This window comes from Phyllostomus hastatus, unplaced genomic scaffold (genome assembly GCF_019186645.2).
Source record: "Phyllostomus hastatus isolate PE091 unplaced genomic scaffold, TTU_PhHast_1.1 phas_scaffold_21, whole genome shotgun sequence".
Classification (NCBI taxonomy): Eukaryota; Metazoa; Chordata; class Mammalia; order Chiroptera; family Phyllostomidae; genus Phyllostomus; species Phyllostomus hastatus.
The window spans coordinates 21,283,734-22,437,166 of NW_025334017.1; the positions used below are offsets into that span (position 1 = coordinate 21,283,734).

General features: G+C 37.8%; 8 protein-coding genes and 6 pseudogenes across 10 annotated transcripts; 6 read left to right on the forward strand and 8 right to left on the reverse strand.

The window, feature by feature from the left end:
* The first annotated feature begins 57,553 nt into the window (after positions 1 to 57,553).
* OSR2 (odd-skipped related transciption factor 2) lies at positions 57,554 to 65,466 on the forward strand. 2 transcript variants are annotated; one of them, XM_045861228.1, is made up of 4 exons: positions 57,554 to 57,930; positions 62,005 to 62,772; positions 63,835 to 63,934; positions 64,670 to 65,466. In XM_045861228.1, the coding sequence occupies exons 2-4, from the start codon at positions 62,117 to 62,119 to the stop codon at positions 64,850 to 64,852; spliced, it is 939 nt and encodes a 312-aa protein (XP_045717184.1). In that variant the 5' UTR covers positions 57,554 to 57,930; positions 62,005 to 62,116; the 3' UTR covers positions 64,853 to 65,466. The 2 variants fall into 2 exon arrangements, with proteins under 2 accessions (XP_045717184.1, XP_045717186.1); XM_045861230.1 differs by having other exon boundaries at positions 64,752 to 65,466.
* An 18,962-nt stretch (positions 65,467 to 84,428) lies between these two features.
* Positions 84,429 to 119,388, reverse strand: LOC123833265 (annotated as a pseudogene).
* Positions 119,389 to 139,001: 19,613 nt separating this feature from the next.
* On the forward strand, positions 139,002 to 838,512 carry VPS13B (vacuolar protein sorting 13 homolog B). Of its 2 annotated transcripts, none has more exons than XM_045861171.1 (62): positions 139,002 to 139,091; positions 139,538 to 139,716; positions 150,788 to 150,931; positions 166,009 to 166,129; positions 175,618 to 175,785; positions 180,511 to 180,692; positions 187,635 to 187,809; positions 195,946 to 196,214; positions 203,438 to 203,533; positions 203,987 to 204,109; positions 204,577 to 204,714; positions 205,600 to 205,687; positions 214,319 to 214,510; positions 218,690 to 218,859; positions 221,628 to 221,822; positions 228,374 to 228,498; positions 245,066 to 245,247; positions 316,123 to 316,257; positions 317,228 to 317,401; positions 396,500 to 396,609; positions 405,301 to 405,448; positions 428,564 to 428,691; positions 442,104 to 442,338; positions 462,526 to 462,746; positions 476,552 to 476,755; positions 489,528 to 489,699; positions 490,313 to 490,427; positions 492,705 to 492,846; positions 496,231 to 496,639; positions 504,933 to 505,044; positions 549,586 to 549,789; positions 560,344 to 560,470; positions 564,269 to 564,412; positions 622,737 to 623,424; positions 641,330 to 641,467; positions 670,326 to 670,721; positions 688,422 to 688,624; positions 693,138 to 693,339; positions 693,590 to 693,774; positions 734,456 to 734,652; positions 740,204 to 740,385; positions 741,621 to 741,970; positions 747,003 to 747,164; positions 765,529 to 765,684; positions 775,164 to 775,427; positions 776,098 to 776,181; positions 776,359 to 776,534; positions 777,031 to 777,201; positions 777,563 to 777,764; positions 778,896 to 779,084; positions 781,411 to 781,557; positions 784,763 to 785,049; positions 787,198 to 787,325; positions 787,534 to 787,733; positions 811,436 to 811,548; positions 815,244 to 816,049; positions 820,293 to 820,469; positions 822,374 to 822,544; positions 829,991 to 830,167; positions 832,290 to 832,392; positions 832,876 to 833,125; positions 836,929 to 838,512. In XM_045861171.1, exons 2-62 carry the CDS (start codon positions 139,570 to 139,572, stop codon positions 837,175 to 837,177), a joined length of 12,048 nt encoding a protein of 4,015 aa, XP_045717127.1. In that variant the 5' UTR covers positions 139,002 to 139,091; positions 139,538 to 139,569; the 3' UTR covers positions 837,178 to 838,512. The 2 variants fall into 2 exon arrangements, with proteins under 2 accessions (XP_045717127.1, XP_045717128.1); XM_045861172.1 differs by lacking the exon at positions 139,002 to 139,091 and adding an exon at positions 139,410 to 139,443.
* Positions 264,275 to 267,083, reverse strand: LOC123833217 (annotated as a pseudogene).
* On the reverse strand, positions 737,869 to 738,932 carry LOC123833218 (annotated as a pseudogene).
* Positions 838,513 to 839,227: 715 nt separating the features above from the next.
* LOC123833100 (cytochrome c oxidase subunit 6C) lies at positions 839,228 to 851,877 on the reverse strand. Its single transcript, XM_045861173.1, has 4 exons — positions 851,750 to 851,877; positions 850,113 to 850,241; positions 848,007 to 848,135; positions 839,228 to 839,354 (listed from the first exon to the last, which is right to left on the reverse strand). The coding sequence occupies exons 2-3, from the start codon at positions 850,224 to 850,226 to the stop codon at positions 848,022 to 848,024; spliced, it is 228 nt and encodes a 75-aa protein (XP_045717129.1). The 5' UTR covers positions 850,227 to 850,241; positions 851,750 to 851,877; the 3' UTR covers positions 839,228 to 839,354; positions 848,007 to 848,021.
* Positions 851,878 to 879,398: 27,521 nt separating this feature from the next.
* On the reverse strand, positions 879,399 to 1,000,346 carry RGS22 (regulator of G protein signaling 22). Its single transcript, XM_045861259.1, has 27 exons — positions 1,000,238 to 1,000,346; positions 999,675 to 999,703; positions 989,406 to 989,468; positions 979,216 to 979,437; positions 976,199 to 976,284; positions 975,386 to 975,554; positions 966,362 to 966,491; positions 961,247 to 961,862; positions 959,543 to 959,704; positions 955,114 to 955,288; positions 949,002 to 949,126; positions 942,950 to 943,064; positions 941,389 to 941,511; positions 940,505 to 940,606; positions 919,675 to 919,869; positions 914,972 to 915,064; positions 910,132 to 910,304; positions 909,121 to 909,283; positions 906,443 to 906,601; positions 904,148 to 904,216; positions 901,719 to 901,880; positions 895,651 to 895,830; positions 891,800 to 891,952; positions 883,336 to 883,434; positions 881,439 to 881,532; positions 881,245 to 881,328; positions 879,399 to 880,036 (listed from the first exon to the last, which is right to left on the reverse strand). Exons 1-27 carry the CDS (start codon positions 1,000,260 to 1,000,262, stop codon positions 880,026 to 880,028), a joined length of 3,777 nt encoding a protein of 1,258 aa, XP_045717215.1. The 5' UTR covers positions 1,000,263 to 1,000,346; the 3' UTR covers positions 879,399 to 880,025.
* Positions 979,686 to 979,787, forward strand: LOC123833402 (annotated as a pseudogene).
* A 17,036-nt stretch (positions 1,000,347 to 1,017,382) lies between the features above and the next one.
* FBXO43 (F-box protein 43) lies at positions 1,017,383 to 1,030,666 on the reverse strand. The gene is made up of 6 exons (XM_045861385.1): positions 1,030,589 to 1,030,666; positions 1,029,493 to 1,029,732; positions 1,024,217 to 1,025,694; positions 1,022,172 to 1,022,274; positions 1,017,730 to 1,017,933; positions 1,017,383 to 1,017,631 (listed from the first exon to the last, which is right to left on the reverse strand). Exons 1-6 carry the CDS (start codon positions 1,030,664 to 1,030,666, stop codon positions 1,017,383 to 1,017,385), a joined length of 2,352 nt encoding a protein of 783 aa, XP_045717341.1.
* Positions 1,030,667 to 1,033,206: 2,540 nt separating this feature from the next.
* POLR2K (RNA polymerase II, I and III subunit K) lies at positions 1,033,207 to 1,035,346 on the forward strand. Its single transcript, XM_045861311.1, has 4 exons — positions 1,033,207 to 1,033,280; positions 1,033,943 to 1,034,012; positions 1,034,341 to 1,034,433; positions 1,035,013 to 1,035,346. Exons 2-4 carry the CDS (start codon positions 1,033,952 to 1,033,954, stop codon positions 1,035,033 to 1,035,035), a joined length of 177 nt encoding a protein of 58 aa, XP_045717267.1. The 5' UTR covers positions 1,033,207 to 1,033,280; positions 1,033,943 to 1,033,951; the 3' UTR covers positions 1,035,036 to 1,035,346.
* A 3,389-nt stretch (positions 1,035,347 to 1,038,735) lies between these two features.
* SPAG1 (sperm associated antigen 1) lies at positions 1,038,736 to 1,087,475 on the forward strand. Its single transcript, XM_045861139.1, has 19 exons — positions 1,038,736 to 1,038,804; positions 1,042,445 to 1,042,586; positions 1,044,748 to 1,044,907; positions 1,047,178 to 1,047,303; positions 1,049,999 to 1,050,063; positions 1,050,583 to 1,050,692; positions 1,051,284 to 1,051,389; positions 1,051,858 to 1,051,988; positions 1,055,543 to 1,055,649; positions 1,057,746 to 1,057,905; positions 1,063,893 to 1,064,288; positions 1,064,682 to 1,064,781; positions 1,070,455 to 1,070,607; positions 1,073,300 to 1,073,466; positions 1,076,213 to 1,076,345; positions 1,078,193 to 1,078,319; positions 1,084,366 to 1,084,530; positions 1,085,672 to 1,086,040; positions 1,086,148 to 1,087,475. The coding sequence occupies exons 2-19, from the start codon at positions 1,042,447 to 1,042,449 to the stop codon at positions 1,086,277 to 1,086,279; spliced, it is 2,847 nt and encodes a 948-aa protein (XP_045717095.1). The 5' UTR covers positions 1,038,736 to 1,038,804; positions 1,042,445 to 1,042,446; the 3' UTR covers positions 1,086,280 to 1,087,475.
* On the forward strand, positions 1,046,266 to 1,046,814 carry LOC123833088 (annotated as a pseudogene).
* Positions 1,087,476 to 1,097,378: 9,903 nt separating the features above from the next.
* On the reverse strand, positions 1,097,379 to 1,097,455 carry LOC123833407 (annotated as a pseudogene).
* A 50-nt stretch (positions 1,097,456 to 1,097,505) lies between these two features.
* On the reverse strand, positions 1,097,506 to 1,143,142 carry RNF19A (ring finger protein 19A, RBR E3 ubiquitin protein ligase). Its single transcript, XM_045861279.1, has 10 exons — positions 1,142,877 to 1,143,142; positions 1,123,622 to 1,124,375; positions 1,113,430 to 1,113,638; positions 1,109,174 to 1,109,318; positions 1,108,396 to 1,108,558; positions 1,105,305 to 1,105,419; positions 1,104,644 to 1,104,805; positions 1,101,831 to 1,102,044; positions 1,100,243 to 1,100,386; positions 1,097,506 to 1,099,683 (listed from the first exon to the last, which is right to left on the reverse strand). The coding sequence occupies exons 2-10, from the start codon at positions 1,124,293 to 1,124,295 to the stop codon at positions 1,098,993 to 1,098,995; spliced, it is 2,517 nt and encodes an 838-aa protein (XP_045717235.1). The 5' UTR covers positions 1,124,296 to 1,124,375; positions 1,142,877 to 1,143,142; the 3' UTR covers positions 1,097,506 to 1,098,992.
* Between the last annotated feature and the right edge of the window lie 10,291 nt (positions 1,143,143 to 1,153,433).

Sequence of the window (1,153,433 nt, forward strand, 5' to 3'; positions counted from 1 at the left end):
CTTCCAGCCCCCTGCATTTAGAGGTGACTGGTATCTCCTACTCCTGAAATTCTCAGAGCTTCAGTGCAATGAATCTGCTTGTTCCTTACTGACTTTCTTCCTTACAGCCACTTAGGTTTCAGTGTTTTTTGTTAATAGCTCTCTTTTGTCCATCTGTTTTCTAGTTTCCAAATTATCATAGTCATGCCGTGAGTTCTATGGTCTCTTACACTGCTGTGTGGTGTGTATGTGTGTGTACATGTTCATGTTTATGCCTTTTTTAAATTTTATTTACTGATTGATTTTAGAGTGAGAAGAAGGGAGGGAAGGAGAGAGAGAGAAAGAGAAAGAAACATGGATGTGTTGTTACTCTTATTGATGGGTCATTAGTTGATTCTTGTATGTGCCCTGACCAGGGATCGAACCTGTGACCTTGGTATATAGGGATGATGCTGTAACCAACTGAGCTACCTGGCTAAGGCCATGTTTATGCCTTTATGATTCCTTTCCTATCCACTTCATAGGATTTTAAAGCAAATGCAGGCAAACATATATATGTTAAATCTGTTGTTTTACTAGTAATCCCTTTTACTGCTTTTCAGAAAAAAATTATTTTGAAGTAATTATAGATTCAGAGGAAGTTGTCAAAATAGCAGAGAGGTTTCATGTACACTTCACCCAGCTTTCCCCAATGGTAAAATCCTACTTAATTGGAGTACACTATCAAAATCAGGAAGTTGACATTGGTACCATCCGAAGACCTCATTCACATTTCCTCAGTTTTATGGGCAGTCATATGTATGCCTGTGTGTATTGCTCCATGCAATTTTAACACGTGTAGACTCATGTAACTACCACCACAATCAAGATGCAGAACTGTTCTGTTACCATGAACCCCTCATGCCACCCCTTGGTAATCATGCTCATGCCCCTCTCCTTACTCCCAGCTCCTGGAAATCACTAATATGTTCTCCGTCTCTATAACTTTAATCTTTACAGAATGTTATATGAGTGGAATCATACAATATGTAACCTCTTGATATTGGCTTATTTTTACTCAGCTTAATTCCCTTGATATGCATCCAAGTTGCTGTGTACACCAAAAGCTTTTCCTTATTATTGCTAAGTTGCATTCCGTGGTATGGGTGTACAATAGTGTGGCCATTCATCCAACTGAAGGACGTTTAAATTGTTTCCAATTTCTGGCCATTACAAATAAATGCATTGCTCTTCTAATAAATAAAAAATAAACCTAAAACATAAAATTCAAAGAAGCAAGGAGTACCACAAGTATTGAAGATGATATCATCTTTACTTTTTTAAAAGAGAGGTAAAGCCCTGGCTGGTGTGGCTCAGTGGACTGAGCGACGGCGTGTGAACCAAAAGGTCACTGGTCTGATTCCCAGTCAGGGCACATGTCTGGGTTGTGGGCCAGGTCTCCAGTTGGGGACATGCAAGAGGCAACCAATCAATGTATCTCTCATACATTGATGTTTGTGTTCCTCTTTCTCCCTCCCTTTCCCTCTCTGAAAATAAATAAATAAATAATTTTTAAAAAGAAAGAGAGGTGAAAGTTTGGCTTCACCGTCCCTAGTCACTGTTAAGTTCTCAATCTAAAGCTCCCTTTACTCACCATTAAACAAGAGCTGTGCCCTCCTGAGATCAGGAGCACATCTGTGCTGGAGCAAGAAGGCTGTCTTGGTGTTGGTTCAGTTAATTTGGCAAGATCAGGCTCTGGTGTTTTTTGAGATCTTTGTTAAAATCCCTAAGGCCATTCTCCATAATTATGTGGTCAATTACAACTGAATTATAGGTCATTTGTCCAACAAATTTCTCGTTGTTAACAAGGTAGTTCAATTGTTTGAGATTTATTTACTCTTTTCTATGAAGACATGTCCAACCACACAGAGAACTCAGTGAATGGTATTGCAGTGTTCATTCTGGTTTTAAGAAAAATAATTCTTTTAACAATGTTTCCTAACATCACAAAACTTTGTGAAAGGACTCGTTCCTTCATGAACACATATTATATGCTAGATACACTTTTAGGTACTGATAAAATAATGGTGACCCCCCCCCCCCACCCAAAAGGATATGGTGACTACCCACATGATGCTGATATTCTAATGGTAGAGACCAATTAATTAACTCGTTACAGATAAATGTGAAGTGAGAACTAGGGTAAGTTCTACACAGCAAGGTGGACAGTGCTGTGAAATTGTGTAATGAATGATTTGATCTAGTCATTGTTGGTTGTGGAAGGAAAGAGTCGGGAAAAGCTTCTCTAAGAACGTGAAAGTTAAACCGAGAATGTATAGGATGAATGGGTGTGTAGTCAGCAGGATTCAGGTAAGAAAACAAAGCCCCTACCGGGCAGTTCACTAGAGGGAATTTAACTTAGGAGGTGAATTATGAGTTAGCAGGGTATGAAGAACAAACAGGATAGTGAGGTAACCAAAGCTGCAGTCACCAAAGGACCTGGGGTGACGTGGCACAGAGCCCAGGAGCCAGGGCTGGGGGCGAGGGCAGTCTGCAGATGCTGGAGCAATGAAGGTGGGACAGGCACTGCCAGGAGGTGCTTTGAAAGCTGGGGGAAGGGGCTACCAGGTCTCTACTTTCCTCCTGACCCTTAATTTTTTGCCAGTGCCTTCCATTGGCCAAATATAGCTAGAAGCCAATTGAAAAGGAAGCCTGGAAAATGGAATTTGCATAGATCAGCCCCCTACTGTATGGAGCGAAGGAGAGGTGGGAAATAGATGCAAAGCCAGTGGGGAATGAAGTGGAGGGAGCAGACAGGGGATAGCACTCTAGGCAGAGGTGTGACGTGTACAGAAGCCTGATGGCTAGAGGGGCCACTGCATGGTTGAGGAACATGACAGAAGGCAGAGAGCAAGATGAGCCTGAGGGGAGGGTAGGACTGCTGTGCAGGTACTGCAGGCCACATTAGATTATGGCTTTAATGGGAAAGCAATGAGATACCAGTAAAATTTTTTAAGCAACAAATCATTGTAACCGATAACTGTGCTTGAAATTAAAAAAATATATTACCAGCTATTCTGCACAAATGAGGAACTATCCTGTCAACAGGAAAACTTTATGAACACTGAAGAGTGGTGAGACCAAACTAAGTTCCAGTGAACCCACTCATCACCATATTGAAAAACCAAATCGAAGTGGCACATACAGAATGAGGACCACAGAAAGTGATTCTCCAGATCTAACTGAAGGTCTCTGCGATGATGGTTGTAGCACTTTTGAGCACCTACTGTATGCTGTGGAAAGGTCTCAGGGAAGAGAGAAGAAAAATATTTTTTAATGATTTCATGTGATGCTAGGGCACACGTGTGCACACACACACACACACACATTCTCATTTAATTTGTGCAGTGATCCTATGAGACACCACCTGCAAGTTACAGATGAGCAACTGGAGGACCCAGGAAGAATGTTCTAGATCACCCAGCTAGGAAAGGATGAAATCAGGATAAGAATTTAAGTCTTCCTGATGTCAAAGCCTGACTTTTTGCTGTGAATGGCAAACCCCGACCCTTCCCAGATTCCAGTTCTTAGGCAATCCATCAGTAAGTAGCACAGAGGAACCATTCCTAATGCCACCCAGGTCGAGGTGACAAAATAGGCCTTCCTACATTACAGCAGTGCTTCCGCTGCACTGCTTCCCTGGGCCAGGCATGGCGAGCAATGACAAAAAAGAGCAGGACCTAACTCAATTCTGGTAGAAGACTGACAATTGGCCTTTTTCAAAATGTGGTAGTAGAGATGAATTCAGGGCAAGGAGCTGCCAGTGGGGGTGACTTCATTCTGGACAAGGGCACTAAGAAGAACATCAAATTAAGTAGGCTTGGACAAATTATCATAGCACAAAGCAGCTATTGAGAACTTATGGCTCAAGAGGCCTCCTATGGCCTCCCTGCCTCTGAGGGATGCAATCTAATTAGATGCCAGGTTGTTGGGGACCAGAGCGAGATGGGGCAGGGAAAGCTGTTAACAGGGCAAGAGAATTGAGTATCCACATGCTGGGGCCTGATTGGAGAGGTAGCTGAATCTGGTACTGCAGGCAGGTTTGAATGAAGTCTTAGCTGGTGGACAAAAGTAGAGAGCCCAGCGTCTGGTGAAAAGTAGTTCCCAGGACCTCCAGTGTTTGGCCTGGACCCCTCTAGTCTAAACCAGTGGTGTTCAAACTTTTTAAAGCAGTGAAACATTTTTTCCAGAAGAAATCTTAAGTGGAAGTGTAAACAACCAAAGCAAATAAAGTAGGGTTGCTCAGGTGCAAACAAGCAGTGGGCATCCAGGTCCTGCCAGGCTGAACCTGCCTCTCCCTTCCCAGGCCTCCTGATGGTCCCATGCCCAGATGCTGAAGCAAAAAGAATTCACAAATGTAGTCATCATATTCTCTATTGAGAAGTTAGATTTCAACCTCAATTTTAAGTATGCAAATGATCTAGAATGCCTTAGGTCTCCCTGCATGGAATCCAAAAGGGGAGACTTGAATTAGCACACCAGTAGCCACTCTCTAGGAAGTCCCCCATGGCCCCTGTAATTTAGCTGGTTAAACCATTCCTCTGGGCCAAACAGCCAAACCTGAGCCAGGTAGGCTTAAACACATGAAGCAATTCAGAGTTTATTGTCCCAAGATGAAAGAGAAAAGTCTGCCAGCATCTTCTACCCATGCACATAGAGTTCCCATGAGCAGAACTCAGCACTCAGCCCCTCTCACTAGAAACACACAGAGGAGAGGCCCACCCAACGTAACTTCAAATACAGCCACCCTGCAGCCCTCTCAGGCAAATTACACCAAAACAAGCCAAAGCAAATGCAACTGTCTTTACTAGTTTCATAAGGAATTGCCTGGGAACCATTCATTCCTTTTCAGACCTAATTACAGAGTCAGTTTTGAATTACAGAACAAGATGGTATGAAAGTCAGTGTTCAACAGGCAGAACAAACACAGAGATAAAATGTGTGGGCTGCTGCCAATGACAGCAGAAACAGTTCTCTTTCACCAACTCTGAGGTGCCCTGGAAAACTTCATAAACCTCTCCAAACTCTCCCTTTATAAAACACTCCTGTCCTAAATAAATAAACTACATTTCCCAGAATTCTCTTTGCTCAGGCCTGGGGCTATATTTTAAACCACTCTGTAATTGTGTTAAAAACAAAAGTAGAACTGTTTAAATATGACAACCTTTTGAAATACAGAGTTGACTCAGCTCATTTTAAATCTCATGTTATCACCAGTGCCTATGGGCATGTTTTTAAAGATAAAAGTACTGAACTGTTAGAGGGCACCAGGATCAGCAAGCAGAACAAAGCAGTAGTCCAAAGCTTTTTACATTCAGTGTATATGTTATACTTCACTCAAACATTAGCACACATCAGAATCACCTGAAAGGCTTGTTAAAACACAGAGTGCTGGACCTCGCTTCCACAGTCTCTGGGTCAGCAGGTCTGAAGGGGTCCCCAAAATGAGCATGTCTACTAGATTCCCAGGTGATTCCCATGTCACTGGTCCCAAATCACTTTTTTTTATAAAAAGATTTTATTTCTTTATTTTTAGAGAGGGGAAGAAAGAGAGGAAGAGAAACATCAAGGTATGGTTGCCTCTCACCCGCCCCCTACTGGGGACCTGGCCGGCAACCCAGGCATGAGCCCTGACTGGGAATCCAGCTGGCAATCCTTTGGTCTACAGGCTGGTACTCAATCCACTGAGCCACACCAGCCAGGGCCCAGATCACATTTTAAGACCCACTGATTTAGATGAGCTCCATGGCCTTTTCATATTCTGTGGTCAAAGCAGGCATTTAATAATCACTTCTACAAGCTTTGTTCTAGTAGGATCTGGGGCAATGAAGACCCTAATCTTCCCTAGCAATACTGGGAAGGCTGAAAGGCAAAGCAACTAGCTCATGGAGACCCAAAAACTGATGCTGTCTGGTTCAACACTTTCATTTTCCCAGTGAGGAAATGTATGCTTAGAGAGAGTCAATTGGTGCAAAGTCTCCCAATGAATCTGTGGTTATGCTAGGGCAAGGAACCAGATGTCGTGGCTCTTGCCAACACTGGAGTGAAATGGGACAAGCAGACCTGGCAAGGAATGGGGAAGCCAACATGATTCTGAGTCATATGAATTTCTCCTTTGGCTCCTACCTTGGCATTTTCTCTGCACTGGCAGAGGTATAATTTTTCTGCTCAAATCTCCAACCCAGAAATTCCTTCCCTCCTTTCCTTTTTTATATTTAGCTCCTTTGTAGCCTAAGACAGAGAGTGAGAGTTGGACAGCCAAGGAGCCACAGCATCCTTTAGTTACAATGTCAGGAGGATGAATTAATAAACATAGAGCCCTCTGTTTACTTTTCTATCTACTTCGTCTATGTGACAGTGAGCAACAATAGAATCTTGGGAAACACTAGCCAGACCCAAGGCATCAATCTGCTACTCTTATTGTCTGTAAAGAAATTAGCCCTTAAGAAAAATTATTTAGGCACACCAGTCACTCCCATCGGCCACCAGGGGTCACATAAATAGATGCTTTCACTAGACCTTGCTAATTCACAAACCAACCCACTTCCTTCGCAGGCCTTGGTTATAACACATAATTCAGCAAAAAGAATCCCCTGAAGAAGAAAAGAAAACACCTATAAAACTAGTCTTTTTCTAATTTCAGAGACATGAAACCGTTAGGAGTTCAGGTCAGGGTTCACGGCAATCCATTATCTGAAAACATAGATACACAGATAAACCATTACTTTAGTAAAGATACATCTTCCAAACACCACTCAGCTGGGCATCGTGTTTGTCCTTCAGTTGAAGAATGATCACATTTTATTGTCTTAACCTTGAGCATGGTTATCAATGCCAGTAACTGAGAAGCTTAATTTGAGAGATGGCCATGTTTTCTAACTTGCAGATGCCTTTCATTCAGTGAGCAGGGACTGCTGAAAGCACCTGGACTTCTCCCCTTTTACATGCGAAAAATCCGACTTCCCAGGATTTCTTAAAGGTGCCAGCTAAGAACCTCTGTAGCTCTGTCTCCCAGAGCTGGGGCCACAACCACAGCTCCATGCTGAGTTTTTTGCAGCTCAGCACCTCCTGGTGCAGCTGTTACGCTGGCCAAAGAAAGTGCTGGCAGCCCCAGGAGAAACACAGGCTTAATTCACTTACACGAACTTTCCAGAAACAGGGCTTTAAAAAGCATTTAAGGCAGACCAGGTGCACTTATTTTCTTTCTAAATCTCATTGCTCTGTCAGGTATTCCCATTTATAGGTTTACTACTCTTTATGTGTATCATTAACCATCCCTGTTTCATTATATATTATAATGTATAAAAAGCTTTAAAACATACTTCTTGATAATTAATGATTTCTAGGTAGATTCCTTTAGATGTATAAAATCTAAATATCTATGTTACAATCTTCACTATAGCACTCTGGGCGTGTGTGTGTGTGTGTGTGTGTGTGTGTGTGTGTCTGTCTGTATATGTGTATGTGTATGGCATAGGTTGCCTAGAATTTTATTAAAAGTTTTGTAACCCATGAATACTTTTTAAAATAAAGCCATTTGTGTGTGTGTGTGTGTGTGTGTGTGTGTGTGTGTATGAGAGAGAGAGAGAGAGAAATTACTCAGATATAAACAGTAAAAGAAAGGTGACTCAATTCAGTACGTCATGCTGTTAAAAGACTTCCAGCAGTCAATGCTCCTGCTATGACAGGAGGTGGAGAGAATGGGTTCCAGAGTTAAAACAGGTGGCACACAGGTGAAACTTCATAATGGGAGAAAGGCATTGGACTCAAGTGATCACATAGGTGAAAACTGCCAATAACCTGAATAATTCTAGGAAATATTCTCTGTGCTCCTTCACTACACTTCAAAAGCCCTCAAGCCACAAGTACTCCAGTAAAAGGCTCCCTACCCCAGCCAGTGAAAGGCTCCCTACCCCAGCCAGTAAAAATGAGGGCCAGAGCCATCCGGAAAGGTAAATATTTGGGGTAGGCAGCTGTTTGCATAATGTGATTTCAAGTGTGACAAGCACCCCACCCAAAAACAGCTATGCTACAGACCGGGTCACGGATGCCTGCGATTCTGCCATTAAGGAGTATTTCCATCAAAAACTCAGGAATCATCCTTGGCTCCTCTCTCTCTCCTTCCCTGACCCCATTTAATCAATCACAAACTCCTCTTACACAACTCTTGACTCTGTCCCCTCATCTTCATTGCTCATGCTAGTTCGAGCCACCAGCTGACTACTGCCAGCGTGAGGGCACTGCCTCCTGACCCGGCTCTGTGCCTTCAGTCTGTTCTCCACACTGCAACTAATGGGATCTTTTAAGATGCAAATATGATTATGACAATCCCCAGCTTAAAACCATTAGCTGGCTCCCCATTGCCCTCAGGACGAGGTCCAGATTCCTTAGCAGGGTTTACAAGGCCCTCATGGTCTGGCCACTGTGGATTGCTCCAGCCTCTGCCTCCTGCCAGCACACTTGCCTCTTCTTGATCCCTCCTTCTTGCTTCCAAGGCTTTGTGTGCATCATTCCCTTTGCTCAGAACGCTCCCTCCCACTTCCTGCTCTTCTCCCCAAAGTCTACATACCCCTAAACTTAGCACTGTCTTGCTATGTAAGTGTTACCCATTTGACTAACTTTTTCCCAGTTAGACTGTGGATTTCATGAACACCAGAACTCACTAATTCACAACTGTATTTCCAGGACCCAGAACAATGCTTGTCACATAATAGTTATTCAATAAATATCTGTTGACTAGATGAGCAAATGAATTCTAATAAAGGTCTTATGTTCTATCAACATGCTAATGTTGAAAATTCACACTTTAGTATGAATTAGTTCTGAAAAACCAGTGGACAATATAAAGGCAGTGATTAGCCCTGGCAGGTGTGCCTCAGTGGATTGAGTGCCGGCCTGAGAGCCAAAACGTTGCCTGCTCGATTCCCGGTCAGGGCACAGGCCTGCGCTGTGGGCCAAGTCTCCAGCTGGGGGTGTGTGAGAGGCAGCCAGTCCTTGTTTCTCTCACACATCAATGCTCCTCTCCTTCTTTTTCTACCTCCCTTCCCATCTCTCTGAAAAAAAAATTAAAAAATTAAAGTTTAAAATAAATAAATAAAACCCTTTTTGTTTTACAAATTTAGTATTCTTTTTTAAAACATTTTATTTACCTTTTTTTTTAAGAGACAAATGCCCTAACCCCAGGCCTACAGCATGAAGAGCTACGAGGCAAGACAAAGGGACACGGACTATGTCACCCTGGGCCTTCTGACTGAACTTGTCTGGACAGAGATGGCTGTGCCTAACTTTTTGCTTATCACAATCTTTCAGAGAAGTATTAAAATTTCACCAACTATATATTTCCCTAACCAACTATAGTCTTTTGTCTATGGTCACTGCAGAAGAAGGATAATGTATCAAACTAGTTTTTTGTTTATTTCACTATCGGCCTCAATCAACCACTCAGTGATGTTCTGAATCAGGGGAAAAAATAACTCCTTCCTCCCACCGAGGGACTATCATCATTCCCCCAAATCCAGCCATAAGCTCCTAAATTTTTTCCCCTCTGATTCCTTCCCCGGTGAACCAGTTCTATATCATGGCTCCCACCTTGTGGTTGAGGTACCATACTAATGATTCCTAAAGCAAAACTATCTGCCCTGATCTTGCAGGCAGACTCCAGGCTCACATTTTTCATTGTCTATTGGATATTAGCCTTTGACCATTTCACCAAAAGCCCAACTTAGCAAATCCAAACTAATTCATAATCTTGCCCCCTCAAAAAAAAAAAAACTGACCCACAGCTGCACTGACCCTACTTTGCCAGTGGTACCACACCATTCTCCCAGTCATGTGTCCGACTCCTCCACTCCTCTCATTAGAACATAAACTGTAACCTCCTCGACGAAGTCCACCTGTACTCCTCCACTTAAAATCGTGACCCCCTGGCCCCAGCATTTCCCCCTGAAGTTTCATAGCATTGTCACTTTCTAGCATACCAATAATTTACTTATCTATTTACTATTTACCCAAACCCCACTAGAGAGTAAGTGCCACTGAAAACAGGGATTTGTGCCTGTTTTTATTCACGGATGTCATTCAGTGCTTGGAACGGAACCTAGCACACCGTAGTGCTCAATAAATATTTGTTAAATTAATCAATTCACTCTACAAGTGTATATAAAAAGAATATATTTCAAAATACCTGTGTCCTGTAACTAAAACTGAAGCTCCATAAAGCAGGAGACATTGTTTTGTTCATTGTTGTATGTCCCAAATCTAGAGTAGTACTAGGTATTGCAGATGTTTCAATAGAAATTTGGTGAGTGAATGGATGAATGGATAGGAACTCATGGAGTTCCTTTTAGTACCAAGTACTAAGCTAGGTGCTTGGGGACTCTAAGATAATTTAGACAACTAAATATAACACACTGGGATGAAGATATATGATGGAGTCAGGAATAAAACACCATGGGCGCTGAGGGGTGACAGCAATTCACACCTGGGTCTTGAAGAAGTTCGTCGGCTCTCTACACCAGGCAAAAGCCCTGGAAGGGACTGAAGTGTATGGTATGGGGTGATGCTTCTCAGATGGTACTTGCATACGAATCACGGGGGGACTCTGTTACAATACAGATTCTCATTGTGTGGCCCTGAGATGAGCCCCAAGATCTTACATTTCTAACAAGATCCCGGCGACACTGAAGCCGCTGGTCCTCAAATCTCACACTGAGGAACAGGCATACTCAGCCCACCACCACTTCTCCCTTGCTTTTTTTTTTTAGTAGACTCTAATTTTGTTCATGACCCTAACCCTCCTTCCCCTAGCACTCAGAGGAAATGATCCTAGCCCCAGCCCCAGGGTTAGCCTGGGATGGGGCTCAAAGCCAATCAGTATAAGGGATTCTTCTGGCTGGTTACTGGAGAGAATGGGGATGGGAACTAAGGCTTAACAGTTTATGTTTAGGAGAAAGGTTTCTCTTTCCCTCCTGCTGTCCCTTAAACAAGGAGTCATGTCAGCCATCCTACAAAGTGAGGCACAAAGCTCTCAAGGTAAATCCAATGTGAAGGGCACTGAGTGGAGAAAGGGGAGAACCTGTATCCTAAATGACATCACTCCACAGCTGACTACACTGAGCCTGGAACTTACTCTGCCTCTGATATGATCTAGCAAATGTACTTAGTGTTTAAGTCAGTCTGAGGTCCAGACTTCTCTTATTTGCAGTAGAAATCATCCAAATGGTTACTTATGACCTCTTTTATTTTTGAATAGGGAATAAATATTTATTGAACACCTACTATGTCCCAGGTACCATCCTAAGAAAACAAGACAGACACAATCCCTACCCTCAAAAACTTTATAGTCTAGAAGATCAAATAATTTGACAGAGTCTAAATTAATGAGAGTAACACAATTTCACTTTATGTGTTTATTTTCTCAGGTGAAGACTACTCCTTCCCTGGCTCTGCTTCTGAAATGGTTCTTATAAACCATCCTCTGAGGCCCTGGTACAACTGCCCTGATCCTGAATCAGAGCTTTGTCTCCTCACACTTGAACACTGCAACAGTACCCTAATTCTCCTCTTAGATCCAATATACAAACTAGTACCCCATCAATTTTCCTGAAGTATCCAATTCACCGCACAAAAACCTCCAGAAACCCTCCTGGCTTATAGCAGTGATTTTCAGGTTTGTTTTATTAAAGCAAGAAATGGTGTCTTTGAAGGCAAAACATTTCATCACACAAAGTCCCAATGTGTAAAACAGATAAACCAATGTTGTGCCATGAAGGTGGGAGGGTGGGTGTAAGGGGCAGCCAGAGTTTTGCCTGCCCTGCCCCATCCTCGCCCACATCCCCTACCCGGCCTCAGCTTCCCAGCATACCCCATGCCTGAGGAGTAGTGTTTAGTTGGTGGCTTCATTTCACACAGCCTCACAACCACTGGTCTCGTGGTAGGATACAATCAGACACTTCCATTTATAGCATTATAATAGAATGCTATTATCTGCTTCTGTTATCTGCCCCCACTCTTTTTTTAAATTAATATTTTTATTTAAATAATTTTTAATTTTATTTTTTCATTACTATTTAGTCCCCTTATATCCCCCAACCCTCCACAATCACCATAGTGTTGTCCATGTCCATGAGTCCTTTTTCCTTTTTAATCAATCCCTCCAACCCCAACCCCTGCCCCCACTAGCTATCACCCTGCTCTCCATCTATAAGTCTGTCTCTATTTTGTTTGTTAATTCAGTTCCCTCATTAGATTCCACATATGAGTGAGATCAGATGGTTTTTGTCTTTCTCTGACTGACTTATTTCACTTAGCATAATGTTCTCCAGGTCCATCTATACTGTTGCAAAGTGTAAAATTTTCTTCATTTTATGGCCAAGTAGTATTCCATTGTGTAAATGTCCCACAGTTCTTTTATCCACTCATCTACTGATGGACACTTGGGCTGTTTCCATATCTTGGAGATTGTAAATAATGCCAAAATGAACATAGGGGTGCTTTTGTTCTTTCAAAATAATGTTTTGGGTTCCTTCAGACATATTGCCATAAGTGGGATTGCTGGGTCAAAAGGCAGATCCATCTTAATTTTTTGAGGTATCTCCATACTGCTTTCCACAGTGGCTGCACCAGTCTGCATTCCCACCAACAGTGCAGAAGGGTTTCCCTTTCTCCACATCCTGGCCAGCACTTGCTGTTTGCTGATTTATTGATGATAGCCTTCCTGACAGGCGTGAGGTGATTCTCATTGTGGCTTTAATTTGCATTTCTCTGATGATTAGTGACATTGAACTTCCTTTCATATGTCTATGGACCATCTGTATGTCCTCTTTGGAAAAGTGTCTATGCAGATCCTTTGCCCATTTTTTAAATTTGGTTGTTTGTTTTTTTGTATTAAGTTTTGTAAGTTCATTATAAACTTTGGATATTAACCCCTTATCAGATGTATCAGCAAACATATTCTCCCATTCTGCGTGTTGCCTTTTTATTTTGTTGATGTTTTCCTTTGCTGTGTAAAAACGCCTTAGTTTGATGTAGTCCCATTTGTTTACTTTTTTTTGTTTCCCTTGCCTGGGGAATTATATCTGATAAAATATCACTAAAAGCTATGTTCAAGATTTTGCGGCCTATGTTTTCTTCTAAGATTTTTATGGTTTTTATAGGGTTTTTATTTTATATAAGTCTTAAATCCATTTTGAATTTATTCCTGTGTATGGCATAAGAAGGTGGTTAGTTCCATTAGTTTGCAAATATCTGTCTAATCTTTGCAACACCACTTTTTAAATAAATTATCTTAACCCATTTTTTTGTGCTTAGTTCCTCTGTCAAATATTAATTGACTATAGAGGTGTAGTTTATTTTTTGGTTCTAATCTGTTCCATTGATCTATGTGTCTATTTTTATGCCAGTACCAGGCTGTTTTGATTACTATGGATTTATAGTATAGTTTGGTATTGGGTAGTGTGATTCCTCCCACTTTGCTCTTCTTTCTCAGGATCACTGTTGCCATGCAGGGTCTTTTGTGGTTCCACATAAATTTTGGAGATATTTGTTCTAGTTCTGTAAAATACCTCATTGGAATCTTGATAGGAATTGCACTTAATCTATAGATTATTTTGGGTAGTGTGGACGTTTTAACACCATTAATTCTTCCTGTCTATGCACATGGTATGTACTTCCACTTATTTTTATCTTCTTCAGTTCCTTTCTTCAGTGTCTTATACTTTTACATCTTTCATTAGATTTATTTCTAAGCACTTTATTCTTTTTGAAGCAATTGTGAATGTGATTATTTTTTAAATTTTCCTTTCTGATAGTTTATTATTGGCCTATAAAAATGCAACTGATTTCTGGATATTAATTTTGTATCCTGCTACATTGCTGAATTCATTGATCGGTTCTAGTAGTCTCTTGGTGTGATCTTTGAGGTTCTCTATGTACAGTATGATGACATCTGCAAATAAAGACAATTTTACTTTTTCCTTTCCAGTTCTCCCAATGCCTTTTATTTCTTCTTGTCTGATTGGTGTGGTTAGGACTTACAGTACTATGGTTAATAAGAGAAGGGACATCCCTGTCTTGTTCTAGATCTTAAGGGGAATGCCTGTAGTTTTTGCCCATTGAGTATGATGCTGGCAGTGGTTTTGTCATATATGGCCTTTATTATGTTTAAGTATGTTCCTTCTATTCCCACTTGCTGATAGTGTTTTTAATCATAAATAGATGCTGGGTTTTATCAAAAGGTATTTCTGCATGGATTGATATTATCATGTGGTTTTTATCCTTCAGTTTGTTTATGTGGTAAATCACATTTACTGATTTGTGAATGTTGTACCAACCTTGCATTCCTGGAACAACTCCCACTCAGTCATGGTATATGATCTTTTGGATGCACTGCTGTATTCAGTTTTCTAATATTTTGTTGAGGATTTTAGCATCTATGCTCATCAATGATATCGGCCTATAATTTTCTCTCTTTGTAGTGATTTTATCTGGTTTGGAATTAAGATAATGCTGGCTTCATAAAATGAGCTTAGGAGCTTCCTTCTCTTGAATTTTTTGAAATAGTTCGAGGAGAGATGTTAGTTCTTCTCAGAATGTTTGGTAAAATTCACCTGTGAAGCCATCCAGTCCAGGGCTTTTGTTTGTTGAGAGTTTTTTTATTATTGCTTCAATTTGACTAGGTGTAATCTGTCTTTTCAGATTCTCTGATTCTTCCTGATTCAGTTTCAGAAGATTGTACATTTTTAGGAATTTATCTATTTCATCCAGGTTGTTGAGTTTGTTAGCATATAATTGTTCATATTTTCTTACAACCCTTTGTATTTCTTTGGTGCCAGTTATTATTTCTCTTCTTTTATTTCTGGTTTTATTTATTTGGGTCCATTCTCCTTCTTTCTCGTTAAGTTTAGTTAAAGATTTGCCAATCCTTTTTATCTTTTCACCAACTCTTATCAAACAACCAACTCTTGGATTCCTTGAGCTGGTTGTTTTTTGTTTTTTGGGGTTTTTTTTAGATTCTATTTCTGCTCTGATCTTCATTATTTCCTTCTTTCTACTCACTTTGGGCTTTGTTTGTTGTTCTTTTTCAAGTTCATTTAAGTGTAAAGTTAGATTGTTTATTTTAACTTTTTCTTGGTTTTTGAGATAGGCCTGTAATGCTATGAATTTCCCACTTAGGACTGCTTTCCCAGTGTCCCTCAGATTTTAGGTTGTCTTGTTCTCATTTTAATTTGTTTTAAGGTATCTTTTAATTTCTTCCTTGATCTCATTGTTGACTCATTCATTGTTTAATAGCATGTTCTTTGGTTTCCATGTCTTTGTGTGTCTTTCAGTGTTCTTCTTGTGATTGATTTCTGTTTCATAGCATTGTGGTCAGAGGAGATATTTGATATGATTTTAATTATCTTAAATTCACTGCGACTTTTTTTGTGTCCTAACATGTGATCTATCCAAGAAAATGTTCCATGTGCACTTGAAAAGCACATATATTCTGCTGCTTTGGGGTGAAATGCTCTGAAGTTATCAATTAAATCCATTTGATCTAGTGTGTCCTTTAACGCTGCTGTCTCCTTGTTGATTTTCTTTCTGGAAGATCTTTCCATTGAAGCAAACGGGGTGTTAAAATCCCTATGACTGTGGACCTGTTGATCTCTCCCTTTATGTCCAACAAGGTTTGCTTTACATATTAGGTGCTCCTATAATGTGTGCATAAATGCTTACAAGGGTTATACCCTCTTGTTGGATTGTTCCCTGTATCATTATGTAATGTCATTCTTTGTCTCTTAATATAGCCTTGGTTTTAAAGTCTATTTTGTCGGACATAAGTACTACTACCCCAGCTTTTTTTCCTCTCCATTTGCATCAAATATCTTTTTTCCATCCTTTTACTTTTAGTTTGTATCTTTTGATATGAGGTGGGTCTTTGGAGGTAGCATGTATATGTGTCTTGTTTTCGTATCCATTCAGCTGACCTATGTCTTTTGGTTGGAGCATTTAAGCCATTTACATTTAAGGTGATTATTAATAGATACGTATTTGTGCCATTTTATTATTAGACTATTTTCCTCTGGGTTTTTTTTATCTTCTTCTTGTTCTTAAAGCAAGCCCTGTAACATTTGTGCAGTACTGGTCTGGTGTGAACAAATCCTTTAGCTTTCTCTGGTCAGGGAAGTTCCTTATTTCTCCTTCAATTTTAAATGATAGCCTTGCTAGATAAAGTAGCCTTCGTTGTAGGTCCTTGCTTTTCATTACTTTGAATATTTTATGCCACTCCCTTCTGTCCTGAAATGTTTCTGTTGAGAAATCAGATGACAGGCTAATTGGTGCCCTCTTGTATGTAACTACCTGCTTTTCTCTTGTGGCTTTTAGGATTCTCTCCTTATCTTTAAGCCTTGTCATTTTAATTATGATGTGTTTCAGTGTAGGTCTCTTTGGGTCCAAAAGTCTCTTGGGACTCTCTGAGCTTTCTGGACTTGTGTGTCTTTATCCTTCACCAGATATGGGAAGGTTTTGGTCATCATTTCTTCAAATAGTTTTTCAATTTGGGCTTGTTCTCATCTCCTTTATGTATTCACATGATGTGGATGTTGTTACACTTCACGTTGTCCAAAATGTTTCCTAATCTCTCCTCATTTTTTAAAATTCTTTTCTCTTTTTGCTGCTCTACCTAGGTGATTATTTCTACTTTGTATTCCAAATCACTGATTCAGTCATCTGCTTCATGTAACCTACTGTTTATTCCTTCCAGTGCATTATTTATTTCAGATATTGCATTCTTTATTTCTGACTGTTTCTTTTTTATGGTTTCTGTCTTTTTTCATGCTGTTGAGTATCCTTATACTCATTATACTCTCTGTCTGATAAATTGCTTTCCTACGTTACATCTAGTTCTTCTGGAGAACTCTCTTGTTCTTTCATTTGGGGTCTGTTTCTTTGTCTTCCCATTTTGGCTGCTTCTTTGTATTTGTTTCTATGTATTAGGTAGATCTGCAAGACTCTGGCGCACACTTAAGTCAAACCCTGCCTGTGATTGGACCTGTGAAACCTGCTTAGAGCTATCAGTGATCCACAGCATGTGGTTCCCTCTGCTGGGCCTGGTGTGGGCAGAAAGAACAAAGCTGTGCACCAAAGCTGGCTTTTACCAGCCCCAGGCCTGGGGTGCGTCAGCTGAAGCTCAGAGCTCCCAGAAATCCACCTCTGCCTGCAGGCTTTCTGTAGGGTTAATAAGTGAAGGTCTTCCAGGTGTACTTCCCAGCAATAGGGCTTAAGCATCACAGGTGAGGCAGAGTAATTCCTGTGGGCAGGGCTCTTGCTTCCTCTCACTCTAATGCCACCTGGAAGGGATTGCTCTGCCTGAGAAAAATGGCTCCTGCAGTATGGGGAATGACTCAGCACAGGGATTCTGGTGGCAGTTCCTTTAGCTCTCTCCCCAGAGCCACCAGCCCCAGACTCTCCTCAAACATCTGTAGTCCACCCTGCTCTTGCTCTGCCAGACCCCAGGGTAAGTAGCTGCAAACAGAATTTTGTGCACTAGCCATTTCAGAGGCTCTCTGAGTCTCCGGCTGTCTCTCCCTGGCAGACAGAAACCCTGCTGCTTTTCACAGCCATATGATATTTGGGTTCCTTTCCTGGTTCTGGCTCTGTAGGCTAGGGAGCCCAGCCTGGGATTTAGATCCCACGCTTCTCAGGGGGACCCCCCCCCAACCACTGAAATATCCCACCAGGACTTTAGATGCTGCCCATGGAAGCCCAGCCAGACCTCTTGTGCCTCCTTTGCACTCCCTACCAGTCACATTGTGGTGATGTGGCTTCATTCATCTATTTGTGTTTATAAAGCTTCTCTCCAGCCAGTGTTCATTTGGTTATCCAGGATGATGTGTCTATAATTTAGTTGTGATTCCAGTTTGGTCCTGGGAGGAGGTTAGTTTAGCTTCTACTTCCTCCTCTGCTACCTTGGGTCTGCCCTCGTTATTGATTTGCTTAGTTCAGTCTTCTGACAACCCTTCAAATACACACACTTATTCCCTAGTCTTTGCTCAGGATCTTTCTTGCATCAGGAATGTTTTGTGTCCATCTCTATATAAGAGTGATCCACCGTCACAAGAAATCTGACACATGTATTCCCTTCACTCACAAAGCAGGCACTACCAACCAATCCCAATCCATTGGGCATTGTTTCCTCTAAGTCTGGTAGCCTCACCATCCTTTTTCATGCATCCTTTTTCAGTCAATTGTCACTTTTGAAAAAGCTAAAAAATTGAAAAAACTTTAAATAAGAGAATTTTTAATTAAAAATATTTCTAAAAAGAAATGTCTTTTAATCCTCTGTAGTAAATATAGTTCCCATTCTGCCACTCAGCAAATTCTTTTTTTTTTAATTTTTCTTTCCTTCTCCTCTATAGATTTTATTTATTTATTTTTAGAGAGAGGGGAAGGGAGGGAGAAAGAAAAGGAGAGAAACATTGATATACAAGAGAATCATCCACCAGTTGCCTCTCACACACCCCCAACTGGACTGGAGGACCTGCCCCACAACACAGGCATGTGTCCCAACCAGGAATCTAACCGGCGGTGACCTTTTAGTTTGCAGAATGATGCTCAACCCACTGAGCCACGCCAGTCCAGGCTAGTAAACCCTTATTATCACTTAACTATAAAAGTAGTTTTACATGTGGTTCCTCAGTTAGACTATAAATAACTGGAGGGTAAGGCCAATATTTTCTCTTTCTTTCTCTTGAATTTACTAAATAAATACACACTGGATGAATGAATATTAAAGTACACATTAATTTGTCTCTTCTAAAGCATGTTTATATGATCACCACAGAGCACCAAGACATGAGACAGCACAGCAGCTCAAAGAAGTACATGAATCATCAAGAACCCCGAGCTCTTCTCCCATGAACACCACTAATTAACTATGTGGACATTTTGTCTTCTGGGCCTTAGTTTTCCTCATCTGTAAGAAGGGACTTAATTAAATTATTTCTGAGAGATGATGTTCAGAATGGGCTTCAAGTTTGCTGAGAAAAGAATCACTGAGATTACCAGGTTGCCTTGTGGAAGAGGGCCCGTCAGAAGGATGCAGGGCATTCTCCATGTCCCTGGCTGTATCCTGGGTCCCTGGACTTCCAAGCCATGGCCATAGGCCAGGCCTCATGGAGAACCAGAGTACAGCTACTGACAGGGAGCATGACCGACTACCCTTCTTTGTGCAAACTCATCATCAGTCTAACCTTAACTAGCACTGTCGTGTCTCACAGCAGACACTGTCAAAAGTGGTTAACCTCTTCCTATCCATCTTACATATGATTGCCTTTGGCTTGGACACCAATCCCTGATCTAACCAGCTGGGGCCAAGGTATTAGAGTTCAAGGTATTTCACTCGGGGAATGCTCTAGTAACTTTATATAGGAAAGAACTGGTTTCAGCCACTGTTTCCAGACAAGGGGGCTTCAGGTATGGCATAAACCCAGTGCTCCATAAACTCCTCTCCTTTTCCAAAATGTTTTATGTTATTTAACAAAATAATGCCAATCTTCATAAAAAATATTAAGAAATGTGCATTAAGAATGATTACACTGTTTACTTAGTGACTTAATCTCTCTGCACAATAGAAAGTATGCAGGAAGTAGACTTAGAGAGGAGAGAAACTACACAAATGCATAAAAACCAACTCTCTTAAAGACTTTCTGGGATCCAAAAACCTTAAACATAATACAGTATTCAAAAAACAAGGCATTTTAAAGGACACCAAGTATGAAAGTGCTTATAACCTTCTAACGTGTAACTACTTCAAATAAAGCCTTCAGTGTGTGCTAATTACAGACAGATGAAACATTTGTCTCTTGGCCTCGTTGCTGTGAGGGTCCATAGTATGGTGATGAAAAGTTTGGACTCCGTGTGAGAGAAACCTGGAACAGAATCATCAGTTCCATCATTTTATTTCCCCGTGACTTTAGGAAAATTTATTAACTCTGTAAGCCTCCATTTATTTATTTGAAAAATGAGGTCAATGATTCCCACATCATAGGATTATTGTGAGGATCACGTGAGATAATACATAAATAAAGCCTCTGCTTTTGTTATTCACTATAAGCTTTTATTATCAACCATAGCTTTTCTTAATTCTAAGCTTCCTCTCCTTCCCCATCCAGACACCATTACTTCACATTCCCAGTTAATCAATGGCTTTGCAGAAATATGCTTCGAGATTACATAGGTTTAAGAGAGAAAGAGGAGAAAAGAGAGAGAGAAAAATGGAAAGGAGAGAGCGTGGCTGCTGGGAGGCCCTGCCAGCCCTCTGAATGCACTTCATGCCAGCCCCAGCAGGAGCAGCAGGGGTCCCCAGGCTGAAATTCCATTCCCAGGTAGCTCACAGGGCAGATCTGGTCACTGCTGGGATGTGTGGGCTGTGCCCACCTGCTCCCTCACGTGGCCTCATTCCACGCTGGCTCCCCGGGGATGACGGAAGTCCCCACGGCCTGGGATGGAGGCAGCTGGGGAGGGCAGGGCAGCTTTCTGCGTTCTGTAAGAGCTTCTCAGTTTCCGAAATCCTCAGTTTTTCAAAGTAGGGCTGATCCCTACGTCGAAATATGACACTGCTATGACTCAAATAAATCATTAGTAGGCAAGCTGGGAAAGAATGAGCAATAAAGAGGACAGAGGGTCAACCCAAGGCCTTCTCAAAAGGATTGACTTCACATATGCTCTCCACTTCCTTATTCCATTCACCCTTTAACTCACAAGACTTTTGCTCTTCCAAGGAAATGCCTGGGGCTGAGCCAGGGAGGCTGCAGTAGCATTCCACCAGGTTGAGCTATTGGAGTTTCCCTGGTTCTTGAAACTCTATTCTCTCGGCTTCTGTGACATCATCCTCTCCTGGGCTTTCTCCTCCTTCTCCATCTCACTCTCCTTTGTCAGCCGTTTCTCCTCTACTTGAACTTTAAACATCACAGTTCCTTAGGGCATGGCTCTACCCTGTTCTCTTTTTGAGCTTTCCTTCTCCCTAGATGACTTCATTCATTTTCATGATTTGGAATATCATCTACATCCTGGTGACTCCTAAATAACTACCTCCTTCCTGCTCATATTGCTCTTCTGAGCTCTGCTTCTATATATCCAATGCCCTGGACATGCACATCTCCACCTGGATGTCAGAAATGTACACCTTACTAGGGCCAAAGCTTAACCCCACCCCACCCCCCCCCCCCCGATTGTGCTTCACCCAGTGTTCCTCTCTCGGTAAATCTTAGCCACTGACATCTGCTCAGTGGTTCGTGCATACCTGGACACAAACAGTCATCCTGCCTTGTCCCTCACCATCTCCAGCCAGTTTATCACAAATCGTTCCCAGGTCCTCCTCTCCAGTATTTTTTACACCCTCTCACTGTCACCATCCTGACAACCAGCTAGCTAATCTCCTTGAGCCCTCCATGTGGCAACCAGGGATCATTTAAGAACATAGTAAATGGGATCATGTCACTATCCAACACAGAACACCTGAACAGCTTCTTATGGTGCTTAATAATAGCCAATGTATCCAGCATTGTGCAAAGGACCCTACATAAATTACCTCAATTAATCCTCACAATTGTAAGAATTGCCATCTTGTTTTACAGATAAGAAAATGGAGGCTTGGAGTGATTAAGTAATTTGCCCAAAATGATGGGAGTGGAACTAGGTGAAATTAGGATTTGAACTCAGTCAGCCTGATCCCAAAAACCCAGGCTCTAAAAAGTTACTGCTATGCTGCTTTTCTCTTAATTCACATTCCCCAAAACAGCCTCCAAGGCCCTGTGTTACCAGGTCTCTGTCCACCCCACCAGTACCATCTTCATCATTTCCACTGCTCTTTGTGTTCCAGCAGTACCATCCTGCTTTCAGGGACTCTAATACCCTAAACTCTTTCCTGCCTCAGGGCCTTTGCATATATGGTTCCTTCTCTCTGCAACACTTTTCCTTATATATCACCTAACTCCTCCTTATCTTTCAGAATGGAGCTTTATTGTCACTTTTCTCATCAAGAGAACTTTTCCTAATTCCTTGTCTAAATTATTTTCTTATGTTATGCTTTCTCATTGCATCCTGTACTTCTGCTTCATAGCACTAACCAAAATTAATTATATGTATAAAATTATTTATTGTTTTTAAGGGTTTTTTAAAATATTTTTATTTATTTATTTTTAGAGAGGGAAGGGAGGGAGAAAGAGAGAGAGAGAGAGAGAGAGACATCAGTGTGCAGTTGCTGGGGGCCGTGGCCTGCAACCCAGGCATGTGCCCTGACTGGGAATCGAACCTGCGATACTTTGGTTCACAGCCCACACTCAATTCACTGAGCTATGCCAGCCAGGGCAAAATTATTTATTGTTTAACCCTTTCATAACATAAGCTCCATGAGAGCAGAGACCATAATCCCTTTTTCCATCACTGTATCCCTTGAGCTTAGCATAGTATAGCTACTTAATTAATATTAGTTAAATAAATAAACTTTTTATCTTTATGAGATAAATAATTGATGTTCATCAGTAAGAAAAATATTATATTCTCCAGTATATAAATAGGTAAATGATACCTATTCGATTCTAATTAACAACATTGGAATAAAACAAATAAATAGGGAGATGTTCTGCCTTATTAAAAGTAACCAGATAAATTGGAACAGAAATCAGATACACTTTCTCATCTATTTAATAGCCAAAATGAAAAATAAATAAAACTCTTTAATGGTGATGATAAAATTGGCCCTTTAGTATTTTGATGATGAAAGTGTTACTTAGTTTAAAAAAAGAAAATATTACCAAGAAACAATTTGCCAAGTTTCAAGGCTCTTCAAATATTTATACTTTTTATTCTATAATTCCACTTCAGGAACTCTATTGTAAGCAGATAATACAGGCATACCTCACTTTATTGCGCTTAACATGTTACATTTTTTACAAGTTGAAGGCAAGACCCTCTACTAGCAAAAAGATTACACCTGCCTGTATTGTGATACTCACTTAATTGTGGTAGTCTGAAACAGAACTTGCAATATCTCCTAAGTATGCCTATATTAAGACAGAAATTGCTCTAAATAAAAATACTTTATCTCAGCATTATGAAAAATACTGAAAAACAAGGTATAATCGAACCAACTCTAGAATATCCACTGTATTATGCAGTTATTAAAATTATGCTCGTCACAGCTTCATGAAATCATAGGGAAATGACAAGGCTGAAGCATTCATTGCATTGAATGAAAATGTGCGATTGCTTATATTATATGTACCTGAATGTAAGGCAACTTTGAATATTACACAACTCCATATTATCCTAATAAAAGTTTTAAAACAATTAAGTTTTTAAGAGCAGGGAACAAAAAACTGGAATTTGTAAACTGTGAGCAATGAAGATACAATATTTAAATATCTTCTTATAAGATTTAACTTGTTAATTTAGCCCTGGCTGGTGTGGCTCAGTGGATTGAGCACCAGATTGCAAATTAAAGGGTCACCGGTTCAGTTCCCAATGTAGGGCACGTGCCTGGGTTGTGGGCCAGGTCCCCAGTTGGGAGCATGTAAGAGGCAACTGATCAATATATCTCTTGCACATCGATGTTTCTCTCCCTCTCTTTCTCCCTCCCTTCCTTTCCCTAAAAAATGAATATATAAAACCTTTCAAAAATATTCAATTTGTTAATTTAGCTTAAAATACATATTCAAACTCATAGAAAATATACTGATAGAAATTTTTTTCCACCCTCACATTTTATGAAAAAAATTTTATTCAAATTCTTCAGGGGCATATTTGACATCAGTGTCTCCATCATCCGTACAAAAATATCTACCAATTTTCCAGGCCACCTCATCCTCACTACTGTCTGAATTGTTTGCAACATAGTGCTTTTTACTTTTGGTAAAAAAAAAAGAGAGAAAAAATTCAAACATAAACAGAAATGTGTGGAAATCTCAACAATTGTGAACTTATGGCCAATGTTTTGTTTATACTTCCCTGTACCCTCTTTCCTAGATTGTTTTTAAGCAAATCCCAATCATATCACTTTATCCAAAAATATTTTAATATGTATCTCTAAAGAAAGAATCATTTTAGCCCTGGCTGGCGTAGCTCAGTGGATTGAGCGTGGGCTGGGAACCAAAGTGTCCCAGGTTCGATTCCCAGCTATGGTACATTCCTGGGTTGCAGGCCATAACCCCCAGCAACCGCACATTGATGTTTCTCTCTCTCTCTCTCTCTCTCTCTCTCTCTCTCTCTCTCTCTCTCTCTCCCTTCCCTCCCTAAAAATAAATAATAAATAATAATTAATAAAATCTTAAAAAAAAAAAGAAAAAATCATTTTAAAAATATAATTGCAGCCCTGGTTGGTGTGGCTCAGTTGGTTGGAGCATCTTCCTGAGGACTCAAAGGCTGAGGGTTTGATTCCTGGTCAGGACACATCTGGGCTGCCAATTCAGTGCCTGAGAAGTGCGTGTGAGAGGCAACTGATGTCTCTCTCTCTCTCTCTCCATCCCTCTCCATGCCTTCTTCTCTGTCTAAAATCAGTGTGTCCTCCAGTAAGGATAAAAAATAAATAAAAATATAACTGTGACACCATAGTAGCACCTAAAAACATTTATAATTTCTTCACATTATCAAATATTTAGTTAAGTGTTCAAATTTCTTTGTCTCATCAAGTAGTCAGGATCCAGACTAGATGTAGGCATTTCATTTGGTTGATAGTTTATTTTTATTATTTTTAAAATTTTATTTATTTCTTTTAGGGAGAGGGGAAGGGAGGGAGAAAGAAGAGAGAAATGTTCATGTGAGTGAGAAACATCACTTAGTTGACTCTCATACGCATCCTGATCAGGGACTGAACCTAGGCATGTGCCCGGGATGGGAATCAAACTGGTGACCCTTGGCTTCCCCAAATAATGCCCAACTGAGCCCACTGGTCAGAATGGTTTCTAGGTTTTTCAAAATTCTCTGTTAATCTGTTGATGTCCCCCTTCCTCGCCCTCCTTTTTCCTTTTCATACAATGCATTTACTGATTGATATTCCAGCGTTTCCTACAATGGCTTTTGCTCATTCCATTCCTGCAGAAGCATATTACATGTTCCTCTGGTCCCCTTATCTCTGGAAACTGGTAGTTAGCTCCACAGGCTTTATCACATTCACATTCTATTCATTCAGTGGCAAGAATATTCCATAGACGGTACTGGGTACCTTCACCAGGAGACTTGTAATCCTTCATTGTCTCTGTGATCATCATCGATCATCATTGCCTACATCATTGATCTACTATTTCATTAGGGGTTCAAATGATGACATTCTAATTCTATCATTTCTTCTTTATTTATTAGTTGGAATATTTCTATAAGGAGAAACTTACTCTCATCAATTTTTGATTACCCTCAGGTACAACATACAGGAAAGGCAGAATAAATGCTTGATTCTTTTTTCTGTATTAGTTTTCAGAATAATGAGTTGGTGTGCTAGAATTCATTAACAGTGACCTGCGAGGTCTGTGTATGTATTATTTAGTCTTGTTTAGTCTTATTTGTGCTATACTACTTTTTTATTCCATATAGGCTGCTGGCCCTGAAATTTTTATTACAAGGTAAAAACAGCCAATAATAAATTATTAGGACAATTGGCTTTTTTTCAGTACATATATTTTATTAATAAGCATTGTTGAATTCCTTTTGTCCACTTGCTTTTTTGAGCTAGAATTCTCATACCATGCAATTCACCAATAAAAAGTGTGCCATCCAATGGTTTTCAGTATATTCACTAATTTAGAACGTTTCATTACTTCAAAAAGAAATTTCATAACCTTCAGCTACCACCCTACTATGTCACCACCTCCTCCCCCAACCCTAAGCAACCACTAATTTACTTCTACTCTATAGATTTCTCTGTTCTGGACTTTCACACAAATGGAATCATTTAATATGTGGTTCTTTGTGACTGGCTTCTTTCACTTAGCATAATAGTTTCAAGGCCTATCCATGCTGTAGCAGGTATTGGTACTTTGTACCTTTGTATAGTCAAATAACATTCCACTGTGTGGATATACAACATCTTGTTTATCCATTCATCAGTTGATGGACATTTGGGTTGTTTCCACTTTTTGGCTATTATGAATTATGCTTCTATAAACATGTATAAGTATCTGGGTGGACATATGTTTTCATTTCTCTTGGGTATAGATCTAGGAGAATTGCTGGGTCATATGGAAACTCTATGTTTAATCATTTGAGGAACTGCCAGACTGTTTTCCAGAGCAGCTGTACTATTTTTCATCCCATTAGTGGTGTATGAGGGTTCCAATTTCTCTATGTTCTCACCAACATTTGTTTCTGACTTTTTGATACTATCCATCTTAGTGGTTATGAAGTGTATCTCATTGTGTCTTTGATTTGTATTTCCCTGATGACTAATCATGCCAACCATCTTTTCATGTGCTCATTGGCCATGTGTATACACTCCTTGGAGAAATGTCTATTCAGATTCGTTGCCAATTTTTAATTAGATTATTTGTCATTTTATTATTCAGTTGTAGAATAGCTGATTTTTAACATTTGTCAGGTAGCTATGTATTTGTAATATCCATTAATTACTTACACTTTCTTTAATTAATCTTTAAAAGACTTACTTATAAATACAACCAGTACTGCCCTGGCCAGATAGCTCAGTTGGTTGGCGTATCATCCCCATATGCCAAGATTGCAGGTTCAATCTCTGGTCAGGGCACGTACAAGAATCAACCAATGAATGCATACATAAGTAGAACAACAAACTGATCTCTCTCTCTTTTTTCTCTCTCTCCATCTCCTTCTCTTTCTTTAAAAAAATCAATAAATAAAAATTTAAAAAGCAGTAAATAAATATAACCAATACTTATCATTGTATAGTTATAACCTTAGTGTATTGATCAGGGTTCTCCAGAGAAACAGACCAATAGGATGGAGGAGGATATTTATTATAAGGCATTGGCTCACAGGATTATGGAGGCTGACAAATCCCACAATCTGCAGCAGGACTACAAACTGGAGACCCAGAAAAGCCGGTGATGTAATTAAGTCAGAGTATGAAGAACTGAGAACTAGGGAAGCTGGTTGTATAAATCCCAGTCTAAAGGCAGGAGAAGATGAAATGGGATGTCTCAACTCAAGGAGAGAGGCAGGAAAAAAACCTGGCAAATTCTCCCTTCTACCACCATTTGCTCTGTTCAGGCCCTCAGTGGATTAGATGGTGCTCACTCACATCAGGGAGGACCATCTGTAACACTTCACTGAGTGTACCAATTCAAACACCAGTCTCATTAAAGAACACCCTCACAGACACACCCAGAAACAATGCTTAATCTGAGCACCCCACTCAAGTAGCACATGAAATTAACCATCACACGCAGGAATGAGATAATTAACTTTGTATTAGCTTTTTTACTAATTTTTAAGATTTCATAGGCAGCTTCAATAAATGTGGAAAACTAGCACTGACTGAAAAAATTTTAAGCTAACATGTCTTCCCCAAATACATTATTATTCCAAACAAAATATTTGAGAAAGAGCCTCCTATAATATGATAGATTTTGTAAAGACTTGTACATTCTTCTCTTGTCTGAGGACTACTTTTCAGGAAACTCTGTCTTTTATTGAATATACATAGCACATAATTAACAACTGTGTTTTTAAATAAAGCGTTATCCACATTACAGGATTATTAATCATTAGTCCCTCTCTGTTGCTGTCAGGTTGCAGGAGATTGCAATGTTAAATGACACTACACAGAAAGTGTTCCTGAAGTCTGTGTCCTGTCTGTGAGGGTATCCTTCTTCAACTCAGACTCCAGAGGAAATGAGTGTTTCCGCTGAATGGCATCTAAGATGTCCCACACATGGTCACAGCGCTCAAGAGAAATTGCAGCCCCAAGGAGAACATGGGTGCCTAGCCTGCCAGAAAGAGCTTAGTGGTCACAGTGCACTCAGCAGGGACAGAGAGAGCAGAAGGAACCGGCCTCCTAGTGATGCCCACACACCGCAGGGCAGCAGCAGGCAGAAGACGACCATGCTGGCTGCTGGAGGGAGCACCTGCTGGAAAAGTTTGTTAGTTGTTCTTTGTGAGGAAGAACCAGGGACTGGAGTGACACCCTCCCTTGACACACTCCCTTTTTTTTTTCTTTTTTTGTAGTTTGTTGCACATAATCTTGTAAGTAAACTCTAGTTCTCTTTACAAAGAGTGGGATTGGTCATTTTTAACAAATGACTTTGTTGTCTTCCTGAAGTTCTAAGTTAAAAAGTTTCTTTTGGTATAAACAAATTAGCTGGACCACAACTAATTATTAAGTCAATTCTACCCTTGAGTGATTGATAACACATCAACAGCCTCTTATGAAGTGACTAAGGAAGCTACAAGGATGTGTTACTCACAGAAAATATTCTTTTTTTAATTTAATTTTTCATTTACAGTTTGAGTAATTTTCAGTATTATTTTGTATTAGTTTCTGGTGTACAGCATAGTGGTTAGAAAATCATATACTTTACAAAGTGTTGACCCTGACATTTCCAGTTCACAGAAAATATTCTTAAAGGAAATATTCTAAAACATTGGCTTCATTCTATTTCGAGTAGAGAACTTATAAGACTAATTAACCTGATTTTTTTCTATTTTCCAAATTGTATTTAATGGGTATACATTTTTTAATGAAAACTAATAAAATAAACAAAAGGAACAAAGTTTAACCTTAAATGATTCATATTTGTTACAGTTTATATAGTAATGCTATCTCACTTTGAAATATGGACCAAAAAATTACCTCCAGTCCAAAAAGATGGAAAATACATTAGAAAAATATTAACTAAGAATCTGTCTACACAACATCCTATCTATTGAGCTCACATATTTTGGTATAAACAAATCAAGTGGACCACAACTAATTATTAAGTCAATTCTACCCTTTAGAGAGTTATTGAGGCTTGAGAGAGTTAAACTCTTTTCTCCCCTACTGAGTTTAAAACCAACTGAAAGTTAGACCACTGAAGATCAAAACTTGCATCTTGATGACTGGTAAGGGGGGACCAGAGATGTGGTTTTAGATCTGTGACCATAATAGACTTACACACACTTTGTCCCCACGTTAAACTTACCTGTCACAGGAAGAGCTGCAAAACCAAAAGCTTTCCTGACAAGACCCTGCTAACAATACTACTTGGAGAGGAGACCAGAGAACACACCCTTTGTGGGCAGCTGAGCCCAGAGACAGTGAAGTCTGAAATGGCTGAGCCACGCGCACCCAGTTCTTAGGCCCAAATCAGAGGTAGAGGGATAGAGAGACCAGAAACATTACTGTAAGGAAAGTCTTCTAAATGGAACTATGAGACCAGGGGAAAAGAAGAATCCCAACTGACCTATAGCATAAAAATACAGCAAAAACTTCATTCAGATAACTAAGGCGAAGTGATCCTAAGAAATCATTTGGACTATTTTTAAAACTAAATGAATAAAAAATGTTAGTGTCAAATAAATGCAAAAAAAATCATCATTAAATAAAAGAATCTCTTGTATTTTGAAAAACAAATAAGCGCTTTTTTAAACATGCGATAATATATTTAAGTTATGCTTCTTTCATATTTCATAAAAGTGTCTTGCCAATTAAATCTAAAATTAGAAAAACATTGCTGTGCCTAACAGAATTCTCTCTCCCTTCTTAAACGTTAATTAGCCAGAAACAAAGGAATGCAAAACTTCTCGAAAATAGAGTAGAGAAGTAGTTGTTTTGTTTTTAAAAAGTTAATCCAGTGTAGAAATCCGGTAAGGTAAGCACACCCTCTCAGCTGGAGTTGCATAACCTACAAAGAAGCGTCCCTGGAGAGTCATAACCAGGTGTGTTGATGCAACACCCACACTTGCTGTGCAAGACTCTGGCCTTTGTACAGGCTCCTTGGGACAAGATGCCCACATGCACCTGAGTGTGCCAAGCAGATGGCAGGTAAGGAGATTGTCACAGAGGTATTTCAACGTTCCAGCCTCTTGCGCCACATTTGCCCACTCAGGCATTAAACTAAATCCCTTTCCACGCCATGGTGTGACTGAACCTGAAGAAAAGAATCTTCCACACCAGGCACAAATGAATCCGCAGCAAACAGAAGTCCAGCAATGGGGACACAGTCCCCCACAGCCATTGCTGCTAGCATCCACAGGCTGTTACCTGGAGCCTTGCTTTACTGAGAGATCTCAAGCCTCTTTCAGCCTGTATTTCCTTATCTCAAAAATACTGAGGCTGGATTTATAAGGCTGCATTGACTTTTTTGATTCTTCAGTTTCTTTCCATCTAAATCTTCCTACTGTAATTGAATAAATAAAGGTGAAAATTATCTCAGCAACTGATGACTCAGTTAATGCCGATTTTAAAGAAATCTGTAACATAGCTTTATGTGCATGCATGTACCCCCCCCCCCAACAACATAAGGAGCTTGAATTATTATTTCAGTTGTTCACACAGGCCCAAATTACTCAACTGCGTACCTCATGGCTGCTACTGACTGACATGTTAATTGTGCCAGATTGTTTTTAGTCCTTTCCAACTGTCCTCATCTCTCTTTAAGTGGAATAGATTTCTAAATATGGGTCTTCAAACAGGATGCGTGAGCTAGCACCATGTGCTCTGGGGCATGTGAGAGCCGAATGTACTGATAGGCTGACTACGTCCCTGAAAGATGGATATGTAAGACACAAGGACACTAACTAGCAGTTGATGGAAGGAAAAGTCCTGAAACACTGCAGATGAATAAACCTTTCATTAAATGGAATCACATTTTATGTGCTGAAGGACAATTCCCTGCTGAGGACGACATTTTAAAAAGAACACTGGGTTTAAGTCCAAATGTAGTGCTGCTGCTTACTATGTAACTTTAGGCATGGTCCTTAAACCCTGTCTCTGAGCTTTTGTTTCCCCTCTGGAGAGTGAAGATAAAACACCGCTCTCAAAGTGTGGTTGTGAAGACTGATTAGAAACAGGATGCAAAACTTCTGCATAGTACCTAATAAACACTGAAGTTATTTGGATATTTAAAGAATCATTTTATCATCTGAGGAACCTTTTGAAATACAAATAATAATCAACACTGATGATTTGTGTGTGATTTTAAAAACTGGATCTTATAAAAAATATCCTCAGGTAAGACATACTCATACTTTGTCACTCATGCATCCACCACTCAGAGAAAACATCTCCCAGCACCCTGCTCCTACCCCCCTGCCACACACACATCCAGTTCACCAAAAAGCAGTTTCCTTCCCCTCCCCCACCCCCATGGCCTAGGTCAACATGGTATCTCATACTTCCTTTACTAGTCACAGAAATCAAGAATTAAAGAGGCATTTTACACTTCTTTTTATGGTAGGATAGCTTTTCCAGAGACCACTAAAGGAGAAAGAAAACTCTTCCAGCTCGAAAGACCTACAAAGGAGCAGCAGACAACACCTCTTGCTGGAAGCTCTCAGAGTCTTGATTTACTGCTTTAAATGCCCTTTATTTTTCCTGTTGTGGCACAGCTACACAAGTTCCAGAGGTCGAGTCCTCAGGTAAAGGGAGTGTTAACCCCCCAGCTTCCAGCCTAGTGCTGGACATGCAGGGGAAGAGCAAAACATTTCAAAAGGCACATAGAGAACAAGCACCATGTCTAGAGTCAGCCTCTATGAGTGAGATTCCATTTTTCTCTGTGTAACCTCAGCATGATCGCCCTACCTGTCTCCCCTGGTTATGGGGAGGAGCGCATGACTACGTGTGGCAGCAAAGCATTATGCAAGTGCAATGCATTATTATTAACCATCATGCGTGCAGCAAATATTAACTGAGGTCACCGTTCTAGGGTTAGAGGATACAACATTAAGTCTGCCCCTGTGCAGCTTCCTAATAATTGGAAGATATTTTCAGTTCGAGATTGGTAAACAGGGCAATGTAATTAGAGGGGGAAAAAACAGAGGAGAAATAGGAGTGTTTCTAGGTTATTAGGCCTCCTGAGAATGGGGGTTTGGGAACTAAGACCTGAGAGATGGGAAGGAGTCGGCCACAAGCCAATCATTCCCATCTGGGAAGAGCATCTCCATAAGTCTTATCTTAAGATGAACATGAACTTGATGTGTCAGTGGAATAGGAAGACAGCGAGTGTGGCTGGGACATGCTGAGCAAACGGGAGGGGGACAGAGATGAAGTCAGAAAACAGGTGGAAATCTAGGTCACAGGAAAAATTATTCCAGACAACCCATTTATGTGCACATTTCTGAGAACCTGTTTAATTGCCTCAACACATAATAGGCACTTAATTCTTTGATTAACATTTAAGTATTTATGATAAATAAATATATAAATACTTAGATTAATTTATTTCCTACACATAAGGCCTTGGATAAATATGTGATCAACAGCTATCTAATTGACCAGGGCTCTCAGCACCTGGCTGATGTACCGGCAGAGCCTATTTAATGAGGGCAGCAATGCAGGAGGCGTTCCAGGGAGCAGAGCTCAGAGGCGGCTTCTCATCTGTCTTGACAGAAACCTCTCCTACCCCAACAGAGATTCCAGATCCCACCAACCCCTTGTTAATACCAGGAGCTCAGCCCAAGTTTAAGGCCATGACTTCTAGGTCTGAGGACTCAGAAATCAGCATGAGTAGGAGAAAGAACACCAGCTTAAGATCCTTTCTTTGTTCTTTATTAGCTACACATCTTAAGTTAGTTACCAAATAATAATAAAAGTAAATGTTTATGTAGTGCTTCCTATGGGCCAGGCACTGGTCTAAGGACCTTACTTGTATGAACTCATTTAATCCTCCATTTCACCATCTGTAAAGAGGGGATTATAATGGTACTTACTTCATAGGCTGGGATCGCAAGTGTAAAACTGATAAACAGTATATGTTTGTTCCCTTCCCTTTTTCCTCTGAAGACTAAAATGGCTGCCTTCAAAAACACTAGTAAAGCCCTGGCTGGTGTGGTTTAGTGGATTGAGTGCTGGGCTGCAAACCAAAGGGTCGCTGGTTTGACTCCCAGTCAGGGCACATGCCTGGGTTGCGGGCCACATCCCTGGTAGGGGGCACACAAGAGGCAACCACACCTTGATGTTTCTCTCCCTCTCTTTCTCCCTCCCTTTGCCTCTGTGTAAAAATAAAATAAAAACAAACTTTTTTTAAAATGTTAAAAAAAAACACTAGTAGAGATGACATATATAAAGTGCCTGGTCCATAGAGGGTGCACAACCTCTTGTAACTATGATGATAGCAGGGTTAAGTCCTCCCAGTGAAGCTAAGCCCTAGTTTATCTGAAGGGTCAAGGTCCTGCTGGGTGACTTACAGAAACCAGCTATTTGGGGCACATCTTGCTGCTAACTTATCCTAGAAGCTGATGAAGAGCCTGGCACAAAATAGATGACCAATAAGTACTCTTTCCTCTCTGCTGATGTACAGTTTTACTATCAGGCCTGGAACTACATTAAAAAGTCTTACCTCAGAAAAGACAACTTAATAGCAACTGAAGAAAAAAAATCTCTTTGTTTTGGGTGGCATTCTCCAAAGTTCAGACCCATGCCTCAGCAGAGAGGTGACAATTGGAACCTCGGGAGGGGGCCTGGTGCCTCTGTGGGCCATGCCTCTGTCAGCTTGGTGTCTCTTACTAGACTCAGAGTAAGTTGCAGGAGTAGTGTCACCGCCAAAAGAAATGAGTCAGTGAGACTAAACCCTGGTGATGAGGGAAGCATTTCTCAAAGCAAGACGTGCCCGTGTATTGGCGTACAAATACTACATTCTTTTCTGGCTAGCACCATATATAATAGACCCTAGGAGGTAAGAGTTCAGGGGCCCCTCACTTGTCTCCCCCCTCCAGCTGGCCCTGAACTCACCTTGGAAGAGAGACCCTTTGATTCTAAAATCTGCGTCTCCAAAGGCCTCTGTGAAATGACAAGATTTGACTTGAGAGAGGTAACACATCCATCTACTAGCACCCACTGGCAGATGAGGGTGTATTATCGCTGCAGATAAGCTGACTCTTGTCTTAGAAAGCTGAGAGAAGAGTTCAGAGATAGGACACAGATCAGGAAAATCTTTGTCAGTTCTAAAACAGGCCTCCCTCAAAAAAAAAAATCTGAGGTTAAACAAAAAAACAGAACAATGGTTTCCTGAGGGGATTGACTGAGAAGGTAGTAAGGGAACTCCCTGGGGACAAGGAAATTCTACACTGGGATGAGGTGTAAGTTACAAAGGTGGTGCACCCGTTTGTCAAAACTGTACAGCTAAGAGCTGTGCATTTCCCTGTATGTAAAGCTTACCTTAAAAAGCTGTGAACGAAATAAGGATGGAGCGTGGAGGGAGGATAGAGGTGTAGATAGCAGAGAAATGGCAGCATGTGATGGGTACCTGAGGGTTCATTAGATTATTCAATTTTCTTTACATATGTTTAGAATTTACCATACTAAAAAACTAAATATGTCTTTGTCAGGAGCAGAGGGAGATACGACCAGTGGCCAGGAAGGGGCCACATGGGGTGAGGGGCCATGGGGTCAAAGGGCAGCATAGAGAATGGACTAAAAGTGCCCAGGCAAAGGGACCCCTTTGTCTCTTGCACATTTCTTGTCAAATTTAATTTTATGTGTTACATATTTTGTGTCTTATTACTCTGGTCCTTTCCTGTTGAATTTTTCTAACCTATATAAGAGAAAGCTAATACTTTCATGTATTTGCACAGGCCACTGTCTTAATAGTTCCAAGAACTCTAGGGGGAGGGGAGGTAGAAGGTAAATGATGCTGTTTGAACGTGTGCCAGGCCAGCCCTGCGAGAGACATCAGAGGCGCAGGACCCACAAACCCAAACCCAAACTGCTTAAGAAACTTCCACATGAAGATTGCTGCATTCCCAGAAATAATTCTCGTCAAACAAAAAAATTGGAGGTGGGGATAGGTTAGTGAATAGCATTCATGTGTGGATAGATTACTCCACCAGAGATGGGGTTGTACAGAGCGAAGCCTGCAAACTCATGGAAATTAGCAGTAATGAGACATAAACAGTCAAACCTCAAAATAACATCTCTGGCCTTTAGAATCAACACAGCTCTCCTGTCAGCCTGCACCTGGCCTGTCCGGCTGGGTCTGGGAGCCAGTGGGGTTTTAGGCCTCTTTTAACAGCTGCCAAGAGCACATTACTCATGGCCAGGATGTCGGCCTTTTATGTTGCCACAAGTGGCCCAGCCGTTGTTTGGGCCTGGCGAAGTCCATTGATGGTTTTTCCCAGGGCTGGGGCTTTGCTCTCTGATTTTTCCAGCAGCTCCAGTTTGTCCAAATGTTACCAGTGTGCACCGAGCAAGCTCCCCAGGCTCCTGTGCTGGCCTGTATCCCTGCTTACTGCCTGGCCATGTCCTCTGGCCCCTGGAGAGACAGGGCAAGGGGCTGAAGTTAGAACAAAAAAAGGTTACAGCCTTAACTAGACAGACTGGCCTGCCTTGCCAGTGCCTGGGTTGCTACCACAATGTAGATCACTGGGAGGTGCCATTTGAAAACAAAACACCCACACAGTGCACACCTACAAAAAATGCAAAAAAAAGGCCTAATTGTAATAATTGTGTTTGAAGTACACCACAGAAACAGGTTGGTTGGTCAGTTGAGTTAAAAGAGTCCCACCTATACAAGTTCATAAGGTCCTTCCTGGATCTGCTGAGATTGGATTTGGGGTTAAATCCTAATGGGGTCATTTGTATCTGATGGTGACAAACTCATTCTATTCATTGCAGTTGTTTATTTGCCATCTATTTTTTTTTCTTCAAGGGCAAGGGTTGTGTCTGTCTAATCCATTGCTATATATTCAGGGTTTGGCTAAGAGAAAACCCTCAGATAAATATTCATAGCGTAAGAGAATGTGTTGAATCTTGAATCAAGTTGCTAGAGCCTGTGAGGGCCTGGAGGAGTTTCACACTGCACTGGGTTCCTTGTGGCAGTCTTCTTCGCTGGCTATCCAGAAGCCATTCCCACGCTCCATCTTCCTTTTTCTCTCTCACTTTAGCGGTTACAGAGTCTCCCTTGCACCTAGGGGTTTGGCCACTAGGGCATAATAGGGAGTCAGCAGGGGTACTTCTGGGACACATTGTGCTCCCAGATTTAAAAAAAAAAAAAAACAGACAAAAGCAGAGAACTTGCTGGTGTTGCTCTTTCTCCCTTCTTTTTGCTCTGCATGAGGACTATAAAGCCAGACACTGGGGCCATCATCTTGCATCCAATAAACATGGGGAGGAAACTGCAACATCTGAGGACTGTAGAGCAGAGACATCAAAATGATCTGGGTCCTTGGGCTTTGCTGAGTCCCAGACACTTTCCTGACACCACCCACCTCTAGCTTCTTGTTAAGTGAGATAATGTAGACATTTGTGAAGTTTAAGCCACAATTAGTCTCCTATTTTCTACCACCTACATTCAAATACTTCATAACTGGCACTTTTCTAACTTTCACATTAGATAAATAGGACAGAGACTGTGTCTTTTATTCAACTTATATTCCCAAGTATGTAGCTCATAACCTGCTACAAAGTAAGAGCTCAGTAATTATTTAATGAAGGAGGAAAGCAATAAATCAGGAAATGAATAAAAAGTGATTCAGAAGTTCATTAATTCATGAACTTCTACTATATACAAGGTATTGCTGGTTGCTGAGTGGGGGCCGTTAAAATTAATTATTTAGTTGACTATTTTAGAACCACAGTATTTATAAGGTATTGCTTATAAACTATTGTGATTCTTGGGTCTTGCTCTTTGATTTATATCAATTATGGTTTATCAAAGTGTGTGCTGTTTGCTTATTTTCCTAATGTACACATACTCATTCATTCCTGAAGCTTGAAGAAAAGTAACTCCTCCTCTACTGTTTATTAGTGGAGCTCTTTCTATGAAATATGGAAACTATTTTTCTTCTTTGAAATTAGCTAAAATTGGTTCCACTGAGGACTGACAAATTCTGGCTGTTTGCTGACATCATTTCAGTTCAAGCACTAGGACATGTACTATCCATGGGTTTTCAAGATGTTTGATGTTTGGAACATTTAAATTAAAAAAAAATGTGGAGCCTTGATCAAATGGAAAGGTTTTAAATATATCTAATGCAAATTGTAATGAAGCAAAATTTATATAGTTTGCAATCAATGACCCATGTTAGAAGAAGGTCTAAAATAACAAAAAGAACAGGAAAAATGCAAATATTATGTTAATAAGTGTAGGGATTAAGTTTGTGGAAATTATAATAAAATTTCTCTTTGATGCTGTACTCCAGCAGGAACCAAGTGAAACAAGTGTAATAAATTTTCCATCAACAGGTGGCAACACTTGTATTCTTAGCTTTTTAGACTGGGCCTTGATGGCATTTCAGCGCAAATGCACTGATAGCTGGTGAAAATGAATATATTTTTTAAAACAACCTCATCCAGAAATAACATCCTCATGCAAACACAAAATGAGAACTGTGTCAGAAGAAATCATAAAAACGAGGAAACAAGCCTAAAACCTAGCCTTACTTGCAAAAAAAATGGCCCAAGAAACCCCAGGGACACTTCCTCAAACAAAGACAGATTCTCCCTGGGCCAAAACTACCAAGAATCCCACAGGAGGAAGATGAACAGCCATGCAGCCTGAGGTCTATGAACAAGATGGAACACTCTAGAGCCATTCAAGTGTTGAGGTCCAGAATACTGGCCACATCCTGGAAATGTATACTTGGAATAAAATTAATTTTTAAAAAAGCAGAACATGAAACTGTGTGTGCATACATGGCACAGCTTTGCAAAACACACGTACATGTTGACAATGATGGGAGAGAATTTGGAGGCACATCGATGGTTTTCTGTTGAGCCAGCCAGTTGTTTTTTTTTTCCTTTGGAAGTTGTTTAAATTCATGATATAATAAGAAAGGGAAACCCTCCCACTAAAACTGTCCATGGTCTCCTGAAGGAGTTGCCAGGCTTTCTTAAGAGGATCATTGAGTCTCTTAAGAGTTCCTAAGAAGGTCCAGAGAGCTCGTGTCAAGAAAGCAGGGAAGCATAGAGACAAGGATGCTGTTGTTACCCTGAAAACTTCGAGGAGACAGCCCCCCCTCGGCAGACCTCCCCACTCTTGTGTCTTCAGACCACAGTTTGGATAGTTTGGTTCTCCCCTTGTCTGTTTAATAAGTTTGTGAACAAAGGCTGGTTGCTTCCTTAGTCAATAAACAAACATTATCTGCTTCTGTTTCTCTGCTAAATTGAATTTCTGCTTCCCCTCACTGGTTATATAAAGACTGTGTGTACACAGGAAAAAGAAATGACAAGGCTGTATAAGTAGGCAGCTCTGGGCAGAGCTGTGAAGTCAGTACAGTTTATTTCTTGGGAATCTTTGCTTCTCTTTTATGGGTACTTCTCCCTCTTTCAAAGGCCCAGATGGCTCAGGAAACCACTATTTTCATCTTGCATCATCCTATTAAGGGACTGATGGATTTTTTTCCCCAGGATTCTTACAACAACAACAAAAATATATGAGAAAGGGCACAAAGGAATGAGTCACTGTAGACTGAATTTGGGCATCAGGGTAGGATTTATATTTGGGAATGAGAGCCTTAAGTCATACTGCATAGGCAACAGTCCTTGTAAATGCCAGAACTCAGAAACAAAACGTTTACTTTACTGGCTCAAGGTCAAATAACTATAAAAAGAGGGAAAGTCAGGCTTAGAAGTCAGCTGCAGAAAGCAGTCACTGAAATGAGAGGCTGTGAGAGTTCGGAGAAATGGGAATGAACTCAGCTGTCTCTTCCCATAGGGGAGTGAAATCTGGGACAGTTTCCCCCAAAAGAAGGACCCTGTGCCCGTAAAGTGCCTCAGGGTTGTTGCTGGTGTGTGACACATAGTATGATGCCCATCAGAAGGAAGAGGACAAAATCCTCCAAATCTGATGAGGCAGGGAGGGGACCAGGAGAGAAACTACTCATGCCGATTATTCAAAGCTACATTTCCTCTGGAAGGTTGTCCTGCGAGGAGAATGGTGTTACCAAAGTCCCAGCCTTCTCCGGGGCAGCCACGAGGAGGGAGGTCCGACTGGCTGGATAGAGTGGGTACTCTCCGAAGTCGCCTGTCAGATGCTGGTTGCCATGTTTACGCACCAGCCTACTGTCACTCTCCTGACAATCCCTCAGACAAATTCTTGACCCATCTTTTTGGCTCAATTATCCTTTCTGGCAGGCTCAGTGAGAGTGGTTACTTTTCAGCTAAAAACTACAAAATAAGGCATCCAGACTTGAAAATACACTTAGTGAAAATTTAAAGAAAGATACAAGAATATTTTGTTAAAAAAAAAAAGAAGCAAATCAGCAGATTGGCAGCAGAACCAGAGAGAAAATTGTTTTCTGTATCATATTCTCCACTCATTCGTTTATCTAAGGGGCCCAGGTTTTGAGGAAATACTGATACAAAATCCTTAGTATTTTATGGTATAGAAGGAAGCCCTATATCCTTCAATGTCAAAAGTCTAAACTCACTCAAATGCCTTTAATCTTAAAGGTTTTCTGAGCCCCTCTTCCCGTCTGAAATTTGTATTGTTGTTGGCCCCAGCACCACTTTTTGATTGCCCTTGCTGCTGGCTGAGAATGCAATCTCTAAAGCACTCTGTTTAATCTTTGAATCAGCTCAGGAAGATGGAATTACCATCCCTGGAAAACTGTAGTTTAGTTTCAAGGAACTCAGTGCAGCTGCAACAATAAGATGGTTTGGAGGAGACAAGGATTAAAGGTATGGGATTAAGAACGCCTTGCTTGCCCCAGTGAGTAGAATGATCGCATAAATCACTGGCTAACCTTGGCTCCACTCTGCTTGTGTTAAAGAATGCAGTATCACAGCCTCCCCGCAATTAGGATTTGTCATCTTGAGCATCAGGATGGAAGACACAGCTGCCGGCCGAAGAGGGGCCAGAAGGAGAACAGAGGTTGAGGAGGAAATGAATAATTTTGGTGACAGTGACTACTATTTTGATAGGAACCAGAATGTCTGCAATATTTCAAGAATCATGTATAAGGGCAAGAGCTGTTGGAAATGTGCCTTCCAACTTCAAATGTGCCTGACCAGAAGAACAGCGATAAGCGTTGGGGGGAGAGCAGCTGGAACTCTGCGGGCTGCTTGTGTTTCCTTTCTTGATATTTATTCCGGGATCACATTTGCAGCTGCTTTATCTTCTCCTTAGAACTTCTTGTATTTGGGGAATCATTAATTGTAAAATAAATACCTACTTGCTGACATGGAAATGTAATGTATCAAGTCAACTACAGAACTGGTTGTCTGTTGCATGTATAGTGAATCTGGAACTTTCCATTCTGCCCATGTCATTTATGGGAACTCAAGTTTATTGCACTTCATGTTGCCTGGGCTAAGACATTAAAAATAATGTTCTCTCTAGGAGAAAAATTTAAAATTATGTTACCCAGTAATATGGATGGGGACATGGGAAGAGTTTCTGGAATAAGAGCCAGAACTCTGAAACAATGACCAGCAGAGAAGAGACCAAATACAGTTGTAATACAGTTGCAAATACAGTTGTAAGAGCAAGGCCATTGAGAAATGAGGCACAGCCTGATCTTGTTGAAATGGGGCCAACACATGTTGGATTTTGGGGCAGCACAGGAAGAAGTACAGAACAGAGGTAAAACCACAAGAAACTGACCCTAGGCTACCTAAGGCACAGTGTCTTTGGGCACAGTAAGCTTAGGTGTGGTCGGTACCAGCCAGTCCAAGCCAGTGGGTAAGGCACAGTGCTGAGAGTTTCCAGGCACAGTAGTGCGTAGTAGTGTAGGTGTCAGAACTATAAGATTCACGGGACCAGAATCCAGACCAGGTTTGTATGAGCCACAGCAAAGCAGAATGAAATGCACAGTGTGTCCCAGTTGTACACAGGCCAGGGGTGCAAGGCTGGGAACCAAATAGCTATCAAGCTGGAATCGTGTCATGATTATTATGACATCTAGAGGGGCCCGGTGCTGAGGTGGTAAGTCAGGGTGACGATGCTGCCACTCTAGAGCTACATAAGGCTCAGCCTCTGAATGGGAGATTGTGCTGGCAACCCCTTTGTCCCAGATCACTAGGGAGGGCCGGGATGAGGCTGTTCTTTCCTGTCCTGGTCAGGACTGGACCAGGTATTGGCCCTGTAGGGAACATACGAATATGTGGTCTGCCCATCATATGACTTTTCTATGTGATTTAGGTATTGTCCTCCCAGTGCACAAGGTTGGGAGAATGTGACTCTGGTCTGCAGTCTGGCCAATCAGATTATTTAATCCCCCCTGCCCCACACACACACAGCAATTTATCCAGAGGTAGGCACAAGCTGAACCAACTTTTCTAATTAACATTTTCTCTCCTACTACTAGCATTTACTGAGTGCTTACCATGTGCCAGAAATTGTTCTAAATGCTTTAGATGCATTATCTCATCTAATTCTCGTATTAACTTAATAAGGTAATGCTATTATTATCTTCCTTTTACAGATAAAGCAACAGAGAAAAAGATGAAGTACTTTGTCTAAAATCACACAGCTAGGTAGTAAAGACAGACTGTTTAACTAGGTAGTTTTGCACCACAGCTTGGGTTCTTGATGTGCAAGGAAAGACACCCTTGCTTCCTCTGGGATGACACACCTTAAGGAGTACACAAACTAGAGATACAAATGACCATATTCGCAGGGCTCGGGGTGGGGGTTCCCTGCTGGAGAGGAGAATGAGGTGGCCACGTATTATGAAAAGGAAAGAGAGAGAGAGAGAAGAGACTCATAATCATGGCTTGAGTTCCTGGGTCTAAATGTGTCTGAAGCTGTTCAACCCATGGACTTTTCAGTTACAAGAACCAGTCTATTCCCTTTATAGCTTAAGCTAGCTAGAGTTGGAGCTTTGTCATTTGCATATATGAGTCCTGTTAATACAGGCTTGCCTGTGGGGCACTTTAGTATGCACTGTGAGAACTGGAGTGATGAGAGCAACAGAAATGAGTCAGGATATTAAAAACAGGTTGGCATCCTGTAACACACGTGCCACTGTAGTGACGTTCGCAGCTCTAGTTCTGCTCACACAGTGAGTGTGCCCTGCCTCAGTAACAGTCTGTGAACACACTGACTGTCCTCCACAGATGCAGTCCACTGGTTCCTGCAGAAGAGTCTGAAGTATAAGCTATAAAGGGCTATTACCTCAGGAGGAGAAAATATTTGATCTGCCTTTTCAGTGCCTGGGCTTATAACACACTGCAAATAACCTGTAAAATACTGGTTGAACACAGAAAGGCCACACCTGTGAAAGTGTGAAAAGCAAAATAATTGCAATGCTTATGCTTTGAAAAGATACTTACATGCCCCCTTTAAAAGACTAGGGGATTGGGTGATTGGTCAGTTGGTTGGGCAGTCCCTCAGAAACAGCTTACTCCACTTTCAACTAATTGAGCGTGTTTTCTAAGTTCCTGGGGTTGCAGAACAGTGGGCCTTGGTGTGGTTTGGCTTTGGTGTTAATACAACTGAGGCACTTAAAACAGTGAATGGGATGGGACATAGTAAGTGTTTATTAACCAAACACCATTCTTTTCTTCTCATCTTGATTTTCCAAAGGTTCTTCTACAATTGGTATTACATTTCTAGTGGACAGATTCTCTAGTGGAATGAATGTTGAAGGGTTTAACAACTGGATGAGCTATTGTAAGAAGACTCTTTCATCAATATTCCTGCACACGCTCAAGTGTTGGAACAGATTTTTAATTCAAAGATCAAAAGAGGAAAAACCAAGGCTAAGCGAATGCCCAGGGTCATGCAGCTGAGGAACAGCAGCATTGCAATGAAAAAACCAAGTTGTTACAATTAAATTGTAACTGCTTCTTGGTTTGCATTGAGAAGGAGAATAATTAAATCCTTATACTTTTTGTGTTGTAATTCAAATTTTAAAATGTAAATTAATTATCATAATTTTCTCTGTCATTGAATGAACTAGCTTGAAAAGCAGAAATCACCCCGTCAGCAAGAAGCTGTAGACCTTTATAGCCAAAATGAACTTCAGAAATCAAATAGGGGTGGGGAAGACTGGATTAAACATATGTCTTTCTTGTAGGAATTCTCAAAGCTTTGGCTGTGCTAACATGAGTTTTGATTTTCCAATAAGGGTTCTAGTAGACAGCCTTTCTCAAACTTATTTGACAGGGGAATCTCTTTTCCTCAGCAAAATTATTAAAATCTTAAGGTGTCCTGAGCACTATCTAGGAAATAGTGGAGTGAAGCTCTAAACTCCCTGTGTAGGCTCACATTTTATTCTATAAATCCTAATTTTCCTGCTAGCTAAGGCCCAGCGTGACCCATCCTTCCTTTTCCCGCTCAATGGCCTTCAACTCCCCTCAGTACCTGGGTTCCTCCTGCTGGGACCTGAGGATTCCCGTTTGCTGCCATCCACACCCAGGGTGCCCTGCGCAGGAGAAGAGGCCAGACCTGCAGCTGCTGCCCCGGGTCCCCGCACTCTATTCCTGCGCTGCGGCTTTGACCCCGCCCCCACCCCATCCCCCTCCTGTGTAATTACAAAGTATGGGTTCAGTTATTTACTTTTTCAACTCCACGCAGAGTGTGTTACCGAATCATCCAGCTCACAAGTAAGATTACCACCCTGCATCATTTCAGTTTAAAAAGAAACCACTACTTACATAGCTTAAAAAAAATGGAAACAATGATTCTCTGTCCTCTCAGAAATGCATGCAGAATTGTAGAATTAAGACACTTACATGGATTTCGTTGTTTCAGATCATCCTAAATGGCTTGTTTTGAAAGGTAAAAAGATAAAATGCCTCTGTTTCTTGAGTTTCCAGGAGCCAAGTCTGGCAGCTGGTTCACTGTTGCCTTTTAGAGTTTGAAGCAAGAAAAATTACAACCAAAGTGGTGTCAATTTGCTCTATTTATCTTGGGAATTAACTACAAAGCTTAATTGTCAGAAATAGTGACCTCTGTGCTCACGAAAATCCCCAGGGAATTACAAGAACAGACTACTGAGTGGAACGCGAATATCAACCGGGTGAATCTGCCCACACAAGGCCTGAAGGAAGAAGCCCCTCAACCCAAGAAGGAAGGAGCTGGCCCTGCAAGTTTTCTGTACGCCCCAGCGCTCAGATCTGGTTCCTAACTCCCTGCTTCCCTCTGACCCAGGTTTCTGTCTCTGAGCTGGTCGCAGAATTGCCTGAGGGGACTCACAGAAACTAGGTGTCTCTACTTAACTGACCTCTCACTGACCTCATTCGGCTTCTGAAGTCCCCTGAGAAGACAGTGCAGGGGCTGGGGAATGGGTTGAAGTTGTGCTTGCTTAGGAAGGTTCTTGGACAGGGTTTTGTCTGGAAACTTCTGACTCTTGCAGAATTCAGAACAAATGTTTGGCTAAAATGGTATACTATCAAATTAATAGAACAATGTAGGATAGAGAACAATACGTTAGAAAAAATCCAAGCATACAACTCATAAAGTCTATTTTATGGAAGTAGTGCCATGCTGAAAAGGGGTGCATTATACTCAGTGGAATAACCACCACCACCCCCTGCCCCAGCCTGATCCATCTTGCACATATTTAACTTGGGGTGGGGGTGGGGGGAAGAGGGAGAGTAGGTGAAAGTCATTTGAGCAATAATGTCTTGGCCTCTCTCTGCTGTGGTCAGTGAGCCCAGATGCTCAGCAGAAGACGTCACCGTTGTAATGAGGTAACAGTGAAGAGCCAGGAGAGGTACTGGGTTTTGGTAACAGCCTTTAAATAAGTACAAAAAACTTTGCTGACTGACTCCGCCTTAAGTCATTGCCTGGTAAGAGAGGAGCCCATCAGAACAAAAACAATAATACTGAACTAGATTACTCCCTGCTATACACAACAATCCCCTTTCCTGGAATTTGTTAGTGCAACTTCAGAGCTGGGACCTGTGGTTAAGTGTTTCCTTTTACTCAACAAACAAAACAAAAACAAACCCTAACATCATTAACTGATTTAGCCCTGACTTACTCTGGGATGTTATTTTGACCAAAGCATAACTTGAGGAGGGACTTTCATTGAATGGTGAGGTAGGTGGAGACTTGCATTTAGCCAAACAGATTAGGTAAATCAATCCCAGTGATCATTAGCATATCAGATATTGCAGTCAGATCTGCCCAGTGATTGGACCTCAGAGTAGTCTAAACAGGTCTCCAGGACCAATCCTGTTAGTCCCAGTGATTAACAGGGGGATGTGGAAGAGGACATTTGGGAATCAAGCAGAGTTTATCTTCTCAAATTGGGAGCAAGTGAGAAAGCAGAGAGAAAATGTCATTAGTAAAAAAAAAAAAAAACCAGCCTTTGTGATTTGGTATCTGAGAATAACAAGGTGGCATGGAGAAGTGCTTGCTGGTTTCCATGGTTTACCTAGTTTAATCATTCTCAAACATCCCATTTAAAAACCCATGGAAGGTTACTCACCTGGGGAGAGCTTTAAATATCTGGATTCCCAGATACACCCATCAAGAAAGTCTAGTATACAATCAGAGAGACCATACTTCCCAGGTTCAGTACAACAATTTTTAACTGCTGTACCATAGCTCACTGGTGCACTGAAACAATTTTTAAAACATGAAGTAACTGACTATTTAGTCAGGGGCACTGACCTCTTTTCCCTTGGACTGTCAAATTGAAAATGACAACAGCCAACACATTAGTCATCTGGTGTGTATGAATCAAAATTATACCTATTTTTTGGTTGGACTGGCAAAAAATATTTTTTCGGTGTGTGGCAGAATTTTAGTAATTAGTTTATGTGTGCCATGAAATGAAATAGGTTGAAAACCGTTGGTTTAGTAGCTGGATTGAGCCTGGACTTTAAAAATATTGGCATAAGAAAAAATAAAAGTTAAAAACATTTGTATAAGAATGGATAAGCAATAGGTTTTGAATGCACCAGAGGAAAATGACGAAACAGGTCTTTAAGGAATTGATCTTGCAGTAGAGGCAAATCACCTAGAGATCTTGTTAAAATGCAGATTCTCATTCAGCAGGTCTGGCTGCATTTATGACCAGCCCCCAGGTGAGACCAAAGCTGCTAGTCCTCCAACTACTTTTTGAAAAGCTGAATCCTGGAGGTTGGCTGAGGCTGGAGTTCTGGTATCAACTAGGAGGCTTTTGGTGTGGCACAACAGGCTGTTGGGATCAACTCCACAGCTTTTCCTGGAGGGAAATTCCAGGTTAGATCTAGATGAGATTGTGAGGTAGCACAGAAAGAGCCCTGTCTCGAAATCTGGAGTCCCAGCTCTGGGTTGTGGAAAAGTCAGCTAGCTTGAGAAAATTACCTTCCTCCTAAACTTCCGTGGCCACATGCGGTGAAATGACAGGACTGGATTATACTGTCTCTAGAATACCTTCTCATTCCATGATCCTAAATTCCCCAAGCCCAGCACATAGAAATAGGATCAAACCAACTTAGGTGGCCTTTTCTAGCTCTGCAGGTTATTACTTACTGTATTTTAAAGAACCAACATGAGTATCTTACATCCTTTTGGTATGTGTGCTGTAAAATATAGATGCCCTCCTTATACATCAATTGTATACATTATGATTTAGACGTGTAATTACACCCTAAAAGGGGGAATACATTTGTATGTGGGGGGTTGATAAAAGAAAATGCTATTGTATACAGACTGAAAAACACTATACTTTATTTTTAAAATATTGTAGGGCTGGTATAAACAAGTCATAGCTTACAGATGTGTGTAAAAGCTGCACAAATTGTGCACATTAACTATGTGGAGAGAAAAAACTTTGGTTTTAAAAATTGTTTGGACTGTACGTACTTTTCCTTTTTAGCAGGGTGGGGAGCCAAAGGAATTGGATTACAGGGTAGAATATAAAATACCTCCTTTAAGGAAATAAATGTGTAATAGGAACTATCCGCCAGTTCTCTCAGGCATGGGAATCCCCCGGGGGCTCGTGTAAATGTGTATAAGTATGTCCTCGGTGTCACTCCAGATGTTTCTGCAGGGAAACAATCCTCTTCCCCACACATTGGCATTAACACTCTGTGTGTAACTTCCACACTCAGACTTGCTCCAAGCCAAGCATCATCCTGGTGGGGGGGTGAACCCCAAGTGAGACTGGGGATCCACAGGCCTTTCCAGCCCCCAATTCCCTATGCCTGGAAGGTTATATGTGTTGCTAAGTACCCTCCTAGGTTTGGAGGGGAGAACCGACCATGTGAGTATGAACACAGGATAAGGCTCAAAAGCAAAGTTTACTGGCAGAGAGGTCAGGCCAGGACAACTAACTTTAAATGGTAATTAAGTCTCTCCACACTTATCTTTGCAGATTGTCCTTGGGCTCTAGCTGAGCAGGGCCTTCTCTGCTATGTAGGGGGTCTGCTTGTAGTTTTGCCTCTACCCCTCAGGGCGACCTGCTCCACACATTTTTTGCTGTGGCCTCTGGCTGCTGAAGCTGTAAAAAGGCAGATCCTGGTTTCTGCAATTGTCTACCATTCCCCACCCACAAGACTGCTTTACATGGTAATGGGGCCCTGAAGAACCCAGGACTTCCTTCCACTTTCCTTGAGTTTGTTCTGTCTCATTTCTCATCCAATTTCCAAGGGGAAAAAATGAAGTTCTGCCTAAAGCCCAGTCACATGATGTGCCTGACACCACAGGACCTGTTCCACAAAGAGAATGCTGCCACAGGGTACCAGTGGTATTCTCCCCAATCTACACCAAGATCTTCCCCAAGGCCCTGGCTGGCATAGCTCAGTGGATTGAGCGCTGGCTTCGAACCATAGCATTGCAGGTTCGATTCCCAGTCAGGGCACATGCCTGGGTTGCAGGCAACGCACATTGATGTTTCTCTCTCTCTCTCTTTCTCCCTCCCTTCCCTCTCTAAAAATAAATAAAATCTTTAAAAAAAATAGATCTTCCCCAGGCAGGCTCCTGACACCTCTTATCCCCCTATCTCACCCACCTTCTTTGTTCCCACCTCCCTATACTAAGCAGAAAGTCACATACCAGCAGCCACAACTAAAGGGAAGTAAGTAGTGGCAATACGCTGAGGGGTTCCCAAACAGAATGCTGCCACTGCATATAGTACCTAAAACCACAAGTCAGCAAAGGGGACAGTAAACATTATCCAGAATCAATGACAGTGATTATGGCGCCAACACATAAATGATAACATATATAAAGAATGAAGGGCCAGGCCTAGACATTCTATGGCAGGGGGTGGTCATCTCTTTAGTAATAGAAGCTTGGATTTTAGCTGAGCACATGGACACCAGATTAAAGACTGCAGTTTCCAGCCTCCCTTGCAGCTAGTCCTAGTCCTAGGGGACTAGGTGTTGGTTTCTATGGAATCTCCTTAAAGGAAGGGGGCTTGCCTGTCTTCATGCCTTCCTCCTGGCTCCTGGCTGGAATGAAGTCATCTTAGAGTGTATGGTGAAAGTCATTTTTTGAAGTTGGTGGAAATATGAGATAGAAGTAGTCAAAGTACCTGATTATCAAAGAGCTAGCTACCGTGTTGACTCTGGCTGGCCTATGACTATGTGAGCGATAAGTTAACTTCTCTATAGTTTAAACCCATGTTATTTTGGATTTTCTAATATCAGAGCTCAGTTGTATTCTAACCTATACCTTTGCCTTGCTCCTAAGATCTGATATATTAATGATATCCCCAAATTAATTTCAGCATTGCTTCATTGGAGGGTAACATCCAAAATAATACCTCTCAAGCCTAAAAAATCTATTTATAACAGATCTACTCCATGTATCCTGTAGTTGCAATAAAATAAAATAGAGTAGGATAAAATGTAATGCACAGTACAGTGTTCCTACTTTTCAGCAAACAGTGAACAAATAGACACTTTCTCTTGATAAAAGGCAGATGACTTTTGCTCAAGAAATACTTATTGCAGCAACTCAGTTTCTATCCTCTTGACCACTAAATACTAGACACTGGGTCAGATATCTTCTCCTTGGTCTCCTCTCTTGGAGGGGTGAGAGGAGTAATTTTATGCTGGTGAGGTCAGTTCATGTTAATGAGTAAGAAAGAATCATAACTACTAATAGCATTGATATGCATCCATGTCATTGAACTGTCAGAATATCCTTAATTTGCAGATTCAGAAACTAAAGCTCCAACAAGGGGCATGACTTGCCCAAGGTGATAAAGTATTAACACAAGACCTTGGGTCCAGGTTTTCTGATTCATACTGTATCATAATTGCCTATTTACTTGTCTTTCTCCCCATTAGCCCTAGCTTCTTATTCATTGTTGTATCCCTGGCACCTACCACCCAGCCCAACATATTAAATGTCCTCATAAATACATGTTAAATGAATTAAGAAGTCTAAAATCCCACTCTGCCATTGCTCCCTTGGTCTGCAAGGGTTCTACAAGCCAATGCTCTTAATATATTCCAGGTCACTCCCAGCCCATATGGTCTGTCAAGAGAATGTGGTCAAGGATGAGACAGAGGGGAGCAGGAGTGGTGAACACACCCATATGACACACTCGTGTTCTCCTCCACGCTCTCCTGGGCCTGGGTGGGCCCACCACGTAGGGCATTTGGATGTGTGCCTCACAGCCTGGGAGACAACTTGAACTTTGTGTACTTTTCCAGGGAAAGAAAAAAGGCAACTGTGGTCTAACACATTTTAGAAATGCTGCTGCCTGGTGTCCTGACATCATAGCATCCACCCAGTCTGATTCCTGGAGGCAGGCCAACTTGCCAGGGACAGCTGGGGAGGGTATAGAGGGAGAGGATATGGGAAGAGGTGTTGGGCCCTGTGAAGTGGAGTGTGTGGTCATGACATGCACTGTGACCAGGCATTATGACACCATTCATGGGGTAAGAATAGGATGGGGCCTCTTGGTTTCTTATATCTGTATGTCTCCAGATCCATTGAAGTTGTTTGTGTTTGGGGCTTAGGGGCAAAGATAATAGAGCATCTCCCTCCTTGTAAGACCTAGATTCTCTGAAGCCAACTGGATCTGAGTTGGTCCTGCTCCAGGTTCTTTCAAGGAACAACAAGGATGGGGCCATCATAGCCATGTGTCACTTCCTTTACCATACCCTCCAGCTAGGGTGCCAGGGGAAGAAGGTTTGTGTTTTGGTTGTTTTTTTTTTTTTCCTTCTGTGGCTCCCTACAGAGTCAAGAGATGAAAAAAGGATTGAATGAGTTATGGTCAGCAATCATAAGGAATCTACAGCTAAATTATCACCTGGCGTGCTGGAAATAACATTATTGTAAAATGTTGTCATGATATTAAGGTCTTCCAGTTGGAAAGCCAAAATTTAAGCCTGTGCTGGCATTCATTTTCCAATAAACGAGTTGGCTTAAACACTGACTTTCTCTCCTTGACTTGTAAAAATGACCAAAAATGTAACAGAGAGTTCAATAAATGTTTTAAAGATTGCTATTAAGTACAAATACTTCAACAATTTAACAAAACCAGAGGAAAACAACCTTTCAAATCCTGCCTTCCTTGCCCTTGCCCCTGCCCCACAAGTCAGGATGGAAGTTCAGGGTCTGAAACAATAACACATTTGCCTAGTACCTGGTACACGGTAGACAGCTCAAAATGTTTGGTGACAAGGAATTCTACGTGTCTGATGAACTGGCACATCACAGACTTTTTAGAGAGTTTGTTAACTTGGATATGATTCAAGAAGATTGTATTAATACTTGAGGGAATATTCACAGGCAAACAGCTACAGAGATACACATTTTCCTTTGTTAAAACTTGTATCTGCATTCAAACATTGGCCTTGGCATTTCCTAACTAAGTGCTGGCTGCTTTGAATGTTATGTCAAACCATCTGCCCTGGAAAGCAAAATCCTGTTAAGAAATATGATCACAGGTTGTAAAGAGATTATCATGTTCCTGACATTATACATTTTATATTTTGAAAATCCCCACTAAGAAAGGGTCATATTAAAATAGCAACTCTGTCAAGGTAGAGCTGAGTACTTTTACACAATTTATGACTATGGTCAATGTGAAAATTCATTTCTGTGTGCATTTTCAGTGGCTTCCCTGCACTGGCTCAGGAAAATGAAACCTTTTTCTATGAATCTGAAAGTAGACAAGAGGCTCCCAGTTAGACTGGGTTTTCGAGAGACTCGCCACTGCCTGGAGACAAAGTGCCTCTACTGTTCTCATTCCCTATAACCAGAAAATCTCCAATGGAACCTTAAGGTTCAGGGAAGGGGGCTCTTCATATGGCTGAGGACAGAAGTTCAAGGCAAGACTCTGGAGCTAAAGTGCAAAATGAAAGTTTAAGGGAACTAGATTTGGCATAAGAATATTAGAAAGTGTGAATTTCAACCAAATTTTTAGATACTCTGAGAGGGGTAAAAATGGAGTATTCTTTTAATCCCAAGCAAAAGGAAAGGGTATTTGACCCACGCTTAAAGTGACAAACATGCAGGTCAAGGATCAAGACCTTAACACCCAGGTACACCTGACCTTGGGAAGCTGGGAGGGTCAGGGCAGCAGGACGAAAGAGGGGAATGGTTGGGAGCCCTGTGCACAAAGTCCAGGACCAGGGCAGTAGTCTTGCACTACCTGCTGTTGTGAGTGTCCGATGCAGCTTCAGCTTCAAGGAGATCCAGGGCACACAGACTTTGAGCCCCAGTCCAAACACGTTCCTGCCAGTGGTGACACTCCCTCACACACTACCACCCGCCAGCCCTGCACTCTGAGCCAATGCAGGGAGGGAAGGGAGGGTGTGTGTCTAGGAGTGTGTGGAAGTGTATGCAGCAGACGCACAGACTCCCTAGAATGTAATGAAAATGGGGAGAGATTAACATCAGCCCAGACAAGAAGCGTAGGGTCCTGAAAGGTCAGAAACTACAAGATGAAGTAAAATACCTCTGTTCAGTCCTAACAAGGGCATTTTCTGAAATCGGGCCAAATCTGGTATTAGATTATAGTAATAAACAAACAACTGGCCATGAAATGGGAAGGCACCCTTCCTGCTTTTTCTCCCTGCTCTTCCCCTTGACATCCCTGACCAGAGAGTACTTGAAGGGAGGAGTCACACCTTGTTCACCTGGGGATCCTCCGCGTGTCTCCAAGGACTTGAGAGGTGCCTCAGGGAAAGTCAGATGAATGAATGAGAGCGAGGGAATGAATAAATGAGCGAATGAATGAATTAGCTGCCCTAGAGCACGAGTTTTCCCGTGCATTCTTTGGTGGGAAAGGAAAGAAGGGAGGGAGGGAGCCGAACAGATAAATCGGACATGCCTGCGATTGTCCCCAAATGTCCGTTTGATCTAGGTTAGTGGCTCTCAAACACTACGGCGTGCATCAGAATCACCTGGAGGGTTTGTTCAAACACAGGTCTGGGGTCCCACTCCCAGAGTTTCTGACTCAGTAGATGGAGCTAAAGAATCTGCATTCCTAACAAGTTCCAGACGTCGCTGATGCTATTGGACCACACTTTAAGAACTTTAAGAACCGTTGTTCTTGTCGGTAACTCTGGGCTGATCCAGCGTCCCAGAAAAAGGACCTCTGCATCGAGAATTGGACAGTCCGAGGCAATTCAAGGCCCCGCGTTTTAAAAAGAGGGCCGCAGAGAACGGAAAGCGGAGCTGCTCAGCTGCAGCCCGCTCACAGCTGTCAGAGTTCATTGGAAATGGATTTTCGCTTAAATTTCCCCAACGTTTAGACATCGGCAAATTAATTTTTTAGGTGTACGCCTAATAAAAATAGGTTAGCAGACTCTGCTCTAGTCTTTTCAGAAGATTATCCCTGTGGGGCGCGAGGGCTGGGACAGTCACACGCTGGCAGACGACACTGCCCCAGAGGGGCACCATCCCTCCCTGGGCGCGCCTGCGTCTCGGCCTCTGCTGCTGATTTCTTCCGTAAACCCGGCCTCCCAGTCCGGACGCGGACGGGCTCCTTTAGAAAAGCGCCTGGACTGGAAGTCGAAGCCGTCGTTTGGCGGCGGGAGCCTAGGAGTTGAGCGTGCCCTCTCTCTGGAGCGGCGCACATAGGACACCCGCTTTGCTGGAAAGCGCGCCCTGTGCTCGCGCACCCTAGGGGCCGCTCGACGGGCGCGGCTGCCCGCGTGGCTGCACAGTCCCGTCACGCCCAGCACGTGCCCAAACCAGCCTGCCGCCTCCCGCTCGCACCCCAGAGACCTCTCGAGAAGCTGACGGGTCGCCCGCGGCCTCGGGGTGGCTCTGGGCCTTGCTACTGTGGCGGCCGACGACCTCACCCGGAAAAGCCAAACCCGGACAGGAGCCGGGCTCCTAGGATGGTCTGCCCCTAGGCTTGCGCACCCCAGCTGTGAGCACGGAGCTAACCCTCCGACCGAGTCCTCGGCCGCCACAGGCAACTCCCCCTTCCCGGCGCCCCAGTGCCCTGCAAGCTGGTAGCTGAAAGGGCGCCCGCCTGCGGTCTTCCGCGGAACAAAGCTGAGCGAGGGGCGCAGACCCGGGGAGAGAACCATTGAGCCCAGCACCCCTGCCTGCCCCAGGCAAGAAACAACCAGGCGAAGCCGGCCGTGGGCAGGCTGTCTGTCGAAGCTGGACCCACTCAGGGGGAAGCTGGACTCCAGGTTAGACAGCTGGAGGCGGCGGGTGGTCCACAGGCCTTGCAGCCCGAGTGGGGCTCCCGAGGTATCCTCAGGACGCGACTCTTCCCGCTTTCACACATAAAGCGCGCACAGCCCACCGAGGGATCCCTTCCTGACACTCAGTGCCTCAGTGCTGGGGTGGGGTGAGGGTAAGGCGCGGGGAGTAGGGCATTCCTTTCTAATACGTCCCCTGAGAAACCCTTTGGCCTCTTCCGCAGGGACAATGTCCGAGGCCTTGGAATCATCTGGTTATAGGAGCTGCTCAGCACAAGAACGCCACGAACTCTCTGCTCTGGGGTCAGAAGTAGTGTCTTTCCTTGTCCTGCGGGAGTCGCCCTGAGCGGCTACGTGAGTCCAAAAATCCACCTTAGAAAAACCCGCCAGCAGCCATCACTGCGGGCGGCCACCTCGTGGAGCGCTCACCAAGGCCCCTGCGGCGAGGGTAGTGAGGCTTATTGGGCCTGACAGCAGGACCAAGCCTTCTCCCCAGCACCCCTGCCACGCACACGACTTTTCCTTCGTAGCAAAGGAGCCCGGGTAGAGGTGAAAGGATGCCCGCGGCGCCGCTGGCGGTCCTGCCCTCACACCAAGGAGCCAGCTGACCCGGCGGCTCCCGCACCACGTAGTGCTCCATCCGTGCCTCCAGGGGGCGCTGCGGCTCTTCTCGCGGGCGGCCGAGCTCCCGCCGCGGCTGCGCTTCCCCAAACCACCCGCGCTGTAGAGCGCCGAATCGAACTTTTTTGAAAGATAAAATTCTTAGTTTTTGGACCCCTCTACCCCCATACCCACAGTTCTGCGCCCAGAGCCCAAGCCCCTCCTGCAGTTTTTCGCGGGCCCCCTCACGACTCCTGGGCTGAAGTGCACGTGCCCAGAAAACAGCTGGGCTCCCAACTCCTCCGCGCTCTGGCGAAAAGCAGCCAACAGTGCGGGAAGTTCAAATGCAAAAGGTCCCCGCCCTGCAGAGGCTGGGGAAGGCTTGGGGAAAGGCGGGCGAGTCCTCAGAGGTAATGGCAGCTGAGATCCCTGGAGAAATGATGGGGTTTCCATAATTTGTATCTTAAAGCGTAACCAAGGACGTCCGCTGCGCGCGGTCGGAGTGTGAAGGCTCGGAGTCAACTCCAGGGAAGTCTGTGTCTGACACCTGCTCGCTGCTGAATAGGCAGAGCCTCCTGGGTGGGCCAGGGGGGAAGGGGCCTAAGCTCCCAGCCCCCTCCTCCAACTCCCCCGCGTTTCCTCTTGTTGGCCTTCATCCGGTCCTCCAGGGGCGTAAACTTTCGGCAGTTCGGTCTTGGGCAGCACACCCGCTCGCGCGCCCCTCGTCAGTCTGTTAGCCATTTCCCTGGAAGCGTCCTTGGTGTCGAAAGCCTGGAGCCGCAAGGGCAACAGAAGACCGAGTCGGCGGAAATGTCAAAGTGAACTGGCCGCGCTACTCGGATAGGGCGCAGGAGGAGTGGGATAGCTGCGCAGAGACGCAGCCCCCGGGCGCAACTGGGCCGCTGTAGGTTCCGGGACTTCCCTCTCCTCATACCCGGACGCCACAACTTGCTGGGGCCCAGTGGCCAATCTTCGGTGCCAGGAGCTGTCGCCCGGGGAGTCCCGCAAATGAGGCTGTTCCTGGGAGGACCCCCACAATACGTGTGCCCTAGACGCCGGCGTGGGCCAAGGGGCTTGCCTGGGCTGAGCGTGGAGAAACTCTAGGGCATGCCGCGGGTGGAAGCGGAGGTGACTCACGGGAGCCCTGCCTGCAGTGCTGCTCAGGGCTCAGCCTCGCGCTTGCCCTCGCGGTGGGGCGCGCACCTGCCGACTGATTTGGCCAGGCCTGGAGGCTGCAGAGGCGCTGCGGGGCCACGCGGCTTCCCCCAAAGACCGGAACTCGCCGACCCCTCCCTACCTTTCAAGCGACCGCAGCTTTTGGCCAGGCGTGTGGCCCAGACTCCATTGTGGAACGTCGGAGGCGAGGGTGGGCGAGGTAAATGCATTCATTGGAAAACCTCGGCTCAGGAGGTTTGCAGAAAGAGGGCGCAGCTCATGGATGGTTGTAAATTCTGTCTGCTTCGCGGGAAAAGCAGGCGGTTCCGCACACAACACACACACAGACACGCACACTCACACACGGTGGGTAGGTGTGAAGCCCGCCGATGGGGAATTGCCCACACTTTGGTGAAAGGAAATACAAAGCGCAGGAACACTCTTCAGGTCGCCACCCCTGGAGTGTGTGTCCTGGGGGTCTGAAAGAAGAGAAAGTTCCCTCCAAATCTTCCAAATTGAGAAAAGCTGCGGAAAGAATGAGGCGGTTAGAGAGAGGGGACCGCAGGCATCCCGGTAGCTGGAGCTCAGGACTGAATACTAAAATGAAAGCACCCCTATTGAAGCCACCAGGGAGAACGTTTTTTTAAAAATCCTGAACTCTGGGGCATTTTACTATTTCCATGCTGTTTCTCAAATCCACTCTGAAGCAATTAAATACTGAAGGATGTGAAACACTCCGGTCTGCCTTCAAGCTCACTTTTTAAGCTTTGTGAATTTGAAATGGGAAAGAGGAAAAGATCTGCTATCTCTGAGTTATGTTTTACCCCAAACGAACGAAAAATTCTGTCCACCTCGGCATAAATAAAATAGAAGGGATTTTATCTTAATAAACTAATATCTCGTGGCTTCTGCCTGGCTTCCCAGCCGCTGGTTCACCTTTTGACAGTTTTCCGTCTTCTGCTCTTATTTGTCCGCTTCCCTCACGATTGTGATTATTTTAATTGTCCTTTGAGGCGACACATCCAAAACCAACTTTTGGCGGAACACTTGAATTGTACAGCCTGTTGGCTGGAAGATCTGTGCCCCCAAAACGAGGACTCGCCAGGGGCTAAGGCAAATCCCTTCCAGCGGACTCGTCTGGGACGAAGGGCGTCTTGCTCAGTGTCACTCAGGCAGATCCCATCTGGAAAGAAGCTGTTTAAAAGGAGTGTGTGTCATTCCCTTTCTGTCACTCGGCCACCCCACTTCCAGAGTAGCTGAAAGGCGTTCTGCGGTTACTTTCGCACAGGACAAAATGTTTAGAAGGACATGAAAAATGTATCACTACACTTCCAATTCGATTAAGTTTCCTGGCGACTGAATAATCAACTCTATTTAGGGGGTGGGGCTGGTAATGAAGATGTATATGTTCTGGGAAGCTAAAATAGCATTTTTCTAATTTTTAAAAAGATTGTTTTTCACCCAATTCCAGGTGGATTCTTTATTTGCCAATGGGTTGCAGAAGCCCACCTCTTTAATCAAGTCGGTTAACTGCTTATAAAATGTACATTGGTTAATTAAAGCTTAAATATTGGAAGAAATTTCTCCTGGGACATTCCATATATGTCTTTGCAGTAATTACGGAATTAGCCGATTGTCACCTCTAAAAGCAAACTTCGTTTTGAAAACAGATGAAAACAAACTGCACGAATAGTAAAAATTGACCAAAATCATGTACAATACTGTACTTTAAATTGGGGGAAGGGACATATGATAAAGAACACAATCTAGAACTGATTGATTTTACCCTACGAAGATGGTTATGTTAAATGTGATAAAATGCGGAGATTAACTCGGTGAGAGCTCGAAGTAAAAGTACAAAATGCCCTTTAGTTTCTCTGAGGGGTCTTCGGAAGGCAGAAGACGAGTTGTTCAGTTTAAGGAAAAGTGGCACAGAGAAGGAAAGGGGCGAGCGTTGTGTTTGTGAGTGAGTTTTGAACTGAGTCACCTTCGGGTCTGTCTAACTGGGAAACCACGAGCAAACCTGTGCCTTTAAGACTCAGTTGCTATCCAAACACAAGTAAACAGAGTGGACCATTAGCGGGCGCCGGGCGCGGAGGCGGAGCCAGGGAGCGGAGAGCCCGGCGCAGCGGCGGGACGCCCGCCCGAAGGGGAGGCGGGGCCGCTACTAAAGCCCTAACTCTGGGCCGCGAGCAGCCTAGGGAGGGACGCGGGCAGGGACTGAGCTCCGCGCGCTCGCTGCTTGAGGGTGATGGCCCTGCAAGGCAGCAGGCTTTCACCTTATCCGGAGTCGGCGAGAGGCTCGCGAAGACACGGGGTTCCGGGCGAGCGCTGAGCGCCGGCTCCGAGCACCTCCGGTCTTGACGAATTCCATGTCCACAGACTCCAACGAAGGCGAGGATCTGCTCCCGTTTTTGCGGCTCGTGGTGCTCCAGATAATGTCCGCGGTTCCCGGGACTCCGCGCGGAAACAGAAGTTTGCACCGCGTGGACCCAGTGACCTTTCCAAGCTGTGCGCCCCACTGCCTGGACCGGGTCTAAGCGGCGCTGCCCAGGCGGACCTTTACACGGGAGGTGAGTGTCCGCCCTGGGAAGGGACTGCAGCCTCCCTAAGAAAGCACGGGTGCAGGGGATGCAGGGGGCGCTGATTCTCGGCCCCGAGTGCCACAAGTTCAGAAATTGTGGAAAGGAATCATGGATGCAATCCCGGGGCATTGTTTCTCACTTTGTCGGATCCCAGGCACGCCTCTCCCAGCTAACACCCAACGACACACACTTTAAGTGCTGTTTTTAGTTTTGTTTTGCAACATTTAATCTAAGCATTCACCAAAGCTTCTAATAAAAGCTGATCGACGTACGCTGAGATAAAACTACGTTGCCCCGGGGTGTTTCTGACCCTGCCGTAGCATTCCGTCCACCGGTCCCGGGGCAGCCGCGGAGGCACCGCGCGGACCGGCCGGAACACAGTGCTTGTCTAGCACATGCATTTCAAAAGGCAAGTAAATAGTTCAATCTTAGGTAACTCTACAACCTCGTGCTGGCCTTTTGATTTTCCTCCCCTCCAGTCCTGGAGGTGGGGGCAGAAGGCAAATCCTCCTGGGTCTTAAACGCTTGGATTCTCAATAAATTGTAACAGAAGAGGGAGTCGCGGTTGTGGAAAGAGGAGGTTGTGGAGGGAGAAAAAGGTGTTTGTGGAGGGAGCGCTGGGTCTGTCTTCCTACCTGTTAGCAAAGAACAAAAGAGGGCTGGTGTTTCTCGGAGCGAAACGCCTCAGACAGCTACTTTCCCTGCTAAACAAACTGCAGTGCTGAGCAGAACAAGAAAATTACTCACGCAGGGGGAGCGAGGGAGCAGAGAGAAACAGAACCCTGACGCGGAAGGCATCTTAATTTAATTAACTCCTTGGGAAGGCAGCGCTGCACAGGGGCAGGACTTCGCGGCCGATTTTCTCAGTTCACCTGATCCAGTCGAGCCATTTTCATTTTATTTTTTCTAAATGATCTCCTTAGATCCGCTTGGACTGGAGCTCTCTGAGTCATGTAAAAATCCATTGTGGCTTGGGATGAAATTCAGTGAGCCAATCCATCTATCAGTTCTCTCAGAAACCAGCGCCCGGGTTTTAGCGGATGGTCCCTGACTGTATATTATTTTTAGATAATTCCGTGTAATAACACCATTACCTAAAAGAGAGACTCCTTATCAAATTACCACGTACCTTTCCCCCCCCCAATACTTTGAAAGCTTCACTGAACTGAAATTAGTGTGTACACAGCTCACTTGCTGACAGCCCAGTGAACTACGTTTTACAAAACTTCTGTACATGCTGAGAAATTCATGTGAAGACTGATGAAAGGAAACTAGCCCCAGCTCCACTGAAATATTTACATATTTTCATTGGTTTAAGTTTCTTCCTTTGCAAATTAAAAGTAACCCATGGTCCCAAATGGCATGGTGGAGAAATGACAGCAGACGATGAGACAGTAACTGTAATTGCCTGAAACAGAGTGTGGGAACTACATGCTCAACTACAGACAAAACGAAAGTGCTTTAGATTTCTGCACTGGCTTAACACATATTTTTGACATACATTTCCAGCAACTCAGTGGGAGATTGGAAATCCAAAAATGCTCTAATTATTTATGGCAAAAAAATGTTTGGTGGACAACTAGAGTTGTCCTGTTTGTAAAAGGTTTCAGACGTTGCCAAAGGTCTGCTCTTCTGTGAAGAAATCATTTGTCCTGCAAACTAAAATGAACATATATGATGAAATAGCACCTGTGTACCACCATAAAGCTGAATTAGGGTAGAGTCACTAATATTTGTATTATGAGCCATTGGGAGGAACGGGAAGGAAGATGGCACTCAACTTTCTGCTGGCAGAATTAGTGTATAACCTTTGTGGCAGAGTTCCCTTCGTGTATTTGGAATCGAAACCACAAGTTGTGGTAGTACTTCAGTTCACAACACACACACACACACACACACACACACACTCGCACACACACATAGTACATGGTGGGAGATGGACTTGCCTCCTGTATTTATTTCTAAGAAATCTGGGAATACACCCAAATAATAATTTTGGTTTCCTCTCTACCGGGGAGGCTACTTTTTAACACTAGGGGGAAAATAATATTTTGAATCTCTGGAAAATTCTCATTATGCAAAAAGAAGGAAATAAAGGTGCCATTTATTATTTTAACGGAAGAGGAAATAATCAGATAGGTTACCAGAGATGTTAATAGAATCCTTTTTTCCAGTCTCTCTAGGAGAGGGCTTGAGAGGTTGCCACTGAACAAAAATGAGTCGTGATTTGTGGTGGGAAAGTTTATTCGGAAAGGAGGTTTACAGTTTCGGTTGAATGGTCTAACTGAGACCCTCTGACTGTTACACACCTCTCATTAACTCCAGGCCTGAACTCCCAGACCGCATACCACCAGGCAGAAGCGGTTCATTAATAAATCCCTGTCTCTGAGCCTTTCCAAACAGAGGAGGAGGGAGAGAAGGTGTGGGCTTCAGGGAGGCAGCCAGGTTCTGCCTTGCCAGAGCGCTGTGTCATTAGCGCAGCCCCCTAAGTCTGCCCGCAGAGCCACTGGCAACACAACACACCAGAGAAGAAAATTCAGGCACAGAAAAGGGGGGAGGGTGGCGGGGAGGCTGAACAAACTCTCCCACCTTTCTGCTGACCTCAACAACCAGGCATAAAGGGTGAGGGCTCAGACCGGCCGGGCCTGCCCCTCTCCAGGGAGAGCTTGAAGCTATCAGTCTCCCACCTGGAGAGCCTCCCTCAGAGACAGGGCGCAGTTCTGCCGAGCTGGCCAACTCGGGTGCTGTAAAGGGGCTGGCAGTGAGAGAAGTTAGGCTCACCCTGAATGCAGGTGAGGTGTCCCTGGGAACCTGGATCCGAAAGCAGACCCCTATGTTGGAGGCGCAGGGAGAGCAAAGCACGTGTGCTTTGCTTAGGCCCAGGCCCGCAGACCCCGGCTCAAGCGTCCAGGTGGCAGGAGCGCTGCAGTACATATGTGTATCTCCAGGAGGATAAACAAGCTTCTTCCAGGCCGCTTTCCTCCAGGCCGCTGAACAAGCTTCTTCCAGGCCGGCAGGACCTCACTGCTGTGGCTCCCCTGCTGCCCCTTCCATTCTCCTCCCCGGGGAGCCCTCTCCCTACTCTTCTTTCCTCCTGGGGTCTCCTTGCTGTCGGAGCAGCTCCCGCTACCAGGTCCGGAAGCCTCTCGAGCCTCCCGAGCCTCCCCAGGGCTTGGCGCTCAATGTGGGAGAAGGGGTTCGGGCCTCACCCGACGTTCTGCTTCTCCGCCCACCCCCAACCTCTCCCTGGGAGCCCAACCATCTGGAAGGGATCTTAGTGGGGGGTAGAAGGGGACAGCCCCTGGGAAGAAGCAAGCAGTTCCTGGTCGAACCGGCCCCGGAGGTGTCACTTTTCTTTCCTGCGGCCCGTCACCGCTGATGAATGGGACTGAGGCAGAGGAAGGAAAAAGAAAACCTCCGAGGTCAGCGCGGGGCGAGGCGGCCCGCCGAGGGCCCGAGGGCCCTAGAGCAAGAAGCACCCTCCCCAGCTGCGCTCCCGCACTCGGGCCACTGGGGTAAGTGCAGGGCGCACCGTGAGGAGCTGCCGGGCCTTGGAGCCTGGAATGGGACCCACAGACCATTGTTCCCAGGGGAGCTAGCTCCCAGGTGCCCTGGCGACAGAAGCTCAGCCAAGGGCCTGGGGGTGTTGGCATCAAGGGTTGTGAGGGTTGACCGAGCGCTGATAGGGTGCAGTGGGTGGGCTAGACTAGGCGCTGCCTCTGCTGGAGCGCCCCTGCCCCCCTTTCTTATCCCTGAACCTCAGTCTTCCGCTGCATCCGGGAACCCGACCTTCCCGTGGGCACCCAGAAGGGCCGCCAGGCAACCCGGCTCACTAGCGACCTTTTCCTGCACTGCCTGACCCTCGGGCCTTGGCTGAGATCAGTGTGGACTCGCTGGGCTGGCACTGGGCTTCCCTCGCCACACCTTCGGGGGCCGGGAGGACGGTGGGGAGGAAGTCTTAGAAGGGAGGTACAGTGAGTGACCCGCGCAGGCAGAGCAGGCAAAGTTCAGACAGAGCTGGTCTGGATAACAATCACAACCCTCCCTCTCTCCCTTTTTTAGGGTGTCACTGCGTGCTGCTGTCTCTCTGGGTCTTCACCGGAGCCCCACGCCCACCGGCCTCTGAGTTCTGGAAGGAAGGGGCGGCTCCCTCCGCCCCCCAACACCCCAGGAAATGGGGAGCAAGGCCCTGCCCGCGCCCATCCCGCTCCACCCATCGCTGCAGCTCACCAATTACTCCTTCCTGCAGGCTGTGAACACCTTCCCCGCCGCGGTAGACCACCTGCAGGGCCTGTACGGCCTCAGCGCTGTGCAGACCATGCACATGAACCACTGGACTCTGGGATACCCCAACGTGCACGAGATCACCCGCTCCACCATCACCGAGATGGCGGCAGCGCAGGGTCTCATGGACGCTCGCTTCCCCTTCCAGGCTCTGCCCTTTACCACTCACCTCTTTCACCCCAAGCAGGGCGCCATTGCCCACGTCCTCCCAGCCCTGCACAAGGACCGGCCCCGCTTTGACTTTGCCAACTTGGCCGTGGCTGCCACGCAAGAGGACCCCCCTAAGATGGGAGAGCTGACCAAGCTGAGCCCCGGGCTGGGTAGCCCCATCTCGGGCCTCAGTAAATTGACTCCGGACAGAAAGCCCTCCCGAGGGAGGTTGCCCTCTAAAACGAAAAAAGAGTTTATCTGCAAGTTCTGCGGCAGACACTTTACCAAATCCTACAACTTGCTCATCCACGAGAGGACCCACACGGACGAGAGGCCGTACACGTGTGACATCTGCCACAAGGCCTTCCGGAGGCAGGACCACCTGCGGGATCACAGGTGAGGCGGAGAAGGAGGCTGCCTGGGGGAGGTGAGGCAAACTTGTGCGGAACACCAGTCTCAGAGGCATTCCAAGTGTCCCTAAAAGCCCTTCTGAACTGGAATGTATCTCCAAAGGCCTTCCCGCGCCAGCCAAAGCCACCCGCCAATATTTACCATTTTTTCCTCACCGGGCCCTCGCGAGGGTCTTCGTTTCTCATCCTTTGACCGTTAGAACCTGGTGGGTTGACCTTAGTGCTGTGATCCGTGCCTCAGTTTCCTCCCGGTCGCCCTTCGGGTGGGGCAGGTAAAGCCTGGGGACCCCAAATCTCGCGATGGCTGCCTTAAGACCATTCCTAGAAATCTACTCGGGCCACCTCCACAGGGTTCTCTCCCTTCCCTACCGCCTACCCCCACCCCCAGTTGCGCCCCAGAGCCTGACAGTACGACCTTCCTTTTAAATTTATTTGCGGAGGTCTTAAGATCATTGAATTTAGACACGGTTCCCCCATAGCCCACTCCCTCCCCCCACCCTCGGACCCTAAACTGTATTATTAAACGGCAATTGAAGAAATACTGTAACATAAATGTTTCATCCAGTAAAAACTTCCCAGGAGTGGGGGTGGGGTATCTCTCTCCGGATTCCACTAGCGGTTCCCCAAGGTGGGACTTGTGTACCGATCCTCCGACCCTCCACAGCTGGTGGCTGGTGAAGGCATCACTGAAGTCAGTCCCCATCAACTCAGGCCTTGCCTCACATCTCGGTTTGGCCAGTTTAAATCCCGGGGAAAACGGTAGAGGCCAGGAAGGACTCACTCGGCACGATTTCGAGCTCCATAATGCACCAGAGAGGGCGATCAAGTGTAGATAAAACCAACGACCAGTGAATGTTTGGAAGAGTCTGTTAGTTGAGGTTAACCATAAACAGAATTACACAGGGGGGGAAAATACAGTCTAAGAACCTACATAATGGAATCCTGTTTCTTTTTTCCTTTCATGATTTCATGATTTTGGTAATTGTCAAAAGAAACCCCTCACCATGGTGGTAAAGCCATTTCAATGAAACCTTATATTGATTTTCAGGTATATTCATTCCAAAGAAAAACCCTTCAAATGTCAGGAGTGTGGGAAAGGATTTTGTCAGTCTAGAACTCTAGCAGTTCACAAAACTTTACACATGCAGGTAAGTTTGTTTTCTTGTTTAAAAACAGTGGCTGGTTTGGTCATGTTTGCTCTACAGAAGGTGTTCAGTTGCAGAGTCTTTCCCTGAAAAGACTTCTTAGCTTAGTTTTCTAGGCGGGGAAAGCAGCACTCGGTTCCTTTATTCATAAAATTAATCCTATTTAACGTAAAACATTTTTATATTTTCTTAGAGGACAGGCCACTCTCTTTATTCTAAATCCTAATTTTAGAATTATTTTTTTTTTCATCCAATCTGCCCTGCTTTTAAGGCTTTCGTGTTTGGGAGGAAATAAAGGTAATTTTGATAATGGAGGCATGGTGAAATCCCATATGCTCTCTCCCAGGGGCCTCATCATTTGTAGTTTTCAGAACATTGAAGGATACTTTAATTTTCCAGCAGAGAGGAGACTTATTCCCCGGGAGAAGGTCATTCCTTAAGAGAGGATTAGGGTTTTTCCTTCCCCCTTTTCCTGCCTACAACCTGGTGGTGAAATGTAAAGAGCTAGAAATCACAGGGCCCACCACGGTGGTCACCACAGTTATCCGTGTAATCAGGCCTCGGTGTGTGCCTGAGCGTGTGTGTTAGTGATTGGAGGATTAGGAGCACAGATTTGTTCCTGCACGTCCCCTCTTTTGTAGTCATGTGCGCGTTATGTGATACCAATAAGACAACTATTGAGAAGGGTGCGGTGGTGGTGTGAAGGATTAATCCTTTGCTTGCTTCACATCTGAACAGGAATCTCCACACAAATGTCCCACATGTGGAAGAACCTTTAATCAGAGAAGTAATCTGAAAACTCACCTTCTCACCCATACAGACATCAAGCCCTACAGCTGCGAGCAGTGCGGCAAAGTGTTCAGGCGAAACTGTGATCTGCGGCGGCACAGCCTGACTCACACCCCGCGGCAGGACTTCTAGAGAAGCCCAGGATCTATCCCCGTGCCGCCCTGCTCCCCTCCCCAGACTCCTCTGCAGGCCTCCCACCCAGGGGTTCTACCCCAACCCTTCACAGACCCCAGCTCTGCCCTTGCTGCAGTCGCACCTGCAGCTCCAGGGAGTTAACTCCGCTTCTGGAGGACTGAGAACTGTAGAAAGCCACACACGTACATCCCTTCACAAAGAGCATATGCTAGTTTCTTGTAGATATTCACAGCTCATTTTAGAGCTCTGTACATAATGTTGTGAGTCTTTGTTTTGATGTTTTGTTTGTTTTTGTATCTTGTTGGATGCACCTAGATATGGAAAATGGAAGCCAAATTTATCTTTAAAGACTGTATTTTCAAAATAAAACTTTTTCTTGTTTGTTTCAACACTCCTGCAAAGAGTCATGCTATTTAACTTCTGTTTTCCCTCTGTATCCTGGAAGAGTGGGCTACCTCTCAAATAGTCGATATTGAAGGGTATATTTTATCCCTAGGTTTTAAAAATAAAACTCAGAATTCTCTTACTGGAACTTCAGCTCTTCCCTTCATGTACTGTGGCATCTTGGAGTTGGACAACTGTGTTGCCTTTTGTTTTTTGAAGATATTAAAATGGACACCCTTCAGGTTTTATTTCACTTTGTTTATTTTAATTCCTTGTGTATTATTCCTTCAGATAAGAGCAACATAATAATTACTATTAATAACTTGCAACTCCAGTGACTGACCTACTTGAAAGCATTAAAAAGAAGAAGAGAAGGGGAGCTTCTCACCATTTCATTTTTAAAAATTCCTTGACTTGTCAAAGTTTATGACGAGCTACTCCTCTTACTGTTAGACTTTGAACACTGTGATTTATCACTATGCACAGGCTTGACCCTGCCTCCAGGGAAGAGGTCTAAGGTCTCCCCCAGAACACTGCAGAAGAGTACAACCTTCAGAAGATACAGGACAAGAAGAGAAAAGAGAAGCTACTTGGCTGTCTTTGCACAAAATATTTCTTTGCAAGGGTGGAGATCCTTCCTTCCAGAAGGTTCGGATTTCTCTGCAAAGCAAACTGAGTTAGGTCACTAGCAAGGTTTCCATCACTGGTTGGCCTTTTGTCCCTGGGGAAGTGCCAGAAGCACAGGTCACTCTGTGTATAGAACTCATGGCAAATCTGTAATCACCTTCTGAGGCATTTCAACCTTCCCCAAACAGTTGCTGGGAAATATGACACTAGTAAAATGACAACCCTGTGTACAATTTGAGCGGAGGACTTGGGATGCAGGTAAACAGCATTACTGTGCAGAGACCGGAAGGAAAATAATTGAACTTGCAGTGGGAATATCAGAGGAACCTGTAACCCAGTGGCCCAGTGGGTTCTTGTAAACTTTGATACTGAACAATAAGGTGAATTAGGTATTCTTGGAGTTTTTTTAAATTATATTTTTGTAGAGATGGCATGTTTTATGTTCAGAGTCATACAAGGCAACACGTACCTTAGATTTCTCAAGAAGGATAGGTAGGGATTTGAGGTATAGATAAAAATTTCTCACCAGTGACTTGTTCAATATGGCTTACAAGGAATTTTCAAAATTGTCCTAGACTCGCTGCTTACCTTGTTCTCAAGGTAAGAGATGGCTGGAAGTCACCTCTGCTTCTCACAAAAGATCAGTTCTCTTCAACAAAGAGTCCACTGGCCAGCCTGTGTGTCTAATGCTCTCACACATGCACTTCACTGAGGAGAGAGGGCATGGACGAAGTGTGAGGTGCATATGTGTGTGGTATTTAGAGGAATGAAACTGTCGTTTGTTCTCTTTTGTTTGTACAGAATTAGCTCAGTGACCTCCCTATCCCTCCTCTCCCAAGATCCTGCCCTCCTTGGCACAGAAGACTCAAATACTCTAGGGCAGGGTTACACATTGACTGCCCCTAGAGCTCTTCTAATCCTGCAGGTTTTTCCATGTAGTCAGTCTCCCTGCCCCACCCACCACAACTACCCACAAGCTCCAACAGTTCCACTGCACAGGCTTCAGCCAAATGATCAGAGAATGACCCTTGCTCGCTACCAAGCTCAGGCATATTCTTGAAGTCCCCAGCACAGGGATATAGAGATAGGTGTAACTAGAATACTGTTCCTCTTCACTTCTTTTAGTTGAAGAAAATGGGAATCAGAAGTGAATAAGGAAAGACAGAGAAGTGGAGAAAGCAGTTTCCCTCCCCATATATACAATATTTCAAAATGTAAGCTTAATTTATTTATAATTTATTTATGTAGTCATTAATTTAACAAATGCTTATTATGTGCTTTTCATTTGCCAAGCCCTGTGCTTGAATCCGATGACTTTCAAGGCCAGTTTCTGCCTTTTTATATCTAGTGGCACATTTTTGCCACTACTACTTAAATAAGTTAAAAATCTATAATAGGGCTTAATTTTATAGGTAGCTTCAATCTTCACTCTTAAATCCAATGTCCTTCGAGACTCAAAGGATCTAGCCTCAGAGTAGGCCCTATACTCCTAACGATCTCAGGTGAACTTTTGAACAGTGGATTCCTCACCAAATTCTGAGTTTTGTTTTCTTCTTTAAAATGTCCAAATGTGCAGGAAGTGAATCTTATATGAAACAAAGTTATGAGACATCATAGAGAAAACAATACCTTGTATCTTATGAAATGGATCTGCTGGCTTTCTTGTGGGGGCACGTAGAGAAGAGTCATTAGTTGAGTTTGAGTTTTAGATTAGCCTGTATTTTCCTTAAAACATCTACCATAGTCAACTCGTGAACCAATGCTCCTGGCCAGAGACCAGGATGGGGAGATATCACGAGTCACAGCCACAGTGCTGAAGAACTTTATGAGCAATAGTTAATTATTGAACAGTGACTTTAATCTTGTTTCATCATCTATGTGTGGGGTTTTAAAAATAATTTCTAAATATGAGTTGCACTATAATTAATCATTAATATAAAATTATGAATGTGTGTTAAGTATACTTACTGATGATAATATTTACATGAAGGTCACCATAGTACTAGTGCTCTGTAATTGTAGTATTTAAAATTGTTATTTTGCTCCGGCACACCCTCTTTTATATGAAGAGGGCTTTCCAAAAGTTGAATCTAGGACAACTAAATATTTAAAAAGTGAACAAGTCTAAAATCTCAAATTATAAGTAGGCCCAAGTATAACTAGTGACAAAACCAGAGGCAGTTAATGGGGGTTTCTTCTACTGTTTGTAGAATGTTAGCATAGACATTGGACTTCTTCACTTAAATCATGTTCAGTCAGGTACCCTTGCTCCACTTTTGATTCGGGAGGGGCAGTCTACCCTTAAAAGGCATTTAGGAAACATTAGTTCTTTGATACTGTCAACATGATAGACTAGATGCATTTGGATGAAACGGTATAGATCTACCACAAATTTTAATATGAGAAGGGTATTACTATGGCATAATGTGTTGCCTTTCTTATTACCAAAGTAATTTGAATATTATTATAATAAAGAAATAGAAAATTTTGAAACCCTGTAATATACTGCAAATAGGAATAGTTTTTGTATTTTGGAAGATTATTTGTGTTCACCTTTATTTGTGTGTTACATTGAGACTGTATTTCTCAGTTTTTCCTTCTGAAATGTAACTTGCCACTGATACCACCTCTCCTGACAGCAATGAGAAATAAAGGGAGTGGAGATTTGGTATGATTCAGCTTTGATGACGTGAGATATTTCATGTTTATTCCTGTTTCTTTTCTTGATTGCTCATTGGTTCCCCACCCTGCCACTACCTGACATAAACTACATTATTATCTAAGCTATGTAACATTTTTCTTGAAACTATTCAAGGCAAAAACTGACAGTGAAAAACTGTAAGTAACACCAGTATACTACAAGAGGAAATTTTACAGGTAAATTATAATGCTATTATCTGTTAGGATGCTTTCTCCTGCAAGAAACAAAAAACCTAACTAAAAGGGGCTTAAACAATAGGAGATTTATTTTTATTCCCTAAAAAGAACTGTCATGGTAGGGTCCATGGATGTGTAATTAACTGAAGTGACAAGATCATCCAAAGCCCAATTCTTCTTATTTTTCTTTTCTTTATCTTTAGTATGTGTACTTGCTCCCTTCATGGATATAAGAGGGCTGCAAAAGCTCCAACCATCAGCTCTAGGACTTCCTTCTCTCACATGTTCCATAGACAGAAAAGGGGATTGTCTCTTTCTTGTATCATTTTTTAAGAACTTAGTTTCCCCTGCATAAATCCAACCTGTATACTTGCCTTCATATATTATTGTGAGGATTAATTCACTTGGTCCTTCCTCGGCCAGTCACTGACAAGGGGAATGGAATTCTGTCATGCTTGGCTTAGACTAAATAAAATTCACCTTCTGTGCATGGAAGTGGAACCAGCCTTCCCAGGAGCCCTTGAAGCCAAAAAACACCTGAGTTCTGTAAGCAAGAAAGAAGGGAGAACCAATTATTATGAATATTAAGCCAACATTAAAAATGAAGTTTCTATTTAATAACCTCATGTTAGGAGATGGGTGTGTTATAAAAGGAGGATATTTGAGGACATATACAGCATTATCCAAACTAGATAAATAAAATAAAGCCTTCAAAAACTAAACAGAAACAAAGACTAGCAGAAAATATACCAAAATATTAATAGCAGCTATTCATGAGTAACAAATTAAGGGTACATTTTTCTTCTCCTTTTCTTATTTTTCAATTCTTTCACAATGAGCACGTTACTTTTGTAAAGGAAAAAAGTAAGAAACATTATATTTAAAATCCAGGATAAACCTAATCTCCTCGATATTTTTCTTATCTTGCTGTATTGCCTCTGACCAGTCTTATCTCTATTCATGCACACCACACACACTTCTAAACCAGGGGTGTCCGCCCCACGGCCTGCAGGCCACACAAGACCCAACCCAAAATCGTAAATTTACTTAAAACACTATGAGATTTTTTTGTGATTATGTGTCCCAATGTATGTGTGGCCCAAGACAACTCTTCTTCTTCCAGTGTGGCCCAGAGACACCCAAAGTCTGGACAGTCCTATACTATCCTTTTAATTTAGTCACACCTTCACTTGCTTTTTTTTTTTTTAGAACTTTTTTAAAGATTTTTAATTAGTTTATTTATTTTTAGGGAGGGAAGGGAGGGAGATAGAGAGAGAGAGAAACATCAATGTGCGGTTCCTGGGGGTTATGGCCCGCAACCCAGGAATGTACCCTGGCTGGGAATCGAACCTGGGACACTTTGGTTCCCAGCCTGCACTCAATCCACTGAGCTACGCCAGCCAGGACACCTTCACTTTCTAGTTTCCTTTTCTTTCTTCCTTGATTTCCATTAAATACTCCTTTTCCTACCTTTTCTCTAGGTTTCTGTGTCCAGCTTCTTTTCCTCCCTTTTAAGAGCTGCAATAAGTCTAGCTCAGTGTTCCTCCAGGTGTGATCACTAGAATTATCCAGGGTACTTATTGCTGGATCCTTCCTAAACCAGGGGGTGAATTGGAATTTCTGGTGACACTCAGGACTCTGTGTTTTAAACAAACACTTCAGGTAGTTCTTATGAGTATCAGAGACTGAGAACTTCTGCATTAGCCTTTGACACCATCATTCCCTTTATCTTATCCAGCAGCCATTTATTATGTGCCTGCCGTAATAAACATAAAACAAATCTCAACCCACTTTTCCTCACTTATTTATTCACTGTCCTTGAAGTTGTCAGATTTTCCTCTACCTTGGTTCTTGCTACTTTTCCATGGTCTCCATCTACTTATTTTTTCTGTTGTTGCTGCCCCCAAATTCCATTTTTCTTTTTCACGTTAATAAACATCTTTGGCTTTGATATTTTTTCCTTTCATTTTCTTTGTTATCTTAATTCACTCAATAATTTAAAGAGGCAAAAGAAGAAAGAGAAAATGTAACAATTGATCAAGATGAAAAAAATCCCAGAGAGGTAATTTTCTTTTTGATTTATACATTGAAATATCATCACTAAATGACTTGTTACTTCAACGTCTATATGAAGGATATTAATTTGCTATGAGTAATGCTTTGTGTATTGAGGTGTGGATGTGTTTGTTTTAAGATCAGAGCTAAATGCATTTTTTTATTATTTATATTAGTATTACACTAAAATTTCAGAGCAGGAGGCCATTTTGTGAAGGAAAGAACCATGGACAAGAAGTCAGAAGATGAATTTAATTGTTTTAAAGCTCTGAATTGTTTACAGACAAGACATTTACCCTCTCTGGGAATCAGTTTTTCATCTGTAAAATGAGAATTTGCATTACACAGTAAGGTCTTCTTTAGCTTATAACATTTATGGTTCTCAATGAGGTAAGCATAACTACATTGTTAGATAAGTATTGTTGACTACATAAATGCTAGAAAAGTCAATATATTTCTTTATTATTTTTCAGACGATTATTGAAAAATATTTAAATTATATAAAATTACATAAAGTAAAAGTCTCTATTTCTCCCTTGCCCACTAAGGATCCTCTTAATTTTATTTCCCAGGGGTAGCCACTATCAATATTTTCAGTGTATCTTTCTAGACATTTTGCTGTGGGTACACAAATATAAGTGTATACTTAAAAACATGCATACACAAATAGGATCATACTATAATACTATTTTTCCTCCCATTTAACAATAAAACAGTATGTATTGGGTTTATTTTTTCATATCCATATAAATAGACCTCCCCCAAAGGTAATGGAAAAAAAACTCTAAGGACTTTTAAACTTGAGGATTAATTATTTTAATGAGAATTAAACATGAAGGAAAAAATATATACACGGTAATTAATTAATAGTAATATTGCAGTAACTAATAAATGAATTTTAGTGAAATCAAAACATTTGCAAAAGGTAAAATTTGGGCAATTATCTAATTGTTCCATTAATGTAACAGTTTATTTTCTTGACCCACGCACTAGTTTTATGACAAACAATTAAAAATTTGAGAGAGAAAATAAATTTCACTTTCTAAGATAGCAAAAAATTAAACACGAAGAAATTAAAAAATCACTCCATTATGAAATTATGTACAAAATGCCATGTCTTTAACTGACGACCTTTAGTCCCCTGCCTTCTTCATGGGAGCCGAGAGAGTGCCTGAGGGTTTCGAAGACTCTTCAAGGTGTGTCATATTATGGTTCACATCAGTGCACACTGATATACCTCCCTGGCAAGAACTGAAAGATAGTTCTTAAATCCTCCGGTGACCCATTTTCCATGGATCATTGACGAGATAGAATGTAATAGCTCCTGTCTTTCTACCAAGGTAAACGTCCCAGTGCAAGTGTTCTATTCATGCCCTATATCTTTGAACCTCAACAAGAAAATAAATATAGGAAAAAGAGACTTCATTAAGGAGATCATTCAAATGCTCTCATATCTTTTATTATATTTTAATAATTATTGAATGAGGAAATGTCTGTTGAAGTGTAGTAGCTATTTAATTGCAGAGACTGAGCCTGAGAAACTTTCCGCATAGCCTACCTTTCCAAGTAGATCATTTGAAATTAAAAGCTAAATGAGTTGCGTAAGGTCCAGAGTTTGGAAAATCAAGTTCAACTAATAGATACTTTGCCTCAGTACTTCCATTGGTATTATTGTCCAGAATTTAACATTTCCCATTATTTTGCTGTGGTCTAAAAGGTCAGTACTCCTCTATCCTAAGAGTGATTTCCCTTGTGAACTGGGTCATAGTCACAAGCTCTCAGAGGGACTTATTCACAGGCCTCTGCAGTATTTGCCATGTGGCGCTGTGTTTTGCAACATCACAGGGTGACAGCGCTGTGTTGTAAATATCATAATGTGATGACAGGACATGGCCATGTTTTTATGTGGTTCTGATCTAGATCCATCTGAAAGCTCCTTATTTTATGCAAATCTCCTTGATTTCTATAAGGATTCTGCCCCATTTCTATCTAATAAGAGATTTTAAAAAGGTCACAAATGGAAAGCTGATGTTCTTGTCAACTTAATTAACACTTCATTTCCTGCCCAGGTCAAAAGCAAAAAGAGAAAAGGAAATAACTTGACCAACTACCTGCATAGAAATATTGGCGAGGGGTCAGATATTGTGGCCTAGACTAGTGAAGTTGAAGATGTATATCCCTTCAACCCAGCAGTTCCACTAGAGAAAACCAAGCACATCTGCAGAAAGAGACATGGGCAAGAATGCTGTCTGAAATACTGTTCATAGTAGAAAAAAAACTCAAAAGGACATCAGTATCCACTAACAGAATGGATAAATAAATCATGAATATTCACATAATGGAATACCATATAGTAGTTAAAATGGATTAGCAGTATATGTATCAGCATAGATTAATCTCAAGCACATAATGCGTGAAAAAAGGCAGGTTGCAGAATGATAAATATATATAATTCATGTAACTTTTGCAGACATAGTACATAGTTTGTATAAATACAGTAAAAGTATAAGGTGTTCTTAAAAATAATAAACTCCAAATTCTAGATAGTGGCTACCTTTGGCAAGAAAGAGGAAAGAAATTAGGAACCGGTACACATTGAGGGGACCTCAACTGTATTTATGGTATTTTATCTCTTAAAAAAAACATGAAACAAATGTAGAAATTGTTAAGACTTGACAAAGTGGAGTGACATGTGTAGGGATATTTATTATACGTCTCCATACTTTCTATATGCTTGAAACTTTTTACAATAAACTTTTTTTAGAAAAAAAGAATTATTTAATGCTGAAAGGGACATTAGGAACCTTCTAATACTGGATATATTTAATGGGGAGCTGCTCTGTGATGATAGAGAAACAAGGTTTCTACACCCCTGGAGCTTACATTCTACTAAAAAGATGCCAAATTTTTTTAAAGTGTATGTATATAAAAACATATATTAATAAGGACCACACAGAGGACTTCATTTCATCTGAGTATGAGGAAACAGGTACAGAAAAGTTAAGTGATTTTCTCAAGGTACAATCCATTTCTAGAAACTTGCCTTCTCTCCTTGCCTTCCCATCAAGGTTTATTTTCCCCTGGTCACTCCCTAGCTTAGTGTTATTCTAATTGTTGATGGTGTTAGGCATAAACAATATGTTTGTAGTCATCTCTAAGATACAAGGCAAAAGGTACCAATCTATCAAACACTAAAACTTAACTAAACTTTAAATTATTGCAATATTTTGAACATGACATTAGATTTGCGCAAGTTGCTTATTAGGTAGGTCAACATTATCTTCCTTTCAAGGATAAAGAGATAAATGGGGGAGTAGTAGTGGGATGAAGTAAACTGCTTAAGGCTCTGTGGGAAATAAGAGTGAAAGGTTCTGGATCAGCATTCCTAACTCTGACTAATCAAGTGTGAGATCTTGAGTACCTTTTTTTCTGATCTTTCCTTTCAGGTCCATGTGCCTCACTTCCACAGACTCCTGCAAAGCAATGCTAATACTATACTTGTGAACATTTTAAGAAAAGGGCCTATCACACTAATATCTTGTCAGAAAAAAATTGATTATTTTTTTCACACTCCAAGTTGTACATTCATTGGTAAAAATGTTTGATATAAGCTTTTGTGTCCATCTAACTGTGAAAACCCTTCTCTCCAGATGGTTTCAAAGAATGTTCAAGGAAATAATTTCCCAGACTGCAACTATTCTCTTCAGAGCTTTGAAGACAGATTTCAGGTGAGCTTTTATCCACTGCTGGCAAGTACAAGGAGCGAAAGAACAGAATGATTATGGTGACCTAATCTGCGTAGATGGTGTTATGGCATCCATTCTGTTTATAAAATTCTAGCATTCGTCAAGTTTCTATTCAAGCAATTGTCTTCATTTCTGCTTATTAAAATAATGGTTTTGATATCATGATAGCCAAAGGCAATTGTTTCAGCTTCTTTTTCCTGTTTTCATAAAAAAAAGTCACCTGTAGAAAAAAAGCCCTTATGGGGAAAACTATTCTGAGCAGAATTTAAATATTTGACGTCAGAAGGTAGCATGGTCTAACCCTATTGCTTCCCAGGAGTCTATCAGTAAACTTTATCCCCATGCACCATACATTTCCCTACACAGCTGATTATAGGTTTATGTTGTGAGTTCTCAATATTGACTGGTACAGGAACTCTCCAAAATTACTTATCTTCATTTTCCAATGAATTCTTTCTTCCCTTGGCTGATGTGTGAAGCTAGGCTTCTAAGGACTTCTTTGGTGTACTTATTAAGAACATCTGTAAAGAGCATCAGAATGAAGTGTTGAATTTCACCCATTTGGATTTCATTAAAGTGTCTATAGTTGTCAAGCATTTAGAAAGTCAAGACACTAAGAGTTTGGGTTTGACCCAAAGGAAATTGGTCCTCATTTTAAGGCTAAACAGGAGGGCTAACTGAGCCAAAGTTTTTTAGGGAGATGTTTTAAAAAATCATTCCTTTTAGATACATGCCCCCTAAAGAACGAAAGCTTAAATAGTCATGCTTTCTAACGGTAAGTTTTCCATCTCACCAAAGCAAAGTGTGATTTTATTGCAGAAGTTCTTAACCCAGAGTTCATGGACTCCTAGTTGGTCCACAGGCAGACCTTAGAGAGTCTATAAACTCTGTGAAACTGTGAGCAAAATTTCACGTGCATATACGCATGTGTATTTTTTTTTTTCTGGGAAGAGGAAGCTATAGCTTTCATCAAATTTTCAGAAACATCTGTAATTCAAAAAAGATGAAGAAATGTTGGTTTATTTTCTTATGTACTTAGGTATCTTAAAATGTTCAAAGTATCTGAAGAAGCAGCACTTTTGTTTCCTCTTTTACTAAGAGTACATAATGTACATAATGTTTAAAATGCTAATAAGGCAAACTAATTAAATATTAATTAATAACCAGAATTTTGGTAATTTGTGACATCTCAATTATGACTAAATTTAGACATGTACAATCTGATTCAACCAGGTATGACAAAAGTAACATGATTGATTATTTAAGATAAATGACACAAAAGGAGTAATTTGGTTGAGAAGTGAAAATATTTTGTATTGACAGTATAAGCCATAAAAGAAACAAAGCAGCTTAAAAAAATTCCATTACATTTAGTAGTAATAATAATAAAGATATTTGTTTGGTTAGTTAATTCATGATGCTCAAATTATAGTAAAGTGGCATGAATTAATTTATATGTAACTCAAATCTTCCTTGAGTAAAAATAGCAATTTCATTTCATAAAGAACACTAGGTGAAATAAATTCTGATGTGAAAAATCCAGTGGGTATTTTTAAATTTTGCAACATTTAAAATGAATACCAAATAATCTGATCATTATTACACTAATTCTACCTACATTTATGTTTGGAACAACTGGTGGAATTTAAGAGAACACATTTTAAGTTCAAAAACAATATGTTACTTCTTCTCTGAATGTGATTTCTAAAATGTGTTATATTAACTGGACCCTGTAACTATGTTTGGCTTTTAAAAATAGGTTATTTAGTATATGTTGAACTAACGACATTTTTTCAACATTGTTTCCCTGGTGAATCATCCACTTAAGACTGGAATCAACACACAGAATGCAGACACACAGTGTGAATCTTTGATGAATGAGTTATCTGCCATTTGTCATTGTTTCATGTCACAAGAATATATACAAGTTATCTGTTCCCTTGAGACAAACTTCAGGCATCAGTCTATTTTGATTTATCTTTGCTCCTTGTGCAGCAAGCTTCTTTAGCCACCTTTCTGAATTACCTATCCTCTCAGACAGTTCTTTACCTATCATACATACGGGAACCTGGCTTGTTTCCAAATGAACTTGGCTAGTCTCTTAATATTTCCCATCCTCTCTCAAAAGTTCTGGTTAGCCCCCCAGATAATGACAAAATCAAATTTAATTTCCAGGCTTCACACCCCCTTGTCCCTCTGCAACCCCTCGATGTAGAATCTGTATATCATTAACTTTTCTTTTCTTATTTTATGTAAGAGTATGTATCTTTTTGCAAACAAACGTTTTTGAGTTTTTAGGGAAGGTGCCCAGAAGAGAGATGGCTGTGTCATATGGTAACTGTATTCTTAATTTTTTGAGGAACTGCAGTACTGGTTTCCATGGTGGCTACACCAGTTTACATTCCAACCAGCAGTAAATGAGGGTTCCTTTTTCTCCACAACCTCTCCAACACTTGTTATTACTTTTCTTGTTGATAACAGCCATTCTAACAGGTGTGAGGTGGTATCTCATTGTAGCTTGATGATTCCCATTCAATTTTCTTCACATTACGGTGACCTCACAACTCTGGTGAGCATACAGTATTTATTCCAACATGGTTTTTTTCCTTTTGTAGACAGAGAACAACTTTTTTATTTTGTAAAATATGCAACAGTGACTATGTAGTTTACGATGTTTTTGTTGCTTAGGAGGTATTTTGTTTTGTTTTTCGGTATCAACCACACCTGCTTCTCAGGTTCTCAGAACCCAATGAAGAAGGAAACATTGTTTATCAAAGAAGGTGAGAATCAGAGCTGATGGGATACTGGTTTGCTAGGCAGAACAGTTAGGGTATTTTCAAAGTTACAATCTTCATTATGTTTCAAGAATAATAATAATCTTTGGATTGGAAGGAACTTTAGAAATGTCTTTGTGCATTACTTATACAGCATTACTAACAAGAAGAGCATTCACTATTTTGTAAAACTTCAGGTTCCATTATTAGAAAATTCTGAATGTTAGAAAAGTCTTATGTTAAAAAAAAATATCCACCTTGTTGCACCTTCCAATGATTGGTCCCAGTCCTGCCCTCTACTTTCTCTAAGCTGTAAAGTTGGGGGCGGGGAGAATTCTTCTAGATAAGACGTTTAAGATGAACTTTGTAAAATGTTCAGAAGTGTTAGGGAATGTTGTCACCACACCATCAGGTCCTCAGAAAAACACATTGCTTATTCTTTCTTTAGGTTCTGGACTAGCAAGTTTTCATCTCTCATTTAAATATGCCTACTAATTTAGCATATTTTTAGTCTTTCTGGAAGATCTGCCAACAATTACCAATGAATCCATGTTAGTATACCTTATGGGAGGAGGGAGAAGGAATTACAAGCTTCATAGTTTTATTTCCTGCTCTGGTATAGTAGGAAGGAGGATTAACTGGTTAGAACTAAAGCCTTACTGAGTATGAATTTTTTAAATCCCTAGTGCAGATTAACTGAATGATCCCAGCGTTGGGCACAGAGGTTGTCAAGAGTACTTGTACACACCGATTTGCCTAATAACTCATCTGTTTGCTACCTCCTCCACATTTAAGGAGAAGGTTCCATTGTCTTCCTCTTGCAAGTTCTAACATGCTATATTTTTATCTTGATTTAAAAGTGCCTGAATTGCATGATAGTGTCTCAAGCTGCCAAAGGCCACAGCTTCTTTGCTTTTTTAAAAAGGAGGGGGGCATTATTACAGATCAGGCAGCAGAATTTGTACAGTCTACACCTGGCTGGCCCAGGTTTGGCTTTTCCTCATCTATTTATTCATCCAAATAATAACTTCAAAAAACGTAAGAAAAAAAATGAGTCACCCTGGTACCAAGCCTGAGATAATGTGTATCAGCTTTGATCACATGTTCTGAGGTTTGGGAAAATGAATTATTATAAACCGGGTGTCATCCTCAGTTCTTCCCTGGAAACACTTTTCTTAAATGTTGCTTTTGATCATATTTTTTAAGATGTAATTAAGGGTTCCTTTTCCCTAGTCATGTTTTCTCTCTTGAGCTAAAACCTTATGGAAACAATCCAATGGAATTATACAGCTATGGTTCCACTCACAGGAGCTCTTGGTAATGATTAAGGTTGCCTGGACAAAAGAATATGGAATAGGTGTTTGCCTAGTGGGTGTGTCAATGGGGGTTGTCCTTTTTATCTTTCTGTAACCTGAGGTCCTAGGAGGAACCCTAAGGCATATCTGCAACCAAGAAATTCCTCTGATTGAATTTTTATTTCTTCTAATATTTCTCATTCATTTGATAGCCATTCAACAAATGTTTGTGTATCAGCATATGGTAGGCACTGTATTAATTTAGCATCAGAGACAAAGAGAAAGAAAAACATGAATAAAAAATAAATATGTTGCTCTGCTTGGGTGCTCAATTGTTTAAAGTGTTGTCCCTGATATGCCAATGTTGTGGGTTTGATTCCCAGCCTGGGCACATACAGAAATCAACAAATGAATGCATAAATAAGTAGAACAACAAATCAGTGTTTCTCTCTCTCTCTCTCAAGTAAATAAATAAAAAAATTAAGTATGCTAGTATCCATGTATGTGTTGGCTTCTATGACAGCATGTAGAAGTTTCCCTTGTCAGAGAGGAAGACTCACTGTAGGAGGTGAATTTCAATGGTAATGATTTCAATGATTTCAATGATGAGAGAGCACTGAAATGACTTTTTCCCATGGAATCTAGCCCAGTGATGCTCAGACAGTAATGGCAAATATCAGTTTTCTGTAAAGCATAATCCATGACAGACGTCTTTTTAGACTCTGAGACAAAAAAGATTTTGTAATCAAGTACACCTGAAACTTCATAATGCACATTAAGAGTTAACGTGTCTGAGAAGCACAGTAGGCAAGAGACCTGATTAACAACATATAACCCAGCATGTCCCATACTGCCCCAACCATAACTCTCCTCTTTTGGGGGGATGGGGAGACCCGTTGCCTTCCTGACAGATTCCTTTACAATTCCTAACCTAAAGAGGATAATTTCCCATTGCTTTCTGAAGCTCTGTGCCTAGCCCTGAAAAAATTCTGCATAGGATCCCCACCTTAGAGGTAAACAGACTGCAGCCCTAGGGCAGAATATGTCTCTACATTCCTTGAAACAAGTGTGAAGAAACAAATAAAAGAACTGCCATTGTGAATTGTACTAAAGCCATGATCAAAAGTCTCCATACTTTGAAATACCTAACCATATTACAGGATTAAAAACACATGAGTGAACACTAACTGATAATTTATTCATTTCTATATCTACTACATCTTTTAATTTTTAAAACATAAGTCTGTGGTTCTTTCTCAACTATACTGACAAAAATCTTCGTCTTATTTTTGGTCTGGTAGGTACCGTTTGCTATGTGTTGTTGTGCTTGGACTACAGACAACGTCTGGTTTTACCCAAACTCACTTTTCAGAGTGGCTTTTGCATAGAGGAAGACCTAAGGGTCATGAAAAATCGAGAGTTCATACAAGAACATCATACAAGTCTCATCTTTTTCTAGGAATGGTGAAAAGGGTGTAACCCCTATATGAATGTTGAGCTTATTTGGCTGTGTTCTAATAAGGTTCTCCTATTGAAGCCACAGTGTAAGGCCACACTTCTAGAGAAAGACAAAACTGTCTCTGAAGAAAGCGGGTATCCCCTTTAACAATAATCTGGAAGGGGCTGTTCCTCAGAGGGATTAATGGGACCTTGGATTTGAGTGAGAACTCCTGACTCCCTGTGGACTTGACACCTTGCTGGATTTGAAATTGTATAGCCTGAGGGTGTTCCCTCATGATATTAGAAAGATGGCTTGTCCAGGTTCTGGGCAGGAAGGTGATAGCCCCATAGGGGCTCCTAAAATAAAGCGATGCACTCTCAGATGATCTAGCTGTATGTTGCTCTTTGAGTTCATTCTTATCTGGCTATGTCCAAGTCTTCAATAAAGGCTTATTATAAGACTTTAGTCTGGCACAGGTCTTAATCGTGCACTAAGGACTTCACGGGAAAATATACGTTTGGGCCGAAGGGCTAAAGAACAGACAGTAACCACTCGAGTTAACATAGTGGTATGCAGGTATGGCCTGCATAAGGATAATAACTCTCAGGTACTGAGTACATGTTGTGCCAGGCAGTTTACATGTGCTCCCTCATGTAGTCTTCACACCAGTCCGCAGAGGTAGGTTCTATTTAGTCCTGTTTTGTGGGTGTAGAACTGAGACTCAGAGAGGTAAGATTTCAATCTAAGTTTCACCCGACTGTAGAGCTAAACATACTCTAGTTAAGTTACTTATCAGAACTTAACTTTTTCTACTTGAAAACATGTCTCCTAGGGTTGCTGTATGTATTTAATGAAATAATGTATGTAAAGACCCAGGCCACTGACTAGAAGATCATAGGTATCCCCAAAATGATGCATAGACTTATGCTTTCCTGCGGTCTTTCTGTCTGTTTCTTCTTAATATCCTTCAAGGCTATTCTCTTCCTCCAATGGCCAGTTAAATTGATGTTCCCTAATTTTTTCCTTTAACTAAATACTCTCCTTGAGTGATTCATCAAAATCTGGGCTTCAACAACTACTTTTATGGCGGTGATTTTTAAATCTTTTCCTTCAGCCCAGATCGCTGCTGCACTTCAGACCTACATACCCCTTCATCTGGTGTCTCTGCTTGGATGTCTCACAGACACACTAAACTCAGCATGTCCTGGCTCCTCTTTTGGTGAGTGGCATCACCAATTGTCCAGATACTTGAGCTAGAAGCCTGGGAATCTTTCTGTGCTCTTCATTCTCACTCATTCATCACACTCAATTAGTCACCAGGTTCTCTCAAGTTGGCTTTCTTATTATCTCTTGTATCAGTCCCTCCCTTTTTCCCTATCATCCCTCAATATCATTACTACAGCCACTATCATTGCCTACATTCAGATTCTCATCGCTTCTATCAGTAATTACTGCAATAGTCTCCTAACTGGTTTCCCTACAATCTACCCAACCCTCCTGTGTCCTCAATGTTACTGTCAAGTGATCTTTCTAAAAAGCAAATTGTATCATTCATTTTCCACTTAAAATGTTTCAAGAGCTTCCCATAGCTTTCAGGATAAAGTTCAAATTCAGTGTACAAGGCCCTTTAAGATACAGCCTCTTCCTGCTTCTTTAGCCGTCCTCCTTTATTTTTTCACTTTTACCATTTTTCTGCTTTAAAGAATTACTTGAACTTTTTAAGTTGCTTGTTCAAGCAATTAAGACCCACAGTATTCCATGTGGCAGCCTAGAGAGATGAGATAGACTGATGGGAACCTACCAAGACAATACATACCCTGACCTCTACAAACTTGAACTTCATTGATTTCATTGCTTCTTTGGAAACCTGAGCCAGAGGCTGGGCTCTAAAGGGCTCTGTTTGGTTTTATTTTCATTGGAGAAACTGGAAACTTAAAAAAAAAGTTATAGAAATTGATCTTTCCACTTTCTCCATTTTTTCAGACTTTTCTGAGTGCTTCCTCCTTACTTTAAATTTTAAACTGTTTCTCACCTCTCCTCCAAATGTCATAGAGATTAAAAGGGTTAAAAAGAGGAAAAGCAAAGGCAACTAATTCAAAAGCTAATGGAAGTTTTTAAAAAGCCTCTGTGGGGGACAGTCTCTGAGTTGGAAAGGAAAGACCATAGGAATTATACCCCTTACCCAACATCCTTACTCAGTGAATGTCAGAGGAATGGGAAGCAGGACTTAACGACTTGCCCTTGGCCACTCAACCAGTCGGCAGCTGTAGTGTGGGCCAAGACCCCGAAACGGCAGTCTTGGCCATCTTTTTTTTTTTCCCCCCGCGAAGACTCTACTTGTGCCCACAGCGACATATTTGTTTACGCAAGCACAGTAATCAGTGAAAATGTATTTATTGTATATGTTATAGTTATATAATGTCTAAAGAGCATATAAGGTTCACACACTAACGGAGCAGAAAGAAGCCACGCAGCCGACTCGAGGCGCTCAGACGTAGCCCTGAATATTCTGCCCCGGGGAGAGGAACAAAGCTTGGGAGGGACTTCAGGCTCACGTTCGCCACGAGCCTCCGCTGGACAGAGCCAACACTCCTCTGAGGCCTTGCTCCAAAGCACAAATTGAGGTGTAGAGGGAGAACCAGGGCCTCGTCTGTGGGGGCGGCAGAACGGTCTGAGTAACCTGGAGGCGCACCTTCCCCGCTTCCTGTTTAGAGACACGTTACAGGGCATGGTCCGAGTCTGCGGAGAACTGAGCTGGCCTCATGGTCGCGCGCCAGCTCTCAGCTTCGGGGCTCGGACGAGGCTCGGACAGGGGTCCCCCTGGTCCCCTGGGAGAGACCCGGCCGCGAGCCCTGCTCTGGGGTGGGCGGTTCACAAGCCTGGCCCCTTGCCCCCCAGGCCTTCACGGCCCCATGCGCCCCTTGGAACAGGGAGCCCCAGCCGGGTCTTTGGATCTGGGCAGTACCTGGATCAGAGAGCAAAGAACGGATGGTTTGTCATATAACCTGCGCAGAGCTCTCCTGTTCCACCGATGGCCAACGGGGACCTGCGACTTAGCCAACGGAGGAAAACTCTTGCGTGGGGAGAAACATTTCCTCTCCTGTTAAAAATTCTTTTCGATATTTATGCAGCGCCCTTGTATACCAGAAACTGTTATGGACTGTAGGTAAAAAAAAAATGGAATTAGTCCCATTTCCGAAGACCGTGTATTTCCATATAAACCAAGAAACAATGAGGTCATAAACTGGGGGGTGGAGGGGAGGACGAGCTAGAGATCTGACGGGGAAAGAGAGGAGAGCAACGGAGAGGAGAGCATGGAGGTGGGAGCGGATGAGGGTGGGGGCTCGGGGACAGATAGCAGGGGGAGTGAGAATTGGGGGAACAGGGCGTGGTGGAGGGGAAGGACCCTGGGAAGAGATCCTAGGCGGGGTAGGGAGAGGTAGGCGGGGATAAGAAGGGCCGGGAGAGGCCTACTTTGTGTCTAGCAGACATCTCCTCCTTGCCCTCTTCCCCTAGAAAAGTCTCTCAAACCCCCAGAACTACCCCCGGGAAGCCTCCCCGCCTGGCCGAGCGTCTCCTTGGCACCGCGGCCTCCGAGCACAGCGGCGCGCACACCTCGCGCCCTGCGGCCCGCGCCAAGTCCGGGCCCGACGGCTTCCCACCCCCAAGAGCTGGACGGGAGGCCGCCCTCCTCGACGGCCTCGCTCCCCCTGGGGACACGGGCGACCAGTTCGCCTCGGGCCCGCGGCCCACCCGGCCCGCGAAGGAAGCCCCCGCGGCGACGCGACGCTGGGCGCGGGCTCCAGACCTGGGAGCAGCGCCGGGACCCCGCGGACCTGCGGACGGGAGACCCGGCTCAAGAGCTCGGTTCTCCCAAGGTAACGCGTCTTTGAGCCCCTTCTCTTGATTACTGGTTGAAAAGCGCATTGGGGGCGGGGGGGGGGGTTCAAAACGGAACGAGACCGCAGAGCCCCGGAGGAGGCTGTGGGAAAGGACAGGAGGTAGGACGCGCACAGGAAAGTCGACCGCTCGCGGCGGCTGGGGCTCCAGGCCCCTTTGGGGAGCAGGTGTGAGCGGGGGTCGGGGGCCGGGGCAGCGCCCCTCATCTCAGCGGTCCCCGCGGGCCGGGAGCTGTGCGTGCGGGAGGGAAGTGCCGTGCGGGCCCGGCAAGGTCGCGGAGCTGGCGGGAGCGCCGGTGGGCTGCGGTCCACGGGCCCCCGGCGCGCTCGGCGAGGCGCGTGCCGCGCAGCGGGTCCGAGCCGCCGGCCGGACGTCGGCGGGCGCAGCGGAGACCACGCCCACGGCCCTGGGCGCCGCGGCCTCGCCCGGGACCGAGCGCAGACCTGTCGGGGCAGCTGCGGCGCAGAGGGCTCCTTAGGACCCGTGCTCCTGCGCCAGGTGGAAGCAGGTCACCCGCCGCGTCGTCGGGCGCCGGCTCAGGGCCTCGCGCGGCCGGCGCGGAGGTATCTCGTGCTTTCTCGCTGTCCGCGCGGAGCCGGGGCCCGAGCGCACCCTGCTGCCCGCGGGAGGAGGGCAGCGTCGGGGCGGGCGGCGGTCCGCGCTCCCCGCGCTCCGCACGCCCTTAGCGAGCGCGGTCCTCAGGCCCGGCAGGAGGCGCTGCGCGGACGAATTAAAAGCCAAGAGTTTAGGGGTGGCGTTTTTGTGTCCTAGGACAGGTCTCCCTTAGCTGAGTGACCGATTCAGATCCTCCCCTTCACCTCTTCTCTCTCCTCCTTGCGGTGGATGTGCGTGTTGAGGTAGTCAGAGGATGAATGCCAGCGAAAGGGGTTGAAGAGTGGCAAGTCTTAAGGTTTCAGACTTGCTGACCTTTTTAAAAAGAACAATTATGGCAGATATTCTAATTATTGACTATCTCCAAAGAGCTCGCCTGTCGCTGCCACTTGTTAAAGATCCTAAACATGTAACTCTTGCATAAGACATACTCATTTGTAGGGTTTGGTTCTAATTGTTTTATTGAAATAAAGGTTCATACAGGACTATTTCTGCTTATTGCTGTCTTCTGAAGATCACATAGTGACAAGAATAAGGAAAATAATTTCAATATAATTGCAAAAATATTGTTTGTGATGGCCCTTATCAATTATAAAAATCCTATTGTTTTACAGATATGTGGTGGACTGTAAATCATTAGTGAATCCGCTGGAATTGAAACAGTTAGCCAAAAATGAAATGTATTATTAGATTATTGTCATGTGTAAGTGTAGGACCACGTCATACCAGTGAGTAATCTGGAAACTCAGATCAGCACTAAAGGGAGATCCCTAACCTATTCAGATGTTTGGCCACTTTAGATTCTTGAGTTCTGTATAAACTTGGGGCTATGAAGGCATTGAATGGCAGTACCTTCACCTATGTATTCTCAGCCTCAAAGATACCCACCTCCTGGTGGAAGCCGGCACTCTTGGGCTTTGGTTTTTGGAAGTGATTGAAGCCATTTTGGAAATTATTCAGCAGTAATTACAAATGCAACATGTTAAAATATATGGAATACGAAGAGATATTTTTTATTCTGTTAATGATTAGTCTAAGTATGGAAGAACTAATTTCCAAAGAAAGCTTAAAGAAAAACCATCACTTGTTTTGTGGTACTGTGGTTTGGAAGTGATGCTGTTCTAGCTAACAAGCAACTATTTCAGGAGCTGAGTATATTAAAGTTAATATCTGCAGTTTTGGGAAAAGGGAGAGTTTATGGTCTATACCAGGGGTGTCAAACTCATTTTCACCAGGGGCCACATCAGCCTCATGGTTGCCTTCAAAGGGCCAAATGTAATTTCAGCTCCTTAACAGTTAAGGAGTAGTTACATTTATACAGTCCTAAAATTATTTCGGCCCTTTGAAAGCAACTGCAAAGCCGATGTGGCCCCTGGTGAAAATGAGTTTGACACCTCTGGTCTGTACAAAAGCCAGTTGTACCAGGCTACACAGTCCTTCACAGCTTTGCTCAAATACAGTGCTTCAACCTGAGGTGCAGGTTTCTGATAATGTGATGCTATTTCTTCGAACAGGTTAACCTTATAGTGGGTATAAAGTAAACCCTGGATAAATAAGATAATTCTTTTTATTTGATAATGAATAGGTTGGCTAGGTAGTAAAATTATATAGGAAGTTAAATACATAATAATCATATTAGCTTCCATTTATGTAGCATTTTGTAACTTATAAACTATTTGAAGATACATTTATCTCATTTGATTCTCACAATAAATGTTCTGAAGTAGATCTATTCTGTTGGTTTCATAATTGGGGAAACAGGCTCACAGTGGCGGCCTCAAGTTCATATAGCTAGTTTGTGGCAGAGCTGGGATTCAAACCCCAGGTACAGGAAGACATTTCATATTTACTTTTAAAATGCTACATTTTAAACATGTGTTTTTAAACTTTGTAATCAAAGTTTCTTTGAAATTACTAAATCTAGATAATTGGGTGATCTATTTTACTTCAGTAAAGACAACAGGGATGTGTGAGTGAACGAAACGTAGCAAAAATTCAGATTTAAGCAGTTGGATTAATCAACATTTAAATGCCCTCCACATCAAACAGGCACACTTCTGTAATACCCCTTCTATTATTTTCATGTTTTGTTGGTTTATGTAAGTTGGAGCATTATTTTTGTTTATTTGGAATACCTATTTCATGAGTGCAGAGAATATGTGTATCCATCTTGTTAATAGATATACCTTATCTGTGCTTGGAATTTAGTGGGTATAATACATAAGCGGTAAGTGAATATGCTCATACCCTTCGCTTCATCTTTTTGGAAATTCTATCCATTTTCAAAGCCTGACTCAGAGGCTACATCCTCTGAAATTCTTCTCTGATCTCGCCCACCTTTAAATTCTCACAGTGTTCTCATTTACTATCCATTATTAATATATATAACTTCATTATAAGTGTTATGATAAAATTGATAAGGAAATATAAACTTCCCCTAGCAAAATAAGTAATATGTACAATATTGGTCATAATAATTTTATTAGGAGTAGGCTGTGATTTTTTAAATTCAAGATATACAACCAGTATTTAGCATTATAATACTGTAACTTTGTTTTTAAAGATTTTATTTATTTATTTTTAGAGAGGGAAGGGAGGGAGATAGAGAGAGAGAGAAACATCAATGTGCGGTTGCTGGGGGTTATAGCCTGCAACCCAGTCATGTACCCTGGCTGGGAATCGAACCTGCGACATTTTGATTTGCAGCCCGCGCTCAATCCACTGGGCTATGCCAGCCAAGGCTATAATACTATAACTTTTAACATTAACCATGTCTCTTGAGTAAAAATTATAGGTATTTTTCTGTATAAGTTTTTATGACTGATGGATTCATTTACCACATGACATACTATTTCTTTCCCATACTGTAAATAAAAAGATGTATGCTCTAAGAGTACCATTGCATGTATTTTTTCAGAGATGGAGGACTGATTAACATTTAGTGCTTTCAAAGTAATTTTTTTAAAAACTCTAGAAATAAATTAGAAGTTTAATAGCAAAATTTAAAAAAACTGAGTGATAAGCAACTAGTATTTTTTCTTTTTACCTCCAGGACACAATCCAAGGGAAAAAGAGCTTTGCTTCATTTATTCTACATCCAAAGTTGAAAATGATTTGGTCTCAATGGGAAGATATGATCCAGTGTCAGTGGAAAATGCTTGCTTTTCACACCAGTAATTTTACATATATACTACTACCAGAAGTATACCCGGGGTAAATATACTTACTGACTGAAGTGTATTCCATACACTTGCAGAATGAGCACCACAAGCTAGCTCTACCTACTAGTATTCTATAGTAGATTTGTGAGGACACTTGATTCTTACATTTAATTCAATTAACTCTGCCATGCAACTGGAAAACCCAAAACCAGTGATATCTTGATTTTTCAAGTTGCATGGAACACTTGGTGTTCCTGAACCAAATGAGTGGATTTTCAGTTACAGAATGCAGAAGAATTTGTGATATAGTTTTGAAGTGGGAGGAGTGTGTGTGGAGAACATAGATGGTATTTCTGGTCTAAGATTGAATCTGTAAAAGTTCAAATTATGAGCCCTGGCCAGGTAGGTCTGTTGGTTAGAGCATTATCACAATGTACCAAGGTGCGGGTTTTATCTCCAGTCAGGGCACATAAAAGAATCAACAAATGAATGCATAAATAAGTGGAACAACAAATTGATGTCTCTGTATCCCCCACTTCCTCTCTTTCTCTAAAAAAAGTCAATACATTAAAAATATTTTTTCAATTTTTATTTTTTAAATTATATTTTATTGATTATGCTATTACAGTTGCCCTGGTTTTTCCTCCTTTGTTCCACTACACCCAGTATTCCCACTCCCTCAGGCAATCCTCCTACCATTGTTCATGTCCATGGGTCATGTGTATAAATTCTTTGGCCTCTCCATTTCCTATGCTGTACTTTAAATCCCCATGGCTATTCTATAACTACCTATTTGTACTTCTTAATCCCTTCACCTCTCCTCCCATTTCACCACACCCTCTTCCTATCTGGCAACCATCAAAATGCTTTCCTTATCCACAATGATGTCTCCATTCTTATTGTTTGCTTTGTTTGTTTTTAGATTCAATTGTTGATAGATATGTATTTATTGCTACTTTATTGTTTATAGTTTTTATCTTCTTTTTCTCAAATAACTCCCTTTGTCATTTCATATAATAATAGTTGGTGATGATGAGCTCCTTTAGTTTTTTCTTGTCTGGGAAGCTCTTACCTGCCCTTCAATTCTAAATGTTGGCTTTGCTAAGAAAAGCAATCTTGACTGTAGGTCCCTGCTTTTCATGACTTTGAACATTTCTCGCCAATCCCTTCTAGCCTGAAAAGTTTCTTTTGAGAAATCACCTGATAGTCTTCTGGGAACTCCCTTGTAGGTAACTAACTTCTTTTCTCTTGCTGCTTTTAAGATTCTCTCTTTATCTTTAGCCTCTGGCATTTTAATTATGATGCGTCTTGAAATGGGCCTCTTTGCATCTCTTTTGCTTGGGGCTCTCTGTACTTTCTGGACTTGCATGTCTATTTCCTTCAGCAAATTATGGGAGTTTTCTCTCATTATTTTTTCAAATAGATTTCCAATTATTTGGTCTTTCTCTTCTCCTTACAGCACCCCTATGATGCGAATGTTTAACCTCTTGAAGTTGTCCCAGAGGCTGCTTATACTTTGCTCATTGTTTGGATTCTTATTTCTTCTTCTTGTTCTGATTGGTTGTTTTTTCTTCCTTATGTTCCAAATCATTAATTTGATTCTTGCTTCATCAACTCTGTTGTTGTAATTTTTTCTTTATTTCAATTGGTGTACCCTTTATTTTTACTGGGTCTTTTTTATGCTGCTGAAGATCTCACTGAGTTCCTTGAGCATCATTATAACCAGTATTTTGAACTCTCCATCTGATAGATGGTTTATCTCCATTTTGTTTAGCTCTTTTTCTGGAGTTTTGATCTATTCTTTCATTTGGGTTATGTTTCTTTGTCTCTTCATGTTGGTAGCCTTCCTGTGTTTGTTTCTATGTATTAGGTAGAGGTGCTGCTATGACTCCCTGTCTTGGTAGCAGGGCCTAATGTAGTAGGTGTCCTACAGGGTGCAGTGGCACAGCCTCCCCTATCACCCAAGTTGGGTACTTGAAGAGTGCCCTTCACATGGGCTAAGTACACCCTTCTGTTGTAATTGAGACTCAGTTGCTGTTGGCAGGTCAATGGGAGGGATTTACCCAGGCCATTCAGCTACAAGGATTGGCTGCAAATGTTTACTACCACCCTCCACCCTCCATGGAGGATCAGCCATGTAGGGGCAGGGTGGTGGTGCTCCAGTGTGGTCTGTAGCTGTCCACTGGCTGTGTTGGCCCTGGGGTTTCCTAGGTGGTACAGGCCAAGATCAGCCCCAACCTGTGTTTTGCCTGGGGCCACTGTACCTGACCTATAAAGCAATCTGAGATGGCTGTTACTTGTGCTGGTCTGGGAGATTCCCAGACGAAGCCCAACTGTGAATCTAGGCTGGGTGCTGCAAGTGCAGGGTCTGGGGCTCACTGAAGTCAGCTGCTGTTTATTTAAGATGATATAGGAAGTTGTGCAGCATGAGCCAAAGCCAGCCATTCATATGGAAAAGCAGCTTGTGTGGGCCATAACTTGGGTGGGACGGTCTTTGGGGATCTCTAAGGTGGGTCAAACAGTGTTAGCCATGTTGGAATCTCAGATATGGTACCAGCTTGCTGGCTTTGTGGCCCTGCAGGAGGAGGGCCCAGAAAAGGGACAATGGCCTCTGTCCACCTTGATACCAGACACCTCAGACTCTCCCAGTACACCACTGGTGCCCTTTAAGCTGCCACCCCACTGCCGGAGCTCAGAGAAAGTGAATAGGTGAGTCCATGTATGGGTTTGTTAAGAGGAACTGCTTGGGGCTCCAGAAGTTTCTTCCACTGACTCAATCCCCACTGGTTTTTGCAGCCACATGTTGTGGGGACTTATCTTCCTGGCACTGGAACCCTGGGCTGGGTGGCCTGGTTTGGGGCTGGGACTCTTTGCTCCTGAGATTTTGCTCCTGAGATATCACTCTTGAATTTTTATCTACGACATGTGGGTGTGGTACTAGCCCATTCTGGGTCTGCTACCCTTCTATGAGTCAGGATGGATATTGTTTCTTTAATTCCATAGTTGTCAGATTTCCATTTAATTCGAATTCTGACAGTTCTGACTGATGGTGTTCTATATATTAGTTGTAATTTTGTTGTGGTTGTGTGAAGAGGTAAGCCATGTCTGCCTGTGCCGCCATCTTGACTAGAAGTCTCCAATTTTTAAAACGTACAAATTTTAAGTCCTTAGAAACAGTAGTGTGTATATTGTCTTTCAAGTTAGTGTTTCAGGCTTCTGCAGATAAATTCACAGAAATGCAATTTCTGGGTCATAAGGCAATTCCATTTTTAATTTTTTGAGGTATCTACATTACTGTTTTCCACAGTGGCTGTACCCATCCGCATTCTCATAAACAGTTCACAAGGTTCCACTTCACATCCTTGCCAACACTTGCTGTTTTTTTGATTTATTGATGATAGCTATTTTGATAGGTGTGGGATGACATCTCATTGTAGTTTTAATTTGAATTTCTCTGATGATTACTGACATTGAACATCTTTTCATATGTCTATTGGCAATCTATATATTTTCTTTGGGGAAATGTCTATTCTGTTCCTTTGCCCACTTTTAAATTGAGTTGTTTGTTTTTTTGATGTTGAGTTTTATGAGTTCTTCATAAATTTTGGATATTAATTCCTTATCAGATATATCATTGGTGAATATGTTCTCCTATTAAGTGGGTTTCTTTTCACTTTGTTGATGTTTTCCTTTGATGTGCAAAAGCTTTTTAGTTTGATGTAATCCCATTTGTTTATTTTTTCTTTTGTTTCCCTTGCCCAAGGAGATATATTAGAAAAAAATATTGCTGTCAGAAATGCCTCAAGATTTTACTGCCTATATTTTCTTCCAGGATTCTTATGGTTTTGAGGCTAAATTAAATGTTATTTTAAGTCTTTAATCCACTTTAAGTTTATTTTTGTGTATGGTGTAAGAAGGTTGTCTCATTTCGTATTTTGGGTAGATCTGTCCAATTTTCCTAATACCATTTATTGAATAGACTGTATTTACCTCATTATATGTTTTTGCCTTCTTTAACAAATATTAATTGACTATAAAGTTATAGGTTTATTTATGGGCTCTCTATTCTGTTTCATTGATCTATATGTCTGTTTTTATGCCAGTACCAGGCTGTTTTCATTATTATGAACTTGTAGTATAGTTTCATTTCAGATAGCAGGATTCCTCCTACTTTGTTCTTCTTCTCAAGATTGCTGTGGCTCTTCAGGGTCTTTTGTGGTTTCACATAAATGTTTGGACTATTTTTTCTATTTCTGTGAAATATGCCATTGGTATCTTGATAAGAATTGCATTGCATCTATAGATCGTTTGGAGTGGTATGGACATTTTAACAATGTTAATTTTTCCTATCCATGAACATGGTATATCCTTTCACTTATTTGTATCTCCTTCACTTTCTTTCTTCTGTCTCTTATAATTTTCCAAGTACATGTTTTTTACATTCTTGGTAAAATTTATTCCTAGGTATTTTATTCTTTTTGAAGCAATTGTGAATTGGATTGTTTTCTTAGTTTCCCTTTTTGATAGTTCATTATTGGTGTATAAAAATGTGACTGATTTCTGGATATTAAGTTTGTATCCTGCTACTTTACTGAATTAATTTATCCATTCTAGTAGTTTTTTAATGGAATTTTTAGGTACTCTACATATAGTATCTTGTCATCTGCAAATAGTGACAGTTTTCCTTTTCTTTTCAATTTGGATATCTTTTATTTCTTCTTCTTGTCTGATCACTGTGCCTGGGACTTCTAGCACTATGTTGAATAAGAGTGGTGAAAGTGGACATCCTTGTCATGTTCCTGATCTTAAGGGAAATGCTTGTACTTTTTGCTTATTAAGTATGATGTTGGCTGTGTGTTTGTAATATATGGCCTTTATAATGTCAAGATATGTTTCCTCTGTTTACACTTTGGTAAGAACTTTTGTCATAAATGGGTGCTGGATTTTTTCAAATGCTTTTTCTGCATTATTTGTTTTTTATCCTTTATTTTGTTTATGTGGTATGTCACATTTATTGATTCACAGATATGTACCAACCTTGAATCACTAGAATAAATTCCCCTTGATCATGGTGTGAGAAATTTGTTATGTATTGCTGGATCCAGTTTGCTAATATTTTAAAAAAGATTTTATTTATTCATATTTAGAGGGGAAGGGAGAGAGAAAGAGAGGGAAACATTAAGGTGTGGTTGCCTCTCATGCGTCCCCTACTGAGGACCTGGCCTGCAACCCAAGCATGTGCCCTGACTGGGAATCAAACCAATGACCCCTTGCTTCTGCAGTCCAGCCCTGAAGCCACTGAGCCACACCAGCCAGGGCCAGTTTGCTAATATTTTGTTGAGGATTTCAACACCTATGTTCATCGGCAATATTGGCTTATGATTTTTTTCTCTTGTAGTGTCTTTTTATGGTTTCAGTATTAGGATAATGCTAGCCTCACAAAATGAGTGTAGGTGTCTTCCCTACTCTTGAATTTTTTCGAATAGTTTGAGAATGAGAGGTGTTAGTTCTTCTTAGAATGTTTGGTAGAATTCACCTGTGAAGTCATCAAGCCCAGGTCTTTTGTTTGTGGGGAGTTTGTTGGTTATTGCTTCAATTTGACTAGGTGTAATCTGTTTATTCAGATTCTCTGATTCTTCTTGATTCAGTTTCAGAAGATCATATATTTCTAGGAATTTAACAGTTTCTCACAGATTGTCCAATTTGTTGACATGTAGCTGTTTGTAAAATTTACCTACAATCTTTTTTGTTTCTGTGGTATCAGTTGTTACTTCTCTTTCATTTCTGATTTTATTTATTTGGGTCCTCTTCCTTTTTTTTTCTTAATGAGTCTGGTTAAAGGTTTGCCAGTCTTTTCACAAAACCCACTCTTGGTTTCATTGATATTTTGTGTTTTCTTCTAAGACTCTATTTCATTTATTTCTGCTCTGGTCTTTATTATTTCCTTCCTTATACTCACTTTGGGCTTTGTTTGCTTTCCTTTTTTAAGTTCCTTTAAATGCAAAGTTAAGTTGTTTATTTGAGATTTTTTCCCCTTGAAATAGGCCTGCAATGCTATGAATTTCCCTCTTAGGACTGCTTTTACTGTGTCCCATAGATTTTGTGTTATTCTGTTCTCATTTTCATTTGTTCCAAAGTATCTTTTGATTCCTTCCTTGATGTCATTGTTAACGCATTCCTTGTTAAGTAACATGTTATTTGTCTTCCATGACATTGTGTGTTTTGTAGTTTTTTTCTTATGGTTGATTTCTGCAACCCAGGCATGGCCCTGACTGGGAATTGAACCAATGACCCTTCAGTTTGCAGGTTAGCGTTCAACCCAGTGAGCTGCACCAGCCAGGGCCCTTTAGCTTTTTCTTGTCTGAGAAGCTCTTTATTTCTCTTTCAATTTTAAATTATACCCTTGCTGGGTAAAGTAGTCTTGGTGGTAGGTCTTTGCTTTTCATCACTTTAAATATTTCATGCCAGTCCCTTCTGGCCTGAAGTGTTTCTGTTGAGAAATCAGTTGACATTCTTTTGGGAGCTCCCTTGTAGGTAACTAGTTGTCTTCCTCTTGTGGCCTTTAAGATTTTCTCTTTTTCTTTAAATTTTGCCATTTTAATTATGATTAGTCTTGATAGGGGCCTCTTTGGATTCATTCTGTTTGGGACTCTATGCTTTCTGGACCTGTATGTCTTTTTTCTTCACCTGGTTAGGGAAACTTTTGGTCATTGTTTCTTCAAACAGGTTCTCAATTCCTTGCTCTCTCTAATCCTTTTGGTAACTCTATGATGCAGATGCTGTTACATTTCAGGTTGTTCCCAAAGTCCCTTAAATTATTCTCATTTTTTAAAATTATTTTTTCTTTCTGCTGCTCTGATTGTGTGATTTCTCCTACCTTGTCTTCCAAATTGCTGATTTGATCATCTGCTTTATCCAAACTATTATTAATTCCTTCTAGTGTATTTTTCATTTCAGATACTGTATTCTTTATTTAAAAAAAATTTTAAGGATTTTATTTATTTATTTTTATAGACAGAAGGAAGGGAGAAAGAGAGGGAGAGAAATATCAGTGTGTGGTTTCCTGTCACATGCCCCCCACTGGGGACCTGGTCCACAACCCAGGCATGTGCCTTGACTAGTAATGGAACTGGTGACCCTTTGGTTCACAGCCTACACTCAATAAACTGAGCTACACCAGCCAGGGCAGTATTCTTTATTTCTGACTGGTCCTTTTTTATGGTTACTTTTTTTAAATCTTCATTTCTTTATTTTTATTGTTGTTCTAGTACTGTTGTCCCAATTTCCCTCCATTGCTGTCCCCTGTGTGGCCTACCTCCTGATCCCACAGTCGGTCCCTACCCTGTTGTCCACGTCCATGGGCCATTTATGCTTGTTCTTTAACTAGGCCCTTGCTGTTCTTTCCTCTCTGATTCCCCTCTCCTCTCCCTTCTGGTCCCTGTCAGTTTGTTCCTTGTTTCCTTGCCTCTGGTTCTATTTTGCTTATGTGTTTTATTCATTAGGTTCCTGTTATAAATGAGATCATATGGTATTTGTCTTTTGCCACCTGGCTTATTCAACTTAGCATAATATTCTCCAGTTCCATCCATGCTGTTGTGAAAGGTAGGAGTTCCTTCTTTCTTTCTGCTTCATAGTATTCCATTGTGTAAATTTATCACAGTTTTTTGATCCACTCATTTACTGATGGGCACTTAGGTTGCTTCCAGCATTTGGCTATTGTAAATAACACTGCTATGAACATAGGGGTGCATAGGTTCTTTTGAACTGATGTTTCAGGATTCGTAGAATATAGTCCCAGCAGTGGAATCACTGGGTCAAAAGGCAGTTCCATTTTTAGTTTTCTGAGGAAATTCCATAGTGTTTTTCACTGTGGCTACACCAGTCTGCATTTCCGCCAACAGTGCACTAGCAGCATTCCCTTTTCTTGCCAGAACTTGTGGTTTGTTGATTTGCTTATGATGGCCATTCTGACCAGTGTGAGGTAGTATCTCATTGTGGTTTTAATTTGTATCTTTCTTTTTTAAAAATATATTTTATTGATTATGCTATTACAGCTGTCCCATTTCCCCCCATTTATTCCCCTCCACCCTGTAATTTGCATTTTTCTGATGGCTAGTGATGTTGAACATCCAGTATTAATAAGGGTGTAAATAGATTAAGACTATCATAAGAAAGTAGAAATGAATATGAGATGACTAACTGAAAGAAAAATGATTTTGAGAGGGTAGAGGGAAGAGCAATAGTAAGAGTAGGGAATTGGGGCAAGGTGAAGAGAGAAAGTAAAATTTACATCGCAAGTAAGGGAATGAAGAAGGTGGAATGGAGCAAGAGAAATGAAGCATCTAGTGTTAGGTTTAAACAGAAATTAAAAACATATATAATGAGAGACAGAAATAAAAAGGAAAAATAAGTAAATAAATTAAAAAATAGGAACCATATTGGAGAAAAAGATCCACCTCAACACTATTGACAACAAAGAAGCTAAGATGAATATAAGTGGGATGGGAATAAGAGGGAACAAAGAAAGAAAGAAAAGCTTTAGAGATGTCTAGAGGAAAGGGGAGCAATTTTGAGATGGTAGAGGAAGAAGGAATACTAACAGTATGGAATGAAAACCAGGCTAAGACAGGGAAAAATAAAATTTGAGACAAAAAAAGAGAAAGGGCAAGAGGAAGGCAGAGTTGAGTGGGAGAGGGGAATGGTATAATTTGAGATTTGAAATACCAAAACAGTGCAGATCTAGAGATAGAATGGAAGTAATGCCACAACAACCATGCTATCCATAACCAACAAGCAAATAATGATAAAGGTGGAGAGAGAATAAGGGTATTTTAAAACCAGGAAAAAGAATGTGAGATGACCAGTGACAAGAAAAATGGTGAGGGGGCAGAAATAGTAAGAGTGCAGAATGGAAACAAGTTATAGCAAGAGAGAAAACAAAATTTAAAATGAAAATAAAAAGAGGAAATAAGTAGGTAAAATTGGGTAAGAGAAAGGAAGAGCAAAATATGAGATTTGAAATAAACTATAATATAAAATCCAGTGACTTGATATGCACAAACTTGAAAGACAAGAAATGAATGTTAAAAAGCTATGCAGGAGAGAAAAATATCACCAGTCATGAAGACTGCAGTGGAATTTGTTTCGGTAGCATCTAGTATTTATTACTGTTTTTTTTTTTTTTCTGGATCTGCCTTTGATGATGTCAGATGGTGTCCCAGGCTGGCCTTAAGCAGCCTGTTGGAGACTACTAGGGAACCACGTTCTGTGGCTGACTCCTTCAGTTGTTGATCTAGTCACTCTGCACTCAGCAGTTGAGCTTAAGCACCACGGGGCGGGGCAGAGTAATTCCTGTGGGTGTGGCTTTTGCTTTCACTCAGGCTCATGCCACTTGGAGGGGAGTAGTCTGCCTGTGCAAGATGGCTCCTGCAGTATTAGTCAATGACTCAGCACCAGGACCTTGGCAGCTACTCTCTCAGTTCTTTCCCCAAAGCCACTCTCTCCCCAGTCTTTCCTCAAGTCCACTCTCTAGTCCACTCTGTCCCCCATTTGCTGGAGCCCAGGGTAAGTGGCTGCAAATGAAATTTTATGTGTTGTCCTTTTAAAAGGCTCTCTGTGACTCCAGCCACCTATCCCTGATAAAGAGAAACCCTGCCGCTTTTCACAGCTGGATGTTGTCTGGCTTCTTTTCAGGCTCTGGTGCTGTAGGCTGGGGAGCCTAGCATGGGGTTCAGACCTCACACTTCTCAGGGGGAAGCCCCTGGCTGCTGAAATATTCCTTAGGCACTTCAGCTGCTGCCTGTGGGAGCCCAACCAACACTCTGACGTCTCCTCTGCACTCTGTACAAGTCCGGTGCACTCTGTACACTACGGTGAAACTGTTTCTTCTGTCTGTCCATGGTTATAAGGTTTTTCTCCCGCTATTGTTCAGTTGTTTATTCTGGATGATTTCTTTGCAATTTAGTTGTAATTCCAGATTGGTCCTGGGAGGAGGTTAGTGTAGCTTCTACTTACTCCTCCACCATTGTGGATCTTCTAAGTAAAATCCTTGAAAAGCAGCATCAGGAAGAAGTCGGACTGCTGGGTGCAGAGCTGGAATCCCTACTGCTACATCCTTAGCGCCATGTCTTGGGAAGCTCAGGGCTTTTGTTATGGTTTCTATGTCCTTTTTCATGATGTTGAGAATTTATAACTATTACTTTGAACTCTATATCTGATAAATTCATTTTATTTAGCTGTTGTTTTAGATATTTTACCTGTCCTTTCACTTGGAACCTGTTTCTTTGACTCCCCATTTGGCTGCCTCATTATGTTTGATTCTGTGTATTAAATAGGTCTGCTATGACTCCAAGTTTTCATGAGGTGGCCTTATGTAGTTGGTGTCCTATGAGGTCCAGTGGTGCAGTGTCCTTGATCACCGGAACTGGATGTTCCAGGAATGTCCCTTATGTGGGTTATGTGGACCTTGTTGTAATTGAGTCTTGATTGCTATTGGCCCATTTATGTGTGGGATAGGCCCTCATGCTGGCTAAGTATGAGGCTAAACACTGACAGCAGTGTGAGTGCTGCTGTGCAGGTGCTGACCACATGAAGTAGAATTTACTTTTAGGGTTTGGTGCCTGCGGAGATCCTCCTTTGGATGTGCTGCTTGTGAAGCTTAGGATCCTGCTCTGATGTTGTCAGAAGCTGACTACAGGGTGTGTTGGTTTCTGGGACTCTTGGGCAGGACTCTGGTGAAGGTCAGTGTAAGATGCTGCCCGTGACTGGCTCTTGGCAAACTGGAGCAGTCTCGATTTGGCTTCTCCTATAAATCCTTGGTTATGAGACTTCTCTTAGCTAGTCTTCAGTTGGTTATTAAGGATGATAGATCTATAATTTAGTTGCAATTCCAGTTTGTTCTTGGGATGAGGTGAGTGCAGCTTTTACCTACTCCATAGCCATCTTAGATCTCTGTCAAATTGTTGGACCTGGCAGGTGTAAGAGAAGTAGAAAGAAACATTCTCGATTCAAAACAATCAAAATAAGTCACTGTCCAAGAAAAGCTACAGCAGGGGAATCTGGCAGTGAGGAATATTGTAAGTAGAGCAGAATGCTAATAGCCCAGTGTCTCCATCATCTTCACTCTTCAGATTCTCAGCACGAAACTCTGCTTTCTCCCTTTTTACCCTCTTCTCTTGTACTCTTCTTCAGCTTCCCTCACCAATAGTAGCTCCAGTACTGCTTTCTTAAAAAGGAAAAGAGAGACCCAGGCAGCTCAAAATTCAAAGTCATAATCCTAAAATGTATTTTTTGGTTAATTTAACTAAATGAAAGCAACTTTTAAAAGTTATTTCCTTAAACTTTGAAATGTAATATATTTTGGCCAGGTGACTCGAAATGGGAAACAGATAAAGATGACTTACTGGCTAGCGAAACACCAGCATAAAACAGACAGCTCACTTCCCTCCCCCCACCCCCTGCATTTCCCCTGGGCCAGCTGTTAATGTTTAACCTTCATTTACTACTTCAAGAGTCGTATTTACACTTTTCCAGCAACACTTTATCCATATGTTCATTGGCCTTATACATTATATATGGCTCTTTTAGGCCAGCTTCCTAATCTTCTCATTAAGAAAATGTCACACTCACCGCAAATAACCCTATAGAAGATGTCAGATGATATCACCACTAAAATAACCCCATAGAAGATGTCATCTGATATCACTTATAGGCTTCCTTTCATTCTGCCAGTAATAGTCTTTGCCAGGCTTTTCTTCCCACTCAGACAGCTAGGATGTTTCCTTTTCATTATTCAATTGACAGGAAAAAAATCTAAAAATACTTCACGATTCACTTGATATCAGATAATAAATTCAACTTCCTGAAGAGGATCATCTAAAACAAGTAATCATTATTTCTCTTATAAATTTCATACTGGAATGTTACTGTTTTAAGACTATGGCAGGGAATATAGCAAGAAATAACAGAATGGGCTTTACCTTTTGTTTGATAAGTTATTTATTCCTCGTTCTTCTTTATGTTCCAGAGATTGAAAGAATTGACAAGTGAGGTTTAGGAAGTGTTTCTATGAACCTATTGATCTCATTATTTTGACTACTTAAGGTATATATATTATGGGCAATGTCAATGAATTTTCAAATTGCTCTGGCTAGGTTTGGTTATTCATAGTGGTTAATTCAGTGAAGTTGCAGTTAAGATACTTGTATCAAAAACTTAACATGTACTGATTATCTAATTGACCTATATCCATTCAGTATCACCAAGTTCAAGGTTTTCATCTGTAAAATGGTTGTAAGCATATTTATCTTTTATAAGGAATATTTAACATTTTGGTATAAGGGATGCCAGATAAGTTATATCATAAAACAAATTTAACATATTACAACTAATTATTAGACCACTTCTCTCTTTAAAATTGCTTAGTGCTTTATAAATAATGTGTGACCTGAGTAAATGTGTCTTATTCCTCTCTGACTTGTTCTTGGCTCAAAGGGATACTAACTTTTACCAGAATCTACTACTTTTTCCAAAGTAGGTCCAATTGACAAAAAAAAGTTCAGCTAAAACTTCATTTCATCAAAAATAATTTCCTCTATGCACAGAATTAGGTTGTCTCATCTAGGGCAGTTCTATATAGCCATGTGGTGCTGATTCTCCATTTTACACTCCTTCATTTTTTAGTATATAGAGTTATCTCTATGCATGTCCATTTTTGGAATCAGTGTGAATGAAATTCTGCCTGAAAATCCATGTATCTAAAATGAACATTATAGTGATTTTCTATGTAACTAGGGAACTACTTCTGCTGCAGACTATAAATCATTATGCCAACTTTGACGGTTGTGAGATATTGACAGCTCCTGTTAAACTAAATTACACTTTTCACATTTAGACTCATTACTCTTAATTCTGACATCATTTTTGCCCGCAGCACTAATTTTGGTGCTTAGTCACTGACTTGCATTTTAACAATTTGTCTTATGCTTTTCTCTTTTTGAGAATGTAATGCTCACAATGGCAAGTTCTGCATATTGTACGATATTTTAGTGCCTCACAACTCCTGAGCATAGTTTTGGCATGTGGTATACACTCAGGGAAGTATTCTTTAAATAAACATGACATGTTTTTATTAAGTGTTGTGCAAGGTATTTTTCTAGAAATATGAATAATTTAAAATATTATCTCTGTCTCTGTGATATATGCAATCATAGTAACATTCACAAAAATTTATTAGAGCCACAGTCCTCTATGTGTAATTCTGAAATTGAAAAATCCCAGAAAACATATTTTTTTTGGTAATATATTTGGCAGTAAAATTTAACCAGGGATTAACTTATTTGGCAGAAAAACCTGGCTGGAACTGATATGAAGCTATGTATACTTTTCATTTATTCCACTTAAGAATACTTACATGTTTCACTTCAGAAATATTAATGCTTTAAATTATGGTGGTGTTATATTTTACATGATATATGTGCTGTATTACCTTTTGAAATCTGAAAAATTCTGACTTCCAAAATACATTTGACCTCAAGAGTTTTGGAGATTGTGGATCTGTGTAACATACAAAAAGTTAAATAACAACTAATGTAATAACAACTAATGTAATAATATCAGAATTTCAGACCAGTTCTTGGAAATCGCTTGAAGGGTCATGATGTCTCTGTTGGGTGTCCCTGAAAATGGGCAGGTACCCAGTCTTGGATCCCAGGGGCCAGCGACAGATGACTTGGGAATATTTTCCTGACATGTCCAGGCACAATAAGAGCCAGAGCATCTATACAAACCAAGTCCTTTAGAGAGCACTGAGGATCAAAACCAGGGAAACTAAGTTCCATCATTGGAGGGTAAGAGGTGGCTTGAAAAAAGAAGTCAGAGAGACACTAGAATAGAAGGAAGAATTAAGGGTGAGGCGAGAGCCCTAGACAGTCACAACCAAGGATGGTAGATCTGTAACCCTATGCTGCAAAGTAGATGGTTTTGACATGAAGTGTAGAGTTGGAATGGGCTGGTCAGACAACTGTTGGATATGAAAGGGGGACCTTTAAATATTATTTACCCTGGGACACTTCCCCTATTTTACAAATGAGTAATCTGAAGTTAAACAATTATTTTCAAACATCTAGTTAGTGGTTGAGCCACAATACAAATCCAAGTTTCATATTGCCTACCTAGTGCTATTTCTACAACCATAGGGAGACAGTGTTTCAGTCTAGAGTGGTCATGGATGACTTTTCAGAATAGATGAGATTTGAATTGGACTGTAGTAGTTTGCCAAAAGTCTGTATTTGCTAGGACAAAATAATTGCCTTTGACACTTACTGGATTTCATTGTTTAAGTATTACAAAGGCATAGGTCATATGGACTTAGATTTTCCAAGGACTCTTTCTCTATGGAGTGAGATCTCTGAATATATCTGGACTATTGATTCAGATATTTTGGTAAAATGAAAGTAAAAAAGAAATTAATATCAACAATATATTGAAAACAATTATTTAACATTTACTGTTTGTATGCAAAGCATTGATAAGATGTGTTCTCTGACTTCAGGTTGTTTAGGATTTAGTAAGAGTTTACTTTAAATAGTTAAATAAGTAAGTAAACATAATAATCATACCAACATCTGAATCATAACAGTGCTGGAAGCAGAAGAGGAAGAGGAAGAAATTGAAAACTTATTTGAAAAAATAATGAAAGAAAACTTCAGTAATTTGGTGAAGGAAATACACATGCAAGTCCAGGAAGCACAGAGAGTCCCAAACAAGTTGGATCCAAAGAGGATCACACCAAGATATCATAATTAAAATGCCAAAGATGAAAGATAAAGAGAGAATCTTAAAAGCAGCAAGAGAAAAGTAGAGAGTTACCTACAAGGGAGTTTCCATAAGACTGTCAGCTGATTTCTCAAAAGAAACTTTGCAGGCAAGAAGGGACTGGCAAGAAGTATCAAAGTCATGAAAAGCAAGGACCTACAACCTAGATTACTCTATCCAGCAAAGCTATCATTTAGAATCCAAGGGGAGATAAAGAGCTTCCGAGACAAGGTAAAGCTAAAGGAGTTCATCATCAGCAAGCCATTATCACACAAAATGTTATAGGGACTTATTTAAGAAAAAGAAGATAAAATCTATAATATTAAAAGAGCAAGAGATTCACAGCTATCAACAACTGAATCTAAAAAAACACAAAACAAAGTAAGCAAACAACCAAAACTGGAACAGAACCATAAATATGGAGATAATTTGGAAGGTTATCAGCTGGGAGGGGAAAAGGGGAGAATGGGAGAAAAGTTGCAGGGATTAAGAAGCATAAATGGTAGGTACAAAATAGACAAGGGGATGTTAAGAATAGAATGGGAAATTGAGAAGCCAAAGAACTTATATGCATGATACATGGACGTGAACGAAGTGGGGAGGGATTGCTGGAGGGAAGGGGGGTACCAGGCAGAGGTGGGACACAGAGGGAAACTTGAGAAAACTGTAATAGCATAATCAATAAAATATATTTAAAAATATAATAAGCTCTATGGAGCTCAGATATGTTTAGCTGGAATGAATCAGCCTCTGAAAGTGTGGTACGACTGGCTATTCAACTTTTTGTTGGGACTGCTTAAAATTGCTTAGCATTTCATGATGTAAATATTTTGATACTGTGCACTCCTTGACTAATATGAAAGCATTTATCATCTTTGAAGAAAGCTTGTAACCCTCATAAATCAACTTAGAGTATAAAGTTTCTAATTAAATATGGTCAGGGATAACACAACGATATCCCCAAATCCCCTCTTCTGAGTCCCAAGCATGTCTGAGAACTATCATATTCATTTTACTTTATGTTGTGTTAACTAATGGTAAAAATATTTGCTTGGAACTGCATAGCATTGTGATTGACTGGTGAACATTTCGATAAAGGAGATCTAAACAAAGATAACATTTTTCAAAATAAGGGCATTGCTGGTACTTGACTACCTGTTCTGTAACACATTTATTCAGTTTTGCCAGTTAATTTAGATTAGAACATTTGAAGTTCCAAGCTTGTGACTATCTTTACAGAACAAACCATTTTGTGTAAATTTCTTGTAGGTGTTTTTCTAAACAATTTTTTTCACTTTTGACTGGGGTTCACATATTGAAATAAATTTTACATGTGACCCAGTACACATATGCATATGTACGTAACTGAAACAATGCTTTAATGAAACAATACCTACTTTATTATGTGTGCTGCATGATAAGATTTGTATTGTGTTCTATTTTATTCTTTTGACACAGAAAGCCACTAACAATTGATTTGTAACTCTCTAAAAGATCATAAGCTGCAGTTTGAAAAGCTTGAGCTAAAAAATTTTTTAAGGGCAGTTATTATGTTCTTATTTAACTTTTATTCCACTGTGCCTAGGTCTATGCTCAGCAGAGAGATGGTATTTAAATAATGTTTATTGAATGCTTTGTTTTTGATCTAGTTTCAGAGATGTTACTGTATTTGTGAAGTTTGTAAATAGCAGCTGCATGAAACTGGTGAAAGAGATTAGAAGAAAATTATAATAAGAAGATGAAGATAAAATATATGAGAAGAGACAGAAGTCACCATGCACTTGAGTAAACCCACAGTAACAATGCGTTTACTCTGTAAGATATTATAGAATTGAGTACTGACTTGTATTTTTTTCAGATGCCACTATTTTAAACTCAGTATTCATTCCACTAATAATTTTATGTTGAAACTATCACCTCACAACCATATGTGACTTTTTCCTAACTGCTTTTGTGTGTGTGTATGTGTGTGTGAAGCCTAGCTTTGATTAATGGTCACTTTTCTAAAAAAAAAAATAAATAAGACCTACACCTTGTAAATTTTGTGTACTTATACTTTATTACAATTCTTCAAACAATATTCTGATCCAAATACTACTTGAGTATAAATCACTTTTTTTCTTCTAATAGTATAAAGGTTATTTTTTTTCCTGTAGTGATGTTTGCTTAATTTTAATCTTCAGGATGGTCATTATTAATTTAAACTTTTCTATTTGTGATCATTAATACCTTTTGAGGGTTTTTTAAAACAAATATTTTGGTACCTTATATATTCAACTCAAATAAAATTCTATTATAACAAAAATTATTAGAACAGAAATTTCTGAAAAATTTGTTGGTATTTTCCAGCTGTTAAGTTTTTTGTTTGTAGCAATAATTTGTATAACAGGGTTTCTGTTTAGCAAGAGAGTTAGGTTAGTTTAACAATTTTCTGGGTTTTGATTAACCCAAATGTATAAAAGATACATAATTTATTTCAGATATAATAGGATTAAATTATATCAGCAAATCAGGTAATTGTCACATTATAATTTAGCATTAAATAATGTATTAGTGTATAATTATTTTAAAAATTAATGTTTTCTTCTCAGCCAGGTAACTAAATTCCTCAGTGGACTCTTCCTCCTTTTGTTCTTGTTTCCAGTTTTTCCTTTCTTTCTATTTTTTTTGTATCATACAAATACTTTGGTGCTTTATACAGTGTAGAAACTTACTGAATGCTTATTGATTAATTTTAAGCTAAGTTATTGCCTAAAACATTTAGGATCATTAAGGCTCTCTGACATTAATATTAGCTAGTGGATAATGAATTGAGGTTAGAAGTCAGAAAACTGAGTCCCTAATTCTATTTTTTAATAGCTCAGTGACTTTAATCTTTATGTTCTTTTATTTTTCATCTGTACTTACATATTGTTAATAGTTCCTGCCTTTTGTCTGTTTCATAGCACAGTGTGAAGATCATAGGAGATAATTAAAACAATTTTTCTCTAAAAATTTAAAAAGCACACTACATGTACAAGTGATTAGTATGGCTTTTCATGCTTGGTTGTGATTAAATGAGATGATAGATGTAAAATGACTACCACAGAGCTTAGCATAGGATAAACACTTAGTAATGGTTGCTGCTTTAACTTGTATGTGTACATATAAATTTCAGTTATTTTATATTTTACATTTAATAAAGTTTAATAATATTAATGTTTTTATAAATCTATTTTTCATGCTTCTCATTTTCTGTCTGTGGTTCTCTTAACTGGAATCTGCCCCCTTTCCAAAATCTGGTCTTTTTTTTTAACCTTTTGCCATTTTTATGTTTTTACATATAAATTAGTTAAAATTTATAATTTGATAATTGAAAATAAAAATTTCAAAGCAAATAATTTGATATTCCAGTTATATAATTCCATGGGATTGAATATTTTGAATTCCATATTTTGAATTATGTCAACTAGAATTCAATATGTAATCATGTAATAATAGGGTATTTGGTTATTTGACTAATAGTTGCCTTGAATGATATGATTTTGATTAATTCTATTATGTTCTATCTCAGATAAATAACCTTCATATTTAGTTATTTTATAAGCAACAGATATTTTACCAAAAAAGAAATTTACCATTTGGTGATAAAATAGTACAAAGGGAATTTAAAGTTAACAATTTAGAGCCCATACACATAATTACTGTATTTTTCAGACCATAAGATGCACCTAGGTTTTAAAGGAGGAAAATAGGAAAAAATTTTTGAAGCACAAAATGTGGTAAAAGATTTAATAGCATAAATGACAATATTTCACCAATGTAAATGTAAACAGAACTCAACAGCAACATTAACAACCATTATTCCTCCCAAATTGGGGAGGGGGGGTGCGTCTTATACTCCAAAATATATGGTTTACTTATTATAATATTGTTATAGCTTTCTTCATATTTTTATTCAAATTATTATTTATTTTTTCCCTATCATAAAAGTAATCTCATTATAGAGACTGCAGTCTTCTTTCTTTAAACATTCAGGCTTTTGCAATTCAAAATTGTATAAATAGGAGTTATTTAAATATTTTAACTGTTCCTAAAGGGAGGAAAAAGCATGATCATGTGTGTATACATGTACATATGTGTGATTTAATTAAAGATTCTTTTTCTTTTCCTTTCAGGAACCTTCCCAAAATGTTAGATGAGGAGTAGAAAAACATTTTCAACTTTTGTTTCACTTGGTGAACCAGTCAGGGACTGTTTGTGCAAAATAATCCAACATCAGCATAAGTTTTTTTGGCTGTGTTTTCTCAAGAGCAAGAAAAGATTTTACTTCCAATTTCTGCACATTATTTTTTTATTGGTTGGTTGTATTTTCCATTCAGCACCAATTTACTTTCATTTTCTTGGGCATTAATCTGCTCATTTTGGAAGAATAAGTAATTAAAACAGTTTTGAAAATAGTTTTTTTTTTGGTGCCTGTTTATGATCTTTTGTTTGAGTATCTACAAAAGCAATAAAAGTACTGGTCCAAACCCTCAAGATGCAGATGGTGTCATGAATGTTTTGAAGACAGGAAACCATACAGTACTATTTTAAGTACTTCTATTTACTTTTAAGTCAAATAAATTTTTTCCCTCCTCTTTAAAGTACCTGACTGGCAAGAGAATTTTTATGGTATCCATTTAAAGAATTTTTATGGCATCCATTTACAGAAAAAAATCTAATTTTCTAGTAGATTGAGGTTTGACTACCACAGCTCTTGAGGACATAGAGATCTAGGACTTAGTTTGGAGTTAGCTTATGTTTTCAATTGCTTATTTGCTGACTTCTTAAAAATGTGTTAATTTTTAATCTGTTTCTTTATTTCCTTACATATAATTACATCATCTCCTTAACCAAGAGAGTTGCTGTGTGGTCCTCAGCTCTGTATCATTAATGAAGATCTTTGTGTGTTGGGTTTCCTTGGAGGTTAGTACTTGACTCTTGGTTTGCTTGGATTCATTATTGGGATTTTCCTGACTGTACTATCAGTGCTTTATTTTTTAATTTTTTCATGTGACGATACCTTCCCTAAAACTTTTATATTGTATTTTTGCACCTCTTAGTTCTACTTACTTTAATAGTGGACATTCTAATAAAAACTGGCCAAATAAACAAGTGAAGCAAAACAAAAATCACCTTGTCCAGCTTCTGGAAAATCTTGACTGTCCATATTTACTTTCCTTTTTATTTCATGTCTCAATTATTACTACTTTTAAAAATTAGTTGGAGTTCCTGTTAATCCCACTGGATCATGCTCTCTTTATTCCTAACATTTCTTAAATCTGTCCGTTTCATATCAGTATCAGTATGGTTTCCAGAGTCTAAGAAACTGATCCATCTAAACCATGAACAGATCACTGCCCCTTAAAAACTATTTAATAATTCCTCATCATGTACAAAAGAAAATTAATATTAGCATTAAATACAATGATCTATCCCTCCTTTCCTCCCTCCCTGTCACTTATTTTGGCAATATGAGCCTATATGTAATTCACAGAATTTACTATGCTGTTTTTTGTGCTGCGGTTTGTGTATGTCCTTGCTTAAAACTTTTTCTTCTTTTCACCCCTTGCTTGCCTGGCTAGGAAGAAAGACTTTCATGTTTCAAAACTTTGGTTGGATATTATTATTTCCAGGAAATCTTACTGGCTGGTCACGTGACTCTGTCTCCTTTGGATTTTTCCATTGCAATCCTTAACTCTATTATATAAGCACTTACCTATTTATTGCTATCATTCATTAGAGGGGACAAACTGTAGTTGGCTTTGTGACTGAAACTGTTGCAAAAGAATATCTGCTGTTCTGAACCTTCTTAACTCTACGTGAAAAGTAAATTGCATGTGCTGTGCAAAGTGTTGATAAAAGACAAGACTGTGCCAAACGCAAAAGAACATATAGGTTTCTGATACTTTCATTGAAAGAGGTAACTGATCCAGTATCCCAAACTTCTAACTTTTTCCTATTCTGAATCTATTCATGATGAGAGAGTGAGCCACTGCATTACACCCTGGAAATTCTGGATCAAGAGAATTGTTTGTTGCTTTGTGAAACTGTCTCTGACTTGGACAGTTTTTGGTATGAGATCATTTTAGACATGCTATACTCTATGTGGCTTGTGTATTTCCCAGTGATGCTGACAACAGAAAGAAAAATATAGCTAACTTGCTTCTAGCTCCAAAACAACCTCAGTTCGTAGTCATTCTCCAAAAGCACTTGGTAGGAGATATAGTGGAACACTATGCCTTTCCACGTTTTTAGAAGGATGGCAATAGGAAAAAAGTTGCTTTCACCAAGCCAGTTTTCTACATTTCTATAGTTCATGAACTTTAACCTCTCAAAGAATTTTTAAAAGACAACAGAATTTTAAACATAGTCAAGAAAGCATTTTAATGCTAATTTCTACTTTCCTCCATTCATAGAACTTGACTCATTACCCATATATTTCTGGGAGGAGGATTTTCCCCAAATTCATGGGAAGTAAGCATTTTAAAACTAATGAAGCTCATATTAATTTTGAAGGGTACACACATACACTTGTTGGTTTATTTATAACAAGAAAAATAATTGTTAAGAAATGCTCAGTAGTCTGCGAGTTAAAACAATTCTCCACTGCATTTTTGCTAAATTGTCCAATTAATACTATTTTAGCTACTTATTTTAGGAGCATATGAAGTGATTTTATCACTTTATTATAAAAGATAGAAAATGAGCATTTGAACTGTGGCTAGTATGACTGAGGAACTGAATTTATAATTTAATTAAATTTAAATTTACATAGCCACATGTGGCAAGTGGCTTCCATGTCGGACTGTGACGATCTAGGATATACCGGTATCATCAGCCAGTTAAAAAAAATTTTGAATATAAGGAAAGAATTATTCATTATCTACTGACCCATAATATATAGTGCTGATGTATTATCCTATTCGGAAGATGCAATTTTTGTAGTAAAAAATATCATCATGGCTTGAAAACTCAATGCATTTGATATAAGAAAACTAGATATCTTAAAAGGATACAGTTATTGTTCTCAAGGGATCTATAATTTAGGTACAGAAAAGATAATGAATGGTGCTAGCTCTGAATTAAGAATTTTAGTACAAACTGGCACCTTTTGTTAAATTCTTTCATTATATTTGTTGAGACAAAGACCTGGTCAACATTTTTGGAAAACAGCTAGAAATTTTACATACTTTTCACCATCTAAGAATTTCATTATTATAAGGATAACAAAATCAAACTCTTTTGTTAAGTTTAAGTGTGCACATTGAGGCTAAGAGTAGAGGGGGTTTTAGCAAAAGGAGGAAGTTAAAAGGCAAGAGCAAAGGAAGGAGTGAGTAAATCAACTGATTTGACTTAGTTGAAATGATCTAGAATATGTGTACAGATTTTTAAAGAGTCTGCATTATAATCCCCAATTACTTCAGAGTTCTGGGAAGACAGATATTAGGAAAGTGAGAAGACAAGAAAAAAAATTGCCTGGAAGATATTGTTGCTGAGTGGGAGAAGATGAGAGTAATGGACAGCCTAGGCAGTCTAGAGTAAGTCAGAAGTGTGGTCTCACCCCGCCTAGTGCTTCTGTCTATAGATTGGAATTAAAATAATCTTTAATTGTCATCCATTCTTTACTTCAACTGGTTATTATTCCATTTTGTAGATTACTTTTTTCAACTAAGTTATATGATATGTTTGCTATGTAACAATTTAATGTTTCTTAGGTGGTGGCTAAAGAAATTTTGCTATGTGAAAAGCCATTATCGCTCTTATCGGTAGTACTGTCATCCAAGAGGAGTCAAATAAGGAAACCAATAATAGTGTATTTTCCACCACCCATGGAGGTGAGCACTCCACCAGTCTGAAACTAAGTTAGCCATTAAAAACTATAGGAATGCATTGCAAAGTAAATAAAAACCAATTTGTCTTTTCCCCCTTAATTAAAACTCATTTAACATTTGATTAACTTTCCTTTTGAGTCATATTAAATTTTTGGTGATGTACTTTTACCTCTGAGCAGGCAGTTTTATTTAGATTTTCAAGTGGAAAGGCCAAATAAAAAGTCTCAAGACATTCTTGGCACAGTTAGAAGGATGAAGTGCCAAAAAATTTCATGAGAAAAAGAAACCGGTTTTCTCAAGATGTCTAGTCCAACTAGGGAAATTCAAGAAAGAGGAGATTCTTAATTCCTAGTATTATCTGTAGTTTTTGGAAGAGAAACCAAAGACCAGAAGTTAAGTAACATAAAGCAGAGTAGTAAAGGGTGTTGCCACCTTCTCCTTTGCTTGATAGACGAGAAACATAAGTGTGCGTGGGTACGTGTGCATGCATGCAGCAACACAGGTATACAGCGTGCGTCTTCAGGGACTCAAGGTCAGTCAAAACACTGAATGCTGAAGTGGATTCGGGTCCAATGTGCAATTTGTTCCCAATTTTAAAAATGGTGTAACAAAAGGAAGTACTCCAAAACATAATCTCCTTTTAACTCATCAGCATCTTTCTTATTTACTTTTTCTTCAAACCACAGTAAGGATTTTATTAAGTGGCAATACAAAGACAAAAAAAAAAAACCATCTGCAAATATTTTGAGTCAATATTTGATTTTTTTAAGATTTGGCATTCTTTGTATTTGTTACATATTAACCCACTTTTCTCTCTCATAAGCAAACTTTCACTGATGTGTCGCTTTGGTTTCTTTCATTTTTCTATTCTATCACTAATGTTACACCAGAACTTTATACAAAAGTAGTAATTTGTAAAATAAAATTTGATTTTCTCTAAGTTTTGTTTTTCCATAAAATCAATTATTTATTCTTTCATTTCCATATCCTTTTTTCTTCCTTCTGCCTCTCCCCACCTTTTACTCCATTTCCTCAGAAGGAAGCAAACATTTATTATGTGCCTACTATTTGACTAGCTCTTTGCTTTTCTCATTTACAGATAAGAAAATGGGGGCTTAGAGAAGTTATGTAACTTGACTAAGGTCATATAGATAATTAGTGGATGAGATGTTTTATATGTGGATCTGACTCTAAAACCTTCTCTCTTCAGCATGCCTTGTTTTATCCCTCTGTAGGCATTCTTCAACTCCATGCTTCCCACTCTTCCCTTCTCTTCTCTCTTCTTTGGCAGCAATTATTCTTTATGAGTTTTCCTTCTTCCATATTCTTTCCCATCTTTCTCTCACTACTTCTCAAGCTCTTCCTTTCTTTCTAAGTTGTAGTTTTATTTTTCTTTTAGTGAGAAAGCAAAATAGCATCAAAGATGATTGAATTTTTGTATTAAATGTCTTAAAATTATTTATATCTCTTAGACACAAGAGAGATGCAAATTAAAATCACAGTGAGATACCACTTCACGCCAGTCAGAATGGCCATCATAAACAAATCAACAAACCACAAGTGCTGGTAAGGATATGGAGAAAAGGTAACCCTAGTATAGTGTTTGTGGGAATGCAGACTGGTGCAGCCACTGTGGAAGGCAGTATGGAATTTTGTCAGAAAACTAAAAATGGAACTGCCTTTTGACCTAGCAATTCCACTGCTTGGATTATACCCTAAGAACCCTGAAACACCAATTCAAAAGAACTCATGTACCCCAATGTTCATAGCAGCACTATTTATAATAGCCAAGTGCTGGAAGCAGACTAGGTGCCCATCAGTAAAGACTGGATCGAAAAACTGTGGTACATTTATACAATGGAATACTATGCAGCAGAAAGAAAGAAGGAACTCCTACCCTTTGCAACAGCATGGATGGATCTTGAGAGCATAATGCTAAGTGAAATAAGCCAGGCAGTGAAAGACAAATGCCATATGATCTCACCTTTAACAGGAACCTAATCAACAAAACAAACAAGCAAGCAAAATACTAGTAGAGACATGGGAATAAAGAACAAACTGACAGTAGCTAGAGGGGAACTAAAGTAGCTAGATGAGAATTTACATGGGAATAAAGAACAAACTGACAGTAGCTAGAGGGATAACAGGGAAAAAGAGGAAGGGTTGTCAAGGAACATGTATAAAAGACACTAAGAAAGCCAAAGGGGGCTAGAATTGAGGGTGTGAAGTATGGATTGGTGGGGTGGGAGGAGTTGGGGGGGGGGAAATGGAGACAACTTTACTTGAAAAACAATTTTTAAAAATTCTAAATTTATTCTAAACAAATCACCAAATATGTATGCAAAATGTATATATAAGGAAGAAAATTCAAGCATTATTTGTAATTCTGAAAAATTAGAATAATTCCAATGCCTAACAGTAGCATTAAACATAGGTTAAATAAATCCTAGGATCTATATAATGGGCTATTACAGAGTTAAGATAATGAATACTTAATCACATAGAAAAAGTTCATCATATATTACTCTAAAAATTGATTTATTTTGTCGCAGGTTCTATTCCCAGTCAGGGCACATGCCTGGGTTGCAGGCCATGACCCCCAGGAACCGCACATTGATGTTTCTCTCTCTCTCTCTCTCCCCCCCCTTCCCTCTCTAAAAATAAATAAATAAAATCTTTAAAAAAATAAAAAAAATAAAAATTCATTTATTTTACAAACTCATTTATTATAAAGTTACCCTTCATATATATTTTAATTTAAAGAAGAAACAAATACCTATGTGTGTGCCACCCACTTATTAAAATGAACAGTATCAGTTTCTTTAAATTCCCCTATAGGACACCATATGATGTTAAGTAAAAGAAATAAAAAAGCATCTTAGAAAATAGTATATAAAGATGATAATAGTATATTCAAATAACTTAATTTAGTGAAAAATTATACAAATAGTAGAAGACTAGGGATATATATATATATATATATATATATATATATATATAATTAGCAGTTGTTACCTTGGGTTGATGGCCTTGTGGGGGAACTTAATTTTTTTAATTTCTAATAATTTGTTTTATTCTTCTTCAGTGAACATTGATCGGGTTTATAATAAAAACATAACAAATGTTTCATGTATTCATGTAACTTTATTATTTTTTACCTAACATTGTAGATTGAAAAGTCAAAAACAACTCTCTTTTCCTTTGAGGCTGGGAAGACTATAATCAGAGACTGGAAATTAAAAGGATTATGATTCACCATTAAACATGAAGGTCTTTAAATATTCTTAGTATAACAATATTTAATTCCTTTTTGGCACATGCTGTATACTAGGTGAATGGTGCAAAAAAACCATAAATGTGTAAGTGCTCTAGGTGTTCAGAGTAGCCAGGGCAGGAGATCCTCTCTAGTTGCTCAGGTCAAATAACACATCAAGGAAGAAGTCTTCCATTTGGATTTTAAAGGATATGGAAGATTTAGGTCATCATTGTTGAACTCTTTGGCCTTAGGGGCCTGTTTATAATACTCTTCAAAATAATTGAGGACCTCTAAGAGCCTTGGTTTATGTGGGTTATATCTGTCTGTATTTACCATATTAGAAATAAAAATCAAGAAAATGTATTTATTAATTTTAAAAAATAGCCCTGACTGGAGTGGCTCAGTGGATTGAGTGCTACTGGCCTGTGAACCAAAAGGTGGCCAGATGGATTCCCAGTCAGGGCACATGCCTGGGTTGCAGGCCAGGTCCCCAGTAGGGGGCACACGAGAGGCAACCATACATCAGTGTTTCTCTCTCTTTCCTTTCCTTCTCCCCTTAAAAATAAGTAAAATATTTTAAAAAGTAAAATAAATTACATATTAACATCATATAACTTTTATGAAAACTATTTCCAAAACAAAACCATTTAGTGAGGAGAATGGTATTGTTTTACATTTTACATTTTAATATATAGTTTAATAGAAGACAGCTGGATTCTCATATCTGCTTCTGTTGTAATATACATCATATAGCCTCTGAAAAACTACTGTACATGTGGGAGAGAATGAGAATGAAAAGACAAATAGCAGCTTAATATTACTGTAAACATAAAGTTGTGGGCCTCCTGAGAACCACTTTGAGAATTAGTAATTAAAATAGACTGACCACAAAATAGGGAGATGGCATAACCTCAGAGGTAGGAAAGCATAAAGCAAATCAGGGAGAGTGAACAGACCGATCTGGTAGTTGTGAAAAATTCAATGGGGGGAGACAGGAAAGATATGGCTAGAAATGTAGGTTGGGGGAATCATATTATGTCAATACCAGCTTTTTAAATCATGACTATTACTGATCTCTAGTTTTGGCTTCAGAAAGCTTCTGGGCAGGAGTGGTTAGAAGACAAATGCATACTTGGTTCCAGGCAATACTAAGTTATGTGCTAGGAGTATTTTTAGAGATTTATTGACTGCATATATTATTCATTCAATTTAGTTAGTGTCTACCACATTCCAAGGATCAAGGTAAGAACTAGTGATACAAAGATGATATTGACACAATCTCTATGGGAGATTTAGATATTAAAAGGTAAGTAATACATTATTTAGTTTTTATTTTTATTTTCAATTACTATTAAGATATAATATTAATTAATTTCAGGTGTACAACATAGTGATTATACATTTATATAATTTACAAAGTGATCACCCTGATAAGCAATACCTCCTTTAAACTGGAGGAACACAGAGGAAAGGGTAGCTGACTCTGACTGGGAGGTGTGGTGGACAAGTTGTGAGATGGACAGAAAGACTTAAAGGTTGAAACCCCAAATATCAACAACCAGTCAAATGTAACCATGGCGAGAAATACTAAAAGCATAGGGATGACAAATATAGTACTCGAGTTAATAGAGTAGATCTGAAGAGATAGGCATATAATACCAAAGAATAATTTCCTGAGTATATGTTCTCATTTTGAAAGTACAAGTGTACACCAATTGCTTATGTTAATGTCTGCCTTTTTTCACTTGGATCACCTTTTCAGGCTTTTTGTTTTTTTGTGACTCAGTAACTAGAGAGAAGGGAGGGGGGAAGAAATTTAGATAATTACAACAGTTCTAAACCAGGTGCTAAGAACACCTTTACCATCCCATTTAATTATGATTAGATACGTAAAGAAAGAACCTGTCTCCCAGCACCACCTGCAGGGGACAAAAAAGTCTGCAGCAGGGTTTAATTCTTTGCCAGAGTATCTTCAAGCCAGCATTCCTTTATTGAGCATCTACTAAGAGTCTGATTTTAGTAGCTGAGAATACAAAGATCAATGAGACCATTCACCTGTACTCTAACAGACATTATTATACATCAGGGTTTTTTTGTGGTGACTAAAGTAGCTTGCAAGGAACTGTTTAAATCTAAGACAATCAGGTTTCTTTAGTGCAGATTAAATAGTAAAGCAACTACCACATTGTGATTTTTTACGTCCTTCATGAAAAGAAACTAAGAGTAAAGGTGATTTCACAGTTTTAAGAAATGAGGTGTCTTTTTTTTTTTTTTTGAGACTTCACATCTGTTGAGCTTGTAATGTGATGAGAAAGGCCTGTGTTCTGTACAATTTTATGTGGGCCAGTTAAGGTGGTTCTCTTCCTAATTTAAGGCAATACCTAGACAACTGTGTTGTGGGATAGCTTTCTGCTGGTCAAATAGGGATCAGATGGAAGAAGATATGTGGCATTGTAACAATTCATAAGCACCTATTTGAAATAAACCAAAGGTGTATACTAGTAAAGCCTTTTACTGTCCTTCCCAAATTATGTCCTAGAAGCTAGGAAGGATGAAGTTTCCAAAACTTTTTAGCCTTTTATAATCTCACAAGAAGCATGGAATATTTTTTTGAATTCCAGGACTTAAAATAGAAGCAGAATGCACAATATACACAAGGAGCAAAGTAAATGAAATAAGCATTCATTACAATATCCTTAGAGCAAGAAAAACTTCCACTGGATGATCAATAAAGAATGTGAATAAAGTTGACCTGCAGGATGGCTTTCTATATTTTTCTTTATCTAGATTTAGAGGTAGCAGCCAGTAAGCTATTACCCCTGTCAGCCACCCCACAACCCAAGGAAAATGCTTACATGACTTTGGGTAGTCACATTCTGGTGTTTTCAGTCTTATCCACTGGATATTGGAAGTACCTAGTGTGAGGAAAACTTGAATCGACGCTTCCAATCATACCACTTTACAAAATCACACCACAAGTAATAAAAGCGATGACATGGACTAGTAAAATAATACATGTTCAGAGGTTAGGGGATCTTAGACATAATGTAGCCGGTATTTCTCAAAATATGGGTTCTCTATCAGCAGAAGAATTTCTTGTTCATTACAAATTCAGACTTGTGGGCTTCACGTCAAACCTGATCATTTTCAATCCCTAACGATGATGTCCAAGAATCTGCTTTTTAAACAAGCTCCTTAAATTGACATGTGCATTAAAGTTTGTGAACTGCTTATCTAGTCAAACTGCTTCATATGACAGATGAGGAAAATAATATTAGAGAAGTCAAATGATTTCCCCAAAGTGATATGGGTAGTCAGGCAGAAAGTAGACTTCAGACTCAAATATTTTGGCTCCCAGGTAGAATTTTCATGTTTTAAGTAGCTTGTATTATTTCGTAAATTGCCAGTAGACCTCAATGAAAAGGGAATTTTGAGTTCTCTGTCCCTTGAAATTCCTCTCAAATTTAAAATAACGATTTACTATTAGTCGATTCCCAGTACTTGCTTAAGTAAGCTACTGCCTTGAAATAAAGAGAATATCAACTATAGAAGCATGTGGACAAAGATATTTTGTTATCTTGTTACCATCCCAATCCCCTTCACAACAAAACAAGCAAGATTTTATCAATAGGAACATATATTCGTTCTTCTCAAATCACAAGAGACAACCATAAAAAGTAAATGGAAAACGCTGCTACTAGTGTTAAACAAGAATATCTCACCCTTTACAACAACATACCATATGGTATTTCCCTACCTTGTTCAGTATTTAACCTAACAATTTATTGCTAGGCGTCTTGGCAGCAAGCTGTGCAAGTTGAAGTGGAATCTGATTGAGGTGAGTTAATTAATGTGGTGGCAGCTTGGAATGTTGTCCAGCTGCCAGTGAGAATTATGTTTGTTTGCCTTTGGCCCAAGTGTGAAATGGCTGGCTGTTGATTTCAGAAGTGTGAGTGTACATTTTTATATCTCACACGAATGAATACATTTTTTGTATCCTACACATTTGGGGGGAAATGCTGAAATTTATTGGGTAATGTTATTTACCACTTGTGTGGCAGAAGGAGAAAGGTGGAATTTTGCCCCAGAGGTTGACTTTGCATCTGTAGAAAAAGCTAAAGCAGGTGGCATATAAATCTAGGAGCAGGTAAATAAGCCATCTGAAATTAGCTCATCTAGGCTAATGTGTTTAGGAATAACTTTACAAAGGAGGAAAGCAGGATTTGAAGCAAAAAAAGAATAACTCTTGTAATTGTAAATGAAAGGATTCAGAAAACACAAAACATAATGTCAAACTGGCCTTGAAAGGAATGGCTTTGGGTTTACTACTGACTTACATTTAGAATTTTAATTTTCTTTTCATTAAATGCAACCCTCCATTGAAGATATCATCTCTCTGTGCAACCTTCTTCCCATCAGTAACTGATGATAGCTATTCCTGTGATATGTTTTTGATGTTAAAGTTACCATATAGATTGACTACTGTTTACTGATGTGGGTAGGGGTTCTCTAAATTAAGCAGTCAGTAACTGACACAAACCGACACAGTTCAAAGTGTACCTGAATGGTGTCAGATATTATTGTTCACCTCTTTTTTTTTTACATAAAATACTATTAAGATAAAATGCCTTGAGAAAAGTTTACTTCAGTGAATTAAGGAGATGGATACTTAAAAATTTAATGTTACTTGCATTTCCTTTTTTATTCCACCATTTTGAAGGGCTTTAAAATACACTAATACTAAAGGGTATAGCAGGCAGATGTAACAGCAAATAATATGAAGAAAAGTTTGCAAACGGAACAAAATAATTGTTTCCAGAATCCCTTTTTGATGATAAAAAGATTTCCTTAAATTTGGGGGTACCATGAAAATATTAACAAAACTTTGAAATGAAAGTCTTTATACTTTTGAAGATACTAAATGAAATTATTTGTCAGGAAAAATCTAGCAAAAAATTCTACTTTAAATGTAGAAGTGTAGAGGAAAAACACAAAGTAGTTCTTCATAAAAGCTGTTAATCTAAGAAAATATGATAGCTTTCAAACATTCAGATAGGTGAGAGATACTGCAAGGTTCAGACTCTCTCTCTATATATATATATTATTTTTACAGTTTTGTTTTTCTGTACAGATTTGCTTAATAATTACTGAAATTCTAGGCCACGTTAGGTAATGAAGCGCCTTTGTAAGTAGTTTATATTGTCTAGAACCAAGGTATACTGCAAACCCAGTCTGGAGCAAAATGGGAAATACCATCTTTGTAAAGACCCACTTAGAAATTCTGATCCAGGAGGGTAGGATGTTTTCTTTTTCTGGTAGCAGGGCTTAGGCATACCAGGCTGCTAGGCCACCATTCCTAGGGATAGCCAAGAAAACGGGGTACAGGCCCTCAAAACAAGTCCAACCAACGCCCCCCCCCCATGTTGTGGCACATGTTATGGCAGTGTAAATCACCTGTATTCGATGGTGAACTTATGAAACCTTGTAAGATAACACCTGCTGTCAAAAATGGGATCACTGCATTGTTACACCAGCCGCTACCCAAGCCAGTGTGTCTTTTAAGACGCGATGAGGAAGACGGCTATTAGGCCGCAGAGAGCAGCGGTGAGTCCGATACATGTCAATTCATGTTCCGGTCGATTGCTTTCTGTTTCTAAAAGTTGGCTAATTTTTCTGGTTAAGATATACGAAATTTGTTTTTCCTTAACAGTATCATCTGGCTCACGATTTTCCATCTTGCGTCCCACGTCCTCCACCCGGCGGTGGGTGCGCCCTCCCGTCTTCCACAGCCACCAAGGCTCCCTGCAAACTGCAACCGTTGCTCAACTCGCCCTGCCCAGCCCTGGTTCCTGGACTCCAGTTTACTGGAAGCTGGAGAAAAGGTAATTTTTTCGGGTCACATGCTAAAGAATAGAATATTATGATGTTTGTTTTTTACCCCCAAAGGTATCTGCTAATTTAAAAAAAATAATAGGCTAAATTATTATAATTACATGTGAAGCTTATAGTTAGCACTGGCTTCTTGGTTATTTTCCTTTATTAAATATGGTAATTTAAAATATAATAAAAACATTTTGTGCTTGCCTTCACATAAAAAGTAAAAAAACACAAAAAACCCTGGTAAATATTATTATACTCTTCAGATTATAGGGTTATCATATCCTTGACCTTTCAGACCAAAGTAAACCTCAAACATTTTAAATGATATTACTATGAGGGTGAATTAAGAAATTAAACACTTTAATCTAAAATAAACCCATTGGGATCTCATAAGGTCAGACTTATCACCAAATGCTGGCCTCATAATGAAATTTTATAAATTATTTTTCACTACGAAAAACAATCTTAATTTGGCAGAGTAAATTAGATAAATGTTTCCTCCTTAAAATTTTCTGATGTTTATGCTATATTTACAATTATGTATTGTAAGACTGTGAAAGATGCTCTCACACAAAATTACCCTAAATTTGATGATTGGATCACATGTACACTTGACATGGACAAAGTTAATGTGTTCAACATTTTTGGTGAAATGCTGTTTTAAAAAAATCAGGACACACATACACTTCACATTTACAAAGTAATTGTGTTAAACATTTTTGGTTAAATGATAAGCTTTTAAAAAACCAGGACCATTAATGAATGCTAATGTTAATGAAGGGTCCTCAGATAATTCTAACACCAAGAGATTAAAATAATATAACATTATATATAGGCTTTCAAAATAATATGGAAAAGTTGTGCACATTTTATATACAAAAATGATAAATCAATGTGGGATGATGTAAGTTTAAATAATATCAATTCTGTGGATACTTATATTAGACAAAATAGACTTTAAAACAAAAGCTATCTCAGTGGGTTGAGTGCGGGCTGTGAACAAAAGTGTCGCAGGTTCAATTCCCAGTCAGGGCACATGCCTGGGTTGCAGGCCACAGCCCCCAGCAACCGCACATTGATGTTTCTCTTGCTCTCTCTTTCTCCCTTCCTTCCCTCTCTAAAAATAAATGAAAATCTTTTTTAAAAATGCTATTGAAAAAACAAAAAGACAAAAGCTATAATAAGAGATGAAGAAGGACATTCCATAAGAATAAAGGGATCAATTTAGCAAGAGGATATACCCTTATAAACATTTACAAATTCAACATAGGAACACCTAAATATATAAAGCAATTTTTTAAAAATATATTTTATTGATTATGCTATTACAGTTGTCCCATTCCCCTCTTCATTTTACTCCACCCTGCACACCCTCTCCCACCCACATTCCACTCCTTTAGCTCATGTGCATGTGTTATAAGTTCTTGAGCTTCTGCATTTCCCATGCTATTCTTGCCCCGCCCCTGTCTATTTTCCACCTACCATCTATGCTGCTTATTCTCCATACCTTTTCCTCCTCTCTCCTTCTCCCACTCCCCTGTTGCTAACCCTTCATGTGATCTCCATTTCTGTGGTTCTGTTTCTGTTCTAGTTTTCTGCTTAGTTAATTTTTGTTTTAGATGTAGTTGTTAATAATTGTGAGTTTGCTGTCATTTTACTATACATGTTTTTTATCTTCTTTTTCTTAGATAAGTCCCTTTAACATTTCCTATAATAAGGGCTTGGTGATGATGAATTCCTTTAACTTGACCTTATCTGAGAAACACTTTACCTGGCCTTCCATTCTAAATGAAAGCTTTGCTGGATATAGCAATCTTGGTTGTAGGTCCTTGCCTTTCATGACTTGGAATACTTCTTTCCAGCCTCTTCTTGCCTGCAAGGTCTCTCTTGAGAAGTCAGCTGACAGTCTGATGGGAACCCCTTTGTAGGTTACTGTCTCCTTATCTCTTGCTGCTTCTAGGATTCTCTCCTTCATTTTTACCTTGGCTAATGTAATTATGATGTGCCTTGGTGTGTTCCTCCTTGGGTCCAACTTCTCTGGGACTCTCTGAGTTTCCTGGACTTCCTGGAAGTCTAAGTCTTTTCCTTTGCCAGATTGGGGAAGTTCTCCTTTATTATTTGTTCAAATAACTTTTCCACTTGTTGTTCTTCCTCTTCTCCTTCTGGTACCCCTATAATTCGGATGTTGGAATGTTTCAAGATGTCCTGGAGGTTCCTAAGCCTCTCCTCATTTTTTTGAATTTTTATTTCTCCATTCTTTCCTGTTTGGTTGTTTCTTTCTTCCTTCTGGTCCACTCTATTGTTTTGAGTCCCCGTTTTCTTCCCATCACTATTGGTTCCCTGTGCATTTTCCTTCATTTTCTTATCATAGCCTTCATTTTTTCATCCAATTTGTGACCAAATTCAACCAATTCTGTGAGCATCCTGATCACCAGTGCTTTGAACTATGCATCTGATCGGTTGGCTCTCTCTTTGTCCCCTAGTTGTATTTTTTCTGGAGCTTTGATCTGTTCTTTCATTTGGGCCTTTTCTTTTTTTGTCTTGACACTCCTGTTTTGTATGAGGGGCAGAGCCTTAGGTGTATACCAGGGCGGGGCTGTGATACTGTATGTGGGGGCGGGGTCTGAGAGGGAACAATGGAGCTTGCTCCACTCTCGCTGGATTTCAGTCCCGTCCACCACTTCCCCCAAGCAAACTGGGCCTTTCTGGTGCTAATTCCTGTGTGGGTGGACTTGTACACATTCTAGGACCCTGTGGGTGTCTCCAACAATTTTGCCTGGTTTATCTGCATGCGAATGTGGGACTGCCTGGTCAGCCAGCTGCCTTGTGTGTACTGCCTTGCTTCACAATCACCGCCTCACTGGATCTGCCCGTTGCCACCCTGCGCCCAGGGTCTGCCAGCCACCACCTATGCACCCAGGGTCCGACTACTGTGGCCTTGCACGCCCCAGATGTGCCACCGCTTTTTGTGCCGAAACCCCTCTCTGCCCAGCTGCCTGACTCCACCCCTCCTACCGGTCTGGATGAATGTGTCTATTTTAACTCCTTGGTTGTCCAACTTCCATACAGTTCAATTTTCTATGAGTTCTGGTTGTTATTTTATTTCTAAATTGTTGTTGTCCTTATTTTGGTTGTGTGAGGAGGCACAGTGTGTCTACCTGTGCCTCCATCTTGGCCAGAAGTATATAGAGCAAATCTTGATGGGCATACAGGGAGAGACTGACAGTAATAAAGTCATAGTAGGGAATTTTAACACCCCATTGACATCAATGGATAGATCTTTCAGGATAAAGTCAACAAAGAAACAGTGGCCTCAAATGACACACTAGACCAGATTAATTTAATTGATAACTTCAGAGCATTTTACCCGAAAGTAGCAGAATAAACATCTTCTTCAAGTCACATGGAACATAATCCAGCTAGCCCATTCTTTTTCTTCTCCTTATAGTATTTCTCTGAAAAATAACAGCTTCTAAGAGATACTCTTAGTCCTGTGAAGCACCATGAATCCTTATTCTGTTCCACCAATTTTCTTCCCACAGTAATTCCTTCATCCTCACTGAGACCTTCACCCTCAGTGTTGAGTAATGAATTTATAACCCTCCTGTCATTATCCTCTACAAATGAAAAGATGAACTAATGACCATCACCTGTATATCCGTGTAGAAGTAAATGATTAAGGAGTCAAACCACCTGTAAGTTTATTTCAGTTCCCTCCTTAACCACCATCAAAAGACTGTTAGGAGAAAATTTTAGGGCTCTACACCAACAAAGAAATGAATATGAGAAGACAAGAGCTGAGTGTGCAGCTCTAGCAGAGGCAAGAGATGTCATAAAAAATTTGGAAGATGGATATTTGATGAACGAGTAGCAAAAATGACGCAGTAGAACAAAGAAAAGTGCCCATGAGTAATTAACCTAAGTACAGTAGTACCTCAGTACTTTTTCTCAGTTTGTTCTGGAACTCTGATGAGTGCTGAAACTGATGAGTACCAAACAATGAAGCATTTTCTCTGGCAGGGTGGCATTGTGACTCATACAAGTTCCAGCAAATGCCACAAGCCCTGAGCAGGCACTGAGTGCTGAAACATTTTTTTCTCGTCAAAATGTGATGAGTACAGGTTTTGATGAGTTCTGAAGCTAACGAATACTGAGGTATGACCATTATTAGATCTGCAATAAGCCCTGGAAAGATAAGAATTAAACCAAGCAGTTCAGAAGGCAAGGATGCAGATGAAGCTGAAAAGATACAGAGTGACCAAAAGTCTATCAAATTTCTAAAGAGCATTTCTCTTTTCTCATGAAGCCATGCAAGTGAGTACCCCATTTCCATCCTGGTAAAAGACTAAAGGGTTCACTTTGGAGAGGTTAAACCAAAAGAATGTTGGACCAAAGCATTCATGCTAAAAAGGAAAATTGTCTAAAAATCTATATGGGGTATATGTACTAAATAACAAGAGCTCCTTTTCTTTTAGTCTCTAAGAACTCAGAGCCAAGTTTATAACATCCAGAAAGGAAATAGAAGAATTTCTCTCTGGAAAGTGCTAATCCAAGAAAAACACAAAACAAAACAGAGATACTGATAACTGATTATCCCCCAGCAAAAAAGGAATTAATACACATAATCAAAAATTTATATAGAACCACAAAGACCCTGAAGAGCCACATCTATCTTAAGAAGAACAAAGTGGAAGATTATCATGCTACCTGATATCAAACTACAAGTATATAGTAATTAAATTAGCACAGTACAGGCATAAAAACAGACACATTGATCAATGGAGTAGAATGGAGAGTCCGGAAATAAACCTACACCTATATGGTCAATTGATGTATATGACAAAAGAGGCAAAAACATACAATGAGGTAATGACAGTCTATTTAATAAATAGTGTTGGAAAATTGAACAGCTACATGCAAAAAAAACACAAAACTAAACCACCTTTTTGCATCATATACAAGAATAAACTCAAAATGGATTAAGGGCTTAAATGTAAGACCTGAAACCATAAAACTCCTGGAAGAAAACATAGGCAGCAAACTTTCTGACATTTCTCTTAGCAATATTTTTTTTCTGATATATCTCCTTGGGTAAGGGAAACAAAATAAAAATGCGACTACCTCAAATGAAAAAGTTTTTATACAGCAAAGAAAACCTATTTGAATTCAACAAAATAAAAGGAAAACCTACTGAATGGAAGAAAATATTCACCAATGAAACATCTTATAAGGAGTCAATATCCAAAATGTATAAAGAAATCATACACCACCAAAACAAATTTATTTAATTTAAAAATGGCCAGTTTTCCAAAAGGACATACAGGTGACCAATAGACATCAAAAGATACTCAACATCACTAATCATCAGAGAAATGCAAATTAAAACAAATTAATGACATATCACCTGTATGAATGTCTCACACCTGTCAGAAGCCTGCCATTAATTCTGTATTGGTGAGGATATGGAGAAAAGGGAACCCTTTTGCACTGTTGGTAGGATTGAAATTGGTGCAGCCACTATGGCAAATAGTATGGAGTTTCCTCACGAAATTTAAACTAGAACTACCTTATGACCCAGCAATTCCACTTCAGGGTTTTTATCCGAAGAAATCCAAAACACTAATTTGAAAAGCTATATGCTTTCCTATGTTTATTGCAGCATTATTTACAATAGGCAAGATATGGAAGTAACCTAAGCATCCATCAACAGACAATTGGATATCCAAGAAGTGGTACATATATACAATAGAATAATAGTCAACCATAACAAAGAATGTAATCTTAACATTTTTCACTCATTGGATGGATCAAGAGGTATTTTTCTAAGTGAAGTGAGTCAGAAAAAGATAAATACCGATTTCACTTATATGTGGAATCTAGAAAAATAAACAAACAAAATAGAAACAGACTCATAGATACAAAGAACAAACTGATGGTGTCCAGATGGGTGGAATATTGTGCGGCTGGTTGGATAAGGTGAAGGGATTAAGAAGCACAAATTGGTAGTTACAAAATAGTTGTGAGGATGTAAAGTATGGCACAGGAAATATAGTCAATAATATTGTAATAACTATGTATGGTACCAGATGGGTACTAGACTTATTGGTGGGGTCACTTTGTAAATTATATAAATGGGTAACCATGAAGCTATACACCTGAAACTAACATAATTTTCCATTCCAATTGTAATTAAAAATAAGCAAATTAAAAAAAATTTATAATGGATTTTACCATTTCTGTAAAAGGCCACTGGGATTTTGCCAGGCGTTATACTGAATCTATATATTGCTTTGGGTGGTATTGTCATCTTAACATCAGCAATATTAAATAAGTGTTCATAAACACCTGCTTTTGCTATTTTACAGAAATGTAATTATTATAACTTCTTGACCAATTGACCCTTTTATTTATATATAATGTCTACCTTTGTCTCTTGTAATAATTTCCGATAAAGTCTATTGGTATAGCCACTAATGTCTATTAGTATACCAATTGCATGGAATATCTTTTTCATCTCTTCAATGGCATACAGAAACTGCTATTAACAGCTTTGTCTTTCTGTTTAATGTTATTGTAAAAAATTATCTTTATATATTGTTGTTCAATAACCTATATTTACAAATACTGTTTTATGTATTCATCTTTGAAATCATTAAAGAAATAAAAGGAGAATTGTAAGCCAAACCACTGTAATTCTGATTGTTTCATTTACCTATCTAGTTACCTCCAATGGCATTCTTTCTTTCTTCATATGGCCTTGAGTTACTGCCTAGTGTCCTTTCATTTCAGTCTGAAGGAGTCCCTTCAACATTTCTTATTGGGCTGATTTCATAGCAACAAGCTCGCTGGTTTTTATTTATCTAGAAATGTCTTTATTCCTCCTTCATTTACGAATATTAGTTTTGCCAGATATAGAATTATTAGTTAATAGTTTGTTTTCTCTTTCAACATTTTAAATGTTGTCCCACTGCTTTCTGGTTTCCATGGTTTCCAATGACAAATAGGCTGTTAATCTTGTAGAGGAGCCCTTGTACATGCTAAATGACTTTTCTCTTGTTACTTAGTCAGTCTTTCTTTGACATTTCACAGTTTTATTACACTGTGTCCTGATGTAAATTTCTTTATCTTGTGATTTGTTGAGCTTCTTATATGTGTAGATTCATGTCTTCGGTCATATTTGGGATGTTTGCAGCTGTTATTTTTTCAAATATTCTTTCTGCCCCAGCTCTCTTTTCTTCTGAGACTCCCATAATGATGTGATACATGTGTCCCACAAGTTTTTTTGACTCTGGGTTGTTTTTTATTATTTTTCCTTTATGCTCCGCAGACTAGATAATTTCAGTTGTCTTAACTTCAAGTTTGCTGATTGTTTTTCCTTCCTGTTCAAGTATGCCCTAGAACCTCTCTAGCAAATTTTTAATTATAGCTACTTACTTTTCTAGCTCCAGAATTCCCATTTGGTTTCTTTAAAAATTTCTGTCTCTGTGCTGATATTCTCTATTTATTGATATATCATTCTCCTTCTTTTCTATAGTTTTTTTTGCCCATGCTTTTCTTTGAGCTCTTTGAGTATAGGTAAGACAGTTGATTTAAAGTCTTTGCCTGCTATGATTGATGTCCGATCTTCCTCAAGTATGTTTTCTTACACTTTTTCCCTGTGAATGGGTCACACTTTCCTGTTTATTTGTATACCTTGTGTTTTTTCTGTCACAGAACTGGACATTTTGAATATTATAATTATGGAAATAATAATTACTCCCCCCTCTCCAGAGTTTGATGTTGTTCCTTGTTGAGGGCTTTAATCACCCATTTGTCTAATGAGTCTACAATACAGTTTTTGCAAAGACTGTACTTCTTATTTATAATGGTCACCTAAGTCTTTGCTGCATTATTTCAGTAGTCAGCCAGTAATCTCACAGAAATTTCATTAAATACCCCAAACCAAAAAGAAAAAATCAAACAAACTCTCATTTTTGCAGATTGGCTCTGAGCAGAGGCAGTCCTTCAATGCTTAGACAGGCCATCTATAATTCTGCCCTAGCTTTCACTTCCTGCTTCTGCAGACCCTAGCATAAGCCAGAGGTGCAATCAGGTCTTTTCTGAGTGTGTATCATGTTCTGAACAGGCACATTAGAAAACCTATTTTTGCCTCACTCTGTAGTATTCCATTGTATATATATACCATATTTTATTTCCCATCCATTTGTTAATAAACATTTGGATTGTAGTGTTTTTGGCTGATAGGAATAATACTGGTATGATATTATAGACTATTTCTACATTATATATAATATATTATAATATATTATATAATGTTTTTAATATATAATTATAACAATCATATACAATTATACAATATAATATAATTATGTAATTATATAATTATACAATAATATTATATATAATTACATATAATAAACATTACTATATTACTATATTAATATATAATAAACATACAAACATGTTATATTAAATACATTAATGTTTCTAATTATATAATTACATTATATAATTATATTATATATTATGTTTATAATATGTAATGTAATATTATGTTTATGTTAATATCAATATATTAAATATATCATAAATATATAATTATATAATTACATATAAAACACATAATTATATTATAAACATATAAATTATAATATATAAATATATAATATAAACATATTTATATAAACATATAAATATATTATTACATAATTATATAATAAACAGCAATATATATTTAATATATTGATATATCAACATATAATTATATAATTGTGTTATATATTATAATTATATATAATTATATGTGATATCTGAAGAAATCAAATAATAATATTACAAATTGAATAATATCAAATATTATAATATTATATGTTATTAGATTAGATATGTTATTATATTAGAAATTGAATAATATTATAATATTATGTTATTATATAATAATAATATAGATTATATAGATCATAGATTTAGACCTATAATGTAGATCATACCTATGATCTATATACTATCTATAGATAGATCTAAATCTATCTATATATGATCTATATACAGTACAGATTAGTACTAGACAACTATATACAGTATAGATCAGTACTAGACAACTGAAGTTATCTAGTCTGTGGAGCAGAAAGGAAAAATAATAAAAACAACCCAGAGTCAAAGAAACTTGTGGGACACATGTATCACATCATTGTGGGAGTCTCAGAAGAAGAGAGAGAATGGGACAGAAAGAATATTTGAAAAAATAACAGCTGCAAACATCCCAAATATGACCGAAGACATGAATCTACACATATAAGAAGCTCAACAAACCACAAGTAAGATAAAGAAATTTACATCAGGACACAGTGTAATAAACCTGTATTTCCATGTATTTATATGATCTGACCATACGTGTACGAGCTCATGCATGCGCACGTGTGTGTGTGTGTAAATGGTCTGTCCAGAAATACTATGTAATATGAAAAATAGAGATATTTATTGAAGAAGATACAAGATACAAGAAACATTGTACATAGGACAATGATGCCTCAGTCCCCTTCAAAGTAAGCACCTTGAGACTCCCAGTCTTCCAGCTGCCCTGTTTTCCCAGTCTCCATCAGCTGCTCTGTTGTATTTTCCTGGATCAAATCAATGGTCTCAAATCTCTTCCCTTTCACAACTGATTTTAGTTTTGGGAAAAGCCAGAAGTCACCAGGCACCAAATCTGGGCTGAGTCGGGGCTGAGTCACCTGGGTGATTTGATGTTTTGCCAAAAATCTCTGCATGAGACATGATGCATGAGTGGGCACATTGTTGTGCTGAAGCTGCCAATCACCAGTTGCCCATAGTTGTGGCCTTCTGAATCATCCAAATAGTTTCCGAAGGGTAATGTTCAAGCTTCACAAAATCTGATGCAGATTCATTGTTCTACTCACTCAGTCATTTTGAATGTGATGGCCACACAGTACACATGCTCACTCAATGGTGTCTACCACCCCCACTAATTAGTACAGTGAAGTCGCCATTGTTTATGCATGTGCATTTCAGTCTACTCTCCTTGGCTGCCAGTTTACATGGATGTTGTACAAACCATTCTTGTTATATTAACAATGACTGGAATTTTTCTGGACAGACCTTGTACATACGTGAGAGTATACTCATATAAAGTATATTGTATACATACTATATATAAATACCACATGATAAATGTATGCACTAGAATATATACTATATGTGTAATATGCTATTCTTACTGTAACTTATTTTTTCATTGTTATATATTTTAGATTTATTAATACTGATAAATATGTAACTTTGTTCAGTGTTTTTTCAGAATGTGAGTTGCAAACTATTAAGTAGCTCACAGTATCAATTAGTATGTCATGAACTACTTTAGGAAAAAATAGAATAACAGAAAAGAGAATGCATCACATATACTCAATTTAAATATAATTTTGTGAGAGTTCTCAATATGTGTATGAGTATCTATATATTGAGTCATGGTGTAAACTGTATTTCTTCTTTTTTTAAATTTATTTATTTTTAGAGAGGGAAGGGAGGGAGATAGAGATAGAGAGAAACATCAATGTGCGGTTGCTGGGGGTTTTAGCCTGCAACCCAGGCATGTACCCTGGCTGGGAATTGAACCTGCAGCACTTTGGTTTGCAGCCCATGCTCAATCCACTGAGCTACACCAGCCAGGGCTTAAACTGTATTTCTGATTGTAGGTAAAAACACTTGAAAGTCAGAGCTGAACTTTGTCATTTAACTACTATATACTGTTTCATTATATAAATATAACAAAGTTTAGGTAGCATTTTTTTCTGTTGATATTTCAATTGTTTCCGCTGTTTTACTCTACAAGCAATACTGCAAAATACTGTTAAACATATGTCCTTGTGCACATATGCAAGAGTTTCTCTATAGTTACAAGTGGAATTGCCAGAGTACATGTATCTTGAAATCTGTTGGATATTGCTAAATTCCTTTCAACTGTGAAGTTTTCTCTAACAGTATATTAGTTTAAATCATTCCATATCTTTGACATTGGGTATTAAAAATGTTGTCAGTCTGATGGGTATAAAATAGCAGGTCATTGTTGTTTTAAATTTAATTCACCTAAATATTAGTGAAGTTGAATGTACTTTCTTGTTATTATTAAATATCTGGGTTTCCTCTTTTATGAACTGCCTAATTTTCTATTGGACTGTCTTTAACTTGTTACTTTGCCATTTGATATACAAATCTGGATTCTAATCCTTTGTTAACTGATGTAGATTGCAAACAGCTTCACCTAACCTGTGCCTTGCATTTCACTTTAACATGTTCTTTGATATGCAAATTTATTTCATTTTAATGCATAAAATTTATTAAGCTTTTTCTTTATAGTTTGTACTCTATCAATTTTTCTCATTTAAAAAATAAGAAAAATAAGCTACTCTGGATGAATAGCTCAGTTGGTTAGAGTGTTGTCCCAATATGACAGGGTTGCAGGTTCAATACCCCAATCAGAGCACATACAAGTTTCAACCAATGAATTCATGAATATTTGGAATAACATATCAATATGTCTCCTGTCTCTCTTCTCTTTCTAAAAATCAATAAGTAAATAATTTTAAAAATATATAAAAATAAAAATAATCATAAGAGGAAATCTTTTCTCTCTGAGGAATAATAATTTTTAAATAAATTAAGTTTTTCCTTTCACATTTAATTTCTAATCCAACTGTAATTTATTTTGTTGTGAGCAGAGGTAAGTTCACCATAAAACTAATGAAGCTTAAGCTTCAGGGGCCGTTACTTGAGCAAGCCCTTTCTGAGGTCCTGGGAGAATCACAAGTAATGTGTACAATATAGGATGTACATTTTTATAAAATTTACAAAAGTAAAATATTTGGTAGTTTTTCTTAAATAGGGACTCCTCAGATTTAAAGTTTGAGGCCCCATAAACCTTGGACTTCACTCCTTAAGTCTGAGATAGGAAAATAATTTTAATTTTCTTTCATCTGGGTAGTAATTGTTCCAGTGCCAGTTATTGATATATGCAAGTCATTTCCCATTTATCTGTAATGCTTCTTCTGGCATATATCAAGATCCCATAAATAAGGAAGTTTATTTCTGGGGTCTTTACTATATCCCATTGGTATACTTGCCTATCCCTCCTATTTATTTTGATCTAGTAGAGGTTTGTAGGGCTATTTCTATCCTTAGATAGGGATCAAACTAGGTTATTCCACTTGTGATAGCATCCATTTATTTTAATGTGAATTACAAATGGAGTTTCCTGCTTTTCTTGGAAAGACTTAGATCACTGGAAAAAGTACATTATTTTGTAGTTGAGTAGAAGTCCTAGTTTCTCCTAGTTTCTGACACTCTGGAAAATCATACTACTGATTTGCTGTAGTAGGAGTTAACATTAAAAAATTATCCACAGCTGACAACTCCTCTCTTAAGTCTTGATTGATTCTCAAATAATTCTAAGTGATTTTTTCACATCCCACATTTTGTACATATTTCACTTATCATATAATATTTTAATTAGTCATTTATATCTGTGATTCCAATGAAACTGAGCTTCTTCCATGTAGGCATGCCTCAGTGCCCAGCATGGTGTATGCCATACAGTGGGCATTCAGAAATGTCTTTGAGTTAATGAGTGAATTCAGAATATGAAACTATTATATTTCAAGAACTTGGAGCAACCATGATTATTACTGATTTCCTAGCAATTGGACATCTTATGAACTACACACTGGGCCCAGCTCTCATAGTGTGATAACACCTATATGACTTGCACAGATACTTGTCCACAGTTAACTCTGAGGCTATGTTAAACATCTTTGTGCTGTGACTCTTTAGGGAGCTAGTCAGAAGTGTTTTGTGCAGGTACTTAATATGTACTGCTCTAAACCCAGAAAACTTCTTCTGTTGTTCTATTATGCTAGGAATTAACAGGTTTTTACTTTCTGTTTCTTTTTTTCTTCTCAAAAGGGGAGAAATTGAGACTTGAAGTCAGAAGAGTTGAACTGATTGGCTCTAACCATAGGTAGTTCACTTAATCTTTCTATGTCTGATCTTCCTCATCGTGCCATACTTTTGTTATAAAAAGAAACAAGGTATAATAACTTGTAGTGAAAGTCAAGTGATTGTCTAGGTAAGTATATTTTAAAATTGAATTAAACAATGATAATATCATGAATAAATTAAGTTAAATTTTCATGTTCCTGAAAAACAAAGTTGAATAGATTAATTTTAGCTAATGTCTATTATTTATTTACTTATGTTACTGAAAATAACATTTCCTGCTACAACAGCTAAACCCTCAAATCTGAGGATTAGTGGTTGACTTCTGAATCATGCAAAATTCTAATGAATGTTACCAGTTAGCAGTTTGTGTTCATCTTAGGCAATGATTCATATACTCAAGTCTCCCATTTTTTGTCCTTGGCGTCTCTTGGAACTTGGAGTTCTCTTGGAGTTGCATCCTATTTATGTAGTTTGGTGATGGGCAAAAGAATAAAACTATTATGTGGAGGGCTTTTATGACCCAGCCCTATACCCACATCACTTCTACCCATATTCAGGTGCTCAGAACTCAGTTACTTGATGATACTGTAAGAGAGCTCTAATAATAATCTAGCCATGTACACAGGAGAAAAAGTAAACAGATTTATTGAATAATCATTTTAAGTATATTTTAATGATTATGATATTGCAGTTTTCCTATTTTTTCTCCCCTTTATCCTCCCTCTGCCCTGCACCCCTCACCCTCCAGCATCCTCCATCCTCTTAGTTCACATTCATGAGTTGTACATATAAGTTCTTTGGCTTCTTTATTTCCTATACTATTCTGAATCTACCCCTGTCTATTTTATGCCTACCAATTATGCTTCTTATTCCCTGTACCTTCCCCACCACTGATAACCCTCCACGTGATCTTCAGTTCTGTGATTCTGTTCCTGTTCTAGTTCTTGGATTAGTTTTTTTTTTAATTTTATTTTAATCATTGTTCAAGTACAGTTTTCTTTCCTTTACTCCCACCCCAGTCCACCCACCCATTCCTCTCCACCTACCTCCCATTTCTACGCCCCTAGTTTTTGTCCATGTGTACTTTATATTTGTTCCTGTGTTTTTGTTTTTTAAGTTCAGTAGTTGATAGTTAAAAATTTTTTGTCATTTTATTGTTCATAATTTTTTGATCTTCTATTTCTTAGATAAGTCCCTTTAACATTTCATATAATAAGGGCTTGATGATGATAAACTCCTTTAACTTGACCTTGTCTGAGAAGCACTTTATCTGCCCTTCCATTTTAAATGAAAGCTTCGCTGGATAGAGTAATCTTGGATACAGATCCTTGCCTTTCATGACTTCAAATACTTGTTTCTAGCTTCTTCTTGCCTGAAAGTTTTCTCTTGAGAAATCAGCTGATAGTCTCATGGGAACTCCTTTGTAGGTAACTCTCTCCTTTCCTCTTGCTGCTTTTGAGATTCTCTTCTTATCTTTAATCTTGGGTAACTTACTTATGATGTGCTTTAGTGTGTGCCTCCTTGGGTCCAACTTCTTTGGAACTCTCTGAGCTTCGTGGACATCTATTTCCTTTGCCAGATTGGGGAAGTTTTCCTTCATTATTTGTTCAAATAAGTTTTCAATTACTTGCTCTTTTTTTTCTCCTCCTGTCAGCCCTATGATTCAGATATTGGAGCTCTTAAAGTTGTCCTAGAGGTTTCAAAGCCTCTCCTCACTTTTTTGAATTCTCATTTCTTCATTCTGTTCTGCTTGGATATTTATTTCTTCCTTTTGTTCTAAATCATTGATTTGAGCCCTGGTTTCCTTCTCTTCACTGTTGGTTCCCTGTATATTTTCCTTTATTTTCCTTTGTATAGCCTTCATTTCTTCCTTCACTTTGTAACCAAGCTCAAACAATTCTGTGAGCATTCTGATTACCAGTGTTTTGAACTCTGCATCAGGTAAGTTGTTTATCTCCTAGTCACTTAGCTCTTTTTCTGGAATTTTGATCTGTTCTTTCATTTGGGCCATATTTCTTTGTCTTGGAGCACCTGTTAAATTGTAAGGGGACAGAGTCTTATGTATTCGCCAGGGCTGGACAACCCTCTTGGTTGTGTAGTGGCACTGTCTGTGGGGGAGGAGTCAGAGATGGAACAATGCTGCTAGCTTGCTTCACTCTAGCTCCACTTTCCAATGAACCTTCCTATGAGACTGGCAGTTTCTCCTGCCTTTGCAAACCGCACCGTATTTTACAGCTAGAGGTTTTGAGTCTTTAGTTTTCTGGTGAACGAGGCCCTCCTTGTCCTTGCTGTTACTGCCTTGCCATGGGTCCTCTCTGCCCACCCAGTTGCCCCTCTCTGCCCCTCCTACTGGCCTGGATGAATGGGTCTTTAACTCCTTCATTGTTGCAGTTCCATGCAGTTTGCAGAACTGCAGTTCTGGCTGTTCTGGTTGTTTATTTTTTTTTTAAATTGGTTGTTACCCTTCTTTTGGTTGTGGGAGGAAGTGAAGCATCTCTACCCATGCCTCCTTTGTGGCCGGAGCCTGAATAATTGTTAATCACTGCCGTGCAACCTATTAAGTATCACATAATCTCCAAGATGCTAGGGATACAAGTCCCTGTACTTGAAGATCTCATACATACACTAAACATAATAGAAAAATAAATAATAAAGGAGGCCTTCTTTACCTTTTTTCAAAAATTTAAACATTTAAATATTTAAAAATTTCAACTGAGACTTTTAGTTTCTTGTCGAGTATGTGAGCAGCTTTGAAGTTGCTGTTCTATCTTAACAACAAGTAAAAAGCTGAAAAAATGAAATATCACCAACTCTTAGATCTACCAGAGAAGTGAAGTCACAGGGCAAACCACTGTTCTCAAAATTAGAGAGAAAATCGCAACTTAGCGGTGCAGCAGAAACCCATAAGCAGAAGTCTCTGAGGGAAAACCTAGTATGTAAAGCAAAAACTAATAGAGCTGCTAGGAGAAACAGATGCACATAAATATAGCCAACAAATCTTTCCAAGAAGTAAAGGTGATTCAATGGAGCCAGGAATCTCTTCAACAAATGGTGCTGGAGCAATTGGACATCTACATGCAAAAAAATGAATCTGGACATAGACCTTACACCCTTCACAAAAATGAACTCAAAATTGACTTTACCCTTACATGTAAAACACGAAATGATAAAACTCCTAAAATGGAAGAAACCTGAGATTATCTCAGTTATGACAAAACCTTTATAGATATAACAGAAAAGACAGGATCCATGAAAAAAATTGATTAAATCCAAACTTCATTAAAATTAAAAACTTTTGTTTTTCCAAAGACATTTTCAAGAGAAGAAGAACCACAGACTAGGAGAAAATATTTGCAAAATACATACCTGACAAAACATTTTTATATGAAATATACAAGGAACTGTTAATATTCAATAAGAAAATGAACAACCTGATTAAAAAATGGGCAAAACACATGAACAGACATATCACCAAAGAAGATTTACAGATGGTAAAGTAAGCATATGAAAAGACTTTCAACCTCACATGCCATGAGGAAATTGCAAATTAGAACAATGAGGTGCCACTGCACATCTATTACAATAGCTGGAATCTGGATCACTGACAACACAAAGTGCTGGCAAGAAAGTGGAGCAACAGGAACTCTCCTTTCATTGCTGGTAGGAACGCAAAATGGTATAGCCACTTTGGAAGATAGTATGGCAGTTTTTTACAAAACTAACCATACTCTTACCGTATAATCCAGCAATTGTGCTTGCTAACATTTATCCAAAAGAGTTGAAAATGATGTTTATGTCCACCTAAAAACCTGCACGTGAATTTTTATAGCAGAAGCAACATGATATCCTTCAATAGGTGAATGGGTAAATAAACTGTGATACATCCATGCAATGGTATATTTTTTATCATTAAAAAAAAGAGCTATCAAAACATAAAAAGACATGGAGGGAACTTAAGTGCATATTACTAAATGGAAGATGTCAATCTCAAAATGCTATACACTTTGATTCCAACTATATAGCATCCTGGAAAAATTAAAACTATGGAGACAGTAAAATGTTCAGAAGTTTGGGGGATGGATGAATAGGCATGGGAAATATTTAGGGTAGTGACACTATTCTATGTACAGTAGAAATGTGTCATTATACATTTGTCAAAATCCACAGAATGCAAGATAGCAAGAATGGACCCTAATGTAAACCGTAGACTTTGGGTGAAAATGATGTGTCACTGCAGGTTCATTGATTGTAGTGAATGTACTACTGTGGTGGGGGATGTCAATAGTAGGGAAGGTTGTGTGCATATGTGGAGACAGAGAATATATGGGAACTCTGTACTTTTAGCTCAATTCTGCTGTGAATCAACAATTGCTGTAATTAAGAAAAAAAATTCACCTAACTCTAGAGATCTATTACCTATATAACCAAACTGCCTCAAAGATTTCTTGAGATTAAAATGATTTCTGGGGAGGAGGTGGAATCTTACAAGAGAACAGCATTTATTGTGAAAGCTTTGGGAAAGGCTGCACATTTGATATATAAAAAAAACCATGAGCAATGAAACATATTGGTTGAAAAGGAATTAAATTTATCTTGATTGCTTACAGAACAGGGCACAGGTTGAAAACCACTTTTAGATTCTTAAAAGCAAACAAAAAAATCAGTGCCCCAATATTTTTCCCAAGACATGAATTTACTACTTTGTTGTTGTTGTCGTTGGATCCAAAAGAGAAATGGCATATGGGAACAAAAACAATAAAAAAAAGTTTAGTATTCTGTGATTATAAATCATTGTGGTTATACAGGTTGGAGCAAAAGTATGGTTATAGTTGTTCATATGGAAAATAAAAATAATTGATAAATAATAATATAGGAATAAACCATTTTGTGTACTGAAAACTGTAAATCTACTTTTACCTACATCATAGTAAATCAACTACTCCTGTTTATTCTAAACATCTGACTATTTATTAAATTGCCACACAAATAAGACTAGTCCCTTTTTCTTTCTCTGGAAAACTAAAAAGACTGGAGCTTCTATTGGACCACCTAGGTCTTTCATACAATTAGTGGAACCATTTTCTTTATATTAAATCTCTGAGCCATGGGTTCAACTTGTTCCCTGCAGGTGAGGCAGATAACAAGCGCTTACTTGGATAATTTATTTGCCTAATTTAGTAAGTTTTAATAAGACACCAATTACCTAGGTAATTAATCAAACCTTTTTGTGAGGGCGCAGTTGCTCTGAATTAGCAATTAGCTGCTCTTTAAAATTTTTTAAAACTTAATCCATTATTTTCGCTAACAAAATAAATCTAAAAACCTGGCATCATCAGTTATGCTTTTTTATTGTACGTTTTAAACTTTCAAAAAATCATAACTTGAATTCGAGTAAAGAGCTTCATGAATTTACTTAAGTATTTTCAATTAAATGCAACAACATGGGTAGGTATTTTAATAGACAACTTTATAAGTTGTCTATTTTCAAGATGCAGTGGTAGGTGTTTTCTTCAGAGGTTACTAAAAAATAAGAGGCTCTGGTCAAAAATTTTGGTCCCATGTCTTGTGGTATTCCTTTAATCTCAGTGTATATTTTTCCAAATTAGGTGCTTGAGTTTCTTCATTAGTTTGCAAAGTGCTAGAATGAAAGATACTATTTTTTTTTTAACATTTTTTTCAGCCTCAAAAAACCCAACACTGACTTTTAAAACTTCGAATTCATTCCTTATCCTCTATCTCTTTTCACTTTGTCTGTGGGAGTTCCATTTCCTTCTCCCTTCTGACATTTCCGCCCCTTTTCTGAAGTCCCATACGAAGCTGAAAAGCAATGGTTCACTACAATGTTTTCTCTGACCATTCCTTTCCGCCCCGTATCAGCAAATTTGGTAACACGGAATTACTGCTTCTTCCAAGTAAAGAAGACGCGAGAGCTTGTTTACACGCTTGGCCAAAAGGCATTTCCTTAAGTTGCACCCCTTTACCAGCCCTTCAATTTCTTTCCATGTCCTCCAGCAAATGATCTACTTTTAAGTACCCCCTCCCCTTCACAGCCTTCTTCTACCTACGGCCTTAGAGCTATAGCCCCACCTACTGAACTCATGTTTTCTCTTCCCTGGCCTTCACTTCCCAAGAGAAAAAATAACTACTTGTTTTCAGGGTTTTAAACGCTGGGACCCACTTTCTTCCACCTCGGACCTACAGACCCCGAGCTTCCCCACCCCGAACTCCACCACCCGCGGCCACTCTCTCCCTGGAGCACCACTTCCGGATCTCGGGTGTCTCCACGTTACCGGTCCGCCCACCTCCCCCGGGCACTTCTTAAAGCTTTGTCCTGACCACTGGCGGCTCGGAGCTGGGACGTAGGCTAGCCAAGTGCAAGAGGTCTCCCTCTAGAAGAAGCGCCGATTGGCTCCTCCAGCCCGGGCGCTCCGGCCCTGTTGCGTAGTCGAGTGGTGGCAGTGGAGGGACAGTTTGTTTTGAGCACCGAGTGGGGCACACCCGGAAGTGGCGCTTACAGGAGCTGCGCCCATGCCGGGCTCGGCTACTGGAGGTACACAGAGAAGTGGACCCCCCGGTACTCGATAGCGTGTCAGCCGAGAGTGCAGTAGGGCTGGGGGTGGGAGCCAGCTTCCTTCTGGCTGTGGTTCTGTGGTGGTAGATCCGGCTGGGTTGTGGGAGGCCAGGGCCTTGCGGGGATGACCGGGCTGGTGAAGGGGCGCTGCGGTCCAAAGGGAGCCGACAGCACTTCATTGGCTTTCTGGGGACTCGGTGTCTTCAGGTCACTGACTCTCCTCCCACTTCTCGGCAGGCGAGTTGGGGGTTGTACTAGTGAGGTGGTTGCCCTGGAGCTGAGAGGCCACTGAGTTTTTTCTGCTTTTGGGAGGAGGCGAGCGGCTGCTTTGGTGGGGACTTACTTTTCGGCCTCATCTACCCTTCTTGATTTTTTTTTTCCTTCGCTGCACCATCGACTCAGTTCTAATATTTCTGTCTTTACAGCTTCTGACTTTGACTCCTCTACACCTTAAACGATGCTGGAGTCATATGTGACTCCAATTTTAATGAGCTATGTGAATCGCTATATTAAGAATTTAAAGCCATCAGATCTACAGCTTTCGCTATGGGGTGGAGATGTGGTTCTCAGCAAGCTCGAGTTAAAGTTGGATGTGCTGGAACAGGTAAATTATGTAATTGTCATTGATTGGACACATTTTCAGCTTGTTTAGAAGTAATCCGTTGTTTCCTACACTTTGACTTTATGTTTTAAAAACTCCTCTGCTAATGTATTTTGGCTACCCTAAAACTAGACACCTTTCTTTACAGAATATTTTTTATGGTTTTTTACTAGTGATGGTTTATTAGATTCTGATTCCCAAAAGTTACCTCATCAACTAGGAAAACAATTTCATTGTACTTGTCAGGATTGCTCAACCTATTCACTCAATTCTCAAGCCTTACCGAATATGCTAATTTACCTTGCTAAGATTCTGTATGATGCTAAAAAGGAATACATTTCCATTCTCTTTTTGAGGAATGGAAGAGTCTGAAAGACAGTAAGATGTTAAGGGAAGTTCTGTCTCTTAATAGGAAAGATGACGTTTACCAGTGGCATCCTCACGGTATTTGAGTGACACAGATTAAGAATGCCAGCAAAATTGAAAACTTTTAAAGTAACTTCTTTTTTCAGTTTTTCTTTCTCCAAATGTGAGAATGCTGTGATACAAAATGAACTGTAACTTCAAAATTCATGTAGTTATTACTTCATTTAATGCTAACATATGCCAGGCAACTCTGTTAGGCTTGAGGATACAAACAATCTGTGGAAACTCAGAAGAGTCAGAGACCAACTACTTTTTAGGAGGTAGGGAAATGTTTAATATGCTGGTGATAGTTATGAATAATTTTTGTTATATTCCACTGTTTCCTCTGTTATTAAGTAATCTAGAGTTAACACTAAAAAATAATACTCTGGTTCCTTCCCCTTTTCCCCTCCCAGGTTATTTATCTTATGGGCAAAAATGCTAAGTATGCAGTGTAATTTATACATATGTACACACCTGTGTAACTATCCAGATCAAGATGCAGAATATTTCCTCCACCCCAAGTAGCTCTCTCGTGCCCCTTTGTAATCAGTATCTCCCAGCCCCCCAAATAGATGACTGTTGTTCTGACTTCTATCAATATAGATAAATATTACCTGTTCTTGAATTGTAAATAAATGGGAATTGTGACTGGCTTCTGTTCTTCCATATTATGGCTAATATGAACTCATGTTGAGTGGTAGCTTGTTCTTTGTATTGCCTTGTAGTATTCCATTTTATAAAGATTCACAGTTTATTTATTTATTTTACTATTGATATACATTTGGATTGTTTCTGCTTTTGGCTATTGTGAAGAAAGCTCTTGTGAATTTTTTTAAAAATTTGTTGATTTTAAAGAGAGGAAAGGGGAGGAGGGAGAGAGAGAAAGGAAAAAAGAAGAAAAGAAAGAAAGAAAGAAACATTGATTTGTTGTTCCACTTATTTATGCATTTATTGGTTGATTCTTACATGTGTTTTGACCAGGAATCTAACTTACAACCTTGGTGTATCAAGACGCTCTAACCCACTGAGCTACCTGGACAGGGCTTACGAACATTCTTGTACATGTACTTTGGTGCACATAGGTATCTCTTAGGAGGGAAATTAATTTTTCCTCCCTAGGAGGTACTTATGTGTTTTAGCTTTAATGGATATTGCCAAATAGTTTTCTGCAGTGATTGTACCCATTTACAGTCTCACCAACAATGTATGAGGGTTCCCAGTTACTTCACACTTACGTTATTATTTGATGTTTGGTATTTTAGTCTTTTTTGTGGGTGTGTAGTGGTACCTCATAATTAAAAATTATACTTCCCTAATGATTAATAATGTTGAGCACTTTCATGTGTTCATTGACCATTTGGATATGCTTTTTTGTAAAGTTTCTGATTCTTTTGCCTTTTTTTAAAAAATTGCATTTTCTGTCTTTTACTTATTGTATGAATTCTTTGTATATTTTGGAAATAAGTCATTTGACAAATAGATGTTTTGCAATATCTTCTCCCAGTGTGTGGCTTGTCTTTTTGCTCTCTTAAAAGTGTCTTTTGATGAACAGAGTTCATATTATTGAGGTCCAGTTTATCAATTTTTTCCTTTAACTTTTCATGTCTTGTTTAAGATATCTTTGATTACTTCAATGCAAAGATACTTCTCTACGTTTCCTTTTAGAAGCTTAGTTGTTTTCTATGATTCATCTAAAATTACTTTTCTGCACTTGAGAAGTAGAACTCAAGGTTCAATAATTTTCCATTGATTTTCAGTTAACGTACTCCATCTGTTGAACCATTTTTTCCCTATTGAATTATAGTACGTCTTTGTGCAAATCAGCTTGTGATTTGTGTGGACTGATTTCTGAATTCTTTATCTGTTCAGTGGTCTGTCTGTTCTTGTGTCACTACCATATTGACTTTAGAGTGATAGTGTAATTTGTACAACTTTGTTCTTTTTTCCTTAAAGGTCATCATATCTATTTTAGGTCCTTTGTATTTCAATATACATTTAAATTTCAGCTTGTACATGGTAGAATTTCCTGGAAAAGGGAAACCCATTGACCTTTTTAATTGAGGTTACATTGAATCTATAGATTAATTTGGGAGGAAGTAATATGTGAACATATATTGTGTTGACATAGTATTAAGTTTTTTTTTTTAAGATTTTATTTTTTTATTTTAGGCATGAGGAAGGAAGGGAGGGAGAAAGAGAGGGAGAGAAACATCAGTGTATAGTTGCCTCTTGCGTGCCCCACACCGGTGACCTGACCTGGCCTGGCCCGCAACCAAGGCAGCACCCTGACGAGGAATCAAACTGACAACTCTTTGCTTCCCAAGCTGGCGCTCAATCCACTGAGCCACACCAGCTAAGGCAGTATTAAGTTTTTTTTAAAAAAAGTATTTGTGGCTCTTCCTGAACCTTTATTTATTTTAAAAAAATGTGTATTTATTTTAGAGAGAGAAGAAGGGAGAGGGAGAGAGAGAGAAACATTGATTTGAGAGAAAAACATCGATTGGTTTCCTCCTGCATGTACCCTTACTGGGGATTGAACCTATAACCTAGGCATGTGCCCTCACCAGGAATCAAACCCGCAACCATTTGGTATATGGGATGACACTCAACCAACTGAGCTACCCAGCCTGGGCTCTTCTTAGAATATTATAGTTTTAACTCTGTAACATTGAGATCTTTGATTCATTTTGAGTTAATTTCTGTATGTGGTATAAGGATCCAGCTTCATATGTTTTTTGCATGTGGATATTCAGAATTCTAAACATGTGTGTTAAACTGTCCTTTCCCCACTGAATGGTCTTTCTTCTGAAAAAATCAGTTGGCCATAGATGTGACAGTTTATTTCTGGGCTTTAAATCTGCATTGGATTGAATGTCTTTCTTTTTGTTAGTATCACATTGTTTTGATTACTGTAGCTTTGTAGTATGTTTTGAAATCAGGAAGTGAGAAATCTGCAACTTTCTTTATTAGTGTTTTAATTTTTTAAAAATTGATATTAGAGCCCTGGCTGGCGTAGCTCAGTGGATTGAGCGCAGGCTGCGAACCAAACTGTCGCAGGTTTGATTCCCAGTCAGGGCACATGCCTGGGTTGCAGGCCATGACCCCTAGCAACCGCACATTGATGTTTCTCTCTCTCTCTATCTCCCTCCCTTCCCTCTCTAAAAATAAATAAATAAAATCTTTAAAAAAATAAAAAAAAATTAATATTAGAGAGACAGAGGAGTGGGGAGGTGGGGTGGGGGGACAGAGAGAGAGAGAGAAAAAAACATCAATTTGTTGTTCCACTTATTTATATGGTCATTGGTTTCTTCTGGTTTCTTATTTATATGGTCATTGGTTTCTTCTGGTTTGACCAGGGATCAAACCCACAACCTTGGCGTATGAGGATGACGCTGTAACCAGCAGACCTACTTGGCCTGGACTATTAGTTTTTTAAATGTTAGGTAAAATCAACCATGAAGTCATGAGGATCAGAAGGTTTTTTTTTTGTTGTTGGAAAGTTTTGTACTACTGATTTAATTTCTTAACAGATACATGACTATTTAGACTTCTATAATTCCATTTGTTAGTGATTAGTTATGCTTTTCAAGGAATTTTTTAAAATATATTTTATTCATTTTGCTATTACAGTTGTACCATTTTTTTTTCCCCTTTATTCTCCTCTGCCCTGCACCCCTCTCCCACTAGCATTCCCCCACCTTAGTTCCTGGCCATGGGCCAAACATAAGTTCTTTGGCTTTTCCATTTCCCATACTATTCTTAACCTCCCCCTGTCTATTTTTATATCTAATCTATGCTTCTTATTCCCTGCACCTTTTCCCCCATTCACCCCCTTCCTCCTCCTACTGATAACTCTCCATGGGATCTCCATTTCTGTGATTCTGTTCCTGTTCTAGTAGTTTGCTTAGTTTGTTTTTTTGTTTTTTAGGTTCAGTTGTTGACAGTGGTAAGTTTGTTGTCATTTTACTGTTCATATTTTTTATCATCTTTTTCTTAGATAAGTCCCTTTAACATTTCATATAATAAGGGCTTGGTGGTGATGAACTCTTTTAACTTGACCTTATCTGGGAAGCACTTTATCTGCCCTCCCATTCTGAATGATAGCTTTGTTGGGTAGAGTATAATCTTGGATGTAGGTCCTTGCCTTTCATGACTTGAATACTTCTTTCCAGCTCCTCCTTGCCTGTAGGGCATTCCTTTGTAGGTAACTGTCTCCTTTTCTGTTGCAGCTTTTAAGATTCTCTCCTTATCTTTAGTCTTGAGTAATGCAATTATGATGTGCCTTGGTGTGTGCTTCCTTGGGTCCAACTTCTTTGGGACTGTGAGCTTCCTGGACCTCCTGGAAGTCTATTTCCTTTGCCAGACTGGGGAAATTTTCCTTCATTATTTTTTCAAATACATTTTTAACTTCTTGCTCTTCCTCTTCTTCTGGCGCCCCTATGATTTGGATGTTGTAACATTTAACGTTGTCTCAGAAGTTCCTAAGGCTCTCTTCATTTTTTTGAGTTCTTGTTTCTTCATTCTGTTCTGGTTGAATGTATATTTCTTCCTTCTAGTCCAAACCATCAATTTGAGTTCTGGTTTCCTTCCCTTCACTTTTGGTTCCCTGTATATTTCCCTTTATTTCACTTTGCGTAGCCTTCACTCTTTCCTCCGTTTTGTGACCATACTCAACCATTTCTGTGAACATCACGATTGCCAGTGCTTTGAACTCTGCATCTGTTAGGTTGGCTGTTTCTTCATCACTTAGCTCTGTTTTTGGAGTTTTGATCTGTTCTTTCATTTGGGCAATATTTTTTGTCTTGGGGTGCCTATTATGTAGTAAGGGGCAGAGCCTTAGGTATTCACCAGGGTGGGACAACCTTTTTGCTGCATTGTGGCTCTGTGTGTGGGGGAGGGGTCTGAGAGACCTTACACAGGTCTCTGCTGGCTTTCAGTTACTTCCTCGAGCAAGCAAGCAAGTTGGGCCCTTCTGGTGCTGATTCCTGGGTGGATGGTTTTGTGTACATTCTAAGACCCTGTGGGTCTCTCCAGCAAACTCTCCTGTGAGGTTGGGAGTTTCTCCTGCCCCTGCAACCCGCCTGCTGTCCTCCCCCCACGTTTTTGCAGTCAGTAGTTTTGAGGTTTTATTTCCCCCACACTGAAAACCTGGCTTGCACTGTCTGTCTCATTCCCCAGTTGTTCCTCCCAGTTTATCTGCAGGCAAATATGTGACCCCCTGGTCTGCCAGCTTCCACCTCACCTGCTCTGGGTTGCCAGCTGCAGGTGGCCTTGCCTCCCATCCTCTCCACTTCTGCTTCTAGTCCCCATCCCTCCTACCAGTTTGGATGAATGTTTCTTCTTTAACTCCTTGGCTGTTGGACTTCCACACAGTTAGATTTCGTGGCAGTTCTAGTTATTTTTTGTTTTTAAATTTGTTGTTGACCTTCTTTTGGTTATGAGAGTTAGCAAAGTGTATCTACCTATGCATCCATCTTGACTGGATGTCATCAAGGAATTTCTTAGTATTCTCAAAATCAAGGATCAAAAAGATTGGCTTGGGATTACCTTGGTAAATTAAATCTTATTGGAACACAGTTATTTTCATTTGTTTACATATTGTCTGTTGTTTTTGCAAACTAAAATAGCAGAGTTGTATCTTTTTGCATCTGTCTTGTTTGGGGCTCGCGCTTCCTGGACTTCCATGTCTACTTCCTTCACCACGTTTGGGTAGTTTTCTTTCATTATTTTTTCAAATAGATTTCCAATTTTTTGCTCTTTCTCATCTCCTTCTGGAACCCCTATGATGCGAATGTTGGAATGGCTGAAGTTGTCCCAGCAGCTGCTGACACTATCCTTGTTTTTTTTTTGAGTTTTCTTCTTGTTCTGATTGGTTGTTTTTTTCTTCCTTATGTTCCAAATCATTGATTTGATTCTTGGCTTCCTTCACTCTACTGTTGTTGCCCTGTGAATTGTTCTTTATTTTAATTAGTGTATTTTTTGTTTCTGATTGGATCTTTTTTATGCTTTTGAGATCCTCACTAAATTTCTTGAGCATCCTTATAACCAGTCTTTTCAACTCTCCATCTGATAGATTGCTTTTTCCTACTTTGTTTAGCTATTTTTCTGGAGTTTTGATCTGTTCTTTCATTAGCTATGTTTCTTTGTCTCCTCATTTTGGCAGCGTCCCCATGTTTGTCTCTGTGTATTGGGTAGAGCTGGTATGAATCCCTGTCTTGGTAGCATGGCCTAATGTAGTATGTGTCCTGTAGGGTCCAGTGGTACAGCCTTCCCTATCACCCATGCTGTGTATTTAAGGTGTGCTCTTTGTGTGGGATGAGAACACCCTCCTCTTGTAGTTGAAACTTGGTTGCTGTTGGTAGGTCAATGGGAGGGATTTACCCAGTCCAGTCTGCTGCACTGACTGGCTGTGAGCAGTGACCGCCAACCTCTGCCTTCTGTGGAGGATCAAGTTGTTCAGGGGCAGGGTGGTGGTGCTCTGATGTGGTCTGTAGTTGTCCAATGGGTGCATGCACAGGCCCTGGGGTTTTCAGGTGGTGCAGGCCAAGTCAGCTCAAGGCTGCCCTTCTTGAACTATAGAGGTGGCTGTACTTGTGCTGGGCTTGGAGATTCCCAGGTGAAGCCAAGCTGTGAATGTGGCTGCAGCTAGCACCAGAGCTGGGCCACTTAGCAAGAGGTTTGGGGGCTAGGGAGTCACTGAGACCAGCTATTGCTTGTTTGAAAGGATTTTGGAAGTTGTGAACCATGAGCCAAGACCAGCCATTCATATGGAAAAGCCACCCTTAACAGCTGTAAATTGGGTGAGACTGAGCCTCTGGGAATTTCCAGGGCAGGGAAAACAGTGCTAACCAGATCGATGGAGTCACTGATATGGCACCCGTTTGCTGGCTTTGTGGCTATGTTGTGGGGAGGGCTCATAAAAGGGACAGTGGTCTCTGCCTTCCTTCCTGTATGGGAGAAAGCTGTCTCCCAGCTCTTGCCTTGATGCCAGACCCTGCAGTTCCGTCCTTTATTCCATTGGTGCCTTCCAAGCTGCTACTCCAGTTCTGGAGCTCAGAGGGAGTGAGTCTCAGTAGTTTGTGTGTGTGTTCTTTAAGAGGAACTGCTTGGGACTCCAGAATTTTCTTCCACCAACTCAATACCTGCTGGTTTTTACAGTCAAAAGTTATGAGGACTTGCCTTCCTGTTGCTGGAACCCTGGGCTGGGGGCCTGGTGTGGGGCTGGGACTCCTTGCTCCCGAGATAGCCCTCCTGAATTTTATCTACCACATGTGAATGTGGGGCCACCTGTTCTGTGTCTCCATCTCTATGTAGATAGATGCTGTTTCTTTAATTCGGTAGCTGTCAGACTTCCATTAAACTTGATTTTTGACTATCCTGAGTGATGGTTGTTCTATAGTTTTCTGGTAATTTTGATGTAGTTGTGTGAGGAGGCAATCCATCTTGACCAGAAGTTATACCATTTTTTTAACTTCCTGTTTTTAGGGCCTCTTGGTCAATAATGAATGAATAGCTTGTTAGGGCTCTCAGTTGTCTTCTCAGTAAGCGCAGCCAGGCAGTTCCCAGGGATATGTAAAATAATAGCAAGACCATCTTTGACTCTTTTTTTCTCTGGATCTCTGTTAATTTTCTGCTTGGTATGCTGCTTTGTTGCTTGTACCAGCTAATATTGTGATCTCCTTATTGTTCTTGAGATTTTGGTTGTTTTGACAACTTTGTCCAGTTTGTCAAGCTTTTTGGGGTGAGAATTTGCTAAACTTCTATTTGCTAAACAACTATGAATTGTTGAAGTTATCTTATATTCTTTTATTTTTTTGGTGGTAAAAACCACATGTCAATTTACCCTCCCAACCATTTTTAAGTGTACAGTAGTGTTAACTCTGTGTGCATTGTTGCTCAGTAGATCTCTAGAACTTTTCATTTTCCAAACCTAAAGTCTCTATCCACTGGACAACACCCTTAACTTCTTTTTCCCCCAGTCCCTGACAACCACCGTTCTATTTTTTTGTTTCTGAGAATTTGGCCAGTTTAGTAATCTAATATAAGTGGAATCATACAATATTTGTATTTTTGTGACCTGTTTCACTTAGCATAATGTGCTCAGTGTTCATCTGTGTTGCAGTATATGACAGAATTTCCCTTTTTTTGAAGCTTGAATAATATTTGATTTTATTATGTGTGTACTACATCCTTCACATCTTCATCCATTTTTATTTTATTATTATATTATATATTATTATATATTTTATACTCACCCGAGGGCATTTTTTCATTGCTTTTTAGAGAAAGAAGAAGGGAGGGAGGAAGGGGGGGGAGAGAGTGCACACGCGAGAATGAGAAGAGAGAAGCATCAATAGGCTTCTCTCTTGCACTCATCCTCACTGGGAATTGAACCTGCAACCTGGGCATGTACCCTGACGGGGAATTGAACCAATGACATTTTGGTCCATGGGATGATCCTCCAACCAACTGAGGCACATTGACCAGGGCAGAATATTTTTTAATAGCTTATCTAGAATTAGATTTTTGAGAGCTGTTCAACTCGTTTCTTAAATTCTTTGCTACTAATGTCGTTGGTACAGTCATAGTTGTTACGGTTTTAGGGATCCATTTTTCCCAATGTATTTCTAAATAGTTACAAATGAATAGAATATTTTAAGTTACAGAATGTTTTTGAGAAGGAAAAAGAGAATAAAGTCACTTGTATGTGGTTATCTTAGTGATGATCTATTATAACAATCAGTATTTTTGCTTTGCCTTTTATAAGACGAGCACATATTTTCATTTTATTTATCACAATGAGTCTGTGGTAAGGATATAAGACAGTCTGGCTCATAGTCAGATGGTAAGTGTTGCACTTCAATTGGATTTCCCATATGGGCAATGTGGTTCAAAATTCCATATTCTAATATACAATGCTGTCTCTTTTGTTAGTAGTTTTGGTTAGTAGTTCAATTGATTATACTGATGATACTGAGGTCTTGAATTTGATACAGGTGTCTTTTAGCTTCTCCCTAGAAAATTCAGTTTGGTCCATAGACAGCAACTTTGGTAGCCCCTTCACAAATGTATCATATTTACACAGATCAGGGAGTGGTAGAGGTGGAAATATTATTGGCTCAGTGTCCAGATGTATTTGGAAAGGCATTCAGTGCTCATAATGGAAGTATAGATGCAGTAGAATTGTGGTTAAGAGCAAGGGCTTGGTAGCCTATTTTCCATTATTTGTGTTCTGGCTCTCTTGGATGAACCAGGGAAGTCACTTAGCCTTTCCATGCCTCGTATTCACTAGTATTTACCTTTTGGGGTTTTATAAGGATTAAATAGTTGAATGCAGATAAAGTTCTTTGAATAGTGACTGGTACTCAGTAAACATTGTTTTTGTATGGACACAGAATAAAATGTAATCTGTGTCAGTTGATTAATGTGTGAAATTGCAGCTTTAAAATTAATGTAATAATGAAAAATATTGAAAAATTGTGACCATCAATTAGGTAGGATAGTAGAAACTGTTTTTTAGAATTTTGCTGTTTAAGAAACATACATTAGACCCACACATTTGTAGTAATAATAATAATAGCATCTTAATAATGATTGTGTTCTTTATACAAATTAATTATTTTAATCCTCAAAGATATGGTTCTTATTCAGATTTTATGGATAAAGACTGAAGAAACTGAGGCACAGATACATTAAATAAGTTGCCTCACTTATTTAGCTCACTGTCAGTTGCTATTTAGCTCACTGTCCTTGAGCTAAATAGTGCAGTAGGATTTTTAAATCCATGTCTGCTGGCTTCATAATTATTATCAATCTTAACTACTTTACCATACTGCCTACATATATTTAGCTATATTGCTACTATTTTGTAAACCAACTAGGGCATCTGTTGGATGAATGACTAAGCGTAATAATTATCTTTCACAAACAGAATTATAAAAACTGTAAAAATGTGGTTGAAATACAATCCAAATACAGTTTATTTTTTTCTTCCTTTGTAGATTTTAAACAATTTTATTAGAAAGTAAAATGAACTAGTATAAAGTGATTGAGTAACAATTATGTTTTCATTTTTAACTTCTTTCCAGTAATAATAGAAACCAGTCAGAATACATTTCAAATTTATGACCAAATAGTATCCAGGTATAATCTTTAATTAGGTAAGGCTTAATAAGTCTTTTTTTTTAAGTTGGTCTATTTTTATTTTGTCAGGTCATTCTCCTATTTATTTCAACCCTGCTTTTAACTCGCCTTATAATGCTATCCTATGTATAGTTTAAAACACATCTGGGGACATATTTTCAGGTGGGGATTTTAAACAGTATGCCATTTCAGTTATCTCAAGCACTCTTGCTGTCTGCTGTGGTGACCACCACCTCCACTGCCACGAATGTGCATGAGCCTTTGTCATGTATTAGGTATAGTGTATCATTTCCATTCAGCAGAGTAAGAAGCTCAGGCCTAGAAAGGTCAGGTAGCTTGTTCAATGTCATTTGCACAATTGATTTTTGTATTTTAACTAGTTATTGATGCTATTACTTTTTGATGAACAGTAATTCATAAACAGTTTTTGTGTTGGAAATTGTATTTTAAAGAAAGTAATTTGACTACTAGGAGAAAAATATTAAGTACCCACTAACTTCTATTTAACATTTTGTGTTTTAAGGAATTGAAATTGCCATTCACTTTTTTAAGTGGACATATTCATGAATTGAGGATCCATGTACCATGGACAAAACTGGGTTCAGAGCCAGTGGTAATTACCATCAACACAATGGAATGCATTTTGAAACTTAAAGATGGAATGCAGGTATGAAACCGTTGTTTGTTTATATTAACTAATTTTGTAGTTATTAGTGTTTGATATTACTTTAACTTTTGGGATATGTCATCTTTAAAATAAATAAATCTTAGCTTATATACTTATTATTTTTAACTGTCTTAACATAGTTAATTGCAAAAGGGTATTGTTAAATTTAGGTAAAATGTCCTAGGGGATATTTTCATACTAATTTCACTTAACCTAATCATAGCATTCATAAGGATCATGTAGATTGCTTATTACCTGTATGCACTAGAAGTGGTGCCTGATTATATCCAATTTTCAAGTCAAGATTTTTGAACTTTTGCAAAGTAACTGCATAATTTTTTTACCTATGTGACATTTCTAAATGAGATGAGAATCTCAAGTTATTTTTGGGAGATAAAAATATATTGAATTTGCCTTTATATACCAAATTTCGTGGTGGTTCTGAGGTTTTGGCATCAGAAACTGACTCTTTTCAGACTTATTTCTTCTCTGACCCATCTGACATTTCTTCTTAGTGTTTTGTTTCTTTTTTTAATATAGGGGTAATATTGATTTTAAGACATTTCTACCAAAAATTTTCTAATCTAGGAAGCAAATATGTCTGGAGAACAGCATAATTGTGATCTATTTACTTTCATCTTGCAAAACAGTATCTCTGTCATTTGTTTTCATTACTTTTTGCTTAACCCACATTTAACTTTCAGCTTTAGGGAAGACTTTCTGGCTTGAAATGAATTGAAGAAAATTAGTAAATTGACTATTTTCATAAGCATCTTAAGGCAGTTTTAGTATATCCTAAGGAAACATAAATCTCTGTGAAATTAGTTATGGCTACTTATGAATTATTAAAATAATTTCCTATATTAAGTAGATACTTTGAATGTCATATTAATTGACTGGGCTGAAATCTCTTTTCCTCTTGATGAAATCTTTGATTCAAACCTCTATTATCCAATATAATTTAACTAATGTAATTCCTGGAAGTAAGTAGACCAGTGATGAGTATTTCCATGAAAAATTATTTTGTGAACTTAAAATATTTGGGAGATTGATTTAGGAATCTGTAGATAGTGATATTGCAACGAAGTTTTATTTTACTTTTATATATGGTAGTACTTAAATGGTTCTTAATCATCATTTGTCTTTGGAATTTAATTTTTTTAAGAGTCTGGATTTGGTTATGCCACCCATGCAGTGCTTCATTATGATGAGAAAAAAATCCAGACACTAAGTACTTTTTCAATGGGTAGGTGGAAGTTTCAAGGCCAGATGTCCCATAAGAAACACATTTTAGAAAAGGCAAATTACAACTAATTATAGAGGCTGCAGAAAAAGATTTGTAACACATGACTTAGTGCCACCTAGAACTAATATTTGATATTGGACCATGCAGATGGCTACTGCAGGAATGATCAGATTTCCTGCTTGCATGGTATTTGAAACCTGAATTTGTGGTGTGTATAGCAAAAGGTCAAAGTGTCATGATTGTAAACCACTCTCACAACAAGTATTTTTTACAGATGTTTAAAATTTTGAGGTGGAAAGAATTGTGAGAATTGCAGCTGACATTTGGACAAATTATCCAGCAAAGTATACCCCTGGACCCCTGGAGAGCAATACTTGCTAGTGATTGGAATTAATTTTTCAGTGAAAACATAGATGAAACACATTTTTAAACAGTTTATTTTCCTATTTTAAGCTTTGATTAGTAAAGTAGGAAATTAAAAAAAAATTTATTGATTTTTAGAGGTGGGGAGAGAGAGAGATAGACACTGATTTGTTGTTATACCTATTTGTTGCTTCTTGTATGTGCTTTGACTGGAGATCAAACCCTGGCATGCTGAGATGATGCTCTAACCAACTGAGCTACCTGGTCGTGACAATGCAGTGCTTTTCAACCTGTGTATGGCAAGAGGCACACTGGTGTGCCACAGGAATTTTTAAAGCATGCAATACCTGACCATTTATTTAGTCCGGGGCACTGACTTCTTTTCTCTTAGATTGTCAGATAAAAAAATGACAGCAGCCAACACAACAATAGTCATCTGGTGAGAATGAATCAAAATTATACTATTTTTTGTCAGATCAGCAAAAAACATATTTTTTGGTGTGTTACAGAATTTTAGTAATTAGTTTTTGTGTTCCATGGAATGAAAGAAGTCGAAAATGGCTGTTTTAATATGTTGTTGAATTTGGTTTGCTAATTTTGTTGAGGATTTTTGCATCTGTGTTCATCAGGGATATTGGCTGTAATTTTATTTTCTTGTGGTGTCCTTGTTGGATTTTGGTATCAGGTCATGTTGACCTTGTAAAATGTGTTTGAAGTGTTCCCTCTTTATTTTTTGGGGAGGTGTTTGAGAAGGATTGATATTAATTCTCTTTGAATGTTTGGTAGAATTCACCAGTGAAGCCATCTGCTCCTGGACTTTTGAGTGTTGGGAGGTTTTTAATAACCAATTTAATCTCTTTACTAGTAATTGGGACATTAAGTTTTGATTTGTCTAAAAAAATCTTTATTTCATACTCAGTCTTCAATGATAATTTATTTGGTCACATGACATTGGCAGTTATTTTATCTTGATACTTTGAAAATATTATTTCACTATTGAAATAGTTCTGTTTTTGCATTTGAGGTTTTAACCTTTCAGTGGTGTTGTTATTTTATAATTTTTCTGTAAAGTGTATATATATATTTTCTGGTTGTATATAAGATATTTTCCCCTATTGTTTAGTTTTTAGTATTCTTCAGTTTCACAGTAGTAACTCTAGAGTGAATTTCTTTTTTGGTATCCTCCTTGGGATTTATTGTGTTTCCTCTATCTAAGGATTTATGTTTTTTGATTACTCCTGTAAAATTTCCACTTTATTTCTTTGAATATTAATTTATTCCTATTTCTGTCTTATGAAACTCCCATTTTCACATTTAGACCCTCTCAGTTTTCACACTTAGACCTTTGCATTCTAACCTTTCATGTTTTTTATCTCTTTGTTTCTCTGTGCTGCACAGTGGGTAATTTTTTTCAAATCTGTTTTCTATCAAGTTCAGTGACTCTCTCAGATCATGAACTTATGTGCACCTTGCAAGAAAGTTGGAAATTTACTGTCATCCAGTGGTTCTTAAAGTGTGATCTGAGGACCCCTAGGGATTCCCAAGTTTTTTTAGGGTACACATAAAGTTAAAACTGTTTTTATACTAATACTAAAACATGATTTACTTCTTTTCTTTTAAACATTTATTTTTATTTTTATTTTATTTATTTATTTTTAGAGAGGGGAAGGGAGGGAGAAAGAGAGAGTAACATCAGTATGTGGTTGCCTCTCATGTGGCCCCCACTGGGGACCTGCCCGCAATCCAGGCATATGCCCTGATTGGGAATCGAACCTGCGATGCTTTGGTTTGCAGCCGTGTTCAATCCACTGAGCTATACCAGCCAAGGCGATTTACTTCTTTTCATCATCTTTTGTTTATGAGGGTAGAGTTGAATTTTTCAGAGGATACTTGATGTATGATATTGCAACAGATTGAAGGCAGAAGCGATATGAGAATTCAGCAATTTTCTTTTAGGCCAGATTTTTAAAAATGTAAAATAATTTCATACTTTTTAGTAATTTATTTTGTTTTGGAAAATATAGATTTTTTCATAAAGCATAAAACTATAATTTATAATTATGACATGATGATTCATTTAAAAATAATTATAAAAGAATATATATATAATCTATGTTTAAACTTTTTCTTCTTTTTTACTTTTCCTATGGCAAATATGAGTATATATTCTACCCATATGGTAAATAATGGGTAGATATACAGAAAAGGTTTGGGGACTCTGACTAATTTTTAATGGGTTAAAGGTCCTGAGATCAAAACATTTAAGGATCACTGGTACCGAGTAGAGAACCATTGAATTATTTTAAGCCAGTAAGCTACTTGATTGAATTTTAGGAAGATGACAAGTTTTTCAGAGTGAAGGGATAGATTGGAAGAGGTGATTTCAGATAATTAGTGAGGTTTACTTTGTGATATTTTAGGAGGAAAATGGTGGGGACTAGATAGAATTAAGTCATTGGCTATGCATAGAGAACTGAGCACAGGTTCTGGAGGAAAATATAGAGAGGAAGTTGAAGTTCAAGAATCACTTCTGGAATTTTGGTTTAGGATAATTGGGATAGTTCATGGTGCTGTTAATTTAGATTATTTTTAGAGATTACATACTTGTCTGTCAAGCTCATCATATATTAAAATAATTAGTAAGTTAGGTCTCACTGAAGATTAATATGTATTGGACATTATTCACTGTGGGTAATCATGCACAAAATTATCACTTTAGTATTTAATTTCCTTTATTTGAAGGAAAAGTTGAAAAGTTCAGTCAAGAAATCTTTACTGAGCACTGTACTAAATACTGATGATTTAGTGATAAATATTTCTCTCCTTTTGAATGTTTTAAGGAAAGATTGCTATATCTTGAGTGGTTTGTGATTTTAATTTTAGCATAGAAAATTTGTAGTCTTAGAACCCTCCGAGGGTAAAATATTTTGTTTTAGATTTAGGTTCATTTTTGAGCTGAAATAACTGATTTAAAAACATTATTGAAAAGGAAATAAAAAAACCAAACCACAAACAGATACCTTGTGGATGGATGAATATGACAATAAATGTTTTAAACTGTAATATGTGCTTTAAGAGTATGAGAACAGCCCTGGCTGGTGTGGCTCACCAGTGGACTGAAGGCTGGCCTGTGAAAGGGTTGCACGTTTGATTCCCAGGCAGGGCACATCCCTGGATTGAGGGCCGGGTCCCCTGGTGGGGAGGGCACGTTAGAAGCAGCCACACATTGATGTTTTTCTCTGTGTCTTTCTCCCTCCTTCCCTTTCTCTAAAAATAAATAACTGAAATCGTTAAAAAAATAAATAAAATTTTGAGAATAGAAGAAATCATTGTTTCTTGAACTTTACCTGTGTTTGCATGTATCCCGATTAAAAATAGTGGAAGGGGAGTTAGCTGGTTGGAAGATAACATTGTTCTAAAGACCTGTTTGTTTAAAAAATACATAAATTAATATAAATCACAGAGTCTTTCATTATGTCATGTACAGTAGTGATTTTCCACTGGTGTGCTGCTGCATAAGCGGTGCGCCACAAGAATTTTTAAAACATGCACTACCTGACTATTGAGTCAAGGGCATTGACTTCTTTTCTTAGATTGTTATAAAAAAATGACAACAGCCTGCACAACAATAGCTGTTCGGTGTGAATGAATCAAAATTATACATATTTTTTGTCAGATTGGCAAAAATATATTTTTGGTGTGCCACAGAATTTTAGTAATTAGTTTATGTATGCCATGAAATGAAAAGAGTTGAAAATCGCTGATGTATGAGTTTGAAATTTAAGCCACACGAAAACCAAGCTTAGCATAAAGTGGATTTTTGGTTAAATAAATTTTTAAAATTTACTTATTGAGGAAGTTTAATTCTTGTTTGGCATGTTGGATGTTTTTGAGGAGTTTCTGTTGTATACTTGTTTTTATTCTTGGAAAGTTTTTTCTTTTTGGAGCTGGAGTATTTACAAAAATATTTATTTTTTAGAGAGAGGGGAAGGGTGGGAGAAAGAGAGGGAGAGAACTATCAATGTGAGTGAGAAACATCGATCGGTTGCCTCTCATATGTACTCTTAGACAGGTGATTGAACCCACAACCCAGGCATGTGCTCTGACAGGGAATTGAACTGGCGACCTTTTGCTGTGTGGGACATCAGCTATCCAACCGAGCCGTACTGGTTAGGGCTGAGTTGGGGTATTTTTATTCTCTCATGGCTCTTCTATTTTAGGGAGATGAAAAGTCACATTTAGACTGAGACAAGTAAGGAAGTCTCAGTTTCATTAAGGACTTTCTAAGAATGTTATGAATGAATTAAAATATGAGGTTGTAATGGAAATGCTAGTACAACGTTAATTGTAGTGTTCAGTGTTGTGGACACTATATGTCTAAACACTGTGGACAGAATGGAAAATACTGATTTGAGACTTTGCACCTTACTGGTAGTTACAACTTCTCTTTTCCCCTTTAGCCTTGAGGCATCCTGCATTAAAGATAAAGAGCGCAGACGGCAGCTTCTAGTTTTCTTTCAAGTTTCTTTTTTGTTTGCAAGTTCTGTAGGTTTCCTTTCAATCCATAAAATGCAATGTTTTCTGATTTTTTTCTTTGATAATTAGATACTGGTAATTTTATTTTTTTCTTGAACTTTTTCATTTTGCCAAGGTGTTTTTTGAAACATGCAACACTAGTATTTAGAAACTGTACTGAGTCTACATCTGAACTAAGTTTTCTATAGTCAGAATATAGTTGGGTTTTACTAGTCTGACAAGCTTTACTAGTTTTACTAGTCTGCCTGTTTATTGGAGTGTTTTAGATTATTGACATATGTAATTTTAAATATGGTTAAGTTAAAGTCTGATATCTTTTTATTTATTTTCTATTTCTTCTGTCTAATTTTTGTTCTTTTTTCCCCTTCTTTTCTTGCCTTTTTGGATTAGCTGAGTATATTTTGCCATTCCATTTTATCTTTATTATTGCTTTATTCCCTATAGTTCTATATCTTTTTGGTGGTTGTTTTGGGCTGACAATATGTATGTTTCAGTTATTGTCTAACTTCAAATAATAACATACTACTTCATGGATAATGAGTATCCTTTAGCATGCTTACAACAGTGTGCTTATCTGCCATCATTTGTGCTAGTGTTATAATTCTTAGTTCTATACATGTTACAAACACGTAATGTGTTGTTATTATTTTGCTTTGAATAGTCAATTTCTAAGAAATTAGCAACCAAAAAATGTCTTTGTATTTACCCGCATAGTTATTTCTGGCACTCTTCATTCTTTATGTAAGCCAAAGTTTTCATTTAGCAGCATTTTACTTCAGCTTGAAGATCATTGTTTAATATCTTTTGTAGTTTATTTCATTTCGCTACAATTTTTTTTTCAGTTATCCTGTGTTTGAAAATGTCTTTGCTACCTTCTTTGCTATTTACAATAGCTGGACTTTTTACAGACAGACCTCATATATCTGTTGGCTATTTGTATATCTTCCTGGGAGAGGAATGTGTTCAGGTCCTCTGCCTATTTTTAAATTGGATTTTTTTATTTGGTGTTGAATTTTATGAGTTTTTTAAAATATATTTTGGGTGTTAACCCTTTGTCAGAGCTGTTTGCAAATACCATCTTCCATTTGGTCAGTTGCCTTTTTGTTTTGTTGTTGGTTTCTTTAGCTGTGCATAGCTTTTTAGTTTGATATAGTGCCATTCATTTTTTTTTTTTACCTTTATTTTCCTTACCTTTGGGGAAAAATTCATAAAATGTTCTCTACAACCAAGATCCATAAGTTTAGTACCTATGTTTTCTTATATGTAATTTATTGTTTTAGAATGTATTATTTTGATCTATTTTGAATTAATTGTTGAACATGGGGACACACAGTAATCTGTTGATAGTTTCATTCTTTTCCAATTTTCCCAGATGCACTTATTGAAGAGATTTTTTCCTTCTCCACTGTGTATTTTTGGCTCCTTTTTTGAAAATTATCTGCCTGTATATATGTGGTTTTATTTCTGGCTTCTCAGTTCTGTTCCATTGATCTGTGTGTCTGTTTTTCTGCCAATACTGTTTTGATTGTTGTAGCTCTCTAGTATAATTTTAAGTCAGGTAGTGTGATACCTCAGCTTCACTGTTTTGTTGTTGTTGTTGTTGTTCTTTGTTTCAGGTAGAATAACCTCCTTGAGTATTTCTTGCAGTGGGTGTCTTCTGGTGATAAATTCCCTAAGCTTCTGTATATTTGGAAAAATCTTTATTTCTCCTTTATATTTAAAGGGTAACTCTGCTGGACATACTATTCTTGGCTGGTAATTTTTTTTTTTTTCAGTAGTTTCAATATTTGGTTCCACTGTTTTCTGGCTTATAGAGTTTCTGCTGAGAAATTCGTTGATAACCCAGTTGGCTTTCCTTTATAGGTCATGTCCTTCTTTTCCTTGGCTGCTTTGAGAATTCTTTCTTTGTCATTAATGTTTGATAGTGCCTTGGAGAGTGCCTTGGAGAAGGCCTCTTTGGATTGAGGTAATTAGGTGTTCTGTTTACTTCTTGGATCCGAGGATCTAGTTCTTTGCACGGGTTGGGAAGTTCTCATCCATTATTTGTTTGAATAGGCGGTCTGTTCCCTTATTCCTCTCTTCTTCTTCTGGTATGCTTATTATTCTTATATTGCTTTTCCTCATGGGGTCAGTTCTTATAGAGGTCCTTCATTTTTTTTTTTTTTTGATGCTTAGGTCTTTCTCTTTTTCCCTCTACATCATCTAGGTTTTTATCTTCTGCATCACTGATTCTTTCCTCAGTCTGTTCGACCCTATTTCCTATGCTCACTAGTTTATTGTCAATTTCTTTTATTGAATTCTTCACCTCCAGGGTTTCTGTTTGATTTGTTTTTAAAGATTTTTTAATTTATTGATTTTTAGACAGAGGGGAAGGGAAGAAGAAAGAGAGGGAGAGAAACATCAGTGTGTGGTTGCCTCTTGTGTGCCCCCTACTGAGGACCTGGCCTGCAACCCAGGCATGTGCCTTGACTAGGAATTGAACCAGTGACTGTTTGGTTCACAGGCCAGCACTCAATCAACTGAGCCCCACCAGCCAGGGCTCTGTTTGATTTTATTTTTTAAAGTTCCAGTGTCTTTGGTAAACTACACATTTTGGTCATTAATTTGTGTTCAGAGTATATTAAATTGCCTGTCAGTATTTTCTTGCATCTTGTTGAGTGTTTTCAGAAGTGCACTCTTGAATTCTCTGTCATTTATATTGTATATTTCCATGTGTTCATGTTTGCTTTCTGGATATTTTTTAAAATTTTTCTTTCGAGTTGCCTTGCTACCTTCACTATTCCTGGTATTTGGTGGGTTCCTTTTCTGTCTAGGCATCTTTGTATTAGTGGCTTGTAGAGGTCTTTCTATTTGTCCAGTAGGTGGTGCTGAATCACTAGTTTGTTTTTTTTTTAAGTGGTGAAATCCCAAAGCTGACCTCCAGCTTCCTTCAGTACAGCTGTGATGCTTGGGGGTGGGGTTGTCTGGGGAAATTCAGCCATCTTCTTTGTTTCGCCTTCTTTGTAATGGCGATCTCACACTCTCAGATGGAGGATCCCCAAACGCCACGCTCTAATTGGGGATCAGTAAGGGAGAGCACCCTTTACTCTGGGAAAATAGTGATTCTCCTGTAATAGTCCTCTGGCTTGCAGATAATATGTGCTGCAACCTGACAGTAAGGGCAATGGGAAGCAAGTTGTTGAAATCTACAGGGCAGCAGGTTGCTGTGGCTTTCTTTCTTTGTCTGGAAAGCTGACCACCGGACAACTGTGGTAGAACCTTTGTGCTTTGTCCTGCCCAGGTCTCTCAGCTTAGCTGCAGCTTGTTTTGCTACTTCTGCAGGAGTGGCCACTGAGTCTCTGCTCCTCCCAGCTGAAGGAAGTGCCATTCATAGCCAGCTTCCTCCCCTCCCCAGGGTGAATCTACAATGAGTTCCTGGATGCAGGACTGTGTCTGTGGCCAGTGTGAGCCATCCTCCCTTCTCACTCTCCTGTTAGTTCCTGCTTGCCCAGCTTTAGATGCTTCAATGTGATCATCTTTCAGGTGTGCCTGTATGTTGAGCAGGGGGAATCCTTTGTTGAGTAATAGCTGTTCAACTTGTGAAATTTCAGGAGGAGAGACCTAGGGGATCTCTCATGCTGCCATTCCTCTGATGTCCAACTCACATTTCAAATAGTTTTCTCGTTATATCTGGTGCTGTCAGCTTTGGCCATCTTCCACTGCCAGTCTCTAGCCATCCTCTTCCTCCTCTTCTTGCAGACATGAGTGTGGTGTTCTCCCAACACCACTTTCTTCTACATTAATGCAATTCACGCACTGTGGAAGCATGTCATGGCTGGGGCCTTGTCGAAGTGGGGGGAGTGTAGGATTTCCCAGGAAGGCAAAAGAGCATTTGGAGTCTGCAAGGTGTGCTTTGTTGTTTTGGGAGTGTGAAGGGGAATAAGTCCAGTTCCAGATGGAACAGTAGAGAAGGGATGGGCTGCAACTTTCTCAGAGCCTTGCAGGAAGCTGGAAGACAGTGGAATCAGGCCCAAGTCACTGCTGCTGTGATGACTCTTCTCCAACTTCCTTTAAACTTTATTTTTTATTTTTTAAAATATTTATTTATTTATTTTTAGAGAAGGGAAGGAAAGGAGAGAGAGAGAAACATCAATGTGTGGTTGCCACTCACGTACCCCCCCACTGGGGACCTGGCCAGCAACCCAGGCATGTGCCCTGGCTGGGAATTGAACCAGTGACCATTTGATTCACAGGTCCGTGCTCAGTCCACTGAGCTACACCAGCCAGGGCCCTTTAAACTTTAGATAAAGAAAAAAATCAGTTGGTAATTTCCTGGGTAGTCTAGAATTTACAGAACAGTGTCATCCTGTATGATTGAAGGTCAAGCATCTCTCTACCCTGACATTTTTAAAGCTCGTTAGCATTGTTTTTGCAAAGTTAGAGCATGTTTTTTTTTCTCAGGAGACTGAGACTGTTGTGTCACTGACTGAACCAGGATGTAAAGGACAGAGGATTTTTGCGGGGGATGGGGGTAAGCGAAAAGGAACTAGGTCAGTTGCAGAGTGTGTGAGTTTGTTTTAAACATGTTGAATTAAGGTGCTAGCATTTAAAAAAAATTCTCATAGCTACTTTCCTCATCATTTAATTTCTAACCTTTTATAATCTATCAATTGTTGGGATTTCTGCTTTTGCTTTCTGTCACATAACCAGAAGATTTTTTTTCCTGAATGAAGTACTTCATCTTCTTAATTTCCCACCGTTAAGTTTTATTTGCACGCCGTATGTGGAATAAAGCTTAAATTTCTTGGACTGATATTCATTTGCTCTGGCTTCTTTTTACAGCCTAATATTTCATTGCTGTCTGTTTTACTTAAATTACACTACTTATTTCTTTTGTACAAGATACATGCTTTCTTCCTTTCTACTGTTCTTATTGAAATCTCCTACCACCACCCACCCCTCACCTGCTTGCAGGCCATTCTTTCGAAACCTTATGTTCTTTGAGATAATTTTCCTCACTTCTCAGAGTATATGGTACTTACTACTTACTGTACTGTTTAGTTGGCCTTTTCTCATAAGCATGGCAATAGAGAAAGGTGGTTAGAATTGTGTCATTTAGTCACAGCTTGATTTTGAACTATATATTTAACCTCTTCCCGCCCCATCTTTAACTGGGGATATTTTTGCTCAAGGAATAGTGTCTAATTCATAGCCTTGTTAAAAGGATTAAGAGATGTGAATGTAATGCGATTATTAGAAGTAGGTACCACATTGGAAGTGCCATAAATAAATAATTTTGTTCCTTTTGTCTTTTTTTCTTGTTTCCTACCTTTCTTCTTCCTTCCTTTCTCCCTGCCTTCTGGTCTTTCTTTCACATTTAGCGGTTACAAGAAGGGCTTTCTGGTCAGACAGATCTGCGTGTTCACCCCAGCTCTTTCACTTCCTGTCCTGGCCTCAGGGTGTCTTAAGCCCTGATTTCCTCATTTTTAAAATACTGTGGCCTGACACACGTAAGTGCTCAGTAAAGGTCACTGTTGTTTCTTTGTGACATATATTATTGGCAACTAACTTAAATTGCTCTTAATCTTTCATTCATATAAGCCTTATTTCTCAAGTAGCTAAGTAAACTACCTAGAAGGATACCATCTGTTTATGCTACTTATCTTCTCCTAAAATAAATACCTCAGTAGGTATTACACGCTGGGGGAAGTTATATGTAAGAAGACAAAGTATGATTTTATTATTTTATTCAAGCACCCAATTCCCCCCAGTGAATCGTGTTAAAAATTACATGGTAGAATGTGGCTTGTGCTAGAATGCCTCACTATATACTTTTGTTCTTTTCCACCTTAATTTTGGCCTATTTCACCTTCCAAATCTGAGAGTGGATCTAACCACTTCAAGTCAGTAGTTTAGAAGGAAGGGAGGAGGAGATGTTGGCAATGTGATGTTCATGTATTGATATGAAGGAAAGGGATGTCGAAAGCAATAGTGAAGAACAAATTTTCCCCAATGTGTTGCTGTTAGCATAGTTTGATTTTTCTTTGCCTGGGGCAATACCTGGGTCAGGTGGCTATGTGTGTGAAAAGAAGCCAAGAGGGACAGGTGGGCAAAGATGGTATCATTGGGGAAAATGGCCCTGGTCCTGTTACTGAATAGCATAGATGTCAGAGGTAGAGGAGTGGCCCCACAACACAGGTGTTTATAGTTAGTACAGTGATCTTTTTCATTGTTAAAATGTAGCCTAAAGAATGTGCAGCTTTGGCCTGTCAGGTTAGCTAGTCCTCCTTTCGGGAAGATGAAATAAAAGAATGCATGGGACTGTCAGCTGTCTTCTTCCTTAGCCCGTCATAGCCCCATCCTCACCCTTGATGGGAGGGAGGATGGAAGCAGCCTCTGTGGGCTCAAGTGGATGTGTGAGGGGATTGGGGGCATACACATTCTTCCTTTACTTAAGCCTACTTGGCATTTTTAAAAAAGATTTTATTTATTTATTTTTAGGGAGAGGGGAAGGGAGGGAGACAGAAGGGGAAACGTCTGTGTGAGAGGGAAACAGGGAAACACTGATCAGTTGCCTCTTGTGCACATCCCGACCAGGACCAAACCCGCACCCCAGGCACAGGCCTTGACACGTGATGTGAACTGCTGACCTTTGGCTTTTTGGGATGACACCCAACCAAGTGAGCCACACCAGTCAGGGCCTTGGCATTTTGACTAAAATTAAGTTTATTAATATGTTGTCAGGGTAGAGGTAAATCAGAGATTCTCGTTTTTATCACGAAAGCAAGTGAATGTGTTTTCCCTGGCTCTCTCTTGTGTTCTCCAAGTGTGTACCTCTGCTTTGGTGACTTTATTTGGCTTTGACTTTCTGAAGTACAGTGTTACTTTTAGACATTCTTTACTGCATCTGACAATAGCCATTGTACTTGCCACTGGAGAGGATAGAGGTGAATGTCCATAAGGGCTTTGTAGCAGTGTATTTCCTAGGCCCTCACACTCTGTTTCGGGAGCTTTTGGTGACGAGAGCTGCCAGGTGATCCTTGGACCCCTTTTACTTTCCAAGTTGGGTGCTGTAAGGTGAAGAGCGTAAATAAAGCACCTCACTTCATGGTTCTTCCTCTCAGTTTCTCCTTCTGCAACCCTTTCTTACACTTTTAACCTCTGTTTTTAAAGAAGGACGTGGAATGATTCATTCACCTTTTTCAAGTTTTGTCTTCAATCTTATGCCATTGTGTATCTGGGAGTTGATAGTTTTTAAGTTTAAATTGATTTGACCTATGAAGGCTAAGGTGAAAAGTATGTTACATGATCTCATGATTTGTCAGTATGGAAGTAATGGATCTATTTACATACATTGTTTGCTACATTTTTCCTCTGTGAGGACCTTTTGTAAGGAAATGACATTCTTTCATGAGGAGCAAAGGGCAGTATTTTCAGAAATAGCTATGTGGTCCTCAAGAGAAAACATTCTTTTGCCATGAAATATACTTACCAGACATTTTGGAAAAATTGCAACCTAAATAAGAAATATATAACTGTAATATGTTTGGGATTAAAAATTATCTTAAAACATTTTAGCTAGTATATTTGAGAACAGAGTTTCTTTTATTAGAATTAGAAACTTTTCAATGAAGTTGAATTTGTAATAGTTCATCGTGATGCATGCTGGTTGAAAACTGATGAACTAAAACTAGTGATAGAAGTAATTTCTGTTTTAATATTAAATATTATAATTCTGGTGTTGCTTTATTTTTTAATTTAATTTAGTTGGGTCAGGTTTGAATGGAAGCTGACTTCTAATTGATACAATTAAAATGTAATTGAAATAAAAACAAGTTCAAATTATCAAAAGGATTATTTTCTAATTATACTGTATGTGCAACCATAATTTCCTAACCGTAGTTGAGAAAGAAGTGCTTACACATTTGGTAATGTTTGTTTCATAGTATATATTTTTATGAGTACCATAGTTAATGCTCATTTTGAAAGCACTGAAATTTCAGGGTTATTATAAATTTTGTTTAAACAAATGAAGTTATTTAGTTTGTTTTTCTTTTGAATAATAAAAATGTGTAGTTTGTAGGGAAGCTTTTGTAGGGAAGCTTTATTCACTGTGTGTCTTTTTTAACTACTTGAAAACTCGCATTTAGCCTATGCACTTTACCCTTTTTTGCTACTAATAATTTTTTTAAAATAAAATAAAAATAACTTCTTCTTTCTTTTGCTTTAAAATGTTTGTCATTTTGTGCATGCCAGATTTATTGGACCGCAGTAGTTTTAGTGCAGTTTGGCTGGATGTTTATTATGACATCACTGTAATCTATATACAGTATGTGATTTCAGATGGTTTCAGTGTTAAATATTTTCATAATTATGCTAGTTTTGGCAGTTCACTTGGAACTTTTTCACATCTCTTTAATGAATATGTTTTACTTCTGGGCTTTCGAGACAACCATATGTTTCAAAAATTAATAGTGTGCTTTTAATGTTAACGTTGTGCAGAAGTGTGTGACTGCAGACATTTTTAAGGATGTAAGTTGAACTAAAAGTAATTACAGTAAAGTTTTATTCACAGTAGTAGTCTTTCAGTATTTAGAGACTGTAACATCCCCCAAAATAACAGAAGATGTCATTATAAAGACTGAATAGTGAAGTTGTTTTGTGAAACGGACCATTGTGAAGTTTGTTTTGCATTAACTTAAAAAGAATATAAGTTCATGCAAAAATTTTCTTTGTCATTTATGATAGTAATTTTTACTATTTAATTGTATTGGAGTTTCAAACAATTTTTTTTTTCTGCTAACATATCACTAGAATTTGAAACCATGCTATCATGTAAAAGATTCATCTTTTGTTGTATCATTCTCTTAGTGTGGTATATTGAATAAGAATTTTTGTTTTCTGAAGGAAGTCTTATGGCTCTTATTTGTCTCTTTCTTTAAAATAAATACAGGACGACCATGAAAGCTGTGGTTCTAATTCTACCAACCCTAGTACTACTGAGAACACAAAATCATCAGTAAAACCTAGAAGAATTCAGCAGGCTACTCCCACAGATCCTGATTTACCACCAGGTAACTTCTTATGGACTTATAAAGCCAAAAATTCACTTGTTACTAATTGTTGTGACCCTTTGTAGAATATACTCCTTTAGTATTCTTTAGTTGTATAACATATTTAGACTAAATGTGTATGTGCATTTGCTGCATGAATTCAGAACAGATTGAGTCCAGAGCCTGATGAATGTTTTTCATTTAAATTTTGAATCTCTTTTGCAGTAGATTGTTTCCTGAGTTTTCTTATAGGCTCTCCTTGCAAAAACTTGCCTCTGATTTCCCACTCATAGTCTTTTGGTTCTCCTTGCTTCTTGATAAGTACAGAAAGACACTAGAGTGTTCTGAGTTTCTAGAACACATAAAATTCACTAACAGAAACACAGAATTTTATAACTGGGATAGACCATCTCTTTTATTTCCTGAAATTTCTATTTACCTGGAACAGTAGTGACTTATACATGAAAGTTCCTTGATATTATTTAATGAAGAAAGAAACAATGATCATCATATGTTAGCTCTGTGCTTGAAGTGCATTGGTGTCTTTTTATAGTTAGGGATTGTTTATTAGTCACTTCTCTTTTGATTTTATTTATCAGTTTTTTTCCCCTAAGATGAAGGTGATATTGGTATATACTTATTTTCTGTGTTAAACGTTTGTGGGCTTTCTGTGCTGGTTTTAACTTAGTTAATTTTTTACAGTCTTCTGTCACCATTTGCTTTACCTCTATTAGGTACATAATTTCGTAGCCTTTCTCCCTCAAATATATGTTCTAACATTTTTAAAAATCCTTATCTAAGGATATGTTTGTTGATTTTAGAGAGAGAGGGAGGGAGGGGAAAGAAAAACATTGGAGAGAGAAACATTGATCAGTTGCCTTCTGTTCACACCTGGACTAACTGGGGATTGAATGCTCAACCTAGGTGTGTGTCCTGACTGGGGACCTAACCCATAACCTTTTGGTGTATGGGAGGACACTTCAACTAACTGAGCCTCCCAGACCAGGGCTGAATTGAACATTTTTAACTGGTGTTAGAGTGATGTTAATGCTGATGCTTTGTATTCTTCAGAACTCTCTACCTCAAAGGCCTTGGTAATCCTCTGGCTTTAGAATAGATTAATTGCTATTACTGGAGAAAAGATTTTAATACTGAACATTTCTAATTTTACTTAGAGTAGTGTGGTGGTTCTGGAACTTCCTAATTTTTTTCTTGCTAATTAAATCCTTGGGGAAAAAATTAGTGGTGTATTAAATTAACCTGTAAATTAAACTGTAGCTTGTTTTTATTTATTAATTGGGCCACACTTTTACCCCTCCAAATTTCTGATTACCTATACCTCCCCGAACTAGAGAAACATCCATCTGTTGTTCCACTTATTTATGCACATTCATTATGGTTGTTTCTTGTTGCTCCCTACTGGAGATTGAACCTGCAGCCTTGGTGTATCAGGACGAGGCCGTAACAAACTGAGCTACCTGGCTAGGGCCCAAGTCCCAGACTTCTAATGATTTTTCTTTTTTTAGAGCCTGTGTTAGAATTTACACTGGCAGTCAGAATTGGGATAATCAGTCTACTTTAGAAGCATAAAACATAAAAACATAAACGTAACATAAAACATCCTATTTTTTAGTGGCATAAAACAGAGCTGTGTTCTACCTGAACTACCCGAGGTAGCTTTTGAATTAACATCTGCTTTTCTGCCTTACCTAATGGGAGGACTCATATCCTCTTTTTTGCTGACATAAATCACAGTTAAGGAGTTATTTTAGGAAGTAACTGAACTTGTTGGGCAATTACTGGGAGGCAGAGCTGCTAAACTTAATCTTGCCAAAGGAAAAAAAGGGATAATTTGAGAATCCAGTTGGATAATGGTAAGTTATTTTACTTCAAGGTTAACTCATACGGTTATTTGAGGACTCATTTCTGGTAACCTTACTCTGCCCAGGAACCATATTAATGTTCTTTTATTGTAGGGATGAATTCTTGCCCTCAAAATTTTCTAGAGCAACATTATTTCTTCCAGTATCTGTGGTTACAGTTTTTGAGTTTGAACATTTGCATAAATCTAGAGATGCTTATTGAGAAAAGTTTTGGTGTTGCCTGTTGCCAGTAGTTGTTTTTTTTGTTAGAAATGTTAGAACATATATTTGAGGCAGGAGGGCTATGAACTTATGTACCTAATACAGCCTTTTAGAGGTGAAGCAAATGGTGCCACAAGACTTCTCCCTGAAGGCTGGGAGACTTGTAATAGGAAAAGATGGTGAGTCAATATCTAATATTTTCTTTGCAATCTCTATTCTTGATAACTAGAACAGTCTTTTTCCCATTATGGATCCTGACCAGTTAGTGCGTTATGAAGGCAATGTAGTGGGTCCTGGCAGAATTGAAAAAATGTGTGGCAAAGAATAGAAAACCTGATAGCATATGGCGTACAGTAAAGGGTAGTAATATTTCAAGAAACTTTCGCATATGCGTGCATTTGTACTGGATGATGATGTAATGTTTTTGACATCATTTAAAAAATACTGTGAGCAGGGTCAAAGAGGTTGAATTTGACTGATTTGAAGCATACACATTTTATTTCAGTTAATAATATATAGTCCAGGACCTTCAGTTATTGCTAATAATAACAGTTTTGAATTATGGGCTTATTATATCCTGTAAGACATGCTGATGGCTTGTATTTAGAGACAAAGTTTAAGGGTGTTTTGTTGATTTATTAATTTATGCATACTTTCCTCATTATTCTCTAAACTTTGTATCTGTGTAAAGTGATACCACTTCTAAGCTAGATACCTGGATTATTCAGTTCTGTGCTCTCTTAAGTGGACAGCCTTTGGTTTTTATTGAAGGTTGTTATAAGAAGCAGCCCACAATGGGTTGCTTCTGCATTTTTCCTAAAATGGCTTTAAAGTAGGTTATGCTTCAAACTATTAGTTTTCAATAATCTTTAAGGTATATAGTGTTTACATTTTGTTTACTACAGGAAAGGTGATAATTGGAGAGCCTTTATGGCATTCTAGTTAGATTGAATTTCAAAACATTGCTTAGTGGAGCCTGGCTGTTCAGTTCCCTAAATCTATACTGTTCTGTGAATGAGAGTATGCTGGACCAGCTCATCAAATGCTGTCTTTGCTCTCAAAGACTTAACTGCTTAATATAGGAGACTTTCTAAACTACTAACTACAGGGTCAAGTCAAAGTAAAGAGGAACACCAAGGAAGCACAAGTAATATATTTTGGTTACTAAAAAAAGGAGTGGTTATGTGCAGGTGTGTGTGGTTTTCAAAACACAGGTAAAACTGAGAGGCAAAAAGAGTGCAAATGAAAGGATGGGAAATGGCATAATAGACGCATACTATCCAAAAATAAATAATGTATTTATAGCATATAAATCAGGCAAATAAAACCTAAGGTAGTAGTGTTAAAGAACATACATAGTAGAGATACTAAGAGTTCTCCAAAAAATATATGACTTTGTATGTACATAACAACCTAGCTTTGAAGTGTGCTAGGTCAAGCAGAAAAAAAATCTCATGACTGTATCTTTGAATATCAAAATTAACAATATTGTTTTAGTAGATATATGTATAACTCTGTACTCAGCAGATGAGACAGTGTGTACATCCTTTTGATGCACACATGGGGTATCTACAGACTTGGTATAAAAGAAAGTTTTGATAAATTTCAAAGAATTGCTATCATTTTGACCATCCTCTTACCACAATACCATTAGAGTGTAATTACTGATATGTTTGAATTTACCTCTACTGTCTTATTACTTGTTATATCTTTATAAGCTCTTCTTTTCATTCTTCTGTTCTCCCTTTCATATCTACTTTACCTTTGACTCCTGACATACACTAAGTCCTGAAATACACTCTTTACAGGTTTTTTGACTACATTTAGTGGGAAAGATAATGGGGAACATGATTACTTTATCTTACCCAGGATTAGAGCCTGTTAACATTTTGGGTGTGTGTGTGCATGCACATATACACACATACTTTTTTTCTGTAACTTGCATTTTTAAATTTAATGCTATATCATGAAGATGTTTCTAGGACATTTATATTTTTTACATCAGTATTTTAGTCATTGGGGTATATTCCATTGTATAACTTAAGTTTATTTAAACAATACCTTTTTGTTGATATTGAGGTTATTTTTCATTTTTGGTTTCATAAAATGTGTTAGTCAACATACTAGGAGGTAAATCTGTGCACAAACCTCTGTTTATTTCCTGAGGAGAAATTCTTAACAGTTTATAGAATCAAAATTAGGGGTAATTTTAATGCTTTGACATGTATGGCCAAATTTTCCTGTGTGAAGTTTGTTAATAATACTTTTTTCAAAGCACAATTTTGGTCCAGTGCTGTTATTTCTTATTAAGAAGCACTTCTGTGAAACTTTTATGGATGGAAAATGCTATTATATATTTTATTGCTAATTAAGATAACCATTTTTTTATCATTTTCTTTTCATCACTTTGTTATGTAGAAAAGCTAATTGTTACACTTTGTCAGCTGCTCAGTATTCACCATTTTTCAGTCTCACTTTTTGTAGTTTCCATATAAAAATATAATCATCTTCATGTAATGAATAATTTTGCCTTTTCTTTGTTAATACATGTAGTTATTTCTCTTTTTTATCCTTGTTTAGTTGTTTAGAACTTCTGTGATTACATTAGGATAAGAAAAGTGGTCGAGACAAGTCTCCTTAATGTTGATGTGTGGGGTGGGGAACATTGGAGAAGGAGGTATAGGGGAGGGGACAGTCATACTGGGCTTGAGAAAGAATGGAGAATGGGCAAAGAGTATTCTAGACGTAAGGAAGAACATGAACAGAGTCAATGAAAATTCATAGTGTTTTATCTGACCCTGTGGGCATCAATGTATGTATCTGGAGGAATGGGGTTTGTGGATAGGAGAGAGTTGGATAATAGGAGCTTCTGGAAAGATTGACTAGTAACAGGATAAAAAAAAACATCTGATATGATGTCTTGTAGGTTCTCATCCCCCCAGTAGCCTTGCCCTTTCAGATGCTTGTGGAATAGACCTGGAATACTGTTACATTATCTGAACAGTTATACTCCCAGGGGATCTCTAAATATGGAGTGATGAGCGGTAATAGAGCTGTCGTTTGATACTGTCTGTAGCTTTCAGGGGTGTCCAACCTGAGGCCCATGGGCCACATGTGGGCCAGGATGGCTGTGAATGTGGCCCAACACAAATTGTAAATTTGCTTAAAACATTATGAGATTTTTGTTTGTTTTTGTTAGTGTTTGTGTATTTAATGTGTGGCCCAAGACAACTCTTCTTCCAGTGTGGCCCAGAGATGCCAAAAGGTTGGACACCCCTGTAAGAGATGGTGTATCATTTATTCCATTGGATAATCACTGTTTCTTTGGCATTGCATTTTCAATAAGGAAATATACATAGTCTCCTGTAGATATAGCTCTTTTTAGAAATTTGGTTCTTTTGGTGAATGGGCTTATTCATCTCAGTTTGTCAGTTTTATGATGAGAAACTGAGAAAAATATAAAAAAAAAGAAAAATCCATCATTAGTGATCTGTCATTTAAAATACATCTACAGTATTATGTTGGTATTATTTTATATTATACATTTTCTCCAGTTCTTTGAGGGTTTGTTTTTTTGTTTTGAAGATAATAAATCCTTAAGTGGTTTATATGAATTCCCTGTTGATGACAGGTTTTTCAGAAGTAGGAAAACCAATATTAGTCATGTTCCACTTTTTAGTGATGAAATTTTAATTTTAATTTTTAACATCTATATTAAGTAATAATAAATAGCATGGGGGAATATACAGGGATGGCCAAAAGTAGGTTTGCTGTTGTGAGTATGCAAGTTTATTCTTATATTATTATTTATTAATTATCGTGTTATTTGTATTATAATTATAAACCTACTTTTGCCCACCCTTGTACATTCTAAGGTTGAAAATATTGATATATAAAATTTCTTTTGGAAGCTTAGTTTGTTAAGCATTATTTTCGTATGTACTCTCATAAAAATAGTATTCGTTACCTTAAATTTATTGATATTCTGTATATCAATTAGAGTGTGGTAATTGGAACTCTAAAAGCTGCTAATAGTTTTTCATGTATCAGAAAAACTTGAACTTTGTGGCTTTACATTCCCTTCGCTTTTCTGTTCATTGGGAATGAATGAAGGAGTTGTTTTTTACAAACATGTTATGGTTGAATATAAGCTTTCTCACAGTAGGTGTTAAGTGTCATTTGCTGAAAGAAGTTGATTCTGTTTTGTCCAGTAAAGTTCTGGTTTAAAGAATACAAACAGTTATTTCATGAGATAGCTAATATTTCAATTAGTTTTTACATAGTTTTTATTGTGAAAAATGCATTTGCATAAAGTGAACGTTTTATTTTAATTTTTTTTTTGATCCTTACCCAAGGAAATTTTTTCATTGCTTTTAGAGAGAGAGGAAGGGAGAGGGTACAGAAAGGGGGGAAGGGAGGAAGAAAGAGAGGGAAAGCAACATCAATTGGTTGCCTGTCCTATGCCCTGTTAGGCGACCTAACCTGCAACCTGACTGGAAATTATACCCGCAACCTTTTGGTTTGCAGGATGACACCCAACCAACTGACCTACACTGGCCAGGTGCTGAGTGAGGTGTGGTTTTTAGTCTTTTTCCCATTTTTAAATGTTGTTTATATTGAGTTTTATTTATATTTTCAATTAAATTCCTCAATAATGTACCTGTATTCCCATTTATTGTGTGAGAAACTTCTGAAAATATGGAGTATCCCACAAGAGCATGAAATTAAAAGAAAATTTTTGGGCATTTTAGGCAAACTATGGAGAAAAAGAATTGAAAGAAATTAATTTTGTTGTTTTGAGTTTTTTTGTAAAAACAATTATTTCGGATTCACCTTATTTTCTGTGTTCTCATTATGTTTTTATCTATTTTGTTTCCTTCCATACTTTTCTTTTTTCTATTTCCTTTGTTGTATTTTTCTTTCTTCTTTCTTTAACTCTGCCTACATTTTCTTCCTCATTCATATTTTCTTCTCTACCCTACAGTATGATGCATTAGTAAGTGGCACTAGTTGAATCTGATATGATGGTTATGTTTTTCCTATTTTTTTCCTCCAGGCCTAACTTTTTAATGTTCTTATGGCTATTTAAAGTAGAAATAGCAGATTCAAAAAGAATCATTAAAGCTATTCTTTTAATATATGGTATACTTAGCATATAGTAGCATAGTTTCATATGGGAAAATGTTTAATAAAGTAGATAGAAACCAAAGTACCTGTAGTATAGGATAATCATTGAAAGGGATATAGTACTATGTTATGAAAAGGTTTCTGGTAAATATGGTTTCTCTTAGTACATGAACACTTCATTATATACAACTTTTTTTCATTTTTAAGTATATTTTGTTGATTATGTTATTACAGTTGTACCATTTCTTTCTCCTCTTTATCCCCCTCCACCCTGCACCCTCCCTGCATCCAGCATTCCTCCCCACCCTTCATGTCCATGGGTCATGCATCTAAATTCATTTCCTATAGAACTCCATTTCCTATACTATTCTTATCTTCCCATGTCTGTTTTGTACCTACCATTTATGCTTCTTATTCCCTGTACCTTTTCTCCCATTCCATCCTCCCCCTCCCCAATGATAACCCTCCACATGATCTGCATTTCTGTGATTATGTTCCTGTTCTAGTTGTTTGCTTAGTTTGTTTTTGTGTTTTTAGGTTTAGTTGCTGATAGTTGTGAGTTTGTTGTCATTTTACTATTCATATTTTTTACCTTCTTTTTCTCAGACAAGTCCCTTTAACATTTTGTATAATAATGGCTTGGTGATGATGAACTCCTTTAACTTTACCTTATCTGGGAAGCACTTTGCCTGCCCTTCCATTCTAATTGATAGCTTTGCTGGATAGAATAATCTTGGATGTAGGTCCTTGTCTTTCATGACTTTGAATACTTCTTTCCAGCCCCTCCTTGCCTACAAGGTTTCTTTTGAGAAATCAACTGACAGTCTTATGGGCACTCCTTTGTAGGTAACTGTCTCCTTTTCTGTTATGTTTTTAAGATTTTCTCCTTATCTTTAATCTTGGGTAATGTAATTTTGATATGCCCTGGTGTGTTCCTCTTTGGGTCCAGTTTCTTTAGGACTCTCTGAGCTTCCTGGACTTCCTGGAAGTCTGTTTCTTTCCCCAAATTAGGGAGGTTTTCCTTCATTATTTTTTCAAATACATTTTCAATTTCTTGCTCTTCCTCTTCTCCTTCTGACACCTCTATAATTTAGATGTTGCAACATTTAAAGGTATCCCAGAGGTTCCTCAACCTCTCATCATTTTTTTTGAATTCTCGTTTCTTCATTCTTTTCTGGTTGAATGTGTATTTCTTCCTTCATGTACAAACTGTTGATTTGAGTCCTGGTTTCGCTCCCTTCACTGTTGGTTCCCTGTATATTTTCCTTTATAGACTTGCATAGACTTCACTTCTTCCTCTATTTTGCAGCCACACGCAGCCATTTCTGTGAGCATCCTGATTACCAGTGATTTGAACTCTGCGTCTGATAGATTATCTCCTTGTTGCTTCACTCTTTTTCTGGAATTTTGATCTGTTCTTTCCTTTCAGACATATTTCTTTGTCTTGGTGCACCTGTTACATTGTAAGGTGTGGAGTCTTAGATATTTGCCAGGGCGGGGCAACCCACTTGATTGTGTTGTGATGCTGTATGTGGGGGAGGGGTCAGAGAGGGAACAATGCCACTTGCTTGGCTCTCTCCCCACTTTCAGTCACTTCCCCTGCTACCCATAAGCCCTTCTGGTGCTGATTCCTTGGTGGGTGGATTTCGGTACTTTATAGTTCCCTGTGGGTTTCTCCAGTGAACTCTCCTGTGAGGCTGGGAGTTTGTTCCACCACCACTACCCCCACGGATTTTTACAGGCTTTAGTTTCTGGCGCTGGAACACTGGGTATGCTGTCTGTCTTGCTCACCAGTTGTTCCTCCAGGCTTACCCACATGGGAATGTGGGACTGCCTGGTCCTCTAGCTGCTGCCTTGCTGCATATCCTCTCCACCCTGGCTGCCTGTCTTTGCCCCTCCTACCAGTCTGGATGAATGTTTTTTCTTTACTTTCTTTAACTTGGTTGTTGGACTTCCATGCAGTTTGATTTTCTGGCAATTCTGGTTGTTTTATGTTTTTAAATTTGTTGTTGTCCTTGTTTTGGTTGTGTGAGGAGACAAAGTGTATCTAGCTACACCTTCATCTTGGTTGGACGTCCCAGTCTAGAACTTCTTTATAATGATGTTTGTTGGATTGAATCTGCTGCTTATTAGCTGTATTACTTCAGCAAGCCAAAATTACCTATCTGAATGGTGATTTCCTCTTTGTACAATGTACTAAGTATACCCACATTTCATAAACATTATACTCAATAACTTTTAAAGAAATATTTATTGACTAATTTGTGGCTAATTGCATTCCTTTTTTCTGTGTTACAGGTTATGTGCAGAGTCTGATTAGACGAGTTGTAAATAATGTAAACATTGTCATAAATAACCTCATTCTAAAATATGTTGAAGATGATATTGTTCTTTCAGTCAACATAACTTCTGCAGAATGCTATACAGTAGATGAATTATGGGATCGTGCATTTATGGATATTTCTGGTGAGTAAATGGCAAGAATAGTATAGATTTTTTATTATTGAAACTGTCTTGTTGGATTCTAAACCTTTCTTGGGCCAACTGGCTCTTAGATGAATCTAGGAAAACTATGCCTTCAGACTGGAAAAATGTACATATATGAAATTTAGTATGCAATTAGAAGAGGTTAGTGGATCCTTAGATTAAGAAATCCCAGACATGTTTTTTAATGTTTTTAATGTTTGTTTTTTCTTAGCTATAGAATGTTTATTTCAAATGTTGTGTATAATATTTTACAATGTTGTGAGTTATAGCAATAAAACTTAGATAATATTAAGTTAAAAATTTTAATATTTTGAAGGAATAAAGGGAGTATGTTGCTTTCCGTAGCTTGGTAATGGCAGACAATATAGCTGACTGATTTATATTTTGGGTTTACATATTCCAGAGTTCTTTCGGGATTTTTGGATAATCCTGATGCCTCCTTTGGAGAATACTACATTCTACTACTGCTTATCTTAAAAGAACTAAGTAATAATATAATTTTAATCAATACCATTTATTTATTATATTCTATTATATTCTGCTATTAATAAACTCACTATAATATTGTTTATTATATTTTGCATGGCAGGGATTGTGCTAAACATCGAAACTATAGCTAGGAAAATATCTCTCCTTAGTTCATCAGGAGAGATATTGATTAAATAAGTAATAACATTTGTTAATATATTTTCTGATAGAGTAAGAAATGGGTATTTTTGTAAACTATCTTAAGGAGACTGTTGTGAACACCTTTTATCTCTGACTTGCCATGGTATACTTTTGTTGAAAGTGTGTTTGAATCCTGGCTCTTCCACTTAGTACTAGATGTGTCATTGCCCTGGGTGACTTCACTTCTCTGTTTTTCAGTTTCTTAATTTGTAAAGTGAGGACAAAAATGAGCTTCTTTATGAATTATTTTATTAAATACATTAATGCACTGAATTATAAAAGTATCCTGTATATAGTCCTTGCTCTGAAAGGGAGCTATTATTATTATTTACATTTATTTTCTCTAAGCTTATAACAACTCCATAAAGTGATGATAGATATCTTCTCTCTTTCATTTAGTCATATATTCATTTACTTATCTTAAGTCCTAGTTAATGGAAAGCAGAGTGAAATTGAGTTTCAAGATTACTTAACTTGCCTAGTTAAAGCATGCAGCTAGGAACTTGCAAAATTGGGATACAGTTTTATTTTTGTGTGTTCTCCAGACTTCAGTCTTCACATTTTAAAAATCAGTAATAATTCTGATCTCACAGCTCTGTTGTGAAGCATAAAGAATCGTGTATACAAAGGCCCAGCCAAGTCTTTGGTTTCTGGGACATTTTTAATGCCTCCTTCTCATCCTCTATGGGAAGAAATATTCAATGAAATGCTAGAAGAAAAAACTATGTAAAATAGAAAACAAACAGAACTAGATTTTACAGGATTGAATAAATATGCCAACATTTTAGGAGAAGAAATTTCACTTACAGTTTTATTATAAAAGTAGTACAGATATTACTTTGGGAAATTCTTTAATGATGAATTGGAAAGATTGCTGAATTGAGAGTTAGGGGATCATGGTTTGGATCTTTTCTCCACCACTAACCTAGTACAACCTTGAGGGAGTCATTTGTAAAATGTGAATTATTATTGCCAACCTACCAGTGTATTTATGAGCATCACGTATGATACTGCATAAAAGCTAATGGTGATGGTGGTAATAAAGGCAGGAAAAATGGTATTTTATATTTATTGAATGCTTGCCAGGCTGGTGCTGTTTTTTACATTAATTATCTTATCTTATTTATTTATTTTTTAGAGAAGGAAAGGGAGGGAGAAAGAGAGAGAGAGAAACCTCAATGAGTGGTTTCCTCTCATTCGCACCCCCACCGGGGACCTGGCCCGCAGCCCAGGCATGTGCCTGACCAGGAATCAAGCCGTTGACTCCTTGTTCCCAGGCCAGCACTCAATACACTGAGCCACACCAGCCAGGGCTAGTTATGTTATTTTAATTCTTTAACCTTCTGAAGTAGATACTATTATTTTCCCTCTTTAAAAATTTTAATGAAGTATTTAATATTTACATAGGGATTTATGTAACATTTTTGTTATCAAACAATATAATGAATATATATTTTCTGAGTAACTAGAATACTTGTTTACCCTCCCCCACTCCAGTGTGCTTTTCCCTTTCCCATCCTCTTGCTTTCTCCTAGAATTAACTGCTGTATTAAATTTTATCATTCATTTGCTGAATAAAAGTTATACTGTTCAAAGGAATGAAGTATTGATACATACCACAACATGGATGAACCTTGAAAATATGATATGTGAAAGAAGCCAAGGAAAGTGTATATTGTAGGATTCCATTTCTGTGAACTGACAAGATAGCCAAATCTGTGTATACAGACTAGATTAGTGACTGTTTAGGGATTGGGGAGGGGAAAGGGCAATAAGGGAATTGGAGGAGTGATAGCTAAAGGCTATAGTTTCTTTTTTGAGGTGATGAAGAAGTTCTAAAACTGATTGTGGTGATTGATGGTTGCACAAGAGTGTCATTGCACTGAAGGTTTCTAATGTGTACTAAACATTTTAAATTAGTTAATTTTGTGTTATTTGAATTTTACTTCAAAAAAGTTTCATGTGTAAATGTGTACATAAGTGATATATTTAGTTACATGTATTTTTAAGCTTTATAAAAAGTTTTTTCTATGTTGTGTTTTAAAGTTTTCTGTTTTCAATTTAAATATTGAAAATTGAACATTTAAATATTGAAAAGTAAACATTTACTTTTTTCCATATTGTTGCATGTAGTTGCAAATTACTGATTTTTACTTATAAATAATATTCTACTATTTAAATATGTCTAAACTTAATTATCTGTTTTCCTGATGATGGGCACTTGGGATGTTCTAGAATTTTGCTGTTAAAACGAGTGCTGTTATGAATATTTTTGTGTCTATCATTTGACATGTTACCTGTGTTTCTTTAGGGCATATATTTAGTAGTGGGTTAGTTAAATTGGGAGGATATACAGATATTCACATTTTCAATATTGCCAAATTATTTTCTCCTGTGCTTGTTAGGTAGACACAGTTATTATCCCCATTTTACAGACTAAACTGCAGCACATTATCTAAAATAAATACCAGAAGTAGAATTCATTTTCTAAGTTTTTAAAACATAGGTGCTGTTTTATTTTTTCAGAAAAACATTTTCAAGCCTTCATAATTTCCTCTCTCACTGAATAGTAGTTCTCTAGAATATCCTCAAACACGACTCCTTCATGCTCTTCCTGCATGGTGGGTAAGAACACGCACTCTGGAGTCAAGTTGCCAGCGTCTGAATTAACTCTGTTTATTACGAATTAGCATTAGATAGAGTATATATACACCTTACTGTGCCTCAGTCTTCACATCTTCCAGTAGAGCCATGTAAATATTAGGATATAATGGACATAAAAGACTTAGTGTAGCATGCAGTTGCAAATACTCAGTAAATTATTATTTCTATAAAGAGAGGGAAGGAAGCATTTGGAGGGTTTCTTTCATTTCTAGCTTTACTATAACAGTTTCTTTAATTTGTGTACCTGTATATAATATCAGTAACTAAATAATTTAATAACATACTAAGTAAAATAAAATAATATGGTAAGTTTATGTATTTTTCCAACTAGCAAGTTAGAAATTTATTTGCTAATAAAACTTTACTGTTTCCACACATGGGCATACTCTTTAGTTTTTACTTCTTAAAAAGTAAATCCTAAAAAAGATAAAAAATTAAAAGGTGAATTAATTAGATGTTGCCAGAATATACTTGGGAATAGTGTTATCCAAGAATGGATTAACACATATTATATTGTTTTGAAGATTTCTGTGGCTGTAGCATGGGATAGCTGCTAGCTTAGTCACTGACCAAGTAGACCTGGGCCTGCTATTTACCTAAGAATTGCAAACTAAGAATAAAACTACTGATTTGCTAAAGGTTTCATTTTCTAGTTTGATATTTCACCAGTAATTATTTCTTTTTTATTGCCTTGAAAACAAACTTGATAACTGTTGTTGGTAATTCTTCATTAGTTATTAGAGCAGCACTAGCCCACTAGAATTTTTTATGATGGTGGGTATGTTTTATATCTTTAATATCCAGTATTGTAGCCAGTAGCCACATGTGGCTATTGAGCACTTGAAATGTGACTAGTGCAACCAAGGACCTGAAATTTAATTTTTACATAATTTTAATTAATTCATATGTAAATTTAAATAGCCATGCATCATTGGTGGCTACCATATTAGTGCAGATTTAGAACATAGCATCAAGTTTTTTAGTGTAAAGTAAATATTAAATGAGTGACTGTCACTCAAAATGTTATTTTTAATGTTTTCTCAAGCATTTCATTTTATGATTGTTATTTAATATCTCATTGCAGGCAGTAAAATGTAATGAAATTTTTCACAAGTTTTATCTTAAATTTGTAGTTACGTGTCAAGCAAATTGGGGCCAGGCTACTTCATTTCTTTGGCCTCTTATTTGATTCTTTATATAGTTGTTGGGAGATTTAAATGATATAATGAATGAGAAGTTCTCTGCTTAGGTTCTGGCATCATGTATTAAATACTCTGTTAGTCTCATTTGCATTACTATCTGTACTAACAAATAATAATTGCCTTTTTTGCATTAACGTTGCCTTTTACTTAATTTTTTTTTTCTTTTTAGCCACTGATCTGGTGCTGAGAAAGGTTATCAACTTTTCTGACTGTACAGTTTGTCTTGACAAACGAAATGCTAGTGGTAAAATAGAATTTTACCAGGATCCTCTGTTATACAAATGTTCCTTCAGGACACGTCTGCATTTTACGTATGATAACCTAAATTCCAAGATGCCGTCTGTTATTAAAGTAGGTGTTTCTTTTGCTACTTGGTTGGTTTGCATGTCTCCATTTTGTTTATTGGCTTTTGTGTTGCTAATTATTATTAAAAAGCAAAGAAGAAATTAACCTCAAATATATCATTTATTTTTGTAAAGTTTTATTTATATTTATAACTTTTATTTAATATTATTTACTATATTATGTATTATATTTATTTTTTTGGATTATGTGTTCTAGAACAACTATTTAAGGACCTTTTTCTTCTGTGACTGTGGTTTCCTTTTTGGTTTTCCAACTGTTTATTAGTATTTTTCTCTTAAGTAGGTAGAGGAGATCATATAAAAAAGTATTTTTATGCCCACAGTGGACTGCATATCAATCTACATATCAGTCCTTATAATTTGCTTAGCTTGTTCTGATAGGTGTTACTGTCTTTTGAATAAATGTGTAAGGCTTGATTTGTTAACTTGACATCTTATTGGTTCAGAAAACACTAGCTTTTGATCTGTGGTTTCAAAATGCAGTTAAAAAGAGTATGGGCACTTTCTAGGTAAGGTCTTTGACACATGTGCCTCTGTTGTTCTCCTAGGAGTGGTATGCATTTCAGTGTGTATAGTTAGTCTCGGTTGTGGATCTCTTCTTGTTCTTTGATTACGTAACAGCTTTCTAAACCTCTGCCTATTTATGTATCTTTTAAAAAGAATTCACACAGAGACTTGTGATCTTGTTAACTAAGTATTAATGTGAACTGAATTTTTGTTACTGAATTACATACCTCTGAATACTAAACTTTTGTAGTGCAAAAGTTGGCTCTACATCTGAACATTGGTATTGAGTACTGTGTGTGTTTGGATATGGTTGTATAAACTATTGTTTTTTTACATTAAATATATTTTATATGGTTCTGTGGTATTCAAACCTATATTTATACATTAAACCCACCTGTTTTTCTTTGGTAGTGCTCAGTCATGAATGTGCTACTTTTTTCCCCACTGTGTGTAGTACACCTTGATTTGTATAAATTCTGTTTCCTATTTTTGAATTATCTTCTTTCACAAAGATAACCATGGAAGAATATCTGTTCCATAGTATTGCTACTTTTGTCTCAGGATAATGGGCTTACTTTCCATCTTTAGCTTTGGATCTGCTAGTAGAGTTGGAGAATGTTAAGGTAGATACAGGATATATTTTGCAGATAAGTAATGGATACATGGGAGACTTACTATATGAATAATCTTACTGATCATTAGTACAAATTTAATTGTATATTCTTAGATGTAGCTAAATTAGAAGAAAAGTAAAAATAAATGAACTTGAGGAAAACTTAGTATTGGCACTTAAGTAAGTTTGTATTCTGAAAATTGATTAGCCATGACATTCCATTGTAAAACACTCCTTAATATAAATAAGCCTGTTGACGTGGGTTTTTTTTTTTTGACGTGGTCAAAAAAACCCCGGAGGTTCTTAAGTTGCTCTGGTAATCATTAAATGTGAGATAATGTGCTCAACTGAATAAAATTTTGAGCTTTTTATTAATATTATATATTGTGATGGAAGAGTTGTCATTTTGAATTAGACCCATCAGTCTTCCAGCTCCTAGTCCTAGGAAATATGTATTAAATGGACATGGTTGAACCTCACTGATCACCTCAAAAGGGATTTTCCAAAATGTTACCCATACTTAATGATTTGTGTAAGCCTCTTATGTATGTTTGTTTAAGTGACTTTAGAGTTTATTTATTAATTTGCTTTCTTTAGTAAGAAATAATTTATATGGGTATATAATTTATTTAACATTTCCCCCATTTTTAAAAATTGAAATTTTTAAAAAATATATATTTTATTGATTATGCTCTTATGGTTGTCCCATTTTTTTCCTCCCCTTTATTCCCCTCTGCCCTGTACCCCCTCTGCCACCATCATTCTCCCACCTTAATTCATGCCTATGGGTCATACATATAAGTTCTTTGGCTTCTCCATTTCCCCTACTATTCTAAAGCTCCCCTGTCTATTTTGTACCTACCATTTATGCCTCTTATTCCCTGTACATTTCCCCCATTGTCCCCCCTCCTTCTCCCTGCTGATAGCCCTTTATGTGCTCTCTATTTCTGTGAATCTGTTCCTGTTCTAGTTGTTTGCTTAGTTTGGTTGGTTGTTTTGTTTTTAGGTTCAGTTGTTGATAGTTGAGTTTGTCATTTTATTGTTCATATTTTTTATCTTCTTCTTTTCCTTAGATAAGTCCCTTTAACATTTCATATAATAATGGCTTGGTGAAGATGAACTCCTTTAACTTGACTTTAGCTGGGAAGCACTTTATCTGCTCTTCCATTCTAATTGATAGCTTTGCTGGATGGAGCAATCTGGGTTGTAGGTCCTTGCCTTTCATGAGTTTGAATACTTCTTTCCAGCCCCACCTTGCCTACAAGGTTTCTCTTGAGAAATCAGCTGACAGTCTTATGGGCATTCCTTTGTAGGTAACTGTCTCCTTTTCTGTTGCAGCTTTTAAGATTCTTTCCTTATCTTTAATCTTGGCTAATGTAATTATGATGTGCCTTGGTGTGTGCTTCCTTGGGTCCAATATCTTTGGGACTCTCTGAACTTCCTGGACTTCCTGGAAGTCTATTTCCTTCGCCAGATTGGGGAAGTTCTCCTTGATAATGTTTTTGAATAAATTTTCAATTTCTTGCTCTTCCTCTTCTCCTCTGGCACCCATATGATTTGGATGTTGGAACATTTAAGGTTGTCCCAGAGGTTCCTAAGTCACTCTTAATTTTTTTGAGTTCTTGTTTCTTCATTCTGTTCTGGTTGAATGTTTCTTTCTTCCTTTTGGTCCAAACTGTTGATTTGAGTCCTGATTTCCTTCCCTTCACTGTTGGTTCTCTGTATATTTTCCTTTATTTCATCTTGAATAGCCTTTACTTCTTCCTCTATTTTGTGACCATACTCAACCATTTCTGTGAGCATCCCGATTACCAGTGTTTTGAACTGTGCATCTGATAGGTTGGCTATCTCTTCATTGCTTAGTTCTATTTTTTCTAGAGCTTGGATCTGTTCTTTCATTTGGGCCATATTTTTTGTCTCGGTGCACCTGTTATGTAGTGAGGGGCGGAGCCTTAGGTATTCTCCAGGGTGGGACAACCTCTTCATTGTGGCGCTGTATGTGTGGGAGGGGTCAGAGGGAACAATGCCACTTGCTTGGCTCTCAGCCTGCTTTCAGTCACATTCCCTGCTACCGAGAAGTAAATTGGGCCCTTTTGGTGCTGATTCCTGGGGTGGGTGGGTTTGTGTACGTTCTAGGACCCTGTGGGTCTTTCCAGCAAACTCTCCTGTGAGGCTAGGAGTTTCTCCTGCTGCCTCAACCCCCATATGTTTTTCCAGTCAGAGGCTTTGAGGCTTTATTTCCCTGTGCTGGAACCCTGGGTTGCTCAGTCTGTCTTACTCCCCAGTTCCTCCAGGTTTTTCTGTATGCATATATAGGACTGCTTGCTCTGCCAGCCACCACCTTGCCTGCCCGGTCCTGTAGCTGCCACCTTGCCACACATCCTCTCCACCCAGGCTGTCCGTCTCTGCCCCTCTTACTTGTCTGGATGAATGTTTTTTCTTTAGCTCCTTTGTTGTCTGATTTCCATAGTTGGATTTTCTGGCAATTCAGGTTATTTTTTATTTTCAAATTTGTTGTCCTTCTTTTGGTTGTGGGAGGAGGCAAAGTATATCTACCTATGCTCTATATAAAGGGTTGATAAAGATTTGATTTTTTGTTTTCTCCTTTTTTTTAATCTCCCCTGAGAATAGGTTTTCATTGCTGTTAGAGAGAGAGGAAGGGGGTGAGAGAGAACGAGAGAGAAGTATTAGTATGAGAGAGAAATGTTGATTGGTTACCTTCTTGTATGTGCCTGACTGGGGATAGAACCTGCAACCTGGGTACGTGCCTTGATTGTAAATCGAACCTGCAACCTTTGGTCTATGGGACAATGCTCTAACCAAGTGAGCCTCACTGGCCAGGGCTAAAGGGTATTCTTTGTCATTGATTTTACAAAGATTGTTTATAACTGGTGCCATAACATATTTGAAATGATGTGGTAAAAATTAAAGATGGAACTGCCATGTGACCCAGCAGTTTGGCTTCTGGGTATTTTTCCAAAGAAACCCAAAGTACTAATTCAACATGTTATATGCACCCCTGTGTTCATTGCAGCATTAGTTACAATAGCCAAAATATGGAAGCAACCCATATGTCTATCAAGAGACAAGCAGGTAAAAAAGCAGTGGTACACTTATACAGTGGAATATTGCTGGGCCATAAAAAAGAATGCAATCTTTTCATTGTGACAACTTGGATGTACCTGGAAGGTAGTATGCTAAGTGAAATAAGTCAGACAGAAAAAGCCAAACATCGTATGATTTTGTTCCTTGTGGAATCTAAAGAACAAACTAAATGGACAAAATAGAAACCGACTCAGAAATGGAGAGAACAGACTGCAGGTTGCCAGAGAGGGGTGAGGGAGGATGGATGAAATGGTGAAGGGATTAGGAAGTACAAAATAGTCACAGGGATGTAAAGTTCAGCATAAGGGAATATAGTCAGTAATGTTGTAGTAACTAGGGATGGTGCCAGGTGGGTACTTGAATTGTCCAGGGGATCTCTTTGTAACTTATGCAAGTGTCTAATCATTATGCTGTACACCTGAAACTAATAATACCAGTGTCAGCTGTAACTGAAAAATAAAATAAGAAGGAATGATTATCAGAGAGATCCAAATTGAGGGATATTCAACAAAATACCTGTCTAGCACTCCTCAAAACTGTCATAGTCATTGGCAAACCAGAGAGGTCTGATAACCTGTCACAGACTGGAGGAGAGTAAAGAAGCGTGAGAACAAAATGCAAGGTTGTATCCAGAGACAGAGATAGGATGTTGGTGGAAAAACTAATGAAATCAGAATCAAGCATAGAATTTAGTTGATAGTAACGTATCCCTGGTGGTTTCTTAGTTGTGACAAAAGTACCATGTGGTGGCAGGATGTTAACAACAGGAGAACGGGATGCAGAGTCTAAAGGAACCCTCTGTACAACTGTGGTATTTTTTATAAGTTTAAAACTGGCTTATAATAAAAATTTTATTTTTAAAACATTTAAACAAAATAAAAGACTATGGTAGAGAAATCTGAAAAGAAGAACCTCACAGGTCTGTACTGCATACTCCTCCCCTCCTTTCTCTCCTGCTCCCCATTTTCTTACCTCCTCATGGTCTGTTTAGGGTATGATTTTTAGGTCAGTTTTAAGAAACCTGTACTCTTATTTGAATATGACATTTTATACCCTTCTCCCCAATACAGCTTTCTTCACCTCCAAGTACAACTTTTTTGTACCTTTAGCTCTAAAAATATGATTACCATTACTTGTTTTTCATGTTTCATAGACATTCAACTACCAATGAGTCAAAAAAAACCTTCTAAGAGACTTGACTTTATGGCTTAATTGGTTTTATTCCATGTTTATATAACAGCAGGAAGCCATTATACTGTGACTGTGTTTATATTCCATTGATGTCTGTTTCCATGGAGAGCTTTGATTGACTGCTACATATCCTATTTGCTAGGAAGTAATCTTATTTCTTATAATTGATTGATGTTATAAATTTGTCATGTTTATATCTCTTAAAATTTGAAAAACTTTTCCAAACATATTTCCTTAGGCTTTTTATATTTACCTATAAAAATTTTATTATGTTCAAACTTTCATAGTTATAGTTTAGTACTTTTCCCTTTTAATATATGTTTTTAGAATATATATGTGTTCTTGTTTGGCTAAATAAGCTGGGAAGAGTGATTAAAATCTTACTAAAATGATACCATGTAACTTGCATTCTTGGTTGTGACAGATCTTTCTGGTTTTGAGGGGGGTACTGTCATACTCTCAAGATTCTAGAGTAGGTACAGTGTTCCCTCCTTGTCTGCATTTTTGCCTTCCATGGTTTTGTTTACCTTCAGTTAACTGTGGCCCAAAAATAGGAAATGGAAAATTCTAGAAATAAACAGTTCATAAGATTTTTTCCTCAAAAATTTTTTGTTGAATTTTTTTGGGTGACATTGGTTAATAAAATTACATAGGTTTCAAGCAAAATAAACTGCCTTATTGACAGGCAACACTATGGTGATTACCAGAGGTAAAAGGGGTGGGGAGAGGAAGGAGAGGGTAAAGGTAGGATAAATGGTGATGGAAAGAGACTTGACTTGGGGTGGTGAACAATTCATAAGTTTTAAGTTGTGCACCATCTGACTAGCTTGATCAGATCTCACTCCTTGCTGTCCTGTCTTGCCCAGGATGTGAATCATCTCTTTGTCCAGTATGTTCTTGCTATATATGATTCCTGCCCATTAGTCACTTAGGAGCCCCCTTGGCTGTCATACTGACTGTTGTGGTAGTAGTGCGATGCATGTGTTCAAGTAACACATATTTTACCCTAAAGTGCAAGAGCAGTGATGCTGGCAATTTGGATAGGCCAAAGAGAGCCTTCAAGTGCTTCATGTAAGTGAAACAATATGTGTGTTTAGGGAAAAAATCATAGTTTATATAGGGTTCACTACTCTCTGAAATTTCAGGCACCCACTGGGGGTCTTGGAAGTAGTCTCTGCAGGTAAAGGGGGACCACTGTATTTTGGTTACATAACTGTCTTTCTGGAATAGTTACCTGCCAATCTAGTTTGAATGCATCTTTTTATTATTATTTCTATTTGTATTTACATCATTTGGCTTAATATAGGTTCTATCTAAAGTTTATTGATAGAGCAGAATTTGTTTAATTCCTAAGATTTTAGAATAAGATTTGAAATAAATATAGGAAATATTTGGGACATTACTGTTTCTCTTATGCTATTCCAATGAAGACTTTTAACATTTCTGTACTTACGTTAAAGGGTACACCCTTTGAACGTGATTTTGTTGATGTTTTTATTTTTCAAAATACAGATTCACACCTTAGTGGAGAGTTTGAAACTTTCTATCACAGATCAACAACTGCCTATGTTTATTCGTATAATGCAACTTGGGATTGCTCTGTACTATGGAGAAATAGGCAATTTTAAAGATGGAGAAATGGAAGAGTCTACATGTCACAATAAAGATATGTTGGGAAACATTACAGGTAAATATAATATGAACTTATTTTAGAACTATTCTTACAAAGTGTTTTCATAATTGTGAAACTTTAAAAAATACATTAGATTGAATTTTGCCATGTTCTAAGGTGGTGGGATAGTTTTAATTTGATTGTTTAACATTACTTGATTTTTTTATACATTCTGGATACTATTCTGATTTTTCTTGTTTCTGCATGCTAAAAATAACTTCAATATTTCTAATAGATAGAGGTGTTCAGAATGTATATTATACAAAAGGTAGTGTAACCTCAAGATTTCCTAGTTGATTATAGTAGTGGTAATTTTTTTTGTGAAGGCTCACCAAGAATAATTGTAACTGACTTGTATATGCTTAATTAATAATTTTATATGTAATTAATTATTAATTATATTTAACTATGTGCTTCATTGGAGGACACCTAATTAGTTGGAGCACTAATTAACAAAGTATTTGCTTCATTGAAGTATACCTAGTGGATTCACTTCAGTATTCAGCTCATTATTTCTTTACTGAAACCTGGGGTATATAAGACATTTTATTGTTAATGTGGGAAAATATTGAGCTGAAGGGATTTGTTTCCCTGTCTTAAAATCTTAAGGTATGATGGAGCAGACAGACATGTGAAGTTTGTTAAGTACAGTGCATGGTAGAATGATAGTGTGTTTGGTTAAATAGAGGTATGAGTATCTGAAGTGGAAATAATGATGAAAAGGACGATCAACTTTGACTTGGCATTGGGCCTGAGATGAGGAAAAATTTGGACAAGATCATTAATTCCCATAGATAGAGACTTTAGAAAAAGACATTTAAAACTTAGGACCAAATAATCCAATTTAAAAGCTGGGCAAATGACCAGAACAGACATTTATCCAAACAAATGGCCGAAGATGCTCAACATCATTAGCTACAAGGGAGAATGAAAGTCAAAACCACAATTAGATACCAATTCATAGCTAGTGGCATGGCTGCAGTGAGGTATGGGAACTCTGTACTATCTTTGCACCTTTTCTGTAAACCTAAAATTATGCCACAATAAAAAGGTAATAACATAAAAGACTCATAATAACAACTATTGGCAAAGATGTAGAGAAGTGGGAACCCCTATATGTTGCTGGTGGGAATGTAAAATGGTATAGTTGCTTTGGAATAATCTGGTTTCTCCAAAGGTTGAACGTAGTGTTACTATATGATCCAGCAAGTCTGTTCCTAGGAAAACTGACAGTGCGTGTCCACAGAAAAACTTGTATGTGAATGTTTATGTCAGCATGTCTTTGTTTCCAAAAAACTGGAAACAACCCATATGTCCATCAGCTATGGATGGACATTTATGGTATGTACACAATTATGGTGTATCCATACATTGGAATATTATTCAGCTATACAAAGGAATGAAATAGTGATATATCCTCAGTATAATTAACTGAAAAAATCTTTTAAAAAAGATTTTATTTATTTTTTAGAGAGGGGAAGAGCGGGAGAAAAAGAGGGAGAGAAACAATGTGTGGTTGCCTCGTGTGTGCTCCCTACTGGGGGCCTGGACCTCAACCCAGACATGTACCCTCAATGGGAATTGAACCAGCGACCCTTTGGTTCACATGCCAGCATCAATTCACTGAACCACACCAGCCAGAGAAAACTTGAAAAACATCTTAAGTGAAAGCAGCCAGTCAAAAATATATGTGTGATTCCATTTATATGAAATTCTACAATCAGCAAAACTAGTTTTTGGTTTCCTAAAAAATTAAGAACAGTGTTTTTTGGAGTAGAGGGGTAGCAGAAGTGACTGGAAAGGGCATGAGAAAACTTTCTGAGATGAATTCTTTTGTGAAATAATTCTTTCATTAAGAATAATAATGTTTACTTAAAAATATTTTTTTAATGAAGACTATTTTTTAGAGCAGTTTTGGCTTCATGGCAAAATTGAAGGGAAGGTATCGATATTTTCCATTTGCCCCTGCTCCCACACATGCATAGCTTCCACCATTATTGACATCCCTTCCAGAGTGGTATGTTTGTTGCAGTTGATGAGCCTACACAGACAGATCATTGTTGTCCAGAGTCCATAGGTTACGATTTACATTTAGTATGGTACATTCTGTGAGTTTGGGCAAATGTATAATGGCATGTGTCCATTATTATGATATCATACAGAGTATTTCCATGGCCCTAAAGCATAATATTTTTGGGATTCATCTGTGTTGTTTCATGTATCAGCAGTTCTTTCTTTTTTATTGCTGGATACATTATATGAATATATCATAGCTTAGTTAGTCACTTCCCTGTTGATGGATGCTTGGGCTATTTCTAATTTTGGCTACTACAAATAAAGCTGCTCTGGGCATTTTTCTTTACATTTCTTTTAGGCATGTGCTATTCTTTCTCTTGGATAAACACCTAAGAGTGCAATTGAATGTTTAGTTTTATTTTTAAGAAATGACCAGACATTTTTTCCAGAGTAGTTGTACCATTTTAATTCCTATCAACAACGTATGAGAGCTCCAGTTGTTCCACATCCTTGCCAACATTTGGTGGTGTCAGGCTTTTGTTACTTTTTACCATTCTTATGAATTGTGTTGTGGTGTCTTGTTTTAGTTTGCATTTCTCTGAGCATTTTGACCTTTTCATTTAGTGACTGTTATTAATACAACTATCTTTCTGAAGTGTATATTAAATTCTTGCCTATTTTTAAGCGTTTTTGGATTTTGTGACTGATTTGTAGGAGTTCTTTATATATTCTGAACTCAAGTCCTTTGTTACATATTATGTTTTGGGATTTTTTTTTTTTGCCAGTCTTTGACTTGCCTCATTCATATTTTAAAGGTGTCTCTTGAACAGAAGTTTTAAATACTGATTAAATGTAATTTTTAAATATTTCCTTTATGACAGTTGTTTTCTGTGATCTAAGAAGGTGACTAGGTTTTTCTTGTATGTAAAAAAGGAGAAAACAACTCGACTCTTTGCTTCCAGAGGAGTCTGAAGTAATTTTCTCATCTGTCTAAACCAGGGATCCTTAGCCTTATATTGTGTGTGCTGTGGATTCCTTTGACACTCTGGTAAAGCCTATGAGCCTCTTCTCAGAAGGTTTTAATCATCTTGATTTTGATATGCCTTAGTGTCATTTCTCCATTTTACTTGTGCTTGGAATAAATTAAAGTATTTAGATCTATGAGTTTATAGTTTTCACATATACTTAGAAAAATTTTTGATGTGATTTCTTTAAATATCTTTTTTCAGTTCCCCTCTTATTTAGGTCTCCAATTACACTTATTAGGCTACCTGAAGCGTGACAGAGCTCTTTGATGCTCTGTTCATATTTTTTTTTCTTTTTGCTTTTATTTTCTGTGTTTCATTTTTGATAGTTTTTGTTTCTGTTCGAGTTTACTTTTTCTGTATTTAATCTGCTACTAATCCCATCTAGTTTATGTTTCATCTCAGATACTGTATTTTTCATCTTTAGAAATTCAGTTTGGATTTTTAAAATCCCTGTCTTTCATATTTCTTCTTGTTTATGCTTTTTTGAATGTTTTATTTTATATATATAGCTGTTTTAAGATCCTTGTTTACTAATGCTGTGTCATTTCCAGCTCTTTTGATATTAACTGGCTGATTTTTTTCTCATTCTGCATTATATTTTCCTGCTCTTTACATACCTGGTGAAGTTTTTAATTGGATGTTAGATACTGTGAAATTTTCCTGTTGAATACTGGATAGTTTTGTGTCCTAGCAAACAGTTTAGTCACTTGGAAACACTGAGTTCCTTTAAGACTTGCTTTAAAGGTTTTTCAGATGCGATCAGAGCAGCCATTAGCTTAAGCCCAGCTTGGTCCCACTTTTGAGACAGTTACACTATTGAGTACTTTGTCTGATGCCCTGTGAATTGTTTTTTCTTTCTTACTGGTGGGAACACAAATTATTCCCAATTCTGTATAATCCTTGGGGATTTTTCCCTTTGCTCTTTTCTGTGGGATCTTTTTATGGCTTTAGTAGTTTTCGCACATGAAACTGGTTAATATTCAGAGTGGGATCCTTTGCAGATCTCAGGAGCTCTTTCCTTAGCAGGTCTTTCTTGTTTGGTTCTTGTCCCTGCAAACTGTAGCCACTTTAATCTCCCTGTACTCCCTGCCCTGTCTTATCATCTAAGGAGACAGCTGAGGTCTGCTTGAATGCCCACTTTCCTGGCTGTGACTTTAGAACTCATTCCAAGCAGTGAGCTGGAGGCATTCATAGAGCTTGTTCCTTGTTTCCCATCTCTCAGAACTCACTTGTCTTCATTGCCTGATATCTAGCATTGAAAACCATTGTTTCATACATTTTGTCTTTTTTGTTATATTTTATATGTGCTTCTATGTTAACATATTAAATAACAAAATATAATAGGAGATCTAATAACTATCATACTTAAAAAAGTAGTAATGTGTACATGTGATATTTTGAGATAGCTTCGCAATGTTATTTAATATAGCTGTGATTTCTATAGGTTTTAGAGTTGAAGGAATTGGTGATGCAATGGATTTACCTATGTTCCTAGATAAAAGAATGCTACATTTTAGTTACTTAATATATATGTTTCTATTGAAATTCATGGAGTTCCTGTCAAAGGGCCCCAGTTTAAGATGCTCTGTTTTGAAGGAAAAGGGTGAAAATTCTGACCAGAGATCAAGGAGATTTTTTTTTCTTTTTTCAGGTCTTATTCTTTTTATAGGTAGTGAACGAAGACTCAGAACTTCATATCTTTCATCAAAATCTCTCTTACTTTTGACTAATATTAGGTATAAATTTAGTGACTGGTTTCTCAGACTTTCTTAGAGACATTTTTTTCTTTTTTAATATATTTTATTGATTATGTTATTACAGTTGTCCCATTCCCCCCGCCCTGTTCCCCTCCTCCCTGCACACCCCCTTCCACCCACATTCTCCCCCTTTAGTTCATGTCCATGGGTCATACATGTTAGATCTTTGGCTTCTATATTTCCTATACTATTCTTAACCTACCCCTGTCTATTTTCTACCTACCATTTATGCTACTTATTCTCTGTACCTTTTCCCCCTCTCTCTCCCTCCCACTCCCCTGTTGCTAACCCTCCTTGTGATCTCCATTTCTGTGATTCTTTTCCTGTTCTAGTTGTCTGCTTAGTTTGTTTTTGTTTGTGTTTTAGGTGTGGTTGTTAATAACTGTGAGTTTGCTGTCATTTTACTGTTCATATTTTCTATTTTTCTTAGATAAGTCCCTTTAACATTTCATATAATAAGGGCTTGGTGATGATGAATTCCTTTAACTTGACCTTATCTGAGAAGCACTTTATCTGCCCTTCCATTCTAAATGAAAGCTTTGCTGGATAGAGCAATCTGGGATGTAGGTCCTTGCCTTTCATGAGTTTGAATACTTCTTTCCAGCCCCTCTTGCCTGCAAGGTCTCTTTTGAGAAATCAGCTGACAATTTGATGGGAACTCTTTCGTAGGTTACTGTCTCCTTATCTCTTGCTACTTCTAGGATTCTCTCCTTCGTTTTAATCTTGGCTAATGTAATTATGATGTGCCTTGGTGTGTTCCTCCTTGGGTCCAACTTCTTTGGGACTCTCTGAGCTTCCTGGACTTCCTGGAAGTCTATTTCCTTTCCAGATTGGGGAAGTTCTCCTTCGTTATTTGTTCAAATAAGTTTTCAATTTGTTGCTCTTTCTTTTTTCCTTCTTTCTTTTTTCCTCCCTATGATTGTGATGTGGGAACGTTTAAAGATGTCCTGGATGTTCCTAAGCCTCTCCTCATTTTTTTTGAATTCTTGTTTCTTCATTCTGTTCTGGTTGAATGTTTCTTTCTTCCTTCTGGTCCAAACTGTTGATTTAAGTCCTGGTTTCCTTCCCTTCACTGTTGGTTCCCTGTACATTTTCCTTTATTTCACTTAGCATAGCCTTCATTTCTTCATCTAATCTGTGACCATACTCAACCATTTCTGTGAGCATCCTGATTACCAGTGTTTTGAACTGTGCATCTGTTAGGTTGGTTATCTCTTTGTTGTATTTTTTGTGGAGCTTTGATTTGTTTTTTCATTTGGGCCATTTTTTTTTTTTTTAATCTCAGCGCACCTTTTACGTGGTAAGGAGCGGACCCTTAGGTGTTTACCAGGTGGGGCAACCCACATCGCTGTGTTGTGATGCTGTATGTGGGGGCAGGGTTTGAGAGGGAACCATGGCGCTTGCTCCGCTCTCTGCTGGATTTCAGTCACTTCCCCCACTTCCTACAAGCAAATTGGGCCCTTCTGGTGCTGACTCCTGGGTGGGTGGGCTTGTGTACATTCTAGGACCCTGTGGGTCTCTCCAACAAACTCTCCTGTAAGGTTGGGAGTTTCTCCTGCTGCCTCAACCCTCACCAATGTTCTCAGTCAGAGGCTTTGAGGCTTTATTTCCCTGTGCCGGAACCCTGGGTTTTGCTGTCTGTCTCCCTCCTGAGTTGTTCTTCCAGGTTTATCTGCCTGTGAACGTGGGACCGCCAGCTTTGCCAGCTGCTGCCTTGCCCGCCCTGGTCCTCTAGCCACCACTTTGCTGCGAGTCCTTTCCACCCGGTTGCCCATCTCCATCCCTCCTACCGGTCTGGATGAATGTTGTTCTTTAACTTCTTGGTTGTCAGACTTCCATACAGTTTGATTTTCTGTCAGTTCTGGTTGTTTTTTGTTTTTAAATAGTTGTTGTCCTTCTTTTGGTTGTGTGAGGAGGCACAATGTGTCTACGTATGCCTCCATCTTGGCCGGAAGTCCTTCTTAGAGACATTTATTTTTATTTCAAAAGACCAAGTGATGTATACTCCTGTTTTAATATTTTATACCAAAAGGTCAGCTCTGTGGACTCTACCTGGTCACAGCTTCCTGGGTTGTGGTGACCTGACTTCTTATAACCACAGTGATATTTAGTGGTGATGTCCAATTTGAGACCTCACAAGGAACAGCTAATAACAGGCTTTATTTATTCCCCAATGGAAATTTATATAATATTTGTGGTTAAACAGCAGGATATACATATTATGCAAAACATTTTCTGGATTTGTAACTTTTGTTATTTATTTTAAAGTAAAATGTGTAAGGTCTATTGGTACTATTTTAGGTATCCTAGTTTCTACTTACTAAGTCTTTTTCCTTTTAGATGAAAGCAGGTAAATGGCCATGTGTTGTAACTCATAAGTGTATAACATTCTGAGAGTCTCCTATCATAAGACTAAAAAAAATATGTAGTTTTTATAGCCAGAAAACCTAGAAGTTCAACTGCATGAGGATGATTTTAATGGAGTGCATGTATTATAGATTTATCAGCAAGGAGTTGATATGGTGAATATGATGGAGTCTGCATGCACCATGAATTTTTTAAAGAGTAATCTCCTCCCCAAATTCCATGATGATATGGCTGTTTTGTTTGTATTGTTAGAATAATGTTGAGAGACTTTGGTGGAATTTGTCATTACAAGCTGCAATAAGTTAAAGTGGTTGGAGTTTAAATCATTAGTCTGCTAATTTGTAAGGAAATAACAATTTTTTGTTATAATTTTTAATCTGTAGAATAATAAATATACTCAATTATGTCACCTACTAATAAGAGTCACCAACACTATTATTTGACTTAACTACATATAAGAATAATTTTATTACAATATTTACTTTCACTTTTTGGGATAATTTTTTTTTGAGGGTGTGCATTTTGCATAGGAATAATTGCCATTCTGTTTTTCCATTGTGTACATAAGGGAATCCAGAACTTTTCTTGTGGTTTTCTGATATTATATTTCTAGAAAAAGTCAGTTTTTTTAGTACTTTAGCTGTATTTTTGGGAAGTAGATTTTTTTGTTGTTGTTGCTTAATGAGTGAAATGCCAAAAAATGAATTTATTCACTGTATTTATCAAATTACATTGTGAACTACTTTCCACATAACATTAATTGTGGCCCATGAAAGGAGATTGACACAGTGCATAATATGCAAACTTGAAGGTGGTAATACTGAATTATTGCTTTAAAATACCAATAAGCAATGTATGATTTGTTCATACTTTATATGTAGAAAGAAGGATGTGGGATATACATTGTTATAGAATTTATCTTCTTAATTTTTGTTAGTTAAAATCTTTTGGTCTATTTTAAATGATTTTATTTTGATTGATAGGTGTTGAAGATGAAACTAGAATAGATATGTCGTATCCTGCTCAGTACAAAGGCCAAGAGTTGTATTCACAGCAAGAGGATGAACAGCCACAGGGATGGGTATCATGGGCCTGGTCATTTGTGCCTGCAATTGTGAGTTATGATGACGGTGAGGAAGACTACCTTGGGAACGATCCAACATCAACCATGCATCAGCAAAAAGCCCAGACTTTGAAGGATCCTATTGTTTCTATAGGATTTTATTGTACAAAGGCAACTGTGACTTTCAAAGTAGGTTCCTTTTTCTTGCTATTCATATCTCTCACAGCTTAATGCTTAAGTTTTGATTTCTAATAAGGATCTAGCTGAAAGTTTTACATTCACTAGATATAAGATATACTCTACCATTCTTACCTCATGTATGTATCCCCTTATCTGTAATCTCTGAATATTGATCTCTTCCTATCTTCCTAATGCCTTTTCCATTTTTTTTTTTAAATCAACTTCATGGAAAGTTTTTCTCTCCATTTAAAATTTTTTTTTTAAAGATTTTATTTATTTTTAGGGAGGGAAGGGAGGGAGGGAGAGAGAGAGAGAGAGAGAGAGAGAGAGAGAGAGAGAGAGAGAAACATCAATGTGCGGTTGCTGGGGGTTATGGCCTGCAACCCAGGAATGTACCCTAGCTGGGAATCGAACCTGGGACACTTTGGTTCCCAGCCTGCGCTCAATCCACTGAGCTACGCCAGCCAGGGCTTCCATACTAAATTTTTTAATTGACATACAAACATGCCTTAATATTTCCATTAAAAATGCACATAGATGTGCCATAGTTTTTTGATCCACTTATTTACTGATGGGCATTTTGGCTGCTTCCAGCACTTGGCTATTGTAAATAATACAGCTGTGAACTTTGGGGTGCATAGGTTCTTTTGAATTGGTGTTTCAGGATTCTTAGGGTGTAATCCCAGCAGTGGAATTGCCAGGTCAAAGGGTGTTCCATTTTTAGTTTTTTGAGAAAATTCCATACTGTTTTCCACAGTGGCTGCACCAATCTGTAATCCCACCAACAGTACATTAGGGTTCCCTTTTCTCCACAGCCTCTCCAGCACTTGTTGTTTGTTGAATTGTTTATAATGGCTATTCTGATTGGTGTGAAGTGGTATTTCATTGTGGTTTTAATTTGCATCTCTCTGATGGCTAGTGATGCTGTGCATCCTTTCACATGTCTCTGGACCCTTTGTATATCCTCCTTGGAGAAGTGCCTGTTCAGGTCCTTTGCCCATTTTTTAATTGGGTTGTTTGTCTTCCTGGTGTGGAGTCATGTGAGTTCTTTATAGGTTTGGGAGATCAAACCCATGTCTGAGGTATCATTTGCAAATACATTTCCTTATGCGGTTGGTTCCCTTTTCATTTTGCTGATGTTTTCTTTAGCCGTACAGAAGCTTTTTATTTTGATGAAGTCCCATTGGTTTATACTTTCCTTTATGTCCCTTGTGCTAGGAGATGTGTTGGTGTAAATACTACTGTGTGGAATATTTGACATAGTGGATGGGAAGAGGGGAAGGGTTGTTAGGAACATGTATTAAGGACACACATGGGCAAAGCCAAAGGGAGGTGGGGTTGGAGGTGGGGATAGCGGGGCTTGAGGGGAGTAGTGGGGGGAAATGGAGACAACTGTACTTGAACGTCAATAAAAAATGCACATAGATAATCTTACTTGAATTCATGTGCTCCTCTAGCTACAGTTTCATCTGTGTTCTCTTTTATTACAAAATTTCTTTTAAAGTGTTGTTTATATATAGTTTATCTCTTTCCCATCTCTCTTTCATTCTTTAAGACAATCCAGTTTTTTATCTTACTCTACTTTTAGCAGTGCTTTACATGCTTTGACCACTTTTTCCACTAAGATGTACGTGTAAAATATATTCAAAAGAGATTACACAATATGTATTTTCAAGTTAAAGAATAATAAAGTGAACACCCTTTTAAGAAATAAAAACTTATTTGTACTCTGGCACCCTTATGTGTTCTTCTTCGATTGCATTTTGTCTTCTCTGCTCCTAAAATATAACTTAACTTTAATGTATTTATTCCTCAACTTTTTATTATTGTATTGCCACATGTGCCATATTCTTTGGCAGTATCTAATTTATTCAACAATTACATGTTAACATCATCTATTTGCCAGGCACTGTTTAACTCTAGAGGTACCACAACAGATTATGCTTTTTAAAATTTAAATTGTTGTAAATAAGTGAAAATATATAATATGCCCTTTGATGATCAGGATTATGTAGAAAAATAAAGAGGGAAGAGAAATAGTGAATACTTCGACTATACTTGAGGGAATTTGCAATTTAAAACTGAGTGATGAGGGAAGGCCTAATAAGAAGGGGATACTTAAGGAAAGACCTGTGAAAGAGGGAGCTTTGTAGATCCTTGGGAATTCAAGGAATAGCAAGTGAAAATAACTCAGAAGTTCAAGGAACAGCAAAGAGGCCAGTGCAAAGTGAGCCAATGTGAAAGTAGTATGAAATCGGGTCAGAGAGGTAATGGGTGTGGGAGAGGTCCATAAATTATAATACTGCGTAAGTCATTCTAGGGTTTTGTCATTAATCCTGAGTGCGATAGGAAGTCTTTGGGCAATTTATAGTGGGTATAGAATGATCCGAGTTATAGTTTAAACTATATTACTCTGATTATAAGGGAACAAAAGCAGACAGAATTGCAATTTTCAAGCAAGACATTAATGATGGCTTTCACAAGGGTGGTGGCATGTGAGGATGGTGAAAAGTAATTGGATTTTGGATATTTAGAAGGTCAAGAGGACAGGACCTTCTGATAGATTTTATCATGAGACACAAATGAAGTGAATCCATGCATGGCTACTGAGCAACTGGAAGGGTTAAGTTCTGGTTTTCACAGACAAGGAGGACTGTGAGAGGGTGAGGTTTGGGAGAAATATCAGGAGTTTGGTTTTGGACAAGTTTAAAATGCCCACTGCATATTCAAGTAGAGCTCTCTGGTTAATTTACAGATCTGGTGTTGAGGTTAGAAGTTTGCTCTGAGTGTATAAATTTAAGAGTTTTAAAATTAGGATTTCAGTAAAGCTGGAATTAGTGTAGAGGGGAAAAAGGAGAGATTCTAGAACTAAGCTCTGAGGCAATTTGATGTTAAATATTTGGAAAGCTGAGGAAGAAATAGTGGGGAAAACTAAAAATAAGTGACCAGTGATGTAAGCAAAAAGCTACTAGAGTGTCTGCCTGGAAGCTAGGTGCCATAAATGTTTTAAAGTGAAGGGAGGAGGTCATTTGTGAGAGCAGATCATTGGATTTGTCAATGTGGAAATTGTTGGTGATGTTGACCAGAGCAGTGATTTGACACTGGTGGAATCTTAGTTGGAGTTAGTTAAAAACAAATGGGAGGAGTTAGTTAAAAACAAATGGGTGGGAATGTAAAATGATGCAGTCGCTGCGGAAAACAGTTTGACAGTTCCTCAATAAGTTAAACAGAATTATTATATGACCCAGCAATTTCACTCCTAGCTGTATCCTCAAAAGAATTGAAAGTGTACAGAACAAAAAAATAAATGAACATGAATGTTCATAAAAGCACTATTTACAATGGCCAAAAAGTTGAAACAACCCAAATGTCCTCAATAGATGAAGGAATAATATCCTTTTCAGGGAATCATGGATATTCTTTTTTGATGGTACACCAAACTCATTAAGTGGTAATTTTTAAAAAGTTATTTGTATCTCTAGCTCTTGGAAATTGCCTGGTACATATTCTACAAATAAATATCTGTTGAATAAATACATTCATCCATCATCTGCCCATCCATTCATCATCCATCCATCCATCCACCCACCCATCTCATCTGCTTTCCATCTTCCAAAATTTTTGGAATCCTCTTTTAGATTTTGTTATTTTTGTGCAATTTTATTTGTCTTTGTGGGTTGTTTTTTTTATGGAAGCATTTTCCAGAAGGAGATAAAACTCATGTGTCTAACCTGTGAAGTAGTATTACTAGTGATATTCCAGGCAAGTTGTTAGATACTTGAAATATAGCAGCAAAAAGCAAACAAACAAATAAGTTTTTGGTCTCATGGTATTCTTTTATTTTTTTTTATTTTAATCATTGTTCAAGTACAGTTTTCTCCCTTTTACTCCCAATCCAGCCCACCCACCCAACCCTCCCCACTTCCCTCCCATTACCACCCTCCCCCTAGTTTTTGTCTATGTGTCCTTTAAATTTGTTCCTGTAAACCCTTCCCATTCTCCCCTGAAATTCCCTCTTCTCTCCCCTCTGATCACTGTCAGCCTGTCCTCTATTTCAGTGTCTTTGGTTATATTTTGCTTGTTACTTTGTTTTGTTGTTTAGGTTCCTGTTAAAGGTGAGATCATATGGTATTTGTCTTTCACTGCTTGGCTTATTTCACTTAACATAATGCTTTCCAGCTCCATCCAAGCTGTTGCAAAGGGTAGGAGCTCCTTCTTTCTTTCTGCTGCATAGAATTCCATTGTGTAAATGTACCATAGTTTTTTGATCCATTCATTTACTGATTGGGCATCTAGGTTGCTTCCAGCACCTAGCTATTGTAAATTGTGCTGCTATGAACATTGTATTCTTTTAATTTAGCTTGAATTATTTGTTAACTACTTGCAATAAATTTTTCCAATCAGTAGTACAACTATACAGATTATAACTGTAGCAGATGGCAGGTTAAACTATTTTAAATAGTCTTTAGTAGTCTTTAAAGATTTTTGTAATTAAAATTATTTAGTATCCTCTAATATGACTCTGAAAAATACAGAGAATAAGTTCTAAAAAGTTTCATCATGGCTTCATTGGTTAAAAAATTTTTTTCTTTGCTAATAAAGTTTGGGTTAAAATGATAAAAATGCATACATTAGCTATACTGTTTTAATGTCATCATTTATTATTTTTGAATTCTTTTATTACTGAAAATTATTATTTTATATTATTATACATTTTAAAAAAGATTTTATTTATTTATAGACAGAGGGGAAGGGAGGGAGAAAGAGGGAGAGAAACATCAATGTGTGGTTGCCTCTCGTCCTTCCCACACTGGGGAACCTGGCCCGCAATCTGAACATGTGTCCTGACTGGGAATCAAACTGGTGACTCCTTGCTTCACAATCCAAAGCTCAGTCCACTGAGCCACACCAGCCAGGGCTTATTATACATTTTTTAATTGAAATTCACTGATTTACCTTTTTTGTTAATGTGTTCATTATAGATTTTAATTTTGTTATTTTAGTTGACTTCACCCACTTCCCTTTCTTTTCATTCCATTGTCTTTTCATCTCAGTTCAGCTTTCTTTTTGTATTTTTAAATACATGTACTTTTCCAATCACAGTTTACTTTCATTACTATGCTGCACCTAGCTTTAGACACAGAGCACAATGGCCTGACAACCATGTACTTCACAGGATGATCCCCCTGAAAACGTAGACAGCCACCTGGCCCCATACACAGTCACTACACCACCATTGACCATACTCCCCAGGCTGCAAACCACAGCCCTGGAAATCCACTGATTCACCTTTGTCTAAACTAAAGGAATAGGGATCAGTGGCTTTATTAAATGATAAAACAGTAAAATGACAAACTATAATAAAAAGCCAACTGTTGTTGTCAACTATTATTAGATATATGCCAGTTTTACGTGATCCAAATTAGGAAGTTATTTTTCATATAAGTTGGTGAGGGATGTTAAGGGTTGCTGGTAAAGCAGTGTCTTTTCTGGTGGGTTTTTTTTTCCTATATTAAATTTGAAATTATTTTGGTATATTTCTGGTAACTTCATGGATGAGAAGAATTGTATTAAACTGAGTCATTTATATATGAAATTTTAATAGACTTTTGGGGCAATGTTTGTCATTAGTTAATGCATCCTTTTAAAAATTTGCAACATTTATGTCTCTAAGGGAAATATGTTGATATTTAGGAGGAAAACATTAGAATTCATTGTTCAACATGGATTTGAAGAATGTATGGAATTAATTTGTGGTTCATATTTTGGGCAGAAAATAAGGTCATGTTTCTACATTAGCATTCTGAACAGTTGATATCAATCCAACAAAAATCATGCCAAATTAAATATAGCATTTTAAAAATAATGTTGAAAATTGTTCTTATAATGTTTGAGTCCTTTTAATCAATTAATTGCTTTTTTCTACAGTAATTGTAGACAGCTGAAAGGTGATCAAGTTTAAAATATTCAGTTTTACTTACTCATTTTAGATTATACGTAGAATTGTACTTGAAAGCAACATGTGTGTACCAGCTCTGAAAGCATCCAAGAAATAAGTAAAAAACTTTTTGTTACAAAATATGAGAATCATTAGTTGATTCACAATATAAACAGATTATCATACTTAAAAATGGTAACTTTTTGGCTCAATAAAATCTGTTTAAGTCAAACATGTTTTTTTCTGTTTAAATATATGTATGATCTTTGACTTTACATTTAAGTTTAAATAATAAAAATCCATTTAACAAAAATGAAGGCACTGAATCATTAGCAGTCATGGGCAGAATACTCTTTAAAAATTAAAATCTTTATTTGGAATAGTTTTAGATTTTCAGGAAAGTTGCAAAGGTGTGTACAGAGAGTTCACACATACTTCTTACACAGTCCTCTATTGTTAGCCTCTAATGTTTTCACAGTACATTTGTCAAACCTAGGAAACCAACATTAGTACATTACTGTTAAATTCCAGACTTTAATTGAATTTTATAATTTTTTTCCTGTTGCGTGATCTAAACCACGATACCATGTTGCATTTAGAAGTACTTTAAAAAATAATTTAAATTATCTAATTTTTGTATACATATAAACAATATGTTGTAAGCATCAGAGGAACAAGAATGTTTTTTTCTTTTGTCAGTATCTAGGTTAGTAGACACTCAGTATTTCTTACATGATTCAATGAGTCTGTGAGACATACTGTGAGACACGTATTTTGAAAGTAAACACCAATGAACCGATTTCCTTTACAGAACTAGAGTTTTTTTTTTAATCTATTTGTTTCCTTACAGCTTTCTTTTTGATTACTATTAGGGAGAAATCTTGGAAAATATTGAACTAAACCTGGTAAAATAATATTAGTGAATAGAAAATGAATTGAGGTTAAAGTATATGTAAAACGTTGGCAGAATGTATGAACCATTTTGTGATTGTGGGACCATTATAGATGCACAGCTTTCACCTTTTAATGCAATATTGTTAAGAAAAAGGAGTTAAATAAAAATAAGGCAGTGTTGGTATTTAAATTATCTATATGAACTTAGGCTAGCATATTCAACCTTTATACCATGGATAATCTGTTACAGCTGTTTCTGTTGCACCTGTTTTCCTGCTTAATAATTAAATTTCCCGAATCTTAAAATGGGCCTTGTTTTCATCAATTCATCATAATAATGACAATTTATTGCTATTTAATACTAATATGACTTACCTAATATTATTATATTGTTTCTTAGCTCACTGAAATGCAAGCTGAAAGTAGTTATTATAGTCCTCAAAAAGTAAAATCTAAAGAAGTATTGTGTTGGGAACAAGAAGGAACTACAGTTGAGGTAATCTTTCAACATTTAACGTACATTTTTAAAATCTTTTAATGGTTCTTAAATTAATATTTAATAAATATAGGTTTCAATCATATGTGATACATTCAAAATATATTTATAGTTTTATATTTTAGTGGTTGGTAGTATTAATCGAAACAATTATTTTTTTAACCAAGATTTTATGCAACATAAATCTATTTTTTCATTTTATGTGTGTGAACTCATATGTATGTGTACATGAATATTCATGAAGTGCCAGTCATTGAGATTACAAAGGTTTGAAGATACAAGGATAAGGAAGAAGTTTTTTACTTTGATAGAATTTATGATTTGAGGAGAATAAATTTGGAAAGGCCATAATCCTAAAGCTGTTTTGAATGATTAAGAAATTCTACAAGGCAAGCCTATAACATTTTTATGAAATTCAAGTTCTTAGTTCTAATGTTTCCTTTTCTCTTATAGGCCCTTATGATGGGAGAGCCTTTCTTTGATTGCCAGATCGGTTTTGTGGGTTGCAGAGCTGTGTGCCTTAAAGGAATTATGGGTATTAAAGATTTTGAAGAGAATATGAATAGGAATGAAACCGTAAGTCAGAGTCTTCCCTTGCCCTGCTTTTTTTGGAGAGAATGCAGGGATAATGAAGTGCTTATTGAAGTGTTTAACCATACCAAAAAATCTGTTAGACTACATATATCTTTGGCTTGACAGAGGAACTTTACTGTTTTTCCCTGTAAGAAATTATAGAGCTCAGGGGAATTGAGAAAGTTGGTAGCACTTAACACCTGGACAGTAGTTCCAAATACTTTCCAATTCATAAATGTTTCTGCTTTCTTGTTTATGGCAGCTACTTGGAGTTCCTTTTTGGTTTGTTAAAATATTCTTTGCCAAAATAGGCAGCGAAAATAGAGACAGCTTTCCTTGTCTTTTTACAGGACTTCAAGTTCTAGTGATTTCTATTGACTAGTAGTAAATGGGTGTTATAAAACCAAGGTTTTATTTTCTGAAATGGTCTAATGATTTTCCCTCCTGTTAATTTTTGCAATTATATTCAGGAAGCCTATTTCTTCATTTGTGGTGAAAATTTGAGTATGAAAGGTTTGACATACCTTACAAATTCACTGTTTGATTATCGAAGCCCAGAAAATAATGGTACTCGAGCAGAATTTATCTTGGATGCAGCTCATCATAAGGTCAGAGGATATATATTTGAGCCAAATTCTAGGCTGTGTTTGGGTGGACAGTTTATATGAATACTTGTTATTGCCATATTTCTTCTCAAATGAGGTATTGTGAATGCTGTTTGTTTATTGAAACATTTAGAGTGTGTTCATCCAGCTTTTATAGCTAGAGAAGTTTGAGGTGTTCAGAGGTTTCTATGTTTATATAGTACGGAGCCATAGTTAGTTTGTTTATCCATTCCCTACTGTTAAAATAGTCATGGAGGACACATGTAGGAGTATTTCCTTCAATTTCAGATACTTTTGAGTTTTGGGATTAATGGGGAGAGATGAAGCATTTCACATTTATATGTATGTCTCAGTATTGTTTAAAGTTTGTCTATATGATTATATCATAGTAGAATAAGTAATTTACATTGTAACTTTTTTCACTAAAGGTTTACTTTTATTGTTGAAAGAATTTAATTTTGACCTGCATAATTAACATACCTTTAAATATTTTAGTATATCTTTAGTGTTTACACTGTTTCTTATAGGTGCACTGAAATATTTAAGGATCAACTATTTGAGAGTGTACATTAGACAGTTTTGTGATGGTGATAAAAGTCGAGAGTGTACTGTCTTCCATTATAGGTACTCTTTAACTAGGCATTATTGATAGAGTGGTCAAAATGCCTAGTACAATTATGGATCCCTTTTTGTGTGGTCTGTAATTGAGGTAACATGACTTTTCTTAGGAGTGAATTCTTTGGATAACCTGTTTTTTTGTTTTGGTAATCCTTTGAGTTGATACGCTTTCTATGTAAGGATGTGTGTCTGATTATTGACTTTACAGATTTTAAATTCAAAAGTCTCTTGTATACAACACGTTTTCTGTTTGTCTTGCTTGGTTGGCAGGAGACATATACTGAGATAGCTGGAATGCAAAGGTTTGGAGCTTTCTACATGGATTACCTGTACACAATGGAGAGCAACAGTGGCAGAGGTATTGGTTTCCTTCTTTTATGTTTGCTTTTCCTCTGGCTTCATCAGAATCAGTTGGTTCTTGACTGGTTTTACTCTGTTACATTAGATTTACCTTGTATTACCTTGGGGAATGGTTGAATTTTAATGTCATGTTAATTTTCTTAGGTTCTTGACATTTTTAATCCTTTCTTTGTGAAGCTGATTGAAAAGATATTTTTTATAATCACCTAGAATTAGCTCTCATATGCAGCAAATATTAAAATTTTGATAAATTTCATATTACATAAACTTGTAAAAAAAGTGCATTTCCTTTTCTGTGTTAAATATATTTTGAAGGTATATAGATCTTTTTATTTAAAAAAGAGCTCATTATTTGAAGCAGAAAACTAGCAATAAATTCTTATAGAACACATAGTGTTTTATTATTTTATTGTTTTTTATTTTTATTCTAATTTTATTATGTTAGCAATCAAATATTTTTTAGTAATCAAATGTTTTTGAAAATTGGATATTTTATGTGCATATCACCATATCATGTTGTGCTTATTATTCCAGTCTTTTTCATGTTGAAAGTTTAGTAAAAACAGGTTCACCATGGTTTTGGTTAATTTTTCATATTCAAAAAGTGATTTCTATCTATTCAATGATAAGTTAGATAATGCAAATGCAAAGAAGACCAAAACATTTCTCAAGAAACTAATAGGTAGTATATTAACTATGCACTTAAATAAATTATTATAATATATCATATTAAGAACAATATTGTCCCTGGCTGGCGTAGCTCAGTGGACTGAGCACGGGCTGGGAACCAAAGTGTCCCAGGTTCGATTCCCAGCCAGGGTACATTCCTGGGTTGCAGGCCATAACCCCCAGCAACCGCACATTGATCTCTCTCTCTCTCTCTCTCCCCCTCCCTCCCTAAAAAAAATAAATAAATAAAAAAATATTAAAAAAAAAAGAATAATCCTCAAATTTAAAAAAAAAAAAGAACAATATTGTAAATTAAGAGAGATCCACGAAAGAAAGTGACTACTTTTGTCGTGGGATTGAAGATTTCACAGAGGAGTTGATTTTGAAGAATTATTAAGTTTCGTTAGATGAAACCAGAAGGACAGAGTGCTAATTTTCTGCTTCTTCTTTCCTTCCTAAATGTTCATGTTCTCATTGTTCTCATTTTTGAATTCACTTCTTTTCCTAAACTCTCTCGGAAATAATCTCATTCTTTTCCATAGATTTAAGTATATGTTATTGATATACCCATATTGTATTTTTCATCCAGAGTCCTTTTTTTTCTCAGTTTTATTTTGCATTTTTTTGAAGGGTGCAGCTCAGTGGATAGACAAAGATATCCTTTGCATGGTTTCCCTTCTTTAAGATTTAGAATTTAATATCCAATATATACTTGATGTTTTCATTTCTGTGTCTCAAAATAGAATATGTCCAAAATTGAATTATTAATATCTGTACCACCTACTACCTCTGTTTCTCCCATATTTTTTGTCTTCTGTCTCTTTTTAAAAAGATTTTATTTATTTATTTTTAGACAGTGGGGAAGGGAGGGAGAAAGAGAAGGAGAGAAGAACCAGTGAGTGGTTGCCTTTCATGCACCCCCTACTGGGGACCTGGCCTACAAGCCAGACATGTGCCCTTACTGGGAATCGAACCAAGTCACCCTTTGGTTTGCAGGTCAGCGCTCAATCCACTGAGTCACACTAAGCTAGGATGGTTTTTCTTCTTGGAAAATGATTCTGTAATAAAAGAAAAAATGGAGGTTTGGCTGCCTATCACCAGAAAAGCCAAACTTGTGAGGCAGATGCAGGTGCAAAAGGAGAAGGAAGTTTTATTCAGTTGCAGTGTGACCTGGGAGAATGGTGGACTCCTGTTGCAAAGTCCTTTTCCTCTTTCTGTCATGGAAAAGTCCAGTTGTCCTCAGCAAGGCCAAGACAAATGCCGGTATCTAGAGTTCCTGCTCCATTTTAAACTAGAGTCCTTTGGAGCCCTTAGGCAGCTGCTAAGTGGTTTTAGTACCCATCCAGGTACCTTAGGTTGTTCCCAGCTGCCTCCTGGAGCCTGGATGTGGAGCACACATGACCAGGGGCCATGTGGCTGCCTGGGCTTCATGGTAACATGCTCCTGGGTGAGAGAGTGTACGGGCAAGTGCATCACCAGGTGAGCAAGAGAGACAGAGGGGGACCCTCGTGGAGGCCATGTCCATGTGTCTGCTAAGGCCATGTGGCCCATGAAGAAAACAGGCAGGAACACTCTGCAAATGCAGGTTATGAGCCAGAGAAGGAGAGAGAGAGGGAGAAAGCTTCCTTGTTCCCCTGTGATTGTATGTAGGTGTGAGATTGACCAGGTGCTTTCTTAAAATGACCAATCAACTTCTCAAACCTTTGCATGCTTCAGTGGGCCCACCTTATGACCAATCTCTTCTTTTCCCAGTCTAGACTGGCAGGCTTCTTTGGTCTTGAGCCTCCCCCTGCACCATTTTGACTTTTATGGTGCATATGCTTGTCTTCTCCTGTCCTTCCCCACCACACACACACATCTGGTACTGAAGGTAGGGGGAGGGCTTCTATCCAACTATCTTGCTAGCTTTTTGTGTGTGCAGTGTAAGACCTTTCCCCTGCCACCATTTTGGCCGATGGAGGACACTCCCTGGCATTCTGACTGTTTCACTGTAACAGTTCTACCATCTTCTAGTTGTTCAAGCCAGAAACCTGGGAATCATCATTCTTATCATCCAGTCCATTAGCATATTTTGTGAAATTTTATCTCCAGATTCTTTCTAGAATTCATTCACTTCTCTTAAGCTTCTCTGTTACCACTCTCATCCAGTGTACTGTTATGTTTAGATTCAAATAGCTTTTTTTGACTGGCTTTCTGTTTCCACTCTTACCATCCTATAATCCATACTGCACTGGTTTTGGTGTAATTCTTGAGTTTAAAATCCTCCCTGCCTTCCAATGGCTTTATTTCAAAATAAAACATAAACAGTTTATCAAATTTTGATCTTGAATTAATTACTTCTTGGATAGCGATAATCACTAAGGAAGATAAAGACAAGAAAAGAGATTTGTAGAGGAAAAGATATGTTTTGAGGACTCGTGGACATTGAAATAGAGATGTTCAGTAGCCAATTAGGTATGTGAAAAGTGCAACTTAGAAGTTTATGTTCTAAGAACTTTGCAAATTGTTATAGCATTGTAGTTGCCAAATGTAAGCTGGTGGGTTTCTTCTTGTTCATTATGATGTATGTGTATGTGCTATGGATCCAGTATCTTGTGAGGAGGTGGAGAATGAAGTAGTTACTTTTCAAGTAAAGGAAACCTATGCTGAACATTTTGTTATTTGTATAGCTGCTGCTACTACAGTATTTAAAAAGATAGAAATATGATTTATATTTGCTAGGATGTTTATATATTTTCTGTCTGAGAAGCTGGTAGTTTGCTTACTTTTATATTTTTTATGTTTTCTATTTCTGTGACTTAGAATACAATGTTATAAATATCTGAATCTTTAACTTTTTTAAAAAACAAAATATTAGACTATAACATACAAACTGAAAAGTTCTGTACATTTATGTACAGAATAGCAAAGAAATATAAAGTTAACAACTGCGTCTTGCCCACACAAGCCAAGGAACAGGATGAGCCTCCTGTGTGTGTTGGGGCATGTGTGTGCCTTCTGCAGCACACTCTTCTTACTGCCTCACTGTAGGAGACTGCTGTTATGCAACTTATGCAATTACTTTCTTGCTTTTGTCTTACCACTCACACATGTACTTTCTCAGTTGTGTAAGCAAATAATTCCACTGTTAATTTAAGCTGTGAATGCCACAGGTACTTTCAAAATGTTTTTATTCATTCACCCAGTAATCTATTTATTCCTTGTGTGCTTTTACATAGTTGTGTTTATAAGTTTGCTTCTCTTTATGCATCTGTATTTGCTTAGAATACAGTGATGGTGATGATGTGTTAATATAAGCTAATATTTACTGAGTGATTTTAAGGGGTATAAGGTGCTATTCTAAGTGTTTTATATATATTAACTTCATTCTTGGTAGTAACCCTATAAGGTGGATAATATTATCCCAATTTTACTGATGAGGAAATAGCTAGTTCTTACAGATGACCAACTTGGCTAAGATCACACATAACACCTTTATGTGGGATTTGAACTCAGCTAGTCTAATTCTACAACCTGCATTTATGACTGCTATGTTCAGACTTTCTTCTTTCTTGGATTACTTGAAATAAGAAATTTTTGAATGTTTAGTATTTATGAACCTAAGAAAAATATTTTTAATTTTTACAAGAGGACAATTTTAAATATTTTACAGAAATATTTTATCTAATATTCTTGCTTTGTTGTGACTTGACATTTTTTTTATAGTGTAAATGATTGAAAAGTGACCTAAATTTTACCTAAATGTCTAAATGCATGTCAGGCTGCAATTTTACAAACTTTGTAGTGAATTCTGAAATTCTGAAAACAGATATGATTGGTGTGTTTTAAGTAATATCTGATTGTATTCTAATTAATGTAAGAAACTAGTAAATGCAGTAAGAAAAAGAGCATAGATTATTATTTATTTGTGTTGTGGAAAATGATGTAGTATTATTTTACCTACATTCTAAAATGGCATGTAAATCAGAATTCAGTTAGTAAATTTCCTTTGCTACTGTTTGATAGTGATAAGCATCTTCTGACAGTTATTTTGTTTTAGTTATGCTGATTGAGAGCAATGAAACATTTTAAAAAATAAATTGAAACATTTCTTAATACTATAACTATTTAAATACTGCTGTTGTCATACTACTGTCTTTCAGGTGTTTTTTACTTACGAAGTTATTGCAAACTTTTGTTGACTTAGATGGCTGAAAATGTAACATACAACAGGAAGATTTTACAGACATAGAGATAAAATGGAAACAATTCAGTTATTGGATTGAGGAAAAGGATGAGAGAAAAATATGGTTTATTACCCTTTAGAATCTACATGTCTTGAGAGAGTTGTTGGTATTAATTTAGGGGGATTCTGAAAGAATAATTCTTGATCCCTACATTATTGTATATAAGGCTTAATTTTTTAGTTTCTGGGGTAGAGCTAAAACAGGCTTTCTCCCTTAGAGGTATGGGGGGTTATTTGTTTTTTTAATTGTATTTTTCAATTACCATTTAGTCCCCTTATACCCACCTCCCTGTAGCAGTGACCACACTGCTGTCCATGTCCATGAGTCCTTTTTCCATTTTGCTCATCCTGCCACCCCCTAACCTCTCTCACTTCTTAGCTGTCATCCTGCTCTGTGTCTATGAGTCAGTCTCTATTTTGCTTCTTAGCTCAGATTGTTCATTAGATTCCACATATCAGTGAAATCATAGAGTATTTGTCTTTTTCTGCCTGGTGTATTTCACTTAGCATAATGTTCTCCAGGTCCATACATGCTGTTGCAAAGGGTAAAACTTTTTCTTTTTTACAGCTGAGTATATTCCATTGTGTAAATGTTCCATAGTTTTATCCACTCATGTACTGATGGACACTTGGGCTGCTTCCATATCTTGATGATTGTAAATAAAGCTGCAATGAACATGAGGGTGCTATTGTTCTTTTGAACTACTGTTTTGGGTTCCTTTAGGTATATTTTCAGAAGTGGGATTGCTGGGTCAAAAGGCAGATCCATTTTTAACTTTTTGAGCTATCTCCATACTACTTTCCACAGTGGCTGCACCAATCTGCATTCCCACCAGCAGTGCAAAATGGTTCCCCTTTCTCTAAATCCTCACCATCACTTGTTTGTTGATTTATTGATGATAGCCATTCTGACAGGTGTAAGGTGATATACCTCATTGTGGTTTTAATTTGCTTTTCTCTGATGATTAGTGACGTTGATCGTCTTTTCATATGTCTGTTGGCCATCTGTATGTCCTCTTTGGAGAAGTGTCTATTCTGGTTCTTTGCCCATTTTTTAATTGGGTTGTTTGTTTATTTGGTGTTGAGTTTGTAAGTTCTTTATAAATTTTGGATATCAACCCCTTATCAGGTGTATTGGTGAAACTATTCTCCCATTCTGTGGGCTATCTTTTCATGCTGTTGAGTATCCTTATAATCATTACTCTAAACTCTATCTGATAAATTGCTTGCCTCCATTTTATCTAGTTCTTGTTTTGGAGAATACCCTTGTTCTTTCATTTGGGGTCTGTTTCTTTGCCTTCCCATTTTGGCTGCTTCTTGGTATTTGTTTCTATGTGTTAGGTAGATCTGCAAGACTGCTGCATGTCTAAGTCAAACCCTGCCTGTGACTGGCGTTGGGCAACTGGGTTGGAGCTATCAGTGATCCACCGCGTGTGGCTCCCTCTGCTGGGCCTGGGTTTGTGCAGAAAGAACCAGGCTGCACACCAAGGACTGCTTTTACCAGCACCAGGCCTAGGGGCAGGTCAGCTGAAGCCTCATAGCTTCCAGCAATCCGCCTCTGTCTGCAGGCTTTCTGCAGGGTTAAAGAGTGAAAGTCTTCCAGTTGTACTCCTCAGTAGCAGGACTTAAGCACAAACAGGGTGGGGCAGAGTAATTCCTGCCAGTGGGGCTTTTGCTTCCCCTCAGGCAGATGCCACTTGGAGAGGATTGCTCTGCCCAAGGATCCTCTGTCTGCAGTATGGGAATGATTCAGCATAGGGATCCTGGCAGGTGTTCCTTCAGCTGTTTTCCCCAGAGCCACCAGCCCCACACTCTCCTCCAGCATCTCTAGTCCACCCTGCCCTTGCTCTGTCAGAGGCCAGGGTAAGTAGTAGTAAATGGAATTTTGTGTGTTGGCCCCTTAGGTGGCTCTGTGTCTCTCCTTGGCAGACAGAAACCCTGCTGCTTTTCACATTCGTATGTATTTGGGTTCTTTTCCCAGTTTTGTTGCTGTAGCCTGGGGAGCTCAGCTTGGGGTTTAGACCCCAGACTTCTCAAGGGAAACATCTGGCCTTCTTACAAAAAAGGGTCTTTTTACAAAGTCACATTTCTGTGGAAAGCCTAATAATTCTACAGGACTCAAAGCAAGACATTTTCCTTATTTCAAGTATTATGATATGTAACCATAGTCCTTCTGGTTGTCTTCAAGTTACCCCATCCTAAGAGGTAACTCTGGAAATGCTTGGTTTAGCTATGGAAAATAATGCTTTTTTTAATGTGAATGATATGTTATTTATACCTAATTTTCAGTGTGACTCAGTTTTATTTATATATATCTTAAAATATGTGTAAGATTAACTGTATGCCTTGATGTAACATTTAAGTCTGTGAATTAAGAATACATAAATAATTCATTTTGTCAATGGTACTGGAGACAACTGAACTCCTTTGTTTGAAATGAAGAAAATGCATTTTTGAAAAAGTTATTAGAAGGTGTAGATATGGAATTTTTGCATTTTATTGGGCCTTCCTATATTCTCAAGGTGTTAAATGCTAGAAGCCTTGTTTTCCTCTTTTTGTTTAAATAAACAAAATGGCTTAAAAGTTACTGTATATTGTTAGTTATAATAGTCAATTTATATGTAAAACCAAATCTCTAATATAAGAAGTATACATACTAGATAAGGAGAAATAACTGTAGGTAGAGCCAAATGTTTTTAGAATGCAGCTTGGTTCTTTTCTTTTAAAGCTTTATATATTTTATTTATTTATTTATTTTAAAAAAGATTTTATTTATTTATTTTTAGAGAGGGAAGGGAGGGAGAAAGAGAGAGAGAGAAACATCAATGTGAGGTTGCTGGGGGCTGTGGCCTGCAACCCAGGCATGTGCCCTGACTGGGAATCAAACCTGCGATGCTTTGGTTCGCAGCCCGCGCTCAATCCACTGAGCTACGCCAGCCAGGGCATATTTTTGTAAAATTTTTATTCTCTTTCAAAGACATTTAAAAATATATTTATTTATTTTTGGAGAGGGAAAGGGAAAGGGAAAGAGAAAATGAGGGAGAGAAACATCGATGTGTGAGCATTGATCTGTTGCCTGTCACATACCCCCAATACAGGATCTGGCCTGCAGGCCAGGTTTGTGCCCTGACTGGGAACTGAACTGGTGGTCTTTCTGGTGTGTGGGATGATGCCCAACCCACACCACACCAGTCAGGGCCTTGGTTCCTCTTTAGTATGTGGGCAGGAAAGTTATTGAGGACCTTAGTTTCTGTACCAAGGAGCTTGGCCATAATAGTTTTATTTTGGAAAGAGTTCAGACAGTTAAAATGTAATGTTCACTTCCATGATCATTATAAAACTAATTTTAAACCATCTAATTTTCAGTGAAACTCTTAGATGAAATAGTGGTAAAATGCAACTTCTTCCAGTCCCCCTTCCCAGTCAACATAGGTTTATTGGACATAAATAATTAGATTTTAGAGAATAATTTTCTATGAATGACCAATTAAATTTTATAGACTTCTTATAATAGAAATAGATATCAGAAATAATTTTTTCGACTCAGTTTTTTAGTGATAACATCTTTTCAGCTGCGTAGAGAAAATTACAGATCAGCAAGTTTCTTTATATGCAGCTGATGAAGAATTGGTTTTAAGGCATTAAACTATAAGCTAAAAAGATAAGAGAAATATTAAAACATATACTTGGTATATTTGATGCTGAAATATTAATATGCAATTTGACTTCTTTTAGGTTCTATAAATCAGCAAGACTTTTCTTTAGGGAAAAGTGAAGATTTGGGAACAGTTCAGGAGAAGTCTACCAAAAGCCTTGTCATAGGACCTCTTGATTTTCGCCTGGATAGCAGTGCAATACATAGAATTTTGAAGATGATTGTTTGTGCCTTGGAACATGAATATGAGCCATATAACAGGCTGAAACCAGGTTTGTTTTTGTCTTAAATTTGATTCTCTTGCCAGTTGACTTGAATAAGTATATAATTAAATTTGTTGTATTTTGTTAACTTACCCTTTTTAGTAAATTTTGCTTATTTGACTTCCATGTATTTTGTTGTTAATTTAAAGAATAAAGTTGTGGTAGATGGGAGAGGTCAATATTTAGGCATAAATACTTATTTACCAGTATTTGTCAGTATTTTATTTACACATTTTTGATATTCTTTCCCGGGAATACTCTTGAAATATGACATTATTCTATGTTACTGAATTCTTAAGAGCAGGCATGAAGATATTTTGTAAACATACTAATTTAACAAGAAAACTTAGGTCTTACTGGTAAAAAAGAACTTGTTCTACAACAAAATTTTTCTACATGGTATGAAGGTGTGGTCATCAGTTACATAAAATACAGGTTCCTTTTTTATGTAATAAAGTACTCTAGAGTAGGGCATCATAGCACAAGGGAGTAAAGGATAGTAGGAAAATCAGCCTATGGGGTCAGACTGTGGTTTGAATTCTTACTCCCACTTATTCTTGACCTTAGGAAATTTAATTTACGCTACTGATTTTTCATTTCTCTTTGCCTGTCATTAATTTGATTATGTGACAGGTGGTTAAATTGTCTTGTCAATATCCATTCTCCTGTTATTTTATAGTAACAGGAATTTATGTGATATAGATTTTTATGATAGAAATAAAATATAGTCATATGACTTGGTTCTACTTATTGAGATGGGTCCAAAACTTAATGTAAATTCTAGGCCATAATTGTAAAAGACAAATAGCATGCTTTCCCCCCGTTCTTTCCCCCTTCTGGCTGGAAATCAATTATAATGGCAGGAATTCTTGCTGTCATCTTAGATTCTGTGATGAAAGCTGCATGCTGAGTATGACAGAGCAATAAGATAGAGATCTTCGTAGTGTGGTAGCACCATGCCAACTCCTACCCTTTAGACTCAAATTGCTGTTTGAAAGAGAAGTAAACTTTTTTTTTTTTTAAAGATTGTATTTATTTATTTTTAGAGAGGGAAGGGAGGGAGATAGAGAGAGAGAGAGAGAAACATCAATGTGTGGTTGCTGGGGGTCATGGCCTGCAACCCAGGCATGTACCCTGACTGGGAATCGAACCTGCGACACTTTGGTTCGCAGCCCGCGCTCAATCCACTGAGCTACGCCAGCCAGGGCGAGAGAAGTAAACTTCTGCTTTTGTTGAAGCTTCTGTTATTTTACTTTTATCACAGCATATTTGCTATTATCTGCAATGATACACCAATAGGACTTACTTCCAGAGATTAGTGCATGTAAAAGCATGTGCCACAGTGTATTACTACTATTAGCTGACCTTAGTTTTGTGTATAGGCAGTTCTCACTTCTCCTGGCAGGTAAAGACCATAAAAATAAGCGAGCTGAAATCATGCACAGGGACAGAGTAGTTGTCCCACACTTAGTTTTGTCAAGACAATAGAAACTTTCTTATTCTTGGTATAAATGTATATAGAAATGAAAAAATAGTCAAAGGAATAGTAAAAATTAAGGATTTTATTTCTTTTTGAAAACTTAGTAAGAGTAGTTTGAACAGTGGTTGTCTCTTTCCCATCATGTAACTTACACTACGTTGTGTCTCTATGTCATGGCAAATTGATATACTCCTGAGTTTGGACTAGAGTCCTACGTTTTATCCTGTACACATCAAAGTAGTGAAAACCTCTAAGAGTTCCTTTAACAGAAAGTATTTTGCTTATGTCACTTCATCTGGGACATTTTCATTTTTTTTTATCATAATCATTCTTCATCTTTATTGGTAAGGTAGTCTTCACTAAGCTTCCTTAGCTGCATGTCTTGAGTCTCTCCCAGGGTGCAGTGTTTCTATTTCCCATGGTCACCTATTCTGTAATGCCAGTAATGTTTGATTAGAACTTCAGTTCCAGCATGATGGGTTTTTGTTTCTTTGCTGCACTTTCATCTTTGATTGCCTGTTCTCTGTTTCAGTTATCTAGTTTTATAAAATGTCATGTGGGTTTATCACCAGTGATCACCAATCAAGGAGGCAGTACAACCACATGCTTTGCTATCTATCTGTGCATGAGCTAAATATAAGAAATACCAGTAACTAGTACCCAAACCTGACAAACTTAGAGAAGAAGTGACATGATTGGTCACCGATCATGATGTTCACTTCTTATTTATGTAATGATATGTGGGCTGAACAACAAGAAGTAATGAAGTTTGTACTTAATGCAGTTAGTTACAGTTATTATACTGAGGTAACTGACATTTGAACTGCGCTTTTGGGAACTGGCATTTTTAAACAAATCGTGTATATCAGAATTGTGCAAAGTGAGGGCTTCCTGCACATACATACAGGGGTGGGTAAAAGTAGGTTTACAGTTTTGAATATGCAAAACAGAGTTTATCTAGCTATTGTAATAATCATAACCTGCATATCTTTTTACATACGAACAACTGTAATCCTACTTTTGCCCAACCCTGTGTATCCATTTATACGAGTGCAGCTGTATTAATCATAAGTAGTTCAGTTCTACTGTACTGTTTTTGTAGCTGTTATTGAAGTACAAGATAAATAAATACTGGAAAGCACATAAAACCTAAGGGTATATATAGTTCTGTGAATTTTGCAAACATAACCACATTTATGTTAATTGTTCAAGACATGGAAGTGTACCAGCACTCCAGAAGTCCCTTTGTGCCCTCTTCTGGTTACTACTCCAACCCCAGGGGTAACTAACCATTTTCTTGACTTCTAACATCATAGATTCAGCTTCCTTTATTTTAGAATTCATGTAAATGGAATCATAGTATGTACTCTTTTGTCTCTGGCTTTAGCTTACATTATGTTTATGAGATTTCCGTTGTGTGAACATACCATAACTTACTTATCCATTTTACTGTTAGTATTCGGTGAGTTTCTAGTTTTTGGTTATTATGATACTTAGGCCAAAAACATTCTAGTACATGCCTTTTGCTAAACATATGTACTAATTTTTGTTGGTTATTTGAGAGTGGAAACACTTAGATAAAAGGATTGTACATCTTCACCAGCAGTAGGTATTTCCGAACTGTTTTCTGAGGTGGTTGAGTTACTTTCCACTACTGCCCACAGTGTAAGAGAGTTTTAGTTGCTCTTGATCAGGTCATTGGCATACTGTGACTTTCTGCTTTTTTTTGTACAGCTCATGAGCTGATAATGGGTTTCTCATTTTAAGTAGTTGGAGAAAAATACAAAGAATCATATTTTGTGAGACCTGAAAACTATATGAAGTTTGATTTTCATTTTTCATAGGTAAAGTTTTATTGGAACATAGTCATGCATGCTCATTCAGTTATGTATTGTCTGTGGCTACTTTTTTGTACTGCAGTGGCAGGGTTGAGTGTGACATAGACTCTATGGCCTACAAAGCCTAATATATGTTCTGTATGGCTCTTTAGAAAAGTTGGTCTTCATGCTTACTAGCACGTAGTGTTCTTAGTCTTTTTTAAAAATTTTATTTTAATTGTTGTTCAAGTACAGTTTTCTTACCTTTTTTTAAAAACCATTCCAGTGGTTCTGTAGTTCTATTACATTGTGACTTTATTTGCAGTTACCTGATGCCTAATGATGTTAACTAGCTTTTGATAGGATTTTTGGCCATTTGGATATATTGTCTTTTGCTCATTCAAGGCTTTTCTTGGGCCATTTTTCTGTTGAACTGTTTGTTTCTTACTGATTTTCAGGGGGCTTAATTTTTTTTATGCTGTGGGTACAAGTCCTTTGTGGAGAGAGTTACATCTATCTATGTATCTGTCTATTTATGGCAAATATTTTCTTCTAGCCTGTGGCTTGCTTTTACATTATCTCAATGGCTTGTGTGTGTGTGTGTGTTTTAAATAGAAGCTGTTATTCTTTTAACAAAAAAGGTTGGGAATTTCTTTAAAATATTAAAATTAAAAAGTGTTAAATTTCAGAGAGCAAAGACATTTGTAGACTAATTAGAGTAATTTAATTATGTTTGTTAAAGGTAACACATTATTTAATAATTGTATCATTCTTGAAAAGAAACACAGAATTTGACCTTAAAATTTGGGTAACCAATTCATTTTTCAATTATTTAAGAAAATTGGTTATTTAAAAACTAACTTTTATTGAATTCTCATCATTTCATTTTAGATGTTAAGGATGAAAATGAAACAATACTGGACTCGGGAGAAGTGGCCTCTTTGGAGGAACATATTCCTACTCGCCACACAAGTATCACTCTCCTCAGATGCACCTGCACAGTTTTCATGGCCGAATTCAATCTGCTGGGTCATTTGCTCCCTGTCATCATGGGAGAAAAGGTATATTTTTTGGTTTACTATCTGTGTTTTCATGTATCCTTGTTTGTTGACCCTGTGATATTGTAAGAGGAAGATGATTAAGTAAAAGAATATCTGACATAATTATCCATGAAGTTAAAGCAATGTAACTGTGATTTTTTTAGAGAGTAATTTAGAGAGTATATCAAAATAAAATAACCTCAGGCTGAGGCTGTATAAGGAAATCTTGAAGAGCATGGATCTGGGAGTCAGACCATACACCACAGACCAATACTAGCTGTATTTTTCAAATGGGCTGACAGATTCAGCTAGTAAAGAAGCAGCAAGCCCAGGTCTTCAGGTAGCTTGTTGCTTACATAGACAGCAAAAGCAGATTAGTAATGATGCTAGCTTGCCATGTCCCTTTGAGGACAGCCCTGAAACCAGAGGGTAAAGTGACGTGCAGCATACATGGTAGGGTATCCTGTTGGTAGGATTCAATACTACTTTGCAGCTAAGCAGATATATAGCCTACAGGTATACTCTTAAAGGGGGCAGGTAGAAACCTCCTCATCTCACCTGAATGAGGGATGTTGATGAGAAAATGTCTCAGAGTAGCCTCCCTCAAGATGAGGTGAGTGAGAAACAATTTTTTTAGTGGTTCCTTGCAAGACCGCCTGTCTTCCCCTGTGCTGCGTGTATCACAGGACATTCTATCAAGGCTGTGGTGGTTGCACGTTGCCTGTGTGGTCTCCACGGACTTGTGTAAGACTGGGGGGTCTTACACAGAGCATTTCCCCTGTAGTTCCTAGTTCCTAGAATTATTTTGAATGTTTAGTGAGATAATGCATGTAAATCATTTTGCACATTTTAGGAACCCCGTGATACTACTGTCATTGTTAATGAGGACTTAGTAGATGTTTTAATATTTGTTTAGGTCAATATATAATGTATTGCTTTCTGAGTTTGCCACGTGCATAAAAGATATATGCTATCTTAAAGTTATTTTTTTGCTATATTTCTTTTGATGTCTACATAATGATGGTGATTATAGAATTATAAGCTATCCTAACTTTAAATAAGAACTTTTGAAAGTATGACAAGGAATTGACTATAATGCAGGAGTTCCATTTTGTATATTTACTCTCTATTGGCTACTCATAATTAATTCGTATGTTGCTAGGTAAAGAGATAACCTGAGGAAAATTTCAATGGAGAAAATTAAAATATGTTAGTATTAAACGTGAACTTTAAAGTAACTATGATTAATAAGTTCAAGAAAGAGGCAAAAAGTAGATGATTTCAAAAGAAACCTCAGTCCATTAGAAAAGAACCACATAAAATTCTGGAACTGAAAAATTTTAACACAAGTTAGAAGGAAAAGGATGGAAAAAGATACACTACTTAAATGCTAATCAGCAGAAAGTCAGTATGGCTTATTTAATATCAACAAATGTAGAGTGTAAGACAAGAAAAATTATTAGAAATAAAGAGAACCACTTCATAATGAGGAAAGTGTCCAGGGAAAAAGTGAATGACATAGATGATTCTCACAGGTGTTATGTTGAATGAAAGCAAGCAGACATGAGTATATACCGTATGATGCCATTTAAATGCAGTTCAGGAACAGACAAAACTAATCTATGGTGATTGAAGTGGGAATATTGGCTACCTCTGCTGGGGATTCAGTGTAGCCTGAGAAGAGAACCTTTTCAGGTGCTTGAAATATTGGTGGTTACAGATGTAAAACTTGTTGAGCTGTACACTTAAGATATGTGTACTCTACTGTATGATATATCTTAATAATTCAAAATAATTTCACTTCAGAAGTAAAGTAATTGCTTGGTAAGTGGTAGTTTAAAAATCATGGTTAACAGTCAAAAAAGCACGATTGTAAGTTCAATTTAGTCAATTTTAGTGTTTCTCAGTAGTGGTACTGTTGATTTTTTGCACTAGAGGAATATTAAGTAGCATTTACCATCTTTAGCCTGTGGCTACTAAATGCCAGTACTGCTTCCCAGTTATTGTGATGATGAAAGACAGACAAAACAAAAACAGTGAAATTGCTCTTCCCACATTTTTTCACCTACCTCTGGGTAGAAGGTCAGTATTTTTCTTTTGAGAACTACAGGTGTGGCATTTTAAGGGAATAGGTTAGTTCTACGACAGGAGGGAGTTGTTGGTTAATCAGGGTTGATATCCTGGACATCTTGAAACTTACCTGCATTTATTTTGATGCTTAGAATGGTTCTGTAACACTGAAAACTAAGCCTATCTTGAGATTCTTAGGACTTTATGAGCCTTTAGCATGTGTATTGTTAGTAGATATGACATGGACCAGAGATTTTTCTGTTCTGCAAACTTTGCTCATTATTAGTATTTTTGAAACTGTCTGAAGTAATCCATTTAGTCCCTAAGTCATCTAAATGTGAAAAGTCATCTAAAGGGAAAGAGTATAAAGGGAGGCTGGCTCTGGGATATCTAGGGAAGTTCTTTTCAGTGATTAGGCAGAACAAATGTGCTGAGGCACACAGTGGCACTGTACAGTTGATTGAAAAAATGAAAAGCTTCAGCTGAAAGGGGAGTGATAATTTTGCAATAATTATGTATTTTTTTGAAATCTGGGATATACTTAAAAATTTGTAGAAGGTTTTGCTTTTGGTTTTAGTAAGAGAGTCCCATAGAAAGGCATCATTTCCAGATCAATTTAATAATTACTGCAAGATGTGTCAGTCTGAAGCTGGTATAGAGAACGTTTCGCATTAGTCACTGTCCTACTGAAATATAAAGTGAGTGCTGTTGTTTTGCAGAACTCAAGTAACTTCATGAATACTACAAACTTCCAGTCTCTTCGGCCTTTGCCTGCTATTCAGATACTGGTGGATAAAATTAATCTGGATCATTCTGTGCCAATGTATGCTGAACGTTTGGTACATGTGGTCAGCAGCCTTACTCAGCCTTCTGATAATCTGCTTCATTATTGCTATGCACACTGCTACCTTAAGGTATGAAAAGTGAATTTTCTTCTTTATTAGTATCTGATGGCTTTGGAAAAATTAAATAAATCTTTTTTTAAAGTTGTAATTTCACAGAATTAGTATTCCATCTGATGAAATTTAAATGATATGAGAAATATATTATTTAATATAATTAAAATGAATAAAAAGTATATCGTTTCAAAGAGATTTCTTCAGTTATTTGAGATTAATACCTCAATGTTTATAAGATAATAATTATAATTTTTGAAGATTTTATGATCATTGATGATTATATTTATAAGCACTATGCAAGAGCAGTTAGTTTATAATGGTGCTTTAAAAGACTTGTGTGACTCATCTGTGTGAGACAATGTTTTATAAGGAGGATTTAGCACATTTGCTTTCTAGTCACTTTCCTCTTACTCATGTTAATTTCTTGATGTGGAAGGAAAACTTTTTCATTGCTTTAAATCAGTTTATGTAAAGTTAATTATTGGAGGCTTTGGTCAGCTCTTACATAGGGTTTTTTTTTTTTTTTTTTTTGTAAATAAGTAATACATCCAAGTATAAGTTATGTGAAAAGATGAACTCAAATGTTGATCGGTGTTTTTGCTAAGCAAACACAGATGTAGAGTCTAAGTAGGGATTGCATAGACCTAATTAAATTCTGTTTCATGGACTAAAGGAAATTATACAAATTTGAATTCAAGAATAAGTACTAAATTTAGCATAATATCCTCAAGGTCCATCTGTGTTGTTGCCAATGGCACGATTTCATTCATTTTTATGGCTGAGTCATATTCCATTGTATATACAGAGATGGCAAGAGTAGGTTTACAGTTGTGAGTACGTAAAACATTTATTTTGATATTATTATTTATTAGTTATTATATTATTTACTTGTATTACAACTATAAACCCACTTTGGCCTACCCCATAGGTACCACATCATCTTGATCCATTTGTCTGTTGGTGCGCTCTTAGGTTGCTTCTGTATACTGGTTACTGTAAATAATGTTGTATTGAATGTAGGGGTAAATACACCTTTTTGAACAAACAAAATGGAAACAAACTCTTAGAAACAGATAACAAATTGATGGTCGCTAGGTGGGAGGGTGGCTGGGTGATTGGTGAAGAAGGTGAAAGGAATTAACAAGTTCAAATTGCCAGTTATAAAAATAGTCATGGGAATGTAAAGTACAGCACAGAGAATATAGTCAATAATATTGTAATAACTATGTATGGTGTCAGATGGGTGCTCACCTATTGAGGTAATCACTTAGTAAAGTATATAAATGTGTAATCAGTATGTTGTACTCCTTAAAGTAATAGAATATTATAAAACTGTAATTGGAAAATAAATTAAAAAAATAAGCAAAAAAAAAGGACTAAGAATATGTTATATAAAGTACTAAAAAAATACAGGACTACAAAAATAGACTCTTGACTGTTGTTTCCTATTTATTATTTGATGTTTTAAAGTTCTTAAATATTTGTATGTTTGTAAAGTAAAAAGAAATCAATTTAAAGATACCAGTTTTAGATCACCCCTAAGTGTATTTAAGATGTTAAAATTTGACTGTTTTTAAACCACGTAGAGTAGAAGAACATATTTTCCTAGCTGCCAAAGCCCATTTTTAAGAGGATTGAAGAGACCCCACTCCCTTGATGAGGGAGCCACAGTATCAGGTTGCAGTGTGATTCTTTGAGGGCCATTATAATGATTTGTTACTGTTCTATGTCATGTGGAGTGTAGCAGAAGGTATATGTGAAAATTAGATATATATTATTTTGTATTTGTGCTTTTTATTAATTCCCATAATTAATACACTGAGACGTAGGAATATGATATTTTAAGATATTGATACAATGTGAATATCATATTATAATATTAAGAATATTTGCTTTGTTGAAACAGGTCTAATTTTAGGCAGTTCACTAATCTTGTCAATGTATTCTACTTACTGTAGGATTCATTAACATGGTAAATATTAAGTTTCTTCTATATTGCAGACATTCAGCACTACAAGTGAATAAGGCATGCATGCCTTATTTTCAAGTAAAATGGTCATGAAAGTTACTGCTGACCAATATGGTTGTCATACACACTTATATAAAAGTTATTAGAATCATTATTTACTACTACTGTTGTTAATGTTAAAATCCCAATTAAATTTTCAGAGTAATGTAGAAATTATAATATAGTTCAGATAAAGTGATGTTTTGGGAAAGGATCTTTTGCTATACATTTGGTTAGTTTGACTGTTGATATAATAGCTAAATTATATGTCCCAGGAAGCTAGATGTATGCAGAGTGGGAATAGTATGATATATGTAGAAAAATTTTTTGTTAGTATTATGAATATTGAATACTTTAAAAAAGCCTTGAATTTTGAATATTTCATTGCATTTTTTATGCTTCTTCAGTGGCCTAGTACATTTAAAAAATTCAGAATTTGGTAGAGTTATTTTATATGGCTATTTGGAATTGACTCAAAGTGCTGATTTATTATAAAGTTTACTAGCAATTCATGTTACTTGGGATGATTATTATGTATAACCTTTGAGAAAGTTTTCACTGTTAGAGTGTTAAAATATTACAGAATAGGATTTAAATATCTATTTTGTGTGTACGGCATTTTAGACCCTAAGTAATTTTCAATTACATACCCAAATCCTTAAGTTTTAATTTTGTATAGCTAATTTTGTCTATATTGACTAAGTGACAAAATAGTATTTTGTCATTTTATGTAGGGACATTTATTGAGACAGTTGGCAGGGATGTGTGAAGAAAACATGCAGATGAAACTTGTATGTCTTACCAAGTCCTGTATGTAACTGCTAAGCCCATCCTTTGAATATGTATGATGTCAAGTAGCAAAGACATTACAAAGTATCTGATGTTTGAAACATATAGAAAATAAGTTAGTGAAAGTACCTTGTAAATTATAGAATAATGTATAAATTTAAGACTACATTACTCCAAAGGAGCAGCTATGGTAAGTACTAGAGAGAAAGAGAGAGAGAGAGAGAGATCAAGAAGGGTACAGTAGAATCAGAACCCTTTGGATTTTTTTAGATTTAGTAATTTCTGATCTCAAGTAAACAGTTTTTCCTGAGGATTTGTAGGAAAGGTGCTTTCATACATGGCTGGTGGGTATATAAATTGGTATCATTTTGGAGAGTACTTTTGCAGGATCTAGTAACTGAAAAACACATGTACTTTACATCCATCCATTCCAGTTTTCAGGGTATATATATCTTACAGCAACATCAGCAAGCTTTTCTCTAAAGGGTCAGATAGTAAATATTTTAGGCTTTGTGGGAAAAGGCAACATTTAAGATATCATGTAGTTGCTTAATAAGAGAACAAATTTTCATAAATTTTGAGTTGATCTAATGCAAAATAGAATAGTCTTTTTTTTTTTTTGTAATACAGTTTTGCTACTTGAACAGCAACTAGATTTAGAAGGTTTAAGGTATGAGTAGTCAATGAAAAAAAAGCATTCTCCAGGCTACTCTTTGAATAAATTAGCCAATTAAGGTGAGAAATAGAATTTTACTGCTGGTTGGAGGAGAGGTAATGGTGAGAAAGATTTTTTTTTTTCTTTAAGAATAACTGGAGAATCAATACTTTTTTGGAGAGGGGGAGGAGGAAATTGAGGGAAGAAGCGAGGCAGAGTGAAATTGTGAGCTTATAGATGAGGTAAATCAAATGACACATTATATTTCTGTTCTAGCAATATGATTTTGAAGAAGTCCTTTATCCCTTTTCATTCTTCCCATAGTAGAATGAGGTGAATTAGTTAAGTAATCTCTAAGCAGTTATAGCTCTGAAGTTCAAATTTTTTATCAATTAGATCTGGTTCTATTCTTTTCTCCTGAAGGGTTTGTCTTTTTAAAATGTTCATTCTTATGTTGTAGGTTTCTAGTTATAATTATTATTTTTATTTACTTTTTATATATTCCATGGTGTTACTATGTACAGATTAACTTGAGACATGAAGGTAATGCTTGATTTTTTTTTGTCCCTTTGGAAAAAAGGAACATCTTAAGAATGTTGGTTATACTACCATGCTGAGTTTATTATAGTGACAACATAAAAATTATTTGTTTTACATCACAATTGTCATTGTCATTTACAGTTAGTATGTGCTTTTCATTTTTTTGTCTTTTACCATTGCAAATCCTAATTTAGCAACTAATTTTTACTAAAAACTAATTATTAGAAATGAATTTTGTTTCTAATTTTGCTGCATTTTTTCCAATATGTGATGTTAATTCAAGAATATTTGTTTTAAACTGTTACTATATATTATATATTTTTATTGCTTTCTTCTTGGATTTTTCAAAAAAAGATGTCACTGTATGTTTGAGTTTTCATTTAATGAGATGTGTAAGTCATCTCATTCAAGTTGACATTTCCTTCAGCTAAAATTTAGATTAGTATGTACAGTTACTGCTTCATAAGTCTTGACTGCTTCAGACAATTGGTTTGTAGCATTCAGTACTTTTATCTCATTTCTGAATATATGAACTATCTTTGGTGAAAGCATCCTCAATTCATACTGTGCTGGTTTTCCTGTTTCTTAGATAGTGTATTTGTAATCTTGGTCAGGGGTCCTTGACTTTAGGTTATATAGGTATTGTAAATCTAGGTATCTTCTTGCTATAATTTTAAAGGAAGGAGTTGAAAATTGGTTATATTGAAATATTTATTTTTCATATAAGCTGTGTTTTATTATAGTTTATGCTCGTTTGAATGTTCTCTTAGGAGTGTCTCTGGGCAACAGGTAAATTTAGTAAAAGCTGCAGTTACAGAATAATATGTAGCTTCCTCCAAGTTCTTTGCAGTTCTGTAAATAGCCAGCAGGGGATCTCCTCTACACCCGTTTCCATCTAAGTACAGTTAATGATAAGTGTCTTTGATTATACTGTTGAGACATTTTATAGAACGTGTGAAAATGGCTTGAGAGAGTTCTTAGCTGGATATAGATAATCTAGTGTGAAAATATTATCTTTAGGCACACTCTAGAAATATTTGTAGGTTGGACATTTTTTAATAATTATGTTTTGTATTATGGTATTAATAAATGTAGATTTCAGAATTTTTTAAATAGTGGGCCTTTCAGAGGAAATATGAAATTCTGAAATTGCATAGTGCCCAGAAGTTCTTTGTGTACAGTGTTGCTCAGAATAAGTCTTCAAAGGGAATGAAGGTGGAATAACTTGATTTTTAAAGTTGATCATTTAAGTATTAGAAACATGTTTTTCTTTTTCTTCTCAGTTCTGTATTTTTTGCTACTTGGCTAATAGTGGGACTTATAGGAATTAATAAGTATATTACTTTCATTTTCCTTGATAGTAAATTAGGTAGGTAGGTAGGTCTTTTAAAATGCGGTTGTCTCTTAAAGTGTATAATTCTAACTAATGTCTTATTTCTAAAACATTATTTTGTTCCCTGAGAACTAACTTTAGAGGAAAGAATTTCACATTGTAAGTCTGATGAAGGATAAGACATAATAGCTTTTAGGAACCATTTGGAAATAGCTTAATAATTTCTAAGAAATTGATCATTGGTTTATGTTCTTAAATAAAAGTTGTATTTTGTAGATTACGTAGATATTGAAGTTTTTAAAACCTGTTTTTACTGTAGAACTTACATTCATTGTTAATCCTAGAGATAGGAAAGCTTGTGCTTTATTAACCCAAGGAATAAAAAATAATAATGAAAGATAAATGTTGGGCTTAGGCTGCTTCTGCATGTTGTTGGAAAACAGCAGCTCTCTGCCTTGTCCCTGTATGTTAGTGTTTCCTGTTTGAGGTGTTCTTCTCTTACTTGATGGGAAATAATTAGTGCAGAAATGTAATACTTAGTTCCTTGCTATACTTCATGTAAAATGTGATGTTATATTGATTTTTCCCATTAAGGCAAATACAGTGTTCATAAGTTTCATGGAATGTTTATAAATTTTTGAGTGTGATCTCATTTTAAATATAAACGTAAGAGCGATTTATGCCATGTTCCAAATTTTCTGGGTGAAAAATCTCAGCCCTACAATTATTTTTACATGATAAAGGGAAAAGATGTAACATTTTGGGATATATTTGAATTTTTTTGTGTGTAATGTAATCGAAGGCAAATACATTTTTTAAATTGTTCATGTTGTAGTTAATGTTCTTTTAGGCACAAAATGATATTAATAGTAATTTATTAAAGTTAATATCTACAATGTGCACAGTGTAATTATTTATAGTAACAGAAAATATGTGCATTTTAGCAGATAATAAAATACTAAATGAGAATTATTTATAGAGATCAAATGTGAAACTTAAAAATTAGTAAAAAATGGAGAGCAGGGATGTGAAAGAAATACTGTATTTTTAAATGTCTTAATTCTAACTTAGTTAATGTCAAATTAAATAAAAGAAACTATTGATGTTTGGAAAGTGGAAAAAGACATTGGAACATATTTAGTGTGCAGCTGTTGTGGAGCAAATTGAAACTGACGTATTTCATCCTGTGCTTATTAAAACTTTGTCTCTGTGAACATTTGGATCTTTTCTTTTTGTTTCAGATCTTTGGTTTCCAGGCGGGACTGACGTCTTTAGATTGTAGGGGATCTTACTGCTTACCTGTACCGATTATTCCCTCTTTCAGCACTGCTCTTTATGGAAAACTTCTGAAACTACCTACGTGCTGGTAAGTATTATGTTAAAATTGGCTTATGGTAATTTTTATTTATTATCTTAGAAGGAGTAAAAACCAGTTGTATCTGTTTTATGTCAGTGTGTTAGTTTATATAAAACCTTAGAAAAATATCTGAATTCATACTGTCTTTTACTGAGACACTAAAAGTCTCTTTTAATATCTCAAGTGTATTAGGTCATCATATCTTTTGTGGTAGTGATAACTGTTGTTTGGGTTATAACTGTTAATCCATATTGGAGCCGTAGTAAAATAAATGTTGCTGCTTCATAATGTAATAGAAACTGCAAGGGCAAATACTTTTTGTTTTTCTTTGAGATGATGCAGATAAAAATTAAAGAAAGCTCGGATATTGATATTAAAGCCAAAGTATTTATCACCTAAGTAACAATTTTATGTGTATTCATACCCACTAAGAAAAGTATACCCATGACATCCACATAAAATATTTGACGTATACATGTGTAGTCATTGCATTATCATTCAGTATTGGGTTACTTTATTTGGTGGTCATATTTCCTTAAACTCAAAGAGACTTATAAAAAGGAAGTCAATAGTTAATTATAATTTCTTTTAGTTGAAAACAATACTTTTAATATATTAAAGAAATAATTGTTTAAATATATGAAATAAGGTTTAAATATATGAAGTGATATCCTAGTGGATGAAGTATTGCTACATTTTAAAACTGAGATTATTTCATGTATTTGAAATGTATTTTTGCTTTCTTATACTAATTAGTAAGTGTATTTTTATAGGATGATTTCTATTATTTTGAAAAGTAACATAACTTTCAGAAAATAGATATTAATTTTTTCTATCTAAAGTACTTTACTTGCTGATAATTTTCTTCAATAATATATAACTTTTAATTTTTAGTATATTTTATTGATTATGCTATTACAGTTATAGAGTGGAATTTGTAAAGTAAATGTTGACATTTTAAAAGAAATTTCCTATTGATTCAGAAATTTAAAAATGCAGAAATTACAGTTAATTACAAGTCTTAGAATCAGTTCTATAAAATGAAAGCATTATTAAATAATTATTCTTATTTATACTTGATAAGTTTAATTTTGGCCTTAGTTATTCATATTCCTCATATATCATTTATTATGTTGTTTAGAGATTATTTTAAACTTTATATGTGTATATATAGCATATTGCATTTGAGTCAAATTCTATATTTAAATCTGTTAAGAAATACCATGTGATATGTCACAGTTGGTGTTGATACCTATTTTAATAGATGTTTGTGAATACTGTTTTCTCAGTTATGTGCTGATTTATTATTCTTAACTTAAATCTTATTGGAAACACAGGGCACTTTATATGGAAAAATGCTTGACAACTTTTAAAAACAAAAAGCCAAAATTTCCAAAGTGAATTATAACCTTTATATGAAAAATACTGAATATTTAAATAGGCAAGGCTTATTTTAAGTATGTATAGGGCTTTCTATAAATATTGTCAGATGTGATTTAAAATACGTCTGCTGATATCTAAAAGACAATATTCCAATTTAATACTAAAAGCATAAGATCACAGAATGCAAATATTTATTTGGATATGGTTTGCTTTTTTTGTAGTGAAGACCACTTGTTTTTATTTTACTGATATTTTTGCTGTGCTTTATAGAAGTATATTACTTTGAATTAATTTCTTTAAATTATTTCCCTTAATAAGTAGAAAGTAAGTTATAATTAATCTATTGTTAACAACTCTAAATTTGAAAGTCGTAAATACAAACCTCAATAAACTGAGATATATCTGAGTTAAATGAAGTGAATAAAAATGCCAGATAAAATACATCAGGTAGTGCTTGAATTAAATCAAAATCATATGCGAACTGAGAAGTTTATTTAACTCATGCAGTGAGGATTTTTTAGTAAGGCACCCTGGTTATGTCATTTAATGTCAACTCTGCTGCCGTTCATGGTTTCTCCCCTCCTCAAATTACACAGGCTGTTTTAATTTGGGTTTTTAATATTCACATTCCAGTTTCTTAAAGCATATGTATGATGCTGTGTCTCTATTTCATTCAATAATGAGAAGAGCACATTTACCACAGGCCCCAGGACATTTTATAGCACATTGAATTTTAGTCTGTATGTTGGAGTTAACATTGTAAATCAGCAAAATAGTTTATACTTTTTATTTAAAAAATTTTTTAAAGATTTTATTTATTTATTTTTGGAGAGTGAAAGGGAGAATGAGAGAGGTAGAGAAACATCGATGTGTGAGAGGAACATTGATGGGTTACCTCTTAGCCAGCAACCCAAGCATGTGCCCTGACTGGGAATCAAACCTGCAACCTTTTGGTTCTCAGGGCAGCACTCAATCCACTGAGAGGCACACAAGCCAGGGCCTAAGAATATTTTAAAAGTCAGAGTTTAATTGTGCATGAAGTTTCAAACTAATTGCCATTTACTTTCAGCATGTTTGCTAATAAATATGTTCTAAGGAACATTGAAAATGAGTTATATTTCTCTCATTCAAGTGATCCAATTTTAGCCTCAATGAAGAAGCAATTAGTAAACTTCAGTTTTTTAGAATTTATTTTAAAAAATATTTGGAGATACGTACTTTTTGTTTTTATTTTTATTTATTTTTATTTGTTTTTACTGAATTTACTGGGGTGACATTGGTTTGCAAAACCATACAAATTTCAAGTGTACAACTCAACAACACATCACCTGCATACTGGCACCCATCACACCAAACTAAGTCTCTTTCCATCCCCATTTCCCTGCCCTTTGTCTTCCTCCACATAGCCCCCACGTGCCTTTCCCTCTGGCTATCACCACACTGTCCTCTGTGTCATTGTGTTGTGTGTGTATGTGTTTGGCTAATCCCTTCATCTTCTTTCATCCAGTGCTCCCTCCCCTCTCCCCTGACAGCTGTCAGTCTGTTCCACGTATCCAAGCCTCTGTTTCTATTTGTTCATCAGTTTATTTTGTTCATCAGATTCTGTATTTAAGTGAGATCATGTGCTATTTACCTTCCTCTGATTGGCTTATTTCACTTAGCATAATAATCTGCAGGTCCATCCATGTCCCAAAAGGTAAGATTTTTCTTTTTCACATCTGCGTAGTATTCCATTTTGTAAATGTACCAAAACTTTTTTATCCACTCATCTACTGATGGACACTTGAGATGCTTCCAGATTTTGACTATTTTAAATAATGCTGCAGTGAACATAGGGTGTACATGTTCTTTTGAATCAGTGTTTTGGGTTTCTTCAGATAAATTCCTGTAAGTGGGATCAGTGGGTTATAAGACAGTTCCAATTTTATTTTTTTGAGGTAACGTCATGCTGCTTTTCACTGTGATTGCACCAGTTTGCATACGTACCAACAATGTCCAAGGGCTCTCCTTTCATCATATCCTCACCTTCACTTGTTTGTTGATTTATTGATGGAAGTCATTCTGACAGGAGTGAGGGGATACCTTGTTTTTTAATTTGTATTTCACTGATGATTAGTGGTGTTCTGTGTATTTTCATATGTATATCCTCTTTGGAGAAATGTTTATTCAGGTTCTTTGCCTATTTTTTTAATTTGATTTTTTTTTTGGTGTTGAGTTGTGTAAGTTCTTTATAAATTTTGGATATCAGATTTATTGGTGAATATGTTCTCCCATTCATTTGGTTTGTTTTTATTGCTGATGGCTTTTTTTTTGCTGTGGAAAAGCTTTTTTAGTTTGATGTAGTCCCATTTGTTTATATTTTCTTTTGTTTCCTTTGTCTAATGAAATCTATCAGAAAAGAATATTGCTATTGCTATGAGAAATATCTGAGATTTTACTACCTATGTTTTTGTCTAAATCTAGAATTTTAATGTCTTTGAGTCTAACATTTAAGTCTGTAATCCACTTTGAGTTTATTCTTGTGTAAAGTGTAAGAAGGTGGTCATGTTTCATTTTATTTTACATGTATCTGTCCAGTTTACTTAGCACCATCTATTGAATTGACTATATTTACCCTATTGCATGTTTTTGCCTCCTTTTTTGAATATTAATTGACTGTAAAGACATGAGATTATTTCTGGGTTTTCTATTCTGTTCTGTTAATCAGTATATCTCTTTTTATGCCAGTACCATGCTGTTTTGATTTCAGTGACCTTGTAGTAGAGTTTTATAATCAGGTAGTGTGATTCCTTCAACTTTGTTCTTTCTCAAGATTGTTGTTTTTATTCTGGGTCTTTTGTTGTTTCCTATATATTTTTGGAATATTTGTTCTACTTATGTGAAATATACCATTGGTATCCTGATAGGATGCACTGAATGTATACATTGCTTTGGGTGGTATGGACATTTTACTGATGTTATTTCTTATTCATGAACTTGGTAAATGCTTCCACTTATTTGTATCTTCTTCACTTTCTTCAGTGTCTTATAATTTTTCAAGTACAGGTGTTTTACATCCTTGGTTAAATTAATTCCTAGTTATTTTATTTTATTTTTTAGGAGCAATTCTGAATGGGATTGTCTTCTTCTTCTTCTTTTTTTTAAACAGTAACATTTTTTAAATGTATTTTAGGCTCTGCAGGACACACAGTTATTTTTTTTAAGATTTTATTTATTTATTTATTTTTTAGAGAGGGAAGGGAGGGAGAAAGAGAGACAGAGAGAAACATCAATGTGCGGTTGCTGGGGGTCATGGCCTACAACCCAGGCATGTACCCTGACTGGGAATTGAACCTGCGACACTTTGATTCGCAGCCCACGCTCAATCCACTGAGCTACACCAGCCAGGGTGGGATTGTCTTCTTAGTTTCCCTTTCTGATAGTTTATTATTGGGTGTATAAAAATGCAACTTATTTCTGGATATTTATTTTATGTCTTCCTACTTTACTGATTCATTTATCATTTCTAGTAGTTTCTTTGTGGAATCTTTAGGGTTGTCTATGTAAAGTATCATGTCATCTGCAAATAATGACATTTTCTTCCTTTCCAATTTGGATGCCTTTTATTTCTTTTTCTTGTCTAATTGCTGCGGCTAGGGCTTCTAGTCTGTGTTGAATAGGAATAGGAGTGGTGAAAGTGGAATGCCTGTCTTGTTCCCCAGCTTAAGGAAAACACTTGTAGTTTTTGTATAATGCGTATGATATTGGCTGTGTGTTTGTCATATATGGCCTTTATTACATTGGGATATGTTCCCTCTATTCCCACTTTGCTGAGATTTTTTTTTTATCATAAATGGGTACTAGATTTTATCAAATGCTTTTTTAGCATCCATGGTATGGTTATGTGGTTTTTAGCCTTCATTTTGTTTATGTGGTGTATCACCTTTATTGATTTGTGGATATTGTACCAACTTTTCATCTCCGTAATAAATCCCACTTGGTCATGGTATGTGATCTTTTCAATGTATTGCTGGATCTAGTTTGCTATTACTTTGTTGAGGATTTTAGTATTTACATTCATCACAGATATTGACTTAAAATTTCCTTTCTTTGTAGTGTTATTGTCTGGTTGTACAATTAGGATAATGCTGCCCTTGTAAAATGAGCTTGGAAGTCTCCCCTTTTTTTGAGATTTTTGAATAGTTTGAGAAGGATAGGTGTTAGTTTTTCCTCATGTTTGATAAAATTCACCTGTGAAGCCATCCCGTTAGGACTTTTGTTTGTTGAGAGTTTTTTGATTACTGTTTCACATACAGCTGGTAAAGTTTTCACTGATTTTCCTGCTTTTGGTAGGTTGACTTATTTAGATTGCATGCTTTTTGACAAGTCTGTTTCCTTTTTATTTACATAATACATGTGAAATGTGTTTTTGGCCAACACAAAAACCAGTGACTTTAATGAATTACTGAAATTGAACTAAAATTTTATTGAATTTCCTAATCAGAATTTTCAAGGTTCTATTTGAATGTTAGTAATTATATATATATGTATATATAAAAATGTATCAATAAACGTACTTTCTCCCTTTTTTATTAAATAGTTAAACATTTTTACTTAAGGAGATGAGTTATCTCTATTGAATAACTTGTCTAGGAGACGATGAGATTCATGAAGAGACAGCATTTCTGTATTTTGTTTGTTTGCTACCACCCATACTTCATTGTAAGATTTTTGATTTTATAAATTATTTTTGTTTTAGAGATAGACAAGATTTATTTCCCATTTTTTGTTCATGTTATCTAACATTTTAATTCAAATAATATTTTTTATTTCAGAAATTTTGAAAAATGGTACAATATTTTTGTATTTAAACACAATATAATTTATATTTTACAGCCATTTGCAAATGCTAAAACTTATCATAATTAAAAAGTATATACTGGTGGGGTTTTTGAGAAATGCTGGTAAGTGTGAAACTTGATTCAAAATGTATAATACCAAACTAGCATTAAAAAGACCAGTGTAGAAGTATGTGTTTGATTCTTGAAAGATCTTGATGATTTATAAGATATGTTATTTAGTCATTAAATGGAGGCTTTAGACATATATACATATATCCATTAAAATTATATGTGTATCTATTGATGAATAAAATCAATAGACAGAGGTGTGTATGTATGTAACAAAACTCACAGAAAGTTGTTATCTTTGGGCAGTGGAGTAGCATCAGAAGGAGGAAAGAAGAGGAACCATTCATTTTACCTACCAGTCATTCATTTTATTTTACCTACCATTTAATGAAATGTTTTTCTTTTCATTCAAGTATTGATGTGTAAGTTAAAGGCTTATTGTATATATAACTAAATACAAATTTCTTAGCTTTTAAAACTACTTTTATTTCTAAGCTGAGTTAGTGAAGTTTTGTACTCACTTTATTTTGGAAAAAGTGATGTAATCTTATTTTACTGTACAGGATATGAGTAATAACAAAAATACATTTTTGGAAACAGTTTGTAGGTTCAAACTTTGCATTTGGGGATTCTATATAAATCTTTAGATCCAGCTGTTGCTGAAGATATTCTTTCATTTGCTATGAGGTGTGTTGATGTTAAAAGAATGGATGGCTGTTTTTCAAGTTTATGCAGGGCAAAAATTTTATGGCACTACTATGAACATGAATGGATTGTATAAGTTAATTCCTTTGCATTGAGTAGTAAGAACCACTTCCACATTTTTTTTTAAGTTTTGAAGGAAGAATTTTCTTTATAGAAATGCTGTATTGGTCCAGAATTTTCACCAGCTTTATATTATAATTTATCAGCAGATGGTACAAGTAAAGTCTTTTAAAGTATTTGTTAATTAGGTCATATTAATTTTCAGTCTTTGCTACTACACAATCAAGACCTGCTTGTTTCTATTGCCTTAAATTTATCCTGGAGTTTGTCCAAATTTATTTTTAATGAGTTGTTTATCCCACTAGTTACATTAGGATTTATTTTTCCCTAGAGAGTAATGTTTACATTGATAGTTTTTAAACCTATTTGGTAAAATGAACATATGTTCAGACTATAACTTAGGGATATGTGAAATAGCCATTTGTTAAATAAATAATTTTATTTTCATGAACTTAACTGTTAAAATGCAGGTTTAGTGATATTCTTGCCCCCCCCAATAATTAGGTAAATCCAGAGGGTTTTAGATGCTTTTAGTATGAATTTTATTGAGCTGTTTTATTTTAAACAAAGTTTAAACAAATTTGTAGCGACATAAATCACAAGGAAAATTATACTTTTATTATGCATTTTCACTGACATTTTAATGAGCCCCTCCCCCCTCATAGCTTTTAAAAAGTTGTAAAAGCTATTGATTTGTTTAAAAACCTCTGAAGCAAATATGGCATAATATTATGGTTTAATCAGTTCGGTTTATGAAGTGGGTACATGGGTGTTCTTTTCCTATATTTGTTAGCTTGGTAGAAATATTTCCAAATTGACAAAAACAAAAGAGGAAAAAAACCCTCTTCATTTATATTGTTATAATAACAGGTACATTGTTAAAGCTACCATCTATTGCCAAATAATTTTAAAATATTTGTTTATGGCAGTTCAAATGCTTCTGGAGCACTTAACAGATGTATAATAAACTGTACTTTAATTTGTAGTTGGTTACAGCTGGAAAATAAAACAAACTACAAAAGCATGTCCTATGTGTATGATATAACTTGTTTATTATTGAATTCTGGCTTTTGTACAAAGTGAATTATTTCCTTTGATGTTAAGTTAAATTGAATCTGAAGGAGGGAATTGCGCCCACCCTTGGGCATCATTAAAATGTAGAATAAATTATTTAAAATTTGCATATGTTTAAGTTTTTATTTAAGTCTGTGTTATCCATTTGGGAACTATTTTATGTGACATATGATGGCTTGAAAGTTAGAGTACCATATACAGTAGCTGAATTTGTTATGATATAGTAAAGACCCACTAGTGAAAAGAATCCCGACTATAATTTTGCCTCATAAAGAAATATTGCTGTGATTCTAAGAACATAGCTATACCATAAGACTTCTCAAATACTATAGTGTATCTGGCTGAAGATAGAGTAGTTAGATTAATTTTACATTTTTATGTTGCAGGTGTACCAAATATCTGTTTTCTTTACTGAGTATCACTACTAATAAACTTTTTGTTTCTTGGTCAGGCATTTTGAACAGATATTTGAGAGCATAGTAGAGAGAGTCACCTCTCAATTTTGAAACCCTTCACTAAAGAAAGGAAAAATGCTTTTAAAAAATGGCTTTAATGTTGGAAAAGCAAAAGAAACCAATGATGATAATGAAGTATAAAATTGTCATTTGGGTCCTGTTTGTTTTTCCTAGTATCTCTTGATCTCTACTATTTCACCTGTTTGGTTTAAAGACTCTTTTATTCAGTGCATATTTATTTCCTGGTCTAGTCATTCTAATCCTTTGGTTTTATGGTAAAATGTGACCATGACTGTGGATTGAAGGGTAAATCTAGGTACAGCCACATATTGATACTCAATGTTGGGAAGCTGTATGGCTAAGGTTGTAGAAATCTTAATGTGTGACCACATATTTGAATTACAACATGCTAATTAAGAGAGACATATGATCCCAGGGTTTTGTTTTTGTTATTTTGATATTTTTGAGTGAAAGAAGGCAATAGTTGTTTGGTTAGACATTCCTAAGAATGGAGTTCTGAATACTTTAGGGAGTTTTTTTTTATTATTGAGATAAAGCCCAAATAACATAAAATTCTCCATATTACTATGCAATTCATTGATTTTTAGTATATTCACATTGTTGTGCATTCATCATCATTATCATCATGATTATCTAATTCCAGAACAATTTTAAAACTTGAATAAAGAAATCCTATCTCTAGCTAGGATTCTGGACATTTTATATAATCAGAAGCTTAAAATGTGTGGCATTTTCTGTCTGCTTCTTTCATTTAGTGTGTTTTCAGGGTTCATCCATCTTGTAGCATGTATTAGTATTTCTTTTTTTTAATGACTGAAAAGTATTCCACATTCTGTTTATCCATTCATTAGTTATCTTACATTTGGGTCCTTTGCATGTTTTGTTTAAGAATATTGTTGGTGTGAAATTTCATGCATGAGTTTTTATATGAACATGCTTTCGTTTTCTTGGACATATACCTAGCAATATGATTGTTGGGTCACATAATAAATTTATATTTACTTTTCTGATGAACTGGTGATAGATTTTAGCTGTACCATTATACCTTCCCTCCTCCAGTGTATGAGGGTTCCAATTCTTCTTCATCTTTGCCAACACTTGTTATTTTGTCTTTTTCCTCTTAGTATCAGTCTTAGTGGGTGTGAAATGGCATGTCATTGTATTTTTAATTTTCATTTCCCTAATGAGTTTGAGTATATTTTCATATGCTTATTTCTGTATCTCCTTTAAAGAAATGTCTCTTCATGTTCTAGTTCATTTTTAAAGTCGGCTGTATGTCTTTGCTGTTGAGTTGTGGAGTTCTTTGTATATTGTAAACACTAGACTCCTATAAGGTATGTGATTTGCAAATATTTTGTCCCATTCTCTATGTTGTCTTTTTACTTTCTGGATAATATTCTCAGATACACAAAATTTTTAAATTTTGAAGTAGTCCATTTCATTTATTTCTCCTTTTGTTTGTTTTGCATTTAGAATCACACTTAAGAAACCGTTCCTTTATCCAAGATCAGGAAGATTTACAGCTGCGTTTTCTTCTAAGAGTTTTACAGTTTTAGCTTTTTGTCAGTATTGAGTTAACTTTGTTATATGGTATTAGGTAGGGGTGCAACTTCAGTCTTTTGTATTTGGATATTCATTTGTTCCAAAACCATTTATTCAAAAGACCGTTCATTTCCCATTGATTGATCTTGACATCCTTATCAGAAATCAAGTGACCATAGACATATAGGTTTATTTCTAGACTCTCATTTCTAGTGCACTTATGTTTGTGTGTCTATCCTTATGATAGTAAGACACTGTTTTGACTACTGTACCTTTATATTATGTTTTGAAATTAGGAAATGTGAGTCTTCCAACTTTGTTCTTTTCAAGATTGTTTTGGCTGTTGGGGTCCCTTGCAAGTCCATATGAATTTTAGGACTAGTTTATTCATTTATTCAAAAGAGCTGGGATTTTGATAGGGATCACATTGAATCTGTGTATCAATCTGGCAAGTATTGCCATCTTAACAATATTAATATTTCCAGTCCATAAACAATAACTGTCTTACCATCATTTAGTTTCCTTGTTTAATGTCTTTCAACATGCTTTGTAGTTTTCTTTTTTTTAAGATTTTTTATTTATTCATTTTTAGAGAGGGAAGGGAGGCAGAAAGAGAGAGAGAAAGAGAGAGAGAGAGAGAGAGAGAGAAACAAACATCAATGTGTGGTTGCTGGGGGTCATGGCCTGCAACCCAGGCATGTACCCTGACTGGGAATCGAACCTGCGACACTTTTGGTTCGCAGCCCACGCTCAATCCACTGAGTTATACCAGCTGGGGGTGTAGTTTTCAATTAAAAGTCTTGGAATTCTTTCTTAAATTATCCCTATGTATTTTATTCTTTTTGTTGCTGTTTTAATAGAACTTTCTTTCAGATTATTTATTGTGTGTGTATATAGATATAAAACCAATTTTTGTGTAATAACCTTGTACCTTGCAATTTGATTGAACTTGTTTATTTGCTTCCATGGTTTGTGTGTTTGTTTTTCTTTAGGGTTTTCAAAGTATAAGTTTATGTCATCTGTGAGTAATTTTATGTCTTCCTTTTCAGTTTGAATTCCTTTTACTTATTATTTTTTGCCTCATTTCTTGGCTGGAAACTCTACTATAATGTTGAATAGAATGGGAAGAGCAAACATCTTGTTTTCCTCCAGATCTTGGAGAGAGAGTTTTCAGCCTTTAAGCAATAAGTATGATGTTAGTTGTGTGTTTTTTGTAAATATTCTTTATCATGTTGAAAAAGTGGCCTTTATTTTTAGTGTGTTGGATGTTTTGTTTTTAAGATTTTTAAAAATATTTTGTTTATTTATTTTTTTAGAGAGGGAAGGGAGGGAGAAAGAGAGAGAGAGAGACATCAATGTGTGGTTGCTGGGAGCTGTGGCCTGCAACCCAGGCATGTGCCCTGACTGGAAATCAAACCTGCGATGCTTTGGTTCGCAGCCCACGCTCAATCCACTGAGCTACGCCAGCCAGGGCTTTGTGTTGGATGTTTTTATCAAGAAAGAGTATTGGATTTTTTCTTTTTACAATGCACTAAAGAGTTTATTCAATAAATGGTGTTGGGAATATTGTACATATATGTGCAAAAAAATGAAACTAGACCATTGTCCTTCACTATACACAAGAATGAACTCAAAATGGGTAAATGATTTAAATATTAGACTCATGCTTGATGAAGATTTATTGAACAACTAGTAGTATTTTTGGTTTTAAATTTTTTTTTAGTATATTTTATTGATTATGCTATTACAGTTGTTCCATTTTTTCTCTCCTTTATTCCCCTCTGCCCTGCACCCCTACACCCTCCAGAATTCCCACCCTTAGTTCATGTTCATGGGTCACACATATAAGTTCTTTGGCTTCTCTATTTCCTATGCTATTCTTAACCTCCCCCTGTCTATTTTGTGCCTACCAATTATGGTTCTTATTGCCTGTACCTTTTCCCCCCATTCTCCTCCAACCCCCTCCCTGCTGATAACCCTCCATGTAATAAGGGACTTACCTCAAAAAAAGATCAAAACTATGAACAGTAAAATGACAACAGAGTCACAATTGTCAACAACTGAACCTGAAACAACAACAAAAACAAAAACAAACTAAACAAACAACTAGAACAAAAACAGAATCACAGAAATGAAGAGTATTGGATTTTGTTAAGTGCTTTTTTCAGCCAGCTGAGATGAGCATGCTCCCTGAGATGAGCATGCCTTTATTCTATAAATATGGTGTATTGCGCCGAGTTTTTTTTTTAAAGATTTTATTTATTTATTTTTAGAGAGGGAAGGGAAGGAGAAAGAGAGAGAGAGAGAAACATCAGTGTGCGGTTGCCTTTCACGTGCCCCCTACTGGGGAGCTGGCCTGCAACCCAGGCATGTGCCCTGACTGGGAATTGAACCCGTGACTCTTTGGTTTGCAGGCCTGCACTCAGTCCACTGAGCCACACCAGCCAGGGCGCACCGAGTTTTTAAAAGCTGAATCACTCTTTTATTTCCAGGACAAATTCCAGCAGTTATGGTATATAGTACTTTTAGTATTCTTCTGAATTTGACTTACTAATATTTTACTGAGGATTTTTTCATCCATATTCACAAGGGATATTGGTCTGTAGTTTTCTTATGTTGTCTTTGTCTTCCTTTGGTAACAGGATAATATTGGCCTCATGAAAGGAATTAGGTAGGTTTCTTCTATTTTTGGCACAAGTTTAGAAAGGATTGGTTATTTACTCTTCTTTAAATGTTTGGTAGAATTCACCAGTGAAGCTTTCTGGTCATGGACTTTTCTTTGTTGAGAGATTTCTACTTCATTTATAATGGATAGCTTTGCCAGAATTATAATTATTAGCAGTTCTTTCAGCACTTGACTATTCCATCCCTTTCCTGTGTGGCTTCCATCATTTCTGATGGAGAATGCCTTCAAAACTCAGTCAGGCAATTTACAACTATACCTTCTTTTCTTGTTGAGTAGACCCTGAAGGTCAGCCAGGATTGGGAGCTTAAGACCTTTCTCTAGTTTTTTCTGTGCAGCTGCAAAGTCCTCAGCATGTGTGTGGCCTTCTGTATTCCCAGGAGGATGTTGGAGTTTTTCAATCTTCTTATTCCCCAAAGCGTCATTCCCCAGACTTTCCTCCCAAGATTTTGGTTATTATTTTTTTCACCCTTTCTCTTACCCATTGTTCCAGGCAGCAAGGACTAATGCAGTCTATTTGTCTGAAATGTTTTTCTATAGATATCCCCGGGGAGTTGTTTGGGAGAGTTCTTAATTAAGAGAGATAAAGCAAGTTCTTTTTAAAAAATATACATTTTAATTATTATGTTAATTAAGACCCACAGTTTACATTAAGATTCACTCTTTGTATTGTACACTCTGTGGATTTAACAAATGTATAATGTTGTGTAGTCACCATTACAGTTTCTTCCCCCCCCCCCCCCCAATTTTTTTTATTGTTCAGGTACAGTTGTCTCCATTTTCCCCTCACCACTCCTCTCCACCCCAGCCATCCCCACTTCCCACCCTTGATCCTACCCCCTTTTGGTTTTGTCCATGTGTCCTTTACACATGTTCCTTGACAACCCTTTCCCCTCTTCCCCCTATTATCTCCTCCCCGCTCCCCTCTGGTTACTGTCAGTTTGTCCTTAATTTCAATGTCTCTGGTTGTATTTTGCTTGCTTGTTTGTTTTGTCGATTAGGTTCCACTTATAGGTGAGATCATATGGTATTTGTCTTTCACCACCTAGCTTACTTCATTTAGCATAGTGCTCTCTGTTCCATCCATGCTGCCGCAAAGGGTAGGAGCTCCTTTTTTTTCTGCTGCATAGTATTCCATTGTGTAAATGTACACATAGTTTTTTTTATCCACTCATTTACTAATGGGCATTTAGGTTGCTTCCACTACTTGGCTATTATAAATAATGCTGCTATGAACATTGTGGTGCATAGGTTCTTTTGAATTGGTGTTTCAGGATTCTTAGGGTATAATCCCAGTAGTGGAATTGCCAGGTCAAAAGGCAGTTCCATTTTTAGTTTTCTGAGGAAATTCCATACTGTTTTCCACAATGGCTGCACCAGTCTGCATTCCCACCAACAGTGCACTAGGGTTCCCTTTTCTCCACAGCTTGCCAGCACTTGTATATTTGTTTATGATGGCTGTTCTGACTGGTGTGAAGTGGTATTTCATTGTGGTTTTAATTTGTATTTCTCTGATGGCTAGTGATGCTGACCATCCTTTCATATACCTCTGGCCCCTCTGTTTGTCCTCCTTGGAAAAGTGTCCAGGTCCTTTACCCATTTTTTAATGGGATTGTTTGTCTTCCTGGTGTGGAGTTGTGTGAGTTCTTTATATATTTTGGAGATCAAAACCATGCCTGCTTTTAATATTTTTGTTAACTCTGTTTATTTTTTATCTTCACAATTTGAATATAATGTGACTTTGTGTAAGTGTCTTTTGCTTAGGGTTCAAATTCTTAGATATTTAAGTTTATGATTTTCTTCAAATTTAGAAAACTTTTGGCCATTATTTCCTTAAATATTTTTCTGTTCCTGCTTCACTCTTTCTTCTTTGATTCTAGTTATACCTGCTTGAAGTTGCTTGATATTGTTCCAAAGCCCACCAAGGCCTTTTTCCAGTTTTTTCAGTCCTTTTTCCTCTCTGATCCTTGATCTCCTGGGATCTCCTTAAGAGACCTATGAGATGCATCTCAAAATTGTCAGCCAAGGAAACAAAAGTGGAGAAGCATTTCTCCCTGTACTTCCAGGATCTGCATATATGAAACACAGAATAATTCCCGCTGGAGTCTCACATGTCCAGTGACATTAGGCAATGGCAGTGAAACTTTACATTGAATTGCTCTTCACACAGTGGCTGGAATAGCAGGTGGTGGGGAGAGACTCTGAGGTAACATACAAGGGGTGCCCAATATCTGTATGAATATGGTTGGGAATGTGAAATGGGGTGGAGGTTTATGGGTTGAGAAGAAAGTGGGGTGATTGAATCCATTATAGCAGTATCCTAATTTTTTTCCTCTCTTATTTTTCTTTTTTCCGCTTTATCTTGCATATTTCATTAACCTTTACTGTCAGCTTGTTTCTCAGTAGATGTATTTAAATGTTTTCGTACCTAGAAGCATTGCTGTTTGGGACATTTATTATGTAAGACACCTTATTAAAAGACAGAATCAGATGAGAAAGGCAACAATGAATTAGATATTCCAGGGCCAATTCTAGAAATAGTTTTTATTTGTTACTATTAAGGAGGAAGCTGGGTATAATGTAAATACTTTATAAGTATTTATGAGAGAGGTGCTCTGGATCATATTGCCTTGTCTGAGATTCTTTTTTTTTTTTTACTTGGCATATTTTCTCATGTATAATGTGCTCCCGTGTATAATGTGTACCCATGTTTTTGGCCCAAATTTTCAGAAAAAAGGTCTTTCATTTTAATTTTTAAATTATATATTTATATTTAGAAACAAAACTGATTATCTTATTCCAGGGTATTATTTTGCATACAGATATCATTATTGCTTTCTAGAGTTACACTTTGTTTAAAATCTTTTTTTATATAACATTTAAAAAATATAACCTTTATTTTTTGATTACCATTTAGTCCCCTTAAACACCTTTAACGCATTAGCATAAATAAAAGAATTAAAAACATTGGATGTGGAATTAATACTAACTATGTATAATGTACATCCTTATTCTTCCCTAAAAAATTTGGGCAAAAAAATGCACATTATACATGGAAAAATATGGTATCTGTATGATATTTGATAACAACTCTTTGTGTCTTATTTATCTTAAAAGTGAAGATAATGATAATACCTCTCTCAAAGAGTATTTGAGCTGGATTCAATGAGTTACTCCATATAAGACATTTAGAACAATGCGTATCTACTAGTAAATTCTTTTGAAGCGTTAAATAGTATTATTTTAATTGCTTTTTCTGATGATTGGCTTGATTGAAAAGTATAATTGCATGAGCAGAATATATGTGTATGAATTATTCTAGTTTGTATTTTTATTTTTTATTAGTGTAAGATATTCTGAAATAGTGAAACTTAAAGGTAGTAGAGTTGTGTCTCTATTTGATAATTCTTTTTTTAAAAGGATTTCATTTATTTATTTTTAGAGAGATGTGAAGGTAGGGAGAGAGGGAGAGAAACATTGATGTGTGAGAGATACATAGACCAGTTGCCTCTTGCATGCCCCCAACCAGCAACCTGGCCTACAACCCAGGCATGTGCCCTGATTAGGAATGGAATTGGTGACCTTTTGGCTTGCAGGCCAGTGCTTACTCAGTCTACTGAGCTACACCAGCCAGGGCTGATAATTCTTTTAAAAGATATTTATAATGTATACCTTTTTTTCCCTGCCAACCTAATCCTTCTTTTTTTTATGTTGTTTGTAAATGCTATTTACTATATGGTTATTTTTTCTGTTTTCTTGTGCAGGACCAAAAGATCTCAGATTGCTATAACTGAAGGTGTGTTTGAACTTCCAAATCTTACAGTTCAAGCTACAAGAGCACAGACACTTCTGCTGCAAGCAATATATCAAAGTTGGTTTCATATTGGATATGTCAGCTCTTCAGTAGTGAATGAAGCTTTGATGAATGAAGTTTTTCAAACTACAGGTAAGAGCACTATGTTTTTGACAAGTATATGGAAAATTCTTATTAGTGGTGACTAATAGTTTATCATTCAAATCCATAGGTATAACATTGCTCAACTTAAGTTGTGTAGTGTATTTAGCTATTTAGTTGTATTATCTGTCACTAATTTCTGGATATATTTTATATTTGCAAGAAATTATTTTTTACCAACGTCTTGTACAGTTGATTCTTTGGTCTTATGTTAAGGGGGCCAATGTATGTTTGAAATGATAGCCAAATCATGTATAAATATAATCTATTTGATTATGCTGGTAAAGTAGAATAAAATACCTGATCATAATGCTTTATGAGTTGGTAAGCAAATGATCCTTTTTTTGGTGCAACATGATGTTTTGATATGCATAGTGAGATAATTGCTACAGTCAAGATAATTAAGTCTCCTCACATAGTTACCATTTTTTTCCTGTGGTAAGAGCACCAAAATGTACTCTTAGTGAAGAGTAAATTACATACTACGGTATTACTAACTGTAGTCATCATGCTGTACATTAGCTTTCTAGAACTTGTTCATCCGACATAAATGCAACTTTGTACCCTTTGAACAGCATCTATCATTTCACCCTATCACCTTGGTTTTGGTAACTACTCTTATATGAATTTGACTTTTTTAGATTCCACATGTAAATAGATCATATAGCATTATTCTTAATAGTCACAATGTGGAAACAACACAAATGCCTATTAACTGATGAATGTACAATGAAGTATTATTCAGACATAAAAAGAAATAAAGTACTGATACTTGCTGCAATGTGGAGATCCTTGAAAACAGTATGCAAAAGTCAGATATTATGATTCCATTTATATGAAATGCTTAGAATAGGCAAATCTGTGGAGACAGAAAGTAGATTAATGGTTTCCAGAGTGTGGGGATAAGGAGGAATGGGAAAGACTGCTAATGGGCATGGGTTTCTTTGGGGGCAATGAAAATGTTCTGAAATTCGGTAGTGGTGGTGTTTTTATGCTTGTGAATACGCTCAGTTCTACTTAATTGTGCACTTTATGCAAGTAAATTTTATGTTAGATGAACTTCATCTCATTCAAAAAAACTTTTGAATTAGTGAATATTTAAGTAGACTAGATTATGTGCTATGGTCTGAATGCTTGTTTTTCCTCAAATTCATCTGTTGAAATTTTAATGCCCAGTGTAATGGTATTAAAAAGTGGGACCTTTGGGAGGTGATGAGATTATGAGAGTGAAGTCCCCGAGAATGAAATTAATGTCCTTATATAAAGAGGCCAGAGAAAGCTTCTTTGCCCCTTCTACCATGTGAAGACATGGGGAGCAGTCAGCATTCTGCGGCCTGGAAGAGGTTCTCACTGGAACCTGACCATGCCAGCACCCTGGTCTCGGGTGTGAGAAATACACTTCTCTTGGTTCCTGGCTACTCAGTTTGTGGTATTGTATTGTAGCAACCCACATGGACTAAGATGTTATGTTATTGCTATTGATATGGCCATTATTTGGAGTTATCTATTATATAAACTCTTTTCTTTTTTAAAAAAGATTTTATTTATTTATTTTAGAGGGGAAGGGTAGGAGAAAGAGAGGGAGAGAGACATCAATGTGTCGTTGCCTCCCGTGCGCCCCCCACTAGGGACCTGGCCTGTAACGCAGGCATGTGCCCTAGACTGGGAATTGAACTAGCGACCCTTTGGTTTGCAGGTGTGCACTCAATCCACTGAGCTATACCAGCCAGGGATAAAATCTTTTCTTTTAGATCCTTACCCATAAGGCCTACACTGAGGCCTTATGGTCTTATTGACGACAGTACTTATCACTGTGACATTATCTAATTCATTATTTTGTTTGTCAAATTTGTTTCCTGTGCTGCTCTCTTCATAGTATTTTTTGGTTTATTGTCTCACAATAGGAATGTATTTTTATTTATAGATTTGTTTTTGTCCACTGGTTTAGCCCAAAAGATTATATTAGAAAGTAAGTGGTAATGTTAATTACTTTTATAATTTTTATGATTTTTCTTTTTTCTAACTCAGCTAATTTCCTATTTCCTTTTCTGAATTTATCAAATGAGCTGTGCTATAAAAAACATTTTATTTAAAATTTTTTATTCTGGAGATATTCTATTCTAACAGAATGTAGTCACCTGTATTAAAAACAGATCTGACAAGTAACAACAGATTCTGTGATTCATAACCTCATGGTCTGTCATTGAGAAACCTAAAATTAGTGGAACTGATTTTTTGTAGATTAGGGGAATTAAGGAAAGTAGAATGATGTTAGGGTGTTTTTACCTGTGCCAAGTTTATTTTTATCAAATAAAGCAGCTATAAAATTTATAATAGGCGAATTAAAAGGATCAGCTATAATAATTTTAAAAAGCCATATTTCCAAGTGCTCAGTTATTTTATATCTTTTTTGGTCTCCCTCAAAGGCTAGGCTTATTCTGTTCATTTTATTCTTAGTAGAGTACTTGTAGTATTTTGTCTCCAAAATTTCTCTTTTAATAAGGTCCGGGAAGTATGTATTTAAGGCAGTGATTTTCAGCTGGTATGCCGCAGCATACTGATGTGCCATAAGAATTTTTTAAAAATGTAATACCTTACTATATAGTCAGGGGCACTGACCTTTTTTCCTTTAGATTGTCAAATAAAATAATTGTAACAGCCAACACAACAATAGCTATCTAGTTTGAATGAATCAAAATTATACATATTTTTTATTAGATCAGCAAAAAATATTTTTTGGTATGCTGCAGAATTTTAGTAATTAGTTTTTGTGTGCCATGAGATGAAAAAGTTTAAAAATTGCTGATTTAAGGTGTAGTTTTAGTATTTTATTATCTTGTATCTATGGGTGATTAATAGACTATACTCAGCCTTGTTAAACTTTGTTTAATATGTTTGGTTTAAGCATGTGATCCTTTCCTTCAGATTACAACTAGTTCTCATTTACTACATGAGTGAAGTGATTATGCAGGCTATGCACATTCTTGGATCTTCCAAACTTATATTCTGGTTATGTGGGGAAGAACTGTTATTCTTCTACTCAGCAGTTGACTATAAGCCAAGTACTTCTCTTCAGTGTTCTTTCCTCACCTTCTGGTACAACCTTGTGCCTCTAGCCTACTTGCTTACTTCTTGCTGTCTTATTGCTCATTATTAACCCACAGTATCCAGTTTTCTCCTATTCTTCACCCTAGTGGCTTTTCCCTCTGTCCCTATTGAACATAATTCTGATTTGATAATGTTCTCCTACATTATCCCTTTTCCACTGATAACTAGTTTTTTTGCTTTTACAAAATCATTTTCCTTGAGACTTAACATTATACTTATAGTCCCTTTGGTCTACAAAAGATTTATATATTTTTCCACATTCATGCCTTTTGTATAGGTTTTCCCCCACCCTCATGCCATAAATGTTTTACCTTGGTTTCTCTCCCCCTTCCCAGTCTTTTTGTCCAGTCTTTTCCCCCCTTAAAACAGCTTTACTGAGATGTAATTCACATATTATACATTTACCCTTTTGAGGTACACAATATTAAGTTTGTAGAGTATTCAAAGGTCTGTATCCATCACTGCAATCAATTCCAAGAATATTTTCATTACCCTAAAGATAAGTTCCAGATTCTTTAGCCATCACCCCTCAAATCTTTCATTTTCCCAGCCTTGGACAGCACTAATCTGCTTTCTGTCGGAATGGATTTGCCTATTCTAGACATTAAAATACAGTCTTTGTGAGCAAATCCTTTCACTTAGTGTATTGTTTTTGAAGTTCATTCATTTTGTGGCATGTATTTCATTTCCTTTATTTCCTTTTTTTGGGCGAGTAATATTCCATTATATGGCTATACCACATTTTGTTCATTTATTCATCAGTTGATGGATATTTGGGTCATTTGTACTTTTGACAGTTATGAATAGTGGTCCCACGAACATTCATCTACAAGTTTTTATGTGAGCATATGCTCAAACTTGTATTTCTCTCAGATGTATATCTAGGTGTAGAATTTTGGGGCCATATGGTAACTCTGTATTTAACTTTTTGAGGAATTGCCAGACTGTTTCCCAAAATAATTTTACCATTATATGTTCCCCACCTGCAGTGTATGAGGGTTCCAATTTTCCCATGTCCTTGCCATACTTTTATTACCTGTGTTTTGGTTCTAGTTACCTGGGTGTGAAGGAAGTAGTATCTCATTGTGGTTTTGATTTGCATTCCCCTTGTGGCTAATGAGGTTGAACATCTTTTCCTCTACTTCTTGGCTGTTTATGTATCTTCTATGGAGAAATACTTAAGTTATTTGTTCATTTTTTTTGTTTTCTATTTGTTCCACTTATTTTTCATCTTTTTTCTTTTTAAATGACTTCTCAGTCTTTATGTGAGCACATTTTTCTTCTTCCATTTTATCTTTTTTACTTTAAAATCTTATATATCTAATTTAATTTAGTTCTAAACTTAGGGTTTATAATAAATAATGGTATTTTCTCAATTGCTGATTAGTAGCCTTTGTGTTATTGCTGTGCTGTATTTTCCTTTTTTTTCTTTTTTTAAAAATTTTATTTAAATTGTTGTTGCAGTACAATTTTCTATCTTTTACTCCCATCCCAACTCACCCACCCAACCCTCCCCTCCTCCCTCCCATTTCCACCTGCTCCTAGTTTTTATCCATGTGTCCTTATACTCGTTCCTATAAACCCTTCCCCTTTTCCCCTGAAATTCCCCTGAAATTCCCTCTCCTCTCCCCTCTGAACTCTGTCAGTCTGTTTTTTATTTCAGTGTCTTTGGTTATATTTTGCGTGTTTCTTTGTTTTGTTGTTTAGGGTCCTGTCAAAGGTGAAATCATATGGTATTTGTCTTTCACTGCCTGGCTTATTTCGCTTAGCATAATACTTTCCAGTTGCATCCAAGCTGTTGCAAAGGGTAGGAGCTCCTTTCTTTCTGCTGCGTAGAATTCCATTGTGTAAATGTACCATTGTTTTTTGATCCATTCATTTACTGATGGGCATCTAGGTTGCTTCCAACACTTAGCTATTGTAAATTGTGCTGCTATGAACATTGGGGTGCATATTTGTTCATTTTATTTGACTTGTATATCCGTTTAAGTTGTAAAATTTTTATATAGTCTAAATACAAGTTCCTTATTAAACATATGGTTTACAAACATTTTATGCAATTCTGTGAGTTGTCTTTTCACTTTCCTGATGATCAACTTCTGTCTAAATTTTTCCAAATTATAGGCTCAAGTACATCTTTACATTGGACCTAGTTATCATTTAGAAATGGCTTGTTTCTTTTTTGTTGTCGATCCTACTTCTTGGTCTTTATGATTATTTTTAGCCCTTTTAATTTTTCAAAGTTTTTAAAATAATTTAAAAAATATTTATTTCTTTCTTTATTAATTATTAGAGGGGGGAAGGAAAGGAGAAGAGAGGAAGAGAAACATCAGTGTATGGTTGCCTCTCATGTGCCCTCAACTGGGGACCTGGCCCACAACTTAGGAATGTGCTCTGATTGGGAATCAAACTGGTGACCCTTTGGTTTGCAGGCACGCGCTCAATACACTGAGCTACACCAGCCAGGGCTCAAAGTTCTTCATATTACAGAAAGCTACCTACATTTATTCCTCAGCTTGATTCCCCAGGCCATGTTTTCAGTGATGGCTAACCTTCCAGATTAATTTCTTTCCTTGTCTTTCCCTCCTTGCTTTCTCCATGTTTGTTCTGTAAAATGCCTGCTTGCAATAAGAAATTTTTATATGTGCTATATCTACTACCATCAAAACAACATTGTATTAACTTTTATTTGTTTTGACATTTTCAGAAAAATTCATTTATAATTGAATTTCTATTTTCTATTTCATTAATTTCAGACAGCAGACTGGGGTTCGAAAGCAACTTCATTGGTTACTACTAAGAGTTTGAAAAGAATAAAATAGGATAAAATAGAATGCATGTAATACAGTAAGAGAAACTTGTATTATTTTTATTATATTTATAAATATGAAAGATATTCTTTAGTAGTAAATGCAGTTATTGCTCAACTTTTTTTCTTGGTGAGAACAGGTATTACAATTCTGTGTCATTGCTTCTTAAAATCTGAGTTTCAGAAACTGAGAGGATGTGAGAAATGCCTGAATAACAAAAAGGAGAAAACCTTGTATTTTTCCAAAGAAGTACTAAAATAATTTGATAATAATTAATGGTATCCTTTTCAAATTTTAAAATTTTTTAGCAAGAAAATGCAGTAGAGACATACTTCATTTTATTGCGCTTCACTTATTGCGACCCCCAGATACTGCTTTTACTTATTAAAAGCTTATGGCAACCCGGTGTCCAGCAAGTCTGTTCGTGCCGTTTTTCCAACAGCATTTGCTCACTTTGTGTATCTGTTACATTTCTGTAATTGCAGTATTTCAAACTTTTTCATTATTATTATATTTGTCATGGTGCTCTTTGATGTTACTATTTCAATTCTTTTCGTGAATCCATGAACTGCACCTTTATAAGAGGGCAAAGTTAGTTGATGTGTTGTGTGTGTTCTGACTCTTGGACTGACTAGTCATTTCCTTGTCCTTCTCCTCACTGTTCCCTGAGATACAACGATATTGAAATTAGGTAATTTACTAACCCTACAATGGCCTGTGAGGGCTCAAGTGAAAGGAGGAGTCACATGTCTCTCACTTTAAATCAAAAACTAGATATGATCAGGCTTAGTGAGGAAGGCACATAGAAAGCCAAGGTAGGCCAAGAGCTAGGCCTCTTGCTCCAAATAGTCAAGTTGTGAATGCAAAGAAAAAGTTCTTGAAGGAAATTAAAAGTTGACACATTAATGTAAGAAAGGAAAGCAGCCTTATTGCTGACATGGAGAAAGTTTTAGTGATCTGCACAAGATAAAACCAGCTGCAACACTCCCTTAAGGTAAAGCCAAATCCAGAGCAAGACCCTAACTCTCTTCCATTCTGTGAAAGCTGAGAGGGGTAAGGAAGCTTCAGAAGAAAAATTTGAAACTAGCAGAAGTTGGTTCATTAGGTTTAAGGAAAGAGGCTGTCTCCGTAAAACATAAAAGTGCAAGGTGAAGCAACAAGAGCTGATGTTAAGCTGCAGCAAGTTATCCAGATCTAGCTAAGATAAGTAATGAAGGTGGCTACACTAAACAACAGATTTTCAGGATAGATGAAATAGCCTTCTATTTTAAGAAGATGCCATCTATGACTTTCATAGCTAGAGAGAAGTCAGTACCTGGCTTCAAAGAACAGGTACTCTCTTTTTAGGGTGTAATGCTGCTGATGACTTTAAGTGAAAGCCAGTGCTCATTTAGCTATCTAAAAATTCAAAGCCCTTAAGAATTATGCTAAATCTATTCTGCCTGTGCTCTATAAATGAACAACAAAGCCTGGATGACAGCACATCTGTTTACAACATGGTTTACTGTATATCATAAGCCTGCTGTTGAGACCTGCTGCTCAGAAAAGATTTCTTTTAAATATTACTGCTTATTGACAATGCACCTCCTCACCCAAGAGTGCTGAGGAGATGTATAATGAGATTAATGTTGTTTTCATGCCTGGTAACAGAACATCTATTTTTCAGTTTATGGCTAAAGGAGTAATTTCAACTTTCAGTTCTTGTTATTTAACAAATACATTTTGTAAGGCAATAGCTGCCATTGATAGTGATTCCTCTGATGGATTTGGGCAAAGCAAGTTGAAAACCTTTTGGAAAGAATTCTAGATGACATTAAGAACATTCGTGGTTGATGAAAAGATGTTGAAATACCAACTTTAACAGGAGTGTGGATGAAGTTGATTCCAACCTTTGTGGATGACTTTTAGGGGTTAAAGACTTCAGTGGAGGGAGTAACTGCAGACATGGTGGAAACAGCAAGAGCACTAGAATTAGAAGTGGATCCTGAAAATGGGACTGAGTTGCTGCAATCTCATGATCAAACTGTAACAGCTGAGGGACTGCTTCTTAATAACGAGCAAAAAAAGTGGTTTCTTGAGATGGAATTTACTTCTAGTAAAGTTTCTGTGAAGATTCTTGAAAGGACAAAAACGATTTTGAATATTATATAAACTTAGTTGACAAAGAGCAGTAGTAGATTTTGAGTAGATTACTCCAATTTTAAAAGAAATTCTACTGTGGGTAAGATGCTGTCAAACAGCATCACATGCTACAGAGAAATTGTTCATGAAAGGAAGAATCAACTGATTCGGCAAACATCATTGTTGTCTATTTTAAGAAATTGCCACAGCCACCTCAGCCTTCAGGAACCACCATCCTGCTCAGTCAGCAGCCATCAGCATGGAGGTAAGACCCTCCACTAGCAAAAAGAGTTCGATTCTCAGAAAGCTCAGGTGATGGTTAGTAGTTAGCATGTTTAGCAGTAAAGTATTTTAAAATTAAGGTCTGTTTATTTTTTAAGACATAATGCTATTGCACAATTAAAATGGAACCAAAAAAATTCGTGTGACTTGCGATTGTGATATTTGCTTTATTGTGGTGGTCTGGAACCTAACCCACACTGTGTTGGAGATAAGCCTGAATTGATTTTTGTGCCCTTTTAGAAGAAAGAGCAGGGGGAATGTCACAGGATCACTGGCAAAATACACATCCATGTAAAGTGTAATAATAAGTGTAAAGTGTAATCCATGTAAAGAAATAATAATATTTCTGGCAAATTTTAAATATTTTATTTATTTATTTTTAGAGAGGGAAGGGAGGGAGAAAGAGAGAGAGAGAGTGAGAAACATCAATGTGCGGTTGCTGGGGGCCAAGGCCTGCAACCCAGGCATGTATTCTGACTGGGAATCGAACCTGCGACACTTTGGTTCGCAGCCCGCACTCAATCCACTGTATTTCTGGCAAATTTTAAATGTGAAAAGTATTTATTCTGAAATCTGGATATGTGAGAAAACATGGTTATTGATTTCTTGATTATGATAATACAAGTACTCTTAGAGAAGGGCAACCAATATCAGGTTGTACAATAATATAAATAATTTTATCACCCTAAAGAGACAAATTAGTTTGTTAATTATTTTATATGTGTCCTATTTATGCTGCATTCTTATAAAAAAACAGACACAACAAATATTTTATTCCTTGATTACAGGCACTAAATTTTTTCACTATTTTAGTAACTTGATTTACTCTTTGTGACAACATGGATGGACCCAGAGAACATTATGCTAAGGGAAATAAGCCAGTCAAAGAAAGAGAAATACCATATAATTTCAGTCATATGTGGAATCCAGTGAACAAACTGAGCTAACAAGCAAAATAGAGTCAGACTCATATATTGGATGACAGCCCTGTGGGGTGGTGGCGAGGGGAGTGGAGGGATTGAGCAAAAAGGAGAAAGGACTCAAGGGGATTGTGGCAACATGGATATGGACAACAGTGTGGTGATTGTGTGGGGGGAGGGACAAGGGGGACAGTAGCAATGGAAAAAATACAATAAAAATAAATTAAAAACAAAATAAAAATACTGAACATTATTTTTTTCTTTTAATAACTGAACTAGTCTGTGTATATAAAATCATGTAACATTAGATTGTTGGATTTTGTTGGATCATAAAACAGAATGTACAAAAATCTGTGCCTCATTCTTCTCATCCTAAATGTTAGATTAACAATGGTGCTTCAAATATGCGATATCAAATTTAATTTCGAACATTAAAACTAAAAAATGCCTTTAGGAAGGAAATATGTTTTCTTTAACAAACTCTGTTATATGTCCAAAATGAGATAATTTTTGTTTATTGAATAAAGTTTTAGCTTATATTTTGTGAATATGTTTATGTAAGAGGCTTTAAGAAAATATTTTATGAATATTGAATTACATGTTCTTTAAAGCTACAATGATTTTCTTCCTCAGCTTTTGCAAAAATCAGAATAAAATGTGAAGCTATTAAAATAAATCTGTGCTAATCATTTTAGAAATTTAATTTTGTGCATTAAATTTTATTCATCTGTATGTTACACATAGGTGTTTGTGTAGTAAATACCTCACTATGTGTCAGGTAAGAAGAATAACTTCACTTTTCAATTACTGAAATTTAGGACAGACTGAGTTGCAGTATGGAAATCTCTTCAGTAACTAGTTATGTTTCTAAAGGAAACTTTTTTGAGTTTTAGTTAACTTTTTCTCTCTGTAAAATGGTGCTAATATCTTTTTATCTACTCATAGATTTCTAGTGAGTGTGAAATACAGTATTGTTTGTGGAGTTGATTTGTTGTTTTTATCCTGGATGTAGAAGTCCACTGGAATCCTGTCAGTTATTACCTATTGAAATGGTTTTGGTGTGTGAGGTTCTTGGAGATTAAGATAAATCTTGTCTCGGTGATTCAGTGTTTTAGCTGAAAAGATGAAGTGCAAAGGTAAATGGATTGAGTAAGGCAAAAAAGTAAAGAGAATAATGAGTAATGAACTTGAGAGAAGAATGAAATTCATGACATTGGTTAGACCTACTTTAAACTTGTAGATGGAACTGTGCATTGTGCCCCTGTAATTGAGCTGTTTACAAGTTTACAAGAGGCCACACCAAGCTCACAGAAGCCCATGATGAACTCTTCCATTCTCTGTCCTGCAGAGATTCCAGAGGGGATTGTGGCAACAGACCTATAAATGGATGTTGCAGTGCAGTGTGGCAATAGATGTATGAAACCCTATTCTTTTATCTTCTTTTCACATGCTTTACAGCTGTTTACTAAGCATTTTAACTCTAGTGAGCTGCATAATGTTGGGACCGGATAATGTAAAACTTACTTGAATGATCTGATTTGACTCACCTATTTTAGGTTGATGTTTCTCATGTATTAATTTCACTGACTTCTTAACAGTAATATTGATGTTGGCAAGTTATCCTGTGTTAACATATGAAAATTTATGCTCAGAACAATTTAGTGTTTTTCTTATATGTCGTCCCACAGATATTCACTGATTAAACTGGTTTCTGAAGCCAGCCCTTTGGACCTTTCTGTTACTGTTATTTCTGCTGTATCAAACTACCTCTCTGGTAAAAGAGACCAGAAATACAGTAAGAAGGATTGCTACTCTACCAGAAGTTATGTAATAAAGGAATTGCAACTATAATACACTTCAGTAAATTATAAAGAATAAAGTAGAAATGGGAAAGTTTGAGCTAAATGTGTATTATTAATTTGGATTGTTGGATTAGATATTTTTGCTGTTCATGATTCTGACAGCACTCAAATAATAGAAATTCTAACCCTTATTTATTTTGCCAGAAGACAAAATACAAACTCACTGATGATTTTTGTCCCCTCAGGAAAATAAGGATTTTCTACCACTTTTTCCTTATTTAGATAGTTCATTGTTTTGTGGATAGCCTTTTTCCATTAATCTGATATTTGCAGGGAAATTACTTACAGACTTTAAAATCTGTGCTGAAGGTGATCAAATGGACATTTGAATCTCTCATTTAAGTGATGTCTTAATGTTTAAATAAAAATCTACTTTCCAGAAAGTAACTGTAAAAGTATTTTTATGCAAGATTTCATGTGGGATACCTTAATGGTTGAATAATAAATTTTACCTCATAAAAATGAAATTCAATAATACAGTAGCTTTCTCAGCTCAGTAGCATCTGGTCTATTCTCATGAGAGCCAATATTTTCCAACTCATTAGGATCATGTCGTTCTGTATGTCGTCAACATTGACTTAGCCAAGCTACCTTTACTTACATAACCGCCAAACTATTAAATAGGTCTCTTGTGGAGTGAAGTCAAATATTCCTCCTACTTTACTTCTGCCTTAGAAGAGGGGAAGAAAATGTACATACTGTAACATTTAAACATCTGGTCTAAAACCACATCAGTGTAACTCTGAGCAAAGTTACGGATTCGGTATTCTTCCCAGGTGTGCATGTAAAAAGGGTTTTGGAGTTGTTGACTAGTTCTTTAACCATTTAGGAAAAAGACTGAGGTATAGTGATATGCTTTCTCTGTTCCTCTGTTTTCAAATGTTTTACTCAACCTGAAAAATACCTCCGATAGATTTGAAAATATGTATTTTTGAGCTGTTACGGATTTTTTTCCACATAGAAGCATTGACTATAAATTTATGCTTGTCTAAAAATAAAGTTGAATTAGATTTGCATTAAGAAGTACCAGCAAAATTATATTTTTGTTGTTTAAATTGTAATAAAAAAGACATTACTTTCATGAATCTTGTGACTTTTAAAAATGCCCCTATATAAATTTTGCATAATGTGAATGTTTATTGAATTTAAATATTAATTTTTACTCGAATTTATGTAGGGTTATTGAGAGCTCATTTATAGTATATGTGATAATCATTAAGACATGAATAACTGCATACATAATCATTCATTTTTCTGTGAATGTAGTTTAAAGAATTAAGAATGTGCTTAATGTTTCCAAATATGAGCACAGTCCTGAGTAATAAATCAGATGGGCTTGTTTTATGTTTAATTGAATAAAAAGAAAAGGGCAGATGAATGTTCCACTTGAATCCTATTTCCTTTATTTAGGCTCACTTCTACACATGTGTTTTGGGAGTCAGCATTCTCTATCCTATGAGTAATTTTCCATTTTATACTACAACATTTTCTGCTCCTCCCTTCTAATCCTTCCATCACGGAATTTTTTTATTGTCCCCAGTGTGTTGAAACTTGTATCCTGTTGAGCTGTGTTCTTTTGGGATATACTTCTGTGGCCCTGTACATTATTACTAATGTAGTTTTATCTTGGCCACCACTGGGTTTCACTGTTTGTGTGTACACACATTATGCACCCACATTTAGTGCTGTCATGGTAGACACAGAGCATTTCTGAAATCGTGTTTAATATCTGGTAGTTGAAAAATAAATTTATATGTATAAGGAATCACAAAACAAAATTTAATGCTCAACTCTTTTTCCTATAGGGATGGATTTTTTGGGCTAGGAAATTAAAGGTTTATGTGAAGACTGTCTTGGGTGACCAAGTGATTAAGAGACAGGAGGTGGTGCTTGGTTATAGGAGTTTATCAGCTGGACATCATCACTTCCGACAAGCCTGCTGATTCTTACACTTCCTCTCATCCTGTTGCCTTGATTGTAAGGTGGGGAAGCCATTACCACAGGGGGAATTACATGGCCATGTTTAGTCAGCAGATGCAAAAAGGGCTAACTTTGCCATATAAAAGGTAATTTTAGAAATATCATATAATGTGAAAAAGTTCAGATTGTATTAAAGTATAGGACTTCTCTGTTAATATGCTAGTGTAGTGATTTTTCTATTTATTTTTTTTGTTTATTTAAGTTTTATTGAGATGGAATTGACATGTAGCACTGTATAAGTTTAAGGTATATACATAATGACATATATATTGCAGAATGATTGCCACAGTAAATTTAGTTAATATCTATTACTTTCTGTTGATATAAAAAAAAGGAGATCTACCCTTGTGATGAGAACTTTAAGCATTTACTCTCCTAGACAACTCAAATATACAATACAGCAGTGTTAACTTTAATGATCATGTTGTACATTATATCCCCAATACTATTTATCTTATAACTGGAAGTTTGTACCTTTTGATCACCTTTGTCCAGTTCCCCCAACTCCCATAACCCACCTCTGTAACCACAAATCTGATCTTTTTTTCTATAAGTTTTTTTTCCAGATCCCGTAAGTGAGATCCAACAGTATTAGCCTTTCTCCATCTGACTTATTTCACTTAGCATATTGCCCTCAAAGTTCATTCATGTTGTCACAAATGGCAGGATTTTCCTGTTTCTTTTTTTTATGGCTAAATAGTGTTCGTGTGTGTGTGTGTGTGTACATATATATGTGATGAGATCAGAGATATATCTAAACATTTTTTTTCCATTTTTTAAACATTTTAAACATTTGTTGATGGACACTTGGGTTGTTCCTGTGCCTTGGCTGTTGTGAACGCTGCTGCAGTGAATGTGGGGGTGCAAGCGTCTCTTTGATGTAGTGATTTTGTTTCCTTTGTATATTTACCCAGAAGTGGGATTGCTGAATCATATGGTAGTTCCATTTTTACTTTTTTGGAAAGCAGAACTTAACCGATAAAATAGCTAATAATTTCTTCCCCGTCTGACTTGACCTGCTTTTGTACATATTTCCTCAGAAGCAGTAGTTACTTTTTAGAAATTCATTTCTCTCAGAGTCTGCCTGATACTCCACACCCACCCTGCTCTTCCCTACAGCTAGAACCACTTGATCTCTGCCCACTTTTTTAAGCTCTGCCTCAGGGTCTGGGTCCCATCCCATCATTAATCTGAGGATGATTTAAGGAATAGATGTCCAGGTGACTCAGGAGCATTTACTCAACTTTTCATTTTATCCTGCTTTTGACCATGTGCCTTAGCTCTACTGATTGAACTTATTTTTGAGTTGACCAAGCTGTTGCGTTGAACTTCCATTTCAGTTGCTGGATGTCTGTCTGTTCTGTTGGGCCACATTCCTTGTGTCATCAAAGTCTAAGGAGATGAATTTCCATTTCCAGATTGCTGTAGATTCTAGAGGCTTTTCCTTAATGTTAGCCCTGTGGATGTGGTGTTTTCCACTAAATGTTTCCAGACCTATTTGAAGGCCTCTACCTGCTGACTGCCTATTTTACTGTTCTCTTTTGTAAAGGTAATTATTGATTATATTACATTTGCCTGCTAGGATATCTGTTGTGTTGTTTCATATTATACAGGTATTAGCTTTTACATATTTTCTCTTTCTCTAGAGGTGACTCACTGCTTGTTTTTAAACAAATGTATTGGAACATAACATGCTTGTTCCTTTTAATGTTGTCTGTGGCTGCTTTTGTCCTACATCGACAGGGTTTAGTAGTTGTAACAGAGAGTACATGGCTCGCAAATCCTAAAACACACATACTATCTGGTCTTTTACCAGAAAAACTTTGTGACCCCTGGTATACAGTAGGTCTTACTTATTCGTAGTTTTGTGTTCTGCAATTTCAGTTGCTTACGGTCAGCTGTGGCTTGAAAATACTGAACAGAAATTTTGAGAAATAAACAATTCATAAGCTTTAAGTTGCACACTGTCCTGAGTAGCATGGTGATACCTTGTGCCATTCCACTCAGTCTTGCCCCGGACATGAATCATCCCTTTGTCCAGCATATTGATGCTGGACACTCTACCTTCCTTTTATTCACTTACTAGCCATCTGGGTTATCAGATTGGCTATTGAGGTATTGTAATTCTTGTGTTCCAGTAATCCTTATTTTACTTATTAATGACCCCTTAATTTACTTATTAGTTACTTAATACTTATTAATTGCAAGAGTAGCAATGCTGGCAATTCAGATATTCCAAAGATAAGCTGTAAAGTGCTGGCTTAAATGTTAAGTTGAATACAGTGCAATAAGATATTTTGAAAGAAAGGTCGCATTTATACAACTGATATTGTTATAGTTGCTTAATTTATTGTTAGTTAGTTTTGTTAATCTCTTACTGTGCCTAATTTATAAATTAAACCTTATCACAAGTGTGTGTGTATGTATATACATATATATGTATATACATATGTTTATATATATATTTTATATATATATAAATATTATATATATTATATATATATATATAAAACATAGTATATAAAGGGTTCAGTAATCTTCATGGTTTCAGGCATCACTGAGGGTATTGGAACATATATTTTTCATTTGGAGCCTATTTAAAACATTGCACTTTTTATTTTTTATAGATTTTATGAAAAATTAACATATTTATTCATGTGATTTTTAGTTAATCAGATCCTAAGGAATAGAAATTCTGGACTTCAGATAATCTTTATTTTAACTTTCATTTTTAAACCACCATTTTGTTAAAAGTGCCTCATCGAAAATACACAGAATTAGTTGATTATGGTAATTGTTACTTTTTACCTGTGTTTAATCAGTTACCCATAGTAAAGCAATCACCAAATATTGTTGAATTTGTTTTCTAAGTACTTTAACAGTACGTTCATTTCACACCATCTTTACTTCTGTTATCCTAGGGCAACTCCATTTATTTCCTTTCCAGTCCATTGTCTACCATGTACCAGAGTGAGCTTTGAAAAGTTCAAATGTAATCATGGTGCTCCCTTCATTGACTTCTTATTAGTTGTAACATAAAGACCCAATCCTGTCCCTGTGCTTTATTAACCTTTCAGCTTCTTAAAAGAATTATGCTTTTGTCTTAGGGCTTTACTGACACTATTGCATCTTTCTGTAATGCTCTTCTTCCTCTGTTGCACCTATTTATATCAATTTAATTTTTCAACCTAAGCTCCAGTGTTGGAGTATCCTACTTTAAATAGAAAATAGGTTCCATGAGGGAAGTCCCCTGTTCTGTCCCATCAACTAATATGTATTTTGGAGAATGTCTAAAGATGGTAAGTGTTTGTATGCCTGCTTTTTTTGTTGACCACTCAGAATGTAAATAGTTTACAAATGCTACAGATTCTTAAGATTGTCCCTTTGTTTTCATTCTCCAGCACCATATAGTGGTTGGAAGCTAGGTCTGTCTTTGCTAGCGAATGAGCAAAGTCAGCCATTTGAAGGATATAGTTAAATTATGGGAGATAATTATTAATAAGGAAATATTGTGATTTAAGTTTGGTGAAAAATTGTTAAAATAGAGTTGCTCTATGGGTTCTTGTATTTGGGGTCTCCAAAACCTCTATATTTGGAGATACTGTAGAAGAACTCAGTGGATTCAGCATATAGCTGTACTCCTGGCTAAGATTTATTATATAACAAGGTAGTAAGGTTACCACAAGGTTATGACAAGGTTATAACATGTCAGACAATAAGGGAAAAGAAGCAGGTAGTTTGGAGAAATCCATAGGTGAGCTTCCTTATGCCCTCTACTTCCTGTTAGGGGATAAACTTGAACATGTTCTTTTTCTGTAGCAATGAAAAATTTAGTAATGTGCACTGTTTCTGCCCAGGGAAGCCCAGTAGTGATTCGGTGCTCTGTTTTCTACTGGGGGCTGCAAATGTAAACCTCTGTCTCGCACATCCCTAAATTGCAAACTCCCAGAAGCAAATCAGGTGTTTGTTTAGTGTAGACCTTATTTTTTTTCTTTTTTTTTTAGATTTTTATTTATTTATTTTTAGAGAGGGAAGAGAGGGAGATAGAGAGAGAGAGAGAGAAACATCAATGTGTGGTTGCTGGGGGTTATGGCCTGCAACCCAGGCACGTACCCTGGCTGGGAATCGAACCTGCAACACTTTGGTTCCCAGCCCGCGCTCAATCCACTGAGCTACACCAGCCAGGGCTAAACCTTATTTTTTTGTGCAAAAGTCTAGGCATACTAAACCACTCTTTATCAGTTGGAGAATGGAGTCAAGCCAAGTTCCCAGACATTGCTAGTCAAGGGTCAGCCTTCTAGGTAAGCCTTTTGCAGCTTTAGGCTTGATGTTAAGTCTTTCCTTCAGGGTTCTTAAAATAATATTCATATTACCTAACAATATCTGCTTTTAATTTCAGGGAGGTGCATATGTTTAAGTAGATACATTTGTACCATGAACAAAGTTGGAATTCTGTTAGAACTAAGAAAGGGGAGTGGGTTTCAGGTAGACAACAACCAATCCCTTTATTGTAAGATTTTTTTTTCATGTCTCCCTTCAGGAAAATTTGAATGCCTGATGGGGCAAATCATGTACGAACTTGTTCACTACGTTTAAGTCACATTGGTCTTCATTCTGTTCTTCAAACACCCCAAACTTTTCTGTTTCAGGGCTTTTACCTTTTTTACATTGTACTGGAATTAATTTGGGGACAAAATTGACAAAATTTGCTATTTGTTCTTTTTGTCTTTTAAGTAATGATCAAAACAATTATAAGGGATCACTTGGCAGATTGATTGAAATGTAGTAGTTCATGTATAATGATGTTACAGCTACGACTAATATAATTGTTAACATATTAAGTGATTACTGTGTGCCTCACAGTTTTTATTTACTTACTTTTTATGTAATAACTGGTTTTGCTTTATTCTGTAGTTCACATATGCCAGCCCCAAACCTAACACGTAGATTCTCTCCTCTGAATTTGTTGTTCTTTTCAGATCTATGTCAACAGAGACTGTTTCTCCCAGTAGCATATGCAGTCCGATCCTCTTGCTATGGGCACAGGCAGGTCCCCAAAGACCTTGGCTCTTAAGCACTAGAACCTGGGTCCTCACCTTGAACTGCACCCTTGTCTGTCTGTGCTGGGGCTCTGCCCTGGTTCCTTCACCTTAAAGTGTCCTGAGGCCAGGAATGCCAAATGGGTTTCATGTATGTGCCAACTCTGAATAAACATGGGAGCCCAGGGGTGAGGATAGTGGGGCAGGCAGTATCTGGTTCTAATACAGAGAACGTGGTGCTTGACTGACAGTGTCTACTATGGCAACACCCACCGGACATTGTCTGGAATGGGGGGGTTTGGGACTGCATGCCAGCCCCCAGCTCAGTTCAGAAAGGGGCAAGGCATTCATCCCATCCTTGCCTTGGGCGATTATTCTCCCTGGCCAGGTGGCTAAGGAGGCAGTCTGCAGTCCAGAAAGCTGCAAGTGGCTTCCTCAGGCCCTGGATGGAACAACATAAGCCCCGAGCAAGAGGGAGCTTGGAAGGGCAGTCCATGTAAGACCCTGTGGGGGTCTGTGTGTTGTAGCTTCTTCTCTAGAATCAGTTTCATCCAGGCATGGATAGCTGTCTGCCTGTCAGAATGAGTTGGACACAAGTTGGGTGAAAAAGCACTTCCATGGCACTTACACAGAAATGACCTTAATCTTGGATAAACTCAGTAATTTCCAGACCAAACTAAAAATGTTCATACTCAGTGTGCTACTGAGAAACTAAAATTCAGTAAAAGGATAGTCTTCAGTCAAGTTCCAGAACAAGGGCACAATGCTTTGAAAATCACTATCTCAGAAGAACACAAGGATGTGTATAAAAGAATGTTTCTAGAAAATACCAAAGGCACCAAACATAACCCCAACTTGGCCTTCCATTTCCCTTTGGTGCCACTTCATTTCTGGTGTTACTTTTTCCATCTGACTTTGGAAATGTCAGTGCTCTGGGAGTGTATCCAGGTGTCTATGGAAGTCCCTCATTCTTTGCTTGTGAGTTTTGGAGACTTTCTTCAGGATCCTTTCCATTTGCCACTTCTGCATCTTCTCAAAGGCCTCCTGGGCCAGGGTCCACTTGTCCAGGCCACACACTTCTCCTCCTTGGGGTTTTTTTTTTTTATCCTTTCTCAAGGATATATCTATTTATGAGAGAGAGAGAGATAGATGGATAGATTATGGATGGATGTGAGAGAGAAACATTGGTCAGCTGCCTTGAGTGCCCGCCCCAACCCAGGATGAACCCACAACCTAGGTATGTGTCATGACTGGGGATGGAACTTGCATCCTTTTGGTGCACAGATGATGCTCCAGCCCACTGAGCCACCTGACCTGGGCTTTTTCTCATTCTTTTGCTCGTTCCCATGGCTTCCAGGAATTTTGCCTTGTCATTATTCTTCTTTTTCTTCTTCTGCTTGGTCCCACTGAGGTCTATGGCACCTTTCAGCTTCAAGGGCCCCTTTTGAACCTTCTCATAGGTCTCCAGACACCTGTACACTGTTCAGTAGGTTAATGCTGCCTCACACTTTTTGAAGTGCTTTTTATGTATTAATCCCTTCAGTTCTTAGAGGGTCTCCTTTCCTTAGGTACACAATTACTATGCCCTTATTCCATATGAGGAAACCAGGGCACAGCATGTTTGAATCTTAATTTCCATGTTTAGTAATGATAGTAACACAGAAGGTAATCTGGTGGGTTAAATGAGGAAAAATACTTTCAGATCTCAGGCCATGAGACTTATCACATATTAGGTGGTCAGTAAGTCTTCTTGATTTGAATCAAATTGAGAACATACAGTTTTTAGTTTAACTTTTTAGCTGTAGTATATGTGGGTGTTTTTATGGCCTTTATTTTTAGTTACATAGTGTTGAATCTCAGAATACAAAAGGACACAAATATGGAGCTTATGAACCTTACTATTATAAAATATATGAGTTGACACCTTTTCTATGTAAATCCTTCCAGGATAGAAATAGAGCTGCTACTACTATTACTCAAACAAACAAAACAAAAATGTTACTAGTCTTGCTAGCAGCTAGGCTTGTTTTGGGCCAAATTTTTTGGGCGGTACTCTTTTGTTTACTTACTGTCTGTGGCTGCTACTGCACTGTAGTGCTGGATTTGAGTAGTTGCAGTAGAGATACCTTGTGTGTCTTCAAAAAGCTTAAAACACTATCTGGCCCTTTTCATAAAATATTTGTCTGATTTAGGACCTTATCAGTTCAATAGTAGAGTCCAGGTGGCTGGACCACAATTTGGTTGGAAGCCTAGGTTTCCTGTGGCTGGGCTGCTACCTGGAAGGTATAGCATTTAAACTTCCTTGGGACTGCTGTTAGAAGAAAGTAAGGTACGTCCTGACAGGGATGGTTGGTGTTGGAAACCAGGATTGGGCAAACTGAGCTCCCAGGCCAAATCTGGCCTGCAGCCTATTTTTGTAAACCCACAAGCTAACAATGTTTTTCAGAGTTTTAAAGGGGGTTAAAAAGAGAGAAGAAAAAGAAGAATGTGGTTGAGATATATGTAGCCCACAAAACCTAAAATACAGGATGGGATGGGGCAAAGTTAGGTTTATAGTTATTCCTATGGAAAATAACATAGTAATTAATAATATAAGAATATAATGTGTTTTGTGTACTCACAATTGTATATTTACTCTTGCTTCTCCCTCTGTTTACTTTTGTCCCTTTATAGAAAACGTTTGCTGACTCTTCTTGGTCTTTGTAATTCCCAGTGCTTTCTTTCCTCATCATTACCCTGCAGATGGACAAGAGGAGATGAGCCCTTTGTTAGAATAGTGCATTTAGCGATCACACTAACTTACTGAGTTACCACATTTTGCCGTGTGTAATGTGTAGCCACGTTTTGGGCCCAAACTTTCAGAGAAAATAATCTTTAGTTTTAATTTTTTAATTCAATTTTTAATTTACATATAAAACCAATTATCGTATACCAGGGTATTATTTTGCATATGGATGTTGAGATTACTTTCTAGAGTTACACTTTTAATGCATAGGCATAAATAAAAGAATTAAAAACATGTTTATACAGATAGGGAATTAGTACTACCCAGGTATAATGTGCACCCTTATTTTTCCCTCAAAAATTTGGGCAAAAATTGTGCGTTATACACACCAAAATACAAGTATGTGAACCAAAAGAAGGTGAGGGAGGTATAGTCAGAATCTTTCTGAGTTGATTTATCAGGAGGTCATTCTAGTGCTTGACAATATTAGATGTCTGTAGATTAGTAGGAGCATGGCATGCCCATCAGCTACTTTGTGACTTCTTATATGGCCTTTGTAATAGAAGGCACACCATTGTTAGCTGGCAAATGGCCCCGAAGCAAGAAATGTGTAACAGCTTGATTTTGATGGCCACATTGGTGTGGCTAGAGTTAGCTGATTGGGCAAGGGAAATAAGGGTTATAGGTCTGATGTGAGTTTGCTATGAGTAAGTTGGACGGGGATGGGTTGGCAATGCCTAATGCAATGTGGCTTTCATCAACACATTATTCACTGGTTGACTTTTGGTAGTCATGAGCTGGCGACAGTATGGAAGCCTCTGCATCAGAAATACAGAATGTCACTTTATGTCCAGTCCGTGATAGTAGATCCTTTGCCTCGTCTGATGCGTTGATGGACGCAGGCAGCAGTGATGGCAGTCTGGGTGGCGCAGGTTGATTCCAGCTAGTCTCGTCAGAGAAGGGGCCTCAGCTGTGGGCATCGGCGTGAGTAGCCCACATGATTTGTTTAGTTGTGAGTTTGTCCTATAATTTCTGTATAGTTTCTTTTTTCTCTAGTTTGTAACCCTCCCCCCACCCCCAAATCTGCAGTCTTTAATTTGCCAGTCTGTAGTTTTCCACATGGCAGACCAAACAGCTAGGCCGCGGCAACAACCCAAGGGTCAGTAAATTAAAACAAGATTTGTCAGTGGGAGTGTAGGCAGAATTACGAGACTAGCCTTGAATCCTGCCCACTGAGCTGGTTCACACGCTGCCGAGCAGCAGCCGCAGCACAGTGTGCACCATTGTGTTTCAGTTTTGTTGAACCGTCAGTGAATCAGATCCAGGCATTTTGGGGAACTCTAGGTATCAAATGCCACTTGAAGGCTACAACTTTGCTAAGTAAAGTGGAGATTAAGGTTCCCCCCTAGAAAATAGTTGCTATATTTTTCATGCAAATCTAAAATGCAGCAAGGGCCAACCTGGGTATGCTCTTTAACTTGCTATTTCCATTTTACTAAGCGTGGGTACCTTATTCAGACTGAGTCAGTCATGGTGCCTACCTATAAGTTAAAAGTCCACAGTCCCAAATTGGGTCAGTCACAATCCTTTCCTGGGACTTTTGAACTTGGAACCACAGAAAATAAGGTTAGTTTTTTCTACTGGAAGAAAGCAGTGTGGGAATGGGAAGTTACTTTTCTTGCCATGGCGAGAATCAGGTCTGCAGAGTAATTTAAAGAGAGAAGGAAACAGAGTTCTGGAGCTGCTTGTGGCTCTGGTACCAGTTGCTTCTCAGGCCTTGTTTTTGCATCCCCTCCCTCTTTTCAGCCCTATCACTGTTTTCAACCCTTCTTTGTATTAAGCAAATTAACCTCAGCTTTTTTTGTGTGAGCTAGCTTAAGTTGGATTTGTTTCTGACTATTGTGAGTACTAACAAATACATAGTATTCATTGCCTTATGGAAAGTATAATAAATATAGTTACTGATGATTTGGCATCTTCATCAGAGATATATTAATTGGTTTTTCACCTTGATCCATTTCTGTTTATGTAATTGATGTCATGGAGGCATGGAAAATATGTGCATACTGCATTGGGTATTATTTCTAAATTTGCTGTATTGTTATTCATATAAAGTGAATCTGTAAGACCAGGAAGAAGTATAAAAGGTTAAATGTGCTTTAGATTAAAACTAATAAAATTAGAAAGCAAAAATTTGATTAGAACAAACAAAAGTTATGGGTTGTGCTGGACACTTAGGGAATATGAATTTGAAGCTTGAACACGCCTCAGTAAGCATATTGTTGAAAACAGCTAACATGATTTTGGGTAGGTTCCAAAAAAGATTCACCAGGAAGAACTAAGAAACTTCTTAATTTTATTCTATACTTGTCAAAATTCTAGCAGTATTGCTGATCACACATTAGAAAATATTTTTAAAAATACTGAACAGGTTTCAATAAGCTATTTGAAGAGAAAGGAAAATGAAGAAAACTCAAAACCGAGATGAATGTTAGTTTTTTAAAAACCAGAAACAGGCTTTAATGGCTATTCTCCTGAGAATAGTCATTGAAGCTTATTCTGTTACACTGAAAACAAAACTTATACAGTTGACCCTGAACAACCGAGGTTTGAGCTGCGTGGGTCCATTTATACGTGGAATTTTTTTCCAATATACAGTCAGCCTTCCATATCTCCGGTATGGGATAAAAGAAAACAGTATTTTTAATCTGTTGTTTGAAATTCTTGGATTTTGATGTCTATGGGGGTTCCTGTAATCAATCCTCCATGGACCTGAGGGACTACTGTAGGTTTTGGGGGTTAAAAGTTGTATGGGGATTTTTGACTACATGAAGGGCTGGTAATCCTAACCTCTCACACTCTTCAGGAGTCAGCTGTATATCCACATGGCTGTTGTTCTTCTAAGTAATTCTTTTGGCCAGTACTGTCCAATCCATAGACACTGCCATATTCACTGATTTGGAAAACTTCTTTAAAATTGTTTTTGTAGCCAATTTAGCAGCCACATGAGGGAACTGGTACCTTCCCTTTTAAGTCTAACTTCCTTTTCTTTTAAAGACTGTCAGGGAAAGAAACAAAATGTGATTTTGAATGTGTGTCTAGAACATCCCTTCTGTTACAATATAAAGTTTGTAGAGTTCCTGTGTCACTCACCTTATCCACTGTTCTTCACTCTGAATGTAATTATTTCTTTCAAATATTCAGACTTATGCCTCAAATGATCAAGATTTGTCATCATTGTGACAATTCAAAAGAGTGAGTTATAGGCCATAAATGCAGTTGAAATTGAGGAGTAGTAAAAGTGTTTTGATGAATGAAATGTTGAAATAGCTTACAACAACGTCAAAGGACGGTTCTTGACTGTTTCCTGATTCACTGCAGCACAGTCAAGACCTTATGGTTTAAATTCTCCTGTGCAACTCCCTTCTTCTCATCACCATTTTTTAGTCATGTTGCCTAGATTCTTAAAGTTTAAGTTTCTTCATTATAAAATATGGATAATAATACATTTTTCATGGGTTTGTTGTGATAAATTGCACTCATCACAGTGCCTGACTTGATAATTGGTGACTACTGTTATTAATTTTATCAACATCAATACTAACATATGTCTTGGATTATTTCATCATTTTATGAAAGGTAACAGGGTTTTCTAATTCTATAAAGGAAAGAAATGAACTAAAACTAGAAGGAATTTAGTTTGGTGGGAAGAGTATCAGTAAGATTATTAAGTCTCTGTAAGTAGAGAATGGCACAGGATGACAGTTTTTCACTGAATGGCATTGCATTATTTGTTTGTTTTCTGATACCCTTTATGTGCAAAGGGCACTCATTGTGTGTTTTTCTTGTGATACCTAGCAATATACCTATCATAGGATGTTTATTAAACATCTCCATTTCTTTGGAATGGGTTTTTAATTTTTTCTGAGGCACATAGTTTTTTTTTTAAATTAAAAAAATGCTTTATTTTTAGAGAGAGGGGAAGGGATGGAAAAAGAGAGGGAAACATTGATTGGTTGCCTCTTGCATGCCCCCCAACCAAGACCAGGTTGCAACCCAGCCACATGTCCTGACTGGGAATCTAACTGGTGACCTTTTGCTTTGTGGGATGACACCCAACCAACTGAGCCATGCTGGTCAGGGTACGAGGCACATAGTTTTTAATGTCTACCATAAAAGATGGCTCTTATATAATTATTAAGTGTTCATTATTGATACAATATCACTGTTGGAAGTGGAGATGACTTTAAGTAGTATGTTGGAGACTTTTATTTTTAATTATAAAAGTTATTTATTTTAGCCCTGGCTGGCGTAGCTCAGTGGATTGAGTGCGGGCTGCGAACCAGAGTGTCACAGGTTTGATTCCCAGTCAGGGCACATGCCTGGGTTGCAGGCCATGGCCCCCAGCAACCGCACATTGGTGTTTCTCTCTCTCTCTCTTTCTCCCTCCCTTCCCTCTCTGGGAATAAATAAATAAAATCTTTAAAGAAAGATAACATTATAAAAAAAGTTATTTATTTTACTGTGCGTGAGGAAAAATACATCCCATGTGTTAGACCCATGATTTCAGGTAGTATTGCTTGAGATAATAGTGGAATAAAAGTTTGCTTAGGAAATACATTTATGACAAAGTAAAAAATTGTGGGTAAATTTAAAGAAAAAACATTAACAACTGAATAAGCTAATTGTTTACTTAGTGCTATGTACCAGATACTCTTCGAAGTTCTGGTTATCTATTGAGTCATGTAATCCTCACAACAGTGTTGAGAGAAAGGTACTATTATTATTCCCATTGAACACGTGAGAAACTGAAGCATAGAGAGTAACAGTCTTGCACTTGGTTACAGATCTAGTAAGTGGCAGAGCTGTAGCATCCATCCATGTGCTCTCTGACTTTATCCAAGCTCTAGCCATGGTGAGATACTGCTGCTTTTATATTAAGTAAAGAATAACAAATATTATGAGGATGGGGTAGCAATAATAATGGTATACAAATACATGAAGTTTGTGGAAACTGCTCTATTTCTAATCTATAATGATTAGAAATTCCATATAATGTACATTATGGAATTGAATAGATATGCATTAAAATATCTATTAAGGTTATTTTAAGCATAAATGAAGCATTATCATATTATCATGTCTTTAATATAATGAAATAACGCTTTATTTAAAAATCACCATTTGGTGAGGTGTAGTAACAGGGTTTTTCTTTTTTTTTTTCACTTCTGCACCTGTTTCTGTGAAAAGGAAATGTTCATAGTTTATAACTAGAGAAAGTTGGTTTTTTAGGTCATTCACAACTGTACTCCAAACTGTTTGATATTTTAGTTTCAGGATTTAACTTTCTAACAAAAGTTATGTGACATCAGCAGCTAGGTGCAATGAAAGCTCTCTCAGGAATACTCTTAATAGAAAGGAAGACTTTGGGTCTGTGAGGTTGTGTGGGCTTGAATGTGATTTTTATTTGATATATGAGCTGTGACATAACTATTGCATGACTGAGATGTACTTGTAAGTGCCGTACTATGCAGATGGGTTTTTTTTTTTCTGAAACAAAGCCAGAAACAAAATCTTGAATGTGTTCATTTAGTGGGGAAAAAATACTTCATAGAAACATATGGAAACATTTCTAAGTTTTTTTCATTAAATGAGCCTTTTACTTTCTAAGCATTTTTATGATTGTTCAAGTTAATATGTCATTTGCCTCATATTTTCCAAGTTTAGTGAGACATGGAAGTCTTATAGAACTGGGATGTTTTGAAACAACCAGATCACTTTTAGGAATGCACATTTTAGAATTAGATTAGATGATTATTAAAAAGCTAATATTGAATCACAGATATATTTTTCATTAAATTATTAATCATAAGGCTATCCATCCCTAATTACTTTAACATTTTGATGTGATGTGGTGAGGACATGTATAGAGCGGTTATTCTCTTTACTCATTTTCAAATGGAAAAAGCATAGGACAACATTAAAGGAAATCATAAAAGAAAAAATATTACAAATATAAATGACTGCTTTTAATTTTCTATATTCCCTTCTAACTCATGTCCTTATACATAGTTTTACATGATTTGATTTATTATGTATGTACCATTCTATGCTATGCTTTTATAACATATTAAATTTTTTTCCTTTTGCTGTCACATACTTTTGTCTTTCCTATTGTTAAAAGGGTACAATGAACATTTCCTTAGATTCTAAGTCCCTCTCAACCTCTCATTTTATCTTCCTCCTTTCCATCATAGAGAAATGACAGAATGATAGACATATTGCCTTTCCATTTGGCTTTGATGCTGAATCCAGTGTATATTTTGTAGTTTTTGTCTTCTTTGACTATGTATTTGATACTCAACAGAACTCTATTCTTGATTTGTAGACTGTTCTTTGTTGTTTATCCTTTACCTTGAAGGAGTACTTGGAGTTCTCTCTTTCTCCCATGTGGCTTTACCTACCACCCATACACTGGCAACTGCTTCATTTAATTCTGTAGCTTAGACATTTTTCCTGAAACTGATAAATTCATTTGGATGTGCCAGAGTGTCTAGAAGTTACTACATTCAAGATGAAACTTGAGCCCTGGCTGTTGTGGCTTAGTGGATTGAGTGCTGGCCTGCAAACCAAAGGGTTGCAAGTTTGATTCCCAGTCAGGGCACATGCCTGGGTTGCAGGCCAGGTCCCCAGTAGGGGGTGTGCAAGAGGCAATCACACATTGATGTTTTTCTCCTTCTCTTTCCTTCTCTCTAAAAATAAATAAATAAAATCTTTTAAAAAATGAAACTTGACTCTTTGTCTCAAATAGTAGCTAAGAGTATCACCATTCGCCCATCGTCTTATGCAGAACACCTAGGAGTCATCATATTCTGTCACTTTTTTCTCTTAAATCTTCCTGACCTCTAGCCTGTGCTTTGTGTTGCCATGCCTTTATTTCCAGCTGGGATTTTGTCAGTCCTTTCTTGTTCTTCAATTCTTTTTCTCAATTGCAGTCTCAGTGATCTTTATAAAATGTAATTTTGTTATGTCCTTTAGTGGTTTCCCATTAGTCTACAAAATAAAATTGAAACTTCTTTCCATGACATTAGAAGTTTTTTCATGATCTGTCATACTTATCTCTGGAAACTTCCTTTTTTGTTTTACTTATTTTTTATTTTTAAATATTTTATTGTTATTCTATTACAGTTGTTCCCATTTTTTTGCCCCCTTGCCCTCCTCCACCCAGCCCATCCCCCAACTCCCACAGTCATTCCCCACCCTGTTGTCCATATCCATGGGTCGTTACCCATGTCCATCATTATCTCCCTCCCCCCTCTCCTCTGGTCACTGTCAGTCTGTGGAAGCGTTCTTCAGGCTTCTTCTTTCATCTTTGTTGAACTACCGAGTGCCCAGACACACACATTCTGTCATACCTCCTTGCTGTTACGCATTAATACTGCATCTGCTTGGAACACCGTTTTTACCCTCATAATCATTTCTTCTTCTTGTCATCTTTACGACTTCTTTTCCTTTAAAACTCAACTGAGCCTTCATATCCTTCAGTTTGAGGTGGGTGTACTTGTTTTATATTCCAGAGTATACTTTCAGACATACAGTATATGCCTCAAAAATGTTTCAAAATTGAATTATTAAATATTATTTCACTGAGTTAATTTTGGGAATTCATTAACATTTGGAATTTAGATGATTGATAGTTGTTTATTAGATAAAGCATTTTGCATCTTCATGCATGTTAATATTTCAAAAAATTACTTTCCTGCCAAAATATCTCAAGAAATATTGACTCAAAGGTAGAAACACTTTTTTATGAGTCTTGGAATCATTTTTTTAAAGACTTTATTTATTTATTTTTAGAGAGGGAAGGGAGGGAGAAAGAGAGAGAGAGAGAGAAACATCAATGTGCAGTTGCTGGGGGTCATGGCTTGCAACCCCGGCATGTGCCCTGACTGGGAATCAAACCTGCGACACTTTGGTTCGCAGCCCGTGCTCAATCCACTGAGCTACGCCAGCCAAGGCTCTTGGAATCATTTTTTGGTAATGATTCTTAATATCAATCTTGCTAAAAATATATACCACAGGATAAGTGTAGTGATTTTCAGAAATCAAGACTGTTGGTACTAGTAACATCTTCTCTATTTGAAGAATTTTTTTTATCCTTACAAAAAATTGACTTTGGTGTATACATTAACTTTTGCATAAATGTAATTTAATAAATGTACGTGGGTGTCATCATATGCCACTCTTTGTGTCAGGCACTGAAAACACAAATGGAGTAGGACTCTTTTCTTGATTAATTGCAAAATATGTTTTCTCAGAGCTTTGAGTAGTAATATGCATAATATAATTCAAATACACTTATTCTACTAATTGGAGCTGCCTGTTAAATATGAAGACAAATCCATATTTAATTTAACCTGTTCATGCCATAAGTTTAATACATTTTATTATATATTTTTGAGAGTGGCTTCATTACTGAAAAACTGCCTTTTTCCCTATTAGCATTACATTTTTGCTTTTTTATCCATTATATTAGAGGAAGGTTTTTTCAATTAGGATCAGATTTTTAAAAAGTAGTAAAACTGAAGTTTTTTTTTGTTGGAAAATATAATTAATGGATTGCTGAATGAAATTTTTTTAAACAAGTTGAACATTAGTATTTACGATATGGTTTATCTTTGTTTATTTTTTTACTTAAAGAATTGTTCAAGTATGTTTCATATTTTCATATTAAAATATAAGCAGATGGTTATAATATTTCTTTGTATATAATATCCACACAAGAACTCTTTGTACTGTTGGCAGTACTGTTACACAGTTTCTTACTATAGTAAGTAAATATATTACCTCAACCCTTAATCAGCCTACCATTGCCACTGATGACCCAATGCTTAAGTTGTAACACTATGCTGCTGACCCAGACTCTGGGGGCTTATTTTATTTTATTTTTTGATGCATTGCTGTAGGCAATTTTAAGGGTGTGGAACCAAGCCATTTTCTCCCTTGGACTCATTTCCACTTTTATTTCCTATGGGAATCTTAGCCTTCCTTTAAAATATTAAGATTTTTAAATTGTTCACCTATTATTTGATTACTGAGTGGAGGAGAAATGCTGATTACTCATTTTAACTCACTGAATTAAAAAAATCAGTATGGCTTAACCATTGGTGTTAAGCACGTCTCAAAATTAAAATTTTCTAATTCATAAAATACCTTTCTGGTAGATACTTATTCTTGTGTGTATGTGTTTCATGGTTTAGTTTTATTTTATTGTTACGTGCTAAGAATGTTTGGCCTGATTTTTGTCTTGGGAGGGTTTAATTGAGAACTGACAGGTTATATGAAGTTGAAAAGAAATTTTATGAATTGTAAAAACCAGTGCTTCATTTTTACTTGGTAACTAATATGTTATTTGTAAGGAAGAATCTGAAAAGTTCAAAATGAATAAGGCTCTGAATTGCCTAGCAGCTTTCAATTTTAACATTAATAACTGCCTCTTGAAAACAAAATTAAGTTTATTCACCAAGAAGAATGAAGTTATTTGTAGAATATAAGAATGTTTGGGGGTTTGTATATGCTGACCATTTTAACTCAACCTTACAGACAAAACTATGAAAAAACATACTTTAAAAGGTTTTTTTTAAAAGTTACTGTTATTTTAGCTCATTTTCTTTTTTTCATTCGAGAAGGTTGCTGAACATCTTAATTAAACCAGTGCATTGTAAGGCGCTGGGGTTATCACTGTGAGGCAAGCACAAGCTGAAGGGAAACAGACGTGTAGTCACATGGTTGTGGGTGGTGGGCACTGCAAGATGTTCCACGGCAGCCACAAAGACAAAAGGAGCAGTTGATTGTATTTTAATGGCTTCATAGAGGAGGTAACATTTGATTAAATGTGAAAAAAGCAAGAATCTACTAAGTGCCATGCAGTTAGGAGATGGGGGGAGTGAGTATGGGTGTGTTGGTGTTTCTGTGTATGAATGTTAGTAGGGAATGGGGAATGCTGGTTGCTATTTCATCTAATCTAATGCTTGATACATGACTGCTCGATGCACTGTTAAAAATGGCCATTTTAACTCGTAGGCATAAGGAATGATTTTGAAGTGGAAACAGTGCTGGTTGGGTTCTCCCAGAAGCAGACGCTGGGGTGGGGGTAGGATTGCCAACAGTTCAGTGGGGCATAACACCTGTAAAAAGGAAGAGTGGGGGCAGGATTGGTTGGGAGCAGTCGTCACGTGGTGAACCTGACTTTACAAAGTCCCTGCCAACCTGACAGGGACCTTTGGAACAAAGGTGGTTTGGGGAGTCCTACGTTGGGTGAAAATGACTAGGCCCCTCTATCACCATTAGGCAGGTGTTGGTTGTGGGCTTCCCTGCGAGAAGTAGTTCCCTAACTGGAAAGCTGAAGCAAACTCTATAAAGAAGCTAACAGCTGGAGGCTCTCAGCTAATTACCTTCCTTGTAGCTGGGCAGTGTGTCCTTTCTTGAAGGGGCATGTTTATGTGTTTGCTGTAAGAAATCAGGGTGGGGTAGACCTTGGGGTGATACTGATCATTCATTTAGTCAGTCAGTAAATATCACTGGACATTTATTATATGCTAGGGATAGTGCTGGGCATAGATGTTGTGAGCAAGCAGATCAAAGATCTGGAGAAAAAATATCCCCAGCCAAAGAAACACCATTATGGGCAATGGCTTGGCAAAAATAAAAAGAAAAAAGGCCACTTTGGCTGCGGAGTTCTGAAAAAGAGAGAGGGAGAGAGAGGGGAGGTGGGGGGCAGAAAGAGGAGGAAGGGAAATGAGGTCAGAGAGTTTGGCTGCAGCCATTAGAGCCTTGCAAGGCACAAGAAGGACTTTGGATTTTATCCGAATTGCAGTGGGAGGTCATTGGAGGGTTTTTAACCAGAGGAGTGACACAATTTGACTTATGGTTGGAAAGTTTACTCCTGCTTACCAGTTTCCACACTTAATAGTCATAATGCAAATATGTCTTGACTTCTGCCTTGATATATACTATGTAGACACTTGGAGAATTCTTTTACATTGCTGGCAGTGTTATAACATCTGCAGAAAAGGTACACATCAATCCAATGTCAGTTTATTTTTTACTCATTTCCCATATTTCTATAGTGACTCATTAATCAATTATTTTGTTTAAAAGTATTTTTACTACTCAATTAGCCATATTAATTTTAATTTTTATTTGACTATACAGATTTCTTTTTTTCTTATTTGCCTATTCTTAGCTCTGAAAAAGCAAGTAAACACTGGCAGGAATTTTATTTAGGCATTTGAAACTCTTCATGAGAAAGCATTGTGAGCCTTTAAAGTTTAACTAGTCCCTTACTGGATCCATACTGCTCTCTGGTGTAGTGCAGGATGAAATTTAAAGATCCCAGGTTTCTTGCATATCGCAGAGACCTGCACATTGCTGGCTTCCAGAGCTGCTGTTATTTTCCTTGGGATCAGAAGTTTGCCCTCCTTGCATAGAATTTTTAGGGCTCTATCTTCATCTAAATATTGATTTTTCTAGTTGAGAATGATTTTAGTTACCCACGACTCTTAAGATTTGTAGCATTTATTGAAAATTAAGTTCCAGTTCTGAAAAGTATCTTCTGATTGCTAAAGTTTGAACCGTGGTCCCACCTTTTATTAACCATGTGACTTAATGAATTTTTTGACTCAGTTTCCTTCTCTGTAGAATGGGGAAGACCAGTAGTACTTGCTTTATAGGCCTATAGTGAGAAGAAAGTGAAATAATATAAAATGTCTGGCACACCATGACTGTTTTTACTGTTCCTTTAAATGCGATATTACTTTATTAGGGATGTATGGTAGTACTGATTCAATTTGGATATTCATCTAAAATCTGCAATTTGGCTTCACCTCTGGCCTTAGCCTTTGAAAGATTGAATACCAGAATAGTGACTTTAGTGTCATTTCTGGCATCCTTGAATTTGTATGTAAAAATACTTACCATCATATCAAAAAGTCTAGTAGCATCCATTTAATAACTGAGACACATCACTGGATTTATTATTGTCTCAGTTTTCACTTTTACAGGTAGGTATTCTCAATGTAACTGTGAACGAGCATATCCTTATTGGTTTTATGTGTTGAAATTCTGTCAGTGAGTAGAAGTATAAATGTTTATTATTAACAGAGTAAAATGCTACATGTGCCAATGGTTATAAAAGCTGTTAATTTTATGTACAACAGTAATTACTTCAAAAGTTCAATGACTTGGTAAAGAGATTGATAGTTAACATAAATATTAACAGAAGGTCTTCATAATTTTCCCATGTTTAAACATTTCAATAAATATAAAAGGCAATAGAGGTTGAATTGTATCTTCATTTTTGGTAAAATCTATAGAATTGTTTAATTTAGTAGCATCAATAAAACTTTAAAAATTGTGTATTTATTTTCTAGTTATTTAAGTTTGTTTTTGCAACAAGTCTCATGATAAGGTTCTATTTGGGAATTTTTTACATTTTATAAGGTTGAACTAAAGGCAGAAATCAGAATATTTGAGAAGGGATAACTCAAAAGGAGGTCCAATAATATCTAAGAAAATAGATATTATTTCTTGATTCAGATATAGAAATGGGAAAATATAGAGCATGCAAAGAAGAAAATATTAAAGAAAAATGAGATATCTAGAACACATCCTACTTATTTACCCAGTCAAAATTACATAACTTTTGCAAGAATACTTTAGGACCATTCCTATGGAGATTTTTTTTTTTTTAGAATTTTTTTAAAAAATAGATTTTATTTATTTATTTTCAGAGAGGGAAGGGAGGGAGAAAGACAGAGAGAGAGAAACATCAATGTGTGGTTGCTGGGGGTCATGGCCGGCAACCCAGGCATGTACCCTGACTGGGAATCGAACCTGCGACACTTTGGTTCGCTGCCTGCGCTCAATCCACTGAGCTACGCCAGCCAGGGCCCTATGGAGATTTTAAATTAATTATTATTACAGAAGAAGGAAAACCTGGTAACTTGGTGGAAACATCATCAATGTTTGCCAAAAAATGTCTTACTTCTTCCACATCTAGTTCAGTTGGAACTGAGCATCGCGTTGCTATTGCACATGCGTGGACTGGATCCTACAGAAGTCACACGTGGCTGGCAGCAGGAGAGGAACTGTGCACTCTGTTGGCAAGTTAGAAGTCAGCTCTTAAGATCTTGTATAGAAATTTATAATGCTAATTACTTTTCATTGGAATCTCTATTTACTATTATATTCTAGAAATTCATTCTATTATAGTGATAGTTGGCTACTGCTGAGTGGTGTGCTATGTTTTAGTAATAGAAGAAAGTAGTAACATCTTTATTTTTTTCTTAGATACGCCTGACATATCTGTCAGTTCACCCAAAGCATACAGAATATTGGGTAATTTTAGAAGAAAGGATTTTTAATATCAAAATCTTTTTTTTTAAGATTTTATTTATTTTTAGGGAGGGAAGGGGGAGAGAGAGAGAGAGAGAGAAAGAGAGGGAGAGAGAGAGAGAGAGGGAGAGAACACAATGTGTGGTTGCTGGGGGTTATGGCCTGCAACCCAGGAATGTACCCTGGCTGGGAATCGAACCTGGGACACTTTGGTTCCCAGCCCGCGCTCAATCCACTGAGCTATGCCAGCCAGGTTAACATCAAAATCTTACATTTCATTCCAAAGATTTTCAGAGGCTAGTTTCTATTTTAATTAAAAATTCAGTAGTTTGCATGTTATTATAAAATTTAAATGATTTGTTAAAAGTTTCAACATGTAGAATCAGAACCATTGTTAAATTTTTTTCTTAACTAAGTAATGTAGTGTATTATAAGAATTCACATTTAAAAACCCCCTGAAGTACCTCCCAACATCATTTATACACAAAAATGCTACCATGAAAACATTTTCTATGCATTACGTCGTTTTCCCCCTAGGTCAATGCATACAATATTTACTCTCAGTTCTTTTGTGAGCTACAGTTATTAAAACCACTTAACTGTAAAATAGAGGGTGATACATTAATAAAACCAAAATTTTCTCTTTTGTGTTTGTTATAGTAGAACACTATGGTAACCACTTACTGAGTCTATTACCAATAGATGAAACAATAGTTTTACTGTAGGTGTGGGATGGAGATCTTCAAGTGTAAAAGCAGTTGTGTGGTATCCAAATAAATAATACTTGACATATTTTAACAATACAAGAACTGGTTTAATTAACCATGGCCTAATACAGTGCATATCCCACTCCTGGTAAACGACAATGGCATTAACTGGCTGATGCTTCAAAGCACTACTTTTTTTCATCCGCTTTCATTGGCTAACTGTCATGCAGGCAGTATCTGAGGTTGGGGTAAAAGTTCTCAGGGGTTTTGCTTTAATCATTAGTAGTAAATAGTTCATTTGTTGATAACAATTCAGTGGAATTTCTAATATTTGTTTTTAGTGACATCCAAGTGTGAAACTATAATGATTTTGCCATGTTTGCTGAAACAGAGAGCACATGAATGGGAAGGGTTTGTATCCAGCTACAGTCAGCAGTGATCACCACGACCTATCATTTCATTCACCCTTTAAGTAGCCTGTCTTGCTGAAAGAACGCAAGTGGAGAATGGAAAAAAAGAATGGCATTTCTTATGTGATGTGTAGACTATCCTGGAAATTTCATAATGCTATGCCAACTGTCTTAGACACAGAGCAGTAATAAAAACACCTGCATGTCTATAGCCATACTTCAACTCTTGGAGTAAATGAAATACCTGATGGTGTTTCCTGGCCCCACCCACAGCCACCCCCAAACCCCTCCCATATATTTAGTGCTTGCTTTTGCAGGTACTTCTTTGATTACTTGGTAAGAAAATAGAAGATCGTACCTCTAATATTCTATCACCATTATCTTCCAGTATACTGCCGATGCAAGGGTGATGACTAATAATTGGGGCCTTTTGTGATAATGCTGAAGGCAAGTGACCAGGATCATGGGTTTATGGAGAAAATAGAAAACAGGTCATGGAAATGTATAGCCAGTGAGAAATGAGAAAAAAGTTAAGAAATACACACTTAATACAAGTCATGATTAAAACAGAAAAAAATGTCATGTATATCTTTGGACAATAAGCTGCACTATAGGGACATGGAATTAACTTAGGAAGTATTTCTGTAAGTAGACTGCAAAATGCAGTTTTGAGTGACCATTGGTTTTACTTAGGAATGGCCAAACCCCTTACAGAACTGTTAATGGTCTCCATTTCTCCAGCGTCATTTCATCTTATCCTCACTGCCAATTGTGGCAGGTTTCACTCCCGCTGAGCTTCTATAATTGCTCCTGTGGACAGTGCCAGCTCTTTCCTCAGGTTCCCAGCTCCTGCTTTTCCCTTATCTGGAGCACTCTGGTTCCCTCTCATCTCCTGGTTTAGTCTTCCACGCTGTCTTTTGGTCTCATTTCTCTATATAGGCTAGAGGCCTCATTCCTGTAATTTAAAAGCACCTTGTACTTTTACTATCATAGTACTTATCATATTTCATTGTAATTCCTTATTTAATTATGCATCTTTCTACATGTGTTTAAGATAGTTTTTATGGGAAAAGACAATGTCTGTGGTAAGCACAAAATAAATGTTATGAATGAATGCATTCTGGTTCCAGTATTTACCAGTTTTTAAATTTAGGAAACATTTATTAAATATTAAATATTACCTCTTAGTGTCCAGTCTGGTGGGGATGGGGGAGAATAGGTGGCCCTGAGGCAAGGTTAAGTGAGAAGATGGCACTTCTGTGGAGTTTCAAAGGATGTGTGAATCTGGACCTGGTAGCTGGTTAAAACTATTTAAATTCTGGTAGGATTTTTTTCTCCTGTGTATTCTGGCACTATTTTATAGAATAAAAAAGAAGGTAAAGGACATTAGATTATAATAAAATTTATATTGGAAAAAATGAAAATTTCATAAATAATTTTGTGTGAAAAAATCTAAGAAAGTATGAAATATATAGATGATTCATATTAATACTGACATTTATTGGCCAGTTTACCTTATTTCACATCCTAGGAAAATGAAAAAGATTACAATAATTTTAAGCACTAAGACATTAACTAGGTATTGAAGAATAAATAGCATTATATACAAAATATATAGTATACCTTATGATAGAATTTTGTTGTTCTGTAATGATTTATTTAGTCTAATGAATGGTAACAGCATGTTTTAAATATATTTGTCCTATGGTAAAACTTGTCTTTAGGATAAAAAAAATCATTTGGAGGTGCTGCTAAAATTCCTGTTCTCAGGTCTATTCTATTTTGTAGCTAAGGCCTTGCATTTGATTTGCTAGCATCTGGGTGATCTTGATAGTAGTGGCTGACCTTTTACTTTCCTGACTATTTAGTGACAGGATTGACACATTCTAAGTCTGAAGTTCTTTTGAACAGTTATATTCATTTTGCCATGAGTTTTGAATACCCTTAAGTATATTGAATGAGATACTACTTATGTGAATGCATCAGGTTTCAGATATGGGTTTATAAAATAGTCAAATTATTTTATACTTATCTTGTGGGTACCCAACTTTGTGAATAAATTGTGTTACTGTAAGTGGTTTTGTTTGTTAGAGTCTGGAAAAAATGGATAATATTACTGTAAATATCTGAAATTTTCAGTAGTCTGAATAATAATAATGGTAATAATTTAACTTGGTAGTGCACAGCTTACTTTGGTATAGCTGGCATTTGGCCAATGCCATATCCTGATAGTAAGTATATCTTAATAATCTCTGTAGAAAACTGTCAATTTGAGTTCTAAGGACGAGTAATTAAAATATATTGCAATATAGTAATGTATTTCCCTGACTTTGTAAGAGAACAACTTTCTTTTTAATATTGTTTTTATTATATATTGCATATAAAATATATGAAACTTAAGCATTTAATTTTTTTACTTTAAAAATTTTTAAGTTAAAAAGTAATACTTTTATATAATAAACATTAAATGATATTTATTGTATCATATAAAGCAATTTATGGCTATATAAAGAAATATTTTTGTATAAGTTAATTTACTTTCCATTGTTCCTTTTCCATCCTCACTTTCTCTGTGCTTATTACAAACAGACGTATTTGTAGGTTTGCACTGAGGATGTGTGTGTGTTTCAGTGATATAGTATGCATATTTTGGAACCTACCCTTTTCACTTGTTACCATATATGGTTATTGTTCCAGCATAATGGTACAAATACACTTCTTTTATAGTTACATACTTTATAGTATAGGAGCACAGTTATTTATTTAGTCATTTCCCTTTTGGTGAACATTTATGCTGTTTCTCCTTTTTTGCCACTGCTTTTAGTGGTGCAACAGGTAACTTCGAATCTAAATCTCTCCATGTTTTTGTTTTTTTCTGTAAGGTGGGTCTGAAATGTGGGTTTGTAGGTCAAGGAGAATGTGTGTTTCAGCTTAATGAGTGTCCTTTATAAGATATATAACATTTTATATACCTTTTTATTACAAAATAGATGATTGGTTCTGGGATTAAGTAGAAAACACATAAAAGAAAGTGAAAATCATCCATAAATCTACAACCAAAACATAATCAATGTGATCAATCAAAGCATAACTTTCCAGTTGGTGTTTTCTTATTATCTACTTTTTTCCAATTCATTTCATCGATTGTGTTGTAAGTAGCAAACGTTTGTTTTTACCCTAGGAGGAAGATTTTGTAGAATAATTTCAAGTTCCTACTTTGTAGGTATCCTTTCCTTTAAGGCCTTTAAGTAAGTTTTTTTTTTAAGGAGGGACTTTTTTAAAGAAAGATTTTATTTATTTACTTTTAGAGAAAGGGGAATGGCGGGGGGGGGAATATCAATGTGCAAGAGACACATCAATAAGTTGCCTGTTGCAGGCTCCCAACAGGTGACCTGGTCTGCAACCCATGCATGTGCCCTAACTGGGAATCAAACTGACAACCTTTCAGTGCACAGGCTGGTACTCAGTCCACTGAGCCACACCAGCCAGGACTAAGTACTGGGTTTTAAATATAGATTTGCCTCTGTTTTTCCTATCTGTTTGCTTAGAGAGAAAAGCCAAAAACTTCCAATAGAATTTGTAATACAATCTAGAAAGTAGTTTTAAAAGAGGAAGGAAAAATAGCTCTGAATCAGAACTGAGAAAGATTGACTTCTGGATGTGGCTTCTACCTGATTAGTCATGGATTTTGGTTAAGTTAGTTGACATCTAAGAACCTCAGTTTCCTTTACTGATTCCAAATGTGGGAAATAATGATTTAATATTTTGAGAGAGCTATTCATTTGCAGTTGAAGAAAAAGGGGCAAATATATTAAATGGTTTGTTAATACATGGTTTTATTCTATGTGTTAGAACCAGCAAAAATCCAGAAGAACCTATGCACCCCAATGTTCATAGCAGCACAATTTATAATAGCCAAGTGTTGGAAGCAACCTAGATGCCCATCAGTAAATGAATGGATCAAAAAACAATGGTACATTTACACAATGGAATTCTATGCAGCAGAAAGAAGGAAGGAGCTCCTACCCTTTGCAACAGCATGGATGCAATTGGAAAGCATTATGCTAAGTGAAATAAGCCAGGCAGTGAAAGACAAATACCATATGATCTCACCTTTAACAGGAACCTAAACAACAAAACAAACCATCAAAACATAACCAAAGACACTGAAGTGAAGAACAGACTGACAGAGTTCAGAGGGGAGAGGAGAGGGAATTTCAGGGGAAAGGGGGAAGGGTTTACAGGAACAAGTATAAAGGACACATGGATAAAAACTAGGGGTGGGTGGAAATGGGAGGGAGGAGGGGAGGGCTGGGTGGGTGAGTTGGGATAGGAGTAAAAGACAGAAAATTGTACTGCAACAACAATTAAAATAAAATTTAAAAAAAAAAGAAAAGAAAGGACTAGCAAAAATTTCAAACTTTTTCAGACTCAAATCAAGGAGTTTCTTCATGCCCTCCTTGCAAGTCAATTCTGATCACCCCTATAGTCAGTTCTTGTTCTTATTTCTGTCACAGTAGCTTAGTTTTGCCTGTTATTGAAGTTCATATATATGGAATCATATATGCTCTTTAGTATGTTGTTTCTTTCTCTCAGCATTGTTTATGTGATTCGTTGGTGGTGGTGTGTGAATATAATTATTATTAACAATAATAATTGTTATGCTATACTATTAGCAATATTATGCTATACTATTTAATATTAGCAATCTGTTAATATATGTAGGATAGATTGATAGATTCTAAGGAAAAAAGGAAATTGCAGACCAGTATGTATAGCACCATACCACCTTTATATTTATAAGAAGGATGTGCATATTCATGTTATGTATATACATGCATGTGTGGATATTATTGATGATGGACACGTAGGAGGTGGACTAACAGTTTTGTGTGGAAAAGTTTTATACATATAAAAGAAGTACCAGTTGTTACCTTCTGGAAAAGTATAGGGCATGGATGAGATAGAGACTGGAGTATGTTAGGCCAACTTCTTTATAAACTTAAGAAAAGCCATGTAAATATAGGGAGTTTTGCCTTTTATGTCTTTTTTTTTCTCCTTAGAATTTTTTAAATAGGGTGATGGTCAAATATCCCCTTTCCAAGTAAATAAATCTTTAAATATTTTCCTTTCTCCTCCATATTTTATTCTACCGTCTTCTGAAAATACTTTCTAATTATTTGGGGAAATGAATCATTGCATTTAGCTGTCAGCATTTTAAGAATTGCTCTCAGTTTCCCATAAACAAGAGAATGAAGCCCATTATGATTTTTCATGTGTCTGTGCATGTGTGTAGGTGGTGAGCCATTTCTGACTTCTGATTCATTTCCTTTAATAAGTCTCTTTAAAGTCCTAGTAATTATTTACTAAGTCTAGTTCTTTTAAGTAAATGAGATATGATTTATTTAGTAAATGACAAACTTTTTAATATTTAGTAGTGAGTATTTTAAACTCTTACAGACTGATTGTATTTGGTGACTGAGACAACCTTCCAATATTTGTATTTCCATGTTTAAAACTATAAATAGAATTTGCATTAGTTTTGGGTATAGATTTAACTCCTAAGACATCAGTGAAATCAACTTGAAAAAAATGAAATGTGCCTCTTACCTTGCCATACCTTAGTTACTATAGTTTATGATCAAAGCCATGCATATTAATATTATTAGTAAACAACAACATAATTACAAAAGTAAAATCTTAAATCATTAACAGATTGCTACAAAAACATAAAATGTTTTTTAATGATATTATTACTATCCCGAGGTAGCCACTTTCCAAAAGTGGCCAAGAACTGTGCTTTTTAGCATTTATATTCTTCTCTAAGCCCATCCCCTTGAGTTCACGCTAGCCCTGTGATGACTCACTTTTCACCAATAGATTGTGGTGAAGGTGATACTGCATGATTTCTGAGGCTAGATTCTAAGAAATTTTATAGCTTCTGCCTTAGTCATTTAGAGTATTTACTCTAGGCCAAGCCAGCCACCATGTAAGAAGTCCACTGTCTCTGAGACTGTCATGTTGTGAGGAAGTCCAACCTAGCCACATAGAAAAGGAAGGAGGGAAGGGAAGAAGGAAGAAAGAAAGGAAGGAAGGGAGGAAAGGAGAGAGGGGGAAGCAAGAGAGAAAGAAAGGAGGAAAAAAGAGGCAGAGAGAGAGGGGGGGGGAGAGGGAGAGAGAGAGAGATGCCTCTCTGAACTCGCTTCTTCCCCTCCTCTTCTGGTCACCTAGGCTGAGGTGTCTCACAGGTGAATGATGAAACCATCTTGGACCTTTAGCTCAGTGAAGACATCAGATGATTCCAGCCCCAGTAACCATTGGAATGCAGCTGTATGAGACAGACCCAGGAAGAATTACCCAGATGAGTTTAGAAAATCCACAGAGCTAGCTATAAGGGATAAAAATAGATTGTTGTTTTAAGCCAGTAAATTTTGGAGTTGTTCCATAGCAATAAATAACTGGAATAGATACTGTTAACTCAAATTTGTTTTAAATGTATTTTATTATGATCATTAAGGGCCAAGATATTTTACTCATCCTCACCCTTTGACACTTTTCTCAATGACAGTATTTTGAGATAAAAGATAGTGATGTGAATTTTTTAGCTAGAATTGCTGAAAAACAGTAATTCTGAGGTTTAGAACCAAAACTCAGCCATATGCAACCTGAAGCATTTAAGTCTACTAGGAAGCTTTAAAGAGCAAAGAATCACACCTCAGGGATCCATCAGTAATATGGGGATCCAGGTTGAATTCCAACTATTTTCTATTTAGAGTTACATAAAAAAATAAAATAAGACATAAGACAATTTACTTTAAAGGAATCTAATTAAATAATTATAAACCTTCACTCCTTTATCTTTCCCTAATGTAGATCATGTTTTTGTTGCTCAATTAGAGTAATACTTAATAAAGTTAGGCTTCGTGTAGAAGGGTGGATTTGTATTAGACTAACATAATTTTTAAGGACCTTTATATCTTCCAGACACAAGAACACATGAATCCCCTGATGTCAGAGACTGCTAGTGTTTCTTGATTGCTAACTCTTTGACCTCAAGTTCACTGAAGATTAGTATATTAGGCATAATGCATTCAAGCTCATTTTCTAAGTTATCTTTCATGCTTTGTCAACTGCCAGCTGGACTTGCAGCACTTTTGGGGAAATGTGGTTAAAGTAGTCATAATTATCAACTGCCTGAAGTGCTTACCTGTTATTTTAAAGAATATTAATAAGGTCACATTTAATTCGTTTGGGAGCTTTCATATGATTGCAAAACAATCATGTCTTATATTTTCATTTATTTATTTCCCTAGCCATTGGTAGATGAATGTACTTTTATACCATACTTGAGAAGTAAATAATTGTTGACAGTCTAATATTAATATACCATGTAACTTTTGTTAAATGTTATGATACATGATTTTGGACACATTTCCTTGCTTTTTGGCAAGTTCATCTTAAATGCATATGAATTGAAAAGTAGAATTATAATATAATAAAGTATAATGTAGAACTAGTAAATGTTTTAAGGTATACTAATTATGACTTATAAATATTATAGCCAAGGTATACTTGTAACAACTTTTGAAAACCTTTTCACATTTTGCACTTAATTAACTAATTTATAGATTATTGTTTTTTAAAACTAAAAAAATTCTAATTTTCTCCAGTCATTCTAAAAAAATAAGTAGGCACTGCTTTAAAAATGACACAATCTACCAGTTATTTGGTAAGACTAGCATAATCATAAATTTCCCATCCATGCTTTTTCCAAAAATACTAACCCATATTGTTCTCCCTGGACCTGTTGTAGGGATGACTAATCCAACTGCTGAGGTCTCCCTTTATGTGTTTGATGGAACACTTGGCTAGCTGGACTACAGCTGTGTGTTTATGTGCAGTGCACACCTGCAGGGGCCTGACAAATAGCTGTAGTATGCAGAGGATACAAAATTACCCTGGCAGTGCTGCAAATAAGGAAGTTTCTGTTTTGAAGTCCATATGTGTGTGTGCCTGAGATGCCAGCTGGTGTATTTATGTTGCATGCACAGATGTAAAACTGCCAGCTGATTTTATACCAAATAAAGTCTAATCTTTTTATACGTACTTTGGGTCAAAGTTATGAAGTGGTACATAAGAATGTTCTCACGACTTAAGTCTTTAAAAATAAAAGGTGCTATTAAAAATATGAACTCATGATACAACTAGGAAAGAGGATAGTGACATAGATGGTATTTCTTAACTATCATCTTTGTGTGGAAGAATGTTACTATTACTCTATCATTTGATATCTAAATAAAGGCTTGATATATTATAATCGTTAGTGATATATATCCTTTTTTGTGGCTAGAGTCAGTCAGGTTTGTGTTTAATCCAATCATAAATATTGAAATGTGAAAGCCAAATTTATATAGTTACTTAACTTGAAGACTTTGCCTTTCTGTTTTTTTCAGTATACTTAATTTTAACAAATTGAAGTGACATTTTTACCAGTGTATTTAAATTTTTCTGAAAGAAATGCCAGTGTTTTCCAAGACTGTGGAAATTTAAACACCAACAAAAAAATGTAGAAAGGCCATTTATTCAAAAGAACTTTTGTAAAAGGCAGTTTTTTGTGTCATTGCCTCTCTAACCAAGTAAAGAAACCCGTTTTACTTCATGTGCCCATCCTAAACAAGAATAGTGATTTGATATGTGGAAGATTCATCTTCAAATTAATATTTACAAATTAAACTTTTTATATCTGTTACTTAACTGGAGACTTATTTTACAGTTTGAATTTTTCTTTTTGATAGTGTTTAAAATATTGGGTTGGCCAAAAAGTTTGTTTATCTTTTTCTGTAACATGGCTTTAGTAGCAAGCATTTTACAAGATGGCTCTTTGACTTCATTTGAAACAGTTTTGTTAAATTGTATTGTGACAGCTGTCACAACAGCGGTGCATTTAAAAAGAGACTTAGAAACTTTAGTGAATTTTTGTGCAGCCATTTTAATATTGCAGATGGAAGAAAATAAGTGACATTTTCAGCATATTATGCTTTATTATTTCAAGAAAGGTAAAAATGCAACTGAAATGCAAATAAATAAATAAATAAAATAAAATCCCCAAATGGTGCAGTGTATAGAGAAAGTGCCATGACTGATAGAATGTGTCAAAAGTGGTTTGTGAAGTTTCATGCTGGAGATTTCTCTCTGGATGGTGTTGCATGGTTGGGTGGATGAGTAGAAGTTGATAGTGATCAAATTGAGACATCAACTGAGAACAATCAATGTTCTACCAGGCAGGAGATAACCACATAATCAAAATATCCAAATCAATAAGGTTATTGGTGAAAATGAAAAATATGTCTTTCATTTTAAGGAAAAAACCATGTGAATTTTTTTGGTAATGTAATATTAGTAATTTTTTTCCTAAGAACTATCATGGCTTACCAGCTAATGAAATTTTTAATATATATTTTCTAGTGTTAATGGACATGTTTCAATTGAACTGTTTTCAACACTATTGACTTTTATACTGTGTTTGAAATATGTGTACATATTAAAAATTCTTAGACACTGCACAAGAACTCATTATCTGAATGGTTATATTTGTTTCAGCTTTACTTATGATTTATAAATGGTTTTTATCTTACTAAATTTAATCTGCACTGGTTTCTAAATATTTGCAAGTGGAGAGGAGTTCAAGGGCTTATCCAAAATCATATTAATTTTAATTAAAAATTTAATCATGCTATAGAATAAAGTTATCCAGTTTTGTATTTCAAACATAGTAAATGTGTGTTTCACATACATACCTCTGAATATATTACTTGATTATTTTTGTGGCATTGATGTAAGTTATAGTTTGTTCTGACTTCGTATTTGTAGATATCATAGTTTCTTGTTTGATTATACTTATGCTAATATTTTATTTTGTACTAATTATTCATTTTTCATTGTTATTGAAAACATCAAACTTGTAAATATTTTTAAATAATGCCTTTAGTTAAGTAACACCTTAGCAGGTATGCTTTCTTTTAACAGTAGGCATTATTTTCTCTTAAAAGGATGTGCATTTGCTTTTATTTCTGGCGTTCTTTTACTTGAATTTTTGCTCTCATCTGATTTCAACACTGCTGAAGGGCTTGAGCTTTTAGCATTGTCCCTAGCCTTGAAAGACGAATTTGATTGAGTCACACTTCTCAATTCATGAAGACAGCTGATTTGGAATAAATTTTATAAAATGAGATAGAAAGGTAGGATAGAAACCACATCTCTTAATAGCTAACTTGAAGGATGCAATGGTTCTGGCAAAATATACAATTGATCACACATCAGAAGTACTTCAGGATACCAGAAAATTTCCAAAAAAGCCAGAGCAGAAAGGCTGCACAGTTAAGTTGAATAAGCGCTTCATCAGGAGATAGACTCACACTGTGTGACATTCGGCTAATTTCCTGGAGCTTTAGTTTAGTTTTCCACCAGAGAAATGGAATAGTAACTCTGGTTAATAAAGGTGATGTGAGTATTAATAAGATAATAGACATAAAGCTCTTTCTAGGGTTAGGGTATGGGCCATGTAGTAAATATTCAATAAATGCTATTTTTTATAGTAGTGGTAGGAGTAGTAGTTTGAAATAAATTAATGACATAGGAAGTAAGAGGTAATGTATAAGTAAAGTTATTAGAAGAGAGTAGAAACAGAAATTGTTGCCTCCCTCCCCCCTTTTTTAAATCAAAGAATATTTTAAAGAAAAGACCAAACTCCAAGTTTTTACAGCTACAAGACAGAACCTTTTATTACTCATTTGAGAGATTATGTTCCATACATTGCCTGGTTATTTAGTGCCAGGGCCAACTTCTTTTTAGTAGGGTATCACTTCAAACACTGCTGCCGCCACTGCAGGTTGCAAGCACATGATTGAAGGCTTCTAGTTCTCAGCTCATGCCCAGATGTCTTTCAATAACGATAGCCAGTAATTTCTTCAAATTGCTCACTTTATCAGCAGCACATGTCATCAATCCTGAAGTGGTTGCTCAAGTCAAACTGCAGAATCTTTAGCTTACAGATGCAGCTGCAAACAGGTGAACAGGCAGAAAGTAATTTGTGCAGCTTGGTGGCTGTCAGACGAAAGACAGACAATCTGTGTTTAAAACAGATTGCAGGCCCTGTATGGGCCAGACAAAAGGGATTTCTCCAACTGCAAATAATTCCAAGGTTAACATATTTTCCTTTCTGCCATTAGGTGATTTGTTAAAATTGGAAACAATGAACATTATAAATCTACACAGAAACTGGAGACAAGATGAAAGAGAAAATCAGATCACTAAATAGGTTTACATTTGTCTTTCCAAAGAAGTACAACTGGCATTCATAAAAGCTATTTTCTCACAAATTAAGCCAACTTATAAAATAATTCTTTGAAACTTACAATATTATAAATGTTTCAAGTTGCATTAAGAATTACTGATATTAAAAGCCAATGAAACCTGAACCAGTACAGTTTTTATAATAAATACTTTGGTTTTTAGAGTTAGTTGTTAATTTGTGACTACTCTAATTTGCTTTTTTCAAATATTATTCAATATTTCCCTTGAATTTTTATTAATATAGATTTTAAAAGTAGCATGTGCCAGATATGTCACACTTTTCTACACTTAAGGATCTACTATGACTACAGCGCAAAAATTCTCACAGAGAAAAAATTTTTGAGGACATATACATTTAAATAAGTTACCCTTACATTTTATTTTCCTGGGTGTTACTGGAACCTAGAATTTATATGTAGGATAGTCACATTTTAGAAGATTGTTCCACAATAGCTTAGAATGTTCTTTATTTTGTCCATTTATCTTAAAATTGATAGACTAAGTTATGAGATCCTAAATCAGCAATGCATTACTTGTCAATATCAGTCTATATGCGTGCTTATTCACTAAAATAAACAGGAAGAAGGACTATATTAGCTTTATGGACACCTCATCATGGGAGATTGCTGAGAAGAGATGCACAGACATGCTTGTGTACTTAAAATGTACGCCTGTGTGTGTAGCACATGAGAAGTGAAAGATTAGTCCTTCATTATGCTTATCTGCTAGAGCTCGTGTTTGTCACACAGAGAACAACCATAAATGAATGTGACTGATTTGTTCTCTCTTGTTCTCTGGGTGTCTTGTACTTTCTCTCATGTTTCCAAATCACTTTAATGTTGTAATTGTTTTTAGTGAGTAATGAATCTTTGGAACATAGTGTTTAAGAACATAGTCTTCAGTGTCAAACTGACAGTCAATAAGTCCTAATTCAGTCCTATTGTGTGACCTTGCCTTGGACAAGTTAACCTCTCAAATCCTTTTTTTTTTTCAGTGATGATTGTACTGTTTATCTAACTCATGTTATTTTTGTGATATTTCAGGAAAAAATATATAAAGTATTGTGCATGGTGACTTGCACCTATTTAAAAGCATCAATAAACTGTAGCTATTTTCTGCTAGAATTTAAACAGCCTGAGGAGAGGGCATGTGTTTTTCTTGCTTCTAGCTGCTGCTTAAGCATTTGTTACCAAGCCATGACACTATCAGAACTTGGGTAACTGATCAGAGTGAATTTATAAATGGTCCTGTAAATTTCAGGTTTTCTTTAGAGAGAATCTTTCTTTGCCAAATACCTTGAGTGTAGAAATTAGAACAATTTTGATTTATATATTTTGAGTAGACAAAATGAAAGGATATCAATATTTTAATTTTTCTTATTTCAGTTTACCTAACACTAAGAAATTATTCTTGATTATAGTTATTTTTTGAATACCATTGATTTTTCAGCTTTATTGAGGTATAATTGACAAAATTGTAAGATTTGACATATTGTGTATTTGAAAATCGTGATTTGTTATATGCCTGCATTGTGAAAGGATTAGTTAACAACATTCATCACACATTTTTATATGTATAGGTGAGAACATTTAAAGTCTACTCTTAGCAAATTTCAATTTTACAATACAGTGCTGTCAACTATAGTTACAATGTTACACATTAGATCCTCAGACCTTATTTATATATGGCTGACGATTTGTACTTTTTATTTTTAACCAACTTCTATTTGTACCACCCTCCAAACCCGGGAATCACTTTTTTCCTCTCTTTCTGTGTTTGACCTTCTTTCTTTTTTTTCGATTTCAAATAGAAGTGATACCACACAGTAGTTCTCTTTCTCTCTGTGACTTAATTCAGTTAGCGTAATGCTCTCAAGGTCTACCCATTGTTGTCACAAATAGCAGGATTCCTTCTTTCTCATGGCTGAATGATGTTCCATTGTGTGTGTGTGTGTGTGTGTGTGTGCGCGCGCGCGCGTGTGTGTAATAGCTCTGAATACCTCAACACTCAATAAAGTTAATTTCAGATAGTTGGGTCTAAGTAAAGTTAACTTGGGATAGTTGAGTCTAAGTAAATGTTCATTAATTGATGCTAGCCATTTGCCTTAGATTACTGCATGAGGGTACCAGCAAGGCGCAGAATGATGCTTTTGCCTTGCACACTGTTATTTATTTTCTGATTACTCATCTGGAATGTTAACAGTATATTAAAATAGATGTTATAGCATTTTACAGTAATACCAAGCCATAATTTTATAACTATGGCAAATCTAATTTTTTATTTCTTGAATTTTCTTCAGTCTTAATTACTCTTTTTTATCAGTTGCACTTAAATTTTAGATCTGTCTCAGCTCTGAAATATCATGCCACATTTTTATCATTACTCTTTTTAAATTTTATCTTCATTCCTGTTTCATGAAGTTCTGGCAATGACTGGAATACTTATGCCTTGAAAATATTTCAGGGCCTTACAGATATGAGGCTGATCCAATATTAATAATAGTTTGGACCTACTTTCAGTCCTTTAATGGGTGAAAATTAGCTTAGTTTTTTGCTAATGTGGTTGCAGTAATTTTTTTAATTGCAGGTTGCTCAGGAGAGAAAACAGACATGAAGGCATTCCATATAGGCTCCTGTTTTATTCCCTTGGAATGATGTGGTCAACTTGTTTTCAACTATTAATGCACAAATTTTGTTCAAGGATTGTGTGTTTGCATTTGTATTCCAAATATAGTTAGTACATGTGCATGTGTTACATGTTTATTAAGAAAGTAAGATCACCATCTTTAAAAGATTTTTCATTTAAGTTGTTGAACAAAATGAGTATGTTATTTAGGGCAGGGGAAAAAAAATAAGGCACTCAGGCAGGTTGCTGACTGTAGTCCAAATGGCTGATCAGAGAGTCTTTATATGCATTGGTAATGTGTTGTGCAATATAAGCTGAAATATATTCCACAAGGGAGGAAAACGGAATAGGTTACATACGCTGTTCCTAAGTGCAATGAATATAAAACTCCATTACTCACTTTAGGCAGGTGCTTTTTATATGAGGCTTTAAAGAAATATAAAACTGCTGGTGAAATGATTGGTTTGTACAGATACTACTTAGCTTCTAGTGCTTTGACCAGATAAAGAGGCCAAAAGTATTCCTGCAAACATTTCTTGATGCTTCAGGGATTGAAGGTTAATATTCTTTCGGTGTAATAACCCATCAGTATAAGCATTGTATAGCATATGAAGTTTGCCTCTGACTTAGTTTGAAAGATTATTTCCAGGGACACAGGAATAAGTTTTAGTTTTCCTTCAGTAATGATAATTGCCACTTTTGGAATATAAAATAACTCTTTTTAGGATAGCTTTGTGATTAGATGAACATCATGAAGAATTAAAAAGTATATTAGTCCATAAAGATTTAGTGGTGCCACCTACATATAAAAGTGCCTATATTTCTCTTCCCTTCAAGTCTTAGAACAGCACCTGCTATAGTTTAAACACCGAACATTCTTCCAAAAATGAATTTTCATAAACATGAAATAAAAGTGTAATTGAAAGGATAATAAATAGGTGGTGTTCAAATTTGTTTTAGGTTTTAAATATGTGAACCAGTGGGTTTTCTTTTTAAACCTGCCCTAGGTTGATTGATTTCTCTCTCTCTCTCTTTTTATTATTGAGGTGGAATTCACATAACATACAATTAACAATTTTAAAGTGTACAATTCAGTGGTATTTAGTGTATTTACAATGTGGTGTAACTGCCAACTCTTTCTGGTTTAAAAACCTTTTTATCACTCCATAAAAACACCCCATACCCTTTAAGTAATCACTCCCCAATTCCTCCTCTGCCCCATCCCCTAGTAACTGCTAATCTGCTTTCTGTTTCTAAGGATTTGCCTCTTCTGGGCATGCTATATTAAAAAAAATCATATAATGGGTGATGTTTTGCGATTGGCTTTTTTTCTCACCACAGCTGTCTGGAAATCTGTTTAGGTTGTTGTGTGTATTAATAGGTCATTTTTATTGCTTTCATTGTTAAGTCAAGGAACTCTGCCTCACCCTGGATTCTGAAGATTTTTGTCTTGTTTTTTTTTCCCCCCTGAAAGTTTGTAGTTTTACATTTATATTTAAGTCACTGATTCCTTTTGATGTATTTTCCAAATAAGATGTTAGACCTAGGTTGATGTTCTTTTTTTCCCCTCCTTTTTTTGCCTGTGGGTGTCCACCTGTTGTAGCACTGTTTGTTGGAAAAGGCTGTCTTTCTTTCATTAAATTGAATTTGTAGTTTTGTCAAAAATTGTTTGGTATATTTGAGTGTCTTTTTCTGGATTCTTCGTTCTGTCCCCCCAATCTCTGTGTCTGTTCTTCGAGCAAGACCTTATAGTCTTAATTATTGTAGCTGTATAGTAAGTTGTAAAGTTAGATGAACTTATCTGACTTTTGTCTTTTTTGGAATTATTTTTAACTATTCTAATCCCTTTGCCTTTTCATAAATATTTTAGAAAAATTATTTATAGCTACAACAAAATCTTTACTGTGTTGAGTCTTCCAATAGATGTCTCTTCATTTATGTAGATCTTAGTTGGTTTCTTTCATAAGCATTTTTTAGTTATTAGCATATGAGTCCTCTGCATGTTTTGTTAATTTTGTTTCTGTTAAATTTTTTCAGTGATTATAAATGATACCTTATTTTTATTTTTTATTTACACATATATTCATTGCTAGTATATAGAAATACACTGATTTTTCTATTTTTATTTTGTGTCCTGCAGTCTTAACTAAACTCACTTATTATTTCTAGAAGCTTTTAAAAAGATTTCCTAAACTTTATATATGGTTATGTCAACTGTACAGAGGAATGGGTTTTTGTTTTTGTTATTTAGTTATTTATTTTTACTTTTCTATCTGTGTATCTCTTATTTTCTTTCTTGTGTTATTGCACTGGCCACAACTTCCTGCATTATGTTGAATAATAGCAGTGAGAGCTGAGATCCTTGGCTTTGTTTCAATTTTAGCTTGAAAGTATTCAGTCTTTCATCATTTAGTAGTTTTAGGTATTTTTGTAGACATTCTTTCTTATGTTGATTGTTACTCTTTGTTTTTATTTCCCTGCAAGTTTTTGTCATGAACAGGTGTTAAATTTTGTCAAATACATTTTCTACCTTGAGAGAGATCATGGTTTTTCTTCTTTAGTATGTTATTATGTTGCATTACATTGATTTTCCAATATTGAACTAAACATTCATATGTGGAATAAATTCCACTTGGGTACATTGTATTCATATTTATATAGACAAACTCATTGCTGAATTTCACTTTTTTATGTTTTGTTAAATGCTTTGACAAGTATATTGAGGAGGAAAATTTGTATGTAGTCTTCCTTTTTTGAAATGCCTTTGTTTTGGGTTGAGGGTAGTTTCATAAAATGACATGAAAAGTGTTTTCTCCTTTTCTGTTCCATGGTATGATTGTATATAAGGGCTGTTAATTCCTATTTAAAGATTTGGTATAAATTTTCCATCTGTCCTTGGATATTTACTTTTTGGGAGTCTATCTATTTATTTATCTATCTACCTACCTATCTACCTACCTACCTACCCACCTACGAGGTCTTTCTAGACGTGTCCAGGCATATATTACCTTCAGTAGAGACATTTATTGAAGAAGATACAAGATACAAGAAATTATGTATGTAGGACAATGACACCTCAGTCCCTTTCAAAGTAGGCACCTTGAGACCTCACATAGTTCTTCCAGTCCCCATCAGCTACCCTATCGTGTTTTCCTGAACCTCATCAACGGTGTGAAATCTCTTCCATTTCAAAGGTAATTTTAGTTTTAGGAAAAGCCAGAAGTTGCAGGGCACCAAATCTGGGCTGTATGGGAGCTGAGTCACCTGGGTGATTTGATGTTTCACCAGAAAACTCTGCACTAGATTCGATGCATGACTGGGTGCATCATCATGATGAAACTGCCATCCCCCAGTTGCCCATAGCTGTGGCCTTCTAAATCATCTGAATACCTTCTGTGGAGGAATGTTCAAGCTTAATGCTAAATTTCATGCATATCTGTTGCTGTACTTGGTCAATCATTTTGAATGCAATGGCTTCACAGTACACATGTTCACACTCAACAGTGTCTACCGCCCCCAGTGACTAGTATGGTGAAGTCATCATTGTTCACACATACGCATTCCAGTCCACTCTCCTTGGCTGCCAGGTTACATGGATGCCATACAAACCATTCTCATTATATTAACAATAGCTGGATTTTTCCCAGACAGACCTCATTATCTATTTGTTCGTCCATCTGTCCATCCATCCATCCATCCATCCATCCATCCATCCATATCATCAAAGTTGTCAAATTCTGTGTGTAGAATTATATTAGGTATTTTCTTATTAATCTTTGATATTGTCTAGTCTCTTACAATGTAACATTTTATTTCTGGTATAGGCAATTTATGTCTTCTCTCTTTTTCCCTTATTAGTTTTACTGGAAGCTTGTCAATTTTACTCATTAAAAAATAATTTAAACGTATTCATTGATTTCTACTAGCTTTATTATATCCTTCCTCTGATTGCTTTGGGTTTGCTTTGCTCTTTATTTTTTAACATTTTTGAGGGGAACCTAGATATTGACTGGAGACTTTTACTTTTCTAATGTGTACATTTAGTACTATAAAATTCCCTCTCTGCACAGCTTTAGTTGTGTTCTACAAACTTGTTATGTTGTGTTTGTACAACGTATGTTTTTATTTCCCTTGAGTATTTCTCTTTGATTTGTGGAATATTTAGAGCTGTTTAATTTGCAAGTATTTGGAGATTTTCCTATTGTCTTTTTTTTAATGATTTCTAATTTGAATCTATTGTAGTCAAAGAACAAATTCTGAACTAAATTTAAATTTGTTGAACTTTATTTATAGCTCAGAATAATGTGGTCTATCTTGTTATATGTTTGGTAGGCACTTGAAAAGAGTGTGTATTCTGTTGCTGTTATATCAAGAAGAGCTTATTAGTTGATAGTGTTTTTTGCATCTTCTGTATCTTTGTTGATATTTAGTCTAATTGTTCTATGAATTGATGAGAGAGTTGTTGTAGTCAATCCACCTAGAATTGTGGATTGTTTATTTACTTTTTTATCAGCTGTGAGCTGTGGTTTTTGTAGCCATGTATTGGTTTCATGCACATTGAGAATTGCTGTGACTGTTGGAGTACCTACTCTGGGGATTTTTTCTTCTTTTTTGCATCTGTCTTAAGTCTATTTTATCTGATGTTAATATAGCCATTTCTTCTTTTAAAAACGTTGAGGTTAAATTCATATAACACAATATTAACATTTAACCATTTTAAAGTTTGCAATTCAGACATTTTTATTATATTCATTTTGCATCCATCGCCACTGTTTAGTTTTAAAACATTTCTTATTCCCCAAAGAGAAACTCTTTCTCCATTTAGTAGTCACTCCTTGTTTCTACTTAACCTTTGGCCCCTCATGACAATGATCTATGTACTTTGCATCTCCATGGATTTACCTGTTGTCAGTATTTTCCATAAGTGGAATCATGCTGTATGGGACCTTTCTGACATTTCAGTTAGCATGATGTTTTCAAGGGTAATCCATGCTGTAGGGTGTATGGTACTTGATTTCTATTAGTGGCTGAATAAGATTCTATAATGGTATATTTACTATCTTTTGGTTTATCCATTCAACAGTTGGTGGACATTTGAATTTCAGTTTTTGACTATTAAGAACAATGCCATTGTGAATTTTCTTGTACAAACTTCTGTGTGGACCTATATTCTCAGTTCTCTTGTGTGTTTATCTAGGAGTGGAATTGCTGGATCATGTGATATCACTGTGTTTAACTTTTGAGAAACTGCTATCTTGTCTTATACTTCAGCTATACCATTTCACATTCCTAGCTGCAGTGCACCAGAGTTTCAGTTTTTCCACCTCCTTGACAATGTGTGCTTGTTGTCGTCTGTCTGTAAGCAGTCATCCTTGTTGAGTGGCATTTTACTATGTTCTGTTTTCTTTTGCTTAGTATTTGTACGATCTGCCTTTTTTATGCTTTTACTTTCATCTTGCCCTCCTCATTATATTTGAGGTGAGTTTTTTGTAGATAGCATATAGTTGGGTTATACTTTTAATTCACTCTGTCAATCTTGTCTTTCATTTGCTAGACTTAAGATTAGACCTTAAGTGTGCCATTTTAGATTTTACCTTCCATTTGATGTCTCTGTTTTTAGTTCGTTTTCTTTTTCTGACTTCTTGTTAGTTCCTTGAACATTCAATTTTGATTTATGTGTAGTTATTTTAAATGTAGCTTAACCATACCTAAGCTACCTGTCATGATATCTAATGCTGAATTTGGCAGTAGTCACAACTTTTGTTCTATAGGGATGTGGCCTGCCCTGATTTGTAAATAAGTTAGGGCTTAGTTTATATATAGAATGCATTGTCATTTTTATTCTTACTGTCTTTGCACTTGTCTTTTAAATACATTTCTTATAGTCCTGAGATCATCCTCAATTTTATTTTTTATTTGGGTTATTTATTGGAAAGCTTAGTATTATATGTGAATTTATATATTATACTCTGTTTATCCTTTTCATTTATGTAACTTTGGCTATATATATGCCAAAACTTGTAGGTTTTTTTTGGTTGCCTCTTGATTCTATCTACAGTGATTACAGAGCATTATTTGTCTTTTGTTTTTAGTGTGAAACATTGTTGCATGATGATATTTAAGTCTCCAAAGTTAGCAACTCAATTTTTTGAGAATATGAAGTTTTGCAAAAATTTTTTCTCTACATTAATGAAAATTTCTGTGTACTGTAATTTCTAATATTTTTCCTTGTGTAGTTTTCATATAGTTGCAACCATATTGCACTTTATGTTGTTTTTTTATTTAACATTTTTAATACATACACTTTTTATACTTTTACATAAATATCAAGTAACATAGGCTTTTAATAGCAATGAGCTATTCCATAATTGCACTTAACTACTCTCCTCTTCTATGCCATTTAAAGTGTTTGCTGATGTTTGCTGATGTAATTTATATTGCTATAAGAATTTTTCCTTTCTGGCCCTGGCTGGCATAGCTCAGTGGATTGAGTGCAGGCTGCAAACCAAAGTGTTGCAGGTTCGATTCCCAGTCAGGCCACATACCCGGGTTGCAGGCCATGGCCCCCAGCAACCGCACATTGATGTTTCTTCCCTCTCTCTTTCTCCCTTCCTTCCCTCTCTAAAAATAAATAAATAAAATCTTTAAAAAAATAGAATTTTTTCTTTCTTTTTTGGTTATTTTTTAGTTAAATCTAGGGCTGAATAACTTAGTGATGGATAATAAACTTCTAAAAATAACATATATGTTTATTTCCCAAATTATTCCATGAATATGTAATACAACTAGTAATGAAGGGTAATGATTGTTGTAATAAAGCCTCAGCAACATTAAATATTGGTGATTGTACATACAAATAATGGTTTGCTTTTCCTTTAATTCACTTTTTAGTTACATCAAATTTGAACTTTTATCATATGTCTTTTGTTACCTGTATTTCTTCTTAGGCGAGTTTGCTTTTGTATTCTTTATTATGCACTGATTATGGACTGACTTATTTGGATATTTATTCAACAAATATCTAAGTGCTTTATTAAATGATTCATTAGGATTTTTAGTTTATTTATCAACAGAATTTTGTACATTGCTGTAAATTAAAGTCCTTTGATTCTCTCTGTAAACAGTTATTTATTCCAGAGTAAATAGGAACATGTTAAACTGCCACAGGAGGCCACATTCAACTTCCACATATAACAGGAACTTTCCCCAGCAGTTTTTGTGCATTAAATGGCCAGTGCTCTTGCCCATTATTTATTGTCTTAGGAAAAGGAAACTTGGTGGTATGTGGTCGTTTGAGTGAACAGTATCTACACCAGCCATCTGTTTGCTGTCCTGCTTGTGACATTGTGTCTAGGTGGTGACAGTATTCCATGAGTGTGAAATATTCTTACCAATTCCTTCTTTTAGCTAATTCTTTTGTCAGAGCCTAAGTGGTATTTTCTTCAGACTCCCTAGACTAGTTCTGTCCCTTTTTTCTTTATGCTTTCTTTCTTTAAAAAAAAAAAAAGATTTTATTTATTTATTTTTAGAGAGAGAGGAAGGAGGGAAAAAGAGAGGGACAGAAACATCAGTGTGTGGTTGCTTCTCTGTTGCCCCACACTGGGGACCCAGCCCACAACCCAGGCATGTGCCCTGACTAAAAATTGAACCAGAAACCCTTTGCTTCACAGCCCAGTGCTCAATCCATGGAGCCACACCAGCCAGGGCCTCTTCTTTATGTTTTCATAGCACTTTGTACTTTCCATTTTTGGCATTTTTCTCAGTATCAATTAGGTACATATTTGTGTAGTTTGTGTTGTTGGTTTAATGACCAGTGGTACTTCCTCTCACTAGATTGTGATTTCAGAGGGAAGATCCTGAATTGGTTTTGTTAATCCCATGACCCCAGACTGAGCTTGGCATGTAGTAGTGTACAGTAAACGCTTAATAGATGAGTGAATGAATGAATGAGACGTGTGAGTCAAAATCGGTGTATGCATGAGGGATCAACAGTAGATGATCATGGTTAGTTAGGTACAGGCAAAAACTTGCATCCTTACCCCAGGATGATTGCCCTCCACAGTGAGAAACAGCCCAGAGTTACATGCAGTGATTGAAGTAGAAGATTGAGTCTTGGTTGCATGCAGTTAGAGTTCTTACAGTTGAAGCATAGCTTGTCAGAGCCAAGATTTCATAGTGGTCCGATAATTAGCTTGGCACTTTTACCTTGTGGTAGGATTCAGATTGCCCTATGGCAGAATGTGAATTAAACTGTGGAAAGATGAATGATTTTGTCCTGCACAGAGTATGTGAATGTTGCATTTATTTTTGTTTTAGTGTGCCCTTTATCAACTCCCTCTAAATATACACTCACGATTTCTTAATTTAAAAGACAGTGTTTTGCTCTTTACTATGACTTCCTTTACATTGCCAGCTAGTCATTTAGCATCCTTATCCACATTAAAATTAAAAAAATAAAATCTTGCTACAAGGTGTTTTAGAATAGACTGTAGGCTTCCTGTGTGACATTTATTTTTATCTTTATTTATTGATTGGAGAGAGATTGATACATTGACTCATTGTTCCACTTATGCATTCATTGGTTGATGCTTGTTTGTGCCCTGACTGGGATTGAACCCACAACCTTGGCCTATTGGGGTGGTGCTCTAACCAACTGAGCTACCTGGCCAGGGCCCCATGTAGTATTTTTAAATGGTTTCATGCCCTGATGCCTACATAGTTGTTCCTCACATGTTTCTTAATTCAGGGACCAAGAATGATGGCTTCCTCTCCTTATTTCCCACTTTGGCACTCAGAATATGTAGTTTAATATAAAAAGACTTTTGCATATTAGTCCTTCTTTGGGTATTTCCACCAGTGGTTATTACTGAGAATTTAATTTCATATATTTCCATTACATATGTGTGATGACATTACCTAATCCAAGGAGCAGGCACTTGTTTTCTAAGCATTTTATTTTCAAGTCTTATCCTAAGTGTAGTTTTTGTAAAGTTCATGTATTGGGATAATACTAAATGAGAGACATGAGTAATTGGGTCTAATTTTTTATTTCATATAAAAACTTTTATTTATTAAAAAAACCTCTAATATTGCCTTACACTATTATTTGTATCACAAAGAAAATTATTGTTCTTCTGGTGTTACAGCTGTAGAATCTAGGGAGTGACATAAAAGGTTTCAAAAGATATTATTTTTTTTAAAGATTTTATTTATTTATTTTTAGAGAGGGAAGAGAGGGAGAAAGAGAGAGAGAGAGAAACATCAATGTGCGGTTGCTGGGGGCCATGGCCTGCAACCCAGGCATGTGCCCTGACTGGGAATCAAACCTGCGACACTTTGGTTCGCAGCCCGAACTCAATCCATTGAGCTATGCCAGCCAGGAAAAGATATTCTTATAATATCTGTTTGTAAAAAGATTGTAGTTATTCATTAAATGTTGTTCCATTTTTACTGATGTGACTCACTGACTTTTCCTAATCATATTTTTCTACCATATGTAAAAAAAATAACTGCTTCATTTTGTTGGTGCAAGTTTTTTGCCTTTAAAATATACTGATGGTATGTGAAAACACTACTCCTTTCACAGACACTTTTTTGTATCCCATCATGTAGTGTTTAATCCCCTTCCACTGTAGCTACTCATTGGCTTTTGGAGCTAAAAATCTTAGTCATTATCAAATCCAACCACTCCTTTTTTCACATGAAGAAAATGAGCCACAGAGGTTTTAAATACAAAATTACACAGCTATTTGATGGCAGAGTTTATACTGACTAAAGGTGTGGTGATTAGTGTATCTTTCAGTAAATTTCCTCATTACTCCTTAATGTATGTAAGCTGAACTTCTGCAATCCAAACTTATATTGTTTGTAATAATAGTCACAATAATGAGTATGTACTAGCTAACATTTATTGAACACTAACATGCCAAATGCTCTTTTAACCACTCTTCATTTATCATTTCAGTGCTAATGACTACTCTAAGGTAGCTAAAGGTACTTACTTTCAAGGAAACTGACAATATAGTTAAGTACATTTTGGGGTTCATATATGTGTTTAATATCTCTGAATACTCTGCAGTGTTTAACCTAAAAAGATACTTGCTGTCTCCTCCTGTATCATGGATGAAGTTGTAGGGAGCAGAAAATTCATTTGTAAGCTACATATTTCCTTAAGAAACAGAGCATAGTGTGACATGACTTCTGTGCTTGGCAGTGTGGCATACTAGTTAATCTAAAATCCTTTCCTCTACAAAAACCTGTGCTAAATAATATATAACATTTAATTCTAATAGAATTGTTGAACCTGTAGGAAAGTAGGGAAAATGTCTAAAACAAGGAGGAAACTGTCCTGTCTGATGTGGCTCAGTTGGTTGGGGCATCATCCCATAGACTGACAGATCACAGGTTTGATTCTTGCTAAGGGCGGGTGCTTAGGTTGCAGGTTTGGTGCCCTGTTGAGGTGCCTATGAGAGGCAGCTGATCGGTGTGTCTCTTGCATCAGTGCTCTCTTCCTCTCTCTCTCCCTTTCTTCCCCTCTCTGAGTTGTTGAGCATGTCCTTGGGTGAGGATAAAAAAATAAAGTAAAAATAAAACAAGGAGGAAACTAAAATCTGGAGGGGAAAGCAGTTACTTAAATTTTGATTATCCTAATGAGTTGTCACAACCTCAGTTGTCAGTGGGCTTGGTTTCAATCACCAACAATGTGGTGGGGACAGGAAGTGAGGAATTGGGAACTGGTGTTCAGATTCCCTAAGCTCATATCTTTTAAGGACTAGTGAAAGGGTGTACTATTTCAAAAATTTGACCCACTCTATATTTCATAAAGAAGTCTCTTTCTTTTGGCCATGATGGGGAAGAGGGAGGGTGCTTTCCACAAGAATTTGTAACTGCAGTGTTGTCATCCCTCAGATTTAAATTTCTTTCATGGTCTAGGAACCATCAAACCAATAAGTCAACTTAAAAAGTGATCCTGAGTGGACTGGTTACATCTCTGGGTATCTAGTAGTGAACACAAATCCTTGCTGTGACAATGTATTTGAAACAGAAGGCTGTGTGAAATGTGAACTCAGAATCCAGTATCACCAAGAACTTGAAAATAACCCACCAAGAACAAGAAGAGCAAGAGCTAGTGAAGACCTCCAATGGATTATTTAGACTTCCAGAATTTCAGATAATATAATAATAATAAGAAACAGAATATAAAATGACCATGTTTACTATTATCAAGGAAGCAAAAGAGAGAGTTGTAGATATGAGAGAGGCACAAATGCTGTCAATAAAGACTAGAGAATTTAAAAAAGAAGAATATATTTGGAGATCAGAAGTCATTGAATGGATTAAATAGCAGATTAGATATAGCCAAAGATACCATTAGTGAACTTGAAGGTGGATATAAAGAAATTAGCCAGAATGCAGCACTGAAAATAGAGATGAAAATGTGAAATACAGGTCAATAGATATGGATAGTAGAATCAGACAATTCTTTTTTTTTTTTATCTTCACCTGAGGACATACGTGTTGATTTCGGGGCGGGGGGAGAGAGAGAGAGAGAGAGAGAGAGCAACATCGATTGACTGTCTCTCTCACACGCCCCAACGCAGGATCAAATCCACAACCTAAGTATGTACCCTGACCAGGAATCAAACTTGTGACCTTTTGGTGTACAGGGCTACACTCCAACCAACTGAGCCACACCAGCCAGGGCATGAGACAATTCTGTATATGTATAAGACGACTCTCAGAAGGAGACACTAGGAGAGAGGCAATGTTTAGAAACTTTTTTTAAAGGATTTTAGTCGTTGCTGGGGGCCGTGGCCCGCAACCCAGGTATGTGCTTTGACTGGGAATCAAACCTGCGACACTTTGGTTTGCAGCCCACGCTCAATCCACTGAGCTACACCAGCCGGGGCAGAAACTTTTTTTTAATAAATCACAAAATTGCTGCAAGATGTGAATCTTCAGATTTTAAAGTCATAAATCCTAAACAGGAAAAATAAACCTAAATCTCTAAGTAGATACATTGTGGTGAAACCCCAGTGTGCTAACGACAAACATAAGCCTTTAAAAGCGGCCTATGGGGAGAAAAGTTAGTGACATGATCTGCTAACATTAATGTTAGTTTTTAAGTTTCTCGGACTTGGTAATGATGATGTCAAGGATAAAGAAAATTGTTTGCTCTTGAACATCTAATACCTAATTTCTCTGGATTTTGCTGCTTTTAAGCCCATAGAGTCTTCAGATCCTTCCCTTTCCAAAGAAAATGAGTTATTGAAACTTGTCTGAAGTTGTGTTTCAGGATTTTAACCAGGTTTAGCCCCTTCTAGATGAAATGATTTTTCTAGTGCCTTATACACAGAAATGCCCAAATTCCCACACCTAGTAGAGTAGTCACAACTAGTTATCACAGTTAAGTAAGTAACTTGAAGAGATTAATTCTTAATGTGAATTAGTTTTCCCATAATGTATGTAGTTAGTGTGCCAAAGAAATGCAGGAGCGAGATTCTGACTTACAGAATTTTGGTGTTAGAAGCAAATTTTATTTTGTTAGTCCTTATATGATGAGTTATGTTATAATCTAGGTAGCAGAATGTATGGATTAAAATTGAGGCATTTCTTCTTTATCATTCTGCCAGTATGGAGCTGAATCTAGTTGTCAAATGTTTATTTGCTATTGTTGATGTTTAAAAAAGTTAAGAGTCAGAGAAGCAGATCTGTAGATACATGCTTGTCAGTAAATGCTTGCTGACTCTCTTTTTGCTGCTAGTTATAGCAGTACGCACAGGGACCGCTGAGGAGCCAGTGAGGGTGGAACAGTGGAAAGGAAGGCTTTGTGTTTTGTTCCTGTGAGTACTTAAAGTTCAATTCTGTCACCTAAATGTCACTCTGAGCTACATTTTTGAGATTATTTTCTATTTCATGCTATTTAATTGACTGTAGTTTAATGGTTATATTTTATATTCTTTTGAAAATATTAAGTAAGTTTTATCCAGGTATTCTGGCTTAACTGAATCCTAAAATATTACTTCGTTTGCTATTCCATGTTAAAAACAATAAAATCATTATTATAAACAACCATAACAAAACAACTGCTACCTTTTTAGTTTGCTGTGTCCTATTTGCTTGTGTTATCAGAGGGAGCCATTTGTAATCTGTCACCTGCTGAGTCTGAGAACTAACCAGTTTTCTTGTTGCACCTCATATTTGTTCTTGCCCACCCAGCCACCTTTGTTCAGACCTCCACTTCCTTATCTGATGCATCTTCTGTAGTTCATTTACTCCATATATCTTTCCCCTGAAAGAATAATGCTTACCTTTTCAATCATTTGGAAGTGCTTTTCTGTCATTTTGTGTAATGTTCCTTAACAACTGTAAGGTGTATGTATGTCACTTCAGTGCATTTTGAAAAAAGAATTTACCTCTTCCTCCTTTCGGAAACCTTTATGATTGGTCCACTATCTTGTGATTTTATTATTTTTGTGTATCTAATGTGAGTTCTGCTTGCTTGAGTGTTCTGAATTACCTTTTGTTTTATTTTATTAAATTGTAGTTTGCAAGTCTTGCAACGAAAAGGGCAGCCCTCTAGGCCCCTGCCGTCTTTGTGGCTTTTTTAGAGGCAGTCCTTTTTAGTTTATTTTTAGATATTTACCTCTAAATAAAATGCTTATGTTTCAGTTTTCTTACCTTCCATATTTTAATATTATCTACATACTTTCTACTACAAACTTATCGCTTTACAATAACAAATTTATTTTCTTACAGTTCTGTAGTTCAGAAGTCTGAAGGAGTCTCACACTGAAATCCAAGTGTCAGTATGTCTGTGCTCCTTTCTGAAGCCTCTTGAAGGCTTACCCAACTGGATAATATGGGATAAACCCCCTATTTCAAATCAGCTGATTAGCAATCTTAATTCTGTCTACAGCCTTCATTCTACTTTGTCATTCACTGTTCACAGGTTCTGGGATTAAGATGCAAACATTTTTGGGGGTGAAGGACATTATTTTGACTACCAAATAGGATTTAGCTTTTAGGGCCAAAACTCATTATCTCTATTCTTCCTTTTACCTGAATTATGTAATTATAACACTATTTTTGCTCATTTTATGTGTATTATTAATGTATTATGGCCATGCATGTATGAATTATACTTCCATTAAATATTTTATCTTATAAACTTTTATTCCTAGAGTTAATAGCTGCCTTTTTTGCTTGATTAGTGCTGAATGTACTTAACTATTAATTCCCCAACACTATTACAGAAGCATACATTTTCTGAACGTTTCAAATGCACAAGATAGTTTTAATTTTTGTAATCATTATTATTTGTATACTTCTCTCTGTTTTCATTCTTATTTGCTACTAGTCCTACTGTATAGATGTCTTAAAGTTTTCTTTTATCATTGTTCTGGGAGTTATTTGGACCCCCTGTTTCTTGGGTGATGTGTGTTATTTTTTTCCTGATTCACTTCCTCTTTTTGGTGGAGCACAATTCCCTGGTTATCTTTCCAGCAGAGGAAATAAACTTTTTTCCAAATCTGGCATGTCTGAATGAATCTTTATTCCACCTTCATATGTGATTAATAGTTTGGCTGTATGTAGATTTGTAGGCTGGTAATAATTTTCTCACAAAACTTAATAAAATACCTTGCTATATTGTCTGTTATCTAGTATTGCTGTTGAGAAGTTTGATGCCATTCTAGTTGTATATAATTCTGTGTTACCTATTTCTGCTTTTATGCATTTTTTTTTTAAATCTCAGAAGGTTTTAGGAGCCTCTCTTTATCCCTGATGTTCAGGTGGTGGTGGTGGTGGTGGTGGTGGTGGTGGTGGTGGTGTGTGTGTATATATATTTCCATTATTTTGTGCTGGATATGTGGTATAACCTTTTAATTTGAAACTCATATCCTTCCGTTTGGGGAAATCTTGAATTATTTCTTTGATTATTTTCTCCATTTTGTTTTAATAGTTCCTTCTAGAACTTTTGGCCTTAAGATACTTGATTGGTTATGCTGATCCTTTCATTGTGTTGTCTTTTCTCCCCATTTTCAACCTCTTGGGATTTTTCTTTTAATTTATAACAGATGTCCTCAACTTTAGTGTCCCATCTTTAATTAACATCTTTAATTGACAGAATTAACATCTTTAATTGCTAAGAGCTAACTTTTGCTATTTGGAAAATTTAACAACATTCTGTACTTGTTATAGTATGTTTTGCACTTTCTTTTGGGATTGTTGTTGTTATTATTATTATTATTATTATTATTATTATTATTAAGATTTCTGTTTTTGAAATTATCTGTTTACCCTATTTCTTTTCTGTGTGTGTTTAATTTCTCCCTTTCATGTAAGTGATTTAAATCTTGTATCTGATGATCCTTCATATTATAGAATAAAATACTAAATAACTAAGTAGAACCTGTGTGTGAGGTTGGAGCTTGTTGAATTGAATAGCTAGTGTCATTGGACTCTCTTTTTTTCTGTTTAAAAATAACATTTCACTTAACATTGTTTTGTAGACTACATTATTTTTATATAAAAATTTTTTTCAGTTACTTTGACATTCAATATTATATTATTTTTAGGTGTGCAGCATAGTTGTTAGACAATTATGTTATTTATGAAATGATCCCCTCCATAATACAGGTGCCCACCTGGCACATTATATAGATATTACAGTATTACTGACTGTATTCCCAGTGCTGTACTTTTCACATCAGTGATTATTTTGTTACTATGAATTTGCACTTCTTAATGCCTTCACATTTTTTATCTATCCTATTCCCCGCCTCCCCCGGGCTCCCGTGTAACCATCAGTTTGTTCTCTGCATCTGTGGGTCCATTTCTGTTTAGTTAGTTTATTTTGTTCTTTAGAAATATATAAATTAAATTATATATAAATTAAATTATATGGCATTTATCTTTCTCTGACTTATTTCACTTAGCATAATACCTTTTAGCTTCATCCATGTTGTTGTAAATGGTAAGACTTCATTATTTTTATCTCTGAGTAATATTCCATTTTGTATATGTACCACAACTTTTTTACCCTTACCTGAGGACATTTTTTCATTGCTTTGAGAGAGAGACAGAGACAGAGACACTGATGTGAGAAACACTGATTGATTGCCTCCCATATATGCCCACACAGGGGATCAAACCCACAACCTAGGTGTGTGGCCCGACTGGGAATTGAACCAGCACCCTTTTGATGTATGGGATGATGCTCCAACCAACTGAGCCACTCAGCCAGGGCTGTACCACAGCTGAACTTTATCCACTCATCTGTTGATGGGCACTTGGGTTGCTTTTATATCTTGGCTATTTTAAATAACGTTGTACTGAACCTAGGGGTGCTTATATCCTTTCGAATTATTGTTTTGTGTTTCTTTGGATATATATGCAGAAGTGGAATTGCTAGGTCATAAGGTCGTTTTATTTCTAACTTTTGAGGAACTTCCATACTGTTTTCCATAGTGGCTGCACCAGTTTGCATTTCTACCAAAAGTACATAGGAGTTCCCCTTTCTCCACATCCTTGCCAGCACTTGTTTGTTGATTTATTGATGATAGCCATTCTGACAGGCATGAGGTGATATCTCATTGTGGCTTTAATACTCATTTCTCTATGATCAGTGACATTAAGCATCTTTTCCTATGCCTATTGACCACTGGAGTGTCCTCTTTGGAGGAGTGTCTCTTTAGGTCTTTGTCCATTTTTCTTGGATTGTTTATTTTTTGTTTTAAGTTATATGAGTTCTTTATACATTTTGGATATTAACCCCTTTTGGATTTATCATTTACAGCTATCTTCTCCCATTCAGTAGGTTGTCTTTTCATTTAGTTGATGGTTTCCTTTGCTGTGCAAAAACTTTGTCATTTGATGTGGTCCCATTGTTTATTTTATTCTTTCTTTCCTTTTTTTTTTTTTTTTGCCTAAGGAGAGATATCAGAAAAAAAATTGCTGAGAAAAACATCAGAGAATTTGCTGCCTATGTTTCCTTCTAGGAGTTTTATGGTTTGAGGTGTTAAATTTAAGTCTTTATTACACTTTGTTTATTCTTAATATTCTTAAGTATATGATGTTAGAAGGTGGTCTAGTTTCAATCTTTGCATGTAGTTGTTCGATTTTCCCAACACCATTCATTGAGTAGACTGTCTTTACCTCATTGTATGTTCTTGCCTCTTTTGCTATATATATCAATTGACCATATAGGCGTAGGTTTATTTCTAGACTCTCCCATTCTATTCCATTGATCAGTGTGTCTGTTTTTATGCCTGTTCTGTGCTGATTTGAAATAAGCTTTTAGTGTAGTTTGATATCAGATAGCGTGATACCTTCCACTTTGTTCTTTCTCAAGATTGCTGTGACTATTTAGGGTCTTTTGTGGTTCTACATAAATTTTTCAATTATTTGTGTTAATTCATTTTTTTGTTGGGGTAATCCTTTATCAGTATCTCTCATTTGTTTTGCGTTTTTTTTGGGATTAGCCGCTTTCCAGAGAGAAATTCTTCTATTTCCTTCCTGGAACTCAGAGTTCTTAGACTAAAAGAAAAGGAGTTCTCGTTATTTAGTACATATGCTCTATATAGATTTTTAGACAATTTCTCTTTTAAGCGTGGACCCTTTGGTCCGAAATTCTTAGGTTTAACCTCTCCATAGTGAAACTTCTAGTCTTTTACCAGGATGAATGTAGGGCACTCATTTGCATGGCTGCATGAGAGAAGGGAAAGGCTCTTTTAAGTGATCTGACAGACTTTTAGTCATTCCTCATCTTTCTAGCTTCATCTGCATTCTTGCCCTCTGAACGGCCTGGCTTTTTTCATATTCATTTCTTTGTTGGTGTCGAGCCCTAAAATTTTCTCTTAACAGCCTTTTGGTGGCGGTTAAGGAGGGAACTGAGGTAAACTTATACATGGTTTGACTCCTTAATCTTTTACTTCTACACAGATATACAGGTGATGGTCATTAATTCATCTTTTCATTTGTAGAGGATAATGACAGGAGGGTTATAAACTCATTACTCAACACTGAGGGTGAAGGTCTCAGTGAGGATAGAGGAATTACTGTGGGAAGAAAATTGGTGGAACAGAATAAGGATTCATGGTGCTTCACAGGACTAAGAATGTCTCTTAGAAGTTGTTATTTTTCAGAGAAGTACTATAAGGAGAAGAAAAAGCAGTGCATTATTTTATATTAAATGGTATTTTATAATCATTTCCTTGATAATGTGTACAATGTAAAATTTTATTTCAGTTACAGTACTTTAGGAATTCCCCCTTACCTTCCTCTGGTGGGCTGTGTCAGCAGCATTTGAACAAATGTTTGTGAGGGTGCTTTATAAAGGCATTATTTCAAATGTCACTCTCTTTGTGATTGTCCTATTGACAGATATCCACTGACTATACATCTTACCAAATACCTCTTCTCTAAACTCAGTTTTGTATAAAGTTCAGCTGATTTCTAAGAGTAAATACCTTGAACAGTAACTATAGTATTTGAGCCTCCACATGGAATAATAACAGTGTCTTTTCTTAAGCTGCTCCTTTACTAGATGAGCAGGGCTGCTTAAAGCCAAAGCTATGTTTTTTAGTTGTAGAGCTTTCAGTCTCTTTGTGTCACCAGTTGCATCCCTAACAGATTTCCTTGCCCAGTTTCAGGTAGCAGCATTCATGTAGAAAGAACAGTGTGAATGGTGCCCTGGGTTGTGTAGTACCAAGACTCTTGCTTCCTTTTCCTTTTTAGTGCTTTCACTGGGAGCACTTTTCAAATCCCAGATTGAAGGTGGAGTGGAAAGAAACCAAGGTTATTTTTATTAAGGCTTTTTTTTTAGAGAAGGTCACTGCAAGAGTGAGGGAAAGGTACAGAGATTTCCCATATACCGTCTGCCTCCAACCCGGATAGTGTCCCCCAATGCCAGTTTCCCCCATCAGAGTGGTACATTTGTTACACATGATGACACTGTATTGACACGTCATAGTCACCGAAGGCTGTAATTTATATTCCCCAGGTTAATTTTTACTAGAACTTTTCTTCACTGTTGAAGTCTATCTAGAGGTAATTATAATTAAAAAAAATTCAGTTTGTGGCATTAACAACAAAGTATAGAAAGGCTTTTCTTAAGTAGATATATATAATACTGTTTTAGTTATTAAAATAAGTTTTAAAATATCTGAGAAATGTAGTGGTCACAAAAAATTTGAACTAAGATCTTGATAGTTTTAGTCTAAACCAAGATGCTTTTATATACATATAGGAGACATTTGTTAGAAGAGATTTTAGGCATCTTCTTCTGATTCGAGTTTTATATATGAGACCTGTCCAGAAAGTATCCTGCCATGTAATATGAAAAACAGATACATTTATTGAAGAGGATACAAGAAACATTGTACATGGGACAAAGACACCTCAGTTCCCTTCAAAGTAGGCACCTTGGGACCTCACACAATTCTCCCAATTGCCATCAGCTGCCCCATCGTATTTTCCTGAATCTCATTGATGGTCTGAAATCTCTTCCTTTTCAAAGGTGATTTTAGTTTTGGGAAAAGCCAGAAGTTGCAGGGCACCTAGTCTGGGCTGTAAGCGGGGCTGAGTTCCCTGGGTGATTTAATGTTTCACCAAAAAACTCTGCATGAGACATGATGCACAAATGGGCACATTGTTGTGATGAAGCTGCCAATCACCAATTGCCCATAGCTGCGGCCTTCTGAATCATCCGAATGGTTTCCACAGAAGAATGTCCAAGCTTAACACAAAATTCGATGCAGATTCATTGCTCTACTCACTCAGTCATTTTCAATGTGATGGCCATAAAATACACATGCTTATTCAACGGTGTCTACCGCCCCCACTGACAAGTAGAGTGAAGTTGTCATTGTTCATGCATGAGCATTCCAGTCCACTCTCCTTGGCTACCAGGTTACATAGATGTTGCATAAACCATACTTGTTGTATTAACAATGGCTGGAATTTTTTCCTGACAGACCTCGTATAACATGTGTTAGATATTAAAAAGACCTATCATGTGTGATTTAGAGGAGAATGTGATAAATTATGATAAAATCAGAAGCCTATATGAATACAGAACATTTTAGATGTTTGCTCTGAGGACAATAAATATCATTTCACGTGGGAACAACACAGGTGGTGAATACTGGAAAATAACAACCAAGCAATACCCGTTTATATAACACTCCAAATACAGATTAGTAGTGTAGTAGGTTCTGCTGAAATAAGGGTTAATATGTGAGAAGATATTTCTTAAGGTGATGTCCTTTAATCATTTTTAAATCATATAGTGTGTTAATTAAACTGCAGATTCCTGGGCTACCTCTTAGGAAGATTATTAAAATATTATGGGAACACACTAAAGTTTGCAATGAAAGATTTCAAAATAATGTTTGATATATTTATCATAGAAAGTTTATGGTTTTCTTAATTCATAAATAGTTCTGTTTAAATGAGTTTCATCTATGAAGGATATTATATGTTTGATCAAAATGTGAAATAAAGAAAAGAAGGTGAATTATGTTGGTAGATATTCATAATATAGGCAAAATGAGTGCTAGTATCTTCTGTAATGGGATCAAATTGTATGAAACACTGTCATTAACTATAGGACTTTGAGTAAAAATTACTTAACCCGTCTAATCCATTGAATATTAACCAGAAAATGAGAATAGTAAACATTTTTATAATGGGCCTATTGTGAGGATAGAACGCGACAACATACGTAACACACACTTCCTCAGCAAATGTGAGCTGATTAGAGTTCTTCATCGTTATCATTACCATTGTGTTAGCCTGCAAAATTTTCAGTCTGATGTTCTTAAAGTGTCTCTTCCCGTTTAATCTCACCTCCCCTCTGGGGCCAAAATGAGTTTTCCCCCTTTGAATTAAGTTTTCTTTACCATTTATTTCATGGTAACTATTCCCTCCTGTGCTTTTATGCCCTTTAGCCAGTAGCAGATAGTAGAGATGTCAGTATTCACTTTTTTGGTTAATTGATATAGAACCCTTTTTCTTTCTTTTACCTACACTGGGCATGTGAATTTTGCTTATAAGCTATTGCATTTTAACTTGGGAGCTGTTTCTGGCTGTCTTGTTTCTCTCTTCTCATCCCACCTGATAAGGATATTTTGAATAAATCTGTTTACTCTGGAAGTTTCCTGTTTAAATTAAATGTCTCTGCCTAAATGAAACTAAATTTGTGAGTTAAGTTTCTTTCAAAAGTATAAATCTTACTCTATATTTGAAATCAAATATGATTTTTAACATTTGCTTAAAAATATGTTAAAATATTTCTTGAGCTCAACTAATCAAGAACTATGTGAATATAGTTATGAAAGTTCAGCCCATTTACTTTAAAATTGCATCCTTTCACCTCCTAAACACTAAACTATGAAACCTAATGCAAATACTGTAAGAATATCTGAGGTAGATAATTAAAGTATAATTAAGTTTAAATGCCTTGGTGAAGGAGTATAAAAATTATTTAAATTCAATCGGCTAGTACATTTGCAGTTTTCTTTTATTAGGTGTGAAATCTAAGAATCCCCTGCCAACTCTTGAGGGCTCAATCCAGAATGTTGAATTGAAGTACTGCAGCACATCATTGGTCAAATGTGCCTCTGGGACCGTGGGATCAATAAAAATTTGTGCCAAAGCCCCAGGTATGTGCAGCTGGACCGTGTAAAACTTTATTGCCTGTATAGGAGAATTGGCCTTGCATTTTACAAGGAGCGTTACTGAAACAAGAATTTACTCATTGTTCCTATGAATCAGAGGTTTTATATTTTTTTATTTTACTTAAAAATTTTTATTAATTGTGCCAGGATGATAGTTCTTGACTTTAATAAATTAATTTTTATTTAAGGGAAAAGCTTTGCGTAGTTTTAAGAATGAATGTGAGGAAGAAAAATTGAAGGAAAGTTTATTCTTATACTTTGGATAGGAGTAGGAGGTATACATATATATGACACTTTAAAATTAAATTAGAATGTTGTTAGTATAATAAAATTACACAGAAAACGTAGCTGTTTTTAAATTTATGGTGGTAATTGACTTCATCTTTCTACCAGTACTTTTTTTCATAGTATTTCCCCTTAAACTACAGAGTCCTGCATAAATAATGCCCCCCTTATTACAAAATCATAAGCATATAATTCTGTAACATAACAATATCACATTCAAGCACAAATTATGACTTTCTCAATGAAATGTTCAAATTGCTGTCTATCTCGTGTGAGACATTCACGTACCCTACCAACACCACTCACGCAAGACTCACTTCTGCTGGACCCTGTATTTGTAATTTAATTACAAACTAAATTTCTAAGTAAGTTTAAGGATAAGGTATAGATTCCCTGGAATGTTTAAAGTATAGTGTGTTCAAGTTGTTTCCTTTTATAAGCTTTTCTGAAAATGTTGTAGATTGATTAGGTAAATATTAAAGCTTATTTTTTAAGGATTAAAAGTGCTTTTAATTTTATAGTCATATTTTTAAGAGTATAACAATATGTACAGCTAAAATCATCAAATATAGTTGAAGTATTATAATGTTAGTATATTTTAAGATCAAGCATCCTCAAGCTACTCCTTTATTTATTTTATAATTTTTTTTCCATTAATGTTTCTATTCAGGAGACAGTGGGAAAGAGAAATTGATTCCATTGCTTCAAGGTCCTTCTGACACTAAAGACCTTCACAGCAGCAAGTGGCTCAACGAGAGCAGAAAGCCGGAATCTCTCTTAGCTCCAGATTTGATAGCCTTCACAGTTCAAGTTCCCCAATATATGGACTACTGCCACAGTTCTGGTGAGTACAAACTTCGCATCTTTCTCTTGGCTTGCATTTTTTTTTTTTTAGAATTGTGCTTTTTTTGTTTCTTTTTTTTTTTTTAGCATTTTGTGTCCATTATACTCTACAGTTACGCTCTTTGAAAATACAAATGCAATATTTTTTAATCAGTTTTGGTAAATGACATGTTTATGAGCATTAATGACTTTATTTTATATGAGAGATAATTTAGTTGTATGTATAGCAATCTTAGATTCATACTTACTAAATTCAACTGAGTTTTAAAATATACCATATCATGTAATATGTCAAATGGAGTAAAGTAAATTTACAACACTGGAAATGTAAAATATTCTTCATGGGACAGCACTACTTTGTCACCCACAGTTTGCCATATTAAAATTAGGTGTTTGGGCTGTCTGTAGCTTTGCAAAAAGCAAAAGATGTTGATGGTGGGACCAAGAAAAAACTCAGAGGTCAAGGTCTTATTTCTTGATTTATATTCTTCTCTAGCAGCACTTTGCCTATAATCTATTTCATTTTGTTCAACACCATAATAATAGCAGATCCACACTTGTCATGTTGAGAGGAGATACTAGAAAGATCAATGAGAACTGGCACGGGGAAGAGGTGTTGGTTAGTAGAGACCAGTATCTGCGGTGTGTGGTTAGTAAAGCCAAGGTGGTCACTCAGTGAGACTGGAAGATAGCTATATACAGATTTCTTAAAAGGATAAGGGGTCTGTAGTTTTTCTTGGGAATTACTTGGTCAGTGATGGAGTGCTTTCAAATAGTTCCCTAAAAGTAAAGCTCTGTTACCATTAACAGGTATCACAGTTTATGGGAAATAATGTTAAGCATTACTGCACTAAGTTGAAAATAGAAACCATGAAAAGACTTGTTATTGGCTGACTAGACAGAGACTCCATGGAGGTGAACATTGAAATCACTGCAGGAGCGCACATGTGCAGGGACACAAGACTTTTAAAGATGAGTGTTGTTGCAGTAGCTCTCACAGTTGGCAGGGCGTCACCATTAGAAACTGGACAGCAGTATTTGCAAGGTCAGTCTGAGGCCCCACTGTCAACATGCTGCTAAAAACGCATCCCTCAGAAATAACTTATCAGCCTGGTGAGAATGGGTATATGTCTTGCTAAGGAAAAAATGTGAGGATGAGGCAGAAACCCAAACTGAGAATGTCCCTATGGATAAGATTTTACCAGTCTTTTAAGACAGGGTTTGATAAACATTTTAATCAAGGGCCAGATAACAAATATTTTAGGCTTTGTGGACCATATGGTCTCTATCAGCTATTCAGTTCTGCTGTTTACATCACAAAAATAGTTATAGACAATATGTAAATGAATGGATGTGCCTCTGCTCCAATAAAACTTTAATTGGTAAAAACTGGAGGGGGGCCAGATTTAGCCTATGTGGTTTAGCTTACCACCCCCACCCTTGTTTTAGAGAGAAGGGATTGATGGTTAAATAAACCTTATGGTTTTGTTAATACCTATTTAATCATGTTCCTTAAATATGCTCTTTTGGTAGACTTTTGTAATCTACCATATAATAAGTTTTGATAGGTTTTGTTTTCATATCATCAAATCATTGAAATATTACTGAAATGACCAGACCACCTGGTTATGAATTTTGATACATAAGAAGGAAGTAAGCTTGTTTATGTCTATGAATTCTTAATTGGAGAGCGACTCTATATTTTTCCTTTTGCCATGTACACAATTAGAATGAATTAAAGTGTCAAGATTATTTAAATAATAATTAGATCTTTCTCATAATGATATTCATATTCTTTGTAATTTAAATGGACTTTTAGAGTGACAAAAATGTATTTGCCTTTCTAATCTATTATATGAGCCTAAAAATTAACTACTATAAAAAATTATACCTATGATATTTCAAGGGTAAAGTTTCACATTTTTTTCTTGATGTTAAGGAAATTTGCCTAGTCTTCAACATTAATGTTTAGTGATATGTTTATGGATTTATGTGGAAAATTTTAATGTGATCATATATTTGTTGTTTTGAAAATACTCCTTTGGGTATATTTTAATCCTGAAATATAATATGTTTTTATTTAAACTACATTCACATAATTTACTTAGTGCATTTTCAAGTTTAAATTTTACATTCAACCTTGGTACTGCCACCCACATTCATGGCTTTGTGATACGGTTTTGAGAGAGTTTCTAAGTATTAATTTTTCAACCCATTTTAAAATAATATTGACTAATCTTATGTTCCTGCAACAAGATTTAAATTGGAGGGGCGTGTTACTATATTAACTGATAGTATGGACAAATCATAAAGTGTAAATTTTAAATGAAGAAATAATTTATTAACAATTTGTTAAGACTTTACTGAAATATCACTGTTTCAGTAAGTACTTTCCTGGCCACTGTATAAGTTTTTTTTCTTTATGTCTTACATACCCGGACATGCACGTGCATGCACACACGCACAGAAACACACTTCTTCTCTATGTTTCTTTAGCTTTTCTTGGTGCTTTTCATAGTCTGCCATTCTGTACATGCTTCCGACTTACCTTGATTTTTTTTGCTGTTAGAATTTACGCTACATTTGGTCAAGAGATTTGTCTTTTTTAGTCACTGCTGTATTCCTAGGGTATAAAACAATATCCCACATATAGTATGCTACTAACAGATATTTAATTAATGGATAAGCAAGTAAGTGATGATTATATTTATATTGACTGCTTGATAGTTTTTGAGGCTGGTGCATCTAAGGAAAATGACACAGAAATCTTCCCTAGTGTAATGTTTTTAAATGTTTTTAAAAGATTCTGGGTAGTTAAACTCTTTTAGGTGAACAGTTACAGGGAAGTGCAAATAATCCCTGATGTCTCTTTCACAGACAAGCAGATGCCCAGCTGAGATTGTTAATTAACTTTCCCCTTGAATTTATAGAATTTCAATGAGAGGTATTTGATTGTAGAGTAGTAAGTAATCAGTTAACTGACTTGTTGCAAATTGTGTATTTTAGAGGAGTTTGGTGATCATTCTAATTGGCTTCCCCCTATCCTGCTATGGTGTGTGGAAGACGGTCATCTTTGTGTGTATACTCCCAAATTGAAGGCAGGGGATTAGAACTGGGAGCCGGCAAATGTTGTGGATATTATATAAAACTCAATTAGGAAGAGAATTTTGAAATCAGCTTGGTTAGGATAAAGAGGTAGAGTTTTTTGCCCTGACTTAAGAATGCAAGAAAAGGGACAGCTTTATAAATGTGAATTAGGTTTTTATATGACTGAAAAAGTATTTATGGTGTCAGTGAATGTCTTTATAAAAATAGTACTTTTATAATTTAAAAATTACTATCATGTAAATTCTTTCATTTGTTTGCCAAATGAAACTATATTTAGCACAGCAAGTGTTATTTGTGTCTTATGGAGGAGGAAATAGAGGCCGATTGACCACGTATCTAGCAACTCAGACTCTGAACTTGAACCTGGGGCTTCGAACTATGTAACATTTTCCCATTTTCCTAGGCTGTTTATGTTTGTCATATAACCTTAGGGTCCATAATGCTAAACATTGCATCCCCCAGCTTTAACAGTCATTAACTTGAGGGCGCTCCTTTCCTCATATTAAGCACTGTCAAAAGAGCCACACTTTCATGGTGTCACAACATTCCTTTCTTTCTGATGTCTCAGCAATGCCCTTTGCACTTTCCCTCTTCCACCCTTGATTGCATCCTCTACTCCTGACTGTGATTACAGTGGAGTGTCTGAGGCTTCTTGTGGGAGTCTAATGTGACAGCCCACATTGTGTGTTCATTGTTACTATTCATAGGAACCAGTTAGCCATGCTTCTGTTTCTTACATTTGTGTAGATATTAGGGGTCAGATGGAGAAACTAGATGCATCTTTTGCTCCTTCAGAAGGAGACACACTTGGTGACAATGATTGATGTATGTAAAGTATTTTAAAATGGGATTCTAAACATTTTTCTTCATTTGTCTTTTAAATGTAGACTTGGGGTCTTCTTCACGTGCTGTATTTTGCCTATGAGTTGTAACAGGTTCTACTTGTTAAAAAGTTCTGAGTCTTTGTTAATCCTGGTATCAACATATAAATAAATTTTGAATTGTCTGCTTTAGGAATATAAAATGATCACAAACTCCTGTACACTTAGAGTAAAGGAAGTTAGAAGTCATTCATTTGAATTTCCAAGTCAGTGTTTGGAGTCCTTTTTATATCTCTCCCTCTTTCTGTGTACTTCAGATACCTTGGCCTTCTTTCTTTCAGGTTTTCACCAGTGATGATACTTCTGCGTATTGTGTTTTCTGTCTGGGATTCTTTCTTAAATCTAGCTCAGGCTTAAGATATTAGCTCCAGAACTACCTCTTCATGGAAACCTTACTGACTCTGCCTGACTCTGACTCTGTTGGGAGTAGTAGGGTAACTACTCCCAACAACAAGTCTGATTAAGTACCTTTGTTACTTCCAGTTTCATAGTTTACTGTATTTTCATAACACTTAACTGACAGTGTATACTTGTATAGTTGTGCGGTTTGAATGCTGTTTCCACCATTTGACAATGAGTTCTGTGAAGGGCAGAGTTAGTCACTGGTTGCTTATCAATCTGTCTCCAGGGCCTGACATTACTTGACATATAGGGAATGCTTGAGAAATCATTTATTGAATGAATGAATGTATTCGACAGATAAATAGTATGTTTTAAATATAGTGGTCCTCATCCTTCCATATGGATGATATACTCAGACACTCTTGTTTCCAGCATGCAATTTATTTTCTTTTGAGATCCAGACTTCAGATTTCAGCTACCTCTTGACCATATATCCCTGTGTATATTTTAATGGTGCCTAACACATTTAGAACTAAATATAATTCCTTCACTGCATTTCGTAGTCCATTATTCACTATTTCAATTAATGGCACCATGAAAAACTTACCTCTTCCTGCTGTCAGTTTCAGCACTAGCTCAATTCGCTTTCTTTCTCCTTTGCAGTCAATTTTAATCATTTCCCATATGATTTGTTTTCAGATTCGTTGCCATACAGATTACTTCCACTGTGTTTGAAAATGTCTTTTTAAAATTTAACACAATTTTCCACATAGCACAAAGTACAAAGTGTATTTCCCAGATTTGTATTGTTCTCCATATTTTATATGTGTACATTAGTTCATGAATTTGCATGAAGAACTTTATATGTATTCCTATGAAATTTCATCTAATAGATTTTTGTCTACTGTTAATGAAGATAGCTTATAAAGTATCTGTTTGACTGGTACAAATCACTTGCATAAGTAGAATGAGATGAATATGCTATTTTGCTTTTAATGTATAAAAGCAAATAGGGAAATAGATAATATATAAAAAGCAAATTACTTATTGCTTTTTAATACATAAAAAGCAAAATACTTCTAAGATTAGAAAAACAGAATTATGCAATTATGAGGTTATTTTTAAAATAATGTTAAACAAGTGTTCCTCTTAAAATGTAACTTAAATATAATACAGTTTAAGCCAATCTATTTCTCAGTTTAAGCAGTTTTAGCAATAAAGTTTTTAACTTTAGTAGATTGTCCTATTAAAAGTTATTATATTTTTTACCCATCAAATGTAGGCAACTTTTGATGATTATGGAAAGGAATGTCACTATTACAATTCTTCTCTCTGGAAGCATAGAGTTAAATAGGAGGGCAGATCTCTCTCTTGATTAAAACATACCAGCAAACACATACACTGTTATTTCACTATTCAGAATTGGTTGGTTAGAACATGAATTATTTAAGAGATTTTAAAATGGAGACAGTATTTTAGATTGTAAATTTGAATTTATGGAGAACTTTTTTTTTGTCTAAAAAATGCTTCTTACAATGTAGAACTAAGTGAATTGCCTTGAAGTTATGTTTTTAGTATTTTTGACAGGACACATAAATAAGAATGCTTATATATTGTAGCAATTAAAGACAATTCACATTTGTGGTTTGGGCATAAATGTGTAAAAATTATACCTATCTATCTTATTACATTTCCTCTTTCCTCCCCGAGGACTCTACTATGTACTTTATCTGTAATTGCTGCCAGTTTTCTATCATGTTCCCACTGGGCTTCTGGTGAAAAAAAAATCTTATCCTCTTGATGACAGAGCTTGCCTGAATGATTTCATGCTCCTAGCATTTTGTTCACGGGAATTAGGGGCAAAATGTAACTACAGCTGAACAGAGCGTCTATTTTTGTAATTTTGGAGTTTAGACTCTGTTATTGAAACTAAATGAAGAGATGCAGGTGTTCTCCAGTCCAAGCCCCTTGGGAATTTTGATGGTAGATGCTTGAAAAGAAAATGCATGTGTTTCCAGAGTCAAACAGCAGCTGTGAGACAAGGATTTATGTTTTTCTCAGAACTTTGGAATTTCAAAATGTTACATTTAATCACAAGCACAGAAAGGGGAGCAAATGTTAAAGATGTTACGCATAAAAGTAAGTTTACTGATCTCTTTACCATACGAACTAGTTGTGGGAATATAGAAGCAAAGTGATTTTTAATCATAATGTAAACAATTTCTAAAGGATTATGATCGTTAAGTAGGACATAGCCTTTTGACAATGTTGCATTCGTAGTATAGAGAATTTTTTAACTTACCAATTAAAATTATTTTTTATTTAGACACACACATACATATACAGACACCCTGACAGGGTTATAAAATATTTACAAAGTGCATTTTGATTATAATTATTTTTGGAAAAAAATTTAATAAATATCTTGTAATAACACAGTACAATGTTTTTAAGTATAAGAACTATACATTTCTGCTTAGAATAGTAATTAAGGGAATATACAGATATATTGAAAACATGTTTTATGTTAAAACAGCTACATATTTAAAATTTTATATTCAAATAATGACATGTGTTGTGATTCCCAAAATCATCTTTACTGAGGTAAAGGAATATATTTTAGTATTTCTTTGTCATTCTCTTTTTTTGCCTTTTTTTTTACTATAATCATTCATTTGTTTGTTTATCCAACAAATATTCATTGCCAAGTTTTCTTTGTGTCAGAAATATCATGATACATTGATGTCCCTGCTATAGAGAAACTTCTAATACATAGAGGAATTAGGCATATAAACACTAGGGCTGAATGAATTGAATGAATGAATTATAAAATGGCTTGTATTTTAAGTTCAAATGCATCCATGGTAAACTATATTACTTTGAGAAAGCCAACCTCACTGAGTGTTGGTTTCTCATCTGTAAAATGAGGATGCATTCTTATCTGATTGCTAAGATTGTTGTCTAGATTAAATTAAATACTATATCCTCAAGTACATTGTAAACTGTGAAACATAAGGCAAGCATTAAGCAATAATTACTCTCTCCAATATAGTACTTTATATTAATTTTTTTATTCACAATTTAAGGTTCTTTTTCTTGAGTCTTATTCTTTCCTGCCTTGTTCTCTACCTCCAAGGAATTCCTACCTAGTTTAAATTTTTCAAGTTAACTTTGTAAGCCTGTGGGTGTGTAGTTCCGAATATGGGAGTAGCAAATCCTTTACTCAGTCCAAGAATCTAACCTCCTTCCAGATTGAAATGTCTCCTTTATGCCATGATGCTAGGAGTCCGGAAGAGATTCAAAAGCAACAGGAAATTACTTTTCTTGCTCCTTTGAAAGGTCCCAGATTCTGGAAGGAAGCCATTGTGAGAAGTCCCTTGTGCCTTGTGGGTGACCTGTTGTTTCCCTCATTTATAGCACAAGGTCAAAATTTTTGCATTTTTTACTGCTTGTATAGTAAAAGGAAACTGGTATTCAAAGTAAATAAGTAGTACCTTCATTTGTAAGTAGTAAATTACTCTACAAGAAATATTTCAGGTTTTAATGGACTTCAAGTGAACTCACCATAAATGTATAATGTTGTCTATGTTTTTATATGGATTGAAAAGCTTATTACTGGTTTTTACACTTATTTTATATTTTAGAAAGTGACATGTTTTTAGACAAAATCAGGTGCATTCAGTGTGGTATGGCCATAGACAAAATGACATGTCTTTAAAGTGAGTTTGTAATTTTGCATGTCCTGTCAAGATTTTGAAGTTGGCTGTAAGTAGCTGGCATATTGACCAAAATAAAGAGTAAGAAGCCTTTCAGTAGGAGTTGATTTACAAAAACACTTAGGAATGAAATTCATATCAGTATTTGTTACCTGACTATTCCCCTAATTGTTCCATCTCTGTAAAAGAAACTTGATCCCACAGATAGCTTTTGCATCCCTCTAAGTCAGTATAGTATATGTAGGAATCATCCTCATGTCATTGCATTATTTTGTAAATATATAATGCTGGCCAGTTGTCCATTAATATTTGAGAGTTTGAGCACTTTTCTGAGTGTTTTTGTTTATTTTTACCTTCCTCAAGCTTTCACTCCTACTCTTCTTCCTCCCCATCAGTTACTTCCTTCTAAGCAGCACCATAGGACTTTGGCAAACATAGCACATGGCAAACAGTCATAACTGTTTATAGGATTCCTTCCCCACTAGGCGTCGCTAAGGGTGGCGATCATGACAAGTGCATGAGGGGTATTCAGTAAGTAGAGGATGGACCAAAGGAAATGATTTTGCCATTCGGGAATAGCCCTATTATCTATAGACCCATGTCATTTTATTTCTAAATTGTAATTTGGGAGAAAAATGTTGTCTGGATTTAGCCTGTTAAAGAATAACTTTTATTTTGCCCCCTGGGTTGGGGGGTAAATATAGACAACTGTACTTGAACAACAATAAAACAATTAAAAAAGAATAATTTTTAATAAAAGTAAAATTATGACTTTCAAACAATCATGTTTCAGATAGTCATGACTGTCCAAAATAAAATGGACAAATGTTAAAGATTTTAAAAATAATTATCAATGAGAGAACCAGGTAGCTATTACTAGTAGACCAAAGGAAAATTGAAAAAAAAAAAGAGATATTTGTAGATTGGGGATACTGTAAAAAATTTGAAATTGGATGCAAAACTACTTCCACAGCGGGGAAGGGAGGTCAGTTTAACTTGTATTTCACAGAACCTATTTGCATTCATAGTCAAGAATAATTTTGCATAGCTATCAGTTACTTAAAATTTACAGATGTAAGAAAGCTCAAAGGCAATGGAAGGTGGAGAGTCCTCACAGAATCATACTCAGAGAGATACCTGGAAGGGTGTATATCAAACAATGCAGAGCTTTTCATTCAAGCACAATTTTTTTCCCCTACAAGCCTTACTAAATTCCAGATGGCTAGGGTATTTTTAGCTGTGGGTGGTTTAAATACAGAGGCAGGTCAGAAGTAATTGTGAGGAAAAGATTCAGTGGAGGGAAAATTAAAGGGAAATAATACCACCGGCAGAGGGCAGTGATGAAGTAACAGTTTCTTTATGCCCAAAGGAGGTATTGATTGCTGAATAATTATGGGTTTGAGTTTAACTTTTGAAACCTCATCATACTAAGTTTGCTGCAGCTATGTGCTTTTGTCAATGTGTACAACTTTCCAAAAAGAGTCTTTTAGTTTAGTTTTGTTCTTGTTCACTAAGTGAACAAAAGATGTTCTAACTTGTGGTTTTTAGGTAAATAATGTGTCCTAATTTATTAAATAGCTTTCCTGGGAAAAGCATTTATAGAACAGATATTTGAATACCTGCTCTGCTTTAGGTATTGTGAGAGAATGTCTGCATGTACATAAACACAGGAAAGAGGAGTTCCAAAAGTGCTGTAGAACTGACATTCTCTTCATCATGACATTTTTGTTTCATCGTGTTTTTTCTTATGAGAATTAAATATGTTATGTAGTATTACCTAAATTCTACGAAGCCTTCCTTCAAATGTAAAAATTATATCTTGTCTGATTTTTTTACTTAAAAATAGCATTCTACAGCACTGTGAAAGTATTTGTAAGAACATGGTAGACAAAACTGTGCAGGACTCAGTTACAGGTAAACAACAAAAACAGAAATGGAAATATACCACAGGAACATGTGTAAGAGATGCAGAAGTAAGATATAAATGATCAAAAACACAAGAAAAAAATTTAAATTAATGAAGTCAAATAATTATTAAAACAATAAGGAAACTTTTTTTTTACCTGTGAAATTGATATTTAATAAATTATTAAATTGAAAGCTGAGAAATTTATGAGAGGAACACTGTCATAGAAGTCTGTGATAGGACTAGGAATTGGTAGTCTCTTTAGAAATCAATTTAAGAAAATTCATTAAAGACCTTAAGAGTAATCATACTTCAATTATAATACTTTCAAGACTATATCTTAAGGAAGTAATCCAAGATTCAGTTGAAGACTGGTATTTAAAATGTTAGAATTTTCATATCAGCTGATTTATAATCATCACAAATCATCTTTGTTGTCCAGATTACCAGCCAAATTATAAAATCAGAGTATGTTTACAGAAGAATTTATTTGAAATTAGCTGATAGAAAATATATATCATAGGAAAATGTTTCTATTAAAATGTACATAAAGTAATAAAAATTAAACCCACATGTAATACATTTATATGTAGTTTTAAAAATTTCTTTAACATATGCACATAAATATGTTTACATCTATATTCATATATCATACACAGAAAAATTAATCTTAGCAGTGATTATCAATGGTTAATGGGATTATGAGTCATTTTCATTTATATTTCTTCTCTCCTACAGTATTTGGTATTTTCTGCAAATATAAACACTATTTTTAAATATTTCTTTTATAAAATACTTAGTTTTAACTAAGTTATGTATGGATTATAATCATTACTTGGCTCACAAGGTAATCATTACTAGGTGCTCTGGCACAGTAATTCTTATATTTCTTTAATATTTAAATAAAATATTACTTTCAAAGCACTTTTTTTCCCTGAAAGCTGCAGATGTTTTAAATATGTTTTTTGGGGGGCGTCTTAGTATATATGTGAATAAAATACTTGATTTCAATATAGCATAATTTGTATTTCTCTTTAGATTGTTTTAATCTAGTGTTAAAATGTTTAAAATGACTAAGAAGAAGAAATGAAAGGCATCCAAATTGGAAAGAAAGAAGTAAAATTGTCTTCATTTGCAGATGACATGATGCTGTTCATAGAGAACCTGAAAGATTCCACCATGAAACTACTAGAACTGATAAATGAATTCAGTAAAGTAGTAGGATACAAAATTAATATCCAGAAATCAGTTGTATTTCTATATGCCAATAATGAACTAACAGAAATGGAAATTAAGAAAACATCTGTTTTACAATTGCTTCAAAAAGAATGAAATACCTAGTGTGAGAAATGCATGAGAAATAGAGGAGGGCAGAACCAGTAGATCTGATCCATGCGTCTTTATTTGGTGCTGTGCTTAGGGTGGGCTTAGTTGGATCAACTGCAGTCCTGAGGGGAGGCAAGAATAGGGTTTTTTAAAGAAAAAGCGCAGGGTTTGTGGAGGGGAGGTGGGGGAGGGGCTAGTCTCTTGTTCTTCTGGGTGGGTGCCTCAGGGTTTCAGGATGTGAGCCAGGACTATGGGTTAGGGAAAGGGCCGGGCTGTTCCCAGATACAGGAGGGTCAGTCTGAGCACTGGCCATTGTGGTTGGCACCAGGTGTCTGCTGTGCATGGTGGGAGGGAGTTTCGATTCAGCCTCGGGCTCTCAACTGACTTGGGATAACTGAGTCACGAGCAGCCTAGGGGGTTGGAAAACTGGCATGACTTGGTTGTGAACAGTCTGGCGGGCTGGGAGCTGGCCTGACCCTTTCACTTAGTAATAAACCTAGGCAAGGATATAAAAGACCTGTACTTGGAAAATTATAAAACGTTGAAAAAAGAAATTGAACAACATGCAAATAAGTGAAGCACATACCATGTTCGTGGATAGGAAGAATTAACATCATTAAAATGTCCATACTGCCTAAAGCAATCTGTAGACTCAACGCAATTCCTATCAAGATTCCAATGATCTATATCACAGAACTAGACAGAATTTCAAAAATTTATATTGAACCACAGAAGGCAGTGCATTGCAACAGCGATCCTGAGAAGAAGAACAAAGTTGGGGGAATAAAGCTACCTAATATCAAACTATACAATAAGGTCATAGTAATCAAAACAGCCTGGTACTGACATAAAAACAGACACATAGATCAATGGAACAGAATAGAGAGCCCAGAAATAACCCACACTTTTATAGTCAGTTAATATTCTACAGAGGAGTAAGCATATACAATGGGCTAAAGTTAGTTTATTCAATAAATGGTGTTGAGAAAATAGGACAGATCATGCAGGAAATGAAACTAGATTACCTTCTTACACCATGCACAAAAATAAATTCAAAATGGATCAAAGTCTTAAATGTTAGACCTGAAACCATTAAAATCGTAGAAGAAAACATAGGCAGCAAAATCTCGGGCATTGCTTGTAGCAATATTTTACCAAGTATGTCTCCCCAGGCAAGGAACACAAACAAAAAAAAAACCCCAAAACAAAACAAATGGGACTACATCAAACTAAAAAGTATTTTGCACAGCAAAGGAAAACAACAAATAGAAAGACAACCCAAAGAATGAGAGAACATATTCACTGATACATCTTCAATAAGGGGTTAATATCCCAAATTTATAAAGAACAGATGAAACTCAATACAAAAAAAAACAAACAACCCAATATTAAAAGATGGGCAAAGGACTTGAATAGACACGTCTCCAAAGAGGGTATATGGATAGCCAATAGACATAAGAAAAGAGGCTCAATGTCACTAATCATCAGAGAAATGCAGATTTAAATCACAATGAGATATCACCTCATACCTGTCAGAATGGCTATCATCAATAAATCAAGACACAACAAATGCTGGCGTGAAAAGGGACCTCATTTGCACTGTTGGTGGGAATGTAGATTGGTTCCACCACTGTGGAAAGCTGTGTGGAGATAACTCAAAAAATTAAAAATATATCTGCCTTTCGACCCAGCTATCCCACTTTTGGGAGTACTTATATATCCAAAGGAACCCAAAACACTAATTTGAAAAACATAACCACCCCTATGTTCATTGCAGTGTTATTCACAATTGCTATGATATGGAAGCAGCATAAGTATCCGTCAGTAGACGAGTGGATAAAACAACTTTGGGACATTTACATGATGGAATATTACTCGGCTGTAAAAAAGGAAAGTTTTGCCCTTTGCAACAGTATGGATGGACCTAGAGAGCATTGTGCAAAGTGAAATAAGCCAGTCAGAGAAAGACAAATACCATATGATTTCACTTGTATGTGGAATCTAATGAACAAGCTGAACAAGCAAAATAGAGACAGACTTATAGATAGCAGGATGAAAGCTAAGGGAGGTGGGTAAGAGGTAGAGGGATTGAGCAAAAAGGAAAAAGGGCTCATGGACATGGACAACAGTGTGGTGATTGTGGGGCTAGGGAGATATATGGAACTAAATGATAATGGGAAAAATGTAATATAATAAAAAATAAAATGACTATTCTGTAATTTTGAATTTACAATTAAGATATATTTTCAAGAATATATTGAAATATTTTATTATTAATCAACTGTCTGGGATAGTACAGAACTGAAAACATTTGATGTCTTTTGATTTGTGTCACTCAAGAGTTGGCTCTTTGAATATTTGAATGCATTGTTACTTAGGAACAAAGAATTATCATAGTAGAAATCCAAGGCCAACTCATAAAATCTATTGGTTTTTTGTTAAACTCACAACGAAATACTGTATAATGAAAACTAGTAGGAGTCAGTATTCTAGAAAGTACTTTAATTAGAGAATAAATAAAGTCAATAAATGTATCTAAAATTGTTCTACTGCAAGTAAAAGTAGACTTAATTAGGAGACTGGGATAGTAAAACGATACTTTTGGAGAGTCACATAAAGATATTTATTGGCATTTCCAGGACAATAGAGGTTAATAACAATGCTGTTTTTTGTTTCCACCCTCTTTTCCAAATAATTGTTTTTTCTTTATTCAAGCAATATTTATGATTTCAGGCATGATTAAGGTTATTTCTGAAATTGAGTAAAGAAATAGAAGATTTTGGGGTGACTACAGGAGTTGACAGAGGGACAGGAAGAAGTAAAGTCAAGAATTTAAAGACCATTTCTATATGTGAGCATGAAATTTTCTGAAATAATGAGTTATCGTTGATGAAAGGCAGGCAGAGCTTAGCAGATAGTCTTTGTGGTAAGAAAGGAGGTGATGGGACTGACACCTCTGTCTGACAGATGATAGGCAGCCAGCCACTGGACCATGGAAAGAGGGAAGGGAGGATAGGCAACATTAAAGTAGCAGTTAATGGGCAAGAGATTTTTTAAAAAATTAATTAGATATTGTTAAATCATTAATTGCAAGTTATCCTTAAAGTAAAATTTTGTTATAATTACTAATCTTGTGTAGAAGAATAGATATGTTTTACGGAGAAGAAGCTTTCAAGATCATTATCTAGTCTAGAAGAAAGAATAAAGTAAATGTTTCACAGATGGGCAAATGTCATCAGAGTGAAACAGCAAGTGTGAGTGGAAGAGGTTAAGACCAACTCCTCTTGTCTGGTGGCCTTTTTATTATGTACATTCGTTTAAATGGCTGCTTTCAGGTAACCTGGTAGTTAACTTCATTTATTCAGTATTTACTTCATGCCAGAACCTTGGGATGTATAAAGGTGAACAAGAGCCCTTTATTTTTCAATGAGCTTACAGTTCATTGCAGGAGACATACATATAAGCAGACAAAAGGCAGTTAAACTGTTGTAAAACAAGAGAGTATGAGTTCATGTGGAAGGTAGCCCTTTAACCAGACTTGGGATTTGGGGAAGGATTACCAGAATCAATCATGTCCAAAATGAGGCCTTAATTATGAGCTAGAGGAGAAACAATGGGTCAGGTTTATGATTCTGTAAATAAGTTTTGTGCAACGGTAGTTTATAATGGAAGGGAACACGATGAGTTAATTCTTTTTCTTAAGTTTTTTTTTTTAAGATTTTATTTATTTATTTTTAGAGAGGGAAGGGAGGGAGAAAGAGAGAGAGAGAGAGAAACATTAATGTGTGGTTGCTGGGGGCTGTAGCCTGCAACCCAGGCATGTGCTCTGGGAATTGAACCTGCGACACTTTGGTTTGCAGCCCGTGCTCAATCCACTGAGCTACGCCAGCCAGGGCTACGATGAGTTAATTCTTGATGAAATTAGCAAAGTCATCTCAGATTTTGAAAGTTACTTTAAAGATTTTGTATTGAGTATCAAAGGGAGAAATTGAAGGGTTTTATTATACTTATGCTTTAGAAACCAATTTAGGCAGCAGTATGGATGAGGTTAAAAGATAAGAGGCAGGGAGATTAGATAGGAAAATGTTGCAGTGAAAAAATGGTAATGTCAATGGAGAGAATTACAGAACTTTGCAGTGTTGTAATGTGTTAGAATCAACAGGAATGGATGGTTACTTAGATGTGATGGTTAAGGGAAAGGGAACAGTAGGCAAGTACCCTGTGTTCTGGTTTGGAGAGCTGGATGCATAGTTGGGTGCTTTCCTTGGCTTGAGGAACAAAGGAATCAGAAGCAAGTTTGAGTCTGGGTGTTAGAAATGGTTGGTGCAGTACTAATATCTTTCTAGTTCTTCCTTTGTGTCAGGTTATCATTCTAAGTATTTTAAATAAGACCCAATAGCTTGACTCTAGAACTCTATACTCTTAACCATCATGCCACTGAGCAAAGACTATGGGAAAATTCAGACCTTAAGTCATTGATTATTTAGTTAATTTAATTCTATTTATTTATTTTTTTATTGACTGCTAGCTGCATGCATGATACTACTAGAGGCTGGTATAAAAAAATTCAGTACAGGGCCCCACTGAGTAATATACATATACAGCTAATTCTGAAAACCAGCTTAACTTCTGCAAGTGCTGTAATTGGGAGAAAAGTACTTCTATCTGTAAATAGAGGGGCAAGACTAATTTGAATGGAAGAAGGGAGCACTGAATGATGCTAGTAAAGATTTCTCAAAGAAGGACTGATGTTTAAACCTGGAGTAATAGAGGACTGCATATGAGTTGAAAATTTTTATCGTTTAACCATTGCAAATACTTTGGTCATTAGTATTAGTTCAAGTCCATATTTTTGTAAAAGTATAAAATGTATAATTTGTTAAAATGTGTTAAGTACATATTTGTGGTAAGGTAGTTTTCCTTCTAAAATACTTCAGTATCTTCAGATATCTATAATCAGAAAAACGTTTATAATTCTTAAACTTTACAACGTGATTGATTGGAACACTTCTTAGTACTGCTTATGTTTTTTAAGACTTTTTACACTTAAAATAAGTATTGGGATCATTATATTGTGTTTAATTTATGTGGTTTAGCTTGGAGTCAATTTTTAAATAGAATTTAATATTTAGCTGTACAAAAGCAAATGTAGAAGTTAATAAACCCTTTTAAAAAATTATTGGATTCAGTGCTAACAAAGCGTAGCATAAGTAATCCTCAGCCTGTGAAGGATATGACTTAACACAACTGTTGATGTGTTCGGAATGAAACATCTTTATCAAGTTAATACAAGAAGCAGTCATGCCCTACTTGAATTACTCACTTATAATAGCTGAACAGCAGCCTGCATGTGGACTTTGAAATCCTGGGAAAATAGGATGCCTGCATACATCCAATGTTGAAAGCCTCTACTTCTCAGCAGCTGGAATATGTTGAGTCCTGTTGTCATCTACTAGGTGCTTGGCCTTTTGGGAGGTGTGATCAGTTTAATTATTGGTCATCTTTATTCATTACTTTTAATGATTATAGCCTCTCAAGTAAGCCTCTGAATTTTTTAGCTGAAAAGATTGTTTAGATATTGCATACTTAAAACTTATAAAATTAAACACATAGGCCAAGATGATTTTGCTTTCCTCAAGTTTATCACCTATACTTAGATCACTAAAAATATAAAATTATTTAGATATAATAAAAATTAGTTTCTTTACTTTAAATGAATTCTAAAATGTGTTTGTGTTTAAAGGTCACAACACATGCTCCACATATTGCTGTTCTGGGGTACATTTAATTTATTTATTTATTTATTTAGAAGAAGATTTTATTTATTTATTTTAGAGAGATGGGGCAGGGAGGGAGAAAGAGAGGGAGTGAAACATCAATGTATGGTTGCCTCTAGCACATCCCATACTGGGGACCTGGCCTGCAACTCAGGCACGTGCCCTAACTGAGCATCAAACTGGCGATGCTTTGGTTCACAGGCCTGCATTCAGTCCACTGAGCTACCCCAGTCAGGTGGGGTACATTTTATATATTAGAATCATTTGTGTTAAATTTTTAATTTTTTTCTAAAATGCAGGCTGTGGCTTATTTTGAGTCACAAATACTTATAAACAAAGAAAATTATTTGTGATTTTTTTACTACTAATTTGATACCTAGTTTAGAGGGGACTTTGAGAAAATGAGATAGATTATGGCTAAGAAAAGATTCAAGTTATATGAAGGAAGAGATGTATATATAACTTCTAGGCTGTTACTCTTAAATTCTAACTCTGACTCTGGAATCCAGTCTTTGTATGCATTACTTGATCTCACTTACATTGTTTCTTAATCCATTAAATGATCACAGTACCAGGCATTGAATACCTTTGTGTTGCTTGTCCATTGTGTGAAGACATCCCTTTAAAGAGGTCATCATGCATGCCATAAACCAAGTGAATTTGTTTATTAATATTACTGGTGTTTATTACAGTGATTTTCAGGCAGATGGCAGTAAAATTATTATTGTAACAAAATTTCTGTATTATAACAGTATCGGACAGGTGGAAATAAAATTGAGGAAGATACTATCGCTTGTTGATGGCTATATGCAATGTTAAACATAATCACGTTTTACCAGTTTCTTTTTTTTAAGTTGATGTGTTAAAAATACTTGTCACTATAAAAAAGTGTAAGATACCATTCTCATTGATAAACAGTTGATTGTATATTTTGAGGCATTTGACATACTTAGAAGATTTTGCAGACATTTATAATTAAGCAGCAGAAAAGAATTGCAGAAATACATAAATTATATTTTGTTAATAAATAAATTGTCATTTCTTAACTTATGTAGTAATTTTATGCAAGGATTAATGATATGCTTTTGAACAGTATAATTGGAAAAGAGGAAAGAGGTATTGCGAGAAGTATATTTTGAAATGTGTTTTATAAAGGTTTAATAATAGGCTTTTTGTTGTTTTTTATCTCCTTTTAAAAAAATTTTATTGTATTTTTCTTTTACTATTTATCCCCCTTAAACGCTCTCCCCTGTGCAGTCACCACACTGTTGTCCATGTCCATGCGTCCTTTTTCTGTTTTGCTCGATCCCTCCACCCCCTAACCTCTCCCCCACAATAGCTGTCATCTTGCTCTCTATGAGTCTGTCTGTATTTTGCTTGTTAGTTCAGTTTGCTCATTAGATTCCACATATAAGTGAAATCATATGGTATGTCTTTTTCTGACTTCGCATAATTCACTTAGCGTAATGTTCTCTAGGTCCATCCATGGTGTCACAAAGGGTAAAACTTTCTTTTTTTTAATAGCTGAGTAGTATTCCCTTGTGCAAATGTCCCAAAGTTGTTTTATCCACTCATCTACTGATGGACACTTGGACTGCTTTCATATTGTGGCAATTGTAAATAATGCGTCAATGAAAATAGGAATGCTTATGTTCTTTTGAATTAGTATTTTGGGTTCCTTAGGATACATCCCCAGAGGTGGAATTGCTGGGTCAAAAGGCAGATCCATTTTTAATTTTTTGAGGTGTCTCCATACTGCTTTCCATAGTGGCTGCAGCAGTCTGCATTCCCAGTAACAGTGCAGAAGTGATCCTGATATAATAAGAACAAAGTTGGAAGAATCACACTACCTAGTATCAAACTATACTATAAGGCCATAGTATCAAAACAGCATGATGGTTGGGGTGGGGGGAATGGTGAGGGAGAAATGAAGACAGCTGTACTTGAATATCAATAAAAAGAAGTAAAAATAAAAAAAATAGGTCTATTAAAAAAACAACATACTACTGGCAAAAAATTAATACAATTTTATGATCAGAAGGGATCTGTTCTGAATTTGAAAGAAAGGAAGAATCTGAGTGGTCATTGATAATGCTAAAATAAAAACAAGACATATATGGGGGGGACAAAAGTTATTTCCCACTCTGTATGTGTACATGTTTTATTGTTTTCCATACAGCTGTTCAATAGAAAATAATAGAATAACTAATAATCATACAAAAGTAAACTTTGGCATACTTAAAACTGTAAACCTTCTTTTGCTCCACCCTTTATGTTATAAGTATTTATTAGTACTTAAAATGGGTTTAGAGTTGGTTCACTTGCTTTTTTTGTGACTCTTTTAATTATGTGTCCAAGTATTACATTGGTACATAACATTTTTTGTGCCAGATCAGGTTAAGTATATGAAAAGCATGTGTTGTTCTAACAGCCATAAATTTTTAATAAACTTTCCTTCATGTATATAACTTTTTTTGGTAACACTTGGAAATTTGTCCAGCAATTTTTTTAACTAAAGGGCTTTTAAAAAAATTATTGTATGTATCGACTAGGTTTCTATGGGTTTACCTAACAGACAGATTACTCACTACATTTATATTGAATAATATGTAAAATCATGTGCCAATTTATTCTTCTGTTTCCCAAAGTTAAAATACCCTTTTATTCTTACTATGTTAAATGCTAGGACCAGTTGCTAATAATCTCTAGTAATCCTCTGTGCTTCAGATTAGTACTTCAATATTTTGATACTGAATACCAGAAAAAATTATGCCCAGCAACATAATGAAAAGTTCTTATGCTATTTAAAAATAGTGGAAAAAGGGAAGAGATAAAGAAACCATTATTATTTTGCTAGGATGGTGCTTGGGACAATGGGCACATGGTTCTCATATGGTGCAGACTTCCCTGTAATTCAAAGTGTGTTTTAACTATAGCTAGCTGTAATGTCTTTATAGAGAAATCACCATTAAAGGAATTCAGGTGGCATTAAGAAGGAAGGATATTACAAATATTTTAAAGGCTGGAGCATTATAGGTTCAGTAGTAATAAGGTTTTGAAGCACCTGAAGCAATTGTGTATCCATCAGTGCTTTAGAGTGCACGTTTCTTGTGCGTGACTACTAAGCATTGAGTGTGACGCAGTGCCTGGAAGAAATTTATACATAGATGTCTAAGGAGATCTACTTTTCCACTTACACTCTTGTCCATTTATTGGTTTCTATCTGTAGTTTTTCATAGCCTCTGAACAAATCTTGATATTTGCATCATCCTAATTTATTAAAGTAATATTATTTGTAAGAGATGGCAGTCTTTATGTTTTGTTTGATCAGAAGTCACTTCTATTAGAAGATACTCAAGATTAAGGGAATGTTAATAAAGTTAATATTTTATATTGATAAAAACAGTTGCTTTAAAAGAAAACCACTCCCCCCTCACCCTTGTGAATAAAGCATTGCATCCAGTGGCTAAGAGGAATTGATATTATATGCCCAATGTGGGATAATTTCAGTTAGTTCTGTAAAGATAAAATGTTAAATTGTTGTTATCCCCTAACATTTGTAGTGCCAACATTTTCCATGAGCAGCAGATGAAATGTTGGTTACCTAAACCAAACATTTTCTCCTGGATAATTCACCGGCATGTTAGACTCAGCATTTTCAAATTAATTTCACCATTTTTCTTCACACCTGTACTTTGACCTATATTCTCTGTATCCACGAATTGTGGTGTTATCAGTCCAGTCACAAACCTGGGGATTGTTTAAACTTTTTATTTCCCTCTTTTCCCATCTTTCCTATTTGTACAGTTGCCAAATTCTACACCTTTTCTATAAGATGAATCTAATTCTTTTACCTCTTTTAAATGTATTCTTTAATGGCTTCCTCATTGCTTTCTGGATAAAGAGCAGGCTTGTTAGCAGTACATAAAACTGTATTCTAATATTGTTTACTATTTTCATGTAAATTCTATTCCCTCACTATGTGGAACTATTTTCAGTTCCATGAACAAATCTTTCTTTCTTACTGATTTCATTTGTGTATACATTTTTTTGTTGCAGAGGTAGCTCTCTGTTTTTCACTTTATTCTACTGAAATATTACCACTTTTTTCAACTGATATGTTACTTCTATTGTAAATTTATTTGTGAATATCCTTCCCAAGGCAAATTAGGGACCCCTCATATTTGCATCTCCTCTTTATTCCGTAACCTCTTATGAATGTTTTATTAAAGCACTTATCAAAAATTTTGATGATTGATTTTTGTTAGTGTCTTCCACTAAATTGTGAGCAGCTCAAATACAGAGACTATTTTTAAATTTATCTCTAAATGTTTAACATTTAATTTTAGGCATATGGTTGATATTGAGTAAAAGTTTATTGATTTAATAAATGGTTTTGAATGAGAATAAAATCTTCGGTAGCAGTTACATGATAAGCTTCTCATTAATGGGTGATAATAAAAATCAATTGCTTATAATTATTCCCAAGAGGCAAAAATAAGGGAATGAACTGAGGTCCAAGCTTCTGCCTATTTGATATTAGTAATTCTGCTAGTTAGTTCCTTCTATTTATGTAGTAGTTTGGCAGTAAGGTTGGTCTTTCCTGCTTTCTTGTTAGTAGTAGTCACTCAGTCAAAAAGTTCCCATCTCTCACTTCACTTATTCACAGCCTCACTCTTTTTAATTGTTAAATTTTTATTTTATTAATGGTTTTTGTTTTATCCGATGACTAGAAATGTATGTTTTCTCGCATATTTTTCATATCCATTTTAATAAGTAAAAGTGGCTTCATAGAGCTGATTTAAGGACATCTGGCAAGTTAAGAGGACTAGTCCTTGGAGGGCATGAGGATAAAGATATCTTATTCACAGCATAAGAGGCTGGAAAACTGTGCATAGGATAAATATGTCAATTAGGGAGTTTTTCTTGAGAGTTGGTAAGAGGCTAAGAGGCTGAGTAGACAGAGGTCCGGACTATGTGGGTGGGAGGCAAAAGTGATAGGTAGAATGCCAGAAAAGCTAGTGTGGGAGGGCTTATATGTCTTCTCTTTTGGGGGGACTCAATTCCATCTACCCCCAGATGTCTTCATTTTTGTTTTGGGGGTATCTGATTTCCAAGTGAGAAATGCTTCCTAGGGGAGACTGGACTTGGGTAGCCATGAATTTCCTCTAGAAGTTGGTAGAGCAAATACATAGTTGAGCACCTTGGCTCTGGTAGTGGGGTACTAGTTATGCTTATTGTACCAAAACTACTATGTTCAAGACTGTGTGTTTGTTTTTGCCTATGAATGACCTAGTTCAACCTAGGCCTTAACTGAAAGCAGGAGGCTAATGTCCAGATCTATTTAGTGAATACATTTGAGCAGTTTTCTGTGCCATTGGCGGAACAAATTAAACTTTCACTGGTTGAGTGCTTGTACCTACAAGGTACAGTGTGGGAGGATTATCAGCTAGGTTGTCTTATTGGTTTATTGGCAGCAGAAAACCTTAAACTGAGTTTTCCCATGGAAGAGGCATCTTATTTGAAATCTCAGAACTTTTACTGAAAAATTTATGAAGTGGGATGACAGTAAATTACTGAAGAATCATCAAAGCAAGTATGTTATTAAATAACAATTTATTGACTTCATCCCCCAAACCAGTTTAAAGAAAAGGGAGAGAGGGTTAGATTTCAAGTTACACTTTGAATGCTGTGTGAGGTCTGTTTGAGATATTTTGGTTAAGCTGTGATTAATTAACTCAATTAAATAAGTATTAGTTCATGAGTAAAAGTACACTCTTACGGATCTGTCAAAGAGGTAATAACGAGTTCAGTACTGATAAGATTTTGAATCTGAATCTCGTTAACATTAAAGGGCACACAAAGATTCACCTGTCATCTCTAATCTTTTGATGAAGAGTTGAAATATTTTAGTGTTCCATATATGTATTCTGTGTCTTTTAATATATGTGTATGCCTTTGTATTTTGTGCATATATATACATGTATTATATTTGATTTCAGAGATAATGGAATTAAGATTTAAATTTCCTTTTTCAATTGTATTTTACAATTTTGACTTGTCATTGATTTGATTCTTTTAAAAATTGTTAGAAATTATCATACTTGGGCTAGCTTGTGCTTTTATATAATTTCACTGACACATGGAAAAGCAAAGAAAGATTTTGAAATTTTCCATATTATTTTAACTACTCCTTAATAAAGAGGTGCTTCCAGTTTATGAACAAAAAAGTATAATTCCTTAGCTAGTACTTTTTTTTTTCTCTTAATAACCCCTAAATATTGAGATAATACCTTTTGGTCTGTTCCATAACCATAATTTCATTTGTTTTTGTTACTTCTGAAAGCATCTATATTCTTATTTTGCAATTTTCCATATTTTCATCTCTCTGAATTGGGAGTCCTTATATAATCAGTGATACCTTATAATTGCCGATGGCTTGAGTTGAGGTCAACTTCTGCCAGGAAAGGTATCTCTTTGCTTCTGCTGCTCATTCTGTGGCACTACAACTTGAGACTTACCCTAAGTTAAATTGTCTCCTTGAGAATTTTTTGGACTTCATTGTTAGTGTGGATTCAGTCTGCAAATTGAACTGAGTATCAGCATGTGGTTCAAATTCTCAAAGATTTGTTTTTGTCTTGCTACTCAATGTAAAGACAAAGTCAAACAACTACTTTTCTGCTTGGTGGCTTTGTTTCTTATTTCCCATTACAGGGGCAGCTTTGATGTGTTAAATTTATACCCGACTTTGTTATTAGACTGACTTCTTGGAATTTTTTTTCTTCAGTGATACATTAAGTAATGCTCAGTCTTAAAATTAATAAAGTCTTACATATAATGAAATGTAGGGACAGTGATGTAACTAAAAAGCAACTGCATGTCGACAACAGGAAATGATACATAGCCTTGGAGCTACTTCAATGGTGGGGTAGGATAGACTGACTCTGTGGGATCATCTTTTGTGGCCAAAAGTGGCAATGACTTCCTCTGCTGTATTGCTTGCCATATTTATAAGCAAGATCTTTTTGACTGTTATCCCAGATCTGGCAATGCGACATAGTATTGTATTTTGTATGATCATTTAGTAAGCAGCCCTTGGCTGAATTTTAGTAAAGGGTGTAGAGAAGATGAACCATTTAATTACATAACCAATGGCATCTTTGTCTTATCTTTGAGGTGAGAATTATCAGAGGGCTTATTCACTATTAATGAGGACTTGGCAAAGGGGCAGGAATTATACAACTCATTTTTTTAAAAAAAAGTCTTGTCATAAACCTAGGTTTACGTACCAAAGTACTATAAAATCCATAAGCTAAGTAGAGGATACCTATTTCCTTTAGATAAATATTTTTTTTTCCAAACAACTATTCTAATTTGTGTTAGGAAATTTAGGGGATCCTTGGAAAATGTAATTCACAATTAACATTTAACCCTTGACATTAGTTTTCAAACTCAGCTATTCAGCTAATGCTATGTGATGCCTGCTCTAATTTACTGCCTCTGCAAATTAAATGTTCTTTTTGTGAATTTTTATATTGAGTGGGAGTTTTATTGGGTTTGTATAGTCAATCAAAAAATAATTGAGTGGAAAGCATTTATAAAATAGTTGATATATTGGATTACTTAGTTTATGAGCATATTGATATTGAATATGAATGCTACAGAACCAACTATTCTGTGGACAGACATTTACTAAACACTTACTAGTCAAGTGGTTAAGTAAGCGATAAATAAATTCAACAGAGAGATAGTAATAAAATATAGCCTCTGTGTGGTATTTCTAAGTTTAGCTATTCCTGTCTTGCACAGCAGATCTCATTTTAAGACTGAGAAAAGGATAAACAAATTTAAATTATAGAATAAAGATCTTCACTATAAGGAAATTTCTTGACGTTGGAAATAATTTATATAAAAGGTTTTATGAGTAGAGTTGAATCTTATAATTTGGATGGTTGCTATTACATTGTTTTAAGGCCCAGGATATAGCGTTGTTAGCTTCACAAGGGGGAAATGATGTAGTGTGGTGGTTCTCAACACAGTCAGATCTAATGGCCCTTTACTGTTTTGATGGGAAGTTCATAGTCAATATATATATATTTTAAGCTGATAACTTGTAGAGAAATCAGTATAATGACATGATCACATTAAAGGAGAAATAAGGGGAAAATAATTTATAACAGAAACTTGTATTTCAGTAGTTAGAGTGTAACTAGACTAGAAGACATGATGACGTACTTAGGTGGGACATTTAGCTTGCCACCTGTGTTACGTTGGGACAATTACAAGTCTTGCCCCCCCTACATGTTTTATAAGTTTACAATGCACGTACTCAAATGGAAAGCCTTGAGTGGTGTGATTTTCTGGAATTCTAAACAGCTCTTGATCAAATTCTCTATGATTCATAATTTTCTTTTATATTTCTAATAAATTTCTGGAACTTTGGGGTTAATTAAAAGTGGATGAAAGCCACTGTATATTTATTTAGGTGTCAAATGGAGTCAGATACTAGATTCAGGTAATTATATAAAAAAGATTTTCACTCACATGAATGGCAAGATACTTGGAAATTGAATAGGATTCTTTGTTCTGTAGGACTTAATTGAGCATCGAACAACTTTAATGTTCTTAGTTGATGCCTAATGTCAGTAATCTAATCATTGTAATAACCAGAAACACTAATTTCCAGAAATGCCCCCTAGAGGGTGATACAATCATAGAATCTATTGGCTGTAGAACAAAAATCACAGGCTACAGGTAAGAATCACAGTCTTGGATTCACTTCTAAATTCTTTTACTTACTACTTCTTGTTAACTTTGTGATGTTGGTCAAGTTAGCTTCGAACCTCTAATAACCTGGGTTTCCTTTCTGGAAAACTGGGAAGATAATATGTTATAGAGTTGTTATATGGATAAACAGTTATATTTTAAATACCTGACATGTGCTTCAGGTGGGATGAGGCGGTCTCTCTTTTATCCACTTTATTTTCCAGTAATAGTAGGAATTTACCAAATACTTATTTACTCTTGTTATTATTTAACTTGTATAGGTCATACAACGTTAAAAGCCTGTGAGGGAGAAATTGCTCATAATAGGCACCCGTGCTGTCATCTGCGTCTCTGCTTGTGTTTTGGGACTTGTGTATCATAGCTGAGAATGCTGGCTCTTTGGGATTAGGACCTCCAGTTTCCAAGAGAGTATTAAATTAGAAATACAGTGGTTTGCTTTCTGTTTGAAAGAGACCTTTGGGATAAAAATCTACCTCAGTAAACACATCAGTTTCCAAGAATCCTGATTTTGAAGAATTTATTTATGTTGTTTACTAATACCTGGATGATAATGGGGCTATGGTAAAAGTCCGAGGGACCTTTCTTCCCTTGCTAATTCTGATCTTGTTACACAGGTTTTTAATACATAGCATCAGTAATTTCTTTCCTCCTTTTCAGCTCTCTTTTTCCTTCTCCTGTGATTTTGGCCAACTGAAGTTTAAATACTGTGTTTTCTCAGTAAATGTTTGCTATCTTTACCCTGTTATTTGACTTGTTTAACTTTCGTCTCAGTTTAAACCACTTACTAATAAGCTAAGATGAAATAGTTACTTCTGTCAATTTTAATGAGATTAATTACTTTGAAAATGTTGGAAGGGACTTTTATTTTTTGTTTTTAAATTGCTATCTACTTTATTTAGAAGAGGAATCATTTAATCTGTAAATGCTTCTATGTGTTTTCTAGAACGGTGGGCCTTACAGGTTTTGAGGTTTTTATTAAATAAATGTTTAATAAAATTTAGCTCATATAAGTATTTTATAATTATAAACATACATTTTTAAAGCAGTCACATTTATACTTACAGTGTGAAAAAACTAAAATTTTGTTTTCTCTTCCTTATATTCCCTTAGGTCACCTTTGGGTCAGGCACTGCTGCTTTTACAAAACTGCTTGTTTTTAACCTTTGGTTACTCAGAGTTTAAGTCTGGTTTTGAACCAATGAGTGCTGAAATTTTTTAAACAAAACAAATGTTTAGCATTCATCTGACTTAACCAATTGCCTTATTTAAATAAATATCAGTCACTTCTACAAGAAAAGTAGCTATTGTTAGTTATGGGCTCTATTAACTACTGAAGTCTAATTTTGGAGAATTCTATAGAATTACTAAAAAATCTATCTAGTGTTTCACACTGGTTCAGATTGTTTTAGGTTGTTTTAAAAACTAAAGATTCTTTCCTGTACAGTGTTATTAATCAACTTAAATAATTGTGATTGATGACTGTATTAGATGATGGCACGTATGTTTTTTTGCCCTCCCTGTACAGTTTTAAAAAATACAGATCTTCACTGGCTGGGTAGCTTAGTTGCTTAGAACATTGTCCCGATATGCCAAGGTTGCAGGTTCTATCCCTGGGCAGGGCACGTAGGAGAATCAACCAGTGAAGGCATAGATAAGTAAAACAGTAAATTGTTTCTCCCTCCCCCTTCCTGTCTTGCTCTCTAAATATCAGTAAATACAAAAATATATAAATTTATCCACTGTCATTACAGGTGAACTTTTTATTCATATGAAGTAAATTTTTGCTGAGACAGTGAAATATAATTTGCATTTAATTATGAAATTAAGGATACATAATTTCACTTTACTTGCAAATAACATTTTTTTCTTTAGTTTATGGAATGTTTATTTAAAAGAGATGCGATGTAGTATATAAAATTGAATTATTAGATTTAGGTTTCTACTAGGTAACTACTGTTCTCATTTAATTATAGATAGAAGTTTATTCTAGTTTAGAGAGACTGTTTTCTGAGGTTTTGAGGATCTAGGACTGCTGCTACTCTTTATGTTGCTCTGGATGGTAACTTTGCACATGAAAGTCTCTGAAACTTTACTTAGAAAACAGAAGAGGAAAATAAAAGTAAATTTTTAATTTGAGGCTTGGTCATGTTTTTTGGTCATGTTAGTCTAATATGAGCAATGATTATAATACTAGAATTTTTAATGTTAATCAATTTTATTCTAAATTTGCTTTGCCGATTAGATTGAGAGCATTAATATTCATTTAATTGTTGAGTTGGGTATTGAATATAAATGCATGCCACATGTCTGTGAAATATTTGTGTATTTTTTACTGGAGATGGAAGGCATAAATATGCAAAGACTTACCTATTGCAAGAGTCCTATGTTGGTTCCTTTCCTGTTCTATTTGTTATATTAATTTACCAAGGAATTTGGAGAAATTGGAATGGATTCAAAGGAAAGGAATGGTAATTATTAGATGGGAAACAAGGATACGTGGAAAACATGCAGTAGTGGTTCTTAAACATTTTTGTCTTAATTCCTTGTTAGTTCACTCTGATGTGTTTTATCCTCAGCAAGGGTTCTATATACTAAGTCACAAAGGCCATTAGCGTAAACTATACAAATACTTTTTTTTTTTTTAGCAGAAAACTACACAAGAGAATCAAGTGTGAATTACTTTCCTTTGGGAAAGTGGTGTTGAACGGTGTGACTTGGACCTGCTCTCTTGTCAGTTTCCTAGATGATATACAGCGTTTGGTTTGGGGCCCTCACTTTTCCTACCCAGTTTTCTGATGTGAGCCATTTTAGGTCTGAAAAGTGATCATCCTTTCCTGGTCCTGTTGACAATTCCGATCAAGCTATAATGCCTGGTAGTTAATAGTTGCCCAATAAAATATTTAATGAGGGAGGTCTTGGCCAACTAGTTCCAGCCTAGAGTAGAATGGGAGGTTTCAGGTTGCTGAGGTTTTCTGTTTATTTTGTCAGTCTGTGATTAGTTGCAGTCCAGTGTGAAGCTTCTTCAGATGGTCTATAACATGGTCAACAAGAAAGTATAGAGATATATTCGAGCACGGGATTTTTGACTTAATATTTGCTTAGAAGACAGTTATTTAACATGGTTTAATACAATACTAGCGATGACAGTGATCATTCACTCAGAGGGGCGGAGCACAAGCTTGGCCCATTTATATTCTTTTTTTCATACTGAGCAAAGCAAAAAGGAGCACAGGTGAATGTGTTTAATAGGTATATCTTCACTTATATGTATACCACGATCTTTCCCTTTCTCTCTCCCTTTCATACTTACCCTGACTTGCTCAACTCCATGACTGTATGTGCAGAGACTGAATTTCTTACTTATGATCCCTTTAGAGGATGTAGAGTTTGAACAGCATCTTTTACTAAAATTGGCATTTAAAAAATCTCCACAAAGGAAGGGGAAGGAAACACAATAGTTACTGAACATGTGCTATTATTACTATTATTGAACATTTACTATTATTTCTACTATTTCAGGCACTGTGCTTGGTGCTTTTGTCTTACATCTTTTTAAAATCAGAATAGCCCAATAAAGAATTATTTGCTTCATTTTTACACTGAGAAAACAGGTTTAGGGAGGTTATTAACTATCTCAAAGACACATAGCTGGTAACTGGCAGAACCAGGATTTGAACCAGTATGTTCGTGTCTACAGAGCTCTCTAGTATACAGTGTCTCAGACCAGGTATCTGAGTGATTGGAAATGGTTGTAATAGAGAGTTCAATATAATTGTATATAACTGTAAGCACAATTAAAAACTGAGATAGTGTACCAGGTCTACTTGAGGTCTACTTGTGTTCTGATTAATCTTAATTGTGTTCTGATGCAAAGTTTTGCATTTATTCGACTTGCAACCTGCTTTATAGAGTTAGTGATTTATTGAATATCTTGGAAGCAAGTCCTTGACAGGCAGTATTTTAAAGTGAAATTGCTGTGTGAGGATTTTGTTAACCTGACATTTTGTGGTTTCGCCTCATAAAACTGGCAAAGGACTCCCAGTGTGGAATGTTAATGGGGTGAAGTAATGAATGCAGGCTGGGATACAAGCAACCAGACACGAGCAATCCTATAGTTCATACTCCATGATTCTTCAGGGAGGTCTTTGTACACAGTAGCTTTACTAAAAGATAAAAGCAGTAGGAGATCTTTTTAACTCAGCAGTTGATCAAACTCTTGATCCGAAATTCAGGCTTAGCAGCCAAGCAGTGGGATGAACATGGGAGGGTAATTAAAGTTAAGCAAGTACAATCTTTTATGATAATTTTCACATTCTCAACCTCTTGAAGTAAAAAATTATTGAATACCTATTTTCTCTAAACAAATATTAGCCTTCCACTTTCATTCAGCTTTCAAGTACTGCCTATTTATTTCGTTTGTACATCTGAAGTATCTCAATCTGTCAATAAGATAAATAATTTAGTGTCAGTTGAGGAAATTTTATTCCCCTGGACCAAAGTGATAGATGATGTTCTTTTGTCATTTAGTTTTATTTTTAAACTGTGCTCCGCAGAACCCAACAGTTTCCTGAGTTGCCATTGGGGTGGGTCTCTGAGCCCTTATTTCTAGATTCCATAAAAGCAACTCTGCCTTTCTTCTCTGGTTGATGGCTGGGCTACCCCATGAGATTTTGTGTGAAGAAAGGGTTCTGCTCCTAAGAAAGTTTTAAGCCACACGATCAGCTACTATTTATTTTAAAAGGGTGTTAGTTTAAAAATATATTTTCAAAGCTTTTGTGATTATGTATTTCCAGTGGCAGTGCACAAGGTTATGGAATACGTTTGTTCTTTTCTAGTCTTTTTTCATTTTGTTGCTCTGACTATGCTTTTTTCACCTTGTCTTTCCCAGTCACTGATTCGATCCTCTGCTTCATCTAGCCTGCTCCTAATTTCTTCTACTGTGTTCTTCATTTCAGATACTGCATTCTTCATATCCGTCTGGTTCTTGTTCAAGGTTTCTGTGTCCTTTTTCATGTTGATATGGGTACTACTAAGTTCCTTGTAGTTCTCAGTAAGTTCCTTGAGCGTCCTTACAACCATTGCTTTGAATTCTGTGTCTGATAAGTTGCTTGCCTCAATTTTACTTAGCTCTTTTTATGGATATTCCTACTTTTCTTTTGTTTGGGGGTTCTTTGTCTCCCTATTTTAATTGTCTCTTTGTGTTTGTTTCTATGTATTAGATTGATTTGCTTTTACTGTCTGTCTTGTGGGGTGGCCTTGTGTGTTAGGAGTCCTATGAGACCCAGTGGTGCAGACTCCTTGATCTCTTGGTCTGGATGCTGTAGGAATGAGCTATATGTGGGTTATGTAGACTCCACTGTTGCATTTGGGTCCTGATTATTACTGACCCATTCGTTGGTTGGAGTTCCTTTCTGTCTGGCTGACTACGGGGCTCAGCCCCCACCACATGTTGTATGCTGTTACATGCATGCTGGCAGCACAAGGTAAAACAACACAGAACAACACCAAAACAAGCAAACAACTCTGCCCACCACAGGAATATCAACGACCTGAGAGCAAAGAATAACAAAAGCAAGGAGAGAAATGGAACAGTAGAGAAAGAGGACAGGGGAAAAAATATGAGAAGACCAAAGGAAAGAAAAGTGATTATGAGAAGAGAAAGGGGAAGAGAACTACTACTATAATGATGTGAAAGAAGAAAACAGGAGAAAGAAACACAATAAAGGTAACAAAAATAATAAATGGAGAGAAGAAGGGAACAGTGGAGTGCTCAAAGATAAGAGTAGAATAGGAGATAAGAAAGAAATATTAGAGCACCAAAAATAAAAAGGGAAAAATAGATAAAAAATAAATAGAGATACTGTAAAAAAGTAGCTAAGATAATGAAAAAGGAAACACGTGGATTTGTCTCAGCATAGTTTAGATCTTGCCTTCCGGTTTTTCCTTTTGGATACCCCTGTTGTCTGAGTCTGGTATAAACTAAGATCCACAGTTTATGGCCGATTCCTGTGGGCTTGGCTGCTCTCAGGTTGGGTCAGACTACTGTGCAAACCTGGATTTATCAGCACTGGGTCCAGGGGTGTGCCAGCCAGTGTCCCAAGTCACCACCTCTGCCTGTCTCTGCCTGCTGGTCTACTGTCAGTTTTAGACTAGTTGCAGATGAGATTATCTCTGGCGGGAAACAAGGACCTGTGATTCCTGGATCTCCCATAACAGGTGCCTTTCCGACTTGAGGGGAGATGGTGGGTTTGCTCCCCATTCCTTGTGTCACTAGTCTGAGTCTGTCCCAGATTATCTCCCTGTACTTTGCAGGGCGGGCACCTATTAGGGTTCCAGAGCCAGATTTTGGGGCTGCCAGATGCTGGGAGGGTGTTTCTGTGGCTCTCCCATGAGGGTGGAGCACCAGTCTGCTTCCCAGGATAGTGTATGGATTGAGTGCCCCCTACTGCCAGTCTGATGACGTGTGAGTCTGTTTGTGTTGCTGTCTCCTCAACAAGGGTTAAGATGCAGGATGGGAGAGAAGGCAGGAAAACAAACAAACAAAACAGAACATTAAGACAGAGCAAAACTATAAAAAGCATAGTAACAAAAAATATGTGCTGAGTGGAAGGAACAGGTTTTCAGAGGTTGTTGCAAGGGGATTAACCAGAGGGTGGGAGGAGTGATATCCTACAATGTAAGGTGATTGATTTTCCCCTGGGAGGGGTTAGCTCTTCTCAAGAAAGATAACTATTGTAGAGCCCAGGTGTATTGGGACCCCCAAAATCCCACAGCTAGTCCCCCAAGATTCTCTTCAGTGTCTCCCACTCCAGACTCTCCTAGCGCTGCTCTAGACTGCACCACCCTCCCTTCGCTGGGGCCCAAGGTGGGTAGCCACAAACACAGAACCTGTGCTTTGCCCCTTTAAAGGTGAAAAAACAAAACAAAAACAAAGTAGGTGGCTTCGTTTCTAGTGGTTTTCATGTCTCCTGAAAGCAGAGAGCCCATTTATTGGTGGGAACTTTCCCCATCTGGCTGACTAAGGGACTCAGCCCCTACCATGAGCTCCTCTGCATTGAGAGGGCCTCTAGGTATGGGTTGAATTCCCAGTCGGGGCACATACAGGAGGCCACCTATCCATGCTTCTGTCTAACACCTATGCCTCTTCCCTTCTCTCCCAAATCAATAGATTATATCCTGTAAACATCATCTTCTTTCAAGTCTCATATTATCTTGCTGGGGTGGGAGATGGAAGGGAAGAGTCACAAGGTAGTGGTAGGTGCTTACGCCACTCCCTCCAGTGAGTCTCGGTCTTGGGCTCCTGCTGCTGCACTGCTGCTGCTGTGTTCCTGGCTTGGTCTCTGCAGCCAGTCCTGTCCCTGCCACCTTTCCCCACCCCAGTGCTCCTGGCTCTTGGGTCAATCCGCAGCCTCCTCAGTTAGACTCTGTCCTGTTCACAGTTTCTGTGGTGCCAGCGGTTGGGGAGTTGGCAGCTCCCTCCCAAGTAAGTACCGCAGTCTCTGGACCCTGGCTCCTGGTGGCAGTGGGATGCTTAGCCCTGACTGGGGTAGAGGGCACAGAGACAAGTTTGGGCACCAAGGTGTGGGCACTCTGGAGGCTTCTTCCTGAGGAGGATATTTTAAATTCCTCAGAATGGCTCCTGTCCCAAGTATGCACAGCCAGAAGCAGCAGGCTAGGCAGCGGCAGCCGCATCTGCTCTGCTACGAGAGCCCAGGCCACACTGTCACACATGCCTGCACACTTGCCCACGTACATGCTCACTCATGCTCTCACTCATCTCAACTGGATTTTCAAGATGATTGCTCTGTGGTTTATCTGTAAGACTGTTCTGGGGCTGGGAGTAAGTGAACGGAGCTTCCTGCTATTCTGCAGCCATCTTGGAACAATATGTGAGTGTTTTCCGTTGCTTTGTCTTTCAGCTTGCTGATTTGTGTTTCTATTTTGTCCATTCTGCTGTTGACCCCCTCTAGTGTATTTTTTTTTGTACAGTAATTACATTACTTCCTAATATTTTACCTTTGTTGAAGTTTTCATTGTGTTTATTTATTATTCTCTTGAGATCGGTGAGCTATTTTAAGACCATTACTTTGAATTCTTTATTAGGTAGATTACTTTTATATTGCAAGGTCTTTCATTGGAGTTTGTCTTATTCTCTCATTTAGAACATTTTCTCTGTCTTTCATGATTCTCAGTGTTTGTTTCTTTGTATTAAATGCAACAACTGCCTTTTTCAGTCTTGAAGGGGTGCTTTGTGTAGGTAAGAGTTCTTTGTATTCACTCTTGCCCTAGCTGTTGCTTGTCCCTTTGTGGTTGTCTGTTGTGAGTTATATTTTATATATGCCTGACATTCAAGGTGTAACAAGACCATGGAGAGACATCTCACTTTGCCATTAGTTTCAGGCTGATGGGAAGCTGGACCCACAGGCAGAAGCTTTTATAGTATGCAAATTTATACTTTCCCGTGGGACTGCAATCCTTATCCCTGCTGGCCTCCACACTAGGAAATCTGGAGTTGTTACTTGGTTGACAGTTGCTAAAATCAGGATTCCAGACAAGTGTTTAAGCTCCTTTCTGGGGAGGCTTTTCAAGCTGCAGTGAGTTTAAGGGGGACGTACAGGTGGTATCTTCCTGCTTTCATTTTTGACAGTGCCTCCTTAGCCTTTAGGTACATGGGAATTCTGAAGCCTGTTTCTCAGGCCAAACCTCCAATTCAAATTAAATATGCCTTTTCTTCACAGGAAGACTTGGGTTGCGTTTCAGTCTGCTCTTCATGCTGTGTCCTGGGGGTAGTAGCCTGCCAAGGCTACAGAATTTCAGAATTTTAGTCCTGTGGAACTCAGGCCCGGGTGATTGACACCAAGGCCAGTCAATCAAGGATTGTCCCCTGTGTGGGTTATATACTCCTATGGCTTTAGCAAGCAAACTATAGATTGTAGGGATCGGGATTCACTTACTGTTTCAGTAAGAGTAGGAAGATATCTTGACTGTGTATGCCCTTGGGCTTCAGCAATGCAGCTAAGAGAGTGCCTTGTCTGTGCACTCTGCCAGCTTTAAGCTGGGGGTGGGAGGATGCTGTGACTGCTTGTAATGGCCAGTCCCAGCAGGGATCAGGTGGGTGAGGTGGCTTGTAACTACTTGTGGTCATAGACATTAGCTGGGGAGTGGGAGAATGACCAGATCATTTGTGCTTGTTTGCCCCATCTAAGAAGCAGGGGAGGGTTGTAGCCTCCTTGCTCTTCAGGTTCAGCAAGGCAGTGGGATAATGTTGCAACTTCTCCTCCCCACCTCTCATAACTGGGCAGTCAGAGGGTGCCATGTCGGAGCTCACCCACTATGCCAGGAGGTTATGTAGGGAGTGTAATAATGACATCTACCAGCTTATTTGTCTCTGTGAAGCATTTCAGCTGTCCCCTGCCTCTCCAAGTTAATCTCCTTTTTATACTATCTGGATGCTTTTCAAACTTTTTGTTTTCTACTGGGTCCTGGGTGAATGCAACTGCATGTGAGTCCTTTTGATGTCAGCCCTGTTGGCTTTCTGAGCCAGATGTTTTGGGGGCTTGTCTCTCCTGTGCAGCCCAGGGCTTTGGGTGCCAGATGTCTGGAGAACGGCCTCCCTGATGAGATCCTTCACGATTGTGTGTCACAGCTCCAGGGTGTGGTTTTTTTTTATGAGAACTTGTGTCTGTTTTTCCTACCATCTTCATGTAGTGTTTTTATCCTTTGTTATTGAGAGAAATAGTTTCTCTAGTGTTCAGATCATTTTCAGAGGGGAGTGGTCCATCAACTTGGACCTCCCCTTTGTAGTTTTCCATTCTCATAGTGTCCTTGATTTGGTATTCAAAGGTCTACTAACTTTGCAAAGTGAATTGGTAAAAATGTTTAATAATTCTTTGGAAGTGTTTATGGAAATTGATATGATCTTTATTTTTTATTTTTATTTTTTTAAAGATTTTATTTATTTATTTTTAGAGAATGGGGAAGGGAGGGAGAAGGGAAGAAAAACACCAATGTGTGGTTGCTTCTTGCATACCCCCCAGTGAGGACCTGGCCTGCAACCCATGTATGTGCCCTAGACTGGAAATTGAACCAGGACCCTTTGGTTCACAGGCCTGCACTCAATCCACTGAGCTATACCAGCCAGGGCTGAAATGATCTTTAAAAGTTTAGTGGACTATTTCTTAAGCTATTTCATCCTACCCTTCTTTTCCTCATTTCTTCCTTCAAAAACATTTTTTGTGTTTCTTTCTACCACTGTAGCTTCCTCACCCTCCCATGTTTCTCTTCCTTGTTTTATTTTTAGTTTAAATGACTGTTTCAATTCCTCTAATAGATTAAGGATATTTATATTTCATACTGATGTTTGAGTTACTTTTGATGAGTTTATTTTTTTTAAAGAAGCTGTCTAGAAATTTTGTCTTATTTAACATTATTTCAAACTCGAATGCCAGTTGATCTGGGTACAAAATTCAGTTATTTCCTTTGTTTCATCTGAGAAGTCTGCCATTAGTCTAATTATCATTCCTTTTTAGGTAATACATTTATTCCCTTTACTTGCTTTTATATCCTTTTGTTTACAATTATTTTATGAAATGCAACCCCAAATCACCCAGCTTGTGTTTTCATTTTATTTATCTTATTTGGGAATCATTTCACTGCCTGAACCCAAGAATTAGTGCCTTTAGTCCACTGTGGAAAATTTTCAGCTCTTATTTTTTCAAATATTGTTGTTCTCCTCATGTCTCCGTTAAAACTTTGATAAAACATGTTGTATACTATCATTTCATTATTCTTGTCTCTACTTCTCTTGTATGTTTAATCTTTTTTCTTTTTGTATTACAGTCTGAGTGACTTCTTTTTGTATTTTTGCAGGTTCACGAATTTTTCTTAACTTGTATTTTTTGCTATTTATCTACTGTGCTTATAATTTCATTGAATATGCTCTTTTAAAAGAAATCCACTTTGAACCCATATTAACTCTGTAGTCTTTTTTTTTTGTATTGGGTTCTTGCTTAAGTTTTCTGTTTCATCTTTTAGTTTTTTAATTAATTCTAATACATTATGCTATAACCTACACTTATTAATGCTGTTATTTGAAGTTTTGGGAGGTCTGTTTCCATGTATTGTTTTTATCCTAGGTCATGATGGCTTATTTCCTTATTTTTTTGTAATTTTGAAATATTATTCCATGTTTAGCAGTGCATTATCTAAATGAGTGTTTTTGTAACCCTTGTTGAGCATGTGTATCTTTTAACATTTCTTGTTTTCTTCCTACCAGGTGCCACATTTTACCCATCGATTTTCCTTTTATTTTAATGCTTTTGTGCTTTTTCTGATTATGCATATAATATAAAAATTGATCTTGCAATTCACTGGACTTTTAAAAAATATGCTAGATTGTATTTTGCAGACTGTGTTTACTTTTAATTCCTTTAATTGTTTATTTTTTGGTGAATATTTTCAGGCTGAAGCTTTCAAAATCCATTTTACAAGAACCCCCCCAAACTCCTTCTTTCAGCTAATAAAATTAAAAAACTACAGGTGTAGTTATTGCTCCCTCTATGTTTTTCCCTTTTTTCATTTTTGTCTTCAAACCAAGAGTTGGTTAGTATCCTGAATCTGACATATATTATTACTATGCTTATTTTTATACTTTTGTTGTGTTTATATGTATGTATGATTCATTCAACAATACATAGAATGTTTTTTGCATGGTTTTAGCATTGTGTGTTATTGTAATAGCTTATAAAAATTGATACGAGTTTATCTCTATATGACTTGCAGTGGTATATTGTAAATCTTCTTGCAAAGTGTAAACTGTTTCTCCATTTCTTTAATTTGGGTTGGGCATGTGACTTGCTATGGCTAAAAGGACATCAGCAAACATGACGAAGCAGAGGTTTGAAAAGCACTTGTATTTTGGAGTTTGCTTTTCTGCAACACTTGGAGACCACCATGTGAACAGGTTCGAGGTACAATATGAGAAAGCATGCTGGGGAGAGTTAAGGTGCCCTAGCCCACAGGCAGTCAGCTTCCTTTGACCTGGCAGCTGACTACAGATGTCAGAGTCAGCCCACTTGGGATCAGCTGAGGCTACCAGCAGGATTTTCTAGCTGTGGCCACTCCACAGGGGTGACCTGCAGAATAATAGGCTTAATATAGGATGGCTGTTTTAAGCCTCTGGGTTTTAGGGTTGTATGTTAGAGAGCAAAAATTAGCTATTACAGGTATTACGCTATTTACATTTTTTCTCCAACTTCATTTTTTTATTCAAATTACAATAGATGCATATCTCATAGCTGTGTAACAGTAGTTCATTCATTTTCTCTGCTTATATTATAGCATTATATGAATGTACTACAGTGTTTTCATTTTTCTTTTAGTAATCATTTGTTTCCATTAAAAAAGAAATATTGCAAATAATGCTGTCATGAGCATTATTGTACTTGTTTTCTTATATATGTATGCAAGAATTTCGCTATTCTTTTAAGTTTTAGGTCTAATATTTAAAAAATTCAATTTATAAGTTAGGGAAATGTTTGGATCATGATAAAACTTGCCCATGTTCATTTCAGCAAGTTTGGATTGGCTGAACTGTGCCATTGCCTATACCAGACAATTGCTGTTTTATTGTTCTATTCTGTTGGCCTTGCTGTGGTTACCTCTGAGGGGCATATCATAAGACTTTACTGTTCAGTAGTAAAATTAATTTTATGATGTTATGGGTATTTTTGCAGTTTTATTGAGGCATAACAAATAAATAAATGGCCTTATGTTTTTAAGTTGCTCAAAATAAATTGTATTTCTAGCCCATGGTTAGCACATCCCATTTCTGGTTATAGATGAAATCAAGATTGCTAAATAAAGCAATCATGAAAATAAACTTTTTTAGATGACATGCAAAAGTTATTTGTTTTACCTCTGCAATGCTAAACACCACAGACATAATTTAGATGATGCTATTTCCCCTGTGGAAACAAGTCTGTATTCTAAAAGTCAAATAAGGTAATTTTGATTAGAGAACTAGGCTTGGCCTTAGCATTTTAAAATTTTCTTTAAATGATGCAGAATGGCTGTATAATTTTATCTTCATGAAATAATAAAGTACAGTCATCATGATTCATTACTTGTAGTAAGGAAGCTTTTAAAAATTCCTTTATTTTCAGTTATCCATAGAATGTTTTGTGTTTGAGTATACATTATTTGCATTTATCTTATGATTTTAATCATGATATGTTAATTATAGTTGAAAAATTTGAAATGCACATGAAGTTGGAGTTTTTTCCTAGCATAAAAAAAATAATTGAGTGTTATTTTGAAAAAATTTACAACCCTCAGAATGACAGTTTTTCATACTTAAATTATTTCCTGCCTCATGCAAAGAAGAATAAAAGTTTATTTTTAAGGAATATGGATACTTTTCATATTTGAAAATGGCATGATTTATTATTTTTTCTCATTGCTTAGACTAATACTTCTTTATTGGAGGCACAACTCAGTATTTCATGAATATATCCAACATAAAATTCTAGAATCAATATTGTAGAAAATAAAATCCAGAACAATGTGTATTATGTGATTAGAGTTGCCAGATAAAGTACAAAATGCCTAGTTAAGTTTGAATTTCAGATAAACAACAAATAACGTTGGGTACATACTTATTTTGGAAAAAAACTCATTGTTCATCTGAAGTTTGAATTTAGCTGGGTATTCTGTATTTTTACCTGGTAAATCTGTCAGCTGAAAATAAGACTCATTTTTTTTTTGGTAAAAAATATAGCAGTAAGTACATACTTTCCTATAATTCTAGGAAAAAATTCAAGCATATACAACAGAATATTAATAGTTATTATTTCTGGTGACCAGAGAGAAGGAGAGAAAATTTTGAGTTCTTTTTTTATACTTTGTTTTTGTTTCAATATATTACAGTATGCATGTATTTTTTAACTTCATACATTTGTTTAACCAATTTTGAACAAAGTGATAGCAAGGGGGAGAATAGTACAAGATGAAGCTTGAGAGAAAGGTAGTGGCCATATTTCACTGAGATATGTGCTTCTGGTAAGGAGTCATGTTTTCATCCTTAAAACATTGTGAAGCCATTGAAGGATAAAATACTGATGGTGTTGACAGGGTCAGATTATGTTTTGAAAAGATCATATTGGCCGCAGTGGGGAGACTGGTGTGATTGCTAGGTATTGGCACAAGAGTGGGTGTTGGTAGGCCAGCAGAGAGGGTGTGGTAGTAGTTCCTGTGAGAGATAACCATGAGGAGTTGGTTCTTGGTAAGGAGGCTGGAGATGGGGAGGAGTAGAAAATTTGAGGGATATTTAAGAGGTAAAAATCTCAGTATTTAGTGATGATATACAGTAGTCACAAAGAGAGAAGCTTTAAGGATAGCACTTGGGTTTCTAAGTTGAACAATAGGTGCAGTTAAAAATAATAGCAAAGCTAATAAAAGTTTTAAAATAGTTGTCTGGAGAGGTTAGCAACTGAGGTAAAATCAATTGGATAGTTTTTTCAAAGTGAAATTATATATAGTGGTAAGATGTGGGTGAATCAGCAGATTATATTATGAACTTCTTTTTAAGAATTACTTGTAAATGAGTGCATCAAAAAACTGGTACATTTACACACTGAAGTACTGCACAGCAGAAAGAAAGAAGGAGCTCCTACCCTTCGTGACAACATGGGTGGATCTGGAGAGCATTATGCTAAGTGAAGTAAGCTAGGCGGTGAAAGACAAATACCATATGATCTCACCTGTAAGTGGAACCTAATCAACAATGTGAACAAATAAGCAAAATAGAACCAGAGACTTGGAAATAAAGAACAAACTGACAGTGACCAGAAGGGAGGGGGAAGGGGGATAATGGTAATGAGGGAAAGAAAGGGAAGGAGCAGGCTGAAAACGTGAATAGAGGACTCATGGGCATGGACAAGGGGGGGAGGATTGAATGTGGAAGTGGGAGGGGCAGGGGAGAGCAATGGGGAAAAAGGCAGGACAACTGTAACTGAACAACAATTCATCTAAATAAATAAATAAGTAAATAACTTACCTTGAAATTAAGTTTGGTTATTTAGCAGTTTTCTTCATGTTTAAATAGATTCAATTTTAAATAAGGTTTTTAAATTATGAAATATTTCAGTATTTTTGAAGAAAACTATGATAAATGCTGAACATTAAATGAACAGCAGAAGTTATCTACTCACCTTTCCCCAGGGAGACATTCACTACTTTTAACAATTTATTCTATTGGAAAAAAAGAATCTTAATTAGAAAATACTGTTATAAAATAAGGCTGTTTCCCCATTAATCAGTCCCTAAATGTATTCTTGATCCTGTTTATTCTAATGTTTATCCTACAGTATTTGTAGCCTTTTGCTAGATTTCTCTGTCTTCAGTGAATCAATCTCAATTATTTGTCCGTCTTCTAACACACATCCTGATTATGTCACTTCTTTGCTTCAGAACCTTCTGTGGATGCCTGTTGTCTGCAAGATTTAAGTTCAGACACCTTATGAGCGCTCTCACCTGGTTACTTTTACCTTCCTGACCAGTTTACATTCATTCCTTTCCCTGTTCCTGAATGGTGCACACGTGTGTGTGTGTGTGTGTGTGTGTGTGTGTGTGTGTGTGTTTTAATGCCTTGTTATCTTTGAGTGTGCTCACTTTTCTTTCTGGAATCTCATTTTAGTCGGAAAAATACTGACTGAACTTTTTAGACCCAGATCAAACATTTTGTCTCTTAAAATGCAACCACTAGCCCTGGCTGGTGCAGCTCAGTGGATTGAGCTCGGGCTGCAAACCAAAGTGTCGCGGGTTCGATTCCCAGTCAGGACACATGCCTGGGTTGAAGGCCATGACCCCCAGCAACCGCACATTCATGTTTCTCTCTCTCTCTCCTTTTCCCTCCCTTCCTTCTCTCAAAAAATAAATAAATAAAATCTTAAAAAAAATGCAACCACTCCCTGGGAGGCTTAGCAATGTCCTCTTTCATATTTCTCTAATTTTGTATAGCATTTTACTTATACCTGTAGTACATAATGTCATATGTACATTAATTATTTAAATATTTATTCCCATTAAACTGTATTTTCAGGAAAACTGGCATGTGATAATTGTTCAGTAAACCTTTGTTATGTGTCCTGCTATAATGGTGATGATGAAAAGTCTTCAAATATCTTAATATCTAGAGGGAAAAGAGACATATACAGGGTGGAGCAAAAAATAGGTTTACAGTGTTTTATATGGAAATAATAAATAATAAGACAAGAATAAACTGTTTCAAGTACTCACAATTGTAAACCTACTTTTGCCCCACCCTTTATGTATCTTATTACAAATCAGCATGGTGGTATTTTAAGGAATGAAAATGTTTTTTTGGAGTCTGGAAGAGGGAATGTTCTGTTCTGGGGAGTCAGTTCATCTTCATATAGAGCTCAGCTAGTATTAACCCATTTTAATATGAGGTTATAATCCATCATGCTTGTGTTACATCAGATGTATTATTACCTTCTTCCTATGGAATCTTAGCATTCCCAAACATTGAGAAAGGAAACAAAGTAGGGGGCTATTAAAATGCATTCACCTCTGTAGTTTAAAACTTCTGACTCCAAAGTTTTAGCAGTCATTATAGGCAGTCTTCCCTTTAAGTAATCTGGTTTCCAATAATTTCAAATGTACGGATGCTAACAGGTTCACAGTGCTGTCATTACTTCTATCACTGGAACAAGTAGGCTTTATTCAAACAAAATGACCTCATTCAGTGTCTTCCCGACAGTCCCATCACCTTATTTTCAGCCGCAGTTTGTTTCTGCAGTCTTCCTGTGCAGGACAAGGGGCTGTTGGGTTCACTGATAGCTCTGCAGAGTTTATATCAAGAAAGGAGGAGTGATAAGAACAAGGCTAAATTTAAAAAGATGAAAGAAACAATTGTATATGGCTGAGAAACTTAAATTTGGCTAACAAAAGACAATAACTATTTTTCTGATCAAAGAACAGATTTTTCTTTTAAGAAATTAAAAAAGAGCCCTGGCGGGCGTAGCTCAGTGGATTGAGCTCGGGCTGCGAACCGAAGTGTCGCAGGTTCGATTCCCAGTCAGGGCACATGCCTGGGTTGCAGGCCACGGCCCCCAGCAACCGCACATTGATGTTTCTCTCCCTCTCTCTCTCTCTCTCTCTCTCTCTCTCTCTCTCTCTCTCTCTCTCTCTCTCTCTTTCTCCCTCCCTTCCCTCTCTGAAAATAAATGGATACAATCTTTTTAAAAAACCTAAAAAAAAAAAGAAATTGAAAAAGACAAACTCTAAAAATGTTATACAATAAGAGCATAATTTAATTAAACTCTTTTTCTTCCAAATTCTAATTCTAATGAATTTATTTAAAAGCAAAAAAAAATAGACAAAAACTTCTGTTCTTGAAAGCCACACGTGTATCACAGTTCTGGGAAAAAACTGATAGGAAGAGAAAAGCAGTGCTAGCAACTCAGGCAATTCTCACGATAGGAGCTTATATAGTAAAATATTTAATCATATGAAATTACAAATAATCTCAGTTCCCTAGTCCTTTTACATTGGAAAGCCCGATGAATTGAAAAATTGAGGATGGTTAATTTCAGAACAAATAAAGATTAGTTCCTTGGTTGGAAAGGCAGGGAGGGATGCCACAGGTGTAAGCTGAAGTGTTCATTTTGAGGCGGTAGCTTCTTAATATAGCAAACTTGCAAAAATGCAGAAAATATAGCCGCTATTTGGGAATGTTAGCACGTATTAAGAAAGACAGTGCTAGAGGCATTTCTGGATGTTTCTTGTCATTGCCTTTGGTTGACCTAAGTTTACACCACGGTCCTTTCTTCAAAGTTATTGAACATGTTTCCACATCAGTTCCAGATTCCATATCCTTAAGGGAGGTGCCTTAATGAATTGTAGCAGTTAAGACAATTATGAAAAACAAGGTGAGAACCCTGAAGAGTACATTGTGTTATTGTATAATATTACCTATGATTTTGTGATAATTTTTCCTCTTTTAAAAATATTTTGTAGTATATGGGTATATTACTTATAATTTCCAAAATTATATTTATGATTAAGAAAAAACCCTACAGCATTACCCTTATTTCTGAGAGAAAATGAGACTTGATTTACGTCACTTAACTCACAGTTTTATGTTCTAATTTCCCATGGCTTCACTATGACTGATTCTTGTTTAGAAGGATAAAAACAGCAGCTCACATTGCTTTCTGAGACTTAGATGGTATTGTGGAAGCATTTGGTAAAGCTGAGAAATGAGTTTTAGTTTTCACTTTCAATAATTAAAAACTAACAAGGTTGGGGGAAAATCATTGTTATGAGTTTACTACTTCAGGCCTTTTTTTCCTTCTACATTTCAATGTCTGTGCTTTTGAAACAGTTGAGGAGAAATATCCCAAGCCACAAAGAAATGAAACTCAAACTAAAATTGGATATTTCATCAGTTTCTTCAGAGTGGTTTTAATTTTCCATCCATGTTTTAGTGTGTTCACATACTAGGAATTTGAATATCTCTATATATTTATCCTCAAACTGCATGAAAATTTGCCTACATCCAGAAAGCATGTTACATAGGATTTTAAAATGGAAATTGATTATTACAGTATAAGTTATCTTTAGAGTTTTCTTACATAGGACAAATCATATTGTTCATAAATCTGCTTATTTAGAGATGTCTTTTTGGTTTCCTTTACTCAGAATCTAAACTTTTTAAATAGGAAGAATGTTCGATGCAGGCAATGTCAATGGTCTTTTTTTTTTTAATTATAAAGACTTTGTCACTTTATTTTTTTAATTTAAATTATTTTATTGTTGTTCAATTACAGTTGTCCATATATTCTCCCCACCCTTCCCTCCCAGCTCCTCCAAACCCACCTCCCTCCCTTGCTTCCACCCTCCCCCTTGGTTTTGTCCATGTGTTCTTTATAGTAGTTCCTGAAAGCTCTGCTTCCCATTGTCCCTCCCCCCTCCCCTCTGGCTATTGTTAGATTGTTCTTAATTTCAATGACTATGGTTATATTTTGTTTGCTTTTTTCTTTTGTTGATTATGTTCCAGTTAAAGGTGAGATCGTATGGTATTTGTCTCTCACTGCCTGGCTTATTTCACTTGGCATAATGCTCTCCAGTTCCATCCATGCTGTCACAAAGAGTAGGCGCTCCTTTCTCTCTGCTGTGTAGAATTCCATTGTGTAAATGTACCATACACAATGACTTTGTGGTCCACTCATTTGCTGATGGTCACTTAAGTTGCTTCCAGCACTTGGCTATTGTAAATTGTGCTGCTATGAACATTGGGCCATAAACAAATCAACAAACAAGTGTTGGAGAGGATTTGGGGAAAAGGGAACCCTAGTGCACTGTTGGTGGGAATGCAGACTCATGCAGTCACTGTGGAAAACAGTATGGAATTTCCTCAGAAAACTAAAAATGGAACTGCCTTTTGACTTAGCAATTCTGTTGCTTGGATTATGTCCTAAGAGCCCTGAAAGACCAATCCAAAAGAACCTATGCACCCCAATGTCAATAGTCTTTTGAGGCAGAAATCCAACTCTGATTGAGTAGCATTCCTGGCAGACTTTTAGTCTATAGTCTAGGCAGAGGAAAAGGAAAAAACAGAACAAAGAAAGGCAAAAGTGACTGTTTAGTCCTGGGAGGAGGGAAAGTGGGGAGCAAGCAGTGGAAGAATGCCACCTACTAGAAAAGTCCTTCTAGAATAGAGCAAGGAGTTTAGGAGTCTAGATAGAGGGCAAGGAGTTTTATCAGAACTGCCTCTCCATTTCTTTGATTTGTCAGAGTGGAATTTCCCTCAGGTATTTGGGGCAGGAAAAACGTGTACTGCTACATCACTTTAGCTGTAATTGGGGCTCTGCTTCCAGGCTTGCTCTGCTATAATGTTCGCATCACCCTCAGTGAGTTTTTTCCCCCTTGAATATAAATAAGCTTGTTATTCCCTGCCCTCTCTTTCCACATTGAGAACAGAAAATTCCCACTGTTTTTCCTAACTTAAACATTTCTTACCTACCTCTCTGACCTAATCTATGACTCTGCCTCTTTTCCATTATGTTTTGACTATGCTGTCTTTATGTTTCTGTATGGGGCTGTTGTTTTCACTGTGCCTTTGAATGATTAACTTTATTTCTTTGCATTTGACTGGCTGGCTCTGTGTCGCTTACGTGTCAGTTTCATATAGATAGGTCTTCATGATCACCCAATGTTAAGGACTTACCCATTCATTTTCTTTCCTATCACTGTATTACAATTCTTTGAATTATAATGATGTTTTCTTGTGTGCTTGCTTTTTTATTTCTCTATTAACTAGTTCACCTTTAGTTCCTAGAATAGTGCTTGGTTTACAGTTGGTGCCTAATAAATATTTGTTGTGTGAAGGAATGTATGAATCACTGTTCTGGGACTAGGTGTGCTACCCATGTAATATCAATGTATCTGGTCCAAGTAATACTGTACATAATTTTCAGAAACCTTACTTGCTTGTGCTACAAGTTTTATTATGATGAAAATGGAGACCTAGTAATAACAGTGAAAAAGAATTTTCAGATTGAAATCTGGAAAACTGGGTTTGAATTTCAGCACTTTCAGGTATGATACAATTTAAGCATAGTCACTATACTTCTGTGACTGTTCTTTTTTTTTCCTGTAAAGTAATTTCTTATAGGATTGTTCTGAGGTTAAGTGAAAGAGTATATTTACTTTTCCATGCAGCACTGCACAGATTAAGTTCTCCCTTTCCCCCCTCAAAGAAATCAAATACCTTTACCTGCTTTTAATGATGAAATAATTTTAAAAGATGAGTTTTAGTTTATATTATAATTTTACTACATGTACTATACAAAGACATTACTTAAAATATCTAGTATTGCTGTTGAACATTTTATGAATTGCAAATTGGCGGACTTAATTTCTTCAACTTTTTCTTCATTAGTTCTTTCATTCCTGTATCTCTTCCTTTTCTTTCTTTTTTTAAAAAATTATTTTATTAGTTGAACAACTGTTGTTCAATTACAGTTGTCTGCATTTATCCCCCAACACTCCCCACCCCACCCCAGCCATCCACCCCTTCCCCCCTTGTTTCTACCCCCTCTTGGTTTTATCCATGTGTCCGTTGTAGTTGTTCCTGAAAACCTTTCTTCCTTCTCTTTCTTTTTTTTTTTTTTTAAGAATTTTCTGTTCAGATTCTATCCATTTATTTTTAGAGAGGGAAGGGAGGGAGGAAGAGAGGGAGAGAGAAACATCAATGTGTGTTTGCTGGGGGCCGTGGCCTGCAACCCAGGCATGTGCCCTGACTGGGAATCGAACCTGCAATGCTTTGGTTTCTTCCTTCTCTTTCTGTCACAATCAGCCAATCTCCTTTTGATTGATTATTCATGTAATTTGAAATCCAGGATTTTTTTTCTTTCTGAAATATTTATTATAGAAAATGTAATAAACCAGGTAGAAACATGGATATATTTACTCATCTCTAGGCTTTGAGAATTATGGAAAAATGAAGTACATTCAGCTTTTTTACTTTATTTTTTTCTGTGTACAAACATTACATTTAATCACACTGATCAACCCCTGAGCACAGTTCTCCTGTTTCTGCATCTGTACATTCACTAACACAGTGACATTCAACTGCTCTGAGTGCCCTTTCTTCTTCCTGCTCACCTGTTCGAGTCTGCTGTTCCATAAATGAGCAGTTAAAATCTACCTTTTCTCTGGTGACTTTTCCAACCTGCTGTGTTTGAGGTGATTGCTTTAAAAAAAATCTTGTGTCAGCTGTTTTTTGTAATGAATCATATTTTACTTTTTTTGATATCTTATATTGTTAATTAGTTATTGGTAATTAGTCATTTTACTCTTCTACTGCCTGATTTTTATGGTTATTAACTGTCATCACATTTTTCAAGTTAATAACTGTATGTTTCTATCTATATTTCAGTTTCTTTGAGGTCTCTTTCCATAGCATCTGCTGCAGTGTTTTTGTTCATTTTATGTGCTTAATAAAATGTTTTTTGTTTTTGTTTTTTTTTAACTCCTCATTAAACAGCCATTCATTTTACTCCCAAAGGAAATAGTTGTGTATTTAATGAGTGGCAATATTGTGAAGTGGTTTAAGTGGCAGACTTAATTGTAGCCACATTGCTTAGATTCGAATCCCACCTTTACCACTTAATTGTTGTGGGACCCTTGGGAAAGTCACTAAACCTCTCTGTGCCTCAGTTTTCTCATCTGTAAAGAAAATAATGCCCTTTCAGGATTGTTGTTTGGATTAAGTCAGAAAATAGATGTAAAATGCTTAACACATTGTTAGGCACCTAGTTTCCAGTCAGTATATACTAGCTATCTTCCATGAGTATTATTAGCATGATTATTTTATAGAATAGTGGAAAGAGGCTTTAAAGTCAGGTAGTCCTTGCTGAATATGTGAACTTGGGAAACCCTTTTTACCTCTATAAAGCCAGTCTGGGCATTGATTATTATTTTTTGAGGATTAAATGTTAATTTTTATATAAACTTGTGTGTGTGTTGTATAGCATACTATGTGCAGTGAGCATATATATCAACTCTTTCTAGCAACTCTCACTTTTTCTTTATTCTGAATTGCTGTTGTAATTTGGGAGCCAGAAATACAACAGCAGTTTCCTCCCTATCATCCTTCTTCCTTTCTCCTCCCTCCCTCCCTCCTTCTATCCCTCTATCCCTTCCTTCTTTCTATCCACCAACCCACCCACCCACCCATCCATTTCTCCTTCCATCCTTCCCACCTGCTCTTCTATCTGTGTGTGTCTGACAGGAACTAAAAGCAGCTTAAGGGAGGATGACTCTAGCAGTTGGTTTAGTGCCTTTAGAACCTGAACTGTGGGAAACTATAACATATTTTTCCAATATCTGTTACATTCAGAAGATGAGTACATTACAGAAATCAGTAAAATTGTTCATCTGGGAAACATATTTGTCCTTACGAATATGGGTTTTGTAATACTGGACTCTTAGAATCACTTGTATTGGTGTCTCATGTAAGGGCACTATTGATAAGTCTTGATTTGAGCATGATGGTAGTGTATTTGAGTGTAAATTAGTAATTTCATCTGATAATACTATAAAGACAGTTGGTTATTAGTTACCCCCTTTCATGTAAATAATGTGATTATGTGACAAGAATGTAGATGGAAACCAAGTGTTAATTCTAGAGAATTATAAATTCATTTTTTGCAATGAACAGTAAAAATCGTACAAAATTGTTAATGTTTTTCTTTTTCTCTTAAACCAACCAGAGAATGTTATAGTTGAGCATCTACCCTGTGGGTTGGAGAGCTCCACCTTCGATCCTATCTGAAGACTAACAGGCAAGAGTGGTCCATCCCTCCAGTTATGAGAGGATATTAGCACCACCTTGTGGTGGCTGCTATTCTCTGCCATTTACTTTTTTTGTGCCCTGTCATTATTACTACATAGACCTTGATAATCAGGAATGGAAAAGTAAGAAAGATCTTAATTTGGCCATTAACTTTCCAAAGCATTTACACATTCTATTTATTGGACACTTTTTTATTGAACCTTTGATATTTCCACAAGATTTTAAATTTCAGGTCTTGCCTGTTGTGATAATAATTGGTTTAAGTACTCTGAATTCTTAGGCATGTATACTAAGAGAGCTTTACCAAAGGGAAAGGGGGATAGGAGAAGTTACAAGACAGTAAGGGGGAGATAAATGGTGATGGAAGGAGACTTGACTTGGGATGGTAAACAGACAATACAATATACAGATGAAGTGTTACAGAATTGTAAAAAATAAAAGGTATAGGAATAATATTTGAGACTATTCTGATATATATTTGTTTTTCTCTGAATTATGTAAGATTATTGTGAAATAAGTTATCTTAAAATTATAGAAATAAGTATGTGTTTGTTCAATTTTGTCTTAATTTATATTATAACATATAGAATATAAACTGATTTTAAAATACATATTTTTTGCAAATAACCTTACAATATTTTTAAAATATATTTTATTGATTATGCTATTACAGTTGTCCCATTCCCCCCTTCATTCCCTCCACTCTGCACACCCCCTCCCACCCACATTTTCCCCTTTTAGTTCATGTCCATGTGTTATAAGTTCTTTAGCTTCTACATTTCCCATACTATTCTTGCCCTCCCTCTGTCTATTTTCTACCTACCATCTATTATTCTCTGTACCTTTTCCCCCTCTCTCCTCCTTTCACTCCCCTGTTGCTAACCCTCCATGTGATCCCCATTTCTGTGGTTCTGTTCTTGTTTTAGTTGTTTGCTTAGCTTGTTTTTGTTTTAGGTGTGGTTGTTAATAATTGTGAGTTTGCTGTCATTTTACTACACATGTTTTTTATCTTTTTCTTAGATAAGTCTCTTTAACATTTCATATAATAAGGGCTTGGTGATGATGAACTCCTTTAACTTGACCTTATCTGAGAAGCACATTCTCTGCCCTTCCATTCTAAATGAAAGATTGTCTCGATAGAGTAATCTTGGATGTAGGTCCTTTCCTTTCATGACTTGGAATAGTTCTTTCCAGCCCCTTCTTGTCTGCAAGGTCTCTTTTGAGAAATCAGCTGACAGTCTGATGGGAACTCCTTCATAGGTTACTGTGTCTTATCTCTTGCTGCTTCTAAGATTCTCCCCTTCATTTTAATCTTGGCTAATGTAATTATGATGTGCCTTGGTGTGTTCCTCCTTGGGTTCTACTTCTTTGGGACTCTCTGAGCTTCCTGGACTTCCTGCAAGTCTATTTCCTTTGCCAGATTGGGGAAGTTCTCCTTTATTATTTGGTCAAATAAGTTTTCCACTTGTTGCTCTTCCTCTTCTCCTTCTGGTACCCCTATAATTTGGGTGTTGGAATGTTGAAACATGTCCTGGAGGTTCCTAAGCCTCTCCTCAATTTTTTGAAGTCTTGTTTCTTCATTGTTTTCTGTTTGGTTGTTTCTTTCTTCCTTCTGGTCCACTCCATTGATTTGAGTCCCAGTTTTCTTCCCATCACTATTGGTTCCCTGTGCATTTTCCTTCATTTCACTTAGCATAGCCTTCATTTTTTCATGTAATTTGTGACCAAATTCAACCAATTCTGTGAGCATCCTGATCACCAGTGCTTTGAACTGTGCATCTGATAGGTTGGCTATCTCTTGGTCTCTTAAAAGTATTGGTTCTGGAGCTTTCGTTTGTTCTTCTGTTTGAACCATCTTTCTTTTTTTTTGTCTTGTCATGCCTGTTAAGTATGAGGGGCGGAGCCTTAGGTGTTCACCAGATTGGGGCAACCCAGTTCCTGGGTTGCGATGCTGTATGTGAGGGCGGGTCTGAGAGGGAACAATGGGGCTTGCTCCCCTTATTGTCAGCTTTCAGTCTCTTCTACTACTTCTCCCAAGCAAACTGAGCCTTTCTGGTGCTGATTCCCGGTGGGTGGGCTTGTGTACATCCTGGGACCCTGTGGGTCTCTCCAACGAACTCTCCTGTGAGGCTGGGAGTCTATCACAGCACCTCAACCCCCATAGATGTTTTCAATCGGTGTTTTGAGGCTTTATTTCCCCAAGCTGGGTTGTGCAGTCTGTCTCGCTCCCCAGTTTCACCTGGTTTATTTGTGCAAGAATGTGGGACCACCGAGTCAGCTGGCTGCCTTGGGCACTGTGCCCTGCTTCACAGTCACTGCCTCACTGGGTCCGCCTGCTGCTGTCTTGCATGCCCGGGGTTTGTCAGCTGCTGCCTTGCATGCCTGGTGCCACCACTTTTTTTGTTTCGACCCCTCTCCACCGGGCCGCCTGACTTAGCTCCTCCCACCGGTCTGGATGAATGTGTCTATTTTAATTCCTCCGACCTCCACACAGTTTAATTTTCTGTCAGTTCTGGTTGTTATTTTGTTTCTAAATTGTTGTTGTCCTTATCTTGGTCATGCGAGGAGGCATAGTGTGTCCACCTATGCCTCCATCCTGGCGGGAAGTCTTACAATACAATATTGAACAAAATCTTATAAATAACATGGACATTTAAAAGTAATATTTTCATAAATGTCAGAATATTAATTTTCTTCCTAGGGCTTATTTATATTTTTATATTTTGAACAATTGGTTCAGGAATGTTATTTTTCATTAGATTTTTTTTAGTCTTTTAGTATTTAGCTTAAAAGCAAAATATCTGTTGAAAGAAAAATTCAGTGTTGATGATGGAGAAAATATAAAGGATAGCAAGCACAGTAATGTGGGTATCATAATGAAGACATTGTGATTTTTAGAAAAAAAAAATAGGAAAGTATACTACATATCCTGAGTCTTCCATGTAGTTTAAAAATATGCACTCATTTTTTCAATGTTAATTTCCAAAGTTGACTGTATTGTTCAACCATGAATATTTGTAATAAAATTAAAAAACAATCTAAGTGTAGACTTAAACAGAATTTATGTAATTCAATATATGTATTAACCATATAAGAGTAGGTAGTTTGCTCTTTCTAACAGAAAAGTGTGGCCTTTAGGTTATGGCTCAATGTACAGACAAAGCCTACAGTAGTTGTACTCAACTGCAAAGGAATCCCCCCCTTTTCTTCCAAAGTGTTATGTTGTAAACTTTCAAGAAATTATAACCAAGACAATGATAGTAGCTTCTTAATTTATATAACTTTGTATTGTTTCCTTTCTTTGGAATGCCAACTGCTTTTGTCAAAGACATTTTAAAAAGCTTTATCACCTTCGTTTCATGAAACAACGGACTTGCTAACATTTTAAAAGTAGAAATGGCATAATTGGAGAATAAAACATATTGTTTTCTAATTATACTCTTCCCATGGATTTATTTCTATTATACTTGGGTATGGTCTGCTGGCAAGAGTAAAAGGTGGTGTAGGTAGTCTATTACATAACTTGGAAAATAAAAAAATTGTAGTATCAGTGACAGAAGCAAGGCAAGTGACAGTGGGAGCCAATTTTGATATGTAAGTTTAGTTCTTTTCTTGTACAGCTTATCTCTTCCTTCAGAGACATTGGTTTTGCTTTCTATAGAGTATTTATTATTGTATCATTATCCACATCACTGTGAAAAATTACTTGTTTTAAGGGAGATCATTACTTCCGATTCTAGTATTCTTCGTATTCCTGTTTCAGCAATAGTGTTTATGCCCAAAGGCTTTGGAAGAGATGATACTGGGATTGACTTGAGTAGTTACCTGTACTAAACTTGAACATGTTACCACCTTCCACTGATCCTCGTTTTTTTTTTACCTGTGAAATGAAGATGGTAATACCCGGCATACAGTAATAAACACTTAGTAAACAGTGGCTAGTACTTGGTATGAACACCAGAAGAAGACTTTAGAGTGACCTCACCAAAGAGAGACTCACTGGACAGTCCATTAGACACTTATTAAATTATTCAGGAAGATAGACATTTAGTGCTTCTCAGTATTGAGGCTAGGAAACTGTACCCCTCATACATTGTCTTAGATCAAGGGGTGGGAAACTTTTTATAGAAGGCTACATACTAAGTATTTAGCTTCTGGTTCATTTACTCAACTGTGCTGTTGTAGCAGGAAAGCACCTGTAGACGGCATGTAAATGAATGAATGTGGCTGTGTTAAAGTAAAACTTGATAGACACTCAAATTTGAATTTCATATAATCTTCACATCATGTAATATTATTCTTTTGATGTTTTTAACTATTTAAAATACAGCAATCTTTCTTAGTTTGTATGAAAACAGTAGGCTGATTTTTGGCTTGCAGACTGTCATTTGCTGAGCCCCTTTCTTAGTAGAAATGCCTGAGAACAGGATTGGAGACAGTCTCCATAGCAGAATGTTGAGATTGCATCTTCCATAAAGGAGGGATATCAGAACTGCACTTGTGGTGCAACTCTAAAGCACTATGAGTCTAACTAATACCACTTTTGGAGAGTATTATCATTCGGGATTGTCAGTCTTTCCTCCTTAGCTTTTTAGTTAAATGGGTGATTTCCCACTGGGTGCCTAATGTGCAGGTTTAGTATATTACTCACATATTAGCTCTTCGGGAGAGATCAGTTCTCTGCCAACTATCATGAAAGGATGCACGAATGGAGGAAAAGGTATGTTATTTGATGGAATTTGTTAGGGCTCCCTTTGGATGGAGATAAATAAATAAATAAATAAATAAATAGTCTGTCCAGAAGGTATTCTGTCATGTAATATGAAAAATAGACATTTATTGAAGAAGATACAAGATATAAGAAATATTGTACATAGGACAGTGACACCTCAGTCCCCTTCAAAGTAGGTACCTTGGGACCTTACACAGTTCTAATCACCATTATCTGCTCCTTCATATTTTCCTGAATCTCATCAATGGTCTGAAATTTCTTCCCTTTTAAAGGTGATTTTAGTTTTGGGAAAAGCCAGAAGTTGCAGGGTGCCAAATCTGGGCTGTAGGGGGGCTGAGTTACCTGGTGATTTGGTTTCACCAAAAAAGTTTGCACAAGAATGTGATGTGTGAGTGGTCATTCTGTTGTGATGAAGCTGCCAGTCATCAGTTGCCCATAGCTGCAGCTTTCTGAATCATGTGAATACTTTCTGCAGAGGAATGTTCAAGCTTAGTGCAAAATCTGATGCAGATTCATTGTTCTACTCTGTCATTTTGAAATATGACAGCCACACAGTACACATGCTCACTCAGCGGTGTCTACCACCCCCACTGATTAGTACAGTGAAGTTGTCATTGTTCACACATGCACATTCAGTCTACTCTCCTTGGCTTCCAGGTTACACTGATGTCGCGCAAACTGTTCTCATTATATCAACAATAGTTGGACTTTTTCTGGACATACCCTCGTGTATACATATCTAGAAGTCAATGTTCTCAAGGACCTTTTACAGATAATATGTGATCACTATTGTGTATCATTTTGATCCTACTAGATTTTCATTTTTTTAATGTGCCTATTATAGCACAGTGTCCCCTTTGCCTCTGGGTCTAGGTCTTTCTTTACATCTATCTCTTGGGATACTAGGATACTAGGGCTTTCTTTACATTTATCTCTTGGGAGACAATTTTGTGATCAGTTACGGTAGCCAGATAATGCAACACACCTTCTGTGCTGTAAGTGACATTTTTGGTTTTAAGAAATCTAAAGACAGAACTATTCTTAGTTCTTCATCTAATTTAATCCCTAAAATATAATAATGATGATGGTGATAAGGATGATTGCAACAGCTATTACTTTCTCAGTTTCTGCTTATATAAAATATATTTTATAAACATTGTTTCACTCAATCTTCATAAAAATCCCTCTAAATTATGTGGTGTGAGTCTCATTTTACATGTCAGAAATGTGCAGTGAAGTGATGCAGTCACGAACATGTACAGTCGGTGTCAGTGCCAGATTCAGACCGTCCAAAGCCCCCATCCACCCCTCTGTGTTTCTGTTTGGCTCTGTCTGGGTCTCAGGCACTGCTCTTAAGTGTTTACTGCAATGTCTCTGCCTAATAAATATTGATAAGGGCAGAGATTGTGTTTTAATTAGTCTTTGCAACTTTGGTTTCTGTTAAAGCGAGTGCCTGTTGAATGTTGATTGAATTAATTATTGAATAGCTGAGGAAAGATTTCAGTATACTGGTGAAACAGAGGAAGAATAGTTTTATATAAAGTAGGAAGTCCTCAGTAGTAGTGTAGTATGTGTAAAGAGGAGCATTTAATGTAAAATGTGTCTTTCAAGTGTTTTGGTGGCATTACAAATGTTTATTGTCTTTTGAGACTATCTGTAGTGTCAAATCATTAGGTATCTAAAGTTATCACTTTAGGTGTTTTGGAGGTAGATAAGTCATGGTCAGGCCTAGAATAGTGCCAGGTACATAATAAGTGTTCTTATATTTTATAAGAACACTTATAAAAGTGTTCTCTGTCTTTCCCTTTTTTCATGTATACAGGTGTGAGCAAAGGTAGGTTCATGGTTAGGAATATGTAAAACTTTATTCTTGTATTATTTATTAATTATTATATTCCACATGAAGAAGTATAAATTTACTTTGCCAACTCTTGTATATATATGCATACGCATATATGTGGCTGTATATATATATATATATATATATATATATATATACATACACGATTGAAAGTAACTCAAAGTTAATAGATCATGAGTATTGAAATGAGAGCTATTGAAACTTTTTGAGGAGATTTTGAGTATGGTATCACACACGAACTTGCATGGAGAGAGAGGGAGGGCTGTGAAGGCATTCTGCAGTACAGGCGTTTCTCCCATAATGCCTTGCACTTGGCATATATAAAGGGAAAATTGAGTTAGAAGCAGTTACTCAAAACATATGAAACTTTACAACCAGAGTATTAAGAAAAACAGCAATGGTTTTAGTAAAAATGCTAGCACAGTTAAACCTCCTCTGGCAATTGTAATCGGCATCCTTGTCAGGACAGCCTTAAGTCCTGGGGTTCAGGATTTGTTTGCAATGCAGACCTTTGATGAACTTGCTTTCAAGATTGGTTTCATCAACATGAAAAAAAATGAACAAGTGTACAGACTTTCATTATTTTTTGAACACATAGGGTAAATATCTTAGCATCTTCTTATCTGCACTGCCATCTTGTCGTCTTCAGATAGCTTCACAGATGGAACGTGGAGTGGTTCGTGGAGCCCTGAGTCAGTGCTCCCTGCTTGAATGAAAGGAAAGTTCTTCCATGGGATCATCAGCCTTTTCTTTAAGATCATCATATGCTGCAAAAGTACTTTAGTTGTGAGAAAGCCGATAGCTTCAATATGTGTCAAGAAAAACCGCATCTGAATTGACACAGCATAACACGAACTTTGGTTATATGTTGGCAGGTATCATTACCCTATTTATCCATCATGTTTGAGCTAGTTAAGAAACATATATAACAGTCTTTAAATTTAGGCTTTTAGCTAAAAATAAATAGATACTAACTTCTCCTTTATCCTGACTCTATAATAGGGAGAGTTCTGTCACTTTAAAAAAAACTTTATTATAACTAATAAACATCTAGTCACGGTCTAGTGCATAGTATTAGAGGATGAAAGATAATGTGAATAGAGGCAAAGTTAAAGAAGACATAGAAACTAAACGAGGTTTAAGTTTACAGTGCAAGTTCAAGTGTAAGGTTTGACTGCATGGAGGAAATAAGACTTAAAACTTAGGGGGTGCGAGGAGAATAGAGTATTTACTTGAATTATATATTTTATAAGAAGTTATTAGTGGATACTGGAATAGAGATAGCATCTTTGAGAAGTATTATAGAACAGAGGTTATAAGTGCAGGGTTTTATAGTCAAACAAAACTTGTTTTGAATCCTGTCTTCTGAGCTTATTTGGTTTTATGATCTTAGACATGTTATTCATTTTTCTAGGGCTCAGTTTTAATATCTATAAAATGCGTTTAATGTATAACCTACTTCCTTGGGTTGTTTTGAAAATTAATGAGATAAAGCCTAAAAAGTGTTTAGAGTAATGCCCAGCACATGAAAAGTGCTATTATTTTTATTTTGCAACCTGAAAGAATATTTTAAGAACCACAGCTCAGTTACTTTTTTTGCACTTACTATAATGATAATAACAATAGCTATTTAAAGTGAGGTTATTATTGTCCCCAGCAACAGCTCTTTGAGATTTAAAAAAAAAAATATGTAGTCGTGTTGACTGATCTCACTGTAATTTCATGGCCACTGTCCTAAAAGAAGGTCTTACTGCTGCTTGGCATTCATTTTTCCCCCTGGTCCATTTATTCTCTGCTCTCCTCTACCCTTGCTACCTGCAGTGTGGTCACTTTGGAGCACAGCATTAGCATCACCTAGGAGCTTGTCAGAAATTCACCATCACAGTTTACACACCGAGATCTTACAGAATCACAGCCTGCGTTTTAATAAAATGTCCTGAGTGATTCCTGTGTACATTAAAGTTTGAAGAAGCCCTGGCCTTAAACCAGTCTTTCTAAATTTATCCTCCCTTCAAACCCTCCCCCATCCTTAAGTCTCAGCTCCTTCAAAGCCATTTCATGGGTAATGACTCTGCTTTCTATTTCTCTGAAAAGATTGAAGCTATGAGAAGAGACTCTCATAAACTCATGCAACCACTTTTTCTTACCTTTCAGGAATCTTAACTGCTTCTAAAGATGAAATAGCCACGTTCCTGTTTAAAGCTTACTCAGTACATCCTGTCTCTTCACCCTGATGAAGGACATCACTCCAGGAAATCTGGACTCATTCACTTGTGGTGTTTGTTCACTTTTCCTTCTCTGCTCGATCATTCCTCCCAGCCTTAAACATCCTGGCTTTTTCCCCTTCTCCCATCTCCAAAGAATGAAACAATTTTTTTTCTTGAATACCACTGCATTTCTTTGCCCTCAATGCAGTAAAACTTTTCAGAAGAATCGTCTATAGCTACTATCTTCATTTCTTCTCCTCTTGTTTCTGTATTCACTCCACTCACTATTTTGCTTTCCCAACTGCATTAAAACTGCTGTTGTTTAAATCACTAGTGACTTAAACATTTTTATATTTAATTGGCAGTGCAGAGCCCTCATTTTATCTAACTTGATAGCAATATTTAACAAAGTGGATCATTCTTTCTTCCCTTTGCTGCTTCTCTTGGTTTCTCTTTGAGTTCTCTGAGTGTTTCGCATTCTTATTGTTTGGTTCCTTTTAATGTCCCACTTGGAATATGTAAACCTTTTTTTTTTGTCTGGCTTCTTTCACTTAGCTTGTTTTCAAGGCTCTTCTACATGGCAGCATGTATAAGTACTTTACTTTGTTCCTTTTTGTAGCCAAATGACATTTTATACTTCATATCCATTCCTCTGTTAATGTACATTGTTTCCATGTTTTGGCAGTTGTGAATAGAGGTGCCATGAACATGTGTGCATGTGCTACACACACACACACACACACACACACACACACACACACACGCACACAGGTTTGAGTACGTTTTTTGATTCTTTTGGGAATATACCTAGGATATGAACTGCAGGGTCTTGTAAATCTGTGCTTAACTTTTCGAGGAAGGTCCATACTCTCGCCACAGCAGCTGAACCATTTTGTATATCTATTAGCAATGTACTGTTTTTCTTTATGCTTGCTGACATTTGTTATTTTCTGGGGGTTTTTGTTTTTTTTTTAGGGGGGGTAAGTAAGTATAGCCATCCTAGTGGTTATGAAGTAGAACTTCTTTGTGGTTTTGATTGGTATGTCCCTAATGATTAATGATGTTGAGCAGCTTTTCATGTGCCTGTTAGCCATTTGTGTCTTTGTTCCTCTTTCTTCCCTCTGCTGATTACTTGAGGAGACCCTTTGAACATCTCTGGTGTTCTTTCTCTTTGCAGCTCTCTTTGGTACTGTTTCCTGACAAATGGAGCCACTCTGATTTCCCCGTTCTCCCAGCTTTGTCTCCTCTACTTGAAAGTGCTGGGCTTTGCTTGCTTCCTCTCCTTGCATTATATCCTGGAAGTTCTCTCAGGGCAGTAAGCTGGGGCAATTGTAGGCACACCACATTTGGTTTTCATACGTCAGGAGCCACTCCTCTCTGTTGCCTGATTTCCAGTGTCTTGCATGCCTTTGTTTCATATATTCCCCCAATACTTTGGTTGTTTCACATGGGGAGGGTAAATCTGGTCTTATTACTCTATCTCGGCCTGATGCAAAACGCTTTTATCTTTAAAATGGAGAGAATGAGGCTTGGAGTGTGCCAAATTCAGATTAACTCTGCTGAGATTCCTGTGAAGAATTCATGTTATCTTTCCATGTGCCATCACCATCTTGGATGTTAAAGATTTGTGTTTTGGCACTGTATTGTCTGGACTTGGCCAACTCTGGGGGTGTGGGAGGGCAGATGTGTAATCAATTTGTTTACTTTGTCAGGGGTTGTGAATATTGGTGCTTGTTCACCTGGGAGTGAAGAACTTTCCAAATTAATTTGAATCTCTTCTGTGACTTCTGACAAGACTGAAACATTCTCAATAATGAAAATCACATGTTTAAAAAGAAATGGACTGAACAATATTTACCCCATTTTAGTGATGTTGCATTTTCATTTGCTTATAATGTAAATATCTCTTCTTTCTAGGAATATTAAGAAACTTTGTGAGATAGACCGTTATTTTTTTTAATTAAGGAGCCATAAATATTAGGAAAGATTTAAAATTATTCACATTTGTTTAAAACACAATATGCATGTAAGAGCATGTCTGTGTTCTCAGTAAATACACATTGACATATTTAGAGGTAAATGGGCACCATGCACTCAGTGCACTCTCAAATGGATCAGTAGAAGATTCTGTACATGCACACACAGGCACACCCACACACAGATGTGTGTCTCTGTGTGTAAAGCAACTGTCCAAATTTAGACAATGGGGGGATTTGGTAAAGGGTATTTTGGAGTGTCTTTTACCATTTTTGCAATGTTGAAGTTTGGAATTATATTAAACTAAAAAGTTACCAAATTTAAAACATGTTACCATAATCAGTTACTGTCTGACTTCTAGGTGTGAAGTGTGATTATTTCTTTTGTTTTGCTTCTTTAGCATTTCTTTTCTTTTTATTTTTTTTAAAAGAGTGATAGTTTATTTATTCACTTATTTATTTATAAAGGGGGAAGGGAGGCAGAAAGAAAGGTAGTGAAACATCAATGTGTGGTTGCCTCTCTCATGCCCCCTGCTGGGGACCTGGCCCAAAATCCAGGCATGTGCCCTAGACTGGGACTCAAACCAGCGACCCTTTGGTTTGCAGGCTGGCCCCTAATTCACTGAGATACACCATCCAGGGCAGCATTTATTTTCTTCTTATCCAATAATAGCTATAAGCCATGTGATTCAAGTGAGATTGATGTCATAAAGCATATCTAGGATTGCACATGTGACCCATGTGTGGACATCATATTTGCTCTCTTTTTTCCCCCTGAAGAGTTTATTTATTTATTTTTAGAGAGAGAGAGAGGAAGAGAAACATCAATATGTGGTTGCCTCTTGCTCGCCACCTACTGGCGACTTGGCCCACAACCCAGGCATGTGCCCTGACTAGGAATAGAACCGGTGACCTTCTGCTTGGCTCAATCCCTGAACTACAGAAGCCAGGGCAATTTGTTCCTTTTTTGAAGTGATTGGTTTAGGGATGATCATATGAACCAAGCCTGCCCAAGGAGATTTATTTGTAAGATTTCTGTTCAAATTATTAGGAAAAAGATATAACCATTTTCTTCCAAGTGAGTAGGTTATAATCTTGAACTGTATTGTGACCACTTGATACTCTTTATAAATTTACCTGAGAACAATCAAACCAACTTAGAGGAAATAGAACAAACAGGAATAAAAATTCACAGTAAGGAAACTATGGTTTTTATACATAAAATCACATGTTTTTAAAAGGTTGGTTTGAGAAGCATTTGGTGCTTTGGACCATTCCCTTAAAAATACAGAAGAAAAGAGATATGATATATCTTCAGTTTATGGTATCCTGATTCTATCCTTCTGAACTTTAAAAAATTTCCTTTTTAAATTTCTCTTTCTTTTGCTCTTCTGTCCATAATTATCTAATTCACTGATGAGTATAGTCCATAGGTTGTTATTATTTTTGGCCTGCCTTCCTCCCTCCCTCCCTCCCTCCCTTCCTTCCTTCCTTCCTTCCTTCCTTCCTTCCTTCCTTCCCTCCTATCTGCATTACTTTCATTATTTGTTATATTGTATCAATGTTAAATTTATCTGTTTTTGTTTTACTTTATGGTGTAATTTGATTAATATAACTCCTTCCTTCCCTATAGTTCAATGGTAATTCTAGGCCCAGGAGTCTCACAAAAAGTATTCGCCAATATATTTTGACTACAAAAAATACCTTTACCTTGATGTCCCATAAATATCCCAAATTCCCCATTTCCCAAATTGCTGTCTTCTTCTTTCTCTTCAATTCCATTCTTTATTTTAGTCTGTTTCATCAATAATTGTATCATTGTATCCTCTCAGTGGCTCAAGACACTGAACCACTTATATCTCTTTCATACCTATTTAGTCAGAAAATGTTACTTTATATCTTACATCAATTTAATTGTAAAATGTTATTTCTAACTTTCAAAGTTTATACCTTTGTGATATATATCATGACCAATTAATCGTAAAGATAGTGGTACCAAATAGTGTTGTTTACCTATTGTGCTTCCAACTCCTCAGTTCATGCACATCACTCATTTTGATATTTCTGAGATCAAATTTGAGATTTATTTTTTCCAGGTTGGAAGTCACAAAATGAAATATTAACTCTTTAGAATGGGCATTCATGATCTAGTTATATGCTCTACATATCCTCAGCTCAAGCATTTTAGAACTGCTTATGTGTTCTTAAATGGACCATACTCTGTCTTATACGTGTATTTGCACAATGCCTTCTGTTTCTGGAATGATCCTTCCTTCCTCTTGTCTAGGTGGCAAAATCTGCTCCTTGACAATACCAGTCAGAAATCAGTTGTACAATGTAGCTTTCCCTCTTAGGTATTTTGAGATGCGTATTCCTACTTTTTCTATCGTCTATTACTTTTTCCCATTTGTATGATTCTTAGTTTATTATTCATTTTTTTTCCTACCCCATCTCCACAAGACTCCTGAACATCTGGAGTATACTATTAGGTCTATAAATGATAGCTAAAGAATTGAAGAAAGGGAAGGAGAGTAGGTTATGTTGACTAAATTCTATGCATGAGTAAAATGAAATTGATTTAAATAGAAAATTTGAGATCAATTTAAGATGTCTGGTTTCAGTCATATGTATATCCTTTGGGCAGGGAAGTATAGAACATCTTGATTGGTAATTCTACTAAACTATATGTGATTTCGGGAGTGGGGGCAGTGATAATTCCCTGAAGGAACTGGAGTTGCTTTTACCGGAAAGAAGGGTATCTTGGGTTCCTCAGCAACCAGAGCCTAAGAGAAAGGCTTACGTGCTACTTTCATTAAGGATCATGGCAATGGAGTAAGTCCCAGGATTAAGGTTATGAGTCAGAAAAGGAGGGAGAGCTACGTAGGATGTGTCACCTAGTTGGCCACCATTTCTCTCCAGGAGAGTTCTTTCTGGGATGAATTTTGTGCACCAGTTCCCTTATTCCATTGGTCAAGGTTCCACTCCTCAGGGCCCTGACTGGGTTGCAGTTCCAGCTTGTGCATGTATTTGGGGGCACTGAGTGAGGTACTGTGCTGTCCCATACCTTGGCGTCAGCTGTGGGGCTCCAGGACAGAAAAGGGAGACATGCTGGATGGGCTCAAGTCTAGGCTTTGTCAGTTTGCTGTGTATGGAGTTGGTAGGAGCTGGTTACCAATGCAGTTGTTGGAATAAGAGATAATTTAGGTTCAGACGGAGGTGTCTGAGGCAGAGGAAAGGAATAGCTACCCACCAAAAATGACACAGGAAAAGGCTCATCATAAGGTATTAAAGAAAATGTGTATAGAATGTGAACGCCAAGTATGTTTTTAGAAAGTATACTTGTTCCTGGAGGCTAGCTTTATGTGGCTACAGTATAGACAGATGTGTTGAAATAACTGGAGTTTAAGACCTTACACATTAGGTGTTTCATCTACAGCAAAATGTCAATATTAATTAAAAATACTTTCTTCATATTTTTTGTCGACTATATTGTACAAATATCACCATTTATCCTGTATTACATAAACAGATAAATGGCTTAACACAAACAGCATATGTAAAGTAGTAGTATCACATTGGAATATTGGAAACCAGGCCAGGAAACAACTATTTGTTATCAGTAATCAAAATGTGTCTTATAATAAATAGTATTTGGAGTATTCTTTGATGTAGAGCACATTTTCAAATCACTGCTTCTGTATGAGTTGAAGCTGTACTTTATAATAAGTGCTTGAAAGATAAAAGAAATGTAATAATTTATTCATTACATTTAGTAGTGTCTCTGTGCCAAACAATGCTTGACATTGGATATATGTGAACAGTAGAGATGGTTCTAGTAAATTAAACTAGAGTAAATAAAAAATTATGTAATCATGCATGTTAAATAATAAGAGATAAAGCTAGTGTGATAAGAAATAGAGTAAAAAAAACAAAACCTAGTTTGATAGGGTAGTCAGTCAGGCCTCTGTGTGGGATAACAGAAAGGTGACTGAAGGGACAGCGAAGAATTTTGTGTTGTTCGAGGGGCTAGAGTGCTGTCCCCAGGGGAGAGTGCCAGGGTGTGAGTGCAGAGAGGGGTGCAAGTGGGCTAGGAGCGAGCTCTGGGGGCTACAGGAAGTTCAGATGTAATGCGAAGGGAGTTGGTTAGGTAGTGTGTAAGCATGGAATAACAATCTGGTTTTTCACCTAAACACAAGGAATCTTTTGGTATTTACACATGTTGTTTTAAGTTTTTATTATAAAAGTAATTATATTTTCAGTTAGCTTAATTTGGAAAGTTAGAAAGTCTGTAAAGCACATAAAAGATTAACCCACCACCCAGAACAAACCACTACTTTTTTAATGTATATCCTTTTTGTTTTTCCCATTTATGTTATCTTTTATTAAATTGTATTTAAAATTTTTGTTTATATCATAAGAATTTTCCCATTATCACAGTCTTCATAACCACCATTTTAAAGATTTTTATATTACTTAAGGTTAAAATATTTTGTTACTTGTATATATCACAGTTTGCTTAAGTATTTCTCATTTTTTGGAGATCTGTATTACTTCAAATATTTTCTGTTAAAATTAACAATATGTTAAATTGTTAATATAAATAATACCTTTATATCCTTAGCATAGATTTCAGGAAATGGAATTAACTAGTTAAAAGTTATAACTTTTTATTACCAAAATCATATGTGAAACTGTTATGTTAATTTGAATTGCTACCAGCAATATGTTACCAGGGGGTCAACAAACTCTTAAGGGGCCAGATAGTACTTACTTTAGGCTTGTGGGTGATACAGTCTCTGTAACAGCTACTCAGTTCTGCTGTTTTAGTGCAAAAGCAGCCAAAGACAATATGTAAAGAATGGCATAGCTGTGTTCAAAAATATTTACTAAAAATTTTTACAAAATTATCTCATAGCCTGTGGACTCAATGAAGTCTGTGTTTTACTATCAGTTATACCATGTCCTTGCTAGTGTTTGGATTTAAACTTTTAAAAAAATTTTTTTATTTTTAATATTTTGGTATTTTTTTCTATTACCATATAACTCCTTATCCCCCTCTCCCCACTGCTGTTGTCACACTGTTGTCCATGTCCAGGAGTCCTTTTTCCTTTCCACTCGATTCCTCTACCCTCTTCTCTCCCCACCAGTAGCTGTCAGCCTGCTATTTTCTGTGAGTCTGTCTCTATTTTGCTTGTTCAGTTTGTTCATTAGATTCCACATATGAGTGAAATCATGTGGTATTTGTCTTTCTCTGACTGGCTTATTTCACTTAGCATAATGTTCTCTAGGTCCACCCATGATGTTAGAAAGGGTAATTTTTCTTTATTTTTATGGCCAAGTATTATTACATTGTATAAATGTCCCAGAGTTGTTTTATTCACTCATCTGTTGATGGGCACCTGGGCTGCTTGCATATCTTAGCTATTGCAAATAATGCTGCAATAAATTTAACCTTTTAAATTGTATGTGTAGGGATTTCAGAATTAAATAATTTGACAAACTTTAAAATATTTTTAAATCACATGGTACTCAAAGCTCCATTATTCTTAAAGTAGTAAGGTAGTATAAAATTAATGTGACTAGTCTTAATAGACATGGCAATGATTCATTAATTTTTCTTTTGTTTTATATACTTCTTCCATATTATGTTCCAGAAGACTCTAATCCAGTTTGAATTACAGGAATGGTAATACCTTCGTCTTTTAATGGCTGCAACCATGAATTTGATTTAACACTGGAATGCTGTTCAGAAGTCAGAACACTTTGAATTTTAGAGCTTCTACTTGCAACTAATCTTCACATACACATAAGCTTTGTAACCTTTAAGGCTTACTCTTGCCTGCTCTTCAAATTTACATGTATCTTATAGTGTTCTATACCTGTGTCACAGAGCAAAGATGTAAAAACTGGAACCATGGTCGGGTGGAATAAAGCATTCACATGTTTCAGAGACCTGTTGTTCTCTATGGTGTTCTATGTGGTGTAAATACAGTAAGATTCTAGGTAACCATCAAGTGCTCTAGTAAGTATTTAGGAAAGTAAATAGGTAGGCTAAATTAAACATACAGATTTATTTTTGGCCTTAGCCATGAGTCCCCCCCCAAAAAAGGCAATCCAAATTAGGGGAAGAAAATCATTTTAGTTTAAGGTTACTTAGTGAAAAACATACATATTGGGAATTTTGTTTGGTTGGTTTGATACTTACATGAGAGGAATTTTCTAAATATTTTTGTTGATGTCTCGAAATGCTGATCCAAGGGTTGTTACATTAAAATAGCTGCCTTAATTTCTGGAACATTGAAAGAAATTACTTGGCTGAGGAAGGATGACTTATGGAAGGCTGTATCTTGACTTGGGAATGCTAGAAATCTGTCTGATTTATGCCACCAGATCCTAGATGAAATGAGAATTAATGATGTTAACTATCAGAAAATACATGCTTGTCTGGTCTTGATCAAAAAAGCATTGCTTTTAATTTCCAAGTTAAGATTTATTATTATTAATAAAAATTTTAGTATTCAAGGATTTCATAATTAAATCAAAATGTATACTCTGTCTCCTAGTTAGTCTGTTGAATATTATCGTGATTTTGAAAGACTCTTCTCCAACCTTTTCTGGAACATGAAATTTTAAGACCGGGGACATCATTTACTATGGGCGACTCTGAACATTTTTCTTGTAATTCATTTTAATAATCATTATAATAACAAAAAAATGCCGGGTGGAAATGGGGGAGGGAGGCAGGGAGGGTTGGGGTGGTGGGGAGGGATGGGAGGAAAAGGCAGAAAACTGTACTTGAAAAACAAAAAAATATTAAAAAAATTTTCCTGCCCCTAAAAAAAAATAAATAAATAAAACCACCCAAAAAATTGTTTATGAACCTTCCTATTAGAATCTGTAAAAATAAATACATGCATATAATCTTTCACTCTGTGTACTTAAAATTTAAGCCAGATGTGAATAACCTCATATAGTCAGCAAAATTTAAAAGCTAAATCAATACAATATAAATTATTTGGAATTTCAAATCAGAGATTATCTATATTGATTAATTGTAAATTACTTAAACCAAACTAAATAGTATATTATTCCAAGATACTATACATCAATTTATATTTTATACATCATTAACTCAAGAGCTAAATCTGGCATATTGTTGACAATGTCCTGACAATGTCGATAGCATGAAGTTATTTAATACATGGTAATACAATTAAGATACATATTGGATTTTTGGGCTTATTTATAAAAGAGATGAAGAAACATTTTACATTAAAACTATCATAATATTGGACAATAGTAAAGATTTTACTGAGATGAATGAGTCCTTTGGTAATAAATTTTACAATGATTGGTGTGTAATCTATATTTTGATTATAATAAGTCCCCCCTAATAAATTCAGCTTAAATTGAACAATTGGCTTTAAGATTTAGGTTTTAGTTATAGGATCCTAGATTTATTCATACGTCAGCATGGGATGGGAATTCTGAAAAATGAAAATCCTGAGCAAAGGACAGTGACAAGTTGAAGGTAAATAAAAGAGAGACTTTTATGAGATCTAGTAATTTTCTAAATGGTTTTATTTCTGGTGAATCAAGGTTTTGCTTTTGTTTCTTCCATTAACCAAAGTTTTCTTTGAAATTCAACATTGATCATAAAAATGCTGATATAGTTTCCAGGTTTTAGAATATAAATACTGTGGTATATTATTTTTAAATCATGAAATGGTGTGTTTGACCTGCCTTGGTTTGTGTACAGCAGGGCTTATGCACTTGCAGCTCATCTTTTCCCTGGTGTGTCACTTGTGGCACACTGTGTGTTCACCCACATGCACTCAGACACACCACAGTCTTTCATGATGCACATTACATATAAGCGTGTCTTATGTTTAAATACATGTGCATTTGTATGTAACACCTGAAATTTTTGTGAAGTTGTCAGCATTTTTTAATTTAAACATACTATTCTGCACTTATTTTTGTGTCATTCTGTACATCTGTGCTTCATTATTTAAAAGATGAGTGATTTCCATTAAGTAAATCATCATAATTCAACTCTAGATATTGATGTTATTTACATATTTTTGTTGTTGTAAAACTGCAAATGAACATCTTTGTGTATAGAGCTTTAAGAAAGCATCTGTAAGTATTATTGCAGGAGTCTAAGAACTAAAATAGCTGGAGCAGTGAGTATGTACATTTAAAATTTTCATAGGTAGTTCCAAAATGGCCTTCATAAACACTGTACCAGTTTCCATTTCTTTCAGCAAAGCATGAGTGTGCTTTATCCTTGATAGTTTTATCAGTAATAGAATTTCATTTATTTAAACTTTCGTTAATCTGTCATTGAAAAATTATGTTACTGTTTAACCTTGAATTTCTTTGGCTGTTAGTGAAGGCCAGTTCTGTTTCTTTGTGATTTGTTTATTTATATTCTTTGCCCATTTTTCTGTTTGGTTGTGTATCTTTTTATTTTAGTAATTTTTAGGAGGACTTCCAGTGTCATGAGTATTATCTTGTTATGTATTTTCTAATATTTTCTCCTTGTTTGACTTTTGTTTTAATTTTGTTTATGATATCTTTTATTATTTAGAAGTTCTAATGTTTTTATTGTCAAAGCTGTTTATTATTACCTTTATGGCTTTAACATTTTATGTCATGAAAATAAAGTTGGAGAACAAGATTTGAAACATGACAAAATATTAATTACTGACACTTAACTACCATTAAATCTCATTTGTGCATTCTGTGCCAATTGAGAATTAAGATTCATGCGTCAGATAGAAGGAGACCAATTATTAACTTAAATTTGTACTGGGGAGAAAAAAGGAAAACAACAGTAGAAAAAATAAAAGAAGCATATACACAGTCATCAAACCCAATTTTTCTGCCTTCTCTGCCTGAACTGGACTGGAGATAAACGAATAACCATTGAAGAGTTGACTCCCTTTCAATTCATGACCAAGGAACACAGATGGGCGCTTAACGTTGTAAAGCAGTGGAATGTGTTACTGTTACACACATTTTGTAGCTTCCTCAAGTGCTCATACCCTCCTCTGCCATGCTGGTCTCAACTGATAAATTTGAATTGAGTCAGTGCTAAAATGAGCTCTGTAATACATAGTATTGCAGTTGGCCAGAGAATGGGAAGGTCAATGGTGGTAGGAAGTCTTAATGGCTAATTTGAATCAAAGGATGTGCCGAGACTTTGCATAGATGGAAAGAAAAAAGGACATGTGTACATAAGTAGATATTTATTAATTTTTTTTATTTGGTCTAAATTGGGCTTGACAGAAATATTTGCAAATCAGAGGACAGTGGAGGAATCTAGGATAAGCTGAAAAATAAATGCCTTTGTTGCATAATTTTACTTCCAGTTTCCTCCATTCTGTTCCTTGTGCTCAATGGGCATATATTTTACTTCCATGTACAATATTAACCCCACATTGCATTGTGATTGTTACTTTAAAGAGTCAAGAGTGTTTTTAAAGAGACCTAAAGATGTCACTGTGTATATAATTGTTTGTATAATTTTTAAAGTGGTTCTCTTTAGTTACCCACATATTTACTCTTTCTGGTATCCTCATTCCTTTTCTAGAGTTGAATTTCTGTAAGGTATTAGTTTTCTTTCAGCCTAAAGCACTTTGCTGGTAATTTCTAGTAGCACAAGTCTTTGGAGGCAAATTGGTTTTGTTGTGTATTCTTATTTTTTCTTAATTATTAAAGGATATCTTCAATGGATATAGAAATTTAGGTTGTCTTTTACGTCTTTCAGCATTTAAAACTTCCATTACCTTCTGGCCCTTATTTCTCATGACAAGTTATCCTGTTCATGGGGCAACCTTAGATACATTGTATCTTTCCCCCCCTCTTCTGGGGGATTTCAAAATTTTTTTCTCTTTGTTTTTCTGCAGTTTGCTCATGATGTGTCTAGATCTGGTTTTTCTTTTATTTATTCTTGGGGTTTGCTAAGCTTTTTCAAATTGTCAGTTGATACCATTCACCAGTTTTGAAAAGAATTTTTGAAAGAATTCTTCACTTCTGATACTGTATATTTTAAATTCTAATATTTCCATTTGGCTCTTTTTAATTGTTTTTGCTATTAACTTTCTGCCGCAGTTACCCTTCAGTTCACGAATGTTTTCACTGTGTTCTTTAAGGTATTTTAATCATTTTAGATCCCTGTTGGTAATTCTGGTATCTGCGTGCCCCCTACCTTGGGGACTGGTACTATTGACTGTTTTCATTTTAGATGCCGAGTCATTTCTGCATATTGTACTGTGTTTCATAATTTTTAAAAATCAATGTCAAACATTGGTTATAAAAAGAATAATAGAACCTAGTTAAATAACGTTTATGCCCACAAAAAAGCCAGTTTCTTTTTGTCCTGTTACTGATGTAGTTGAGTTGGGTCTGGTTTTTGTTTTCTATACTGTAGTTGAACTGGGTCTGGTTCTTGCTTCATGTAAGTGGACTGTGTTTACTGCAGGCTTCAACTTTTTTTGAGAGCAGAATCTGAATCTTTCTTTTAGTATGGTTTGTGATTTTCTCTCAGTTCTCGTGACCTGACCTCAGACTTCAGCATGCCTTATTCCCCTGTTCTTCCATAGGGATCTTGCTTTCAGTGCCTCTTCTTTTCTCCTAGTCAGAGATTCCCCTTCTTAATGTTCAACGAAAAGTTCAGAGTGCTTGTTGGATTTCTTTTAATCCTTGGTGCTCGGACTTCATTAGGTTCCGCAGACCTGCATCTTGGTGGGTCTTTCTCATCTCTAGTCCTCCTGTCAGTCTCAAGAGTCTTTGCTGGAAGCTTGTTGAAATGTGATGGCAGGTGGGTGGATTCCCCTTGTGTCTAGGGTTCTCAGCGATTCTAAACTGTCGTGACAGCCCCCAACATCTAAAAATTTGTTAAAAGTTCAGTTGTTTTCCCTTATCAGCTTTCTTCTCCTCCTGCTGTGCCAAGAATGAAAGCTGCTATTTATTCCTTTTCTCTTGTAAGGGGCCTTTCACTTTTACAATTTTTCTTCATTAAGTTTCTCTGTGCACTCTGCTGCCTGATGGATGTTGAAAAGCTTTGGTAGGTTGCACGGGTTATTCTTATTATCAGGGTGGGATGCAGTTCTCTGTGATTCTCTGTGTCCCGAGGGAAGGAGAATTGTTTGTTAACTAATGTGAGCCAGTACACACACCTAAAAATATTATGATTCATTTATACTAAATTTGACAGTTACCTTGGAGAAAGTTTCCAGCGGTTGGCAGCTCATGCCTGCTGTCATTTCTTAAACTTGACTACCCATCCTTGTTTTTACAATATTGATTCTTCCTTTTTGTTTACTTAACTGTTGAGCCAGAATTCTTGAGAATTGTTGTTAAAATGAAGAGTAGCAAATAATTTCTTAAGGGCTGTAGAAATCTAAAAAGTTCTTATTTTGCTATAGCTGCAAAATAGAAAAATAGTGAGTTTTAAACTTAGATAAAAATGAACATATCTGTGTTTTCTGTTTCATTCATTGGCTGAAGATAATATCCCAGGTACTTTTTATGGTTTTTAACTTGATATTTTACAAGATAATATCATTGTTGATAAGGTTTCTGAGGCTGGGAAGAAAAATGTATGTGTGATCTTCATGCTCCGCAACTTTTATTTCTGTCCCTTGTTTCAGTTCTCAGTTTTCAGCTCTCGGATGTAACTGAAAATGACTGTGATCCCTTGATTCAACTAATCGGTGAGGCCTGAGTGGAATGTGGATAAGTGAACCATTTTGGCAGTGAGTGGAGAGGCAAAGCACACTTTTCTCATTAGTTGTCTCCCAGGCTAAAATTAAACAGAATAATATATTGCCAAATTTTAGTGATTTATGGGGGATCTGTTCTGAGTCAACTCAGTATCAGACTAATTATCTGCACACTTATATGTCAGAGCTTTTGTGTTATTTTTAAAGGCCGTGTCTTGCGAATTGAGTATAAGAAGATACCTACCCCATTAGATTTAAAATAACATTATCTCTAACTTATAATTTCAACTAAATTGACGTTAAATTAATAGATTATTCTATTTATCACCTATTTAACGCTCATAAAGTCCAAGCCTGGCTATGAGTCATTTAGTCCATTTTTTTTGTTTAATATATATTATATTACTTATATGAACATTTACTAAAGTACTTTTTTGTTAATTATAATAAAATGAGACTTATGAGGTTAATATTCCTTGTGAAAATATTCTCACATTTATTTTCTTTTTTCTAAAATCACAAATAAAAAGGTGTACTAATAACTTATTGAAGAAAGTTTTAAAAAGTTTACTCGACACAATTTAGTTTTTGACATGTCTGAAAAGACTTTGAAAATAAGTAGCCTAATATGGGGAATATCTGTAATTCCTTAATTTACTTTTTTATTTTTAATGGAACTTTATTTTTATTTATTTTACATTGTATTTTTTCCATTACAACTTATCCCCCCTCTAACCTCATTCACTTTCAACCACCCTCCTCCCCTGCCCCCTGCAATCACCACACTGCTGTCTCCGTCCTTGAGGTCTTTTTTTTTTTTTTAAGATTTTATTTATTTATTTATTTTTAGAGAGGGAAGGGAGGGGGAGAGAGAGAGAGAGAGGGAGAGGGAGAGGGAGAGAGAGAGAGAGATCAATGTGCGGTTGCTGGGGGTTATGGCCTGCAACCCAGGAATGTACCCTGGCTGGGAATCGAACCTGGGACACTTTGGTTCCCAGCCTGCGCTCAATCCACTGAGCTACACCAGCCAGGGCTCGTCCTTGAGTTCTTAATTTACTTTTGTCTTTAGCAGTTTGTGTACTTTTAAGTATATTTGTATATATATATATATAACATACATATATATTGCTTTGTTTATATAGGGTTTTTGTATATTTTTCATCATAAATAAAGTTTATATGTGGCTTAAAGTTGACATGGATAATATTAGAGAAAATATATCCAGATATATTTATTTTAAAAAATCCATTTAGTTTTTCCATTATCATCTTTTAATTGTAACACTAATAGATTCACAAGGATGTATATGTAGTGTGTATGTAAGTTTTGAAGTAAAATCATACATGAATATGATTGACTGTTTGATAAGAAGTTGATTATTAATTTGTTTGCTTTTTTAATTCGCTACAAGACCTGTTTAAAAAATTTTTTGTGGGATTTCCTGATCTTTTTCTCTTCAGTGTTTTGTAGCTTTTATGTTTGTCTAATACAGGTTTATTTGTAATTTTCCAGTTTGGATTCATTGGGTTTCTTGGGTTTGAGGCTTCTTGGGTTTCAACAGTTTTATAACATTCTCAGTTATCTTTTTAACTATATTGCCTTTTCCCCATTTTATAGTATCTCCCTCTAAATTCTATTTAGACTTATGTTTGGTCTTCTTACTGAGTCTTCATATCTCTTAACCTTATTTTACTAATTTTCTTTTATTTTTATTCTATCTCCTATGCATTTTAAATTATCTCATGCGTTTCTTGCTTTTCACTAATTTTTTCATTAGTTATATTTAATCTGCTGTTTAACCTGTCCAGTGAGTTTTTTACTTCAAGAATTAAATTAGTCATTTCTGTAATTTCCATTTTTCATTAAAATACATTGTTTGATACTTTCTCATTGTTTGATCCTCTTCATGAACCCATACTTTTGTATTTTGAACATTTTATACATAGCTGTTTTATGTTCTGTGTTCAGATATTTTGATATTTCCAGTATTTGAAGGTCTAAATGTGTTGTTGAACTTTTTTGCTTCTTTTTTATGCTGGCTCGCCTTTTGCAGTGCTTGCTGATTTTTTGTTATGGGAACTGTTCACAGATATTAATTTGTAGCTGTTATATAACAGTGAATGAGAGAGTTTTTAAAAGAAAATTTTGTTTTGCTTTTTGGTAGTGGCTAGAGGGATGTTCCTCAGCAAGAAAATCTAAGGCTCATCTTATCTTTATTTCAGTTCTTCCCAGTCCTTTCTCATGGAAAGTGCACCTGTTTTGTAATGTTCTTTTTTCAAAAGGTAACTAGTTTCAACTCCTTCAGTAATTATTTTGGTATTTACTTACATATTTTAAGTAACTAACAAGGCTTTTGTTCTTTCTTCATTGTTCATTTTAAAGCATTATTTATTTGACATCCTTCTGTGGGAAACAATAACTGGTCAACTTCCACGCTCTTCAGCGCCCATCATGCATTCTTCTCACATACTCATGCTTCTGTTGTCGTTACACCATGTTTGTTTAACCAAGTAATTCATTTCTTTGAATTTACGTAGTGCTATCTACACGTATCATTCATGTCAGTCATGTTGTATCCTATGACTAGTTACCCTTGCCTTTTAAACATTTGATTTTTATGTATTTACTAATTGTGTTGGTTGTTATTAAATTTCCCATATACCCGTCATCATTTCACTGTTGTCATCCTGGGGACTCCCATCACTTTCTTCCTGTGTTGGATCCTTTGTCTTTTGGATCCCACTGCCTTCTTTCTTTTTGTAGTTCCTTCTTTTAGTGGACTGTACTCTTTATTGTTAATCGTATATTATTTGTGGTGTCTTTCATATTTGTGCAATATTAATTATAAAATATTATTAAGTCGTCTTGTGTGATAGGAAGCAATTCATAGTAATTTAAATCTAATTGTGGTTTCATTTCTCTGTATGCATTTTAGACAAGTGTTTTAACCTTTAAGATTGATTATATATTCGTTTTTTTTTTAAACAGGCTTGCTCCTCCTGTGATACCACTCTTTTTTTTTAAAGATTTTATTTATTTATTTATTAGAGAGGGGAAGGGAGGGAGAAAGAGAGAGAGAGAGAGTAACATCAACGTGTGGTTGCTTCTCATGTGGCCCCCACTGGGGACCTGGCCTGCAACCCAGGCATGTGCCCTGACTAGGAATCAAACCTGCGATGCTTTGGTTTGCAGCTCGCGCTCAATCCACTGAGCTATGCCAGCCAGGGCTTGATTATATATTCTTGAATTTAAATAAATTTCTTAAACTCTCCACTTAAATGCCAACTAATTTTTTTAAATTAAAAGCTTTTAATAGTTTTTCATCTTTGTTTTTAATCTTTGAAAGTTTTTTAAAAATTTTTATCTCTATTGTATTTTTTTACATTACCTTTTAGTCCCTTTATATACTCCTTCCCCCAGCAGTCGTCACACTGTTGTCCATGAGTCCTTTTTTCTATTTTGCTCAACCCCTCCACCCCCTAACTGCCCCCACTCCACAACACTAGCTGTCATCCTGCTCTCCCTCTGTGAGTCTGTCTCCATTTTTCTTGTTAGTTCAGTTTGTTCATTAGATTTCCACATATGGGTAATATCAGAGGCAAATTCTGTTTCTGACCTAATAACATTTTTGGGAGAAAATGAGTTGTTACAAAACAAAAACACTATTCAAATGAACTCTTGCTGCATACCATAATGCTATATTTTTGTTAGTTTGTGGGGATGATAGTCTCTGGTATAGTCAAAATGCTAGAATTGTTTGAAAACTGGATATAATTTTGGGAAAGTCCTATTTTATTTCCCTTGATATACAATATAGCATTATTTGATGGTATATTTTATTGATTATGCTATTACAGTTGTCCTATTTCCCCCCTTTATTCCCCTCTGCCCTGCACAGCCCCTTCCATCCACATTCCCCCCACCCCCTGTGCCCCTGCTTTAGTTCATGCCCATGGGTCATACATATAAGTTCTTTGGCTTCTATATTTCCTATACTATTCTTAACCTCCCCTTGTCCATTTTCTACTTACCATTTATGCTACTTATTCTCTTTACCTTTTCCCCCTCTCTCCTCCTTCCACTCCCCTGCTGATAACCCTCCATGTGATCTCCATTTCTATTGTTCTGTTTCTGTTCTAGTTGTTTGCTTAGTTTGTTTTTGTTTTAGGTGTGGTTGTTAATAACTGTGAGTTTGTTGTCATTTTACTGTTCATATTTTTTATCTTTTTTTTTCTTAGATGAATTCCTTTAACATTTCATATAATAAAGGCTTGGTGATGATGAACTCCTTTAACTTGACGTTATCTGAGAAGCACTTTCTCTGCCCTTCCATTCTAAATGAAAGCTTTGCTGGATAGAGTGATCTTGGATGTAGGTCCTTGCCTTTCATGACTTGGAATACTTCTTACCAGCCCCTTCTTGCCTGCAAGGTCTCGTTTGAGAAATCAGCTGACAGTCTGAGGGGAACTCCTTTGTGGGTAACTGTCTCCTATACTCTTGCTGCTTTTAGGCTTCTCTCCTTATCTATAATCTTGGGTAATGTAATTATGATGTGCCTTGGTGTGTTCCTTCTTGGGTCCAACTTCTTTGGGACTCTCTGAACTTCCTGAACTTCCTGGAAGTCTATTTCCTTTGCCTGATTGGGGAAGTTCTCCGTTATTATTTGTTCAAATAAGTTTTCCACTTGTTGCTCTTCCCCTTCTCCTTCTGGTATCCCTATAATTCGGATGTTGGAACGTTTAAAGATGTCTTGGAGGTACCTAAGCCTCTCCTCAATTTTTTGAATTCTTGTTTCTTCATTCTTTTCTGGCTGTATGTTCCTTTTTTCCTTCTGGCCCACATCATTGATCTGAGTTCCAGTTTCCCTCCCATCACTATTGGTTCCCTGTGCATTTTCCTTCATTTCTCTTATTGTAGCCTTCATTTTTCATCTAATTTGCAACCAAATTCAACCAATTCTGTGTGCATCCTGATCACCAGTGCTTTGAACTGTGCATCTGATAGGTTGGCTATCTCTTGGTTGCTTAGTTGTATTTGTTCTGGAGCTTTGATCTCTTCTTCCATTTGGGCCTTTTTTTTTTTTTTTTTTGTCTTGCCATACATGAGCCACGAAAGGTTAAGTGCCTATGGCAGGTTCTGCTGAAAGGACTGATGTGCCCCAACTGACTTGGAAGGTTCAGGTGAAAATGCTGGAGTAACTCGTCCCAGTGCAAAAAGCATACCTGCAGTCACACAACTGTGGTGCCTTAGAAGAAAGTATGTTCTCGGTGGAAGGGATGGATCACAGCTCTTTTCAAGTTTTCCACCTGCCACATTCCTTACAATATAGTATTTTTAAGCCTAATCCTATATACTACTGATATTTGAGAAATAGACAAATTTAGGTTCCTATGAGGAACCTAAAAAATATAGGAAAAATATTACAGGAAAAAATATATTACATGGTATTTTCCAGTTGACTTCAACCATGACTCCCCATTTGCAATCATCTTGTATGTCACTTCTCCCATTATTCCTTCCTGATATGTATTTGAGTGAACCATTGCTCATTGGCACTTGCATTGATACTTGCACAGGATGGAGGTGGGATTGCTCGTGTTGTCTGAGCATGCAGCCCAGGAGCCTGCACTGATTCTGGGTCCCTGGGCAAAGTGGCACTGTGAGGTGGGACAGGAGTATACTTGGCAAATTGTGCTTGTTTGACAATGCTGTGCAAAGCTTTGAAAAAAGGGAAAATTTCTATTTTGTTTGCTTCATGTCTTCTATCCTAATTCCATCTCCATGTGCTTCACTTCTGGTAGGACTTGTTATTGATACTAACTTTATCAATATTTGTTTAAATATTAATTTAATTGCTTAAATAATCTGCAGTATTATAAAACAAATAGGCTTTTCCCAGCTAACCTGAGAACCTATCTGGGTTGGGTTTGTTTTTTTTTTTTTTGGTTTGTTTGTTTTTTAAGCCCTTAACTGTGGTAGGTACTTTTCTAGATGCTGGAGATAAAGTTGAGAGCAATACTGACAGATGCTTTTTCCTTCATATTCCATACATCCTTCTTGAGCTAGTATTTTTTATAAAAAATAGATGTAGAAATGCAAAAACTTACTTATAAATATATAATCTATATATAAATTAAAATGGGATATTGTTTTAGTTATATTCTGTATGAGTTACTTTTTACTAGAGGGGGCAGAAATATTTGTTAGTAGTATTGAATTACAACTTGTTATACTTAAGCTTTGTGTTTTATGTCAGAATGTTAGCATGCATTTCATTTCAGCAGCTCCTTTTCTTTGCTTCTGAAGATTTAAAGCTGTAATTTACAATGATTTATTGAGTGGTTGTAATAATGCTTCTTTCATATCCTGAATTAGTTTTGTAAGATAAAGAAAAAAGAGAGATAATATTCCACTGTCATGGCTAATATAGAAATTGCTCTTTGCCTGAAAATATTAAGCCTATTCTTTTTAAAGACAAATACACTTTTAATGAGATATGATTCATATTCCATAAAAATTTTTAAAGTGTATAACTTAGATGTTTTTAACATACAGGGTGTAGCAAAAGTACGTTCACAGTTTTGAGTGCGTGAAGCACAGAGTTTATTCTTGTACTGTTATTTATTAACCATTGCCTTATTTTGTATACGAACAACTGAAAACTTACTTTTGCCCACCCTATATTTGCAATGTTTGCAACAATCACCATTTTCTAATTCCAGAACATTTTCATTGCTCCCAGAAGAACTGTGTATCTATTAGCAGTTATTTCTCCTTCCTTCCCCCTGATTCTGGCATCTACGAATCCTTTTCTCCTCTATGGGTTTGCCTCTTCTGGCTATTTCATATAAGTGGGATCGCACAATATGTGTGACTGGCTTCTCTCACTATTTTCAAGTTTTATTTATTTGTAGCATGTATTGGTACTTCATTCCTTTTTATGGATAACATTCCATTGTATGGCAGTGCCACCTTTTGTTTGTCCATTCAACAATTTATGGGCATTTGTGTTTTTCCCACTTTAATTATTCATAAAACTATATGAGTAATGCTGCTATGAAGTTTTATATGCAAGTTTTTGCATGAACATATGATTACAGTTCTCATGGTATATATCTAGAATAGAATTGTTGGGTCATATTATAACTGTATGTTTGTTTTTTCAAGGAGTGACAAAATATATTTCAAAGTATTGTACCATATTATGTTCCTACCAGCTATGTATGAGGTTTGAATTATTTAACATCCTTGTCACTACTCGCTGTTGGTCTTTTGAATCATAGCTGTCTTAATTGGTATGAAGTGATGTTAAGGTTACTGTTTTTTGAGGAATTATAATAACAATTTTTAAATCTTGCTTTTTAGGTGCTGTACTTCTTTGTAGTGTAGAAGGACTAGCAGTTAATGTTGATCCAGTCCTATACACCTGGCTCATTTATCAGCCTCAGAAACGTACCAGTAGACATATGCAGCAGGTGAGAAATTTTTATAATTCTCTAAATGAATACATCTTTTTCTCTGTCATTGATGAGAGTTATATATTTCTTCTATTGATATTATTTGTGGATGTACCAGAATTGTGCTGTTCTCCCATTCTTCCCCTTTCAGGTGTTTCTATTCCTTAGTTTCTCTACAAAAAAATTACAGCTCAAAATGGAGTTTCATTGACAAGTAAATGTGTTTTCTGTATAATTGCTTGTAAAGCATATACATTATAGAAGCTAGTTTAGGTAGTCCAGTATTTTCCTCGTAGTGCCTACATGTTTGTTCTCAAAGTGTCAGATACATAAGAAATTTTTAGTAGCTGTTAGCTTTTACTTTTGTTATCTCTACATTTCTTTGTCTTTAGGTTTATTCAACAAACATGCATTGAGTACCTAACCCTGATATTAGGATGGTTAGTGCATAAGAATTGGGATGTATGTTTGTTTAAAAGATTATAAGTTAAAAAGTAAATAGCAGCTAATGCAGTTTCTAGAATACTTACATGTAATTTTCTATGTCATATTAGTTAAATGTAATTCTGACTGATGGTTTTATTATTCCTATTTTAAAGACAAAGAAACTGATGTTTATTTAGATTTTTTTCACTTATTGTCACAAATCTAGTAGATGGCAGAACTTAGGGTTTAAGGCCACATTTATGCTATATTGAATTGCATTTTTCCATTGTTTTAATTGTAGTTTCGTAATATTCTACTTGAAATAGCTCGTATCTGTTTTCTGAAGTAACTTATTGCTAGCTGATAGGAGAAAATGACAATTTTATAATTGCCTCAGAATATAAAAAATAACTAAAAGGTAAATTCATATGTCAAGGAACATCTTTTAAATATTTTTCTTCACTTTGTTTTAGTTTCATTTGAAACTTCCGCCATCTCTCTCCCATGCCATTCTTCTGTTTATTGAATAGTTACGGAATATGAGGCTGTGTGCTGGGTACCGAGGCTACGGAAATAAAAGTCATGTTTGAGAATATTAGTACCTCTAGAGCTGTTTAGTGTATTTGAAAATATTAAGGAATATAGTTATGCCATTCTCAGTAAGTGCTACATTAGATGTATATATAGGATTATGTGAAAACAAAAAAGAGGAATAGTTCTGACAAGCAGCTGAGGGTTTTAAAAGGAGAATGGAGTGGTAAAAGTGGACACTGCTGTCTTGTTCCTGATCTTAAGGGAAATGTTATTTATTTTTGCCCATTGAGTATGATGTTGGCAGTGGATTTATTATATATGGCCTTTCTTATGTTGAGATATGCTCACTCTATTTCTACTTTGCTGAGTGTTTTTATCATAAGTGGGTGCTGGATATTTATCGAATGCTTTTCTACATCTATTAATATGATCATGTGATTTTTGTCTTTCATTTTGTTTATGTGATGTATTATATCTGTTGATTTGTGAATATTGGACCATCCTTGCATCCCTGGAATAAATCCTGCTTGATCATGGTGTATGATCTTTTCATTGTATTGCTGGATCTGCTTTGCTAATATTTTGTTGAGGATTTTAGCATTATATTTATCAGAGATACTGGGCTGTAACTTTCTTTGTTCTATCTTTACCTGGTTATGAGGCTAGGATAACACTGGCCCCCTAAAAAGAGTAAGGGAGTCTTTCTTCTTCTTGAATTTTTTGGAATAGTTTGAGAAGGATAGGTATTAGTTCTTCTTTGTATGTTTGGTAAAATTTGCCTGTGAACCATCTGGTCCAGGGCTTTTGTGTGCTGGGAGTTTTTTGATTACTGCTTTGATTTTACTAGTTGTTATTGGTTTGTTCAGGTTTTCTTCTTCCTGATTCAGTTTTGGAAGATTGTATGTTTCTAGAAATTTATCCATTCTAACACAGTACGGGAAATCCTAACCGCAGTGATCAGACGGAAGAAGAAATAAAAGGCATCCAAATTGGAAAGGAAGTAAAACCATCATTTGCAGACAACATGATAGTGTACATAGGAAAACCTTTAGGCTTCACCAAAAAACTGCTCGACCTAATAAGTGAATTTGGCAAAGTAGTGGGATACAAAGTCAATATTCAGAAATTAGTGGCATTTTTGTACAAGAACAATGAGCTATTAGAAAGAGAAACTAAGGAAAAAATCCCATTTACTACAGCAACAACAACAAAGTACCTAGGAATAAATTTAACCAAGGAGCTAAAAGACTGGTACTCAGAAAACTATAGAACACTAAAGAGAGAAATTGAGGAAGATAAAAATAAATGGGAGAACTGGAGTGGTACAAACAAAAAAATGAAACTAGACCATCAACTTATACCATATACCTGAATAAACTCAAAATGGATGAAAGACTTGAATGTAAGTCGCGATACCATAAAAGTGCTAGAGGAAAACATAGGCAGTAAAATTTCAGATATCCTACATAGCAATATTTTTGCTGATATATCTCTTTGAGCAAGGGAAATAAAGGAAAAAACAAACAAGGGGGGTCCACACCAAGTTAAAAACCTTCTGCATGGCTAAAGAAACCATCATCAAAAGGAAAAAAGGTAACTGATTGTATGGGAGAACATATTTGCCAGTGATACCTGGGACAAAGGTTTAATCTTCAAAATATACAAAGAACTCATACAACTCCACATCAGGAAGACAAAACAGCCCAGTTAAAAAATGGGCAAAGGACCTGAATAGGCACATCTCTAAGGAGGACATACAGAGGGCCCATAGACATATGAAGAGATGTTCAACATCACTAGCCATTAGAGAGATGCAAATTAAAGTCACAATGAGATATACCACCTCCCATCTGCCTATCATTATAAATCAATGAACAAGTGCTGGCAAGGATGTGGAGAAAGGGGAACCCTAGTCCACTGTTGGTGGGAGTGCAGACTCTTGCAGCTGCTGTGGAAAGTAGTATTGAGTTTCCTCAAAAAAATTAAAAATGGAACTGCCTTTTGACCCAGCAATTCCACTACTGGGAATACACCCTAACCTAAGAATCCCAAAACACCAGTTCAAAAGAATTTATGCACCTTTAGGTTCATAGCAGCATTATTTACAATAGCTAAGATTTGGAAACAGCCTAAGTGCCCATAAGTAGATGAATGGATCAAAAATGGTGGTACATTTACACAATGGAATCCTACACAGTAGGAAAAAAGAAGGAATTCCTGCCTTTTTTGACAACATGAATGGAACTGGAAACTATTATGCTAAGTGAAATAAGTCAGTCGGTGAAAGACGTATATCATATGATCTCACTTATAATAGGAACCTAATGAACAAAATAAAGTAATAAGCATAATAGAACCAGAGACATGGAGTCATGGAATAAACTGACTGCTGTAAGAGGGGACAGGGGAGCAGGGGACTGATTGAAGGAAGGTGAAGGGGTTAGTCAAAAAACATACACAGTGGACCCATGGACATGGATAATGGTGTGGGGATTGACTATGGATTGACTATGGGCAGACTGGGTGGAGGAGGTGAAGGGGAAAGTGGGACAACTGCAATAGCATAAACAATAAAACATTAAACAGGAAAAAATAAAAATAAAAGGAGGAGAATTAACAATTCAGCTAAAGATCATAGGAGTGAGCCAGAAAGGGAAGGTTGTTTTAGGCTAAACCGTGTAAGCAGAGGCAAAAAAGATGTTGCATTTCCAGACTAGAGCCAGGTGTTCTTATAGAGACTGGTAGAAACTGGAAACCAATTAATAAAATACTTTATTTGTATTGCTGAGGTTTTAAAACTGTCCTGAAGGGTTAAAAGGAAGTATAGGAAACTGATGTAAATAGATTTGGATTTTAAAAAGTTTATTATGATACAATGGGTGGTAGAGAAATAAGACTAATGGCAGAGACCATTTGAAAAAAAGTTTAGTTGTAAATTATTTTATTCTTATAGAGATATAGCTAACATATAACATACCAGTTTCAGCTGTATAATATAATGATTTGATATTGTTGCATATGTTGTGAAATCGTCACAATAATTTAGTTAATATCCATCACCAATATAGTTACAAATCTTTTTCCTCTTAATAAGAACTATTAAGATTTACTTTCTTAGCAACTTTCAAATATACAATACAGTACTATTAACTAACTGTACATTACATTGTACATCACATCTTATGTCCTACTCATTTTATAACTAGAAGTTTATACCTTTTGATTTCATCTACCCCTATTGCCCTTACCAGTCTCCCCCCACATACCAAACTCTGGCAATCACTCATCTGTTCTCTATATATATGAGTGGGTTTTTTTCGGGGGGAGGGGAATGTGTCTTATTTTATTTAAATTCCACATACTACTTGTCTGACTTATTTTATTTAGGCTAAAGCCTCAAGGTCCATCCATGTGCAAGTGGCAGGATTTCCTTCTTTTATGGCTGAATAATATTCTATTGTATTATAAATTCTTCACTGATTATTTTATAAAGGATACAATTATTACCAGTAAAATATGGCTGTCCCTGAAGGTCAACTCTAGCAGCTTAAGGAAATTAGACTTTTATTTGATTAATACCAAGCACCTTCAAAGATTCTGACTTTTAATTTTATTTTATAACTTTTTAAATTAAATGTAAATACATATTTTTCTAAGTTCAAAAATAAAAGTTTTATTCCTGTTCTGCTTGTTTGCTTAGTTTGTTTTTCAGATTCAGTTGATGATAGTTGTACATTTGTTGTGTATTTTAATGTTCATAGTTTTAATTTTCTTTTTCTTACATAGTTCCCTTTTACATAATGGAGGTACCAGGTGGAGGGGGGAAAATTGGGACAAGTATAATAGCAAAATCAATAAAATATATTAAAAAAATAAGTTTTATTTATGCTCTGGCTGGTGTGGCTTAGTGGATTGAATACCAGTCAGCGAACCAAAGGGTTACTGGTTCAATTCCTGGTCAGGACACATGCTGGCGTTGTGGGCGAGGTCCCTGGTAGAAGGTGTATGAGAGGCAACCATACATTGCTGTTTCTTTCCTTCTCTTTCTCCTTCTCTCTAAAAATAAGTAAAATCTTTTTTTAAAAAATGGTAGTTTTATTTAAAAGATAAACTAACAAATACCCATATCTTATTAATCTAGAGTTATAAATATTGTGGTAAATATCTTCATAGGTAAGTCTTTGCATTAAAAAAAATTTTATTTTTATTTATTTTTAGAGAGGGAGGGGAGGGAGATAGAGAGAGAGAGAAAAACATCAATATGCGGTTGCTGGGGGCCATGGCCTGCAACCCAGGCATGTGCCCTGACTGGGAATCAAACCTACGGCACTTTGGTTCGCAGCCTGTGCTCAATCCACTGAGCTACTCCAGCCAGGGCTCTGCATTTTTCTTTAACTATCCACTTAGAATATATTTTTAGAAGTGTAATTAGTAGCTCCAGGCATGCATTTTAATATATTTAAGGCTCTTGTTATACTGGCAATTTGTTTCTAGAAGTTTATATAGTTTATATACATTTTCATCAGCATTTTATATTATTACTATTTTACTGCAGTTGAGTATATCTCAAAAATATACTTTTTTAAGTGCCTTTAATCTACTATTTTAGTTTTAGATTTTTTTTTAAATGGATAAATCAGAGAATAGTACAGTTGAATCCTGTGGCCTCATCACCCAGCTTCAATATTTATTAACTCATGAATAATCACCTTTACTTAAAAATCTATAAGATGAAAAATGTCAATGTTCAGTAGTGTTGAAAATTCAGAAAATGGAGGACCTCATATACCACTGGTATGAGTAAAAATTGATAAATTTGATAAGATCTAATAAAATTAAAAATGAATGTACCCTATGATACCAAAATCCCACTTTTTGATACAGCTGTGCTCTTACAGTCTCATTCATGTGAGCTGAGGGAGTCCTGTACAAGTCTGTTGTTGCAGTATGCATTGCAGTGATATAAATCGAAGCCCACCTAAATGACAGTCTCTCTGAAGTGGATGATTAAAGTGTGGCATATTCACACGATACAATACTTCATTGTTTAAAATTATGCAATAGGTCTTAATATGGATGTCTCAAAATTTTATTTAATTCAGAAAATCAGTTTCCCAAGGACATACAGAATATGGCAGTATCTATGTCTGTTTTTCCAAAACCACCCTTTTAATAAGTAATTAATTTGAAGGATTGTATCAATATCATAATATTGGTTGACTCTGGGAGAAATGGGCAATTGGTGTTTAGTTGGTATTTTAGCTTTATGTGTAATAGTGTATCTCCTTTTTAAAAAAAATAAGCAAATATGATAAAATATTAATAACCAGTAATTATTGGTTATATTGGGAATATGAATATTGTTTTATTAATAATTTCTGGTGTTTTATAGTATTAAATTAATAATAAAGAAGGGAAATTTTATAAAAAGAGTGACTAAAGCTTTAGTTAGTTTGGGATCATGGGATATTTTTGGGGGCAAGAATAGGACAAATGTGGAGCTAGGGTACAGCTGGAATTTAGAGGAATATTTACTACCAGAAGGTAGAAGAATGTAAGCAGGACAATGGTAGGTTACTAAAAATAAATACTGCCTATTTTGATATTGTTGACTGGGGAGCGATATTTCCAGAAAAGTGGAGGGAATCATCCATCTTGCTTTGTTCTTTATCCAGTGTCTCTTCATGCCTGACATGTGGCACCTACATTAGCAATCATTCATATTCTGTTGAATACCATGTCAGATGTTTGGAATATAGCTGTGTAGAAGTCATGTAAGAGCCTTGCACTCTTGTTAGAAAGGGTTTTTGTTTGGCCTTTTACTGTATTTTTACCTACGTGAACCCAGAGTTTCAGCCAATGAAAGAAAGATTTTTTTGTTCGTTTGTTGTTGGGTATTGCCAATACCATGGTTTTTATTAATCTCATCTTTCACCTTTTATGCTTGAATTCAATATCACACTATACATCACATAATTTTTCTCTAATTATTATATATTGATTTTGATCTCAAATTTGGTTGTAAGAGTACTTGATTATGCTCCAGGTTTACAAATAATGGCCAAGAAAGTCAAGGGATTATGGAATTAATAAATGTCAGAGCCTAAAGGGGTTTTCCAGTAGGCTTCTGTACCCCCTTACTTTATTGATGAAGTCTAAATGAATCAAACTTACATTATGCTGAGAGTTTCTCATCTAGGTCTTACATACTATTTCCATTTCCTACTTAGATTTGTATAAATATCACCATGTTGACTAAATGCTTAATATGAAAGCAGGTACTCTACATTGTGATGTTTTCCACAATGTATTTTATGTTTTTATATTCTCATTATTAGCTTTGTTGTGCTTTTACTCAGACTAAGTAAAAACTTGTAAAATAGTTTGCTTTTTTCCCTCTAGCTCATAACTTTGTCGATTATATTACATCATTATCTAATATACCTGTGTTGTCATTGAAATACTTATACATAATCTAAATAATACTCAGTGCTGTGAGTTGGGTGAGACTTAAGGTTGGGTCTGCAGAAGTGTGGTTGTTGTGGTGTGGGGGGTGACCTCAGACCTCACTGCAGCCTGACTGACCCCCTTCAGATTCACCCCTCAATGCAGCTGTCCTGCAGCTATCATCTCTTATTTCTTGAGCTGCGGTTTCTTTCTCAGTCTGTGGCTAAAACCCAGCATTTGATGATTGTTTTCCACCCCGTTCAACATTGATCTTTGATCCTGCAACAAACTTAAAAATACCTATGTATTTTTTTTTTTTTTGCCAAAAATCTGACAAGATTGTATTGGGCGTCATCAGTGGTAACATCAGACTTTATTTCAGTGAATAAAGATGAAACAGCTGCTTTATTGTTCAGCTCAGCACTCATGCATTCAATATAGGATCATAATATTTTCCAGCTTTCTCTAACTGTAGATATTTTTCTATGCTTTCTAAATATGCTGTAGATATCACTTTGTCAGACAAAATAGACTTTCAGCAATTCTCAAAAAATATCAGACTGCCTATATTAACATATGCATAATCACTTTATGGAAGTGTGCCTCTTAAAATATAATTTTATAAGAATAAATTTTCTAACATTAATTTTCTTTTTTGATTTCTTTTTGTTTTTATTTATACTTACTGAATTTACTGAGTTGACCTAACAATTTTCAAAGTTAATTTTAGTTTTGATTTGCTTTTATTATGTTAGCTTTATACTTCTTTCTAAAATTTATGATTATTTTCAAGTTCTCTTGGTTTTCACACAAAATTGTAATTTACAATTTAAAGTGTTTTTCTGTTTGAGTGTGTGCATGTGTGTGTTTGAGTGAGAGAGAGAGAGAGATTGATTGGTGTTGGATTGACTAAATGATGTAATAAACGAATGAATAAAGTAGAAACAGAGGCATACATATGTAGAACAAGCTGATAGCTGACAGAGGGGAGGATGGAGGAGGTTTTTGGATGGAAGAAGGTGAAGGAATTTGCTAAAGAGCATATATGCATTACCCATGGACATGGACAACAGTATGGTGATGGCCAGAGGGAAGGGGGAGCAATGGTGGGGAACGGGGGCTGGTGGGCAAAAAGGGGGAAATGGAGCTATCTATAGTAGTGTGAACAATAAAAATAAACTTAAAATAATAATAATAGTAATAAAACCCCAACTTGTAAAGGACTTTCCTCAATGATACTGTGTTAAAACTTCACTCCTTATGAATTAGTAAATAATGCAGTTTTCATTTGACTTCCTCCAGCAGCCTGTGATAGCTGTCCCTCTTGTTATGCCAATTAGCAGAAGGAAAGAAGATGAGACATCTGTTGGAAGTGCACCCTTGGCAAAGCAACAGTCTTATCAGGCCTCTGAATATGCCAGCAGCCCTATAAAAACAAAAACAGTAACAGGTATGTATGTGTCAAGAACTCAAAAGGTTCTGTGCTTTTACCCAACCTCCATACTAACAAATTATCAAATTATCTGGGCCACAGTTTTGTGAATGCTGACCAAAGACATGAAACTGCTGAAACAGAGACAAAGGACTTTGTCATTAACAGCATTAGCAGTAACCAAAGTGTTGGCATTTTCTCAAGTCTCTGCCTAAGCCTAATTTCCACAGGGTATTACAAAGTGGGGCCAAGTAATACCTATAAGCAGTGGTTTACATTACAGGAGAGCAACCCTCGATTGAGGGAACCCAATGTGTAGAAAGCCCACCTCCTCTCTAGAAGGAGGCATTATATGTACCTTGGAAGACTGTAAGTAAACTTGCTCATTGTTCAGAAGGAGGATAATATTTCTGTCCTCTGAGGCCTGAGTATGTTTTACAGATATCTTGAAAAACACAAGTAGGAAAAAAGGCACTCACTGCCTGCGCTTTTAAGACATGCAAAAACACAAGACATTCCTGTAGAATTGATTTCCGGTAGTATGTTCCTTCTTAAAGTGAATTCTTACAAATGACGGTACATTTCACTCTTCTTTCCTCCCCCTTCTCTCTCTTTCTCTGCTAGACTGTCCATGCAAATAGTCTTCCATAAAGCATTTTAAAATTTCATTTAATGTGTAATGAAAAAGAGCACTATGTGATTTCATTTTAGTTGATGTTTTTCTTCTTAATTTTTAATGTTCCGATGATGGGCCACCTATTTGGAGGTGAATTTGTATTTTTCCTTAGATATTCAGCCTTATTTTATATAACTCATATTACCAATCATACTGAAAAAAGTTTTATATTTTCAGTAAATCAAAACCCACTAACTGAACATCCGTAACAGGCAAGGCTCTGTCGTAAGTGATATAGAGGATAGAAATATTAATGAGACATCAATGCTTGCCCTTAATGAAATTAAAATATGATTGTACACATAAGGACATTTAAACTAACATTTGTGATTTAGAGGAAAACTTAGTATTATTTTCTTCACATTTAACAACAACAACAATAGCAATGCTAATACACATTTTTGTAGAGTTTTATATGTAACTATTGTTCTGTGCTCTATTGCCTTCCTAAAACAGCATGCTGTGTTTATTTTATAGAATTATTAGATATTTTACCGGTCAGTACCCACAGGCTTTTACTCTGTTGAGATTTCTATTATCAGTTGATAAAAATACCTACTCTTAGTTTTTGTTGTAGAGGAAGATTATCTGTAACTTGTATTTAGCTTTTAACATAAAATTAGATATTTTTTTCCTTTAGTTACCATGCTACATTATAAACTTTGAATCTCCTTAACTGGTGATTTACATAAAGGCTTGTAAATATCACCTCTGAATAAAATAAATGTCCACTAAGTATCCATTGATAAAAATAAGTGTAATCTTATATGCATATTAACCACATATTCTGACCTCCTGCTTTTATTATTTAGTCCTGTTCACACTTGACTGATTTAGAGTAATTGTTAAGGAAGGGTAAAGATGACAGAAAATGATTACCATTTACATGAAATTACATGACAGAACTATATAAAAAATATCTTAGATTTAAGAAAAATATGCATTTGCTATGCATGGAAAAGTTTTATATCTAAATTCACATCCCATATCAATTACATATCAATTCACAAAAGATACCAGTTAATATCTGAGATTTATTTTGCTGTCTTATACTGTTTTATTTTTATAAGAAATTAATACTAATTTTATGTTGAGAAAAATAGTAACACCCCAACATGTAGCTTTCTATCATTAATTATTACTTTATAGAATATGCAGACATATGTAAACAACACATTGTTCTTTATTTCAAATTACAATGTGAACTGTGGTACCTTGTATTTGAATTGTGGTATATTTGCTTTTCCTGTCTTTAGCGTTCCCCTGTCTCTCAAACACTTAGGTTAGATACCCAATAGGTATTCTCTTTATGGGTGAGGATATCAGTACTTCACCAAATGTAGATTCTTACACAGGCTAGCATGACAATGAACAGTTATCAAGCCAATGCCTGTGCTTGCCATGTTTTGGCACTGGGGGCATTTACAAGAGGTAAAAAGCCCTGGGTATAACATTCTTCACGGCTTACATTGCATACCCACCATTTTTACTTTTCTGGTAACCTTGGTGGTGGTGCTCTCTGTTTTCTTGAGAATGCTCTGTACCAACTGTTTGCTTTAATTAGGATTAAGTTTCAAAAATTTTTGTTTTTTAAAATCAGAGTATACAGTTCCTGTTGGTTTTAGATGAAATATGTTTTGTAAGTCCTTTGAATTTTTACCTACTTCTAAATGTAATTATCATTGTTTTTATTATTTACATTGCATCATGGACTGTAATGTTTTGGTAAGGTATTCATAGCCTTTTATACATCTTTTTCATTGTTTTTGTTTTACTTTTTGCATATTGGCCTTTTTAAGCATACAGTTCAGTAGTGTTAAGTATGTTCACATTGTTGTGGCATATATATTTTAATTTTTTAACTGAAATTTATAGTGGAGAAGTGTTAGTATCAATTTTTGCCTGAATTCTCATTAAACCTAAGCTCCCATTTTGGTCTTAAGTTCGTCCCCAACAATTTTGTAGTATTTTTGGCACGTGATGACCAAGGCCAGCTGATAATGCGCTAGGCTTGATTTTGGCATTTTAATTATTCAATATGAAGCAGCCATCTTCCTCTTCCAGTGTCAGTTAACCGGTGTAAAGTGGCTGGCTGCAGCAGGAACATGTGATTCATGGCTGGAAATGTGCTGACAGCAGAACAGCACTATTGTAGTGCTACAGACACGTAGGGCTGGCCACGCCAGGATAAAGTCGTGTTTCACATGAAGATAATATATTATTACAAAATTCTAAATAATCTTCTAGAGAATCTGTATACCCTTCAAAACATGGAAACCCTCAAAGATACGACATCTGTTTACCCTCTGTTTTGGAAACCTTATGAACATTAATTTGGGGCTCTTGACAAAGATGTCTGTAGTGGAGATGAAAAAGCAGGATACTGCATACATGATAGCTTTAAAAAATATTATCCATCATCATCAAGTTGAAAGCTGTTAAGTACACAGTTAAAACGATAGAAGGCCTTTTAATTTGACTCCTCAAATACTGCTAAAATAATAACAATGTGATAATTAATGATGTAAATGTTAAGAGCTAATACCACAAATTAAAAGTATGAAACTTTAGTTTCTGACCATGATGGAGTAACAAAGACTAAATTTCCATTCCTGCTGTAAGTAACATACTGATCAGAATGTATGGGAGAATAAAGCTTGTGGACATTGGACAACTGGCAGTACAGGGCCGTGATCCCTCATAGGAGGGAGACAAATGCCGTAGTGCCTAGGGTTGCCTGGCTTTCTGACTGAAGGCACATTCCAGACCAGAGAGCAGGGTGGGGTATATCAAACTGAGCTCAGCTGCCTTGCTGAAATGAAGTTTTGGGAAGTAGAGGGAAAGAATTATAAGGAGGCAGAGATGACTGGAAATTAGGGGACAAAATTCCAGAGAGAGAGAAAGCTATTAAGCAAGAGTTCCAGAAAGCAACAGTGGAGTTCTTCTTGAGTATTTATTAAAGGGTAAGACATGTTGGGCAAGGATAACCAAGGAGCTGGGGTCTGAATGATTCTCAGAGCTCACACAGGGATGGGAGTTATTCAGGTTCCCACTGTCCACAGTATCCACTTCTTATTAATCATTCAAATCTTCATAGAGGACCCAGAGAGGCATGCCTTAGTAGTTAGTGTAGCTAAACTTTCCATAGCATAAAGGCTATCCTAGAACCACCTCTAACAAACTTAAAAAGGGAACTAAAACAATGAGTAAGTTAACTGCTGGCAAAATGAAGCCTAGTGCTGTTAAGAGGAATACAACAAGATACAGACATGTAACAACTTAAAAACCACAATTTCATCCATTCAGTACCATATGCAGATGATGTATTATAGAATTGTACACCTGAAACCTATAAAATTTCATTAACCAATGTCACTGCAATAAATTCAGTTTAAAAAAACTGATTAATAAAATAAAAAACCCAAAACAAAAACTACTACTGATCCAAAGAAGTGGGAAACTTTGACCAGGAGAAAAAAATAACCAACAGAAATAAATTAAGAAATTATATAGATGATGGAATCAGCAAGTGTATTAAATACTTGTACATTAAAACAGGTATTAAAATTGTACTCAGGTAGTTAAGAAAAGATGAATACATTTTAGAGAGAAATGGAAGATATAAAAAAGAACCAAGCCCAACTCTAGAGATGGAAAATCTGCAATGAGAAACTCCCTGGATAGAATTAGAGTAGGGTAGACATTGCAGAAGAAGAAATCAATAAGTTTGAAGACATAGCAATAAAATAAAGGAAGAAAAATTTACAGAGTTTTAGTGAACTGTAGGACAATGATTAATTAGCATAGTCAGGGAAGTCTCACTGGAAGTTCATATTACCAGCTACTTGAAGCAGGTAAGGGAACAAGCTACATGGACATCTGTGGAAAATCATTTGGGGAGGAATTATCTATCTATATCTATTGAAAGTTATCTGATATAACACTTTCACTTTATAATTAAGGAGATGGAGTCATAAAGAAGTAAAGAAACTTATCCATGGTTAAAAATACTTAGTGACACTTTCAGTGAAAGTTCCAAATTGCAGTAGTCATTTTGTAATTATCAGTTGCCTTTTCTCATTTCTTAATAACATAACCAGCTCTCAAAATAGGGTCTATGCAAATTCATTCATCTACTATTTTTCTTCTAAGACCTGATATATGAGCAGCCAACTTCAGTGTGTCTTCTCCTCCTCCTCTACCCCATTCCTTTTTTTGTCAAGGAATTGTTCTAAATTTTAAGCCCAGTTCCATAGGACTAATATAGTGAAGAATTTTGCATTAGAGTTACCAACATGGGTATACTGGGAAATTCCTAACCATGTGATGAGCAGGGGTCTCTCTTGCTTGGGTATCACTTTGATGCTGCAACTAAGTTTTTCAATAAGACTCAGAAGTGAAACACTATACTATTGGCATTTTTTGTTTCTTGTTATATCCTTAAATATATCTCAGAGTCATTGATGTTTCTAATAAAAAATTACTAGTATGTTTTAGATATTTAAATTTTTTGTCAGGCATATGGAAATTTTATCTAATTTAGTTCTCAAAGAGAAGTATGAAAAATCCTGAAATTTTAAAAACCACTTTGTTTATATTGCAGATAATGAAGGTTTCAGACTACATTTTTCTTTCTTTGTTTTTTTAAGAATCTTTCTTTTGATGATGAATTTGAGTGATTAGGTAGAATATTTCTAATTGCATTTTTTTCTGACCTCATTTCAAAATGTTGTATTTTTAAACTAAGCAAGAGTTCATAATGTAGCTATAATATTTAAGAATGAGTTAAGTTTGGCTGAAAATATCAGAATATCCTCAGTAACAGTGGTTTAAACAAGATTGAATTTTATTTATCTCTCATTTGAAAGCTTGGGTAGGTACTCCAAGGTGTTAGAGGTTTCCAGTATCAGGTACTTCTGTATTCTACTAGGGGTGGCCTCAATTGCCAGACCTGCCTTGTTATTTACAATGGATGCTTCAGTGGTTTATTGTATCTGCATTTCAGTGAGCAAAAGAGAGTGAAGAAGGGGAACTCAATCTCCCTGTCTCTTTAAAAACTGTACAGAAGGGGTACACTCCACTTTGCTTGTATAGTCTTAGCCAGATGTGAGTGACATGATTACATTTAACTGCATAGACGTTTCAGGAATGTCGTTTGTGTTCTTTAAGGCTATATGCTTGGTCTTAACGTGTGGATTCTCAAAAAGAAAGGGAGGGTGGATATTAGAGGTGATATGGTGGTCTCTGCCACAGTAACTTAAAATGAAATGTCACGAGCGGAGTTTTAGAAGAAAGTTTGAAAATAAATATTTTCCTATTAGTGGTGATATCAGAAGACAAAGCTGATAAAAGTGTTTTCATGTCTGAGTTGTAACCTAGACTGTAAACAATGAGAGGTATAGGTCTGGGAGTCATCAGCATATGAATCATAGCAAAAGCCACAGACCCTGTGTGATCTTTCAGGGAAACCAAACACAGCAAGATGAAAAGAAAACCTGGTATAAATTCTGAGCAACTTGCTCATTAAAGGGTAAGGAGAAGAGCCAATGGAAGAAATGAGAAGCATCATTTGGAGAGGTACACAACAAAGGTGTGATGTGAGAGAGTGTGTGTGTGTGTGTGTGTGTGTGTGTGTGTGACATAACTGAAAAGAGTGTCAAGATGATGATGGTAGGTAACTGCATGATTTGTTGTAAGAGTCGTAAGAACAGTGAGGCCTAAAAAATTCAAGTGACCAAAGTCATTTGGCCAGAGGAGCTTTAGTTGTTAGGGAATGAATGAGAATTGAGCTCAAAGAGACAGCCTATGTAATACCACTCTTTCAAGAAATCTGACTCTACAGACTCTTGGGAGTGCCTACAGCTAGATAGAGGTGAAGAGGAGAGAAGGAAAAATTGGAGATGCAGTAAAGTTGGTGGTAATTTATAGAATGAGATCACAGATGAAGAGGAATATAAATAGATGTAGGTTTTAACAGTCAGGACAATTGCCTTTTCCTCTCAGTCAGAGGTAAGATAAGAATATGTATCATTATATGTCAATTTAGTTAATTTTCTCATTGCAAACAAATATATATGCAGGATAAGTATTGTTTTCCTTGCATTGTTTCAGAGAAAGTAAGAGGTTAGGGAATGTATAATTTTTGCCCCTGTTTCTCAGTGATAAGGAATATATTCTTTCTTAAAAAATAAGACATGACATTACAGTATACCTTTAATTTTTTAAAAAATATTTTATTGTTATTCTATTACAGTTGCCCCAATTTTTCCCCTTTGCCCCCTGCAGTTTTTTAAAAAATCAGTTTCATATGTTAGTCAAAATTTGAAATTTCTTCAAGTTTTTAAAAAATCGTCCTACCCATAGGAAGTAGTATATGAGGGTGGTTTCAATTTGCTCCTGATATTTTGCTCCTGACCTGTCAATATTTTGGGTATCTAAGTTTTAAGAATTATAAGTAAAATTGGGTCACAGCAACATAGTCATTCATCTAAAAGAGTTAAGCCATTCTTAATTTGATTATGCTTGCATGTTGAGTAAGTATATTCTTAATGTGAAATTAGTATTAATATACAAGAAATTTATTTTTGTGAATTTTTTTATATTAGAAGTTGCTCACCTTAGTCATATAGTTTAACATAAAGTTTCATTCTTATGTGATTAGATATTTAATTTCATTGGAAAATATTAAACCATGAGAGCAGACACCAGTGCATAATATGCAATTGATTTTATTCTGCCAGGAATAAAAAGTGGTTTAAATAATATATTCTTCTTTGAAAAGAAAAAAGGTTTAAAATGAAAACAAGTATATCCAATGAAGTATGTCTAAAATAAACAGCTTGCAAATATCATTTAGAAAGTAATCAGAGTAGTTAATGAAGATACAGAGTTATTGAATTGGTTTGTTTTCTTTTGCCCTGGCCAGGTGGATGAGGTGGTTGGAATGTCATCCCATGCACCAGAAGGTTGTGGGTTGGATTCCTGGTCAGGTTGCAGGTTTGATCCTGGTCAGGGAGTGTACAAGAGGCAACTGATTGATGTTTCTCTCTTTCTCCCTCTCTCTCCCTTCCTTTCTCAAATCAATAAACATATCTTAGGGTGAGGATTTTTTAAAAACTGTTCTTCCCCTTTTGTAGTTTTTAAGAAAAATTATTTTTATTTCTAACCCTAAAATTTATTGAAAAGTATAAGCACCCTCTAGAGCTTAAAATGATACTTAATAGTCAAATTATAAGTTGCTTTTATACTATTCTGGGCAATCAGAATAATTTATATTCAAACAACAATTCTAAGCTTTGTTTCCTAAAGGATTTCAACAGATCCGAGATGATTGTGTGATGTATCAGCCTTACTCTAGGTGGTTGTAGCCATAGACTAAAGTTTCTTAATGCTTAGATTTCTGTTCATGTTTCATGAAACATTCCTTGATTATTTGAATGATAATTTTTATACACATATCAGATAATTGTGCTACTCACTTGGTACTACCACATAGTGTTCTTTCTTACTGGTGTGCATATGAGGACACCTCAAGTAAATCCTCAGCTCACAAAGAAATATAATTTATACTGTTTTACGGTCTCCTAGTGTATTCAACAGAATATCTTACATTTAGTGTTTGTTGATTAATTTTAAGAATGTGTTCAGTTTGTTAAACAAACTAGGTTCATTGACTTTTAATTTTATTTATTTACTTCTATTTATTTATTTATTTTTATTGTGGTTCAAGTATAGTTGCCTGCATTTGCCCCCCACCGCTCCCCCAACTTTTTAATTTTAAATGTACTATAATTTGTATAATATGAGCATGATGTCTCTCCTTCTTGGAACCTTAAATGTCAAGTAATTACTTAATATTTAATATTGGATAATGGTGGGGGAGAGAACGGGGAAGGGTTTTTAGGAACATCTGTAAAGGACACATGGACGAAAAGCCAAAGGGTGGGAAGTGGGGATGGCTGGGGTGAGGGGAGTGGTGGTGGTGGTGGGGAAATGGAGACAACTGTACTTGAACAACAATAAAAAAAGTTAAAAATATTTTTAAATTATTTTCTTGCCTCATTTTTTATTTGTCAGAACTGTAAAGCAGATTTATTTATGCATGGTTTATTTTACCATGTTCAAGATTTACTCTAATTTTTTACTTTGAAAGTAGAATATAGACCACTGAATTTTGTCAGAGGAGATGACTTTAGAAGATAAATTTTTTTAATGTTGAGAAATTTTAAATTCTGCATGCTGTTGGAGTTATTTTACTTTGATTACTGTTATCACTACCTCATTCCTTCCCCTTTTACGTGTGCTGGCCCAGGCTTGTATCAAAATCAAACACAGGAGATGAAACAAACAAAAACCACTGTTTTGGTTTCCTTGGACACAGTGGAGGCAGGTTTACATTATATTAAAAGCATTACTAAATAGTTAGAATGAATTAAAACAATTACAGAGAACACAAATTATTTGAAAATAGTTCATTATTAGAGTAGTAATTTCAAACTTTTTTCTTAGTGAATTCCTACCAGTAAAAATTTTTGAACAATATATTATAAAGCGTGCCAGGTAATTTTAATTGAAATTAAATCTTATGATTCTGATACAGTAATATTATGTTAAATATTTAAAGTAGTTTAATGCTTTGTTGTGATAACTTTTAAAGGTTTAGTTTTCATTCAGTTTATTTTAGTAGTTGATTTTGAGTGGCTAACATAATTGAATAGGCACTTTGCTGATGTACATCGATGCAAGAGGGAAATGGGCATCATTGATGCACTCAGGGCATGTCTTTTTCAGTCCCATCCATTTTGCAAGGTGTTTGGTGACGTTAGGCTAGTAAATTTCCATCTTTCTTGTATAAATAAAATAGTCTTCCAAATTAATTGAAAGGTGTTGCCTTTTTCTTTTAAATACTTTTGTGGCATCTTTAATGCATATGTTTGGGTATGTGTTTCTTACAGTAATCTTTTTAAGAAAAATGTATTTATTGATTTGTGGGAGAAGGAAAGAGGGTGTGGGGGGGGAGAGAGAAAAGGAAGGAAGAAAGAAAAGGAAGAAAGAAAAGACAAACATCGATTTATTGTTCTATTTCTTGATGTATTCATTGGTCCATTCTTGTATGTGCCCTGACTGGGGATCGAATCTGCAGCCCTTGCATATTAAGACAATGCTCTAACCAACTGAGCTATATCAATCCAGAGCTACAGGAATCTCTTAAGACTATTTATCCAAATTGTGAAGATTAGTTTAAATGTGGATAATAAAATTTATAAATTCATTAAATCTGTATATTTAAATAGTTTCTAATAAGCCACTATTAAGTGGTGACAAATGAAAAAATGAAGAGACCTCACCATTTCCTTGTTACTGAATGTCTACTTTTCCTTTAATATGCTTAGCGTAGTGTTATTTGTGGCCTTACAACATGGGGACTCAGTGTCATTCTGCTTTACTAAAATTTAACAGTGTCTTTCTCATTTTTAGATAAAATTAAATATGAATAGATATTTTCATATTTTCTCCAAACAGCTCAATAATGATCTTGTACTTTCGTGTACCATACTGCATATCTGGAGGATACTCCTGTAATGAGTGTTATTATTTGGAAGTTTTAGGGTTACCTGGAGAAAGTCTCTCATATAGGTCCCAGGTTGGAGGTTCCCAAGAAGCCAAGTTAAGCTGAGAAAAGTATTGGCTAATGTAGGTCAAGAAATGTTCTGTGGCCAGAGAAAAGATTAGCAGAGTAAAAAAAAACCCAAAGGCATCTCCACATGTGCAGACCTAAGCAGGATTCATCTGGATAATGATCACTGACTATGGTAATGAAAGGAGTGAGAGCCTGGTCAGCTAAATGGGCCATGAGGTGCAGTGGTTCTGGAGGAGGTAATGAGTCTGGGAAACAGGGAGGTAAACCCGATGGTCTGCTGAAGCAGTTTAAAGCCTCTGCACCTCTGCAGGCTGTGTGGGTACAACTACTAACATATTGCCCAGTGTTTCCCCAGAATTAATAGGTGATTCTTTTATTAGGAAAGGCAAATTTCTATCTATCTATCTATCTATCTATCTATCTATCTATCTATCGAATTTGTTGGAATGGCATTGGTTAGGTTTTAGGTACACAGTTCTATAACACCTCATCTGTATATCGTATTCTTGTTTACCCCCTGGCATCAAGTCTTTCGTCACCATCTATCCTCCATTTACCCTCTAAATTAGAAAGGATTCTCTTACTAAAAGAGAGAAACTATATTCAGATGATTTAAATTAAAAAAAAGTCAGGAACATGTATTGATTCCCATAGCCAAAGTGGTAAAAAAGGCAAAGATAGATCTTTTGTTTGGAATGACCTAGAACCAGACTCCACACCATCAGGACTCCATCTTTTCATGTTGGCTTAATTTTCTCTTCCTGAACACGAATTTCTTGACCTGGCAGCATCCATAACTATGGCACTTCTGGACTCAAATGTGTAACTAACTGTGGTCAGTGAGAAACAGACCGGATCCAATACCTGTGGAAAACAAACACACCTGAGGAGGATTTTGTTTGACTTACCTTGGTTCATATGCACACCTCCTGGACGATCACTGGGGCCAGAGAAGTTAGGTACTATGATTGGCCCTGTAGCAGCCCAGGTTGGGTCATGCATCCATCCACCTCTGTGTTCAGGTGTATGAGATGTCATACCAGAAAATGTAGGGATAGCAGATACATGGCTCCTGGGGTAATTTCTGAGAGTCAGTCATCTCTGTCAGTTTATGCTTACTAATTATTCATTTAAAAATTAATCACAGAAGGTTTAAAATACATTTTGATTGTATAAATTGCAGTACTTAGACTAAGTCTCATTCAGCATTTCAGTTTTGATAGGAACAAGGTGAATGGGTTACGAAGGTGTTGTACACAAGAACTGGGGGAAGGGAGAAACTCTGGGGTTGAAAGACTTGGTATTTGTAAGACGGATTGCAGACTTTATCACAGGTTTTTGTTTCTTTATTAACCTATAGTTTGTTCAGGTGGGGGAAGGAATTAGGAGATGTTTTTGTTGTATACAGTTTTGAACAATACAATTTTGCTTAACACCGTTTATTAATTTTGTAACTTTTATTGTGAATATTTTTTCCCAGAGATTCATTGAGTTAACATAGGACTTAAACTGTCAGTTAATTTTAAAATTGTTTGAGAGCACATTGTGATGATAATACATACATTGAAAGAGTTTTGAATGTAGAGTTCTTCTAGTTCTTCTAGTTTTTACATGAACTGGCAAGAATTCAGCAAAAATTCAACCAAATTATTTTGTATGCAGTCTCCCCCGCCTCCCCTTTGTAGCAGTCAGAACAAGATTATAGTTTCCAGATGAAATTCTGAATGTCACATAGTGATGACATATATTTTCCTGGTTGGCTCAGCATGAGATGCAATTTTGCATGCCATGTCACGCTGACTTGCAGAATCCAAAAGCCATTATTTCCCAAGGGCCTTTCAGGAGTGATACTATCGAATGTAGTTTGTGTTTTGATGAAAAGTCTCAAGCATTATTGCAGTTTCTATGGCAAGTTGCTTAAAGCTTTATATATTATCTAAACTCCAGAAGTTTAAAAATAGTATTACTACAAAAATGTCACTTTTTCTTCAAGTTACTTAAGTTTATATTGCCAAGTAAAGTTGCAAATAAAATGATGATTAGTGTAAAATATAGACCAAGCATTAGGAAAATGTGGTAGAAAGACCAGTAGATAGGGGACCAAAAACCGTAGGTTTTGACCTTAGTCCCATATCTCAAACTACCCTCAAACAATCACATTTCCTTTATTTATAAAGTAAGAATAAGTATATTCAGTAATAGCTTACAGATTTAAGTCTTCTTACAAGTCTTAAATAAAGTAAGATATGTGAAAGTTGTATAGAATGATAAAACACAATTCAGATAGAAAGTAAAGATCACATTTTTTTATGTTTGCATTTTAAAAGGAAAAGTATAGGCTTCAAGCAAGATGAAGCTTATTTCATCTATTGACTTCTGACCCTGAAGTGTAATTTTATTTTATTTTTTCTCTGATCTTAATGGTTTTAAAGTTGCCCTAAAACCTAGTATTTCTATTCATGTCTTCTAACATTTATTCCACACTGATGATCTTCCTATTTTACATTTGTCTTAACTGACTTGCTTTGTTATGCAATCTTTTTTTTTTTTTAAGGTAGTTTCATATCCTATTGCCTGGACATCTCTGTTTAGATATCTTACCGGCCACACAAAGCCCAAAGTGTATGAAATTTGTGCAACTTTGTATCTCTCCCCACCACCACTCACTGTGTTACTTAAAGTTGAAACTGAGGATTTATTCTAAGTGTCTCCTTTTCCTGTCCCTTCTGTCTCTGTTACATCTTGAATCTTTTTGTTCCAGTCTGCTTGTGTGCACCAACCCTAGTCAGAGCCACACACTTTCTTGTGCAGGATAATGTAAAGCTGTCCTAACTAGTCTCACTGGTGTGGATTCCAAGTTATCTCATCATCTGATCTCAGTTACTCTAATTCACTTTCCAGATGCCAGCAAGTCATCTTATTAAAAATCTAAATTGGATCATTTTATTCCCTGTTTAAAACACTTCAGTGACTTTTTATTGCACTAAAAATCCAAACTCCCTAACATGGCCTATGTAGTTCGACCTGATCGGGTTTTTGTCAGGTTCTTCCATTCCATCCCTTGTCATTTGTTCTTACACTCACCCTCTTTTGTTTCTTCAGACACTCTGTGCTTTTTCTTGCCTGGGTTCTTTTACCTCTGCTTTTTCAACTGTTTCCATTGCTTTTTTCATAGCTGTGTATTTTTTACATTCTGAGTCTTAGTTTAAATGTTGTCCCTTCAGTAAAGAAACCTTCCCTCTTCAGCCTTTTTAAAATAGGTCTTTGCCACTCCCCCCAGATTCCCTACCTTAACACTACTGTTTTCTTCACTGTAACACTTATCACAGTTTTCCATTCTTTTTATGTTTCTTTATCTGGAATGTATATCAGGGACCATATCTGACTTGTGTAATTTTGTATTCCTAAACTCTCAAAAACTACTTCTGGCATTGAGCAAATATGTAGTAAATAGTTGTTGTATGAATGAATGAAACTTTTTTCCTTATTTTTATTTAAGGGCTTAACAGTCATATTTCTTAACCTGTTTTGCCCCCGGTCCTTTAATTGATTTAAATTGATGTCCTATAACTTTTTATCTGTTACCAGATTTCCTGGGATACTTTTAAAATATTTAGGGGAAGTTTGCAGCTTTTGGCACATTTTAAATTTGTGCACATAATCTTTAGGGTATTCTTGCCACCTCAGAAATTTTGGTATGTTTTTAAATGCTGAATTATGATGATAGTCCAGATACAACCATGATATTGAGGCAGAATTTTATCTTTAGTCATATATAACCATGAGTTCTTGCATTGTTCTTAACTCTGTGCTAAATGCTTTGGGAAATTGAAAATAGAGTATGACATGGCTTATGTGCTGATGAGCTTTAGGCCCTAGCTGGAGAAGAAAAAAATCTGTGTGCATTGTGGTAGCTTTATATAACTGAGGAAGGTTTAGGGAAAGGAGCTATATCTATAGACTTTAGGAATTAGAAAAATTTTCATTGAAGAGGTACAACTTGACGTAGATCTTAAATAGATAGGGATTGCAATAGTCAAAAAGAGCACTTCATTGGTGTGCAAACAGCTGGGGTTAAATAATGAATTGGAGTGAAGATTCTTTAGTGGAAATAGTGGAAAATAAAGTTGAACAGATTCAGAGAGGGCCTTGCAAACCTACCTTAGATGCTATTCTTTAATAGTATTCAATCGTGAAGAGGAGTCTGTAGGACAGATCTGAAGGGGAAAGACTCTTAGCAGAAATGTTGCTTACCCTAATGTATAGTGAAGAAGATTTCCAACATGTTCGCAGTCTTAGAGTTGGAGACAAAGTATTTATTTAGGTAAGTTTTGAAATGAAAATTGATCCTTTTCTTACATTTTGCAAGAGATATACTTATATTTCTTTTCAGTGATATCAAAAATCATTATTAGGAATTTGAATGAGTAATATCTTCTTTTCCATAGTTAAACATGTGTGGGTTAGAAGAGATTAGAAACTCATTATAAGGCAATGCTTCTATAGTTCATTGTATTTACTACATTATGATACAATTTTCTAAAATAGACCTGTGCTGCCTATCCATTTTGTGAGTATGTTACCCATCCATTTCCCTCATTTGGTGCATGCTCCTCAAGTGCATGGTCCCAGTCTTACACATCTTCCCCTCCCAGCTACCAGCATAAGTAGGCACTCAGTGCGGCTTTTGACTTGAACTAAGCAAGTTTTCTGTAGCTCAAAAGTCTTGGAAGAGGTCAGAATTTTCCTTTATCTTATTTTTCAAGTGTTTTTCAGGCCACAGCAACCAAATGGAAGAATAGCAATATAATGAGATTCACAAATCGGCATTTGTCTACTTTTATTCTTGCTGTGCTGAAATTCCCTAAATCCTTGTGAGATCTCTTAGAGACGTGAGGAAATTGGGAATTGAGAGAAAGGTGTCTTGTACATGATTCTTCTTCTGCTATGTGTTTTAACCCAGTATTTTTGCCAGTATTCTTACCTTCAGGGAACAGCCAGGAGGACAGGAGGGGCAGGCTGGGGCAGAGAGAGCACTGGGAAGAGGAATGGGAAGGGAAGTCAAACAGGCAATGGGGAAACCAGGTCCTCTAGGAGTGGATAAGCCACTGTGAAGGCTTTACTAGTAAAAATGAGGGAGCTGGGATGCCACAGAAGGGTTTTGATTAGAGGAAGGATATGCTCCCCTTTGGGCTATTTTAACATCACCCATCACTCTGGGTGCTGTGCTGACAGTGGACTAGAGGGAGAAAAGTATAGAAACAGGTGGTCTGGTCCCCATGTGGCTATTGCTATAGTGTATTCCTGTAATCCTGCTGAGTTGGACCAGGATAGTACCCCTAGAGGACATAAGGTCAAACTCATGATATATTTTGAGATAAAGCCAATAAAAGTATGCCAATTGTCTGTATGTTAGTGTGTGAGAGAGGGGGTGGGTCAGTGTTTTTCCTTCATGGAGAAGTTGGAATGTGGATTTGCTGTTCACTGAGACTTGAAGGAATATAAAAAGAAAGGTGTGGGGACAGGGAGAGACTCAAGAGTTTTGCTTTTAGCTCTGTTAAGTTTAGACAGATAAAAAGTCTGGAGTTTAGAGGCAGATCCAGATTCTCCCCTGGGAACTGTCACCATGTAGGGGATACTTAAACCCATGCCACTGAGTGAGGTCACCTAAGAAGAGGGTGTTTGTAGAGGAGAGAAGTGGCCCAGTGACTGAGTCCTTGGTCTTTCTAACATGTAGAGGTCTGAAAAATGAAGAACTAGCAGAAAAACCAACAAAGAGCTGCCAGTGACGTTGATGGGGAATGTAGGGACAGTAGTGTCCAGCAGGTAGTGAAGAAAATGATTGATCCTCAATAGGTCCTGTTAGTCATTGTTGTCCAGTGGCTCTAAAAAACAACCACAGAATCTCAGTGACTTGATACAATAGAATGCATTTCTTCGTCGAGGAAAATCCATTGTTGTTTCTTACTTCGGTAGTTCTCCTCCAAGCAGTGACTCAGGCATCTTACCATTAGTCAAACTGCTGGTCCTTTGGATGTCCTGCGTTTAGCCAGTAGCCAAACAAAGAGAAAAGTAAGGGAAGAAAGCACACCAGCTTTTACTTGCCTCCAAAGCTTTAGATGCATCACCTCACTTTAGGTTACATTTTATTATTGAGACTCATCCACAGTGGCTTGTCTAGCTGGGGACTGTACTGTTCAATAAGCATCTTTTCTCTGACACAGAGAATGATAGTGATCCAAGAGTGAAAATCTCTAGAGAAGGAAGGAGCGAGGGTGCTGACCTCAGCATCAGATAGATTACTCCAATAAGAGAGGGTGGTGGGTATGTGGTTGAATGACATGAAGTTCAAAGTGAGGCTTTTTGGAGCAAGGAAGTACAAAAGCAGATTCTCACTGGTAATGGGGACCAGGAAAGCCATTCACCCACTTTTAGTGCCAGCCTTATGCAGGGGAAGGGAGAGAAAACATCAGCTGCTGAAGAGGACTCCACTGAGAGCAGTGTCCTCGGATTTGTTAGAACAGTTGAAGAGTAAGTTTAGAGAAAAGTTTTAGGAAGGTCTAGGAGATGGTGCTGAAGATGTATCATGAGTTCTAGAGGGTGGAATAGAGGAGATTTCAATGTTGTGGAGTGAGAGCTGGGGTCTGGTGGGGGTGGTACGGATCTCTCTGATGGTGACGGTGATAAGAGTTTTTGGACTTCTCCTGGGGCTCATATGAAGAGATGAAGAGCATGAGGGTACAGTAGTGACCCTGGGGTTTGTCAGACTGGATTAGGTATCAGGGTTGTGAGTGTTGGGACCTGAAAGGATGTGGTCCTCCCACAATCCCTCAGTTGTAGTATTTATCCAGTCTTGTTTGTGTACCTGGCACGGACCTCAGTTCTGTAACTAGGTGTGCAAACTGTAACTTTATTTTTCCTGTAGAACTTCATTTATTTTGATCCTTTATTCTGCTGGGTTAGGAAGTAAAGTAATGCAGAGTCAGTTTGCGGTCCCCCAGAGTTGTGTTTCGTTTTCAAGGTGACAGTGCTGAGAAGACACCTTGACTCTGTTTTGGTTCCTCAGTTTCACTTCTCTTCAGGCAGTGGGAGAAACACCTTTAGACGTGGGGAGCATAGTTAGGCTCGCTTTCTCTCTGAGCACTTGAAACAAATTTAAAGGAATAAAAAGTGATACATTCAGTGAACACTTAAAATTATAGACTTAATGGATAACAAAATGACTGCAATTGTATATTCCAATTTAAAACACCAGACACAAGAATGATGAAGTCTGTTATTCAGACAGACCCACCGTGCAGAGGATGACCTTTCCTCACAGGGTCACTCAGACTGGGACTCTGTGGGCATGCCAGTTCTCCCAGTGTGCACACCTTTGGGGTGTGGGAAGAACCCAGAATATCTGGAGAAAATCCATGCGGACATGGGGAGAACATGGGAATGACTCACAGACAGTGGCCCCAGCTGGGAATTGACTTTTTTTCCTCATCAACCTTATAGGGCAGCAAATCAACATTATTTGAAGACCTGCTTTAATAAGCTTATATTTCCCCTCTAGATTGTAAGCTCTTGGAGGACAGGGTTTGTGTCCCATTTTCCAGCCCTCACTGTGGTACCCTGGTGTATAGCAAGTGAACATTGCGTAGCCCTGGCAGGGTAGCTTAGTTCCTTGGAGTGTTGTCCCAATGCACCAAGGTTGCGGGGTTTGATGCCTAGTCAGGTCACATAGAGAGTCAACCAATGCGTGCACATGAAGTGGAACAACAAATCAGTGTTTCTCCCCCCACCCCTTCCTTTTTCTCTCTAAAATCAGCCAGTAATTTTTTTATTTTCTGAGGAACAAGATTCCCTTCTCCTCCTCTCTTCCCTTTTTCTCTTATGCTTTCCAGAACATAAGAGCGTTCAAATTCTAGTAGCAATCTGATCATCCAAGGTTTTCTCATTCATTTTTATATAGTTACAAGAGTTCTAACAATAAAGACTAAAGTTCAAGTGGGAACTGATCTGCAGAAGTGGCAGCAGTGGGAAGTGCTTGTGAAGGGTGAGCATAAAATACTAACACCAATTTCATGCTACTGCATGAAAGTCAGTTTCATTATTTCAGAGTTGCACTTGACTAATTTGAGTTTTTATTGAACCTTAGCCTGAGTGTAAAATATGTGGAAAGCAATACCTGTCTGGTCAACAGTGGCAGCTATAAGAGAAAAGACTGCCTCTTCCAACCTAAAAATTCTTAATATTCCTCCAAGATCTTATATTATCTAGGAGGGCTTAGCTTATATTCTACCCTGTGCTGTTATTTCTGGTGGTGGCAGTGTTGCCTGTGGGTGTACACACACTAAGAAAGTATGGAGTTCAAACCTTTTGTTTGTGTTCTTTTTAATTTTGGAAATAAGTTCAGGGTAAAAGAATGTTAATGGTCTCATGGATCATTGTGATATAATTTGAAGGAGAGATGCTAGAGACATTCTTATCTTTGCTTTACTACTTACAGCAAGATGGTGTTACATAATGGTCTCTCAGTCCTTCCTTCCTCATCTTCCCCCGTTATTTCCCTCCTCTTTCTGTATTTCTTCTGTTTTACTTTCTTTAACAGAGACCTAAATCCCTGTCCCACTCCATGGTTTCCCAGTGAGATTTAGGCAGCCTTTAATGTTTATCTCCTGAAAGTACTGAATGAGAAAACTGAAACTTAAAGAGTCGAAGTGATTCTGAGATCATGCAATTTGAATTTGGTAGAATAAAAAGTAGTATCTAGGTTTCCTTGTTGCAAAACTTTATGAAAATATATTTATCCCACTGGTGCCTGAAATTTCACCACTAAAGACTTTTAAAAAAATCTAATGCCATATACCATTTATATATATATAATAGTATATTTTATATATATTTATATATTTATATATTTGTATATAAATATATAAATATATATTGTATAGTATATATAGTATATATACAATATATAGTATATAATATATAGTATATATAGTATATAGTATATATAGTATATATAGTATAATATATATATATATATATATATATAAATGACACTGTGTCTGTTTTTTTCACCATGGTATTCCCAGTTTCTAACATGAATCCCAAAACATAGTAGGTGTTTCTTAAGGAGTTTTTTTTTTTTTTAAGATTTTATTTATTTATTTTTAGAGAGGGAAGGGAGAAGGGAGGGAGATAGAGAGAGAGAGAAACATTAATGTGCGGTTGCTGGGGGTCATGGCCTGCAACCCAGGCATGTACCCTGACTGGGAATGGAACCTGCGACACTTTGGTTCACAGCCCACATTCAATCCACTGAGCTACACCAGCCAGGGCTTCCTTAAGGAGTTTTGAATGACTTTTTTGCATGTTAAAATTATGGGACATTTTAATTTCCTTCCTTCCTGCCTGCCTTTCATTATTTTTTGGTGAGCTGCATTTTCTGATTATTCACCCATTAATATATATATTATATATTATATGCAAATATACCTTGCATCGGTAAGGGAACATGTTAAGCCCATGAACAACTAACACTTTATCCTAGTCATTTATGATGCCTTTGTGGACGAGTTAAGGAAATGTGACACTAACTTACTGTTGTATCAAGGTCTGGTTTTTCTTCCCAGGGATTTACCCTTCTTCCTTTTTCGAATTCCTGCACAGAGACCTGGGAGGGAAGCCCTTCTAAGCCGCCCAGTGTTCATCACTCCGTCTTTAGCTTTCTGAACTTGTACTAAAACATCTCTATAACCCCTCTTCAGGTCCTCCTTAAGCATTTCTCTCTTTCCCAGGCTTGTAGTACTCCTGTCATTATCTCTTAGGAAGCTGTTCTTTTCCTCGTGGGCTTTCTTTGGTAGTCATCTTCTCTCCATTTATGACTGTTTGAAGGGTGCTGCCTCTCCAGGATGACCTATAACCTGCATTTGCAAGGTTTACTCTCAGGAGACTTTTTGTTTTAGTTTTTTCTTTTTAAAGCAATTCAGCTCTGTTTAAGACAACTACCCCCAGCACAGTCTTGCCTTGGCTGTGTGTACATGACTGGACAGCTTGATTTTCTGTGAACATGAAGGAAGAATAAAGGTTGGCGCATGTTTCTTCTTCGTGATTATTTAAAATTTCAAAAATGAAATTATAAATCATAAAAATTACATTTTTGACAAAAATGTCAAATAATATGCTACTAGAGAAAGGTTTCAAGGAGGTACACATGTGATATTTTTCTTTTTAAAAAATCTATCAATTGAATGATTCAACAATATTTAGTGAGCAAGGCACTATACTGTTTCAAGGTAGTACATTGTATGAATAGATAAAGGACACATGGATTGTTATTTTTGTGAAATGGATACATACCGTCTTAGTTTCAGCACTATATTGAATAAAGTAGATGAACACATAAATGGATTGTTAGGTATCTTATGGTTAAGGGAAAAATTGCCACAGTAATTTTTTATTGTTGCTCTTCTGTTAGAAGCCGCCCTCCCCTATTGACCTTTAACCGTGGCCGCTTATTGCTGCAGCAGGTAACTGTTCTGCCACTGCTTTCAGAAAGACAGATGTTCAAATGTTTAATATTATACCATGGAAAATTAAATGTTATCCAGAATTATGTCAGAGCTCTGTGAGATTGTAGAGGAAGGACCAGATCGAATCGGGGGAAATCCCTGACCGAGCCTCAGAGGAAATGGCAGGCAAGGCGCAACTGAAACAGTAGGTGGATTGTGCTGGAGAAGGAGGGCGACCCTTTCAGATCTGGTAAACTTCAAGTTCTTTTCTGTGCATCACAGTGAGTTTTTAATCATTATTCCCCATGTTTATCGTACTTCCATGAATTGTTTTTGTATACATTGTTATTTTTAAAGTGAATAATAATATTCCTGACATCATATATAAATATTATTACATTTTCACACTTAGATTAAATTGCTTTCACCATGCGAAACTCTAAGGCAAGTTGACTCCAAGTAAAGCACTTTCTCCAGAAATGATGATTGCCTCCTTGAATTATTATTTATTAGGTCATCGTATTAGAGACAACAGCGTTTACAATTAACATGCGGTTCTGTAGGTTAGTAGTGACTTTCAGTACTGCCTCATGGTAATATAGCATGTCAGAACTTACTGGCGATGTTAGCATTTATTAGATGGATTTATTTTTAAGTTGTAATTACAGTTTTATATAATACTGATACTCTTTATCAGATTTAAAATTTGATTAATGAGCAACTTCTGTGTACACCATTGATACTCATTGTTTCAAATAATTTTGAAGTTTGGTCTGTATTTTAAACATTTTTATAGTATTTACTATTAGAGCAATTTTAGATTTACAGCAAAATTAAGGGGAAGGAGCAGAGATTCCCCTTATGTGCCCTGCCCCCACAAGTGCATAGCCTCTCCAGTTAACATCCGCCACCAAAGTAGTACATTGTTATAAACTTATTACATATCGACAGGTAAGAATCACCCAAAGTCTGTAGTTCACACAAGGGCTCACTGGTGGTGTATATTCCATGGGTTTGGACAGACTTACGATGACAGATTCCACCATTGTAGAATCATACAGAGTAGTTCCACTGCCCTGAGAGTCCTCGCTGCTTCCTAACTGCTGGCAACCGTAGATCTTTTTCTGTCCCCACAGTTTTGCCTTTTCCACAGTGTCCTATAGTTGGAATTCTATTGTGTGCAGCCTTTTCAGACTGGCTTCTTTCACATGGTAATGTGCTTATACATACCCTCCTTGTGTTTTTGTGGCTTGATCGCTCACTTCTTTTAAGTGAGGAATAATATTCCATTTTCTGAGTGTAACAAACTTTATCAGTTCAACTACTGAAAAGCATCTTGGTTGCTACCAAGTTTTGGCAATTATCAATAAAGCTGCTATACACATTTGTGTGCTAGTTTTTGTGTGGGTGGTTTGCCTTTAAGTCAGTTATTTTAATTGGCAGAGTTCTGCAGTAAGTTTAGGTGACCATGTTCTTTTCATAACTAGTCCTGTACAGAAGAAAAGCGATGAAGTCCAAGTGAGTAGAAAGTAAATTAATGTGTGTTTTGTTTTTAAAATTATAATAGGTAGTTTATTGTTGTAAAACATTTAATTTTGAAGTACAGGGAGTAAAGACTTAAATACGCCCTCACCCATACCAGTCATAAGTTCCATTTTACCCTCCTTAGAGGTAACCACTGTAAAAGGTTTACATTATAAAAATTGTTGAAAGTCTCTCATTTCCTTATTTTAGATGGATAAAAATTTTAATAACAGAATAGAATATCACATTTTATTTTCTTACTATATAAATATACCTTTTATGTAATCATATGCTTCTTTTGGTTCTCATCAAAGTCTGTTTTTAGAATTGAGGGATTCTGTAAGTAAGCTTCTGTTATCAGAAAGATACATTTCCTAATAATTTGGGATTAATCAGGTACTTTTTAGTTGAATTTACATTTTCTTAAAGTGAAGTTTTTATTGATACACATTATACTGAGAAATGGGTTACAACTTCATTCACAAAGTTGAAGACATCAAAGCATTCAATAAACAAAATTACCATTGCTCCAAAAGCCCATCTTCCAACCACCAGCACCTGACAGACTCTCCAGCTCCCTCCTGACTTTAGCAGAGTCATTTTGTTGATTTTGAATCATTGCAAGCGTCATTAATTCCATCAATTAAAATGATCTGATATGATATTTTATAATCTCATATAGTTTTAATGTTAAGCAAGGATATATAGAATAACCTTGAAAATATTTTCTGTATATTTTTGTAAAGCTGTAAGGTTCATTTCCGTTAAATAACTAATATTCTTGTATTTAGAATCCAGACCATTGTCAGTCCCTGTGAAAGCCGTGCTGACGGCAGCTGAAGGCTGCAGAAGTCCTGAAGAAAGAATGAAAGAGTTTATTGGAGCGGTGTGGAATGCTGTAAAGAGTCTCACACTGCAGGTAAAGTAGGACGTAGGAATATCATGGTTTTAGCTGCTGTGACCCTTTCTAATTTTCAGTAAAAGTTTTCCTACTGGTAACACTTATGTAAACTATCTAATTTCCATAATTTAAATGAAAACTATTGGTGCACTTTGCATATTACTAACAAATTTATATAAAACACACATTACATGCTCTTTCTAATATAGCTATAAAAATGCACAAACTTTAAGATGTTCCTTGAATTAAAAATTTATTTATTCTACTTTTTACTTCTTTTAAGCATTATTTGAAAGATTTTAAATGCTCATTGTACAGATTACATTTATATCTCAGTATTGAGATAAAAATTTAGTTGGAATTAAATTAAAATATGGGGATTGATTTAGGGGACGGGAGAGGGTGGGGCTGGGATGGAATTGGAAAGGGAGAAAAAGCAGGAACTGTTACAGCATGAACAATAAAAATAAATAAAAAGTTTTTCTAAATATTTCCTTACCTAATCACAAATTAAATATGAAAATGATGATTTTAACTACTTATTTTATTATAAAATTATCTTCCCATTTATTTTTACTTTTAAGTACTCATAATTTAATCTTATTGAATTAACCTCTTTTTAGATCATGATTTGCCTGATGAAAATATACAATTAAATGCTTATTAAGTCTCTACAGGAATTAGGTAAAAGTAGCCCAACAGTTATACATTTTAAGCTTTTGCATAGAACTTTTCTCTTTGAATACAATATGAAAGATTGAGATCAAAGGCATCTTTACAGAACTTTATATGTACCAGACAGTAATATCTCTTAAGTACTGGGGCCTTCCAGTTATGTTTAAGATGTGGAAAATTGCAGAAAAAGTTGCTCACATTAAGCACAAGAGCAAGATCAATGATCTACAAAGTATACCATGGTGCTTCGCCCACAGAAACTTCAAGATAATATTGGGTTGGCCGCAAAGCTTGTTTGTTTTTACCATACAATACCTCCAGTAGTACTTAGTCATCTTTAACTGCATTCTAAACAATTTTGTTAGATTGTATTGTGATGGCTGTCTTATAGCATGCATTTATTTTTTTTAATTATATTTTATTAGACTATACAGTTGTCCTAATTTTTCCCCTTGGCTCCCCTCCACCCAGCAGCCCCATCCCTGGGGCGATCTCCACTCCATTGTTCGTGTCCATGGGTCATTTCGTATACTGTACTTGACATCCCCATAACTCTTCTGTAACAACCAATTTGTACTTCTTAATGTCCTAACCTCTACTTCTCTAAAACTCCCTCCCATCAGGCAACCATCAGAATGCTCTCTGTATCCATGGTTCTGTCTCTGTTCTTCTTGTTTCTTAGTTTGTTTTTTAGATTCATTTGTTGATAGATATGATTTATTGTCATTTTATTGTTCATAGTTTTGAACAACTTTGTTTTCTCAAATAAATGCCTTTATATTTCATATAATAATGGTTTGGTGATGATGAACTCCTTTAGTTTTTTTTCTTGCCTGGGAAACATTTTATCTGCCCTTCAATTCCAAATGATATCTTTTCTGTGTAGAACAATCTTGGCTGTAGGTCTCTGCTTTTCATGACTTTAAATATTTTTTGCCAGCTCCTTCTGGCCTGCAAAGTTTCTTTTGAGAAATCAGCAGGCAGCCTTATGGGAACTCCCCTGTAGGTAACTAACCACTTTTCTCTTGCTGCTTTTAAGATTCTCTCTTTATCTTTATCTTTACCATTTGGCATTTAAATTATGATGTGTCTTGGAGTGGGCATCTTTGCATCCATCTTTTTTGGAACTCTGTGCTTCCTGGACTTGCATGTTTATTTCTTTCACCAAATTAGGAAAGTTTTCTTTCATTATTTTTTCAAATATATTTCCAGTTTCTCTCTCTTTCTTTTCTTCTGGCACCCCTATTATGCAGATGTTGGAAAGCTTTAAGTTGTCCCAGAGGCTGCTTAACACTGTCCTCATATTTTGGGGTCCTTTTTTCTTCTTGTTGCTCTGATTGGTTGTTTTTTTCTTCCTTATGTTCCAAATCATTGATTTGATTTTCAGGTTCATCAACTTTATTGCTGTTTTCCTGTAAATTGTTCTTTATTTCATTTAGTGTATCCTTTGTTTCTGATGGGATCTTTTTTATATTGTTGAGGTCCTCAGTAAGTTCCTTGATCATCCTTATAACTCTACATCTGATAGATTGCTTATCTCCATTTTGTTTAGTTCTTTTTCTGGGGTTTTGATCTATTATTTCATTTGGGCCACTTTGTCCCCTCATTTTGGCATAGGGCCTCCCTATGTTTGTTTCTATATATAAGGTAGAGCTGCTATGACTTCTGTCTTGGTAGTGTGGCCTAATGTAGTAGGTGTTCCGTAGGGTCCAGTGGCATAGTCTCACCTATCACCCAAGCTAGGTACTCAAGGTGAGCCCTTTGTGTGGGTTGATTATACTCTTCTTTTATAGTTGAGCCTTGATTGCTGTTGTTAGTTCAATGGGAGGAATTTACCTGGGCCAGTCACCTGCAAGGACTTGCTATGACCACAGACCACCAATCTCAGCCATCCATGGAGGATCGGCTGTGCAGGGGTAGGGTGATGGTGCTCCAGTGTGGTCTGTAGTTGTCCACTGAGTGCGTAGGCTCTGGGGTTTTTTGAGTGGTGCAGGCCAAGGTCAGCTCCTACCTGTGTTCTACCCATGTTACTCACTCTGCATTAGCTATATTGCAATCTGAGCTGGCTGCTACTTGCACTGGACTTGGAGGTTCACAGAGTGAATCTAGGATGGCTGCTGGTAGTGCCTGGTCTAGGGCCACTTAGCAAGGGATATGGGGGCTGGGGGCTCACTGAGACCAGCTGTTGCTGGTCTGAGAGGATTTAGGAAGTTGTGAAGCATGTGCCAAGACCAGCCATTCATATGGAAAAGTCACTGTTAACCCCTTTGGTGGGCCCATAATTTGAGTGGGATGAAGTCTCAGGGGATCTCCAGTGTGGGGCAAAACAGTGTTAGCCAGATTGATGGAGTCTCAGATACGGCACCTGCTTGCTGGCTCTGTTAAGGGAGGGTTCAGAAAAAGGACAATGGCCTCTGCTCACCTTTCTGTCTGGGAAGAAAGCTGTCCCTCAGCTCTTGCCATGATACCAGACACTTTTGCTCCTCTTGCATGACACTGATGCCTTTCAAGGTACTACCCCAGTGCTGGAGCTCAGAAGGAGTAAGTTGGACTGTCTGTGTGTGGTGTTCTCTAAGAGGAACTGCTTGGGACTCCAGAAGTTTCTTCCACCAATTTAATCACCACTGGTTTTTGCAGCCAAATGTTATAGGGACTTAATCATCCTGGCATTGGAATCCTGTGCTGGAGGCCTGGTGTGGAGCTGGGACTCCTCACGCTTGAGATATCCCTCCTAAATTTTTATCCACCACACGTGGATGTGGGACCAGACCATTCCACATCTGCATCCCTTCTACCAGTCTGGATGGATGTGGTTTCTTTAATTCCGTAGTTGTCAGACTGCTATTCATCTTGAGTTCTGACAGTTCTGACTGATGGTTGTTCTATAGTTAGTTTAGTTTTGATGTGGTTGTGTGAGGAGGCATGCTGAATTCACCTGTGCTGCCATCTTGACCAGCTGATCATCAGTGTGCATTAAAAAAATAACCTTGCCAAACATGGTGAATCTTTGTATAGTCATTTTAATATTGAAGATGGAAATATTTTTTTCCAATATTTTTTTCCAATATTTTTCCAATATATTTTTCCAATATTTTGTTGCTTATTTTAGCAACATTTTTGGTGTATTATGCTTCATTATTTCAAGAAAGGTAAAAATGCAACAGAAACCCAGAAAAAGGTTTTCGGGTTTATGGAGAAGGTGCTATGACTGATTGAACGTGTCAAAAGTGGTTTGTGAAGTTTCGTGGTGAAGATGTCTATCTGCATGATGCTTGATGGTCCAGTACACCAGTTTAAGTTGATAGAGTTCAAATTGAGACATTAACTGAGAACAGTTATACCACGAGGGAGATAGCCAACATACTCAAAATTTTAAATTAATAAAATTATTGGTGAAATTGAAAAATGAGTATTGATCATTACAGAAAAGACCATATGGACTTTTTGGCCAACCCAATACAAATGTACTGCCTTTAGCTGCTACATTTCTGGTAATTTTTTGTGCAGCATAGAAAAATAATAAAGACAGACACATCATGCTTAACTATAATATATTCTGATTACCATCATGAAAACTTACCTAACCAGTGTTAGAACTGTATCTATAAATATCTCCAGTTGCCTAATACCAGTTTGTGAAATGTGATTATTTGAAATACTATTAATATAAGAGCCAATAAACTAGAAATTGGTGGTCCTTTTCAGCTTCTTTTCTGGGCATGTTGATTGTGAAAAAATTAAAAGAGTGAGAAGGAGAAAGTGTGTTTTCTCATTTTTTTTTTTTTGTTGCTAAAACTCTGTCTCGCTGGAAATGAGACCTTTTCACTGATGTCAGCTTTGTCTCACCAGTCTCAGCCAGCATGAAGCCTTTTACAGTTAATATATTCCTAATAGCAAGCTGTGTTGACTCCCCTGTTCTTTTCTAGAGTTTCCTTTGAAGCACTGGTGGCAGTAGACAGGACAGTTGAGACCTCATGAAAACAGGAAACGTAGTGCTTTTGCGTTGTCTGTGATTGTAGAAGCAGAGAATATGCAGTACTCTTACGATGTTGCTGAACATTTGTAGTCAATGTTAATTTCTTTCATTTATAATAAAATACTGCCTTCTTCTAGTCTTCTTCATTGTATATCACTCACTTATCCATGCCCTCCTTCATATTAAAACTTAACTAGACCATTTGTGTTTTGCTCCTGAATGCTTTTTATATTTATTCACTTAAATACATGTACTTTTTGTTTTGATAAAACTCTTCCTCTCAGGGAACACCCATAATTGATGGGAATGAGAATGGCACATGGGAATTCTGTGTCACTTATACTCTCTCACTTTGGTCAAACTCAGTCTGTATTCTTAGCTTACTCTAACCTGTAGTCACAAAAAATTATTTGAGAAGGGTTCTGTCTTATTTTTTGTGTTTCTAGTAATACCTTTAGTTGCTTTTCTAATTTCACTGATTTAATACATTCTGTTTCTATTTAAATCACCTATAAAATAAGTGTTTCTTTCTGATGAATGCTACCTGTCATCCTGTTGCATATTATTTTACTGATCTTCTAGAAAGTAATCTGTGGTGCATTAGCAGTCAGTAAAGGTAAATACCAAAATGATTAATAAGTAGTTGAGAAGATGAGTAACTACCAAGAGTGCATTCTCTACTATAATGATTATGTAAATAATAGTGAACTTATCTGATTATAGTTCAATATGAAGTTCTAAATTATGGTTTGACACAAATAATATTTTATGGAAAAAAAGAATAATCTAAATATGAGATCTCTATAGCAGTTTCCCTTGTATATCAGACGTTTCTTTAGCACTTTAAGCCAGCTGCCTTGAGGGGTTAGTGGTATTCTGGTTTCACTGAATTGTCACTCAGAACTGTGAAAGGAAAAGTATATTAGTCTTTTCTGCGACTCATTCAGTATGTAATATACCTTTACAGACAACACCCCTCTTGAATTTTGATGTCTAACCTGCTACACAAAATTTGCCTGTTTTTGACTTTTTTATCTACGGCCTTGTCTTCTAAGTAACACAGTTCCTTTCTTCTTTTGTTCAATTTTCCTTCTCTATTTTAATAAAAAGTTCTTTGATACCAAAATAAGCTTATATAGCATCATTCATTTTACATATGTATTCTAATATAGTGAGACTATAGCGGACCTCTTGGAGCTTTTCTTTTTAAAATTAATTGCCTTGTACTTTCTTCAGAGATAGCCCTGGAGTTTGTGAAGAAGGAGGAATATAATTTCAGGAATTGCCCCAAGGTCCTACTGCTCCTTAAATATCCTCCTTGGCTTTCTGAAATTCCATATATTCTTTCTTTTTTTCCGTTGTTTTTCTTTTTATTAAATTTATTGAGGCAACATTGGTTAATCAAATTATATAGGTTTCAAGTGTACAATTCTCTGATACTCCATCTGAATATTGCATTGTGTCTTTATTACCCAAAGTCAAATCTTCTTTTGTTACCATGTATTTGGCCTCTTTTAACCTTTATATAGATTTATAAAGATTTTAAAAGATTTATCTTTTCTGATAAATCTTGTATTTTCAAAAATCCCATTAAAATATATTTAACTAATAATCATAAGCATGTTAACTTTTTAATGCCCTAGTATAAACTTGTTTATTTTTAAAGACAGTTAGCTAGTCATACATTATGGAATGTATTTATTATTCTTTCATTTATTCTCACATTCAGCACTTAATTTTTATTATATGTCAAGCTATGTGCCAAGTAGATGAAAAAACATAGTAGTTCTCATGGTCTAGCATACGCAGAAAAAGCAGAGAGTCATTCTATGTATGGGGAGCATCTTGTGGGGAGTCTCTCTTCGAAGGGTCCATAGAAAACTCTAGGGTCCCAAGGAAAAATGGGAACATCAAGGTAAATATCATTTCCTGAAAGGATGCTTAGGGCGTATACTTCTGCTTCATGATGGATTTAGATACCATCCCAGAAAAGTGAGTATTTACTGATTTGTAGAATTAGGTGACACTATTACAATATCTATAACATAATAACTATCAAGAACATTAGTTGTTTGAAGTTTACTTTGGTCCTAAAAGTTGTTTCATAATGATATAAGTAGTTTTATTGAAAGTAAATTCATTTCCTATTATCTATTCCACAAAACCTATCCTTTATTGATATCATTTTGAGTAGTTGTATAACAGGGTAAAAAAGATGGTATTAGGTTACATATAATTTGACAGCTCTAGGAGAAATCTTCCAATTTAAGATTCCAAGTGATACAAGAAATCCTTAGCCCTGGTCAGAGGGCTCAGTTGTTTATGGGATCGATTCCCAGTAAGAGAACATTCGTAGGTTGGGGGTTTGACCCCCTGTTGGGGCGTGCACCAGAGGCATCCAGTCAGTGTTTCTTACATCAGTTCACCTCCTCTTCCCAACTTCCTCTCTCTCTAAAAGCAATGAAAAAATGTCCTTGGGTAAGGATTTAAAAAAAAAAGAAACCTTCATGATATTTGTCAAATCACATGACAAATATAACATGTTTGTCCGCAATATAACATGTACTGGAGAACATCCTCCTCTGCCCAGGATGAAGTAACACGGACCAGATTTATCTTGCTATCTGAAACAACCAAAAATGGACAAAGCATGTTAAATAATGATTTCAAAATACTAGATAATAGACCAAGTTGGACAGTGATCCCTGAGAGGCTTAAGGTAAACTCAGCAGGATCTGGTGACTAATGAACTTGGGGAGTGAGAGAAAGGAGGCTTAGTGGTGTTCCAGGTTCTGGTTTTGATGTTTGGGTGGATAGTGATGCCACTAATGATAGAAGAAGCAGCTTTTTGGGCAGTGCGAAGGGCAAATAGGGAGACCGAATTTACACATGTATTTGAAATGCCTGTGTGTAGGATTAGAGTGTAGGATATTCCTATCTAGAGGTTAAAGGAGAGATTCACAGTAGAGATGATAATTTTGGGACTTATATACAGATGGTTAAAAGATGGTCAAAAAAAGTATGTAGAGATGATAATTTTGGGACTTATATACAGATGGTTAAAAGATGGTCAAAAAAAGTATGTAGAGATTAAAGAGCAGTGGGCCCAGGAAATACCAATTCTGAACTGTAAGGGAGGGTCAGAAGGTAGTGGGAAAGGTTGGAGAGTTAATGGAAGCCAAGGGTGTGTCGAATTTCCAGGAGTCAGTGGTCAGCAGTATCAAATTCTGGATGTGAACTATGGGCGTCACTTTATCTACCTGCAATATGAAATGGTTAGATTAAATAAATTTTTATTATTTCCAATTCTAACATTCCTGTAAGATTATTTTGGTTCTTTTGCTTATATTATAACATACATAATATACTAAAGCTTTATTAGCTTTAACACCAACAATGAAGTTAATCTTACATGTCATTATGGATTAGTTATAAGTAGAGATACTGATATTTTTTACTTTTTCTTCCTTTTTTTAAAAAAGGAAGAAATACACATAACACAGTAAAATGCACATAACAAAATTTACCATCTTAACCATTTCTAAGTTTACAGTTTAGTTTGATGTTTCTTCTTTGACTAAGCTTATTGGGCATAAGTTAACATATAATTAGAGGAATAGTGAACAATGTATCTTTGTATAGGTTATCTTGAATGTGATCTAGGTACCTTGCTTGCCTTGCCCTAGTCCTGGCCCTGTGTTACACATATTGTATCATTAGACATTTCCAGATATTAACATATATTTGAAAAGTTATAAGATAAAACTGGATTCTGATTAAGTGATTAAAATATGGGTCCTAAAGTTCTGAGTTTTTTAAAGTAGTGTCCATTTTTCAAAGATGTTTTATGAATCAAAATAAAAAACAGAAAACCCTGAATCTGTCATCAGAAAGAACAGAACGTTGCAACTTAAAGCCATCAAAGGATTATGCTTTTAGTGGACATTTGAGCACGTAAATGTGTTTGGAATCAGAGTTTCTGGAAAGTTGATTTTGAAGCCAAAGTTCATATTTTCTAAGTCCATGTTCTCTTATATTAATGATAGAAGACTTAAATTGCATAAAGACATAAATAGTATTTGTTTTTCAGTGGGAGAGGGACCTGTCACACTTCATTGTAGTGGATTATTTTACAGTGCTACATGTATTCTTGAACAGTTTTTTAAAAATATGAACTTGGTTTGGGGCCTTTTCACAGTAGATTAACATAAACTAAATTGTTCTTTGCAGTTTTTCTCTATCTGCTGATTAGCAAAGATCCTGTGTTTTACACTTCAAAAGCTACCTTTTTATCCAGAAAAGCACATAATTGGCAATGGCATGCAGTTGACAAAATAAAGTGCTCTGGCCTGGAATTCACTAATAAAGGAGAACACTGTCCTGGTGTTTGCCAAGCTCAGTTTTCTCATCTTTTACATTGAAGATAATGTTGATGTCCTGTGTCATTTCTTGGGTGTGTTTGTACTTTTTGAAGTCTTCTGAGTGTATAGTATAGTGTAATGTACTCTTTGTTTTCCACACTAAACATCCTTGTCTCCTTCTTTTGTGAATAATGCTCTACTATTTCTGTAGGGAACTGCTTCCCACATTTTGTGTGATTTTGGTGAGAGTACCAAAGTTTCTCAAGTAGCATATAAGCCAGTTGAGGTAGACCAGTTGGATTTTTCCTCCCCAGAATTACATGTAGAATATGACCAGTGATGGTGTAATCATATTGCCTGAAACACTTGATGTCCTTGTGTCCATCGGACTTCCTGGCTTATCTCCAGGATTAAGTAAGAGTAGACATTCCAGGCTAGAAAGATCGAAGGTTAATCACCTAAATGTAAAAGTAATTTTTTTGCATATAATACCTAAAATTTTGCACACAGGACCATATTTTTATTTACACACACCGAGAAAGTAACGGTAATTGAGGGGTAGTTTGGTAGAAGGGAGAAATCTGAAATGCAGATTTAGGAGTCTTTTTGTGTCTTCCCCACAGGAAGAGTACTGAGATTTTTAACACTCACTCTGAAAATGAAGACATCCAAGGTTTACTTTTGAGATTTTTAGCCTAATGCACTAAATAGGTATATTTAGATTTCTGCTATGTATAACCCACCCAAAGCACTTTCATAAAGTATTAAGAATTTATAAAATAGGAAAACTGTGATTTGGGTAATTGTATATTTGTTGTAGTACACATGAAATATTTTGGTTAACCCTATGTACATAGATAGTTCAGCCGTAAGCAACAGCATCTTAAAACAAATGAACTGTGAACACCTATAAATCCCTGAGGCTTAGTATATGGATCTGGCAGGTCGTAGATATTTAGTGTATGTTTATTGACTTTGTTTACTTAGCAGACACTTAGGAGGCAGTTATTGTGTTACATCTCTCTGTCAATGCTGACTTCATTGCATGTGCAGGTGAGGTCAAGTGTGAAGTCATAGGCAGTTGAAATAACTTGTCAGAGGTCCCAGGCTGGAGTTGAACTCATCTCTTGATAAGTCAACTATTTAAATTACCCTACCAGGTGTCTCTGTGGTAAATGATTATTTTTAATTGACATTTATATCTGATGCTAATAAAAATAATTGTGTCCAATTATTTCATAATTATTTACTTAGGACCTAGTACATGCTAGGCACTGTACTGTGTATTGAGACTGTAGAGTGAACGAATAGGCATTGTCTGACATTATGCAGCTTGTGTTCTATTGAACATTCTTTAGGGCTGTAGGTATTTTAAAACCCTATTGTTTCAAGTTTTTTAAGCACTCGGACTATATCTTTTGTCTCTGTGTTCCTTACTTCCAGATCAGTTCATGGTAAACACTGAAGAATTCATCAGTAAAAAAAGAAAACATGAATGAAATTATAACCTGAAATGTTTGCTCATTTTTGTTTTTTTATTTGAAACTGTTTCCTAAAAAATAAAATATATTCACAAAGAGAACACTTCATTCTTTAACAATTTTGCAAAAAATAATTATACCTAAGTTTCAGGTTTTAAAGAAAGAGAAACATGTTATTTGGTAATAAGAAATAGGAACATTATTTAAAAGGGCAGAGAATGTAGTATAACATTTAGAGCATTTAATGTAAAGTGTTCTATACGATAGACAGTGGCCTAAATAAAATATTCAGATTCGTAAGTAAATGAAACCTATCTTAGCCTCTTCTTTTTAACTGACTTGTATCACAGTATGGAGCTCACAAACTAGAAAAATCTAAGTTTACCATACCTTACATGTGGGCGTGCACAAAGGCATATATCTTTTTAACTGTCACACAAACTTAGAACTTCAGAAAAAAACTACATGACAGTCATTTTATTTATTAAAATAAGAATACTGAATAATTTCAACTTTATTGGTTTATTCTCAGTATATAATACTTAAATATGTAGCCCTTGACCTAATAGGAATCAAAATAGAGGTGGTTCTCCTTCAAGAATTTGCAATAATCCCTTCACTTTAACACATGAATGTGTTCAATATTGGGGAAAGAACACGTTGCTACCAAAACTGAAATAAGATCCTTGAAACAGAAAGGATGTTGCCATGGAAAAATGAAGTAACACTCAGTGCAGCTGTGATGCATTAATGAATAGGATATTTTTTTAAAAGATCATTTGTGTTTGGTGTGGCTCAGAGGGTCCCAACCAGATGGTTTCCATGAACAGGATCTGACCCCCAGTTTGAGGACTTCTTACTGGCAGATTACTTCATTTTCTTTCCCTTGGATTGTCAGATCCTTACATTAATGCAGAATTTACTGCTGCAGATTTCTGTTCACTTACATAAATCATTCAACATTTTACATTAAAACCACAATTTTAGATGTACAGTTTAACAGTTATTTTAAAAGTGTAAAAAGATTTATGTGATAGCTTTAGTATATATAATAGATGTAACATTATAAGTTTGAGCAATTTGGATTATGTATATGTTTTGGTTCTTATCATTAAGAAATCCTCACAACATATATCATGTTTTAGAAAGTTGTTGTGTATTTCATGCTAATATTGCCGATTCTGTATGCATCTCTAAAGGTTGATAAATTTGATGAAATAATTTATTTCTGAATTAGTGGAATTTTGTAACAAGTTAATTTTGGAAATTTTGGCACAATTTAAGTTTGTTTCGCAGGGCTTACATGTATATGATTATATATCGTGGCATATTAAACTAATTACCTCACATCATTGAAAGCATTTTTTAGCAGAACTTTAGTACCTATATGAAGTGTAAAATACGGATTCTTTATAGTTTGATCCTGTAGCTGTAACTGATGTAGGAGAATATGCCCTCAGTGTGCCCTTTTAACTTGTGTGATTACGCATCAATAATGTTGTATGTTAAAAACTTGAGAACTCAAATGTAACACATCTGAGACGATATACTCTTCTATTTCACAACAATATGTTGTGATACTAAATCAATTAACTACTTAACATATACATACTTAAATTAATCTAAGCTGCAAGAGAAAATTCTAGAACTAAAAAATGAGCTCATACTCCATGACCCAATGTATTTATTTTTGCAAAATTTTACTTATATCTTTCTTGACTAAATTCATCAGTTTGTCCATGCGCAGAACTGTTGAAGCAAAGATGAGTTAAGTTTGCTTATTTATAAGGCTAGGAAATTATTTATTGTAACAAGGAATTCCAGACTTGTTATATAATCATTTTTGCTCTCAATAAGGAATATATTAGCCCCAAGAGAAGTAATGTTACTATATTCTTAGTTATCATTTATAAAATATAGTATCTTTGCTAATATAATTTGCTAGCCTATCAAAGTATTTATCAACCAAACAAATTTTATTTTTTATTATACTTTCAGGTAATACTTTTATATGTCAGATATTTTATAGAAAATTAACAGGTCATACTTTTAAGTTTAAAAATAATTCAAGTATGCTAGTCTGTTTGGGCAATTTACTAACCAGGTACAGAATATTACTTTGTAAGAACCAACTAAGACTACTAGACTTTAGCCTACTTTGCTTTTGAATTGAGAACTCATGATGAGATGAAGTCAAATTTTGATTTGGGCTTAGTCTTCTTTTAACTCTCTAAGGGCCTAGCAATCTGAGTAACTATATCAGGGCTGGGGAAGCCTGAAACCACAGGGTAGGTGGTAATAGTTTGAAGTATGACAAAAGCAAGAAATACACTCTGATTTTGAAGTCTTTTGAATTTTCTTCATTACCATGTATCTATATATACACACAAATGTGATACTCACACACTTGAGCCTTGGTGTACATGTGTATAAAAAGAGAAAGTATGGGCTAGAAACATGTTCTGTTTTAATTGTTTGCCTAGAGATATAATCTGAACATTTTAAACATTTTTTCTTATATTTTTGTCTGTAAAGTAAAACAGGAAGAGCCAAATTCACATAGAAATATCAGTTTGTGGTCTTTTTAAATTTAATTTTTTTTTTAAGCAAGAGCAATAAAATGCTAGTCAGTTCTAAGGGCTTAGATGGTGTTAACAAAATGTAATGAACTGCAAGAGGAGGAGGGTTTTCTCACCTTTTATGCCAGCACATTTTGTAACTCAATTATTTTCTTGGAAAGAACTGTGGAAAGGCAGATATATTTTCATATGTCACTGTGCCCTTTTGATCAAATTTATAGCAAAAAACAAAACCTTCAAGTATGCAATATTTTATTTGCTTGCCTGTTTATTCTGGTAAAGATGTTAGTGTTTGAGGGTCTGTTTACTCCCAGATTTAGTCTGATCCAGATATTTCAATTCTGCTTTTCTTTTCTAGCTTGAAGTACAGTCTTGTTGTGTGTTCATTCCCAATGATAGCCTGCCTTCCCCAAGTACAATTGTGTCTGGTGACATTCCTGGAACTGTAAGAAGTTGGTACCATGGACAAACCAGCATGCCTGGGACGCTTGTTGTCTGCTTGCCTCAAATAAAGATTATCAGTGCTGGCCACAAGTACATGGAACCTCTGCAGGAGATTCCATTTGTCATCCCAAGACCCATCCTTGAAGAAGGTACATTTAAAGATATTATTTTATGGTTATTTTATCTTATACTGATAATTTTAATTTTGCTTTTTAAAATATGCTAGTGCATATGTAAGTCAGCCTTCTCATTGAAAGACCTACATGAAGGTAAACTAAGTGATCTACAAAGTGATCTAAAAACAGATTCACAAAGTCAATGAACATAAACTAAGCGATGCTGTTTATTGGCATCCATCTTTCAATCATAATCATATATTTCTATATGTATGTAAGTGGAGACTATGTACAAAAGATTATGTTCAATATAGTATAATCATTAACATGCTAAAAAGATAACATTAACTTGTGAAAGAAGTTGGTTTTAGATACATACGTTAGGCTGAACTAAGACTGTTGAGTAGGTTTATCTTAATTTAAGCCACTTGACTTATGAATGGCTATAACATATAAATATTCAAATGAATATATTATTTATATCAAGCATGAGGTATATGTAGGTTTCTCATTTATTTAAATAATGTAAGTAATTGTGTGATTATTAGAGGTGTGACTCCTTAATAAGTACTTGATTTCTGTTATTGCAGTCTTTTCAGTTGTAAATTCATACCCTTTTGAACTTTGACATATCTGTCTCAAACAGTGTGTGAACCTGGAAAAGTTTTAAATCTCAAAGTAAATAATGTGAATTTATATTTTAATAACAAGGTATACATTTTTGACACTGCTGAACAGGCCAACACCTTGTTCATATTATTAGAATGTAAGTGCGTGAATCCTGATATCATAAAGATCACTATTCATACTATTATTTAAAGCAGATACAGCCTATGCAGTTTTGACTATGACTCAATGTTGATTTCTCTCTCATTTTCTCTATATTGAAATTTTAACTGAAATCTAGTTATCTCAGATTGTCAGAATTAAGCATTATTTTACTGTCAGAAATTGATGTTTATGTTTAATATTAAATATGAATGTCCATTATAAAATTATAGGACTCTGGAGCTAGAACAAAGTTTTTAAGAATTTTTTTTACTCAATGATTTCTTGATGCAAGAATCATTTTTCTAACATATTGAACATGCCCATTCTTTGCTATTTGCTCTTGATTATAGGAAATTTTTTATTATTACAACAGATGTAGTATATCATATAAGGATAGGCTAGCCCCATAAAGCAAGCAAGAGAGTGATCCCTCTTTTTGTTTTAACTCTGAAATAGTTCTTGTAAATTAAAATGATTTGTCCCTTGATTATTTTGTTGAAACTCCTGATATATGTATAACAACTTTTAAAGAGTCTTAAATTAAACCTTTAGTCCATTTTGAGTTTATTTTTGTGTATGGTGTAAGAAGGTGGTCTAGTTTCATTTTATTGTATGTATCTGATCAGTTTTCCCAAGATCATTTATTGAATAGACTTTCTTTATTCCATTGTATGTTTTTGTCTCCTGTGTCATATATTAATTGAACATGTATGTGTAGGTTTATTTCAGGGCTGTTCTGTTGATCTATGTCTTTGTTTTTATGTCAATACCTTGCTTTTCTGATTACTATAACCTTGTAGTATAGTTTGATACTAGGTAGCATGGTATCTTGCACTTTGTTCTTCTTTCTCATGATTGCTGTAGCTATTCAGAGTCTTTTGTGGTCCATAAAAATTTTAGGAGTATTTGTTCTAGTTCTTTGAAAAACATCATTGTTATTTTGTTAAGGATTACATTGAATCTACAGATCGTTTGGGGTAGTCTGGACATTTTAACAATGTTAATTCTTCCTGTCCTCAGCATGGCATATGCTTACATTTATTTGTATCTTCTTCAGTTTCTTTCTTTAATGTGTTATAATTTTGTAAGTATAGGTCTTTTACCTCTTTGGTTAAATTTAGTCTTGATACTGGGTTGGCCAAAAAGTTTGTGTAGTTTTTTCCATAAAATAAAGGACACATTTTTTATTTTCACCAATAACTTTATTGATGTGGACATTTTGAGTATATCAGCTATCTCCTGTGTGGCATAACGTTGATTGTTCTCAGTTAGTGGCTTGATTTGATCGCTCTCAACTTCAACTGGTCTATCTAACCACAGAGCATCGTCCAGTGAGAAATACCTAGCACAAAACTTTGCAGTCCACTTTCGACATATTTAATCAGTTACAGCACTGTCTCCATAGCTTGCACAAATCTTTTTTTTTTTGAATTTCAGTTGCATTTTTATATTTCTTGAAATAATAAACCATAATATGCCAAAAATGTTGCTTATTTTCTTCCATCTTCAATGGTGACACAAATTTCACCAATTTTGATAACTTTTTTAAATGCATGCTGATATGATAGCTGTTACAATACAATCTAACAAAATTGTTTTAAATGAAGTTACAACTAAGAGCTACTAGAGCCATCTTACAGAAAAAAACAAATGAACTTTTTGGCCAACCCAATATATACATATTTTTTGATGCAGTAGTAAATGGAATTGTTTTCTTTTATTTTCTCTTTCTGATATTTTGTTATTGGTGTATAAATTACAATTGATTTCTGAATATTAATATTGTATTCTGCTACTTGACTGAATTTATCAAATCTTATAACTTTTTGGTGGAATCTTTAGGGTGATCTAATAGAATATCATGTCATCTGCAAATAATGACAGTTTTACTTTCCCATTTGGATGCTTTTTAGTTCTTGTCTGATGATGTACTAGGGCTTCCAATACTTTGTTGAATGACACGGGTGAAAGTTGACATCCTTGTCTTGTTCTTGATCTTAAGGAAAATGCTTTTTGTTTTTTCTTACTCAGTATGATGTTATCTGTGGGTTTGTCATGTATGGCATTTATTATGTTGAGCTATGTACCCTGTATTCATACTTGGCTTAGAGTTTTTGTCATAGACAGATGTTGGGTTTTGTCAGATGTTTTTTTCTGAATTTATTGATATAATTGTATGATTTTATCCTTTATTTTGTTTATGTGGTATATCATATTAATTGATTCGTGAATATTGTATTAGCCTTGCATCTCAGGAATAAATTCCACTTGATCATGCTGTATGATCTTTTCAATGTGTTGCTGGATCTGGTTTGCTAATATTTGGTGAGGATTTTGCATCATTAGGGATACTGGCCTCTAATTTTCTCTTTTTGCAATGTCTTTGTTTGGCTTTGGAATTAGGATAATGGTGGCCTCACATCAGCTTTGGAGCCTTTCCTCCTGTTGAATTTTAGAATAGTTTAAGAAGGATAGATGTTGATTCTTTTTTGAGTGTTGGCTAAAATTCACATGTGAAGGCATTTAGTCCATGACTTTTGTTTTGGGGGGAGATTTTTTATTATTAATTTGATTTTATTTGTAGTAGCTGGTCTGTTCAGATTTTCTGTTTCTTCTTGATTCAGTTTTGGAAGGTTGTGTGTTTCTAGGAGTTTACCCATTTTTTTCAGGTTTTAAATTATTTGGCAGGGTTTTATCTTTAGTCACCCCTAGTTGTGAACAAGGTTGTTCAAATCACCAGTTTTGAAAATACTCAAGCCATTTGTTTTGCCTACCTCTGATTTTTCTGACTTCCTTCAGTCCCTGGCTTTAATAATTTTTACCTTTTGGGAAATACATTAATTAATTTTGAAAGATATTGTGTGTGTGTTTAAATCAAGTTATTAATTCTAGTCATTGCAATATATAAGCAAATTACAAATATGTTATTTGTATTTCTTTTGGCATTCAAGTCATTTGGGGTACTCAATCTGCCACGTTGCTGGAAATAGAATCCCTCAGTAATTCAGAGATATTGTGACATTTTACCCCCTGTTTTCTAGTGATGAAAGGACTGACTGCCCCACTATTTTTATCTGTTCAGTGCTCCTTTAAAATCCCTCTTACTCCTACACCACTCCTGCCAACTTCTGTTTGTCCTTTTCGTATGACAAAATATTTTATTCTCATCTTGTTTTTCAAATACATTATGAATGACTTAAGAACTGCAGAAGTCCCTGTCTTTAAAGCATAAGATGTTATTATATTCTCTGATTTTTTTCTTAGAACTTATTTAGATAGTATGTTAGTTTGTTTTGAACTTCAGAACTACCAGATAGAGAGGGCTAGAATCAGATAGAAAATCGAAGTCTGTTTGTCATACTCCCTTGGAGAATATAGAGTAGTTATGTAATCAACATTGAGTCCTAAAGGAAAAAACAGTTTTTTAATGATGTAGTTATTTTCATTGTCCAACTGCACTGTGAGGAAAGTAGATTAGTTCACATATTTACATCTTTTTTAGTTATTAAAAAACTGTAGATTTTAACTTTTTATTAAGAACCACAAATTTAACTTTTTTCTTCATTTTAAAGGGTGTTTATTAAAAAATGTGTGTGTATAATGCTTTGATGCATGTGTGTAAATAATAGTGTACTCTTTATCCTTGTATCTGTGCATAAATGGAGAAAGAATCTGGAGGTCTATTTACTCGGTTTTTGAATTTTCATCTAGTCCTCCAGGCTTCAGTGCCACTCTGCATTGTCTTTTTCAGACATACTTGAGTATTAGAACCTGCCAAGGATAGAGGTCATGAATTAGTTTTAGCTTATATCTAACCCCTCTGGGTCTCAGTCACTTATCCTTTATCTATTATATTTCTGTGTTTAAAATTTTTGTGATAATTTTTACCTCCCATCATGCCCTCTCCTTATAGTGCTTTTGGATTTATATATTTTGTCTCACTGTCTTTTGGCTGGTTTCGGAATTTACATAGGTATTTTAGTCATTCATGTTCAACTAGATATAGAATGTGCCTAAATCTATATCATTTTCCTGTTTTACTCCTTTCTAGAGTAAACTCTTTCTAGAGTAGACTCTTTCCTGATACTATTGTTTTCTGTTCGGTTCATTTTTACTCAGTGAGTGTGTTTTTAGTAAGTGTAGAGCAGGGTGTCAAACTCATTTTCACCGAGGGCCACATCAGCCTTGTGGATGCCTTCAAACAGCTGAATGTAGAACTCCTTGCCCCTAGTTAAGGAGTAGTTACATGTACACAGTCCTAAAAGTACATTCAGCCCTTTGAAGGGAACTGCGAGGCTGATTTGGCACCTGGTGAAAAATGAGTTTGATGCCCATGGTATAGAGGATATTTTTGGAGGGTAGGAGGGGTGCAGAAGTAGGTAGGAAAACTGGAGGGAGGGAGGTTAGTTAGATAATGCAGTCGGTTGTTGTGGTTGTTTAGAAATATAATTGTCAGAACCAGGATGATGGAGAGAATGGGAAGAGTAGAGAAGTTTTAACCCAAAACTAGCAAAACATTGTGATTGGATTAGTTATGAATAGTGAAGTAGTAAATGTGTAGAATGGCACTGTGGTTCCTAACTAGGATGTCTATGTAGATGTTTGTGTAGCTAGTATTTCGATTATAAATAAAGCTTTATGTTTAGATGTGTAAGGCGAAACGGATGAATTTAGGCTGGAACATACTGTGAATTGCTTGTGAGACATTCAAATAAATACACCTAATGAGCTGTTGCATATATGAGACCAGAGCTCAAAAGAGAGGTCTTTGCTAGAGATGTACAATGATAGCTGGGAAAACCATGAAAAATGTATATAGTGACAGGTAAGTAAAATGTAGGTAGAAAAGGGGAGAACACTAATGTTTATTGGATAGGAAGGAAGGGAATACTCTGTGTTAGAAACTGCAAATAACAGGTAAGGTAAATAAAGGAAAATCATGAGAAATAGTGTTATGGAAGAACTATTGTAGCAGAGATCTGGTGAGATAAGGACTAAAAGATGTGGAAGTCCTCATTACAATACTTTCCCACATTACAATACTTTCAGAGAAAGTCAACACAAGTCAGATAACACAAATACACAGTGTTGTACTGAAAACTATTTGAGAAGTATGGGAGGGAGAGGATGGATATATACCTTCATAGTCTTTCTCTGCAAACAACAAAGTCAGGATAATTTAAGTAAAAATAGAACTCAGTGACTCATTGTCTATTTTCTACTATGTAAAACAACTTTGACTTTTAAGTTTCAGTATTAATCCCGCCATTTTACTCTTGTGGTTATTGAAGACCATGTTTCCAATTAAAACTTTCTTTTTTTCCCTCTTTTCCTTGTCATCACAATCTCTGAGAAGTACTTTTCCCTTACTCTTTGTCTTCTATTAAAATCATAATTTATTTAAACCAATTACATAGACTGAAGAAGGAATGGACTGAAAAGAATAAAGTTTCCTATGTAACTAAGGTTGTATGCTTCACACCTTTTATTTTGATGGAAATATTCTAGTGTATTGTATGTATATAACACTTATATACATAATATATATTTTATGCACTTTTTGTTTTGTTAAACAGGAATTATGGCACAAAGTGTAATCTTTTTATTATTCAGCATTATTTATTTTTCCAGTTTTATTGAGATACAGTTGGCATATAACAGTGTATAAATTTTAGGTGTACAGCATGATTGTTTGATATAGATATATTGCAAAATGATTACTACAGTAAGTTTAGTTAACACCCGTTACCACACATATTACAAACTTCTTTTCTTGTGATGTGAACTTTCAAGACCTACCATCTTAGCAGTTTTTAAATATCCATTACAGTATGGCTAACTTTAGTCATCATGCCTTACATCATCTCCACAATTTATCTTATATCTGGAAGTTTGTATTCTTTGACCATCGTCAGCCAGTTTGCTCATGTGCCCACCTCTTACCTTTGGCAGAAACCAGCCAATCCAGGGTCTATATCTATTGAGGTGTTTTTTGTTTTTTTTTTTATTCCACAAAGAAGTTAGACCAGGTTATATTTGTCTTTCTCTGTTTGACTGATTTCACTTAGCATAATACCCTTGAGGTGCAGCCATGTTCTCACAAATGGCATGATTTACTCCTTTTTTCTGCTTAAATAATACTGTGTGTGTGTGTGTGTGTGTGTGTGTGTGTGACATTTTCTTTATCCATTCTTCCATTGATGGACACTTAGTTTGTTTATGTGTTTTGGCTGTTATAAATAATGCTGTAATGAACATGGAGGTGCAGACAGCACTTTGAGATGGTGATTTCATTTCCTTCAGATGCCAACCCAGAAGTGCAATTGCTGGATCATGTTGTTGTACTATTTTTCAATTTTTGAGGAAAATCTCTATACTGTTTTTTCGTAATGCCTGTGCTTATTTACATTCCCAACAATAGTGCACAAAGGTTCCCTTTTTTCTATATCTATCCTTGCCAACACTTTTCTCTTTTTTTATAATAACCATCTAAACAGGTGTGGGAGGATGTTGTGGTTTGACTTGCATTTTCCTGATAACTGGTGAGGTTTCGCACCTTTTCATGCGCCGTTTGGCCACTGTATGTCTACTCTGGAAAAATTTCTATTCAGTTCCTTTGCCCATTTTTCACTTATTATTTTTGATGATTTCAAAAAATTATGTTTGTTCTATAAAACAGAGACATTTAGAATTAACTTCTGATAATAAAACAATAATAAACCTCAAAATGACTGAAACAAAAATTGTGCTCTGTGCTCCGACCAGCAAAACTCATTCCAAGAGAAATCTTGAAACTCATTACAAAATAAGAGAGAAACTTTCTAGAAGGAAAGTTCTCTTGAAACATGTCTGTCTTAATGGTGACACAGTGACTTCTTCTTTAATGATTAAGAACATTTTTTCCTTCTTAAAAATGTATCTTCTAGTGGTACATTTTAAAGAAAAAGTTACTATATTCACAGATTTAAGACTCAGTACTGCCAAATTAAATTTAAAAGACAATTGCATGCCACAGGCATATGGATGTTTTTTATTGTTATTCTGTTATTTGTCCCAGTTTTTCCTTCTTTGCCCTCCTGTGCCCATCTCACCCCACTCCCACAGTCAGTCCCCACACCACTGTCCATGTCTGTGGGTCATTCATACATGTTCTTTGACTAGACTCTTCTCCTTTCCACCCTTATCTCCCTCCCCCCGCCCCTGTCTGCTCTCAGTCTGTTCCGTATTTCCATGTGTCTACTTCATTTTTTTTTCGTTAGTTTATTTTGTTCATTAGATTTCTCTTATGGTGTTTTTCTAATACCGACTGCCTGATTGTTTTTTAATTGGAGTGTGAGTGTGTGTGTGTGTGTGTGTGTGTGTGTGTTTGCTACAGAGCTGTATGAGTGTATGAATTCTTTGTATTTTTTTGAATATTAAAGGCATTATCAGATAGTTGATTTGCAAATACTTTCTTCTATTTCGTAAGTTGTCTTTTCATCTTGTTGATGATATCCTTCACTTCACTGAAGCTTTTTAGTTTTATGTAGTCTGACTTCTTTTGGTGCTTTTTCTTTTAGTGCCAAACCCAAAAAAAGATTGCAAAGACCAATGTCAAGAAGCTTACTCCCTATGTTTTCTCGTAGGAGCCTTATATGATCAAGTCTTTGACCTACTTGGAGTTCATTTTTGTGTATGGAGTGAGATAAGGACCCATTGGCATTCCTTTGCATGTGTGATCGTTGAGTTTTCCCAGTACCATTTACTGAAAACACTATCCTTTCCCCATTGCATGTTCTTGTCCCTTTTGTCCTTAATTAATTGGCCATATATACATGGGTTTATTTGTTGACTCTGTTCTGTTTCATTCATCTCTGTGTTGTTTTTATGCCAATACCATATACTATTTTGATTACTATAGCTTCATGATATAGTTTAAAATCAGGAAATGTGATGCATCTAGGCTTGTTCTTATTTCTCAATTGGGCTTTGGCTACTTGGGGTCTTTTGTGGTTCCATGTACATTTTACAATTGCTTATTATTATCATTCTGTGAAAAATGCCAATAGATTTTTTATAAGGATTGCATTGAATATGTAGATTGCTTTGGGTAATATGGATTTTTTCCATATTATTTGGGTAATATTATTCTAGTCTATGAGCATAGATTATCTTTCCATTTATTTGTGTCTTGTTCAATTTAAGATAATCATTAAAATGCAACAAGAACAAAAATAAAATGGGAACATTTTATTCATGTCTTCAAGCTTTCTCTATATTCTGAAACATCCGAAGGAAACATAAATTTGACTTCAGTAAGCCTTGACACATAATACTCATCTTTATTGATAAGGGAGCTATTTGGCCCAGAATTTTGTAGGAAATTTATTTATTTATTTATTTTTAAAGATTTTATTTATTTATTTTTAGAGAGGGAAGGGAGGGAGATAGAGAGAAACATCAATGTGCGGTTGCTGGGGGTCATGGCCTGCAACCCAGGCATGTGCCCTGACTGGGAATTGAACCTGTGACACTTACGTTTGCAGCCCGCGCTCAATCCACTGAGCTACACCAGCCAAGGAAATTTATTTATTTTTATATATTTCTAAAACCTAGGCTGATGTTTTCATCAGCCATCTCTCTTCACTATACTGCTCATTCCTGTAGCCTATTTCTGACTCTTCATCTTCCCATCTACCTACATATCTGACCCATTTACTCATCAGGTATTTGTCGAGCATCTACCATATGACAGACACAGAACACAGATTTGAACCAGACATAGATTGTGTCTGCTCTCTCATATTTTACAGGCCACGGACAGGAGTCATGCACTAAACAAATTTAGTGTCTTTTTGAAAAGGTTGTGAGGATTAAATCAGATAATGTATGGGTACTTTAAGTATCTGTCACATGACAACTGATCAGTAAAAGCCATTATAGTTTTTAATATCTAAGAAAGATTTCCAAATTTCATGGCCTGGTTTCCAATCTGCTGTTTTCCATTCACATTATTCCATCCTGCTTTCTTACACTGCTGTGGTTTTGGAACCAGGTATGGAACCCTGTCTTTGAAATAAAAATAAAACTCTTCACTTACTTCAGTTCCTTTATAATATCCACTTACATTAAGCGTTAAAGAATAGAGTTCACTGAAGATTTTTTACTAAAGGTGGAAATAGTACTGGTGCACCCCTGTCAAACAATTTTTAAATCTGTCAGTCTCTCTTGGACACTCCTTACTTTAGAATTCTTAGTAACCTTGCCACAAGAGGTTCCTCTTCCTGAGTCTTCTTTCTTCCCCCTTTTCTACTGACAAAAGGAAATTCTAACCCCTCTGCCTTTGTCATATAGTTTAGTTATTATTGTCTGAAATCCCTTCCATGGTTTCCCATCAATCTTTGGGTAAATTTAAAATCCTTAACATGACCAACAGGAAACTGTATGAGTTGGCTCTGCCCACCCCCATTTTTTCTGCCACTCTCCCTCCCACTGCTAACAATTGCCCACCCACTGTCTTTTTTAAAGTATACCTTATTGATTATGCTATTACAGTTGTCCCATTTTTTCTCTCCTTTATTCCCCTTTGCTCCTCATCTGCCCCTACCCCCAGTATCTCCCCCTTGTTAGTTCATGTCCATGGGCCGTACATTTAAGTTCTTTGGCTTCTCCATTTCCTATACTATTCTTAACCTCTCCCTGTCTGTTTTGTACCTATCAATTATGCTTCTTATTCCCTGTACCTTTTCCCCCATTCTCCCTGCACCTCCCCACTGATAACCCTAACTGTGATCTCCATTTCTGTGATTCTGTTCCTTTTCTAGTTGTTTGCTTAGTTTTTGTTTTTGTTTTTTAGGTTCTGTTGTTGATAGTTTTGAGTTTATTGTCATTTTACTGTTCATAGTTTTTGATCTTCTATTTCTTAGATAAGTGCCTTCAACATTTTATATAATAAGGGCTTGGTGATAATGAACTCCTTTAATTTGACTTTAGCTGGGAAGCACTTTATCTGCCCTTTGAAGTTTCTAAATGATAGTTTTGCTGGATAGAGTAATCTTGGATATAGGTTCTTGCCTTTCATAACTTTGAATACTTCTTTCCAGCCCCTTCTTACCTGTAAGGTTTCTTTTGAGAAATCAGCTGATAACATTAGGGGCACTCCTTTGTAGATAACTGTCTCCTTTTCTCTTGTTGCTTTTAAGTTTATCTCCTTATCTTTAATCTTGGGTAATGTAATTCTGATGTGTCTTGATGTATTTCTTCTTGGATTCTGATTATTTGGAACTCTCTGAGTGTCTTTCCATGTCTAGTTCCTTCACCAGATTGGGGAAGTTTTCCCTCATTATATTTTAAAAGCAGTTTTCAATTTCTTGCTCTTCCTCTTCTGCTTCTGGCACCCCTGTGATTCGGATGTTGGAACATTTAAAGTTGTCCCAGAGATTCCTAAGCCTCTCCTCATTTTTTTTTTTTTTTGAATTCTTGTTTCTTTATTCTGTTCTGGTTGGATGTTTATTTCTTCCTTTTGTTCCAAATTGTTGATTTGAGTCCCGATTTCCTTCCCATCACTGTTGTTTCCCTGTGTATTTTCCTTTATTTCACTTAGCATAGCCTTCATTTCTTCCTTTGTTTTGTAACCATACTCACTTTCTGTGAGCATCCTGATTACCAGTGTTTTGAACTCTGCATCTGATAGGTTGGCTATCTCCTCTTCACTTAATTCTTTTTCTGAAGTTTTGATCTATTCTTTCATTTGAGCCATATTTCTTTGTCTCAGCCAGCCTGTTACATTGTAAAGGGTACAGCTTTCAGCTGGGCAAGGCGACCCTCTTTGCTGCTTTGTGGCACTGTGTGTGGGGGAAGGGTCAGAGAGGTAACAATGCCTCTTGCTCAGCTCTCACCCCATCTTCCATCACTTCCCTCTCTTCCCACAAGCGAATGTGCCCTTTCAGGTGCTCATTCCTGGGTAGGTAAGCTTGTGTATGTTTTAGGATCCTATGTCTCTGCAACAAACTCTCTTATTAGACTGGGAGTTTATCCTGCCGTGCAACCCCACAGTTTTTTTACAGCCAGAGGTTTTGAGGCTTTAGCTTCCCACGCGTAGTTTTCTCCCCAGGTCTTCTGCTCTGCTTATCTGCACATGAATGTGGGACCACCCGGTCTACCAGCTGCCGTCTGCCAGCTGCTGCCTTCCTGAGCGTTCTCGCCTGTCTCCACCCCTCCTACTGGATGAATGTTTCTTCCTTAACTCCTTGGTTGTTGGACGTCCATACTGTTTGATTTTTTTGGAGGTTCTAATTGGTTTTTGCTTTTTATTTGGTTGTTATCCTTCTTTGCCTTGTGTGAGGAAGTAAAACATATCTACCTTCGCCTCCATCTTGGCCATAACTCCTTACTTTCTGTTTCTGCTGATATTCCTTCAGACCCCTAGTGTTCCTCAGTTCCCGAATTCCTGTGTGCTGCCCACCCACTGCCTCTGTAGCTTCTTCTCTGTTCTTGGAACAAGCACAGCTCTGTCGTATATCAGGGCCTTAGCATGTGCTACAAATGTGCCTTCCTCCTTGATCCTTTCTCATTTTTTATGTTTCAGGGTATTTCACTTGTCAGGTCCCCCTGTTCTCTGCTCTCATTGTACCTGACTCATCACTTTTCCCATCCTCATCTGAATAATTTTTGTTTACCGTTTGCACCCCCTAGTAGTGTGAAAAGGGCAGGAAATATATCTATCTTGTTCACTTCCATTCTTGTCATCTATCACAATACATGGCACAAAATTGGAGCTCGATAAGTAATTGTAGCCTATGCTATTTAGTAAATAGCATATTCAGCAAACTCTTTGGTTGCTATAGGAGAAAAAAAATGAAAGTCAGCTTTTAACTTGTCTTCAGGTTCATAAATAATGGAAAAAGAATTCCTAGTTAGTTCAATTTGGGAAAAAAAAAAAAACAAAACAAAACCCTACCATTACAGAGGTGGTCCATAGGATAAAGAAGATGGGTTTTCATGGATTTGAAGCTCATTCTATACTGAACTTAGACCTCTAAAGTTTAAAATGAGGAACTGTGTGTTGAAATGTGTCATCTGATTTCAATTGCCAGGGGAAGGGAGAGATTATCTCTAATATACTCTAATATAGCCAGATTCAATCTGTGTAGGGTGTTTGGGTCAAAAATCAACATCTTGAGTTTCATTAGGGAGCACTTGCAGTAAGGCCTGCAGATGTAATTTGCTACATCCAGCTCACACCTCCGAGCAGATGGGTTTCTACACTGTGCCTAGCAGAGGTTTGTTTTTTCTTCTTTGAAAGATTTGCCTGTGACTTTAGTAAAATATTTTGACAGAAATGGAATATTGAGATCATTTATAAATTAAAACTTTGCTGTTGTTGGATTTAGTGAATTTTAATAGAAACTGATGTGAAAATCGTTGAACACCTATGAAAAATAAATTAAAACTTTGCTGCTATTGGATTTAGTGAGTTTTAATAAAACCTGAGGTGAAGATCATTGAGCACTTATGAAAAACACGAGGACTATTTTTTTGTGTAATTCTGGTTTGCCTTAGTAGTTTACATTTATTGTTCCATTTTATATTTTTAAAATGTCATAGTTTGATCATTATAATTTCTACTTGTTCTGAAAGATGGTGATATACTGCTGTAATAGTTTCTTCCAGTTTTACTGAGTGTCTTTGACTTTAGTTTATATCACATGTAAATGGGATTCCTTAGGGAAAAGAGGGAACTCAGAAGAGAGCTTCAGATTTGTCCTTGATGTTGTTGTTTTAAAAATAAATCTGTTAAAAACCATGATATATATTAGAAATGAAATTAAGCTCTTGAATTGCCTAAATGTAGTTACTATATTGCATTGCTATAGACATTGTTTTCTTCTAAGTAGCTAATATCCAGCCTCTTCTTTCGTTTGTTTCGCTGTGGGTTATCTGGCTTTTAAAGGCTGGAAAAGGAATCTCCCTTTATTTCTTTCTTTCCTGTTAATCAGTTTTACATTTTCTACCCCCCACACACTTATTTTAAAGACAAAAGCAATATGGCAGGTCAGTATGCTGTTGTATTTTTGCTTATCACCTTTTTCAAATAAACTGTGTAATTTATATTTTCTTAAGATCTTAAAATGTGTACTTTAAAAATGATATCAAGGTAATATGTTCTCATTAAATTTGTTATTTATTTAATTATAATTGACATAACCTTCTGTAAGTTTACATTATAAAACATTGATTTGATACATTTGTATATTGCAATATGATTACCCCTGTAGCACTAGCTAGCACTACTGTGAAGTCACATTACTATTATTATCATTATTATTTTTGGTGATGAGAACATGAGATCTCGTCCCAGCAACTGTGAAGTCTATGAAACATGTGTTCACTGTAATCACTGCACCGTGCATTAGATCTCCAGAGCATACTCACCTTCTGGTTGCAAGTGTGTGCCCTTGAACAGCATCTCCCCAGTAGTAATGCCCGCTTAAAGTTGCTCATTCATCTAAGTTGTCTAATATATTGGGACATGTAGAGTTGTTTGTAATAATGCTTCTATATTCTTTTTAATTTTGGGGGGTAGATGTAATATTTCTTTTATTTCTGATTTTGTTAATATGGGGGTTCTCTCCCTTTTTAAAATTTTATCCTTTGTGGTTAGCCTACCTAAAAGATTGTGAGGTTGCTCATCTATTCATAGAAAAAACTTTTTGGTTTGATTGATTTTTTTGTGTGTTTTTTATGCCATTGATTTCTGTTCTAATTTTTATCATTTCTTTTTTCTACTTGCTTGGCTTTGGTTTCTTTTCATCTCATTTTTTTCTTATTTCCTAAGGACGAAACTGAGGTTATTTTATTTACTTATTTTTATTAAATTTATTGGGGTGACATTGGGTCACAAAACCATACAGGTTTCAAGTGTACAACTCAATAAAAGATCATTTGTACGCTGCATCATGTACTCACCGCCTAAAGCAAGGTCTGTTTCCGTCCTCATTTATCCCTCCTTTGCCCTCTTATGCCTCACCCCACCCCTGCTTTTTCTCTGGTGAGCACTGCACTGCTGGCTGTTTCTGTGATGTAGATTTGCTTCATTCCTTCACCTTCTTTCATCCAAACCCCCTTCTTTTTGCCAGCTCTCAGTCTGTTCCATGTATCCATGCCTCTGTTTATATTTTGTTTGTTAGTTAATTTTGTTCACTAGATTCTACAGGTAAGTGAGAGCATATGGTATTTATCTTCCTTTGACTGGCTTATCTCACTTAGCATAATGTTCTCCAGGTCCATCCATGCAAAGGGTAAAATTTCATTCTTTTTAGTGGCCAAGTAGTGTTCCACTATATAAATATACCACTGCTTTTTTTTTAATGTAACTATATTTAAACTTAAAACTTTGGGTTTTTTTTTACACTTATACCAAGAGAAAAATCCACATGACATCTTAACTCTCCCATTATTACTAGAAGTAGTTCTGCAATTTGTTTTTTGTCTTTTGTTTTTAACTTTAATAATGTGATTATCTTTTTGGTTATTATGCATAGAAATTCTTCATTCTTCTTTTTTTTAATGAATTTTTATTGTATTTTTTTCCAAGTAGTATTCCACTGTGTAAATGTACCACTGCTGTTTTTATCCACTCACCTACTGATGGGCACTCAACTGTTTCCAGATCTTGGCTATTGCAATAAGCTGCAATGAACGTAGCAGTGCGGGCATTCTTTTGAAGTAGTGTTTCTGGTTTCTTTGGATAAATTCCCAGAAGTGCAATTGCTGGGTCAAAAGGCAGTTCTATTTTTAATATTTTGAGTTAACTACATACTGTTTTCCGTAATGGCTACACCAGCCTTCATTCTCACCAACAGTGCCCAGGGGTTCCCTTTTCTCCACAACCTCGCCAGCACTTGCTTGTTGATTTATTGATAATGGCCATTCTGACAGGCTGAGGTGATATCTCATTGTGGTTTTAATATGCACTTCACTGATGATTAGTGACCTTCTGCATTTTTTCATATGTCTGTTGGCCATGTGTATATCCTCTTTGTTGAAGTATTTATCCAGGTCCTTTTACCATTAACATTTTTTTTTATTTGTTAGAGAAAGGGGAAAAGAGGGAGAGAGAGGGGAAGAGCAACATAGATGTGTGAGAGAAACATCAATCACTGCCTCTTGGTCACACCCAAATGGAGACCCAGCCCATAACCCCAGCCATGTGCCTCTGCCCCGATTGAGAACTGAACCAGAGACATTTCAGTTGTCAGTGTGACACCCAACTCCCTGAGCCACACCAGTCAGAGCCCCTTTCCCATTTTTAATTGAGTTGTTTATGTTCTTCATGTTGAGTTGTACAAGTTCTTTATATATTTTAGGAATTAGCCCCTTGTAAGATTGTCATTGTCATACATGTTCTCCTATTCAGTGGGCTCTGTTTTCATATTGTTGATGCTATCTTTTGCTGTGCAAAAGCTTTTTGGTTTAATGTATTCCATTTTGTTTATCTTTTTTGTTTCCCTTGCCTTAGAGATATATTGGCAAAAATATTGCTATGAGAAATGTCTGAGATTTTACTGCCTATGTTTTCTTCTAGGGGTTTTATGGTTTTGCAACATACATTTAAGTCTTTAATCCATTTTGAGTTTGTTTTCGTGTGTGGGGTAAGTTGGTGGTCTAGTTTCTTTTTCTTTTTCTTTTTTTTGCATGTATCTAATTTTTTCAACATCATTTATTGAAGAGACTTATTTTTACTCCATTGTATATTCTTGCCTCCTTTGTCAAATATTAATTGACCATAAAGGTGTGGGTTTATTTCTGGGCTCTCTTTTGTTCCATTGATTTGTATGCCTGTTCTTTTGCCAATGCCATGCTGTTTTGTTTACCTTGGCCTACCAAACTGTAGTATAGTTTGATACCAGGTAGTGTGGTACCTCCAACTTAGTTCTTCTTTCTCAAGATTGCTGAGGCTATTTGGGGTCTTTTGTAGTTCCATATAAATTATTGGAATATTTATTCTATTTCTGTGAGATATACCAATGGTATTCTAATAGAAATTGTGTGTAATCTCTAGATTGCTTTGGATAGTATGGATATTTTAATGGTGTTAACTTTTCCTATCAATGAACATTGTATGTGCTTCCACTTACAATGTGGAATCTTCCTCGATGTCTTTCTTCAGTATCTTACAATTTTGCAAGTGCTTGTCTTTACCTCCTTGGTTGAATTTCCTATGAATTCCTATGTACCTTCGTTGTTGTTGTTGTTGCAATAGTAAATTGGATTGATTTCTTAATTTCTTGTTCTGATAGTTTATCATTTGTGTATAAAAATGCCACTCATTTCTCAATGTTAATTTTGTACCCTTCTACTTTGCCAGGTTCATTTATTAGATCTAGTAATTTGAAGGTGGAGTCTTTCGGGTTTCCTATGCACAATATCATGTCATTTGCTAATAATGACAGTTTTACTTTCTCCTTTTCAAATTGGATGCCTTTTATTTCATCATCTTGTCTGATTGCTGTGGCTAGGACTGGAGTATTATGTTGAGTAAGAGAGGTGAAAGCAGACATCCCTATCTTGTTCCCAATCTTAAGGGAACGCCAGTGTTTTTGCCTGTTGAGTATGATGTTGGGTTGGGTTTTTCATATATGGCCTTTATTATGTTGAGGTATATTCTCTTTATTCCTTCTTTGGTGAGGTGTTTTTTTTTTGTTGTTTTTTTTTACCATAAGTGGTTGCTGGATTTTATTGAATTCTTTTGCTGCATCTATTCATATGAGCATATGACTTTATTCCTTCATCTTGCTTATGTGATGTACTTGTTTTGCATATATTGTACCAACCTTGCATCCCCAGAATAAATCCCACTTGATCATTCTGAATGATCTTTTTAATGTATTGCTGGATCTGATTAGTTAATATTCTCTTGAATATTTACATTATTTGATACAAAACAGTATTTTGTTTGAAATGTAGAATCTTGGTTACAGAACAAATAAAACTGTGGTTTGCTCATTTTTATTGTTCTCCAGGCATTTCAGCTGTTCTCTGCTAGGAAAATTGATTACACTTTTTATCATTTCTAATGCCTTTATTCCATGAAAGTACCCATTTCTTAATTAACATTATTTAGAATTAAAGAATGTTTTATTTAACTGTCTTTAAATTAATTAAGTGCTAAGTGGTTTGGCAAACTATCAGAAATTTTGGCTCATTTATAAGTATTTGTGGAGTATAGTGTATCTATCTTGAAAGTGTTAACCCTCAAAATAGGTAGTAAAATATTTTTTATTAGCCTCTTTTGTATTTGAAATAAAAACCTACCTGAGTCATACTGGATTGTGGAACATAAGGGACAAAAATAGAAGAGGAAGGTTTTATTTGTGCATGTGTACATATATGTGTGTGTAAAGGGAATATTTGTGTAGATAATGGCTTGTGTTTGGTAAAGTTTTTCATAATGTTTAATTGTGGGAGTCCTCATCTTTAAGGTAGATTGTGCTTTTTTAAAAAGACAACTAGCATGCTAAATAAATGAACATAAAATATTAACTTAAAAGGTTATTTTAAAGACTTAGAATATGATGTACCCAATTTCTATTTATTGTTCTGATTCCAAAGTTAGATGGAGAGACACATATCTGAGATAGTACCTGCGTGATTTGGGATTTTTTTTTCAATTTAACAAATTTAAACATGGTGCCCTTCATTGCAAGATAAACACAATTTAGCATTTCTTAGATAACATAAAATTTGAAAACTATATATAGCTTACTACGTTTTAAAATATGTAACCTGAAGTTATTCCAAAATTTTTAAAGACAAATTTGGCAAAGCCTTTATTTTGTAAATAGTATGGAACTTTGTATAGGTTTTAAAATAATTTTAAAATTAGTTACAGATGATTTAAAGTTTGTCATTTTTTCTTGGGGGCAAAATATTTTAAGACTTAAAACAGGCAGTTTACCACAGTGCTGACCACATATTATTATGCATTTCTCATTGTTTCCATTGAAGCTATTGAGTAGTCTACAATAGACTACTATGTGAGTTTATTATCCAAGTCTCAAGTTCAAAGTTTCTGATTTTAATTTTATAAACTACATTTGGTCAAGACATTTTGAATGTTCAAATTTATGAGAATTTACTTGTAGCATTTATTATCACCTATAATGACACAAATGCATATTTAAAGTTCTTTAATATATGCATTTTTTGTATTATGAACTTAATAATTCACTTTTTTGGCACTGAAAAATAATGTGAAACTAAACTAGAATGTGATCCTGGTTCTAATTCTCTGTGGGCATGTTCAGCACTATTGGGAGAAAAAAAGACTTCAAGGAAATTTAACAGTTAATAGGGCTTATTATTGGGAGTCAGAGGGCAGAAGGTAGATTCTGACTGGTCTTGATGTTTATCATTTTTGTTTTCTAAATTATCTTTAATAGGGTTCTAGTACCTTTCTAATTAGAATGTATATAAATATTTTCATTTTTAAAAATAATCGAGCTACTTACTTAAATAGAAGTTTATACTATGGAGTATATACTGACAGGTAGTAGAGTTACAAATTCAAAAATACAAGTTATAAGGAACATATTTTCCATCAAATTGGCATCATAGAAACAAATGTTTATAGATATTCTAAGCTGAGTATATTTATAAAATTATATCACAAAGTAGTTTTTCTATAGCTATAATAAAAAAGATGGTTTTATCTCACAAATTTATATTAATGAATTAATCTCTAGTAAGAAAACAGTATAAAAGAAAGAAATTTTGCTCTTAATCCTGAACTTTATCAATGCTTATATTTTTATTAAGTATATTTTATATAAGAGTAACATTATACTTGAAAATCCCCACAGGCAGGTTGTGAAATGTATGTTGGGCCTCACCACCAGAGATTCTGATTAAGTAGATCGAAGTAAGAAAAAAACAACAGAATCTGTATTTTAAATAAAGCACTTGCATGATTCTGGTGCAGGTCATGCAATACACTATAGCAGATTGTTTATTCTTTTCCTCTCTTCATTCCATGGCCAGATCTGGGATTGCAGTGAATCCATGCAAAGGTTATTGCATTTTCCTAATTTAACACATTCTCTTGATCTCTTAAGGTAATGCGTACCCCCTCAGTAGTTGTACAATACAATGCACTGGGTTAAAGGAAGAGGAGGTTAGAACTTCTGTGTGTATTTCTACCTCATTTCCCTCATGTCCATTTCTGTGTGTTTACAATGTATATAATTATTGATATAGTAGTATGTTATAATAAATACAAACATACATAATTTTAGAAGGTAATGTAGCATACAGATTGTTTAACACATTAGTCTATATTACTTGCTTTTAATGATGCTGTATTAAATGTTTTATAATTCAGATTTAGACAACAGACAACTTACTATCAAGTGACAATTAACTACCATTTTGTATGTGTGCTTCCCCACCCTCTTTTGTCTCCTTTATCAGGCGATGCTTTTCCTTGGACGATCAGCTTGCATCATTTCAGCATATACACCCTTTTTGGAAAACAAGTGACACTTTGCCTTGTGGATCCTATGGGTTGTACTTCTACTCTAGCAGTTACATCTCAAAAACTACTCACCACAGCACCTGATACAAGACATTCATTTGTTGTCTGTCTTCACGTTGACCTAGAGTCACTTGAGATAAAATGCTCGAACCTCCAGGTTGGTACATTTGATTTATGAAAGGAAATTTAAAATAATGTGATTTAGGAACAATTGTTTTCCATTTTGTTTCAGGGTTTCTTTTCTATTAAGTGTCCTAAATTATTTTTAACAAGGCCATCAAGATCAGAATGGCCAGATTAAGAATTGCTTTGAAGCTCTCTCAAGTTTTGTAATTTAAACTCTTCTGAAAATATAATGGTGGCAGCGTAAATGCATCTTTTGGCTGGTGGAATGAAATCAGTTGCAGATGTAAAATATTTAAACACTGACGAACCACTTTACCATCAGAGTGTGAGAGTCTGTTGAAGTGGTCAAGTGTAATATTCAGTCATATTGTCACTCTGAACTTCTTTTGCTCAACATGTACTATTTTTTTAAGAGCACTGTTTACTATTTTAAAAAGGCATTTTGTTAATACAACATTTCGGTTGGTGTAGGCCAAACATGTTGTATTCTGCAGTTTTGGAATTTAATATGAATTTGAATCACCTAGGTCTGTTCACATTATTAATTGCGTAGAATTTAATAGTTGTTTATTTGACCTCAAGAAGACTGTAGTATATAGTTTATCAATGTTGTATACTAGTTGAAAAATTTTAAATTTTTATTCCTTGATTTTAGTGAAAGAGAGGAAGCAAGAGTGGGGGGTGAGCGCGAGAGAGAGAAGGAGAGAGAGAGAGAGATTGATTTCTTGTTCCACTTATTTATGCATTCATCAATTGGTTCTTATTTGTGCCCTGACTAGGAATCAAACTCACAACCTTGCCATATCAGGACAACACTCTAACCGAGCAACCTGGCCAGAGCTGAAATCTTATTTTTAAAAGAATACTTTTTAGAATATTATTGGATCTGACAGGTCAATATTAATAAGTCTATGTTTATCCCAGAATTAGTGGGTTTAAGCCAGTACTTAAAATATATTTTTTAAAGTGTGTTCATATACCCCACTATATCTTATAGAGCCGCCTCCTCACTGATACCACAGTTCATCTTTTCTCTCTTCTTCTCTTTCCCTGTACTGTGTTCTATACAGTTTGTTTAATTTTTATATTTATTTGTGCATGTTGAAAACATTGGAACTACTATATATTAAAAATGGCTTAAATGCACATAAAAATGCACATAATTATTATTCTATTATGTTCCACAGTAGTATCGGAAAGAATAATTATGAAATAATTAACACTTTCATAGATTATTTCCTGAATGCTCTTTCCAACATTTGCTTAAAAATATTTGCAAAAGGAAGGGAAATTGTTATGGGCTGAATTGTTCCCTCCCAAAAGATACTTTGAACTCCTAACCCCCAGTATTTCAGTGCATGACTTTACTTGGCAATACAGTCATTACAGAGGTAATCATGTTAAAAAAGATGTCATTAGGGAAAGCCGTAAGCCATAATCTAATGTGACTGATTTTCTTATAAAAATGGGAAGTGTGGATATAGACACACACAGAGAGTCGATGTGAAAACACAATGGGAAAAGAGTGCCTTGTGAAAATGCAGGCAGAGATTGGACTAATGCATCTGCAAGCTGAAGATTACAAGGATTTCTGGCTGCCACCAGAAGCAATGAAGAACGAAATGGATTCTATTCAGAGGAAGGATTGTGTGCTGATAAATTGATTAGGGACTCTAATCTCCAGAACCGTGAAATGAGAAATTTATGTTGTTTTAAGCTGCTCAACTTTGTATGGCAGCTCTAAACAAGTAGACTGTAGAGAGACAGATTCACACCCTTTTAGATTCTTTATCACAAAAGCCCACAACACTCCATTCATTCCATTGATTATTTCTATGTATTCTGGGGACAAAAAGCAAAAACTAATAACATAAATGAATATGTCCAATTTGTTCTAAAGTAATTGAATTGAGAAAAACTTTAAAGCAGCTATTATCATTTTTTTTCATGAGGTATAAAGGAAAGCACACTGAATAAAAAAAGAAAGAATTTGCAATGGAAAATGTAAAAAGAATTGAAGGGAATTTCAGAATTGAAAACTCAATATCTGAAAGAGCAAAACTATGCCACCTGGGCTTCGAGGTGGCTTGCATATGACAGAAGAAAGAATCACTGAACTTGAACATTGAACATAGAAATTACTGACTTTGAAAACCAGAGGGAAAAAAGGTGTTTAGAAAAGGATGAGAGCCTCTGCGGCTATGGGGCAAAATGTTTTACTGATGTGTAATTGGAGGTCCGGAAGGAAAGGAGAAGATTTGGGCAGAAAAAAAATGAACAAATAACTGCAGAAACCTTATGAAATTCCCAGATTTGTAAAAAGAAATAGGCTTTTGCATATCCATGAAATTCATCCAATTCTAAGAATGTTTATCTTTGAGGATAAAGTGAAAGAAACACCTGTGATTAAAATACTGAAAAACAAAGGTAAATCTTTTAGACATCTTGAAAGCAGCTACAAGAAGACACATTATGTATAGGTTTACAGTAATTTGAATGAATACAGGTTTCTCATTAACAACTGTAGAGGACAGAAGACAACATTGGAACAGTATCTTTAAAGTGCTCTCAAGCCAGTGAAGATATGCCACAGAAATCAAAGTGAAATAAAGACACGGTAGATGAAGGGAAACGAAGAGAATTTGTCCCCAGCAGCACTGCTGGACGATAAATACTAAAGGAAGTTCTTCACAGTAAAGGAGAGTGATACCAGTTGAAAATGTGGATCTTCAGAAATAAAGGAAAACAAAGAGAAATAATAACATCATAAATATGTACAACACTTGCTGGACTATCAGTATTTGTAGATGTGATATAGAAGACAACCAAATTGTTGCTGGCGGAAATAGGATGCTTCCACAGGGTTGCGAGAAAGGCATTCTGGGGACCAGGCACTGGAGGACTTGGGCATAGCGGCTGTGTGTCGGAGTGAAAACAGAGGGCTGCCCACCGCTGCCTGATGTCCTATCCACTACCAGGGGCTCAGCTCCCTCTCACTAAGGAAGAAGGTCCCTCTTCTGGCGCCTGAGGCCAGCACTGGTATGAGTCAGGCCGAGAAGGGCCAGGACCCGGAGATACAGAACAGAACTTCCCCCTCGGCCCTCTGCTGCCCCCTCCACCACTGGCCCGCTGCTTGGGAACACCTGAGCACTTGAAGGAACAGCTTGGGCCTTTGTTAAGGTCTGATTGTATCTCTCTTAAGCTTTAATTATATCTCCTTGGGTTTGGGGAAGGGGTTAAGTTTCTTTCAAACTAACCACTTATTTTCCTAATTATTCATGAGCTTGTGCTGGGCCCCCCCCCACCCAATCCCTTTCCTGGATTTTCCAAGCCTAGGCTCCTCCCCGTTATGGTTGCCCTTTTTACCTTCTACTGCGCATGCCTCAAAGCTCAGTATAGTCGTTTTGCTTGCTCTGTGCATGTGCTTACCTCACCTGTGCTGCTTGGCTTTTACTGTGCATGTGCCCAGCAAGGGAATTTCCCCTACTATTTTATCTCTTCCCCAGATAATCCTGAGTACCAGGCTGGTTGTCCCTTGGGGAGATAGTAAAGTTGATTCTTCCTGCCAGTTTGGGGATTAAGTCCCCTTAGTGGAGGATGCGGCTGGTCCCTGGAGTGACTGTGAATGCTACAGCTTTCTAGTTAAATCACACATACTGTCTGATTCAACTCCCTAGTTAATCAGACTTAATGTCAGATTCCATTTGCACCCTTCATTTATTAATAACTAGCTATCTATGCTAACAAAATCATTAAAGTTATGGGGAGATATGATGGGCCAAAAGGACCTGTATGATTGCCCAATCTATAAATACCACTCTAAGTAGACTGTATAAACTTAATTGGACTGTGAAAGTTTACATGTGGGTGGGTATGTGTATATATACACACATATATTTATCTCCTAGAATAACTACTAAAAACATGCAAAGATACAAGCACATGGCGCCAAAGCCAATAGATTAATTAAAATGAAATACTAAAAAATATTTAAATCTAAAGAAGTCAAGAAATAGGCCCTGGCTGATGTGGCTTAGTGGATTGAGTGCTGGCCTGCAAACCAAAAGGTTGCCTGTTCAATCCCCAGTCCAGGCACATGCCTGGGTTGCAGGCCAGTTTCCCAGTGGGTGGCAGGCAAGAGGCAACCACACATTGATGTTTCTCTCCCTCTCTTTCTCCCTCCCTTCCCCTCTCTCTAAAAATAAATAAATAAAATCTTTTTTTAAAAAAAGAAAAGTCAAGAAATGGTAACAGTGATAAAAATAGAGAATAGATACAGAAAAAAAATCAAATAAAATCACGGGAGCTGAACCAACTTTATCAATAAACACACTAATGTTGATGATCTTAACTAAAAAGGTTTACACCAAGAGTTTGAAACTAAGGTCTGCAGGCCAAATTAGAGGCCGCCCATTTTTTATGTATTGTCTAAGGTTGCTTTCATGCTACAACTGCAGTAGTAATTAGCAGCAGCAGAGAATAATATGGCTCACAAGGCCTATAATGTTTACTCTCTGACCCTTTACAGAAAAATTTTGTTGACCCCTGGTCCAACTACCCCTATTAAAAAGCCAAGATTTATAGAGTGCGAAAAAGGCAAGACTACTGAAGAGAATCATTTGAAATATAAAGAAACAGAATATAAATAAATGAATTGGAAAAATATATACCAAACTGTGAGAAGTCTTGATTTGCTTATTTTATATCAAATGAAATAAACGTAAGTAAAAAGAATATTACCAGAGACAAAAAGGGACAGAATTAGTGGAAAAATTATGACAACATGCACTCGTAGTAGGAAATTTTTATAATATTTTCCTCAGTTATTATAAAACAACTAGATGAAAAATAAATAATTGGAGATAAGATATGAAAAAATAGATACTACCACAGTCATATTAGGAATTTTTATAACATCTTTCTCAAGAATTCATAAAATCACTAGATAAAAACAAATGAATAATTGGAGATATAGAAAATATGAAAAATACTAAGAATTCACCTTAATCTAATTGACAGTTACAAAACACTATATCTGACAACTGTGGAATGAACATTTTTTCAAGTGTACAGTATAGTTTCATTATGTTTAAGAAGATCAAAATTAATGTACTATATTATTTTACCTCTGTCAAATTGTATTAGAAATCAATAATATATTATCTGGGTATTAAATAGTATATTTTTAAGTAATCTCTGAATCAAAGACACAATTCCTTAGAAATTAGAGAATATTTTGGTTGGATGACAATTAAAAAGTGGATACAGCTAAAGCAGTGTTTTCAGAGAAACATATATTAAATACTTATATGAGAAGGTAATAAAGAGCTTAAATTATCTACTTAAGGTTCCAGTTTAGGAAATCAAGAAGTAAAGAAGTAAACCCAAAGTTAAGTAAAAGGAAGAAAATAATAAAGAGCAGAGATGACTAGAATAGTAAAAGGAATGAGAGAGAGGGAGAATACAAACCCCCAGTATGGAGGAATGAAGGCTATGGTTATCACCACAAATCCTACAGACACTAAAAGCATAAGAAACTAGTGAGCAACTCTGTGGCAACTCTAGTGCAACAATTTAGATGAAATAAAATTTTTTATTTCAAAGAAATGTAGAAAAATGATAAGAGATAGAAAATCTGAATATTTACATATATATCTTTTAAAAGATGTTGAATGTGGTATCAAAAATTTTCCCATATAGAAATCTTCACGCCCAAATGGGCGAATTGTTTCAGTAAGCAAGGAAAAATGATGATATTTTACCAGTACTTTTCTCAGATGTAAGAATGGAGGATTCCTGCCCAAAATATTTTATGAAGCCAGCATAAACCTGTTACAAAATCCTGAACAAGACTTGCAGAAGGAATTAAAAATCAGTTTCCTTCATGTAAATTAGATATAAAAATTCTCAACCAGATATTAACAAATTAACATAGTAATATATTTAAAAGATAATACATAAAGACCAAGTAGTATTTATCTTGGAAATACAGGTTCAGTATTCATCATTCAGTCAATCCATCATATTAATAAAACAGTGGAGGAAAATTATATATATATAATAATCTCAATAGATGCATGTAAAACATTTGGCAAAATTTAACACTCATTTGTGATAAAAATTCAGTAAATTACAAGTATTAGAGAACTTTCTCAAACTTATGAAGGAAATACATGATAAAGCATATATCATACTTAATTGTAAAATACTGAGTTGTTTCCCACAGATCAGGAAAATGTCCAGAACGTCTGCTCTCACCAGCTGTTCTGTATCATACTGGATTTCATAGCCAGTGCAATGAACCAGGCAAAAGAAATTAAAGGCATAAAGATAAGAAAATAAGTAAAATGTTTACTATTTGCATATGATAAAATACAGGGTGGGGGAACATAGGTTTAAGGTTGTGTGTATGTGAAACAGAGTTTATTGTTGTAGTAGTATTTACTAATTATTGTATTATTTCCATACAAACAACTATAAGCCTATTTTGCTCAACCCTCTATTTTATAGAAAATCCTAGAGGACTCTTAAGAGACTATTACTATAATAAACAAATTTATCAATGTTGCAGGAGACAAGGCTAATGTATAAAAACCAATTGTACTTTTATATACTAGTAGCATACAATTGGAAAATGGAAAAAGATCAGTTGCATTTACATTGGCGCCAAGAAACACGAACAAATGATTCTAAAAGGTGTCAGAGATCTCTACCTTGAAACCACAAAGGACTGCTGAAGAGATACACAAGTTTATAGATTGGAAGATTAAAAACTACAGGGCATAATAAAGTTTAAAAACATTTTCTCTTTGAAAGGCATATTAAGGTAGCAGAAAGCACACTTGGAGAAAGTAATTGTAACACATTTATCAAAGTGTTGTCCAGAACATTTAAAGAATCTTTTCTAATCAATAAGCTGAGACAAAGATCAATAAATAAAATAATATGAAGACAAGTAATGGGGAAGAGAGTTGAATAAGATATTCACCACATAAGATAGAGGACTGGTCAATAAGGACATGAAAAGATGCAGGATGTGATTATTCATTAGGGAAACACAAAACTTGTCTACACCTATTAGATTGGCTAACAGGAAAAAAAGACAGTATTGTGAGCCAACATGAACTCTTTTACAATCCTGCGGCTGGTAGGAATGTAAAAATTAGGACAACTTTAGAAACAACTTAGAAATTCTGGGGCAGAAGGGGGGCGGGTCATGCACTTGTCCAAGGACACAGCCATTTCTCCCTAAGTATTTCCTCAGAGGAACAAAAATATATGTCCACACAGATGTACTTAGCAGCTTCGTTTGTGCAGCCCCCAACTGAACACAACCCAAATGTTCATCAGTAGGTGAATAATTAAAATATGGCCTATGCACACAGTGTAATACTACTCATCTATAAACAGGCTAAATTACTGATAAAATGCAACATCTTAGATGAACATCACAACTGTGCTGAGTGAAGGAAGCCAGATCAAAGGGAGTACTTACTGAATAATTCTATTTGTATAAATGTTAGAATATGCAAACTGCTGCATTGTGACAGAGGACAGGTTCCTGTTGTCTGGAGGCAGGGCAGGGAGAGGGAAGAAGGAAGAAATAATAGGAAGGACAAATTATGAAGTTACATGAAGGATCTTTTGGAGATAATATGAAAAAGTATTCATAGTTTATATGAAATGTAGTAGTAGCTTAATTCCTGTATGATCAACTTGAAGTTGTCTCCCAGAGATTTTATAATTTAGGGATATATGAAACATCATTCTAGCCCTGGGAGGATTATCCTACTCTGCACAGTTATCTCTAGCCATCCCAGCTGAAAATAAATTCTGTTACCATTATTGTTCTAGCCCGGAACTCCACTATTATCAGTTTTAAATTTTTTTCTTTTACTTTGGAGATAGTTAATATTGTGATTTGTCTGGAATCACATTAAATCTAATACTTGGCTCAAAACTAGAGCTCTGGGGTATCTTCCTTAGATATTTACCTTGTTTGGAACTAAGCTCAGATTTTGTTGTTTAAATATAAATCGTTTTTGAGCAAAGTCATCACATAGATAGATCTTATGTTAGGCCTGGTAGTTTTCTAAGTCTCCTCCCTCCTTTTGTCCATTCTTCCCATAACCTGCCCTCCAGGGCCTCCTGGCTGCTGCTCCCCAGATTCTAAGGCTTAATGACCCTCATGCCCTGAGAATCACTTTCACTCAAAAAGTAATAATTCCTGTCTATTCATTTCATTTCATTTCATCTTCTTGACAATTCCTCATAAACCAACTACTGTTAAATTGTTACCAGCTGCTCTAACCAAAACTGATCACAAGATTTTGGGAAGTTTGAGATATTTATGGAAAAACTTTGGAAATTCTGATATTCTATATGAGTGCCATTTTGTTAGTTTAGATTGATTCTGATACTAAAATTTGAGATCCTCTTCATAAATTGCTCTGAATATCCCTGGTGGGATGTAGTGTATTCCTGAAAGAATAGGAAGCCACAATACAGTATAACACTTTGAAGAACAATGTGTACTCAAAGATTTAGTAAGGAGTTAATGCTTTTTTATAGCCTGGTGGGACAGATTAACCTAAATTTTAATGATAAAACATGAGACTCCAAGTAAACCTCTTCCTTGTGAGGGATTGCAGTGGCATATGCTTCCAGACTCCCCTCTGGATTCTGTCAAAATACAATGGCTTGTTGTTTTTTTTTTTCCCAGTGAATTCAGTGAATATTTATTACTACATGTAAGCCAGAAATGAAGGAATAAAGATGAATGGGATAAACACATGAAGAAGGCAGTGCCTACACTCATCATAATCTAACTGTTAAAAGCCACTGATAAAGAGCAAACCTTGACAGTATCATGAGAAAAATGATGCATTACATACAAGAGAACCAAGATTTAACTTTTAGTTTACTTCCAAGAAACTAGAGGTCAAAGGAGCAACATTTTTAAATTATGAAAAAAGTTGTAAAGGCCTTTTACTTCAGAATTTTTAATAAAATACTATTTATGAATGAAGACTAAATAAAGACATTTTCAATTTTCACATAAATGAATCTATCACCAATAGAACTGAACTGAGAGAAATCCTAAGGGAGTTCTTCATGCTGGAAGGAAATGAAACCAGATGTTTGAGCATCTTTCAAATGTTTATTAGCCTCTGAGTTTGCTTTTTTGTGAGTTGACAATTCATACTTACATTAATTTGTATGTTCCTAATTACTGATATGTTTGAGCAGTTTGTAAATGTTTATTGGCCAGTGAATTTGCTCTTTTATGAATTGATCATTCTTACCATTTACCCAGTTTTTTTGTTAAATTTCTGAGCAGTTTGAAGAGCTTCCCATATACCCTATAAATACAAACCCTGTATCTATAAGGCAGTAATTTGCCTTTAAACTTGATAGACTCTTTTGCCAAAAATGTTTAATCTTTCTTTGTGAAATATAGCTATTCTTTACTTTCTATGTGTCCTATTTTACAAAAAGAGGATTGTGAGCCCGTGAAATAGACATCCCATATATATATATAGGATGCTAAAATTTCTTTTACTGTTTCTATTTTTTTTCTTTTAAGGTTAATGACTCAAAATAAGCTTCTCTCTCATGAATGGTTGCTTATTAATCCATCTGTTTTTGTTTTATGTGTTTTTGTGAAGGACAGTACTTCTTGTGTTTTTTTGTGCCCTGGACTTTTTGAGAATCTGGTAAAAACTATGAGCCTTTTCCCCAACCGTGTAAATACCCAACAGTGGTAGCCTTTGCCTATTTTATCAGCGCTTTGGGAGCTTTAGATTGTAGTCATTGTAAAAGCCTCTTGATTCCATTTCAGAGAAATAATTCCCGCTTAAATATAACATACCATTCTTTTGTTTATCCACTAGAGTGATATCATAAGTGTTGACATTTGCACATTAATTAATTTGGTTCATTATTGCTCTGACACAGAGGCCTCAAGTAATTTCTGTACTTTAAAATACAGTGCTGGCTCTATATGTAGGACAGGCCTGGAGAAGATTGATTATGTCGGACACAGTTGTAGTTATTTATATCAACTACAGAGACCTGAACTACTATGTCACCTCCTAGAACTCATTGCCATTTAAGGGCCTTGGGCACAATAAATATTTAACCTGGTTGAATATTCAGAGTTTTCTCCCCTAGGAATGCTTTTCATCAACTCTTCCCTCCATCTTCACTGCTTTATTAAACTTATCTAATTCCCTTTCATCTCTTTAGACACTAATCTCTTAAGCTTTAAAAATTGTGTTCATTCTAAAATTAAATGAGCCTATAAGTCCTCTCTTTAATATAATACAATTTCAATTTTCTCTTAGCCAATAAATGGATATATATTCTCTTCTAGTAACAAAACTAGCTTTATATTTTTGGGTTTAAAGTATGTGTGGAACTAGAGAAAGAATGGGTGTTATTCACCTTACCTGTTCATTTATCCATAGTCGTATTGCTGTAAGCTGTGCTCTATTTTTACCAAGGCAGTGGATTTTCTCATTACTGTCTAAAAACACAGTCATTGAGTTCAGGAAAAGCTGGATTTGTATTCTTGAACCACTTACCATATTTGGCCATGTATAATGCATATGTTTTTGCCCAAATTTTTGAGGTAAATATAAGGATGCATATAAAACATGGGTATAATGATCACATACTGGGGGTATAATAATCCCATGTATAATTTGCAACAAAAATGAGGGTGTGCATTATAACAGGAGCACATTATACATGGCAAAATATAGTACTTGTTTGTGATTTCTCTGAGCACCTGATTTTCATTGTTGTGTGTTAAACAAAGTTAGATATGGGTAAGTGCAATGCATAAGTGTAATGCTCTAATGAAAAGGCATCTTTTTGGCAAAATATTTTTCTTTTGAAACTGAATTTTAATGATTAGTAACAGCCTTCATGTGAAATAGAGTAGCCTTTTTCAATTTGTATTCCCTTAGAGCTCTTTGCCCTGATGGAAATAGATCAGTAATTGCTTGTTGAAATTCCATTTCTCTTTGGTTTACATTGACATCATGTATCCATGGTTTTTCTTTTTCCTCTTTACCTTTATGATGGCTCATCTGTTGGATTCTTTCTGCTAATGCTCTGTACAAGAAGTTCCTCCTAACTGAATAGAACTTTCCATTGCCCTTACACCGTATGTTGATCATTTGCTGCACGTGGCTTTTGCTCTTACTATTCTTTTGTCTGCAATGGTTTTCTATACCCACCTAGGAATGTATCTCTTAGAGGTTTATCTCAGCCTTTCCAGTCTAACTAAGTCTCCTTTCAGAATGGTCAGAAATGAAGTGGGAAACTATGTGAAATTAATTTTTAAACAATAAAATGTTACATTTTTGATACTCAGTTTTTGATGCTCAAAATATTGATACTCAGTTATTTGCATACATAATCCATATAAAACTATCTCTATCATGCTCATTTTTAAGAGACTTTTAAAAAAGTTGTATTGGAGTATACTTAAATATAATAAAATATACATCTTTTTTATAAGGTTTGATGTAAGTACACCCATGAAACTATCCCCACAATCAAGATAACGCATAATTCTGTCATCCTCAAAAGTTTCTTTGTGCCCATTCGTAGGCCTGCCTTTCCACTTTCCCATTCCATGCCACCATTGATTCTGTTGTATATTAGTCACTTGCATGAATTCTATGTAAATGGAATCATACAGTTACATTCTCTCATTCTCTCTCTTTATTGTCTATTTTCTTTTATTCAGCATAATTATTTTGGATTCAAGTTTTTGCATGAACCCGTAATTTATTTCTTTTCATTGCTAAGTATTATTCTGTTGTATGGATATGCCACATGTTGTTTATTGAAGAATTTTTGAGATTTTTTCCCCTAGTTTTGGACTATTATAAATAAATATGAATATTTATATACAAATCTTTGTGTTGACACAGACTTTTATTTTTCTTGGAGAAACACTTAGAAGTGAGATGGCTGGAACATACGGAGAGTGTGCATCGTTTTCAAAAACTGCCAAACTCTATTCTGCACTTTGCATTTCCATGAACAGTAAATGAGGGTTTCAGTGGCTCATATTCTCATGAGTGCCTGGTATGGTTAGGCTTTTTAATTTAGAAATTTTAATAGATAGGTAGTGATAGCTCATTGTGGCTTTAAGTGGCATAGTTTTTAATACTGTTTTATGGATATGAGTTAAACATTTATCTTCAAATTTTTCATAAACCTCTGATTTTCAGAAGTCTCCATTCTGTGATAGCAACTCTCTCCTTTGAAAATAAAAGTATATTTAAAGTTTATGTCAGAGTTCGCTTGGCATGTTAAGTACACAATGTACTTGGTGACATTCATATAGAATTGTCTAATGGTAACAGTTAAAATTAGGCATAATGACAAATAAAGCAGCATCAGTCCCTTAAGTAGATAAACCTTATGTCCTTAGAAGTATTTAGAACCTGTTTATTTGGTTTATGCTTTCCTTATTTGTCAGTTCCAATTGTTTTAAAAAAGTAGAAGAATCATTTTTTTAAGATTTGGTTTTAACAACATTGTTTCTTTTTAGGGAGAACTTATTCATGATTATGAATTACAAAAAAGTTTGAACTAAAATTTTTTCTAAGGTTTTTTTGTAAGATCTCTAGCCATTAGATTTTTTTTTTGACAAAAAGAGCTATAACCAGAGATTTGAGACTTCATCACACAAAAAGCAGGAGAAAACTGTAGCCCAGTACTGTTTTATATCAAAGGAGGATTGACAACACTGTTTTTGTGCATCTGCTCTGCCCCCGTAGGAAGCCAGCTTTATCATCTGGATGTGTCCTGCGGCTGAAACTTCTTATAAATATAAGAATTTTCCTTTTTTTTTAAATGGCAAGCAGAATATGGTATACAGCTGTGGATTTGCTTATATATCATGTTTGCATTTTTTCTCTGGGCTTGTTTTATACAGTATATGGCAATATGTTGTCATACAAATTCCATGATTAATGCTTATTTATGAAATCTTATGTAAATATCTTAGAACTTGGTCAAACAATGTGCAAGTTAAACATCTTTTTCTCTGAATATTGGAATGGCAAATCCGAGAGGAATAGTAGGTTGGATGGTTTATGTTCTTTATCTGTAGAAAAGTTTCATATGTAACATTTTCCTTTTATTATTCTATGTTATACCATTCTTTTTCATTTTATTTTGCTAGGCAAGAAAATCACTTTCAGATATATTTTCTAGAGAAATAGAGAGAGTTTAAATGTGGGAATCATTAAGAAATAATGATGTTAATTATTTAATAAAACACTAAATGTTAGTGTTTTTTTTATAAGGTACGTTTGATTTCTAATTTTGATTCTGACCTCTGTTAAGAGGCATTTCTTTGTGTTTGCTTTATTCATATATTAAAAGAAAACTACTATCCCAGAATAACTTGTTATATTAGCATTACTGTAGTAGCATTATTTGCTAAAAATGCTGAATTGCTTATAAAATATCATTGTGAATGAGGCAAATTTCAAGTGTGAATATATTCATTGTATCTCTTTCAAATGCAAATGATGATAAAATGCTTAAAATTACAAATTTTATGTGAATTTTTTTCTCTGTGGCTCTTATCAGAATCATAGTGTGATGATAAAATGTTCATAATCGTATATAATAATATATATCATAGATTATAGATCATGACATAATATGATCAGTGATTTATTGGTTGAAAAAGATTTTTTTCATACATTCTTGTTTCCCTAGAGTTGTTTTGTTTTCTCACATTTAGTCAGTTGTGGCTAGAAGTTGAAAGACTTGTTTTTCCTTTTTTTCTCCTTTTGTCAGGTGCAGCTCTTGTATGAGCTAACTGACATCATGAACAAAGTGTGGCATAAAATTCAGAAGAGGGGCACCCTTGCTCCTTCTTCGCCCTACCCAGAGACCGTGGCAGGGCCCAGTCCGAGCTCTCCCGTCAGGAGCAGTGTGGGCACAGCTCCTCCAGACACCAGCACGTGCAGCCCGTCTGCTGACGTTGGAACCACAACGGAGGTGAGTGTTTCAAAAACTCCTGTTACCAAACAAAGGGTGATCTGTAGCACAGAATTTTGAGTCAGGATAGAGGATGAAGAGGACCTCAGCTCTGTGGAAGCTGCAGGTTCAGAAGGCCCATGTGGTAGCAGTGGCTGTGGATTTACTTTTCCTTCTAGGTCCAAGTATGTAATCAATTTCAGTAGGTAATGGGTAGTTCAGGGCGGTGGGGGTGCTCTGAAATAGTAAAAACAGAGACACAGGGAAGGTGTCTTTAGAAGTATAGAAACTTAGAGCCGAGTGAAAAAGGGGCTCATGCTTCCCCTCCCCGCCCACCTCTGCCTCTACCCCTCTTTTCAGCCTGGGTGTCACTGTTATCTTTAGCTTAGTGCTTTTCAGTTGGTAGACCCAAAGTCCTCTTCTTTCTTCTGATCACAAAAGCTTTTCTTTTTCATTTTAACATCTAAACTCAGCCAACATGCCAGTGTTCCTTTTTAGTAACAAATATTTTATAATGCCTTCTTTACTATCCTGAAATGAAAATAAAAAGTAAACTACATATACATATAATTTCAAATATATGTAATATTTATATAAAGTATACAGAAAATAATTTAAGGCACAATAATATATATTTCAATATATAAATACTCTGGCATAACTCCATTAAAAGACATAATGATGTAGTCAAGTACATATCATTACTGTGAGTGTAACTGTTCCAAATATACAGTTCTATATTAAATACCACAAGTGTTATTGTTGTTGGTGGTGTGATTTTTCTGAAATAGTGGCAAACTTTTGGTAAAGTTTCAAACAAAACAAAATTTAGTCTTCCTTTCATTTCAGTAGTTGCCTTTCTGGAACTCTTAGCATATAATAAAGTCTAGCCGAAATGCCCCCCAAAATGTGGTTAGATTTAAAACAGAATTCAATTTTATGCCCAAATTTTATAAACAGGATTTTTAGTTATGTGAGTATCTGTGAGATAGTCTTTAGGTTTCAATACTTTCCCATTTATCACAGGATCTCTTGATTACCTAATTCCTAATCCTGAAATGCCAATAGTGACACCCAATCACAAAAAAACCCTAATACATTTTTAAAACATGCCCCTAGAGGTGTGAACTTTTATCTCTGAGACACTACTATAAGTAGATGGAGAGAATTTTTCAGACTATAAGACGCACCTTCCCCCCTCCCCTTTCTTTTTTTCTTTTCCTTTCTTTCTCCTCCCCCCCCCCCCCCAATTTGGGAGGAAAAGAAGGGTGTGTCTTATAGCCCAAATGTAGCTTTGCATTTACATTGGTGAAATATTATGTTATTTATGTTGTTAAAAATTTTACCACATTTTTTCCTTCAAAAATTTTCCCCCTATTTTCCTCCTCTAAAACCTAGGTGCGTTTTATGGTCCAAAAAATACAGTATGTTTTTGTTTTGTATAAAGGCATAATTTCCTCTGGAAACAAAACTATTGGCAAACTACAGAATGTGGAAAAGGGTCAAGTAAAAGGGTGTTATTTATTTTTTCTTATAAATTATTAAATATAAACATGTTCAGTAAAAAGGACTTTTTTTAACTTGTTTTGAGTCTTGAACACATTTTGTAATAGAGCTGGTTGACCTCTGCACAACGTAAAGATCCCTGCTCATTCCAAATCTTAAACACAGTGACCTAAATTGTGGGATGCCTCCCCCTCCCATACTTGCCAAATGAGGCATAGGTGTAGAATCTAGAACTGTGCCTTTATGAAGTCAAGGGGGGGTGTATCCCTTCTAGGGTAAAAGCAGTAGATTCTTTTTTGGAGATTCCTAGTGTTGATAGAATACAAAAGCTCCCATAGTAAAGAAAACTATTTAACCTCATTGAATGCTGTGGTTTCCAAACTTGTTTAACCGCAGACCCTTTTGTCATAGCCCGCTCATGAGCATTGCATAGAATACACTTTGTGAAATACTTTGGTAGAGTAATCAAAGCTTGAGATGATAAATTGCTGGACAAGGATAGTAGAAGTGAAGTTGATAAGTGAAATTAAATCTCAGAGGCATTTCAACAGAGGAAAAATAAAAATCTATTAATTTTTAATAAAAAATTAAACAATTTTTTGCCAAGTACTATATTTTCTGGGATGTCAGCATGAGCATGACTACCTATTTTGGCAGTGTCTTTTGGAAAGAACCATTTAAAAAACATTGCAAGTCCAGAAAAGACAGGATTCATATGGAATGGTCACTCCTTTTGGTCATGTATCTAGGGACTGCCATTCACTTGGAAAAACAGTACGAATGGTCCTATCTAGAACTGTGCAGTGACCACCTCCTCAAAAGGATGTGGTGGCCCTGCTATGAGATGTAATAGAGACAAGCGTGCCCTGGAAATAGAGAGGAATGATTAACACATCCATTCTCTGGAGTGTGTAATGACCTTTGTAATTTTCATTCTTTTTGAGGTCCAACACAGTAGGTATGTTACTGTGATCCTTTGAATTTACACTTAAAAATATTTTTGTAATTTTTATGAATTTGCTTGAATATTTAAATGTGTTACTTGCTGAGTAGAGATAAAACCTTGTTCTCTCCCTGGAGAAGATAATGAATGGGGCCGGGGAGGATAGTAGGGAGAGTATATGCATAGGTTTTGTTTTAATCCATTCAAAAGCCTTGATGCCCATTTGGTCATGGTGTTCCTGGAAAGTTCTAGCATCCCTTTGCTCCTCTTGCTAACTATGTCTTAATAGTCTTTTGATTATGAGAAGACATTCTATGAGCAACACTATTATGTAAGTAATAGAACTATATAGTATATATTTTGTGGTTGGTTATAGCTGTGCTTTCCTATGGTTTTCATATTATTTGCTTACATAGAAAGTGGTATCTATATCTGGAGTAATCGGGAAAAGCTCTAAGTCATTGAAAGTTTCTTTCATGCCAGGCCTCTCCCAAGGGCCAAGAGAAATCATGTCTCATCATAGTTGTGACACATCCCGTGATATCTCAGCATGCTAATTAGGAAGTTCTGAGTTCTTCTTCTTTGATTAATTTGTTGTTGGTATTTTTATGATTGCCCCAGTAACAGAGTAGTGATGAATTTAAGTAAAATTGTTACATTTAAATTATTTTATATATCTCCCTCCATTATAACAAAATAGTGTTAAGATAGCATAGGGGTACCGTGGGATATCATTCATTTAGTGTGTTGGAGTCTCGTTATGCAGCCAGGGCTAAGAAGAAAATGAAGAGTTAAACTGAAATTATGCAATTCTTTGACCCCAGTAGGTTTTTGAGAACATATGAGTCACACAGGGCAGTGAGTACTCAACCACTCGGTGTTGTCCATCTCATTTTCTTTGTCTTTAAACTGCTGTTTTTCTGTTTCCTCTCCCCTGACCCACTCTCACTACCTCTCTGTATTATCTTTCTAGTTATGTCCTCAATCCCCTTTTTTATTCCAGTTTACTAAATCCTTTTTAGCTTTTTCTAATCCCCTCAGTGAGTGCTGTGAGCAGGAAATTGGAGTGAGAGTTGTTGGTGTTTTCATTCTTGTTCCTGTCCCACTTTGGTACCCTGTATAGAAAACATCTGTGCTTTAGTCTGGGGAAGCCTCAAGCAGATTGTCCCTTTTGCTGTAGAAGCATCTCCTTTTGGGTCCAAGCCTTCTGCAGAGGACACTTGATAACTCAGGCTCTAAGCCTGGTCTCCAGTGTCTGAATGCCATTGCTCAGCCCCCAGCCCTGACCCGAGCTGGAGACTTCCATTTGCCACCATGAACTCAGTTTCCACTCACTGCCCTGAGTCTGTGTTTCCTTTTCATTTCTGACTCTTCGAGATTTGCTCTGATTTCAAATTTGGCTATTGTATTAGTCAGAGAAAGATACTCCTTCTTAAATCCTGCAGTTTTAAGAGCATTTAATAAAAGGACAAAAGGTGTTGACTGGGAGGGGAAACCACAGGAGATGGTGTGATATCTGAATCTAGCAGCACTGGGATGTTGTTGCTACCAACAGTCTTTCAGCCAGGGAGGGAGAGATTATCAGAACAGAGAACAAAAATGCCATATTTTATTCTCCTCCCTCATTCCTATATCCTGCCACTGTTCCTCATTAGCTGAAACCAACCAGAAACCAGAGCACAAGAGTATTTATATGTATGGTTCATATGGGTTACCCTGTCAGGCACAGAGGGTATAAAACAGTGGAGAAAAGAAAAGACATACAGCACTTTCATGTGTTAAAACAAATTCTTATTATATTTTATCCAGGATTTCTTTGCTTTTGTAGTGGAACAGAAAAATGTTCATTTCAGCATAGCTGGCTGTGTTGCTTGGTTTCATTAAGTACTAACAACTGATCTTCTGAATCTTGATTTTTTTTTCTTACTCCGCCTTATACATATTATATTAGTTTCCCAACACCATTGATTAACTTTTCAGTGATTTATTTTTTTGGTAATATGTAAGTACATAAAATGTACTGTTTTAACGATTTTTAAAATTTTGCTATTTTTAAAAAATATTTTATTTATTTATTTATTAGAGAGGGGAAGGGAGGGAGAAAGAGAGACAGTAACATCAATGTGTGGTTGCTTCTCATGTGGCCCCCACTGGGGACCTGGCCTGTAAGCCAGGCATGTGCCCTGACTGGGAATCGAACCTGCGATGCTTTGGTTTGCAGCCTGCGCTCAATCCACTGAGGTATGCCAGCCAGGTGTTTTAACGATTTTTAAATGTACAATTTAGTGGCAGTAAAGTATGTTCACAGTGTTGTCTGGACATAAGCAGTGTTCATCTCCAGAACTTTTTCATCATTTCAAACTAAAACTCTGCACTCATTCTAATGATGACTCCCCGTCCTCCCACTTTCCCGTCCCTGTTCCTGATAAACTCTTGTACTTTCTGTCTCTATGAACTTGCCTATACTGGGTACCTCATGTAAGAGGAATCGTACAGCATTTGTCCTGTTGTGTATGGTTTATTTCACTTAGTGTGACATTTCTAAAGTTCACTCATGTAGTAGCATATGTCAAAATTTCATTCCTGTCAATGGATGAGTATTTCATTGCATGTATATAACATGTTTTGTTTATCCATTGTTTCTACCATCAGGCTATAATGAATAATACTGTTACGAACATTGATGTACAGGGGTTGATTAACTTTTAATGAAATAATTTTACCCTGAAGAAATTATATGCATCTTATCTGACTTGGATCTGAAAAATCATTTCAAAACTGATGTAATACCAGACATGCTATTTTAATTTTTCTTTACTTGTTGAAATATGTTGATAATTGAGGCATTCGGTATAAAAACTAGGGGGTGGAAGAAAGAAAGTGAATTCAGAATCTTTAAAGATTCTTACTTCAGTGCTGATTTTCGAACTGAGAAGAGCACATTTCTGACACTTAAATGTTATTTGCTTTGTACTAGTATGGATGGTCTAGAATTATCCATACTTAATATTATCCCCCAATTTGTTCAAGCATATTTCTAAGATTTGGCAGAGAATGTGGGTACCAAAGGGGAAAAAAGAAAACAAGAGTAGTGTGTCTATAGTAACCTTTCAAACAGAAAAATAGAGTTAATAATTTTCTCTGAGGTGTATTTTTTTTTCTCCTGGGAAAACTAGCTAAACTGTGTCTGTTGTATCCCCACTCCTCACCATGGACTCTCTCCTAAGAATTGCCTTCCTCTAACTTTGGTGTAATAATTTTGCAGAGTCTGACAAATGAGCAAAGATGTTTCTCTTAATTCTAGCAACTTACTGCTATATATAATAGAAAGGAATTTTTGGAGAGTTCATTTAGACTGGGATCCTTATTTTATGTACTGGAAAATTGAAACATAGTGCATTGAAGTGTCACACAAAGTAGGGACTGGGCCAGCTTATCTTAACCTGATTCTAAGTTAATGGAATCTGTGGAGGAGACTTTGGAATCAGACAACTTGAGTTTTTATCTCTGCAACTCATCACATTATTTAACCTCTGTGCTGTAGTTTCATCATTTGTAAAAATGGGGATAATGTTAATATCTATCTCAACGTGTTAGAATGAATATTAACAGACTATGTACAATTTGTCCATAAACCCTATAAACATGATATTCTTGTATTTGTTTATGTGTTCTTTAATATCAATAAGGTTTTAGTTTTCTTTTTAGAGGTCTTACTCCTTTTATAATATAGTTTTTGATAGTTGATATTTTTATTCAATTGAGATAATTATATCATCTCAATGATATAATCATTTGCTTTTTTCTCTTACCTTCTTTTAATGTGGCTAATTATATTAATTGAATTTCAAATATTAAGCTGATCATGCATTTCTGGAATAAATCCAACTTGATTATGATTTTTTTATATATCTTGCTGGATTGTGTTTGCTAGTATTTTATTTAGGATTTTGGTATCTATCATCATGAGTGATACTGGTCTTTAACTCTTCTTTTGTATAATATTTTTCTCATATTTTGGTATCAAGATTATGCTACCTTCATAAAATGAAATGTGATGTGTTCCCTCTTGTTTTATACTCTGGAAAATTACACATTTCATGTGAAAATTCTCACAGTTCCTATATATTCCCATGATTATCAACAAGGTAATATTAAATGAAAAGGCAAGTTGTATAACATATATCTCATCCCAACTGGAAAGTCCTAGTTTATGTGTTATTTGAATATATATGAAATTTTAACTTAAGAGATTATTAGAAAAGAGAATGAATATTGAGGACTGGATGGACAAAGGAAACTATGGTAATTAATATAAAGGGAATATGGGCAAGGACCTTGACCCTGTTCCCTCCTTGGACACTGATATTTCTGTATTCTTAGAAAAGAAATTCTATAATGCTCATTGATAAAATAAAACTTAATGATAAAATAAAAATTTGAATCCCACTCCAATATCATAATTTATTTTATCAAATAAAACTAATTAAACATATTTATTATAGATGTTGAATAAATGCAATTTATTTTTCTCACTATAATGGTATGGCTTTATGCCCCAGTTAACTTTTTTATGACATTTTTTATTGTGGTAAAATATACATAACACAAAATTACCATTTTAATCACTTTTAAGTGTACCATTTTATAGCATTAAGTACATTACATTGTTGTATAACTATCATCATCCATCAATCTCTAAAACTTTCTCATTTTTCTTAACTGAAATTCTTTGGCCATTACACAGAACTCCTTGTCTTCTTTTTACTTTTTTCCTTTTTATTGAATGTATTGGGGTGACACTGGTTAAAAAAATATACAGGTTTCAGGTGTACAATTCTATAACACATTACCTATATATTGTATTTTGTGTTCACTACCCCAAGTCACGTCTCTTTCTGTCATCATTTATCCCCTCTATACCCTCTTCTACTTCCTTCCACTTATCCCTCTCCCTGGCTATCACCACACTGTTGTCCATGACCATGAGTTTTTTCTCTTTTTTTTTCTTTCTTTCTTTCTTTCTTTCTTTCTTTCTTTCTTTCTCAATCCCTCCAACCCCTCATGCAGTAACCCCCCCACCCCAACAGCTGTCAGCTTATTCTCTATGAGACTGTCTCTGTTTTGCTTGTTAGTTCATTTTGTTCATTAGATTCCACATATTGATCCCCATCTTAATATCATCTTCCCACCCACGAACATGGGACATTTTTCCATGTGTTTGCATGCTCAGTAATTTTTTTAGCAATATAGTTTTCAGCTTAAAAATTTTTCACCATCTTGGCAAAGTTTATTGCTAAGTATGTCATTCTTCTCAATGCTATCATAAATGGAATCATTTTATTTATGATTTTTTCTGATTGTTCTCTGTTAGTATATAGAAACACAACTGATTTATGCAAGTGGGTTTTGTATAATGAAATTTTGCTGAATTTTTTTTATTAGTTTTAACAGTTGTGTGTTTTGTGTAATCTTTGGGATTTTTTTATATATAAGGTCATATCCTCTGGTAGCAGAGTAATTTTACTTCTTTTCCAATTTGGGTGCCATTTATTTCTTTTTCTTGCCTAATTGCTGTGGCTAGAGCTTCTAGAACTATGTTTAATAATAAATATTCCACTTAAGTTTTTAGTTAGTAGACAGTGTTTTAAAGTTGAAAACTATTTTCTCTTTTGACGGTAATTTTGTGTGAATGAAAACTAGCATTGTTTCAGCTCTAATAAATTTTCTAAAAGCAAAATATAAAAAATTGATCCTCTGTTATTTTTTATTTCCATATTAGTTATACTTTTTATGTTGTTTGTTTTCCATATTTAAAAAAGTGTTAAGTCAAACATTATAGGTTAGAAACAGAATGATTTAGACTGAGAGACAGACGTCCATTGGCTCAAAAGTGAAGGTGTCAGGTAGTGATTATATTGTTTCAGTGCCATGCTGAATGTGGAATCTAACTTTCCATCACCATCTGTCACTGATTGTCTTCTTTTTCTGAGGCTATCACTAGTTTAAGCAACTGGTACAAAGCTCAGTGGAAAATACATTTTACACACATTGGTTTTGAATATATGGATATTAAATAATTTGGGAATATCAACTTACTATAATTAAGTTAAAACTGATTTATTATGGTACAGGACATAGATGTATATTAGGTCACTACAAATATATTTTGATGTAAATACATTAAACTTAATATGAGCTTATTTTTGGTTTTATGTCTTTAATTATTTTAAACATAATTATTTTATATTTCCATTAGATCTATTATATGAATTTCTTGAGAGTCTAATCCTACTGTTTATTGTGTTCTTAATTCGTTGTTATAGTAGATTGTTTCCTTATGTGTTATGTAATTTTATTTTGGGAGTTCTTCTTTCATGGGTCTTTATTTATGAGACTCTTACACAGCGTCGATGGCCTGTTTCCCCAACAGGCTTTTATGTGTGTGTTTCTCTGAGGGAGTCCAGGGCCTACGGTCACTAGCCTGGGACTTTTTTACACAGCTAGAAGTTTTTATTTGTGCTTTCTTGTATGTATGAATAATGTCTTTTACGTGCCATATTCATTCACAGCAAGAATATAAAAAATAATTTTGAAGCTTAGAAAAATGTAAAATGCTGATTGGTTGCTAGAATGTTGATTTACAATACACGGTGAAGTGAGAATTGACAGACTAACCTCCAGTGTATGACAGCTGAGGTTCATGACAAAACTTATTCTTTATTGATTCAGGAATTAAAATTGCTTTTAGCACACCTGTTCTCAAAACACCCAGCATAAAGTGGTTCCTTTCTTAGTGTTCAGTAGTTGTTTAAAATGCATTTATTTCCAGTTAAATTAAAAGTGGAAATTGGGGAGGGGGAGCAAAATGAGTAAAGGTGATCAAAAGGTACCAACTCCCAGTTGTAACGTAAGTCCTGGAATATAATGTACAACATGGTGGCTGTAGTTAGCAATACTCTACAGCACAGGTTGCAAATACAAGGCCCATGGGCCGAATCCGGCCCTCCACCTTGTTTTATCTGGCCCAGCACTTTGTTTCTACCCAGCGGCAGTGCCAAGCTCCTTGCCCCTAGTTAAGAAGTAGTTACATTTATACAGTGCTAAAATTACATTCAGCCCTTTGCAGGCAACCTCGAGGCTGATATGGCCCCCGGTGAAAGTGAGTTTGACACCCCTGCTCTATCATGTTTGAAAGTTGCTTAGTGTAGATCTATAAAGTTCTCATCACAAGAAAAACTAAGTTGTAACTGTGATGATGAGTGTTAAGTGGACTTACTGTGGTCATCATATCACAATATGTACAAATATTGAGTCATTATGTTGTACTTATATTAATTTCAAAAACCCAGTGAATAATAGACAGATACCTAGTTTGACATCATCTACTACAGCAACACTGTTGTCAATTGTTCAATTATTCAAGCACAGTTAACCTAAATGGTAACATACCTCAAGTTATTATTCCAAACAACCCTTTAGAAAAGAAACTTAATTTAAACATTTAAGAATGTCTCATTAATTTTAAATCTTGTCCTGAATATACTTATTTCATTTAATATTTATCTTTAACATTTAGTGTGAAACTTTTATTCAAAATGTAGAAATCTTAGCATTTAGGTTATCATCTAATCAATTAAGTAGCTGTTGAAAGAACAAAAATGGTATATCAAAGCAGATTAGGTCAGTGAAGGTTACTATTTAGCCTTCGCACACCAATCAACAAAATATTTTCTTCGTGATGTTTTCTCTATTTCTAAATTATTATATTAGAAAATCTCTCTAGTTTTTCAGTTATTGGCTTACTTATTTTTGGTTTTTAAATTTCAAGGAGTTTTATTGTTAAATATAATCTATTAATCTAAGGCCACCTTACATTTGTTGTGCTTATTTATATCAAGCACCACTTTGAAGTTGCAATTTTGAATTAAATCCCTAAATAATACTTGCATTTAAAAAGTTCATAAAAATGTTAAAACATTTACTATTTATTTTTTCTTGTTGAGTTGGGTCAAAACTATTATTTTTAAATTGTTTTAACTGTAAAGAATTTACTATAAATGAATCTAGTTTTAAAAAGCACACTCTTAACAATTGTTTGTATTAAGTAGAAGTATTTGTTTATATGATCCTTGGATGATTTATACTTTAAACTATGAGTAATTCTTTTCATGCTGACATGTTGATGGGGAGCACCGTACTTTTCAGTGAATATAGCTCTAGCTTCCTTGAATATCCTTCTGGGTGGTGTTGAGGGGGAAATATGAGTGAAAGGCTTAAGCACTGAGCTTAAAAAACAGTTAATCATTTTTCCCACCCTTGCACTGAAATAATGGGAGCAAAGGTAGTGGAAACCACAGCAGGCCACTTGTTACTGTTGACTTAAGTACAAACAGTGGTGGAAGTGTTTAGCCCTTTGGGAAGTTTCGTGATTGAACAAGAACTCTGGAGTTATTTTGATAAGGGAGAATAGCAATGTGGCCAAAACTATGATCATCCCTGAGCTCTGAACCAGGCCAAGGATGAAGGGCTGAAGTGTTTGCTCTTCCAGATGAACAAAGATAAATTCAGCTAGGAAAATAAACGCAGTATTTTAGTCAATTTGCAACAAAATGGTGAAAGAATTAAACTGTGTATTTTAGAACTTGGCATAAAGAGGTGTGGGAAAATAGTCCAGCATCTCCAATTCTGGCTCGATTTTTGCTAGAATTGGAAATAAAGCAGAAAATTAATGCATAAACATATTTAACAACACCACACCGAATGTTGTAAATCCAAAATGAAAATTGAAACTCAGTGAGGAAGGAGAGGAGAACTTTTTCTCAGGAGAACTTACTTATCAAATTTGAAGCCGTAGTTTTCTTAGCATTCATACTGAATATACCTAACAGTGTTAAAAAAAAAAAAATCAAGGTTTTGTTGGCTGTTTTTGCTGCAGTTTCCATTCTTGTGATTGTGATATTCTTCTGTTTGAGGGAGAATTAATTTATTAATGCTTCTCATCTAAGAACCTATTCTTAAAGAAAGGCATACTGACTAAGATGTTGTCTTTTATTTAATTTGACTTACAAATGCATTCTTTTCTGGGATTAGTTTGTGCTTTTCATTAGCTGTTGTGTTACATCAGACAGCTAACCAAAACCCCAAATTTTTCTATAGCTTCTTAAATTTAGGAATTTCAATTATAGCAGATATAGGACCACTTAATATTGGGGAACTATTTATATGAAAACATGGCAAACAGCAAGCTGTTGGCCTTGCTTCGTGTAATGGGATCCAGGAATGACTATACTATCTTCAGGTTTAGGTCTGTAATTCTTTTGTCACTGTATATCACAAGACAGTGTTGCTTTACTGTGCTTGGTGCTTAAGTATTCCAATAGTAAACACTTGCACACTTGCCTGTTTTGTGAAAGTCTTCCCCATTTGATCTCCTTGTGGTGGTTCAGTGAAATTGAAGTTTATTCTGATTAAAAGATGCTGTAAAACTGACATCAAGGTAAAAACTTCATATAGTAGCCAAATATACCTATTTAAGTATAAAGAATGGCTTGTCTGTGATAATCAGTGTAGGGTTTTTGGTTTTGTTTTGTTTTAGGTTTTACTTATCTTTCCTACTTTAAAATGCCAAGCTAATGGCTTGACTAAGATTAGTCTGAGAAACTCTCCATAGAAAACAGTACACTGATCATGTTACATTAACTTCTATCAAATTTTAGGGGCTGTTTTGTTCTGTCCATTGAATACTGCTAAATTACTCCTTAGTATAGAAGGAGTTAGAAGTTAAAAGTTGAGAATATATGGCACAGGAAAATGTGCTGAAGTTAGAAAGATAACAAAATGAGAAAGGCAAGAGGCTTTGGGGTACAAATTCCTAGGAATATGAGTGTACAATTTCCAAGTATTGTTTGAGCTTGATGGTGATAATTATACCTGCTGTTGATGAATTGTTTAGTGTATGTTACCACTTTATATTCATGTCCTTACTTAATCTTAACAACGCTGTGAGATAAATATCATTACAATAACCACTTTTCAGGAGAGGACACAAACTGAGAGATTAAATCACACCCTAGTGTCTAAAGTCCCCATCCTGATACATCATGCTGCCGACTGGAATAACTTACATACTTAACTCATGTTTAAATATGTGTGCACATATTTTAAACGTAAACATGCTATAGTGTATTGATTAGTATTTGGTGATTTTATTAGTTTATGGTATTAGCATTGTATATTAGCGTAAGCATTTACAAGATTAGTATCAGCATATGTGATATGGAAAAGTTATAGATAATAATTAAAGATTTGTTTTAAGTTACAAAGTTTTTTTTCTCAACCCAGGGAGATTCTGTGCAAGCAGGTGATGATTCACCGTTCTCAGATTCTGTTACCTTGGAACAAACTACAAGTAACATTGGTGGATCCAGTGGACGTGTTAGCCTGTGGATGCAGTGGGTGCTCCCCAAAATTACTATAAAGCTCTTTGCTCCAGATCCTGAGAATAAAGGCACAGGTACAGGGTTACTTTTCTTCTGTACTGAAAAGATAAAGTATTAAAAACTATTTTTAAAAGAAATATTAGACTTAGTGTTATTTATCATTGCCATTTAAATTCAACAGACATCATTAAGTCTTATTAAAGTGATTTCTGTTAGCAATAATAACATATTGAGTGTTATACATAAATTTTGTCTTACTGTATTAAAATTCATCTTAAAAACCATGAGGTAATTTCTTGTTGGTCATATTGATATATTATGTTATGTAAGGAAAAGTATTCAAAGATCGATGACTGATACCAGATATAGCATTTAAAACAGTAACTACGAACTCCTTTAAAATTTTTTTTATCCTCACCTGAGGACATGCTTATTGATTTTAGAAAGAGGGGAATGGAGGGGGAGAGAGAGGGAGAGAAACATTACTCATTCACCCCTCACTTGTGCCCAGACCAGGGACTGAACCTGCAACTCAGGCATGTGACCTGACTGGGAATCAGCCCGCTTACTCCCGCTTACTCTTGTTGTAGAATAACAGAGAGGCTTGCTTCCTTTGTAGATGTAAAGAACATATGTGCCATTGATTATAGGGCCAATATTGTAATTAATGTTTACTTCTTATTGCAGAGCTTTGTATGGTCAGCGAACTAGAAGATCTCAGTGCTTCCATAGATGTCCAGGATGTGTATACCAAAGTGAAATGTAAAATAGAAAGTTTCAATATTGATCACTATAGAAGCAGGTAAATAATGAATATAGCCTTTATGGAAAGGCTATATTTTCTTTAAACAAGGTATAATAAGAATTTTTATATTTATATCAATTAGTTATTTTTTAGAAATACTATATTTATTCCCAAAGAGGGTTCTTAGCAGAAAAAAAATGTGTTAACTTTACTTGGTATTCATTCATATGTAGAATATAAAGTTTTGTTTCATAAAATGGTAAATCTGTTCATAAATATCCATGTTGCCATATTAAATGACAAAGTTGCTTTTACTGATCATCTCAGATGTTTGTTACATGTGTTGTGTATGTGCTGAGATGCCTGGGACACGGGTGATGGCTTTGATTTTTGCTGCAGCCTTGCCCTCCACTCCCTGTAACAGTGTCATTAATATGGACTAAATGAAGCGACATCTTCTGTTCTTTGCGCTCTGGAGACTTTTCATATCTCACAGATGATTAAAATGCATATGATGGATGTTTCTAGAACCATTTTTCCATCCCTAATAAATTTCTATCAAGAATATGATTATAAGCAAATATAATTTTCTTACAGTAATAAATAGTGGTAGTAAAAAAGTGAAGTTTTAGATATTTTCACAAAGCTATGTAACATTTTTGTCATTTTTTTTCCAAATAAAAGTCCAAATGCTTTTTGGGTTGTTGTTGTTATAGTTTTAATAATACTACCCTGGAGATTTTTTAAATTGAAATGTAATTCACATACCATAAAACACACACATGCTTTTTAAACATTTTTCATAGCATTGTATTTTCAGTTTCATAGTATTTTGGCATAGCAACAGCCTTATTTATTTTTACCTCAATACATAATATTCACAATATTCACTCAAAAATTACTTATTGAATGCCTGTAGAAGCACATGTTTCGGAACCTTTATTAATGCATTATATACCCTAAACACAGTCTTTTTTTTTTTTAACAGATTTCTATTTCTACATTAAAACATGAATTCTACATTGAATTTTTATCTTTGTAGCATATAGCATATTGGTCATGTAAATAGTTATCTACTGTCACAGCTGAAAAATTGTGTCATAATTGTGAAATTCCAAATATTTTGCTATGTGTACAAATATATATATATATACTTGTTATAATTATATTATCTTATCAAGCATTGATAATTGTTTTCATTGAATTAACAGTGTATCAGTTGATTTTTGATAATGGAATATTTAGCTCTTTAGTTCCCTTTAAATGGAATATTTCTATATCAAAATGATCCTTGCAAGTGATACATGAATATTATAGTTGAAATAATTTCTTGATGATATAAATATTACAGTCTATATTCTAGATCATCAATGGCTTTCCTGTGATGTTTATGTGAGTTTTAAGTATTTAGATAATTTATTCATGTCACTTAAAATATTTATTGAGTGTGTATTATGTGTCAAGTACTACTAGACAATGAGTATACAGTGATTAGCAAAAATAAATATATAATTTATCATTAAGACAAATGCTTTTATGAAGAACTACCAGGGTGTTGTGCTAATGTTAATATTTCTATTGATTGCATTATCAGATCAATGTTTTAGTTCAGGGCAGTGTTGTTGATATCATAACTATTTGAAATAGTTATATATGCTCAATTTTTGACTCAGAATAATTGAAGAGAACAGATAAGGTGAACTTATGTTTTCCAGGCCAGGGGAAGGTTGGCAGTCAGGACATTTTGAAGGAGTATTTCTACAGTGCAAAGAAAAACCTGTGGTGAGACTCATTTAGTAATTATGATTTTTTTAAAATGCAAACTGTTTGTCTTTGTTCTTTTATGCACTAGCACTAATGGTTACAATAATTAGAGCTCATAGTAATTTTTGACCTATTCTTCCAAAATTACATTATTGAATAAAACCATTTCTGTAAGCTGCTTGTGTTATGTAACCATTTTTCCTCCACAGCAATTAAACAAATATTTCAAATGGTCAAAGGTAAGATTGCTTTTATTAATATACTTTTCATTAACGTATTATTATATTGACTTTTTTAGGAGTTTTCCTTATTCATAAGTGAGTCATGTGGATTGTCCTTTATCGTAAACTAAAAGTAGTCATTGTATACTTACAATACTTGATTTTTGTTTACTTCCATTAACAATGCTTTTGCAGAAGATGGTCCAGACAGAGCCCATACCTAGCAATGGCTCAAATCTAAAGCTATGCAAACTTGAGCAGAATTAAAACTATCTAGATTCTTTTTTTGCTTATGGCTTTTATTGCTTTTTGTCTTTTCACCTTCTTTGCTCCTGTCCATCACCTCAAGCCTTGGGGAAGAGTGTTGGTCTCTGGGGCAATGTGGAGGTGTCTTCCTTTCCTGTACTGACAAGCTGAACAGACGCACCTTGCTGGTTCGACCCGTCAGCAAGCAGGACCCTTTCAGTAATTGCTCTGGCTTCTTTCCTTCTGTAAGAAATCATTTTTAAATTATGCTACAGATCTCCCATTAACAGGAACCTAGAGAAGGAATTGAACTATACTTAGAGTGAACTCTTGATTTTCTTCTTCCTCTATACCATCTACTTTGTAAATGAATTATAATGAATTTTTAAATCATGGACTGATTTCCCACTGTATTCTGATTTGTTTCTGGGCTACTTGTATATGCTACTTCCCACTCTGGCTTTGTGAATACAAACTAATTTTATAATCACCATTAAAAATCAAAGTTGGATGTTAAATATGTTTTTTAAATTATGCATGTACTGAATGATCAAGAGTTGACCAAACTGCTATTGTCATTCCTTTTATGATTCTTACTTAGTTCGCTTTTTTCCTCCTATTATTAAGCCATTTCCTTTTCACAACTAATTTAAAGTACCGTATGTTGTGTCCTCTTCAATCTGAAAAAGGCTGTGTGTCCATTGTTTACTGGATAGAAAATGAACACCAGACCATACGTCATTGGCTTTTAAAAGTTTAGGTCCTTGTTTTTCCTGATGGTGCAATTTATGTGAATATATTATTAAGCTAATTATTTTAAGTGATGTGTTCAAGTCAGTAAAAATACATGCATTTTAAAATATTAAGAGCAGGTTATCAAAATGGTAATAGTGATTCTCTGAAGAATGTATTGAATTATTTCAAAAACTATTGGAAATTTTCTCAGTGTGTGTAAACTACTTATCTATTTCTATTTCCATTTTTGTAGCTCAAAAGAAATTTAAGGCATATATCTCCAATATTATAAAACTTGGCCAAGTATTTTAAATAATTGTGTTCTTAGAATTATATATGTACATATATATGTTTTATATATGTACATACATGTATATGTACATGTATATGTAAATGTATGTATATGTTATATGTAAACACACACAATATGTGTATATACATATATATCACACACACATATAACACACACAGCAAATGCTAGTTTCTGATTTGAGTTTTGAATTTTTCTAGCCTAGTCTAGAAAAGGATGTCCCTTTTTTGTTGTTGTTGTTGTTCAGTTACAGTTGTCCCCATTTTTCCCAATTACTCTCCCCTGCCCTACCCACCTCCTACATTCAATACCCCTCCATTGTCTTTGTCCAGGAGTCCTTTAAACATGTTCCTTGGTGACCCTTCCTCTTATTTCCCCCATTACTCCCCTCCCCCCTCCCTTCTGGTTGCTGTCAGTTCTTTCTTTCCATGTCTCTGGTTTTGCTCTGCCTGCTTGTTTGTTTTGTTGATTAGGTATTGGAGGAAGTTCTGTTTAGATTTATTTTCTTCTCGTTGGATGTTCATTAGTGTCCATGAGAAACATTCTTAATAATTTTGACATGTATTCATGAAAAATTATTATTAAAATCCTCTAAAATTTTTTCTATCAATTTACTTTTTCAATTTTATTGACATTTCCTTAATTATGTTTTCTTATTTTAATCTTAAATCATATAAAATACTAATTATTACTCTATGTAAAATAACTGTATATTATCCCAACTCTAGCTAGTATTCATTCATTTTTTTTTCTTTGTATCTGAAGGGAGTTACAGATTCAGTAGTTTACCAAACTGCCCCTATGGGAGTTTACCTTTTAAGAGCACCTAAATTCAGTGTTCAGAAAATTTTTTTCCAGATCAAAACATTTATACATTGAAATGCCTTTCATACTAATTAGAGAATTCAAATGTTGCCATTAATGAAGATTTGAGTTGGGTAATTTAGATTAGTGTTTGATTCTACCACCCCCCACCTCTGGGGGGACACCTGGAGAGGAACAGTGCTGCTGTGGCCTCTTCTGCTGGGGCCACACCACAGCCACCCTTCTCCATCCACCATTGCCTGCTGTCCAGCAGCATGGCAAGAAGAGTATGAGGCAATGAGAAAGTTGGGGGCAGTAAAAAATGTTCTGAGGGCAAGACAGTTATATGAAAAATTGTTATATTTCACATCCATGTACTGTCTGATTTCCAGGCCTTTTAATGTTCATAAAATTAACTTTAAAAAAGTAACATATACAAAGGTAAATTTTATCTCACCTTTCTTCATTGTAAAGATTCATTGTTTTATTGAAAACAAAATCAACAACAATAGCTGAATTGCATATTTTTTTCCTCTGATCACATTCTTGGGTGATAACAATGCAAGAGGCAGGAAATGGAAGTGAAAGAGATTTTCTAATGATGGTGTAACATGGGTTCGGACACATTGCTGCTTTGCTATACTTCTCTCACATGTTTCCTGTTTGGGGGAATTATTTTCTCCTCCTCCTCCCCTCTTCCTCACTGCCCCCCCCGCTTTCTCCTTCTTTTTCTTGTTTAGTTCATCTCCTCTCTTAACATTATTCTTTGGACACTAATAACTAAAAAATTGTTAAGCCTTGGGAAGGAGAGGTTAGGAATGTGAAGTATAAAAACTCTAATTTTATATTGAGTAATTTATAAACTCAGAATAATGTACATTAATTTGCTTAGGGAATCTTTGAAGAAATGTTTTCTTTTGTATGTTGAGAAATACAAAGTATGCACTTTACTCTTAAATGTATGTTGCTTTACTGTAATTTATTTATACTGTGCAATTTGAATATGAGAATTAATTGGAAAATTATATCAGAAATATCAAAGTTACAGTGACATAATTTTCACTCTCAATCAAATGCTGTATGTATAGTAATACAGTATAGAACCCAAAGAATATGATTTGTAGGATAGTTGGTAGATTTTGCAAACATTATGATAGCCACTGAAAATAGGCAAGTTTAAAGGACAAGTGTGTTATTTCTGTGTCAAATTATCATTTCCAGTGAACATGTGTTAAATGGTTAGTGTAGTCATCAAAGCACCGTAACAGTGAGGCTCATTTTATGGGCTCAGTCTTCATATAAATTAAAATTATTAAAGGAAAAACAGCATTCTTAGAAATGGTAAGTCAAGTGAAGTCAGGTTGTTAATCAACCTGAATAGAAATAAATAACATTATTATTTCAATTTCACCTGCATAAACAACCCCTCTGTGGCCCATATTGTGACAGCATATTTGTTCTCATATCAAGAATGAAAAGATAAAATCCAGAGATAATCTGTTCCAAATTCTGAATGTTACAAAAACTGTAGAAATCACAGAAGGGGGCACACAGGGGTTAATTACCTCTCTCTAGATCTAAACTGGACTTTAGGATTCCTAACTTTACTTCATTCATACCCATAGTCTTAGAAGCTTTCGTTGCATCTGCAGAATTGTTTGGTAATGTGTTCATTAAGAGGTGTAGACATAATAAAAGGTTATAATACCAACTGAGATCATTTTCTGCTTTCAAATAGTGTTTTTTTTAATATGTATTGTGATCTCCTTTTTTGGAACAGACTACTGCAAAACTTCTGGATGGCTCTCATCAGCAGCATGGATTTCTTTCTTTGACATATACAAAAGCTGTAACAAAAAATGTCCGCCACAAGTTAATATCAAGGAATGAGCGAAGAAGTTTTCATAAATTATCTGAAGGTGTAACGGATGGTTCCCCTCATTTTCTTCATGAAATTCTTCTTTCAGCACAAGCTTTTGATATTGTCCTCTGTTTTCCTTTACTTAATGCCATTGCAAGTATATTTCAAGCAAAATTACCAAAGACCCAAAAAGAGAAAAGAAAATCTCCTGGTCAGCCCATGAGGACCCATACGCTGACTTCTCGCAATTTACCTTTGATTTACATCAACACAAGTGTAATCAGAATTTTTGTTCCAAAAACAGAAGAAATGCAGCCAAGTATTGAAGGTATTTCCTTTAGAAATTATTTTGATCTGATTTTAAATAACTTTCTTCTAAAGACCTTAGTTTTATTCTTTTTTTTTTTTTTTAAATATGGTAGCTAGTTATAGTTTGCAGTTTGGTGTGTTCTAGAAAGAGTAAGTGTGTATACATTCTAGTCATTCTACACCTATGTCTTTAGGAAATACGTCAGAACACTGGGTATGTTTTTGACTTAGTGACTAGAGTCAAAAGTGTGAGATTTTTCTCTTCTGGGCTTTTGCCAGTTAAGCTTATACTTTCTGTCATTTAGTTTGTTAAACTCAAATGTTGAGTTCTATATACCTCAGAAAACTAAAAATTAGTTAAAATTAGTCAATATACCAAGGTTCTTGTGGCTTCTTCCAGGCTTCTCAGTGCCCTCTGAAATCATTACAGCTTTTACAATGGAATTAATTGATAGTCCCACTTCCTCCATCCATAAGAATGACTTTTAAAACTTAATTTTCCCCATGATATAGAAGAGTGAAGAACTTGAAGAATTTTCAGTGAAATTGTAATACAGTGGTTAGTGGTATGAACTTTGGAGTTACACAGACCTGAGTTCCATTGTCAGTGTTACCAGCTACGAAATGTGAAGTCTTGCATGAGTTAACTGAATCCCTGTGTTGAAAACGGCAGTAGTAGTACCTAACCTGATAGTAGGCCCTGTTGATAGCTTCCTTTCATGTGATGACTACGTGAGACTGTGCATATTCCCAGTTCCACAGTGAGTTCTTAATGAAAGAAAGTCTTATCAGCAGAACTTAATGCAGTTTCTTTAAAGTAGAGTTTCCGGAAGTCCCACATTTCACTAGTGCTTATTCCTCATTGGCCAAAACTTAGCCATGTGACTATATCCTCTCTAGGAGAGGGTGAGTGACCTCAGTCTTTTCTAGGCGGTAGTGCCCAGCTAGTAAATTAGGGTTCTGTGAATTTGAGAGAGAAAAGGGAATGGCCATTTGAGGGATAGTTTCTGTCACATGAACACAGCAGAACTCTTTTTCTTTTTCTTGTGTCTCTTGTTCTGTCACCCATAGATAGATTATTTTAATTAGGGAAGGTATTCTGCCTAATATTATCAATAAGTAAGGTGTATTCAAAGTAATGTTACTATTCACAGTAACATTTCTGTAAATAAAAGAAACTACTTGTAGAGTTCTTAATTACCAATATGTCTATCTGGAGATAAATCCAGTGAATCATACTTATGGATTCTTAATGCAGACCAGTTCCTATTTTTTAATTCTAGTTTTTACTAGTGACTGTCATAAAATTGATTACTTTGAGATGTGAAATTACTACTCTCTGCATATGCTATATTCTGACAGCTCTATACCATTATTTTCACCTTGTCAGAGAGTTTGTAGAAACACCTGAATGGTAAAGAACAGCTCGTCTTTATTGAGCAATTACAAGTGACGTAAGAGACAAATCACTAGAGCCAGAGAAGAGGCTGCACGTTTTGTGCAGAGGCAGTGACCTTCGTGCTGTTTCCTTACTGTTATTCTTTGTTATATTACTATCTAATGAATATTTAGCTAATATAATTTGTTACAGTTACATAGGCAAAAAACACCCTACATTTAAAAAATTTTTTTGGTTTTATTTATTTATTTTTAGAGAGAGGAGAAGGGAGGGAGAAAGAGAGGGAGAGAGACATCAATGTGTGGTTGCCTCTCACGTGGCCACCACTGGGGACCTGGACCGCAACCCAGGCATGTGTCCTGACTGGGAATCAAACCAGTGACCCTTCCCTTTAGTTCACACAGCCCACGCTCAATCCACTGAGCTACACGAGCCAGGACAAAAACACCCTACATTTTTACACAATAGAGTTTTCTGGTAGCCAGTTTGAGTCTACAGCCATACCACCCTGAACACTCCCAGTCTCATCTAGTATCCGGTTTGAGAGTCATAAAATTATTTTCTCATAACCATACATGAAGAGCAACAGATGTAAAAGGTTATTGAGATTTTCAGACCATGTTTGATTTTTCAACTGAGACTAGGGGACAATGCTATGGAAACAAAGGAGTTTGGCTTTGTGATGACAGAAAATTTATCATTATTTTGGGAAAAGAGTCTGGAGTAGTACATTACATTTTAAAAATAGCATACTGCACTATCTCTTTTTTTCCATTAAAATAAAGTTATAGACATTTTGTATATAGATAAAAATAAGAATAAATGAAGTCTCATATCTCCATTATAAAAAATTCTAATTTTTTTTAACAATTAGGATATTATTTTCTATAAATATCTCTCTGGTTGGTAAACAAGCATTCAGTTTTCTAACTAGAATTCCTGTAATTTTCATTCAAAATAAGATATGTTAGTAAGCTTTTGTCATTTCCTGAAAATTCCTTAGTATGTACTTTATGTTCTCCATTCTATAATTTTCTAATTATTTTCCTTTGAATGTAAACCACTGTTAAGGCCAAAATTTCATTGAAACATTGTAAGAAAAGTGATATGGAGGTGAGAGGTTCGGATGAGGTGGAGATTAATACAGGGAGAAAGCTCTCTAAAAAAAATAGGGATGGTCATGCAGGCAGATCCGGAGGTAAAGCAACATATCTGACTGCGATGCTTATATTAGTCACATAGAAGTGTTCAGGAATTACAGATGGTCCTCAAATACAAGCCTTAATTGGTCTCTAAATAGTACTCACCTGTTAACCTAAGATGAGTGCTTTTTCCTGTAATACCCACTCTACTGTTTTAATTTAAGGTTTCATACCTTAAATTCCACAACATAAATGTCAATGTTGGTCACAAATACCACTAAAAAGAGGTAGAATCAAATGTATGTGCTTCATCTCCCATTTATTAAGTTTTGAAATTGGGGTGACGCTAGTTAATAAAATTATATAGGTTTTGGGTGTGCAATTCTATGACACATGGTCTGTGTATTGTACTGTGTGTTCGCTACCTCAAGTTAGGTCTTCTTGACTTGACTAAGACTTTTAAATATATGTTCCTTAGTGTTTATACAGATAAGTCTTCCTGAATCGGACACAGCTGTTTCCAGTGTGGGCATTTCATCTGCACCTAAAATTTGTTCATTTCTCCTAAAATATTTTACCTGTTTGATGTACTCAATGCTTCTGAACCTCTTTTGTATTTGTTAGTATGGGGGATGTTTTCTCAGGGAATTGTTCATTCCTTTTTATGGCTGAATGACATTCCATTATATGGATATATCACATTTTCTTTACCATTCATCTGTCAGACACTTAGGCTGCAAAAGGGGGAGAACCCTTTGCATTAGCGATTGTGAGTAATGCTCCTGTGATGAAAATTGGCATACAACAAACAGAACGTTTAAGCCCATTTTCAGCTCTTTGGGATACATATTTAATGTTTAGAATTTTATGCTTTTGAAGAACCACCAGTCTGCTTGGAAGTCCTTTTGACTAGGCAGGATTTGTGATATTTTCTGAAAAATGTTAATGTTCCTGTATAGTTCAGTCAACAAGAGTAATGGGAGCTTACTCTCAGAAAGGGTGATGATAGCACCTGTGTGCTGAGCACTTGACTACCTCTGCAAGGAGACAGAGGCCAGAAGTTCATTAGTTTCCTCTGGCTTAATTTTTCTATCACAGTCAGCATTGGTTTATTGAAATGAGTTCTGTGCTTTATTGATTTGTGTGCATGTCAGAAAGAATAAAAATATGACTCTTTGAGAGGTGAAAGAAAAAAATGACAGCTTTATGTCCTTTGTGTGTGTATACATTTTGTTTTGTTTGCTTGTTGTTTTGGGCTTATTGTGTTATAGGCATTAACTAGTACTACATACCATACAGTTTTGTTGTTGTTTTAAATTTCCCTTTTAGCTGTTATAAGTAGGTAAATCCCTAATTGATTGTAATTGCAAAAATATTTTCAGACTTTTGTGGTCATATTTTTAAATCTCCCTCCTACCCCTTTTTAATGGTGATTGTGGTGGGATTTTTAGTGTCTAATTCCAAAATTCAGATGCATAAGTACCTCCTAAGCAGGTACCTTTAAAATCAGCATATCAAAAAAATCAGCATATTAGATGGGAAGATATCATATAGCCATTTTCAGAAAATACAGTCTGCCACATTTTCTATGGACTTTGGTTAATTTTAATCTTTGACTTATGTGGACACTTTTTGCATAAGCACCTTTTTATTGGTATTTTTTATGACTTGCCTGAGTATATCTGTAGAATAAATTCCTAGCAAAATGATTGCTACATCAAAGGACATGTACATTTAAAATACAAAAGGATGGAAAATTGCCCTCTTAAATGGATGTACCAGTTTATACTGGTTTCTGAATCTCATCCTAACAAAGGTTTATCAAAGTTTTTGGTCTTTTGTCAGTCAGAAAGTGTAGTGCTTTTCTAGGAGTTGCTTATTTTTTTTTATCAATTATAAGAGCTCATTGTGTATTAAATCTTTTTGTCTGGCATTCATTGTATTATGTACAACTCCTCATTTTTGTTTTTATTTTGCCTTCTGTGTCTGTGTGTGTGTGTCTGTTTATATGTCCTCGTGTATATCTGTATTTATGTACATGTATGTACATGTCAACTATCTATATATACATGTATATATCTTTACTTATACATATATTTATATCTAAAAATCTGTGAGATGTTATGAAATGCCAGAATATGTGTCTACCCACAAAATACAGATATTAAAATACATGCCAAAAATTTGAAGGTTTTGACACATTATATTTTTAACACTTTATTTTTTATCATTGCTACACTTAATTCAAAAGACCATAATTCATTCACCCATGAAAAAATTTTTATTGCAGCAAAATGCATATAACATAAAATTTACCATTTAAACCATTTTAAAGTGTAGACAAAGTTTTACATGTCTATTTCATATGGAATATTGAATGTAAAAGATATAATGTGACTAAATAAGGAAAACACGATTGAAGCAGCATTTCCATTAGAAAGAAATGTGATTACTTAAACGGTAATTACAGTAATACCTCATAAGAGTCAAAAGCATAGTATTTATTTTACTCCAGAAAGGCTTGAAAAATTTTTCTTGAATAAATTTTTATCACATTAATGAAATTGAAAGTGTATATATAAATTGTCTTAATAAGTGTGATAGCATAGTTATATGGTATTATATCATACTTCTCAGCAGAAACTACAGGGTCTGGCAGAAGTAACGCCTGCTTTAATGTGGTTGGTAGGGTAATGATATGGGTATAATAACTTTTAATTTGAACATTTCACCAAAAATGTCATATGGTGTGCTTGACTGTGATATTGTTATGTTGTGGAATTACATGCTTATGATTTTGTAATAAAAGATTTTGTAGTAAAAAAGGGGTGTTGTTTGTGCTGGACGCTATACATTAAAAAATATCTCCAAGCAATTAACAGTCATTAGGGTTACACATTTATTGAAACCTCTTTCTGTCTTCCACTGCAAATATGGCAAACACTCTTTAAAGCTTTTGTCAGTAGCTTTGTGTGGAAATGACGCTGCAGTTATAACTTTATAAAAGTGTAACATTGTACAGTGGCCAGTTCCAATACTCTTGGGACTTCAGATGTTTTACTATGTTGAGTTTTGTTGAGAATCTTAAAAGAAAGTTGGTTTCCATAATACTTTTATTTCATGTTGGATTTAAGAAAACTTAGTTATAAGCAACAGTCTTACTGTTACCTGACAGTTGCCTGAAAATTCTGTTCTTTATTTAAGCTTTTGGTTATTTATATATAAGCTCATAATTCCAGAGTTGTTTACAGCCTTTTCATTTTCAATACACCTTTTGAAAAAACAAGAACAGATAAGAACAGATAAGACCTTTTAGACTTACATTTCATGTTCCATTGAATGAATATAAACGTTTTTAAAGTTCATGTGTAAAATTAAGTTAAGAATCATAAGAAATATATTTAACATTCATATTTCATTTAAAGTAGTAATATTGGAAGTCTGATTTTTAACTTGAATATTATTTGCATTATGTGCACTTATTATCAAGATTCTGAATCTACAGGTGTTTGACTTCCAGCTTTAAGCTATTTATTTCAGAGTAGAGGACTGTTTTTTGGATTTAGCGTGAGTCTTCTAGAGTGAGTAGTTCCTCATGAGGCTCAATTTTTTTTGAAATACAGTTAAAGCAATAAAGGAAGGCATTCATTTTCATGTTGAAAATGCTTCTAGAGGGAACATTTCCTCATCTGGTCCAACTATTAAATGCAGGTGAAGTAAACCAAAAAAGGGAAGCTTGTTTTTTTTCCAACTATAAAGTAACTGAAGAAATGAGTCAAGGCACTTTCTTGTATAAATACATATTCTTTGTTTTTTTCTTATATATCAAAGATACATTTTGATTAGCTGATAACTTTCTGTAATAAAATTGATTATTTTAGTTTGTGAATAATCTGTATTAAGTGCTTTTTTATTATAACTTCATAGTCAGTATAATCTAGTGAGAACACTTTTGGCTCTAACAGAAACAGAATTCTGTTCTTGGATCTGGCTTTGTATGTAACACCAAGTACGTCATTTTTCTTCCATATGTACCTCATTTACTGCAGTGTTTCTATTACATTTCAGACTTTCATATGGTGGGTAGTATCTGTAGCCTGGAAGAACAGTTAGCAACTACACTAATTGCTCTTTTGTGGTATGGTCTATTCTCCAGGCTTACCATTTATTGATTTAATTGATGCCTGCTGCTTAATCAGAGGTTTTTACCCACATGGAACTATTTGATAAGTTTGGCATAAAATGCAAGATCTGTGAAATGTAAACAATGTTCATAGTATAAGGACCTACAATCAAGACAGACTTCTTGTCATTTGAAAATAGTGCAGCTCCATGAAAAGTAGTTTTCTATTTGATCTCTCTGCTGTGGACATTTTAAAGTACTGTCTTTATTGTCGCATCTACACGCTAATATTTACTGGGGTAGCTCATCTTTTTCCTCTGGTGCTGTTCTTTCTGCCCCCACCCTGTGTTTGGCCCCTCCCTTTATGAACATCTTCCTCTGTTTCCTCCTTTTCCTCACTGAACGTCTTCCTATTTTTTCTGATTTTCTTAATTCTGATTTTCTTTTTTTAGATTAATCTAAGTCAGACTATACTGAGTGTATTGCTAAGCAGCTGGAAATAATCTCTTAGCTTTCGCATTCTTTGGGCACCACAGTTTGGGAAATATGGATTGTATGCCTTTGTTGGCACGTTCAGTTCAGAATATTCCTGAGGTCTTGCAACCAGTCCTTTCCTGTCCCATTGGAGGCAGATGATAGCTCCCTAAGAGAAATTGTGAATTTTAGTATATGTTTTCTTCAAAACCAAGAAGTTGTATATCAATAACCATTCTAAAACATTTTAAACAATTTTAAAAAGCTACTACAGTAAAATAATCAAGTGCAAAGAGGGAGAAAAATTTAATGTAAATTAATGGGGTCATCAAGAACTGCTATCCATTCTAAATAGTCCTTCAAAAAGACATTGAATTAGCTGATGATTTATAGAAAAATTGTTGAACTTTATAATATGAGAACATATGGTAAAATATTTTATTCAGCATAAAGAATCAGAGTTGATATATCTTTTTGCCTTTTATAGTTTTCTGAGATTACTTACCTTTGTTTTAAATTCCATTAGGAGGTAGAACTTTTATACAGGTGTGAAACTGCTATATATCAAGCAATTTTACAGTAGAAATCTTAAAATTAAAAAGGGCCTAGAATAACAAGTTGAAACATCCTCATATATTAGATAATCACTTGTTTTCTTCTTTCTTTCTTCAGTGTTGCACCCATTATATTTCTTTTGGATTTTCTGACATTTTACAGCTATTATAGTTGTATACTGTGTGTGTGTTTATGTAGTTATTATTAAGAATATAAATTTAAGTGGTTTCAAGAATTTGTTACTGACTTTGTGATAGCCTTTAATATGTTTGTAGGTGACAGTGCAGTGTTAAAAAGCTAACGGCTGAAAATTCCCTGGGAGTAAGACACAGTAGTATAAGATTATGAAATTAGATAAACAGACTGCTTCATTACTGCTTATATATTTTCATGTTAGGTTGGAGTTATTTTTTTCCATCATCATTTTAATTGTATATGACAGAAAACTACTTAATGGGATGTAAAAGAAATAGTTAAACATCAACTATTTCTATTTTAAACATATTTTTCTTGTCCTCATTTGTTGTTCTTATTTTAATGTTTCTACACCTTTACTCAGACATTCCTCCTTATGCACAGACCCACTGTATACCTCATAAATCTGTTGCTTTTGTTACAGTTAACCAGGCAGCAAAAGAAGACACCCTGGTTTTGAAGATTGGTTCTGTCGCTATGGCTCCCCAGGCTGACAATCCCCTTGGCAGATCTGTCCTCAGGAAAGATATTTACCAGTAAGTTTATGTTCTTACGTTCAATCTTGCAACAATTTCATCCTGCAAAGAAGTACACTGATCAATAAAACTTGCTTAGTGTGGCCTGTAGAAATATTTTTCATTTGGGATCTTTTGATATTTAAAACCAGGTTTTTCTGATTTTCTTCAGTTGTGGGTTTTTAAATTCATTCAGACAAATCAAGTATTTCTGTGAAGTGTTGATGAATAACAGAATGTAAGTACCAAGTCACCATAAAACTGAAGAAGCGCAGTTTGGAAAATTTTAGCAGACTCTAAATTTGACCAAATCTCTAATCACATATGAAAATGAAGTCCTCTCTAGAACTACCACATCCTACTATAGTCATGTTGTATCAAATTGAAGCATTTTTTAATTTAACTATAAGCCATTATTTGAAATGTAGGACTGTGGATGTCATATGGATCAAAGCTGTAAAGAAAAGCAAACTTCTAAGGAGTAATTTCACAGTAAACACTTTCTGTGAAAATGCCATGCTCTGGATTTTGTCACTGAGTATTTGCAAACCACACCAAGCATATATGGACAACTAAACTGGTGAACATATGTAATCAACATGATAAAAATAATATATCGTTCGTACTGAAGTTGGCACTGCTGCCAGACATAAAAGTACAGTTGCAAATAAACCAAGTGAGACAAGTCCCAGAAAAACAGATGAACAAGTGTCTTCGTCTTCCTGCTGGTCTGTTTTTCAGATGTCGTAGTCTTACTCTTTTAAAAAAGAAATCTCTACGCTTCTCCAATAAGTATCGCTGCTAGGAAAAGATTCTTATTTTTATAATGCATTTACTACCTAGAGGGTAATAGCTATTTTAAGTGGGGATTTTATTTTCTCAAATTTTTCTGATATTTGAGTTGATATTTTTTTCCTTTGAATTATATATTATACTCTCTCTCTTATATTGTTTTTTGGTAACTTATCATATTTATCCCTATTTGAGGTAAGCTTTTATTTTGCTAGCTTATGTAAAATCTTATGATGTCAGGACTGAAGGGGGCTTTAGGAACTATCTAATTCAAATTTCTCATTTTATAGATTGGGAAACTGAAGATCCAAAAGAATAGTTGCTGCTAGTCAAACAATGACAGAGTCAAGATCACAACTTGTATATCTTGTGTACCTCAGTGTCTAGTCAGTGGATTAGAACAGAGTCCTTTCTGGGTGACAATAATTTAGTTTTTAACATTTGGAAATTCTTTCAGGTGTATTTATCTTTTTTTTCACTTAGAAGTAAGTGGTTCTCAAAAAAAGTTCTACTTTTGGTGAAATATGTTTCATATTAAAATACCCTATCACCATCAATAAAGTGAACTGCAGAGATACTTCCTTTCCTCCTCTACTCTACACTTCCTGCCTCTACAGTGTGCGTTTGTGCATATTCAGCTTTCATAACTCTGCATTGTTGCTTCACCACCCTCTGTCCTTCTTGCACTTTTTTCTCGGTCTGTTTTCTTAGTTACTTTCCCACTTTCTTCATACCTAATTTTTCAGTACCTTTCTGTATCTTTCTTCACTCTTGACCTTTTCCTTCTCTATATTTTTCATTCTTTTCTTTACTTTTTGCCTTCTTTCCCTATCTTATTTCCTATTTTGTTTCACTATTTGATTTATTTTCTAAAATATAGAAACACAATGCCAAAAATAAATTGTAAAAAAGTATATTATCTCTTCAGAACTTCAGTGTCTCATTCAAAAATGCTTAAAAATATGTACACAAAAAGCATATAATGGACACTTCATGTTTATAAAATAAATGCCTATATGTTTTTTTATAATGACAAAACAAGACACATTGAACTTTTACATTTTGCCAAAATCATATACTTAGCTAATGAACATTTCGGGATCTATTTCTGTTTTTTTCTTTTTTTTAAATTTCATTTATTTATTTTTAGAGAGGGAAGGGAGGGAGATAGAGACAGAGAGAGAGAGAGAGAGAGAGAGAGAGAGAGAAACGTCAATGTGTGGTTGCTGGGGGTTATAGCCTACAACCCAGGCATGTACCCTGGCTGGGAATCAAACCTGGGACACTTTGGTTCCCAGCCCGCGCTCAATCCACTGAGCTACGCCAGCCAGGGCTTCGGGATCTATTTCTTATGAATTCCTTTCAGGGTTCTTTTCAAATTCACTTTTCTATCATTTTAGTTCCCCCCAATTCCCACCTGCACTTATAAAATTCAGTTGTTTCACTGTCTTGCTCCCTTTCCATATGTTACTTTCTTTTAATCTGCTCTTGATGTTTCTTCTTTCTGTCTTGGTGTTTCTTTCTCACCCTGATAAATGGCATCTGTCATAACCCACAGCTAACGTAGTTGATGGTGAAGGCTGGATGCTTTCCCCTTAAGATCAGGAACAAGACAAGGAGATCTACTCTCAACACTGCTATTTAGCATTATATTGGAGGTTCTAGGCAGGGCAGTTAGGCAAGAAATGAAATAAAAGGATCTCAGATTGTAAAGAAGAAATAAAACCATGAGTTTTGCAGATAATGTGATCTTGTATGTAGATAATTTTACAGGATTCACTGAAAAACTATTGGTCAAATAAACAAGCTCAGCAAGGTTGCAGGACAACAAAGCAAATGTAAAAATCAGTTTACAGTAACAGTGAGCTAGAAGTGAAATTCTAGAACAATCTAGAAGTGAAATTAAAGAAACAGTTTTATGTATGATAGCATCAAAAATAGTTAAATACCTGCAAAAAAAATTTACCGAAAGTAGTGTGAAACTTATACTCTGAAAATTACAAAACATTGTTGAAAGAAACCAAACAATATCATATATGTATGTACATATATATCACATGTGCATAGTTCTAAAGACTTAGTGTTGGTAGATACCAGTACTTCTCAAAGTCATATGCAGAGTCAACCTGATCCCAATCCACATTCCAGCCTAGCTTCTTTGCAGAAATTGACAAGTTGATCCTAAAATTCATAGGGAAATTATTCAGGGGACCCAGAATAGCCAAAGCAATGTTGGAAAAGGAGAACAAAGTTGGAGGACTCATACTTTCTGATTTCAAAACTTATGATAAAACAACAGTGATCAAGGTAGTGGCATACTGACTGGCATGAGGACAGGCACACGGGCCAGTGAACAGACTTGGAAATCCAGAAACAAACCATCACATCTACAATCAGTTGGTTTTTGATAAAGGAGCCTAGACATTTCAGTAGTAAAGAATAATAGTCTTTTCAACAAAAAGTTTTTAGACTACTGCATGTCCACATGAAACTGGACCCTTAGGTGCTACTTTACATAAAAGTTAACTCAGAATGGATATGAGACTTAATATGAGGGTTAACATTCTGAAACCTGCAGAAGAAAACAGAGGAGTAAATCTTTGTGACTTTGGTTTAAACATTGGGTTCTTAAAAATGACACCAAAAGCACAGGGGACAAGAAAAAATAGGTAATTTGGACTTTATCAAAATTATAAACTTTTGTGCTGCAAATGACCCCATAGAACATGAGAAGATATTTACAAATCACATCTCTAGTAAGAGACATACAATCAGAATATAAGAACTTTTACAACTCAATAATAGAAGGACAACCTAATTTTTAAAATGGGCAAAGAATTTGAATAGATGTATATCCAAAGAACATAGAAACACAGTCGATAAGCATGTGTGAAGATGTTCAACCCAATTAGTTAGTAGGGAAATGCAAGTCAAAACTACACCCACTAGAATGACTACAATAAAAAAGATAAAAGACGTGGAGAAATTGGAGCCCTCAGACATTTCTAGTGAGAATGTAAAACGGTGCAGCTGCTGTGGAAAACTGGTTGGCAATTCCTCATAAGTTTAAACATAGAGTTACCATATGATGCAGCAATTCTACTCCTAGGTATGTACCCAAGAGAATTGAAAACATATGTCCACATAAAAGCATGCACAGCAGTGGTCATAGCAGCACTATTCATAATAGCCGAAAAGTGGAAACTACCCAAAGGTTCATCAGCTGAGGAAGGACTAAACAAAATGTGGTGTACTCATTCATACATTAGAATAACATTCTGCTACAGAGAGGAATGGAGTATATGTTGTAATATGGACCAGCCTTGGAAACATGCAAACTGAAAGAAGCCAGACACAAAATACCACATATTATATGATTCCATTTATATGAAATGTCCACAATAGACACATCTATAGAGGCAGAAAGTAGTATAGTGATTGCTAGGAGGGGAGAGAGGAATGACTGTTAATAGTATAGGATTTCTTTTGGGTTGATGAAATTGTTCTGGAATTAGGTAGTAGTGATGTACAATGGGATGTACACTGAGTGTTTGTATACTGAGTGATGTACAGTGAGTACAATATAACTTACAAAAAATGCTGAATTGTTCACCTCAAAAGGTAAATTTTATGGGATATCAATTGTATTTCAGTAAAGCTTATTTAAATATATCCCTGAGTATACCAAAAATTGATGTGACAAAAAGGCCCAGAGAAATTAAAAAAAAAACTCCAGAGAGGGAAAGAGAAAAATATCTTTTTTTTTTATTGTGGAGACTGGGTACTATTTTCAACTCTGCAGTTGTCTGCCTTGTCTGGTTATAAGCGGAGAGATTTAGTCAGGGGAGGGAGAAGGAAGGGACGTTAATCAGTCAGGTGGGCAAGAGCTACATATTGGAATCTGGAGAAGAACCAGACACATAGTCAGTCCCTCACAGTGCTTTATGTGAATGCTGGGTGGGGAGAAGCAGCTGGCATGAAGAATTTTGAGTTTCTCAAAGTTTCCTTTTTCTTAGAAGACAAAGCCAAAGTAGAGATGCATTGTTCCATGTAGTAGCTGCTAACCACACATGGTTCTTCTGCTTTCGAAATGTGGCTAGTCCAAATTGAGATGTTTTGTAAGTATAAAGTATATAAAGAGTCTGATGGATTAAGAAGAAAACAAAGTAAAATATCTAATTTAAAATCTTTATATTGATTATCCATTGTGATGACAATATTTTACATATATTGAGTAAAATATATTATTTCAACTACTTTCCACTGATTTTTAAAACCTTTTTTCATTGTGACTACTATTATATTGGTGGCTCACATTTGTGGTTTGCATTGTATTTCTATTAAACGGTGCAGCACTGCTAGGGGAGGCCTGCAAGAAACACAGGGTATGTTTCCCTCTTGGGATGTTGGAAACCAAAGGTTAACTGAGTTCAAAGTTGCAAATGCAACCAGTACAAAAGAGACATATTACCTGTGATGCAACAACAGGAAGACTGACATAACTGAAGGTGTAACATAGAACCATTCTTCAAAAACCTGGACTATAGTGTCATGTAGAGTAGCTTTGTTCCTTCTGAAGCTAAGAATAGACCTAGGGCTGTTATATTAGTGGATATTACAATAACACTGGTTAGAGCTCAAAAGAATGAAAGCCTTTCAAATTATAAAAGTCTCATAAATAAGGCTATTCGTTCATTAGTCATTATTTAACAAATGCTTATTGGGAGCCTAGTGTGCATCAGACATTATTTTTGGTGTTGGTTGTACATCAGTGAACAAGACAAAAGAAACATCCCAGCTCTCATGGAATGTGTTTTTAATGATGAAAAGAGACCATTACAAATTAATAAAAAGGTATTTTTGGTATAGCAGAATACTGTAAGTGTTAGGGTGGCAACAAGCAGGGAGAAGGTAGGAAATGGGAGTTAGAGGTGGACAGCATGGCCCAATCAGAGAGGCCGTCCCACTAAGAGAGCATGAGGACCCTGAGCAGGAGTGTGTGAAAGAAGCCAGCAGTAGCTGAAGCAGTTGTGTGCCTGGGGAATGTAGTGGACTGGGAGGGGAGACACGGAAGAACCTTTGAGGCTGTTGTGAGTGGTTGGCTGTTATTTTAGTGAGATGTGGTTGTGGGGGCAGATATTCCTCACTGCTGAATTTTGAAATAATTTTGTTGTTTGTTTACTGAGTATCTACCTGCTGAAAGAAATGAACGGAAGGCCAGCAGAAACAAAAGATATAAATTAGAAAAAGAGGTGAAATGTGCATTTAAAAACAACAGGTGTGACAAAGTGAAACAAATGGAAGTGTGATGTTGCACTCTCAAGGAGTCATGTTAAGGATTTTCTATTATTTGAATAACTGGATATATGACATGATGACTATGTGATATGAAGTGCTTTTGATTATTGAGGGGTTGGTTTTTTATTAGTTTTAATCAGATGAGAAGCCCTCAGAGGGTTTGAACAGAATAGTGACTTCATTTATATTTAAGCAGATAATTCAGGCCAATATGTGAAAATAGACTGCAGGCAGGGAAGTTTTGTTACTTGCAATAATCTTGGCAAGAGATGATGTTGGCTTGGCCCAGGGTAGTGGTTGTGGAGGTGGTGAGAAGTGGTCAGATTCTGTAGATGTTTTATAGGTAAAGGCTTTAAGAGAAATTGCAGATGGATTGCACATGGGAATGGAAACAAAGAAGATAAGGATAATTCCATTGCATGGCCTAAGCAGCTGGAAGGATGAGATTGATTTAGGGAAGAAAAACTGTAGGAGGGTTTGGTTTGGGGGTTGGGCAGGTGGAGATCAGGAGTTTATTTTCGAAAATGTTGACTAGTTCATAAGGTAGTGAGCTAGCTCCCTGTCTCTGATGTTGCAGAGGCTTATCAAGGAGGCCACATGGAAGGTTTTCATTCACATTGAATTAGACCACTGCTTCTTAAATTTAATGTGCATACAAAGCACCTGTGGATTTTAATAGACAGCAGTGGTGATTGCTGTGGGGGTGGTATAAGGGTACTAATTGGTAATGGAAAAAATACAATAAAAATTAAATTTAAAATAAAATAAAATGCAGGATTTGACTTGGGAGTCTGGGATGAGACCTGAAATTCCACATTTGTACCAAATTCCTGAGTGATTGGGTGTGACCCTACTCCTGGGTGATGTGACGTGCTGTTTCAAGGACCACATGTTTTTGAGCAGATTAGGTCAGTGGTTTCCAAACCTTTTGTAAAGAAATGATTTTTTAAAAATACGTTCTTAGTAAATGCTAGTAATTTTGAATGCTACACATCCAAACACTGTGAAAGGTTCAGAAGTGAGTGTCCTCCATTCACAGCTTTCCCACTCCCTAACGAGATTGCCCTCGGTGCAGTCTTGAACTTCAGAACTTTCACAGACTTTCAGTAGATAGCACTTGTTAACTTTTGGAATCTGTAATTCAGAAAATGTAAAATAACAAGATTTCTATTAACCTACACCTTGTATGAATCTGTACTTAATTTATTCTCAAAAGCATCTGATCCAATAGAAAACAACAGAACATAAATAACATTATTTATTCAGTTTTCACGCTCAGGTACATATCCTCATGAGCCCCTTCCTTGGCCCTCTACCCTCTTTCCCTGCCTTGTGGATTGATCTACCTAGTTTACTTCTGCTGATCCTGGACAAGCTCATCTCCCAGCTTCCTTTCAGCTCATTCCTGGATCGCCCTATTCTGTGATGTGTTCCTCACGTCCCTGACTTACACCACTGCCACCGTTTTGAACCATAGTCCAGCCTGATAGCTCTTCTTTTATCTCAGACAACCCTTTTGCCTGAGAGATGATTCAGATTCTTGTCTCAAATGAGAAACAGAGAAACAGTTGAGGGTAAAAGGTTATAAAGGCAGATTATAACAGAAATGGCCTGTGCTGAAAATGTTCCTTCATTGGCAGATATAAAGAAATTAAAATAAAATTGGAATTGTAATGAACAAAAATTAAAATTTGGTTATACTTAGACAAGTGAGTTATATATATATATTTTAGAAACTGTATTTACTAATACTAGTTAATCATCTATAGTTAACTGTAGCGTTTGTGGTTGTTTCTATTAAAAATGGAAATAAGTCTCAGTGCAGACTTTAAGCTATTTTATAGTATAATTGCTATAGGAAAATTACATTGGATTTATATTATTTCTGCTTCTGAAGACTTTTCTAAACATTTTATTGACTGTGATCCTGAATACTATATGTATAAGCAGTTTAACTTCATTTTGCTTTAAATTGTTTTCTAAAAATAGCTTTTAATGTGAGAAATAGAATAAATAGCCCTATATTAGCCGTTAGAACAATAGAAATCTTGAGACAGTTAGCCCATTCGATTGCATATATACATACATACAATAATTCATTTATTACTTTAATTCCTTCAGTTATTAAATATACATTGATTAATTATTTTAGTTATTTAATGGATATAGGGTCTGGCACAAATAATGCCCTTTATTTATTACAAAGTGTTTTATTACAGAATCATAAGCATGTAGTTTTGTAACATAACAATATCATACTCAAGCACACCATATGACATTTTAGGTGAAATGTTCAAATTAAAACTATAAATTTCTACACCCATATTATCCTACCAACCACACTCAAGCAGGCATTACTTCTGCCAGACCATATATTTATTGAGTACCTGTAATGTACTAGACACCAATGGTAGATATATATTTTTGACTAGTGCTTATAGTGCTTTCCTTCATGGGACTCAAGACCTCAACCACATAATCTGAGCCAATGAGATTACATTGTCAGCTCTGGTAGGTTTGACATCATAATAATCCATGCTTTGTCTAAAACACCTCTCACAGTACCTAGATGATGAATAAGCAAAATCAGACATTATAAACTTGCATCCTAAACTTTTTTTGTGGTCCTGCTTTATTGTAAGTGTCCTTATAACATTCTGTCCTATATTTTCTGAAAATTATTAAAAGAGGAAAGATTGATTCCACAAGTTCCATCCAAATTTGCAGTTTTCACAGGAAGGAATAGAGAAAAGTGTTTTTTCATTCCATTGAATTTTTTTCTTTTAAAAGTAGCAGAGGGAATAGAAACATTAGCATTAATTATTCATGAGTTTAAGTAAATACATCATATTTTCAGTACATTTTAATGGTCTATTTTTTAAAAAGTCTTCTTGTATTCCAAGTGTTTTATAGTTTAGTTTATCATTATTCAGTCCGCCTGTTACCAAATTATAACATGAAAAGTTAAAATAAGATTTCTTTTTTAAAAAGAAAATATTTTATTTATTTATTTTTAGAGAGAGAGGAGGGGAAGGGGAGAGAGAGAGAGAGAAACATCAGTGTGTGGTTGCCTGTCACGCCCCCTCTACTGGGGACCTGCCCTGCAACCCAGGCATGTGCCCTGACTGGGAATGTGACCCTTTCTTTGGTCACAGGCTGGTTCTCAATCCACTGAGCCACACCAGCCAGGGCTAAAATAAGATTTCTTAAAAATATTATAAATACTTGGTAGAATATCTTTTTATAGCAAATCTAGTTTTATTTTGATTTATTAATAAACCTATATTGTTAATATTTTTAAATAGATGTATAGTGGCATTCCTTTTTTTAAAATTAAATGACATTGAAGCATGCCCATTGAAAATGAAGTTCCTCCTCTTACCAGGGCCTGCTCTGAGTGCTAACTGCTGCCTTTCTCTGTGGCCGTTGTTAATACTTAGGTTGACACTTTTTTTAGACCAGATGTGTGTATGTGTGTGAGAGGGACAGAAACAGAGTCAGAGACAGACTGAGACTCTGTCTTACATAATGTGATTGTACTCTACATAGTGTTCTGCAACTTGTTTTTTTTTAACTCATACATTACTGGTATCCTTCAATGTCATTATATTCAGAAATACTGGTCTATTTTTGAATAGCTGTTTTAGAGAACGTAGATCAAAATACTATTTAAAGGCTTTTTTTTTCTAGCCACCAAAATATTCTTCATTATTAAAAAGCTTCATTAAAACCTAAAAACTTTTGTATAACATTTTGTGACCCAGACTTCCCAGACTTCAAAACATTATTATACCTGAGAAATTGTAAAAGGAAAATCCAGGTTGTTTCTTTCAGTGAAGTAGCTACTAGGCTGGTCCTTAAAGAACAAAGTTATCAGCACAAATAGGAAACTGAAATTACTGTAGCTAAAATGTTCTTTGTTACCACATGAATTGCAAAGGCCCAGTGATTCTCTATTCAACACTACTGTGTGTGAATTAAAATATTGTAAGCATTTTGGTTTTAATGCACCACTTTGAAACATTATTTGATGATAGCAACTCTTTGTTCAATATCTGCCATAGTGCTCAACTTTTAACATGACAAACTCCCTACCTTTTAGCCAAATATGCATCTTTCCTCTGTGATCTGACCTCAATTTATACTTAAAATCTTATTACTAATTGCTTTCTTCCACAAGACACTTGTTCAAATTGAATATTTTGTGTACCCAGTAATGCTTAGCGTGTTCTTTTCTATGGCCCTTGGTTATGGATGCAATTTCAGCTTCCTTCTAGCTCAGCCTTTCAAAGAGGTTTTTGCTAGGAAAACTTTGTATCAGGTTAGGTTTTGGATCCTTTTAAAACTTTTTTCTATGGTGTTCAACATTATTCATTTTAAAAAAGTCTTAAGAATCACACCTGTACACTTTTAATGTCTCATTTAAATCCTCTCTTTCTGAAACCTCTCATAATCATCTTACTTAGAAGTAATTTCCCCTTCCTTTGGCCTTCTCTGCCAGTATCTGACCTACCTTTCTGTCATTGTGATATAAAAATAGTAGTACCAGTAGTAGCAGCAGTAAGATAAGACCTCAAGAGCTCCCTTGTACCAGGTATTGAGCTTGATGCTTGCAATGCAGTGCTTAACTCACAGTACCCATGAGTCACATATTACAATTATCTGTGTTTTAGAGACAAAAAACAGAACTTAGACATTAAATAATCTCTCCTAGGTCACATAAAACAAGTGACAGAACCAGGTCCCATCACCACACTATTTACTACTACACTTGCTGCCTGTAACTCGTTTCTTGTGAGACAGACTGGTTTGAATTTAACGAACTTGTAATTAACTAGTGTATAACATTAAGTTTGAAACTTTTTTTGAAGTTTCACATTTATATTCCATTAAGTTTTATTACTGTTGTGATGCTATTTTTTTTTTCCTGACAACATTCTTGTTACCAGTGAGTAAATTGAAAAAACTATCAGGTACCAATTTTGCATTTTCCTTAGGTTCCCTAAAACATTACAAGCTGGATGGATGTAATATTACAGATATTAGAGACATAATTTATAGTGTAAACTCTAATAACCCTAGTGCTTGAGTCCTCTGACCCTTAAGAGTATTGAACATAGAATCTATTTTAAAAGAATTTTCAATTAGGTTATACTTAATACTGCATTTGATCTACAAAAATTGCTCCCTAGGTAATACTTTTGATTATAATCAAAATTTTTCCTTCATCTGCTATGAACTTTGAAGTGATTCATGACCAGATCTAAATATATACATAGATTGCCTTACTAATAACCTCAGTATATTTTTGTGATTTTTCTTTCATGAGATATTTTAAGTCATTATAAAACATACTTATAAATCTTTTTATTTTACCTTCATATAATTTAGTGACTACTCTAGTTTTATCGCAAAGTTATGAAAAATGGGAGATAACTTAAAGCTTCTTTTTCTTCCCAGAGTATTCTTATATACAATTTTTCTCTAAATTGTGTTGAAGAAAATACCAATTTTATTATTTTTAAAACAACTATGTTTTATTTGTTCACATGTATTTTTCATACACTGAGATTATGTCAAAGTTGAATAAGTTTGTTGTGAAGGTTTCTTATAACTTTGGCTTGTTTGCTAATCATATGCAATTGAAAAATCTTGTGTTTAAGCTACATATCTGAAAATAAGGCTTACAGAATTAGATATGTAAATTTGGAGGCCATTCAAGATTTTATGTGGACTCCCTGTATCATTGCTCTTTCATATTGTGTAAAAATTCACAAGATCTTTTAATACCTACTCTAAAATATAAAAACAAACTGATGACTCTAACAATAAAATTTACTTTATACTCTTTCCAGATTATTTAAGAGAATTTTAAAATATTTAAAACAGAACTTTTTTCTTTTGTAGTATTTTTAATTACAAAGTTTCTTAACTTTCATCTTTTACTTGAGAGAACGATATGCTTCTTGTATATAATTGGACATTTGTGAACTTCTGCATAAAGCTTTTGGTTCATGCCATAAATATTTGTGGGTCTTCAGATGTCCCTTCTGCAATTCTATCTGTGACTAATTTATCCCATAACTCCTTACAAACTTTGTCAGTTGTTGAGTTTTTCAGCCATGTCTTTCTTGCAGACATTTGCTAATCCTTTTTAGTGCATTCAGTACTTAATAAATTTGAATCAACTATTGGGTTTCAGTGTCTCTCCATAGAGAATTTCATTCTCTTAAATATTGTTTACAAGCGTTATGTGAGAAATTCACAGTAATTTTGCCCAAGACCTAAAGACATTTTTAAAAATATAGTTTCTGACAGGTGCGTGTCTGTGGCAGTTTAATTCATGGAATTTTACCTTTAAAGAATTATAAAAGTGAAGGGAATTGATTTATTTTTACTCTTAGAAGACTTGTATTTGCAGAATTAACTTTATTTTGTTTTACATGGATGCTTAAACAATACACATATGTTCAAACAATCATTACTGAAGTATATGATCAGTAGAAATTCATAGATGAGATTAATGTCCTTTCATAGATAAGTTTAACATTAACTCCCAGATACATTGTAAAAATTAAATTCTAAATATCTCCAAAATACTGTATCTTCCCCTACCAACCTTTAATTTCTTCTTAATTTTCTTTCTTTATATGTGTTTTCAAAATATTGTGTTGGTTTTTGGCAAGGTATATTTCATATCTAGTGACATTATGTTCCTAATCCTATAATGCTTAGTCTTGGTTTTAAATAACTGCCTTTGAGCAATTCAGATACATTAGGATGGTAGGTATTTAGAGTAACTCGCCTAAAAGCTTTGTTCAAAAATACTATTGGCAGACTTTTCGTCCCTGTCGTGTTCTTCAGCTGATCTAGTATGAAGGCTTTGGATTTATATTTGGCCTCACCAAAGTAACTGCGTCTTTTGTGGCTTCCTGTAGCAGGATGTAGGTTTCCATCAATGTGTTTCTATTTGCTGCCAAAAGCCACCTCAATAACAGTGTTGAAAATGACTATAACTTCTACTGTCATTTTTGGAATGTTATATTAAATGTATTTAACCCTTTTTATTGATATTTTCAATACATTTCTGTAGAAATTCATGTTGGAAAAAAAGTAAAAGTAGAGTGTGTTTGGATTTACATTGTAACAGTTTTTTATTATAAACTTAGAAAATCTCTTACGTTTCTTTCAAATACATTCTGGTTATATAAAATACAATGGATATGTACTATCTTATGTATTCCCAATTCTGTTGTCATTGAGGCAATAACATTATCATGTGAAATTATTACCTAATCATATCTGGGCTTAAAGACAAGTGAGAGAAGGTATGTTTTACCTTTAAGATGCATCTCCATAGTTTCTGGAATATAATGACTGTTCACTGGCATCAGTGACATAGAAGACAGCTCTTCAAAAACAGTAAAACAGTGTGCTACTCTCTAAGTGTCTGATGTAAAGGAAGAATAACACTTTCTGTCACTAATAAGAAGCATAATTGGTAGGTACAAAATAGACAGGGGGAGGTTAAGAATAGTATAGGAAATGGAGAAGCCAAAGAACTTGTATGAACGACACATGGGCACTAAGGAGAAGGAGTGCTGGTGGGAGAGGGGTGAAAGGCAGAGGGGGATAAAGGGGAAAGAATGGGACAACTGTAATAGCATAATCAAAAATACATACTTTAAAAAAATACTGTAACTGAGGAGTACCCTGTATGTTTATTCCTATAGTTTTTCATATAATGTAATCTACTCATTATTGTAAGGGGATGATAGAAAATGAATGGAGGGAGGGAGGGAGGGAGGGATGGATGAATCTATCTTTGATCAGCTTTGAATTTAAGAAACTTGTATATGTAAGCTGCAGTGTTGTCTTTGTAGTTGCAATTTGAGGAAGACCCATTTTACCCTGTGTCTATTTCCAGACAAGTTCTTCATATCCCTTCCACAAATATGGAAGCTAATTTAAAAAGCAAGTTAAGAAGCAAGCATCTATATATTCATTTAATATGAATTATTAATTAATTATAAATACCTCTACTAACGTAGTAATAAATTAACTACACATTGTATAGGAGCACTTGCTAACCACTAATAGGATGCTACTATGCAAAAAATTCTCATAATTTTTATGAGATCAAGTAAATTATTATTTTCCTAAAGTACCAATTTAAATAGTAACTGTTAAATACACATACTTATCTTTATTTCTTATTCTATCCCATGTTCACTGAGGTCACTGTCCTAAAATAAATAGTGCAGTTTTACTTGTTTTATTTATTAGAAATATTTAGCCTCTGTTTGGAGACCATACATTTTCTCTGGTGAAGACAGGCATTTCCTCAGCCTGAAATACCTCTTTGCTCATCATTTCTAACATTAAGCTTTGAGCAAAAACTAGATACCTGAGAATCATCCCACACTAACAAAGATTATGAAAAATACAAATGTGATTGTAAAAATAGATAAAAATAAAATAAGCACATAACAGATGTTTTCTTATTTGTACTTTTTCATATCTTCTTACTTTTTAATCAGTTATAACGTACGTACAAGGAAAGTGTGTATGTAAGTCACTGTGTACAGCTCGATGGGCTTTTTTTACATGTGGACATCGTCGTGTTGCCACCACCAGGGTCCCGGAAGTCTCCCTCGTTCGCGTCCCGCCCGGTGCTCTGTGCTCCAGAATTAACCACTGTCCTCAGCTCTGTAAACTGTAGTTTAGTTTTGACATAACTCAATATAAAAATGAAGTTTTAGGTTGTGAAAACTTTTTCTCAACATAATTTACTATTTCTACATCTATTTGACATTGTTTCTGAGCCAACGTCAGGTCTTATAATTCAAAATAGAAATATTTTGAGCAGTGTTTAAAGTTTAATTTTTAAGTTCAGTTGGTTCTATCTTAATATCAAACAGTATATTCATTTACTATGATATTTTTCATGTAAATAACTAATGAATGTAAGGAAAAAATAAAAACTGTATGTATAAAGTTAAAAATTTTTATTTAAACATCTGTATTCATTAGACAAATTCCTAGGATACACCTTAGTAACTTTGATTATAATGTGAACTTCTTAACAAATTTCTGTGAATTTTATTTACTGTTATTTAGTGCACGTTGTCATGTACTTATGTACGTGACATTTGTATGTCATAGAATACATAGGTCCTCAAAAGGGAAATAATGCTTTGTGTTTGAGGCTTCCAGTGTCCTCTCACTGAATGATGGTCATCCAGGTATGGGTTTGATAAACTGACACAACAGTGAAAAGAATTCCTGTCCCATGTCAGCTTATCAAACACACTGTGGACAGCATGTCTTTAGCATCTGAATACATTCCCAGTCATTTAATTTCTGAATAGAAATCGCGAAGCTCATGTTCAGTGAAACACAACCTCAGTATTTCCAGGTGATTTTAAAGAACACCTGTTAAAACTGAGGTATAGTACCACTAAACTTTAAGAATGATCCACAAACTAGGAAAATAATAACATACATGGAGTTATAGAATTGCAGTGTCATTTATTTAGTGTTGGGAATATATGTTTATAAAATATACAGTAAAGTAATGACTTAATATCCTATTATTCTGGTAAACAGTTACAAATTATGCTGTAAACACATTTATACTAGAGAGTAAAACACCAAAATCAAGTATGTTTTGATTTTTTTCTACCCTAGTTTATATCACAACAGATAACCGCCTGGGAAAGTTATCTTTCAACCTGAATCTGTCATAGTTTTTTTCCCCCAACTTGATTTAATCATTTTACTTGAAAATGTTTATCCTCAGAACTTTAGCCACCTTCATTATGAGTAGTGTGCCAGAATCATTTGTACATTTTTGAGGTTAAGTATGGGTGTTCTAAAAAAGATTATTTTAAAATTTATTCTTGGTACCATAAGGATATTCTGGTGGAAATCCAACCTAGAAAGTGATATAGGTCAAAACATATATACTCATATACTTGTGTACATGAGTATTTGTATATATTTATAATAAAATAGTTCAATCTGTACATTAATGGGTGGATTTGCCTGATACTGTATCATACACAATGTGAAACCACTTTCCAAGTGTATTTTCTACCCCTTCCAAACCCTTCGAAGAAGAAATTACATCATGCAGTTCCAGTACCTCGTCAGGGGAGCTCCATCTCTGTGCCGCGGGAGAAACGTGGTGCAGCAGTGCCGAGCCCAAGTTGCTCTCCTCTTTCGGAGAAAATTGCAGTATCCAAGAGCTTTTTTTAACAAGGGACTATTTTTAAATGTGTCTGGTCACCTCAAAGGATATGTAGGGCATTTCCTGCCAGTAGGATTAGAGGAAGGAAGTACCAGGCCAAATGTTTGATGTGTGATGTACTGTAATTCCTTTCATGTGTTCGGTGGCTTTTATATGTTGATCAATGTTCTGCTACCAATTGTGACCCTGGTGTGGTCCAGGGCATTAAAGTGAGACCATCCTTAATGTATAGGGTCATTAACTGTACCTAGCAGCACTATTATAATTAAGGATACTGGTTTTTTAAATAACCACCTCTCATTTTCATTAAAGTATTTATTTTTTCATAATTGGATAATCCTTTTAGAGACAGTGATTCCCATGAAAGAAATGATTCAGTGTCAGAGACTGCCAATACTTACAGCACTGTAGGTAGATGCTCTTTTAGTTCCTCATTTCACCTTGCGTAGCTGGTTACAGCATTTTCTTCCCATAGTCTCCTGTGGGGATACAAAGTTCAAGATGGAAGCTAGCTTTAAAGTGTAGTTTTCCTGGGTGTGTATGTCTTACAGGCAGTAAGTATTGACAAAATCGCTGTCAGCAATATTATCTACCTTTATAGAAACAGAGTTGATGATTACACATGTTCTTCACTATTCTAAGATCACATATGGAGAACCAGTAAAATTCCAAATTGCTATAGGTTTAGGCTGTTTTATAAACAAAACTGAACAACAGCTTCTGATTATATGTAATGGCAAAAATTTGATAACAATCTGATTGCTTAGCTGTAGACAAATGGTTAATGCAATAGTATATTCATTTGATGAAATTCTAAGCAACCATCGCACAGATAATATGTGTGCCTATTAACATGAAATATAATTGAGCTATTTGTTAGGTGAGCAAAAGGTTTTTAAAAATGTATGTATAGTGTGATCTTATTTATATACATGTTTAAATGTGAATGGCAGATAGCCTAGATGGTTACAGCCAAGTTTCCTGTGATTATTGGTCTGTGAGAAGTTGTTTTTCTTGCATTGATTTATGGCTATATTCTAGGGTTGTGTGTTTTTTTGGACTAATTCAAATTCTGCAATTACAGTTTAGAAAGTTTAGAATGGCTGTTCTATATCTATTATTCTTTAAGTCTTCATATATTATTTTACATTTTCAGTTTTTTATTTACTCAGTGTTAAACATATGAAAATAGATCCTTTATTCTTTCATGTTCATCTTTTCTGTTCCCTCTATATTTGCTTTTTGGTACTTTATAAACTTTATTTTTAGCACATCACCCATTAGTCACTCAGCACTCAGCAGTGGTGATTCTAAAGAAATGTGTGCTCTCTTCTGACGTGTGTGTGTGTGTGTGTGTGTGTGTGTGTGTGTGCATTTGTGTTTGTATTGGTGCTTATTTGTTCATTTGAGGAACCAGTTTAATCGTTTCCCCTCATATGAGTATGTGGATAATTTCAGTGTTTGTCTTTGTCTCTCTTTCAGTGCTGGTGTCAGATAAAGTATTTTGCACTCATTTGACTAAGACTACAGGCACGCACTAACTGCCAAACAGGCTCTTCCTATAATATTGAAATAATAGCTTGGTTTTCTTCCTTACATAATAAGTCAGTTGTATTATGCCATTTATTTCCTCAAAAATATCTGTGAATATTTATCATTTAACAGCTATTTGCAAGGTATAGGTCTACACTGATGATAAAAATATTCACGGTTGTTACCTTCATGGCATATAGTTTAATCATCTTTGTAATTATACTTAAAGTATATTAATTGATTGATTTTTTTAAACATCATTTTCTCAAGGTAATGAAATATGTGACACATTTAAAATGTTAAGGAAGAACCCACTGAATTTTTATATATCCTTAGTACATTGATGTAGCATCTACACTTGTTTCATCTTGTAGAATAGAAAGTACTTCATTAGTTTTGAAAGTTAAAGTCATTTTCAGGTCATGGCTTATGATCTTAATGTTTAACATCAGAATAATCATGATAGTATTGTAAGCACAATAGGGTACAAAGTAAAACAAAATTTAATAACTATGACCTTTACCAGTAATTTGCAAAAAAATTATTCAGTTGGCCTTTTTTAAGAAATGTACTAATTTTTTCACATTCTTTTGCATATTTTGTAACATGTTAAATATAAATATACAATGTATATAATTTAAAACTATGTTAATGTTGAAGGAGAATTCTGTATTCAATATAGAAGTGATTTTATTAGTATATACAAAATATGAATAGCCAATAGTGTGCTTGGGAAAGAAAGTATTTATACCTAATAAAAACTGATATGCTGAATAAATATAGTGGATAATTGTTAGAGAAACTGGGAACAGACAAGATGCTTAGAAATAAGTATAATGATGGCTCCTCTTATTGGAAGCAGCCATTCTTAGTGTAGGAATATTCTGTTTCTTCTTTTTGGTGCCCTAAGTTAGAAAACACATCTTTATTTATTATAAATAGTTATATTTGTAAGGAATACTTTAGAAAGTTCACAAAAAGAAGAGAAATTTAAAATTTACCACAAGCTAAGGTAAGAGTCATTTTTTTTGGTGGTATCTCCTTAACACCTGTTTTACCTCATTATTTCTCAGATCATAAATTTAATTTTGAATGCTTTTGCCTCTGCACACATGCTAAGCTGTGAAAAATATCCTTTTATTCCACCACTTCCATGTCTCAATTTTATTGTTAAATGTTTCCTATCTCTTCCCCCGACTTTTGACCATGTCTTTTTCAAATAAATTTTTGAATTTGAAGAATTCATAAGTAAAATGAAATTTCATTTTATCTACATCAGTTTCTTTTATATTTCCTTTGATAGATAAAAAAACTTTCTTGTGTTTATATTCTCTGAATTTTCACTGTGGTCTTGAATCCTATTTTGAATAACTGTACATTGATGTTTTATATGTTTGTCTTTGATATCATTCAACATTTTCTCTTCTGTTACAAGGTTATTTTCTTAAAATGTCGTGGCATAGAGCACCACTAATGGTTAAATATTTATGTAGCCATTATTCTGTTTGTAAAAACTACCAAAATACAGAGAGAAGCCTGCTTGGGGCTCTAAATGTACCTGCCTCCCTTCACTGACCCATTTCTTCCCATCTGTCTGGCATATTTGCTCCAGTTCAACTTATCACCTAGTTCCAACTTTCCTGTGGAGCTTCCCTCTGGGTACCATAGACCCAAAAGACCTTTGTATGAGAAGACCTGTTACCTAACATCTGTAATCAAGATGTGATTAATTACATGGATATGAGTTACTTACGTACATCTAACAAATGTACATTGTTGGATTTTTTTTTTTTTGTATGTTGGCTTAGTTGTCCCTTTGCCTTTTCTGTTTTAATTGTAGCTGAGAAAATATCCAGGGGTAATGTGTTCAGGAATTAAGCTGTCTATTAATATTATTTATCTGATATTAAGATTATAAAACAACTTGTTCTTTGGTATCGATTAAAGCATACATAAAATTTATTAGTGAAATAAGAAATAACTTAAAACATTTTGATTAAATAGTTTATATTTTACTGACTAAAATCAGCACTGTAATTATGGCATGGTATTTAATCAACTTCATATATTACTAACAATAAGCATATCACATTTATTATCTCCATATTTTTATATTTTTTACCATGTTAAGGCATTGATGTCCCAAGTAAATAAAAATATCTCTATTTTTGAAGAAGATAGGGGAAATTTTTTTATATTCTTAGTTTTCTGAAGAAGAAAAAATGTCTTTATATTATAAATGATGTAGTAGTATTTCACTTCCTAGTGATATAGGTAGTGATTTATTTTACACTTCATTAATTCCTGAATGCATGAATGAAGTACTATATTTGGAATTTTTATCTATAGTAATATATAACATTCTAAACCTAATTATTTCTGTAAATCTGGATAGTGTTCAATCCTAGATTTAATGGAGACCTTTTTGGAACCTCATCTTATGAGATTTAAGTGTCTATAGGAAAAAATTTTCAAAAGAAGAAAATTCTACTTCCAAACCTTGGAAATTAGCACAAGCCTTAACAATATATACATTTATTATTAACAAGAATATCCTCAGAATTTCCCTGTTGCAGTATTGCTGTTTAGAATCATAGAGTGCCCTAATTCATGTACATGTAACTAATCTCACATCTTGATTGTAGGTAGTAGGTGCCAGAGGTTACAGTAAAGTCTTTTGGGATAACCAGATGGAATCTCCATAAAAGAGTTAGAATTAGGTGATATGTTGAATTGTAGCAAACATGCCAGGTAGAGGGAAAGAAAGGTTCAATGAAGAGAGGCAGGTATTAATACATTTAGAAATCCAACTTCTCTCTGTATCAGAGGATTGGTTAAAGGGGATAGAGAAAGAGAGGTGACAAAAGTGATTGAGATAAGACTGTGGAAGTTTTGAATTCTGGTTACAGAACTTTTGCTTTATTGCTTGGGTGAATGGGAAGGCCCTACCTATTTTTTTAAATCAAGTTTGTACTGTTTGGGGGAGTATTAAACACAGTGAGAAGCACATACACTATAACAGATGCTTAAACAGCACGGATTCTGCAGTTCCATCCATGCTGTTGCAAAGGGTATAAACTCTTTTTTTCTCTCTGCTGTGTACCAGTGAAATAAGGCAGGCAGTGAGGGACAAATACTATATCTCACCTTTAACTAGGATATAATCAACAAAAGAAAAAAGCAAACAAAATATAACCAGAGTCATTGAAATTAAGAACAATCTAACAATAGCCAGAGGGGAAGGGGGGGCAGTGGGGAGAAGGGTTTTCAGGAACTACTATAATAAAGGACATATGTACAAAACCGAGGGGGAGGGTAGAAGCAAGGGAGGGAGGTGGGTTTGGAGGGGGTGGGTGGGAGGGGTGGAGAGAAAATACAGACTACTAATTGAACAACAATAAAATAATTTAAACAAATGAAAAGTCTGACCACAGTGAAAAAAATAAAAGTCTTTACAGCTGGGGTGGAAAAAAAAAACATAGATTCTGGGTTGAGACTGCCTAGATTCATGTTCCAGGCTTTCCACTCACTAGACACTTGGATCTTGACCAGCAGAGAGTACTCAGCTACCCAAACCTGCTTATCTGTAATATGTATTACCTACCTCGTGTGACATCGTGTGACATGAGGATTACATAAATCGATGCATGTGAAGTATTTAGAACTTGACTGACACATAGTAGGTATTCCGAAATATTTCTGAATACTTATTTGTATTAGCTGTCATACTTAATAACAGATTGGATTTCACCTCTCATTCTTGCTTATGCAAAATTAAATAAGTAAACTATCACTGACAAAGTAAGAAATTATAATATTTTACATTTAAAAAGGCCAAATTTATCCCACCTACCCAAGAAGCTTATGTTTAAAATTTCCAGATAATATTTTCTTCATAGTATTAAGATGTATTTAATACTAGTTAACATTTGCGTAGTGTTTTATAGTTTGCAGAGTACTTTCACATATTTTACCTCCTTTGGTTTTCACTGCAGCTCTAGGCCTTTTTAGTACGATTTATTCACATTTAAAGCCCAAGATCACATAGCTAGCTTGGGCTTTTAACAACTGCATTATAGTTCTGATTGGCCTTTTTACTGAAACGACTACATCTGAACAATATAGAGAATAAGAAAATGCATCCTATACCCATTGCCTGTCTGTATTCTGCCTCATGCTTTTTTAACTCTACCTTGTATATGGAAAGCTCATCAGTTGGTTATTCATAATCTCATTCACAGATTTTTACTGCACTTGAATAGTCGACTGCATGAATATGCCCAGATGTATGTCTTTGCTTCTATGAATGCATGTATACGTTTTTAATTTTTCTCTATAACAGTGTTAAAGTGACTACTCAACATTCTTTTTGTTCATATACATAATAGTTTCTCTAGGTCAGTGCTTTACAAAAGAACTTCCTGTGATAAAGGAAATGTTCTATATCTACACTGTCTAGTACAGTAGCCAAATGTGTCTGTTGAGTACTTAAACTGTGACTGCGGTGAGTAAGCAATGGAATTTTTAATTGTATGAGCACTCTTAACTTACTCTCAGTAGACATGTACTACAACTGGTAGCTATTGAACAGCATGGCTCTAAGGTATTTATCAGGACAGGCATTCCTAAATTCTAAGTTTAGCATGGCTTCAGCTCTGTTGGATGTCATCAGATCATTTTCCAAAGCGACTCTATCAGATTTTCGTTTCCAGTAGCTGGGTGTCAGAGTTGCCATTGTTCAACTCCGGCAAACTCTTCCCATCACTACTGTTGTATTAGACACTACGAACAGTAGTGTCTCTGCCCTGGTTGTGAGCAGAGCGCCCTTGGGAAGAAATGTGTTCTCTGGAACTGGAAGCGACAACTTAATGTGATTGGATGTATAGATATGTGTCCTTTAATGTATGATGATGGAAGGGCACTATGCTACTATATCATAAGGGGAAATTCACCAAAATTTTAAATCAAATGTTAGATTGTGAGCTTACTGCTGACTAGAATATTCTGGAGTGGTACCTTTCTTTAAAGAAACCATCTCTTTCTGATATTTTTGTAGGTTAAGATATTTGTATTTTTAACATAATGTATTAATAGATTTCCTGAATGATTGCTACGCTTGTTGAAACTACTGTTTTCCTTTACAAATAAAGAGACTTGCTTAATGATTATTGTATATGAATCTGAGAATCTTGACCTATAATCTCTGTTCTTCTTGACCAGTTCTGTGAAATGTGTGGGTCTGAAGCAACTCCCTATATTATAAACTATGGAAGATGATGTGGCAGCATTTTAAAAAAGGCACTGCCTTGCTATATACCAAATCTAAAGGTCCTCCTCTCACTACCTTCTTGTTTTAAATCCACTCTAGTTTACCCTTGGGAATATTGTCTATATAAAGCTTAGTTTGAAATCTCTGTTCTTCACCCAACTATATATCATACATACACATTTTAATAAAGTATAATCTTGTGTTTTCTTTTGAAAACCAGTTCTCATATTGTTAAGTATAGAAAAGAGGCAGGAGAAAGAACTGAATCTGTAGTCGGAGATGTGGTTTGCAGTTGCGGCTCCACTAAGTCCCAGCCTCCTTGTTTAAAGCATCAGCACCCGGAAAGTAGAGCCTCCCTGGAGCACCCGGTGGGTGGTGATTTACCTGAGAGGATATTGGAACGCCCTTTGCAAACCATTAAATTGTGTACAAACTTAAATTGGTATTATTTATATTGATACTATTTTATATGTTTATATGTTTTGCATCATACAATAAAACACTTGATAGTTTGGAAGGAGAATGGCAGTCTTGTGGAATAAAAGAATGTAATTAAAGAGAAAACTGTTGGAATGATAAAAATTACAGGCATACTATAACAGTGAGTTCAGTAAGAGATAAAGGGTGATTTCTTTGGTAAAATTTTATTAAAGATTTCCCAAGCTATTTAGATTTAGAAATAGTATACAGGTAGTGCAACTGTTAAAGCTATAATTTGCTTTTTATAAATACTTGTATAGGGTTACAGTGTTTTTTTTATTATAGAAGGTACTTAGAAAATTACAAAGAACCTACGTTTGTATGTAATTATATGGTACTATGAACACTTCTAGTCTATTAAAACTTTATTTTTAATTACTCATTAATGTGTTTAATATACCATTAGTATTGTTGACACTCTTTAGCTGAGTAAAACAGTGTCAATTCTGAGTTCTGATTTAAATGACAACTTAAAATTTTTTTAGTTTTATTGAATTTATTGATGTAACATTGGCTAATAAAATTATATAGGTTTCATATGTATAAGTCTATAACACAGCATCTGTATATTGTAATGTGTGTGCACCTCCCCAAGTCAAGTCTCCTCCCATCACCATATATCCCCTTCATCCTCATCGGCCTTCCCACACCACCTTGCCTTCTGGTAATCACCATAATGTTGTCTGTGTCTATGAGATTTTTTTAATATTTATTGTATGTTTTTCATTACCATTTCTTAATCATTTCACCTGTTTTGCCCATCCCACAACCCCCTCTCTGCTAACAGCTATCAGTCTGTTTCCTCTATGAGTCTGTTTCAATTTTACTTGTTAATTTTGTTCATTCAGTTCCACATATAAATGAAATCATATGGTATTTGTTTCCCTGACTGGCTTATTTCACTTAGCATAATATTCTCCAGGTCCATCCAGGCTGTCACAAAAGGTAAGACTTACTTCTTTTTTATGTCCACGTAGTATTCCATTGTGTGAATGCACTATAGTTGTTTTATACACTCATCTGCTGATGGGCACTTGGGCTGCTTCCATATCTTGTCTACTTTAAATAATGCTTCTGAGAACATAGGGGAGCATATATTCTTTCAAATTAGTATTTGGAGTTTCTTTGGATATATTCCCAGAAGTGGAATTTGTGGGTCATAAGACAATTCTACTTTTAATTTTTGGAGGTAACTCCATACTGCTTTCTACAGTGGCTGCACGAGTCTGTATTCCCACCATCAGTGGACGAGGTTTTCCTTTTCTCCACATTCTGACCAACGCTTGTTTGTTAATTTATTGATGATAGCCCTTCTGATAGGTGTGAGGTGATACCTCATTGTGATTTTAATGTGCATTTCTCTGATGATTAGTAATGTTGCACATCTTCATATATATGTCTATTAGCCATCAGTAGAGCCTCTTTGGAGAAGTGTCTTATTTGGGTCCTTTGCCTACTTTTAAATTGGATTGTTTGTTTGTTGGGTGTTGAGTTTTATAAATTCTTTATAAACTTTGAATATTAACCTCTTATCAGATGTATAATTGGTGCATATATCCTCCCATTCAGTGGGTTGTCTTTTTATTTTCTTGATGGTTTCCTTTGCTGTGCAAAAACTTTTTAGTTTGATATATTCCCTTTTGCTTATTTTTCTTACATTTCCCTTGCCTGAGGTGTTATGTCAGAAAAAAAATCCTATGATATTTTTCATAGGGTATCATACCCTATGATATTTTTCATATCAAAAAATAATCATATATGAATATGATATTTCAAAAGTCTGAAGTTTTACTGTCTATTTTTTCTTCTAGGAATTTTATGGCTTCAAGTCTAACATTTAAGTGTTCAATTTCTTTTTAGTTTGTTTTTATGTATGGTGTAAGGAAGTGGTCTACTTTCATTTTTGCATGTATCTGTCCAATTTTCCCAACACCATTTATTGAATAAACTATCTTTACCCAATTGTATGTTCTTGCCTCCTAGTATTAACTGACCATAAATGCATGGGTTTATTTCAGGTGTCTCTATGCTGTCCCATTGACCTATATGTTGGTTTTTATGCCAGTATCATGCTATTTTGATTACTGGGGCCTTTTATCAATTGTACATCATTTTTATCTTAATGGGAATTATGTTGAAACTATATATATTGCCTTGAGTAGTATGGACATTTTAATGATGTTAATTCTTCCTATCCATGAACACAGTATGAGGTCTGTCTAGAACATATCCAGCTATGTACTATGAAAAATAGAGACATTTATTGAGGAAGATACAAGATACATGAAACATTGTACATGGGACAATGACACCTCAGTCCCCTTCAAACTAGGTACCTTGGGACCTCGCACAATTCTCCCAATTGCCATCTGCTACTCTGTCATGTTTTCCTGAATCTCATGGATGGTCTGAAATCTCTTCTGTCTCAAAGGTAATTTTAGTTTTTTGAAAAGCCAGAGGTCACAAGACACTAACTCTTGGTTGTAGGGGGACTGAGTTACCTGGGTGATTTGGTGTTTTATCAAAAAATCCTGCATGAAATGTGATGCATGAGCAGGCACATTGTCATGATGAAGCTGCCAATCATGAATTGCCCATAGCTGTGGGCATAGCTTCTGAGTCATCCAAATAGTTTTTGTGGAGGAATGTTCAAGCTTAACACAAAATTGGATGCAGATTTGTTGCTGTACTCGCTCATTTTAAATGTGACGGCCACACGGTCACATGCTCACTCAATGGCATCTACCGCTCCCACTGACTAGTACAGTGAAGTCGTCATTGTTCACACATGCACATTCTAGTCCTCTCTCCTTGGCTGCCAGGTTACATGGATGTTGGGCAAACCATCCTCTTTATGTTAGCAATGGCTGGACTTTTTCCAGATAGGCCTCAATATATGCTTCCTCTTATTAGTATCTTCTTCAGTTTCTTTCTTTATTGTCTTGTAATTTTACATGTACAGGTTCTTTACATCCTTGGTTAAATTTATTCCTAGGTGTCTTATTTTTGATGCAATTGTAAATAGAATTGTTTTCTTAGTTTTCCTCTCTGAGAGTTGAGTATTGGTGTATAGAAGTGAACCGTATTCTGGATATTTATTTTGTATCCTGCTACTTTACTGAATTCATTCATCAGTCCTTGTAGTTTTTTGATGGAATTTTTCAAGTTTTCTCTATACAATATCATGCCATCAGCAAATAATGACAGTTTTACTTCTTCCTTTCCAATTTTGATGCCTTTCATTTCTTGTTCTTGTCTGATTGCTGTGGCTAGTACCTCCAGTACTATGTTGAATAAGAGTGGTGAAAGTGATCATCTCTGTCTTGTTCCTAATCTTAAGGGAGAAACACTTGTAGTTTTGCCTATTAAGTGTGGTGTAGGTTGTGGTTTTGTCATATGTGCTTTTATTATGTTGAGTTTTGTTCCTTCTATTCCCACTTTGCTGAGAGTTTCTATCATAAATGGGTGCTAGATTTTATCAAGTGCTTTTTCTGCATCCATTGATATAATTGTAATTTTTATTCTTCATTTTGTTCATGTGATACATTTTATTGTACTAACCTTGCATCCTCAGGATAAATCCCACTTGTTCATACTGTATAATCTTTTTAATGTATTGTTGGATCTAGATTACTAATATTTGTTTGAGGACTTTAGCATCTTTGTTCCTCAGGAATATTGGCCTATAATTTTCTTTCTTGGTAGTATCTTTATCTGGTTTTGGAATTAGGATAATGCTCATCTTGTAAAATGAGCTTGGGAGTCTTCCCTCCTCTTGAATTTCTTTGAGTAGTTTGAGAAGGACAAGTGTTAGCTCTTCTTTGAGTGTTTGGTAAAATTTACCTGTGAAGCCATCCCATCCAGGAGTTTTGTTTGTTGGGAGTTATTTATTTTTTATATTGGTGCTTCAATTTCATTAATTGTAATTCATCTATTCAGGTTTTCTGATTCTTTCTTATTCTTCCTGATTCAGTTTTGGCAGATTCTATGTTTGCAGGAATTTGTCCATTTCATTAAGATTGTTCATTTTGTTGGCAGCTGACTCCACAGTTTCAAAGCTCCACAAGAGTGGCGAGCATAAGGGAGTTCAGAGGGAGGGGCGACCTCTCCCCCCCCACCCCCTCGCCCCAGGCTGATGCCATAAGGAGGGGAGTACTCCACCCAGGAAAGATGGCTTCTGCAGTATGGGGAATGACTCAGCACAGGAATCCTGGTGGCTATCCCCCATCAGCATTCTCCCTGAGCCACCATCCCCAGTCTCTCCTCATGATACTCTGGTTAGCTCTACCCTCTCTCTGCCAGAGCCCAGGGTGAGTGGTTGCAAACTAGATTTTGTTCATTGGCTGTTTAAGAGTTCGTCTGTGTCTGTAGAAGACTCTTTCCCTGATGAACAGAATCCTTGTTGATTTTCACAGCCAGATGTTATAAGTGTGTTTTTTTCTGGATCTTTTGCTCTGGGCTGGGGAACGATGCTTGAGTTTGAAATATCACACTTCTCAGGGGGAACTTTTTCAGCAGATAATCTCCAGAATCTCAGCTGCCACCTGTGGGAGTTGGACCAGCCCCTTTTATATCTCCTTCCCTGTCAGTCTGGATGTGGCTTCTTCTGTAAATCATCCTCTTTATAAGGTTTCTCTTCAGCTAGTCTTCAGTTGGTTATTCAGGATGCTTGCTCTGTAGCCTAGTTGTAACTATAGTTTGGTCCTGGAAAGAGGTGAGTGTATATCCACCTTCTGTGCCACCATCTTGTATCCCCTCAAATAATTTTTGAAAGGAAGTCTTTGTAAATACACTTTAGGAGTAGCAGAGGGTGGGTAATGATTGATTAGTAGAGAAAGAAGGAATATGACAATAGCCAGAGAATTTCATTGACATATTCAAATGAGACACTCAAAATGAATTTGAAAAAAGAGACTGCTGACTACCAAAACCACCTGTTTTGAGTAAATGAAATAAAAAATGAATGAAGGTGTGAAGAAAACACCTGAATGGGAAAGGTGGTAACACTGTTGGATTAAAATCTGGCTGGTTCATGATTTATATAAATAGGAGTTACAGCCGTGGTAGATTTTACAGAAAAATCCTAAATCAGGAGGTTTGCCAAATATATATGTTACAGAAACAGTAGAAGCAAGTAGGAGGTCCACCTATCTCTTAATAAGGGTGTATTATGAATTTCATCTATTTATTTTGTTACTGTCTTCAGAGACATAAAGAACTCTGAAGAAACCTAATGAATGCCAAGGTTTTACTAAATTTACAGTTAGTCTTTCAGTCACCTATGTGGGAATTGCAGTAAACTTTACTGCTGACTTCTGGACTCGAATATATAAGAAGTTAACGTTTTTGCCAAGTATTTGCACCTTTTAGAAATCCTTGAGGATTTTATGTAAGCACATCTACAATATATTATTATAACATTCTGAAAAAATCCCATTTTGTCAATGAATTATTATATATTATTAAATTGAAGCTATGCAAATAAAAAGCACTCATTCTAGAATGTAATGTTTGAATATTAATGAAAGAGTAATATTTAAAATTTGCACTATTGTATTAGTATAACAAGGAAGAGATTGCCTAATCCTGTGAAAATCTACCATGTGTGTGTTATGCTATTTAAAAACTAAAAAGCTAGAATGACATTTGCTAATGCTTTTGATATTTCTTTTCTTTCTTATATACCAGCCTAACTTTTCCAGGCTTTCTTTTGTTGTTGTTACTGTTCTTTTCTCCTGTGAAGTTTTGTCAGTCTGTCTCCTTCACATCTTGTACTTGCAGAGGTCACTATTTGTACATACTTATGGAGTTTTGCATTTCTTCTGGTTAAATTTCATGTCATTGGTTTTTGATTCTTTGTTCCAATATTTTAGAATATTACAGAATCCTGATTCTCTCATACACTGTATTAGCAGTTCTTCCCAACTTTGTCATCTGAAACTTTGATTGTACTGATTTATATGAATTTATTAAAATTAATGATAAAAACTATTTAATTGAGCCAAATCCTCTGGCATTTTACTAGAAACCTGACTCCAAATAAATGTTATTTGGATTTGGTTTTAAACCAGCTATAAATCCATTTTACTGTGGTTTCATCAAGCCTATATTTCTCTGTTAAAAATGTATCTTAGTCATTTACACATCTTTCTAATGTTAAGTTCTATAACATTGATGCTTTTTTTGGTCTCACTTGTTATGGTAATACAACCCAACAAGGAAATCCATTTGGTTTGGCTTAATTTATTCTTAATTTATGTAACCCCTATTATATACCACTTTCTATTCTAAATTCTCAAAAAAATTCTGACAAACTAGTCATTGTTTTTTTGAAAATCAACATCATAACTAGTTTTTTATTTTACAAAATTGAAATAGCATTTTTATTTCTCTGTATTCTCATACATCTCTTTCTCAGTAATTTCTCTGATATTACACATGTTCTGCGGCCACATCAAGAAATTTTTCAATGCAGTGCATGTTCAGTTAGTGCATTTCTTTTGAACTTTGATTTGAGAGTTGTTTGGTGTACTTTGACATATTTTTCACCTTGACCATACATTGTATACCCTGCATCTTTTAAATCATTTTGCAAATATATCCTATTTATAACATTAGTGAGCAAATGAGGACTTAATCAGCTCAAGTCTGGGACTATTTGTTGAAGAAAAAAATTCAAAGCTCATGTTTCCTGAAGATAGACTGTGAAAATCTAATTTCTTATTTGTTTAACTAGTAAAAGTATTATGAGAAAATTCAAGCAGAAAGATATAAATATTTTATAGTCTAATGAAATTGCCTATACTTTAGCCATAAAAAGAAAAGAGTTGGTAAATTCTGCCATCATGTCATTATTTTCACTCGTATCATGTAGATTTGTACACATAATCACATAATATTTTATAACTAGAAAAAAGATTAATTTTAAAGGTGCCCCAGTATAATCATTTGTTAAGGTAAAATTGTTTATCATAAAGTTTCTATTAATTAATTTTAGTTTTTAGAAAGTGTAAATTTTTAGAAAGTAATTTAATAATTGGACAACTTTGTTTTCGCTCCTTTTATAAAACCACTTTGAGACTATTAAATATGTGATAAGTGTTTCATTAATTTATCACTTAATGAGACTGGAAATAATGAGAAACTTTTTTCTTTAGTTTTTAAAAATTTTATTTATTTATTTTTAGACAGTGTGGAAGGGAAGGAAAAAGAGAAAGGGGAACATCAATGTGTGGTTGCGACTTACATGCCCCCTACTGGGGACCTGGCTCAAAACCCAGGCATTTGCCCTGACTGGGAATCTAACTGATGACCCTTTGGTTCACAGGCCAGTATTCAGTCCACTGAGCCACACCAGCCAGGGCAAGAAATTATTTTCTTTAACTCAAAAAATTATCATAGGGCCTGTTTGATTAAACTGAAGTCTCTGTATCCTTGGTATACTTTTGGATTTTATAGTACATAGTAAGCAAAACCACTGGATTCGGTCTGAAAGCAGGCCAGTCAGCTCCTTTCTTATCCACTACAGTAATAACAATAAGCAAGTATCATTTATAGATACTAAGCATGTTCATTAAAGTTACCTAATTTACTCCAAAGGAAAACCTATATTGCTAAGGAACATTATTCCCTATGGAGGAAACTGATATTCACCGAGTTAGTTGAATTCTCCAAGGATCCAAGCTTTGTAAGCTTATAAGTGATAGACCAGAATGTGAACATAATTGCAACATTAAAATTATACTTTTAATACAGTAGTATTACACTGCATTTTCCTTGACCATGGGACCCTGAGGGTAGCCAGCGCTCTTGCAGATGTGTGCCAATCATCATATTTTAGAAAGGACTGGGCCCTGGGGAATGTAAGGGAATCGTAGGAAATCTATCTCCTTCACTAGAGATATAATTGGGAAGTACATATACTGCCCTTTGTGAATCAGTTATACTACTGAATACGTATAAAGCATAAAGTAACTAAAGGTGGATCCTTGGATATTACACATAGTGGAGAGGCAAACAGAAGAAAAGAATATAGTAAAGGGGACTAAAGGGCAATTGAGGGAGTGGGTAGCCACACAAGCTCATGGAATAAAATTTCAAGAATGGGCAACATTGTCCTGGCTGGTGTAACTCAGTGGATTGAGCATGGGCTGCGAACCAAAGTGTCGCAGGTTCGATTCCCAGTCAGGGCACATGCCTGGGTTGCAGGCCACGGCCCCCAGCAACCGCACATTGATGTTTTTCTCTCTCTCTTTCTCCCTCCCTTCCCTCTCTAAAAATAAATAAATAAAATCTTTTAAAAAATGGGCAACATTGTGATAATAATAGCTTCTAACATATAGTAATTATTTACTCTGCATCGATACTGCTTTACGTGCATTAACTCACATGACCCCACTCAATGACTTTGCTTTTCAAACAAGTGCACTGAAGCACTGAATCTTTAATTTGCCCAATAGCACCCAGTAGAAGGTGGCAGGGTCAGACTCGTGCATCCCAGCAGGCTAAATCTGTAGTCTGTGCTCTGCACCAGCGTGCGCTACTACCATGGTGAATTGTCACACGGCCAAGAACGTCAGGTGAATTAATGACTGAAAACTGTCCATTGGATCTGGTAATTAGAAAGTTAATGGGGGTTCTTTTGCAGGAAAATTTTAGAGAACAGATAAGAATGGCACCTGATTGTTCTTGGTCCAAGGAGAAAATGAATTGTGAGGAAATAGAAATACTGAGAAAAACACAATTTTGGGTAAAAGGGACTGTGAGAGAGTCGTAGCTGAGTGGGATGCTGGGTCTCAGGGAGCGAATGTCCCTCTCTTTTGTAAGGAGGATGACTGGAACCTGTTTTTAGCCTGCAACTTAAAGAGTAACAAGAGAAAAGGGAAAAGTGATCGAGTCAAGCTCCCAAGGAAAATGAAAGGAATAAAAGATATTTGTCACTTACTGAACTTTGTTGAATTAAAATCCTATTATGTGCCAAGCCCTGTGGCTAAGTACATGGGGGTGAAAACACAGAAATCGAACCAGCCTTTAATGGTGAAGTGAATTAACAAAGATCTTGGCCTCGACGAGAAGAGATGCTTCCTCTAAACGACTTGGTGAAGGAGGCAGGACAAGTATTAATTTCTCTGTTTTATAAATGAAATAGCCTTAGATTTATTGGTCCTTTTTTCCTGCTCCCCTCAGTTCAGATAGCAAAGATAAGATGTTCAAATCAAAGAGATGTGACTAATGCTCTGTCACATGTGGTTTTTATAATCAATAAAGATGCTAGTTTAGATTAAAAAAAGAAAAACAGCAAAGAAGGGAGATGGCATATTCTTGAATCAGAATATCTGCAAATGGAACTTAACATTTTTAACAAGTCCTCTGCAAAAGATGTGAACCCCTGCTCTGCGCCGTTGGCCCTGGAAATCAACATTTGGTTCCAACCTGATGGTCAGCCATTTATATCCTCTCCCCTATTCTGTTCTCAAAGTTACCGTTACTTTGGGGCAATTGGTGATAAAAGTGTAGACACTTAATTTAATCAAGACATACAAATTTTACTTCTTTTTACATTCCTATTTTCTGGCTTGTTGAACATTTTTGTAGATCTCAATTGAGTTGTAAGTAATGAATTTTACTTCTTTGCAGTGAGCTCCCGAGATCTGCCTGTTCAGCACTGTGCCGTAAATGGTTCAACATGAGCTGTTCCTTGTGTAAACATACGAAAGGCCTGACCCAGACTAAATCAATTTAAAAAGGAAAACATTAAAGCTATGTTTCCTGTTATATACTTAAAGTCGTCTTTGGTTCCTTATGATTATGTTATTGACCAACTATTGCAGACTTTATTTTATCCTCCTACACCACCTGCTGAACGATTCATATGGTATGGGAGATGAGTTTCGGAAGGGCAAAGCAATTACAATTATAACTCCTACATTTTAGCCAATAAAGCAGCTTTTTGTGTTAAGGGTAAGGAAGTTATGGGCATCTTGACTCACCCCCTTTCCTGATTTGAATTGCTAAAAGGCTTTAAAGACTGCAATAAGGAGAGAGAGCAAAGTTCATAGAGCTTTTAGAAGTATGTGAATTTGAGACAAAATTTGATTCCTACTCATGATATCAAACATTTCTAGGAAAAATTTAATTAGGAAATGAAACAACATAAAACTTTTATGAGGTATTTTTGTTATATTTTTTAAGGAGGGCATTGATAATATTAGGCATTTTGGTCTCACTGAAATCATACAGTTCTTTTCTTAAGGTTAGTTCCCCGGTAAAGTTTCATTCTATTAGAATTCTTTGCTCTAACAATTTTACAGTTGTTTCTTGTGCTTGGAAAACATAGTGCAAAATCAAAACTCTCTTCAATGAAGTATACTTTCATTTTTGGCATTGTAGTCAGATTGTGTTTTACTTTTAACAAGCTATTTTTAAGTTACAAAGTTCTTTGCTTACAGAAAATAACATTTTAAAAATTGTGAAATGATTTCCAGCTTTTGAAAAAATAAAAATAAATTATTTTCAAATCTGCCTGTAACCATTTATGTATTTACATTTTTAAAAAAACCTCTATTGTACCATGAGATGTGAAATATATTTTTCAAAAAGACATCTTGCTCTAATAGTGCTTAATAAAAGTTCATGTATGGTATTTGAATGAAAACATTCTGAATATGTTTTCTTAATTTAGTATTAAAAAACAAATAAAAGTGCTTAGAATACTTTATCTTACAACGACTGGCATTGGTTTAAGTATGCATAGAACAAAGTGAACATATCTTTAAAGAATAAAGATCAGTTAGTATTTCAAGTTGGGAAAATTTAGGTACATTTCGGGTAATGAGATAAATCAATGCACCACTATACATTTTCTGACTTTAATGAACTGAAGATAAGTCCTAAGAATTGTGTAATAACAAAGAATAATTAGATTTTATTTTCAAGTCGGAAAAAAGTTACATATTTATTTTTATCAGAGAGAAATCAAACCAAACTTGTAATTTTTGTAATATTAGCTAATTCTTTATAGTAAGTCTTTATATTAACCTAAACTAACAAGTCAGATGGCCTACCTTTATTATTTGTAATAGTAACTTATATTTAATACTTGGGAAACTGCCTACTCAGGATGCTAAAAAATTGTTGAGGAAAGTGTGTCTTGTTAAAGTTGCAAGTGTATTTTTAATTGACCAAAGTTTTCTGTGATAAATGCTTTCTTAGAAAGTAATGCATTTATTGCATACTAACCAGCATGATATTAAGGCCTTTTTAGATTGATAAAAATCGATCAAATTAGAAGACATGGGTAGAATTAATTGAGTTTGATTAATTAAGTTGTAGGTCACTGGTGCTCTGCTTGCTCAGGCTTTTTGTTGTTTTCAGAATCCTAATGTTTGGGGATATAGCTCAGGGATAGAGCGTTTAACTGCAGAATCCAAATGTGTGCCCCAGCAAAGTGGAATCTCTCTTCCTCTCATTCTTGAGTTATTTCAGTTTGTATACAAAGATTGAGAAGAGAATCAAAGTAGGAGAACTTTTTTGAACACTTACTGAGGTTTTTAAGATGTGGCAAGTTCTCTCCTAGGCTCTTTATATGGTATTGCACTTAATTTTCATAGTTAAGAAGGAAACTCAGGTTTTCCTTTGCTCTTGACTACTGTGCTACTATCTAATTTCTGTACCCTTTTTGGCAGAGGAGACAATGCTAATTCGCTGGGCAAGTCAGGGCCAAACCCTTTCTTTCACCCGCAAAGGCTGGGCCTGGTGCAGACCTCTGACACTGTGAAGGAGACCAGTCTGGCTTGAAGCCTCACTAGCCTGATGGCGTTGCATCCTTCCATACCTGTCTCCAGGCCAACCATTCAGAGCCTCATGCAGGTTTTTGGATGTGCTACTTTTCTACACCTTTGGCCTTCGAACCAGTTGTTTCCTCAGCCTGAATACTTTTCTTCGTTGTATGAAATGAGATTGAACTCCTTTAACTATTGCTTCCTCTTTCCTGGGCTCCCCAGATCTGGGTCAGACGTGCTTTTAATATGCTTTTGTTTGCATTCTATACCTAGCACATTGTATAGCATTAGCTATTTTGTAATGGGCCCTAAGCTGTAATTGACCCAGTATCTCCAGGGCCAGTCACACTGCCCAGCATGCAGCGCCCACTAAATATCTTTGAATGAATGAATGCAGTTAGCTCATTGGAGGAAGAGCTATTTAGATAGAATACTGTTTTCTTTTTATTTTTATTTTTCAGTTACAGTTGACATTCAATATTATTTAGTGTAAGTTTCATATGTACAGCTTAGTGATTAGATAATCACATAACTTATGAAGTGATCCCCCCAATATTTCAAGCACCCACTTGGCACTATACATACTGTAGTCATTACATTGTATATTGTTGACTCTATTCCCTATGCTGTACTTTACATCCCCATGAGTATTTTATAACCACTAATTTGTACTTTCTTAATCCCTTCACCTTTTTCACCCAGTCCCCAAATGCCCTCTCCTCTGGCAATCATCAGTTTGTTCTCTGTATCTGAGTCTGTGTTTGTTTGTTTGTTTGTTTGTTTCTTTCTTTCTTTAGATTACGCATGTAAGTGAAATCATATGACCTTCGTCTGACTGTATCACTTAGCATAACAATACTCTAGGTTCATCTACTTTGTCGTAAATTCTTTTTTAAGCCAATACTTGTTTTTTATGGCCAAGTAATATTCCATTGCATATATGTACCCCTGCCTTTTTATCCACTTGTTTTTTGATGGACATTTGGATTGCTTTTGTATCTTAGGTATTGTAAATAACAGTGCAATGAACCTAGGGATGTGTATATTCCACCAAATTAAAAAGTTTTTGCACAGCAAAGGAAACCATCAACAAAATAAATAAGACAACCCACTGAATAGGAGAACGTTTTCACCAATACATCTGATAAGGAGTTAATACCCAAAATTTATAAAGAACTTATAAAACTCAACACCAAAAAAACAAACAATCGAATTAAAAAATGGGCAAAGAACCTGAGTAGACATTTCTCCAAAGAGGACCTACAGGTGGCCAATAAACATGAAAAGATGCTCAGTGTCACTTTTGAATTAGTGTTTTGGGTTTCTTTGGCTGTATACCCAGAAGCAGAATTGCTGGATGATAGGCAGATTCATTTTTAATTTTGTGAAGAAACTCCATACTGCCTTCACAGTGGCTGCATCAATCTGCATTCCCACTGACACTGTACATCCTTGCCAGCACGTGTTTGTTGATTTATTGATAGTTTTTCTAACAGGTGGGAAGTGATACCTCACTGTGGTTTTTATGTGTTTCTCTGATTAGTGACACTGAGCATCTTTTCATACGTCTACTAGCCATCTGTATGTCCTCTTTGGAGAAATATCTATTCAAATTCTCTGCCATTGTTTAAATGGTTTGTTTGTGTTCGTTTTGGTGTTGAGTTGGATGAACTCTCTATAAATTTTGGATATTAATCCCTCATCGGATGCATCGTTGGGGAATATCTTCTCCCATTTAGTAGGTTGCCTTTTCATTTTACTGATGCTTTCTTTTGCTGTGAAAAAAAACTTTCTAGTTTAATGTAGTTCCATTTATTTGAATACCTTTTTTTATTTCCCTTATTCAAGGAGTTATAGGGAGAATATAGTTTTGACCTTCTTGACTAATGTGGGGAATAAGGAAGGATTTGCTTTTTACCAGTTACTACATTACCAGCAGTTTTATACTGTCAGGATATAGTTTTAAAATAGTAATTTTTTAAGAAGGAGAAGTAACTTTGTATTTGGTGTAAGGTGTGAGAGGACAACATTTATATTAATCCCATGGTGAAAAGGGTAAGAATTGTCTTCTAGGACAGTGATAAGGAGGAGGGATTCCCCCCCCCCACAATATTGTAAAATCTTTGTTACTATAAATCTTTCTAATATCTTCTTACTATCTGTTTGATCGCCACATCATAGTTATGTTTCTTTTTTTATTGCAAATGTGGTTTATTTGGCCTTCTATCTTTATCTCTTTATTTTCCTTGAATGCTGGAGGTTTGTCTATTTTTGGCTTTGTTGATCTTCTCTGCCTTTTAAAAATTTATTAATATTTTATCTTATTTTCTTCCTTGTAATTTGTAGTTTATTTTGCCTTTTTATGTTTACCTCATTAATTTTGAATATTTTTTTGCTAAAACAAACATTTTAGACAATAAAGTTCCAAGTGCCACTTTATATCCTACAACCTTTGATACATAGTTTTTGTTTTGAACTGTTTCTTAGTTCTTATATGACTTATTGACCAGTGAGTGACTAATAAAATGTGTTTTTAAATTTCCAAATATGGGCAGTTTTGTAGGTTCTGTTTTAAATAAAATATTTAATTCTATTATGATCAGAGGATATAGTGCACATGATATTAATTCACTGAAATGTGTTGAGGCTAACTAACTTTATTGCCCATCAGGTGATTTATTGGTTTATCTGTGTGCTCGAGAAGAATGTGTATCCACAAGTTGTTGAATACTGTATCCTGCATATGTCCATTCATCAAAATGACCTTTTAAAATTTTATGTATTCTTAGGTTTTTTAATGTGCTTAGTTAATATATTTCTGAATGAGGTGGGCTGAAATTTTCCACCATAGTTGATATGTCAATCTTTTCTTTTACCATATATGATTTTTTAAATTTCTTCAGTTTACATTCAATACCCTTCTGCACCACTCTCAGATACAACAAAGTGACCTCTTTTATTTTTTATTTTATTTTATTACCAATAAATGTATAATTGTCTCAACTTTCAGCCCATTAGATCTTTTATATTCCATTAGTAACTGTATTTTAATAATTTTTCCCTTAAAATCTGTTTTGTCAAATGTCAGTGTAACTATTCCAGCTTTCTTTTGGCTTGTATTTTCTTAGTATATATTTTTCTTTGTTACGATTCTCAGTCTCCTTGTGCACTTAAGTTTTAGGTATATTTCATTTTAAAAAAAAAAAACAGAATAAAACTGTGATTTGTTAAATCCAGTCTGACAGTTTTCTTTTTTTAACTGGACACTTTAAATCACTTGTGTTACTGTGATTATAGTTACATTTGGATTTACTCTTTTTATGACCTATTTGTCGAAATTTTTGCTTTTTTCTTACTTTACATTATAACTTTTGCTCCATTTACTTGAAAATTACATGTTCTATGTCTATTATTTTAGTGGTTACTCTAGCATTTTTACCATGTGTACTTAACAAAATCTGAAGTTAATACCTTTGTCTTCCTCTTCTCAAATATAGTGAAACCTCTGTTCTCAGACATTTTGGTTCTTGACCAAGTTGTTCACGGAAAAAGTGTTTCTGTTGTCTAACAAAACTTCAGGTCTTGATTCTTCTACCCAATGAACCTTTCATGCTGATACCTGTTTGATCTCAGTCATGCGTCTCTCAGGCAATGCAGATTTGGTTTTCGAACAAATCGCTTCTCAAGCAGTTTTTTGGAACAAACTAAGTTGGAGATCTGAGGTTCCACTGTACAAACACTTTAGAACACTTTACCACAAATTACCTGATCCCTTAGTTTATATACTGTGATTGTCCAGTCTTTTAGCCTGTATTCCCCTCACAATTTTGGCATCATTTAATATTTTAAAGATAATATTTGTTTATGTTTATCCATAATTTACCAATTCCTTCCTTATCATTTCTTCTTGAGATCCTTTGGCTACTTGGATCTAAGAGTTGGCATTTTTCAACATTTGTAGAACAATGTCACCTCTTTAACTGGTACCTCCTCCCCATTCACTGTATTATCTCCCTGAAATTCCAATGCGGTATATTTTAGACTTTCTCCCTCTCTTTTCCATTTATCTTAACTCTCTTTCCTGTGTAGTATTTCTTTGATACTTTGGATTATATTCTGGATTTCTTTGGGTCATTCTTTCAGTTCACTAATTATCTCTTCCATTGAGTTTAGTCTGCTTGAGTTTAAGTAATTCTATTTTTATTTGTACTTCTACGTAGTTTTTATTACTAAAATCTTCTTCCCTGCGCATACTTTTTTGAAGACTTCATTTTTTAGACCAATTACAGGTTTAATTGACTTGGTTTAACAGAAGCAGGGGGAAGTCCAGAGAGTTCCCTTATGCTCTGCACCGCACAGTGCACGGCCTCCCCGTTACCGACACGCCCACCGGAGTGCTGCAGTCGTGTAAACGGATGAACCCACGTTAACATGTATCCACCCAAACCACAGGTCACTATAGATTTTACCACTGATTCGCTTTTGGTTTTGTACAGTTTGTTGGTTTGGAAAAGTGATGACATGTCATGAATCCATCAGTATAGTATTGTACAAATAATGTTTTCAGTGCCCTAAAAATTCTCCGAGCTCAGCCTGTTTATTCCCTCCCAACCAACCTCTGGCAACCACTGTTCTTTATACTGTTTCCATAGTTACCTTTTCAAAAATAATATATAGTTGATATTATATATTATGTAGCCTTTGCAGATTGGCTTCTTTCACTTAATAAGATGTCTTTAGTTCCTCAACATTGTTTTCTTGGCTTGAGAGCTCATTTCTTTTTTGTGCTGATAATAGTTCATTGTTTGGATGTACCATGGTTTATGAAGGAACATGTTGGCTGCTTCCAAGTTTCGGCAGTTGTGAATAAAGCTGCTGCAAACATCTGTGTGCAGGTTTTTGTGTGGACATGAGTTTTCAACTTCTCTGGGTGGTTGCTCGATCATATGTTCATTTTTGTAAGAAACCACTGAACTGCCTTCCAAAGTGACTACCATTTTTCATTCCCATCAGAAATAATTGAGAAGTACTGTTGTCCCACACCTTGCTGGCATTTGGCGTTCTTAGTTTCCTGGACTTTGGTCATTTTAATAGGTGTGTAGTGGTATATCTTTGTTTTTAATTTGCATTTCCTGGTGACACAGGATGTGGAGCACCTTTTCATATATTTACTTGCCATCTGCTTATCTTCTTTGGTCCTGCTCATATTTTAAAGATGCATTTTTTAAAAATATAACTTTTTAAACAACTAATTTATATTTCATGTGTGCTATTCCAGTTTGTGAAATCTTTGAGGTGCTTTCTCTTCTGCCCATTTTCTTTCTGCTGTGTTTCACTCAGGTGCCTTATTATCTTGTACGAATTGTGAATTTTATGTATTAGCCTTTCACTTTCACTTGTAATGTAACCTGTGGATATTCTTATGGTGGAAATTGGGTTCAGCTCAGGAAAATTCACTTTAACCTTTGCTTTTGCCTGTCAGCTGGTGGCACTGTCTACCTGGAGCAAGTCTCTCCAGGTTTACACTAAGTTTGGTTTCATCCCAGATTTAAAGCTGAAACCTCCAAGTACTGTATTGTGTTTGCAGAATCTTATAGGGACTTTTTTTCCGCCTCTGTACCTATTGCTAAGGCTAAGGTCAAGAAATTTAGGTGACTAAGTTACCTTGGCCCTTTCTGCATGGGCGTTAGGAAGGTTTTTTAAAAAAATAATTTAAAATACTTAACAGATGCATAGGAAGTTGCAAATATGTAAATATATGGATGAAGTCCTATGTGCCCTTCCAGTTTTCCTCCAGGTAACTTTTCTCCAGCCTTATTGAGGTATAATGGACAAAAATGTAAGACATTTAAAGTGTACAACATGTTGACTTGACAGGCATGTACATTGCTAAAGGAATGGCCACGATCGAGCTGACGAACACATCTAGCACCTCACATATTAACTTGGATTTTGGTGTGCTCTTTTTTCCTGAAAAAAGTGGGAACATTTAAGTTCTACTTTTTAGCAAATTTTAATCATATAATACAGTGCTGTCAAATATGCTCACTGTGTTATACATTACATCCTGAGACCTTATTTATCTTATAACTGAAAGTTTGTGCCCTTTCTGCATCTTTCTCTACTTCCCCTCTTAGCCTCTGGCAACCATTTTTTTATTCTTTGTTTCTATGGGTTTGGCTTAAAAAAAATTCTACATATAAGTGATACCATGCCATATTTGTCTTTCTTTGGCTTGTATCACTTAGTGCAGTGTCCTTCAGGTTCATTCATGTTACTGCAAATAAAAAGATTTCCTTATTTTTTAAGGGTGAATAATATTTCATATATATTATATGTAACAAACAGAATGTGTCCCATTTCTTGATCCATTCATCGACTAATAAACACTTGCACTGTTTCCATGCCGTGGCTGTTGTGAACACTGCTATTTGTGAACGTGGGGTGCAGGCGTCTCTTTGAGGTCATGACTTCATCTCCTTTGGATCTGTACCTTCAGATGGTAGTTCTATTTTTTTTTAATTTCTTGAGGAACCCCCGTACTGTTTTCTGCAGTGGCTGTACCAGTCAACGTTCCCACCAACAATGCAAAGGTTTTCTTTTCTTCATATCCCATCAGCATTTATTATCTCTTGCCTTTTGCTCATAGACTTACTAATGAATATAAGATGATGTCTCATTGTGGTTTTAATTTGCATTTTTCTGATGATTGGAGGTATTGAGCACCTTTTCATGTACCTGTTGAACATTTGTTTATCTTTAGAAAAATGTGTGTTCAAATTTTTTGCCCATTTTTAATTGGGTTATTTGCTTTTTTATATTGAATTTGTATGAGTTTCTTAATATACTTTGGACACATGGTTCGCAAATATTTACTCCCATTCCAGAGGTTGCTTTTTCATTTTGTTGCTGGTTTCCTTTGCTTTGTAGAAGCTTTTTAGTTTGATATAGTTCCATTTATTTATTTTTGCTTTTTTTTTTCACCTTTGCTTTTAGTGTCAGATCCAAAAAATCATTACCAAACGAAGTCAAGGAGCTTACCCTTATGTTTTTTTCTAGGAGTTTTATTGTTTCAGGTCTCACATAATTTCTTGCATAACTACAGTACAAATCAAAACTGGGAAATTGACATCATTATGATCCACAGCCATACTCACATTTCACCAGTTTTACATGCACTCATTTGTGTTTGTGAGTATATATGTATATGTGCGCATAGTTCTGTGCAGTTTGTCACATATGTATTCATGAAACCATCATCACAATTAAGGTACAGAACTGTTCTATCACTGAAAGGTTTCTTAGGAGGTCTATTTTTAACTTATTTTTTTCACTGCTGTGACCCCTAACTCTACATGCAAGGTCTCCTACTAAACAGATATATCACTTTGGATGGGCCTTCAGCTTTATCTCTTCCCGTACAGTTATCAGGCAAAAGCTGGCTTTGGGTGCTTATTTATTAGGGTTCCTGGTTTCACTTTTTTAAAAGGGATTTTCCAGCTTTTGTTCCTTGTTGCCAGAACTGAGATGTGTTTAAAAAAAATACTTTAAATTATTTTCAAGCATTTTCATTGTCTCAGATAGGAGTTTCATTCAAGGTTTCTAATATTGCATACTTTGGAAACAGTTTGACCCTAGAAACATTAAAGTACATTTATTTTTTATAGGTTTTATTATAGTTTTTTTAACAATTAGAAAAGTAGACATTTTACCCTCGTGCATTTGTATCTATGATTAGTTGATGTTTAAATTATAGTATTCATTAAGAATTAGGTATATAAGATAATGTACTATAGGAATGGTCATAAAATTCATAATGCACCTCTTCATGAGTAGTTTAATTTCTGGTCATATTTTATTTATCTCTATATTAGTTTTAATATTGAAATAACTAAAGCACAGAGAAATTAGTTTCTCTGAGCTTATGGTCATCAGAAAGACTGAGAGCAAAGTTCACCTGAATCTTTTGCTTCCCTGTTTTCTACAATTCAGATTTAAATTGTTTTGCAATTAACTTTTAAGTTGAATTTATATGCCCAAATACTATAAATTTCTCTCAACTTTCAATCTGGTTTAAAGGACAAATAAATAATTTAATTTCAAAAGCAAACAGAGATAAACTCTCCAATCTTGATTGTTACATAGTTTGAAAATGTTCAGTTAGCATGGTTAGAAATATCTGGCTATTGTTGCTCAATATGCAAACCCTTTTTTTATTAGGAAGAACCTGTGGAAAGTCATGTTTTCCACAGATGGATGATGGGAGGAATGTAGCCAAGACAAAATATGGGGAATTTCAAGTCCAACTGAAAGATGCTGATGAAACTCAGTGTTTTTGTGGTTATAGTCTTGTGATTATGGAGTTCTTCTATGTGCCAAGGGCGACAGAAGGCCTGATGTTCATTCATGCTGGGCTAGGTTGCTCTGTTTAGCTACTAATACAGCACTAATTGTATTTCCAAAAACACTTTTTCTTTTTTCAAGGATTCATAAAATATTTTAGTTCTCCTTAAAATATGTTTAAGGAATTTATTTGAAATGCAGAAAGCACTGGCTAGATTAAAATAAGCAAATGCAACTTTCATATGGGGAAAAATAATCCAGGGAAGGAGGCGAGGCCACCAGCTGCCTGAGATACCACTGGCTGTACGTCTGAGTTTATGAGGGCCTGAGTCCAAAGGCTCCTGTGTGTTCTTCCTGCCGTGGGCGGATTAGATTCTTTGTCTGAGATTGTGAAGATTTGTGTCAGTTCACATCAGTAAATTGAAACAGCACTTACTGATAATGATACATTGGGAAAGATCGACAAATCATTGTGATGTTATTGTGCTGATGTACATGGAGAGACCTTAGGAACACAGATGTGGGAGGGAGGGAGAGAGTTTGGGGAAAGGGCGATCAGGAAAGCTTTTGTAGAAAGTGAAGTCAGAGCTGGGAATCACATAATTCATTATAAGGTTATTCTAAGTGGTAAGTTTGGGATACATTTGTAAGTCATAATATGTAGTAATACCTTTCTAATACCTGCCTCATAGATTTGATTAACGCAGTGTGTTTGTCAGCAATCCAAAGGGGGGAAATGATGATAATGTGTTAGTGAGCAGAATGAACATAGAAGATTGATTTTATCTGTTTGCCTTTCTTCACCACCTTTCTAGGAGAGCCTTGAACTTAGGAATCCTTCGAGACCCTGGATCAGAAATCGAAGACAGACAATACCAAATAGACCTGCAGTCTATCAATATTGGTACTGCGCAGTGGGATCAACTAAAGCCAGAGAAGGAAAGCGGCACGGGAGGGGCCCTCCCAGAGGGTGAGAGGAATTCTCAGAATCCAGCCCTGGAGTGGAACATGGCCAGCAGGTCGGAAATGACTGGGAAACTTTCTGTACTTCCTAGTATTTCATTGCCAGGAGAGCTGTTGCTGATAGACTCTTTAGCATGCCCAAACTAAATGTTTTGGTATTGCTTCTGCATTTCATGACAAACATAAAATATATTTTTAATTGAATCTCATGATTTTACTGGGAAACCTATTAATCCCGCTATTACACCATAATTATTACAAATCTGAGATTATGTCAGCCTTTTTTTTAAGCTTGCTAAGTAATGAAAAGTTCTACTTTAGGCTAAGAATACATTCATATTTTCCCTTGAAATCCATTTTATTCAAGGTCAGATTTTTTTTTTTTGGTCTCTCCTTTCCACTTATAATAAGAGAAGAAAACAACAAAGGCTCTGGTTGGTTCTTTTAAGTCCACTTTAACTAAAAGCAGCTATGTTCACAGAAATATTTTTTTAAAAAATTACTCCTGATTGTGAGCTGTAAGATTTGTAGAGAGCCAAGCCATCTTACCTGGGCTGTTCATGGTTCTCATCAGAAGGGTAGGATTGTTTGCTGGAAAGAAGGGACTGGTCATTAGACACTCTTATATTGCAAAAAATATACATTGTATATTGTAAATAATTTTTATGATTTAAGAAAGTTATTTTTCACCATTTTTTAAAATTTATAAGATTCAACAACATCTGTTGCAGAAAGCATTCTATGGTGGTTTGTTGATTGGATTTGTTTAAAACGTTGCATGCGGACTTTGTTGTATGCCTTTTGCAATGCTGATTTCATTGGGGTTTTGCCCCTTCAACATCAAAACTATATTTATCCATGTCTTGGCATTAATCATAGTGACAACATTAATAATAGACTGTATAATGTTTATCACTTTATATAATTTCACAACAATGATAGAGGTAGTAACTCTTTTCCTTAATTACATGTGAAATAACTAAGCCCTAGACATGATAAATAATTTGCCTAAAATCAAATACTATGTGGTGGTCTGTACTGCTTTTTATGAAGTTCTTTTTCAGGTGCCCACACTCTTTTCTAACATCAGTGTGCTCAGTTCATAGTGAGCTTCTTTTAGCTTCCCGAAAATGGGATTGCCTCTTGCTCCTAGGCTTCTGTGTGTGACCTTGCCAGCCTGGAACTCTCTTAACCAGCCCTTTTCATTTGCCTCCTCAAGTCTCAGAGCAGACAGACATCCCGTTTTCCAGGAAGTCTTCCCTGAGCCCCCACAAAAGGTTAGGTTCCCCTTGTGTGTGCTCTTAGGTCGTTCAGCATATTTAATTCTAATGTCTGTATACTTTGTCTAGGTCCTAAGGACAGAGTTCATCACCATCCTAACACTAAATGCTTTCATGACATAAAACAAATAATTATAGCCCTTCATAGACAAGTGACTGAATGTGCCCCTAAGGAGGGTATAAATATGTATGAAAAATATCCCTCAAATGAGAAACGTGCACTTCAGGAGAGGGATGCTGGTAGAGAGCCATCAGCAGGTGGCAGGCCCAGAAGCTGCGGGTGATAAGTGTTTTGGTCCTGGAGGGAGGACCTTGGTGCGTACCACACATCAGAGCACCATCCTGACCTCTAAACACCAGACGTTACCAGCCAGGATCAAGTTCCCTCACTCCTCCACGTCACTCAGGTTCCAGTTTTAGACAGTACCAGCTTAAAAAACTTACATGTCACATTTCTTAAAAACCACGAAGTCTATCATCAGCAAAGATGGGCCTGATTTTGCCTAGAAATTTTATGACCATCGAGCCTTAACACAGTCATATCTCAGCTAGTCATTCCTCAATTTATTTGATAACATGTTTGCATGTGCGTGCGTATGTATGTTTTAATAATTGATTTGAGTTGAAATTCACATGCATAAAATTAGCCATTTGAAGTAAACAATTCAGTGACATTTTATACATTCACGATGTTTTGTAACTACCACCTGTACCTATAACCACCAAACAACTCTTTGTAGTTGCAATTATTTTATTCACTCCAAACTAAAACCTTTTACCCATCAACTAGTTTCTCTGTATCTCTCTCCCTCCTCATGGCCCCTGGCAGCCACCCATCTGCTTTCTATCTCCGTGGATTTGTCTGTTCTGGATATTTCATGTAAAAGGACTCATATAATATGTGACCTTTTGTGTCTGGCTCATTCACTTAACACGATGTTTTGGAGGTTTATCCACATTGTAGCGTGTATCAGTACTTCATTGTCTTTATTGCTGGATGTAAGTGCTGTAGTTTGTTTATCCATTTGTCCATCTGTTAGACATTTGGGCTCTTTTCACCTTTTGACCCTTGTGAGTAATGTTGCTGTGGACATTTGTGACAAGTACCTGTTCACAGGTATTTGGGATATACCTAAGAGTAGAATTAGTCATATGGTAATTTTGTGTTTAACTTTCTGAAGAACTACCAAACTATTTTCAAAAAATTGGCTGTCATTTTGCATTCCCATCAGCAATGTTCAAGGGTTCTGGTTTCTCCACATTCTCACCAGCTCTTTCTTTCTTTCTTTCTTTCATCTATAGCCATGCTACTGGGTATCATTTTGATTTGCATTTCCATAACAATTAATGATGTTGAGCAACTCTTCACATGTTTGTTGGCCATTTGTGTATCTTCTTTGGAAAAATGTTTTTTTCAAGTGTTTTGCCCATTTTTTACTTTGATGATTAATTCATCTGTCTTTTTCTATCATTGCCCATACTTTTGGTGCTATATCTGAGAATCCATTCCAATTTCAAGATCATGGAGATTTATGCCTATGCTTTTTTCCACATTTTTTATTGTTGTTCAAGTACAGTTGTCTCCATTTTCCCCCCACCCTGGCCATCTTCATTTCTGATCCTTGATCTTAACCCCCTTTGGTTTTGTCCATGTGTCCTTGACACATGCTCTTGAAAACCCTCCCCCCTTATGCCTATGTTTTTATTCTAAGGGTTTTATTGGTGTAGCTCTTGTAGTTAGGTTGTTGATCTATTTTGAGGTTGGTTTTGGAGTTTGTTTGTTTGTTTGTACCTATAGTATGAGATAAAAGTCCAGCTTCGCTCTTGTGTATGTGGATGTCCAATTGTCCTAGTACTTTTTTTTTGGTACAAACTGTTCGTTCCCCGTTGAATGTTCTTGGCACATGTTCTTGTCAAAAATTAGCAGACATTTGAATGTTCAACATGTGCAATGGAATATCTTTTACACTAGAGAAACAAGATAAAATAATTTTTAATATGTGCCTTTCTCTTACAGAGCTCAGCATCCAGTCAAAAAGACAGGCTAGTTAATTAACTCTTAGAGTGCAGTGCAGCAAATGCTATGACAGACATAATGGTAGGATACTTAGGGTTACAGAAGAGCCACATCAAAGTAAGGATAGATGCATTCCATGCACATAGGACATCTCGGGGTAATAAATGTGACAAACACATAAACAAAACAAATTCATCTAAAATCTACTTAAGTGCAAAGAATTGAAGGAAAGAAATGAATAGTTAACTCTACAGGTGCTTTGTCAGGAAGTTTTCACAGAGTACATAGCTTCTGAATTTGTTTCCACAAAGTATAGGTAGCAGGAGTAGGACCTGCCATTTTGAACTAAGAAAGCAGTAGATCCCAAAGCTTGGAGTATGAAAATGTGACATGCTTTATTTGCTTCTCGATACTCAGACATAATATCGTGCTTGGCACATAGGTGCTTAATAAGGATTTAAGTGAATTAAACATTGAATGATTAGATGATTAAGTAGAGCTGACAAATCACATGACTGAATGAATGTTTCTGATGAAGTAATTCTGATGAATGTGTCTTCAAATGACACAAAAAATTTAGATCTGATATAGCTTAGTTCTGCTGATTAATCTTGACAGAAATATAAACAGAACCTTAATATAATTATTTTTGTTCAATAGTGTTAGAGGTAAAATTCAAAAGATAAAATTGTTACCCAGTGAAGAATAATTTGTTTCCACCCCAGACAAGTATCCCAGTTTTTATTCATTCCTCCTGAGTACATTACTCCGATTCTGTCTTTAATCATAATGTGTTTATACATGTATGCTGGGGAGAGGGGCGCAGGGAAGTTAAACATAAAAAATCATCAAATTCTAAAATGGATAAGTCTTTTGCTTCCAAAATCTTAATTTTTCAGCTGAAGGAATACATCAAGGTTCAATCAGGTCAGCAAAACCACTGTAAGTATTTTAGCATAAAAATTTCTTTTAGAAACAAGACCTTATCCAATTCTAAGAAGATGGCAAGGAAGGGTCAAAAAGAGGGGGATGGCGGATCAGAGAAAGGTCAGCCCCCAACCCTCTCAATCCTCTGCCCTGGGTAAAAAATGTGTAGCTCCCAGGGCAGTCTGGGAACCTGGCATGACCAGCGGTGGGAGGGACCTCAGGAGGCTGGTAGAGGAGAAGTCCAGGGGAGGCCATTGCCTCTGTGTCTGGGGGTAAGCCTGCAGAGGCTGTTGGTCAGCAGGGCCAGTGGTCAGGAAGAAGGGCTGGCCACAGAGTCGGGAAGAGTGAGGACAAGCCAGAATCTGGTCGAACCTCTGCATTGGAATTTCACTACATTTAAAACAGCATGACTTTAAGAGTATATTGGCTACTGTTTTCCTTTACACCTTCCAAATCTCATACAACTCTCTCTCTCTGAGCTTCCAACCAGTCTTATTAGCAAGTTATTACAGAATAAAACCACTACAAGAAGCTAAGTGAGAAAATTTCTTGGCTTGTACAATGGTAGTTAAAATAGAGCTAAGGGTAGAACCCTGGTTTGCATCCACTTAACTTTACTTCTACTCAATGCCCTGACCCCTTACACTTATGCTGAAGTTCATTGTTTATCACTTTTTTCATTTTCTCTTAGCAACCATTTTTACTACATCTGGGCTTATTTTGTAATCTGTGGAAATGAAGTGCTGAGCACTAAAGCAGCCGGTACTGATGTCTGCCATATGCATGTTATACATTCAAATGACTGTTGCTCTTTCATCAGTGCTTTGGGTATATGGCATGGGGGTTGGGAAGTTTATTTTGTAATTACATGAAAATGCCAGTAAGGCTTACTTCTCCAAGTTAATACAATTTTCTTGTTTATAATATTTAAAGACAATTTGAATAAACTTAAAACTCTACTTGAAAAATAAGTCATTTATTTTTTATCATAATAGTTTTATTTGTCCCTACTACTACCTATGTTTGATTTCCTTGGGTAATTTTTCCTTCATACTTCATTGTCAGAGAAATGGTTGCAGGATATTCATTTGTTTAAATATTTTGATACACATGTCTCAAATTATATATACTACTCTGTAGGCCTCCCCCACAACCCAACATAGGATATTTTTAGATCATTGTTACTACATTTGCATAGAAAGCTTAATTTGAATCTGACATATTCCTAAAATCAATCAGCCCTGTGTTTCTCACAGGATTAGTAACATTGATTTTGTGTTGATACTAAAATCCCTCAAGCATATATTATTGGCCTTAATTCTGAGAGATTGTGACTGTTCCATCTGTCTTTTGATCTCTCATTTTTACTTTTGAAGTAAGGTTACTACCCACATGTTCACAGGAACCCTTGCATATTTTGATTTGAGATTTACAAAGCATTAGCTCTTTCCAGAATTGTACCTGAAAATGTTAATAGGAATATGGAATAAAAGCATCTTCTTTGTTCTTACTCTTCAATCTGAAAACCATCACTTCTTTCTTTTTAATTTGTGAGGATGTCAAACAAATGCCTGAGCAGAATTAGACAAGTTGGTCTAATTCCCATACCTCATAGATTAATGCCCAGAGTGACCTATACCTACTTGAATTATATGATATTTTTAAAGAGATAATTTTAAATTTTTATTTTTTTGTTTCCAAGGTGCTATCTTAATTTATTTTTATTAAATTGTATTTGGCATATAATGAGCTTCAAGTATACAACATATGACTCTACATTTATATATATATTATTTTATATGATGCGATCACTGCATTAAGTCTATAATAGTGTGATAACTTTGCACAGTGACAGATGGTTTCTTGAATTGTATAATTTCATGATAAATCCCTTAAACAATCACAGCTTTACATGAGAGCATATGATTCCTCTCCTGCTTAAAGTACCTGGGAACTGGATGTGAGGAGAGAAGGGACCCTGGCAGCAGGAAGGAATCCTCAGTTTCCCCTCCTCAGCAGCAAGCAGATGTTTTCTTCCTTACGTCGGTGTCTGAGGGCGTCCTGGCAGCCTGAGAAGGCGGTGTAGAGCTAAAAGACAAAGATCTGTGTTCCCTGTCTTCTCTTTATCATAGTATAGTTACTGACAGAGAGTAAGTGCTCAAAAAAATTAGAAAATATTTAAATATGATCATAATAGCACATCCTAAAATGTTAAAACTGCCTCCACCTTCACTTACTGTAAACTTCACACAGCTTGTAACATGATGACTGCATGTGTCAGTGTGCACATGCGCCCATGTGTATGCCCTGACTGACTCGAACCCAACTGACCAGAGCCCTAAGTGGCTAGGTTTCCCTTCTTCAGCATTTTATCTTTTAGAGAAGGGACCAAACAATGACACCAAAATTTACTTAGAAGTATATGTACAACACATAACTTTTACACATTATTCTGCATAATTTTGTGAGCACACTACATAGTGCAGCAATGCATGGTAAAAAGCGTTGAAAATGAAGTAAGTCTTGTGACCATGTGCCCCTTGGTAAATCCCTGTTTATGATGGGGTCTGTCTAGGAAGTATCCATCCATGTACTATGAAAAATAGAGGCATTTATTAAAGAGCAAGATACAAGCTACAAGGAACATTGTACATAGGACAGCAATGCCTCAGTTCCCTTCAAAGTGGGCACCTTGGGGCCTCACACAGTTCTCCCAATCACCATCAGTTGTCCCATTGTATTTTCCTGAATCTCATCAATGGTCTCAAGTCTCTTTCCTTTCAAAGGTGATTTTAGTTTTGGGAAAAGCCAGAAGTCACAGGACGCCAAATCTGGGCTGTAGGGGGCCTGAGTCACCTGGGTGATTTGATGTTTCACCAAAAACCTCTGTATGAGACATGATTCATGAGTGGGCACATTGTCGTGATGATGCTATCAATCACCAGTTGCTCATAGCTGTGGCCTTCTGAATCATCTGGGTAGTTTTAGTGGAGGAATGGTCAAGCTTAATGCAAAATTTGATGCAGATTCATTGCTGTACTCAGTCATTTTGAATGTGACAGCCACAAAGTACACATGCTCACTCAACAGCCCCTACCACCCCCAAAGCTAGTACAGCGAAGTCATCATTGTCCACAAATGTGCATTCTAGTCCACTCTCCTTGGCTGCCAGGTTACACTGATATCATGCAAACTGTTCTCGTTATGTTTTAAATGGCTGGATTTTTTCTGGACAGACTTCATATATCCTCAATGCATGATTTATAATGTCCTTTTCTCTGAGAAACTTTCAGAAGTCCCTTGGTTTCTCCTTTGTTTTGAAGTTTTTCCTTGGAAAAAAAGGAGCTATCAAGTAGAACAAGGTATAGGAGTTCCAGACTATAGATATAAACTAGAAACTATAACCAGAGCGTCTCAGTAAAATGGAATTAAGTAGATATTTCAATATAGACATGTGCTTAATAAGACTTTCTTCAGAGGATATAGTAAATGTACCACTTGTGATCTCCATCACAAATATATTAAACCATAGTTTCAGTTTGTTATTTTGTTTGTTTTGGGGAGAGGAATTTTTTGTTCAGACTTTTTCTTAAAGAATGGAACTGCAACGGTCTTCATATCACATAAGAGCTGTTCTGTGCACACAAAGACTGTGGCATATTTTGGTGGAATATTTGGGAAACCTTAGTACCATGTTTCCCAGTCTTTTTTGTTATGTGATTTTTGAAGTATGGTTCTTAAACTGCTTTAATATTACCTACAAAGTCATACCAAAAATGTATCGAAGGTAGACAGAAGAACCTTAGCTTAATTATGCTGGGCCCTAGAAAAATGACCACAGCATTCCTATACCTGTATTTTCAGGAGGGTGTGTGGCATGTAACTATGCCTTCTTGCTTAGTAACAATTTCAGAGAAACATACTGTTCCTTACTTGCAGTCTCCTCCTCCCAGAGCTTAACAGAGTAGCTTTTGTCAAAACATACGATTACTTTCTTGTTATTTGATTAGCACCTTATGATAGTCACTGTTTTTTTATCCTCAAAGAGGGTTTTATAACTTTCTTTCATCTTTATTTCTATGTATAATGCAGAGATATATTAAACCATTGTTATATTAGAGTGTATCAGAGAAATATCTTTTGCAGCTCTTCTAAACCCTATGCCTTTGCATGCTATAATCAGTTTTCTCTAGCTCATTTTAATATATTTTATTTATTATAGATGATTAGCTATTTCAGGAAGTTATATCTAATTGTGGATTTTATGATATTTACCTAATTTATGATATTTATGATTCTTTATCCAAGAATCATTGTGTTTCTTGAATCTGTGTATTCCTGTATTTCATCAGTTCTGAAGAATTCTCAGCTATTATCTCTTTAATATTATCTCCTTTTTCTTCTTTTCTCTCTTTTTGGAATGGCAATTAAATATGTCAGACTTGCCTCTTTAATATTTATTTTAAACTTCCCATTTTAAAATTTATTAAATTCCTGGAGTTTTGTCATCTAAATTCTAGTTTACTAAATTTTCTTAAATCTAAATTAGTATTTATCCATCTAGTATATATTTAATCTTAGTAGCTATGTTTTTCATTCCTGGAAGTTTTATTAAGTTGTTTTCTGAATCTTGTTTTTATAGTTCTTTGTTTTTTCATTCCTGTTTTTATTATATCCTATATGTCTTAAATAGTTTTAAAGAAATTTTATTTTCCATATGTAATAATTTTATTATCAGAAGTTCTCAATAATGAATCTGATAATGGGGTTGAATTCTCCTCTTACTAATAGAGAATAATTTGTTGATGGGGTATATAAAACCATCTGTGATTAGGTGCTTATCTTCACTGGCCTTTGTCCCTGAGAATCCTTTTTGTCATTTTGAGGGAATGACAGAGAGGTTGTGCATCCATTTCTGGCAGCTGCCTCAGGGTTATCAAAAGTCTGTTGCCATTTTTATATAAATAGCTCAGAATGGGTATTTTTGAACTGACACAGTAATATAAATTAGAGCTATGAAACAAACATGAAGGATTATTCTAATTTTCCAGGGATATCTCTGTTTTTTTCAACAAGTTCTCTTGCCAGAGAGGCAGACTTCCTCATTCTTTTCTTTTTCTGACAGCAAATATTTTTCTAGCCCTGTAAGGGCCCCAGATATGTAATAGGCAGCTTTCTTCAAAATCCTCCCATATCAGGGATGTAGGGATTAGCCTGCGCTCTCCATATGTCCACTAAAAGTCCATTCTCTTGGTTCACTGAGAGTGGTGGGGTCCTTGAAATCATTGTCAGTGCCAGTTAGTACTATGAGTTTTGCTTCTCTTCTTTCATTATTTTAAACCGTAGACTGCTGTTTAGTAAATGTTGGAAGAGTTTAGTTCTCGTAGTTATTTTTCAGCATTACGGTTTTCTTTATAATTCATCCAGAAAATATTTGAATCTAAAAAAATTAATGATTTTTAAAATGTATATTATAACATCAAATAATATTGTATTATTTCATAAAATGAAAAATAAGAATATGAATAGTAGAACTAGAGATCTATACTAGCACAAGCTTTGGTTTCTCAATAATATTTTCTAATTTTACCTTCTACAGTATATACAATACTTCAGTGTATACAATACTTTGAAAGTATTGGCAACTTTTAATGTGGAATAGAAATGTCATGCTAATAACTGCTCAAAAGTGAGAAGATATAAAGAGAATTGAAATACAGGCCAAATATTATTCTGGGGTCAACTTGCCTACCATGCCCAATTGTGGAGTCTTCGTTCCCACTGGCTGTAGTTCCTGAGCCTCCTTTTCTCATAGATAATGTGGGACTAATGGTGCTCCTCTACTTTACATACAGGGTTGTTGTGAAGCAGCATTCAGAATGAAAGCCAGAAAAGACGTTTCACAAATTGTAAAGGCAGTAATAATCAGTGTACTCAGATAGTTCTTAAAGCTTTTTAAAAAAAGAGGTCAGAGATTAAGAGGACATGTTTATGAACCTGGTGAGATTGGTAAGGTGTCAGAAAGTTTCAATTAGAAAGTCAGAAATATTAACAATAGGAAATTAAATTTATTGTAACATATTGAGATTATTATTGGTAACAAAAATACTAAGCTCTTTGTAAAAACAAAGGAATTAAGAACAACAGTAATTTTTGAAAGGTGCTCAGATGAAATGATTAATTACATCTGAATTTCTGTGATTTTTTGAAATTTTTATAAATCAGAAGTACTGAAGTTACAGAACTATAACTAAAATATGTAAATAGGAATGTGCAAAATAATAATTTTTGTCATATATATTGTACTACAAAGACTTGTAAAAATTTAATGAAACTTTTTCTTGAAAAAAATGAAAGGGCTAACAATAATATACTTTATTTTTTAGCATACGGCGGCATCAAGAAAGAAGAGCAATTATGACTCCCATTTTAACAGATTTTTCTGTCCGAATAACTGGAGCACCTGCCATCATTTTCACCAAAACAATTTCTCCAGAAAATATGCATACTGAGGTTAGAACTTAATTTAGGTCTCATTTGGTCTAAATAAGGGAGCGGCTCTTCTTTGTATGCTAGGGGTCTGCATGGTTTCAGCGCACAGACCATCAGATTAGCTCATTGTTAACCGGTAACTGTTACAGCTATTATGGAGCACTTTCCAGTACCATTCAGATGCTACTTTTTATGCACTAACTCATTTAATCCTCATGATAATCCTATTAGCTTATCCTACTGTCTTCATTTATATGCGGAAAAACCAAAATACAAAAAGCTTAACCCAAATAGCTTGTCCAAATTTTCACAAGTCGTAAGTGGCCAAGCAGGGTATGAACCCAGCTGGTCTGGCTCCAGACTACACACACCCTGTACAACCTCTTTTTAATGAAAACAACACTGATATTGACAGTAATTTAGCATTCTCCCATGGATTACCCTATGGAGAGAGTTCTGCTTTCATTACCTTATTTAAGCTTCACAATGTCCTTATGAGATAGATATTATTATTATCTGTATTTTATGGATGAATAAAACTGAGACCAAGTTATATGACCCATGTTATTAGCCTATTACCAATGGATCCATGTTTCAAGTCTGATCACTATGTATCAGTGCCTCTATGCCTAGAATAGAAATGTAATAATAATGTGATTCATCAGAACTTTAGAAAGCTCTTCATTAGAAAGAAATTGAAGAAGATAGAAATAAATGGAAGAATATACCATTCTTTTGGATAAGAAGAATTAACATCATTAAAATGTGTAGGCTACACAAAGCATCTATAGAGCCAATGCAATTCTTATGAAAATACCAATGGCATATTTCATAACACAAGAACAAATAATCCAAAAAGTTATTTGCATCCACAAAAGAGCCTGAATAGCCACAGCCATCTTGAGAAATTAAAAAAAAAATTGGAAGAATCACACTAGCCGATATCACGCTATACTATAAGACTATAGTAATCAGTATCACACTGTGATACTGGCATAAAAACAGACCTATAGATCCATTGAACAGAATAGAGAGCCCAGAAATAAGCGCTTGCCTATATGAGCAATTAATATATGACACAGGAGGCAAGAACATACGGTCAGATAAAACCAGTCTACTCAATAAATGGTTTGGGGAAAATTGGACACATACATGCAAAAAAATGAAACAGACCACCTCCTTATACTATATACAAGAGTAAACTCAAAATGGATTTAAAAATTAAATGTAAGACCTGAAACCATAAAACTCTTAGAAGAAAAATAGGTAGTGAACTCTCTAACATTTCTATTAGCACTACTTTTTCTGATATATCTTCTTGAGCAAGGGAAGCAAAAGAAAGAACAAAGGGAACTTGATCAAACTAAAAATTCTTTGCATAGCAAAGGAAACCATCAACACAAACAAAAGACAATCTATTTAATGGAAGAATATACTCACCAATGATACATTGATAGGGGGTTAATATCCAAAATATATAAAGAAATACAACTCAACACCAAAAAGAAACAAATTTAATTAATAAATGGGGAGAAGACCCCAAGAGACACTTCCAAAGAGGACATACAGATGGCCAATAGATATGTGAAAAGATGCTCAGCACCACTAGTTATCAGTGAAATGCGAATTAAAACTACAGCGAGGTGTCACCTGTAAGAATGGCTACCATCAATAAACAAGCAAACAAGTGCTGGTGAGGATGTGCACTATTGATGGGAATGCAGATTGGTGCAGCCAGTGTGAAAAGCAGTATGAAGTTTCCTCAGAAAAATTGAAAATGGAGTTGCCTTATGACCCAGTGAACCACTTTTGGGTATATATCCAAAGAAAATCCAAACAATAATTCAGGAAAATGTATGCACCCCTGTGTTCATTTCAGCGTCATTTGGAATAGTGGAGATGCGGAAGCAGCCCAAGTGCCCATCAACAGATGAGTGGCTGACAAAGCTGTGGTACCTGTATACAATGGAATGTTACTCAGCCATAAAAAGAATGGAATCTTACCATTAGTGACAACATGGATAGACCTTCAGGATACTGTTTTAAGTGAAATAAGTCAATTAGGGGAATAAAAATGCCATAGGATTTTACTTATATGTGGAATTTAAAGAACAAAATGAACAAACAAAATTGAAACAGACGTATATACTTGTATGCAGAGAACAGGCTGATGGTTGCCAGAGGGAAGGGGCATTAAGGGACTGAAAAAGGTAAAGGGATTAAGCAGTACAAAGCAGTAGTTACAAAATAGTCATGGGGAAATAACACACAGCATAGGGAATATAGTCAATAATATCATAATAACTATATTGTTGCCCAGCAGGTACTGGAAATATTGAGTAGAACACTTTGTGAAGTGTAAAATTATCTGTGCTATACAAGTGAAAGTAACACAAATAATATTGAATGGAAACCATAATTTAAAAAAAGAAAACAAAGTTCTTCATACAAATTTGTTATACTAAAAATTTTATAAATGTTTTAATTAGTTACAGGCTGTTATGAAAAATTCAAAAAAATTAAGGACAAATTAAATATAATCCAAGCTACTATAAATTTTACATTCCTTCCCTTAGCTTTTTGAAAACAATATATTTGTATGTTACCTTGTTTGATGTTTATATTAGCCCAGTAGGGAAAGTTAGGTTATCCACAGTTGTATAAAAATTAAATCTACTAATACCTTACAGTTACTTAGTAACACAGTTGGTTTAAAATACATGAATGTATTTCTTTTCATCATTACTTGGAGGAGTAAAATAATAATTCTAACTATAATGAGTAAACACAGGGAACTTGTAGGGAAAAAGTTTTTTAACCAAAAAAAAAAAAGATAATCATTTTCGACATGCTGTTGTTTGTGACTTTATTAAAACCCGCTCTAAGCTGTTTAGTTTGTGGCTGGACCAGGCCTAAGTCTCCTTAAATCTCTCCCCTTGGATGACACTAATATGGAGAGGGTTTGTTGGATGTTTCCAGACATTTGAATGTTCTCCACATGCACTTCATGACAAGAGGCAGGACTTCAGCTTGTTAAGTGAAGCTTCTGGATTGTTTTTCATTTCTGTCCCTCTTCTCTGAATGGTTTTCCAGCAAAGAATGTTCAAGTAACTCAGTTGTGCAGAACAGCACCGGTTAAGTAGTGGACATCTACCTAATGCTGCCAAGAGTTTAGCAGTTTGAAGAAGTTAAATTAATTAGTCTAGCTATTTTTGGCTTCAGCACTCTATTTTGTTATAAATCATTTGGAACGTATCCTTTGGAGAGTACTCAGACCGTACCACTTGTGATTATAATTGCCTGCCTGCAATCACCCTTTTGTATCTGTCTGCCCAACCGGATTGTGATCCCCTCAAGAGCAGGTTGCCCTTCAAGGCCAGGCTTTTTCTTTGTGCTGTTTCTGGCACTCCAGTGTAGAGCATGGTGACTAGGAGATGCTCAGTAAACATGTGTCGGTTTGAATAAATAAACAAGGCTATGCTTAAGAATTATATCACTTATTGAAACAATGGTAGTAGTTTGCGATATGAAAAAGCCAAATGTATATGAAATGGTGAAAATTCTTATTGTTAGTTTTGTTGCCCTGTAACCAGCACACAGCCTGGCGCACAACAGGCCTTCGTAAATGTTTATTAAGTTAATCCATTAAATTGTGTCAAGTGGCTGTGCTCACCATTTCTGCTGCTCTCATTAACAAATGAACTCGAGTCCCAGAGGAATTCATCAACGTAATAAAGGTCAAATAAGTAAGAATGATAAATTATCATCTAATGGCTATCATGTTTCTTTATCTGGATTCAACTTTTTTCCCCCCTTCAGGAGATTTTAGTGTGTGGCCATTCTTTGGAAGTGAATATAACCACAAACCTGGATTTCTTCCTAAGTGTGGCTCAAGTTCAACTCTTACATCAGTTAATAGTAGCAAATATGACTGGACTGGAACCATCAAGCAAGGCCACAGAGGTAACTATTACCTGATTTTGATTAGACATACTGCATTTGTGCCAGCTTCACATTCATAATAGGAAAACACAGTGAAATGCTTTCTGCTAATTATTCTATACTTAATTTTATTCAAAATGTGGTCATAAATCATTTTGGTTTGGTATTTTTTACTTTTGAAATTTGTTTGGTCTTCTTTCCTATAATTTTTCATGCATCTTTGCAAAATTGCGGTGGCCTAGCCTCAGAAAAGCCTCTGTTAAAAACATGATTTTATTACCCTGTTGCAGTTTTTAAAGTACAATGCAAGAAACCTGGTATAGTTTTTACTTATTCAGATACATTAAAGGGATAGGCCTGTTTTGGAAGTGAACTTTGTAGGAGTACTATGGGAATATCTTCAAATAAATAACTTCTACAGCGTTTGTTTCACATGCTTAGTGAAAAATGGGCACAATCATAAGAGTTGAATGCCTGCCTGGAGTTTTAATTCTGATCTGGTGTTCATTGGAAGCCTGCGTTATAACCACAAAGCATGTCACTGTGAAACAAAGCTGCTTGTTAGATGCTTCCCAAGATATGTTTTCTTTGTTTTTGTTTCCATACTTCTCCGATTGTATCTGTGCTTGGAGTAAATCTTCTATAAAACCTCAAGTGAAGAAGCTGTTTCTCTATGAAAAGGACATTATTTTTGTCGTGAATTATGCAGAAGGCTCTAAGTTCTATTTATCAGAAGGAAGGGGGGAAGAGGTATTCACTGAGAGCCACTTGATGCTAGGCAGCAGGCCAGGCATTTCCATGTAAGTTGGCTCATCGGTCTTGAAGCGCGCTGTCACGGCCGTCCAGTGAGGTGGAGATGGGCGCTTTCACCAGTGTGTAGACTCGGGTCTCAGGGCCCAGAGACGGGGCATGGTAACCCGCCTGGTATCACACACACGGCAGTCAGTGGTGGGTCTGAGCATTGAGCTTAGGTCTTTCTGGGCTGTGCTCTGTCCATTTTGCCACAGTTCATCTACTATCACTGTTACAGCAGTCTTTCAATCTTTTTTTTAAAGTACGTGAAACAGTTTATTCTTGAGTCATTATTTTTACTTATTGCATTCTTTTCTTTTTTTCATACTTTTTTACTGTTGTTCAAGTATAGTTGGCCTTCAGTCTTCTTTATTTAAAAACATTTTTTAATGGTAAACTTTTAGCATTCATAAGTGGTAATTCTCTAACTAGATCAGTTTTTACCACATGTGCTTTCTGTTTAACATCTTTTTAAAAGGTCAATACAGCTATTTGTATTCTCCAAAATACTGACTTTTCTTCAATATACGTTAGACCAGGAGCGTCAGACTCATTTTCACCGGGGGCCACATCAGCCTTGTGGTTGCCCTCAAAGGGCCAAATGTAATTTGAACTCTTTAACAGTTGAGTTACATTTATACAGTCTTAAAATTATTTCAGCCCTTTGAAAGCAACCTCGAGGCTGATATGGCCCTGGGTGAAAATGAGTTTGATACCCCTGTGTCAGATAATCCATAAGAGTATGATTATGCGACATGAAAATAAACAAAGCAAAAAATATTTCCTCCTGGCATTTTTGAGGAAGACCTTGAAGCAAACTGGGTCAGAAGCAGTATTTTACATTCCTGTGTTATCTGTGCCAATTTTGTGAATGTCTCACATCAGTGAAATCTACCTTAGATTTCTGATGTGTTTTAGGAATTTATACAACTTAGCACACTGATTCTTAACTGTTTACCTATCTATTTCTAATGCCTATTAGTAGGACCTAATGTCAGCAAAGGACACTCAGCTTACTAGCAGTCCTTACCTGAATGCTGAGTCACCCCTCGAGTTCTATAAATGAATGAAGTACTGTTTTTGCTGATTTAAAAATGTGTCTGTGGCCTTTTGTTGCTTCTGGGAGATAATGTTAAAAGTATAAACAATATACTGAAATATAGTTCAGACTACACTGAAAAGTGATTACAGTTGTAAATTTTATTTTATGTGCATTTTACCACTGTTTAAAAAAAAAGTATAGTCTGTAGTGTGGGAGGGCAATTGTCTGTGAAAATTTTAATATTTAAAAATACCTTCAGTGAAATAGAAGAAAGTTTTTCTATTCATAAATGATTAACACAACTTACATCCAATAGTCAAAGAACACAAGACATTTTAGTGTCAAAGAATACACTGCTTATACTGTCACGGTGTATTTTGAAAGGGCTTGCGACTTTTAAAACAACCATAGGACTGTAATTTTCAAAAAATTTTTTTGATCTGGCCAAGATGGAGGCGTAGGTAGACACACTGTGCCTCCATGCACAACCAAGATAGGGACAAAAATAATTTAGAAACAGAATAACAGCCAGAACTGACAAAAAAATTGAACTGTATGGAAATCAGACAACCAAGGAGTTAAAATAGACACGTTCATCCGGACCGGTAGGAGAGGCGGAGTTGGGCAGCCGGGCGGAGAGGGGTCTCCCAGCACAAAGAGTGGTGGGACCAGACATGTAAGGCATCCCAAGCGAGCAAGACTGCAGCGGGCAGACCCTGGGCGCAGGGTAGCAATGGGCAGACCCAGCAAGGCAGCGATTGTGAAGCGAGGCACTGCACACAAGGCTGATCACTTGGTCCCACATTTACGTGCAGATAAACCAGGCAAAATTGGGGATCAAGACAGACTGTGCAACCCAGGGTTCCAGCGCCGGGAAATAGAGCCTCGGGGCACTGATTAAAAACCCTTGTGGGGGTTGAGGCACAGGAAGAGACTCCCAGCCTCACGGGAGAGTTCGTTGGAGAGACCCATGGGGTCCTAGAATGTGCACAAGCCCACCCACATGGGAATCAGCACCAGAAAGGCCCAGTTTGCTTGGGGGAAGTGGCAGAAGGGACTGAAGTCCAAGAGAGAGTAGAGCAAGTGCCATTGTTCCCTCTCAGACCCCATCCTCACATACGGCATCACAACCAGTGACTGGGTTACCCGACCCTGGTGAACACCTAAGGTTCCACCCTTCATACTTAACAGGCACGACAAGACCAAAAAAAAAAAAAAAAAAAAAAAGCCCAAATGGAAGAACAGATAAAGCCCCACAGCAAATACAACTAAGTGACAAAGAGACAAGCTATCAGATACGCAGTTCAAAGCACTGGTGATCAGGATGCTCACAGAATTGGTTGAATTTGGTCACAAATTAGATGAAAAAACGAAGCCTACATTAAGTGAAATGAAGGAAAATGCATGGGGAACCAATAGTGATGGGAAGAAAACTGGGACTCAAATCAATGGAGTGGACCAGAAGGAAGAAAGAAACAACCAAACAGAAAAGAATGAAGAAACAAGGATTCAAAAAAATGAGGAGAGGCTTAGGAACCTCCAAGACATCTTTAAACATTCCAACATCCGAATTATAGGGGTACCAGAAGGGAAAGAGGAAGAACAACAAGAGGAAAAGTTATTGGAACAAATAATAAAGGAGGACTTCCCCAATCTGGCAAAGGAAATAGACTTCCAGGAAGTCCAGGAAGCTCAGAGAGTCCCAAAGAAGTTGGACCCAAGGAGGAACACACCAAGGCACATCATAATTACATTAGCCAAGGTAAAAATGAAGGAGAGAATCCTAGAAGCAGCAAGAGATGATAAGGAGACAGTAACCTACAAAGGAGTGCCCATCAGACTGTCAGCTGATTTCTCAAAAGAGACCTTACAGGCAAGAAGGGGCTGGAAAGAAGTATTCCAAGTCCTCAAAGGCAAGGACCTACATCCAAGATTGTTCTATCCAGCAAAGCTTTCATTTAGAATGGAAGGGCAGAGAAAGTGCTTCTCAGATAAGGTCAAGTTAAACGAGTTCATCATCACCAAGCCCTTATTTTATGAAATGTTAAAGGGACTTATCTAAGAAAAGAAGATAAAGAAAAAACATGTACAGTAAAAGGACAGCAAACTCACAATTATTAACAACCACACCTAAAGCAAAACCAAAAGAAAATAAGCAAACAACTAGAACAGGACGAGAACCACAGAAATGGAGATCACATGGAGGGTTAGCAACAGGGGAGTGGGCGGAGGAGGGGGGGAAAAGTACAGAGAATAAGTAGCATAGATGGTAGATAGAAAATAGACAGGGGAGGGCAAGAATAGTATGGGAAATGTAGAAGCTAAAGAACTTATATGTATGACACATGGACATGACTAAAAAGGGGGAGTGTGGGTGGGAGAGGCTGTGCAGGGTGGAGGGGAATGAAGGAGGTAATGGGACAACTGTAATAGCATAATCAATAAAATATATTTAAAAATAAAAATAAAACAAAAAACATTTCCAAATAAAAAAATTCTTTTTGAGAATTAAAAACAGGAAAATTGAATGTGGCTGTTATTGGGGAAGTGTAGAAAGGGTATGTATGTATTTGTTAAAAATCTGTATCACACAATTTAACACATGAATTGTTATTTCTGGAATTTTCTATGTAATATTTTTGAACCATGGTTGACCAAAGGTTTCTAAAACTTCAGAAGGAGGAACCTTGAATAAAGGAGGACTACTATGTCTCCTGTTTGTTCCATGAAAAATTCATTTGTTTTTCCTGAAGAAAAGTACAAATATTTGTTCTTCCCAAAGAAGCCATTTCTCTCCACTTCCTTTTCCCTGGTAAGCATGTTATACGAGCCTTTAACTTTAATTCTTTACCAGTCAAGTGTTTCTTTGGTTAGCTCTTATGAGCACACAAATAAACCTTTTATCTACAAAAAAAATGTGTATCATGGCATTAAGAACAACTACTATTTCATAAGAATGAAGGATTAATAATGGAAATCAGGACTCTAGAAAAAACCCTGTCAATTACAGAGGGGTAAATGTCATATCTGTTCTCAGCCCACCAACTGGTGGGTGATGTTAATACTTTTAGACAGTCTTTGACAAGGTTTCATTTGGAAGATTAATTTTAAAATTATTCAAGAATGTGGTAGGGGTGTTTTTGTTAGTAGAGGAATCATATCCAAACTTCAAACAAAGGGGAGGAAAGATGAACAAAGTTTTGGAAATATAAGTAAAAACAATGAAACAATCTGAGGATTATTGCTAAAACCATTTTTAATATTAATTTTAATTCTATGAACATCTAACTCATTATGAAACTTTCAGGTGCACAGCTAAAAGAAGGAAGTAGTTCAGTAATAAATGACCAGGCGATGGTTTAGGCAAATTGCCACCAAAATCGATCAAAATTTTTCCAGTGTTTTTGCTGTGAAAAATGCACTGTAGGTGGGCTGAGGCTGTGGTGATTGACGCACCTGGCTTATCCTTTCTAACAAGCTTTCCTCTCTTACAAGATGGCCTTAGTCCAATAAAGGCCCGATATATAAAAGTTGTCATTAATCATAAAATCACAAATTTATGCAATAAGAATAAACAAGAGGAAAAATTTAATTATCCAGACCAATAAATGTCCAGAAACATTTGAAAAAGAATGTGAATAAACAAAGAGTTAAAAGATTTTAATTTGTGCAAATCTATTTATGGGGTAATACTGCAGGCCATTTTCATGATCTGTATACAGTAGAAATTATTGTAAGATTTCTACCAATATGCAGAATATTATAAGAAACTGTTTTAAAACAAAACAAATAAGAAGTCCTATCTTTGTATTATTTTATTTCAGTTGTAGTCAACAAAAAATACACTGTAAAGAAAGATAACTTGTATAGAATTTTAAAGTATTAGGGTTATTTAAACTGAGAGGATGAAAGCTGAGCAATCTGTCTGAAGTCTGTAAAATCATAACCCATATAGGCAAGATACTAAAATTAGCCTGTTAAAATGGTTAGTTTATTTTTATAAAGTAGTGGTTTTTATCAAGTAATGACATGAATTTTAAGCAAAATCTGCTAAGCTAAATGTATCAAAATGGTGTAAGTCCCCTGACACTTCATCCTGCATAACCACTTTTAACCCATAAACTGTTTATCTCCATGTTTCTGAATAAAATGAAAAGACTACCATCTTTTGATTTACTGATTTTAACATTACCCATTCACTTGCTATTTATTGTAAATGAGGGTTCCATCTCTTTTACACCTCCCTTCAGGGCTTTCATCTCCTCAATATTCTTGTCATATTTTTTGAATCAATATGAGTTGTTTTCACTTAAAAACAATGAAAATATTGTTCACTGCTTAATAAAGTAACTGTGATTATATGTCTTCTCTTTATGCTCTTGATTTTCCTGATGTTAACAATTGGCACATTTGCTTATTTGCCCAGTTTTTTAAAAATTTCTACTTCTCTCTTTCTTTCCACCTTACCCCCAACTCCCACCAGTGAGTCTATATAAGGCCGAGAAACTTAACTTTTCACACTTTGAAACTTACAATCTCATGTCAGTTTTTCCCCTGGGAATCACTTTCCTAAAGTTTTCTTTCTGCTTTCTCTACTCTGCACTGGCAGCTCACCAGCCCTGCTGCACATTCGACATAAAGAACCAGATGACAGAAGACTGATTTTTTTAGGTTAAGGCAAATAGAGAAATTATAGGGTAACAAGTAAGGGGTTTTTTTCTATGAATATTACTTAGTAAAATTGCCAATATTTTATCCTATTTAAAAATATTAACTATTTGAGTCTCTATACAGAAACAGTGTATTGATATAAAGTATTATAATAGGGTTTATTATATATACCTAATATAGTTTACTTTGGTGTCTTTATGGTTTAAAACAGAATAGTATGTAGGACTTTTTTGCTATGAACTGTGATTGAGTATACGCCCTATGGAGTGGTGGTGGACATTGTTTGTTTGGTGGTGTTATTATTTTAGATCAGAAATAGCCTGCTTTGGAGTCATGCTTTATTCAAAGAATGGAAATTTCTTTTTTTTTTTTCCAGTTAGTTAATGGTAAAAAATTCTTTCATGTCATGGCACACTTGACCAATCTAAGGACTGGTAAGAATAATTAGAGCTAGGAACCTCAGAATGAAGAAGAGGAGAAGGGACTATGAACGGTGGTCTGGTAGCAGATGTTGTTTTGAAGGAGAACTTGAGGCAAGATGAGGGAAGTAGAGGTAAACTGTGTACTGTGAACTCGTGTGAGTGTAGGTTGGGTTTGAAAGTGGGAACTGACACTGGTATGGGAGAGATGCTGATGTTCTAGTCTGTCTCGATGCTTTCTGTCTTAAGGTAGATGCGAATGGGAATGGCCACATCACTAATTACACATTTCTATATATAGAAAAGGAATTGGGAAATTTTAGTGATGGAGACATGGTGAGGTAGTGTCAGAGTTGTTATACTGAGTATTTCTTTCCCTTCAGAGGCATCTGGATTGACTACTTGTAACCAGGCAATAAACACAGGCTCCAATAAAATGCACATTTAGGCAGGGCCTTAAGTGGACAAGAGGGCCTGTGACTAAATACCTTAATATCTTAAAATCTAGACCTGGAAAAGATATTAGGTATTTTACTGCTTATCCTCTCCTGATAAACAAGCCGGTCAAGAGAAACATGTCGTAGTTGCCTCATGGTAGAAGCTCAACATCAAGAACATAATAAAAATTTTAATTTTCAGGCCATGCTAATATTTATCCCACATAGACTTCTTGAACAGAAATCCAGTGAATGCATTAAGTTTTCCTAAGGCACAGTTAAACTGTCTGTCCTAGTCTTGGTCATTTTCACTGAGGGCCAGATGTACTAACTATAGACCAAGAGAGGTATGAAAAATAAGTACACTGTGGTCCTTTCCCTCTAGCATTTTATAATCTGGCTGAAAATTAAAACACATACAAGTGAATTTATTACTAAGAACTCAGAGCAGTAAATGAAGAGTGATGAATATGCTCTGTGGAAAATTAGTGTTATATGAACTATTCAGAATTGGAAGAGAAGACTTTAGGCTGAAGTGGTCAGAAATCTAGTTTCATGGAGAGGTTGGGATTGAATAGACAGAAAAATGTGACCTATTTATTCACTCAATAAATATTGAAGCCTTTCTATGAGCCAAACACTATTATGGGTACCTGGGGAATAGCATTAAAGCAAAGAGATAGTTTCTGCTCTCATATGCTAGTATTCATATATTTAGTAAGGAAGATAGATAATAAATAATTGGAGAATATATATCTACATATAGATATATACTTATATATCTATACATCTAGTTATACACACACACAGGACTGATTGCATGTATCATTAGCATTCACTTTCCATGTGGTCACACCTAGCTGCAAGGGAGGCTGAGAAAGGTAGTCTTTTTAATACATGGTTACGCACCCTGCTGAAAATTATTTTACTATGAACGAATGGGATAAAGGATATTGCGGTACAACTAACAGCCTTGGCCACAGAAATCTCAGGCTCACCTGGTAGCCAAAGTTAGAATATTCCTCAGAAAGCAGCTTTGGCTCTCTTCAGTACTTGGAACATATTCTCAATTAGAGCCTAGAGTTCTATACAACATTATACAACAGAAATAACATTGGCTTGCACATCGTTCAGTGCTGCTATGTGGACAAAGATTGCCTTTAGCCATTATTTCTGAACCTTTTCATCTGATCATAGAACTGTCCTTCCTTTAGCTAAACAACGTTCTCCTATTCTATGTAGTTTTGATGGGAATTCCCATGATAAGGTAGACATGAGACAGAGGCCTGGCCAATCATAGTACTCATCCTTTTGACCCAATTATTGGATCACATATGGGCATACTACTCAGGGAAGGGCAGTGTTTCATATGAAGACACTGAAAAGAATAAACTCTTTCCTGTGGATCAGTTAAGTCCAGATGTTGTCGTGCTGGAACTTTCTTTGACCACGTCACACTCTTCTCCACCCTGTCACATGAAGAAAGCCTGTCTGTGTTAAGAAGAGGAGTTGAGCTCATAGAAATAAGCAAAACTGAAAGGTAGAGAGAGAAGTGTGACATCATCTGACTCTGTTGGCACAGTTTTAGTCAGTGAAATACACAAATAAGTGTTCTGCAGATTTCTGGGAAAGTCTTTCCTTTCTTTTCTTCCTTGGAATAATGACAACAGAAGTGACCAGCCACTTGTTACCATATGATTTCAAACATAAGAATAAAAGCCACACACTAAAAATAGACACGGGGGTAGATAAAATCATCCTAACATGTGAGGGACATTGTGGAACTTCTGCAACCAGCCCTGGACTGTAGGGTATAAGAAGAAAATAAACATAAATGGTTAAGCTTCTATTACATTAAAGCCAAACTCAATCCTCACTGATACAGACACTTTTATAGTATTTCAATGTGGGTTTTATTATAAAACCCAGGAAAAGTGCTGAGCACAGTATCAAATGAGATGCCGAATAAATGCTTGCCCTATGAATTAATAAGCACATTACTTAATTTATAGGTATTCCTATTTCTGTTCATTGAAATATAAAAGATAAGGTGTATATAACATATACTTGAAGAGATTTGGAAGAAATCTGATGCTTTAATATATGTTTCATGGAGACTGGTTAAGTACATATTGTGGAAGGCTTTAAATGCTAGCCTGAAATGTTTTAAGTAAGTAGGGGTTAGAGAGAAGTTGAAGTTAATTGAACTAGAGAATGACTTCAACAAGTGTGCTTCGAAGCTCAGATCTGTTTTAGGCTGAACCTCTCAGATGAACTCACACACTGATAGTATGTATATCTTGAAACATAAATATAGTTACACAGTCCTCTATTCTAATATAATAGGATATGTTATCATCAAAACAGTATCAGATTATTTCAGTTAGGATTTGAAGTATCTGTAGCATGTAATATCACCCTTTGTTTCCTGCAATTTTTTTAAATGCAATTTTAAAATTTACTAAAAAGAAGGGTGAGAGGACTAAGATTGCCCTGAGTTATGTTCATTTGGCTGTAGTAATTACTCTTTCATTCCTGGATACCAAGTAATCATCTTATTAAGCCTACTTAACAGAGGTAGTGTATGTAAGGAGTAACACATGCTCATTTTCAAATCAATGTTTTAAAGTAAATAACACTTTCGTAGCAAAATAGAAACCATATTTTAGGGACAAAGAATAGAACCACATCATTGAGGATCTGAAGGTGGGGGTTCTTTGATGCACACACTACATATCCTGGAGAAGAATGAGGACAATTTTTAACACTAATTGAGCATTTCTTCCTTTGCCTTTTCTCCTTCTTCCTCCTCCTCCTCCACCTCCTCCATGTAACCACTTGGTTTTAGGCATTTCCTTAGCCCTCCTTTCCTTTCGGTCACTGGCAGCGACTCCCTTGGTAACCTATCCCATGCATGCTAGGTACCTGTTCTTATACTCTGTTTGATAGCTAAAAATTAGGTTTTTCAGGAAAATTTCTTGTGTAAGATTTTTATTTTCGCTATCATAAAATACACAGTGCTTAGTCCACGTTTCTCCAAATTTCTGGAGTAATGGATATTTCTACCAGAGTAAGGTTTTTATTTCCCCAGATTTTCTGCTGTTATTTATTGTATTTGGCTTCTCTACAACTATCTATAGAATCACAAACGACATAAAGCATTATACCCTGCTGTCGGTGAAGCATGATCAAGTTACATTTTAAAGAATCTTGCAGTCAAGCTGGTCAGTCTTCATTTCCAGTCAGCCCCTGTCCTGTCAAGACGCCTCTTCCCCTCTCATGTGCTCTTCTCCCCAGGCCTCCTTCATCTGTCCTTCTATGTGTATTTCTATTTTTAACTGTTTATAATTATAATATCTTTATTAACTCAAAAGATTATCACAGTGACACTGTGCATTTAGGTGCAGTCTTGTAAGTGCCCAAAGAGCTGGCCCATTATTTACACATTCTTGGAGTCTACTGGCTATAGGCAAGCATACCTTGGCACAGAGTTCTTTATTGTCATCAGTTTCTCAACAGGCTTCTCTTAAGGCAGCGAATCCTATCATCCACCTTGTGCGGTTTTTATGAAAAGGCTTTATTTTTGACAACACCCCAAAAGAAGTCCACTGGGGTGAAGTCTGGTTATCGTGGTAGCCATTGCACTAGCCTGCTTTGATGTGTCCACCTATTGGGTAGTTGCTCATCAAGGAACTCACACACTGTTACAGTGTAGTGTGGAGAAGCCCCGTTTGGTTGAAAAAAGAAGTCATTATTTCATGCTGCCTCTGTGATTGTGGTCAAATAGTGCCCCGCGGCATGTTCAGATGCAGGCTGTGTGATCCCTTTACATGAAAGATCTGCCCGAACCGTAATGCCCAGCTGATTCAACTGTCCCTCTATCGTCACATGGGGATTTTCTCCTAAATTATAGACACAGTCACGCTGATTTATAACACTTGTAATTTGATCAGTGATGGCGTTGCCTTGTGTTCATTCAGAACCACTTGGCAAAATTGTAAGTGGCAAACTGGACCGTCCTCTAATAACCCATGAAGCAATCTTGGCTGGTACATTTTCAAACCTAAGTGTTGCATTAGATGACTCAAAGATCTATGTGGAATGCTTCACTCAACAGAAGCTCTTCATTGTGTTTTTCAGAAGGCACTTTGTAAAGGCCTGAGTTACTAACACTTCATTTTCCTGGTTGGTAATACTGACTGGTCAGCCACTTTCTGGAGCATTACAAATGGACCCAGTTTCATCAAATTTATCACATATTCTGTAAATTGTCTACCTAGTGAAGGTATCAAAATCTTCAGCCCATTTCTGTCTAACCTTTTCTACATTCTCTGTCTTCCAATATTGTGTAAGTATCTAATTTCATTGGTTATTAGTTAAATTACCAGATATCATTACCTTTTGGCCTCCACCTTTCAGAAGTACTTGAGCAAGGAAAATCAAAGTATCCTAGCTCCAGACAAAATAGTGGATCCAGCAAGGAATCCAGGAAGAAATGAAGTATGGGAGCGGGCCCATATTTCACCGAGCATAGGCCCATATCTGCAACCCATCCCAAATCACCGTGAAGTTACTGTTCCTCTGTGTTTATAGTCCATACTATTCCTGCTAAGTTCAAGTCTAATTCCAAGTGCTCACTATGGGCCAAATGGTCTAAGTGTTTTATGGAGCTAGACTTCTTTAGTCCTCATACTAACCCTTTGAGTTGGGGGCTTTTTTATCAGTATATACACACAGAGAAACTGAGTCTCAAAAAAGTCGAATAACTTTCCCAAGGTTACATGGCTAAATAAGTATCAAAGCCAGTCCCCACTCCCCACCGAGAATGTATTTGTTAAAAGAGCTGTTGGAGGTAGTATTTCAGTAACCTAACCTATATAGTTGTGGGTGTGCATAGGGAGAATTAAGCAAAAATTAATATAATGTACTAATATAAATATGATTGTTCCCATGTAAAATTTACTTGTCATTGTATTGAGTGGTAAGCTGCTGAAGGACCTAAGACAGGAACATGACGTGGTCAGATTCACATTCAGCATAGGGACAGGTTGATTAGGTGGGGAGACCCCTGGAAGCTCTGGCAGTAAAGTACGGAAAATGAGAGCCTGAGCTGAAGCACTGATTTAGGAAAGACAATGAGGAAAACCAATAAAGGCCTTAGTCTGCATTGGCTTGAGAGGATTATGTAAGGAGGAAAGCCCTAGGAAATAGATTATAACTGATTCATTATTATCCTCTCTGAATAGATATATAATAAATGAGCTGGTTTGTCTCTGCACGTGTTGAAGAGAAGATAGTGCTCTAGACCATTCTTTCACCAGCTGCTCTGAATTAGGTGGCTGGGCAGTGACTGCCCTGCTACAGTGTTTGGTTGTAGGCTTTAGCTGTTAGGGAATTTGAGCTCCCACAGAATGGGATCTCCCTGCGCTTTGCACTCTTGACCAGCTCAGTAGTTCATTTATGCCTCCAAATAAAAAAAGTGTTACTGGACTGTGGTCTTTTTAAAGGCTCAAGAGAGGGTTATGATTTATTTGTTTATTGGTCTTATGTTTAAATAGAGAAAAGAAAGGATGTGTAAATGTCAATGGGAATGATATAGTTGTAAGAGAGGTTGAAGTATATTGGATGGGAAGGAAAAATCAAGAGTGTAGAGTTCTTGAAATACTGAAAAAATATTAGCCCAAGAATAAAAGGCAGAGGGGTGGACATTAGGACGAAGGGCCCCTCGTCTAACATATCATTCGGGAAAAGGGGAGAGGATGGCCACAGGTGTGAGTAGATTTGAGTGTTTTAGTAATAGGGGGTTGAAGAGGTGCCCATCTGATGATGTTTTACTCCATGAAATGGTCTGTAAAAACACCTATTAACAAATAATGCAGGGCTCAAAAACTTGAGATGACGAAGCTGCTTATTCTTCTTTAATTTTTAACCTAGTGAATATGGATTTGAATCTCCAAAGATGCATACAAGTAATGTTGAAATATAAAGATTTCTAAAAATTAAGAGCAGAAGAACAAAAACAATATAAATTGAGGCTAGAAGTTCTGAACCTCAAATTTGGCTCTTAACTTCCTGGCTGCCAAAACAAAAGGGAGATTCAGATACTTGGGAATTGTTTACAGGTTTTACTGATTTTAGAATGTATAGATCTTTTTAAATATTTTTTTTATTTTGGAATCATTTTAGATTTACAGAAAGGTTGCCAGAGTAATATAGAAACTTCCCTTATACCCTACACTCATTTTTCTCAATTACCAACATTTGACATTAAATGTATGACACATTTGCCACAACTAATTAACCACTATTGATTCATAATATTACAGCCTTGGACTGGAGGCTTCACATGTGAATTTTACCAAACATTCAAAGAACTAATATCCTCCTTCTCAAACTATTCAAAAAACACTCAAGAGGAGGGAAGACTTCTAAGCTCATTTTATGAGGCCAGCATTATCCTAATTCCAAAAGCAGATGAAGGCACTGCAAAGAAAAATTATAGACCATTGTCCCAGATGAACATAATGCTAAAATCTTCAACACAATATTAATAAACCAAATTCAGCAATACATTAAAAAGATCATACGCCATGATCAAGTGGAATTTATTCTAGGCATGCTAGTATAATATTTGCAAATCAGTAAACGTGATATATCACATAAACAAAATGAAGGGTAAAAATAACATATATCAATAGAAACAGAAAATATATTTGATAAAATTCAGCAACCATTTAAGATAAAAACTCTCAGCAAAGTGGGGAGGGAGGGAACATACTTAAAGATAATAAAGGCCATCTGTGACAAACCCACTGCCAGCATCATACTCAGTGGGCAAGAGTGACAAGTATTTCTCTTAGGATCAGGAACAAGAAAGGTACGTGTGCTTTCACCTCTTATTCAACATAGTACTGGAAGTCCCAGCCACAGCAATCAGACAGAAGAAGAAATAAAAAGCATCTGAATTGGAAAGGAAAAAATAAAACAGTCACTATTTGCAGATGACATGATACTATATAGAGAAAACCCTAAAGATTCCGCCAAAAAACTATTAGAACTGGTTAATGAAGATAAAATAAATATCCAGAATACAGTTGCATTTCTATACACCAATATTGAACTCTCAGAGAAGGAAACTAAGAAAGCAATCCCATTCACAATTGCTTCAAAAAGAATAAAATACCTAGAATAAATTTAACCATGGATGGTAAAAGTTTTGTACTTAGAAAATTATAAGATGCCGAAGAAGGATATTGAGGAGGTTACAGATAAGTGACACTATATTTCATATCCATGGCTACAAAAATTAACATCATTAAAATCTCCATGCTACCCAAAGCAATCTATAGATTCACTGCAACTCCTTTCAAAATTCCAATGTCATATTTCACAGAACAAATATTTCAAAAATGTATGTGGAACCGTAAAAGACCCAGAAGAGCCATAGCAATCTTGAATAAAAAAGAGCAAAGTTAGAGGAATCATGCTACCTGATATCAAACTATACTACAAGGCCATAGTAATCAAACTATGGTATAAAAACAGATATTTAATCAAACAACATGGTATAAAAACAGACATTTAAATCAATGGAAAAGAATAGAAAGCCCAGAAATAAGCCCTTGCCTTTATAGTCAATTAATATTTGACAGAGGAAGCAAGAATATACAATGGGGTAAGGATAGTCTGTTCAAGGAATGATGTTGGGGATGTTGGACAGATAAGGGTAAAAATTTCTTACATTCATATATAAGAATAAACTCAAGATGGATTAAATACATAATAAATCTTAGACTAAAAATCCTAGAAAAAAATACGTAGACAGCAAATCTTTGACATTTCTCATAACAATATTTTTTCTGACCTCGGGTAAGGGGAACAAAAAATAAACTAAAAAACATTTGTATAGCAAAGGAAACCATCAACAAAATGAAAAGACAGCCTACTGAATGGGAAAATGTATTTGCCAATGATACGTCTGATAACAATTATCAGTAATATCCAAAATTTGTAAAGAGCTTATATATAAAACTCAACACCAAAAAACAATCTAATTTAAAAAGTGATAGTTTATTCAATAAATGATGTTGGGAAAATTGGACAAATAGGTGCAAAAAAATGAAACTAAACAAACTTCTTACACCACATGGAAGAATAAATTCAAAATGGATGAAAGACTTAAATGTTAGACTTGAAACCATAAAAATCCTAGAAGAAAACATAGGCAGCAAAAACTTGGCTATTGCTCATTGCAATATTTTATTGGATATATGCCCCCAGGCAAGGAAAACAAAATAAAAAATGGGACTACTTCCAACTGAAAAAGGAAATCATCAGCAAAATAAAATGACAACCCACTGAATGGGAGAACATATTTGCTGATACATCTGATAAGGGATTAATATCCAAAATGTATAAAGAACTTAGAAAACTCAACACCAAAAAAAATATCAATCCAACTGAAAAATGATCAAAGGACCTGAATAGAGACTTCTCCAAAGAGGACGCAGAGATGGCCAATAGACACATGAAAAGATACTCAACATGACTAGTCATCAGAGAAATGCAAATTAAAACCACAATGAGATATCATCTCACACTTGTCAGAATGGTCATCATCAATAAATGACCAACTAAGTGTTGGTGAGGATGTGGGGAAAAGGGGAACTCGTGGGGATGCAGAATGGTGCAGCCACTGTAGAAAGTTGTAATGGAGTTACTGCCTCAAAAAATTAAAATGGAAATGCCTTATGACTTAGTGTTTCACTTCTGGGACTGTATCTGAAGAAATCTGAAACAGTAATTTGAAAGGATATGTGTCAATTACAGTGTTATTTACAGTCACCAAGATTTGGAAGTAGCCCAAGTACCTGTCAGAAGATGAGTGGAAAACAAAGCTGTGGTACACTTACACAGTGGAATACTACTCGGCTGTAAAAAAAAAAAAAAGAAGGAAACTTTACTTTTTGCAATAGCATGGATGCATGTTGAGAGTATTGTGCTAAGTGAAATAAGCCAGTCAGAGAAACACATGTACCATATGATTTCACTCATATGTGGAATCTAATGAACAAAATGAACTAACAAACAAAATAGGGACAGGCTGGTGGATGGAGAGCAGGTGGACAGCTATCGGGGAGGGATTGAGCAGAAAAGTAAAAGAGAAAAAAACCCATGGACACAGACAACTGTGTGGTGAATGCTGGTAGGAGGGGGTTTGGGGGCAGTTGGATGTGGGTATAGGAAGATATAAATGGTGATGGACAGAGACTTGACTTGGGGTGGTGCACACACAGCACTGTGTACAGATGATGTGCCACAGAATTATGCCCCTGAAATCTGCAGAATTTTGTTAAGCAATGTCACCCCAATAAGTTCAATAAAAAAGAAAAAAATGAAAATTAATTAATAGTGTAGATTGCAGCTGTAGTTAATCTCTTCTTAGCTATGTATTTCTTTTGTCCCTTAAAGCTTTCATATTTCCATCTGCAACATGAGAGATCTGGACCGTGCTGGTTGGCCTTCACATCCCTTTCTAGCCTTTCCTTGGGGTTTCTGATGACCTGAAGGGAAGCCCAAGACTGACCTCCAGTGGTAATCCATGCTGATCTCCAAGAAATAAATGCCTTTTTGTTGCCTTGAGATGAGGTAGAACAATCAGATACTTTAGAAAAAGTAACACATCAAGCAAGTTTCTAATTTATACATTATTTATTGGCAATAACAAGTCCCAACTGCTGTATGATATTACTAGTAATGTTTCTTTCAAGTAGTTACACGAAACTGTCTTTTATTTTGTTCTTCTGAAATTTGAGCCACTTGGAGAGAAAGAAACTCTGTTCATAAATGTATATAGATCAGTCTAATTCTGGATATAATCATTTCATAAATATCTTTTCTGCTTAGGTGATTTTGTCTTAATAATTCAGTAGAATTTTTTGAAGTCATTAATTTAGTTATCCTGAAGTACTTTCTTAGATTAACTTCATGTCTTTTTTGTTTTTTCCCCAAGGCTCTCTCTCCTCATGGACCAAAATCACATAAATTCTAAAAGACTCCCCCAGCAATTAATCTCAGAATATGTTTGTGAATCTATGGAATTTGGTTGTATATCTGTATTGCAAATTCCTCTAATATTATTTTTAGCATTCTCCAAGGGATGGATCTAGGTTTTCTCAAATCTGAAGTTGATCAGATTTTTTTAAAGAATTCAAATTTCAAATATAAAGTTAGGTTTAAGGTCTTGAAAAAAGTGTCCCATGCAAACAAGAGGTTTTGAAGCTGAAATTTTTTGTTAACAGAACATCTGCCTCAACCAGTTTTGGATGAAAACTGACATTACCACTGTATTAGTTTTCTATTGCTGCTGTGACCCACTACCACAAATTTAATAGCTTAGAACAACATAAATTTATTATCTTTCAGTTCTTTAGGTCAGAAGTGTGATATAAGTATCTCAGTTGACTAAAATCAAGGTGTGAGCAGGGCCCTGTCCCTGGAGATCTTAGGGAAGAATCTATTTCCTTGCCCTTTCTGGCTTCTAGAAACCTCTTGCATTCCATGGCTCCTGTCCTCCTCCTTCCATCCTCAATGCCACAACGTGGGTCAAGTCCTTCTTGCATCACATCTCTCTGACCTTTCTTCTGTCATTATTTCTTTCTCTATCCACTTAGCCAGGAACAGTTTTTCACTTTTAAAAACTCATTTAATTAGATTGGGCTCACTCATGACCCAGCATATTTTTCCTATTTCATAATCTGAACCTTAATCACTTCTGTAAAGTCCTTTCTGCCATGTAAGGGAACATTCTCAGGTCCTGGGGATTAGAATGTGGACATCTTCAGGGGGCGATGATTCTGCCTAACACAGTGACATGGGCGCATGGTCTTTTCTTCATCCCACTTGGTAGAAATGCCCAATGACATAGTCTTACTGACTCAAAAGCCAGCATTAAGCTACCTAACTCAGATGGATCTAGGCATCTTGTCCAGAATCACAAACAGCACAACAAAAAGCCAAAGTGTATTTGTTCGTAGAGGACATAGTACAGAGGGAAGTATTAGAGAGTGCTTATTATATATTCAATTTCAATTTGGAGTTTAGTGTGATGCTATTATAACAGTTTGTCCATGACTTAAAATAATAGTTTTTATGAAAATCGTGTTTTCTAAAACAAAAGTGACTACTGATACTGTCTTATTTTTTGGTAAATCTCTTTAATGTATGGCTCAGTGGAAGAGAGCTAGATTCTCGTATCTGCTACTGTATGCAATCTGTTCAAATATGTTGCTTTCGTTGAAATACAGGAGGAGAAATCCAGCCTCACACAGATATGTAGTCAGAGAAGGGAGTAGTTTCATAGCCTTTAAGATAATTGTGGGTATTCTTCTTTGAGTTACAATAAAGCTTGAGATATGGTAGTTCCTTTTTTATCTACTAAAAAAATGGTATTTTCCAGAAATGGTAAGATTGATGAAAAGTCATGCCATATTGGGTAGAAGCAAATATATTTTTGTTATTTTGGAACTTTTCTTTTATCTTATTTCTCCTACTTGAACTACTTTCAGTAGTTTTATAATCTAAAGAAATTGGAAAGTAAATAATCTCCAGCCTCACTTTAAAATGAGAAAACTTTGGAAATCACTTTTTGTGTATTTGTTTAAGGTTGACTAATTAACTTTCTGTTTATTTTAAGTTGAAACCAAGCCTTCTGATTCTTAACTCTCGTAACTTTTATATGCTATTTTAATAGAAAATCTGTGGGAAATAGCATGATACCTTAGTAAAGTCCAAAGTGTTGGCTTAATTTGTCACATTAAGTAAGTTGCAGATAATCATCTTTCAGGCCTCAAAAGTGATTATATAACTATTCTTAGAAAGAGGCTTGTGGAAATGCGTGGTGGTGGTTAGAGTACAAACCTTTGGTTATAACATGAAGTTCTGGTGACCTAATGTACAGCATAGTAACCACAGTTAACATTGTAGTGTGTGCTTAGAAGTTGCTACGAGAGTAGACTTTAAATGTTCTCACCACACCCACAAAAGTTTATAATTATGTGAGGTGGTGGATGTGGTAACTAACCTTATTATAATCATTTCATAATATATACATATATCAAATCAGCACATTGTATGCCTTAAACTCACACAGTGTTATATGTCAATTATACTTTCACAGAGATAAAAAAATACTCTTTGGTTAGCAATGGAATATGAATTATACTTACATTCTAACTTTCTCAATTTAAATTCCTGTAAGTAGTATTATATAAAAAATGATTTCATTTAAACAGATTAAAGGACTATTTTAAGAATAAGATATACCTTTAGTTATAAAAGCTCTTATTGCTGCTAAAATACATAAGACTTTTGCAATAAACTTTATGTATGTTATATAAAAATCTACAAGTTAACTTTCCATATAAAATACAATAAACATCAAATAAATTATGTATGGTTATTTTATTAGCTGATTGAAATCTGGTTCACTTTTGTCAGTCAGTGCTTTATTTGTGATGTAGTTTTGGCAGAAATAATACTATTGGGAAGAGTTTTATAGTGCTTATTTATATATCTCAAAATTCTTAAGAATCTAGTGTTATCGATAGTGATGATAGCAACAGAAAATGTTCTGTTGCTATACTGTTAACTATAGCAACAGAACATAGCTACTGTTAACTATCTGGAACTATACTGTTATCACATGCATTAGCTTATTTAAATCTCAAGGAACTGTGTTAGAAAGACACAGTTGTCACTAAGAATAAACAAACAAACAAATAAAAGGCTTGGGTTTAGTAATCGCTGCCACATACTTATATGTCATGGGAGTAACTTCACTGCCTAAAACAGCTTTTCCCTTCTCTAAGCAGTCTTCTAAGCAATTTTCTGTTTGAGAACAGGAATCTTGTGGTAAATGTTTTGTGTGTTTTTATTCTCTAAATTAGTTTCTTAGCAGAATCTGACTTTCGTTTCTATTTTAACACTAGTAAAATGGACTGGAAAGTCAGCATTTTTTTTTCTTTCTAGAAATAATGTTCTCATAGAGTGGGTTTGATTACATTTTTCCATAAAAATATAGATGGAGGAAGGATAATATGTGATGTGTACGAATTTTAGAAGTCCGTATCTAAGGACTCAAAATGGTAAAGATGACGATGGTGACAGTCATTTATTATATACTTAGCTAGGCATGGTAAGTACTCTCTGAGCATTGTCTCAGTTCTCTCTGTAACCTCCTAAAAATGGGTACTGTTCTCATTCCCATTTTTCACAAAGAGAAACCGAGGCACCGATTGTTTTCCACACCATCATGTAATTGGTAAGTGACAAAGCTAAGATTCCAGCCCAGACTGTATGTCTAAAGTGCTTGCTGCCTTTGCCATTGGGCTAGCACTCTGTATTCCCACTCCTGGTTGTACCACTTACCAATCCTGTGCTTCGGCATGTTTCTTAACCTCTTTAAACTTACATTTTTATCATCTGTAAAATACAAATAAAAGTACCTGCTCTTAGCTTTTCATAACCTTTTCAGGGTCACAAAAATCTTGACTGCTTTGTGAGGCTGGTTGTGAGAATAAGAGAGTAAAGGGCTCATCACAATTCTCAGTACACAGAGTGCTCAGGTAAATGATAGGGTCTGTGGCAGTGGCAATGAAATAAAGTCTCTCTTACCAAGTGCCTTATTTCCGGCTGCATTCTACCTCATTTTAAGCCATGCCTTTATATAAAGCAGCCAGGAGTAATTATTCTAAAGTTTATTTACGGTCATAGCACTCCTTTCTTCAACATCTTCAGTGCTTTCCCATTGACTACTAAATTAAATAAGAGCTCAGCCTTATACTGAAGGCTCTAGTGTATTCCTCCTGCTTTATCTTTCCTACACAGAAATATGTATAATTCTCATCTGGAGTGGGGATATGTTGCGTGTGGGTCACCAGCCAGCAGTGACCACGGAACGCTGTGGATGGCTCGACAATACGCGAGAAAAAACACACATGCACAGAGACAAACTAGTTTCTGTGGGGAAGTAGGGACGAAATGGCCACCCCCCCTAGTGGGGAGCGCGCTGATTTACCGTCCATACCTGCTTTTATTAGGCTCATTCTGCATAATAATTCAGGTAAAGTACAGTACTCATTAGGGGAAGTAAGGAACTATAGAAAACAAAGAACTCTGCTGGTCTATTGAGTTGGGGTCAAAGAGCTGTAAGACTGAGGAACAAACTAGCTTCCTCCTAAGACCCTTCTCATTCAACTGAGAGCATTCTAAACAAAGAAGGTTTCACAGTAATTTACTGTTCTTTCTTAGGCCTGATCACCCAGGGAATCCGCACTTCTCAGTACCGAGTTGCACCACCCTGTCATTGTTTCAGGCTTAGGTGGAGCAAGGGAACTAGGTAACCAAGAGATAAGGAGATTTTCTCCCAGACGCTGAGAACTCAGGCTATGTCAAAGCCGAGGAGCGAGGGTCCATCACCCCCCTTTTGCTGCAGCCCCCCCCAAGTCCTTCTTTTGGGGGGCCTCCCAAAGTGATCGTGCCTGGCTTAGGTCGTTCCCCCGTGGGGAATCTTACCCGTCTTTGGCTAACCGACCAAGCTTTTTGGGGGTTCAGCAGCAGAAGCAGCATTCCTGCCAGGGAGATAAGCTTTTGTCTCCTTGCTGGCTTACGGTTCCAAGGGCGTTCCCTTAGCCTTAGCTAGGCGGGGGTTTCAGCCTCTGATACCAGTGAGGGTGGTTCCCAACAGGGATAGAGTTGTTTGGAAATACTTGAGGTTATCCAAACTACTGAGGACCCACAACCCGCATTTATCTAAGAGTTGGAATCAGGGATGTTCCAGATCCTTCTGTGAGTGTGACAGCCTCAAACACCCAAGTGTGGGTGGTCAGTTTGTTCTGCCTCCCTATTTTCTTGTTATCATTTCTGTATCCTACTATATTTGAATTTTTCTTCCTCTCCTTCTAAATCTGTGGCTGTTGCCATCTTGTTTAGCTGTTAAGCCCAAGCTCAAATATCACTTGCATTCCCAGATCCCTCCAGTTTCTACATGAACCACCCTTGTACTTTTTGAATGTGTACTTCTTACATCTCTTAGCACCTGTCTATAATTATTTTCAGGGAAGATTGTTATTTACTGCCCTGCAACCTTTTTAGAAGATTGGCTCAGTCTCATTCATCTTTGTCTAAAAATGTATAGCAGTGTGTGTTAACACCTTTCAGGTATTTCTGAAGGGTAGAGGCCATATTTTAAATTATTTGGGAAAGATAAATTCTTTTCACTACCTTATTTATCTCAGCATTGCTAGTGCCTTGCATAGTTCCAGGCCAATAATCAGTGGTAAATTTATGTTTTCTAAATCAATATTTTCCTCTTTTTCTTTTAAGATTTTATTTATTTATTTTTAGAGAGGTAAGGGAGGGGGAGAGAGAGGGAGAGGGAGAGGGAGAGAGGGAGAGAAACATCAATGTGTGGTTGCTGGGGGTCATGGCCTGCAACCCAGGCATGTACCCTGACTGGGAATTGAACCTGCGACACTTTGCTTCACAGCCCGTGCTCAATCCACTGAGCTACGCCAGCCAGGAATATTTTCCTCTTAACAGACTGGAAGTATTAGGAGGCAATTAAAACAATGCTTTTTAGCCCTGGCTGGCGTAGCTCAGTGGATTGAGCGCAGGCTGCGAACCAAAGTGTCGCAGGTTCGATACCCAGTCAGGGCACATGCCTGGGTTGCAGGCCACAGCTCCCAGCAACCGCACATTAATGTTTCTCTCTCTCTCACTCTTTCTCCCTCCTTTCCCTCTCTAAAAATAAATAAATAAAATATTTTTTAAAAAACAATGCTTTTTATTTGTTTGCTTACATATTTACCCTTAAGACTGAAAATGCTGGCAGGAGCAGCATCTTTACTTGACTCTGTATATCAAGCATTAGACAGCATAAATCCTTTTATGTAACTAGGTACTTAATGTGTTTGGTCGTATGGACTGGTTAGTAGCCTGGAGCATAAGTTCAAGGTGAAAATGTTTTAATGCCTTCATACTGTTTGGTGGTGAAGTTTCATAGATGTCAAAGCACCTCAGGACCTGAATGATAGGTTATGTAAATGTAAAGCTAGGTAGATGCAGTTTATTTTAATATGTTGGCATCCATCAAAAAAGTATATACTCAGAACAAACCATTTTATCCTAGGAAAAAAGACCCAAGAAATTATTGGCCTTTGACTTTGTGTATATGGGTGTCTCTTAGTACTTACTTAATTTCCACTCCTCCTCAATTAAATAAACAAGAATAAATTAAATGACAAAGTCAAGGGAGTACATAGATTTACACTTAGAGATTACTGGTAGTCTGTGTAGGCTAATGTGATTTAACTAGAGAAAAATAACTCCATGAAAAATCTTTTATCTTAAATTATTATTCTTTTAAAAGTGTTTTAGTATGAGAAAGAAATCTCATGGGCTAGGGTGACTTTAACCTGAGTTTATATGGAGATTTGGACTTGATCCAGATTATTTAAAAATAGCTCTGCCTCACTTGATTATTTAAAACAGAACTTAATGCTTTCATTATTTGAATTAAATATAAATTTATTTTATTCTGTCTCATACTAACATGATAATCTGGGGGAAGAGGGAAGGCAAATGCATTTACCAAGTTTCAGTGTCAAATTTTGCTTGCCAAAAATATCAGGAGGTTTTTCTCAGATCCACTGAAATTTGCCTTTGTTTCAAGGCAATATTTAGTCATTTTATTATATTATTAATATATTATTATTCTAAATGAAGTAATATAAGTGCAAATAGCATTGAATGATCAGAAAAGTTGGGTTCAAATCCTGGTACAACCACTTCATGGCTTAGAAAGTTACGTGAGCTGTTGCATTTCTCCGAGCCTGTTTCCTCATCTGTAAATTTGAAATAATACTCCTTAATTCTTAATTGTATTGTGTGGCTTAGCAGAAATTACATGATTAAAAAAAAATACTTAGGCTTGGCTTATAGTAGATAGCCCTTAAATATTCTAGTAGGTATCACTGCTGGAATTTGCTGTTATAGGTTAATTTATAATTTTTTGAAGTTTATTTTTTGATAAGGAAAATTATATACTTAAATATGTTTTGACAGTTCATATTTGATAATCTTCTAAATTTCCTTTGGATTTTTCCTTTGGAACTTACATGCTGTGATATTATGAAAATGAATCTGAACTAGACATCAGAGGGATCTTGGCCAAGTCACTTCACCACTGTGGGCTCTTGTATCCTCCTGTATAAAATGGGAGAGGTAGGGCAAGGAGTTGTGGTAAGTGTAACTAAAGCCTCTTTCAGTTCTAGAATTCCATTCTGACTCATTCCAGAGGTTCAACTTTTCATTACTCTATTGCCATCATTTTTCAGTTGATGCTAATGTACATGTGTATTACATATAATCTATATTCATACATGTGTAAATGGTGTTTTCTAGATGTGATGGTGACAATTACCAGGGTGCTCATGAGAACTGGTTGGAAATCTTTAGAGACTCTGAGTAAGTAGGCTTTGGAAGAAGGCCCCAGGAATCAGTAGTTTAGTAAGGGTCACATCATCAGCTAAGTTTAAACTGCTATATATTCTCTCATTCTATTTTATCTAAGAGCTAATTTGGACTTTTCTATTTTGGGGGGGTGGGGTGCAGTGTAAGAGTCTGTTGAGATGCTGAGATTTATTCTGTGAACATTTACTTCATTCAACCAATATTTATTATACATTTACAGTGCCAGATGATAAAAGGGGGGCTGGCTAGTTAGAGAATTTATTGAAATAACAGGATAGTGAAGAACAGTTGTATGAAAAAGGGGATGAGGAGCAGAGAGATATTAGTTCTACCTAGACTGGTGAAACAGATATCAGGCAAGAACTCGTAAGAAGAGGTAACATGTGGGGTGGTCGCTGAATGATAAAATAGGTATTTCCCAGCAGAAGGTGTGTGTGTGTTGGGGCAGGGGATTTTACAAAAAGAGGGAACAGTGTGAACAAGAATGTGTACATGTCAGATGTAGCTGGACAACTGTGAGTAAGATGGTAGGGGGGACAGGACAAATAGGCTGGAGGAAAAGTGGTTTTCTAATACAATGTTTAAAATGATTGTACTCCATTCTGAGGATAGTGCAAGGGAAGGAATGGAGAGGCACATAGGAGGGTATATTTTCAAAAGTTCACACTACCCAGGTGTGACAGGTGCATTTGAGGAGTGACTACAAGCAAAAAGACCCAGCAAGAAGGCTGCTGTAGTCTCTGTTATTAGAGAGTACTTGGTACTGTGAAGGGCCTGCCCCCTGGAGTCAGGTGGCCTGGCCTTGAATTCTGGTTCTGCCACTTACTAACAGGTTCTTCTCATTATGTATTGATATGTCTAAACCTTTCTCATCTATAAACTGGGACATAACTCTACTACTGTGCTATGGAGTTGTGATAGGGATGAAATAAGATAACATGTTTAGAACATTTGAAATATTACCCGCATTTCAATGACCATTTGGCTCCTGCCATTATTGTTGTTGCTGTTATTTGTTCAGGATCGTGAGGGTCGTGGTTAGTCTAAAGGTGGCAAGAAGAGAGAAGTAAAAATAATGTAGAACAGACCTTCAAGGATTTGGTAATATTTAAACTGTATGACAGTTGATGGACAGAGATGAATCAAAAAAGATAATGAAGGCTTTTAGTTTTTGTAATTGAATATTGCATGTTTCTGCCATTCAAAAATGACATGTTAGCCCTGGCCTGGGTGGCTCAGTTGGATGAACATTGTCCTGCAGGGCAAAAGATTGCCGGTTTGATTCCTGGTCAGAGGACATGCCTGGGTCACAGTCCTGGTCCCCAGTTGGGGCACATGCCAGAGGCAACCAATAGATGTTTCTCTCCCTCTCTCCTTCTCATCCCCTCTCTCTAAAAATAAATGAGTAAATAACATTTTAAATGATATTTCATAAACCAAACACATCAGCTTGTGTGTTTAGTGCTATTTAGAATCATAACTGCACCATCGATCACAATGTGTTTCAAAGAAAGTTTCATTAGACTAATTTAATTATGAAAACACCCTGGGAGCGCTGCTTATTCTTAAATTCTTAGAATCTTAAAACTGGGAGAGCCCTTAGACCCTTAGGCATTATTTAATTTAATGCTCTGTTTGCAGATTAAGACATTGGCATGCAGATTACAAATTACAGCTGTTACAGCTACTGAGTGAAAGATACAAAACCAGAGTCTAGGCATTCTGTCCAAGGAGCAGTCTTCTCTAACCAACAAACCTAATACTTGAGGAAAACCAGAAATCCTGTATGTAAATAGACAGACTGACAAATAATATGTTAATGATATTTTTATAGAGTTCATGTACATATAAACATCAAGCATTATCCCAATAGGTAAAGGGTAAAAGATATGCAAAGCAATAAGAAATATAATAGGTACAAATATATGAAAAAGCTATTCAATCTAACTAGTAAATCATACCTTATTAGTGATAATATCAATTGGCACAAATTTTTAGAATGTATTTTGGTAGGATTATTAACAGCAGTAAAATTATCAGAGTTGTGTCTAGTAATTTTTCTTCCAAGAAACTATTATAAGCAATAATTAGAAATAGTGTAGGATAAGTGTTTATGTATAAAGTTATTTTTCTAAAGTATATTATTTTTAATGTAAGTATATATTAAATGGTCAGATGCATTGTATGAAGTAGATTAAATAAGTAATTTGTATGTATGTATATATACATAACTTATACAAATAATGTTATTAAAATTTAAATTTATTCAACAAATATTTATTGAGAATAAATAATAAACTAGATAAAGCCTATACACTGAAATGGTCCATTAAAATAAAATTTTAAAATTTAAGTTTCGAAAGATAATTCACTCCTCTTTATTAAACAACACCAACAGTAAACATTAACATTTCACTGTTAAAAATTCAGGTATACTTGTTATACTTGGGTTCTATAATTTCAATGAAGATACAAACAGCAATCAGATTTGACAAATTAGTCATGAGATTTGACAGTATAGATTGGCAAGTAAATTTGGAGTTAACTGCATCTCTCTGTCTTAAAAATAATTTCTCATGTATTTGTTTGATCTGTTTGAAGACTAAAAATGAAGGTTGATGATATGAAATATCAGTAAGTAATATTGCTTGAAATAATAAAACCTAGATTTTTTTTATTTTTAAAAAGAGTGGCCCTGGCTGGCATAGCTCAGCGGATTGAGCGCGGGCTGCGAACCAAAGTGTCGCAGGTTCGATTCCCAATCAGGGTACATGCCTGGGTTGCAGGCCATGACCCCCAGCAACCACACATTGATGTTTCTTTCTCTCTCTCTCTCTCTCTCTCTCCCTCCCCACCCTCTCTAAAAATAAATAAATAAAATCTTAAAACAAAAAAGAGTGGAAGGGAGGGAGAAAGACAGGGAGAGAAGCATCAGTGTGTGGTTGCTTCTCACGTGTCCCCCACTGGGGACCTGGACCGCCACCCAGGCATGTGGCATGTGGCCTGACTGGAAATTGAAATCATCTACCCTTTGGTTCACAGCCTGAGCTCAATCCACTGAGCTACACCAGCCAGGTGTAAAACCTAGATTTTTTTTAACGCATAGTTTTGGTCAGACTTGGGTGTAACACATGTAAGAAGCAAGAGGACAATATGAGACATCACACTGCTTTATAAACAACTTTTCTGCTTTTATTTCTGTTAGACTATGTTGCTTTAAGATGGAAAAGTGAATAAATGCTCCCAGCTCAGGCAAAATTGTTAAGCAGAAAAAAATGTATTTTCCATTCCCTTGTCTCTCCCACTTTTGTTGGTTACCAGCTTCATACTTCACCCTGGCAGCTGATCCATGATCTCTCAGCTGTTGCATTCTGTTATTTTATTATACTGTCTTCCTGCCCCCTCCCCCAAACATACCCATCTTGGTAAGTTTTGCTTTCCAAGGTAATAAATAGTAACCATAACTTTAATAACATAGTCCCTTTGAGAACTACACTTTGCTCATTGCCACCTGTGCCAACCAGCTGGGAAGGAAAAGAGGGAAAAAACAAATCTGCTTCCTCTGAGTAATATTTTGACAATTTTCTTGGCATTGTTTTTTTATTTAATAGTAACCAATTTTAAAAAAACAAAACCCTTATACCAATAAGCACTAATGAGCATACTGTATTTCCTTAGTAGTAATTACTCATGTTTATATTTCACAAATAATCTCTCAGATGCTCCTCATGAATAATTATCAGGGACTTTGAGGTTCGGAAACTGAATCCTAGAAAAGTGGATGACAAGAGTAATCCAATAGAGCCTGAACTAGAATCCAAATCTGCCAACCTGTAGTTAATTGCAGTCTCAAGTGCAGAAGGAAGGAATTGTAATTGGGTAAAAAACTGGTTGTCTGCCCGTGGGGGGATGCTGGCCAGAGTTCCCTAGACTTTTTAAAGGCTGACTAGAATTCATTTCTTTATAATCTTTGATGGAAATAGAAGGACTGTTCTTCAAGGAAGGCCTGAGTTGTGTACAAACAACCTCTGGAAACCGCTGCTGCTGCTCTTGCTAAGCCCAAAGCTAGGGATGAAGTTCAGCAGAAGAGCTGCCGTTCGCTGCAGCCCCTCAGTTCAGTGGGCCCTTCGTGCAGCTCTGTGCCTGCAGTCCTTTAGCTGGCCTCTTTTAGCTATCAACTTTTTCCTTTAAAGTATTCTTCTGCTGACTGGTTTTCCCTACCAGGTGTGTCTATGGCTACAAAAAAAGCAGAAAACCCTAAGAGCATGTATATAGTAAGGAAATGTATTGGCTCTCATAACTTGAAATCCAGAGGTATCAAGAGATTTGAAAGTTATCTCACTCTAACACAGCTTCTTTTCTCTTGACCTCCTCTAATATGCTGTCCTTGGTACGTTGCTTTCTTTGATCCTTAGCCTGCTTACCTCATGATGGCACCATGGCCATAATAGTGCCCGGCTACACATCTGCACCTCACTCACCAAGCTCTTTCCCAAAGTGATTCTATAGGGGTGAGGATGCTTTTCCATAGAAGCACTGAGAAAACTTCTGAAAAATTATTAGACCAAACTGGGTAACATGCCCCTTCCTGGACAAAGCCCCTTCCTGGACAAAGTATGGCAACAGTTGGCTTAGGCCTGAATTTCTGAAACAATTATAGCCCTTGATCCTGGGGGTAGGGTTAAGCTTCTCTGAGACACATAAGCTGAGGTGGGGAGTTTTGTGAAAAATTAGTTTTTGTTAGGATGAGGGAAATCAGAATGGATAATGGGCAGGTAACCAATAATGTCTGCTTCAGTTTCTTTCATTTCATTTTTTTTTTCTCTTTTGGCTTTTCAGAGAAGTATGGAATGTTACAGAGTGTGAATTTGGTGTAAGTCTAGCTTCCAGAGACCTCCTCTGGCACTTGGTCAGAGTGCCTCAGTTTCTCTATAGGAATTTAGTCAGGATTAAAAATAAGGAAGGCAAGGAACTTAGCACATAAGGATTCAATAAATAAGAACAGTTGATATTAGCATTTTTGCTGATTTTTTAAATTGCAAACAATAACAAATAAAAATGCCCATTTCCTGAAACCCACTCAATCCCTAGATAGTTACTAAAACAAGTGAACAAGAAAAGATTCATTAGAGAATCTAGGTGGTACATATATAGCACAGTGCATATAATGGCTTACTATAAAATTCTTTCATCTATTGATGTGTTTGAATATTTTCATGATGACATGTTAAAAAAAAGTAAATTTACAAGATTGACATTGTTACAATAAAAAGCTGTAAGAAGAGCTAGAAGTCAGAATTTCTCCTCTCAAGACAGCAACAGTATAACTTAAATGATGATTCAAGTGACTCACTGGAATGATATGTGTCACGCATCCCATTTCTTTCTGAAGAAATGCATGACCTTAAATTCTGTGCTTTATGCCTTGAAATTGCATGGCATTAACCATTTTGCATGAGCAGGCTATAGCAGAAAAAGATAATGAAGTACGAGGACTGTCTGGAAAAAGTCCAGCCATTGTTACTGTAACGAGAATGGTTTGGATAACATCAATGTAATCTGACAGTCAAGGGACATGACCTGAAATGCGCATGTGCGAACAATAACAACTTCACTGTACTAGTCAGTGGGGGTGGTAGACGTCATTGAGTGAGCGTGTGTACTGTGTGGCTGTCACATTCAAAACGACTGAGTGAGTATGGCAACAAGTCTGCATCAAATTTTCATTAAGCTTGAACATTCCTCCATGGAAACTATTGGAATGATTGAGGAGGCTGCTGCTATGGGCAACTGGTGATGGGCAGCTTCATCATGACAATGTGCCAGCTCATGCATCATGTCTCATGCAGAGTTTTTTGGCAAAACATCAAATCACTCAGGTGACTCAGCCTACCCTACACCCAGATTTGGTGCCCTGTGACTTCTGGCTTTTCCCAAAACTAAAATCACCTTTGAAAGGGAAGAGATTTCAGACCATCAGTGAGATTCAGGAAAATAGGATGGGGCAGCTGATGGCAATTGGGAGAACTGTGTGAGGTCCCAAGGTGCCTACTTTGAAGGAGACTGAGGCATCATTGTCCTATGTACAATGTTCCTCATGTCCTCTTCAGTAAATGTTTCAATCATATAGTATCCAAGGTGGTGGAGGAGTACGTGGAAGCTACACCAACTTTCTCCCAGGACAAATCTGGAATTACAACTAAGTTGTACAGAAATCATCCTGAATAACCAACTGAATACTAGCTAGAGAGAAGCCTTATAACCACAAACAAAAGAAACGATTTCACTACAACAAGACTGTAGGGAATGCAGAGCAGGCACAAGAGGGCTGGCTGGACTCCCATGGACAATAGCTAAAGTTCTGGAGGGATATTTCAGCATTGGTGGTGCTCCCCAGTCTACAGCACCAGAACTGGAAAAGGAACCCAAATAACATGCAACTGTGAAAAGCAGCATGGTTTCTGTCTGCCACGGGGAGATGGCTGGAGACACAGAGAGCCTTTTAAAGCCCTTTTGGGCCAACACAAAAAAAATTCTGTTTTCAGCCACTTACCTTGGCTCCAGCAGAGGGAGGGCAGAATGGACTAAAGACACTTGAGGAGAGTCTGTGGTTTGTGATTCTGGGGAGAAAACTGAAGGCACAGCTTCTAGGACCCTTGGGCTGAGTCATTCCCCATGCTGCCAAAGCCATCTTCCTCAGGCACAGCACTCCTCTCCAAATGGCATCAGCCTAAGGGAAGGCAATACACCCACCCGCAGGAATCTTGCCACTTTACCCTGTGGAGCTTAACCTGGCTGCTGAGTCCAGCTTAAGGCCATACCAATGTAGTTTAACAACTAAGGCAGACCTCTGGGAGCTCTGGGAGACTTCAGCTGACCCTCCCCCAGGTCCAGTGCTGATAAGAGCTGGCCTTGGTGCGCAGCTTGGTTATTTCTGCACACAAACAAGCCCAGCAGAGGAAGCCACATGCTGTGGATCACTGATAACTCCAAACAGGTTAACCAGGGCCAGTCACAAGCAGTGTCTGACAAAGTCTGCACTAGAGTATTTACAGATCTACCTAACACATAGAAACAAACACAAAGAAGCAGCCAAAATGGGAAGACAAAGAAACATACCCCAAATGAAAGAACAAGAGAATTCTCTAAAAGAAGAGCTGATAAGCTGGAGGCAAGCAATTTATCAGATAGAGCATGTAGAGTAATGATTATAAGGATAATCAGCAGCATGAAAAAAAAGACATAGAAGCCATGAAAAAGGACCAGTCAGAAATAAAGAATGCAATATCTGAAATAAATAATATACTGGAAGGAATAAACAGGAAGAGGATTGAATCAGTGATTTGGAAGACAAGGTAGAAAAAATACCCAGGCAAAGCAGCAAAGAGAAGAAAATTTTTTTAATGAGGAGAGCTTAAGAAACATTTTGGAGAACATGAAGTATAACAACATCTGCATCATGGGAACACCGGAAGGAGAAGAGAGCAAGCGAGGGATCGAGAACCTATTTCAAGAAATAATGTCTGAAAACTTCCCTAATCTAGTGAAGGAAAAACAAGCACAAGTCCAGGAAGCTCAGAGAGTCCCAAACAAGTTGTACCCAAACAGGCCTACACCCAGACACATCATAATTAAAATGTCAAGGCTTAAAGACAAGGAGAGAATCCTGAAAGCCACAAGAGAAAAACAGGTAGTTACATAAAAGGGAGCACCAATTAGACTGTCATCTGATTTCTCAACAGAGATATTTCAGGTCTGAAGGGAGTGGCATGAAATATTCAAAGTGATGAAAAGCAAAGACCTACAACTAAGGCTATTTTGCCCAGCAAGGCTAATATTTAAAATCAAAAGAGAAATAAGGAGCTTCCCAGGAAAGAAAAAGCTAAAGGAGTTGGTCAACACCAAACCAGTAATGCAACAAATGTTAAAGGACTAGCATTAAGAACAAGAAGAAGAAAAAGAAAAAAAAGAAAAAAGAGGAAAATAGTCTAACAATAAAATGGCACTAAATACTCATCTACAAGCAATCATCTTAAGTATAAATGGCTTAAATGCTCCAACCAAAAAACAGAGGATAGCTGAATGGATAAGAAAACAAGACCCATGTATATGCCACCTCCAAGAGACACATCTCAGATTGAAAGATACACACAGGCAAAAGTAAAGAGATGGAAAAAGATATTTCATGCAAATGGAAAGGAAAAAAAGCTGGGGTAGCAGTATTTATATCCAACAAAATAGACTTTAAAACCAAGGCTATAGGAAGAGACAAAGAAGGACACTGTATAATGATAAAAGGAACAATCCAACAGGAATTACAGTAAACATTTATGCACCCAACATAGGACCACCTAAATATGTGAAGAGAATCGTGATGGACATAAAGGAAGAAATCAGCAGAATTACAGTCATAGTCAGGGATTTTAACATCCCAATGACTTCAATGGATAATCATCCTCCCGACAGAAAATCAACAAGGAGACAGTGGCCTTAAATGACACACTAGATCAAATAGGTTTAATTTATATCTTCATAGCATTTCACTGGCACTATATACAGATGACATGATACTGTATGTAGAAAACCCCAGTGATTTCACCAAAAAACTACTAGAACTAATAAATGGATTCAGCAAAGTAGCAGGACACAAAATTAATATCCAGAAACCTGTTGCACTTTTATATGCCAATAATGAATTAAGAGAAAGGGAAATTAAGAAAACAGTCCCATTCACAGCTGCTACAAAATGAATAAAATACCTTGGAATAAACCTAACCAAGTATGTAAAAGTTGTGCCCTCATAAATTTATAAGACACTGAAGAAAGAAACTGAAGAAGATACAAATAAGTGGAAGCACATACCGTGTTCAGGGATAGGAAGAATTAACATCATTAAAATGTCCCTATTACTCAAAGTAATCTAGAGATTCACTGAAATTCCTATCAAGATTCCAATGATGTATATCACAGAAATAGAAAAATTATTTCAAAAATTTGTATGGAACCACAAAGGTCCCATGTAGCAACAGCAATCTGGAGACAGAAAAACAAAGTTGGAGGAATTAACTAGCTAATATGAAACTATACTATAAGGTCATAGTAATCAAAACAGCATGATACTGGCATAAAAACAGACACATAGATGAATGGAACAGAATAGAGAGCCCAGAAATAAGCCTACACCTGTATAATCAATTATATTCTACATGGGAAGCAAGCACAAACAATGGACTAAAGACAGTTTATTCAGTGAATGGTGTTTGAAACATTGGACAGGTACGTACAGAAAAATGAAACTAGACCACCTTCTCATACCACACACAAGAATAAATCCAAAAGGGATCAATAACTTACATGTTAGACCCAAAATCATAAAAAGCCTAGAAGAAAACATAGACAGCAAAATCTCAGACATTACTCGTAGCAATATTTCATCACATATATCTCCCCAGGCAAGGGTTAAAAAAAAATCCAAAAACATAAACAAATAGGACTACATCAAACTAAAAAGTTTTTGCACAGCAAAGGAAAACATCAACAAAATAAAAAGACAACCTACTGAATAGAACATATTCGCTGATACATCTGATAAAGAGTTAATATCCAAAATTTATAAAGTACTTATAAAACTCAACACTAAAAAACAAACGACCCAATTAAAAAATGGACAAAGAATAGACACTTCTCCAAAAAGGATGTACAGATAGCCAATAGACAATGAAAAGATGCTCAACATCACTAATCATCAGAGAATTGCAAATTAAAACCACAATGAGATATCATCACACAACTGTCAGAAAGGCTATCATTAACAAATCAACAAACAACAAGTGCTGGTGAGGATGTGGGGAAAGGGGAACACTTTTGCACTGTTGGTAAGAATGCAGTCTGATGCAGCCATTGTGGAAAGCAGTGTGGAGATACCTCAGAAAATTAATAATGGATCTGCCTTTGACCCAGCAATCCCAGTTCTGGGAATATAACCCAAGAAACCCAAAACGCTAATTTGAAAGAACATAGGCACCCCTGTGTACATTGCAGCATTATTTACAGTCACCAAGATATGGAAGGAGCCCAAGTGTCCATCAGTAGATGAGTGGATAAAACAACAATGGGACATTTACACAATGGAATCCTACTTAGCTGTAAAAAAAACAAAATTTAACCCTTGTGACAGCATGAATGGACCCGGAGAACATTATGCAAAGTGAAATAAGAGAAAGACAAATGTGATATGATTTTACTTATATGTGGAATCTAATGAACAAACTGACCTAACAAGGAAAATGGGGACAGACTTAGAGATGGAGAGCAGGATGACGGCTATTGGAGAGGAGGTTAGGGAGTGGAGGGATTGAGCAAAAAGAAAAAGGAGTCATGGACATGGACAACAGTGTGGTGATTGCTGAGGGGAGGGGGCATAAGGGGACTAAATGGTAATGATAAAATACAATAAAGATGAAATCAAAAATAAAAACAAATGTCTATTATTCGTAGTACATGGCTGTATACTTTCTGGACAGGATCCCCCACCCCCTACCCCCGTATATATGAGCTCTTGCTAAAAGAGCTCTGAATTTAGCAATTCAAAAATAAAGGTTTTGAGGGACAATGTACGTAGAAGGGGAATTAAGAAAGAGACTTTTTTGGACTCTCTCTTGTGTGCCTGAAGCTCTGTGTTTACAAGGATGAATAAAATACCTCCCCAACCTTGAGAAAGCTCATGCCCTGTGTCAGAAGACACCCACACTAGTGAGTAATTATGGCACACAGTAAGAATTTCCATCATAAAATTGTGTCTGTGAGCATAGTGGAGACACAGTTACTAAAAGATCCTCATAGTTATTCCAGACTGCTTCAGTTAAGAAAAAATTATTAAGTCTTAAGATTATTTCCACAATGTTTTGGTATTTGTTTGTTTAAGATATAATGGAACATGTTCTGTTGTTAACTCACCAAGCCTCATAAGACGTGGAGACCCTACCTCCGAACATGGGGCGCCTATCTTCCTTTCCAGCAAAGTTTTCAGTTTCTCTAATATGTAGTGAAGTGGTTGAGAAAGATTGCTAGCATACCCTCTCTTCTCCATAAATAAGAACGCAGGGCAGGCCAAAGGTCTTACAAAATAAATGGACAGTAGTCAGCACCAGGACCTTGACTTTAGTCCCCTGCACTCCCTTGTCCCTCTCCTGCCATATGTCATCATTCTCATCTCCCACAGCTTAGATCTCCAGAGTCCACTCTGTCCTCACCCCAGCTCTTTGCACTGAGTTCTTTGACTCTTCAGTGATGTGCACCATAGTGCACTTTGCATCGCAGCCTCTGCTTCATCCTGCTGCCGCCTCTCTCCTTGCCAGGGCTGTTTTATCCTTTTATTTTAATGACTGTTTTGTTGCTGAATTCATTACAATGGAATCAGACCTGTGTAAGATAAGTCATTTTTGTAACCACTGTCTAGACAGTTCTTAGAAGGGCATGGGCTTAAGAGTGACAAGACTTCCAGGAAGTTGTTATTTTTTTACAGAATTCATTATAATGGAATCAGATCTGTATAAGTCATTTTTCTAACCATTGTCTGCGCAGGGCTTAGCAGGGCGTGGGGTTGAAAGAATGAAGAAACCTCCAGAAAGCTTCTCAGAAGTCTTTCACCTGTTTTGTTAAAAGATTATTCAAAGAACTTTTATCTACATTTATTCCTTTTTGTAAGATGGTGGAATGCATGGACGATTAAATGAATGAGCATAAACAATGCAATAGTCATGTGTAAATTTTTTGTCAAGCAATAGATAATAACAACTCTATCATTGATATGACCCTTACAATCCATGAAACTTTTTCATTTACATCTTTTAATTTAATCTCACACCATTCCTATAAAGTAGGTATTTTCTCCATTTTATGTGTCATCAGTGAGATCCAAATATGTTAAATTTCCATCATGGGTGAATGAAGAACCAAGACTTGACCTGCAGCTCTTCTGATTCTCATTCCAGAGCCATTTCATCCTGCTTAAACTATTCTTGCAGCGAGGGACAAGAAGTTGCAAACACATTTGGTTTTGGTAAAAGAAATGTGAGCAGGATCTTTTCTTAATTTTTGATTTGCAGACTAGAATTTCCAGCTACTGCAGTGAGAGAAATGTTAGCTCTAATGAATAAAACTGTGTTATGTAAGGTCTCCACTACAGTTCTAGCTAGAATGCTTAAGAAATAAAAGGCAATGGTTTACTTTTAATCTTTGCATGAGTGCATGAGGTGCATGAACGGGATGGTGAGGTGAGGGTGGTGGCATCTCGCTGGGGGAGGTTAGTGTGCTCGAAGCAGAGCTGCTGATCGCTCTCTCTTCCTCCAGACCCGCTCTACCCGTCGTCTGTTTTCCTATCAGTCACTGGCAACTCTTGTTTTTTGTACTTGCTAAAGCCAGAATTTATGAAGTCATACTCACCTCCTCTTTTTCTATTATACATCACATCGAATCTGTCAGAAAACCCTGTTGGCTCTACCTTCAAAATATATCCAGAGTTCGACTTTCTCACCACCCTCACTGCTGGCCCTGGTCCAAGTCACGTCACCTCTCACCCTGTTTACTAGGTAGGGAGCCTCCTGTCACATCTCCCTGCGCCACCCTATTCTGCCTGCCTTATATTCTCATTACAGCAGCCAGTGGGATGCTTTTAAAACCTGAGCTGATTCTGTTGTCCCCTCCAAAGCTTTCTTCACTGGCTCTGATTTCTCTGAGAGAAGAGCTAGTTTTCAGGACAGCTTTCCAGGCCCTCTGACATCTTGCCCCTCATTCCTCTCACACTGCACTCCCCATTGCTTACTCCAGTCCCGCCACCCTGGCCTCCTTGCTCCTCCCTGATTGCTCCTGGCAGGAGTCCTGCTTCCAGGCCTTCGCAGAGGCTCTTTCCTAGGAGCAACGGGTCCTGTCAGGACCACCCCATTTAAAACTGCAGTCCTTCCTCAGAACTCCTGGTCTCTTTTACCCTGTTCTTGTTTTTCACATAACCAGTTTGTTAAATGAATAGATGATAGTTATATTTAATGAATGCTTGTAGGCAAAGAATTGACAGTGATTGAGGGGCTGATACTGTGCAGGTTTGCACAGCAGTTGGCCAGTATGAAGCCCTGTGCGATAAAACTGCCAATAGAGGTGACAGAAGTGTGAGAGAGCAGTAGGGCTGGACAAAGTTAGTCTAGTTACAGAACTCTTCAAGGAAAGAGTAATGGTTTTTGTTTCTAGAGGGAAAGGAAAATGTATAATGAAATTGCTTGTGGCTTCCTAAGTATTACTTTTGTAGCACTTGATGTAATATGGCTTTCCCAGACCTTCAAGGAAACCAGATATGCTTGCATTCATTCATTCAACATGCATTTTTCAATATACCTATTATATGCTAGTCACTGTATAACTAATTTCAAGTTAAAACTTGCTGCAACTACAAAGAGTATGCCTTAATGTGTCTGTATTCAGTGTATAAAAAGGAAGGCCTCACTGGTTTGTTAGGTTGGCTTGTCAGGATTGCTTCTATGCATTCCCTCAGCTTTTTGAAAATCATATACTCTACTATTCACTGGTCATTAGTAGAACATGCACTTGACTTGGATTGTTCTTTGCAATAATAATGTGAACAGTGGCTCAGATTTGCTAAAGTATTAGCTAGAATAAGGGGTGTAGGCTATATCTATGAAACAGAATTTTTTTCTGGATCTAACTTAGCTGACCCAATACTAAATGAACTAACTAACCTAGATAATACATTATGTGGGCTCACGATATATGGAAGTCACTAGTGGGTTATGTCTGTCTGCTGGTGGCCAGTGCAGGTTTGATCCTTACACTGTTTTTTTCTAATGCTCTGGCCAGGCCAGTTCTTTTGGGTTAAAGCTCCATTTCCCTTTTAATGTAGTGAGCGCTTTTCCCCTATAAAATAGCTCAGTCCCTGGAACGGAAACAGCATTAGGTCTTTGTAACTTGGGTAGTTTTTAGCACTGGATTGTTTAGTTTGTAAAAATATTTGATTTAGACTGAGCTTGTGGCCTGATGATGTTTAGAAGTGTGCCAAAGTGTAACTCACAGAAGATGCCAGTAAAAACCATAGTTGGAAGAGGTGAATAATGGTTGCATCATTTTCCTGGTAGGTGTAACCAGGCCTGAAAATCCATCACTGCCATTTTAAAATGTGTTCTGAAGAATAAAGTCAACTGGTATTCTGCGAACTACATTAAATATCAAAGTAAAATATCTGCCATTGCCTTGAGTCACTGTCCCCCTGTCTTTACATTGTTAAGGGAGCTTTGTTTCGTCATTGTGTTTTGTTGCCAAAAAAGCAGCAGTAATGATTTTCCCGGACTTTATATGAGCATTTTTTTATTCCAGTGAAAACCTTGAAAATATATTGCTCATTGTGATTTAACTTGGATATCAGGCAACTTCTTGTTAACAAAGTTTTTGTAAAGTGTCAAAACTTTAGCTCCTAAAATAACCTCTCTTAAATAAAGTCTAATGACTTATATACTAGGGGGGGAAAAGCACATTTGGTTAAAATAAAACAAAGCTTTGTGTAATGATGAAATAATCAGACCAACAACAACAGATTCAGATTTCTAGATTAATAAAGTCAAAATAAAGGTTTTAGGATTCAAATGAAGTACATTAAAATGTGTTTAATTCTCCTTGGTTAGTGCAGGATACTTCTACAAATACTGAATGTACAATTCCCTAACTTCTCTTGTGAATGAAATACACCTCAGTAATTAATGGAATATATTTGTTTGCATGTACACCTACCTCCAGCTATGTTAAGAGAAGAGATGCTCAGTGAATAGAATCAGAGAGCCAGTATGAGTCTGGGACAGAGTGGGGAATAGACAGAATGGGAAATGAATTTTGACATCTGATAGATTTGAGTACATTGATTAGGGCATGGAAGATGGGTAGCAAAAGGAAAATAGTGTGGCTGCTGTTTTTTATTAAAGCCCTTAGACCTAGAAGCTCTCTTTCAAGGAAGAGCATATTCCTCCCCTTTCAAAAGGGTGGCATTGTATTAGGCCTGACCTCTTCATTGAGCAAGGGTGGGCGCACAGGCACAGCTGGAGAATGGAATACAGGACCGTGCCCCATGAGGAAGTCGGTAACCCATGAACACAGGCTACTTTATCCACAGCAGTTCTTGGGAATATTTCTGTACAACCTCAAGCACAGTTTATACTTATTTATAGAAGAATGAAAAAACTGTGAGAGAGAGAGAGAGACAAATCAAGGTTAACTCCTGCTTTTTCCCTTAGTTGGCAAACATTCCATCCAATCTGACTGCAAATGTATCTCTTTGATCTAATGTTTGTGCTGTCCTTATTTCACTTTTTAACTTTATTTTATACCTGAGGCCAGGACCACAAGGAACAGAAGAGGCTGGGAGGAAGCTGGATACAATTTAATAGGCAATCCAGTTTGTCTTATTAATAAATAAGACAATAGGTATGAAATACGACTGGCTTGGGCCATCTCAAACATGTGGTCATTTGAATGGAAGGAGTGGTAGGAAGCTGCTGTGGCTTCAGCTCCAACACCTTACTTTCTCTAAGGCTTCTTGATATTCTGTAAAATATCAAGGGGAGATAGAAAAACAAACAATGAAATCGACAGAACCAAAACTTGGTTCTTTAACAAAATCAGCAAAATTGTCAAACTCTTAGTTAGACTGACCAAGACAAAAAAGATTCAAATTACTAAAATCTGAGCTAAAAGGAACATTAATACCGACCTTACAGAAATAAAAAGTGTTAGTAGAAAATACTATTACTCACCGTATACAAAAATTAACACAAAATTGATCAAGACCTGGATATAAGAGCTAAAACTATGAAACTCTTAGAAAAAAACATAGGAATAAACTTTTTTGATGTTCAGTTAGGCAATGATTTCTTAAATATGACACAAGTGCTTAACAACCTAATTAAGTAATAAGACTTCATCAAAATTAAGAAAGTGAAAAGACAACCCAGAGAATAGGTGAAAATATTTTCAAATCACATATCTGGTAAGGAACTTTTATCTAGAATACATAAAGAACCCTTATATATCAATAATAAAAGAACAAATAACCCAATTCAAAACTGGGCAAAGGATCTGAATGGACATTTTTCCAAAGAAGACGTACAAGTGACCAAGGGGTACATGAGACAACTGTCAGTAAACTAGCCATCAGGGAATGCAAATCACCACGACCCTGATACACCACTTTACATGCACTAGGATGGTTTGCTCGTAAGACCAATAATAGCAAGTGTTGGTGAAGCTGTTGGAATTGGAACTTTCATAGATTTGATGGGAATGTAAAATTTTGAAGTTATTTTGGAAGGTAATCGGACAATTCCTCAAAAGATTAAATAAGTTATATATAACCCAACAATTTCACCCCTAAATATAGAACCAAGAGAAACGGAAACATGTTCACACAAACACATGGACCTGAATATTTATAGTAGAATTGTTCAAAATAACTAAAAAGTGGAATCAACCCAAGTGTCCATCAACTAATGACTGAATAAAATGTGTCCTACTGTATGGGACACATAGAGTCCCATGAGACATAGAGTAATGAGACATAGAGTAAAATACTCTATTGTATGGACAGTAGAGTATTACTCAGCTATGAAAAGGAATGCAGTGCTGATACATGCTACAACATGGATGAACCTTGCAAGCGTTGTTGTGCAGTGTGAAAGAAGCCAGTCATAATAGACCGCATATATGATTCCATTTATATGAAATGTCTAGAATAGGGAAATCTGTAGAGACAGAAAGTAGATTAGTGCCTGGGAGGGGCTGGTTGGGAGGGAGGGAGGTGAGGTAGTGAAGGAAAGAGACTGCTAACGGGTATGGGGTTTCTTTTTGGAGCGATTAAAAAACCTTCTAAAGTTGATTGTGGTGGTGGTTGTATACCAAAAAACATTGATTGGTGTACTTTAAATAGATTAAGTATGTGACACATGAATTATCTCAGTAAAGCATTTATTTAAAAATTATGTCAAGGGGTGGTTGTCCTGTGGCAGAGTTGAGGCCCTCAAATCACGTATGTACACATCCATGACACAGCCATCCTGGGGCAACTTTGCTTTTATGTGGTTTGACATATCATGCATCCTCTGTCCCATGACTTTATAAGATTTTCTTTAAGGAAAGGATACTATAGCTGAAATGTAGTTTGAAAAAGCTCTGGAAACAATGAGCTCCAAAACCTCTTCCAGCTCTAATAAGCCATGATTCTGATGCATTGAAATGAAAATTTGAATTTGGCCTAGATTACTCTTATTTTAACTGCATGTCGACAAGAGGAAAGCTGTGAACAGACAGCTTTTTCCCACATAGCCGCACAGGTGTGACTTAGTGGAAACTGTGGAACTCAGCCAGGTCTTCAGTTCCCTAGCACAGTGCTCTATCTCCAAGCTCTGCTTCCTGTTCTTGAATGCAGTGATATGCTAAAATAGAGACACCTGGTCCCAGCACCTTGCAAATGGATTTTTCCTTTCAGCATTTCAAAATGCATTTATATATTGATGAAGACTTTCCCTGGGAAGCCATCTGTCTGAAATATGCAGTAATAAAAAATCTCCCTAGTCCCTTAGATATTCATTATGGTATCTATAGCTTTACTCCTTTCTCCTGCTCCTTTTTCTTTATTGTTTAATTCATTCATTTATTTACAAAGCATATATTTATGGAGCATCTACTATGTGCCCAGCACTAGGCATATAGCAGAGAACAAAATTAACTGGTCCAACAATGATGGATCTTTCCATCTAGTAAGTAGACATATATTAACAACAACAAAAGAGTTTTAGAGAATTCAAATTATGGTAAGTGCTATGAACAAAACAAGTAAGGTTCTGAGACTGAGACTCTGTAGGTTGTGATTTAAAAAAGCACTGAAATCCCCTGGCTCAGTTGGTTAGAGCATAGTCCCTATAGGCCAAGTTTGTGGGTTCAATCCCGGATCAGGGATGTACAAGAATCAACTAATGGATGCATAAATAAGTGGAACCACAAACCAATGTTTCTCTCACCCCCCTTGCCCACTTCCTCTCTCTTTTAAACGTCAATAAATTAGAAAAAAGTTTTTAAATAAGTGCTGGAATTATATTGCCAATGTCTGCATCCCAAGTTCACCATTTACTAGCTGAGTGATTTTGAGCAAGTGAACTTCTCTGGACCTCAGTTTCTTTATCCTAAAATGGGAATAATAATAGTAGCTACTTTATAGAATTGTTATGGGGATTAAATGAATTTATATAGAAAAGAGCTTGACACATTCTGCACATCCAATAAATATTATCCATGCATTAGTATCGTTGGTTTAGAGAGTATCTGGGACTCAACTAGTTTTTTGTTGCCATCACCATCATCACTGTCATCCACATATACTTATCTCACTTCATATGCATGCCTGTGCACAGGATTTACAGACATCGATGTTGTGTGTTTCTGGACTTAATCCTACAATCTAGTTAAAAGGTAGAGTGTAAGGACTAAAAGAAAATAACAGTAGAAGGTAACATATGCTCAGTAAAAGATAAGGCATGAAGATAGTATTCTAAAGACTTGTAGAAGAGAGAGCAGTTATCGTGGGCTTATAGAGGAAATGGACTCTTAAAAAGGAAGGCGTCCCAGGCTGGGAGAACAGCATGAGTGGCAGTGTGGAGGCAAGAAGGTGATTGTGAAACTCCAGAATAGAGACTGTGAATAGTTAGGGGCGGGTTAGAGCAGTTGTCCCAGAATATCGGTTAAATTCAGTCGGCAGTGGTCTGCTGTGCCCAGATTCTGAGCTGAGATGATGAAATATTTTTCTCATTCCATCCCTGAGGCCCACTACTTCATATATTGCTTTATTTCATTTCCCCATTATTGTCAGCTGGCCAGTTGCTTTCTAACTGGTGGTGCTACCTGCAATCTCTCTGCTCTCCAGTCCCCTACTTCTACTGCACATTTTGATCATATTAATTTTTCTCAGGCACCACTTTGTCATTTTTTTTCTAGAAAACTCATAGTTTTCCATTGTTTATAGCAGTGTATCATAAACATTTCTGTGAATAAAATTTATCAGGAGTTTGTTATAAGTTCACGTTGCCAGGTTTCATGTCCAGGTAAGATACCCCTGGCACAGAGCCTAAAAATCTGTTTTAACAAGTGCCTTACTAAGGTGATTCTGATTTAGGTGGTCAGTAGGCTCTGCTTTGGGGAAGACCGACATAAAACTAAGAAGTCACGTTTCCAAGTCTGCCACACAGAATCTTGCTGTGTCCTGTCATCCCATCCTCACCTTCCATTGTTCCCATTAATTAATATCTGTTTTGTTTGATCCAAAGGGGGCATTTCCTGCTCCATATACTTGCTCTGTTTGGTCTTTTGTTCCTTCTGCATTTATTGTCTCCCTCGGCCGCAGTGTTCTTCCTGCCATTTCAACAAGTCTAACTTCTTTCCATCTTGGTTCAGATGTGCCTGAAAGCATCTTTAGTAAATAAGTATCTCAGATTTAGAACGCAGGCTCCAAGTTTAACTGGTCTCTATATCTACTCCCTCACCCAGGAACCTAAATAAGCACCTTGTAGATTATCTAGTCCATTTGTTCCTTCCTCAATTAATTTTTTAAATATTTATTGAGTTCTACTATGTACCAGGCACATGGTTCTGGGTGCTGGTGATAAAGTGGAAAAATAAAAAAAATAAAAAACACTCAAAAAGTTTCTGGTTCTATGGACCTTACATTCTATTGGGACAAATGTTTGTAAGTAAATATCGTATTTTGAGAAGGGTAATCTGACAGTACTATCCGGGATAGGTTAGGAAAGAAAAAGACCTGTGAAAGAAACTAATTAAAGAACTCTTGTCACTAGCCCATGTAGAGTGAGAAGGGCCAGTAAGAGTAGAAAATACAAAGGAAAAGTAGGAGTAATTAATGAAATGACTAGCAGTACTTGGTGGGGCCAAGAGAGTATATTTGATATTTGAGCCTTTTGAAAAGGGACAAATAAATAAAATGTTAAAGTGTACAGATGGTATTTTAGGGAAAAAATACTTCTAAATGTTATGATGATCCTTCTTATGTGTGATATTGATAATGGGACATGCAAGTAAAAATGCTCAGTAGCAGTTAGAAATATCGGGGTCTTATAAGAGCCCAGCCCTCTCTTTTCCCTCTTCTCCAGTTTAACTTAAGAACATTGCATCAATTTCAGCTGTCCTAAGGCCAAAATACTCCCAAGAAATATTTTACATTTCATTCATCTGATTTTCTGGGGCTGTGGTGTAATTCCGTGTCTTGGCTCCATTTCTGTGTTCTCCAAGTGTTTGTCTAGAATGAGGTCTAGGAACAACCCCAGAAACCATCTCTAATTATAGCCCTCCCTTGAATAGTTCTTGGCTGATTGGGGGTTTGGCTTGCTGGAGGAACAGGGAGGAGGACATCATAATTGCCCTAGAGAATCCTTTAAATTTGGTGTGGTGGTAGCTGTCATCATCTCCCTATGTGAAGATCACTGTGGTCATTCATGTTTCTTAGGAAAACAGATAAAGTTTAGAAAGGCAGAATGTGAAAGAATTAGCTAACACATAGACAGGTTGAGAAGCTGCTTGCATAGCCTGGAAAATCATCTTTCTCCATTTTTGTAGTTTCTCCGGCCTAAAACTCAAATTATTTTTGACTCTTATTTAGCTCAAAACACCCAACATCCATCATCAAATATGCTGTGTATGTGTGCATAATGTGTGCACACATGCATGTGTGACACATAAAATATATTGTCTGACTTCTTCACAAGAATGCAGATTCCATGAAGGCAAAGGCTTCATTTTTGCTCTACCCCTAACCAATAGCAGGAACATAATGGAGGCATACCTGGTTTTATTAAAATTTACACATATTGCATTTTTTTTTCAAATTGAAGGTTATGGCAACTCTGCATGGAATAAGTCTATCAGCAGCATTTTACAACAGCATATGCTTATTCGAGTCTCTGTGTCACAATTTGTTGTTTCTTGCAGTATTTCAAACATTTTCATTACTATTTGTTATGGTGATCTGTAATCAGTGATCTTTGATATGACTATTGTAATTGTTTTGGCAAACTAAATCGACAAATGTATGTGTTCTGACTGTTCCACCAACCTGCTGATTCCCTGTCTCTCTTGCTCTCCTTGGGTGTCCCTCTTCCCTGAGACTCAACAATATTGAAACTAGGTCAATTAACAACCCTTCAGTGGCCCCTAAATGTTCAAGTGAACAGAAGAGTCACACATGTCTCACTTTAAAACAAAACCTAGAAATGATTACACTTAGCGAGGAAGGCATGTAGAAAGCCAAGATAGGGCCAAAGCTAGTTCTCTTATACCAGATAGCCAAGTTGTGAATGCAGAGTTCTTCAAGGAAATTGAAAGTGCTACTCCTCGGAGTATACAAATGACAAGAAAGAAAAACAGCCTTATTGCTGATATGGAGAAAGTTTTAATTGTCTGGATAGAAGATCAAATCAGTCACAACATTCCCTTAAGCCAAAGCTGAATTCAGAGCAAGGCCCTAGCTTTCTTAAATTCTATGTAGGCCTGTGAGAGATGAAGAAGCTACAGACGCACAGGATGGTTCATGAGGTTCAAGGAAAGAAACTACCTCCCTAACATTCAAGTACAAGGTGAAGCAGCAAATGCTGGTGTAGGAACTGAAACAAGTTATTCAGATCAAGCTACGATAATTAATGAAGGTAGCCACACTAAACAATAGATTTTCAATGTAGATGAAACAGCCCGCTATCAGAAGATGCCATCTAGGTCTTTCAGAGCTAGAGAGAAGTCAGTGCATGGCTTCAAAGGACAGGAGTGCATGGCTTCAAAGGACAGGCTGACTCTCTTGATAGAAACTAGTGCAGCTGATGACTTTAAATTAAAGCTCATTTACCATTCCAGAAATCCTAGGGCCCTTATTATTTGTGCCAGATCTACCCTGTCTGTGTTCTCGAAATGGAGCAGCAAAGCCTGGGTAACAGCACATCTGTTCACATTTGCTGAATCTTTTAATCCCACTTTTGAGAGCTCTTGCTCAGAAAAGAGATTCTTTTCAAAATACTGCTGCTTATGAATAATGCATTTGGTCACCCAAGGGCTTTGATGGAGATGGACAATGAGATTAATGTTGTTTTCATGCCTGTTAACACATGCATTATGTAGCTCGTGGATCAAGAGGTAATTCTGACTTTCAAGTCTTATTGCTGAAGAAGTATGTGTAAGGCCATAGCTGCATTGATAGCAATTCTTCTGGTGGATCTGGGCAAAGCACATTGAACTCCTTCTGGAAAGGATTCACTAATCTAGATGCAATCCATGATTCATGTGACAAGGTCAAAATATCAACATTAACAGGAGTTTGGAAGAAGTCAATTCCGACCCTCCTGGATGACTTTGAAGGTTCAAGACTTCGGTGGAGGAAATGACTGTAGATATGATGCAAATATCAAGAAAACTGGAATTACAAGTGGAGCCTGAAGATATGACTGGGTTGCTGCAACGCCATGATCAGAGTTTCCCAGATTAGGAGTTTCTTCTTATGGATGAACAAAGAAAGGGGTTGCTTCTCTCTCTCTCTCTCTCTCTCTCTCTCTCTCTCTCTCTCTCTCTCTCTCTCTCTCTCGTTGCTCAGGTACAATGGGAAAAATGGAGAAAGTAATTACTTAGGATAGAATCCACTTTTGGTGAGGTTGATAGGAAGATTACTGAAAGGATAACAAAGAATTTTGAATGTTATGTAAACTGAATTGATAAGGCAGAGTTTGAGAGGATTGACCTCAATTTTGAAAGAAGTTCTACTGTGGGTAAAGTGCTATCAAACAGCATCACACACTACAGAGAGATAGTTCACGAAAGGAAGAGACAATCAATGGGGCAAACTTCAGTGTTGTCTTGATCATTTTGCACTTCAGGTTCGTATGCTAATGGCATATGCCTCACAGAGGATCATTATTTAGCTTCAGTTCAGTTAGTATTCCATCTGTCATCATGAAGTAAAAGGGTAGCCAATAAAAACTGTTACCCCAGCCTTCACTCTGATCAATCAGCAGTCATCAACATCAAGGTGAGACCGTCCACCAGCAAAAAGGTTACAACTAACTTGCTGAGGCTCAGCTCATAGTTAGCATTTTTAGCAATGACATATTTTTATTAAATTTATTAGGTAACATTGGTTAATAAGATCATATAGGTTTCAGATGTACATTTCTATATATATAATCTGTATATTGCATTGTGTGCCCACCACCCAAAGTCAAATCATCTTCCATCACCATACATTTTTAATTAAGGTATGTACATTTTTTGCACATAATGCTATTGCACACCTAATAGACTACAGTATTGCAAGCATAATTTTTACATGCTCTAGAAAACAAAAAACATCATGTGACTTGCTCTATTGTGGTATTTGCTTTATTGTGGTGTCTGGAACCAAACCATAATATCTCTGAGGTATGCCTGTAGATGCTTTATAAAAATTTGTTGAATGAATGATGTAAAATAAAATCTTATTTCATATTTTGCTCAGTTATTTTGAATTTGGCTCTTAAGAAGCTCAAGAAATATTTTATCCCAATAAAATTATTATAGCTAAAGTCCACACACAAACATACTTGACTGAATAATGTTACCTTAAAAATAAAGGGGGTTAGGGGAAACATGAGAAGGAAATAAAGGGGAGATAGTGGTGACGGAAAGGAGACTTGACCTCGGGTGTTGGACACGCAGTACAATATACAGATGATGTGCTGTAAAATAATACCGCTGAAAACTATATAATTTTATTTACCCATATCACCCCAATAAATTCAAGAAAAAGAAAATAATAATATTGTTTAAAACAGAAACTTTATTATTTAACTAGTTTAGAGAGATGTAACTTTTAAAGACTAAGAACACCTCTTTAATGGTGCTGATTTGGTAACACTGCTGTGGATGGGATCTCTGCACAGTTAGCGTTAACCAGAGACACTGTGGTAACATAATCTAGAAGCATATACCATCTATAATTAAATGTTATTTTTTAATTCATAACCTTTTTGGAAAGACTTCTGAGCAGTTTCCATACTTGGTTACTGCTTTAATGTTTGTAGAGATGGTGCTTGATATTTGGGAAGAGGTAATCTGCATTTTCTTTCTAACTTTTAACTTTTATTCAAGCAATCCCACATACCAAGAATAGCCTTAAAGTGTAGGTTGGATCACCTGCATTAATACATAGAAAGTTGCTTTCTTGGATCAGCGGGAACTTCTTGAGACATATCAGTGTATGAAAATAAAATATACTGATGTTGTAGGGCTACTCAGCCAGAGCTGCTATTGTTAGGAATCTGACTTATAGAATACTACAAATTACTTTATTATTATTATTATTTTTATTGATTGATTTTAGAAAGAAAGGAAGGGAGAGGAACTGAGCAAGGGAGAAAGAGACAGACAGACAGACAGAATCATGGATCTGTTTTTCCACTCAATGATGCATTCATTGGTTGAAACTTGTGCGTGCCCTGACCAGGGATTAATCCCACAACCTTGATATATCCACATGAGACTCTGACCATCCAAGCTACCTGTCCAGGGCCACTGCAGGTTCTAAGAACTGAAGTGAGAGATAGATGTGACAGTGGTTTGTGAGCAAGGTCACTTTGACTTCGTGATGGTGGCTGTGCTGTGACAGAGAAGAGCAAAGTTCTCATGGAGAACTGTCTGCAGGGTGCAAAGCAATGTTCTCTCTAACATCTTGACCATTTTGCACTCCAAATCCTTGGCATCATTAAGGTATTGATAGCATAACAGAGAATCATTATGCATTTTTAATTCAGTTTAGATTTGATCTGACATCATGAAGTTAAAGGGTAGTCAGTAAAAGTTTGTAAATGACTATTCTGTAATGTCTTGATGAACTTCAATTAAAAAATCAGAAACATAGTAGAGAATACTGAGATTCAGATTTAGTTGGTAGAGAATCTATAGTTAACTGAACCAGGTTTGTTTAGACTTGGTAAATAGAGTATAAAATAATGAATATCGACACAGTAATTTTGTTAAATAGCCATAATGCAATGAAAACTGGCTACTGGATAAAGTTAATTATGGATATACTTAAACCATTTTTATTATTTTTCAATGGTTCTAAATATTACAGGGTAATTGGTTTTAAAAGCATGCTCTTGCTTCATGTCCATAAACCCTACAGTTTCTTTAAAGGGGTATATGTGACTTGAAGGATAAAATAATCAAATAAAGATTTATATGTAGTTTTATTGATAGAAATTTCTCCAAGTTCAACTATAGTTTTCCTATCAGAAAATCAGTTTCGTAGTTTCAAGGCAAAGGCCCACTGGAATAGTTAATAAGCATATTCTTCGGTGTTGCTGCAGAAACTAACATGCGCTTTCCTGTGATTCGTACAGAGAATGCATAGGCCCAGCAAACTTTCATCTCTTTGGGGTCAGGGGCTGATTCAATCTTACGGCAAGTTTATGAGAGTGGCTGATGTGATACAGTTGTTTCTAGTAAAATCGGACTAGCCCTAAGGAGCCAATCTAAGTCAGTCTCTGAGTAAAATTCTATGAGAAACAGACTCCAGCTCAGACACAATTGTAAACGCTGATATAATGAGGACTCGCAGCTGATTTAATCCTATTGAAAAATCTTTAAGCAGCCATGGAACAAAATGGTTTCCACATTGACATCAATGGAATGAACTTTGGATTTCATCAGTATGAAGAGTAGTTACCTTGTACCCACAGTAGCCACTTTTTAAAAATTAACATTATGGCCATTTCAAAGCAGGCTGTTGTTTTTCATGTAGAGGAATCTATTTGTTTGGGTTTCTTTTTTTTTACTTGATTGATTTTGAGTCCGGGTAGAGCGGAGAGGAACACCGATTTGTTGTTCCGCTTATTTATGCAGTCACTGCTTGATTCTTGCCAGTGCCCTGACCTGGGATCAAACCCTCAACCTTGGCATATCAGGAGGACGCTCTAACCAACTGCAGTACCTGGCCAGGGCTTAAAGGCATCTGTTTTGATTAAGATCCCGAAGATTCCAGAATGTGTGAGGTTTCATTTAAAAAAAAAACAAACAAACTTGAAATTCATTACCAGAAGCAAAGAAATCAAACAAACTTGGAAGTTTAGTATGAATCAATTAGATCTGGTCCCCTTGAACAGAAACTACTAATGTATTCCAATTTTATATGTAGAAATGAGAGAGAGAAAGAGAGAGAATGAGAATGAGACCTGTTTCTGGGTTAAGACCTTGTATGCCAAGTTTTGCCTGGAATTATTTTTTTTTCCTCCTAAATTTAGAAGCCCCTGAAAATAAACATCTGCTTTGTAATCATATACGTATTAGAGAACAAAACAGACACAAAACTCTACAGGTCAACACTGCAGATAAAAATCTCAATGAGTAGGATTTGAACTTCCTCGTGTGGATAGGTTGGTGTATATGCATTGTTGTTTCGTTTATCATATTGCAGTGGACATTGATAATGATCTAGATACTAGAACTGGTGCCTTTTCATAAATTTCCATAGAACAATAGACCAAACAGCCTACGATAAAACACAACTTTGCCTCCTAAACTATCTCCATGCTTCTTTTATTGCAGTTAGCACTGGTCTTGAAATGTGAATATTAGAATTGATACTTAGCAGGCAGTAGTGGCCACATATTGCTACTTCAAAGAGCCGGAAAAGTAACTTCATGAAAGGGAAAACTTGAAACTGTACTACTCTTTACCATTCTATCTGTTAAGCAGTAATGGGTATCATTAGTTCTGCTCTTTTGCATAATTACTGCAGTATTGTGAAAACTTTTTTTTGCCTTCCAACTGGGAACAATTATATTATGTGGGATCTTGTATAACATTTGGCTTAGAAAAATAAAATATAAAAAGACCTTCTTTTCCAGCACTCCATAACTGTAGTACCCAAGTGCACAGAGTGCTTCAGTTTGTTTTTACATAAAAAATAAGGTGGATTGTTGACATTGAAGGAGACATTTCATATCAAAGTCAATTTATTCTCTATAATTTTTTTATTTAATTTGATGTGCTTAGATGAATGTTACCTAGCACCTCACTGAGTTGTGATGGCATAAAGTATATAAAATGATAAAAGTGTATGAAGAGCAGTGCTGACAACACTGAAAACTTGAGACAAAGATATTCTTTTGTCTGCTTGATTAAATTAATTCATCGGGTTGAAATTAAGTATTTCTGATTGTTACAGTTTACTATTTACCTGAAGCTTCCAGTGTATACTGTGTCTATATTAAAAACATACTAAACCTCTTTCAATAGTACCACCCCGTTCTACCCCAAAAATCAAATTTATAAAAGATACAGCTAGAAGAGTATGTTTGCAAATGTTTAAACAGCAAGGTGCATAATTTTTTTCAAATGTGTAAAAATTTTTCTTTGTAATCTTAGTCTGTAAAACCATTAAAATACTGTAACCAACTTTGTTCCATTTGATTTTGTAAGACAGACAAAATGTTTACTTCTTTGAAAACACTACTAAACATTTTAGCAAGGGCAGTAAAGTTAGACTAACTGTCACATTGATGTATAGATGGGATTGTCACTTTGATCTTGTGGTTTCACACTTGATTTTTTCATAATTTACAAGATGTGTAAATGATCTTACGATTGGTAAAAGATATTTTGATTAACATTAAAGTATAACTGTTGCATGTTAGAAATATTCATTGTCACTGTTATATAACCAAAATTGTGATAAGAAGGTAAATATATGTTGATATGTTTATGTGTAGTGTATAGTTAAGGTTTCCTTAAAAAGACAAAGAATTTTTTTAAAATAATGTGAATTAATATATTGGTATAAAATCTAAATTACCCTTTCTTGTCAGCCATAACACAAATTATATTTGTCTCAGTACTTGTTAATTCTCAAGAGGTGGGTTTCCACATATTTTTCTTTAAAAGTTTAAATATCTATTTATTTGCATCATTTTTATTAATGAAGCTGACTTTTGAATGTACTCACAAACGGGTCAGTATAGCCACACAAGAAGTTCATTTGAGATTATTTTAATATATCCTTTGGTATTGTCACATATTCAGGTGTGGTTTTGCCACCACTCCTGAGATACTGTAGCTCCCTAGACTCCAGGATCAGCTAGTAAACTTACCTGTCTCAGTGCATTAACAGGGGGATCCAGCTACAGTGCCCTACTGACTAGTACAGCTTTCAACACCTTTTCCAAGGTGACCAGGCTGCACCCTCTAGAGCTGTGAAAGGATGGGAAAATGCAACGAAATGATCTAAGAAGTAAACTATCAACTTGACATGTTTTCTTAGGTATTGAAAACCTGCTCATATTGAAACTCATTGATAGTGAAACTAGAATTCCTCTGATTTAAGTACCATCTGGTAGTGCTCAAGGCTTTAAAGCTGTTATCTCCGCATAAAATTTCGGAGTCCTGTACTTTTTTTCTTCACCAAACTATCCATTTTTAAGCCACAAATATTTTTCCAGCTCTTTCAGATTTTATCTAAAAGTATATTTTAACAGTATTTAAATAGTTCTTGAACAATAACAATTTATCTTGAGAGATGACATGCTCTGTTTTTTCATTTTATTTTAATTAGCCATTGTGGAACCAAATTCCCTTTTGTTTTAGTCTTTTGAATATTGTTTAATTATAGTTATCATGCCAGATATCTTAAAGGTTATTTTACCAATACAGTTTCATTTAACATAACGCATATGGAATCAATAGCCCAGTTTCCTAAAGTGAATGCTTGGAAAATCTTACATTCATATGTTAAGAGTACACATCCTTTCCTCATTAGTTGGAAAGTACAGGGATTTTGGCACAGGTTCTGTGTGGAAGCATTGTGCAGCTTTTATATGGATTTTGTTTTTAGCCTTTGATGACACTGTTTAGAATAGGAAGTATCTAATAAGTAAAGCATTTTGTCTCAAGTGCTGCCAGTGTGTTTAATATATGCCTGGAGGTCTGAAACATTATCTTCTTCACTACAGTAATATGCATTTAATTCTCTGAAAGCAGAAGGTCGAACTTTTAAAAGGGACGCAAAGTACATTTTCAAACAGGATAATTCAAAACATATGGAAGAGGGGACCAGAGTAATGTACAGTTGGTTTTTATGGTTTAATCATGATCATGTTAATGCACACCAGTAGCTAATTAAAGAAAACTTTTATTGTTCACTTTAAATGAGTTAGGTAAAGAGTGGGAGAGCTGATGTAACAGCACTGCCCAGAGATTCATGTTTCTGCTGCATCCACTAACTGTAAGTCGGCATTGCTATTTTTGACAACTTAAATTATTCGTCCCATTGGACAATAACAAAAGTTATTTTCAGAGTTACTGCATTGTGAACTTTCCTCTTTCCACAAAGGGATAGTAAATTGATGCTCAGGTTTAGGGTTTAGCACACAAAATTAATTATAAAACTTTTCTCACTAGCAGGCCAGACACTCTTCAATACAACAGATAAATCTGCAGTAGACTGGTAATAAACTATTGGATTTTTAAATGTCTCAAAATTCACCCACTGATTCATTTCAGTTGTGGGACCTTAGAAAAATGGAGGACATCTTGGCTTTTAACCTAGTTTAAAAATTTTAGTTCTCTAGTACTGGGAAATCTGTACCTCCCCCCCCAACCCCCCCCACCCCACCCCCCCATAAGAGTCTGAGTCTTTCATCTCAGGTCACTGGTTCAAATTCCAGTCTGCTCAGTAGTGACTAGAATTAGTCACCACCTGACTTCTGTTCAGTAACCTGTGCGACCCGGGCTGATAGCTGCCATCTTGCTCCCGCTGGTTATTTATATCTCAGGATTGGGACACTGGACGTGCGCTAAAGCCCAGTGTGGCCATCTCAGTACGGAGCAGGGCTGGACGCTGCATGTTCATCTTCGCCTGCCAGTGGCTGATTTTGTCGTGTTACCACGGATGGGGAACTCTTAATTCACTTTAAAGAAGGAGAGAATAGATTTTAAATAAAATCTGTAAATGAGAAGAAAATATACTCATAGCAAATACTACCTAATCTCATGTAGTGAATTATGGTTGCCTTTTCTGATTGAGAGAATAAAAATTGTTGAGTTCTTATTTTGAGTTTGCCATAGAGCTAACCCTAAAGGAAATTTTCAGTTATGCTGTATACAGATGTTTGGTTTGTGACATTTTAAAACGTGGGAAATAAATCCTAAACTACTTATGGACTTGATTTTATTATTTTTTTCACATATTATCTGAGAATTCTTCATTGGCTATTGATTTGGAGGTGTATTTCAAATTTTTATAATAGGGGTAACTAAAAGCTTTAAAATTAAGCTGTCATTTTGCTAGTTGCCTCAAGTTTTACTTTACCAGATTTTTAAATTAAACATGTTTATCATGTATTCCGTCAACACAGTTATTCAGCTTTACTGTGCAACAAGCATTATGGTGTGTGCTAAGAATACTAGTGCATTCCCTCTTACCCCTGGCCCACTCGATATCTTCCTGTAGATTTTTTGATAATTTCTTAAGGCTCAGTTTCCTCAGCTGTAAAACAGGGATAACCGTAGCCCCTTTAAAGGGTTGTAACACTTAGGGAAGAAAATGTATGTAATGTGCTAACAACATTTAGCAAATAATAAATATACTCTGGTATTCTATTTTTATCTTTCATTGCTCATGCTCTCTTAGACAAAACACTGTATAAAAAGTGCTGTGATAATATTAGCTTATAATAAGTAAAAGCTTAGACACTAGAGAGACAAGCATCATCTGGAAGGATTAAGGAAGTCTTCACAAAGAAAGTGACTCATTTTTTTAACAGACCCTTTACTGAGTGCCTACTGTGTGTGTTCAATACATTGACTCATTTAAGGTTGTAGCACCTCTGCGGTTGGGTGTTCATGTCCTCAGTGTGAGGGGGAGGACCCAGCAGAGGCTGAGATGGTTGTTTGAAGTGTGATCAGCCCACCAGGTGGAGGATGTGGGTCAGGAAAGAGCCCGTGAATATGTCTGGAAAGGCCTTACTGACAGAGCCCAGCATGTGGGGAAATCTGCGCACATATGTATTTACATGTTAACAATCATTGATTTCTAGTCTGCAGCAAAGTTTTTTTATTTAATATTTTATCAGAAACTCGCATTTCATGAGACATATGGATCCTCTCTGCAGTGTGCCAGGCACTGCACTAGGCTCTTAGTGATACCCAGAAGTGAAAGTGTATGGCCCAGTCCATTGAGCATCCTTCCCTAGTAGAAGAGACAGAAGCATAGCAGCTGCCCATGTGCGGGTATTCACTACATGCCAGGCACTGTGCTGACCTCTTCAAGTACTTTAGGTCACTGAAGCCTCATACCAACCCTTTGAGATAGGATTTAGTAGCCTCATTTTACAGATGAGGTTATGTTGCCTTAGAGAGGTTTGTATTTGTCTGAACTCATCCCTTGGGAAAGTGTTGGGCTTGACCATGTAACTCCAAAGTCTATAGGTTGTTTTAACATGGTCTGATACTGCCACCACAGAACGTTTTGAGAGAAAATACATCCTAAAGTAGAAGTATTAGTCAAGTAGCATCACCAAGAAGGAAAAGAGTGAGAGAACCGTTCTCAGACAGTGTCATTTATTCTGAGTACCCACAGATAGCTACCCCCAGCAAGCTCAGAAGGGGCGCTCCGGACGCCACACAGCCCTGTATCGGTAGAATGCCCTAAAGAATGTGGTGTCTCCACAGAACTGGGGAGGGAGTTGCTTTTGTTTCAAATAGCTTATACTACCTTTTTCTAACTACAATCTGTATCTTTAAAGATTTCATTTATTTATTTTTAGAGAGAAGGGAAGGGAGGGAGAAATGAAGGGTGAGAAACGTCGGTGTGAGAGAGAAACATCCATCCATTGCCTCTTGTACACACCCGACTGGGGACCAAACCCACAACAGCCCAGGTGTGTGTGACCTCTCACTTCAGGGACGACACCCAACCAGTTGAGCTGCACTGGTCAGGGCATGTTGTCTTGATTTATTTAACAGACCTTTAACATTTCACAAGCAAATTCAAATAATGTGTAGCATGTTGAAAATGATATTATATTTACCAATACAGTAAAGGAAGGGCCTTAAAAAAGATAAGTAACACTCAGGGCTTTGGGGGTTATTTTTCCATTGTTGATAGTAATACTATTTAGTGCAAAGTTTTTTGAAAGGTGTTGGCCCCCCAACACCTTGAACTTTCAGTAATCTTGAACTTTTTCATACCGTTTACCTACTAATTCCACTTCTAGGAGCCTACCTTAAGACAGTATTGATAGATGTTTGTCATAGATGTTGGTTGTCAAAAATTGAAAACTTGAATGTCCAGTTATATGAGAATGGTTAAACAACTTGTTTCTAACACTAAATGAAATACTGTGCAGCTTTTTAAAATAGCATTTATGAAGAGTATATTAGCATGGAAAAACACTGGTTTACATATTTGTCTCTAAAGTATGATTATAACCATCAAAGGGTGATGTGGGAGGAACCTTTGCCCAGGTAGGGCAAAAAAAACTGAAATCAAATGCACTAAATGTTACCATTGGTTATGTTTCGTGATGAGATGGAGGTTGGGAGGATCTGGGTTTTTTCTCGAATTTTCCACGGTTACTTCAGTGAAAAAGCAACTGAAACATCTATGGGTGGGAGACCTAAGAGAGTGGAACAAAGAACCAGCAGAAGGACTTGGAGCTGTGCGCCCACAGTGATCGTAACTTCACCATCACCCAGTTTCTGCTTTCTACGTGGGACGCTGCTGGTGGGAGTTGGTGAGAATGAGTGTCCTTTTGTGCACAAAGAGAAGTTCTTCTTTCAAGGGCATTAATGGCTTACATTTTACTTGATCACTTACATTTACCACTGTTTCAAATCATACCGTAGAGGAAAAGAAACATTTTGAATGGCATACATGTTACTTTTCTTTGTCTTTCATAATGTTCTCCTCTTTTTCTTACTATCCAAAAACTATAAATTAGTGTTATAATGACAAGGGTTAACAATGTAAACTACTCTGACCTAAAATATAATTTCAGCCAATAGTAATCACGATTTGGAAGCAGTTTATTGTACTACTTGGAAAGAATACTAATTTCTTAAAGAGGCATTTTTATTAGTCCAAAGAAAGAAAATCTGATACTCAAGAGTATAATTTAATGTTAGAAATGTACTTTTGATACTTTTTCTCAAGTATCCCTTGGTGTTTTAATATGAATAATTTTTATGAATGGGCATCTTGTTTGTTTTAATGATTACTCTGTTACAAGTTACACTATACTACCATTTTTTAACATGTTGACATGACGTCCTTTATATAATAGCACTTGGACTATAACCAGTTTAAAATATTGTCTTGTTTTTCCTTTCAGATCTCTAAGCAAGAACAGAAAAAAATGGACACACTTGACGGAAGCGTGGCCGACACCTCATCTCGGTGCAGTGGAGCTCAGGACAGTGGGATCGGCAGTGACAGTGTCAAAATCAGAATCGTGCAAATAGAGCAGCACAGCGGCACCAGCCAGCATCGCATCGCCCGCCCCTCACGCCAGTCATCAATTGTAAAAAATCTAAATTTCATTCCTTTTGACATATTTATTACTGCAAGTAGAATCTCACTCATGACTTATTCCTGCACAGCCTTACCAAAATCCAAATTACAAGAACAGAGCGATAATGAAAAAACAGGCAAGAGTTCATTAAATCCCCCAGAAGATGATTCAGGTGTTGCTAAAGCTAGCGAGGCGTGTATTTCCACAGTGACAGCCGAAGATCTCTTCAGCAGCAGTCTGTCTTTTCCTTCTGGGAAAAAACTAGGGGCCATCTCTCTTGAAAGTCTTCATGCAACCACAAGGTCATCTGCTAGACAGGCACTTGGCATAACTATCGTTCGGCAGCCTGGACGCAGAGGAACTGGTGATTTGCAGCTCGAACCGTTTTTATACCTTATTGTCTCCCAGCCTTCTTTGCTTCTGAGTTGTCACCACCGAAAGCAGCGAGTGGAAATGACCATTTTCGATGCTGTGCTTAAAGGGGTAGCGTCTGATTACAAATGTACAGGTAAGAGCCTTCAGCTTCACTGGAGTGCTAATAACTGCTCTTACATATTAAGTTCTATTCCCAGTTTCAAGATTTGTGCAAACAGAAAAGAGCTAGCAGACTAGATAAGGCTTCTTTTCTCTACAGAATATGGAAATTTATAAAGTTCATGTCCCACAGCTGAATCATGTTTAAGTCAGTGTTTGAAATGTACCAAGGGTTAGCCTTCATGTTCTTACCTTGCCTCTGAATGTTCATTTTTTTTCTCTTCAGGACCTAAGTGAAACGTGTCTCTTTCAAAGCTGTAGAAATGCTTAACAGTTTTCAGTGATTGGGAAACAAAGCTTTAGTTCATATTAATAGCCTATAGGTACTTTTTATCTCATCATCTTGTTATAACAGCTTAATAGTAAATATGTTTGAGAAGGTTTATTAGTAAAATTAGATAATTTAAAGATTGTATACATCTACAACACATTTATTAGTAGTGTTGGCCAACTAGCTCTTTTAACCAGAAAACATCCTAATATATTACGATAATTATATTGAACTATGAAGCTTGTTGCTTGTTGACACTTGGAAAGTGATCAGGGGTTCAGATTTAAGACATAGTGGCTGTTAAGTAACAAGGGCTAATGTAGAGTTAGACATGTGGCCGTGGCTAGAAAGACTGGGGGCGGTGCTAGCAAGCTCAGTCTAACTCAGCATTTCACTGCTATTGGGTGGTCCCATGTAGCAGATGGAAGGCAGCAGTGAGGCACTTGGAGAATTCGTCCCATCTGAAAATAGGCTTGTTTGTTCTTGGCATTAGGGAGAACCATCTTACAAAGCTGGCTCCTGGAGAGTAGACAGCAGGTGTGAGGGTCAGGATTCAGCCAAGGAGTAAGGCCAAGGGAGCCTTTGCTCTTGCGGATGTACATGGATGTGCATGGCAGGTCCGCTGCTTTAGAAAGGGCAGCTGGCTAGTGGTGGGGTGGAGTAACCTAGGGTTACCTCCTAGACTGCCTGTTGGCCCTCTTGTCACTGGTGCATGAACTGGCTCACACTGACTTGCAAGAGCCAGTTTTTTAAATTTTAGGAACATTTAAAGACAGTTGTGAAACCACTGGTAGTTTAGATCAGTCATAGTGAGAGTATTCATGTCACAGATATTGGGAAATGCTATCAAGCAGCTTTCCTACTCTGAGGGCCAGTTAAACATTTACCAGCAACCACCGCCTCCCTGACTCAAATGTGTTCTCCTTTACTGAGTGCCTACAATGTAACAGGTATTGCAGGGGCACTGGAGGCAGGAGTGCTGCTGAGGTTGTTGATGTTATTTGAATCAGTTCCTAGGTCAAAAAATGATGTACTTTCTGTGTAAAAAAAAAAAATCCTTTTGTGTACACCAACATGGAACCCAATTTAGGCAGATGAATCTTAGAAGGTTATAGACCACACTCAGCATAGGGAATTACATGGGGGAGGAGAAAGGCTTACAGGGTATCTAAGGAGCATCCTTTGCACAGTGTTCTTGTGGGTGCCTTTTCTTACACAAAAAGCATCTGCTTGGACATTTACACTATGCAAATAGTTACCCATATAAATTAGCATGTTTCTTAAAAGTGCAATTAGCAGTGTGGAGAAATTCATCAGAAAGCAAGTAGTTAGAATATCCTAAAAAAATGCAACTAGCATTTACTGAGTACACAATCTGTGCCAGGCACTTTACCAACTGCTTTAAGTGCATTCTCTCAGCTAATTTCTACCACAACTGTATGGGAAATGTTCCATTCCCATCTTACAGGTGAGAGAACTAAAGTTAGAAAAGTTACGTACTTTGTCCAAGATCACAGACATAGCAATGAACAGAGCTAAAATTCAAAGCCAAGATTTGCTGCACTCTGGAGTCTGGCCTCACAGTCTGTCTGGATCCCTGAAGTGGAGAGAAGAATGTGAACCTGCAGTTCTCTCGGTCGGCCTCCGTGGTCCCGCTCCAGAGTGTGCAGATGTTTCGCTGGTGAATTTGTGTGTGACCACACAGCACAGCTTCTCTTGGTAGTAAGACAAACCTGGGTTCCAGTCCCGACTCTGTCACTTACAAGGTGTCTACCTCTCTCACAGGGCGACTGTGAAATGGAAAAGAGATAATTCATGAAAGTACTTATCATTGAATCCAGCAAATAGTAGGCCCTCATAGATGTCTGCTGCTATTGCTTTTACTATTACTATACAGTAGAAAGATGACTAAACTAGGGAGCAGAAACCTTTAGTAGTATTTTAATATTGGTCCTGCCATTAATTAGGAGTGTGATCTTAGCCAGTTCATTTCTTTGGGTTTCTGTTTCCTTGTCTGTAAAATGTGATGACTATTATAAATATTAAGATCTACTCCAGTTTAAGGTTTTATCATTCAGGAATTTGGAATTCATCTCACATTTACCTTACAAAAGAAACTTAAACTATACTACTCTGGCCTCAGAGAGTTGACCTGTATAAGCCACTAGCCTATCAGATTAAAAGTTACTTTGGCTTGTTTTAGAGATACAAATTTTCTTTTGATATTCTTGTGGAGCACTGAGTTTATTCAGTATTTTAAATACATACATTTTATTAAACGTTAATGAAGTTTTTTTCAAAAATAACTGATCCTGGGGGATTTCTGTGTTAAATTGCTTACTTGAATGAATGATTCAAATCCCACTACCAGTTTAGTTATCTAGAAACACTTCGTGTAGCACTTTTCTCTGCAGAGAAAGCACTGTTCCAGGTCCAGGATACCTTTGAACCCTGACATGGTGACCGTGTGTGTAAAAACAAAGAGGAAAATGTGAATGGCTGTAATGTTACCATTCATGGGGAGGAGCAGTAAGGTGGGAGTGGCCAGTTTCATTCTGGACTCTAAAGTGAAGGAGTCATTGCAGTGTCCTCATCGGAAGGACAAAGAGGGGACCACCATGAAGCTAACTTTCTTAGAAAGCTCAAGGAAAAGTTAAAATCGTATGTTAGGAATGAAAGTAACATATAATGTCTTCTGCAGTGTTCATACATCAGGTCCTGAAGTAACATCATTGCATTCATCGTCACATTTTACATCGATGAGATAACCACAGGAACTTAAGTCTTGTTCATATCATCAGCCTGTGGTAGAATTGGTTCCATTTTATGTTGTGTTGTATAAAGTCACCAAATCTCTGGATGACACTGACGACTTACTGTACTTTCTCTCTTGACACTAGAATAGATCCTTTTCCACAAGGTAACTCAAGCGGCTGCCAGCCAGTATTGGTTTTAACATATATGTGCATCCCAGTGAGGGCCATATTTTAGTATGTCAGACATGCCTGAGGTCTTCATGGAGATAATGAGTTTTCTTTTTTAAGAGGATAAGAATATTTGATTGTAAAAAAATTCTAGCACACTGTGGCTTGAGATTGTTTACTGTTTTCTCTGCAAGTTATCAACCATTAGTACATGTGCTCATGTTCCTTTGTATGGAAATCATATGGGACAAAAAGTGAACAAGTGATTTTTGTTACCCCTTAAAAAGACATGTTTACAGGATAACTTCCCCCCCCAAAATCATAATTTGTGTAAATATTATAAAAGACTGTATTAAAAATTTTATTTAACTCATTAATTAATAAAGGAACTAGTAAGAATGTTACAAAAGAATTCGTAGACAGGAGACTGCTACGGCCCTAGTCATCTATGAGATTTTGATCCTCTGATTCACTTGGGCCCTAAAATCAGCCAGAGGCACCTGGTCACAGACTTGATTCATTGTTAAAGCATGGCTCGGGGTGATTCTAGAAGAGAGAAATATTGTTCACGTTAAGCTATGAAGATGTGGTCTCATTTGACATTTTCAGCAGACCTCAGTGAAGACCCTGAAAGCAAACCCTAAAAATCCTTTGAGCGCTGTAGTGATCCAGTGTGAATGCCCAAGGGGGCTACTCGAAATTAATTATTGTGGTTGTTAGCGCCACACTGACCCTCTTGTCTGGTACCATCGGTGTGACTTCACCTTAGGATGAGCGTGTTATTCCTGTCATGCTTTCACTTCTGCAGTCAGGCAGTCTTCAGGCAGTCAGGCAAGGAGTATCCGTTCGTTCATTCATTCATTCCCTTTGAACCCTGGTAGTTAATCAGACATGTTCAAGATGCTAAGGAACCAGTAAGAAGACTCAGTTTCTCTGCCTTCAGGCAACTCTCTTCACTTAATAATCATACTTATTATGACTAATGATGAAAGTTTAGGAGAATATGGGTCTTCGTAACATGGAAGGCTGAGCCAGAGAAGCAGTTTAGGAAAATTTAGTATTATTTGTATGCAACAGTGTAACACAAAACTGCTTCGATACAGAGGAATGAAATAGGACTACTCTTCATATTATTTTTCTAAATTATTTATAGATTGAGCTGTAGCTGCAATTCAGGATAATTTTTAGTATTCTGTTTAATTTATCTATTTGTTTTTGGCTTTTTTCTTTGTAATATATTTTAGTGGTTGCTGTCAGCTTTCCAGTGCACAGGCCTACTCTTTCAGTGTGTTTAGCAGTAACATTCTATCACTTCATCGAAAATGTAGAAGCCTTACGATCATATATATTGCTTTAGCCTTCCCCACCTACATTATAATTATCATATATACTAATCTGCATGTATTGAAAACCCTACCAAATAAGATTTTGATCTTTGTTTCAATAATGTTATATGTTTGAAAGAACTAAAGAAGAAAAAACTAGTATATTTTATATTTTCTGGGGTTTTACCATGTCCAGAGCTTTTCATTCCTCAAGTCCCAGGTTTTCCCCTGGTATATTTTCCTTCAGCATTGAGAACTTTGTTTAGCATTTGTTTTAGAACAGGCCTGCTGGCAACGAATTATTTTAGTTTTCCATGACCTGAGAGTATTGCTTTGTCTGTCTCACTCCTGACATAGTTTTGCTGGATATAGAATTCTGGGTTGACTTGTCTTCCAACACTTGAGAAATACTGTTCCACTGTCTTCTGTCCTCTGTGGTTTCTGAACAGAAATCTATGTTAATTCCTATTATTGTTTCCATATACATAACATGCTGTTTTCTCTATCTGTTTTCAAGATGTTTTCCTTTATTTTTGGTTTTCTGTCGCTTGATTATGATGTGTCTGGGCTTGAGTTTCTTTGAATTTATCCTGTTTGAAGTTCTCGGAGCTTTTTGACTCTGTAAATGCATGTTCTTTAAGTAAGTTCAGGAACTTTTTTGGCTGTTATTTCTTTAAATATTTTTTCTGTACTAATCTTTCTCCTCTCCTTTTGAGACTCCAGTGTTAAACAATTTTATATTGTTCTGTAGATTGCTAAGACTCCTTTTTTTCTTTTTTTTGTCTCTGTTCTTTATATTCAATAATTCTGTTGAATTTCTCAGTTCTAAATTTCCATTTAGTTCTTTTTTTGTAGTTTGTTTCTTTTCTGAGAACTATATTTCCATTCATTTCAAGTATGTTTACCTTTACCCCATGAAGCATAGTTATAACACCTGCTAAAGTCTTAAACGCTTGTCACTGCCACTACATCACAGCCACTACCATAGCTGTTGTACACACACACACACACACACACACACACACACACAGTCACCTCTGGGGCAAAACCAGGAGATGAAAAAGAAAAATAAAAAGCAGCTGTTCTCCCCTCCAGTCTCAAACCCACAGGGGCATCAGTTCCCACACAGGGATTCTGTAAGACCTTTGGCGGTTCTTGTCGTCACGGTGCACCACCACTTAGGACTCGCTCTCTAGTCAAAGAAGGAAAAAGAGGGGGAAAAGAACAAAAGAAAAGGGGAAACTCAGCATTGTATGGGTCATATCTGTGAATTGAGGCCCTTCCCAAATCTGCATTGTTCTTGTTTACTTTTCAGAGTCCTCGGGTATTGTTTTGTTTTGTTTTTTCAAGTTTTTAATTGTAAGCACCATGAGAGTTAGGCTGCAGTGAGCTTATTCCAGTTTTGGCTGGCACCAAAGATCCTGCAATTTAAAGTAATAAAAATATTTTCTAGTCCATTAGCCAACACATGGCCTTCTGAGAAACTGAATACAGGATATCCCCCAGAAGTGATACTTTGATATCTTTACATCTATAAGCACAGCTCAGTGTAGTGTATTGTAATGAATAATTACTGCTCTCAGGGAGTTGTCAGCATTAACTTGATTCTGCCCATGTCACCATTAAACAAAGAATGTGCCCAAATACTCAGAGGGTGGTAGTAGTGTTTTCTCTATGTGTCCCTGAGGGATGTCCTTTCACATGTTATACAATCAATGTAGAAGAAGCAATGCTGCGAAACTCATTGTTCTTCACGTCATTTTGCCTTCTCAGCACATGTGACTGACATATATGCATGTATATTGAAAATCCTGAATTAATTACAAGATGCTACTCAGAATAGGGATAAATGGAATCTGTATTTATGCATATGGCTTTATTTATTTTAGAAACCCAAAGTGAAATAAGAATGATAGTAATTGCTTATAATTTTGAGTGATAAAGCCTCATCCCCAGTCTGCACAATTTAGCGGTCTTAAATTATGCCAGCTATACCTGTAAGTGTATATATAGGCTTTGTCTTACTCTCCATAAATGAAAAACTGGCAGATTATTTAAAGACTTATCAACTTGAATTTCTTTCATGACTATTAATAGTAATACCCTGAAGTGATTTTGTATCTATTGAAGTAGATAATACATCTGTGAGTTAACAGGTTTCTTTTTAAAATGTTAAAATAATATGCCAGCAGGATTTTCCTTGCCCTTCTCACCTGGAGCAACCTCCTACAGAATGAGCTTTTCTGCCAGCACCCTTATATGTAGCAGCTGTATTATTGGCAATTCTCTCTTAAATAAAGATGTATGTAGTTGTTTTTAACATAATCGTATTAGTTGTGTTTATAAATATTTTAAAATTGGTATTTGTTTTGTTTAAGGTAATAGAGTCCAGATTTGAAATTGCCTCATATCTTGACTATGCAGCCCAGGGCAGCCTCAGAAAGTCATTTTTCTTCTTGTTTGTTTGGAGCTTTTTGTTTGTTTTTGAAGAAATGACTATGCCATCTGGTCAATTGTGAAGGAGTTGAACCATTCTGGCGGAATTTAACTAACCCCCATATTTCCTTAGTGCACAGTCAGTCAGTCCAGTATCTTATTACTCATTAATGTGTTCTAGGAACTAACAAACTGATTTGAAAACAATTGTTTCTGCTGTCTTGCAGCTTCTTTACCTTATTAAATTTTTCAAGCGTCAACAAGGCTAAAATACAGAAATTAAAGTTGATTAGAATTTATCATACTAAAAAATCAGGTAATAGCATACTATTATTACCAGTTAGGAGAGAAATATAAGTATTATAAATGGGTCCAGTTAAGAGGCAGACATGGCACAGAGCTCAGTAAGAGTTCAAGAAATGGAGTCAGTCAGTCCTGGTTCTAATCCCAGCTCTGCTACCTACAGCTGTGTGATTGTGGGCACGTTATTTCACCTCTCTAAACCTCAGCTCCTGATCTACAGTGTGGTGGTAACACTGATAGTGTCCTCTCAAGGTTGCTGTGAGAATTAAACAATGTGTATGAAGCTCTAAGTGTGTAGCACAGAGTTCAGTGAATGTTAATATAATGTTGTTGCTTTTGTCATCGTTGTTAATATCTTCCAGCAGATTTTAAAATAGTGGTTGTAATTGGCCACGAAAAAAAATTCACATCACTTTGGCGCAATTATTGCTATTGTGTAGTTTGAAAAATCTCAGTTATAGTAATTGACTTCTTTACCCTTTCATGAATAGGTCTGCAGAAAACGTGCCGAAGACATTTGAGTAAACCAGCAGTTGGAAAATCATAAACTGGCTTCTTACACCTCATAAATCATATCTTGATTTCATTTAGTTATTGTGACTTTAAGAGATGGATTGAATTACATGTCTCCTTAGAATTAAAGGTTTTGCTAATGTCCCTGGAAAGGCTTAGCATTAACCTGTGACTTGAATGTCATAATGATCACAACTTGAACATTTATCTGAAAATTTAGCTGCTGGGAACATTTCTTGCTGACCTATAATGTGAAATGAAATTATTACTTTGACAGGAATCAGCAAGTAAGTAGGTCTATTAAATGAGGGGCACTCCAGTGTATCACTCAGCGAGAGCTGTGCTGAGAAAGTTAAAAAGAAATGGACCAGCCAGTGCGGGAAACTGCTGTGTGGGGAAGGGCATTGAAATGACATCAGTAATTTGTTCTTTTAGTCTTGGCTCTATTGCTCTTGGCTCTTTGATGCAAATTGTTCCTTATCTCTAAAGTGGGTAAATAATATCTTTTTAATAGTTAAATAGTTTATTCTGAGCTCCAAATTAGACAATATTTATGAAATGCGTTGGAACTATGAAACGTTATTCAACTGTAAGTTGGGACTTCTGTAATTATTAGTAATAAAAGGAAGAGCCTAATAGACCTTCCTTTTGGACATAAGGAAAAGATTAGTGTCCCAGTCCTTTTTACACCCATTTTAACTAATGTTTACTTTAAATGACCAAAAAAAATGAGAGGAATCACTTAAAGCCACTGGTTTAGCTTTAATATTACAGAACCCAGACTTTGCTCAGAGAAGAGAAGAGGCTTACAGCTGGGATTTAGTTGATTTTCTTTGAGTATATAGGATTCCATCTTTTAGTGGACAGCACCCTGTGTTTCCTTGCACTGAATTTTAGTATGTTGTCCTGCAAAACATCTAAAACCTACATTAGAATTTAACCTGAAAACAAGCAAATAGGAAAAGAACCAGGAACATCATGGAGCAGCATAGAAAATAAAGTGAAAAGAACTTATTGAAATGATATTTCATTTATTACCTGCTGGTTAGCATCATTAAGTAGAAAGAATGTACTTCCTTACATGGAAGACTTGATTCTAAAAGTGAGAGCTAGTGGACACTGATGGTCACACATTCCAGTGGCCACTTTAAGCCTTTCCTCTTCCTCTCGGCTCCAGGCTTAGGATTTCAAACCAGGAGATCCCTACCCCTTCCCGTCACATCTTCGGAGGTGCAGAGGTACAGAGTGTGGGGGAAAAGTGCTTGTGGAGTTAGCCAAATGCTTGGACGTCAACAAGGAGATGGTGGTGGCTCTTAACTTGCATCAGCGCAATTTAGAATTGGTTTCTTGGTTGGTTTTGCTGACCTGACATTGAATTGTTACTGTGTTTTATGGATCTAGGTTCTTTCACTTTTAACTTTCTACATTGCAGGAGCTATATGGACTAAAGGAATATATGGGCTATATTCCTTTTGTGCCTGCATTTAAAAAAACGAAAAAGAAAAATATCACCGTGAAAACTAAGGCCCATAAAAGAAATCTAGAAAAATATAAGACGTGTCCAGTGGTAAGAAGGTGACTGTTCAAGTAACAAATGACACCCCAGGCATCAAGCATAGCTGGAAACAAGCACAGCCATGGCCCCTTGGGAGATTTAACAACATCGGCTTCATAGATAGGGGCAAATAGAACTAGTAAAATACAGTCTCCCTAGATGCTTTCCTTTAAATTTTATTCACATTCTATAAAGAAACACCTTTGTGTTCTCTTGGCTGGGCATAAAAAGATTAAGCTAAAGGACCATCTAGGAACATCTTGTCAATGAAGTGAGACTGAAGGGAGAATAGGAGGGACTCTAAGCCTTCACCCACTGCCCTGATTCCTCTTTAGACAGTTTCTTCTTCCCTACTGTGATGAGCTGTTAACTCCACTTGATCTTCCTGGGGTGGGTGGGGGAGAGGGAGAGAGAGAGAGGGCAGAGTAGAGAGAGAGAGGGTGCTCTGTGAAATTGCAGTCCTGATGCACTCACCATGTTATTTTATAAATTATTTTAAAGTGCCATCTCAATCTCTATAGGTTGATATACCCAGATACCTTTGGAAAGGGGTCTCTTAAATTCTAGTTAAAAAATGGAAAGGAATCTACTTTGACTTGCAGATTATTTACTTCCTTTCAGAGTATTTCCTTTCTGTATGTGAGACAAATATTTCTAAGGGAAAGAAGGTAAGAATATAATTTGATAATTATGAAAACCAAAGTGCAAGGAAGTTGTCAAGTCTATAATTTCTCCTAACCAGTAGTATTAAATAGGGAAGTAAGTTTATTGACTAGATTTACAGACCTCAATAATGATTATGTTAACAATTAAGTATAAACAAGCTTATTAGTTTTAGGATCAAAAAATGGGTATAATTTTCACTAATAAAAAAAAGCTTTTTAGCCTTAGCTGGTGTAGCTTAGTGGATAGAGCATGGGCTGTGAACCAGAGGGTCGCCGGTTTGATTCCCAGTCAGGGCACATGCCTGGGTTGCGAGACCAGGGGGCACACGAGAGGCAACCACACATACATATTTCTCTCCCTTTCTTTTTCCTTCCCTTCCCCTTTTACTAAACAATAAATAAAATCTTTTTAAAAAAAAGCTTATTATTTTCTACTTTTTTATTCCTCTTATTTTAGATCAACACTAAAAATATTTTTCAAAATCAAAAGACAAAAACAATAAACTAGGAAAAGTAGACACTTAAAAGATGCATACACTCCTATCTTATTTAGAGTTTGAGTGTAAGAAAGAAAATAGTGGCTGTTTACTGCCCTGCCACCATGACATACCCCATGCAAGTGACATTACACGTATTATCTAATATAAGACCCCAACAACCCTACAATTTAGTTTATTACCCCCATTTTGGGAACAAAGAAACTGGAACCCAGTGATGTTAAGATTAAATTTACCCACTTCAAGGAGTCAGGACTTATACCCAGATCTATGTGCCTTCAGAGTTCTTGTTTTTTTCATTACCCTACATTTTATCCTGTTATAAACTGATATAAACTCTCCTATGGAACAAAGTGTGAGAAAGCTTCATGAAACTAAGTCTGTGTTCAGTAAGTCCTGGGTCAGTGATGGGCTATTTCACAAACCTCTTCCACGTGACAGTATCATATCACCTGCCAGTTGTCCGTCAAGAGTCCATTAAAAGTCACTTACATGCTGTTTCATAAACATGACAGTGCGCTGGACCTCAGGCCAAAGAGAACCAGTCTTCCTGAGCAGCCACAGGGGCCACTTTGGTTCTGTGGTGGCCTGAGATAGGCCTGGGCTCATTAGCTATGGCAGATTTCAGGATGTTTGTAACCCATAATCACAGGTCATTGAAGATTTTGCAGAAAAGTGAGTGAAATACATAGTCTGTTATTTAAAAAAAGAAAGAAAGAAAGCCAAACAGTAGATCCTTCTGGACTTTCTGGAACTGATAAAATGGAGACAAGTAAATCTTGAGGCTATTTGCAATGCTACATCATACATGCATTAATTTTATGCTTTGAGGAATTTGCAGTGTTTTTATCCTATACTATTAGAAAGAAAACTCATTTCAATATGACATCAAAGCACAAAGCTACTGAAACTTAAATCTGCAATCATAGTTTAGGAAACAATTTTAATTACACATCATCAGTAATGGTACCATTAGCATCAGTAGAATTAGAAATTAAAGCATGATGTAGTTTCAGAAGTTGTTGATACTATTGAGCAGAATTTTGTTATCCAGGATTGCGAGCAGCAACAGGATCACTTTAATACAGCAAGAAGCTAATTAATACCAGGAGTAAGATGACAAACCACTCACTTATTGAAGAAAACATGGTTCTAATGAGGTACAACAAATCCCGATTAATCAGAAGTTTATTTTTCACAGCTTATCCCTCAAATGTCATTTAATAAGATTTTTTCCAGTAACACAAGTGTACAAGAACTCTCCACCATGGGAAAATTTTGTTTCCTTAACATTGCTCCATATTTAAGTAAGCACTCATTTTCCACAGAAATGTGAAAGATAAGAGTATCATGAAAAAAATGAATCTAAGGGTCAAAACTGTTATTTTGACTAGAGATACTTGCATTTTCCACAACCGAAACTTTGCCTAAAACTGCCAGGGAAAAGAACGATTGGGCTAACCTCTCTTCCTGCCCTTCCTTAAGCAGCCCACCTGCAGAGGTGTGCGTGAGCAGGAAAGCGGCCAGGAGAAGCAGGCAGAGGCACAGACGACCAGTGTGGTCGTGACTGGTAAAAGTAACTGCCAGGGATCAGTGAGGAAGAAATGGTGTCAGTGTAGAGTCTCACTCTAGTTATAAAGCTATAAAGTAGCGCAAATTTAGCTTTCAAACGGACAGATTCTCATGGCACTAGGCTTTTTAAAATTCCAACTTATGTATTCATATGGCAAAAGAAATTTAAAGCTTTTTCTCTCTATGGTTGGTAACAGAAGTATCTGGTGTAAAAGTAGCTGGACTTCATTATGGATTCAGTGTTATAGCCATCTTAACATGGCAAAATCACCACTGAAATCTGTGGGAAAATGTCTTTTCATTGGGACCTTAGTAAAAATTCAAAGCTATGAAAAAAGGATTATCCTGCCACATAGTAGAACAAAGCAGAGTAATAATAAAGCCTACAAACTCTGTGGCATTCAGCTGTTTTGTATCAGCTTGGAAAACAAAGTTTTAAGTCGAAGGTTGCAAAGAAAATAAACCAGTTTATTTTCAGAGTTTCATTTTGAGTTGGGCACAGTGAGTCACACTGTATTTTATGTAATTCAAATGTTAAACAAAGACATACTTAACTCTGAATATTTGCTAAGGGTTAAAGATAATAACAATAATACATAGCAGTGCAGGTTCAGATTCACAGGAAGGCCTTCCAGGCAGTTAAGTGAAGGGCAGATTTTGTGAAGAAGAGCAAAGTGATCTGCAGGTGCAAAGAATCCAGTCTGAATCTAGTCTCTGTGAAAGCCGTCTGGCAGTGGACCTGAGACTTTCTGAATCTTCTCTTTGGTTGTTTCGTATTGGCAGGATATGATGAAGTTTGTTGGGGTTTTTTTTTCTTCTTTGGAGGCCAGGTCAACCTAGAAGAAAAACAAATATTATAACTTGCTCAAGTTATAAAGTTATAATATTTGTTTTTCTTGTTGATCTATTTTTCTTATTGAACAAGATTTATGGCTATGAGCAGTTTGTCATTTTTCTGACCCATTTCCCACATTCTCTTACTCTCAGTAAGATATGACTTTCAGGCTTAGAGATAAATGTGGTCATCAACATCAGAGCGTGTTTATTATTTTTAAAAGCTTCCTGTATTCAAATAAATAGGTGTTTGCGAAGTATGGGAAATAAAACTAACAAAGTCTGAAGGAGCTTCCAGAATGAAACGGTCATCCCTATTAGTCACTCCATTTATATTATACTCACAGGCTCCTTTAATCTTAGTTTCTCTGGTGCTTTCCTAGCTATATGGACCCTGAGGAATGTGTAATATAAATGCTATTTTCTAAAGCTGATAATGGAATTCAGGAGAAGTTAAATTGAAGACAGTACAGGAAGTTGGGAAGTCATGCCCCTCGTCATCTAGACATCAGAGTGTAGAGACTAACTATGACTTGCAAACATGAGCTATTTCTCTGGGACTCTGACATATCTTTCTGCTCCTGCTGCTGCTGCTTCCTATAACCACAGTGACTGCAGGAATATCCAAAGTAGAGATTGTAGCCAAAGCTGGGAAACTAGCCACCAGCCCTGTCATACCTTTAATATTCATCAACCATGCAATGCAATCTCTGTTTTCCTGGATGTTCCTAATTTCAGTTGTTCTGTTCTATCAGCCCTATGAGTGCAGCTGTACTTTTAAAGTGGTTGTGTAGTAATTAACCAATAATATCATTCACCACTAATATTTTGTTGAGTAACAGTCATTGAAATTTTGGCTTCCTTGGATATATTTCTTAAACTTTTATATTTTCTTTATTCCTATTCTGCTTCCTAACTTTTGCCAGTTTGTTTATTTATGTCCAAGTCATATCTCCCTGTGATTACCCTATTGCAGGCTCCTAGGCTGGGTGCCAGGTGGGCAGGTGTGCTAACTTCTAATGAAAGAGAGGCAACCTGCATAACACCCATCTTGCATATTTGTAAAATCCTCATTCACATAATCAGAATTTGCTGCTTCCCCGTTTGTATAACTTGGTGAAGGTAAAACCTCACATAACCTTTGAAATGCTTCTTCCTCTCCCCTTTATTTTAATTTTTATAAATGCTATGTAGTCCTAATTTTTTTACCTCTGGATAATTTATACTTGCTATATATATGTGCTTTATATGTCCTATATATATGTGCATGGGATCATCTAAAGATGATCATCCTTCAAAACTTAAAAAAAAAGTAGGTATATATGTGTGTGTCTGTATGTATGTAGACAGGATTTTCACCTTTGAATTTCCTAAACTTAATGTCCTGTTTCTCTGTTTTTTTCACTTCACAGGACATTTTGAAGCTCTTCTGTATCAGCATATCAGATTCACTTCCTTCTTTTTATTAACAGCATAGTATTCTTTTTTAAAAAGTTATTGGGATGATATTGGTTAATAAGATTATGTAAGTTTTAAGTGTACAGTGATGTAATACATCATCTGTATATTTCACTGTGTCCTCACCACCCAAAGTTTAGTCTCCTTCATCACCGTATAGTTCACCCCCCTAACCCTCTTCAACCTCTCCCTACGCCCTTTCCCCTCCAGTAACCACTGTACTGTTGTCTGCATCTGACAACAGGTTTTCTTTGTTTTATTTGTCCATTTGTGGCTTTCTGTTTTATGTCCCACATATGCATGAAATCGTGTAATTCTTGTTCTTTTCAGTGTGACTTTTTTCGCTGAGCATGATCCATGTTGCAAAGGCTAATATTTCATCTTATGGCTGAGTAGTGTTCCATTCTGTATGGAACATCTTCTTATCCAATCACCACATCCAGTATACCCCATCTTCTTATCCAGTCACCTGTAGAAGGACACTGTGAATAATGCCAGCATAGTATACTCTGCAGTATTCTCAGTATAGTTGTAATTTATTTTAACATTTCTCCACTTAGTTTTATTTTTCCCACATTTTTTAAATTCAAATGATGCCACCATCAACTTCTTTGGAGATTTACCTATGTATTTTTAAGTATTCCTTTAAAATAGCATCCTACGTTTCATCTTTTCTGACTGATTACAAAGGCACAGGTATTCAGTATTTTGATAGACACTTATTCAGCAATCTCCCCACCCATTCAAAAATACTATAATTACACTCGTGTCCACCAAACATGGGAGGACCCATTTCTCCTCCATCCCCACAAAAGATATTATCAATGTTTTTAATTTATGCCAATCCTATGAATGGAAATTGTTCTCTTGTTTTCATTTGTGTATGTGCTTGATTAATAGGCTGAGAAGATTTTTTTTCTATGACAGTGCTCTCCAGAACGATTGAATGACTAAAAGTAAAACCAAAATCTCATAAATTCTTTAAGAAACTACAGGAAAATATATAAGCACCTAAGAATAAATTTATAAAATAAAAGTTAATAGATTTTTGAGCACATCTATAAAAAAGTATGCATGCAGCAAGCATTGGAATATACTTAAAAGACAACTGACATAGAGTCAAAACCAGCCAAGAGGAAACATTCGCTGCACGTGGCAAACAAATTTTAATGCCCATAGTATGTAATTAGTGCCTACAAGTTAGCAAGAAAGAGGAACCAATAGAAATATGAATAAGTAAATATTTTATAGAAGAGAAATCCTAAATGGTCAATAAATGACAAGGGGTTTAGCCTACTTTGTTTTTTACTACGAACAATATAAAATAACTGTCTTATTATGTCAATACATAGAGATCTTATTCTTTAAATAATAGTACATATTACCATTGTTTATTGAGCATTAATCTGTTGATTGGCATCTAGGTTGTTTTCTACCTTTTGCCACGATTAACAATTCTACAATCAGTGTGTGTGTGTGTGTGCGCGCGTGTGTATCTGTTACGTAGATGTCAATTTTTCCAGTCTTGGCCTGTCTAAAAGGTGAAATATTCTTTATTTTTAAAATTAATTAGTTCATTATAAGTGAAATAATTAAATAAAACGAATTATTTAAAATTTTTGTTTGATTATTGTTAAGATTTAATATTCTTAATGTTTATATTTTAAATGTTTATATGCTATTTATTTTTCTTTTATTAATTGTTTCTTTATTAATTATCTTCATTTAATAATTGCTTATCTATCCTCTATCCATTTTTCTATTAATATCAATATTGTTCATGTGAACTCTGTCTATTAATAATATCCCTTTTTTGTCATACAAATTTGGATATCTGGATATCTGATTCCTGTAACTTGCTTTACTTATCTTTCTAACTTTTACCTGACATTTTCTTAACACATCATATTAATATTTTCTACATCAGTTGAATTCATCTCTGTTCATTATTTACTTTATCTCCATCTGTTTTGTCTGTTAGATTATTGTTTTCTCTATAGATTTTATTTACTTCAAAATGAAGAATTATATCTCTTCATACAGGCCTGGGACAGTACCACTTACTTATAATAACAGCTTCTTTATGATGGCAACATGGGCAAGGCCCTAGGAATAGACACTCTGGTCCTGGCAGGTTACATAGCTCCTACCAACTGATTATGGATCCTCCCAGCAACAGACACTTGCCATCCTTTCACCACAGAAAACAGTATATATAGTGTTACTATGTAATGGATCTACTATGCATATTCTCACTGCTTTAAATTCACTGATCATATAAAAAGAGAAGAATGCACTAGTTTAGTGTTTGATCTTTACCACATAGATCTAACGTCACGATCAATTGCTTTCAGTATTTTCTTTGAAATCACATAAAGGTTCATATGTGCCAAATTTCATAAGGATCACATGATAAGGTCAGGAAATACAAATTCCAAGGCAGAATTTATATACCCAGTTCACATATGACAGTAATACTATATAACCATATGTTGAATATAATATACTGTATGTAAATGCTATTCTTGAAAGCAATCCAATCAATAAAACCTAAAATAAATAACACTTTAATAACACATTTCAAATCAACTGAAAATGGAATAGATGGACTCCATGGCAAGAACATCCCTATAAAATTGACATTCAGAGGCCATTAAAACACAGAGAGTAAAACAATCTTGAAACTAAAGAAAAACTGTGAATATTTAGAAGTTTTTAAAAAGCCTGCTACACTGTATGCCAAGATGCAGCAGTCGTTTTTATTTAAAGGGCTATTGCAATAAAAACTGGCTTGCTAAACATTAAAAATTCCGTTTGCCATCTGTTTGCTAAAAAAATGCTTTTTAAAAATATGTACAATATTAACCAGAAAAAAAAGATTTTTTAAAAATACACAGTATTTAATAGAAAAATTTAAAGCAGAAAAAGTCAAGCTTTAGTTATAATTGAGACTATTAAAAGATTGACTGATTTTTATCATTAAAGGAGGTTATGGGAAAGCTACTGAAGTTAAACTTCAAAAGCCTAGCAGTAAAAAGTGATTGTAATGTCAGTAAAACTCCAAAACAGATCAAATAACCCTTAAGTAGTACTAATCCACTCTTCTTTGAACATGTATATGCTTTTTTTTAAGCTGAAAATGTTACACTTTTTTCTTTGTTTCCAACTTCCCATTTAAAAAAGAAAAAGAAATCCAACTATTCAATTGTTAATGGTCAGTGGCTCAGAGTACAGAAACTTACCTTCACTCAAACATGAAATGAGTTATGATTTGAAATGTCTTTTCCTTTTGGGCCTGATTCTGGAAAATGTGGTTTTATCCTTGCACTTTGTACAAAGAGCTTCTCTTTCTCCATACAAACACGTGTGTGCAAATGAATATATTGTGTGTATACAAATGAATCAATGAAGGTTACATACAATAATTAACCAAACTTTTTTCCCCTTTTTTATCAGCTGAAACTCTTACAACAAATAATACATTTGTGATGTAATTGACATTTTTAACTTTAATTTAAAACTTCAGATCCCGGGAAGACTCTGCCTGAAGCCCTTGACTACTGCACAGTTTGGCTGCAGACGGCACCTGGAGAAATAGACAGCAAAAGTGGCATTCCACCTTCCCTCATGATGCTACAAATTAAAGACTTTCTTAATGGACCAGGTAAGAAAGTCATAGTTCAAATGTATGTGCCTTTTTTTCATGAGAATATATGAACATGTACATAGGGTCTGTTAGGGATCTTGCCATTCATTGCCAAAAATGAATAGATCATTTGTTTTCTAGGAATGTACTCTTTTTCAGGCTACGCATTATAGAGATCAAAGGGCAAATGTTAATATGCATTAAAACTTACCTTTAGTTTGACAAAATGTGGTTAACAAGTAAAAAAATAACTGGCTAGAAGCCAAAGACTCAAGATTTTATCTCTACCTTTTCTACTAATTAACTGTGTGACCTTAAACAGTTAATCTAATCTCCTATGTACCTTACCTGTAAATGAAGAAAATAAAATAGATCAGTGGGCAGGTGGATGGATGGATGGATGGATGAAATACATGGTATACAACATAAGATAGTGCATATGGATAGGTTTGATTAAATGTACAGATACACTTATTTCAAATGCTTAGCAAAGTACTCAAAATATATTAATACTAAGTTTTAGATAGATACACACTGATAAAAAAAAACGTATATCGAATGCTTATGTTCTAAGCACTAGTGTTTTACACACTCATATAACCCAAGGAGTAGGCATTATAATTATCCCTATTTTATGAATAAAGGAAAGTGATGTAAATTGCCCAAGGTCATAGCAGCAGATGGTCCAGTAAAACCCAGGTCTTTTTATTTTATTTTATTTTAATCATTGTTCAAGTACAGTTTTCTCCCTTTTACTCCCATTCCAGCCCACCCATCCATCCCTCCCCATTTCCCTCCCATTACCACCCTCCCCTTAGTTTTTGTCCATGTGTCCTTCAAATTTGTTCCTGTAATCCCTTCCCATTTTCCCCATGAAATTCCCTCTTCTCTCCACTCTGGTCACTGTCAGCCTGTCCTTTATTTCAGTGTCTTTGACTATATTTTGCTTCTTTCTTTGTTTTGTTGTTTAGGTTCCTGTTAAAGGTGAGATCATATGGTATTTGTCTTTCACTGCCTGGCTTGTTTCGCTTAGCATAATGCTTTCCAGCTCCATCCATGCTGTCCCAAAGGGTAGGAGCTCCTTCTTTCTTTTTGCTGCATAGAATTCCATTGTGTAAATGTACCATAGTTTTTTGATCCATTCATTTACTGATGGACACCTAGTTTGCCCCAGCACTTGGCTATTATAAATTGTGCTGCTATGAACATTAGGGTGCAAAGGTTCTTTTGTATTGATGTTTTAGGGTTCTTAGGATATAGTCCCAGCAGTGGAATTGCTGGGTCAAAAGGCAGATCCATTTTTAGTTTTCTGAAGAAGTTCCATACTGTTTTCCATAGTGATTGAACCAGTCTGCAATCCCACCAACAGTGTACTAGGGTTTCCTTTTCTCCACAACCTCTCCAACACTTGTTCATTGCTTTGTTTACGATGGCCATTCTGACTGGTGTGAAGTGGTATCTCATTGTGGTTTTAATTTGCACCTTTCTGATAGCTAGCAATATTGAGCATCTCTTCATGTGTCTCTGGATCCTCTGTGTGTCCTTGGAGAAGTGTCTGTTCAAGTCCTTTGCCCATTTTTTAATTGGGTTGCTTGTCTTCTTAGAGTGGAGTCATGTAAGTTCTTTATATATTTTGGAGATTAAGCCCTTGTCTGAGGTATCATTGGCAAATGTGTTTTCCCATATGGTTGGTTCTCTTTTTATTTTGATACTGTTTTCTTTAGCTGTGCAGAAGCTTTTTATTTTGATGAGGTCCCATTTGTTTATTCTTTCCTTTATGTCCCTTGCTCTAAGGGACATGTCAGTAAAAAAGTTTCTGCGTGAAATATCTGAGATTTTCCTACCTACGTTCTCCTCTAGGACTTTAATGGTGTCACGAAAACCCAGGTCTTTATGACTCCAAAGACCTCGATTATTTCTGTACTGTACTAATTCTCGTGTAGCTAAAGATTTCTCCTCCCTTTCCCTTACCCTTGTCCTCCTCTTTCTTTTTCTTGTTCTGTTTCTTCCTTCATCTCATGTTCTGCCTCCTCTTCTTTTTATTATTACTTCCTCACCTTAGTGAAATTTTAACTGTTTATTGGGTTGGCCAAAAAGTTCATGTTTTTTTCCATGAGATTACTCTAATACCACTTAGTTGTCTTTACCTTCATTCGAAACACTTTTGTTAGATTGTATTGTGACAGCTGTCATATCAGCATGCATTAAAAAAAACAAAAATTGGTGAATTTTTGTGCAGCCACTTTAATATTGAAGATGAAAGAAAATATGTAACATTTTTGGCATATTATGCTTTATTTAATTTGAAGGAAGGTCAAAATGTAACTGAAATGCATAAAAAGATTTGTACAGGATATGGAGAAGGTGCTGTGACTCACAGAACATGTCAGAAGGGGTTTGCGAAATTTCGTGCTAGAGATTTCTCACCAGACAGTGCTCCATGGTTGGGTAGACCAGTTGAACTTGATAATGACCAAATCAAATCAAGACATTAATTGAGAACAGTCAACGTTATACCACACAGGTGATAACTGACATACTCAAAATGTCCATATCAGTAAAGTTATTGCTGAAAATGAAAAATGTATCTTTTACCTTATTTTGCTATATATAATGCATACTTTTTTGCCAGAATTTTTTAGAAAAATAAGGATGCACATTATACATGGGTAGTATCTGAAATACCTTGTGCCTGTTCTTGTGTTGTGTAATTATTTGTTACATAAAATTTCTTGTACTATAATATATTCAAAAATAAATGCTAAAATTCCTTTGTAATATAAAATCAAGTATCTAAATATAAATAAATAAATATTTGAATTAAAATGAATGATTTTTTTCCTTAATGTTTGGGCCAAAAATGTGGGTGCGCATCATACATGGCAAAATTCGTTATTTTTATGGAAAAATCTAAACAGACATTTTGGCCAACCCAATATTTAACAGAAAATATTACATTTCCATTTTTATTTTATACTTAAAGTGCTTCAGAACATATTAGTCATCAAAAGAATATTCATTTATTTATTAAGAATCAAAACAATGATACCACACTGTCTTCAGATCTCTGGCAATACTCTGGAAGGCATGCATTTTGAGGCGTGGACCTGGTTGAGTCCGTGTGCCATGGTCTGCCGAGGCCTTAGGATCCACAACTAACAATGGAGAAGGTGACCTGCAGTCACATCTGCAATAAACAGAACCTGAAACTGTCAGCACTGGCCCCTTCCCTGGGGCCCAGTTCTTGTTAAGCATGTTTATCTATTGATGGGATTTAAAAGTGTGGACTTTCGAAGAACTATTTCTAATCATTATAAGTATCTAGACAGGGTTTTAAACACTCAGAGGAAACCTAGAAGCTCGTGATGAAGGCTAAGGGAGTGGTTAAAGTGGAAGAAGCCTTGGGGTAAGGTAATGGATGGATTGACAGGATTGTGAGTCCTAATACTTGGTTAGTGAGTGTGAAGAACCGTATTTCACTGAATCTAAGCCACCACCAATTTTTGGAAAAAAGATTTTATATATCACTAAGAAAAAGAAAAAATACATGCTGTTTAAACTATGTTACAGTTCTATCTTACTGCATCAGTTGCAAGACACTTTCTGACTTCAGAGTTGTTCACATGTAAAAAACTGAACATGTCAGAATGGAGGAAACAGGGTAAGATCATATGGTCAGTTTAATGGAGACATCACTGGGGGACTTGGGTTTACCTCTTATTTCTCTTTCTTAGTGTCAGATTTCTTTTGTTTTTAGGCACAGTCTTTCACTCACTTTGACAAGAAAGTTCTGTTCTGGTTTATATTTGATTGATTTGTTTGTAACAAGAATGGGATATGCAGATCAATGGTAAATTGTATTTTCCGTTGTATTTTCATGGCAATTGAATTTTAAGAGAAATGTCAATGAATGAATCAAAAATTATATGTTTATAGTTCTAGAATTTAATGCAACTGTGTAGTTGAAATGTAATTTTTTTAAAATGTCACTTTGTGTTATACTTTTTTAAATTGGAAATTACATATATGCTATTGCTAACCTTATGTTCATTCAGTAATAATGATAATCTCTCTGGAGATGAAAACTTTTAAATAAATGAATTGAAATAGTTATTTTAGAGCAGTTCTACTCAAACTTGAGTGTGTTTTTGAAGCATCTCTGCGGAGCTAGTTAAAATAAAAACATGATTTAATAGTTCTAGAAGTTGAGGATAAAATTCTACGTTTATAACAAGCTCCCAGATGAAGTGGCTGCTACCAGTCTGCAGACTACACTTTTTGTGCCAAGGTATTATATGATTCATATGTGAAAATAGTGTATGTGTGTGTGTCACATATATGATACATGGTGTACGATACGCACATGTGTGTGATATATGATATATCGCATGTGTGGTATATGGTGTGTATACCATATACGCATATATGATATACACACATGGGTGTGTGGGTGTGTACGCACGCGTGGTATATGATATATCGCACACACACATGCATGTATGTGTGTGGATATCTATGATAATATATCGATAATATACTGATGTGTCGATATATTGATAATATATATTATATATGGTATATATTATCTCATATATATATATATATGATTTTCTTAATACCATCAGTTACAGATATTGAAGACCAAACTGCAGATATCTGGGGGCACAGGAGAGGAGAATGATACATAGAAGAATGATAAGTGTTTGTTTTTTTTTAAATGGTACTTTTTAATGAAAAATTAAAAACAATGTTCAGTGAATGGTTTAAGTTCTTCAGAGTTTAAGAGTCCAGTTCTTCTAAATCTCTTTTAATCAATAGTACTTTTTTTCATAAATTATTTGAGGGAAGATTAGTTTAAATGATATGTCAGATGTGCCGGATTCCACTAAAGCACTAAACTAACAAACTTGAATTGCTCCAGGGTTTACTCTTAGACAGACACATCCTTACTGTAAACTACTTGTCATTTAAAGTATATATAAGTAGGTGTTATTCCATACAATAATTATATTCTCTCACTATACAGCCAGATTGCCATTGTGTACTAATTTACAGATCAATAGGAATACTAAGATACGTGAAAGCCTGTCTTGCCTTAGGAATGTATTATCTTATGGATTTTTGTCAACTCAAAAAAATTATATTTTTCCAGATTTTAGGTAACAGTATATTAAGAGTAATATTATTTATGCTGAGATGGAGGGAACAACTTCAGCTTTATAATATTCCCTAATACTATGTCCTTTTCTTAAAAAATAAAAAAGTCTACCAAAGTGTCCCAGGTTCGATTCCCAGCCAGGGTACATTCCTGGGTTGCAGGCCATAACCCCCAGCAACTGCACATTGATGTTTCTCTCTCTCTCTATCTCCCTCCCTTCCCTCTCTAAAAATAAATAAATAAAATCTTTAAAATAAAATAAAAATCCCTCATAAAAAAAAATAAAAATAAAAGTCTTTTTTTAGTTTGCAAATATTGCTTCTGATTTTTATGCAGTATAATCATTAAGAATTTTTTGCTATCAAATATGCATATAGTTTTTATCTATATGCATATGTCATTAAGTATCATTCCCAAAGAATGCTCTATGCTACATCTTTACAATAGTATATTTTCATTAATTCCTGTCTTGCTATTAAATTAAGGCTGCAGTAGCAATAAAAGTTATGACCCTGAAGAATAGAGGACATACTGATTATAGCTACGTAACCTTAAATTTTCTTCATAGAGTTGCACACTTAACAGCTTTTGAAATCGACCTTTCAGATTTTTTCAGGAATTATTTTATCTCTGCAAGGTGGTAAAAGTGCTGCTCTTTAGCATTTGTCTTTGAAGAAATAATTCAAGTTGTTGAGTATTCATTTACTTCTACAGTTCACTTAATAGTACCTTAGAGCAATGGCAGGTCCCAACTTCAACATCAAACACACCTTCGGAGCTCTCTCAGCCCCCGGCTCCATCCTTCAGAGGCAACAATTGTACCCATTAGCAAGGTCAGTGGCTTGGAGAAACCTGGAGAACAGCAGCTACCAGAAACCCACTAGAATAATATCTCCAGCAGGTGATAGATTAGTTGGAACAAATTGGAACCATTGCAGTTCAGCAATCCTGGTTTCTTTCAAGCTGTTTTTAAAATGTCGTCATTTTAATACACAATCTAAGCCCCGCGGAACAGTCCACAGCAGGTTAATTTGAATCATATGATGTGTCACTGCCCTCAGCTGACATGAGCTCTATTCCATGTGTGAAGCCATAATAAATCCATTCCCAACCGAGGAAAATTCCCCATGAGAAGGTGAACTAATCCAGGCCTCACACTGGCATGCTAGCCCTCTGTAATTGAAAGCAGGGCCACCTGTTCCCTGCACAGTTAGCCTATAGAGAAAAAATTAGCATTAGATCAGATATTCCTTATATTGAAAAATCATTCATACTTCTCCCAAATTCAAATTCAGCTGTGAACTGCTTGGTATGACATCATACAGAAATATAGCAATGTGCCCACTTGATCCCAGTTTAAAAGTTTTGTTAACCATAGGATTTCTTAACTTTGAAATGAGATTTTTTTTTAATTTAATGAGAGCTGACACGTGAGAAGAAGAACTGGGAAGGGTGCAGATTTTTCTAATTAACCAGGGTCATTTGCAAAAACATTTGAGCTCCCTGGTGTTTTTTTCATTGTTCCTTTGCAGGCATATTTTTGAATACTGTCACTGTAGCTATAAAATGACATTTAAATAACAACAAAGAAAAAATATGCCAAAATGGGAGAACCTTCTCACACAATGTATTTTTTATTATAATTCACATACCACAATCCTCATATAATTTAAGTAACATGATTATAGCAAAGTTATGGATGTAATTTCACATTTATTCTATTTCAGTATACCTGATGTCTCTAGTTGACATACATAGGCACAAATATTTTTTTCTCTTAATAAAATTACTTCTTTAGCCTCTCCTTCTTTAACCCATTCATTCATTTACTTTTGTAGTTTTCTGTATTTCTGATTTCATTCTAACATTGGATTGGTTTCATCCCTGGTTTTATTTGATTTTTGTTTTAAAATTTTATTTCACTCTTGATTGAATTCTGTTTTGAATACTGTTTTTTTTTTCATGGATTAACTTAATGTGTTGCAAGTTGAAATAATTTTAATTTTTACTTTAAAAAAATTCCAAAATATCCTAAGTATCCCATTTCCATGAATATCTTTGATTTGAATAAAAATATATACTTAAATGTAAAATTTTACTTTAAAAAACTCAGATACATAACACACTATTCAAACAAGATAATTTATATGAATATAAAGTAGAAATTTTACATTGTTTACCCTCAAATATGTGTACTTTTAAAACATTTTTCCTTCGTTAGTGGACTCTGCTTATATATTTTTTACTCCTAAATCCATTACTCAGTAGAGACTAATTCAGACATCTTGAAGGTGACTGGTTCAGGTGAAGTAAGATACCTGAAGAAGACGACCCAAACAGCCTCCTGACATTTTCCAGAGTGGTAAATGAAGAATAAGTAATAGGTTTTATAAATGCAAGAAAATTTGAAGTGAAAGAATGTGTTTTAAGAAGGTCATTTAAATTTATTTCTCTTAATGTAGCCCCAATAGTTAACCCTTTGCCTCTTTTCTCTTTGCAGAGATAGGGTCCAGGACCGTAACCTAATAATTGGAGTCCTGACTTTATCTAAATTCAATTTTACAGCCATACTTGTGGGCTATCTTCTACATTTAAGAAATGCACTAGCTAATAAAACTGTAAGAACCTTGACTTATACATTTCCTGAGTTTTATGGGTTCCAATCTGCAGCGTCAGCATTACAGTATTGTAACTTATATTCCCCATGATTTATCAAAATGAAATAGTAAACTTGATGTCAGGATGTAAAATAGGAAATGGACCAAAAATTTTTAAATACAGGTGTCCTCTCATTATTTCAACCTCACAGTTCAACTGTAACTTGGATTTTGCAAAGAAATTGGGAAAATGGATGATTTTTAACTGATTTTTAGTAAACATTTTTCTTTTATTAAGAATAAATAATCTGATTTTAATACCAAGTTTTCCACCACAGAATCAGTTAGCTATATCAGTTACTTTCTAGCACTGTACAATAAAGAGACTATAAATCTTCTTCGAAGGTCCAGTTGACAGTGGCCCCACCAGGGGACTGCACTTGGCTAAGTAACAGGACCCAGAGAGTCACAGAAGCTGCCTGTGAGGGTGGCGAGATGGTCAGAAGCCAGCACAAAGTCCCCTGCAGGGAAGTCAGTGTTGTGGCGATTATTGAGATTTTTCATTTCTTCATGTGCTCTAATTCTGTCGGAATTCTTTCCTCTACCCAAGCGAATGAGGGTAGTTGGCGTACACTACAAGAAAAACTGCATTATCCAGCTTCTGTGTAACTTAGAAAGTTTGCAAATGTTGTGTTTGCACACAGCTCTTCTTCCCCCAGTTCTCTAGCCCTCTGCCTTTCCAAGGACATATTGAGCCTTCTGTTCTTACCTTGCTCCGTACAAACGATAACCCCAGCTCTCTTTTATGCTAACAACTCCCAAATGCCTAGTTATAGTTTTGACTTACTGTTCAACTCCAGGACTGTTTCTTCATCTGTGTATTAGGTATGCTCAGTTATTTAAAATACAGCCATACAATTAAACCACTATCCTCCCCTCTTCTTATTCACTTCTTCCTTTTAGTTACAGTCTTCAAATTTCTGTACAGAGCAGTGCCATTCCACTCACGACCTCTTACAACATTACTATCACCTTCAGTTCTTCCTTTTTATTCCAAGTCCTTCTAGTTTTCCTTTTGAAATGGTCCTCTATTGTGCCCGCTACCTTCCAGGGGTAGCTTTAGGCCCTGATTGCTTCCTCAGTCTGTTTCTTGGCAGTCCTCACTTCAGATTCTCCTGTTACTCAATAATCCCATTTCCTGGGTCTTCGCCAGATTAGCTTCTGCCGCCAAAGTGCCAAACTCACGAGTCTTGACCACCCACCTCCCTCAGCTTATCAAGTCACACCCTCCTCGGCATCAGGACTCTGTAATCCAGTGTTACCTGGACAGTCCGGGCTTATAGTCACCATGCGGATGATCCTAAATAAAATCATTTTACTTCTTTGAACCTCAGTATCTCCTTTTGTAACATAAGAGACTTGTTCTGAGATCCCTTCGAGTTCTAAGATGATGGGTGTAATCCCTGATGGACCTCTTTATTTACTTTGAGAAGTACTTATGAGCAACTACAGTCTTCCAAGTGTCATTTTAAGCCCTGGAAATATAGTGGTGAGCAAAAGACAGTCCCTTCTGTCAACAAATGCACACAGTAGTAGGAAAGACAGAATTTGATTACCAGATAATCACACTAGGTAATGTGTAATTACAGACTAACGTAAGTGTCATGACGTTCTGTGGATTCATAAAATGTGGAGATTTAGGGAAACTTCTCTGAGTAACTACACTTGAGCTGAGTTCCACAGGATTGAAAGGAGTAAAGTAACCAAGGACATGGAGGTGTGGAAGGATTTCCAGGAGAAGGTGCAAAAGACCCTGGGGGAGAGAAATCATGGGTCACGGCAGGAAATGACTGCAGGACAGAGTGAGGGAGCAGTGGTTGGGGGGGTGGGTGAAGGGAGGGGCTGAGGCCTGGCCTTGCTGCCCACATGAAGGATTTTAGATCTTTTTTATCACGATCATTGGAGACCACTGAAGACCTTTAAATGGAACATGTATGTGGTGGGAGGGGATGTGTGCATGTTGATATGGTTACATTTGCATTTTGAAAGATGACTAGCTGCAGGATGTAGAAGAGATAAGAGGAGTCATGATGCTGTGAGATAATAGCAGGCTGAACCAGGGAAGGGTGATATAAACGGGGAAATTGAAAATTCGGTAGATATGGGGGAGGGAGACTCCACAGATGGTGGTAGGACAGTAGTGGGGGTGGAGGGTAAGAGTGAAGCATGACTTCTGGGTTTCTGGCTGTGTTGACTGGGTGAATGCCACTATGGACTGAATCGTGTTGCCACAAAATTCCTGTGTTGAAGCCCAGGTCCCCGGTGCGATGGTTTTTGGAGATGGGACCTGTGGAAGCTAAATCAGCTTTAGAGGCAGTCCTGAGGGTGGGGCCCTCAAGATGGGATTAGTATCTGTACTAGAAGTGACACCAGAGAGCTTGTTTGTCTCTCTCTCTCTCTGACGTGTGAGGACTCAGTGAGAAGGCAGCCATCTGCAAGCCAGGAAGGCCGCCTTCACCAGATCCCAGCCCCGCTGGCACCCTGATCTCAGAATTCTAGCCCCAGGAATTGAGAAAATACATTTCTGTTGTGTGAGCTAGTCCGAGGTATTTTGTTATGGCACCCCATGCTGATTACAACAGGTGGTAATCCTATTAGCTGGCAGGAGAAATACTTGAAGAGAGCCACACTGGGTTTGTTGTTCTGTTTTGTTTTGTCTTGTTTTACTTGTGTCTGTACACAGACAGGGGACAGACCTGCGACCAAAAGCCTATCTCGCTGAGCAGAAGGCAGGAAAACTGGAGGAAGAGGCTCTCCTGTCTTGCAATTAATAGAATTTATTAAGGGAAGCTTACATACAAGGCTTGTCTTTGGAGGCTGCAAGACAAAATGGATTCCCATGCCACTTGTCAGTCACCAAAGAATTATATAGGATAGAGCTGGGAATGGGGCGGATACTCATGGGTAATACATGTGCGAATGCTAACAGGTACAGGAAATTACTTTCCGTGCTTAACCAGGTCAGGACAACAACCTGTTCAGAAGCCAGCACATAGCAGGAGGCAAGGAAGGCAGCTGATTTATATCAGAATGAGCATGAATTATGATCAGATAGAGTTTACCGGGTGGAGGTGGGGGTAGCGGGTGGTTGCAGAAGGTAGCCTCCATTCTGGTCCAGGTCCAGCTCATAGGACAGACAGTGGTCACATCGTGGAGCAGTCCCTCCCCCACAATTTGTGGGAGGAGGGAAAGATCACGAAGACTTTGACTTGGGTGTATGGGGTTAGTGGCAATTGTTCATACATATCTGGAGCTCACAGGAGACACTAAGACTGGTGATAAAGGACTAGAGATTTTGGAGTCTTTGGGATATAGATGCTAATTTAAGCCTTGGTCACAGAAGAGATTATTCAAGGAAAGTGTACAGAGGGAGTAGAGAAAAGAGCCTAAAACTTCATCTTGAAGATGTCTGATCTGTATCTACTAGCCAGGAGGAGGAGAAGCCTACAAAGGAAACTGAAGGCTAAGAACAAAATTTGGAGAGTGTTATATAAGGTCAAAGAAACCAAGGAAAAAGACTATTTCAAAAGGAAGAAGTCCTCAACAGTGTCAAGTAGTGACACAGAAAAATGAGAATTTGAAAATACATAATAGATTTATAGACATTGCAACAAGTGTTTTTCCCTTGGATTAACCTGGATGGGCACTAGTCTAGAGGACATTGAGTAAGCAGGAGTGGGGGGAGTGGAAGCAGACAAGCCTAGCTGTGATGAATAAGGGCAGTGTGTGAAGGACCACTTGGAAATCAGGGTTTGGAGGTTTTATTTTTATGATGAAGAGACTTGGGCTTTCTCATGTTTAAATATCAGCAAGAGGAATCCAGTTGAGAGAAGAGTTATATAAACTAAAAAGAAAAAAGACAGAGGTGAGTTCCTTAGAATTTAAGAAGAAACCAGTGTGTGTATGAAAAAAACAGCTTTTAGGTTAGAGAAGCATAACAAATTAAGAAAGGTAAGGCAAATGGCATATGTAGTAGTTTTTCAGTTTGGTAGCAAGTAATTGAAAGAAATTTAATGGTTTTAACTTTCTCCATGCAGCTAGAAGGAAGGTCAGCTTTTGAAGTTGAAGAGGGAAAAGAGGGCTTTAATGGTTAGAAATCATCTTCCAATATCACTTCCTCATATACCAAATTCACATATCATTTTATTTTTTAATTTTTATTGAATTTATTGGGGTGACATTGGTTAATAAAACTATACAGGTTTCAGGTATACAATTGTACAGTACATCATCTGTACACTGTGTTATGTGTTCACTACCCAAAGTCAAGTCTCCTTCCATCACCATTCATCCCTCTTTACCCTCTTCTACCTCCCCTCCCCTTCCCTCTGGCAGTCACCGTACTGTCGTCTGTGTCCAGGAGTCTTTCCTTTTTCTCCTTTGCCTAATCCCTTCACCCTTCTCACCCAGCCCCCACCTCATAGAGTCAGTGATCATTAATCTTTTTACAACTTTATATAACTGAAATTTTCAAACATATACAAAAGTAGACTGAATAGTATATAGAATCTGCTGCTTAAACAATTGTCATTTGGCCAGTTTTGTGTCTTAAATATCCCTTTCTACTTCTTCACCTTCTGTATTATTTTGAAGCAAATCCCACATATTGTATAATCTGTGATGTTTTATACATACAAACATACACAAACAAGATCTGTATGGAAAAAGTCAGCCATTGTTCATATAATGAGAATGGTTTGCATGGCATTGATGTAACCTTGCAGCCAAGGAGAGTGGACTGGAATGCACATCTGTGAACAGTGATGACTTCACTGTACTAGTCAGTGGGGGTGGTAGAAGCCGTCGAGTGAGCATGTGATTGTGTGGCTCTCACATTCAAAATGACTGAGAGAGTGGAGCAACGAATCTGCTTCAAATTTTGTGTTAAGCTTGCACACCTCTACATAAAACTATTCAGATGATTCAGAAAGCCGCAGCTATGGGCAACTGGTAATTGGCAGCATCATCATGACAACACACCCACTCATGCATCACGTCTTGTGCAGTTTTTTTTTAACAAAACATCAAGTCACCCAGGTGACTCTGCCCCTCTACAGCCCAGATTTGGTGTCCTGCAACTTCTGGCTTTTCCCAAAACTAAAATCACCCTTGAAAGGGAAGAGATTTCAGACCATGGATGAGAGTCAGCAAAATATAATGGGGCAGCAGATGGCGATTCCAGCAAAGGATTTTGCAGGGTGTTTTGAACAGTGGAAAAGATGCTAGGAGAACTGTGTGAGGTCCTGAGGTGCCTACTTTGAAGGGAACTGAGGCATCATTGTCCTACGTACAGTGTTTCTTGTATCTTGTATCTTCTTCAATAAGTGTGTTTATTTTTCATGTTTGTGTCTGGATACTTTTTGGGCAGATGTATAGCTCAAAAAGATAAGCACTTTTAAAAACATAACCATAACTGTACTATCAAACCTAAAGATAATAATTCTTCAATATCATCAAATATCCAGTTACTGTTTAAATTTGCAATTATTTCATAAATATCACCAGGTGCGTGGATGCGCATGTGTAGCCAAGAGCCCGATACGGTCTATGCATTACTGTTGGTTGATGTGTCTTTCAGTTTTCTCTTATCAGTAGGTTTCCCCTCCTACTTTTTTTTACCTCTTGCATTTTATGTATTTAAGAAACCACATCATTTGTTCTGTAGAGTTTATCGTAGTTTGGATTTTGTCTATGCCCCTGTCTTATTTATTTCCTACATATAAGTTGGTAGTTGGATTAATCTGATTCAGATGTTTTTTTCTTTTTAAAACAAGATGGTTTGTAAAATGTTTTATATTGTTTCATCAGGAGGCACATAATGTCTGAAGGTCTCTTGTGATGTTAACAGCCATGGATGCTCAAAGACTAAATTCGATGGAGGTTGCTAACAGCAGTATTGTCAATCTAGCATTCCTTTTTCATATGTTAACCGGGATACTCCTATAAAGAGAAACATTCAGTCATCGACTCAGTAATATGTTCATCTAGGAAAAATAGCATAAATGCTTACTTCTTTCCTTTGATTTTCCCATTTTTGAAAATGAGTTGGTTTTCTAGATGGGAAGGATGTTTTCACAATATATATCAGTTATCACAACATACCTTTTAAGTATCTTACAATTTTATTTGTCAATTATACCTCAAAAAGCAGAAAAAATTAGTTGGTTTTTTAGCATATTTCAAAGGTGGCCAGTTGTTTGATATTATTCCGAACTCATTATTTTTAATGACGTTCAGATTGCCTCATCATTGGCAGTGGAAACCTCTGTAAATTGGCTTGTCTATGTTTTTAATCTTCCCTCAGTCTGGAATCCTTTCTCCCTTATCTCAAAACAATGTTAGGCTGTTCCCAAATATCAAATCAGCTGTCTCCAAGGATGAGTGTATGCCGTCATTGAGAAGAGGGGGAAAGGACATAGGCACCCCAGAAGCTGCCAGAATTATTGGAGCAATGGAATGGACTTGGCCTTTTATGATAACTACATAGAGAGAGAAGCTCATTTAGCTTCAGTTCAATATATTCATTTTAGAAAACCAGTACAATTACACTAAAATCAGAATTTTTATGCTGTCATTTTTTAGTGTGAGGGCAATACAGTCACAAAAAGCCAATGCTGGAGCATAAGAATACATGCCTGAGTAATTCTGCTGGCAGTGATGATGCCCAAATTCCAGTGATAAGCACCATGAACTGCTACAGGCTCGCACAGTCAAGGGCATGTGTCGGTCATGTCTCTGAGCATCCTTGCCACCACGTGGGACAACGTGTACCCAGATCCCCTTGGTGTTATTAGTGGAAGCACTTATTTCTGCCACCACTGAGGTCTTTACACTTCACACCTTCCATGAAAACAGGTTGATCTCATTTTCTTGGGCAGCTGTCACACCTGCAAATACTAATTCTCTTCCTTCCCTTATCACAATGAACACCTTTACTTGGATGCTGTAACAAAAATCTGAATTTGAATAGTCAAATAAGGAAAAAATGTACTGTGACCTAATAATTAAAAATATCTTTATTAGCAGCCCTGGCTGGCGTAGCTCAGTGGATTGAGCGTGGGCTGCGAACCAAAGTGTCGCAGGTTCGATTCCCAGTCAGGGTACATGCCTGGGTTGCAGGCCATGACCCCCAGCAACCACACATTGATGTTTCTCTCTCTCTCTCTTTCTCCCTCCCTTTCCTCTCTAAAAATAAGTAAATAAAATCTTTAAAAATATATATCTTTATTAGAATTACTATTGTGCATGAAGTCGGTCTTGGCTATCGACTTGGTCTGTGTTCCGCGTTTACCTCTGTAAACTAGGGCAGGAGTGGATGCCGTCGTCCCTGTGTCTGTGCATAGCCGCGCGTGCGTGCAGTGACGTCTAGCAAGCCTTCCTTGTCTGCAAGGTTTTTGTCTCTTGCAAATAAAATTCCAAAGGAAGAAGCACTTAACAAAGTTGTTTTCTTTCATAAATGTTATGATTTGGGTATAACAAGCCATATTGAATCCATTGGGTTTTTGGTAATAGATTTCAAAATACATCATAAATGTAAGTAATATGATGACTAATGGGTCAAGTAAAGTTGGAACATTTTAAATGAGAAAATAGCTGGAACAGTTTTCAGGGAACTTTTCCAGTTGATGTTTGGTCCCCCACAAGGTGTACATTAACATAAACTTAGGGGAATCACCACTGGGACTTGAATTCCCTCTCTGATTTCATTATTACAGTATGATTCTTTCCTTTCACTGTTAAGTCATCTCCTAGGGTGATGGGAGCATAAAACAAGTGTAATTTATTTGTATTTGTCTAATCTCCTTTTGACTCAATAGTCATTCATTCCATCATTCTCTTTCCTGGTAGCTGTTCAGAAAGTTTTGAAAGGTAATTAGAATCTAATAATTGACAGGCATGGGTTTACTGGGGAAGTTCAAGATACAGAGTGTGCTGTAGGGACAGTGAGAAATTAGATCTGGCAGAGAAATAGATGACTCAGCTGGGAGATTCTCTGTTACCGCATATTCTCAAAATTTAAACTTTGATAGTACTCCATTTATTAAAGTTCAATGAGGATTATGGAAAAATTTGAAATCCTTTAAAACAAGAATCTGCGAGAAATTGGAATAAAGTCCACATTAACAATCTATGCCTGGTTCTTTATCCAGTTGTATTTCCAGTTCTTCTAAAACAGCTCCCACTGTTGAGTAAAACTTTCCTAGTTCATTTCTTTAACGTTTTTATCTTAATAAATGAGATTAGTGTTTTTAATCAGTTTTTTTAAAGTTAAATGTATTGTGGCAACATTAGTTAATAACATTATGTAAGATTCAGGTATGTAATTTTATATTATCTGTGTGTTGCATTTTGTGCTCACCACCCAGAATCTAGTCTTCTTCATCACCACCTAGTCCACCCTTTGCGTCCTCCACCCCCTCGTCCCCCTCACCTCCCCCCCCATAACCACCATACTGTTGGCTGTGTCTATGAGTTTGTTTTGTTTGTCCCTTTGTTGTTTTCTGTTTTATATCATACACATTTGTTCCTTTGGGCCTTACTTATTTCACTTGGCGTGATATTCTCAAGCTCCATCTATGTTGTTGCAAGTGACAGTATTTAACCCTGTTTTATGGCTGAGTAGTATTCCACTGCATGTCTGTGCCACATCTTTATTCAGTCATCGGTCAGAGAACACTGAGGTTGTTTCCTTGTCTTGGCTATCGTGAATAAAGCTGCAGTGAACATAGGCATACATGTATCTATACAAATAAGATACATGTATCTTTACAAATAAGTGTTTTCAAAATTTTTGGATAGATACATACACAGAAGAGGGATTGCTGGGTCATACGGTGGCTCTATTCTTAAATTTTTGAGGAACCTCCATACCGTTTTCCATAGAGGCTGTACCAGTTTGTACTCCCAGGAGCAGTATATGAGGGCTCCCTTTTTTCCACATCCTCTATAACACTTATTATTTTTTTCTTATGGATAGGAGCCATTTTAACAGGTGTGAGGTGATACCTCATTATGGTTTTGACTTGCATTTCCCTCATAGCTAGTAAAGTTGAGCATCTTTTCATATATCTGTTGGCTGTTTGTATGTCTCCTTGAGAAAAGTATTCAGGTCCTCTGCCCATTTTTAATTGGATTGTTTGATGTTTTTTGTTGTTGTTGAATTGTATGAATTCTTTTTATTTTAAATGTTAGCCCCTTATCAGAGGTATCATTTGCAAATATGGGAAATTTCTTCCATTCAGTTGGTTACCTTTTTGCTTTATTGATGGTATTTTTCTGTGCAGAATCTTTTTAGTCTTTATTATGTTTTAAAATATAAACGAAGACCAGAAACTACATTGCTTAATTTTCACTTTTATTTTTCTATGCTTAAAAATGCTAAATTTCTATTGCGTAATATTTTTCACTTGTAAATATAATCTCCCTATAATTATGGGACTGAAAATACTTAAAATAAAGGCACTAATATTCTACCCAAAAAAACTGCCTGGCTAGTTCAAGGATTTGAAAGTCTAGCGACCCTGTGCAATAAAAATAGCAGTACAGATTTGTTGACTTACCAGATATGACTGTGAATTTATGCTTTTGGTTCAAGGAGTCACACATTGTTTGACTTTATACTGCAGTAAAAGGAGCTATTTGATTCGTGGTGCTTCTCATTCTGGTCTATACTTCCATCTTCTGGAGCTGGTACTGCTGAAAAGAATATCCAGTATTACAGTATAGCCTCATTTCAGCTCTACTTTTTAGGCTCTTGGCCTATAGTACTAGCTGACTTGCCTAAATGGGGCTGCCTCAGCCTCTCCATTTACATGTGCAACAGGGTTTGTTTTGCAAGGAATGTGGCTCAGCACTGTTGCTGTAGTGGAGTAGGGGTCAGGACGCCGTGGCCCCCTGGGGGTCACCATGCACAAAGATTGCACTGTACACAAACACACAAAAACATTTAAAAGGTAAATTGTTTAAATAGCCTAAATATCTTTTTCTTTTTTATAAAAAGTTAACCTAACACCTGTCTTGCACCATGTATACAGCTGTACTAGATTTTTTAACTTTAGAAACTTTTATCAGTTGCTGCTCAGTGACTATGAGGTTGCATTTGTAACCATAGGTTTCACATTATCCAAGGAATGAAGTTCTGATGCATGGATAATGGTGTGCCTTCACCCCACAGGAGAGGGAGATCACGTGACTGAAGTTCCCAGTGAGCAGTCCTCCTTTTCCCATGCACTGGCCTGAGAAAGGGTCATCCAGAAACCAGCAGCACACAAAGCTAAAATTCACATTTCAAAGAAATGAAGCAGAAGAAATCTATAAGAAATTTAGATAATGAAACTTTCAAATGATCTTTAAAATAATTGTGTAGCAACTACACTTCTGAAGTTACTAAAGTTTTAAATCATACTGAGACTTTGGGACAAACTTTCTGATAGAGATCCAAGGTGCTGCTTCAGATTTTCTTATTTCTAAAATTTGTGGAGCCCTGGTTAAGTGTTATATGTACACTTGTGACCTAATAGGGATTCGTGGCTCATAAAGACAGAGCCAGACAAGGCAGCTCTGTGTATAGATAACTCATTCCGCACCTGCCGTCTCCATTTCGAGTCACTAGGCTTGTACCAAATGAACACTGTGGGCTGTCCTTGACATTGCTTTGGAACGTGGATCTTTGTGTTCTCAGACTATTCACAGAAGTTATATTTGGTAGAATAAGGTCAATAATGTAACTCAAATAGATTCATAACTGAAATTTGCCGACCTAGGTCAGTGATTTTCAACCTTTTTCATCTCATGGCACACATAAACTAATTACTAAAATTCTGTGGCACACCAAAGAAATGTACTTTTTGTTGATCTGACAAAAAAAATAAGTATAATTTTGTTTCACACCAGACAGCTGTTGTTCTGTTGGCTGTTGTCATATTTTTATTTGACAGTCTAAGGGAAAAGAGGTCAGTGCTCCTGACTAAATAGTGAGGTATTGCTTGCATGTTTTAAACATTCTTGTGGCACACTGGTTGAAAATCACTGATCTAGATGATGGCTGAATATGGTAGAGTTCAGTACATTTTTCTTTTTGTAATACAAACCAAGTTATATAAATGAATATATCCTCTCTCGTAATTGAACTACTTTGGATGACACCAGTGACCTGTGCTTTTGAGTTTTACTAGCTTAACTCACTCTAATCTAGGTGTTAAATTAAAGCCCCTAACTTTCATGTGCCTCAGCATTTGGTGTTAATAAAATCGGGAATTGTCCTCTGGCTTCCCTAATGTTTAGTAGTAGCATTCCATTTGTTTTCCCTTCTACAGAGGGCTACCCTGATCTCACCATTAATTAGGGTAAGTGTTTTACGACCTTGTTGGAGAGGCCCTAGAGAGCGTAAAGTAAATCTGAAAAGCTGACCTAGTACAGAGTTTCTTAACACTTAGGCCTAAAGTGGGCTTTTCCTACTTACAGGAGCCATGGACACGTTCAAGCCCTTAGGCCTTTTGAGAAACACCTATGAGGGTTAAAAAATAATTAAATTGAGTGGGAAAAGCTATCCTGACACATTGAAATAATTCTGTCTTATTTTTTAAATTAATATACAGTCAAATTATCCTTTTTTGGTATATAGTTTTATGAATTTTAACATTTGTATAGATTTGGGTAATCACTACAACAATCAAGATATAGAAGTTTCACTATCCAAAAAAAACTCCCATGGAATCCCTTCTAGTCACACCTTCCCCTGAAGCCTGATCTCGCCAGCTGCTCCTCTCTATCACTTCAGGGCTTTTGTTTGTTGTTTGTTTTGCCTTTTTGAGAAGGTCGTCCAAATAGAATCATACTGCATGTAACATTCAACCAAGATGTCACATGCATCAGTAGTGTATTTTATTGCTGAGTAGTATACCATTACGTGGGTATGTCACAGTTTAACAATTTAGCATTGAAGGACATTTAAGTTGTTTCCAATTTTGGTGATTATAAATAGAGCTACTACAAACATTTGTGAATAAGTTGTATGAACATAGTTTTCATTTCCCTATGATAAGTAGCTAGGTCTGGTATTGCTGTGTCATATAGGTCATATAAGAAACTGCTCAAGTATTTTCCAGAGTGGTGGTATCATTTGGCATTCCTACCAGCAATGTGTGAGAGTCCCACTAGTTCCATATCCTCTCCAGCACTTTGTATTGTCAGTACTTTTTTTAGCTTAGCCCTTCAAATAGATACTTCATTGTCATTTTCATTTGCACTTTTCTAATGACTAATGGTGTTGAACATCTGTGTATGTTCTTGTCTGCCATTCATACATCCTTTTGGTGACTTGTCTATACAAGTCTTCTGCCCATTCTAACATTAGGCTGTTTGTTTCTTACTATTGAATTTTGAGAGTTCTTTGTATGTTCTGGATACAAGTCTGGATAAGTCCTCCTTGGAGAACTATCTGTTCAAGTCCTTTGCCCATTTTTTAGTTGGATTGTTTGTCTTCCTGGAGTGGAGTCATGTGAGTTCTTAATATATTTTGGACATCAAACCTTTGTCCAAGGTATCATTTGCACATATGTGTTCCCATACAGTTTGTTCCCTTTTCATTTTTCTGATGTTTTCTTTAGTCATTCAGAAGCTTTTTATTTTGATATGTTCCCATTTGTTTATTCTTTCCTTTATGTCTGTTGCTCTAGGGGACATATGGGTGAAAATATTGCTGCATGGAATAAATCTGAGATTTTTCTGCCTGTGTTCTCCTCTAGGACTTTTATAGTGTCACAACTAACATTAAAGTCTTTTATCCATCTTGAGTTTATTTTTGTGTATGGTATAAGTTGATGCTCGAGTTTCATTTTTTTATATGCAGCTGTCTAGATCTCCTAATACCATTTGTTGAAGAGGCTATTTTTACTGCATTTTATGCTCTGCCCCCTTTGTCAAATATTAATTGACCATGGAGACTTGGGTTTATTTTTGGCTCTCTGTTCTGTTCCATTGATCTATGCATCTATTCTTATGCCAGTACCAGACTGTTTTGATTGCAGAGGTCTTGTATTATAGTTCGATATCAGGTATTGTGATCCCTCCTACTTTGTCCTTTCTCAAAATTGCTGCAGCTATTCAGGTCATTTATGGTTCCATATAAATTTTTGAAATGTTTATTCTATTTTTTATGTTGCTCCCCATAGGGTTTTTTTATTAAATACTTTTGAATTTTATTAAGTACAGTAGTATACCCCAGCCATCCTCACCTCCCTCCTCTATTTCCACTCCCCCTCTTGTTTTTGTCCATGTGACCTTTATAGTTGCTCCTGTGAAATGTTTATTCTATATATGTGAAATATGTCATTGGCATTTTAATAGGGATTGTGTTGAATCTATAAATAGCTTTGGGTAGTATGGACATTTTCATGATGTTAATTATTCCAATTCATGAACACAGTATATGCTTCTATTTATTTGTGTCTTTCTTAATTTCTTTATTTAGTGTTATATAGTTTTCTGAGTAAAGATCTTTTACCTCCTTGGTTAGGTTTATTCCCAGGTACTCTATTTTTCTTGTTGCTATAGCAAATGGGATTTTTTTCCCGATTTCTGTTTCTGATATTTCATTGTTGATGTACAAAAATGCCTTCTATTTCTGAAAATATTGTATGCCACTGTTTTGCCAAATTCACTTACTAGATTGAGTAGTTTTTTTGGTGGAGTCTGTAGTGTTTTCTATGTATACTACCATGTCATCTGCCAACAATGACAGTTTTACTTCCTCCTTTCCAGTTTGGATGCCTTTTATTTCTTTTTCTTGTCTGATCACTGTGGCAAGGATTTCCAATACTATGTTGAATGGAAGTGGTGGAAATGGACATTCTTGTCATGTTCCTGATCTTAGTGGGAAAGCTTTTAGTTTTTGCCCATTGAGTATGATGTTGGCCATAGGTTTCTTGTATATAGCCTTTATTATGTTGAGGAATGCTCCCTCTGTTCCCACTTTGCTGAGCATTTTTATCATAAATAGGTGCTGTACCTTATCAAATGCTTTTTCTGCATCTATTCATATGATATGATTTTTGTCTTTCCTTTTGTTTATGTGATGTATTACATTTATTGATTTGAGAATATTGTATCATCCTTGCATCCCTGTGATGAATCCCACTTGATCGTGGTGTATGACCTTTTTAATGTATTGCTGGATGCAGTTTGCCAATATTTTGTTGAGAGTTGTAGCATCTGTGTTCTTCAGCGATATTGGCCTGTAGTTTTCTTTCTTTGTTGTGTCTTTATTTGGTTTTGGGATTAAGGTGATGCTGGCTTCATAAAAAGAGTTTGGGAGTCTTCCATCTTCTTGGATTTTTTGTAATAGTCTGAGAAGGATAGGGGTTAGCTCTTCCTTGAGTGTTTTGTAAAATTCTCTTGTGAAACCGCCCAGTCCAAGGCTTTTGTGTGTCAGGAGTTTTTTGATTACTGCTTTGATTTCACCAGCTGTTATCAGTCTGTTCAGTCTTTATGCCTCTTCTTCATTCAGTTTTTGGAGAGTATATTCTAGAAATGTGTCCATTTTACTCAGGTTTTCAAATTTCTTGGCATATAGTTGTTCTTAGTAATTTCTTATAATCCTTTGTATTTCTGAGGTATCAGTTGTAATCCCTCCTTTTTCATTCTGATTTTTTATATCTCTCTCTTTCCTCTCTCTTTCTTTCTTGATAGTCTGGTGAAAGGTTTGTCGATTTTGTTTATTTTTTCAAAGAACCAGCTCCTGGATTTATTGATCCTTAGAATTGTTCTTTTAGTCTCTGTGTCATTTAATTCTGCTCTGATCTTGGTTATTTCCTCCCTTCTACTCATTCTGGGCTTTGTTTATTGTTGTTCCACCAGTTCTTGTAGATGTAGGGTTAGGTTGTTTATTTGAAATGTTTCTGTGTTGTTCAGGTAAGCCTGTATCACTACGAACTTCCCTCTCAGGACAGCCTTCATCCAAATTGAGTTTTGTCTGGTAGTCTTTTGTTCTAAAATCTTGTCAAAATCACTTATTAATTCTTAGAGTTTTTCTGTAGACTCTGGAGTTTCTACATGGACAATCATGTCATCTATCAATAGACATCATTGTATTTCTTCCTTTTTAATTTCATGCTATTTCTTTATTTGCTTTTTTGTTTATTGACTTATTACATTGGTTAGTACTCCTAGCATTATGCTGAGCATGATTATTGAGAATATATATTCTTGCCTTGTTTCTGATCTTAGGGGAAAAGCATTCAGTCCTTCATGCATGGGATGTTAGCTATACTTCACTCTTCATAGTTGACTATGAATTATCATAAATGGATATTGGATATTGAACTTTTCAAAAGCTTTTCTGCCTCAATTGATATGATCATGTTTTTTGGTTTTGTTTTACAAGGTGTTTTTTTAAATGTTGTTCAATTACAGTTCCCCAACATTTTTCCTCATTGTTCTCTGTTAATGTCATTACACTGATTGACTTTCTAATATTGAAGCAGCCATGTAGTCCCACAGTAAACCCCTCTCGGTTGTGGTACATTATTAGTTGTATATGTTGCTGGATTTGATTTCTAATTTTTTGAGGATTTCCATGTCTCTCTTCTGAAGGGATAGTGGTCTGTCATTTTCTTTTATTGTCTTTGTCTGGCTTCGGTATCAGTAATGATTTCTTAAAATGAACTGAGGAGTACTTTCTCCTCTTCTGCTTTCTGCAGCACAAGGGAATGAAGAAAAGAAAGAAGGAAGCAATGACGGATTTTTATAGTCCCTCTGAGCATTAGGAATTGCCTTTCCACTTCTGGAAGCCAGAAATAGAGGGTTTCTCCTAGTGCTTTCTATTTCTGCACCCAGTGCCCACTTCTAGGTATCAGTATCCAGAGTGAGGGGCCAGGGGAGGAAAATGAGAAGCTCACCACCATTTTGGTGGTATTTTGAAATCTAGCCACCTCCAATCTACCTGTTACCACTTACTTTTCAGAGTCCTCAAGTAGCTTCTCTGTATAGGTTTTTTATACCTGTGTTCTCGCCAGGTGTTGTAGCTGCATAGAGTGGCAGAGACAGGGTTTCATCTTTCCCAGAACCTTGAAATAGTTTCTAAAGAGACAGAATTGGCAACTAACAAAGAGAAGATGTTTTTGCTTTGGGGGGGAAATAAAAGAAACAGGCAAATAATTTTTAGTTTTTCAAAGTTCATTTATGCTCACATTAGAAATGGGAAATATCATGTGGGTAAATATGCATATGGAATTAGTATTAGTTGTCTGTTAATGTATAATGAATTACCACAAATGGCCCTGGCTTACAGCAGCACAAATGTGTATGTGCTGCAGTTCTGTGGGTGAGGAGGCCTGGTGGGTTCAGCTGGATTCACTGCTCAGAATCTCACAAGGCCAAAATCATGGTGTCAGTTGGGCTGGGCTCTAATCTGGAAGCTCCAAGGAAGAATCTGTTTTCAAACTCATTCCAGTTGTTTCTATAATCCAGGTTCTTGTGGTTGTAAGACTGAGATCCCAAATTTCTTGTCAGCTGCTGGCCAGGGCTTCCCTCAGCTCTAGGGGCCACCCCTTCGGTCCCACATGACCCCCACCAGCCCCACAGCAGCAATGACACTCACTAGCGCCCTTCTCCTGCTTCAGACCTCTCTGGCTCCCCTTCTGCCTTCTTCATGTGCCTTTTAAAGGGCTTGTGTAATTAGATCGGGCCTCCTAGATAACTTTTGTGTTTTAAATTCAACTGACCGAGGATATTTATCACAACTATAAAATCTCTTTATAGTACATCATTTTGTTTCTCAAGGTAGCACTGCACTCTCTGGGTCAATGTTGGATTCAGTAACCAGGAGACAGGAATTTTGGGGAGGAAAGCCAGATTGAGAGTTCTGCCCAGCACAGAACCAGATTAGAATGATTTGGAGTACTCCGGCGTGAAGCAACCAAATGCACTTCATGTTGCATTTGAGGCCCAGAACTAAGTATCAAAAATGACAACTATGTACTCACAGCACGTGGTTGGTGGGAGATAGAATCTCATTTAAAAATAATTGTGCAGGGCAAGTTTTGCAGATCAGCTTCTTGGAGAAGATGCTGGGCTGTATCCTGTAGATTGTTAAGCCAAAAAAGGGTACATTAGACAAAGGAGCAACATGAACAAAGGCCTAGTGGTGACAACATGGGTTGGGGAAGTGGGTTCTATAAACTCCATGATATTTCTGGAACTTTCAAGTGTGGGGTGGGCATGGCTGTAGCTGAGGCAAAATAGGGCCTTTTGTTTTCCCTTCTAAGGATCTCGGTCCTTTATTCTGTAGGTAAAGAAGAACCATTAAATAGTTTAATGCAGGAATGAGCCAACAGGATCATATTGAAAACAAATCACTTGGAAATTACATGGGAGACTTGATTGACCAGAATCAATCTAGATAGAATAACCATTTAGGAGGCTTTATAATAGCTGAACAATATCAAAGGCGTGGAGGGAAGAGATGGGAAGTAACTGGACTACTGAGAGAAGGAACTTGGATGCAAGCAGTATTTTAGAAGTAAAACTGACAGAACTCAATCACTGAGTGAATTTGGACCAGGAAAAGAGGCTATGAAAGGAATCAAAAGTCAGGTTTCTAATATGAGCTATTTGGAATATGGTAGAGCCATTAGTTAAGACAGGGCATATAGTATGACTGAGAGGAGTTAATGGATGGAGTTGATGAGCCTGTGGGAATTCAGTAGGAAAGAAAAATCCATATAATTTTTCCTTCATAACATCATTAAATGCTCAGTAGTACTTACTATAGACCAGAATATTAAGGTGTAGGACAGTATTTACTGTCCAGCAGCTCACAGTTCACCAGACTGACCGATACCTAGGGAGGTAACTATAAAGATAATATAAACAGGTGCCTGGTGATGGCACAGAGTACGGGAAATTCTGGAATCGGTGGATGAGCAGCTCCTCATTCTGCTGCAGGGGCCAAGAAGGATTTCTTGGAGAAAGTGACTGAAGGACTAAGTCTCAGAGGACATGTTGGGCAAGTAACCCGAGAGATAGGAGAAGTTGTAGGTTTTTGTGTGCATCACTGGGACCACGGTGGTGCCTGAGGTGGGAGCCCATGCTGACGTGGCAGTCAGCAGCGCTCATGCATACCGTTTATTCATGCTTGCTTTCCTGGTCTGCAACAGCAGTGGTTCAGAAGGTGGATATTTGAGCTGCTTCCTGGGGAGCTCATAATTGTTTCTTTGGCTACAGGATGAGCACTTCTCACCCTTACTTTAAGACTTCATGTCCTGAATCCAGGCAACATCAGACAGCTTCAGGCCCCAACATCCGAGTCTTCTTTCTACTCTAACTTTGTTTGGTTTTTCTGTTGTTGCTCTCATTTAAGATTGTTCTTTTTTTTTTATTTTCCTTTCAGTTAAAGGTGGTCTTTTCTGTAGACCACAGAATTTGGAGGCCCAGCCCACATAAAAGGATGTATGCTTTTGAAAAATCCAATCACCCTTCCATATTTTGCCAGCCAGCCTCTTTCAGTACCAAAAATTCTGCAACTCAAAGATAATGCCTCTGAATGCACGGTGCTGGTGTATTTGGATATCCCCATGCAAAAGAATGGAGTCAGACCCCTGACTCACACAATGCACCAAGTTAATTCAAGAGGGATTATACACCTAAATGTGAGAGGTAGAACTGTAAGACTCATAAGAGAAAACATAAGTGTAAATATTTGAGATCTTGGGCTAAACAACAGTTTCTTCATATGACATCAAAAGCACACACAAAATAAGAGATATATTGGACTCACAAAAATTAAAATTGTTGGTGCTGCAAATGGTGGCATCAGAAAAACTAAAAAGACAGTCCACAGAACTAGAGAAGATATTTGCAAATTCTATATCTGATAGGGACTTTTATCCAGAATATATAGAACTCATACAATTCAATAATAAAAAGACCAATGGCCTAATTTAAGGATGAGCAAAGGATGTGAATAGACATTTTTCCAAGAATGTATGCAAATGGTCAATTAGCACATGAGAAAATATTTAACATCATTAGTCATTAGGGAAATTACAAAAAAAAACTCACAATAGAATTCTGCATTACACCAGCTAGGATGGCTGTAATCAAATATGACCTAGCAGTCCCACTCGTAGGAAGATAACCTAGTGAAACTGAAAACATATCCACAAAAAAATTTGCACAGGAATGTTCATAGCAGCTAAAAAGTAGAGAAAACCCAAATGCACACCGACTGATAATAGGCAAATACAATGTATCCCCATATGGTGAAGTATTAGCCACAAAAAGGAATGACGTATTAATGGATACATGTTTCAATATGAATGGACCTTGGAAACATTATGCTGACTGAAAAACCCGAAACAAAAGGCCAGATATTGTATCATTCCATTTATGTGAAATATCCAGAGCAGGCAAACCTGTAGAGACGGAAATTAAAGTAGTGGTTACTGGGGCTGGAGGTGGGAGTGGATAGGGAGTGAAGGCTAAGGGTATGGGGTTTTGTGAGTGTGTGCTGGTGATAAGGTTCTGGGATTCTATCATGGTGATGTGGTGCAATCTCGTGAGGGGACCAAAAACCATTGAATTGTATACTTTAAGAAGGTAAATTGTATGGCATGTTAGTTGTATGTCAATAAGATGTTTTAAAAAGTAATTTTTTAAGTTAGGTTATCTTTCCCTGTTTTAAAAATATGGGGAGCAGGGGACTTTTTAGTACTGCAGATGGGTGACTCAGATGTCTGCCTCTTTCCAGTGAACAACCAGTTAGAAGGTGGACTCAGAGTTTTGCTAGTCCTGACCAAAGAAGCACAAGAAAAGGCACACTTAAAAGGGATGGTATCCTGAGGGACCCTGGGTAGCCAGGAGGAAACCCAAAGGTGCAGATACTTGAGAAAGGGGAGACAAGGTCCTGCTTATGAAGACAGATGTAGGTAATGAAATTATTCATAAGGGCTGTTAACTTTAGCTGCTTGATACCTTTGCTATTCCTAGCTCCATCTGGGATTATTATGCCTTATATTGTCTTCAAGCCCCAGTGAAAAGAACGCCTGTGAGGTTCAGTGAGGCTCCAACACTGATTGAACACATGCGTATACGAGTCGCACTGTGCTCTTCCTTGGATTATAAAAATGCATGTCACACTCTGCCTTCACAGTGCTTATGGTCCTATGTCTTAGTGATAACGAAGCCATAAGAAAGACAGTGAAACAAGGCAAACACAAAAATAATAAGGCTATTAGTTTCTTTAAAGATTTTATTTATTTTTTGAAGAGAAGGTAAGGGAGGGAGAAAGACAGGGAGAGGAACAACGATACTCAAGAGAAACACTGATCAGTTGCCTTTCTCATGCCCCCAACTGGGCACTTGGCCCATACCCCAGGCATGTGCCCTGACCGGGAATCGAACTGGCAACCCTTTGATTCGCAGGCTGGAGCCTAACCCACTGAGGCTATTAGTTTGAATGTCTAGTGGCTATGTGGCAGATAAGGGCAACTTCTGGTATATGATAAATATAAAATGCACTATAGGTTTTAAGAAATCTCAGTTTACCCATGATGAGGTATTTGAAATTTTATTACTGCAAAATATAATATAAGGCAAGATGTAGAGACTCCTCAGGTTTGCAGCAGGTTCACAAGGAGAAACAAATGCTTTCTGCATATATTTGATCAGAGAGTGGTAGGAGAGGCTACTTCTGTTAGTGAGATATGTTTATTCCAGTATTTGTGTCAAATTTTGTGCTGGATACAAGGGGACGTCTTTTCACCTTGGAAGAAGAGATGCCAGCTGCAGTAACCAACTGGAAAGGCTGCTTCATTTTGCCAGTGGTTGGGAGGGCAGAAAGATTTATTTGTGTGTGGCCTTTATTCCATCAGGAACAAATGTGTTCGTTCAAGTCACTACTTGGAAACAATAGTCAGGTGATTAGTAAAAGAATTACACCTGGCATTCTAATGAGTCCACAATACAAGTGTTGGGGAACTTAAACAGGAACTTGACAGGAAAGTAAAGGCTTATATTCAATAAAAGAGCTTCAGTAATTTTCTTATCTTTTTCAATTCTGTAGCCGACATCAATTTGGAGATATCAAAGCCTTTGAAAGCAAACCTGAGTTTTACCAAGCTGGATCAGATAAACCATTTTTTAAAGAAGATAAAAAGTGCACACAGCAAAGAGACTTCAACGCTGTCGGACACCATGCTGCATCAGGATGAGCTTCCAGCCTCCAAATGTTACCGTGGAAAGTTGTCTAAACCCAGAGGTCATGGTGATGGAGCACAGAAAGTTCCATTTCAAGAAAACATGTGGAGAACTGTTTCCTGCTTTCAGAAAATTTCTGTGCATACTACTCAGATTGTGGTCTCCATGGAAACTGTCCCCCATCCTAACAAACCATGCCTGTTAGCATCTTTATCAACCCTCAGTGGAAGCCTTAATGTTAAAGCAGCACAAAAAGTACCTGGTAAGTTACAGAAAAGGGGAGGGGGAGAGGGCAGCATGACCTGTTAACATCTGAAAATGTGTGATTTTGATGATTTGCATCATTTGGAGGTTAAAAGTTATAAGGGCCATTAGAGATGGGGACATTTCTGTTTTGCAACTTTATTTTAGTGAAAATTTTATAACAAATCCTTTGAGCTTACAAATTTCAATGCCCTAAACTTAACTGTTCCTATCCACTTCTTCAGATGTGTTCCTACAAATGTCTTTAAAACTGTTCATTCCTAAATTTCTCTTTCCTGAAACAGCTGTAGTGTGGAACAACAAGAAATGGTTGGTTTTATGAACCATTCAAGTAAGTGGTTTTCAGAGTGTGGTCTCAGAACCAACAGCTTAGCATCACCTGAGAACCTGTTAGAAATGCAAATCCTCAGACTATTCCTCTGACCTACTGAATCAGAAACTCTGGGCATGGAGCCCAGAAATCTGTGTTTCAAAAGCCATACGGGTGATTCCAGTGCATTGCATTAAGTCACTGGTAACAATTTACATTAACAAGAGAAATTGCTCTAGTGGCAGATATGCTACACAAGGTGTAACAGAAGTCAGGGTTCCACTCTGCAAGGACGGTGCCACTGAGGATTCTCAGGCAGCAGCGCCTGGTGAGGAAAGGCCATGCTCCTGTACCCAGCCTTTCCAGGAGAGGCATGGACTCTGCAAGCGGACTGTCTCTGATGGGTGCAGAGGGGAGAAATGAACAGGCAGCGACATCTACATTTTCTTCTTTTGTAACCATGACTAAATTGTTACGTGCTTTTTCACACTGAATCAAAAAGGGTAGGCAGAAGGAATGTGATGGGGGAAGGAAAAGACAAGGCACAGGTGGGAAGTAACAGTTTTCAGTCACTAAAATTGCTACTGTAAAAGTTCAGGGCACAATGCCAGAAATTGTATTTTGAAAGTAAAAGTAGCGAAAGGGAAACGGTTTTTTTCCACATTAATTTGCAGGAAAGATTTGGGGGTGGAAGGGGATAAAGTAAATCCTGAAACTATATGCAACTTAGTGGCTTATTAAAAAGTAATTAAGTGGCAGCTGGAGACTAACTATAACTTTGTTCCATATAGCCACTTTGGACACAGTAGTTTAAGAGATAAAGAAAAAAGTTTTATAGTTGAGAAGTATGGATGTTAGGCCAAAAAATAGATGATTTCTTTCTTTCTCACCAGAAATATTTGTGACCAAGCCAACTAAAATCACTATTTTTTAAATTGTCTTTAAAGTTAGAAATGAAAAATGTTGGGTCCATGAGACATGAAAGATTATGACACATGGAGGCCACAATGTCTGATTTGTCCACAAGTAAATCGCAAACCGGACAACATGGGGCCGTCTCCGTGCCTTTCCACTACACCTTCGCCGTATAGCAGGGGAAGGTTGGGGCTCAAGCAGAATGAAGGAATCTAAATTTATTGTGCTAAATTCTTGGCCCTTTTCCTTTTTCAGCCTCACTTCTTGCTTTATTCATTAGCTGTTCATGTTTTATCCGCATTTAATGGTGTCTATCCTTGCAAGCATCTCTAAAATATAATTAAAATCCTCTCACTGAGCAATACAAGGTAGTAGACTCATTCTGTTATGCAACTTGCTTTTTCCCTTTCACACTAGAGAAACTACATACCCCTATTTCTTTTGCAATTATGCTCTTCAATCTAGGTAGACACTGAGGTAGAAACTAGCGCTTTGACTAAGACGTAAGTTATGCAACTCTAATTGTGGTATTTAGCAAATCTTCTGAAATAGTTACTGGTGTCAACAAAACCAAAATAGATTGAAGTTAGCCATTTAAAAGGAACAATTTTATTATGAGAGCATAATAAACACCAAATCTGTTTTCTCTACATTTCTGCTTAGTGTAATGGCATGCTCAAACGTTTTAAGATAACCAAGTCAGCAAAATAATAATAAATTATAATTAAGTGAAATAATATTGTGTTAAGTTCTAGCTATTGCTGAAGGCTGATTTCTAGGAAATTATAATTGAGAGTTTACTACATATTTTTTAAAATTGATTTTTTTATTCTTAACTAAGCAAACCTTTTTTAAAGTAAAATATAATTTAAACTTTGTTCATTTCATTATGTAGTTAAATATCTTAAAAATTCTTGTTTTGCAACTTGGATGAAATATATGTAATTATATACTTGAAGTATATATATTTTATAACTGGTAAAAAGTATCCAACACCAAAAAAAAAACCCTCTTACCAGTAGTCATATTTCATATTTTTCAAATGACATTGTTCTGCATGCAACCAAAATTTTTATAGTATATCTTTGAGCTCAACAGTTAATGTCAGATTTTTATAGTTTGAATCTAATACAGAAATACTTAACTGTGTCTTTGATTTTATAGTTTATATAACTATTGTGACCATCTGCAGCAGCTGCACTTTTCAAATTATTTGCTGAACCAAATTGAGCACAGTGACAAAAGTAGTCATCTCAGATGTACTGTTAAACAGAGAGAGAAAGAGGAGCATTGCCTTGGTGCAGTATAGCCATCTGCTGTGCAGATGTTATTGTATAGAATGACTGAAGATAAAATAATTGTAGAAAATTTTCATTAAAACCTCAACAATTTGCACTTGTTTATGCGAATCTGCATAACTCCCCAATGAGACAACACACTTGGGGTTTCTTTGGTTCTCACTCACTTTCTCTTTGATCCTTTTTGATGTGCTGACTTTAATAAACACAGTCAAAAACACTGTGCAAAAACATCATGGAAAAAACTACAAAGGAACAATTATAGCAGCAGAAACGACTCTAATCCCTAACTTACGCAAGCTATTTTTAGTGAAATATTTTTTTTAACACTCTTTATGTGACAATGTTATATAAACAGGGTAAAATGGTCCTTTCCAGATGAGTTTTAATTTAGGAGCTGAAATACATTTGTAATGCTAGAGGAATCTTATGTTCTAAGTAATATTTAGGGAAACACAATTGAGAATGTGTTGTAGGCATGTTTCCTCACTTCTGAAAGGTACAAAAATATTTCGGCTCACCTAATTATATTTTTTATCATTTAACTGTCATAAGCTTATGGGAGGTGCACGGGAAAGGGGAGCAATAAAGGAGTAAAGGGGGAAAGTTGGTTTTCTGCCCACGACGTTGTCAATATGTTTAAACCTGAAATGCTTTCGTATTCATTTACTGTTTTTTGCAATGGAAGATGTACAGATTACTCACTGAAATGTGTTCTTTGTTTGAAACAAAATGAAATGGTTAAGTATTTTCCACTTAAAAAAAAGTCTATGAGTTTTTCTTAGTCTGCTGTACTGTTCTGCAATCTTCAACTATGAGAGTTTCAAGGGACTTGATTTTTTTTTTAATTCCACTCTGCAGATGCTAGTGTAACAATGAGTTACAATAGCCTAACTTGTATTTCTGCTAGAATACTTACATTCTCCCATATGTCTTTGGGAAAAGGGCCCTAAAGTTGATTTTAGTAAATGTAATGCTTGTATTTTTAAGGTTGGTGTATAATACTAAAAAAAAAAAACAAAAACAAAAACCTGTGATTGTACTATTATCAGTAAGAAAATGAATCTCATTTGGAAATTATATCTTATTTTCTGAATCACTTTCAAGGCAGGTAGTAGTCTTCTGCCCTCCATTAAATCCATCCCATTCTGTAGTATGTTCTTTTTAAAAATAGCCCGTTTCCCCCCACATGGACGTTTGAAGTATGCCTCTTTGGAGAAGCCATAAGTATGTAGCCATAAATTCTGAGCTAGTAGTGTAGCACTTTCCACGGGCAGCGTGGGGAGTGAGCTGCAGACTTTAGCTCCCCTTGTCAGAGTAAATTATGGCTCTATTAGGGCGGCACTCCTTAGATTTCAGCAAACAAGGGCGCACAACTCAGGCTATGAAATAGCTGTGCTTCAGGCTTCCTTGCTGTTTCCCAGGGGCACTCAGATTAGCAATCTCCATGTAGATTAAGGGAAAGGGGAATAGGATGTGAACAGATTAGGTAGCACAAAGGATCTGGGGAAGAGCCTGAGTGAGGCCATCTTGTCTGGTATTTTGGTCAGAATTGGAAAAAGTTTCAGGGGTCCCCTTTCCAAAGGAACTTTCCATCCATGCAGAAAGCAATGAGTTGAACTCCTTCTAGTCAAAGAGCCCTGATTTAAATAACTTTCACTACCCCACCCTCTATAATCCAGATCTACTTATCTTTGTGTATAAACAAAAATAGGGGGAAAGCATAACCATATTATTTTTCATGTATACAAATGTATCTTCTCATGTTCATTGAATTCAGGACCAATAAGATATAAAGAACCTAAAGTTCCTTTTCATGCTGAAAACTGAAACTGGGCCATTAATTGATAAAAGTGGGGCTCTAGCTTTTCATTACGTAGTTAACAGAATCTCTGGAGGAAAATCTCTTAAGGCATTGTGGCAGGCAGGGGATGCTCCAGAAATGCAGGTACACCCGAGTGGAAATAAAACATTAAATTAGATATGACTGCCTAAAATAATATGTTCCAATAAGAAGCCATTTACAACACCCCAAAGACTTTTGTTACTTTCAGAAAGAAATAGTACTTCTTCCGAATGCTTCAACACTAGGAAATGAATTCTCTGACAGTTAAAGCCAGAGGACAGACTTAATTTTCAGCAGCCACTGAGGACTGAAGTGGAAGTACAGCTGGTAGACAGCTAGACAGATCACTAACGGACCTTGATGAATATTGGGTGTGCACATCAGGGTCTTGTCATTTTTGACACTGTGTCCCAAGTAGCTTAAACCCAGCATTGGAGGAAAGGTAGAGACCTCATTGAGCGTAACATCTGGGATTTTATTTGTCATTTTGGCATACTTTGCAAGCGCAAAAGAAAGAGTAAAAGGGGATTATCTTGACAATGAAATGAGTTACTGAATCTTGTGCTAATGAAAAGCAGAGGAATTCTAATGCCTTTCTATAGTCCCTGAGGTAGAGGTGCGTTTATAGTTCTGCAGAAGTAAAACGTAGGCAGGCCGAACAGATGGCCTAGCGTCCGTGAAACCTGATCCCCGCATCCCAGAACGGAGTACCACTATTAATCCTGGTCAGATTCCCTCCTATTACTTTATAACAAGGTTCAAAGTTGCTACTGACGAACTGGCATGTCCCCCTTTTTTGAGTCTTAAATTATCTTTAGATTACTGAGTGTTTTCAACAGTGATATTTTTCTGTGCATAGTGGTAGAAGGAGACATTAAAAAAGCTAGAATAGGGAGTTCTAAACATTGAATGGGAAACAAGTAGAAAATGAAATTCAAATAACTTTTTTCCAAAATAATGTCCTCTATTATTTTTCAAATATAGTAGGAAATAAAAAACATAAATGTATAAGATACTCTCTTGGGGAGTAATTCTTTTGTTATCTTCTTTTTAGAAAACTTATGCAATGGAGAAGAAATCCCAACATACAAGCCTTATTCTTCTTGCTGTAATTTTTATCAGAATATCTTGTTAGGTAGAATTTTGGACAATAATGAGCAATAGTAACACTACCGTCTTAGAATGACAGCGGGCATACACTGCCTGGGCGTATTTATGCAGTCACTTGATCTTTTGTTTGACCAAATTACGTTAATGCAGGCCTCCACATCTTTTATTTGGGATATTTAAGTTTTTTTGTGGCGAGGATTTGTGCATTTTTAAGTGCTGTGTACATTTTTTGTTTTTGTTCTGGGTAGTTACTATAGCTCTTGCATAGATAGGAGAGTAACTGCAGATATTTAGAAGATAACCTCTGGGTCAGGTTTCCGGTGTGTTAACTTCCAGGTGGCAAGGAAAGTAAAAATCACGTAACCCGCACCCAGCTCAGGCTGCTGAGCCCGGTCACGTGCTGTGCCGCAGTGGACGCAGTGTACCTGCCCAGCCTTTCCGGGGGATGAGCTCATCACACAGAGATAACCATCTCTGACTTTTCCTTCTGATTCATCACCGACCTGAACTCCGTTTGAACCTTGTTAGACAAAAAACAAGCAGGATTCCTGGCCCAGGCTATAAAATATAATTAAGCCCTTTTGAAATGATGTGTAAAAGAACATTGCTGTACCCCCACTTATAACCACTACCACCACCACAACCAATAAAGTTAAATCAAGCACTGCCTGTAATGGATTAAAATAATAAATGTTCCTGGATTTCAGTGTTTGAAGTACTTGAAGAAAACAGGCTCCCAGCAGCCCGGGTAGCTGAATGCAGGAGAGACATTTATTAATGACGAGTTCAAGGATTTGGCCTGTTTAAGATCATTACTTTGTGTTTACCGTGTGTTACACATCTCTTATGTTTTTACGCAGCCCACATGTGTCCACATGCAATAATGAGAAACTTTTTTCAACAAAAGAATTGTTAATTGTGTAAATATGGTTCTCTTGGGGAACATGAAGTCTTCATAAGACTCTGCTCTCTTCTAATGAGAAATCCAGTACAGTTGTTATACTCTTCCAAGTATATCCACCTTTAAATCTTGTCTCTAGCTACATTAGTGTTTTTCTTCCTATTGTTTTTAGTTACCAAATTCCAAACTTAATCTAGATGGCTAGAAAAATGTTGACCTCAGCTTATATGTGTTAGAATTGTGTCGCCTTGCACAGAATTTTGTGCATCTTAATATTCTATACCAAAAATATTGCTTTTTATTTCTTCTCCTAGTTTTAACAAAGGTATGGTAAAGAATTATTTCTCTAGATTTAGATACATTTGGGGGAAGAAAAGGACAACTGATAAAAATTTCCGATGTACACGTATTAAATCACAATGTTCCTTGGACAGGAGGGGAAAAGGGACCTTTCAGACAAACAAAAATGTCAGTTAACATGAAGCTATCTCACTGTGCACAGCCCTATTGGAGAAGAAAGTTTCCAGTCCCAGTAATTAGATACTAGAAATCTTTCACTTAACAGCTTCTCCTCTGCATCCTTAATAGCACCTTACAGCTCAGTATTAGGTGAAATGGACAAAAATTGTTAGAACCCCAGCACTGGGACTTGGGAAAAGGAAAGGGTAGAAGCACACCTGTGTCCCCCACTCGGCCTTTAGTTTCACCTGTGGCCACAGTGCATCGCCCTCTCATCCACATAAGCCAGTGGGCTCTTCGCTAGGAAAGGTTCTGGCAAAGCCACCCTGCCAGTGACAAGCAACTGAAGACACATCGTAGATGTTCCTTTGCTCTCTGGCCAGGCCCCTGGACCTATAGGCTGTGTTGTCACAATTTACCAAGGCTGTGCAAGACAGCTGGGGACAGGAAAGTGCATTCATTCACAACCCTGTTACCAACTAGAAAAATGAAATTAGTAAGAGCTCACTAATAGCAGTAGTTTTTATAAAGCAACATGGTGCTGGAAGGAGGTAGACAGAGTCTGAATCCCAGCCCTGCTGCTTACTGGCAGTTGATTATGGTAAAAGTTACAACTTAAGCCCTGGCTGGCGTAGCTCAGTGGATTGAGCTCGGGCTGCAAACCAAAGCATCGCAGGTTGGATTCCCAGTCAGGGTACATGCCTGGGTTGCAGGCCACAGCCCCCAGCAACCGCACATTGATGTTTCTCTCTCTCTTTCTCTCTCTTTCTCCCTCCCTTCCCTCTCTAAAAATAAATAAGTAAAAAAATCATTTAAAAAAATAAATAGTTATGACTTTTTTAAAAAGTTACAGCTTAGCTCATTTCTAAAGTCAAGGCAAAAACACCTCATTCACAGGGCTGTTGAGAACATTAGGTGGGATAATGTATGAGGAATACCCTACAGCTTCCTTGGCACAAATTTATATTCCTCAATAAATATTGTGGGGGGCAGGGTTTGTATCTTCCTCCCCCAACTCCAGACATACCAGGTGAATGCTGAGGTCATAGATCATCACATTTTGGAGCTGAAAATTATCTTAAGATCTCTCTTCTCTTCATCAAGAACATTTTTTCTTCTTTCCCTCACAGACCTCATGATCCAAACCAACTGCATGTAGGATTGCATATCTAACATGGCTGTACCTACCTGAGATGACTCTAACCAAAAATAAAATCCCTAGTACACCTCCACAGTCCTGTCTCAGACAAATTCGTGATATCTTTCAGGCTCCTAAATATATCTTTCGGGCTGGAAGTACTTCAGGGACCGCTGTTACTATGTGGGACTTCCAAAGGGTCAGAGAACCCTGGGTCGGGGGCCCTGAGCTCCTCCGCCTCACTCCCTCATTGAGTTGAGAGTGGAGAGGGGTGTCCTGAGGCACCGTAGGGGCGTAGGGGCTGTACCCCATGTCTCCCGGCTTCTGCTCTTTCTGTTACACCAGTTGTTAAAAACCTGCATGATGCAAATCAAGACCAGTCTCTAAACCTTTGCAGTTAATGACTTAGCAAGTCATTTTGCTTTCAACATTGTTTGAATAAGTTTATACCCATTTTAACATCCATGTGACTTACTTTCTTAAAACATTGATTCACCAGCAGTTTCCTAATGTGATTAAATTAAGCAGCTACTGTATTCTTCTAAGAACCTATGGAGTGTGTATTTGCTGCTGTTCTTTCCTCTCTGGGAAGGTTGTCGTACACTTCCCAATATGCACAGTCCGACCTGCCAGTCTGTTTTTTTTTAAACATAGACATATGATCCAATCAAGTTTTATTTTTCTTATAAACTGACACAACTGTAAAAACAGTGAGCATGGTGGCAGATTGGAGGAAAGAGGCAGAGCATATCCTCCATCACCCTTCGGTATTTTCAGTTTGGTTTTTTTAGGATCTAAGAGTTTTAAAACATTTCTCGAAAAATAACTTTCCAGACAAGGGCCAAGTATAAATAGCCAACTCAGCAGACATTTTCATCTTTCATGAGTAATTCTCCCTTTCTTTATGTGAAAGGGAAAAACACTCCTGTTTCTGCTACTTACCATTTTCTTATGTTTAAAGGCAGAGGTGTGGATTAATGTAGGGGTCCCAGCTTTTACTTACTCATCTTTAAGGACTGGGTGGGAGTCTCTGGAGACTGGAAATCCCACCCATGAGAAGTCATTAGAGGCCCGGAGAGAGGATCCATGGTGGCAGGTAGACCACCCAGTTGGACTGTCAGCTCACAGCTGGACTTTTTAGTGGAGCTGGGAGCACCAGCATCCCATTCAGCTTAAACTTCAGTGTCCACGGAGTTCTGACAGTGCTGTTCCAAGTATTAATCTTATCATGTATTCTAGTATATTTTATTACTGGGTACAACTACATAGGCTTATTACAAACTAGAATGTAATTAAATGGGATCTGATTAGCTTAACATATTCGGATCAAGGAGAGGAGAAACAAGTTTTTCATTTTCATGGTTAAAATACCCAAAGTGCCATTTTTATGTGTTTCAGCATAATTAGTTCTAAGAACAGAAATGGAAAGATTTCTAATCATCTCTTTAAGGACCGAATTTACAAAAGTTTTTTTCTGGTCCTCTCATTACTTATCAAGATCCATGTTTTCAAGGATCATACTGAGTTTTTTCTTCCTCACCTTTTGAGGCATCCTGAAGCTTCACTGTTATGCAAATTGACTTGCGGATGTATCTAACACATGTTTGCTGATTTTCTAGTAGCTTAGATTACTTCCAGCTGGATAAAAAAGTACCTGGCCATGCTTTGCTAGCACATGTCATCATGAAGAACCCTCTCTAATGACATACAGAAGCTTGATTTAGATTGCATTTTGCCCAGTCAGCATGCAGAAGGTAGGAGCCTCACTGAGGGTCTAGTGGAGACTAATGATGTAGGGCTGGCAGCATTTCGTAAACAATCTCCAAAACAAGTGGTTTGCATTTATTAGTCTTCTGAAGACGTATTTTAAAGGTCATGAAACTACTTGTTCCTTGAACTAAATTTTTACCCTCATTGTAAAGTATGTCAGTATGCAAACAAAGCAAGATTATATGTTTATCACACCAACTGTTTCTGAAATTACTTCTCAATGTTGCTACACCTCATTTAGTTTAATTAAATATCTACCATTATTTTGCTAGAGCTGAAATTAAAAATGTAAACACAGATTTTTGAAAGAAGACAACAGAAAAATCAGACAGAAAAGTGTTCTGTAGAATGGAAAGAGGTAGAGAGAAGAGGTGGCATGCTTGGTCAAAACGACGTGAACATATAATCACTAAATTCAGTCTCAGATCCGGGTAGGAAAAGGACCTATCCAGTGAGAGGAGAAACTGGTGAAATTCAAAAAAGGTATCTAAATTAGTTAGCGGTATTGTATTGATGTTAATGTACTGGCTTTTGAGAATCACGCTATAGTAAGTTGTTAACGTTAAGGGAAGCTGGGTGAAGACTATCAGAGTTGAAGGCCAGAGTTTTTTGCTGAAAGCCTAAAATTATTGCAAAATTTAAATTTTTTTAAATGACCTAATCAGAGATTAAGTAACTTTAATGATATTCATACTTTTAAACTTGGAGTGATCATTTTAAATCTTGTACTTCCACAGAATAGTTCTTTGGTTTTTTGTTTTTGATTTTTGTTTTTGAAACAAGTCTCCTTATTTTTGGAATTTTAGGGAGGGGAGAATTAAAAACACAGAAATGTAAAGCAGAACACATTAAATGCCTGTATACTTAGCTAGAACAAATATAAACATTTTGTCATATTTGCAATATGTACATATAGACAGAGATAAAACTTCACAAAATTATTCAGCCTTTTTCAATGTTCCAGTGCTAAGAAGATAGTTCTTCATAGTTTTTACTTGTAGTCACTTTGTCCACCAGTGCATTGACTCATTTAGAAGATGAATCAATGCACTGGTTCTTAACTTTTGGCTTGTGTACCAGATTTTGAATATATAAATGTCCAGTTTCTGTGAGCTCAAGATTCTCTGTGGCCCTTGGTTTATGTGTGTGTTACTATATAAACTAAGATTCATTTTATCCCAGGAAAGATATCTGGTATGTTTCCTGGTTTTAAAAAAAAAAAAAAAAAGCCCCAACCAATTTGTCCCTGTTGGCTGGGCAGTATCTCACAAAGCAAAAGGTCGCTGGTTCCATTCCTGGTCAGGACACATATAGAATATAGAAATTTTCCTTTCTCACATGTGTGTTTCTCTCCCTCTCTTCCCCTTTCTCTAAAAATAAGTAAACAAAATCTTCCAAAAAAAAACTCAAACAAACAAAAAGGAAGAGATAACATCCCATTAGCCAGCTTCTCACAAAATGAAAGAAAGGGAAAAGGGGAATTAATAGCCCTGTCGTGAGTCCCAGGGATTATTTTCATATTTTGTGGTAAAACTGTGAAGTTTGGTTTACCATTTATAAATGCCCCTGTGAAATTCACCACTATTCCTTATTAGTAAGGGATCACCATAATCTCTTATTACTGATCACTTAGACTAAGGTTAAAACCACTGAAACAACATGTCTTTCTATTATTTTATTATTGATGTTTAATAATTCAGCAGGAAATCTTCAAAAGGAAATGGAAACTATTTTGAACTTGAAAGCTGGCACTTGTGGATGAACCTTTCTGTAGTCCACAGACAACCAGATTCCCTCACGAGGAGCAAAGCCACAGCAGGCTGGTGTGTGTAGCAAGTATAATGGGCAGGTAGGCACATGGGATGAGATTAGTCTCAAGAGTGAACCACACCTAATTTCCTCATAGATATATGACACAAAAGGAAAGGAAGGAGGCAGACGAGACCGGGGAGGGCACACTGGTGTTTGTAGGGCATGTGTTTTCTAAGCACATTAGGCAGGGCCCGTTCCCCTGTGCTCACGCCAGCATTAGCGTCTTAAATTCTCCATGCCACCTGTGTGTTTACACAAGACTGATCCATGCTGGTAGACCTGAAATGCAGGCAAGTACAAACTGTACAAGGATTAGAAAAAAGAAATATAAAGTGCAGGGTCCACTACTGGGGAAAAGAATGAAAGGGGAAAGGAAAAAAGTGGACAGCAACTTACACATACTTCCTCAACTAAATACTTGATCAGGATGAAAGAATTGACAGCACATAAAGTGAATTACGGGGGAAGTAGAAGACGGTAAAGGGGGGATATACAGTGATGGAAGCAGACTTGACTTGGGGTGGGGAACACACAATGCAATATACAGATGATGTTCTATAGAATTGTATACCTGAAACCTATATGATTTTATTAACCAATATCACCCCCAATAAATTCAATTAAAAAAGAAGCAAAAAAAAAGATTTGTATGATAATAAGGAAGGGTTCATGGTTTCAACAGTTCACTTAAGAGGCAATATTGTAAATGTTGTAGGTTTTCTTTTTTTCCTCAGGTACTTACTGAGATCTCAAAACTTGAGGCTAACAAATTGCCAAGGAAAAATCTGATGTGAAAGAAAATTGCTAATGATTCACTTTATCTTCGTATATACAGTACATAGTAGATAATCAGTAAATATTGGTTGAATAATGAACACATACATACATAAATAGCAAGTTGAAGGTGATCGAGGGTATCCAATTCTTTTTTAATTGGGAGCTCTTGTTTAATAATTAGGCATAGCCATGTATACTGTCGTAAGAAATTATCCTTAAAACCATGATAGAGAATTTCACTGACATAAGAGATTGGGGGCAGGGAGGTGGTGGTGGGAGAGAAGAAAAGGCTGAGGACTACCCTTGGGAATCCCTTTAGTTAGAGAATGTACATCATTTGGGATGCTTTGGGTTATAAATGGCAGAAGATGCAAACTAAACTGGTTTAAGTGCCCTCATTTTCTTAACTTCAAAGCCACCGAGCACGGGGCAAGGTTACTTTCCCGAAAGTATTGTACCTCCTTGGTTTTCATTGACTCTCATGCTCTTCTCTACGCCAAATCAAACTCCAGAGAGTACCAAACTTGAAGATCTAGAAAGTTTGGCACATTCCCAGCCCTGGTTGTCTGTGTCCTGGAAAACCAGTCGTTAGATCCCACTATTGCTGGGACACAGCCATAGCTGGGTCAGCGCCAGCCTCCAGGGCACAGTCTCTGTGTCTGAGGCACGTGGAGCCCTGCTGCCCTCCTCAGCACTCACTGAGTCTGCCCCACTTTCTTCTTCTTCCAGCTCCCAAATGTTTGCCTGACCGTCGGCTTCCTGATTCTAGGCCATTTTCCTGAGCTTTCAGTCATCTCCTTTATCTTGACTCCTGAGAGCTGTAGGTGTCCCACTTTTTCCCACCCAAATAAGAAAAAGTAGAATTTGTGCAACAGTTGGGAAATTTCTGTGTGTTTTAACAGTGTATATACAGTGACACAAAAGCTGTCGACATTTCATATTTGTGTTTGTAATAATTCAAGTCTAGAATTTTTCTTACATTCCTTCTCATCCCAGTCAATAAATAGTTCTGATTGTGTAACTCTGGGGAGATAAGAGATTTCTATTGACCCTATGTAAGTTCTTTGAGATAAGATAGCATTCTTAGCAGTATATACATAAGGTATGTATAATGAAAAATAATATCCTTCAAAATAATGAAAATTTTAACATTCTAATACTAGCTTTTTTAGGCAAAAGAGACACCAGTTTAACAGTACCATATCAGTATTTGGAAGTAATTCCTGCATAATAGAAACACCAATTAAGATCTAATTCTGTATGTATTAAATTACTTCAGCAAAGAAGATTTTATCATATCCTTTGCTTACAAATATCTTTGTATAAATGAAAACTTATAGAATGAGAAAGATTATCTCATTCATCTGTAAGCTCCAGGTAAAAGGTTTTCTGGAGCTTATATACCCACTTTGTTGAGAGGTGTGTTTTTTTATTTTTATTAAGTCATAAATGGATGTTGAATTCTGTTGAATGCTGTTTCTGTTTCCGCATCTGTTGAGGTGATCATATGACTTTTATTTCGTATTGCTAACGGCTATACCACGGTGACTGATCTGCAGATGTCGAACCATCCTTGCATCTCTGAAATAAATCCCTCTTGGTTATTATGGTATGAGATCCTGTTAACACATTGTTAAATTTAGTTTGCCCGCACTTTGTTGAGGATTTTTGCATCTGTGTTCATGGGGGATACTGGCCTGTGATTTGTGGGTGTGTGGATGTCTTCATCTGATTTGGGGGTCAGGATAGTGCGGGCCTCATAAAATGAGTGTGGAAGCATTTGTCCTCCTCAGTTTTTTTGTAATAATTTGTGAAGGATCAATATTAATTCTTTAAATATTTGGTAGAATTGTCTTGTAAAGATATCTTGTTCTGGACTTCTGTTTGAGAGTTTTTAAATTACCAGTTGAATGTCATTACTTGTAGTCAGTCTATTCAGGTTTTCTGTTTCTTCATGATTAAGTAAAAATGGCTCTCACCAACACCTCCAGCCCCAGAGAGAGTGCCAGCAGTGTCACCCGTTTGGCAGATGCTGTAGGGTTAGAAATGGATTTCCTTCACATATAGCCTATATCTTTACTGCACTGCGTTTTCATGTGCACAGGGCGGGCCAGTCTGCACGAGGCCCCTCAGCGGTGTCCCACCTAGTGCAGTTCACCGCGTCAGGGGTGGGTTGCTTTTGTTATCATGTCTCTGTCTTCCACCTTCTCTCTGTGGTCGCTCTGTCACTTGTACAGAAGCTGTTCAATCAGTCCTCATTTATTGTTCAGGGGTGTTTCTCTATGTGTAGGTATATATTCAGTGTGTCTGCAGGAGGAGGTGAGTTCAGGGTCTTCCTAACTAGCATCTTGGACCTTGTGAGAGCCTGAAACATCTTGTGTCCAGAAAGTAAAGACATTCCCCAAAATCATGAAAGTATATCAAAAGGACACAGGGACTGACTTAAAGTTGTTTGTTTTCCCTTCTCCCAAGCTGGTTCAGTTTAAGCAACAAAGTAAATAATGATAGTACTAGATTATAACCCATAAAATAAAATTAGAGTCCATACCCATGTAAATGAATAATTGAACTACTAGCTGGGGTAGACGGGACAGGTCTTCATTTATCCATCACAGAATACTAATTGATGAATGTAGAAGAATAAGGAAATTGGAAATCAACATTATTGATTTGTACCACAGTAGTAATTATTCCATTCAAGAACCAGAGATGGATGCCTACAGTAGTGGGTAAAAGTTTGATGTAAAAAAGGAGAATGCATAATCTCCAAATATCTTCCCACAGACATTTGTTACTTATACAGGGAAAAAACTTTACAGTGGCAAAACCTGTAAGACAGCCCTTTAGTCATTTGATCAGAGTTAATATACCAGTAATAAAGCATCAGTAACACATAACCAAAGATGATGCACTGAGAAAGGCATCGCTTCTCTGGTATTCTTTCCAAAAATACATACTTTCATTTTAATGAGAAATCATTAGATAAAAACAAATTAAGAGACATTCTGCTAAATAAATGGCCTGGACTGTTCCAGAGTATCAAAGGTATAACCCAAACCTAGAAGCATCTGTCACAGAATCAAGACGACTAAGGAAGTGACAACCAAATTCATGGGGGTCCTGCATTGGATACTTGACCAGAAAAAGACTGTTAGTGGGCAGAAATGGCAAAATTTAAATAAGACCTGTTGATGACTTAATAGTATTATATCAGTGTGAATTTTCTTATTTCAATATTTGTGCCATGGTTACATAGCTGGGTGAAGAATGTATAGGAACTGTATATTTTTGCAACCTTTAGGCAAGTCTAATGTTATTTCAAAATTGGCGTGATTCTTTTAGAGGAAGGAGACTTGGAATAGATGAAGAGGTAGCTTCTGAGGTCTCTTCCATCTAGCTGTATTGTTCCACGCTACACTGATGCAAACCAAGAACGGCAGATTCAAGTTCTTCCCTTTCCTGTTTGTCAATTAAGAAATCTATTGAGACAGCTGAAACCAGGAGCAGATTCTAAACTGTCAGTTCAGTTTAGTGGGACACATGCTAAGAGCTACTACGGCTGTCCCCAGTACTGCCCTGAGTGAGGGCCCTTGCCTCCAGGACCATCACAGCGGACTGAAGCTTGAAAGTGATGTGGTCTTCGTTCAGTCACTCGGATTCCTAAGGTCTCTCTTCATTGGGTATTTTAAATAGCGGAGTTGGAAAGTCTTAGAAATCTTTAAGAGTAAAAGCCCCCAAATTGGGCCCCAGATTTTTCAATCTGGGTGTCTGATGAAATAATGATAAATGTTAAATAAGATAAGCAACCTAGGGAGCCTTTGATATTAAACACTTTGTCTCTGAGGGACCAATAGAACATTCACATGTAGATTACCACCAGACAATTGAATATTTCGTTGTAGGCTAGTATGAAGGTGCGTGCGTTTGAGAATGATGGGCGATGTAATTCGGGCATTCCCTTAATGCTCATTTGCTGGGTCATTATAATGAATTAAGCCTATATTTTCTTATCCTATTAAGACAAATTGCTGAAAGATAATTGGTGTGTCTATTTAGCAGATCTTTACTGTCGAGAAGTCTTAACTAGTTCAGGAAATGTACTGCAGTCAAGTTAGGAAGTTATGACTTAAGTGCAAACCCCATTGGTCAAGATGAATTTTCATTCTTGGTCATTAGGGGCCCTGTTTCTATCTTTTTGTTTTGTATATTTTTTCTTTAGTCTAAGTGAAGTATTAGGAAAAAGAAAAATGGGTAAATAAAATGGAAGTCTAGTGCCACAATATATTTGATGGAAAATTTTAAGAAATTGATTTTCATCATCATAATTGCAGTGAAAGTCTTAGCCCTGACACTTTTGTGAGTGTGATGTCTTCTGTGTATCTTATTTCTGCAGTGAGAATGTACAGTGCACACAAGGTTTTCAAGTCTCCACAGAACTGAAAAGTCAGTGTGGGTTCTCTACGTCGAGAAGTGTACACTGTCAGCCTAAGGTGTTTTTTAATCTTTCAGCTCTTTTAAGGATCAAATATTATTAGAAAAATAAGCCATGGGCATTACAAATGTGGTCTGGTGAAATTCAATATTCACAATGACAATTCAGAATATGAGCTCCTTGGGGGAAAGTTAGCCCACCACTCTAACTTTGCATTCAAATATCTTAAAGTATGCCATTGGTTTTATGAAAAGGTTTTGATCTACACTTCTAGTTTAAGTTCAAAAGAAACCTACATTTTAAAGTGTATTCCTTTTCTGGGTATATTTACTTTGAACTACAGCATATAGTTTTTCTCATAAATCTAACCTGCCACTATCTGTTTTTAAGACTTTGTAAACTTCAAGTGGTTATGATGTGTGAAGTTTGGATTAAACTAAATTTTTTAGAAAACACATGTTATATATTTTGATTGTTTTGATTTTAACATGAGCCAGTCAAAAACTTGAGTGTCTAGCAAAGTAATATACTTTGCTCTTACTGTAAGAAATCACAGAAAATTGCCCTTTCTCATCATGTTAACAATAGACAAATGAAGCAGCTGTTCTTATTCTTAATGTAGTTGTTTGAAAAACTTGCACAATTTAATGAAAATGTCTCTACTCATAAAACTTAAAATGCTCACACATGGAAAAAGTCATAATGTTTTGGCAAATACTGCTTTGTTAGGAATGTGAATGAGGGATACCTGCTCCGTAACTAAAATGCTATATGAGTGGCACAAAACAAGGAGGGAAAGCCAGTGAGAAAGAAGACGCTGACAAAGGACAAATCTGTGCTCTTTAAACATACGATGGTTTTGCCCAAACGTATTTTTTGACAAGGAAGAATTAATATTTATGTCCCTCTCCATTTCTTTTTATTTTTCAGGTGTAATTCTTGGGTCATCATTTCTGCTCAGCGTAAACGATTTGCTCCTCAAAACAAGCCTCAGAGAAAGAAGTCGGATTCTGATAGGCCCCTGCTGCGCCGCTGCCGAGCTGGAAGCCAAGTGGTGCAAGCACAGCGGCAACGCAGGCCCCGAGCAGTGCGTCCCCAAGCTGTCCATCGCTCTGAGTGGAGGGCTGCTTCAGGTGTGTGCGCGTGGGCTCCCCCTCTCCCGCAGCTTTTAACTAGCCTTTGTTCATTGTGTTTACTCTCTCACTGAATTTTAAATCTGGATGTGGAGAGAAAGGGTATTATCAGATTGCCGTCTCATTAAGTAGTTTTAACAGCTTTCTGGAGATGTAATTCACACACCCTACAATTCACCTGATTAGAGTATACAATTCGCTGGATCTTCAGTACTGTATAGTCACAAAGTTGAGTAAACATCACTTCTGCTCACTTGAGCACAGTGCACACACACCCCTCCAGCACCTCGTACTCATCAGCACTTGCTCCCCATTATCCTGCCGTCCCCTTTCCAGGTTTGCGCCACCACTAATCTGTTTTTATTTTCTGTTTCATTCAACTCGTATGGATATTTCATGTAAATGTGTGTTCTTTTGTGAGTGGCTTCTTTCACTTAACATAGTGTTTTCATGGGTCACTGATACTTTAGCAGATGCCACCACTTCACTTCTTTTTATGGCCCAATAGTACTCTGTGGTGTGGACATTCCATTTATTGTCTATCCCCTTGCCAATTGATGGGTATTTGGGTTCTTTCCACTTTGGGCTATTATGATAAACACTGCGATTAACATTTGTGTACAAGTTTTTGTATGTACATGTTTTCCTTTCTCTTGGATACATGACTAGGAGTGGAATTGCTAGGTCATTAAACTTCTTTCTAATGTGGAGACTTTTCTCATTACAAAGTAGCCCAGCTATCACAAGCACAGATTCATCAGCAATATATAAGAAACATTTTCTAAAAGAAAATTTCTTAGATTAAATTTTAATGTCTGATGACTAACACTTGACATGTAAGTAAAATTGCAACCTTTTTATTCTTTGTTTAGAGCCAAGTATTCAAATGTTCTATTTGGATAGATTTTAATGTATTCTTTATATGACTTGATATCCCCCAAATTTGACACAAATTCAAAAGCTTGAGAAATTCACAATTATAGAAAATGAAAGTGACTGATTTGTTAATAATGGAGGTATGTTATATCAATATTTAAATATCTTGTTTTCATCTAAAAATTGTGTTACCTCAACTTTTTCATCACTTTTCTTTTTTTAAATATATGTTATTGATAATGTTATTACAGTTCCAATTTTTTCTCCTCTTTTTCCCCTTCCACCCTGAACCCCTCCACGCTTCAGCATTCCCCCCCACCCTTAGTTCATGCCTGTGGGTTGTACATATAAGTTCTTTGGCTTCTCCATTTTCCATGCTATTCTTAACCTCCCCATGTCGATTTTGTACCTACCAATTATGCTTCTTATTCCCTGTACCTTTTCCCCCATTCTCCCCTCCCACTCCTCTCTGATAACCCCCCATGTGATCTCCATTTTTGTGATTCTGTTCTTGTTCTAGTTGTTCGTTTCGCTTTTGTTTTTTAGGTTCAGTTGTTAATAGTTGTGAATTTATTGTCATTTTACTGTTCATAATTTTTTATCTTCTTTTATTTCTTAGATGTGTCCCTTTAACCTTTCATATAATAATGGCTTGGTGATAATGAACTCCTTTAACTTGACCTTATCTGGGAAGCATTTTATCTGCCCTTCCCTTCTAAATGATAACTTTGCTGGATAAGTAATCTTGGATGTAGGTCCTTGTCTTTCATGATTTTGAATACTTCTTTCCAGCCTCTTCTTGCCTGTAAGGTTCCTTTTGAGAAATCACCTCATAATAGTCTTATGGGAACTCATTTGTATAGAACTCCCTCCTTTTCTCTTGCTGCTTTTAAGATTCTCTCCTCTTTAATCTTAGGTAACTTAATAATGATGTACCTTGGTGTGTTCCTCCTTGGGTCCAGCTTCTTTGGGACTCTCTGAGCTTCCTGGACTTCCTGGAAGTCTATTTCCTTGGCCAGATTGGGAAAATTTTCTGTCATAATTGTTTGAAATAAGTTTTCAGTTTCTTGCTCTTCCTTTTCTCCTTCAGGAACCCCTATGTTTGGGATGTTGGAGTGTTTAAAGTTGTACAAGAGTTTCCTCAACCTCTCCTCACTTTTTGAATTCTTATTTTTTTGTTCTGTTCCAGTTGGATGTTTATTTCTTCCATCTGTTCCAAATCATTTATTTGAGTTCCAGTTTTCTTCCCTTCACTATTGGTTCCCTATATATTTTCCTTTACTTCACTTCATATACCCTTCACCTCTTCCTTCATTTTGCAACCAAATTCAACCATTTCTGTGAGCATCCTGATTACCACTGTTTTGAACTCTGCATCTGATAGGTTGGCTAACTCCTCATCACTTAGTTCTTTTCCTGGAGTTTTCATGTGTTCTTTCATTTGGGCCATACTTCTTTGTCTAGGCATTGCCTAGTATGTTGTAAGAGGGTGGAGCCTTAGGTATTCACCAGGGCAGGGCAACCCTCTTTGTTGCATTGAGGTGTGCTATGGGATGGGGGGGGTGGTCAGAGAGGGAACAATGCTGCTTGCTGGGCTCTCTCCCCACTTTCTGCCCCTCACTTCCCACAAGCAAATTGGGACTTTCAGGTGCTGATTCCTAGGTGGGTAGGTTTGTGTACATTTTAGAACCCTGTGGGTCTCTATAGTGAACTCTCCAATGAGGCTAGGAGTTTCTCCTGCTGCCACAACCCCCACAGGTGTTTACAGCCAGAGGTTTTGAGTCTTTAGTTTCCCACACTGAAACCCTGGGTTTCGCAGTCTGTCTCCCGCCGAGTTGTTCCTTCCTGTCTTACCCGCTCATGAATATGGGACTGCCCGATCTGCCAACCTCTGCATCGCTGACCACCTTGCTAATGCATCCTCACTGCCCTGGCTGCTCTTCTCTGCCCCTCCTTCTGGTCTGGACAAATGTTTCTTCTTTAATTCCTTGGTTATTGGGCATCCATGCAGTTTGATTTTCTGGCAGTTCTGGTTGTTTTTTTTGTTTTCAAATTGGTTGTTTTCCTTCTTTTGGTCATGCAAGGAAGCAAAGCATTTCCACCTACGCCCCCATCCTGGCCAGAACTCCTTTCATTGGTTTTCTTACTGGCCTAGAACTTGATATGCAGGCTGGTATCCTAATAACTTACTGTTTGTACTGCTGGGAGATTTTCTGCATATATCAGAAATCTTCACATATTTAACAATAAAGTGTGTAGTTTTATGTTGTGTTATCCAGATCATTAATCGTATTACCATTTTTTCAGGCCAGCAGAGTAATTCCATATTAAAACAATAAGAGCAAAGCCACAGTATATCATCTCTACAGTATAAAGTCTCTGACTGTCTCTTGACAATTTGAAGGCTGGAGCAGAGTGTTCACCTTGACTCTTCACCTATCTCAGTTTTTTTAGATCCAGTAAAAATAATATTGATGAGACCATAAGTAGATTTCCTATTGTATCTTTTACCTTCATATCTGAGATGCCTTAATTCCAGAGAACAGGACCAATATCTATGATGTCTAGGAACTTAACCACAGCCAGAGAACTACTTTTTCTACCTCTCTATATTCTTTTTGTGTGTGTTTTTTATGGATTTCTTAGAAGATTGTATTGCCTTTATTCAGTATATTCAGAGAAAATTTTTTTAATAGCATTGAAATTTGGAATCCATGATTATTATTACCTGTTGGTCAGACTTCTGTTTTAGACTGGTGTTCTTCACGTGCAGAAAAGGGCACTTGCCCCTCGCGGTTAGAGGAAGCACAGAGACCTGCGCTCAGAATCTCTCCTGCGGCCCCTGGTGCAGTGGTTCCCGGGCCGTGCGGGCTGCGTGCGCGTGTGCTCTCCCTGGGCACAGACGTCGGGAGACTTTTTTTTTTTTTTTTTTTTTTAAAGATTTTATTTGTTTATTTTTAGAGAGGGAAGGGAGGGAGAGAGAGAGAGAGACATCAATGTGCGGTTGCTGGGGGTTTTGGCCTGCAACCCAGGAATGTACCCTGGCTGGGAATCGAACCTGGGACACTTTGGTTCCCAGCCCGCGCTCAATCCACTGAGCTACGCCAGCCAGGTGGGAGACTTCTGAGATTAGGTTCATTTAGCCTCTGCATCACTTCTTCTCTTCAAAGTGAAAGTGCAGAGAAAGGAACCCTATGATCAGTATGCATCTGGTTAATCTCATGACAAAATTTAGGAAGCTATTCTGACGAGGTTATTAGTAGTTCATTAACATTTTGGCCTAGAAGACCTGAATTTTCTTTTCTCAGACTATAATAGGTGTTCTTTTCCCTCTTAGCTAAGTTAATTAATAAACATTACCTCACATTTACTTAATTTCATCATTAATTTAGCACTTAAAATTGATTGTTATTCACATAATATATGATGTAATTGATTTTGTTGTCTTTATATATTTATTCAAGCAATAGAATTATACTCTACAGGTCCAGTTACTTAGATACTGTAGTTTAGTTATTGTCAGTAATTAAATTAAACATAATTGCGTCTTGCATTAGTTCAAATATGATTGTACCTAATTGTCTTCATGAAATGTTTGTATTTTAAAGCCACTAAAATTTTTCATATGGTTTTAAAGGTTTTCTGGGGTCAAGAACATTTGAATTGTTTAGTTCTTCTACATGAATTGCTCAGTGGATATCTTAATGAGGAGAGAAATTGTGAAGTTTCCGAAGCAGCGCAGCATGGGCCGCCTCCTGTGGAAAAGAACCAGACGTTTAAAAGCGAACAAAGTTCCGATGACCTACGGACAGGTCTGTTTCAGTACATAAGAGACGCTGGTAAGTAGTGGCAGCTTCAGAATAAGATCACTTGTAAAGTGCATGAATAACCTGCAGTACTAAAATAGTAAATCACCTTTCAGGACCTCTAAGGGAAAATTCTTGATTTGTTCCCATTTCAAACCACATAAAAATGACCAGCCAACTTCTTTATAAATTTTTCTTTTATCCTCATAACATTTTTCTTGCTGTCATAAACCAACATGTTTCCCTTCAGAAGCATACAAATAATTATACTTTCATTGAACAGAACCCCTGAAAATGCCTGGTGTCTATGAAGTCTTGTTTTACAATGAAACCGAAGATAGCCCAGGGATGATGTTATGGCGATACCCGGAACCCAGAGTGCTCACCCTTGTACGAATAACTCCCGTGCCCTTCAACACCACGGAGGATCCAGACATTAGCACAGCAGACCTCGGTGACATGCTACAGGTGTGTGTGTTGTTAAAATTGAAATGCTGTGGGGAAGTGCTGATTCGGTACTGGGAAAAGTGTTTAGAATGTACCTATTTTTTCCATTAACAGTATCAGAGAGAAATACACACATATGTATACGCTCAAAATATTTTAAAATATATAATGGAATAATACAATTCATATCTGTAGTAGTACATGACAATTTCAAGAGGTCTCAGTTCTATTCTTAGTCCTGTTGGTAGGTGGGTCCTGTGGTCTCTAAGACAAACAGGTGTCATTCGGTTCACCACGCACTTTGTGACCACCTACCGTATGCTCACAGCTCCCCAGCATTTCTGGAGCTGCTCTGTGAAATAGAGTGTGTCCACACAAAGCCAGAATGGGTAACTAAGTTTTCATTTCATTTCCACAGCTGAAAATTAAAATGGTCTTGGGGCTTGAGGCAGGCTAGTAGGAAAACCGTCTGACCAGCGATCATATTCTGTATAGTTTTGGGAAAGTTTATTTCTTTCCAGGTCCCTGAGTTTAATGTAAATGTCATTATGGATATCACTCTATTATCATTCTACTTACTAATATTCTGTGAATCTGAATTTCTCCAGATGAAATGTGTTTTTCTCTTAGTCTTGTACCTACTACCAGATGATACAACCAACTGCTCACAGCCTAGGAATCATTCCTGGAATCATTTGCTCTCTTTCCCCATCTCCCTGCACCTAAGTGATCAGCAAGTCCTGTGACTTCCACCTCCAGAACAGGTCCCTATTCCATCCGTCTCTGTTTCTACCGGTGCAACTCAGGTCCAAGCCCATCTTCTGTTCCGCATTACAGTAGCTTCCTAATTATCTCTAGGATTTCATTCTTGACCTCTTGTAATGCATTTTCCGAACAGCAGCTGAAGTGAACTTGTAAACATGTAGACCAGGTCACATTACTCCCCTAAATTACAATATTATGCTGACTTTCTCTGACACTTAGAACAAAATTCACATTCTTGTGTGGCCTACAAGGACCTGTGATCTGTGCCCTTCCCGCCTCTCTGACTGTGTCCCCCTTTTCCTGGAGCACCCCACTTCAGAGTCCTGTCCCTTGTCCTGTTCCCCATATTTGTCAGTCAGGTGCGAGCGCAAATGTCATATCCTGGCGTGCTCACTTTTTCCAATACTGCATTACCTTGTTTGACTTTCTCCATAGCTGTTTTTGCTATTCAGAATTATCCTATGCACTTATTTATTCTGTTGCTTACAGTCTTTATATCTCTACTGTTAGAAAATAAGGTTCTTTTATGCCTTGGTCACTTATCCCCAGCCTTTGGTACATAGCGATATTCACCATTTTTTTTAAATTACTGCTCCATACTTAATTATTTTTAATATTCTTGATCACGATGCATTAGTCGGATGTTCACCTTCTGAGCGGGTAGCAGCAGCGCAGGCCAGCATTTTGTGGGTGAGCCAGAGCATGCTGGGTGCCCGATGGCCAAGCTGCCGGCTCTCTGCACTCCAGGTCTTTTATTTCTTATCACGAGAACTTTTAAGTGGCTCTGCTTTGGTTTTTAAATCCTCAGATTTGTTTTCCCTCCTATCAATGCCATGTTCATGATCACCTTCTCTACCAGTATTCCTGCACCTAAGTGATCAGCAAGTCCTGTGACTTCCACCTCCAGAACAGGTCCCTATTCCATCTGTCTCTGTTTCTACCGGTGCAACTCAGGTCCAAGCCCATCTTCTGTTCCGCATTACAGTAGCTTCCTAATTATCTCTAGGATTTCATTCTTGACCTCTTGTAATGCATTTTCCGAACAGCAGCTGAAGTGAACTTGTAAACATGTAGACCAGGTCACATTACTCCCCTAAATTACAATATTATGCTGACTTTCTCTGACACTTAGAACAAAATTCACATTCATAAGTTTTGCTAATAAAACAGCAATGTCTTTGAATCCTACTGTCTTATTAGACTTCTGTAAATGCAGAACACCTATGGTGTTTTCAGTCAAAATGAAAATACTCATATGTCAAAGTTTCAGCCTTCCATATGGGCTTCTTTCTGATTTGGGAGATCAGATTTATAGCTAATGTTAATATATTTGTGAACATCAACCTGATAACTTCTAGTAATAGTACTGTATTATGCCAGGGATAGAAAATAGGGCACTTAGGGTAGAAAGTACATTCATTTACAACATGTACTTCACCTCCTCACTGTCTTTGGAGAGGCTGGATGGCACCATGGTGAAGAGAGTGAACTGCGGCCCGAATGCTGGGCGTCAAATTCTGGCTCTGCCACTGGCAGACCATGTCACCTTAGACAAGTCAATCTCTCAGCCTCAGGTTCTTTGTCTTGCCTTTTTTAAATCAATAAAATGAAGCTATTAATAATCTGATTGTGATAGGCATTAATATTAATAGAACAATGCCTGGCACACGGCAAGTGTAAGGGTGAGGACTGCCATTTCTATCGTGATGACTGTCACCAAAATCATTCTCACGGAGCAGAAAGAGCGGGGCTGATGACTCCACAGGCCAGCTGGAGACAGCCAGAGGATTGGGACAGCCCCAGGGGCCCGGACAGCGGGCCCGGCAGGTTTCGGCAAGCAAGGAGTCGGGAGCAGAGAGGCCCTGCCATATTTCCTATCTTGTTGGAGAACTAGGAGCTGAGATGTGAGCAGAGCTCAAAGACAAGGATGCTGGCCTGATACTAAGACATGGTTGCACCTACTGTAAGTTGAAAGGGAGACCTCGATCCCAGTGGTGAGAGGGAACACCTGGAATCAACAGCTGGGGTGTCTGGCAGAGCAGGACAGGCAGAATTTGCCATGCTGGTGAGCTCCTGGTTCAACCCTTATACAGCATGTTCTCGAATAACGATGTTTCGTTAGAACATTAATGAGATGCTGCAGGACCTTAACTCTTGTTTATGTCAGTTAGCATGTGGTAAGTTTGGTTTCATTATCCATTGTTTTGCCACAGTTCCAACAACCTATTGACAATGTTGAGTGAGAACTTACTAAATACCCCTGGCTAGGAACAGAATTTGTCCCAGGGATTGGGGAGCACCTAATCTGTGGAAATAATTCTGTGTTGTCATCTTAGAACCACGCAAACTGTTTTGTGTCCTTGGAACTTCTGTTCGAATTAGAAAAGGTGCTGTATGAATCATAAGTTTGATTCGTTATGACAGTTTTTCCTTGAGTACTTCCCTGGGCTTGCTCCTGGGAACTCAGAGACAGGTAAGAACAATGTCCACTCATACGAGGCTCTCAGTCTAGCAGGGACATTACTCTGGCCATCTAGGATAGAAGTCTCCCTAATTTCAGCTTTCAAGGAGAACCTCTCTGTTGTCAGAATCATTCTCATGCTAGATGTCATTACCTCTGGGTCCAGAGGCACACCTAAGACATTGGACCACCGATCCTGAATTGCAGGGAGCTTATGAAAAGGCCTTTGATCATAATGGTGTTGTGCAGATATCATGGACAGTAAAGTTCCAACAGCTGATTCCTGCTCCCCTCCCCTTTTTATTTTACTAACTCAGTGACCTTAGTGATCTCTTTGAGCCCTAATTTCCTCAACTGAATACTGGGGTTAATGTTGTTTACCTTTCGGAGTTGTCTTGAGAATTAAATGAAATATTATTGTTAATAGTAACACATGCCTTACACATTGTGAGTTCCTTCCCTGTACCCCTCCTTTACGAACAATGCTGGGACCACTAAAAGAGCCCCCTACGTGGGATTCCAGTCTTTAGTCTCTTTCCCTTTTGAACTTTCCTACCACATTCTTCAAGTGCAGGTGGACTGCATGACTCCCCTTAGAAAAACCTTCAGTAATTCCTCCACCCTGCCAGACTGGCCTTGAGGCCCCTCCACAGTTTCCCGACCCCTCGGCCAGCTCTCCTTTCACTCCCCTCTGTGTGGTCCATGCTGGAGTCCGACGGGCCTGCTCAGCACTCCCCGAACCAGCTGATTACATCCTGCTTCCATCCCGCTCGCCTTACTTCAGCGCTAGAGAAAAATCTCTCCTTTTCTGCTGAAATCCTGGCCACACGTCCAAACAGCTCACCACCTGCCATCAATTTCATGAAGTTGTTCCTGGACACCAGCTTCTAAACATTATACCACCTTCCTCTAAAGTCCTCTAACACGGCACCACTTTTATGCTATTTCTCATCCCACCCCTCGCATTTTAACTATGTGTCTGTATCTGGTCTCCCTCCTAAATTGTAGGTTTCTGTAGAAATGGTCATTACCTGCTCTGTAGTATCCGCTGCCGTGGAGATGCTCCGTAAATACTTTGAATGGATGAATGACTGCATGAATGGAATGTTCCTATTTCATATTATTCAAAAGTAGTACATTGTTTGTCATTATTTTATGGGAGCTATTGAGTAAGTTTTGGTTTTACAAACTGAATTATGTCAGAATGCATTGTTATGCTTCAGTGGTATTATCTACCATAAACACACAGTCTAATGTGATTACATTACACAGGCTCTTGGTGAGGTCATTGAATAGTCTGCCAAGCCCACTGCCCCCTAGACAGAGGCTAGTTCTTAAAGACAAAGATAAGTTAATCTCCTTGGTTTCGGTCCTAAAAACAATTGAGTTTGGATAACTTTTCCTTCAGGACCATTTAGTTCATAAAAAACTGACCTTAAAGAGTTCCCTTATACAGAACCCTCGTATTTGTCTGTTTATGTATCTTTCCGTGATTGATAATGGGATTTATAAACAGGTTCCCCATATGACTTTATGGAATTTATTTTGCAATTGTAATGAAAAATATGGAAAACATGTCTATAATATTAAATCAAACTAAGCACCGGTTCTAACTAAAGACCCTGAAATTAATGTTCACAGAAAGCAAAAGGAGCTTATTTAGTGATCAATTTGTTAAATTTTAGGTATTTATAGTATACTTAGGATCTGTAAGGTACAGTAATGCCGTCGACCTTGAAGGAATGTTTTGTGGTTTAAATGAGCTTAAAAATAAGAAATTTCTGGTACTATATCCACTACATACAAAGACTTGCTGTGTTCTCATCCTGCTGTGTGCACTGCCTACTGAGGGGTTCATTTTGGAAGTACCCATGTGCCCAAATTGTAAGATTTTAATCCATCCTCTGTAGTAGGACTGGTAATGGGTGTTTTAATTCTCACCCAGATCTGTTATGGTGCTCATTCTTTCTCTCTGAATACTGTATTATTAATATTTTCATATTTATTTTCATTTATGTGTTGCACTAAATTTTTAGATATCGTCATTCGGTATGTGACAATAGGCCAAACTAAATATCCTCTTCCCCCCAAGGATCATACAAGTATGAAGCTTGAGCATTAAATTCAATGGAAACACCAAGGATGGGGATCACTGAGGCAATGTAAACAGATGGTAATGAGGTTAAAGAAGTAAAATGGAGGGTGTTTGGCACTGATGGTGTATATGGATTAAAAGGAACGGTGTAAACACTAAAGTCGGGAATTTCTCTAATGCAAGAAATTTCGGAGACAAAAAGAAATGTTTGAGTAATTTAGGGAAAAATTAACATAGGTTGACAAAATTTTACATTAGGAAAATTAAATAGATACTTAGATTCAGATCTATACCTTTAGAAAATGTGACTAATCAATGAAACAAATACATCTATCTGTTTTTTTATTTCCACTTCACAACATTTCTTATTAACAAATAATGATTGGATAACTTCTCAATATCAGTGTAGGTACAATGTATAGACAATGAGGACATAAAGAGATAGATCTGTTCCAGCTCTTATGAGGTCTATAAGAGTGTAATTGGAAATCCAATACAATATAATCAGAAAGGGACAGCATAATTGCGTATGCAAGCTCATAGAATAACTGAGTATATATTAAGATAGACCATCTATTTATGTAGGACAATCGTGTAATTTGGGGGATTCTGACATCAGAAGAGTAAATTGAATTCACTGGGGAAAAAGAAGAATAAATTTGTTGCTAAAGCTGTGTGATTTCATAGCCCTTTCTCAGCTAAAAAGACATTTTTAAGCTTCAGAATTTGGTGCAGAATTCTTATGTGAAAAGAGCATTACTAGAGTTCTTAAAGGGCATCTTCACAAGGACAACGGGAAGAAAAAAGACAAAAGCAAGCTGTGTCATGTGTTTATTCCTGGGGGAGAAGGAGAGCGGGGAGCCAAAGAAATCAGTGTGCTCGTGCCCAGTTTGCTTTTGTCTGTCCAGTTCAAAGGTTAGAGAAATTCGTTTTTTAAAGTTACAGTAATATGACTATAAAAATCACGTCGGAAGAATAATGGACAAAAAACTATGTCCTTGGAAACCAAGGCTAGTCTAAAGGGTGGGGGTCTGTGTTACTTCCCTCTGACGTGTTGTGATCCTGTTGTGGATTCAACCCAGCGCTCTGCCGGGTACTTTGCGTGTGTAACCTCATTAAATCTTTTTTGATTCCGTGAGGTGGGCATTATCTCCATTTTATGAGTGGGGAAACTGAGGCTGAGAGAAATTAACTGGTCCTGAATCATAGAACATAAAGTGAAGGAGCCAGACTTTCATCCCAGGTATTTCTGGCTCCAGAACGTATGTTCTTCACCCTATTTGTAAAACATTGGGATAATAGTATTGTAGATGATACATTTGGGTGGTAGTCAGCTACTTTGTTGAGAAATAGGAAAAAAGGAAAACTAAAATTACCCTTTTACCTCAAACCATTACATAATGAAACATTGAACCAGACCAAAGACATACAAAATGACTTTAAATAATAGTTTGGGCCCCAGTGCACTCTGTCTGTGCACCGCCCAAACCACCGCTCAGACCAGCGTTCGTCTCCAGGCTCCTTGGCGGTTGCACATCTCATGGTAAACTAATGACTTGGCATCTGGTTTGTATATCAGTCTCTCGTGAGCTTTGTGGCATGACTCAGCATTCCTAAATCTAGTCAGTGTTGGGACACCAATGCAAATTTTCTGAGGCTAAGAGGTCAGTGGCCAGATCTTGAATCATGGAGAATCCATCATGCTAAATACCTGCCTTCCCAGCATGCTGGCCTTTCCCAAATGATATCTTTATGGAGCCTGTGTCCCAGACCTTTTCAAACAAAAGTCTGTCTCAGTACCTTAAAGACTTATGAGGAGCAGAGATGATGCATGTAAAATAAAGCACCTAGCATAGTGCCTTACATAGTTAAAGGCTCAGTAAATTATTTATTATGACACTCGATACAGTGGTAGCTGCTGTCATTATTACCATCATCACCAGCCTATCAGTCAATACAAGAACCTGGATCCTACAATATTATACCAAGGAAGACCTGTGTCTGAGAAAGTTGTTTTTTGTGTTTATGGACTGGATGTCAAGGTCATAATTGATCTGATTGCACATAATCAATAGACTGCTTTCACTGACTGGGAACAACTACTGTAAGAGACACCACTTTCCCACAGCTACATGGTCAGGTGCCCTCCAGGCACTGTGTCAGCTACAGTCCTCTAGCTTGCCGGCAGCAGAAACCCCACTGAAGCTGGAGCTGGCTCAGCAAAAAATAGAGGGATCTAGTATCAGGATACAGTGGGGAGTTCTGGACACCAGGGGCCTCTAGAAAGATGGGGCTAAGAATATTTGCTTTATTCTCCTTTTTTAACAAGCTAGCTGCCCTCCTGCCCACCACCCGCCTCCTCAGGCTACCTAATAGTCTCCCTACAGCTCCCAGAGCTACCCGAGTCATGTTTACAAGTCCAGCCCCGGGTCCAACCCTCGGTCCAGTTCCACATTCCTGATTGAACTAGTTTGGTGTCAGGAACTCTTGGCCCATTCTACTGTGGTCCTGGGGGTGGAGTCACATTCACTGACATGGCTGAGAATGAGGGCTCATTGTGAGCTTTACAGACACCCCACGGGGATCCATTCTATTTCATATCTCTCTTAACTGCTCTTGTTTTTCACCCTGACTGGCTTGGCCAAACTCTTGGTCAGCACCGGCCTCCCGCTCTCAGTTCTGTCTCTCCGGTCTGACCGTCTCTGAAGGCCTACACGGTGTACTCTGCCCTTCCAGGAGGGAAGCCTTTTCTATACGGCCTGTGGTTTGAGACCGATTGCCACTAACAGAGGGTCTCTAGAAAGACTGCCTCGCTAAAAAGTTGACTCTTTTTTGCTCTAATTTCTCCAGCTTTTTTCCCTTTGCAGATATCTGGCAGAGCCATTTCTCTCTGCACATCAAAGGCCATCTCCATCTGGAGCTAAGCCTCACATCACTTTTTAAATCTTCCCATCGTCCTTGTCTAGCATCCTCCCAAAAGACAGTTTGGGCAAACTTCATGTGTGTTCTCCTGACACACATGAGATATTTTCTTATCCCCAAGATGCTTAAAACCATTACTTTTTTTTGATCAGTGCCTCCTTTTTTAATACAAAGACAGTGTAGCCCACAAGCAACTTCACAGATTCTAGAAATACTCTCCCAGTTCTAATGATGTATGAGATCTTTATAGATAAGATAATTTCTATTTTTGCAGCTGAGTTTACAATGTATGATGTTTAATGTCTGAAGCTTGGTGGTGATTTAATTATGCTGAGTTTTCTGATAGCATTTTATCTTACACACTTATCCCAGACTGGCCTAAAGCTTCATGCAACCTTATAGTTGTGTGGTTTTTATTCTGTTTCATAATTACATGGATAAATGTTCCAAGTCAGACAGTCATACTTGATATAACCCAATAAATTAAAAACTAAACTTTTGCTGCTTTATACTTGACTTTACAAACCTCCTGTAATTCTAAGCACATGGACCTGATCGGCAAGGTTACGGGATCAGCACACGGTGACACTGCAGAAGGAGAACCTTCCGGAGGATGACTGCAGTCCGTATGGTCTGCCTCTTCCATGCACGCTTAGAAAGAATACAAGGGACTGTTCTTGGGTGTTTCTTTTCAGCTGTGCTGGGCGGTTCACTTCTAGCTACACATGTGTTCACAGAATCCTGAGCCTTTTTATTTTATAAGCACCTCCTGCCCACTGGCAGCTGTACTGATGTGTGCTAGAAGGCTTAACTCCTATCCATCATCTTTATGAAGGGTACTCAAAGCCAGATACGAGATTCATTCTTGTTGAAATGCAGAAAAGACAAAGAAGTCTTGGGGGCTCTGGGGAAGTAAGAGTCAGAGCCAGACTCTTAGGGAATGAAGGAAAGGAAACAGTTGTGTGCACCCAGTGGACACAGTAATGAATGGCTTTGAATTATGGGTAGCAGTGCTGGATCGACTACGAAGTGTTTTGCATCCAGAAGTCATTGCCTCCTTTTTTGGACAGTGAGGGGAACATAAAATAGAGTATTCTCTGAACACACTTTTAATCACTCGGTCTCCATGGTGTTGTGAAGGTATGAAAGGAGGATCGGGGAATACATTGAACAGAGCTCCACCTGGGAATTTGGAGGTGAACTCACTAAATGCAGATTAAAGGACCTGGGCTCGGACCATGAGAGACATGGAAGTAGACTGTGCTCTAGTTGTGCCCTCAAGGCACCTAGTCTTTTAGAAGGGATGCCAAGTACACAGAATAAGGCATACAAACTACGAAGACAAGACACCAAGAATGTGCCTCTTGAAATAAGAGTTTTTGTCTGACCAATTTAGGGGATCCTTGGAGGCAGAGTAGGATTTAATCAGATGAAATGGTAGGGGCAGAGGTGGACTGAAGAAATAATCAGTATGAGCAAAATTTGGGAATTGACTAGAAGATAGAACATTCATCCAGGAGGTGGCAGATGACCTGGTTTGGTTAATACGTGTTATCAATTAAGAGGTAAATGGAGGAATGATAACCTACAGGCGTGCTTTTTAAGTTTTTGTCCATTTCATAGCAGGGAAGAAGCAGGCACCAAATTTACTGAGCACCTAGTATGTACCAGGTGCCAATCTTGTCCTTTCATGTGTCATGTCCTTTCTGCTGTCACTATAAACCTGTAGAGTATGTACTGTTGTCTCTCCTTCTTGCTAAGGTAACTTGGGTTCTGAAAAGTTAAAAAAGTTTTCTCAAGGTCACAAAGCAAGTAAGGAGGTAAAACCAGTACTCAAACCTCGTTTGTGTGAATCCATAATTTTCCTCCTGTGTTGTGCTGCCTTGACCACTTTTAAAGCATTGGGTTTGCAATTTCAGCTGACAGGCATCGGAGACCCATTGGCGGTCCAGGTCTTAAGGAAGTTCATCTCTTAGTCTGGAAGATGTGGAATACCATAAGAAGGAACAGGAAATGAGGTCTCTTGGCCTCTCAGGGTCTCAGAGGAGAGATGACAAAGGCTGTAATGCTGGGGATTGTAGGTGTGGTGACAAGTAGATAAATGCAAGACACTGTGGAGAAAGAATCTGTGCTCTTGGCAACTAAAGTGCTAACTTAGTGAGAGGGAGTAAGAGAAAGCATAGATGGCGAATACATTTAAGCTCAATGAGAAGTGCAAGACTATTTGCAAAATTTTGGAAGTAAGCAGAGCATCTTATGCTAGACAGTATTCATCATGCTCTGCACTGTATTCAGATCTTCTCTACTTTTGCAATCAACTCTGCAGAGGTGAGTGCTGGTCTCCCCTGGTTACTCATAAGAAAGCTGAGGATCTGCAAAGTTAGATGACTTGCCGCCGGCCATTTCTCCCTCAAAAAGTACATGAACACACACAGATTTAACATATAGTTTCAGGAAGTTTATAGATTCCTATAAACCCTGCATGAGCCTTTGACGAAGAATTGCGGCAACAGAGGACACACAGCCAGAGCTTCTGAGCCCCGTGTCAATTAGGATGAGGTTCAGATATGTGAGACAGAAAATACAAAATAACAACAGCTTGAAAACAGAAGTTTCTTTTCCTATCACGCTAGAGAACAGTTGAATACAGACAGTCTAGGACTGTGAGAGTCTCTACAGAGTCTGAGGGCTCGGCAGACCCGCCTCCTGCTGCTCTGCCGTCCCAGCACTTGCTTTTCCTTCATGGATGCATAGGCCTCAAGTGTCTTGTCCTCATTCCAGCCACGGAAAGAGGAAAGGACCATAAAGAACATACCTCCTTGCTTTGAGGATATGTCTGGGAACCCACACCCGGCACATTGTGCCACCAACATCCCAGAGTCCAGAATTGTGTCACGTGGCTGCTCCTCCTTAAAGGGGAAGTCGGGACTTCCATGCTGAGGATGAAGGGAAGGAGAGCGATTTTTTAGGAGACCACTGGCAGTCCCTGCTGGTGTCACAGCCATGACATCTGGGGATCTGTGTCCACAGTCTCCTCTATGCTCACCAGCCCTGGGACTTGCCTCTGCTTCTTGCCCACTTGTGAGATTCATCATTCAGTCTGTGATGTGGTAAGAGAAATCCTTCTCTCATTCACTGGCGAATTATCTGCTGAAGCAGAATTTGTAGTGAAGACATAAAAAGCAAATGCGGCTTCTGAAATATAAATAAATAAATAAATACATGCGTACATGCATACATACTTTGACATGCCAGCGTTCCTTGCCCTCCAAAAAGTGCTTTTAATGTAAATGGAAAACATTTGCAAACTGGAAGAATACTGAAGTCATTTTAGTGCTGTCACTTTATTTAGTGGGAGAAATTTTATTAGCCTATTTTTCTTTTCCAGCTAAATACTGTTGCATTAATAAGGGTGGGGAGCACTTCTTTCTGGAAATGAAGAACTATGCTTGGCCATCAGTGTTTGATGTTTGCTGCTCAGCATTAAAATGTTTGGGCATAAAAGAAAGAAGGGATAAGTAAATATGAATTAATGGTCTGTAATCATCTGTGTATGAGTTATTCCCCCTCAAATAGAAAGGATATGCCCCCTAGGAATAGAAGCGTTTTCCCCTGTTAGTCGCAATAAATACCGTTATTCATAAAGTAGAACTTATTTCTTAACAGCAACATTGTTAAAGAGAGTAACAGAAGGAGCAAAATGAAGAACAGAGAGGCAATATAGCCCAGTTGTTAAAAAGCACAGATTCTGGACCTAGTTATCTATAAATTGGGCCTAAAGTAGTTCGGACCTCTTTGAGTTGTTGGGTGAAATAATTGATGGCTACATGTAAAAAACCAGAACAGTGTGCAGCACATAGTTAGTGCTTCATAACTACAGTAGTTATTACTTTCTTCTAAGGGCTTACCATGTCCAGGTGCCAGTCTGCCTCTCGTTCTGCACTAGATTTTGGGTGTTGGAGAAAAACTGAGCTTTGATTACAAACTACAGATTCTTTATCTTTTTCATAAACGCATTGGTCTGAAAAATTCATTTATGTCATATATTTTTAACCATGCAAGACTTCCAATCTTTGAATTCAACTCCTAGTTTGAAAAAATGTGAAACTTGGGAACCTTCCATGTTTTATAGCAACGTCTTCAAATGCTACATCAAAATCAAAGTTAAGAATCTTGGTTCTCTCTGGCTATCAGCATTTTTAGCAGCTTTACTGAAATAAAATTCACATACCATACAGTTTATTCATTTAAAGGGTGTAATTTAATGGGCCTTTGTATATTCAGAGTTATGCAGTCATCACCACAATGAATTTCAGAAGAAACCTAGTGTGAACCCCAGCCAGTGTGGCACAGTTAGTTGGGCATCGTCCCACAAACTGAAAGGTCACCGGTTCAATTCCCTGTCAGGGCATATGCCTGGCTTGCAGGTTCCAGTCCCCAGACTAGGTGCGTACAGAAGGTATCCAATCGATGTTTTTCTCTCACATCGATGTTTCTTTCTCTCTCCTACCTCCTTTTCCCTTTCCCTAAAAGAAAGAAAAACAGGAGGAAAAGAGGGTGGGAGAAAAGGAAGGAGGGAAGGAAGGAAGGGAGGGAGGGAGGGAGGGAAAAGAGACCTAATGTACTTTAGCTGCCACCCTCCAGCACCCCATCTCCCACTTCTACACAATCACTGATTTTTTGTGTCTGTGTATATATTTGCCTATCCTGGATAGTTCTTATGAATGGGGTCATATAATTTGTGTTCTTGTGGCTGGCTTTTTCCTTTCATTAAGCTTAGTGCATTCACAGTTCACCCACGTTATATCATGGGTCAGTATTTTGTCTCTTTTTGTTGTCGAATAATATTTCATTGCATGGATTTACCACATTTTACTTACTTACTAGTCATCAGTTATTGGACATTTAGGTGTTAGCACTTTTTGAATCTTGATCCATGTTACTTAGTCTCTGTTCTGCCCTACAGAGTTGAGGGGATGAACCAAAGGGTGATGATGATGATTAATAATATTTACAAGGTGTTCTTATAAGCATTATCTCAAAGAGCTTACAATCCAAACTTATTGCAACAAATACATAGGCAACTATCACGCCATATTACACAATAAGTGTTAATGAAAGTGCACAGAAGGAAGTTAATATAGTAGGAGATACTCTTGAAAAGTAGGCTTAAAGGCAAATAGAAGATTTTTAATGCTCTGCTGGAATACTTGGTCTTTATTTCATAAGCACTTCATTCTGTGAGGGTTGTCATTAGTGCCATCAAGTTGAGCAGCAAGCAACACTGATTGCAGAGGGGAGGATGAATTAGAGGCTCCTGTAGGTACACTGCCCCAGACTTGTTCAAGAGCACAATTGTTCAGCAATAATGAGAATGACACTTAGAACGGGAAGGAGGAAATGGATGTAAGAAACATCTGGAGAGAATAAACAGATTTCAGTGCCTGGATGTGGATAATAATAGGAGGGGGAATTAAATGACTCTGTCTAGCCTAGGTGACTGAATGGATGGAATGCCATTAATGGGGACTGGAAATGTCAGAGAAAAAAAGTGGGTAGTCGGGATTGTGGAACAGATACTAAATTCTGCATTGAACACGTACAAGTCAAGGTTTTAGAGGAATGATCATGACGACATGCCTACTGCAAGTTTGGAAATGTAGGCTAACAATTCAGAAATGGGTCAGAGTTATTTAAGAAGTGGTTTTGGAGAGCCATCCTTACAGAAGTAAAAATTGAATCCATGTAAGTAAATTAGAAATCACACTCAAGAGAAAGTGAAGTGTTCAAAGATAAGAAAACTAAGAACAGAACCATGAGAAGTCTCATTGTGTCCAGTATATAAATAGACATTTGGAATTGTGGTGGGTTTAATAGTGTCCCCCAAAATTCATTTCCACCCAGAACCTCAGAATGTGACTTTCTTTAGAAGTTTGGATCTTTTTAGCTGTAATGAAGTTACAATGAGGTAACACTAGATTAGGGTTGGTCATAATCCAGTGATTGGTGTCCTCATCAGAAGAAAGAAATTTGGACAGAGACCAAGATGCACAGAGAAAAGACCATGTGCAGACAGAGGCAGATATTGAAAAGATACAGCTACACACCACCGAAAGCCAAAGATTGCCGGGAGCTACCAGGAGCTGGAAGAGGCAAGGAAGGATCCTTCCCTAGAGCCTTAAGAGGAGCACGGCCTTCCTGACACCTTGACTTTGGACTTCTAGTCTCTAGAACTGTGAGAGAATCAATTTCTGTTGTTCTAAGCCACCCAGTTTGTAGTAGTTTGATATGGAAGCCCTAGGAAGCCAGTGCAGAAATCAACAAAGGAGTAGTCTGACAGAAAGCTTGGGAGACCAGTGTCAGCAAACCCAGGCACAGGGAAACTTTAGGAGACTTGGAGCACTCGACAGTGTCATGGCTACATACCAGCTGTATGTGTTTGACAACTTTGAGGCTACTGTTGATTCAGGGAGAAGTTCTGCTTGCGAGAGCACCGTGGCAGAGCCACTCCTCTGCAAGAGCCCATCTCCTTGGAGTCTGTGCTGGGATCACATTGGGCTTAGTTTTCTGACAATCTCACTAGGTTGTAAATTCCAGGAGAACAGGGGCATGGCCTTTATTCATCAGTGTTTCCCTGTCATCTAGCATCTAAAACACAGTAGTTGCTCACTAATATTTGTGGAATAAATTGAAGAATGGAGAGAAGTTAGAAAAGAAGTTATTGATTTATTGGGTTAGCAAAAAAAATTGGTTTTTTGTTTTGGGTTTTTTTTGTCGTTTGTTTTTTTTCTGTAAGGTGGTCCTAGTAGCACTTAGTTGTCTTTAACTTCATTCAAAACAATTTTATTAGATTGTATTGTGACAGCTGTCATATCAGCATGCAGTTTTTTCAAAAACTTATCAAAATTGGTGAATTTTTGTGTAGCCATTTTAAAACTGAAGATGGAAGAAAATATGCAACATTTTCAGCATATTATGCTGAAATGCAAAAAAGACTTGTGCAGTGTGTGGAGAAGGCGCTGCAACTGATGAAACGTGTAATAAGTGGTTTGTGAAGTTTCAGGCTGCAGATTTCTCACTGGACAATGCTCCACAGTTGGGTAGACCAGTTGAAGTTGATAGTGATCAAATTGAGGCATTAATTGAGAATAATCAATATTGTACAATGCAAAATATAGCTAACGTACTCAAGATACCCAAATCAATAGAATTATTGATGAAAATTAAAAAGTGTATCTTTTATTTTACAGAAAAAACTAAATGGACTTTTTGGCCAACCCAATAGCTTATACTTGATTCTATGGAGGAAGTTATTGGTAGGAGGGCTTTTAAGTAGAGAATGAATGGTGAGATTTATTCTTTAGAAATAGAAGAAACTAGAGGCAAGATGTCAATTATTTTTTTAATAGTCATGAGATGACAAAGACAAGGCCTACCTGAAGTTTTGGTCTGTGTCCATATGCTCTTGCGTATTAGCCAGCAAACCTTGATAAATGGTAGTATGCCAAAGACAAAACAAACAAACTTGGAAAAAGACCTATGATTTCAAGATTGAAAGAGGTGATTTTGTAACTTCTCTCTTTTTTTTTCCTGCTGTCATTTATACTTTTCTTGTTTAGTGAAGCCATTGTGCTAGGAGCATTATATGATTATCACCATAGTCCTTACAGGAGTACCACAACACGACAAAAACTGTTATTATTTACATTTCACAGAGGAGGAAACCAAGGCTCAGAGAGGTTTAATAGGCTTCCCAAGGGCACACCACTTACAAATAGCAAAACGAAAGGATTCTTTCTCAGGCATTCTGATTCCAGGCATGCATGATTAACTGCAAGGATGAATATTTGCTTGTGGATTGATGAAAAAATATTTCGTATTAAATTTGTGTACTTCAGGACATCCTATTGAAGATGTCCTTCATGAAACACTTTCACGTGTGATTGGTGTTTCTTAAATTACGTGTCACCATGAGTCCGGTCCAGAGCAGCAGCTTCCTCCAAGCCTAAATGTTTTTTGAAATCGTCTCTTACTTTCCTTCCAAACTCTGTATTGTGCTCTATAATGCATTTTTATTAGTTTTACTATTACAAGCAGTGTTCTTTCTGTGTTATTACCTACTATACTATTAGTTAATGGGAGAGAGCCTCTTGCATTTTATAAAATTGACCTAAACCAAAGCATGTGCCAGCAGTTTTCTCTGTCTTAGGGTCACAAAGATTTGAAAGCCTAGCTTTTACATAAATAGCTGCAGGTGGCAACCATTTTTCATTCCTTTATCAGCCACCTAGTGATGAATCACTGGTTAGAGATGCTTCAAATGCTGCCAAAGCAACTAAATAGTACATTGGTTTTAGGCTCCTAGTAGAAGGAATTTTAATAAGTGTTTTCTTGTTAACAGTTCTGTTGTATCATATGCTGGACTGCAACTGGTGCTTATCCAATGTGCAAAACAGGAGACAGTCTCTTTTAAACTATCTCAAGGAAACAATATTCAACAAAGGGCATCTTCAGTGAAGAGTGACTGATGTGGTGGTTCTTTACTTTGTCTGTCTTGCTACGTGTAAGCTGAACCAAGAGTCTCAAAGGACTCTTTTTCACCACAACCATCTTTCTCAACATAGCTCTCAAACTTCATTTTACTGCAGCGATCTTGAAATATAGATCAAGTGCATTTACAGTTTTATCGTACATTTGTTGATTGAAGAATATTTAGCATTAGAAAAATATTTGCTACATAAGCCAACTTTGAATCATATTTTAAAAATCAACAGTGATTTCATTAATCTTACCCATGTTCTTACTTTTTATTGTAACATCTTTTTTTTCCACCATGAGGAACAGTGAATTCCAAACATTGACCAGTATCTTTTTCTATTTAGCTAAATAATGATACATCTGTATAAAATAGTGAGCTTTCAGAGTTGCCTCCTATTTCATTAAAAATTGATCGGAATGGATAAGTACTCAAATTACTGAATTTCTTATCTTTGTAAAAGTATTCTATGAAACACATTAAGCTAAATTTTGATATAAGGTAGGCTGAGTGATTGTTGTAGTACATTTTAATATTTTCAGAATTTAAAGATGGTCTTGAAGAATCACCTTTGTGACATGTATACACTTGTAGATTGGGCTCCATCTAGACACAAAAGCTACACGTGTTCCCAAGCAATACCTTGATCTCTTTAAAATGGATAAACTGTGTAGAAAATCTTCACTAGTTATTTACTATCAAATATAAAAGACCTTCATAAGTACTACTATATTAATGTTATCAACATAGACCAATAAAATAACCAAATCGTTAATGTGGTTATCTCCTAGTGGTAAGCTGAAGAACCTGAGTCTCTCAAGCAGTTACTCAAGTATGTATTGAGGCTGTACTAAAACATATCATTTGATAGTATGTACTGGTAATGGCACTTCTGTCTTTATCAAGGTATAAGCGACATGCAATATTCTATTTATTTCAGGTATACAGCATAATGATTCAATATTTCTATATATTCCAAAATGACCACCACAATTTAAATCTGGTTGACATCTGTCATCATAAATAGTTACAAAAAAATTTTTTTCTTGTGATGAAAAATGCTAAGATCTCCTCTCTTAGCAACTTTCACTTACATAGTACAGTGTCATCAGCTGTAGTCACCATGCTGTCCATTACATCCCTGTGACTTACTGACTTTATGTCTAGAAGTTTGTACCTTTTGACCCCCTTCACCCATTTTGCCCATCCCCAGCCCCCACCTCTGGCAACCACCCATCTGTTCCATCTATCAACTTGGATTTTGTTTTTGGTTTGTTGTTTAGATTTCACATGTAACTGAGATCAAGGGTTTTTGTCTGTCATGACATATTTCATTTATCATAATGCTCTCATAGTCCATCCATGGTGTCACAAGTGGCAAGATTTTATTGTCCTTTTATGGCTAAATGATATTCTGGTGTGTGTGCGTGTGTGTGTGTGAGAGAGAGAGAATGTGACATTTTTTTAATCCATTCATCTGTCAGTAGACCCTTAGGTTGTTTTGATGTCTTGGGTGTTGTAAGTAATGCTCCAGTGAACATGGGGGCGCTTACATCTTCTCAAGTTAGTGTTTTACTTTCTTTGGATAATGTCCAGAAGTGGAGTTGCAGAATCATATGGTAGGTCTATTTTTTAATTTTTTGAGGAACCTCTATACTGTTTTCCACAGTGGCTGCACCACTTTACATTCCTACCAGTGCAGAAGAGTTCCCTTTTCTCCACATCCTCACCGACACTTGTCGTTTCTTGTGTTCTGGCCATTCTGACAGATAGGAGGTGCCAGCTCGCTGGGGTTTTGGTTTGCATCTCCCTGATGATTAGTTATGCTGAGCATTTTTTTTGTGTGCCCGTTGGCCATTTGTATGTCCTCTTTGGAAAAATGTGTATCTAGATCTTCGCATCATTTGTTTGGGTTTTTTAAAATAGTAAGTTGTATGAATTCTTTATATATTTTGGATTTTGGCCCCTTATCAGATGTAGGATTTGCCGTTATGTTCTCCCATGATGGCACTTTCTTTAGCTCTCTTTCTCTCCTTTTTTATTTTGATGCAGTATAAATTTGGCCTTTTCTAAGCTCTGTGGATGGTTGCATCAGAATTACTTGTTATGTCAGCTCTACCTTCTGAAATGCTTCCTAAACTGATTTTGAAGAAAGCTTCAAGCAAATTTTTAAAATTTCCTTCATTGATATGCTTATTATGTTATTCTTGACAAAAAACTTCTATCATTTCACCAGTTTTGGTTGGAGAGTAAAAACCTGATGATTCCCCTTGAGAAACAAATTGTTGCTGTTGTGCAAAATCTGAAATATACCAAAGAAGAGAGACAAGTATGAAAAACCCTGTGTGTCTCTTACAACCTTTAATAGTTATCAGTGTCCTGTTGTCCTTGTTACGTCTATTCCCCTCATCACTTTTCACTGGTGCTATTATTTTTACATTTTATTTACTGATTTTAATTTGAGAAAGAGAGAGAGAAGCATTGATTTGTTGTTCTACTTGTTATATGTATTCCTTGGTTGATTCTTGTACGTGCCCTGACTGGGGACTGGAACCGCAGCCTTGGTGTATCGGGACAATGCTCTAATCAACTGAGCCACCCAGCCAGAGCTTGTTGGTGCTATTATTGTTTTCCTAGAATATTTTAAAAGAAGTCCCAAATATCTTATCACTTTACCATAAAGTAAGCATTGCTAAGAGGTAAATACTTTTAAACATAACTTCAATATCTATTATAGCCAATGAAATTAACAATAATTCCTTAATATAACACATAATAGTCTGTATTTACTTCTCCTCATTGTCTCAGAAGTGTTTTTCGAGAATTGGTTTGTTTGAATCAGGAAGCCACTGAGATGCACACATTACCTTTGACTGGTGGTTCTTGTGTCTCTTCTAATCTAGAACAGTTCCACCTTTCTTTTTCCTCCCATGTCATTTATTTGTTGGAGACATTGGATCACTTGATCTGTAGAATTTCCTACCTTCTGTATTTTGGCTCATTTGTCCTTATAATGTTATTTAACACTTTCTCTATTCTCCATATTTTCTGTAATTTAGTAGTTATTATAGATCTCAGTTGCTTTCATGGGAGATGGGGAGACACTTCCCAAGTGTCACAACAGTCTTTCTGTTTCATCACAAGAGGAGGCACACACGTCTGCTTACTTCATTTTTAGCAGCGTTGAATTGATAGGTGGTGTCAGTCAGATCCATCGTTTTATAGTCTCCCATCCACCTTTTACACCTTGGTTTCAGCATCCATCGAAGTGTATGGTAGTGTTAGCAGGTCCCCCAGCCCTCAGAAATTAAGTTCAGTGACCCCTTTAACACTAGCAGAGAGGAGGCTGTTTGCATTTATTGAGCAGTTTCTACGTGCCAGAACTTTTGCTTGGCAACTTCCCTACATTTTTTCATCTGCCCTTCCCCAAATCCATGCATTCCATATCATCACTATAATTTAATAGATAAACTGCTCAGATAGAACTTGCTCAGGGTCATAGAGCTAGTAAGTAATTCAGCTATGCTGGTTTTAGGAGTTTTTCATGAAAAGAATAGCCTAGAAAATATTCTGGTTCATGTGTGTTGTAGAAGTAGATAAGAGGGGTTAAACTGAAGACCAAACTGAATGAGAATGACAGTCAGTAAATCGATGTTGGTGTCATATAACCTAAGTCCTTCCCTTGCCTCAGTGCTGGACCACTGGAGCCCAGCTAATAATAATTTATTTTAGTCTTAACTCTCCTTTTAATGGACTAAAAATATAAGCTATATGGTAGTTCATTTTATAGAAAACCGTGATGTCTGCCAAATAACATTTTTATAAAATGAAACTATATCACAAAGCATTTTCTAACAGTGAGGCATGTTAAGCACTCCCATGTTGGTGAGAGAAATCCTAAAATCTTCTCTGCAAGTCTTTAAACACCATTTGTCTTCACGGTTCGGAGTTAGTCTTGTCCAGAGCAGCAAGCTGATGTCTAATGTGACCTCCCGAAGTCCTTTCCAGCCCTGTGATTCTCACGCTAATGAATTCAAACAGAAAAGGATTGTTGGGCCGAAAGTCAGAGTGTCTTCAGAGCCAGAATGCAGGAAGAGTTACAAAGTACAGATGTCTGTCAGGGATGGGGTCCAAAGGGAGAGGCAGGCCAGAAGTTAGAAATAGATATGTTATTGTACAAAAAAAGTTTTGAACTTGGCGTTTAGCCAGAAATTTTTTTTTAATACTTAGATGAAACTATTAAACCATAATATTCAGTTGAGGCACAATAAAGTTTTGTGGCTGAAGATACATGGTTGCAAACAAAATCGTAGTTCATTACGTTCACGGAAATGCACGCCAGGGCTCAGTTCCTCAGACCCGTATCAGATTGTACCTTTTAGAGAATCTATAATCCTATATTTTTCATTCAGGAGTAAAATGTTTCTGATGTTCTTTGGAATGGTCAGTTTTTACATTATAAATGAAAATCAAAATCTGTAAAATATTGTATAATTCTGTAACATGGCAGAAATGTTTATACCTTTTAACTCTGAAAGTAAGGCATTTTTGTAATGGCAGAATCTCTAAAATTAATGTTATTCATTTTAATTGCTCACTAAAATCTTAAGAACTGGTTACGTTTGGGGAATATAAAAGAATTTTTTCTTGGTGCTTTTCCACTTTTCTCAGAGAGACATGTTCTAAGGATCCTTTTCCCTTGGGCAGCAGGGTCAGTGTGGGGAGACACCCACGAAGGTGCCTGGTCATTCTGTGTGGACATAAACACTGATCTTTGGGCACAGTGGGTTGTCGAGTATTTTTTCTGCCTTTGTCCATACTTTTTGTTAGTTTTCTCTTTTATATTTGGTTTCTTTCCATGAATCTCAAGACAAAAATTTGCCACATAAAATGATGTGCCCCTAAACAGCAAATTAGGTGTCTGTGGCTTTTATTATGGGCCATGACGTGTTTGAATTTAACTAAATTGCCTAAAAAGCATTCCCCAAATTCATCTTTTCCACATTACATTCTTTCTGCATGATGATTTACTTAACAGGACATAGGTCACCACCAAATAATGATGGTCAGTACAGCCAGAAATTCTATCTGCAGATTCATGAAGAAAGAGCCAGTCATTCCAGCCCAGGAAATTCGCCTCTCTGTAGATTTTACAAGAGATGATTCTGCAAGACTTAGGAAATTATAGATATCTATGAGAGCCTTCTTTGTTCCCCTAGCCACCTGAAACCTGAAAACAAATCAAGTGAACAGAGCCGTGGTTTGATATATTCAATTGGTATATAAATAGACATATTTTCTAACACCCTGTGGCTGTTCTTAATGGTAAATCAGGGAAGTCTAAGGTTAAGAATGATTGGCACTAAACTACTGTAAGTCATTTCAGGCAAATTTGATGTGACAGATAATAGGAAAAAAATCATAATCAGTGTCAAAGACATTCAGGTTTCCTTGTAAGGGTATATATTGTAGAGATGCCGGACTACTTTTCTTGTGCATTCTACTTTGGCCCTACAGTGTCAAGGTGGTCATTTGAGAATAGGACTCTCAGGCAGCTGTACAGTTTACTCATGTTAGCTTTATCAAATTTGAACATATATTTTGAAATTCCAAATAGTTTTATGTGTTGTGAGCAAAATGTAATCATACAACTATAAAAATATTAATCCTTCCTGATTTTCAAGTTTATACCCAAATATATCTCATCCATTTTTAAAAATGGATATTCCACAGTGGTTTGTGCTGTAATCATTGTAATCATTGCCATTTTTTTGTTTGTTGTGTTTATATGTGTTTGAAACATGACAGTTCACACTCAGTTTAATGGTTTGCATTTTGTATTCATTCATAATGCAGTATTTCCAAGGTGTAGGGAAGGCCTTACGTTGAACCCTGAAAAGATAAAACACATCTTGTATATGTACAAAATTGTTATTTTTATATGTTCATTTTGCAAACCTTCCTCCAGGAAGGCTTCCATGATATCGCCACTCAGGCTAGGAAAGTTGCCCCTCTTTAGGACCCACGTTACCCTGGGCCTATTTATATTACTGATTCCCTCCTTCACTTTGGGCTTGTGAAGGACAGAGTTTGTATGATATTTATCTGTAATCTCCAGTTTGTATAACTGCATTGATTACTAATCTCTGACTAGTGCTATGCCTAACATGGTACTTGTGAGTGTTGACTATGATGGAATGAAAACTAATCATAAAATATAACAAGACTAGTTTAATGCATTGAGACTGTCCCTGAAAGTAATTGCCAAACTAAGACCTTGCCTACACATCCATCATACTCTGGGCTTTACTGCTGTCACAATCTGGTGGGTGGATCTGTGAGGCCTATGGAATGAGGAGGCTAAGGACAGGGAGACCCTTGCAATATTTCTGGTAAGAGATTTGAACAAAGAGAGTAGCAGCTGAATTAGTGCTTATTATATACAGGGTTTCATTATGGAGAGGCAGGGAGTTACAAAGGTACATAGGCCGGGCTTCTGTGTGGATAGATATGCACAAATAGCTACAACATAAGACAGTATTACTAGAGCCATAAGAAGACTTTAAGCTATGAGTGTTTTAGGAGTTCAAAAGAGAAATCACTTCTAATATGAATGATTAGATACTCTTAGATTAGAGGGTTTTGTTTTATTTGTTTTTCTGGGAGGAGGTGGAGAAAATAGTTTTGGAGGAGGTAGAGAAAATAGTTTTGAAAGAGGGTTGAGATTTTACCCTGGCTGGCGTAGCTCAGTGGATTGAGCGCGGGCTGTGAACCAAAGTGTCGCAGGTTCGACTCCCAGTCAGGGTACATGCCTGGGTTGCAGGCCATGACCCCCCAGCAACCGCACATTGATGTTTCTCTCTCTCTCTTCCTCCCTCCCTTCCCTCTCTAAAAAGAAATAAATAAAATATTTAAAAAAAAAGAAAGAAAGAGGGTTGAGATTTCAAGAAGCTCTGACGGAGACAAACCAATGGCAGCAGCTAAAAGCATATGCCGTGTAAATGTGGGAGGTCATTTTGGGGAGAGAGGGAGGGGCCAGAATTGGAGCATAATTCCTTAGGAATGTGAATGGAATTTGCACACAATTTCATTTTACCACACTGAGATTTATTCCCCCAGGAAACTTATCCAGAATACCAGAGGTTAACCAAGGTTACTGTTTTTGAATACTACACTATACAGTCTGCCCCTTACTCAGGAGCTGATTAGGCAGGCTTAGTTATTTTTTGTTTCTTTTTTTTTTATTTCTTATACTTTTTCTTATTTTTCCTTTCTGTCACCTGCTCGCAATTCAGTGTTCTTCTCATCATGACTCAGTCAGAGTCAGAACCACATGTGTCACTTTTGCTACTTATTACTAGCGCTACAGAAGATGTGGTGAAAAGACACTATGAAATTATATACTTATGCTTTGAGAAGATGAACTCTTCCACTGATAAATAGTTAAACCACATTAATTTGAACTATAAAGATGAATCCAGATTTCCCAGAAAAGTATGGAGTAATTGGTGTAAAAAAATACTTTTTTAAAAGACACTTTAAATTGTTTCTGGCAATGCCAGGTACTTAATATGTAAGCAATACTTGCTTGTAAGTTCCAGGAACCATGTCTGTCCACCTTGCTGAGCATCATATCCCTCACTTGCCCTTACCATAGAAACAACAAATATTTGGTGAATAAATTAAGTATAAGTGATAGGCTAATGAATCTCATTCTTACACATATATTTATATATGTATGTGATTATGTGGTAAATATAACAATATCTGTTAAATAAACTAGATATTGTCAAAAATTATGAAGCATCTCAGTTGTACTCCATTTACAAGTTAACAACTTAGCCTGCCACAGGCTCCTGGATGCTGATAGAAAATGTGGGAGTGCTAGATCAGAGATGAAGGACAATTTATTACCTACAACAGCATTTCTGCATATGTATTCATTCCCCAAGCCTCTGTTCCCTACAGGTGATAGGAAAAGAGCCAGATGACACTCAGACACACAGAGAGTTACATTACAGCAGAGGAAGGAACCCTGAATTTAGGTAATCCCATATCTTCTTTAGAAGGTAATAAGCATGCCTGCCCTTTTCTCCATAGGGAGACACTATCTCTGTCTTCTCTAGCTGTGTACTATCAGATACCCTTAGGAAAGTAGCCTGGAACAAAGAGAAGGCCTTTACCGCCAAGATGTGTGGATGTGATGGACCTGTGGTGAATTACGGCCCAACAGACATGTACTTGAAAGGGCCTCTATCAGGGCAACACTTTGTAAAGGATCAGCAGACTACGGCCTGCAGGCCAGATCCAGCTGACCACCTGTTGTTGTCCATAAACTATTATTGGAACACAGGCACACTCATTCAGGTACAAGCTATCAGGGGTGTGCAGCCCTGTAGCCGACAGGTTGCGTGTGGCCCAGCATGGCTGTGAATGGGGCCCAACACAAAATCATAAATTTCAGACTTCCGGCCAAGATGAAGGTGTAGGTAGATACACTTTGCCTCCTTGCACAACCAAAAGAAGGACAAAAACAAATTTAAAAACAAAAAATACCCAGAACTGCCAGAAAATCAAACTGTATGGAGGTCTGACAACCAAGGAGTTAAAGAAGAAATATTCATCCAGACCGGTAAGAGGGACAGAGACATGCAGCTGATGGGGAGAGAACTTGCAGCAACGCAGTGGCTGACGGACCAGGCAGTACCACATTTGCTTGCAGATAAATCGATAGGAACAACTAGGGAGTAAGACATACTGCGAAACCCAGGGTTCTGGCACAGGGGAAAAAAAGCCTCAAAACCTCTGGCTGTAAAAATACATGGGGATTGTGGCACGGGAGAAACTTCTACCCTCACAGGAGAGTTCGTTGGAGAGACCCACAGGGTCCTAGAACGTACACAAACCCACCCACCTGGGAATCAGCCTCAGAAGGGCCCATCTTGCTTGTGGGTAGCAGCAAATGTAACTGAAAGCCAGCCGAGAGCTGAGCAAATGGCATTCTTCCTTCTTAGACCCCTTCCCCACATACAGCACCACAACGCAGTAACATGGGTTGCCCTGCCCTGCCAAATACCTAAGGCTCCACCCCTTAGAACATAACAGTTGCACTAAGATAAAGAAACATGGCCCAAATGAAAGAACAGATCAAAGCTCCAGAAAAACTACACCTAAGCAACAAAAGAAACAGCCAACCTATCAGATGCACAGTTCAAAACAGTGGAATCAGGATGCTCACAGAAATGGTTGAATATGGTCACAAAATAGAAGAAAAAGTAAAGGCTATCCATAGTGAAATGAAGAAAAATAAACAAGGAACCAACAGTTACGGGAAGGAATCTGGGACTCAAATCAATGCTTTGGAGCATAAGGAAGAAATAAATATTCAACCAGAACAGAATGAAGAAATAAGAAAATTTTTTAAAAATGAGGAGAGGCTTAGGAACCTCCAGGACAACTTGAAATGTTCTAACATCTGAATCATAGGGGTGTCAGAAGGAGAAGAGGAAGAGCAAGAAATTGAAAACTTAATTTGAAAAAATAATGAAGGAGAACTTCCCTAATCTGAGAAAGGAAATAGACTTCCAGGAAGTCCAGAAAGCTCAGAAAGTCCCAAAGAATTTGGACCAAGGCACATCATAATTACATTACCCATGATTAAAAATAAGGAGAGAATCTTAAAAGCAGCAAGAGGAAAGGAGAGAGTTACCTACAAAGGAGTTCCCATAAGACTATTAGCTGATTTCTCAAAAGAAATCTTGCAGGCAAGAAGGGGCTGGAAAGAAGTATTCAAAGTCATGAAAGCCAGGCATCTACGTCCAAGATCACTCTATCCAGCAAAGCTATCATTTAAAATGGAAAGGCAGATAAAGTGCTGCCCAGATAAGGTTAAGTTAAAGGAGTTCCTCATCACCAAGCCATTATTATATGAAATGTTAAAGGGACTTATCTAAGAAGATCAAAAACTATGAACAATAAAATGACCACACACTCACAACTATCAACAACTGAACCTAAAAAACAAAAACTAAGAAAACAATGAGAACAGGAACAGAATCATAGAAATGGAGATCACATGGAGAGTTATCACAGGGAAGGGGAGGAGGGAGAATGAGGGAAAAGGTACAGAGAATAAGAAGCATAAATGGTAGATACAAAGTAGGGGAAGTTAAAAATAGTATAGGAAATGGAGAAGCCAAAGAACTTATATGTATGACCCATGGACATGAATTAAGGGGAGGAGGGAATACTGGTGGGAGGGGTGGTGCAGGGCAGAGGGGAATAAAAGGAAGGAAAAATGGGACAACTGTAATAGCACAATCAATAAAATATACTTTAAAAATAGAAAAAAATTATAAATTTACTTTAAACCTTTTATTTGCTTGTCAGTTTTCATTAATGTTTGTGTATTTAATGTGTGGCCCAAGACAACTCTTCCAGTGTGGTCCAGAGACACCAAAAGCTTAGACACCCTTGATTCCGCGAGAGAGCACGTACACACAAAGCCTCAAATGTTTGCTGTCTGGTCCTTTACAAAAAAGGGCTAGATCTAGTCTAAAGATTTAACTTTGTGACAAGCCTTTATAGAATGTGGTAAGCCTGCTTTTTGTTCTAAAATATTTGGGGGCTTTTAAAAGTTGTTCTGCAATTTCCATTGATTTCATTCCAGTTATTAAGGGTTACCCAGTCTGTACTGCCCTCTTTCTTATTATGAAGGGCTAAGAGCTGTTATCAATGGTTACTGTATTTTAACTATTTAATTTTAAAAAGTGTCACAGTATAAGTATTTGGTTTGTGAGCATTGCTCATTTGTCAGGTTTCATATTCTGAAACCCTGCCACAACCAGGCAGCTAAACTGCCGTAGTCGGTGTGGTGAGTTGCCGGAGCCGGTGTGATGAGATGAAGGAGCTCCCTGGGTTCTAGAATCCAACCATCCGGGCTCCATAACTTACTGTTGTTGCAGATCCTTGGCGAGTTATCTAGCCCTTCTGAGATTTATTGTCTTCTGTAAAATGGATATATTCTTACTAATGTACAGAATTACCATTAAGATTGAATAAAATCATGTAAATCTTGGCATATGGCACACACTTTACAGTGTAGCTCTCTTCCTAAAATATAGACTTAAAAAAGTAAATTCTGTATTTATAAATTACTTTAGTGTTGAAAAGAGCTAATCTTATCCCATCCTCCTAATTTCTTATGGGTAAGAAAATTGGGCTCATATTAGTTATGACTTCAACTCAAGGTGACAAAACTAGTTAGCTACTAAATTTAGGTTAGAATGAAGCTCTTCCAGATTCCGAAATAATGTTCTTAATAATGTACCATGTATATTTGACTGTTTCCTACAAATGACTAAAATTCCTCAACAATTAGAAATGAGACTGGAACACAATATTGAGTTTATGGTTTGTAGTCTCTTTAAAAGAAGCCATAAAGTAGTAAAGTTGCCCCAACTGTAACTTTGCTTTAACTTAGAGGTTATTTAATATATTTTTATCATTTCTCTTTAAGGAAAAATACTATCTTGAAAGATGTCATAGTACACACCTGCATTTGCTTGAAACTCGGTAGCTTGATAAATTGATAAGATAACTGGGTCATATGTTAAGTTTTTTGAAAACCAACCCAAACATAGATCTTAATAAAAAAATGTTACATATTTCCTTTTTGAAGGCTAAAAGTATTTCTCAGGGCTCTTAAATTACCATATTCTGATACCAAGGGAAAATAAAATCTGGACTTAGAGTCTTGTTTGTACTTAGAGGGTTTTCCGGACAGGAAAGCAGCCTGATGTGATGCAGCAGGCCGCAATACCAGCGGGGCGGTGCAGGTGAGGGATCTGCAGCTGTACCCTTCGCCGCAGTGTGTTACAACCACACGCTGGAATGGTTCCTGTGCAGAAACAGGGTTTGGTTAGCTGTGTTTCCCAAGAGTAGATCACATTAAAATGTTTTAAAATCATGATTTCCTGCATTTGAATACTTGTGGTTTCTCAACTGGTTCCAATATTTTAAGGTTTTTTTGTATGACTTCTATTAGTTGAAGATCTATACAAGCTTTCTTTTCCTTCTTCGGAATCAACTAAAAAGCAGATACATAAAAAAAGAAATAATATTATAAGCTAAAGCATTTGAGATTGCAAACATATTTGTATTTTATGTCATTGTAAATGGTAGATTTATACTTTGGAATAGATACAAAAAATCAACAAATGATATCAGAACACATTTTGTTTTGTGTGATGAATGTGTTTCTCCTGTTATAATTATAGACAACTGATAATAAATGTTCTTTATGTTTTGAAGGACACTTAAGTCCAATAGCAATCATAAATACAAACATCTTCTGTATTACATCAGAGCAAAGCTGTTTTTACCTTATTAGGTTTTAATGTTTATATTGCTATTTATTTATGCTAATTTCTACATGTACATTGTCTCTTCCAGTTACCCATCATTTCGTTAATTCATTCTCAGACCTCACTTTCTATATCATAATTATCCACTTACCTCCTCTCTTCCACTCATCAATCAAAAACTTTTTAACCTATCTACCTGTGATCTTTCCAGTACTTTCTTCACTGGGGAATACATTTGGTCTTATCACCACCTTGACATTGTTTTAAATGCAGTATGTACTTTGACTTAGTTAATGAGGTAAAATAACTTTCTATTAACAAAGTAAGAGCTTCACAATGATTACACTTTCAAAAGGTATCCACAAGGAATGTACCAGTATGAAAGCCTTCCCTCTACCACCTGCAGGGGTGAATGTTAGAAAGAATTCAAGGAAAGTAATTTAAAGGCTGCTTGAGGCAGAATATACCAGATATACTTTTAAGCTAACAAAGAAGCTTACAAGGAAAAGTTGAGGAGTGGGATGTCCACAGCAGCTTTGAAAAGCTCCAACAAACTCCTGGGAAACTAGAAGAACACGCACATGCGTGTGGCTGTGCACTTGCCCCAGACTGTGTGCATGCTCAAGACTGGCCTGAGAGGGGGTCCTATGCTGTCACCTCTGGCTGATCTTAAGGCTCTGCACAAGTAGGAAGGGGAGACTAACGCAGAGGGAAAACATGCTGTAATAGGCACACAGAGCCTCCCAGCAAAGGCTGAGGAGCCTTACTGGTTCCTCACCTTTAAGGAAATCCCTGTCTGATCATTAACTGACCACTGAGTTCACTGAGTAGAAATTTCAGTGACCTTATGACAAAGAATACATACTGTTTAGAATTAGTTCATAAGTGACACTAAAAAAAACAACTGTAACAAATAGTGATGACAAGAAGCCCTGGTGAAGGGAGGAGAATCAAGTTTTCACACTTGGCATTATTTATTAATATAATAATAGTAATATAGTTAAAAATAACAGTAATATAGTTAATGATACTCATTAATATAATAAAATTTTGTATCATTTAAAATGCCTAGTTTTCTACTAAGGAAATATGTGACATGCAAAGAAATATGGAAGTATGGTGTGTGTGTGTGTGTGTATATATATATAGCACATTCAATAGAAACTGAACCTGAGAGACCCAGATGTTGACCTTACTAGACAAAGACTTTAATTGCCTATTTTAAATATGTTTAAAGAATCTAAAGAAAGCCATGTCTAAAGAACTAAAGGAAAATAATGACAATGGTGTCCAACCAATAAGAACATAGAAATTATAAAGAAGAAAGAACCAAATAGAAACCCCGGAGTTGACGAGTGTAACTGATAACAAAAGATTCACCAGAGGACCTCAACAGCAGATTTGAGCAGGCCGGAGAAAGGATCTGTGAGCTTGAAGATACATTAATTGAGATTACTGAGTTTGGAGAATAGAAAGAAAAGAGAATGAAGACAAATGAACAGAGCCTCAGGGACCTGTGGAGCATAACGTCAAGGGTATTGATATATGTCCGATGGGAGTCCAGGAAGGAGAGAAGGGAGAGCAAGGAGAAGACATCTGAAGAAATAATGGCTGACCACTTCCAAAATTTAATGAAAAACATTAGTCTATACATCTAGAAGCTCAATGAACTTCAAAGATTTCCACACCAAACACAGTCTGTCAAAAGACAACCTTGAAAGCAACTAGAGAGAAGTGACTCATCATATGTAAGAGATACTCTCAGTAAGACTAACAACTGACTTCTCAGCAGCAGACATTGAAGGCAGAGGTCGAGAGAGACGTCAAAGTGCTGAAGAAAGAGGCTACTCAAAGAGAAAAAAAAATGGCCAAGTTAAGTAGCTGTAAATGCCTGGGTTAAATGGTGAAGGTCAAAATGTATTCTGCATTTAGATTTCTTCCTAAAAAATCCACTTTAAAGAAACTAGGACATGAAATTGTAAATGATACATATGGGGTCCATTTTTCTTCTTTAATCTAAAGGTAACCAGTTTAAGAGCCTTCGATTGATACCCAAAAGGTCTGCCACTAACTAAATGTGTAATCTTGAAAATACTACCTAACTTCTCTATAATCCACAGTTAACCTCTCTGTAAACTGGGAATCCTGTTTTCCTCACCATGACAATGTATAAGGGAAATCTTTGTAAATTGTAAATGGCTATTCACCAGGTAGTTTCATCTACCACAACTGCCATCATTATTTCTGCTACCAATAAAAATACGAGTGATGGTAAGAAAGCAGTTATTCTTCCCTCTGCTATAATCACCTGTTGACTTGGTGTCCTGAGAAATCTGGAATTGTGGAGGGAGGAATGATGAAGATGGAATCCTCTGCTGTAACCAGACTTTAATGACTTAGTCCTGAAGGGAAGCTCCAGCTTGTGCTTCCTGACCAGCCCTACATAGTCAGCTCCCTCCGTTTTGTCATAATATAAGGGAACGGACAAGTTGAGGCAGATTGATAGAATACATCACTTGCTAGATCTCATCTCTTTAGCTACTTGCTTTTATTATGCACATAAGGACAGGGAAGACACTTCCTCTGTATCCTTTGCCTAGACTGCTTAGTGGGACTGCGTGGGCAAAGGGGCAGTGGCCCAGCTTCAGCAGCCCCTACACAAAGAAATCAGAGCTATTTATCTATGAGGACAGATGGGCAGTCATAACCCTGCTAATAGCCTTGGCAGTACTATTAAGTAATAAAAACAAATTAAGTGCCAAAATATCCTTTGTACCAAAAATATTTTTAAATCACCAACACACATGCAAATCTTCCCAAATTAGCCATCAAATGGAAACAAATTGTGGAATAACATTTTAAATGCAAAAATACATGTGCTCTTACCAACTGGCAGATATACAACCTAAAATATATTCATATGCAGAGACCACATATGCTTAGAGTACAGTTTATTATGTATGGCTGGCTAATTTTTTAGGTCCTGTCAAATAATGCATAGGAAAACAAAATGTAATAAAAATATATATAATCTTGACAGTCATTTGAAATGTACCATGTGTTACATGTGGAATGTTTTCCAGTGAAACCAATTTACTTGCTCCCACTTCCCATGACTCAGTACTAGATACTCAGGCTTTCTAAACTATTTTTTGGCAACCAAACTTTCTTGGAATAGTCCTCTTTCCTTCAAGTTATTCCATGCAGGCACTAATAATAAATCCTCAGTTATAGATATGTAACTAAAGATCATTCACATCATCTCTCTCAAACCTAAAAGCACATAATGAAGTTATTTTAAATAGATCACACAAAATAGAGCCCAGAATTATTCCTTGAGAATAATTAATTGCTACCATATGAAGCCCAACATGACTGCATTCGATTTTTAGTTTAATTATGTTACTACTAGCCTAGAGATTAGCTGGGCAATGTCAGGCTCTAACTGGAAGATTAGTGAGCTAATGGAAAGTTTGTTAAAAAGTGGGTGTGATTGCAAAATAATTTGAAGGGAGGGCTCAGTATGTAAAACAAAACCTTTTTAGAAGGCTGGTAAAGAAGCTAAGATTGTTACCACTAAGGCCCCTTTCTGCATTGATTAATTTAAAAGCTATTTATTAAGCATATACCATGAATCCGACTCTGTGCTAGGAGCTTATTGGAGAAATAGCTGGAGTTCTTTAAGAATATTTGTCAGAGGACACACAGGATGCAAGCCCGGCTTCAGGAAGGAGCAGCGGGCTACTTCACACTCATAGCATTGCCCTTGCCCCTCCTAGACAGTTCCAACAGTGCCTCAGTTCCCGTTTTCCTAGTCACCACCCAAACTGTAAGATTTATCCTCTCTCGTCGAGATACCAATTCGTATCCCTTTGTCCTCCTCTTACCAGCCCGCTTCCTCTTTACCTCCCAAACTCTTCCACAGAGCCCTCTGGAACACTTGCTCTGTGATTAGTGAACTTCCCTAAACCTCAGCCTCTTCTTCAGGCATTTCTCCTATCTTCAGCCTAAATGAAACCTTGCTGTCCCCTGGGACTCTGCACCTTGTAACCACCTGCGGTAGAGGCTCTTTATTCTCTTGGATTCCCACAGTCAGGAGATGAGATGTCCCCCTTGCTCACCAATGCCACTTGTCTTTATTATTCTGCCCTCCTGTAAAACCCTTCTGCTGCTGCTAGACTCACTGCATCTCATTATATCATGCTCCCCTCTGTTTGATCTGCCAAGTCTTGGGTCACTTTCTGTCGTTCTCAGAAGTCTTTGCCCCGTGGCGTCCAGTCTTTTTCTTCACTGCTGTCGACATTCATGCCAATGACCCAGCCAAACCCCAGGTTGACCTCCTCATTCTTGTGCTTTTCCCTGCACTCCGTCCAACTGCCCACGCCCACACACAAGCCCTGGCCCCCACAGCATCCAGAAGTGCTCTGCCTCCTGAGTTGTTCATTCCAGCCTCCGGATCTCAGTCTCTCAGTCTCTCCAACCTGCTTGCTCAACAGGCCCCACTGTAGTCATTTATTAAACTGTGTATAAACCTGTAGTTATCTGCTTTCTTCCTGTCCATCACCTTACTCTGTTTTCACATCCCCATTAACTGGTTTATAGTCTTAATTCATCATTTAAAGCACCCTCTTGCAAATAACTACCATAAACTTGTTTGCTGTCTGTCCTTCCATTATACTTTCCTGACAAAAGGTTAAGGCTGGATGAAGCTATAGTTATGTGTCAACACAGGTAACTCCCCTCCCACTCTCCAGAATAACCAACTCTGTACTCTGGATGCCCACTTAGATGGCTCACTGGTGCCGCCAGTTCAGTTTGTCTAGAAATGAACTCACCATCTCCCCTCCTCTACCCGACATGCATCACAAAGCTGCTCCTCAGCAAGGCAAGTCAGCCTTACCCATCCCGGTGAATGACCTCAGCACCCACACCATGGTTTGAGCCAGAAACCGGGGAGTCATTCTTGATACCTCCCTCTTCTTATACAAACAACCAGTCAAAAAAGTTTTGTGTCCCAAGAATCTCCCACACACCACCCCACAGCCAGCAGCCATATGCTAAGCTGTACATTCCTAGCATAGACCACTGCACACGCCTCCTAATTGGTCTTTTCACATCCATGCTTGCCCCTTTTTGATCCTAATGGCAATCTCTACACAGTAGCCAAAGGCTTTAAAAACATAGATTTGACTTCATTAACTTCTTTGCTGCAAACCCTTGAAAGAGAGCCCTTTGGCTTTATTAAGTTAAGGTCCAAAATCCTAAAACCAATATGGTTTTTATTGCCTACATTTCACAAATGACAGAACTGAGGCTCAGAGTCATTGAATAAGTTGCCTAAGGTCTTAAACCAGTGATTCAGCTGGCAGGGCTAGGACTTTGTACCAACACGATTTTTTCTTTTTTGGTTGAGGAATGTTGACTGACATTTTTATTGCTTTGATGGGGCAGGATGCTCAGGAGCTCTTGGTGTGGGGGAGGTCCACAACGAGATTTTTTATGATGTGAACAAATAAGAAAATACAAAGATTATAAGATTTATAAATTTATGGCTCAATCTATATTTGAATGGACCTTTGACTAAAGTTGCCTCTAAAATACTAATTGTACTGTCACATTAGCTTTTTTTTTTGAAGTTAAATATATTCTTATAATGGGAAAAGAGTTAATATGTGAGGTTTGCAAATGCACTTATAGGCATACAATTTAAAATTTTTCAACAGAAGTTTCATTTGGAGTGAATTAATTAATAACCATTTATTAACCAAGGAAAACAGGATGTATAAAAGAAGATCCTGACAAACACATAACTGGTATATTTGGGGATGTATTTCTTTAGTAGTTTTCTATTGTTTTCTGCATTTTCAGAGTAGCCTGGAATGTTCCAGTTGAAGTATGTAACCACAGGGCCAGCCTCACACAAAGTTGTGAACTAAAATTTTTTATTGGGTTTTCTTCCAAATCTCTCTTTTTGATTTCTCTCAGCTCCTTTTCTCTCAGCCCCAGTGTTGGTACAGTCCGCTTTAATTGCCAGTAAACTGCCAATGGCTTCCCACAATAGTTCCCAGCTTCGATTGCCTTATGTGTGGGCCTGTTCCAACCCTCGCCTTGTACATCAAAACTTACTGGGACTTTTCCTGAAGGCCCCACTCTGCTTCCCAATGTGACTGCTAATTTTCATAAGCTATTATATATTACTTGTAATGGAGAACGTCTGGAGACACTACCAGAAACAAGTATTTTTTTCACCCTTTTCTATGTATCCTCTCTACCAAGAAAATAATTTTGAAATTTATATCCTATTATTTGTATTTTAAAAATAAGTATATTAAATATGCTTTTTCTAAACTCATGGGTGCTCTTCCACTGAAACTTTTATATTCTCATACACATGCCTCACCCCACTTCCCACAGCCTGTCCGCCTCTGGCTGTGAGTGCCCTAGGCCAAAAGACTGGCTCACCGGCAGTCACTGGCAGTGCAGAGGAACTCAGCAGTAGGATATTCCTTCCTCTCTCAAGTCATAGCCAACGGGAAGGGACACATTTTTGTTGTTGTTCAAGTAGAGTTGTCTCCATTTTCCCCCACCGCTACCTCCCACCCTCAGTCCTACCCTTCTTTGGCTTTGTCCAGGGGTCCTTTACACATGTTCCTTGATGACCCTTCCCCTTCTTTCCCCGTTATCCCCCTCCTTCCTCCTCTGTGGTTACTGTCAGTTTGTTCTTTATTACAGTGTCTCTGATTATATTTTGCTTGCTTCTTTGTTTTGTCGATTAGGTTCCACTTAGAGGTAAGATCATATGGTATTTGTCTTTCACCACCTGGCTTATTTCACTTAGCATAATGCTTTCCAGTTCTACCCATACTATCACAAAGGGTAGAAGCTCCTTCTTTCTCTCTGCTGCATAGTATTCCATTGTGTAAATGTACCACAGTTTTTTGATCCACTCATTTACTGATGGTCACTTAGGTTGCTTCCAACACTTGGCTACTGTAAATTGTGCTGCTATGAACATTGGGGTGCATAGGTTCTTTTGAATTGGTGTTTCAGAATTCTTAGGGTATAATCCCAGCAGTGGAAGAGACACATTTTTTAAATTATCATTTCTACAGAGAGGAAGGTAGGGAGAAAGGGAGGGAGAGAAACATTGCTCGGTGGCCTCTCATATGTGCCTCAACCGGCAACAAAGCCCACAACCCAGGCATGTGCCCTGACCAGGAATTGAACCAACGACCTTTCACTTTGCAGGACAATGCCCAACCAACTGAACCAGGGCATGAAGGGACACATTTTAATAGATGTTCACCAGAAAGCTGTTGAACTATTATTATTACCGTGTTTCTGAACATCTAGGTTCAAGGTTTATTATTTTCTTCCAAGTCCAATCCATTGTCAAGGACTCTTAATTACAACCTACCTAATTCTGATAATACCACCCATGCTTTGGAAATGTTCTTTGAGCATGAAAAGGATAAATAATTTGTAACTAACATTTCTTAAGCTTTTACTATGTGGTATTGAATGAAATGCTTTGTCTCATTTAACCTTCACAGTAATTCATGAGAGTAGTACTGTTATTTTCCTATTTTTAGAGATATAGGAACTAATGTTAAAAAATTAATTTGCCCAAGAATGCATAGCTAATGGAGGTAGGATTTGAATCCTATTAAGTCTGACTCCAAAGTTCATGCTCTTATCTTCTATAATTCCTTGTGGAGATTTTTTAATGTGTCATATGGGCTGAATCACCTAGTATGTGATTCACCCATTCATCCATTCATGAATTATTTATTCACTTATTCAGCAACTTTTTTTGAACATTCACTGTATATATGTTGCCAGGTGCTGTGAAAATCCAAAGCTTAGCCAAATAGAAATCATTCCCTCAAGGACCATGTCTACCAAGGAAGATGCCATACATAGAAATAACTGTAACATGAGGTCTACAGCGATACGAGCTGTGAAGCAGATTCCCATTTCAAAACACTATTGGCGTTCAGAAAAGGGAGAGAATTTAGAAGGTGTTACTTCCTTTGAACTTGATAGATGGGAAGGAATTAAACATGAGACAACAAGAAACTAGAGAGTCTTACGAGTATTTCAGGCAGAGAGAGTATGTAGAAACAAAGACCCAGAAGGGAAAGTTAGAAAAATGGTGCCATGGAAAGCAAGAGGAGGATTTCAAGAAATGTTAGCTGTGGATATGTTGTTTGTCCTTATCACCGACCAGAACATGTGCCTCCGTTTCATTGCACTGTCAGCCTCTTCTGCATGTCCATGTGTTCTCCTTCCTCCATCCAGCACCTCTTCACATGTGGGTGCTCACGTGTCTGTTTACGGAAGGAGAGGCTAAGAAGAAATCTGTTGCTTCGGGAAGCTTGTATTGGGATCTTATTATGTCCCCCAAACTGTTAGGTGGTAAGAGTATTTTTAAAAATATGTCATTTTTTGAAACTGCTTTATGACCCAGCAGTTCCTCTTCTGGGAATATATCTGAAGACACCCAAAACACTAATTTGACAGAATATATGCACCCCTATGTTCATCGTAACATTATTTACAGTAGCCAAGATTTGGAAGCAGCCCGAGTGCCCATCAGTAGAGGAGTGGATAAAACAGCTGTGGTACCTTTACACAATGGAATACTACTTGGCTGTAAAAAAAAAGAAAATTTTAACCTTTGCAACAGCATGAATGGACCTAGAGAATATTATGCTAAGTAAAATAAGCCAGTCTTGCCCTGGCTGGTGTGGCTCAGTGGATTGAGCACAGGCTGCTAACCAAAGGGTTGCCAGTTCAATTCCCAGTCAGGGCACATGCCTGGGTTGCAGTCAGGTCCCCAGTAGGGGATGCATGACAGGCAAACATACATTGATATTTCTCTCCCTTTCTTTCTCCTTCCTTTCCTCCTCTCTAAAAATAAATAAATAAAATCTTTTTAAAAAATAAGTGAGTCAGAGAAAGACAAGTACCGTATGATTTTACTGAGTGGAATCTAATGAACAAAATGAACTACCAAGCAAAATTGAGACAGACTCATAGACAGAGAGCAGGCTGACAGCTGTGGTGGGTTTGGGAGGCTGGGGGTGGCAGGATTGAGCAAAAAAAGAAAAGAAAAGAGAAAGAACTCATAGACACAGACAACAGTGTGATGATTGCCTGCAGGGGGGCTGGGGATACTGGGCTGAGGTGGCAGAGGATATGGGGGCATAAATGGTGATGGGCGGAGACGTGACTTGGGGTGGCGAACACGCAATACAGTGTACGCATGATGTGTTGTAGAAGTGGGCTTCTGAAACCTGTATAATTCTGTTAATCAGGATCACCCCAATAAATTCAATAAAAAGGAGAAAATAAAAATAATTTGCTATTTTTGCCTAAGGATATCTGAGTTAACTAAAGTAGACAAATATGTAAATAAGATAAGGGGTTGCAAAGTGTAATGCCTTCTATGATTGAGCCGTGATTAGACATAGAAGCGGCACAGCAGAAGCAGTGGTCGGTTCCGAGGGTGGAAATGAGGGAGTACTTCAAGAGAGAAGACACAGATGAGCCCAGTCCTTTCTCTCTTTTTTAAGACAAATGGGATCAACCCACATGTCCTATTTTAAAACTTAATTTCTAATGTAATAATATATCTTGTATGTCTTTTGTGTTAGTATATATAGATATTATTTATTCATTTTAGTGGCTGTAATCCATTGATTCCATTTATGTAGAATAACTTAAAACTATTATAATATATATTCAATAAGTCTGCATGTTATATTTAGTCCTCTGTTGATGGATATTGCGCTGTTTCCAGTACTTCCTGATACATACAGTACTGTTAAATATAACACACACACATACTTGCATTAGGACCTCTGTGAAATAAATTCTTAGATGTATACTTCCAAGCTTTAAATAGATATTGTCAAATTACCCTCTGAAAATATTGTGTAAAAATGCTTTTTGCATCTTTCCAGAAATGGGAACTGTCAGTCTTTCAAAACTGCCAAATTAATAAGTATATTACATTATTGCTTTGTTTCAAATTTCTTCAGGTATTAGTGAAGATGAGTATCTTTTCATGGCTGTGATGTGTGTGTGTGTGTGATGTGTGTGTGCATGCACACAAATTCACTGCTGTCAGTGTCGGGGATTTTACCTGTGCAAGCTAATCAGTTTGCCTGTCAGTGTTCCGTGGATGCTGGCAGAAGACGTAAGACTCTCAGGTGAGAAACAACAAACATTGTTGCTCGAAGGCTGCATGAGCATCATGTTTGCATTGGTTTCTCTTGTCCCCAAGTCAATGGCAGAAGGCCACCCAGGAGGATGTTATGCATGGAGTAGATATGTGACAGTGAGGAACACAGAGCTTCTCGAATCCATCTCTTTTAGAGCACACCTGCTCTTTGTCCTCGGGAGAACCTTCTTCACCCCTCAAGGTTGCTCTCTGCAAACCTCTCAGCTCCCAGGGCCTGGCGTCTTTGCATACCTAGTAAGAACATGCAGGGACACTCAAGGTCTGTGGCTAACAGCCTCTTCCAACAACTCTCTTTGCTTATTTTTCTATATGCTTGCTTTTCATTTTCTTACTGATTTATAAGAGCTCTCTGCTATCACAATTATTCCTACATATATCATTGACTATTTTTGTATCTTATTCTACTTTATTTTATTTAATTTGATTTTATCAATTATGGTTTTTGGGGTTTTTTTACACCCATGAATTTCATGACACACATGGAAAAGGATGCCCCATTATGATAAAAACATCAACTGATGTTTTTTCTCTTAATCTTTCAGTTTTCAGCCTTCAACATTTTGATCCTTTTGGAATTTACTTCCTCTTTTGTTTTTTTTTATTTTTTATTGTATCTTTTCCATTACCATTTTAACCCCCTTATAACCTCCTCCCCCACTGCAAATACCACATTGTTGCCCATGTCCATGATTCCTTTTTCCTTTTCGCTCAATCCCTCTGCTCTCTACCCGCCCCCCCCGTAGCTGTCGTCCTGCTCTCTATCTATGTGTCTGCCTCTATTTTGCTTACTAGTTTAGTTTGTTCATCCAGGAATGATAATAGGGACCCACTCTGGTTTTACCAAATGGCTAGCCAGTTCTTGCAGCCTCATTTCCCATCTTTTCCCTACTTGTTTGAGATGGCATCTTTATTACATATTAAAGTTTATCTGTACTTTTATCATATACTATTTTGTATTCTATTCTTTTAATCTATTTGGATGTTACCACTCCAACTTCATTTTGAATTACTGTGGTCTTATGCTACATTTAACACTTGCTTGGTCTTGTTCCCCATTGTTTCTCGCATTTAAAAACTTCCTTGGCTGTTTTCACATCTTATTCTTGAATGAGTCTTTTAAAATAAAATACGTAACCAACTTGAATGTAAGTATTTATTCCAGAGAAATTGTAAACTATTGTCTTCCACCTTATTCCTTTTTAAAAGTCTTATTAATGTTGTAACTTTTATGAAGGTTTAATTTGCATTTTAACAAACATAGAAGCTAGTTTTTATTTGCACCCTGTAAAATCTTTTTTATTTATTATAGATTCCTTGCAGTCTGGAATACTGGGATGAACTCCAGAAGGTTTTTGTTGCATTTCAAGAATTTAGCCTGTCTGAAAGCAAAGTTTGTGAGCTGCAGTTGCCAGATATCAATCTTGTGAATGACCAGAAGAAACTGGTATCCTCTGATCTGTGGAGAATTGTCTTAAACAGCAGTCAAAATGGAGCTGATGACCAAAGGTAACTTCATGAAAAACGGGATAGTAGCGTTGTGTTAGAAAGCAATCTCGGGTCATCTTATCTGGCACCCCCTCACTTAGCTGTATCTCAGCTGGCTGGCAGCTGCCTCTGTCCCAACTGCAGATGAGAACCAGGAAGCAAGATAGAAGCTGGTGTTCTGAAGTCTGTGTACTAAAAATTCTGTGTTTTACTCATAATAAACCCTCACTAAGAACCTCTAAGACAGACCTCCAGACATTAGAAAAACTTGGCTAACTAAAATAACATATCTAAAGGATTTCAATTAGCTAAACTTTTATTTAGTTGTAGGGTCTGTTTTACCATAATGGATCTCTAGGCTGTTGACTTCAGGTATTCTGAATCACGTCCCCAGAACTTCCTGTTCCACACCTCCTACAGGGTATCGGGTTAGTGGCAACAAAGGGCCACATCGTCCCTTTTTCCAGTGTTTGCTTAAGATTGGTACATCCACAAACTGGGAGTGGAGAAAAAATGGCTTCAGCAACCTGTTTGTCAGCATTTTCTGTTCACGCTCCCACAAAAGAATCAGGTGACTGCAATGCACTCAGTGACACAGTTTTCTCGGCTCATGTGCTCGTTCTTGTGCGTACTCTGGGCCTGTGCCCTGCTGCTGCCCCTCGTGTTCAGGCTCCAGCCTTCCAGTTCTCCTGATGAGTCGGCTTTGGCATTATCTTAGTCCTTTTATATAATTGCTCCTTTTCTCCCCCAAACAACATCTGACACTAAGAGAAAAAGCATCCACCACCCTGAAAATCAGCTGTTATTTTCTGTGTTACCTTTATTTTTGCCCAGTATTATATGCTGTTACAAGGTTATAATCATAGCACATCATTTGGTATTCTGACTCCTACTTTATATTATGTATACACAAGTGGTTGTGAATGCTTTCTCTCTTTTTTATTAATAGTAATATATGTGTATTGAAGAACATTTGAAAAGAAAATGTACCATACCTAATTACATCACAGCGAAAGAACCTGTTAACATTTTAGACTGTAGCCTCACAGTCTTTTTAATTGATTACTTCGTATGCATAAAAATAATATGTGTCATACTTCATATATTCTGTTGCTAGATCATTTGGGCTCTTCAAAAATAATTACATTCTAGGCATGGTTCTATTAATATAAAGTTAGTAAAAATGTATTAGAGGAGTGGGATCTTGGTTTTATCTGTATGTAATGCAGCAATGAAAAGAATACCCATCCTGTGAAAATTAGCAGATGGATAGAAAGTGTGCCTAATGTAAGTATAGGTCACCTAGGTAGAACCAGGAAACCTCAGAAAATAGAACTATGGGTAATGAAATTTAGGGTATTGACTACATCTCTGTGTCATGGTGCTCTCTTCATATCTCCCAGTGAAACCTGGGAGATATGTTCTGTCTCTCTATATATATATTTTAATAATATATTTTATAATATATATGTTTAAAGTATATATATATATATACACACACATATATATGTATATATTTTTATAATACATAAATATTAATACGTACATAAATACATAAATACATAATACGTACATAAATACATAAATACATAATACATAAAAATATATATATATATATATTTTTTTAAGACTTATATGAAGGAGTTCTTTACCTGAGGGCTCTTTTAAGGGTGTTTTTAAGCCACAGATTGCAGCCCATTAGTGGGTCATGAAATCAGTTTATCCGGTTGCAACAGGAATTTTTTAATAAAATAGAAAATATCACTGTGAAAAAGACAAATGTTGTATAATTACACTTATATGAGATACCAAGAATAGTCAAATTTATACAGACAGATAGGGTGGGGGTTGCCGGGGAACGAAGAAGGCAGTGCTTCATGGCTGCAGGGTTAGTTCCCATTGGGCAAGATGGAGAATTTCCGCCCGGAGCTGGACGATGGGACAGCTGCACGACAGTGCGAAGGCAGGGACTGCCCCGGAGCTGTATAGTTCCAACAGTTAAAACAGTCAGTTTATGTTATGTATATTTTACCACAATTTTTAAAGTTTCAGATTTTGTCATGTTTTCAGTAAGTCTCTCCTGTCACCTCCTTCACTGTAAGATGTACTAGGCTACAATAATCTTATTGATTCAAAATATTGTTACAGTATATTGTGATTGTATATACCATATTATTTTCTGTTTAAGAAACTTTAATTTTGATATGACTCAAATTTTTAAATGAAAGTCTGAATTTTTAAATGTAGATTAACTTCATGACCATTTTAGTCATAATTGCAAGATTTTTAAAGATTAAGTAAGATAGTGCTGGCCGCTACAGTATGCTAGGAGTCACTATACTCTTAAATACCTAAAAATATCTCTCTAACCATTGATTTGTGCATTAATTTAGGAAAAGTGAAGGATTAATTGATTTGTTTTAGGTAAAAACTTGGGCATATACTCACAATGTTTTAGCAGTTTTTTTCAATATGTTTTAGTATCTGCTACTCTTCAGAGATAGAAAAAAATCATGGAAAATATCAAGTATCAAAAATTGTAGTTGACAAAAAAATGCCTCAGATAAACCTCAAATTGTATATTCACTGTTTCTCATAGAACTCTCACCTGGATTTTTAATGAAACGTTTACTAACATTGTACCCTACTTTTAACAACTTCTTAACACGGCATATGGAAATGAGCCCATATGGGTACAGCACATACAAATAATACATTTTGCTTTCTCTGAATAAATATGGTTTAATTTTACCTTGCCAATAAAATATTTTATTTGAAACTCTACAGATAAATTTCTAGAAAGCTATTTGGATTAGTATGCCCATTTATAGGAAGTGTTAAGAATGTACTTAACTGGATTTTTGCACATAACATGTAGTCGATAGCATAGATTCCCCGGAGTGTGTTTTCTTTGTATGCAGTGGAGATTCGCTAACATTGCACTAAATACCAACACATAACTATTACCTCCTTGGAGCTAAACACTCAGTACAACTGATGGAATGCTCCTTTCTTTTCTTTTAATTTTGGGGGGGGTGGATATATGCAGTTTTGAAGCTCAGTCATGACACTTCCAGGGAGTTCTGCGGTCATCTCCCCTTCCCATTTGATAGGAGAGGATGTGTAAGGGCCTGTTTGGCCTGGCTGGACTCTCCCGCCGCCCTGCCGCACGAACAGCACATGACATGCAGGCAGCTGCAGTGTTGAGCCCATGACACTCCTGAGACACTTGAGTGTTTATCCACTCAGTAGGTCAAAAGTCTGCAGACTTTTGGAGCAGCAGGAAGCCACCAAACTGCCAGGTGTCCTCCCTGGTGCAGCCACACCATCAAAATCTCTCTCAAGGGAAAGAGCTTGGGATAGTCAGTGGTACATGTGGGCTTACGACACCCATGACAGTGCCCAGGGAACAGTGCGCAGCTCCAGGAGGTTTCTGGGTAATGAGATGAGAGACAGAGAGCCTTTCAGATCTTTCAGACAGCCATGGTAGGCGCGATCCTGACTCCGCAGGGCCAGCTCTGGTGGAGGCAGGATGTGGTCATTCTCTGTCCCTATGGCCTTCACCTCAGAAGAAAATGGTTAGTTGCCCTGATGAAAAGGAAAGCAGTTTTACCTTGAAACTTGGATGACAGCACCGCAGCCACTGCCCCTGAGGACTTTATTGTACAGATGGGATGCTCAGCCCTTCTGGTGAATGCTGTCATCCACGTACACATAGCGTAGTTCTCAAGACTGACCCAAAACAAGTGGCAAAAAATGCAAGACAGTTTCCAGCCACGGAGAGCTCATTGAGGCTGGTGCAGCACACACCGCCATCAACTTCGGTCCATGGCGAGGTTCTACAGAGAAAGGCACCAGTGAGGCCTCTCGAGTCAGGTTAGCAAACCATGGTAGTCGTGTCTAGCGTCTGCAGCTCCTTCAATTGCCAACCTCTGGAGGTAAGAATCACAGTTGCCTGTTAGCTAATGGACGATGATGTAAAGCTCTCAGATAACCGGTTTCTGAGCAAACAATTTCTAAGGCATTGCCACTAAGATCTAAACACTGAAGTTTTACAAGGGACCCAATGACTTCCAGAACCACAATTTTATTTGAATGAAGATACAGTTCCACCAGGTTTGGAAGCATCTGAGCAAGGTTGTGAGTGAGTTCCTTTGCATATAGAGTCTCTCCAAGTACTATAGTCCCTCATCTTTCAGGAACTGCCATGGGAAGTGGTGCAGATTCCTGTAAGTGAAGAACACATCCTTGGCCTCTTCCAGCCTTGCCACAGAGATGGTCTTACAGAGTGCAGATGCCATGGCTGAGCAGATCCCAGCAGGCGCAGCGCAGCACTACATCTTGTCAAAACTGGCCCACTTCTCGGCGCCAGCAGAGCCGGGGCTCCGGGACGCAGGCTGCGCTGGCCAGCAAGTCGAGCTCCTCGCTTTCATTTTCACCGGCTTTTTCACAACCGCTCTCAGAACTCAGCTGAAGATTCACACTCTGAGAATCCCACATGACTCACCCCACACCATTCTGAGTTCCTCTTATGTTTCCACTCTGGCAGCACTTCTGACTTTCCTATTCCTGGGTGGTTGTTCTGTTTTGTAATGTTTCTACATGTCTACATATTTTATATCACCAGTTAGACTGTGAGTTCTTTGAAAACCAGAGATTTATTTCTTTAGTTTTTCCTGTCATAGTTCTCCCTAAGATACTGTAAATCACAGTGTTGCTTCTCTAGGCTCTTTGTGGATTTGGGAGCCAGGCTACCATAACTGAAGAGCAAATTTTAGATTTGTAAAGAAAGGGGTGGAAGATGGGGAAGGGGAACAGGGCAGCATCATCTCGGTGTCCATAAGGCGCAGGATGCACTGCGCTCCCTCCCAAGCCCCGGGTCCCATGCTTCTGCTGGCACTGGGGCGAGGCAACTAGGCAGCCACCACAGGCACACACCTCCCCTCCTACAGGTGCCCTCAGTGTTCCTTTGAACTAGAGTTTATCTGTATAAAATGGTGTTAAGAAGATGGGCAAGTGAGAAGAAGACCCATGCAGTGTAATTATCCATGGACCTTTGTTCTGGACGTGGTCATGACTTTGATGGCACTTACTACAGTATTCAGTTGGTGTCCGATAAAGAGTACAGATTAATTCATGTGGGAATATGGATGTGGACAATCTGGAGAGGTCAAACAAGAGTGAAACATTTATGGTAACACTGGAAGTATTGGGTTTTCTGAACAACAGAGTCATGCTCTGAATATTGTTGGTCTTAAACTAATGTGAGAACAAACTGTTCTGAAGTTTTGTGAGATGTGGATGGAACAAAACTGGATCACAGGTAGGTCAGTGCATCCTGGAGTTTGAGGAATTCTTTGAAATTTTTCAGCTAATAGCTCAGGGTATAATCAACAAGAAGTTAATGTTTAAAAACTACTAGTTTATGTAAGTAAATACAAAAGATTTGATAACATATTGACTATAGGGTTATGGGTGCTGCCTTTAAACACCCTTGCAGAAAGACATTTCACTTATGTGATAGTTGGGAAATTTAGGTTATTGAACTTCTTTTATTTCTTATTTCCTATAGTTGTGCAAGTGAGTCTGGCTCTCAAAGCACTTGTGACCAACTTGTAACGCCCACAGCCCTGGCTGCCTGTACCAGAGTGGACTCCTGCTTTACCCCGTGGTTTGTCCCATCCCTCTGCATTTCCTTCCAGTTCGCTCACCTGGAGCTCCATCTCTGTCATCACTTGGACCAACTAGGCACAGGTGCTCTTTACTTTAACATCGGAATAGCATCCACATAACTGACTGTTTTATCTTGTGTGCTTTCAAGACACTGCTCACCTATTTTTATCCAGATCATTTATTTTCAGGAAGTAGAAAGACTTGGAGGGGTTTCCATTCTGTGTACTACAGTGGGAGTGATGTTTCAAAGTGCTGTGACTGCTAATCCCTCCCCGACCCAAAGGTCCCTTTCTACTGACCGACACCCACGTGCTGGTGGGAATTTTTAGAAGCAGCATTCATTTCCCTTAACTGTGAGCACTGGAAGAGTTATTCTGAAGTTAATTTCCTATAACAGGTGTGCCCCTTACTTTTGAACCATCTTATGGACCTATTATATAGGTTACTAAATTGTATTGAACTGACATGATTTTGCATGCTTCCAATAGAGATTTTCAGGGAATTACAAAAATTGCAAGTTTTACTGTTACGCAGATTATGATCTTTTTGAAAGAAATACATCTGTTTTTGTTCTATACCCTGAGCCATTACATTAATGGCAAATAGAGTCTAAAAATACTTGATATCACCTGATTTTAAAAGCATGAATACTTTCTGCAAAAGATGGGTAAATTCTCTAATAATTTTTACAAGTTTCTGCAGTCAGAGATTACATTTTCCCTCACCCCAAAAATGGCCTTTTATAGATGTGTTAATGTTACATGAATAATTATTCCTAAAAGTCTTTACTAAACATTTCTTAGTCAATACATTTTGACTCAAGCATTAGGTTTTTTACCTACATGCAATGGAAAAAATGAAAAAAAATCAGATTAAAACTAAACACAGCTACTGTTAAATATTTTGCCTTTTCAACAAAAATGGAATTTAACCTGATGTTTCTAACTCCCTTTGAGTCATGGTTTTGTTTTTGAAATTGAGTGGGTAGATACAGAGTGCATCTAAAAGCCTCTCCTTAGAAGTTATGTCCTATTCGTGTCATTTGTTGTCTTTGTGGTCAAATGTTTGTGAAACTGAATGTAACCTTTGGACGGTATGTATTTAAGAGACCTGCTGATTGAAAAAAACAGTTGTGCTTGTAAATATCAAATAATAATTCAAGTACTGTAATATTTTCAGAAGAATGTTTAAATTTATTAAACATCAGATATTGAATTCAGTGGCCAAAAGGGGGAATAATTTACATGTCATCTCTGTATTTCCATAAAGCATTGGCTCATCTCCATTGCTCTTTTTCTTGTTTGTTTTCCCAACAGCTCCACCACCAAACCTACAGCCATTTGTTTCTGATAAAAATGTGCCATCTGAACTAGAATACATGGTTGTTTCCTTCAGAGAACCGCACTTGTATCTTCGACAGTGGGACAACAGTTCCGTCTGCCGGGAGATTCAGTTCTCAGCTCAGGCGGACTGTAAACTTCTGGAGTGCAGAAACGTTACGATGCAAAGCCTGGTGAAACCCTTCAGCATCTTCGGACAGATTGCGGTGTCCAGTGATGCAGCAGAAAAGCTGCTCGACTGCACCATCGTGGTCGATTCCATATTTGTAAACTTCGGGCAACACGCGATTCATTCTCTGAACACTGCGGTACAAGCTTGGCAACAGGTATGCAGACCCTAGAACAGTTTACAGCTGTCCACGTAGGATCCTTTCCTAGATACTCCGTGTTACCACCTCCAGTAATAAGCACAAACCCAAATGTGAGAAAGTGAGAATTTGATGGGCACCATAATATTTGGGCCCTTACCCGTTTTGACAAAGAAATACATGTTATTTTTAAAAACTTCAGAGAACGGCGGCTCTCTGCATATGCATAGGAGATAATGCCCACATTTTTGTGACTAATGTGCCACATCTGTGTGGAAAGTAACATGTTCCCAGAAATTTTTTCCAAGTTTTGTGGTTTTAGTTGGCCAAAGCTTCCACTGAGCTATGTATCACAGTGTCTGCTCATCCCGTTCAGACATGAAGAGCCTGCGTGAGCCCTTCTGAGGGTAAGCATCCCCTCTTTTCAAAGAGAAAAGGCAGGGAGGGGAAATGTGTGGGCACAAGATGGTCTTAGTCTTTCCCTGCTCTCATTCTGCCATTTTGAATCAGTAAAAAGCACTTCACAATGGCTTTTAATTTCACAGAAAGTTTGGTAATAATATGCTCTGTGGTTTAAGAACAAATCATTTACACTTCTCTTACTGATATTCAATATAATAGTGTGTTTCCATAAAGTCCGTGTTGCTGCTTAAGCTGAGGCGCTTCCCCATGTATGTATATTACAAGCATTTGTGCGGAGCTGGCTCCCCAAGAAAAATGGCCCCTCATCCCTCACTGACCTCATGTGGGAACAGGAGCAGTGTGGGGGAGGCCGGGGGAGCTTGAGTTCTCTGATGTAAGAATTTTTATGGGAATAAACTTTTCTTTATATGCATGAAGACCTATACAAGACTAAGGAATTAATTACCCAACATGGCACTCCAACAGCAAAGGGAAAGAAGATAACACATCTGTTTTATATTTTAAAATTCCTTTTTAAGGGCATTCCATGGTTTTCTTGTTGCAAAGGACATGCGTAAAATAAGAGCTAGTGTGATCTAAATCTTTGCAGCTGGTTTGAATAGCAATGTGAAAAAAACCTTCGTGGCTCCAATTTCTGTTTTTTGTCATATTTTGAACAATGCATTTAATAAAAAACAAACCTAGAAAATATAAAAGAGTCATTGATAGAAGATTTAAACCCAGGATATTTTTGTCATGGTATCAGGGCCATTATACGAGGACTTGTGTGTAGCAACTACTGCAAAATGGCCTTTAGAAATACCAGTTTCCTCCCAGGGTAAAAAATATTCTCTTAGACACAGCTATACATATAAATAAAATGCAGTGCATAAATATTTAAATGTTTTAAACCACATCAGAGTGTGAATGACTGGCTAACACAGTGTGCCTTGAAGGAATATTCTGAGTTGTTTTTTTTTTAAAATGGAATTGTATATTTGATTAAGTAGAGCCATATGTCACGTAGCATATTGCTGACAGGTACATTCTATGAATAGTTGGTTCTGATTTATACAGGGATTTGGCAATGTTAACATGAGCCACAAGAGGATATACTTCTGTAATTGTTGCTGTAATTTTCTTGTTTCCTCCCATGTCAAGAGTACTTGCCACCAAGTTTTAATGTGGTAGGCATCTAACCCTGTGTATTCTAAAGTAAATACAAAAATGCACAACTTGGAAATTATAGGACATTTGACATTGAAATGGGCTTATAAAGGGTTATTAAGTTCATTGTTTCTAAAATATTCTGAATGTGGTTTATCCCCTTTAGAGGGGAAGCTTAGTTTCCCAACTTTGATTTTATTGTGTGTATAATGATGTATACAGTATAATTGTTGCCAATGAGAAATATGAATTTAATGAGCAAGATATGTTATTTGAGTTCTCCACATACTTTTTATCAGATTCATATCTGAGACAAGTCATTTGTATCCAGTGTAGATGGACCAGACAGATGAAGCATGAAACAATTTGGCCTTTCACCTTTAGGTCACAAGTTCAAGATTAACAGAAGTCTTCATTAGTGTCTGATTTCTCTGGCTGTAGATTTTTTTTTTTTTTTTTGTGAATGATTAATGCTTTGTGAAACCAGCTTAAAGATCCAGAATGCCATTTGAAGTTTGCTCTTTATTTTTATGTCACATTCCCACATTTGGACAAAGCAGCATTTAAAGGGGATTTTTATTTTAAAATCAAGGTTATGCTCATGTGTCTTAATCTTACACCGAAATGATATCTCTTTAATTTGCAAATGTCTCCCCAACACTCCACGCAGATCTTAAATGCAAGTAATACACCTTTTAATTACACATCTGAGTGAGCATTCTGAGGGCTGGCCTACATGATGTCATATAAAATGGGTACAATCTTTTTATACCAGAATTTAAAACAGTCCAAGAAATGCTTAACTTGTTACAGTTATAATGAACTCCACAGATGAAGGAGCAGCAGAGAAACAGTTCCCTGAGGACTTGGAGTATTCTTTAGAAAAATGTAAACAGCCCCCTTGTGTTCTTTCATTTACATTTTTTCCTAAAACCCTCATCATTTATTAAAGGTCAGTTCTTAGAGATGAGGGAAGTAATAGGATCTTTTTTTTGTACTCAGGCCCATCTGGTAACTTAACCTCTGTGTTACCAGCACAGTGATCCCAGTTCATTATGAAAACCGAATTTCCATCTCGGGGGTCTATCTAAGTGGGAGTTTGAAATCATATCCCTTTCTTCGTGTTTGTACTCTTGGACCTAAAGGAGAGAAAAATGTTTACAAAGAGAGCATTTTGTGTTGATTATATAATGCTAAGTGGAAAACTCATCAAAACTAATTACACGCTGCGACTCCCACTTGATCACAAACTTTTGTGTGAGACGTGCACGGCAGGGCTGGACGGGGCAGCCTGGAACGGGAGCTGGCAGGGCGGACACCCAGAGGAGAGAAACTGCTGGGAGAAAATTCACCAAAATGTCCATAGCAGTTAGCTCTGAGTGTGAAATTAGAGACTTTCAAAAACAAAAACACAATCCATACTTCCTGTATTTTCTAACTTTTCTACTGCGAACGTTTATTTTTTTTATAACTTTAAAAGTGTATTTGTTTCATAAGTTTTTATTGAGTATTTATGTGTCAGGCATTATGCTGAGTATTGAGGGTAAATTTATAAATAACGCAGACCTGGTTCCTGCCCTTTGCAGCACGGAGTCTATGATGGAGGCATTGTGGAACCCAAAATCATACACATCATCACTTAGTCCCAATAGGGCTAAATTCTATGAACTATAGAGCATTATGTGAGCATAAAAGAAGGGGACCTAATCTCATCTGGGGAGAATCTCAGGAGACTATTCCAAGGAGGTAGCCTGAAAACAGGGACCTGAAGGCTGAGTAGAAAGTTTGTCAGGCAAAGATGAAAAGATACGTAGGCAGAGGAAAGGCACCGAGGTCAGAAGGAGTTGGCCGTGTTGGATGGATGGACGCGGTGGGGGGTGGGGGCAGGAGGAGCCAGCAGAGCTGGGGTGCAGTGAGCCGATGGAGAGTAGCTCAAGATGTGGCAGGGCTGGGACAGCTCAGGCCTGCTGGCAGTCAGGTTTTGAAATCACAGCTCATGATTAGAAGCCACAGCAGAGAGTGTTACGGTAGACAACAGGTAATTGTTGGCTTTAATTAGTCTGGTCTTACCTAGCCAGGAACTCTTCGTGGTTAGTGTGGCTGTCTACCAGGGTTCTGCTCTGTGAGAATAGAGGTTTGGTGGGAATAGATGGATAGAACGAGGGGCTTAGAGGTCCTCAGAGACATCTGGAAGAAAGATATTCCAGGGCCTCTACACCCCCTGCAGCCATAGAGCACTGTCCACCCACTCTGGGGAGCTTCTGGATGGGTAGGAATGGATTCTACCTCCCAAGATAAGGCGCCAAGTCCAGTCGTGGTCCAGGCCAGACTCGGGCACATTTGCCCATAGACTGCTTGGCTTCAGGCCGCCTAATCACTTAGATAACTGTGCTTCTGAGCAGTATATCCTCTTTTACTCTCCCCCTCATCAGTAAAGAGGCAAATGACGGAGAGTGGCATTGTGACATTATTCATATCCACAGCCAAGAAATAGAGGCTAACTGGAGAAGCACATTACCTCCCATTGTCTGCAAATTGATTGGCTAATTTAGACTTTTTTTCCTTGCATTCTCAAGGTAGTCATGTATTTAGCTATTTTTTTAAATTTATGAAAAGTATATTTATTGTTTATGAAGCCATAACCTAACCAGAGTGATAAAAGAATAAGAACAGAAATTCTCTATCACATTGCCAATGTTCTGGGATAACAGCAACCAGCGGAGACACCAGCAAGTTGGAAAGGGGGTATCAACACTGGACCATATTATTGATTTGTTGAGCCTTAGTAGGTTAGTGGAAGGCCTTAGCTGATTGAAGACGATTAGCTGAAACAGACCAACACCTGTTTTTCAGCTAACATTGTTTCTCTTGAAAACTGCAACTTGGCTTACCCTGACTCTGGAGTAGGTCTGTTTTGTGTGTTCAGCCTCTGAACAATAGAGGGAAAGTCATGGTTTTATTTACATCTCTCCCTGAGCACATTTACACACACACACACACTCCCTCCCCCTTAAGGGATCTGGGGATGTATTACCTAAAAGATCCTTACTTTCCGTAGGGTACAAACTGTGGCTTTGTAATTGGTCTTGATTGTCGAGTGTGGAAGGCCAGGACACGGTAATTCTAGCCTCCAGTACTCCGCTCAAAAACGTGCGCTACCCAGTACAGCATTCTTGCTAGGATGTTAATTCATTTTAAAATGTTAAAAGTTTGAGGGGTCTCATTGTTTTTTTACTCTTCTGAGTCTATGATTTATTTTGCAGAAGTATAAATCAAAACATATTTTTGGAACATTTAAGATCTCTTTAAGGTATTTTTTTTTGTGCTTACCCTGGAAGTATAGAATACTTTGTATACAAGAGCTAATGACAGCAGATCTTTTAGTGTTTCTGTGTTGTAACAATCGCCACTGGGCAGACAGCTGCCAAACATCTTGCAATTAATCTGATGCACGTTGGCTTTCGTACTCTTTTTCTTTCAGAACGAATGCCCGGAGGTAGAAGAGCTGGTCTTCAGCCACTTTGTGATCTGTAATGACACACAGGAGACACTGCGGTTTGGCCAGGTGGACACTGATGAAAATGTTCTGCTGGCGAGTCTCCACCGTCACCAGTACAGCTGGCGCTCGCACAAATCCCCACAGGTATTTGAGAAACAGCCTCACAAACACGTCAACTGCTAAGATTGGGGGTTCATTTATTCTGCATTTGTATGTCTGTGTCCAGTTACTTCCCTTTTTAAGTCTCCCAAGGAAGCATATGGTGTAGCTACCTCTGATGGAGATGCAGAAGCACTGGGAGAGGAGCCCATTGCCCCGTGCTGCTCGTGGAGAGGAGCTGTCTCCCGTCAGCAGGGCTGCCATGGGGGCAGCGGGGCGGCGGTCAGGAGGTTGACCTCTAGAGCCATCGCACGTGGGTCTGGATCCTGACTCTGTGTCTTCTTGCTTTACTTTCCACCCTTCAGCTTCCTCATGTGTAAAACAGGGATAATAACAGTACCTATCTCACAGGGTTGTGAGGACTAAATAAATATGTATAAGGCCCTGGAACACTGCTTGCCAAGCTGTAAGCATTGTGTGTTGGGTATTTTTACTCATTTGTTTATTCAGATTTTTACCATGTGCCAAGCATGTGCTAGGCGCTGGGAATTCAAAGATAGTCCTTGCCCTCCGAGGCACAGCTCACGGTCTGTGACGAAGTGAGCACGATGACAAAGTGTGTCCTAGGGAGCACTGAGAGAAGACATATCCAAGGATGTGTCTTTTCCAAGCAGTATAATCCTGTTTTTCCCGTCACGTTAGATGGGATAATGAGAGGGATGTGCCCCACGGGGATAACATGAGGATGAATTAAGTAGGAAGATGTGGTGGTCTTAACTGACTAAAAGAAGCCCTAGGAAGAACTCTCAAGAATAATGTATTTCTAAAACTCTGCGTAATAAGGAAACTACTGTCTGCTTGTGATTAAAAGAAAGTCATTAAATTAGAGAACAAGTTTTCCCATCTGGGGAAAGCTTCTAGAGACCAGCTTCAGAATGTGCTGCACCCTCAGGCTCCCACTTGTCTTTTTGTTTTTCTGGTAGCTAGACTCTGATTTCTTCCTTGCTTTTCATTATATAGCCACACTATTGGTATGAAATGTGGAAAAGTAGATACAGTACAATTCTTAAGATATTATTTATCTAGTTCTAGTTAACTTGACAGGACATTAAAACTTCAGAAATCCTTTTTAGTAAAAGTTCTTACAAATATTTCTCATGTTATAATATTGCACTCATAATTTTAGAGTGATGTGCCCTTATTTTTACATTGTTCCCTTGAGAAATTTCCATGTTAGAGAGTTTTTTATTTATTTATTTTAGAGATACAGACATCAATTTGTTGTTCCACTTATTGAGGCATTTATTGATTGATTCTTACATGTGCCCTGACCAGAGATAGAACCCACAACCTTGAAATACTGGGACCATCCTCTAACCAACTGAGCTACCCAGCCAGAACGAAGAGTTTTTAAGTCATTTGTTTGTTTGCCTCTTATAACGTTCTTAAAGGGTGTTTTGTTTATTTGTTTCAAAATTAAGGGGTTTTTTGTTATTTTGTTTATCAGTTGCAAAAGTGAGAATATACGATATAGAGACCAAATTTTAAAATTACCATTTATAATTCCAACCATCAGTGACAACCCAGGTTAACACTTGTTGTATAGCCTTTTAGATTTTTGAAAGGTTTCCATGGTAATTGCATTCCCAGCAGTGAACTAGCAGTGGCAGGTAAGAGCCCTCTGAGGCGCTTCGGTGTGCATTATCGTGCACTGACTATGCCTGTAGCCTCTGCCCCTGTTCACACACAAGCTGCAGACTTCAGCCGACAGAAAGGCAAGCACAGGACGTTCACTTGCCCTCACAGTCATTTAAGATGTGTAGACTACCATAGCCTGAACGACCCTCGAAATCCCCTGGACACTGGTGCCAGCACGGGAAGGGTGACCATAAGAACAGCTGGTTCGGGGCTTGGGGGGAGGTAGGCTTCATGTTATGGACGGACAGTTTCTGGGTGGGAAAGGGCTCAGCAGGAAGAAATGGACAACCTGCCACCACTACGCCTTTCACATTAACACTTTTGCTCTTTTTCAAGGTCTTTTTATATCTATCACTAGTTTTGTTTTCACAATATCCCTGTGTGGTTTGTATTATTTGTTAGGTGTGTTTTTTAAACAAGGAGACAAGTAGAAATATTAAGCTAAGATAGTGATAGAGCTGGCATCCCCTATGTTTAAATTCTCAGTATAGTGTTATTTTCAAAATGTCGTCAAACTCACCGAGGTTTTGGCAGCACAATTTGCCTCTTAGTCTGGCCGAGCTGTGAGGCTTTAGGAGAAGGACTTTGAAATCACCAGTACCATACCCCACATTTGAAGCTAGATAATTCCATTGTTAGTCCAAGTAAGAACGCTTACAAAGCTTTGACCATAGTACCAAAAACAATAAGAACTTTTAATGACAAACTGGAGACAAAAGACAGGTGTCTATTAAAGTTTTCTTTCTAGTTTATAACTGCATCCTCTGAATACAGATTTTCAGATGAGCTAAGTTCTTTGTAATCTCAGTGTAAAATTAGATCAAATTAAAAAAAAAAAAAGGTGTCTCTTTACTACAGCTACATATGCTGAAGGAATCAGAACCGTCCGAAGCCAGGGCCCTTAATGGGCCCAGGGGGCCTTCATGGAATTCCTTACATCCATAATCACAAATTCTGCTGTGTTCTAATGAGAGGTTACATCTGAAGCTAGCCACTTAGCTTCAAACTGCACCTGAAGGTAGTCATAGACCCACAAGTGAGCAAACCTTTCCTTTTGCCAGACTCCAAGTCACATCCTGCATTGCCCAGCAGGCTTGGTTTTAGGAACATTTGTGTCTGCGTGTTTATGCTACCTTGGGTGTTAGTCAATTCATAGTCTCAGGGAGGATTTCGAAAGTTCACAGGACTTAACTCCACTAAACAATGCAGCTTAGATTGCAGAGATCAAGAAAGTGGCAATGACACCTGGAAAGGTTTCAAAGAGGTCAGCATATCTTAGAACCACACAGGAGGTTGCTAACAACAGTAAGTCCCAACAGGATGGGAAGAAACATGGACACAACCAATTCCAGAAATCCAGTGCTGAAAAACCTTTCAGAAATGAAAAGTTATAAACTCTCCTTATAGTTTCTAACACATGCTCTGAGGCAGAATCACTTAAAATGCTGGATAGCCTGCAACAGTTGCTTGCCTAAATAAACAAAGGAAGAACAAACTATTTCCTAGGGAATAATTGAACATGTTCAGCTGCGCAGTCATGTATGCCACCACAGAGGGCCCGTAAATATCCCAGTTCAGTAGGCTTCTGATCAGCTCATATGAGAACAATGACCAGCAAGGGATTGCTCTTCAGAAAAGCACTTCACATTATATAAAGTTGAATCTAAGGACTGGAAGTGTGAGTTTACGGAAACTTTCCCCAGAATGTGGGCAGTGTGTGCAGCTCAGAGTCAAGGGAAGCTTTGTTAGTTCATCCAAACTGAATATAGTGATACTTCCATCAATTAGTAGGATTTGTGTCTAGTCTGTTCAAGTTAAAGTCCTTTTCTAAGAGCTAACTGCTTAGAATAGATGTGCCTTTACCTTGTCTATAAAGAATTATGTTTGCTTTTACCCTATGACATGTACAATGCAATTTTTTTAGAATTGCCGTGTTCCGATTCTCAGTGACTTAATTTTAGTAATAGCAACATCAAGCTCTAGACAGAGCTAAAGAAAATAATAAAATATTGGAAGAGGGCATGGGGGCAATAAATGGTGATGGAAAAAAATAAAATTTAATTTTAGAAAAAGAATACAATATTAAAATGTTGCTCCAGAATGGATACAATGGAAAGTTTCATAAGGTCATGAAAAATGGCAGATAAATATTAAAAATGCAAAATATAACAAGGTAAGAATTAGTTTTAAAGAGCAGCAGAGCATTTGGGAAGCATTCATGAAAATAATCAGATTTAGTGAAGAAAATTTAAAGTGTGTGTTACTTTAAGGCAGAGGTTGGCAGCTGTTTTCTGTGTGGCTTTCAGGGCCTTACGGTCTGTGCTGCAGCTACTCAGCTCTGCACAAAGCAGCTGTAACGCATGAGCATGGTAGATTCCAATAAAACTTTATTTATAGACAATAAAATTTGAACTTCAGTAATTTTTACACATCACGAAATATTCTTTTGATTTTTTTTTCAAGCACTTAAAAATGTGAAAGCCATTTCTGGCACACAGGCTGTACACAAATGGGCGGAGCCCCGAATGTGGCCGGCCCACCGCAATCTGCCTGCCTGCCCCTGGTCTAGGTAAGGCCTGTCAGCTGACAGCACCCAGCAGACTGAAGGTTTGGTATTCAATTGTTTTCACTCTGATCTAAATGGTCTTCCTGTCACTTGAAACCTTGGTCAGATGTTTCAGAAACTAAGAAATGTCCAGCAATAGTTTATATCTAGCACATATAATCAACCTCTATTCACCACAGAACAGTAAAATATTTTTATTGTACTCACTCTGGGCCTGTGTAGACAACAAGTTCTCCCGTCTCTTTTTTTATGTAGAAGTATTTAAAAGTGAGATCTGATTATTCTTCTCTTATCTTAAGGTAAAATACCGTATTTTTCGGACTATAAGACACACTTTTTCTTTCTTTTTTTTTCCTTCCCCCAAATTTGGGAGGAATAATGGTTGTTAATGCTGCTCTTGAGTTCCATTTACATTTACACCGGTGAAATATTATTTATGTTATTAAATACTTTACCACATTTTTTGCTTCAAATTTTTTTTCCTGTTTTCCTTCTCTAAAATCTACATGTGTCCTAATGGTCTGAAAACTGAGTTTGAGTAGTATCAACCTATCTTCTGGTAATTATAGCCAGCAATTGCATTAACTAGATTATAACTCTTATTCAGTTACACTCTTTCTCTGTTCACTTCTGTAAGCATGTGTACTCATATATCTAGAGAAAGACATTCCTTGTTGCCACAGTCACAATTTAGAAAATTTAAAAGTAGATTAGGAAGGGAAGGAAATATTCTGTGTTGGCAGAACTGTTCAAACCAATAAATTTTTTCAAGTGTTTGCCTCTTTGGTTATATTGCACATGGCATGCATGTTAAAGTTTGTTTAGAAAAGTCAGATGAGAAGACATTCTTACACACTGCCGGTGAAATGGAATTAATACTTCCTTTCTGGAAAGCAGTTTGATAAGAAGTGTCAGAGTTATTAAAATGATCATAGCCTACTCTCAAGAAATGATTCAAAGATCTATACATAAAAATTTTATCACAATTTATAGTATCAAAAAATTAAAAACCAAAATGTTCACTTTTAAGGAAAGTTAAATAAAGTCTGGAATATCTATAACAACTATTATGGAACCATTAAAGTTTTACATACAAAGAGAAAGCTTACCATATTAGTCAGAAAAGCAGAATAAAAGTTCTATGTTCACTGTGTGGCCTTAACAATATAAGAACAAAAGCGTAGAAAAATACTGGAAGGAGATAAGTGAAAATGTTACCAGTGGTTGCCTCTGAGAAGTGGGTTAAGGTGATATTTTTCCACTTTATTACATTTTTATATACTTCTCAACTTTTCTAAATAAAGGGTATAAATTACTAACTCAGAGGTTAAACTAATCATCCTGAAAAAAATTGTGTTCAGACTAAAAGCCAGAGGCAGGTCTGATGACATATTAAAAGTGGTTATCTTTATCTCTTCTCATGTGAACTATTACAATAGTTTTTCTCAATTCTCTCAGTTAGAGCTTTGCCTCAGTCCAGTGTATATTTGCTTTATCTTTTTAATCGAAAGTTTTAATCCTCACCCAAGGGTATGTTTATTGGTTTTAGAGAGAGAGGGAGAGAGAGAAATATCAATGTGATCTCAAAGGAATAGTATAACCTAGAGGTAAAAAATCTGGCCTGTGACCAGTGCCTGTATAGCAGTGGATGGAGACAAGCATGCGTAGGGTGGAGTGCTAGCTAAGAGGCTTTACTAGTGTTTTGCTGCAGAGCATTGCACAGTGGTGGTGTGGGCCCAGGATAACTACTGTAGATACTCCCATTCATAAAAGGAGAAGCTGAGAGACATGGAGGAGTGGAAATTCTGAAATCCAGCCAGATTAAGGTTGGAAGTTTCTCGGTTAGTAATCATTCGTACTTCTGCTTGGAAGTAATTGTCCGTGGCTCATGGCTTCAGACTCTGGGCTCAAGCCTCTGAGTCATCCATCCTTTTCCATAAAAAGTATCCTTTGTTCACATGTCATTGTTTTCTCAGCCTGATTTCTGTCCCTAGGATTTTAAGATCCAAAAGTCTCTTTAGATTTTGCACTCTCATTGTCTCTTTCAGTCTAAATAGGCAGAGGTTGATAATGCATAGACTAGAGGAAGAATGATTAATGGCATGAGGTGTTAAAATGGAAGCAGAGGAAGGAATACAAGTCACAGAAGGATTGACCCCGGATGGGAAGAGTTTCATACCACATATCTGTAGCTGCTTAACAAACCACCACAAAACTTAGTGGCTTAAAAAAAAAATTAGTTTGTGAGTCTGTTGTTTAGAAATCGAGGGCACTCAGGAGGTTCGTCTGCTGGTTCCAGCTGTGCTCAGTCATGAGGCTGCAGTCAGCTGGGGCTGCCTGGGTGGTCTGAGACAGCTTCACCTAGGTACTTGGTAGCTGACAGGCCGTTGGCCCAGGTACTCTTGGTTCTCTTGCATTTGACCTTTCAGCAGGCTAGCCCAGCCAGGAGAGCCAGGGCAAAGACTGCAAACCCATGGAGCCTAAACTCAGAATCACGTAGTCTCACTTCTGCCCCATTCTAGTCAGCAGAGCAGGCCTTGAGGTTAAGCCAGATTCAAAGGATAAGGAACTAGATTGTACCTTTTGATGAGAGCTTCGGAGAGAATTTGTCACCATTTACAACCTACCACAAAGGACTTCTACTTTGAGGTAGGGGGGAGAGAGTGAGGATTAGTGTAAATGTAGGTGGGGTTGTAGTGGGTTTTGCTGAAAGATAAAAGAAAGACAAAAGAGGAGGAGGCTTTAAAAAGTGACTTTCCACAATATCTAATCCTGTATCTTGCTTATAATTAAGCATTCAGTAAAATTTCACTAAATATGTAAATGTTGAGATTTCTCATAACATTTCTGACATTCCTCACAAACATAGACTAAAAAGCTTAATTACATGACCAGTAAGAAAATTATAAACAGTATTTTTTTGCATCACGTAGGATGTTTTTGTATGTACTATGCAGACATACAAAAAGAGGTCCTCTGGTCTCAAAATGTGTGCTTCAGGATGCTGTTGATGCCACTGGACTCAGCTGAGAGTGGCTCCTGGCCGCCCCCCGCAGCCCTCAGGCCTCCCTCTGGCCTACAGCGTGAACTGTGATGACACGGGACAGGGCTCAGGAGGGGTTAGCATTATACTTCAAATGAGACCAACTTTCAGGTCCACGTGCGTGTCTAACTCTGCCCTCTTGTGTTTAACTGTGAAGAATTATTTTTTAAACAAAGGTTATTTAATTTATCGATTTTTAGGGAGAGAGAGGAAAAGAAACATAGATTTATGCATCTATTGGTTGATTCTTGTATGTGCCCTGACCGGGCATTGAACCTGCACCCTTGGCAGCCCTCAGGATGACCCTCTAATCAACTGAACTACCAGGCCAGTGCGAAAAATTCTTATTTATTATAAATTAGAAGTGAATCATACAGTTACCAAATATTGTAATTTTTATGAAAACATCATTTCGAGTTAAATTTGCTATATATTGTCTCTTCCTCTTGTCATGGAAGTAGATTTCCAGAAACCCGCCGTCTCACCCCTGTGGTGGTGCAGGGCGCAGCTGTCCGTGGCGGGCAGTTCCGACCAGGGAGGGAGGGCTGTGCGCCTTCGCTCCCCGGTGGCAGTAACAACCCCCTTACTGTTGCTGACCTTCGTGTGGCTAAAATCAACAGTGAGGTGAACACTTCTTGGGACCTTCTGGCAAGAATTTTAATCTAAAATGCTCTGTAAGTACTGACTCCACTTGATTACCCGAGACCTACTGTCGGTTGACCATCAACTGCCTTTTTAGTTCAGTTTTAGGCAGTAATGAAACAGCAAAACAGTACGCTGTAGACTCAACTCCTTCACCTTGCCCTCTCAAAATATTTTTAGTTTCATAAGCGAGTCCAGGAAACTTATATTCTCTGAGGAAGCTTATAATGCCTTATGAAGTCACCAGTAAAAGTAAATGGGCCCTAATAGTTTGGGTCATTAAGTATCTAGTGGATAGAGCATATTCGGAATTTCTTCATTATCTGTTGAGAAATACATTTATTTAAATGAGAAACTGAGGTCATTCTTCCTGTATATTTCAAAGTTTCTTTGTAAAAATGTTTCTGCAATATGACCTCATTAAAACTTGTAAACCTGTCACAAGAAATGGCAGACAGGATTGTGACAGGGCCCTTTATCCAGCCGCAGGCCTGACTTCTAGAGTTTTCTACAAGCTCGCATGGAAGGGAATGGCGGGATTGTTTCAGCTGGGAAGCGCCCGGAGGAGTGACTGCTGGTGCTGCTAATGGTCTCTCTGTCCCCCACTGGCAATAAATTTTAGATATTGAAATAGAGCTTTGGGGAAAAGTATACTGAAGATTCCTTAAGCTTTTTACAAGACACTCAAAGGCTTTTCACAAGCCAGTGCTCTGCTAATGCGAATTCTTGATGTCTAAACATAAAGGTCCTTCGTGAAACTGATTTTAAATGTGAATTTTAATACACAGTGCTCGGAGAAAGGGAGTGCAGCTGGACCATTAAAGCATGGTATTTTGCCATTTTTAAGTAATGGGAAACACTGATCAAGAATGTTATAAAGATTTCAGTGTACAGAATGTGATTGTCTTTAATCATAACCTATTACCACCACAAATCTGTGTGATAAAAGCATTAACCCTGGTAAAGACAATGGCATACCTATTATACTGTGGCACATTTGAATTATTTCCATGCTGAACAGGATGTGGAGGAGCTTATTATCTAAAGGTCAGAATAATGCCCAAGACATGGCCAAGCCCAACGAGTGTCAGACGCATGGAATGTTGGATGACTTCATAGTTATGAAATTATTTCATTTCTCATGATAATTCCTGACTTGCCAAAGTTAGTGAATTTTAAGAACTCTGAGAACAGATTTTAAGATAAATGTGAAATAATCCATACTTTTGGAGTCCGGGACTTCCCTTCAGGCGTTAGTTCACATTTGACTTGCTTGACTTACACTTGGGGATAGAATGAGTTAGGACAAGGCCTGAGACACCACACTCCCTCACTGGGAAAGAAAACCAGCTTGCACAACTCCGGCTGGCTCAGGTTTCCCGTTGTGCAGGCACTGAGAGGCAGCGTTTGCCACGAAATACTTTATTTAACCTTTATAAAAATGTTTTTTTAGTATGGCAAGGCAGTTTAGTTAAATGAAAATAAATAACTAAACAACTTGGATTTCTTTTATATCCATCTGTTGATTTCTTTTTTTGCTAAATAAAATTTAGGGACAACAATGAACATTGTCTGAATTGCCATGATGACTAAAAATAAAGATTACACGGCACTGCTTGGTCTTTTCTTAGCACACATGTTGGCATGTCTTCTAATTTACATTAAGTTAAATTTGCTGAATGATCAATGTTGCATTTGAGAAATATTTAAAAGAAAGTGTTTGTTTCAGCTTTGGCCGGGTGCTGTCTCTATTGTTTCTGTTTGAATTTAGTCAAAATTGATTTTCAAACAAAACCTAACAGCTGGGCTCACAAACTCAAAATACGCACCCAAATCTGAATGACTAGCAAGCAGCATCTCCAGTTCGTTATCTTACTGGCTTCCGTGTCTCAGCTCACCTAAATTATCCTTTATTATTTCCATCCAACATCCTCTTACTCCTGCCGCTGAAGAGCTGGGCCCAGCCGAGAGCACGACACCCGTTGGCTGTCATCCTGTCAAGAAAGCGGGTCTGTCGGTGTAGCTCCAAAGCCCCCTGCCACACCGCGCAACTCAATTAAGCAAAGTTTTTATTCATTTTATTATTTGAAAGGAAAATGTGAATTATGTCATATTTTGTAGATGCACACACCATGCTTTTCTGTCCACACATATATACAAACCTAATTTCTCTGAATTTTCACTTCTCAGCCCCGTGTGGTAGTCCCAAGGGTGGGCACTCTCAGAGACTGCCGCACAGTTCTGGGCAGAAGGCAGCTGTGAGCATCCCAGTTCCTGTCTTTCCAGTCACGTGTCACTTGAATGTAGGGAAGCCCACACCTCTAGAAACGTGCAAGCAATAGATGTGTAAGGTGAGGATTTCTTTAAAATAAACCCGTGTATCATTTCACACTTGCTTACTGTATACATTTATATCTGATTTCATAATTGATAGGCTCCAAAGTGCTAGGTATAAAATTATATATTTTAATACATGAATTGGCTCATTAAATCTTTTTGCAAATACTCCTTTTCATATAAAATATTATTTTCTAATTTAAATAGTTTAGATTTTTAGCAAAGAATATCCATTAAGCATTCCACTGTTTTATAGATAATGTATAAATCAAAAGTATTGCAGTTCACCCTACTCTTGCTTCTTTTTAAATTTAATTATCTCTAAGTATGTAAATTCCAGCCAGAAAGAGAACAGACTAATGCCTAAACAGTGAAAAATGGATTTTGATTTATAATCATTTATGAAAAACAAATATTTTTTATTTTAAAAAAGGTTCTATGACTTGATTATGGATTAAAACATTGATTGAGCTTTAATGTTTGCTAGAAGTGTGTGACATTTGACATTCTCTTTACCCATAGAAATTCGGATGATTACCATAAACTGTACTATGAAATATCACTTGCAGTGTTTTAAAGCTATGAAGCATTATTTCTTTTTTATATTAATCATGTATATGTTGTCTTTCTTTCATACCTATCACATTTTCTCCAGTATTTCATCTGTTTGTCTTTTTGCTCTGCATAATTGTAAAGGTTTTCAGGGTTTTTTTCTTAGTAGTTATCTGTACTTGCTCCACTTCTGTCGGTGTACAATAGATGGTTATTCTGCAAATTTGTAGTTTCCTTGCATATATTCCTTATCTAATTTTTTATTATATTGTTTATGGTGTACAATAGATGGTTATTCTGTGAATGCATTTTTAGTTTCCTTGCATCTGTTCCTTATCTAATTCTTTATATCGTTTAGTGGTTTTTTTTTAAACTCAGGCTGTTTTCCATTTATACCAGACTGTTCTCTCCTCTCAGTAGTTTTCTACACATTTATAGACATCGTGTAATTTTGTGTACTTTGGAGAAAACCAAAAACTTTCCTGGTGTTTTTTCCCCTGAATTCTGCAACAGGAATTCACTTACATTAACTAGGCTCTTCTTTACTTTTTTGAGGGGGCTGATGTTCTCTTTGCTTTGCTTTACAGTATTTTTTCATAGTTCTCTGGCTTCTTTTCATTTCACTTTTGCTGTTTATGAATGATTCCATTAAATGAATAACCTGTGGTCATACTGTACCAGTTGAGGAATGGTGAGGTTTTATTCTCATGCCTCCAGCCACAGGGCAGGATGATAAAGTCAGTACCTGTGGCACTTCCCATTGTATAATTGGCATTTCCCAATATTTCTCAACTCTGGAGAGGCAAAAGCTTCTCCCACATTCCTTCATGCTTCTCTGATACCTTGAATTGCTGAAATTCCTGAAAAACTATAATTTCCTTCATTCACAGCTACTGTTTTTGTTGTGTGTTTTTCCTGACTCTCTTTATCTTCATCCTGTGATCATCACTTAAATACCAAATGGAATGGGACATGGATGGGGTGCTGCCAGAATCTGTTGTTTCCTGGGAGTTGCTGTCTTTCAATGGACAGAGGCCAGGGAGGAGTGAAGAGCCCACAGCTGACAGTTACTTTGTTTCAGTGTCTTTCAGGCTTCATCAGGGGGTTTGTAGGGAAAGAACCACTCCAAGTCAGGCCGTTGTCTGCTTTTGTTTATCAGAAGTTACAGCCTTGTATGTCTTTTGCTCTATTCCCATGTGCCTTTTTTCATGGTGTTTCTCTGGGTAACTAAAATGCACCTCTGGGCAATCTTTTGACTTTCCCAAGCAGAATAACCTGTGGAGTCCTACAACACTTTTTTCCCCCCATAAAATTTCACAGTATAATTTTTCTTGTTAAATATCTGTGTCTCTCACTACATTGTGAGAAGTTCCAGTGCAAGTGACATGCCTCTTTTCGTCTCTATGCTCACCATGTGTAGTTAGTACTGTTAGTTGGTTATGGCAAACATGTAATAGATATAGATCCTAAAAAATTTTTGTTAAACTGGACAACCAACTATTGCCCTAGGGTAGAAACTCAAACAATTACGTTAAACTGCCCCCAAGAACCATGTAAATAAGTAATACAGCAAGTCAGACCCTGTGTGAGGGGCTTTGGAGGCTCCAGAGATGCACTGCGGAGCATGTCACCCTCTTGGCAAAGTGCCGGTGCTCTGGACAGGAAAGCCATGACACCCACCGGCCAGACAGGGAGGCTTCACGCAGGAAGCTGAGTTTTTAAAGTAGAAATACACCTTTTTACTGGAAGTACAGGCTCTGTATGCTTTCTATTAGATAGTTTTCATTTTAATAACATTAATTTTATCTGATTGCAAAATAATACATATTTATAATATGAAATTTGGAAATTACATAAAAGCACACACAAAAGAAAGGAAATTTAAAACACATAACCCCTACCCAAGATAACACTGTTGACATTCTGGAGTAATTCTAGCCCTCTCCTAAGAGTGGGCATATACACTTAGTGTTCATTTTACAAAAATAGGATGCATACAGCACATACCTTTTGTCATGTGCTCTTTTTCAGTTAACCTGTTGATGACTAACTTTAACATTTTTATGCCTTGATTTTTTTTTCAGCGGCTTGAGAGAAGTCTATAGTAGAAGTACGGTTAAGAATAGAGGCTCTGAGCATGCTCGTGCCTCGCCCTCCTCAGCACTGAGGCCTGAGCAGGTCACTCTACCTTTCTGTCTTGTCGTTGGTTTTTTCACTTGTAAGGTTAAACAAAAGCGTCTGCCTTATAAGGCTTTTAAGAAATAAATGGGAAAATATATTAAAAGCATCTAGTGCTTGGAACATAGCGTCTAATAAATGATAGCTAATATTGATTTTACTACATTTGATCAACTTCCTATTAATGCCAGATTTTCATTATTAAAAGAGTGCTGGAGTAAACACACATCTAGCTGAATCTTTGCACATATCCATAGTTACTATGTTAGGATGAATTCCCATGTGGAATTGATGAGTCAATAAGTATCTGAAGCTAAGATTTGTGATACAAGGATTGCTCTCTAGCTACATTTTTCATTCCAACCAACATTTGGTGAGTGTGCTAGGTTTCCCTCTGTTGTAAGAGGCTGTTTTATGCTGATGACACAGTATTTGTGGCCTTTGTTGAATTCGAACAATCTTGAGGGAAAACCTACAAGCGCTCCTTTTGTGGGAGAGCAGACTGCCTGACACACAAGGGCAGCAAAGCCTCCATTGTATCTTCCCCGAAAGACTGATTGGGAAAGCCCTCTTTCTCCTCCTGCTTTCTCTTCCAAACTGCAGTGCGTCAGAACAGCCCAAGTTGTCCACTAGAAAGTAATTCAATTTGATTTGCTTTCACTGTATCATTCTTTTAGGTGTGAGATTCTGTTCTGTAAATGTAAAGCAATATATAGGGTCCTAGGAGTTCCAGTATTGAGTCAGGGTGACACTGACCATTAGCCATTATCAAGACATTTTCCTGCCTAGTTCTTAGCATTATTTCCAATACTCTGAATATCCTAAAATTCCGCTGCCTTGAAAAAGCAATAATGAGCAACATAATTCATTTCATTTTTACATTAATTTGTTGGTGTGGCATACACAGTCAGTATTACTTGTGCATTTCAAACAAGCATTCTTAACTTTAACCTGTTGGATTTGATATGTAGCTCTCCAGATATTATTTTAGATAGACAAAGAATTTTTAATATTTTAACTTAATTTTCACTCATGATGGTCATTTAGTATGTCATTTGGGGTCTACTTTATGCTTTAAAGATTGCAGTTTCTGAGTTATGGATCAGAAGGGTTACTTGATTTTTAGTTTGATCTAATATCATTATCCACGCAAAGCACACCTCCTTTTAAAGGTCATTCCAAGTAGGAATCTCTTCTGAATATTTTTATGTGATACTCACTTTATGATATTATTTTATATACAAGTATCACCACTAAAATGTTTGAACATCTACTTTGGTTTATTATTTCCTAATTCATTTATTCAATACAGTGCACTAAGCTTTTGGTACATAGGGATAAGTTTCAAAGTTTAAAAAATAAATATGGTACCTAAGCTTTAATATATATTAAAATAAAATACATATTTATGTAATAAATATATTGAAATATACACATGTTCAGTAGCTCATTTTTCCTGGATTACATATTAATTCTTTTAGAACTTCTAAAAGTTCTACAAAGAATACAGTAGTTTGGGAAGAGTTTTGAAATTCTTTAGATTTTCAATTTCTCTTTTAGGACATTACATATTGCTATATAGTACATTATTATAAAATGTAAAAACATGCAAATGAATCTGAAGACAAGTTTTTAATTTGTAATTATTAGCTAGAAGTAACCTTGATAACAATTTTAAAATAAATGATGAGATAAAGTTCACAGGAAAGTATCTAATTTGTTCATTTATAGTTAAGATACAATTTTAAATTCTTTTTAATTATCCTTTCTCTCTCTTTTCCTTGGTATACCCTGTTTTCCTAGATCCTGTAGATTTTATCTTGTTTTTCTTTCCTCTGTAATCTACCAGTACAGGAATTCTCCCTGTGGACATGGCTGTGGGTGGTCCTGGGAGCTGGTCCCCAGTCCCCTGATCAGCAATTCAGTTTTAAGTTTTATTCTGTATTGAAAAAAAAATGAGTGGAAAGCTGTATATACACCCATTTGAGGTCTTCAGTGGAAAAGCTACAAATCTAGCCTCCTTGCCGGCAGTGTTGTGGGCAGGGTGGAGAGAGGGGCAAGGGGTCTGCTGGAAAAAATGAAAGCGGAGGCCCTTGGGACCTTCCATTGAGTGTGGTCACTATACAGCCTGCCTTATTGCTTAGTTTCAGTTTCCATTGAAAAGTTCAAACAGGAGCAATTCCTATTTGATTTTCTCCCCAATGGAAAATATTAGACGCTAGCTAAGTAGGCCAAAGAGAATGAAGTGCCTAAATAGAAAAGATGGTAGGGGAAGTGAGTCAGTAAGAGAAATTTAATAGAAAAGAGGAGAAAGGAAATTTCCAATTGATAAGAAAATATAAAATACCTTGGGCTCCAGGCAAAAAAGATAGTAATTTTTTGCTGAGGCCCCCGCTTCCTCTCTCTCTTGTTTCTGGCCCTTGTTGCCTCTCATCCGGACTGTCGTTGCAGCTGCCCTCCTGCCTCCACACTCCGCTCATGCAACTGGTGCAAGGCGTTGCTCACCTGTCAGAAAGTTTCAGTGGCTACCCACTCAATTCCTGAAAAAAGCGCCAATTCCTTAACATGGTAAATTAGTGCTGGCCACAGTCTGGGTCCGTCTGACATGACTCCCACTCCTTTTTTCCATGCTCCCTTTCCTCCAGCCACTCGAAGCTACTAACTCCCCCACGTACGCCTTCTGACCGTTCACCCCACACATGCCAGATGGTCCCTTCAGCCCAGAAGTGCATGGTCATCTGTACTAGTTGAAATCTTCTAATCACGCCAGCCTAGAAGCCCTCCCTTCTCTAGACTCCTCTGTCAGTTTGTGCCTCCCTAATGTCTCTTACTAGTTATTTGCACATGCCTTGCTTTCCCTATAAGGTCTGAAACTTCTTGAGCACTTTCCTCTTATTTCCTCTGTAGTGCCTAGCATATTGCCTTCTTTATACTCCTTGGGTAGCACAAATGTATTGGATAAATGGTAGCAGGAAATCTCATTAGGATCAGATAGTCTAACACACATTTCAGATTTTTATGCCTGATTTTACAGTTTCTTCTCACTTAATGTCTGTGGGTATCTATCTGCCTAGTGCCCCAAATCAATTACATGATAGGAAGGAAGACCGAAGAAATCAGGCCTCCTGAATGCCTTTTTGTAGATTTCCTGTCTTAGGAATGTACTTGCCGTCCTAATAAATTATATACATCTAACTGCCAATGATATTTAGATGCTTTTTAGCAGTAGACCAAACATTGCAAATATTCTGCTGGTGATGCATGTGGGGAGAAGTATTATGTTTTTCTCCTACTTAACTTTTCTGTGTGAACTAAATCCAAATGTATCTGAATTTTTGTAATTCAAAGAAAATATCTGTGCCAACATTTTGGGAACAAACAGCTGCCAAGTGAAACCTGACAGCCTGTTCCTCAGTGACATCCAGTCATTAAGCGCTGTGTACGCAGAGCGAGCAGCTACCTAGAACTGAGCTCATATGCAAATGTGAGCACTGCTTAATGAAAACTATGTGGCATTCATTAAAAATTCTTTAGAAGCTATGAAATTTTCAAAAAAAAAATATAGCTGAACTTGACCTTACGTACCTCGCCTTATTTTTTTTGTCATTTCCAGCTACTAGTCTTTCCAAAGAAAATAACTTTCTTGTTTCTTTAGCGCTCTCTGTGCCGCAGCTTCATTCCCCATCGCTGCTGTAAAAACTGAAACGGGTCCAAACACCACTGTTGTTCTTCTCTTTTTTCTGTAGGTGATATTTAAACATCAAAGATACTTCGGTACTTTTATGTTAGAGTGTATACAAGACCAAATTTTCCTTAAAGGTTATTTGCTGTCCAGAATGTTTTTTGGTTTTTGTTTTGTTTTGTTTGTTTTTTGCTCTGTGCCTTCTTTTTCTAGAAGTCCTCTGAATGGTAGGTAGCCTTTTGATGACTGGCAGTTGTGTGGAGGAGGAACTGGAGTGCGACCTTATTGGTAGGTTTTTTAAAAATATTAAGATATATAAAAACAACCAAAAAAAGCTCTCCCTTAATTCTCCACCAAAAATCATGTTGTTCTCTGGCCAGGTGGCTCGGTTAGTTGGAGTGCCATCCTATACACTGGAAGGTTGTGGGTTTGCTCCCTGGTCGGGGTGCTCACTAGAGGCAACCAATGGGTGTCTCTCTCCTTCTATCTCTCTCTCCCCCTCTTTCTCAAATCAATGTACATAATCCTCAGGTAAGGATTTTTTTTTAAATTGTATTGTGATAACCAATAACCTTGGAAAACTTTTTAAGTACTTTATGAGGGCTCCTCCTAAAGATAAAACTGAGAAATAATGCTTTTATCAAGAGACTTCTATTGTTTGTCAATTCCTATGCAAATCCTTAATGTATTTATTTTAAGGACTAAGTAGGATAGCTCTTACAGAATGTTTTCAAAGTTTTATTTATTCTGTTAATTAGGAAAATGTTTCATGTAATTGACCTTTGATTATATCTTTTAAAAATTTATATGTGATAGGAAAGAAAATATTAAGTTTCTATATCATGTAAATCTTTTTCCTAACACATCAGTTTTATTTTCTTGTATTTAATAATCATATAAAACATTGTTTATTCTCATATAAACATATCCTAAAGAAACAGTAATTATTATGTTTTGGAATACTTGCTCAGTTAACTGATTTTCTTAGTTGCACTTTGTGGGTAGGAGTGAAAATGGAAAATATTTGATGACCATGAAAGAAATCTAAATATTACCAAAAGTGGCAATACTATATGAATCAATTTGAATCTGAATCAGGAGACTTAATTGGTAAAAGCTACAATAAATACATACTAGGAAAAATAGAACAAAGACATTTTCTGTAAATTCAAAATGTTGAAGGTGTTTCTGATTTGATATATATGATCTCATAAGGAGAGTGTATTAAATGGACTGTATCATCAAACTGCTATTTTGTTCTTTATCAAAATAAAAAAAATAAAGAATGGCCATTTGGGTCAAAAATAATGTGACAAACCAAAATTAGCTTTAATTACTGTCTAGCCATAAGAAGGAACAAACTATCGGCCAAGACCAAGGTTCTTTGATCTCACATTTCAACCGTTTTGTCCTCCAGATGAACGAAATGGTCTTTTCTCAAATGTTCACCAGGCCTTTCACCATTTGATAGGACAATTATTTTTAAGAAGGTTGAAAATGTGATCTGGAAAACCACACTGACTCTATGTGGCATATTTGCTATTCTTAGCTGGGTTGAATAAGCTGGAAGTGGATGAATAATGCAGGTTAGAAAGAAAACAGATGCTAAATGTTACAAATAGGAAGGTTTTCCAGCACGGAGACGTTCATTTTAGGACGCGATTTTTGTTGGCACTTTTGGCATTATGACGATTATTGTTTTTCCCTCCAGCTGTTACACATCTGCATAGAAGGCTGGGGCAACTGGCGTTGGTCAGAGCCCTTCAGTGTGGACCATGCCGGGACTCTCATTCGAACCATTCAGTACAAGGGTCGAACAGCTTCACTCATCATCAAGGTCCAGCAGCTCAGTGGAGTGCAAAAGCAGGTGAGCTCCTTTGTGTTCACAACCCAGACGGCCCTTAATTGTTTGATGTACTTAATGGGAGGGAAACTTAGAGAAATGAAAAGAACAACAAAAAGAATCACAGTGGTATGCCTAGTTATACCTACTACAACCATGCACCTGAGTACCTAATAAGTGCTTGTTGATGATCCTGATGATGATGGCGATGGCTTCAGACGCTTTGTCCCAGTCTTTTACAAGAGCTGCTAACGAGCAGTAAAATTTACTGATTTTAGTTTCACCTCTTCTCCCTGTCACCACCTACCTTCTGGTGGAGGTGCTAATGAGCTGTGAAATGGCCAAAAGGCCTTTGTTGAGAAGGAAGAGAAGCAAAGGGTGCTGGGGACTCTGGATGACCCAACAGCGGGTCACCAGGAGTTGGTTCTCATGCGTGGATGGATCCTCTGCAGGGAAGTGTTGCGATGCTCTCCCGTGACAGAGTGGGCCTGGGTCTCCAGCAGGCCTTCCCTCCCTAGGAGTCAGTATTAACTGCAGTAAAAATTCACTGCAGTCTAACTCTTGGCATATAAAACCTCGGCTCTCAGCACATATTTTTACGTATTTTATAAAACTTCCTTTTGGCTGTTTTTGAAGTTCTAAGACTGCAAAGGGGAAAATATCTGACACTTTTTTTGTGTTCTTAAGATGTGAAAATGTGGTTTTTTAAAGATGTTTTTCAAGCACGGAGCATATGACAAGAGTAGAAAGAAAAAAAGGAAGTATTAAAATCTGAAAACTGGCTTCGCTGCACACATAATAACTGGATTTGTCTTAAGAGTTTTAACATACACATCTGCATCTGGATTGTAAGAGTCCATCCGGAGCTTATGTGAACTGAGGACATGATAGAACAGCACTCAGTCCCTGGAAAAGGAAAACAGGAACCTTCTGTAGTGAGCAGCAGGGGCTCTACTCCATTGCTCAGTGCCAGGGGGTAAGTAGGAAGCCACTGGCAGGTGAGCAGGAGGGCCCACACCTACTCAGGGAGCTGGATGGCATGTTCTCATTGTGGGCAACAGAAGTGACGTGGGAACTGTAACCGAGGAGTCTCGAAGAAGAAGCATGGAACGGTCTTCCCAATCAGCTGATTGGCTACAATGAAACTGGGTAAAATGAAAGACACCTTGAATGTCTTAAATTGCAAAGTCTTATTTACCTAACAATGTGTGCAACTACTAGTGGGAAGAGGGTTTAGAGGTTTCATTAAGAGGGTATGACTTGAGCTGGGCTTTGGAAAACATGTAGGATTTGGATTAAGGGAAGGCATTTCAAGTAAACAGTGAACGGACCAGCCTAACTAGTATGACCTTTATGCTGGAAAGTCCTAAGAACAAGAAGTGTCACGGACTCCCATCTGCCCTCAGAACTCTCAGCAAATATCTACCTAATTAATGCAGACTGGTTTTATGATTCTACCACTTACGGTCTTCCAAGAATGCCTTGTTCACCTTCTCATTCATCAGCATGCCTGGGAAGTGGTTGTTCAGCATTTTTGAATGCTCCAGATAATGAGAGGCTCATTCCCTCTTATAGCAGCCCTTCTATTGCTGGTTACTTCCAGCTATTAATGAAGGATTTTTCCTAATTTTGAGTCAAAATCAGCACCATTTAGCCAGTTTTTACCATTCCTCCAAACATGAGGTGAGCAGAACAATCACACGACACCTCGTTGCAAGGATTCCTCTCTGTATTACAGCCCTTCAAAACCACTAGGGGAGCTGGGATGTTTCCCCTTAGTTTCATTCTCTCTAGGCTGTGGCTCTCAAAGTTGGGAGTGTATCACAGTCCTCTGGACAGCTTGTTACAGCATAGGTCTCTGGGCCACACTCCCACAGTACCAGATTCAGTAGGTCTTGGGTGTGGCATATTCATTTGTGTTTCTAACAAGTTCTCAGGTGGTGCTTCTGGTCCCAGAGCCACACCGACTACCGCAGCTCTGGTCTAAACGTTCCCAGTTCATTCAGCTCTTGTGCATGTGGTTGCTAGACCATTTACCAGTTAGTGGAATGGCAAGGTTCTTCTGTGAAGAAATGGTTTTCACGGTGTGTGCTGGTGGATAAGGTCACAGGCAGTTTGGCTGTCTGCCCTTGCCAGCTGTGAGATTCAGTTTTTTAACCTTTGTGAATCACTTCCCTCACCCTTAAGGTCGGGATACTCAGTGTGCCTTCCTCAGGAAGTTAGTGTGAGGATTAAATGAGTTTGTGCAGAGCGCAGTGGCATAACCCGATGAACTTCCATGGCGATTACAATAATGAAGTATGCCGAGGCAAGGGTCGCACTAGTTGGACTTGCTTTACTGCAGTAGTACCTCATTCTTTCATGAATATTGCATACTTTCAAGAAATACTAAATTTCAGGGATAAATTAATATATACAATGTTCCTGAGCGGAAAAGACATATTACAGTACTATAAGTCAAAAAAAATTGTCACGAAAAATACATTAAACAAAATTCTCACAAGTGTTACCTATCTTTTCTTTTTAATTATAAAAGATTTCCCAGAACTAGTACTTATTACCTATATGATCTTAGGCAAATTTCTTTTGTTTTTAATTTTTTTTATTGTCCCCCAAGGACATTTTTTTCATTATTTTTTAAAAAGAGAGAAAGGGAGAGAGAGAAATATCCATGTGACAGAGAAACATAGATTGGTTGCCTTCCATATGGGCCTGGCCAGGGCATCAAGCACATAACCTTTCAGTTACAATGCTCCAAACAATTGAGCCACACCCACCAGGGTGACAAATTTCTTAATCTTTTCATGGTTTTATTCTTTTTGTGAAAGAAAATACACAGTAAATGTTAGTTCACTCTTGTTATCTTTATATTAACTATTTTTTTAAGATTTTATTTATTTATTTTTAGAGAGGGAAGGGAAGGAGAGAGAGAGAGAGAGAGAGAGACATAAATGTGCGGTTGCTGGGGGTCATGGCCTGCAACTCAGGCATGTACCCTGACTGGTAATCAAACCTGTGACACTTTGGTTCGCAGCCCACGTTCAATCCACTGAGCTATGCCAGCCAGGGCTATGTTAACTATTATAAAATATTTCTGAAAACACAGAAAACTCTAATGAAGAAAGTTAAAATTAACCATAATTCTACCACCCAAAGATAAATACTATTACTACTTTAGTAAAAAATAGTGTTCTTTTTCTTTTTTTTTTTCCTATGTAGATATTTTTAAACAACTTGAGATCTGACTACAATAATTTTTCAGCTTGGTTTTTTTTATTCATTTAACATTATATATGCTTATGTTCTCATGTTACCCAAAATTCCTGAAATTTTCTTTTGAATGGTTGCATAATAATTTACCAATTGATACCTTGAAACACACTAGACATTCTCTTGTTGTTAGGTTTTTAGGTAATTTCTAATTTGTCACCATAGTAAATCCTTAAGTAAATGTCATTGTGTCTAAACAGATGTTCAAGATCTGAGTCTCTGCCTAATACAGGGTCCAGCAGAAGTAATACCTGCTTGAGTATGGTTGGTAGGGTAATGAGTATAATAATTTACGATTTTAATTTGGACATTTCACCTAAAACATCGTATGGTGTGCTTGAGTGTGATATTGTTATGTTAACAGAATTACATGCTTATGATTTTGTAATAAAAGATTTTATAATAAAAAAGGGCATTATTTGTGCCAGATCCTGTATAATTTGCTATAAAATTTAATTACCTGTGCAAAGGGTGTGAATGTTGTTGTCGTAGTTGATGCATATTCCCAAACTAAAAAGATATATTTTATTCTTTAACCAAAATTTATTGTTTTGTCTCACCAGATTCTTGTTAGGGCTACAGTATTTTTTTTTATTTGTTTTACTGTTTTTCAATTACAGTTGTCCCCAATTACCCCCCATCACTCTCCCCTGCACAACTCACCGCCCACTTCCCACTCTCATTCCTCCCCCCATTATCTGTGTCCCTGGGGTCTTTACACATGTTCCTTGACTTGACCCTTCCCCTTCTTTCCCCCGTTATCCCCCTCATCACTCCTCTCTGGTTACTATCAGTTTGTTCTTTATTTCCATGTCTCTGGTTCTAGTTTGCTTGCTTGTTTGTTTTGTTGATTAGGTCTCACTTATAGGTGAGATCATATGGTATTTGTCTTTTACCACCTGTCTTATTTCACTTAGCATAATGCTGTCCAGTTCCATCCATGCTGTTTCAAAGGGTAGGAGTTCCTTCTTTCTTTCTGCTGCATAGTATTCCATTGTGTAAATGGACCACAGTTTTTTGATCCACTCACTTACTGTGATGGGTACTTAGGCTGTTTCCAGGACTTAGCTATTGTAAATAATGCTGCTATGAACATTGGGTTGCATAGGTTCTTTTGGATTGGTGTTTCAGAATTCTTAGGGTATAATCCCAGCAGTAGAATTGCTGGGTCAAAAGGCAGTTCCATTTTTTTGAGGAAATTCCATACTGTTTTCCACAGTGGCTGCATCAGTCTGCATTCCCACCAGCAGTGTACTACGGTTTCCTCTTCTCCACAACCTCACCAACACTTGTTTGTTGATTTGATTATGATAGTCATTCTGACTGGTGTGAGGTGGTATCTCATTGTGGTTTTAATTTGCATCTCTCTGATGGCTAGTGATGCTGAGCATATGTCTCTGGGCCCTTTGTATGTCCTTCTTGGATAAGTGTCCAAGTCCTTTGCTCATTTTTTAATTGGATTGTTTGTCTTCCCGGTGTGGAGTCATGTGAATTCCACTTTATATATTCTGGAGATCAAACACCTGTCTGTGGTATCATTGGCAAATATATTCTTCCATACAGTTGGTTCCCTTTTCATTTTGCTGATGTACTCTTTGGCCATGCAGGAGCCAGAACTACAGTAATTTTTTAAATAAAACTAAATATATATTTATCCCTAAACTTCTGCTGATTTTCTTAGTTTTTCAAACCATTAGCATTTTTTAAAAGATTTTATTTATTTATTTTTAGAGAGGGAAGGAGGGGAGAGAGAGAGAGAAACATCAATGTGCGGTTGCTGGGGGTCATGGCCTACAACCCAAGCATGTACCCTGACTGGGAATCGAACCTGCGACACTTTGGTTCGCAGCCCGAGCTCAATCCACTGAGCTACATCAGCCAGGGCTACCATTAGCATTTTTAAAAAATCTTAATATAAAGAGGAATTCAAATCAAGACTAACAAAAATAATTTTCATACATTCCAAGTTTAAGGAATTCTTTTCATCATTTTTTCTGTTAATGTCAAATATACATATTTTAAGACATCTTGTGCCAAATCACAATTCAGAATTTTTCCAAATGTTGTTTGTACCATTGAATGTTGATAATGATTTTCTGTGGGGACTGCCTCTCACACTTTTGTCCGTTTCTACCCTATTTATAATAAATAAACCTAAAAAAAAGTGGAGTGTAGCCAAAGGAGAAGGACAACTTGGAGAGCAATAATGGCAGTGCAGCAGCCCTCACGTGGCATCTACCTTTTTAAAAGGAAGTGTCGTTGTCCGCCTAAAAAACTGGGGAAGTCCATTTGCCATTCCCACTGTCACGAAGGGCACATACACACTTAATCCATACTTTGAATGTTAGCATTTCTTGTAGTTTAATGAGATTGAGCTCTCTGGTAGGGCCATTTTAAAATCTTAGGGTAGTAAAAAGCGGAACACAGGGACAGCACTTCATTTAACCTCGCAAATGAAGCAAATGAGTATGGTTTGTGCTGAACCTGGGTGACGTTGAAAGGTCAGGAGAACACCATGCCAACCGCAGACAGACTGCCGTGTGTACCGACATTGTGAAAAACCTTTCTAGTCAATGTTTTGTAGCCTCTCGTCCTCTCTCTCTCTTTCCCCCTCTTTGTCATTCCCTCCCTCCTTCCCTTTCTTCCTTTATCCCTCTTCCTCTTGCCCACACACACACAAGCAAAAGTTTACAATAGCTTTTTCAATTGGAGTTAATATTTTATTGTCAGGGTAGGTCAACATTCAGATTAGTTCTACTTAAAGTATTATATATCAGAGACACAGGATCTCCTCAGTTAGCCAGGTTAGGAAGGAAGATCGGAACCAAGCTTCCAGAAGAGCCTCATGGATTCCCGCTACCCTCCTGTCTTGGCTTCTTTTCTTCTGCCCCACCTGGGCCTGGAAATCCGCAGGAAACCTCAGCTGCCTAATTACCAAGCCCCATTTGGAGAGATGAGTGTGTGTAGCTCCCTGATGTGCCCTGACCACATTCCTGTGCCCCGATGAACAGAAAAGTGACTACAGCTCACCTGAACAGTGACTGGCTCCCTGTGCTCTGCTTTTCCTGTACTCCTCAGTTCCCCAAGCAAAGGAAAACTTCTTGGGAACTTCGCACGGTCCACAACTGCTCGTGCACGCGTATTCGCTTCCATTCTTCCCCTCCCTTAACTGAGGAAAGCTTTACCATTCTAAAAGCCTAAATGTACATATGTATGTGTGTGTACATATTTGTATCTTTATACATACACTTTTAATCATGGTTAAGATATCATTTTCCAGTGCATCTGGTGCTCTGGAGTTATTCTTTAATATCACTATTCTTCTTGGCACTGATCTAATAAGAGTTCTGAAACCTGCTAAGTAAAATCAGATGTGGAAATCTTCAGTACACATCTTTGTGGCTTTGGGGAAAGAGGGGAATTAGTGTGAAACCTGGAAATGTGTATTAAAGAGAAACCCTGCATTTAAAAAAAATTAAGTAGCTGTCTTCAACTGATAAATTAATCTTGAAATTCTAACCGTAATTTGCCAAATAAAGGCATCGTAAGTGTTGCCACTTTGAGGAAAAGCAGGCGCGGCTCTCCCCGCACTCTGCGTGGGAGCAGCCGCGAGCGTCACCGAGGAGTGGCCATTTTGGATTTCCCTTCATCTAAGTAGTGTTCCCTCCTGGCCACTTTTAAAGGCTTTCTTTTTATCAAATTTGAAAGCCTATTTAACAGGCTTTATAGTTGAAAATGAAACTATAAAACCCCACCAAGAATGATCTCTGTCTTTAAACAAAGTGAGTCCCAGATGGTTGCAGAGATTCTGTGGTTTCTGTGACAGACAGCAAAATTCTCTCCTAAATCTCCGGGGGCCCAGAGGTTCTGAAGCAAGAGCAGCGTGCAGACACTGCCGGGCCTGGGCACGTCCAGCACGAGGGCAGGGCTCGGTGCTGCCTCGGAGCTTTCAGAGGTTGCCTTCGAGCCAGGTGATGCTGTGGCATCATGAGAGTTCTCACAAGTGTCCCAGAACCTCTGGCACATACTTAAAAAAAAAAAATCTTGCTCTCTATTTCAGGACTCATAGTTCAGATGAGTGTTATGTTTGCTATATTGAAAACATTGTTTTTAAAAAATTGTAATGAACAGAGTATCTGGTTTTTACAGATGTATTGCTTCTAAAGAAAATTCAAAGGAATAAATAGTTGAAAAAGTAGACATTTAAGGAAATGCTATACCTCACTGTTCAAAATATAGTTTAGATAGTTATTCCTGTTTGTGTAAATAGTAGTTCATTAAAAATGATGGTCACAAACTATTCTTAATGACATAGGAGAATATGTCAGTCAGGATGTTTTCAGCTTAAATTTACAAAATAGGCTTTTTCATCTTCCAAGCAAGTTAATGAGGTGGACACTTTTATTGTTTCCATTTGACTTTTATTATCTCACGTAATGAGAAGGAAAAATGCAGGTCCGGGGCTGGTCAGGTAAGCAGCTCAGGGCCGCATCTGCTTCTCTGCCATCCTACTGGGTTTGCCCTCCCGGTTTCAGGGTGGCTGCAAAGGGGTATTTGTATCTTCTCATAACATCTTCCATGGCGGAAAAGAGGAAGGGCTTTCTCTTCTCAAAGTGCTTCCCTTATTATCAAGGAGTAAAATCTTTCCCAGAGCCTTTTAGCAGTCTTTCCCTTTTCATATTATTAGCCAAAACAGAGTCCCATGTTGACCCCTGAAACTAATCATTGGCAAAGTGAATTACCAGGCTTAGTTTATAGCAGTGATGATACAGTCTCTGGGGCCATGGGAGGCATTCACCTTCCCTGAGTATGTGCTGTTTTCTGAAACCTAAACCACACTAGGGTTTTTAATAGCAAGAGAGGGGAGGAGGGACCAGCTATTTGGAACAAAACCAGTGGTGTCTGCCAGGTTTACATTATGATTGGCAGCCTTTATGCTCTTTTTATAGTTTCTAAGTCTTCTTAATTATTAGTAGGTATTAATTTTATGAGAAGATAGACCATCAGGGTGATTATCAGCTCAGGCTGTGGGCCAGCCTGGGTGATACTAGGCAAGGTATTCAACATTTCTGTGCTTCCATTTTCTCCTTGTTACAATGAGGAGTCAGGAGCACCAATTTTGTAAGGTTGCTGTGAGGTGAAAAGAATGAATTTGTGAAAATGCTTTTTATTAGTCAGCGTTCTTCAAAACCAGTAAGTTTTAGATATGCATGCACAGATACTTGTACACATGCTGTATGCGTGCACGCAGAGAAAGGGAGGGAAAGGTGCATGCTGAGTGTTCTTCCCCGTCATGGTGAGCATTCATATTACAGAAAGGTTTGCTTTCTAAAAGTAGTCACTTTGTAAAAATAAGTTTTGCATTGTCTTTTCAATTTCGACCAATTTAAGAGATATTTCTTAATACCTACTATGAACTGTACTCTTAGCTGGATGAAGAGTTAGATAATCCATGGGTTTAATGGATTTATAACCTGTGTTTCATCAAGATACATGCTTCTACACTATAGGAAAAACCTGAATAAAATCAAATATAATTAGGCATCTGTGTTAACAGTTGTTTGTATTATCAGTTTGTGCAGAGATCTCTTGTCGCCTAAGAATACAACAAACCCTTCGAAATCAGCTCCAGGAAATGTGTTGGTTACAGTTGTCCTCTCAGCTACCAGAGCTGGGGCCTTTTTCTCAGTCCCCATCCTTTTTTCCTGTGACATCATCTGGTACCATTGACCACCACCTCTCAGTCAGTCTCTTCCCCTGTGGCTTCTGCAGCATTAGTCTCCTGGTTCATGACCACGCTCCTTCACCCCTTGTTCTTCAGCCCCTTCTCTGGCCTCTGCCCCGATAGCTGTCCCCTGTGCGTTGGTCAGTTGCTGGGTTTGAGCCGCTACCCTCTTTTCCAAATAAGCTACCTTCTATCTGTGTCCATTTGCAGGGCTATTGTTTCATAAGTCTCTTATCTCCAACCTCAGCTTCACTCACAAACCCTCTGCCAGTACTTCGAGCTGGGCCTGGCCTGGACCCCACCCGTGTGTCGGTCCTTCCAACGCTGTGAACTCAGCAGAGCCAAACCCCTCTCCTCTCAAGCCTCTTTTTCTTCTTGTACTCTCTAATAAGCTAATGACTTTTTTCTTTTCATTAAAAGGAACACAAGTTACTCTCTCTGAATAACTACATGTTTCCAGTTCATGAAATCTGAACTGATGAGGCCTTATCTATCTATTGTCTTTAAGATCATCATCTGTGGGAGACAGATCATCTGTAGTTACTTGTCTCAAAGCATAGAACTGAAAGTCGTTCAGCATTACGTTGGTCATGATGGACAAGCTGTGGTTCGGGAGCATTTTGACTGCCTCACCGCCAAGCGGAAATTGCCTTCGTACATTCTAGAAAACAGTGAACTGACGGAACTGTGCGTGAAGGCCAAGGGAGATGAAGACTGGTCAAGAGACGTGTGCCTGGAATCCAAGGCCCCTGAGTACAGCATCGTCATTCAGGTGTGCGAGGTGCTGCAATCTAGACGAGAGCAGCTTTAAAATTAAACATTTCTCAATATGCTCTTTATTTCATACAACACTTTCTATTACAAGGGGGTATATGTAAAAGAAGGGAGAACTGAAATAATACAAAGAGGCTTTGAATATTACATCCCAACTGTTTCCTTCCCACCCCATGACGGCACGTTTGTCTCTGGTCCAATAGGCCTTGTAGCCAGGACGCTGCCCCTCCCAGACTGAGAGCGTTATATCTTGGGAAAGACTGTGATGCACAGAGCTCTGGCGGGAGGGGAGGGGGCAAAGGGTGTCCTCTCCGCTTAATGATCTTCGTGTCGATCTGTTACTTTTGTACCTCTTCCTCTCCTTCTGCTGTCATCACTGTCCTTCCCATAAAGGACAAATCATCTCTTTCGTTCTCCCACCCAGTCCCGTGTCAGTCTCTCCTCACAGATGGAAGTTTCTCCGTCTTTATGGAAAGAGTTGGCCCCAGTAACTCACTGCACATTCACTCTGCCATAATGAAGTCTGCTTTTGCTTAGTTTTCTTTTTTTGTGGCTTTTTTCTATAACTTCAGACTTTTTAATCCTCCAAACCAACATTATATCTGTGCCTTATGTTGATTAATTAGTAAACTCGGGTTTAATGGGACCCTTTCCTATCTCGTGTGCAGGTGCCATCTTCAAACAGTTCCATTATTTATGTCTGGTGCACAGTTTTGACTTTGGAACCCAACTCTCAAGTGCAACAGCGAATGGTGAGTGCTTTCCAGTCCTAAAATATGGTATATGACTCTGACCTTCCCTGTGCTGAAATAAATTAAGGTCAGAGTGACCCAGGGAAGAGATTTATTACAAGTTTGTTTCAGCATCAAACAGCTGGAATACTGCAACAGAGCAAATATGAAAGTTCTTCTGCCCTTTTATTTTTACAGATTGTGTTCAGCCCTCTTTTTATCATGAGGAGTCATCTTCCAGACCCCATTATCATACATTTGGAGAAAAGGAGTCTGGGGTTGAGCGAAACACAAGTTATTCCAGGAAAAGGGCAGGAAAAACCACTGCAAAACATAGAACCTGACCTTGTACATCACCTAACATTTCAAGCAAGGTACTGGAAAAACCCTTATATTTTCCTAAGAGAGATTCAGTTGAAAATTAACCTGGTACTATTGAGGAGGGAGAGGGAGGATACAGTTTTTTGTATGATTTCTTATCTTATGAGAATGTTATTTTTAAATTATCCTTAGTGTTCTCTTATTCTCTTCAGTAGTTTTAAATAAAATTCAGCCTCTTTCATTCAGCTTAGAAATAAATGAGGGATCATCAGAAAATTTAATTGGCACATCATTTCTCTCCTGGGAGAAGAGATGAATAGAAGTCTCACTCAAGCGTGGTTGGGGTAGGGGCCAGAGCTCACATCATCCAAACACTGTGTCATCAGTCCCTAAACCACCAGAAATTGACTCCGTCTCGCAATGAAGTATTGGACTACAATATGTTTGTAGTTAGAGTTGTTGGTTGGTTGGTTTGTTTGCTTGCTTGTTTTTCAGTAAATTTTAGGCCACCTTAGAAATCTGATATTTTTTTTTCTTTCCGTTTCTTAGAGAAGAAGATGACCCTTCACATTGCGCTGTGCCCATCTCAACATCCCTCATTAAGCAAATAGCCACTAAAATATACCCTGGAGGTTCCGTTAGCCAGATCCTGGATGAATTCTATGGGCCAGGAAAGTCCCTTCAACCCATGTGGCCCTATAATAAAAAGGATTCTGACAGGTATGTTCCCCAGCTATCTTTTTCTATTAACATTTTTCAGTATTAATAACCATTCACAAAAATGTTAGATACCAAAAAAAGGGTGTTTGGTTGTTTTTTTTTTAAATAGATACTTGCACGTATCTGTCAGATTCTGCCTTTTTATCATCCAGTAGATGTATTTTGTAGATTGCTTTACTCATAGTCTGGAATGTAATTGCATGAAAAGTTTCTTCTCCTGGATGCAAATTCAACATTGGATGATTGTGGTGTGAAGAGGTGTCATACAGGAGTGCTGTGTGTCTGGAATCCTTAAATATACTTCATGAATACTGAAGTCATTATATTTCACTGAATCTCTTGGATGTGGTGTTTGGAACAGGAATGAACAGCTGAGTCAGTGGGATAGCCCAATGCGAGTGAAGCTGTCAGTCTGGAAGCCATATGTTAGAACCTTGTTGATAGAACTTCTACCCTGGGCCCTGCTTATCAATCAGTCCAAGTGGGACCTTTGGCTGTTTGAAGGAGAGAAGATTGTTCTACAGGTTCCTGCTGGCAAAATTATTATCCCTCCTAATTTTCAGGTACTATAACTTCTTTTAACTAATATGAATTCTTTTATTTCAACAGCCAGCTTTTATTCTGAGGTTGCATTTATATTCATAACAGAATGAATCCGTTGTGGGAAACTGTCCTTGAAGTTGCATACGTAAGGCGTATGGAATGTTGTTTGATATTCAGAGACATTTCAGATGCCTTTTTGCCCATCGGCAGTATTCATGTTTGAGTTACCATTAAATTTGATAACTTGTACTAGTTACATTCTCATTTCCACTGTATACAGCATATTTGACAAGCATTAGAATTGGCCTCCTCCAGATATATTAAGGACATAGAATTGTATTCTGTGCTCTAGCACCCACCCCCTAGATACTTTTGTGGTCCTGACAGAGATGGGTAAGAACTGAGGATTTCTGAGCCACCATTTTTGCCAGGCCCCCTTTTTTTAATAAGTGGATTTGAATGTCCACAGTCATGATGCCCGCCCAGTGTTGACGGTGACAATGTGGCATCATGACTGACATGGGGGAAGGCTTAGTCACGGAACAAAATCTCACAGGACGAGTTTATTTTCCATCACAAGAGAATTTTCTAGATAAGGCTAGCTCATTTTTAAAAGCCATATAAATCTGTTTTTTAAAAAAGAGTACAAGGAACTCCTAATGAAATCTTTTTCCTGATAGAGAACAACTTGAGAGTTCATTTTTTTTAGGGGGTGGGACTTCAGTTCATAAACATCTTTATTCAATTGCATTTTAGAAAATAATCAAATCATGTTATTTTATGGAATTGGAATGTTGACTTACATGGACCTAAAGTTGCATAGTATTCTTTTGTCAGATGCAATGAAACCTTCAGTTTTTTAAGCCTTTGGTATTTATAGGGTGGTTACAATTTGGGTTTGGTTTTTTCCCTTCTTCCATAAATATGAATTCCATCATGAATCAAAGAAAACATCTAAAATAAAATGTATGTTGCCAAGAAAGAATGAATGAAAGAAAGAAAGAAAGAAAGAAAGAAAGAAGAGAAGAAAACCTTAAAGGATTTGTTTGCAAAATAGATCTATTATATAATTTTTTAAAAATTCCTGTGATTTGAGGTAAAAATATCAAAGTAAAGAAAAATACTTGATAATTGAGGCATTGTTTTTCCAGGAAGCCTTTCAAATTGGAATATACTGGGCAAATACCAACACCGTGCACAAGTCAGCAGCAGTTAAACTGGTTCATAACCTGACATCTCCGAAGTGGAAAGATGGAGGCAATGGTGAGGTCGTGTCGCTGGACGAAGAAGGGTTTGTTGATGCCGAAATAAGACTTGGTGCTTTCCCAGGACATCAGAAGGTGAGATCAAAGTCTGTGTGAGTCCGGGGAAGTAGCGTGCCACCCCCTCAACCTGTTTAAAATGAACCCACCCTTTTCTTTTCAAATCCCGTTTTGGTATTACTTGTTCTAGACAATTTGTAACAGTGAAACCCATGACTTCTTAGACCTCTCTGTTTTCTTCCCTGTACCAGTGATAAAAGCTGTGTCACATAATTTATCCAGTAACTGCTCTGGTTCAGAACACTCAGCAGCCACTTGATTTATTGCATGTGGGGGGGTGGGGGGAGAATGAACTTATTCACAAGTATCCACAAAGTATACTTGGCCTCCTCCGTTCAGAGGAGGAAGCGGAGCTGCTAGCATTCCGAGCTCCGAGGGGAAGGACGAGGCCCCCGCTTGCACAGGCTGCATTCCTGAGCAGAGCGACGGGGGTCCATTCCGGTTTTCCCACGGAACCAGTGTTACAAGAGGGTGTTGCATCCTTGGACAGGGGACTGGCACCCGTGTTTTTAAAGATATGAATACAAAAAACAGACTTAATTGGTCGTTAATTAAATACAAATGTGTACTTTTCAGCATAAATCTTCTCTAAAGTCTATGAAAACCAATTAAGCTGAATAATACAGTAACAACACTATCATATTGTACCATTTAGAGGTCTTATGTTGTCCTTAATAATATCTTCATTATTTTAGAGGTCCCAAATCAGAAAAAGAAGGGATACTTCATCAGAGCAGTTTAAGTCAGAATGACCTTTGTGTAGGGAGAAGTTAGATTTTGGCAGACTTCTTTGAAGAGCCTCTTGAGAAAAGTTAGGGTCACTTGGTGACTTTTTAAAAAATAAATTTCTCTGATACAAAGAGGTTGGTTTCTCTTCAATAGTCAAGGCTGGTATCCATTTCCTCAAAGTTGTCTGGGCAACACATGTTTATGCTCTGCCGGCCAAAACACTGTAACATGGGTGTGAATGGCAAAGAGCTGTAAGCGTGAATCGCCCAAAGTCGAATAGTTGTAAGTTGAGAACTACCATCAAAACCTGGGAAAAATGTTATGATACACAAACACCCGATATCTCTAGCACCTCACCACATAGCCATAGTAAGCGCTGAATACATGTTTGTGAATGAATGAATGGACTGTTGGAAAATACATTATTTTATATATTTATCTCATTATTCTTTAGCAGGGATTCTCAAACTTTTTATCCTTGACACCCCTTAAAATTATTAAGGACCTCCCAGAACCTTTTGTTTATGTGGGTTATATCTATTGATATTTAGAAGTCAAAACAAAATTTAAAACAAAGGATAGACATACATTCCATTAGTTATAAAAGTGATGACATTATACTGCATATAACCTCTAGAAAGTTCCAGTTGTACACTTAGAGAGAATTAGAGTGAAAAAGACAAATAGCATCTTAGTGTTATTTATAAAAATAGTTTTGACCTTTGGACTCCCTAAAATGATCTCAAAGACAACCTGCCAACCATGGGCCCTGGACCACACTTTGAGAACTGTTATTCTGATAATACCGCTTAAAGATACCCACTAGATGGGTATGCAAGTAATATCTGCCCTGAGCACCCGTCCCTCATAAACAGGGTGAGGTGATAAGATGACAGGCATAGTGGTAAGAGCAGCACCATGGAACCAGACTGCATGGTTTCCAACCCCAACTGGACCTTCTTTATATTTGTGAACTTGGGCAAGTTACTTAACCTCTTTGTGCCCCATTTCCTTCTTCTGTAAAATGGAGATAAAAGTAGCTGCCCCATGTGGGTGTTGTGAAGATTCTGTGAGTTACATGCATGAAGTACATAAAACAGGTTGACCACAAGAAGGCCATAGGTGAGGGTCAGCCATTATGATTTCTTCATCATCACCAGCAGCAGCAGTATTATTAAAGTTCTCAGAATTCCTCCTGGTCCATACTAGGCAGTCAGTGAGACGGCTACTATCATGTGCGTGAGGAAGAGGAAGAAAAATGTTTATTTGAATTCTTCATGTTGAAAAAGATGAGTGGCATCTTTTTACATATAAGTGCTTTATAGATAAATATTTTGTGAGGGAATTGGTTAAATAACTTGAAAACAAGTCTCTAGGTTGCTACACGGTAGCAAAAAAGTAACGAATTGCTTTGGTGAGGTACCCCGTTGCAGAGGAAACAGGGGCCAGGACAGTTTTGAAACTGAAAGAGGGCCGCATCAAATACCCTGGGACAAAAGGTAAAATTGGTACTGTGCTGGGAAAGCAATAGATAAAATGGCCTTTTGCAAGTAATCGAGGTTTTTATACACTTTACACAATGTCCAGATTTCCTCTGTCCTCAATTGTCTTGCAGTTGTGTCAGTTCTGCATTTCCTCCATGGTGCAGCAGGGGATACAGATCATTCAGATTGAAGACAAGACGACAATAGTCAATAATACACCCTATCAAATATTTTATAAACCACAGTTAGCGGCCTCCAAGCCCCGTTCTGGAAAGGAGGTAAGCAATTCATAATGTGATTGGATTGTCTTAAGTTTCAATAAATCACAATCAAGAGAATCAACCTTTTTAAACCTAGAACATATAAAACGCCACTGCTGAATATGGGTAAAGAGAAACGCATTTATTTTTTTTTACTTTAATTAAAACCAAGGATGTCATGGTCAGTGCTTCCAAGGTAGTTCCCAAGCAAAAACATCCCGACACAGTCAGATGAGTGCTGCCTGCGCCCCATCTGCTCAAGGCCACGGCACTCTCTTCTCGCGTGCACAGAGCCACAGCCCCAGCGGCAGGGAAGAGCTCCTAACGACTGGCTCCCAGTCTCAAAGGAAGGAACATCTGCCTTGCAGGCCCCAGTGCCAGGAGGAGCCGTGTGGGTGAAAGGCTGGGCCCCCACTGAGCCCCGGATCTGGGAGCCCTGAGCTCCATGTCCACAAGGACAGTAAATGTGAAAATGTACCAACTCATTTATGTTAACTTCTCCATGGCACAATATGCAGAAAATAAATCCAAGAAGGATTTTTGATTCAGTTCTTTATACAATTAAAATGAAGTTACATTTAGGGAGAAGGGAGATATTTTAAAAGCACTTATAAACAGTATTCTAAGTGGTATGCTAGTTTCAATAGTTTTATCTTTGTCTACATTTACCATTATCCCTTAGTTCAGCTCTTAAAATTACGTTAGAACAATAAAATAGGATCAAAGTGTCATTCTTCCAAGTTTACAGTGCATTGCAGTATTTACAAAAATGTGAGAAGAATACATTTTTATCTTGGTTCATTCAAGTGTTGTTCGAATGCAGATGTGGCCAGAAGTACGCAGCAGGGACACAGAGGTCAACAATGTTTGCCTTGTAGGAGGGCCTCTGAGCAGAGAATCAGCCTGCGTCCCGATAATTTCCGCCTCTCCCCACCCTGTGCTTCCTGAAACCTCAGGTCCGGGCTTCTCACACTGACATGTCCTCATCAGAAAATGGCCATCATTTGGTGTTCCTTGTGGGGTTTTATGAAGGTTAAATGAGATAATATTCATTAAAAGTCTAGGCATTCAGGAAATGAGAGTGCGGCGGGCCGCAGCAGCCACACCAGCATCGCAGTGAGCTCCTCACTTGTCTGGGCCTCCTGGAGAGACAGGGGCAGCCCACCTTCGTCCCTGCAGCTCAGGAGTGTCCCTTTTTCAGTTCCAGACCCAGCCTCAGGGGCATAAAGGAATTTTTTTCAAGCCATACTAATCCCTAGACTCTGGAGGAGATTGCGTGGCCGAGTGGGGAAAACAAACAGGAAGCAGGAAGCCTGGCCTGTGGCTGGGCTTTGCCTCTCACTGGTTTTGTTATTGGTGGAAAACCAGTTCATGCAATATCACGAGAAAAAGAATTTCCTGAGACCCGCGTGGGGCTCCATGGTAAGCTTTACCGATAATGTAAAATGAAGGGGTTCCCCTCCTGACTTCCCAAAGTCCCATCTCCATCTGTCCTGCCGTGGAAAAGGTCCAATCTTGTCTTCAGCAAGGCCAAGGCAAAAACCAGTGTCCAGAGTTTTCTGCTCCATGTTAGACTCCAGTCCAGCCCAGCATCCGGCCAGCGTGGCGTGTGTTTCCAGCTGCAACCCATTGCTGTGCTGTGGGATTCAGGCTCCCTCCTGGAGTCTGCATGTGGGATCCACACGGCTATGCTCCGTGCACCTGCTAGGGCCACAGGGCTTTGGAGAGTGAACATGGGAGTCAGTTCACCCGTGTGTGGGGTGGGTGGGGGGAGTGCTGCTTTGTTCCCCTGGGATTATATTAGTTTGGGTTTAGGATGGACCAGGTGTTTTTTCAAAATGACCAATTTCCCAGGCTTTCTCAGGCTTTGGATGAGTCTACACTCCCTAGTTAGATTAACAGGCCTCTGTGGCCCAGCACCTTCCCCACACCTCCCAGCAGTCCAGAGGTGGGAAGCGAGGGTGTTAATCCTTTTGGTGGAGCAAGGTGCTGTGGTCCCCTGGAGTATGAAAAGCTGTAACTTTCTGATGAAGCAGACAGGTTCATGCTCCTCAGTTTATCAAGCTCAATGTCTAGTTCCCTTTGCTCGCCTTTCTTATAATCAGCTAAATACCAGTGGTAACAGTTTTGTTCTGTGATTTTGGACAAGTCATCAGCTCTCCGGAAAGCAGCTGTCTTCACCGTGAAAGAGGAGGATCAAATAAATTCTCCCAAGGTCCTTTTTTTAAAAATTTTTACTCTGGGATATCAAGTGCTTTAATTGCAGTTGACGTGCAATATTGTATTAGTTTCAGGTGTGCAATGTGGAGTTGACATTTATATACCTTACGAAGTGATCACCATGAGAAGTCCAGTAACCATCTGTCACATACAAAGTTGTTGCAATGCCATTGGCAGTATTCCCGATGCTGTAACTTACATCCCTGTGACTTATTTATGTGACAAATCTGTGCCTCTTAATACTCTTCACCTTTTTGCCCATTCCCCCCCATCACCCAACACTCTGGCGACTATCAGTTTGTACTTCCTACCTGTGAATGTGATGGTTTGGTTTGGTTTGTCCACCACTTCAGTTTTTCACCCTGGTGCACTGTTGGTGGGATTGTAAATTGGTGCAGCCAGTATGGAAAACTGTATGAAGCTTCCCCCAAAAAACTGAAAATAGAACTCTCAATGTCCTTTTTAAGTGTAAAATTCTGAAACTCTCAAATGAGCCAGAAACCATGTGAGATTCCAGCTGAGGGTGGAGATCGGAGTTGCCTCCCCCCTCGGGGTGAGCCTTCACCAAAACCTGTGTTCTGCACTCCCAGTGCGCCGCTCTGGACCTCCTTCATGTCTCTTCGCACCACGTCCCCTGCCCCAGGGTGCCACACTCCTCCAGTTCACCCATCCCTGTCCAAGAAGACCTCCCAGCGCATGGCAGTTCCCCCCCCATGGCATCTGGATTTTTGCGACATTTGGGACATGTTGAGAACTTTGCATCACCTTTTAAATCACCTCAGCTCCGTCCTGTTTCTTTCTGCCTAGAAAAGCAGCTCCTACTCCCACTGCTTGTAACTGTCCCACTGGCGCTTTGTCATGGGAACAGGGTTTTCCATAGTCTCATGGCCCCCTCCTGAGAATACATGGTTAGGGTTTCTTAGAAGCTGTGCTTGGAAAAGCTTCACTTCTCTGTATTATCGTAGTAAATGTGCTGTGTCTGCATTGTCTCTTCTTTTTTCAGTATTTTCATGTTCCAGACAGTGCTACTTTCAGCATTTGCCCAGGTGGCGAGCAGCCTGCCGTGAACTCCAGCTCCCTTCCTTGCTGGGACTTAATGCCTGACATCATCCCATCGGCGCTGGATGCATCGCTGCTTCAGAAGCAGATCTCGCTGGCCTTTTCTCCCACCGCGGGTGCCGACAGCTCACAGAGCTGGAGCCTGCCAGCCGTCGTTCGACAGGAGTTCCCCCGACAGAGTGTGGCGGTGCCCTTGGGCAGCTGTAGGGAGGAGAATGGATTCTGCACCAGGTACTGTGCATGTGTGTGAACACCCTGCTTCTCTTGTCACTATAGCTGTTCACTGAGGGGCCAAGAGACGGGAGAATGATTGCAGTGCCCACCATATGTAAAACTAAGTTTTCCTCTTGTTCACAATGGCTTCTAGACGTTGTATTACAACTGGGCAAATGTTATGGTCACATGGATTTTTCCCTGATGCAGCTTCTCCTGGGGGAAGATGATGTAACAGCAATACAGTGTTATGAAAAGATCGTCTCGTTTTATGACTTCTTGGCCTCTGTCGAATGATAAGAAAATAAGGATTAAAATATGAGAGAGTGAAGTTGGAAAACCTTTTTATTTTCCCATATTTTATTTCAAAATGGAATTTTTCTCAAAAAGTCATTAAGAGAGATAACTCAGATAAACACAAGTTACAGAAGACTCTGTTCTGCAGTTGTTCCTGCACGCAAGTCACCGATTACGCAAATAACAGCCACAGAATCAAGCCAGGGACGTGCAGTGGTCTGTTCGTACTGGACTTTTATTTTGTGGTTGTTTTGCATGCAATATGTCCTTCTCTAGCTGTCGGGGATAACTTATCTATGCTATATGTAAAAAGTACAAACGAAAACATTGTGACCTTATGAGAGGTACCTTACTCTTGGGATTATGAATTTATAGACTTTATTTGAGATTTTAGCCATCCTAACTTTGTGAGGGATACAGATTTCTAGTAGTAATATTTTAAAAGATAACTTTCCAACACACGTAAGTAAGGCCCCGTTCCCTACACACATCCCTTCTCCTTTCCCAGCATTCACAAACATCCCTGGTTTTATGAGCACTTCCGTCCCTCACTGGAGAGGAGGGGTCCTCCTCATATTCTGATTGGAGAAGTTCAGTGTGGTGAGTTTGAGGCAGCATTTTTGACAGTGATGTGAACCTGTGTCTAGAAAACAAAGCTTATTTTTAAAATTTGAAGACAAAACTCTAACTGTTTATTTGAAATTACTTAAAATTCTAAGAATCACAAGACATAATTTTATTAAAATAACAATTTCATTCTTAAATATTAAGTAAGATGTTAGATTAAAAATTCCTTATGTTAGTTCTGGCTACCCACTTTCTTGGCCACCAAAAAGAAAATTCCCGAGGTTGGCTTTCCCAATTCTTTCAAAACTAGGCTGGGAAAAGAACTTTGTAGTTAGTCCACCGTCTGTACTCTGAAAGTGAATTCACGTCCTGCTGCCCCATCTCCCCCTCCCTCTCCCCTCCTCAGTCCAACGGGGCACATTTGTAGGTTTCGTGAATGGGATTCCCCAGAGGCTAGTGGTCATTCTGTGGCGTTTCAGGCACACAGTCTTCGGGGAGGGGCCTGACACTGGTGAGCAAGACAAGTAGCAAGTGGGAAGTCACACATTTGGCAAATATCTGATTTCTTCAATTAACTTGAACAATCAGTCCATGTAATTTAAACATCAGAGAGAATTTTTTCCTGCTCTGATATGAAATGTTGTTTGGTAGATTATAGTCCTGGCTTCGAAAAGCTCTGTCACTCCATTGTGGAGGGGAGCTCATGCCCACACAGCAGTTCTTTTAGTGCCAAATGACGCAGCTTCATTCTTGGTGGACAAGCGGCGCTCCTGTAGAGTATGCTGACTGTGGAAACTAACAACAAACTCTACGAGCCTACCTACATTTAGGGAAAAAAAAGAGCAAGTACCCAGATTCTCTCGGAGTCCTTCTGAAAGCACAACAGCTCCTCCTTAGCCAAAATTTCCCAGGCGTGTTTGAGGGGAAAGGCGCCCTGCCGACAGTTGAAGGCACAGACGGCCTGAGGGGGGAAGTGCAGGGGGGAAGTGTAGCCCAAGGTTGCCTGTCATTCTCTCCGAGTGGCACAAGTTACGGAGGGGTTTCTTTTAGATAATTTTTCACATTTAAAAAAACTTTTGTGATAAATGTATGTTACTGTTTTCAGGAAAAAAAACAGTAAGTCTATAATATGTGGTAGTTACTATAGAAGAAGATGGTCTTTTTCTAGAAACCATTTGCTCTGGTTTATAAAAGAGAAGGTACTACAGAGTTCTAAATAGTGCAAGTCTAAATAAACGTGCATCAGTAGAGAAGACATTTCTTTCCAAACCGTTTCTGTCATTTGGGTTCCTTCTGTTCCAGGGCCGTGGCACTGACCTACCAAGAGCACTTGGGAGTGACTTATTTAACCCTCTCCGAAGACCCTAGTCCTCGAATAATTTTCCACAACAGATGTCCAGTAACAGTACTTATTAAGGAAAATATCAAAGGTATATTTTATAACATTGAATTCAAATAATAACAAAACCTGTATTTTTTCTGGAGGTTTTTACTTAGTAATTAGCTAACCTGTGATCCTATAAGGAATGTTTAAATAAAAGTGTTATTAATTTCCTGAAAAGTTTTTCTTGCCCCACTATGTTTAATATCCCTAAGTCTGTCCCCAAGACCTTAAGACTACATATGCGTTTTTTTTAGATACTCCGAAGTTTGAGGTTTATTGCCGAAAAGTTCCTGCTGAGTGTTCAATCCATCATGAGCTTTATCACCAGATCTCCAGTTACCCAGACTGCAAACCCAAAGACCTGCTCCCCAGCCTCTTTCTGAGAGCAGAGTCCATGGATGAAGTCACGACCGAGTGGAGTGACGCCGTCGATGTCAACAGTCCAGGGACCCAGGTCCGTGAGCCACGCGTTACCCCAGTGCCCAAAGGAAAATGTCCTTTTCTAAGTGTCAGTGGTTGTCTATTTTTAAGCGTAGTTTTCTGAATGCTGGACTTCCCGTCTCTGTGAGCGCCTGTGTGTACTCATTTTTGATGCTCAAATACAAGTATATATCTCTAAAGTATACTATATACCTGTTTACCAGGGAGGAGCACTTGGTAACAGCAGGCCCACCTTGGATCTACTACAAGGTCAAAACAAAATAAAATTGCTGGACTTCTCTACACAGAAGGTATTCCAACTGGCCAGATTTTAAGACAATCATAATGCCAACACTAGTTTAATTCCCCCTTTTGAAACTTTACTAATTTTAAAATATACATTTTGTCCTAGTAGTACATAAAACTTTGCAAGTATAAGTGCATTTTTAAAATCCTGCACAGATAAAATGTCTTTGTTTGTCCCTGTCTTACTCTGGATATTAGTGCTGTTATTTTTGTTGTAAGCGGAACATGAACCAAGCATATCGTTCCTACTGTGCTTAAGATTTGCCATGTTTTAGGCCATCATCCATATACACCAAGATTGTGGGTTCAATCCCTGGTCAGGGCACTTACAAAAATCAACCAATGGATGCATAAATAAGCGGAACAGCAAATCAGTGTTTCTCTCTCTCCCTCTCTCTCATCAATCAATAAGTTTTTAATGGCCATTTTTAATATATAGTGGCATTAAATACATTCACCATGTTGTCCAACCATTACCACTATTCTAGCATCCCAAACCAAAGCTCCGTGCCCATTAAGCAACTCCCTGTTTCCCTTCACTCAACCCCTCACAGCCTCTTTTGCACTTTCTGCCTCTGAATTTGCCTAGTCTAAGCACCTCATAAAAGTGGAGTCAAACAATACTTGTCCTTTTGTGTCTGGCTTATTTCACTTGGCATAATATTTTCAAGGTTTATCCATAACATGTGTCAGAACTTTATTCCCTTTTGTGGCCAAATAATATTGTGCTGTACTTTTTTAATGTTCTTTACATCTATTAGTTTATTTGATCTTCACAATAAGCTTTTGAAGTAGATCCCATTGTAATGGTTACAAAACACATATTAAAGTTATAAATATGTATAGTAATAATGATGATTACCATTTAATAATCACTAACTGTATGCCAGGCATTGGGCTAAGCACTTTACAGTCATTCCTTTTTTTTTAATCGGGGTGACATTGGTTAATAAAATTATATACCTTTCAGGTGTACAATTCTATAACATGTCATCTGTATATTGCGTGTTCACCGCCCCAAGTCAAGTCTCCTTTAATCACGATTTTCCTCCTTATATCCTCCTCTACCTCCCACAGCCCCTTTTCCCTCTGGTAATCACCATACTGTTATCTGTGTCTGTGAGTTTTGTTTGTTTGGGGTTTTTTCTTTTGTTTAATCCCTTTACATTTTTGACCCAATCCCCCAACCTTCCTCCCCTCTGACAGCTGCCAGTCTGTTCTGTGTATCTATGAGTCTGTTTCTATTTGTTTGTTAATTTTTTTGTTCATTAGATTACATATATAAGTGACATCATATGGTACTTTCACTTAGCATAATAGTCTCCAGGTCTATCCAAGCTGTTGCAAAACTAAGATTTCCTTCTTTTTTATAGTCAAGTAGTATTCCATTATGTAAGTGTACCACAGCTTTCTCTCTTCTTTTTTGTTATTGTTGGCACTACTACTGCTGTCCCCCATTCCCCCCCACCCCTTTTCCTTCAATAAGCCCCTACCCTCTCCCTCCCCACAGCCTTCCCCACATTGTTATTTGTGCCCCTGGGCTATGCATATGTGTGTATATGTACTTTGGCAAATGTCTTCCAGTCACCCCCAGCCCCCTCCCCTCTGAGATCTGTCAGTCTGTTCCATGATTCAATGCCTCTGGTTTTATTTTGTTCATCAGTTTATATTGTTCATTAGATTCCACGTATGAATGAGATCATGCTGTCTTTCTCTGACTGGCTTATTTCACTTATATAATATTCTCCAGGTCAGTCCATGCTGTCACAAAAGCTAACTAAGATTTCCTTTTTTAAGGCTGCATAGAATTTCATTATGTAAATGTATCACAGCTTTTTTATCCATTCATCTACTGATGGACACTTGGGCTGCTTCCAAATCTTGGCTATTGTAAATAATGCTGCATTGAACATAGAGGTGCATATATTCCTTCAAATCAGAGTTTTGGATTTCTTCGCATGTATTCCCAGAAGTGGGATCGTTGGGTCTTAAGGCAGTTCCTTTTTTTAATTTTTTGAAGTAACTCCATACATTTTCCACAGTGGCTGCACCAATCTGCATTCTCACCAACAGTACATAAAGGTTTCCTTTTACCACATCCTCTCAAACACTTGTTTGTTGTTTTATTGATGATAGCCATTCTGACAGATATGAGGTGTTCTCTCATTATGGTTTTAATTTGCATTTCTATGATGATTAGTGACATTGAGCATTTTTTCATATATCTATTGACCATCTGTATGTATTCTTTGGAGAAATGTGTGTTCAGGTTCTTTGTTCATTTTTCAATTGAATTGTTTGTCTTCCTGGTGTTGAATTGTGTAAGTTCTTTATAAATTTTGGATATTAACCCATTACCCGATGTATCACTGGCAAACATTCAGTGGGTTGTCTTTTCATTTTGTTGATGGTTTCCTCTGCTGTGCAGAAACTTCTTAGTTGGATGTGGTCCCATTTGTTTATTTTTTCTTTTATTTCTCTTGCCTGGGAAGATAAATCAGAAAAAAATGTTGCTATGAGAAATGTTCGAGATTTTACTGCCTATGTTTTCTTCTATAAGTTTCTTGGTTCCAAGTCTAATATTTAAGACTTTAATCCATTTTGAGTTTAATCTTATGTGTAGTGTAAGAAGGTGGTTTAGTTTCTTTTTCTTTCTTTTTTCTTTCTTTCTCTTCCTTCCTTCCTTCCTTCCTTTTTTCTCATATCTGTCCAGTTTTCCCCAACGCTATTTATTGAATAGGCTCTCTTTACCCCATTGTATGTTCTGGCCTCCTTTGTCAAATATTAATTGACTAAAATGTATGGGTTTACTGTTGGTCTCTGTATTCTGTTCCATTGATCTACATGCCTGTTTTTATGCCTATACCATGCTGTTTTGCTTACTATGACCTTGTAGTAGAGTTTGGTATCAAGTAGTGAGATTCTTCCAACTTTGTTCTTCCCCCTCAAGAGTGCTGTGGCTATTCAGGTTCTTTTGTGGTTCCATATAAATTTCTGAAATGGTTATTCTGTGAAATACGTCATTGGTATCTTGACAGGAATTGTATTGAATCTATAGATTGCTTTGGGAAGTATGGACATTTTAATGATGTTAATTCTTCCTACCCATGAGTGTGGTATATGTGTCCACTCTTTTGTATCTTCTTCATTTTTTTTTTTAGTGTCTTTTCTGAGAACAGGTCTTTTACATCCTTGGTTAAGTTTATTCCTAGGTATTTTATTTATTTTGATGCAATTGTAATGGGATTGGTTTCTTAGTTTTCCTTTTGATAGTTCATTATTGATCTATGAAAATGCAAATGATTTCTGGATTTTTTTTATGTGTCCTGTGACTTTACTGAATTCATTTATCAGTTCTAGTAGTTTTTGGCGGAATCTTTAGGGTTCTCTATATACAGTATCATGTCATCTGCAAATAAGGACAGTTTTACTTCTTCCTTTCCAATTTGGATGTCTTTTATTGTTTCTTCTTGACTGATTGCTGTGGCTAGCACTTCCAGTACTATGTTGAATAAGAGTAGTGAAAGCAGATATCCCTGTGTTGTTCCAGATCTTAAGGGAAATGCTTGTAGTTTTTGCCCATTGTGTATGATATTGGCAGTGGGTTTGTCATATATGTATGACCTTTATTATGATGAGATATGTTCTATTTGTACTTTGCTGAGAGTTTTATCATAAATGGATGTTGAATTCTATCAAATGCTTTTTTGCATCTATTGATATGATTATGTGATTATTATCCTTCATTTTGTTTATGTAGTATATCATGTTCATTGATTTGCAGATATCATATTAACCTTACATCCTGGGATTAATCCCACTTGATTACGGTATATGATCTTTTTAATGTATTGCTGGATCTGGTTTGCTAATATTTTGTTGAGGATTTTAGCATCTGTGTTCATCAAGAATATTGGCCTATAATTTTCTTTCTTTGTAGTGTCTTCATCTGATTTTAAAATTAGGATAATGCTGGTGTTGTAAAATGAGCTTGGGAGTCTTCCCTCCTCTTTAATTATTTGGAATAGTTTGAGAAGGAGAGGAGTTAATTCTTTTCAATATTTGCTAAAATTCACCTGTGAAGCAATCGCATCCAGGGCTTTTGTTTGTTAGGAATTTTTTTATAACTGCTTTAATTTCATTAGCTGGAATCTGGCCGTTCAGATTTCCTGATTCTTTCTGATTCAGTTTTGGTAGATTGTATATTTCTAGGAATTTATCCATTTCATCCAGATTATTCAATTTGTTGGCATATAGTTGTTTGTAATATTGTCTCACAGTCCTTTGTATTCCTTGGTGCTGGTTGTTACTTCTCCTCTTTCATTTCCTCTCTCTTTATTGATGAGTCTGGTTAAAGGTTTGTCAATCTAGTTTATCTTTTCAAAGAACCAAGTGTTAATTTCAGTGATATTTTGCATTGTTTTTTTAAATATATTTTATTGATTATGCTATTACAGTTGTCCCATTTCCCCCCCTTTATTTCCTTCCACCTTGCACACCCCCTCCCACCCACACTTCCCCCTTTAGTTCATGTCCATGGGTCATACATGTAAGTTCTTTGGCTTCTACATTTCCTATACTATTCTTAACCTCCCCCTGTCTATTTTCTACTTATCATTTATGCTACTTATTCTCTGTACCTTTTCCCCCTCTCTCCCCCTCCCACTCCCCTGTTGATAACCCTACATGTGATCTCCATTTCTGTGGTTCTGCTCCTGTTTTAGTTGTTTGCTTAGTTTGTTTTTGTCTTTAAGTGTGGTTGTTAATAACTGTGACTTTGCTGTCATTTTACTACACATGTTTTTTTATCTTCTTTTTCTTAGATAAATCTCTTCAACATTTCATATAATAAGGGTGTGGTGATGATGAATTCCTTTAACTTGACCTTATCTGAGAAGCACTTTAACTGCCCTTCCAGTCTAAATAAAAGCTTTACTAGATAGAGTGATCTTGGATGTAGGTCCTTGCCTTTCATGACTTGGAATACTTCTTTCCAGCCCCTTCTTGCCTGCAAGGTCTCTTTTGAGAAATCAGCTGACGGTCTAATGGGCACTCTTTTGTAGGTAACTGTCTTCTTTTCTCTTGCTGCTTTTAAGATTCTCTCCTTATCTTTAATCTTGGATAATGTAATTATGATGTGCCTTGGTGTGTTCTTCCTTGGGTTCAACTTCTTTGGGGCTCTCTGAGCTTCCTGGAAGTCTATTTCCTTTACCAGATTAGGGAGGTTCTCCTTCATTATTTGTTCAAGTAAGTTTTCAATTTCTTCCTTGTCCTCTTCTCCTTCTGGCACCCCTATAATTCGGATGTTGGAACTTTTAAAGATGTCCGGGAGGTTCCTAAGTCTCTCCTTACTTTTTGAATTGTTGTTTCTTTATTCTTTTCTAGTTGAATGTTTCTTTCTTCTTTCTGGTCCACACCATTGATTAGAGTCCCAGTTTCCTTCCCATCACTATTGGTTCCCTGTCACTTTCCTTCATTTCACTTAGCGTAGCCTTCATTTTTTCATCTAATTTGCAACCAAATTCAACCAGTTCTGTGAACATCCGGATTACCAGTGTTTTGAACTGTGCATCTGATAGGTTGGCTATCTCTGTCACTTAGTTGTATTTTTTCTGGAGTTTGATCTGTTCTTTCATTCGGGCCAATTTTTTTGTTTTGGCGAGCATGCTACGTGTAAGGAGCGGAGCCTCAGGTGTTCACCAGGGTGGGGTAACCCACATCACTGCATTGTGACCTGGGGAAGGGGTCTGAGAGGGAACAATGGCACTTGCTCCACTCTCTGCCAGATTTCAGTCACTTACCCACTTCCCACAAGCAAATTGGGTCCTTCTGGTGCTGATTCCCCAGGTGGGTGGGCTTGTGTGCATTCTAAGACCCTGTTGGTCTCTCCAACAAACTCTCCTGTGAGGCTGGGAGTTTCTCCCACTCGTGCCTCAACCCCTACAGGTGTTTTTAATCTGTGGTTTGAGGCTTTATTTCCCTGCTGGGGCCCTGGGTTGCGCAGTCTGTCTCACTCCCTAGTTGTTCCTCCTGGTTTATCCGCACACAAATGTGGGACCACCCACTCCACCAGCCGCCACCTTGCTGGGTCGCCAGCTGCCAACTTTTCCGCCCAGGTTCTCCACTGCCACCTTGCTGTGAGTCCCCTCTGCCCAGCTGCCCGTCTCCAAACCTTCTATTGGTCTGGATGAATGTTTCTTCTTTAATTCCTTGGTTGTTGGACTTCCATACAGTCTGATTTTCTGTCAGTTCTGGTTGTTTTTGCTTTTAAATTGTTGTTGTCCTTCTTTTGGTTGTGCAAGGAGGCAGAGTGTGTCTACCTACACCTCCATCTTGCCCGGAAGTCTGCATTGTTTTTTATACTGTATTTTGTTTATTTCTGTTCTGATCTTTATTTTTCTTTCCTTCTACTCATTTTGTGCTCTGTTGTTCTTTTTCAAGTTCCTTTAAGTGGAAAGTTAGAGTGTCTATTTGAGATTTTTCCTTTTTTGAGATAGGCCTATAATGCTATAAATTTCTCTCTTAGAACTGCTTTTGCTGTGTCACGTAGATTTGGGTGTTTTGTGTTCTCATTTTTATTTGTTTCAAGGTATCTCTTGAGTTTTTTCTTGATGTCATTGTTATTAACCCATTCATTGTTTAGTAACATGTTATTTAGTCTCCACGTCTTTGTGTGTTTTTCAGTTCTTGTGATTGACTTCTGGATTCATATCATTATGGTCAGAGAAGATGCTTCATAGGATTTCAAATCTTCTTACATTTATTTAGAATTGCTTTGTGTCCTAACATGTGGTCTATCGTAGAAAATGTTCCGTGTACACATAAAAGGAATGTATATTCTGCTACTTTGGCATGAAATGCTCTGAAGTTATCAATTAAATTCCTCTGATCTAGTGTGTCAGTTATAGCCACCATTTCCCTGTTGATCTTCTGTCTGGAAGATCTAACCATTGATATCAATGGGGTGGTAAAATCCCCTACTTATTAACTGCATTACTCTCAATCTCTCCCTTTATGTCCATCAAGATTTGCTTTATGTATTTAGGTGCTGGCCACTGGGTGCGTTAGTTCTGGGTCACTTGAGGGCGGAGGGACTCTGGCACAGGCCAATGTCAGCCACTGCCTCTGGTCCTGGGTAACCTGTTTAGAACTACAAGCAATCCACAGTTTTTTGCTTCCTTTGATGGACCTGGGTGTGGCAGCTAGGACCTAGCTGTGTACCAAGGCCAGCTTTTACCAGCACCAGGCTCTAAGGCAGGTCAGCAAAAGTCCCAAGGCACCCTGAGATCCACTTCCACCTACCTCTGCTTGCCAACTGCCTGTTAGGTTCACTCACTGAAAGAACCTCTGATAGTACTCGAATTGCATGAGGTAGGTAGGTTCTCAGTAAGTCACCAGGTAAGGGTGAGTGGTGTTCACCAGACTGATACAGGTTCAAACTCAGTGCCAGTGCTGGATCTGTGACCACTCAGCAAATGTCACAGGGTATATCAAGGCTAGTTTCCATCTGCTAGGTGCTTACACACCTTTGTGGTGGGGCAGCATTTCAGGGAGTCATCAGGGTGAGGCCAGCAGAGTTTATCAGGCTCAAAGAGACCAGGAGTTGGCTGTGTGAAGGGAGAGCTCTGCAGCAGTTGGGCATGCAGGGGGAAAAATGGCCCATCCTAGAACCACACAACTCAGTCTATATCCAGGTTTTGCCCAGAGCCTGATCTCAACAGGGTGGGATCACTGGGAGTCAGGAGGATAGGGCTAGTGGATCTCCCGTTACAGGGAGGTGTTAGTCAGGTTTGAGTGAAGACAGGCAGAGTGGCCCCAGCTCCAGAGCCACACAATTCAGTCTGTCTTGATTTCTGCCAGACCTCAGCATGGGAGAGCCACCAGGAGTGGAGAGGGTAGCATAAGCAGATCTCCCTTGCTTGGGAGAAACTACAGGTCAGGTTCATGGGAAAGCAGGAGGAATGGACCCTGTCCCAAAGCCACACAACTGACACCTCCTGAGTCTGCTTGGACCTCTACATTCCAGCCTAGTGCATGAGTTTTGCAGGGTGGGACAACAGTGAGTCCAGAGAATGGGACTATTGCATCTCCCCAGGCTGATGACTTATGGAGGGGGGGAGTGCAGCACCGAAGAAGATGGGAGAATAACTCAGCATAGAGATCCTGGTGGCTGTCCCTTCAGCTTGTTCCCCGGAGCCAGAGACCCCAGTCACTCATGTGACTCTTGTCTGCTCTGCCTTCCATCCACTGGAGCCCAAGGTGAGGGTTGCAAATGAGATTTTGTGCATTGGCCCTTTAGGGAGTGCCTATGTCTCTAGCAGATCCTGGCACTCTCTGGTGGACAGAATCCCTACTGGTTTTCCCAGCCAGATGTTATGTGGGCACCTCTTCCTGGCTCTGGTGCTTTGGGCTGGGGACCTCAGCTTGGGGAGCCTTGCTTCTCAGGGGGAAACCCTCCCTTGGTGGCTGAAATATCCCTCTGGAACTTCAACTGTTTGCCCAGGGGGTGGGCCAGCCCTTTAGTGTCTCCACCCTTCCTACCAGTCTTGATGTGTCTTCTGTAAATCCTTGGTTATGAGACTGCTCTTCAGCTAGTCTTCAGTTGGTTATCCAGACTGATTGCTCTGTATTTTAGTTGTGATTCCAGTTCAGTCCTGAGAGGAAGTGAGTGTAATATGCCCCTTCTGTGCTACCATCTTGAATTCTCCAAAAACCTACATTCATTTTTATCTAACCTTTACAATAGCAATACAAGGTAGGATTATCATCTCCACGTTACAGAAGTAAATATTGAGACCTCCAGAGCCACATGGCCAATTCCCCGGATACTACAAGAGAGGGGTCTGGGATTTTATGCAGACCTGCCTGGCTCCAGAGCAGCTCTGAAGCACCAGGCTGCATCCTCACCTGGGATTCCTTCCTTCTTCCCCAGTCCTGCTGGCACTGAGAGAGATTCTCATCTCTCCAGACTCTCTCCTCCACACCTGTGACACCTCCCCACCCCCAGGACCTTCTGTGTGCTCATAGAACATTTGTGACACTTAATTTCACTTATTGCTTAAAATGATTTCCTACCGAGTCAAGATTCCTGGCCATCAGGCACCTGCCTTATTTGTCTTCAGCCGATAGCATAGTACCTGTCAGCACAATGTTAATAAATATCGAATAAATGAATAAGTGGGAAGATGAGGTTACAGAGAGAAAAGAAAAAGAAGGGCCCAGACCTACCCTTGGGAAACTCCAACATATAACATAGTGCAGCAAAAGTGACTAAGAAGGAAGAAGGAGAGAGGGAGGAGGAAAACCCAGACAGGGAGGAGGAAACGTGAAGGCCCCGATCCAAGAGATGTACAGAGTGTAAGATGCTGGAAAGGGGGAAGCAAGAGAACAATTAAATTACAAGGTCAGAGTAAGTGGAAGTGAGGAACTGGAGGAACAAGTGAAAAGTGTTCTTTCAAGGAGTGTGGTCATGAAGCAAATGAGATCAGAGGGGCAGAAGCTCTTCGTATGCTGTAGGAGAAGACTCAGTCGAGGAGAAGTGGAAAATATGAGCAAGGAGTTGCCCAGAGAAACAAGTTCAAGGCCCAGAGCCTGTAATCCCACTTGAACAGAAGGGCCTTGAACTCTAATCTGACAATGGAAAAGAGGTCAGGAGGGGCACACGTGTAGATAGAGATATTTGGAGGGACGGGCCAGAAAATTGAGTGAATTGCTACTCCGGGGCCTTAATAAGTTTATTGTAAAGTGTAGAACGAACCTTCTGTGAAAGAGAGAGGGAAAGGGGTGAGGACCCAGGGAGTGCTGTGACTGTGGAAACAGCTGAAGGACACAGCCAGGGACAGGCACAAGGAGAGCCAAGTAGCCTGGGGGCCACACTCACCTTGGAGAAGCATTTATCATGACCCCAAAGTGTCCAGGAATGTGGTTTCCATTCACGGTGCTCACTGGATGAACAGTGAAAATCTGCTGAATCTGTGCAGCCTCCGGAGACATTTCTGGTCTCATTAATGTACAAAATAAATACTGCATTGTTACTCAAGGGTCCCTGAACTCGCCTGCATCAGTTTGAAGATTTTCAAAACCTTGCTTGTATATGTCTAGGGGCTTCTTTACAATAGGCCTTCTGCCTGCCAAACCTTATTTTGGGGATTCCCACTCACTCTAAATTTCCTCAAACCTTTGTAGTCAGCGATACTTCAAAGCTAAGAGGAGGTACTCTTTCCAACACCCTTATCATCCCTGGTCTGAGGACCCAGCAAAGTGTCATGTTCCCATTAATCTTTGAAGAGCTGTGTGCCATATGTCCTGCAGACCGTGGGTTACTTCCTCTTCTGCAGGAAGATTTGTTTCAAACCCTCACCGACATCTCCTCAATAACGCACCCGGGCGTATAAATCACCGGGGAGTGAAGGGAGCTGTGTCCTCTGATGAAAGGAAGCAGCAATTCTGTGGGAGTCGGTTTGTCTTCCAGGACCCTTTCCCCAGCCCTGGTTCTGAGGCACGTAAAGTGAATTTCAAAACACAGAAGCAAAACTCCAGAAAATCCCCCTTGTGCCACAAGGAGAAAGAGTCCTCTGGCTCTCGTCAGTTATAGATAGGCCCCTTGCCTTCGTTTTGTAAACGGGACAGGGCCATGTTGTATAATATTGAAATGGAATATGGACGGGAATAGGAAGAAAGGAACTTTATAATGACACAAAGAAGTATCCTTTGGCTTACGAGTTACCAGGAAGACCAGATAGCACAGAGGGTGCACATTCTGATTGTGAAGTTGGGGTGAGGTGTCCGAGAGTGTGACCGCAGCTCGCTCACACCTGGTTAGAATACTGACCACTGCGTATCAGTCCCCTCGATCTTCCAGCCCCGTTTAGAGGCCATGCAGTGGCCACTGGTGCTCTTATCTAGAATGTGACCATGATCTTTAGATTCTCAATAAAAAAGCAAAGGCATAAAAAATAAGCTTGCATTAACATTTTGTCATAATTTTGATCCTATCAGGGAAATAGTTTAGAATCCTGTCATAGTGTATGGGATTTTGATTTCTGATAGTCAGAAACCTTTGGAAACATTCTTTTGAAAAATTCAAAACAAAAGAGGTGCAAAGAAAACCTAGTAGTTGCCGTTTAACTATTACGAGCATTGTCAAGCATGCTTCAGTCATTCAGTCAGCAAGTACTTACTGATCTCTAGTATGCACCACACGTTATAACTTGGTGCTGGGACTAAACAAAATGCACAACACAGCCCTTGCCCTCAAGGAGGCTGCCTGTGGAGGAGCTGGAAAATGAGCAAGTAAGCACACAGGCTGTGGCATTCCCGGGAGCCATGGTAAGAGCTATGAAGGGAAGGGACAGGTGTGCTGCAGAGCGGACAGCACACTAGTTTGCTGAGAGGCCAGGGAGCGTGGGTCTGGGTAAGAGACCTTGCCTCTCTGTACCTTCAAGGAGGGGCAGACAGTAAGTAGACATGAGAGTGGGAGATGTTTCCTGGCAGAAAGATCAGCGTATCTGAGGCTTTGGTGCTCAGAGAGGGAATGTGGTCCTTTCAGGGATCGAAAGGCAGTGGTGCCATAGTGCAAGTGTACAGAAAAGAGGGAGAGAGAGGAGGCCAATCAGTCGCACAGGGCCAGACCCAGCAAGATCCTGTTTCTGCAGTCAGGGATTTTGGTTTTTAGCTTAAGAGCCATGGGAAGTCATTGAATTGTTTATGAAAAGCAATGTCTGACCAGTTTGAGTGGAGAACGATAAGCAGTGTGAACCCCAAAAAGAGCAAATTAAAATGATCCCTTTGCAGGTGGATTCTCTTCTGAAAAGATCAATTAAATTCTTATGATCTTAGACTCTTAGCAGGAGTATGTAGGAGGGTCCCTGTTTTTCCCGTTTTCCTCCCAAATAGTGTGTGCGTGGCGGGTAGGGGGAGATGACAGTCCGTCCTGTCTGTGTAGCTCTGAACCTTTTACAAAGCACTTTCACATCCACAGCCCACATTCTTTCATTCATTTATTCTGTCAGCTTGTATTGAGGACCCACCAAGGGCCAAGCCCTTTGACCTGAGTAAGGCCTAATTCCTGCCTTCAAGGACCTCAGTAACTAAATTAATGTCCTAATATAGAGCTTTTTAAAAAAAAAATTATTATAATCATTGTTCAAGGACAGTTTTCTGTCCTTTACTCCCATCCCAACTCACCCACCCACCCCTCCCCACCTCCCTCCCATTTCCACCCCCCTAGTTTTTATCCATGTGTCCTTTATATTTATTCTTGTAACCCTTCCCATTCTCCCCTGAAATTCCCTCCCCTCTCCCCTCTGGTCACTGTCAGCCTGTTCTCTATTTCAGTGTCTTTGTCTATATTTTGCTTGCTTGTTTGCTTTGTTGTTTAGGTTCCTGTTAAAGGTGAGATCATATGGTATTTGTCTTTCACCACCTGGCGTATTTCACTTAGCATAATGCTTTCCAGCTCCATCCATGCTGTTGCAAAGGGTGGGAGCTCCTTTCTTTCTGCTGCATAGAATTCCATTGTGTAAATGTACCATAGTTTTTTGATCCATTCATTTACTGATGGGCACCTAGTTTGCTTCCAGCACTTGGCTATTATAAATTGTGCTGCTATGAACATTGGGGTGCATAGGTTCTTTTGGATTGGTGTTTCAGGGTTCTTAGAATATAATCCCAGCAGTGGAATTGCTGGGTCAAAAGGCAGATCCATTTTTAGTTTTCTGAGGAAATTCCATACTGTTTTCCATAGTGGTTGTACCAGTCTGCAATCCCACCAACAGTGTACTAGGGTTTCCTTTTCTCCACAACCTCTCCAACACTTGTTTGTTTGTTGCTTTGTTTATGATGGCCATTCTGACTGGTGTGAGGTGGTATCTCATTGTGGTTTTAATTTGCATCTCTCTGATAGCTAGCGATATTGAACATCTTTTCATGTGTCTCTGGATCCTCTGTGTGTCCTCCTTGGAGAAGTGTCTGCTCAAGTCCTTTGCCCATTTTTTAATTGGGTTGCTTGTCTTCTTAGAGTGGAGTCATGTAAGTTCTTTATATATTTTGGAGATTAAACCCTTGTCTGAGGTATCATTGGCAAATATGTTTTCCCATACAGTTGGTTCTCTTTTTATTTTAATATTGTTTTCTTTAGCTGTGCAGAAGCTTTTTATTTTGATGAGGTCCCATTTGTTTATTCTTTCCTTTATGTCACTTGCTCTAGGGGACATATCAGTAAAAATGTTGCTGCATGAAATATCTGAGATTTTCCTGCCTATGTTCTTCTCTAGGACTTTAATGGTGTCACAGTTTATATTTAAATCTTTTATCCACTTTGAATTTATTTTTTTGTATGATGTAAGTTGGTGCTTGAGTTTCATTTTTTTGCACGTAGCTGTCCAGTTCTCCCAACACCATTTGTCGAAGAGGCTATTTTTTACTCCATTTTATGTTGCTGCCCCCTTTGTCAAATATTAATTGACCATAGAGACTTGGGCTTATTTCTGGGCTTTCTGTTCTGTTCCATTGGTCCATGTGCCTGTTTTTATGCCAGTAACAGGCTGTTTTGATTATAGTAGCCTTGTAATACAGTTTAGTATCAGGTATTGTGATCCCTCCTACTTTACTCTTCTTTCTCAAAATTGCAACAGCTATTCGGGGTTGTTTATGGTTCCATATAAATTTTTGAAGTATTTGTTCTATGTCTGTGAAATATGCCATTGGTACTTTAATAGGTATTGCATTGAATGTGTAAATTGCTTTGGGTAGTATGGACATTTTGATGATGTTAATTCTTCCAATCCATGAACATGGTATATGTTTCCATTTGTTTATGTCTTCCTTGATTTCTTTCTCCAGTGTTATGTAGTCTTCTGAATATAGGTCTTTTACTTCTTTGGTTAGGTTTATTCCTAGGTATTTTATTTTTCTTTTTGCTATATCAAATGGGATTTTTTTCTTGATTTCTGCTTCTGCTGTTTCATTGCTGGTGTACAAAAATCTCTTTGATTTCTGGATATTGACTTTGTATCCGCTGTTTTTCCAAATTCATTTATTAGGTCAAGCAGTTTTTTTGGCTGAGTCTATAGGGTTTTCTATGTACACTGTCATGTCATCTGCAAACAGTGACAGTTTTGTTTCCTCCTCTCCAATTTGGATGCATTTTATTTCCTTTTCTTGTCTGATCACTGCGGCTAAAACCTCCAATACTATATTGAGTAGAAGTGGTGAAAGTGGACAACCTTGTCTTGTTCCTGATCTTAATGGAAAAGATTTTAGTTTTTGCCTATTGAGTATGGTGTTGGCTGTAGGTCTCTAATATATGGCCTTTATTATGTTGAGGAATGCTCCTTCTATTCCCACTTTGCTGAATGTTTTTCTCATAAATGGGTGCTGTACCTTATCAAATGCTTTTTCCACATCTATTGATACGATCATATGATTTTTGTCTTTGCTTTTGTTTATGTGATGTATTACATTTACTGATTTGCAAATATTGCTAAGATAGAGTTTTTGATCAGCACAAAAGTTCTAAAATAGAGCAATAATTTTCATGTTTTTTTTAACTGATAAGAGAGTTGAGGCTAAAGAGTTAGCCACTAGGTGGTTTATAACTAACTAAGCAGGATCAGGCTACACCTGGATCTGCTCCTGTGTGATACCCCTGCCACCCTTGTTTTTCCTACACCAAGCTGGGGTCACTCTCTGTCCTTTGGAGTTTTGCCCTGGCTACAAAGATGCTGTCAGAAAGTTCATGGAAGCACAGGTTAGGGGAGGTTTTCTAATTTCCCCTTTTACTTAGTGCAAGAGTTCCTTCCATGACATTGCACCTCAGAAAATGCCCGCTGGCACAGTCGTGGCTTCTTCCAGCAGTGACTGGGAGGACGTTGGTGCTCATATCCAGCTGAGGCCACGCTCTGCAGCTTCCATTCATTTCATCCGTGTCGTGCCCTCCCGAGCACCAGAGATAGTTTACTTCCTCTTCATCAGCAACACTGCAGTCATTTGAAGGCAGCTTCGACATCTCCCCTGAGTGTTTCCTTACCCAAGCCAAACATTTCTGGTTCCTTGAATCATTCATTCGGTAAATGTGATTTCCAGACCTATCACCACAGTTACCCTTGTGGGAACACTCTAGCCATGTAACGTGTCCTTTTAAAAATCTGGCAATCGGAATTACACTCGGTATCCCAAATGTGGTCTAACCTGCTATTATCTCCCCATGCCTCCATTAATAAGGTAGAAGATTGAGTTAGCTGTTTATTAACAAGTTCAGACTGTTTGTTATTATTGACCTTGTGGTCAACCACATCCCCCAAGTCTTTATCGTATAACTTGTCATTCAGTTGACCTCTTGAACCAATGATAGGACTTTACAGTTATCCCCCAACAAAGTAAATGCTGTTGCTATTGGCGCAGTCCAGTTTGTTGAAATCACTTTTATTTGGCTCCTTTGGTTGGAGCATCATCTGGTAACCAAAAGGTCGCAGGCTCGATTCCTGGTCAGGGCTCTTACCCCAGTTGTAGGTTTCATCCGTGGTCTAGGCACATACTGCAGGCAACTGATCGATGCTCCTCTCTTGCACTGATGTTTCTCTCTCCTCCTTAATCTCTCCCTTCCTCGCTCTCTAAAAAGCCATGGAAAATGGCCTTAGATGAGGAAAAACATTTTTTTAATATTTGTGATGCTGTCATCCAACATACCAAGTATCCATGGTAGCCTTTTTTCATCTGTAGATGTGGTAAGCATGTATTCTGTATGTTTATTTTAGTCATTAAGTGTGTTGAACAGGACAAGTGCAAGGTCAACATGCTGTAGTGCCTCTCTAGACACTCCCCTAATGTGTGAGGTCAGTCAGCCACTGATAGACCAAACTCACTGTCCACTAACCCACATTTCTTAATTAGGAAAATACATGTAAAAGCACTTTTTAAACTGGACTATACAAGATATTTCTTATCTTGCTTACAAGAATACCGTGAGACACTAGAATCCTCAGAATCACGGGAAGTTAATCACTGTTGCTTCAAGCCTCTGCTGTTTTCTTTTCATCCTCATCCAGCCTTTTCTACCTTGATCACGGTAGAAATTCATCTCCCTTCTTTTTCTCTCTGGGAGATCTAATTCATCTCATAGCTTTAGCTACTGTCACCCGGTCACTCCCCTCCCAGATAACTCTCTCTGGCCCCCACAGCCCTCTGAAGCCCCACCCCCGTGTTTCCAGCTACCCACCAGACATCTGCACCGGAAAGACCTTGTTTAACCCAGCTGCAGGGCCAGGATGCTTAATAACGACCACTGATTATCGCTTGGTTGCACATATAGCCCACAAGGAGGGGAAATGAGAAAGAGGGAGAGAAAGGAAGAGAGAGACTTTCATGAATTATTTGCAGTTATTTCCTATGCATCACCTTGTAACTTATTTACTCAGTAAAATTAAACTGGAGTAATTTTTTAAAATATTTGTTAGATATAAATATAATAACTAACCATTTTAATAAAGATGACAATATATGGAACAGCACAGTTATATTAAGGTGTTTCTTATTTGTAATCACAGTGAAAGATAAAGCACTAAGTGGGAAGCAGGCTTCAGGCCTGAAGCAGCAAACCCACACACGTCGAGGGAAGTCTCACCGAGCAGAGTGCTCTCGCACAGATACAGATGACAAAACAGAGTTCCCCAAACGTCTTGTGCTAAAATCAGCACCTCTTTTCCTGTGTGTTGCCTATAGACTTCCACACACACCCCCCATTCTCCCCATGTGATGTGAAGAAAGTGAAAAATAACTAATGGACAGCTTTGATCAGGAGTGGCCAGCTTCTTCAGCAATAACAAATGACTAAAAAAATTCCCCTTGGCCATCAAAGATTCAGTAAATCATTCTTTTCCCCACACACAGAACAAACAGATCTCCCCACGGTTCTGACCAGTTACCACACCCCACTGGGAATCCAATAGTTGTGAGTGGTGCTCCCAGAGTCTGGATGTGACTCCTTTCTCTCTGGAGACCTATGGACTCATCTGCTCCCATCCCACCCACACCATTTAACAAAACAGCCTAACACGGTAATAGTCCGTCCAAATCAGGAAGAAGAAGACTGAGAGACATACAGTGGCATCTCATGCACAACTCGGAGATTTTGGGAGCACATGCTATGGGATCTGCACCTTGGACACCAGGAATAGTCTCTGAGCCTTGTCTCTGTTCTCAGACGTGCTGCCTTCCCATTATGCCTCCAGTCCTTGCATCCACCCTCTGAGCTCTCTGCTTTGGCCAAAATTGAAACTTGTTTTGAGTTTCAAATCATCACATTCTCTCTCAGTCTATGCTCGTGATTTATTGGGCCAGTAGTAATTTCTCAAGAACTCAGTAGACTTCTTATCTGTTTGGTTTCAGAGAATTCCATGTGCCAATAGCCACAACATGGTACTTTTTTAAAGACATACGTCTCTGCTATGTTGCTTCCCTACTTCTCCCTGGATTTAAGAGAACTTCTGTGGGAAATTTATACTCTTAATCTAAATGTTTTTCTGAGTCAGTTTAACAATCCAAAACTTTTGACAGTGAGTATACACCTATATGTAGTCCTAAAGCTGAGTATTCATCTGCCTGCATGTCCAAAGACAAAACCTCTTGCTGTTTCTGGTTTAAAAGCATTTCTAACTTTACAAGGCCCTGAATTTCTGAAATCTATTTTTTCCTCATTTTTATTGCAAAGTGGCACATTCTTTCCTGAGCTTCTCTCTTTCATAACACATGACCAGATACAGCCAACAGCAACCAACACCCACTGTTCGTGTTTCCAAACCTCATCTTCTAGAGCTACAGATTTTATTAGATTTATGATCAGTCTCCCAAGTAATTTCAGACAACAGTTTTATTGAATGTCTTGCCACATTCATAAATCCCCATTATGTAGCCTCCATTATTAATTTCTTTTTTAATGTATTTTATTGATTATGCTATTACAGTTGTCCCATTTTCCCACCTTTATTCTCCTCCACCTTGGACACCCCCTTCCAACCACATTCCCCCACCTTAGTTCATGTCCATGGGTCATACATATATGTTCCTTGGTTTCTCCATTTCCTATACTATTCTTAACGTCCCCTTAGTCTATTTTGTACCTAACATTTGTGCTACTTATTCCCTGTACTCCCTAACCCTAACCCTAACCCTAACCCTCCACGTGATCTCCATTTCTGTGATTCTGTTCCTGTTCTCGTGCCTCCAGTGTTATGTAGTCTTTTGCTTAGTTGTTTGCTTTGTTTGTTTTGTTGTTACATTGTTTGCTTAGTTTGTTTTTGTCTTTGTTTTTTGGCTCAGTGGTTGATTGTTGTAAGTTTGTTGTCATTTTACTATTCGTAGTTTTGATCATCTTTTTTTTCTTAGGTAAGTCCCTTTAACATTTCATAGAATAAGGGCTTAGTGATGATGAACTCCTTTAACTTGACCTTATCTAGGAAGCACTTTATCTGCCCTTCAATTCCAAATGGTAACTTTGCTGCATAGAGAAATCTTGGATGTAGGTCCTTGCCTTTCATGACTTCCCAAATACTTCTTTCCTGCCCCTTCTGGCCAGCAAGGTTTCTTTTGAGAAATCAATTGATAGTCTTATGGGAACTCTTTTTGTAGGTAACTGTCACCTTTCCTCTTGCTGCTTTTAAGATTCTCTCCTTATCTTTAATCTTGGGTAATGTATGTTGTGCCTTGGTGTGTGCTTCCTTGGGTCCAACTTCTTTGGGACTCTCTGAGCTTCCTGGACTTCCTTCCTGGCAGTCTATTTCTTTTGCCAGACTGGGGAAGTTCTTCATTATTTGTTCAAATAAGTGTTCAATTTCTTACTTGTCCTCTTCTCCTTCTGGCATCCCTGTGATTCAGATGTTGGAACATTTAAAGTTGTCCTGGAGATTCCTAAGCCGCTCCTCATTTTTTTTGAATTTTTGTTTCTTCATTCTGTTCTGATTGAATGTTTCTTTCTTCCTTCTGGTCCACACCATTGATTAGAGTTCCAGTTTCCTTCCCATCACTATTGGTTCCCTGTACATTTTCCTTTATTTCACTTTTCATAGCCTTCACTTCCTTTATTTTGTGACCATACTCAACTAATTCTGTGAGCATCCTGATTACCAGTGTTTCGAACTGATAGGTTGACTGTCTCTCGCTTAGTTCTATTTTTTCTGGAGCTTTGATCTGTTTTTTCATTTGGGCCATGTTTCTTTGTCTCGGTGCTCCTGTTAATGTAATGGGTGGAGCCTTAGGTGTTCACCAGGGCGGGGCAACCACATTGCTGTGTTGTGGTGTCATCTGTGGGGGAGGGGTCCAAGAGGAAACAGTGCTACTTGCTCTACTCTCTGCCGGTTTTCAGTCACTTCCCTACTACCCACAAGCAAACTGGGCCCTTGTGGTGCTGATTCCCATGTGGGTGGGCTTGTGTACATTCTAGGACCCTGTGGGTCTCTACAACAAACTCTCCTGTGAGACTGGGAGTTTCTCCTGCCACCTCAACCCCCACAGATTTTTTCAGTCAGAGGTTTGAGGCTTTATTTCCCACACTGGAACCCTAGGTTGCACGGTCTGTCTCGCTCCCCAGTTGTTCCTCCTGGTTTATCTGCACACAAGTGTGAGACCTCCTGGTCTGCCAGCCACCACCTCACCTGGTCCACCAGCCGCACCCTTGCCTGCTCTGGTCCTCCAGCTGCCACCCTACCATGAGTCCTCTCCACCGGGCTGTCCATCTCTGCCCCTCCTACCGGTCTGGATGAATGTTTCTTCTTTAACTCCTTGGTTGTCAGACTTCCATGCAGTTCAGTTTTCTGTTAGTTCTGGTTGTTTTTTGTTTTTAAATTTGTTGCCCTTCTTTTGGTTGTGCAAGGAGGCCCAATGTGTCTACCTCTGCCTCCATCTTGGCCAGAAGAGGTCACTATCAATTTCTACTTCGTTGAAGCCAAAGATGCATTCTTTATTTTTGTTAGCACCCTACTTCTGTTTCCAGTATCTGTGTTTGTTAAGATGGGCTCAGTTATGCTGCCTGTTGTAATCCTAGAATTTTCTTCTTGCTCATGCCATGTGCCTAGTGTTTGTCATGGGAGGGAGAGAGCCTGTGTTTTACAAATTTGCTCAGGGACCCAGGTTGATGGGTCCATTATCTTCCATCTCCCCATTGTAACAAACCATACCAAAATCTAGAAGCTGAAACAATAGCAATTAACTTCTTGCAATTCTGAGGATTTGGTTGGGTGGCTTCTGCAGGATAAGCCTGAAATCACTGATGTAGCTGCACTCAGCTGGAGGTTGGCTGAGGCACCAGGTCAGCTGGGAAGTCTGGGCATCTCTCTCACTATGTGGTCCTTCCTCCTGAGCAAGGCTACACCTGGCTTCCTCACATGGGGGTAAGAGGGCAAACCCCAGCAAGCACGCTTTATCAAGCAGCTTCTTGATCCGTGCTTACTGATATCCCATCAGCTGAAAAAAGCCGCATGGCTAAGCTCTGTTTCAGTATGGGAAGGGACCAGGCAAAGGCTTGGGTCCTGGAATGTGCAGATCCTTGATTTTGTAACAATCTACCACAAGCGTCCAGAGCAGAACTCAGCAAACTTTTTTTTAACATCTAGATAGTAAATATTTTAGGCTTTGCTGGCCGTATAGCCTTTGTCACGATTTCTCAACTCTGTTCTTAGAGGCAGTATATAAATAAGTGAACACAGCTGCTTTGCAACAAAACCTTATTTGCAGTACCAGGCAGCAGATCAGATTTGGGCCACCATCGATCCACAACATTTGGCCTTTGCAGGGGAGGGAGGCTGCTGCTTTCATGCTGTGACTCAGAAGCAGCATACGTCAGTTCATTGGCCAGAAGTGGTCATGGCCATACCCTATTGCAAGGGACAGAGGACTAAAATTCCACTATAGGAGCCACAATGAGATAGGGTCCATTCAGATCTTTACTGAGTACGGGACACAAACCAGCACCCTCATAAGTTTACACAGCAGCCAGGACGGTGCACAGTCTGAAGCATTTTATACATCTCTGCCCTGAAACTGCTAGTATTTATTATCTCATTATCTGTGCGCTTAGCTTTTTCACAGCTTGAGTTGCAAGCAGCTTGAGGGTGTGATTATACCTTCTCGATGCTTAATATAGTGACTGAGTCATTGTGAGTCCTCTTTAGGTGTCAAAAAATTGATTGAATGACTGAATGATCAAACCATCAGACCAAAACAAGGATTCGTTTTAAACCTCTGGGGGGCCTGATAGATAAGAACCTAATTCCTCTGGCACTTAGTTACCTATCTCCCTAATCCCTAGAGCTGCCACTGTACCAAAGACTTGGCACTGTGAGTTGTTTGTCTGCAGGGGAAAAGAGACAAAGACAGGCTCTAAGAACTCACGTCTGTATTTCTTCCATTCTCACAATAAGTGAAAGGGACTCCCAGCAAAACTTTCTTTTCAGAAGAGAAAGAAGGACATTAAAGGTTTAGGTTGCGCTTGCTTCCTGAGTTCCGTGGGCAGTTGACAGGAACCATGGACTTGCCTTATTTTTATTATCTTAGAAGTCTCCTGTCGAAATGCCTGAAGATGACTTCAACAGTGTGCAGAACAATAAATGTTCCCCTCTTCTAATCCCCTCCTACCCTCTTGGAGAGGTGGTAGTTCTGGTTTTCCACGTGTGCTGCTAAAGTCCTGGGGCGCGGGGACTGGAGGAGGCTGGTACTGAAGGAGTGACCCCGTGCCTGTTAGCCTGCAAAGGCACTCGGCTTACTCTATACATTATCTAAAACACTGGCTTTTATAAGTGTGTTCCTCAGAGAACACCTGTTTTAGAATCATGAGCTGAGCCATTTTTGAGGTTGGCTACATTTGCATTTTACATATTCGAGTTCAGTTCTTACCTTGAAACAAAGAGGGCAAATTCAGGATACAGAGTCTTTTGAAATAGTTATTTTTGCAAAGCAATCCATTTGGGAAACATGTCCCTAGAGAATACAGATTGAGTCAGGCATGTAAACAGGTGAGTGTGATACAAACAATACTGTTGGTGATTGAATAGAAATATGGTCAAAGTGCTATGGAAATTCAGGTGTAGGAATGGTATCAAGCTGAGGAAAGGAATAGAAAAATAGGAGAATGGAATGAAGTGTCCCTTAGGCTGTATATGCAAAGATACACTGGATTTTGAAAGGAATTTGTGGGACAAAGTGTATTCTAGGCTCAGGGAGAGCTGAGCGTCAGACAAGGGCCTAGGCTGGAACAGTGGCTGTGGAATGAAAAAGAAGGCACTGGTGTAGGAGGCAGGGAGCTGGAGGCTCAGAGGAGCGGCAGGCTGCATGGGATGAGAGAGAGAGGAGGCAGAGACAGTATCAGGTGTCCTGGATACTGAAGATAGTCAGGGTTTCTGAAGGAAGAGCCATTGTACAAGGAAAAAGCCCAATGACCTTGAAGCTGCTTCAGACTTGAGTCTGCGACTCTCTCCTGTGGTTCTGTGTACACTCCTGTTACTTCTTCATTTGGTCAGAATTAGAATACACTCATTACATGTCAGCTAGCCTCCTAGCTTGGTTCCTTCATCCAGAAGTGTTCAGTCTTTGACTTGCCGTCCTAACAATAATAAGGGCCCCACTTGGACTGAACCGATACTACAGATCATCAGAATCAACGTTCCCAAGCATAAGGAGGTTCTTGCCCCAACCCTAGGTGATGCTGGCTGTACACACGATGTATTTGGAGTTGTGTTTCAAATAGTTCTGTTTTCAAATATTTATTCATTTAATCACACTCAGTATTTATGGCTGAAAGGACATCTGTGCTGGTGGCCTGGCTCCTGGATTCTGAGATAGAACGTTTTTTAATTCTCAGTCCACCTTCTCAGTCACTGCAGAAAAATTAAGTTAGACTCCAATCAAATGAAGTTATCTGTCTTGTGACAAGTTTTCTAAAGGACCTTGGAAGGATGATGGCCTGCCCTGGTGGTGGGTTTGTGGGTAGGTTTTTGTGTCTCCAGCATAGAAGAGCATCCTCGTGGTAGTAAGTCAACACTCAAGGACCTGAAAGCTTTTTGTACATTGCATTTCAACTCCGGAATTTTAGAGGGCCTTCTTTCCCACAGAAATTCACACATACACGTAGAACTGCCCCATGGCTGGGCTACAGCCCTCACAGGGTTACTTGGCAGTTCCAAAGGCGTGGAGAAAGAAGACACCTGTGCCCCATCACCCACCATTTTTTTTCTCTGAACCTTACTACTGGATATTGAAAAATCTGGGTTTGACTTTTCTCTTTTTCATTTCAAGTCAGCCAAATAGCCCGTATACACGGATATAAAGAAATAGAACCAGGAAGTGTTTATGGTATTGAATCAGAACTTGAGGCATTTAGAGTTGGTCATTTCAGTGGCATTTCTTATTTCTTTTTAATCAGAGATTGAATATGCTTTTTTGCAGATTGTGTTCCTGACCGGCTTTGGTTATGTGTATGTGGACATTGTCCATCAGTGCGGCACCATCTTCATCACTGTGGCCCCAGAAGGAAAAGCAGGACCTATTTTGACCAATAGGTAGGTTTAATTTTTATCCCAGTAGCAGTGTATATAAGCTTTCCCATTATGAAATCATAAACCTATTATGTACCATTTTTTGTCACATCTATTTATACGTTAAAGCTTTTGGTTGTTATTGTGCAGTCCATCAGGATGTGGTCATCAGCATTAAATCCTATCTGTAATAGCATCTATAGTCTTATTTGGGTACCCCTTCCAATTTTTCCAAACTGGTTTTTATCTTAAAATTACAAGCATACATCTTAAAATTAAACATCATCATTAGCATGAAATGCAAATTAATACTTCTGTATCCACACGGCATCCTAGTAGTTAGTAACTGGACTTAGCCATCAGAGCTGCATGAAAAATCAGCTCACCCCTCAGAGCCTCGTTTTCCCCTTTAGCCTGAATGTTGCCATCAGGTTTCACAAACATGCATCAAAGAGTTAGTATCCTTACTTTAAAAGAACTCATGTCATTCAGCAGGAATAATAGGGAGGTAGCCTCTTCTTCCAAAAAAAGGACAAAACACATGAGCAGAAAATTCTAGAAAGAGTAAATACAAGCAATCAAACAAAGGCATATTTAAATAAGATATTACCTGTCATATTAACAAAAATTATTACCATTTTCTGGAAAGCACTTTAAAAATAATATATATGAAAAGCTTTAAAATCCATTTGGCTTAGAAATTCCAATTTTAAGAGTTTAAGAGATAAAGCAATCATTAGAGAAGTAGGCAAAGATATGTGCAGAGAGATATACAAGGATATTACACTGCCAAATATAATGGCCAAAATACCCAGAGTAGAAATGCCCGTCAGCAGGGGAATGGATAATACATAAATATCCCATAAGGGGTATATCCACAGAAAATAGACTTGGAGGATTTCAGTGGACTAGAAGGATGCATGTGATAAACCTAAAATAGAGAAAACAACATAAAGTTGAGTATACAAAAATGACCCTCATTATGTGTCATATGTACCTATATGTATACATGCTAAATATGCATGCACATACATGCCTTCTCTCTGTCTCTGTCTTTCTCTCTCTCTTTCCCTCTTCCCCCCTCCCCCTCTTCTCTCTCTCTCTCTCACACACACACACATGCACAGAAAACATTCCTAAAAAGAAGCCTGAAAAGAATCAAAATTGTTAGAAGATATGGGGTTATAAGTGATTATTGCTTAATAATTTTTATATTTTCCATTTTCTACAGTAAAACTTTATTTTCTAATCAGAAAAAATAATTTATTATTACCTCTAACAATATAAAATGATACCAACTTTGATGTATTTGTTTAGGCCCTTTTTAAAAAAAGTTTCTAGCTTTTCACATATGGTTAGGAGCTCATTAATTTGGACCCTGCCAAATTATTATTAATTTGATTTTATAATATTTCAAACAAGGTTGGGTAGAATGTTTTCTTTGCTTGGCAGTGTTTGTAAAATATCAGCTACATAACAGAATTAGAGACTAAATTTTAAATTGCATGGTACAAAATTTCACATCTGCCCAAGACTTTCAGAAACATTTCTAGGGCATTAGCAGGGCATTACCGATGGCAACGGCGGCAATCCATACATTCGGGGGTGGGAACAGGCAAGGCACAACTGTTTCCTTGCACTTCCTCAATTCACGCAACACATGTTTTCAAGTGTTTAGTGGGTGCCAGTCGCTGTTCTAAGGGCAGTGATACATCGGTAAATAAAGAGACCAAAATCTCTGCTCTTGAGGAAATTATATTCTCATAGGCACAGAATGGGAAGACAAAGAATAAACATAATAAAGGAAATTTTATAGCAGTCATACATCTAAATTTATTTCATTATACTCAAACGTAAGAATAGTTGGCATTCTGCAGCTATAAAAACAGAGCCAAGTAAGAAGGACAGAAAGAGCATAGTTTTTAAAAACTGGTGCAAGTCTCACCAAGGAGCTGGCGTTTGAGCGAAGACCTGAAAGCAGCAGGAGGGTGGCAATGTGCTTGTCTAGGGCAGGAGCTTTCCAGTGAGCGGGCACAGGCAGGTCAAAGGTCCAAACCAGCCAACCCAGGTATTGGAGAAGCAGGGGAGGGGCCGGTGTGGGCCAGATGGAATGGAGCACAGTGAGAGTGCGGTACCCGAGGTCAGAGGGCTGAGGGGAGGGCTGGAAGGAGGGGTCACATCATGTAGGACTGAGTCTTAATTCCAAGTGAAATGGGAAGTCCTTGGAACTTTTTGAGTAGAGAAGTTTCATGATTGGATCTAAATTTTGGAAAAATTGTTGGCTGCTTTGTTGAACTACATTACAGAAGTAAGGGTGGAAGTGGGGAGACTAGTTAGGAGATTGACTATTACAGCTATTCACACTGGGGAGAGATAAGAAATGGTCAGTTTCTGGATATCCTTTTAAGGACAAGCAATGGGATTTCCCTGGTGCGCTGGATAAGGATTGAAAAGAAAGGCATCAAGGGGGAGTCCAGAATTGTTGGTGTAACAAGGGGTCAGCTGTGGCTGCCAGTACCTGAGATGGGAAGACTCTGTGTAGATTTGGGGGCACAGTCTGGTGACAGGCCTGACAGATGGACCTTTGTTTAGACATGCGAGGACTCTGTGCATAGGCAGTTGCACGCATGAGGCTGAAGTGCAGGGGAGTGGATCTGGGCCAACTGTGGGCTTTAGAAGTCGTCAGCATGCAGACGAGTTGTCACGCCCTGAGCCTGGACAGGATTTCCAGGGCGGGAGGGAGTGGGGATGGAGAAGAGGACCGAGGGCTGAGCTTTGGGCACCTCGACTTGAAGAGATCTGGGTGAAAAGGAGGGGGCCGCATAGGTGACTGGGAATGGATGACCAGAGGTGGAAGGTACGAGAGAAGACACGCGAAGGTACTATTTCCGGCAGGAGGGCGTCGGCGGCATCAGACGCCACTGTGAGCTGAGGGAGCCACAGACTGAAAGTCCACCATGTGGTGTGGCCACGCGGGAGTTGCTGGCGACCTTGGGGAGAGTTGCCTGGGTGGACTGGCAGGGTCAGGAGTCTGTGTGGAGTAAAGGGAAGGGTTAAGAGAAAATGGAAGGAGAGAAATAGAAGACAATGTGTATAGAAAATTCTTTGAAGTTTTTTTGTAAGAAGGATCTGGAAGATGAGTGGTAGCTGGAGGAGTGACAGGAGGGGTCTTTAAGATAGGAGAGATAGCAGCATGCTCACAAGCTGCTAGTAAGGATGAAACGAGCGATGGCCTAGAGGAGGTGAGCAGAGGGAGACCTGGGCCCTTGGAGACGGGGCTCTGGAGATGGCGGGGCGGCGGCCCGCAGGCCGAGACGCTGGCAGCTGGGCTGCTGTGGCAGGAGCCTGTACGAAATTCCCTTCCGCGTGCCTCACTCCTCCAATTTAAGGAGTCCTGGCTGTTTTATTATGTCCTTCTGCCTCGTGATGACTGTGACAGAGGACTAGTGCACGGAGACTAGAGGGATTTGGAGTAGAAATCTGGTGTTGATAAGGGAAACACAGAGGAACGTGACAAGAACTTGCAGTAGTCCCCCCGGGAACACTTCCCAGTATTGCTAGAGTGTGACTGGCTCCGTCCAGATGCGATGTACTGAAAGCTGAGTTCTTACATGTCCCTTGGGAGAAGCTGATGGGACATCAGGAGGTGTTTAATAAGGCACTATCAGTTTCAAAAAAAGAAAGGGGGAAACTAATGTTCTTTTCCTTTTCTCCTCTAGAACTCTGGAGAAGATGGTGACATTTAAAATGTTCATCACTCAGTTGAGCCTGGCGGTGTTTGATGACCTCACCCACCACAAAGCATCGTCCGAACTTCTGAGACTCACGCTGGACACTGTTTTTCTGCACGTGGCCCCAGCGGCCTCTCACCTCCCGGGGGAGGAGCCCGGCGCGGCACTCTTCCGGCTCCACCGCGTGGAGCTGTGCTGCGGGGACCTGCAGCTGGACAACCAGCTGCACAGTCAGTCCAGCTTCCACTTTGCCGTCCTCGTCTGCCAGGAGGACAAGCCAGACCCCACCCAGTCTGCCAAAATGCAGGGTCTCCTTGCATCCGGCAGAGATTTGGAAGAATACAAGAAAAAGTGTTTCATCAAACTTTGCCTCACCTTAACGGAGGGCGAGAGCTTCCTGTGTGACATTAATGAGTTCAGTTTTGAATTGAAACCTGCCCGACTGTATGTGGAAGACACATTTGTACACTACATCAAAACTTTGTTTGAGACCTACCTTCCTGGCAGCAGCCTGGACGGGCAGCCCCCAGCGCTCTCTGGTGGCGAGCGGGCACTGCCCGTGCAGGTCAGACAGCACGCCAGGGCCTTGGTGAACCCGGTGAAGTTGCGGAAACTGGTGATACAGCCGGTGAATCTCCTCGTCAGCATCCACGCGTCCCTGAAGCTGTACATAGCCTCTGACCACACTCCGCTGTCCTTCTCAGTGTTCGAAAGGGGCCCCATCTTCACCACGGCCAGGCAGCTCGTGCACGCACTGGCGATGCACTACGCCGCGGGGGCTCTTTTCCGAGCAGGTGAGGGCGCGGCTGAGGGTCTGGGGAGCTAGGGCCTGGGCAAAAAGGAGATGCTTCGGGGTGGCACCCTGTGGACATCCAGACGTGGGCAGGCAGTACGGTGAGGGCTGAAGCATGTGGGCTGTGCAGTGGGACGGCAGTGGGTTTCTCTCTGCACTCTGTGAGGCCTCGGTCACATTATCAAACCTCCCCAAGTCTCAGTTTCCTCAGCCATGAGATGGGTGGTTACGTGTTTTGAGAGAATACAAGGAAAGTATACAGAGTGCCCTGAATTTTGCTTGGCACTTAATAAACACTGAAGCAGCAGTAGCTGTTTATTTGCCGTTACATGACTTAGAGTTACAATCCCATTTGGCAAGCAGTCTTCTGGCTCCTTGCAGGTACAAAAAGCTCTACATCTGCACCGTAGTGCAGCCGGGGAAAGTGGCCCAGGCCCTCCAGCCCGGGCAGAAACGAAATGCAGTTCTAGGTTGTTAGCTTTCTTCATGACGGTCCTTCAGGAATAGCTGCAAGGAGAGAAATTCAAAGGGTTTGTTTGCTCACAAGATGCACAGAGAGCCTTCAACCTCCCAGTGTGGCCCTGCCTGTCTAGACAGACAGAGGAGAAGGCTGCTGCCGGTGCCTCGCCCCCTCTCCACAGACCTGAGCTGCAGGAGTCTGCAGGGCTGGTTTGAACGTGCATGCAGATGTTGTCTGGTGGGGGCGGGGTGGGGGGGGTGCTACAAGCTGAGTGTTAGGGACCAGGCTGTCTCAGAATACCCTATGGCAGCAGTTTTCAACCTTTTTCCTCTGATGACACACATAAGCTAATTACTAAAATTCTGTGGCACGCCAAAATGTAGATTATATTTTTTGCCAAGTCTCACACACAAAAAAAGGTATAATTTAGATTCATTTAACCAGATGGCTATTGTGTTGACTGTTGTCATTTTTTTATTTGACAATTTAAGGGAAAGGAGGTCAGCGCCCCTGACTACACAATCAGGTATTGAATGTTTAAAAAATTCTTGTGGCGCACAAGTCGAAAATCCCTGTTCTATGATAATCAGCGTCAGAGTGCACGTTCCTGACCTGAATGCACCCGAAAGGGGTCTCAGTTTGACAGTCTGGCTCCTCGTGTTCCCGTGACCTCAGGCAGCGCGCCCCAGCCAGAGTCGTCTCGGGGCCCCTTTCTGGTAAAGAGCACTTTCCGAAAGTAACCGAGGAGGGAACCTTTGTAACATTGTACTTGGTGAATGTTTTCCCATAGAAGATTAACATCGTCGCAGCAAATGACCCATGTTGTTGCCATATTGGTAAGATTCCATTCTCTCCCTAATGAAATTCATCGAGTTGATAGGGCTGCCCAGCTCTCCTAAGTGAAAATGACAAGATCTGGGGAGGGCTCTGCCCGGACTGTTGTTTTGATAGCTTGCACAACAATGAAGAAATATTTCCTTCTTGCTAAGAAATCATTTAAAAATAAGCAGTTAAGATTTCAAATTTAATAGATGGGTATAGTTATAAACAATTCCAGAAACTTACCCTTTCAGGCAGTTTTTGCTTTTAACATGAGAAGCGGGCATGTAGGTTACTGAGCTCTGGTCTGAGCCTGGGAAGGAAGGGCCCCCATCCGGCCAGCACAGCATGCCGGAGCGTGGCGAGCACCCTCCGTGCAGTGACCTGGCGGAGGAACTCTGGCCGTGGCACTAGGGAGCCGTGTCCCTGCACCCCTTGTGCTAAAAATGATCGCTTTGTTTTGTTTTGTGTTTTTAATGAGCTTTCCCAAGAATATTCTGTTTGGATTTTTTTGTAATCCACTTAAAAATCCTCTAAGCTGTTGTCCCAACCTCATTATATGCCAAGACAAGAAATTCTAACATAAAGGGCCAAGATTTTAGGGCCTGTTGGGAATTGTGTCACTGAAAACCTACAGACCATCCAAAGAGTATCTGGAAGAAGGCGGTGATGGACTGAGTTGGAAGTGGGAAGAAGTAGGAGGGGACCAGCCCCCAGGTTCACAGCATTGAAGGGAAGGCACTTCCATCCTTGTAGGAAGGGTCAGAGCTTGCCTGGGAGGGAACAAGCTGCGTAAAGAAACAGTGAAGCAGTTAGAAATGAGTTACTGTCCCTCTTTAAAGGAAAGAACGTGGGCCTTATAATTTCCTGGGGTCCCTCTCTGCCCACCAGTCTCTATTTGATGGGACACCAGACAGACACCCCTTTTCAACAAAATTCCCAAACAAGTCAGAGAAGGATATATTTGCTTTTGGAGGGAAATAGTTAACAAAAAAAAAAAAAGAGAGAGTGTCCTGGGATTCCATCTGCCCTTTCCTGGCCAGCCCAGCTGCCCCTGAGAAGTCGCTCTGGTCCACAGTAGCCCTCCCATAAGGCCATAGGCCTAATCCCGGAGACCCATCCCCACCTTCGCCTGGGGAGAGGCTGTGTTTCTGCCTACTCAGTGCCCTTACACTGGGAGCTTTGCTTGCCAGTCGCTACTTTCTTCTTCATTTCTATGTGGAGTCATTGGAACGAAGAGGAATTAAAATGTTCCTAGGCCAGCCTGCCGTCTCCAGGTGGAACCTTACAACTATTCTGGGATAAAGGGCACCTGCTCTTTCTCTGTGTCCAGAGAGGGCCTGCCAAGGCAGAGTAGTCCACGGCCTTCCACGGGACCCTGCCCACTCCTTGTACCCTGGGCCCCCCACGTGGCAGGGGTGTGGGGTTGTTTGGAATCTGGCAAACCGGGGTGGGAAACCCAGCTCACGAGTCTCACCACTGGGGAGGCTGTGAGCAATGGTCTCAGTCTCTGAGCTAGTTTCCCCCTCCTCCTCCTAGGAGCCTTCCTGGGGAAACAGGGAGACTGGGTATTACTCACGTCAGATTCTCCTCTCCCCTCTGGGCCTGCTGCAGCTCCTCAGTCCAGGGAGAGGCTCAGTCACTAGCTAGTCCGGATTTGTGTAAAGGGAGGTAACAGTACTTCTCTTGCACAGTTGCCTCTGAGAACTAAAAATGTTGAGTGCCTGGCACCTATATGCCCTCCCATTTATAATCATCTTGTAGAAATTATGTCCTGTTTTAACATAAACCCTAATGTTATCTTCCTACTATTCCAGAGAAGAGAGGTGGACTCAAAGTTTAGGAGTGTCCCTCTCTACAGCAGCTGGGCCTGGGTCCCATTAGGGCTCTGGCCGAGCTTTGCACACACACCTTCCCAGGCCTCTGGGATTGGTGACGTGACTGGGGGTCTCTGTCACAGGCCTGCCCTCCAAGAGTCCACTGGTGAGGCAGGACTGGCTCCCACCTGGGTCCTGTCCCCAGGGCCTCCCTATTAGAGCGTTCAGTCCTGGCCTAGGGAGGTCAGTGGGTTACCAGAGAAGTCGCCCGTTCGGAATGCCCCTCACCTTTGCCCTTGACCCTTGCCTGCACTTCGAGTCTGCTGGGTGAGAACCCCAGTGCCCCAGCCCAGGGGGACGACGGAGGGAACCGCTGCCGGAGTGCACACCAGAGCCACGTTCCCACGGGGCAGTGCACACAGCAATCAGGCCACTGAGCAGGCCAGCTCCTGGCAGGCCCCGGCGCACATAGGAAACCAGATCCAAAGCGCGCCTCCTGGGACTCTCGCAGGGAACACTCCCCTCTCGCTAACCTAATCAGTATGTCCGTGTCACTGAAGTTTACACAACTGCAGCTGGGGTTGAACAGGAGACATTTATCTGGCTCCAGCTCCGCTCTAAAGGGAAGCACTCAGCTTGGTAGGATTGGGAAAGATTAAAAATAACTCCTCCATCTTTGTCAAAACTTTGCATCCCCCTTGTAACACCCCATTTAGCATCTGGCCTCCCCTCCCGACCAGGCATCTTCTCATCCCAGTGCTGCTGCTGCCCCAAGGAGGCTCCACAGATAACGCTCCAGCCTGCTCACACCTGCAGCCGGAGGGACCGCCTTTCCCGGGCAGGTCGGAGCGTGGGTCCCCCTGCACATGGGTCCCTTTCCGCGGGAACATAGGACTCCGGCAGGGAAGTCGTATTAAAGCCATTTGTGAGGCTGCCAGAAGGATCACTTTGATTTATAAAGTATGAAAGTTTGCCACATCTGAATTCACAGTGAATGAGTTATTTCCCATATTTTGCTCCAAAGGAGCTTATTACATTCTCAATTCTAGTGTGAAAAATGAATTGCAGGGAAAATGTGTCATTTTCCCCAAATGTTGAAAGTGCTGTATTGAAGGTTTCAGTAACCCCTTCCCTTTGGCCCCTTCCAGGCTGGGTGGTTGGATCCCTGGAAATCCTCGGCAGCCCGGCGAGCCTGGTGCGCAGCATCGGCAACGGCATCGCCGACTTCTTCAGGCTTCCGTACGAGGGGCTGACCCGCGGCCCTGGAGCCTTTGTGAGCGGAGTTTCCAGGGGGACGACGTCGTTTGTAAAGCACATTTCCAAAGGTAGCTACTTTGGTTCCTTGTAACGATGCCTTATTTCATTCCTTCCTGTCCTAGTCTTTATTTTTGAAGAACGTGTTTAAGTTCTAAATGCATTAGGTTTGCCTCTAGCTTTGTTTGGCTTGTTAGCTTGCAGTGAAATGCTAGGGTTGTAACAAAGCTCGTATATAATGTCTTATGTTTTAAACAGATCAGCGCTTGCCTGCGTAGTGTGTGAAAATGTTTCAGAAACTTCAGAATTTTAAACCTCCCACGGGGAAAACTCGGACTGGCTCAACTGTTATTCCATGTGATAAATACAGAAATATTAAAGGTGTTCAGGACTTCTGCTAAACATCAGAAACCCTACACTGTGTTGCCTCATCATGTTTTTAAAATGTAGATTCAGTTGTCATAACTTTCGTGAGGATGTGGAGGCCGATCTGGGTGGAACAGCCGGCTTTCCTCCCGCAGGCCACATACACAGCGCCATCTTGTGGCCCGGACCGGCCAGCAGGCACAGAAGCCCAACCCCTGCCCTGTGCACGAAGGGGGCTGTTTTCTTTTCATCCGTGTGTTTGCTTGACGGTATTTCGGTCATGTTGGCAATGACTCGGGAACTAACAAGGGCCATCTGAGTCCCTTTTTCTTCTCAGCAGGAGGCAGGGAAAACAGGGCAAAGAGCTTCTCCCCCGTCAGGGGCTTTTATGAGCAGGCAGGTTATAGAAGTCTCTAGAAGGCCTCAAAAGACAACTTGGGCTTGAAATACGAGAACTCATGGTCCCTGGAGGGGGACTGGCCAGAGACCAGCAGGAGTAATAAACCATGTTCCCCGGACAACGGCAGGACCCCTCCCCCAAGCCCTGGTCGGTTGTCCGGGGCCCAGGAGCTGAGCTGCAGGAGCTCGCAGATGAGTCACTGGTGGATTTCTCACTCTCGACGCTTACATCTTGGTGGTTCTGTTGGTTTAATTTTAAAATGAGACAACCGGCACCTGCTGAATTGAAACCCATCAGTAATTCCAGCGTGCTGACTCACTGCTTGTCTTTCACACTCGTTCTCTCAGCAAGCTCCGGTGGTTTGCCGGGAGCCATGTGTGTGTGCGCGCGCACGGATTCCTTTCCCGAAGACGGGTGAAGTGCCGCTGCAAGGACGGTGTCCACAACAAGGGAGCTAACTCAGCAGTTTCAGAAAGGTGTCCGTTGGTATTTTCAGTTTTGCTCATTGAAATCTATGCAGAGTTGCTGGCGGGAGTTCTGATATTTTGAGCAAGAGGCTGACATCGCTTTTTTTAGAGAAAAAAAACAGACAGAAGTATGGCTTTCACCTGATTTGCTCCCTTCATTGTCCTCACATTTTTCAGTTAACATCCTAACTATGAAAATGGCACATACTCTCTGTGGCACAATAATCATTTCCTCAAAATGTCAAATGGTAAACTTCAGTGTCTCTTTTTTACTATGACTGAAATAATAAGGAGGGAATAATTTGTAGTCCTAGAGTAGAAACCTTTTTTTGCCATCCGTCAAAAATTCAGCAGCTAACCTTAACCCTTCAACTCAGAGCAGGCAGATTTTAACCTTCAAAACTGGCCCCTGGTGAGGACTCTGAAACTAACTGTTTTAGCCAAGCCTTGACAATCAAATGGTAGCACGTGACAGTTTCATATGAAACTCAGGCATTTTTCTGGTGACAGAGGTCATCCTACCCCTTTGGAGGAGTGCCGCCACCGGCATAAGCAAGTGTTAATTTTCACCTCATTTTCGTAAGGCTCACGCTTCCAGCTGCCCAAGAGAGAGCCACCATCACTCACCATCTGGGCATATCCAGTGACACAGACGTGCTCCCACGGGCCCTGGGGACCACTCTCCCGGGGGTTCTCCACGTGTGTGACCAGGAGGCCAACCCACGTGCTCTTGCTCCCGCAGGTACCCTCACCTCCATCACCAACCTGGCCACGAGCCTGGCCCGGAACATGGACCGGCTGTCACTGGATGAGGAGCACTACAACCGGCAGGAGGAGTGGCGGCGGCAGCTCCCGGAGAGTCTGGGCGAGGGGCTCCGGCAAGGCCTGTCCCGGCTGGGCATCAGCCTGCTCGGTAAGAGGTTGCTGGGACGTGTGCTCAGGGTGCCTTCTGGCTCTGGCGAGGGACACGGACTCCCAGGACATGGGTGGCTGGGAAGTTCACATCCTTTCTGTAGACAAAGCTGAGGCCCAGAGAGGACATGGCACTCACCCCGGTGCCCGCCGTGAGTCACTGAGGCTCAGGAACAGGACGTGGCCATGACAGGGCCGTCCTGTCTGACGAGAAGGTCACCTGTGCAAGTGCCCTGCTCCAGCTTCCTTTGCCTCTAGTGTGAAGCATCTCTCTGGCCTCCTCCGGGCTCTGCTCCCCGAACAGAATCACGCCATGGATGGGCCCCTGCATGTAGGGGTGTGAGCACAAGGGCAGCAGCACGTGGCCCTGCACCTGTTAAAGGGAGTCCCAGCACACGGGAGCCTGGCTCCCGCACCCCACAGGTACTGTGGGCGCCTGCTTCGGTTCCAGTAGCACTTGATCACCTTGCAGTGGTCGAGTAAACCTCAGTGAGGAGCACACTGTTGGCTTTTTTTTTTTCTTTTTCCTTTTTAAGAATGCCAGATCAGCCTGACTCTGGGTAATTATCATTTGTTGAGCTGCCAGATGGTATAGTTAGAGGTGAAGATTGCTATGGGTATTTCCAAATATTACAAATGTTTGAAAAATAAGTTGCTTTGGAAAAATCTATAAAAAGGTGGCTTGAGAGCTGAACTTTTGCAGAGCAGGATTTTCAAGGGTATTTTTTGTTTATTTGTTTGCAAAGGAATTTAAAACTGTATTGCTTGGCAGCATGCCTGCCCGGCATCTGAAGGAGTGTGCGTCTCACAGAGATCAAAGTGCCCAGTGCAGAGAGAACAGGGGTCAGCAAAGCGGAGCTTGAAAGGATTTGTCCTCTCTCCAGTCTGCCGTTCCAAACACAACCCCTCCACTCACAGTGCAGCCAGCTGAGGCTCTGAGAGGACCCAGTAAGATGTGACAAGAGCAGGTTAAGTTACTAGAAACTGTGTGTAAGTCACCATTCAGTGATGTGCGGCACTGTCATGGAATAACGCGTGGAAGCCAGGAGGCTAACGGCCTGGGGGAGGCACTGCTGGGTGGAGGGGCAGTCCGGAAGGCAGCGTGGCCGTTCTGGGGAAGGGCAAGCTGTGGGGGTGGGCCACGTGCTCAGGAGCCACAGACCACTGGCCAGGGTGTTCAGATCCCTTGTTTTTGACCTCCGACAACTTCTTCTCTGAACCTGGGTCTCTCTGAACCTCGGGGCTGGGAATGCCACTGTTAGAGGTCGCCATCAATCGTGTGCCAGGCACAGGGCCTGCATTTGGTCATCAGAACCCATCATGATAATATCATGGCAGCAAAGGGACTGTAAGAGTTGCTTGATGTCAAAGAGGGTCATGTGAACCACAGCAGGAGCCTTTTTGCTTTATTTTAGTCCAATGGGTTCAGTCTCTATAACCACAAAAAGTGACAACCTTGGGTGCCTCAGGTCATTGTTTGGAGTCCATGGGACCTCTTTATGCTCAGAATTCTGGGCTCTGTGCCCTCTGTTCCAGGCAGGAGAGCTTCCTTCCCTCCATTCAAGCCCTCCTAGGAGCTCCAGGTGCTCACAGAGGGGACCTGAACTGGTTGGCACATGGCTCTTTCCATCCCGACTAATCTGTTCTCCTCCCACCCAGAGAAGCCGGTCTCCACTATGCAGTTGCCACTGTATAAAGTTGTGCCTGAGGGTAGGACTCACTTATGGAGGGAACCATGGTTCCGCCTTTGCGATGTCACCCTTTGGGGAGTGGCTCCTGTTGTGAACGGGAAGCTTTGGTCTTTGCCATAGTTATTGGGTCCTGTACACTCTCACCTATGCAAGGGAATCACGTAGTCTGTGGAAACTGTGGTGGGCTCACAGAGATTTTCTGCATGCCTGGCCATTTGCAAAAGCCTAGGGCTTCTGGGGGTCATGTAAATCCCCCCCAGCGTGTGTTGATGGCACCCACAGATGGATGCTGGCCTGGCCTTGGGCTCCCAGGACCTCCGCCCCCAGCAGCAGGCCCTGAGTTCCATGCCCATGCGGGAGCTCTCAGACATTGGAGTTCACAGTGGACATCTCTGTCCACACCGGCTTCCTTTCCTCTAGAAATGTAAGAGCTCTCCGTGTGCCATGTATCACAGTGTTATCTCAGAACATCCGGTCCTAGAACTCCCTAACTCGAGGCAAGGAGAGACGGAGAGGAAGACCAAGTCCTCTCACCTGGGAAAGTATAGGCTTGTCACCATTTAATCCACACCCAGAAATGCAATTTAGTGTCTACCTGAAGCTAGAGCTGTCACGATATAATAGTTTGCAGCCTTTGCTCAGTGAAATCAAAGTCCTAGTTCCTCAGCGCCTTCCTTTACAAGACACAGGCATCAGCGACCCCGTCAGCAGGAATGGGCTCACAGAGCGCTTCAGGGCTGACGGAGCGCTTTCCCGTCTTACTGGGCCCTCCGGCCCCCGGCAGGGACGAGGCTCGCAGACTTGTCTGGGTCCAGCTCCCGGCAGGACGAGAGCCTGGCCTTTCCACATGTCACCCACCATGCGGGCTCCAAGCCTGGAAGCAATCAGGATGTGGGGAGACTGAACAATTGAAAGTTCCAGGGTGGGGAAAACACATTTCCCCCAAATGTCGATGGGGTGGTGGGCCTTCCTAACGCTGCCTCACCCCCATGGAGACGCTGGGGAGTGTTATGAGACACTTGAAAAATCAAAGGGAGCCTTTGGCTGCCGTGCCCAGACACATCGCCCCAGGTCAGCACGGAAGTGTCAGCTGGCAGAGAGATGCCGCTGAAAGATGCCGCCGAGGCTCTTGGAGGAGCTCCACCAGTTTGTGAACAGCAGAGGCTTTGGAACCGCTCTGCTTCGCCTGCAGAATTGGCACCAGGTCTGCCCACATGCACCAGATCTGTGCCCATCCACCCTGCTTTCTACTGCTCCCTGGAGTCCTCGCCGAGAGAGGATGTGAGCCCTGTGTCACAGCTCCACTCTGCGTCCCCTCCCAGACGTGCCTGCTCGCTCGTTAATACCACTGGCAGGACATCAGAACTTGCTTGCTTGACCCACGCTTCTTGGGCTGCTGCCCGACTTCTGAAGTATCGACAGATTTCCCAGCAGCCGCACCCTCCATCCTCACGGCCGCTCGGGGATGCCATGTGGGATCCCAGCAACAGAGGCCTCCACCAGATGAATTAGGATGCTCTCCCTCAAGGGAGCGAGCAAAGAGCTGCGCACCCAGGAGAGGACCTCCTGGGCAGTCCCTCTGGTGCCGCTGCCATCCCCTGGCAGGCTGGTCTGCAGTCAGCAGGGAATTCAGGAAGACTGCTCCTTCCTTCCCAACTGGCCAGACTGTGCTGGCCCAAAAAAGCTGACCTCAAGCCGGCACACCCGGTGCACTCCACAGGTCTCGTTTGTCTCTGGAGTGAGGGGCTGTGCAGTGGGGGCTCAGGGGACGCCTATGCCTCTGCTACTGTGATTTATTTTTTAAAGTGCCCAAAATATAATTACAGTGTGTGGTCAGGGCAGCAGCCAAATAGCCACGCAGGCAGGACTTTCATAGCCCGGGGACACACCGTGTGTTTGCCGGAGACGAGGAGCGAGTCCCAGAAGAGGTGAGGGAGGGCCTTTGTAGTCCCCCGGCTTCAAAGAAAGCCCTTTTCTAAATGGAGGTCCGACAAGGAAACACCTCCCGGCCTCTGCCTTGGCAGCACACGTGGAGCCGTGGGGCCGCCCCTCCGGGGTGCACGCTGCCTTCCCTGCCTCACCTCATCACCTCACAGCCGCCTCCACGTGGCCGCCCACCCCGCGGGCCCGATGCCAACAGACAGGTTTGGGGATCAGTTTCCACCGCCTAAAGCCTTCGAGCAGGTTTCAGTATATGACAGTAAATAACTTACCGGCTGTGGGATTTAGCTGGATTATACTAGTCAGAGAGCTTTCCGAAGCCCTCGGAGCAGCAGCCTCTCTGTTCTCCAGCTCGCACCTGGCGACCAGGGAGGTGTCGGCGTGAGTGACGGGCCAGCTTTCCCGCCCCCAGGGTCGGGTGCTGGGCCACGGCACGTGATCTGGCGGCTTCTCCTCTGCCTCGGAGAATCTAACACCTTGTCATGGGGTTCAGGCCTTCCACTTGCGGGGGCTTCCCAAATAGTTTATCTATCAAAGCCACAGTAACTGAGCCTTTGCTTTGGCCAGTGGCTGGACAAAGTGGAAGATCAAAGGGGAGTTTCGCTGGGCCACGTGTCTGCACTCGCGCTGGTGGAAGTTAGCGCCCTGTGTGGACGGACGGCCACAGGCATCAGGGCCTGAGGACAGGTGAGGTCTGGCACGCTGAAGGGAAATGGGAGAGTCGTCGCAGGAACCACCTGCCCCCCGGCTCAGTGTAAATAGCCTTACCGGAAATCTGCACTTGAAAAAAGACATTTCCACCAGAAATGCAGGCAGTAAATTAATTTATTGATGAGTTTGTAATTATTTACCCCAGTTTTCCTACTCTTAAGCATAGAGACCTGTCAGAGAAGTCAGATAATGAAATCACGGAAAGCTGCGGTCATCGATTTCATGCTGATCACTCTGAACCGTCTGCTTTGAAAGGATTTGAAGACCAGTCTTGCCAGGGCTCCGGCTCTCCCAGGCACTGGTGGCGCCTCCACTGTGGCCGGTTCCATTAACGCCTCCCAGCCGCTGACTCCTGACCTGTAGAAGGAGAGCAGAGCATCAGATTCCTCAGAGAGAGAAAACGGGAGGCGGGCTTCCAGCTCCAGGGCCAGGGCTGGGTGGCCTGGGGGCACAGAAACAGTGACCCCTCCACCCTCCCTCGCCAGGGCGGCAGGGGTGGGGTGGTCAGGCTGGGAAACGGACCTGTCGCCTCAGGTCATTCTTAATCTGCTCCTGCATAAATTTAAATGGCTCTGTCAAAATTGAGAGGACTGGAATTCTTGAAGAATGTTCCCTCCACAATTGACCTGAAGGAACTGGCCTTTGGTTTTACTGAATTTTGTTCAATGGAATATTGCTTAAAATCAGCAGGGCACTAACTGCGACCTGGAAACCTCCATTTACCCAAGAGATTTTGGATTAGTGGCAATTGAAATAATGGGATTTGACATACACTAAAATTTCTACCAGGGAACTGTGCATTTTCATTAGTCCTAGCAGGCCCGAGTTGAAAACAGAATTCTGTCGGGAATTGAAGTGAAATGTTTACCTCTTATGAGTTAGGGGACCCTCCACTCCATCATGGAAAAAAATCCAGACCGGTGAGGCCTTCACTAGGTCCCATCATCGGCCCCTGGAAGTGAGAGCAGGGGACGGACCATCCCACCAGGGGAGAGCCGGCAGGGCAGAGAGCAGTGAGAGCAGGACTTCGCAGCCATTCTGAAGTTTAGAGTAAGTGGCCAAACCTCGGGTAACGTGAGAGAGAAGGAAGTTTTTCCAACACTGGCAAAGGGAACAGCCCGTTTCATAAACAGCATCAGGGAACAGGTTGGTGGGTAAGAGTGAGGCTGTGAATCTGACTCAAGACCCAAATCCTGCCTCAAGCATGGGACAGCTGTGTGACCTCGGGAAAAGCTCCTCTGCCTCTCAGTGCCCCAGTGGCCTCATCTAGGGAGTGCGGATAAAGAATCGTGCCTGCCTCCTGGGATTATTTGGATGAATGATCTCATACAAGCACAACTCTTAGCACAGTCCCCAGCACGGGGTGAGCACTCAGATGAGATTAGCCAGCAGTCCTACACAGCTTAGCGATGGGGTGTGTTCTGAGAGATGTGTCACCAGGCGATTTCATCGTCGTGCAAACATCGTAGCCTGCACTTAGACACACCTAGGCGCTAGGCGGTGCCACCTGTTACACACTTCGGCTGCATGGAATCACCTGTTGCTCCTAGGCTCCAAGCCTGCGGTGCAGCACGTTACTGTACAAAACCCAAGATGAAGTCGGTCACAAGGAGAAATGATGCAGTCAGGAGAAGTGGGCTCCTGAGATGGATGAGGCTGCTGCTGGCGTACTGTGGGACGTCGTTGTACAGCAGACTTTTTTTTTTTTTTATCTAAATAGAGAGTGCATTCTAAAATAATGATAAAAGGTGTAATACAGCAGGTCCTCAAATAGTCATCTCATTCTAATGTTGATGAGATGCCATGGGAACTTAACTCTTGTTTATATCACTTAGCCTGTGATAAAATTTGCAGAACCTGGTGATCCCACTTTGACCTTAAGTGAGGACCTTATGTAACAGAGACCAGTTACATAGTCATTGACTATCACCAAATGTTATGTAGTGTTCATAATTCGATGTGCTGTGCTTTTATACAACTGGCAGGCAGGAGGTTCGTTTACACCAGTATCACCATGAACACATGAGGAGTGCATTCTACTACACTACAACGGCTGTGATGTTACTAGACGATAGAATTTTTATAGTGGAATTATAATCTTACGGGACTACTATTACATATGAATTCTGTCGTTGACTAAAATGTCACTGTGCAGCACTATGTAATAGAAATTATTTCTGCCCTAACTGGTGTGGCTCAGTGGATTCAGTGCCAGCATGGGAACTGAAGGGTCACTGGTTTGATTCCCAGTCAGGGCACATGCCTGGGTTGCGGGTCAGGTCCCCAGTTGGGGGTGTGCGAGAGGCAACCAATTGATGTAGCTCTCACACGTTGATGTTTCTCTCCCTCTCTTTCTCCCTCCCTCTCTTCTCTCTAAAAATAAATGAAGCCCTGACCAGTGTGCTCAGTTGGTTTTGGCCTTGTCCCACAAAGCGAGTTGGCTGGTTGGATCCCAGTCAGGACACATGCCTGGGTTGTGAGTTCGGTCCCTAGTCAGGCCGTGTTTCCCTCTCACATTGATGTTTCTGTCCCTCTCTTTGTCCCTTCTTTCCCCTAAGAATAAATAAAGAGACTTAAAAATAAATAAAGTATTAAAAAAGAAATTACTATATCAATACTTATTAAATAATTATTATTAACTTACTGATGAATAATTGCTCTAATTAAAAGGGACAACGCAGAAAGGGGCTGGCCTGTCCACCTTTTTTCATCCTCCTGATCCACTGACGGTGTCCCAGGTTGCGCAGGCTCTCTCTTTCTAAGGGACTGTGAACCGTCTCCTCCAAACTGCACAGCCTGGTTTCTGCGGAAGGGCATGGGGAGTGTTGTGTGGAATAGTTTGACGTTTAATAAGTCCTGAACCGAACTTCCCAGGTCCTGAGTGGACCAGACCCAGTCTGAACATTGTGTGTGGATGAGACAATAAATGCTTAACTTAAACTGCCCTCAATGTACGTAGGTAACTGGTAAATAAATGTAAAGAGCTTTTATGAATGTGGGCTTTCATTTTCAATCCAAATGAAACTATGGTCCAGGTGGAGGGTTTTCCCCTCCTCGGGACTTGAAGCCTCGGCCCTTTACTGGGGACTTTCGTTGTTTTTCAGGTGCAATTGCTGGCATAGTCGACCAGCCAATGCAAAACTTCCAGAAAACGTCCGATGCTCACGCTTCAGCAGGACACAAGGCCAAGGGTGTTATCTCCGGCGTGGGCAAAGGAATCATGGGGGTGTTCACAAAACCCATCGGAGGAGCTGCTGAGCTCGTGTCACAGACTGGTTACGGTGAGTCAGGGGACGGCTGTCAGGCCAACTCAGACGCCACCGGTTGGTTCATGTGATTGCACCAAGGGCTCCTGAGATGACCTAGCCCCCCCCCCCCCCCGCCCATGGCAGAGCAGTGAAAAATAAAAGGGATAAGTCTAGTAGTAAATAGCTCTCTTTCTCACCTCCTTTTGCTTATTTACATGAAGTATAGAATTGATAATAAATTACAAAATTACAGAACCAGGAAACCAGTAATTTCAGTATATGTTTATATGTCAAAGAATCTTTTAACAGTCTATTTAATGAAATAAACTTTAGTAAAAGTAACTGGTTAGCGGTTGAGGGTAGTATGTAGAATATATTGAAGCAGAGAATGGAATTACTACTTTCCAGGCGAGCAGTTTGAAAGGGAAACTAGATTAGCAGGAAGAAAACTATCTTTAAATTACAATGCATATTTGGAGAATGAAAGAAAGAGGAGCATGCGTGTGCATGCATGTGGGTGTGTACACACACGTGCACGTGCTTGGAGCTTGGAGTGGCTTTCTCACCTGCAGACGCCATGCTGCTCCTGCAGCCAGGTCGAGTCTCCTAGCACTGGCAGCAACGGTGTGTGGCCTGCAGGTGAACACCCTCGCCCCAAGCAGACAGTGGTGAAGAACTTGGGCTCGTGGCACCACTTGCACTTGGCCTCTTCCCGTGCACGTGTGTGCACAGAGGAGCAACGGGTGGTGGGAAGTAAGCACATCATCCCCTGCTTATTTCCTGTATTCTTGACAGAGCACACGCAAGTGAGTTTCAATAAACGAGTGACTGGAATTGCCACCTTTTCACCCATAATCAGTGTCATCATTTTGGTGGTGAAGGAGGCTGTCTGGCCAGTATCACACACAGCAGGAGGGCTCTCTCCTTTGTCAGGCACACGAGCACTCTGCACTCTACATCTGCCACGAAGTCCGAGGGGGACTTTTCACTGCAGACATCCTGCGCCTCAGATCTGGCCAGAGCAGCCAGACCAGAGCGTAAAGAGGGTGAGGGTGGCGGACAAATGCCCACACTCAGGCAGCCCTCCAGAGAGGCTCCTTTAAGGGACCACACAGATGCAAACATGTGTTCCTCTTCGCTGTCCCCTGCCTCCCCGCCCTCTGTTCTCACTCACAGGGAAACTGACAGAAAGGTCTGCTGCCGCCCCAGGTGGGCGCACGCTCCCTCATCCAGGGCTTACCCAGAATCAAAGCAGCGTCCTGTTGCTGCAGTCCTCAGTGAGGGACAGTCAGCGTGGACTTCGTAAATTCCTTTGGTTTAGAAAATGCTGTTGCCCCTCGCTGTGCACTTCCCAGGGCCGAGGCGCTCCCTGGTGTAAGAGCATCTCAGAACAGAGCCTCCCATGGCCTTGTCGGTTTCCATCATTCTTGTAAAACTTTTATTACCGCACTGAAGGTTTTACAAACCACTAACTCTTAGCCTAATGACTGTGCCTCATTTGTAAACATTTACAAGCCCTCAGAAAGCACACATGCTGTACCATCCTTGGTTCTGCAGAGTCTCTTTGGAAGCCTGCGTGGCTGCTCCTGGGTACCCTCGTTTGGTGCTGGCACCAGGGGGAGTGTGCAATAAACCGGAGGTCCCCAGAGCGCTCATAAATGTATATGGATTCATGTTGACAGCTGGATTAAGTCACCTAAGTACTGTATGTGAAGTAAGCAAGCCATGTGCCTGTATGTGCATCTCCTGTTGTGTTGTTTTTGTTACTTAACTAGTCACAGCACTGACATAGAAGAATTGCAGTATTAAGCAAGAAAGTTAGCTGACAATCTTGACTTTTCACCACGTAAATTGTAAATGATGTGTGAGCCGTTGCCAAGGCCCGATCCCTCCCCTCCCAGGAGCATTAGGCTTCCTCTAGTTGCTGTTGACATTCAGACTATAGTTCACTCTGATTTCAGTCTGGAGCTAATGTAAGATCACCAGGGTGAAGAGCACTGCAGTGTTTAATGATTATCTATACGCTTGCTTCCAAAGATGTGACATCATTTTGGATCTGTAGCATTGTATGGATGGCTGTAAGCAGATGACATCACTGTAGCATGGAACTGTTTTCCAGAAAACAACTAGTAAAACCTTACTTCTCTTACCACAGGTATTTTACATGGAGCTGGACTTTCTCAGCTTCCCAAACAGCGCTACCAGCCAAGTGATCTGCATGCTGCCCAGGCTCCAAATAGCCACGTCAAATACATCTGGTAAAATAATCTAGATGCTTCCTCAACTGAACATGCGCACTGTGTTAACAGGCCCTGCTGCTAGGGGACCCAATAGGAGCCGTCATTTTAGCATCTCAGGCAAATCAAGGGCATCCTAGAGCCAGATACAGTGCTGTCCCCAGATCTGGGTATACCCTTCAGGAGGATGCACACTGGCAGGGAAACCAGGGCTTGTGAGGAGGCCTGAGATTTTCTGTGGAACAATCTTCTGATTAGGGGGGACATCACTCAGGGGAAGAAAAGGAAGTAATTAGAGCTGAGGGAAATCCTTGTCCCCACAGGGAGCTGGGCTCTGTTGACCAGACTCCGTTTGAGAATTAAAGTGACAATGACATTTCAAGATCAAATAATCCCTTGAGGAGCATCGCGTGGTATTGCCCCAACCCCGGTACAAATAGTGAGTGTGGATATGGACCATTTTTGAAAACTGGCTCCTGGCCTTACTTTTCTCCTTTGAAACAGGAAAATGCTTCAGTCTCTGGGCAGACCAGAAGTGCACATGGCCTTGGACGTGGTTCTGGTGAGGGGCTCAGGCCAGGAGCACGAAGGATGCTTGCTGCTGACCTCAGAAGTGCTCTTCGTGGTGAGTGTCAGCGAGGACACACAGCAGCAGGCCTTCCCCGTCACAGAGATCGACTGCGCACAGGACAGCAAGCAAAGCAACCTGCTCATCGTGCAGCTCAAGCAGCCAAGAGTGACCTGCGATGTGGAGGTAACAGTTCAGAAAACAGGGTGACCAGTGCTAGCTCCCAGCAAAATCGAGATGTGGGCCGACCACTGGTACCAGGCATTCAAGAGCCCCAGCCTCTAGAGTGGCTGCTGGAGGCCAGGAGGGCTGCCAGAGGAGTGTGAGAAGCAGCAGAGCCACTGCAGAAGGGATTGAGAAAGCCCACCTAGGCATACATGTGCGCCTCTCACAGGAGAGGTCAGCAGTAGCCAGGTGGATTCAGCCTGGGGCTGAGCCACCATATGAGTTCAGCATGGCCTGGCTGCCATGGTGCTGGAGTGGACAGGACAGGACAGGAGAGAACTCTAAAACAAGCAGGTCTGTATAGGGAACAGCAATTCCACACACCTACTCCATGAAACAGGCCCGCATCTGGTCGTGGCCTGGGAGTGGCTGCACTAGACCCACAGTACAGGAGGACCACCACAGAACTGAGGGGTATCCTGAGTCAAACAAGGCATGGGCAGCAGGCCAGATCTTAGCAAGTTCCCAAACCAGGAGGTCTGACTCACTCCCTTCCAATTCCCCAGATTTGAGGGGTCAACATTTTATAAACAGATCTCTCTCCCATCTGCTTCTTGTATTCTGTGTGGCCCTGTGTTCCCCTCCCCATAAGACAGTTTCCCATCCCCTAAGTTCCACGGGGTACCTCCTGTGGATGCCACTTAGGTTCTTGGAGCAGCTCCTTGGCTGCACAACTCCTGAGATGTGCAAGTTGCTCATTCCTGGCCACACATAAGTTGATATGGAATGGAGGTTCAGGCTGGGCATACTGGAGGCCAGGGGTCAGAGGTGAACCTTGACGAGTGACACCAGCTTCCTGCAGTCCAGCCTGGGAAGCAGGTGTACCCACCGGAGAGTCCCTTTCTGCTCCTGCCACCCCATTAACTGCCTGCTGCATAGGACCCTCAGAGCTGATCTCAGAAACAGGCATCTGCTACGTGGCAAGATGGGGGTGGATCAGGTGGATCGGGGGTAACATGCAGCTTGCAGGTCCTGACTCGGACTCAGTGGCCTCAGGAAAGGACAGCAAACTTGCCTCTAGGAGATCCTGCCCGATCCCTTTTTTCCTTGTTTTTTTCCTGGTATGGGAGCCTGTGTCTCCCTCACACCACTGTTTGGGTAAAATTATCTGAGAAGATGGAAGGCAGCCAAACATAACAACTGAGATTTCTCTAGTTTCTTGGATCATAATCAGTCAAGCTTTAAGCTGGGGTTTGGCACTAGGACTACATCGCTGCTTCAAGTTGATGACTTTCTGGGAATAAACAGAGGTCAGATGTCCAGGCTGACTTTATTAGATCTGCCAAAATCTTCTGATCTAGTTGACAATAAAGCACCAGTGATGTGGCTACAGGATTTGGCAGAGGATAGTATCATTATCTTCAAGTCCTTGGTCCTTAACGAGAAACTTCCAAGGCCCTGAGGAGTATCTGTGACCATCATTGCTCCTTAGCTGCTTGGGAAATACTTCAGATCTTAAACAATTGAGCCCGGAGATTTATCTCTTGCTGTTGAACTGCCTCTGCTGTCAGTTGTGATCCTGCTCTTTGGCTTTTCTGCTCGTGGAGGGTCCCGCAGGGAATTCTCATAGCTGGAGGGGTCAGACCTGTTTCTCTGTGGGTTAATGAGATATCTGGAGTTACCACCCCTAGAGGCTGCCAAGGCTAATTGAGACCATGCAATTGAGGGTAGAGGCAGAAGCACCAACTCCACACACCATGCTCCTCTCTATACCAGTTTCGCACTCCTGTGCAGGGATGGCCGAGGGGTGGGATTAAGGGATGGCTAAAACAGGGGCAGGAAAAGACAGCAGGATCTGCAGGGCAGCTACGACAGACAGCCAAGCTGCACGGCAGCACCTGGCACTGGACAGAAAGGGTGGCTGTCCAGCATGCCTTCAGCCTCCAAATTTGCTTTCTCATTACCTATTCCACTTCCCTCTCCCCTCAACTCCTCATAAAAAACAGCTGACCCCTTAGTCCTCTGTCCAAAACCTAACCTCCCCCACTTACCCCAAAGGAGATCCAAGCTGCAAAACAAAATACTCCCTTTTTTTCCCAGAGACAGTAACCTCTCCTTAGGAGTGGTGTAGTCCACAGATTTTCTAGAGGGGGCGGCATGCAGTGGTGCTGCTGGCCACCATCCGCTTTCCTCGGCTGGCACGCCCCTGTCCGCACACCCCAGCCGAGTCCCGGCAGAACCCAGGTGAAGGAGCCCACCCGCTGGTTTCAGGGAAAACTAGGAACAGTATTTGTAAGATCTTTATGTAAAATGCCTTTTCTGGTGTTTCCTTTAGACACCAGGAAGCACAGGTCCTTTGAATTTTAGAACTTAATTTGTAGATGACATCATTCACTATATTCAAATATGGCAGGATTCAGATTTTTTTATAAAATCAGCTTTTGCTTTTCTTGGTTATATGCAGCCATTTTTAGGGTAATAATTGCTTAATATGCCTGGCACGTTATTATTCAAATCCCTTATGAGCAGCTCAAAATGAGTCAGAAGGTCAATTTATTCCTTGGCCAGATTCCTCTCACAACATGGGCTTTCCTGTGCTGCCGCTCAGGAGGAGCCGCTAAGACTTTTGTGTATTCAGAGCTAGCTTTCCAGCTGAATTGTGACCCCAGCAAAGTGGTATCCGAACTCTGGCTTTTGCCTGGTGGTGCAGCTTTCACGTGTCAGGGAATCTTTGGGGGCCTTCGTTTCCCTTCCCCTGCTAAAAACACGAGACCCGAACCCTGGCAGGCCCCTTTCACTCTCTACCATCCACTGGCTTCTGGTGAAGACATCCTTGGCCACACCTGTTTGTGCCGTACACAAAATATACAAATTCTTTACACTGCTACTTTGAGAACTAAAGAGCCCTCCTTGAAATGTTTTTAGTTCTTCCAGAGTGGTCGTGCCAGCACTTAGCAGGTAAAGGCCACTGAAAGGGCAGTGGTTACCTGACTCCCACAGAGAAGCAGTTACACTGGCAACTCACCACGCCACCTGATGTCCATACACACCAGCTAGCTTCAAGGTGGGAAAATTTATGGCTCCCACTGCCTTTGATGGATGCTTTCTCAGAAAATCTCACTTAAGAACTTAGGTAGTGTATCTCCGTTCTTTTGAATTCCACTGAAGATGAGCCAGACTTTTATGAACCATAAATGTAGTTTGCATCCTCCTTTTTCCCATAAAAATTTCCCCTTCCTCTGCCCAGTTTTATTTTCTCTGGCTTTAAATCCTAGTATTTATAAAAACAGTAAATGTTACAGTTCAAAAGGTATTTTCTTAATGCTGTGTCCAAAGCCACTGGTTTGAAAGAGGTGCCTCTGCCCCACGTTTTCTCACTAAAAAGGCTCTGTCCGAAGAAGAATGAGGAGACAGGCAGACAGTTTTTATTTCAGGGAGCTTTTAATGGTGATTAGATTTAAGCAGAGGAAGGGCACCTCTTTGTTCCTGGGCTGGTTAAGAAAGAACAATGACAGATGTTTTAATAGTTGATGGGTAAAATGTTCTCATCAACTCGAAACATGGAAACTGTACGTAATACCAAGTCCTTATTCAGAGGAAGCTGTCTTTAAACCCTCATGCAGAGCTCTAATGTTACACTGCTGAAATTGCAGTGCTATCATCACCATTCAGAGGAAAAACAAAAGCACTGTTTTGGATGAAGTGGCTTTATTAGACAACCTAAAAATGTATCAAGTGGATCAAGAAAAGGAGTAATTTTGTTATGGAAGTCTCCTTATGAATAGAGTTTGGCAACTAAACAGTCTTTTATCTTGGAACCCCAGGTGGATGGAGTCCGAGAGAGGCTGTCGGAGCAGCAGTACAACCGACTCGTGGACTACATCACAAAGACATCCTGCCACCTGGCCCCCAGCTGCTCTTCCACGCAGACGCCGTGCCCTGTGGTGCCAGTGGAACCTCTCCCCTCCACGGTGAAAACATACCATTACATGGCAGACCCACCTTTTGCTCAAGTCTTCATTAGTAGATTTACCATGGTGAAAAATAAGGCCCTGAGGAAAGGGTTCCCCTGAGTTCCCTCCTCTGAGGCACTGGTTCCTGCTGGTGCAGTTTACTTCTGAGTAAAAACGCTCTGGCATCTAACATGGACATGAGGCCAACACTTCTCTGCAGTTACAGTAACTTTCTAGCCTTTTCTAAAATTGATTCAGATTCTTCCCTCTCCCTAAAACTAAGATACTTTAATAAAGGGGAGTGATAAAACCTTTTCCTATTTGGGGACAGTGCCTAACAGAATCCTGTAGGTTATCTTATCATAAGTAGAAAATAGTCTCTTTTGCTCTATATTTGCTAAAATTTCAACTATAATTAAGATCTTTTAACACTCAGCTCTAATGTAAAATGTGGTCAGGCCTTAGAATGGAAATACTAAAACTTCCTATCTAGGGGCATCTAATTTTAGGTTTAGATATTGTCTGCCTGATACCCTCATCTGCAAAAATTTGTGGAGTCTTTAGGTGAAATTAAATGTTTAGGATTTTATTAACTTGCTCAATTTGTTACTCATGTGATGCTGTTCTTTAAGTGAAAGCTGCAGTGTGAAGTCTGCATTTTACTGATGCCTGTATAAAGAATGTTTACTGACTGCAAACATTCTGATGCCTGTCCAGGTACGTTCTGGAAAAACGTTTTTCCAGTTTGTTTTACTGGTAAAGCTTAGAGTAAATCTTTGTGTCTACCAGTGAAAACAGACCCAAAGTATTCAAGTGAGTCTCTCTAGTTTCATGAACAAAACACACTACTAGGAACTACTCTCACATTCCCTTGTGGAAGGGGTTTAGCAGAAGGACTCACACTGGCCTGGTATACTGGAGGGGAGTCAAGAACTCCAACATTAACCTTAAGAATGAATCAGACCAAATAGTTTATTTTGCTGAATTGACTTATTTTGCATATAACAATGGGTTTGGCTCAAGATCCTGGGTCATAAAGTATTTTAATATTCAGTAAATATCTCAAAGACTGCAATGAAACACATTTTTACTGACTGATTCTAAACTTGGGCCTACAACCTATTAGCTACAATTGTGAGACACTAAGAAAATTCAATTTCAAAGGTCCACTGATCTTTAAAGTGTCACCTGTTACTGGGAAGTCACTGCACACATAGTTGTGTCTGGGAAGCAAGGCTGTCAATATGCCAGTCTGACTATGAAAATGGTTCCTCCATCGGTTTGCTGTATCATACTCATTTAGGAAACTCAGTTTTACCAATTAACCTCAAGAGTAACTATTTTTAAGAATGTAAATATGTATTAATTCTTATATCTTTTATGGTAATTTTGCATACTACCTAAGAACTGTTACATAAAACTTTAAAATAAAAGGAATCCTTGAATTAAAGATCACACCTAAATGTGTACTGTCACCGATTTTTTTTAATGCAGGTTTTCACTTATACCTGGGTTTAATTCAGCTCACGTTATTAAAAATAAAGAATTTTTGAGTTAAAAAAAATAAAGTTTGACAGTTAAATTAGCTTTGGATAAACTTGATTTTTAAAGCTGTGATATTATTTTGATCATAACAAAGAAGATAAAAGGGAGAAAAATCCTAAGACGTCTTTCAAAAACTTAGCATACTGTTAGTCATTAGCAGGCACCACTCAATTCTGGTTAAGTAACTAACAGGACTACACGTGTATTCCAAGTTGCATGCACATAACATTAGCTGTGATAAAGCAACACTAAGTAAAGAACCTTAAATTTCAATCACCTGTTGCATCTGTCTGGTAGTCGATCCAGTAGGGCTACCAGTGACAATAAAGCCCAAGAACATTTTATTGTAAAGACAATCTCTGTCTTAAGACCCCACAGAATAATAGTCAGGTGGACTCATGGCTACCCCTTAAGTTGATGACCCAGGACCAAAACTGTACTTAGCATTAATATCTCAATGAAATGGATGAAACATTAGGGTAATAAAAAATGTCCTAAAATAATGAAATTTTTAATAATGAAATAAAGTTTATCTTCAAAAGGTCCACAGTTAAAATCCCTAACCAATTCTGACTGTAAGTGCCCAGAATTAGATCATTAAGAATAAATGAGCAAAGACTTACTGTCCACAGTAATTCTTAATTGTTTATTTAACAAGAGAAACTTTTTCTTAGCTCAAATATTCATGCTTCATAGTTCAGAAGGAACACAAGTCAGTGACAGCCTTCCACGGAATTCACCCCAGAGAAATTCTGTGGAGAAAAACACAGTGGCTAAGTTCACGACAAGCACTCTCTCAATATCTCACCATTCTTGAGATCCCCTGAGTGGCCCGCACTTTGCTCAGTCACCTTTAGCCCCAGAGAAGCCCAGTTCAGACTACCTGGGCTCCAGGTCCATTCACCAAGCTCTCTGACCAGCCTCTCTTCAATTTCAGGCATTACCACACCTTATTCTGGCTGTTTGCTTTCACTTTCCAGAAACTATTGTGTTCTCTCTCAAGTCCCATAATCCAGTAATTCCCATCTCATACCCACACACTGTTAAAAGCAGCAACCCATATGTTCTACCAGGGCTGTCCAAGTTTTTGGAGTCTCTGCTCCACAATGAAAGAAGAGTCGTCTTGGGCCACACATTAAATATACGTAATCTCAAAAAACATCTCATGTTTTAAGTAAATTTACAATTTTGTGTTGGGCCGCATTCAGGGCCAGCCTGGGCCACATGCAGCCCCGGGACCACAGGCTGGACTCCCCTGTAACAATTTCTACTTCTCTTTCCAAATCTGTTTTTCTTTTTCTTACTGGTTTTTAAACACAATCATTTCTTATACAAAAAAGGTAAAAACTCTTAACATTTAAAATCATCCTTTTAACACGTGATCATGAAATGCACACCCACTATGAAAAATTTTTAAATTTCAAAGTTAGAGGAAAATAGCAATGGTAAAGATTCCACACAGAACCATTAATATTTTCTTGACCTTTTTACCTTCAGCCTTTTTTTCCTGTGCAATCTATTTAACATAGATCATCCTTAACATTCTTAATTTCTACCTTAAAATAATCTCTTCATGTTACCTTGTGAATTATCAAATGTACCTAATAGTCATGGCATGAAAAAGGCATAATTCCTCATCAACTTTCTGATAATTGGAAATAAAGTTCTTTGCACTTTTTCAAAGTGATTCTATGGCTAATTAGTGTATGCATCTATCTGTACTTCAGATATTCAAGATGAACAACTATAGAAAGGGACTGCAGAACCAAATCTTTTATTAGGCAAAAGTTACTTATTCAAAATCACCCCTGAAAACTGGCCTAAGTCCTGTGCAACAGGTCCCTCAACCCCCAGTCCTGGGAAAAGATACACACTGTCCACACGGCATCTGGAATGCTCATTCTGGTCCAGTCTGCCTGACAAAATGGCTGGTCCACATTCCCCTGGTCACACCAAACTCACACTGGAGTAGCAGAATCTTTAACTCTACTTAAATTGTGCTATCTTGATTTTGTTGAGCTTGAATAAAAAATACACGAATAAGATTCCTGCATTTGAACAGTTTTCAGGTGTGGATGACCTTTCATCAGCACACAATCCCTTCGGTCCCTTTCTAGATGTAAAACCGTCACACACACTGTCAGGGATGCGTAGGCACTTTGTGGGTATGACAGACCAAACCAAAATCTATGGGAAGCCACCAAGTCACTCATGGACACCCAACCAACAAAAGGTGTCAAAAACTTTTTAAAGCACTTCTGAAAGTGTAATTTTCCTAATGCCAATCCAGCAATTAATAGCAGCATAACATCTGAAATAACTATGACTCCAAGTTAACAAGATGGTGGGCTATGAAGTCCAGACTCCCACTCCCACACACAAAAAGCATCAACATACAGACCAGTGTGTCTTTGTAAGAACTCTAGAGACCAGTTACGAAGCTGCTGCAACCACACAAACCCTCAAACAAGCAGCAGCCACTCAAAACAGCGGGAAATTTCACGACATTTTTCTCACCCTTCCTCCATCCCCTCTCTTCAGTGAGGCAGTGTGGTCAGGAGGAAGCTAATTTATCAATTCCTGGCTTCACCCTCAGGACAAGGAGTAGAACTTGCAACATTTTGCTTGTTTGAGGACTGTTTTCTATCTGTCTATCTCAGAGCATGGATGGAAATGGTGACACAGTGTAGACACCAGACAGCAAGCTGCAGAAAGCAGTGCCGGTCTCACGACACAGGAGCGCTGCAGTGGGGCTGCAGACTCGTGGGCACCAGTGAGCAAGGGCTGAGGAATACAAAAGAACTGCTAAGGCTACTTAAATGAAGGGGTGAGACTCTTAGGAACACTTAAAGCAACCAACTATACACTCCCAGGGAACTAGAACGAAAGCACCGGCAAAGGCTCAGAAGACATAACCCCAGAAAAGTCTGAGACAACCCTAGCCTTGATGCCGGGGTGTTTATTTAAGATCTTCTCCCACATGAGGCAAGCCTGCAAACAATGGGAATGGTGGCCTTTTAATCACATGCCTAAATTTCAACAAAAAATCGTGAAACAGAAAAACACGACCCATTCAAAGGAACAAAAACCTCCAGAAACCATCACTGAAAAACACATGCCTCTGACTTACGTGACAAAGACTTTAAAACTGTCTTAAATATGCTCAATAAGCTAAGGAAAACTCAGGCAGCTAAATAAAATCAGGAAAACAATACTTGAAGAAAATGAGCGTATCAACAAAGAAAAATATTTTAAAAAATCAAAATTCTACAGTAACTGAATTGAGAAATTCACCAGAGGGATTGAACAGACTCAAACACACCTGAGAACAGTTCATTTGAATTACTGAGTCTAAGAAGCAAGAAGAAACTAGTGAAAAAGAGCTTAAAGGACTCATGGAGCACCACCAAAGGACCAATGTGTGCACTACAAAAGCCCAGAAGCAAAGGGGCAGAGAGCAGGATGAACCCAAAGAGATCCGCACCAAGACACACATACATTGTAATCAAACTGTCAAAAACCAAAGGGAAACATCGATTTCACAACCTACACAGGAGCCTGTGAATGCATTATCAGTGGACTTCTGAGCATGGGCCTTGCAGGTCAGAAGGCTTTCAGGTAATATATTTACAGTGTTCAGGAAAAAAACCCTTGTCAAAGGAAACTACTATGTCCAGGAAAACTGTCCTTCAAAAATAAGGGAGGAATTCCAGACATTCCCAGATAAACAACAGCTAAAGGACAGGAGGTCACCACTACTAGGCCTGCAGTGAAGTTGCAAGTTGAAGTAAAACCAAGCACACGGGCTTCCAGCAAAAACGGAGGCACAGGCACACACACTTAGCTTCCTCGCACAGCCAAAGGGACAGCAACCAATTTAAAAACAAAAAACAACCAGAACTGCCAGAAAATCGAACTGTATGGAAGTCCAACAACCAATGAATTACAGAAGAAACGTTCATCCAGACTGGCGGGAGTGCAGAGAGGAGGTGCGACAGGGCTGGGGTTGGCAGAGTGGGCGGTCCCACATTTGCAGGCGGATAAACTGGGAGGCACAACTGGGGAGCTAGACACACTACGCAACCCAGGGTCCCAGCACAGGGAAGTAAAGCCTCAAAACCTCTGGTTGTAAAAACCTGTGGAGGTTGAGGTGGTGGGACAAACTCCCAGTCTCACAGGGGAGTCCACTGGAGAGACCCGTGGGATCCAAAAAGTACGTAAGCCCGCCCACCAGGAAATCAGCACCTGAAAGGCACAATCTGCTTGTGGGAAGCAAGGGAAGTGACAGAAAGTGGGGCCAGAGCCAAGCAAGTGGCATTGTTCTCTCTCTGACCCCTCCCCCATATACAGCACCACAATGTAGCAAACTATTGCCCCACCCTGGCCAATATCTAAGGCTCCGCCCCTTAAAACATAACAGGTCCACCAAGACAAAAAAAAATATGGCCCAAATGAAAGAACAGATCAAAACTCCACACAAAGAACTAAGTGACAAGGAGACAGCCAACCTATCTAATGCAGGGTTCAAAACACTGGTAATCAGGATGCTCACAGAAATGGTAGAATATGGTCACAAAATAAAGGAAGAACCAACAGTGAAGAGAAGGAAACTGGGACTCAAATCAATGATTTGGAACAAAGGGAAGAAATAAACATTCGACAGGAAAAGAATAAAGAAACAAGAATTCAAAAAATAAAGAGAGGCTTAGGAACCTCTGAGACAACTTTAAATTATCCAACATCCAAATCACAGGGTTGCCAGAAGGAGAAAAGGAAGAGCAAGAAATTGAACACTTATTTGAATAAATAATGAAGGAGAACTACAATCTGGTAAAGGGACTAGACATGTAAGTCCAGGAAGTTCAGAGTCCCAAAGAAGTTGGATCCAAGGAGAAACAAACCAAGACACATCATAATTACATTACCCAAGATTAAAAATGAGAGAATCTTAAAAACAGCAAGAGAAAAGGAAACAATTACCTACAAAGGAGTTCCCATAAGACTATCAACTGATTTCTCAAAAGAAACATTACAGGCCAGAAGGGGCTGGAAGGAAGTATTCCAAGTCATGAAAAGCAAGCACCTACTACTCTGTCCATTAAAGCTATCAATTAGAATGGAAGGGCAGATCAAGTACTTCTCAGATAAGGTCAAGTTGAAGGAGTTCATCATCACCAAGCCCTTCTACTACATGAAATGTTAAAGGGATTTATCTAAGAAATATAAGATCAAAAACTAAGAACAGTAAAATGACAACAAACTCACAATTATCAACAACTGAAACTAAAAAAAAAAAACCCCAACAACAACAACTAAGCAAACAACCGGAACAGGAACAGAATCACGGAAATGGAGATCACATAGGGGGTTATCAGCAAGGAGTGGGGAGAATGGGGGAAAGGTACAGGGAATAAGAAGCATAATTGATAGGCACAAAATAGACAGGGGGAGGTTAAGAACAGTATAGGAAATATAGAAGCCAAAGAATTGTATGTACAATTCATGGACACGAACTAATATGGGGGAATGCTGGGGGAGAGTGCAGGGCGAAGGGGAATAAAGGGGAGAAAAATAATGGGACAAGTGTAATAGCGCAATCAATAAAATATACTTTAAAAAGAAAAATGAAATGGAGTAGAAGGGAGGTACTGGGGAGCCCAGATTAACCAGAAGTCAGCATAGTGAAAGTAGAGAATAACAACAGCAAATGTTTCTAGAAAGCAGAGATGGAACAAGGATACTTAGGCATTTCTGGGTCTTTTTTTGCTTTTTAATGAATTTATACAGGTGACATTTGTTAATAAAATTATGTAGGTTTCAGGTGTACGATTCTATAATACATCATCTGTATATTGTAAAAAAAAGCATGCAGAAGGAACAAGTAACTCAAAGACGTGAAAATATAAAAATCTCTGATAAAAGTAAATCTATAAACAAATATAAAAGCCAGTATTATAAATTGTTTTATAACTCCACTTTTAATTTAGTAGGATTTAAAAGACAAAAGCATGAAAAATCTGTTAATGAGCGCATAATATATAAATCTGTGAATAAAGTTGTATTCACAGAATACAACTTGTAAGAATACAACTTGGAAAGCAAGTTGTAAAGAGTAGAATTTTTGCATGTGATTGAAATTGTTATCAGTTTAATTTTAGCATATTTTATGTAATGCCAATGGTAGCCACAAAGAAAACGTTCATAGAATATACACAAAAGGAAATAAATGAGAAAGAAATCAAAATGTCACTTAAAAAATCAAACACGAAGGAAGGTATTAAGGAACTGAAAGATAAAATAGATGATATAGAGAAACAATCCACAAAAGACAATAGACTATCTTTCCCTATAATTTCCTTAAATGTAAATGATTTAAACTCCTCAATCAAAAGATGAATACAAACAGAATCCAAATATATGCTATGTACAAGAGATTCACTTTAGCTCCATGGGCACATAGGTTGAAGGTGCAAGAATGGAAAAATATAGTCCATACAACCAGTAAAAGAGCAATGATGTCTACACTATTATCAGACAAAATAGACTAAATCAAAAAAATACTACAAGACAAAAGGAAGGTACTGTACAAAGATAAAAGGGTCAATTCACCAAGACAGGGCAATTAAAAATACATAGACACTAAATATCAGAGCTTCCAAATACATGAAGCAAACACTAACAGGACTGAAAGGAGAAATGTACAGCTCTACTACCATAACAGTAGGCAATTTCAATATCCCACTTTTCCAATAATCACTAGAAGAACTACACAGAAGATCATTAACAAAACAGAGAACTTGAATACTACATACCAACTGGACCTGACAGACACAGAACATTCTACCCCAAAAGAGAAAACACAGTGTTTTCAACTGCATTTGTAACATTGTGCAGGACAGAAAAAGAACTTACTAGATTTTAAAAGACTGAAATCATACAAAGTATCTTTTCTTATCACAATGGAAGACACAAATAACTGAAAACAAAAAGGGCATTACAGTCGATTTTACATAAATAAAAAGGGTTATAAAATACTATAAACAATTGTATTGTCAACAGATAACCTACATGAAATTGATGCATACAAACACAAAAACTACCACGGAATGAAGTGGACACAGATTATACAGACTGGTAAAGAGATTGAGTCAGTAATCAAAAACCTCTGAAAGAAAAGCCCAGGATTGGATGGCTTCACAATAGTCTACCAAATATTTAAATTATCACCAATCCTCAAGCTCTTCCAAAAAAATTGAAGAGGAAGGAACACGTCCAAATTCACTCTATGTATTGTTTATTTTTATTTTCTGTACATTAAAATATTCTGACTTCTTAAAAAATATTCTGACATCTTAAAAAACAGTTCTGGGTGGAGAGAGACAGCCCATACCGTGTCTCCTGTTGTGGCCACACACACTCTACTAGGCCAGCACTATCCTGATACCAAAGCCAGACTACAATAGAAACTACCCAATATCCTGATGAGTATGGAGTGAAAATCCTTACCAAACTCTATCAAACAGAATCCAACAGTCATTAAAAAGATCATGTACCACAACCAAGTGGGATTTACTCCTGGTCAACATAGCAAATGTTGATTCGGGATGATTCAACAAACAAAATTCAGTCAATGTAACACACCGCAGAAAGAAGGACAAAAACAACATGATCTTAATTGGTACAGAAAAAAACATTAGAAAAATTCATTACCTTTTCATTACAAAAACACTGAACCAAATCACTAACAGAATGAAACTATATCAACATAAGGCTCTATCAGAAAAGATAAGGATGCCCACTCTTACAATTTCTATTCGGCATAGCACTGAAGTCCTAGCCAGAGCAAGAATGCAAGAAAAGGAAATAAAGATGACCTGATATACAGAAAACCCTAAAGATTCCACACAAAACAGGAACTCAGCAAAGTTGCCAAATACAAAAATCAACCGAAATTTGTTGCTGCTGTACGCTAACAATGAATAATCAGAAAAGAAAATTACAACAACCATCAAGAACTCAATACTTAGGAATAAACCACCACAGAGACCACCAGGTTTGTATACTACGGAACACTGACAGAAATCAGAGACCAATAAATGGGAAAGATATGTTGTGCTCATGAACTGGAATACTTACAATTAAGATGCCTATTCTATCCAAAGTGATCTACATATAAAATGCAATTCCTACTAAGTCCCAACAGAATTTTTGCAGAAATAGAAAAATCCATCCTAAAATTCATAATGACTTTCAAGGTACCCTGAACAGCCAAAACAATCATAAAAAAGAAGACAAAGTTAGAGACTAACACTACCTGATTTCAAAACTTAATATAAAGCAACAGTAATCAAAATAGCACGGTACTGGCATAAAGAAATATAAACTGATGCAATGGAATAGAGCCCCCAAATACCCTCTCACAAATATAGTAAAAAATTACCCACAAAGATAGGTAATTAAAGAATTTCTACAACTCAATAACAACAAAAAGTCAATGAAATTAAAAGGAGACACCGGATTTGAATAGACATTTCTCCAAATAACATATACAAATGGCCAATAAGCATGATAAAAAATGCTCTACATCTGGGTGTCACACTCATTTTCACCAGGGGGCCACATCAGCCTCACGGGTGCCTTCAAAAGCTAGAAATAGTTTTAGGATTATATAAATGTAACTACTCCTTAACTGTTAAGGAGCTGAAATTACATTCGGCCCTCTGAAGGCAAACCATGAAGATGATGTGGCCCCCAGTTTAAATGGGTTTGACACCCCTGCTCTACATCATTAAACAGAAAAAAAGTTTGTCAAGGATCTGGAAAAATTAGAACCTTTTTGCACTACTGTTGGAGAGTAAAAGGGTCTACCCACTATGTAATTTAGTATGGCAGGTTCTTAAAAAACTGAAAGTGGAACTCCACATCTAGCTATTTACTCAAAAATATTGAAAGCAGGATCTCAAAGAGATATTTATAACATCATACCAGCACTGTTCACAACAATCAAAAAAAGGAAGCAATCCAAGTGTCTGTTAGATAACTGAACAAAATGTGGTATGCACATAAAATACAATAGTCTGAAAAGGGAAACTGTGACAGGCTGTGACAGATGAACCTTGAGGACATTACACTAAGTGAAATAAGCAGTCACAAACACTGTGCAATGCAGAACAGTGGCTGCCAGGAGTGGGAGGGAATGGAGAACTGTTTGAATGGCACGGAGTTTCAGTTTTGCAGGATGTGTAGAGTTCTGGAGATTGGCTGTACCACAATGTGAATGAATATGCTTAACAATATCGAATTATACATTTAAAAGAGTAATTAAGATGGTAAATTTTATGTGTATTATACCACAATAGTAACTTAATAGTTACTTAAATAGTAACTTAAAATAATCATATTACCTTTACATTCCAAGATCACTTTGCACTCTGAAAAATACCGGCCTTCCTCATCTCCTCAAAATCTTTCTTGGAATCATAATTCCTGTAGAAATCTGCATATGCCTTCTTTCTTCTTTCAGCCACACCAAACTAAAAAGTAGCATATCCCATTACAGCTTATTTTTTAGATTATTAGAAAGTTATTATCTGAAGACAACATAAATCACAGTACATTTGTTTACCTTGAACATGAATCCTCTATTTCCCAAGACAAAGGATAGAGACACTGACACAGATACAAGGAAGAGAAAGAAGCCCCAAGGAAACTACTGTATTTTTCAGACTGTAAGATGCACCCCCGCCGCCCCATTTGGGAGGAATAATGGTTGTTAATGCTGCTGTTGAGTTCTATTTACATTGGTGAAATATTAGGTTATTTATGTTATTAAATATTTTACATTTTTTGCTCCAAAATTTGTTTTCCTATTTTCCTCCTCTAAAACCTAGGTGCATCTTATGGTCCAAAAAATACGGTACTCAGCAAGAAGCTCCCTCCTTGCCAAGGGAGGTACCATTCCTTGTTGAGTGTCTGCATTAGGGCACATGGGTGGTAGACTGGGGAACCCAAAAAAGATATTCAGAAATCTAAAAGGCTGTACAACATGATGAATGTATTTAATACCACTGAACCATACACTCAAAATTGGTTAAATTTTGTTTTATGTATTTTGTCCCAATAAAAAAATTATTTTTTAAAAAGGCAAAACATTAAAATCTATACAAGGCAAAGCATTAAGATGAAATTCTGTGGCAACAATTCTTGAAAGTACCATCAAAAAGAAAGCCAGAGGCCCAAAACGGCACTTCTGTCCAAGCCCAGGATACCAAATCTAGCTTTAAGACCTGACCAAACTGCTGTTTCAACCTCTTCCAGAGACGATCTTAATCAACCAGCTGGAATTTCCTGGTCAAGCAGGATGGGCCCTTTCCACCCCATCTCAAAGAAAAAATCCTGGCCTAAAAATAACCTTTTTGTTGTTGCTGTTAGCGCCCACAATTATGGCCTGTATCAAGGGCTGAATTGTGTCTCCCAAATTCAATGTTTGGAGATAAGGTCTTTAAAAAGGCAATTAAATGGAGGTTTTTTGTTAGGGTGGGGAATAAATCCAATGATTAGTGTTCTTATACAAGAAAATTCAGAGAGAGACACGCTAACACACAGGACCAAGTGAAGACAAAGACAGCCATACACCAGCCAAGGAGAAAGACCCCAGAAAAAATCAACCCTGAACCACCCTGGTTTTCTAGCTTCCAGAACAACATTTCTGTTGTTTAAATGACCCTGTCGGTGGTACTTGGTCATGGAAGCCCTAGCAAACTACAGGGTTAGCCAAAAAGGTCATTTGCTTTCTTCCATAAGATGGCTCCAGTAGCGCTTAGTTGTCTTTAACTTCATTCGAAACAATGTTGTTAGATCATGTGAGAGCTTATCAGGTCAGTGTGCATTAAAAAAAACTTATCAAAATTGGTGAACTTTTGTGTAGGCAATACTGAAGATAGAAGAAAATAAGCAACATTTTCAGCATATCATGCTTTATTATTTCAAGAAAGGTAAAAAACACAACTGAAACAAAAAAAGATGTGTGCAGTGTGTGGAGAAGATGCTGTGTGACTGATAGAACATTTCAAACGTGGTTTGCAAAGTTTCGTGCTGGAGATTTCTAACTGGACGATGCTCTACAGTTGGGTCAACCTGTTGAAGTTGACAGCGATTAAATCGAGACACTGAGAACAATCAATGTTATACCAGGAAGGAGAGAGCCAAAACCTCAAATTATCCAAATCAATAAAGTTATTGGTGCAAATGAAAAATGTGTCTTTTATTTTATGGAAAAAAACTAAACAGACTTTTTGGCCAACCCAATAATACAGCTTCATTTAAAATGGAGAACAGGTTATTTCAGGAATGAGGCACTTTCCTATCACAAGAGGTGAATGGAGGAAGACTCAGGGGAAGCACATTAAAGTCTTTAAAAGACTCTAAATTGCTTATTAAAATAAAATACACTTTTTAATTTAAAACACATTTGGGACCATACAGACGAAGTAAGAATCAAACATACAAACCTTGTAGGAAGCTGCAACCCCCAGGGATACAAGGATGGCTCCCACAAGATGAAATCGCAGACGCTTGGCCAGGAGGCCGCGCATCTGAGGTTTTGTCAAAGCACTAGAAGACATGGTCGTTGTATTCTCCTTGGTAGATAAAAAAAAAAAAAATTAAGTTACTAGAACAAAATAAGTTATCTGAAAGAATTCTTATGCATAATGCATTTTAATACCTAAAGAGGCACAGGAAGAATGGCTGGTGGACTGATTCCTCCCACAAAGCCTAAGATGTTTAATGGCTTAGGCTTGTAGGGGAGGAACAAACTTTCCTGGACCCTTGACTGGTCTAATAAGTAAATAGACATTTGACAGATTAGCAGGAGACGATAACTGGATTCAATACACTCAAATGTATGGGAACCCCACTGCAGAAGAGGTTCAGAGATAGAAAGGGGGACATGGTATAAGACATCCTGAGCTAGGGATGAGGTAATACACCTTGGGGGCTTCAAAGGGTCACAGCAGGATAAGAACAGATGTTTAGTAAATAAAAGCCTAGCCATATAGGTAGGTCAAAAAGACATTATGGATGATAATCGCTTGTTATGGGCAAAGCCTCCAATTCAAGTTGTTCTAGGTAGTTAAAGGGGGCAGCTGAAGTTTCTCTTCTGCCTGAAACTGAAAACTACCCTCAGCTCAAAACAATCCGCACACCAGAGCACACCTTTGGGTGACTTGTTCTGAACTCCCACTCTAGCTTCATTCCCCACCCCTCACGTGCTGAACGAAAAATATCTGCAGCACAATAGTGTATAAGAAACGAATGCTACAAACAAAAACCCCTCCCAACTACAGGAAAGGTAAGCAGTGGCTCTAGGTTGACAAGCGCAAACACATTTATAGCACCGACTCTTCCACAAACTTACTATCAACTCCTTCAATCGCCGAGACAACCCTATGAAACAAGTTATTACTCCCACTTTATAGATGAGGACACCGGGGCACACGAAGACTAAAACTCGAACAGGATACCCAACAGTTGGCTGGAGGGCCCACCTGGAGACCGCAGCGCTGCGCGGCCTAACCCCAGGGCCCAGGCCCCAGGCCCCAGCGCAGACCTTCCTTCCCCTAACGCAGCGGGGAGGCTGGTGGAACGGCTATGGGCGCGCAAGCGGTGCTGCAGGAACCCAGCCTTCCCTCCTGCCACAGGCACGGTGACCCTTAAACACTACCACACAGCGAACGCCGACCGAGTGAAGACGTTGCTGGCTGCTTCCTTACCCGAGTGATGACTGAGTCAAGTAAAGGGAAAACACTCGGGTCATACAGGTCAAATGACCTAACCAAGGTCACAATGACTGGGGGGAAAAGTACAGTGCCTCCGGGTGCGGTCCCGCCGCCCCCGAAGCCGGGCTGCTTCCTCGAGGCCCCAGCGCGGTCCCCGCAGTATCCCCACCGCCCTCCTGAGGCCCGGACGGGGGTCTTGCAGGGGCCGACGCGAGCGAAAGGTCCGAGGTTCCCGGGCCTCCGAGATACTGATTACGGTTCAAATCCAAGACAGCCTCTAGTGCTCCTCACGCCGCTCATAGCTGAGGTTCAAGCAACGGAGGCGGCAGTTCTGGGAACCCGAACGAGGGACACAAAACACAACTTGCCTCAACACCAACGTCCTTCCAGTTGGAGAAATGGACGACGCTCCACCAGCGCGCAGGCGCTTAGACAGGAGCAGCAGAAGGGACCCGAAGACGGTGGCCGAAAGAGTACAAAAGGCCTCTGGAGCTCCTCCCGGTGTTCATTGCTGAAGTTCGCCTGCGTGATTAGATTGCGTGTGACCTTCGATTCCGGAGTTGACCTTCTGAGTTGATTTCCTTACTAAACGGGAGACACTTATCTTACTAATACAGAGTTGATATGATCTTATTAGAGAATTCAGAGATATTTAATATGTAAATTATTTAAAATGTACAAATACACCTTTCTGGGCCCATGGATTGCCTGGACCACGTGCAGAAACCGACATTTTCATTATCATAACTACCCTTACGCGAATAACAGTTTGGTTTAGGTAAAGGGTGAATAAGACAGCCGAGTTCTAGGACTTCAGAGCCTATCAGATGAGACAAGTGTAAACAGCTTGATACCAATTCCAGGTGACTATGGGAGCAATTACCTGACAGGCAGAACTGAGCAAATTTAGATAGAAGTATTTGTGTGGCGGTTTTAAGTAAAACACAAGTGTTTTTAAGGAAGGCAACTAGAAGTTTATTAAAAGTAGTGTGTAAGGGCAAGGCTCTTATGCCCTAGCAGTGTGAAGCTTGGTTATTATTGAAAGAACCTGGATTTGTAAGTCATTATTTAAATCATTTCTGCAGATGCCCTGACGGGTGTGGCTCAGTTGGTTGGCATCCTCCCGCAAAGAAGAGATTCACGTTCCTGGTTAGGGTATATGCCTGATTTGTGGGTTTGTTCTCCAGTCAGGGCTCCTACTAGAGGCAACCAATGGTTGGAAAATAAAATGGTATTTATTTTCCTCTCACGCTGATATTTTCCTCCCCCTCTTTGTTCCTTCCCTCTGCCTAAAAATAAATAAATATTGATTTTTAAAAATCAATTCAGCCAGCACTGTGGAAGATACACTGGGGCACAAAAGATACAGGGTATTGATTTAACATACAGTTGAATGAGGGCTTATTATGTACCAAACTCTGCTACACAGTAGGACAGATATTCAGTGAGGTGCACTTTCTCAGAAAGTCTTTGTCCTCAATTTAACAGTCACTCTGGCTAGTGAAACCTTTCAGCCACATCGAAAAGTGCTCACTGAGGTCAGAAGTTGGTTTATACCCCAGCAGTATTTATTAAGGCTTTTTATCAAAGGTTTACCCGGCCAAAAATCTTTATATGGGATTTGTCCAGGTGGTAATTTGTTGCCATTTCTTTTCCATTCCCACTCCCACCATTGGTCCAGAGACCAGGAATAAATTTCAGAGTTCACAAGGATGATAATAAATTTCAGAGTTCACAGGGAAAGCTTCAGAGAAGGCATGAAAGAGATGTAAAGGGAGCTGTCCCAGTCTAATGGAGAGGTGGGCAGAGGTGGAGAATCTGTTAAGATAAAATTGGTCAGGAGAATGTGATAAAGATAGGCACAACTGAGAGAACAGAACCTGGCCTAGATCCAGTGCTGAGTGGTTACCTAGTAACACCGCATGAACAGGAAAGCACACAGCCAATCACAAAAATTCATGGTGACTAACTGAAGGTGATACATGAAAAGAACTTGAGTGAAAGGGGTAGATAGAGAAGATGGCATATATGGTTTCTGTTCTGGAGCCTAACAGACCTGGATTTGAGTCCCAGCTCACATAGCTGGCAAAACCTTAATGTTCCTAAGTCTGCTTTCACCTCTCTGAAATGGTGGCTGAAAGGATAAATCCAGAGCCACTTGCTATTGTGCCACCATTTGCTGAGCAGGCCTGTAACCTTGTTAAACATGACTGTCATTTTACTTTTCTGAGCTTGTCCCCAGAACAGGTAATTACTGGAGGCAGGAACAGAACTAACCACTCCCTGCTGCCACAGGTGAAGATAACAGTGGAACAAACTGCAGCCTCGGGTTACAACGCCCCCAAGAGCTCAGGGGCCTGAAAACAACATGCCTCCACTGTTTTTAAATCCATTTATAATCCAATAAAATCTCAAAGCCCCCACCCTTGAGCCGCTGGTGTATCTCTCCACACCACACCCCTCTCCTTTCTTGGAAAGTGAATAAAACTCGATTCTCTACACTCTCTTCTCTTTGTGAATTCTCTCACAGCCGCTATCATCGACCACCCTAACTGTAGCCACTTTTACTTTGTTGGGATCGTGCTGCAAATTAAGTGAGATAATACATGTACAGTACCTGACAGATACACCTATGAACATTCATTCCCCCCTCTGTCCTTTTTGCCTGCCCTGTGATCCTTTCTTCCAACTTCTAATAGCAATATTTGATTGCCCTCCAGAAGCCAACCTTCCCCCACTCCCAGCCCTGTGGCTCTAGCACAATCAAAACCTGTTCCAGTTGGGCATACAACTCAAGACGGGCCAAACATTGTAGCCTATCCCTTTGGTCACAGCTATTTGCTGGGGACAGGCAAAGGGTCCTGACCAGACCAATGAAACTACAACTTCTACAACTTCTGTTAAAACAATTGGAGGGAAAGCTCTTTTTCTCTCAGGAAAATAATGGGATGGAGTAGGGGTCTTGCTGATCTATAAAAGTATGAAACCAGAGAGTATTGTATGCCTATAATATGCCAAGTACTGTTCCAATAAGAAGAAGAACCTGCCCTCCTAGAAGACAGAACAGACAATAAACAAAAACATGTCAGATGGTGATAAGTGCAATGGAAAAAGTAGAGAATATGCATAAAATGAAGAAGTATTCCTTTTATACTGGAAGTTTGAGGAAGACTTAGGCAGTCTGACTCAAGCCCATGGTCTACACTAGAGCAAAAGATGGCTCAATGAAAGGAGTGGGATTTTCTGCATGCCCCCAAGAAAAAAAACCTGGATAGCAGGGTGGAAGACACCAGAAGTTAGATTTTAATTCAGTATTCACAGTGGCCTGAATCGGTCCCTTTCAAAGTGATCCTCAACCAAAGACATATCCAGGTGAGGGAGGCAAGGATTCCTTGACTGGTGGAGAAGCAAAGCAATAGTCTTACTCCTTTATCTTTTTATCCTGACCTTCACAGTCACCAGATCAAAGTGTTACCTAAAATTAGTTGAAAAGCTGTCACTTGTGGAATAAGATCTGAAGGAAACTTCTGCCATGCCTCCTCCATTAATGCGCTGCGCTCCGGTGCTGCTGGATGGACCCGCCCCTCCCACCTGTGCGGGGTTCCCCACAGTGGGGCAAGTGTGTGCACCGCCTCCAAAGGCGAATTACAGCACCAGGAGGTAAGAGGAGTGAATGGGCCCTGAAACAAAGTCAGCACTTTTCCTAAAAAGTGGAAAACCATTTCAATCCTTTCAACCACATAATGAATCCTTGATATAGTGTCAGTGGGAAAGGCCATGAATAATTTTGTGAATTAAGAAAATGTGAGGGACCGAGCAGTTAAAAAGCAACAACAACAACAAAAAACCTCTCTGAGACCTAAAATAGCAGCAGTTCTAGTACTTGACAACCCTTGGGGGCAGACCTATTCATTCTTTAACATATAATTTATTTCTACTTTCAAATTTAACAAAAAACAAAAGATTACTGAGTCACAATTAGAAACGGACCATCACAAAAGTATGGATCTGGGGTAGTCCTTTCAACCTGACCGCATTCAAGATGTAGATAAGAATCCAAGGAAACGTTCGGAGACTGGTACTGTAAAATAATGCTGTGGTTTCTTGTCGGTGGCGTGGTTATTCACCAAGCAAATGCTTCGAGTGATCATCTGAAAATGACTTCCTGTTCCGAGAAATTGGCGAGGTTCAACATAGTTCTGAATGACTTGGCTCCGCACGTGCCCAGAAAGGCAGCTTCTGCTGGAGAGATCCCTTGCTGTCACTGATGCTCTGGCACAGAGCTTGGAAAGTACCAAAGGACGCATTGCGGTTTACGGAGGGAACAGCTGAGTGTTCTAAACACGGCAGGCAGCCGCAGCACCGCCCCACACCCAAAGAGAGCTCACTGCAGCTAATGTCAGACAACGGGTACAGTGCAGAGGAGATTCAGCTCTTTTCTCAAAGGTGGGCCTGCACCTCACCCTGAGAAAGAGAGACATGATAAAATAAGCTCTTCAATCAGCTCTGTGCTAGGAACAAGCATTTGCATGTAAAATCTTATTTGTTAGAACAGTGCTATCCAATACAAATATAAAGCTAGCCATATGCATAATTTTAATTTTTCTAGTAGCCACATTAAAATAGTCCAAAGAAATAAGTGAAATTAATTGTAATAGTATATTTAACCCAATATAGCCAAAATATGTTTTCCACATGTAATCAATAAAAAAATTATGGGTGAGGTATTTTACATTTTTTTCATGCTAAGTCTTTGAAGTCTGGTGTATATTTTTCACATACAGTACATCTCAGTTCAGACTAGCCACATCTCAGGTTCTCAATAGCCACATGTCAGTGTATTGGATAGCACAGTTAGTCCCTTTCAGTCACAGAAAAATGTTCAAGACCTATTGCATAATGAAAAGGCAGGCTGAAAAGCTCTGCTGTGTGATCTAATTTTATAACATGCATAAAAATATGTATATGTATGTACATGCAGAAAATAATATTGAAAAGGTATTGGGAACCGCCCTGCCTGGTTTCAGAAGCTGTAACCCCCCACAAGGCTAAGGATGAGGGAGCGACCTTGGAACTGTAAGCCACTAAGACAAAGCTTATCTCCCTGGCAGGAGCACCACTTCTGCTCCTTTTACTTCATCCATAACTGGTCCCCAGTGCTTGGTCAGTTAGCCAATGACAGGTAAGATTCCCCAAGGGGGGAATGACCTAAGACAGGCAAGATCATGTGGAAGGCCCCCAAGGAAGGACTTGGAGGGCTACAGCAAAAGGGGGTGATGGACCCTTGCCCCTCAGCTTTGACATAGCCCGAGTCCTCATTCTGTCTGTGAGAGTGAGAAGTCTCCTAATCTCTTGGCTGTCTAACTTCCCCTGCCTGACTTAAGCCTGAAATAATAGCAGAGGGTGGTGCAGCCCTGTGCTGGAAAGGGAAGGTCCCCTGGGTGATCAGGCCTAAGAAAGAATATGTAAAATCCTGTGAAACCTGCTTCATTTAGAAAGCTTTCAATTAAATAAGGGTCCAAGCAAGAAGTGAGTTTGTTCCTCAAAGTTTTATAGCTCTTTAGCTATCAGACCCTGACTCAGAATAGGTCCTCAGACTTCCTTGTTATCTATTGTTTGATCCTTATGGCCTGACAATGATTAATGAGCTTTACCTGTATTCTTGTGCAAACGAACCCAATAAAAGCCCATTGAGGAAAAGGCTCTTGGCCCTTCTCCTTTGAGAGATCAGCCACCTTTCCTCCCCAAACAGGCTTATTCTCATCAGAGGCAGCCGGCAGCCGGGGGGAGAAGGGGGCTTGCAGGCAGAGCCCCCCCCGCCACAAAAAGGCACACACCAAAAACTTGTATTATGGATAATTTTTATATTTTATTTTTCTCCTTTTACATGTTCCCAGTTTGATCATGTCTTTCTTTAATAGTTAGAAGTAATAACAACTGTGACTTTTAAAGGAGAGGTATATAGGACTAGTGTCCTAGTGTTGAGGTAATGAATTATTACAAATATTGGTAGCTTAATACAGCACAAATTCATTATCTCACAGTCCTGTAGTTCAGAAGTCCAGCACACAACTCGCTGGGTTGAAATCCATGCATCAGCAGGCCTTTTGGAGGCTCTAAAGAAGAATGTTTCCCCGCCTCTTCCAGCTTCAGAAGCTGCCTGCATCCCTTGGTTTATGGTCCCTTCCTCCGTATTCAGAACCAGCTACACTGCATCACTCTGACCATGCTTCTGATGTCAAATCTCTCTCTTTCTGTTCTTTTTTACACTGTCCTCCCTTGTGATTTTCATTGAGCCCATCTGGGTAATTGGAGATAATTTTCTTATGTAAATGTAAGCTGAACAGCAACCTTAATTCCAACTGCAACCTCAGTCCCCTTTACCACATAAAACGACATGACCCAAGGAGTAGGATGTGCACACTTTTGAAGGGTCATTATTCTGCTTACCACAGGAGTTATGGTTGTGATTAATACCATTTAATAACTATTTCTATACCCCTCTCAGGAATATGGCAGAGTTACGCTTCCCTGACCCCTTTAAAGTTAGGACTTGATCTGGTCAATAGAACACAAGTGGAAGTGACAGGTGGTTCCCCCTGTTCCCTTTGCCCTGCCTTTCTTATTATAGTGGAAGCACCGATGGAGATGGCACCTGTGTCACCTGGGTTTGTGAGAGACTAAGAGAAGCAGAGCCTCCTCCCCGCCTGCACCAGCCAGGTTTAGTGAGTGAGAAATAAACAGTGCGGTAGCGTGTTATTCCCCTGAGATTCGGGGATTGTTTGGTCCTGCAGACAAATGTAGCTCATCCTGACTGCTACAGGTTAAAAACATATATCTGTCTTGGTTATGGGTACATGTGTGTGAATGCCGGGACAGATAAAATAAGCGACAGACAGTGAGAGTGTGAAAAGGAAATGGGGGCATAAGGGGGCCCTGGAAATAAGCTGTGTTCATCACCACAATTTCTCCTAAGTGAAAATAAAATGGAAGTGTGGAGACTAGCCCTTCCAGGTTCAGGGCCGCCCTGGGCCCAGCCCTGACCCCCAGGGAAGCTGTGAAGTTCTCAGGAGAGCCCTGAATTTTATAACAGAACCTGTCCACAGCCTAAGAGTCCTCTAGCCGCCGGCTGGTGGGAACTCTGGATGTCTGGGTCCATGAGGAATTGAGTACCTGAGGCATCAGTTCCCCAAGACTTCATAAGCTGATAGGGTACTGTATTCTAGGGGACTGTGGGCTCCCCAAAGTTTGCATGTGGATCAGGGATCATGTTTTACAGCCACTAAAGACTGAGTTGCTGCCTCACTGTATTATGTTGTACCTAGTAGTTTGCAAGGCATGTTCACATATATGTCTTCATTTTGTCTCTCAGTAATCCCATGAGATAAGTAGGGATTCTTTTTTTTTTTTTTTTTTTTTGACACACTGAGGGTAACAGCAGTGGAAAATAGTTGAACTGGGAATGTAATGTACAGTGGGATACTCCCACACCAGGGCTGCACAGAACACCCCACAGAAATGAATCTACCTCAGTGAATACAACTCATTAGCCTAGGATAATTTGTTGAGTACCTACAGTGTGCTCTGTGGTGTTCTCCCTAATGGCTGAGAGGACAGTCCCAAGAAGTCACTGAGGACATTCTTCCAATCTGTAGACTATTTCACAACTTCCAGTTTTTCTTTAATATTAGAAATTATGATATGTAATTTTAGTTGAATAAATACATCCTTCTAGGTCCCACTTAGAAAATGTAAGAGGTTATTCATGCAGACTCATAGGGCTAAGGTCTGTGCAATAATAAGTACATATCAGATGTTGGTGTTCCTTTGACCATTTCAGAGTCAGCAGTAACTAAAAACAATTTCCCCAGAATTGAGCTGACATTAATCACAGAAGCTGTACAGCAAGATGTCCTGGCCTGATAAAAAGCTTTTAAATGAAATGAAGCTATTAAGTGAGTCATGTTAAACCAGCTGCACTAATATAGAGAATAGAGAGAGCAAAAAAAAAAAAATCAAAATTTACTAGATAGGAAAATACCTAGAGGAAAGGGAGATACTGTATGTTAAGCTCTAAGCAGACACAACAAAGTCAACAGATATAAATTATCATTCTAAGAGAGAACACTTGATAATGACCTTGTAATTGCTTTATAAAAGAAGATCTCTTAGTGGTTTCTCATGCTGAGCGTGATGCTTTTAGCATCCAGCTACTCCGCTAGGAGACTGTCACTGTGTGCTAGCAGGCATCAAAAGACGGCACGGGCACCCTGACACTGGGCCACATTTAAAATCAGGGGCTGCCCTGAAAATTTCACAAGGGACCACTTCATCCATTACTACCTGAAAAATGGGTAGACCTGACCCATTGCGTATACCCCTGCCTCCAGAAATTTGTTGAAACCTCCGATCAACTGATGCCTTCTATTTATTCTAAGAGGTTTATAACTTTGTCCTTTACAGTCTTTTGGGGGTGGGGGTAGAAGGAGAGGAGCTGAGCACATGTGCTTAACCACCATATTGAGTAACAAGATCGAAAGGTGGTTTAGAAATCTTGCCATTCCCAGTGCCCTTCCTTCCTGCAGAGGCAGGCTCCCATCTGGACCACCGCTCTTCCGCCCTGGGAGCTTCCTAAGTATTTCCTGCAGAGCAGGTCTACTGCCAACAAATTCCCTTTTGTTTTTCTGAAAATGCCTAATTTTGGCCATAATTTTTCTATATAAAAAATTCCTTTGAATTACTTTTAAGCTTACAGAAAATTGCAAGAATATTACAAAGAACTCCCAAGAAGTGGTAAAATTTAATTGTTAACATTTTGCCACATTTGCTTAATCACTCTTTCTCTCTCTCAGTCTCTCTGTTTCGTCCATACAGTATACACATTATAATTTTTAATGTTATATGTACTATAATCCCGTATAATATACTTAACATAATTTTAACCATTTGAAAGTAAGTTTTAGACATAATGACCCCGATTCAGGGAATTAACATTGAAACAATACTACCATCTATCAGACCCACAGATCCTACTCCAACTTCACTGATTGTCCTGATAATGTTCTTGTAAGTCCACACTCCAGTCCTGGACACGTACTGTGCTTTGTTATCACGTCTCTTTAATTTCCATCAATCTGGGTTTGAAGGAATCTTTTCACTCAAAAGGAGATTACCTCTGCTTTTGCCTTCCATGACTCTGGCATTTTTGCAGAGTACAGGCCAGTTATTTACTGCAGAATATGGCTCAGTTGGGTTGTCTGATACATCCTCATTTTCCAAGAGACGTTTGTTTGTTTGGCAGATATAACACATTAGTGGTGCTGTGCCCTTCTGAGTGCATTCTAGCACGAGCCACACAGTGTCAGCTGTCCTCATTCTCACCCATGTTAGCTTTTACTGCTTGGTTAAAATGGTGTGTGTCCCTAGGTAGACAAAACAATGTTGAAAAAGGACAATGTTGGAGGACTCACACTTCCCAATCATAAAGCTACATAATCAAAACAGTGTGGCACTGGCATGGAGACAGACATATAGACCAACACAGTAGAGTAGAGAGTCCCCAGATAAACCCTCACATGCAGGGGCAAATGATTTTCCACAAGTGTGCCAAGATGATTCAATGGGGAATGGGTAGTCTTTTCAATAAAAGGTACTGGGAAAACTGGATATTCATACACAAAAGAATGGAGTTGAACCCTTCCTTTATATCATATGCAAAAATTAACTCAAACTGAATCAAAGACCTAAAGGTAAGAGCTAAAATTGTTAATCCTTACAAGAAAACACAAGAGAAACTTCATAACATTAGATTTGGCAGCGATTTCTTGGATATAACATCAAAAGCACAGGGAACAAAAAATAGATAAATTAGACTACATCAAAATGTAAAACTTATGTACATCTTAAAACAGAATCAACAGAGTGAAAAGGCAACTTACAGAATAGGAGAAAATATTTGCAAATCCTATATCTGATAAAGGGCTAATACCTAAAATTCACAAAGAACTCCTACAACTCAACAACAAAAACAAAAACAAAAACAAAAACCCTCAATTTAAATATGGCTTAAGGACTTGAATAGACATTTCTCCAAAAAGATATCCAAACGGTCCATAAGCACATGAACAGATGCTCAACATCACTCATCGTTAGGGAAATACAAATCAAAACCGCAATGAATCCTGGTCATGTAGCTCAGTTGGTTAAAGCACCATCCCCAATAAGCCAAGGCTGCAGGTTTCATCCCCAGTGGGCACACACAAAAATCAACCAATGAATGCGTAAACAAGAGGAACAACAAATCTCTCTCCCCACCCCGTCTCTCTCTCTCAAAATCAATTTTAAAAAACTACAGTGACATGACATGTCATATCCATTAGAATGGCTTTTATTAAAATAAAAAACAAAACAAAACAGAAAATAACTGTTGGAGAGAATGCGGAAAAATTGAAACACGTGTGTCCTGCTGGTGAGAATGGAAACTGGTCCAGCCACTTTGAAAAGTAGTATGGTAGTTCCTCAAAACATTAAACACAGAGTTACCACATGGCATAGCAATTCCACTTGGGTACCACTTCTGGGTGTACACCCAAAAGAATTGAAAGCAGGGTCTTGAAGATATACTCGTATTTGTACGCCCATGTTCATAGCAGTATTACTCACAACAGCTAAAACCTGGAGGCAATCCAAGTTGCTTCTCAAGTCCATCAATGGACTTGAGGATGAGTGGATAAACAAAATATGGTACATACCATTATTGTTCAGCCTTAAAAACAAAGGAAATTCTTAAGGACACATGGACAAAACCAAGGGGGAGAGTGGAAGCAACGGAGGGAGGCGGGTTTGGCTGGGGTGGCAGGGAGTGGTAGAGGGAAAATGCAGACAACTGCAATTGAACAACAATAAAATATTTTTAAAAAAACAAAGGAAACTCTGACACATGCTATTACATTCATGAATCTTAAAGACATTATGCTAAGTAAAATAAGCTAGTCACAAAAAGACAAATACTGTATGATTTCATTCATACAAGGCATCACCAAATTCACACAAAGCAAATAGTGGTTGCCCCTGGCTGTGGGAGGGATGAATGAGGTGTTACTCTTCAATGGGAAGTGTTTTACTGAGGGAAGATAAAAAGTTTCTGGAAATAGAGGTGATAGTTGCATGACAGTGTGAATGTACTTAATGCCACAGAACTGTATATTTGAAAATGGTTAAAATGGAAAATTTTATATTATGTAGATTTTACCACAATACAGAAGATGCCATAGGCCATGTTTCTCTGCTGTGAAGTCAATGAATATCTTGTACTTGGCATGGTTGTAACGCCCTTCTCCAACACTGAAAACCTGGCTCCCTGTATCCTCAGCATATTATTTGTCAGTCCTCATGTATGTAATTAACCTCCTAACCATATGGCCCATCTTCTCAACCTTGTCTCCAACACCATGCCAGCTAAAGCCTTGAACTTGGCCCTATTGATTGTGTCCGCTGAATCCTTGGCTCTGACAATGGTGAAAAAAAGGCCTTCAATTTTGAAGGACATTTTCACTAGAGATAAAGGTGCAGGCTGACACATTTTTGTCTTTCATTACTTTAAAAGATGTCATTTCATTCTGGCTTCCATTGTTTCAGATTAAAGGTCAACCATCACTCTTATTGTTGTATCTTTATTATGTTCTTCTCCTCTGAATGTTTTTAAAGTTTTCTCTTTATCTTTGGGTTTCAGTGGTTTGACTATGATATGCCCAGGTATATTCTTCAAAGAATTTATTCTGCTTGAGGTTCTCTGAACTTCTTGTATCTGTAGGCTGTTATCATTCATTAAATTTGGAAAATCTTAAGTTATTATATAACCAAATGTTTCTTCTACCCCATTCTTTCTCCATTTTTTACTTTAGATCATTTGCTACCATTCCGCTTACACTCTGTCCTATTTTTCACACTTCACTTCCTCTCTGGGCTTTGATCGGACTAATCCCCATCCGTCTGTCTTTCGGTTTCCTTGTCCTTTCCGCAGCTGTGCCCATCTGTGGTTGAGTGCATGCGGTGGATTCGTTTCAGACACTGACTGCATTTTTCAGCTTCTGAATTTTCATTTGGTCCCTTTCTCTGATGTCATGAACCCACCTCTTCAGCCATTTCTTCAATCTCTGCTTTAAGCACTTTAATGGCCTACCACGACATTTACTATCTGACAGTGCCCGCAGGCCAGAGACCCAAGTCCTGCACAGCTGGCTTCACCGGCTGTCTCCGGACCGAACTCCCTCAGGAGCTCTCAGTCAGACAGCCATCAGGGACTGTGGTCTCATAGGGAGCCTCAACAGGGACAAAGATCTTTTCAATTTTAAGACATATTTATAATGTTAAAGTCCTTTGCTAATTCCAATGCCTGGGTCATCTGTGAGTTTCTTCAATTGGCCGTTTTTTTCCTCTTAACTATGGGTGCATTTTTGCCTTCTTCCTCATATGTAGTAATTTTTAAAATTTATGCTGGACATAGCAAGACTCTTGATCTTGTTATTTTTCTCTAAAGAGTGTTGAATTTTGTTCAGGCAGAACACTGCCTGAACGTGTTGGTAGATCACTTTGATTTGACTGAGACTTATTTTAGGCTTTTACTGCAGGTCAATTTCTATTTCAGGTTTTCTTTCATTCTAGGGTTTGCCCTTACTTATATGACACGGTCCTCACTCCTTTCTGGAGTCTGAGCGAGGTCTCTCTACTCTGACTAGGTCAGAACTCTAGTGTCTTCATAGCGTTGTGCAACTTCCAAAATCTAGGTTTGCTTTCAGCTTCTCCAGCTGTCCCTTCCTGATATGCCTAGCAGAGTCCTGACCAGCACATACACAGCTTGGAATTCAGACAAGGGCTCAAAGGGAACCTTCATGCAGATTCCTGGGCCTACTTCTTTGGGGCTCCCTCCTTTCTATGTACCCCTGTATTGCAATGTCAGCCACCTTAGCCATTCCAGTCTTCAATCGATTTAACTGTTCCAATTCCCTGCTCATTGCTCAGAAAATGCCCCCAGGTTGAATATAGAGCTCTCATTTTGTGCTTTTCTCTGAAGGATTGCAGCCATGTTGTCCAATGCCTAAAAACCACTGTTCTGTATATTTTGTTCAGTTTAAAAGGTGTTTATTAAGAATAGGGCACCTGATACTAATTATTCTATCCTATCTAGTACCAGAAGATCACAAATATTTAAGTTCTTATCAATCAATTTTATTTTTATATAGGGAGAAATTAAAGGTAGGCAAACCTATATTGTGTGATTTCCAGTTTAGTTTCCTACATGACTGGAAACACACGTGACTTTTGTCTGTTTGCTTTCTACAACTTTTGTAGCCTCAGCTTGCACTGAGGATGAGCTATATATTCATAAAAATAGAATTGAGACTCTACCTGGGGTGAAACCTATATCATTTTATTAACCAATAGCACCCCAATAAATTTAATTTAAAAATGACTCTAGAAAATAGAGTCTAAAAACAGTACCTCACTCAGTGCCCAAGGATCACTCAGTTTTTGGAGGATGGGGGCAATTTAATAACTCCCTTCTCCTTTGTACACTGGCTCTAAGACTAAATCTAGTGCAAACTTGCAGCTGCTAATCCCCAATAAACTTGAAAGTAGAAGAGGTAATGTATGCACTGAGTTAAGCACATTTCATATTTTGTACAAAACAGTTGTACTTACTATTTTTTCACTCTGCTTTCCAAGAAGTTGATTCTTTCACAATTGTGGAAAAGACAATGCTATGTGTTCACCAAACTCCATTTTTTTTTTCCTTTATGGAGGCACAGTAGATTTCTGATGCAAATTTAAGTTGGTCTCAGATGGGCTCAAACTGGAATGAATGCTGGAAGGCTTCATGGTTTAATGACATAAGCTTAGCAATGTAACCATGGACAAGTTAACCTCTTTGTGCCCAGTTATTGCAGCTGATGATTCTGGTTCTTGTGAGGAACAACATGGTATGTAATAACCACTTAATAAATGCTAACATTCATCATCAAGATCAATGTCATCATCACTACGGTAAGAAACCTCAGATGTTCCTAGTGCTGACTGCACCTCTGTCGTTCACTCTGCATAAGTTTATGAAAAAGGGTGTCTGGCTGGTGTAGCTCAGTGGATTGAGCATTGGCTGTGAACCCAAGTGTTGCAGGTTGTTGGGAACCGCCCTGTCTGGTATCAGAAGCTGTAACCCCTGCCTAGGCTAAGGCTGAGGGAGTGGCCTTGAACCATAAGCCAGCAAGGAGACAAAAGTTTATCTCCCTGGCAGGAATGCTGCTTTTGCTGCTTCATTCATAACTGAACCCCAAAGCTTGGTCGGTTAGCCAAAGACGGGTAAGATTCCCCAAGGGGGAAACGACCTAAGATAGGCACAATCACGTGGGAGGCCCCCAAAAGAAGGACTTTGGGGGCTACAGCAAAAGGGGGTGATGGACACTCGCTCCTCGGCCTTGACATAGCCTGAGTCCTCATCGTCTGGGAGAAAATCTCCTTATGTCTTGGTTGCCTTAGTTCCCTTGCTCCACCTAAGCCTGAAACAATGACAGGGTGGTGCAGCTCTGTGCTGAAAAGGGCAGATTCCCCGGGTGATCAGGCCTAAGAAAGAACATGTAAATTACTGTGAAACCTTCTTTGTTTAGAATGCTCTCAGTTGAATGAGAAGGGTACAAGCAAGAAGTTAGTTTGTTCCTTAAAAGTCTTACAGCTCTTTGACCCTGACTCAAAATAGGCCCTCAGACTTCCTTGTTTTCTATTGTTTGATCCTTACTTCCTAGCAATGAGTAATGAGCTTTTACCTGAATTCTTATGCAAACGAAACCAATAAAAAGCCTCTCCGGAGGGGGAATGGCACACTCTCCCCACCAGGGAAGGTGGCCATGGCGCCCCTCCAGGAGAGAGGGTGGCCAAGTGCTCCCCACGTGAGGGGTGGCCCTGCTGTTCCTATTCTCCCACAGGACCTGGTTGTCTCAGTGTATGTTTTTTCTCGAGTTTCGACGAGCCATCCACAGCGTTCTGTGATCACTGCTGGCCGGTGACCCACACATCAGCAGGTTCGATTCCCAGTCAGGGCACATGCCTGGGTTGCGGGCCAGGTCCCCAGTGGGGCCACATGAGAGGCAACCACACATTGATGTTTCTCTCCCTCTCCCTCCCTTCCCCTCTCTAAAAATGAATAAATAAAATATTTAAAAAAAAAAAGGATGTGAGCAATCCCATTTTGAGTTTGTCTTTGCGCCTCGCCTCTTTAGTAAAATACGGGTGCTGCTATGAATGGCATACATGTGACAGCACTTGAGAACTGTGACAGGTGTTTTAAAAGTACAAGTCAAGGAATACATTTTTGAACTAGATTTCTCTGTATTTCAAAAGAAACTTTCAATCGAATGTTAGAAAAAACAGAGTATGCCACCTTGGAAAAGATATTTTTAAACTATGAAGAGAACAGCCATAAGCAAGCCACATACAGGCTTTTTCCTCATACTTCTCAAACTGGTGTTTTGGAACCAACTCATCGTTCCTCTGTGTTAGCGCGCTCACACGAGACAAAACAGGGGTGAGGCTGACACAGCTACTGCCAATCAGAGCTCCGGGCAAACGCGTTATTCTTTCCATTCGTTAATTCTGGATCCCCAGGTTTTTGCAAGTACGGTAGACTCACACTCATCAGAAGGTCTCAAGGGACACATTAAGTTTTCAAATACATGAGAATTTGGGTAATAAGGTAACCTGGCAAATAGAGTTTTGAACTTGGCAGTGTAGTTCGCTACATCTCCAGCGCAGGTTCACCAAGTATCTTTTCCATCTCCCTTGGTGTATGGACCGCCAATGACTGTGGCTAACGCATCCCACTAAACATGGTTGTTATGTTCCAGGTTCACTGAAGTTGGAGTTTCAAGAGAAGTTGTTTTTCCTTTTCATTGGTTAGCTAGGGTTGGAGAAATCCAAGAGTCGAAAACTTAACTATAACCTCAGAAGCTGCAAAGTACAGTGCTTACAAAACCACCCAACTATTTTTTCAAAGTTTTTACACCTACTAAAAAGTTGGCTCCTACGTGTTGCTCAAAAAACACTGAATTGACACGCACTGTCACCATCACAAAACAGCACGCAGATAAGACAACTTTAGATTCAACCAAAAATGCATGATACCTTCTGGGTCTGGTAAAAGCTTAGTAGACAAATTAACAGAAGTAATTTTAAGATTATTCAATTCTCACAAAAATACAATGGATGTACAAAATACTAACCAAAATCTTTTGAGATACTGGTCACAGACAAAGCTTTCTCAAGCACAAAGCTGTGAAACTGAACTTGGTTGTCCGTACGGGACTTCCAGGCAGGCCAAAGACCTATGGAATTGATATTTGTCCCTTAAAATAGTATCATTTAATACATTCACAGGAGTTTACAAAGCCCTTGGAATTGTCCATTCTATAAAGCTGTAATGCTTTTGGCTTCAGCATTACTGAGACTTCTTTTTTTAAAGAAAAATTTTTTTAAAAAAATGACCCATGTTTACTGTTTTTTTAAAAAAAAATCCAGTAAGAAAAAGGAGATCTCATATTTCTGTTGCATTGAAAGGTTTGAGCATTGTGATCACTAGTATTGGCAGCAGATAGTGTAAACAGTCCTCAAATGCATTTTGCTTAAATGCATTTAGAGTTCCACTTAAGATTCATTTTTCTATGTTCAGTGTGGTACTAGACATGGGTGGATAAACAGCAGGTATTTTTCCAAGCAGGAGGCATGAGATTGCTGAAATCCTCAGCCTTCATCACAACATTAATTAGTATGTTTCACCAACCAAGGCTGTAAGATTTGTAAATGAAATTCTAGAAGGGGCATCAAGCTAGAACAGGATATGGAAGCCAAATGGAAACCATGAACCAATAAAAGAAAAAAGCTAAACTAACTAGAAGTCTAAGTTTAGTTTTTGAAGTCGGTTCAAGTCTCACATGCTTTAACTCTGATGTAATCTTAAGATGGTGGGTACAAACAAGAACTCAGAAACAGCTTTTGTAACTTTTGGACCAACTGCACATGAATCAGTTTGTTGATGGCTCTAATGATTACACAGCGCTCTTTGCCGAATTACCTCTGAATTAAAATTGTCATTCTTTAGGCTGAACTATAACAATGAATACTTATCAACAAGAATAGCCATCCTCCAAACACAAACACCCACCCCCAAAAAACACTTTTAAAACCTTTTACACATTGTGTTGCATCCTGTTGATTGATAGATCACATTATTTGTTGTAACATCAGCAAGACATACGCTCTAGCACGCTAGCACATTCTTCCCGGATGACGCCGTGTTGTTCTCCGTTCGTCCTGTTGTTTGTCTCATTTCCCCTTCTGGTTAATGACAGGATTGCTCTTCTGTGTGCAAGAATACTTTTCTGAGAAGAGATGATTCTCTGGGTTTGAGAAATAGTCTATTTCTTGCAGGATGAGAAATTCCAACGCACATGGCATGAAAGGACCAAGCCCATAATAGTTTTTATGGATAAAAAAATATTCTTCAATTAGAATCACAATCTATTATGAGCGTTTTTCTTGTCCGCTGACAAGCCTTAAAAATAAATAGTATAAAACATGAACAAAGTGTACACTGATTTTTTTGGAACCAGAAAACTCCTCCATCTTAACTCCTCAGATGGAGTAAGTGTTATCACTATGTATAAAGTGTTTTTCATATGAGCCAAATTATTCTTTGAAAGAAATTAAGCTATTTTGTTTGTTTGATGATAAATGGAAAAGCTTAGTACATAAATGTTACTTCAACTTAAAAAGGAGGTGCATAAGCCCTGAATGGTGTGGCTCAGTGGATTGGGCATCCTTTCTGGAAACCAGAAGGTCGCTGGTGCAGTTCCCAGCCAGGGTACATGCCTGGGCTACAGGCCAGGTCCCTGGTTGGGGGCGTGTGAGAGGCGACCAATTGATGTTTCTCTCCTTCTCTTTCACCTTCCCTTCTCTCTAAAAGTGAATAAATAAAATCTTTTTTAAAAAAAGAAGGTACATAAAAAAACAGATGTGATTTAAGATACACATAATCTCATTATTCTTATGGTGGGAATTGAATAGGTGGGTTTATGTTTATTTATAGAATATATGTGTGAATACTTAACAAATAAGGGCACCCAACCAAGAGCTACAGTTGCACAGTTGCACTAGGGTGTGCCGCATGGGCAGTGCAGAGTGATGCGAAGGCAGACCTATTGTGTTTAGACACAAGAAACTAGCACACAAGAGTAAGACGGAAAGGCCACTGCCATCATTTTTTGGTAGGCCATTACAAAATTTCAGCTTCATTAAACTAATGAGTGTCTAATTATAGGCTAAGGATATGAATAAGTCATGTAAACAAAAAAATGCAACACTCGTGATAAGTACTATAGTAAGCTATGTGTAAGGTACTGTAGCAAAACAAAAGAAAAAAAAAAAGATCAACTCCGTGGGATGGGGGAAGGGTCAGCAAAAGCTTTAAGAAGGAGAGAATGGCCCTGGCTGGCGTGGCTCAGTGGGTTGAGTGCTTGCCTGCAAACCTAGAGGTCACTGGTTCGATTCCCAGTCAGCATACATGCTTGGGTTGCGGGCCAGACCCCCATTTGGGAGACTGGGAGGAGGATGTGAGAGAAAACTGATTGATGATTGATGTTTCTCTCACACATAGATGTTTCTCTCCCTCTCTTTCTCCCTCTCTTCCCCTCTCTCTAAAAACAAATAAAAGTCTTTAAAGGTGAGAATATTTGAACTGGGCCATTGAAATTGGATAGGAACTCTGCAGGTGGAAGAGGAGATTCCCAGGAGAGGGGACAGATATGAAACGGCACAACTTGCTTGTGAGCTGTAATTTGTTCAGAGGTATACTGCTCTTCCAGGGGCCCATGGAGTCAAAACTATTTTCAGAACAACACTAAGAGGTTATGCGCCTCTCCCCCTGTGCTGGTGCTTACACTGATGACACTAATGCAGCAGTGAGTAAAACTGCTCGCTCGTTTATGGATATCAAGGCAGGGGCACCAAGACAATGGCGTTCTTCCCTCTTAAAGAAAAAAAGGAGCCTGTTTCACCTAAGAACGTCCAAAAGTATTAACTTGATTAAATGGTGACCCGTGAGTACACACTTTAAAAATATTCCAATGACGAAATGGGCCGTGACCAGAGAGCATGCCCACTGCGTGCCGAAGCGTGATGGTCATCTCCAGAGGCGCTTGTGCAACCTCTCGGGCTGCCAGCCGACTGAGGCCCTGTCTTCATGGGGCACGGCTTTCACTTGAAAGGACTGACATAAAAATTATAGTTATTTAGACTTGGGTATTTGACAGATGTTTTCTCAAAAAGGTACAAAGTAAAACTGTTACTTCAAAGAAAACAACAGGCAGTAATTTTTTCCAGTGATAAAGTATAAGCTTACACGTGAAAAGAGTAATGCTAGAAAACCTGTATCTACCACTTCAGGTTTGGTAGCTTCCCAATGCGCTTAATGCATCTGTGCTTGATAGGGTCCCACAGTTCCCTGAAGCTTTATTTCTTTTCGTGTTTTCTTTCTGTTCTCCAGCTTGGCCGAGCTTCACTGATCTCTCTCGAAGTTCACTGATTCTTTCTTCTGGCAGCTCAAGTCTTTTGTTGACCTCCCATAGCAAATGTCTTCATTTCTGTTATTGTATTTTTCAACCCCAGAATTTCCATTTGTTTTTTTTTATTTTTAATTGATATTTTGTTTAATTAATGTCAGCATTTTTTCTTTAATTAGTTAAAGTTTCCTTTAGTTACTTAGGGACATTGATAATAGCTGATTAGAGCCCTCCCTGGTGCGGCTCGGTTGGTTGGGCATCGTCCTGCAAAGCAAAAGCTCGCCGGTTCAATTCCTGGTCAGGGCAGGTGTCTAGGCTGCAGGTTCAGTCCCTGGTTGGGGTGTATGTGCAAGGTAACCATCAATGTTTCTCTCTCATGTAGATGTTTTTCTCCCTCCTTTCCCTTCTCTCTAAATAAATAAATAAAATGTTAAAAACAGCTGATTTGATATCTTTGTCTTCAAGGTCTAACATGTGGGCCACCTATTTCTATCGACTACTTTTCTTCTAGTGTGTGGGTTATACTTCCCTATTTCTTTGCACGTCTTGTAATTTTTTTTTAAGACAATGCTTTGGATAACATGTTGTAGCATCTCTGTACTTTGATTCACCCTTCATACCAAGGGGTTGTTATAGTTTTGTTCTTGTCATTTGTTTAGTGACTTGTCTGGGTGAGTTCTTTAGATAATCCTTTACAGCGTGGAGCAGCTTATGTCCTTGACAAACTTTAAAAAATATTTTAGCTTTTATGCTTAATTTTTGCCTCCTAGGGGCCACTTCTGGACCAATGCAACTCAGTGGTCAGCCAGTGATCAGTCAGAAGATGCACTTTAACATATTTTGAGCTACTAAGGTTTCTATCTTTGCTGATGTATAATGATGTATAATGAATGGTTTAGGAACTGCATTCAAAATTTAGGCAATCTACCAATTAGCCCCAACTTTAACTCTCTGAGTAACAGCCCTCATATTCAACAAGTGACACTGATGAGGAGGTAGGGTTCTGATTTCTCCTGAGCGTGTGTGCAGCCACCAGGTTCCAGACCACCAGTACATCAATCACTGCTACGGCTCTCTTATCCTGGATTTCTGCTATATTTTTAGCTGGTTTGTTAGCATGCTGCTTTCCTTAACCAGTGGAATGCCCTCAGCCTAGCTGTGAGGTTGGCTTTCCTGGGTGTTTATTATTATTCCTGGATCAGTCCACTATTTTGACACAACTACTGGGCATGACTTTTTCCACTTTCCAGTCTAAATCAAATCAGCCCCCTCCGGCAGCAAGGCTGCTGGCCTCCTCTGGTAGAACCACCGCATCCTGGAACAGAACGGTGGGTGCAGGGGCCCAGTGGAAGCAGCCCCAGACCAACATGCCACAGACTCCCAACTGCTCCTATTGAGGTTCAGTAGTTTTTCTTAAGTGAATGCTTCTTGATTTGTTGTGTATCTTTTTTCTGTCCTCAGGTGGCTGTTTTGACAACTTTGTCCTGTTTATTGTTTCTTTGTGGTGAGATAATTTGCTGAACTCTCACTCAGCATTTTTCCTCTTGTCTAATTGTTCCAGCTAGGACTTCCAGTGTTACAGGGGTGGAAAAAAGCAGGTTAATAATAATAAATAATACAATAATTAATAATAAAATAATAATCCAAAAATAAACATTGTGTATTGTGTACTCACAACTGTTACCCTCCTTTTGCCCACCCCTGTATGTAGAATAAGAGTGGCAAGAGTGGATGTCCTTGTCCCACTCCTGATCTTGGAGCAGAAACTTTCCGGCTTCCACTATTGACCAAAGTGTCCTTCAGTAGAGGGTTCGATGTGGTGCATACATACTATGGAATACTACTCAGCCATAAGAAAAGGTGAAATACTGCTGTTTGTGACAAAATGGATGGACCTTGAGAATATCACACTAAGTGAAATGTCAATTAGCAATAGTTAAGAATCATAAGATTTCACTCAGGTGTAGGATACAAGACTGAAAGTAACACATAAACAAACCAGAAAAACAAAAAGACAAAAACTCGCAGACACAAGCAGTGTGGTGGATCACCAGAGGGCAGGGGAGGGGAGGGGTGTGAAGGGCAAAGGGAACAAACACATGGTGATGATGATTTGTTTGACTTTGGGCCGTGGGCACACTGTACAATGTACAGATCGTGTATCACAGAAATCTATACTTGCAACCCACATAATTTTACTAACCAATGTCACCCCAAACCAACATCGTAAGAAATGTTAAAGGGACTTCTTTAAGAAGAAAAAATATTGAAAATATGAATAATACAATGATAATAACTACATACCTATCAATAATTATTTTAAATGTAAATGGATTAAATGTTTTGATCAAAAGACATAGAGTGGCTGAATGGAGAAGAAAACAAGACCCACACATATGCTGCCTATAAGGGACTCATGTCCGATCTAAAGACACAAACAGTGAAAGTAAAGTGATGCACAGATATATTTCATGCAAATGGAAACAAAAGCTGGGGTAGCAATACTTACATGAGACAAGTTAGATTTTAAAACAAAGGCTATAACAAGAGACAGAGAAGGACATTTCCCATATAATAACCAAGATATGGAAGTAACCTAAGTGTCCACAGATAGTTGATTGGATAATGATGTGGTACATATGAGGGGGACCCCCCAAAAAACAGAATTATCCTCTGGAGAGCAGGCCTCTTGTAGTACAGGCTTCCGTCACTAGGCGAGTGTTCTAGGAACCTGTCTGCATCAGTGTACCAGATGGCCCTATTGTGAGAGGCTGGGTTCAGCTTCAGTGAATTTGTTTGGAAGACTCTTTCAACACATTTGCCCATTTCTTGATGGGTGATTTACAGGTGCACCTGCCCACACTGTGCTGAGTGTTCAGCAGTTGATCAGAAATAGCATGACCCCCACACCCCACCCTCCCTTTTCACCTGGCATCACCCCAAGCAACTATTTTGTTTCCCCAAATGAAAACAGTCCTCAAAAGGAAACATTTTGCTGATGTGGAAGAGGTGAAACGAAAAATGGCATAAGCACTGAAAGACATCAAAACCGACGAGTTCAAAAACTGTTTTGAGCAGTGAATAGAATGTCTCAATAGGTGTATTGCATCAAATGGGAAGTAGTTTGAAGGTGACTGAAGTTTAAACATGTAAGAATAAATACACAATTTTTATAAATAAATTCTGGGGTATTGGGCCCCCCTCATATAATGGAATACAACTCAGCCACAAAAGAAAATGAAATCTTACCATTTGCAACAACATGGATGGACCTAGAGGGTATTATGCTAAGTGAAATAAGTCAGAGAAAGACTAGTATCATATGATTTCCCGTATATGCGGAATCGAAAAAACAAAATAAATGAACAATAAAAACAGAAACAAACTCATAGGTATAGAGAACAAATGCATGGTCGCCAGATCGGATGGAGATTACAGGGCTGTGTGAGAAAGGTGAAGGGATTAAGGAAGTACAAACTGGCAGTCACAGAACAGTCACAGGGATGTAAGTTTGGCATCGGATAATATTGTAATAACTGTATGTGGTGCCAGGTGGGGACTAGACTTCTCGTGAGTTATATACCTGTCTAACCACCACACTGGACCCCTGAAACAAATGTAAGATCGCCCGCATCCCCTTGGCCTGATGTGGGTCACGTGGCACACCTGTCTGTGAAGTGGGCTGGGAAACGACGATTAGCTCCAGTCAGGAGGCTGTGGCTCAAACTTGGGGATTCCATTCCTGAAAGGAACAGCGGTGGGACGTATGTCGGGAGGCAGCAGTCACTGTCATGATGAAGGCAAGGAGGGAGATTGCCGACCGATGTCATGTGTTGCTGAATTTTTTTACTAGGTACTTATGTTAGTTTTACGATGATTACAATAAAGATGTTTCCAAAATAGTAACTATTTCAGACCAGGCCTATACCCATGTACTGGATTATAGAAAAGGAAACAGTATAGAAGTTGAACTTTTCTTTTTATCTTTTGATGTAAAGTTCTAATTCAAAATATAGAAATACTTGGTCAATGAGGAACACAGCAAAAGTCTACAGTTACATATTTAAAAGTTCCAGTATTACAAACTCACAGAATCACATAATATTAGAGCTAAGATAAAAAAGGCCCTCTGTTCCTTACATATAAGTAAACTGAGACTCAGAGGTGAGATAAACGGCTCAGATCAGAAAGGAAGAAACATATTCGAGATTAGAAGTCAATTATACTGACACAAAGTACACACCAACTGAGATAGTTTTTGAAGCAGAAAGGTCACCGTAATTTTAGAGAGTATGCTAATTCGGAAAAAACCCAATTATTCACAAATTATGTTCTACAAAGTAATCTTCAATTATATGACAAATGATAAAGATGCATATTTAAAACACATAACATGAATTAGGTTTTACCTTTAATACTAAATTTGTTTATTAAAAATAATATACACAAGCTGAATCTGACCCAACTGGCCAAATTATTTTTGGATTACTTCAATGTTGTACTTATTTCAAAATATATTTATTCACCCAGAACAATAATACAGAGTATGAGCTCAGTTTTCCCATGTTTTAAGAGTATAAGCTGGCATGGTATGCCTATAACTTGTATGTTTTTAAAACCTAGAACTCTTCCAAAAGTAAGTTGTCTTTTCTTTATGAGAACTCATAAAATCAAGAAGCACGTCAGAGGCAAACATATAGCACAATTAGTATTTCTTTATTTGTACAAACCTGTCAGATTTAAGAGCATTTTAATGATAATTTTTAAAAAGATTTTATTTATTTTAGACAGAAGGGAAAGGGAGGGAGAGAGGGTGAGAAATCTCAGTGTGTGGCTGCCTCTCTTGCTCTCCCTCCTGGGGACCTGACCTGGCCTGCAACCCAGGCATGTGCCCTGACTGGGAATTGAACCAGTGACCCTTTGGTTGGCAGGCAGGTGCTCAATCCACTGAGCCACATCAGCCAGGGAGGAATTAAGAGCACTTTAAAGATTACCTAAAATATAGTATAATGTTACCTTAAATGTAAGTAAGGAATTTATGTTTTATTAATTCAATAAACATTGCCTGAGCATCTCCATTAGGCATTATATTTCCAAGATGATATAAAGGAAGAGAAATTATTCAAGTGGATGTAACATGGATACTAAAACAAACGGGTAATTATCAGTTAGAAGGCACTGTGAGTGAAGTTATGGAGCTAGGAAGTGTGATTTTTTTTTAAATAATAATTTGCTAGGAAGCTAGATCTTTAAGGTTCCATTGTAATTAGAGGTTTCAGAAAACAAAATATAAAAATGTTCTGAAGTCCAAAGTCCAATTGTAGTTTTCAACTAGGGTGATTTGGCAGCATCTGGAGGTATTTTGGGTCGTCACAACTGGGGGGGTGCGACCAGCATACAGCCGGTAGGGGCCAGAGACACTGTCTGACATCCTTCACTGCACAGAACAGGCCTTCCACAGCAAAGGACTGACTGGCCCAAAGTGTCAATAGTGCCAAGGTTGAGAAACCCAGGCCTAAAGCGATTTAATGTAGTTTAATAAGAATTAATTCTCTGAAAAGCATGATGACACGTAGTTGTAGTCATAGATAGAAAAATGATGTAGATAGAACAGAGAACATACACATCACATAAAATTGCTACATTACTACTTATTTATAATTATAAAACTACTAATGGCACCTTTTGGGTGTAGCATTATGTTGAACTTTCTTAGATGAGCAGTGATTTTATAGTGCAGGTATTTTCATTTTTAAAAACAAATATTTAATGAACACTTACTTCCTAGTTGTTTTACAATATATAAGGCACTGAAGTGAAAATTCCAACAGCAGCTTTACTGGGGAAGGAGGCATGCGCACAAAAACTATAACCAACACAACTGGTGTTATCAGAGGGTAATGAAGAAACTCGGGTAATTTTAAGCTTCCAGTCAAGATGGCGCAGCAGGTAAACATGGTGCTCACATCCTCCCTCAACCACATCAAAATTACAATGAAACTACAGAACCACCATCATTCAGAACTGCCTGAAATCCAGCCTAATGTAAGTCCTACAACTAAGGATGTAAAAAGTCGCCACATCAAAACTAGTAGGAGGGGCAGAGAGGCAGAACAAGTTGGTCCAACACCCAAGTGTGGCTGATAAAAATCAGGAGGGATATCGTGGCTGCCGAGATCTCCGTGAGGGGCAAGGGGTCCCAGCCCCACACGAGGCTCCCAGCCCAGGGTTCCAGTGCTGGGAAGGGAAGTCCCTGTAACTTCTGGCTGTAAACACCAGCAGGGATTGTGGCTGAGTGAGACAAGGGGCTTCTGGGGTCCCAGGTGTTCCTCTTAAGGGGGCCGTGCACGAACTTACTCAGACACACTCCTTCTGAGCTCCAGTGCTGAGGAAGTGGCTCCAAAGTTTCCAGGGATGTATGGAAGGAACTTCAGGGCGAGAGCTGGAGAAACAGCTTTTTCCTAGAGAGAAGTGTTGGCAAAGGACATTGTTCCTTTGCTGAGCCCTCCCCCTGTAGGCGCAGGCAGGCACATCCTCCAAGTCTCCATCCACCTGGCTATTATCCTTCACCCTGCTCTGGTGATTACCTGAGACCCTGCCCCACCCAACTTGTGGCCCCACCCAAACTGTTTCTGGTGGCTTTCCCATAGGAATGGTCCATCTTGGCTTATGCTTCAGACTTTCCTAAAATCTCTCAAACAAGCAGCATTTGACCTCAAGCATGCAGGTGCCCTGTACCTCTTGCTAAGTGGTCCCAGGCCTGGCACTAGTGACAGCTGGCCTTGCTTCACAGCTTAGCCTTTCCTGGGTGCTTCCAAGCCCAGCACAAGTAGCAGCCATCTGCAGATTGCTTTGTAGCTCATCCCAAGTGGCCCCAGGCAGAACACAGGCAGTGGCTGGCCTTGACCTGTACCTCATGGGAAGCCCCAGAGCCAGGGGCCCTGGTGGACAGCTTCAGACCATGTCAGAGCATCATACAACCACCCCCACAAGTAACACACTCAAGGGGTGGGCTCAGCAGGCACCAGAGCCCTGCTGAAGTCAGTCCTGCTTAGTGGGATGGGCCCTTGCACAGCTGATCCTTCACAGTGGTCGCAGTAAGTTCCTATAGCCAATCAGCCTGAGGAAAATCCCTCCCATTGATGTGCCAACAGCAATCTAGGTTCAACTGCAAGAGGATAGCACACACAGCCCACAGTGGGCGGGGAGCTCCAATGACCCAGGAGACTGTGCCACTGGACCCTACAGAACACCTGCTACATTAGACCACTCTACCAAGCCCGGAAGAGGTAGCAGCTCTCCCTAATACATGGAACAAACACAGGGAGGCTGCCAGGATGAGGAGAGGAAGAACATGTCACAAATAACAGAACTCCAGAAAAAGAACAAAACACACTGGAGGCAAGCAACCTACTCGATGCAGACTTGCAAACTCTAGGGCAACCAATAAGAGAATTTTAAAAAGAAGTATATTTGATATGCTGAGAGAGGAGAGAACATGGAATCACATAAAATGCTCAATTGAAACAAAAAAATGCAGAAAGAGAATGGAATACAAAAAAAAAGAAACAAAGAGCGAGGGCAACAAATGGAAAACAGACAAAAACTTCACAGTCACAATGGGTTGTGGACAGTGTGGGACAGTGGAAATTACAGAATCCTGATGCTTTTAAAAAAGTGTCCAAAAACTACCGCTTTAGGGGAAAAAAGATCTCTGGAGTGGGCCTGTTGATGCTTCCTTCTTTAAAATGTCTTTAGCAAATTAGAAATGGCCATGTCTACCTTGAAAGTACTCTCTGAGACTGAGTTAGAGTGGAAGCCTGATGCTTCCAACCCTGGGGCCCAGGGCAGTGTCCTTGGGGGCTTGCGAGTCCTGAAGGCTAACAATGCTGAAGGTCGTTTCCTACACATCCCCCTTTCCCTCCAGGGGAGTTACGAGTGTATGACTGGCCCTGGCCAGTGTGGCTCAGTTGGCGGGAACGTTGTCCCATGGACTGAAAGGTCACAGGTTTGACTCCGGCCAGGGTACGTGTCTGGGTAGCAGGTCTGGTCCCGGTTAGGGCATGTATAAGAGACAGCTGATCAAGATTTCTCTCTTGCATTGATGTTTCTCTCCCTCTCTCTCCCCCTCCTTTTCCCTGTCTCTAAAGTCAATGAGCATGTCCTTGGGTGAGGATTTAAAAAAAAGTGTATGACCGAACTCTCTCTACTATGAGTGTAACTTCAGTTAATAAGAAGGCTTTTACTTTTTTTAACTTTATTTTTATTGTTGACACTATTACACATGTCCCATTCCCCGCCCCCCCCCTTTGCCCACCTCCACCCAGCCCCACCCCCCTTCTCTCTGGCCATCACCACACGGGTGTCTGTGTCCATGGGTTATGTATGCATCTATGTTCTTTGGCTGATACCTTCACCTTCTTCCATCCAGAGGGCTTTTACCTTTTAAGGCTCTTCTCTTGTGACCCTGTTTATCATAGAGTGACTGTGGAACGCCTGAACCAGAACCACCTAGGATATCTTACAGAGGGAGATTCCTGGGTCCCGCTGAGGGACTGTTGAATCAGACTCTCAAGGAGTGAGCCCAGGAAGCTGCACTGCTAGCAGAGGTCAGCAGCGAGTCTCACGCACACTGAAGTTTGAGAACCACTGTTTGACCATATGGGATGGGGCAGGGAAGGCTCTTCCCTTTAGGTTTAGGGCCAGTATATTGCTAGCAATATTAGTTCCCTAACAACCTGCTAAATATATCTGCTAACCAAATACAGCAATGCCCAAGGAATATTTGCTGAAAAAATTACTTGAGAAGCATACTTCCTTAAGCTCTGTGATAAGCAAAACATTTTCATTTTTTTCTAACCTAGATAGTAGTTTGATTCTAAATAAGTTTTAAAACTTTTATAGTCTGTATGTCCTGTGCACAGAATAGCTATAATTTTAAAACTGTGGGAGGAAAACAAGTCAAACTTTATTTAGATGGCAGGCTTGCTCTAACGCAGACCATTGAAAAATCACTCATGCTCCCATGCCAGTCGCATTTGATTTAAAGAATTCCTGCAAAAAGAAAAACAAATGGTTGAAAACATAAGTAGTGACAGAAAATATAAACCCTAAGCAAACTAAAACACCTCATGGAGGGTTGCAACAAGGATAACAGAATTAACAGGTGTGTCGGCATACTCTGAATGTTGGGGGCACTGTGAGGCTGGTCTGAGGGGGCGGGGCTGAGAGAGAGCTGCAGTGGCTAGGACAAACCAAAAGACAAAAAAGATGAACAGGCTCAGAACATAAAGATCTGCTCCCCAAACCATCCCGAAAATCAATCAGAACACTAGGGATCTTGAGAAATAAAAAGGTAAGCTGCAATATGGAAGATCAGAGAAAGGGGACTTTTATTGGGTTCTTCGCGTCTCGGGTCAATAGGTCACACATGTACTACGTTATACCACCACACTACTGTGCAGAGGTGCTGTTAAAGTCTAACATGAACACCCAGTCAAAGCCGAGCAATCCCATCGATATCTGTACATGAGAAGTACTCGGGCTGGATTTTCAGTTCCCTTCTTATGTTCCTATCTTGGGAAAATGGAGCTCGGAGAAACTTGGGAAACTGAACCAGAGCCCATGCTTCCATACACGTTCCTTGTGGAAGACAGGTGTAGATAAGGAGTAAACAGAAGCAACAAAATGCTCATTCCCCAGAGGCCTTGCTTTTCAGACTATGCCGTTCAGAAGAGAGGCAAAGAGCTCCTCTCCATCCATTTGTTAGTGGGGGTGTGTCTGTGCTTGGTGTGCATGTGTGTGTATTTGCTGTGTATCGGGTGTGCGTATATGTTTGAGGTGCATGTGTGCAGCTGTGGAAGTGCGTGGGTGGGTGCACTAGAGGGGCATGGCTGGGACGGGTCAACTTTCAGTCCACAAGTTACTTTACACCTATCGGCACCAGGGTGCACACTCACATGAATGCTGTCACTGTGGAGACGGATGAAGTGTTAGGTGTATGTTGTTCCTCCTCAGCAGAGAAAAGAGAGAGAGAGAGAGAAACCAGACACACACACTCACACATACTCTCTCACACACACACACACACACACTCACACACACGGAAATTCTCATAACTCGAGGGGTCAGATCAGTTGGGAGGGAGTCAGTCCTCACATCTTCCTGCCCTCTATATTCAGAATGGCCAGGGCAAAGGCAGAACTGTAACAAAAAGGAAGAAAGAACTGAGACAGACTGATACATTATCCCTGGGAACTCACTATGGATGCTGTGGGAAGGTAAGTTCTTTTTCAAAGCCAGAGCTGAACCAGCAGGCTTACTAACATTTGTAAAAGATGATATGCCTGCACAAAAATAAGAGAAATAAGGAAACGAGTAAAGCAACCTTCACAAAGCCCTCTAAAATTAATATGTGATGGAAGATAACAACCTGTAAGCAAAAAACAAAAAGTACCTGCAAACAACTTCTTTTCTAGTTCTTCTTGAACTTTGAGAAGAATCCTTTCCTGTTCTAAGGCTTCTATATATTTTGAGTAGCACCAGCTTGGCTAGAAAAACAATTTTCAAAATCAATTTTAGAACTATTTGCCCTAGAAAATAAACTGAAGGTTTATTTTTGAACATCTTATTGCAGTATAACATATATGATAAAATGTGTACCTATCATAAATTTATAATTACTGGTATATAAAATTTCTCAAGTGGTACATACCAATTTAATCTTTCTTCTGTTGATTTTAGAGAGAGAGAAGCACTGCTCTGTTGTTCCACTTATCTAGGCACGCATTGGTTGAGTCTTGTATGTGCCCTGACTGGGGATCAAACCCACAACTTTGGTGTATCAGGGTGATGCTCTTACCAATTGAGCTACCTGGCCAGGAACCATTTAACCTTTTAACTGGGCATCACAAACTGTTGTCATTCTAACTTAAACCATTTTAATAAGAACATTTATGATAAACTAAAGGTACTTTTTTTCTGTAGCTTTGACCTAAAATTTTAAATTTCCTTGTTCTAGGTTGGAAGAGGGGTTGGGGGGTGTGAGAATGAGGCTTTACTATTTTTCAGTGAAACAATTTCTCAAAAACTTTATAGATTTCTTGACAGCTATTTGGACAGCTTTACATATTCAATATGATTATAGATTTAAGTGCTTAGGAAGATCCAAGTGTTTTGTGGGGGCTAGTTTTGCATTTGGATTAATTACAGTTCTTCAATGTGCAAAATCTATTTGAAACAAATGCAGGTACAGTGCATTCCACACTTACTAAATGGCAGTATATTATTATTTTACCAATTGCTAGATTAATTCAATACATTACATAGCAGTAATGAAAACAATGATTTATATTTATAAAATGCACTTGGTTTCCAAAAACATTTAGTTTCTTCATCTTAGATATATGACAATATCATCATCATCATCATCATCCTTTTCTTTCTACGTTTCTTTTTTTAATGGTTAGAAAAAAGTTTCAAAGAAAATTAAATCGTTTCTTTCAGGCTTCAAGGTAATACTGACTGTGTCAAAGTGAAAATTAGAAGCCTGGCATCTCTAATTCCACATTCCTCCCTTTATTTTTATACCACGTTTCTGAAATTTCATACTGGTCATTTGTTAATGAATGTACTTCCCAATGTCATTATTAGGTATCATGCACTTTTAGACCCCCTTTTTCAATGTTTAGTTCCAAAAAGTTGACTATTTCTCTTCTCTCAATAAAAGCTTCATAGTCTATCAGTAATCTTAGCTGGGTAGCTGAACTTCCTTGACATTCCTAAATATCAAAAAGATTGATTCCTGAAGTAGTATTATTTAAGATGTGATCACTTTCAATAGAATCATTAAAAAAAGGACATACATTCAACTTAAGAAATATCAGGGAAGGGATGTTAATGTACAAGTTATAAATGTAAATATAAACACAAAAACTGTCATGTACTGGCCAATTTTATGACCATTCAAAGAATTTAAAAATTGAGACTCAGCATTTGCCATTCTTCTTTCCTCTCTTAACCTCAAAATATATCAACCTATAGATATATATATTCTATTCTGTTCTGTACTGGCTTTATTCTCTCTTTTTCAACGAGACAGTCACTTCAACTTCTGCATCTTAAATCTTCACATGTATTAGGAAATTACTTTCCTTGATTTTATTGTCCAGTATCAGCTGAAATTTTAACGTTTCTCTGAAGGCTCAAGGAAATGTCCTTCCCATGTTTTCTTTATTGTAATTTAACTTCATTTTCAAACAAACACACCTCTCCTGCAGTGAAATGACTGAGCGTATTGCATTCCACTGCCCAGTGCTCTCTAGAAGTGATACCCACATGTCTCCCTGGCTTACCTGTCGGCCGTATGCTTGCAAGCCTAAAACCGAGTCGCTGACTAAACCACCTATTTTGACAGCAGCTCCTGAAGCACTTGCATATTGTTTGACTCCATCCTGTAATTATATTAAATTATTCTTAAAAAGAGTAATGCTATATTAATATAAACTTACAGTTAAGGAGTCATAATAGCATATGAAAAAATATTTTGTGGTGAGCCCCAACCCGAGGTTTCACCAAGTCAGTATCACTAATGTGGCGTAATCTACTGTTCTGGGCATTAGTTTTCTTTCATAAATGATAGAAATCAGTCAGAAATGACAGAAAATGACAGAAATTAGTTTCTATTTAAAAACAAATGACAGAAATCATGAACTAGAATGTAAAAATCACCCCCTGAATTTTAGCATCCAAGAACAACTACTACAAACATTTTTGTGAATATCCATCCAAATTCCTCACTAGGGAAATGCATACATTTAATCTATAATTTTAATATTGATATTTTGTTACACAAATGTCATATATAACAGAATTATACTGTATGTGCTCTTTTTAAATGTTTCATGTAAAATGTTGTAAAAATTTTTTCTATGTGAATAAATACAGAACAGAAATGTAAAGAGCGGGGTCTTTATATCACTCAGCAAGTATGCCTACTGTAGAACACAGAGTATATCTTTGAATATGTGTTGGACGATGAAATGAATAAATTGAATCATCATTTTCAATGGGTGAATGGTCTTATGCATATAAGTATTTATTGAACAATAAAAAATAAACTATATCATCATTTCAGCAGGTGAATAATATTCTAGTAAAAGGATATAACCACAGCTAATTTAATCAATGTCCACTATTAGAAATTTAGATAATTTGAAATTTTTTACTATTATAAAGGATGCTGTGCATTTCCCCTGTCTAGAATAAATTCCTAGAAGTGTATTTGCTGGATTAAAAAGAATGAACATTCTGAACAATTTATGTTATCGAACTGCCCTTCAGAAACAAAATACCATCTTACACTTTCTCCAATAACACATGAGTTTGTAGTCCTCTTTCACAAACCCTCGACCAACACTCGATATTTCCTTCGTTACCAGTCTGCATGTCTTTGACTACCACTGAGACTGAATGGCTTTTCATACTTTAATCATTTGTATTTCTTTTGTGAACTGCTTGTTACTACCCTTTGCCCATTTTTTGTTATGAGTGTTTATCATTTTTATTATTTATTTTTACAACTATCATCATACATTTTATGTTTTCCTAATTTGTGTTTAATCTTGTTTATTTTTGCCATTTAACAATTTTAAATATTTATTTAGTTAGATCCTTTCCTAATGAATTTGCCATTGTTCATTTCAACTACTTAATATTAAAATAGATTATATTAAACTAGATAAGAGCTTTAATCAGATTCTCTTCCATTATAACTTTTTTTAGATCACCCAGTTCCATTTGACTCCTTCATAAGAATAAGAGATGAAGAGTATATTTGCTATTAGTATTTTTGTTCTCAAGGACAATTACTGCTACAATATTACTTTATGACATGCATTGTGCTTCATGTATATTATTTAATACAACACTGCGATGTAAATTCTGTTAGTATCTCCATTTCGCTGAAGGAGAACATGAAGTTTCAGGGAGTGAAGTGGTTTGCCTAAGGCACTGGGAGTGACTGGTGGTGAGGTCTGGATGCCAAACCAGACCGTCCAACCCAGAGACCGCACCCCTGTCCCCTGTGCTCTGTGGGCTCGGATCAAATAATACCTTGTTATCTCTGTACAGCTGTATAGAGGAATGGCTTACATGGCCTTTCACACATATTTCAATGAATCTCTCTAAATCATGTGAAATTAACATTATCATCATCAGTTGAGAGATGAAATTTGGGTTAAGAGAGTTAACAGTCATGCCCAAGGTTAGTGAGGGAAATCCAATGCTTTTTACAGCAACTAATTTTTTTCAGAGTATACAATTTATGTTACAAAAAAAATCATGGATTTCTTATATTTATTTTTTCCAACATCTGCTCATGTCTTCAATAAAATAAAAACACCAGAATAAACATTTTCTACTTTATTGGTCTCCCTCACCTTGTATTTTCTGTGTTAAAATAAATACATGGCAGCCCTGGCTGATGTGGCTCCGTGGGTTGAATGCCAGCCTGTGAACTGAAAGGTCATCAGTTCGATCCCTAGTCATGGCATGTGCCTGGGCTGCAGGCCAGGTTCCCCAGTTGAGAATAAGAACATTCAAAAGTAGAATTCTTTTCTTTAGGATTTTTCACCCTACAAAAAGGCTACTTTTGCATTGTCAATATTTGTACCTTACCTTGTTAGTAGTTAACCAGCTGACAGATATAAGAAGGTCACTTAGCATTTCCATAAACAAAGTATGATAAGGATGATATAAATATACATCCTAGATTTCCTGGAGTAGTAGTAATTTAAGATTTTCTCTACTTTCATCATATCACCTGTTCCAACTTTTGTTTCAGGCCAAATATTTACCATATATCTAAGCAAATTGAAAATACCTGGGACTACACTTTGCTGTGAAGTTCTTCCTTAGACCTGGGGGCATGGTAAGAGATATTCTTTACATCCTCCTCACTACTATATTCATTCATTTAATAAATATATATTTAGAACCATTTGATTAAATCATGCTTTTAAAGATTAATTTGTTTGCTTTTTATTAGAGGTTGTTCATCTTTCCCTTACCCCCTAAAAATTAACTGCTCATTTTCTGTGATCTCAGGGTTAATTTTGTTTATATCATTTGCAATTATGTATATGTATGTCTATGCACCCTTACACTGTATTTAAATTACATCCATACCCTTAGCTTATGCAGTAGGGATCAATATGTAGTGGACAATTAACAAAACTCTATGTAGTAGATGATCAACAAAAGTCTAAAGAAAAGGATTAAGATCCTCAGAGAAAGCTCTGTTGAGAGACGATTTAGGTCACGTTAATAGAAAATACAGCAGACTCATGTAGACACTGGGTTGGTGAAGTTATTCATGTGCCCTAGGTGGATTCAGAAAAGAACTCTGAGCATACATAAGTTAGACACATTCGTTTTCCTTCCCTTAAATCAGTGACTTTCAACCAGTGTGCCACAGGAATTTTTAAGACCTTTTAGTCAGGGTACTCTTTTCCCTTAGATTGTCAAATAAAAAAATGACAATAGCCAATGTAACAATAGCCATCTGGTGTGAATGAATCAAAGTTATACCTATTTTTTGTCAGGGCAGCAAAAATATAATATATATACTTTCTTTCTGAACCATATGTATATATAATAATGTATAATATGTATATAAATCATACATATGGATCAGAAAGAAAGTGGATAATACATATATAATATGTATATAAATCCACTCCTAAGGTTGGCAAAAGATATAAACCCATAAGCTCAAGAACCTGACCAATCCTTAAATAAAATAAACCCAAAGAAATCTACACAAGACACATCATACTCAAAATGCTGAAAACTAAAGACAAAGAAAAAATCTTGAAAGCAGTGAGAAATAATACCTTACCTACAGAAAAATCTTGGAATGTCATGAAAAAAAAAAAAGAAAAGAGCAAAGTATGGGTAAGTAAAATAGACTTTTCTTCCCCCCATCCTTGAGTTTACTAATTTATATTTGATGGTTGAAGCAAAAATTAAATTTTCTGATGTGGTTCTCAATATATGTTGAGGAAATATTTAAAATAATTATAAACAGGTGTGGGGAAAGGGACTTAAAGGGAGGTAGTTTCTAGACTGTAATCAAACTGGTAAAATACCAACACTAATTGGCTGTAATAAGTTATGTATGTATAAGGCAATATCTAAAGTAACCATTGAAATATACAAACAAATATACACCAAAATGGAATTCTAAGAAATGTGCAAGTAATCCATATGGATGCGAGACAAAGGAAACAGAAAAAATGAAAAACAAAAGAAAGAAAGAATATAATGGCAGACTTAAGAACTATCATGTCACTAATTATATTAAAGATAAATAGACTAAATACAGCAATTAAAAGGCAGAGACTTGCAGAGTAGATTTTTTTTAAAAAATGACCCAACTGTGTGCTGTGCAGAGGAAACTTAATTCAAGAATAATGACACAGGTAGTAAAGGAATGAAAAAAGATATCGTGCAAACATCAAAGGGGAGCAAGCTGGCTCGGCAGCTTTGGAGAAGCTTGGCAGTTCCTCAAAAGGTTAAACATATAGCTACCATATGAGCCAACAATTCAGCTTCTATGTCCCAAGAAAAGTGAAAACACATGTACAAACATAAAACTGTACAAGAATGTGCACAGCAGCATTATTCATAACAGCCAAAAAGGGAAAACAACCCAAATGTACACCAACGGGTAAATGAATGAACAAAACATAGCGCAGTCATACACTGGAATATTATGTGGCCATAAAAAGAATGAAGTGCTGACACCTGCTACAGCATGGACGGACACTGAAAATATGCTAAGTGAAAGGAGTCAGTCACAAAAGGCCACCTATTGTATGACTTCATTTATGTGAAATATCCAGATATGGAAAGGAGGTCAGTGGCTACCAGGGGATGGAGGGAGGGAGGAATGGGGAGTGACTGCTAACGGGTACAGAGTTCTTTTAGGGGTGATGAAAATATTCTAAAATGTAGTGGGCATGATGGCTGCACAACTCTGTGAATGTATGAAAACCACAAAATGGTCCATTTTAAAAGTGTGAATTTTATGTTACGTAAACTAAATTTCAGTAAAGCTATCATTAAATAAAAGTATGCAAACAAAACAAAGAAGAAAGACATCATTATATCACTATATTTTAAACTGTGGCACAGATGCACCATGCAACACTCCTCAGAAATAAAGAGGGTCAGCTATGCATACGCCCGACAACTTGGGTCCGTTTTTGTCAAGTGAAAAAAAGCCAGTCTCCATGTCACATCCTGTATGATTCCATTTATATAACATTCTCAAAACGACAAAATCATAGAAATAGGGAACAGATTTGTAGCTGCCAGACATCGGGGATGCTTGGGTGGATGTGACTTATGGTCACAAGGAAGATCTCTGCAGTGTATCTTGAATGCAGGGTTGGTTACTTGAATCTATACGTGTGATGAATGGAATGGCACAGAACTATACAAACGTCTTTTACCAATGTTGATTTCCTGTTTTTACTCTTATATGACATAGCCATCGGGGGAAACGGGGTGAAGGGTACATGGGACTTGTCTACTATCTTTGCAACTAACTTACTGTGATATTAATGATTTCAAATGGACTTTTTCTAAAAAATCATTTGGAATTTGAAATAAAAAATATAGCAACAGCATTATTTTATTTATTTTCTTTTTAAATTGAATTTATTGGGGTGACATTGGTTAATTAAATTATATAGGTTTCTGGGGCACCATTCTAGAACACATCATCTGTGCATTGTATTGTGTGTTCACCACCCCAAGTCCTGTTTCCTTCCATCAGTATTTATCCTCCATGTACCCCCTTGCTACCTCCCCCCACCTTCCTTTCCCCCTGGTAATGACCATACTGTTCTCTTCTGTAGCTATGAGGGTGTTTTGTTTTGTTTTGTTTTGCTTAATTCCTTCACCTTTTCCACTCAGCCCCTCAACACCCCCACTGACAGCTGTCAATCTGTTCTCTGTGTCCATGAGTCTGTCTCTATTTTGTTGGTCTATTTCGTTCATTAGTTGATTTTGTTCATTAGATTCCACAAATGAGTGAAATATGGTACTTGTCTTTCATTGACTAACTTATTTCACTTTGCATAATACTCTGCAGATCTATCCAGCAACACCATTATTTTAAATATGAAATATTTTGAAATAAATTTTACAAAATTTGTTCAAGACCTGTCATTGAAAACTATAAATCACTGCTGAGTGACACTAAAGAACCAAGTAGAGATGTACCGTGTTCATGGATGGAAGACATGCTATTGTTATGATATCAGTTACCCCCAAATTGATACATAGGTTCATTACAATACTGATCAAAATATCTGAAGAGTCAGGTAAGGTGTGAAAAGTTGCCCCACCTTACTAATAAGCAGGGACATATAAATAAATGTATTATCAATAATGAACACATTTTTCTGCATCAGATCGGCAAACATTTTAAAGCCCAAATGCTAAATGAGGATGACCAAATCGGGAAAGGCCAAGCATACCGTCACAGACTGCTGGTGGAAACAGAAACGGACACTTTCACAGGGAAAGTGAAATAGTAGCACCCACTCTGCTAAAAAACACACACACTCTGTTACTCAGCGATTCCCTCCAAAACTATACACATGAAAATGGAAACATTTACAAGAATGTTGTCTGAAGCGCTATTTGTAAAGGTGAAAACTGGAAACACATGTCCAACAATAGAGAAATAATTACATGGAAACAGTGTATGAATTCATATAACGGAAGAATATGTAACAATTAGATTGAATAAACTAGGCCCAAGTACAGCTGTATGGGTAGACTTAAAAGACAAAACTGAGTTTAAAAAGCCAGATGGAGAAACACCAGTTGCACAGCACGTGCTATGGATGAACCGTGTCCCCCAGGTTCATATGCTGAAGCCCTAACCTCCAGTGTGACTACCTGGAGACAGCATCTGTAGGAGGTCACTGAAGTTAAGCGCAGTCATAAGGGTGGGGTCCTAATACAAAGGGATTGTGACTTTACGAGAAGAGGGAAGAACAGAGGGGGTGTGGAGAGAGCAAAAGCAAGAGCAAAGTCGCTTTCTCCCCCCACTTTCTGAGGACACAGGGGAGAAGGTGCCCATGTATAAAGTAGGGAGAGAGCTCCCATCAAAAATGGAATCAGCCGGCATCTTGATGGGGAACTTCTAGCGTCCAAAACTGGGGGAAAGGGAATTTCTGATGTTTAAGCCACCCAGTCTATGGAATTTTCTTATGGTAGCCCTAGCCAACTAATACAATATGGTACCATGTATGTAAGTTAAAATATGTACAAAATAGTCCCCTGCATTGTTTATGAATTCATAAACATGTGTAAAACACGATCTTTAAAAGGAGATGGAAGAATATATCCCAAACTTAATGGTTGCTCTTGGGGATATGGAGGTGGATAGAGCTCAGGGCTGGGATAAAGAGTTTACTCTTTCGACAATATGTTCTTCCTTAAGGGAAGAACACAAATGAGGCAGAATGTTAACAGTGTTTGTTTTGACCTGTACAGATATAAATGTTCAATACATTACTTTTACATCTTTTCAATATTCTTTGTGGAGAAAAAATGGGCACTGCAATAAATTGAACTTGAAAGTAACCTCACATTGTGATCTGATCATAAACTTCTAACTGGGCAGGTCATGGTGAGTGGTCCCGCCCCAGCTGTATAACTTCTTTAGTAAAAGGTGTATCTTTACCTTAAACAAGCCCTGTGTACTGCTCCTGTGCATCTAGGTTAACACACCTTTGAAATGCCTCTTTTTCAGACTCCTTGGAAGGGTAATCACCCTCAAGAGAGCAAATAATCTTAACTATTTTGTAATCCAATCTCTGCGGTGCTTTATCCCACCTTCATGAAATCTTCCTTACTTCCTTGCATTCCATTCTAATTCCAAATACATTTTTGAAAACTTGTTAACTGTCATACTCTGAAGCATTTTTCTGCCTGTTGAGATCTTGCTCTAGGAATATTTTAATTTGGCTCAAATCAACTCTAATAAGCTCTTACAAAATTTTTTTACAGGTTTGGATGCTCTTATGTCGACATCTTTTAAGTTTATTTTTAGAAACAGAATAGGCATAAACTTATAAATAAGATAAAATACATTATTTGGGAGCAGTTACCTCTCCTCAATTCAAATAAATTAGAGAATACACTTCTCTAATAAATTAGAGAAGATGGGCAGATGAATGGATGAGCGAGTGGACAGGCTAACAGACAAGTAAGCAGGCTGAACAACTTATGATCCATATTTGTAAGATTCACAGTCAATGTGTCAGTCTGTAATTGCAATACTGAAAGTGCTGTCCTCATTCATTCAGTGAACAGTTGTTAATACTTGAGCATGTGCTAGACACCAGTGTAAGTGCTTATAAAACAGAAGAATAAGCCAGATACGATCCTGGAGTCTCGGTCCAGTGAGGACAAAAAAAAAAAACAAACGCAAAAACGTATTCATAAGACAATAGAAAGTGTTCTCCAAGAGAGGTTCCAATATGTGACCACAGTGGGTGTGAGTTCCTTAGGTTGCCTAGGGGACTGTCACGGAAGCCTTCAAAGAGAAAAGATGACATTGAGATGAATTTTAAGGAACTCAAAACAAAGTCTGAAACCTACCTGCACCTGGGCACTGAAAAGCCACTAAAGTTTGTATTCTGTGACATTTTCGTATTTTCCTCTATAAATTTACATATATCACATGTTTTTTTTATCACAAATAGATTAAACCCAAAATGAGTCTTGTCTCACCTTTGCAAGTTTTTCATCTTCTGCGGCTGCCAATTTCTTTTTCTTATACTCTTGTCTTCTCTCTAAAACACTCATTATTTTTTCATCAGTTAAGTTCTTCCTAAACTCACAAAACTGAGGCCAAAATTTAAACAGAACCCCAAAAATTGTCATCTGTATAAAAAACAAAGTATGTCTCCGATTACAATTTTATACAAATGCACCATTTTAAACTCTAATTCACCATAATAATGGATTAACTATTCTATCTTTAATATACAGCGCGTTTCCTCCACCTTACTGTCTCCAGACATCTTGGTACAGTTTAGCTCAGCACATGCTTATCATCAGTGGTTTTTACTGCCAATGAGAGGTCTTTCTTTAGAAGAAAAAATTCTTAAATACACTTAAAAGTCACTTTATTCTTTATGTTTCCCTAACCAATTGATTGTATTAATAAAGAATCCATTAGGTCTTTTAAAATAAGAAATTTATGTTTTCTTTTAAAACACATACTAGTTGATCTGCCACACACTGCTGTTTTATGCAAGTATTCCAAATATTCAGTCCATCAAGGGGAACTCCTCTCCCCCTTCCCCTTTCCTTTCTTTTAGAGAAAGGAAATACCGTTTACCTCTGGAAAAGCTCTTAAACAAAGCTTAAGATCTAAGAATAAATCTTGAGTAACTTTTAAACGATACAATCTCTTTTATGTGAGAGCAAGAAAAGTAACATTTAAGAAGCAGAGTGGTATCCTGGACAAATGCTTTCTACGAGGACACTCTACAGTAAGTGATTAATTGTGATATTTATAGAGATAAGAATTGTTGCTCAAGTTCCCATGCCAAGTTTTTCCATTAGTTCCAGAGGCATACATTACTTCCAAGAAGGTAGGACTTGCCACATCAGATCAAGTCCAACATTTTGTTGCTAGGAATGGCCTTTCCCTAATGCCCTGGAGAAAAATGAACCATCCCATTAGGCTCCAAGCCAGCTCTTCAGAGGAAAAGAAAGGTTTTTAAAAAGTGCATGCTGCAGTGATCAGCAGAGTCCTGAATTAGTGTATTTCATTACGCCTCTGTTCTGTACATGGATATTATTAGTAATTCTAAAATTATTGACTCCTTTTAAAATACAACTTTGTCATTGAATTCTGTGGCCTCTTGGGACTGTGAACACAAAAGCCAGAGCTACTTCACTTGATAAAACACAGGCCTTTAAATCTTTTTCATTTACCTGCCATGCATTTAATTCAGTAATCCCTTGCTCCAATGTTCAGGGATCATGATACTTTTCATATGAACTTCTTAAACTTAAATACTCCTTCTCTATCAACTATTGACAAACTTTCATTTATCACTCCAAAATGTGAGTCATTCCCACTCTAAAATATATTTATTTCCAGCTAGAAGGCCTTCCAGTAAAAGTCACCTTATTAAAGAACTTTTCAAAGGCAGACATAAAATTGCTCTAAGAGTTGCAGTTAAGATTTTAGGTTAATAATGTATGGGTTATTTATCAACATTACCCTGTACTTCCAGAACCTTAAAAAGATAACCAAAGTGTTGGCAAGGAAATGTTCTAATAAATATAGAGCTACTTTGCTGACGGCCAACAAAGGGACAATGGTGAAAAGGTCCTGTGATGAGAACTTTGGCTGAGTGGTGAGGGATGCAAGTGGGGACAGGCAGAGGCTGCACTGATAACAATTCTAAAACAGGCAACAGTTTTTAATTCACTGTTTAGCCCTTGCACTCAGCTTTGCTCTCATTTCCAATTTGATCTTACTCCCTCCTGTTGTGATAGATCTCTTCTCACATCATTCATTCATGTGTTCAGAAATGTAATTGATGCCCTGGACAGTGTAGCTCAATTGGTTGGAGCACTGTCCTGTAAACTGAAAGGCTGCAAGTTCGATTCCCAGTCACGGCACATGCCTGAGTTGCAGGTTAGGTCCCTGGTCTGGGGTGCATGCAAGAGGCAACCTACTGATGTTTCTCTGGCACATCAATGTTTTTCTCCCTCTCTCCCTCCCTTCCTCTCTCTCTAGCATGTCCTTGGGTGAGGATAAAAAAAAAAAATGTTCTTGAGTGCCTCTTCTGCGGCCGGGATTCAGGGTGCAAAGGAAATTGTGAGACAGGCCCTGCCTTCAAAGACGCTACCATTTAATGGGAAAATCCAGCATGAGAATAGTCGTTTTCAATTTTGCATTATAAGTGTTCTGTCTGGGAGAAAGACAGGATGTCCCAAAAGCATAAAGAAGAGAAGAAGACACTGCAGAAAGGGCAGAGAGGGGAGGGAAGAGAGTGAGGGTAAGGCCACTTTATGGAACCATAAATGTTTCAGTAGGACTGGGAGATAGATGGTAAGAGATGTGGTTAGAGACTTGTGAGAAAGTATGGTCTTCAATCAGAGGCCTGGGGGCAGGGTGGGGAGTAATTGAAATCAAAAGCAAATTAAATGGGCTTTGAGAGAGCCTGCAGGCAGGGGATTTGGGTAATCAATGTGAGACCTTGCAGATGCGAGGACTGAGGCAGCGGCATGAAGTGGAGAAAAGCAGACAGAATGACAGATAACAAGGGCACAAAGGGAGACATCTTAGGGTGAGGGGGTGAAGGAGAGGGAAGACATGAACGGGGCAACCAGACCTCTGGCTCATAGGAGGTGCTGCCCTTCTCTGAGCTTCCTTAGGAAACGCAGGAGGAATAACAGATCTGGTGGGATAAAGCCTCTAAATAAATATTGCTTTATTTTCTGATGCTCCAAAGTCCACATTTAAGATATGGGCCTGGGCCTCCATTTTAGGAAGTCAGGCAGGAGGCAGAAACTAGAGGACTCCAATGAAGTTCCTGGCCGCCATCGCTGACAGTGTGGCAAACCAACCAGTATAAGCAGCTGCAGACAGTCACCTCGGGACCCAGGGTCTTTGATCCAGCGGGCAAGGCCCCGCTGGCCCGGGGACCGTTGGGCCCAGACGAGGCTAAGCGAGCTCTCAGATCTCTTCGTTAACAGATGCTACAGTTCTGGCACCATGTTTTCTGTTTCTCTCTCGCACATCCTCAATCATGCCGCTATATTTTCCCCTGTTTTAATGCATGATTTGGATTGTGAGTCCACTTCCAGAGGACTCAGAACACAGCTGGCTCGCAAATGAACGTTCAGGAGTAATGGCCTTTTTCCATGCTCAAGGGCAGTCATGCCCTAAATCTCTGTTTCACATCACTGACGTCCTGACATGGCCTTCCCTGGTCCCTCTATTATAATTTATTTTTCTTAATCATTTTTCAAGGAACAACATCAGTAAAAGGCTTTTCAAAATGCAAATAAATTATGTTCACCAAATCACTGTTTTCTATTATTTATCTTAAAAAGAAGTAACGTGAGCAGGTTAACAGACATGATTTTCCCTCCACGAGCTTGTGTACTTTATGTTGGTCGGGTACTTACATCTCCTCGCACTTATTTTATGAGCTATGCGAATACTCCAACCTTTAAAAATACACAAATCTTGGGACACATATATTCCACACATTTTTGTGGTAGCAGCTATTTTAAAAGGAAATATGAATGGTGGGAAAGAAGGGAGGAATTAGCTTGTGTTATACATTAGAAACAAGAAATGATAACATGTGAGGTCAAAGTGTAGTATTTAATCATTGTGTTTGTTGTATATCATCAACAACAGGAGAGTCAATTACTAGTTTCTTATGTTCTGTAGCTTAGGCAAAGGTTTTTTTTAATTAAATAGGAAAAATCCCAGTATTAGGAGGATCAGAGTCTTGACAAATACTAATAATGCAGAAGCTTTAAAAGAATATCTAGTTTGTCAGTCTAGTTTAAGATATGCGGAGCCACATGCCGCAACCTCTTACCTGGGCCTCTCTAAACACATATGGTCCTAACTCCTTCCTGTGCTCAATAATCTTCTGGGCTTGCTCCCACGGGATGTCAATTTGTAAAGCTGGGGGAATACTGGAATTAATGAAGCAGTTGATAATAGTTGTGATCTTCTTGTGGATGATGGACTCTTCACAATGAGAGTGGCACAAGTCCTGGACAAGGAGAAAAGGTAGAACAATATAATTAATGTTTTACTAGAGTGCTTTACAGAATAGTGCCAAGATGTCTTTCAGCTGATGTATACATTTTAACTTCAGGTCAAGAGGGCACTGGGACATGGCAAGGCTATCTTTAAAAATCATACCTTTTATTTCTCTTGGATTTGAGGAACCTAAGTCTTTAGTGAATGTGCCTTATGGAAATACAGGTTTCATTTTATCCCGATTGATTCTTCTAGGCAAAGGAAGAGATCTAGTGTTGGCTTTGACTTACTAAATTTATATTGAGTGCCTGCTATATGCCAGCCACGCAGTTGAGCTCCAAGACACAGTACCTGTCCATTAAAAGGCCCAATTTCTACTAGAGCAGAAGCATGAAAATATGTTACTACAATTTGAGATAGTAAGTGCTATGATCAAGGCACACACAGCATTCTAGGAGAGCACTGAGAACAGGCACCTAACCCAACTTACAGGTAGTTGCAAAAGCTTCTCAACCAGAACTGCCTCTACACCAAGGGGACTCGGCCAGAAAGGTGAGCTACAAAAGCTACATGCTGGCGGTGACAGGTGTGTCAGTATGTCTCTGTGTTTTTTCAATTAACCTATTACATTACCCTCTTTATTGCTAAAGAACTTAAAAATAGTGATTGTACATTAAAAAACTCAGCTTTATGCCACAGATATAGAACTATCACTTAATTTTTTAAATTCATATTAGAGAGAGAAACATCAATTTATTGTTCCACTTACTTAAGCATGCATGCTTGATTCTTTTTTTAAAAGATTTTATTTATTTATTTTTAAAGAGAAGGGAGAGAAAGGAGAAAGAAGGGAGGGAGAAACATCAATGTGAGAGAGAAATATCAATCAGTTGCTCCTGGTATGAGCCCTGACTGGGCACCGGAACCGAACCTGCAGCCCAGACATGTGCTCTGACTGGGAATCAAACCAGTGACCTTTCATTTTGCAGCAGGATGCTCAACCAACTGAGCCGCATGGGTCAGGGCTTTTGGTTGATTCTTGTACATGCCCTGGCTGGGGATAGAACCCACAGCCTTGGTGTATCAGGACAATGCTCTAACCAACTGAGCTACCTGGCCAGGGTCAGGGCTATCTTTTTTTTTTAAATAAAGATGTAGCTTAGCCTGAATTACGGCACTTGTCTGTTAAAGACATTGTTGTCTAAATCACTGGAAGGCACACAAATTTGGAAACATAATTCTAAGGCAGAAATGAGCCAACATTTATTAAGCACTCACTGTATGATAGGCATTGAAATAATTCATGTCTTATGGACACTCTTAAAAGAAAATTCTAGTGCTTGTCATATAAAACTTCACATATAGTTTGGCATAAGTTATACGTGAAAAAAGCTTGATATGTTACATTGGTTAGCATTTTTTACTCAATTTAGTATCCCCTCAGAAAAGATCTATTTATACCACATGTTTGGCATGTTACCAAAAATGTATTTTTTTTTTTGCTATTACTGGTGAGATTATCAAAATAATTATTTAGTGAGCCTGGTTTATAACTATGGAACAGAAGGCTTATGAAATAAAAAGAAACTTGTGAAGTTATATGGTTTTAATTTTGAGAGTGAAGGGACAGAATTTAGACAGAATCAGAATTGATTTTTGCCCTAATTGTTCTGCCCTACTACGCCATCAGCCTGGCTCACTTTCACCTGTCCTAAAAATCTCAGCGTCAGATACTTTCCCTAGTAAGCTTTCTGTGACTCCCTGAGTCCAGCAGAGATGCCCACCCTGGTCCTTCCCTGGTAGCCCGTGCTTCTCTCACCACTGCACTGAGCACACTGCTGAGACTGCCTTGCCGATCACTTGTCTGTCCCGCCCAGGGCCCTGTAGGCTGCTCTGGCCACAGCTGGATTCTCAGGATTTAGCCTGGCCCTTGGTAGGTGCTCAATAAGTATTTATTGAATAAATATACATTTCCAGTCTTTTCTCTGTGGAGACACACACACCACTTTAGATTAAATCGTACTGTTTTCTAGTAGCTAGATTTAAAAAACAAAATCAGTTAAGATGAATATCTTTCCCATCATTCATTATTTTCTTGTAGCATAATTTTTAGTGGCTGCACAGTGTTCTATTGCATAGATGTATCATAATTAAGTAACCAGTGTCTTGTTGTTGAATATCTGGCTTCTTTCCAATTTTTTACAATTCACAGTTTGATTACATCACTATAGCCATCTCTTTGCTATTACTATAACCAGTACTGGTTAAAGACATGAGTTTTAGCAACAGAAAAGACTTCAAATTCTAGCTCTACCATTGAATTAGCTATATGATGTCAGGAGTGTAACTTTTCCATGTCTTAGCTGCTGCTTCTGTAAAATGGTGAGAATAACGGCTTTTCTCTCAGGATTTTTAAAAATATATATTTTATTGAATATGCTATTATAGTTGTCCCATTTTTTCCCCTTTATCCCCCTCTGCCCTGTACCATCCCTCCCTCCAGAATTCCCGCCCACCTTAGTTCATGTCCATGGGTTGTACATATAAGTTCTTTGGCTTCTCCATTTCCCCCTGTCCAGTTTATGCCTACCATTTATGCTTCTTATTCCCTGTACCTTTTCCCTCATTCTCCCTCCTCCCCATCCCCGCTGATAACCCTTCATGTGATCTCCATTTCTGGGATTCTGTTTCTGTTCTAGTTGTTTGCTTAGTTTGTTTTTGTTTTTGGTTGTGGTTGATAGTTGTGAATTTGTTGTCATTTTACTGTTCATATTTTTGATCATTTTCTTTTTCTTAGATAAGTCCCTTCAATATTTCATATATTAAGGGCTTGGTGATGATGAACTCCTTTAACTTGACCTTATCTGGGAAGCACTTTATCTGCCCTCCTATTCTAAAGATGGCTTTGGAGGATAGAATAATACCGGATGTAGGTACTTGCCTTTCATGACTTTGAATACTTCTTTCCAACCCCTTCTTGCCTGAAAGGTTTCTTTTGAGAAATCAGCTGATCATCTTATGGGCTCTCCTTTTCTCTTACTGTTTTTAAGATTCTCTCCTTATTTTTAATCTTGAGTAATGTAATTATGATGTGCCTTGGTGTGTACTTCCTTGGGCCCATCTTCTTTGGGACTCTCTGAGCTTCCTGAACTTCCTTCCTGGAAGTCTGTTTCCTTTGCCAGATTAGAAAAGTTCTCCTTTATTTTTTCAAATAAGTATTCAATTTCTTGCTCATCCTCTTCTCCTCCTGGCAACCCTATGATTCAGATGTTGGAACATTTAAAGATGTTCTGGAGGTTTCTAAGCCTCTCCTCATATTTTTTTGAATTCTTGTTTCTTCATTCTGTTCTGGTTGAAAGTTTATTTCTTCCTCTGGTCCAAACTGTGGATTTGAGTCCCAGTTTCCTTTCTTTCACTGTTGGTTCCCTGTACATTTTCCTATATTTCACTTTTCATAGCTTTTACTTCTTCCTCTGTTTTGTGACCATACTCAACCATTTCTGTGAGCATCCTGATTACCAGTGTTTTAAACTGTGCATCTGATAGGTTGGCTGTCTCTCCATTGATTAGTTGTACTTTTTCTGGAGCTTTTTTCTGTGATGCTGTACATGTGGGAGGCATCCAAGAGGGAAGAGTGCTGCCTCCTTGGCTCTCAGCTGGCTTTCATTCACTTCCCCCTGATACCCACAAGCAAGTTGGGCCCTTCTGGTGCTGAGTCCCAAGTGGGTGGGCTTGTGTACATTCTGGGACCCTGTGGGTCTCTCCAAGGAATACTCCTGTGAGGCTGTGAGTTTCTCCTGCCACTGTAACCCCCACAGGTTTTTACAGCCAGAGGTTTTGAGGCTTTATTTCCCCATGCTAGAACCTGAGGTTGCATGGTCAGTCTCACTCTCCAGTTGTTCCGCCTGGCTTATCTGCATGCAAATGTGGGACTGCTGGGTCTGCCAGTGGCCAGCTTGCCATACATCCTCTCTGCCCTGGTTGCCCATCTCTGCCCCTCCTACCAGTCTGGATGAACATTTCTTCTTTAACTCCTTGGTTGTCAGACTTCTATATAGTTTGATTTTCTGGCAGTTCTGATTATTTTTTGTTTTTACATTTAAAGTTATCCTGCTTTTGGTTGTGCAAGGAGGCAAAATGTATCTACCTATGCTTCCATTTTGGCTAGATTCACAGGATTCTTATGAAGAATAAATTAGTTATTACATGAAAAGCATTAAGACAATATCTGGCAGATAGCAAACACTTAAGAGTAAAACATATAAAAGTGAGCTCACTAAGACGTTGCTAGGTGGAATGCTCAAGACCCAATCCAAGTACCATCCCATCTGTGGATACTTCCCTGACCTGCCACCTTTCCTGCATTACTCCCTCCTCTGCGGGGACACCAAGTTAGAACACAGATCATAATCAATACTACTTATCTTTATGGATCTCCCCTTCCCTGAGGGAGGGCCATGGACTGTATTCACCTTTTTATTCCTACAATCTAGCATTGTGGCTGGCACATTAGATACCTATTAAATGCTTATTGATATACAAATTCACTTTATAGCATGATTTTTAATAGTCACCTAGTATTATATTTCCTCCATTCTAGGACACAGAAAAGATATCTAAATGAAGACTAAGGCAGCCTTGAAGAAGGAACAGCTACAAAACTAAGGGTTGACTGAGTATGTGTCTTTGGTTTACGAAATACTTACCTTGGAAGATTTATCTCATTACCTCTTGTCTTAGCAGGGTGGGGCTTACTCATATTCATATAAACTTAAACATACTTCTACCCACTCATGGTAATTCCCTATTCTGGAAAACAGACACTGCCTCTTTTCTAATTCTCAAAAAAATTATTTTAATATTATTTATCTTGTGACAAATTTTGAAAAACTTATCTCAAAATATTTTTTTTCTGGGAAAATTTCTAAGTTGTGAATAGCACAAAAACTGTTGATAATAGAAAAGGGTAGAAAACTATTTTGTGGTATGTTGGAGAAAGTTTAGAACAAGATTTTATTGATTAACTGCTAACTATACAGAATATACATGTTGCAGAGTATTCATATTACATAATGCAGGATTACATTATAAGCCAATTGAAAGCATTATCCCCTGAAATTCCAGCTTTATTTTTAGTCCCTACTTTTATAATGGGATGAGACAGGCTGCTTGCAAGGACATGAGCCTGCTGCCCCTGGGAACATTTAAGCGGAGACTGGATGCCTACTCTTAGGTGTTTCTAGAGAACATTCCTATGTAAACAACATACAAGTTTAGATTGTATAACCTAGAAAGTCCTTTTCTTCTTTTCAATGCAAATATTCTGTATGATTTCATTAAGCACTTAAACCTGAAAACAAACTGCTTTTGAACCTAACCACTTGTTCTTCCACTTATTTATTTTGCTATAAATTTGGCCATTTTTTTCTAATAGAAAAGCCTCTCTCAGTTCTATTGGTTTACTTATCTATAATCCACTATCTTTGATTACTATTGTGGTACATATGGTTGGGAATTCTTGTAAAGAGATCTTGGTTAAAGTACTGAATATGGATACCTTCAGGGGGAAAATGTATGTAGTATATTTACAGATAAGTGATATGCCAAAATATAGTTAAAACTTTTCAGGAAGATTCTCATTAGATCATAATATATGGGACTGCCCTGAAAGACCTATACTATGATCTAGGGCTCACTCTTATTCTTCATTGTATAATAATAATAATAATAATAATAATAATAATAGAAAATAGAAAAATAAACATCTCAATATTTTCATATTGGTATGAAGGTGGCAAAATTGGGATACTTTCTACATAAAGTTACAATTATAATCTGATATATTAATGGATCTCTTCCTCAAAAAGAGGTGACTTTCTCCCGCTCTCAATAAAATACCTTATATTTTTGTACTTCTTGCCAAAAGAGCACCCCATTTTCCAATAAATCTCCTTTTAGAGCCACAAACCGTTGAAATTGTCTTGCAGTAACTGGATTCAATAATGCTTTACGAAAAGCAATGATTTCACCAGATGAAGATATCCACTTACTCTCCACAGGCTGTCCAAAACAGAGAGTACAGAAAGTTAGCTGTGTTCTCAAAAGTAAATAAAGCTATTTACTAGACTAAAAAGTCACCAACTTCTGTCTCCTTTACTTTTGGCTGCTGAAATGTATGGCCGGATACAACAGAATTTGGGAATCTTTTTCCCTCTGTCCCTCTCCCCTTTGTCTCCTTTCCTTTCTTATGGTGCCATTTTGTTAAGAGACAGAAAGAAAAAGAAATGATTGAAGATTTATAACATATGACTACACTGTTTGAGAATGTTAACAATTATTACTGTTTGAGACTATGGTGAAAAACCACGTTAGTGCATAGTATGAGTTTGCTTAAACAGAACAAAGTAATCAAAACCATATGATTATATATTGTTATGTTATTACTTATTCTGTGGTTTCATATATTATATGTCATAGATTAATATGTAATTCTCCTGCCTTTTACAAACTAAAAACAATTAAACACTTAAGATATTTTTCAAATTTTTTAGAAAAAAATGACCAATTCTATTACTTTAAATAGGAAATTTACTGTGGAACCTCACTATAATTCTATCCTGGACAGATCATGTCTTTTGGTGATATATCTTTATATTATTTTAATAGCAAATGACTATTAAGGATTACTAATAAGAAGAAATAATTACTAATACACGTTTTAAATAATTAATACATGTCCTCTGGCTGAGGATTCACCTTACCTCCTCCAGAGAAGCCTGGAGGAGCAGGGGCGTTGTAGCAACGATTAAAGGTATTACTTACTTTATATCTTCATAATTTTAAGATGTCTGCTTCTTTTAGATCACATACTCACTCTCCTTTAGCTTCTCAGATGGCAAAAACAGACTTTACTGAATTTACTGAGTAGATTTTTCTTTACTGGATAAATTTTACTGCAAATGTTACTGCAGTTCCCAGATCTGAGTTTAGCCTACAACCACGCATTGTTCCAAGGCAACGTTTCAGATGAACTTAGGAATTACAGAACAGTCAAACAAACCACACGATAATTACCCATTCCTGATAGTGCATTAAGTACGCTTCTTGAAACAAATCAAACGTGATCATCAAAATGAGTATTACGTAAAACGTGCCATGGGAACACAAGGGCAGGCGCAAGGAATTCCGCCTGGGGAAGGAGAAGCTCCACAGAGAATGGCCTTCCCGCGACATCCGCGCAGGAAGCTGAACATGGGAGGCAGCCCCAGGCAGCGCAGATGAATGCTGGGGCCTTCGCCAGATGAGGCACTAGCTGCCTGTCGCTATTTTGGGGAGGCACGTGCTGCCGTCTCTGGACGAGGAGTCAGGACCCTCGCCACGTGGTCCGTATTAGTATTACAGCCTTATAAATAGGAACGACTATGTATTACACTGAGGTGTTTGTTTAAAACCCACTCAGCAAATCATGTTTTAAGACCTGCTTCTTAAGGTATTAAAACTTGGCAGTTTAACTAAAACCTGTAATTTTACTAAAAAAAAATAACATAATATGTAATGCACAATACTATGAAATATAAGCCCATTGTACATAGTATTTCAATACAAACATAGAAAAAGACAAATATAAGAACAGTTTTTCCTTTCAAGAGGAAAATACAGAAAAAGAGGAGCCTACAATACATATATTCCTTTAATAGACAAATAAAATTTTATCTTTGTTTGCAGTGGGTCAGCTGGGTCTAATATGATATGTCATCAAGACCTGAAGAAGGATAAATAGCCATAAATTTGTAGGCTCAAAAAGAAAACTGTGTTTATCATGCTTGTTAAGAAGCAAAATAGGCAATTTCTTGCAAGATATTATATTATAGTGGTTTAAATAATCACCAAAGTGATGGTTACCTTAATGCTGTTAAAGCTAAAATGCAATTCTAAACAAAGGGGGACAGGCAGCTGATTTAACCTGCTGACTCTGCCGCATGTTTCTCACTCGTTTTGCGTAACCCACTCTCAATAATAAACAAGCTACCATGTGCTGGAATGAAGAGCTTATCTCAATAAGCCCATCACACATAAAATAAATAAAATACATATTTAACATCCAATCAGACACTTCTGGAGTTGAGCAGGGGAGGCACTGTTTAAGAAGGCTCTGGTCACATCACATTTTCCACTGGATTCCACCAGCCGATTAGGAGAGCAGTGTTGGCATTCAGTTGTTGACTTAGGACACAGTATTTACAATGAGGGTTTTTGGATGAGAAGGATAATAATACTTTGACAGAGTAGAACTTACAGGAAGAAGAATATAACAAAGAGTTACTTGCCTTCCAAATCCCAATTTTCCCTTCATGCTTCGATAGTAAGAACTCTTCAGCTATGTCTCTCAGCTGTACCTAAAAGCAAAACCAATTATTTTATGTCAATTATTAGAATGTCTAAAGTTTTGAAATCCTTTACTAATTTGGGAGCTTTAAAAAAAAATGAAGTAAAGGTCAGCAGGGATAAGAGATAATACAGTTCGGCAGAAAAAGGACCAGACTGAGAAGTGGAAGTGCTGCCCAGATCCCGGGGTGAGTCGCTCACATTCTCCGTTCTCGACGGTTTCCTCCTCTGCAAAGACAGAGATAACACTGGCCTGCTGTATTGCCCCAAACGCAGGTCACAGTTCCACTTCGGGCCACGTGGAACCGAAGAGATAATTAGGATTTCCCAGATTCTCATGCTATTTTCTAGCCACAGCTGATTTTAGAGAGTACCAAAGTTCTCCAACTGAGGCAGAAAATACAGTAGACATTTATTCAGGTTATTGATGATTAACACTATTTCCCCTTTCTTGGGAACCACTCCTGCCAAATCTGTACCATGGAGCCAACTGCTCTTCCACAGATAGATCCACGGTGATGTGGAGGGCCAGGGAGCAGAGTCACTTCTGCTGAGTCTTTCCCACAGCCACAGTCCAGACAAAAATCGGCTAATTCTTCCTGCACGGTTCCCACAGCTGCCCTGGCCCCTGGTACTTCTAAAGCTTGAGTATCAACTCTTCGCCTAAGTGTGTGACATGCTCCAGCCACTGTATAGTAAATTTTCTCCCTTCTCTTTTGTCTTTGGCTTAAAGTTGCCAAAATCAGTTTATGTTGTTGGCCACCCGAAGAATGCTAAGTCAGGAAATGGCTGTAAGCTACAATAAAATTATTGTGCTAAACATAGTGACAAAAGGTAGTCAATAATATTAGTAAGCTAAAAATCTTTACACTCGGCTTCGGTTAGAGAACAGGAGTTAGCCTGAAGAAAGGAATGAGGAGCCCTGACTAGTGTGGCTCAGTGGGTTGGGTGTCACTCCACAAAGCAAAAGAAGTCATCGGTTTGATTCCCGGTCAGGGCACACGCCTGGATTGTGGGTCTGGTCCCCAGTAGGGCGCACATGCCAGAGGCAACTGATTGATGTTTCTCTACCTCTCTTTCTCCTTCCCTTCCCCTCTCTCTACAAATAAATAAAATCTGTTTTTAGAAAAAGAAAGAAAGGCAATAAGGAAATTTGAATTGTTCCAACACTTATTTCCAGAAGCTTTTTGCCTAAAACAAGCTAGCTCTTATCCATAACTATAAATTCTATGTTCCCAAGTATCCTGTATTTCCCATAACTTAAGATGCTCAGAAGACTCAGGATATTTCCAGATAACTAAGCCTCAAAGTGTTTGATAAACTTTTTAGATTCTTTCTGATCATTACTACTGGCATGTGCTTTGCATACTAAAGTCCAAAATTGCAATGCATGCTCTCTGTCCCTTGTAAAGATCAGGTTTTCCTGTTTTTAGGTATGATAATGACATTCTAAATTATAAAAGTAATACATGCTTCTTGTTTTAAAAAAACAAAGCAATAAACCACTCCACTTTACAAAGTAAAGTAAAAATCCTTTTCACTCCCCAAACCCATTCCCAGGAGGCAGATCCCCTTTGATCTTTTTTCATAGACATAAAGGTAGAGGGATGGATGGATGGATGGATAGAGATAAAAACATAAAAAGAGACACATATATAGATGTAAATATATAATGGGATTGTCTTCCATATATTGTTCTGCATCCTGCTTGTTTCACTCAACAAATAATATCGTTCATGTCAACACATGTGGAAATCTCCATTTATATTTTAATCTCATTTTCTATGGAAATCTGCATAGTTTTCCTTGGTATTAAATGACCATAATTCATTTAGGTATTGTCCCTTGAATATCCTTGCCCATTTATGTGAGGACTTAATAATAATAATAATATAAAAACAACTACATTAATAGGTAATATTTGCACATTTGCTGTGTACCAGGCACCATGCTAAGAATCTAAACATCTATCATTTCATTTCATCTTCACAACGGTGTTGTGAAGCAATTACTCTTATTAACCCCATTTTTAAAATGAATAAACTAAGGTTATAAAACTTAGACTTGTACAATTAATGTATGGAAGTGCTGAGGTTAAAACTTGGGAAGTCTGATTGTATGCTGTTAACCATGATGACACAGAAGTACAATGGCCGGCTGGGCCAGCCGGTGTGCACACCTGGAGTTCTGAGAGGCACAGTCAGTTACCACGCAAAGACTGTAGTGCTAACATATACCTTTATCTTTTGACGTGCTGCAAACTGTTCACTTGCAAGAAACAATGGCAACCACACGTTTTCTAGCCTATCTAGGACACGCTTCTGAACTTCAAGTAGAACAGGTGCATCAAGCTGCTCATGGAGAATCCTTCCCCAGCCACCACTCATATTCATTATCTAAGAAAATAAAATAAAACAAAAACTACAAACTTCTGTTTTGGTTAAGAAACACGAATAGTCATTCATTTATTCACTCACCCCCAACTATGTGCTGAGCACCTGATAGGTGCCGCAATTTTCATTTTCTATAAGATCTCCTGGCTCCATTGTGTACAGTAAAGAAAAATAACTTCTGCCCTGGCTGGCATAGCTCAGTGGATTGAGTGCAGGCTGCAAACCAGGTATTGCAGGTTCAATTCCCAGTCAGGGCACATGCCTAGGTTGCAGGCTACGGCCCCCAGCAACCGCATATTGATGTTTCTCTCTCTCCCTCTCTCTCTCTTTCTCCTTCCCTTCCCTCTCTAAAAATAAATAAATATTTAAAAATCTTAAAAAAAAAGAAAAATAACTTCTCTAACACTGAAGAGAGAATTGCAATTTATGTGAAGATTGTTTCAAAAAACACAGGGGTGGGATTTTTAGCCTGTGAGACTAGAAGCAATTCCATTTTTTCCCCATGGCCTCAGTATCTTCAACTAAAATGAGGACATCAGTATATTAGTTCCCTAAATTCTCTTCTAGGTCTAATAATCTACGAATCTGCGATTCTAGTCAAAGTGACAGGCTTGAGAAATCATTTCCTTTTCTTAATGAGGAAAATGAAGCTTAGTATAGAGACAACCTTGACTCGGATATCATAAATACGGGGCGGGCGATGGCGGGACGCTGCTGCTGGCAGCGATGGGTGGCTGTTTCAACAACCGCTAAGAAGGAAGCGGAGGCAGCAAGAAACAGAGGAAGGCCGGGTTACACAGGCAATGGTCTCTGCCTTGCACAGGCAGCAACTTTTACAAAACACAATTTCTTTGTGGCCCAAATCTTCCTTTTGCATAATTATTGGCTTTGACAAGCTACTAATGGCTATTTCCTTCTAGAGATCATTCTGTTTTCTCCCTGTTCCTGTGTACCCTCCAGACTTTTGGACTGCTCATTGAAAGAAAACACCTTTTTCTTAGCTCTCCTTAGATTAATCGAATCCTACTAGTATACTGTTTTAATGAAAACAAAAGAGAAACCCTCTTAGCCATCCTTTAATAGTAATCAAATAACATTAACAATGATACTGTTTTTGTATTAAAAAGGGAAATAGAAAAAGAGACGAAAAAGAAAAACAGACTACTTTGTTAATCTAAGAGCAAATTGGGTACACAACTGAAATCAGAACTAGCATGGTCTATATAAAATGTAATGTGATTTGAATATCCTTAAGTATAAAATATAAGCAAATAAAATAAAAGGCAAAGATGAAGAAGGAGAATTATTGGGAGGACTCCTCTGGAGTAAGCACACTCATGTTATGATAGCACCGGGGAACTTCTCCCACTGAGTTTTAAGTGCTCGGCATGTTACGTTGTGGGGGGTTCACTCAGGAGCATCCGGTATCACTAAGCCTCACACACTGCAGTGCAGGCCAAGCAGGAAACAAATGCTTTCCACGTGTTCACTTCAGGTTTGTGCTCAGTGCGACACCCAACCTCTGCTGCTGACACACCCCAGGTTGTATCTCAGGGAACTAATGGCAAAGTATTTTTGTCATGGTTGCTTAATCTTACTTCTGGTCCCTCTTACTCCCAAGGACTTCTGCTTACTTCTCCCTGCAAAGATCGAGCTTTTTAATTTGGTAGGCTCTACTTGTGAATATCTCTGAATTTGTCTTGAATTTAATGAATTTCACATTAATCTGAGATTTGTATCTTATAAATGTATGCCATCAGAATACGCATCTGTTTAAGTTACCAATATAAAAACATCAAATGCTATCATTTGATCTCTAGGTAGTACTACTAGCAAACTTCAAACTAAATAAATAATTGCAATTTTTTAATCATAAAAATATGAGCCATATTTTATGTGATCAAACCCACTGCTGAATCCTAATATGAATTTTTTCTGTAAATAATAATACCATGGTTATTAATAAGTTGTGATTCAGACCGTGTGACTTTGGTCCAACAAAATGGCTAAACCTGTGTTCCGGGTCAATGAAAATGGCTTACGGGGACAATACAGTGGCAAATGGGATTTTTCAAAGATTAATTATGTTTGGAGTAATATCAGTTAATAGAAGAGGTCAAGACGGGGCTTAATGGCTGGAAGGGGCTGTTTCCCTGCTGGCTGAGAAGATGCAGCCCGCCAAGTGCACCCAGTATCCTGAGCAGCCAGGGGAGCGTCCCGCACGTCAGCGTGTCACAGGCACTTGTACTGGCCGAACGAGTAGATGAGTGACTACATAAAGGTTGTTTTTATTCTTAAATTACTTTTTTAAGTAACACATTTTACAATATATAATACTTGAGTGAATTTTAAAAACATTTTTGTAGATACACGTAAATATCTAAAAAAATGAGGTATCAAAGTTGTCTAACATCTAAGTTATAAAAGCAAATAAAAAAATGACTTTCAGGTTGTTGGCAAAAATAAAAATAATAAATAGTAACAAATTACTTCAGTACAGAAAATGTCTTTTCGTGTCATACCTTGTCCTGCTGACGCAGAGAAGCAGGGCTGTTAGGTCCAAAGAAATATTTTTTATTAAGATATTTGTTTTTAATATACATAGATTTTGCATCCCTTTGCTTTTGATCTTTGTAACTTATTCTTCGGAACTGCTCGATGTCTACCCAGCACATGAGGTCCATGCTAGAACAAAAACAAAGACCAAATTCAGCCTTTCTTACTTGTTTCTCTCAGTTCTACTAAACACCACACAAAGCTGTTGCTCTGACGGAGCTCAGAAAGTGGCTGTCTTGACTAGTTAGCAGAAGTGATTAGATCCTGAAACTAATGCATACAAATCTGTGCCTCATCCTGGCTAAATCTAGGAATGAACAGCAGAAGTCCTGGGATCAGAGAAAAGTATGTTACCATTATTGGTAGGATCTCAGAGTTCTTCCCTTAGTAATGGACTAGTACTGTCAGTTTCAGATATGGGAACATACCCACCTACTGCATGTCTGTTTAGCTCTAAAAAGCTAAATTTAGAATAATCCTCAGCACAAAGAAGGGAAAGTATATATGTGAAATGTGGTCTCCATCTTTGCTAAGTTGTGAGAACAATTATTGGAAAAAAATACGATCAATGCTTCAGTTTATATTAGATAAATATTATAAGGCCCCCAGGTTCTGTGCAGAACTACATTTCATTTATATATTAACTAATAAAAATTATAAAATATTGCCTTAATTTCAATACCTTGGTGAAATATAAAAGAGACACTTCTCAAAAACAAAAATAGCACCTGTCTAGACAAATGCAAAAGAAACAGCAGAAAATGGAAAGGACACGACACACTGGTGTTTTAGTTCAGCCAATGCTAAAAGTATCAACAAATATTATTTAACCACTTAAAATAACACTTTGGAGGCTGCTATTTTTAATGCACTCCCTGACAAAAAGTTATCCACACAGTTTAAAAAAAATTAAGTAGCTTAAGAAAAAAATGATGTTTCAAGGGGGAAATACATTTTACAATGGTTATGTTCCTTACCTTGATGAATGAGCCTCTAGAAACTGACGGAAATGTTCAAACTCCAGTTTGTTTTTAAGGAGATCATCAAAAGCAAAATGCCTATATTCTGCAGGAACGTTATTCCAGTATTGTGTTTCCTTAGGGATATCGGGATGTTGTGAAATACCAGTTTCAATTTCACGAGTAGTGTCCTAGTGAAATAATGCTTTTCATAAAAATCTCTTAAACACAACAAATCATTTTTCAAAGTAAAATAAGCTGAAATAAAAATTAACTGTTAGGCCAATGCCATTTCACAGGTCAATGGTAGAACTGGGGGAAGAATCTAGAATCTGGCAGGTGTGGCCCAGCTGGCTGGGTGTCATTCCACAGAACAAAGGGTCGCCAGTTTGACTCCCACTCAGGGCACATGCCAGGGTTGCAGGTTTGGTCTCCCCCAGTCAAGATGAGAGGCAACCAATCATTGATTCTCTCTCTCTCATCACTGTTTCTCTCCCTGTTTTTCTCCCTCCCTTACCTTCTCTCTAAAAATAAATAAATAAAAATCTTACGAAAAGGAATCTACAATCTGGTTCTAACTCATAACAAATTCTCTTTTGTTCCTATACATTTCATTCCCTTATTTTGAGGAACAGTTAGTAAACATTTATTACATACTTGCTTGTAAATATTAATTTTATTTGTTAGAAGTAATGTCTTTTGTAATAAAAAGAAAACAAAAGGCGCACATAATACTACCATTCAGAGATAATACCATTATATTTATATATATGTATATATATGTGTGTGTGTGTGTGTGTATCCATCTAGTCTTTTTTGTCTACATATATGTAGTTTATTAAAAATGAAAATACAAATGCTCTGGCAGGGTAGCTCAGTTGGTTGGAGTGTCATCTTGTGCACCAAAAAAGGTTGCAGGTTCAATTCCCAGTCAGGGAACACACTAGGTTGTGGGTTTGATCCCAGGTCAGAGCACATAAGGGAGGCACCAATCAATGTTTCCCTTCCATGTTAATATTTCTCTTTCTTTCTCTCTCTCTCCTCCTTTCCTCCCTCCCTCCCTCTCTTCTTTCCTTCCCTCTTCACCATTCTCTCTGAAATCGGTGGATATACCCATGGGTGAGGATTATACAGAAGAAGAAGACAGGACTATATAACTATGTATGGTTTTATAATTTGGTTCTTTTTCTTAATAATATATCATGAACATAAAACATTCTTTTATCTATAATTTAATTTCAAAAGTTACAGAGTAAAGAAAGATGCTTTCTAATAAGGATTACATTCTTTTTTGTTTTGTTTTTTAAATTTTAAATATACTTTATTGATTATAATATTACAGTTGTGTTGGGAACCGCCCTGACTGGTATCAGAGGCTGAAACCCCCGCCTAAGCTAAGGCTAAGGGAACGCCCTTGGAACCGTAAGCCAGCAAGGAGACAAAAGCTTATCTCCCTGGCAGGAATGCTGCTTCTGCTGCTTTATTCATGACTGAACCCCCCAAAAGCTTGGTCGGTTAGCCAAAGACGGGTAAGATTCCCCCACGGGGAGAACGACCTAAGCCAGGCACGATCACTTTGGGAGGCCCCCCAAAAGAAGGACTTGGAGGGCTGCAGCAAAAGGGGGTGATGGACCCTCGCTCCTCGGCTTTGACATAGTCTGAGTTCTCAGCGTCTGGGAAAAAATCTCCTTATCTCTTGGTTACCTAGTTCCCTTGCTCCACCTAAGCCTGAAACAATGACAGGGTGGTGCAGCTCGGTACTGAGAAGTGCGGATTCCCCAGGGTGATCAGGCCTAAGAAACAATATGTAAATTACTGTGAAACGTCCTTTGTTTAGAATGCTCTCAGTTGAATGAGAAGGGTCTTAGGAGGAAGTTATTTTGTTCCTCAGTCTTACAGCTCTTTGACCCCCAACTCAATAGACCGGCAGAGTTCTTTGTTTTCTATAGTTCCTTACTTCCCCCTAATATGTACTGTACTTTGCCTGAATTATTATGCAGAATGAGCCTAATAAAAGCAGGTATGGATGGTAAATCAGCGCGCTCCCCACTAGGGGGGGTGGCCATTTCGTCCCTACTTCTCCACAGAAACTAGTTTGTCTCTGTGCATGTTTTTTCTCGCGTGTTTATCGTCGAGCCATCCACAGCGTTCCGTGGTCACTGCTGGCCGGTGACCCACGTGCTAATTAGTTGTCCTAATTTTTCTCCCTTTGCCCCTCTCCACCCAGTATGCCCATTCTCTCCAGCAATGCCTTGCCCCCTTAGTTCACATCCATGGCTCATGCATGTAAGTTCTTTGGCTACTCCATTTCCCATACTATTAACTTCCCCCTGTCTATTTTGTACCTACCTATTTATGCTTCTTATTCCCTGCATCTTTTCCCCCATTCTCCCCCCTCTCCTCCCCACTGATAACCCTCCATGTGATCTCCATTCCTGTGATTCTGTTCCTGTTCTAGTTGTTTGCTTAGCTTGCTTTTTATGTTGCTTTGTTGATGGCTGTGAGTTTGTTGTCATTTTACTGTTTGTATTTTTTAACTTCTTTTTCTTAATAAGTACCTTAAACATTTCATATAGTAATGGCTTGGTGATGATGAACTCCTTTAGTTTTATCTTGTCTAGGAAGCACTTTATATGCCTTTCATTCTAAATGATAGCTTTGCTAGATAGAGTAATCTTGGATGTAGGTCCTTGCTTTTCATGACTTGGAATACTTCTTTCCAACCCCTTCTTGCCTGCAAGATTTCTTTTGAGAAATCAGCCGATAGTCTCATGGGAACTCCTTTGTAGGTAACTGTCTCCTTTTCTCTTGCTGCTTTTAAGATTCTCTCCTTATCTTTAATCTTGTGTGATGTAATTATGGTGTGCCTTAGGGTGTGCTTCCTTGGACCCAACTTCTTTGGGACTCTCTGAGCTTCCTGGACTTCCTGGAAGTCTATTTCTTTTTCCAGATTAGGGAAGTTCTCTTTCATTATGTTTCCAAATAAGTTTTCAATTTCTTGTTCTTGTTCTTCTCCTTCTGACAATCCTATGATTCAGATGTTGGAATGTTTAAAGATGTCCTGGAGGTTCCTAAGCCTCCCCTCTTTTTTTTTTTTTTTTTGAGTTCTTATTTCTTCATTCTGTTCTGGTTGAATGTTTATTTTTTTTTCTGTTCCAAACTGTTGATATGAGTCCTGATTTCCTTCCCTTCACTGTTGGTTCCCTGTACATTTTCCTTTATTTTACTTTTCATAGCCTTCACTTTTTCCTCTATTTCACAACCATACTCAACCTTTTCTGTGAGCATCCTGATGCCAGTGTTTTGAACTCTGCATCTGATAGATTGGCAATCTCTTCATGAATTAACTGTACTTTTTCGAGAGCTTTGATCTGTTCTTTCATTTGGGCCACATTTTTTGTCTCCGCGAGCCTGTCATGTAGGAAAGGGTGGAGCCTTAGGTATTTGCCAGGGTGGGGCCACCCATGTCACTGTGTTGTGGCACTATATGTGGAGGAGGAGGCCAAGAGGGAACAATGCCACTTACTTGGCTCTTCACCAGCTTTCAGTCACTTCCTCCACTACCCACAAGTAATTGGGGCCCTTCTGGTGCTGATTCCTGGGTAGGTGGGTTTGTGTATGTTTTAGGACCCCGTGGGTCTCTCCAACAAACTCTCCTGTGAGGCTTTGAGTTTCTCCTGCTGCCACAACCCCCACAAATCTTTTCAGTCAGAGGTTTTGAGGCTTTATTTTCCTGGGCTGGAACCCTGGGTTGCTCAGTCTGTCTCACTCCTCAGTTGTTCTTCCTGGTTTATCTTCACGCAAATGTGGGACCACCCGGTCCTCCAGCCGCTGCCTCACCATGAGTCCTCTCCACCCAGCTGCTGCCTATCTCTGCCCCTTCAACCAGTCTAGAAGAATGTTTCTTCTTTAACTCCTCGGTTGTCAGACTTCCATACAGTTTTATTTTCTGGCAGTTCTGGTTATTTTTGGTTTTAAATTTGTTTTTGTCTTTCTTTTGGTTGTGTGAGGAAGCAAAGTATATCTACCTATGCCTCTATCTTGGTTGGAAGTTCAGAGCTACCTGTCTTTATCTTGGTTGGAAGTTCAGAGCTAACTGTCTTTAACAGTTTGGTGAACATTTTAACAGATACCTCTTTTCATATATGTATACATGTAGAGATACATATTCAACTTGATATAAATAAGATCATATAATACCTGTGTTTCTATTCCTTACATTTTTATATAATGTGTTCCGAGCATTTTCCATGTCAATAAATATTAGTCTAAACTGCCTTTTTAATGAAGATACAATTTAATATTATTGCTTTATAGATCTATCATGGTTTACTTAGCCAATCCAAAAGTTTTGAATTTGTATATCAAAATAATATTTTTCATATCCTAGTCAGTCCTATGGTCTTTTTACTGACTTCTTCAAACCCTTTCCTTATTTTAAAAAATTATTTTGCCTGTTGATATCATAAAACAGTTCCTTTTCTATTTGAAGAACTCAATTTTACTCTTTTGTGACTTGACATCAAACAGAGTTGCTGAAAATAATAACATTCATAGGAGTATGATGTGGCTTGAAGGCTCTCAGCTGAGGCAAACAAGTAGCTTGGCCCCTGGTGTTACCTTATCTGCTTTGTCATTAAATGTGTCAGTAAAATGTGACACTTATCAAATGTAGCATGTTAAGCAAAGAAAAAGCAGGAAAATGAGACTGCCTATCCCCTACATTATCAGTATAATATCTCCATATATGATCTCCAATATATGATCTCCAACCCCCACCCCCCACTCCCACCAATATATGCAGTACTAATCCTCTCCAGGATATAAATTCATTTTTCTATGTAGAGAGGTGTCTTACCTCAGCTTTCTTGGAATGCATCACTTTATGCAAAGCCTGTAGCTTTCTAAAGCATATGGAGTCTAGCTGTTGAGTTTCTTCCACCAAGTTCACCTAATAAAACAGTAAAAAAAAAACTTATAATATCAATAGGATGTGCATTATGAGAAAGTGGGGAAAGAATGCACAATTTGCCAGTAACAGTAGGCTAAGAAACTAATACACTTGCTAATAAAGTGAATTAGCTTGGAGGCTAAAGCAGGATGACCAACATAGGAAAAAATATCAGTTATAGCAAAGTCAGACTTTGAATGTATACAATAAAAAATATCTACATTTCTAGGCACGTATGTTAACAAGTGCACCACAAGAATTTTTAAAATGTGCAATATCTGACTACTTAGTCAGGGGCACTGACCTCTTTTCCCTTAGATTGTCAAATTAAAAAATGACAACAGCCAACACAACAATGGCTTTCCATTGTGAATGCCCTGTCTTGAATCACAAATATATAGGTTGTATAATAGAGTTGCATCTTCTTGGTTACATTGTATGATAAGATTGTGTCTGATTGATTAATTCTTGGTACCAGCAATCTTTATGCACAAGTACCACAACCTGATTTTTTAAAAAGTCACTTTGTGGCCCTGGCTGGGTAGTTCAATTGATTAGAGCATTGTGCCAACATGTCAAAGTTGCAGGATCTATCCTAGGAAAGGGCACATATAAGAATCAACCAATGAATGCATAAATAAGTGGAACAACAAATTGATGTTTCTCTCTCTCTCTCTAAAATCAATCAATCAATCAATAATAAATAAATAAAGTGTCGTTTTGGAGCAAAAAGTGTAGGTAATTACTATTATTTTTTGTAAATTAATGAAAATTATATCTATTTTTGTAAGATTGGCTAAAAATATATTTTTGATGTGCTGCAGAATTTTAGTGGTTTATGTGTGTTATGACATGAAAAAGTTTGAAAATTGATGATACAGTGCCACCAAAAATCCTCCTCCTTTCTGGAAAACCTTTGGGAACTAACAAACACTGGAAACATGTTGGATCACACTTCCAGTTTCTGTTTATTACAACAGGATAACAGTCATGAAGGCAGGCACTACTGATTTAGGGGCCACGGGATCCTCAGAAGAACATGAAGTGACCAGACTCCATCATTATTAGTCAGTGAGCAAAGGTTTTATTGGTGTAGCAAAAGAGGAGAGAATTAATCATCTAATTAAACTGCATGGTTAGTCGCAGCCTTCAGAGTGTATACTGTACTACTTTATGCAGTCAGAAGAACAAAATCATCCTTTGTTTCTCTGTTGCAGGGAAAAAAATCAGTTTGGCCAGTTTGAGTAGTCTCCTTGGTTATCCCTTTTGGAAAAGAGTCTATGTAATCCAGTCAGCTGGACTTTTACAGAAGTCTCCGGGTTGAATTTAATGATATTTCTAGAAATTAAGAGAGGGTTACTCTTCCTCCTATTAAAAAGAATGCATAATTTGTCCCACACGTTTTTATAAGAATAATTACTAAGGCCAAAACCTTTTGGTTTAGGGACTTCAGTTATAATTCTAAACCTTTATCATCCCAGGACCATATTTCAGATCCATTTTCCTCTAGACTATCCATTAGATTAAAATAAGTACAGACTTGTGGTCAGGATGGAGGTGCAGGTAAACATGGCTTGCCTCCTCACATGACCACAGCAAAAATTAAACTAAGCTACAAAACAACTATCACCCAGAATCATCTGAAAATTGAGCTGTATGAGCTGTCAGTCCAACAACCAAGGAATTAAAGAAGTCACATTCATCCAGACAGATAAGAGGGGTGGAGACGTGGAGATGCACAGGGAGGCACAGAGACATGGAACAGGTGGTCCCACACCAAGTTGTGGTGGTGGATAAAAATTTGGGAGGGATACCTCAGAACTGAGGAATCTCAGCCCCACACCAGACCACCCAGACCACGGTTCCAGTGCTGGGAAGGTAAGTCGCTATAACTTCTGGCTTTAAAAAACAGTGAGGGTTGGGGCAGCGGAAGAAACAGTGGGATTCTCAGGAGTCTCTTCTTAAAGGGCTCACAATGGACTTAGGGTTTACGTAGACTCACTTCCCCTGGGTTCCAGCAACAGGGCAGCAGCTACAAGGACACCAGGCACATATGGGGAGAAAATGAAGTGCCTGGCATCAGGGTGAGTGCCAGGAAACAGCTTCCTCCCAGACAAAACTCCAGAGGCCAGGCAGCAGCACTGTCCCTTTCTGAGCCCTCCCCAACACAGAGCCACAGGGCGGCAACACCATATCAGAGACTTCATCAATTTAGTTCACATGGTTTGCCCTGCCCTGGTGACTACCTAAGGCTCCGCCCCATCCAACTTACCTGGACTTTTCTACATCAGGGCACACTACTAAGACAGGGAGTCAAAGCAGCTCTACTAAACATAGAAACAAACATAGGGAGGCTGCCACAATGAGGAGACAAAGAAATATGACCCAAATGAAAGAACAGAACAAAACTCCAGAAAAAGAACTAAACACAATGGAGACAAGCAATCTATTAGATGCAGAGTTCAAAACACTAGTTTTGCTCAACACGATGCTCAAGGAACTCACTGGCTACTTCAAAGAGAATAAAAAAAGACCCAGGCAGAAATGAAGGATACACTAAGTGAAATAATGAAAAATTTACAGGGAACCAACAGTGGAGTGAAAGAAGCTGAATCAAATCAATGATTTGGAACATAAGGAAGAAAAAACATTCAGGCAGAACAGCAAGAAGAAAAAAGAATAAAAAAAAAAAAACAACCCAAGGATAGGCTAAGAAGCCTCTGGGACAACTTCAAACACACCAACATCCGAATCACAGGTGTATCAGAAGGAGAAGAGCAGAGCAAGAAATCGAAAACTCATTTGAAAAAATAATGAAAAAAACTTCCCTAATTTGGTGAAGGAAATAGACATACAAGTCCAGGAATCACAGAGGCCCAAACCAGATGGACCCAAAGAGGGTCACACCAAGACACATTGTCGTTAAAATGCCAAAGGTTAAAGATAAAGAGAGCATCTTAAAAGCAGAAAGAGAAAAGCAGATAGTTACCTGCAAAAGAGTTTCCATATGAATGTCAGCTGATTTCTAAGAAGAAGCTTTGCAGGCTAAAAGGAACTAGCAAGAACTATTCAAAGTGATGCAAAGCAAGCATCTACAACCTAAATTACTCTATCCAGCAAAGCTATCATTTAGAATGGAAGAGCAGATAAAGTGCTTCTCAGACAAGGTAAAGTTAAAGGAGTTCATCATCACCAAGCAATTATTACATGAAATGTTAAAGGGACTTATTTAAGAAAAAGATCAAAACTACGAACATTAAAATGGCAATAAATTCACAACTAGCAACAACTGCATCTAAAAAAACAAACTAAACAAACAAGCAGAAACAGAATCATAGATATGGAGATCATTTGTAGGGTTATCATTTGGGAGGGGGAAGAGGGAGGGTTGGGGAAGAGGTTCAGGGATTAATAAATACAAATTGGTAGGTAGAAAATAGACAGGGGGAGGTTAAGAACAGCATAGGAAATGGAGTAGCCAAAGAACTTATATGCATGACCCATGGACATGAACTGAGGGAGGCATTGCTGGAGGGAATGGGGGGGACTGGATAGAGGGGTTACAAGGGGAAAAATTAGGACAGCTGGACAGCTGTAATAGCGTAATCAATAAAATATATTAAAAATCAAGTAGAGAGATTTTTAAATTTTTCATAGGATAGCCTAACTTTCCTAGTGTAATTATATATTTTTGTAGTAGAAAGGTTACAATGCTCATTTTCCAGAACAAAGAGAAATCAGAGAGGAAAATTTATATATTTTGGTCACTGAATTCAGTAGGCCTTAAGGATTGTTTCAGTCACAATCCAATCAGGTAACTCCACCCAAGGAGTTTCAGTGCTGATTTTGTCCTGACCACCGAACCTATCTTTCCCGGTAGAGGACGTGACTGAGGAGCTGCTGGGGAGACGGGAACAAGGAGGAGCAACATGAAGATAGCAGAGCCCCACCTGAAATGACCTCATGAACAGGGCACGTGCATTAACTTAATATAAAAAACACCCATGAATGGTTTTAATTTGTGATTCAAAATAAATATTTAAAGGAATTTCCTCCACCCGTCCATAAAGAAGAGTGAAAATATTCAAGCACTGAGGCTTAACATGACCTCTTTTGGGATGAAAAAAGATGTGTTGAAACTTTCATCCAATCAAGCAATCCGACCTGATGAACATCTGCGGGTGCTTTCAAATGGCTGCACTGAAGTCAGGGCATGTGCTCTCCACAATACATGTGAGACGTTTATATTTTCCGTGGGTATAATATTTACTGTAACTCATCCAGCCTAAAATCAAACGGGCTTTGTCCATTAATCAAAATTAAGGCCGCTGCTGAAAAACGGCAAGAAGGGACAAAGCCAGTATATAATCACGGCATATTTTGTTGGTTCACAGGAAACCAAAACCTAGATTCATCTCCGCTAACATATTTGGACAAAAAACTGAAAATGACAAGAATTCAAGTCTTTGGTTAGGAGGCAAAACTGAATTCCTGGCCCATAGGAGACCTTTTTCAGCCTTTTTTTTTTTCTTGTGTGTTAATGTTGTTGCTTATCACTAGTTTTACAGTAGGCTCAATGACTCATGCACAGCTCCTCAGGGCCACAGTACCTGTCTGTAAGCGCTTTGGTCTGACTTCACCATCATTGTCCAGGGCTCAAGCAGGAGGAGAAGAATATATTCCTCTGCTGTGTCAAAAAGGTCTTCAAATGGTGGCTGTATCTTCATATAAATTTCTCTTTTCTTTTCCTGTTGGAGTCCGATGTCAAGAGTGGCCGAAGGAGCAACATATGTGGCAAACAGATACTGAGGAAGAAGGGAGGAAAGGGAGGGGATGTTGGGAGAAACCATAATGGTTAGCAGAGTCCTTGGTGGAGGCACTTTTTAAAAGGTAAGAAAAGGCAAACAAGCTCAAGCAACTTTTTAAAAAGATGTGTAAAACTACTTAAGATGAAGCAGTGTGGTTATTCGAAAGACTTTCCTTTTCATTTTCTTTCCCTATTTCTTCATCTGTAATTAGTCAACTAGCCAATGGATCTTGCACAACAGTAGGTGATTTTAGATATTGCGATTTTTTTTCCAATTACTGCTATGGGTTATTATGGTTGGTTTCAAGTTATACATTTCCTTTTTTCCTTATGTTCATGGCAGTTCTAACTGTATGTGCTACTTTCCCCGGTGATTCAAAATGCTCTTGAAAGCAAGAGGCAAAAATAAAGTAGGGCTGAAAAGCTGGCTATTAGTTTTTTAGTCTAGAGACTCAGAAGACTGCCTGTCCTACCCAACTGAGGTGCAGAGTTCTTAAGATTTTCTGCTGTAAAAATGTCTCCATCTGGTGTCAATTGCTGTGGAAGAGAGACAAGAAAGAATTAAGAGTAAATGGACCTTTATACACAGAACATCCAGCTTCATAGGCAAAGCTGTATAAATGTCTGTTTATCTTGTTTCTCAGTAATAGCTATTTAAATCTTAGAAGCACGTTAATAACATTTCATCTTTTAAAAGTTGTACACTGGATATGTCATGCCCTGTAGTTTTACTAAGAATCCCTACTTGTATTTTCCTTTGATTTTATTTTCATAGTTAGACTTTGGAGCTGATACTGTCCAGACTCAGCCCAGGTGATAGACAGATCGATAATTGATAGATCATAGATAGATAGATAGGATAGATAGATAGACAAGTATCAAATGCCAAAAAATAGTCTTAGGTAAAATAAGCTTTTAAAAGTTTTAAAGGGCCCATATTAATAGCACATGCTCTCACGAGTATCCACTACATCCTAGACACTTGGGTAGGTGCTATGTATGCAAAGACTAATGAGTAAGAAAGACATATTGCCTGCCCTGAAGGAGACCTTAGGTGGAGAGACAGAGATGAAAACCAGCAGTCACAAACAGTACGAAAAGTGCCACAATGGAGTCATGCATTGCAAATGAGATCTTCGTTGATTGCCTGTCCAAGTTTTTCAAGCTCACCTCCCAGTTATCACCTTCTAAATTTTAACTCAAATATCATTTTTTCTTAATTTCCTAAACTTACTCTTTTGCCATTCCATACCATTGCACATTGTTCCTTCAGTCTTGGATATTCGCCCTACTACAAGTACCTTGTCTGCTTGATACACTCTCATTTATTCTTTAAAATCAACTTGGGTTCCTTCTCCTCTAAGAATCCTTCATTCACACCCTCCTCCCAAGATCATACTTTTCAACTGTTATATCCATCACCCTATAATGCAATTAAGTACTTATGTGCCTTCTCTTCTGGAACAAAAGTCTTTGAGGTCAAATACTTCAGCTTATTCATCTGTGATTCTCCAGCTCCTAAAACTGTTCTTGGCAGAGAATAGATGCCATAAACGTTTATTAAATTGTACTGAATCCACAGAAAAGACTCATTTATGTCTTGAAATGGGGAAGGAAAAGGTTCAGAAACCCTTCCAAGGGAAGATAAGCTTCTTTTAGTCTTAATCCTAAAGCTGGGTCTCTAAAGATGAGTTGGAATCAATCGGAAAAGAGACGGGAGTTGTTGAGAAAGATGGTTGAAGAAGGAGGAAAACAGGCCAAGGCATGGGGACCTGTCAGAGTTTCATAACCTGTGGAGAGATTAGAGGCTGCAAGTAGGTAATACTGGCTCAAGGAAAGAGTTTGAATAAAAGAGGATGCTGGGAAGGGAGGCAGGTACCAGAGCATGGATATGATCTTTTATTCTTTGCTAAGGAATTTGAATTTCTACCTAAAGATACACAACGTGGAATCTCTGAGGAGTGACATCCTCGGACATGAATTTTAGAAATAAATCACTATGTCCCTGGCTGGGTTGCTCAGTTGGTTGTCCCATACACCAAAGGGTTGTGGGTTCAATTCCTGGTCAAAGCACATACATAGGCTGTGGGTTCGAGCTCTCATTGGGATGCATATGGGAGGTGGCCCATCAGTGTTTCTCACATTGATGTTTCTCCTCTCTCTCTCTCCCCCAATCTCTCTCTCCTTCTCCCTCTCTCTTTTCTTCCTCCCTCCCTTCCTCTCTGAAACATATCTTCAGTTGAGGACTAAAAAAAAAAGAAAAGAAAAAATCACTATGTATCAGCAGGGTGAAACGGTTTGAGTAGATCAAGACTTGAGGCTGTTTGAAAGTCGTTTCAATAGTCAAATAAGAAATTATATGCCAACTTCATCTCTTACCTGCTTTTCTGCAGTAGCCTCTTAACTGGTCTTGCTAGGTTCCTGTTAGCTCTTTTACAGCCTTACCACAGCAAACAGAGACACCACTGTGCATATCACCCCTCTGTTCAAAATCTCCAGTGCCCTTCCATCTCACACTTAGTAACAGCCAAAGTTCTTATAATTACCTGTAAGTGGAGGTTTTGGAAGTTTCTCACTGCTGAGGGGATAAGGGTTATTATAGTTCAGGACCTGCCAGTGGGGAAGCCCCTGTGAATACCATGGGCTCTCAAAATACCCTAAGAACAGGGGTAGACCAGGTATAGAGTCTAGCCTCACATTTTTAAAGTGCCATGAGAAAATAACCACTAACCTGTAATTACATAACTAGCAAAAAATATTTGAAGTCATAAAAGGCAAGGACCTACATCCAAGATTATTCTATCCAGCAAAGCTATCAGTTAGAATGGAAAGACAAATAAAGTGCTTCCCAGATAAGGTCAAGTTAAAGGAGTTCATCATCACCAAGTCTTTATTACATGAAATGTTAAAAGAACTTATCTAAGGAAAAAGACGAAGATCAAAAGTATGAACACTAAAATGACAACACACTCACAACTATCAACAACTGAATCTAAAAAACAAAAACAAACTTAGCAAACAACTAGAACAGGAACAAAATCACAGAAATGGAGATCACATGGGGGTTTTCAGTGGGGAGGGGGAGAGGGGAATGGGGGGAATGGTACAGGAAATAAAAAGCATAATTGATAAGTATAAAACAGACAGGAGGAGGTGAAGAATAGCATAGGAAATGGAGAAGCCAAAAGAACTTAAATGTATGACCCATGGACTTGAACAAAGGCGGGAGTGGGGATAATACTGGAGGGAAGAAGGGTATAGGACAGAGGGGAATGAAGGGGAGAAAAAGGATGGGACAACTGTAATAGCATAATTAATAAAATGTACTAAAAAATACCCTTCCAAAATGAAAATTAAATAAAGATGTCAGAAACCAACAACAACAACAAAAACAGGGAATTCACCAACAGCAGACCTGCACTGAACAAATTAATTAATTAAAGCAAAGCCCTAAACAAAAGGAGATAGAATATAGAACAAAAGAAAGCACAAATACGTAGATAAATATTAATAAATATTGACTGTAAAATATAATAATAATGAATAAAGTCAGAGGGAATAGTAAAACAACCTAAGAAAGAGAAGTCAGAATTGAAGGTGCAGGTTAAAGCGAACCTTTCAATGTAGGAAAGCAAATAAGGTCAGAATCAGGGCAGTAACACAATCACATGCAGGCAGAGCATCAACAACTCAAGGTGAGGATAAAGGAAGAGGACATTTATGGTACCTCAGAAAAAGCAGAATCAACTTTTTTTATGGTTCTCCCTTATGGGAGTACCGTATACTTCAGTATACACAGGCACTCAATAAGTATTTACTGAATGGGAGATCAGTGGCCTAAAGTGAAATTATGCTCTGAAAGAGGAATATCAAAGCTCAAAATTCAAAGCTGAAGTGGTTCCAGTTTCTGATGGATTCCAGTATGTGCCCATCCCATAACTAACTTAGGATAAAAGGAGATTAAAAACGACAACAACACTGGAATTGGGAAAGTTAAGAAACACTAGGCCCTGGCTGGGTAGCTCTCAGTTGGTCAAAGCATTGTCCAGATACACCACGGTTGTAGGTCAGGGCACATACTAGAATCAACCAATGAATGCATAAATAAGTGGAGCAACACAGCAAATCGATGATTTCTCTGTCTCCTTTCTTCTCTCTCTCTAATCAATCAAACAATAGAAGGAACATTATAACATATATGTTATAAAGGCCATTAGTGTGGTTGCTGAAAAAGCATCAAGATGATAAAACAGAAAATGTAGGGAGAAATTTCATGGGTTGTGGAATGAAAATTTCTAAGAAAGTAAAACAGAACTTAAAAGACCTTTAGATAACATTAATGAGGTTTAAGAGAGGCGAAATGAAAAGATGTAGCAAACTGCAAATTTCTGGACTTATGAAAAGATGTCTTGAATAGCAGCAGAGAGCACTTCTTTCTTCCTAACTGTTGTGAAGTATGAGACAAGGATGTATTCAAGAGCCACTCAAGATGTTCTATTTAATTTGGCAAGCTGCAACCTAGAAACTTAGCCCCCTAAAACACAGGTACGTATTCTGCTGGGTTGAATAGTCCAAAGTGAACCATACACAGTCTACCAAATGATTACAGAATATTTAAAATGAAATTTGCTACACACACATAATTTATTTTAACCTTGGGAGTTATTTAAAGGAATGACTTACAAATCTAACTAGTCTAACAAGCTAGGATTGTGTCAGATCCAAATCTATTCTTAAACATTTTCTAAGTTGAAAGTTTTTAAAGTGAAGTAATTAAAATAATACCATACTAAGGTAAATTAAGAAACTGAAGACTGAAATAATCAAATTAACAACATTAAGCAATGTCCGCAGAATTCATCTCAATAATTTCAAATTTACCTCAAAGGAGAGTAAATTTGACTCCCTAAATCTCTTAGGTCAGTGGTCCACTATTTTAAGGCAGGAATAGCCTCTAATGACAAAAATAGGCAATTGCTTTGTCATTGGGTCAGCTGCATTCAAAGCTGTAGTTTAAAAAGGCTTGATGTGCCTACATCAAACTCTTTCTGCAGAAATCAGGATGATCCCTTTGATGTAGAGACACGATAGCAGTGAAGAGTGGGACATACAAAGAAAGTTGGAATGGTGATTAGAATAACAGTGGCAGGTCAGCTGCTGCTGGGCACCCACATCTATTCCCCCCGTTCCACGCCCAGTCCTGCCTTCACGCATGTCTTACCTTTAAAATCTACTGCCACCACAGTCCTATGAAAAAGATTCCAGGTGCTATGTACGTAGTCGACCACTATGCCACAGTGGGCAGGTATTTCATGATGCCATGTTAAAGCCACATCTCTTTATATCATTGTATCCAATTGGCTTAGGCTTTTACCTTCTGAACTTTGTGGTACGACTTTCTTCAGAATGAGCTTCACTGACTTTACCACTTACTGTATTAGAAGCCCAGCTTCCTCTCTCTGACCCTTACCATTCATCCTTTTATACAACTCATCAAGCTGTTTCTATCTTCAGCACCATCTGTGGCTTCTACCTGTCCTCTAAATAAATCAGACACCACTTTGTCTTACTTTCTTACATGCCAGTGACTGAAGACTGTCCATCATTTCAACTAACTCCTGCAGAGATCCCTAATTTCTCCCACCTTGACCGTCTGCCTTGTCAAGGTCCAATTCTGGGCCAGCCTAATCATCTATTCATGTTTTCCAACTCTACCCTCAAGCTCCCTATCAAAACTATAACTGGCTCATTATGAACAGACTTTAAAACACACCTCAGCTGTGATGGCAAAGCTTGGTGCATTTTTGCTTGTTTCTAATCAACTCCATTTCCCATTTCTAAACTTTGCCATCACCTTTACAGCCCACAAATGTACCCATATATTTCTTCACTTTCAGTAGACTTTGTATTCCACTTAACTAGGAAAAGCCACTGGTATAAACGCCCTCAGCTTTCCTCTCTAGAGCCTTTTCTAAATATTTTTCTTTCTGTGATGTTCCAAAGGCAGACCCCTTGCCAAGGCTAAATCAGTCATGTGTGGCCCTGCCTCCAGCCCTCCAGAGCCTCAAAGCTTCAATCATTTCCTTAGTTTCACTTCCTTAATCTACCTGCCCATTGATTCCATCCCCTTCCTCGTGTTATAAAGACGTTCAAGCAAAGTGTCTCTTCCATCCTAAAATGTTTTTCCTGACTACTCAGTCTACCAACTATCACCCCCACTGCTCGCTTTCCCTTCTCTACAAATCTTCATACTCCTCAATCTACTGCAACCTGGTTTTCATGCCAATGAAACTGATCTCTGAGATCACTAAAAACCACAAAATCACCAAGTCAAAAGCTCCTGACCTCAATCTTCACCCTGTTTGATTCCTTACACCGCTTTAGCACTGCTGGTTATCCCCTTCTTCTTTGCTTTCTCTCCTCTGCCTCCCACACTTTCTCCTGAGTCTCTGCCTATTTCCATTCTTCAGCTCCTTTGCTGATTTTTTTCTCCTTATTTCCCCTTTAAGGTATTCATTAAAGTTCTCTGTTCAACCGTATTTTTCCTCGGTTCCATTCTTCCAGTTTCTCACGCGCGCCAGGCAGTCTCTTTCAGGGCTCTCACACTACACACTCTATGTACTCGGCCCTTAACCTCCCTCCACCTTTTATTTAGCTTCTGTTCATCCTAAAGCACTCAGTCTTTCTTGACCCCTGAAATCTGGCTTAGGTAGCATTCTCATGTGGTCCAGGGGGTCCCACTGGACCACAGCTCTATGGAAACAGATAGAATCTACTTTGTTTATTACTGTAATTAGTTTATTAATGATCCCCTAGCACCTAGCATAATGCCAAATTTAGAATGAATGAAAGACTTCATTCATTCTCAGAGACTTAACAGTCAACTATGTATGGAAGAAATCCAAATATATGTATATAGCTTTAGACCCGATTTCTTTCCTGAACTCAAAACCTAGCTGCCTCCCTGTTACACCTCACAGATGGCTCATGGACCCTCCAACTCAGTGACTCATTGATACAATGATTGGCATTTCCCTAGTTTTCCAAGCCTTTTTCTTCTTCCCGTGTTCCCAGTTTTCATTAATAACATACCATTCACAGCACATTCTTTGACTTCCCTGTTTCCTTCTCCTCCTCCCTCCAATGCAAATCCTATGAATTTAGTCTCTACAATGAAACAAGGAAAAATTGACAAGAACAAGTACAAAAACACGAGGAGGGGATAAGCAACAGCAGTTCCCCGCCAACAAGAAACATCATAAAACTCAGTCCTCTGACAAGCCTGCTGTCTACTACCTTCCTTCCTGACCTCGCACTCTTTGCTCAGGAAGCCACAGCGGTCCCAGCATACTATGTAGCTGAAGTCCTATAGTCTCAAGGAGCTATGATTAGGGTAGCCATATGTCCCCGGTCCAGTTTAAGACTACTGTTCTGGCATAATTATTAATAGTTCCCTTGTCACTCTCAAAAGAGTTCTGGTTTCGATTATAAATTGCATGTTCTCCCTATATTTAACTGCTACCAGTTAGATAAAATTACGAAGTTTCTCTAAAACAAGACTCCCTGAAAAGCTAGACATATATGTGAAGGCTGAAAATAAAGGAAAGAAAAGCAGAGGATATTCCTTGCTAAGATACATACTTCAATACATTTGTCTAATTGCAATCGTATGAACTGAATAGATGTTAAAAAGCCAACATCCCAAACCAGAAATATTTCTTTAGAACTTGGATTGAAGCTTCACAGACTTCCTTGCTAAGAATACATGCACTGAATGAAAATCTTAACACAAATTTTAAAATATTTTACTCCCCCTTTCTGATTGCACATAAATGTAGGTACTCCTGTGCCCTCCCCACTGTGTACGTCTCTTCCTCATAGCCAGCTTATTAGAACATTGTTCGTTGTCACCCAAGTGATTTCTCTTCATTCACATATCAACACTGAAGTGATAACCACCACAACCCTTAAGAACGATACACACCTTCACCTCCCCAACTCTTTACCAGCTTCGTGATGGGTCACAGAACAGGAAGCACCAGAAAGGGGCTGCAAACGTCACCCTCCTCATGGCACCCCACACCCACATTATGCATGTTTACCATCACTCTTCCTCCCCTCCCGAGGGGGTTTAAGGGGGTCAGGGGGAGAACATTGAATTTGACTGTCAGTCCTTTATTAGGCCACACTGTGCCATTAAAATCTGCAAACATCTTCTCATACGCATTCCTAATAATCCAGGGACAACCTATTAGTGAACGAGTGGCAACTCGTATATAACAAACACAAGGGATGTAATCATATACAGGAACGAAAGTTAAAAGCTAAACAATGCTTTTACATTTTTTTTTATAAAACTGATAAAAATTACGGGGGAAAGGTCATGAAGGAACATGTATAAAGGATCCATGGACGATGCCAAAAGGGGGAAGGGTTGAGGATGGGAGGCGGGAATGGGTGGGATGGGGGAGAGTGGTGGCGGGAAATGGGAGACAACTGTACTTGAACAATGATAAAATTTTTTTTAAAGACAAAAATTATTTTTAAACTGATATAAACGGACTCAGATGAACTATAAAGATTATGCTACACAATAACTAAATAAAACCATCTAACTAGGGGTTAGAGGCAATATTTCAGTATCAGGGGTCAGTTGCTTTTTTTATTGGCCACCCAGTTCTTCCTTTCTAGCCACTGAGCACATAACAATGTAGCTAATGTTGGAAAAGAAAATGCTCCCTTCATATCCCAGTCAACTACTCTGATTCACATGAAAGCAGAGATTCACTCACGCACAGCTGTGGTCGACATGCTTCCAATTTCAACATTAACCTGTGATGCTTTAACAACCCAGCAGGGGAGTTTCTGAGAAGGGATACAAGCAATGCCTGTCTGCGATCAGCCTGCCTGGCACTGCACACAGCACGGCTGAAGCCCCATCTCTCCTGGAGACACTCAAAGGTTATGTAATCAGGAAATGCACCGTGGGCTGCTCGCCCGGGCCGCTCTACACCTGCACCTGTGACTCACTTTCTTGGCGAACGTATCAGATCGGGATGGAAAGAAAGCAATGACTCTCCATAAAAAAATAAAATAAAATAAAATAAAAAATCTCTTACAGTCATAAAATTCTGGGAGCTGAACTTTTGTTTAGCTAAGCTCTCAAAACCATAGGATGGTTAACAAGACCATCCGTAGAAAAAGATGTAGGATGGATATCATGGACCCTGGAGGAAGAATTGAACCGGAAAAACTAGAATGGAGAAATAAAATACCTCTGCCCAAATAAAAAGAAAAAAAAAGACACAAAAATGTTCTGATGTTTGCCTCTTCAAGGAAACCTCAGGTGCTTGACTTTATTTTTATTTTGAAGATCTAACCGGCGTTATGAAGCGATCCATGGATCGGCAGCATCCCATCTAGCCACTGGAAGGGTGCTCTTCAGATGCTTCGTGAAGCAGGGCCAGTGTCCTGTACACAGCACTGTGCTGCACCGAACAGGAGACGGCTCAGATTAAAACAAGACATCTCTCCCTGCACTTTATATTCTTTCCGACCCCGAGATATTTGTCACGCGAGACTCAGCATTTCCACTTAATAGTTTTCCAAGTCACTTTGAAAGTGTATGTTAATGAGCATATTCTTTGATGGAAGTGAGTCCTAGTCTCCTCTCAAATGTATCATAATTCATTCCAGGCTTAGTTTTCCCACATTTTATTCACCCTTATGGACCCTGGAGGGTGTTAATGTTTTCTTACTGAATTGTAAAGCCTAGATAGACCTACCTCAGACAGGAGAACTGTGGGTTTATTGAACGTATTCTTGTTTCCAACAATGTCAAAAGCAAACAACACCAATAAAATATTTTTCACAGCTGTCTGTCCTATTTGGATTTCTCTTTGTACCAAAGTTAAATGGGGACAGCTATGGGGTTCAACCCCAGTGACCATGCTGTAGAGGCACCAGGTAGTGTCCTTGCTGGGCCAAAGGTGAGCATCGTCTCTGGGAAAGTATCTTTTCCATAAGTAGGGGCCGTCTGATGGGCTGCAGCTTGACACTCATCTGTGTTCCAATGAAAACAAGAACAATTTCTGTGTAGACTTAAAAGGCAAAGTCAAGAATAATACCAAATGTTGTAGCACATGTGTTGATTTGTTATGTTACATTTCAGCTATTAGTTATGCTAATGGAACAGTTTCACATACTTCGTTTTGATGTAGTTATTTTAAAAATCATGTGGATGTATCTTTCTATGACTGCCTGGTAACACTGATTGCATGATGTTCTGCTGTCACCACCAGGCCAGAACTGGAAGTAAGAGAGAGAAATGTGAAACTTCAACTCCAAACTGTATGACTTCAAATGAGCCCCTCAGCACAGGAGAGACAAGATGTGTCAAAATCTATACACTGTGAGATCCGAATACAAGTTTATGAGACATTGAACAGAGTATATCACCATGTCAATTAAAATTGGGGACATTTAAAAAGTGGGTTACAACATAACTTATTAAAGTATTCCAGAGATGAGGAGAAAATATTCACACTTCAGCATTTGGTGTCACTACCAAGTCTATTTTTCTTAGAATCCACTGCAATGGTAAAAGAAGGAATTCAAATCATGTAACTAGTAAGGCCACACAAAAATATGTATCTTTCACATTCTCCTAGCAACGGCCAAGACGCCCCCCAAGAGTATAGGGAATATAAAGTTGTCCGCTGTTGCTCTTTTCTTTACTTATTGGGGGGGGGGCATTAGGGTTCTGCTTAAAGGACTGACAGGGTGGTGTCAACAAAGGTCTAGCTGGCCCACTTGGAAAAAGACACATCCCATAAACCCACACTACTTCATACACTCAAAAGACAAAAGAAGAAAGAAACCTTTGGCTACTGAAATAGACGAAGCCTTTTCCATAAGCTCCTTCTTACAGTTCATAGGAAACAAACTGTGCAGGGCCGGGAGGTTCTGGAGCAGAGGTGATGTGCCCGCTTCGGCAGGGGCAAGCAAGGGTCCGCAGGCAGTCTCCCAAGGGTGGGGAGATGGGGAGAGGGTCAGTTGTCTCCAGCTACAACACCGAAGAAACTTAAAATGGAGAGGATCAGAGTGATATCATCTTTCCTTCCCCATCATAAGCAAGGGTGTGCTGGACCCCGTGTGCATAGCCCACAGGAGCTGATTCATCACGGACAACAGAGCAGTGACTGCGTGAGGGCAGGCAGGCAGGTGGAGGGGAAGAGGGTATAGGGGGGCAAATGGTGATGGGAAAGGCACAACAAAAATAAATAAATTTAAAGAGCCAATTTATGAATTTTCAGGAAGTGTGTGAAGAGATTGTTAAACTCGGTCATTACCAAACATGAAATCACCTAAATTTACTATTAAGTAAATATTAAAAACAAAGATCATGAATACTCAAATGTATTACTTGTTAGTGATTGTACTGTATTACTATCACCCATGCCTTTGAGATTACAAACTCTGCTGTGTCTGTATGGTGGGAATGCCACACGCCGCTGGGCACGGCACATCTCTTCCCGGCTCTGCTCAGCGCCCTCACGCTGGCAGCCAGAAGTCATCCATGGCAAGCGTATTCCACCCAGAGATCAGCAAATGCTACAAATCAGGGCTGCTATATTTTCCCCGAGAGGGCTGGTTATCATCACACCACGAATTATGAGGCAAATGTACTCCTCCTTTTCTAGCATGATGGGGAAAAGGCAGACAAATAAAGTAGGAAAAAAGCAAGTGACACCAACTGATTCACATATTCTCTGCAGGCAAAGCCGCATAACGGAATGGTCCAATTCATACCAGAATATGCCAATTTTAACACAGTATACATAAATGCTGTTTAAGTGACATCCATTTTCTAAAAATATATGGATACAATAAAGTTCCTTAAATATAGTTAAGAATAAACCTGAACTATAAGGAGGGGGCAAACAAGCGTTTCTCTGAAATTGTTTACATCTTGGATAGTCTTTATTTAGAAAAGAGAAAAGCTAAGCTTCAAATATTAAAATTAACTTCAGCTGGATGAGTGAATCAGAAGAGGGAAGAGTCTAGTGGGCAAAGACTTGGTAGCTTGTCCTCATGAGAGTACAAGGAACAGCTACGAAGAAGAAGCATGGAAAGCATCATGAGAAACAAAAGTGGTACTGCTGGATCTCGAGGCAGTGTCCTGGCCCCAAAGAGACCAAAACCACTTTGCAGACAGTCGTCAACACAAAAGAGCAGATGCCCACCTCACTGTGACAACAATAGCAAAACAGCATATTGCTGCACTTCAGGGCAAATAGCAAGTAATGTCGGGTCCTTTCAACTGGGGCTCAATCATTCTATCCTTGGAATTTACAGGAAACGAAGAGAAGAAACTGCACCAAAAAGCTAAGGGTCCCTAAAGAAGTTTATAAAAGGAATATAAATGCCCTGATACGAAACACTTTCAGAAATCATAAAATATTTACTTCGGCAAAAAGAAGAGCCTACTGCCATAGCCATTCACGGCTCTAGCAAGCACAGAACACTATTATCTGAGTTCATATGAGGCAGAAAAAGAAAACAACAAGTGAGTTCAAGTAATCCAATATTTTTTTTTCTGAAAGAGGAGGAAAAAATGATGATTTTTAATGACCTCTCATATCCCAGTAGGAGCTCAAAAACATTACTGAGGAGCTTTGCTGAGAGGGAATAAATTACAGATGGAGCTTTCCACAAGTGGATTTTCGTATGAGGGACCTTGGCGCTTTTCAATCAGGAATGTTAGAAAGATGGGATCTAGAGGTTGCAACACCGACACTGAGGCTCGAACTACTGCAGAGACGACACAGGATGGAGTGGCACAGGGAAGATAACGTGATGACAATCAAATTGAGAGTCTCTGGCAATTACTCAGACTCTCCCAAGGAGAGCTCAGTGCAAAAGAGAGCCGAAGAAGATGCCAATAGGATAAAAGAATGAAACAAACTTGAATCATTTTGGACAGGATGGAAAATCAGAAGGGAAAACAGAACGTGTTAAGTAAAGCCAAAACCAAACCACAAACGCAGGGACAAAACTAACTGAGCTTAAGACTAACTTGTGCCATTGCTTAAAGTATTTTAAGCAAAAGTGATTAGTATATGATGGAATAAAATAAACAATTTCCAAAAAAAAGATTTATTACTAAGCAGTTGAAGTCACCCTAAGGAACAAATACACATTTTGTTTTGATCGTTTTACTCATTAAAAAAAAAGAACTTTAACTCATTAAAGCAAAATATATATTTAAATTTGTGGAATTATTTAACCTTTAATAAAAATAAATTCTTGAAAATTAGTGAACAGAGGATAATTCAGTGAGAAAATCATGACTATATTAAAATTTTTGGCTTAAAAAAATGCCAAAAAGACAAGCTAATCCATTCTAACAAAGCACGAGAGGCTGATACAGGAAACCAGGGCATTGAGGGACCACTTTACAACGAAAAAATCAACCGTCAGGACGGATGTTTATGTTCAGCAGCACACCGCCTTGGAAAGCAAGCTTAAATGGAGCAGGCTGCTTAGAGTCAGAATAAGGGAAGTTAGCTCTGATTTCTGTGAATGGTCCTGCCATCAGGCTCTATCAGGCTGACCAGGTGCTCACAGAGTAGGCAGGATGGCACTTCACGTGCATTGTCAAGGTCTGTCTCCTGAGACACTTTTCTCTCTGGAATGCCACTGCTGGCCAGTGCCCCCTCTTGACTAGAACAGTTTCCATGGATGTACTGGTAACTTCATTACAATCCTTTCAGGCCTGTGAAGCCATTCTGTCTCTTGACAACTGCTTAGATCTGCTCTGAATTATTACATGTTGATTTCATAGTGTAAGATCCTTGGTTGAGGTGGGAGCGGACTGGGAGATTTCACTGTTGCTCCAGTGGAATTTGTTAAGAGCTCTGTACGAAGGGCAAACTTGGACTATAAACACAGTGTGTGTGGGAAGACCTGAATGTTGATCATTGCTGAAGCTGTGTGATGGTATATGGGGTTTTGTTAAACTATTTTATTTTTAAAACTGTTAAATAAAAACACCTGGATGGCAGTCATATATAAATAATCAATTATTATCTATAAGTAGCCTTACAAGATGTTGCTAAGAATACAAACATACAACATAAACCAGACAGACTATCTTCATGGAACTTACAGTCCAGTGGGAGAATATCTTAAGGGTGAAATTCAATATTTAATTTTTGTAAAGATATTTTAAGATATTAAATGAAAGATTAAAGGAGCTGATAAGCAGATACCCCTTTTTTCTAGAGACAATTAAGAAGAAAGCAATGACTTAGAAGGTAAGCGTATTGAGGCTGGAGTCAGAATACTTGGTTCTGACTCCAAGCTCACTAACTGCTAAATGGATGGCCTTGGAAAAGTATTCAACTTCTCCAAGGCTCCATTATCTAAACTAGAATATGGGGATAATACCAACACCTACCTCTTAGGATCATCAAGAATTAAAACAATTATTCATACCAAGTGGTTACCACAGAACCTAACAGATAATAAACATTAAATAAATGTCAGGTATAATGATAATTATGGTGTAGAGAAGTTCAGCACTTGGCTTTTCTGGAAGTGAGACGATTTTGGTCTATAATCCTACAGTATTCAAAATCTTAAGGCTGATTGTGGGTAGCTGGTATGAACACCAGGAAAAGGGGGAATGAATGAGTAAGTGCAAGCCGGAGAGCGGGCCGCTATGCATGTTCCTCCTGAATCCGCTTCCCTAGCGAGCACAGCAAAACGGGACTGCAAGACAAGAACTCTGTTGATTCTGTGCTCAGTGATTCATAGTGCTGGGGATTCCAAGCCTGACTGCTACTTGTGACACCATCTCTCTGGTAACAAAAACAAATAATTTAACAAAGCCTGAATAGTAATTACCCAGCACTCAAAAAACAACCCAGTTACAAAGACGCTGACATTTACCATAAAGCTGTAAAGAGATATGTGATTTTCCATATTTAATCACCACCACCCTAACCTTGCCCCTCACCCAGGCCCATTTATCTTTTAGAAAACTCAGCTGGTTTCCTAATGCTGCTGCTGCAAAAAGGAATAATGACCTCTGTCAGGGCACCTGAAAACACACCACCAGCCTCGAGAAGGAGCACTTAGCTCATAGCACTTCAGTGAAAATGTCAGGACCACCCTGAAGTATTGAAGTCCTGGAAATGCCAAGTAAGGAGAGGAGCTGAACAATTAAGGTAATGGGTAACAGCAAGCCAAGAAAAAACGAAGCTGAGTATCAGAAAAATCTCCTACGCTGCCATAATCTTACGCCAAAAGTTTTTTCAAAGAAATGTGTGGTACCATCCAAGGTTTTGGTCACCTAAAATTAACTCAGACTTCATCGGAAAACATTGTCAGCACAATGCAAATTTTATGGGGAAAGAACTAAATGGCTTCTTCTTTCTCAATATTTCTAGGTTTCCCTGGAAAAGTAGGCACAAAAAGAGTACATTCTTTTTTTTTTAGATTTTATTTATTTATTTGTTTGTTTGTTTATTTATTTATTTGAGAGAGAGAGAAAGGGAGGGTGAAAGAGAGGGAAAGAAACATCAATGTGTGGTTGCCTCTCACATGACTCTTACTGGGGACCTGGCCCACAACCCAGGCATGTGCCCTGGCTGGGAATCGAACCATCGAACTGGCTACCCTTTGGGTTATCAGGCCAGCACTCACTCCACTGAGCCACACCAACCAGGGCTAAAGGGCACATTTTTGAAAATTGATAGCACTTGGGTAGCAGCCCCGATATGTATTCTGTTCACTAAAGTGTTCCCAGCAGGCATCAGGGCCTCATATATACTACGTTTGATAAATGTTCGTGGAGCTGTCAATAAAATTCTTCAGGCTAGGGAAAATGTGCTTATAATTGCTGGTCTAACTGCTATCCAGTTTATACTGATTTCCTCACTCTACAGTAACAGAAACAGGAGCAGGAACAAAGGGGCCAAATCCATGAACACACTTGTGGGTCCCTCTGGGAGGGCTACACTGCACAAACTGGTATGAACTCCATCTGGGTCCACACTGTGTCTCAGATCACCTAATGGGAAACTGAAATGATTTGAGGCAAGAGAGTATGAGAAGGATGGCAGTAAACAGTTGCTGAATGAACGCATGAATGAACTCTACATTGCTATTACACTGCAACTTATGGCTTCCTAAAAACACCAGTGCACGGGATAGGCCTGATGACATGTACTGACTTAGCTTTGGTGTTTCCTTTCTCTCTTATGAAATTTTTCAAACACAAATGTAAACTAGTGACAGCATTATAGACCCTGTGTAGATGGAGGTAGACACTTAAACTGACTTATCTGCCATGGGACTCGTCAAGCGATTTCTTTGTAGGGCTGGCTGCATCTGCGAGTAAATAGAAGCAGTAAGTGTCTCTGGAGAGCATCCGGCCAGAATATTCCCAAGATGCCAGATTACTGGGTGGAGATATTAGGAGTGGCACATCCAGATGTCAAGATTTCATCGAGTTGTGATTAAATATACTGAAAGATCTAAGATTTAGTCTGCAGTTGTTGATGTGAATAACACAGGAAAGTATAATTTTTGGTTTGAAGAGTTGTCATTCAAAAGAGAGAATACTGTTTTGCATTGTTTCATAGGGCAGGATTAGATGGAAAGATAAAAGCTTTGGGCCCTGGTCAGGTGGGTTGATTGGTTAGAGTGTCATCCTGATACGCCAAGGTAGTGGGGTTCGACCCTCAGTCAGGGCACATACAAGAATAAACCAATGATACATAAAAAATAAGTGGAACAACAAATCAATGTTTCTTTCTCAGTTTCCCTCTCAAATCAATAATAATACAAAAAATAAAAGCTTTTGGCTCAAAATTGAGAAAAAATAGTTCTCTCCTAATAGATATTTGAAAAGAAGCTGATGATTATTTAAAAAAAATAATAACCACTTGTTTTTGAGCTGGTAAATAAAGAACTTATTTAGAATATAGAATTCCATACTCAGCAATACGGTCAATAAGAGCATAAAATAAATATTTTCAGACAAACAAAACCTGAGAGATTTTACCACTAGTAAATCCTAGTAAAAAACCCACTAAAAGATGTTCTTTGTAAATTAAACCCCCCAAAAGGAATATGAGGCAAAAAGCAATGGTAAGAAAGAATTTTGTGTGTGAATAAATCTACACATTATAAAAAATAATGACTAATGATGGATAAAAGAAAAATTTTAATGCCATACAAAAATAATATGTAAAGTGTGCACGGTGTGGTAGAATTAAAGTGTTCTGAGATCCTTCACTTGTTTGAGAGATGATCAATAAAAGCATTAATTGTGTACTTTGTTAATTTCAGTATGTATGTTAAAATTCTAAGGGTGAAAACAGAAATAGAAGGAAATAAAATGTAAAACATGATTACTACCCACACCTTACAAAACAGGAAACTGAGGCTCACTAAAGTGACTGACATGACCAAGTTTACCCCACCAATGGCTAGCATGATGTGACAATGTGTTTGAATTGCAAGTTCTGTGATTTTTTTCCTTCTCTGTCATACAGCCTCTGATTTAGGTGATAAGTGAAAATAGTGTGTTAAGCTAATGTTCAAGTCAATAAGGCAAAAACCTCACGCTGCTGCCAGCATATCTTTATATCAACAGAACCCTGTGGTAAAAGTGCTGTGACTTTACTTAGCAATTCTCTTATTTCTCACATCCTCTTCATTCTCACCTGCCTCCTGACTCATTCATTCCCACATTCTCCACATTATGTTTCTCCTAGGCTCTATTTTTTAATTTTATTTTTAATTTTGGTTTTAGAAAGAGGGGAAGAGAGGGAGAGAAACATCAATGGGAGAGAGAAACATCGATTGGCTGCCTTCCCTACGTGCTGTGACTGGGGACAGAACCTGAAACCCAGGCGTGTGCCCTGCCCAGGAATCAAACCTGTGAACTTTCAGTTTGCGGGATGATGCCCAAACAGCTGAGCCACACTGGTCGGGGAGTTTCTGTTTTGTTTGTTAAAAGAGGGGAAGGGAAAGTGAAAGACAGGGAGCGAGGCTCTAAATTTTTACTGTTTTTTCCCCCTCTTCCTCCTTCCCATTAAAAACAAACTTTGTACACATTTGTATTTGTATGTACACATATGTGTAAAGATGTTTAATATTTATGAATCATTCATTTTTTCTAATTTTTCAAAATCCCAATATATATGCTGTGGAGAGTGGTAAATTCTAAATGCATAGTTTTTATTGAGATACAGTTTGTCTGGAAGATTTCTACAGAGATGGAAGTGCTTCCTTCTATTGCAGCGCTCTACCACTGAAGTGAGCATGTAATGTCAAAAAGCAATAGTGCCACCTGGGACGTGACCGAGGCACCAAATCTTAGCAGCAATAGGTGGTCCCCTGGCAAGTTGCTGCTAGAGTCAAAGACTGTATCTCTGCTTGTAGTAGTGATTCTCTTCTTGCCAAAACCATTTCAATTGGTTTCTACCTACACTATTCTATTGAAGCCAGGCAGGAAATTCTTCAGGGTGTACCCAAGACTACAGTGCAAACTCCTAGACCACAGTGAGTCATGCTAAATCATTCTCGCTGACCTCCCCCTCAACCTAGTTTGCCTGGAGATATTTCTGTAATACTTTTTGAGGTAATAAATCTTCAGGGTATGCAATCTGCCTACTAGCCTACGTAAAAGCATGTAAGCCTTTGAAATGAACTCTGGGTCTCCTACCATACAACTTGTCAGATGTATAAAAACAATATAAAATCAAGTTCACAGCAACTTTAACACAGGGCCAGCTGATTATATTCTGCCATTGGCATTAGCAATCCAAAGATCTATATTCTGAATGTACTGTTGAAGAAAACCATACAACATTTTTATTATAAAGAAAGGAATGGTATTTCACACTGTGAAATAAATCTGCAGGATTGTGGTATTAGGCAAGTCTTATATCTGCAGGCAAAGAAATCTTGAGTAATTAAAACCTAAACCAATTTAAATAATTGTTCCACTAACCAAAAATAAAGTAACCAAGTAAGAAAAAGCAAACAAGAAAATATCACATGATTTTTTCCTTTTATTTCCTCCTGTTCACTAAATGTAAATTGCTCCATTGCTAACTCCACCCACCTGCTTTAACTCCCCAAAAGATAACCTAGGAAAGAAGAAAATGTTTATGGGCCTCGATAATCCCAAAACAGAACAATCCATTTCAGAATGATTAAACTTGACTGTATTCTGTTTCACAATTATTCATAGCTCATTGAATAATATCATTACTAAGAATGAATAAGTCTACCAAGCTCCAACACAGCTTCCTCTTCGACAAAGTGCATGGAAATATGCTGATTACAACAACCAAAAACCCACTTAACTGAGCCACTGAAGACTTTTGGAGGAGTGAGCTTTGTAGCAGTGAAAACATAATAAAAATAATGGATGGTACTTTAGCAGACAGGGCCAATAGGTTAAGGAGAGAAGGATAAATAGAAAACTATAGGTAAAGGATTAACAAGCAAAAGAGCTCTTACTGTGTGGTCTCAGAAAATGGTCCTGGCAAATCAGAGATTTAATCTGATTGTTTCCTGGAGCCAGACCTAGGCTCTGTTGAGCCAAAGCCCTTATCCCCACGGTGAAGAGCACAAGGTCTGTCAGCTGGTTTACCAGGCCTAGCTATGGACCCCAGGTCGGGGTGGCGGAAGTAACAACACACATCCAGCGGCACTCGGGCATGTCCTAAATAAGATTATAGCAAGGTAATAAATAATATGCCAAGGCTAATCTCCTCGGCACTGTTCCAAGAGAGTTCCTCTGGAATGGGGTTACTTCAGATTTTAACTTAAGTATTTAACAGATCCAGATACAGATGTGATTAGCAGTTTTCTACACTTGGAGTCCTCTCTCCATAAAAGATCAGAAGAGCCTAAGAATAAAAGATAAGTCGGCTCGAGTCATAATTCTATTCCCTTTCCTCCATCCAAAAAATAATCTCACGACTCTCTCCGTCTTCCTTCTCTACTTTGCTTTGGGGAAGTCTTGAGATAGTCTTTTTGCGCCCCCACCCCGCCCCCCGTGAGTGTCTGTCTCACATGGTGTGCAGCACAGAAGCCTTGGCAGCCACACAGGACCCGCACCACAGGGGCCAGTCAACGCTCTTTCCCGCCCGTCACACAGGTCAGGGGTAGCTGCAGCCAGCAGCTTATTTCTCCAGGGAGCTCAGAGAACAGCTTTGCCCAATGCCTCTGCTCCCAATCCCTGCAATGGTTCGGCACCAATCTCTCAGGGTTCTCTTGTAAGTCACTCATGACCAAACCAAAAAGCCATAAATTAAAAAAGCAAAGGTATGTCCTTTATTGGGACGAGTTATTGGCAGCAAAGAAAAAATAAAGCAAGCCAAATAAAATAGATAAACCTGAGAACCAGCAAATCAGATTAGAAAACAATGTGCTGCTGGCATTTAAACAAAGTAAACAATATGCTGCATTTACATAAAGTAATCCCACAGCAACACCTGTTGCCTTCCTGCCACATTCCCAGATTCCTCTGGCATGGGGCTGGACACGACTGTCACCTCTGTGCACCGAGAGGCTCCCGGCGGACAACACTGCCTCCGACTTACCTGGGCCTGCTTGCACACTTTCACAGGGTGAAGTGTGTCTTGGTAGAAAAGCTGATGATAAGCCTGGAGGTCAAACCAGAAGTACACACAGTTCTGCCACAACTGCAGAAGGAAAGATGGAAAGCGTGCACCGATTATTGCCACCCAATTGTGAAAACTCTACAGACCTCTCATTTCAAATAAAAATGACTGCTTAACTCCTTGGGGTTATCATAAATCAGGTTCAATTTAAGACGGTTTTATCTTCTACCACAAATTGGCAACACACACAATAAGTATTGGTGTTGTCAGTAGGACATTATATTTTTGCATGTGTGCTTCTCACCTAATTGGTCATTAAAATGGTAAGTGTTCTACTTAACAGTTAAAGAGTGATCACGTATTTCTGGCAGGAACCCAAAATCTACAGGTATTTTGGCATATATGGGCAAATGTATATCACAACAGAACCAAACACTACTCTTCATTTGAACCAATGAAATTCTCTTCATCTGAGGCAAAGTGAAGACTTTGTGTATTAAAAAAAATAAAAATAACTTTGCCACTACTCATTGTAATGTGTAATTATTATAATTATTAAAATCAAATTAAAGGATTGATAGAAATTCACTCTTAATATAAGATTTATTACACTGAAACACTTACGTGAAAATAAACTATTTTTAACAGTGCAAGTTAATTTTTGCCTATCTGTATTTTACTTTTCATTTTAATTTTAGGAGGATAGTGAAACAAAGAAAATTATCACTGAGATGTTTAAAATATTGCTAAATATTTAGTAAGAAATTTGTTACCAGGGATGGGAATTTTAACATCAAATTCAATTATTTGAACATTGGATTATTTGAACCCCTCTTATTTTAAAATGAAGTTAAATTTTCTACCTTGTTCCCTGAATGCTCACAGAATTTAGTAAAGAAGAATCCAGATCTATTTTCTACATACAAAGATTGCAACAAATTCTCCATGTCAAATCCTCCCAAGGCACCATCTGCTGTGGTTTTAACCTAGATAACAAAACAGAAGGCTATTATCCACCCAAAACACTGTCATTTTTTTCATGGCGCTGTACAACAGGGTTTCATCAGTTCTGCCCAGCCGTCGTCTCCCCGGATCGTTTTATTTTTGTACCATGTATGTGATCAATGCAGCATGTCTGCCTCTGACTGTCATATAAGGTTCACTTCTGGAGCCAAGGACAGCAGCAGTTGGTTCTATTTTAAACCAATCTGATCTCAGACATGATGTCAAAACGACTTCCCAGCCTCAACTATTTTCTTGTTTCAGGCACAGTGATACCACTTGAGGAGAGTCTTCCAAATCGCTGTTGGTGGTCTCTTTCCTACATGTTTACTGTTACTTTAGCCTTGAGGTGCTGCTAACATCGCTACAAGAGAGTTATAAAGAGAACTATCTTCAAGGCCTCTCGGTGCTGCTCATTAACAGTCCTGTGGGGGGTGGGAGGGTGTCCCTCTTTGGACATCTCACCCCGTACAAGTCACAGCCCTCAGAGTGTAAATGACAGGCAAGTTCTCATAGAACTTTGCTGTTTATGGGCTTCTCTGCCGGCGATGCTGGCAACTCTAGCACCATTCTTGAAACGCAGAAAGCTGGCTATCTCTCCAAGCACAGAGTTACTCTAGAGTGCAGATTTCTAACCCTAACTCTTTGCTATTTGTTGTGTGGAACTCGGACTTCTTAATCTTAAGATAACTGTGGCATAAACAATTTAGGGTTTAAATAAGTTTCTTGCTCTCTCTTTGCTGCAGTATCTCTCTGCCTCTTTCTTTATGGCCCCACTAAACAAATTCTGAGGTGAGAATGTAATGTTTTTATGATGTCTAACCACTGACATTCCAAAACTAAATTATCATTACTCTGGTAGCAAAAAATCCTAATTAGAAGAAAAGGGGAACTGTTTGCTTAGAATAAAATAGTGACACAAAATTATATCTAAGTGTTCAGACTATATCAGGACTACCAAGGTTACTACTTGAAGTATAATCCTTAGAGAACGTGAAATTGTTATATAGAATTGGTGTGCAAAATCCACATTTTCAAGGTAGCCACACTACAAAAATACATCATAAAATGCTTCATAAAAATTCTAAGCTTCTAAAACATAATATCAATATTATTTTTATCAAGCGTTACAAGCATAATAAAAACCCTAGAGTGTGTTATTTTGGTTTTGACGTGTCCTCATACTAAAACCAGAACACAGCTGTTTTTCAAAACAGTAATCAATAGAATATATAGCAATATGGTTCTCCAGAAGGAAATACAAGAGAAATTTTTATGTAAAAATACTTTTGCAAGGAAAAATTAAAATGTGTTGTTTAGTAAAGAAAAAATATTATGGTAAATCAATAATAATTCTTTAAAATCAAGGCACACTGATCAGTGAAATAAGGAATCAGATTAATCAGTCCTCAAAATACTTACCACAGGTTCTTCTGTATAAGTATATTTTCTATCCAGCTGGGGCTTCAGACATTCAGAAATGTCAGTAAACGATGTTAAACAAATCACTTCATTGCTGTCTCTCTTGTATCGTGACCTAAATTATAGAGATGAGAACTAACTGGTCAACAAACATTTTGAACACCTTTGGTATACATGGAACCACATTAATGAAAGATAAAATTATATGATCATCTTAATAGGTACAGAAAAGTCATTTGATAAAATTTAACTCCCATTCATGAGTAAAACTCTCAACACAGTGGGTTTAAAAGGAATGTACTTTATCATAATAGAAGCCATAAGTGACAAGTCCACAGCTAATATCATACCCGTCAGTGAAAAGATGAAAGCTTTTCCTCTAAGATCAGGAACAAGACAAAGATGTCCACTCTCATCATTCTTATTTAATACTAGTATTAGATGTCTTAGCTAGAGCAATTAAGCAAGACAAAAAAATAAAAAGCAACCAAATCAAAAAGGAAGAGGCAAAACTGTCACTATTTGCAGATGAAATACTATTATACATAGAAAACCCTAGCGATTCCATAAAAAGTCTTTTAGAACTAATCATCAAGTTCAGTAAAGTTGCAGGATACAAAGTCAATATACAAAAACCAGTTGCATTTCTATATTCTAATAATGAACTATCAGAAAGAGCAAGTAAGAAAAACAATTTCGTTTACAGTTGTACCAAAAAGAATAAGATACCTAGAAATAAACTTAACCAAAGAGGTGAAAAATTTATACAATATAAACTGTAAAATATTGCTAAAATAAATGAGAGGAGACATAACTAAATGAAAACACAGCTCATGTTCATGCATCGGACAACTTAATTTTGATAAGATGTCAACACCATGAAAGGCAATCTATAGAATCAATACAACTCCAATCAAAGTCCCAATGACATTTTTGCAGAAACAGAAAAACCTATCCTAAAATTCATATAGAATTTCAATGGGCCTCAAGTAGCCAAAACAATCTTAAAATCATAAAACAAAGCTGGATGGCTAACACTTCTTGATTTCAAAACTTACTTCAATACTACAGTAATCAAAACGTTGTGGTGTTTACATAAAGACAGACACATAGACAAGGGAATAACTTAGGGAGTCCAGAAATAAGCCCTTGCCTATAAGGTCAAATGATTTTTGACAAGGATGTCAAGACCGTTCAATGAGGAAGTGACAGTCTTTCCAACAAATGATTCTGGGAAATATGGATATCCAAATACGAAAGAATGAAGTTGGGCCCTTATCTAACACCAGATACAAAAATTCAAAATGGATTAAATACTTACATTTAAGAGCCCATGCTATCAAACTCTAGGAAGAAAACAGGACAAACACTTCATAATACTGAATTTGGCAATGGTTTCTTAGATGTGATATCAAAGACACAGGCAAAAAAAAATAGACAAATTAGACTTCATAAAAGTTTAAAAATTTTGTGCACCAAATAACACTAAGAGTAATAATGTGGCCTGTGTAATGGGAGAGAACCCACAGAGAACACCTACAACTCAAAAACAAGAAAACAAACAATCTGATTCAACAATGAGCAAGACTTGAATAGACATTTGTCCAAGAACATACACAAATGACCAATAAGCATATGAAAAGAGACTCAACATTACTAATCATTAAAGAGATGCAAATCAAAACTACAGTGAGATACTACCTCACATAATTAGGATGACTAGTATTTTTTAAAAGTCAGAAAATAACAACTGTTAGGAAGGATATGGAGGAATTAGAACTTTTGTACCCTGTTGGTAGCAATATTAAACAGTAGAGCCACTGTGGAAGCAGTATGGCAGGTTCTCAAAAATTAAAAATGGAATCACTGCTTGATCCAGCAATTCCACTTCCACACACAAGAATTGGAAATAGGGTCTTGAAGAGAGTTGTACATACATGTTCATAGCAGCATTATTCACAGTAGCCAAAATGTGAAAGCAAGCCAAGTGTCCACTGATGGATGAATGATTGAGCAGTATGTGATATACTTATTTATATTCATTCTATGTACATTAATATACAGGGGTGGTCAAATGAAGGTGTGCAGTTTTGTATGGAAAAAAGACATGCAGGTACGAAAATAATAACACAAGAATAAACTCTGTGTTTCACATACTCACAGCTATAAACCTACTTTTGCCCACCCCTGTATACATACAATGAACAGTTATTTAGCCCTAAAAAGGAATGACATTCTGAAATATGGTACAACATGGATGAACCCTGCATACATTATACTAAATAAAATAAGACAGCCACAAAAAGACAAATAATTTCCTTTATGCAAAGTACTGAGAATAGCCAAAATCATAGAGACAAAGTAAAATGGCAGTTGTCATGGCTGGGAGAGGAGCGGGGGGGAGTTGTTATTGTTTAGTGGGTGCACAGCTTCCATTTTACAAAATAAAAACAGCTCTAGAGATGGATGGTGGTGATGGCTGTACAATATTATTAATGTATTTAGTACCACTAACCTGTACAGTTTAAAAGGGTTAAAACCCAAACTAACACGTGAAAGAGAGACAGACTCATAGACACAGAGCAGGCTGAAGGCTCTGGGGAGATTGAGCAAAAAGGTAGAAGGACCCATGGATGTGGACGACAGTGCAGTAATTGTGGGAATGAAGGGGCCATAAGAGGGATAAAAGGTAATGGACAAAATACAACAAAATATATAATGTAAAAAAATAAGTAAAAATGGTTAAGACGGTAAATTTCGTGTTTTGTGTATTTTACCACAATAAAATAAAAATGAAAAAATCAGAGATGTCATTTCAGCAGTTGAGGTGCTTTTCCCTGAAGTGTTGCTCCTAATGAAGAGCATCTGAAAAACTAAGCATCGTGTTTCACGGTTGGCAAACCCAGAGGCTGAAGCCTAGTAGTGAGGATACAACGGAAGTAAACCGTCCTTGCACATGCTGCAGCGTGACTTTCGTCTTTTTGTTTGCTCAGAAAAATCCCTGTAATTTGATTAAGATTATCCTAGATGACCAGTGCTTAAGGAAAAGAAGAAAAACTTCATTGCAGAAAAATGTCAACCAAAATCTCAAATAAATTTGACAGACGATATTTCAAATGGAAGATATAGCTTAAAGTGAACCAATATAATAAATAAGAGTGGACAACGCAAAAAGAACAAAATTCAGCTTAAAATAGAACAACAGAGACTCACAGGAGCCTTAGATATTGAAACTATCAGACACAGACTTTAAACAACTGTGATCTAGGGGATTAAACAAAAGACTGAGAGTTTCAGCAAAGAACTGGAAACTAGGAAGCATATTATAACAGACCTAAAAAGATCCAAAGATAAATTATAGAAAATACAATAACTGAAGTTAGAAACATTAAATGTGACTAATAACAGATTAGACACAGTTGAATGGAGAAACAATAAACTAGAAAATAAGTCAAAAGAAAATGCCCAGAATAGGATGGAATACAGAAGACAGGGAATGAGAGAACAAATTAAGAAGGTCTTACATTCATTTAATTGGAGTCCCAGAGTAAGAGGAAATAAAGAGTAACATTACAAGAGATAACAGGTGATCATTTTCCAAAACTAATGAAAAACATCAAAGCCACAGATTTTTTTTAATGTTGACACTATTAAACATGTCACCGATTCTCCCTCCTTCCCCCTCCACCAAGCTCCTGACCCACCCTGCCCCCACCCCAGCCTTCACCACATTGTTGTCTGTGTCCATGGACTTTGCATATGTGCATACATGTACTGTGGCTTATCTCTTCCAGTCCCCATACCACCTCCCCTCTGAGATCTGTAAGTCCGTTCCATGTGCCCATGCATGTGCCCATGGATGCATGGATGTGCCATTCTGAGGATGTGCCCATGTGCCCAAGCATGTGCCCATGCTTCTGGCTTTATTTTGTTTGTCAGCTTATCTTTCTCATTAGATTCCACATATGAGTGAGACCATATGATATTTGTCAAAGCAGTTTTAATAACCCTGAGCTGGACGCAAAAAAGTAAACCCACACCTAAACATATTAAAATTATTAAAAACAAAAATAAAACAAACTACAAAGATAATACTGAAACAGCTGGAGAAAAGACACATCTTCAAAAGAAAAAAAAACTAGCCCAACAGCTAATACAGTAGTTCCCCCCTCATCCACTGTTTCTCCTTTCTCAGTTTCAGTTGCTCACGGTCATCTGCCGTCTGAAAGTATTAGATGGGAAATTCCAGAAGTGAACAATTCCTAACTTTTCAATTGTTTGCTCTTCTGAGGAGCATGACAATATCTCACGTCGTCCTGCTCTGTCTGATCTGGGACATGAATCACCCCTTTGTCAAGTGTATCCATGTTGTACATGCTACCCACCCATTAGTCCCTTAGCAGCCCTCTCGGTGTTCAGATCGACTGTCACAGTACCACAACACTTGTGTTCAAATCACCCTTAGCTCAATTGGTTATGGCCCCAAAGCATAACAATAGTGATGCTGGCTATTGGGATACACCAAAGAGAAGCCATAAAGTGCTTCCTATAAATGAAAAGGTAGTAGAGAAAAATAAGATACTTTGAGAGAGAGACAGAGACCACATTCACCTAACTTTTGTTACAATATACTGTTATAACTGTTCTATTTTATTAGTTTTGTTGTTAATCTCTTCCCACACCTAATTTGTAAACTGAGCTTTCTCATGGTGCACATGTGTGGAAGACAGTATCTAAGGGTTCTACACCTATCCAGGTTTTCAGGCATCCATGGGGGGCCTTGAAGTATATTTTCCGTGGATAAGTGGGGACTACTATATTTAGACAGAAACACTGGAAGCAAGAAAATAACAAAATAATATCTCAAAGTGCTGAAAGAACATAAGTACCAATCTACAATTCTGTACTCAGCAAAAATATTTAACTGCAATTTTCAACAGGCGTGTTGTGGCACACTGGTGTGTGGCAAGAATCTAAAACATGCAATACATGACTATTTAGTCAGGGGCATTGACCTCTTTCCCTCAGATTGTCAAATGAAAAAATGATAGCAGCCAACACACAATAGCTATCCAATGTGAATGAATCAAAATTATACTTATTTTTTTTGTCAAATTGCCAAAAATATATTTTTTGGTGTGCCACAGAATTTTAGTAATTAGTTTCTGCATGCCATGAGAAAGGTTGAAAATTGTTGATATTTAAGAATGAAAGTGACCACAACATAAATGAATCTTGAAAACATCATGCCAAATGAAAGATGCCAGAAACAAAAGGCCACCTATTAGATGATTTCATTTCCATGAAATGTCCAGAACAGGCAAATCCTTAGGGGCAGAAAGCAGGTGAGTGCTGACCAGGCACTGGGGGAGGGAAGCAGGGGGGTGATTACTAATGAGGCGGTGCTTCTTTTAGGGGTGATAAAACGTTCTGGAATTATATGTGGGAATGGTTTCATAACATTGTAAACATACTAAAAATTGCTGAATGGTACACCTGAACATGATGAAAATGGTGAATTTTATGTTATGTGAACTTTATCTCAGTAAAAAAAACAATGAAAGTAAAAAAAAATGAAACTAATGAAAGTGATCAATTATTAAACACAGAATTATTCACCAGCAGATCCCACACCAAAGTTAATACCAAAGTGCATTTTTTTCAGGCTGAAGAATAAAAATCCCATTTTTTTAAAAAATAAGAAAAAGGATAAATATGTGGGCCAATCTAAATGACTAACATACTATGTTACATAATGACAATATTTTTGAGAGATTTATGAGTTCTCCAGTTTGAGCAATACTGGATTCTCAGAGAAGTCAGTGCATGGCTGAGGAGCAGCTGGAGATCAGAAGTACCATCTCTTTAAAATACTAATCTCAGGAGTTCTACTCCTTATTTAAAGTGCTCATGGAAAGTATCTACCCCCAAATACCTATCACTAAAATATAAGAAAATCAATGTATTGGTTTTCAATTTCTATTTAATTTTTCAATTAAAAAAAATCTTACCATTGCAGAAAAGCACCTAGCACACAAAAGGCTGCACCTACCCTTTCTCGGCCACGTCATCCTTGGAAGAAACTGAATACCAAGTCTCACTCTTCCAAGGTCTTTGAATTGCTGTAGAGGGTTTCTTGGGAGATTTAGAAAGTTGTACTAAACTGGATTCTTCTTTCTAACAAGTGGTAAAATAATGAACAAAGTAAAAATGAGCAAGTTGAAAAAAAAAGGTAGGTAGAGAATAAAAGCATAGCTCTGCCTATATACCGAAAATTTGTTTTGATTACTAGAGGATGGGTTCTCTCACTCCACCACCTACTATTCTCCCCACTATAACAAAATTGTTCCTCTTCCCACATGCCCACTTTTATGAAACCAGCAACCGAAACCCCTATTGCTGTTTAGTCTCTAAGAAAGGAAAGGCCAAGCACTTTGATTTCCTTACATCATTGTGAAAGAGGATTCTTTCCTGGAGGAAGAACTTTGTAAAAACTTTTCTTTATTTTGTAGCTTAGTAGGGTTTAGTGCTCATGCCTGCATGTGGCAGCATGGAAAAAAGGGTGGCAAGGTGTGGAAAGGATGCAGGAATACCACTGGTCCATTATAGAGACCTACATCTTAGCAGAACTATTTCCTTCCATCAAAAAAAAATTATATGCATGGTTATTGTTCCCATTCTTAAAAGCTCTTTATGGTAAAAAGTTTTTAAATACAAAATATGAGATGCTACATGTGTGATCAAAAAAGTATGAACAGCTAAGCATCAAAATCAGAGGAAAAAGAATCAATCACCTAAACATGGGGTACATACAAATGTAACATTGTACAATAGTTAAAAGTAAGGACTATGAAAATTATGACACATGTGGAAAAATGCTGATAATAATAAAAAGACATAATCAGAACACAAAAGCATAAGGACATTAAAACTAGTTTCACAACAAGCCTAAGAGAAAATAAATAAATTAATATTGGATGGGCCAAAAAGTTCATTTAGTTTTTTCCGTAAAATAAAAGACACATTTTTTTGGTTTCACCAATAACTATTGATTTGGTTATTTTGGGTATGTCAGCTCTCTCCTGTGTGGTACAATGGTGACTGTTCTCAGTTAAAGTCTCCACTTGATCACTATCAACTTCAGATGGTCTGCCCAACTGTGAAGCATCATCCAGTGAGAAATCTCCAGCAGGAAATTTGCAAACCACTTTTGATCCATTTGATCAGTCACAGTACCTTCTCTATACACCACACAAATCTTTTTTTGCATTTCAGTTGCATTTTTACCTTTCTTGAAATAATAAAGCATAATATTCTGAAAATGTTGTATATTTTCTTCCATCATCAATATTAAAATGGTTGCACAAAAATTCACCAATTTTGATAAGTTTTTTAATGCATGCTAATGACAGCTGTCACAATAAAATTGAACAAAATTGTTTTGAATGAAGCTAAAGACAACTAAGCACTACTAGAGCTATCATACAGAAAAAAACAAATGAACTTTTTGGCCAACCCAATAGCTGTCTAGAAGTAGGTGAGATCAGAATAATTCATTTCTTCAGTTTCCAAATTTACAGTAGTTTTATTATTCTTATAATTGGAAAAGAAGGGTAAAGTTTTATTATTTGTCAACTTCCATTAAAATTTGGATGCAATATATGTCTCTGGAGAGCAAGAAATATATTTTTGAGGTTTTTACTATCTAGAACTAATAATAGAATTATATATATACATGTGTATATATGTGCATATATAATATGTGTGTGTGTATAATCTGTGTGTGTGTGTGTATATATATACTCTAGTTTCCTAACAACTATGGTTTTTAAAGAATTCCACAAACTAAATTAATTACTTAGGTATGTTTTACATATAACTTCCTAGGTATCAAGGGATTACATCTGTTTTAGTAATTCAGAACACAGCAGGACATTAAGCAGCAGTCAATAAATAAATGGTACCACAGGGAGCTGAGCTTATTAAATGTGTATCCTACAATGGAAGCAGCCTGGGTGTCCCTCCATAGATGAATGGATAAAGATGTGGAACATATATACAATATATTACTACTCAGCCCATGGACAAAACCAATGCGGGAGGGGATTGAAGGTGGGAGGTGGGGGTGGGTAGGGCAGGGGAGAGTAATGGGGGGGGGGAAATGGGGACAACAGTAATTGCACAATAAAAATAAAAAAATTAAAAAATAATAGACTAAACAAAAAATAAATAAATAGAAACACAAGTAAAAATGTTTGCTTTTTAAAAACCTGGAAATAAGCACTTGTGTCAAAGAAATTAAAAGAAATAGTTTCAAATTAGATGTGACTATAGATAATTCAAACACATTTTAACAATTAACGCATGTCCAAATAAACTGCCAGCTTCTAAAACCAATTTAACTTTTTGGGGGAGAGGTGATGGGAGGACAAATATCCATGTGTAAACAAAATAAAAAAGTTGATCCACAGGAAAAAAAGAATGAAATCTTGCCATTTGCAACACCATGGATGGTCCTAGAGGGCATTACGCTAAGTGAAATGAGTCAGAGGAGGACAAATAATGAATCATTTCACTTATATGTGGGACCTAAAAGACTAAACAAATAAAACAGACTCATAGATAGAGTATAAACTGATAATTGCCAGAGGATTGGATGATGGAGAATGGGCAAAAAGGTGAAGTAGATTAGGAGGCACAAACTTACAACATAAGTCAGTCACAGGGATGAAATGTACAGCACAGGGAACGCAGACAATACCACAGTAATTTTGCATGGTGATAGACAATTATGAGACTTCTTGTGGTGACCATGTCATAAGGTACATAAATGTCAAGTCACTATGTCATATGCCTGAAACTAATGTTATATTGCATGTCAACTATACTTCAGTTAAAAAGAGCTTTACACTCCAGAATAAATTTTTAAAAAAGTGTTTCATGCGAAAGTGGTCAAACTCATAGAAACAGAAAGTAAATGGTGGTTACCAGTGGCTGAGGGAGTAGAAAAGTTGTTCTGATGGGTGCTTAGCTTCATATTTGCAAGGTGAAAACAGTTCTAGAGAGCCATTTCACAACAATGCAAACATATTTACTTTTGAAGTGTACAAGTAAGATAGCAAATTTTTTTGTTATGTCCTTTTCCACAATTAAAAAGTTTTCTTAAAAAGTTTTTTAAGTGTATTATGTAGTATGAGAAAAGCCTAAACTGGAATTTTTGAGCTTCTGGCTCAGGGGAAAACTAGAGGAATAGCCAGAAAGTTACTGATGGGGAAAACACCTGATAAACAGGTGAAGTAAAATAGGGGGAGGTAGGTAAAGAAAACATTCTCTGCTGTGATCGAGATGGTGGTTACACAATGCTTGTCACGATATCCTTGTCACGATTCACAGAAATGTACACTAAAAAGGGCGGGGCTTATAGAATATAAATTATACCTCAACTTTTAAAATGGGAAAAATAAAGAATTAGAGTGTTTTCTGCTAGGGAAAGACAGAGTGAGATCAGAATGAGTCACCAACCAGAAAACATCAGGGCCACCACATGGTAATGATACCCGGGAAGCCAAGGAACAGAATGGAGGAGAAGTCAAAGTCATGTTTATACCACTTTTTACATGGGCCAGTCCCTCCTCACTCCTTCGACGCTGCTCTCTTATTCAAGTTCCTTTCATTAACCACACCGCTTACCTTTTCTTCTGCCTCACCTCTCAAATGTTGTACAGATATTACTTGTACAAAGGTTTACATGTTATGAGATGACGTGCTCCCTACACTATGCCTCTACGATGTGTACTGACTTGGTGACCGGGTCACTAACTTACATGGGCTAACGGGGAAGATTAGATTTACCAGTGGAATGGCATACAAAAGAGGCCACAAGGTCAAAGGTCAGGAAAGTGTCAAGACAATGGATAAGAAACCATTAGTGCACTAAAGTGACATGAACTCAAGTGTGGTCCCCAGACCACAGCAAGCAAGAGCACCACCTGGGAGGGAATTTGTTAGAAATGCAAATTCTTGGCCCCAGCCCAGACCTATGGAATCTTGATTTATAAGTGGAGCCCAGGCTAAAGGGAATCTTAAAAGCATCAAAAGGAAAGTAGTTAGTTACCTACAGGGGAGCTCCTTTAAAACTGTTAGCTGATTTCTCAAAAGAAACTTTGCAGGCTACAAGGATTGGCAAGCAATACTCAAAGTCATGAAAATCAGGGACCTACAGCCAAGAATGTTCTACCCAGCAAAGCTGTGATTTAGAATAGAAGGGCAGATAAAGAGCTTCCCAGACAAGAAAAAACTAAAGGAGTTCATCATCAATAAACCATTATTACATGAAATATTAAAGGGATTTATTTGAGGAAAAAAGATCAAAACTATGAATAATAAAATGGCAATAAATGCAAATCTATCAACAATTGAATCTAAAACACAAACTAAGCAAACAAGAGGGAGACAGAATCATGGATACAGAGAGCATTTTGATGGTTGCCAATGGGAGGAGGATGTAGGGGAATGGGTGAAGAGGCGAGGGGATTAAGAAGTACAGATAGGTAGTTACAGAATAGTCATATGGATGTAAAGTGCAGTATAGGAAATGGAGTAGCCAAAGAACTTATACACATGACCCATGGAAGTGAACAAAAATGTGGAGATTGAGGAAGTGGGGGGTGCTGGGGGAGGGGGAAAATTGGGACAACTGTAATAGCATAATCATTAAAATATAATTTAAAAAAAAAAGGTCTTCAGATGACTCTTCCATATGATGAAGGCCCACCAGCCCATAGCAGTGCTTTAAATACAAATCACCTAGGCATCCTGTTGAAACGTAGCTTCTAAAAGGTGAGTCTAATGTTCAGACAGGTTGAGAACCTCTGTTCTAAGCCAATCCTCTAATTTTACAAAGTGACTCTGACCCTTTCCAGATCAATTAAATCAGAATCTCCAAGGGTGGAATCTGTGCATCAGCACATTTTAAATGCCCTCTACGTGATCTAATGCATATGGACCTTGGCAAAGTTGTAAAGGCACTCCAGCCCTAAAACACTACTTGTTGAAGTAAAACTTTAAAAGCTACATTACACATCTTCCTTCCTTTAAAATAAGATGTACTGAATATAAAGCAATCCTTTCTAAAGTGGTTGTTTGTAACTATGACCAACAGCACAACATTCTGTGACGTTTAAAGGCTACTAACATTAATAAGGCTATTTCTGAAAAGCAGAACTTAGCTACAGTTAATGCACCTCTGTGCCAAAGTGTGTAGCAGTATTTACTTCTTCTGTAAAAGTTGGCTAAGTTTTCTTCTCTTTTTGAACTTTTTTCCCCTGATCTTTTCATACTACTTTAATCTTTTCCAGTGTGAAAGAATGCTCACTACTTCTAATTCTGCTGTTGCTCCTTCTCACTCATTTATTCAATTTATATTTATTAAACAACTATTATGTGCCAGGAACTATTCTAAGCACTGGGGATGAGCAGTTAAAAAAGAAAAGTCTCCTAAATTCTGGTAGGAGATGACAGGCAATGAACAATTTATGTGGTCCTTAGTACAACAAAGCAAAACAAAGCAGAGCAGAGGACGCAGTAACGGAGGGCATCACGCTGCCCTACACAAGTGTGCTTCTATAGAAGGGTCAAGGAGAGCCTCTCTGGAGAAGTGACCATGGAGCACACACCTGGAGCGAGGGAGCAGCAAGCCATGTGGATATCTGGGGAAGGGTGCTCCACACGAAGGGAACAGTAAGTGCAGAGCTCCTGCGTTTTTGGTGGTTGGTGTGCTCAGAGAAAGCGAAGAGGCCACTGTGGTGGGAGTGGAGCAAGTTAGAGGCACATGGCAGGAAACGAGGTCAGGGGCTAGCAGAGGCATGTGCAGCTGTGTGGAGACCTTGGATTGCTATTCCGAGTGAGCGCAGAGGCCACTAGAGAATTTTGAGCAAGTGAATCACATGATCTTGTATTTTTAAAGGATCACTTCAGCTGCCTGGTGGAGAACAAATTATAGGTTTTCTTATTTTCTGATTGTTGCAGCACGTACATGAACAATAACCAAAAAAAAAAAAAAGGGAGGAAGAAAGAAACTTATGATGAAACAGTGCACAAAACCCAAGAACAGACATTTTACTATAAGCTTAATAAAGAGATGTAAGTATTGATGTACCCCCTACCTGTATATCAGATAGCTGTGGAGTGCAAGACTTAGGTCTTAAAGGCAAGAGGGTTGGTATTTGGGGGAAAGGGTCCACATCCTTCCTTGGTTTCTCTTGACGGAGGTGCCACAGTTTCAGTTCCGCACTAGCGTGTTTTATTGCGTATGAATGGGTCACACAGAATCTCGGTGCCCTAGTGAGAGGAAAAGACATGCACGATCAAACTACGCGATACGCCTCAAAAACCGAGAGCTTACACAGTGTGTAGTACTCGTGCTCGTACTTACCCATCTTGCCATGCCCCTTTTCTAATAATTTCCACTTCTTTTTCTGCCACCTAGTCTTAAAAAAAATATCCTCCTATGGTACATCAACTGCCCGAAATCACATTCACTCGTATACAGAGCCAATATACACTCATACAAAGAAGAAAACATAATTTAAAAACCACATTCCAATGATCATCTACATAAAAATAACTTATACACCTATTTCATGAAGGAAAATCTAAAACTTAGAGTTTCTAATAAAATGAACATAAAATGCATCTGTGATCACTTTAAGGCAGGTTAGTATTTACTTATGGTGCCAAATAAAAACTAGTAGATAAAATTAACACTTTACATATATAAACACTTTATCATGCTTAAGTATACTGCTAAAGTGGATTATGATTCCTATCATTTATTTTCAAGCCTTGAATGTGAAGGCAAGAATTAACTTTACAGTAATTTATATAAATGAAAGAGCAACACCACTGCCAGAAGCTCAGGGAAAAGAATGTCTGGCACACTGTCAAGGCCGCACTCCACTGGGGGGACACCCTGGTGTTCAGCCTGAGGGTTAACTCTTTAAGGGCTGTAGGGTTAACTCCAGCTGTCAGGGACCGTTGCTAATTGTCGGTTTTCCCCCCAGCGCCATAACACAAAGACTGATTCCCATTCCATATTTCAGATCCTGGTAGAAAATTACCTCCTGTTAAAATAGGAAGAAGGTAGATATTTCCCTGAAGTGAACACAGTTTGGGAGTGGAAGAGAATCCTAAATTTATAATTAGTTTAGGATCAGAGCGCATCCTGGAGAGATTGGGGTGGTCATTCTACACTATATTTCAGAACCTATACCTGTAGACTTGGAAATATTCAAGATTACCTCCTATTTGGATGTCAACCAGTAAGTGGGCATATAAACAACATCCTTATCAAATAAATTGTATGTATGCTGGCCAGCAAATCCAAGTGTCTCAATTTTCTGATTCCCATCTTTATAGTATATTGATATGACCCTGTGAGTCTCTGCTACCCCTACCATTTAAATCTTGCATTCTTATTTCATTCACTGCATTAATTTTTGTTAGCTACTCTGTGAATTCATCAAATACTTTAGAATAAATTTCAGTCAATCAATCCTAAATTGTTGTTGTATTATTTTTCATGCTTCCATCATACAAGTTTTCATTACACCACTTATTACACACATCTTAATTCTCAAGCTCTGGAGAGTGGGAGAAGATATTGTATTTGCCACATAATACCATTAGAGAAACTGTATGTGTGTGCATGTATATATATTCATCTGTATGTGCATATGTATGTATATACACATACATATATGTGTGTATACACATATATAAAAATATGGGGGGGTAGTATCTCCCAATAGAAAAATGGACAAAGAAGATAAATTGGCAATTCATGAATTTATGAACATTGAAATCCAATGACCAATAATCATTGAAAAGGTTATCAACCTACTAGTACTCACAGAAATGCAAGTTAAAACTAGAAGACATCAATGACACACCAGACACAATTAAAAATTTTAAATATGACAATATTAAATTCTATCATATATCTGTAGGAATGGGTACTCTCATATTCTGTTTGTGGGAACATAAGTCGGTAAAACTACTTCAGAAAAATGGATACATATACAAGCATATGCATTACGGCATTGCTTATAATTGTGAAAAGTAGAGAACAACCCAAATGTTTAAAAAATGACAAATAAAATAAGGTATATGAGGTCTGTCTGGAAAAAGTCCAGTCATTGTTAAATAATGAGAATGATTTGCATGACACTGATGTATCCTGATAGCCAAGGAGAGTGGACTGGAATGCACATGCGTGAACAATGATGAGTTCACTATACTAATTAGTGGGGGTGGTAGAGTTTATTGACTGAGCCTGTGTACTGTGTGGCTGTTGCATTCAAAATGACTGAGAAAGTAGCACAACAAATCTGCACCAAATTTTTTGTGAAGCTTGAACATTCCTCCACAGAAACTATTCAGATGATTCAGAAGGCTGCAGCTATAGACAACTGATGACTGGCAGCTTCATCAACAATGTGTCCATTCATGCATCACGTCCTGTGCAGAGTTTTTTTGGTGGAACATCAAATCACCCAGATGACTCAGCTCCCTTGCAGCCCAGGTTTGGCACCCTGAGACTTCTGGCTTTTCCCAAAACTAAAATCACTTTGAAAGGGAAGAGATTTCAGACCATCAATGAGATGAAATTCAGAAAATTATGACAGGGCAGCCAATGGTGATTGGGAGAACTGTGTGAGGTCCCAAGGTGCCTATTTTGAAGGGGAGTGAGGGAACAATGTTTCTTGTATCTTGTATCTTCTTCAATAAATGTCTCTATTTTTCATATTACAACACTGGATATCTTCTGGACAGACCTCACATTCATGCAGTGGAACACTATATACAGTAATGAAAATTAATAAAACTCTTAAATGCAATTATTAGACACAAAGGATGCAACAACAGGGTTCTTTATACAAAGCTGTAAAGCAGGCAGATGAAAATATATGTTAAGAGATATATTTTGCCTATGTGGTTGGTAAAATTATAATGAAAAACAAGAAGGTAATAATCACAAAGGTCAGGATAGGGGTTACCCCTGAGGGGGAATGAGGATGCGATCAGGAAGGGACCCTCAGGGGTTTAGTAATGTTTTATTTCTCAGCCTACATGGTGGTTACAGAAGTGTTTGCTACATGATATTCCCTGAAAGGTTTAAGCCTCAGTTTGTAATGTAAAGACTACACAAGATCTTGTAAGATCAAGAAGAAAGGCCCAACAAACAAATGCCCTGGACTGGATGGCTTCACAGGAGAATTTTACCAAACATTCAAAGAAGAACTAACTCCTCTCCTTCTCAAACTGTTTCATAAAATTCAAGAGGAAGAAAACTCCCAAACTCATTGTATGAGGCCAGCATCATCCTAATTCCAAAACCAGAAAAACACACTACAAAGAAAGAAAATGATAGGCCGATATCCCTGATGAACGTAGATGCTAAAATCCTCAACAGAGTATTGACAAATTGAAAACAGCAATGCATCAAAAGGATAATACACCATGATCAAGTGGGATTTATGCTGTGAAAGCAAGGTTGGTACAATATTCACAAGTCCATAAATGTGATTCACCACATAAACAAAATAAATGATAAAAACCCCATAATTATATTGATAGATGAACAAAAAGCATTTGATAAAAACCAGCACCCACTTATGATAAAACGCCCAGCAAAGTGGGATTAGAAGGAACATACCTAAGCATAATAAAGGACAAATATGACAAACCCACTGCCAGAATCATACTCAATGGGCAAAAACTGCAAGTGTTCCCCTTAAGATCAAGAACAAGACAGGATGTCTATTTTCACTTCTCTTACTCAGCACAGTATCAGAAGTCCTAGCCACAGCAATCAAACAAGAAAAAGACATAGAAGGTATCCAGACTGGAAGGGAAGAAGTAAAACTGTCATTTGCAGATGACATGAAAGTGTACATAGAGAACCTCAAAGATTCCACCATAAAACTACTAGAACTGATAATGAATTCAGCAAAGTAGCAGAACATAAAATTAATATCCAGAAGTCAGTTGCATTTTTATGTGCCAATAAGGAACTAACAGAAAGGGAAATTAATAAAACAGTCCCACTCACAATTGCAACAAAAAATAAAATACCAAGGAATAAACCTAACCAAGGATGTAAAAGACTTTTACTTGGGAAATTATGACACTGAAGAAAGAAACTGAAGAAGATACAACTAAGTGGTAAGTGGAAGCACATACTGTGTTCAGGAATAGGAAGAATTAACATCATTAAAATGTCCATACTACCCAAAGCAATCTGTAGACTCAATGCAATTCCTATCAAGATTCTAATGGTGTATATCACAGAACTAGACAGAATTTCAAAAATTTATAGGAAACCACAGAAGGTCCCACATAGCAACAGCAATTCTGAGAAAGAACTAAGTTAGAGGAATCACATTCCCTAATCTAAAAATATACTATAAGGCCATAGTAATAAAAATAGTATGGTCCTATTTGGTATGGTACTATGTTATGATACAATTTGTAACTAACCTCTAAGAAAAGTGAAAGTCACAAAGAAACTTTGAGTCACATTATTTTTCTTACCAATACAGAAGTAAGGGTTTTACAACCTCAGTCTGAATATTTCTTAAGTGTTCATTATTCCACTGAGATCCATCTAGCAGTTTAAATTTTGTTAAGATTTCTGCAGAAAGGTAGCAATCGCCACTGCTCGCTAGATAGCGCTTTTTCATCTTCTCAATATGTCTGCAAGAAAACACATACACGCATGGACACAATATTCAGCTAGCCAAGTATTTCCACTTCTGAAATGTTTGAGACAAGTAGTGAATGACCTCAAAACCAACAGTAAGTGACAGGGGTCCCACTGTGGAGATGAAAGTGTTTTCCCTCAGTCATGGGAATGGGAAGGGTATTTTTGGCAGGTTGGCCCATTGGCTTTGCCAAAGACATCCATGCTGTCACCCCCAGAACCTGTGATGTTACTGTGCCTGAGCAGAGATTCTGCGGGTGTGATTAGGATTTTGAGATTATGCTGAATCAGCTAGGCAGCTCTAATGTAATCAAAAGGTCCTTCTAAGAGGGAGGAAGGAGGATCAGAGTCGTAGAGACAAAAGGCGAGGACAGAAGCAGAGAACAGAGAAAAGAGACGGTTGTGTGCTGGTGGCTTTGAAGATGGAGGAAGGGGCCAGGAACCAAGGGAAGTGGCTGGTTTTCAGAAGCCAGAGAAGGCAAGGGAATGAATTCTCCCCTAGGGCCTGCAGAAGGAATGCTGCCCTGCACACCCATGTTAGACTTCTACCCTCCTAACCGTAGGAGAATAAATTTGTGTTGCTTTGAGCCAATAAATTTGGGGTAATTTGTTACACGAATAATAGGAACTGATACAATCTTGATCCTGAAGAACCTATGTAGGTTGCTTGCACATAACTTCCCTAGTATGTCTTGGGAAGTGCTGGTGGCCTTCCACCCCAGGGTCAGTTAGGTCATCCTTCATAATCAGCCATTTGGTAATGCCTGCTCTTACAACTGTGTACGACCACGATCTGCATGCCAGTGAAGTAACTGGCATGCCCCCGTCACGAGTACATACTCCGCCAAACCCTAATGGGAACTACAGCCTGCTACAGCTGGGTCTGCTTTGCAGCAGATCCAGGAAACCCAGACAAGATAAGGACTTTTCTACAGCAGGCCCCTCTTAGGGTTCTCCAGACGCACAGTACACTAAAACCTAAGGAGCAGCCACACAAAGGCCTGCACCCCATCAGACCTCCAAGGGGCCCTCTACAGGATATCCAGTATGATATCTAGCAGATACCTCATTCAGATACAAATTTCTAAGTGGCATCCAATTAAAGATCATGGAACTTGGTAGCCAATCAGGCTGCTAGGAACAGCCGGCCCTTACATTGTCACAAGATATCTCTTATATAAGGTACCTTATGCCACTGTAGTATAACTGATCATTTTTTTCCATAAAAATATATCACTACACTGTAATAAAAATAAAATTGAGTGATTAGTTTGAAAGCAGGTTTAGAATCTATGGGAGGAAACTTAGGCAAAGCCAAGTAATTGCTACTGTTAGTATTTGAAAGCTTTGAAATCATATTAGTAGTAAAATCAATATTATTATAATAAAATAAATGATCGTATTCATTCCTCCAAAAGTATAGTATAAATTACATTTTTATATTTATTTCCAGCTTTCTGCCTGTACTTAAATAACCCAAACTAACATTCCACAATTTGTTTCTAAAATGACTAAAGTATAAAAAACAGAAATACCTTTGATGTCTTCCAGAATCCTTAAGAACTTTTAATCTCTCAATATCCATCCATAGCCACCAATATCTCTCCCCTAATGTACCTTTGATAAATTTCTTAAATCTTTCGAACTCCTTTCGGTTGCCAATGTCGTAAGTTTTGTGAGAAACACACCAATCGGCTCTGCTTTCTGACCCAACACTCTCACTCTTTGAACTTGTTTCTTCTAACATCTCTTCCGCCTTTCCCTGAGGGGGTTGTGTTGTTTCACTGAACAAAATGTTCTTGTCAGAAATAAGGTCAGGACACTGATCAACTATCACTTCTGTTACATTTTTGAAGCTTATAACATCCTGGCTTTCTAAAAATGGCTGTCCAAACATTTCATGAATTGCTGCTTTCAAAGTAAAGGTTATATAAGATCTTAAAAATTCTTCACATGTCGAGAAATGCAATGTCAGGTTTTCGCCAGCACCCGATTTCTTCTCAAGATATATTCTCAGAAGCGCGTGAGAAGGAGTGTCTTGTAGAGAGACAGACCCGTCTTCTTCTTCGACCTCCACTGAAATTAAGCTAGTGGTTTTAGATGGCCGCTTTTTCATCCTGGGGTGAACTCCATCATCAAAGATAAGACTCTCTGTATTAAATTATAAAAGGCTATTAGATCCGACATGAATACAGAAGACTTTCTTACTATTAACTAGATGTTACAGAGTCAGGATGGCAAACAAGTGTATTATCACACATAGTCACTGCAGGGACCAGGGTCTTAAGGAGGAGTCTAAAGTCACATTTGGGACCAATAGCAGACAAACTTCCAACAGGGATCAGCCATGTCTTCCCTGGACATGGGAGTGGGTAACAGGGGTAGATGGACTAAACATCTGACATCCCTAATACAGAGGATCTCCAAAAGGACATATACTTTAAAAATGTAATATTTCAGACTAATATAGAATGTCAAAATATAAAGATCAACTCTATCAAAGAATTAGAATTTGTACATTAGCCCTGGCTGGCGTAGCTCAGTGGATTGAGCGTGGGCTGTGAACCAAAATGTCGCATGCAAGTTTGATTCCCAGTCAGGGCACATACCTGGGTTGCAGGCCACAGCCCACAGCAACCGCACATTGATGTTTCTCTCTCTTTCTCCCTCCCTTCCCTCTCTAAAAATAAATAAATAAAATCTTTAAAAAAGAAAAGAATTTGTACATTAAACAACTGTACAGGCATAGCTTGTTTCACTGTTTTTCACAAATTGAAGGTTTATGGCAACTGTGAGTGAAACAAGTCTATTGGCATCATGTTTCCAACTGCACGGGCCTGATTCGTGTCTCTTTGTCACATTTTGGTAATTCTTACAATATTTCAAACATTTTCATTATTATTATGCTTGTTATGGTTGACTTGCAATCAGTGATCTTTGATGTTATGAAAGCAAGAGCCGCCACCAGCAAAAACTTTATGACTCACAGAAGGCTCCAAGGATGGTTAGCATTTTTTAGCAATAAGGTATTATTAAGTTATATCATTGTTATTTTTAAATACATTTTATTGATTATGCTATTACAGTTGTCCCATTTTCCCCCTTCATTCCCCTCCACCCTGCACACCCTCTCCCACCCACATTCCCCCCCTTTAGTTCATGTCCATGTGTCATAAGTTCTTTAGTTTCTACATTTCCCATACTATTCTTACCCTCCCCCTGTCTATTTTCTACCTACCATCTATGCTACTTATTCTCTGTATCTTTTCCTCCTCTCTCCTCCTCCCACTCCCCTGTTGCTAACCCTCCATGTGATCTCCATTTCTGTGGTTCTGTTCCTGTTCTAGTTCTTTGCTTAGTTTCTTTTTGTTTTTGTTTTAGGTGTGGTTGTTAATAATTGTGAGTTTGCTGTCATTTTACTATACATGTTTTTTTATCTTCTTTTTCTTAGATAAGTCCCTTTAACATTTCATAAAATAAGGGCTTGGTGATGATGAACTCCTTTAACTTGACCTTATCTGAGAAGCACTTTATCTGCCCTTCCATGCTAAATGAAAACTTTGCTGGATAGAGCAATCTGGGATGCAGGTCCTTGCTTTTCATGACTTAGAATACTTCTTTCCAGCCCCTTCTTGCCTGCAAGGTCTCTTTTGAGAAATCAGCTGACAGTCTGACAGGAACTCCTTTGTAGGTTAATGTGTCCTTGTCTCTTACTGCTTCTAGGATTCCTTCCTTCATTTTTACCTTAGTTAATGTAATTATGATGTGCCTTGGTGTGTTCCTCCCTGGGTCCAACTTATTTGGGACTCTCTGAGCTTCCTGGACTTCCTGGAAGTCTATTTCCTTGGTCAGATTGAGGAAGTTCTCCTTTATTATTTATTCCAATAACTTTTCTACTTGTTGCTCTTCCTCTTCTCCTTCTGGTACCCCTATAATTAGGATGTTGTAATGTTTAAAGATGTCCTGGAGGTTTCTAAGCCTCTCCTCATTTTTCTGAATTCTTGTTCCTTCATTCTTTTCTGGTTTTTGTTTTTTTTTTCTTCCTTCTGGTCCATTCCATTGATGTGAGACCCAGCTTTTATTCCAGCACTATTGGTTCCCTGTGCATTTTTCTTCATTTCACTTATTGTAGCCTTCATTTCTTCATCTAATTTGCGACCAAAATCAACCAGTTCTGTGAGCTTCCTGATCACCAGTGTTTTGAACTGTGCATCTGATAGGTTGGCTATCTCTTGGTCGCTTAAGAAAACTGGCTCTGGGGCCTTAAATTCTGTTTAAGCCATCTTTTTTTTTTCCTTTGTTCTGGTTGTGCCTGTTACATATGGAGGGTGGAGCCTTAGGTGTTCACCAGGGCAGGGCACCCTAGTCTCTGGGTTGTGACGTTGTATGTGGGGGCAGGGTCCGAGAGGGAGTGGTGGTGCTTGCTCCACTCTGGGACCTCAGTCCCTTCTACTGCTTCCCCTGAGCAAACTGGGCCCCTCTGGTGCCAACTCCCAAGTGGGTGGGCTTGTACACGCTGTGGGACCCTCCAAGGACCTCTCCTATGAGGCTGGGAGTCTCTCCCTGCACCTCAGTTCCCACAAGTGTTCTCAATCAGTGCCCCAAGGCTCTATTTCCCAGCTCTGTGATCCTAGGTTGCACTCAGTACCTTGCTTCACAATCGCCACCTCACTGGGTCTGCCAGTTGCCACCTCTCAGCCGGGGTCTGCCAGTTGCTGCATTCAGGGTCCACCCGCTGCAGTCCTGCACACCCCGGATGCCTCACATGCCTGGTCCCAATGCTCTCTGCTCTCTGCGAGGCAACCCTCACCCGGCTGCCCGACTCCACCCCTCCTACCGGTCTGGATGAACGCCTCTACTTTCTTGGTTGTCCAACTTCCATTCAGATCAATTTTCTGTCAGTTTTGGTTGTTATTCTGTTTCTAAATTGTTTTCATCTCTATCCTTGGTTGTGCGAGGAGGCACAGTGTGTCCACCTATGCCTCCATCTTGGCCAGGAGAGTACCTATCATTGTTATTTTAACATAACACTATTGCACACTTAAATAACACTATTGCACAATTAATAGATTATAGTATATAGTGAAGTCTATCACACAACTTTTATATGCACTAGGAAACCAAAAAAGTCATGTGATTCATTGCGTTCACTTCATTATGCTTGTTTGAAAATGAACCTACTATATCTCCAAGGTATGCCCGTATGCGCTTCAATATGTCATGTTGTATGATAAATTAGAATTAGTCACCACAGACGGTGAAACCAGAGATGAACAGATCAAAACTGGAGTCATGTTTGCAATTGTTAAACGTTCACTCTTTCATCAGAAAGATTCAATTACTGTCATACTTATAACCTAACATTATAATTACAAAATGGCATAAGCTATTTACGAATACAAATGGATTGTTTTTATACTTCTTCTGAAGACAGAGGCTTTGGCTCCTACAGTCCCTTTCTTTCAGAAATCAGTGGCGCGTCCAAAGCCAGGGCTTTCACCTGGCAAATCGACCCCTCGAGACACCACGGATTGGGAGACCCGCTGTGGTCCATGCCCCACCCTCACGGACTGCCGTTCAGTGATGGGTGTCAAGCCTCAATCAATTGGAAGTGTTTCATTGAACTGGAAACTTTCACTGAAGGTAATACCAAATCTCCCCCTATATGGAGAGATTAGACTTGCGCGAACCTATGGGAAGGTACTGGGCACACACCCAGTCCCACAGAACTGGAGGCCGAGCACAGGCTGCCATTCTCCTTCCCCTCCTCTGCTCCCCCTCCTCTTCCTGTCTCCTCTCCTCACTACCTTCACTCTCCGGTGTCCTACTTTACCATTTTGGGGAAACTGTAAGGAACCTATAAATTTAGCTTTTTTTCTACTAGGGAGATTATTTTCCTCTTCACCTATATTTAGGTTCAAGTCTAGAGAATCTAGATTTATCATGCCCAGAAGTTGCTTATCTTTTCCAAAGGATTAGGTAAGAACTGTTAGTAAATTGTCACGTTCCTGTCCTGAACCACATTGCTAGATTTTTTCTCAGCAATATCATAACATGTCAATGACTCCCATTTCTGAAAGTTTCCTTCTATTTTTATAAAAAGTTTACGTCATCCACAAAAGTTCCCCACAGTAGAGCTGCATCTGCTTTTCAAGGTGAAAAACAGTCTGAATTTAAAAACAGAAGGAAAACTCAAATTCCACAGAGGAATATTTATTTTTAAGAGGCGATAAAGGTGGCTCCCCCTTTATTTCAAAAGCTTAATAACAAGAATTTATAAACTGTAATGAGAGATCAAGACTAGACAAACACTGATTGATGGCCTATTAGGTACCAGGCACTAGGCCACACATTTTCTATACATTGAGCATCTATCATTATTTTACATTTACAGGTGAGAAAAGCAAAAGCTCCCAGAAGTGGAATAACTTACGAAAGTCACACGGCCAATAAGGATCAGAACTGAGTTCTAAACTCATCCTCTTTCCACTATACAAAGTTGCCACTTGAAAAACATTAGGAAGTAGAGTTGAGGGAAGAGGGGGGAGACCATCTTTTCCTTCCCAACCACTAAGTGTTGTATTGTAAGATCAGAACAACAGAAGACCTGAAGAGGTGTTCTGAAGGCCTTCTTGTCCTTCTCTGCTTACCAGATTCAGATGAAATAACTGGTGGTTCAGTTCTGTTGTGGTGTACAGCAGACAGTAATGGAAAGGTTGATACTGTATGCTGACTTTGTCTCGCTAGTGCAAACCAATCTTTTGCTTGAGTAGAGGAGGCCTAGGGAAAAAGAAGCATGTGTGTTTAACATAAGATTAGCAGTATTCTCCCAATCACAAACCTGGACAAATCATTATGATGTGATTCAATTTGCACTATACAATATGTAAGGGAAAAATTATGCCAGGAAGGAAAGAAGGTTGTACACAGAAAAATTTATTAGCTAAGAGAATAATGGGAAGGAAATTTCAAATCAGGTAATTTTCACATTAGATGACCAAAGCGAAAAAATGAGCCCAGTGCCCTCATAGTATTCTTCATTCTTCCACCAAATGCATGCAACCTTACATGCTGGATTCACTACAGGTTTGCGCCATCTAACTCAAGCTTGGCAGTCACCATGACTCATCAGCCCTTGGACGCATCTTGAGCCAGCTGCTCCCACTCACAACCTTCCCAATCATTTCATGCCCCTAATTCTGTCTGACCTGGCTCAGTGTTTTTAACAACTCCTCCCTAATACCACACAGACTTACTCTCAGTAGCACAGGAAACGTCTCGGCTCAGTTGCCACTTGCCTTAGACTCAGCATTCACAACTTTGCTTGGATTGGATACTTCCTGAAGAATGATTCCTGACTCCACCTGCTCCAGGTTGTAGCCTTCAGTTTTTCCTTTGCTTGGTGACCCTTAAGTCAGTTGACACAAAACCCAGGCTGACCCTGGGGCTTCTAGAATCTGAATCCTAAGAAGCCCCTCACCTTAGCCTCCCAACGATAATTCCTCTGCCTGACTTTCTCAGTAACATCCTCACCTGTTTTTCTAAGAGAATCTGTTTGTTCAACACAACTGAGAAGGAAGTTGGTAGCATTACTCTCATTTCTCATTTCTCTTTCCTCCAACTGAATCAGCTGGTTAGCCCTTCGCCTAAGGAACACTCACAGGACAGGCAGGGCTCAGATGGAATAGGTACTGTTCCCTGACTGTTGGGCAGAATCAGCACTGCAGGCAAGGCCACACGATGAGACCAAAAGCAGGAGAGAGAAATGAGAGGTCATGTGTTCTGGGCAGATAAAAGCTTTTCAGAAGACCAAACTTTTACCACCCTAAAATATGCCTTTGGGAATATTGATTGTAAGCTGGTTACTAAAAAACAAAAAGACTCTGAAAGAACCTTTGACCCACCCCCTAACTTGCCTAAAGGAATTTTAGTACAAAAACCTGCTTAAAGGAAAGGAGCATCACCTTAGCATCATAATATTGCTACTGTTGGTATTTAACTAATTATTAATTTTAAAAGAGGGGAGCAAAGGGAATTAGACATTGAGCTTAATAAACTGGGGAGCAAGAGCCTGCTTGCTTAGCCAGGAAACTATAGCTTCACACCCCAGGGGATCCCCAGCATTGCTCCAGCAAGGGGGTTAACACTCTTCCCTTCCTCCCTCTAGTACTGATTGTTGGGGGCACATGGGGAGAAGCTTGACCAAAGAGACCTTCTCAGTCTAAATTTGGGGTGTATACCCATCAAAGCCCGCAAAAACTTGGGAAGTTGACTGGTAATTTAGAAAAAGCTTCAAGTCTTTTCCAAACCCGAGATACATATTTGCAGGGGAACAAAGAAACTCTCCCTCTCTCTCTCTCCACCCCCCCCTCACCTGCCACCATGCTTGGCCCCTACACTCATGCGTTCTTTCTCCTTAGCTATGTGGCCTTAGCAGCTGCATGGCCCATGACCATGGAAACTCCAGACACAGGCTCCAGGAGGGAGCCTGAACACTACAGCACAGCACTGGGCTGCAGCTGCAAACACAGGCTAAACTAGCCAGATACTGGACTGGACTGGACTGGACTGGAAGTTAATACAGCATAGGACCTCTAGGTAGTGACTCTTATTCTGGTCCTACTGAAGACAAGATTGGACTTTTTCCATGGCAAAATAGACAGAGATGGGATGTTACATGATCAATAAAGTTTACCCCATCCTCCCATGTGGGTCTCAGGAAATTCTTTGCCTGGCAACACCGTAAGAACTCCACTCCCACCACTAATAATATGAACTAAATGTGGCAGACAGGAAGAAATCTAGCAAAACCTGTTTGTTGAACTTCCTTCTGTGTCCCATTATTTCTGGGTGGCCCAGCAAAAATGTATTTATCACATTTGCTCTTTCTACCGAGAACTGCCTACTTTCCCTCGGAGACCCCAGACCACTGCCCTCTTTCTCCTCAGTTCAGAATGGCGCATAAGCCTCAGCAGGCCAGTGCCCGCAGGTCTCCTTTCTCATGGCACCCCCACGTGTGCCTTGTAATAAATTTTGGACATTTTCTCCTGTTAAGCTGTCTCATGTTAATTTGATTATTAGCCCAGCCAGAAGAACTTAGAAAAGTGAAAAATTATTTTTTATACCCTTATACTTTGAGAGACTCTAATTTCCTTTTATTCCTTCTTTTCCTTGTTTAAAACGAAGTCATTTATTATTACTTCTATGCCCTTTCAACATATATTTATTGAGTGACTTCTCTATTCCAAGCAGTGTCTTAGCCACTGAGAGGAGACCAAAATAATTAGGGAATTTTCAAGGAATTGAGAGCGACCAATATACAAGAGTGCTTATTATTTCAGCTGCACAAAAAAAAGAGAGGAAGAAATAGTCAGACACATAAGCAATTAATTATTCTACTGTATAGTCAAGAGATGGTTCAGTTGTTTATGTTTAGATGGTATAAATGAAGGATTCAAAGAAATGTTACCAGCCATCATAAAGATGATTCCCTATCTATAGTCACAGTTTAAATGATTTAAGGACCCAAAGAACATTGTATCCTTAAACTTAAAAAGCTATATCCATATACAAGAATAAACTCAAAATTGATGAAAGACTTACAATAAATCTTAGACTCAATCATAAAAATCCTAGAAGAAAACACAGGCAGTAAAATCTTGGACACTTCTAGTAGAAGTGTCTAGTAGATCTCACGTAAATCTGTTTTAAACAAAACGTAAACAAATGAGACCACATCAAACTAAACAACATTTGTACAGCAAGGAAACCATCAACAAAATGAAAACGACAACACACTGAGTGGGAAAACATATTCGCCAAAATACATCTGATAATGATTAATATCCAAAATTTACAAAAAGCTTATATATAAAACTCAGCACCAAAAACAATTCAATTAAAAAAATGGTATTTTAGCCCTCGCTGGTGTGGCTCAGTGGATCAAGTGACGGCCTCAGAACCAAAGGGCTGCTGGTTCAATTCCTAGTCAGGGCACATGCCTGGGTTTCAGGTCGGATCCCCAGTTGGGGGCACTTGAGAGACAACCACACATCAATGTTTCTCTCCCTCTCCCCCCTCTCTAAAAATAAATTTTAAAAAAATTTAATAAAAATTTAAAAATGATGTTTATTCAATAAATGGTGTTGAGAAAATTGGGTAGATTCATGCAGAAAAATGAGACTAGACCACCTCCTTACACCACACACAAGAACAAATACAAAGTGGATCAAAGACTTAAATGTTAGACCTGAAACCATAAAAATCCTAGAAGAAAACATAGGCAGCAAAATCTCAGACAGTGCTTGTAGCAATATTTTATCAGATATATCTCCCCAGGCAAGGGAAACAAAAGAAAAAATAAATAAATGGAACTACCTCAAACGAAAAAGTTTTTGCACAGCAAAGGAAATCATCAACAAAATAATAACACAACATACAGAATGAGAGAACATATTTACCAATATATCTGATAAAGGGTTAATATCCAAAATTTATAAAAAACTTAGAAAACTCAACACCAAAAAAGCAAACAACCCAATTAAAAAATAGGCAAAGGACCTGAATAGACACTTCTCCAAAGAGGACATACAGATGGCCAATAGACATATGAAAAGATGTTCCGTGTCACTAATCATCAGAGAGATGCAAATTAAAACCACAATGAGATATCATCTCACACCTGTCAGAATGGCTGTCTATCATCAATAAATCAACAAGCAACAAGTACTGGCAAGGATATGGAGAAAGGGGGACTCTTTTGTACTGTTGTTGGGAATGCAGACTGGTACAGTCAGTATGGAAAGCTGTGTGGAGATACCTCAAAAATTAAAAATAGAATTGCCTTATGATTCAGCTATCCCACTTCTGAGAATATATCTGAGGGAACCCAAAACACTAATTCAAAAGGACATAAGCACCCCTATGTTCATTGCAGCATTATTTATAATTGCCAAGATATGTAAACAGCCTTTCTGTCTATCTGTAGATGAATGGATAAAACAACTATGGGACATTTACACAGTGGAATACTACTTGGCCATAAATAAGGAGAAAATTTTACCCTTTGGGACAGTATAGATGGACCTTGAAAACATTATGCTAAGTGAAATAAACTAGTCAGAGAAAGACAAATACTATATGATTTTGCTCACATTTGGAATCTAATGAACAAACTGAACTAACAAAGAAAATGAGGAAGTCCTCCTGAGGAATGAGTGGTCCCACTCAGGGTGCCCTCTCCAGCCCAGGGTTCCAGTCCCAGGGAGAGAAGTGCCTATAACCACCAGCTGCAAAACCCAGCAGAGATTGTGGCTGAGTGAGATAAAGGCTTCCAGAGTCCCAGGCATTCCTCTTAAAGGGCTGCACACAGACTTACTTGAACTCACTTGCTCTGAGCTCCAGTGCTAGGGCAGCAACTTATAGGTGCCAGGAACATACTGGGAAGAACTAAATAGTCTGACTTCAGGGCACGAGCGACAGGAGCAGCTTTATTCTAGATCAAAGTGCTGGCATTGGCCATTGTCCCTTTGATGAACCCTCCATTGCAGGCACAGGTGGGCCACATATCTGAGTGTCCATCAACCTGGCTAACACTGATCACCCTGCCCTGGTGATTTCCTGAGACCCTGCCCCATCCAACTTGTGAGACCACCCAAGTCATTTCCAGTGGATTTTCCAGATAAACAGCCAGTCTTGGCTCATGCTATGAACTTGCCTAAATTCTCTCAAAGGTGCACAAACCCCAAATAAGCAGCATCTGGCCTCAGCATGCCCTGTACCTCTTTCTAAGCAGCCCCAAACTCAGCACTAGCTGCAGCCAGCCTTAGTTTGCACCTTAGCCTACCCTGGCACTTTGAAGCCTAGCACTAATAACAACCATTTGCAGATCATTTTTAGTTCATGCTGGGTGGCCTGAGGCAGGGCACAGACAGAAGCTGAATTTGGCCTGCATAAGAGCCCCTATGAAGAGGCCCCAGAACCAACACATGTAGTGCTCAGCTTCAGACTACAAGAAAACACCACCCAACCACCTCCACAAACAAACAACCCAAAGGGAAGACTCAGCAGGCATCAGAGCCCTGCTAAAGCAAATACTACCTTGTCAGGTTTGCTCCTGCACAACAGCTCCTCCACTATAGGCACAGTCAGTCCTCACAACCAATCAGTGTAAGGATCAATCCCTTCCACTGACATGCCAACAGCAATCAAGGTTCAACTACAACAGGAGGATACACACAACCCACACAAGGGACACAACTGGAGTGCGCAGTTCAGGTGACCAGGGAGACTGTGCAATGGGCCCCACAGGACAGCTACTACATAAGGCCACTCTACCAAGACTGGGAGACAAAGCATCTCTACCTAATACATAGAATCAAACACAAGGAAGAAGCCAAAATTAGACAAAGAAATATACCGTAAATGAAAGAACAGAACAAAGCTCCAGAAAAAGAACTAAATAAAATGAAGACTGCAATCTACCAGATGCAGAGGTCAAAACACTGGTTATAAAGATGCTCAATGGTCTCATAATTTAACAAAGAAATTGAAACATAAATATGGAGATAGAAAATATAAAAAAGGACCAGCCAGAAACGAAGAATAATTTACAAGGAATCAACCATACAGTCGATAAAGCTGAGAATCAAATCAGTGATTTGGAATATAAGGAAGCAAAGTAACACCCAATCAGAAGAGAAAAAAAAATACAAAAAATCGAGGATAGTGTAAGCAGCCTCTGGGACAACTTCAAGCATAACAACATTTGCATTAAGTGGTGCCAGAAGGAGAAGAGAGAGAGAGGTTGAAAACCTGTTTGAAAAATGACAAAAAAACCTCCCTAACTTGGCGAAGGAAATAGACATACAAGTCTAGGAAGTGCAGAGTGTCCCAAACAAGATGTACTCAAAGAAGCCCACACCAAGACACACCATAATTAAAATACAAAAGGTTAAAGACAAAGACAGACTCTTAAAAGCAACAAGAGAAAAGCAGTTAGTTACTTACCAGGGAGCTCCCATAGGACTGTCAGCTGATTACTCAACAGAAACTTTGCAGGCCAGAGGGATTGGAAAGAAGTATTCCAAGTCATGAAAAACAAGGACCGACAACCAAGATTACTCTACCCAGCAAAACTATCATTTAGAATCAAAGCACATATAAAGAGTTTCCCAGACAAGAAAAAGCTGAAGGAGTTCAGCACCACCAAACCAGTATTATATGAAATGTTAAAGGATCTTCCTTGACAAAAAGAAAATAATAAAAAATATGAACAATACAATGGGAAAAATACCTATCAACAACTGAATAAAAAACTTAGAGAACATTATTCTAGGTGAAATAAGCCAGCCAGAGAAAGGCAACTACCATATGATCTTACTCATATGTGGAATCTAAGGGACAAAAGGAACTAACAAGCAAAATAGTAACAGTCTCATAGATTGCAGGATGACAGCTGTTGCCAGGGGTGAGTTGGGGTGGAGGGATTGAGCAAAAAATAAAGTAGAGAGAAAATACTTAGGGACACAGACAATAGTGTGGTGATTGCCCGGGGCAGGGGTATGAAAGGAGGTGGAGGAGTGGACAGTGGGGTTAAATGGTAATGAACAGAGACTTGGCTTGGGATGGTGAACACATAATATAATGTACAGATGATGTGCTGTAGAATTATGCACCTACAACTTGTATAATTTTGTTAACCAGTATCACCCCAATAAATTCAGTAAAAAGGAAAAGGAAAAAATATGAATAATAAAACACAATAACTACAAATCTATGAACAATTAGTTTAAATGTAAACAAATTAAATGCTCCAATCAAAAGACACAGGGTGGCTGAATGGATAAGAAAATAAGATCCTTACATATGCTGCCTATGAGAGACTCACTACAGATTGAAAGACATACACAGACTGGAAGTGAAGGAATGGGGAGAGATATTTCATAATTGAAATAAACAAATAAAAAAAGTATTGGGGTACCAATACTTATATCAGACAAAATAGAATTTCAAACAATGGCTATAACAAGAGACAAAGAAGTTCCCAGTAATTCCACTTCTGGATATTTATCCAAAAAAATCCAAAACATTAATTCAAAAAGACATATGCATCAGTATATTCATTGCAGCATTATTTACAATAGCCAATATACAGAAGCATGTACGTGTTCATCAACACATAAACAGATAAAGAAGAAGTGGTATATATATACATACAATGGGATAGAACTCAGCCATAAAAAAGGGGTGAAATCTTGCCATCTGCAATAACATGAATGGACCCAGAATGTATTATGCTAAGTGAAATGTCAGAGTAAGACAAATACTATATCATTTCACTTATATGTGGAATCTAAAAAACAAAATAAATGATCAAACAAAACAAAAACTCCTAGATACAGAGAACATTTTCATGGTTGCCAGATGGGAGGGGGGTTTGGGGGATGGGTGAAGAGGTGAGGGGATTAAGAAGTACAAATTGGTAGTTACAGAGCAGTCATGGGGAGGTAAAGTACAGCATAGGGAATACAGCCAGTAATATTGTAATAACTAAGTATGGTATCAGATGGGCACTAGATTTATCAGGGTGATCACTTCATAAGTTATATAAATGTCCACTCACCATGTTATACACCTGAAACTAGTATAATATTCTATGTCAACTATAATTGAAAAATAAGTATTAAACAAAAAAACACATGAACACAGAAACTTAAATATTTTTTAAAGTTATTAAACTGGGGTCCTTATGACTTTGATTAAATTTAATTTAGCTTTGAACCCTAGCTCTAGAAATCCTATCGCTCTCTCTCTCTATAACTGTCACAGATCCATCCTCTCCCCTGGATAATCAGCCATTCCCGAGGCAGCAGAAGACAATAGCCCTGGACCTAATGGTCACCAGGTCTGGACATCTGGCAGACTAAAGATAACATTGTGACCTAAGTTATGTTTCTGCTCCTGAACCCTAAGGTGGGAAGAGCCCCTTCTCCCCACCCTCTCCCCCGCTACTTTTCCCTGAGACCAGACAGAGGGATGCCAGAGGGGACCTCAGAGCTGTTCTCAAGACCTGAAGAAATCATTTATCACCCTTACCTCACCTTGGACCAATCAGCTCCCAGCATAGCCCCTGGCCCCCAAGCCCACAGTATGTGATCTTGCCCTGTGTTATCCATAACCTGCACGCCATCAGGGAGTCGGGTCTTTCCAGACATGAGCTTGCCTGTACTCCAGATTGACCAATATTCTAATAAACCCTATTTCTATGCTGCAAATTCCTACTCATATATTTCTTTTGGGCCAGTGTGAGCAGGCAGGTGGACTCAAATATTGGAGCCCAGTAACAATTATAGAATCCAAATAACAAAAAGTTGCATAGAACAATAAAATCATGGACATAACTCAAGTCACCCAGGCTTCCTAGGTGACACTGAGCATGTTCTTCAATCTCGCATCTGTCCCTTCACACACACGAGGACAGGAATTCTAATTACACTTTGGGTGAAAGTGCAGGGCAAGCGAGTCAGTGTAAGTCCACAAGGGTTTTCGCTAAATCTGCTTTCGGAGTATTTGAAATAATTTTCCCTGTGCAAGGGGTACAAATGAAATTCATGTTACTAAAATAAGAAGCTTTATTGGAGTGCCAAGTCACAAAGAACCACTCATACGTTTACCTCGCCAAGAGAAACGTAGAACTTTTTCATAAGGACAGTGTTGTCATCTTCAGTGGGAGGAGGAGGTGGAGTGGGTGGTTTCCTCAAGGCCCAGGGAGAAATGTCTGTATCTACCATGATAGTCATGCCTGATCTACTCCATCTCACTTGTGAAACCAGTTTGGCTAACCTGCATTGTAGAAAGCATACAAATTTGAAAAAAGTTTCAAGTTTAGTAGAATTAAAAAAAAACACTAAAATTTTATTTTACATATTCAAGCCAATATCCCTAACTCTGTAAGATGATTCTCTTAGGATCTGCTAAAATTAATGGCTTATTCATAGAATTGCTAAGTAGTTAATAAGTATTCTAATTTGCTTCATTTTTATTTTATTTAAAAATGATTGTTGTAAGAAAAGGTCAGATTTCAGTTAAACGTCAGAATGTTTGGGTCCTTATGCTTTAGGAGCCAGGCCACACAGAAGATAAACTTCACTTGGCACTATGACATTCTGTCTTTTTCACGATACACTTATTTTCATTTTTTAACACCCTGTACATAAATGCCATTATCATATAATAAGTAGATAATTTTCAAAGTAGAATGATTAAAGCAGCACAACTGTCATACATTTATTAGGTGCTGTTTCTGTGAAATCTCAGTAAAAGCTATGTGGCTTTTTTTAACGAATGCTGTAACATTCTTATACTATAGCAACTAGGGTCCACTCTCCAATGGATTTAAATAAACTTTATTAAGAAAGAACAAAAAATAACTTTGGGTAAAAAAATAGACATTAAACAAAACATGTATATTGATGGAACTACAATACCTGTATTCAAAATAGCAATCACTTTCCAGAAACGCTGGAAGTCTTTCTTTCTTGATCCACTGAATGCCTTGTTCACGACTGAGACACTAATTGAGACACATGAGAGAAAATGAGCGTCAAGGAAAAATCACCTTTTAGGACATTCAGGGCCTAATCATTAGAGCAATAATGACCTCCAGCTGTTATGAGGAGCCTCTACCTTCTGTCTGCATAAGAGCAAGAACCCAGAGTCACAGAGTTGAGGCTACTTCTTGCCTTCTAGGGCCTCCTTAATTCTCTCAACAACCCTGCATCAACCATCATCTCCATTTTACGGATTAGCAAACTGAATCCAGAGAAGTTAGGTAACTACTGAAGTGGAGGATTGAGATAAAATTCGGTTAATCTCGGTATTTTCTTCGTTATAAAATGGGTTAAAATAATCACAACCAGAAAAAGTCAACCAGAAAACTTGGTAAAGACAACTATGGTCACTGAAGGCCCTCTGTGCTTCCAATTTTAGAAAATTTTGTTAAATATTGACCTCCCCAAGCACGTTCCTACAGATGCAAAGGTAAATAAGAATGATAAGGCCCATCCTTGAGGAGTTCACAGAGAATTCAACAGGCAATAATAGCCCAATGCTGTAAAGGCCAGTTCAGGCTTCTGTGGAAGGTCATGGGGGCACTAAAACAGCACAGGTTTCCCCCAGAACATGCCACTCACTCTTTGACCTGAAACACGATTACCCAGGTTGAAGAGGAGGGGAGCAGGAGAGGAAACAGACATAAATTTATTATGACTAGGTCACAGGCGGAGACTGGAGAGACGGCAGGAAGAAGGCCGAAGAGGTAGGCAGGGGCCTGATTATGAACAGTCTTTTTTTTTGGTCAAGTTTCTTACTTTTTTTAAACTTTTTTTTTATTGCTTACACTGTTACAGATGTTCCCATTTGGCCCCCGCTTTGCCCTTCTCGCCCCAGCCCTCCCTGCCCTTCCCTCAGGCCATCACCACACTGCTGTCAGTTGTCCACGGGGTATGCACGTCTGTTTTTTGGCTTATCCCTTCACCTCTTCCATCCAGTCTCCTCACCCCCTTCCTCTCAGACAGCTGCCAGTCTGCTCCATGTGTCCATGACTCTGTTTCTATTTTATTCATCAGTTTATTTTGTTCTTTAGATTCCACATATAAGTGAGATCATATGGTATTCGTCTTTTACTGACTGGCTTATTTCACTTAGCATTTGTGGTGACAGTTTGTGAAAATACTAGTTATTGATGTGGTTTATTTTATTTTTATTTGTATTGAATTTATTGGTGTGACATTGGTTAGTAAAATTATATAGGTTTCAGGTGTACAATTCTATAATACATCATCTGTATATTGTACTGTGTGTTCACCACCCCAAGTCAAGTCTCCTTCTGATGTGGTTTGATTAAAATCTACCATCATATTTTCTATTTGTTCCATATATTCTTTGTTCCTTTTCCTTCCATTTTCTGTTTTTTTGGTTTGAATATTTGTTTTATAAATCTGCTATTATTATATTATTTATTCTTCTTTCAAAAATGTTTAAATTATTACCCTAGTGTCTACAATATGTTTAGTAAATATCTTCAAAACACCTTCAAATATATCAAATAAGGTCATCTAGTAGATGTTTTAGAAATGTGTATCAAAACACATAAATCAAGCAGCTCCTTGTATACAAATATCTAATCCAGGGGTGTCAATCTCATTTTCATTGGGGGCCACATCAGCCTGGTGGTTGCCTTCAAAGGGCCAAATGTAACTTCACCTCCTGAACAGTTAAGGAGTAGTTACATTTATACAGTCCTAAAATTGTTTCGGCCCTTTCAAGGCAACTTCAAGGCTGATGTGACTCCCAGTGAAAATGAGTTTGACACCCCTGATCTAATCATTACATTGCACACCTGAAACTAATATAATGTTATGTCAATTACATTGCAATAAAAAAGAAGCTCCTAAACAGCTTTTGTTTAACAATAAAAAAATAGGTGATAAAGACCTGTATGAACTAAAGAAATTTCTATTCACTGAAGAAAGTGAATAAATCAATAAACCTCATTGTCACACCTAGTAAAAAAGTGTTTGAATTGACAATTTATATATTGTTATATAGTTCAGAATCAATTTCCTTTTTAACTTCAAAACATTGCTGTAATATAGTTGTTATTACTACTACTTTCATTTTTGGTATTTAAAAGACATATATCGTTTAAATAAATGCTATTATTATTGCGCTTAATTGCATGGAAGTAAACAAGAAAGAGAAATATGTAAAAGAAGAATGGAACTTTCAGGCTGGAGAAGAGCTTTGTCTCGAGTGTTAGACATATGTTACCCTAGTTCTATTGGACATTTTAAATCAATAAAAAATGGTGCTGTTAAACATTCATTATCATTTTCATTTGATCCACAAAACAAACCTAAGTAGTAGGTAGTACAGCCATCATTTGACATCTTTTGACAATGACAATGAGGTTCATTGAAATGATGTGGTTAAAAACACACAGCTAGTCATCTGAGAGCCAATATGAGAACCCAGGTTTTTGGGTTTTGTTTTTTCCCCTCATGCTAAGAAGACAAAATCCAGAGCTGAGAGTAAAATTTAAAGCCAGACATGCCAGAGACACACATCATCACTTAAAGATCAGAAATCTCCACTCTTCCCAACTGTTTAATAAGATAGAACCCAAATGAAATAAATTCACTGTATACCCACATTTTCTAGAATACATATAAATATAAAGGATACATGCTAACCTAAGATTCTAGATATTCAAGGTAAAGTACACAAACATCCTCATATCGATAATCAAATATCAACAAAACTAGTAGACTAACTTGGCCATTTAATATGAGTAAGATGATACAACAGCTAATACTATGTGTAAGTACAATAACATTTAATAAATACATTTAAATCTCATAAAGGGTAGCCCACGGAAGCTCGTGTTAAGCTCAACTATGCTTTATCTATCTAGAAAGATATAAACTCCAATGTACGTTCTCACCATAATATTGTAGTCGACATTAATGGTCTCATCTTCATAGGGCACATTCACTTGAAATGGTTGAACATCATTCTTCCCTTTCCTTACAACATCATAAATGGGATTGCGAGGTTGCTGGCTTTGCAGAATTTTTTTCAGTTGCTTCTCCAGAAGTTGTGGGGCATTGTTAACGACTTCAAAAACTCCATAATCCGAGTTAAATCTAATTGCCTCTGAAAAGGTCTGCAAAACAAGTTGTGGAATTATGTCTTTAAATTTTTAAAAACCAGAAACTCACTGTCTCCAAGACTTAATACTTACACACACAGTTTTGTTTTCAATCATTACCTCTTCCCTTTAGGAGCTTGGAAATCTACTCACTACAGGTAAAGGAACCCACTGAATCCTTCCTTCCCAATGTACTCATAAGTGTCAGGGTATATTAGGGTATATTACAACAGAAATTTCCTTTGCATAAACATCTTACCTCTATTGCTTCTCAGCCTTTTAGCTAAGATCAAGTGTAGTATCTGCTATCAGTTTACACATCTTACCTCTGTGCTTTTTTGGAACTGGAAAGAAATACACACCTCGTCTCTATGAAGCAATGTTATTCTCTTAGAAAGGAGGTGAATTACTGGGGAAGAATGGGTAAAAGTAGAAGAAATAACCCTCCTGTTATCTTTTTCATCCCAGGAGCCATGAAAGCTAAAGTCTCCCTTGTCCAAAAGGAGAAAATGAAGTACAGTATGTTCTTCATTTAAGACTATTTCAACACCATTCCTTTCACTCTGACAAAAAAAAGAAGAGTGAAAGATAACATTTCCGAGCTTTTCTCAGTAATTACTAAATGCTGCCAAGTTTTTATTTATGTTTTATTGAATTTACTGGGGTGACAATTGTTAATAAAATTATACAGGTTTTAGGTGTACAATTCTACAAGACATCATCTGTATATTGTACTGTGTGTTTACCACCCCAAGTCAAATCTCCTTTCATCACCATATTCATTCCCCTCTTTCCCTACTTCTACCTCCCCCCACCCCCTCTTTCCCTCTGGTGATCATACTGTTGTCTGTGTCCATGAGACTTCCTCTTTTTTCTCTCTGCTGACTGCTAACTTTTCTTTAATGTCAGTCAGTTAATACACAACAGTCAGGAGTCTTGAGTTTGCCAGCTTGCCAGTAAGTCGCACTGTGACTCTCGGTGAACCACCGAATATGCTTGGGGCCTCCACTCCCGTAACAAGCACAGGGTAAACCGGCTGTGTCTTATCCAGTTTGTCCGCCAAACCTAGAATCAGGTCCCTTTTTCGGAACACTGATTTATTTTAGGGTCCCTTCAGGGAATTGCCTACTCATGTATATTAATTTACATATTTTTAGCCAGGTAGTAAAAGACTTTAAAGCCTTCCCCTTGGATTGATCACCATCCTAGGGAAGAAAGCACTTCTTTCAAGTTTTACTAAGAGATTGCTAGACATACTATATATAGTTAAAATCTAATAAATGGAAGGATGTTATAAAATTGGAGTTAGAAGTACATATATATGTGTGTAAATACCCATATATTGTGTGTGTATATATATATATATATACATACATTGTGTGTGTATGTGTGTGTGTGTGTGTGTGTGTATATATATATATATATATATATATATATATATATATACATACATACATACTTTTTTACTTATTCATTTTAATGTCAGGTGATACTACATCCCTGAAGTCTCATTGGTTCTCCTTCTACAGAATTTAGAGTACGTGGACAATAGAGTTCAATATGAATGTCAGGCCACAGTTCAAAGGGCCTCAAAGCTAAGAATTCCCCCCAAATGACAAGTGTGGCTCAATGGATAAGTAACAATAGTTAGCAGTAAATTCTGAATAAGGTTTCTTGAATAAATATATTTCATTGGCTGCCCACTGCATCTGTCTTTCAAACATGAGATTCAAACAGGCACCACTTACCTAAAAGTCAAATATTCTTTCTCTCTGATTTAAAAAATCCCTAGACTAAAACAGATAAATGATCTGTTGATATCAGAGGCCAGGTTCCTCTGGTTGAAGAAAGGAAGAGAACTAAGTTTGGCAGAGGGTGGACATCAAATATTAACCTGGGGGGTGGGCGGCAGTGGACAGAGCAGTATAATAGAAAGAGCATCTGGAAAAGATTTCTTCTAGTTCTGAGTACCCGTGGAACAAAAGAACAAGCTTGATCTTTATTTATTGTTTTCCTTTCTTTTTTCTGCCTCCTACCCTCACACCTGGCAGCCAGAGGAACACAAAGCTGTGATAATCCAAAGCAAAGAATACCAATTAGTCCTATGGACAAATAAAATATTTCCTGTTAATCAAGTAAAAAATGCTCGAGTTAAAAAAGAAAACTGTGACACTCTGAGACCCTCAGTAGCCAATTTTAGGATCCAGGTTATAGAAACAAGTCTGTCTGGTCCCAAAGAAAGCATGTTTCCCCCTCTTTATTATATTGCCTCGCAAATGATAAAACTAGCAACTAGCATATACTGACCATCTTCTCCATGCCGGGACTGTGCTAAGCATAACCCCATGAAGTTAGTGGAGCTGGGACTCACAAACCAAGGTGTTTTGATCCCAAAGCCTGTGTTCTGGTTTTACCAGTAAAGGCACAGAGGCATGGAGCAGCATGGTGCACGTGGGTAATTTCAAGCAGTTCAGTGCCATCGGAATAGAACTAGAACATTTTATAGGTGGCAGAGTTTAAGAAACAGAGAAGACTGGACATAGATGAGGAAAACAGGACCAGATCATGGAAGGCTCTGCATGTCATTTATGGAGTAGTCACTTAGACTGATTTGTGTTTTAGGAAGGCTCTCCTAGTAGCAGTCTGGAGTTTTGCTTGCCAGCTCCTGAGCTGGTGAGACAGACTGCTCCCACGCCCCAGGCAGAGCCGTCACCAGGCTCTGGGGAAGCTGGCTGTGCCCTCAGAGCTACAGCTACTGTGACCAGGTTTAGTGCAGTAGTTATTAACTCTCTGGATGGGTCACTGTCCTCTTCACACATAGGGGCCAAGGCAGGTGTTAAGTCGGATAGTTAGCAATTACTTTTATTTTCAACTTACAAAGCAAAACTGCAACTTCCAGTCAAGATGGCACCATAGGTAAAATGTAGCTTGCCTCGGGAGCAAGGAGTCCTAGCCCCACACCAGGACCCCCAGACCAGGGTTCCAGTGCCCAAAAGATAAGTCCCCACAACTTCCGGCTGCAAAAACCAGTGGGTATTGAGTTGGTGGAAGAAACCTCTACAGTCCCAAGTAGTTCCTCTTACAGAATCCATGCACGGGCTTACTCAGACTCACTCCCTCTGAGCTCCAGCACTGGGGTAGCAACTCAAAGGCACCAGTAGCATATGGGGAGAAACTGAAGTTCTTGGCATAAGGCAAGAGCTGGGAGACAGCTGTCTCCCAGACAGGATGGTGGGCAGAGGCCATTGTCCCTTTTCTGAACCCTCCCCTCACAGAGCCACGGAGCTGGCAGGCAGGTGCCATATCTGAGACTCCATCAACCTGGCTAACACTGTTTGCCCCCACACTGGTGATTCCCTGAGGCTCCATCCCACCCAATTTACAGCTGTTAACAATGGTTTTTCCTTATGAATGGCTGGTCTCACAACTTCCTAAATTCTTTCACAGAAGCAACAGCCTGGCCTCAGTGAGCCTCCAGACCCCTTACCTCTAGCTAAGTGGCCTGAGGTGCAGCACTAGTAGCAGCCAGCCTAGATTCACAGCTTGGCTTCACCTGGGAATCTCCAAACCCAGCACAAGCAGCAGCCATCTCAGATTGCTTTATAGCTTAGGCAGGGTGGCTCTGGGCAAAACACAGGTGGGGGCTGACCTTGGCCTGGAGGTGAGGAAATCTTTCCACAAAGATCACAGTAATCCTAGAATATTATATCTAGTTTAGTTATTGTACTTTAAAAGGGATTTGGCTAAGGTAGAATCTATCTAGAAAAGGATGCACAAAATGATTAAATGGAAGAAATGTTGGGCAAATTACTTCACTTTTCTGAGATTTCTCATTTAACAAAATAAACCCATGATGCCTTTTATGTTTGACACCCAATCAGCCAGTGATTGCCTCCCCAGGAAAAAAAAAAAATCTCTTCTGGTCCCTAATAAGACTGCCCAATTCCACTGTTCCTTTGTTAGTTCATTAATTTCTTCAATAAGTATGTACTGAATCCTTATTCAATGAGAAATCGTGACAGATGATGATGTATTGCTACATTTAGTGAGCCAATCCAGATCGTCCTCCATAAAGCCCCAACTCAAATGTATGAGGCATGGATCGGGCCTCAAAGTATGCTAATCTAACAGAAGAAAGACATGTGATTCACAGAGACAGTAAACACTCACCCAGGAGGGAAATGGATTCTGCAGCCAGCACATTAAGTGAAAGCATATTCAGTAAAAAGTACCCCTTAGAAACAGCCATAAAGTACAACATTGTCCTGTCTTTCAAGAGCTTGACCACAGTTTTTCCACTGGTATTGTAATGGGTCACTGATTCTTCAGTTAGGGACCCATAAAATGTTGGCTCCTGCTTAAAGCTCACATTATACTCATGTTATACAAAAATAAGCATTTTTTAATCCTAGAATCACCCTCCACATAAGATGACTGCACTGTGAGAGGCACGAAGGATGAGACCCACCGAGGGAATGACAGACTCTGGTCTTCCACCTCACACCTTCCCCAGGAATGCATGGATCGGTATATTTGTGTACACAGGTTGCTACAACAGACAAAATCATCTTCACCCTCTATACCACCTCCGTTCCGCTCCTTCTGCAGAGCACAGATAATTCATTTTGAAAGGTAATGCATGTATATTGCCACTCCACCTTAACACATAACAGCCTCAGTAGAAGTGTGCACAAAATGGAGTGATGACACAAAAGGATTCATTAACTATCTTCTGGAAATAAGGAGTTTATAAGAGGAAGTTGGGTCTTGAAGAATGGACAGGCATTCTCGCCTGGTAGATAAGGGAAAGAGGGGAATTCAGCCGAAGAAATAGCAAATACATCAAGACGGGAGGGCACAAAAGTATAGAGCACCTTTGATGAACTGCAAGCAGTCTGACATTGCTGGAGCTTCATATCCAAAGGGAGAATAACAGAACACAAGCCTGGAGAGAAAGGAAGGGGACGCATTCATCAAGGACTTTTTGTTATGTGCTGTAATTCTCTGCTTACTCTCTCAAATCAGTGGTTCTTGGAGTGCGGCACCTGGACCAGCAGCATCAGTAGCATCTGGAAACCTGGAGAAATGTGAATTCTCGGGTCTCTCCCTATGGGAGAAACTCTGGGGGTGGGACCCAATGTTCTGTGTTTAACAAGCCCTCAGGAATTCTGATGCGCGCTCAAGTTTGAGAATCATTGCTTTAGAATGATGGGGAGCCACTGAAGAGTTTTTAGCTGGGGATAGATGCAATCCAGGTTAAGACAAACGCCAAAGCCTCCACTGCATCTGTCACTTTGTGCTGCCCTCATGTGCATTCATGTATGGGGGGAGGGGTGGCCATCTAAATCTTACACGAGGAGAAAGACCCTGGTCTTTCATTATTACGCAAAATCCTGTTGCTGCTTAAAAAGAATCTCTCTCACACATTTAGTTCTTTGTTTTCACCATTTCTAAGTTTATCTACAAAACTCCCCAAATTAGTTTAGTATGTGACAATAAATGACACGTAATGCGGGGGAGGTAGAAATGAATGACGTAAGAAATCTGTGTAGGCTAATTCAGAGAACGCTCAGCTTTTAATCATGTAACGGGAAAAATCTTCAGTTGGAGCCCCAAAGCCAACCCTCCACGAGCTTTTTCAGACAGCTCTTTCCCTTACTTACTTTTCTTATTTCAAGGGTATCGTTTTCTCAATGTTCCAAAACGAATTGACCTGAAGGTGCTGAAAGCTAACTTTGTAGTACCAGTCATCCGTGTGTGAAAAATATTTTCACAGAAAAAGCAAGTGCAAGGAAATATTTTTTACCACAATAAATTGCTGGTTCCACATTTCTTTGAAAAGAGGAGGGGGGAAAACCCTGTGAATAATTAGTGACGTGCTTCAAGTGCCAGCCCAGCACCACTGAAACTTACAGGGTGCCAAATTATTTAGCTGAACAGTATTTAAATTAAAAACTAATGACTGGGTTAATTTAATGCATGTTCATCTCTGGTCCAACTCTGTTCTCTACTAATTGAGCTCCAAAATCTATGTTTTAAACATGCATCCTAGTCAGTGAATAAGAAACATCTGAACACTTGAATATACTAAGTCAGTTACTAATAATGACTTCTTTTAATCTAAATTTTATTGTTATTTTAGATGTCTAACCATAAACTATTTACTGGACCATTCACCAATGGGACGAAAGGAATAATGTGCCACATAAAATGCACAGAAAATACAGAAAATACCCTTAGTTAATAAAATGAGCCACATAAGCTAATTTGAGTGTTTCATGTTTGAGCTATAAGGCTTATCGCCCATAGGTATATACCTAGAGCTCCATCAACACCTTTAAAGACCAGTCTCTGAGTATTCGCATCGTGGTGGGCGATGACCCACGCCCTTCATCCCCTTTCACCCCACTCCTTCTCCAAACTCACAACCCTTCTCTCTCTCTCTCTCTTACCCCTTACCGAACAATCCATCTAACACAGAACTCCTTCATAAAGCTGCAAGAAATTATAATAGTTTACAGATTTTTTAAAAAAGTGTGGAGAATCCATCCAAAAAAAGAAGTTATGGTAAAATTCCAAAGGCACATAGCTAAGCACGGTCTGGCAAACACATGACATACCTATCCTTGCGAGGAGGGCACAGAACAGGCCACCCTTCAGCTTCTGCAAACCATAAATGTCACAAACATTCTGAACCACCCACAGAGGACCAACCTAAATCTGTATGTGGGCTCCTCTACTCAAGCCCACAACAGTCACTGAGCATAAAACACACAAAATAAAACCAAAGGGGAAAAAAATGTTTTCACACTATAGCACAGAAGAAAACTTAATAAGCAAACACTTGCCCATAAAGAGTTGACAGCAAGAAACCTCCCAGACACCACATGAAAACAATAGCTGAATGTGAACCTGGCACCAGAACAAACGGACTGAAGTTATGAAAGCTGGGATTTGGAAAGTGTCATAATTATTTATAATAGCAGCAACTGTCCTGGATTCCCCTCATCAAAAAATAACACGGAGGCAGGCTACCAGCCATCAATTTCTGGGTCTTACAGTGTGTCCCAAGGGTGTAATGTTGTAATGGAAAGAAATAGTGTAGGAGCCAGAAAGCCTGATTTCTAGGCCCATTTATGCCACAAACCAGTTATGGGACCTTGGGCATGTCACTACAGAAGTATCAGAAATATAGACGACCCAAGGCCCTTTCGGATTGAGCATGTTAGAGTCTCTATCTACATTCTCAGATTTAGACTGTGGAGGGTTTGCGGGGGAGGGTGTTGGAGGTGGGGAGGCAGAAGAATAGAACAGTAGAAGGCTTATGCATTTATTTCAGGGATCTTCCATGGAAGATGGAGAAATGAAAACATAATCATCCTTAAGAAGCTTCGGGAGATTTGGAAAAAAAGGGACCTATCCCTGGTCCCAGGATATTTACAACGTATTTCCTGAGATAAAATAAAGAAAAGGAATTAATCACATTTTCTTTTGTTGGAAAAGTCTAATCTGCCACCCAATACCAATATGCCCTACGAAATATTCCCCAAAATGGTTTCCTAACCTACACCTGACACTCTCCAATCACAGGGAGTTTGCTGCTTCACAAGCCAACCCATCCTACTGCCATGAAACAAACGTTAAACGTCTTTCTTCTAGTGGGTAAAAATCAATGTCCTTATAAATGCCAGTGGCCCTGGTTCTGCCCTCCAGCTTCATAGAATATGTTAACTCCTCTTCCTCAATCTCATCTTCATATTTTTGGGAAGAGCTGCCCCATTCCAATTCCTCTACCCACTCTTCAGCCAGGTTCAGTGCTCACACTTCTTTCAGCCCTTCCTCACCGGACGTGGTTTCCAGAGCATCCATCAGCCGAGTCCCCCCGAGTCCCGTCTGGCAGAGCACTCTTAATATATGGCACCAAGGATGGAACACAATATTCCAAATGTCATCTGACAGTTATATCCAACTCAAAAAAACATTTATTTGAGTGCCGTCTGTGCTCCAGACTAATGTTTTTCTTGATCTTAACTATACTTTTATTAACGCACCCTAAAAACACATTAGCTTTGTTTGTTTTAACCCATTTCAGATGACCGTGATAAAAATGAGACCAGATTCTGTTACCCCAACTATTAGTTTATTCCTCTGCTGCCAGTTCTGTAGTCATTACAGTAGGGCAAGTTTTTGAGCCACATGGCTCTGGGTGGACACTGTCATTTACTAACTCAGCGACCTAAAACTGGAAAACACTGGTTCACATGCAATATTTCATTCGAGTCTCTGTTGAAAACAATTTTTAAAACTCAAAGCCAATGACAAATTTGGGTGGCACAGAAGATGATCGTCTAGATTAATGATGGTCCGCCAATCTAATTAAAGAGTGACTGTCACTTACGTTTTAGGAATAGAAGATGAGACGGTCTAGAATAAGGTGTCCGACCCGAGGCCCAAGGGCCACATGCAGCCCAGGATGGCTATGAATGTGGTCCAACACAAAATCGTAAATTTACTTAAATATGTTTCATTTGCTCATCCGTTGTGGCTAGTGTTTGTGTATTTAATGTGTGGCCCAAGACAAGTCTTCTTCCAGTGTGTCCCAGGGACACCAAAAGTTTGCACACCTCTGTTAGATAGTGAAGGAAAAGGAAAGAGAAGCACTAACTCTGGGCCAGGCACTTCATCAATATTACCTCATCTCATAACAAAATGTAAGATAGTTATATTGTTTTCATAGAGAAAGAAATCAAAAAAATTAATTAAGGAATGTGACTAAGATCACAACAGACACAAGTGGAAGAGCTGGGCTCACAGCATGTAAACCGTGAGAAACTGACATCAGTCTGAAATAGAAGTTTTCCTTTTTAACATTTCACAAAAAGATTTTTGCGGTGGAAGAAAGAGAATGCAAGAGTCCAGAGGAAAGACTACAGAATCTGGAGGAGCAAACTTATGACAATGTTGTGACTCTGCTGGGCTTTTTGTATCACACAATCGGACAACGGAAGCTGAAGAGTCAGGCCAGACCAGAACCCGGAAGGTCTCCTGTGACATTGCCCAGGCCCGTGGCTGGGAAGGGAGAGGGCGGCTTGGTGTCTCCACCTAACCCTCACAGTGGTCTCAGGGACCTAACTATGCCAAAAGGAGGTGGAAGAACAAATTCTTCTGGGAAAAAGACTTCATGCAATAAACCAACCTGCATGCGTAGATACATACACACATCTAGCAAAAACTGACCCAGGTAAGAAAGTACATGTAATGCTTTCCCTCCAAAAGGCATTTTCAGTGGTTAGGTTTTAAGAGATTTCACATTTTATGGCCCACTACTTTTAAAATTACTTGTGACTTTCTATATTCTAAATTTTGCCTTGTAAATATTTTAATGAAAAAGGTTTTTGTGTTTTCATAACAATAATGGAAGCCTTTTCTTTCTTTTGTCTGATATTTCTGATTAACTATACACACAATATATGAGTTTTTATACACCCACCCCCATTTCACTTTCCCCAAATGCTTCAATGCTTACCCTGTCAATCACTGCTAAGTCTGAAAATCAATTATTCAGCATCTTCCAATGTCTTATTTACTATTGATATAAAACTCTAGTTGCCCTAGACACAAATTATGCTTTACTATCTGTCCAAGAGGAGGACAATAATTGCCTAGGGGCAAGAAATGTAGTTTCTTATAGTGCTTTGGGATTCTATCCTTATCTCCTCTGTTCAAACGCTAAGACGGTGCCAAATATAACTATCAGATTTTGTACAGAACACTTTTGAAAAATTCCAGCTTTCTTCAATAAAAATAATTCCTAAATATGATTCACACCCAAATTATTAACTATAAAAAATATAAATCTTATCTAAATGCTTTAATTAATATTTTTACAAATATTACTCCTGATAAATGTCTTACAAGATAACCCAGGGATTACAACACTTTGCTTTGATAACGTAGTCAATAGAATATAACAACACACTCACTGGAAGACTTAGAAATTCATTAAAGTACTCCACGAGGAAATTATCTGTTGCCAAAGAATTCTCCTGCAAAAAAACATAAAAACACCATATTATGCTTATGCTGTTTTCAAACATGCCAATACTATTCTCTAATTCTGCTACCAATAGATTATATGTAGATCGTCAACTCTTTTTCAGTCAGTCAACACTGAATCCTCACTATAAGCAGAGAGCAGTGCTACAATCTCTGGAAGGAAAAAATTGGAAAATCGAGTGCAGCATACCCTTAAAAGACTGGCCCCTGTACTTAGCTGGAAAACAACGTGTGAAAATCACAGCACACTTCAAAATGAAACATCAACCAATAAAAAATGCTGTACATGGTAAATTTCCCACAGACTTATTAAAATATATATATTTGATAAAAGTAAAGGCAGAGCAATAAAGACAGAACCAGTGATTGGGGTTAAAATGAAATTCAGAATGTAAATTTCTTAAATTGCCTAGTGAAAATGATCAACTAAATGAAGCAAATATTCCACAGCTTCCTCCTCAGAAACGGACAGTGGATTGAGCTCGGGCTGCGAACCAAAGCATCGCAGGTTCGATTTCCAGTCAGGCTACATGCCTGGGTTGCAGGCCATGGCCCCCAGCAACTGCACGTTGATATTTCTCTCTCTCTCTCTCTCTTTCTCCCTCCCTTCCCTCTCTAAAAATAAATAAATAAAATCTTAAAAAAAAAAAGAAAAAAAAGAAACAGACACAGATCTAGTAATCCGGGCCCTGCTTAACTTCTGCATGAAGAAACTCCGACAGTGCACACGTTCAAAGAATAAAGATTGTGTACATTTTTTCCATAACTATTTCATCCCCCAACCAGGTCATATTTAAAGCAGGCAAAATTGGAGAGCTCCTGCCAAGAACAAATGCTCTCTTCCAAATAAAACACCTTATTTTATTAGTAATTGTTTCCATTGTGTCAAAAGCACAACATGGCATACTGTGTTGTATAGTACATGTGTTTATTTTGTTATTCATAATTATATTTCAATTTCACAAATCCAACATGAAAGTTGACAATATGACACAATGCTATTATTTCCATATGGCTGCTTATTTTCTTTTTGTACCGGCCAAGTTTTTAAAACTGTGTTGAAGTACAGTATAAACGTATAAGGAAGACACTATAGTAATATTAACACCTACTTTGGAAAGTTGATTTCCAGGGTAATTTCTTCCAATGATCATAGTGTCGAGATAGAGTAACAATCACTTACAGGATTTATACCAAGGAACTTACTAAAAATCTGAATGGATTAAAATAACAACAAACTTAGGATCTCATAAACCTCCCACCTTCGGAGTGGTGCCTTCCCAACACATTCTCCAAGTTCTGACTGGCAGAGATCTACCAGAGCAGGACAAGGCAGATGACATTTGGTGGCAGCTGGGAGGCTAATAACCTTTCAAATTTTACCTTTCCAAGTTCCTTTAATTTTCCAGACTTTATTTAGTGAACTACGTAGTTTCTGCTAACTCTTAGGAGAAATCGATTGGATGCAATAAATATTTTTGGATCTCTTAGGTAGCATTGTGCTACCATGAGGGTGGCCAAGTTCTGCACTGCTGGGCTCATGACCAAAAATCCGCAGATGGGAAGGGTGAGCACTTTTCATTTATAATGGCAGTGGATTAGTTAGCTATAAAAGAGAATGTGTATTTCATAGAGTCAGGTAGAGCTAATTATTGCCTAGAATTTGGCCAGCCACATTGCCAAAAATTTCCAGATAATCCTCAGATTCATGTATTCATTTCCAGATGGCTCACACTTCTAAGAGATGTTAACTCAACACTTTCCAAACTGTCTGTGATGAAGTACCCGTTTTGTTCTGTCCCTAATCCATTTCAGATAGCTTTTGTAAAGCACAGTAAGAGTGATTGACTAGAAAATGAAATAAAATATATACATAATACAAGCCCACTTTAAAAATTAAATTCAAAAAATAAATAAAAATTAAAATTAAATTCAATCATTATAAACATACTCGGTCAAGTTACAGTAAAGTTCTAAATGTCCCCTCTCAATTTCTGAATTCTTCTTGACATGGACTGAAAAGAGTCTCAGGCGGCAACAGTTTGCAGACTCTCCAAGCAGTGCTGCCCTAACCAGGCCCTTGGTGAGCAGTTCGCCTCTAGCTCCCTGGGGTGCCCGTGACACTGAACCCGCTGCTGGAACGTGTCCCTGGCATTGAGTCACATCCTCAGGTTTGCACTTTCACCCATGGACACTTAAAGTATTATTCGAATGCATCAAAATCTGTGTTTCTTTTCTGTAATTACATCTTAATTTCTACCAATATTCAACATCACTGCTTCTGCTGGTAGCAGGTCAGATAGCAAAGGAAGTGCATGCAGTCTGCTAGCACCATCTGCTCCGTTGCCTTGTTACACTTTAACCTGAAGGCCTGCACTTCCCTAAGTAAAGGAGCCTCTTCTCCCACTACCGGGTCCGCTAGTGCAGTGCGGCCAGGCACTGTGTCACATTAACAACAAACGGTCTCGTGAAGCAATGAGGATCTGACAAAGCCTTTATTCTCAAAGCCTTTAATTTTTAAAAAATGGTTTTTTAATGCCTTGATCTGAAGAGGCAGCTCAGTGACTCTCAGTAAGTTTCCACAATCCAGTCACACAAGTCATATTAAAATGAAAGAAGTCTCCATATTCGGGTTTCATATCTTTCAAATAACCAATAAACTGGTGATGGTTAATGGCACAATCAAGAAGAAAACTGAGTTACAATCAATTCCTCCATTACATCATTCCATGAACCTGACTGCAAAATTTGCAACCCAGATTCTCTGCTGAATGATGCAATGGAAGGTAGAAACGTTTCTTCAGAACTGAATACACTCTTGAAACCTGCTCGTTCATGTATTACAGGTGTGCCATCTGTGAAAGTGAAGTCAGCTTTTCCGTTTTTAGTCCAAACTTCTCAAAATTCTTCCTGAAAGGGGGTCAAGCAAAATAGTTCATATATGTTTGTTAATTATGATAGGTAAATTTTCTTTTGCTTAAAAAGTTATTTTGCTGCACCTTAAAACCAGATAAACTACAATTACTTCACAACTGTAAAAAAAGATATACAAAAAAGACCTTTACAAACAAGAAAGAGTAAATAAGATAAATACAGACAAAAACCATAGTTCAAAAAGAACATAATAAACACCATAAGAAAAGTACAATATAAACCATTTTCTCTCAAAGGAGGAAAGACATTATCTGGTAGGAAGGACCAGCAAATGAGGGAAATGGCATTCAAATGTATTTCAAATAACTTGAAATTCTATAAAAGCAAAACAAGTAAAGGTGATCACAGTCAGCTAATGGCAAAAGTAGGAAAACAATCCAAATTTTCACTTCCTTTCATGCTATTCGCATATTAAACCAAAGGCACTCATCTAATGCCCAGTGTAGAACACCAAATTGTTGCATTTTAGGTTGGGAATGCTATCATCAGTCAGGAGATGGGATAGACCATATTTCCACAATTATACCTATTTTTGCTTCTTCCTAATATATTAAAAACTCTTTCATTTCTCCCTCCAAACAAACCAATCACTAGACCAGAGCTCCCACCAGGGGTACAGTGGCACGCAGTGGCGTGCAGACCGTGGAATTCAATGGATCATTTCAAAGTGGACCCCTCCGGCCCCCAAGGCAACCAGGCTCCACACAGAGGGCCACAGTTCCCCGGGTGGCAATCTTCAGTTGTGAGCAACCTTGGCTGGGACTCCTCAGATCCAACTCCCTCTCCTAGAGATGATGATTTATGAGCTACATCCCACACCCACTGCTCCTCGGTCAGAGACTGAGCACAGCCAGGGAGTTGCTCAAGCCCCTGGACATGGATGTGTTGGCTGGCTGCAGAACATACCACTGCCCCATGGAACCACTGGAGGAGTTTCCATCCGAGGTGTCCAAGAAGACCGGACACAGCCGAAGGTGCTGACAGCTGGGAGGAAAGGGGGAAGCAGGGATCCTGGAAGGCTACATACAGACAGTGACCCCAAATCATTGCATTTACATACATCACATATTTCTGTCTGCTGGCAACTGATGGATCCTTATAGTAGTTTCCAAGCTAGTTATAAGGTCATGGCTTGATATATATATGTGTCTCAATAAGAGTTTCATCATTATTTTGAAATATTTGATATGAAACATCTTACTGATTTTTAATTCTATTTGTTTATCCTAAGAAATGTTAACACATTTGTCATGAAAAAAGGAAGAGCTGTTAAATTTTTATTTTAACTCTTAGAAGTTTGAATTTTAACTCTTAGATGGTTGTAAAAATAGTCTAAAAAATTTGAATACCTATTGAATGACACAATTTCTCATCAACAGAGGCTATTCAAGGATTTTAAAAGACCACCATTTAAAAATCCTGATTAGGAATTGCATAAAGTCACCTCATGCATTACATCTGATATTAAATATTATGTATTTATGTACAGTTCTTACAAAGCAGCTGCAGAAAGCCACAGTAGCAAAGTTACATACATTGACAATATCAGCAGCAATAATAAGAGTCCTTGTCTGGGGCATCGTTTAGTTTCGTTCAGCTGCAGCAGCACAGGAAAGCAAACAGCAGCGCCTTTCCAGGGGGCGCCCTGTAGGTCCCAGCCTTCTTCAGCTGGAACTTACAGTGTGTAGGGAGAGAAGAGCCATGCACACAAGTAACTACAAGACAAGGAGAGATTTACATTTTGTTTAGAACTGTGTTCATGGAATGAAAAATAATAATAAAACATCAATAATGATGAACACCAGTTTTTAATTGCTTACTAAAAAAAGTTATGTACATCCAAAAAGGAAATTAAGAAAATAATTCCATTTAATACAGAACCAAAAAGAATTACTTAACCAAGGATGCAAAGACTTGCATATACTGAAAACTATACAAGATTGCTGAAAGAAATCAGAGAAAATAGAAAGAAAGAAATATCATGTTCATGGACTGGAAGACAATATTGTTAAAATGACAATACTACCCAAAACTATATATATATATATATATATATATAATACAATCTCTATCAAAATTCCAATGATATTTTATTTTTTGCAGAAATAGAAAAAAATACCCTAAATTTCATATGGAATTTCAAGGGAACTTGAATAGCCAAAACAATCTTGAAAAAGAACAAAGTTGAAGGACTCATGTACCCTAATTTTAAAACTTACTACAAAATTACAGTAATCAAAACAGTGTGGTACTGGCATAAAAACAGACATCTAGCCCACTGGAAGGGAACAGAGAGTCCAAAACTAAACCTACTCCTATTCAATCAAATGATCTTCAACAGGAGTGCCAAGCCCATTCAGCAGGGAAAGAACGCCCTTTCAACAAATGGTGCTAGGAAATCTGGATATCCGCATGCAGAAGAATGAAGTTGGACCCTTATCTTACACCATCTATAATAATTAACTCAGAATGAATCAAAGACCCATGTAAGAACTAAACCTATAAAATACTTAGAAGAAAACAGAAGGATAAGTCTCAATCTTGGATTTGGCGATGGATTCTTAGATACGACATCAAAAGCATGAGCAACAAAAGAAAAAATAAATTAGACTTCATGGCAATTAAAAACCTTTGTGCATCAAACAACCCTATTAAAGAAGTAAAAAGACAACTTACAGAATGTGAGAAAAAAATTTGCAAATCACATATGTGATAAAGGTTAATATCTAGAATATATAACAAACTATAAACTCAGCAAGAAAAACATAAACAACCCAAAATTTTAAATGAGCAAAAGACTTAAATAGACACTTCTTCAAAGAAGACACAAATAAGCATATGAAAAGATGCTCGACATCACTAGCAATAAGAGAAACGCAAATCAAAACCACAATGAGATATCACTTCACATCTACTAGGATGGCAAATAACAAGTACTGGTGAGGACATGGAGAAACTGGAATCCTTGTACATTACTGGTGGGAATGTGAAATGGTACAGCCTCTTTGGAATACAGTATGACAGGTCCTTAAAAAATTGAATATATAATGTATCATTAAGCAGTCTGTAGTCCACCATTCTTGCTCTGATAGATTTATATTTCAGTTTTTATGGAATGTGAAAACAAAAAGGCTGGGATTTAGGAATGTAATGAAGAGAAGCATTCATTTTGTCACTTATTATTTGAATTATTTACAAGAATGATTTATATTCATATATTACTTATATAATTAAAAATATACCCCCCCCCAAAACTAATAAGAGAACAGAATATACCAGGTTTTTTGTATATACTTTCCTTAGGAGAATTATAAAAAATCAATCATATATGAAGTTAATAAAGACACTAAAGTAGAAAAATACCAAGAAAGAGGTACTTAAGAAATACAAAATATGGCCCTAGCTGGTGTGGCACAGTGGGTTGAGTGCCAGCCTGTGAACCAAAGGGTCACTGGTTCAATTCCCAGTCAGGGCACATGCCTGGGTTGCAGGCCAGGTCCCCACTAGGGGGCGCATGAGAGGCAACCACACATTGATGTTTCTCTCCATCTTTCTCCTTCCCTTCCCCTCTCTCTAAAAATAAATAAAATCTTTTTTTAAAAAAGAAAGAAAGAAAGAAACACAGAATGTTATGCAATGAAGCTTTGCAAACATTTAAGTGAAACAAACACTAATTATTATATATTAAAATATCCATCCGCTAAAATTTGTCAGTCATCTAATAGCACATTCATAGTAGGCATTGTGCTACACATTATAGAGAATGTTAAGGTATACTGAGACACAGTATCAGCCCTATAGGAGCTCATAATTTTGTTAAGAAATTACAAAATTTAGACATAAAAAGTTAAAATATATACAAGGCTATGTGTTCCTTACAACAAATGATTTATTACTCTAAATGAGTTATGTTCTCCTTTGAGCATAAAGACCCATGTAAAGGTTAAACTATTTTGCAGTTGTCCATAACAGCCTTGTACTTTTCAGATCCATTGATTGAGAAGATACAATATGAAAAAAGTTCCTATGAATATAGGAGCAATTTATATTAGCGTATAGCTGCTACTAATCATGGAAAACCAAAATAACACCATTTAAATAAAATGGAAGTGTATTTCTCTCATGAAACCATGAGCAGTTCAGGACTGGGACTGTGGCTTCCCAAATATCGGGAGGCCAGGCTCCTCTGATCCAGTAAGTCCCCCGTCCTCAGGATGCCACTTCTGCCCTGTGACCCATAATGACTGCTTCAGCTATAGGAGCACATCCCTGTTCCAGCCAGCAGGAAGAACAAAGAGAGCACACTCTCTCCCTTCATACTCTTACGTGTGTTCGAGTTAGAATGACCCAGCTTCTAATTACAGCTCGACCGGTTACTAGCTGTGCAACCCAGGTGTCAGTTACTTAGTCTTTGTAAACGTCAGCTTTCCAGAGGTAGGACACACAACACTTATGCTTACATTCCCTTGTCAAAATGTGTTTACTTGACCACATTTAGCTGCAAGGGAAGCTAGAACATGCAGTCTTTATTCTGGGGAGCAGTATGTCTAGCATGTATTACAGAAATGGGTAGAATGGGTTTGGGGGAACAAAAGATCTTTGCCACACACTTTTTTTCCTAAGAACATTAGTGAGAAAAAAAAATATACTTTTAAATTTTTGAAAAACAGTGGGAAATATATGTGTGTGGAAGACATATGAATTATTTATTCTTCAGATAATGTTTGGTGACATTATGAATCCGAGGATCTGGTCACAAACTGGTCTCACCCGCAAGCTGCACGGAGCTCAAAGGCGGTCTGGATGAGTTTAGGTTGGAAAGGTTTCCTGGAGGAGATGAGCTGGGCGGTGAAGAATGTGCACGATTGTGAAATAGATGGAGGGGGGCAACTGAGAGAAACTTGACAGCAAAGGCAGGGAGGCAAGCAGGGTAGTTTGGCTGGAGCAGAAGCATGTGGAAGTACTTTATAAACCCAAAACAGTATGAACATTGTCTTTATCACACAGAGAGTATTGGGAGGTAAGGTGAAAGAAGCCTGAAAAGTTATAGAACAGCTTGAATACTAAAGGGAGGCTTTTGACATTCTGGCTCTGCCAGTGACCAGATATGTGGCCTCAGGCCAAGTTAAGCTCTGTGACTTGGACTTCCACATCTGTGAAATGTGGGTGATAATAACCATATAATAGAGTTGTTTTGATGTTAAATACTAGCATCTAGTCAGCATTCAAATAAATAGTAGGATTAATAAAAGATGTGAGCAACCGAGTAACATGGTAATTTTTAAAAGACTTTATAGCAATCTGATAGCCAGGGTAGGAGTGATTCGAGAAGGAAAGTCTAAAGTTAGCGCAAAGCAATCTCATCCGGCACAGCTGATGCACAGGGGTTTGCACTTTATACTTCAGGCAAAGAAAAATTGGAGCTGGCAGAAGGAATGTTGGAGGCCGTGATATCAGTTAGTAGCACTGCCAAAGTCTAGGCCTAGGGATGACGGCCTGAAATAAGACAGTAGCTGAGAGGATGGAGAAAAAGATCTGGCCTTGAAAGGAACTTTTGCTGGAGGAGGTGAAGAAAAGGGAAGACAGGTTCTGGCTCGGGTGATTAGATGGCCAGTGGCGCTATTAACCAAAACAAGAAAAAGAGAAAGAAAACAAGAATGGGGGAGGTAAGCTCGGGTTAGACTATCAAGGGGATGCAGGGATGTCCAAACGATGAAGATTCACTATTACCCAATGGGTGCAGAGTCCTGACATAGAAGAGGTGTCTGGACCAGAGCTGTGTAGATTTGGAAGCCCTGTGAAACAAGGGTAGCTGAGACTATAGCAAGAGAAGAGGAGCTCCCCCAGAGAAAGCCTGTAGAACAGAATCCTGAAGGACAACACTACCATGGGCAAACTAGAGAAGCCAGAAAGGAGAGCATAAAAATCAGAGATGGGAGAACTGAGAGACAATGGGATCAAAGCAACCAAGAGAAAGAGGAGTGATTAATAGAGGCTTCAAGCTGTTTGTGAGTTCCCAGACCATTACAAGGAGGTGAAGAGATTAGCAGACTGCTCAAGTGTTCAAGTGTAATGTTGCTGAGGGCTCTTCAGACTGGTTATGTGAGAGTTGCATGGGAAAGATTAGCTGGCTCCAGAAATGCTGACCGGCTACTGGAATGAAGAAGAGTTCGGGTGGGAAGCAGCCAAAAGAACTTTGCCACTACACAGCTGTATTAAGGCAACAAGAAGGTGGGGGAGTTGTTGGCATCCCCCTGGTGCCTCTGTCTTGGTCTGTCTCTCCTAGTAGTGGATTAAAGTTCTGGAAGGGTAAATGTGGAAGGTACTAGCAGATGCAGCTTAGCCCTCTCCTCTCAGAACCCACTAGACTGTGAACTCTTCAAAACGTATCCTCAGCATCAATCACTGCACTGTGACTATAGAAGCCACTCATGCTTGTTGAATAAAAAGCCAAAAGCAAATAAGATAATTGGCCAACAAGAGAAATAAGTGTTGGGAGGACATGAGCAAATAATTCAGAGAAGTAGCTGGAAGTCTTGAAATCCAGTTCAGAAATTAGGCTGTGTTACCAATCTACCTTTTTAACCATGGGCAAGTCCCTTAAATACACAGTAAGAATTACAGTAAAACCCATCCTAAATATGGTGCTCACCTCAGTAACAATGTATATAACCTACCGGGCCAAGTACTTACTTCTACTCAGTTCTCCAGAAGTCTGATGTCAAAAACATTTAGTATACTTTTAAAGGAATTATAACTATAAATTGAGTACTTACTATCAATCAATACCACCAATTAATGTTTACTGCAACCAGGAACTGCACAGCCACATCGCAACAAAACCATGGAGATAAAGCCTATCTTTCTTCATAGGTTTCAGTAAAGGGTTTAGAGAAATTAATTGAGGTCATTTATGTAAAAGAACGTTTAACAGGGAATAGCAACCACCATAAAAATCAATTAGCTTGTTCTTGAAAATGTACCTGTTAAAAGGCTATTAAAAGGTCCTGAACTCAGAACCATTGTTACTAAGCCAAAGTTTCTATTATACTCATTTGGCAAAAAGTAGAAAAGAAAATATACAGCTTTTTTCTACATCTATGATTTGCTATTTGAAACAAAACAAAACCAGGGTGGGTGGAAGTGGAAGAGGGTGTAAGGGGGATACACAGTAATGGGGGGAGGGGGGGAATACAATAAAAAAAAACTATTTTTAAAATGCCAGAGGAAAAAAAAATAGTAGCCTTCTAAATTGTACTTACAAATTCTGCTTCTGTAATAGTTGGTGGCTCTGAAACAAGATAAAATATTACATTATCTCACTCAAATCTGATTTCCTTTTAAAGTAAATGAAATAATTTGAGACAGCACCTAGCCCTGCTTTATACCGGGCAAGCTCAGTAAAACCTTGGCCCTCTGTTCATTTTCTGCACATGGATTGAATTTTAAGTTGGAATTCAAGGTGGAAGTGGGAGGAAAGGCCTCTGGAATCCAGCTTGGTCACTAATTCACTGTGACCCTGGAGTTAACCTTAACAGATAGAGGCCTCCATTATTCCAGCTGCAAAGCAGAGAATTAAGCACGTCAAAATGACACGGTGCCAAGGAGGCAGTGTCAGTGCGGGACGCGGTGAGGGGTGAGGGGTGGAAATTACGATGAAATGCCGTGGTGGGGGGGGGGGGGCAGGGGGGCCGGTTCGCGGAATGTTTGTTAGAGGGGACGCCCGGGCGGGTCCAGTAACACCAGAAGCGGGAGCGAGATCGGGTCGGGACGCGGCGTCCTCCGTCCTCCGACCCCGCGCCGCGGGCCCGCCCGCCCCACCTACCGGCGGTGAGCCGCTGCTCCGGCATGCCGCCGCCGTTGCGCTCGCCCCGCGTCCGCGCGGGCCGTCAGGGCCCCATCCGCGAAGGCCGGCGCCGCCCGGAGCCGAGTCTTCCCGGGAGCGGCCGCCGACGCGGTGCGGCGCGGGGGGCCGGGGCTGCGCCGGTGCCGTGGCCCCCGCCTCGCCCGAGTTGCTATGGAGCTTAGACAATGCGGGCGCCGACCGGCGGGCTGCCCCCGGCTGGGCGCGGCGCCCGCCCGAAGGCAGGACCGCCACTGGCTTTTCGGGGCCCCACGGCCGAGCGAGGGACGCGCGGGCGCCGCGGCCCGTGCTCCTCGCGGCCGAGGGGTGGGGGACCACCGCGTGGGGCTCTGCGGACGGGCGCGGCTCTGGCGTTACTGAGGCCCAGGCCTGTGCTTCCCCCACAGCATGCCGTCCGCCCCGTTCGTTAAATTTGATGCCCGGCACCAGACTGGTCCTGAGAAGGGCAGAGGAAGGAAGAGAACAGCTGGGCTCGAGAATTTTCTTCGTAGTGATAGAGGACGTTCAACACACATCGACTGAGCTCTTCCCAGTTGTATGAATGCGTGTATAAAAAGTTAAATATTCATGGGCACATGTGGAGCCAGATCTACCCCATATGTTTGTTCCAATCGGTTAGGACGGCGGCATTTTCAGGATAGCTGAGCTTTAAAATTATCTGAGGAGGCCATTGACGAGGGGACAATAAACTGAGGGGCTCGTAGTGTATGTCCCTGGAAACCCTACAATGAAAATGTTTAAGTGAAAAGTGAAATTTGAAAAGAAAAAAAAGAAAAAATACTTGTAATTAGAAAAATATTTATCATTTAAACTTAGAAAAGTCATGGTCAACTCAAATTCCCAGCCCAGCCCTCTCCCCCTGAGCCGGAGACCCTACGGTGGGGGCTTTTCCCGTTTGCTTCCAAATCAAAATTCCAAAAGGAAATCTGCACTTACCCCACTCCTTCAAATTACACCTTCCTACAAAAGCCCGGTGCTCAGTTAAGTGGTACCAAGTGACTCAAAGCAAAAAGCACACATTCAGTCAAGCACTAGGTCCTACTCATTCAACCTTAAAGTAATTTTTTTTAGAAAGGAGAGAGAGATAATGATTTGTTGTTCCACTTATTTATGCATTCATTGGTTGATTCTTGTTTGTGCCTTGACTGAGATTGAATGGGCAACCTTAACAACGTGTGGGGCCAATGCTCTAACCAACGGAACTACCTGGCCAGGGCCAGGCTTCCATTTAAACTGTTGTAAAATCTTCCCAAATTGTCGTCTTCCAGCCTTTGTTCCCAAGTGAAGTTCCCTTAAATCCGCCCTCCAGGCTGAAGGCAAGATATCTTAAATGCAAATCTGACCTCCGTGACAGCTTCGGTAGCTCCACATTTGCCTCCTGCAGTGTGGGAGCTCTCCAAGGCCAGCCAGGAGCCTGCACTCTGTGAATGCTTAGGCAAGGAGTAAGACAATGGATTCTTGCATTACAAGGAATCATACCACCTGCCTTTTCAATATTACATAGGCAAAGACAAATAAACCACTACCTTGGCCAAACAAAATCAGAAGGCCAAATGAAGTGAAAGGAGAGCAGAACAAGAGAACAGAAAGGTAAGGGGAGGTGGAGGAAACAAACCATGAAGGGCTCTGCGGGCCCCTGTGTGAAATGACAACTATAGGAGTTTTGAACGGAGAAGTACCCTGATTTCCCTTTTACTTGAACAGGGTCACTCTGGGTACTGGAAGAGAATGTAGATGAACACAAGCAGAAGCAGGCAAAAGCTGATGGTGACCCATACCAAGGGTGGTAAGCAGTATCGAGTTTGAAAAAGACTCAGATTCTGCATATCTTTTAAATGCAGAGCCAAGAGGATTTCCTGACAAGTTGGATATGGGGATGTAACAAAGAAAGGAGAGAATAACTCCAAGGATTCTGGCATGAGCAGCTGGAATGATTGAGTTGCCATCATCAGAGATGGGAAAAGCTAAGCAGACTGCCTTTTCGCAGAGATTTTAACGTCTGTTGGCCATCCAAGTGAAGATTTTGTAGTTGATAGAAGAGCCTGGAATTTGGGAGATATAAATTTGAGAGTTGACATATAAATGGGCATTTCAGTTGTCTGCTTGTGCTGGTTCTGCTGCCAGGGGAGCCCTTCTGGCCTTTACCAACCTAACTTTTCTCATCCTTCGATACTCAGCTTGAGTGTCATCTTGTCTGGTACATCTTCCCATGAGTTACGTTCGTTCCCTTCTCTTGTTCCTGTATACTCCTGTGCAAACTTATATCTAAAAACCATATTACTACTAAAATAATCTGTATAGGGGGGTGCACCCTCTAACCTCAGTGCCACCCACCAGACAGTAACTCCTGGAGAGCGAAGAAGATATATCTCATTTTATGCCCCACCTCGCCCCCTAGCACTACTAAGTGCCTACCACTCAGCAAGTTATTTGTTGAAATATCTTCTCTCCATTGCAATCATGCTGCACTGTGCTCTGTTCACAGAGATTTATCATTTTAGATAAGCATACCAATGAGAAGTCAATAGTTGGCTTTAACATTAAGTGTGGCTAACACTTACTGCACACTTACTATGGTCCTCTAACAAAACCCCTCAATTACTGCTCTCAACAATTTAGGAAACTGGGACTCAGAAAGGTGGGATACTTTCCTCAAAGACAAATAGCTTGAAAGTGTTGAAGCCACAAGTCAACCCAGATCTGTCTGATCTAAAACCTTTGCTCTTTAACAACTGGGCTACTCAGCCTTTCTCTCTAAAAATAATCTCATGTGATCTAAAAAATGACACAAGAATTACAAAGGCTGTAATTCGAACCCAAAAGTGTAAGTTAGAAGCTATTTTAATGTTTTGGTAATTTTATTTTTTGTAACAGCTTTAGGGTTATTGTATAATGTAATTCATACCTCATACAATTCACCTAAGGTGCACAATTCAATGGTTTTTAGTATACTGAGATGTGCCGTTACCACCAGAATCACTTTCAGACTATTTTTGTCACCTCAAAGAAACCTCTTTAGCTATCATCTCCTATTGTCCCCTCCCAAGCGACCATTAATCTACCTTCTGTCTCTATATATTTGCCTGTTCTGGACACTTCATATAATCGGAAGCATACTATATGTTGGTTTCTTTCTCTTAACATAATGTTTTTAAGATCTGACATGATTCAGTATTTCTTTCCTTTTTTTTAAAGATTTTATTTTTTTATTTATTTTTAGAGAGGGAAGGGAGGGAGAGAGAGAGAGAGAGAGAAACACCAATGTGTGGTTGCTGGGGGTCATGGCCTGCAACCCAGGCATGTACCCTGACTGGGAATCGAACCTGCGACACTTCAGTTCGCAGCCCATGCTCAATCCACTGAGCTATGCCAGTCAGGGTAGTATTTCTATCCTTTTTATTGCTGGATAATATTCTACTGCATGATATACCCTAATGTGTCCATCCATGAGTTGCTAGACATTTGGTGGTTTCTATTTTTTGGCCATCATGAATCATGCTGCTATGAACATTCACATACAACTTTTTCTGTGGACATAATGTTTTCATTTCTCTTGGATATACCTAGGAGTAGAATCGTTGGGTCAAAAGGTAATTTAAATTGTTTAGCAAGTCTGTGTCTGACTCTTTAAGGAACTGCCAGGCTGTTTTCCAAATTGGCCAAACCATTTTATATTACTACCAGCAGTGATGAGGGTTCTGATTTCACCACATCCTCCCTAACACTTATCACCTGACTTTGTGTAATAGCCATCCTACTGGGTGTGAAGTGATTATCTCTTTGTGGTTTTTATTTGCATTTCCCTGATGACTAGATTTTACTTTTAAAACTAATTTCATTTCGTCTCTGCCCCCCAAACTAGCTAGTTTATCCAAAGAGGGCTTTTTCTGCAACTAATCTATATCATTGTTGAAAACCAATGCAGTTCAAAATCAAAAGTTTACAATGGGAATATATCTACATAAATGGAATGCTTGTTTATTCTCTTTTGATTCTGGACATATTGTTAGTAAATTTGAAGAATGTGTTTGAGATGGCCTAACTTAAATATTGACATTGTATTATACTTGCAATTCAATTTGGGCCACTTTAGAGAGCATCTCAGAGAGTCTCCCTGTAAAACAGCTAAACCTGTGATATAATGAGAAGCCAACATAACCATGAAACAAGACAGAAATTAAGCTGCTGTGGACAAAGAAAAATGATCAAGTTTCAAATATGAGCCCCAAAGCCAATGTCACAAAGGCTGACCTGAACTGCAAGGATTAGTTTGCATTAGGGCTCCTCTACGCAGCCTGCTTAGGGTGAGAAGCTGCAGGAATTCATGTAGCTGTTCTCCCAAATGCTGCTGGAGAGACTGGCGTGTGTGTGTGTGTGTGTGTGTGTGTGTGTGTGTGTGTGTCTCCTGGACAATCAAGAGCAAAATTTCAAGTATCCTACCTGTTTAATCATTTATTTCTTTTACTACTTTATGTAAAATCTCAAACACTTGTGCTTGCAATAACTCTAAAAGCTATAGTATTCCTTGTATTTATTACCTTAGTAAAGCATTTGCCCCTTCGATAAAAATGATTTTTACTGTGCTAACAGCTGATTCAATGGTGCAAAAACAGAGCTGGTAGTTACTGTGGCAAAATCCCTGTAAATCAAAATCTGAGCTTTCCATAGAAGTTTTCTTTATAAAAAAAAAAACAACACACAATCTGTTTAACAATTTAAAAGTACCAGTCCTTCCTTGGGCTGGGTATGGTAGGGTACAACTTAAGCCTTCTTCTAAACCTTTCTGCGTGTAAACAGAAACAGCACCAAAAGCTGAAGTTCCTCTTACCATTGTGATTTTAATTTTTGATGGTAATGGGATATTTTATGTGGTTAAAAGCCTGAATACAAATGGACAGTGGCCTGACCTATTACAATAGAACTCTGGCTCATAACCTCTGTAGCAATCAGCCTTGGAAACCAAACTACAGCCTCCGCTTCCAACTCAGGACCAACCAGAGAGAGCCGTGTATGTTTTCCAAGCCAATCACATGGGATACCCACTCGATTCTAGTCGGTCTGCTTCCAGCTTCCCCAGGACAACACCCTCCAGGCAGAGCACACCTGAAGTCTTCCTCTTTTCTCCCTGTGCAGCTTTCCTGACCTTTTGCCTGCCTTTGAGTTTCTGCCAAATGCAAGTGATGGTGGCCAACTCCCTTGCTCTAGCAAGCTCTGAATAGCCTTTGCTTATTCTTATTTGGATTGTTTTCGTTTATTTCCACATACAGCTAAGTTACATTTTTTATTTTTATACATGAATTAGAATGGCAAGGCAAGCAGTAGAATGTTTTTCCTAGGAGCTGGATAGCAACTCAACATCTAGTAATGTATGATGCAATCCCTAAAGTAACTCAATCCCTAAAGTAACTGCAACTGCGGCAAGATCAGAAACGCAGGTCATAAAGTTTACATCGTTTGCTTCCATTCTCTTTCTGATAACTATTGATTATCTTTCCTTTTTGTACAATGACATATCCGTATTGTATAACAACTACACATCCATATTGCATTTTACTAGAAACCAGCATTTTTTTTACTTCCTAACTTAACAGTTCATAATTTTTTGAAGAAGGAACATAATTAGTTTAATACATCCATTAGGCAATTTCCTAACTTATCCAAGATAACTACCATCTGGACCTGCTGGTTTAGATTTATTCTATTTGTCAATATATTCCAATATATTACTTTGCTTCTTGCACAAACTGATAATTCAATGTTTAACCCTTCCCTAGCTAAAGTTTTAAAACTCTAGGATGTTGTAGTTTCTACAAGTAGACGATACATTCTTTTTTCTTTTTCTCATCATTTTTTCTTCCTTTCTACCACTCTTTTTAAAAAATAAATTTGAGCTCTAAGGAATTTTTTGACTGTGTTGGTCTCTCCTGTAGCCCCAGCTCCTAAACAAAACCTGGCATATGATACAGTAAATAATAAACGTGTTAAAAGAACTATACTTTATGAAGAAATATATTGAAAATTATAAAATAAAACAACAGAGATACCACTACACACCTTTCGAACAGCCAAAATCCAGAGCACTGACCACACCAAGTGACAACACTGACAAAGTGTGGAGTGGCAGGGGCTCTCGCCCCCTGCAGGAGGGAATGCGAAATGGTCCCTCCGCTTTGGAAGACCGTCTGGTGGTTTCCCACGAAGCTGAACATACTCTTACCATGTGGTCCACCATCCATGCTCCTGAGGTTTACCCAACCCAGGTGAAAACTTATGTCCACACAGAAGCCTACACATAGATGTTTAAAGCAGCTTTACTCATAATGGCCAAAACTTGGAAGCAGCCAAGATTGCCCTTTGGCAGATGAATGGACAAACTATAGTATGTCCAGGCAGTGAAACATTATTCAGCACTGGAAAGAAATTAGCTGTCAAGTCATGAAAAGCCTACAAAAAACTAAAATGCACACAACTAAGTGAAAAGCCAACCTGAAAAAAGGCTATATACTACATGCTTCTCACTATTTGACATCCTAGAAAAGGCAAAACTAAGGAGACAGCGAAAAGATCAGTTGCCAGGGGTTCGGCAGGGGGAGGGATGCAGGGCAGGACACAGAAGATTTTTAGGGCAAGGACACCACTCAGTATGATGCTATAACAGTAGAGACATCTCATTATACCCGTGTCCAAACTGTACAACACTGAGAGTGAACCCCAAGGTAAACCGTGGGCTTTGGGTGACCATGATGTCGATGCAGGGTCATTAATTGCAACAAATGCACCACTCTGGTGGGGATATGGGAAATCTCTGTACCTTCCTTTTCATTTTGCTGTGAACTTAAAACTGCTTTTAAAATCCTTTTTTAAAAAAGTTACAAAAGAGCATTAGACCTCCTAGATTAATCCCCCAGTCAAGTATCAGTGGTCAAGAAAAAAGGTGCAACAGTTTGAATTTCCCATCTCTGTACCTGAAGTCAAGCCAACAAGTGACTCCCTAACAAAGCAGGCAGCAGTAGAACCAGCACTTTGCTGCAGTGGGAGCGCGGTACTACTCAGGTTAGCATGCGCGGGCAGAAAGCCAAGACTGGAGCCAAACAGCCGCCGTTTTAACCCCAACCCTAAATTCACTCATGTGGTAGCAACAAGTGTTCAGGCTCCTCTAAACCTGAGCTAGAAAAAAATGCAAATATAATCATGGTAGCACTCACATAGATTTGCTCTTAATGAGATATCTGCAACATATATAGTTCACTTCAGGGCCAAATCAAAAATTAGCCACCAACAATAAAGACCCATAACTGTGTTAAACTGGGGTCTCTGCCACAGGACCCCACAGCTCTCTGAGTGAGCAGAGACCAGGGCACTGGGGAGGTGAGAAAGAGCAGCCCCTGCCCCTGGGACAGTTCCACTACTCACAAAAGAATTCAAGAACACTTACAAAGTAACTTGAAAGTGAATGTAAATTATCCTCTGTATAAGGAGCAAGGCAGCAGTGTACATGCCCCTAGTAGCAGAGAATAAGGAAAAAAAGAGACCTTTTATGTCAGCAGCGTTGACACCTCCTGGTCTTTAATAATGACACAGAGCTCCCTCTCTCTGCCCCCAGAGCCATCACACATACCTGGCCCAGACAACATAGGAGAGGTGGCTGGGAATACTTGAGCCAAACGCTGAACTAAGTACTGGGGACACAGACACAGGACAAAGGAATTCCCTGTCTGACAAGGAAAGCGTAAAAGTTCTGATAAATGCCGTGACAACACAAAGGGTTCTGAAGAGTGACATAACCAGCCCGGGGTAGGGACGGTGATAAGCCCTCAAGTAAGTGTATCAAGTTAACACTTCATGCATCTTAAACTTCCACAATGGTATATGCCAGTTATATCTCAAAAAAAGCCCAGAAACAAAGAAAATTACTGTTTTCCTTTAATTTCATATAAGTACTACATCTTAAAAATATTTCACTCTTTTGAGTATCAACCCCCCAGATATAAATATCTTTGCCACCTTCGTACATAAAAATTTGTCATATTGTTTCCTTTCTGCATGTTGTTATATACCACTTAATCATACAGTAATGCATACTTCACCCCTAAACCCCAATGTCCTCTGCCCCTAAATACCCAACATATGTGTGTATATATACACATTCATCATATTACTGTATGATTCATCGTCCCATTGTGACAATCACTACTGATTCGGCAATTCAATTAATCTTTATTCCATCGTCTATCACATAGGAGACACTCTGTTAACAGAGGTAGAGAGACAAGCAAAACAATTCGGCTCTTAAGGAACTTGCTGATGGTGGTAAACATGTATTAAGACATGTATTAAATGCTTTAATATAATACAAATAAGGTGTGCCAGAAACACCACAGAAAGGTATAAATAAATGCTAGACTCAAAGAAGGTAAACATTTCATCCTGTTGGAGAGATCACAAAGTAGAAATTAAGGATGAGCTGGATTTGATGGGTGGCAAGAAACAGAGGAAGTGGATGAAAGGAGAGGGAAAGTGGACGACAGGAAAGCCTGGTTTGGCTGGAATAAAGTGTACAGAGTGGAAGGATGGGAGAGACTGCTAGAAAGTTATGACCGTCAGGAGATCCTAAATTCTGCTACATTTTTAATAGGAAACAATGTAATTGGAGCCACATTTTAGTACAAATAACTTGGCGAGGGATGTTCAGGACAGAGTCAAACAGGGAGAAAGGAGAAGCAAGGAGAGCTGTCAGGAGACGTGTACAGAATCTAAGCAGGAGGTGATTAGGGCCTGAACCAAGCACGGCCTTTCTGCAGAAGTGAGAATGCCAGAGGGAAGTAACTGGTGGTGTGCCACCGCCATCCACAGCCAGCACTCACCTCCACGTTTCTCAGGTTCCTCTGCGTCTCTGGTTCCACTGTGCCTGGTGAGGCAGCCAAGAGGGCAGAGGCCCTGCGCGAGCAAACACAGGTGTCTAAGGCACGGACCCAGCTGCCAACAAGGTGCTCTGTTAAAAGTCATCCCAGAAAACCGCCTCCTGCAAGCCAGCTAAAATATTTTAATTAGCAACTCTGAGTAATAACTATTACCAAAATTTATTCTACATACACTTAAAAAATTAAGTCAAGGAACATTTCCCCTTTCTGGCAATGTCACAGTGCATCAATGTCAAATATAGAAAAGCTAAATTTACATTTTTGGAGAGCCCAAATCTCCATAAATGAATCTTTGGTGCCCCCTTGTGGAATACTTAGTGTGGACTTTAATTTATTTACCCTCAGCATAGAACCACCACTGAGAGGTACAATTTAAAACAAAACCATACAAATAATTTAATTCAAACAAAGAACATATGAAATCAAATGATGAAAATGTTCAGTAAATTTTTGTGTCATTAGTTTCTGACAATTTTGCCTTTTGTCACAAATTAAGCAAAGGTAATAAAAAAAAAAAAAAACAGCCCTGGCTGGTGTAGCTCAGTGGACTGAGTGCAGACTCAGTGTTCGAATCCCAGTCAGGGCACATGCCTGCATTGTGGGCCAGGTCCCCAAGGGGGGCATGTGAGATGCAACGACACACTGATGTTTCTCTCCCTCTCTTTCTCCCGCCCTTCCCCTCTCTCTAAAAATAAATAAAATCTTTAAAAAATAAAACAAATAAAGCCCTGGCTGGCGTAGCTCAGTGGATTGAGCACGGGCTGTGAACCAAACTGTTGCAGGTTCAATTCCCATTCAGGGTACATGCCTGGGTTGCAGATCATGACCCCCAGCAACTACACATTGATGTTTCTCTCTCTCTATCTCCCTCCCTTCCCTGTCTAAAAATAAATAAATAAAATCGTTAAAAAATTCACCAATTAAAAAAAATAAAACAAATAAAATTTTAAAAACACCTTTACACAGTGCTAAGTATCAAAAACGTTTTCTCAACAGCTAAGAAATCTGTAAGACTTTATTAAGTATTTAAATAGCTGGAAGAAACTTAAACATCCATATTTGCACCCATAGAAATGCTAGTATACAATGATTAATTAGATAACTCTTAAAGTGTTGTTTCTCTTTATATGACTTATCACAAGCTTCCGAAATGATGGGGTAAGAAATAGGAAATACTCTTCCTGGAAACAAATAGAAGTCAAATAGAAAGAATGTTCCCACCCATGAGCTAACACGGCTATAAAGGGGACAGACCACAGAGGGAAAGATAGAGGGGTTCTTATCCTAACTTCAGTAGAAGGGAAAGCATTTATTGGGTTTTCCCCAGAATTAACACTCATTTTTTTCCTTATGTCCTTGTTAAGAAGTGAAACAAAATACGAAAATAAAGTGCCAAATGTAATCATCCTTCTTGTTTTGAAATCTTCCTGGGAACATAGAGTAGACCATTAATAAATGTTGGGTGGACATTTCCTTATTATTTTCTCGCACTCAGTAATCAAAACCTGTAAGAATGCAGTAATTACCGGAATGTGATGATATTTATTCCTGTTCTCATGCCTTGTGTGTTTGGATTACAAAGGTCTTGGGACTGGAGCAGAGGCCTTTCTCTTGGACTGAGCTCTCAGATGACAGTATATTCATGCAATTCATTTAGTTCTTCCATGATGTCATTTAAGCCACTTGTGAGCTAAGCTATTCAAGCAGAATTGTTCTAAATTAAAACTATTTTTTTTTTCCTGGTACACCAATCTCCCACTTAAGACATGGTAATTACATACACACTGAATTTACCAGCAGGGGTTCTGCAAAGACTTTTGCCATGTACAAGTGGCAGACCACCTCTGCAAGAATCCTGACTGTGTGATCTTAAATGGAACCCAGTTTTTGGTTTTCTAATATATAAAAGGAGTAAGGAAAAATCTTCCTGATAGAGTTGCTGTGAGGAATGAATTAACATACATAAAGGATTTAGAAGAACAGTGCCTATACAAAGTAAACGCTCAATTCACGGTTGGTTGCATTCAGACATTTTTTTACAAGTAGAAGGTGGACTTAGTTTTCCCTAGTGTGATGCTACTGGTATCAGTGTCGCATGTTCTATCCCCAGAGATGCTAGTTTGTTTCACTTCAGACATGTGCAGCCCAGCGAGCACCCACACACACTGGTGTGCCACTTAGAGTTTCAGGAGCAATTTCACAATACATCACCCCTTTCCATTTCTCTTTTCTGTAGATAAAAATAGGCTCCAAATCAATAAATGACTTGCATAAGAGCCCAGCTGATAAGGAGTTCAGGATACCAACTGGCTTTTTTGACTCCTAGCCTAGCAACTCTTTCTGTTATACACTAACTCCTAAGAAAAAGCAGCTGAAAGGATGAGTGAACCAAGTAAATTCACTGGTTATGTGTTAAAAGCAATTTAAGAAGTCATACAGACCCTACATTTTTGTTTGACAAAGCAATAGACACTAAAATCAAACACTAAGAAATTAGCAAATCATTTGGATAAAAGTATAATGGTTTACTTGGACAGAAATTACTACTAGCCCTAAAAATACCTACACATTCAAAAAATATTTATCGAGCACCTTCTACTTCCCTGACGCTAGGCTAAATACCAGGGGTGCAATCGTATTTAAATCGAACATGCTATAGTCCAGGCCTGACAGAGCGTATACTTATGGGGAAAGAAACTCAATACTCAATTTAAATAAAGTTAACTCAGAGGAAGGACAGGATGCTAAGGGGGCATACAGCCAGAGTAACTGTTCTGGTCAGTTACTACGCTACACAATAATTTACAATAATTGGGATGGCGTTGATGGTTTTCTGAATAACTGGAGCCTTTGTTTAATAAAGTTGTTTGTGAATACTGTATGATTTTCTTCAAGTCAACCTACTTACCTCCTGACCCCATACAAATGTAAAATCTACTACTAAGAGGCTTGTGTGTTGAATTCCTACTCTATAATCTTTTTTCTCAGAAAGTTTTTAAAAATATAATCATTAAAATATGTGGTATTCAGTCCTTCCACTCTTTCACTTATAACTACTTGATCATAATACTCAGATTCTAGTTAAAATCAAGGACAGCGCTCTCCCTCTGGAAGCCCCTCAGCGACTTCCTCTGCCCTCTCCCATCCCCACCCCAGCAGGGTCTTTCCTTGCCTCTTCCTTTCTCCTAAGTTCCAAGGGCCCTTCTTTTGCTTCTGAAACTTGTTTCCTGAACCCATTTCTCCTGTGGTTTGTTTCTTCTACCTCTGTGACTTTTTAAATAAATTTGGCTTATAGTTGGAGTCTTGGCTCTGAATTCTTTCCTAGCCACAACTTGAGCACCAAGGTTGCTGAACTGAGATCTGGTCTGACCCTGCTTCTCTGACATCTGATGCCGTTTTCGTTCTGGCCGCTGCCAACATTATGGTGCTGTGACTTGGACACTTGTACCATGACCCAGATTGTCTTACTCTGGCACAGGGTGGCAGGATTCCGGAGAAGCCCACCCAGGACCAGCTTGCAGACCCAGACCTGTGCTAGGTATCAGAAGGAGTCCATTGCACCACCACCATCGCCCCCAGGCTCCTCCCTTAGCATTAGGTGGACCTGGGTGAGTTTTCCTTGGAATTTCAGACCTCCCTGTTTTAAGGTAAGAGGCTGACTTTGAGCTGTTTTGTTTTGTTTTGTTTTGTTTTGAAACACTTAAGGTGGAGCCAAAAGGTAAGGGTTGAGAGAACCTAGGTTAAAGCTAAGGGTACAGATAACTAAGGACAGGAAGGAGGAAAAAATGAGTGGCTCAATTTTACCTTTGGCTTCTGAATTAGAATTGCTTTCTGAGGGTCTGAACAAAACCTTTTGCTGGATAAATGAGAGCGCATACTTGTTTGACTCTGAAAGTAAGATGCACTTCCTCCCTCCAGCTTGAATTTCAGATATTTGTAGGTGCCTAAGAACCCCTGCAGATGTGTCTGAGGGCATACCTCACCATGAGCAGGAGGACCACAGGGAATTCAAACTCAACTGTAAATAATTGACTCATCTGTGGACGCACATATGAAGTTTGGCTGTCAAGTTCTCTGAGTCCTCACGGCTGTATTAGACGACCGGGGAGAAAAACCAAGACGCTAGAAAATTTGAGGTGACTCTGGAGGTGACAGCCCCTTGGAGCTCAACCCACAAGGAGCACCCTTCAACCCACCACATGGTATCCCTAGAAATTTGTTCAGACTCTACAGATCCCAAAATAAAACTAACATGAGAAACAGTGCCCACAAGGCCAGAAACTCCCAGCCTCCAGCCCGCATCAATACTGCAGATGTACAATGAACAGGACGCCTTTACTTGCAAGTACTTAGAGAAATGGGGAGATTGAACTAAAAGTGATACTAACTTAAGATGGCCAAATGGTACCTCTTTTGATGCCTAAATCAATCTTTTGCATGCAGATTTAGAAAAGGCCAGCTCTAAAATTAAACTGAATCAAGCCCTGGCTGGCATAGCTCAGTGGATTGAGCATGGGCTGTGAACCAAAGTGTCGCAGGTTCAATTCCCAGTCAGGGTACATGCCTGGGTTGCAGGCCATGACCCCCAACAACTGCACATTGATGTTTCTCTCTCTCTCTTTCTCTCTCCCTCCCCTCTCTAAAAGATAAATAAAATCTTAAAAAAAAATAAAATTAAATTAAACTGAATCAACAAAAAACAAAACAATAATAATAAAATTAAATTAAATTAAATTAAATGAATGGGAAGCTTATTTTCATTGGAAATTAGAGGCCTCAGGGAGGTAAATTACACACAGAATAGGAAACCAGAAAGTCTGGTCTCAGGCAAAGGGGAAACAGGGATTGCATACATTCCTTGGGCACTAAAAAACTGTTTTAAATCAGAAATATAAAAAATTTGAACTTCCAATGTTAACAGTGCTTACAGGTAGGGAGGTGCACATGTTAGATTATTGATTTCTAAAATTAAATGCGGTGAAAGTCGACATTTTCACTGCCAGAGTGAAATAAAATTCTAATAGAATTTTATTAGAATTCTATTACATTTTAATAGACTGGGTAACTGCAAGATGGCAAATAGGACTGCTTTGCGAGGGCGGTGTGGTTGGGAAACATCAGACGGCAACCAAGTGCCTCATCACGGACAGGAATGAGGACTCCAGGTTCCTACATTGCACTACTGACAATTTCATGTTTAAGAGGTAAAAAACACTTGTCTTCTCTCTCTGTTACTTTGTAATAAAATAATAAAACCTCATAAAATATTAGGAAATGTAAACATTTAAATTTTATAGACAATCTTATATTTTTTTTTAAATATCATATAACTTGGATCTGTGATTTTGAAGACCTAAAAGTCACTTCTGGGAAGGCATTTAGGTCAGGCAGATATCGAGAGTGTAAAATTGCGACAACATCCATATGGCAAAAGAATCTATGGTTTGATGTGAGACACAGAAAGAGGGGCCGAAGACAGTACACAGTTTGGATTAAATCAAAGAGTTGATTTTGTAAGTTAAGAAAATCATCCTGAGCATAAGTTTCCTAAAAACAAAGAAACTTCTCTGGTGGAGGAAAAAATGAAACCTTAACTGAACAACATTAATACATATGTTGATCCTAATGTGGAAAATGACTCAGGAAATTAAATAGATATTAAGAACTAAATTTGGTTAGACTAAAATAAATCAGAAAATGTGATGTAAAATTTATGGACTGTGTATCATATTGAATACAACTAATAATTAATTCATACTTATGTTTAGCCTCCAAAAATTCTCAGTGAAATTAGATAAGCCATAGATAAAATTTAATATTTAGTAGTTAATTTAAAATTTTAGTGAGTGAAAACTTATGGCACATTTTCAATACATACCTATACTAATTAACACTTTAAAATAGTCTTATCAAGATAATGTATAAGAAAACTACATTTTAAATCTGTGTGTATAGTGTGTATGTTACAGGGCAAAACAGGATTCAGCCACATGCCACCATACACAAGCATAAAACAGAGATTAAAAGAAAAAGGTTTTTATTAACGGGGTGTCCAATTTGGGGGGAGGGAGTGCTCCCCTGCTCCAAGCCATTCTCTTTTGCAAAACAAAGAAATCCCTTTGTTCTCAAAGAGACTGAAATCCAAATCCATGCCCAGAGACGCCCCCTCCATTCCTATCTGTCCTTTTGGAGTCCAAGGCTGCTACACAGATGAGTCTCCATCTCCCCAGCTCCAGGCACGCAGTCTCTCTCTCTCTCTCTCTCTCTCTCTCTCTCTCTCTCTCTCTCTCTCTCTCTCAGAGAGAAGGGCTCAGTCCTCTGGGCCCTGGCATCCAGGGCTGTTTAGCACTCAGCAGCCAGTGAATATTCCAGCCCATGCCTCTGTGTGCAGCTCTCAGGGCAAGAGAATGGGAGCAGTCCAGGACCTGTGTAGGGTGCGGCAGGGCCACAGCGTCTCACCAGCCCACTGATGGCCAGATGCATGTCCTGCACGAGTCTGCTCCAGACTGTGCAAGCAGGGCAACTCAAGAGCCATGAGCAGGGTGCAGCGCCCGTGGACCCACCACTGGTGGCACACGTGCCTGTGCACAGGACTTGGCCTCCATGAGCTGGCTCCTGACCTTGCAAGGGGAGTGCAAAAAGGGCACTCTGTTCCCCACCCTGACCAGGGGCAAGGAAGAGAGGGAGTGCTGTGCACCCACCACTTTATATCTTTCCCCACAAACCCTGCACACTGTGGGAGTGTCCAAATTCCTAACTAACCTGGGCCAACATCTACCACATGTGTCAGCCAGCACAGGGTCTCTGCCCTTCCTGTAGCCACCATGATCTGGAAGCAGGTGGGAGGCTTTTTCAGCCACACATGGGCACAGAGTTTCTGCCCAGGGAGGGGCATCACCTTGCTACATGCGGGTTGTAACCTTTTCTAGTCCCACAGCCCCATGCAGGTTCTGTACAAGTGGTGTCACAAGCTGCTTAGTTGTTTACTGTTGCTTCTGGGCTACTGAATTATGCCCCAACTCTTGTTTTGATCCTGCATTTAGCACTTCCCAGCCTCAGGGGTCCTTTCCTTCTCTGGGGAAGTGCGGGGCTCTTTCTTGGCTGCTACTTCAATCCACAACCTTGGGGTTTCCTCTAGCCCCTCCCTTCTCTTGGGTGGGAAACAGCCTCTTGCACCAGATAGGGTTTCTCCCAGCCCCCCAGCGATCTGGCCAGACCTCCCCGCTGTTACATGTACACAGACATGTACACAGACATGTATACACATCAGTACCCGAACACAAGCAAAGAAATTATTAAACTACCTTCAGATCTTCTGCCGGGTTTAGTAATTTGTTCAACAATAGAACTTAGCTCTTTCTTGCTACTGTTCTATAAAAAAACATGCAATTCAAATCAGTTTTGGATAGAGGTACACTATAAACAATTAAATAAATACTCTTATTTAAAAAAACTTATCTTTTCCAAACAGCCCATATTTGTCACAATATTGATACCTGGGCTAGAACAAACAAATGAAATCTGTGAATATAGTTTTGGAATTTAAAAAACTACTAATATGAATTGTGTGACATATTGACTCAGATTCTCATTATGAATAACCATACATGTCTAATAATTTAGTTTTTTACATCTTCTTAGTTATGAGTTTTAAGCAATTTTATTTAGCCAGAAGTCTACCCAAATAGGACACTCACCAAATTAAGAGAAAGCTTGAAATGATAAATTCCATAGAATTTCTAAAAACATTTTATTTGTACTTCATTTCAAATACTCATTTTCTAAATCTATAAGACCATTTATCTCAAGTTCAAAATTGTAAATATTATTTGAGAAACTACTTTTAAAAAGTGATTGAAGAACACTTCAACACATACTGATGAAATGCACAATTCTTAAATATTACATGAAATGGTTAAATACATATATGTGATAACATTGAAAATTCTTTATTTAAAAACATTAAGTTATTAAAATAGGTAAAGGTGACATAGTCAAGTAAAATTATTTCAAAATTCACCACCTTAAAGAAAACATATAATAACATGGGTTATAATATATACAAAATAGGAAACAAATCATCATCTGTCATTAATGGGAAATTTGCATGCTTCCAAAATATTCATAATTTTAAGTCAGACTAAACATTGCTTGGGGGAATGCTTCTTTTATACAGAAAGTCTCTTTAGAGGCGCTTTAAATTCCGCTTACTCTGGGCACTTCCTGGAAGAGCATCCTTTCTATTTCTTGGACCTGCTGCTCCTCGACTACATTCTTCTGACCCGTGATAAGCACACAGACACAACACGCAAAAGTCAAAACCACAGGCCATGCGGCTGCACAGCCCCCTTTTCTTATATGGCTGGTACTTAGCAGGGGATTGGCACCTTGGGCAAGGTTTTAATGCTTCATCATTAAAAAGTGTTTTGGCAACCTGCAGTAAAAGCATATATACAAATCTTCCAGTTCCATATAGAGAATCACTTTATTTCAAACTCTGTAAATATCTATTTCTAACAACATAATACTCACCTTAACATATTCTTCCTGTTTACTATGTGAGTGAGTAACTGAAGAGCTTGCTATAGGTGTCAAAACTTCACCCCAAGGAGACAATGTTGAACCTTGTTCCTTCTGAGAACCTGGTGTCCTAGCCTGAGCTTGTACAGATCTTAAAGCTGATCGATTTAAAAGATGAAGCCGAGTGGCAGCATCCTGCACATTTAATATAGCTTGCTGTGGTAAAAGACAAGAGGGGTCAATAATGTAATGTCACAAGTTCTAGGACAGCTTTTTGATGCATGTGTATTTCAATGTTTAGAAGTGGTTTCACACCACTAGAATTTTCTCCCTAAACCATTCCTTTTTAGAAAAAATATTTTCTCTCATCTAACATTTAAAAGTCAAAGAAATACATATTACAAATTTAAAAATAAATGTTAGCTTTCAGTTTGAACGATTAGTTATTTTCTTTGTTTAAGACATGAGTTGGCAGCTTTTTTCTGAAAAGAGCCAGATAGTGTATATTTCACACTTCTCAGGCCAGCCACAGCTACTCAATTGCTGTTTCAGCAAAAGCAGCTGTAGAGGTATGTAAATGAAAGAGCAGTGCTGAGTTCCGACACAACTTAATTTAACAAGACAGGTGACGGACAGGATTTGGACCACAGACTGGAGCCTGCCAACCCAGGTTAAGCCAACGTCTAAGAAGGGATGAATCCTTTGTAAAGTTTGCTATGGGATATCATGAAATTCCTTGAAGGGTTCTTACCTTTGCCACATGTCAAAAGAATAATGGGCCTGGTTAGACCATGGCACCAATTAGTTTGGCTGCTTTTTGCAATACTTGTAAACATTCAATTCATTTTTACCATTAAATTTTAAACAGTTTTGATATTTTAAAAGGAGACAAAGAAATCACTCTTACTGAACTGGATTTCTACAGCACTCAAATATATAGCCAAGAAATATTTTCAGTGAGTAATCCTATTTTGTTAAAGTTGGTTAAAAAATAGTGTTTTTTTTAAAACAACTTGGCATTCTTAACCAATTATCAAAATAAAATGAACTGCAAGTGAATTTCCTCATGCGTCCAACTATAATTGTGGCCTCTCCCTCGAGAGTCCCCTTAGCCAAGTTGGCTCCTAGCAGTGGGGAGACATAAAACCTGGGAAATCACGGTAGGATAAACATAGGAAATGAAGTTACCTGATCATGAACAATTATGTGATTAATAGTTTAACAACATATGCACACATGTAATGGATGAGTATTGGTTTTCAGAAATTAGAATAAATACAGTTGAACTTTTTCAAGGACTCAATACATTTCTACATCACATTTGCATAAATGGTTTGCAGTTTAAGCCATAAGCACATGACATAACAGCATGCTAAAATTTCAGTGGGTTTCAATGAAGTTGGGAAACAGCGTGCATGAACCAAAATAGTGGATAGAGGTATGTTGTTGAAGCGAGTTTCAGCCACAGAAGAAACATGCATTCATTTAACAAATATTTATGGCATGCCTAAGATGCCAAGGGAATAACACAGTCCAATCCCTGTTCTCCTGGAGCTTGACGTGCATACAACCATCTCTGAACAATGCAAAGCAAAGCAGTTAACAAAGGCACATGTTTGTGAACACTAAAATTTTCTGAAACACAGTCATCAACATGCTACCAGAAAACATTTAAATATGAGAGTGGAGTCACTTCATGGTTGCTCATTTCCGTGATTATAAGAAATCATGCAGGATACAGTAAATTAAGAAACACAGTGGAAAAGGTGCAGAATTCCAATTGCAATGTTCAGTCCCACTGCTGGAAAGCACACACAAAACTGAGATGCTATTGTGCGTAGCTGCTCCATGCATGCCTTCTAATTTTCACACACAAGGAGCTTTTGGTGATGCTACCTACACAAGTGTAAGGAAAACCATCTAATGACTTGGTTTTATAATTTTTGCTCTGGTTAACGATACATTAGGATAGCTCAGATGGAAAGCAACCAGTCCATATTAGAATAAGAGGGCAAAGGACGCCAGGAACAATGTCTCTGAAGGAAAGAAGGAACAGGTAGAATACCTGATATGTTTGGACTTACACAGAGGAGATTTCCAGTTCTGGTGGATAACAGAAGATGAATCAGGGATCTGTGTAGAGAAACACTAAGCAAAAAAGAAAGAAACTGGGCAATTATTAACTCTGGGGAAAAAAGTTATATAAGGAAAAATGGTCTAATGATAGTGTACTGCATATTATAACTGTCAAAAGTCATAATAATCTCAACAGTCTTCATACTGCCAGCACCTAATTCTGACTCACTCCCACATGGTGCAGTTGTATCCATTAAAATAGGAGAAAGGGCCTTGGCTGGTGTAGCTTAGTGGATTGAGCACGGGCTGCGAACCAGGCATCGCAGGTTCGATTCCCAGTCAGGGCATATGCCTAGGTTGCAGGCCATGGCCCCCAGCAACCACACATTGATGTCTCTCTCTCTCTCTCTCTCTCTCTCTCTCTCTCTCTCTCTCTCTCTCTCTCTCTCTCTCTCTCTCTCTCCCTCCCTCTCCCTTCCCTCTCTAAAAATAAATAAATAAAGTCTATACAAAAAAATAGGAGAAAGGGAGAAAGGCATTCAGAGAGATGGGGGTAGATAGTAGCAGTAGTAGCGGTGAGAGGTTAGAGGACAAACAATCTCCATAAAAAAATGCAGAGAAATGGCAGTACAGGTCTTCTACTTAGAAATGTGAATGCAAATATCAAAAGGAACAATGAAAGAGTTGAAAATGATTGCCTCCATAGAGAAGAATCAAGGCTGGGAGGCCACAGGGCAAGAAAATGTGTTTTGTTATAAACCTCATCATCCAATTTGACTTTTTTAACCATGTATTTCTTTTACTTTGAAAAAAATTGAAAGCAAACCAAAATAAGGGGGGAAAGTTCAAGTAAGGTAAAACCTTTAAGAAACCAAGGTTTTAAAAAATTGGTGGCTAGGCTATACAGATAGGCTATTTTATTTAGAATTACCTGAAAAGTGGCCAAGCACAAACATGGGTTTGTTCTTTTTAAGATGTAAGAAGTATATGGGGCTAAAAGTTTAATATTAATAGGTTCTGGCTTTAAAAAACTGTTTTTAAGTCTGTCGCTAGTATGTAGGACGGCACTCTAAAAAGATATGTTAGGAAGGCAACTAATACCTTCACTATTGGGAGCTCTCAAAGCCAGCAGCTGTGGCCAGAAGTTGCCAGGAGCTGTGAATAAGTTGTAAGGCTACTCATTACAAGTGAGAAGGTAAAACTTTTCTTTAAAATAAAATAAAAAGACAATGTTTTAGTTAAAAGCAATCCCTAATATTTCACTGTAATGAGAAATCCACCAATCTGTATCTGGGTGTTCCTATTTGTTTTATGCCATGCTTCATCTCAATTATTGTATTTAATGAAATTAGAAATTTCCTTTACCATGTTGTTAAATACTTTTTAGTAGAACAAGAATAAAGGGGTGAACTCTGAGTTTCTTTTGATATTGATGCTTAAGAAATGTCTAAAAGTTGAACATACAAGAAATATAGGTGCCAGTGTCATCAGATACCTATTATAGCAAGTAGTGTCCCTGAGAAGAATCAGCTTCTGTAGGGTTTTTCTTGTAACTTCAAAGTTGGACCTCAAATCTTCATAGGAAATCAAGTCTGTGATGCTTTGCCAGTAGTAATCTGCCATGCTCACTCACCTCCAGGCCTTCATACATGCTATTGCTTCTGCTGAAACACTAGTCCCTGTCTTCACCTGACTCACTGATAATTGATCATTCTGGTGTCAGCTGAGATGCATTTTTTCTGAAAGCCTTCTCTTGATCCCCAAGTATCCAACAGAATGAACTCTGGCCTTCCCCTACTTGTATCACCCATAAGATATGAGCTCCAAGAGAGCAGGAACTGTGCCAGAAATGTTCACCATTGTAATCTAAGCAACTGGCACATAATTCCACTTAAAAGACTAAAAAGAAAAGGCCGGGTAGCACAGTTGGTTAGAGTGTTATTCCAGTATGCCAAGGTTGAGGGTTCAATTTCTGGTCATTGCACACACAAGCAATCAGTGAATGCATAAATAAGTGGGACAACAAATCGATGTTTATCTCTCACTGCCTTCCTCCCTCTCTCTAAAATCAATGAAAAAAAGAATTAAATTTAAAAAATGCTATAAGAATATCTAATTATAAACAGGATCCAGCATATCACTGGCATTTGAATCCCGCTAATGGCAAAAACAACAATATGTTCTTGAAACTAAGTAGTCTACTCAACTCACAGTCCAGAAGGAAATGGAGTTTGGGAAAAGTACAGAGCTTATGAGTGAACATTTGCTAAGTGGAGAAGGGTAAAAGAAAGGGAAACCAAATTAGGTTGTACAGCAATATGGGATTATTAGATATGTATATTTTAGAATATACTTTAGAAAAGTATTATATATGTTACCTCAGAGTCTGTTTTCAGTTGTGTGATATAAAATTTCCTCCTCTGATTTGCTTTTCTATCTTGAACAATAATTTCACGCCAATTTCTGCTCACTTTCCAAACACTATAATGAAAAGATCAGTCCTTATATTGTATATATTAAAATTTTTTACATATGGCAATTTATAAAAAAAGTCTTCATTTTGGACAGTAAATTTAAACCTAAAAATACACATTAAAAATATGTCTTAATCTATAAAAAAGTAATCCTTCAACAGTTAAGCCGATCTTTTTATTACTCTAATTTAACCAATCACTCAAAGGCCATTGAAAAACAAAGTCACGCATCAAGGAGGGCCCCAGGTTAATACTTGAGTTGTCAACACTACTGCTTTTCCAGCTACCATGGTTACTCCAGTTGCACTGCCTCTCCCTAAACTGGTATGTGTATCTTATAGCAGACTGATGAGTAGGAAGAGGCAAAAAGTCACTCATTAACTGAGAAGACATGAACTAAAGATCAGCAGTTTGCCACAGCTATTTCAACTAACTATACTCTCAAATCACCAAGAATGGACACCACTAACATTGTACACACATTCTGCAGGAGAAATACTACGCATTTGTAGGGCTGGGCAGGACAGGTAGTTGTTGAAATATGACTGAATATCAACAACTCCAAGTGAGCACCCAAAAGCATCACCTAAGTTTTTATTTTAATTGGTCAGTATCCAAATAGTCCAGCATATAAAAATAAAATTCTCATATCTCACCATCTCTTAATATTTATCTCATTTGAACATGTTTAAAAGGCATATACATGTAATTGCACTAATCTGTTCATTATCCTACTTAGGTTAGATCAAGTACATTTCTGATCAAGTCTATTCAAAAAGGCTTTATACCTCAATAAGTTTGTGGGAAAATTCTAGATTAGAAATCAGAAGGCTCAGCTGTACATCTGGATCTATTTTATCTCCTTGAGTGGCTATTGGCCGGTCACTTAACTTCTCCGGAGCTCAGTTTCCTCATCTTCAAAATACAGTATAGGGCTAAATATCTCAGACTTCCAGCTCTGAAATTCTATAGTTCTCTGCAATAGCCCACAATTAATTTATGGGAGAAAGATGAAGGGCTATAATAGAAGTAATGTGGCCATAAAAACTCATGACATATCCCTATCAAAAAAAGAGGTCCACTCACTTTCCTGCATGTCCTCCCCCAAACATCACCTTGCAGAAATGCTGTTCTACATGACTCCCTTCCTTCCTAGTTAGGGCTTGCCAGGGTCTTATCTTTGGATAGTCCTGTGACTCCCCAGAATTGCCAGTATGAACATAGTCTCAGTTTAGTCTTTGTAACCCTGGCAACCCACCCTCAGCACTCCTAAATGTCTGAGTTTCTCTTTAGTTATACAGTAGCACTCAGTACACTGAAATCCATGATCACAAATCCTTCAGTTTCTAATTCCTTGAAGTTCTCAAAAGTAATTAATTTCCACTTCTGTGTTAGCAATTAAAACAAAGTAATCCATATTCCCTTGGTCTCTGCAAAAACCAACCTAAAATGAAAGCTAACCATTGTTCTTGGATTCTAAACCTTCAATAACTAAATGATATCCTTTGTATGTTGTCATTTCTTAGTCACCATAATGCTTTAAATTATTTATGACCAAGTAGCATAACTTTACTCCAATTTGCAAACTGACAACAGGATGTGAATTACTAAATAAATCATTAAGTAACTTTCATGGAATAAAGCTTGCCCTCTTGAAAATCTGAAGTTCAACTTTTATAAACTCTCCTTCCAAATGATAGGGACATGAACTGTGTCCCAAAGAAGACTATATTGTGGCTTCTAAAACAGGCTTTTAAGTGTCACAAAGTATATTAGTAAGCTCTATCAGGAAATTCACTAAACCATCTTTGATAAGGTGTAAGACAACCAAAGACAGAGATAACAAAATAAAATAAACAAAAAACTGGATGACTACTCAGCTCATAGAAAAGCTTCCACCTTAAAAATGATAAGAGGCTGTTTTATTTCAGAAAAAAATTATTTCTTACCTGCATAGGCTTTGTGCAGTCAAGGAGTCTAAAACCACTGCAAGAATATGCTTTAAATTTCTGTATTTTAACTCTGTTAAGATGTCCAGTTTGTCTATACCCATTTTCTTCCCAATTAGTCCTGCAAGTACACACTGCAGCACTGCTATTTTCCCCCCATCCCTGTCTTCTAAGAATTCATGGGCACTATTGTGTTGGAACCTTTTCCTTTTGTTTTTCATAAAGAGCTCATGCACTAATTCCAAGGCTGGGGTGTTTGAGAAATTCTTAAAACCTAAAATCAAATCCCCACTCTGACTGCCACTGCTGGGCTGACTCTCTGAGATGTCTGAAGCAGCTGCTGGTGTTGTTTCAGAGGCTGAGTGGATGATCTGGTTTTCCTCTTCTGTCTCGGATTGTGAGCCTTGCTCCCGAAGGGTGGACAATCTTCTCAACCTTCCCAGGCGCCTTGACTTTCTTATGGTGTCCCTCCCTTTGAGAGTTCCCTTATGTTTCTGGAGTTCTTGAAAAGAACTCTCCTGGTCTGAGAAGGAATCTTCTGATTTATCGAAGCAAAGTGAGTTAAAACCACTGTCTTCAGGTGTTGAAATACTGCCTCTCACTTCAGATGGAGGAAGTCTTTCTCTTGCCTTAAATTTAATGTTTGCTACGAGGTTACTTATTGGAGTCACAAATATATCCTCATCTGTTTCACAAGTTGTTCCACTACCAGAGGAGCCCAGAAGTTCAGGATATGTATTCTCATCATTAATGCATAGACTACTATCACTAAGGTCATGAGTGATAAAGTCTTTAAACGTATTGCCCTGAATCGGAGATAAACATTCAACTTCAAACAGGCTACAGTCATCTTTGGAGTCATCAACTGTGGAAGTCTTCTGTTGAGAAAAATTAAGTCTCAATTTTTGACTGCTGGAAGTCACTTCTTCTGTTTTCAAAGTGCTAGTAACTAAAGCACTAAGATTCTTTTGCCTTGGAGAACCTGAAATACAGCTTGGAAAATTTTTCTTTAGGTTGAGAACTTGGCTTATACTACTTTCTAGAGAGCTATTTTGTGATTCAAAGTCTTCCTTGAGAAGAGAAAAAGATACATCCAGCCTTCTTCGCAGTAAACATTTTTTCATACTGAGTTTAGGAGTTTCACACAGTTCTGGGGGTTCATTATCCACTTCCTTCCTAGCAAAGACAAATCTCTTTTTTTGAGTAGGGGTCTCTAAAGGATGTGTTAAGCCCAGACTTGAAGTTTCAGGATGCTGATAGTTTAATGTTGGGCCTTCTCCTGTGTTTTCAAAAAATTCTTTACCTGTATTATCCAAGCTGCAAGATTTCAACAACTCACTGTAACCACTATCTTGAGAGGAAGATGTGGAACAAAAATCTCTGAGGCTGCAGTACTTGAAATTGACAGTAGGAGAGTCCACTTCATTTCCTGCCCCAGCTCCAGCCTGACTGGAATGCCTTTCTGACATCTTCAGAATCTGTTTGTAAAAAGTGAAAACAAATTTTATTCTCCTTTTAAAATGCATAGCCTGGCAGCTTATACCAAAATACATTATTTGTTATGAATACAGATAATAATGAAAATTATATGACAATAAAAAAGTTATTTTTACTTGATTAAAAATAGTCTAAGCACCATGCACAAATATTTTCTTGAACTACACTTGAGGAGAAAAAAACCTGGCAGCATCATTTTTGCATTATTTAATTACCTTAGATTTTAACAGCATTAAAATACAACAATTTGTGGGAAACCCACCCTTTATAATGTTCTTGAAATTCCAAATAAAGAATTCAAGTAAATTACGAACTTCCGGCAAGATGGAGGTATAGGTGGACGCACCGTACCTCCACGCACAACCAAGATTAGAACAACAATTTAGAGGCAGAATAACACCCAGAACTGATAGAGAATTTATCTGAATGGACGTCGGACAGCCAAGAAGTTGAAATAGACCCGTTCATCCAGACCGGTAGGAGGGCCGGAGACAAGCAGCCGGGCGCGGGGTCGTGGCGTGGGGAGAACAGGGAGAACTGAGCGCATAAGCCGGGAGGGAGCACGTAAGGCATCTGGGGCGTGCAAGATTGCAGCGGTTGGACCCTGAGTACGCAAGCGGCAGCTGGCGGATCCAGTGAGGTGGCGATTGTGGACCAGGGCTAAGCGCGCAACCCAGGATCCCAGGGAAGGGACTAAGGTCCCAGGAGAATGGAACTACCGCCATTGTTCGCCCCCGCCCCCGCCCCCGCATACAACGTCACAATCTAGCGACTGGAGTGCCCAGCCCCAGTGAACACCTAAGGCTCCGCCCCTCACCATAACAGGAGCGACCAGACCAAAGAGAGAGAGAGAGAGACATGTCTCAAACAGAAGAACAGATCAATGCCCCAGGACTCATCCTTTTGAGCGACTAAGAGATAGCCAATCTATCAGATGCACAGTTCAAAACACTGGTGATCAGGAAGCTCACAGAATTGGTTGATTTTGGGCACAAATTAGATGAAAAAATGCAGGTTACCATAAAAGAGATGAAGGAAGATGCACGGAGAACCAATAGTGAAGGGAAGGAAACTGGGACTCAAAACAATAGAGTGGACCAGAAGGAAGAAAAAAACAACCAAACAGGAAAGAACGAAGAAATACGAATTCAAAAAAACGAGGAGAAGCTTAGGAACCTCCAGGACATTTTTAAACATTCCAACATCCGAATTATAGGGGTACCAGAAGGGGAAGAGGAAAGGCAACAGACTGAACACATATTTGAACAAATAATAAAGGAGGACTTCCCCATTCTGGCAAAGGAAATAGACTTCCAGGAAATCCAGGAAGCTCAGAGAGGCCCAAAGAAGTTGGACCCACGAAGAAACACACCAAGGCACATCATAATTACATTAGCCAAGGTAAAAATGAAGGAGAGAATCCTAGAAGCAGCAAGAGATAAGGGGACAGTAACCTACAAAGGAGTTCCCATCAGACTGTCAGCTGATTTCTCAAAAGAGGCCTTACAGGCAAGAAGGGGCTGGAAAGAAGTATTCCAAGTCATGAAAGACAAGGACCTATATCCCAGATTACTCTATCAAGCAAAGCTTTCATTTAGAATGGAAGGGCAGATAAAGTGTTTCTCAGATAAGGTCAAGTTAAAGGAGTTCATCTTCACTAAGCCCTTATTTTATGAAATGTTAAAGGGACTTATCTAAGAAAAGAAGATAAAGAAAAAACATGTACAGTAAAAGGACAGCAAACTCACAATTATTAACAACCACACCTAAAACAAAACCAAAAGAAACTAAGCAAACAACTAGAACAGGAACAGAACCACAGAAATGGAGATCACATGGAGGGTTAGCATGGAGGGGGTTGGGAGGAGGAGAGAGGGGGAAAAGTACAGACAATAAGTAGCATAGATTGTAGGTTAAAAATAGATAGGGGGAGGGTAAGAATAATATGGGAAATGTAGAAGCTAAAGAACTCATAAGTATGACACATGGACATGACTAAAGGGGGGGAAGTGGGTGGGAGAAGGTGTACAGGGTGGAAGGGAGTGAAGGGGGGGAAATGGGACAACTGTATTAGCATAATCAATAAAATATATTAAAAAAATTCAAGTAAATTACTTAAAGAAGAAATGTGACTCAGTAATTATATTTGTAAGGAATGACACTAGCAAATACTTTACTCCTTAATTTTTTAACAGTATCATCCCATTCCTTCTTTTTAGAAACTCAAATTAAACTTTAACTCAAAGGAGGCAAAGGTAAGAAATTTATCATTGTTTCTTATATTTCTCTGGATTTATCCAAAGGATACTAAGACTTCTGTCAATTTTTCAAAGTTTTCTCCAGACCAAATTTGATTTTTCTGTATTAAAAGATCCTGGCAAGATATATTAGGCTATAATAGGAAAGTAATTTATTTATGTTTAAATTATATCAGATAAATATTTGAATGCATGAAGGTTTTTTAAATTGCTAAGCTAACTACAAAATGAAATGGTTTCTTTATGATATAATGACCATTGGAAGATCACCATTGCTGGGCAGAGTATCTGTGTCTTTCAACCTATATTCTTTTCTAGTAAATTCCACACGTTTCCCTCTGATCTAGAGACCCTCAGATCCTGAGAATCACTGCAATCTTCTATACATGCTTCTTCTATACATGCTTACCAGTCAAGACTATCAACTTTTGCTTTCTATAATTTGTATTATATTTCAAAACAATCTGTTTTCAAAATGTTAATAAGATAGAAAGTGTTTTAACATTTCACCTCCGACCACGAATGTCTCCCCGTCTCTCAGAATCATTCTGTTAAGTAACCGTTTCCACTCATGTCGTTTGCTAAAATTCAGTGAAGGAATCTTTGTATCAAGTTAAAACAAATGTGACTATTCCACTACTTCACCACTAGGTGTCTCACCGTGCTAGAATTTGGGAAACGGGGATATAAATTGTTAGAAACAAAGTAAGGATGCAGATACCATCCTCTCCCCTTAAAAGCCATAGGTTACTCGTTATAAACACACAAAAGACTTTCCAACTGTTTCCTGCCCACCTATACATTTGAAGTTGCCTGAAACGTGCTGTCTCTATTGTCAACATGTTCCTCTTTACACTACCCTACAAAATTGGTCTCAAACAAAACTTGGTTCTTTGAAACTAATTTTTAAATCATTTGAAAGTATGCATGCCAAATAATGGAATGCCCATTGACCTACTTAATTTTACTGATTCAACAGTTCAGTGGTGAATCAAACAAGCCTCTTCGATATTCAGTTTTTAACACCAGACTCCGGATAAAGGGTTGGAAACACGTATCTCTACAAATGCTGTTAAAAAAAAAGGGGGTGGGGGAGAAAAAGAAAAAAAGCTCTTGTCAAATACTTAGTTTTTAACTACATTAAAACCAAATCTCCTTCATCTGTTAATGTGGAAAGTCTTACCATCAGTAAAATCTTGAGCTCTTAGATGTCAAAGTTATGTAGCCTTCCAAACAAGAAAATCTCTCACTTTGCCTTTAAAATTCATGTCAAAGGAAGACCACTTAAAGAGAAAACTTCAGTTTGAACATTTAATTGAACTGTGCGGTAGCACGGTGACTGCTAACGTTTGAAGAGTACGGAAAGTACATGTTGCAGGAATTATTTCTAACACTTGGAAAGGCCTCAATCACATTGAATTTCCTTCAGCTTTTCCGGACAACGGGAATTTTAATATCCTTATTTTCTCCAGCTAGTCTTAGAACCGGGGAAACTTCTCAAATTCGGGTTCCTGGAAGCGCAGTGTGAGCCGAGGCGCCGTCGTCCATGCCCGAGGTGCTCCCCGCGCGCGGGTGGGTGGGTAACGGTCTCAGCGCGGCGTCGCCGCCCGACCTTCCGCGGCCAGGCTGGCGGGGAGGCTCAGCTGGGCCGCCAGGGCTCCGAGCCCGGAAAGCCACCGACAGGGCCGAGTCTGGGTGGGTGTCACCTGGGGCGGAACGAGTGGTGTGGAAGGCTTTGAGGCGCCTCTCTAGCCCCAGCACCTGGGAAGCAAAGTGGGGCGCAGGGCCGGGGCCGGGGCCGGGGCCGCCCGAAGGCCCGCTAGCCCGCACACACCTGGGCCCCCGCTCCGGTCCACTGGACACCAAGGGGCCGCCGCACCGACCGGGCCGCGGGGCGGGGAGGGGAGCCGAGGCAGACGGGCCGGAGGGGAGAAAGGCAGCGCAGCCCTGTACGCCGGGGAGGAGCTACGGCCTCGCCCCCAGGGAGACCCGGCTGTGGCAACCCCTACGCCAACTTCGCGTGGGGCCGTCGCGTTTCCCTCCTAGGGTTTGAACTGCCCGCCGGAGTAACCGCCCCGCCCCGCCCCTTCCTCCAGCTCCGCAGCGCCCCCACGGGCCGCCAAGCCGCACGCAGGCCCCGCCCCAGCCTTCCATCCCCACCCAAAGCACCGCAAGGGGTTCCCGATCTTAGAGATCTTAGAGCCTCTGTTTCTCATTCTCACCTTGGGGAGCATTATATAGAAAAGCTAATAGGCCCTACAGTGGATGCTATTAAAAGTAACAAAGCAGAATGGTCACTTGAAGATGTTTCCAGAGATAATCAAGTCTAAAAAGTAGATGACAAGCAGAGTGGACCCCTTTTCAATGAGAAGTACAGATGTACACAGGATAAGGTCTGAAAGTCTGACTAACTTGGTTACAGTATTTATTCCTAGACAGGATTACGACTAGTTTTTAGGCATTTAAAAATTGATGTCTTATTTACTGGGCACCTATTATATGCCAGGCTCCATCCCTCTGCCCTTGGCAGCTTCTTTCTGTTCTGCTTTTTCTGGAGGCTTCTCCTCTGCCTGTTCCCTAAATGAGGTGTCCTGCCTCAGCATTTTCCTTACTTTACCATTCTGTGCTTCACCTTCAATGCTATTACTTTTAAGCCAATAGCAGCTGCTACTGCCACTCTCCTCTGACTGGACATTTCTCCATCTGATTGCCCCTTAGTCACCCCAAATTACATATATCTAAAATCAAGTTCACTAACAATGATTAAGCTTTAACTATTTGCCAATTACTGGTTTGAATACTGGAAATCCAGAGATGAGTAAGGTACAGTTACTGTCCTGAGGCAGCTCACTCGTTTTAAGTGCTATAAATAAAGCAGGAGTGTCAAACTCATTTTCTCCCAGGGCCACATCAGCCTCTCGGTTGCCTTCAAAGGGCCGAATGTAATTTTAGGACTGTACAAATGTAACAACTCCTTAACAGTTAAGTGAGAGCTCAGTGCTGCAGTCGGGTAGAAACAAGGTGCTGGGCCAGATAAAACAAGGTGGAGGGCTGGGTTTGGCCCTTGGGCCTTGTGTTTGCCACCTGTGAAATAGAGGAACATTGGTGGCGCAAAAAAAGAGGGATGGGGGGCAGAGCTAACTTCACAAAGTGAGATGGATTTTGAAGGACAAGTGACGATTTAAGAGGAGTTAACAGGGGACTCCAAACTCAAAACAAAATGTGCAGGACTACGAAAATTGAAACAGTTGGAAGCACTAGAAACACTAAACAATTTGTTATAGCTGGAAACTAAGATTTGTTTGAGGCGAGGACACAAAAAATTCTTGAGGGCCCCAGCCAGTTGGTTGGGTGTGGTCCTGAGAAAGGACCTTTTTGTTTTCCTTTCTGGATTACGTGTCATCCCATTACTAAACTCAGGTTTCTGAAACCCATCTGTTTTCCACAAGATCTAAAACTTCTTCTGGGACCATCTGGTTAAACATAATGGAAGACTTTTTCAATCACTATGGCATTCAAGCTATGCAGATATACTTAAATGATCACATTCAAGAAAAAAAAGGAAAACAGATCCATGGGGAGAATAGCAAGTTGCACCTCTATAACCATTTCATCAGGCATTAAAAGCACTAGTATACAAAATGGCAAGACAAATGTTCTCATTAGGGAGGGAAATGCAATGATGTCTGGGACATAGTAAGTGTTCAAGAAAAGTTGGCTGTTACCATTGATAATAGCTTCCACTGACCATGCCCCATTGTATTTTTAAAACTATTGGTTCCTGCTGAAAGGAAGGAGGGTGTTGGATCTGGACTGGCATCAAACATGAACTCTTGCTGAAATTTTAGATCTTCTTGCCACCACTTGTCATTACCCTACCCCTCTGTAGGGTCCAGGACCCATTTGTATTCTACCTGCATCATCCATTCTGATCCCCATAGGCTATATTATAGGCCAGAATCATCTTGATACCTCAACCAGAGACTCAGAATCCAGGACAGCGTACAATGACTAAAGTTACACTTTCTGGATTACTCCATACTTGTAATACTTCATTACCTAATACTTCTTGTAGGAAAGCTTGTTTTGACTATTTTATTTAAATATTCTTCACTTTGGCTGAGAGGACAGGTACTTTGTAAGAGGGCTGAGGGTCAAAATATTTATGCTCTATCTTAGCCTGTCTTTGGAGGAAAAAGCAGGAAACTCCACAGCGTTTCCCTGGAAATTAAAAAAAAATTGGCAGCTAGGAAGACTGGGAAGATCAAGTGAAATCTCCCAAACTGGTCTGTGGAGGAGCGATCTATTGGAAGTCCTCCTGGAAATGAAGGGTGAAGCCCAACGTTCTCACCTGCTGAATGAAAAATGGGAAAAAAGTATAGCCTGCTTAAGAAGAAACCAGACATAGTAAATAAGGGAAGGTAGAAAACCGCTTCTCCTATTAAAATGATTATTAACTGGTTAAGTTTTAAAATAAATTTTAATAACTTAATTTTCTTCTCTCTTCTTCTAAGTAAAATACCTACTGTGAAAGAAAAGCAAACCAATGTAAATATTGTGAACCCAACTGATATTGTCACTGAAATTTCGATCTTTGAAAAAACACCTCTCTAGGGGACGGAAGGAGGGTCGGTGGCCAGCTCTTGCTACCAAAATCCCTTAGCTTAAGTGGGAGTAGTTGGCGTGGTTACTCTCAGGCCAGCCCTTGCTGTAAAACGAGAAAAGAAATGGTTGAGAGTGTAACCGGAGTCTTAACAGAGAAAGGGTCGAAATGCAAAAACAAAATTATGAGGACAGGCTGGCTGTTCTGCTGCCTCAGCAGAGACAACAAATGATCTGAAAAACAACCCGAAAGGTGCTTTCCTACGTGAAAATAGGCGATGGAGCAGATTCTTTTGTGTTCCTCGGGGTAACGGTTAGCTTAGAAGAATTTCACGGGCATTTTTCATTTCGCATTCTCTCCAATTCTCTACCCTCCTGGAGGTGCTACTTTTTACCCACTTCATTAGTCAGAAAAAAAATCTCGTTAAACTTGAGGAACTGTTAAAATGCTTTGCTTTCCTGAGAAATGAAAACATGTGAAAGCGAAACAGGAACTTCCACCCACACCTAACATACAAAACCTCCAGCTTTTCCCCCCGTGCTCAATCCGGGTACCTCTACACCGCCCTGGAATGGAAAGGGAAGAAGGGGCGGAAGGGGCGGAGACCCCACTTGCGTCACAGACTAGCGCCGGAAGTTTGCTGCAACGCCACGGCGAGCCGCAGTCTGTTTGGAAACGGAGTGAGGAGTTTGTGGAACCTATCTTTGTAAGGAGTTGACTGATTGGGATTTGGGGGTGGATATTTCGGCCAAAACTAGGAAGTCGTTTGGGATTTAAAGGTCTAGTGTTGGGTTAGAGTTAGGAGAGTCTGGGGATAGAGTAGATGCTGTTAGCCCTTTGCCTAGTTTTTTTTTTTTTTTCTCCCAGTTTAGCTGCTTCGCAGTTGGAAGTTACAGTATTTTATAAATCTCTTATTTTTGGGTCACATGTGCCCCTTCTGAGAGGTAAATTTTTTTGGCGGTCTCCTGCCTAAATTTGGAGAAATAGAACATGTGCCAAATGAGAATGCGAGCTTTGCAGTCAGTTCGGAATTCCTCTGCCTCCTAATAATCCCGCGCATATTGTCTAAACGTGGGTTTCTTCATCTGTAAAATGAAAGTAATGCCTCCTAGGAGAGTTGTAAAAATTATTATGCAATAACATGTATAAATGAAATAACGTGTATTATTATTTTGTCAAGTTTGGGGGTAAGTTCTCAATACGTAGTGTTTTTTTTTCTTTGTTTCGTCCTTCAGGCCAATGCATAGTGATTGAAAAAGTATAGATTAGGAATTGGGACCTTTTTAGCGTTCTCTGAGAAAAATGAGGGCTGGTTGGGTTTGCAAGGAACCCCATTGAAATATTCAGAATTTCAATCTGTGATTTCAGGGTCTAAAAATGGACACCCAGAAGGACGTCCAACCTCCAAAGCAGCAGCCAATGATATATATCTGTGGAGGTAAGAGTCACACTTAAATAAAGTAAAAGTATTTATTTCAGTTTTTAAATATCACTTTCTCTTTGGCTTAAATGACTCACTCATCATTAAAGTTATAAAGCAGAACAGTTTAGCTACCATAAAAATCCTCTGCAGATTGCATTTTCTCTCCTAGAAAAAGTGATTGCCCCAACTTTTATTTGCTTCCCCCCTTAGTATATTGGTAATAAGAACATACCCTTGAGATTGAGCATATTTTAGTGCTTTGGGTAAAAAATATAGTTAAGATAATTTGCTTGTCTGTAATGTTTTCTTTTTGGATACTGAATTAATGTCTTTTCTTTTCCAGAATGTCACACAGAAAATGAAATAAAATCCAGGGATCCAATCAGATGCAGAGAATGTGGATACAGAATAATGTACAAGAAAAGGACTAAAAGATGTATCCTTTTAACTATGCTTTCTAAATATGAGGTAGGAGGAAGTTAAGAATAATGCTTGGGTTGATAGTCAAAGAGTAATTTCTGGTAAAAATGGTAATAACTTTTGGGTTATTTACCAAAAAGAAAAAAGACGTGATCAGAATTTTCATGGACCAGTATGCCAGGGTAGAGGCATATACTGTATAATCTTAATACTAGTTGATTTTGGTTCTCTTAAGTCTGTTTTTAAGGGATTCTTTATATAACTGAGTACTCATTCATGAGCTTGAGTTTATGGATAAACTAAATTATAGAAGGAGAAATACAAATATGTCACCTCCTTTAACATTGCTTCAGTGTTTTTCCATGTATGGGTCATGTATGTGTTTTTCCATGTATGGGTCTTTTTTATCATGGAAAGACAGCTAATGAAAATTGAAATGGTTTTTCAGAAAGTGTTATTGTCATAGTGTTGAATTCCTTACTTTTGTGCATTTTAGATTAAATAGCAAACTAGTTTATTGTAAAGAGAAAGTGACTTGGAAGTATTAAGTCTTATATGTAATTTTAAAAATTTTTCTTAACTCAGTTTAATACAGTGGTGGTTTTTGATGCTCGATGAAACGGAATTCAGAGAAATATCTTTGTTTGCATTTGGATTTGTTGTTAATGTATAGCTTTTAAGTAGTATACTTATTTCATGAATACAACTATATATATATGATTTCATTTTAAAGCCATATTATATTTAGGTATCTGTTAATAGTTTATGTAAGGAAATTATTTTTTGTTCCATTGTTTGTAATTTAATTTTATTGTTTATGTCATCCGATACAATGAAGGGTAAAAGTGCTCCCCCAAACCACACTTTTAATCAAACCTTGGAATCGTTGAAGCCCTTGTTAGAAATAAAGTTTTATACTACCAACTGTTTGTGAAGTCTCCACTATCATTTTGAATGGAATGTACCAATGCACTTACTGTCAGCGTGCATACATCGTTTGGCGTTTCATTTCTCACTTGACACTTGAAGTAGGTCTCTCTGTATGTAATGCCTGACTACTTTGTAAATCTTAGGGGAGGGGAAAAAAGTAATGGTTGCTTGTTGAAAAGGAAAGTCAATCCCACATAAAGAAAATGAAGACTATTCAGGCACGTGCAGTTCCAACCATACTCACTCATTAAAGTAAAAAAAACAAAACCTGCTTTCAAGATATAAAAAGAGTAGGATTGGTTTACACTGAATTACTAGATACATGTTCAAAACTTTTGTCTTGCTCTTGGGGACATTGATGGTCAGACACTCTGTCTGTCCCTGGAGTTTATCATCATGGAACATCATATTGGCTTCTGTAACATTCATTTTGAAGATCTGCAACTTTATTAGTAGCTGTGTGTGTCTCTGATATTCAAAACATGCCATTTTAAAAAATCCATATTTCTACTATTCTTGAATGCTAAGTTCTATAAGTGTATTATGTGCTATATAAAAATACTACCATGCTCAAAATTTTAAAGAATGCTTCCTTGGTACAGATTTTCTTTAGCCACAGCTTTCGCAATTTTATAATTCAGCTATATTCCTTATTGATTTTGTCCTTTTTAGACAGAAGATTCCTAGCAAATAAGGTATCTCTTTATGACAACCCCCTAAACAAACCCTAACTCATTGGGTGATGTTGCTCTTAACTGCTCTAATTCCAACATAGGTCCCTTGCATATCAGTAGTTTAATTAAATACTGTTATTTGGTTAACTAGACAGCTGTTTCATGGAAAAAGTATTACTACTGGAACTCACAACCACCATTTCAGTCACTTACCTTTGTGTCTCTATCTGTGAAATGGAAGTAAATTTTACCTATTGCCTATCTGGACAGTTTTAACAAAAAAATGGTAATATAGTTATAAAATTGCTTTTAAAAAGACTCTTGAATAGCTCTGTAAATATTAAAAAATCCAGGCTTGAAGTTAACATATAATTTGTTCCCTACTAAGCTGTTTATCAATGACTGTGGACATGCATGTCCATGACAAAGGCATGGATATTGCTTTACATCCAGCCCTGCTACTCAATGACTGGTTGGTTCACTTCATTTCTTTCAACTTTACCTTCATTAGCAAAGTGGAGGAATTAATGATGGTCTGTACAGTGCTTTGAGACTCTGAAGTCATAGAGATTGAAGGTTATGAAAAATCCAAAAATAATAGAAGAAATCAGAAATGACTGGTTCTGAGGAAGAATAAATGTCCCTCGTTAGCTGGCAGCGTGATTTTACCAGCGTTCACTTTCCGTGTTTGTACCATAGGCAGGAAATAATAGTACCTACCTTCAAAGGTTTGTTGCAAGACAATTCATCAAAACTCAGCCTAATATTAGCCTGTGTTAATTATTATTACTGTTACTGTATTATTTTCCACTCAGGATTGTTAACTGGCCTTAGGATTAGTCTCTCAGCAACTGGTTTTGCCGCCTTCCATATTCCTCAGACTGCTCTTTCAAAAATACAAATTTCATGGTACTGTCCTGCTGAAAATTTTCAGTGGCTCCTCATTTCACTAAAACCAAAAAGATTGAGAATAGCGTATTTGGCCCATAATAATCTGACTCCTACCTCTGGTGCCACTTCAAACCATTTCTCAGTCTTTCGTTTCTAAGGAGAAGTATGCAGTTCCTTAAGCAAGTCTCAGGCCTGTTTTTGCTTTCTTGCCTTTCCCTTTTCCTCATGCTTTTCTGTCTGTCTGGGATTATCTTTTCTGGTGTTCACCAGCATTGGGATTTTGAAAGATTTTTGTATCGTCTGCTAGCTTCCAGTATTATTGATAAGTCCAAAACCATTCTATTTTTAATCCTCTGTAGGTGACCCATTTTCTTTCTGTAAACTTAGAATTTTTGCCAGTGTACTGAAATTTTATAGTTATGTGCCTTTGTGTGTTTTTCACTGTTTTGGTCACTTGGGTACTTTGAACTGGAAACCCAAGCTCTTTAATTATGGGAAATTATCTTGAATTGTTTAATAACTTCCTACCCTGTTATTTTGAAAAGTATATTAGATATAATCTAACTTTCTCATTTTTCTTTTTTTCCATTCTCTGCACTGTAAGATTTACCAGTACTTTCTAATCCGTCTACTGAGTTTTTTATTTCTTGTATAATACTTTTCATTTCTAAGCTTAGTTTTTCTTTGTATTTATGTCTCCTTGTTTCTTGGATGCAATGTGGTCTCTCAGTGAAGACATAGTGGCAATTTTCATTTCCCTCCACAGTCTTTTTCCTTCAAATTGTTTTTTATCCTTGCTTATTTGGCGTAAATGTCTATGTGCACATAATTACCAGGAAAAAATACGAGTGAAAAGAAAATTACAGGGCATATAGAGTTACAGCTCCTTTCCTGAATATTTAAAGGATTTCTTCCTATCCTTGAAGTAAAACATGAAGATACAGTAGACTGAGGGTTTTAGGACATAATTTTAAATGAAGTTTGCTGGCTAGAATGAGTTGCAAAGTGGCTTTACATGTTTTGGGGGATGTGATACCTGTTCCCCAAGACCAAGAATTTAGTAAACAAGGATTACTTCAGAGTTTGAGTTTGGGTCTATAAACGTGCCAATTTAATCTCCAGCACCAACAATAGAAATAATTATATAAATATAGTCACATTTTGAGCATTAGAATTTTTACCACTACCAGTGTCTGTTAAGGTCTGCAACTTAAGTGCAAAGGGGGAAAAGAAATAGGTTTCTTGAACTATTACGTGCCACGCACTGTACTAGGCGCTTTATCTATTTGAACTAGTCTGAAATTACAAAACAAATTTTTCTCCCAAATGATCTTTACTGTTTTATTTATTATCTAAATTGTAATATGTCTCCTTCACTTTTGTGTCTGGCACTTAGTTCAGTTTCTGACTCATAACCGGCACTCAGAAAATGTTGAAACGAAGAGGGAGTCTTGTCTTCCTTTATTCTTCTGTATAAAGAGGACGAAGTAAATGGTAGGTTGCAGTGTAGAGACCGTGAATGTAATTATGTTTCTGTAAGCATACATTCTGTAGGAGTAGCTATCAATTTACCTTGCAGGTAGTATAATAATCTAAAAGTAATACCATTTCAACTTGATCTGAAATGAATTGGAAAGGCAAGGAAAGGGAGCTCTCACATTCCCACCCACCCAGCTTATTTCTCCCCTAATGATCCTCTTTCCCGGTGAAGCAGGACCCTGTAAAGCCAATCAGCGGCATGGCAGGTCGGGGACTAGCCAATCATCCCGCAGAGGGCCTAATCCCCACCCCCAGCAGTCAGCCCCTCACTCTTGGGTGCTGAGGCCGTATGAGGCAGTGGGGCACCTGTACGGCGGCCGCATCCTCCGCATCGTGAGGGGTCTGAGAACCAGGTGAGTACATGCCCTCCAGGAATAAATTTCATCCCCCCCATTGCAGTCCCTCCCCGATCCAGGGTGAATGGCCGACACGGAGGAGCAAATGCACTCTGGGACTTGAGTGAGGGATCCCGTGGTGGAATGAACGTCCTTTCCTTGTGGGGGTGGCGGGGGCAGGGCCGGGGGACCAACCGGTAACCTTTTGTTTCAGCTAACGTTGGGACTGGTTCACAACATGAGGCTTTCCAGGGTCCCCCGGCGGCGACCAGTCTAGGAGACCAAAGCTGGGGGAGTAGGGAGCAATTTCATAGGGTCTTAAAGTGCCCCCTGACCGTTGTGGGTTGGCATAGGGCTCCCGCGAGACCAGTCCCTCCGCTGTTATACATAGAAACCGTTGCTACGGCTGGAGGATGTCATTTTCTTTCGGCCTCCAGCTGCAGGGGGCGCTCTGCCCTGTGGATGTCGGAAAGAATGCTTAGGTGGAAGATGCAAGAGGGAAGAAAACAGGTTTTCGCGTTTCTAGTTCATCACAGTTTCTGCTGGAAGTATTCTGATAAGCCGAATAAGAAGTATAAGAAATGGATGTGGATCAGGATGATGGAGAAAAAATTTAATCCAACAAGGACCAAATGTTTTCCTAATCAGAGACAAATGCAAACAGATATGGAAGAGTTATCAAGATATCAAATGAAGTATAACGTGTGTTTAGAATTTGAGAATTCATATTCAGTGGTCTTGAGAATGTGTATCCTAGCCAAAAAAAAAAAAAAAGGTAGTTTTCAGGGAAATGTTAACATAGTGTCCATAATGAAAGTCTGATTAGGTAAGAGATGTCTATCATTTCAAATGTTTTCCACTATATTTTATTCAAATCATAAAATATCAGGTGTTGCAAGTTACCTTCAATTTGATATAATCTACTTTAATGCCATTAGATGCTTAAATTGCTCCCAGCAAAAATTCTCTAGCTCTTAGGAAAAATTCTCCTGGGGCAACCCATTCTATTCTGGGCATCATCAATAATTTAAAAATTCTGCCCTTGCTGGCATGGTGCAGTGGATTGAATGCCAGCCTGTGGGCAGAAGGGTCGCAGGTTCCATTCCTGTCAGGGCACGTGCCTGGGTTGTGGCCCAGGTCCCCGGTTGGGGGCGTGCAGAGGCAACCAATGGATGTACTTTGCACATTTGTATCTCTCCCTTTCTTTCTCCCTCTCTCTAAAAGTAAATAAATCTACTTTTTAAAAAAAGTTCTTTATGTTGCTTTCTTGGAACTTCTGCCCTTAAAGTCATCCTTGTGATAGGCGACATTCATTATAGTGGCCCCTGCCAGTATGATGTGAAAACCACTGTATCCTCTCTCCACTGTATCTCATCCAAATGCTGAACTGACATCCCCAGGGTCCCGCACAAATAACACCCCTTTCTTATGACCTGGTAATCTATACCAGATCTTTTATTACAAAATCACAAGCATATAATTCTGTAATATAGCAATATCACACTGAAGCACACTATATGACATTTTAGGTGAAATGTTCAAGTTGCTGTCCATCTCGTGTAAGACATTCACATACCCTGCCAACCACACTCAATGGCACTACTTCTGCCAGACCCTATTTTCTATACCCAAGTTCAAGCCAGCAGGAATATGGAGGCAAAGCTGGCAGAACATCCTCTTTTTCTGCAGAGGTCTGATACATGAGCACACTCCCAGAGGGCAGGTATACTGAAGGAAATATTTCAAATGAATTAGACCCATTGCTGCTACTTAAAATTTATCATCCAGTATGTTTTAGTGTGTGATTTAAAAAAAAATTTGACAATTACAGTAAGAAATATATTTTTCTTTGTAACTTGTTTTATATCTACACATCTTTATAATTTTTGTTTATATAGACATGAAATAAAAGCTCTGCAAAACAATATGAACTATAATGGTATGTTCTATCTCAATATAAAACAGCGCTGACTGAAACTCACTAAATTGATTTCATGAGTTGCCACTTGCACTGAAAAACGGGTGTGATGAGTAAGTATGTGGGCTCTAGCTGCCTACTGAGATTCAAATCCTCAGTGTGCTATTTCTGGCTGTATGACCTTGAGCAGTTCAAATAGTTGAAACGTCAACTTCCTCATCTGTAAAATGGAACTTATTAATATTCTTCATGAGAGCCATTTTGGAGACTGAGATAATTCATACACATAGTAATTTAGCTCCAGAAGTGTTGACTATCTCTGTTGTTCTCTACTTTTAAAAAAACCTATCTGATGAAGTAGCTGTAGGATGAAGTGAGGTAAGATGTGTAAGAATTAGAGTGGTGCCTAGCACACATTAAAAACTTTATGTGTTAGCTGTTATTATCACCAACATCATTAGTAGTAGTGTCATTAGAATGAAACTGTACCAGGCCTCCTTAGTCTCAGTTCAATTCATCCAGTGTTTCTTACGAGGTATAAGGCACTACTTACATTAGTCCTGAAGATATGAAGATGGATAAAGTAAGATCTCACAGTCTAGAAGAGAAGAGAAACAATTAGAATGTGCTATGTACTATGAGAGGTGTGTACTGAGTGCCATTAGAACACAGATCTGATGAAAGCAGGCTGTAGGGAATGGGCAAGAGGGTGATGGTAAGGAGAGTCACAAAAAGAATGTTATATATGTTTGTGCTCAATTGCAAAGAATGATCAGGATGTTAACAAACAGCCAAAGTAGAAGCAGGTCATTCAAATCAACATGACCGGCTTGTTGATCTTAAGAAAAGATATCCTAAAAAGCTTTGAGTACTAAAGCTGATCACAGTATAGCACCCCGTAACAGGCTATTTAGGCATAACGATTATTTTGAGCTGGAGAAATTAACAATCAACAGAAAGAACTCTCTGCCCTCCCCTTTTCTGCCTAAAAGCTGGGAATAAATTTCCCTTTGGAAGGTTTCGCTCTCCCACCTCTCCAAATCAGCAGGAGATCACAGCCCTGATCACAGCCCAGGGACTGTCAGTGCTGAGAAGAGTCTGCATAACCAAATCTTACTAAAACAACCTTTAACTAGTGCCTCCTGTATATTTACTGTCTCTTAGAAGCCCAAACCCCTTTTCCTTTGTCTAATTACTTCTCCACAACTTACCACCCTTTGTGAAAATGGTATATAGACCCCCAGACTGAACAGTTTCTTTGAGTTTCCACTTTTTTTGTGAAGCATCCACATGCATAAAATAAACCTTTTCTCCCATTAGCATGTATTTTGTCAATTTAATTCACCAGGTCTCAGTTACTGGAATTAAATAGGTAGAGGAAAAGTTTGCTTGTTTGTTTGTTTTTAACCTCCTCCATAGCACCAAAACCTGTTTTGTCACTGTATTCAACATTGCTTAAATGAAGATTAAGTGAGATAATCCATGTATGGGTACATAGTAATTTAGCTCTGTGAATCGTAGTTGTTGTTATCAGGGAGAGAGAATTTAAAATCAGTACTCTTCCTCCTTGGAAAAAACATTCCATCTCCTTTTCTATAGAAATGAAAAATAATTATTATGGAAGTACCCAGATGGTTACTACTAACCATATTGAGTTTTTAAGATATATATATATATAGAACATTATGTGTGTATATATGTATATTAGATTCATAACTGTTTTCCCACACTGTATTTCAGCTATGGCTGCCAAAGATCATCCATCACTGTGGGGCTTTGGAACAACAAAAACATTCAAAATTCCCATTGAACACTTGGATTTCAAGTATATTGAAAAGTGTTCAGACGTTAAACACTTGGAAAAAATTCTTTGTGTGCTTAGGTAAGCATTTAAAAATAATTTCAGCATGTTTCGATGTGTCGATTTTAATTATATTGTTCTTGCCTTCTAAAAGTTGAAGCTATATTAGAAACATTGGAGGACATTTTCAGGTGTTAAGATTGCTTGTTGTATTTGCCCATCTTAGCCTCCAAAATAGTGATTTTGATCCTGTGCTTACTTCTGAGTGTTCTGCCTGGGTCCACTTCCAGCATGCGATTCCGGCTGATTAGCATTAAGGAGGGCATTTTTCTTGCGTCCTCCACATTGTCTAGGAAAACGTAGCTGTGAGAGTAGCCCTTGTGAAGTAAGGTTGGCTCACCAGCCCACACCGAGCATGCTCTTTGGCACTTTCCCACTTAATGCCACCTGCCAGTGAAGGTGGCTGACTCACTGTGAGCTGGTCACATGGAGGGTGGTGGGGAGGCCAGGAGGCAAGACCAGAAGGCCGGGAATCAGGGCCCTCTCTGGTTAAGAACTCCTTAGCGGTGATTGTTAAAACTTTAATATACAGCACATGTGGTTGTTAGAAATGCAAATTTGAGGGTCCCATTCCCAGAGATTCTGCTTCTGGGAAATCTGGGGTGGGGCCCAGGAACCTGTGTTTTTAACAAGTGCCTGGCTGATTGACACACAGGTTGTCAAGGGAACCCACTTCGAGAAACACTGCCCTGTGTCACCTATTTCCGGTTTTGTGGGGGGTTTCCCTTAGAGAGTAGCCTGATACTACATCAGGGGTGTCAAATTCATTTCACCAGGGGCCACATCAGCCTCACAGTTGCCTTCAAAGGGCCAAAATAATTTAGGACTGTATAAATGTAACTACTCCTTAACTGTTAAGGAGCTGAAATTGCATTCAGCCCTCTGAAGGCAACCCTGAGGCTGATGTGGCCCCTGGTGAAAATGAGTCTGACACCCTGTATCACAGGAACACTTGTGGAGCATGAACTGCTCCTTTCGGGGACATCAGTAGTACTTCTTTTTGCTCTGCTGTGGCTCTCTTTCTTCCCTGACCTCTTATCTTATTGCTGTTTCCTTTGCTTTTTCTCTCTCATCACCTTTAGTGTCATGTCCACCCTAAGCATATCTGCTTGTCCTCAGCCAGAATTCATGTAGTAACCTCATCATTTCTGAAATGGACATACAAGCCACACTGTTGTTCTCCCTTCTGCTTTTCTCAGCAGTATGAGAACATTTTCATTTGTATTTGACCAAGGACTGATAAACAAAATGAGAAGTTTATGAGATAAAAGGATTTGAAAGCCATAGTAGTAATGTTGGTTCTGAGAAATTCCCTGAATAACCTAATTAAATGCATTTGAAAATGGGATTTATTTCTATTTTTCTAAAAATTTAAATATGAACAGACTTACAAGAGAAGAGAAAAAAAGATTGATTTTCCTTAAAAATAAATAGACAAGAAAAGAACAGAGCTCTCTATTTAACTCTCTAAGAAAGGAATTCTGCTTCTTTTTTTTTTAAAGATTTTATTTATTATTTTTAGAGAGGGAAGGGAGGGAGAGAGAGAGAGAGAAACATCACTGTGCGGTTGCTGGGGGCTGTGGCCTGCAACCCAGGCATGTGTCCTGACTGGGAATCGAACCTGTGACACTTTGGTTTGCAGCCCGCGCTCAATCCACTGAGCTACACCAGCCAGGCGAATTCTGCTTCTTGAGTGGTTTAATTGGCGTTACTTTGTTCTAAAGTGTGCCTCTGCCATTTTCCTTGTATCCCTTTGCAAAAAGTTAAGCTAGGAGCTCCCTCTTGGAAAGGAAGTCCAAAGTCTCCCTTTTTGCCTGTCTCTAATACTGAATTTCCATTTTTAAGTTTAAAATTACTTTATGTACAAAACGAACATCACGTGTGTTAAATAGAGAAAATTTTATATATGCGATGTGTAAAGTGTGTGATGGAAATTTGTGTCTTTGGAGCTCCATTTTTTTTCTTTCATCGCATCACTGTACAGATTAACCTAATAATGGAGGTTGCCTGGTTGGGGAAGTTGTGTGGGAAGCAGCAGCCCCACCTGCCACTTTGTGCGGGGCAGTCGGGCCGTCCCTGTGATCTCCGCAGAACTGGACTCCAGGGAACCCAGCTTGCTAATCACTGGTCTAGATGATCTGTAAATAAAGCAGTAACTCTAAAATTCTGAAATGTTTTAAAGGTCTGGTGAGGAAGGATATTATCCTGAACTTACAGAATTTTGTGAAAAGCGCCTTAAAGCATTGGCTCCTCAAAGTAGAGCTTTGAGGAAAGATAAACCTGCAGCGACAGCATCCAGTTTCACAGCAGGAGAATGGGAAAAGATCGATGGTGATATAAAGGTACAGAGTAACTCCAGTTTTTGTGATGTCGTGCTATGTATACATTCCCTTCACTTAGCTGAAATTCTAGGTTTCGTTTCTATCCGTAAAGGCCTTTTTAGCAGTAATGACTTAGTACTGGTTGCTTCTTGCACCCAGGAGAATATTGTAAGTGCGTGAGTGTATTTGTGTACACAAGTGTGTGGTACAAATGACCAAATAATATTCCATCCTATGAAAGAACCATTTCAATCAGCTTCTATTAATAGTGCTATATAAACATGTTTGTTTATAGTTTTTTTTGCCATCTGGTTATTTCCTTGGAATAAATTATTAGGATTCAAATTGCTAATTCATATTTCAATTTTTTTTTTTTTGCTCATTCTAAGTCATTCCAGCTAAGAAATCTTATTTTTCTCACTGTGGTAAAATTCACATCATATAAAATTTACAGTCTTAACAATTTCTAATTGTACAGTTCGTTGGTGTTAAGGAGAGTCATGTCGTTGGGCAGCTGACCCCAGAACTCTTTCATCCTGTGAAACCGAAACTCTGCATGCGCTGAACAGCGGCTCTCCACCCCTGCCCCCTCCGTCTGGAAACTGCCATTCTGCTTTCTGTTTCTATATTTTTGAGTGATCTAAATACCTAGTACCAGTGGAATTTTCATTTCAATCTTTATTTGCACATCGAAAGTTTACACTTATCTGATTGACCTCTTTCTATTGACCATGTATCCTGTGGTCCTGGCAAATTCAAACTAACAAATTAGTTTTAGTAGCTTTTTTCTGCAAATGCCTCAGATTTTTTACCTGCAGGATTGTGTCATCTAGAAGAGATTTACTTCTTCTTTTCCAGTCTGGCCACCTTATTTCTTTTATTTGCCTTACTGCATTGAGACCTCAGTATAGTGTTGAAGTGAGAACACATACTCTCTTGTTCCCAGTCTTAGAGGAAGTCATTCAGCTTTTCACTATTAAGTGTAATGTCTGGCCCTCACTGTATATTTGCTGAATAATAACTAATAGAATTTTACGTATAATAAAGAAATCTCTTACTCAGTTTTTTCTTGGCACCTGTGACAGATAATTTGGTTTAATGACCATTATTGTGAACCTATTATATGCCAGACACTGCTATGTTCTTGAATCGTAAAGATGAGATTAAGACATAGGTTCTGCCCTCAGGGAACTTACAGTCCGGTGAGAGAAATGAACAATAAACGGATTATTTTAAATCTTTATGCTAACACATGGAGAAGAAGCATCTTCAGTCCAACCTGGGAGTTCAGGGGAAGCTTGCCGGAAGGGATGGAAAATAAGATCTGGCAAGATAGATAAAAGTAGGAAGGACAGCCTTTTGCCGCGGCGGCAGCAGCCATGAGTATGCTCAGGCTTCAGAAGAGCCTTGCCTGCAGGGTCTGCTGAGACCCCAGTGAGACCAAGGAAATCGCCAATGCCAACTCCTGTCAGCAGATTCCTGGGCTGATCATCCGGGGCCTGTGGCTGTCCATTCGAGGCTGGAAAAACACCTTGGCCTGCAGGAAGGGCAGACCTATGGGCATAGGTAAGCGAAAGGGCACTGCTGCCAATGCCCCAAGGCCTGAGAAAGTAACCTGGCTGAGGAGGGGGTAGTTCTTCCCAGCTACTCAGAAGGTACTGTGAATCTCAGCAGACTGACCGCCGAATGGACCGCAGCCTGACCTGAAAGAGAAGGGGAACGTGTTAAAAAAAAAAAAAAAACAGATTTTCGTGGAACACTTCCACAAGCTGAAGGCGGAGAAGGCTCGCAAAGAGCTTCTGGGTGTCCAGGCTGAGGCCCGCAGGTCTAAGACCAAGGAAGCTGGCAAGTGTGGTGAAGAATGGCTCCCGGCCAGGAAAGAGGACATCAGCAAGATTCCATCCAAGAAGGAAGAGACAGAGAAGTAAAGCTCCACCTTTCTTACTCATACATAGTGGCCTTGGCAATTACATGAATCAATCATGTAATTGATCGATTAAAATACCCTTCATCTATTAAAAACAAAGTAGGAAGGGCAACAACAATATGAATATGCTTAACAAAATTGAACTGTATGCTTAAAATGATTAAGAAGGTAAATATTTTACGTTATGTGTGTTTTCCCAAAATAAAAAAAAAAAAGAGTTAGGAAGAGCACTCCAGGTAGAGAGTATTGTCACCTAAAAATTTGACCAACCCACAGGAAACTTTGATAATGTACAGTCTTTTCTAATGCCTGGTGAATTATTTCAAATTGTGTATTTACATTCATTTTTCTCCCTTTTTCCCAGAGTTGGGTATCAGAAATTAAAAAGGAAGAAAATAAAATACACTCTCATGAAACTGGAACGTTTCCAGAAAAGGAAGAAAATCTGCCTCCAGTTCGTGGTTCAAACAGCTGTCTTCGTGTTGCCAAAGTAGGCCCTCCGGTGTGGGGAGAAGATTGTGGTTTATTGAGAGCTTCCCAATCTAACTAGCCAGTGCAGCAGGAGTGCGATGTCCTCTAAGAGAGCGGAGGATGGTTTTTGTTTTTCAGTTGGCCGTGTGCTATTACCTTCATGAGGCATCCTGGGATTTACTGACTTTCTTCATTTTTCTTTTCTGTTCTGTCTCTCCTGCATGGACTAGTTTTGGAGCACATAAGATCCAATTTACTGTGTGAGAATTTCAGGGGATAATTTTATGTATCCAGTAGAGGTAGAGAGGTAATAGTTTATTACGTAATTAACTATGGACTTAAAAGTATTAAACAGATACTTTCACGTAGTAATAGATATCATTTTGGGGTTTTTTTTTTAGTGCATTTTCCCCCTGATCTCCAGCCCCTCGTGATTATTTCTCTGTGGTCGATCCCTGTTCTGTCATGTACACCTCCCCCTTTTCACCCATGGGTTCCACAGAAAAGGAGCCTGTTGAACTTCCAGGTCCATCTGCTTAAGGTTAAGTTGCAGCTGAGCTTTGTGGCACCCACCGGCCCGGGCAGGACAGAACTGGGCCCTTGTTTCCAGGGCACTGGGAGTCTCCGGTCTTTCACACGTTCACACACTCCATTCCTTTCCGTCCTACTTTTTACACTTCATTTCTATCATTTCAGAAAGGATGGCTACCTCAGTCTCTTCATTCTGGGTTTACTTATTCTTGTTATTTTCATCTCATCTCTGAATCCTCAATTTTATTTAAAAAACATCATTGCTCTTTGCCGCTGCCCTCTGACCATTTACCTTCCCGGATCTTTTTACTCCACATTAGGAATTACTCAGGTAACTGAGGTACAGGAATGTGGTAAAGTTGCCACTATGTGTAACCAACGAATTTGTATTTATTGGACACATTTTGTGCTAAGTCTGTGCCCTAAAAGTATAATGATGAATAAGACTCGGTCTTCTGCCCTCAAGGAGTTTATAGTCCAGTGGGACGGATAGACCAATGGGACAGCGGTTTCAAAGAATGGCCTGTGGACCCTAGTCGTCCCAGAGATCCTCCCGGGGTACTAGAAAGTCAATGCTATTTTTAAAAATCATGCTAATGCTTTGTCATTTTCACCATGCTGACATTTGTACTGAGGACAGAAGTGCTAGCACCCAAGCACAAGTCAAGGCGGTAGCACCAAACCGACTGCAGTTGTGTCTTCACTGCCGCAGACTCAGTAAAAAATTCAGTTAAGCACAAAAATGTCTCTGATGAAACGACAAACTTATTTTGTTAAATCTCGAATCTCAAGGACACATCTTTTTAATATTCTGTGTGACAAAATGGGAAGTACACAGAAAGCATTTTACTGTGAAGTGAAATGTGATTGTTATCTCAAGGAAAGGACTTGCGTGATTGCATCTCCAGCTTAAGTTGTTCTGCTTTTTCCTGGAATAAATTTTACTCCAAAAATTTGTGATTATTCAGACTTGGCTTTCTTGGCAGACTTTGCATTGAAAGGAATGAAGTGGGTCTGCCACTTCAAGGAAAACCACCGGCAGTATTTTCTGCCAGTGATAATACCTGAGCTTTCAAATACAATTTAGAGTATTTCACACTGTTATGTGGCTCTTGAATATCTGCTTGTGACAAAAAAATATTTCCCCTTAAGGAGCATATTTAGATGTTTCTGATGAGCTCCATGAAGATATTAAAGAAATAGTTCTTTATTGTATAATGAAATATGTGAATGTTTTGGAAGATCTGCTTAACTCCACACGACCGATGCGCAGTGTTACACCACCATTCCAAATGGTTTCAGATTATGACTAACTTTTAAGAAACCATTTGAGAAACTATTTGTGAGCTGTTGTTTGCTTCCCTCCCATTTCCTTCTGGTGCTTGCAGTGGGCATGTGACCTGGGGTGGGTGACTTAATAGCACCAAGCTAGTGCTTGGTCAAGGATGGACACACGACCCAAGCTAGCCAACTAGAGTCCTTCCCTGGGATTTCTCTAAGGATGAAGAGTCCCTTTCCTTTCTGATTGGGAGGTCTGGGACGATATAATCCCAGGCTACCTGTGGCAATGTTTCCTACTACATGGAAAAAGCATTAGCCAGCAGGGAAAACAAAATCAGCAGGCAGAGGGAAGCAGAGACTAGGGACAGGGAGAAAGGGAGAGTTGGAGAGAGAGAGACCACGTGACTCTTTCATCTGGCAACACCCCTGTCCTTCCTTTCTTTCATCAGTTTAGTTACATAAGCCAGTAATTTATTCTCTTAAAATAGAATTAGTTTAAGTTGGGTGTCCTATTATTGCAAACAAACCAATTTTGGCTAATACAGCAAAGTAGTCTTCTCCCCTAGGTTTTAAAAGAATGAATGATAGTTTAGTACTTTATTATTATAAGAAAATCACTAATAATCACATTTTACACATGTGAGTTTTTAAATTTTATGTATATACTTAAAGTCCTGTAGATTGCTCTGAAAATTAATTACAAATTTAAAATCCTTTTAAAGCCTGCTATATATTATTATGTTAATAATTTTAATACTGGAGTTGTTACAACTTCCAGGGTACCTATTTTTCTTACTCATTCAATTTATATATCTTACTCCGATACTTCACATTGCATTTGTAGTAAAATCTGCTAATCTTATATTAAATATGTCTCGTAAAGTATGATTTTATTCTTTTAGGAAAAATGTTCTAAAGGTAGACCAGCTAAAAAGAACATTCCAAGGGATTATGCAGAGTGGGATAAGTATGTTTTATATTTCTTTATGTAAAATTTGTCACTGAAAAATTCTCTATCATAAAATACCGTAATAACTTCTTAATTACTATGAAACTGAACATATCAAGAATACCAAGGGACTTGAGTAGAGCACTAAGAGTATATGGTCTAAGCACTCTTGGTTTTGTTTTTTCATTAAATAAAAATCTTCAGCATCCTTTTGTTTATAAGAGCAACCAAAAATAACTAATATAATTCTTATATCCATCCAAAATAAGAAAAAAAATTTAAATTGAGAGAAATTTGTCACAATCTTAATGACAAAGTTCTGAACAGTTTAAGTCTGATTAATATTTAAATGCTCACTAAATTATATGGTTTCTAAGAAAGAATACAGGTAACTTGTAATACAAACCTACTGCGCATTTTTGGAATATGTGTATAAAGGCACAGTGACACAAATACAAGAATGTCAGTAATAAATTTTATTTTATTATATTGTACTTCTTTTCAGCTTTTCAGCTTTTGTACTTCTTTTCTTTTAAGATTTGATGTGGAAAAGGAATGTTCAAAAATTGATGAAGATGGCAAAGAAAAACCTCTGGTAAACAACAAGGGACATTTGTCTAAAATTGAGACAAGATTAGACACAGCAGGTAATTGCAGGAAAATAAGAACGATTTAGTAGTTTTAAATTTTTTGAATAACAATAATAGCTATAAAACTAGAAGACATTCTCTTTAAGTGCTGCAGATTTTCATTAAAAGTTTATGGACTTTTCTCCTGATGTTGACCACTTCTAACAAATTCAAATCTCTCCTTTACTTAATTTTATATAAGTTATACTACTTAAATGTAGTAAAACTTAAAAATACAAACCTGTGTTTTACTGTAATTCATTTGTTTTTAATTCCTTTTTTCAAATCTTCTTTTTCTTCAAATCCCTCAAATTTATTTTCTTTTTGCCTCAAAACAAAAATGATGGAGCAGTTTATTTGTTTCCATTTGAAGTCCATAGGCGTATAGCACTTTTAAAGCAAAACAAAACCAATTATAAAATGTCTAAACCCTCAAAAACTATAAATGACTAAAAAAAGAAAGGAAACATTACTAAACTTAGGAAAACTTTTATTTTAATTATTTTATGATTTTCTGTTTCTGCTAAAGTAAGCATTCTCAACTTCAAAAATTTTTAAATATTCTATTAAATTATATTTTTACTTAAAGCAGATAACATTTATTTCTAGGTCTAACTGAGAAGGAAAAGGATTTCCTTGCTACTCGTGAAAAGGAAAAAGGAAATGAAGCTTTCAACTCAGGAGATTACGAAGAAGCTGTGAAATATTACACAAGGCAAGCAGATTTTTGTTGTTGCCTAAACTTGCCAGTTTTTAAAAAAATGACTGTTTAAATTTAATTGCTGAAATTATATAAGTAAGCTAAATAATCTGTCAGAATCACTTAAGATACTATATTTGTGGTTCATCATAAATTCACTTGTGTTTGCCTTGTTTTCTTCAATACTTTTCTGAAAGCTCCTACCCATCCTCACTTTTGACATCTTATAAGGACAACAGTCATATCAAATTAGTGTCCACCTTCATGACCTCATTTGAACTTTATCACATCTTTAAAGCCTATCTCCAAATATAGTTACATCATGAGGTACTGGTGTTAGGACTTCAACATATTAATTTGGTGGGGGGACGCAATTCTGCGCATAACAGAGGCTATAACTGTTTCATTTACAACTTTAGCTGAGTTTCTCTGCCTTGTATTTACCACTGGCCTGCCTGTTGCCAATGAGTGTCTCTTTTATAGGAGCCTATCGGTGCTTCCCACCGTAGTGGCCTATAATAACCGAGCTCAAGCAGAACTCAAACTCCAGAACTGGAACAGTGCTTTTCAGGATTGTGAAAAGGTCTTGGAGTTAGAACCTGGAAACGTAAAGGGTAAAACATACTCACTGAATGCTTTTAAATTTACAGCAGGATCCACTGAAGACTGTTTGTAGACACTCATTCTATTTACACTAAAAATATTTCAAATAAACTGAAATTTCTATATGGGAATCACTACCTTCATAAAGTTACTTTTATATTTAAGTTTAACTTGGAATTTAAGTCCATTGAAGTAGCCGATAATCTTAGAAGATTCAATAAAATATGTATGTTTTTAAAGAAATATCTCAAGCTTGCATTCAACTGTGGGCTTTTTTCTTTCAATTTTTTTATTTACAGATAACAAAATTTACTATCTTAATCTTTTTAATTTATTTTTTAAGGGGGGAGGAGGGGGGAGAGAGAGGGAGAGAGAGACATCAACTTGTTCCACTTACTCATGCATTCATCGGTTGATGCTTGTACGTGCCCTGAATGGGGATCAAACCCACAGCCTTGGCATATTGGGACAGTGCTCTAATCAACTGAGCTACATAGCCAGGGCAAAATTGTCATCTTAATCCTTTTTAAGTACACAGTTTAGTGAGTGGTATTATTGTGCAGTCATCACTACCATCCATCTCTAGAACTTTTTTCATCTTGTAAAACTGAAACTCTATGTATAATAACCAGTAGCTCTCTCTTCTTCCCTTCCCCCAGCCTCTGAGCCACCATTCTACTTTCCTTCTCTGTGATTTCACTGTACTAGCTATCCCACGTAAATGGAATGGTACAGTGTCTGTCTTTTTTCTGGCTGGCTTACTGAACTGTGACTTTTTGTCCAGAAAATACTTGATTATAATTTAATATAGATTTTCTGATATTTAATAATAAAATAAGCCCTCACCAAAGCTCTAGAACCTTCTACCAGCTGCTTTGTGGGCTTTGCTGCCTATAATATATCCCTAGACATTCTGAATTAAACATGTCCAAAACCCAGTACCTACTTCCACCAAAACCTGCACCCCAGTCTGATTTCCTGGCTCCGCCTTGCCATGGTCCAAGCCAAAACATGCGAGTCAGACCCCACTCTCCACTGCTGCTCTCAAGGAGGAGTCATTCCAAGAGGGAGTAGCATAAATTAAAATAGACTCATTCTCTTTCTTTAAACACTTTTGGATTCAAACAAACACACTCTTTCACATGGAATGTACCTTTTGTATCTACAAACACGGGCAGGCAGAAACCATGGAGGTGCTGGTGGGAGGACCCTGGAATGTCAGCCCCAACTGTCACTGACATGGATTGCCCTTGTTCCACCAGTACCATCACCTTGTGCCTATATTTTGTCTTTGTCACAGAGTAGGGGTGGGCTCCCAGCTTTAGGCAGGCGCCTGACAAAGGTGTGATGATCTCCTGACGGGCCCACACCACACTGTGCCAGGCCCTGTGCTAAGCACTTTACGTCTATTAACCCGTAATTTTTCACAATAGCTCAGGAGAGATGCAGATAATATTATCAGTACACTCATTTTTAAAAGGTGGAAACTGAAGTGTAGAAAGGTTAAGCAACTCACCCAAGATCACACAGCTAGCAAATGGCAGAGCCAGGACTCAGCACTGGACAACAGACTTCAGGGCCTATGCTCAACCGCTCCACTACACCTCTTCCACTAGAATGACCTTGTGTTTTCACTCTAACTTGTCTGAGTAGTTTCTTAAGCACCAGAATCTCCAGTATTTAAAAAACAAATTGGACAGAGCCAAATCTAGTAGTGAGTATGGCCATAAAATTACGAAGTCTTATGTTTGCTTAAATGAGTAAATAACTTCCTCTCTAAAACTTTTACTTAAAAGATAATTGTTTTAAATGCAATGTAGTATTTAGATTCTGTTCTAAAATAGAAAAAGGAAAAATCAGTGGAAAAATTGGTAAAATCCATATAAATTTGGTAGTTTAGTTAATAGTACTATACCAATGTTAATTTCTTAGTTTTGGCAAATATACCATAGTTATATAAGATATTAGCATTAGGGAAATCTGGGTGACCTATACGAGAACTCTCTGTATTATCTTTGCAACTTTTCTGTAAATATAACATTATTTCAAAAATAGTTTAAAAATAATAATTGTTATACCGTAAATATCTCTGTATGGACAGTTCCTTCTAAAATCTGAGTAATACTAGTAATAGCTAAACTTGTACTTAAAATACACTGTTACAGTTTTGGTAAAATGTGTGACAAAATGATTTGTCCTTTAGATTTCCATGATTCATTTAAAGACTACCATCAAATTGGTCAAATTTATGTTTTAAAATAGCATATTAAAACATAGATATAAATTTCTTACTTTTCAGACATACCAAACCTGATTATTTTCAAAATAATGACTTATTACACAAAGTTGTCTCATTATATATGAATAATGATGGGAGTAAAAAGGCATTTTTTTTCAGGATTGAATAATTATTAAGTTATACATTGAAACCTTTAAAAAAATCTGGTGCAAATTACCAAAGTACTGGGTTTCGGAACCTCGCTGACATAATCCCCAGGATTCTCTCAGTTACCTGTGTGAAGTACCCTCTTCTAATCATCTTAGAGCTTGCTATAAAGACTTCACTGCAGACCCCATATTCTGAACCAGGTGCTGGTCAGTATGTACTAAAATTAAATAAATAACTTGCAAAGTTTTCATAAAGTGATGAAATAATACTCGCAATGATTATAAGGATGCAAACATTATTGTTTACTGACAAGCCCCCTGATAGTTCAGCGCAGCACGGTGCCTCTGAAGGGTTGAAGCCTGGAGTCTCTCCGCCCTTGCACGAACTGGCAGGGCCTGCAGCTGCCAAAGGGCCAGGCTGCTGGAGAGGGCAATTGCCTGATGCAGCTTCTTGTTTGCCTCTGCATCATTTTGTACACGTGCAGCAATATGGAAATGGGTGCAGATAAGCTTTGCACAATTGCATCCTAAACTGTTCTGTGCTACCTATATTCTTCCACTTGAGAGATGTGGTAACCATAATGCCGTGTGTTTAAAAAGTGTAACTTTTGTGTGTGTGTGTGAAAAGGAAAGGAAATGTTTATTTAATGCTATACAAACTTAAAGTAGTGACCTAATGTCTTTATCAAAAAATCCTAAAGTCCCTTAAAAGACCCACAGACACAGTCCTTCCTTCCTTCCTTCCCCCTTTGCCCAGTCCAGAGTACTGTATCTCAGGAAAGGAAATAGAAGTCCATGGCTCAGGCAGTCCTCTGGTTCTTCCCAGTTAGTACTCCATCTCGACTGGGAGACCTCCCTGGGTTCCAGGCACCTTCAGCTGAGTCGCCGGGATCTCTGCTAAAACCAGGTGGTGGTTCCCCCTTCTAAAGCTGCGGGGGTCCCCACTCTGGCAAAGGCACATGGTCCTCTCTCCCAGGGCCACGGGATTCCCCGCTCTGCCAGAGCCGCGTGGTTCTCCCTCTCAGGGCTGCGGGAGTCTCCACTCTGTCAAGGCTGCATGGTTCTCTCCGTCAGGGACGTGGTCTTCTCTGCACTTCCACAGCTGCATGGTTCTCCCCCTCAGGGCTGCGCAAGGTTCTCCTCCAAAAGTGTAACTTGTATTTTGGTAAATTTCCAGCTCTTCTGCGCCGTGCCACTACATATAAACATCAAAACAAACTCCCAGAAGCAGTAGAAGATTTGAGTAAAGTACTGGATATTGAGCCTGATAATGAGTTGGCCAAAGTAAGTGCAGAAAGTGATTCCTCACCAAAGTCTATGCTGTTTCTGTATTTATGTTAAAGTGATATCAATTTTGTTGGATACATCATGTTGAAGATTAGGTTACAGCTGTAAAACGTAGGTACATCCCAGACATCCCAGGGTGTTAACATCTATTTGAAGTGGAAGAAAGCAAGCGCCTAAATTGCTCAAAATTGTAAACCTACTTCTGAAGAATCAATACTTATTTTTTTTTCTTTCCTGCAGTGTTGTAGGCCATGATTTCCTTTGAACTAATTTCAACTTATTATGCAGAGCAGTGTATACATTTCCTAGGTATTAGGTGGGATTAGACGTGAGCGTGATGGCCGTAAGAGTGTTTCTGTCTGTTATTAACATGGTGACCGTGTATCACTGAGAGCAGACTGACTTGGGTGTGCACTCGGGGAGACCTGTGGTACGGCCTAAAGAGTAGAGATGTGTGTTGAGAACTGTAGAGGGTCTGAGATTTCACCCTACTTGCAAAGTAACCAGGTGGTCTAGAGGAATATACAAGACTCCTGGGTCAGGCACAAAGGATTTTGTCACAGCGTAGCAAGCCAATGGGCTTCAAGTTCATGTCAGTTCCCCTGGCTCCCATGTCTCATGGGGATGTCACAGAATGGCCCAGATAGATGCTGCACTCTCAGTGGGTGTGTGTCACAGCCGAGGAATCCCAAATTACAAAACCCCATCTTTCGTGGAATACAACCAAACCTGCCCAACCAATGTAAGAGGGAAACATTATCTTTATTTCCCCAGAGAGCAAACAAATTCGCTTTCCTCTAAAGCAAATATTCTATTTCCCAAGGCTGTTCTCAGTAAAAACATATTTAAAAAGATGGTCTAGAACAAAGGTTGTTTAGTTCCTCTGTTCACAACATATTCAGAAATGAGAAACCCATGGAGAACTGTCTTCCAACAATGTCTCACTGTTTCCACGTACACCTGTTGTGTGATCTGTCTCTGGGTGGCAGCTAAAGTCCCTGGTGTATCAGCTTCATTTGTCAAGTCAGCATTTCAATGGATTAGATTTGGGCCCAGCTTAGGAACACATCTTTCCCCAAAGTATTGTCTTTTTATAATGGTATGTTTTATATAAAAAGGTCTATCCAGAAAGTATTTAGCCATATACTATAAAAATTAGAGACATTTATTCAAGAAGATAAAAGAAATGTTGTATATAGGACAATGATGCCTCAATCCCCTTCAAAGTAGGCATCTTGGGACCTCACACATTTCTCCCAGTATCTCTTCCACTGTTCAAAACACTCTGCAAAATCCTTTGTTGGAATCGCCATAGCTGCCCCATCATATTTTCCTGAATCTCATTGATGGTCTGAAATCTCTTCCCTTTCAAAGGTGATTTTAGTTTGGGGAAAAGCCAGAAGTCACAGGGCACTAAATCTGAGCTGTAGTGGGGCTGAGTCACCTGGGTGATTTGATGTTTCACCAAAAAATTCGGCAGGAGACATGATGCATGAGCATCGTGATGATGCTTCCAATCACCAGTTGCCCATAGCTGCGGCCTTCTGAATCATCCGAATAGTTTCCATGGAGGAACAGTCAAGCTTAATGTAAAATTTAATGCAGATTCATTGCTCTACTTGCTCAGTCATTTTGAATGTGACAGCCATGCAGTACACATGCTCTCAATGGCATCTACCACCCCCACTGACTAGTACAGTGAAGTCATCATTGTTCACGTATGCGCATTCCAGTCCACTCTCCTTGGTTCCCAGGTTACATCAATGCCATGCAACACTATTCTCATTTTATTAACAATGGCTGGACTTTTTCCAGGCAGACTTTGTATATATGATCATCAGAATATCAATAGTGCTATGTAAGTGGCAGGATTTCAGATAATTTTTTCTTTTTCGTACTTGTTACACTTTAAGTTTTTAAATCACAATCAAACAAAGGAACAAAGTTGTTTGAAAAAGAAAAACAACAGACCATTATAAAAAGCCTTATTTTAGTTATCATTATTCACTTTTTAATAGCTTCATAGTCTTACCTGAAAGGATAATCTTATCTTTTATTAAAGGAAAACATTTAATATGGTGATTATGTTGCAGAAAGCCTTGTCAGAGGTTGAAAGAGATCTGAAAAACTCTGCAGCTGCATCTAAGACTCAAACCAAGGGGAAAAGGATGGTGATTCAGGAAGTGGAGAACTCGGAGGATGAAAATGGAAAGGACAGTGAAAGAAGACATGAAGATGGCAGTGGAGATAAGAGTAAAACATTTTTTATTTTTTGGTTATGTAAAATATTACCTTTTTATATGATGAGTTAGTCTATCAAACTTTTTATAGCTTTACCTTGTAAATCCACAAGAAAGTTTTTCCTTAATATTTTTCTTAATATAGCTCATGTTTTTCTTTTTCCTTTTTTATTGACATATAACATTATATTGGTTTAAGATGTATAACATCATGATTTGATATTTGTATATATTGCAAAATGATCACCACAATGTGTCTAGTTAACACAGCTCATCTTTTTCATAATACAATCTCCCAAACCCATTTTTCTTCTTAACCTGACACCTTTTTCTAATGCTCAACTTAATTCCTCATTATCATCTTTAAATGCAAATGCCCATGACACCAACCATTTGCAAGTTAACCTTGAATCTCTCTTAGATGACTATTTTGTCTATAAACTATTGGCTGCAAACAAATGTGTTGGCTTCAAAGAGGTATACTTTGCCTAAAATGAATGCATTGTTAAAAAATTACCATGTATGTCTCTCAAAAAATTTCTTTAATGCAAGTTCACTTTTGATATAATTTTTTAAAGGTTCTAGATTAGATAAAGCTTAATTTTTATAATAGAAAACAATGAAGGTTACACCAGCTTTCAGGGGGAAGATCTGCCTACTCATTTGACTGTGGTGGGGGGGTGGGGAGGATGTTTTCTGCATTCTTGAAAGCCCAAGATCAACCAAAGGAAATATCAAATATTAATTTTGAAAATCATTCATAGGTAAAATCAACTTTAAGCAATTTGACAGAAGTAAAATAATTAAGTATTTTAATTTAGAAAGAGAAATACAAAATGTTCCATTCATTCCACTTAAAAAATAAAGTACAAGAAGTAAACGTTTTAAGTTTTTAATGATAGAAAGTACAATATAAAATGTATGCCTCAAGTCAAAATATGATCAGTTAAGGTAGCATAAAGACAAAGGGACAGAATAGGAGGGAGGGAAAAAGAGGAGGACACAGAATAAGAACAGGAGAGAGAGATGTGAAAGGAAAAGCATCAAAAGGATAAAAAAGGAAGAAATTAAGATAAAAAGTTTTTCAACCAGATTTTAAGTTCTTGCAGCAAATGTTCTTGAGGTTTATATTTAGCTTAAGATAATTAGCCAAGTGCCTTACAATTAAAGGACATTATTTAAAGTCTTAACTGGAACAAGGTATAGTATTACAGGTATATGTGTGTGAACATGTTTTTATTTTTCTTGGGTATATATGTAGGAATGGAATGCCGGGTTATGTTGTAACTCTATGTTTAATTTCCAGACAGGTTCCCAAAGTAGCTACAGCATTTTGTATTCCCACCAGTGATATCTGAGGATTCCAATTTCTCCACATTCTTGCAAACACTTGTTATGGTTTGCCTTTTTTATTACATCCTAGTGGGTAAAAGATAGTAACTCCTTATGGTTTTGATGTGTATTTCTCTTATTGTGTTGACTGTCTTTTGAAGTGTTTTTAGCCATTTTTTTTTCGAGAAATGTTTATTCAAGTCCTTTGCCCACTTTATAATTAGGTTATTTGCCTTTTTATTGTTGTATTGTAAGTGTTCTTTACATATTCTGGATACTAGACCCTTATCAAATATGCAATTTACATATAATTTCTTCTAAATGTGAGTTGTCTTTTTTACTTTCTTGATTATATCCTTTGATGCACAAAAGTTTTAAATGTTGCTGAAGTCAAATTTATCTATTTTTCTTTTGTACTTGAGCCTTTGGTATCATATATAAAATTCACTGTCAAAGATAAAGTCATGCAGATTTACTTCTGTTTTTTCCTAAGAGTTTTATGATTTAGCTAGTATTTAGACCATTGATATATTTTGATTAATCGTGGTAGGAGTCCTACTTGTTTGTTTGTTTGCTTGTTTGTTTGTTCTAGCATGTGTAAATCCAGTTGTCCCAACATCATTTGTTAAAGAGACTATTCTTTCCTTATTGAATGGACTTGACACCTTTGTCATAAATCAATGGGCTAGCCCTGGCCGGGCATCTCGTTGGTTAGAGCATCATTCTGATGTGCCAATGTTGCGGTTTGATCCCCAGTCAGGGCACATGCAAGAATCAACCAATGAATGCATAGATAAGTGCAGTAGCGAATCAGTATTTCTCTTTCTCTCTCCCTTCCCCACTCTAAAATCAGTATAAATTTTTTTTTCAATCAATGGGCCAGCTCTGGCCTGGTGGCTCTGCAGCATCATCCCTTACAATAAAACAGTTGCAGATCCCATCCCTCATGAGAGCACATACCTAGGTTGTGGGTTTGATCCCTGGTTGGGATGCATACGGAAGCCTACCAATCAATGTTCCTCTTTCACATTGGTATTTCTCTTTCTCTCTTCCTTCCTTTCTCTTTAAATTAATACACATATCCTTGGGTGAGGATTAAAAAATCAATTGGCCATAAATGTATGAATTTATTACTGGACTCTTCAAAATTCTATTGTATTGGTCTACATATCTATCCCAATGCTGGTACCAATCTGTTTTGATTACTGTAGTTTTTAGTAAGTTTTGGAATCAGAAGTGTGAGTCCTTTGATTTTTGTTCTTCTTTTTCAAGATTGTTTGGCTATTTTGGAATTCCAGATGAATTTGAAGATCGGTTTTTCTATTTCTGCAAAAAGTCTATGGAATTTTGATAGGGATTATATTGAACCTGTAGATCACTTTGGGTAGTATTGATATCTTAACAACATAAAGTCTTCCTATCTATGATCAAGAAATATCTTTCCACTTATTTAATTTCTTTCGGCAATGTTTTGTAGTTTTCAATGTACAAGTCCTTCACCTTCTTGTTAAATTTATTCCTGAGTATTTTATTCCTTTGGATGCTATTGTAAATGGAATTATTATTCTAATTTCTTTTTAGATCATTCATTAACAGTGTGTAGAAATGACTGATTTTTGTATGTTGCTCTTGTACCCTGTAACATTGCTGAATTTGCTTATTAGCTTTAGTAGTATGTGTGTGTGTATTCTTTGGGAATACATATATACACATATATAATATATAATAATAATAAAAATTATAATTATATTTTATGTAGTGTATAATTATAATTAAATGTATAAGTATATAATTATAAATTATAATTTGCAATAGAGATAATATTTAATCATGTTAAATCATTATATTATTGTACATAATATATATGTAATCCTAAAGAATCTATCTATAGTTATATCATCTATGAAGAGAGATAATTTTATTTCTCCCTTCCCCATATGGATGCCTTTTATTTCTCTTTCTTGCCAGGTTATTGATCAGGTTATAACTGCCACCATAATGTTGAGTAGCTGTGGTTCAGGGGAAAGTTTTCAGGACTTCACCACTGAGTATGATGTTAGCAGTGAGTTTTTCATAAATGTACTTTATATTGAGAAATTTCACTTCTCTTCCTAGTTTTCTGAGTGATTTTATCACGGAACGGTGTTGGATTTTGTCAAATGCCTTTTCAGTTCAATTATGATCACGTGATTTTCCCCCTTGTTCTATTAATGTGGTATGTTGCATAGATTTTCTACTGTTGACCCACTTTTCCATTCCTGAGATATATTCCACTTGGTCATGGTGTCTAATCCTTTTAATATGCTATTGGATTTGGTTTGCTTGTATTTTGTTGAGGACTTTTGCATCGACCAACTACCCAAACTATCCTTCAGGGCTACTGAAGTCGTTGTGGCCTTTAGATCTAATGGTTCTCTTTAGTCCTTGTGCATCCTTTAAGAATTAGTATTTCTCAGGGATCCTTTGGAAGATATGAGTGATCCAGTCTACATCCAAACTTCAGTGATTCTTTATCTGCCAGCACCTCCCAAGTCCGTGTCTCTAGATAAGGCCACTCCTCTGATCTACATTTGGAGCCACCTCCTGACTGACTTCTCTGGATTGTCCTACAGGTAGCACAATACCTAACATGACTCACAGGATTTCATGTTGTGGCCTCTGTTTACCTTTACGGAGACTGGCAAAGTTGTTCAGGGACATTTCCACCTTAAGGAAAGAGATATGGCTATGCATTCAGTTCATTCATTTGAATCCCAGTTATGCTGGGATTTCAAGCTCTGTGTGCTTGAGGAAATTCCTTAGCTACTTCCTTGTGTCTCTGTTGCTTCATTTGTAAAGTGGTGATGAAGTACTACTTGGTATGAAGGTTAATGGTAATGTACACGAAGGTCTGGACTCACATGAAGTTCTAGATAAACTGTAGCTATTTAGTAATACTATCAATCAAACATGAGAGGATAACATACAAGGGGATGCACAATAATAGTAAGTTGTCTGTTGTTTCTGCGGACACTGACGTATGCTTCCATCCGATTCTGTTCTGGGTGGGAACTTGAGTAGCAGATGCCAGATGAAGACTGGAGCCTTGCTCTAACAATCCTACTGGATCCAATCTGGGTATTTATTACTATTATAAGGTCTTTTTATTGTCTTCATATTTAACCTCATTTTGGTTAGTGATTCAAAAGTGGACATTATTCCACTGTAGAGGAAACGATATTTATTAATGTGTTTTTTAAAATCAGTGCTGGCTTTAAGGCGACCATCCACTGATTTTTATTTAAACACTTGTGGTTTTCCATGGCCTCTGTCTTTATGCTTCAAATCATGGCTCCACCACTCATGAAACATAATGGAAAATATATCCAAATATGTCCATCAAAACTCAGATCAGTATTTGTTAAAAGAAAAAGCCTGGAGGTCTGTGTATTTAAGTGCTTTTTTAACAGTGGTTTGAGGTTGCTTCAAAAATTAAACATAATTTATCCAAGAAAATTTGAAGATCTAATTGGCTTTAATTAAGCAATTCTTCAATTGGGCAGCATCCCGTCTAGCAACCAGAAGGATGCTCCTAGGAGTTATACAATATGGAAGGTTTTTTACAGGAAGCTGGGTGGGGCAAGGGTGCTCTTGGCTAAAGAAAAGGAAGGGTTATTTTGGGGCCAGGACATATTTTCTTTGTGGGGAAGGAAAATTAGGGAAGAGTTTTTATGCAGATTGACTCTTCTTTGCAGAGGAGTTGGTGGAGAGGACCCACTGACAGATTACCATACTGGTGCTTGACCAAAACAGTTCATACTGGTTGATCAAGATTGTGTTTCTGGGACAGTTTGAAACTGCAGTTGGATCAGGTATTAAATCTAGGTTTGGTGAGCTTTTAGCACAAGTGACATTAGGCCTGTGTTGTTTTTTTTTCTTTAACAAAATGATAAATTGCCTTCTATAAAATATTGATAAGATACCCATCAATGAAATATTTATACATCATTTTATATTTAAAAACAGTAGATTCAATAATCAATTAAGGCTATGATTTGTACCTGACAGTCTGAATAAGGCATTGTAATGGAAAACTTAAGTCTTTTAAAGACTCACTTTTAAAACCAGGTGCTTATTTTATGACTTCTTTGCTAAATTCAGTTTAAAATGACTTAAAGTCACTTGACCTTTATTTTTCTGTCAAGTGATCTTTTTCTCCTAGTCTTTTAACGTAAGGAAAGGGTACCCTAAACTTGGGTGCGATTTTTGTTTTCAAGTTTTGGTAACTACTCATTCTTTCGTAAATTGTAAATGGAAGAAAAGTACGTACTTTGTAAGATCTGTCTTTGCCTTTTGGCTGTGATGAAGGGAATGATTTTGAAATGCTGGTTATCAAGTCACAAGCCCTTCAGGATTTAACGAGTTAAATACGGGGTTGGCTTCCGTCCACAGCCCGGGAAGCCGCAGGGGATCCGCGCACGCGGCCCCGGGGCTAACCATCGGAGCGGATGAGCCCCGAAGGTGCCGGAGCCGCGAAATTCAGACCGAGAGGGCGGCGCCCGCGCGGCTTCCCCCGCGACCCGCCCAGCGCGCTCCGGCGCCGCGCCTCCGCGCCGAGCACCCCCGCTGCTGCCGCGGTAGTTTCTCCTGATGATGCAAACACTCACTTCCCGCATCCACTTCCCACAGAGACTGCGGAGCCGGCGGGAGCCGCGCTTGCCCCAGAGCCGCGCGCCATGGGCAACATCCAGAAGAAGCTGACGGGCAAAAGCGAGGCCGGCAAGCGGCCGGAGAAGGGCGCGCCGCGGCGGAGTCGCACGCTAGGGGCCGGCTCGGACAAGCGGGGCCGCCCGCGGGCCCCGGCGACCGCGGCCGGCGCCAATGGGCACCCGGGCGGCGGCAGGGGCTCCCGGGGACCGGTCCGGGCCGACGCGTCCCCTGGGCCCTGCGCGTCGCCTCCCGCCCCCGCCTCCCCGGGCGGCCCATCCGGCCTGAAGTGTCAGGGCAACGAGCTGTTCAAAACCGGACAGTTCGCCGAGGCGGCGCGCAAGTACTCGGCGGCGATAGCGCAGCTGGAGCCAGCAGGTAGGTGACTTGCGCTCCGCGGGCTACCCGGAGCCCTCTTGCTGAACTTGGCGGGACCCGCAGGGGCCACGCCGGAGAGGCGCGGGCCACCTCTTGAATGACAGGCGCGTGTGTCAGTACATTCCTTCCTGGTGGCCTAGGGCAGCGCGGGACAAGACCTACAAGCTCAGTCTGTACCTTGGAATGCGTACTGTGTGTCTGGGCCAGGCAAGTCCTTCCCTTTACGGGCTTGCCCCCTGTGGCCACTGCGGGCGTTCGCTGCTCCTCGGAGCGCTGCATTGTCAGCAGCCCGTAGGACTGCAGTCCCTGCCACTGGAGACCGCAGTCTTGGAATTCCGGGGAACCTGATTTCGCTAATGGATTTTAACTGTATTTAATTAAATGTGCTTTTAGGAAGTGGAAGTGCAGATGATCTAAGTATCTTATATTCAAATAGAGCAGCATGTTACCTAAAGGAAGGAAACTGCAGTGGCTGCATTCAAGACTGTAACAGGTAAACTGCTGATTTTCAGGTTTGTCTAGAGATGATTACCATTTCAAGGTGGTGAATGTAGTCTTGACTGTTTTTCTAAGTTTTTTGCATGATTCTAATTTCTAAAGTTTTAAGGTATGTTAATTGATTAATGCATAAACTCATAAATTCTTCTCTTGCATATATATATGAAGACAGTTATAGCAGATTGTGCAAACTTTTTTTCATTTCCACTGTTACCACCTTAATTCATGCTCATTTTATGTCAGTCCTAGACCACTGGAGAAGACATCTCACTACTCTCTCTGCCTTCTCCAGTCCACTGTGGCATCAGAATAACTTTTCCTGAAACACTGTTTTGTTCAGACTGTTTCAAACAGGTGTCCACTAGCTCAGTATGGTCTTCCAGATAGTTACAAACTCCTCTGTCACCATATTGCCCCAAAACAAGCTCTCTGCCCCCATTTGGTCCACTGTCTGTAATGTGCTCTGCACACCTTTGCTTCTGAAATCTGTCAACGTAAGAAACGTCCAGAACTGGAAGAATTTTTATGGTGTTTTGAGCCAAACTGACGACAGTTGCCGGGAAGCAAAATCTCAAGGGATTGAGAAAATGCTCTGGAAAATGGCAATTTTACCACCTTTTTTTTACATCAGAATCAAAGGGGAAGACATAAGGTGGTTACATGAAATTCACTGATGATAGATTAGGGAGAAAGCAAAGCAAGGACATCTCTAGGATTAGATAAAAAGAATAAACAAACTTCTTTTATATAGGCAGGTGTAGGATACTTAACAGTTCACAATTAACACAATCAGAACAACAATGAGGGATCTGTGGTCTCTGCTGTGGTGGGAGATTGTGCCCTGACAGGTCTGGAAAAAAAAAAGGGTTAGCCTGACATTATGAAGGTGTGTTAATGTAGATGCAAAAAGACTATAGACAGGCTCAGTTAAGGTAAGGATCCACCTTTGTTAGGGAGAAATACCACTCTAGGACCACTATCCCAGACTGGAACTGCTTTTAGTTACAAAGTTTTAATGTCACACCATTCTTTGTGGTTACTTTAGGTCTCTGAGTTTGTCAGTTTAGTAGGTAGCCCCGTTTTTGTCCACAAATCCTGCTTAGCAGCCCCCTGCTCTCTGCCTGCCTGGTCGCCCTCAGCCTCCCTGGTCATCTTCATGTCTGTAGCACCTGCACTGTCACTCTCTCACCTGTAGGTTCTTGTGTCATTCACTGCATGGCATTGTAAGCTCTGTGAGGTCAGGACCCATGTTCTGTTCAGCTTTGCAACCCTCAAGCACAGTCGTCACCCATGGTGCTCTGCCTGCTGAGATAAAGGAACCTATTTACATGAATAAAAAGTGTTTTTTTACAAATAAGTGATAAGCCTTCCTCAGGAGTCCTTTGGTAAGAAGCTACTACTAGTGAATCTAAAAAAAAAAAAAATCATGCCCTGACTGGTGCACGATTCAGTTGGCTGGGCATCATCAGGCAAAGTGAAAGGATGTCAGGTGATTCCCAGTTAGGGCACACGCCTGGGCTGCGGGCCTGGTCCCCCGTCGTGTTGTGTGGGAGAGGCAGCCAGTCCATGTTTCTCCCCCTCTCTTTCTCCATCCCTTCCCCTCTCTCCAAAAAATAAATAAATAAAATCTTTAAAAAAAGTTATATGTCCTGGTTTGGCCTTAACAGCTCTGGCTTACTCCTTTTGTCTGGTATAATTATTAATATCACCCCTTTTACTCTCAGAAGCCCTAGCTTGGACACTCTCTTATGTGGACACCCTGATGATAAGGTGAACTATTTTTTTCATTGGTAGTAGCAGTTTCAGGCTCGTTAGTTTCTGTGTCTACAGTTTAAAAAGAAGGTCTTGAGGTACTTGGATTTTTGCCAAATTTGCATATTCAAATTACAAATAAATAATATTTATATTCACTCTGGCCTGACTTTAGACCCTATCCATTGTTGTAGTAGCTCACGCTAGCTAATTATTATTACATTTTCAGGATTCTGTGAGCTGGTCGAATGAAGTCAAGTGGGTAGCTTGAAGTCTGCCATGGTTAGAGTACTAATACCATGAAAATCAGCAAATGCAATAAATCTTGGCTTCTTTTTTTCCCTGGGAGAGCTGGATGTTAAACATTTTCCACTACCCATAACTAACCAAAAAGACCATGTTAATTTGCAGAATATTGGGATTTGCAGCCAAGAACTGTGAGAGGACTTAAAAAAAATTCCTTTTACCTTCTGAGTTCTAGCTGGGCTAATAATCAAGTTAACAGAGGCAGATAACAGGAGCAAATCAAATTTTAACACATGCACAGGGTCAAATGTTTTTTTCTGACACTTTCACTTCTTAATAACCAGTTTAAACATCAGTATCGCAAGAGGCACAATTTTGGGGGTGGCAAACTTTGTTTTCCTTCAGAACTTTCCCCTTAGGTGTCTGTTACTAATACATTACCCTTCAGACTTGCCTTAGGCATTCCTACATTGAGCGAATTTAGGACTCTTGGTTTAAAACCTGGGACCCTTACAGACAGGGCTAAAATGGTGGACTCACTTTGTCCTTAAGTGAGATTGTTTAAGGGGGCAGGCAGTTCCTGTTAACATTTGTGTTTCCTTGTAGACCCAGGGGGAGGTCAGAGATGGGACGCTAGCCAAGGTGTCCCGGGAGGCTAGAATGGAGGTTTGTCTGGAGGGAGAGAGGGCCGGCTGGGGCAGGAGGTGGGTGGTGCTTAGGGAAAGCGTCCAGGGAATCCCGCTCTGTTGGTCAGCACTGACCCCCGCAGAGACCGGCTTCCTTCGATGTTTTCTCTGATACCTGGCATGTGAGTGCCAGCACGAGGGGCGTGGAGGGATTTTACTCCAGAGCACTGGTTCGCAGACTCATCGTAATGCCAGAGAAACCGTGATTTGCTATGGCAAACAGGTTGGAAAATGGATGTATTTAAATTTGTATGATCCGGGAATCATTTCCTAGCAGAAATATATGACTACTTTCACTTTAGAAAGATTGCATACATTTTAAAGGAAGCCAGTTTTTCAGTTTTTCAGTTAATTATCTTTGCCCCTTGGAGAGTTGTTTTATGTTCCATGAGGCAAGTGGTAGCAGGAGTCAAACACAGAAAAAGAAAAACCCATGGGGACAGAATCTAAATAAAGGGGAGAGGGAGACCTATGAATTAACTCTAATGGATTTCCCCTTAAAAAGAACTTTGCATGCATTTGGGGTAAAAAACTACCTGGTTTTAAATGTCTAAACTTCCGGGGCCTGCACCCAAGCACTTCCTCAGAGATGTTTCTGGGGGCATCTGTAGAGAATCACTGTTGGGAGCATGAGGCACGTTGGAGCAGTGGAGGGGCACTGGGCCCTGGCCCTCTCCTTGCCACACCTCCGTGCTCCTCTTACAGGCTTGCAGGGAAGCCAAGAAACGGGATTGTGATGCCTAAGCAAAAGTTTAAAACTTTCATTCTGGAAATTACTTTTATTCCCATAATTGTTTTTCAGGTTGTTGTTCTTTTAACTTTCACTTCCCCATCGATCAGGGAAACTTTTGGGGTTATCTAAAGCACACCAAAAATCTTTCAGTGACTTTGCATTGAGGATATTTTGATGGACTCAGTACAGATGAATGGTGTCTAGTAATTCTGTGCTTTTGCTCACCTTTGCTGTTCTCTGGCAGACCTGAAATTAGATGACTCTTTAGAGTCTTAGCTGTGTGAACTTGAATAGTTAAGCTTTCGTATAAGCTCTGGTTTAAAAGTTCTCTGTGTTTATTTTCATGAATGGATGCTTTTTTTTTCTTTGTGGAATGTCCATTAATAAGCTTATATTTATTTTCAGGATTGTGGTTAAAGAGAAAAAATCCTTGAATTTACTAGGCTGGGAGTGCTAAAAATTAACATCATCTTACTCAATTTTAGATGCCAAGCCTACCTCAGGTTTATCTTGGGTGGATAAATGGTGCCTTCGATTTGGGAAGTCTGGTGAATGGGAGTAGTCATGTGGCTGTTCCTGTCGTTACTTAGCCCCCAAGCATTAAACTAAGCTAGATTTGAGGCAGTGGTACAGGTGATAGACACTGGTGCCCAGAGGTCTGTTTTCTAGTGTTTAAGTGTTTCTACTTGATTTTAATTTTAGTTTAAATGATTTTTACAGGTTATAAAAGTAACACATACCTATTACAGAGAAAAATTTGAAACCCAGGACAACAAAAAGGGCGTTACAAAACTCCCCCTCCCAGTGCTAACTCCAAGGCAGAGCAAGATTGGTTATTTTTCAGAGCAGTGAAGCTAATGCCATTTCTAGAACACCCTCTGTGGTCCAAAGTCGAGGGGCACACCCACATGCGCAGCTGAGCATCTGCACTGTGGAGCAGCGAGTCTGAGTGGCAGATGACTTTGAGTTCCTCTATTTGTAGTGTTTCATACGTTTGTGGTAGAAAGAGTGTAGGCTCTGAGGAGGGCATCTTGTGGTCCTGGTGTTGATCTAGGCAATGGGAATTCCCTTGCCTTAACGGAGCTTAAATTCAAAAGAACTGATGTGCAAAATGAACATGTGAATATTTACCTTGCTGGCTTGTTGTGAGATTAGAGGAGAAAGTCTACAGTGACGAGCTTGTAGCAGATGTTCCATCAGAGCTCCCGCCTTGCCAGATCACTGTAGACAGGGCTAGACAGTAGACCTCTAAGACTACTGGGAAAAAAAAAGTAAAGCAGCCCTTGCCCATTCTTCCCCTGAAGCAAGTCCACTGTCTGATATATATTTGCTTGCAGCTTAAGAGTTAACCAGAAGAGCGAACCTGCAGTCTTCAATGTGGACTGCCTGGCACATACCCATTAGTGCATTATATAGAAAGTCAGCTCTTCATAGCATCTCTGCACGGAGCACTTCTTTACAGTTTCAGCTAATTTTATTAAAATGAAGTACAGTACTTTTCACTCACAAATGCAATCTCGATTGTATTTTTTATTTCAGAATTTAATGAAGTACAAAGTAGTGAAGTAAGTAGCTTTAAACAATTACTTCAAACAAAACCAGGGAACATAACCTTGAAATACATCTCTAGTGATATTAAAAATACTTCATAGGCAAGTGCAAGATGAAAATTAATGACTTAAAGAAATCATTGTATGCTTCCTTGATTACATCTGGTCTATTTTTGAAGCCCTTTGGCAGCAGGTGGACCGTAATAAATTGCACTGAGTTTTAGAGAGCTGCTTTTCAAACAGCGATGCAGGTTTATGTGGTTCTGTGCTAAGGTGCCTTATTAAATACATAGGTACAAATAAAAATTTCCCGTTTAATCCCTCAATAACAAGAATCTGTTGAAAGCCTGCTCTGTGCCTAGTGCCATGGTGGGCTCTATTAGAGTGTGGGGGAGGGGTGAGGGAGGGCATATTGGGGAGAGGGGAGTAGGATGGGGGGAGGGTATAGGGGGATGAGGCACACTGCCTGCTGCCAGGGAACTCAGTCTCAGTGGGGGAAAGAATAAGTAAATGCCTAAGTAGGTTGGTGATTGCTCTGCTACTCAGGGTTTATTTTACATCTCTGGTGTGTTGCCAGGTCCCCAAGATGAAATACCAGGTAAGTATGTGTTTGAGTCCAGTACTATGGTATGCGTTGAGTTAGTGTAAGTTAAAGAGTAATTTTCAAAACAAATGACATGTGACATTTTTGTCTTCTTTAGGGCTCTGGAACTTCATCCATTCTCAGTTAAACCTCTTCTTCGACGAGCAATGGCATATGAAACTTTAGAGCAGTATCAGAAAGCTTATGTGGATTATAAAACAGTGTTGCAAATAGACTGCGGAATCCAGATAGCAAATGACAGTATTAACAGGTAACCTGATCTGAGGCAGCTACCTCTGAGGTCAAGGTGTTTTATCATGGAATTAGGTTTTCTTCTTGCCCTTCTTTAAGAACGATGTCAGAGTGTGTGGGCGTTCTCAGTTATTTATTTTACATGACTGCCTTCTTTCACTCCATCCAAATCAAGTGGTTCTCTCTCCCTAATTTAATTTGTTTTCTTCTCTCTCTCTCACTCTCTTTGCTGATGTGGAAAAAAACTTAATTGAATTTATTGGGGTGACATTGGTTTATAAAGCCATGCAGGCTTCAAGTGTACAACTCAACAGACATCATCTGCACACTGCACTGTGCACCTGTCGCCCTTCAATTTAATTTCTTTTTTATTTTTTTTGCAGAGTGTCCAGTGTACACTCTGTTTTTGTTTGTTTGTTTTTTTAAGATTTTATTTATTTTATTTTTAGACAGGGAAGGGAGGGAGAGAGAGAGAGAGAGAAACATCAGTGTGCGGTTGCTGGGGGCCGTGGCCTGCAACCCAGGCATGTGCCCTGACTGGGAATTGAACCTGTGATGCTTTGGTTCTCAGCCCGAGCTCAATCCACTGAGCTACGCCAGCCAGGGCCTCAATTTAATTTCTAAGTGCTCCATGATACATTCTGAGTTGTCCTCTAATACCTTAATATTTATTTCCTGTTCAGTGAATACTCTCTTCTTTTTTTTTTTTTTTAAGCACAGGGTATAGCTCAAAAAGCACAATTCAATTCTAGTAATTGTAAATATCTGTACAGTTAGGAAGGTGTTTTCAGTGACGTCATAACTTAGTACTAATTATAGACAAGATCAATAAATGTAGAGAAAACTTCCATGTTGAATCTTCTGCAGGATTTGCAGATGTTCATTGGCACCACATCTGTCAGTGCAAATATATATGTTGCTTCCCCTCAGGAGAATGAATATCTTCATAAGCCTGCTAGGTATTTGTGTTATAAACCCTTTAAATAGATACTCATCTAGGATGAGTATCAATTTAATATCATGGTGAAATAACAACAAAATTGGATCTAATTTATATTATGAACTATTTACCTCTTGAGTGAGAATAGGGAGGTAAGGATTTCCAGACTTTACAAATTGCTTTCAGATGAAGTTTGAAAATTACTGGTTGGATACAAGAACCTTAGCCCTAGTTGGGTAGCTCAGTTGGGTAGAGAGTCGTCCCCATACGCCAAGGTTGTGGGTTCAATCCCCAGTCACATACAAGAATCAACCAATGAATGTATAAATAAGTGTTGCAACAAATTGGCATTTCTCTCTCTCTCTCTCCCCCTTCCTCTCTCTCTCAAGTCAATTTTTTCTTAAAAAGGCCTCATTCATTTTTTTTAATTGAATGGTTCTTGTTGATGTATAGTTATATAAGATGAGAAGGTATTGTCTAGTATTGCCATATATATTTTTCTGTAAAATATCCAGTTTAAAAATTTCACTGCTCCCTTTCATGAATCCCATATCTGTGCTTGCTTTTCCATCTAAGCAACAGCAATTTTAAAAAAAAATTTAAACACCTGTGCTTATTTTGTTTCTGTCTCCCATTAATCATGTTCCTCTCTTCCTCTCCAGGAATCTTATGTTAAATTTCCCTGCATATACTTACTTACTCCCTGGCAACACATCATCTCTTTTCAGCTGCTTCTTCCTTCCTCTCTGCTGGTAATACAAGTTTGCTTGAAAATTCCTTTTTTCTAAAGCTTCTTTTTCTTTTGCAGTTGTGGGTGGTTTTACATTATTTTCTAATTTATTTTTTTATGCTAACATATAACCAAAGACCACTGTTGAAATTTCAGTTAATAAAACTGTATGGAAATTATGTGTATTATATTTGTCTCTACATAAATACAAAAATCTTTCACAGTGGAAGTATTACTGAGTTAACTAACTTGAGTGTATTCTACCAGTTACCAGTAACCCTTCAGTCTTGAGGAGCACCTTTTTAAAGCCAGATTTGTTCCAAACGCATAATTCTGTTTTGTTTTAAATATAAGTATAGTGTCTTGTATGTTTAAAATGGTGAGAAAGGAATAATTGGGGATGTTAATCTGAATTTTATAATGTCATTAATACAAGAGCCATCATAGTAGACTCCAGTAACCTATTCTTTCTTCTCTATGCATATGAAAACAAAATTAGTGGATAATTATGGAGATAAAAAAATACAAGAGTATCTTAATCACATTTAAATGTTTTAGGGAAAAGCAGCATTCCATGTGACGGCCAGTTTTAGCCCAGACTCTTACACCTGTCTTTATGTATAGTTTGGGCATATAAATCCTCCAGGGCTTCTGGGTATTCTCAGGAATAATGCATTATCAAATTAGTAATTACATTCAGTGTTATCTGGGACATTTCCTCTAGGCCTCAATTTTCTTTTTATATTTTACCTTTTCAAAAAATAATATTTTATAGCATATACATTTTTAAAAATTTAAACTAATTAGAAATGTCAATTTTTTTCTTTTGATATAAAAAGGATCTAAAATTGCATAGTTTTTTATAAAATTCCTTTCAAAGACAGTTTATGTGGACAGCAAATAGCTCAAGATTGCGTGTTTTCTACAGGGGAGCACACAAACGTGCAGCATTTGTCACATACATCTTAACTCTTGATAGGACCTTTGGTAACATTAAATGCAGATTGCGTGATTAAGGGAGAAAATGCCTCTTCTTTTCAGAATAACAAGAATTTTAATGGATCTGGATGGACCACGCTGGCGGGAGAAGCTGTCACCCATACCCTCTGTGCCTGCTTCTGCGCAGTTGCGAGCGTGGCGGCCTGCAGCAGAGAGGCCCCCGGCCCAAGTCGGGGGTTCCTGCAGACACCACCAGCCGGGCATCCCAGGTGGGGGAGTCCTGCACTCATTTCTTCTGGGCGTTACTATTTCGAGCCATGTGTTTTGTGACAGTAAAGCAGTAGAATAAGAGCATGAATTTAAGTGTCAAACCTGGGATTAAGACCCTGTTTTCCCTCGTTTCAACTACAGAACCTTAAGAACTTCCTTCACACCTCCAGTGTCCTCATGTGTGTGAAGGAGGTTAACAGGAGTAACTGTCTCATGGTGGTGTTCTCAGGAGTAAATGGACATATGCATATAAAATACTTAGCACATGCTGACTGTGTGAGATTGTAGTAGCCTCTATAAAATTTAAGTTAGCATTATATTAACAATAAGAAGAATTAAGTAGCAAATGGTTCTCTACTATACCAGTAAGACTGATTGTTTGAAATAAACGACACCCTCCTACATAAATAACTAGCAGGTACTTCCTTCTGCCTTAATCACAGTTATTAGTGTATTTGTGTCGCCATAGTACCTACCTCATGGCTTTGTGCAGAATGGTTAATAAATGTGACTGCACTCATGTTTTCTACTTGAAAGCTAGTTGAGGGAGGCCTCATTTCTCCTGTGTGTTTAGAAACTCCTTGCCTGTTCCCGGGTTGAGTTTTGTCTTGCAGAAACCCTGAGGTCCCTGAGCCGTGATGTCCAAATGGCTAGTGTTAGTCTTTCATCCTCTTCATTGTCTGGAAAGAAGATGCAGGGAATGTCTGCCAAGGCTTTGTTTTGCTTTGTTTTGTTTTTATTGTTGTTCAGTTACAGTTGTCTAGGCTTTTAGATGTAGCAGTCCTGGGGAAGTCATGGAGGTCTCTCGTTTTCTAGAGTCCATTATTAATGGAGCCTGGTGCAAAGCATTTGCTCAATGAAGGGTGGCTATTTTTTAAAAAAGTACATATATTGTACTAACCATACTATAGGTATATGATAGCAAACCACAAGTACGAGTATAATCAGCTTTTTCTGTTCATAGTGTGTTGATTATTTGTGAGAATGGATATCAAAGGCTTACAAATGTTGGAAGAAAAGCTGAGTGAAAGTTTTTTAGCAAATTGAGGGGGGGAAAACTCCCCTATAATATTTTATTTTAGGGCTTATATATACCAGGATTCTTGGGGAGTATCTTTTGATCACTTTGAAACTCAAAACGTTAGGGAAAAATATTCTGTTATTTGAAATAAAAAAGTGAAAAGTTAATATTTTATGTCATTAGAGCAGAGGGGCAAATAAGATTATTTACATTCAAGTTTATAGTATAAATTCAGTACATCTCTCAGGATTTTTAGATCACAGAATTTAAAGGTATATTTTAAATTTTAGGTTAAGAATTTTTATTTTATATCAAGTTATTTCATAGGATGTAGTTGCTACATAGATTTAAAACTTTACATTTTAATACTTCATGTGTGTTGGAAACTTTGGTTGCAAGTAACAGAAAATCTGATTGACTTAAATTGTGAGGCATGGTTTTGTCTCAGGTACCTGAAAGGGCCCAGGTGGGCCCTACAGTCATGCATGGCTCCCAGGGTCCGGCTTTGGGTGGAAACAGTGGAGCCGTAGCAGATTCAGGCTTCATGTCTGCACGTATCAATGTACAAAGGAAGAGAAACACCACTGCTTTTGGTGGCATTAATTTAAGAGTGAGAAAATATGTTTCCCCAAAGTCACAGCTTTTTTATCCTGCTTTTCTGTTAGCTCAAATTCTGTTGGTGCTTATTCTAATGGGTCACATGCCCATTCCTGAGCCAGCCCCTCTGATGAAGAAATGCCTTGTCCTGGTTGGCTTAGGCCTGTGTTCCTGATCAGTAGGCTCAGCTTCCCCTGAACCGGGGCTGAACAGGAGAAGGATGATAGCTGTGAGGTACCTGCAGAGAGGGGAAAAGGGATTCTGAGCAGGGGAGTCAGCCATGATCACTGCAAGACAATGGGCGATGATAATAGTTGGGACTTTGTGATTGCAGATAACAAAACCCAACCCTTAATGGTTCCTACCATGGACAGATCCACAGGTAAAGTAACTGCAGGGACGGCTGGATTTAGGACTCATTCTCCTTTAGTTCTCTGCCTTAGCCTTTCTCTTGCTCTACTGGCCCCATTCTCAAACAGACTCTCCCTTCATCTCAAACGATGGCAACATAGCTCCTCCTTTCACCCTCATTCTACAGGAAAGAGCAAGAATTACCCTACCAGATGCTGCCACAGAAATCTAATTGTAGCTCACTGGCTCTCATAGGCCCAACCCTGACCAATTAGATTTTGTTGGCAATGTGAATATAATGTGCTGATCAAAAAACAAAGATTACCCCAAAAGGTAGAGCTGGGGGTGGGTGTTGCTTTAAACCACAGGAGCAGAAATTGGAGGGGGTGTGATTTTCCAAAGAAATGGGGGGTACTGGACAAATGTCCCCTAAAGGATTTAATGGGTTCATTCATTTGTTTATTTTTCATGAAATAATTATTTAACAAAACACTAGATTTTTGTATCTATAGGAGAAAAAAGGCATGCCAATATGTGTAAAATGATAGAATTACTTGTATTTTATTTTCAAGTGTCATAATTATATAATCACGTTTACTTATAGCCAATTTATCTTTTTAATTGTACACAAAGTTTTGTTCCATTTAGACTTAAAGTTCTGCATGGTATGCGGTCGGGTTAATTTGCAGCAACGGATTTACTTACAGATGTGTTTAAGATTTGGTAGAGTTGCTTATATAAATATTTCCTCTTTTTTATTTTTTTGGATTCCATAGATGAAAAAATGTTTACAACCCTTAAAGAAGAAGGAAATCAATGTGTAAAAGACAAAAACTATAAAGATGCTCTTAGTAAATACAGTGAATGCTTAAATATTAACAATAAGGAGTGTGCCATTTATACAAACAGGCAAGTTCTTTTTAACTCTATATACTTAACATTAATATTTTTATTAAAAATATAGGCAAATTAATTGTCAAAGTTTTTTCCAATGACTGAGAATTTATATAGCACGTTTTCTAAGCGGAGGGGCCGTGGGAGTTCTGGGGAGACCAAAGGCAGTGGTGTGGTGAGCTGGAAGGTCTGGGTGGCGTGTTTCACACAGACTGCCTGCCCCTCGGGCTTTGACTGCTCCTCCGACCCCGCCTGGTGGGCCGGCTGGCCTCCCTGCAGCCGCAGCCCTGAGCACCCTGCCCTCCACGGTAGGAGTGGGAGGGCGCTTCAAATTAGTGTCATAAGTGCCCTTTCTCTTGAAGTGCTAAGGGAAGGGCCCAGCGTCTTTCAGTGCACAGCAGGAATGGGCAGATTGTTTTAGAATGCCACTCAGGTGCCATCTTTACCACATTTTGGTAAAAGATAGTTACCTAGGATGTGATGATTTGGGGAATTTTAGGGAGTCCATAGAGTCGTGAGTGATAAGGAAAAATAAGTTATAGTTCCTGAAGAATAGGAGCTCATAGAGTGAGTTTTTCTAGCTATTTCAGATTAATTCTTTTTAACTAAACTTCTCAGTGCTTGGTTTCTGTATGTTTTCCTCTGGTAACCTTTTTGCTGAAACTTTGTCACTGACTCCACCAGGTGTTTTTCTACCCTTCTGCTCAGCCTCTGTGGAACTGGGCACTAATGGCCGCTATTCCCTGGAGACCACCCTCCCACTGGCGGCACTGCAGAAAGCTCACCCGCCTGGCTTTCCTCTTCTCCCTCTGATATTCTTGGGGTCCCAAAGGTGCAGACCCCTTTTGCTCTCTATGCTCTCGGGCCATTTTGTTCTCTCTGCAGGCCCATTCACCACCTCCAGTTATGGCCTCTAAGTCTGTCTCTGGGCTTCGGACCTGAGCTCCCCTCTTCCTTCTGCTCGCATGGCTGGTTGTCCTCCCTGACCAGTGATGCCTCCCTCTCCGAGTGTGTCAGAAGCTCGATGTCCTACTTCCTCAGCGGGAGCCTTTCTCTCCACCGTCACCGTCACTCCCTGCTCGGGATGACCACTGTCTCTTCTTGACATCTGCAACACCCTTCGTGCTGTGCTTGGCAGTCTTGTTCCCTCTTCTCTCCTTCTCCTAGTTGTAGCAAGAGCAATCTTCCTAAACACAGCAAACATGTCAGCCCCTGTCTAAAAACCTATTAGGTTCAACGTACAGCTCACCTTCCTTGCCATGCTTTACAAGCCCCTGGTGATCAGGCCTGCCTGCTCTTCCAGTCTCATCCCTGCACTGTGGCCACATGGCACTTCTCTTCCTCCGTCAGGATCACCTCGTTCTCTGTCACCATTGAACTGTGCACATATGGTGTCCTTGGCCTCCACTCTCCCCTCCCCACTTCTGGACTCACCCCAGTGCCTTTGCTTTGGGAAATTCTCACTTCAAAGTCTGGGCTTCAACGTAAGTGTCACCTCTTCCAGGAAGTCTTTTCTGACCGTTCGTCCCCTCTCCTCAGCCCTACTGGATCTGATGAGCTTCTCAGCTATGTTCTCCAGAGCATCCTGTGCAGATATTTTATTGGGTTTGCTTGTCTCAATTGTCCTGTCCCTTCCTCCAGGCTGGGGCTGTACTTTGTTTGCAGTTATATCCCCAGAGCCGGAATCACATGTGTTGCCAGAAAATGCCATAATTGGACTTAAGTGTTGGGTTTCAGTTGAGAAACAGCTGTGGTACAGAAACATACTTATTGAGCTATTTTCGGATTTTTCTTAGCTGTCTAAACTTACAGGTATATTGTCTTTTCCTTTCATAATACTGAGTTCCATTACGTTATACCAGAGCTCTGTGTTACTTGAAGCTGTGCCAGTTTGAAGAGGCAAAGCAAGACTGTGATCAGGCGCTTCAGATAGATAACGGGAACGTGAAAGCGTACTATAGACGAGCTCTGGCTCATAAAGGACTCCAGGTGAGGAAATCTTCATTTTAATATGCGAAGCTCAGCTGTGAATGAATCCTGTGGTGTCCTCGAACATCCATCTTGGGATCATGGGGTGGGAGTGAGAGAACCCCGGGAGGTCATCCCAGTTCCACACTAACCAGCCCTGAAACCTTGGAATAGGCCCCAGGTTTCCCCTCGTTATAATGTGGAGCTAGATAACTTCTAAGACTCCTACCAGCTGAGGAACTATAGTTTATTTCCTGATTTCCCAAGGACTGCTGCTAGTTACGATGAGTCCACTTTAAGGGATAGGGATGCTTTTTACTGAATCACTCAAGGCTACCAGCAATGCCATTGGATTTCCCAGCAAAGGATGAGGGTTGTCTATGAGGTGGAGGGAAGGCATCAGGGTGGAAGGTGGTAGAGACATGTCTGAGACTGGGCAGCTCTGGCTTCACACTGGCTGGTGGTCAGTATGAGACTAGAAGGCATTCTTCTCTAAGAAAAATTACACTTTCAAAGAGAGTATTGTATAATTACACTTTTGTATATGCTGAATGAATAGTCACGTCTGTAGAAAATAACGTTACAAGGAAAAATCAGAACATACAAAACAAAATGGCTTTTTCTGAAATGGTATTTTTTTTAAAGTCAACTTGACTAAGGACTAATAAAATGAAATTCACACATTGGAAGTGTGCAGGTCTTGGATCTTTATTCTCTGCAAAGATTTTCTTAATTGACATATAATAGTAGTTTCAGGTATAGAACATAATGCTTTGCTATATGTATATGTTGCAAAGTGATCACCACGCTGTGTCTTACTAGCATCCATCACCACGCATAGTTACATTTTTTTTTCTTGTGAGGAGGACTTTTAAGATCTACTCTAAGCAGGTGTCAGATATATGATTATTAATAGATACAGTATTATTAACTATAGTCATCAAACTCTACATTACATCCTCATGGCTGACTTATTTTATAATTGGAAGTTTGTACCTTTTGAGCACCTTCACCCATTCTCTACCCCCACCTCACCTATGACAGCCACCAGTCTGTTCTCTGTATCTGTGAGTTCAGGTGTTCATTTGTTTGTTTATTTAGATTCCACATGTAAGTGAGGTCATATGATAATTGTCTTTCTCTGACTTATTTCACTTAGCATAATGCCCTCAAGCTCCATCTGTATAGTCACAAATGGCAGGATTGCCTTCTTTTTTGTGGCTGAATAATATTCTAGTGCATATATGTACCACATTTTCTTTTATTTTCCTTTTTTAAATATTTTATTTACTTATTTTTAGAGAGAGGGGAAGGGAGGGAGAGAGAGAAAGAAACATCAATGTGTGGTTACCTCTCATGTGCCCCCTACTGGGGACCTGGCCCACAACCCAGGCATGTGCCCTGACAGGGAATCTAACTGGTGACCGTTTGGTTTGCAGGCCAGTGCTCAATCCACTGAGCCACACCAGCCAGGGTGTACCACATTTTCTTTATCCATTCTTCCACTGATGGACATTTAGGTTGTTTCCATGTCTTGGCTATGGTAAATAATGCTGCAGTGAACATGGCAGTGGGATATCTTTTTGAATTAGTGTTTTTGTTTACTTTGGATATATACCCACAGGTGGGATCGCTAGGTCATAAGGCAGTTCTGTTTTTAATTTTGAAGAAACTTCATACTGCTTTCCATATTAGGTGCACAGATTTATGTTTTCATCAACAGTGCACAAGGGCTCGCTTCTCTCCACATCTTTTTTTTTTTTTGTCTTTTTGATAAGGGCCATTCTAACAGGTGTGAAGCAATATCTCATGGTTTTGATTCCTGATGACTGTGTGTGGAGCACCTTTTCACATACCTGCTGCACATCTGTATGTCTTCCTTGGAAATGACTATTCAGTTCCTCCACCTAGTTTTTAATCAGGTTGTTATTTTTGTGATTGAGTTGTATGAGTTCTTTATGTTTTTTTAAGAAATATTTTTTAAAGATTTTATTTGTTTAGAGAGATGGGAAAGGCGGGGAGAAAGAGAGAGAGTGAAACATCAGTGTGTGGTTGCCTCTAGCACACCCCATACTGGGGATATGGCCTGCAACCCAGGCATGTGCCCTGACTGGGAATCAAACCAGTGATGCTTTGGTTCATAGGCCTGCACTCAATCCACTGAGCTATACCAGTCAAGGCTGAGTTCTTTATATGTTTTGAATATTAATCTCTTATCAGATACAATTTACAAATATTTTCTCCCACTCGGTAGGTTGCATTTTCATTTAATGGTTTTCTTTACCATACAGAAACTTTTTAGTTTGATGTAGCCCCACTTTGTTTATTTTGCTTTTGTTGCCTTTGGTTCTGGTGTCAAATCCAAAGAAATCATTGTCAATAACTTACTGCCTATGTTTTCTTCTCATCTTATGCTTCCAAGTCTTACATTCAAGTCTTTAATCCATTTTGAGTTGATTTTTATGTATGGTATAAGATAGTGGTCCAGTTTCATTTTTTGTATGTTGCCTTCTAGTTTTCCCAACACCATTTATTGAAGAGACTGCCCTTTCAACAAAGAGAATTCTTGACCCCTTTGTTGTAAGTTAATTCACCATATATGTGAGGGTTTATTTCTAAGCTGTATTCTTTTTCTTTGATCTGTGCCTGTGTATGTATGCCCAATACTATACTGGTTTGATTGCTGTAGCTTTGTAATATAGTTTTAAATTAGGAAGGGTGATGCTTCCAGCTTTGTTGTTCTTTTTCAAGATTGCTTTGGCTTTTTGGGGTGTTTTGTGGTTAATTACAAGTTTTAGGATTTTCATACTTCTGTGAAAAATGCCTTTGAACTTTTAATAGGGATTGCATTGGATCTGCAGATTGCTTTGTGTAGTAGTATAGGCATTTTAACAATATATTTTTCAAAAATCCTCGCCCAGGATATGTCTTGATTTTAGAGAGAGGAAGGGAGAGAGAGAGAGAGACATCAAAGTGAGAGAGAAACATGAATCAATTGCCTTCCATACATGCCCTGACTAGGGTTAGAAGCCACAAGCTAGGTATGTGTCCTGACCAGGAATTGAACCTGCAACCTTTATTGGTGTGCAGGACGATACTCCAAACAACCCAGCCACCTAGCCAGGGCAAAATTAATTCAACTTTTATTGAGCTTAATGGATTTCGGTGCATGATGGTAGATCTGCGTGACTCACGAGTTCATACATGCCCACTCTCCCAGCAGTTTACTTCATTCTGGCTGCCCGACTCTTTGAACTTGTTTACCTGACTGACCGAAAGTCAGAAGATGTACCTAATGAAAGACCAGAGTTTTATACTTCCATGGAGTGAGTTCTAGAAACTGTATTATAATGCAGAAAGATAATCTTAAATTCGAGTAATCCTATCCCACTAAAGTTTGAGGCTGGCATCTTGTTTTTCTGGTTTGACTTCTTACAGCTTCATTTACGTGCCTGTCATTTGAGCTATGTGCCACGTGAGTTTAATTGCAGATCTGCAAAGGCTACGGCTGTTTATACTTGCATCACCCACGCCTGGACCTGCTTCCTCGGGTGACAGACATGAGGAAATGTCACAAGGGCCCACAGTGGCAGGTGCCCTGCCTTGAGCTGTTGGTGGAACACGCTGCTTTCTTGGATCTCCTGTTTGTTCTCTAGCTGGCTTCAGTTTTTTTTTCCTGCGTGCTGGTTTTGAAAAATAAAGAGCTTTCTTTCATGTACAACTGTTCTTCACAAGAGGAGATAACTGAACATTTTACTGTCGCTTACAACATGTTTCTTTGGTTGAGCGCCTCTTTTGTGCTAGGTTTCGGAAGCATAGAGGTGAATGAGACACAATTCCTGCCTTCTGGGTTTTACAGCCAATTAGGGATGCTACAAGACCAAGATCTCAAAACGAGTAAGATCTTATAAAATAATTATTCTGATTAGAGTTTAAGCACATTGATTAATAGTAACTGTTATCACAAACCCATGCAATTACACTTCTTCATTTTTTTTTATGGCCTAATGAGGTCAATAGTAACTTTTAATGCCCATGTCCTTTTCTCTGCCACAGCTACACTTTTCTCTTTGACTAACCTTCCCTCCTCCCTCCACTCTGCATAGCCGGTTCCTCTTTGGGCCTTGTGTTCCCTGACTGCTGTATCAAAGGGAGATCCCGTCCCCCTCATTAGGATCCATCTCAGCCTTTGGTTTTCTTAATTGCATTAATGACAGTCCATACTCTTTTTATTTATTCATTTGTTTACTTGCTTTTTTTCGTTCCCTTTCATAAGATGTCCGCTTCCATTCTGGCTGCGACCACAGCCATCCTTTCTCCCACGGTGATCCAGTTCCTGGCACACAGATGTGGTTGTGACCACCTGTCAGGTGAATGGACCTCGCCTGACCACTCTGTGGGGTCTGGCAGACTGGCCTCCTCGTCTCCCACTGCCTCCCCACTTGATGCTGTCCCTACCCATCCTGCTGTCCTGCCCTCTCGTCACACTTGCCTGCCTCTGTTTTAACACTTTTATCAGAGTGTACTTCCTGTATTCTCTAGTCTCCTTCCACCGCACAGATTGCTCTTCAAGCACCAACTTCTCTGGAATAGATGGAAAAAATCGTACTGACGCTTGTGGTGTTGGACTTCCATTTCCAAGGCTGTAGCTCACAAATCCCCATCTTCAGGCCTCTCACTTGAGCTCCACAGCTGTGTTACAGTGCACCTATAATTCTGGCTGTTTGTGCCTTGCTCATCCCAAAAATTATCTTTCTGTGCCTCAGTTTCTTTTCTTTAAAATGCAGACAACAGAAGTTAGCATTTAGAAGACTATTGTGAGGGTAAAATAATAATACTTGCAAAGGGCTGAGAATGGTAAGAATTGGCTATTATCACTCTCTCAACTTGCCCTGCTGCCCCACGCCCTTGCCTTTTAGTGTGGCCCTCGCCTAGGACACGCAGGATGGAAATGCAGTGCCGTTTGTTTTTCAGGTTCCCATTGTGCTGTTGTGACACAGTGGTATATAGAGATTTGTTACTCGTACTACTTAATGTAGCACAGTGTGTGAATAGTTTGCCTTTTCTTTTTTGTAAATCAGAGAAGATTTAAGGTTATGTCTTGAAACTCATTGCTCCATCGCCCTTGTTCTGGCGTGTTGCTGGGTGGAAGGGGAAGGGATGTGGCGTTACAGCCAGTCCTTCCGGATTGCCACATGACCCTGGCTTACCCGTCCCCTGCCTCAGCCTCCAGTGTGTGCTGTTACTGGTAGGTCATGAATACTTAGAGAGGTTACTCATTGTTGGAATGCTTCGCCTCCTCACAGAATTAATTTCAGTTTAGTCAAAACATGAGTCTAGTCTGTAGTTCTAGCATATGGCCTGTCACGACAGGCTGATTTTGTGGTTTATGTCTCTGCTACCAGAATCAGTGCTGTGTTTTGTTAAGCTTAGATTTCTTTTCTTTCCTCTTGGCCTCTCCAATGTGTTGTCTGACTCTTTATGGAAGAATAAATGTCCATTCTAGCCTATTTGAACAGTATAAAACTTTGAAGGGTTTTATGGGACAAGATAATATGGTAACAACTAATACTGTATAGCTCTTTATAGGTTTAAGCCACTCCTGTTATTTTGATGCATGTATCGGTACAGCCCCATGAAAACTAGAACAGAAAAACTTTTGTTATTCGTACTTCAGAGATAAGAAAAACTGAAGCTCAGAAAGGTTAAGTGGGATCTTGTTCAAGTTTCACTGCTAGTAGGGTGTTCATGACTTCATTCATTTAGCAGACAGCCAGCGCCCACCACGTGTTAGGCACTGTGGAGGTTACGGTGACGCAGAATTTAACTTGAGTCTTCTAAGTCCAGACTCTGTGTCCTGTCTGTTGTAGAGGATGTGCACTGTGTATGGGTTGCAATGTTCGAGCCCAGGTGTTACCTCAGAGCCCAACTTGCTAATCGTGGTCCGAAGGGGAACCTGCTGCAGCCTGGCGCCCCGCTCAGCTCAGCACTCTCGCTCCAGCCTGGCTAGTCTGCGCCCCTCTCCTGTCATCTGTGACGGTCCTTCTCTCTGCCTCTCTCCTGCCAGGATTATGAGAAAAGCATAAATGATCTCAATAAAGTTCTCCTGCTAGACTCAAATATTGTCGAGGCAAAGACGGAACTGGAAGAGGTAACCAGATTCCTTAATGTGAAGGATAAAACAGCATCGTTCAGCAAAGAAAAGGAGAGAAGGAAAATTGAGATTCAAGAGGTATTTGTATTTGATAATCTTTCAAAGTATTTTTGGGGATCATATATTGGATTCTAAGGTCATATTCCTATGAGTCCTACAAAAAATTCTTTTAATTTTGTGTTTTCATTCCAATGCTTAGTGAGGAAATTTTAACCAATGATCAAGACAAATGTTTCCTTTACCATGATGATTAGCCCTTGTATTTTCTCAGTGGGGCCGTGGACAGTACTGGGAGTCTGCACTAGGTTCTTCTTCTTTGCCCTGTCTGCCCCGCCGCCCACCAGCCTGCCAGTGTTTGTATTGCTTCCAGATTGCCCTGGGAGATGGAGCTTTGCTTCAGGGTAAACCTGGAAAATTCCAACAGGACTGATTTTGTTTTAGTGGCCCTGCAGGCCACACCCCATAGAGGTTTTCCAGTTTGCCTCAGACCCTTTAGCGCTCTGAAACAAGGCTGGCTTCCTCAGAGGTCTTGGACCACCCCGGACTGCAACCTCCCCTTGTGGTTTCAGATAACTCAGTGTCTTGTGCTGGAGCTTTCTGCTTCACTTTTAGTGAAGCATGCCTGTCACCAGTTCTTCTGCATTAATGAATCTAGTTGTCATCTCATTGATCATATTACATTTCTGCCAAGAGTAAGAAACTAACATGTGAGAGACTAGGAAGTGTTTTCTTCTAAAAAGAAAGAAAAGCTGTTTTCAGAGGAATGAAAAATACAAGTTTACTTCTCTATTAAATATAAAAAATAAATGTAAAAGTTATGAAAAACTTTTAAGAGAATTGAAAAATGTAAGTTTAGTTTCTCTATTAAATGTAAAGACATAAGTAAATGTAAAAGTTATGATAAAGAGATAAAGTTGTTCAAGGTCTTTTATATAGCAGCTTTATTCATGGAAAATTATAAAAATAACCATTATAATTTTCAATGTAAAAAATTTTGAAACCTAAAAAGTATGTTTATGAATACTAATACCTGAAAACTTCTCTTCCTAAAAAAAAGTAGATGTCATGATATATATAACAAAGTTTACATTTCTCACTTAGAACTTGAGGAAAATACATTATGCTTGGGTTTTCCGTCCCTTCCCGTTTCAGTAAATGTAACTTGGGATGTGTGTGGTGGGCGTTGCGTGTGTCACAGTGCAGTTTTTCCCTCGTGAAGGTGAACGACAGCCGCGACGAGCTGGAGGGGCCCCCTGAGGAGGTGAGCTCCGGCCGCCATGCTTTGGACAAGGGCGACACCAGCCGCGGGCCGCCGGGGTACCGTGAGAAGCTGCCCGTCACCAAGCCCAACAACGCCTATGAATTTGGCCAGGTTGTAAATGCTGTCAGTTCCAGGAAAGATGAAGAGGCCTGCGCACATCTTTTAGCCATGACTGAACCGAAAGATTTGCCAGCGTTGTTGAGTAACAAACTGGACGGGGATATGTTCTTCTTCCTCATTCAGTCTCTGAAAAATGAGCTTCTTGATAAAGATCCCTCACTGGTGTATCAGCATCTTCTATATCTGAGTAAAGCAGAGAGGTTTAAGGTAAGCGGCAAAGTATCTTTATTAAATGAGATTGATTTCTTCTCAGGCTTTCTATAACTTTAAAATGTTAATGTTTTACATTAATACAGTTTTTCTCTTTCTTTCAGATGATGTTGACACTAATTAGCAAGGGCCAGAAGGAACAACTTGAACAGCTTATCGATGCCCTCTCAGATACCGCAAACGAACCTTTCACTTTAGAAGACATCCAGGCCCTGAAAAGGCAGTATGAGCTGTAAATCCCAATTACTGTTTGGTTTCCTCCATGCTGTACGGGTTCTAGTAATGCTGGTGAGACGGTCCTGTGATGCAGCAGCACAGAAAAAACCTTGCTTGGAAAAGACCCCTGGGCCTGGACTATAAATATTTTACTTATTTTTATACATAGAACATGTATAGTCTACAGTCTGCTTTATATTAGTTGTAAATATTTTCTTATGTACCAGAGCTAACATCTTTATATTTCATAAGTATATTTGGAACTTTTAAGATGCATTTTAATTTATATCATACATTGTCTTTTAATAACTTGTTAAAAATTTGAGTTAAATTACATTTCTTTGGACTTTGAAGGAGTCCACTTAAGTTTGACAGATATGTATTCCTTTAAAATGAATCTTAATAAGTGAAAGTCATTAACAGTGGTTACTATATCACCTTTACTTCCTGCTAACATATGTAAATCCCATTTTATACTACTTGTGCATTATAGTCTGCTAAGACAAAATGCAGTACTTAAATCCACAATGTGAAATGGTTATTAAATAAATTGTGATGATCCATTTAGAGCTGTAAGAGGAACTTATTTTTTCTAATATGGAACATTGCCTAATAATTAACAAAAATTGCCAAAAATGTCTACCATTTTTTACTAGACTTTTGAAAAGCTACTTTCCCTTATAAATGGCTTATATAAGTGGTAACAAAACAATATATATAAAAGCAAACTAAGCCTTTATTTGTTTGAATTGTCATACCCATATTTTCCTAAATATTCAAATGCCTTATTCCCCACTTTTTATGCCTGTTTTAAGTATGACCATATTTATTCCCTTAATATAAAAGGGAAAGTAAAGAATTCATCATATTGAAGCTCCTTTGTAATTGAGTTAGAGAGAAGGCATTTCTTAAGATACTTGGGTTCCTATCAGTATACTATCACATTTATTCCTTTAGTCTTTAGTCAATTCTCTTTTTCTGGAGCATTTTCTTATTCTTTAGAAGTGAAGATGAAAGATGAATATGACTTTTATTATTTTAATTCTTATTGTTTTATCTAATTTTTAAAATAATTTTAGAATATTTTAAATATCATTGTGGGTAAATGGTACCTTTCAAAGTATGCCATTTTTCTTTTAAATTCTTCTTTGTTCATAAATGAAAATCAGCTGTAATAGTATTTAATTCTAGTCTGCCAGCAAACAAAATAGTTTTGTCCTTCTTAATGGTATTAAATGTTTGTAAAAATGAACGATGGAGTGTGTCAGTAACTTAGTGTAGAGACAAAAAGGAAACATTCTCTTCTGTGGCCAGTTGTACACGCAGCACCAAGCTGCCTGGGGTGAGGCTGTCCCCTGGCGGCAGTCTGTCCCGCGGAGGCGGCAGAGAGCAGTGAGGGAATCCCTGACTATCCTAGTTGGGGGGGACTCGACTGGAGAAGTCCATTTCTCTCCAGCAGCACCCAGAGTACTGAGGCGGTGCTTGCAGTACTGAAGGGAGGGGAGAGAAAGTGAAAGAGATAATATCAAAGCGCATGAAAGGAACCTGGTTCCTCCTGACTACTTCAGGACGTCACTGGGAAATCTGCCCACAAGCCTCTGCAGTATCCCTCTCACTCTCCCCACCAGGTCTGTGGGTACCGCCAGTACCCCAAATGCTCAACCCACTTCCCCACCCCCTTCCACTGTGGTCAGATCCTCGTACATGTTCCTGAGTGCGGTAGCATAAGTGGGTCCAGTCATCAGAGTGTTCTCAGAAAAACGGACCAGGATCTGTGAGCAAGAGAGAAACCACAAACTGGAGATACAGCACCACTTTCTGGGGGAAAAAAAGAGGTTTCCAGCAGGCAGCCTGGTGACTTACAAGAAAAGATGAAAGATAAAGTATTCTGCCACAAGAGGGAGCGATGATGGAGGAACAAGTCTTCCCACTCAAAACTAGGGGAACCTTGACACAGCAGCACGGACACTCACCGTCAGTGCCCCATCCGAAGGCAACCAGTAAAGACTTACGGATATGCCCGTTACCTCAAATGTGAAAACAACAACAGAAATACAACAAACACGAAAAATCAAGAAAATGGTACCCCTGAAAGAGAATTCTCCAACAACCAAGCTAAAAGCCATAGAACACTGCAGTGTAACTGATAAAGAATTTAAAATACAGTATTCCCCCATCCACAGGTTTGCTTTTTGCTTCTTCAGTTATAAAATATTAAATGCAAAACCCTGGAAATAAACAACTGATGTTTTACACTACGCACAGTTCTGAGTAGCCTGATGAAATCTCGTACCTGTGTTGTCCGTCCTGCCCGGGGTGCGTGTCATCCCTGCATCTGCGGCAGCCACGCTGCGTACGGATCAGATTGACTTTAGCGATACTGCAGTACTGCAGTGCATGGGTTCCAGTAACCCTTATTTTACCTAATGGTCCCAAAGCCATTCATGTAACTTGATTACAGTATATTGTTGTAATTGTTTTACTTTATACTTATTGTTAATCTACTGTGCCCAATTTATTGTAGGTAGCTTACATAAGAAAAAAAAAAAAAACAGTGCTTAGGGTTTGATACCTGCAACTTCAGGCATCCACTGGGAGCCTTGGAACATACTCCCTGCTTATAAAGGCATGTCATGAAGAAATCAATGAATGAAATTAAGAATAGAATAGAGAGCATCCATATTAGAGTAGAGCAGATGGAAGACAATAACCTAGAGGATATGCATTTTGACGTAATACGGTCAGAGGAAAACATGAGACAGTCTACGTGATCTGAGGTCTGGACAGAAAATCCCAATGAGAACAATAAAACTGTTGGAACTAGTCAACAAATTCAGTAAAGTTGTGGGATATAAAATCAGTGTATCAAAATTAGTTATAATTCTATATACCAACAATGAAACACATGGAAAAGAAATAGAACTATCCTGCTCTGACTGGTGTGGCTCAGCGGGCTCAGTGTTGTCCTACAAACCAAAAGGCGGTGGGTTCAATTCCTGGTCAGGGCACGTGCCTGGGCTGTGAGCCAGGTCCCAGCTTAGGGTGTGAAGGGCAGCCGATCAAAATTTCTTGCACATCAATGTTTCCTTCCCTCTTTCTTCTTCCCTTCCCCCATCTAAAAATAAATAAAATCTTTAAAAAATAGAATGATCCCATTCATAATGGCATCAAAAACAAAGTACCCAGGAATAAATTTAACAGTGAAAAATCTATACTACAATGAAAACTACAAGACTTTGTTGAAAGAAATAAAAGACAAAACAAATGGAAAGGTATTTTGTGCATGTGGATTGGAGGTATTAATACTGTTGAAATGTCCATACCACCCAAAGCCATTTATATATTCAATGCAACCTCTATCAAAATTCCAAAGGCATTTTTCACAGAAATAGGAAAACCCAAAAATTTGTATGAAACCAGAAAAGACCCCAAATAGCCCAAGCAATCGTGAAAAAGAAGAGCAAAGCTGGAGGCATCACACTCCCTGATTTCAAACTACCACAAAGCTATAGTAATCAAAACTGTGTGGTGCTGGCAGAAAAATAGACACATAAATGGAACAGAATAGAAAACCCAGAATTAAATCACATATGAGGTTAACATTCAACAGGGAGCCAACAACACCCAATGAGTGAAGAACAGTCTCTTCAAAAAATGGTGATGGGAATAAACACATGCAGAAAAATGAAATTGGACCCCCAATCTGGACTCCACTCAAAAAAATTAACTCAAAATAGGTCAAAGGCTTTAATTAAACACAAGATCTGGAACTGTAAAACTTCTAGACAAAAACAAGGAAGAAGCTCCTCAACACTGGTCTTAGCAATGATTATTTTGGATACGACACCAAAAGCACAAACAACAAAAGCAAAAATTAATAAGTGGGATGACATCAAACTGTAAGGCTTCTGTATAGCCAAAGACACAAAATGGAAAACAACCTAAAGAATGGGAGAAAATATTTTCAGAGCACATATCAGATAAGGGGTTAATAGCTCATACTACTCAATAACAATAAATCTGACTTAAAAATGGGCAAAGGAATCAGAAATTTTCCCAAAGAAGGCATCCAAATGGCCACAAGGTACATGAAAAGATGCTCAACATTGCTAATCATAACTGCAATAGGATACCACACCCATCTGAGCGACTGTCACCAAAAAAAGACAAGTGTTGGTGAGAATGAAGAAACAGGAATGCTGTGCACTGTTGGTAGAAATGTAAATTCATTCAGCTATTATGGAAAACCAGGGTTTCCTCAAGAAAATTAAAAATGGAACTGCCTTTTGACCCAGAGATTTTACTGCTGGGAATACACCCTAAGATCCTGAAACACTAATCCAAAAGAATAGACACAGTAGTCAATATCTGGAAACAACCCACACCCATCAGTAGATGAGTGGACAAAAAAGCTGTGGTGCATTCACACAGTGGAGTACTATATGGCCACAGTAAAGGGACTCCTAACCTTTTGCAACAGCATGGATGGGCTTGGAGATTATTATGCTAAGTGAAATAAGCCAGTCAGAGAAAGACAAATACCCTATGATCTCACTTATATGTGGACTCAAATGAATTAAATAAGCTAATGAACAATATAGAAACAGAGGCCTGGACACACGGAACAGACTGACAGCGGTTGGGAGTGGGGAGGGGACTGGATGAAGGTGAAGGGATTAGCCAAAGAAGATACCATATTTTGTCGTATATAATGCGCACCCACATTTTTGGCCCAAACTTTGCAGGAAGAAAATCTTTCGTTTTAATTTTTGAATTCAATCATTTATTTATATTTTGCATATAGATATCATTATTGCTTTCTACAGTACACTTTCAATGCAAAAGCATAAATAAAAGAATTAAAAATATTTATATAGATACAGAATTAGTACTACCCATGTATAATGCACATCCTTCTTTTTCTCTCAAAAATTTGGGCAAAAAGTATACATTATACATGGCAAAATACAGTATATGCATAACCCATAGACACAGACAACAGTGTGGTAATGGCCAGAGGGAAGGGGGTACAGGGACAGTGTGAAGGTGGGCAAAGGGGATGGGAAATGGGGGCATTTGTACTAGTGTCAACAACGAAAAGTTAAAATAAAGATAACCCCTCCTTTTAATGAGTTTGTATGACTGGTTTAGAAGAAACAAAATAAAAAGCCAAATACAAGACACTCTAGTTGGGGAGAAAAAGCATCATGCAATTGTTCAGGTGTCGAAGTTAGTGAAAGGTCCAAGTAGAGTAAATCAAGAACATTTTCAGGAAGAGGTCAAGTCTAAGCCAGGTTTTTAAACAGACTTGGGGGTATGAGAAGTCAGAGCTCAGCAGGACTCATTGCTTTCCTGTAGAATTCCAGTATCACAATGGCCAGGGGAAGCCTGAAACCCGACGCTGCAGGATGCTTCACTGTGCAGCAGGTGGAAACCAGGCAGGACGTTTGCAGACCAAATTGACCGGGTTTTCTATTTTTCTGTAGGGTTTTAATAGTGACCTAGGTCAAATCCAAAAATAGCTGAAAATTTAATCTTTCTAGCTACCACTTGACCTCTTTTATGACAGTTTCCCACCTGTAAAATAGGACCAAATATTTGCTATAATTAAGCAGTGGTTGGGAGGATTATTTTAACACATACAATTTTAATTCTGATTTATATTTGTTAAAACAAGGGAAAATATTTCACTGGGATCGATATGATAACAGACATACAGCAACAAATGTTGGCAAAGAAGTGAAGAAGTTATAAACTACATTTATTACTGAGATGAATGTGAAATGGTGTAGCTTCTTCAGAAAAGTTTAGCAGCTCTTCCAAAAGTTAGGGGTACCATACAACCCAGCAATTCTGCTCCTAGTATTGTACACAAGAAAACTGAGAACATATGTTCACACAAAACTTATACACAAATGTTCATAGCAGCATTGTTTATAATGACCAAAAATGTGAAAACTGAAATGTCTATCAACTAATGAATAAATAAAAATGTGGTATACCTATGTGAGAGAATATTATTCAGCCATAACAAGGAATGGAGTGTTGAATTATGCTACTACTGATTACACCACTTCTAGATGAACCTTGAAATCATTAAGTGAAAAAAGCCAGACACCAACAGCTGCATATTATATGATTCCATTTCTATGAATTGTCCAGAATGGACAAATCTGCCCAAAGTAGATTAGTGGTTGCCAGCAGAATGGGAACTGACTGCTAATGGGTACAGTGTTTATTTTGGGGGAGATCAAAATGGTCTGGAATTAGTGGTGACAGCTGTATAACCTCATGTATAAACTAAAAACCACTGAATTTTATACTTTAAAAAGGGTGAATCTTATAATACATGAACTATATCTCAATTTGAAAAATAGATGAAAAAAGAAAACCACCCAATGCAGACAATAACTTAGAGGCACACTGTGGGGTCCCCCAATCAGTTAAAAAAGGCCACCCCTTTATGCCTGTGAAGAATTTACCAGAAATCATAAAAGTGAGTATGAATGAAAGACAATGTAAATACTTCCAGACTGATTGGAAACAAGGCAAGGATGCCTACCCTTACCACTCCAATTTAACATTGTACTGAAGGTTGACTCCACAGTACAATAAGGGGGAAAAAAAAGTTCCCAAAGGTATCCAGATTGGAAAGAAGTAGAACTGTTTTTATTTGCAGACATACTTGTCTATGTAGAAAATCATATTGAATCTCTCCAAAAGCTATTAGAACAAGTGTGTAGGATTCAAGACCAGTCTACAAAAATCAATTGTATTTCTATATGCAGTAGTCCCACCTTATCTGCAGGGGATATGTTCTAAGACCCCATTGGATGCCTGAAACCACAGACAGTATGAACCTTATAGTTTTTTTCCTTACACATACTTTACAGCTTTTCTTTAGTGTATCTGAATTGCCAGCACCGCTACTCTTGTGCTCTGGGACCATTATTAAGTAGAATAAGGGTCACTTGAACACAAGCACTGCACTCCCTTGGCAATCTGGTAACTTAGGGCAGCTACTAAGTGGCTGACAGGCAGGAGGCACATACAGTGTGAATATGCTCAACGATGGAACAATTCAGGTCCCAGGCAGAACAGAGCTATTCAGAAGAGTGCACAATTTAAAACTTATGAATTGTTTATTTCTAGGATTTTCCATTTCATATTTTGGGGCCATGGTTGACTGCAGAAAGTGAAACCATGGATAAGGGGGGACTACTGTAATTAGAAATTGAGATTTTAAAAAGATCTCTACACTGAAAACTATAAGGCACTATTGTAAGAAATTAAATAAATGGATAGAAACACTGTGTTTATGGATCAGAAGACTCTGTACTGTTAAGATTGAGTAGATTCCATGGAATCTGTAGATTCCATGGAATCAAAACAAGAATCCCAGCAGACTTTTAAATAGGAATTTAAGAATTCCAGTATAAGGGCAGTGTTCAGATCAGTGGTGAAAGGATACATTATTTAACAAACAGCTTTCCATTGGGAAGAAAATAAGATTGGGCCTCCATATTATACTAAACATAAATTCAAGAGAGAGAAAAGCAAATGTAAAAAAAAATTAAACCTCACAAGAAATCTGGGAGACTGTAAGTACAACTTAGAAATAGGGAAGATGTTCACCATGACTATAAGGTCTGAAATATAAAATTTGATACATTTGACAATAGCACTTTCCTATGGCAAAAAATAATATATGGGTTAAGTGTATATGGGAAGCCTTTGAACTATGTTTGCAACTTTTTTGTAAGTCTAAAAATATCCCAGATAAAGTTTACTTAAAAATAAAATGCAGGTCCAGACAGCCAAGATGGAGGCGTAGGTAGAAATGCTTTGCTTCCTCACACAAACAAAAGGATAACAACCAATTTTAAAACAGAAAACAACCAGATCTGCCAGAAAAATCAAACTGCATGAAAGTTGGACAACCAAGGAGTTAAAGAGGAAACATTCATCCAGACCAGTAGGAGGGACAGAGTTGGGCAGCTGGGGCGAAGAGGACTTGTGGCAAGGTGGCAGCTGGAGGACGAGGTGAGGCAGAGGCTCGAGGAGTGGGCGGGCCCACATCTGCAGGCAGATCAGCTGGGAGGAACTGGGGAGCCAGACAGACCAAGTAACCCAGGGTTCCAGCACAAGGAAATAAACGCTCAAAACCCGACTGAAAAAATCTGTGGGGGTTGCCATGGCAGGAGAGACTCCCAGCCTCACAGGGAAGTTCCTTGGAGAGACCCACAGGGTCCTAAAATATACACAAAACCACTTACCTGGGAATCAGCACCAGAAGGGCCCAATTTGCTTGTGGGTAGTGATGGAAGTGACTGAAATACAGCAGAGAGCGGAGCTATCAGCACCATTCCCTCTCAGACCCCTCCCCCACATATAGCATCACGACGCAGCAACGTGGGTTGCCCCGCCCTGGTAAATACCTAAGGCTCCGCCCCTTACTACGTTAAGAGGCGCGCGAAGATACAAAAATATGGCCCAAGTAAAAGAACAGATTAAAGCTCCAGAAAAAATACAACTAAATGATGAAGAGACAGCCAGCCTATCAGACACACAATTCAAAGCACTGGTAGTCAGGATGCTCACAGAAATGGTTGAGTATGATCACAAAATAGAGGAAGAAGTGAAGGCTATGAAAAGTGAAATAAAGGAAAATGCATGGGGAACCAACAGTGAAGGGAAGGAAACCAGGACTCAAATCAATGGTTTGGACCAGAAAGAAGAAATAAACATCCACCCAGAACAGAATGAAGAAACAAGAATTTTAAAAAAATGATGAGGCTTAGGAACCTCCGGAACAATTTTAAACATTCCAACGTCTGAATCATAGAGGTGCCAGAAGGAGAAGAGGAAGAGCAAGAAATGGAACACTTATTTGAATACATAATGAAGGAGAACTTCCCCAGTTTGGCAAAGAAAAGACTTCCAGGAAGTCCAGGAAGCTCAGAGTCCCAAATAAGTTGGACCCAAGGAAGCACACACCAAGGCACACAATTACATTACCCCAAGATTAAAGATGAGAGAGTCTTGAAAGCTGCAAGAGAAAAGGGGACAGCTACCTACAAAGGAGTGCCTATGAGACTATCACCTGATTTCTCAAAAGAAAACTTTCAGGCAAGAAGGGGCTGGGAAGAAGTACTCAAAGTCATGAAAGGCAAGGACCTACATCCAAGATTACTCTATCCAGCAAACCTGTCAGTTAGAATGGATGGGCAGATAAAGTGCTTCCCAGATAAGGTAAAATTAAAGGAGTTCATCATCACCAAGTCCTTATTATAAGAAATGTTAAAGGGACTTACTGAAGAAAGAGATGATCAAAAACATGAACAGTTAAATGACAACAAATTCACAACTATAAACAACCAAACCTAAAAAAAAAAAAAGGAACTAAGCAAACAACTAGAACAGGAACAGATTCACAGAAATGGAGATCACGTGGAGGATGTTATCAGTGAAGAGGGTGAGGGGAAAGAATGGTGGAAAAGGTACAGGGAATAGATGCATAAATGGTAGGTACAAAACAGATGGGGAGGTTAAGAATAGTGTGGGAAATGGAGAAGCCAAAGAACTCATATGTACAACCCATGGACATGAACTAAGGTGGGGGAATGAAGGTGGGAGAAGGTTAAGTGTGGAAGGGGAATAAAGGGGAGAAAAAATGGGACAACTGTAAGCGCATAATCAATAAAACATATTAAAAATAATTAAAATGCCAAAGGTTAAAGATATAGAGAGCCCTGGCTGGTGTGGCTCAGTGGATTGAGCACCGGCCTTTGAACCAAAGGGTCACTGGTTCAATCCCCAGTCAGGGCACATGCCTGGGTTGTAGGCCTGGTCCTTAGTTGGAGGTGCACAAAAGGCAACCAGATATTGATGTTTCTCTCCCTTTCTCCCTGTTATTTTTCCCCGATCTAAAAATACATACATAAAATCTTTTTTTAAACAATTTTTTAAATTGTTGTTTAAGTAGTTTTCTTTTACCCCCATCCCAGCCCACCTCCTTCCCGTTTCCACCCCCCTCCCCTTGTTTTTGTCCATGTGTCCTTTATACTTGTTCCTGCAAACCCTTCCCCTTTTCCTCTGAAATTCTCCTCTGGTCACTGTCAGCCTGTTCTCTATTTCGGTGTCTTTGGTTATATTTTGCTTGTTTGTTTTGTTGATTAGGTTCCTGTTAAAGGTGAGATCATATGGTATTTGTCTTATAAAATCTTTTTAAAGAAGTTAAAAATAAAAGATATAGAGAGAACATTAAAAGGAGCAAGGGAAAAGCAGATAGTCACCTACAAAGGAGTTCCCATAAGAATGTCAGTCAATTTCTCAAAAGAAACTTTGTAGGCTAGAAGGGACTGGCAAGAAGTATTCAAAGTGATGGAAATCGAGGACTTACAACCTAGATTGCTCTATCCAGCAAAGCTATAATTTAGAATTGAAGGGCAGATAAAGTGCTTCCTGGGCGAGGTAAAGGTAAAGGAGTTCATTACCACCATGTCATTATAAAATGAAATGTTACAGGGGCTTTTTTAAGAAAAAGAAGGTCAAAACTATGAACATTTAAGTGGCAGTAAATTCACAACTATCAACAATTGAATCCAAAAACCATACTAAGCAAACAAGCAAAACAAAACAGAATCACAGATATGGAGATCATTTAAAGAGTTATCAGCTGGGAGGGGGAAGGAGGAAAATGGCGGGAAAGGTGCAGGGATGAAGAAGTACAAATTGGTAGGTACAGAACAGACAGGGGGATGTTAAGAACAGCATAGGAAATGGAGCGGCTGAAGAACTTATATTCATGACCCATGCACATGAATTAAGGGGGGGATACTGCCAGAGGAAATGGGGGTACTAGATGGAGAGGGGCAAAAGGGAAAAAATTAGGACAACTCTCATAGCATAATCAATAAAATATATTTAAAAAATCTAAGATTACTAGAGTAGAATCTCTTAAATAGTCTTGATGAATTAAGTAACTCCTTTCTGAAGGAAAGGCAGGTATCAGACATGAAGAAAGGTTTCTAACAATTGTTGAGAAGTTCAGTAAATGCCTCCCTTTGGGCTGAGACCAGAATGCAGGATTATCTGAATGGTTTGGGATATTTATGAATAATGACCACATGATAAATTAGTATTTCCATTCTTATAGTAACAAACTATAGAAATGATCCCTGAAAGTATAGTCTTAGTACTTCCATTCTGATAAAAACACCTACACACAAACCATAAGGCAGCAATACATTAGTATTTACATTTATTTCATGTATGCAGTTTACACACAATGAACAAAATTAAAATGCAAACAAATATACAAATTCCACAATAAGCATTATCAAATAAAATAACTGGCACTAGTGTTATAAGCATAGTAATGGACCTGTGCGAAAAAGTGATGTAAAAAGACTGCAGCCCATGGCATTTTTCTTTTTAGCAAAAGAAAATGCTCAGTAGCACCATAATGGCAATACTTAAAAGAAACACATAAGATTGAACATTTTACCTGCTAACTTGAGGTTAACCTGTTTTATTTAAGTGAATTACACAGGAATTTAACAGTACAGGCAGAATTTTGGCCAACTCGTTTGTGTCAGCTGAACATCTCCCAAAAACAAAAGCAAAAGAAAATAAAGCCAACTATACGTGGACCCTCCTTAGTACTTGGTGCGAACTGCACTGTATTTCAATTTCATGAATGGAGAAGATACACATGGGTTAAAAACTGAGGTTATGTGAAGTTATTCACTAAAGCCTGAGTATGTCTTTGGTAGGCTAATACTTTTTCAGCATTGTTATTAATCATATTTATGTTTATCTACCCTCTATTTTCCTATACAATCCAAGGTAGCTAGAGAGGACATTATGGAAAACAATACAGCAAAATCCTCAAATAACTAGACCCTTAAAATCCTGTCTATAGCAAAGGCACCAAGAATCAATGGGGTGCAAACCTTCACTTAGTGAAAGGTGACTGTTTTGTAATACTTATGAACTAATAGAATTTTTTTGCAGTTTTATAGATCTTATTTGGTGTTGTCAGTATACTTAATTACCTACCTTTATAATTTTCTTCTATGATGGCATCAACAATATACAAGATATATAGAGTACCAGGTATTTCTATTTCAAAGTTGTGCAAAAACTGCCACAATCTTGCTCAAAGTATCTAAGTATCCAAATGGTAGCAAATGGGCTGCATTAAGCTTTACATATCCACATTGCATATGAAAAAAAAATGTATGCCCAGTTATGAGTAGAAACGTTACAAAGAGAATCATATACTGAGAGTGACCTGCAAGGCTCTTTAAACAGTACCCCTTAGTGGTTTCAATAAAATGTCACTAACCACTAAACCCCAAACCTCACGTTTTCTTCATAAGAATGCTGTAGAACTGCATTAGTATTTTATATTGATTATAAATTAAGCCAAATTTCTACCTAAGTACACAAGTATGTGGTTCAGGCAATATTTTGTGGAAAATGCACAAAACATACTTCTCTGAACAATTACTGTCCTTACAATAATGCACTTTTAAAGCCTTCATGACATAGTTTGGTAAATTAGGATCACATGAAACACACTGTGTGACTGAACACAGAAAATGTGTCTGCATTTATTATGTAACTTGGCCTTTGCTGGTAACTTGAAACTTAGAGTAGTCCCATGTAGTTCAGCCAGCTCCAAACAAGGTTGTTCAGTGGTCATTATTTTGCAGCATATACAGGCCTAAATTTCAGTCTGAATTGCAACTTTTAATTCCATTGTCTGATGTGAGTGGTTGTTATTTGTTTCTTTTAGTGCATCACCAAAATACAAATCGGCACTGGGTTTCACTCCACCGTTACCGAGTTCTTCAGCAATGTGATTCGACTGTGGCACTTCTGAACACGAGGCAGTTTTGGTAAGCACAGAAATGCTACACTGATGTGGGGAATTCTCCAGACGGTCATTTTCTACCTCAGGAAGAATGTTAACAGTAGCAAAACGGGTGTGATAATCATTGGAACCATGGCTGCAAGAAGTTTTCATGCTTTCTAGGTCAGAACAACTGAATTCAGAAAAATGACTGGAGTGGGAATCTGCTACGGACGGCATGCTGTCACTGAGCGACGGGGCCTCGAATTCGCTGGAGTTCGTGCTCTGCTGTTCTAACAGCTGTGCATCCATGTCTTCTCTGGTTTCATTTATCTTCATGTTACTCTTTTTCCTCAGTTTACCACTTTTCGACTTCTTTCCTGTTGCTGCTTCCTTGGACCACTTGGTGGCACTGGATTTGCCTTCAGGCAAACCGCCGGAAGAACCACCAGGATGACTTCGGGTGGCACTGCCGTCCTCCACGCTGCTGCTTCCGCTGTTGTGCCTGAACTTGGTCGGCTTCGATTCAATATCTACTTGCACTTCCATACTGTTGCCTTCCCTGGAACATAGGAGTAACAAATGTAAATAAATTTCTAACTCCCTTTTTATTTTTATTCAGATGACAGCAAAGGGGGAAGGGTCCTTGTGAAAAAGTAAAAGACTATATATATAAAAGATAAAAGAACATTAATACAGGCTACATTCTACTAAAAAACTGCTTTAAATAAAAGGACTACAATACTGCTTCAACTAAAAGAGAAACAGAAGCAGCTACATAAATTTACCTACTTAAAATGGACAATTCAGTGGTTATTAGTATATTCAGAATTGTGTAACAACCGCCATTGCCTAACTGTAAAACATTGTCATCACCTCCAAAAGAAACCCTATACCAATCAGCAGTTAGTTCCAATCCTCCTCTCCCCCACCCCCCTAGCAACCACTAATCTACTTTCTGTCCCCATGGATTGGCCTATTCTGGACATCTCACCTTTTCATTTTCCCAGAGAACTTAATAGTTGATAACTATTATTCATGATAATTTTGCCTAATGATAGAGATAAGTTTTTAAATTAATTTTAAAAATACTTCTGACTTTATAATAATTCTTTCCTTACTTGTCCAACGGGATGTAGGAATTCAGAATGGACCCTGCCATTGCTTTGGTGCTGGCGTTATCACTAACGGTGCCCAAGCTGACCGTGCCAGATTCTCCACTTAGACTGTACCGTTCTTTCTGTACATCTGCTTGTACTTCCAGCCTGAGAGGGGAATATCAGATAGAAACGAAAATATCAGCACTACTATAATATGTCTATTTAAATAATTCAGTTAAGAACCTTAGTAACAATAAGCTAGTCTAGAAACAATTATAAACATTGCTTTTAAAAGTTTTTTAAAATTTGATTATTCAAATTCTCCTGCAGCACACTGAATAGTACCAGCCATCCAAATGAATAGAAAATTAGCTGTTTGCCAAGTAAGGTGGCAACAGAATAACACACAAGGACATGAAGGGGTTTAACTTAAACATGCTCTATTATTTTCACTCAGGACGAGGCACTTTGCTTGGCATGCCCAGAGCAAAACACAGAAATCCAAAGACAGTAAAAACTATTCTTTGTGACAAGTCAGTAAATCAAACAATCCCGGGTACCTATGCATTAAAAATAGTTCTATGAATTTAATACTTGAGTCTTTAAAAAAGACATAATATACATCGCTATAACTTGAAAGTTTGTGTTTAAAAGCAAACTACCTAAAAATAAGTATGACTAATTTATATTTTAATTCATATATTCTCCCCTATGTTAAAAAAAGCTACTGAAGAAGGTAAAGAACAGTGAATGAAGAGGAAACAAGGGAAGATAAAAATGCTTTAATTTCTCCTACTCATCTATATGGCTGTTGGTAAAGGACTTGGTGAGAATGGAATAACCATTGAATACACAAAAAGACCCCAGCAGACTCCCCTGGCCTCAGTTCAAGTGCTCCTGGAGATCCTGACTCCACCTGCTCCCCCGCCCCCTGCGCTCAACCGATGTCTCATTTCCTGACATCCAGCTGTTGCCAACTCCAGAGGTAAGGTCCAGGCTTTATGCATTGCTTTTACTATGTCTACTGAAGCAGCTCTGGCACCAATTCAACCGTAAAATCTGACAACTGCAGTGGAAAAAAAAAAACAAGCAAACAAAAAACCCAGGCAGCCCTGGTGTCGCTCAATGGACTGAGTGCCGGCGTGTGAACTAAAGCATCGCCAGTTCGATTCCCAGTCAGGGCACATGCCTGGGTTGTAGGCAGGTCCCCGGTTGCGGGCATGTGAGAGGCAACCACACACTGATGTTTCTCTACCACTCTTTCTTCCTCCCTTCCCCTCTTTCTAAAAATAAATAAATAAATCTTTTAAAAAATGGCAGAATTTGTGCCTTAGACTTGATTTCTTTTCTTCTTCTTTTTTGATAACATTTTAAAAATTTTAATTGTTGTTCAAGTTAGACTTGATTTTTACCACATCATAGATATGTCACAGAAAATCCAAACAAGTAAGAAATCTCCTTATTCACTGCTTACCAATAATTTCATTTTTTAAATATTACTGACACAGTAGGGTAAATATGTAATAATGTTGAAAATTCTCCTCATCGAATTAGTAGTTTGCGGTTAACAGGAGGCAAAAACACAACAAACAGAGCGCACTCTCCGTACCTGTTATAGCAGTTCACCATGGCACTTCCGGACAGGCTGCCCGTTATGCTGGCTCCCGCCAGCGCCATGGTGCTGGCCGTTTCGCTCAGGTTGTCTCGGATGGCCCCTATTCGATCCATGTGGCTTCCACTTGCACTCAAACTGCCGGTCAGCCCACCAACACTTCCTTCCCCTATGCTCGGGTTGTGTCTTGCTTCTGCCACTGAAGTTGTATCTAAATGCAAATATTTCAAAGAAATCAGTTAAGTATAATTATTAACATCTTTCTTCTTAAATTCCTCCATGATTTCAAATAGGGCATTTTGTCATGTAAATTATAAAGCATACACAGGAGTAGGGACACCTAATTCTGGGGTAAGAGTAAAGGGAAATATGTCAGAGAGTAAAGTTGGATGAAGTTGGCCTTCGGTTTTAGATGGTCACTATTTGTTTGTAATCTAGAAGATTTAGGAATTCTATGAAGAACCCAATTGTTGAAAAATTTAGCTAATTTTGGAGGAAAAGTATGTGACAGTTTTCAATAAGAGTGTCATATAAAGAGTTTATTATTCTCTACATCAGTAAGAATGGGTCAAAGTTGGTTTTTAGATATACTCCATGGTCCGAATTGTACATAAGGTACTACAAGAGCTGATACCACTATGTTCCAATCTTATAGTACTTTTCACATGCTTTTATTGAAAGATTCATTTATTTGCTCCAATTTGGTTCCTATTACATATACCCAACACTGTTTTAAGCACTGGGGACCACGGTGGATCAGCGACAAACATTCTGCCCTCAAAAATCTTATATTCTAGTTGAGGAAAGCAAATAAAATTATATGGTAATAAATGTTATGAGAAAAACCTAAAGCAGAGTAAAGGCGAGTGAGTAACAGGCAGTGACAGTGATGAGGAGTGTGTGCATGCCTGTGTGCTACTTTATCCAGTGTGATCAGAGAAGGCCTCTCTGATAAAGTAACACTTGTAGAGGCTCAAAGAAAGTCAAGGAGTCAGCCATGAATTATCTTTGGGAAGAATACTCCAGGCAGACAGAACTGCAAGTTTAAAAGCCAGTAAGTGGAAGTGTGCTGGGCACCCTGAAAACATCAAAGGGGGCATGGTATAAAATAGGAGTGACAAGAGGTGAGTTCAGAGGTGGAGCCCAGTACAGATCATGGGGGGCCTTCTGGGTCATACTAAGGGCTTTGGATTTTTCTCCTCCCGGTAGAGCTAGAGTAACTGTACTGAGCATAAGAAAGACATGACCTGAGTTATGCTTTAGAACCATCACTATGGCTGCCTAGTGGAACAGTGAGTGGAAACCGAGAAGCTGATGGATCAGTTAAGAGCCTATTACTATAGTCCAGGAACAGGAAAGTAGCTTAGACTAAGAAGTGGAGAGGTGAGAATGGTTGGATTATGTCTAAATATTGAAGAAAGTAGCAGAATTTGCTGATGGATCAGATGCAGCATAAGAAGGAAAAAGGGAAGAGTCACTGTGAGTGAAAGTTTTTGGCTCAAGCAACACCAAGAATGGAGAAGCTACTTACTGAGGTGAGGATGACAGAAAGAACAACAGGTTTTGGAGTGAAGGGTTTGCTTACTGACAAGTTAAATTTGCAATCACACATTCAAGTGCAGATTAACAAAAACAGTTAGATGTACAAGTGTGAATTTTAGAGGAGAGTTCTAGCCTAGCTATACATTTAAGAGCAGTCGGTGTATATATTATTTGATAAATAGATTACCTATGGAGTGAGTGTCGTTAAAGAAGAGAAGCCTGAGAACTGAGTCCTGGGAGGCTCCAAAATATGGAGGTTGGGAGAGAAAAATGAACTAGCAAAGAAGACTAAGATGTAGCCAGGAGATATGATGAGATAAGAAATGGTTTTCCAAGCCCTAGCCAAGAGGCTCATTTGGTTGGAGCATCGTCCTGTGCACCAAAAGGTTGAGAGTTCAATTCCCGGTCAGGGCACATGCCAAACCATGTGCAAAACAACTGATATTGTCTCATATCAATCTCTCTCTCTCTCTCATTCTCTCTAAAATTAGTGAAAATATCCTCAGGTGAGAATTGGTAAAAAGGAAAAGAAAAGAAATGGTTTTCCAGAAGTAAAGAAAATGTTTCAAGAAGGAGGGCACAGTCTACCAAGTCAAATGCCCTCTTATATCAAGACGAAAACCAAGACCTGACCACTACGTTTGGTACCACGGAGAGGAGCGGTGACTGCCCTGGTGGGGCGGCAGAGATGAAATTCTGGAGTGGCAGGGCCCAAAATCTGACTGGAGTGAGTTCAAGACAATGGGAGATAAGAAAATAGCCATTATCTTTGCATATGTGCCTATTTCCCTAAAACAAATTTCTATGACAAGAATTGCTGGAGCATAAAACATGCACATGCTTTATGGTTCATTAACTTACACTCCTACTGGCAGTCTGTCTATGAGGGCCTTTCAATTCTCCAGTTATTATTTCTTTGAGTAATATTAGGTCGATACTCATTAGCCATCTGTATTTCTTCTTTTATGAACTGTATTACTCTTCATATGCTTTTCTTACTAATTTGCAATGTTTTAGGCAAAATTTAGGGTTAAAATGCTACAACTTCTAAGTCATTATATTTCCACTGCAGGTTAGGTACCCAGAACTATTCCGCCCTCTTTCATCCATTTGCCTTTCCTTGGCAGTTCACTTTGAGGACGTACTTCTAGATGAGTACTACCGGGCCTAGTGAAGGAGGGCAATGCAAGTTCTGGCTCGTGTGTTGTCTACAGCTTCCCCTGCTTAAACTATTAGTGAGTACATTTTTTCCTTTTTAAAGGACTTACCTACAGCTGTGTTATTTCCACTGACATTTATGTCATTTTCATCATCAAATTCAATCCTGACTCCTTTTCCATTGCCGGCTGAGACTCCGCAACCTCCACTTCGACAGAGGGAAATGGGAACAACACCATAGACATAAGCTAGCATAATAGGAACACCAATACCTAAAGAAGAAGTATACTAGTTATTATGAACCAAAAAATAAGTCACAGAAACATGAGTTTTTGAAAGTCTTTTCAAAAGTCGGTGTACAGGAGAAAAGGTCTAGGGTTCTGTAGTCCTTGCCCCAAGTGGATTTACATGGCTCTTCAGGGACACAAACAAATTCAAAGGTTCTAGCCTCTCAGGTGACACACGAGGGGGGAGAAAAGATGTAAACCTCTCCAAGTGCCAGGGCTCTAAACTATACTTGGGGGAAGGGAGGAAGGGGTATCTGCCAACGGTAATTTACTGACTCTCCTAAGGCTTGGCTCTGAAGTCCATAATACTTTTAACCAACACACTTACTGAGAGGCTTTCTGTAAGTTCAGCTTAAATTGTTTTAACATAAACAAAAAACTTCTTTTAAATTCAACATTACATTTTGGTTTTTAACATCCTTTCACAAAACTTTTAATTTTACAAAACCTTGAGATCATTAATATTTTTAAGCACTCTCCTTACCTACAGTTACCGCAGCTACAACTGGAGACACGATTACGGACAATGTTACACCACCTGCTATCGCCAAATTCCGTTTGTGCTTTGAAACATCCTTGCCTTCATATCGATTGTGAATCTTGATTTAAAAATAAAAATGGAAATAGGAAATTAAAGAGAAAATATATTACATACCCATTTACATGAAATAGACTTACATTTGCTAGAAGTTTCATGATTAAGTTCCTAATTGAAGGTAAACCTATTATTGTCCTTAAACGATATTCTTACACATAATTTGCTCCTTATTAATTTGCTTACAGAATACAGTGATCTAATAAATTTTATACTTTGTGTTTACTGTTAAACAGTCTTGAGGAAAGGCAGTCTTTGTAATTTTATTCAAGAATGGTGTAATCATATTTTGAGCAAAGAAGGAGGTGAAAATATTATTCCTAACAGTTATGAGTTGGATGTATGACTAAGAGGATTACTTCTAAGAAATTTAGCATTCCACAGATTTCCTTCTAAATAAGCATCCCTAAATGATACAAATTGCCTCCTAAGGGTTGTTCCCACAATCATTTTAAAAACTGACCTTAAAAAGCAGTACTAATAAGCAAACATCATTAAGTATAATTAATTTTTTTCTCAGATCCTTTTTTATGAAGAAAAATATTACCAAATAACTTAGGATTCAGTGTGTTGATTTATAGCCCAAAGTAAGTGGTAGAGAGAGAAAAAGAGAATTGACAATGCGTCAGAAGACAGGTATTATACTGCTTAGCGTCTCTGAACTGTACAGCTGTTGATAAACAACAACTAGTAATAGTGGCTTGTGAGACAGTGTATGTGCTTTGGTAAATAGCGCAGTGTCTTAACCTCATGGTTTGCCAGGGCTAAGGCTAATAAAGTACATTTTCCCTGATTTCAAGACAGATTCAAAACAGGCTCAAAAGTGTACAGGTAGTCTCTAAAATAAAAGATTTGACTTATAAACAATATTACAGATGAAGCTTAATAAAAAATCTGTTATTATTATGTGGTTATTTTGAAGGCTCTGAAGTGTGAATCGTAGAGGCTATATTAAACAGTGATCACACGGCGGGGGGGGGGGGGGAAGGAGGGCGAAGCATGCATAGGACAAAGAGTATTTATATTTCCTAGCCAGTCCCAGCATGGACTGTATGTTCCCAGGGAATAGGCCTCTACTTCTCCTAAACAGTCCATGTACAGACTGCAGACTTCCCAAGGTGCCTTTCATGACCCTTCAGTACTGCAACTAATTCCCACTCCCCCTCACTCCCATTCCTGGAAAATTTAGCACTGAGCATTAGAAAAGCCAAAGCTAAAAACTGATGGAGTAGATGCGAAAAGGCAGGCTGCCATGAGAAAGGAGTCTTCCAGAAAATTTTGCATGCTCAAGCACCAATGTTAAATTACAGTGATCATATCATCCTGCTAGTTCTGGTTCAACTTAATTTTTTCTATTTTGTGCCACATTTTCTATTTGTTATTACAAATAAAGGCTCAGTTTTTAGGTACTTTTTTCCTCTTAAAAGTTTTCCTAGAGTTGGTTTGTGTCCCTGAACATCAGAGAACATTGATTCAGTGGAAAAGTAATTCATCCTTTGCAACCCTTTGAGTACAGGTTTGAAAAAAGGAGACGTGTGACTGCAGCTAAGACTTGAACAATGAGGTAAACAATCTCTCCCCTATAAATTATTTGTAGGATATGTGCTGTGCAGTACAACAGGCTCTCTTTCCCTTCCACTTTGAAGTATCAAATAAACAGTTTTGTTTTCAGCAAAGCCTTGCTTGGGATAACTATGTGAAAAATTATTACAATCAGCTACAATGTTTGGGACAATTTAAGTTTAGTTACATCAACCTTCTAAAATAAACATTTCACTCATAAATATGTTTCTCCTCCAACCCAAAACTAATTTAAAAAAATAGTATGTATTGTTATTTTCCTGATTATTAAAGTAATATATGTTGAATATTAAAAAAATTGGCTCTTATAAGGAAGAGAATCAGCCTTGCCTTGAGTTTAGTCTCAAAAGTCAGAACTAGAATTAAGTGAAACAATTTAAAGAGAAACAGATTCTGACTCAACTACCACTTCTAACAATTACCATTACTTGGCAACAAACAGAATGGGCTGTCTCATGAGTTGGTTGCTGCCCCATCAGGAAAGTACCCAAATGGCTAGACTGAAATTTACTAGAAATCTTACACACAGGATTAATATACCTGGGTTTAAATCCCAGATTTGCTTCTTTCTGTGTGACTAAAGATAAATTACATAAACTTTCTTAAATCTCAATATTCTAACACATAAATTGCTGTGAGCTTAAAATGAGTCGAAGCATATAAAACACCTACCACACAGTAAGGACTCAACAAATATTAGTCTCTCCAACCTCATTTTTAAAATCCTGTATTGTGTTTTACTTAGGTACAGGGCTGAGATTAGATAATTTCTAAAGTTACTTCTCAATTCTGAAATTCTACTAATTTAGATAGCAGCAGATTACTTAGCCAATTCAGAAATCATCGCTTTAACCTTTCAAAAAAGAATTATTTGCTTAGCTAATGAAGTATAATTCATCATTCATAGGCCAGTGATTAAGTATTGGTGTTCGGACTTTCACAAAACTGTTAACAATCTACAAAACAGTGTATTTACTAATAGCAGCAACCTGAAAGAGGAAATTTTCAAAGTTGAAAATAATTCAGAAACCAGCTTTCTTTGCCCAAGGTCATGTGTTACTTAGCTATTAACTTTTTATAGACCTGACTATACAAGGATATATCCATGTGAAATACATCAGGTGTGTATTCATTAGTACTTTAAAGTTGGTCTACAATGCAAATGCACTGAAGTTTTCAGATTCAAATAATTTTAAAACAATTCTTTTTAAAAATGCATCCACATGAACTTGCCAAACCCTGAAAATTACCTTACAAAAAAATTGTTATTGTTTTATACTAAAGTTACTAACCTTAGTCCTTCAAAACAAAAATAAAACCAAAGCAAAGCTAAAATCATCAACCCTTAACTTGAAGACTTATTCTAAGACAGTGAACTAACAGGGAGTTAGGATTTTACCTTGCGGCCCACATACACAGGAATGCCAATAATCATCGCAGGGATAGCAATGCCAGCTATTAAAGCGATTCCCACAGGAGCGCCAACAAGCGTCCCCAGCTGCCACAATATTTTCTTCTTTCGGCTCCAGGGTTTCTTCCCCCAAAAAGTACATCCTGATGGACTAATGAAAAAAATTATAATGTTAAGTAATGGGTGCAAAACACCACAACAAAAATTATTACAATATGGTAACTATAAAAGACTTCTTATACTTAGAAATGAGTTTTTCTTTTCTTTAAAATGAGTTCATTAAATGCCAAAATATCATGGTAAGAACCACTAGACTTCCATTAGCCTCAAAACCTTAGGTCAGTTTTTGAGAAGTATATTAATGTAAAACATGCTTATTTTACCTGTGTTTTAGATATACAATTATCTAATAATATCATAAAGTCACAGTGTGGCCTAAATGAAGAAACTTATATACGAGAAAATTCAATGAAAATACTTATGACCTAGAATAACTACACAGGGTTAACATAATTACATAGCTTTCTAGTTTAACAAAAAAAAAAAAAACAACAAAAAAAACAAAAAGAGAACCTGTTTCCTATTTTTAACTAGTTATTAATACTAAATGACTAGCACAATAATTTGGTTCCTTTTAAATTTATGTACCTAGAATAATGAAGACCCCTTTAAGTATCTCATAAACTCCAAATTTTCCCAAAATTGTCCTTTTGTCTTATAATATAAAATTATATTTAGGTAGAAAGAGCTCCTTCTATATACTTACCTTAGATAATGTAAATCTGAGATTTCTTTCATACATAGCCAACAAAACTCACAACCACAGACAGCACATGTCATGTGATTACAGCTCCCATCATTCATCTTTATTATGTAAGCAGCACATCGTGGACACGGCTTGATATCGTCGGCTGTTAGAAAAATAAACAGTCTTGCTTAGTATCTAGAATCGGTCTAAAAATATCTACTGGATAATCAATTGTAGCACTGCCAAAAAAAAGTGCCATGTATAGTTTAATTGATAGCTTTAGCTCACTATTTTTAGTATAAAAAAGTTTTTTCTTTCCTTCTGAGAAAAGGAACATATTCTACATTGAATTTTCAAATTGTAAACATTTTCAAACACAGTAGCAGTACAATAAGAACAAAGAATAACAAAATAATAAAAAGAGGGAGGAGAACCAATGACAGCCAGGGGCAAACTGTGAATTATATAAAGTTTATCTTTATCCCTACCCTTTGGTGCAGTCTTCTCTGAGTGGCACTTCATATGTAGAACTTTTTAACTGTCTCCACATAATTAAAATGCTAGTTATTCTATATACTATTCCTTTAGTGAATGAATACTAATAGGAAGTGACAATTTGATAGTAATCCAAAGTACTATATATATACTATACAAAGTAATATATATGTATGTATGTATATATGTATATAAAGCACTGAGTTTACTTGTCTCTTCTATGCAACATCAACTATTAACACTGTAAAAACAATATGGACCTCTTTAGAAAAGCAGCCTTTCCTTCTATTTTAGTTCAAACAGATGGACCTTGCAAAGAATCAGTACTCGTAATAAAAGGGAGGAGGTAAGCAGTTAAGAAAGAGTTATATAGTTATAAGCACATATTGGAAATGGCTTCAGAATTAAAGTAACCATTTGTTGGTTATGCTCATGACTTCTTCATTTTTTATCTTTGTCCTCTATTCATTTATTTAAATGGTACTGTTGCATGCTTCTTTTATAGTAATATGGTCATATGGCACAAAGGTGCCAAGTTAAAATTAAGTGGGTACATAACTTTAGGAATCACTGATGGAGTAAGAGTTATGTCAAGTTATACAAATATTTTAAACTTTAGCATATATTTAAATAGCAATCAGTAATTATTTTACTGTTACTAGCCACATGTAGTTAAACAAACCTCTGTGGCTAGGCACTGAATTCAAGTATTTGTTCCAACTTCTTACATATAAGCATTAAGCTACACTGTTTTCCTTCCTACAAATTTTATCGTCAAATCTTACTATTTTTTCAGTGAATTCAGGTTTCCTCAGTGCTTTTCAGGGCCAAAACTCGTTTTTTAACTTAAAAACCAGTCAATGCTCACAATTAGTGTTTTAATGATTCCAGAAATTTTGAGCAAACTGTATGTATGTAGCCAGACTAAGACAAGTGATAATTAAAGAAAATTTAAAATATCCATTAAGTAATGATTTAAATAATCCACAGAACATACAGATCGATTAAAAATTTCACTATTCACATTATATGTAATATATTTCTCTCAAAATATTCTCAAAATGCAAAAATCCCAAATAAAATTGTTTTACTGATTAGATAGATGGTCAATTAATGAATGCCCCATTCCCCAAGCATCAATTAATCCACATCCTTTATATTACAAAAAGATTTTCCATTCCCACTTAAAGTGTGGCAGAGCTTTTGTCTTTTTTGATTACTATATTTTTATTTACTGTTAAAATATGGGCCATTGTTATGTTAGGAAAAAAACAACACCTAGCTGGTGTGGCTCAGTGGATTGAGCGCTGACCTGTGAACCAAAGGGTCGCTAGTTCAATTCCCAGTCAGGGCACAAGCTGGGGTTGCAGGCCACATCTCCTGTAGGAGGGTGGATGAGAAGCAACCACACACTGATGTTTCTCTCTCTCTCCCTCCCTCCCTCCCTTCCCCTCTCTAAAAATAAATAAATTAAATCTTAAAAAATTATAAAAATGCTATGTTTTCAAAATTTGTTTTAAAACTGCCCCACCCCTACCACATTACCTGTAAGGGCTTACAATAAAATGGTAACAGGGGTGATACTAGTAGGAGATAGAGGTGGGGGTAGAAGTCAATTAAATACATTTTTATGAAGGGGGAAAATATGATAAGTGAAAAATATGTGGTTCCTTTCAAATGTAACTCCAAGTTGTATAAACTCCCTAATAGCTATGAGAGTCTCGTGTACATGCAATGCTGTTATAGTTTAAAGAGAAATACAATCGTAATACAAATTATTAATGTGCCATAGGATTAAGCACACTTTTTTATCTTCAGGTGACTGATTAGAAAGAAATAGCCACCTAATTATTATTATTCTACCATTCAGTACTAAAAGTGAAGCCAATTTTTCAATGTATCATGATAATGGCAGACCAAAAAAATACCAAGATATCTGGAACAATAATAACCATTTTAGATGGTACGTGCCTTTCCTGTTTATTTTCACAAGTCAGTGAGAAGCCAAGTTCAAGTTTTTAATATTTTTATAGATTACATCAAAAGAAACTATCACATAAACATTTGTTCTAAGAGTTTGGATTTTTGGAGCATTATAGATAAAAATGCATGTACTTAAAATGTTCAGAACTATAAGATTTTTGACCATGAAAAAATTCCAAATGAAGTTTGTTTTTTTAAATGACTACTTTGAGAGGCTATATTTATGTAACATATTTATATGTAGTTATCAAAGCATAATACTGCTGAAATAAAGATAAAACTTCCATAGCAACTACCATGAGAAAGATTAACATTCATCTGGATGACTGAATCATAAAGTTTATTTTAAAATTAGTAATACAAGCCATCTCTTAGTCATTTTTTTCCCTTAATGGTGGTCCAGACATATGCAAATCTCTAGCAGGTGACTGGTTTCTCCAAGTTTCCCTAACCTCATACAACCAGAGCACTTACGATGAGCCAGGAAATGTTTCAAACTTATGGACATAAGTGTTATTAGTATGTTCATTTTACAGATGAAGCAAGTAACTTATTTAGTGTCACACAGGGACTAAGTGGAGAAGCTGGGATTCAAATCCAGAGTGCCTGATTCCAGAGTCTGCTCTCTCACTTTATACGTCTGTATGTCCTGTAGCCAACACTAATCCCCACTGAGAGAAGAGGGGACGGAGAGCATTTCGGAGAGGACCACTCGATGGCTACAGCTGACTCTACAAGGAACAGTTTAGGTATAGTCAGGTCCTCTCTGAACCACTTCTGGGCCCATATCTATAAATTATTATTAATATGTTTAAGTTCCACCCCAAATGTTGTGGAAAGGAAATAGAAACAAGTCAATCAGCAATCAAGCATGAAAATTCATGTACATTATATAAAGTGTTAAGTGTTGAATTTAAAGGTTATTTAATTTTAAATGTTCAATTTTAAATTCAACTTTAAATATTGAATAAGTTTTTTTTCTAGTAGTATAAAGTACATAATTATCTCAATACACTGCTGGCAGCAATATAAATTATTTTCTTGACAAATTTCTATATTTTCCAAGTTTTTCCCTTTTATAATCAGTGAGAAAAGTGAGAATTTTTCTAAAGATGATGGAAATTCCAATAAACAATGAAATTTCTATCAATGTACAATAACTTTTAAAATTTTCATTCAAAAAACATTAAGATGTTCATAAAATTGTTTTTAATTTTTGAGATTTATGAGATACATACATTGCTCATATATAGATAGATTCCCCAGATAATTTCTACACTGCCAGCCAAAGACACAAGTTTTTAGTGTCCTGACCACTTAAGGTAAGACTTTGAATCCTTGATCCTGAAATTCAGTGAGATGTCTGTAACTAAAAAAGTATTTCACAAAATATATAGTACTGTTTTAAAACTGTAACTTTGTGATACTAATACAATCAGAAATAATATAAAGGTAACATATTCAAAATTATTTCATTAAAACTATTTATTAGCTTTACATAAAATAGCTTTATAAACATCAGTTTTTGACCATCCTCGGCTATCAGTTAATACTGATATAGAACATCCCAACATATCCCTGCCTTTTTTTGTTATAAAATCTTTCCAATCTCAATACCACTTTCTTCCATAGGAAAGAATGAGGGCTTCTGGAACAGAAATGCTAACACATAAAACACTTTTGAAAAATGAAAGGAGAACAGGTGATAACAGGAACTTAATACTGTATTTTTTACTTAAAGTAACTAGTGTTTGATATTTGTTAAGTATTTTATTGAAAAAGGTAGACACAAGTACCTGCTGCTCCAGACTCCTGGCTGTAACTAATGGATGAAGAACGTATGGTTCTCAGACGTAAACTCTGGGCTCTCTCTTGTCGAGCAGCATCGCAGGTCTGATTGGGGTGCCAAATCTGTTTACAGTGGTAGCAAAACTCCGTTCCACAGCCTTCTCGCCCACAGGTTAATTTTGGACAGCTAGCACATCCGAATGCTATCACAGCATATCTTGAAAGAACAAGAAAAAAAAATTAAAAATGTGATATAAAATGAGTTATTCAGTAAGTAAAAATATTATCCAGCTTAAATGTTATACCTGAAAAAGTTTTCTATTTATGATAGGCAGTCATAAGCCCTAACATTATCTCAATATAAAGATAGGGAAAAAATAAAGTTTACAAATGAAGGCATATAAATGGCTAAAAAGCATAATGAAAGTTCAATTTTAACTTTTAATTTTCAACACTAAGTAGGATACCAAACTGTATGCTCATATAGTACAAATCTTATAAAAATTCTATTAAATTAGTCTTGTGTGCACATAGAAAAACCAGCAGGAAATACACCAAAATCTTAACAGCAGTTTTCTGGTATCAGGGTATTAATTTTCTTTTTTATATATTTATACATTTCTGAGTTTTATAATTATTTGTTATTTTTCAAATCAGAAAGGTAAAAACCTATTTAAAAATATAATGACTACAGACTACTATTGCCTATCAGGTAATGGCAAACTGTGCCAATTCATACTTTGTAATTATCCTGTATTTATGCGTAAACTATACTGAGTGAAAAAAGCCCACCTAAAAATACTGTATATACAGTATACCTGAATATAGTATATACTGTATATTTTTAGCATACCTGAAAATACTGTATATACTGTATAATTCTATTTATATAATATTTTAAAGTGAAGACATTTTAGGAATGGAAAACAGATTAGTAATTGCCAGGGGACAGGGATGAGTGAGGGGGCAGGGCAGAGAGCAGGTAGGAAGAAAGTGTATTTATAAAAGAGCACCATGAAGGGTCTTTGTTGTGATGAAAATGTTCACTACCTTCACTATGGTGATGGGTACACAAACCTACAGGTAGTAAAACAGTATATAGCTAAATATACACACACACAAATAAGTACTGTAAAACTGGGGAACTTTGGATAAGATTGATGGATTGTGTCAATGCCAATATCCTAGTTGTGATATTGTTTTAAAGCTTTGGAAAATGGTGCCATAAAGGCAAACTATGTAAAGGATTCACAAGATTTCCAGAGAATATTTCTTACAACTATACATGAATCTACAATTATCTTAATAAAACTTCTTATATAAAAAATGTCTGGGAGTTTCTGGTTCTTTTTGAAAGAAAAATATACAGATCTTATCTATACATAAGAAGCTTTTGTAAGAATCAACCATTTCATGCTACCTGGAAATTTAGGGGAGTTTTCAGGGTTCTTCTTGTTATTAGCAATAAAATGTAAATAACTGTGCCCTGGCTGGGTAGCTCAGTTGGTTAGAGAGTTGTGCTGATATGCTCTAGTTGCAGGTTAGATCCCTGATCAGGGTCCATATAAGAATCAACTAACAGCCCTGGCTCGTGTGGCTCAGTGCCTTGAGTGCCTGCCTATAAGCCACAGGGTTGCTGGTTCGATTCCCAATCAGGGAACATGTCTCTGTTATGGGACTGGCCTCCAGTAGGGGGTGTGCAAGAGGCAACCACACATCAATGTTTCTCTCCTTTTCTCCCTCCCTTTTTCTCTCTAAAAATAAATAAAATCTTAAAAAAAAAAAAGGAATCAACTAATGAATGCATAAAGTGGGACAACCAATTGATGTTTCTCTCTCTCTCTCTGAAATCAATAAATAAAAAATTTAAATAATTATAACTGAGATTTTTTATTAAATTTATTAAAATTATGTAACCTATAAAATTATGCCAAGTCAGATGGTTTCTCCATTTCTAGACCTGCTGCCCTTTTATTATCTTACCCTTTAAACTTAAATTTTACATCTTAAATTTCACTTTATTTCTGATAGACTGTTTCTACAGTTATTACTGTCAATCATAAATACGTTCAAACACAGCTGAATTAAGGGCAATTTGAATCAACATTGGATAATTTAGTATAGTGTTTCATTTCCCTGAGCTTTAAGATGCCAAGGGTTTATTCAGTGCAGTCTCAATAAAAAGAAAAAAATTTCTAAGACTATATATTTTATTTTCTACCAAGTTATAATCTAATGCAGTCTTTAAAATAGTAATCTCAGGGAAAAGGGCATTCTCTTTAAACCCCTTTTCTATCCTACCTTTTCTTGAAGGAAGGAGGGAAAAGGAGGACAGAACAGGGAAATCTGTGTGTGTGCAGGGAACAATGCTGAGACCCAACTTTTTCTTTTTTTTTGTAAGTCAGTTACAATTTATTAAGATAGACGAAAAGTTTAGGCTACTCAGTCCAAATTCAAGTTCCACCATTTATTACTTGCCTTGTTTTATGTAACCGACATAATCTTCCTACAACTAAGTTTTCCCAAACATAAAACAGGGATTCACAAAAGTTTACTAAGCCTCAGTATCCAACCAAAATGAGCTTCAGCTTTGGCCCTGATCATGAGAAGGCCAAATAAACAAATGACTGCTTCAGGGACATTTCTAGTACCTCTGAACTTGTACTTGATTTATGACCTTGTGATCATGAGTTACTATCATTTCTACATCTGATGACTGTAAAAGGATAATTTATCTAATAGCTTTTCTTTTGCTAAAAATTATTGGGTGTTTACTATGTAAGTGTTCTGTGTTCATTTCATTCAATCCCAAAAATAACTGGTTAGGCACATTATAAAAGGTACCAAGAAATTAAATGTACCTAGCTAGCATTCACATATATTGAAAACAGAATGTTAGGCCTCTTGAACATGAGTTTCACTGTGTGGTGAGCCAAATTTATTTTCCATTGGTTAACAGCTTTCAAATTGTAACAGAGTAAATATAATACAAAATACTTGCGGTAAAGAAAAATTTCAAAAGTCTCTCTGCTATGGTGCATCAACCATAATTGGGAAAAGAACAGGCAAAGCGGAGGATCACAGAGGTAACTGAATAGTACTAATTAACTAAACATTTCTGGCTTAAATAGTACCCAAATCTTGGTTTAGAAGATAGCTCCATTTCCTTCTATGATCCATTATTTAACTCAAGTCTTACTTTCTGTCTCTATGTTACAGCTGAAGATCTCTAGCTACTTGAAATGCTTACATCTACCTACTTAGCAAGAATGGAGGGGTAGGAAGAAAGTGAGAAAGACAGAAATGGACCAAAATAGGGCCATCTTTCCAGAAATATTTTTTCATTGGATTAATAGGTGATCCATAGTAAGAAAACTGAAATGCCTTTCTTTTTGCTATAGTATTTGGTAATTTTTAACACACCAATGTTCAGTATAGTATGCATTATTTTCTGCGTTTGATCATGGTGTCTATTTCCAGGGAACTTCACAGTAGTTGGGTTCCACAACTTACACTATTGACAACATTGGGGAAGTAGGTAGGGATACCAGTTAGAGTGGTATATCCTGCCAAGAGCAAATTCCTTATGAAGCAACAAACTATGCCTAACATGAAATGCAATCTTAAGAAAGATAACAATCCCAATAAAATTTTTAATTAAAAAAATGAGAAATAGCTTTGGCTGGTGTGGCTCAGTGAATTGAGTGCAGGCTTGCAAACCAAAGGGTCGCCAGTTCAATTCCCAATCAGGGCACATACCTGGGTTGTGGGCCATATCCCCAGTAGGGGGCATACAATAGGCAACCACACATTGATGTTTCTCTCCCTCATTCTCCTCATTCTCTCTAAAAGTAAATAAATAAAATCTCTAAAAAAGAGAGAAATAAGGACAAAAGAAGATTATCCAGGTGTTCAAGATAACTTTTCAAAAACACGAAGTTTTAACACAAACTTTAAAGAACAAAAAATATATAATCAGAAATACCAAAAAATTTTTTTAAGATTTTATTTATTTTTAGAGAGAAGGGAAGGGAGAAAGAGAGGAAGAGAAACAATGATGCGTAAGAGATACACTGATCAGTTGCCTCTTGCACATCTGACTGGGGACCTGGCTCGCACACTAGGCATGTGTCCTGACTGGGAATTGAACCGGTGACCTTTGGGGTTGCAAGCTGGCACTGAATCCACTGAGCCACACCAACCAAGTCAGATTTTATATAAAAATTAAGCAGCTCATGTTTCCACTTATAAGAAGCTGCTATTATTTCAGGGGAAAACAAGTGACTTGATTAATATATTTGGGAAAGCCTAGAAAACGTGAGGTTCACCTCCCGATTCCCTTTCAGGATCTGTTTCCCTACAAAAGATGCATTCTATTCTGCTTTCCACTACATGCTGCAGGGAAGGCCTACCATTGTCGAGACAACTGCCCAGACTATTTGGAGAAATCTGTCTAATTTAGGGGTAGAGTGTTAGCAAGCTTTTTTGACTGTATTATCTAAAGCCACATTTTTTAGTCCAATAATAAATGAGAAAGCTGACATGTTATCTGTGTTGTATATAGCAACTTGATTCTGTATATAGCAAGGGTGTGAAGGGAAGAATGTTATTTTTATTGATTGCCTAAAACTGCACCAAAATATCTTAGTATCAGTTAATAATGTTTGGTGTAGCAGTAGTAGATACTGAATTACTTGGTATTAAAATACACCTAGATTAATTTTGTTTTCAATTAAGAAAAAATTAGCGCAAACTCTCAGCTCAAGCTATTAACTCTTAGAATACTTTTATGAATATCTATGCTAACACATGAAATGTATTACTAGTAATAAATTATAATTTCCCGAAACACAATTTAATCATTATGGCTCCCAATAGACAAAACCTGTTGTTTTCTACTCATGTACTTGTTTCCGATCCAGAGAAAATCAAAAGTTGGATTTGTTCTTTGTACAAAACTTCTAAAAGGTCATCTTACAAAACCATTTCCAACATGTCAAATGATAGTAAAGTTATGGCTAAAACCATATAATTCTAAAAATAGTATTTTTTTAGTCCTTCTACCTATGGTCCCATTTTTAAAAATCCATTATGAACTGCATACTCCACCAGAACAGGTTATTATTTAGAGTCATTAAATGTCAGCAAATCACCTTGAAACTACATAAACCTGATTACAGTTGATCACATTGCTTTAAAATGGTTTATTAACTGTTCCTAGAACACATGATTTATGTTAGTGGCATAGAGTCAGATTGGTTCATTCAACAAGTCTATATTGAGTATGGGGTTTACCTGTGGTTACAAAGAAAAACACCTTTTTTTTGCCCTTGAGGAGTTCACAGACATTAAATTATTAATTATATTCGATGTCTTTTGAAAGTTCCCCAGCAAAGTCAGAAGCACTCACATGATAACAGGGGAAATGTGTGCAGGTAGAAGGGCAATCTTGGTCAGTTAAAACATGTGAAGACAGAAACTAAAATGCCAACTATTTGCTATCCACCTAGACAATGTACAAACTAGGCCTCCTGGGCAGAAGATAATCAGATATTTTTGTTGTTGCTGTTGTTTTGCTCATTCATTCATTCATTCACTTACCAATAATTAGACATTTTTATCCAAGACAGGTTCTATGCTTTCCCTGTACACTAGTTTCTCATCCCAATTCTTCTCAGCAATGGCCAGATTTTTCTCTGAACCTCTGTGAAGCTGCATGCTCTAGAAGCAGTCTAGCTAACTTTACCCTGGTTAAACACAGCACACAGGTTTGGCCTCCTAGTCCCCTGTCAAGAGGGGATTTTTAGAGAAATGGTGTTCTTTAAACAAGGTTAATGTGCCCCAGCCCTTAGAAGAGTGGAAAGAGTGTTTGATCAGAAACCCTGAGAGATCTCAAATAGAAACCAGGTCAGGCTTTCAACTCTGAGCTAAGAGCAATATTTCTCAAAGTGTATAAAACTACATGTTTAAGTAAAATTGATGTGAGATAAAGAAAATGATCACACTGAAAAATATAAAAGGAAAAATTCATAATTTCATATTTAGCATTTCTGAAAAAAAAAAGTTTTTCTCTGTATTATACAATGAAAGGGGTTAAATAAATACTACATACATGCTAAGCATTACTATGAAAAACTTCCAAATAGATATATACCAGTATTCCTTATGCCAGATTTAAATAAGTGGATTTTAAATTAAAAATGTCCCGCTGTGTAACCAAAGATTTTAAGTTATAAGAGGGAAGAGATTTTCATCTTTTGTTCATTATTAAATCTCCAGTATCTGGCTCATAGGTATGTTAAATATTTGAATCACTATTTGATTAAAAAATAATAAAAACAAAACTTCAGAAATGAAGATGAGGGATGATAAATAAAAGCTATGAGAACCTTACAATATGCTAGGAATTATGCTAGTAATAACATTAAAGATCTATTTCAAGCCTTATAAGAATATGGTAAGATGAAGTTTCAAAATCAGGTCTGTACATGCTCATGCTAAGTAAAACTAAATTTTAATGAGGGCTTATGAGGTACTCTGTATTTTCAAAGTATACATATAAACTTTATGTTGCTGAGTGACTTTTCCTACATAAAACAATGATAAAACCTTAACATAATCAAGTATAAATAATATGCTCTTACAATCCAAAGAGCCAGCATAAATCAAATATAAATGAAAATACATAAATAAAAGTAATCCCTGAATGCTTTCTTTGTTCTTTGTGGGTAAGACTACTGACAACCACCAGAACCAAAAAGTAAATTATAGCCAGCCCTGGCTGGGTAGCTCAGTTGGTTAGAGCATTGCCCCAATATGCCAGGGTTGGAGGTTTGATCCTTGGTCAGGGCACATACAAGAATCAACCAATGAATGCATAAATACATAGACAACAAAATCGATGTTTCTCCCTCCCTCTCCTCCTCTCCCTTCCTCCGTGTCTCTAAAGTAAATAGATAAAAATTTTAAAAATTTATAGTCAAATTAATCAAGGTCAATTCTTTGTTAAACTTACATAACTACCAAATGGTTGTTTTCATAATAACAGAATCATTAAAGTAGGTGTTTATATTATATTATATTATATTATTATACTTGAGTTAACAATTTTTTATCCTCACCCAAGGACATGCTTATTCATTTGAGAGAGAGAGAAAGGGAGGCAGAGACAGACGGAGAGAAACACCAATAGGTCGCCTTGACTGGGAATGAACCTGGAACCCAGGCACGTGCCCTGACTGGGAATCAAACCCCACAACCTTCTGGTTCATGGCATGACTCTCCAACCAACTGAGCTACACTGGCCAGGGCTTTAGTTAACATTTTAGTTATCCTCTCCAAAATATTTCGAATACTAAGCTTTTTACTTTTTAACAATGAAGTCTCCATGAGAAAAAATGTGTAAAAATATCCCAAACTAGGAGTTTATGAATAATATAAAAATTTACTGATGCCCTGACTGGTGTGGCTCAGTGGATTGAGCGTTGGCTTGCAAATCAAAAGGTCACCAGTTAAATTCCTGGTCAGGGCACATGCCTGAGTTGTGGGCCAGGTCCCCAGGTGGAGGCTTATGAGAGGCAACCATTTGATGTTTCTCTCCCTCTTTTTCTCCCTCCCTTCCCCTCAAAAAATAAAATAAAATCTTTTAAAAAAATTTACTGAGAAATGTCATATATACAAAAGGATTCATAAAGAATAATAAAACCAATATCCCTGCATCTGCCTCACAAGTTCAGAACAGTATCAATAGGGCAATCATAATTCACAACCTAAACTGGAACACTTGAGAAAGAAAAGTAATGCTACTGAAAATGACACCAGCACAATAAGCATGAACTCAAACTATACTGCCTAAGTCAGAACCTATGGTCACCTTGTTTATCAGTGGCTGGGGAAATTCCTTGATGTCCTGTCACATCCTTCTCTTCTCAAGAGGTAACCATGAAACTAAATGTATCTATCCATTTCACTGTCAATGAGCATGTTTTTTGCTTGTTTGTTTGCTATTGTGATCATTCTTAAACATGGCTCCAAACGAGGTGTCTTCTGGTACACAAGAAAAGAGTTTCTCGAAGATATTTAACTGGGAGTGGATCTTCTAAGTTATAGGGTAAATGTGTGTTAAATTTTAGTAAATGTGTTAGTAGGTGAGCTATATTCATCTATATTTTCTTTCAGTTACTTTTTTCCTTTTATTTATGTAACTTACCTCTGTAATCCATTTTGATTTTGTTCCAATGTGTTATGTGTGGCAACAATCTAATTTTTCCCTTCATATAACTAATTTCACAATTTTATATGGTGAATAATCAATCCTTTCCCAGTTGGTTTAGCATGCTTCCCCTAAATGTCAAGTTCTTATATAAACTAGAATCTGTGTCAGCCCTACCTACTGTTTTCTACTAGGTTGGCAGTGTTAATATTATCTGCTACGATGACATGATCGATCGACCCAGCACCAGAGAACACACCTATTTACTGACCAGAGAGGCTGTGCCCCTGGATTTATTGTCTCCATCTCTTCTGGACACAGGTACTGAGGCTTAAGTCTCCTTTTAATTTGTCCCATCATTTTCAGACTTTTTAAAAGAAGCTATTAAATGCTTAAAGAAACTTGTCAAGCACCTCTTACCCTGGGGTTCCATAAAAGATCATTAAAAAACTAGATAAAGAACAATTATGTAGGCATGTTTCTCACTATTTGAATTCTCACTTTGTAAGAGTATTTCCTACAATTTGCAAATAGCTTTTTTTAAACCTAAAATTTGCCCTCCAATTTGTAATCTACTCTAATGAATGTGCACACTGCACCAGTGAAAACGTCCTGAGTTCCACGGAATGGAGTGTGATACCGTTGCATCTAAGCTGTTCCTCTGACACAACACTGCCTGGTGCTCCAGTGATTTGTTCAAGGTATTATCATTATGCCTATTTTCTTCACATCTTTTTTTTTTTGAGAGTTTACTTCTTCATGGGTCCCACAATTTGCTTCTGCTATACACCTCAAAGCGCAGCCGACCTTGGCTCAGTTTAGATAGTATCGTTAACAATTATTTTGTTATTTATGTTATAGTACAAGCTCCCTGCAGTTATAAGGACAGCATAACTCAAATTTGATATTGAACAGTATCTCTGAGTCCTTCACAGAACTAACAAATTTATAAAATATTACATAATTAGGTAACACTTTTAATGCTTTACATTACACAGAAATTCCTTGTGGATAGTTAAGTACTAGTGATACCTGGGAAAACTGGTTGGGATTTGCACAGGCTGAAAACATGATCACTTTTCTCATTTAAAATTACAGCTACAATCTGAAAATCTGCTACCCAATACGCTTTTTATAGTGAATTTGATTCAGACAATGAGCCCTGAAATTGTCATTTGACAAATTCACATTCCAGCCTTGTCTCTCAGATTATACACAGATGATCTTGGAAATTCTGGGTTTTCCCAAACTCTTACTTAAAGATAATCTCTGGTTTATTAATGGTATGCTAAATCACATGCAGTGTTTATGCTTCATTATTCTTGAGGAACATTATGAAGAGTTCTTCATTGTGCTAACAACTATGCATAGTAAATGCTCTATCAGTAGGGGCTGCTGTTAACATAATAATTGAATATATAAACAAAATTATTTTATTTAAATGTTGGTAAAATGGTATTTGTAATTTGAAAACTTGAGGCAAATGAAATATATAACCTCCAGATCTTGAGACTAGCAAATACTTATGCACCCCAACATAACACATCATACTGTGATGCATATTAAGGTACCTTTCAAAAGGGTTATTTCAATTTAATAACCCCAAAACAAACAAAAATGATCCTCCCCAAAACAAACAAAACCCCTGATATTTACATCTATTATGCCAAAATAAAAATTCTCCAAATGGCTAGGGAAAATCACTTTTGCCCAGAACTAGACCTGCACTCTACCGTCTTAGCCTTTTCCTCTGATAAAAAAGTGCTTAGGTGAATATGTAATGCAGAGACAATATAAAAATGAGTAAGATAAGTTTCCTGCCTTTAACACCAAACTCTGCCTGACACACCATATGCACTCAATATATATTTGTCTATTGAATGGATTACCTGACATGCTAAGATTTTTCTTTTGCATAAAAGTTGTCATAATTCTTATTTATCCACAGAGAAAAAAATTAACTGAAGAAAAATCTAAGAAACTCTTACCCACAGTCTGGAGCTGGACACCACCTGCAATCAGGATCTGCAACAAGCCACCGTCTAAGCATAAATTCTTCATATTTTTCCATCAACACATCATCACTTAATATCAAGCGAATATCATGAGGATTAAACCGTTCAGTACATTCTGGGCAACTGATATTAACTCTACTTTCAGAAATTTCTATCCTTAGATATTGTCGTAAACAATCCACACAAGATCTATGATGACAAGTCATTATCTCAGGAAACCTGTCTTTAGAATGCCGCAAAAGGCACAAAGGGCACTCTATAAAGTCTCCAACTTGTTTGCTGATGGAAGATAATCCATTGTCAGAGGAGGTATTTGTAGAAAAAATGGAGTTCTTATCAGTACACATTTCAGAATGTATACTTTCAATACTCGCAATTCCATCCACCCCGCCATTTAGCTCCCTTGATTTACGTTTGTTATCCTTTTTCCTCCGAAACAGAGAGCCTATTGAAATTCTTCTTTTTTTAGGTGCCTTTTTGACTGAAGGCAAGCTCACAGATGAAGCAGAAGACTGAAGATCTCGATCTGAACCCATTTGCTGATGTAAACTCATGTCTAAAATGCTCATTAGAAGTGAGTCAGGGTCTGTGTTTACACACAGACCTTCATTATATTTAAAGATAAAACTTATTTCTTGTTCTTGCATTCAGATTAAGTCATGACGTTGGTTCCTTCAGAGAATTCTTGAGAGAGTTTGATTTACAGAAGACCGTTATCATGGATGTTCTGGGGGAAAAAAAAAGATCATTTAATTGTATATTCTTGGTCTGCATGTTTTTAAAGTAAACTCACAAATTCACTGGGAAATTTCAAACATTCTTAATTATTCGATTTTTTTTAAGTAAGGCCAATTTATTGAGTATTTAACAAGAGACTATAAAACCAGTGCTAAAATAACAAGGACATTCTTTAATCTTAAAAGACTCTAGATTTGAGCTGAATTTACCACAGTTAAAATCTTCTACAAAATTTTTAGCATATCACCCAGATCGCAACAATTCCCCACTGCCTTTAGTAGTTTTTTATTAATTGATAATAAAATGTACATGAACAGAGAACTAAGTACAATTTACATAATCTTGAAGAATAATGTATGTGTGCAGGGGAGTACCCTTACACTGCCAGATATAACAACTTATTATAAAATTACAGTAATTAAGAAGACAGTGTGGTATATCACAAGGACAGGCACAGAAACCAATGGAACAGAACATAGTCTTGATAAAAAATCCCACACATATATGGACACTGTATTTATTTCAAAGGTGACATTGCTGAACACTAAAAATAGCTTTTTCAAAAATTAGACAAATACAACGTAATACTGCTTTACTGATTACCATCTGAGAAAAGGAACTTGACCTATAACTCACCCATACATAAAATTCAATTCCAGATGATTTATAGTTCTAAATGTGATCAGTAACCTCATAAAACTTCTAGGATTCAATACAAGAGAATATTCTAATAGAAAGATTTCCTAAACAGAACATACAAAAGTACTTACCATAAAAAAAAGACTGGTAATTTGACTACAATAAAACCAAGAATCAGGCTTAAAGGAGAGATGTCATTTGCCACATATAACTAATAAGAACCAGTATCCAGAATATGGAAAGAACAGTTATAAATCAATAAGACAAAGCAGACAATCCTATAGAAAAATGGGCAAGGGACTTAATAGGCATTTCACAAAAGGATGTGGAAAAGTACTCAACATCATTTGTCGTCAGGGAAATACACATTAAAGCTATACTGAGAAAACACTACACACCCAGCAAAGGATGGCTAAAATTCAGGCTGACATTTCCAAATATTAGCAAAGATGTGGACTGCTGGTGAGAGTATAAAATGGCACAACTACTTTGGAAAACTGTTTAACAATATCTACCAAGTTAGAACATATACATACTCTATTACCCATTTATACTTCTTTCTATAAATGAGAACACAAGAAATAAATGCACATGTGCATCTAAGATATACCTAACAATATTCATAGCAGCATTAGTGATAAGAAGCCAAAATACTGAACACAACCCAAATTCCCATCAATAGAATATATTCACAACTTGGTAGAGTAGAAGCAATGAAAATGAACAAAGTACTGCTACACACAAAACAAGAATGAATCTCACACAAAAGAATGTGTTGATATAATTCCATTTACATAAAGTTCAAAAACAAGCAGAACTATTCTATGATGCTACAAGTCAAGGCTGTAGTTACCTTTTGCAGGGAAGCACAAAGGGTACTTTGACCTGTGTAGTGGTTACAAAGGTATGATCACTTTGTGATAAAACATAGACCTATAAACTCATGATTAACACACTCTTCTGGATGATTGTTATACTACAGTTAAAGGTAAAAAACAACAACCCAAAAACAGCTTCTAATATCCACACATATTCTTGAGAAAGTCATATTGATTTCCCAAAATCTAGAAAAAAATTTCACTCAGGCAATCTTTATTCATGCCCATCAGTTCATGCTTTCCCATTATTTGCAGTATTCTTCCTTGATTGTGAGGAAAATTCCTATATTTTCTTCTTTATATATGTCTTTATTTCCTCTTGCATCTCAAAATGCTTTCTGTACTCCAGGGTTTTATATATATCTATATATCTCTCTCTATATCTATATAGGACAAGGTCCCTGAGATAGATTCTGTTCTACATAGAACAGAATTGTGGGGGAATTTATCACGGGGACCTTGTCCTAAGAGTTTATTATTTAAAATATAAAACCAGTGGCACTTAATCAGTATCACCTGAAGTATTTTTTGTAATACGTACTTTTAGAAATGTGACAGCCATAAAATCTATTATCCAAATTAAAACCTTGTGCTTTTAATATTTAAACCAGGATAACAGGAGCAAATTGGAACATATGGTTATCCTACTTAGGAAATCTTTCTAAAATGTGCACATACACAAATGCGCCTCAAAAGAAAACAAATTTGAATACTAAAAATTTAGTATTTGTGTATGGTAAAAAATACTATAAAGTAGAAAGGCATGTCCCGGCTGGTGTGGCTCAGTGGACTGAGTGATGACCTGCAAAACAAATGGTCGCAGGTTCGATTCCCAGGCAGGGCACATGCCTGGGTTGCAGGCTAGGTCCCCAGAGTGGGCAGGGGTGTGTGCACAAGGCAACCACATATTGATGGTTCCCTTCCTCACTTTCTCCCTCTGCCTAAAAACAAACAAACAAACAAAAAAACAAATAAATATATCTTAAAAAATAAAGTAGAAAGACATATTAGGAAAGACATGATATATTAGGGAAACATGAACAACAACGAACAAACTTCCTCACTACACAAATAATTTATTTTATTTTTATTTTTAAAAAGATTTTATTTATTTTTAGAGAGAGGGAAAGGAAGGGAGAAAGAGAGGGAGACAAACATTAATGTGTGGTTGCCTCTTGCACACGCCTTACAGGGGAGTAAAGAGAGGGGGCACATGGCCTGCAACCCAGGCTTGTGCCCTAACTAGGAATCGAACCAGTGGCCCTTTGGGCTGGCATTCAATTCACTGAGCCACACGAGCCAGGGCTACAAATAATTTTTACACAATAAGTAAAAGACATACAACCTAATAGCAGAATGAGCAAAAATACAAAGAGAGTTTGGAGGAAAAGAATTACAAAAATTATAAGGTAGGAAACAGTGTTCAACAATAATCACTGCCAGAGAAATGAACATTCAAACATTAGATACCATCTTTGTGCACATTCACTAGATTGACGAAGGTTGTTAAGGGTTGGTCAGTGTGTACTGAAAGAAGCATTTCACACATTATTGGGAGAGGTGCAAATCAGCACAATTTTGGGGAAGCCAATTAGACATTATCTATTAAACTTCAAAACAGAAATGTTCTCTAACCAGCAATCCTACATGTAAAATTTATCCTCCAGAAAATATAAGGACACAGGTGTGCAAAGACATATTGTGCAAGGAAATTCACTGAGGCCTAGTTGGCAGAAGCAAACAAACAAAACAAGACAAAACCAAAACAAAAGGAGACCCTCACAAAACCTGGAAATAACTTGTGTCCAATAGGTAAAAATAAATGAACCAACCACGATTTGTGTGTAATGATATGAAAAGATCTCACTATGCAGTTCTGAGTGAACAATAATAATCGCAAAATAGTATGAACCATTTGTGGAAAAAACACACCCACACAGGCTTACATATGCACACAATTTCTAGAAAAATGTTAAAAGAACATTAACAATGGTTACCTGAGGGAGAACAATCTTTAGTACTCACTTTCTGCCTTCTGCACAGTTTAAGATGGAATCATGAGCATCTATTACTGATAGTTTAAAAAAACAACCCTAACTGAACCTCACAAACAACAAAAAAAATATTCTGCCCTAAAACTACCTAACCAAAATGAGGATGGGGTCTATATAGCTTGTGTACTTTGGAAATGTTCTTCAGTAATTTAGTTGCAAACTCTGGTTAAGAACCAGTAATACTAAAGATAGTTTGCTATATATTCTCACTTAAAACAAAATTCTATAGGCTTTGCCTCCAAACCAAAGCTCCCTGTTTTTCATTACTTTAGGTACTAAAAATAAAAGTTCCATTAAAAACAACTCAGTTTATAGTCACTGTCAGCCTACAGGGTTATGTAAGGTACCACTTAACAACCTATGGTTGAGAGATGATAAGAGAGACTTATAAAAAGAAATCCATGTAACTTAATAATAACCTTCTGTAAAAATAATACATGAAGGTGTCTATAAGCATGTGACTGAAAAGTACTGTGAATGCCTCAATCAAGGAGACTTTGGGCTAATTTCAGAGTTGAAATCTAGCCCGCATTTGCTAAACCCTGAGGTTATCACCATAAACAAGATACACATGATCTTTATCCTCAATGTGACATGTCTGGAGAAGAAACATGTATTATAAAACCAATAATTATAAATACATATACATAAATTTCTGTCTCTGTTACTACAGCCACTGAAAATAGCTGAGTCAACTTTTACCAAATTTAGAGGGACTCTTTAAGACATTAAGACAAATAATAGGCTAACACAAAATTCGCCTTAAAAAGGAAGCCATCCTGAAAATCACCCGAAGCAAGACTAACAAGATTACACACAGCAGAGACAGAAGATATATCAATATCTCATCCCACCACCCCATCGAGATTTCCCCTCAACTTAATGATTTATAATTTCCAAGTTCTAGCAATATATATTTTTTCATTATTCTGACTTTGCAGATAGAAAATCAGAGACTGAGTATTAAGAACTAACCCTAATCATTCAACCAGTATATAAAAGTAAGTTTATAGGAGTCACCCAGCCTTGGCTGGATGACTCAGTTGGTTGGAGCATTATCCTGTGCACCAAAAGGTCGTAAGTTCGATCCTTTGGGTGCATACAGGAGGCAAATGATTGATGTTTCTCTCTCTCTCCCTCTTCCTCTCAAATCAGTAAAAACATATCCTTGGGTGAGCATAAAATTATACGGGTCACCCATAACAAAGGTTTTTTTCCAAGTTCACCAACTTTTTCCTCTACCATCTCCAATCTGCTGTTAAACACATTCAGTATAATTTTCATTTCAGACATTGTACTTTCAGCATTGTCTTGCCATTAAGTCACATTTTCCTGATTCTTCACATGTCCAGCAATTGCCTGTTAAAAACTGGATACTGTAAATATGTTAAAAGCCTCTTATCCTCTCCTGAAGAGTGAAGACATTTATTATACCTGGCTGTTAAATCACTAGCTGATCAAGTTGACCTTGTGGAGGCTTGGTTTTATGGTTTTTAGACTGGGTCTGTGATGAGCACAAATGTCAAACACCATTCTCCCCTGCATAGGGAAATGGTTGAAATCTCTAGTCAGCTTTTTCAGCCTGACAGCTACTGTTTTCCATTGAGCTTCTTGGAATCTCCTATGCATAGTGCTATCTAGTTATTTGAGGGGAGTTTATCCATAAATTTTAGGGACATAACTCCCTCCTTTCTGGTATTTATTCATTCAATTTCCAGACATCCTGGCAGTCCCAAACTCCAACTCCTGACATCTCAAGCCAATAAGACTGTGGTTTTTTGCTTGATTTCCAGCTGCCCTGTGCTGAATGGACTTTTTCCTCAAGAGGAAAGCTGTATAACTTTTTTTAAAATAGTTGCCAGTTTTTCTAAGAATAGCTTTACCTAGACTCTGAGATACAATATTCTTGAGTGTGTATATAACAGGAAATTTTAGCTTCAGCTTAAGTATGTATTTGTTATCTCTACAATAGAAATTACTGTACTATTCTTAAAAAATTATCTTTAAAAGGTTTTCTTGCATTATATAATACTTGCAATTATAATAGCCTCTAGGAATAACTAAATTTGTTAAACTTTTTTCTTTTACTACAAATAACCTGTTTAAATATTTATTTATTTAGTCTTTCAAAAAATAAGTTCAATGCCTATCATGTGCCAGATACTCTTCTAGGTGGTATATATACAATAGTTAACAGAATAAACTAGGCCCCTGGAACTTTCATTCTAGTGCATCAAAACTAGGCATTGAACAAGGACATTTCAAGACTATGTCTTCCCCAAACAATAATATGACTTTGTAAGGACCAAAATTGTAATAATGCGATTCTCCCCCCACCATAATTTTGAAATTAAAAAAATCCTTGGCTTTATATTTGGCATATACAGTAGTCCCATAATCTAAACAAGTATGAAAATCCATTTTAAAGCTATTGTAAAAGACTATATATACTTTCACAGCACTCTATTTTTTATAATGGCAATGGCTTTCTAACACAGTAAATAGCAAACAATTTAACCTTTTGTACCAAAAGGAATGACTAGTTACCTGACCAAATGATCTACTATAAAGAACATTCATTTAGCTCATTGGGCATAACTTCAGAAAACAATATTGGTAAAAAAAATAAATAACAGGGAGGGAAATCCCAACATTTGACTCTACTCTCTCATACTGATATGTTTCCTAGGGCAGTGAGAAAAGAAGTATCTATCTTTCCATAGCATCTTCTATATAGTGAGTTGCAAAGAACCACCTATCAAGTTTAAATATGGCTAGGTACAACTTAATGTAGTAGCTGACTACCAAAAAACAGAATTACAGAAGCCATCCTTTTATCAGACCATAGCTAGAAGTGATGTACTAGAAATGCTGTATCAGCACACAGTTAATTTTGGCACAAAGTAAATAAAGCTTTTGTAAACCTGAACCATCTCTATATGAGAAGTTAGAGGCACTAAATTGTTTGAATTTTCATATGTGACTTTTTGTAAACAGAGATAAACCACTAAATTCATTATAGTGAAGTTTGCTATTGCTCAAAAAGGTTTTTTAAATGTTTAAAATTATTTTTAAGTTATGTCATTTATCTTGCCAATCTCAAATTTGAAAATGACATATTTTCCTCTAATAAATCCCAGTACAGCTGCCAAATTCAGCTAGAGCAGCAATGCAGGCTCTGGACATAATTTTGCAGCCCAAATAATATTAAGGAGACAGGCTCTCTTATAAAACACTGACTTATTACACATCTCTTTATACGGTCTGTTAAAGTAAAAATATAACAGGCACAATAATAAATTTTTGGAGAATAACAATGCTTAAAAGTAACAACGCCCCTGGCCCAGTGGCTCAGTTGGGTGGAGTGTTATCCATACACCAAAAGGTTGCAGGACTGACTCCAGGTCAGGGTACATACAGGAGGCAACCCAATGATGCTTTTCTCTCACACTGATGTTTTTCTCTCTCTGTCTCTGTCTCTCTCCCCCTCCCCCTCCCCCTAAAAAAACCACTGAATCAATAAACATATCCTCAGGTGAGGATTTTAAAAAAAAAAAAAGCTACTGCGTGGGTAAGCTTAAGCTTAAGAGAAATCCATGAAATTTCCAAAACTCTAACTAAATTGTGAATATATATATATTCCAAGGATAGAATCTGTAGCTATCAACATTCTCCAAGGAGTCTAAAGTATAACAAAAGGTTAACTGCTAGTGCTGAGATGTTGGATTTTAATCTGTCAGTAGAAGTTCACATCAGTTTCTATGAATCTTTTCTGTTCTAATTTAACTTAGTACAATATTCATATCTGGACTAATTATTAGTTCAGTTAGATTATACTTCCATTATATTAACATTTGAAGTTACAGCTCTTTCCAGAAGAGTTAAGCTTTTGAGAAGGTTAAAAAAACTTTCATTAAACAAATGTCTCAGATTCATAATGCAAAAATAAACATGAAGTATTTAGATGGCCTAGAGTAATGCATCACATGTTAAAAAAGCAACATCATACAGAAAGGCTAATCAATACTGTATTTTCAAAGCACAGTTGATTATAAATATGTATACAAAGATACTATAGTGTTCTATCATCTTTCTTAAAATGGCAATTATCACTGAAAACTGTTTTTAAGTTTCTCATTCTTCCTAAATCAGTATCTGTACTTGAAATATAATGTCACAAGGAGTTAAATATTTGATGCCCAATCAGAGTCAGCAATGGTGGTAGAAATCTAAATGTCAATTACTTGAATGTATCCTCAGAAACATGAACATATTACATGCAGAGATATGAAAATCTGGGTTCTACAGATTACCAACTGATTTTTTGGCTTTAGTTCAGTAACAACCTCTCTGTATCATCTACAACACAGAGAAAACACAATTGTGGCAGAGATGTTGTTAAATACTCACCTGTTTCATTTTCTTCTTGAGCATATAGAACTACATTTTCCATTCCCCTTGCAGCTAGATATAGCCATGTGTCCAGTCATGACCAATGCAATGTGAGTACAATGATGTATGGCCTTTCCAAAACTAGTCCCTAAATCATCACTTTAAATATCTTTCAAGTTCTCTCTCTTCTCCGATTGGCTGGCTGAATGCAGTAATTCTAGTGGTTAATTCCAAGCAGGACTTAGGGGACAGCTGAGTCACAAGATGCAAGGAATCTGGACACCTGAGTCATTCACACATTTCTTTGTGTGAAGTGGGAAACGGACTTTTATTGTGTTCCACCATGAGATTTGGGAGTTGTCTGTTTCAGACACAATTATCTTACCCACCTAGCAGGGGGAAATAAAATGAGGTAATAATTTAGAGTAGCTTGGGGGGGGAAATGTTTTAAATACTAGACAAATATGAGTAATGATAGTATATATTTTATTCAGAGAATAAAGTATGGAATTTGGAGTCACAAAGTTTGGCTTCAAGTTCAGCCTCTGACACTTATTAGCTAGCTGTGTGATACTGCATTAAATTACTAAGACAGTTTCAACTGTAAACTAGGAATAATAATAATGCCCATAGTCCATACAGATAAAATAGCATCTATAAAGAATTTGGCATAAGGTATAGCACAAATGTGACTAAACCATTTACTGGATGAAACTGTTGGAAGGATTATCACACTTAAGGTTAGAAAAAAAATAAAACAAACAGTTGGGTCTGAAATGGCCTTTCTAATGTAATCAGAATAGTCAGCCACTGAGAAGTTTGAAATGCACCATTATAGCACATGAATTTCTCACATATAAAAAATACAACTAGTGTTTTCAGCCTTATGCGCATACACCTACAAATCACCCTGAGTAGTCTTTTTAATATTAAAAATGGGATAAATAACTTCAACTACTTATACATGGAGAAAGAGAAGGTAATTCAATTGATCATTAGTAATAGGCAAATACCAATTTCCAGCAAGTTTTCTCAAAAGTGAGTGCCTACCAAGTCTCAAATATACTACCTTGAGCCCTAAGATAGTTTCTATGATCTCCCAAAAGCAGAGACTAATATTTCAGAATAAACTTTTTCTATAAGCTACACAACCTTCCCAAAGAAAAAGTTCTTAAACAGCTTCACAAATACACACTTGCCACATTCACCTATTTAAGCCTATTTGTGACTGGGAAATAGAACAAAATGGTACTTTGTGGTTTTAATAAAACTCATTACTCAATCTATTACAAAAAGCAAGCTGCTACAGAAAGAAAAGGCATTATTCATTACATTTTTTCAATTAAAAAAAGACTAAAAAAGTTTTGGCCAGTTCATTCCAGGCCCTCTTTATTCAGCAGGCAAACAATACAGCAATAGGAAAATAGCAGAAAAAGCAGAGTGCAAAATGTCAGGTATGATGGAGTGTCCAGAGACATGATAAAATTAATTTTAAAATAAATTTAAGAAAATATCAAGCTGTAAAATTTTTTGAACTGGTTAAAATACTCATTGCTACAGATCGACAGAAGAGATATACTAACCAGCCTGAAATCTTAGCCAAGTCTGTCTACTTTTTTGAATTTCAGTGTCCTTATTTGACAGCTGAAGTGACTAGGCCAGATAATGTCTAAGCTATTTAGTTCTAAAAGACTGATTCTAATATATAAATATAGAAAGTTTTAATCCACAGCATACTGTAGGATTAAAAGTGGATAACTAAGATTTTCTAAGATAAACATTTTTTGTTTCTTTTAAAAATATCTCTAGCCCTGGCTGGTGTGGCTCAGTGGATTGAGTGCTGGCCTGTGGGAATAAAAGGTCGCTGGTTCAGTTCCCAGTCAAGGTACATGCCTGGGTTGTGGGTCAGGTCCCCAGTTGTGGGTGCCCAAGAGGCAACCATACATTGATGTTTCTCTCCCTCGCTTCCTCTCTCCCTCCCCCTCTCTCTAAAAATAAATAAAATCTTAAAAAATAATAAAAATAAAAATAAATCTCTAAATTCTCTCAAGTGCTTGTGTGTGTGTGTGTGTGTGTGTGTATTTTGCCTTAGTAAATCCAGTGGAGTGAGTATAATCTTTGCAAACTAAATTTTACAAGTTTCACTATTAATCTGAATAATCCTACTATTTGGATAATTACGAGTATTTTTAAGTGTTGGGGCTAATTTTGCCCTAACCACTTTTTTAGGAAGTTTTTTAAAATAAAAATTATTGATAATGCCAGCATCCTGCTTCTCTTATTTTGTAAGTTCATTTGCCTCTTTCTCCTAAAGAACATGAAGGGTAAGGGAAGAGGAGACTTCTGGTAGGTAAATCATTGTGTGTGTGCCTAATTTTATGATGTATGTACATAAGGAAGTAGAGCACAAGCTGGAAGAGCTCTTTGGTAGAAGTTCTAGAAGCTATTTTTAAAGTTTTCTTGAAATTATAAAGTAATTCTCAGAAGGAACAACATCTTGGAAAATAGGAGGCACAATAAGCAGTATGTGTCTACTTTCCCTTAGATACACAGCATTCATGTAGTCGCTCTCTAAACACGTCCCCCCAAAATAAGATCAAAACTGAAACACAAAATGAAATATTTATTAATTTGGTAAGGGAATAAAAGGGAGTATTTTCTAAAGAAAAGAGAAGGATCTACATAAGAATCATACAAGTAAACAATCATAAAGGTTTATTATTGTTATGGTTTTCTCACTGGGAGGTCAGAAGAAACAAGAGAGTCAACTATAATTCTACAATATACTATAAAATTAGATGCATTAGATATTTTAACTATAGACTCCTGGGAAATGTCAACCTAAAGATCAATTTGAAAAATCAGTAATCAAGAGAGAATGGGTGTCTTAAATAAGTAATGGAGATACAAAGAATGAAAAGGCTACAAACCTGGAAGTATTTCACAAATACTAGTCATGCACAGGTGCAGATGCACCTGTGAATACCCACTGGCTCTTCTCAGAACACTGTGCCAACTTTATTTGGCTGTGGAACCTATCTTTCTAGTGACACTAGTGTTCTAATCTAACCTTTTACAAAGTGAGAAAACTGTAGTCTATGGCTCCTCATTCTAATGTATCGCCACTAGCCAGAGGAGTCTACTTCAGTTTATAAAATTTTAAAAATTTTAAATTTCAGTTCCTCCGTTTACTAGTCACATTTCAAATGCTCAATAGCCATATGTGGCTACTGGCTACCATACTGGAGTGCAAGTCGAGAACCTTTCCATCGTCATCAAAAGTTCTATATTGAACAGCAGTGGTCTAGAGATTATTTGATTTATCCACGTAACTAATGTGGCAAAGCTAAAGTCTCAGTCTTCTTTCTACTATCTTACTTCCCAGACCAGACCTGCATTAATCACCTGGTTTAAAAAAAAATTTATTGGGACAACACTGGTTAATAACATTGTGTAAGTTTCAGGTGTACAATTCTATAATACAGCATCTGTATATTTTGTGTTGTGGATCACTTGGTTTCTGAACGATCATAACTGTCCTTTTTTTAAGATCTACTTACAAATCTTCTGTTTGCTTCCCACTGGTAAATAAATTTCAAACTTTGCATGGCATTCAAAGCTTTCCACAATCCAACCTTAATTCCTCACCATTCTCCTACATAAAAACCACACTCTAACCAACTGATCTATTTATTAAATATATCAACAAAATATAGTTTCACCTCCCTGGCTTTTCGTAAGCCTTTGCGTGGAGTATTCTTTTTCATCTTCTTTGCTTATCTAAAGTCCTGCTCTTCTTTCAAGGTCCAACTCCTCTCTTACCTCCACAAATCCTTCTAGGTCATTATTTATAAACAGATTACTAAAAATTGTTTCATACTTTTAAATAGAAGTTCACAATTTTCTGAATACTTCATCTAAGTATTTTATGGTGACTCTTTGCTAGAATTTGGAAAAAAGTTAAGCAGAATAAAGGAGATGAGAAGTGTGTGTAAGTCTCGTACTGATTACAATATTTGAAAGGGTGACCAGAGCTTACTAAAAAGATAGCATTTAAGCAAAGTACTTAAAGGAGGTAAGGGAGTTAGCTATGTGGAAATCTGGGGAAAGAGCATCCAAGACATAGGGAACAGCCACTGCCAAGGTCCTACAGCAGGGCTGTGCCTGAAACGTTCAAGAATAACCCAGACGTCAGAAGTGGCCAAAGAGAAATGATCAAAGCAAAGAATATTAAGTCAGGATATAAAGGGGCCCGATCGTGTGGGGCTTTAGAGACCACTGTAAGGACTTTCGCTTTTATTTTAAGTGAAATGGGAAAACTTTGGGGGCTTTTTCTTAAAAGATTTCATTTATTTATTTTTAGAGAGGGGAAGGGAGAAAGAGGAGGAGAGAAACATTGATGTGTGGTTGCCTCTTGTGCGCCCCCTACTGGGAACCCAGCCCGCAACGAGGGCATGTGCCCTAGACTGGGAATTGAATGGGCAAGCCTTTGGTTCGTAGGCCAGCACTCAATCCACTGAGCCACCCCAGCCAGGGAGACTCTGGGGGCTTCCAAACAGAGTTGTTTAGAATCTGAGTAATTTAAAAGGGTAATTCTGGTGTTAAGAATTGAATGGAAAGAAAGGGGCAAGGACAGTAGCATGGAAAACAGTTTCAAGGCTACTATAATAATCTAGGATAGAGATGATGATGGCTTATCAGTGGAGATGATAAAAATGTTTTGATGCATGTTTTGAAGGTAGAACTGATAGAATTTCCTGACAGCTTCCAAGAAGACTTTGCTCTATTAACCAGAAGGCTAAAACTGCTGGTCACTGAAATGAAGCTTTGAAACGAGCAAGCTTGGGGAGAAGCTAAGAGCAGGAGTCATATTCAGATATTTAAGTTTTGAGATGCCTTATATATCTTAGGTGGCAATGTGTATCCAAATACCTGTTTGACAAGTCTACAGCTCAGGAAAAATGTCTGGCCCAGAGATACCAATCTGGGAGGGGTTTTTATACAGATGGTGTATAAAATCACAAACTGAAATCACCAGAGTGAATATAGAAGGGTAAGGACTGAGCCCCATGGCATTCCAACATTAATATAATGGGAAGAAGAGGAGATACAGTAAAGGAAATAGAAAAGGTGGAAGGGGTACCTTTTAGGAATTATACCTTCAGCAGACCAAACTTGTTGTTCTATCCCCATCAGTAGTTGGGGACAGACCCTCAACCGCCACCCCTCCAAACATAAGCTGTACCTTAAGAAGTCAAGAACAAAAAAGGGACAAATTGGAAGTAGTAAAGGAATGACATGACAAAAAATAATAATCTTATAGGATATAACCTTTTTTCTTAGGCCTGTTGAAACTTGAGGGTATTAAGACACTTCTGATATTTCTAAGAAAGGATTAGAATTCTAAAGGAAGGAGAAACTAGTCTCTGATAGTTACAATGCAGGATACAAAAGATATAAACATAAATCTCTGGCTTACTAAAAACTTTTGAGTATGTATTAGTTTCCTGTGGCTGCTATAAAAAAATGTGAAGTGATGCATGAGGGGGAGTGTTGTGAAGAAGCTGCCAATCACCAGTCGCCCATAGCTGCGGCCTTCTGAATCATCTGAATAGCTTCCACAAAGGAATGTTCAAGCTTAAGGCAAAATCTGATGTAGGTTCGCTGCTCTACTCGCTCAGTCATTTGGAGTGTGACGGCCACACAGTACACATGCCCACTCAACAGTGAATTCATCATTGTTCATGCATGCCCATTCCAGTCCACTCTCCTTGGTTTTCAGGTTACATCAACATCTTGCAAACTGTTCCTGTTGTATTAATAACGGCTGGACTTTTTCTGGACAGACCTCATATGTTACAAGAACATCTTGTATTAATTATGCATTGTGACTGATTCCAGTGGGAAAGTTAATAGGACCCTCATATGCAGTAGTCTCAAAGGGACTTATTCCTTTGTTTTTATACTGAGACTTGTTACTAATAATGAAAAAAAATCCTTGTAGTAGTCTTGAGTAGTTGAATATTTCAGAGATATAATTTATACTAATCCAATGAAACAGATGATAGAACATTCTTCCTCATTTTATGTGCAGGGAAAGAGAATGAAGCACAGTCATTTTGGGGAAGTTGTAAAACCAGCAGAAGCCACCTATCTTGACTTTCAATTCAACTCATTAATTTCAGTTAAATGACATAAGAGTTTCTGTATTTGGTCTCAAAGACACGAAAAAAATTTTGGTAAAAAGGAAAAAACATTTCATACAAAATGCCCCTAAAGCTATACTATCTAGTGTAAGCATGTACTGGATTAAGTATGAATAAAAGAATGTAAAGTCACCCACTAATACACATTAAAATAATATTTTGAATATGCTGTGTTGAATATATTATGAAAATTAATTTCACCTCTTTCTTTTTATTTTTTAATGAGGCTAACAGAAAATCTTAGATTACATTTATGACTCACATTATATTTCTATTAGATAGTCCTGCTGTACAGAGTATTATGAAATACTTTACATTATACACAATTTATTCAGTTAGCAAACAGTTATTCAACACCTATTATTATTAGGCTTTATGCTAAGTGCTAAGACCGTAAGAGTGAAGAGAGAGAATGGGCCCTGCCATCACAGAATTTACATTATTTCCTACACGTCTACTGCACATTTCACATACATTATCATTTGTGATAATACATAAGAGTAATTTAATCTATGATATATTACTATGCTATATAATATTTATCTAGAAGCCTAATATTACCACATTCCCAATAGCTTCTCCTGGTTTCTGGCTCCTTTCCTCTAAGCAGTTTGCTCCCTGCTTATGGCTCACCTCTACCGGAGCACCTCATCAACTGGCAACCTGCCTGCTATTCACATTACAGCAGGGCTATTTATACTTCCAGGGGTCTCCAGAGAAGGGCAGAGGTTGAAAATGCTAAGTGTACATAATTTTAAGGGGCCAAATCTAGTTTTTTAAATCCAAGATTGAGTTTTGAAGTTTCTTTTGGGCTTAAACAAACTAGGGTGATTCTGAGCAGGCTTTTGCTGCATAATTCAATGTACAAACTTATTTGAAGGCTAAAACAACTCCGTATCAGTTTTATACTACCGAAGTTTTCGCAATAGAAAACTCTCCCAAATAGGACTTTTAAAACAAATTAACAAGTAGTACATCTCCAATAAATGATTTTTAAAATTAAAAAGTAGGCAACATCAATTGGACAAGAATATATAATGCTTTTAAGGCTAATGGCCTACCTTTCAAAAATAATATTTCAGGTTTTATTGACAGCTACAAAGAAAGCAATATAAGCAAAAACAACTTTATCAAAAGGTGCTCATTTTTTCCCCTTTAATACAGAAAACATTACTGACATATGATAGGTATTGAGAAACAAATGAAGTACTCACATTATAAACAACCAAAACTGATTTCACTGCAATTTTTGGTTGAAGTCTACCATCATCTGAAATACAGATGTGTTCAGCAAAGGGGTATCAACCCTCAATCTTTAGTTGTGCAAGTGTGGTTACACACATATTTGCTTCAATATTATGCATCATCTGTCAGCTAATGAAGAGCTGATATTTCATGGCTTTAAAAAAAACTAAGGAAAAATAATAATTACTCCTGATTGTAGAAACAAAATCACTTAAGAAAAATTTAGCTATTCACTATAAGTAATCAGATTAGCAATTTGCTACAAAGGAGAATCAACCCAAAAATCTTTAAACTAAAGTATTTCATATGTGATCATGGGTCCTTTCAGACCAGCATTGAAGTCTACTAGTGCTAGTCTGTCAAATACAATGGAGTACATAATCAAATATAAATTTAGAAATTCAACTTTTCTTTGGTTTTCAGTGCCAAATGGCCTAATTATATGGGCCTCCATCAAAGAGCATAAATAAAGCTTAATCAGCATGAAATCAGCCAATGACAATCAACTGTCACTTCTTAGTAACATCAGAAAAAAACCCCAATTTTCTACTATTTCCTTTATCACCTAAGTGGAGAAGAAACAGAAGGAGGTAATTCAGATGTATATGCGACAAAATTTACTCCCATCTTACTCTATGCCCTACAATTGACTCAGGACTTTGGCATGTTATCACAAATATTTGTCTTCCCTCTTGTCCTTGAAAAACTCAGAAAACCACATTTTTCAGTACTCAGTGCCCTCCAGGTTAAAAAAGGGGGGAGGGGCATGGTTATGATGAGAAACTGAATAATATCTGTAATAAAGCTGTATGTTTTAACATAAAATCAGAACCTACCATAATATACAAGATTCTTTCAAATGTTAAAAAGTTTTCTTCAAATCACCTGTATCTAATCCTACCTAACAACCGCATAACAAATAGCATCTTTCAATCTGATCTCATTAAAGAGAGGCGACACCAAGTGCCTTACATTCACAACTGCAAAAACATTACTTCGTGAGTCCCCTATTTCAAATTTGTGAAGTGCATTTATTTTCCACTAAGATGCTGAGGTATCTTTAAAAACAGATACTAATCTCACTACCTTTCAGATGTTAGGTAGAAAAAATATGATTTCATTTAGTCAAGTAAAAAGGCACCCAAAATTCTACAAATCACCACCAATTTTTTTTTAATCCAACATTGTTTAGATGACAGTAAAATGTACTGTCCTTTACACATTTAAACTTTACTCCCAACTGAGGCATCCCCCAAGTGAAGCAACAATGTTTCAAGTAGCAACTATTTGGAGTCTAGAAACTGGGTTGTGTTTCAACTCTTAAAATAATGTTATAGTTCTAGAAGTTAATTTTACTGGAATCCAGGGGAAAGTTAAGAGATACTAAAAAAAAGAAAAATTTAAAAAAATACACTAATGTTAGTTGCCAGATATAATTTTTTCCTCAGAGTCACCTTGCAGTGACATTAAAATAGTTTCCACAGACACATTAAATTTAAATTTCAATTATATTGTATACTGTAGTAAAAAGGATAATATTTAACAAATAAAAGGCTTTTATTGTTGTGTTGCATAATTTGGTTAAGTCCCAAGACTTAATTCTAAACCTCTACTCTGGAATTGCATGTAGCAAGGAAAGAACGTTTGAAAACAAGAGTTAATAGGTCATGCCATTTTCTAAAGAGAGAAATATTTACATTTTAATTCAGTTCAGACAGCTGGGTGTTAAGGAAGCATAAACAGATAAATACGGTAATAGTTTGCATTATAAACAGAAGTAGTAAGAGTCGCATTTTAAGATGATTAGGGGAAAACTGAAAATGAAATTTAGGGAAATCATCAGGGTTCATATAACCAAAAGGGTCATGGAATCAAGTGAAAGAAAGGAAAACAAGCAAGCAAGCAAGCAAGCCATATTCTTAGCCGCAAAAAGTGAAATGGAAAGATCACAAACAGTTTAAGGCAACGGGTCACAGGAAAAGGTTGCTTTATGTCTCCACTGTTTACTAACATATAAAAACTAGCATTTCCAGCCAAGTTGGGTTTGAAATTAAGAGGCACTTAAATGCTGTCCTTTCCAACGTCTACTCAAAATAACATTCTGCAACATTTTGAATAGCAAATACCAACCAGAATAAAGCACCTTCATATATATCTACCTTCAAGAGCCAATGGGGAAAAAAAAATTAAGACCTCTCTTTCTCCCATATATAGCCTTAACCACTCTCTCCCCTCCTTTATTTACTGCCCTTGTCGCGGGGTTAATGAACCCTAAACTACTTTTCTTCCCATTAATGGAAACGGGAAAAGAGCAATAGCAGAAGATACTCAGATACTAGGAAAACTGTAAAAATAGTGCCATTACTTGTGAGGTGAAGGCTGGGAACTCCCAGAAGGTTTGGCATGAGGGAGACAATCCTGGAAGACCCCTGTTAACAGATACTTTACCCCAAGGCTACACCGTTTTTCATAGGTAGAACATCTGCTTTTGAAGGGGACGACAGTCTTCTTGCGTGAACCTTCCCCACTGCATGCCTCCCTTCCCCTCGGGCTCCCCGCAGCAGGGATTGCGGGGCGCTGGCCCCGGACCGATTTTGCAGCCAGGCCCGGAAATCGGTCCCGTTAGAGCCGATTTCACCCATCAGGAATGCGCTCCGCCCCACCGCCTCCCCTCGGCGGCCGCCCTCGGTGTGGCCCGCTTCGGGGCCGGGGAAGTGCGGGAGGGGAGTGCTGCCTCAGCCCGTCACAACCCTGCCGGGCCAGCCGCCGTCTCCCCAGGCTGCCAGGACAGCGCTTGAAGCGGATTCCACGCTCCGTCCCAGCCGCACGGCCACCCGAGGCCGGAGCTGGGGCGGAGGACAGGGAACCAGACGGAAGCCAGAACACCAGGGGCCAGCGCCGGCTCGAGCCCTGCGCTGAGCACGAGAGGGGGCGCCTTTCCCGTGGGATTTCCGAATCCATTTCCGTCCTGGGGAGGGGCACGAAGGCAGTGGCGGGCCAGAGCGCCTCGGATCGGAAACGGGAGCCGCCCCTGCCTCCCGCTCCCAGAGCAATCTCCTCTCCAGCCCTCCCGTACCTTCAACTCCTAGGAGAGGCGGCGGGCAGAAGGCTTCGTGGGAGCAGGCCCATCTTGTAGTGGCGGCAGCAAAAGCCCAAGTACGGAGGAGGGTCCTTCACACCCGCCGAGGCGCCTCTCAGCTGGGGCGGGGGAAACAGAGAGGAGAGATCCCAACCGCTGCTTTCCCGAACTCCTCCTCCGCAGTTCTGTCTTGACGGCTGTTCCCGGGAACCAACGCTTCAACTGCCATTCTCCCCCTCCCTCAGCCCCCGCTGTCTCCGCCTCCTCCCCCTCCCACTCCTTCCTCCAGCCCCCGCCCGGCGCCGCCCCGCCCCGGCGCGCCGCCCACGTGCTGTACGTCATGGCGTCACGCCCACCGGGCTGTCGCTGGCTGCTTTGGGACGCAAGCTTCAGCTCGTGTACTTTCACCCCCTCACGTGTGCAGGAGTGTCCTGCCAGCGACCTGGGTACGGCGCAGTGCAGCCCCCGTAGGGCAGGCGACTGCCTTTCCTGCCCCCGCAGCTCGCAGGACTTCACCTCAAGCTAGCCGGGATGTGGGGGCAGGTGTTTCCTCCGGGGACGCGTGGGGCGGCCCCTGAGGCGAAATAAGGTGTTAGACTTGGGGACCCTGGCTTTTTGCATTTCTCACGGCATTACGTATTCATTCCTCTGTTCCTGTGGTTTACCTGCTAGAGTGGCCGCTCCAGGGAGAGCGGGGCAGGGATGTTGCAGCAAGTTTCTACAGCTCTCCGCTAGGAAATATTCTTCCACGGCAGCGGCTGCGCCCCCACGCCCTCGCTCTTTTAGTTTTAATAGACCTCAGTCTTCCGCGGGGGCTGCTAGGAGCAGCACTCAGCCACAATTTAACACCCTCTGTGAGGTTTCGGAGGCTATTTTCCGCTTACTTCTTCCCCCTGATTTCACCAAGTCGTTTAAGTATTGAGAATTCTTATTTCAGTTCGTATTGATACGTTCGGAATTAGTTTAGCTTTATCTGTTCCATCCCCTCATATTCTTTCAAGTCGGTTCATACACGTTTGAATTTTTTAGCCTACACATGACTTGGTGTCAATTATTTGAATAAACTTTCAGTCCAGACCTAGTCTATTCCCTCCTAGTTTATTTCTCTTCAAGATTTAAAGTTACTCTTCCTTGGCATGCTGAGACATGGAATATGATAGATACTGGACAGAATGTCTGTTTGCCATCTGTTACCTAACTAAATATATCACCCTTTCAATCCTTGTTTTAGTGTGCCTAATTTAAATTAGAAATAAACCAAGGAGCCACGGTCTTTCAGATGGTACTTGGTATCTTTGGTAACCCAGTAAATGTTTACCAGTTAGAAAACTAAATAAGTAGGCAGTTTAGGTCTCAGTATCTTAATCTCAAAGGAAATAATGAAAGACATGTTTATTTTCATATATTAGAAATGGTTAAGGTGTTATACGTTCCTTTAAATGCTAACTGAAGGCTGCCAGCAATTTAATCAAAGGGATACTTTAAGCCTACAGGTAGTACAAGAATAGTAAGTTAAGTAGATTTATGGAAGAGTACCCATGCATAACATAACCGTTCTTGAAAATGTATCAGTGTGTTGAACAACAGTTGAGAACAGAAGGGATATTGGCTTGGAAGAGGGTTCTGAGACAAGAGGCTACGCTAGGTCTGTGTGGTCTGACACACTGTACAATTGTCATTTTTCCAGAGCTGCCCTTTCCTCTTCTTGAGAACTAGAGGGATTTCCTACTCTTCACTAAGGCAACACAAATCTATTAAGAAACAAATCTGTTGGGCTTCGGGCCAAGATGGAGGCATAGGTAGATATGCTGTGCCTCCTCACACATCCAAAAGAAAGACAACAACGAATTGGGAAACAAACAAACAAAAAACAACCAAAACTGCCAGAAAATCAAACTATATGGAAGTCCAACAACCAAGGAGTTAAGGAAGAAACGTTCATCCAGACTGGTAGTAGGGGTAGAGAGGACTCATGCTAAGGCAGTGGCTGGCAGACTGGGTGGTCCCACATTTGCCTGCTGATAAACTGGGAGGAACAACTGGGGAGCAAGCCAGACCATGCCACCCAGGGTTCTAGCACCAGGAGATAAAGCCTCAAAACCTCTGACTGAAAAAACCTGTAGGGTTTGCAGTGGCGGGAGAAACTCCCAGCTTCATAGGAGTGTTCATTGGAGAGACCCACAGGGTCCTAGATGGTACACAAACCCACCCAACTGGGAGTCAGCACCACAAGGACCCAATTTGGTTGTGGGTAGCAAAGGAAGTGACAAAGCCAGTGGAGAGCTAAACAAACGGCATTGTTTCATCTCAGACCCTTCCCCAACATACGGCATCCCAACAGCAGCCAAGTGGGTTGATCCACCCTGGCGAATACCTAAGGCTCCACCCATTATTACCTAATAGGCACACCGAGACAAAATAAATGGCTAAGATAAAAGAATAGATCAAAACTCCAGGAAAAAAATACAACTAAGTGATGAAGAGATAGCCAACCTATCAGATGCACAGCTCAAAACACTGGTAATCAGGATGTGCACAGAAATGGTTAAGTATGGTCACAAAATAGAGGAAGAAGAAAAAGCTATGCAAAGTGAAATAAAGGAAAGTGCACAGGGAACCAACAGTGAAGGGAAGGAAACTGGGACTCAATGGTTTGAAGCAGAAGGAAGACATAAACATTCAACCAGAACAGAATGAAGAAACAAGAATTCAAAAAAATGCAGAGTCTTAGGAACCTCCAGGACAACTTTAAATGTTCCAACATCATAATCATAGAGGTGCCAGAAGGAGAAGAGGCAGAGCAAGGAATTGAAAACTTATTTGAAAAAATAATGAAGGGAAGAAAAGGGGGAGGGTTTGCAGGAACAAGTATAAAGGACACATGGACAATAACAAGGGGGGGTGGAAACAGGAGGGAGGAGGGCTTTGGGGAGGGCTGTGGGGGTGGGCTGGGATGGGGTAAAAGGCAGAAAACTACTTGAACATCAATTTAAAAAAATGTCAAAGAAAAAAATACATGAAGGAGAACTTCCCTAATCTGGTGAAGGAAACAGACTTCCAGGAAGTCCAGGAAGCTCAGAGAGTCCCAAAGAAGTTGGACCCGAGGAAGCACACACCAAGGCACATCATAATTACATTACCCAAGATTAGAGATAAGGAGAGAATCTTAAAAGCAGCAAGAGAAAAGGGGACAGTTACCTACAAAGGAGTGACCATGAGACTATCAGCTGATTTCCCAAAAGAAATCCTGTAGGCCAGAAGGGGCTGGAAAGAAGTATTCCAAGTCATGAAAGTCAGGGACCTACATCCAAGATTGCTCTATCCAGCAAAGCTTTCATTTAGAATCAAAGAGCAGATAAAGTGCTTCTCAGATAAGGTCAAGTTAAAGGAGTTCACCATCACCAGGCCCTTATTATATGAAATGTTAAAGGAACTTACCTAAGAAGAAGAAGATGATCAAAACTATGAACAGTAAAATGACAACACACTCACAACTATCAACCACACTTAAAAAAAGAAAAACAAAATAAGCAAACGACTATAACAGGAACAGAACCACAGAAATGGAGATCACATGCAGGGTTATCAGCGGGGAGTGGGAGGGAAGAGAATGGAGGGTGTGGTACAGAAAAAGAAAAGCATAAATGGTAGGTACAAAATAGGGGGAGGTTGAGAATAGCATAGGAAACATAGAAGCCAAAGAACTTATATGTATGAGCCATGAACATGAACTAAGGGGGGGGGTACAGAGTGGTGGGATATAAAGGTGGGGGGAATGGGACAACTGTAATAGCATAATCAATAAAATATATTTAAAAAATAAAAAACTTAAAAAAGAAACAAATCTGTTGAACATTGCCACTGGAATCCCAAAGGCACCTCAAAGTTAGTATGTCCAAGACAATTTATCTTTTTCTCAAAACTTGCCAACTTGCCTCTCTCGTTCACCCAAGCCCAAGCCAGAAATCTAGGATTCTTCCCAGGAACCCTCCTTTTGGTCACTTACAGTTTATAATTAACCAACAAGTCCTACTTACACATCCTAAACATCCCTGCACTCACTCCCCTATATCTGTTTTCTGCATTTTGGTTTCAACTTTGGCTGCATGTTAGAAACCCTGATGGAGCTTATAAAAGTCCTGATGCCCAAGCTACATCCACCAATTAAATCAGAATCTCTGATGCTGGTGCTCAAGCATGGATGTTTTTAACTCCCCATGTGATTCCAATGCATAGCCAAGGTTAAAACCACTTCTGGACCCTCATCATTTCTCACCGGATTACTGCAAAAGCATAATAATCGGCCCCAGGTGCCTTAATTTTTGGTGGTCTTCTTCCTTCTTTTTCTATTCTCTCCTAATTCACTCAACATTAATTTAATAAATATTTGAGTACCTAATCTGTTGGAGAGAAAGGTTTGCTATTATAGGCACTGGGAATGCAGCACTGAAAAAGACAGCCCTTATTTCTGCTTTTATGGAGCTTACATGGTGGAGAGAGGCTATGGTTGGGGGAGGCAGAAGAAACAACAAAGAAAAGGAAATACATTTCCATAGTAACATATAGAAACCAGGGAGGCTGTATTGTTAGTTGGGTGTCTTAAACTGAAGTTCATTCCTCTGACATTTGAACTGGGTTCCACAAGACAAGAAAGGAAAACAAGAGGTGGGGAAGGCAGAGGGAACAGTAGGTGCAAAGGTCCTAGCAAGGCAAACTTACCAAGTTTGGGCAGCTAGAGGCTGAAGTATCATGAGTAAAGAGGGGATACAAATGGCATGGAGTTACAGAGGTAGAGGTAGTCATATTATTTAAAACATTTTAAGGTCATGATAAGCAGAATTCTAAATGGTTGGTACAGTGTGTGATGAGGCAACAGATTTTTAAGTGGAGTGAAACCTGACGTGTCTTTGAAAAGCATCACTCTGATTGCTTTGTGGATCAGATTATGGGAGAGCAAGAGTGGAAGCAGGGAGGCCAGTTAAGAGGCTATTGCAAGAATCCAGGAAAGAAATCATAGTTCCTTGGCCCAAGGTGGAGACGGAAGTGGATGGTTTCATTATTAATTGTAGAGGCAGACTCCATAAGACTGCATAGAATGGAGTAAAAGTGGGAAACAAGAGAGAGAACAGTAGGGTTACAATAATAGCTACTCTTCACTGAGTACATACTACATGACAAGCACTGTTCTAAGTGCTTTACAAGTATTAAGCTGTTTAATTTTCATTAGCGTCCCAAAAGAGAGGTCCTATTATTACCTCTTTAACAAATTAAGCTGAAGCTCCAGAGGTTAAGTAATTTGCTGAAGTTATGTAGTTGGTAAGTGGCAAAGTGGGGATTCGCACCACGTAGGCAGACTGGCTCCAGCACTCGTGCTCTTCTCCCACCCCTTCCCAGACCTCTCCACTGGCGTCACAAAGTGGACATTTCTTCAGCCACACTAAGCTATTTGTGGTATCATACATCCTCTCTCCTTTCTTCCATTCTCTCTTCCTCCCCCTCCTTCTTTTCTCTCTCTGTCACACACACACACACACACACACACACACACACACACATCTCTAACTTTCTGTTTACGCTGTTCACACTGCCTAGAGAACCCTCTTCCCTCTCCTCTGCCTGGCTCAATTTATTAACCTCTGCTTGTCCTTACCACTCTCAAGCTAGGTTAAGCCCATCCCTGGCTCCACAGCGATCCTGTGCTTACCTATGTAATTTGCTGTGTAAAGTACTTCACTGTTATTTGTAGGTCTCTCCCACTGAACTTTGAAGGTAGGTAACTTAATGCCAAGGAAAGAGGAAGGAAGCAGCAAACAAGCCTAACCATGCCCATATGGCATGCCTCCCCTGGACACTGGGAGACACAAATATGGCAAAGCAGTGTCCCTGCCCACAAGAAGCTCATAAATTTGGCAGAGGAACAAAACATAGAAAGTCATTTTAACACAAGGGCCCAAAGTCTGATAGATACATGTTACAGGAGCACTGGACAGGACATTGGAGGCAAGAAGCTTTGCCTGGGGGTTGTTTCACTGAAAAAAAAAAATGCAACCAGGAGGAGCTTTGGGGCTTCATTCCCACCATCATTTAATGTGGTTTGGGGAGGCAGTCTTGGGTCCTCATTTAGGAAGACTTGGAAGATTCTCAGTTGGCACCACTGATTCCGTGGAATGTGCTACTTCCCAGCTGCTCACCCTTACCTGTCATGTGAATAAATTTACTGATTTCCTAGCTGGTTTATTTCCCTTCTGACAGGGCCATAGAAATTTCTTCTTATACAGTTCCCTTATTTTTCTCATCTACAAGCTTGCAGAGCTTAGCTTCTAGCTGTGGGACCTTGGGAAAAGGACAGAACTCTATGACCCACAATATCAGGCCCAGTGTGTAAAGCTCTGAAGGCTGTGGCCAGCATCACCACAGGGCTGCCACAGACACAGACCATGCACGGTGCTCTGTGGATGTGCTCCACAATGAAACATGCCCACCATGAAATGGGGGTAAAAACAGTACCACCGCACGGGGTCATTCTCAGGACTAAAGGAGTAAGTGCAGGTACTGCAGTTAGGCTTGGCATTCAGTACATCACCGATAAACTTCAGCTACTATTACTAGATGAAGGAAAGCTTGCTAGAGTGGGAGTTATTCCAGGTAAGATTTTTTAAATGGGCTCATCTATGTCCCTTCTTGGGTGGTTCTCTTAATTGTGAGGTCCATATAGGGAATCCAGAGAGGAGAGGCCTTTTCTCTTTCAAAGTGAGAACCAGGGTCCCTCAATGGAAAAACCCTTCAGGTGGCTAAAGGCTGAGCTTCTCTGATCATCCACCTATTCCACCTACTCCATCCCTCACACCCCACTTTCCACAGAAGAACTGGTACTATATCCTCCCCAAAACTGGCCTGATATACTCTTTCCTGTGGAAAGGTTAGATTCCCTTTTAGGGCTATTTAATCAAGTAGTATTTCTCAAAGTGTAGGCAAGAACCATTATTACCAGAACCACCTGGACTGCTTGTCAAACTAGTTTCCTGGGATCCATCTCAGACTAACAGAATTATTATCTGTGGGCCTGGGGTCCTGGAATCTAGTTTTTAACAAGCTCCCCAGGTAATATGTATCATATGTTTGAGAATTACAACTTAAGTGCTTCAGCCATAATGATAATATCACAACTTTAAGCAGCTTTCTTCCATTGGGAAGTAGATCTCTCATTGGGCCTTTCAGAACAGAGGGTGTCTATTTCTTCTTCATGGAATCCATCCAATTACATATGACCTGTTTCATCCCCATTCCCTTCCATTATCCAGAAGCGATATCTCCTTTAACCTTTTCTTGATGGAGATTGGATCCTCAGGCCACCATTACCCATTGATTACTCTGGTCTTTCTTGATTACCTTCCCCATTTGGCTGACTCATGAGCAAGCCTATTCCATGCTGGTGACCTAGGCCAGAACTCCCCCGAGTTCCCTATAACTACAGCTGGGTAGATTCCATGTTGGAAGGACAGGTTTGGCTGACTAGGTACACAGGGGTGAGCTACACTGGGTGCAGGATATCAGTGGAAGATGAGCAAGAACTCAGAATGACCATATGGCCCAATTTGCTCAGGCAGTTCTAGCTTATACCAGTTGTGGGGGCCTAATTATTAATAGTACCCCCTTTCACTCTCAAAGGGTCCTGGGTTAGACATTATGGGCATTCTGGTAATGAACTCCACGTCAAGACCGACAGTCTTGCAATGCCGTAGCCCTGGACTGTGCCTAGACCACCCCTCCCAATCCCCCACCATGGCTCCTTCCTCTCCTCACATTTTCTTAATGAATTCACTTTTGTATAATACTTTGGGCCTTCATTAAGGAATTTGTAAGAAAGTGCCATGAAATGTGTGGCTATACTATTCTCTCTGACAATATCTGGAAAATATTTTTCCTTCGTTTCTGTAACTGACATAGTTTTTTCCCTTGTTTATCATCTCTTTTGTTGTTGTCTTCTGGATACCCAAGTGTGGAACTAACAGTGTGTCCCTTAGCTGTGAAAAAGCTTAAAGCCATGTACGTGTCTTTCTGGCCTGTGTATGAGGTCAAACAGGATGCAATTTATATACTTATCTCACTCCTGACTTAAATCTTGTTTCCACTCCTTCACTAACTTCAGATTTAATTTTTCTGGTGCTATATTATATGTATCTGTAACCCATCTGTTATCCTTTTTGAAACAAGGCAGGTATAAAAAAAGTGTATGAACAGATGCCCACAAACTAACTGATTGCTAGTTATATAACTGGGAGGGATTATTTTTAAATGCACACAAAGAATTATTTCCTCACTTACAAAACATAGTTTTAACAAGTGAATAGTACTTAAATGATGCTGGGTTTAGCTTTTTATGTTATTACCTAGAAAGTAGAAAGATTCCAAACAAAAGCCAACAAGAGGTTAGTTAATTTTCAAACTGAAGGGTTTTAAATATGATCTAGAACCTTACACCAAATAATGTAACAACGTACACTTACTGTTGAAACCACATAGCCTACTTAGCAGCATGTAGGACTGTTCACTTTCACATGAAATCTCGTGCTGTTGGAGGTGAAAAAAGGGAGAGGAAGGGGGATCAGGAAATCAGATTTGGGAGGTACAGTCCAGATAGTGATGGTGACCCATGAGCAGAAGTCTTTGGTAGGAAGTGTATAAAACAGTCTCTAGACAACTGTCTTCCTGATGCCTTGATGATATCGTAAAAGTCCTGGGGGCTTGTACCCTATGGCTTGCAGCTAACATAAAACCACATGAAGAAATTCACCTTGGTGAAATTACTGAGGAATACATTTTACAACTAGTTTATTTTGGAGGTTGCACTGACTTTATAAGACTCAAAGCTAGATGGTCTAGGGATAGTATGCTAAGTTATTTTATAAATGAGTTAAGCATATAATTAAATCTGCTTCAAAAACTTTAAAACTGCAGAGATCATTTTCTAATAGTGATTTCTGCCCCTTTTCAGCATGAATATACCTATATGTTAAGATGGAAGTATTTTTTAAAATACAAAAACTTTCAGAGAATAAAATAACAAATCCGTATAACTCCTGAAAGAACAAATGTTAACATGTTCTCGTATTTGTATTATTTTTTTAAGGCAAAAGAAATGAGACCCACAGGACTGAAGCCTGCTTTGTTTTATTGCATTCCACAAATATTGTGTTTTATTAACATTGAGGCAAGACCCTCTACCAGCAAAAAGACTGTGATTCACTGAAGACTCAAATGATAGTGTTTTTAGCAATAAAGTATTTTTAATTAAGGTACGTACTTTTTTTAGACATAGTGCTGTTGCACACTTTAATAGACTATAGCAGTGATTTTCAAAATTTACATCTCATGGCACTCATAAACTAATTACTAAAATTCTGCAGCACACCAAAAATATATTTTTTGCCAATCTGACAAAAATAGGTATAATTTTGATTGACTTACCAAAAAAACAGTAATTATCTACCCTTTTTCCTCCAAAGTGACTTTAAAAAATCAGGTGCCTAACTACAAAAAAAAATCAGGTGCCTATAGTGATATGTAAGAATTTCCAGTACCAAGAATTAACAGACACAACCTAATTATGCGATGTGACCAATAAGAAGCAACTTTATTATATGACCTATATATGTACACTGCAAGACAGGACACTTGCACCAAATGGTGATTGTTGTGTTGGCTATCATCATTTTTTAAAAATTTGACAATATAAGGGAAAGGAGGTCAGTGTCCCTGACTAATAGTCAGGTATTGCATGTTTTTAAAAGTCTTGTGCACACTAGTTGAAAATTGCTATAGTATAGTATAGTATACTATAGTACTGTATAGTATACTATAAACATAACTTTCATGTGCACGGGGAAACTAGAAAATCCGTGACTTGCTTTATTGCACTAGTCACTTTACTGTGGTGGTCTGGAATCCGAACTTGCGGTATCTCCAAGGTCTGCCTGTCTATGCAGGGAGAGGACTGCTCATAGAGCAGGGTCCCATTGCACCTGTTTCGTCATCTTACAATGAGGATAAGAGAAATACATCCTTCATGGGGTTTCTGTAAGAATTAAATAAAATAATAAATGGAAAGTATTTAGTGGAGTGCTTGGCACCTAGTAATAGCTCAGTAAATTTTGGCTATTATCAATAGTGTTATTTTAAGATGAGTGGATATTGATTTCACTGGCTTGGTTGAAGACAATGTATCATAGAACAATAGGATTTTAAAGAAAGAAAATTATTCTTCCCTGTACTATAATTTTTGGAAGTTTTATTTTTATGTTTTTCTTTCCTGTCCTTTCAGAGTGAATTTAACATTTTTGGAAGAATCTCAGCACTGAAACAGTAAGAAGATACAAACATTTAAGCAAGGACAGAATGGGGAGAGGCAACTTAGTATGAACTAACTCCTGTTGTCTAAGTGGACAGCCTGTTTTTGTAGGATGGCACCTTCATCCTTTTCTTTTCTGCCAGCCCTTCTGTTCAGTGGAATCACTTTAGCTCTGTGTATGCCAGCTAGGAAACTCATCAGCAATG

Bases quoted from the DNA above. Each gene is read 5' to 3' on its own strand.
- OSR2 (XM_045861228.1), top strand. From the start codon at position 62,117: ATGGGGAGCAAGGCCCTGCCCGCGCCCATCCCGCTCCACCCATCGCTG. The intron at 62,773-63,834 runs GTGAGGCGGAGA...ATTGATTTTCAG, and splicing joins GACCACCTGCGGGATCACAG to GTATATTCATTCCAAAGAAA. The intron at 63,935-64,669 runs GTAAGTTTGTTT...ACATCTGAACAG, and splicing joins ACAAAACTTTACACATGCAG to GAATCTCCACACAAATGTCC.
- VPS13B (XM_045861171.1), top strand. From the start codon at position 139,570: ATGCTGGAGTCATATGTGACTCCAATTTTAATGAGCTATGTGAATCGC. The intron at 166,130-175,617 runs GTAACTTCTTAT...TCTGTGTTACAG, and splicing joins AGATCCTGATTTACCACCAG to GTTATGTGCAGAGTCTGATT. The intron at 505,045-549,585 runs GTAAGTTTATGT...CCACCTTTCTAG, and splicing joins CTCAGGAAAGATATTTACCA to GAGAGCCTTGAACTTAGGAA.
- LOC123833100 (XM_045861173.1), bottom strand. From the start codon at position 850,226: ATGTCTTCTAGTGCTTTGACAAAACCTCAGATGCGCGGCCTCCTGGCC. The intron at 848,136-850,112 runs GTTTGTATGTTT...GCTACTTTTTAG, and splicing joins GGGTTGCAGCTTCCTACAAG to TTTGGTGTGGCTGAAAGAAG.
- RGS22 (XM_045861259.1), bottom strand. From the start codon at position 1,000,262: ATGCCGGAGCAGCGGCTCACCGCCG. The intron at 975,555-976,198 runs GTATTGTAGTTC...TCTACAATGCAG, and splicing joins GATTGCTATTTTGAATACAG to GTTAGCCAAACTGGTTTCAC. The intron at 959,705-961,246 runs GTATTTCTGTTT...GTTTTCTTGCAG, and splicing joins GATTCTGGAAGACATCAAAG to ACATATTGAGAAGATGAAAA.
- FBXO43 (XM_045861385.1), bottom strand. From the start codon at position 1,030,666: ATGTCCAGTCAGAGGAGAGTGGCAGTAGCAGCTGCTATTGGCTTAAAA. The intron at 1,022,275-1,024,216 runs GTAAGAAATAAT...TTTTCATTATAG, and splicing joins ACTGCACAAAGCCTATGCAG to TGTTTGGAAAGTGAGCAGAA. The intron at 1,017,934-1,022,171 runs GTAACATATATA...CTTTTACCACAG, and splicing joins AACTGAAAACAGACTCTGAG to CAAGCTATATTAAATGTGCA.
- POLR2K (XM_045861311.1), top strand. From the start codon at position 1,033,952: ATGGACACCCAGAAGGACGTCCAACCTCCAAAGCAGCAGCCAATGATA. The intron at 1,034,013-1,034,340 runs GTAAGAGTCACA...TTTCTTTTCCAG, and splicing joins AATGATATATATCTGTGGAG to AATGTCACACAGAAAATGAA. The intron at 1,034,434-1,035,012 runs GTATCCTTTTAA...AGTTTAATACAG, and splicing joins CAAGAAAAGGACTAAAAGAT to TGGTGGTTTTTGATGCTCGA.
- SPAG1 (XM_045861139.1), top strand. From the start codon at position 1,042,447: ATGGCTGCCAAAGATCATCCATCACTGTGGGGCTTTGGAACAACAAAA. The intron at 1,076,346-1,078,192 runs GCAAGTTCTTTT...ACGTTATACCAG, and splicing joins TGTGCCATTTATACAAACAG to AGCTCTGTGTTACTTGAAGC. The intron at 1,078,320-1,084,365 runs GTGAGGAAATCT...CTCTCCTGCCAG, and splicing joins TGGCTCATAAAGGACTCCAG to GATTATGAGAAAAGCATAAA.
- RNF19A (XM_045861279.1), bottom strand. From the start codon at position 1,124,295: ATGCAAGAACAAGAAATAAGTTTTATCTTTAAATATAATGAAGGTCTG. The intron at 1,109,319-1,113,429 runs GTACTTGTGTCT...TTTTTCTAACAG, and splicing joins CCAGGAGTCTGGAGCAGCAG to CCGACGATATCAAGCCGTGT. The intron at 1,105,420-1,108,395 runs GTAAAATCCTAA...TTTTAAATCAAG, and splicing joins CTGTGTATGTGGGCCGCAAG to ATTCACAATCGATATGAAGG.